Below are 1088254 nucleotides of genomic sequence, written 5' to 3'. Positions count from 1 at the left end.
TCTTTGACTATGCTGGTCACGCTGCTGACGTCTGGAGCAGTGCTGTGCTCAGAGGTCCCACTGGCTGAATGAATGAAAGAATGAATGAACTATGGCGTGAGTGAAGGAAAGAAGGACGGTCTGGATAAAAGAATGCAGGAATGATGAGACAGCCAGAGAAAAGAACAAATTGAATAAAGATACTTCAGCAACAGAACTACCAACTGGGTCACTTAGGGGTGAGATGATTGTGTCCATCCCCCCAGGGGTTCTTTGAAAAATCACTTGACTGCTTCCTTCTGGGGCAGAGGTGTCTTCTCTCCTGCCCATTCCTCAATGATGACAGCAATTCTTTTTCTTCTGAGCCTTCAGCTTTCGGATTAAGTCTCCATTCTTCCCTCGAAGGCAGCTTTGCTAAAGGCATGGAGAACAGATTGCCTGTGAAGGCTGTGTTGCTCTTCGTATCTCAGACCAGATGTGGTAATTGATTGCACTACCCTGAGTCGTCCATCTTTATTGCTCTCCATCTGCCCAGATGGCACCTGAGCCTCCAGTTGTGGCCACAGTCAGTGGCAGAGTGCTCCCTTCCATGGGTTCCTCTCAGAGCTGTGCACTAATTGGCCTGTGTCTCTTTGGGCAGTTCCAGGACATGTAATTGGGACTTATTCTGACAGTCTGGCCTCATCAGGAGAATGTGCTGCAGAAATAAACTCTACGGGAGGGGATAATTTTCCCAAGATCACTTTTGAAAAGGACAAGTTGAACTTCACACTAATGCTTTGGGCAAGACTCCCCCTATTTTTCCCTTCCAAGAGGTGGAAGTATGAAAATGTCAGTGAGCCCCTATGCTTTTAAACTTTTGCATATACTGAGTTAGTCAGCTTAGGCTATGCTATGATGTGGCAACAAACAATCCCAGCATCTCAATGGGTTATAAAAACAATGATCTACTTCTTGCTCAGGCTATGTGTACGTCTTGGGTTAACTACAGCTCTGCTCCATGTTTACACTTGGACCTTTTTGGGGATGTTGCCTTGTGGCAGAAGGGAGAAAGATGGAGAAGCATAAGCTGGATCTTACTGCTTTGGCGCAAAAGTGATATGGCCTTTCTATTCATGTTTTATTAACCCGAGTAGATCATATGCCACTTTCAAGTTCAACAGGCTTAGGATGTATAGTCATCCCACAGGCCACAGGTCTGATGCAGGAAAGTAGAATCCTCCCAGGGAAGGCTAGTATTGTGAGTCATAACCTGCAGAACCACTTGCATTTACAGTGAGGAGTAGAGCAAGGTGGCTTGAATGGTCTTGTGAGCTTTCAGGTGTGGAAAGCCTTTACACCTGCAGGTGAAGCACAGGATTTAGTGACTGGGAGCCTAATGTCTGGTTGGATCTCCACCTATGTTTGTGTGACGTTCAGCAAATTGTGTGACCTCTCTGAACCTCTAAATGTGCATAGTAACATCTACCCATTAAGGCTGTTGTGAAGATTAAATCGGGTGTCTGGCAGGTGCATAATACATGGGAGATTTTATTATGATAAAGTAGTTCAGGCTTGCCTTGGGCAAGTTGGAAAACTCAGAGAAATAGGTAGAAATAAATAATGCTAAAGCACTTCTTGCCACCCAAAGACAGTCAGTGCTAAAATTTTGGCATATTTCCTTCAAAAGATGAAAGCAAGCTATTTTTAAAGCTGCAGCTGTTCTGTGTTTGGGCAGAAGGACAAGGAAGGCATTTGTTTGGGAAAACACCTTAATGGGCTTTTTAGCTGCCCTCCCTTGCTCTACCTGGCTAGTCTGGATGTGTTGAAATAGAAGTTTTCTGAATTCTCTGCATGCTAATCAGACAGGAATTTTTTAAATCTTCTCTTGAAAGCAGAGAGGAAGGGGATCTGTTTAGGGGGCTCCAGAAAGAAAGAATGTGAACAGAGTGAAAGTCTAAGAATTGATCTGAGACAGAGATACATGTAAGGAAAAAGTGAGGAACACCCAGAGAGAGAGAAAGAAAGAGAAGGATAAAATGGAGAACAGGTAACACAGAAAGACCCAGAGTCGGACGCATAGAAAACTAGAGAGGAACAGGAACATATACCTACACAGGCGGAGAGTGAAACCCAGTGACACCAGCCTGCTTTGTCAGACAAGAAGCCAAGCAGGTTTTGCTTGGTCAGGGCACTGGCATGTACAGTGAACTTCAGAGACAAATGCTTTTTTTTTTTTTTTAGCTCTCAGCATTTTTGCACTCTCTGCTATACAATATTTCCCCCTCCCCCAGCCCCAGCCCTACTCACTACTGCCCCATCCTCAAAACTTTTGGATAAAAGCCTCTTTGCAAAACAGCCTGATGCTGCTGGTGCCTTGGCAAATGCAGAAGATAGGTCCCTGTTCAGAGAGCGATAAAGTGGCTTAGGGAGAGGAGCAGGGACCAGGGGACTGGTGCTGAGGTCTCTTGAGGGGATTGACAACAGAACCAGGAGAGGCTTTGGAATAAGAGGTGAAGGGCAACCTCTAGAAAAATGAAATCCCCCTTTCTCAGGGGAGGCTTGACATCTCAAGGAGGAGGTTTTGGATCCCTGCCTTTCTGTGAGATTGAGTTATATTTAGACATTTAAAAAATCTGGGGGCTTCCTTGGTGGCTCAGTGATAAAGAATCTACCTGCCAATGCAGGAGATGCAAAAGACTCCAATTCGATCCCTGATCCAGGAAGATGCCACATGTGTTGGAGCGACTAAGCCCTTGCACCTCAGTTATTGAGCCTGTGCTCTAGAGCCCAGGACCACAACTACTGAGCCCACGTGCTGCAACTACAGAAGCCCGTACACCTAGAGCCCATGCTCCACAGCAAGAGAAGGCGCCACAGTGAGAAGCCCATGCACCACATCTAGAGGGTAGCCCCCACTCGCCACAACTAAAGAAAGCCCGCACGACAACGAAGACCCAGCACAGCCAAGAGGATATAAAATTGTATAAAAAAATCTGGTGATTGAGATGTATTAAATATCAGATATAGTCCAATATCGTAATGATAGTCCTAGATGGAGATATAGATATTTCACATAGTTGAAATTGTACTGTCGACATAGTGTATAGCCTGCTTTTTCTCCTAAGCATTAAGATTTCAAACATTCTCTCACATCATTAAAAACTCTCCATAAACATCATTTTAGGGCATTTATGTTCTAACAGCTCTTGCGTTACTCTCCCTTCCACTCACAGCCCCTGGAGCTCCTCCTGGCTCCAGCTGCCCACCTGCTTTGTTTTATGAATTCTTGACTGAGCTAGAGGAGGGGCCTCTGACAAGGTCCGCAGTGGGCTCAATTATGGAAAACATGGCCTGAGTCACAAGATGAGTGATTGCTATGTCCCTCCTGCCTGCTACCAGAGCCGTCACAGAGATGCTTCCAGAGTGCTGGCTCAATTTTGTTATTTGCCGTTGTGGTTAATGAAAAGATGAAATTGGAGCCTATGAACACAAGATGTGGGCAGCACCATAATTAGCCTTTTGGAAGGTGAAGGATCCACTTTAAAATAAAAGAAAATAGCTTTACTCCCACAATGAAATGGTTGCAATTTTCCAGTTAATGCAGAACCTGCAGTATTTCTGTAATTATGTCCCATAGGTCTTCTATTCATGGTAATTTCTTCCTTTTTCTCTCTTTTCCCTCTTCTTTTTCTTTTTTACTTCTAAGTAAATTCTCTTGGGTATCAAGAAGACTAAATAACATTATTTGCAAACAGGAGGGAAAAAACTCTTTCCCAGGTGATGAATGCATTTTATTTTGAAAAGTAAAAAAATAAAAGGCTGAATAATTAAGTTCTTAACCTAGTAGTGTTAGTGTTAGTTGCTCAGTGAGTCTGACATTTTGCGACCTCATGGACTGTAGCCTGCCAGGCTCCCCTGTCCATAGAATTCTCCAGTTAAAAATAGTGTAGTGGGTTACCATTCCCTTCTCCAGGGGATCTTTCTGACCCAGGGATAGAACCCAGGTCTCCTGCATTGCAGGTGGATTCTTCACTGTTTGAGCCAGCAGGGAAGCCACATACTTAGTATAGCTGGGCTGTCTAAAATTCAGCCAAACCTATACAGACAAGATTTGGTTTTGTTTCTTCATCCAAAGGCAGGTGTCCTGAACAAAGAAAGGCCATTTCCTGGAGGTGACAGACAGCGGAGACAATCACAGGCAGGATGAGGCCGCCAGAGTGGTGGGGCCAGGCGACCTGGCCTCTGCCCCAGACCAGACCTTGAGACCCTCACTTTACTTCCCTCTGCCTCAGTTTCCTTACCTGTAAGATGCCTAAAACTCCCTGCCTTGCAGGCCTGTGGCAAGTATGTGACAGCGCCTAGCACAGGGCCTGAATCACAGTCGGGCTCAACAATAGTAATGATTCCTTTTACCCTGTGGCCATTGAGTGAATGAACATATAACACAGAGAGAGCCTGAGCCAGTGGTGACTCAATGCCTTCAGAAGGCTTACTGTACCAGGAGTCTAGAAGATGCCCAAAATGAAAAACTTTTGATTTTCTCAAAGTAGCACCTTGAGGAGTTTTGCAGCAAATAATCTTGCAAGACAGGCGCTGTGTCCCTGTTTTACAGTTGGGAAGACGGTGACTCAGCAACTTGCCCAAGGACACACATCTTGTAAGTGGTAGAGAGATCGCCCTTTCTATCAGATTCCCGATCCTAGGCTCATTTCTCTGCAGTTTTGCTCAGATCCTGTCCTGGTTCTACTGTTTATGCACTTTTCTATTAAAAAAACTGTTTTTGGCTGTGCCGAGTCTTTGTTGCAATTCACAGGCTTTCTCTAGTTGTGGCGTGTGTGGGCCTCACTGGTTATGGTGTGTGGGCTTCTCTTGTCACGCATGGGCTCTGGAATGGGGCCTCAGTGGTCGTGGCGCACAAGCTCTGTAGTCGTGGCGCACAGGCTTGGTTGCCCCATGGCGTGTAGGAGCTCAGTTCCCAGACCAGGGATCAAACCCATATCCCCTGCTTTGCAAAGCTGATTTTTAACCACTGGACCACCAGGGAAGTCCCTGTACTAATTTTCATCTGCAAAATGGGCATGTTGCTTCTGAAATTGGTCAAGTGTATGGTCTTTGTTACCAGACAGATCTGAATTCAAGCTCCAGACCTCCCATCCTTCAACTATATGACTTTAGAAAAGAAACAACATTCCTGGGGTCCATCCATAAAATAAGAATCTTGAACAGAACCTGGCTCATAGGTGCTGAAGACACAAATAGATAGTATTTATAAAGCAAATGTGTGCAGGATCTGGCCTCTCATAAGCATCCAGTGAAATAATGGCTTTAATGATGTCTCTCCTATGTCATTGTAAAGATTCACTGAGGTTACACACGTGAAAGGCTTTATAACTTGGGAAGCCTAGTTCCACGTGGGCCCTTATTACACATTTTATTTCACTAACTTCCATAACCTTCTTGGTAATAATGAACCTTATAACCCGGTGTGAGAAAACTCTCCCTGCAACTCAGTGCTCTCAGCTCTGAACTTCCCCCAGAACTGTGGGGACAGTTACCATATGAAAATGTTTGCAGGAGGCTCAGCTGTCAGTGCAGAGGCTTAAGCAGCAATCCTCCCTTCTGATTAGTTCCACTGCAGATCCTAGGCAAACAGAGTCCCCAGTCTCTCAGCACAGGCAGCACTGAGACTTGTCAGGTCAGGGGGAGGGGAGGAGCTGATGTGATTAAAAATTCACTGTGGAACACAAGTGAACAAATTGTGCCCTTCAGGAAGACTAAAGATTGAGTGCAGGGTCAATTTTCGGCCCCAGCCTGGGAATCTGTCCCCTGATCTGGGGATAGAAAAATCAGTCTTTGTTGGATCTGAGAGTCAGGTAGTGGGGAGAGGTCAGACAGACCAGGTAGGGCAGGAAGGGAGGTATGACAGACTGTATGGGGACAGGATCCCTCCCTTCCCCTCTCGCTGCCTGCCTCCCTCTCTCTTTTCCTTCCTTCCTTTCTTCCCATAAATAATTCTTGAGTCCCAGTTGAGCCAGGTCAAGGTATAGGCTCTGAGCTAGAGAATAAATCTAACCCAGCATTGGCCTCAAGGACACAAAAGTTCAGTACAATGACATTGGTCAGTCATATAGAGATCAGTACAGGTGTCATTAGGAAAAGTCCCTGATGCTGGGAAAGATTGAGGGCAGAAGGAGAAGAGGGCATCAGAGGATGAGATGGCTGGATGGCATCATTGATGCAATGAACATGAACTTGGGCGAACTCCAGGAGATGGTGAGTGAAGGGAGGCCTGGAATGCTGCAGTCCATGGGGTCGCAAAGAGTCAGACATGACTGGGCGACTGAACAACAACAATGATAACAGGTGCCATTGAGCCCAGAGGCAGCTCAGCCTTGGTGGTGGTAGTAGGGGGTTTGGGAGTATCCAGGGTGTCTTCTTCCAGCAGAGATGATATCTGAACTGAATTTTGAGAGGCATTGGACCGACAGAGGTGGGACTTAGAAGAGCCTGGGCACTGGCCCTGGGATACCTGGGGAATACAGATAATTCAGGGAGAGCAAGAATGTGAGGAAGGTGAGGCTGGAGAGGCAGTCTGGGCTTGAAGCATTTTATAAGCCAGGCTGTAGTGTGAGAAAAGTGAATCAGACAGGCCCATGGTATGTCTGATGATCTCAAATCCTAATTCTGCTATTTAACATCGTATAGCTATTTAGCTAATTGTACAGTTTCTCATGCTTGCTAACACCTACTTTATAGAGTTGAATCTCCAAGTCGGTGTCTGGCCCATTTGGACTGTCAGCAAATGGCAATTCTTTCTTTGCCCCAAGTGTATAGATTGGAGAGAGTGTGGGACAGGAAACCAGGCAGGTTGGAGTCTGGCTAGTAACCTTTCCCTCCCTGGTAGAATTACCTATTACCAAGCCCTTTGAAACTCATATAGTAGCTTCTGCTACTGCTGCTGCTAAGTCACTTCAGTTGTGTCCGACTCTGTGCGACCCCATAGACGGCAGCCCACCAGGCTCCCCCGTCCCTGGGATTCTCCAGGCAAGAACACTGGAGTGGGTTGCCATTTCCTTCTCCAATGCATGAAAGTGAAAAGTGAAAGTGAAGTCGCTCAGTTGTGTCTGACTCTTCGCGACCCCATGGACTGCAGCCTACCAGGCTCCTCCACCCATGGGATTTTCCCAGCAAGAGTACTGGAGTGGGGTGCCATTGCCTTCTCCTCATATAGTAGCTAGAGCCCTAGAACTCAGAGTCTCCTGGTGAGCTTCAGATTCTAGCCTCTTGGTTGGGGTGTGAGGTTTCAGAGGAGCCCCTCTGTGTCTGTGCAGCCTGGAGGCAGTGACAGTCATCAGCCAGTGTGCTGTGGGTGCAGACGATGAGGGTGCCAATGGATGAGGCCCTTGCCTTAGGTAGAATGGATGTTTACAGACTGAGTGTGTGTATCCTCTTTCATTTCTGAAGGGGTAAACAGGGTGTACTTGTTTACCACAGCACCCAGCAGTACCAGGGCCTGGGACACCTTGGTTGCATGAATGCACAAACTATCTGTTTCTCCTCATTTTCTCTTCCCTCCGAGTCATGCCTGCCCCACTCAGACTGGCAGGAGGCCCCAGGTCATGAAGTCTGGGAGGTTATCCTGGGAAGTGGGTTTCCCCTTGCCCTTCAGTCTACTCCCATCTACTCCCAGAGAGGATGATAGACTTGACCAAGCATGTGGGAGTTTGCCCCACCTTCTGGGAAGGGTCCCTTTCCACGCTCTGGGTAGCGTCTTATTATTCTACCACTGCGGTCCAGGACAGACAAGTGATGGGATAGGGATTTTCTAGAATCATCAAAGGTCCCATCAAACAGCTATGGGCTCCTAACATCTGAAAGCCATCTTTAATTTCATGATTCAGACCAATTCAACTTCTTCTTCAGGAAGACTGCCCTGGCCTCTTTCCCTCTTTTTATGGCATTGTTTCCAGACCACAGTTACCTTGGGAGTTTGTGTAAATCTGGAAGTCAGAACTGCAGACCAAAGCTATATCTGAGTATGTCCCTACCCTACACCTTGGCCCTCATCATCTTACAGCGACCGCCACTGTCATCTGTGTGCACACCTCTCCCGCAAGGTGATGGGGTGCCGTGAGGCAGTGCTCCACGATGCACGTGGGCAGAAGGGCTCAGAGAGGTGAGTTAGATCACCAGGTTCACAGAGCAAGCAGGAACATGGCTGGAAACCTTGCTTCTCCTGCCTCGTCTCTGCACCATCGCATAATACTCACCTTTCTATTCCATTTGGATTTTGGAAGGGAAGGATTCTATATTTTATTACTCCTTTAAGGTTGATCACAATGCGGTGTACTTTCTAGGCTCTGAGTGAAGGAATTCATGACAAGAATGATCAAAAGCCTTTAGTCATTAATGACACAGTCACATGTTGCATTTTTATTTCACACAAAGCAGCAAACACAGTGATTTAGTATATAGGCTATGGCAACAGGTCACCTGTGTTCCGAGCCCAGTTCCATTACTGGTTGTGTGAGTTTGAGCAAATTGTTAACCTCTCTGTGCCTCAGTTTCCATATTTGCAATTTTGAGATAATTACCTTTTATGGTTATTATAGTTAAATAAGTTAAAAGGTACAAACACAACCGAACCTGCATTTGAATAAGCACTCTATAAGTTTATGGCTTCCCAGGTGGCTCAGTGGTAAAGAATCTGCAGGAGACGCTGGAGACATGGGTTTGATCTCAGGGCTGGAAAGATCCCCTGGAGGAGGAAATGGCAACCCACTCCAGTATTCTTGCCTAGAGAATCCCATAGACAGAGGAGCCTGGCAGGCTACAGTCCATATGGTCGCAAAGAATTGGACACGGCTGAGTGTGCATGCACTGCACCTCTATAAGTTTATGTTGTTATTATAGCTAATTCTCTAGCTCTGGAGAAGGGAATGGCAACACACTTCAGTATTCCTGCCTGGAGAACCTCATGGACAGAGGAGCCTGGTGGGCTACAGTCCATGAAGTCACAGAGTTGGACATGACTGAGCAACTAACATAGGAGAAGGCAATGGCACCCCACTCCAGTACTCTTGCCCGGAAAATCCCATGGATGGAGGGGCCTGGTAGGCTGCAGTCCATGGGGTCACTAGGAGTTGGATACGACTGAGTGACTTCACTTTCACTTTTCACTTTCATGCATTGGAGAAGGAAATGGCAACCCATTCCAGTGTTCTTGCCTGGAGAATCCCAGGGACGGGGAGCCTGGTGGGCTGCCGTCTATGGGGTCGCACAGAGTCGGACACGACTGAAGCAACTTAGCAGCAGCAGCTGCTAGACTATTCTGGAAAAAGATATTAAAGGAAAAACAGCATCTGGGTCCTGTTCATTCAAGAGGCTTTGAGGTCTAGGCAATGGTTTGAGGGTATTTTAACAACTCTGCTGATTAATGAAAAAAAGAATTGATCAGCAGGCCAAACTTTTCCAGTGTTGGCCCAGGTTCAGACTTAATTATAACTGCAGCTCAAATCATAGGCTTTGGCTGCCCCCAAAAGCACAGGTGGCCCTCAGAAGCACGGGCTATGCTAATATGCTGGCCTGCACTGAAGTCAACAAAATGAAGCAAATCAGAGCAACAAGGATGGCAGAGAAAGCCAGGCAATAGTTTTCCTCCCCTGAGATTAACAGAAGACTATAGAGTCCCTTAGTGGAACAGATGAATTTAATCACCCATTACCTTAGGACAATCACTAAAATTAAAAAAAATGATCTCATATCCCCAAGCAATGGAAATTCCACTGATAAATTCAAGCTATAACAAGAAGGCGGTCTTGATACTGAATACTGTGGCTGGGTTTTTAAATAAATGGGTCATTTTATGAAACAATGTGCTTACTATCAAATCATATACCCAGCTTTTACAAAAGACTAAAAAGAAATATTTTCCACATACTAGAATACAATTTCATGGCTGGGCAGAAGCAACTGGGCCTTATCCTGCTGGAGGGCATGCCCACTCCAGCCAGCACTCTGCTTCTCATAAAAAAAACAGCCAAGATAATTGCAATGGATAAGAACAGCTTTGGAGTAAGTTCTTCCCCTCCTCCTTTTAAACCTGTGGCATTCATACTATGCCAACCCCAGCCAGCACTTGAGCCCAGACATGGCACTGGTTCTTCCCTAGGAAAGAGCCCTGCAGGATGGTGCACCCAGTTCATCACAAAATTACACACCATTTGTACTGTTTTCGATGCTGCTCCAATTCATAAATCCCAACCAATAACTGTGGTATGTATATATAATGGAATATTACTCAGCCATTAAAAGGAACACAATTTGAGTCAGTGCTAATGAGGTGGATAAACCTAGAGCCTATTATACAGAGTGAAGTAAGTCAGAAAAGCAAATATCCTATATTTACACATATATATGGAATCTAGAAAGATGGTGCTGATGAATGTATTTACAGGGCAACAATGGAGACACAGACATAGAGAAAGGACTTAAGGACACCGGCAGCAGGGAGGGAGGAGGTGGGATGAATGGAGAGAGTAACATGGAAACACATACACTACTGTAGGTAGAACAGATAACCGATGAGAATTTGCTGTAGACACAGGGAACTCAAACCAGGGCTCTGCAACAACCTAGGGGTGAAGGGAAGGGGTGGGAGGAGGGAGGGAGGTTCAAGAGGGTGGGGACATATGTATACCTATGGCTGACTCCTGCTGATGTATGGCAGAGGCCAATACAGTATTGTGAAGCAATTATCCTTCAATTAAAAATATATAAATTTATTTAAAAAAGAAAAGCAACATAGAAGTTCTTTAGGAAAGAGGAGGGGTTTTCTTTCCAATACAGAGAAGTCCAAGACGTATGCATTTACTAACCCTTGACTTCCCCAACCAACACGTCTCAGCCTGATTTCCAACTGGGTAGCAACACGGTCTTAATGGGCTGTTAGGGCATCCATTTTTGTTAATTTCGCAGTCAACAATTTCCTCCCTGGTTTAAGTGGCCTGCAGACTGTGAATTGTGAGTCCTCATTAGAAGGGAAGAGGTATTGTCCCGCACTTGGCGGCTTCCATACATCATGTTTTCAGGTGGCTTTAGCATGCTGGAACATTTGTGAGCACAGGGCCTGACAAGAATAATCCCGAGATGTGACTCTGTGTTGGGCAGCAGCACTCGAAACAGTTCTGCGATCCCATCTGTGATTCACCGAACATTCGTGCCGAGGCACAGACAAAGGTGAATTAGTTCCAGACAAAATGCATCAATGCTCTATTGAATAGTCAATTATTAAACACATAATGGAATCTGTGGTTAGCAAGGCATGCTGACGATGTGCCGTGTTTGCACAATTTCTAACAGGAAAGGAAGGCTGGCTTCTAGTTTTTGAAAAATGGAACGGTTCAGTGGTATTTAAGGTAAACTTGAAAGCACATCTTCCCTTGGAGGTGCACGTGAGATTTGTGTTTATTATTCACATTTTCTTCCATTTCTCCATTTAATTAGACCTTGTGGCAGTTAACTTTTAAAATGCCGCAATCAGCAGCTCTGGAGGGGACCAGTAAGGGGTAGGTATCCCAAGGAGGTACACCATCTAACAGTCTTTGTATTTTTGATTTGTTTTGGCCTTTATTTGACTTATGTGTGAATGTAGATGTATGTGTGCTGAAACTCACAGGGCTTCAAGCAAATTAGTGCATTAGGCAGCTCACCTTCCTATCCCCCTTCCTGGATCTCAAATTCTGAAATGGATGCAAAGCACCATCTCAGAGCTCTTCTCTTCCATCTATGCTGGCTTCTACACTACCTCAGGCAGTCCTGGGACACGAGAGGCTATTCAGTGGTTTGAATTTAGAGCACTGCCCTTGTAGCTCAAGCTGGATGATTAAGAACAAAACCACACAGAAACACTCCATTTAACGCATCAGGAGCCAGTGCTGCCCATCTCTCCAGGTTCTGCAGTGATCTATGCATCTTTGAAAATACCACCTCCTCTCTTTGGATTTACTCATGTTTAAAATGGGGGAAGGGGGTGACTTAAAAAAAATCTTTGGTTGCTCATGTACATATTACAATCAGACGCCAAATTTTGGGTGTTTGCATTGTTCACTGAACAGTTTTAACTAACGGGGTAGGAACGTGAGATGGTTTCATCTTTCTGTAACCATTGCCTTCAGCTGGGTATGTTGATTCCTCTCTTTAGCAACATCACGGCAAGATTCTGTCACTTTCCTGTCACTTGCCACTATTAGATGTTGAGTCCAGTTGAAATCTGAAACTCCATTTATTCTTTGAAGACTTTTTTTTTTTTTTATGTAGACCATTTTAAAGTCTTTATTGAGTTTGTTATGACACTGTTTTATATTTTAGGTTTTTGGTCATGAGTCATATGGGATCTTAGCTTCCCAACAGGGGGTTGAATCTGCACCCCCTGCACTGGAAGGCAAAGCTTTAACCACTGGACCGCCAGAGAAGTCCCTGAAACTCCATTTATGTACCCCCTTCTCTTCTCCCCCAGGGAAGACTCTACCAATATGCTATGGTCTGAATGCTCATGTCCACCCCGACCTCCAAATCATATGCTGAAATCCTAACTCCCAGAGGTGATGGTATTAGGATGTGGGGCTTCAAGGAGGTGTTGATATCACGAGGGTGCCCTCATGGATGGAATTAGTTCCTTATAAAACAGACTCCATAGAGCTCCTTAACCCCTTCCATCATGTGAGGATATGATGACAAGTCCACATGTGAGAAGATAGCGCTCACCTGGCCATGCATGTGGACACTGTGATCTCACACTTCCGGCCTCCAGAATTGTGAGAAATAAATTTCTGTTGTGTGTAAGTGATGCACTCTGTGGTACTTTGTTATAGCAGCCCAAATAGACTAAGACATTGAGACTTTAGGACTTGGAGAAGGGAGGGGGGGTTACTCCCCTGCCTGGCACCTGAGAATTGGGGGTGCAGTCAACCATGCACACACTTGCTCTTCTCCATCCCTTGGATCCCAGGTCTAGGGTAAGGAAGAGAAAAACAGGGAGCAGAAGTCCTCCCTCATCCTTGATCACTGGCCAGTGGAGGAGGCACGTTCTGCTGGCCTCGCTAAGCTTTGCTGGGAGTCCGTCTCTGGCTGGAGGCTGATGTGGGGGTCCTCGCATCAATGGTGATCAGATCATGAGCTCTGGGGACAGTGCTCAGCTTCCTCACAGCTGAGGATTTCTCCAGAAAAGGGAAAACAGTGTTTCTTTATTTTCTCCATAGTTCATGTTTCTAATGCCCCTTTCTGGGTGAGACATGAATCACATCTCATTTGGCCACTGGTCGCTCAGAAAGCCCATGGCTTCTGTGTGCTCCTCTAACCTCAGTGTTATCCTCTTGGGGTCAAGAAGAAGAGTCCTTTCCTGTACCAGCCACAAGTCACACGTGGTGGTGGTGGTAGACTCTTGATACCACAATTCTGACTTACTCTACTGGTGTGGGCTGCAACAGCCAGCCTCCCACCTTGAGAAGTTTCTAGCAGAGAAGTGGGCTGTAGCCTCTGTTTAAACATATACCTTAAATTGTAGGGAACATGTGTCAAGCTTTCCCCCATATTCATCACCAACCACCCCTCCATCCAGCATCAGCTCTGGAGGTGTCTGTGAAGACCCTGTCCACCGAACCACTCAGGGATGCGTGAAGCCAGCTCTCCTCTCTTGCAGGCTCCTCGGTCATCTCTTGGAGCTTCATAAGCTGACTTCAGCAAAGGCTTGTGATTCTCTTCTCCACTGACCCCCATTCTCCTTGAGATATTACTTCTGGGCAGCTGGCCTTCAGAGTGAAGCTGGTGTTGGCCTGAGTCTGCCCTGCCCTTCATCCCTGCAACCCACACAGAGATGTATCTCTCTTTTCTTAGGGCAAGTCAAGGAGCCCCTGGGGCCAGAGAGTCTTAAGATCAATGGTGTCCATGTGTCTGCATGGCAGGCTTGCTCAGCAGACTGTCCCCACTCATCAAACTCAGACCTGTGACATTATTAATAAAACTCAATTTGAAAAAATAATAGACTGGCAAAGGGCAAGGTGGCCCATGGCAGAAGGTGGCAGGCCTGGTTCTGCCATTCCCTCCCAGCCCTTAAGGAGAGGGGTGGTGTCTGACTCTAGTTACTCTGTGCTCACTTTAAGATATAGAGTACATGGTGACTCTGTTCCCCCAGCATGAGGCTTTATGGGAAATCCCGAATCTTCTGGAAAAGTCCAGTCACAACATTTTGTTATTAGTATATGTGTTTTCTGATTTCATCATATCCTCACAGGGTGACATGACACCCCTCCTCAAATATAAAAAACTATTGAAACATAGGATGTATTTCTAAAGGGAACTCTGGTTCTCAAAGTTTATGATTTTAATTGCAACTGGGATAGGCTTGTGTTTCAGCCTGAATTGGGAAGATTGGTAGGATGAGGCCACCCTTCCTGCACCTGCTTGTGTGGCAGAGCCTGGAGGCTGGGTGACTGTGCAGGTCTGTAAATTCTAAAAGGAGGTCCCATGCTTCCAAGGAAGGGCCTAGTCTCCACAGTCAGGGAGACTATGGCTAATGTGTTGCCTTGAGACAGCTGAGGTAAGAACAGGCCTCCATGAGACGGGGCTCCACACAGGCTGAGAGGTGCACTGTGGGTGTACCATATTGGGGGGCGGAGTGGAGACAAAGGAAGACAGCCTGTGGCAGACTCCACACAGAAAATGAGTGAGTAATATCTGATGGGGTAACCGTTTTCCAGGCCTGCCACTTCTTGCTGACTTTCCCCAGAATGCTTGATGAAGCCTGACCTAGCGGCTGCTCCAGGCTCTCCCTCCAGGCTTGAGGGAAGGGCCTTTGTATCCGAGTAGCCCTGTCTTATCTCATCCCCTCATCACCATACACTTCTCTGGGCACCCATGTGGTGACAGCAGCCCCTCTTAGTTCAAACTTCTTAGGGCAGGTTAGGCTATGTCATGGTAACAAATAAGCCCCCAGATCTCAGTGGCTTAGCACAGGAGTTCATTTCTGACTTAGATAAAGTCTGATATGAGTCAGTAAGGGCTGGTCTCCACCTGGTGACTCTGGCCCCAGACTCCCACCATTTTGGTATGCTGCCCTGTTAATACATGTCCTCTGAAATCTAGGGAAGGGAGGAGATCTCTTCCTGTGTCAACTTGGAGCTTTAATTTCCTTAATGGATCTTGCATTTCTTCACAGGCACTCCATATATTTGCCGTGTGCAAGGGCTATTTCTATCTGCACCACAGACGTAATTCACTGCACTTGCCACATGAAGTTACGATGAGCTAGGACTGGACTTGCCTGAGCCAGGCTAGATCCGTAATGACACTGTGTATTTATATAGCCCTTTTACTTTCCAAGAGCTTTCAGATTTATCATCCATCTCATTTCATTTCTTCAACATCTTTCTGAGAGTGAAGGCCTGCTTCCTCCCTGCACTGTTCAATTGGAGAAACCAAGTTCAGCACCGCTTGGTGCCTCAGCTGTATCCCATAGGTGTGACCGGGCCACCCAGCGGTCCAACTGCACTCTGAAACTGGGGTGACAACAGATGGATGGAGTCCTCGCGTACCTTCTGGACCCTCCTTCTCCTTCCTCCCTTCCACCTCCTGTCCACACTGCCTCCAGGTATCTTCCTTCCCCTCCTGTCTGGACCCTGTCCTTCTGTGCTCACTGCTACCACCCTTAGGTCTTGCAGGGACCTGAAAGTATCCAATGTAATAATGTAATAATAATTCAGTCAACTCCCACTGAATACTTGATGACTGCATCTTAAGCAGAGCATACAGAGTTTGAAGTGGAGTGGTTGCAGCCTTTCTTAAGATTCCCAGATATTCTTAAGACTCTTAAAAATGTGTTAGAGCTGCCTAAAGTAACAGATTTGGCATTTAAATTGTGAAATACAAAGCACAGTTCTGTTTAAGTGTGAAACAATATAAAATTTCAATTTTTTGAAACATTAGAAGAAATACAAGTAGAGCTTGGAGTTAAACAAGATAGTTTGCACACATGTATTTATCCTTACTGCATCTGGAGACACTAATACAATGGTAGAAAGAAGGAATGAAAATGGTATAAATCTGCCAAGATAAGGAGATTAGGAGCAAAGAAGACAGTGGGGAAGAGAGAGCAATGAGATTGGGGAAATGAGGTGTGGGTGGTGGTGAGGCTGAAATGCACGTGACCTCAGCAGGGATCCAACAGAAGACCTGAAGGATTCCCATCCAGAGCCAGGAGGTTCAGGGATGGGAGGTCCAAACACAAGAGAAAGACTTGAGACAGATAGACAGGATATGAGTCTGTGAAAGGAGAAAGTAGACCCCCAGACCTCCTCTTCTTTAGCTGGCATTGGGGGACGGCTCTGAAGAAGCTCTACCAGGGAGTCCCTGAAATCAGGACTTGCAACACAGAGCAGAAAGGGTCCCCAGGAATGACACTGAAATTGGAGAAATCAAGTCTAAGTTTGGAATTGATTAGGGAGAGGCCAGCTTCTTTCCTCACTCACCTCCCACGAGAATACTGAGTGCCTAGGCTACCACCCCCATGCAGAAGTCAGGAAAAATATTTTAGGATGGAGAAGAAAGAAAGGACAGAAGAAAGGAAGAAAGAAAGGACAGAAGGAAGGAAGGAAGAAAAAATAAAAGAAAGAGACAAAAGGAGAGGAAAGAAAGAAAAATAAAACTATGGACTCAATCTACACAGTCTAAATCTAACTAATGGGAGTTCTAGAAAGGAAGAGCAGAAAAGATTGGTGGAGGAAATTATCGAAGACATTGTACTTCTACATTTCTCAGACTGAAGGACTTGAATTTCAGAGACAAAAGGGCCTTTCACATGCCCAGCACAGTGGGTGAAAAATGACCTACATGAAGGCCAGAGTACCAGAGTTGCAGCAAAGATCCTAAAAACTCTCAAACAGAGGGAGGAAGGGAGGGAGAGGGAGAAAGAATGAATCATACAAAAATAAGTGGGACTCAAAACAGCATCAGACTTCTTAATGGCAACCCAGGATGCCAGCAGACAAAGAGTAATTCTTCAAAATTCTTCAGGGAAATCTTTTCTAGTCTAAAATTCTCCGCATGGCCAAACTGTCAAGGATAGAACAATTACCTCTCTTTAGAAGCGTGTGCTCCACAAAAATGGAGTCAAAGAAGACAAAAACAGAACAAAACAAAACAAAAACCACAGAAACTAGCAGATGAGGGAGCCAGCACAGAGAGGGGTGAAGGGGTTGGCCAGGTGATGATCAAGGATGTCCTGAGTGACAGCTGTGGAGTAGTTCTGGAGAATAACGCCTCAGGATGGAGGGGTCCTGGGGCGGTGTCACCAGAGAAACAAGAAGTGGAATGTAGAGATTATCTCCTATATTTAACTGTAATGAGAGTTGCTTTACAACTGGCTCTAAGTTTAGCATGAATTAGTGATCAATGTCTAGGAAACAAAGAAACCAGAAGGGACGGTGATATCAACTTCAGAAAAAATGAAAACGTGTACAAGAAAGTGAATGTAGTTACCATACACTATTTGGCTCGGTCATGAACCATATTTATATGGTTCTAGAAATGTACACTCTACAGTAATTCAATCCAAAATTGTGATGCAGATCAATTTGGCAGACGGGAGGAAAGCTCATGGGATGGTGAGGTGGGGGTAAGAGGGAGAGAGGGCTCCCTCCTCACCATTTTTTAAAAATTTAATTTATTTTTATTTGAATGTAATTACTTTACAATGTTGCATTAGTTTCTGCTGCACAACATCATGAATCACCATATGCATACATGTATCCCCTCCCTCTTGGGCTTCCCTGTCACCCTCCCATTCCATGACCTTCTTACCTTTTATAATAGAAGATGATGGATGATGGGTATTATCTAAAACAGAGCAAGGACTAACCTCATAAGTCTTTTATTTAGCAAGATGAAGATACACACCAGAAAAAAACATGCTGAGGAGCTGAAATGTTTTTCCTTTGAGGAGCAGGACTGAGGTACAAAGGATGGTAAGGAGGTCAGACAGGGGACAGGAGTTGTGGTGCCTGAAACATACGCAATTTGGGAACCTCTAAGAATGAGAATGATAAAAAATTAGGGACAAAGATTTAGGAAGGGTTTGTCCTAATGAGAGGCTCTGAAAATCTAGCATCACTTGGTTCAGGGTGCAGCCCCCTCTGAAGTCAGGAGATGCTGTTGGTCATTTTAAACTTTACGGCATTATTTATTGCCTGATTCCATGCATTGTATTATTTGATATACATTAAAAAAAAAAAAAGAATGAACACATTGCTAAACCTCAACTAATGATGTCACTTGAGTTAAACCATTTCTGCTTGGCTTTACCTGGTTCTGTGGTGGTGCTAGTAGTAAAGAAGCCGCCTGTCAATGCAGGAGACATGAGAGACACGGGTTTGATCCCTGGGTCAGGAAGATCCCCTAGAGGAAGGCATGGTAACCCTCTCCAGTATTCTTTTCTGGGGAATCCCCATGGACAGAGGAGCCTGGTGGGCTACAGTTTACAGGGTTACAAAGACTCAGACACAACTGAAGTGACTGAGCACGCAGCAAGTGGAGACCAAACTAATTTGTGCTCATTGACACTTGCTCACTCCTTGCATTTCTTGGTGCTCCCTCTTCCACTTGAAAAGCTTTTTTTTTTTTTTTCCGCTGAACCCCACAGCATATGGGATCTTAGTTCCCCAACCAGGGATTGAACTCATGTTTCCTGCATTGGAAGGTGACGTCCTAAACACTGGACCGCTGAGGAAGTCCCCATCTGAATAGTTTTAGACTGAATTTTCTCATAAAGCTTTGTGTTGCTTTGGCCAAGAGCTCTACTGCTAATATGTTTAAAAACACCTGTCCCCCTTTTCTCACCTGTCCCCAGTGTCTAAGTTTCAGTCCTGCAAGGCCTCTTAACAGAAGGATAACTCCCTTAGGCCTGATAACCATCACAGATGTTGGGCCAGTTCCCCTGAGGAGCAGAAACCCTTGTTTCAGGGCAAAGCTCAGTTGACATCTTAGATGCCCCCTCTCAGTGGGCAGAGTTCAGCCCAGAACTCAGGGTTGGGGCAGGAAGGAGGCGCTGGATGGCTGCCCATTTTGGAGGGGCAGGGCCTCTCCAGAGCACTCTTATTTGCCTCTACAAAGTCATCTAAAAAGAAGGCCATTATTATGTCAACATGGTACGATTGTATTCGATTTTTCAGAAAGTTTCAGCTGCATTCAATAGCCATGCACTGAATGGCTCTTGTGTACAAGGTGCTGTGCAAGGCTCTGTGTGGGTAGGACCCTAAAAAGAGTATTGGAGGATACCCCCCAGATGCGTAACACCTGGCCCTGCCCTTAAAGAGTCCATGACCCCAGACCCAGGCTTGCCTGGGCCAGCTCAGCCCAGAGGCTGCCCTGCACCTTTCAGGGCAAGCAGGACCCTTTCTGTGTACCACACTCTGCTCTGAGAGTCGGGGTTGAGGGGCGGATTCACACAGATATAGAAAAGATACAGCGTCTAACCTCAGAGAGGTCTCTGTCTTGTCCCTGAGAGATGGTCCCTGCTTCTGAGAAAGCTATAGTCCATCTGTGAATATAAAGCATATCTGTTTAAATCTGGAGTTGGAAGTGATGGAATTCAGAGAAGGCAAAGAAAGTGACTATACTTGGGGAATTTCTTGTAGATAGAGGTTTTGTCCTTTCTCTTTAACCAAGATTTATTAAATTTACAAACAAATGAAGAAAAATATCAAGAGTACACTTTATTCTGAGCATTATCAATCATAATCAACTTGAACTTGCTGTCACGGCAGTTTTCTCTCCTCCTGGGGTATAGACTGGCTGTGTCCCGAGTCAGGGATGCCTGAATGACTTCTATTAAATTGTTACGAGCCAGCCTGGGGTTCCTCTTCCAGGAAGCCTCCCAGGACACATGGGTTGAGTCAAGCCCTCCCACTGTGCCCCTATATCTCACTCAATAGAAGTGTGGATCATGTGGCTAGAAGCTGCCCATTTCCTCCCCAGACTGTGGTTAAAGAAGATCAGGGGATACTTTGCTGAAGACTGTGGCTCCTGGTCCAGACTCTGGCACACGGTAGATGCTTAGAGGATGCTCCTCACGGTGAACAGGACACAGTTTGTGACCTCCTTCAGGCTGGCTGGTGACTGTGTGGGGGTGAGGGACTAGGTGGGTGGGTGGAGGACTGGGGGCTACCGGAACCCCCACCAGATGTGAGGCATTTCCAAATTTGTCACCTCTAGGTCACGCTGGGTGTTTGCCTCCAAGGGGGGGATGATGCTTCTCCTCCATCTCAGCCTGGTTCCCATTCTGCTTGCACGACTGTAAGAGAGATGACCAGCACTGATCTCCCTCGCGTGTCTGGTAAGAAATGGAAGTTCAAATCTGGAAAAGAATAGATAGCATGTATATTCTATGCACATATATGTTGTTGATATTGTTTAGTTGCTAAGTCATGTCTTACCCTTTTGCGACCCCTTGTACTGTAGCCCTCCAGGCTTCTCTGTCCATGGAGTTTCCCAGGCAAGAATACTGGAGCGGGTTGCCATTTCCTTCCCTAGGGGATCTTCCTGACCCAGGGATCAAATTCATGTCTCCTACATTTGCAGGTGGGTTCTTTACCACTGAGCCACCAGGGAAGCCCCACATATAAAATAACTAAATCACTTTGTTGCACACCTGAAACTAGCTCAGCATTTTAAATCAACTAAATGTAATTCAATTTTTTTAAATTAAAAAAAAATGAGTATTTCTAGATTTGACTAAATTAAAATATTTACTAATCTTAACATAATTGAAAATCAATCTGTTTAATAGAGAAAGGGTTAAAATCCAAGCAGGCAAATAACTTAATTTAAAACCACTACAATATTATAAAGTAATTAGCCTCCAATTAAAATAAATAAATAAAATTTTAAAAATGGGCAAAGAGTCTGAATAGACAGTTTCCTAAAGAAGATATGCAAATTACCAATAAGCACATAATTAGCCATTAGGAAAATGCAAATCAAAACCACAATGAGATACCACTTCACACCCACTAGAATGGTTAGAATCAAAAAGACAGATAATAAGTGTTGGCAAGGATGTGGAGAAATTGAATCCCTCAAACCCTGCTAGTAAGATGAGATTATAAAATGGCACAGCCCCTTCAGAAACTGTCTGGCAGTTACTCACATGTTAAACATAGACCTAGCAATTCTACTTCTAGGTATACCCCCAAGACAAATGGAAACATACCCACACAAAAACTTGTACTCAGTGTCACTGCAGCATTAATTATAATAACCCAAAAGTGAAAAGCAGAGACATTACTTTGCCAACAAAGGTCCATCTAGTCAAGGCTATGGTTTTTACAGTGGTCATGTATGGATGTGAGAGTTGGACTGTGAAGAAAGCTGAGCGCCAAAGAATTGATGCTTTTGAGCTGTGGTGTTGGAGAAGACTCTTGAGAGTCCCTTGGACTGCAAGGAGATCCAACCAGTCCATTCTAAAGGAGATCAGTCCTGGGTGTTCATTGGAAGGACTGATGCTAAAGCTGAAACTCCAGTACTTTGGCCACCTCATGCGAAGAATTGACTCATTGGAAAAGACTCTGATGCTGGGAGGGATTGGGGGCAGGAGGAGAAGGGGACGACAGAGGATGAGATGGCTGGATTGCATCGCCGACTCAATGGACATGGGTTTAGGTGGACTCTGGGAGTTGGTGATGGACAGGGAGGCCCGGCACGCTGAGATTCATGGGGTCGCAAAGAGTCAGACATGACTGAGTGACTGAACTGAACTGAAAAGTGAAAACAACCAAAATGTGCATCAGCTGAGAAATGGAGAAACAAAATGTAGTATAAAGGGAATATTATTTGGCCATTAAAAGGAATGAAGTACTAATTGATGCTACAACAGGAAACATTATGCTAAGTCAAAGGAGACAGTCACCAAAGGCCACACATTGTATGATTTCATTTATAGGAACCCACAAAGCAGAGTTTATAAAGAAAGAAGGTAGACATGGGCTTGCCTAGGACTGGGGCCGAGGGAATAGCAGGTAACTTAGTAGGTGCAAGGTTTCTCTCAGAATGATGAGGATGTTGGAAAGGTGATTGTGGTGATGTTTGCTCAACTCTGTGAATATGCTAAAAGCCACTGGATCGTACACTTTAAGTGGGTGAATTGTATGGTATGTGAATTATCTCTCTGTAAAGCCGTCAAAAGAAATCTGAACAGGGCATCTTTCTGCAGCTTTTCGTGACTCTACAGGCTTCCTCCTACTGAATTCACCCAGAAGGTTCTCCCTAGCAAGGGTTCATCCATGGTCCTGTTAGTCTCCCCCGCCTGATTGTGAATTACTTGAGAGAAAATTTGGTATCTTCTGCCTTGGTTACCAGTTGCAGTAAATGCAGTGCTGAGTACCAAGGAGTTTGATTATCAGTTGACTGGTAAATATTGATAAATTGATAAATGTTTTTTGAAATGCAAAGAGGGATAAATAATCCCCTACACATGCCATTAGCAACAACATATGTGTATGTGTGCACACGTGTGCGTGTGCACTCAAGCCAAAGAGAGAGAGATGGAGAAAATGTTTGGGTCTTTGGGTGGGGGTCGTCCATATCTTTCTGAACCTTGTAAAGCTGATAGGAAAGTGTTTGAGGGAGAGGAGAAGGAGGCTATGTAGAATGGAGGGACTTGCATTTTCATTCCAGCTTAGCTGATACCTGGCCTGCAGCTTGAGTCCTGGGACTCAGTTGCCCACTTGTGAAAGGATGGGCTGGACGTCAGGTCTCAAAAATGCCTTGGAGCCGGGACATCATGTGACTGAATCTAGGGGAAAGATTCTGATTGGGGTCTGGAATATTAGCTCTACCACAAGCTTTCAGTGGTCGATACGTCATTCCCTCTCTGGGCGATCATTTTCCCATGTGTACTAATTTGGATTGGGGACTCGATGTCTTCCGTCAGTGTGTTTCCACACGGGACCCCCTGGGTCATAGCCTTGGGCACTAGCTCTGCTGGTAGCTACTATATCTGCTTGAGTCAAGGATGTTCAAGGATGGCTCATTTCCATCTACTCCCCAGTTCCAACTTGATTTTTCACTTTCCCTCTGGACAAAAGAAGACAACAACTCAGAGCAGTGATTACTGCATGGGTTGGGGGGGCAGGGGGATGGGGAGAAAAAAGAGGAGGGGGAGGAGCAAGAGAAAGCCCCAGTGGCCAGGGCTACAGAAGAGTAGAGCAGAGGGTCTGGAATTTGCAGCTGATGAGGGATTTGAGGAGTCAGGGGCCATAGCAAGTACAAAGCTGTGGACCTCGGTCAGCTGTCCTTGGAGCCACTTTGGATGGATGTCAAGGCAGTACGCAGTGACTGCTTTGGTATCCTGGCTGGCAGTAGGTCCCTGTCACTCTCCCCAGAATGCCTTGTGTGTGCCCACTTATCCTGCCTCCAGAGGGTCTTATCTCCTGCTGATATCATAATAATAGCAATCACTCCCATATTTTCAGCATCAAGCACTGTAATTCCTTACCATTTTCCCACGAGGCAGTTATTATGATTTCCACTTTACAGATGGAGAACTGGAGTCAGAGAGACTAGGACGGCGCCCAGGAGCCTCTGCCCCTGCAGACCCGGCTCCAACCATGTCTTGAGGATTTGCTGCAGTGACAGGGTCTGAGTTCTTCTCTCTTTGCACAACCCTTCTCCTGCCAGACCTACTGCCTATGTATGAAGGCACTTAGCCTGTGTTCACTGACATTTTAGGTTTGACCTGGATTTGATCTTGAAGAGACAAGACTCCAAAAAGAATCAGCCTTGGGAGTGTCCCTGACGGGTCTTCTTCACTGCTCCCAGCAGAGGGGTGGCCTTTGTGGTAGGAATAATCTCTCATTAGCTGAACTTGCCTCAAACTCCTGGGAGTTCATGTCATCTCTGGAGAGAGGCATGTAGGGCTTTGGCGTCAACCCAGTACCATGTTCCTAAATGGTCCTCTTAAGCCTGTGTCCCTGCTGCCATTAGATAGCCCCCCTGGGAGGGGACTGCAGTCACTGGCTGTTTGATGGGGGCCGGGTCAGATTTCACACATGCTGACTCTCCTTGGCTCTATTCTCTGGTATCCAGAACAGAGTCTGTCAAAATGCTTGTTAAGACTATTTTTAAAAAGTCCCATTTAGCATCGAAGTGATGCCAGAAATGCAGTCTGTAAAGAAAGATGACAAACGATCACTTCCTCTTCCAATTCTGTACCAGGCCTGAAGCTGCAAGGCTTATGCAGAATCTATTCTTGGACATTCAAGACAGAAGTTTCTTTTATTACTATTATTTTTAAAAATGCCAATCAAAATGTAACGTTATTAGCGGAGTCCATGGACTCTTTGGGAGTCCATGGACAGTGTGTGAGTCAATGAGGTAGAGTATGATCAACAGAACTGTCATTATGAAGAGAAAGGCAGAGTGTTCTGGTAATATACATGTATCGATGCAGATGAAAGTCAATCTCTTGCTGAATACCACCTTCCAACAGTGTTTCTAGGGCAGCTGTGTCACGGGAGAGAAGCCCCACAGACAGTGTAGCGCGAAGGTCCCAGACAATAACAGCGAGAGTTCTGTGCCACCACTACACAGCCAGATACTGCTTTAGGTAGTGCTTTACCTGTGTATATGGGGCTTTCCAGGTGGCACAGTGGTTAAGAATCCACCTGCCAATGCAGGAGACATGGGTTCCTTCCCTGGGTCAGGAAGATCCCCTGGGGGAGGAAACGGCAACTCACTTCAGTATTCTTGCCTGGGAAATCCATGGACAGAGCAGCCTTGTGGGCTACAGTCCATGAGGTCGCAAAGAGCTGGACATGATTCAGTGACGGAGCATGAGCACACATGTTACCTGTGTATATCATTTAATCCTTATAATCACACAGATACATCCATACTATTATTACCTCCCTTTAACAGATAAGGAAACATCTCTGAGAGGTTAAAGAATTAGCCCAAGGTCACACAGTTGTATGTGATAGAGCTGGAATTCAAAACTCAGGCAGCCAGGCTTCAAAGTCTGGACCCTTAATGTTTTACTGCCTGCCTCTCAAATGCTAGGATGATGCTTGAAGAAGTCATGCTAGCAGGGTCAGGATAGGCTTCCTGGGGGCAGTAGTTTGGCACTTGAAAGGGGACTTCCTCTGACCATTCCCCTACTGGGGCCCCCACTGAGCCACCTGCTCGCCATTACTATTTTGCTGACCACACTGAGATAGCTCCCAGTGTCTGTGGCTCATCTCATCCCTTTATCTCTCCCCTTCATCTCTCTCCACTCTGTCTTTGTCTTCTCTGGCCTGGCCCCAAGGCAGGAGCTCAGTGAACTGGGTAGGCCTGAATGGAGTTGCTCATGAGAAGAGGGAAGGAATGAGAGGACCTTGCAGGGTGGGCAAAAATGTGGCCATGGTAATGAGGAGAGATCTGCAGAGTGTCCATGAGCCCGTGGGGAGTTCAGGTCAGAGGGCAAGATCATGGAGGGCCTTGAAGACAAGGGAGGAATAGCATCCTACCAAAGCAGAGTTACTCTTGGGCAAGTTGGCTTCAGGCAGGGAAGAGGTTTGAAAATCTAAAGTGACTCTGAAGCCATAGGAGAACCATCGAAGTGTCCAAGCCATGAACCATCAAATGCAGATAAGAGCCCTGGGAAGATTTCCCATATCTGTGATGGGGGCAGATCGAGGGCACACCGGCAGGATGAATCAGTGAAATCAGAACAAAATCTACATCAATAAAAATAATAAAATGCATAGGAACTTGTCTTTGTTGTGAACGTCACCAGCTGACTGTGCCCTGCTGGACCCCATCAGCCCCACATCGTGTTCCCCCTCACAGTCATCTTTCCCATCACACTGGTGAAGCCAACAACCCTTCATCTTTTCCCCAGGGCTGCAGTTTCAGACATATTTTCCTCTCGTGCAAAGAACCAAACTCTTTTATCGCACTCCATCATGCTGGAGTGGGAAAAAAGAAATGTTCCCCATCAGCTAAATTGATGCAAATGCCAACTCTGATTCGAAAACAGTCCCATCATTGGGAAGCCGAGTTTCTCTCTTATAAGCGCCTCTTGAGCTCCCAAGGGAAGCAGAATAATCATTTATAAGAATAATCATTTGAAAGATCTGACAGTGTCAACTTTCCAGCACGCTCAGCTATGAAGCAAGTACTGATTCTCAGCACTCTGTTTTGCTTTCAGACTTCCTCCTTTAAGTGCTGGGGTCCTTCAGCACTGGAAGCCCACCACACACTCTAACTAGTAACTAGGGCATAACTAAGGGCTCCTTGCAGGTTTTACACACACTATTCCCTCGTCTTTTGGTCTTTGCTAGGGTAGAGAAAGAAATGGCAACCCACTCCAATGTTTTTGCCTGGAGAATCCCATGGACGGAGAAGCCTGGTAGGCTGCAGTCCATGGGGTTGCACAGAGTCGGACACGACTGAAGTGACTTAGCAGCAGCAGCAGCAGCAAGGTGTTTTCACCTAATTCAGAATGTCCCCTCTGTCCCCTGCCACAAGTAATAGCAACTATTATTTACAAAGCACTTGCTATGCGTTAGGAGCATTTTGCCCAATGATCACATTTCACACTCACAAGAACTTTATGGGGATGCTGTTCTTATCTGTGTTTATGGATGAAGACAAGAAGACACAGAGAGCTTAAGGAATGAGTACAGATCCAGGACAGGAAACCAGGTAGTCTCTGACTCTAGAGCCACGTCCTTCCTATTCTCCTATCCAGCTCTCAGCAGCATTGCCCAGGTCTTGTCCAATACAAAAGAGGTGGCAGTGGAGGATACTGTGGTGTCCATGATTGTGACAATGTCTAGGGTGGAATGAATGTTCTGCTGGTAGAACGATCCATGCAATGACTGATTAAAAGACTCTGAGTGTGTCTTCACTGTCATGTCATTTTAGGCTTTTAAAGTACACAGCATAACTGCTGAGCACAGAATTGATATGGAAACATTCATGGCTTCTGTCCATTCAGCCCTGGCTACTCATGGGTGCTGTGCATGGATGCTGTCTAATGCATCATTCAAATGATCCCTTGATGTAGGTACTGCTAGCATTTCCGTTTTACAGCTGAAGAGACTGAGACAGAGTCCAGTGAAGTAAGTTGCTCAAAGTCAAATTCATCAAGTAGCAGAATCAGGATAAGAAGCCAAGCCTTTTACTCCAGGGCCATTGCTGGGGAAACGGTTCTCTTGCTCCCACACCTTCTGTCTTGTTCTTTCCTCCTCTGATCTGGCCTCGGCAGCTCCTCATATCCTTTGGTTCACACCTCACATCACCATCCATCCATGAAGGACCCCTCTCTGGATATTTGTTTGTTTACTACTTATCTATTTCTCCCACCTCTGATCACCACACCTATCTCCCCATAAGCTATTACTCTAATGAGTTTTATGTAAAAAATCTTAAATATGCATGTCACCTTGTAAAATACCTGAAGTTGTTTTATGCATGCCTGGCTTTAATTGATTTAAAGAGTATTGCACCGTAAAACCCAAACTGGTTTTGACTTTTCCCATTCAAATCTATGCTTTTAAGACCCATTCATGCTGATTTATGTGTTTCGAGTCCACAGCTTCTCACTACTGCCTGGGATTTGATTCTCCAGCACATTTCACTTAATTATCCCTCCAGTGATGGACCCCAAAGTTTAACTTCCTGCTCTCAGAAATAACAACACTGTTGACAAACAAGCTCATATGGTTCTCATATTAGATCTGCGCAAAAATCTCTGGGTTGTACAAACAGGAGTGGAATTGCCAGATCATGGGACATAAATACACATAATTTTACTAAATTATGTTAAATTGCTTTCCAAAACAGCTGTAACAACTTTAAACTCCCAGCAAGCAGCACACAATGTTCTTATCGTCGCTCCTCCTCACCTGGACTTGGATTACCCACTTTTCTGCTACTCTGATGGCTATGAAGTGCAGTCTCATTTGTGATTTAATTTGCATATATTTGATTACTAGGGAGTAAGAATATGAACTCATTATTCATTTTCTGTAAATTCATATATTCATATCCTTGCTTCTTAAAAAATTAATTGCATTTCCTTTTTTCTTGATGACTTGGAGTTCCTGGTAGAGTCTAGAGTACATATTAACCCATTAATGGCACTGGATATTATAATATCTTCTAGTCTGTCATTGATCTGTTCATTTTGTCTATGATGCTCTTGTTAAACCCCATGACTACCAAGTTGTGATATCTAACTTTTTTTGTTATTTTGTTTGTGCTTTGGGGTACTTGATAATAGTTAGCTATATTGCTTCCCTGGTGGCTTAGCTGGTAAAGAATCTGCCTGCAATGCGGGAGACCTGGGTTCAATTCCTGGGTTGGGAAGATCCCCTAGAGGAGGGCATGGAGACCCACTTCAGTATTCTTGCCTGGAGAACCCCTGTGGACAGAGGAGCCTGGAGGGCTGCAGTCCATGGGCTTGCAAAGAGTTGGACACAACTGAGCAACTAAGCACAGCACACATGACAAACCTAGACAGTGTATTAAAAAGCAGAGACATTACTTTGCCAACAAAGGTCATGGTCAAGTTATGGTTTTTCTAGTAGTCATGAATGGATGTGAGAGCTGGACCATAAAGAAGGCAGGGCACCAAAGAATTGATGCTTTCAAATTGTGGTGCTGGAGAAGACTCTTGAGAGTCCCTTGGACTGCAAGGAGATCAAAGCAGTCAATCCTAAAGGAAATCAATCCTGAATATTCTCTTAAAGGACTAATGCTGAAGCTCAAAGACTTTGGCCATCTAATAAGAGGAACCAACTCATTGGAAAATTGATGCTGGGAAAGACTGAGGGCAGGAGGAGAAGGGGGCAACAGAAGATGAGATGGTTGGATGGCATTAATGACTCAATGGACATGAGTTTGAGCAAACTCCGGGAGACAGTGAAGGACAGAGGAGATAAGTGTACTGAAATCCATGGGGTTGCAAAGAGTCAGACACAATAAGGACTAAACAACAACAATAATCCATCTATATTTTCTTCTGTGAAGTTTATAGCTTTATTTTCCATGCTTAGGTGTTTATTCTATCTAGAATCTTTTGCTATAAAGTAATGATGTGGCTTTCTTTTTCTCCTCCTGACAAACCAGTTTCCTGACACCACTGACTAAGCAATCTTTCCTTCTCCCACTGTCTATAGTACCACCTTGATCATCTGTAAAGTTCCCATAAAAACATAACAGGAGCTGTTTGTTTGTGGAGAGTGCCCCTCCTGATGCTGACCAGCTTTTTTGTGTCCTGTCCATGGACACAGAATCTTGTGTCTATCTGGATGCTAATAGGTACAATGGTTAGAAAGGCCTGCTCAGATGTGATTGCTGACCTCTAGATTGTTGTAATGCACAGTGGGATGCTGATATGCATCCCAGCATGGCCTCAGTCTCTGGCTCAAACCTGGTTCAGAGGAGCAGTCTATACTGCATATATGAATATGTGCAGAGCCAGACTTAGATCACAACAGCTGAGTTTGAAGCCCAGCTGCACCTCCTATAAGCTAGGTACACTTGGCAAATCACTTAATCTCTCTGAACCTTAGTTTTATCACCTGTCAACAGGGGGCCAAGAACACCTATTTCACAGGGCTATCAAGAGGATGAAATGAACTACCATGCACATTTGCTGGCACTTGGCAAGTGCTTAATAGATGACAGCCACCCTGGGGTGGGGGGCAAGAGAAAAAGCTTCATAGCAAAGGTGATGCTTGAAAGATGAATAGATGTTTGCTGGGCTGCTACCCTGGCAGGGCTTCCGGCTAGGAGAGAGTATTAGAACAAAGGCCCTGAGGCGTGAAATAGCCTGACATTTCAGGAAGCTGTAAGTGGTTTGGTTTGACTGGAGCATAATGTAGAGAAAAGGAAGAATGTGCTTGTCTGTGGCATACACACAGACATAATTCTTACTGGTGATTCTCTAATTGCTTTGCATGTGTGTCTGGTCATCTGGAGGAGATGGCTGTCTCCTTGGGGTTGGGTCCTCTTGTCTGGTGCTGTGCTTGGTGGCAGGACCAGGCTGGACATCCTTGATATGGGCTGCCTTTTCAGATTCTGGGTTCAGCCATTGACACAGTGAGTCATGGGTGGGCTGGCAGGGGAAGTTTTGGTCCAGGGTATTTCCTGATCCTGAGGGACTCCAGCCCACCCATAGCCAGAACCCCCTGCTATCCCTCTTCAGGCTGGAGACAGACTGCAGTTTGAGGCACTCCCTGATCGCACTTCTCAGTGGTAAGAATCTGCCTGCTAAATCAGGAGACACAGGAGATATGGGTTTGATTCCTGGGTTGGGAAGGTCTCCTGGAGAAGGAAACGGCAACCCACTCCAGTATTCTTGCCTGGGAACTCCTATAGACAGAGGAGCCTGGTGGCCTATAGTCCATAGGGTTGTAAAGAGTCAGATATGGCTGAACAACTGAACATGCACTGATCCCACTACTTTGGCTACTGTTATACAGTCCCAAACCAACGTCTCTTGTTTTCATTCTCTTTTACAGGATCATCCCACTTCTACTACCAATTTCTGTGTTAGAACTTGGGGAAGTGGAGCCACAGTGCATGTCACAGAATAAAGGGTTTATTACAAGAAATAGACTTTGCACAATTGTGGGAGAAGCTGGGAAGAGAAAGTCTGCATTACAGGCTGAATCATTCCCTGCCCCAAATTCATAAGGGTGATATGAATTAATTAGGCAATTTGAAGCCCTAACCTCTAGTGCCACAAAATATGGCTGTATTTGGAGATACGGTCTTTAAAGAGATGATTAAAATGAAAGGAGACCATGAGAGTGGGACCTAATCCAGTATGTCTGGTGTCCTTATAAGAAGAGGCGGTTAGGGCACAGACACACGGGGGAAGACCATATGAAGACAGAGAGAAAAGTTGTTATCGACAAGCCAAGGAGAGAGCCCTCAGAAGAAACCAGCCTGACTGATACGCTGATCTCAGTTTTCTAATTTCCAGAACTGCGAGACAATAAGTTCCTGTTAAGTTAACCAGCCTGTGGTACTTGGTTGCAGCAGCTCAAGCAAACTAGTACACTCTGGAAGGGGAAACCAGAGGATCATAAAGAGTCACTATCTGCAGAGTACATCATGAGAAACGCTGGACTGGAAGAAACACAAGCTGGAATCAAGATTGCTGGGAGAAATATCAATAACCTCAGATATGCAGATGACACCACCCTTATGGCAGAAAGTGAAGAGGAACTCAAAAGCCTCTTGATGAAAGTGAAAGTGGAGAGTGAAAAAGTTGGCTTAAAGCTCAACATTCAGAAAACGAAGATCGTGGCATCTGGTCCCACCACTTCATGGGAAATAGATGGGGAAACAGTGGAAACAGTGTCAGACTTTATTTTTCTGGGCTCCCAAATCATTGCAGATGGTGACTGCAGCCATGAAATTAAAAGACGCTTACTCCTTGGAAGGAAAGTTATGACCAACCTAGATAGCATATTCAAAAGCAGAGACATTGCTTTGCCAACAAAGGTTCATCTAGTCAAGGCTATGGTTTTTCCTGTGGTCATGTATGGATGTGAGAGTTGGACTGTGAAGAAGGCTGAGCGCTGAAGAATTGATGCTTTTGAACTGTGGTGTTGGAGAAGACTCTTGAGAGTGCCTTGGACTGCAAGGAGATCCAACCAGTGCATTCTGAAGGAGATCAGCCCTGGGATTTCTTTGGAAGGAATGATGCTAAAGCTGAAACTCCAGTACTTTGGCCACCTCATGCGAAGAGTTGACTCATTGGAAAAGACTCTGATACTGGGAGAGATTGGGGGCAAGAGGAGAAGGGGACGACAGAGGATGAGATGGCTGGATGGCATCACTGACTCGATGGACGTGAGTCTGAGTGAACTCCGGGAGTTGGTGAGGGACAGGGAGGCCTGGCGTGCTGCGATTCATGGGGTCGCAAAGAGTCAGACACGACTGAGTGACTGATCTGATCTGATCAATCTTCCTATAGATCTGTTGTGGATGGAAAGTTGGATCTCATAATTTTCATCATTTGCAGGTTAAAGGGCCTCTTTAAAGTCTCACTGAAAAGAAACCCATTTAACTTTGATCAAACATTTCCCAAACTTCTTGGGCCACTCAAACCTTCTTTGTCCTGGGCGTAGCAATTATGCAACCTGGTATCAATATCCACTCTCCTGCTCTTCTTGGCATGCCCTCCTCCCAGACAGTGGTTCCTTCCTTGATTGGCTCTTCCGCCCAAAGGTCCTCCTCTGCCTCCTCTTGCCAGTTCCTGACCTTCCCTGGAGCCACACCTTCTACCTGGAATGTTGCACCTGCATGCCCTTTTCCCAGCTAGCACCAGCATGTTGAATGTGCCAAGGCTGAGTGGTACTAACTGAGCGAAAGACAGACCAGGTGCATGATGTGTGTGAAGGGGACCCTGGACCCACTTGGCTGGTGGCTTCCTGGTTGCCCAAGATTCAACTCAGTCTGCCCCTAAAAATCATGATTTGTGACATGAATCACTTTTTGAGCAGATGAGAGCAGATTTCTTGCTATCCTCATGACAGCATCATGCTTACTCCCCAGCAGTGTGAGAGGCTTCCTCTAGTGGAGAGGACAGCAGTGGCTTGGGGTGGAGTCGGGAAGGGAACCACACGTGGTCCAGGGAAGCCCTGGAAATGTGGTACCCACGTGACTCTCAGCCATCATGTGGTCCAAGTGCATATAATAGAAAGCCAGCTGCTTTGGACAAATGATGGCAGTTATTACTTGGGTGGTGTTTTAAACAATCAACTAGATGTTTTCAAATTTGTTGCCTTAGAGTCCAGGCTATTATGATGTTCATACTTTGTTCTACTAGGTTCTGTGGATCTGAACAAATATATTCTCCAATACCAAAGGTGCTGGAAAAGCTGACCCAGACAGAAACCAGAGCAGAGGCAGGCTGTGCATGGTGTATTGATGCTCCTATATTCTTTGTCATTTCAAACAGCCATTAAGGACTTTAAAGCTAAGTTTTACCTACATCCAATCTTGTCTTGCAATTGGAAAGATGAAAAAAGACCTTTCTGACAAGATGGCAGCAATTGGTTAGCTTGACAGGGCTTTAAATAGTTATTACTGGAAAAGAGCTGAAGAGTCTAAAAAGAGTGCATTCTGTTTCTCGCCTCTGTGCCCCCCACTCCAAGGGGTCAGTGGGCCAAAGAACTATAATTACAACTCAAGTGGTTTTAATAACACCGGAGGGAATTCTGAAGCCCTAGGCTGGAACAAAAGCAGAGGCCTATGTTCAGCTGGGCATAGCTCACAAATCTCCTAGCTTTCTCCAGTTAAAAACAGTCCTGAGAATTCCTGAGGGACAAGGTTCCCTGGAGAGGGGCCCAGAGATGGAAATAGATGCATTTATTTTAAGCAGCTTGTAACCCTGGCCTCCAAGGCCACCTTCAACTCTGGGTAAATTAGGACTTGGAAGACAGTGGAATTTGGGTGGTTTTCCATAACTCTTGGGGAAAACTATTCTGTAAGTGAAATTCTTAGTCTCTCCCTGAGGAACCAGAGTCATCAGAAATGTGTGTGTGTATGTATGTGTGTGTTTGTGTATGTGTTGGGGGCAGGGATGATGCCCAAATGATCATCTGTCTAGAGGCCACCCTTCTGCTTCCCTTGGCTGCCTGGATTTCCTGCTTTAAGACTGATCAGGAGATCCATGATTTCACCCTGGGGACCTCAGGGAAGATCGAGAAAAGAGGAGGACACATGAAAGGAGCTTTCCAGCATGGGGTACCCTGGATGTGGCCAGTTTAGTCGGAACGGAGATTGTGGCCAAGCAGATACATTTTCCAATGAACCAGCAGAGGGAGCTTAGAGTGGAAGCCAGCAGCCTCTGAAGACCTCAGACCGGAACATTAGCAATTCTGATTCCAGCTGTTCCTCTCTGGTTTTGACACCAAATAAATAGCAAAGGACCCCTCTGAGAAATTGCAGGTGGATTTTTTCTCCTCGGTTGCCTAGAAGTACCGCTCCACTTTGGGGTGGCTTCCCAGGAGGATACAGGTCAACCTTGAGGAGAGCAGCCTGCCTCCCTGCTCGGTGCTGGTGAATCCTGCCCAAGCTGTGTGTGGAAAGGTGGGGAGTGGGAGCTGCTGTCTCCGCACTGGAGGGAACTGGCTGCACCACCAGGCACTGAGGGACATGGTGCCACCTCTGGAAGGAGGCCGTTTTCCGGGACCAATCTGAACAGAGCCAGGAAGGGGAGGTCCAGCCCCACATAGGAGGAACAACAACTTAAATAACTGTATGGACTTTCTGGCCAGCGAGGGTGGGTCAGAGCAGAGACAAGCCCGGAAAACTTTATGGGAGAGATGTGTTTTATTATTACACTTTTTCCTTTTTAGTTGAAATATACTATACACATCATAAAATGTATTGAATGCACAGATCTTGTGGGCACAGTTTCATGGTGTTTTACTTATGTGGATGCCCATGTGACACCATCCAGTCAAGATACTGAATATTTCTAGCACTCAAGGTTTCCTTAGTGCCCCTTTCCACTCAGTACCTACCCTCCTATGATAAGGACTATTTTGACTTTTATTACCGTTGATTTATTTTGCCAGTTGTTGAATACATGCAGAATGTTTACTTCTGTGTTTGGATTTTTTTAAACCCAATATTACATCAGTGTGATTTGTCCATGTTGCTTTGGGTACAAATAATTTATTCAGTATTTTATTCAATACAATAATTTATTCCTTGTTAATGCCGAGTGGTATTCCATTGCATGAATATACCATGATTTGTTTATCCATTCTTCTAATGATGGGTGTTTCTGTGCTTATCATTTTTTGACTATTATAAATAAAGTTCTATGAATGTACATTCTTGTGCAAGTCTTTGTGTGGGCATATGTACTCATTTCTGTTGGGTATATATAGAGAACTGGGATTGCTGCTTATAGGGTAGGTTTGTGTTTAACTTTAGTCAATACTAACAGTTTTGTAAACTGTTGGACCAATTCACACTCCTGCCAACAGTGAGGGCAGTTTTACTGCAGAGACTTTAAACCAAAATTGTCACAGCCACACCCCTAGCCTGACTCTCCACTGTTTTTCTGATTCTCCTGCAGGCTCCACTTAGGCCAACATCTGCCCTGGTCATGACTAGGGTCATGACTAGGGAATTATCTGAACAGGATTTAGGAGTACAGTGAGTTCAAGGTCAGGGTCAGTCTTGGTCAGGGTTAGAGATCACCCGATGACCAAGGAGAGAGAAACACCATCTTCTGATGCAGGCACTCACCAGCCTTTTGGCAGACACTTGCTGCTCTTCTCTTGTGATGAGGGTAACCAGAATGCTGGTGGCTGTGGGTGACGATATTGAGCTTCTGGCATGGACCACTAGTCTTCATTATATCCTCTAGTCTTCATGATAATGTGATGTGAACGATAATATCGCCCCTGCCTAGAATCTCAGTAAACTAAAGTTCAGCAAGGTTAGACAGCCCACTCCAGGTACCTACCCCAAGTACATAGCTAGTTGGTGGAAGGGCTTGCATTCGCACTCTCATACAAAACCCTTGTTTTCTTTCCTTCTGTAAAGTTATTCCTTGCAAATGTGCATTTGGCTCACATTCAAAAGAGACAAATAGGAAACACACAAAAAAGGAGTAAGCCATCCTTCTGGTTCCTGTTCCACCCAGTTTTTCTCTCAGATTTGACCACTATTATGAGCTCCTTTTGTGTCCTTCCAGGGGTTATGCATTTGCAAATACAGGCAGATACTTAGAATAGTATTTTTCTCTGTACACTGTCATGCTTTCTCAACTTAACATAACATGCTGGATTGCTCTTGTTTTAAGTAGTCATCATGACCTCCTTCTTGCAGTACTATAATCCATTTAACCATTTCTGTTTTGATGGACATGTAGGTTGTTTCTAATTATTTGCTATCACAATGTTGCTGCAAATATGGCTGCCTGTGTGCCATCTTACACATCTTGTACATGTGTAAGTGTATCTGTATGATAAATATCTAGACGTGAGATTATGGGGTCAAGGATGTGTGCCTCTGCCCTCCAACAATCCCAGAGGATTTAGGGTACATCAGATCTCAGAGAATTGAAATAGTCATTGGCATGATCCACAGGCTTGGCACACCATGTTTGTAGAATGTGTGAATGAAAGAACCACTTGTCTTGGTCAGACATTGGAGAGGCTGTTATGGCAGCCGCCAAGCCCCCAACCCCAAGGCTGTTCCTTTGCTTCATTCTGATGGATTTTCCTTTATGGGATTGCCTCTCAGATTAGAGAAGAAGACCCAGGGACAGGAAACACTTTTTCACCTTCCTCCAGTACATTTCAGCTGTGGCAATTTGAGGCTGGGGTTTCTCAGTGAGTGTGTGACTATAAATTAATTACTTAATTGTGCTCAGTCACTTCAGTCATGTCAGACTCTTTGCAACCATATGGACTTCAGCCTGCCAGCCTTCTCTGTCCATGGGGATTCTCCAGGTAAGGATACTAGAGTGGGTTTCCATGCCCTCCTCCAGGGGATCTTCCCAACCCAGGGATCACACTTGTATTCTCTGTGTCTCCTGCATTGCAGGCAGATTTTTTTTTTTTTTTTTTTACCATTGAGCCACTGGGGAAGCCCAATTATTGCATTATTACCATGTAAAAAAGACAGCTTTATCAGGTTCTCCAAAGAATGCAAAAGTTTCTGAAACTTTCTATACTCTCCACTCAACCTTCTTAAATTCTCCCAGAGGAGAAACAGGATTAGTTTTGAAGACAGAATTAAGAGTGAACCCTGAAGGAGGAGCCAAATGTGTGTGGGCTTGAATTGAGCCCCTACTAGTGGGATTTCAGGTGCTGTATCAGATGGACAGCAGAGATTAAAGGGGGATAGTGGCTTCTTAGGGCTCCTCAAACCTTGTCTGCAGATGGCTGTCTATACGTAGGCTCAGCAGTTCTCATCCTCCATCCTGAGCTCCTCCCCCAAACATGATGCAGCAGGAAGAGATGTCTCATTTTCCACGACAAAAGGTTTCTGCTAACCACAATCTTCATTTACATGTGCTGACTTGTTAAAATGAGATCCACATGCTTCATTGCTCCCAGTTACATTTATTAATGGAAGCTAAATCTTCTGAGGGTGAAGCTTATGGGAACATATGGTCAACCTTCCACTCTGAGAACCTGGGGTTGAGGACCACAGGGAAACAAGGGACTGGAATTTTGATAACGATTTGGTTTTTCCTGACCCACCCTTACTCAAATAGTTAAATAAAATGATCTCTTCTTCTTACCTTAAGCATACTGATTGGACAATTTAAATCAAGAAGTACTCAAGAAAGATTTACCCAACTGAATGCAGAGTTCCAAAGAATAGCAAGGAGAGATAGGAAAGCCTTCTTAAATGAATAAGGCAAAGAAATAGAGGAAACCAGTAGAATGGGAAAGACTAAGATCTCTTTAAGAAAATTAGAGATACCAAGGAACTATATCTGTGGGCTTCCCTGATAGCTCAGTTGGTGAAGAATCTGCCTGGAATGCAGGAGACCCAGTTTGATTCCTAGGTTGAGAAGATCCTCTGGAGAAAGGATAGGCTACCTACTTCAGTGTTCTTGGGCTTCCCTTGTGGTTCAACTGGTAAAGAACTTGCCTGCAATGTGGGAGACCTGGGTTTGATCCATGGGTTGAGAAGATCCCCTGGAGAAGGGAAAGGCTACCCACTTCAGTATTCTGGCCTGGAGAATTCAATGGACTGTATAGTCCACGGGGTCACAGAAGAGTCAGAAACGACTGAGTGACTTTCACTTAAGGGACTATTTCATGCAAAGATGGGCACAATAAAGGACAGAAATGGTAAGGAGCTAACAGAAGCAGAAGAGATTAAGAAGTGGTGGCAAGAATATACAGAAGAACTGTACAAAAAAGGTCTTAAAGACCAACATAACCATGATGGTGTGATCATTGTAACCATGATGGCTAGACATCCTGGAGTGTGAAGTCAAGTGGGCTTTAGGAAACATTACCACCAACAAAGCTAGTGGAGGTATAGAATTCCTGAAGAGCTATTTCAAATCTTAAAAGATGATGCCATTATAAAGCAAATTTGGAAAACTCAGCAGTGGACACAGGACTTGGTTCAGTCACTCAGTCGTGGCTGACTCTTTGTAACCCTATGGACTGCAGCATGCCAGGCTTCCCTGTCCATCACCAACTCCCAGAGAATGCTCAAACTCATGTCCATTGAGTCAGTGATGCCATCCAACCATCTCATTCTCTGACGTCCCTTTCTCTTCCTGCCTTCGATCTTTCCCAGCATCAGGGTCTTTTCCAATGAGTCAGTTCTTTGCATCAGGTGGCCACAGGACTGGAAAATATTAATTTTCATTCCAATCCCAAATAAGAGCAATGCCAAAGAATGTTCAAACTACACAATTGTACTAATTTCACTTGCTAGCAAGGTAATGCTCAAAATCCATCAAGCTAGGTTTCAACAGTACATGAACCGAGACCTTTCAGATGTACAAGTTGGATTTAGAAAAGGCAGAGGAACCAGAGATCAAATTGCCAACATCTCTTGGATCATAGAAAAAGCAAGAGAATTCCAGAAGAACATCTACTTCTGCTTCATTGGCTATGCTAAAGTCTTTGACTGTGTGGATGACAACAAACTGTGAAAAATTCTTAAAGAGATGGGAATACTAGACCACTCTACCTGCCTCCTGAGAAACCCATATGCAGGTCAAGAAGTGACAATTAGAACCAGACATGGAACAACGGACTGGTTCCAAATTGGGAAAGGAGTCCGTCAAGGCTGTATATTGTCACCCTGCTTATTTAACTTATATTTGGAGTACATCATACAAAATTCTGGGCTAGGTAACTCACAAGTGGAATTAAGATTTCCAGGAGAAATATCAACAACCTCAAACATACAGATGATACCACTCTAATGGCAGAAAGTGAAGAGGAACTAAAGAGTCTCTTAATGAAGGTGAAAGAGGAGAGTGAAAAAGCTGGCTGAGTATACATGGCAACAATGTTCTAAGTAATTTACATATAATAAATAAATTGTCACTAAAACCCTAAAAAAAAAACAAACCCCAAAACTAAAAACGAAGATCATAGCATCTGTCCCATCACTTCACAGCAAATAGATGGGGAAACAATGGAAACAGTGACAGACTTTGTTTTCTTGGGCTCCAAGAAAAAGGGTGATGACTGCAAGCATGAAATTAGAAGAGGATTGCTTCTTGGAAGAAAAGCTATGACAAACCTAGGCAGCATATTAAAAAGCTTTTACATCACTTTGCCAAAAAAGGTCTGTCTGGTCAAAGCTATCATTTTTCCAGTAGTCATGTATGGATGTGAGGGTTGGACCATAAAGAAAGTGGAGGGCCAAGGAATTGATGCTTTCGAACTGTGGTGCTGGAGAAGGCTCTTGAGAGTCCTTTGGACAGCAAGGATTCAAACCAGTCAATCCTAAAGGATATCAGTCCTGAATATTCATTGGAAGGACATAATGAAGCTGAAGCTCCAATACTTTGGTCACCTGGTGTGAAGAGCTGACTGATTGGAAAAGACCCCGAAGCTGGGAAAGACTGGAGGCAGGAGGAGATAGAGGATAAAATGGTTGGATGGCATCACCGACTCAATGCACATGAGTTTGAGCAAATTCCGAGAGATGATAAAGGACAAGGAAGTACTGTCGTCCATTGGGTTGCAAAGCGTTGGACATGACTTAGCAACTGAATAGCAACAAGAACTCTCAAGAACAAGCTAGGAGATATACTCAAATAATAACATCTACAGATGCAGACTGCAGAGTTATTTCTCAAACTTTGCTCTATTTCTTTGTAGGTTTAATACTTGGTTGGAGAAATTTTGTGGATTTGAAGATGGATAAAACACTTCATCAATGCTTGCTTCAAAGATTTGGAAACTGAGTCTCAGAAGGAGAAGCATCATGCTCAAGGTGACCATGTGTAGAGAAAGTGAAAGAGAGAGTGGCTGATGGATTGGGGTCACAAGGAAAGCTTTTGGGAGGAGGTGAGTTTGGGTTTGGGTTTGGTTTTGAAGGATGGAAATAATTTGATTATATGAAAAGAAAGAAGGAGGAACCAAAGTAGGGAACACTGATTGAGCAAATGTACAGTAAGAGACAAGACTAGATAGAGATGTGCTTTGTAGACAGTGAACATGACAATGTGGTTGGAAAGAAAAGTTCATGTAGGGTGATAGGAAATGAAGCTACAAGTGAAGCTTGGGACTTTGGGTGAGATGGCTAAAAGTTTATCTCTGAGCAGCATTTTGGAGATTAGTGCCTAGCGATGTATTGGAACAGATGATCTGGCTGTTCGGCAAGGCATGGATCTCAAGCTGGTCCTGCAAACATTCACTCAGCACCCACCATGTCTCAGGCATTGCAGTTGGTACATAAGACACACAGAGGAAAATACCAAGCCTCAGTGGTGAGCAGCCCACAGTTTGCTCCAAAGTGGGGAACCAAGGAAGGTAAATTAGGGATTAGATGAAGGTCTCAGGTGTAAAGAGACGTGGGCTTTCATCAGGATATTTGTGGCAGTGATGGGGGTAAGAACAGATGAAGGAAGGATTTTGAATATGGAGCTAGAGGCCAAAGGAAATGATGGGATTTTGAAGATGAAGTTGGGGAGGAGGTGGTAAGTATCAAATGCTTTATAATAACCCTGTAAACAGAGTTTCTCAATCTCTGTGCTGTTGACATTTTGGGCTGGATAATTCTTTGTGGTGGGAACTGTCCCTTGGGATGTCCTATAGGAGGTTTAGGAGCATCCCTGGCCTCTATCTCCTAGATGCCAATAGCACTTACCACCAATTATGACCACCAAAAAACGTCTCCAGACACTCTCAAATGTCTCTTGGAGCTTCCAGCTGAGAACAACTGCCCTTATGAGGTAAGTGAATTGAAATCTCTACTTTACAAGTGAGGAAATTAAGTCTCAGGAAAATTAAGTGCTTTCTCCATAATTCTTTATCTAGAAAGGGTAACAAGAAGTTTTGAATCCAAGTAGTCTGGCTTCAGATCTTGCATTCTTCATCATGGTGAGGAGGGATGAGGGGGTGAAGGGAAGAGAAGTGATTTCAGCTAGGAGGTAAGGAGAAATGGTGCTGAGCCTGGAGCCTCCAAGGAAGTCATTTCCTATCAATACCCTTTGAATAGGGCTGGATAGCTGGGTAGGCTCAGCCCAGATCAGCAGGAAGTGGCAACTGGTCAACCACAATTTTCCCAAACCGAGGAACTCTCTGAATATTAAAAAGTCAAGGAGAGAAAGATTTATCTTTTCATAAAGCCAGGCTCTCAGAGATCTGTTACTAGAAAGTTTCAGAAGTGATTACCTAGCCTACTTTGGATTAAAGTGCATTTTGTGGTTAAAATACTGGAGTGGGTTGCCATTTCCTTCTCCAAAGCATGAAAGTGAAGTGTGAAAGTGAAGTCATTCAATCGTGCCCAACTCTTCTCGACCCCATGGACTGCAGCCTATCAGGCTCCTCTGTCCATGGGACTTTCCAGGCAAGAGTACTGGAGTGGGGTGCCATTGCCTTCTCTGTAAAATACTGATAGGCTAAAACAAAAAACAATAAAAAACTTCTAAATCTAGAGATGATGTTTGCTTCTCCTCAAATCTAATTCAAGCCTCACACTGCCACTATAAAATCTATTGATTTGTCAGTTGGTCTCACACTGGAATAATGTAAAGTAAATTTAAAAACTCAAGCACCTGGTTAATCAGTTAAAAACCACATTGCTTCTCAGAGCATCTTCCCTGCCTCTTCCAGCCAACTTCATTCTGCTTCTTAGCATTCATTGATTCAGTTAACAAATGTGATAGTGTGGATTTAATAGCATTAAGTCTAAGCTAGAGATATATAGATTAGCTATAGTTTCAGTCCTCAAGGAGTTCACAGACTGTTGATCAGTCTGGGGCAGCATGTGCACCGTAGAAGCAGTGTAAGGCAAGAAAGGGTGTAAAGCAGCCCAGATAGTTGACACAGCACATTCAAAGGCCTGGAGGCAGACAGAACTTGGAGTTTTAGAGGAATTTCATGTCATTTAATTTAACTGCAAGGCAGGGTATAGGTAAAAACCCAGTGCATTCAGGCAAGGTTCATCCCGCAGGGATCTTGTTCCTTCCATTCTAGTCTTTGTTTATATTTCATGGTCTGCCAGTCTACATTTCAACACTTTCCCACCTTTTTAGAGTCAAGGCCCCTCTCTGCAAAGCCTTCCTAGGCACTGCCATAGTCCCTGAACCTTCTCTGACTCCTCAGAGCTCTCAGGGTCCGTACTCTAGATTGAGGTACTTTGAGGGCAGGAGTTGTGTCTTCTGATTCTCTGGTTCCTGAGCAGACTTTTCAGGAAGGGCTAATATGAAACATTCTACTATTTATTTATTTGGGAATTTTAGAACTTGAAGAGCTGGCCTTTCTCATTCTGGGCAAACCTGACTGGAACCCTACCTCTGGGGATTCGGGCTCTGTGGGACATCGCTTGACATCACTGTGTCCTGAGTTTCCTCCCACTTTTTTGGTTGATCCTTTTTGATCTCCCATGAGACCCCCTCTGCTTCAATGTGGCCTGGCTCCCCTGAGGTTCTGATCTGTGGTGTCTTCAATGTCTGCTTCCTGCCTCGTCAAGCTCCCACACTTTTTAAACTACCATTCACTTGCTAACTACTCTCAGTCCAGCCAAGATCTCTGCCTGCATTAGAGACCTATCTCCACCAAGGACTTCTCCTGCTCCCAGGGCCTCCAAACTTATCATATGCCAATAGGTCTCATCATCCTCACCATCTCACCCCCCCACCCAAGCCTGCTCCTTCTCCTTCTGTATTCAGTACCTTGATAAATGGCACCAAATGTCATCTCAAAGTGCCAGTCTAGGAATCTAGATAACATTCTAGAATTCCCTTATCTTCCCTTATCCTATCAGACGAGAGTCTCTTATTAATTTACTTCTGGAACTGGCACCTTCTTCATCTCTTTTCCCTCTTAGGTTAGAATTCATTCTCTCTTGCTGAGATACTTGCCTTCAGTTGCTTTTTTGGTCTCCATGGAAGTCCCACCATCTTTCTAAAAACTGATTTTTCTATTCTTCTATTTAAATTTGTCAGGCAAATTTTAGGAATGATATTTAAAGTCCTCAGATGAAAGCTCAAGATACTTCATAACCATATTCTTGACATCCTTTCCAGCAAGTTACTGGATGGTAGAGATCACAGAATGCAGGGACTCCACAGTGTTTGTGGAGTAAATATACATGTTTTGATTCTCTTAGATGTGATAAAGTTGAGTGTGCTTTTAGCTTGGGGCTGGAAAACATAACCTCCCGCCCAGCATCACTTCTGGGTCCTGTTGTTCAGATTAACAGGATCAGGCCTGTAACCTCTCTGCATGTTCTGACACCTCATTATCTGTCCCAGAGAAGGTGAATGTCCTGTCCTGTCATTAGGTCATTGTCAAATATTCTGCTTTATCACTTGGGATACATCAGGGATGAGTGTTGTTCCAATGGGAGCTGGCCTTTTTTATTAACAGGCTTGGCTGATTCCATAAAAAGAGCACTTAGAGCTTTACTCTATACATTTGGGATAGAATCAGAAACTTAAGAGATTTTATTTGGTAGGAATAAATCTGTCTAACACAGCAATGCTTGCTGCACTATTTATTACTCCACTAGCAATAACAGTTTCTTATGTGTTTATGCTTTCGTGATACCAAAGTGCCTTCTCATGCAGTATCTCATGTTTATTTTTGATCATTGTGAGCTTGGAATGGAAGACATTACTATCTGAAGAACAGAACTGGGATCCAGACTACGGTGCGGTGGACCCCATCTAGTGCTCATTTGACTGAGGCCACCGTGTCCTCTTTGGAAAAATGACCTACCTTTTCAACACTGAAATTTCCAAAATGGTCTTGTATGTGTTTTTTCTAGCTTATTTGATTTGAGGAAAATCCTTCACTTTCTGCCTTTATCTCTTTGATTTCTATCTCATTTTTGACACTGATAAGATAGTTGAATAAAATAGTGGCTAAGGTTCTCTTTCTGTTCCAGCATTTTCTGTTGACTCATGGAGAAACTGCAGCTCTGGTATTAGTATTTTAGGACCTTGGACAGTGCCCAACCACTGCTTGGGATTCAAGTCTCCATCTTAAAATTCTTACTGAAATTTCAGTCATTTAAAATGAAAAATTCTAAAGATCTGCTGTACGGTATGTATATACTATATTGTACACTTAAAAATTGATTTAAAAGGTAGATTTCAAGTTAGGTCATTTTTTTCCCACAGTAAAAAAAAAAATTTCTCATCTGAGCACTTAAATTTATCTTTGTCACATTTGGGTACCAAAAAGTCATTGCCACCCAGAGAAGTAGGACAGATGACTAGGCTAGCTGTAGAAGACAAATCAGCACTTTCAGATGGTGAGAGCAAATTCTCCTTGAGAGCTCACAAAGCAAGGGCCAGGCTGCATGAATGGTGGACATATAGGGTCTCATAGGACCTGAATTCCTAGGGCTTTGAAATACAGGCACCATCAGCCAATGATAAGGGAAGCAGGGCTTGGTATACAGAGCTAAGTAGGACACCAGGTTTGACTGCTCAATCAGGTGACTCACTTTCTCTGACCTCCAGCTCTGCTGACCAAGCTCATACTCTTCAGAACTCAGCTCTGGTGTCACCTCATCTGGGAAATCTTCTCTCATCTTTCAACACAGAGTGAGTTGTTCTTACCTAGCCCTTTGTACAGATTTTCCGTGTCTTAGAAAGAGGCATCATGGTCAAAAACTTAGACTCTCCAACCATTCTATGGGTTTGAATCCCAACTCTATTATTTACTAGTTGTGTGAACTTGGATGAGTCTCTGTTTATGAGATGGGGATGATGATGATTATGACTATATACTACTTACCTCACAGTGGTTGCAATGAACAACAGGCAGAGTGCCCTGTGACTCCCATTATTAAGATTAGTAAAGTTTGACCAGAATTAGCATCACATCCCTCTGCACTGAGCATGCAATTGATTTATGGTATTTGTTGAGCCCCAGACTTTACATAATAAGTGCTCAATAGGCATTTGTGGAATCATTTATTGAATTGAAATTAAGAGAGACTCATATCGAAAAAGCAAGAGAGTTCCAGAAAAACATCTATTTCTGCTTTATTGACTATGCCAAAGCCTTTGACTGTGTGGATCACAATAAACTGTGGAAAATTCTGAAAGAGATGGGAATCCCAGACCACCTGACCTGCCTCTTGAGAAACCTGTATGCAGGTCAGGAAGCAACAGTTAGAACTGGACATGGAACAACAGACTGGTTCCAAATAGGAAAAGGAGTACATCAAGGTTGTATATTGTCACCATGCTTATTTAACTTATATGCAGAGTACATCATGAGAAACGCTGGGCTGGAAGAAGCACAAGCTGGAATCAAGATTGCCGGGAGAAATATCAATCACCTCAGATATGCAGATGACACCACTCTTATGGCAGAAAGTGAAGAGGAATTAAAAATCCTTTGATGAAAGTGAAAGAGGAGAGTGAACAAGTTGGCTTACAGCTCAAAATTCAGAAAACGAAGATCATGGCATCTGGTCCCATCACTTCAGGGGAAATAGATGGGGAAACAGTGGAAACAATGTCAGACTTTATTTTTCTGGACTCCAAAATCACTTCAGATGGTGACTGCAGCCATGAAATTAAAAGGTGCTTACTCCTTGGAAGGAAAGTTATGACCAACCTAGATAGCATATTACAAAGCAGAGATATTACTTTGCCAACAAAGGTCCATCTAGTCAAGGCTATGGCTTTTCCAGTGGTCATGTATTGATGTGAGAATTGGACTGTGAAGAAAGCTGAGTGCCAAAGAATTGATGCTTTTGAACTGTGGTGTTGGAGAAGATTCTTGAGAGTCCCTTGGACTGCAAGGAGTTCCAACCAGTCCATCCTAAAGGAGATCAGTCCTGGGTATCCATTAGAAGGACTGATGCTAAAGCTGAAACTCCAATACTTTGGCCACCTTATGCGAAGAGTTGACTCATTGGAAAAGATCCTCATGCTGGGAGGGGTTAGGGGCAGGAGGAGAAGGGGACGACAGAGGATGAGATGGCTGGATAGCATTACTGACTCGATGGACGTGAGTTTGAGTGAACTCCGGAAGATGGTGATGGACAGGGAGGCCTGGTGTGCTGCGATTCATGGGGTTGCAAAGAGTCGGACACGACTGAGCAACTGAACTGAACTGAACTGATATAGTAAAAGCAGCACTGAATCAGCCAACCAGTCGATGAAAATTTTATGTGCTGACTAAGGGAGTAGCCTGTGTGGAGATTTATAGGTCTTGGTATAGTATAAAACATAGGACTCTCTATAATGCTTTATTGGTGTTTACTATAATTATAATTGATAAATTTCAAACTCAATAGTCAGCATAGAGTAGGACACTTAGTAGACATTTTGGCAAATATCTAGTGAATCAAATTCCCTTCCTATAGTTTGAATTAAAAAGATCATCTTATGAAAAACCTTAATCACCAAAGTCCACTCAAGAAACTCTTCCCTGGGGCAAGTAGAGATAGCCCCTTCTCATCATGTGCCATTTACCAAGCAGCCTCGAATGCACTCTTCAACACCTAGTGTCTCCTTTTGAATTTGTTTACTTTGTTTAATTTTGAATTTGTTTAAAAATAATTACAGTAAGTCCCCTACATATGAATGAGTTCTGTTGCAACAGCATGTTCGTAAGTCTAATTTGTTCATAAGTCCAACAAAGTTAGCCCAGGAACCCAACTAACAATTGGCTATGTAGTACTGTAATAGGTTTATAATACTTTCTGCACAAGTAATACAGAAAAAACCAACAAACACAGAAAATAAAGAAAACATAAAGTACAGTACCTTGAAAAGTACAGTAGCACAGTATAACAGCTGGCATACAGGGGTTGGCATCAAGTGGAAAGGCAAGAAGAGTTACTGACTAGATGAGGGAGAGAAGTGGGAGATGGTAGAGCTGAAGTATCATCAGCAATAGGAGACACAGGGCAAGAAACAATTTCATTCATGCCTGAGGTTCACATCTTTGAAAGTTTGCAAGGGTAGGGGACTTACTGTATAAATTGACAGGAAGTTGCAAGGAGTACAGAGAAGTCTGGCATCCTCTTCACTCAATTTCTCCCCATAGTTACATTTTATGCCATTGTAGTATTGATATAATATAAAAACCAAGAGAGAACATTGGTTCAATGTGTGTGTGTGTGTGTAAGTCTTCCTTTGAACTGTAACTTTATTTTATCTGAGAAAGCATGGCAAAAGGTGTCATTGGACACAGCCCAAAGGCCCCTTTGTAGGTCTTGGGATGGGGTGCTTCAGCCCTTCACATCCACAGGAGGCCCCAGCAGGAGGACTGTAGGGAAGTTTCCAGACCAACCTGCTCTCACTAGCAGACAAGCAGATAAATGGATATAAAGGCAGAAAGACATTTCAGACCTTGAGATTGATGTGCTGCTTTTCCTAAACCCTGTCTCAGTTTGCTTTTCCCCTCCACTTAGAGATTACCAATGTCCCAGGATATAATTCTTGAATGGACCCTCAACCCTAGGCTGGGCGTGGTGCCTTCTGCCAGGCTCATAAACACAGTGTTCCAAGGGTCCATCCACATTTATGAGAAGGAACCGGGGTAGAGCCAGGCACAACTGAGACATCCTCTACTTGCTCTGTTTATGATGCTGCAAATAACCCGCTTGCTGAGGTGTCGGCGATGGTATTTTATAGGGGTTTAGAACACCTCATAAAGGACTTTTATTCAGCATGCTTAATTTTAAATAGATCCTTAAATTGTAGGGCATCTAAATGCCAGTGTTCTCTGAATATTTATATACCTTCTTCAAAGAGAAAAACAGCCAAGAAATGGGGAAAATCCAGACGCCATGCTCAGCTGCTTTACAGGGAAAAGTTGGGGAATGATGGGAATCTGTTTCTCTCTTCTTAGTGGGACTTTGAGAGAGATGTGGCAATTAAGAGCCAGAGAGAAATGATAGAGGAACCTCGTCTTGCGAATAATCATAGCTGGGGGTGAGCAGGACCCACAGAAGATCACAGAACACGTGTTACTGCTAAAGAGCTGGGTATGACAAGGGCCTAGTATATACCAGGTTCATTTCAGAACTTAATTTAGTTCTCATCACAACCAAATTAGGCAAATGTTTTCATCTCCTCTCCTTGCTCAGTCATGTCTGACTCTGTGAGACCCCATGGATTATACGGTCCATAGAATTCTCCAGGCCAGAATACTGGAGTGAGTAGCCTTTCTCTTCTCCAGGGGATCTTCGCAACCCAGGAATGGAACTGGGGTCTCCTGCATTGTGGGCAGATTCTTTACCAACTGAGCTATCAGGGAAGCCCCCCCATCTCCTCTCCAGAGAGGACCAAAGTGAACCTCAGTGTCACGGGGCCAGCAAGCAGTGAACCTAGTTTCTGATGGCCTTGGGGACTCACTCCCTAAGCTTCCTTTATTGCAAAATAGAATGAGAAGAGAAGTAACAACCTGGGTAAGAATCAAATGAAATTATCACCAAAGGTAGAGCCCAGTGCCAGGCTCCACTGTTCCATGTACCCACATGTTTCACTTACAATACAGGTTCGAAAGTTGATTATTGTGAATTTCAAGACAGCAACACAGACCATTAAGCCCCAAGTGTGGGACCCTCCAAATGCAGGGTACATTTAGTTCTTGCCACCATTTGCACTTAAGGTTTTTGTCACCCATTAATTAGCTCATTTTAAAACAAGTTAGTGGTGGGGTGAGGCCCAAACTATTGGCATAAAATACGCTCAAGAATGTGTTGTACAACACAAGAATATAGCCAACATGTTGTAATAATTGTAAAAATTGTATAAAAATTAAAAATAAAAAAGTTAAGTTTAAAAAATAAAAATTGAAACAGTGTAGTGATCACTTACAGGTGTGTCCATGTATCTTAGCAGCACCAGGGACACGAGCAGGCTGTGAGCCCTTCCCTGCCTGCGGAGCTCCTGGTCCAGTGGGGCGACAGAGACCCAGGGCTGTGCAGTATTTCATGTGCTCAGCTTGAAGTCTGCCTAGAGAAATGGTGGGGAGGGAAACAGAGAAGTTCTGGCAGGGTAAACAGGATTCAGAAGAGGCCTCAGAGAGGAGAGGAAGCAGGAATTGAATCCTGAGAGATGAGAGCCTGGTATGGAGGCATCAAACTTTTAAAATCATAGAGTTTGTGGTGAAAGAGATATCAGGCCAAAATCCTAGCCCTGCCTCTTGCTAGCTGAGTGACCATGGACACATTACTCAACTTATCTATACCTCAGTTTCTTCATCTGTAGAATGGTTATGATAAACCATACTTGGCAGTAACAAAACAGTTCCCATCTGCAGAAGCACATATGACTGCATATGGGGCAGAGCAGGAAAGGTGTTCCAGGTGTGAGAAGCAGAGAGAGCATAGGTGAGTGGTACCTCAGGATAGGGGGAGAGCTGAGTGTGGAGGTAAGTGCAGGATAGGGCTGGAATGCAATGGATCTGGATGAAGGGTGCTTCTGAAGTTCCCTGTAGAACAAGGGGGCTCTTTGAGAGGTTTTGAACAAAGTGGTGGCAGAGTCACAGGAAGCACTGCCGCCCGCATGTGCTGAAAGGCCCCTAAAAACACCCTTTGGGTACCCTATGTCTACCAACTGGGGTTGTAGGGAGGGGTTGAAGTGAGGGAAAGCGTGGCATCTTGTCCTCTCTGCTGCTGTGGACTTTGCATCCCCCTCTCTAGGTAGTATGTGGCAGCTGGCTGGCACATCCCTGGAAGGGCGAATGCTATCACAGCATTGATAACGCATCCCCGGAAAAGCCTCAACCATTTAGTGAGAAGTGAGCCAAGAGCTGGCACAGAGAGAGAAGTCAAGCCCAGTTCACTAATTACACTAACTTCAAAACAAACAGAAGATACGGGCTCAGCACACAGCGTGGGGAAACGTCAACATGCATAAACAGGAAGGCATAGGAGCCATATGTTGGCCACGCTCCACCCACGCGGCTCCTCCAGAAGCCGGCCGCTCATCCAGCGCCGTCTGCAGATGACTGGCAGGAAAGCCCACATACGGATCAGAAATGAGCAGACGCATCAACTCCACAGTGACTGCCGCCACAGGCCCCCATCTCTCCCGTCTGTGCTGCCTTGGGCGGTGGTGTGCAGGGCAGCCTCTTGGCCAGATGGGAAGGCTAACCCATCCTGGGGGCATTTGCTGGCTCCTCTCTTGACAATCTTAGGGTCTGAAGAGTGTCAACACTGGGATCAGGAGTGGTGGGTTTAGGAGTTTGTTCTGCCTTTCACTCGAAGGGGAGCCTTAGACAGTTCTATCAATTTCTCTGACCTGATTTCCCCTAACTAAATGGAGAAAATAATGCCCACCTGATAAGTAAGTCTGAGTCACTTATCCTCTTAGCAAACACGTCCTAGGCAGTTACTCTGGTCTAGATTACATGCTGAGCCCAGGCGACCAGGAAGAGATAAGACAGGCCCTCAAGGAATGTCCAGTCTAGCAGGAAAATGTTGCTATTTGCAACTACATAAATGGATCTTGAGGGCATTATGTTAGGTGAAATAAGTCAGAGAAAGACAAATACCGTATGATCTCACCTATGGTGATTTAGTCGCTCAGTCGTGTCCAACTCTTATGCGACCCCATGGATCATAGTCCATCAGGCTCCTCTGTCCATGGGATTTCCAGGCAAGAATACTAGATTTGGTTGCCATTTCCTTCTCCCAGGGAGCTTCCTGACCCAGGGATCACACCCAGGTCTCCTGCATTGTGGGCAGATTCTTTACTGACTGAGCCACCAGGGAAGCCTGCTAGCAGGAAAGGCAGCCCATAAACAGGCATTCATGCTGGGACTTCAGGCAGCCAGCAGTGAATGTCTAACTTAGCTCGAGAGGCTACAAAGGAAACCTCCTAGAAGGTCTCCATTTCTGTGTGGGGCAGGACACAGATCATGTGCTAAAAGCAAGGCCATGAGGAGATGGTAGGAGCTTACAAGATAAGGGAAGGGTGTGAAATGACTGAGTGGAGAATGTGAGATACCATTGATCAGAGGTGGCTAAGAGGATCGTTGGAACAATTGAAGGAAGCCATGCATGGGACAGCAGGTGATAAACAGCTAAGGGTGATGGCACGGTCAGTTTGTGCTACAGCTGTATAGGTGCCTACTAACACTTTTAAGGAGAAGGCAATGGCACCCCACTCCAGTACTTTTGCCTAGAAAATCCCATGGACGGAAGAGCCTGGTAGGCTGCAGTTCATGGGGTCGCTAGAGTTGGACACGAGTGAGCAACTTCACTTTCACTTTTCACTTTCATGCATTGGAGAAGGAAATGGCAACCCACTCCAGTGTTCTTGCCTGGAGAATCCCAGGGAGGGGAAGCCTGGTGGGCTGCCGTCTATGGGGTCGCACAGAGTCGGACACGACCAAAGGGACGCAGCAGCAGCAGCAACACTTTTAAAAGAATTTATTTTTTTAATTTTATATTTTATTATTATTTTTTTATTTCATTGAAAGAAGTATAGTTGATTTGCAATGTTATATTAATTTCAGGTGTATAGCAAAGTAATTCAGTATATTCTTTTTCAGAGTCTTTTCCATTATAGGTTATTTCAGAATATTGAATGTAGTTCCCTGTGCTATACAGTAGGTCCCTGTTGCTTAAGCATCTATTATATACATACACACACACACACACACTAATGCTTTTCTATAAGAAAGCTCCGTGGTAGCTCAGCTGGTTAAGAATCTGCCTGCAATGAAGGAGATCCCAGTTAGATTCCTGAGTCAGGAAGATCCCCTGGAGAAGGGATAGGCTACCCTCTCCAGTATTCTTGGGCTTCCCTGGTGGCTCAGATGGTAAAGAATTCGCCTGCAATGCTGGAGTCCTGAGTTCGGTCCCTAGGTCAGGAAATCCTGTGGAGAAGGGAACAGCTGCCCTCTCCAGTATTCTTTGCCTGGAGAATTCCATGGACAGAGGAGCCTGGCAGTCTACAGTCCATGGGGTTACAAAGAGTCAGACACGACTGAGTGACTTTCATAAGGAAGCTCCGCTTGGTGTATTTGTTGCCTAACTTCTCACTCTGCATCCTATGTTGCTCTTGTGTGTATTCCTGCCCTGTCCACTTGCTCACATGCTCCTGTTCCTCCCTCTCCATTCAGATAGACCCACCCTATGCTTCCAGTCTCTACTCCATGTCTTCCTCCTCCAGGAAGCCACCTGGGATGTTGCTGTATCTGCTGTGTGAGTATCTTCCTTTCCATCTGGGAGTGCAAGAGCCCTGGATGTCAAGTCCTCACACTTGGCTGCCTTTATATTTCCTTGAGTCTCTCTTAGGTGGCCTCCTGATGGCGAGGGGCACTCATGGCCCCACTTGAGAAAAATCAACAGGAGGGCCTGTTCTCAAGAGTCAAGCAACAAGTTGGGAGACAGACCATCTCAAGGACTGTCCTGTCTGAGCAATCAGGATGCTTCAGGTCTTGCAGGGCCAGGGAACTTCCCTGTCCATCTCTGGATCCCAGATGCTGGTGCACACACAGGAACTTTGCTTCCTGCTTCCTCTTTTCCGGCCTTTCCCCTTTGACTCCCACAGCCTTTGCAGGCACAGTCACTATGCAAAGACCAGAGGATGCATAGCTGAAGAGACAGTGTTCTTAAAATCCCACCATCTTGGTTCTTCTAGTTCCTGGTGTATGGTAGCCACTCCCTAACTATTTGGTGATCTATACTGAGGTTTCTGCTGAAGAGATACTTCTGACTTCCTGGGAGATGAACCTCCCACGTCTTTTCATTTCCATCATCCCTTGGTTCACAGACACCTTCAAGCTTCTGTTCTGTGCTCTGGGACCTCAACCCTCAGGGCTGAGCCGCCCATGGGGAGATGGACCAAGGGATCAGAATTCCAGAGGGTCAAGCTGCAAGCAATTTTTCCAAAGGTCAAATGCTTCTAGAATGCCTGAGGTGCTCTACCAAGGTTTCATTTTTTACTCTCCATGCTCTAATCTTCAGGGCATGAGCCTATTGCTGAGCTGTTGGGCTGGGTGGGGAGGGGGGCATCTGACTGTTTCCTGATGAGTGCCCAGTGCTGAGCAGGAATAGGGGACAGGTAGGGGGGAACCAGTTCAGAAAGAGAAAAACTGCCCAGTCAGTAGCTGGTCTGGGGCACCCACCACAGCCCTCGTCATATCGAAGTGGGTCTGTAGGGCACACAGAGAAGTGCAGACTCTCCCCTAGGGGCAGGAGGGCTGTTGCAGAGTTCACAGGAGGTCCAGCTAAAATGATAATTTCAGAAAAACCACTGGATGGAAGAGGTGTCAAGGCTGTATGCTATCAGTTAGGGCTCTATTCCATGGAAGATTCTATGCCAGGTGCTGTGGGGAAAAAGGCTTGGAATATATTGGTCCCATCCTTACAGAGCTGGGGACCAGGTCTGGGCAAATCCTTCATAGATGTTCAAACGTTGTAGGTGAGATAGATCAAGGGAGGGGCAGAAGAGACCTCAAGATCAGAGGAGAGGGTGTATAAGCAGTGTGGGGGGTGTGCTTCCTGATGGAGAGGGTATTCACATGGAAGGAAGGAGAAGGTTCTGATAAGTCAATACAGTTAAGGTGAAGTGGCTGGGATAAGACACCTGGAAGGACTAGGCCTAGGGCACAAGATGCGGCTCAGACTGGCAAGGTTTTCTCTTTGACCAGAGGAGTGTATGAGGCAAAGCTGGAGCAGATGGGAGGAGGAGGTCTGGGGCCTGCCAAGGAATCTGGGCCTTTGTGGAACTGAGAGCCCCAGGAGGGCTATGAACACGGGAGGATGGACTTCAGAGGTGGTCAGGGTGTGTGGGCCCTGGGTCAGAGGGTCCAAGGGAGAATGAGAGCTCACACCATGCAGTTTTGTGGGGCAAATTGGATATGGTTATACCATTGGCTGCAGGCACTGGTGAGGCAGGGGTGGGGACACAAGGAAGAAGCTTGCCAGCCCATGATGGGGCTGCACGGGTGCTGAGGCCATGGCGACTATGGCTGGCCATTCCCCTGAAGCAGAGAGAGCAGGGCATAAACCACCTGGAAGTGAGCGGATCTCAGAGCTGGGAATTGCAGCCTAAGGGGTCAGCCCCTCTGTTCCACAGAGCAGAGTCAGGGAAGAGGAAATAATGATCTGAGGGAAACCAGCAAGACCAGTGTGGGCCTGTTTTGTGAGTGCCCCCCATGCCCCACCCCAGTCCATGCCTGTCCATCTGACAGATCCTCTGTGGATACACTGCTGTGGGCTGATGGATAGCTTGCCTCTTGTGCTCTGGTCCTCGGGTGCCATATGTGGGGGCTCTGGGGTCCTGGGGCTGGTGGCAACTGAGGACATGGAGAGTAACCCCAGGAACAGGATGATCAATGAAGGCCTGCCCGTGCTCCAGGACTCACCTCCCCACCCCCTCTGGACTCCTTGCTGCTGACACCTCTCACTCCCATTTGCCCAGTCGGCATTTCCCTGCCTCTTCACAGTAATCACCATTGACAGCTATTGACTGGTGATGACAGGGCTGAAATCTGAAGGTGAGGGAGTGAACACTTCCCTTACGTCTGGCTGTGCTGCTCCAGATGCAGCAAGGTGAGGTGTCCATCTCTTGTCTGAGTCTGAAGGCCAACCAATGCTCCCTCACCTCCACCACACTGCTTCTCCTTCTTCCAAAAGGAACAACTTTGAGCTCTAGGTAAGAATTGCCTCCTCTGGAAAGGCTTTCCTGATTGTTCCAGCCCCACAGTGGCTTTTCCCCCTTTAGTTGGACATCAGGTGTGCTTGGCATCAATGCTTTAATCGCAGGATTAAGATATTTGAAGTGTAGGTTCCCAAACTTGGTGTGTGTCACGTCACCCAGAGGGCATGTTGAGTCACAGACAGCTGGGTCCCAAGTCAATGTTTCTGATTTAATATGTCTGAGATGGGGCTTAAGAATTTCCATTTCTAACAAGTTCCCAGATACTGCTGATGCTTCCAGTCTAAAGTGATGGTTACTGCTCAGTGGGCTTGTACCATTTCCTTGATGACTGAGTAAGAGTCTGTGGGAATGAGAGACCCTTTTTATCAGGAACATTGCCCGGTGCTTTTTTGTTAAAAGCAGATGTTTAAGAAGTCATTGCTCATTTATTACCTGGAAAAGATTTTTTTTTCCTTGTGAGTGGCAGGGTAAGGAAAGAGAGGTGTTTAATGTTATTGGCTGAATTTTATGACACTATAAAATCTTGAAATTTACCCTGTAAAATGGCTCTTTCTCCTGCTGTTAAATGAGTTAATATGAGAAATGTTTACAGTAATATCTGCAACATGGTAAGTGCTATAGAAATGCTTATTATTATTATTGCTGTCAGGGGGAGGGGTCCATTGGAATTCTTCTGAACCCCCTTGACTTGAGTGTTATTGGTACAGATGTGGAGACCACAAGGGCTGCCTCAGGCCTTGCACTATTTAAGATTTTCTTTTCCTGGAGTGAAATATGCCCAAATGTCAACAGTACTTACCTTTCCAGGGGTGGATTATGGATGAGTTTTATTTTCTTCTTTACACTTCTCTGCACTTCCCTAATTTTCTACTGCAAACAGGTATTATTGCCATTATAAGCAGAAAAATGTATTTACAAAACCCTGGGCATCTCCAACACAGCAGTGCACAAGACACAAATTCAGTGTACTGGGCTGAACAATCTTTTCCACACCAGCATGAACATCATTCTCTCTGGGGGTTACTAATCATTCATTCTTTCATTTATTCATTTAAAGTGTTTATTGGGCATTTAATGCATGATGGACGGGTCATGATGGAAAGGTCTGACAGAATGTGGTCCACTGGAGAAGGGAATGGCAAACCACTTCAGTATTCTTGCCTTGAGAACACCATGAACAGTATGAAAAGGCAAAATGATAGGATACTGAAGAGGAATGCCACAGGTCACTAGGTACCCAATATGCTAGTGGAGATCAGTGGGGAAATAATTCCAGAAATAATGAAGGGATGGAGCCAAAGCAAAAACAATACCCAGTTGTGGATGTGACTGGTGATAGACGCAAGGTCCAATGCTGTAAAGAGCAGTATTGCATAGGAACCTGGAATGTCAGGTCCATGAATCAAGGCAAATTGGAAGTGGTCAAACAGGAGATGGCAAGAGTAAACGTTGACATTCTAGGAATCAGCGAACTAAGATGGACTGGAATGGGTGAATTTAACTCAGATGACCATTATATCTACTACTGTGGGCAGGAATCCCTTAGAAGAAATGGAGTAGCCATCATGGTCAACAAAAGAGTCTGAAATGCAGTACTTGGATGCAATCTCAAAAATGACAGAATGATCTCTGTTCATTTCCAAGGCAAACCATTCAATATCACAGTAATCCAAGCCTATGTTCCAACCAATAATGCTGAAGATGCTGAAGTTGAACGGTTCTATGAAGACCTACAAGACCTTTTAGAACTAACACCCAAAAAAGACGTCCTTTTCATTATCAGGGACTGGAATGCAAAAGTAGGAAGTCAAGAAACACCTGGAGTAACAGGCAAATTTGGCCTTGGAGTACGGAATGAAGCAGGGCAAAAGCTAATAGAGTTTTGCCAAGAGAACGCACTGGTCATAGCAAGTACCCTCTTCCAACACCACAAGACTCTACACATGGACACCACCAGATGGTCAACACTGAAATCAGATTGATTATATTCTTTGCAGCCAAAGATGGAGAAGCTCTATACAGTCAGCAAAAACAAGACCAGGAGCTGACTGTGGCTCAGATCATGAACTCCTTATTGCCAAATTCAGACTGAAATTGAAGAAAGTAGGGAAAACCACTAGACCACTCAGGTATGATCTAAATCAAAACCCTATGATTATATAGTGGAAGTGAGAAATAGATTTAAGGGACTAGATCTGATAGACAGAGTGTCAGGTGAACTATGGACGGAGGTTTGTGACATTGTAGAGGAGACAGGGATCAAGACCATCCCCATGGAAAAGAAATTCAAAAAAGCAAAATGGTTGGCTGAGGAGGCCTTACAAATAGCTGTGAAAACAAGAGAAGCAAAAAGCAAAGGAGAAAAGGAAAGATATAAGCATCTGAATGCAGGGTTCCAAAGAATAGCAAGAAGAGATAAGAAAGACTTCCTCAGCTATCAATGCAAGGAAATAGAGGAAAACAACAGAATGGGAAAGACAAGAGATCTCGTCAAGAAAATTAGAGATACCAAAGGAACACTTCATGCAAAGATGGGCTCGATAAAGGACAGAAATGGTATGGACCTAACAGAAGCAGAAGATATTAAGAAGAGATGGCAAGAATACACAGAAGAACTGTACAGAAAAGATCTTCACGACCCAGATAATCACAATGGTGTGATCACTCACGTAGAGCCAGACATCCTGGAATGTGAAGTCAAGTAGGCCTTAGAAAGCATCACTATGAACAAAGCTAGTGGTGGTGATGGAATTCCAGTTGAGCTATTTCAAATCCTGAAAGATGATGCTGTGAAAGTGCCGCACTCAATATGCCAGCAAATTTGGAAAACTCGGCAGTGGCCACAGGACTGGAAAAGGTCGGTTTTCATTCCAATCCCACAGAAAGCCAATGCCAAAGAATGTTCAAGCTACCACACAATTGCGCTCATCTCACACGATAGTACAGTAATGCTCAAAATTCTCCAAGCCAGGCTTCAGCAATACGCTAACCATGAACTTCCAGATGTTCAAGCTGGCTTTAGAAAAGACAGAGGAATCAGAGATCAAATTGCCAACATCCAATGGATCATCTAAAAAGCAAGGGAGTTCTAGAAAAACATCTATTTCTGCTTTATTGACTATGCCAAAGCCTTTGTGTGGATCACAATAAACTGTGGAAAATTCTGAAAGAGATGGGAATCCCAGACCACCTGACCTGCCTCTTGAGAAACCTGTATGCAGGTCAGGAAGCAACAGTTAGAACTGGACATGGAACAACAGACTGGTTCCAAATAGGAAAAGGAGTACGTCAAGGCTGTATATTGTTACCCTGTTTATTTAACTTATATCCAGAGTACATCATGAGAAATGCTGGGCTGGAAGAAGCACAAGCTGGAATCAAGATTGCCGAGAGAAATATCAATAACCTCAGATATGCAGATCACACCACCCTTATGGTAGAAAGTTAAGAGGAACTAAAAAGCCTCTTGATGAAAGTGAAAGAGGAGAGTGAAAAAGTTGGCTTACAGCTCAACATTCAGAAAACTAAGATCATGGCATCTGGTCCCATCACTTCATGGGAAATAGATGGAGAAACAGTGGAAACAGTGTCAGACTTTATTTTTTGGGGATCACAAATCACTGCATATGGTGACTGCAGCCATGAAATTAAAAGATGCTTACTCCTTGGAAGGAAAGTTATGACCAACCTAGAAAGCATATTGAAAAGCAGAGACATTACTTTGCCAATGAAGGTCTGTCTAGTCAAGGCTTTGGTTTTACCTGTGGTCATGTATGGATGTGAGAGTTGGACTGTAAAGAAAGCTGAGCGCCGAAGAATTGATGCTTTTGAACTGTGGTGTTGGAGAAGACTCTTGAGAGTCCCTTGGACTGCAAGGAGATTCAACCAGTCCATCCTAAAGGAGATCAGTCTTCGGTGTTCTTTGGAAGGACTGATGCTAATGCTGAAACTCCAATACTTTGGCCACCTCATGTGAAGAGTTGACTCATTGGAAAAGACCCTGATGCTGGGAGGGATTGGGTGCAGGAGAAGGGGACGACAGAGGATGAGATGTCTGGATGGCATCACCAACTCTATGGACATGAGTTTGAGTAAACTCTAGGAGTTGGTGATGGACAGGGAGGCCTGGAGTGCTGTGATTCATGGGGTCACAAAGAGTCGGACACGACTGAGGGACTGAACTGAGCTGAACTGAACTGAACCCTTGTTCTAGGATTCAAAGGAACAAAGTCAGAGTAGCAGGAAGTTAAGGGCGTGGCTTTGACATCAATGAGACTTGGGGTCTAACCCTAACTCTGCCACCCCCTCGTGGGGTGACTGAAAAATTTATTTCCCTTTTGTGTCTCAGTGGTCATCTGTAATGGGGATCACAGTGCAGCCTTCTGTACAGAGTCTCTGTGAGAATGAACTGTGGGAAATGTATGCCCAGCAAGCAGCTGGCACTTGCAGGCTGACATTACTGGAGTCCCTGCTCCGAGAGTAGCAGATCCAAGATATCCGTGTTGGTGGTGACATCAGCGATCCCAGGTCACCCGCATGGTTTTCTCTGTTCCCATAGGGTTAGGTTTGGTGGGGATTGCCACCCATATCTTTGAGATGGAAGTGGTGAAGTCTAGAGGATGAAGGGACTGGCTCAGAGGGCCACATAAGCCCCCTACCTCCTGACCTGATGGGAAGGACCTCTGTGTTCCTGGGCATGTAGGGTGATACAGCATTACCAACCTTCTCAGTGGATGGCTTTGCTTTTCACTCTGCATCAAGGAACTGAATCAGTTTAGCTGCCTTTATTGCAAATTCTCCAGCTCCAATGTCCACTAAACCAAGGGAAGCCTTTCTTCCCACAGAGTGAAGGCCAGAGGTGGGACCTGCCACTGCAGAAACGAGACCCCACGGCACTGTGTTAAGTGTGCTGAACTGCAGCCACCCTCCTTAGGAGCTGACAGCTGCCACCTGCAAGTGAGTATTTCTGTCTAATGAGCCCGTGAAGCCTCAAATGCTAATGAAAACATCCTTCAACATTAATAATGTGATTGGGTGAAATTGGACAGTGATGGCACACTGAATGAAACAGGGGTTCCCTGGGAATGTGAGAGTCAGTGGATTGTGGGAGGTTTGCTTATTTCAGGCAGGATATGCTATTTTGGGGAGCAGGGTGTCACTTCTCCAAGGGAGAGACTTGTTGGGTCGATCAAGGGACACTGATGTCCTTCCCAGAGAGGAACCAATGTAAAGAGGGGGAAACTCAAGCTTTCTGCAGGGAAGGTGAACTCCTGTCTCAAAAACCACCACAATATTGTAAAGTAATTAGCCTCTAATTAAAATAAATAAATTAATTAAAAAATTTTGATGGAGCTCTGTTTATGGCCATTGTTAGGGTAAAGTCCTCCCTGAATGAAATTTTTCAGGTGGGTGGAACTTATGTGGGTTTTCTGGTTCCTTGTTTTATTGAGAAGGCTCTTTACAGTCTATTCCATGCTTCTGCCTTCTTAGACACTGCTTACTGCTTATTGCTTTTTTGTTGTTTTATTTATCTTTTTGTTTCTCTTCACTATGAGGCTGTCAGTTGCTTTTTTTCTTATATTTTTCACTATGGAAAATCTCAAACATATACAGAAGTAGAGAACATAGTATAATTAGCTCCCATTTATCCAACATCCAGCTTCAATAGTTATCAATTCAGAGCTCGTCTTTTTTTCTTTATCCTCTCTACCCACTTCCTTTCCACCCTACTCCAGGTTATTTTAGAGTGAACTCCAGCTATTGTATCATTTTCTTGCTAAATATTTCAGGTTATATCTCTGTAAGATAAGGAATAAAAAAATTAGACACAGTACCATTATCACATCAAAAAATTAGCCATAATTCCTTGACTTCATCAAATGACCAATCTGTGCTCAAATTTCCCTGAATGCTTCATATGTATCTTTAATACCTTGTTTGCATCAAGACTGAAGTAAGTGATGCGCTGACATAAAATTTTAAGTCTCTTTAAATCTACAGATTTCCTTATAAATTTTTTCTCTTGTGATTTATTTGTGAGAAAGTCTGGTCTGGATCTTTCGTCTTGAAAAGTTTATCACACTGTGAATTTTGCTGATTGTATTTGTGTGGTCCAGTTTAATAGTTCCTCTGTTGCCTGTATTTCTTGTAAATTGGAAGTTAGATCTAGAGGCTTGATATATTTAAGTTCAGCTTATAGGACCACTTCACAGGTAGTGCTGTGTTTTATCAGAAAGTATGCAGTGCCTGACAGTCTCTCTGGGACAGTGACGCTCATTGCTTACACTATTAACTCATTGATAGTGGCAAAATGTTGATACACCAATTTGATGATGCCATCTTTGTTTATTAGCTGGAAATGTCCGTAAATAGATGCTTCTCTTTGTCAACTCTACAGTTACCTGAGGGATAGTTCGTTTAAGAAAAGCAAATTAATGCTTGATTGTTTCCCCCTCTCTTCACCAGTTTTTAAGATATTAGTTTTTCATTTGTATCTTCTAGTGATGACTGGTTTATTTTTGATTTTTATGAACTTGTGGATTGAAATGTACCTGATGATGAAATGTATCTGATGATGAAATCTATTCCAGTTATTATCATTATTGAAGCTCAAATTGCCTCCGCTTGGCCAGCTGGAGCCTTTTTGAATTTGCTCCTGAGTTCTTTTGACCTGACCCTTTGAGAGTTATATAGTTTCCCTAAAGATTTCATAGACTTATGAAATCTCTGCCCCAGACCTTTAATCAAGCATTTCTCTAAAGATTCTTGACTTCCCTGGTGGCTCAGATGGCAAAGAATTCATATAGGAAAAATGCATACATATGTATATATATTTAAGATATACTAGAAGTTAATACTGCAGCTACCAATTCAGTTTTAGGACTATAGAACTACTTAACCTCATTAATCTTTTAAAAAAATTAATTGATTTATTTTAATTGGAGGTTAATTGATTTACAATATTGTAGTGGTTTTGTTGTTGTTGTTAAAGCATTCTAGTATATTTTCTCCTATCCTTTTCAATGATTTTTTAAAATTTAAATTTATTTATTTTAATTGGAGGCTAAGTACTTTACCATATTGTATTGGTTTTGCATCAACATGAATCCACCATGGGTGTACACGTGTTCCCAATCCTGAACCCCCCTCCCACCTGCCTCCCTGTACCATCCCTCTGGGTCGTCCCAGTGCACCAGCCCCAAGCATCCAGTATCGTGCATCGAACCTGGACTGGCGATTCGTTTCATATATGATATTATACATGTTTCAATGCCAGTCTCCCAAATCATCCCACCCTCTCCCTCTCCCACAGAGTCCAAAAGACTGTTCTATACATCTGTGTTTCTTTTTCTGTCTTGCATATAGGATCATTGTTACAATTTTTCTAAATTCCATATATATGCTTTAATATATGGTATTTGTGTTTTTCTTTCTAACTTACTTCACTCTGTATAATAGGCTCTAGTTTCATCCACCTCATTAGCACTGATTCAAATGCATTCTTTTTAATAGCTGAGTAATATTTCATCATGTATATGTACCACAACTTTCTTATCCATTTGTCTGCTGGTGGACCTCTAGATTGCTTCCATGTCCTGGCTATTGTAAACAGTGCTGCAATGAACATTGGAGTACATGTGTCTTTTTCAATTCTGGTTTCCTCAGTGTGAATGCCCAGCAGTGGGATTGCTGGGTTGTATGGCAGTTCTATTTCCAGTTTTTAAAGGAATCTCTATACTGTTCTCCATAGTGGCTGTACTAGTTTGCATTCCCACCAACAGTGTAAGAGGGTTCCCTTTTCTCCATACCCTCTCCAGAATTTGTTGTTTGTAGACTTTTGGATAGCAGCCATTCTGACTGGTGTGAGATGGTACCTCATTGTGGTTTTGATTTGCATTTCCCTGATAATGAGTGATGTTGAACATCTTTTCATGTGTCTGTTAGTTCTTTGGCCCATTTTTTTATTGGGTCATTTATTTTTCTGGAATTGAGTTGCAGGAGCTGCTTGTATATTTTTCAGATCAATTCTTTGTCAGTTGCTTCATTTGCTATTATTTTCTCCCATTCTGAAGGCTGTCTTTTCACCTTGCTTATAGTTTCCTTTGTTGTGCAAAAGCTTTTAAGTTTAATTAGGTCCCATTTGTTTATTTTTGCTTTTATTTCCAATATTCTGGGAGGTGGGTCATAGAAGATCCTGCTGTGATTTATGTCAGAGACTGTTTTGCCTATGTTTTCTTCTAGGAGTTTTATAGTTTCTGGTCTTACAGTTAGATCTTTAATCCATTTTGAGTTTATTTTTATGTATGATGTTAGAAAGTGTTCTAGTTTCATTCTTTTACAAGTGGTTGACCAGTTTTCCCAGCACCACTTGTTAAAGAGATTGTCTTTTCTCCATTGTATATTTTTGCTTCCTTTGTCAAATATAAAGTGTCCATAGGTGCATGGATTTAACTCTGGGCTTTCTATTTTGTTCCATTGATCTATATTTCTGTCTCTGTGCCAGTACCATACTGTCTTGATGACTATAGTATAGTACAGCATTGTAGTAGAGCCTGAAGTCAGGCAGGTTGATTCCTCCAGTTCCATTCTTCTTTCTCAAGATTGCTTTGGCTATTCAAGGTTTTTTGTATTTCCATACAAATTGTGAAATTATTTGTTCTAGTTCTCTGAAAAATACCATTGGTAGCTTGATAGGGATTGCATTGAATCTATAGATTGCTTTGGGTAGTATACTCATTTTCACTATATAGATTCTTCCAAACCATGAACACAGTATATTTCTCCATCTACTTGTGTCATCTTTGATTTCTTTCACCAGTGTTTTATAGTTTTCTATATATAGGTTTTTTGTTTCTTTAGGTAGATTTATTCCTAAGTGCTTTATTCTTTTCATTGCAATGGTGAATGGAATTGTTCCCTTAATTTCTCTTTCTGTTTTCTCATTGATAGTGTACAGGAATGCAAGGGATCCTGCAACTTTACTATATTCATTAATTAGTAATTTTCTGGTGGAGTCTTTAAGGTTCTCTATGTAGAGGATCATGTCATCTGCAAGCAGTGAGAGTTTTACTTCTTCTTTTCCAATCTGGATTCTTTTTATTTCTTTTTCTTCTCTGAATACTGTGGCTAAAACTTCCCAAACTATGTCGAATAGTAGTGATGAGAGTGGGCACCCTTGTCTTGTTCTTGACTTTAGGGGAAATGCTTTCAATTTTTCACCATTGAGGATAATGTTTGCTGTGGGTTTATCATATATGTCTTTTATTTTGTTGAGGTATGTTCCTTCTATGCCTGCTTGCTAGAGGCTTTTTTTTTTTTAATCATAAATGAATGTTAAATTTTGTCAAAGGCTTTCTCTGCATCTATTGAGATAATAATATGGTTTTTATCTTTCAGTTTGTTAATGTAGTGTATCACATTGATTGATTTGCAAATATTGAAGAACCCTTGCATCCCTGGGATAAAGCCCACTTGGTCGTGATGTATGATCTTTTTAATATGTTGTTGGATCCTGTTTGCTCGAATTTTGTTAAGGATTTTTGCATTTATGTTCATCAGTGATATTGGTCTGTAGTTTTCTTTTTGGCTGGCATCTTTGTCTGGTTTTGGTATTAGGATGATGGTGGCCTCATAGAATGAGTTTGGCAGTTTACCTTCCTCTGAAATTTTCTGGAAGAGTTTGAGTAGGATAGGTGTTAGCTCTTCTCTAAATTTTTGGTAGACTTCAGCTGTGAAGCTGTCTGGTCCTGGGCTTTTGTTTGTTGGAAGATTTCTGATGACAGTTTTGATTTCTGTGCCTGTGATGGGTCTGTTAAGATTTTCTATTTCTTCCTGGTTCAGTTTTGCAAAGTTAAACTTCTCTAAGAATTTGTCCATTTCTTCCAAGTTGTCCATTTTATTGGCATATCATTGCTGATAATAGTCTCTTATGATCCTTTGTATTTCTGTTTTGTCTGTTGTAATTTTTCCGTTTTCATTTCTAATTTTGTTGATTTGATTCTTCTCCTTTTTTTTCCTTGATGAGTCTGGCTAATGGTTTATTTATTTGATTTATTTTCTCAAAGAACCAGCTTTTAGCTTTGTTGATTTTTTGCTATGGTCTCCTTTGTTTCTTTTTCATTTATTTCTGTCCTAACTTTTATGATTTCTTTCCTTCTACTAACCCTGGGGTTTTTCATTTCTTCTTTTCCTAGTTGCTTTAGGTGTAGAGTTAGGTTATTTATTTGATTTTTCTCCTGTTTCTTGAGGTAAGCGTGTATTGCTATGAACTTTTCCCTTAGCACTGCTTTTACTGAATCCCATAAGTTTTGGGTTGTTGTGTTTTCATTTGATTCTATGCATATTTTGATTTCTTTTTTTTGATATTTTCTGTGATTTTTTGGTTATGCAGAAGCATGTTCTTTAGCCTCCATATGTTTGTATTTTTAGTAGTTTTTTTTTTCCTGTAGTTTACATCTAATCTAACTGCATTGTGATCAGAAAAGATGCTTGGAATGATTTCAGTATTTTTAGTTTACCAAGGATAGATTTTTAGCCCAGGATGTGATCTATCCTGGAGAAGGTTCCATGTGCACTTGAGAAAAAGGTGAAATTCATTGTTTTGGGGTGAAATGGCCTATAGATATCAATTAGGTGTAACTGGTCCATTGTATCATTTAAAGTTTGTGTTTCCTTGCTAATTCTCTGTTTAGTTGATCTATCTGTAGGTGTGAGTGGGGTATTAAACTCTCCCACTATTACTGTAATTTCCCCTTTCATACTTGTTAGCATTTGCCTTACATACTGTGGTGCTTCTATGTTGGGTACATATATATTTATAATTGTTATATCTTCTTCTTGGATTGATCCTTTGATCATTATGTAAGGTCCTTCTTTGTCTCTTTTCATGGCCTTTATTTCAAAGTCTATTTTATCTGATATGAGTATTGCTGCTCCTTCTTTATTTTGGTGTCCATTTGTGTGAAATATATTTTCCAGCCCTTCACTTTCAGTCTGTATGTATCCCTTGTTTTGAGGTGGATCTCTTGTAGACAGCATATATAGGGGTCTTGTTTTTGTATCCATTCAGCCAGTCTTTGTCTTTTGGTTGGGGTATTCAACCCTTTTACATTTAAGATAATTATTAATAAGTATGATGCCGTTGCCATTTGCTTTGCTGTTTTGGGTTCGAGTTTATACACCTTTTCCGTGTTTCCTGTCTAGAGAAGATCCTTTAGCATTTGTTGAAGAGCTGGTTTGGTAGTGTTGAATTCTCTCAGCTTTTGCTTGTCTGTAAAGCTTTTGATTTCTCCTTCATATTTAAATGAGATCCTTGCTGGTTACAGTAATCTGGGTTGTAGGTTTTTTTCTTTCATCACGTTAAGTATGTCCTGCCATTCCCTTCTGGCCTGAAGAGTTTCTATTGAAAGATCAGCTGTTATCTTTATGGGAATCCCCTTGTGTGTTATTTGTTGTTTTTCCCCTGATGCTTTTAATATTTGTTCTTTGTGTTTGATCTTCTTTAATTTGATTAATATATGTCTTAAGGTGTTTTGCCTTGGGTTTATCCTGTTTGGGACTCTCTGGGTTTCTTGGACTTGGGTGGCTATTTCCTTCCCCATTTCAGGGAAATTTTTGACTATTGTCTCCTCAAGTATTTTCTCATGGCCTTTCTTTTTGTCTTCTTCTTCTGGGACTCCCATGTTTTGAATGTTGGGGTGTTTGACATTGTCCCAGAGGTCTCTGAGGTTGTCCTCATTTCTTTTAATTCTTTTTTCTTTTTTCCTCTCTGCTTCATTTATTTCCATCATTCTATCTTCCACCTCACTTATCTTATCTTCTGCCTCAGTTATTCTACTGTTGGTTCTCTCCAGAGTGTTTTTTATCTCAGTTATTGCATTATTCATTATTGATTGATTCTTTTTCATTTCTTCTAGGTCCTTGTTAAACATTTATTGCATCTTCTCAATCCTTGTCTCCAGACTATTTATCTGTAACTCCACTTTGTTTTCAAGATTTTGGATCATTTTTACTATCATTATTCTGAATTCTTTTTCAGGCAGACTCCTTACCTCCTCTTCTTTTGTTTGGTTTGGTGGGCATTTATCATGTTCCTTTACCTGTTGAATATTTCTCTGCCTTTTCATATTGATTATATTGCTGTGCTTGGGGTGGTCTTTCTGTATGCTGGAAGTTTGTGGTTCCTCTTTATTGTAGAGGTTCCTCCCTGTGGGTGGGGTTGGACAAGTGGCTTGTCAAGGTTTCCTGGTTAGGGAAGCTTGCATCGGTGTTCTGGTGGGTGGAGGTGGATCTCTTCTCTCTGGAGTGCAATGAAGTGTCCAGTAGTGAGTTTTGAACCTCATTGATCTTACATGTATATGTTTTTTCCTATCATATTGCAAATACTATTTCTCAGTCACCAGATCATGATTCATTTGCTCTACTGCACAACATGTACACAACAGTCTGAGAATAGCAATACAAATCTTGGAGTTCTTTTTTTCCTTAAGATATATTTCACTAAGGATGGATGTAGAGTCAAATTGCTGTGTTTTAGAATCACAGGGAATAATCCCTCTCTGTGTGGTTATGCTAACAACTGAGTACAGAGTTAAATTCACTTATTTCATTTTGATTTTAAGGGATTTCTTTTCTAAAATTCAATTTTATTTCATACTTAGGTAAAATATTTACATGGTTTCAAAATTAAATCTCTAAAGCAAGGTATATTTAAGGATAGCTAGCTCCTAATATAAGTAAATATGTTTTGTGTATTTATAAACCCTCCTTTTGTAGATATTGGTAGCATACTACACATTTTCTCTACCTTGCCTTTCACACTAATACATCTTAGAGATTTTTCCATTGACTCACTTCTTCTTCCTTTTAATGTATGATACCATTTCTTGTCAGTTTCACTCTGCCTATCTCTAGCAATCTACCTTCTACCTTAAAGTGATGAAACTGTGCCCTGGAGTGCAGATCTCCCAGATTACAAAGATTGTGTGTTAATAGGTTCTGAGTAAGGACCCATGGAGCTCTATAGTAAGGAATGGATCTTGTCTTTCTGCTAGGTATTATGGCTGCTGAGCCCCCAGCACACTTGTTGCTCAACAAAAAGTAGTTGAATTGTATCAAAATGTTTTAGATATCTTTACAACAAGCAGTCACTGTGCAATAGAAAGCACTACATTCACATCAGACTTATTCATAGCATTTGGTCCCTTTGGCAGCAAAGACATTGGTACTTGAAAATCATTATTTTGTTATTAGAATTTCTTCTGGAAAAACCTATCATTTCTGGGATCATGCAGGCTTAAGGATAAAAGCATCATGTGGCAAGATTCATTTTAATAAAAGTATTCCATAAACCAGGATGGGATTCATTGTTTTTCTTCCTTAACAGTATTTGATTGATTGATTCATCTAATCATGTGTTCACTTAATTTATAAAAGCTTCTGTGCATCTGCTACATCCAGACACCAAGTTGGAAGTTGGAACTGAGGAGGTTTCACTTTGCCCTCTCAGCCCACGGACATCATTCCTCGTCTTCATGGAACATTCATACACGACCTGTCTATTCTCAGTCTCAGATGGTGATTCCTTCTTTGATAAGGGCTTTTTTTCATCCAAAAACAGGAGGATAAGGGGATGACAAAATGAGATGGTTGGATGGCATCACCGAGTCTATGGACATGAGTTTGAGCAAGCTCTGGGAGTTGGTATTGGACAGGGAAGCCTGGGGTGCTGCAGACTATGGAGTCACAAAGAGTCGGACACGACTGAGTGACTGAACTGAACTGAAGGGCCTATTGAAACCCTGGGGGTGGTGAAGACTGCTACTGTCTGCAAACAGTTGTTTGGGTGTAAGGACATCTTCAGCCTCAGTTCATCCTGCTGAAAGCATCTGTTCACATCTCATAGTTAAATCTTGAATGGACTCAGGTCCAGTATATTCAGGTCTTCATAAAATACTTGGGCATTTTTTTTTTTAATGAAAACTTTTATTGGCTAAGCATTAATAATGTAGCTGTTTGTGGCCTGGAAATAATTGGCCCTTTTGTAAGCATAAAACTTTTCTGTTTTCTCCAGCTGACAGGGTCTTCAGTTTTGGGCCACAGCTTGCCTTGGCCTCTGCAGAATCAACAACATATGAACAGACTGGACATAGTATTGCTTTTATAATGCTGTGGTCTTCTGCCTCAAACGATTTGCTTTGAAAGGCTGTTACAAATTGCTGCACACACACCTCAGCCTGCATTTTTAAAAAAAATTTTACTGAAGTATATTTGATTTATAGTGTTAATTTCTACTGTACAGCAAACTGATTTAGTTATACATATACATATGTTCTTTTTCATATTCTTTTCCATTATGGTTTAGCAGAGGATATTGAATATAGTTCCCTGCACTTCCAGTAGTCATGTATGGATGTGAGAGTTGGACTGTGAAGAAAGCTGAGCACCAAGAATTGATGCTTTTGAACTGTGGTGTTGGAGAAGACTCTTGAGAGTCCCTTGGTCTGCAAGGAGATCCAACCAGTCCATTCTGAAGGAGATCAGCCCTGGGATTTCTTTGGAAGGAATGATGCTAAAGCTGAAAGTCCAGTACTTTGGCCACCTCATGGGAAGAGTTGACTCATTGGAAAAGACTCTGATGCTGGGAGGGATTGGCAGCAGGAGGAGAAGGGGATGACAGAGGATGAGATGGTTGGATAGCGTCACCGACTCCATGGACATGAGTTTGGGTAGGCTCCAGGAGTTGGTGATGGACAGGGAGGCCTGGCGTGCTGCAATTCATGGGATTGCAAAGAGTCGGACACGACTGAGCGACTGAAGTGAACTGAATTGAACTATACAGTAGGACCTTGTTGTTTATCCGTTCAGTATGTAATAGTTTACATCTGCTAATCCCAAACTCCTAATTAATGCTTTCTCTACTTCTTTCCCCTTTGGTAACCATAGTTTTGTTTTTATGTCTGTTTGTCTGGGTTTCATAAATAAGTTCATTTATTTCATACTTTGGATTCCACACATAAGAGATATCATATGGTATTGATATATCATATGGTACCATATATCATGGGCTTCCCAGGTGGTGCTAGTGATAAAGCAGCCACCTGCCAATGCAGAAGACATAAGAGATGCAGGTTCGATCTAGGGTCTGGAAGATCCCCTGGACGAGGGCCTGACAACCAACTCCAGTATTCTTGTCTGGGAAATTCCACGAACACAGGAACCTAGTGGGCTACAGTCCTTGGGGTCGCAAGAGTTAGACATGACTGAAGCAACTTAGCATGCACACATGTAAAAGATATCATACGGTGTTTTTCTCTGTTTGATTTATTTCCCTTTGTATGATAAATCTCTAGGTTCATTTCATTCTTTATTATGGTTGAGTACTATTCCATTGTATATATGTTCCATATCTTGTCTATCTATTCATCTGCCAGTGGATATTTAGGTTGTTTCCGTGTCTTTCAGCTTGCATTATTGAACTGCCTCTTGGGACTATTGTGAGGATAGTCCAAGGAGATAAAGACAAGCAGGAGGCAAGCCCACTAAGAGAGGGTAAAAGTCAGGACACCTCAAAACTGGTATACACACAGACGCAGATAAACACACACATAGACACACTCAGATTCCTAATTAATACAAGTATACACAGATACACACACACACACACACACACACACACACACCCATACTCTCACATACTCATGCACATTCACCATAAACACTCATGAAATACACATTCATATGCACATCCACACACTCCCACCTAGGCTTAAATACACACATACACTCATACCATTCTTCGTCATTATGGAGTTTGAAATTGTTATTTGAGATGGAAATGCTCCTATTTCCCCACTGCTCTCCTCTCTGCAATGTTGAGAAACCAGACAACTGGATAGGAAGTCTGTTATTGCCACTAACTTGATCCTGAGCAGTCCACTGGGCAGCAGGCCCTCTATGGCTCCAACCCAAGGGACCTGTTTTGCAGCAAACTCTAGGCCCGGAGGGCTTCCCTCATAGTTCAGTTGATGAATCATCTGCCTGCAGTACAGGAGACCCGGGTTCAATTCCTGGGTTGGGAAGATCCTTTGGAGAAGGAAATGGCAACCCATTCCAGTAGTCTTGCCTGGAGAATCCCATGGACAGAGGAGCCTGGCAGGCTATGGTCCATGGATTGCAAGAGTTGGACACGACTTAGCAACTAAGCCACCACCACCACCTAGGCCCAGAACTAGTATCTGAGAATCAAGAGGGAAATGTGATTCTCTGCTCTCCTACTGGAGAGAGTGAGGTATAAAAAGTGTCTGGGACTTAACCAAAGTCATCCAGGAAGGTCAGAGGTCCAGAACAGAGTCCAGAAGCCAGTTCCCTTGAAACCCATGGCCAGTCAGGCTTTGAACTGATGTGGCTTGCTCAATTCCCCCAGGATGAGTGGCTTATTTTTAGTTTCTTAACATTCACTACCATTAATGAATCCTGTAATCAAACTCATTAGTTGTGGTTTTCATTATCGAAAACGACCCCTGGAATAAGGCCCCTTACCCTGTTCAGAGGCACTAACTGTATATTTTGTGTCTCATTTATCAAACTTTTATGAAGTAGCAATTATGTGCATGCTTCATGATCCAGGCACACTCTGAAATTGCTGGGAATGTAATTTTTCTGAGCACTATTTCATTGCTGCCTCTTTGAGTGACAGAAAATGAAGCTGAGGGTACAAGGGAGATTCTGCCTTCAGAGAGGAAACTAAAGAACTGCCTGCTTCATGCAGGTTCTCTGCCTAAAAGACCAGTTGCATGGACACTTTCGTCTGGACAAAAGGGATCTAAAATTCAGACCCCCACACCCTGCAGGGATGCCTCCCTGTGTTACAACACAGGGAGCCATGAATTATGGCCAAATCAGACCTTCCCTGACCAGCCATCCCTCACTCAGCCCCTCTTTCAGTCTCTCCTTCTCATGAGTTTTGAAGGATCTGGAGAGATGAGGTTTCTAATCACTAAGGATCAATTCTTCCTCAAAAAACTAAAAATAGAGTTACCATATGACCCAGCAATCCCACTCCTGGGGCATATATCTGGACAAAGCCATAATTTGAAAGGATTCATGCACCCCAATTTTCATAGAAGCACTACTTACAATAGCCAAGGCATGGAAGTAAACTAAATGTCCATCAAGAGAGGTATGGATAAAGAGGATGTGGTACGTATATACAATGGAATGTTCACTTCAGTTCAGTCACTCATTCGTGTCTGACTCTTTGCAGCCCTAGGGACTGCAGCATGCCAGGCTTCCCTGTCAGTCACCATCTCCCAGAGCTTGCTCAAACTCATGTCCATTGAGTCTGTGATGCCATCCAACCATCTCATCCTTTGTTGTCCCCTTCTCCTCCTGCCTTCAATCTTTCCCAGCATCAGGGTCTTTTCAAATGAGTCAGCTCTTCACATCAGGTGGCCAAAGTATTGAAGTTTCAGCTTCAGCATCAGTCCTTCCAATGAATATTTAGGACTGATATCCTTTAGAATGAACTGGTGGGATCTTCTTGCAGTCCAAGGGACTCTCAAGAGTCTTCTCCAACACCACAGTTTGAAAGCATCAGTTCTTCAGTGCTCAGCTTTCTTTATAGTCCAACTCTCACATCCACTCATGACTACTGGAAAACACATAGCTTTGACTGAATGGACCTTTGTTGGCAAAGTAATGTCTATGCTTTTTAATATGCTGTCTAGGTTGGTCATAGCTTTCCCTCCAAGGAGTAAGAGTCTTTTAATTTCATGGCTGTAGTTACCATCTGCAGTGATTTTGGAGCCTCCCAAAATAAAGTCTGTCACTGTTTCCATTGTTTCCCCATCTATTTGCCATGACGCAATGGGACCTAATCCCATGATCTTAGTTTTCTGAATGTTGAGTTTTAAGCCAACTTTTTCACTCTCCTCTTTTACTTTCATCAAGAGGTTCTTTAGTTCTTTGCTTTCTGCCACAAGAGTGGTGTCATTTGCATATCTGAGGTTATTGATATTTCTCCTGGCAATCTTGATTCCACCTTGTGCTTCACCCAACACAGCACTTCTCATGATGTACTCTGCATATAAGTTAAGTACGCAGGGTGACAATATACGGCCTTGATGTACTCCTTTCCTGATTTGGAACTAGTCTGTTGTTCCATGTCCAGTTCTAACTGTTGCTTTTTGACTTGCATACAGATTTCTCAAGAGGCAGGTCAGGTGGTCTGGTATTCCCGTCTCTTTAAGAATTTTCCACAGTTTGTTGTGATCCACACAGTCAAGGGCTTTGGCATAGTCAATAAAGCAGAATTAGATGTTTTTCTGGAACACTCTTGTTTTTTTGATGATCCTACTCAGTCATAAAAAGGAATGACATGCCATTTGCAGAGACACTGATGAACCTATAGATTGTCATACAGAGTGAAGTAAGTCAGAAAGAGAGAAACAAGTATTGTATTGTATAACATTGCTTACATGTGGAATCTAGGAAAATAGTACTGATAAGCTTATTTGCAAAGCAGAAATAGCATCACAAAAGCAGAGAACAAACTTATGGTTACTTATGGCTGGTGTGGGAGGAATTGGAAGGTTGGGATTGACATATATACACTACTATGTATAAAATGAGCTTCCCAGGTGGTGCTAGTGGTAAAGAATCTGCCTACCAGTGCAGGAGACATAAGAGACATGGGTTCGATCCCTAGTTCAGGAAGATTCCCTGCAGGGAATAACAATCCACTCCAGGATTTTTGCCTAGAAAATCCCATGGACAGAGGAGCCTGGTAGGCTATAGTCCATAGGGTTGCAAGAGTCAGAAATGACTGAAGCAACCTCACATATGCATGCATGTATAAAATAGATAACTAATGAGAATCTCCTGTATAACTCCGGAAAGTCTACTTAATGGTCTATAGTGACCTACATGGGAAGGAAAGCTAAAAAATAGTGGATATATGTATATGTACAACTGATTCACTTTATGGCAGAATCTAACACAATATTGCAAAGCAACTATATTTCAATAAAAATTAATTTATAAAATAATCATTTTGCATTTTTTCTGAACACCCCTGGGGGTCTCCTATGTCAAGCCTCTGCCAACTACTGTTCTGTTAACTTTTTTGAGAACCCATTTTGTTTCTTTTCCTCTGACCAATCATTCTCCACGTGTGACCCTTCAATGACCAGCAGCATCAGTATCTTCTGGAGTTTTTGGATATGCAAATCCTCAGGCCCCAGCACAAGACACACTGAACCAGAAACTCTAGGGGGTGGAAGCCAGGGGCCTAGCTTTAGTAAGCCCTCTAGGGGATTCTGATACTTGATCCAGTTTGAAAACCAAGCTGCAGATGAGGGGAGAAAGAGACAGCCAGGGAGTTAGCCCAGGGAGCATTTTTTCAGAGCTGGTCTCAGCTCCATGATGAGGGAGAAAACTGTGATGTGAGCAGCCTTCCTGGGCAGGAGGGAAGAGAACTGAGCACCTGGATCATATTGGAACCTAGGAGGGAGTGGGAGTGGTGGTGGGGGGTGGGCAGGTAGGCAGTGATAGGTCCTCTGTCCTTGGCACTATGTGAGGTGCTGACCAAGAACAATGCCTGACCAGTGGGTCCCCAACTTTGCCACATGTTTTAATATTGTGGAGACCTTTAAAAATTCCTGACGCCTGACTCCCATCTTGAGATGTTTTGATTTAATTGATACAAGGGGTGACCTGAAGATTGGGAATTTTAAAAGTTCCCCAATACTTCTTGTTGTTGTTCAATCTCTCAGTTGTGTCTGACTTTCTGCAACCCCATAGACTGCAGTGTGCTAGGATTTTCTGTCCCCTATCCTCTACCAGAGTTTGCTCAAACTCATGTCTGTTGAGTCTATGATGCCATCTAAGCATCTCATCCTCTGTCACCCACTTCTACTCTTGCCCTCAATCTTTCCCAGCATCAGGGTATTTTCCAATGAATCTGCTCTTTGGATCAGATGGCTAAAATATTGGAGCTTTGGCTTCAGCATCAGTCTTCCAATGAATATTCAGGGTTGATTTCCTTTAGGATTGACTAGTTTGATCTCCTTGCTGTCCAAGGGACTCTCAAGAGTCTTCTCCAGAGCCACAATTTGAAAGCATCAATTCTTTGGTGCTCTGCTTTTACTATGGTCCAACTCACATTTATACAAGATGACTAGAAAAACCATAGCTTTGACCATACAGACGTTTGTCTGCGAAGTGATATCTCTGCTTTTTAATATGCTGCCTAGGTTTATCATAGCTTTTCTTCCAAGGAGCAAGCATCTTTTAATTTCATGACTGCAGCCAAGTGCTTCTAATGTTCAGAAAGCTTGGGAACCAGGGGTTTAATTAGGAAGATCAGGTGCCCTAGTGGTGGGGCTTCAGGCGGTGGGGAGGGTGGGTGCAGGAGGCATTTAGCTATCTTTCTTGTGCTTGTCAGATTTTTATGAAATTTGGGAGGTTACCTACTCTGTTTAAAAGCTGGTCTTGGGACCTCCCTGACAGTCCAATGGTAAAAAATCTACCTTCTAATGCAGAGGCACAGGTTTGATTCTTGGTCAGAGGACTAAGATCCCACTTGCCAGGGAGCAACTAAGCCAGCATGCCATAACTGGAGAGTCCCAGCCAGAGTAAGCCTGCATGCTGTAATGAAGATCCTGTGTGTCACAACAAAGACTCAGTGCAGCCAAAATAAATAAATAAATAATAATAATAATAAAAAAGTTTGTGGTCAGAGTTGCCCAAGATAAATGCATGGGGATGCAGAGAGGAGATTCCAAACAAATCATGACTTTTCCAAGGCAACAAACAAACAAACAAAACACCGCGGCTCTGCTGGTTCATTGGGTTGTAAAAGTGTCACACCCATTCCGACCAGGTTCCCTCGGGAGTACACCTGTACTGGAGATACCCTGACAGCAGGACAGCTGCCGTGTCCCCAGGTGTCCCCAATGACTTGCTGGTTCCTGTCCTCCCTCCTCAGTGGCAGGGCAGAACCCTGAGAAGAATGAAGGCTCCAGGGAACCACTGGCCTAGCTTGTGCCCCACCCCTTCACTTCCCCAGCTCTGGACCTCTCATTGTGGACATGAGAGTGATAACGCCTCCCCCATGTGTCTGGTGTGGGGATGATAAATATAGCACCCAGTACCTGGCCTGTTCCTCCACATCTGTGTGCCATCCCCTTGCTCTCAGACTGGTCTTACCTGAGAAGCTCATCCGCACCAAAGCGTGGGTAGTGAGGCTTCACCTGAGCATACATTGAAAACACCTAGGGAGTTAAAAAGCTCATGCTTGAGTTTTTATCCAGGGACGCTGATGTCATTGACCTGGTGTTGTCTGGGTCCTGGACTTTCAGAATCTCCCTAGGTGTTACTGCTGTGCAGTTAGGGCACATTCCAGTTTACAGAATAAATGATGACTCTCCAGGGTGGGCTCCATGATGCCTTGATGTTTGAATCATGGCCCAGGGAACCCTGGCCCAGAGGGGCATGTAAGGGCAGTTTGGACTCTGAGGCAGGCCAGAGAGACAGGTGGTTGAAAAGAGGGTGCCTCATGACACTCCATCCCACCTCCCCTGCCTTCCTAGAAGGCCAGCCTTGGCTGAGGCATCTGAGGCCAGTTGGATGCCCGACTCCCTGCCTGCTCTCTTCAGCAGCCTCAGCAGTCAGCATCGCCTGGGACTGGTTCTGAAAGGTGGGAGGTGCTCACACACCCACGTCCATCAGAGTTCCCCTTGCCTTGCCAAGTTTCCTCTTCCCAGCTGCCCATCACCACCCCTTCCTGGGAGAGAGGCACTGCTTCCTTTGTTTTTCCATATCAGACTTATCTCTGATGCTTCATTTCTGGCTCTAGAAGAACTGAGCTTATTTAGACCAGGTGGTCCAAAGCCACAGAGTGACATGAGGAAGGCCTCCAATAGTAGAGTGATATGGCTAGGCCACACCATGGGATGCCACACGTATTTTGTGGGTGGTGGAGGTCGAGGGCAGTTTAAAGTGAGAATGAACTGCTGTGAAGGAAGTAGCAGCTTGGGAAAAATTCTCAGCACTGAGTGTTGGATGGGACACAGGTGTCAAGGAAGCCATCCAAACCTGACAGAGAGAGAAAACAAGAGAGAGGGCATTTTACCAAAGTGGCTGGTTCTCTCCCATTCATTGTCTTCCCAGAGAAACCACTGCTCAGCTCAAACCACCCATGTTATGACCAGGGAGAGGTGGGTACATCATTGCAGTCTGGATATATAACCATGCTTTAAAATGAAAGTTCCTGCCTGCCCCTGAGTGAGGCTCAGAGATTAGCATATTTCAACCTTTGAATATCCAAAGAGGTCATATCCATAGGTCTTAGTGCCCACAAGCCAAACATTCCCAATTAACTTGATCGTGTGCACTAGATGACCTATTTGTTCTGCTGTGCCCAGAACTTGGCCCAAGCCTGGCACACAGCACACATACAAGGAGGAGGAATGCTTCAGCCATGCAAGGACAGTAATAAGATGGCAAGGCCATTGGCCAGACAATTGTTATTGAGCCTCCCATGTGGCTCAGTGATAAAGAAACCGCCTGCCAATGATGGAGACGTGGGTTTGACCCCTGGGTCAGGAAGATCCCCTAGAGAAGGAAATGGCAAACCACTCCAGTATTCTTGCCTGGGAAATCCCATGGACAGAGGAGGCTGGCAGGCTACAGTCCACGGTCTCAAAGAGTTGGACATGACTTAGCAATGGAGCACACGGGCAAGCACAACTTCCTTGTGCTGTGCACCGGGCTAAGATAGTGAACAAATGCAGACTGTTTTATGAATTTATAAATCCTCCTTTACAGATGATTGGTAGCATAATATACATTTTCTTTACCTCGATGAAGGAAATTGAAGAGAATACAAAGAAATGTATCCTGTGCTTACAGATTGAAAGAATTAATATTATTAAAATGTCCACACTATCCAAAGCAATTAGTCCAAACATATTTAATGCAATTCCTATCAAAATACTCATGACATTTTTCACAGAACTAGAACAAGTAATTCTAAACTTTGTGTTAAACCACAAAAGATCATGAGGGGGAGGTGGGCAGTAGGTGATCATCATGCAGTGCAGTTTTTTGGGGTGGGGTCAAGTCTGGAATTAGGGAAGGCTCTGAGGAAGGGATTTTTAAAATGAGATATGAAGTAAGAATTAACTGGGTCGACAGTGGGGTCCGAGTTTTCCTGCAGCTTCTGTGAAGGCTCTGAGATGGGAGGAAGCATGGTTCATTTCTGTTGTGTGGCTGGAGCGCAGACAGTGGAGGAGAGAGTTGGGAAGGACGCTGTCAGAGGTGGGGACCACACCTGGAATAGTCTGTAAGGCCATGTGTTAGGAGTTGGGTCTTTATCACTTCTATTGTGGAGGCGTTCCTGTGCTAGGCCAGGCTGTTTGCTCTCACTACAATCCCTCAGTCTCCTGGTACAGGGGGCAAGTCAATTTGTAAAATTACTGACCCCCAGGTGATTCTTCTGTACTCTCAAATTTGAGAACCATGGATTAAATAAATGTGAGGTTGCAAATGAACATAATTGAGCGACCTTTTAGGCTCCATCCATGGGACAGTGCTGCACCCATCTCCCAGCAAAGGGTGGGGCTGTTGCCTCTGGGACCCAGCAAAGGGTGGTTCTCTAGAGAGAGGATTCAGTTCAGTTCAGTTGCTCAGTCAGGTCTGACTCTTTGTGACCCCATGGACAGCAGCACGCCAGGCTTCCCTGTCCATCACCAACTCCCGGAGCTTGCTCAAACTCATGTCCATCGAGTCTGTGATGCCATCCAACAATCTCATCCTCTGTAGTCCCCTTCTCCTGCCTTCAGTCTTTCCCAGCATCAGGGTCTTTTCCAATGACTCAGTTCTTCACATCAAGTGGCCAAAGTATTGGAGTTTCAGCTTCAGCATCAGTCCTTCCAATGAATATTTAGGACTGATCTCCTTTAGGATGGACTGGTTGGATCTCCTTGCAGTCCAAGGGACTCTCAAGAGTCTTCTCCAGCACCGCAGTTCAAAAGCATCAATTCTTTGGTGCTCAGCTTTCTTTATAGTCCAACTCTCACATCAATACATGACTACTGGGAAAACCATAGCTTTGACTAGATGGACCTTGGTTGGCAAAGCAATGCTTTTTAATATGCTGTCTAGGTTGGTCATGGCTTTTCTTTCAAGGAGCAAGCATCTTTTCATTTTGTTACTGCAGTTGCCATCTGCAGTGATTTTGGAGTCCAACAAAATAAAGTCAGTCACTGTTTCCATTGTTTCCCCATCTATTTGCCATGATACGATGGGACCCGATGCCATGATCTTAGTTTTGTTGAATGTTGAGTTTTAAGCCAAATTTTTCACTCTGCTTTTTCACTTTCATCAAGAGGTTCTTTAGTTCTTTGCTTTCTGCCATAAGGGTGGAGTCATCTGTGTATTTGAGGTTATTGATATTTCTCCTGGCAATCTTGATTCCAGCTTGAGCTTCATCAAGCTCAGCATTTTGTATGATGTACTCTGCAGGTAAGTTGAAGAAGCAGGGTGACAATATACAGCCTTGATGTACTCCTTTCCAGATTTAGAACCAGTCTGTTGTTCCATGTCTGGTTCTCACTGTTGCTACTTGATTTGCATACAGATTTCTCAGGAGGCCAGTCAGGTGGTCTGGTACTCCCATCTCTTTAAGAATTTTCCACAATTTGTTGTGATCCACACAGTAAAAGGCTTTGGCATAGTCAATAATGCAGAAGTAGATGTTTTTCTGGAACTCTCTTGCTTTTTTGATGATCCAATGGATGTTGGCAATTTGATATCTGGTTCCTCTGCCTTTTCTAAAGCCAGCTTGAACATCTGGAAGTTCATGGTTCATGTACTGTTGAAGCCTGGCTTGGAGAATTTTGAACATTACTTTGCTAGCTTGTGAGATGAGTGCAATTGTGCGGTAGTTTCAACATTCTTTGGCATTGCCTTTCTTTGGGATTGGAAGGAAAACTGACCTTTTCCAGTCCTGTGGCCACTGCTGAGTTTTCCAAATTTGCTGGCATATCGAGTGCAGCACTTTCACAGCATCATCTTTCAGGATTTGAAATAGCTCAACTGGAATTCCATTACCTCTCCTAACTTTGTTCATAGTGATACTTCCTAAGGCCCACTTGACTTTGCATTTGAGGATGTCTGGCTCTAGGTGAGTGATCACACCATTGTGGTTGTCTGGGTCCTGAAGATATTTTCTGTACAGTTCTTCTATGTATTCTTGCCACCTCTTCTTAATATTTTCTGCTTCTTTTAGGCCCATACCATTTCTGTCCTTTATTGTGCCCATCATTTTTGCATGAAATGTTCTCTTGGTATCTCTCATTTTCTTAAAGAGATCTCAAGAGAGAGAGGGTTATCCTGAGCCATTAGCAATCTACACTCACCGCAGCAGGGATGGGTACAACCTCACACCTCTCAGGCTGATTTCAATCCTATATTCTACAGCCAGATGGAGCTGTGTTTCCTTTCATATGCCATACCTTTATCCTCTCAGAAAGGAGGGACCACTTTCTCTGTGGGACCGCAACCATTATTTGGGGTGGTCCTGGGATGGGGGTGGTCATCCTTGAGGAAGGGTCCTTTGTGGTTCCTGCGAACTAGGCTGGGACAGCTCAGGGTCTAGGTTTCTGTAAAGGAAGAATTCCAGTGCAGCAGGAAAAGAAATAATGCTGGGGGACCTGGGGCTCCCAGCACACGACACACACTAGGGAGTGTGTGTCTGCTTGGGGCCAGAGAAGGACCAGGATGCAAAGACAGGGCCTTGGGCTCTAGTCTGGGCCCACCTGTTAGCTCCCAGATGAGGCCTCCATCATGGAACTTGCTGTGCATTCTCCTCTATTGCTACTGGCTGTTATCAAATCTGTGCCATTTTTGTTGATTGGCTGTGCTTTCTATTGATTGTTCACTGTGATTTGGAGCAGTACACTTCTGGGATCTGTTGAAAATAGTCCCATGGTTGCTTAGTGGTGCCACCATGGCCAATAGAGGGTTCACATTTGATAATTGTATTCTTGGCTGGATGGTCTTGAAGATCTCCTCCAGTTCAGGCCTACAGAGAACTCTCCATGAAATGTTCCCAGACTTGGCCCAAACACATTCTTCTTCCCTTTCTTTCAGCTCAGGAAATTTTTTAGTTTTGCTTCTTTCTTATTCAGGCCCATTTGCAAGTACAAAATACTTATGTAATGATAGTTATGTTTTTATTCTAATATACTGTTGGTAGATCAATATCTCACACAACCACTCGACTCCTTATGTAAATTATAAGCTCCTCAAGGGTAAGTTCTCTGGTTGCCCTACATTCCCTAGGAGGCTTCCTACTCAAATGGCCTTTAATATAAGTCTGTTGAAGAGGATGTAGACAGGCCTCTATAATTTGATTGTTTTCTTCAATCACTGTTAATTTTGAAGTGCTTGGCACCCAGTTGGTTCTGGCCTGCAAACTCAATTTGTAATTTGGACAATCATGATGGGTGCTGTTGGTGCCCTGACAAGCTCCCTGGGTGCTGTTGGTGCCCTGACAAGCTCCCCTTCACCAGGCAGGTATTCACCTAACTCGTCCCCCCAGCACCGTTGGTGTTGGCTGCCCATGTGTCATAACCACTGTTCTTCAGGGAATTGCCCTCAGCTTAAAGGGAACCACACTGTCCAGGAGGTCCCACCAGGACTGTCTACCAAAGACTGACAGACTCTGGTTTAGGGGGTGAATATCCAAAAGGCCTGGAGAAGGCAATGGCATCCCACTCCAGTGTTCTTGCTTGGAGAATCCCAGGGATGGGGGAGCCTGGTGGACTGCTATCTATGGGGCCGCACAGAGTCGGACACAACTGAAGTGACTTAGCAGCAGCAGCAGCAGCATACAAAAGGCCTACCCCCTTGGCTCAAGGAGGGACTGGCTTTCTGAAACAATCTGTGCTCCAGTGTGCTCCATGGGATCAGGCTGAAGCCAGACTCCAGCTGAAACCACAGCTTGCTGGGCTCATCGCCTGAACTGTGTGCCTCCCTCATTCCTCTCCCTCTGAGAATATAGACCAGTAAAGACCCCATCTCAGGGTTCTGCTTCTAGGGAGCATAATCACAAACAATGATGTTTGCATTTTATTCTAGTTTGACTTAATTTAATCTATCAGGGAAAAAATGATCTATTCAGTCAACCTTCTATGTTGCTTGTTCTGGCCCAGGATCTTTGGAAGATTTAATAAAAAAGGTCTTATCAACCCATGTACAGATCTTTTAGCAGCATCTTATTTTAGATGACTTGTAGTGTAGTCTCTTTTCATTCTGGAGGTGATCCAGGAAGTTCAATATTTCTGCATTTTCCAACATGAACCTCCCAGGCTGCCTCCTCTGTATAGATCTCACTCCCCAATTCTCAGGTCACCAAAATTATTTCCCGTAATATGGTAACTTTTGTGCATTTTTTGAATTATAAATTAGGACTCAGGGTAAAAATGGAGCAGAATATTTTGAATCTGGATTTTCCAGGCAAATCCAGGGTATGCTGTCATGATGAGCTCTGCTCCTCAATGCAGACAACTATTGATGAATAGGCTCAGGTGGGGGTCGCCTAAAGAAGTGATGGGTGTCCAGTTCTGGGGCAGAAGTATGGGGCTGATTTCTTGGGGAGCTGGGTCCTTTGGGTCCCCCTATTTGCAGGAACTGAAACCAGATTGCCTGGGTCGAAGTTACACATTGGAAGAGAAGTGGGTTTGGAGCATGGCATAGTGGCGAGGTCATGGGACCCTTAAGGAGGTTGTGTTAGCTATGTGATCAGAATCAACTACTTAATCTTCTTGAGCCCCGGTCCTTATCTGTAAGAATGGGCGTGATGACAGTACCTAACTCAGTGGGTCATTGGGAAGATGAAATGTGATAATGTATGCAAATTATTGTCCAGCAAACACCAAGAAAATGTTCCCGTTGTTATAAGGCATACCCAGGCATGTTGAGCATCAGCCCTGCCACTTGGTAAGGGCTACCCTGATGACTCTCAGAGCTTTTGTTTTCCACTCATTTCTTATATTGGTGCTTGTGAGGTCTGTAAATGGGAATCACAGATCTTGGGGAGACCTCACATACTATAAATCTGACCATCACTACCAGCCTTTCCAAGGGCAGGCATGGCTTAGCTGGTATAGGTAGGAATGAGTAGAGATGGGGAACACCTCCAACCCAACTGAGAAGCAGTCAGGTTTAGAAGCTGGAGAGGACCAGGAAGATTGGCACCTTGGGGTAACCAACGGGGTCACACAGTCTGGGGTCAGATTCTAGTCCACCCCTCTCCCTAACTCTGGTAACTTGGACAACTCACAGATATTTTCTGAGCCTCTATTTTCTACTGTAAGATGGGGTAATATGGACCCTGCAGATAAGAATCTGTGCTGCTTTAAATAAGACACCTGATGTTAGTAGGTTCTTGACAGTCAGCCAGTGCTGTATTTCTGGGTCAAACTCTCTATGCTGGTTTTGTCCTCAGCCATGCTCCTCCCTGTCCAGCCACACATGCTGCTCACAAAGCCCTTGATCCTGAATGACGAGGCTATGAAGTTCCCTCCATGGTGGGTTGGAGGATGAGGATCCAGTTTACAGAGAATGGGGCTTGCTTTGTGTCTCTGAAGCCTGTTGAGCCCACATGGCCCACCACCTGGGGGTTGGCATGGCCGACAGTGATCGGATTCCCTGTGCATTCTTCCATAGCCAGCCCAGAAGGGGAAAAGCCCTGTGGAATGCAGGCAGACACTCAGCCCTGCTCTCATGCCCTGAGGGCTGAGCAGCTGCTCTCCAATTAAGCATCCTGGTTCAGATGAGGCCACTGACCCTGAGTTCACCTACATAAATATACCTCTTCAGGAATCCTGGGGACTTCACACAGGCCTCACATGGTTTCTCTTGGAGCTTTTGAGTTTCAGAAGCTTTCTCTGATCCCACAGTGGTAGCATCGGGTGCTGGAGTACTAGCTGTGCCCTCCGAGCTGGAAGGGCATACAGTGTTTCCCCATCAGTTAAACTATGGCTGGCCGTGGGGGAAGCTTCCTCACTGAGGAGTGGGTTATCCTCTGGAAAGCTGTCATGACTTTGTCCTTTCCAACTTGCTTCTTCACTCTCAATATCCAGAGACCCCTTTCCCTGGTCTGAGTTCCCTTACACCAAGGGTCAGAAAATTATTGTCCATGGGCCAAACATGGCCCACCACCTTTTTTTTTTTTTTCCATTCAGAATTAGTGCTTTATTTCTTTGTAAAATTATTTATTAAGAATATTTTGATCAATGTTTGCATTTCCCTATCATCAGGTAATGCACAATACCAGGAGAGTATCTCCTCAAGTCTTTGAAGGGTTTTTATACTCCTTTCCAAAAATTTGGATCAGTTTCCACCATTTTATTCTCTGAGATTTCAAATGCCATGAAAAATCCCCATGAGTTTCTTTAATGCCACCACCTGGTTCTGTAAATAAAGTTTTATTAGAACATGACTGTGCCCATTTGTGTACAAATTGTCTATGGCTGCTTTCCTACTATGCCAGCAGAGCAGAGTAGTTGTAACAGATACCATATGGCTGTAAAATCTAAACATTGACAGTCTAGCTCTTTACAGAAAAAATTTGCCTACCTCTTCCCTATAGCATATAGGCAGACTAGTACCAGATCCTATGCTGGCACTGGTTGGAGATGGAATTGGTTCAGGGACTGAATGAGTCAGAACTTCACTTCTGACAAAAAGTCCCTTCTCCTGGGAAATATCATAAACATCTGACAGAGGCATCCCCAAGGTTGCATAACACAGGTTTTCCAAGGCATGTTCTACAGAACTTTAGTTCTATAAGATCAAAGAGGGTTTAGAGGTCAAAGATGTTTGAGAAACACAATCCTTAAATTAATGTCTTCTTAAAGAGGTAAAGTGTATCAGTTCAGTTCAGTTCAGTCTTCAGTCCTGTCTGACTCTTGGTGACCCCATGGACTGCAGCACGCCAGGCCTCCCTGTCCATCAGCAATTCCCAGAGTTTACTCAAACTCATCTCCATTGAGTCGGTGATGCCATCCAACCATCTCATCCTCTGTTTTACCCTTCTCCTTCTTCCTTCAATCTTTCCCAACATCAGGGTCTTTTCAAATGAGTCAGCTCTTCACATCAGGTAGCCAAAGTATTGGAGTTTCAGCTTCAACATCAGTCCTTCCAATGAATATTCAGGACTGATTTCCTTTAGAATGAACTGGTTGGATCTCCTTGCAGCCCAAGGGACTCTCAAGAGTCTTCTCCAACACCACAGTTCGAAAGCATCAATTCTTCAGTGCTCAGCTTTCTTTATAGTCCAACTCTCATATCCATACATGACTACTGGAAAAACCATAGCCTTGACTAGACAGACCTTTGTTGGCAAAGTAATGTCTATGCTTTTTAATATGCTGTCTAGGTTGGTCATAACTTTTCTTCCAAGGAGTAAGTGTCTTTTAATTTCATGGCTGTAGTCACCATATGAAGTGATTTTGGAGCCCCAAAAAGTAAAGTCTGCCACTGTTTCCACTGTTGCGCCATCTATTTGCCCTAAAGTGATGGGACCAGATGCCATGATCTTAGTTTTCTGAATGTTGAGTTGTAAGCCAACTTTTTCACTCTCATCTTTCACTTTCATCAAGAGGCTCTTTAGTTCTTCTTCACTTTCTGCCATAAGGGTGGTGTCATCTGCATATCTGAGGTTATTGATATTTTCTTGATTCCAGCTTGTTCTTCATTCAGCCTAGCATTTCTCATGATGTACTCTGCATATAAGTTAAATAAGCACAGTGACGATATACAGCCTTGATGTATACTAGTATATTAAAGGCTATGAGGAGTCCTATGGGTGACAGTCCTATTGACTTTGTTCTGCCATGTATCTCTAATGGAAACTGGTAAGAGAATATACTTTATATGTGTACCCCAATTATAGCCATAGAATCTAGAAACAGATCTGGGAAATAATGGTTGAAGAGAAAAAGTCAACTTCATGGATTTGGGAAATTATTTATTTGTTAATTCCAGAAGCCTCTCATCTCACTCTAGAAAAGGGTGGAAAGACCATTGGTGTAGCCTTTACTGGTACTAAATCACTTTTGTGGGTATTGTAGAATCTGGGGTGTCCAGAGTTTAGGGAGTGGCATAAGCATCAGCATTATGGATGGTGAGCTTAGATGGCAGAAAGAAATCATTTTGCATCAGAAATCATTTGGGGCCTTCTTGTTCCTCATCTCTCTTGTACTGGGCCAAAGTCAGTACCATCCACAGGGAAGAAGCCTGCCTGTGTTCAGATTATCTCATACTCCAGGTGTGGAGAAGCATGGGCATCTGGAGGTCAGGCAGCCCCACCAGAGATCCGAGAGTATGGCCTGAGCCACACACAGCCATTCTTACCCATCTCCCAGCTCACAGACTGGCAGGAGTGACTAGGGATGGGGAGAAATATACATATCTGAGTGGTACTTCTGGCTGGAGTTTAGGGTTGGAGTTCCTACTTTGGGCCAAGGATACAGAGCCCCTCAAGGAGCTTACAGTCTAGTGGGAGAGGAAGACCATGAGCCCCTGAAGCATCCTATCATGGCTGCCAGACCCTGATGTGTGATGCTCTCCAGGAGACCTCTTAAGATCCTGAGTCAGTAAAATGAGAAGCCACCCTCTCAGAAGCCAGAGAGTGGGATCAAGGTAGGAAAGTGACAGGAACATACTGAAACATTCAAACAAGGTCTGGAGAAGGAATTTCAGTTCAATTCATGACTGTGGACTGAGACCTTGTCTCTTAGGAGGTTAGATGTAAGCTACAGGTTTATGCAGTAGAAAATTAACAAATCTGCAGAGCAGAATTAAACCCACTCAGAAAAAGAACAGAACACCTAACAAGTAATTCTAAACATCTGAATGAAGCAGCAATTTCTTGTTGATCTAATCATAACAGAAAGACTTTTTAAAGGGAAAATAATCAAATGATGGAAAGGCTGTGGGAGCTTGGCTGTGTCCCACTCTGCCGATGGGTATGAACATTGCTGCGACATTTCTGTATGCCACATGAGCCTCCAGAATGCTGTTACCTTTTGACCAGATGGTGTCATTTCTCGAAATCTGTCTAAGGGAATGATCAGAAGTGGAGAAGAAAAAGCTTTATGAACAAAGCTATTCGTGCAATATAATTTATAATACTGAAACAATGGAAGCCATCTAAATGTTCAACAAGGTGGGTAGTAGATTGACCCCCTCATACAATAGAGTATTTTACAGAATGTAAAATGATACTTACAAAGGTGTTTTTTAGTAATAAAATTCTTTTGATACAGAATTAAATGAAAAATGCATAAGTGTTTGTAGAGAATTATCTTTACCACATATATATGTATGATGTTATAATGTTACAAATACATGTGTATGCATGGTGGGATGATGCGTAATTTTAAGGTTTTTTTTTTCTAGTATGCATTTTCCAGATTTTCTACAATGATCATATACCATATTTTTAATCAGCTTATTTGAGCCACTTTAGCATTCCAGAGAAGGGAAAGAACATTAGCCTGGAGTAATTGGAAGATGCTTCCTGAGAGAGCAGAACATTGAGAGAGGCTGTCTGTGAAATGCCTAGAGCTGCTGCTAGAAGTAGATCAGGTGGGCTTACTCTTCCCACTCGACAGCTGGGGAGCCTAAGAGCTGTGGGTACGGCCTCGCTCAAGGTCACTCCTGGCATTAGCAGTCAGGATGAGAACCCACCGCCTGATTCCAGGCACGTGGGTTTTTCATTAGGCCCAGCTGCCTGGTAATAGGAGGAGCCTGTGGGCATCTGCTCATTATCTCTCAGCCCTCGCCCTCTGATTATCAGAAGTGGATTTTTTATCTGGTGTGACTCTTTGGAAGCGAGCCTGGGCCAGCTGCCCCTGGCCAGGCTGCCTTGCTCACTCGCATCTCTGAATCATGGGAATTCAGTTTGGAGCTGTCAGCATTTGGGAGTGCACTCCTCTGGGTTCACTGAGACTGTCACCTCCAGTTTAGTGAACATAGAACAAGTAACATGCTCTGCCTGTCAGCAGTGTCCCAAGCTTGGGGGACTCTGCAGCCCTACAGGGTCTTCCAAAAGCAGTTATCATTTGAGCAACATTTAATGAAAACATGCAGTCTGGGTTCTCTGTGGGTTTCCTGAGGAAAAGCAGCAGCAGAGGCTGGTACTAGGAAGCAGAATGTGGAGTGAAACAGCCTACAGAGAAAGAGTGGTGACTCAGTGTCGAGAACAGGAACTTCAGTGTCAGACAGACTTGGCTTTGAGTCTTACCTCAGCCTCCCAGCTGAGGTTCCTTGAGCAAGTCAATGAATCTCAGCCTCAATTTTCCTCATCTGTCAAGTGGGCATGATGATACCAAATTCACAGGGATCATTAAACAATCTGGCAATGATGTTCCACAAATGTATTATTATGACTAGTGACAATGATGATTTTAAAATAAACTTGACTACTTACCTTTAAATTGCCAGGTGGCATTAGTGGTAAAGACCCACCTGCTAATGCAGGAGACATAAGAGATGCAGGTTCGATCCCTATGAGAGAGTCAATTTCTAGGCAGATTGATAAGAAGTCCAGGGGTCCCCAAGGACAGCGGGGTCTGGAATTCTCAAGGAGGAAGAAAGGACAAATTTTTTCCCCCTCTACATTCCTTAGGATTATATAACAATCATGTATCATGCTTAAGGACAGTCTCTGGAAAAAACATTCTGGCTTATCCTGTTATCTTAAAATGCAAATTACGGGAATAGGTCTAGTGAGTTCTTTACAACCTCCAGACATTTTTTTGATTCATTGTAATAACTAACTGAAGAGTATATAACTCCATTGCTAACACTAGCAAGAGGGTACTCTTTCTGCCCCCTTCTGATGTCTAGTCAGAAGCTTTCTCTATCCCTTTTATACTTTAATAAAACTCTATTGCACAAAAGCTCTGAGTGATCAAGCCTCGTCTCTGGCCCCAGATTGAATTCTTCTCCTCTGGAGGCCAAGCATCCCGATGTCTTTTCATGGTTCAGCAACAACCTTTCATCTTGGGGGCTTGTCCAGGATTCTTCAGGACAAGCTAAGGATGCTTGGACCTCTAGTTCTTTGTTCTCCCAGCAAACATGTTTTATGCTGTATTTTACTAACTCTACGGTGTGCTTGTGTGAATGAATGATACGCCCTTCGCGAAGCAAGTGAGGAGCCCTGCTCTGCGGTTCCACGGTGACCTCATATGGCTTATGGCAGAAACCTGTCAGAGGTTTATACCGACCTGCCAATGCCAAGAGGCACCCAATGTCTCCTTTGGGGACCAACCAGAAGTGGGAAAAGCATGTGGACTGAACTCTCCTTTCTCGGTCAGACTTTTCAGTTTCTTTGACCATTTCATAACTCCTTGGGAATTAGAAGTACTATCCTAATCTGTTGGATCATAGGCTTTCAGGGGACTTGTGATCTATGCTGTTACTGTGTTCTATGACTTAGGTCCCAAACTTGGATTGGTAGTCAGGAAGCACCTAAACTCGCTAGGAATCGAAAGTTCAGAAGTTAGATGGAGCTCTAGCTACAAGAGCATCTCTGAGGTTAAAGGTTACTTAGATTGGAACTGCAATTTTTTTTTTTTTTCCTTTGGTGGCACTGGCTCTTAGTGGACCAGAGGAGGCTCTTATACTGGTGTGGTGATGCTTGGAAGGGACATTTCAGTTTTATGTTCGTATAGGTCTTATTGTGGTCAGGAATATACTCAGGGTCGTGCACAGGCACTCAGGTGACAAATGTTTCCCCAAGCAGCCTTAGCTTGGGAGGCATTTTGGAAGGTTACTCTGATTGCACCCCGGGTGGCATCAGAGGCAAGCAAGGTTTTAATGGTGAGGAGCTGGACGTCAGTCAGGGATGCCATCAGGTCTACCCCTGGTGCATCCCCGCCCTGTCTTGGTAGTAGAACAGGGAAGGATGAGTACGGCGCCTGTGTCGGTAAAGGACAGACTAAGTCTGACCAGGAAAGAAAAGCTTTGGTGTAAAGTCTGTCTACACCTCCATCTAGAGCAAGGAGGGATGCCCCCAGTAGAAAGATGGCACTGGTCGCTTTTTTTCTCTCTTACAGATCAGTTCAGTTCAGTCACTCAGTCGTGTCCGACTCTTTGTGACCCCATGAATCGCAGCATGCCAGGCCTCCCTGTCCATCACCAAATCCCGGAGTTCACTCAAACTCATGTCCATCGATTCGGTGATGACATCCAGCCATCTCATCCTCTGTCATCCCCTTCTCCTCCTGCTGCCAATCCCTCCCAGCATCAGAGTCTTTTCCAATGAGTCAACTCTTCACATGAGGTGGCCAAAGTATTAGAGTTTCAGCTTTAGCATCATTCCTTCCAAAGAACACCCAGGACTGATCTCCTTTAGAATGGACTGGTTGGATCTCCTTGCAGTCCATGGGATTCTCAATAGTCTTCTCCAACACCACAGTTCAAAAGCATCAATTATTCGGCGCTCAGCTTTCTTCACAGTCCAACTCTCACATCCATACATGACCACTGGAAAAACCATAGCCTTGACTAAACAGACCTTTGTTGGCAAAGTAATGTCTCTGATTTTCAATATGCTATTCCAGCCTCACTCCTTTAAACTGTATCCTGAAAAACTGGGATAGATTTGATCCCCAGGGCTTAAAGAAGACACACCTGGTCTTCCTATGTGATACTGCATGGCCACGGTACCCACTGGAGGATGGCAAACTGTGGCTGGTTGGAGGGTTTCTTAAGTATAATACTGTTTTACAATTAGACTGGTTCTGTAGAAAACAAGGGAAATGGGTAGAAGTAGCATATGTTTTGCCCTTTTTCTCTCTGCGAAATATGCCAGACTTATGTCCTAAGGGTATAGATTTGGATGTGACACCTTCAGTTCCCTCCTGTTCTCCTACTTTGCCCCCATACCCGGGGCTCCAAACTGTGCAAACTGGAAGTCAGAGAATGCCCCCAAGAAGGGTTGCCTTGGTCTCAGTAAAAACCCAAACTGAGATTCAAACTGCCCAAGTAGAGGTCCAAACAACTCCTGTCTCAGTACGACCTCAGACTACTCTGATTTCAATAGAAACTCAGACCATCGAAGTAAGAGATGTGATGGAGGACAGGAGACAAAGAGACAAAATAAAGCAGATTTCTCCAATCTATCCCTGGGATCATATGCGCAGAGCAGCCAGAGAGACTGAGGAACAGCCACACTTGCCTCTTCATGAAGCACCCACCGGGAGAAATTATCAGGCTATGAGAGTTAATAAGCCTTTTTCTTATCACGAAATACAAAGAATCAAGGAGGATCTGGGAGACTTTTTAGGGGACCCAGAAAAATATATTAGAGCTTTTAAAGGTGTTACTCTGTTTTATGACCTTATTTGGAAGGATGTGATGTATGTCTTGGGACAAACGCTGACTCCTGACTCAAAAAGTTGAGTTTTGGGTAAAGCGGTTGCTTATGGAGATGAATGGCTTGGTAATGAATCAGTAGGGAAAAGGGAGGATGAGATAACTCCCTCCCCACTGGGAATCAGGCGGCCCCAATTATAGAACCAGACTGGGACTACAACACAGCTAAAGGAAGATGGGATCAGAGTCATTTTGTCAGATGCATTCTTGAAGGCCTTAGGCAGGCGCATGCTAAGCCTTTAAACTATGGCAAATTGGCAAACATAGAACAGGAGGAGGAAGCTCCTGGTAAATTCCTAGATAGACTGAGAGAAGCCCTTTGCAGATTCACTGAGATTGATCCCAAAAGTGATCTTAAAAGATAGATTTCTCACTCGGTTGGCTCCAGATATCCGCTGTAAGCTATTAAAATGAGCATATGGACCAAATCAGTCTTTAGATACCAGTCTGTTACAATTGGCTCAGATAGTCTATTATGGTAGGGAATATGAGGAAAATAAAGAAAGGCAGAAAAAGACAAAGGAACAGGCAGAAGCCCTCGCAGTGGCTATAAGAACCATTCTTAAACAGCCTGAGAAAAGTGTCCAGAGGGACCCAGGTGAAAAGGGATGGGCTTACTATTACTGTGGAAAGGAGGGGCACCTTAAGCGGGATTGCCCTCAGGCATCTAAGCTGCCCCCGGCTCCATGTCAGGTCTGCAAAGGACCACACTAGAAGAGAGACTGTCCCCAGAGGTGTAGGTTTTAGGGGCCGGACTCTCAAGACAATCAAGACTGAAGGTGCCCTGGGGTCCCCACACAAGCTCCTGTCCCAATTACACCTGAGGAACCCCGGGTATTAATAACTGTGAGGGGCCAATCCGTCTATTTCCTTTTAGACACTAGTGCAACTTACTCTGTGCTTACTGAAGCCCCTGGCCCACTTTCTTCCCGATCCACTTCTGTAATGAGATTGTCTGGATGAGCCAAAAGGAATTATTTCAGTTCCTCTGTAAGTTGTGACTTACTCTGTGCTATTTTCACACGAGTTTCTGATCGTGCCAGAGTCTCCCTCAGTCCGTTTGGGGAGGGATATACTGAGCAAGGTCCATGCCTCTGTTTTCATGAATATGGAGCCTTCCCTTTCTCTCCCTTTAATTGAACAAAATGTAAATCCTAGAGTATGGGCTGATGGAAAATCTGTGGGTTGAGCAAAAAATGCTATTCCTGTAGTTGTCAAGCTCAAAGACCCACACTTACTTCCACATAAGAAGCAGTATCCACTGAAACCTGAGGTTAAGGAAGGGTTAAAACCCATCATTGAAAATTTAAAGGAGCAGGGACTATTAATTCCCTGTAACAGTCCATGCAACACTCCTATTTTGGGTATAAAGAAATCAAATGGTAAATGGAGACTAGTTCAAGATTTACAAATAATAAATGAAGCTGTAGTTCCTTTACACCCCGTGGTGCCTAATCCTTATACTCTATTGTCTGAAATTCCTGAACAAGTCAAATATTTCTCAGTAACTGATTTAAAAGATGCGTTCCATTCTGTGCCTTTGGTAAAGGAAAGTCAATTTCTATTTGCCTTTGAGGACCCTACGCAGCCAGCTTCTCAGTTAACCTGGACAGTTTTGCCCCACGGATTTTGCGACAGTCCTCACTTATTTGGACAAAGTTTGTCACAGGATCTACAAAACTTTAATAGCTCCCAAGTGGTGGTGTTACAATATGTAGATGATATTTTGCTCTGTGCTGAGACAGAGGAAGCTTGTGCATGAGCCCCAGATTTCTTAAACTTTCTGGCAGGAGGCCGTTACAAGGCATCAAGAGAAAAGTCTCAGCTTTGTCAACAATCTGTTCGATATCTGGGCCTAATCATATCAGAGGGGACTAGGGCCTTAGGCCCTGAGAAAATTAAACCTATACTAAATCATACCTTACCTATGACTTTAAAGCAATTGAAAGGATTTTTGGGAATCACAGGCTACTGTTGCATTTGGATTCTGGGTTATGGGGAACTTGCTCCGCCTTTATATAAACTTATAGCTGAGACTCATCACCAGATGATCAACACAAAAATCAAATTGATTATATTCTTTGCAGCCAAATATGGAAAAGCTCTATACAGTCAGCAAAAATAAGACCAGGAGCTGACTGTGGCTCAAATCATGAACTCCTTATTGCCAAATTCAGACTTAAATTGAAGAGAGAAGGGAAAACCACTAGACCATTCAGGTATGACTTAAATCAACTCTCTTATGATTATACAGTGGAAGTGAGAAATAGGTTTAAGGGACTAGATCTGATAGATAGAGTGCCTGAGGAACTATGGACGGAGGTTCGTGACATTGTACAGGAGACAGGGATCAAGACCATCCCCATGGAAAAGAAATGCAAAAAAGCAAAATGGCTGTCTGGGGAGGCCTTACAAATAGCTGTGAAAAGAAGAGAAGTGAAAAGCAAAAGAGAAAAGGAAAGATATAAGCATCTGAATGCAGGGTTCCAAAGAATAGCAAGAAGAGATAAGAAAGCCTTCCTGAGCGATCAATGCAAAGAAATAGAGGAAAACAACAGAATGGGAAAGACTAGAGGTCTCTTCAAGAAAATTAGAGATACCAAGGGAACATTTCATGCAAAGATGGGCTCGATAAAGGACAGAAAGGATGGACCTAACAGAAGCAGAAGATATTAAGAAGAGGTGGCAAGAATACACAGAAGAACTGTACAAAAAAGAGCTTCACGACCCAGATAATCACAATGGTGTGATCACTGACCTAGAGCCAGACATCCTGGAATGTGAAGTCAAGTGGGCCTTAGAAAGCATCACTACGAACAAAGCTAGTGGAGGTGATGGAATTCCAGTTGAGCTATTTCAAATCCTGAAAGATGATGCTGTGAAAGTGCTGCACTCAATATGCCAGCAACTTTGGAAAACTCAGCAGTGGCCACAGGACTGGAAAAGGTCAGTTTTCATTCCAATCCCAAAGAAAGGCGATGCCAAAGAACGCTCAAACTACTGCACAATTGCACTCATCTCACACGCTAGTAAAGTAATGTTCAAAATTCTCCAAGCCAGGCTTCAGCAATATGTGAACTGTGAACTTCCTGATGTTTAAGCTGGTTTTAGAAAAGGCAGAGGAACCAGAGATCAAATTGTCAACATCCGCTGGATCATTGAAAAAGCAAGAGAGTTCCAGAAAAACATCTATTTCTGCTTTATTGACTATGCCAAAGCCTCTGACTGTGTGGATCACAATAAACTGTGGAAAATTCTTCAAGAGATGGGAATAACAGACCACCCGACCTGCCTCTTGAGAAACCTATATGCGGGTCAGGAAGCAACAGTTAGAACTGGACATGGAGCAACAGACTGGTTCCAAATAGGAAAAGGAGTACATCAAGGCTGTAGATTGTCACCCTGCTTATTTAGCTTCTATGCAGAGTACATCATGAGAAACTCTGGGCTGGAAGAAGCACAAGCTGGAATCAAGATTTCCGGGAGAAATATCAATCACCTCAGATATGCAGATGACACCACCCTTATGGCAGAAAGTGAAGAGGAACTAAAAGGCCTCTATATGAAAGTGAAAGAGGAAAGTGAAAAAGTTGGCTTAAAGCTCAACATTCAGAAAACTAAGATCATGGCATCTGGTCCCATCACTTCATGGGAAATAGAGAAACAGTGGAAACATTGTCAGACTTTACTTTTTGGGGCTCCAAAATCATAGCAGATGGTGACTGTAGCCATGAAATTAAAAGACACTTACTCCTTGGAAGGAAAGTTATGACCAACCTAGATAGCATATTCAAAAGCAGAGACATTACTTTGCCAACAAAGGTCCGTCTAGTCAAGGCTATGGTTTTTCCTGTGGTCATATATGGATGTGAGAGTTGGACTGTGAAGAAAGCTGAGCACCGAAGAATTGATGCTTTTGAACTGTGGTGTTGGAGAAGACTCTTGAGAGTCCCTTGGACTGCAAGGAAATCAAATCAGTCCATTCTGAAGGAGATCAGTCCCGGGAGTTCTTTGGAAGGAATGAGGCTAAAGCTTAAACTCCAATACTTTGGCCACCTCATGTGAAGAGTTGACTCACTGGAAAAGACTCTGATGCTGGGAGGGATTGGGGGCAGGAGGAGAAGGGGACGACAGAGGATGAGATGGCTGGATGGCATCACCAAATCGATGGACGTGAGTTTGAGTGAACTCCGGGATTTGGTGATGGACAGGGAGGCCTGGCGTGCTGCGATTCACGGGATCGCAAAGAGTCGGACACGACTGAGCGACTGACCTGAACTGATAGCTGAGACTCAGCAGGTTCAAACCGACAAACTGGTTTGGTCTCCAGATAGTAAAAAGGCTTTTAAGGTTCTTCAGACTGCTCTCCTGCAAGCTCTCATTTTGAGCTTGCCCACAGGGTCAGAATTTAATTCGTTTGTCACTGAAAGTAAGGGTATGGCCTTGGGAGTTTTGACACAACCCCGAGGGCCTCACCCACAACCCATTGCTTATCTAAGCAGAGAATTAGATGTAATTTCATGTGGGTGGCTCCACTGTCTAAGAGTAATTGGGGCAACGGCTTTATTAACACCTGAAGCTTTAAAAATAATTAATGGATGAAACCTTACTGTATTGACTTCTCATGATGTGAGTGGAATCTTAAATTCTAGGGTTAATATTTGGATGACACACAGTAGGCTTCTTAAATATCAGTCATTGTTGTTAGAAGGACCAGTAACTAAGCTTAAAGTTTGTGGAAATTTAGATCCTGCCACTTTCCTTCCTGAGAAGGAAAATGAAACACCTGATCACGATTGTTCCCAATTTCTAACTTTGAACTATGCAGCTCAGGAAGATTTAATGGATACCCCATTAGACAATCCTGACATGGAAATATTTACAATGTCAGTTCTTTTGTTTGAGATGGAAAGCATAAAGCAGGTTATGCCGTGGTGACTGCTGAACAGGTTTTAGAAGCAAAATCTCTCCCCCAGGGAACCAGTATTCAGTTAGCGGAGCTTGTGGCTCTGACCCAAGCTCTAGAGTTAAGCAAAGGGCAGCGAGTAAATATCTACACTGATTCTAAGTATGCTTATTTGATTTTACATGCTCATGCTGCAATATGGAAAGAAAGTTTAAAACAGCAACAGGAGAACCTATTAAACATTTTAGAGAGATCGAGAGATTTTGAACTGCTATATATTGTCCTAAAGAAGTAGCTGTTATGCATTGCAAAGGACACAACAGGGATGGGAGTACAGTAGCTGAAGGTAATCAGCTGGCTGACTGTCAAGCCAGAAAAGCGGCACTTTACGAAACCCCTTCACTACAGACGCCTTTGATCTGGACAGGTCCTGTGAAACAGGAAAAACCACAATATACTGAGGAAGAATTAGAAAGATATGAGAAAAGAGGAGCAAAGATTACTGATAAAGGATGGTTACAGTCCAAGGATAGACGATTAATAATTCCTGAAAATGCTCAATGGAAAATTCTTAAGGGTTTACACCAGAGTTTTCATTTGGGTGCAGGGAGTACTTACCAGATGGCTTCTGGTTTGTATGAAGGTAAAAATGTAATGAAAACTTTAAAGAATATTATCAAAAGGTGTGAGGTTTGTCAGAAAAATAACCCAAAGACTGGAAAGCTAGCAAAATCTGGGTTACAGCGAAGTGGAAAGTATCCTGGAGAGGACTGGGAAATTGATTTTACTCATATGCCAAAAGCTAATGGGTATTCTTGCTTACAAGTTTGGGTGGATACTTTTACTGGATGGATTGAAGCTTTTCCCTGTCATAGTGAACAGGCTAAGGAGGTTATAAAGATTTTAATCCATGAAATTATCCCCAGGTTTGGGCTGCCACGGAGCCTTCAGAGTGACAATGGCTCCCCCTTTAAAGCTGCTGTAACTCAGGGGTTATCTAAAGCTCTAGGAATAGAATATCACTTACACTGTTCCTGGAGACCCCAATCCTCAGGAAAAGTTGAAAAGGCTAATGATATTATCAAAAGACATCTGCGCAAATTAACTCAAGAGATGCAGGACAATTGGATTAAAGTTCTACCCACAGCTTTAATGAGGGCTCGGACTGCCTCCAAAAGGGAGGGACTGTCCCCCTTTGAATGTATTTATGGAAGGCCTTTCTTATGCACAGACATTGTTCTAGATCCTGACACCTTGGAATTAACTAATTATGTAACTCAGCTCTCAGCTTTTCAACAGGCATTAACGGAACTCTGGGAGATGACTCCTGACCCAGCCTCTGAGTCAAGCAAGCCTCTATTTGATCCAGGATTGTGGAATGCAGCGTAGGAGCGCTCCCCTCTTCATCAGTAGAAGGCTTCCTGTGGTGGACATCTCTACTTCAAGAAAAGACTTTCCAAGTCTGCAAATACCTTCAACAACAATCGCATGTGATGCCTCTTCTTAAACTGATGACATCTAACAACCCTAGGATGGACTGGTGCAACACTTTGTACTTTAACTATGGATATAACGTGACTTTTAATTTTGATTATACATTGTCTCAGTTTAATGACTATTTCACTACATATAAGGTAAATGGATCTAGATCTAATGGTTTTTTATCTGACATTTATCAAATATGGGATGGGGTTATATGGTTAACTCCTGAAAAAGGACATCTAATATCTGCTGCCCCTATATGCTGGGAACAAACAAAGCCATCCCCAGAAGTTAGTCAACAACTTAATTATAATGATTGGAAACACTGGGATTTTTGTCTCTGGAAATATGGAATGTAATCATTCCTGTGTTTTCCAACCTCAATTCAGGTCCTCCCTTTGCCTGGCCAGGCACTGATTGGGACTGGATATCTCAGTCATGCTGACTTGCTCCAAAAGGGAGCTATGGGATATGTGGCTCTTACCTATGGGCATGGCTTCCCCTTGGTTGGATAGGGACATGCACCCTAGGTCTAGCTTTTACTCACAGCTTTATATTTTCAGAGCTTCCAAAAAAAGCCTGCTAATTTACCATACCTTAAAACTCGGTGGGCAAGGTCTGTATTTCACTGGTATGATTATTTGGCTGCAGTGTTTTTTCCCTCTCTGGGAACTACAGATGTTATGCTACGAGTGGATGCTTTGGCTAATTTTACTCAACAGGCATTACAAGATTCTCAAAAAGTCTTAAGTCTTTCAGCTCTTAATGCTGAACAAGCACAAATTAGAAAGGTGGTCTTACAAAACAGATTGACTTTAGATATTCTGACAGCTGTACAAGGAGGAACTTGTGCCATTATTCATACCCAATGCTGTACATATATACCTGATATGAGCACGAATGTTACTCATTTTTACTAAACATATGAACAAGATGATTGAGGCTATGGATACTCCTGAAGCCTCAATTGCCTCACTTTGGGAGATGTTAACTAGTTCCTCATGCTGGAAAACTATCTTAATTACAATAATTCTGATTGTTCTGTTTTTGCTGTTTTCTCCCTGCATCTGTAACTGTGTAATTGGATTTGTTTCTAGTCACATGAAGGTTTTTAAGTTACAAATGGTTGTCCAAGCTCTACGAGTGCCACAGCCTCCTCCAACTATTACTTGGGGCCCCTGGGTCAGAGACCCTCAATATGAGGGTTAGGAGAATATGTTGCCTCAACAATTTAGGGACCATGGCACTCAACAGCAGGAAGTAGTTATGGAATGAAAACGATGCTCCATTCCCTTGGCAACATAATTCTCCTAAAAGAAAAGGGGGGAATGAGAGAGTCATTTCCTAGGCAGGTTGATAAGAAGTCCAGGGGTCCCCAAGGAGAGAGGGATCTGGAATTCTCAAGGAGGAAGAAAGGACAAACTTTTTTCCCTCTACATTCCTTAGGATTATATAACAATAATGTATCCTGCTTGAGGACAGTCTCTGGAAAAAACCTTCTGGCTAATCCTGTTATCTTAAGATGTAAATTATGGGAGTAGGTCTAGTGAGGTCTTTACAACCTCCAGACATTCTTTTGATTCATTGTAATAATAATCGGAGAGTATATAACTCCATTGTTAACACTAGCAAGAGGGTACTCTTTCTGCCCCCTACTGATGTCTATGTCAGAAGCTTTCTCTATCCCTTTTATACTTTAATAAAACTATTGCACAAAAGCTCTGAGTGATCAAGCCTCATCTCTGGCCCCGGATTGAATTCTTCTCCTCCTGAGGCCAAGAATCCCAACATCTTTTCTTGGTTCAGCAACAACCTGTCACTATCTTCCAGGACTGCTGAACTTGTGGGATGAAAGCCTGGGGTTCTCAGGGTGCACTTTGTAGAGCATCTGAGTGAACGGCAGCTCAGAGGAAGGCTTTGCAATGTGACAGAGCGCCTGGGACCTGCCAGCCTAGGTTGAGCTCTGAGTCTGGGCAGGTCTGCAGGCAGACCTACCACTAGATTTTGCAGTTTTGTGAGCCCATAAAGTCCTTATCATACTTCAGGCAATTTAAGTTGAGTTCCTGACACTTATATCCATTTGGATGGTGACACATAGGGTAGCAAGCACACCAAAGGCCCACATTCAGCCTTCCCATGACTCCAAGTTCAGGGTTTATTTATAACAAGACAGTGTTCATAAAGGCTTGTCCAAAAGCTTTGATTCTGTGGGTCATGACCCCAGGAATCAGCCCCCGCCCCTGGCAAGGGTCATCATGAGATAATTCTGTTGGCATATACTTAGCACAGCTGCTGCGAGGTTTCTTTACTATTTATTAATGCATTTGTAGGGAACATCTACCCAGAGACACAGCAAGGAGCAGGTCTCATAAATCTTTTAAACTGACTTGAAAGTAAGGCTTTGATTTTTTCCAAATCTAGGGTAGAAAGGGTAGCTTCTCTGTTTCAAAAATATTTATCTTTTAAGCATCTTCAGGACCCTAGTTCATCAAGTGAATCTTTCTTTTAGCCATTAAAGTGAGCTGTTAAAAACAGACAGAATGGAGATCTATTTCTCTTTCATTTTGCTACCCCATGGCTCCAGTTCCTTCAATGGAGTCCCTCTGCGGTGAGCCCAGACTGCTCTGGCCTGCACTCTGGGTTACACATACTCTTTGTCTGGTCCCAGAGCAGCTCACATCTAGTTGGGGAGACAAAGAGTAAGTGGGAAATTGAAACACAGGGGACAACGTGTGTCATACAGGGGAGCATGGGAGCTGTGTGAGCACAGTGGTGGGGTGTCCAGTCCAACCTGGGGATCAAGAAAGACTTCCTGACACAGACAGAAAGGAAGAAATATCATGTGACACCCCTTATATGTGGAACCAAAAGGAAATGATACAAAGGAACTTACAAAACAGACAGAAACAGACTCACAGACTTAGAGAACAACTTATGTTTGCCAGAGGTGGGAGGAGGGGATGGACATGCACACACTGCTATATTTAAAATGGATAACCAACAAGGAGCTGCTGTGTAATGCATGGGACTCTGCTCAGTGTTATGTGGCAGCCTGTATGGGAGGAGAGTTTGGGGGAGAATGGATACATGTATATATATGGCTGAGTCCCTTCACTGTTCATCTGAAACTGTCACAACATTATTAATCAGCTATATTCCAATACAAAATGAGTTTTTAAAAAAAGACTTCCTGGCAGAGGTGACAACTTACTTGAATCTTGGAGGATGATAGGGACTAGGTAGCTGGAAAAGAGGAGGAGACATTCCAGGCAAAATAAACAAATGGATGTCTGGTGGGGGAATGGGGAAGGAGAGCTTTGTTTATTCAGCCCCTTCCTGAAAACTACCCATGTCCAACAGCCTTTGGAGCCCAGTGCTATTTGTATCTTTGAAATAGACTCAAGCAAGCAGGGGTTATAGCCTCAGGCCCTGGCCAGAAATAGTAGAGCACAGTCTTAAATCCGACGGGTGGATGTACAGGCACAGTGGACATGTGGCAGCTGGTGGTGCAGGCAAGTGGCAGGTGATTCATTTGTTGTGTTCACTGCCAGCCCACATTTGTCATTGTTTGCTGTGAGCCAGGCCCTGGCTGGACTGGGGACACAGACCCTGCCTTTGAGGAATTCACAGGCCAGATGGAACAGATGAAGCTGGTACCATGTGATCAGGACTCAGGAGATGCTGGCCCTGTGTGATGATATCTCTGTCTCTGGTAGAGATAGCACAAAGGGTATGGGAACCCCAAAGCGGGCAGCTTCATCTGCCTGGAGAAGTCCTAGAAGGCTTCCTGGAGGAGGAGGCATCTAAGTGGAGTCCTGAATGACAAAGAAATTAGTCAAAGAAGGTGATACAATGGGAGATTTATGGGGTGGAGAGGGTTCAGAGGGCAAAATCCTGGAGGGGAGAGAAAAATCATTCCTTTAGGAAATTGAAAATGGCTCACTGTAGCCAGAGGGCAAAGCTCTGGGGCAAGTAGGGGAAGGAGTGTGGCAAGATATGCCAGTCAACAGTAGACTCAGACAGATCATGAAGGATAGTGTGAGGCAGAGAGGGAGAGTAGGATGAGAAATGTTACATAGGTAGAATCAGCAGGATGAGGCATGGGGAGAGGGTGTGAAAGGGAGAGCGGTGTCTGAGTGCTATCAGGAGGGGGATGAGGGAGGCAGTTCTCCATTCTGGGTGGTGAGAGCTTCAGTGGAGAAAAACTTGGTGCCTGGAGCAGACTGAGTAGGCGCCCATCTCCTCTGGGCTTGGGAGGAGAAGCCACATCAGAGAAGTTAGAGAAGCACTCTGAGTACAGAATGACTGTAGAGAGCGGATGCTGTCTGGAGGGCAGGCACACTGGTCTGTGCTGTTGGTACTGTTGGTGCCAGACCAGCTTGGCACTGAGGTGCTTTTCCTGGAATGTGACCTATCATCTCCACAGCCTCCCTGGAGCCCACAGGGCAAGAGGCGACTCTGTTCAGCTGGAGGCTGAAATATTATTACCTGTCGAGTTCTCAGACCGCCTATTGACAGTCCTTCCTTTCAGAGCCTTGGCTACAGCCAACGTATTCTGGAGTTCTCTTGATCACTGGAGAAAATGCTTTTGCTCTGCGCCACAGAGGAGGGAGGAGATAGTTCAGAGCAACTTAGAGGAGGTGACACTGGCTCCTCTCTCCAGCAACAGAGAGGCCACGAGACCCTGTCTCTCCCATCAGATATTCAGAAATGCAGAAATGAGGCAAGTGTTTCCAGGTAGGCACACAGTCTAACTTTTGAACTCAGCTTTTCTTCTTGATCTGGAGCCTCTCTGCTCAAAAGAAACCCTGACGTGGTGTCTCACATGCACCATCTCTGATTTCTCCTACAAGGAAGCATTTTGCTTAGTTTCAGGACAGGGATGGAGCAGGGGCAGGGCTTCACTGGAAGGAGGTGAGTGTGGGCTCTGAACCCAGATCAGATGCCTCCCTCTTGCCTCTCCTAGCTGGCAGCTGTGCCTGGCAGGGTCTGGAGGATCAGCAACCCCTGCAATGCATGCAGAGGGTCTGGGAGAATGGCCGTGGTCTCATCAGCCCTGAGACCGACAGATAGTTGTTATTTTCCTTTGGAAGTCTCACTGCTGCGAGACCCGTGTCGCCTGCCTCCCATCTCAGTGGGAGCTTGGGAATCACAGGCTTAGTGGCAGCTGTGTTGCTTTAGACGTGACTGTAAATATCCAGAGAATTAGGTGGTTTCTGGTCCTCAGTTTAAGAAGTCATTTGCTGGATGATGCTAATTAAGAACAGTCATTATATTTGAAAAAGCACCGTTTGGCCTCTCGTCTTAATTAAGTAGGAGAGAGAAACAAAAACCTGGCTTCGGGAAGCCTCCAGGCTCTCAACAGAAATGCCCAAGAGAGAGGAGACTCAGACGTGGTCTGGCTGCTATTTCTCTTACACACGTGACTGAGTGTGGGGAGTGAGTGTGCATGCGTCTTGTCTTCAGAGACCTGAATCCTGTATTACCTCTCAGCTGGAATCCAAGGGCAGGGCAGGATGGGAATGGGGAGAGATAGAAGTCAGGAAAGACGTAACTGGTAAGTACTGGATTATGTTCCCTTAAAACTCATGCTGAAGCCCTAACCTCTAGTGTCATTGTATTTGGAAATTTGGCCTTTTAAGAAGCAATTAAGGTTGTGAGTTCATAAAGATGGGCCCTAATCTCACAGCCCTGCTATCTTAAGAAGAGGAAAAGACACCGGAGTGTGCACATGGATGAGACATCCTGTGAGGACACAGAGAAGATGATCACCTACCAGTTAAAGAGAGAGGCCGCGGGAGAAACCCAAACTTCCAGCACCTTGATCTTGGGCTTCCAGGCTCCAGAGCTGTGAGAACAGTCATTTCTGTTCTGGAAGCACCCAATATGTGGTGTTTTGTTATGGCAACTGGAGCTGATTGATACAGGGGTCTCTATCCCTTTAGGTCACAACAGGACATGGGCAAAAGGGCTCAGTCAGGAGGGTCAGATAGGCCCCAGAGGCCAAGGCCAGTGAGGCCCCCTCATTCTCTTGCTCCACCCAGAGGATAGTGGTAAGGACTTAGGTACCAGGGATGGAGCTTTGTGGTGATGGACACAGGTTTTTAGGCTCTGGTGTGCTTTCTCTCAGCTGCAGTAAGTACTCTTTTGAGAACTACCTATGCTGGACGCTCTTCTTTGGTTTGACTAGTGGGATCAGAGGAGCCTAGAGTCCCCTCTGTGTGGGAGTATGCACCTCTCTTTGCCTCCCTGTGAAAAGCCAAGCAGAAACCAACTAAGAGATCACTCATACAGGGGGCTCTGTAGTACCTGGTTTAGGCCAGCAACTCTGGCTAGTCGGGAGTAAGAAGACCCTGCAGGTCAGTACTGGGCCGTGGGCCTGGGGAATGCGGTGCTGAAGCTGCTGGGGCTGCTTGTGTCAGATCAGTTTAGATGGTCTCTGATGCTGCTGTTTAGTTGATTGGTTGTTTCCAATATTTGCAACCCTATGGACTCTAGCCCGCCAGACTCCTCTGTCCATGGGATTCTCTAGGCAAGAATACTGAAGTGGTTGCCGTGCCTCCTTCCAGGGGATCTTTCTGACCCAGGGATCGAATCCAGGTCTCCTGCATTACAGGAAGATTCTTTACATCTGAGCCACCAGGGAAGCCCAGACGAATCTCTATCCTTGGCAAAAGGATTCACTCTGCTCCACGAGGGTGCCTGTGCAGGGCTTGGGGCTAAGCTAGAGGGATGGTGTCATTGGACTGGAGTAGCCCCTTGGCCTAGTCCTCAGTGACCTTGGAAAGTGTTGGGGAGCTGCGGGAGGACCCAAGCTGGGGTTCTAGCCATGGCTATTTCTTTCTAATACAGAGATGAACTCAAGAGTCTGGTGGGGGTTTGGGGTGACTCAAACACTGCCCGGGCTTCAAGAAGATTGTTATGGCTAATGGTCTTTGCTCCAAGGCTGAAGCACTAGCCAAGAAGATGCTACCCACCTGTCTGAGCAGAAGATTCCTGAAAAGCACCAGTCCTCCCAGCAGGAAGATATTTAGAGCCTGATGGTCTGACCTAGATCCTCTAACACTCCTGGTTGTGATACTGACTAGGGATCTTGACCTTCCCCAATCAAGAGAAATTGACTAGAAACCAGACAAGAAATTCAGGCCGGGCTTTATTGGGCCCTCTACTCCTGTGGCCAGAAGGAGTGAAAACAAGTAACATGTTCTCTTGCTCGCTCCCCCCAGGTGGGGGCAAGCTCCTTCCTTATATGGGGTGAGGGTGGGGTTGTGTCCAGCGGTTGGGCCAGAGGGGTGGCTTAGTTTGCTCACCCTTTTGTGATGTTAAGTGTAGGGGTCATGAACAGAACCCTGCTTTTGCTCCAGACACCCTGTTTTTGCTCCCAGCTCTTTAGAAATGGCAGTTAGGGGTTTTTGTTTGTTTGTTTTATATCTTTTTGTATCTTCTGGTCCAAAATTTGCCCCAACTGCACATGCACACAGTTATTTTTAGTCCCATGTAGTCTCTGTATTTTGCAGCTCGAGGAGAGGTGTGTCCAGGTCCAAGCTTTGCAGCACTGCAGCAAAGGCTCCCAGGTCCCAGGTCTGTCTCAAGTCCTCTGCTCCTCCTTTCTTGAACCCATGTGTAGCCCCTACAGGCCTTCCTGAGACTGGTTGTCTGATCTCTGCCTACCTACACCCATAACGGTTCTCCAATTCTGCTGTGGGGTTCCAGGAGGAGCACGAGATGAAACACCTCAGCCTGGCCCTGTGGTGGGGCACAGCCCAAACCCCATGTGAGCCAATACAAACCAGTTTGAGAATAGCTCCTATCAGATGTCATCCTGACAAACACCGTGGATTTGAAAAATTTCTTAACTTTGTCTTGTCCTCGAGGACAATACAACCTATCTCAGGAGATACATGGAAAAGGAAATGGCAACCCACTCCAGTATTCTTGCCTGGGAAATCTCATGGACAGAGAAGCCTGGCAGGCTACAGTCCATGGAGTTGCAAAGAGATGGACACAACTTCAAGACTAGATAACAATGGCAAGAGGAGACACAGCAGGGATCAAGCAAACTGGAGTGTGGACAGTCTTGAGTCAGCCCCTGGGGCATATTAAGGGCTCAAGGAGTGATGCCAGCATAATTAGTAATAATGCAGCAGCATCCTCAGCATCCCATGAATGTTTAGCCCTTCTCTTGGTTTTCTCATATCTCTGGTCTTTGTTATCAGTCTCTACATTGGTTCTCCCCTCCACTTACTGCACCCCTGTCCTTATGGCATCACTTACACAGAGGAGACAGGCAGGTCACTGGGAGTTTTGGCCACTGCTTGTCTCCTGTTCCACTGCCCCCGTCTCTCACCCTGTCCTCCCACTGCATCTCAGAGGGGCTGAGATGACTCCACCTGATGCCATCCCACATTTTAAAGGCTTGATAATGTAGATACTTGAGTATGTTCTTTCTGCAGAGAATTGTGTAAAAAGATTAAGTGTTCTGTTTCCAGTTGCATTGTGTGGGAAGTTGTTAGGCAATAATCTGTGCATCTAAGAACATAACGTACTGGCATGAAGTCTTTATCAATGAGTTTCACATTCCTTAAAGATAGGCTTTTGGTAATAAAAAATAAGCTTTTTAAAAAATTACAGCAAACATTATCCTCAATGGTGAAAAATTGAAAGCATTTCCCCTAAAGTCAGGAACAAGACAAGGGTGCCCACTCTCACCACTACTATTCGACATAGCTTTGGAAGTTTTGGCCACAGCAATCAGAGCAGAAAAAGAAATAAAAGGAATCCAGATAGGAAAAGAAGAAGTAAAATTCTCACTGTTTGCAGATGACATGATCCTCTACATAGAGAACCCTAAAGACTCCACCAGAAAATTACTAGAGCTAATTAATGAATATAGTAAAGTTGCAGGATATAAAATCAACACACAGAAATCCCTTGCATTCCTACACACTGTCAATGAGAAAACAGAAAGAGAAATTAAGGAAACAATTCCATTCACCATTGCAATCAAAAGAATAAAATACTTAGGAATATATCTACCTAAAGAAACAAAAAACCTGTATATAGAAAACTATAAAACATTGGTGAAAGAAATCAAAGAGGACACAAGTAGATGGAGAAATACACTGTGTTCATGGATCGGAAGAATCTATATAGTGAAAATGAGAATACTACCCAAAGCAATCTATAGATTCAATGCAACCCCTATCAATCTACCAACAGTATTTTTCACAGTGCTAGAACAATTATTTCACAATTTGTACGGAAATACAAAAAACCTCGAATAGCCAAAGCAATCTTGAGAAAGAATGGAACTGGAGGAATCAACCTGCCTGATTTCAGGTTCTACTACAAAGCCACAGTCATCAAGACAGTATGGTACTGGCACAGAGACAGAAATATAGATCAATGGAACAAAATAGAAAGCCCAGAGATAAATCCATTCACCTATGGACATATTATCTTCAACAAAGGAGGCAAGAATATACAATGGAGAAAAGACAATCTCTTTAACAAGTAGTTCTGGGAAAACTGGTCAACCACTTGTAAAAGAATGAAACTAGAACACTTTCTAACACCATACCCAAAAATAAACTCAAAATGGATTAAAGATCTAAATATAAGACCAGAAACTATAAAACTCCTAGAGGAAAACATAGGCAAAACACTCTCCGACATAAATCACAGCAGGATCCTCTATGACCCACCTCCCAGAGTATTGGAAATAAAAGCAAAAATAAACAAATGGGACCTAATTAAACTTAAAAGCTTTTGCACAACAAAGGAAACTATAAGCAAGGTGAAAAGACAGCCTTCAGAATGGGAGAAAATAATAGCAAACGAAGCAACTGACAAAGAATTGATCTGAAAAATATACAAGCAGCTCCTGCAGCTCAATTCCAGAAAAATAAATGACCCAATCAAAAAATGGGCCAAAGAACTAAACAGACATTTCTCCAAAGAAGCCATACAGATGACTAACAGACACATGACAAGATGCTCAACATCACTCATTATCAGAGAAATGCAAATCAAAACCACAATGAGGTACCATTTCACGCCAGTCAGAAAGGCTGCTATCCAAAAATCTATAAGCAATAAGTGCTGGAGAGGGTGTGGAGAAAAGGGAACCCTCTTACACTGGAGAACAGTGTGGAGATTTCTTAAAAAACTGGTAATAGAACTACCATATGACCCAGGAATGCCACTACTGGGCATACACACTGAGGAAACCAGAATTGAAAGAGACACGTGTACCCCAATGTTCATTGCAGCACTGTTTATAATAGCCAGGATATGGAAGCAACCTAGATGTCCATCAGCAGACGAATGGATAAGAAAGTTGTGGTACATATACACAATGGGATATTACTCAGCCATTAAAAAGAATACATTTGAATCAGTTCTAATGAGGTGGATGAAACTGGAGCCTATTATACAGAGTGAAGTAAGCCAGAAAGAAAAACACCAATACAGTATACTAATGCATGTATATGGAATTTAGAAAGATGGTAACGATAACCCTGTAAGCGAGACAGCAAAAGAGACACAGATGTATAGATCAGTCTTTTGGACTCTGTGGGAGAGGGCGAGGGTGGGATGATTTGGGAGAATGGCATTGAAACATGTATATTATCATATGTGAAATGAATCACCAGTCCAGGTTCAATGCATGATATAGGGTGCTCAGGGCTGGTGCACTGGGATGACCCAGAGGGATGGGATGGGGAAGGAGATTCAGGATGGGGAACACATGTACACCCGTGGCAGATTCATGTCAATGTATGGCAAAACCACCACAATATTGTAATTAGCCTCCAATTAAAATAAATAAATTTATATTAAAAAATAGATATGTATTTTTTGATGAATTGTTCTAATATCTGTGCATTACTTTATTATTTAAAATTTATTTCTATATCAGGTATATAGCACTAGTTTAATGTCTATACACTACAGTGTACTCCCCACCACAAGTCTAGTTACCATGCATCTCCAGTCAATTGGCCCCAACTACTTATCTTGCCTACCTCCAATCCCCTTTCACTCTGGTAACAACTGATCTGTTCTCTATCTATCAGTTGGTTTTTTGTATTTGTTTTATTTTGTTTTCTCTCCTCTCACTCCTTCTTTTTTCAGATCCACGTATGAGTGAAATCATATGGTAATTAATTTTTCTCTGTCTGATCTATTTCACTTAGCATAATACCCTCAAGGTCCATCCATGTTGTCACAAACGGCAGAATTTCATTCTTTTGTTGTTGTTATATTCATTTGTTTTATTTTTTAGATTTCACCTATAAATGAAAACATACAGTATTTGTCTTCACCTGACTTACTCCACTAAGCATGATTTCCCCCAAGTCTATCCATGTTGCTACAAGAGGCTACATTTCATTTGTTTCTGTGGTTGAGTAATATTTCATTGTGTATAAATATATAATCCATTCATCTGTTGATGGACACTTAGGTTGCTTCCATGTCTTACTGGTTGTAAATAGTGTTGCTATGAACATTGGGGTGGATGTATCTTTTCAAATTAGTGTTTTTGCTTTCTTAGGATATATATCCAGGAATGGATTTGCTGGATCATACGGTAGTTCTAGTTTTAATTTTTTGAGAAACTTCCACACTGTTTTCCATAATAGCTGCACCAATTTACATCTCCACCAACAGTATACATGGGTTCCCTTTTCTCCACATCATTGCCAAAATTTGTTGTGTGTTGTGTTTTTAATGATACCTGTTCTGACAGGTGTGAGGTGATATCTCATTGTACTTTTGATTCATGTTTCCCTAAAATTTAGTGATGTTGAGCATTTTTTCATGTTCCTGTTGGCCATCTGTATGGCTTCTTTGGAGAAATGTCAATTCAGGTTTTCTGCTCATTTTTTTCTTTTAACTTATTTTTAATTGGAGGATAATTGCTTTACAATATTGTGTCAGTTTCTGCCATATATCAACATGAATCAGCCAGATTTATATGTATATCCCCTCCCACTTGAACCTCCTTCCCACCTCCCACCCCAGACCACCCCTCTAGGTTGCCTCAGAGCACTGGAATTGAACTCCCTGCATCATACAGAAAATTTCCACTGTCTATCTACTTTTACATCAGATCAGATCAGTCGCTCAGTCGTGTCCGACTCTTTGTGACCCCATGAATCGCAGCACACCAGGCCTCCCTGTCCATCAACAACTCCCGGAGTTCACTCAGACTCACGTCCATTGAGTCAGTGATGCCATCCAGCCATCTCATCCTCTGTCGTCCCCTTCTCCTCCTGCCCCAATCCCTCCCAGCATCAGAGTCTTTTCCAATGAGTTAACTCTTTGCATGAGGTGGCCAAAGTACTGGAGTTTCAGCTTTAGCATCATTCCTTCCAAAGAAATCCCAGGACTGATCTCCTTCAGAATGAACTTGTTGGATCTCCTTGCAGTCCAAGGCACTCTCAAGAGTCTTCTCCAACACCACAGTTCAAAAGCATCAATTCTTCGGCTTCCAGCCTTCTTCACAGTCCAACTCTCACATCCATGCATGACCACAGGAAAAACCATAGCCTTGATTAGACGAAACTTTGTTGGCAAAGTAATGTCTCTGCTTTTGAATATGCTATCGGTTGGTCATAACTTTCCTTCCAAGGAGTAAGCATCTTTTAATTTCATGGCTGCAGTCACCATCTGCAGTGATTTTGGAGCCCAGAAAAATAAAGTCTGACACTGTTTCCACTGTTTCCCCATCGATTTTCCCTGAAGTGCTGGGACCAGATGCCATAATCTTCGTTTTCTGAACGTTGAGCTTTAAGCCAACTTTTTCACTCTGCTCTTTCACTTTCATCAAGAGGCTTTTTAGTTCCTCTTCACTTTCTGCCATAAGGGTGGTGTCATCTGCATATCTGAGGTTAATGATATTTCTCTCGGCAATCTTGATTCCAGCTTGTGTTTCTTCTAGTCCAGCGTTTCTCATGATGTACTCTGCATATAAGTTAAATAAGCAGGATGACAATATACAGCCTTGACGTACTCCTTTTCCTATTTGGAACCAGTCTGTTGTTCCATGTCCAGTTCTGTTGCTTCCTGACCTGCATACAAATTTCTCAAGAGGCAGATCAGGTGGTCTGGTATTCCCATCTCTTTCAGAATTTTCCACAGTTTATTGTGATCCACACAGTAAAAGGCTTTGGCATAGTCAATAAAGCAGAAATAGATGTTTTTCTGGAACTCTCTTGCTTTTTCGATGATCCAGCGGATGTTGGCAATTTGATCTCTGGTTCCTCTGCCTTTTCTAAAACCAGCTTGAACATCAGGAAGTTCACAGTTCACATATTGCTGAAGCCTGGCTTGGAGAATTTTGAGCATTACTTTACTAGCGTGTGAGATGAGTGCAATTGTGTGGTAGTTTGAGCATTCTTTGGCATTGCCTTTCTTTGGGCTTTGAATGAAAACTGACCTTTTCCAGTCCTGTGGCCACTGCTGAGTTTTCCAAAGTTGCTGGCATATTGAGTGCAGCACTTTCACAGCATTATCTTTCAGGATTTGGAATAGCTCAACTGGAATTCCATCACCTCCGCTAGCTTTGTTCGTAGTGATGCTTTCTAAGGCCCACATATAGTAATGTATATGTTTCAATGCTACTCTCTCAATTCATCCCACCATCTCCTTCCGCTGGTGTGTCCACAACTCTGTTCTCTAATTCTGAGTTTTGCTCATTTTTAAGTTGGGTTTTTAAAATTTGAATTCTATGAACTGTTTGTATATTTTGGGTTAACCCATGATCAGATATATCATTTGCAAACATTTTTTCTCCCATTAAGTATGTTGTCTTTGCAATTTGTTGATGGTTTCCTTTGCTGTGCAAAGGCTTTTAAGTATAATTATGTCTCATTAGTTCATTTTTGCTTTTGTTTCCCTTGCCTGAAGAGAGATCAAAAAAAAAAATATTTGCTACAATTTATGTCAAAGTGTTCTACTTATATTTTCTTCTAGTTTTATGATTTCTGGTCTTATATTTAGGTCTTTAATCCATTTCAAGTTTATTTTTACATACAGTATGACAAAATGTTCTAATTTAATTCTTTTACATGTATCTGTCCAATTTTCTGAGCACCACATACTGAAGATTCTGTCTTTTCCCCATTGTATATTTTTGTCCCTTTGGTCATAGATTAATTGACCATAAGTATGTGGGTTTATTTCTGGGGTCTGTAGTTTTGCTCTATGGATCTATGTCTGTTTTGTGTCAGTACCACACTGCTTTGATTACTATAGATTTGTATTATCTTATGAAGTCAGAGGGGCTTCCCTGGTGGCTCAGAGGTTAAAGCATCTGCCTGGAATGCAGGAGACCCGGGTTTGATCCCTGGGTCGGGAAGATCCCCTGGAGAAGGAAATGGCAACCCACTCCAGTACTCTTGCCTGGAGAATCCCATGGATGGAGGAGCATGGTAGGCTACAGTCCATGGGGTCGCAAAGAGTCAGACACGACTGAGCGACTTCACTTCGCTTTATGAAGTCAGAGAATGGTATAACTCCAGTTTTGTTCTGTTTTCTTCAGATTGATCTGGCTATTCATGGTCTTTCATGGTTCCATACAAAGTTTAGAATTACTTGTTCTAGTTCTGTGAACAATATCATGAGTATTTTGATAGGAATTGCATAAAATCCATAGATTGCTTTGGGTAGTATGGACATTTTAACAATATTAATTCTGCCAATCCACGAAAGGATATCTTTCTATTTCTTTGTCAGTCAGTCAGTCAGTTCAGTCGTGTCTGACTCTTGCAACCCTGTGAATCGCAGCACCCCAGGCCTCCCTGTCCATCACCAACTCCCAGAGTTCACTCAGACTCACGTCCATCAAGTCAGTGATGCCATCCAGCCATCTCATCCTCTGTCGTCCCCTTCTCCTCCTGCCCCCAATCCTTCCCAGCATCAGAGTCTTTTCCAATGAGTCAACTCTTTGCATGAGGTGGCCAAAGTACTGGAGTTTCAGCTTTAGCCTCATTCCTTCCAAAGAAATCCCAGGGCTGATCGCCTTCAGAATGGACTTGTTGGATCTCCTTGCAGTCCAAGGGACTCTCAAGAGTCTTCTCCAACACCACAGTTCAAAAGCATCAATTCTTCAGCGCTCAGCTTTCTTCACAGTCCAACTCTCACATCCATACGTGACTACTGGAAAAACCATAGCTTTGACTAGACGGACCTTTGTTGGCAAAGTAATGTCTCTGCTTTTGAATATGCTATCTAGGTTGGTCATAACTTTCCTTCTAAGGAGTAAGCATCTTTTAATTTCATGGCTGCAGTCACCATCTGCAGTGATTTTGGAGCCCCCCCAAAATAAAGTCTGACACTGTTTCCATTGTTTCCCCATCTATTTCCATGAAGTGATGGGACCAGATGCCATGATCTTTGTTTTCTGAATGTTGAGTTTTAAGCCAACTTTTTCACTCTCCTCTTTCACCTTCATCAAGAGGCTTTTTAGTTCCTCTTCACTTTCTGCCGTAAGGGTGGTGTCATCTGCATATCTGAAGTTATCGATATTTCTCCCAGCAATCTTGATTCCAGCTTGTGCTTTTTCCAGCCCAGCATTTCTCATGATGTACTCTGCATAGAAGTTAAATAAGCAGGGTGACAATATACAGCCTTGACGTACTCCTTTTCCTATTTGGAACCAGTCTGTTGTTCCATGTCCAGTTCTAACTGTTGCTTCCTGACCTGCATACAAATTTCTCAAAAGGCAGGTTGGGTGGTCTGGTATTCCCATCTCTTTCAGAATTTTCCACCGTTTATTGTGATACACACAGTCAAAGGCTTTGGCATAGTTGTAGTCTCTCTTATTTCCTTCATCAAAGTTTTATAGTTTTCAGAATACAGGTCTTTTACCTCCATGATTAATTCTTATTTTATTCTTTTGATGTGATTATAAATAAGATTTGTTTTCTTATTTTTTTCTTTCTGATAGTTCATTGTTAATATATAGAAAAGCAACAGATTCCTAAATAATAATTTTGTATCCTGCAACTTTACTGAATTAACTTATTACTAATAGTTTTTTCGGTGGAGTCTTTAGGGTTTTCTATATATCATACCATGTCATCTGTAAATAGTGACTGTTCTACTTCTTCCTTTCCAATTTGGATGCTTTTATTTCTTTTGTTTGTCTATTTCTGTGGCTAGGACTTCCAGTACTGTGTTATAGAAGTGGCAAGAGTGAGTATCATTGCTTTGTTCCTGATTTTAGAGAAAAGGCTTATTCATTATTGAATATGATGTTAGTTGTGGGTGTGTCATAAATGGCCTTTATTATATTGAGATATGTTCCCTCTATACCAAGTTTGATGAGAACTTTTAAATCACAAATGAATGTTGAATTTTGTCAAATGCTTTTTGCTGTATCTATTGAGATAATCATATAATTTTTATTCTTCCTTAGTTAATGTAGTATATCACATTGATTGATTTGTGAATATTGGACCACCTTTGCATCCCTGGACTAAATCTCACTTAATCATGGTGTGTTATCCTTTTTATATATCGTTGAATTTGGTTTGCTAATATTTCTTTGAGGAATTTTGCATCCATGTTCATCAGATATGTTGGCTCCTAGTTTTCTTTCTCATGTGGTGTCCTTATCTTGTTTAGGTATCAATGCTGACTTTATAAAACATGTTTAGAAGATTTCCCTTCTCTTTAATTTTTGAAAGAGTTTGAGAAGGACTGATATTAAAACTTATTTGACTGTTTTGTAGAATTCACCAGTGAAACTATTTCACCCTGGGGTTTTGTTAGTTGGGAGCCTTTTTAATTACTACTTCAATTTTCTTATTAGTAATTGGTCTATTTAGATTTTTTTAATGCCTTTATTCATTTTTGGAAGATTGTATATTTCTAAAATTTTAATCTATTTCTTCTAGGTTGTCCAATTTATTTGTTTGTAGTAGACTCTTATGATACTTTGTATTTTTATGGCATTAGTTGTAACTTCTCCTGTTTTATTAAAGATTTTATTTATTTGTCCTCTCTCTTCTTTTCTTGGTTAGTCTACTGAGGGCTTGTTAATGTCATTTATTCTTTCAAGGAACCAAGTTTTAGTTTTATTGATCTTTTTATTGCTTTAGTCTGTATTTCATTTGTTTCTGTTTCTGCTCTTTATTATTTCCTTCCTTTGGCTAATTTGGGGGTTCATTTGCTCATTTAAATGCAAAGTTAAGATTGTTTATTTGAAATTTTTCTTGTTTTTTGATGTAGGACTGTATTGGTATGAACTTCCCTCTCAGAAATGCTTTTGCTGCACCCAATAGATTTTGGTATGTCATATTCTGTACTCATTTGTTTCTAGGTGTTTTTCCACTTCATCATTGATTTCTTTGATTACTCATTGCTTATTCAGTAACATGTTGTTTAATATCCATGTTTTTATGGTTTTTCCCCTTGGGATTCATTTTTTGTTTTGCACCATTGTGTTCAGAGAAGATGCTTAACATGATTTTAATCTTCTTGAATCTATTGAGATGTTCTTTGTGACCTAACATATAATCTATCTAGGAGAATGTTCCATATGCACTTGAGAAGAATGTGTATTCTGCTGCTTTTTGAATGGAATCTCAAGTGAGTTTTTTGATGTAAAAGGTGTATTAAAGTCCACTAACATTATTGTATTGCTTTCAATTTTTCATTTAAGTTCAATATTTATTTTATAAAACTTGGCGCTCTTATGTTGGGTGCATATATGTTTATGATTGTTATATATTCTTCCTGGATTGATCCCTTAATCAGGTACTGCCCTTCTTTGTCCCTTATTGCAGTCTTTGTTTTAAACTCTATTTTGTCTGATATGAGAATAGGCACTCCAATTTTCTTTTCATTTTCATATTCATGGAATATCTTTTTCTATACCTTAACTTTCAGTCTATTTGTGTCTTTACTTATGAAGTGAGTCTCTTGTAGGCAGCATATAGTTAGGTCTTATTATTATTAATTGTTAAATCCATTCAGATACTCTGTGTCTTTTGATTAGTGAATTTAACCCGCTTACATTTAAAGTAGTTATTGATAGGTATATAATTATTGCCATTTTGTTGTTTTCTGACTCTTCTTTGTTCCTTTCTTTTTTCTCTTTTCTTTCATGTTTTGCTGGTTTTCTTTAGTGCTATGTTGGCTTAGTGGTGAAAGAATCTGCCTGGCAGTGCAGGAGACACAGGAGACACCCATTTGATCCCTGGGTCAGGAAGATCCACTGGAGAAGGAAATGGCAACTCAATCCATTATTCTTGCCAAGAAACCCAAGGACAGAGGAGTCTTGCAGGCTGCAGTCAATGGAGTCAGAAAGAGTCACATGCTTGAATGACTGAGCACATTTAGATTTCCTTCTCATTTTCTTTGTGTACTTAGTCTAAGTACTTTTTCCTTGTGATTACCCTGAGGTTTACATCTAACATCCTGTGTAAATAGCAATCTGTTTTAAGTTGAGAGCAACTTCAGTTTGAAGATGTTCCAAAGATTTATCTTTATTTCTCTCTATGTTTTATTCTTTTTTCTTAATATGTACATTTTATTGAAGTATAGTTGACTTACAGTGCTTCAGGTGCACAGCAAGGTGATTCAGTTATACATATATGTGTGTATTATTTTTGACATTATTTTCCATTATAGGTTATTAAAAGATATTGACTATAGTTCTCTGTACTATACAGTAATCCTTTGTTGCATACCTATGTTTAAATTAGAAATCTAGCATTCTATTCATACTAAGTCAAATAGGTGGAATCAAGGTGTCAAATATTTAAGTTAGGCAAAAATTCATAAGATTTCTAAAATATATAATTATACATATTATTTACATATATATGTATATAAAAGCTATTCTACTAACCTTGATAATGGCTTGAGAAAGAACATAAAAAAAAGCAGAGATGGAGAAATTGGAAAACATAAACTAAATGAAATAGGAGCACTCAGTATGAAATAGATAAATTGAAAGTAAAAGATCATGATATAGTCCAGTTGTTTTTAAACATGACTGCTCATTAGAAGAGTTCCAAGGTGGCTCAGTGGTAAAGAACATGACTGCCAATGCAGGAGATATAAGGGACGCAAGTTTGATACCAGGGTCAGGAAGATTGCCTGGAGGAGGGCATGGCAACCCACTACAGTATTCTTGCCTGGAGAATCCCATGGACAGAGGAGCCTGGCAGGCTGCAGTCCATAGGGTTGCACAGAGTTGGATACAGCTGAAACAATTTAGCATGCACTCTCATTAAAAACATATCTGGAGCTCTGGAGGGAAAAAGAAAAAACAATACCTGGGCATTTGTATTTTTCAAAAAATTCCAAGATAATTCTGATATGCATCTAGATTTTTAAAAGTGATTACAGGTTTTTCTACTAAATTGTAGTTTTGGTGATACAGAGTTCTGTTATTTTCTTGTTGTCCAATCATGATACAATGGTATTAAGTGAGTAATAGTTACAGAATCACAATAGTAAAAGATGTTTATCAGTTTTCCCAGTCAATAGCCAGTCAAAAAATAAAAGATAATCATAATTTCAAGCCATAATGGGAACATGGTTAACCTAACAATATAAAATAGTTACATACAATTTAGCAGTCAAGCAGAGTGATGTGTTAAGTGGAAGTGTGTACATGCACATGTTTTCTTCCACCCGCCAGTCTATGTCTTTTGGTGGTGCATTTGACCATATTGCCATTTTCTTAATTGTTTGGGGTTTATTTTCTGTAGATCTTCTCCTTCTCTGTGTTTCCTGCCTAGAGAAGTTCCTTTAGCATTTGTGGTAAAGCTGGCTTAGTGGTGCTGAATTCTCTTAACTTTTGCTTGTCTGGAAAAATTTGATTTCTCCATCAAATCTGAATGAGAGTCTTATTGGGTAGAGTATTCTTGATTTAAGTTCTTCTCTTTCATCACTTTAAATATATTGTGCCATTCTTTTCTGGCTTGTAGAGCTTCTGTTGAGAAATTAGTTGATAGTCTGATGGGAGTTCCCTTTTATGTTATTTGTTGTTTTTCATTTGTTGCTTTTAATAGTTTATCCTTTTCTTTAATTTTTGTCAGTTTGATTACTACATGTCTCAATGCATTCCTCTTTGGGTTTATCCTACCTGGGACTCTCTGTGCTTCCTGGACTTGGTCGACTATTTCCTTTCCCATGTTAGGGAAGTTTTCAGCTATTATCTCTTCAAATGTTTTCTCAGGTCCTTTTTCTCTCTTTTATTCTCCTGGGACCCCTATAATGTGAATGTTCATGCATTTAATGTTGTTCCAGAGGTCTCTTAGGCTGTTTCTTTTCATTCTTTTTTCTACATTCTGTTCTGTGGCAGTGATGTCCACCATTCTGTCCTCCAGGTCATTTATCCATTCTTCTGCCTCAGTTAATCTGCTATTAATTCCTTCTAGTATATTATTCATCTCTGTTTGGTCTTTAGTTGTTCTAGGTCTTTGGTAAACACTTCTTGCATCTTTTCCATTGTTTGCCCAAGATCCTGGATCATCTTCACTATCATTATTCTGAACTCTTTTTCTGGAAATTTGCCTATTTCCACTTCACTGGGTTGTTTTTCTGGGGTTTTATTTCATCACTTCATCTGGGACATAATTTTCTGCTTTTTCAACTTGATTAACTTTCTGTAATGTGGTTTTTGTTTTAGTCCTGTGGGACTGTGGTTCTTCTAGCTTTGTCTGTCTGCCCTCTGATGGAGGAGACTAAGAGGCCTATGTAAGCTTCCTGATGGGAGGGATTGGCAGTGGGAAAAACTGGGTCTTGCTCTGTTGGGCAGAGCCTCACTCAGAAAAGTTTTAATTCAATTATCTGCTGATGGGTGAGATTGCACTCTCTGCCTGGTAGTTGTTTGGCCTGAGGCAACCCAGCTCTGGGGTCTAAGGGCTCTATGGTAAGGTTAATGGTGATTTCCAAGAGGGCTTACTCCAAGGGGGAGCTTCCCAGACTGCTGCTGCCAGTGCCCCCATCTCTGCATCAATCCCTTGCTAACCCATGCTTCCAGAGGAGACCCTCCAATATTAGCAGGTAGTTTTGATTCAGTCTCCTGTGAGGTCACTGCTCTTTACCTCTGGATCTTGGTGCATGCACGATTTTGTTTGTGCCTTCCAGAGTCTCTGTTTCCTCCAGTCCTGTGAAAGTCCCATAATCAGAATCTGGTGGCCTTCAAGGTCAGACTCCCTGGGATTCTCAGTCCCTTTGTTGGATCCCTAGGTAAGGAGCAGTGGCTGCGCTTTGCTGGAGCAGCCGTGAAGAGATACCCCACGTCCAAGGTAAGAGAAACCCAAGTAAGACGGTAGGTGTTGCAAGAGGGCATCAGAGGGCAGACACAATGAAACCATATTCACAGGAAACTAGTCAATCTAATCACACTAGGACCACAGCCTTGTCTAACTCAATGAAACTAAGCTATGCCTGTGGGGCCAAACAAGATGGGCGGGTCATGGTGGAGAGGTCTGACAGAATGCGGTCCACTGGAGAAGGGAATGGCAAACCACTTCAGTTTTCTTGCCTTGAGAACCCCATGAACAGTATGAAAAGGCAAAATAATAGGATACTGAAAGAGGAACTCCCCAGGTCAGTAGGTGCCCAATATGCTACTGGAGATCAGTGGAGAAATAACTCCAGAAAGAATGAAGGCATGGAGCCAAAGCAAAAATAATACCCAGTTGTGGATGTGACTGGTGATAGAATCAAGGTCCAATGCTATAAAGAGCAATATTGCATAGGAACCTGGAATGTCAGGTCCAAGAATCAAGGCAAATTGGAAGTGGTCAAACAAGAGAGGGCAAGAGTGAACGTCGACATTCTAGGAATCAGTGAACTAAAATGGACTGGAATGGGTGAATTTAACTCAGATGACCATTATATCTACTACTGCAGGCAGGAATCCCTCAGAAGAAATGGAGTAGCCATCATGGTCAACAAAGAGTCCGAAATGCAGTACTTGGATGCAATCTCAAAAACGACAGAATGATCTCTGTTCGTTTCCAAGGCAAACCATTCAATATCACAGTAATCCAAGTCTATGCCCCAACCAGTAACACTGAAGAAGCTGAAGTTGAATGGTTCTACAAAGACCTACAAGACCTTTTAGAACTAACACCCAAAAAAGATGTCCTTTTCATTATCAGGGACTGGAATGCAAAAGTAGGAAGTCAAGAAACACCTGGAGTAACAGGCAAATTTGGCCTTGGAATACGGAATGAAGCAGGGCAAAGACTAATAGAGTTTTGCCAAGAAAACGCACTGGTCATAGCAAACACCCTCTTCCAACATCACAAGAGAAGACTCTACACATGGACATCACCAGATGGTCAACACCGAAATCAGATAGATTATATTCTTTGCAGACAAAGATGGAGAAGCTCTATATAGTCAGCAAAAACAAGACCGGGAGCTGACTGTGGCTCAGATTATGAACTCCTTATTGCCAAATTCAGACTTAAATTGAAGAAAGTAGGGAAAACCACTAGACCATTCAGATATGACCTAAATCAAATCCCTTATGATTATACAGTGGAAGTGAGAAATAGATTTAAGGGACTAGGTCTGATAGATAGAGTGCCTGAGGAACTATGGACGGAGGTTCGTGACATTGTACAGGAGATAGGTATCAAGACCATCCCCATGGAAAAGAAATGCAAAAAAGTAAAATGGCTGTCTGGGGAGGCCTTACAAATAGCTGTGAAAAGAAGAGAAGTGAAAAGCAAAGGAGAAAAGGAAAGATATAAGCATGTGAATGCAGATTTCCAAAGAATAGCAAGAAGAGATAAGAAAGCCTTCCTCAGAGATCAATGTAAAGAAATAGAGGAAAACAACAGAATGGGAAAGACTAGAGATCTCTTCAAGAAAATTAGAGATACCAAGGGAACATTTCATGCAAAGATGGGCTCGATAAAGGACAGAAATGGTATGGACCTAACAGGAGCATAAGATATTAAGAAGAGATGGCAAGAATACACAGAAGAACTGTACAAAAAAGAGCTTCATGACACAGATAATCACGATGGTGTGATCACTCACCTAGAGCCAGACATCCTGGAATGTGAAGTCAAATGGGCCTTAGAAAGCATCACTACGAACAAAGCTAGTGGAGGTGATGGAATTCCAGTTGAGCTCTTTCAAATCCTGAAAGATGATGCTGTGAAAGTGCCACACTCAATATGCCAGCATATTTGGAAAACTCAGCAGTGGCCACAGGACTGGAAAAGGTCAGTTTTCATTCAAAGCCCAAAGAAAGGTAATGCCAAAGAATGCTCAAACTACCGCACAATTGCACTCATCTCACACACTAGTAAAGTAATGCTCAAAATTCTCCAAGCCAGGCTTCAGCAATATGTGAACCGTGAACTTCCAGATGTTCAAGCTGGTTTTAGAAAAGGCAGAGGAACCAGAGACCAAATTGCCAACATCCGCTGGATCATCGAAAAAGCAAGAGAGTTCCAGAAAAGCATCTATTTCTGCTTTATTGACTATGCCAAAGCCTTTGACTGTGTGGATCACAATCAACTGTGGAAAATTCTGAAAGAGATGGGAATACCAGACCACCTGATCTGCCTCTTGAGAAATTTGTATGCAGGTCAGGAAGCAACAGTTAAAACTGGACATGGAACAACAGACTGGTTCCAAATAGAAAAAGAAGTACGTCAAGGCTGTATATTGTCATCCTGCTTATTTAACTTATATGCAGAGTACATCATGAGAAATGATGGGCTGGAAGAAGCACAAGCTGGAGTCAAGATTGCCAGGAGAAATATCAGTCACCTCAGATATGCAGATGACACCACCCTTATGGCAGAAAGTGAAGAGGAACTCAAAAGTCTCTTGATGAAGGTGAAAGAGGAGAGTGAAAAAGTTGGCTTAAAGCTCAACATTCAGGAAACGAAGATCATGGCATCTGGTTCCATCACTTCAGGGGAAATAGATGGGGAAACAGTGGAAGCAGTGTCAGACTTTATTTTGGGGGGGCTCCAAAATCACTGCAGATGGTGACTGCAGCCATGAAATTAAAAGACACTCCTTGGAAGGAAAGTTATGACTAACCTAGATAGCATATTCAAAAGCAGAGACATTACTTTGCCAACAAGGTCCGTCTAGTCAAGGCTATCGTTTTTCCAGTGGTCATGTATGGATGTGAGAGTTGGACTGTGAAGAAAGCTGAGCGCTGAAGAATTGATGCTTTTGAACTGTCGTGTGGGAGAAGACTCTTGAGAGTCCCTTGGACTGCAAGGAGATCCAACAAGTCCATTCTGAAGGTGATCAGCCCTGGGATTTCTTTGGAAGGAATGATGCTAAGGCTGAAACTCCAGTACTTTGGCCACCTCATGCAAAGAGTTGACTCATTGGAAAAGACTCTGATGCTGGGAAGGATTGGGGGCAGGAGGAGAAGGGGACAACAGAGGATGAGATGGCTGGATGGCATCACTGACTCGATGGACATGAGTCTGAGTGAACTCCGGGAGTTGGTGATGGACAGGGAGGCCTGGTGTGCTACGATTCATGGGGTCGCAAAGAGTCGGACATGACTGAGCAACTGAACTGAACTGAACTGATGCTGGGAAGATTGGGATGGAGTTTAGAATGTTGACAATATTGGAGGAGTTTTTTTGTTATTATTTTTCTCCAGTTTATGGGTCAGTCACCCAGTGGGTATGGGATTTGATCTTATTGTGATTATGCCCCTCCCACCGTTTTGCTGTAGCTCCTTTTTTGTCTTGGACTAGGGTATCTTTTTAGGTGGGTTTCAGACTCCTCTTATCAATGGTTGTTCAACAGCTAGTTGCAATTTTGGTGCTCATTCTGGAGGAGATAAGTGCATGTCCTTCTACTCTGCCATCTTGAACTGGAAGCAATCTGCATTTCATTCTTGATAACACATTTAATGTTTTAAGAGATACACATTTTATGTATTTATTTTATATGCCTATTTTATATATTTATTTTACGTGTCTCTCAGCTAATTTATTCAGTTACTTTTGCTACTTTTGTTTTTTAATCCTGTTTGCTTTGCAAGTGATAGATTCACTATCTTTATTATATATTTACATTTTCCAGTGAGACTTCTACTTTTCTCCATCTTATTATTATTAATTAGTGCCATTTCTTTTCAGCTGAAAAGAGTCTTTGACATTTCTTATAAAGCCAATTTAGTGGTGGTAAATTCCTTTAGTTTTTGCTTATCTGAGGAAGTCTTAATCTCTTCTTCATTTGTTAGTGATAACCTTGCTGGGTAGAGAATTTTTGGTTGTAAGTTTAGTCCTTTCAGCGCTTAGAATACATCATGCCACTTCTTCTGGCTGGTAAAGTTTCTGCTGGAAAACCTGCTAAGAGCATTATGTGGTTTCCTTTGTACATAGCTGTTTTTCTCTTGCTGCTTTTAGGATTCTATTTTTATCCTTAACTTTGACCATTTTAATTTTAAAGTGTCTTGGTGTGTATCTCTTTGAATTCATCTTATTTTAAATTATCTGGAATTTCTGGACCTAGACGTCTTTTCCTTGACAGGGCTAGAGAACTTTATAACCCTCATTTCTTCAAATAATTTTTCTGGCCCTTTATCTCCCTCTTCTCCTCCTGGGACCCCTATAGTAAAAAAGTTATTCTGCTTGATATTGTCCCAAAGTTCAATTAAGGTTTTTTCACGATTTGATCTTTTTTTTTTTTTTTTTTCAATTTGCTGCTCTGTCTGGGTGAGTTCCATTGCTTTGTCTTCTAGCTTACTGGTTTGTTCTTCTACCTCATCCAATCTGCTGTTGAACCCTTCTACTGTGTTTTTCAGGTCCATTATAACTTCTGTTTGATATTTTCTTATATTTTTCACCACTTTGTTGAAATTCTCACTGTGAGTATTTTTATAAACATTATTTTGAACTCTTTCTCAGGTTGATTGTTTATCTCTGTTTTGTTTAGGTCTTTTTCTGAGGTTCTTATCTTGTTCTTTTGATTGTAATATATTCCTCTGTCTCCTCATCTTGTCTAATTCTCTGTGCTTGGTTCTATGTATTAGTTAAGTTAGTTACCTCTCCTAGTCTTGAGAGCATGGCCTATGTAGATGTCTCGTGGGGCTTAGAAGCAGAATCCCACCAGGGCACCAGAGCCAGGCATTCATGGGTATCCCTTATTCAGGCTGCATGCAACTTCTTCTTGTGGTGGGGGCCATGGCTGCTGCGGCAGTGTCCTGCAGTGGTATGCTGGTGGGCAGGGCTGCCCTCTGGAACAGGTGTTAGCTCAGTCATGGCTGCTGCCAGGTGCAGGTGGAGAATCCCAGTGGAGACACAGGGGTGATTCAGGCTCTCAGCAGAGTGTTCCCATTGATGCTAACAGGTTAGAGGGAATTCCCAAATGGCACCCACTGGTGCTTGCATTAGCATGATAACCTAAGATTGCAAAGATGGTTCCCATTAGTGTCTCAGTATCTTAACTGGATACTGAGTATCCTAATTGGTTCCTGCTACTCTGGCAGACATTTCAAGGTTAGTAAGTGGGCTCCTTTCTATAATCTACGAGCCTTTCAACCCAGAGTTTTTGTACTGTTTTTCTGATTGAGTGAGTCTGTACACAAGCCCTTTAAGAGTGGAGTTTTCATCCCCTGTAGTTCTATAATTTTTCTGGATGTATTCCCCACTGGTTTTCAAAGCCAGTTGTTTTGGGGCTTGTCTTCCCTGTGCTGAATGTAAGGGTTTGAATATCTGATGTGGAGCTCAGGTTTCTCACTCCTCAGGGAAAAGGGGCACACCTTTGTGTTCCTTCCTGATTGTGGATTATTGTGACTGGGGTGTAGTTTTTCCCTTGGTGAGTCTGTGTCTATGTTTTTTCCACCCTTCTTAATGCTATCCTTTTACTCTTTGTTGTGGAAACTCTTTTCATGCAGCTTTTCAAGTCCTTTTCAAAAGGATTTATTCCATATGCAGCTGTGGGTTTGTTTTACCCATGGGAGGAGATGAATTGAGGATCTTATGCTACCATCTCAAACCCTCACTCTTCACCTTATTTCAGACAGCTTAGTCAAACTATTAGAGAGAGAGAGGGTGGGTACATATGATGCAATTATGTGGTAAAATAACTTGATTATAGGTTAAGGTTATATGGGTCTTCCTAGTACAATTTGTTTTATTTTCTTTAGATGAATGTTTTCTTAGTAGAATGAAAAACAAAGAATGGTTAAAAACCATTTGATGCTATATAAAGTAAAAATAGGTAATGCTAATTGTCAATAAACATCCTAAATCAGGTATACATATATTTTGAAACTGACACATTTTTTATTAGGCATTTCAGGTATTTTTGTTGAGCCATCTGGCATTGAGTCACATTCTCAGCATTCATAGCTTTAGTTCTGAACAGTTTGTCCCAACCTATTTCTCATACCTGCTGTTTTCTGCCTCCTCATACTCTTAGCTGTGACCTGTAAGTTTATTCTCCTCTTTCTACCCTTTCTTTCCCTGCTTTGAAGGTAGGGCCTTGGGAGAGCAGATCGAGCTCTTGGAGCTGACCATGTTGTCTGGTGGCCTTGGTAAACACCCTCCAATTTCCTTGGTGAAAATTCTCTGATTCCACGAAACGTTCCTGATTCTCAGACAGAATTTGTATAAATGAAAGTAAGTTTTCATGTGCTTATCTGTTATTTAAAACATAAAAGTGGTAGGTTTGATTTTTCACCAAACTTACAGTTCTAGGATGGACTGTCTTAAAATACAGACCATGTGGCCTCCGTAAAAACCTTGGGGGCCCTGGGGGGCAGCTCAGGGTAGAATGCAGACTGGTCTACAACAGCTGGAAAAATGTACAAGGAGAGGCCCAGGGGCTGCCAGCTGGAGGACACATGGCCTGTCTAATAACACACTGCAGTCCCAGAAAGCAGACATAAGTTCCCAACACACACTCTCAAATCAAAAATCCCCAGTGCAGGTCTTTCCAAGTACACACATTGGTTTGTGACTAAGCTGCTTCCCATACAGGTAATGTCATATAGCATGCTTCTGGGTCAGCAGCAGTAGGAATTTCATTGTTTAAAAAATATAGACTGTCACAAGCAACTCAAGGCAGAAGCTAGTGATAAACCAGATGGTGAGCCCAGATATCTGACACAGCCTCCTCTCAAACAGTTCAGTTTTCATGTCCAACTGAGGTCCCCCTGTTCCCAGAAATCTTTCCTGTCTTCTTTGATGACCAGGAGCCATTCTCAGGGCTTTTTATCCCTCTTAAGCCCTGTTGCCCTTCCCTATGTTATGTCTTGCCCAGAGTGACAATTCTGTGATTTTTCATCAGTTTAGTGAGCTGCCCTGGCTGTCCAAAACAGGACCTTCACCTTGCACAACCTCAGGGAATTCTATTCACTCAAAGTTGGGAGAAGAAAAGAGTGGCTAACAGCCACATCAGTATGGTAGCCCTGCCCCTTGAGGGGTAACATCTCACTTCCTGATTATTATGAGCAATAATGAAGTCTTTTACTCCATAAGTGGGGATCTCTCATTGGTTGACTGAAATGTCTTAGTATCTATCCATCAGCAAAGTCTAAACTAAATTAGACAAACACAATCTTCAACTGGACCCTAGGGCAGGGACAGCACCTGTTCAGAGGTCATGAAGCCTGGCCCTGCAGTGCTCTGTTCTTTTTTTCCTGGCTGTGGCTGGCTGCGACCCTGCTGATGGGAGCCACTGCCCTCCCAGAGACAGGCAGTCTTGTGTGAGTCTTATCTAGTGTCATGTTACATGACTGTGTAGCCACACAGGCGGGTACTCACTTCCTCCACCAGAGGTTCTAAGATGAGAAAACTCACAGGTTGGTGACTCTTTGGGGAGACAGTATAAATGGTGTCCAAGACTGAGATTGTTCTCTTAATAGCTGCTTTTTGGAAAAAACTATGAGCCCTTGCTTAGAATACAAGGCCTGGGAGTGGATTCCTTCCCTCTAGAGTCTTTCATATTGAAGAAGATTAACCTGACCCACCAGGACTGGCCTTAAACCCTCCTACATCTGCCTTCAGGAGGGACCCTGGGTCCTTCCTCAGCGAAAGAGACTTGAGAAGGGACCCCTATCCCTCACTTGCCCCTAGAAAAGCCAACTGGGATATTTCATTTATTACATGTTCTGTTAGTTTCCTGGGACTGCTGAAATAAACTACCACAAGCCAGGTGGCTTACAGCTACAAAAATGTATTTCCCTTACAGTTCTGAAATCAAGTCCATGCTTCCTCTGAGGGCTCTAGGGAAGAGTCCTTCCCTGCCCGTCTAGCTTCTGGTGGCTCTAGATTCCTTGCCTTGTGCCACATCAGTCTAATGCATGCCTCCATGGTCACACTGCCTCCTCCTCTGCACTTTTTCCTCTATGTATCTCTCATAAGAATGCATATGAGAGAAATTAGGGTCCACCTAGCTAACCCAGGAATGCCCTTCTTGAGATTCTTAATTATTCACATCTTTGGCTTATAAGGTAATAGTAACAGGTTTCAGGGATCACAGCATGCACATGTCTTTTTCGGGAGTCCACCATTCTGCCCACTACAGATGGTTAGCTACAGGAGGGATCAGCATCCTATCCAACTCACCACGAGGGAGCATGGGTCTGGCAGAGGAGAGTACTCATCTGATGCCTGCAGAATGGATGGATGAAATGCATACACAGAATGGCCACGAATCTTACAAAGTGTTAGTGGCTGGAAGACTATGTAAGTTCTGCTTCTGTCCCTGTGCTTGACAGAGCAGCCTTCATTCCTGGTCACAGGTTTTGCAAACAGACATGGCTTGAATCTTTTGGAGCTCAAGCAGAGCAGCTGTATTACATTCCAAAAGTCATAAATATTTGGGGAGCCATGTCACTTCCTAGGAGAAGGAGATGGCAACCCACTCCAGTATTCTTGCCTGGAGAATTCCGTGGACAGAAGAGCCTGGTGGGCTGATGTCCATAGGGTCGCACAGAGTCGGGCATGACTGAGCGACTTCACTTTCACTTTTCACTTTCATGCATTGGAGAAGGAAATGGCGACCCGCTCCAGTGTTCTTGCCTGGGGAATCCCAGGGACGGGGGAGCCTGGTGGGCTGCAGTCTATGGGGTCGCACAGAGTCGGACACGACTGAAGCAACTTAGCAGCAGCAGCAGCATATCACTTCCTGCAGTAGCGGTGGTAAGCTGGCTGCGGAGGCTGCAGAGGCGGAACCGCCTTGAGCATCCTGAGCCGGGGGCCAATAGTGAGGCGGCTGCGCAGTACAACCTACAGCCCTGTCCCCTCGCACCCATTCCTCCAACTTCAAGGCCAATGAGAGTGAGGTAGTCCTGCAGTTCCAGAGGCTCTTTGCACAGCTAGCTGGAGATGATGTGGAGGTCAGTGTCACAGAATTCATCAACATTCTCGACAGAGTCATAATCCGACGTCTCGAAGACCGATGGTTTGGGTATTGACACATGTGCCAGTATGGTGGTCGCTTGGTTTTGATTCTGGCTCAATTGAAAGGACATGCATGTGTAGGAATGGGATGGTTTTTTCTTCCCTGCAGGGTGATTCCTATAGGAGCCAACTACTTGTGACCACCTGAGGTTAATTAAAGACTCCCCCGGAGGTGACGCTGTATCTCTGGCCAGGGGGCCCCTGGGATAGTGACAGAGGGGAGTCACTTTGAGCTATTGATCCTCTGGCTTCTGCCAGCAGTGGCTGTCTGGGAAGACATCCGCAGAATGAGGTAGATATAACCAGTAAAGTTAGGGTGATAATAGATGTCCCTTTGGTATTCTGGGAGAAGATTAAGCCTGAGGAGAAGTGAGTAGATCTACAGGGAAGATGGCATGGCTTGAGAACCAAGGCTAGTTGGGAGAAGTTGACAGGCAATGAACAATTCCTGAATGGCCCAGAAAATAAAATCTGACTCCCTCTGTTGTAATGCTGGGTCTCTTCTCTGCACACAGCCCCTGAGCAGGGTTCAGTTCAGTTCAGTTTGGTTGCTCAGTCGTGTCCGACTCTTTGCGACCTCATGAATCACAGCACACCAGGCCTCCCTGTCCATCACCAACTCCTGGAGTTCACTCAAACTCATGTCCATTGAATCGGTGATGCCATCCAGCCATCTCATCCTCTGTCATCCCCTTCTCCTCCTGCCCCCAATCCCTCCCAGCATCAGGGTCTTTTCCAATGAGTCAACTCTTTGCATGAGGTGGCCAAAGTATTGGAGTTACAGCTTCAGCATCAGTCCTTCCAATGAACACTCAGGACTGATGTCCTTTAGGGTGGACTAGTTGGATCTCCTTGCAATCCAAGGGACTCTCAAGAGTCTTCTCCAATGCCACAGTTCAAAAGCATCAATTCTTCAGCGCTCAGCTTTCTTCACAGTCCAACTCTCACATCCATACATGCCTACTGGAAAAACCATAGCTTTGACTAGACGGACCTTTGTTGGCAAAGTAATATCTCTGCTTTTGAATATGCTATCTAGGTTGGTCATAACTTTCCTTCCAAGAAGTAAATGTCTTTTAATTTCATGGCTGCAATCACCTCTGCAGTGATTTTGGAGCCCAAGAAAATAAAGTCTGACACTGTTTCCACTGTTTCCCCATCGATTTGCCATGAAGTGATGGGACCAGATGCCATGACCTTAGTTTTCTGAACGTTGAGCTTTAAGCCAACTTTTTCACTCTCCTCTTTCACTTTCATCAAGAGGCTTTTTAGATCCTCTTCACTTTCTGCCATAAGGGTGGTGTCATCTGCATATCTGAGGTGATTGATATTTCTGCTGGCAATCTTGATTCCAGCTTGTGCTTCTTCCAGCCCAACGTTTCTCATGATGTACTCTGCATAGAAGTTAAATAAGCAGGGTGACAATATACAGCCTTGATGTACTCCTTTTCCTATTTGGAACCAGTCTGTTTTTCCATGTCCAGTTCCAACAGTTGCTTCCTGACCTGCATATAGGTTTCTCAAGAGGCAGGTCAGGTGGTCTGGTATTCCCATCTTTTTCAGAATTTTCCATAGTTTATTGTGGTTCACACACTCAAAGGCTTTGGCATAGTCAATAAAGCAGAAATAGATGTTTTTCTGGAACTCTCTTACTTTTCCCATGATCCAGCAGATGTTGGCAATTTGGTCTCTGGTTCCTCTGCCTTTTCTAAAACCAGCTTGAACATCTGGAAGTTCATGGTTCACGTATTGCTGAAGCCTGGCTTGGAGAATTTTGAGCACTACTTTACTAGTGTGTGAGATGAGTGCAATTGTGCGGTAGTTTGAGCATTCTTTGGCATTGCCTTTCTTTGGGATTGGAATGAAAACTGACCTTTTCCAGTCCTGTGGCCACTGCTGAGTTTTCCAAATATGCTGGCATATTGAGTGCAGCACTTTCACAGCATCATCTTTCAGGTTTGAAATAGCTCGATTGGAATTCCATCACCTCCACTAGCTTTGTTTGTAGTGATGCTTTCTAAGGCCCACTTGACTTCACATTCCAGGATGTCTGGCTCTAGGTGAGTGATCACACCATCGTGATTATCTGTGTCATGAAGCTCTTTTTTGTACAGTTCTTCTGTGTATTCTTGCCACCTCTTCTTAATATCTTCTGCTTCTGTTAGGTCCATACCATTTCTGTCCTTTATCGAGCCCATCTTTGCATGAAATGTTCCCTTGGTATCTCTGATTTTCTTGAAGAGATCTCTAATCTTTCCCATTCTGTTGCTTTCCTCTATTTCTTTGCATTGAGCAGGGTTAAGAATGCTAATTCAGGCTCCCTTTGTGGGTCATTCTGAGCTGCTACTTGGAATCTATCATTGGCTTCCCAGATTTGCTGTGGGGCCTCCTGAGACCTGAACAGGGAGCAGGACAAAGGCCCCTCTACCTTAGTTTCCCCTTAGCCTATGTACAGTCCTCCCGCACCTGGAGGGGGATTTCAGAACAAGCATCTCACATCTTCTACTTGTTTCACTTTCTCTTTCTCTTATTCACTAAGAGTGGGATTTCTGCTTCCAGTTCCTATTTAAAGGGAGTTTCCCTTATGCCATTTCTGCTCCCTTCCCTTCTTCCACAACAGTGGCTGACTGGAGGCTGAGAAACATGGTTTATGAAGGAAAGGGTGAGAAGGAAAGGATGAAAGGTTTATGAAGAAGGGTGAAATTATTTATTTATTTTTGGCTTCTGTGGGTCTTAGTTGCTGTGTGGATTTTCTCTAGTTGCAGCAATCAAGGGCTGCTTCTAGTTTCAGTGCACAGGCTTGTCATTATGGTGGCTTCTCTTGTTGTAGAGCAGGGGCTCTAGAGAGGGTTCAGTAGTTGTGGTACATGGATTCTGTTGCCTCCCAGCATGTGGGATATTTCTGGACCAAGGATCAAACCCGCGTCCTTCATATTGGCAGGTAGATTCTTAACCACTGGGCCACCAAGGAAGTCCTTGAATTCTTATTTTGTCTATGAATGTGTGTGATTATGCAGCATGCATAGAATTGTGTCAACAATGTTTTCTTTCCTTGTGGAGCTCACCATTAACAAAAGAAGAAATAATCTAAATAGTTTTTTAAAAAATCACCAAACCTGTAAGGGAAATCAACGGCCAAAGCTAGTTATTCTAATCAAGCAGGAGAGTAGAGTTCTGGAGGACCTGTCTCATTTCTTTGGAGCATGGAATCTCCAGCATGGAATGGAGCTTGGAGATGAAGACTCAAAAAAGAACAGTTGCTTCAGTGTCCTGGCTAAAGACCATATATTTGTAATATTGAAGTTCATATAATAAGCAAAATTGTTTATTGGGGTTTCCTTCATTTGCCTCCATTGTATTAGAATCATTATTACTACTGTTCACTGTATGTAGTATACTGTATACTCTCTTGGCTTTCCTAGCAAAGATTCTGGTTCTGCCTGTGTTTTCCCGTGGCTCAAAATTTGAAGCCTCACTTAAGCTAAAAAATATCTGACTTTTCCAAGGAAAATACAAACAAAACTCTGACTTCGAGTTATTGTAATCATTTCTGCTCAGGACATGCACTGATTCATCCTCCCAACCTTAAACTCGTAGATCCTTATGGTATACAAGATTAACTGGTTTACAGTTAGGTCAGCCAGTTATGTATTCTTCACAGGCAAGGGTTTAGCTTTTAATCTGATGCCAGATCCATCTCATGAAGTTTTAAGATGGTCCAGTGATTTCAATACCTTAAAGCTTGCACAGAGAGGGAGACGTGACTAACACAGAGGGGTCAGAGAGATGCAGTGTTACTGTCTTTAAGGATGGGGGAAGGGGGCCATGAGCTAAGGAGGAATCACCTGCTTGCATGAAAGTAGGAATAGCTGAATTGGGTGGCCTGGACTGCAGAGAAGCGAAGCACTTTGTCAGGAAATGGTTACTTGGTTGTAAGCTCGTCTCACAGAAGGTTCCATTAACCTTCAATATATATGTTTTATCAATGGTGCTGTATAGAAGGAGAAGTTTTGAGACTACTGTAAAAATAAGACCGATAACTGGAAGCAGGAGGCTTAAGTCCAAACCCTGACTCCAGGGAACATTAATTGACAGGAGCTCATCAAATGCCTCCATACCTACAGTGAAACCAAGCACCACACAAGGGCCAACAAGTTCCAGAGCAAGACATACCAAGCAAATTCTCCAGCAACACAGGAACACAGCCCTGAGCTCCAATATACAAAACCATAGACATCTCATAACTCATTACTGGACACTTCATTGCACTCCAGAGAGAGGAAATCCAGCTCCACCCACCAGAACACCGACACAAGCTTCCCTAACCAAGAAACCTTGACCAGCCACCTGTACAAACCCACACGTAGTGAGGAAATGCCACAATAAAGAGAACTCCACAAACTGCCAGAATACAGAAAGGACACCCCAAACTCAGCAACTTAAACAAGATGAAGAGACAGAGGAATACCCAGCAGGTAAAGGAACAGGATAAATGCCCACAAAACCAAACAAAAGGGGAAGAGATAGGGAATCTACCTGATAAAGAATTCCAAATAATGATAGTGAAATTGATCCAAGATCTTGAAATCAAAATGGAATCACAGATAAATAGCCTGGAGACAAGGATTGAGAAGATGCAAGAAAGGTTTAACAAGGACCTGGAAGAAATAAAAAAGAGTCAATATATAATGAATAATGCAATAAATGAGATCAAAAACACTCTGGAGGCAACAAATAGTAGAATAATAGAGGCAGAAGATAGGATTAGTGAATTAGAAGATAGAATGGTAGAAATAAATGAATCAGAGAGGAAAAAAGAAAAATGAATTAAAAGAAATGAGGACAATCTCAGAGACCTCCAGGACAATATTAAACGCTACAACATTTGAATCATAGGGGTCCCAGAAGAAGAAGACAAAAAGAAAGACCATGAGAAAATACTTGAGGAGATAATAGTTGAAAACTTCCCTAAAATGGGGAAGGAAATAATCACTCAAGTCCAAGAAACCCAGAGAGTCTCAAACAGGATAAACCCAAGGCAAAACACCCCAAGACACATATTAATCAAATTAACAAAGATCAAACACAAAGAACAAATATTAAAAGCAGCAAGGGAAAAACAACAAATAACACACAAGGGAATTCCCATAAGGATAACAGCTGATCTTTCAGTAGAAACTCTCCAAGCCAGGAGGGAATGGCAAGACATACTTAAAATGATGAAAGAAAATAACCTACAGCCCAGATTATTGTACCCAGCATGGATCTCATTCAAATATGAAGGAGAAATCAAAAGCTTTACAGACAAGCAAAAGCTGAGAGAATTCAGCACCACCAAACCAGCTCTCCAACAAATACTAAAGGATATTCTCTAGACAGGTAACACAAAAACGGTGTATAAATTCGAACCCAAAACAATAAAGTAAATGGCAACGGAATCATACTTATCAATAATTACCTTAAATGTAAATGGGTTGAATGCCCCAACCAAAAGACAAAGACTGGCTGAATGGATACAAAAACAAGACCCCCTACATATGTTGTCTACAAGAGACCCACCTCAAAACAGGGGACACATACAGACTGAAAGTGAAGGGCTGGAAAAAGATTTTCTATGCAAATAGGGACCAAAAGAAAGCAGGAGTAGCAATACTCACGTCATATAAAATAGACTTTAAAACAAAGGCTGTGAATAGAGACAAAGAAGGTCACTACATAATGATCAAAGGATCAATCCAAGAAGAAGATATAACAATTATATGCACCCAACATAGGAGTACCACAATATGTAAGACAAATACTAACAGTATGAAAGGAGAAATTAACAACAACACAGTAATAGTGGGAGACTTTAATACCCCACTCACACCTATGGATAGATCAACTAAACAGAAAATTAACAAGGAAACACAAACTTTAAATGATACACCAGTTAGACCTAATTGATATCTATAGGACATTTCATCCCAAAACAATGAATTTCACCTTTTTCTCAAGCACACACAGAATCTTCTCCAGGATAGATCACATCCTGGGCCATAAATCTAGCCTTGGTAAACTCAGAAAAATTGAAATCATTCCAAGCATCTTTTCTGACCACAATGCAGTAAGATTAGATCTCAATTACAGGAGAAAAACTATTAAAAATTCCAACATATGGAGGCTGAACAACACGCTGCTGAATAACCAACAAATCACAGAAGAAATAAAAAAAGAAATCAAAATTTTCATACAAATGAATGAAAATGAAAACACAACAACCCAAAACCTGTGGGACACTGTAAAAGCAGTCCTAAGGGGAAAGTTCATAGCAATACAGGCATACCTCAAGAAACAAGAAAAAAGTCAAATAAATAACCTAACTCTACAACTAAAGCAACTAGAAAAGGAAGAAATGAAGAACCCCAGGGCTGGTAGAAGGAAAGAAATCTTAAAAATTAGGGCAGAAATAAATGCAAAAGAAACAAAAGAGACCATAGCAAAAAATCAACAAAGCCAAAAGCTAGTTCTTTGAAAGGATAAATAAAATTGACAGACCATTAGCCAGACTCATCAAGAAACAAAGGGAGAACAATCAAATGCATAAAATTAGAAATGAAAATGGAGAGATCACAACAGACCACACAGATATACAAAGGATCCTAAGAGACTACTATCAGCAATTATATGGCAATAAAATGGACAACGTGGAAGAAATGGACAAATTCTTAGAAAAGTACAACTTTCCAAAACTGGACCAGGAAGAAATAGAAAATCTTAACAGACCCATCACAAGCATGGAAATTGAAACTGTAATCAGAAATCTTCCAGCAAACAAAAGCCCAGATCCAGACGGCTTCACAGCTGAATTCTACCAAAAATTTAGAACAGAGCTAAAACCTATCCTACTCAAACTCTTCCAGAAAATTTCAGAGGAAGGCAAACTTCCAAACTCATTCTATGAGGCCACCATCACCCTAATACCAAAACCTGACAAAGATCCCACAAAAAAACTACAGGCCAATATCACTGATGAACATAGATGCAAAAATCCTTAACAAAATTCTAGCAATCAGAATCCAACAACACATTAAAAAGATCATACACCATGACCAAGTGGGCTTTATCCCAGGGATGCAAGGATTCTTCAATATCCACAAATCAATCAATGTAATACACCACATTAACAAATTGAAAAATAAAAACCATATGATTATCTCAATAGATGCAGAGAAAGCCTTTGACAAAATTCAACATCCATTTATGATAAAAATTCTCCAGAAAGCAGGAATAGAAGGAACATACCTCAGCATAATAAAAGCTATATATGACAAATCCACAGCAAACATCATCCTCAATGGTGAAAAATTGAAAGCATTTCCTCTAAAGTCAGGAACAAGACAAGGGTGCCCACTCTCACCACTACTATTCAACATAGTTTTGGAAGTTTTGGCCACAGCAATCAGAGAAGAAAAAGAAATAAAAGGAATCCAAATTGGAAAAGAAGAAGTAAAACTCTCACTGTTTTCAGATGACAGGATCCTCTACACAGAAAACCCTAAAGACTCCACCAGAAAATTACTAGAACTAATCAATGATTATAGTAAAGTTGCAGGATATAAAATCCACACACAGAAATCCCTTGCATTCTTATACACTAATAATGAGAAAACAGAAAGAGAAATTAAGGAAACAATTCCATTCACCATTGCAATGAAAAGAATAAAATACTTAGGAATATATCTACCTAAAGAAACTAAAGACCTATATATAGAAAACTATAAAACACTGGTGAAAGAAATCAAAGAGGACAATAATAGATGGAGAAATATACCATGTCCATGGATTGGAAGAATCAATATAGTGAAAATGAGTATACTACCCAAAGCAATTTATAGATTCAATGCAATCCCTATCAAGCTACCAACAGTATTCTTCACAGAGCTAGAATAAATAATTTCACAGTTTGTATGGAAATACAAAAAACCTCAAATAGCCAAAGCTATCTTGAGAAAGAAGAATGGAACTGGAGGAATCAACCTGCCTGACTTCAGGCTCTACTACAAAGCCACAGTCATTAAGACAGTATGGTACTGGCACAAAGACAGAAATATAGACCAATGGAACAAAATAGAAAGCCCAGAGATAAATTCACGCACATATGGACACCTTATCTTTGACAAAGGAGGCAAGAATATACAATGGATTAAAGACAATCTCTTTAACAAGTGGTGCTGGGAAAACTGGTCAAGCCCTTGTAAAAGAATGAAACTAGAGCACTTTCTAACACAATACACAAAAAGTAAACTCAAAATGGATTAAAGATTTAAATGTAAGACCAGAAACTATAAAACTCCTAGAGGAGAACATAGGCAAAACACTCTCCGACATACATCACAGCAGGATCCTCTATGACCCACTTCCCAGAATATTGGAAATAAAAGCAAAAATAAACAAATGGGACCTAATTAACCTTAAAAGCTTCTGCACAACAAAGGAAACTATAAGCAAGGTGAAAAGACAGCCTTCAGAATGGGAGAAAATAATAGCAAATGAAGCAACAGACAAACAACTAATCTCAAAAATATACAAGCAACTCCTACAGCTCAATTCCAGAAAAATAAATGACCCAATCAAAAAATGGGCCAAAGAACTAAATAGACATTTCTCCAAAGAAAACATACAGATGGCTAACAAACACATGAAAAGATGCTCAACATCACTCATTATCAGAGAAATGCAAATCAAAACCACTATGAGGTACCATTTCACACCAGTCAGAATGGCTGCGATCCAAAAGTCTACAAGCAATAAATGCTGGAGAGGTTGTGGAGAAAAGGGAACCCTCTTACACTGTTGGTGGGAATGCAAACTAGTACAGCCACTATGGAGAACAGTGTGGAGATTCCTTAAAAAACTGGAAATAGAACTGCCTTATGATCCAGCAATCCCACTGCTGGGCATACACACTGAGGAAACCAGAATTGAAAAAGACACGTGTACCCCAATGTTCATTGCAGCACTGTTTATAATAGCCAGGACATGGAAGCAACCTAGATGTCCATCGGCAGATGAATGGATAAGAAAGCTGTGGTACATATACACAATGGACTATTACTCAGCCATTAAAAAGAATACATTTGAATCAGTTCTAATGAGGTGGGTGAAACTGGAGCATATTATACAGAGTGAAGTAAGCCAGAAAGAAAAATACCAATACAGTATACTAACGCATATATATGGAATTTAGAAAGATGGTAACAATAACCCTGTATGCGAGACAGCAAAAGAGACACAGATGTATAGAACAGTCTTTTGGACCCTGTGGGAGAGGGCAAGGGTGGGATGATTTGGGAGAATGGCATTGAAATATGTATATCATATATGAAACGAGTCGCCAGTCCAGGTTCGATGCACGATACTGGATGCTGGGGCTGGTGCACTGGGATGACCTAGAGGGATGGTATGGGGAGGGAGGAGGGAGGAGGGTTCAGGATGGGGAACACATATATACCTGTGGCAGATTCATTTTGATATATGGCAAGACAATACAATATTGTAAAGTTAAATAAAATAAAATAAAAAAGAAAAAAAAAAAGCTTGCACAAAATTTGATTGATAACCCAGAGCTCAAATGTTGTCAATAGGGGGAAAAAAGTCATCTGACAAATCAATTTCACCACTTGTTCAACTTTCTTTTCATGAGTTCTCAATTTAATCACTGGAACTGGATCATTAAAAAAAAAATCTATTTTTAGATCATAACATCTGAGAGACCTAGCATACGCCTTCAAAATGTGTTGAATAGTCTTTTAATGTCTCTGATTATTTGCATTTATTTTAATATATTTTTGTGATCAAGAGCAATGCATGCACATTGTGGATGAAACGTAACTATGAAAGAGCACAAACAATGAAAAGTCCATTTGAAAGCACAAAAAAGAGACCCACAATGAGCATTTTGGTGAATATAATAATTTTTTTTTTTTCCCTTTTAGGTTGAACTGTGTGAAATTGTTGATAGTCAATCATTTTTGGTTTACAAGATGGCAGTTTCAATGGTTCCACCTCATATAGACATATGCATAAAAGCCTCCATACTTATTTCAAAACTTGATTATATTTGCCTAATATCTCTGGAATAATTATCCATGTTTAAATATATCTTTAATGAAAGTATTGCAAAGATCTTTTTAAACAAGTCCCACCATTTATTTAGTTTTTTATTTGATATTTGTGTTATTTCCTCTCCTCACTTTTAAAATTTGCTATTGTAAACAAGACTGCAATAAACATTCTTATTCTTATCTGACTGTTTTCTAAGAACAGAATTTTTAGAAGTAGATTTTCTGGGGTAAAAGAATCGAATGTTTGAAATAATATTGATCATTGTTGTTCAGTTTCTAAATTGTTTCTGACTTTTTGCAACCCCATGGACTGCAACACGCCAGGCTTCCCTGTCCTTCACGATTTCCCAGAGTTTGCTCAAATGCATGTTCATTGAGTCAGTGATGCTATCCAACCATCTCATCCTCTGTCATTCCCTTCTCCTCCTATCTTCAATCTTCCCTAGCCTCAGGGTCTTTTCTAATGAGTCAGCTCTTTGCATCAGGTAGCCAGAGTATTGGAGCTTCAGCTTCAGCATCAGTTCTTCCAATGAATATTCAGGGTTGATTTCCTTTAGCATTGACTGATTTGATCTCCTTGCTATCCAAGGGACTCTCAAGAGTCTTCTCCAACACCACAGTTTGAAAACATCAATTCTTCAGTGCTTAGCTTTCCTTATGGTCCAACTCTCACATCCATACATAACTACTGGAAAAACCATAACTTTGATTTTATGGGTCTTTGTTGGCAAAGGGCTGTCTCTGCTTTTTAATATGCTGTCTGGGTTTGTCATAGCTTTTCTTCCAAAGAGCAAGCATCTTTTAATTTTGTGGCTGCAGTCCAAATATTGATGGTGGAGACCAAAAAAGGGAGGGGTAGGTCTTGGAAAGTGCATTAGACAGGGCTTTCCACAGGCCTCAGTTTGAAACCTCACTCATCCAATAGCCTAACCTGATTTTCTCCTTTGATGAATTGTGTTATATTGACCTTAAAGGTTGATATAAAGATTAAATAAGATATATTATACAAAGTGCTGCCTTCTTGGCCTCTGAAAGCTCAGAGGACATTAGGTCCATTCATAGGCTACTTAATGTAGACCATGATGATGTTTTGTCCAGAGTAACATAAACTTTAATGATGGCATGTCAGGCTTCATGGAGACCCATAAGGAGCCTAATACCTTCTATTCTTCTTACGTATTTTCAGCTTCTTTTGTCCTAAATCCCAGAGGCCAAAGAATCTTTCTTTCTCTCTGCACTGTTTGGAGGATAAAACTTTTTCCTAAATTCTCCACCTCTAACATGAGAAGAACCAGGAAGTAGTTAAGTGTAGGATTCATAGGGTTTCCTGGGACCAAGTCCCAGCTTGTCTACTCTGATGCTTTATGATGTCAGGCAGGTTAATTGATTGTTCTGTGTTCAGTTTCCTTCTTTGTTAGCAGGACTAGCAATAACATCCCCTAGGTCACCAGGAGGAATTAACACAGGTAAAACACTTAGAACAGTGCCTGGCACACAATTTACATCCAATAAATATCAGTTATTACCAGAAAGTAAGCTCTCGAAGTGCAGAGATTTTGACTACCTTGTTCACCGCCAATCCCCCAGTATCTGCAACAGTGCCTGGTATGCAGGAGGCCCTCATTCACCTGTTGAACAAATGAACGTTTCTCTGAACCCCTTCGTTGACAAAGTATGGCTGTGGACATCATTTTTACCACTTTTGTTGTTGTTTAGGATACCGCCATTCTAGAGTTTGCTCCTGACTTCTTTCTCTGTGGGAGAAAACGCAGGTTTCTCAGGCATAAATATTTCATGTGACTTCAGCTGCAGAAGCACATTCCTTTAGTGCAGAGTCCCTCTGTGTCTGCCGGATCAGGCAGGCGCTTGCTCTATGCCACAAGTATTTATGGGTCTGAACCACATAGCACAATGGCCAGGTGTTTTGCTGTGGAGCATCACATGGGAGAGGGCTCTCTAGCCATCAGAAACCTGGCTCTGAGTAGAGCGAACACACCACACACACATACACCCCAGGTTTCCTGCCTTCAGCAGGGGCTCCAGTCTAGTGACAGACACTTCTCACCATGAACCATGAATGATGATGAGAGAGGAAGAGAGTGGCAGAGAGAAATTATGGGAGGATGATGATGCTGAGTGACATCTCAGATCACTCAGCTCAACAGACTTTTTGCCAAGCATGTGCCATCCACCAGACAGGGACTGGTCTCAGAAAAAGCTTTGAACAAGACACAGGAAAAATGAGAAGACCATAAGCCACTCAAAGGCAGGGTCCTTCTTTCTTGTTAATCTCTGTATCCCAGGTTTATCACATGGTCCAGCTCAGAGAACTCAGTAAATGTTGAGTAAAGGTACCAATGGAAAATGAGTGCTCAGTTGTTGATGGATTGTATGAGCCCTTCATGAGTTGTCTGAGTAGAAGGAATAGCTGTCTCTAAGGGGTTAGAGCTTGAGCATACCCATGAGATGCCTGAAATTCAGGGCTCTAGAAGAAAAGTGACCTTGAATTACAATTAGTAATTTTTCTGCACCAAAATAATTGGGATGAATATCTTCTGAGAATAGAAGAATTTCAACTGGGGCTGTATGGCAGTCAGAATAGTTGATGTGGACATGTAATGCCTGGAATCTGGAAATATTTTAGTTAGTATCTGCAAAGGGATTTTGCAGATGTGATTAACTTAAGGATCTTGACATAAGGAGATTCAGTTCAGTTTAATTCAGTCACTCAGTTCAGTTCAGTCATGTCCGAATCTTTGCAACCCCATGAACTGCAGCATGCCAGGCCTTCCTGTCCATCACCAACTCCCAGAGCTTGCTCAAACTCATGTTCATTGAGTTGGTAATACCATCCAACCATTTCATCCTCTATCTTCCCCTTCTCTTTCTTCCTTCAATCTTTTCCAGCATCAGGGTCTTTTCCAATGAGTCAGTTCTTTGCATCAGGTGGCCAAAGTATTGGAGCTTCAGCATCAGTCCTTCCAATGAGTATTCAGGGTTGATTTCTTTTAGGATTGATTTGTTTGATCTCCTTGCTGTCCAAGAGACTCTCAAGAGCCTTCTACAGCACCACAATTCAAAAGTATCAATTCTTTAGTGCTCAGCTTTCTTTCTGGTCCAACTCTCACATCTGTATATGACTACCAGAAAAACCACAGCTTTGATTATATGCACCTTTGTTGGCAAAGTGATGTCTCCACTTTTTAATACACTGTTAGGTTTGTTATAGCTTTCCTCCCAAGAAGCAGGTGTCTTGGTGGTAATTTGTTACAAAATAATAGACAAAAGCAGAACACAGAGAAGCATAGGCTCTGAAGCTCAAGGAAGGAAGGAGATTGGAGAGGCTTTGAGCCTTCTCAGGGCATTGGGCAGAGGTAAGTGCTAAGGGATGATTAGAAATGGGTAATAGGAGATGTGGGTGAAGCAATCAGTCCAGCCAGACTAAAGTGACTCTATCCGCATGATCAAGAATTTGGGCTTCAATCCTAAACCATTAGAGGGTTAGAAACAACACTTATCTGCATGGTGGGAAAGGGGTGGGGTGTGAGAGGAATGGCCAAGGTCAGCAAGGATGCTACTGTGGAGACCCAAACCATGGGGGTTTAGAAAGGAAGCCACTGGAAGGAGCAAACAAAAGTGATTTACTTTCAGATCCATCCTCCAGATGTATGAACACCAATTTTGAACAACCTGCATGTGAGAATTATAATTAACAAGTCTTCTTAACTGATGCTGCATAGGCTGCATCTACCAGCCAGGGGAGAGTCTGATAGCACCCAAGGGTCTGATGGGGCCCCAGGATCCAAAGAGCAGCCCACATTGGGCTCTGATGTTTCTGGATGCCTGTGTGGGACACTTGGGCTCCACACCTGATGATGGGCTCTGTACTACATCTGGCCATCTCCTCATCTGCATCTTTAAGCCACAGAGCCAGAAGAAGGTGAGTTAAGGGTCATTTCAGAGTCAAGCAGAGGGGTGGAGTGTTTCTGTAAAAAATGTCTTCCCACACTGGCCCATCCTTGGATGGTGAAGAAAAGAGATAAGAGGAAGAGAGAAGGAAGAATTTAGCAATCGTCCCAGGAAAGGGCTGGACCACAGGTGAGGCTGTGCTAAGGAGGAGATTCTTTTGGGGTCAAACAGAGTCTGAATGATGGTGGTCAAATGCAATCCATACAATGATAGAAGAAGAATTTTCCAAAAGCACCTCATTGCTGAAAAAGAAGAGAATCACTGATGGTAGAAGAAAGACTACAGGACATGGAATAACAAACTTTCATTCCACTCCTGGCTCCTTTATTAATCTGACATCCTCCACTCATTCATTCATCAAAGTAAATGAATGACTCACAGCATGTTGAAAATTGAAGGGGAGTAAAGGCAAGGTCTAGATACTGCTCTGAAGCATCCAAAGTCTGGTGGGGAAGAAAAGAGAAAACTGCATTTTGGTGGTGTGCTCCAAGGACAAGTGAGGATGCCTACTCAATAAAGGATAGACAGGAATAGCTTCCTGCAGGAGCTCATGGTTGACCAGTGTCTCGAAGGATGTGTAAGAATCAAGCAGGGAGAGAAGAGTAGAAAAGATACACTTAGATATCTCTGGTTATGCAACATATTACCCCAAAACTTAGTGGAGTGAAACAACAATGAACATTTGTGATCTTACACAGTTTTGTGGGTCAGGAATTTAAGAACAGCTTAGCTGGATTGTTCTGGCTTGTGGATTCTCATAGGTTGCAGTCTTCAGGAAGGCTTTGTCTGAGGCTGGAGGATCTGCTTCCAGGATGGGTCCTTCACACGGCTGTTAGCAGGAGGTTTCTGTGGCTTGAGAGTCCTCATAATGCAGCTTCATTGAGCATGAGTGATATGAGAGTGAGTCAGAATCTGCAATGTCTCTTATGACCTAGCTTCAAAATCTCCCTACCGTCATTTCTGTTATATCCTGTTGGTTATACAATCAGCATTGTTCAATATGGGAGGAGGTTACATGAGGGCATAACTGTCAGGGAGTGGGACTCTTTGGGGTAGGCTGCCATGACGGGCATTCCAGGTTAGAGGACTAGCATAGAGAAAGCTGTGGGGCTGAGATCAGCATGGACTAGTTAAGGAACTAGAAGTTGTTCGCTTTAGGGACAAAAGGTATAATTCACCTGTGTGGAGAAGCACTGGTCAGACCAAGGAGGATATTGATTGCATAGCCATTGAGAGCTTGGACTGTATTCTGTAGGTGGTGGGGATGGTCAGCAGGAGCTCATGTGGGAATTGGGAAGGTCATTCTAGTGGTCACGTAGAGAGAACAAGTTCAGAGACAGGGAAAAGAGCCAGAAAGCAACTGTGGTCATCTGTGTTAGAGCTGAAGGGACTCTCCCTGGGGACTATGGGTAGACATGTGTGTCATATCTAAAACATGGCAAGATTTGGGGACTAGCTGAACGTATAATGGGAAGGATGGGTGAAGTCAAGGTTTTTTCCCCCTCCTTCTGGTTGTCTAGGTAGGTGGAAGTGCCATTAACTGAGACTGGGGTCCCAGGGTGGAGTAGCAGAAGGGTCTGCTTTGAGGGTGTGATTTTAAGAGGCTTCTGGGGGTATTCAATGGTTTTTCCTAGAAGATATTTTGAGGCCAAAGAAAGCTTTCTGCATTGAATATATAAGAACTGGCAAACCCTGGCCGTAGAATGTAGAACTTTTAATTGAAACTTAATTAAAGTGGCTTTGGTTATTAATGGTTTAGACCTTGCTTGCTCAGGGTCTATACCCTATTCCAGGATTCATTGGAAAGCAGGGAGGGAGGGAAAAGAGAAATAGAGAAGAAACAGTCTTTGTTGTGCACCTACCACGTATTCAGCACTGTCTTGAGTGCTTTCATGTGTATCATCTAATTTAAAATCCCTGCAGCAGCATTGAGAGCTTACACTTGGTCAGACACTCTCTGAAGAATTTTACGTGTATTCAAACATTGAGTTCCCAGAGTGAAACTGTGAAGGAGGTACTATTATATATAAGGGAACTGAGGTACAGAGAGGTTCAACAACTTGTCCTAGGTTTTCATTAGGCAATTTTTACAAATAACGAGCTAGAGTCTGAGAGTTTGAGTATTGTGGCCCAGGTCACACTGTGATAAATAATGGAGCTAGGATGTGAGTGAGTGAATCCATGGTTTTACATCTACGCGACAAAAAGCTGAGGTATGAGGCAACGGCTTTCTGGGTTTTGCCCATGGCATCAGAGGAAAAAAAAGAGGAGTGAAGAAAGACCACGCACACACACACACACACACACAGCCAAAAAATAAACAAAAAACCTGTTAGAACTAATAACAGAATTTGGTAAAGTAGTACGATAAAAAATCAAGACACAGAAACCTGTTGTGTTTCCTTCCATACACTAATAGTGAACTAATGGAAAGAGAAAATTAAAAAGTAAAGCCATTTACAGTTGCATCAAACACAAAAGATCTAGGAATAAACTTAACTAAGGAGGCAAAAACTTATACACTAAAAACTATAAGATACTCATGAAAGAAATGAAAAAGACACACAAAAAACTGAATAATATTGTCAAAATGACCATACTACCCAAAGCAATCTACAAGTTCAATGCAATCTTAATGTAAACACCAATGGCATTTTTCACAGAAACAGAAAAAAAAACCCTAACATTTGTATGGAACTGTAAAAGACCCCTAAATAGCCAAAGCAATCTTGAGAAAAAAGAACAAAGCTTGAAACATTAAGCTTTTTGATTTCAAATGATATTATGAAGATATAGTAATTAAAAAAGGATGGATTGGCATAAAAACAGACACATAGATCAATGGAATAGAACAGAACCCAGAAATAAATCCACATGTGTAAGGTCAATTAATTTATAACAAAGGAATCAAATATATATAATGGGGGAAAAACAATTAATTGCGCTGGGAAAACTGAATGCTGCTGCTACTAAGTCACTTCAGTTGTGTCTGACTCTGTGCAACCCCATAGATGGCAGCCCACCAGGCTCCCCCGTCCCTGGGATTCTCCAGGCAAGAACACTGGAGTGGGTTGCCATTTCCTTCTCCAATGCATAAAGCAGAAAAGTGAAAGTGAAGTCGCTCAGTCGTGTCCGACTCCTAGCAACCCCATGGACTGCAGCCTACCAGGCTCCTCCGTCCATGGGATTTTCCAGGCAAGAGTACTGGAGTGGGGTGCCATTGCCTTCTCCGGGAAAACTGAATAGCTACATGCAAAAGAATGATCACCATCTTATACCATATGACTTCCCTGGTGGCTCAGATGGCTAAGCGTCTGTCTGCAGTGTGGGAGACTAGGGTTTGATCTTTGGGTTGGGAAGATCCCCTGGAGAAGGAAATGGCAACCTATTTCAGTACTCTTGCCTGGAAAATCCCATGGACGGAGAAGCCTGGTAGGCAAAGAGCTGGACACAACTGAGCAACTTTATTTTCACTTTCACTTTCTTCTATACCATACACAAAAATTAACTTGAAATATTTCAAATTAAAGACTTGACTATAAGACCTGAAAGCATGAAACTCCTAGAAGAAAACATAGACAGTAAAGCTCTTCAACATCGGTCTTAGTGATGATTTTTTGGATTTGAATACCAGGCAATGGCACCCCACTCCAGTACTCTTGCCTGGAAAATCTATGGACGGAGGAGCCTGATAGCCTGCAGTCCATGGGGTCGCTGAGGGTTGGACACAACTGAGTGACTTCACTTTCACTTTTCTCCTTCATGCATTGGAGAAGGAAATGGCAACCCACTCCAGTATTCTTGCCTGGAGAATCCCAGGGACGGTGGAGCCTGGTGGGCTGCCATATATGGGGTTGCACAGAGTCCGACATGACTGAAGCAACTTAGCAGCAACCAAAAGCAAAAACACCAAAGGCAAAAATAAACAAGTGGCACTACAACAAAATCAAAAGCTCCTGCATAGCAAAGGAAACCATCAATAAAATGAAAAGGCAACTGGTGGAACCGGAGAAAATATTTGCAAACCATATACCTGATAAGGGGTTCATATCCAAAATATATAAAGAACTTATGCAACTCAATAGTTTAAAAAGAAAAAGAAGCAATCTGATTTAAAAATGGGCAGAGAACCTGAATTGACATTTTTCTGAAGATGATATACAGATGAGCAACAAGTACCTGAGAAGATGCTCAGCATCACTAATCACCAGGGAAATGTAAATCAAAACCATAGCAAAATACCACCCAAGATACCACCTCACATTTAATTATTATCAAAAAGACAACAAATTACAAGCATTGGAGAGGATGTGGGGAAAAGGGAACCCTTGTGCACTGTTAATAGAATGTAAAGTAGTAAATTCACTATGGAAAATGGTATAGAGGTTCCTCAAAAAAATTAAGAGTAGAACTACCACGTGATCCAACAATTCCACTTCTGGGTTTGTATATGAAGAAAATAAAAATACAAACTGTGAAAGATATGTGCATTCACGTATTCATTTGTAACAGCCAAGCTACAGAAAAAAATGAGGTGTCCATCAACGGAAGAATGCATAAAGAAGTTGCGATATAGATACACTGTTTTTCAGCCACAGAAAAGAATGAAATCTTGTCATTTTTGACAACATGGATGGACCTCCAAGGCATCATGCTAAGTGAAATGTCAGTCAGAGAACAATGAATACCACACAACCTCACTTACATGTGGTCTCTAAAAACAAAAAAATAAAAACAAAAACAAAAGGCTAAAATAAACAATTTCCCCATACTAGATGCAGAGAACAGGTTGGTGTTTGCCAGAGGTGGGGTGTGGAAGGGGGTGAAATGGCTGAAGGGGATTAAAAGGTACAAATATCCAGTTAGAAGATAATTCCTGGACATGTAATGTACATCACAGTGACTATAGTCAATACTACTATATTGCATATTTGAAATATATATTATATATATACACACACACACACACACATATATATGTAAGTCAAATATATATATAAGCCAAACGCACATAAAATACTTTTTAATTTAAAAAATAATTTGTAGACAGTAAAACTTTGCTTGTGTCTGTCAACATGTAGATCACAGTTAAAATTTCACAATATAGATATAAGACATAAGAATATAGAAGAGCTACAAAAAAAAAAAAAAACCATGAATCCAAAAACAATGAATGAGGCACAATGAAGATGGTGGGAAGCTCAAAGTTACCTGGGAAAGGCAGGTAGTATAGGTCCAGTGGGCTATGCCATGCTGGATCTTTCAGATTTTCATCTAAAAGTCTGGGTATTAAAGTGAAAAACAAATTAGTTGCTAACACTGCAGGCAGGAAAAATATGTTTGTGATGTCACTGGATTCTCAGACCACCAGTATGTTATCTCCACAAAGACCTCTTGGGCCACGTTATGTGACAAGCCACTGGATAACTCCTATAAAATTAGATTTTCCCTCAAACCAGCTCCACCCAGTCTGAGGAGTTTTGGGGTGGTCCTTGCTGCAGTGCTTGGAGCCCGAGGGGGTTCTTCTGCTGGCTGCCTCTGATCTCAGAGACCATATTGGTTTTATTCATTCAACCAGTATTTATGGAGCTGAGGTCAGCACAGAAGACACAGTGGGAAATAGGACAGACGCGCTCTATGGTTTTAGGAGCTTGGAGTGTGCTGGGAGATGTGCATAAGACAGCTAATTACATTAATAAATGCAAGATAACTCATGATAAGTGCCAAGAATGAAAGGCAGAGGCAGGAGGGAGGAATGTAATGGGGGTTTGATTTAGACTGGGGAGAGTGGTCAGAGAAGGTCTAAGGAGACCCACATGCTGAGGAGGGAGAGCCTTCTGGGCAGAGGAGCATGTGTACAGGACCGCACGAGGCTGAGGAACCTGATGACGGAGTGAAGGGCTGCACAGCAAGAGCCTGAGGAGAGAGCAGGAGAGAAAACAACTGACCTGGGGGCAGGGACCTGGAAGGCAAGGCCCTTGGAAGGCAAGGCGGGATTTCAGCAGGAGATACCTGATCTGATGAATGTGTCTCAAGGGCCGCTCCCCCCATCCCCTACCCGATGCTGACCGTGGAGGAAACAAGTAAATGAAGAGGACTTGGTGACCATGGCACAGATAAGATAGAATAGAGGAAGGACATGGATGGGCAGTAGAGAAGGATAAAAGTAGTCAGAGATATATTTGGAGGTAGAACCAACTGGGCACAATGATTACAATATGTTTCAATTGCATGTTGCTGCCTGAGATAAGCCAAGTCCCTGGTGGAGAGCGACATTTGCTCTTCCTTTCTTAAATGTTCTGGATCACTCCCCTTTCCAGAAAGAAGCCCTCTGACCCTGCTGCACCCACAAGCCTCATCAAATGAGGGGTCAGTGTCTGCAGACTAACATCTGCATTCTGGATTTGGCTTTAAGCAACCAAGTGGTTTCCAAATACTTAACCCTTCTCCCCTTTACGGTGAGTTCTAGGTGTGGGGAACACCCCAGAGTTTTCCACTCAGGAAATTTGCCTCCAAGGAGAGTAGTGATAGTAGTTAGGTCACTAAGTGTCTGGCACTATTTTAAGTGTTTTACACGTGGTTGATTAATGGAAATCAGGTTCATTGTTATCCCTATTTTGCAGATGAGAAGACTGAGGTACAGAGAGGCGAAGTAACTTGCTCAAGGATGCAGCTGAACTCAGACAGTCCATTGCAAAGTCTATGCACTTAAGCCCTGCTCTGCAAGTGTGAGCAAACACAGATGTTTTCAGAGGGCTCTCATGTGTAGTTTCATTCTGTGTTGCTGTGAAAGACTCAGGAAGTGGTTCTGCCTGCATCTCCCCCATTGGTACAGCTAGCAATGCTGTCAGAGAGGATTTGTCCTGGACATGCCCATCATGGCATCTGTGTGGCCAGAGTCCTTCTCCAGCCAGTGGGGCTCTGCCATACCTCTGGTGGAAGAAGCAGTGTGGTGTGGCACCTCCTGCAGAGGGAGGGGAGGGGTGTGCTGTTGACTGGACCAGCTTTCAGCCCTTGATCCAGGAGAAATCTGTTTACAAAGTGCCAAGAGCCCAGAGCTGATCAGAAATGAAGGGCTGGCCTAGCAATGGGGATGGTTGTCAGCTTAGACCATCAGCAGCTTTGCCTGGAGCTTTGCCTGGAGAGTACAAATGCATTTGGCCCATAAGTGACAAGAGGCCACAGGGGAATGTGCAGAGCACAGTGGGGAAGATGGACAAGATAGAAGGAATGACGGCAGAGACACCACAGCCATGCTTCCACACCTGAGTTTTCCTTCCCAAACATTGAATAGCAACGCGTTTTTCTGATAAGGAGGTTTCTTAGAAGGCTTAAATGCCTTCAGAAGCATTTTCCTGATAAGGAGACTATAGGGGAACTAGGTTGTCCAGCTGTTGATGGGGACTTGCCAGCTGCTCTCAGTTTGCATTTCTAGGGAAGCTGGTGCAGATGAAACTCCAGATTTGTAAGCAGAAGAAACACAGGGCTCCTGTGACAGTGACCCATGTTTCCTCATTCCAATAGAGGAGGGACGGTTGGGACGCTTGGCCCATCTCTTCAAGCTCCCCATATGCCATGTCTCCTAGGGACAGCATGCTTTGCTTCCTCTTTCAGATTCTTAAATTTTTGAGATGCAAGCCAGTCCAGGACAGTGTTTTCTGAAGTGTGTTCCAGAGAACCCTAGTCGTCTGAGGTTCTCCCTCTTCGTTCTCAGCACCGTCCCCGCCCCATCCGCACTGACTTGGTGTCCCAAGTTTAAACAAATTTGACAGGCCTTGATGTTGGTTTATCCTCAGAAATTCACAGGGCACATAAGCATGGCATGTAGTTCTCAGAATTCCGTAACAAGGAAACTTCTTTAAGGTTGCGATTTCTCAAACTTAAGTGGCCACAAAAATCTTTTTTCATATCATAGCTAGTAATAAACCCTGGAACCAGGATTCTATGAAATAGACTTTGAATATTTTTAAACTAGGAGATCTCATGCATGTTCATTCAACATTGAACAGACTGCTTGCAGCTGAATTCCATTTCAGGCTTTGTGCCAGACACTGGAGCCAAAAAAATGTCAGGCTCAGATCCTGTTCTTAAGGAGCTTGGTTGGGTGAAGGAGACAAGGGGGACACAGAGAGCGGCCCCAGGTCACCTTGAGGCAGTGAAGGCTCCCTGGAGGAGGAGGTGATACCTGAGATGAGTCTCTAAGAACAAGGGGTATCCCACCAGACAAAGACCCAAGGCCAGTAGGAGCTGTGCTTGGCACAGAGTCGGCAATTAATACAAGCCACTCCAGTATTCTGGCCTGAAGAATTCCATGGACTGTATAGTCCATGGGGCTGCAAAAAGTTGGACACGACTGAGTGACTTTCACTTTCAATCCAGAATGAACTAATACTCAGTGTAGTTCAGTGTAGCACAATACTCAGTGTGGTAAATGCTTAGCCATCACTTTCTAGTCAAGGGAAGAACACTATGGATTTTGGTTCTCAGCTAAAGCACCTTTAATGATTAAGCTATAGACATTTTTCAGGCTCATTTCCTTTGTAATTGAGAAACTGGTGATTTGGAAGAGCCATCTTGGACCCCTATGCAAAACTTACTGACCTGTTTCTGACTTCACTGGAGCATGTGGAGTTGATGGTGCCAAGGGTCAGTTTAGATAAGACTGGGCCGAGAACCTGGCATAAACCTATCTGCCTGCCTTTGCAGAAAGTCAGCAGATGGAAGGAGAGGCTTATGCTTTCTGAACGGTCATTAATAAGCCACTTAGAAACCATATCAATCTACTCTGAAGAGAAACAATGTCTTCCAAGTGTGGAGGATATAATGTAATACTTATGGTGCCTACTTATGCACCTAGCCCTGTCCTGGATGATTTCATGCCCGTTTTCTCATTTCATCCTCCTATGATCCTGAAGGAAGGGAGACACTATGTTCATTTCACCTAAGAAAGAAAGAAAAAAAAAAAAAAAAACTGTGGCTGGGGAATTAAAGTGACCAGCCAAGGGTGTGGCCAAGACATTGAGGAATGTTGGAGGCCAGATGTAGGTGTCCATCACACTGTTTCATAGTGTCTCCTTCTTACACTGTGGGGGTAAACTTTCACCTTGACCTCTGAGGTGATTCCTTTTGCAGAACTCCCCCATTACTAGCAAAACTCCAGTATCTCTAAGTGTGGTTTATTGGCTGCTTTATTAGCATTTAGTAGAGAACACAGAAAATATTAGGGTCCTTCAGCTCTCTTTTCATTTGTCATGTCCTGGAGGTGAGTGGTGTACCTTTATATTTAGCATGTTATTAAGGCTAATTTTACCTCTGAATCAAAGGAGGATGTTCAGATTAGATGGGAAATGATTAAGTGTGGCAGAGTCTGATTTTCTAGTAAGATGGGGACCCAAAGAAGCCTAGATGTAGAATTGGGATTTTCATCAACTGGAAAGATGTAGGTACAGCTTTCACACGGGTGGGGGGCATGAAGTTGAATTCTCTTGCTGAGTCTCCCCTTGAAGAACAGTACAGAGTTTAAACATTCTGGCACTGTCCTTGGTGCTGAAACTGTTTTTCTCTCCAAAGTGGCGAGGAAGGACTCAGAAAATCACATCATGGCTTAGCACCTTGGGTAAGTTGGGCCCTTGTTTCTCTTCTTTTTTTTTTTTTTTTTTTTTTTAGAACTCCCACGCCCCCTACCGCCTCCCTTGTTTCTCTTCTAAAGTCACAGGCACCCACTGGAAAAAGAAATTAAGTCAATCCCTCCTGACCTCACCGCATCATTCCCGCACACATCAGCATGGCTGAATGGCAGAAATAAGACCCTGGTTGAGTCTGGGGCTCCATGGGCCTCTCCCCATCATCAACTGCCTCCATACCTCCAATATGAACCCACAAACTCATGAAGCTTGCTTCAAGTTGGGAGGCACAGACTCTGGGATATGGTTCACTGGTTTAATGTTTTTGTTTTTAGATACAGAATATTTGGTTGAAAATCTTAAGTTAGTTCCCAGGATATAAAATAGATTCAAATCCCCTGCTTTTGTTGAAGTAGAGGAAATGTCTGAAACTCTGGCCATATGGTCCTACCCCAGTGAAGTCCCTCTTTTACATTAGATCACTTTGGATTAGAATGAAAAAGCAGGACCCTTGAGGCAGGGAGTTTTGTTCACTGCTGTATCCTCCATACACAGAAGAATGTTTGGTATATCTTAGGTGCTCGAAGAATATTTGTTCATAATTGAAACATGTAAGACTAGTGGTGGCATTCCCTGGACCTGGACACAGTAAAGATGGTACCAGAACCATGTCAGAAGAATTAACTGATTATCATTTGAGAGTCTTCATGCTTCAGTATACATACAATGTAAGATTCCGTTCATTCCTTGCTCAACTCTGCAGGTGATGACAGGGACAGGGCTAGTTTATTTCCAGAAATGGTACCTATTAACAGGAAAATCAAACGGAGCCTTATGATAGGAAGTAAAAAGTGGAAATATTGATAAAAATAACAGTGATTTTCATTTCTGTTGGGGTCTTCTTAGGTACTTAGGTGTGGAAAATGCTCTCCACATGCATTTTATCAGTTGAATCCTCAAAATATCCCTACTATATTAGAAGGACAACATAATTCACAAACCTACTGCCTATCAGTAGCATAGATCCCCTTGAGGCCTGCCAAGCTGTGAGTTTCCTGAGGGCAGGACTTAACTCTGACCTTGGTTGAGTTATTGCTATGTCTATGCACAAAACTGAGCTTAGGGAAGATCCACTTGCCTGAGATGAAAGAGATGGGTGAGAGCAAGGGCAACTAGAGACAGGGAGCCCAGGGGAGAAGCTGTTCTTATTCCCAACATTGAGGATGCTATGATAACATGGTAGCATGAGAAGAAAAAATGTGCATATGTGAACATACATATGTACATATACATGTATGTATAAAATGCATGCTGCTAAGTCACTTCAGTTGTGTCCAACTCTGTGTGACCCAATAGACGGCAGCCCACCAGGCTCCCCCATCCCTGGGATTCTCCAGGCAAGAACACTGGAGTGGGTTGCCATTTCCTTCTCCAATGCACAAAAGTGAGAAGTGAAAGTGAAGTCGCTCAGTCATGTCCAACCCTCAGTGACCCCATGGACTACAGCCCACTAGGCTCCTCCATCCATGGGATTTTCCAGGCAAGAGTACTGGAATGGGGTACCATTGCCTTCTCCAATAAAATGCATACATATATATTAATAATAAATACTGTGTTTTTAAATAATAATTATTTAATAATAAATAATGTGTTTTTTAAAGTTAGTTTTAAATAAATTGAAATTAATGCTTTGAAAGTTAGGATTTTCTTTTTTTAAGTCAGTATATTCCAGGTATAGTTTAATACAGTGAAATCCACCTATTTTAAGTGTACACCTCAATTTTGACAAATGTATACAGTCATAGCCACACTACAATCAATACATTGAGTAACTCCATCATCCCAAAAGGTTCTGTGTGCCTCTTTGCAACCATCTCCTCCTCCCACCTCCAGCCTCTGGAAACCACACATCTTCTACCTCTCCCTATAATTTTGTCTTTTTCAGAATGTTGAATAAACTGGATCATACACTATGAAGCCTTTTGTGCCTGGCTTTTAAACTCACCATAATGCTTTTTAGATGCATTCATGTTTTTACATGTGTCAGTATTTTGTTCCTTTTTATTGCTGCCATTTCTATTTTCTTTAAGAATTTGTGTAATTGGTATTATTTCTTCCTAAATCCTTTGGTAGAGTTTTCCAGCAAAACCACCTAGGCCAGAACAGAATATTTTGAGAATAGGACCTCATCGGATATTTTGGATACCTTGGCTTTGGTGCAAAGCATCCATCTACAATGTGAGAAACCTGGGTTCGATCCCTGGGTTGGGAAGATTCCCTGGAGAAGGAAATGGCAACCCACTTCAGTACTCATGCCTTGAAAATCCCATGGACGGAGGATCTTGGTGCAGGCTACTATCTACGGGGTCGCAAAGAGTTGGGCACGACTGAGTGGCTTCACTTCACTTTGGCTTTGGTGCATGTTCAGTTTGCCCTTTCTTCCCTTACCTAGGAGGGACTGGATTGTCCACATATTCCCAGGAGACCGCCTCCCCCCACCCCCACCCCGCTGTTGCCACTAACTGCTGCTGGCTGGGTTGTAGATCAGAGTGTGCAGATGGGGGCAGGAGGGAAAGATGAAGATGCATCAGTGACTCGGGGAAGAAACTGGTGGGAGGAGTGAAATGTCCGGGAAACAGCATCCAGGGTTTCCAGAACAGAGATCAGCAAACAGGAAAACAACGTGCCAACCTCCTTCCAGCCTGATTACTGGGGAGAAAATCACTTTATCAAGGTCACATTGCTGTTTGTTTACTATTTTCATCCTCCCTAGAAACAGAAAAAGCAAACTTTAGAAAGAGACTGCTTCTCCAGGAGATTTCCAACCTTGTCTCCAGACCAAAGTGGTTTGGACAAGCTTTAGCGAAATATCTGATTAGTTTTAACGGTTTGGTAGGCAAAACTTCCAGCTGCTTTGAAGTGTTCCTTGTGCTACATGAAACTTATCTGTATTTAACCCCCCAGGCTCTTCCCAATGGAAACAGTGTGGATTTGATCAACCCTGATCTCATGTCCTGAGGACAATTCTCTGTAGCTTCTTCCTGGAAAGTTTGCTGAGATTCAGGCCCCTATAGAACCTTTCTCCAGCTAATGCTGGAGAAGACACAGATTGAAAAAGGGACATACTCACAATAATACTTAAACAATTTCCCAGATGGCTCAGATGGTAAAGAATCTGCCTACCAATGCAGGACATGCGGGTTCAATCTCTGGGTTGGGAAGATCCCCTGGAGGAAGAAATAAGAATCCACTCCAATATTCTTGCATGTAAAATTTCATGGACAGAGGAGCCTGGTGGGCTATAGTCCATGGGGTTTCAGAGGGTTGGACATGACTGAGCAATTGAACACACACACAACAAGTAGGGCTGGTGTCACTGATGTTCTGATTATAATGTACTACTCTAGGAGACAGGGGCTTGAAAACATCAAAAGGAGGATGCTAGACATAGATAAAGGCATAACACTAGGGCAAGCATTTCAGAGAGTGCCCGGACCAGATGTCCTTAGAAAGTTTTCTGAGAAGCTTGGCCTCACCCCCCATTCTTACCCTCATCCCTCACTTTGGTGCCCACATTATACCTTCTGCCATTAGCCTACCACCCATTCTACTTTCCCAGCCCTGCAGTAGAGTATTCTGGGGTTTTTTTTCAGTGGGGGATTCATTCAAGTAAGCTGCTTATCCACTCACTCTTTTAACAATCGTTTATAGAGCAGCTCCAGTTTGTTTGACCCATGCTCAGTTAGGTGTCCTAGCTTTGTGCACCCACAGCACCACAGCACTAAGGTATGACATCTCCTAGGTGCATGTGCCTGGCTGATGGGTGGGCTACTAATGATAAAAAGCAGCTCACAGTTCATACCCATTAGGATGGCTATTATAAAACAAACAAAGCAAAACAAAATACATGTTATCAAGGATGTGGAGAAATTGGAACGCTTGTGCACTGCTGGTGGGAATGTAGAATGGTGAACTACTGCGGAGCATATTATATCAGTTCCCCTCCCCCCCAAATTTGATGTAGAATTACTATGAGTGAGTGAGTGAGTGAAGTCGCTCAGTTGTGTCCGACTCTTTGCGACCCCGTGGACTGTAGCCTACCAGGCTCCTCCGTCTGGATATGTACACAAGGGACTTGAAAACAGGGACTCAAACTGATATTTGTACATCCATGTTCACAGCAGCATTTTCACAATAGCCAAAAAGTGGAAACAACTGTCTTTCAACAAATGCACAGATAAACTATGGAGTGTTAAAAGTGAAAGTGTTAGTTGCTCAGTCCTACACAACTGTTTGCAACCCCATGAGCTTTAACCTGCCAGTCTCCTCTGTCCATGGAATTCCCCAGGCAAGAATACTGGAGTGAATAGCCGTTTCCTTATCCAGGGGATCTTTCTGACCCAGGGACTGAACCTGGATCTCCTGAATTGCAGACAGATTCTGTACCATGTGAGCCACCAGGGAAGCCCAATGGAATGTTAGGCATTCTTTAAAAGGAAGGAAATTCTGACATGTGATACAGCATAGATGACCCTTGAAGACATTGTGTTGAGTGGAAGTAGTCAGTCACAAAAGGACATACATTGTATGATTCCAATTATATCCAGTGATTAGAGGGGTCAAATTCATAGAGATAGAAAGTAGAGCAATAGTTGCCAGGGGCTGAGGGGAGACGCAAATGGGGAGTTTTAGTTTAATGAGTACAGTTTCCGCTGGGGAAGGTGAAAGAGTTCTGGGGATATTTGGCAGTGATGGTTGTGCAACAATGTAAATGTACCCAATGCCGCTTCAAAATGGTACATTTCATGTTATGCACATTTCACCACAATAATTAAAAAAACCAATCAACTCAATCATCCTTCCTCCTGAACACAAGACAGAGTAAAGGCAAAGTTGCCAAGCTGCTTCCACACGCTCACTGGGAGGACACATGAGATAAGAGCTCCGAGAGTTCTTCGACTTCAGGTGCTGTCTAGATGTAAGGAAATAATAAAATTTCCTTGGGGACAGTGTTCTTTGGGCACTGCAATTAATGAGAAAGCTGACGTAAACTGGATTATAAAACAAAGAGAGGATTTCCTGGGTCGTATAAGTAAAAATATCCACTGGCAGGAGCAGTTCATCAGGGCTCCAACTCAGTGTTTCTGCAGAATTTTCTTCTACTCTCATTCATTGTCAGCTTCTCCAACTTCAAGGTTACCCTCTTGTAGCTAAATGACACTTTTCTGAGAAATGATGTCCCCTGTGAGCTGAGAGAAGCAGAGAAGACAGATGCAGAAACACTGCTTTTGGACTCCTGCTAGTTTTCCATTTCTGGTTATAGACTTTTCTGGTTTCCAGTTGCTTCTGACCCTTGAGTGTTGAGAGCTGACCCATGCCTTTAAGACACATTCTCATTTGCTGTTTAATCCAGCCTCAGTGAGTTTCTGTTACCTGCAACCAAAGAGTCCTAATGAACATGGTATTTGTTGTTGTTTAGTCACTAAGTTGTATCTGACTCTTTGTGACCCCATAGTTCACCAAGCTTCTCTGTCCATGGGATTTGCCAGACAAGAATACTGGAGTGGGTTGCCTTGCCCTCCTCCAGGGGATCTTCCTGACCCAGGGATAGAATCCACATCTTCTGTGTTGGCAGGCAGATTCTTTACCACTGAGCCACCAGGGAAGCCTGAACATGGTATTACTCCTTTAATTTATGCCTTGCCTTTTTTCATCCCTCTCCTCCCAGGCTTTCAAATGAGTTATCTCTATGACAGGAACCACGCTCAGGAGTCAGGCTACACTCAGAATCCCTCATTAACTCTGCCCTAGTGCCAAACCAGCTCATTATCCACAGGCAAACTTGGGTGCTTTGCCACAGTTACCAGGAGCTTTCACATCCCTCCTGAGCACAGCCCAACTGCCCTCTTGACTACTTTAAGGGGAGTACATTTGGAGATCAAGATGTGACCCTTACTAACCATATCTCCCCAAACTTATGGTAAATCCAGAGAGTATAAGAGCTGGGTCAGCCACTTCGTGCCTGCTCCCAGGGCCCAGCAGGCAAGTTGAGCTCACACTTGACTTTCAAGATGAATTGACTGAGTGATGGTGAAGAGATGGCCTTACATTTCTGATTTTTCACTAGCAACTGTCCTCCATTACAAAATAGATTCCTTGACATGATAAGAATTTACATTAGTTTAGAGTAATTGCTTACACTGTTCAATTTTCTCTGCTTAAGTGCATCTAAAAGGGAACAGAACTCAATAAGGGACAAGTCTTAAAAGTTGAGTCCGTTCTCCAACTGGATCCTCTTATAAGCAGACATGAGTGACTCCTAGTTTATAAGAAGCTGAATGACATAGAACCACACTTAGTTTCCATTTGGCCCCAAGGGTATGGAAAAAAGGAGATGTCTGTTCTGAACAGAAGATAAACTTTTGGTTGCTTGCTGTGCTGTGCTTAGTCACTTAGTCATGTCTGACTCTTTGTGACTCCATGGACTGTAGCTTTCCAGGCTCCTCTGTCCATGGGGATTCTCCAGGCAAGAATACTGGATTGGGTTGCCATGCTCTTTTCTAGAGGATCTTCCCAACCCAGGAACTGAACCCAGGTCTCCCGCATTGTAGGCAGATTCTTTAACATCTGAGCCACCAGGGAAGCCCTTTGGTTGCTTAACCTCTTATTATTAAACCAAACTGTAGAACACATTAGGGACCTTCTTCCCTCAGAAGACAAAACAAAATAAATTCAAAACAAACAAACAAAAAATAACAGGCTCACCCTGCTGGTGTTCTGATGATTCTTTATATTCTCTAAAACTGAAGTTCTCCAAGGAGAGTGGTCCTCAGAAACACTCTGTATCTATCATCAATCATCTATCTATCTTTTTAATGTGTAATCAATTGAAGTGAATTAAGTGCTTCCACTAAGCAGATTAGGCATGGAGTTCTCTAGAAGGGGATAGGCATATGTATTAGGAAAAGAGTATGATGAATTTTTGCATGTTGAGTCCAAGAACTCTTGATCTCAAGATGTGATAAAGAGAAGAGATGTATCTAGGAGCACAGGGGAAAATTATAAGTGCCTTCCTTGAATTGGAAGAAAAGAGCTGAGGCAGAGAGAAGATCTCCCAGAAGTCAGCCTCCATGGGCTTTCAATGTTATTACCTTGGGAAGATAATTAAAATAATAGGTGTGGTGATGGCAGGGGGTGGGGTGAGATGGGAAGGGGAGTGATAGGGAAAAATGGTGTTTTTGAGAAGCATTAGGACAAGAATTGGAGGAGGAAATGGCAACCCACCAGTGTTTTTGCCTGGAGAATCCCAGGGATGGTGGGGCCTGGTGGGCTGCCGTCTATGGGGTCGCACAGAGTCGGACACGACTGAAGTGACTTAGCAGCAGCAGGACAAGAAGAGCAAATTGCAGCCTTTTTTTGTGCAGTCTGAATAACACCTCCTATTTTCTCTGCAAAAATGATAAAAGACAAGATTCAGGAAGTAAAAGGCCCAACCAGCCTAACCTTTTGCAAAGGTTCTGAGCTGTTGATAAAAGATTCCATGGTTGGAAATGGCTGAGGTGTCAGCATGAGCCCTCTCCCTCAAAGCCACCACAGAGATGTTTGTTAGAAGAGGACAGATGACCATCTGCTTGTCATGACCATGCTTTCCTATGCAGAGAGGAAATAGATGAAAATGTCACTGGCCAGAGTTAGTGCCCACTTCAGCTGATGAAGTAGCCAGAGGGTGTCTGCAATCCCACACAGAGGCTCCAGAGGGGCTGCAATTTAGGATGAGGGCTTGGAAGGGGGCACGTGCCACCACAGAGCCTCCTGAAACATGAAAGGCAGTGTTATGAGCTACAGAGATTTGTGGGTTGACTCAGATCTCTCCTCTTTTCAAAATTAGCTAGCCATTCACAGGTAAGTATTTCCTAAGGAAGAAAGACTTCGATTTTGCATATAGGTCTCTTTGTATAATCTGTAATATCAGGGTAAAAAGGAGCCTATCTCATGGGGTTGATGTGAGGAATGAATAAAACAATCTCAAGACACAACACTTGGCATTTATAGATACTCAATAACTTTGAGATTACTGTTGGTATTAATGTTAGTGTAAGTATCTAATATTTTCTCCAAGACAGGAGAAACAGAAATCACTTGGAATCTTATGGAGCACAGGAAATTAACTCAGGGAATTGGCCATGCAAATAATAGAAGAGTTGAGGAGCCAAACCATGGGACAGTGAGGAATCCCAGAGTTTAGCAACACCTGTCAGTGTTGCTGTCAGTGGCGTCCTGTGCAGTGAGAAATGAGACAATAAAGGAAGAGTCCGTGTCTCCGGAGCTGGGATAATAGGAAAAAGCTGTCAAGGTTGCTAGCCCTTGCTGAGATGCCACCAGAGGTGAGGCAAGACATTCTTGCCACCCTCCAGTCTTCTGCTCATGCCTCCCATTATCTGAACCTACCTGGGAATAGGCTGGCAGGAAGGCCTGGGAAAAGCAATTCTGGATGTGCCAAGCAGAGAAGGCAAAACAACGGGAATGGACAGGAGGGCAAACAAGCCAATGACCACTATTCTTCATAACGGCCGCAGAGTTGACTTGCTGCAGTCCTTGGAAGGTGGTCAAGACGGTCTTTCGTCTTTGAAGCTTTCTTTTCCCCTGGGCTTGTCCTCTGCTGGTTATTTCATGCTTGTCTTTATCATTTAAGCCTACTCCCAGAGTATTCTTTTTCTCTAGATGTCCATGATTGGCAATAGTTTCTTTAAACTGCCTCTCAGAGAATCTACACTGTAACATAGACCAAGACCATGAAATAAAGGAAGATACTCTAATGGCGACCTTTCAGGCTTTAGATGAATGAGGTATTTTTATTTTGTTTGGTTTTGTTTAGTCCTGGGGCCTTCATTTCTAGAATCCTGAGAATTACAACACAGAAGCTCTGTTTAGATACACACATTGTTTCATTTGTCATCACAATCCTGTGATGTGGGTGGATAGGAATTGACTTCTCTGTTTTTTTCAAAGAAAGCTCAGAGAGTTGAAGAAACATGTTCAGTGTGATACAGCTTTAACTGGTAGAGCGAGGATTCAAATCTAGGTTTCTCTGATTCCCAAGCTAGGAGCCTCCCCACTCTGCACAATGTCTTTCTCAAGGGAAAAAATGGACTCAAGGACAATGTCATTCACTGGAGTATTTCATTCTTTCTCTTAGTGAAATGACTACTTTATCACATGTTAAATTCTCAGACACATGGGATGTGTTTCTGGGATTTTTTTCCCTCCCCAGTATAAACTACTTATGTAGCTCTGCGTGAATATCATGCTGCTTTGATTACTTTAGCTTTAGAGGCTATTATAATATATGGTGAGGAAGGTCCCCTCTCCCTTTTCTCTTCTTCCTCTCTCTTTTTCTTAACACATTGTTTTTGGGGTGGGGGTTCTTGCATGTTTTCTTTTCTAGGATAAACTTGAAATCTACTCATCAAATTCCAAAAAGAAATCTATTGGGGTTTTTGATTGGACTACATTGAATAGTGAATTAATTTGAGAAGAATTTTCATTTTTGCAATAGCAAATCTTTCTATGTAACAACTTGGGATATCTCTCTATTTACTCAATTCTTTTTCATGTCCTTTAATAAAGTTTTATGACTTTCTTCAAGCATGTCTTGCACATTTCCTGTTAGATTTATTCCTGGATATATTACAGTTTTGGTTGTGGATGTAAATAAGGTATTTCCTTCCATGACATTTGGTAATTGGCTATTACTAGTGTCGAGGAAGCTTCTGGCTGTTGTATGATCTTGTATCCAATCACTTTCCTACACTCACTTGGTTTTTATGGCTCTTCAGTGCAATAACCTGAGTTTTCTAAGTAAAGAATCAGATTGTCTTCCTTGTTGTATTTAAGCTGTTCTTCTTTTTATGCCTAATAACCCCATCAAACACTTTGTAATTTATCCATTGCCTTTATATCCTGTCTTGAATTATTGTAATGTCTATGTATTTTATTGCTTTTAGTAGATTGTCTAAGAGTAAAGATTGTCTTATTTATCTTTATGCCATCTCTCCCCATTCCCTCAAGATCTTAGCATATTGCTTGGCATAAAGTATATAGTACATGGTCAATAAATGTTTCTGTAATAATTAGTCATGCCTTGTAATGTAGTGAGTTATTCATATTAACTTCAGATTGGATCATGTTAAAATAACATTTTGTTTCAACTAACTTCATCTGACATGAAGTATTCCTTGTATTCTGAGGTTTTCTCCCTAATTCAGGAAATCAAATTGGAATCTCATTGCCCTTGGGAAGGGGGACCTCAGAGAACAACAGGGAATAGAGATGTCAAATTCTTGGCCCTGGAATTGAAAATTCAAGCCCCGACAAAAAAAGCAAGCTTTGCGGTTCTATGAAGTTTCATTCCCCTTCCTACTCAATCCAACAGACACACACACACTCACTCACACACTCACTCACACAGACCCTAAAACTACACAAAGGCTCTGAAGGGCAGGCTCTGTGAAGTTGTCCCCAAGCCAACCAGAAGAACCCTCAGCCTGGAGCCCTATCTGAGCAGGGCCATCAGTGACCCCAGGGAAGCCGTGAGGCCTTTTGTGAATGAACAGAGGACACTGCTCCAGCCGAGGAGCCGTGCTGGTTGTCCTCTCAGATGTGGCCAGAGACATCACCCTTCAGTGTCAGTCAGCAGGTCAGTGTTGGTGAACTAGCAGGAGTGATGCTGCCCCGGGCCCCGAGGCTTCACTAAGTCTCCATGCTACCCACGTGAAGTCAGCACTCTGCTTCCCACAGGCCCGAGGGGAGAGAGGAGCTGGATACCTAGAGGGCTGACTGTGACCCAGAATGAAAAGCCCTCTTCCTCTCCACCCACCCAGCTCTTGGCAAGCGGCCTGAAGAAACTTGCTCCATGTCTCCCACTTGGTAGAAGCAGAGGGGAACAAATGTGTTAAAATTTACCTCTTGAGGGCAGACATTGGCTGAGTCCATGAAGGATGTTTTGAAAGATGGAAGACGGGAGGAGAAGGGGACAACAGAGGACAAGATGGTTGGACGGCATCACCAACGCAATGGACATGAGTTTGAGCAAGCTCTGGGAGTTGCTGATGGATAGGGAAGCCTGGCGTGCTGCAGTCCATGGGGTCAAAAGGAGCCAGACACGACTGAGCAACTGAACAACAATAAATGGATATGCATATGCTGGGTGGAGGTGTGGAGCAGAGCCTGCCCTGGGGATGCCGGTGGAGTGATGGCTTAGAGCTGCAGGACCAGAAGAAGCCCCTCCCTCCCCTCCTCCTCAGACTGGACACCTGTCTCACCTGTCCTTCCTATGAGGTACCAGTTGGGAAATGGGGCTCTCAGCTGTCCTGCAAGTGCATTCGTGGGAGCCTACTGCACTAGTGGTTCCAGAACCTCAGTCTAACTAGCTCTTCATAATTCCTCTGGTGGAGGAATTAGTCACAGGGACCTGGACTTGGGTTTCGATGATCCTGGGAGCCCCCTTCTGTGTACGATCACATGGAAATTCAGAAGCGGGGCTGGGATGCACACTTGTGTAGTCTGGGGAGATGAGATGAGCACCATTAGGGTGTTTCAAGCTGGACCACAGCCCAGACTATGGTAACTTTAGAAAACCAGAGAATGTCTAAACTGGGAGGGCATTAGAGATGCTAAATCCAATTTGATTTTTGTACTGCTGGGGCTCCAAGAGAAGTAGTGGCAGGTCAGTGGCCCCAGAGATGATCAATGTCACCTTACAAGCCACCCCTCCCCACCCAGCCACTATGTCTTCCCACTCCTCTAGTCCACACCTCTAGGAAGCAGTTTAGGGAAGGGTGGGGCATTTCTGGGGAACATTGAGGGCAGGCATGGGGCCTTTGGGGAAAGGAAAGCTGCAGGCATGGAAAAGAGGGACCCAGAATCAGGAAACTGGGAGGGGGAAGAGCAAGTGTCACCAACTTGATGGTGGTAACAATGGCAGCCTAAGCCAGGGGGTCAGAAACTGGGAGGGTGAGAGAGGGCTGGGGGTGGGGGAGGGGCGGGGGGGTCAAGAGGTGAGAGCTAACCCTGCGGCACTAGTGTTTTTAGGGGTGACACTGGCAGATGACACGGTGCAGGCAGGCTGCCGCGGTGTCGCATTCAGGGCAGCCTCATCCCCTGTAAACCATGACCTTGCCCCGAAAGATGATCTGATTTAACAGAGGAGCACCAAGGCGGCCATGCCTGAATCCAGCTCGCAGGCGACCCTTCTTACCACCTTCCATATTTCCCTAGGGATTTCAAAATGGTTAGCTGGAGGATGAAATTCCCACTCTGGTGTATCGGGTGCCAGCCAGGAGTGGGAAAGTATTATCCCCTACACGTGCAGCCTCTACGCACCCCTTACATCACACCAGGGGAGCTGCCAGCCTCCTGCTCCACTTGTGAGTAGGGTTTGCCCATCTCCATCCATCAGAATCTCCTAATCCTCAGAACATCTCATTTCCCAGACACATTTCCGTATCAGAGGGTCGTGTAGACACTATGTTTAAATGTAAACATTTGAAATTTGTTATTTATCCTATACCTATTCCCAATAGGGATCTGAGCAGCTTACACATGCGTTAGGGCAGTTAAGACAAAGATTTTATAAAGAACTTACTGCAAATACATCAAAGAAGGAAAGGAGAAACTTGCATCAGGAAATCAAAATAAGAGACAGGGTTCTCTAAATTTAGCTCAAACTCATGGCATCCCTAGGCGAAAGGGAGCACTATTGTTTATGTAGTTCTATGTACCTGAGAAAAGCAAGCCCCCCGGAAGTAAACATCTCCTGAAGTGGGGTGATGTGCCATATGGGAGGGGACAGAAGTGTCTCAGAGACAAAGGCCTGAGATCCAGGTGTGACACTGGTCAAGGTCTTAGCTTCTTTGAGTCTGAGGTTTCTTATCTGGAAAATGAAGGCTGTTATTGTAAACAGGGTGCCTGGTCGGCCCACTCGCCTTTCCTGGCTCATAATCCTGGGAGGAAATGTGCTGGGGGGACCTTATGTTATATAAGAACCGGGGGGTGGCAGAAGAGACAGTGCCATCTGGGCAACTCCGCCTCCTCTCTGGCCTCATGGCCCAACCATCTCTTGGAAGAACATTCCTCCCAAAGGAAAGAAAGAAAAACATCCTCCTGAGCCCTGGACGTGGGAACAGAAGTGAGTTCTCTGCCTAGGACTGCCGTTTCAGACCCCTGGTGCTGCTGAAGTGGGGTGATCCTATCTGCCTCTGCAGCTTGTCTGGGAGCAAAAAGCTGGCAGCACCAGGACTGTTGAGGGTGCTTATGCTGCTTCCAAAGCCCAAACATAACTGCACACCTCTGCGTCTGGCCACACTTTCCTGTCTGGACCATCCCACCACGTTCCGTGGGCTCCTGCTCCCTCTGGTGCCTCTGCTGTGGGACCTGTGTCCTCGTGAGACCTGCTCTCTCATTCCCCTTTTCATACCAGGCCTCCTGGGGCACAAACCAAGATGGTGAGATGATTTCTGCCTGCTCACCTCCCCTTAAAACTGTCTCCCTCCCAGCCTAGCAAGACTTCACTCTCTGCTAGAGATATTGAGAAGAGGAAAAGAAAAACAGATTCTCAGTAGTGTAACACCAGTATTCATAACAATGACAGGGGCCAGCATTTGCTGAATGCTCAGGTGTTCTAGGCATTATATAGGGATTGTCTCATTTTATCCTTGAGGCAACTCAAATCTGTCTTCATTTTGCATAAAGAAAAAATTGAGGCTCAGAGAACTTCAGCAACTTGCGCAGGGTCACACAGCTGATGCAAGATGGGAAAGGAAACCAATATATGAACCTAAAGTATTAACCACTTCTCTCATCAATGTAGTGGTTACTCTAGGCGTTTTCTTTTGAGAACATTGCAAAAGAGCTCTCCTCTTTGTTCTGCAAAGGAATGTACTAATTGTAAAAGTGGCTACTAGCGGAAGAGGTATTTTGTGTTGAGTAACTTCCTAGGGCCCTTGGATGACTTTGTAGATATTTAGCCTTTCTGTACTTCAGTTTCCTCATCTGTGAAATGGGTATAGTAATGCATACTGGAGAAGGCAATGGCACCCCACTCCAGTACTCTTGCCTGGAAAATCCCATGGATGGAGGAGCCTGGTAGGCTGCAGTCCATGGGGTTGCTAAGAGTTGGATACGACTAAGTGACTTCACTTTCACTTTTCACTTTCATGCATTGGAGGAGGAAATGGCAACCCACTCCAGTGTTCTTGCCTGGAGAATCCCAGGGACGGGGGAGCCTGGTGGGCTGCCGTCTATGGGGTCGCACAGAATCGGACATGACTGAAATGACTTAGCAACGCATTCAGGGGTTGTTGTGAGGTTTAAAGTAGCTGCTGTGTGTAAAATGCTTAGAACAGGTCCTGGGACAGGGTAGGTGTGACGTGAATATGACTCTTACCCGAGTCATTATTGTCTGGGTGGTGGTGTCCATCTCCAGCCATGTTTGGAGGAGCAAGTATTACAGGGGAAGCAGATGGGCTCTCAAGAGGAGAGCAGCTGGTGTCATAGGCATTCCACTGTTTTGATTCCTCTGGGAAACCTGACCTTGGCTTCCACAGAGAGGAGCAGCCAGGGAGCCCTGACCAAGCATGGGTGAGATGACTCCTCCCTGCCGGGCTACTTCCTGTGTTTTCCAGCATCCTGGGATTCAGGTGTCTTGTGGTTCTGATGCTGGGCCAGGCTGGATGCTATTTTCAGTAGCAAAAGAAGAGAAGGATTCTCTGGCATTCTTTGTGTCTGAGGGAGAAGGACTGAATGGTTTACAGAACTGTCTGTTAGGTGTCACATCTCATGTTCCCATGTTCTGTCTCGTCAGAACCTTGGGCTCTAAGTTGGATGATTTGGGGCCCTGTGGACAAGGCATGTGATAAGGAAACATGGGGAAAGGAGAACCGCCATTGATGTAGACCATGAACACCCATCGTCACTGATTAGGTCCCTACTGCCTTGAGTTGGGCTCCCACACAGATCTGGTGCTTCTGGGATATTCTCTCAGTGGTACTTACATTTTCATAAATTTACAACCCAGTTGGCAGCTTCTGGGGGTAGTTATTGGACCCCTGACTCCCGCTGTGCACATGGCCTTGGGCATCACAGGGCACTGAGGACCCTCAGGAGATTGAGGCTTCAGTGGCCATTGGCATCCCTGCTCCTGGGGAGTCTGGGGCCTTCTCACAGATTTGTAATACCTCGGGACACTAAGAAAATGCAGACTGAGTCAGTAGATATGGATTCAAACCCATCAGTTTCCCGATACTCTTAATTAACCTCGTTGTTGTTGTTCAGTGGCTCAGTGGTGTCTGACTCTTTGCGACCCATGGACTGCAGCACGCCAGTCTTTTCTGTCCATCACTGTCTCCCTGAGTTTGCTCCAAGTCATGTCCATTGAGCCAGTGATGCCATCCGACCTTTTCATCCTCTGCCGCCCGCTTCTCCTCCTAGTTAACCTAATTAGTGAGATCAGTTTGAGTCCAGCTACCATGGTGCCAGCTCTTTACCTATATTATTATTTAATTCAGGAAATGCTTTCTGCACATCTACTATATGCCAAGTGCTGGTATGGCTTAGCCTATGGAGGAGAATCAAATAGACACAGATCCTGTCTCCTGGGAGCTGAGACCTGGAGGAGTGGGAGCCAGTGTGGAGACACCCTGTCACTATGTGAAGACAGAAACATGAGGGGCGGGAAGGATAGCACCGCGTGTAAGGCACAGCACAGTGACTAGTGCTGACAGTCACTGCTGCTATGGTTATTATTATTTTTATTGTTATTGAAGTTGTTCAGATTAAGGAGTGACTAATTCTGTTGGCAGGAGGCTGGAAAAGAGGCTCAGTGTGGGGTGGTCAGAGAGTCAGGCAGCCCCATGCTAGCCTGACCAGCTGCTCTCTGGATATCTTAGTCCTTCCCCTCCTCAGGCTTGTGGGTGGGAAAATGGAAAGAGCTTCCTGCCTGCTTCCCTAGGATATGATCCAGCCAGTCCCATGCGGGCCCCAGCACAGGTGAGCTGATGGGTCCCTATGCTGGGGCCTCTCTGTTCCATCCATGGTTCTGGCCAGCCAAGCCTGCAGCCTACACTCAGCCAGCCTGGGGAGAGCTAATTGGCAGATGAGACATTGCAGGAGGCCAGGTATCCTCGCCCCTGGCTGTCTCCGACGCGGTGGCAGATGGCCTGCCTTCTCCAGCCCTTCAGAGACACCCCCTCGCAATTACCACTCCACAGCTGCCATGCGCAAGGGTTAGCTTGGTGTTTCAAATGTGTGCCTGGAAGATTATGTAACCTGCTGGCAGAAGAAAGCTGCCACACTTGGAGAGTTTAGCAAGATTAAATGTGTCAACAGTCGGCTTTGAATATGAAATAATGCAAATGTCTCCTTAGTCTCGTTTGAATTTTAAAAAGTCAAGATTGGTTCATGGTCTGTCTAAAATCCTATAGATCGAGAGCACATTTAACTCATTCATTCATTCCACAAGTCTAGACTGAGGGCTTACAATGTTCCAAACAAATGTGACACATGGAGAATCAAATATCACAAAAGATTCATGCCCTCAAGGAGTTTACATTCTAGCAGGTGAGACAGACAATAAACACAATAACTATATACATAGTCTAGTATGACAGAAGCTGGAAAATGCCGTGGAATAAATTTTAAAATGAAAGCAGGGGAAAGGAGCTCGAGAGTTGGAAATTAGGAGCCGTGCTGCACAACAGTAAGGCAGTCAAGCGTTTTCCTTGGGAAAGTGAACTTGACATACATTGTGTTTAGGTGACTTTTCACTCTCCTGGTTGCCAGCCATTGTAGGTCTGAGGGAAGTGGCTAAAATTGGCCCAGGATGTCTTGAGACCCCTATCCCAGTCTTCCTGGGGAACCTCAACTCAATGAGATGCACATGATCCCACATAAGATGACCAAATGTCCCAGGTTATCGGGGATGGAGGGATTCCCAGGGCATGGGAAATTCAGAGCTAAAACCTGGGGAAATGGGGGTAAAGCATGTCCCTAGCCCATGCCAGTGCTTCAGTAGAATCTTATTTGTAATTCGGCCCCAGAGAGCCCTCAGCCAGCCATACAGAGTGGACTGGCTGTCCAGGGCTCCAGCTTTGTCTTGGTGGTGGTGGTGGTTTAGTCACTTAAGTCATATCTGACTTTTGAAACCCCATGGACTGTGGCCCTCCAGGTTCTTCTGTCCATGGAATTTCCCAGGCAAGGATACTGGAGGGGATTGTCATTCCCTTCTACAGGGGATCTTCCCAACCCAGGGATTGAACCCTGGTTTCCTGCATTGCAGGCAGATTTTTTACCACTGAGCCACCAAGAAAACTCTTTAAATCACCCTTGTGCCTACTTAAAAATGTTTTAAGTCCGATCATTTTGTTTGATAGATAAACTAGAACTCAGAGAGGCTGGAGATTTAATCAAGACCAAATGGCAGAAGAGCATTCTCCTTCCCTCCTATGATTTCTAACCCACAGTGGGTGGGGCCCAGAGGAAGGAAAATGAGCACTCATTTCCAATATGCTTTTGAGTATCTCTAGGATAGTTTTCCTAGATAGGGCTTCCCTGGTGGCATAGATGGTAAAGCGTCTGCCTGCAATGCGGGAGACCTGGGTTTGATACCTGGGTCGGGAAGATCCCCTGGAGTAGGAAATGGCAACCCATTCCAGTACTATTGCCTGGAAAATCCCATGGATGGAGGAGACTGGTAGGCTATACTCCATGTGGTCACAAAGAGTCAGACATGACTGAGTGACTTCACTTTCAGGATAGTTTTACTTGCAGACATTGTAGAACAGAAAACATTTGCCTCAAGTGAAGTTTGAATATTCCCCAAGGATTTCCATTGTTGAGTCTCTTTCAGGGTGGACTGAATTCAGAGCTCCTCCAAGACAGGTATTGTTATGTGCTCCTGGCACAGAGCAGATGGTCTGGCCTCTGGTTAGGATGTCAGCTCACACCATATTGGTGTTAACATCATTTCCATCACCCAGGCACTTCAAACTCAGCTTGAGCAGAACCAAACTCAGCAATCCCCATCTCCCTTACCTTCTAAACATGACCCTTCTCCCAAGCTCCCACTTCAGTGAAAGGTCTCAGCATCCTCTAATCATGCAAACTGGAAGCATGGCTGACTCTTCCTTCTCTCTTATACCCACAGTCCATGAATCACTCAGTCCTACCCCTGCCACCTCCCAAACCAGCCCCTGGTCCTCCTCCCCATGGCCACTGCTCCAGTCCACCATCATCTGGCACTTGGCAAAGTGTTCTCATTGGTCTCCTTGTTTAGGGCTTCCCTGGTGGCTCAGATGGTAAAGAATTCCCCTGCAATGTGGGAGACCTGAGTTCCATCCCTAGATTGGGAAGATCCCCTGGAGAAGGAAATGGCAACCCGTTCTAGAATTCTTGCCTGGAGAATTCCATGGACACAGGAGCCTGGCAGGCTACTGTCCATGGGGTGACAAAGAGTTGGACATGATTTAGTGACTAACACACACACTTGCTTTAACTGGATTCATTAATTTTACATTCCTTAGGAGACTCTGCCACTCTGTTTTCACTCACATCACTCCCTCTGGTGGACCCACCTTTTCATATTTCAAGGCTTAGTTGATGTTACCCTGCAAGAGACTTTTCTTGACCCTTCTGGTTAGAACTAGTGTGCCGTGCTACCAAATGTCCACTGATGCTCAACACCACCTCTGGCTTTCAAAGCTTGTCCTTGTATCATAGAGGCTGGAAGTCTGGAAACTATATTATCCAGATTCCTTTACCAGCAGAGTTCTAGTTTAACTTCTTCAAACAAAAGGCTGGTGCATGGGATTTGGAAGTTAAAAGAAGAGGACAAGTCATTATTTACTTCCAGGAATGGCAGACCCATGCATGAGCAGACAGTGGCTTTGGGACATTCTTTCTCTTCCTCATTTTCTGAAAGCCAGCATCAATGTCCCATTATCATTACTTCCCCAGATCTCCCATCAGTTTTATAAATATTGAATCTCTTGCAATAAATCTCTCCCTCTTGAAATATGGAGAGTGATTTCTATTTCCCTAATGGACATGTGTGGCTCAGGTGGTAAAGAATCTGCCTGCCAATGCAGGAGATGCAGTTTCAGTGTAAGGGTTGGGAAGATTACCCTGGAGAAGGAAATGGTAACCACTCCAGTATTCTTGCCTGGGAAATCCCATGAACAGAAGAGCCTGGTGGGCTATAGTCTATGGGGTCGCAAAGAGTTGGACACAATTTAACAACTAAATAGCAGCAATGGATATGTGTCCTCCTTACTTTCTTATTTGTGATTAATCTTTACATATCAAGCACCTGGTCCAGGATCTGGCTGTTAGGATTCTGGATTCAGGGATGTGAAATGTGGGGTTTTCCTTTGAGAAATACAATATTATTTATTTATTTGGTCACACCACAAGGTTTGTGGGATCTTAGTTCCCTGATCAGGGATTGAACCTGAGCTCTCGGCAGTGAGAGCAGGGAGTCCTAACCAGGAATGCCAAGGCATTTCGAAAAATAGAAGATTTTTATCTGTAAATAGATAAAGAGGATTAAGGATTCAAAGTGTGACATAGCCTGGTTGGCTACAGTCCATGGGGTTGCACAGAGTCAGACATGACTTTGTGACTAAACACATATATTAACTTCTGATATATGTTGTCTGAGTTAATCATCATATAGTCCCTGAATTGTAGGTATAAAGATTGTAGAGGCATAAAGATTCAGATATATAAGGATTCAGATGGTCTTCTCCAGATGATGTTTCATTTTTTTGGACTGAGATGCCAACAAACTAAATGGAATTATTACAAACCTCATGCCTAAGAAAGGAATTGGAAGCTTTAGCTAGAAAGAACTTGTTCTAAAAGCAGTTGGGGAATTCCTGCTTGAAGACCAAGATGGATTGAAGAAAGCTTGCATAGATTTGAGAGGAAAGATGAGAATGACCCCAGAAGAATGATTCCAGCATGTTAAGGCAAATTTCAAGATAAGATACTTTTTGCAAGCAAGAAAGTGGGCCTGGCACAGGTTTTTGAAGAAATGGGTCAGATAGTGTGTGGAGTATGGTTGGAAGGGAAGCTGAAGGTAGGAGACTCATGGCTGAGTGAGGTCCACTTTAAGTGTTGGACTGGTGTCCTGAGTAAGAGCCTTGCTAAGGCCTGCTCACTACCATGTCCATCATCCAGGGTGATTCCTGGCACACAGTAGGTCCTCTGTGGATATTTGTGGGATGAATGACTGTTGAGAAGTTGCATCCTGGTGGACTTGAACTTCTCAGAGAGGAAGTGACAAAGATAGGCAGGATATGTTTGGGTAATGGGTACTTTTGCCTCTGCCTCTGACTTTCCCTTGCTCTGTGGGGCCATACATGACAACTCAGGAGAAGTCCATGACCACAAACATCTGGCCCTGAAAACAAAGAAATAGGGAAATAAAGCAAAGCACCAGGACCCAGAAGCAATGTTAATCCTACCCATAGTAGAGAAGGAAAAGGGCAAGCTGAAGCAGCAGGGTATACACTGTAAAACTCAGCCTAAAAAGAGTCAGGGAAGTCCAGAAGGAGATGAGATTCCAGAGGGCTATCCCACCGCTGCAGGAAAGGAGACAGTGGGTCTTCTCCAGATGTCTTAACAGCGGCTTCGGTTCCTGGTATTTCTTCAACTGAGTCAGAAACTAGGGAGATGGAAAAGGCTGCAATAGACAGGCTTTACAAGGCCTGCAAGGGGGCAGAAGCAGCAGGGAATACAGGGAAGGACCGGAAATACTCAGGTACAAGTGACAGTCCCATAGAGGAGTGGGGGTGTCAGGAAAGCAGAGCGATACACACCTGGCTTGGGCAAGTTCCTGCTCACAAGAAGGAAGGGGCAGGCAGGACTGATCTCCTGTAGCAGCCCCAGGGCTGCCGGGAACAGAAGGCTCAAAGGGCCAACAGGAATTTGTGCATGTATGCTCAGTCACTTCAGCCATGTCCAACTCTTTGTGACTGCGTGGTCGGTAGCCTGCCAGGCTCCTCTGTCCATGGAATTCTCCAGGTAATACTGGAGTGGCTTTTGGAGGTATTGTAGATATGGGCTAGATGTGGAGGTGATGGCACCTCAAAGAAGACCTGGAGGCAGGGGGGTTGCACATGCCAGTCTTCTTGGCAATTCTAATGAGTCTGAGATGCAGAATATATTCTTTCTATGTCTCCATTTGTTTGCTCTAACTTCTTTCTCCCAGATGTCTGGCCTGCAGCAGAAACATGGGTTCTGAGAACATTGCATGGCTTGGCTAAATTTAGTGGGTGTATGGCTGGGGCTGGTTTATTCTTGTGTGCCCTATTGACTTTCAAACTCTTTGAAAAGTGGGATATATGAGTAATTTGGGGATTGGATAAATCCCATCTCCTGGATGGGGGGTGGGAGGACACACCCATTGTGGCTACACTAGGCGAAGAGCAGCTGCTCTGGGGGAGGGGGCGAGACACTCAGACTCCAGCTGGGGGAGCTCCACTGACCAAGACTCCAGGAATTCAAATCTGGGAGGAAAGGTGTTGATTTGCTGGGATTTTAATTTGCAAAAGGACGAGAACTACAATTTTGAACTCCAGTTTCTCTGCTAGAATTTAATAATGGAGAGGGCTCCACAGAGCTCGAGTTCAGGGTATTTTTAAATTGCTCCTTGGAGTATTTTTAAGCTATCATGTGGTGTTTGTGGTTGGGCTTCCTCTACCGAGCTATATCTGACAGCATGGCTTGAAATTTGAGATGGGAAATATAACTGGGGTGAATTTTTGGCCTTGACTGTAGTGGGGCCTTGGAGTGATTTTATTTAATACCCTGTTCTGACCATTTTGAAAGCTTCTGGGGGTAACAGCTGACTGCCCATACCAATGGCCCTTGGTGAGTGATGCCTGGTGTGTCCGGAAGTTGTGAAGGTCCTGCTCCTCTGCTGGCCTCCCTCCCTACAAGGACAGGTGTCTCTGGGCTGACTGTACCCTTGACTGTTTAGCCTATTCAGATAAGTGGGCAAACTCAGGGTGGAGTTAGCGTAGAACCCTGATCCTGCCTGCCTCCCGTTTCCACAAAGAAGAGGCTCCTTCCTGCCATCTGCTACCTCTGTCCCATCAAGGACAGTGGAGCCGCTAACAATCAGAAGGACATGCATTGACCAGGAAGCAAAGTGGGAGTGTTCAGAAATTGCAGACTAATGCTTACAGCAAGAGACTAGCTCAAAGTGTGGTTGTGTGAATTTGAAAATGATGCCCCATCTGGGCAGGCAGGGACCAACAGAAACAGAGGTTGGTGAATAGATAACAGGTCACAAATCAAACAACAAACATGCTCTTTCCCCTTCCATAGGATGCTTGGTGAGCAGGACTGGGCCTAGACTTCAGTGCTCACGTGCCCTGGCAGGGAGCACTTGTGTGCAGTGCACACCCTGCATAGCCTACACAACCACGCACAGCTGCTCTGCACACCCTTTCCTGTTGTTGCGTTGCCCAACCTCCAGTCACTAGGGCGCTTGCATTTGAAAGTCTCTACTTGGGAAGGGGTCCCTAGATGAGGTCTGTCCCTGACTCATAGTGCTCTCTCTGTTCAACTTCTTGGGGCTTGTGCTCTTCAAGTCACAGAAGGGCGGTGAAGAAAGCAGCCTCTCTAATCCAGACTGTTCAGGGGGCTCTTGTGCTTTTGGGGTGAGTGGGCTCCTCTCTGACCCGAGAGTATAACCTCAGCAAGTTCCTTCCTAGCTAGCATATCTTGTGATGGTCTCTCTGCCAGAAAAGGCAGGAGATATGAGAAGAATAATGTATCAAACTTCACTCTAATATCTAATGATAATGCTGCTGCTGCTGCTGCTGCTAAGTCTCTTCAGTCGTGTCCGACTCTGTGTGACCCCATAGACGGCAGCCCACTAGGCTCCCCTGTCCCTGGGATTCTCCAGGCAAGAACACTGGAGTGGGTTGCCATTTCCTTCTCCAATGCATGAAAGTGAAAAGTGAAAGGGAAGTCGCTCAGTCGTGTCCGACTCTTCGCGACCCCGTGGACTGCAGCCTACCAGGCTCCTCCGTCCATGGGATTTTCCAGGCAAGAGTACTGGAGTGGGGTGCCATCGCCTTGCTAGCTAATAATAATTGTCCCTTATATAATGCTTCCCAGGTGACTCAGTGGTAGAGAATCCACCTGTCAATGCAGGAGATGCAGCTTCGATTTCTGGGTCAGGAAGATCCCCTGGAGAAGGAAATGGCAACTAACTCCAGTATTCTTGCCTGGGAAATCCTATGAACAGAGAAGCCTGGTGGGCTACAGTCCATGGGGTTGCAAAGAATCAGATATGACTTAGTGACCAAGCAGCAGCAGCAGTCCCTTGTATAATACCAACATAGAGTCTCATGGTCTTCAAAGCCTTTTTTAAAGATAATTTTATATCATGGCCTCTGTCAGGAATGAACGACGTGTAAACCCTCACTTGGATCCATGAGAGAAATCACTCTGTTCTCTGCCTGAACCCTATCACTGTCTGGGCTGTGAAATCCTATTTGCATAACAGGGACAGCTCCATCAGGGTGATGTGGAGGTGGGGACAGACCAGGGGAGATTAAAGCAGAATTTGAACCAGAATGTTATCGCAATGGTCAAACCAAGCCTGCTCACATGTGACATGATCCCAGAAAGGTTCTTTAATTAAAGGCTTTGTGAGATGGACAGAAAAGTGTATTGAACACGATGGAGCATGGTGCACACACAGAGGGGAGAAAGAAGTACTCTTGTCATATACATAAACTATAAGAGATACATGGTGATCTCTGATCACCATTTCTAAGCCTTGAAAGGAATTTTTGGAGAACCCAGGGGCCAGCCTGGACTGGTCCTTCTCCAAAGGTCCTATTGATAACTGTGTGTTCCTGGGTTCCAGAGCTGCCCGCACTTTTTCCCTCCAGACATTCAGTGCCAAGCTGTCGGGTTTTCTTTCAGCCAGCCTTCTGCATCCATCATGAGCACAGCCTCTAAAGAGGCTTTGCAATCCTCCCTTGAGCTTTGCATGATTCGTCTTGGGTTTCATTTAGGAATCACTGCTAAGGCTGCAGCTTCTGCTTCTCTCTATGCATGGTGCCCTGCTGCCAGGGCTTGCCAGGGACTGAGAGGTTTCCTGAGACCAGGACATTCGGTGCTAGAACGGGGAAGGTTCTGAGCAATCAGAGGCGGGTTGGTCACTCCACCTAATGCTGTGACTCTCCCTTCATTCCAGCATCTGTGTTCTCTGCTCCCTGATGAGAGTTCTTTGCTCACTCTAATGCCACCTTTTTACTTTCTAGCCCTCCCCACCAGCCAGCAGCTAAGACCTGAGTGGGCTGTGTTACAGTGCTTACCTGGAGATATTGAATGTAAGTTACCATAGATCATGAAACTGAGCTTTTCCCTTTCCATGTGTCCAGAGTCTATGGGGACACAAAGCCTTGCAGACTAAGGTTCTCCCTAGGGTCTGCAGGGTCCTGCCTGAAAGACTGGTTCAGGTGTGCCCTAGCTCTCACTTCAGCATCCAGCCTCATCATGCTTACAAGTTGCACTGCTATTTCTCTGGGTTAAAATCACATCTCTGCTGATTCCATGCAAGATTGGTCTTTCTCTCTGTTTCACATTTATTCCAGGTCAAACATTCCGAGGTCAGCCTAAGAGTTGTGTCGCTTTCCTCAGTTTCTCTCGTTTCCATGGTGCTCACATGGCCCACTCCCAAACCTCTAGGATATTTTGGTTATTTTTTAATATAAGTGAAATGAGAAAAGTCTGATCTGTTGCTGTGGCACCTACAGCCATACAGAACCATCCAGCTGTCACCATGCCACTTGACAAGGTGACTAAAATGCAACTTACAGGATCTGCCAGGAGTCAAGTGGCAAATCCATGTGTATGGATTTGGCTGAGGGCTGGTGGGGGAGAATGTGTGGATACCATCAACTCCAGGGAAAAGATAATCTGTTTGCAATTCCAAGTCTCATTATTTCTTTATTTGCATTCAGTATCACAAAGTCATTCATGAGAAACACATTTTTAAAGCATCATTACTATAAAGTTTGTTAAACCGACTGCAAACATTTTATCAGCAATATATCCTGGAGTTTTTTTTTTTTTTTTTCCCCTTTCTTTCTTCTTTTTTGTTTTCTAACTGAAACATTTTACAGCTGCCTGGGTTCTAGGCTAGGTCATGAGTTAATAATGTCTCTACCTTGATATGAACTTGGGCAAATGTCTTGTGAATCAGGCAGCAGTGAGCTTTTCCTTCCTTATGGCTGAGGCAGGAAGCAGTGCATCATCATTATGAAGCTTTCTTTTTTACTTTATCTTGTGCCATCAAGTGTAATCAGAGGACCAGGGTTGCCTCAGCTCCTTAGAAGGAGATTTGCGGCACATAAACATTTGGTTTACTGGTCTTGGGAGAGCCCTGGAACTCTTTATGCTAGGGAGTCATCCAGGTAGCAAAGATGCTCTTGGAAAGAGGGACTTAAAAGGGGGAGAAACAGATTCCTGTTTAGCAGACAGTGTCCTGGAGTTAAATAGCTTTGACCCTTGACCTATTCTGATAGTACCACTGTTTTTAGTTTAGTTTTATAAGCGTAGAATTCAAAATCGTGTTTGCCTCTTCCCAGGCACGTGGTTTGCAAGCAGAGTCCAGAGGACCAGGAGTGACTTGTGCCTGGAGCAGTTGCTTCCACATTAGAGAAAATAATCCTCAGATTAGTGCATCCGTCAGATTCATGAGTTTGAATCCTAGCTACATGTCACTGTGTGATCTTAGACAACTTACTGAGCCTCTCAGCTCCATTGTCCTTACCTCCAAAATGGAGATAATAAGTCTCAATCTGGAGGCTCATTGTGAAGATGAAAGACTAAGCTGTATAAAAATTTGAGTAGTGGTTATTTACCAGTATTATTAGTTTCAGCTGTTTTTAAAGCTGCCATCTGAGAAGACGCTCATGCTGTTAGGGATCAATGTATTGGGGCTTTAAGAGCCAGGCCACCACTTCCCTGGTGGTCCAGAGCTTAAGACCCCCTTCCAGTGGAGGGGGATGTGGGTTCGATTCCTGGTCTGGCAGTTAAGATGCTATAGGCCACAGGGCCACAAAACCAAAACACAAAACAGAATTAACATTGTAACAAATTCAATAAAGGCTTTAAAAATAGTCCACATAAAAAAAAAAAAAAAAAAAAGCTGGGGCTTGAAGAGCATCTTAGATTTGTTCACTATTGATGGGAACAGCCTCATCTATTCTGGTCTATGTGACAGTCACAGAAGAGTATTAGCTGCTCCTTATGTTTGTATAATCACTCCAAATACACTTTTCTAAACTCACATTTCTTACTCCAGTTTGTGGGTAGGACAAAACTGATTAGGCACTTAAGTTTTAAGAGAAAAGATCACTTTGGGGAAGAACATAGACGTTTATAGGCCATTTAGAAAGCAGTCACAGCCGGAGAACAGCTAGCTTTACTCTTTGCCTGTGGTTTGAAGACAGGCCCTTGGGGATTGTGTTCCTTACACTTACGACCTTCACGGGGTTTGGAAATGGAACACTGGCATTTAGCTGTCCTTGGGTTGGCGTGAAGGGGTGTGGGGCCCCAGAGGCTCTGGGCTTGATTGTAATTACCAGCTCTCCATGGAGACTGATCTCACCCCAGGAACCCTAGTGGGTGGAGGCAAACAGCTACGGTCTCAAGGTCATTATTTGGGTCCTAGTTGGGATCATTGGTGGGCTGAATCTTTTTAAAAAAATACGCTGAATCTTTGTTCTCAGGACCCTGGTTGCAGTGCCATCTCCCAGGACAAGTGCTATCCTATAATATGTGAGCTACTATGCAAACTCTCAGAGGCCATGGTTCCTTCCATCAAAGAATTTTATGGGGGAGATGTATGTGTCATGTTTAATTACCTTCTAGCATGATAAATACTCTGAAAAAGGACATGTTATGTTAGAAGAGAGGGTTAAAGAGGTCCTGAGGACTCAGAGAGAACCTCTTGGAAGACAATTTTTGAAAGGTGGGTAGAATTTGCTACGTGAAGAGAAAGAAAACATGTCACAAAAAGGAAACAGTATATGCACTTTTCAGGAGGTGGAGAAAGCACAGTACATTTGATGACTGAAATTAACTTACTGTAGTTGAAGGACAAGTGTTTGCTAAGGTTTGGGGTGTTGAAGAAGCAAGGTGCATACTAGAGAGTGTAGACTTAAAAAATACTCACAACCCGAAAGTTGAGAGGCATGCTTTATTCTGTGGAAATTTTTAGGACTTAAGCCCAGGAGGCAGCATCTCAAGTAGCCCCAAGAAAACTTCTTTGAGGAGGTGAGGGATGAGCTAGGTTATAGAGAAGTTTTGCAACAAAGGGTGGGTGGTCTTAATGTCAAAAGATTATTGTTAATTAAAGAAAACCAGATCTCCCCAGTTAAGGAATTTAGTGCTTTTCTACATAAGGGAAGATGCAAGAGTCTGGGCTCACTGATATCATTCCTTTTATACACACCTCTCCTGTCTGGGGCCAGTGTTTTCACATCCTGTGCTTCCTTGAGGCTCACCATAGGGAGTGGATGCAGTCTGATGGCTGCTAGATGGCAGATGTTCTTTTCCTTCCTTTGCTCCCTTAGAGCTCATTGGCTCACATTAGAGGGCAGCAATTGCTGATGATGGTGACATCCTTGTTTACTGATATGGCAGAAAATATTCTGTTTCTCAAGAGAAAAACCAGAGCCAAGTAGCCCACAGGAAAGGGCTTGGAGCTTATTCTGAAGAGCAGAGCCACCAAATGAGTTTATGAAGATTGATCAGATTTACAGTAGAGAAAGTTCATTCTGTGGAATGGAGTGTGAGTGTAGGTGAGACATGCCGCCGCTGCTGCTGCTAAGTCACTTCAGTCATTTCTGACTCTGTGTGACCCCATAGATGGCAGCCCACCAGGCTGTCCTGTCCCTGGGATTCTCCAGGCAAGAACACTGGAGTGGGTTGCCATTTCCTTCTCCAATGCATGAAAGTGAAAAGTGAAAATGAAGTCGCTCAGTCATGTCTGACTCTTAGCAACCCCATGGACTGCAGCCTACCAGGCTCCTCTGCCCATGAGATTTTCCAGGCAAGAGTACTGGAGTGGGGTGCCATTGCCTTCTCCAGGTGAGACATGAGGTTGCCCTTAATTAGGGAAGTGACATTAGCAATGGATAGTGAAGCAGAGGTGTACTCATAGGCTGAAGAAGATGAAGGAATCAAAAATAAGACCTAAGTTTCTAGACTAAACAATAGCTTAGAGAGGTTGATGACCTGGGATTCCTATTTGATTTTTTTTTTCACTGCAATTCTCTGGTAAAAGGGTCTATAATTTTATTACATTCTTGAACATGATATAGTTATTTGAAAGCATATCTCTGACGACTTCAATATCCAGAGCACCTGTGGGGCTATTGATATGGACTATTTTTCTCTTGGATTTCACTGATTTGGTCTTGTTTCCTCGGATAATTGGTAATTTTCTTTATCTAATTCTGGACATTGAGTTTAAAAAGTTTTAGAGACTTGAGATGATGTTTTCTGCCTCCAGAGAAGAATATGTTATTGTCATCATCACCGTCTTCTTCTTCCTTTTTTTTTGAAACTTTAACGAAAATCTATATCTATATCTATAACTATAAATATATATATACACACTGAGCTAAAGAAAATGTTGTTTGAGGTATTATGGGGCCAAGTCTTGGGGTGTACACGATAGAACCAGAAAACACGATACATATAAACAAAGATACATATGGTCACAGAACTAAAATTTTGTGCCTGGTATAGTTGAATCTCAGTCTCCTTGTTACTCAGCAAGCATGCTGGGAATCCCACTGCTGATGGGGAAGAGATGTCCAGGCTCTGGATGTGGCGGAGTTCCCTGTAATATATTTGTAGTTTGTAGTATATCTTCCTCTGAAATTTCTCATCACACTCACACTGCAGATGGCCTCTCTGGACAGCTCGACCAGATGCAGGATATCAGCCACCTCCAGATGGGCTACCCACTCTACCTTGGGTATCAAATGTGCCACAAAGCCAGGGTTAAACTCCTCAGGGTTGGTGTGGACCCTGGTGGACTGGAGGTGGGGGGAGAAGCCATGGAGTTCCCACATGTGAGCTCAGCAGATTGTAGGGGAGCAGCTCCATGTGACCCCAACCTGTTCTCGCCAGACTGGAAATAGAAAGAGAATAAATCTTCTTGCAAATAGATAGGATATGGCAAGATCACTTTGATTCAATGCAGGACTTTCTGCTTCTGTTTGTCCTTAACTGTGAGACATAGCTTTTCTGGGGTCTCAACTGAAGCCCTGAGTGTTTACCAGGGCCTCACTTATTACAGGCCCCAAGCCTCAATTTTTGTCTTGCAAGCACCATGAGGCTCCAACACTCCGTGCTTAGATTTTTACTGTCTTGGCAACTTCTTTTCACTTGGTTTCTCTGTGTCTCATCCAACATGTAGCTTGGAAATTGTAAAATGATTCAAGGAGAAATTCAGATTTAATGTCAGCTTTATCTCTTTGTTGTTCTTTTTCTCCAGGATCTTGGGTTACAAGTCCTGGATTTTGTGTGGTTTCTTTGTGGCAAATTCAACTCCAGTTTGTATCCATCCAGCCCAGAGAAGCTACTGGATGCTTTAGATCCCTGATTTTCTTTCCTGACTCTATAGTCCCAGCTAGGAATTGATAAATGACTCAAGGAGAAAAAACGGTTGAATGCAGGACTCACCACAAAGCATTTCCCTCAAATACTGGATACTTTATTTATTCTCTGATGCCATCAAACACTATTTTTGGATTTTTAGCCTCCTCTTACATTTTTTTCTTAGCTGGAAAATTAGTCTGATACAATCTATTCAGTCTCACCTAAAAGTATGAGTCTGGACTTAAATTTAATATATTTCTTAAATGTGTATCAATATAAAGCTAGATTCCAATTCTTATAGTAATAGGCTATACAAACAAAATTCAAAACCAGTTAAGAAATTTAAACCTACTAAAATCTTGGCTAACAAATTTAACCAGTTTTAAAAAGTGATTGCAAACAAAACTAGCAACATTAATTAAGTTAGTATTATAAGTGAGTGGATTAAGGTATGTGATTACCTGCAAATGTCAGATTTTAATTGTGCTGTGGGATGATTCAATTCTCTTTTCTCTGTTCTAGCAACTCAATAACTTAAACTCCAACTTATACCATGAGCTGTGCCATTATTTGGACTTCACTTTGCATAAACATTATATTTATGCATAGATTCAAATATATTCTTTTCTTTTGGGCTCTGAGCATTTAGAATAGTGTTCTTTGGCACTAACACAGTGATAGAAATGAACACAAATGTAGGCACTGAAATGGCAGCCCTGGCATCTGGGTGGTCATCTTGATATTTTAGGATGTATTTATGTTAATTTCTTAGATGATCATTCAAATGAAAATAGAAATTTGAAAAATTATCCTTGTTGAGGATTTCAAAACTCTACGAAAGTGGCCATGGACTCCAGCTCTTGAAAATGCTCAACCATGGGTCCCAATTTTCCTGTTTTTTTTTTTTTCATTCTTTTCACACTCACAAGTCAGAAATGCACCTGGTCCAAGAGTCCATTCCTGAAATCTCCAGCATCCTTTGCAAGTACTCCACACTCATGGAAACCTTCCCCACCACCAGCCCTTGGCCAGCACCCATCACTCCTCCTTCTTAGTAATAAGGAAACAGTGACTAAGGCACTGGTTTCTCTTCTGGAGAAAACTTGGGACTCAGGAATCTCCAGTGAGACAGGTCCAGCCTCAGTCTCAACTATTAATAGGTGTGTGTATGTGTATGTGTCTGAAAGAGAGTGTGTGTGTAATGAGTTGTTTGTTCTTTAAAATTCTCCTGTTGAAGTCCTAACTCCCAGCACCCCAGAAATATGACTATATTAGGAGATAGGGTCTTTAAAAGAAGTTAGTAGATTAAATGAGATCATTGAGATAGCCCTTACCCAATGCGGCTGGTTAATGATCTTCCTTTACATAGATAGATAGATACAGATATTTGGCTGTGCCAGGTTTTAGTTGCAGAATGCAGGATCTTTGATCTTCATTATAGCATGAGGGTTCTTAGTAGCAGCACGTGAGATCTAGTTCTCTGACTAGGGATCAAACCTGGGCCCCCTGCCTTGAGAGCATGGAGTCTTAGTCACTGGACCACCAGGGAAGTTTCTAGTTTAATGATCTTATAAGAAGAGATTAGGAGAGACACACGAGAGTGTCACCTGTGACTCTTGACACTACAAGCCAAGGAGTGAAGCCTCAGAAGAAACAACTCCGCTGACACCTTGATCTTGGACTTTCAGCCCCTGGAATTGTGAAAAAAAAAAAAATTAATTCCTGTTGTTTAATCCAATTAGTCCATGGCACTTTGTTATGGAAGCCCTAGAAACTACTAGAAAAGATGGAGAGGGAAGATGGGAGAGAAACAAAATGAAAGAGGAGACAAAGCTCCCAGTCTGGCCAGCGTGTGGACATGACCTGGCAGCTGACAGCTGCATCCCAGCCTGGCTGCTCCCCACTCAGCAAGGGTCTGTGCTTTCAGGCAAGACACTGTCTGGGGATTCAGGCTTTTATTATGGGATCTGCTTCACCATGGCAGCGAGAGGCAGCGGCCACCTTACTTACCCTTAGCTCCCACCGTGCTTTCTGAACTAGCTGATTATGGAGACTGAATAGACAGGAAGGCAAAGCGACAGGCCCATAAGCAAGAGCAGGAAGGAGACCAGGAGGCCAGAAAAACCAGAACTTCCTCAGATCTAGGTGCATTTTAAAAACCTTAACACACACACACACACAAACACACACACACACACACACACACACATACACACAACTATTGAATCAAATTTTCCACAGCTGGCAATCAGTGTGGGGTCATGGAAAAGATGGAGTCATCATCTCAGAGTCAAAGAGACTTGAATTTAAATTCCAGTTCAGCCACTGACTTGTGGGTAACCTTGGACTAGACACAAACTATCTGAATCTGTGCTTTTCAATTTGTAGAATGGAGGGAGACACACCTCTTTCATGACATTATTCAAGAATTAAATGGGAAAAATATATAGTCAGAGTCTTAGCCCAGTGTCTGGGACATAGTAGGAACTCAGCTGCTCTAGAAATAAAGCCTTTCTTCCCACAATCCTTAATGCAGTGGCCTCATTGTTTAGCAGCCACTGTAAAGTGTAAATAAAAGACACTGGAGGAAAGTGTGGCATGCTGGGACGTGATACCATCTGCTGCGGAGAGCAGAAGCAGGGGCCAGCATGCAGGAAGCAGATGGGACTAAGGATGTGGGGACACTTCTTCCTTGGAGCTGGCCCCAAAGGACTCTGCAGCCCAGAGACTGAGACAAAGCCAAGCATACCCTTCCTACCCTTGCAGAATGCCTCAGGGTAGGATGGAACTGGGGGGAGAGGGGAGGCCACAGGCGGGCATGTGGGAAGCTGAAGGAGAAAGGTGGGGAGGCACTAAGGTAGGCTCAAAGGGCAAGGGGTCCCCTGGGGAGGGGGTGAGACGTGGAGCAGCAGCTGGTGTTTTGCATCTGGTTTTGGAGGCCTGGCCACCAGGGGAAATGGAACAACCACAGCAGACAAAAGTAGAGACTAGGCAAAGTTTTTCTGTCTCAGTTACTGTTTCTCATTAGGAAAGAGCACACATAAAAATTCACTCCAGGGAAAAACCTATGCAAGCAAAAGCACCCAAGGCTTGACACCCACCACAGTGCTTTCAGTGGAAGAAAAAGCAAATGGTCTCTGAGGTATGATGGATCCTTACATATATTTATTCTTTTTTAAATGCCTGTTTGACATGACAGAGACTGGAAGAGTCAAGTTATCTCAACAAGGCCACAGGTCGCTGACTCTGAAGTGGAAAAATCTCCAACTTATGAATGGGAATCCTGATATAGAATATATATGTTGTTTATAAGAAATTCATATTTAACTCAGTGTACTGTAGTTTTATTTGCTAAATCTGGCCACTATACTAATGTGACATGGCCAGTAAGAGGCAGAGCAAGGAAGAATACACAGCCTTTACTGCACTGTGAATTATCAATGTGCCAAGCATTTTTCTCTTTTTTTTTTTTTTTTGTAAGGTAGAGGAAATATTTTGTTTGCTTTTGTTTTTATTGAGTTAACATCAGGTATATAACCTTACATAAGATTTATGTGTTCAACATTATATTTCTATTTCTGTATGTAAGCATTTTTTAGAGACATATCTTTGGCATCCTAACTTTTTCTGGACTGTTTAGGATTTCTACTTTTTGAGTCAGTTTTGGTAATTTATATTTTTTTAGGAAATCATCCACCTTTGGCTTGGTTAAGTACTTACAGTGTATTGACTTAAAATTCTTAAGCCTTCTTATTGTTTGCAATTTTATCTTTTTTGGTCATTCCTGGTGGATCTACTGCCTTTTTTCTTGCCAAAGGCATAACCTCTCAATTAGCTGAAACTTCTTCCTAAGAACAAGGACCATAGGGTTTTCTTTTTTTTCTATTTTGATAATTACTTTTTAAATTTTATTATTTCCTTCTATCTCATTTTGTTTTATTCTGAATTCTTTTTATTTTCTTGAATTAGGTTTTAGTTCATTATTTAAACATCCTTCTTTCCTAACATAACAGTAAAAGTAAAAACATTTTCTATTAAATATCACTATTTGGCTTATTCTCACAAGGTTTTAGCATATAATTTTCTCACTTATTTCTAAATAAAATCCAAGTTTTTATTTCTTCTTTAATTCAAGATGATTTAGAAAAGAAACTTCAAAATTCCCAAGTGGATTTTTGTTTGTTTACATTTTATGGGCTAAGTTTTTCTTGACATTTGCTAGTTTTATTTTATGATTTCTATTTATTTTGTAAGCAACTGATGTTTACCTTGTGTGCTAATATACAAAGTTCTAAGGTATTTGAAAAGAATCTACATTTTCTATTTGTTGAGGATTAAGCTCCATGTCTGTGTGTATTAAGTCATTTGTTAACTGTTATTCAAGTCCTCTATAGATTTATTTCATATGTATCTACTAGATTTTATAAGTTCTGAGAGAAGTATATTAAGATTTGTTCCGTTCAGTCCAGTCGCTCAGTCGTGTCCGACTCTTTGAGACACCATGAACTGCAGCACACCAAGCTTCCCTGTCCATCACTAACTCCTGGAGCTTGCTCAAACTCATGTCCATCAAGTCGGTATGCCATCCAATCATTTCATCCTCTGTCATCCCCTTCTTCTTCCTTCAGTCTTTCCCAGCATCAAGGTCTTTTCCAATGAGTCAGCCCTTTGAATCAGGTGGCCAAAGTATTGGAGTTACAGCTTCAGCATCAGTCTTCTAATGAACATTCAGGATTGATTTCCTTTAGGATGGACTGGTTGGATCTCCTTGCAGTCCAAGGAACTCTCAAGAGTCTTCTCCAACACCACAGTTCAAAAGCATTAATTCTTCGGTGCTCAACTTTCTTTATGGTTCAACTCTCACATCCATACATGACTACTGGAAAAATCATAGCTTTGACTAGATGGACCTTTGTTGGCAAAGTAATATCTCTGCTTTTTAATATGCTGTCTAGGTTGGTCATAGCTTTTCTTCCAAGGAGCAATCATCTTTTAATTTCATGGTTTCAGTCACCATCTGCAGTGATTTTGGAGCCCAAGAAAATAAAGTCTGTCACTGTTTCCATTTTTCCTCCATCTGTTTGCTGTGAAGTGATGGCACTGGATGCCATGATATTTGTTTTCTGAATGTTGAGCTTTAAGCCAACTTTATCACTCTCCTCTTTCACTATCATCAAGAGGATCATTAATTCCTCTTCACTTTCTGCCATAAGGGTGGTGTTATCTGCATATCTGAGGTTATTGATATTTCACCTGGCAATCTTGATTCCAGCTTGTGCTTCATCCAGCCTAGAATTTCTCATAATGTACTCTGAATATAAGTTAAATAAGCAGGGTGACATTATACAGCCTTGATGTACTCCTTTCCCAATTTGGAACCAGTCTGTTGTTCCATGTCTGGTTCTAACTGTTACTTCTTGACCTGCATACAGGTTTCTCAGAAGACAGGTTAAGGTGGTCTGGTATTTCCAGCTCTTCAAGAATTTCCCACAGTTTGTTGTGATCCACACACAGGGGCTTCCCTGATAGCTCAGTTGGTAAAGAATCTGCTTGTAATGCGGGAGACCTGGGTTCGATCTGTGGGTTGGGAAAATCCCCTGGAGAATGGAAAGGTTACCCACTCCAGTATTCTGGCCTAGAGAATTCCATGGAGTCAAAAAGAGTCCGACACGACTGAGCAACTTTCACTTCACTCACACACAGTCAAAGGCTTTAGCACAGTCAATGAAGCAGAGTAGATGTTTTTCTGGAATTCTCTCGCTTTTTCTATGATCCAACAGATGTTGGCAATTTGATCTCTGATTCCTCTGCCTTTTCTAAATCCAGCTTGAATATCTGGAGGTTCTCGGTTCACATACTATTGAAACCTAGCTTGGATTTTCTTAATATGATTGTAGATTCGCCTGTCTATTGTATTTCTAGGAGTTAATACACATATATATATGTATATACTTCATATACATATATGTAATATGTATATATATACACATATATATTAATATTTATATTTGGCTGTGCCGGGTCTTAGTTGCAGCACACATGTGATCTTCATTGCAGCATGCAAACTCTTAGGTGTCGCATGTGGCATCTAGTTCCCTGACCAGATATCGAACCTGGGCCCCCTACATTGGAAGTGCAGAGTCTTAGCCACTGGACCACCAGGGAAGACTCAGTGCTTTGCATATTTTAAAATTATGTTATTGGTGCATGAAAGCTTTTTGTGTCTGTAGAATATTGTGAATGTTACCTTTTATCATTAAAATATACTTACATTGTTTTACAGTAATTTTAGCCTCAGAATCCACTTTGTGCGATGTGTGTGTGTGCCTGCTTTCTATTTGTTTGCATTCACCACTCCTCTTTTCAACCTTTGTCTGTCTTTTTTAGGTATATGCATAAAACATAAAATTAGAATTTTATTTTTCATTCGCTCTTAGAGTCTTCATTGTTTCTTTCAAAAAGCAGCTTTATTGCAGTAAAATTGATATATAATAGACTATACATATTTAAAGTGCACAGTGTACATACATGAAATAATCACCAAAATGATTGTTTTAAATAACTGCCTAATGATGTTTTAATAGGGACATTAAATACCATGTCCATAATTGAAAAAAGACATGTTTGGCCTTATTTTATCTTATTGTGTGCTTTTTGTGCTATTATATATTATTTGTTCTGTTGTTCCCCAACCAATTTTTAATTCCTAATTAAGTTTTTAATTTGATCCCTAACCAATAATTAATTTTAATTGAAAAGTTTTAATTTTTATTTAGTATTTTGCTTTCTGGTGATTTGAATGCCTTTCTACATGTCTCTCTCTTTTAATGGGTATATGTGTATATCTGTGTATGTGTGTGTGTGTGTGTGTGTGTTAGTTCTTTAATTGTGTCCGATTCTTTACAACCCCATGGACTCCAGCCTGCCAGGCTCTTCTGTTCATGGAATTCTCCAGGCAAGAATACTGGAGCAGGTTGTTGTTCCTTTCTCCAGAGTATCTTCCTGACCCAGAGATCAAATCCAGGTCTCCTGCATTGAAGGCAGATTCTTTACCATCTGAGCCACCAGGGAAGCCCACATATATGTATACATAAAGTGTATATTCAAATCTGTACTTCTCTATCAATGTACTAACTGTCCCCATTTTTTAAGAGAAGACTTTTTAGTATAGTTTCATTCAACCCAATTCCAACCACATATTCCACATCAAAATGAAAATGTTAGTATGTGTTTACTTCACCATTGTCTCTGTTCCTCCCCCACCAACTGGGTTTTGTTGGAATCATTTGGAATTTGATTCCCAGCTTTTAGTTTTTATTTTGATAGAATATCCTGTATCTTTCAACCCCTTACACTCTTCTATTCTGACTTAGCCATCACTATCACTTGCTCAGTCCTCCTTGCTGCTGTCCTTACTCCTTGTCTATCCCTTGCTTATCCCCCTTCTCCACTCTCATCATCATTCTGAGGGCTTCATCATGCGCACTGGTGACCCAGATTACATTCTCAGGGCCTCACACCCACCTCTCCTCCGATGGAGTGTTCTCAGATGCCATCATTGTCACCGTCTCAGGTGCCCACTCCCCAGACTGTCATAATCAGTAACTGAACTCCATCTGCCATCCTTTCACCCCACCTCCTCATCTACCTTGTCTGGTTCTTCTGCTCAACCACTCCCCTTTCTGATCTCAGCAGTCTCTATTTTTCCATGACTGTCTCCTATGCTTCTTTCCTTCCCCATCTAGCTTGGATTCCATGATTCAGCTCTATTGCCCCTTTGCACATCCTTTTAACCAACTTGCCCCTCACTCCTGGTAGTGAGTTGAATAATGGCCCTCTCACAGGCACACCTACTTAGAATCTTCAAATGTGACCTTATTTGGAAAAAAGAATCTTGGCTGATGTAATAAAATATCCTGGATTAGGGCAGGTTCTAAATCCAATGACAAGCACTATTTATAAGAGAAAAGGAGCCACGCAGAGTTAGAAGAGGGAGGCAGAAATCAGAGAGAGTGCTGTGTCTACAAACCAAAGAAAACCAAGAATTTTTGCCAAGGATTTATGGCAGTCACCAGAAACCAAGAGAGAGGCATAGAGTGAATTCTCCTTCAGAGCCTCCAGAAGCATGCAACCCTGCCAACCCCTTGATTTTAGACCTCTAGCCTATGGAACTGAGAGAAAGTAAATTTCTAGTGCTTTAAGCCACCATGTTATTATGGCAGCCCTAGGAAACTCATCCATTTTGCTTAACTCATCCATTTTTTTGATTGGAAAAATCCTGAATTGCTTAAAACTGACTAGAGTAAACCCCCTACACAGTGAATGAGCTCCATTCTGAGAGCACATTCATAAGTCCAAATTGTTCATAAGTCCAACAAAGTTAGCCTAGGTACCCAACTAACACAATCGGCTGTATAGTACTGTACTCCAGTTCAGTTCAGTTGCTCAGTAGTGTCCGACTCTTTGTGACCCCATGGACTGCAGCACGCCAGGCCTCCCTGTCCATCACCAACTCTTGATGATGCCATCCAACCATCTTATCCTTTGTTATCCCCTTCTCCTCCCATCTTCAATCTTTCCCAGCATCAGAGTCTTTTCCAATGAGTCAGCTCTTCACATCAGGTGGCTAAAGTATTGGAGTTTCAGCTTTAGCATCATTCCTTCCAAAGAACACCCAGGACTGATCTCCTTTAGGATGGACTGGTTGGACCTCCTTGCAGTCCAAGAGACTCTCAAGGGTCTTCTCCAACACCACAGTTCAGAAGCATCAATTCTTTGGTGCTCAGCTTTCTTTACAGTCTTTACTGTACTTTAAAAGGTTTTAGGAAAGGCTGAGGAACCAGAGACAAAATTGCCAACATCCTCTGGATCACGGAAAAAGGAAGAGAGTTCCAGAAAAACATCTATTTCTGCTTTATTGAGTATGCCAAAGCCTTTGACTGTGTGGACCACAATAAACTGTGGAAAATTCTTCAAGAGGTGGGAATACCAGACCACCTGACCTGCCTCTTGAGAAACCTATATGCAGGTCAGGAAGCAACAGAACTGGACATGGAACAACAGACTGGTTCCAAATAAGAAAAGGAGTACGTCAAAGCTGTATATTGTCACCCTGTTTATTTAACTTATATGCAGAGTACATCATGAGAAACACTGGGCTGGAAGAAGCACAAGCTGGAATCAAGATTGCCGGGAGAAATATCAATAACCTCAGATATGCAGCTGACACCACCCTTATGGCAGAAAGTGAAGAGGAACTAAAAAACCTCTTGATGAAAGTGAAAGTGGAGAGTGAAAAAGTTGGCTTAAAGCTCAACATTCAGAAAACGAAGATCATGGCATCTGGTCCCATTACTTCATGGGAAACAGATGGGGAAACAGTGTCAGACTTTATTTTTTAGCCCTCCAAAGTCACTGCAGATGGTGATTGCAGCCATGAAATTAAAAGACGCTTACTCCTTGGAAGGAAAGTTATGACCAATCTAGACAGCATATTCAAAAGCAGAGATATTACTTTGCCAACAAATGTCCATCTAGTCAAGGCTATGGCTTTTCCAGTGGTCAGGTATGGATGTGAGAGTTGGACTATGAAGAAAGCTGAGTGCCAAAGAATTGATGCTTTTGAAGTGTGGTGTTGGAGAAGACTCTTGAGAGTCCCTTGGACTGCAAGGAGATCCAACCAGTCCATTCTAAAGGAGATCAGTCCTGGGTGTTCTTTGGAAGGACTGATGTTGAAGCTGAAACTTCAATACTTTGGCCACTTCATGAGAAGAGTTGACTCATTGGAAAAGACCCTGATGCTGGGAGGGATTGGGAGCAGAAGGAGAAGGGGATGACAGAGCATGAGATGGCTGGATGGCATCACCAACTCAATGGACATGAGTTTGGGTGAACTCCGGGAATTGGTGATGGACAGGGAGGCCTGGTGTGCTGCAATTCATGGGGTTGCAAAGAATCGGACATGACTAAGCAGCTGAACTGAACTTAGAGGCTTATAATACTTTTCATACAAATAATACATAAAAAAACAGACAAAATAAAGAAAACATTTTTAATCTTACAGTACCTTGAAAAGTACGGTACAACAGCTGGCACACAGGAGCTGGCATTGAGTGAGCAGGCAAGAAGAGTCACTGACCAGAGGAAAGAGAGGAGGTGGGAGATGGTAGAGATGAAAGGTCATCAGCAATAGGAGATGGAAGGCAAGCTTCAATTTCATTCATGCCTGATGTGATTGGGTATAAAGATGTACATTCACATCTTTAAAAGTTCGCAACCTGAAGGTTCATATGTACAGGACTTACTGTGTGTGCTTATTCCTCACTTACATGAGTACAGTCGGACAGTGCTGGGAAAACCTCATCAAGTTTCTGGGAATCCACACTTCACAGGCTCTCCTCCTACCCTCTTGGCATACCTCAGTCCCCATCGCTGGCTCCTCCTAGCCAACAAAACCAAAGTGCCAGACTCATTTCTACCAGCACTCTCCCCTAAGAGGTCCCAGTCACAGGTGTCAGAAAAACAGACACTGAGGGTTCCCATTTACTGTGTGAGATGCCAGATTCATATATCTAAAATCTCCCTTGGATATCTAGTAGACATCTCAGATTTAACAGGAATAAACAGAAATCTGAATTTTCCATTCCTCAAAGTTGCTTTCGACTAACTGCCCTCATCTCAGTAAAATACCTCAAACTCGTGAATCATCCTTTATTCTCCTCACTTATCCCACATTCAAAATATCAACTTTACCTCCAAAATTTCTCCTAATTGAATCACATTATGGCCTCTCAATTTCTAAATCTCTGCTTCAAGACACAGCAATCTCTCCCCAAGACCATGGAAATGGTCTCTTGATTGATCCCTGGCCTTAGAACTTAGAAGTTTGATCATGATATTTCCTCCTTGAACTTCCTACTCCTCCCATTCCCATGATACCTCTGGCCTTTCTGATTATATGTGGTGAGAAAATTCAGCTCTGGACTATGATCCCATAAGATCCTGTCTGCCTGTGGTGGTCAGAGTGTGCTAACTGCTGAAACAAATTTACCCCAGTTCTCAACAATGGCTCACTGAAACAGAGCAGGATCCTGTGGTCCTTGTCCCACATGTCCTCTGCTTGTATTTTGTCTGTGGAAAAACTTTAGCCAAAGAATAAGTTTAATGAAAGAAGTGAAAACATGCAGAAACAAAAGAAAACAGTCAAAGGAGAACAAATAGCAGTTAAACACGGTCAAGGACCTTTTAGTTGCTTCTCAAGAGCTATAGGCAATATTCTGAGCTATAGGTAGTATCCTGTGAGCTATATCATAGACACTGAAACCTCCGCCAGGTTTAAGAAGTTAATTACATCATGATCAGACTGTAGCCATGACATAAGCTGCTACAGTTCCAAGAACTGACCTCAAGGAACTGGTAACAAATTGACCCTGGAACTGAAGTCTAACTGTACTTGTAACAATCAAGATGACACTGGTCAGGGGCTTCCCTGATGGTCTAGTGGATAAGGACCCACCTTCCAAGGCATGGGACATGGGTTCTATCCCTAGTCTGGAAAGATTCCACATGTCTCAGAGCAACTAAGCCCATGTGCTGCAACTACTGAAGCCCAAGCACCTAGAGCCTATTCTCTGCAACAAAGAAACCACCGAAGTGAGAATCCCCTGTACCACAACTAGAGAGCAGTCCCCAGCTCACTGCAACTAGAGAACGCCCACGCTCAGCAATGCAAACCCAGTGCAGCCAAAAAAAAAAAGATGACACGGGTCACACCACCAATGACCAATTTCAAGATGTCCTGGTACTGTTTCTGCTTATAACTCACTATCTCAGCCTGTAAAAGCTCTTGCCCATTGATTGTCAATGGCAGGTGTCAGCCTTTGAACAGGCATCTGCCCTCCCCACTGATTGCCAACATTCAAAATAAAGCAAACTTTCCTTTTCACCAACCTTGCCTTTTTATTGGCTTTTGAGTGGCGAGCAGCAAGACTGACCCCACTTTCAGTTACAAAAGTGTGGAGATGTTTGTTTCTTGCTCATATACCAGCACTGATTGGTAAACATCAGGGGTGCAGGCTGCTGTCATCTTCAACTTATGCTCTTTGAAAGTCAGCCTGGGGGTCATTTTCATTCTAACTAGCCGGAAGAAGGGAAAAAAGCAGGGAGGAGTGCATATGGGTGGCGTTGATGGGGCAGAATTGAGTGTCACTTCTGTTCATGTTGCACTTGCTGGAACTCTCATGATCACACACACTTTCCCAGGAGGCTGGAGGATTGATCTAACGTGTCCTGGAATAAAAGCAACCTAGATTTCAGCAAGTTGGTGGTAGTCTCTGCTCCATTGCCTCCCTGACTTTCTCTTCCTCCGTTCCTGCTCATGTTCCCTATGCCTAGCCACCCACTCTGTCTGAATGAGCAGAACATACCATGTCTGAATGAGCAGAACATACCATCATTATTTTCCTCACTAAGACTGTGTTTTTTTCTGCTCAGAATATTCTTCTCCTATAAGTATGCAAGGTTGTCTTCTCCTTAGAAGGGGTTTCCCTGGTAGCTCAGCTGGTAAAAAATCCGCCTGCCACGCAGGATTCTATTCCTGGGTTGGGAAGATCTGCTGGAGAAGGGATAGGCTACCCACTCCAGTATTCTTGGGCTTCCCTGGTGGCTCAGCTGGTAAAGAATCTGCTTGCAATGTGGGAGACCTGGGTTCAGTTAACTCAAATGCCGTCTCCAATTCTGCCAAAGCAGCACCAGCATATCAGTTCCTTTTCCCGCAGATCACCCCCATCAAATCTTCACAACACTGAGCATCTGATTAGCAGCTTCTGGAGGGCAGAGCCCTGTCTTGCTCACCACTTTATGCTGGAACAAAATGAGAGCTTAACTTTTTTCTTTTTTTTTTTCACTAACTCCTACTCTTTGAATATTTCATCTGAGAGTTTTTGTTCTAAGTAAAAAAAAAAAAAAAAAAATAGAGCACTCCCTCAAGTAATTTACTTAGAAATATACTTGGGTGGCATCCATTATGAATCTTCTTAAGCTGAAAAAATTCTTTCTCTTCCCACATGAATGTGTGTGTGCTTAGTCGCTCAGTCATGTCTGACTCTTTGTGACCCCATGCACTGTAGCCTTCCAGGTTCCTCTGTCCATGGGATTCTCTAGGAAGAATATTGGAGTGGGTAGCCATACCCTTCTCCAGAGGATCTTCCCGACCCAGGGATCAAACCCAGGTCTTCCGCATTGCAGGTGGATTCCTTACCATCTGAGCCACTAAGGAATACTTTATTGAACAGTGTAAGATTCTTGGATCACAATGCTCTTCTTGAAAAACTAAACATACATTTTCCCACTGTCTTCTAGTATCTAAAGTTGCAGATGAGAAATCTGTTGTGCTCTGATTCTCTTGCCTTTGAAATGAAACTTCTTGCCATGTTTGGAAGCCTGTAAGCCAATCTCTTTATTTTCAAAGTTTAGAAATTTTTTCAAATGTATCTTTAAAGTTTGTATTGTTTTCAACTAAGAGTTTTTCTTTTTTTTAACCTTTTTGCTTCTCTTAGTTCTGTTCATTTAACTCTTTCTGAAACTATGCACTTTGCATCTTGAGTCTCCTAGATCTATCCTCCACATCTCTTATTCTTTTTACTCTTTTATTCTTTATATTTTCTGCTTTTGTGTAGTGAGATCATTCCTCTACTTGATGTTTTTGATTACTAATTTAGTTTTCAGTTGCATCAGTTCTACTTTTTAGTTCTTTTTTAAAGCTTGACATTTTTGTGTTGTATTTCCATATATTTACAGAAAGATAACACAAAAATTAAAATGTTACTGGCATCATATGACTGTGACCTTGTGAGATCTCTTAATTTTCCTTCAGCTTATTTTTTTAGAATTTTCTACACTTTTTAAAATTTATTTTTATTGGCATGTAGTTGTTTACAATATTTTTTAGTTCTGCAATTGTATTTTTCAATTCAGATGTTTTTAAAAAACTTACACAAATTCTTTTTTGGTTTTCTAGTTGTATAGCTTTCTGCAGTTTCTATGAAATTCTCTATAATTTTTCTTGTTTCTTTCACTTAAGTTCCTCCTTGGGAAGAAGTCTGGCTCTTTGCTTGGCTCCTCTTCAAGCTCTTCACTTGGACTCATTCATTCCATACCCTTGTCTGTGGGCGTGACTCTCACCAGCACATGAGCAGGTCAGGCTGATGGTCTTGCATCAGTGGAGGATGGAAGAGCAAGGCAGAGGACATGAAGGACTGGTTTTCTCTCAGTACTAAAGATAGTGGCCTTTCTCTCTATGCCTTTCGTAGCTCATGGTCGATGTCTTGGGCCAATGCATCCTGCTGGGTGGTCAGATGTCTTCACCCAGATTTGGCCAGAAAGGACTCCACTTTCCTTCCACTGGATCCTACCTCCTCCAGGTGGTTGAAGCAGGTCCCACAGAGCAGAAGTTGACCACCATCCAGTCCCTGGGAACCTGAAAACTCAGACATGTGTTGGCTCTCTTTAGGACTTGGACCTAAAGAGGATTAGGACCTCTCCCACCTATGTGTCATTTTTGCTTCCTTGTTGAGTTCCTGCAGGGGCTGTGGTGAGAGAGGGCATCAGAAATAAGGGCTTGAGCTGCCATTCCTCACATCTCTTCCGTCATCCTGCTTTATGTGTAACTGTGATCACCCTCCCTCTGTTGGCCTCACCCCTGCCCCCAGCTTCATTCCTGGGGCCGATGAGCTCAGGTCTGAGCAAAACCCAATGAGAACAAGGGCCCTCAGGGACCATCACCTTCTCACCTGGGGAGTGGGGTGGGATAAAGGGATTAGGGCCAGAAATGAAAGGGAGGAAAGATGGACACCATGCATTATCTACCTCTTAGGAGCACTGCAGTCTGACAAGTATGAGAATGCCTCCTGCTTAGTGGACAGTATCCAAACAGGAACTGGAGGGAATTAGGGCAGGACTAGGACACTTGGCTGGCTTCTGCAGAGACCTCAAATCAGAGAGGTAGGAGGAGTCCCACATGATTCTCACTCTCTAGCCTACTCCCCAGGCAGGAAAGTAGATGGGGAGCAGGCAGGCAGGAAAGTAGATGGGGAGCAACATTTTTCAGAAGCAAACTTTCCTGGAGTGATTATTCTCCTATTCTGCATGGAGACCTATCACGTACAGTGTGGGAAGAAGATTGGCCAGGGACTCGGGATGTGAATCTCAGCCATCTCTCTTTTCAAGGAATGTAATGCACATAGCTTTCTGGTTGCTGGGTAGGAAATGTGATATATTTGGAAAGCAGGTTAGAGTTCATCTGGGAAGAATAAATTGATCCTTCTTTAGCATTTATATGTCTTCAAGACTTAGATATTCTTTAAAGTTTATCAAAGAACAGGGTCATTGCTTCCTTCCAAACCACACTGATAAAAATCGAAAGTCATGGAACCACATTTGTAATGCAAGCTGAAACAAACAGATGGTCTCCAGGACCTACCAACTCAGGCCCTGCTGGTATCACTGCTCTAAGTTAAATTAGCTGTTCAGCTGTTTGTCTTCTATGTGCCTGGATCTACATTGTGTACTGAGAATACAGAGATGTTTAATACACAAATTCCTTTTCTCCAGAGTCTCTCATATTGGAAAAGGGATATGAATTTGGGAAAGGCAAGAAAATAAAAAGAAAAGCAAGTAAATGAAATGACAAAGGGAAACGAGATCTTTGAGGAGAAAATGGGCCCTCAACCCAGCCTGGGATGGGGGTCAGGAGTGTTTCCACGGAGATACTCTGAGCCACTTGTGTAAACTTAGCTGAAGGAACCTGTGATACTATCTGCAGGTCAGAGGAAAATCCAGCCAAAGAGAATCTGAACAACCTCCCCACAATTCTGCCCTTAACCCCGCAGAGGTACCAGATGTGTCTGGTCAGCGTTTGAATCCTGTATAACCACAACTAGGGCCAAGGATCTGCATGGGTGACCAGGATGAGTGAGCCAGAGGACAAAGGATAGAGTAGAGATGAAAAGCCAAGTGCTTAGAAGGCAGGAGCAGGTCAAGCATGGCAGGCAGAGACAAGATTTGGGGGTTAGGAACTTGAAGGGAGCGGGCTGGAGTGGGAGCAGGTGTGTCTGCAAGGCCATTCACCAGGAAGCTGAGACACCACACTTTCTATACAAGTAGCAAGGTGACTAGGAAACTGACTGGAACCTGGAAAAGATGGAGGTGGGGACTTGAATGATAGTTCCACCAAAAACTCCAAAACCTGGGATAACAGCTTCATGTAAAAAACACCTTTAAGCATCAAGTTTCAAAAACTCCTTAAACTTGTAAAGACCCTGAAAGACCCTATGTGATCTTGAATTTCCAGTATGAATTTCCAAATTTGAAAGATATTCCTATATTTTGGAACTTTTGCTAGTGTCTTGGAGGGACTGGTCAACAGTAAGAATCACAGAACTCAGGGCTCCTTCTCCTCCTTTTTCCTTCTCTTAATCGCTTTATTGAGATGTAGTTGATGTACAATAATCTGCATATATCTAAAGTGTAAACTTTGGTAAGCCTTGCCATATGTACGCACCCATGAAAGCATCACCACAATAAACCACAAAAGCTTCATTCTGCATCTTCCTGCCTGCCAGCTCCAGGCAACCACTAGTCTACGTTCTGTTATTACATGTTCATTTACTAGAATTTTATATAAATAGTCATACAATACATACTCCTTTTTTTCTGTATGGCTTCTTTTGCTCAGCAAAACTATTTTGAGAGTCTTCCGTATTGTATGTATCAAAAGTTCATTCTGTTTTATTGCTAAGTAATATTCCACTGTATGGATATACCATAATTTGTTATCTGTTCATCTGATGACAAAGGCATCTGTTAAAGGGCATTTAGGTCACTTTTACTTTGAGGCTATTACAAAGTAAGTTACTATGATGCACATAGTAGGTTTATTTGTAAAGCTAGGAGCACATGTAAGAGCTCAAGTTTCTTCTCTCTTGGATAAATCCTTAAGAGTCCAATGACTAGATTACATGGTAAGTTAAGTTTGACTTCTTGCCAAAGTGTTTTCCAAAAGGATTCTTCTATTTACATTCCCACCAGCAGTGTATGAAACTTCTAGTTCCTTACCAGTGCTTGCCATAGTGTATATAATTCATTTTAGTTATTTTAACAGCTTTGTGGTAGTATTTCATTGTGTGTTTGATATGCATTTCCTCAGTGACAAATGTTGTTGAGTTCCTTTTCATGTGTTTCTTAGCTGCCCGTATATCTTTTATGGTGAAGTGCCTGTTAAAACTTTTGTCCCTTTAAAATGTTGCATTGTTTATTTTCTTATTTAATATATTGTAGATACATGTCCTTTATCAGACATATGATTTGCTTCTTTTCATTCTGTTAACAATGTTAGCAGAAGTTTTATCTTGATGAAGTCCAATTTGTTAATTTTTTCTCTTATAGACAGTGCTTTTGCTGTCATATTTAAGAAATATTTGTCTCACCCAAGGCATAAGTCTTATTTTAAGAAGGTTATGGTGTTCAAGCCTGCTCAAAATTGAAGCTCAGATGCATTATTCACAGAAAATCCCAAGTCTCTGATTTACTCCTATTTTCTTTGAAACAAAAGCATTCTCTGGAGACTTGCTTCATAGTCTGTATCAGCCTATGGAGCTGTCACCCAGAATTATCACCTCCCAGAGGCTCTGTTCTGTTCCAGGTTATCAAGGGAAAGTGTTCTCTCTTGAGGACTAGAATGGGGGCCTTCACAGGTCTTGCCTTCATATGCTACAGAGGCCAAAAACTCAGCCTCTGTGCACTGTTGCTGAATCAAATCTCAGAGACAGAGTTTTGGGTGAAGTAGAAAAGAAGAGCTTTATTGCTTTGCCAGGCAAAAGGGGAACACAGAAGACTCCTGCCTCAAATGCTCTGTGTCCCAACCTGGAAAGATTTGGTGAGGAGTTTTATAGCAATGGTTCAAGGGTGGGATTGCTGATAAGATTAACATATATGTAGGGCCTGCATGCTTTTAATCTAGTTTCTAGTTGTAGGGTAGTCTCTTGATGAGTTTCTCTGGTTTCCTTAACCTGGTCTCAGATGATCTTCTTTGGAAGGAAGAATGTGAGCATCTTCCATGTGTTTGAGGATTTTAATTCTATAAAGAGCTTAAAGATATTGTGTGTATCCCTTCAGGTGAACCATGACCCTACCTCAAGGCTGCACTATTTTTTCTTGGCTGCTCCTCCAACTGTTTCTTCATCCTCTCTCTTCCCTGATTGGCAGCTGTTCCAAGCATCTGCCCTTTGGAACTCAGCAAAGATCATGGGGGCTGAAACATTCTTCCTACTAACAAGAAATGGTAGACATAGAAAGGCTTCCATGCCCAGGAGTCCCACAGGATCTTGTTGGTTTCATTGCCCCCTTCTACCCATCTCATGGTCTTGGCCAGTAGGGAAGTGTATCTCATAGCAGAGAGTGTGACATAGTCTATGTACTGTGCCTTAGATTTTCCTAGTGTGTGTGTGTTTTCCAGATTCTAGGCATAGGAGGAGAAGAAGAGGAGGAGAAGAAGCATGGTCCCAGCAATACTCAGGCCCCTATGTGAAACTGACTATGTCCATAGAAAGGGAAAGGTGACCCACTATGACAGTACTGTTCTGTGAGTCTTCTCACAGAATCCTTCTTATGACCAGTGAGATAGTGTTACTGTCCCCACTTCATAACCTAGGGCATAGAGTCAGAGATGTAACATAACCTAAGTTACCCTGAAAGTAAGTGGCAGAGTTGGGACTGGAACTTGTGTTGAAACAGAAGGGAGGGCAGGGCACAACATTTAAAAGAATGACATAGCCCTAGGACATGACATAAACTGATTCGAACCAAATAGATCCAAGATGGAGGATGAGTTGACTTCCACTAGACTTTGAGCCTCAGTAAAAGTGTTAGTGAAAGTGTTAGTTGCTCAGTCGTGTCTGACTCTGAGCAATACTATGGATTATAGCCTGCCAAGCTCCTCTGTCCATGGACTTCTCCAGGCAAGAATACTGGAGTAGATTGCCATTCCCTTCTCCAGGGGATCTTCCCAACCCAGGGATCTAACCCAGGTCTCCTGCATTGCTTATTGTAGCAAGCTAAATGATACACCCACAGATGCCATGACAGTTCTAAGTCCATAAAGGTTAAGAAGTGGGCAGTGGCCCAATTCCTGGAAATCTCCATCCGTTTCCTCCAAATCCTTTTCTGGATCATTGAAAAAGCAAGAGAGTTCCAGAAAAACATCTACTTCTGCTTTATTGACTATGCCAAAGCCTTTGACTGTGTGGATCACAATAAACTGTGGAAAATTCTTTAAGAGATGGGAAAAGCAAACCACCTTACCTGCCTCCTGAGAAATCTGTATGCAGGTCAAGAAGCAACAGTTAGAACCAGACATGGAACAACAGACTGGTTCAAATCAGGAAAGGAGTATCTCAAGGCTGTATTCTGTCACCCTGCTTCTTTAAATTATATGCAGAATACATCGTGGGAAAGGCTGGGCTGGATGAAGCACAAGCTGGAATCAAGATTCCTGGGTTAAATATCAATAACCTCAGATACACAGATGACACCACACTTAGGGCAGAAAGCAAAGAACAACTAAAGAGCCTGTTGATGGAAGTGAAAGAGGAAAGTGAAAAAGTTGGCTTAAAACTCAACATTCAGAAAACTAAGATCATGGAATCTGGTCCCATCACTTCATGGCAAATAGATGGGGAAACAATGGAAACAGTGAGAGATTTTATTTTCCTGAGCTCCAAAATCACTGCAGATGGTGACTGTAGCCATGAAATTAAAAGACGCTTGCTCCCTGGAAGAAAAGCTATGACCAGCCTAGACAGCATATTAAAAAGCAGAGACATTACTTTGCTGACAAAGGGCCATCTAGTCAAAGCTATGATTTTCCCAGTAGTCATGTATGGATGTGAGAGTTGGACTATAAAGAAAGCTGAGCACCAAAGAATTGCTTTTGAACTGTGTTGGAGAAGACTCTTGAGAGTCCCTTGGTCTGCAAGGAGATTCAACTAGTCAATCCTAAAGGAAATCAACCTGGAATATTCATTGGAAGGACTGATGCTGAAGCTGAAACTTCAATACTTTGGCCATCTGATGTGAAGGGCTGACTCATTTGAAAAGACCCTGATGCTAGGAAAGATTTAAGTCAGGAGGAGAGGGGGACGACAGAGAATGAAGTGGTTGGATGACATCACTGACTCAATGAACATGAGTTTGAGCAAGCTCCAGGAGTTGGTGATGGATGGGGAAGCCTGGCATGCTGCAGTCCATGGGGTCGCAAAGAGTCGGACATAACTGAGTGACTGAACTGAACTTTCCTGAATGGCTGGAATACTCCTCCCACTCATTAGCATATGAAATTACCCACCCCTATAGAAACTGACAACCCCATATCCTGGAACTGTTCTCACCTACTGAGATGGTCCACACTCTGTCTGTGGAGTGTGTTTCTAAGTAAATTCACTTCTTACCTATCACTTTTATCTCTCACTGAATTGTTTCTATGATGAGACAGTTAGAACCTGGGCTTCATTAAGTCCTGAAACCAGGTGTGTGACCTCAATTGAAAGACTATGGGTTCAACTCTCAATTTGAGTTGCACAGTTTCAGAGTCATTCACCCACTCCCTGCAAAGTCTCCTGGGCATGGTTTACCTGTTCAAGGGAGTGGAACCAATTTGCAGGCAATTCATTCAAAGGAAGGAATATTTATATGCAACAGCTTCACGGGCAGGCCTCTGTTTCCTCAGTCCATGAGAATTTCTCTGAATGGGACCCTAGGGGCTGTGTGAAGATGACTTGCTGCCACCCTCCTTCAGAGTCACAAAGCATACTGGGCTTTGGAGTCAGAGAACTAGATTTAAATCCCAGTATCATAATTTCTTAGCTGAGTTAGCCTCACAATGTCTCTGATTGTTCACAGATAAAGAATATTGTGAGGATATCACTGAGCCTGGGTTTTCTAGTCATTTAGAAAGAAATTTGATATATAAATTCCTGCTGCTTGGAGAAATGACTGATGAAAAGCTGTCTTGTGCTGCCAATGAGGCCCAGGGATGCAGGCCCAGGTTGGTCCCCGCCATGCTGACATTTGCTGCCTGACTGGAAATATCCAAAATATCACCATTGGAGAGGGACTGTGAACAATTATTATGAGTTTTGAGTTCAGAGACAGAGGTTGAGAAAAATAAACCTCCTCACTCAAGGTGAGATTGTAAATGAAAATTCCCAAAGCTAAGAGAAAATAAGAGAAAGGTGGACAATTGTGAGCTGAATTAACTCCAGGTGAAATAAATCTGACCATGGGAAAATTAATTTTAAAAGGCATATTTAGATTCCTCAAAGAGATAAAGAAAAGATCTCCATGAATAAAAGACATTTAGGACTGAAAATGGAACAACAGACTGGTTCAAAATAGGAAAAGGAGTATGTCAAGGCTGTATATTGTCACCCTGCTGATTTAACTTCTATGCAGAGTACATCATGAGAAACACTGGGCTGGAAGAAGCACAAGCTGGAATCAAGATTGCCGGGAGAAATATCAATAACCTCTCAGATATGCAGATGACACCACCCTTCTGGCAGAAAGTGAAGAGGAACTAAAAAGCCTCTTGATGAAAGTGAAAGAGGAGAGTGAAAAAGTTGGCTTAAAGCCCAACATTCAGAAAACTAAGATCATGGCATCTGGTCCCATCACTTCATAGGAAATAGATGGGGAAACAGTGGAAACAGTGTCAGACTTTATTTTTGGGGGCTCCAAAATCACTGCAGAAATTAAAAGACACTTACTCTTTGGAAGGAAAGTTACAACCAACCTAGATAGCATATTAAAAAGCAGAGACATTACTTTGCCAACAAAGGTCCATCTAGTCAAGGCTATAGTTTTTCCAGTGGTCATGTATGGATGTGAGAGTTGGACTGTGAAGAAAGCTGAGCGCCGAAGAATTGATGCTTTTGAACTGTGGTGTTGGAGAAGACTCTCGAGAGTCCCCTGGACTGCAAGGAGATCCAACCAGTCCATTCTAAAGGAGATCAGTCCTGGGTGTTCATTGGAAGGACTGATGCTAAAGCTGAAACTCCAATACTTTGGCCACCTCATGCGAAGAGTTGACTCATTGGAAAAGACCCTGATGCTGGGAGGGATTGGGGGCAGGAGGACAAGGGGACAGCAGAGCATGAGATGGCTGGATGGCATCACCGACTGGATGGACATTAGTCTGAGTAAACTCCGGGAGTTGGTGATAGTCAGGGAGGCCTGGCGTGCTGCGATTCATGGGGTTGAAAAGAGTTGGACACGACTGAGTGACGGAACTGAACTGATGGAATTAAATAGGTAAAATGAAACAGGACCAGTAGATATGAAAAAAAAAAAAACCCTATTTGAAACCCTGGAAAAATAAACAAATGGAATATTAAAATGTTGATGGAATCAACTTTAGATTGGAAAAAATTAGAAGAGAGTAGACAAATTAATTCAGAATATGGCATAACAACATTAAAATAAAAAATCAGTTAGGAGACATGGAGAAACTGTAAAGTGAGTTAGATTTTCAGAAAAAAGAATAAAGGAAATTGTGGCATAATGAAGTATGCATCTTAAAAATTAAAAGAATAAAACATAGGTGTAAAACTTTATGACCTTGGGTTAGGAAATATTTTCTTTTATGACACCAAAAGCATAAGCAACAAAACAAAAAAAAATTGATCAACTAGAAATCAACAAACTTAAAATTCTTTGTTCTGCAAAGGACATCATCAAGAGAATGAAAAGCAATATTTTTTCCAATTATGTATCTGATAAGGGACTTGTATCTTGAGTTTATAAAGAACCCCTACAACTCAATGATATAAGGACAAATTGTTGTCATTGTTGTTCAGTTGTGTTCAACTCTTTTGTGACCCCATGGAGTGCAGTCCACCAGGCTCCTCTACCTATGGGATTTCCCAGGCAAGAATACTGGATGAGTTGCCATTTCCTTCTCCAGGGGATCTTCCTGACTCAGAGATTGAACCCACATCTCCTACATTTCCAGGATTCTTTACACTGAGCCACCAGGGAAACCCCATAAGGACAAATAACCCAATTTAAAATGGGCAAAGGATCTAAACAGACATTTGTCCAAAGAAGATATGCAAATGACCAAAAGCACTTAAAAAGATGTCTGACATCCTTAGCCATTAGGGAAATGGAACTCAAAACCACAACAAGATACCACTTCCCATCCACTGGCATGGCTAGGATTAAAAAATCAGACAACAAATATTGTGAGAATGTGAAGAAATTGGAGCCGTCCCACACTGCTAGTGGGAATGCAAAATACTACTTTGGGAAATAGTCCAAAGTTCCTCAACAGGGTAAATATAGAATTACCACATGATCTAGAAATTCTTCTCCTAGAAATACCCCAGTAATAAAAGCATTTGTCCATCCAATAACTTGTACCTGTTTATAGTAGCATTACTCATAATGATGCCAAAATGGAAACAACTCAAAAGTACATCATTGATCAAATAATAAATAAAATGTGGCTTATCCATACAATGAAATATTACCTGGCACTAAAAAGAGATGAAGTGTTAACATACTATAGCATCAGCGAACCACGAAAACATTATACTAAGTAAAAGAGGCCAGTCACAAATACCACATATTGTATGATTCCATTTATAAGAAATATCCAGGACAGGAAAATCCATAGAGACAGAAAATAGATTGGGGTGGCTTGGGGCTGGGAGGGAGGGTTCTGAGGAAAATGGAGAGTGGCTGCTAATGAGTATGAGGTTTCTTTGTAAGGTGATGAATATTCTAAAGCGTATTGGGATGTTAAGGTGATGGTTGGACAACTCCATGGATACATTATAAAGCACTGAATTGTACATTTTGAATGGGTGAATTATATATGAATTGTATCTCAATAATTTTTTATTAAAAATTAAAAGTAAAACAAAATAGAATTTTAAAAGTCTATAGTATGTAAACCAGTTAAGAGGAGAAAGGAAAAATAAAGAAAAATGTATTCATTCAATAGATGGCAAGAAAGTCAAGAAAGGAAACTGAAGAAAGTAAATTTAAAAATTTCCTGGTAATAACTAAATCTAAATAAATTAGATCCATTCATTCTAAATCTCATCGTTCATAGGTTTTGCCTATCAAAAGAAAAAACAATGGATTGATTACAAATAATAATAATCTAACTTTTTGTTTTTCATTAAAGCATCCCAAATATAAAATCGTAGTGAATATCTACAAATAAAAAGGGCAAACTATACCTGAAAATACAAATAGAAAGAAAGCAAACTATGAGGAATTTCCAATATAAGAGAAAACCTAATTTAATGGAAACAGTGTTATTAAAAATAAAACGAAAACCCCCATATAGGTCAAATATTCTAGCAAGAAATTACAACAATCATGAACACATATGCCATGATATAGTCATCCAGTGGAATATATTGAATGAGCTAGATCTTAAATGTATCATCTTTAATCAATTTAAAAATGCATTGAGTGAAAAAACAAGGTATATCTCAAAACATGGAGAATGATTCTTTTATGTAAGTTCTAGAACATAGAACAATATAATATTGCAGATGAATAAATACACAGTCCATGACTTCATAATTTAATGACCTATTTGAATAAATGCTTCAATTCAACCACTGCTGCTTTAATACAGGAATTGCAGGGGTTGAAGGAAGTGATCCCCACACCCATGAAATCTGAATTTGTACAACTTTTACCAATAACTTAATCAAACTGACAATCAGATTCAAATTTAAGAAGATGCACAGGATGCCTCCAACAGTCCTGGGCTGCTACTCTGTGCTGGGAGTAGAAAGATGAATGAGCCCTAGCTCTTGTCATGAGGGACCTCTCAGCTCTCGGGGCTGATGGAAAGGTCAACAAATGATGGAATAGATAGAAGGTTGGAAAACTCTGAGAAAGCACACTGATTCCGCTCTGTGAGCTCAGGGAAGACTTTCTGGAGAAAATGCCTTCTGCACAGTCTTAAAGGATGAGTGTAGCTGTCTAGGTGAAGGTGGTGGGTGATGCTGACAGGGACAAAAACATGCAACTGGAGCAGCAAGAAGTGCATGGAACCCTCCACCATGCATACCATACCAGAGTTTGGTATTTCTGGTTTGGGCAGGAAGTACAAGGTGCAGACAGCAAAGGAGGAGGGGGCATCTGTTTAGAGGAATGCATAGAGCAGATCACCAAGCACCATATACGCACGCCAAAGAACTAGAACCTCAACATAGAAGGCAAGGGGACTACTGCAGGTTTTTCCAGAAAGGTGTGGTTATATTTGCCTTTTGGGATACCTCACTCAGGCAGCCAGATGGGGCTCAGGCCGGGACACAGGAGGTGACTTCAGAAGACAGGGGAGATCTGAGGGAGAACCTGGTATTGGAGAAGTATATGTAAAATTGTTAGGATTTGGTGAGATTGGCATGAGGCAAAGAAGAATCTGGAAATATAACCCACTTGGGTAACAGCTAGTGGGTCATCAACAGCATCTAGGGATGGGTGACAGGGTGAAGACCATCACAAGTTCATTCTCTGATGTTTCACAGTCTTGAAGGCCATGAGGAGATCCATCAACTCCCCTCATTCTCCTGACTACTAATTGTGCAATTTATGGAGGCCAGTGACAAGAAGTAGGGGTGTGTGGGGGCGGGGTAGAAGTGATTTGTTAATGATTTCAGCTTGTGGCTTTTTGATACTTCCTTGCAATAATTATCTTGATTTCACATAATCTATGACAAGGAACACTGACACAAGAATTGCAGTGGGAAGTTAGGTGTCACTGAATTGTATTGAAATAAGAGAATTGCTAACATGTAGCCCTGACATTTTAGCAGTATCAAATCTGATTTTGTCACATTTACAAGGCACCATGAGCTGGGATCCAGAGGTGGTGTGTTATCATTGCCTAACATAGTGTTCCTTAATTATCAGCACTCTCACACTTCCTGCACAGCAGATTGGAATCGCTAGAAATAGCACAAACTTGAAAATTAGCGTTTTTCTCTTAAATAATCAGGATGCTATATTTATAATTTTCATGGGATTGGAGTCTTAACGAAGGTAAACTAATTTCACACTCGAAGGTGAGATAGTATTCTTTTTTTCTCTTCTTATTGTGTGATTTCCCCCACCCCTTTCCAGGGTCTATTTTTTCAGTTTTTAAAAATTTCCATAGCAAGAATAATCCTATTCATTTCCCCCTCCCCCAAAGGGTGTTTCTGCACTTGGCTTACCCTTGTAATAATTCACTGTGATGGCAAGGAACCCACGATGGAATGGAAGATTTGGCTTTTCTTTATAGTTACTCACCAGCCTGTGACATTAGCAACTAGTGATCACAGGAACTGCACAATTTTTAAACATCAACAAAAGTCAAAATGCTTTGTCTAGATCCCTGAGCTCTAAATCACATACAAACTACTGCCCACCAACTGGCAATTGAGTGGGAAAGGAACAGAAAGGAGGAAGAAAATTAAACAAGGGATAATGGATGGGATTCTGAGTGGTCCTTGGCACAGAAGAGAAGTATATAGAATCAACACTTGGAGGTTCCCTCCTTCTATGGGTCCTCTTTCTTCCTCTGTACCTACCTTATCCTGCATCACAGGCACACAATGCCCTCGGGGAGCCCCATGCAAGCCCCCCACCCCAGCATGTATCCTTGCTCCAGAATCCTTCCCCCACCACATCAAAACTGCCATCTTTATTTAAAGTGATACTTTCTGTCTTAAGAAGCAACCTACCTTTTGGAATGAATTTGTCTTTCATTGCAAATGCCTGGTGTCCAGCATCCTAGTAATTCTCGCATTACTGGCATTTTTCAAAAGTGTAAAGAAATGAAGTGTGTTATTTCAAGTCCTGGGAAGAGGACGGTATCCTGGAGCTCAGATGCCTTCTTGTAGTTACAGAAGCTTTCTGGTAATCTGTCTGTGTGCAAGGCCAGCTTTGGAAGAATGCAAAGACTGCACTGTCAGCATCCTTCATGTCGCACTTACATGTTAGACTTTTGGGTTAAGCTTCACCAAAAATGATAGGTTCTCTTTGGCAAAGACATTGTAAACTTGAAGCAAAGGATTGTAACTAATACATCTTTGTTTTCACACCATTGTTGCTGTGCACACTACCTGACTGTTGTGGGGGTTCAATATATAGATGTTCATAATGAAAGAGAGAGAGTGAGAGAGAAAGATAAAGCAACAGAGAATGCCAGACAACAACCAGAGTTTTTAGGATGGGAAGGTACAGGATGTTTAAACAGAACGTTGTTGAATAGAAGGCACAAGACACTACGAGGAAATTTTAGGAAAAAATGCAATGTAAAACAAAACAGAAATTTAGAACTCTAGGTTCTTAGGTTCAGGGTACGAAGAGATCTTAGAGGGCACTGAAATCTACTCACATCCTAAACCAGAATTCTCTGCCTGCACTGTGGAAGGCTCTATCTTGGGGCTTTCCTGCTGGCTCAGATGGTAAAGAATCTGCCTGTAATGCAGGTGATCGGGGTTTGATCCCTGGGTTGGGAAGATCCCACGGAGAAGGGAATGGCTACCCACTTCAGTATTCTTGCCTAGAGAATTCCATGGACAGAGGAACCTAGCAGGCTATAGTCCATGGGGTCGTAAAGTCAGACATGACTGAACGACTAACACACACACACACACACACACACACACACCTGAATGTCTGGATCATTCAGAACTCAGCAAGGTGAATGGTCAAGGAGGGTCTCTATGAGTCTGGTAGACATTGTAGGTTCTGGTCCTTGGCCTGTGATGTAAGAGCTTCACCCTGGGGAATCAACTCTGAAGAGAGTCTGTAGGAAAAATTACCCCAAGTCACTTCTGGATGATCAGTCTTTTCCACTCTCATGCTAGGTGCTGTGGGAATTCATTCCCTCTGAGATTCTGGGAGTGGGTGGGGCACTCAAGTGTGACCAATCATAGCACTGCATTTCCCTGGCCATTGTGAGTGGTCCAGGGATGGGTGCAGGACCCAATCCCAATTCCAGAAAATAGAACACAGCCTTGGCACTTGCTGGGACTGTTGAGAAAGAAACCCAACTCCAAATCATGATATACATAACAAAGGCTGCCTAGCAACTTTCAGCATAGAGTGAAGAGATTGGTGAATCCTCTCCTCAAAACACAACTAAAATATGTGGCCCAAACAATCATTTGAGACTTCTTAAAATTGACCAGATATTGAGAAATATTTATTCATGCAAAACCAACTGACCTTCAGGTATGAAGGCATCTTGTCTGGGACTGTTCTTATTCCTCATTATTTCCTTCTGTCTTAATTTGGTTCTACCAGGATGAGATGGGGCGTCAACACCAACAGCTTAATCACAGCTGGGAGAAATATTTGTAAATCATATATATGTAAATGATTTATGTTAAGATATATAAAGAAGTCTTATAACTCAATAATGAGAAGATAAGCAAGCCAACTTAGAAACAGGTAAAAGGTTTTAAGTATACATTTTACCAAAAGAAAAATGCAAATGGCTAATGAGCACAGGAAAATGTGCTCAACATCATTAATCATTAGTGAAGCAGAATTTAAAATCACAGTGGGACCTGATTAAACTTAAAAGCTTTTGCACAGCAAAGGAAACTACAAGCAAGGTGAAATGACAACCCTCAGAATAGGAGAAAATAATAGCAAACAACTGACAAAGGATTAATTTTCAGAAATTCAAGCAGCTCATACAACTCAATGCCAGAAAAACAAACAGCCCAATCAAAAAGTGGGAAAAAGCCCTAAACAGACATTTTTTCCAAAGAAGACATACAGATAGCTAACAAACACATGAAGAGATGCTCAACATCACTCATTATTAGAGAAATGCAAATCAAGACTACAATGAGATATCACCTCACACTAGTCCAAAAGGCCATCATCAAAAAGTTTACAAACAATAAATGCTGGAGAGGGTGTGGAGAAAAGGGAATGCTCTTGCACTCTTGGTGGGAATGTAAATTGATAGAGCCACTATGGAAGATGGTATGGAGATTCCTTAAAGACCTAGGAATAAAACCACCATATGACACAGCAATCCCACTCCTAGGCATATACCTGGAGGAAAGCAAAATTGAAAAAGACATGGGCCTCCCATCACTCATTGCACTATTTACAATAGCTAGAACATGGAAGCAACTTAGATGTCCACTGACAGATGAATGGGTAAAGAAGCTGTGGTACATATACACAATGGAATGTTCAGATCAGATCAGTCACTCAGTTGTGTCCGATTCTTTGCGACCCCATGAATCGCAGCATGCCAGGCCTCCCTGTCCATCACCAACTCCCAGAGTTCACTGAGACCCACGTCCATTGAGTCAGTGATGCCATCCAGCCATCTCATCCTCTGTTGTCCCCTTCTCCTCTTGCCCCCAATCCCTCCCAGCATCAGAGTCTTTTCCAATGAGTCAACTCTTTGCATGAGGTGGCCAAAGTACTGGAGTTTCAGCTTTAGCATCATTCCTTCCAAAGAAATCCCAGGGCTGATCTCCTTCAGAATGGACTGGTTGGATCTCCTTGCAGTCCAAGGGACTCTCAAGAGTCTTCTCCAACACCACAGTTCAAAAGCATCAATTCTTTGGTGCTCAGTCTTCTTCACAGTCCAACTCTCACATCCATACGTGACCACAGGAAACACCATAGCCTTGACTAGACGGACCTTTGTTGGCAAAGTAATGTCCCTGCTTTTGAATATGCTATCTAGATTGGTCATAACTTTCCTTCCAAGGAGTAAGCGTCTTTTAATTTCATGGCTGCAATCACCATCTGCAGTGATTTTGGAGCCCCCCAAAATAAAGTCTGACACTGTTTCCACTGTTTCCCCATCTATTTCCCATGAAGTGATGGGACCGGATGCCATGATCTTCGTTTCCTGAATGTTGAGCTTTAAGCCAACTTTTTCACTCTCCACTTTCACTTCCATCAAGAGACGTTTTAGTTCCTCTTCACTTTCTGCCATAAGGGTGGTGTCATCTGCATATCTGAGGTTATGGATATTTCTCCTGGCAATCTTGATTCCAGCTTGTGTTTCTTCCAGTCCAGCGTTTCTCATGATGTACTCTGCATATAAGTTAAATAAGCAGGGTGACAATATACAGCCTTGACGTACTTCTTTTCCTATTTGGAACCAGTCTGTTGTTCCATGTCCAGTTCTAACTGTTGCTTCCTGACCTGCATACAAATTTCTCAAGAGGCAGATCAGGTGGTCTGGTATTCCCATCTCTTTCAGAATTTTCCACAGTTTATTGTGATCCACACAGTCAGAGGCTTTGGCATAGCCAATAAAGCAGAAATAGATGTTTTTCTGGAACTCTCTTGCTTTTTCGATGATCCAGCAGATGTTGGCAATTTGATCTCTGGTTCCTCTGCCTTTTCTAAAACCAGCTTGAACATCAGGAACTTCACGGTTTGCTTGGAGAATTTTGAACATTATTTTACTAGCATGTGAGATGAGTGCAATTGTGCGGTAGTTTGAGCATTCTTTGGCATTGCCTTTCTTTGGGATTGGAATGAAAACTGACCTTTTACTTAGCCATAAAGAGGAATGCATTTGAGGCAGTTCTGATGAGGTGGATGAACCTAGAACCTATTGTACAGGGTGAAGTAAGTCAGAAAGAGAAAGAAATATTGTATTCTAATGCATATATACGGAATCTAGAAAAATGGTAATGAGAAATTTATTTACAGGGAAGCAACAGAGAAATAGACACAGAGAATAGACTTATGCACGTGGGGAGAGGAGAGAGGGTGAGATGTATGGAAAGAGTAACATGGAAACTTACATTACCATATATAAAATAGATAGCCAACGGGAATTTGCTGTATGTCTCAAGAGACTCAAACAGGGGCTCTGTATCAACCTAGAGGGGTGGGATGGGGAGGGAGATGGGAGGGAGGTTCAAAAGGGAGGGAATATATGTATATCTATGGAGGATTCATGTTGAGGTTTGACAGAAGAAAACAAAATTCTGTAAAGCAATTATCCTTCAATTTAAAAAAATGGAAAAAAAAAACCCCACAATGAGATATCATTGCCTATCCACCAGAATGTCTCTAATCAAAAGTTGTGGAGAGAGCCTCATACATCTCTGGAGGAAGAATGGATGTGTATAGCCATTTTTGGAAATGTTTGACACTTTTAAAAAAGTTAAACATAATTTTACCGTATCTGCACTTCTACTCAGATATCTGACCAAGAGAAACACAAATGTATATTCACACAAAGACTTGTATCCAGGGTTTCATACCAGCATTATTTACAATGGGGCTTTCCCAGGTGGTTCAGTGGTAAAGAATCCGCCTGCCAATGCACAAGGTGCACGAAACTCAGGTTCAGTGCCTGGGTTGGGAAGGTCCCCTGGAGAAGGAAGTGGCAACCCACTCCAATATTCTTGCCAGGATAATCCCATGGACAAAGGAGCCTGGCGGGCTATAGTCCATAGGGTTGCAAAGGATCTGACATGACAGAGCCACTGAACATGCACACTGGTTGTACAACTCTACAAATTTACTAAAAAATCATTCAATTGTACAATTGTAATAAGTGAATCTTATGCTATCTGAAAGTGAAAGTCACTGAGTTGTGTCCAACTCTTTGTGACAGTCCATGGAATTCTCCAGGCCAGAATACTGGAGTAGGTAGCCATTTTCTTCTCCCAGGGATCTTCCCAATCCAGGGATTGAACCTGGGTCTCCCACACTGCAGGTGGATTCTTTACCAGGGAAGCCCAAGAATACTGGAGTGGGTAGCCTATCCCTTCTCCAGTGAATCTCCCTGACCCAGGAATCAAATGCAGGGGTCTCCTGCATTGCAGGAAGATTCTTTCCCAACTGAACTACCAGGAAAGCCTGGTATGTTATCTACACCTTAATAAATCTGTTTAAAAAAAAAAGAAAAATGCCTAGCTTCACTAGTGTTCAGAGACATGCAAATTAAGGGGCCTAACAATAACTTTGTGATCTATCATATGGCAAAATACTAAAGAGTTAAATTACATACCCCTGGTAAAGACTTAGGAAGAAAGTCGGAATACTTATTTTAGCATTTTTTTTATAAAGAATTGTGAAAAACTACTACAGTTAAAATGATCTATATTTTCTGGCTCTGTAATCCCACACCTAAAAAGATATTCCTGAGGAATAAAGATACAGCATTCAAGTATATATTTTAGAGGATTTTGTTACAGCTTTATATTTAGTAGCAAATTCTTTTATAAAAAACCTGGAAACAAAATGATTAATTATCAGTGTGGAATGAATAAGTTGTGATGCATCCATACTGTGTCTGTAGAGTTCAATCACAGCTAATTTGAAGATAAAGTGGGTTGATGTCGGGGATGAGGTAGGCACACAATGCTTGGAAGCTTGGAGGAGTGAGTCTACCTTGAGCTTTCAGGGACGACTTGCAGGACACCAGCGCAGAGCTGGCCCACGAAGGTTGCTGCTCTCTTTGTCACATCAGACAGTGACAGTGACTGACTGTATTATTCTCCATTATTTGCTCCCCTTCCTACTAAGAGAATTATACAGCTCCACTCCATTAACATAAAGCTTGGTCACATGACTTGCTTTAACCAATGAAATGTCAGTTGGAGTGATGCATATCAGTTCTTTATTCAAAAACTAGCCGTTTAAAAGGGAGGAAGGGGAAACTTATGAATTAAAAGTGACTTAAGAGAAATATCAGTGAAATATAATTCAAGGACCTTATTTAGAACCTGATTAAACAAAGTATAAAAAAACCTTTTCTAGAAATCAAAAAGGGAAATCTGAATACAAATTGGATGATATTCAACAAATGTTTATTTTGTAAGATGAATTAAGTATTAAGTATTGTGATTATTTTTTAAAATCCTCATCTGATAAAAATATATGGTAAAGTATTTGTAGGCAAAATGTGATGATATTTGGAATTTAGTAAAAAGAAAAAATATTGCAGCCCTCACTAGGAAGAAAGGAAGAATGGAAGGAAAGAGGGAAGGAGGGAGAGAGGAAGGAGGCAGAGGTGTGTCCGGTTTTTGTTGTTGCCATACAAATTATCACAAAGTCTTTAATGAATTTGTAACAATATTGCTTGTTTTATGTTTTGGTGTTTTTGGCCCTGAGGCACAAGATCTCCAAGGCATCTTGTCTCCCCAACCAGGAATCAAACCCATTCCCCCTGCATTGGAAGGGGAATTCTTAACCATTGGACTACCAGTGAATCCCTTTGCCTCTATACTAAAGCCAGCAAAGTTGCATTTCTCTGGTCATTCTTTCCTAGTTACATCTCTTTTTTTAACTACAGTCAGGTAAGTTTCTCTGATTTTAAGGATTCACATGACTAGGTTTGGCACATCTATATTATTCAGGAAAATCTCATTTCAGTGTACTTAACTTAGTTACACCCTCAAAATCCCTTTTGCCTTGGAAGGTAACATAGTCCTAGAGGATAGAATGTGAACATCTTTGGGGGCATCTTTCTACCTACAGCAGGAAGGATTAATGAAAGAAGATTGGTGAAATGTAAATATTGATAATTATTAAAGCTGGGAAATGGAAATATGAGAGTTCATTATATTTTTCTCACTTCTTTTGTGTATGTATGAAAATTCCCATAATAAAAGTCTACAAAGAATGAGTTAAGTCTACTGGGGCTGACTGCAGAGGATTTACATGATGAATTATAAGGTGGGAGAAGCAAACTTCAGAGAAGTGTAAGTAATATAACCCTAGTTTTATAAAATACACAGTGACTGAAGTTTTATATATTTATCGGCTTGCCCATCTTCTCTTTCTCCCTCTCTCCTTCCCTCTCTCCCTTTCTTCCCTTCATCTTATTAATCTCTAATTAAATGAACCTGGAAAAAACTCAGATAGGATATTTAGGTAAGCTGTTAATATATTGGTTATATAAGTTGTGTGTATTAGATTAAGAGAGAAGCAAGCAAAACTCAAAAGTGGAGCCTATTATACAGAGTGAAGTAAGTCATTTGATTTTAAAAGTGAATATATAAATCCATTTATGAAAATGTGCATATGTATATAAAGCTATATGAGTGGTTGGTTATCAAAATCTAGTCATTACATGGTAGAGGGATTTTGGGTAGCTTTTATTTTGCCCTTATACTTTTCTGTACAGTTTTGAAAATATTTCACAATAAACATATATTCTAAAAAATCGAAAGATACAGCAAAATGATTTTAATTGTGTTAAATAAAGAAATGTGAATGAGCATTATTAATATTTCTAGTGTAAGGGGCTTACCCTCTACCTCCTACTGGTTCTTCTCTCCTACCTCCTCAACAGAGGTAGAGCTGAAATTCTAAACAGTATCACCAATGAAGATGATTTCATGTGGTTTAGAGGAAGGAGTAGGGTATAATACCCCCAAACTTTAGACTGTATTGTTGTTGGTGGTGGTTCAGTCGCTTGTCCAACTCTTGCAACCCCATGGACTGTAGCCTGCCAGCCTCCTCTGTCCATGGGATTCTTCAGGCAAGAATACTGGAGTGGGTTGCCATTTCCTTCTCCAGGGCATCTTCCCGACCCAGGATCAAATCCAGGTCTCCTGTATTGCAGGCAGATTATTTACCAACTGAATTATGAGGGAAGCCCTTAGACAGTGTTAAAAATATATAAAATTCAGTTCTGCTGCTGCTGCTACTGCTAAGTCGCTTCAGTCGTGTCCGACTCTGTGCGACCCCATAGATGGCAGCCCACAAGGCTGCCCCGTCCCTGGGATTCTCCAGGCAAGAACACTGGAGTGGGTTGCCATTTCCTTCTCCAATGCATGAAAGGGAAGAGTGAACGTGAAGTCGCTCAGTCGTGTCCGACTCCTAGCGACCCCACGGACTGCAGCCTACCAGGCTCCTCCATCCATGGGATTTTCCAGGCAAGAGTACTGGAGTGGGTTGCCATTGCCTTCTCCAAAATTCAGTTCAGTTCAGTTCAATTCAGTCACTCAGTCATGTCCGATTCTTTGCGACCCCATGAACCTCAGCATGCCAGACTTCCCTGTCCATCACCAACTCCCGGAGTCCATCCAAACCCATGTCCATTGAGTCGGTGATGCCGTCCAACCATCTCATCTTTTGTCGTCCCCTTCTCCTCCTGCCCTCAATCTTTCCCAGCATCAAGGTCTTTTCAAATGAGTCAGCTCTTCGCATCAGGTGGCCAAAGTATAGGAGTTTCAGCTTCAACATCGGTCCTTCCAATGAACACCCAGGACTGATCTCCTTTAGGATGCACTGGTTGGATTAAAGATCCATATTAAATTTTTTGAGCAACCATTAAAATAATAAAAACAGATATTGTAACCATTAAGGGATAAAGGGAGGATTAAGAGAAGTAAAACATAATCAAATCAATGGGAAAAGAGAAGTTTGGAAAGAGAAAAAATTGACATAAAGACCATGGGAAACAACTAAAAAAATTAGAAATCCAGATGTAAACTTATTCAGCTAACCTATTAAAATGCAAGGACTATCTACTATCATGTTGACTAAAAATCAAAGCCATGTTTTAAAATCCATTTATCTGCTGCTTCTAAGAGTCATAAATAAAATGAATATAGAAAGTGTAAAAATAAAGGATGGAAATAGCACATCATGCAAATGCTAGCCCAAAAAAAGATGTTCTATCAGACAAAATAGATTTTAAGGTGAAAGCATTAAGATGGTGCATGACAAATGGTGTAATTCATCAAGATATAATAATTATGACCTCACGCTTCTAATAACAAGGCCTAAAAATAGGCAGGATTACAAGGAGAAATGGATGGTCCCAAGTCCTAGTGGGAGATATTAATACAGAGCTGTCACAGACTGATGGATCAAGAAAACAAAACTTAGAGGCTTTAGGGCCCTTGAATCCCATGCACAGAGGTGCAATGCTTTAGACTAAATGTTTGTGTCCCTACAAATTTGTATACTGAAACCTAATTCCCAATATAATCATATACAGAGGTGGGGTTTTTGGGAGGTGATTATGTCATGAGGATAGAGCCTTCATGAAAGTAAGTGATGACCTTATAATATAGACCCAGAGATTCCTTTCTCCTTCCTTGCCTTGATCTTAGATATTGGACTTTGGACTTTCCAGGCTAGAGAACAAATGAGAAATAAATGTGCATTTATTTCTATGGTTTGTGTCTATGGTATTTTCCTAATAGTAGATTAATGGATTAAGTCTCATGCAGATAGAAGGGGAGGGAACAAAGAGGTCCAGTCACCTCCAGGGACATCTCAGTGAAGATCATATAAGCCTTAAATTTGATCTTTGCTCTCAGCTCATCCTAGTTGTGTTTCTGAAAAAATCTGTCACCTCACTGGCTTGAAAGGTCAGCCAAGTCTTTAAGGCCAAATCAAAGCCAATACAGACATTGGAATACAAATTGGAAAACATTATTTGCTAACCAGGTACATGTTCTCCAATATATATAAGCTTTGGATCTGGGACAGATGAAAGAAATGTTTCATCTGAAAATGAAGGATTGAAAAAAAACAATATTAACATGAATAATGTTTACAATGTGCTGTTAACATTCCTTGTGAGTGAATCTCAAATGCTAGAGTGATTATTCACTCTACAAACAGCTTGCTTGCTTTGCAAATGGTTTGCCACCAGGCATATTTGAGTAATGAGCTCCTCAGTGCATTCTGCACAGGGCTCCTGTTCCCAAGAGTACTCAGCAGCAATTCTGGGGCTGGAAAGGCACTCCTCACCTGGGATACTCTGCTTCCTGCAGAAAGAAGCAGGTTAATTTCCTGCAGCTGGGAATGGAACCATAGCCTGGGGTGAGCCTTGTCACCAGGCCACCCACTCCACATGGTGCTAGGGATCCAGGAGCCACTGGCACTGCAGTTTCTTCTCTTGAATTAGATGATTTTTGTTGTTTAGTTGCTAAGTTGTGCCTGACTCTTTGTGATCCCATGGAATGTAGCCCACCAGGCTCCTCTGTCCATGGGCTTTCCCAGCCAAGAATACTGGAGTGGGTTACCATTTCCTTTTCCAAGGGATCTTCCTGATCCAGGGATTGAACTCAAGTCTCCTGCATTTACCACTGAGCTACCTGGGAAGCCCTAATTAGACAGTTACAGGGCTATAAACCCGCTGCAGTAAAGAAACTGGAGAGGATTATGGTTATGATGCCAGCCTTGAAAAGCAGGGCTAGGTCAAGGGGACAGGGGAGTTTGGAGTCTACTTTGGGCAAAATTCCCCTGAAAAAGTTGCAAGCTAGAGAGATTTTCAATAGGATGGACAACCCCACACATTTTGTTACTGATTCAAGCTCACTCTGCTAGTCACATGACAGGTCAATTAACTGAGACAAGATGTTGAGGCAAGGAATATGACTTTACAGAAAGCCCACTGACAAAGAAGATGGCAGACTAATGTCTCAAAATAACCATCTTACTGGGGTCTGGATACCAGGTTCCTTTACAGAACAGAGAAGAAGGGCTGTGAGGAGGTAAAGTACAAAAGGCCATTAATCTTACAAATATCTCCTGGAATAGCAAGCCTTGGGGGAGGGAATGTGTTAATTTCTTCCTTTCTGTAGCCATCTACAGGCAGGCAGGGTTTTGAACAAAGGCATTTTGGTTTAACATGCAGGCAGAGGGATGGGGGTTTCCTGAGACAGGCCATTATGTATGGACAGTATGCTTTTAGAGGACAAAAGCAATGGGAGGCAAAAGTTAAAGTAAAATAAACAGACCCAGCATGAAGTCAGTTCTTCCCTGGAACAATTTTAAAGATTTAAATTAAATGCCTAATACAGGCCTACTGTGGAAAAGTGAGATAACACAAGCAAAAAGAAATAAAATATCTTATAATTCTCTACCCAGATATAGATATTTGCAATGAACGTTTTGGATTCTTTAAACTTTGTTTTCCGATGACTATATATCTACATATGTGTGTGGTTTCTTAACAAAAGTAGGAGCAGTCAACATTAGATACTTATCCTATATAATACCATATGTAATATATGATACTTCATTTCATGTAAGTACTATATTTCATCCATCTCCTAATATTGGACATTTAATTTGTCCCAATTTTTACCTATTGTACTAAATGCACTTGTACACCCATCTTGGTACATTTCTCTGTTTGCTTAGAATAAACCCTGAGAAGTGTTGTGTCCAGATCAAAGGGACAAGTCACCATAGAGGAGATTTACCAACTGATTCTTTCTCTACCAAGAATGGGATGATTCAGTTCCATTTCACCAATCCTGTGCCTCAACATTTTTTTCATCTTTCCAGTTTGCTAAGTGCAAAAGGTACCTTGTCTTTGTTTAAGTTTGCATTTATTCGATAGCTGGTAAGATTGTACCATTTCTGAGCCAAGGCCTCAGGAGACCTTGAATGTTTAGCATGCTCTCTTATACCTCTGTCATCAACAGAAGACTATATCCAGGCATATGAGAAACACATGGAACAGAGTCAAATCACTCCAACTGTCCTGGAATAGCAAACAGCTAGGTGGTCCCCAGAAGTGTGAGCAAGCCCATGCAAGATAAAATTGCAGTTATTGCAGACATATCAGCAATGGATGCTTATTTCTGTGAACACTTAGGTTTGTGATTGTTTGTTATGCAGCATTATTACAACAAAAAATAACTGATACAACGGACGATGGTTGCTGCAAGAAAATTGAGATGGGTGTATGAGATGGGTGCAGCTATCAGAAGAAGGATGACTGAAGGATGCAGCAGAAGCAACACAGGCCCAGTACACCGAGACATTAAGGACTTGTCTCTCTCATCTTCAGTTGTTGAGATTTTAGATGCAGAACTGAAGGGGGCAATGCTTCATTCAAAAGGAATTAATCCATAGGATGGCATTTCAGGTGATGCTGGAGGGAGACTAGTCAGGTCTTTTTTTGCCAACCAGACGGATTTTGTAGCCCGACTAGAGTTCTTCCAGGGCTCCTAAGAACATCATTGAGTGTGGGTAAAAATGAATATTGAATGTGCTTTTAGCAGAAGGTCAATGAATTGTTTGGGAAAAGAGTTTTCTCTCCTCCCACCAAGGAATCTCTCCTCTTAATGGTTCTATCAATAGTGTCCCTTAAGAAAGACACACACTAAGTGACATCTTTATGGAAGCTGATTGCTAAGCTCAGTCCCAAGAGCTAGGTTCTGAGAGCTAGCTGGGATTAACAAGAAACATAATTACGATCCAGGGGAAAATCTCTTATTTGATTGTGTAAATGATGTTAGATTTCCATAGAAATTTACCTCTTTATTTATTTCTCAATTACACAATACATTTCTTGGAAGAAATGGGATTAAATTGTAGCAAGAGACATTAATACCTGTAATATGGCCAGATTTCTTATTGTGATGGTCTTATTGTGAAAGGAATTTTGTACAGCCCTGGTGAAGTCTTTCTCCCTTGAGGTTCATAGGTCAGGTATTGTTCAGGCGTTAGATCAAGTTCAGGCATTGATCTAAGGCTGGGGCAACTGATTGGTCAGTTTGGTTTTCATCTTTTTTGGAAACAGAAAGATCAGAGAGGCTGAAATCCTAAAATCTCAACGCCTGCTGGTTCTTCCTCCTATCTGCGCTTTGTTCAGCCGCATCAGGTTCTGGGTTTTCCTCTCTCTGACCCACACACCTGCCACCTAGACCTTTGTTGTTGTCTCTATTTTTACCATACTCCCTTCCCCAAGCCCTGTTTGGGAGCTGTGAGTGGTACAGTGGAAAGAACATGCGTCTAGGCTCACACATCTAAACACCCATCCACACACACTGGATCTGGGTTTTCCCTGGGCAAGGGATTGTACAAAGCACATGATTCAGAGCAGTATTTTGCCCTCATCCTAATGTGGGAGACAAATATAAACCAACCAACAAAAATATAGATAATGTGCTGTCAGGTAGGGATAAATGGTAGAAGCAGAGCAGAGTAAGGCATTAAAAATGAAGAACAGAAGATGGTACATGACTGATAAGGTAGTCGGAGAAGGTCTTTATTAGCAGGTAATATTTGAGCAGAGATCAGAATGAAGGGATTGACAATATGATGTGAGAATGAAGGAAAAGTTTAGGCTAGTGCCAAGTCCTGAGGTTGGACTGTCCTGGGAATGTTTAAAAAAACAGCAAGAAGGTCAATGTGATAGCTGAAAGAGTCAGATGGAGAGTGATCACAGATGAGGCTGGAAAGCTAGACAGGGGCCAGGCCATCCAGGGTCTTGTGGGACACAGGCATTTCAGATGTCATTCTGAATGATGTGAGACTGGGACAGCCTGGCAGCATTCTGAGCTGGAAGTTTACATGATCTGACTTACATTTGCAGGGATTTACAATGATGCTCCAGCTGCTGTGAGGAGTAGAATATAGGGCATGGCTGGGAGCAGGGAGAATGGTGAGGAGGCTAGGGCAGCAGTCCTGGTGAGCAACCGTGTTGGCTTGGTCAAGGCAGTAACAGTCAAGTGATGACTCATTTTGATACTGAGTCTGAAATCAGGCACAGCTTCTTACAAGTTGTTTAACTTCCCTGAACTTCAATTCCTTCTTCTAAAAAAATTGAAGATGAAGACACTGCCTTTGTCATCATTTGGTTCATGGTGGGCTCTTGGTAACCTGTTGACTCTATAGCCCTCACTCTCCCTTCCAGATAATTGTCCTTTCCCCAAGAAGGAATTCTTAGAGCTAGCTTTAAGTTGTAGGTGTAGAGGTTTGAGTTAGTCTTTTTTATCTGTGAGTCAAAATCAACATGGTCCTTACAAGGTCTCTCTATTGTTTAATTTTCTTCTTTATTCTCCATTTTCCTTTCCTTTCAACCAGTCATTCATTCTAAATTGTTTAATGCAAAGTGAAAGCGAAAGTCGCTCAGTCATGTCCGACTCTTTGCAATCCCATGGATTACTCAGTCCATGGAATTCTCCAGGCCAAAATACTAGAATGGGTAGCCTTTGCCTTCTCCAGGGGATCTTCCCAACCCAGGGATTGAACCTAGGCCTCCCACATTGCAGGCGGATTCTTTACCAGATGAGCCATAAGGGAAGATTGTTTAATGCAATACCTTTTGCAAATGGCATATTATCATTTTGTGCTCCTGTATTTTAAATTTACCTAAGTGCTAGTGTTTCATATATTTCAATTCTCATTATTTTACTGAGTTCTGTGTTTTCCAGATCCATCTTTGTTGCCATGTACATAAGCTGATCCATTGCTACTAACAGCTAACTGGTACTTACGTCAGGCTGTGTATTCGCTATGATATACCTAACCACTCTTCCAACCCCCTGGCAACAACTCAGCATCCTCATACTTGTGCACCTTGGATTGTGTGAGAATTTCTTGAGATATATACTGAAGAAACAGGGTAGCTGGGTCATAGGTATTTCAATATCTAATTTAAATTAATATTACTAGACTTTATTGGCTTTATATGGCTGCACCCTTCCCACCAGCAGTACACAGAAATTTCCATACCCCAGTCCCCTCCAGTACTTAGCATTATCCAGTTTTTCATTTTTTACCAGTCACTAAGTATAAAGAGATAGTTCTTTTGTTAATCAGTATTTCCCTAATCAATAATGAGTTTGAGCATTTTGAATTTTCTTTCTTATAAACTGCTAAATTGTATCTTTGAACATTTTTAATATGGGATTGCTATCTATATTCCTTTTGATTTATAGGAGCCTCTTGTGCCTCTAATTCCTTTTTTGATATTAAATGCCACAAATATATGCTTTCCTTCTGTCATCTAGTAACTTTCCAAAATGTCTTTCACTGAGTTGAAAAATATGTAATTTTGACATAATCAAATCCAGCTAATTTTCTGCATGGTTTGTATTTTTGAAGCATTATTTAGGAATTGTTATTCTATTTCTATGTCATAACAATGTTCTAGATTCTTACATCTTTTATCTATGTGGAATAAAGTGACATTTAAACAGGAATCCAGCTTTAATTTTCTTATATTCCATTTTTTAACACTGTTATTAAACCAACATTTGCTTTCATTTATAGTGTTATTTTGTTATGCAAAAGGTATGATAATGGTCCATCTTGGCTCTTTATTCTGTTCTCTTGATCCACAATCTATTTGTAGAACAATGCCAGGCTGTTTTTATTACTATGTTTTTATAGTATATTTTGTTATCTGATAAAGAACGTTTTTCCTTGTTATACTTCTTTATTAGGATTATCCTATTTAACTATAGGTTTTTATTCTTCAGTAAGATTTATTGAGCTGTAACTTGTATACATCAACATTTACATATAGCTTTCAAAATTTAACATTTAACTGAATACTTGGGATCTTTCTATGTAACATTATATCTCAATAATTTATGTGGAAGAATAAAATTCCAGAATTAGTTAAGACAACTTTTATATGTAGAGTATTTTTTAGTGCCCCAGAAAATTTCCCTGAGCTCTTCTGTTAATTCCACCCCAACCATGATTGTTTTCTGTTTTGTACTATTATCATTAGTTTTATGTGATTTAGAACTTTATATAAATGGAGTTAGTCTGAATTCTTTTATATCTACTGTATTTTATTCATTGGTGTAAATATTAGCGTTTCATTCCTTTTTGCTGAGTTGATTTGTTTTTCATTTGTCTCTTGATAAACAATTGGATGATCTCTATTTTTATATATTATGTAAAAGTTTTTATAAACATTAACATTGAAGTCTTTTTGTAGACATAGGTTTTTGTTTCTTTTTGATAGATACCTAGGAGAAGAATTGCTGGGTCTTAGTGTAGGCTTGTGTCTAACTTTATAAGACATTGCCAAATTATCCTTTAAAATTAAGGTAGGATTTTACATTCTACCAACAGTGTCTGAGAGTTCCAGTTGCTCCACAACCTCACTGATATTTGTTTTTATCAGTTTTAGACAGAAGCTATACTAGTGGATGAAGAGTACGTCATGAGAAACGCTGGACTGGAAGAAGCACAAGCTGGAATCAAGATTGCCGGGAGAAATATCAATAACCTCAGATATGCAGATGACAACACTCTTATGGCAGAAAGTGAAGAGGAACTAAAAGCCTCTTGATGAAAGTGAAAGAGGAGAGTGAAAAAGTTGGCTTAAAGCTCAACATTCAGAAAACGAAGATCATGGCATCCGGTCCCATCACTTCCTGGGAAATAGATGGGGAAACAGTGGAAACAGTGTCAGACTTTATTTTTCTGGGCTCCAAAATCACTGCAGATGGTGACTGCAGCCATGAAATTAAAAGATGCTTACTCCTTGGAAGGAAAGTTATGACCAACCTAGATAGTATATTCAAAAGCAGAGACATTACTTTGCCAACAAAGGTCCATCTAGTCAAGGCTATGGTTTTTCCTGTGGTCATGTATGGATGTGAGAGTTGGACTGTGAAGAAGGCTGAGAGCCGAAGAATTGATGCTTTTGAACTGTGGTGTTGGAGAAGACTCTTGAGAGTCCCTTGGACTGCAAGGAGATCCAACCAGTCCATTCTGAAGGAGATCAGCCCTGAGATTTTTTTGGAAGGAATGATGCTGAAGCTGAAACCCCAGTACTTTGGCCACCTCATGTGAAGAGTTGACTCATTGGAAAAGACTCTGATGCTGGGAGGGATTGGGGGCAGGAGGAGAAGGGGACGACAGATGAGATGGCTGGATGGCATCACTGACTCAATGGACGTGAGTCTGGGGTGAACTCCAGGAGTTGGTGATGGACAGGGAGGCCTGGCATGCTGCGATTCATGGAGTTTCAAAGAGTCGGACATGACTGAGCGACTGAACTGAACTGAACTGAACTGATACTAGTGAATACAAAATGTGTCTCATTGTGATTTTTAATTTGCATTTCCTTGATGACTAATGATGTTGAGCACCCTTCCATGTGCTTATTGCCTAATTTTTTGTGAAGTGACTTTTCATATCCTTTGCCCATCTTTCTTCTTGAATTATCTTTTCATTGTTGACTTGTAGAAATTCTCAGCACATCTTCCCCACTTCAGTCTGTTAGATATGAGCCTTTTGTCAGATAAATATATTATGAATATTTTTTCCAGTTTGTATTTTGCATTTTCATTTTCTTAATGGTTACTTTTAATGAGAAAAAAATATTAATTTTATGGAAGCCTGATTTATCTTTTTTCCTTTTATGGTTGGTTCCTTTTGAGTTTCAATTTTAAAATCTTTACTTACTCATGGTCACAAAGATATTACTGTATGTTTTATCTTATTCAAGAAAATTTATGTTTCTAGCTTTTACATGTAGATCTAAATTCTCTTAAATTATTTTTTGTGTATAAGGATTTGCAGTAAAACGTTGTACAAAATTGGCAAGACGAGAAATCTTTGAACTATTCCAATCTTCAGGAAAGCATTCAGTGTTTCACCATCAAAAGTAATTATTAACTGTATGCTTTTTCACAGATGCCTTATATTTTTTAAAAATTACATTTGCTAATTGGTTATCACTGGTATAAAGAAACATGTAAAGAAATGATACTGATTTTTAGGGTTTAATTACTGGATTGCCTTTAATCCAGCATTTTGCCAAGCTTCCCTATACTGTTCGATCCTGCTAGTGTTTCTAGTTAGATGTTTATAATGTTTCTAAATAGTGGTCATTTTATCTTTTTTGCTAAGTCTTTTGTCCTCTTTCTCTTTTCCATTGGCCAGGACCTTTGTGCTCTGTTCATCAGTAGCACACAGTCGTTTTATATTACCTGACATTTCCTTGCTCCAGCTTCAAGCTTTCCTGTCCATGGATAGATTGAACAAGAAAATAACACTTGAGCCAAGCTGGGCCAATCAGATCCTGTTTCCCAGGAATTTGGAATTGGAATTCAGAGTTGGTGGTCAGTCTCGGTTAGCGCAGGCAAATCAGAAAATGGTATAAACATTGTATGGAGGCAGAGACTAAAGTCACCTTCACACAGAACAGAGAGAGAAGGGAAAAGAAAGCAGTTTAAGAGAGAGTACTGCTGGAGAGACAGACCAGCAGAGACAGACAGGACAGGGACAGAAGCACACAGATACTCTTGAACACGAAGAGAAGAAAGGAGAGAACTAATCCTGGAGACCAAAAACCCAAGGAGAAGCCCACACCCACTCCCATAGACTCCCATAGACACACATTCAGAGGGACAGACATACAGAGGCAAACAGCGATGTGGAGAAAAATGCAGAAACACACACAGCAGACATCGAGAAAGAGGGACATAAAGACAGACCAGAGTCCCAGACTTAGCGAGTCCACAGGCATCCATCAAGTCACAGAGGCAGAGACGCTGCAGGTTCCTGGCCTCTGTCCTCAGGGTTTGCTGGCTGCAGCTCCCTGGGAAGCCTGTCTGCAATCTGTGCCCTCAGGTTTGGTGAGAGTCCTCTGAATCCTCTCAACAAAGCCACTTTATGGAAGCTTACTTTAGAGGCTTCTCCCTGGAGGTCTCCTTGGCACTCCAGTTTTGCACAAACCTGATTGTACCTAGAAAATTCAAAGACGTGACAAAATTAACCCTTCCAAATTGGGACTCTTAATTATTCCCTCCAGAACACAGTACCTTCCCAGAAACCTAAGAGTCCCTTAGCCTCTACAGCCAACCAGCACACAGCACTATCTTGTCATCTGTATCTCTAATCTGTCCACATTTCTCCATCTTCACAGTCCTCCTCCTGATCTAGCACCATTTCTCTCACGTAGAGACACCATGGAAGCCTCCTAACTGATCTTCCTGTGTCACTTTGCTCTCTCTCATCCACTCTTCACACAGCTGCTGAAACTTTCTGCTTAATGTTTAAATTGTCTGGTAACACACATCTGCTTAAAACCCTTTAAAGGCTTCCCATTTCATGTTGCACAAAATTCAGCTCCTACCATGGTTTCAGGCCTCCATGACCTGCCCCTGTCCATTTCTGTTCTCACCTCACATGGCCCTCCCTCAGTCACTGGACTCCACCCCGACCCACCAATCTCACATTGACCTCAGGGCCTTTGCACATGCTGAGTGTTGCCTGAAATGACACTTACCAGGGCCAGCTTCTTATCATTTAGGTCTTAAGTGTCCTCTCCTTAGAGAGATTGGTGAGATGATTTACCATCTGTGTAAGATCATGTAAAATAGCCCCTAGCCTGTTTCTTCTACAGTTTGATATTTTCCTTCATGGGACTTATCTCTACCTTTGCTGTGCTGTGCTTAGTCACTCAGTCGCGTCTGACTCTTTGTGACACCATGGACTGTAGCCCCCCAGCCTCCTCTGTCCATGGGGATTCTCCAAGCAAAAATACTAGAGTGGATTGCCATGCCATCCCCATCCAGGGGATCTTCCCAACCCAAGGATCGAACCCAGGTCTCCCACATTGCAGATGGATTCTTTACCGTCTGAGCCACTAGGGAAGCATCTTTACCTTTGCTGGTCTGTTTATTCTGTGTGTGTGAGTTTCTTTCTGCTCTCATCATCTAAGAAGTCCATGAGGAGAGGGACTGCCTATCTCAATCATGTGGTCCTCACACAGTGCCTGACACATAGGAGTTTTATACTAAGTATTTGATGAATGAATAAGTAAAGGAGGGAAGAAAAAAAAAAGCAATGAAGGAAGAAGCCCTAAGATGGAAAGTGTGACACTGAATGAGGATTGAGTGGTTGTGAAGTTGGTCCTGGCCAACACCAAGTACCTGTGACACTACAGAAGGTCAGCTCCAGCAAGGCTATGTCATGGAGGCAGTAAGCACAGAGGAAGCAGCACTCCATGGGTCTGGAAGACACCCCTCTAGGCCCAGCTAATTCCTGTGGTTGCACTGGATGATGCCTGTGGTCACTGCTAGGTCCCAGCCCTGAACATCCTCTATGGTGCCTTCAGGTCTGAAAGCACATGTTGTATCTTTTGGAATTACACACTGTGTGGAGATGGTGCTTGACCCTCAGCTTCCTCATCTCTGTGCTGGGACCACCCCTGGGCAAAGCAGAGTCTGCCAGTGCCAACCCTCCCATCCCACAAAGGCCTTAGAGCCCCAGCTGCCCCTCTGGGGCCCTCTCTGCTGCCAGTTTGGGTGCCTGCATGGTCATCTCTGAGGATCCCACTGTGGCTGGTCATCTTGTGCCACAAAGTCTCCCAGACTCCCTCCTCGAGACATGTATCCTTCCTTCTGGGGCAAAGATACAAAAAGGCTGGTGTCGAGACCGTCAATGGTGAAGTCATTTTCTGTTTTCCACCTCTTTTAATTTGACTCTATTTGCAGACTTTATGTGAACAGAACAGCATTCAGTCCTTCATGAAGAGATAAAGCTGCACCCATTGGATGTGGTGTGAGCTCCCTCCTCCCAAGTCTATCTTGCTAGTGGGCTCTTCCCCTCCCGTAGGTCCTTGATCCTTGAAGGCATGAAGGTTCCAAGCACCCCTCAGCTGATTTATCCTCCTCTGAACCCCAGACAACTTGCCCTCTGAAGTCCTGAGATCACTCTGGCAAGGGTGGAGTGTTAGGGGATATCTGTCCACCCCACAACGGCCTCCTGTTTGGACAGAGTGCTACCCACTGCCACAGGGGAGGGGTCATGGTTACACCAGGTGACCCATCTCCACCCCACAGCTGATTGGACCAGGCTGGACACCTGACCCAAATCAGGCCAACTGGGTTCTGTGTCCTGGAAATCCTACTTTGGGTCCGAAAGGCATTGACTTCAAGTGGCAGCCATCTGTGCTGCAGTGTGGTGGCCACAGGTGAAGAATGAGGGGTGGTGGAGCAGGGTGAGCTGGCCCTAGTCTCTCCTGTCAGCCCTTGGGGACGCTCAGCTGTTCTGCCCTTTCCTGGGTCCTTGTATCTTTACAAAGACCTCTGTATCTTTATCATGAACACTTTCACAGCTTAAGTCTGTTACCAGTTGTAGCTAACTTGGGTAGGTTTTTGCTACTTCTGATCACACAGATATTTGTGTTACTATAGTTGCCTCATCTTTCCTCTAAGTGTTAAGCCTCCAGAGGGCGGGAATCTGCTTCTAGATATCTTTGCAACCTCATAATGCCTGCTTCAGTGTGATGTAAGCAGTAGGGATTCAATTACAAATTTGTCAGATAAATGACCTTGTGTGTATACCTATGAAAGAGAACCACATGCCTCAATTTCAAGAAATAGTGACTATTCCTAAAAGTGCTTAGTATTTAAACAATGGATACTTAAGAAAGTTATCCTTTTAATGCAAATTCGGGCAATCTTGTCTTGTAAGTAACAGTTTTTGTCAGAAACCTCTGCTTCAGAGGGCTTCCCTGGTGGCTCAGAAAACCAATACAATATTGTAAAGTAATTAGCCTCCAATTAAAATAAATAAATTTATATTTAAAAAAAAGAATCTGCCTGCAATGCAGGAGAACTGCGTTCGATCCATGGGTCAGAAAGATCCCCCGGAGAAGGGAATGGCAACCCACTCCAGTATTCTTGCCTGGATAATCTCAGGGACAGAGGAGCCTGGTGGGATACAGTCCATGGGGTTGCAAAGAGTCAGACACAACCGAGTGACTAACGCTCTCACTTTTTCCCCTTCAGAACCTTCCTTGGCTCTCATTGTCCGCTAAATTATATTCACAGTCCTGGAGCTGCACTCCAGACCCCTCAGAACATGGTCAGTGGTTCGCATACACACCCTGTCCTGCCTCGTGCTGTAGTCACATCAGAGCTCTCCCGAGTCCCTCTGCTCGCCACTGTGCTCAGGCCTCTTACTACTTACAATGTTCTTGCCTCGATTTTATTCTAAAAACTCTTAACTTTTTATTGGAGACCAGTCTAGAACCTCAGTACCTCTTTTAAAGGCCTTTTCTGATTGATACCAATTCAACCTGCTCTCTAGAGTCTCCCTCCAGAGCTTCTCAAAGCAGCAGACAAAAGACCACAGCAGAGAGGGAAATATAAGCGCTGGGATATGAGTTCAAAGAACTGACGGACAAGAGGTGATTCAGGCCACAAACAAAACATTCCATCAATTACATAATTTCAACAAACTCCTCCTGAGAACTTGGAATATGCAGGCATGTGCCAGTTGGAGGTTTTTCTTAATGTTCCAGTGGCCTCTCCCCCCACAATTGTTGACAGGGACAATTGGTCTTTCCTCAATCTTCTGTAAAAGGATAGGGAACTACAGTTCCAAGGGGCCTTTGCTCACCAGATTGAGGCACATTCATCCATTTTTATAAAGACATTCTGGAACTTTCAATAAATAAGAGCTTTGAGAGTTTAAGCAGGGGAGACCATGGGGACACAGAGCCAACCTCCTAAGCGTATCAAGGAGGACTTCCTGAAGGAGGTAAACTGAGTTAACATTGAAAATTCTGGTTGAGTTTGTTTCCTGATAGCCTACAAGCTGCTTTTGTAGTCTTCGGATCTCACCTTTCCTCTTCCCCCAGGCCTGGAGAGGTGACTGAAATTTGGATGGTTCTCCTGCAGACCGTTTAGAGACCAAAAATACCCTGATGATTCAGATGTGAATTATTAACTCTTTTGTACTTTATTTGCTAAAGAGTAGCATCGTCTCCTCACTAATTCCTGGTGCTAATTCAGACTTTCAGCAATTGAAGTTGTTGACGGTGAGGGGTCACTGGACCCAGGGTGACAGTTGGCCAGGATCAGCATTTGCTGTTTTCTCTATTCAGCACCTGAATGCAGCTGGCAAAAATCCATGCCACATGGCTTATGCCGGCTCCACAAGTCTCTCTGGGTCATAGAAAGCTCTATAATATTCACTTTTTAGAAATCAAAGGTTTCTTTTCAGGTAACGCATCAAGATTTACAGTACCGTGGACAAAATTAGGCATCTGGTTAGGAATTCAACGCATGACAATCTATCTTCTTCCCAGAGAGATGTTGTTGCACAAATCAGAAAATCATAGCCTGGCTGTATAATCAGCAACATTCCATTCTAGAAAGCATATTCTAGCCGGAATGATAAGGTCTATTGAAGCTATGGATGGCATTTCCCAAGGTTTCCGAACAGCTAGCTACACTTTCTGGGAACCTTGGTGGCTTTTCCAAATGTATCTGAAAATGTTCTAGTCAGCTCTGTTCCTCACCATGGAGCTAATACAGCCAAGGTCATGGGTTCATTTCAACAAGGGACAGTTTTCTTCATTTTCTACAGCTATATTTTCTATCTCTAAACATGCTTCAGTGAATAGATTCACTGAATCTATTCCATGTTAAAGACATATAAAAATTTATGAAACATCCATTCTGGCTCCAATCTTATTTCTCAGATCCTTTATAGCCAAGCAGCAGCAATAAATTCTTATAGTGTTTACCATAATTACTGTTTATTGCACACCTACTCTTTGTCCTGTTTACCATAACTACTGTTTATTCCATATTTGCTCTTTGCCAAACACACTTGTACCTGATTTTACTTAATCACAACCTCATATGATTGGGATCAGTGCCCCTATTTCCAGGTTAAAAAATGAAGATTCAGAAGTCAAGAAGATTTTTTAAGGTACTGCTGCAAGGGGTGGCGGTAGAGGTGGGGAATTTCCAGCCCAGTCTGTTCCTTCATGGATCCACTGCAATGGTTCTCTCCAAGGGCACCAGTGACTGTAGCTAAATGCAATGGAAAGTTTTCCTTCCTTACCTCATCTGACCTCTCTGCAGCATTTCCAACAGGCAACATTTCCATGGCCCCACAGCTTTTGAGTTTTCCTCCATCTCCTCTGGATGTTCCTTCTGTCTCCTGAGTGACATTCCTAATCTCTTCCACTTCTTAATGTTGGTGTTCCCAGGAACTTTGTGCTGGGTCCTCTTCTCTTCTCACAGTGCCCACACCTGGGGATGGTCTGACACATTCCTGCGGCTTCAACTGTCACCTGCCAGCAGCCCACTCTTCAGAAATACTCCATCTCTAGCTTGGTGCTCTCTTTTCTGTCTCAGACCTGTAGCTGCCACCACCCACTGGACATCAATGGGTCCTGGATGCCCTGCAGGCACCTCAAATTCAGTACACCCCAAAGAGGACTTGTGACACAGAAATCCAAAAGGACAATCAGGATCAATCTCATCACTGTGGACCCCAGACACTGGATCTCTTTCCTCATCCACACAGCTCTGGGTGGCCCACTCCCTACTGGCTAACCCCCTCTACATGTGCCTTGAGCTTCCTGGAAAGACCTTGTCTCTGAATGGTCCCTTCACCTCCTTTCTTGTGCCAATAGCTGACTTTCCCCCAAGGACCTGGCTTCCTCAGAAGCCTTTTCAAGTGGAGGCTGTCTTTTCTCTGTCAGAGCCTAGATTTGAGTCAGATGTCCTCCTCGCTCCTGATTGACGTATCCTAATGATCCTTTCTTCCTTCTTCCTGTTTCCCTTGCCTATCATCTGATTCGTTGCAATTGCATACTGTCCTTTTACTCTTCTTCAGATATAAGTCATCCATCTGGCTCACAATATTTATCTTCTTCACTTGCCATCATTTTTGGTAACTTTGACTTTCGTGCAATGAGGCATCCAATTTCATGAACTCTCAGTTGCTTACCTGTCTCATCTTCACTGAGATCATCCTCCACTCCACCTCTTCATCCACTCTCATGGACACACTGAAGACCTTCTTGTGAGTAATGACCGTAACCTCAAAGTCTTAGCCTAAAGCTTAGCAAACTCTGACTTCAGCCAACTTTCCCATTCATTTCCTTTCCTGACTTCACTCCAGCAATTCCTTGACTCCCTGGGATCCTAATATGGAGCCCAGACACTTTCACTGTCCGTCACCCCTGTTTCCCTTATTTTCAAATTTAAATTTCATCACTATTTATTCTTGAGTATACCCTTGCTTCTCATTCCTCTCATTGCACTTCCCTGAAAAGAATCTAATTCCTGTTGGATAAAGTCAACTTTCTACCCATTCTACAGTTGCATCTTAGAAGCTACACACAGCTGGAGAAAAACATCAGCTCTCATTTTGAATTCATCATCACAGATCTCAAGTAGGTCCCCAGATGTACACAATGTTTCACACATTTCTCTGTTCTCAAACTTCTGGTATCTCCTTACCTTAAGTCTGTAATTTTGCTTCTTCTTTCACTGATAAAACAGAAAAAATGAGAAGACAGCTTCAAATTTCCATCAGAACATCCAGCAACCTTTTGCCTCTAAAGACTCAGCCATTCCACTTTGGACAATGGAGGCATCCCTTTTGCTCCTGTCTGAAGCCAACCATTCCACCTGAATCTGAGTTTTTCTCCTAGACTTTTCCAGTCTCTCTCTCTTAAAATATCAAAGTTCCCTTCCCTATTGGCTCATTCTCAATAGCATGCAAGCATGTGTTGTTTTAACAACAAAACGTCCTCTCTTCTGCCCAGTTGATCCCTTTAGTAGCAAAGCTCTTTGAAAAAGTGTATAGTTACTGTCTCCATGACCCTACCTCCCATTTTTATTTTTGAGCCCATTTCAAAGAGCTTTTGTCTTCACTTTTCCTAATTCCACTCTTGCTGCGATCCATGACATCCATGTTCCCAAATCTAAGATCCAGTCTCTGTCTTGGCATTGATCTCTTAGTAGCATTTGCATTGTCAATCACTCCCTCTTTCTTGAAGCCCTTTCTCCTCTTGACATCCAGGATACTGGGTGGACTTCTCTCCTGAAATCTGGGCTCTGGCTATCTATCTGATAGCTCCATTTGTGTGTCTAATTAGCATTCAAAACTGAACAGAATTGTTGATTTCTACCCAATCCTATGTCTGAATCTTGGCTCAGTCACTTAGGAGTTGTGAGATATTGGGAAAAAATATTTAGTATCTCTGTGCTGCAGTATCTTGTTTGTAAACTAGGCAGAAAATATCACCTACTTGATAACATTTGCAGTAATGGCTCAGATAGTGTAGAATCTACCTACAGTGTAGGAGACCTGAGTTCAATCCCTGGGTCGGGAAGATCCCCTTGAGAAAGGAATGGCTACCCACTCCAGTATTCTTGCCTGAAGAATTCCACGGACAGAAGAGCCTGGCAGGCTATAGTCCATAGGGTCACAAAGAGTTGGACACAACTGAGTGACCAACAGTTTCACTACTTTTCAAGGATTACATTAGGTAATAACATGAAAAGCAGTGATCTTCATCCTGGCATATAGCAAGTGCTCAATAAATGATAGTTCTTAAATCTTGATCCCATCCTGGTGTCTCCTCTTGGGTATTCTTCATTCACAGAATTGACATCAACCAGTCACTCAACTCAGAACCTAATATCACCCTTGATTGCTTCCTATTCCTAACCTCTCATGTCAATTAATAACCAAGAACCCTCAAGTCTCCTTTATATGTTTCTCAATGCCGCCTTCCTCCATTCCTGCTGCCCCTTCTCAGCTCCTCTCTTGTCTGGCTGTGGCTTCCTATTGGTTCTCAAGTCCTTTCTCCCCCTGCAGCCAGACTGAAGTGATTTAAAATGCTTCTCTGCTCACATCACTCCTCTTTAATTTCTCCCCATCGACTTTAGAAAAAAGGTCTGAATTGCTCAGCGTCACTATGTCTTACCAATACAATACAAGTCACTTCAGTCTGGCCTAGGGTCCCTTTTCAAGCTTCCTGGCTCATCCCTCCTTACCTAATCTCTGAATCCAAGGTTCAGTTTTTCTGAACCATTTGTTATCTTCAAAACTTGCTATGATTTCTTATCTCAAGGCTTTTGTAATATATGCAGTACCTTTTTTTCTAGGACACCGTGCTGCCTACTCACCCTACCTCTTTACCTGGCTACACATACACGAGGGCTCAGTCCAGATATTTCCAATTGTAAGAGGCTAGGATGATTTTCCTGTTCTAAGTTGACTGCCCGCTCTTGCTAGTGTTTACACTAATTCCTGTACTTTGCTCATGATTTCCAGTTTCAATTATCTGTTTCCTCACCAGGCTTTGAGCTCCTGGAGGGAGGGCCCTCGTATTCAAAACCCTTAAAGGAATGCATCTTTAATCCTTTGAGCTTGGAATATTGTCGAGTTTCTTGATATTTTAGGTGTGCTCTTAATCGGATGGAGTATGCTCAGTTGTGTCTGACTCTTTGCAACCTCGTGGACTGCAGCCCTCCAGGCTCCTCTGTCCATGGGGCTTCACAGGCAAGAATACTGGAGTGGGTTGCCATTTCCTACTCTAATCGGATGAAATACACATGTACTTTAAAGTGTGCCTGAGCATTAGTTCTTTTGATATTTGTAATGAGACTATAGGATTCTGTGGTCTCGAAGATTCTTTAGTAATTCTAAAATGCCAGGAAGGACTCCCTCCTGGAGTATTGGGCTGTGTGCAGCCAGGGTGTCAGCCACCAGAATGAAAAGGCTGAAGATGCTGGGGGATTCTGAGACCATACCTATTCAGTCAAGATAGCTAAGCAAGGGACTTTCTTTCCAGTTTTCCATCTACTTTAGAAAACATGCAGATACTGTCTAAATGGAAAGTTATGAACGTATTTTCTTTGGAGAATGTCTAATATTCATTTTCCACCCCAGTTTCTCAGAATAATGGAGAAGACAAGATAAAACAGTTAAATGGTGCCACTCCTAAAAGGCCACTTGCTCCACTTCATAATCCTGTTTCTCCTATCCTTTAGCAAACAGTACTTCCTACAGCAACGCCCCGCTTGGTGTGTTAACAAGGCCTCATGCTCAGCAATGGATGCTACTGCCGGCCTTGCTGACTGCTACAACTGTTGAGCAGCTGTCTGGCATTTAGATGAAACTCATGCCAGGGAAACACATTCCGTCATGAGTTTTTAGAGAAATTAGTTTATCTATTCTGGATGCCTCTGTGGACAAAAACTGTTGCCTGCTGTATCAGTAAACAAAGGATGTTGTAGCCATCAAGCTAGCAGTCACTGCAGACACGACCTGTGCCTACTGAGGGGATTCAGGATGGACAAATACAGGATACCAAGGTGCCTATCAAAAGAACGATTTCATTGAGCCTAGACTCTTGCATTTTCCCATGCAGAGAAAAACACTTAATTTGTTAACTGGGGATGTCTGATTTCTTTAATTAGTGATAATCTTTGATGTTGCAACTACGTGGTTTTTGTGCAGAACTCTTGTGTATCCTGGCTCCTCCCTTTCCTCTTGGAAGCAGTCACTCAGAGTTATTTGAGAGGCTGCCTCCTGGGCTTGAGTCCTCAACAAGTCCACCAAACAAAATAAAATATAATTCTCAGCTTTAGGTGTGCATTTATTTTAGCTACTACGCCTTACTGGGTCAACACTACTTCATGCAGGGTCTCTGTGCTAAGCAGTAGTGACACAAAGAGGGACAGGACACAGCCTCTGGCCTTAAGGAACTCACCAGCTAGAGGAGGAGACAGCAAGGACAGCAGTGTGGGAAGTGACATGGTGGAGGGAAGGAAGCCCCGGTGTAGGAGTAGAGAAGCAAGATACCTAGTTGACCTGAAGCATCAGAGATTTCTGGAAGAATCTGAAGGAGGTGAATTTCAAGATGTCTTAAATAGTCTGGAAAAAAAAGGGAGGGGAGTTGATGAAAGACCATTAGGGTTATAGAAAAAAAAAGTAAAGGCATGTGTGGATGTCTGATATGGAAAGGGATGGCATCAGATATGTGCAGCTCCTGTGTGTTTTCCTGGGGTATGACAGTGGGTGTGAAGAAGGAGAAAGAGAGAAAGAGCGGTGGCAGGGCCCACAACATGAAGACCTTGCATAAGGCAGGGAGTCCTCTGGCATCTGAGCCTTGCCTTTACTGAAATTCTAGAACACACAGGTGCCTGGCAATATTGGGGGCTGGAATATTGCTCAATGTGATAAAGGGGCTGAAGATACTAAAGGATTCTGGAACCATCTCTACCTGTTCTAAAGTATCCAGGTAGCTGATTGCACTTGTTCCTTTTTCCCCTGAGTTGTTTGGAAACCATGTAGACACTATTTGAACAGAAAGTTATGGAATCTCCATTCTGTAGAGATTTGCTTGTATTGTGAAGGCACTGGGGAGCCATTGAAGATTATTAAGCAAGGAAGTAAACTGGTTTATGTAGTCTTGTAAAGAGGTCAGTCTGCAGGGGTAGAGAGGATGTATTTGAGGGCAGAGGCAGGAGGCAAGAGAACCAGTGTAAGAGAACCAGTGTCTTCATGGACCATCTGCAAGTAATGGAAAAGTCATGATGCCTTCACATTTCTTCAGCAGGTGTGTGCAGGATGTTCAGCAGCTACATCCAGCATCACGGCTGGAGCCAGCGCTGGATGGCAGAGGGTGAGGGATTCCTCTAGAGTTCCAACAGAAGCAGACTGAAGCCCTTCCTGCTTGGGCACTCTGTCTGCCCAGTCACCCACTTCAGCCCCCATCATCATGGTCACCTTGCCCTGCATCCTGACTGTCCTACCTCTGGCCCAATCCAACTTGCTCCAGACCCAAGCTCCTTACCCTCCTGCCCTTCTCTTGCTTTCTCTGTTTCTGACATTGGCACCAGTCTCCACTAATCTTCCCACACTAGAAGCCCGGTCTTGATTTTTCCCTCCATGGTCTATATCCCACCAACCTCGGAGTTCTGCCAATTTTACTTCCTAAATATTTCTGAACTCTGTTGCCCTCAATCCCAGCATTTGTTTCCCATGGACTGAGTTACCGCCAGAGATTCCTAGTTATTGAGCCTCTATGGCTCTGTCTGTTGGGAGCTTGTCAATAATACCTTTCTGAGGTGCCCTTCTGATTCCTCTTATTTCTCTACACCAAGTGAGTTCTATTCCCCCTTTAAGGCAAACTAGGAATTGAACCCTGCAAGAAACCTGACTGGGCCAGGGGACCTTCATGTTCCAACAGCCTCCTGGCTTCCTTTCTCATAGCACTCTTCAATGGCAGTGTAATTGGCTTCACTCCTCTCTTCATACATTCCCACAGAACAGGATTCTGTTGCATTTGTTTCTGTGAGGTCTAAAGAACATGGAGGCTTGACACCAGTCCTAGTAGATACTTATATATTTGCTGAAGAAATAAATGAAACAGTAGGCAACACTACTGAATCCTGGTGCCTGGTCCTGTGCTTTCTTGACTTAGATGATCTCTTTGTGCTTCATATTATCCTATCAGGGAGGTGTTATTACTCTTATCCTTCTTTATAGGTGGGAAAATAGAGGTTTACAAGTGTCAGAGCCAGGATTTAATCCCAAGAAGACTTACCCTGGAGCCTGTGTTCTTTATCATAATTGAAATCATCCAATACCATTTTGAAGAAAGCTGAGATCCCTAGGACCATTATCACTGTGGAGTAATTGCCCTCTGGAAATGAAATTTGGGGGATCCAATGGATTCAGGGGATTTTCTTGGTTGGCCTTCAATAGCTGGGGAACTGAGTGGATTTTTAATCCACTCCCTGCCTTACTCCCGGGCCACAAGTCTGACTGCTCTTTAGACCATAGCCAGCCATGTCTCACCGTTCCTCTTCCCTCTGCCTCTGGTCTGGGGATGGGAGTATTAAATTACCGTTTCCTTCCAAGCTGCCTCAGATGTAACTTGCTGGGGACTCGGGGTGAATAGTGTAGAAACAAACCCTAAAACCTGACTCATCCCAAAGCCTGACCTTGCTGAGGTCAGGGAGCTTCTCCCCACAGCCTGGCTCATCCTGCTCTCCAGCTGGAGCCATCAATCCACCCTGCCCCAAGGCGAGGGAGGTGGAGGTACTTCTCCATCTTTCATCCTGCTCACAGCAAGGAGCTCAATAAATACTTGCTGAATTCAATTGAAAACCATCCTGCAAGCAGAGACCAGTGATTTACTGTCTAGCCTGCTGGGGGATGTTCCAGCCATTCCCAAAAGGGGGGTTTTGTGTGAGATGTCCACTGCCTCTGCCTCCTAGAGTCCAGGAAGGGTAAACTCCCCATGAGACCCAGAAGATTAATACAAGAAAAAAGTCATCATAATACCTTTATTGTTCCCATTGAAACCATTTTCACACATGGCAGTCTGTTAAGAAGCAGGATTGACTCATGTTTATTTCCACATCAGATAATCAAATCTCAGTTTTTGTAAAGGTTTGGGCATCCTGAAAAAAAAATTGTGTGTGTGTCTGCATGTTGAATATTTCAGGGCTAAAGGGATTAACTTCTCTGCTGTTGCTGCTGCTGCTAAGTTGCTTCAGTAGTGTCTGACTCTGTGCGACCCCATAGACAGCAGCCCACCAGGCTCCCCCATCCCTGGGATTCTCTAGGCAAGAACACTGGAGTGGGTTGCCATTTCCTTCTCCAATGCATGAAAGTGAAAAGTGAAAGTGAAAAGTGAAAGTGAAAAGTGAAAGTGAAGTCTCTCAGTCGTGTCCGACTCTTCATGACCCCATGGTCTGCAGCGCACCAGGCTCCTCCATCCATGGGATTTTCCAGGCAAGAGTACTGGAGTGGGGTGCCATTGCTTTCTCCGGGAGCACACAATTCTTAGGGGGTTTTGTGGATATAAGTTTTAAGACTGTAATATCTGAAATATGATTCTTTGTTCAAGATCTAATTGATGGTCATCTTACAGACACTTGTAATTCAGTCCCCTTAATTGTAATTATTTTTTTGAAAAGCAATAAGAAGAATAATTTCCAAGAAGAGGAAAGATTCCCAATATATGTCCTCTTTAGCTTCCTCTGGAGTGAACTGCATTAGCAATGACCTTATCTTCAGGTAGAGTAAGAGGCCAGCTGCTCACACTGCCGATTTGTGGACTTCCATTTATTTCCAAGCTGCCAAGTGGCTTGGGTAGAGCACTGGACTCAAAGGGAGGCAGGACTTTATAGTTGGGAGGGCGGAAAGCCTAGAGCTTGGCAAAGAGCACTCTGCTGGACCAGGCCACGAGGCACTTGGCAAATGAAAGGATCTGATGGCCAGCAAAGCACATCATGGTCTGAGGACAGAGGCACAGTGTGGATTCCAAACTGCTTACCACCAAGGACTTGGGTGGAAATGGCCAAATCAGACACTTGTCAAGCACAGCCAGCATGTAAGCAATTTAATTTGGAGATCTCTGTCCAGGTGACAGGAGCACAGCTTGTCCAGAATTCCCATCTCTCTCTCTCTCCTTTTTTTTTTTTTTTTGAGTTATCAGTTTTTATAGGATATGTGCCTCAGTCTATGAAACCCAGAAGACTATGTTTCATTGCTCAGAACCACCAATGTATCTCTTTTCAGAAGTCCATTTTCATTTCCTTCAACACAGTATCCAATTTTATTTTTATTAAAAGTAAAAATTTTGTGCCTCTCTCCAGTGCCTTTGCCATCTATGAAAGTATATTTTCCTCCTTAGTCTTTGGACAAGTGTGAGATTTAGAGTTTCTCACCAGCTGGGGCCATCTCCAGTTCACAGGAGTGGAGGTCATCTGGAGGGAAAGGTCTTGGCATGAATTAAGTCAAGTTGCCTTGTGGATTTTCTCAGCACCCACTCCATTCTATTCTTCTCTCATCTCAACAGTGCCTGGAGAGGCTTCCACCTACTCCCCACCAATCTCATCCTGTGCAAAAATCCCAGGTGGAAATAAACTAAGAGTTTCAGCAGAACTGCAATGATATGACTCAAAATAATGTGCTGCTTTGGCTATTTTCAGGTTTATAAGACCGTTTGTTTTCCTAAGACCCCGCTTTGTAGCTGTATTTGGAGAGGCAGCACTTGCAGGGATAATCCGGAACTGGAATATCAATGCCTCTCAGTCCTTTCTTGGATTGAAAGCCCAGCTGGCAGGAGGAAATCTTGGATCTGTAGATGGGAGCTACATGTGAGATGCCTTTGTTGTTCCTGTGGCCGCAGTAGCAGTACACCTCCGAGCGGTATGTGGCTTCTCTCCCTGGTATTTTAAGAAACTGTCTGTCGTGGGCTCTAGTTAATCATCACTTCCCCACAATTTAGTGAAAACTGGCAGCAAAGATGGTCTCCTTTTTCATAGCCTTGATTACATGTTGAGCCCGATTCCAGGACGTTAGACCCTGGGGTCTGGAATCTTGGATTCTGGAAGGGAATTCTCTTCTGAGTCAGCCTTGGTTGCAAATGGTCCTGCCCCAGCTTTCCTACCTGAGTTGTTTGTTTTTGCCTCTAAAACCTCATCCAGGACTCAGCTTGCTCTCAGCTCAACCAGGAGTCCTGTCTATGCTGGAAGTCTCTCTTCCATGAACTGGTGACAGCAACACAGCACACAGCTGTGAAAACACAACGGTGGGGGGTGGGGTGGTGGTGGAGATCTGCTGGACTCGGGAAATCTCTCCCTCGGAAAGTGACAAAACAGAGACTAAATCAAGAACATGCCCATACTTGTCCCAGACCTGAGTGTGACAAATTAGGCCTCAGACAGCAGTGGGCTTTTTAGGCAGCACTCCACACCCGTGTCCTGGGGAGCCACCAACAGTTGTCTCAATACCCTTTGAGATATATTTGGAAGGCAGATTTTCGCAAGTCCCTTGTGTCCTGCTTTGTGATCACCCACTGTGCCACTTACTCCAACATCCTCCTGGTCCTCCGGCTTCCTGGGGAAATGGAGACTGCTGGTGAGAAACAGAGAGTCCCTCTGCCACCCTGCGCTGGCCCAAAGCCAGCTGCCCTGACAAAGCAAAACCTTCTGAGTCCCTTCATAAAACTAATGGGGGGGAGGAGGAAGTATCTGTCATGTGGGCATAGCTGAGGAGGGAATGCAGGGTTTAGCAGCCTTGATTCCTGTCTTCTGATGCTCAGCTTCTCCCTGGGGACTCCTGGCAAGTCACTGCTGCCATCACCATGGTGGCCTCAGGTGGTGCCACTCCCTGTCTAAATTTTAATGACTTGCAGCTTTTTGCTTATTTCCCTGTGGGCAGCACCTGGTAACAGGCAGGAATATTTAACCAAGACTCCACTACAAGCTTCTGAATAAGACTAGGGAAATAAGCACACACAGTAACTGGCAGCGCAATCCATCTAGGTGTCCCATGAGATGCCTCCTGAACAACCTCCCATAGCCGGAGGCCATCTCCGCCTCCCACCCTGGTCAGCACACCCAAATGCCTCCTCTTTAGGCTCTTTTATGGACACTGCCCCTCTTCAGTCCCTGGTTCTTTTTCTAAGATACAGTATCTTGTCAGAGGAGCGTCTGTGTCCAAGGGGAATGCCCTTCACTCTCCTTCTCAGGTTTCCTGGTCCCTGACCCTCATTATCAAAATCCAACACACATTCCCAGCCTCTCCTGCAAACACCCAGGAGTGGGGTGGGTGGGGGGAGGTGGAGGTGAGAGGTAGGTGAAATCAGCACTTGTCATGCCCTCCTCCAAGTGGTCTGGCCAAATAGAAATAGTGGTATGGCCAAAAAGTTCATTCGTGTTTGTTGGTATGGAAAAACCCAAACACCTTTTTTGGGGGGTGGGGTTGGGCAATCCAGTGGTAAGCAGCAAGTAGTGTGGTAAACAGAAGTGCTAAGATTTGGAATACCAGCCCATCTCTCCTGTCCTCCCTAGCTGAATTACCACATACCAACCTCCTTTGGGGGAGTGCCTGGATAAAAGATGGAAAAATCCTGGTGAAAGCCAAACATTCTCACACGGGATGTGTCATGTATGTATTTAATCATTAGCAATGCTTTTATGTGTTACACTCTTTTGTCATGATGTGAACCTTGTAGGGAAGAGCCATGAGTCATTTAAATTTTATTTTTAATTTTTGGAGGACAGAGGAGTCTGGCATGCTGCAGTCCATGGGGTTGCAAAGAGACACAACCTAATGACTGAAAAACAACAACAAATTGAAAGAGCTCTTGACAAACACTGCCAAGGGAGACAAGACCAGCAGGGATAGTTCTGTGATGTTCTGTCTGGGACCTGTGGCCTGGAAAGAAGACAAGTTTAGGCCATAAAGATGTTTAACAATTACACTTTAATAATTTAAATTGTAGATACCACCCAGAGTATCTAATGAAAAGAATAATGTCTTGAGTGCCACCTGTGTGTCTGGCTTGTGTTAGATGCTGGGGATAAAGATGAAAAGATGTGGCTCCTGGCTTCAGGGGGCTTCTAGTTCCAAAGGAAAGCCAATCCTGGTTTTTATCACAATCACCTCTGTGCTTTGCATCGTAGTTTTGTCATATATGAATCCATTCTTGAGACATATAATTTTCCTTTTTGCTTAGGTTTGAAGTTTTATATGAACTGAATAATGCCACATATAGTCAGTCCTGTGTGCCTGACTTTTCTTGCTTGGGATGATGTTTTGGAGATTTATCCATGGTTTTCAAGAGTATGGCAGTGGTTTGTTCACGTTCATTGTCTTACTATACTCCACTGAATGAAGATGTCATAATGTATTTATCCTTTCTACTGTGGATTGATGTTTGGAATGTTTCTAGTTTGGAACTATCGCAGAGTGATAATACACACACTCTTGGGTTCTATGTGTACAAGAGTTTCTCTAGGCTAAATATCTGGGAGTGGTTCTCCTAGGTCATGGGATATATATCTTAAACTTTATACCTAATGCTTTGTCAAGGAATTGTGACACTTTCTACCTCCACCAATAGGATAAGGTAGTTCCCATTGCTCCACATTGTCATCAGTGTTAGGTACTATCAGGCTTTTAATCTTGGGCAATCTGGGTTTGTAATTCTCATAATAAATAAGGATCTACATATATTTGGGATTTTAGACCTTAGTCACTAAGAAATACCACAAATATCTTCTTACAGCTAAGGCTCCTATTTTCACTCTCTTTATGGTACTAGATGAATACATTCTTTTAATTTAATATAACCACACTTATTAATCATTTCCTTTGTGGTTAGCACTTCCTATGTATTGTTTAAAAAATAACAAAAAAACCTCCTCTAACTCAAGGTCATGAAGCTAGTCTCCCATATTATCTTTTAAATATAATTTTGCCTTTCATGTAGTTTTTTTTTTTTTTTTTATGTGCTTGGAGTTGCTGTGTCCCATTACAATTTATGGAAAGGCATTATGTCTTCATTGGTATCCAATATTGTTTTAACCATATTTACATGGGTGTGTTTGTGCATGCTAAGCCACTTCAGTCGTGTCCAACTCTTTGTGACCCTTTGGACTGTAGCCCACTAGGCTCCACTGTCCATGGGATTCTCCAGGAAGAATACGAGTAGGTTGTCATGCCCTCCTCCAAGTCGTCTTCCTGAGCCAGGATCAAACCCACATCTCTTATGTCTCGCTAGGCAGGTTCTTTATCACTAGCACCACCTGGTAAGCCCATTTGCATGGGTATGCTTCTTCATACGCAATTCTACTCCACTAGACTGTTTGTCTCTATTTTAATTACTATAGCTTTGCAATACATTTTAATACAAGATAAGGCAAGATTTACCAACAAGGTATGCAATTGTCTTGGGCTTTTTTGGCCATTCTTATGAATATATTTTAGATTAGCTTGTAAAGCTCCATAAAATCAAGAGATAAATAACTCTTTTTGGATTTTTAAACTTAGATATAATTGACATGTGAAAGTGAAAGTGAAGTCGCTCAGTCATGTCCGACTCTTTGCGACCCCATGGACTGTAGCCCACCACATTTCTCCGTCCATGGGATTTTCCAAGCAAGAGTACTGGAGTGGGTTGCCATTTCCTTCTCCAGAGGATCTTCCCGACCCAGGGATCAAACCCAGGTCTCCTGCATTGTAAGCAAGACGCTTTATTGTCTGAGCCACCAGGGAAGTAACACTGTAAGCTTAAGGTGTACAACGTGTTGGTTTGATACATTTATATATTGTAATCTGATTACCATAATAATGCTAGCTAACACCTCTCTGGCATCAAATACTTATCATTTCTTCTTGTATTGAGAACAATTAAAATCTAGTCTCTTAGCAACTTTGAAGTTTATATCACAGTATTGTCAATTGTAATTGGTACCCTGTGCATTAGATCTACAGAACTTATTCATCTTCTAGTTGCAAGTCTGTAGCCTTAAACCACATCTTCCCAGTTTCCCCACTTCCTTGTCCCTGGCAATCACCATTGCACTTTGTCTTTACGACATGCACGTTCATTATAGCATTATTTGAAAAAATTTAAGAGTTCGTTAATGGATAAATGCATAAAGAAAAAGTGAGATATATGTATTATATATTGATATATTATCAGCACTTCTGAGTTGTTATAGGGATTGCATTGAATTGGTGTGTTTTTTTGGAGAGAAACATCTTTAAAATAAAATTAAAAAACTTTGATCTCATAACTTGCTATCTCCAGACATTTATTTAGGTCCGTTTACTGTTTCTTAATAATGTTTTATCATATTATCTGTAGAGGTCTTTTACTGTAATTATTTTTGAGGTTTTTTTTGATGTTTCTATTTTAAAATGATTATTTGTGGCTGCTATATAGCAAGGTAAATGATTTGTGCATATTATTTTTATATCCCATAACCTTGCTAGAAGCTCTTAATGATTCCAATGATTTTTCTATAGAGTCTTTTACTTTCTGCATTCACAGTCTTATAATCTGAAAATAGTAAGAGTTTGTTTCTTTTTATTCTCAATCTTTTTATCTTCTTTTTCTTCTTTCTTTTTAAATCATGCTCACTAAATCCTCTAATGCAAAACTGGACAAAAGAGATAAGACTAGCATCCTCACCTCATTCCCAGTCACAGAAGAAAAAGCTTTCAAAGTTTAACAATTAAATATGACTTTTAACATGACTAATATGTATATTATTATATAACATATAGATTTATATATAATACACATATAGAGATATTTACACAGATGACATGACTAAAGCGACTTAGCAGCAGCAGCAGCATATACATTCATATTAAAAGATGAGGAAGTTTCCATCTATTCATAGTTTTCTGAGATTTTTTAGAAATTATGAATATATATTGAATCTTAAAAAGACCTTTATGCATCTTTTAAATTAGCATCCATTTATTTCTTTAAATACTTTAATGTGTGAATTACATTACTCTATTTTCTAAAATTAAATGAACCTTCTGTTTCTGAAACAAGTCCCAATTTTTAATACTGTTAAGTCAGCTTGATAATTTTCTTTTCTGGGGAAGGAGACTACTTGCATCTATGTTCCTGAAGCGGTTTATCTTATAATTTTATTTTCTTCTGTACTGTTAGGTTTGGTTATCAAGATAATGTAAACTTACAAAGAAACTTGGAGCCATTCTTGCCTTTTTTAAAATTTAGGAAATTTTATTTAAGATTGGAATTATGGGTTTCTTAAATGTTTATTAAAATGTTAACCTAGTGTTTTTATGAGAGGTTTAAATTACTGGGTCACTTCCTATATTGTTTGAATCAATGTTCTTGTGTTTTTATTGTATTGGTACTGTATTGGTATTGGTATTTTATTGTATTGGTATTGGTATAGATAATATTTATATTGTTAATGTGTATTTAAATTATTATGAAGCCTTTCAAACCTTTTGAAAGAGTCTAAAATACCTCAATGAGAATTCATATATTAATATTTCACCTAGATTCATTGTTAACATTTTGACTCATTTGTGCTTTCCTGCTTCCTTTTTCTGTCTCACTGTCTCCATCTCTCCTTCACACAGAGATACATAATGCTATATATATACATAATCATATTTTTTTCTGTGCCATTTACGAGTTAGTTGTATTATAGCTATATTTCACCCCTAAGTATTTCACTGAGTAGTGTTTTCTTATTACCATTCTTAGGTAATTTGCAATTGATATTACTCTCTTAACTGACATGCAATCTATATTCATATTTCCCCTAAAGTTCCAATTGTGTCATTTATAGGCTTTTTAAAAAAATGTTTATTGACCTATAATCCAAGAAAATATCACATTACATTTTTCATTTCTCATTCATTTCTTTTAGTCACCTACGCACAAGAATAATTCCCAAACCTGTTAAAAAATATATCTATCATAACACTGACATTTTGAAGACAACTCTCAATTTTTTAAGGATGTATTTATTCACTAGAGTTTTAAAATGTATCAGGATAAGTTTAGTTCAGTGCAGTTCGGTCCCTCATTGTGTCAGACTCTTTGTGACCCCATGGACTGCAGCACGCCAGGCCTCCCTGTCCATCACCAACTCCTGGAGTTTACTCAAACTCATGTCCATGGAGTCAGTGATGCCATCCAGCCATCTCATCCTCTGTCGTCCCTTTCTCCTGCCTTCAGTCTTTCCCAGCATCAGGGTCTTTTCCAACAAGTCAGTTCTTCGCATCAAGTGGCCAAAGTATTGGAGTTTCAGCCACAGCATCAGTCCTTCCAATGAATATTCAGGACCAATTTCCTTTAGGATGGACTGGTTGGATCTCCTTGCAGTCCAAGGGACTCTCAAGAGTCTTCTCCAATACCACAGTTCAAAAGCATCAATTCTTCCATGCTCAGCTTTCTTTACAGTCCAACTCTCACATCCATACATGACCACTGGAAAAACCATAGCTTTAACTAGACGGACCTTTGTTGGCAAAGTAATGTCTCTGCTTTTTAATGTGTTATCAGGTTGGTTATAAATTTTCTTCCAAGGAGTAAGCGTCTTTTAATTTCATGGCTTCAATCACCATCTGCAGTGATTTTGGAGCCCCCAAAAATAAAGTCAGCCACTGTTTCCCCATCTACTTGCCATGAAGTGATAAGACCAGATGCCATGATCTTAGTTTTCTGAGTGTTGAGCTTTAAACCAACTTTTTCACTCTCCTCTTTCACTTTCATCAAGAGGCTCTTTAGTTCTTCTTCACTTTCTGCCATAAGGGTGGTATCATCTGCATATCTGAAGTTATTGATATTTCTCCCAGCAATCTTGATTGCAGCTTGTGTTTCAGCCAGCCCAGCATTTCTCATGATGTGCTCTGCACAGCAGGATGACAATATACAGCCTTGGTGAACTCCTTTTCTTATTTGGAACCAGGCTGTTGTTCCATGTCCAGTTCATATGCTTCCTGACCTGCATACAGATTTCTCAAGAGGCAGATCAGGTGGTCTGGTATTCCCATCTCTTTCAGAATTTCCACAGTTTATTGTGATCCACATAGTCAGAGGCTGTGGCATAGTCAATAAAGCAGAAATAGATGTTTTTCTGGAACTCTCTTATTTTTTCGATGATCCAACAGATGTTGGCAATTTGATCTCTGGTTTCTCTGACTTCTCTACATCTAGCTTGAACATCTGGAAGTTCATAGTTCACACATTGCTGAAGTCTGGCTTGGAGAATTTTGAGCATTACCTTGCTAGTGTGTAAGATGAGTGCAATTGTGCGGTAGTTTGAGCATCCTTTGGCATTGCCTTTCTTTGGGATTGGAATGAAAACAGACCTTTTCCAGTCCTGTGACCACTGCTGAGTTTTCCAAATTTGCTGGCATAGTGAGTGCAGTACTTTCACAGCATCATCTTTTAGGATTTGAAATATCTCAACTGGAATTCCATCACCTCCACTAGCTTTGTTTTAGTGATGCTTCCTAAGGTCCACTTGACTTCACATTCCAGGGTGTCTGGCTCTAGATGAGTGATCATTCCATTGTGATTATCTGGGTCATGAAGATCTTTTTTGTATAGTTTGTGTATTTTTGCCACCTTTTCTTAATATCTTCTGCTTCTGTTAGGTCCATACCATTTCTGTCCTTTACTGTGCTCATCTTTGCATGTCCCAGAGACTGAGACAGAACTGTGTTTGAGTGTCTCCTGTGGAAGTATGGGTCAGCAGTGGACTGCTGCAGAGGCAGGGGCTCTTGGGTATGGCTAGGTGCAGCAGACTTGGGTATGGCATAAGCCATCTTGGAGGAGGTCGCCATTAACCCCACCATAGAGCTGCCAGAACTTACACAGGACTGGGGAAATAGACTCTTGGAGGGCACAAACAGAACCTTGTACACACCAGGACCCAGGAGAAAGGAGCATTGATCCCATAAGAGACTGACCCAGACTTTCCCATGAGTGTCCGGGAGTCTCTGGCAGAGATGTGGGTCAGCAGTGGCCTGCTGCTGGGTTAGGGGCTGTGAGTGTAGCAGTGGGTTCATGGGACCTTTTGAAGGAGGTCACCTTTATCTTCATTACCTCCACCATAGTTTGGCCCCAGGTAAATAACAGGGAGGGAACACAGATCCACCCATCAACAGAAAATTGGATTAAAGATTTACTGAGCATGGGCTGAGAGGAGCTACTCCACGTTCAAGGTCAGGAGGGGCAGCAGTGAGGAGATACCCCTCTTACAAGGTAAGGAGCAGCAGCTGCGCTTTGCTGGAGCAGCCGTGAAGAGATACCCCAAGGTAAGAGAAACCCAAGTAAGACAGTAGGTGTTTGCGAGAGGGCATCAGAGGGCAGACACACTGAAACCATAATCACAAAAAACTGCTGCTGCTGCTGCTAAGTTGCTTTAGTTGTGTCCGACTCTGTGCGACCCCGTAGACGGCAGCCTACCAGGCTTCCCTGTCCCTGGGATTCCCCAGGCAAGAACACTGGAGTGGGTTGCCATTTCCTTCTCCAATGCATGAAAGTGAAAGTGAAAGTGAAGTCACTCAGTCGTGTCCGACTCCCAGCGACCCCATGGACTGCAGCCCACCAGGCTCCTCCACCCATGGGATTTTCCAGGCAAGAGTACGGGAGTGGGGTGCCATTGCCTTCTCCGCACAGAAAACTAGTCAATCTAATTACATGGACCACAGCCTGGTCTAACTCAATGAAACATGCCATGTGGGGCCACCCAAGATGGGCGGGTCATGGTGGAGAGGTCTGACAGAATGTGGTCTACTGGAGAAGGGAATGGCAAGCCACTTCAGTATTCTTGCCTTGAGAACCCCATGAACAGTATGAAAAGGCAAAATGATTAGGATACTTAAAGAGGGACTCCCCAGGTCCGTATGTGCCCAATATGCTACTGGAGATCAGTGGAGAAATAACTCCAGAAAGAATGAAGGGATGGAGCCAAAGCAAAAACCATACCCAGTTGTGGATGTGACTGGTGATAGAAGCAAGGTCCAATGCTGTAAAAAGCAATATTGCATAGGAACTTGGAATGTTAGGTCCGTGAATCAAGGCAAATTGGAAGTGGTCAAACAGGAGATGGCAAGAGCGAACATCGACATTCTAGGAATCAGTGAACTAAAATGGACTGGAATGGGTGAATTTAACTCAGATGACCATTATATCTACTACTGTGGACAGGAATCCCTTAGAGGAAATGGAATAGCCATCATGGTCAACAAAAGAGTCCAAAATGCAGTACTCGGATGCAATCTCAAATATGTCAGAATGATCTCTGTTCGTTTCCAAGGCAAACCATTCAATATCACAGTAATCCAAGTCTATGCCCCAACCAGTAACGCTGAAGAAGCTGAAGTTGAATGGTTCTATGAAGACCTACAAGACCTTTTAGAACTAACACCCAAAAAAGATGTCTTTTTCATTATAGGGGACTGGAATGCAAAAGTAGGAAATCAAGAAACACCTGGCGTAACAGGCAAATTTGGCCTTGGAATACAGAATGAAGTAGGGCACAGGCTAATAGGGTTGTGCCAAGAGAATGCACTGGTCATAGCAAACACCCTCTTCCAACAACACAAGAGAAGACTCTACACATGGACATCACCAGATGGTCAACACCAAAATCAGATTGATTATATTCTTTGCAGCCAAAGATGGAGAAGCTCTATACAGTCAGCAAAAACAAGACCGGGAGCTGACTGTGGCTCAGATCATGAACTCCTTATTGCCAAATTCAGACCTAAATTCAAGAAAGTAGGGAAAACCACTAGACCATTCAGGTATGACCTAAATCAAATCCATTATGATTATACAATGGAAGTGAGAAATAGATTTAAGGGACTGGATCTGATAGAGTGCCTGATAAACTATGGGCAGAGGTTTGTGACATTATATAGGAGATAGGTATCAAGACCATCCTCATGGAAAAGAAATGCAAAAAAGCAAAATGGCTGTCTGGGGAGGCCTTACAAAAAGCTGTGAAAAGAAGAGAAGCAAAAAGCAAAGAAGAAAAGGAATGATACAAGCATCTAAATGCAGAGTTCCAAAGAATAGCAAGAAGAGATAAGAAAGCCTTCCTCAGCGATCAATGCAAAGAAATAGAGGAAAACAACAAAATGGGAAAGACTAGAGATCTCTTCAAGAAAATTAGAGATACCAAGGGAACATTTCATGCAAAGATGGGCTTGATAAAGGACAGAAATGGTATGGACCTAACAGAAGTAGAAGACATTAAGAAGAGGTGGCAAGAATACACAGAAGAACTGTATAAAAAAGATCTTCAAGACCAAGATAATCACAATGGTGTGATCACTCACCTAGAGCCAGACATCCTGGAATGTGAAGTCAAATGGGCCTTAGAAAGCATCACTGTGAACAAAGCTAGAGGAGGTGATGGAATTCCAATTGAGCTATTTCAAATCCTGAAAGATGATGCTGTGAAAGTGCTGAACTCATTATTACCAGCAAATTTGGAAAACTCAGCAGTGGACACAGGACTGGAAAAGGTCAGTTTTCATTCCAATCCCAAAGGAAGGCAATGCCAAAGAATGCTCAAATTACTACACAATTGTACTCATCTCACACGCTAGTAAAGTAATGTTCAAAATTCTCCAAGCCAGGCTTCAGCAATACATGAACTGTGAACTTCCAGATGTTCAAGCTAGTTTTAGAAAAGGCAGAGGAACCAGAGATCAAATTGCCAACATCCGCTGGATCATTGAAAAAGCAAGAGAGTTCCAGAAAAATATTTATTTCTGCTTTATTGACTATGCCAAAGCCTTTGACTCTGTGGATCACAATAAACTGTGGAAAATTCTGAAAGAGATGGGAATACTGGACCTCCTGACCTGCCTCTTGAGAAATCTATATGCAGGTCAGGAAGCAACAGTTAGAACTGGACATGGAAGAACAGACTGGTTCTAAATAGGAAAAGGAATACGTCAAGGCTGTATATTGCCACCCTGCTTATTTAATTTCTATGCAGAGTACATCATGAGAAACGCTGGGCTGGAAGAAGCACAAGCTGGAGTCAAGATTGCCAGGAGAAATATCAATGACATCAGATATAAAGATGTTACCACCTTTATGGCAGAAAGTGAAGAGGAACTCAAAAGCCTCTTGATGAAAGTGAAAGACGAGAGTGAAAAAGTTGGTTTAAAGCTCAACATTCAGAAAACTAAGATCATGGCATCTGGTCCCATCACTTCATGGCAGATAGATGGGGAAAGAGTGGAAACAGTGGCTGACTTTATTTTTTTGGGCTCCAAAATCACTGCAGATGGTGAGTGCAGCCATGAAATTAAAAGACGCTTACTCCTTGGAGGGAAAGTTATGACCAACCTATATAGCATATTCAAAAGCAGAGACATTACTTTGTCAACAAAGGTTCGTCTAGTCAAGGCTATGGTTTTTCCAGTGATCATGTATGGATGTGAGAGTTGGACTGTGAAGAAAGCTGAGTACCGAAGGACTGATGCTTTTGAACTGTGGTGTTGGAGAAGACTCGTGAGAGTCCCTTGGACTGCAAGGAAATCCAATCAGTCCTTTCTAAAGGAGATTGGTCCTGGGTGTTCTTTGGGAGGAATGATGCTAAAGCTGAAACTCCAGTACTTTGGCCACCTCATGCGAAGAGTTGACTTATTGGAAAAGACTCTGACAGAGGATGAGATGACTAGATGGCATCACTGATTCGATGGACGTGAGTTTCAGTGAACTCCGGGAGTTGGTGATGGACAGGGAGGCCTGGCTTGCTGGAATTCATGGGGTTGAAAGTGTCGGACATGACTGAACAACTGAACTGAACTGAGCATGGCCCTGCCCATCAGAACAAGATGCAGTTTTCCCCTCAGTCAGTCTCTGCCATCCAGAAGCTTCCATCAATCTCTTATTCTTCTCCATCAGAGGGCAGACAGACAGAAAACCACAATCACAGAAAACTAACCAATCTGATCACATGGACCACAGTCTTGTCTAACTCAATAAAACTATGTATCAGAATAAATAATTCATAATATCATCTTATTGTCTTTTTTAATGTATATAGCACGTATGGTTTTGCCCTCATTTTCATTTTTAATATTGTTCATGTGTGTTTTTCTTTCTTTGTTTCCTGAATTAATCCGGGCAGGGTTTTGCCTATTTCAGTAATTTTTAATTTTCTTTTTGAAAATTGAAATATAGTTAAATATGTTAGTTTCAGGTATACTTCATAGTGATTTGGTATCTGCATACAATAAGTCTAGTACCTGTACACATAGTTGGTAAATACTATTGACAATACCATTTATTACATCCCTGTCTTATCTATTGTATAACTAAGTTTGTAACTCTTAATCCCCCTTTACCTGTTTCACCCACTACCTTTACCCACTTCCGTTCTGTGAACCACAAATTTGTTCTCTGGGTGTTTGTTTTTTAGATTCCACATATAAGTGAGATAATATGGTATTTGTCTTTGTCTATATGACTTATTTCACTGAGCTTGGCATCCTCTAGATCCATCCTTATTGTCACAAATGGCAAGGTTCCATATACAGAAAGAGAGAAAGAAAGAGAGAGTCTGATCTAACCTGTTATTTTGGTCCAGTGTTTCCTTATTAATACTGTTTGGGTGATCTGTCCATTGATGTATGCTGCTGTGCTGTGCTCAGTCACGTCCGACTCTTTGAGACCCCATGGACTGTAGCCCACCTCTGTCCATGGGATTTTCTAGGCCAGAAAACTGGGGTGGCTTGCCATGTCCTACTCCAAAGGAATCTTCCTGACCCAAGGATCGAAACCAAGTCTTCTGGGTCTCTTACGTTGGCAGGTGGATTCTTTATCACTGAGTCATCTGAGAAGGCCCTCCATTCATGTATAGTGAGTGAAGTCGCTCGGTCATGTCCGACTCTTTGCGGCCCCATGGACTGTAGCCTACCAGGCTCCTCTGTCCATGGGATTTTCCAGGCAATAGTCCTGGACTGGATTGCCATTTCCCTCTCCAGGGGATCTTCCCAACCCAGGGATTGAACCCGGGTCTCCCGCATTGTAGACAGACGCTTTACCATCTGAGCCACCAGGGAAGTCCACCCATTCATGTATATGAGGGGTTAAAAATGCCTACTGTTATTATGTTACTGTCAGTTTCTCTCTTTATCTTTGTTAACATGTGCTTTATGTATTTAGATGCTCCTAAATGGGTCCATATATGTTTAAAATTGTTAACTCTGGTTGGACTGTTCTCCTTATCACTATGTAACGTCCTTCACCCAGTCTTTGTTTTAAAGTCTGTTTGGGTAATTCCCTGGTGGTACAGAGCTTGGAGCTTTCCCTTGCTGTGGAACCAAAATCCCACAAGCTACACGGCACGGCCAAAACCTTAAAAAAACAAAAAGATGAAAATAAATAAGACACAAGTATCATATGATGTCATTTATATGTGGCATCTTAAAAAGGAGAGATATTTAAAAAAAACTAGTCTACTTTATCTTATAAAAGTGTTGCTACCCAGCTTTCTTTTTGTTTCCATTTGCATGGAATGTTATTTTGTTTGACTTTAATCTATCCCTCACTTTCAACTTGTGAGGGTTTTTAGGTCTGAAATGATTCTCCTGTATGCAGCATATATATGGGTTTTGTTTTCTCCATCTATTCACCCACCCTATGTCTTTTGATTGGAACATTTAGCTTTTCAACATTAAAAGCAATTATTGATGAGTATAAACTTATTGCCATTTTGTTCACTGTTCATTGATTATATCTGTAGATTTCTGTTTCTATCTTCTTGTCCTATTTGGATTCCTTTCTTGATTTTTTTGTATGTATATGTATTACAGTTTTTTGGGGGTTTTGGTCATCATGAGGCTCATCTTTAACAACATCTATGTCTCTGTGTGTATGATTATTTTAAGTTGATGCTCTCTTAAGTTCTTAAGGAGAAAAGGAAAGATATACCCATTTGAATATAGAGTTCCAAAGAATAGCAAGAAGAGATAAGAAAGCCTTCCTCAGTGGTCAGTACAAAGAAATAGAAGAAAATGATAGAATGGGAAACACTAGAGATCTCTTCAGGAAAATTAGAGATACCAACGGAACATTCCATGCAAAGATGGGTTCAATAAAGGAAAGAAATGATATAGACCTAACAGAAACAGAACATATTAAGAAAAGGTGGCATGAATACATAGAAGAACTGTACAAAAAAAGATCTTCATGACCCAGAAAATCACAATGCTGTGATCACTGACCTACAGCCAGACTTTCTGGAATGTGAAGTCGAGCAGGCCTTAGGAAGCATCACTACAAACAAAGCTAGTGGAGGTAATGAAATTCCAGTTGAGCTATTTCAAATCCTGAAAGATGAAGTTGTGAAAGTGCTACACTCAATATGCCAGCAAATTTGGAAAACTCAGCAGTGGCCACAGGACTGGAAAAGGTCTGTTTTCATTCCAATCCCAAAGAAAGGCAATGCCAAAGAATGCTCAAACTACCGCACAATTGCACTCATCTCACACACTAGAAAAGTAATGCTCAAAATTCTCCAAGCCAGGCTTCAGCAATGTGTGAACTGTGAACTTCCAGATGTTCAAGCTAGATGTAGAGAAGTCAGAGAAACCAGAGATCAAATAGCCAACATCTGTTGGATCATTGAAAAAAATAAGAGAGTTCCAGAAAAACATCTATTTCTGCTTTATTGACTATGCCACAGCCTCTGACTGTGTGGATCACAATAAACTGTGGAAATTCTGAAAGAGATGGGAATACCAGACCACCTGACCTGCCTCTTGAGAAATCTGTATGCAGGTCAGGAAGCAACAGTTAGAACTGGACATAGAACAACAGACTGGTTCCAAATAAGAAAAGGAGTTCACCAAGGCTGTATATTGTCATCCTGCTGTGCAGAGTACATCATGAGAAACACTGGGCTGGATGAAGCACAAGCTGGAATCAAGATTGCTGGGAGAAATATCAATAACTTCAGATATGCAGATGATACCACCCTTATGGCAGAAAGTGAAGAAGAACTAAAGAGCCTCTTGATGAAAGTGAAAGAGGAGAGTGAAAAAGTTGGCTTAAAGCTCAACATTCAGAAAACGAAGATCATGGCATACATTTCCATCACTTCATAGGAAATAGATGGGGAAACAGTGGAAACGGTGGCTGACTTTATTTTGGGGGGCTCCAAAATCACTGCAGACGGTGATTGCAGCCATGAAATTAAAAGACGCTTACTCCTTGTATGGAAAGTTATGACCAACCTAGACAGCATATTAAAAAGCAGAGACATTACTTTGCCAACAAAGGTCCATCTAGTCAAGGCTATGGTTTTTCCAGTACTCATGTATGGATGTGAGAGTTGGACTGTAAAGAAAGCTGAGCACTGAAGAATTGATGGTTTGGTATTGGAACTGTAGTGTTGGAGAAGACTCTTGAGAGTCCCTTGGACTGCAAGGAAATCCAGTCTGTCCATCCTAAAGGAAATCAGTCCTGAATACTCATTGGATGGACTGATGCTGTGGCTGAAACTCCAATAGTTTGGCCACCTGATGTGAAGAACTGACTTGTTGGAAAAGACCCTGATGCTGGGAAAGATTGAAGGCGGGAGGAGAAGGAGACGACAGAAGATGAGATGGTTGGATGGCATCACCAACTCGATGGACATGATTTTGAGTAAGCTCCTGGAGTTGGTGATGGATAGGGAGTTCTGGCATGCTGCAGTCCATGGGATTGCAAAGAGTTGGACATGAATGAGTAACTGAACTGAACTAACAACTTATGGACAATAGATGATTTCATCACTTTTGTCTCTTAACCTTCCTCCTGCTGCTGCTGCTGCTAAGTCGCTGCAGTCGTGTCTGACTCTGTGCAACCCCATAGACGGCATCCCACCAGGCTGCCCTGTCCCTGCGATTCTCCAGGCAAGAACACTGGAGTGGGTTGCCATTTCCTTCTCCAGTGCATGAAAGTGAAAAGTGAAAGTGAAGTCGCTCAGTCATGTCTGACTCTTAGCGACCCCATGGACCGCAGCCTACCAGGCTCCTCTGTCCTTGGGATTTTCCAGGCAAGAGTACTGGAGTGGGGTGCCATTGCCTTCTCTGAACCTTCTTCCTAGCTTTATAATTGATTGATCTTGTATCTTTAGTGTGTTTGACTTTACCATTGAGATTTTTTTTGGTGGGGGGCGGGGGTAATTTTTATATTTCTAGTTTGGTTTTCTCCTTTTTGTTTAGAGAAGTCCCTTTAACATTTCTTATAAAGTTGATTTAGTGGTGCCTAACACTTAACTTTCTCCTGTCTATAAAATCTCAATCTCTCCTTCAATCTGAATGATAGCCTTACTGTGTAGAGTATTCTTAATGGTAGATTTTTGTTTTTCATCACTTTGACTGTATTGTATCACTCCTTCTGGTCTGAAAAGTGTCTGCTGAAAAGTCAGCTGATAGCCTTATGGGAGTTCTCTTGTATGAAAATAATTGCTTTTCTCTTGCTTTTAAGATTCTTTCTTTATTAATTTTTGCCTTTATTTATAGTGTGTCTTCTTGTGGACCTCTTTTGAAGTCATCCTGTTTGGAATTTTCTGTTTCCTGAATCTGGATGTCTCTTTCTTTTTGCAAGTTAGGGTTTTTTTTTTTTTTTAAGCTATTATCTCTCAAATAAGTTTTCTCCCCCCACCACCCCCCCCCCCAGCCCCCTTCTCCTTCTGGGATACCCTATAATACACGATGTTGTGCCAGGGGTCTCTTAAACCTTCTTTTTTATTTTTTCTGTTCAGTTTGGGTGATTTCCACTACTTTGTCTTCCAGTTCACTGTTCTGTTCCTCTGGTTCATTTATTCTATCATTGATTCCTCCTAGTCTAGTTTTTATTTCAGTTATTTTATTATTCAACTTTGTTTGGCTCTTCTTTATATTTTCTTGGAGAAGGAAATGGCAACCCACTCCAGTATTCTTGCCTGGAGAATTCCATGCATAGAGGAGCCTGTCAGGCTATTCACACTGTGTTCATCCATTCTTTTTCTGAATTCAATGAACATTTTTTGATCATTACCTTGAGTTCTTTATTGGGTAAACTGCTTATCTCCACTTTCTTTACTTCTTTTTCTGAGGTTTTGTCTTCTTCCTTCATTTGAAACATATTCCTCTGTCAGCAGCTTCCTCTTACACCTCCCAAATTCTGAGGCTTGCTGTTTACCTGATTGTGGCCTCTGCTGTCACCCCAGAGGATGGATCCTTGTATGTCCCACCAGTGCTGTATAGACTTTTCTGCTGTCTAGTGAGCCAAGTTTTGCTCTTCCCAGTGATGTTTGGATCTCAGTCCAAGAGAAGATATAGGTGCCACTTCTCTGGATACTTCAACTTACCCAAGGGATAGAGATTATTTCCTGTATATGCAATTCCTATATTCTTTGTAGTTCTCTTCCATGCTCATTAGCCAATTGCATATTACTCTACTTCCTTGTTAATAATTCCTTTTATTAAATTTCCTGCATTCAAATCACTGAGAGGATTCTATCTCCTAATGAGATTCTGAGCAATACATACGCTATTATTGTCCAGTATTTTATTTATTTATTTATGAAAAGACAATTTTTTTTTTGCTTTGAACTTTTCTCTTTTTATTTTATTTTTTAAATTTATTTATTTTAATTGGAGGCTAATTACTTTACAATATTGTAGTGGTTTTGCCATACACTGACGTGAATCCACCACAGGTGTACATGTGTTCCCAGTCCTAAACTCTGCTCCCACCTCCCTCCCCATCCCATCCCTCTAGGTCATCCCAGTGCACCAGCCCCGAGCACCCTGTCTCATGCATCGAACCTGGACTGGCAATTTGTTTCACATATGATAATATACATGTTTCAATGCCATTCTCCCAAATCAGCCCACACTTGCCCTTTCCCACACAGTCCAAAAGACTGTTCTATACATCTGTGTCTCTTTTGCTGTCTCGCATACAGGGTTATCGTTACCATCTTTCTAAATTCCATATACATGCATTAGTATACTGTGTTGGTGTTTTTCTTTCTGTCTTACTTCACTCTGTATAATAGGCTCTAGTTTCATCCACCTCATTAGAACTGATTCGAATGTATTCTTTTTAATGGCTGAGTAATATTCCATTGTGTATATGTACCACAGCTTTCTTATCCATTTGTCTGCTGATGAACATCTGGGTTGCTTCCATGTCCTGGCTATTATAAACAGTGTTGCGATGAACATTGGGGTACATGTGTCTCTTTCAATTCTGGTTTCCTCAGTGTGTATGCCCAGCAGTGGGATTGCTGGGTCATATGGCAGTTCTATTTTCAGTTTTTTAAGGAATCTCCACACTCCAGTGTTCTTGCCTGGAGAATCCCAGGGATGGTGGGGCCTGGTGGGCTGCTGTCTTTGGGGTCACACAGAGTCGGACACAACTGAAGCAATTTAGCAGCAGCAACGCAGCCACACTGTTTTGCATAGTGGATGTACTACTTTGCATTCCCACCAACAGTGTAAGAAGGTTCCCTTTTCTCCACACCCTCTCCAGCATTTATTGCTTGTAGACTTTTGGATAGCAGCTATTCTGACTGGCGTGAAATGGTATTTCATTGAGGTTTTGATTTGCATTTCTCTGATAATGAGTGATGTTGAGCATCTTGTCATGTGTTTGTTAGCCATCTGTATGTCTTCTTTGGAGAAATGTCTGTTTAGTTCTTTGGTCCATTTTTTGATTGGGTCGTTTATTTTTCTGGAATTGAGCTGCAGGAGTTGCTTGTATATTTTTAAGATTAATTCTTTGTCAGTTGCTTCATTTGCTATTATTTTCTCCCATTCTGAAGGCTGTCTTTTCACCTTGCTTATAATTTTCTTTGTTGTGCAAAAGCTTTTAATTTTAATTAAGTTTCCATTTGTTTGTTTGTTTGTTTGTTTCTTTTATTTCCAATACTCTGGGAGGTGGGTCATAGAGGATCCTGCTGTGGTTTTGTCAGAGAGTGTTTTGCCTATGTTTTCCTCTAGGAGTTTTATAGTTTCTGGTCTTATGTTTAGATCTTTAATCCATTTTGAGTTTATTTTTGTGTATGGTGTTAGAAAGTGTTCTAGTTTCATTCTTTTACAAGCGGTTGACCAGTTTTCCCAGCACCACTTGTTAAAGAGATTGTCTTTCCTCCATTGTATATTCTTGCCTCCTTTGTCAAAGATAAGGTGTCCATAGGTGTGGGGTTTATCTCTGGGCTTTCTATTTTGTTCCATTGATCTATATTTCTGTCTTTGTGCCAGTACCATACTGTCTTGATGACTGTGGCTTTGTAGTAGAGCCTAAAGTCAGGCAGGTTGATTCCTCCAGTTCCATTCTTCTTTCTCAAGATTGCTTTGGCTTTTCGAGGTTTTTTGTATTTCCATACAAATTGTGAAATTATTTGTTCTAGTTCTGTGAAAAATACCATTGGTAGCTTGACAGGTATTGCACTAAATCTATAAATTGCTTTGGGTAGTATACTCATTTTCACTATATTGATTCTTCCAATCCATGAACATGGTATATTTCTCCATCTATTTGTGTCCTCTTTGATTTCTTACACCTGTGTTTTATAGTTTTCTATATATAGATCTTTAGTTTCTTTAGGTAGATATATTCCTAAGTATTTTATTCTTTTCGTTGCAATGGTGAATGGAATTGTTTCCTTAATTTCTCTTTCTGTTTTCTCATTGTTAGTGTATAGGCATGCAAGGGATTTCTCTGTGTTGATTTTATATCCTGCAACTTTACTATATTCACTAATTACCTCTAGTAATTTTCTGGTGGAGTCTTTAGGGTTCTCTATGTAGAGGATCATGTCATCTATAAACAGAGTTTTACTTCTTCTTTTCCAATTTGGATTCCTTTTATTTCTTTTTCTGCTCTGATTGCTGTGGCAAAAACTATGTTGGATAGTAGTGGTGAGAGTGGGCACCCTTGTCTTATTCCTGACTTCAGGGGAAATGCTTTCAATTTTTCACCATTGAGGATAATGTTTGCTGAGGGTTTGTCATATATAGCTTTTATTATGTTGAGGTATGTTCCTTCTATTCCTGCTTTCTGGAGGGTTTTTATCATAAATGGATATTGAATTTTGTCAAAGGCTTTCTCTGCATCTATTGAGATAATCATATGGTTTTTATCTTTCAATTTGTTAATGTGGTGTATTACATTGATTTGCGGATATTGAAGAATCCTCGCATCCCTGAGATAAAGCTCACTTGGTCATGATGTATGATCTTTTTAATATGTTGTTGGATTCTATTTGCTCAAATTTTGTTAAGGATTTTTGCATTTATGTTCATCAGTGATATTGGCCTATAGTTTTCTTTTTTTGTGGCATCTTTGTCTGGTTTTGGTATTAGGGTGATGGTGGCCTCATAGAATGAGTTTGGGAGTTTACCTTCCTCTGCAATTTTTTGGAAGAGTTTGAGTAGGATAGGTGTTAGCTCTTCTCTAAATTTTTGGTATAATTCAGCTGTGAAGCTGTCTGGACCTGGGCTTTTGTTTGCTGGAAGATTTCTGATTACAGTTTCAATTTCCATGCTTGTGATGGGTCTGTTAAGATTTTCTATTTCTTCCTGGTTCAGTTTTGGAAAGTTGCACTTTTCCAAGAATTTGTCCATTTCTTCCAAGTTGTCCATTTTATTGGCATATAGTTTCTGATAGTAGTCTCTTAGGTTCCTTTGTATTTCTGTATTGTCTGTTGTGATCTCTCCATTTTCATTTCTAATTTTATTGATTTGATTCTTCTCCCTTTGTTTCTTGATAAGTCTGGCTAATGGTTTGTCAATTTTATTTATCTTCTCAAAGAACCAGCTTTTGGCTTTGTTGATTTTTGCCATGGTCTCTTTTGTTTCTTTTGCATTTATTTCTGCCCTAATTTTTAAGATTTCTTTCCTTCTACTAACCCTGTTGTTCTTTATTTCTTCCTTTTCTAATTGCTTTAGGTGTAGAGTTAGGTTATTTATTTGACTTTTTTCTTGTTTCTTGAGGTAAGCCTGTACTGCTATGAACCTTCCCCTTAGCACTGCTTTTACAGTGTCCCATAGGTTTTGGGTTTTGTGTTTTCATTTCATTTGTTTCTATGCATATTTGATTTCTTCTGTGATTTGTTGGTTATTCAGCAGCGTGTTGTTCAGCCTCCATATGTTGGAATTTTTAATTGTTTTTCTCCTGTAATTGACATCTAATGTTACTACATTGTGATCAGAAAAGATGCTGATGCTTGGAATGATTTCAATTTTTTTTTAAATTTACTGAGGCTAGATTTATGGCCCAGGATGTGATCCATCCTGGAGAAGGTTCCATATGTACTTGAGTAAAAGGTGAAATTCATTGTTTTGTGGTGAAATGTCCTATAGATATCAATTAGGTCTAACTGGTCTATTGTATCATTTAAAGTTTGTGTTTCCTTGTTAATTTTCTGTTTAGTTGATCTATCCATAGGTGTGTGTGGGGTATTATGCTGCTGCTGCTGCTAAGTCTCTTCAGTCGTGTCTGACTCTGTGCGACCCCATAGACGGCAGCCTACCAGGCTCCCCCGTCCCTGGGATTCTCCAGGCAAGAACACTGGAGTGGGTTGCCATTTCCTTCTCCAATGCATGGAAGTGAAAAGTGAAAGTGAAGTCGCTCAGTTGTGTCCGACTCTTAGCGACCCCATGGACTGCAGCCCACCAGGCTCCTCCATCCATGGGATTTTCCAGGCAAGAGTACTGGAGTGGTTTGCCATTTCGTTCTCCAGAGTGGGGTATTATAGTCTCCCACTATTACTGTGTTATTGTTAGTTTCCCCTCTCATACTTGTTAGCACTTGTCTTATATATTGCAGTGCTCCTATGTTGGGTGCATATATATTTCTAATCATTATATCTTCTTCTTGGATTGATCCTTTGATTATTATGTAGTGTCCTTCTTTGTCTCTTTACAAGGCCTTTATTTTAAAGTCTATTTTACCTGATATGAGTATTGCTACTCCTGCTTTCTTTTGGTCTCCATTTGCATGGAATATCTTTTCCCAGCCCTTCACTTTCAGTCTGTATGTGTCCCTAGGTTTGAGGTGAGTCTCTTGTAGACAACATATATAGTGGTTTTGTTTTTGTATCCGTTCAGCCAGTCTTTGTCTTTTGGTTGGGGCATTCAACCCATTTACATTTAAGATAATTATTGATAAGTATGATCCCATTGCCATTTACTTTGTTGTTTTGGGTTCAAGTTTACACACCCTTTCTGTGTTTCCTGTCTAGAGAAGATCCTTTAGCATTTGTTGGAGAGCTGGTTTGGTGGTGCTGAATTCTCTCAGCTTTTGCTTGTCTGTAAAGCTTTTGATTTCTCCTTCATATTTGAAAGAGATCCTTGCTGGGTACAGTAATCTGGGCTGTAGATTTTTCACTTTCATCACGTTAAGTATGTCCTGCCATTCCCTTCTGGCCCAAAGAGTTTCTATTGAAAGATCAGCTGTTATCCTTATGGGAATCCCCTTGTGTGTTATTTGTTGTTTTTCCCTTGCTGCTTTTAATATTTGTTCTTTGTGTTTGATCTTTGTTAATTTGATTAATATGTGTCTTGGGGTTTTCACCTTTGGTTTATCCTGTTTGGGACTCTGGGTTTCTTGGACATGGGTGACTGTTTCCTTCCCCATTTTAGGGAAGTTTTCAACTATTATCTCAAGTGTTTTCTCATGGTCTTTCTTTTTGTCTTTTTCTTCTGGGACTCCTATGATTAGAATGTTGGGGCGTTTAACATTGTCCCAGAGGTCTCTGAGGTTGTCCTCATTTCTTTTAATTCTTTTTTCTTTTTTCCTCTCTGTTTCATTTATTTCTACCATTCTATCTTCTGTCTCACTTATCCTGTCTTCTGCCTCCATTATTCTACTGTTGGTGCCCTCCAGAGTGTTTTTTTATCTCATTATTGCATTATTCATTGTATATTGACTCTTTTTTATTTATTCTAGGTCCTTGTTCAACATTTCTTGCATCTCTCAATCCTTGTCTCCAGAATATTTATCTGTAACTCCATCTTGTTTTCAAGATTTTGGATCATTTTCACTATCATTATTTGGAATTCTTTATCAGGTAGATTCCTTCTCTCTTTCTCTTTTGTTTAGTTTCATGGCAGTTATCCTGTTCCTTTATCTGCTGAGTATTTCTCTTCACTTTCATCTTGCTTATATTGCTGTGTTTGGGGTGGCCTTTCTGTATTCTGGCAGCTTGTGATTCCTCTTTATTGTGGAGGTTCCTCTCTGTGGGTGGGGTTGGATGGGTGGCCTGTCAAGGTTTCCTGGTTAGGGAAGCTTGTGTCAGTGTTCTGGTGGGCAGAGTTGGATTTCTTCTCTTTGGAGTGCAATGAAGTGTCTAGAGTGAGTTTTGAGATGTCAGTGGGTTTGGTGTGACTTTGGGCAGCCTGTTTATTGAAGCTCAGGTCTATGTTCCTGTGTTGCTGGAGAATTTGTGTGGTATGTCTTGCTCTGGAACTTTTTGGCCCTTGGGTGGTTCTTTGTTTCAGTGTAGGTATGGAGGCATTTGATGAGCTCCTATCGATTAATGTTGCCTGGAGTCAGGAGTTCTCATGTTCTCAGGATTTGGACTGCCTCTGGTTTTCAGTCTTATTCTTACAGTAGCCTCAAGACTTCTCCATCTATACAGCACTGATGATAAAACATCTAGGTTAATGATGGAAAGTTTCTCCACATGTGAGGGACACCCAGAGAGGTACACAGAGTTACATGGAGAAGAGAAGAGGGAGGAGGGAGATAGAGGTGACCAGGAGGAGAAGAGGGGGAATCAAAAGGGGAGAGCAAGCTAGCCAATAATCACTTCCCTATGTGCTCTCCACAGTCTGCATCCCTCAGGATGTTCATGGATTTACATAGAGAAGAGGGAGGAAGGAGACAAAGGTGGCCAGGAGGATAAAAGGGGGAATCAAAAGGAAAGAGACAGATCCAGCCAGTAATCAGTTCCCTGCGTTCTCCACAGCTTGGAACACACAAAGAGATTCACAGAGTTGGGTGAGAAGAGAAGCGGGAGGGAGGAGATAGAGGCGACCTGGTGGAGAAAAGGAGAGTCCAAAGAGGGAGAGAGCAGTCAAGCCAGTAATCTCGCTCCCAGGTAAAAATGGATACTGAAGATTGGGTTCTTAAAGGTACAAAATTGATAACAAATACCAAAAAGCAAAGATTAAAAATCTAGAGTAGAGGTTAGATTCTCAAAAATACAATATTAAAAAAAAAAAATCAGAAAAATTATAAAAAATATATATATATACACACATATATATATATATATATATGAAGTTTGCTTTGAAAATAGGGTCTTTTTTTTTTTTTTGCAAGGTAATAGTAGGTTATTAGAGAAGGCAATGGCAACCCACTCCAGTACTCTTGCCTGGTAAATCCCATAGACGGAGGAGCCTGGTAGGCTGCAGTCCATGGGGTCGCTGAGGGTCAGACACGACTGAGTGAATTCACTTTCACTTTTCACTTTCATGCATTGGAGAAGGAAATGGCAACCCACTCCAGTGTCCTTGCCTGGAGAATCCCAGGGACGGGGGAGCCTGGTAGGCTGCCGTCTATGGGGTCGCACAGAGTCAGACACGACTGAAGTGACTTAGCAGCAGCAGTAGGTTATAAAAATGTAAATTAAAGGAGTACTAGAGGACTTAAAAGTAAAAAAAAAATTTAAATTTTTAAATGATAATAGTAAAAATATAGCTAGGACTTTCTCTGGAGCTGTTGTAGACAGTGTAGGGTCAGTTCATTTTCAGATAGTTCCTTGATCCGGCTTGTACTTCTCAAGATCTATAGGCCCCTTCCTATGTAGTCGGTGCTAACTACAGGGTTTTAATCTATTGCACCTGTCTCTTCCAAAGCGGTTCCCTCTGTTTATTTTAGCTTCTTCTGTTTGCTGGTCTCTTCAGTGTCTAATTTCTGCCCTGACACAAGGGGGCGGTGGTGGTCACATTTTTTAGGCTCACTTGTTCACTCGTGCTGTGTGGAGGGAGGAACACTGCAAACAAATACCACGGGCGTTTGTGGAGAGTGCTCTCAGTGTCTCGGCCACACTGGGTTTGCCCCTGCTCACGGCGTGTGTGCTGTCCCAGTCTACACTGCTCAGGCTCTAGGTTGATCTGCTGGGAACTGTCTGAGGCGGGCCCTGGGTTGCATGCACTTCCCAGGTCTAAGCCTCTCAGGTTCAGGTTCTAGGGTACTCCACAAAGGTGCAGACTTGGTTGGGCCTGCGTTTTGTGCCCTTCCCAGGTCTGAGCAGCTCAGGTGACCAGGTGCTTGGCGAGTGCAGTTGCCCCCACTTGGAGGCTGCATCTTATCGCCTCCCCCATCCCAGCCACTTGGTTTTCTGGGTGTAAAACAGGCACGCCATCTCAGGTGTGCTGTGTGTCTCTTCTAGGGAGCTGATCTCTGGCTGTGACCCTCCTGGTGGATGTCAACCACCCAGAATCCCAAGAAGTCTTGATTAGCAATGAAGCCTGCTTGCAGTTGGTAGAGGATGCCTCTCTGGGGCCGTGATTGCCCCCCTCCGGCTCTGGCAGCCCTCGCCTGCCTGTCTCCGGCAGGGGATGGGCCAGTCCACAGCCAACTGGCTCTGCTCAGTCCTTTGTTCTATGAATGGGCCTGGCAGTGTCTTAGGTTAGTTGTTATCTCAAGTTAGTTCCCTCAGATTGCCGGCATTTAGGCCGGGTCCTTATCCTGAGCAATAAGCAATGCAGCCCACGCCTCCCTGTCCAGCCCCTGCTTGCTAATGGTGGATGTGAGTGTCTGGGCTGCTTCTCCACTGGGAGTTGCCATTAGGCACATAATCTGTGGGTTTTAATTATTTATTTATTTTTCCTCCCAGTTATGTTGCCCTCTGAGATTCCAAGGCTCGCCACAGACCTGCTGGTGAGAGTGTTTCTGGAAACTTCTCTGTTTTTTAAGACTCCCTTCCTGGGATGGATCTCCATCCCTACCTCTTTCGTCTCTCTTTTTATCTTTTATATTTTGTCCTACCTCCTTTTGAAGACAAGGGGCTGCCTTTCTGGGTGCCTGATCTCCTCTGCCAGCATTCAGAAGTTGTTTTGTGGAATTTGCTCAGCGTTCAAATGTTCTTTCGATGAATATGTGGGGGAGAAAGTGGTCTCCCTGTCCTATTCTCTGCCATCTTAGGACTGCTCCCCCCACCCATTGTCCAGTATTTTAGTCCTATCCGATTTCCTTCAAATTTAGCACCACACTTGTTACTTTACCATGTGAATTTTGGTTTATATTTAAACATTTATTAACACCTTTCTTCCCCACTTGTCTTAGTTTTCTGTTGCTGATGTAACAAACTCCACAACCTTAGTGGCTTAGAACAAGACAAATTCATTCTGTTATAGATCTGTAGTTCAGATCTGTAGTTCAGATCAGAAGTACAAAATGGGTCTCAACTGGATCCACATCAAGGTTTTGGCAGACCTGTATTCCATCTAGAAGCCCTAGGGAGAATCCCATTTTCTTGTCCTTCATTCCTTGACTGGTGGCTCTCTTCCTTTACTTTCAATGTTAGTATGTTAGGCCAAGTCTTTGCCATGCTCTCATTTCTCTGATCTCCTCTTCTGTCTTCTTCTTCCACATTTAAGGATGATTGTGATTACAGTGGGCCCCCTCAGATAATCCTGTGTAATCTCCCTATTTTAAGATCAGCTGATTGGCAACCTTAATTCCATCTACTACCTTAATTCCCCTTTGCCATGTAAAGTAATATATTTGCAGATTCCAAGGATTAGGATGTGGTCATCCTTGGGGGCATTATTCTGCCTACCATATCATTTCTTCTTATAACTCAGAGTTTCCATTTTAGATTATTTCCCTGTTTCTTTGCAACTTCATGTTCATGAGAATAATTTTTGTGATAAATTGATTTTTGTCTGAAAAAAGCATTTTTTTATTTTCATTTTTTGAATAACAATTTTGGCAGTACTCTTCTTTCAGCATTGTGTGTCCTGGCACCCACTATTACTACAGAAAGGTCAGCATCAAATTGCTGTTTATTTGTAGGTAATCTCTCTTTGTGTATAGTGTTCTCAGGTTGCACTTAGATGTATTTTGGTATAGATTTTTTAAAGTACTTATCCTTTTTAAAATTTATTAGAATTTCTGAACTAAAGACTTGATGACTCTCAATAATTCTGGAATGTTTTCAGAAACTATTTATTTTTTTAAAGTCTCTTCCTTTTTTCTCTCTTGGCCTCTTCTGGAACTCTGCATCTATCTCACATGTCTTTTGACCTTTCTTTTATGTTTTTTACTCATAATCTCTCTGGCCTGAATTTTGAGTAATTATTTGCATCTATTTTTGAGTTCCAAATTTCTCTCTTCAGATACATATAATTTGTTGTTTAATTTGTTCATTTTGTTTTATATCTCAATAATCACACATTTTTATTTCTAAAGGTTTATTTTGTTCTTTCTAAAACAAAGATTACTCATTAGTGGTTTCCTCTCTGTTCTTTTCAAGCTTTTAAGAACATTTCTTTATGTATATTAAATGTATTTAGATTTTTATGTCTCTAAATTTCAATATTTGATTTCTGTGTATTTGCTTTTCCTACCTATGTACTGGTTTGTAATCATATATGTATATGTAGTTTTTTTATCTTGTGCTGTTCATTTTATTCCAGACTTTACCTGTGGTAATTCTTTGAGGGCTACACAAAATTTTATTCCTCAGTATATTTTTTCCACTAGTTATAGGTGATACTGGGGCTTCCCTGCTGGCTCAGAGGTAAAAAAAAATCTGTGATGCAGGAGACTGCCTGCAATGTAAGAGATGAGGTTTAATTTCTGGGTCAAGAAGATTCCCTGGAGAAAGAAATGGCAACCCACTCCAGTATTCTTATCCAGGAAATCCCATAGACAGAGGAGTTTTGAAAACAAATCAAACATTAAACAGAAAACCTTTTTTAAGGACACAAATACATGAAAGGGCTGGTTTATATCTATGGATGCTCAGGAGAGATTTTTCTCACTTACCCTGGGCTAGGGTTTAGTCAGACAGGTGTCCTTGCTGTCCCTTTCTGTGAGGTTTATTCCTCAGCCTCATAGTAAAGGTGTAGCCTCTTAAAGTGGAATATAGAATTTAGGTTCTGAATATCACAGGACAGGCAGACATTAAAGGTCTACAAGACTGGCAAAGTCACCAGGGTAGAGCCAGATTTTTGGCTCACGTACTTCCCAGGGTTTCACATTTCACTGAATTTTTTATTTCGCAGAATCTTTATTTTTGTTTCAGCTCAGTAGTGTATTTAAAACTTTTCTGATTTGCCTATTATTTTTATATCTAATTATCATATTGTTGAAAACAGAAACTTACAACTTGTATTTTATTCTTGCCATGATATATTTGGTTTTCCCATTTGTTATTTCTACTTAATTTAACTGCTAATTAATATTTTTATTTATTTACTTTTTATTTTTATTTATTTTTTTACTTTACAATATTGTATTGGATGCTAATTAATATTCTATTGAATGACTATATCATAATTGAACACATTTTCTGTTGAAGGATATTTCTAGTTTTCTGTTTTCCTAATCTTGAAAAATACTGCAATGAATATATATATATATATATATATATTTATATATACATGTTTTCACGTGCATGTGTGTATTTTTAAAATATATAACTAACAGTGATGGCTAGATGTTATGGGTAGAATTGTATCCCCCCTCAAAAAAAGTCTCCCTTACTCTCAGTACTCAGAATCTGAACTTATTTGGAACTCGTGTCTTTGCATATACAGTTAGTTCAGTTAGGATGAAGTCATACTGGAGTAGGGTGGGCTCCTAATCCACTACGACTGGTGTCCTCATAAGTAAACAACCATGTGAAGACACAGAGACACAGGAAGGCCACGTGACGACAGAGGCAAATATTACAGTGATGCCGCCACAGTCAAGGAACAGGGTTACCAGAAACTGAAAGAGGCAAGTGGAGGACCTTCCCCTAAAGGCATTAGAGAGAACATATCTGACACCTTGATTTCAGATTCTAGCCTCCAGAAGAGTGATGGAATAAATTTGCTTAAGCCAGCCAGCTTGTGGGACTTTGCTACAGTAGCCCTCTGAAACTAACCCGGATCCCAGAGTATGTTTGAGTATTTAGTTTTAGTAGGTTCTGCCCAGTGCTTTCTAATGTGCAATTACACTTCCACTATCAGTGTATAAATATTACCATCGCTCTTCAGTCTCACTAGTGTATGGTTTTATTGGACTTTAACAACTTTTCTAAATTGGAAAGTGTGAAATAGTATCTGTTTTAGTCCGCTCAGGCTGCTATAACAAAACATCACATCTGGGTAGCGTCTAAACAAGAGAAATTTATTTCTCCCAGTTCTGGAAGCCAGAAGTCCAAGATCAGGGTGCCAGCATGGTTGGGTGAGGGCCTTTGTCTGGGTTGCCATCTCTCTGTATCCTCAATGGCCAAAAGAGCCAGGGGCGTCTGTGGGATCTCTTTTCTAAGGGCATCAACTGCACTTATGAGGGTGGAGTCTAATCACCTAATAATAACCTAACCACCTTCCAAAGACCCCAAATCCTAAAATCATCATCTTTGAGGTTAGGTTTCAATACTAATTTGGGGTGGAGGAAAACATTCAGATCACAGCAGTATCTTTTATCATTTTTAATTTCTGTTTCCCTGATGACCTGTGGTATTGAGCATCTTTAGTGTATTAATTTGCCTTTCAGATTTATTTTTCTATAAATTGCCAGTTTATAAATTCACCCTCATTTCTTAATTGCTTAGTTTATTCTTATTGATTTGTAGAAATTCTTCATATATTCTGATACCAATCTTTTGTTAGTAATAAGGATTGCAAATATCAATTTTCACCTCATGGTTTCGCATTTCATTTTATTTAGGGTGTCTTTTAATGAACAAAGGTTCCTAATTTCAAAGTATTGAATACATCAATACCTTTCTTCATGATTTGTGCTTTTTGTTTTGTGCTTAGGAAATTCTTCCCTACTTTTAAGCTATAAAAATACTCTCCTAAACTTTCTTTTAAAATTTATAATTTTGCATTTTTCAGATGAAGCCTTTGTTCCATCTGAAGATCTTTCATTGCCGCTGCTTGACTCATCATCTCTTCTTTCCCCCACTAACCTCAAAGAATATATTGTTTTTTACATATGTGTTGAACTTTCCTTTTTAAGTTTTGTTTTATTTTGTTTTTGATGTGGACCATTTTCAAAGTTTTCATTGAATTCATTCCAATACAGCTCCTGCTCTATGTTTTGGTTTTTGGTTTTTGGCTGCAAGGCACGTGGGATTCCATTCCCCACTCCACTCCATGACTAGGGATCAAACCTGAACTCCACCCTCCACAGTGTCAAGTGGAGTCCAAACCACTGGAAAAGGAGTATGTCAAGGCTGTATATTGTCACCCTGCTTTTTTTTAGCATGTATGCAGAGTATATCATGAGAAACACTGGGCTGGAAGAAGCACAAGCTGGAATCAAGATTGCTGTGAGAAATATCAATAACCTCAGATATACAGATGACACCATCCTTATGACATAAAGTGAATAACTAAAGAGCCTCTTGATGAAAGTGAAAGAGGAGAGTGAAAAAGTTGGCTTAAAGCTCAACATTCAGAAAACGAAGATCATGGCATCCGGTCCCATCACTTCATGGCAAATAGATGGGGAAACAGTAGAAACAGTGTCAGACTTTAGTTTTTTGGGCTCCAAAATCACTGCAGATGGTGATTACAGCCATGAAATTAAAAGATGCTTACTCCTTGGAAGGAAAGTTATGACCAACCTAGACAGCATATTAAAAAGCAGAGACATTACTTTGCCAACAAAGGTCCATCTAGTCAAGGCTATGGTTTTTCCAATAGTCATGTATGGATGTGAGTGTTGGACTATAAAGAAAACTGAGTGCCGAAGAATTGATGCTTTTGAACTGTAGTGTTGGAGAAGACTTGAGAGTCCCTTGGAGTGCAAGGAGATCCAGCCAGTCCATGCTAAAGGAGATCAGTCCTGGGTGTTCACTGGAAGGACTGATACTGAAGCTGAAACTCCAATACTTTGGCCACCTGATGTGAAGAGCTGACTCATTTGAAAAGACCCTAATGCTGGGAAAGATCGAGGGCAGGAGGAGAAGGGGGGCGACAGAGGATGAGACGGTAGGATGGCATCACCAACTCAATGGACATGGATTTGGGTGGACTCTGAGAGTTGGTGATGGACAGGGAGGCCTGGGGTGCTGTGGTTCATGGGGTCGCAAAGAGTTAGACATGACTGAGTAACTGAACTGAACTGAACTGATCTGCATATCTGAGGCTGTTGATAATCTTGATTCCTGTTTGTGATTCATCCAGCCAACATATTGAATGACGTACTCTGCATATAAGTTAAATAAGCAGGGTGACAATATACAGCCTAGACAGGCTCCTTTCCCAATTTTGAACCAGCCTGTCGCTCCATGTCCAGTTCTAACTATTGCTTCTTGACCTGCATACAAGTTTCTCAGGAGACAGGTAAGATGGTCTGATATTCCCACCTCTTTAGGGATTTAACAAGCATACTTGTGGGCAAAAAACATTTTAATTCTGAACTTTCTATTCTGGTTTGTATGTAATTTTTGCCTAGTATTTTGCTGCTATTTTGTTTTTAGGTCACGCAAATTACTCATTATTTTAACTTTTTTTGTTTGTTTCATTGCTTAGATCTTATTTAGATATATCCACATGTTTTTTTGGGGAAGGCAATGGCACCCCACTCCAGTACTCTTGCCTGGAAAATCCCATGGATGGAGGAGCCTGGTAGGCTGTAGTCCATGGGGTCGCTAAGAGTCGGACATGACTGAGCAACTTCTTTTTCAATTTTCACTTTCATGCATTGGAGAAGGAAATGGCAACCCACTCCAGTGTTCTTGCCTGGAGAATCCCAGGGGCGGGGGAGCCTGGTGGGCTTCCGTCGATGGGGTCGCACAGAGTCGGACATGACTAAAGCAACTTAGCAGCACATGTTTTTTATTGTACACTCGTCCTTCTTCTGTCTTAGAGTTTCCTTCTGTGAGAGACAGCTGATAACCTATCAGTGGGTGCCTGAAAGCATCTTTGTTTCATATTTATTCTTCAACAACAGCTCAGTTATTTAAAGAATGTATTAATTACAGGCATGTTTTAAGCACTTTGAAGATACAGGCATCTGATCAGTTTCTATAAAGAGTTAACGGAAGCCCTAATCTCTGTTTGTAAAGTACAATTTCATATTCATGTATATGAATCATGTTACATAAATCTTCAAAATCCTTAATCATTGTTTGCACATTTGCTCTTTGTAAAGCTCTCTCTCTTTTTCCTGCCCTCCCTTCCTCCCTCTCTCCCTCCCCTGCTGCAGGTAGCTGCAGTATTAAATCAACCTTTAGACCAATTTTAGCAAAATGAATTTACTTTGGATTTTAGTAGTCTGATTTAAGAGTATTCATCTCCAAACTCTAAATCCCAAAAACAGCTTGATATTTTTTACAATAAAGTCAGCTTCCAACATTCAGTTGCTCATGGATGAAAGCAGGAAGGGAATCACGCTTTGCCATTTAGGAAAAGCATCAGGTTTTTAATGTCCTTCAATTCCTCTGCTGGCAAATATATACCGTTTATCATGTGCAACCACATGACACTGCTTTTTGACATTCCCAGATGCTGTAGAACATCATGTGAAGGTGCTATAATATATCCTGTCCCCTTTGGACACATGATTCACTACACATTACCATGCCAACCTGGAAAAGAATTTCTTAAATATTGAGAAATATGAAAGACATAAAACTTTAAAATTACTTGGGTGAAATGATTTCCTTGGAGCAGTCTAGCAAGCTTGGATGGCTGTGAATGAGAAAGAGGAGGCATAGGTAGCCTCTTTCTCTGAACTAGGAAAATAAATAAGTGTTTACCCTTTCACTTCTCTCTTACTAGGACCTCTCCACTGGGCTGTTGGTGTGGAAGGCAATTCCTGGCTCCTGGTCTGGTCGGCTCCAGGCATTTTAAACACTGATGTTTGTATACTTATTAACTTCCATGTAACTGGACATGGTCTAGATGAAGCTCTGGAGCAGGAATCAAGAAAATTAGAATCTACCCCAGGCTGTGTGACATTAAGCCAACAGCATAACCTCTCTGGGCTTCCATTACCTTCTGTATAAAGTGAAAACAATACTTTCACCACACACCCATCACCATACTCTCTTACTTTTTACCAACATCCGCACCAGTAAGAATGTTTTGAGTTTTCCAGCATGAGGCTGACAGAGCAGGTAGATTTAGATACAGCACACCTGAATTGGTCTGGCAGGGCATGTGAACTGGTGGCTTCCTGTGCCAGTGGGTCTGGTGGGTCTGGCACTGATGTGGTCTCATGGGCGCCCATATATGTTCACATTTTTCCTGCATAGATAACACCAAATACTGAAGAGTCAGAAAAAAGCCCACCAAAAGCAAGAGTGGTTCTAGGTGAGTACACACTCTCACCAGGGATGGTTTCATTTACTGCATCTCTACCATTTGGGAGGGAAAGGATTCACCTCTTTACAATTCATTTAACCCTAAAAATAGTCTTGTTACATTAGGTTACATATTGCACCTCCATAGTAGATGAGGAAACTAGGCTCAAACAGAATAAGCAGTTTTCTTGAGTCATATTTAGGTAGATAATAATAGAGCTGGATTTGGAATCTAGGCTTGTGCAATTCTAGAAATCATTCTTTTTCCATTAAGCCCCATTGTTTCCTTTTCTTGGCCATACAAATCTCAACATTTGAGCTACAGCATGGGATAATTACACATTACTCACAGGACTTACCTCACCACATTTTCCTTTTCCCGGTCTTTGTTGTAGGGACCAAGTTAGAATAAGCATGTTTTAGTTACTCTTGACTTCACTTTCACTTCTCACTTTCATGCACTGGAGAAGGAAATGGTAACCCACTCCAGTGTTCTTGCCTGGAGAATCCCAGCGACGGGGGAGCCTGGTGGGCTGCCATCTATGGGGTCGCACAGAGTTGGACATGACTGAAGCGACTTAGCAGCAGCAGCAGCAGCAGCAGTTACTCTTGATGCATTACAAACCACCCGAAAATTTAGTGGCATAAAAAACTGTTACCAAGCAAAGATGCACTGCCTAATAGGCATAGAATATGGCATCAGCTTTTGAGAAAAGAACTTTTAATGAGAGATCAACCAGCAAGGAGACAGAAGACAAGGCTCTCAAATCTGTCCTGATGTGGGGTTCAAGGGTGAAATTTAAGGAGTTAGGGGATTTCAAACTGGGATTCTGTTTGGCTCATCTTGAATTAGTCCCTACAAGCTACTTGCTAGTTGGTACCTGGATTTTCCTTATTTTTGGATTTTGAAGGACTTTCTGCTTCATAAAGAGCTTTGGTGGCAACATTTCTATTCTTTGAGTTCTGCAGATGGAAGATTCTTGGTTCTGGGCTCATTCTGGAGACAGGGATTTCTGTCTTGCACATTCACAGTTCTGTCTCTGTAAAATAAGTCAAGATTTGATTAATCAGCAACCTATTTAAGGAGGCAAAACCAGTGTAAGCTGGGCAATGTTTTACATGCTGTTTCACAACAATTTTGTTACACACACTATTGGTTTCTGTGCGTCAGGAATACAGACAGGGTATAGTGGAAATGACTTGTTTCATGATGTTTCTGTTTCATGTGTCCCAGGCTTTAGATGGAAAGATTCAAACAGCTGAAGGTGACTCAGCACCTAGGTAGTGGAATTACCTGGAGATTCTGGGATGATGCAAATGTTAGACTCAGCTGGAGTGGTCAGTGCACTTACACGTGGCCTCCTCACGTGGCCTGGTACCTTCACAACATGGCTGGCGGCCTCAGGTCATTGGACTTTGCCAATGGAGTCTCTAGGTTCCAAAAGTGAGCATCCCAGTGAATAAGGCAGAAGCTTCACTGCCCTTATGATCTAGTCTGGGAAGTCACAGAGCATCGCTTTTGCCAAATTCTATCTGAGGAAGCAGTCTCAAGCCTGTTCAGGTTCAAGGAGAGAAAAGATAGATCCATCTGTCAACGGGAGAAGTCATTGAATTTTCTGGCTTTTTTTTTTTTTGTTTGTTTTTAACACCGCAGGGTATAAAGGTCCAAGGAAAGTATAAGAGAATGTGCTGGAATAATTCCTTGGTATAATCAATGACATCTTTGTTTTCAGTCAGGCACTCTGCCTCGCCAAGCATAGAACATTCATGTCTAAACAATGTTGAACATGAACTGGATTTGGTTGTGAACAAGCTTGTCTCACTTTCTCTTGAAGATAAATGCGTAAACTTTAAAAAGCTCCTTTGGCAGTGGCAGCGTCTGCAGGAGCAGTAAAGCATCTGAGAGATGTTGAAAATTCGGTAACATGTCCAGTTGCTTGTGGGTCATGAAGACTTAGCCTTGCCTGCCAAGTGGGGGAGGGGAGCAATAAATGACTCCAGTTCTTTAAGAATCAGGTTTTTGACCTTTCTTTTAAAGTTAAGTATTTTTAGTTAAATTCAATTTAGGTCATGTAGAAAGCCGCAGTTTAATTTTCTTTTTAAAAATAAGTTTCCATAAGCTGGTATAATTTATTTTCCTCAATCATCCAGTTTAAATTATTCAGGGGCTGTGTTTTGGTACTTAATTGGGCAAAGCATTAATGACCCTGGTGAAAATGAGAGGGAATGGCTGTGTTTATGTCAGGCCTGTTCCCGTTAGATTCTATTTTCTGAAACAGTAGAGTTATTTATTTATTAAAAACTATTGACCCAAATAAATTGCCTGAGATTCAATACCACTTTGCCAGGTGGGGCCCTGGGCGTGGAGCTTAAAGTGAACAAAGCCTTACATCATCTGCTTACCATTTTTGAGCAAGATCTGTAATAGAACACACCACAATAGCTAGTCAAGAATAAAGGGGGCAGCCTCAACAAATTCGGAGATTTGTATCACTACTTTGGTTTCAATTGGTTATTTAAATAATTGTTTAATATTCAGAAATGATGGTGGATAAAGATCTTTTTAAAAGCTGAATTCCCGAAGCTACCTCTTCTGATTTGAAACTACCTTAAAAATTTTTTTTATTTTATTGATGTATATTTGATTTACAATGTGTTAATTTCTGCTGTACAGCAAAGTGATTCAGATACATATATATATTTTTCATATATGGTTTATCATAATCTTTTCTGTTATGGCTTATCACAGGATATTGAATATAGTTCTTTGTGCTATAGAGTAGGACCTTGTCGTTTATCCATTCTACATATAATATTTTGCATCTACTAACCCTAAACTCCCAATCCTTCCCTCCCCCTTGGGAACACAAGTCTGTTCTCTATGTTTGTGAGTCTGTGAAATTACTTTTTGTTGCTTACTTATCCTACATGCTTCTCTCAAAATGATAATGTGTGAGAGAAAGAATTTCTCTCACATAGAAAGAATTTCTATTAGTCAGACATTAATTCATATCCTGCACATTTAAGTTAGTGTAGATAAATTACTCAAACTTTCTTAGACAGTAAACTGGTCAGAACAAAGCAGGAAAATAACACCTGTTGTTGAAAGGATTAAATTAAGTATGGGATGCAAAACCCCTATTGCAAAGCCTGGCATGGAGTGAACCGGAACATATTAACTGTTGGGTTATATTATCCACTTTTTGTATCTGCAATGGCCTAGCACAGGCAGAGGGCATAGCTGTGCTCCATACAGATTATGTGGGCTCAAGGCTCTTGTGGCCTGAGAATTTCCAAGGCTGAACTTACTTTCATCCCCTCCATGCCAGGTTGTTGGTGCCTTTCTTGCAAAAGACATAACTCAGGTTTATGACTGGCATTTCAGAGACTTGGGAAGTAAGGATGAAATGGAGACATTTTTACAATTATTGAATGTTGACTATGTGCCAACACGTAGTCAACACACTAAGAGTTCTACATATATTTTCTCATTTACTTCTTGTAATGACCTACTTATGAAGTAGGTGTGAAAGTGAAAGTCACTCAGTTGTGTCTGACTCTTTGCGACCCATGGACTATACAGTCCATGGAATTCTCCAGGCCAGAATACTGGAGTGGGTAGCCTTTCCTTTCTCCAGGGGATCTTCCCAACCCAGGGATTGAACACAGGTCTCCCACATTGCAGGTGGATTCTTTACCAGTTAAGCCACAAGGGAAATGCTCCTTAATCAACCACCCCAAAACGTAGTGGCTGAATGCAACCACTGATTACTTTTCATAAGTCGGTTGGGCAGCTCTGATGTGGGTCAGGATTGGCTGGTCTTGGCTGGGCTTGCTCACGTTGTCTGCATTCAGCTTGTGGGTCAGTTGGTGCTGACTAGTCTAGGATGACCGTGGCTGGATGGATAGCTCAGCTCCACTCTGTGTGGTCTCACCCTCCAGCAGGTCACCTCTTGGTTGACCTGGTAGAGGAATAGAAAACATGCATGGCTGCTGTCTTACTGGCCAAAGCAAATCATGTGGATAATATATCCAAAGGGAATGAATCCAGGGGTGTATAAACAAATAGGGGCCATTAGTGCACTTGATTTTTTACAACAGGCATAAATTATCCCCCCCTATTCGTAGAGGAGGAAATAGAGGTTAGCAATGTTGTTAGCAACTGGCCTACCTCCTGGTATCTTTCTCTGCTGTGTTCTTTCTGGTGATCTGCTGCATGGGTTTGAGGATGCTTCCCCATCAACTGTATGTTCTCTTCTTTTTCATTATTTGGTCTGATTTGAAAGTCCATGCAAAATTTTGGGAACTAGCCAAATGGTCTTAGAAAGCTCAATAGAATGACAGTAGGTCAGTAAAGTAAGTTTATTTATTAGAAAATGAAGGGGAAGCAGATATATAATTGGATGGAGCATGAAGTTGTTGTTTAGTCACTAAGTTGTGTCAGACTCTTTTGTGACCCCACGGACTGTAGCCTGCTAGGCCCCTCTGAACATGAGATTTCCCAGGCAAGAATACTGGAGTTGTTTGCCATTCTCTTCTCCAGGTGAGCTTCTCCACCCAGGGATAGAACTGGCGTCTCCTGCGCTAGCAGGCGGATTCTTTACCACTGAGCCAACCTGGGAAGCCCTGGGTGTAGCATAAATGGAAGAAAATGAGACTCGTCTATATTCTTCCTCTATTTGCTGGCCTCCCTGATTTTGCTTGGGTCAGCTTTTCCTTCTTCTGCACGCCATTCTTTCTGGATTCCGACACCAAGTCTGGAAAGGGCAAGAACCTAGTGTGGGCCTGAGGGATTTTTTAGCCCTTTGACCTTGGACAAGGAAGTTTGCTCCATTTACTCCTGTATGAAAGGAGAGTAACAGCACAGACATGGGTTGTGCAGGTTAAAGGAGATGTGCAGGTGAAGCACCTTTCCTGGGTTGAGGCTTTCTGTAGCCAGTGTGATTCATGGCTGCACTCCAAGCACCTCTCAGTGCCTGGAAATGCAGAAGAGTCCACCTGCACAATGGCAGTAGCTCTGGGTGAGCTGCCAGGCTGGGTGCAGAGTGACTGAACAGCAGGAGGGCTGTTAATGGATTTTATGGCTTTGTTGAGTACCCCAAACTACAGTTATTAATTATAGGATGCTGTTTAGACACCGTTGCAGCATATACATTTTGTTAATTGATTTGTATAGGCTCATATCTAGCAACATAATGTGCCTACCACAAAGCATAGTAATTGCCTTTTACTGCCTTTTTTGGCTTCTCACAGGAACAAAGACTTTAAAGAGAGGACAGACAACTCTCCTGGGTCTTTGGATGGTTTAATGTCTAATTTAGTGTCCAGTGGCAGGGTGACATTACCTGTCTAGGTGCTCAGTAAAAGGGATGAATCAATGAATAAATAACTTTTGGTTCTCTCTGGATTTCTCTACGTCCTTATTTGAACCCTGACTTGTGTGTGATATTGGCACTGCACACATGTATGCGAATATGGTCAAGGATTTATTGTGAGCCATTAATTAGTTTATGGAGTACCTCTTTGAAACCTCTGTGGCCCGGGGTTGGGGAGGGTCGTCAGGAGTGCATGGCCCTTGCACTCTGGGATCTGACAATTACGAGGTGTTACCAAGCATGACGTCAGGTGGCCAGGTCTTAAGATACGTGCAGTGAAACAGAAAGGTGGTAACTTCTTGCCTTGCCACCATACTGCAGCGAAGTTTCTGTCCCACTGTAGCCTCGGCAGGCCCAGCGCCCCAAGTCTGCCTTCTGTGATCTGGTCCATCAGCCTCCGGGAGCCTTGGCTGTCCCTGCATCTCCAAGATGGTGTGGACTCCGGCCACTGCCCTTCCGGTCCGCGGTGATGCACACGGCCCCGCAACTCCGACCAGCGCTCGCAGCACTCGCGCTCTCCAACTCTAGCGTGGGCCGGGCGCCCTCCCCAGACCAGGCGGCATAGAACGTCCAGAGTTCCGGCCACGGGCAGGACTGGCAGCAACGCCCCCGCTTCTCTTGGAGCGGATGTCAGCTTCAAGGGCGTGGCGGGGCCCGGCGCCCTGAGTCCCCGCGGGCGACGCTCAGGCTCCCGGGAACCACTTCTGAGGGAGCCAGTCATCCCTTTAGGCAGTTATTTGCGAGCCGGAGCGAGAAGGGTGCACGGCCAGAGGGCTCCCCGCAGCCGCCCACCTGGCCCTTTGGGAGCCGAGTCCTGCCTGGAGCAGGAAAACTGGAGCTGGAGCGCCCCGAGAGCTCGAGGACGGCGGGCAAAGTTGGGGGCCGGGGCCGCGGAGCCGCGAGCTCACGGCCGCTGCCGGTGTCCGCGCCTCATGAATATGCAGGAGCCGCCTCCCCCCGTCCGTGACGTCACGGGCCGTCCCGGGGTGAGCGCCGGAGCCGCTCCAGGTCCGTGCCAGTGAGCGCGGCTGCTGCCGGCGGGCTAGCGGCGCGGCGGTGGACACCGGAGACCGAGCGCGGCGGCTCCCAAAGCGCACCCAGCGGCAGGGCGAGGCGGCCCGCGGCCCGGCGCGCACCGGGAGGGGAGAGTCGGTGCGGGCAATAGGCGGCGGCGGCAGCTCTGAGGCGGCGGCGGCGGCGAGGATGCTGACTGGAAGGCTGTGCTGGGTGCCGCTCCTGCTGGCGCTGGGCGTGGGGAGCGGCAGCGGCGGCGGGGAGAGCGGGCGGCGCCGCCTCCTCGCGGCTAAAGGTGGGTGCTGGGGAACTTTCTTCGTCTTCGAGGAGGGAAGCAGGGCGGGCTTGAGAGTGTAAGCAGCGGGCACCCGGGCTCACGCTGGATTTGCACACCCTTCCTTGCCGCAGTTTCCCGGCGCCCGTGCGCCCAGGTTGCCCGAAGTGAGCGCTCTGCGCCGTGGACTAGATAGATTTCACCTGCGGACGCCGACCCAAGCCCTGGGCGGGGCCTAGGGACCCTGGGGAAGGCGAGGTCTGGGGAGTCGGGATAAGTTTCGGGGCTGTCTGCCCCGGGATGGGGGCGTACTGTCTGAGTCGCGGGCTCTGGCCGGGAGACGACTCGAGCAGGGCGCTGGTGCGACGCGGAGAGGCAGTTGTCTGCTTCAGCCCAGAAAGAGGAATCGGCGGCGGCGCCTCTAATGAGAGAGCAGGGCTCGTCTCCCAGCTCGGGGATGGGGTGGAAACTTGTGGGCTCCAGAGAAGGCTCCCCTTGGCTGGCCTCAGGCTCCCCCGGGGCGGCTCTGGCTCCGCTGGGAATGCGCGCCCTCGGGGTCCAGGAGAAGTGCGGGATGTGATGTTCCCCACAGCCTCTGCGACTGTGCTTCGGCACCCGGGCGCAGAACCGGGTGACCTCCCTCCCGGCTATTCTGGTTCGCTTGTAGTTTTGACCTCTCGGCTCCTCGCGCCTCGGAGGAAGCAAGATCCGGGCGAACGCCTGGCGAGGTCGAGAGGCTGTAGGCTGGCGAACCGCGGAATTTGCTGCCTTGGAGTGCGGGGAGGAGCGCTGGGGTGGGGGAGACCAGAGGGTGAACTGAAAACGGAAGGTCACGTGCTTGCTGGACGGTGGTGGGCGAGGCAAGGGAGGAGCAGAGCGAGGGGTGGGCGGCGGTGGGCGCCGGAGAGGCAGTTCTGGGCTGGGGCGCCCAGCTTTATGCTAACTTGTTGATTCTCTGTGCTTTAACTGGGAGAGCTTGCGCTTGGTTTAATGGTTGTGGTCAAATTTGCCCGTTAACCAGCTCCGGGAGGATCGTGGTCAGTGACCATTGTCAGAGGAAGGAGTTTGCTCCAGAAGATAAAGAGACGCCCTATTAGAGGCAATTTGATTTGCAAGCTGGCTTTGCACTGTAGCTTCCACTTGGCTCAGGAGGGAATGTTTTCTGTGTTTAATTACCCTTGGAGGGTGGGGAGAGTATGAGGCACACAGTTCGACTCCTGAGAACCTCGGAAATGCCTCTCTCGCAACTTGAGAATGATACAATTGAGGATAGTAGAGTTTCTGTTCATCCTGTAACCTTTTAGTTTTTTGATGACATGGTTTTTGGTGACATGATTTTATAAGCAGGCATCCTATTTCTTTTCATCCCATCCCCCCACCCCCATCCTTGAGAAGTAGTTTCTTTTGGCGGAAGACAGCGGAAAACTGATGAAGATTTCTCAAACATGTGGCAAAGGTAAAGAAATGTGTAAAGAAGCCGCCCATCACCCCGAGAGACTGTTGTTTTTGTGAAAACGGAATTAATGAAGTTCCAAAGCTTTTACTCTCCTTCCCCAATATAAAAACTTTGTTAAACAGGCGAGTGATAGCTATTGAATTTTTTCTTCACTTTATAGTAGAGCAAATTGTGTATGTATGAGCAGATGTCTGCAAACAGGGGGGCTCACAGCAAGTGAAGGAAGAAGGGAAAACTTGTTTGAGAAGAAGACCTGGTATGCTAATGCGTTGCGGGGTTCCCAGGTTAGAATGGAAAACAGTACAGATAAAAGAGAAAGATTGAAAAGAAAAGAAAAAAAATCCAGGCTCTCAATGATTCACGCTTATATGAATAATTATGTGCATTTTAACCAACACTTTTCATCTTCCTCAGTTAGAACATATTCATTTCGTGCTGAAAACAAGCCATTTGTCTTTCTGGAGTAAAAAGCTGATTGGTCTGCTGAGTGCGAGTTGCTTTCTGAATCCCTCGTCTTCCTTCTTTCTCTTTCCTACCACTGGGGGGCTGCAAAGGGCGTTGTTAGCCGCATTTTTTTTTTTTTTTTAAAGACAAATGTGTAATACTTGATCAAAACAGAGACATTTACTATAACACTTCAGTTGGGAAGTACAGGGCTGACTTTCCTTATCACAATGTACATTCATTTTACGTTTCCAAATTTCAAATCATCTCTGAAGAATGTTTGAGACACTGAAGATTATGCTTTGTATATGATGCATCATGCCACTGACTTTGCAGTTTAACACGTCCATGTTGTTATTATTCCCATATTACTAAAGAGGAGAAAAGTCAGGGAGCCATGTGAAGAAGATTGAATGAAAAATACCCTTCTTTTCCCATACAGTTCCGAATTCACGTGTAGAGGAAGATTGGGAGTGGAGTGTCCTGGCAGACTTGAATACACCCTCTGGACAACTGTCTGGAAGCACATCTTCCTGGTGTGGGCTCCTGTATGATGTTGTGTTTGAGGCACACAGCTGGTTCTGCCTTTGTGTTTCTTGCTTCTTGCCTGTAGCAAATCGAGCAGCTAAGCCCTGGGAACCGTTTTTGCAGGATCTCTGCAATTTCAGTGCAAACGTATCCCCGACTTCAGAAATAATACAGTGGCCAGAGAGCTATTATAACACCTTCCTTTTACTTTTCTGTGTCTTGGCTATTCAAAATAGGCAAATACTTCCAGGACGCCTTGAAAGAACCAGATCCTATGCAAAGCTGAGAGGGCATTGTGGACCCAAGGAGCCTCTGGGGCAGAGAAAGACATGTCTTATCCAGGGGAAAAAGAAATACAATAAACATCTTAAGATATGTGTCAAATTTGGTGATATGTCAGTGGTCTCAGTTCTCATGAGCCTGGTATGCAAACCCTTTTCAGTTCTCAAGATCCAGGCATTGATTGTTCAGAACAATACCTGAGTATGTGCTTTGCTTAGTTGCTCAGTTGTGTCTGACTCTGTGACCCCATGGACTGCAGCCCACCAGGCTCCTCTGTCCATGGGGATTCTCAAAAAAATAGAAGGCTATTTTTCATTCTCCAAGAATACTGGAGTGTGTTGCCATGCCCTCCTCCAGGGGATCTTCCTAACCCAGGGGTCTCCTGCATTTCAGGTGGATTCTTTACCATCTGAGTCACCAGGGAATCCTAAGAATTCTGGAGAGGGTAGCCTATCCCTTGTCCAGGTGATCTTCCCAACTCAGGAATTGAACCAGGGTCTGTTGCATTACAAGAAGATTCTTTACAAGCTGAGCTACCAGGGAAACCCATACTTGAGTATAGACCATCAGTAATAACTGATGTTGTGTCTGCCTATGTTTCCAGAGCCTGGCTCAGTGCTTTGGAGGGTTCTTAGAAAATATAAGAAGACCACCCCCATTCCCATCTCTCTACTGCCTTGCTTTGAGAGTTTTGATCTGGTTGAAGAGATGAGATTTTTATGTGAAAACTTTAAAAGAATAACAGCCGGCTGAGTTTGTACCAAGCATAGTACCATATGATGGGGATGCAGACAAGGGAGATGGGGGTGGGAAAGGGCTTGCAAGTGCAGCATTTGGTAGTAAGGAGGGGAGAGGACAGAGCGGAATTGTAGCAAGAGTTGTATAATTGTAGTAATTGCAGTTTGTGGAACCTCTTCTTAGAGTAACAGGCACTCTGCTAATCTCTTTACCTGGACTGTGTCTCATATTTACAAGCCATGCAGGGCTGATGTTGGTAGCCCACTTCACAGAGAAGAAACTAAGTCTGAAAGAGGGCAAATGACTTGCCAGGACTATCAGTGAAGGTTGTGACACTGGGGTGAGAATGAGAAGGCTCATTACACCCAGTGCCCCCTGACTATTCATCAAGTGTTCTCCCCTTTGGGTTTAAAGGCAGATCTGGCAGCCATGAGGAAGCTGACTATATCTCTGAGATCCCTAGGAGCCGTATGGTCCTGCCAGCAGCAGGAGAGTCCAAGGCTGTTGTCTCGAGGGGCCTGTCAAGAGGTGAAGGGAGTGGGCCTTGTTCTTAATCACAGAAACCTGCTTTGAGCAGCCTCACCCTCCCTCTAACAGATTCAAAAACCATCCCTGTCTATTCAAAAGTGCACATGCAGAACCTCCTACAGGGGCGAAAGTGGTGTGGGATTTTTATGGTGAATTGTCCTGTATCATCTCTGGGAAAGTAGCATGTGACTTCTAGCGATGTGGCAGTAGTTTCCCCAACAACTGAAGCACAGTGACAAAACATCCCCAGCAGCACATCAGAGGGCATGTGCTGACCTGCACTCATCCCAGAGTACCTGTGGTTCTTGGGCCAGGATGGGCTCATTCCTGCCCTGGGCCCTTTGGACTATTCTTTGGGCTGTAAGGTCACCTTCCTCATCCTGATTCCTTCTGTAACTCAAGACATGGCCAGGGCTGGACATGGTCTCCCCTGGGAGCCTCCCCTGACTGGTCCCCCAGTCTGGTCCCCCAGGCTGCGGCTTTCCCTCCGGAGTACCTTGTGCTCCTAGGCTGGTCCATCACCACCCTGTAAGCCCCCGAGCTGGAATCACATCCTGATTCTCCCTGCATCTCCAAGGTTATCCTTCTGCCTGGCCTCTGGAATATCAGCTGAACAATCAGCAGTGATTGGCTTAGTGAAGCCACCTGTTTGCAGTTGCAATGGTATTGTTTCACAGACATTTTGGATATTTTTGTTTTTCTCCTGTCCTCTAGGAAGGAAAATTTGGGCTTAGTAACCAGAGAAACCTGGGTTCTAATCCTGGCCCTACCCCTTCCCAGTTAGATAATCTTGGGCAAATCAGTTAATCCCTTTGAACCTCAGTTTCTTTATCTATCAAATGGGGATACAAAGATCTGCCTTGCCGAGTAGTTGGCAGGATAGTGTTTAGAAATCACTTAGTGCAGTTCATGGCATGTAAACAAAATTAAATATATGGTGACTGTAATTTCTGATCATTTAAACACTGGGTTCTAGCATTTGAGATTCTCCCCTTCTGACTGACCTCTTGGCAGTTCAGTAGCTTTGTTCATACCTTCCCTCCATTCAAACTCTGTTTTCTCTGTCTCTCTCCATGTATGTGCACATAGTGATATATAAATATATGTACGCAGAGACATTTGACTTGAATTGTGAAAATACTACTCTATGAATGCCTTTGAGGCTGGGACCCATATCTCATCTCATTAATCTCTAAAGCCCTGGCACTTAATGCAGGGTGAGCTCTGAGGAAGGACTCAGCAATGTATGTTATCTAAACATCTCTCAATGCTGGTGCTGAAGGTATGGGATTCTGGTCTCTGGTGTGATTTGGGTTGTTAAGAGAAGTCCCTTGACCAGTGAATATTTTCCTCCCAGCCTTGCTGTCCCAGGAAACAGAGAAGCATTCTTTTGTTTGTTTAAGATATTGACGATTTCTGTGATGACGCATGTTTATGTGGAAAGGGGTAACTGAAGCTGTGATAACCAAATGACAGTTTGAGACAGATTATTATTTTATAATTTATTATTTAGCCCACTACTAATTGGAGCCTGTGGAAATTGGAATGGTGGGTTTGTGGATAGATCATGAGAAGACTGAGCTGGGGGAAGCATGCTGAACTGAAGACACAGGCACTGAATAGGACAGACGTTTGCTATCTTAGTCAGCTGGAGCTCCTGTAAAAAAAAAAAAAATACAATAGATTGGGTGGCTTATAAACAACAGAAATTGATTTCTATGGTTCTGAAGGAAGGAAGTCCAAGATCAGGGTGCTGGCATGATTGGGTTCTGGTGAAAGTTCTTTTCTGGGTTGCAAACTGCCAACTTCTCATTGTGTCTGATGTGTGAAATGAAGAGAAAGGAAGCAAGTTTTCTCATGACTCTTATAAAGGCACTAATCCCATTCATGAGGGCCCCACCCTCAAGACCTCTTCTAATCCTAGTATGCTAGGATTTGGGTTTTAAGGAGAGGGTATCCCAAAGACCCTCTCTCCTAATGTCATCACATTGAGGGGAAGGGTTTCAACAGGTGAATTTTGGGAGAACACTGACATTCATCCATACCATTCCATCAGGGAGCAATAGGCAGAAGGCAGAAGAGGGCAGTGATCAGAGGAGAATGCCTGAGAGAGTGAGACCAACCCAAACATGAACTGGGGCCCATTTTTAGCCATATCAGCCAATAGCTAGCCATTTCTCAGTCTCCTGTTATTCTGTGAGGGGAACAAAAAGATAAAGCAAGTTTCAGATGTCAGAGAGCTCACACTCTGTCTAGGGCAAACATCACACATGACGCAAACTTTTGAAGAACTCTATAGCTTCTGGGGAGAGGTCAGACTGTGCGTGAAAGACCTTGAAAAAGTCTTTCAGGAAAGACAGAAATTGGCAAGGATAGGAGAAACTAGGAAAGATAAGAGGTCTTAATGGGTGAGTAGGCATTTGTAAGAAGATGGGGTTGGGGGGTAGGACATGTAGATGCAAAGAAAGAATGCCCATGTTGGTGCATGGGCAGGAGTGAGGAGGGAGCCCAGCCATGGAAAAATATATTTCTGCACAGAGATTACAGAGCTAATAAAGGAATGCGTGTTTATTGAATGCATACCCTGTGCCAAGCACTATTTTAAGCACTTTGCATGTGACAGTTGGTTTGATCTTAACCCCAGTTGGATTGATCCACTGATTATGTAGTTCGAATTACTATCCTGTATTTACAGAGGAGAAAAGTGAGACTCAGAGAAGGGAAGTAACTTGCCCAAGGTCCCGCAGCTTAGTGTCGTGGGGCTGAGATGTAAACCCAGAACAGTGTGGCAGACACGGACTTCCCATGTCATGTGAGCATACCTAGCAGTGTGATGTGTCTTCAGTCTGAGGGAAGCTCTGAGTGGAGCCAGAGAGGCTCTGCTGCCCTGGAAGGCATCTCCTCACAGTCCAAGGGCATTTGGGTTTCACTACGAAATTGCTGAAAGAATTGTTTTTCTGGAAGGCTCACTCTCTGATTGACTTCCCCATCAAGAGTGAACATAGCCTTTCTGTCCTCACCCAGGGAGCTGGAGGCCTTCCTCCATCCTCCTCACCCACCCCCATCATGCTTGGCCTCAAGCAGAGAAGGCAGCTGTCTGCATTGCGTGGTCCATTGGCCGGGTCTCTTGGGCCAGGAAGGCCTCCCAGCAGTCGTTCATTTGGGTTAATCATGGCCCTCCTCTGACTCCTTTTTTTTTTTTTTTTAAATAGCCAGGGTCAAAGAAAGCTACCACAGACATTTTCAAGTGTATTAGTTATACTTGAAGCCTGGACTCGGTAGAATGAGGAGGTGAGTGTGGCAAGGGTGGGAGAGATAGTGTAGATGGAGTAGCAGGTAACCTGACTGCTCCTAAAGCCACCCTTCCTTCTGCTGTCATGGCTGGATTTTACACATATCAGTTGTCTTTTTCACAAGTACTCATTTTACACACTGGTAAATGAACATCATAGAATATGTTCATCCCAGCCCTCTAGGTCATCATAGAGCACTGAGCTGAGCTCCCTGTACTATATATAGAGCGGCTTCCCACTAGCTGTTTTACACATGGTACTGAAAACACTCTGTTCTACAGATGAATCAGGAGAACTTTAAGCACACCAAGATGTGTGAGGGAATCAGGTGTGGCAGATGCTGTTGGAATTCTCACTGAGAAAGCCTGTGAACACTACTCTCATTGCTTCTAAAAATGCTTAATTGGCTGAAATTTAATTTAAGTTTTGCTGTTTAAAAAAAAAAAAAAAGCCCACAACACATCATTTTTGGTGACTTCTGCCACTTTGCATTTCCATACTGCCTGTTGTATTATAGAGTTAAACAAATCTGCAGTCTTCCAAGTAAGTGCGACAAGGAAATCATCGTGGAGAAGGTAGGAAAGGCATTTTTTCCCAGTCTCCTGACTTCGATTCACTGGTCAGTGTGAGGGTCAGGACACATCACGCAGCCCCTCTGATATCTGCTTCTTCCTGTGCCAAAAGGACACCATGGCATCTCCCTCCTCTGCTCAAGAAAGTTCTGAGTATCCATTTGCTAAGGGCTCTGAATGCCCTTTGGAAGGATAAAGTGTTTAAGCAAATAAGGTGATCAGATTTAAGAAATTGCCTGTGAGACTTCAGGGCTCAAACTCCCCTCAAACAAAGCCCTACATCTTTCTGCCTTTATACTGTCTTATCAGTTCAATTAATGATATTTTCAGAAGTCTGCATTTAGCGTTAAGGCTCTTGTTCTTTTGTGTTTAGTCTGCATATGGTGCACAGTGGGTGGTCACCATGGTTATGCAGCAGTTGCAGGCCCATAAATTTTCAGGGTAGAACCAGTCAAAACTGTTAATATGATGTCAAGTTGATGTGTCGTTTTCCAATTTGCATGGATAACTGCATTGCAGCAAATTAATTAAAACAGATAAATGTTAATCTAATGCATGTCTCCTTGTAATTAATGAAATATAACCATTATAGGGGTATATGATTTACTATTTTAATTTATAAAATGCTGAATTCTCCTATAAAGTTAGATACAGTAAGAGAAGAAGCTGACCCATATAAAGCATTAGGAAAAATAATCACATTTCTATAAATTAATCACTCTCTAAAAGGATATAGTTCATTAACACCATGAACTGAAAGTGTTAGATGTAAATTAGATTAACCTTTTTAGTGACACTTCCATTTATATTGCGTATTCTCTTCAAACCTCGAGCACTTTACATACATTAATTCAATTAACCCTCCCCAGACCCTTGTTAAGTAAGTATGTATATCAAAGTTGGAAAGGAGGAGAAATGAAACCCTTCAAAAACATTGGAGTTCTGGCCTTAAAGTGCATTATTTGCGATTTCCTCTGCATCAGTACAGTTGGCGCTAGACTTGTGTAGCTTGAGAACATGGCTAGGTATTCACGCTCTCTTGGGCTGTCAGGAAACACTTAGCATGTCAATCCACACCTGAAGCCAGAGAAGCTTCTGCCTGATGCTCAGGCTAGGTGCTCTGAGGAAGCTTCTGCCTATTTCACAGAAGGCAGCCCAGCTTTGGGTGTGGACAGGGCAGCCTCAAGTGGGTGTGGGTAATGGAAAGTTAGTGACCCATTGGGGTGTCAAGGGTCATCTTGCCCTTGGGCCCTTGCAGCTCCTCCTTTTCAGTCTGCCTTTGACCGTCTGATTGCTGAGGACAGGCTGGTGAACAAAACCTTGGGAGGCGATCAGGAAAAGAAAGAAGGAGGGTCAGGTGGATGGGAATGGACCCAGACTCTTCATCTGGGATCTCTATTCAGACCTGTCAGGTTGGGGGCCAAGATCGCTGTCCTTTTACCTGCCGGGGTGGAGAGTGAGAGTGTGAGAGAAGAGGAGTCCCTAGTCATCCAGTTAAAAGCCTGCTTTTCAAGGAAAGTTTGTTGAGTGAGGACTGGGGTCTCTGGAGTAGCTTGTCACCTGCTCTGTCCCTCTCTCATGGGACCATGGAGATTGCACAAAGGCTAGAGGGAGCAGGGCGTAGTATAAACACTTTCGAAGAATCAGGGGAGGGACTTCCCTGGTGGTCTAGTGGTGAAGACTTCACCTTCCAATGCAAGGGGTTCAGTTTGATCCCTGGCTGGGGAGCTAAGAGCCTATAGGCCTTGCCGCCAAAAAACCGAAACACAAAACAGAAGCAATGTTGTAACAAATTCAATAAAGACTTTAAAAATGATCCACGTCAAAAGAAAAAAAAAAGGAATCGTGGAGGAGACTCTGTATGCATTTCCTTAACTTGATTGTGTGTTTGGATGTGTTTGGTGGTTTGTGGTTCTGAATGTTTGTTTTTCCAACTCTTTTCTGCTTCTGAGTTCTCCAACCTGCAAATGCTCTCCTAGGGACAGATTTTCACTCTGTTCCACAAACCCTTTGAAAGGCAGTGTGTTTCAGATAACCACAGCCTGCCCTGGAGCTAGTGGTTCCAGACCTACCAAGGATAATGTTAATTGGAAGGAATGTATCACTAATGGTTAGATGTCACATAGAATGTGGGAGAGCAGTGTTGGAGTGTGCGACTGCTTCTCCGTGTTTCTGGAGCTAGCATACTCTGGTCCTCACGCAAGGACAGAACCCACTCAGTCCTAGAATCTCAGTTCATAGTGCTCTGCCAGCACTTCTTGGCACACTTATGTGTTGCAAAATGCTTGAAATTCTCTCCTCCATACCCTGTATGGGAGGGATTAAGAATCAGGACTCTCAGCCAAGAGCTAAAAGACAAGCCATCACTCAGGAAATTCACAGAAATGTTAGGCAATGAGAGAAGATATTGAGTTTACAGTTTATTGTATTAAGTTTATTTCTTTCATTCCTTCCTACTTTCCTTTCTTCCTTCCTTCATCTTCATTTCTTCCTTTCTTGTGTATTTTTGTTTGTTTGTGGGAGCGTATGTTATCATTTGGAACAGGGAAGGAGGCTGATCAGAGATTTATAGAGTTAAAAAGAATTTTACATTCAAGACCTAGATTTTACTTTCTTTTTATTGGCTATTTTTTTTCCCAAAAGCAAACCAATGATTTTGGCTTTATTGCACCATCATCAGAATTATCAAGATGGTTGTTTCTTGTGTATTAATTTAAAAATGACATTTAAGTCTTTTTAGTGGTCTATTCCTCTGGGACTGAACTGAACTGAACTGAACTGATTCCTCTTTTGACTAGAGATCATGAATAAAATATTTTCTTCTTGAAGAGCCCCCTGCCTCCCCTCTCTACCCATCTGCTAGTACTTAAATTCCAGCCCTCTTTCGTGGAGGAATTCAAGTCAGACACTAGCCAAGCATCTTTGCTTGAAGATGTTTTTCTGGAGTTTTGCTTTCAGATGTATCCCACCTCTTGTCTCAGAGCCTATGAGGGAGAAGGGGAGGGCTGATGGAATTGTTGGGTCGCCTTTAGCATCCTTCTCATCCACCGTTTTCCCTCCTGAGATATCTCTTCCTGCTCCCGGTTTCCACCAGGATCTCTCTCTTCAAGACCTTGGAGGACTAAGAACTGCTTTTGGAGGTAAGGTTTGGCTGCTCCCTGGAAGCCACTGCTTAAAATACCACCAATATTAATGAGAATCATCTTCCTCCTAATCTTACAGTCTGTTTTCTCAGTCCCATGGGAAATGTTAATAGAAATATCTTTAGAAGACTTGGCTACTTCTGTGGATCAGAACCATCTAATCTTACTAAAGACACAGGGCTCACCATGCAGTCACAGCTTCAAAACAAGTCACCTGTTTATACTCCCAACCATATGGGCCCTGATAGAGGGAATTTGGAGGTGCTACTACCCCTATCTCAAGTCTCCTAGACCTGATGCCCTAAAGCTCTATTTACATCGTCTTATCAGAGAGGAAACACTCTGACTTTCCTGTAAGCTAAGGTAATGGGACATGATGTATGATCTCACTTGGTGATGTGTGCATTTAGAAAGAGGGAACACAGCTCCACCCCTAGGGTTAAGCATTTGCACACTGGTGGCATTTGGGGCAGCATGGTAGGCTGCCTGGAGGCTGTGGGGGACATGTGAGACAGATGGGTCTCTGTCATGGCACTCAAACTGTATTAGAGCGATTTAGCTCCTGTGCTCAAATTGTGGAAGCCCTCCAGGGATGAGTCTATTTGACCCACCTTATGTCATCCAAAAGCTGGCAGTAGCGGCTACAGATCCTTAAAAATCTGGGCTCCTGCCCATGCTGACTGCCAGCTCTACTGGGTCTTGATGGCTTTTCGCTCTTAGGTCCTGGCATGGAGACACCATGGGGCTTAGTGTGTGTGGTTTCCATGGCTGTGGGTGAAAACGGGCACTTGAACATCCTTTCTCCCCTTCAGAACTAAGGCAACCTTGATTTCTGGGAAATTCAAGCCCTGCTAATCCCCAGCCAACCCACCTGAACACTTAAGTAGGTACCCCAAGAGGCAAGGGAGGAAGTCAACGTCCATTGAAATGCAAGAGCCTCAGGTGTGCAGATGGGGTGCTCAGACTCAACCACAGAAGCACTGCCTGAATATGGTCATCCAGCCCAGTGTCTCCCCTCCATTAGCCGCAAGGACTCAACCTAGTTCTCTAGCTTGATTGCATCTGCTGAAAGGCAGGGCAGGGTATCTCCTGAGCAGCGGCCAGCACACCTCACTCAGCAGTCTGTAGCACCCTAATCCTTCTCCATCTGTTGTTCTCCATGTGTTCTTCAGTGCCCTGGACTGTTTTTTTTCCCTCTGGTCCTTGCTTCTTGTGACAGGCACCATCTATACCCCTGATTCTTTCTACTGCAGCCAGCTCAGGACGGAGGGTGAGGCTGGGGGGTGGTGGGGAGGCAGGGCGTCACTGCTCAGAGAGCACTTGGTAATTTGGATTCTCCTGGCCTGACTGTACTTCTCTATCCCTCCAGCTCATGGACTGATTCCTCTTTAATCCAATTCTATGCAGCCCTTGTCACACCCAGTTCATCACCTCCGGGTCAGAATTCCTCTGTGTCACTTCATCAATTTCAGGATAATGTCTATTCCTTGTGTGCACTCAGATGTTCAGTCATCTCTGACTCTGTGCGACCCCATGGACATGGCTCCTCTGTCCATGAGATTCTCCAGGCAAGAATACTGGACTGGGTAGCCATTTTTTTTCCTCCAGGGGAATCTTTCCTACCCAGGGACTGAGTTTGTGTCTCTTGTGTCTCCTGCATTGGCAGACAGATTCTTTACCACTAGTGCCACTTGCAAAGCCCTACTTTGCTTGGCTTATCCCAGAAGGCCTTTCTTTAGTGGGTGCCCACCTGTTCCTGGACTAGAAGGTGTGCTTATGTGCACAGGGCCCAGCTCCTAGCAGAGTGCCTAAGCAAGCGGATGAGTGAATCTTCTCCTCATGCTTCAGCCTGACCCAAGGAAGGAACTCAGTTCCCTGCCTCCTGGGCCTTCTTGTGCCTCTGAGAGTGCACACACCCTACTCTATCTGCTTCTGCCTTGCCTGGCAGCCTGGTGCCTCTAGGATGCATCCCTGGGCTGTCCCGGAGGGTATTCTTACCACTCCCCACCGCCACCTCCATTGCATAGCTCCCATATGTACTTTCATTGTGGCACTTAGCAGCTTGCCTACCTGCTTGCTCCTAAACTGCCTGATCCTTGAAGTCAGGGTCTGTGGCATGCTCATCCTGTGTCTGCAGAGGTTTAGGGTCTAGCACAGGTCAGTTTTCATTCCAATCCCAAAGAAAGATAATACCAAAGAATGTTCAAACTACCACACAGTTGCACTCATCTCACATGCTAGTAAAGTAATGCTCAAAATTCTCCAAGCCAGGCTTCAGCAAAATGTGAGCTGTGAGCTTCCAGATGTTCAAGCTAGTTTTATAAATGGCAGAGGAACCAGAGATCAAATTGCCAACATCCAGTGGATCATTGAAAAAGCAAGAGAGATCCAGGAAAACATCTATTTCTGCTTTATTGACTATGCCAAAGCCTTTGACTGTGTGGATCACAATAAACTGTGGGAAATTCTCAAAGAGATGGGAATACCAGACCACCTGACCTGCCTCTTGAGAAATCTGTATGCAGGTCAGGAAGCAACAGTTAGAACTGGACATGGAACAACAGACTGGTTCCAAATAGGAAAAGGAGTACGTCAAGGCTGTATATTGTCACCCTGCTTATTTAACTTCTATGCAGAGTACATCATGAGAAACGCTGGGCTGGAGGAAACACAAGCTGAAATCAAGATTGCCGTGAGAAATACCAATAACCTCAAATATGCAGATGACACCACCCTTATGGCAGAAAGTGAAGAAGAACTAAAGAGCCTCTTGATGAAAGTGAAAGTGGAGAGTGAAAAAGTTGGCTTAAAGCTCAACATTCAGAAAACGAAGATCATGGCATCCAGTCCCATCACTTCATGGCAAATAGATGGGGAAACAGGGGAAACAGTGGCAGACTTTATTTTTCTGGGCTCCAAAATCACTGCAGATGGTGATTGCAGCCATGAAATTAAAAGACGCTTACTCCTTGGAAGGAAAGTTATGACCAACCTAGACAGCATATTCAAAAGCAGAGACATTACTTTGCCAACAAAGGTCCATCTAGTCAAGGCTATGGTTTTTCCAGTGGTCATATATAGCTGTGAGAGTTGGACTATAAAGAAAGCTGAGCACCAAAGAATTGATGCTTTTGAACTGTGGTGTTGGAGAAGACTCTTGAGAGTCCCTTGGACTGCAAGGAGATCCAGCCAGTCCATGCTACAGGAGATCAGTCCTGGGTGTTCATTGGAGGGCCTGATGTTGAAGCTGAAACTCCAGTACTTTGGCTACCTCATGCGAAGAGTTGACTCATTTGAAAAGACCCTGATGCTGGGAAAGATTGAGGGCAGGAGGAGAAGGGTACAGCAGAGGATGAGATGGTTGATGGCATAACTGACACAATGGACATAGGTTTGAGTGGACTCTGGGAATTGGTGATGGACAGGGAGGCCTGGTGCGCTGCGGTTCATGGGCTTGCAAAGAGTCGGACATGACTGAGTGACAGAAGTGACTGACAGGTAGGTGTGTGGAGTGGAGATGGCTGGAGTTCCCTAGAACCCAGCTCATTGCTTTGTGGGGATACAGCACTGGGGTGGAGTTTCCCTTGACTCATTTTTCTTCTTTATCCCTGGGCCCCCAGGCCCATCTTTCCAGTGCAAGCCCACCTGAGTAGGGTTGATGGAGTATGAGGATTTGGTTAGGAAGTCAGTACAGTCTAGGTACTGCTGTCATTGGCGTGAACTTGTGCATTCCGGGATGAGGAGCTGGAGCCAGGCTGGGGCAGATGACATTTTGGGGATGAGACAGGTTTGGGATTGGGAAGCTAGATGGCTCAGGGCCTCGAACCTCTGAGGCTGATGATTCAGGATGCCATTTCCAGAGTGTGTATCCTTCTGGGATAATTAAATTAACTTTCCTATCAATGAAAAGGCTTAGTCATGAGGCTCACTCTTTAATCTGTAGCACTGAATGCAGCCTATTTGGGAGAACATCTTCTGTCCTTGCACTGATGAGAATTAAGTTGTAACCATCAGCTGTGTGTGTGCATGCTAAGTCACTTCAGTCATGTCGCAACTCTTTGGGACCTTATGGACAGCAGCCCGCCGGGCTCCTCTGTCCATGGGATTCTCCAGGCAAGAATACTGGAGTGGGATGCCAAACCTTTCTCCAGGGGATCTTCTCCACCCAGGGATTGAACCCGAGTCTCCTGTGGCTCCTGCAGTGCAGATTCTTTACCACTGAGCCACCAGGATGGTACCACTGGATGCCCAGCCATCAGCTACTGCAGGTCTGATGCTCTGCCCAGCGCACTCTCCGGTGTTTCTCAGTGGATCCTCCTCGATCCTGTCAGTATCCTCTTAAGCCCTAGAATGTAGAAGTCCTACATGTATAAAGCATGCCTCCTTTTCCAAAACAAGTAATTAAAAGTGATTTACAGTTGATGATATCAGATGCATATGTATTGAGAGGCAAGAATGAGTTTTTAGTTGGAAAAGCTTTGTCATCAATGAGAGTGAGATGGCTCCATGTGATAAGGCCCTTGGAGTTCTGCCCCTAACAGGGAAGTGGGCAAGCAGGAAGAGATGCTGACTTCTGGCTGGGCTGAGATTCCCAGGCTGCACACATAGTTCACCAAAAATGAGCAAGTGGGAATCTGTTAAAGTCAAAACATTTACTTCTGGTTCTAAGGATATGCTGGTTCAGTTCTGAGCATTAAGGCTTTGATACTCTGCACAGGGAAACACCCAGATCCAGTGCTTCTGAGGCTGGTGTTGGGAGGGGAAGCTCCTGAGGTTCTTCCTGGCGATGTGGACTGTGCAGGGGGAGGGTGGGGTGGGCAGGAGGCTAATAGCCCTGCCTCTGACCCTGAAACCCCCTTTCTCCTTGTGTGCTCTGTCACTCAGTCAGGTCTGACTCTTCGAGCACCCCCTTCCCCGCCCCCTGATAGGCTCCTCTGACTGTAAGATTCCCTAGGCAAGAATACTGGACCATGTTGCCATTTCCTTCTCCAGGGGATCTTCCTGACCCAAGAATCCAACCTGTGTCTCCTGCATTGACAGGAGGATTCCTTACCAACTGTTCCACCTGGGAAGCCCCAAGTTTTTCTGTCATTTATGCTGCTGGGGCAGGGACCTGGACAGGACAGAGCTGCCCCCTTCCCATGACTCTGGCTCAAGGGAAAACAACATTACCCTCGAGCTTGGACCCAACTGAGTTCGACTAAAGGGTCAGGGCACGTAACAGGGAAATAAGCAGAAAGGAACATGAATCTAGACCACTGGTTTGCATTGCTTCAGAACCAATGGCTCCTTTTTACAACACATATTTTGTAGTTCTCCCATTATTATCCTGAAGTGAAATCTGCTGATATCATTGCTTGCTTGTATACATAATCTAACAAATCAGTGTAATGCCTTAACTGAAATATAAAGAAACTAAAAGGAAAATAATGTATTATAAAATAACATATAATGCTTGCACCCAGCTTGCGCTAGAGGAGATAGTGAATTAGATGCTTGCTGTGAATTCCACAGTTACAAATGCAGATGGATCCAGGTGTGTTGTATCTACAGGTCAGATACCATGGTCAGTGTTGGGGGAATGCGCTGTTAAGAAATGGTGACATTCTTCTGGTGAAGTTCTGAACAAGACAGTATGCTGCTGCTGCTAAGTTGCTTCAGTCGTGTCCGACCCTGTGCGACCCCATAGATGGCAGCCCACCAGGCTCCCCTGTCCCTGGGATTCTCCAGGCAAGAACACTGGAGTGGGTTGCCATTTCCTTCTCCAATGCATGAAAGGGAAAAGTGAAAGTGAAGTCGCTCAGTCGTGTCCGACTCTCAGCGACCCCATGGACTGCAGCCTACCAGCCTCCTCCGTCCATGGGATTTTCCAGGCAAGAGTACTGGAGTGGGGTGCCATTGCCTTCTTCAACAAGACAGTATACTCTGGTCTTAATTCATAGGATGGTTATATTCCTGAGAAACTTAGAGTTTATTAAAGCTACACAAAGAATATTTAGCTGACTCATTCTAGTGCCGTTTAGTATAAAGAAGAGAACAGTGGAGCTCTAAATGGCATGCTGGGGGATGTTCAGGCTAAGAGGTGCCTGGAAGATACACACCCGCCCCCACTCCCCAACACACACACACACACACACACAGGCTTGTAAGTTTCTGCTTCTAAGCTGGATTCCATATATGCTTGCAGGTGAAATTACCTTCAAGCATAGACAACTTCTGGAACTGTAGTCTTTTTGGGGACCTTTTGGGACCTAGGGGAAAATGTTGCCAACTGGTAGACAACTGAAAGAGGTTGTCCCGTTTCACAGGAAGACTTTCTGAAGCATAAGGTCTTTCCAGGGGGCATGTTGAAAGACCACATCAAACGTGTGCTGGAGCATCATTTAAGGGGATAGACTAGTGGCAAAGAGGACCGCTTCTTTGCCTAAGACGGAGACAGACTGGGAGCAGGTGACATGTTGGGGTGATGCAGGTTGAATATGAGATGGTTTAGGGCCGTGGACCTCTGAGGCTGATGATTCTGGGGGCCGTTTCCAGAATGTACCTCTTTCCTGGATAATTAATGTAAATTAACTTTCCCATCAGTGAGAAAGCTTAGTCATGGGCTCCCTCTGGCATCCATAGCACTGAATACCAGCTATTTGGGAGAATGTATTTTGCTTTAAGTACGAAGACATGTCTTTTTCTTTTTCTTCTCCTGCTTCTCTTTCTCACAAGCAGAAGAGTAGGGAAAAGGAGGAGGACAGGGGAGCAGACCACACTGGGCCCCTTCTTCAGGAGACTAGAATGACTTGCCTTTTCATGGGGAGCAGAAGGTCTGTGGATCAGATAGGAGATTGGAGTTTCAAAATGCACTGGACTAAATCTTATTAATTGAATGAAAAGCTATAGAACTGGGCTGGAGTCTCTTTAAGGCAGTTGCAATCCAGTGGGAGGGAGGAGCTTGACAGTACTATTGGGGGCAAAAATAACAGTGTTTCATGTTCATATCCAGATGGATTAAATGCTAACAAACTGCCTAGAGTATTTATTATGGTCAGTGCTGATATTTCAGAGATAAAACGCTATCCTCTTGGGTGGAAAATTCTTCCTTAGTGTTTTCATTGATAATTTAGAGGGAATAGAGTTTTTATTTTGTTTTTAACCCCTAGGTGTCTGTTTATTTTTTCTTCCTTCCTTCACGTAAGCTTGAAGGTGCTCCTAAGAGAGAAGCTGAATTTCCAAAGAGAGTTTCAGTAACTTTGAGATGAAAGTGAATTTTTGTATTTTGTTTTAATGGGAAATGGTATATCCCCATAATAAGTAGTTCAGTGACATTTGGTAGTTCTGTAATATTTGACTTGGAGTTGAGTTTATAAAAATTTCAGCCCAACAGTAACTTCAGGGCACTAAGGGCTGTATGTCTTCCTGAAATGAGAAGATCTGGTTGACATTCTGATTCTAAAATCAACATCATCTCTTATGAGTCACCATATTTTCAATCATAATGGACCTTGGGCCTTGCATTTAAAAACCTTTTCCCTGCAAGCTCCCAGCATTGACTCAGCTGGGAAGGGAGAGTTCTCACGCTCACTCTTCCAACTTAACTTACTAAAATGCTCCCTTCTCCAAGGCTCCTTGATTTTTTTCTCTCCACATTGGCTCCTTGGAGATTCTTTTAGAAAGTGGAGTCTTTTTTAACTTCATGGAGAATTTACATCCCAAGTCACCTGAAATGGTTGAACTTGGAAAAAGTAAAATGGCAGGAAGAGCCTGAGGTTGTATGAAATTGCTCTGACAGCCAGACAAAAGTATTTCTAACAAAATTTGGCGAGTAAAAGAGATGTCTAGGGCATGGTGTTCTGGTATCTCTTGGGCATTTCTGGATAATTCAGACCATCTCTACATTTGTTTCTCATTTCAGCATTAGCTCAATCTTGAAGGAAAACAGTGCTCTAAATAGATTATATCAAGAATCCGATATATCACTTGTAGGCAGCAATTCAGGTCAGGGGTTGCACTCAGGTAGTTCTAGGATGCAATGGTTTTGTGGAGTATTGTGGGGTTTTGCTTTTAATTTTTTAATTAAAAAAATAAATTTATTTTTATAACTTTGTTGTTTAGTTGCTAAGTCATGTCTGACTCTCTGTGACCCTATACTATAGACTGTAGCCTGCCAGGCTCCTCTGTCCATGGAATTTTCCAGGCAAGAATACTGGAGTAGGTTGCATTTTCTTCTCCAGGGGACCTTTCCCACCCGAGGATCAAACCCACATTTCCTACATTGGCAAGCAAAAGCAGACTGATTCTTTACCACTGAGACATCAGGGAAGCCCCACCCCTCATCTTTTTTTTCTTTTTTAGTGGAGGCAAATTTTATATATTACATAAATAATCTATTTTGAGTGTATATTTCAATGATTGCTTAAATAAATTTACCAAGTGGTGCAGCTGTCATCATCAGTCAGTTTTGAAACATTCCTGTGACCCCAGTAAGATCCCTTATGCCTATTTACTCCGTGTTGTTTTTGTTGTTGTTTCTTTGTTTTGCCAGGAGGCTCAGGAGCAGACCTCCTTCTATCAGAGGGTAGTCACAAAACCAGGTCCATGATGGCCCTGTATTCTACCCATAGTCAGCCCAGGATGGGGGAAAGGCTGGCTCTTTCACCCTGTCCCCACCACCCAGCTGGGCTGGATGAATAGAATAGCTGTCAGGTTCAGTGGGGCCTGCTACCAGTGACTTAGAATTAGGGGCCTCCTGCCCAGAGGGGATGTGAACTCCAGGCTGGACCACACAGCAGCTGTCAACCCTGCCCTCTTGCAGTGTACACTGGCAACAGACTCGATACCATGCAGGTCGGGTAGAGGCTAGTCAGTGGCCACAAGGTATGTGTGGCCACTGAGGGTGCCCTGCCCACAATCCCTCTGCTACTGCCATTTTCATGGATTCAGGCCCAACTTTCAGCATGAATGACCCTATGCCTGTGTGCTCTCACTGGCCAGAAGACCCTCCTCTGCCCTTGTGTGGGCCAGGTCAGAAGACCAAGGAATTAACACCCCCAGGAATGGTCCTCTGCCAGTGACTGACAGGAGGCAGTGGATCGGTAACCCCGCTCTCTGGTCCCTCAGATGGGAGAACATCACAGCCTCTCACATGGTCTCTCAGAGGTCCCTATGAGATCTGGGTTCCACTTGTCCAGTTTCCACTCTTTCTTCCTGAGTCACTTCTCCTCTCCTCTACTAGTCTTTTTGAGATCATCTCCAGATAAATTGTGTGTGCATGCCCAGTCACTTCAGTCAAGTCCCACTCTTTGTGACCCCATGGACTGTAACCCACCAAGCTCATCTGTCCATGAGATTCTCCAGTCGGGAATACTGGAGGGGATTGCCATGCCTTCCTCCGGGGGATCTTCTCAACCCAGGGATTGAACCCAAGTCTCTTATGTCTCCTGAATTGACAGGTGGGTTCTTTACCACTAGCGCCATCGGAGAAGTCTCCAGATAAACCACCTGCACTCAAATCCTGAGGGAACCCAAATAGATAGAAGGAGCGAATAAGAGAAGGCATTTTATAGGGAGCATTTGTGTGTTCTCTGTGGACTTCCCTGCTGTTCTCTATAATAAATCTGACAGGATCTGAATGCTGGGATTCCTTTGCACATTTAGTAGACTCGCTTGGTAGCTGTGAGGTCTTCTGGGGCATTTGGAGGCCTGACTGGTATTTCCCTTCACTGAACTTGGGGTGTTTCCATGCTGTACTTTACCTGGTCTTTGATCCAACCTGGAGTGAGGAGGTTTCCCTGCAGTGAGGCTGTGTGCTGGGCTCTGCAGCCCAACAACCCTGGGCCTGGTTGGGGTGGGCAGCTCTTCTTTGGAGAGCAGAGGCCCGGGACTCTGAAGGTCCCCTGAGGACAAGGTTGCCCCAGCTCCTTAAGATCTGGGCTAAGGCAGATTCCCCCTGCCCCCACCCTAGGGGGAATGAGTTAAATTAGGCTGATGCCCGCAGCACACATCATCCCCGCGTCTGGGGCAACATCTGGTGCCTCTGATCGCAGCCAGATTCTCGAGAGTCTATTTTCAGCATTCTCCCAGAGCACCTATGAGTGAATTTGCAAAGCAGTTACCTCTGTCTGCAGTGCTTCCTTCACTGATGTGAAACAGCCGGTAGAGCTGAAAATCTCTCCTCTCCACCCACCCTGGCTTGCCTGTGTGTCTGGATGACTATGGTCATTCTGTCATTTCAGGGAAGGCAGAGAAAAATCCGGTGGCTACAAATTCTGCCCTTTCTCCGAGAGACTTAGTGCACTGAGCCACTGTCGGCTGAGCGGGTTGACAGGAATTAGTCCATCCGCTTAGCTTCAGTCACATGGGTCGGCTCAAAGGTATGCGATTTGGTGTTTTTTTATTTTTTTGACAGCCAAATGACTTTATTTCAGGGTGAGTGTTCTCAGCATATAAATATATGTAAATAGGCCATTTCAGGTGCTGAGGACAACACCTGATTTATTTTAAAAGTTGTCTTAACTCTGGGTGATTGACTGATTCATGGTGTGTGAATGGTGTGTAAATCTTGATTTGGTGTATTGGTCCTGATTATGTTACTTAGAACAGTGGGATCTTGGAAACTTCTCTGAGGGTCAGATTTCTCATCTTTACAATGCCAATATTAAATCCTACCTTGAGACACCGTTGGAAAATAATGTAAGCCAAGAACATAAAAACCTTGGCATAGAAGGGGCTGGAGTATGATTATCTATTGCTACCTAGCAAACTGTGTGCTGTGCTTAGTCGCTCAGTTGTGTCCAACTCTTTGCAACACTGTGGACTGTAGCCCGCCAGGCTCCTCTGTCCATGGGGATTCTCCAGGCAAGAATACTGGAGTGGGTTGCCTTACCCTCCTCCAGGGTCTCTTTCCAACCCAGGGATTGAACCCAAGTCTCCCGCATTGCAGGCAGATTTTTCACCCTCTGAGCCACCAGGAAAGCCCACCTAGCAAACTACCCCTAACTAATGCATATAAAGCAGAAACCGTTTTTTTAAATTGTTTTGGGAGTATAGTTGATTTACAATGCTGTGTTAGTTTCAAGTGTAGAGCAAAGTGAATGTTATACATATATCCATCTCTTTCAGATTCATTTCCCATATAGGTTGTTAAGAATAAGAATATTGAATAGCGTTCCCTGTGCTATACAGTATGTCCTTGTTAGTTATCTGTTTTATATATAGTAGTGTATATATGTGAGTTCCAATTTATTCTCATAGAGCCTGTGGCTTAGGAATTTACGGGTTGGGTGGGGTGGGGGGTTAACTTGTCAATGCTGTGTGATGCCGGTGGCTTTGAATGACCAGGTCTTGGTTGGGATCACCTGGAGGTTTCTTCACTCCCGGGCCTGGTGCCTAGGCTGGGATGACTCTGAACTGGATTTAGCTGGAGCTACTGAACAGAGGCTGCACATGGTTCAGCTTGCTCCCTGCAGGAAGGACAGGCACACTTTGTACCAGTACGCAGAGTAGAAGCTGCAGGGCCTCCTGTGGACCGGCTGCGTCCCTTTCCTACGTCGTCTGGAAATATGCCCTGCTCCCCTCAGGGGTTCTCTCACTAGATGGTGACTTGGATTTCCACCTCACTCTGTGTCCTTGACTTTGGCTTTAGCTAGAGTCGTCTTTACTCTCTCACGCCCGGAGACAGAGGATGGAGGACACTCATTTCCCAGGCATCAGGTCCTGAGCCCACACTACGAGGCAGACAGCATGCACAGCGGAGTCTCTGTGGGGAAGATGGGGCCCCGAAGGAGGTGCTATCCAAAGGCTAGAGGGAAGGAGGTGGTGGGGTAGCCAGACCTTGAACATAGTTACACCCATCAACTCAGGTCAGCTCTTCCTCCAGGGACTCTGTGAGGTAGTCTGATAACCCCCTGCTTTATAGTTGAAGAAGCAGAGTCTCTGAAAACTCTCAATAAGTTCCCTAAACTATGGTGTTCGGGACTTAAACTGGATCTGTGACTTCTGAGTCTAGGCTCTTAGTATCACTCAGGTGGCAGCCTCCTACTTGGTGACATTCTCCATGTTTTGTTCTCTATTTATTGTGCATTCAACCTTTTCCCTGACTCCATTCTCTACTCACTGAGGGCAAAAGCATGTCTTCTCCTCTTACATGCCCCTCCTGTGCACTTGGGAGTCCCTCAGAAAATTGCACTGGGGCCGGGCAGAGAGGCAGCCATGACTTCCAGGAGCCCCCCTGGCAATCCTCTCTCTTATGAGCCCCATCAACTGGCCACCGGTGCACTGAGTGCAGCGAAGGCATTGTTGTTTATGCTCTAGTCTTCAAAGGAAATTTTCTTCTCATTTATTGTTAAAGTATTGATTTTGAAATTGAAACACAGAAAGTCTACTAAAGGGATGTCCCATTTGGAATGCACTCTCTTTTTTCCCGCTGTTTTCAGGTTAAAAGCAATAACCAGGAAGCAAATAGAAAGGAAACCCTCCAAAGAATTCGTGAATGGCTCTGACAGGTTAAAGCTGCTGGATAAATGTGGAATTTACATGACAAAAACCTGAGCACAATGCTGATTGTCAATCACCAGTAATAAGATTCCCTGAAAAGCTTAAGCTCTTAATTAAAAAAAAAAAAATCACTTAATTTATTTTTACTGGTAAGTGTCCTTTTGCCTTAGGAATTTCTCAGGCTGGAATAGTGCTCTTTGTAAAGTTCACTTCACCAAGGCTGGGTCTGTTTCAGCCCTGATCCCAAAACACCAGCTCCTGTTCCTGGTTGAGCAGGCTGTTTGGAGTACAGAAGTCTTGGGTGAGGGACTTCTCTTGTGGTCTAGAGTCTAGGACTCCACACTCCCAATGCAGGGAGCACAGGTTCAATCCCTGGTCAGGGAACTAGATCCCACATGCTGCAACTAAAAGCTCCCTTGTGCTGCAAGGAAGACATGGTGCGGGCAAAAAAATAAATATTAAAAAAAAAAAGTCTTGGGTGAATGTTGTTGATTGGTGAATGTTGTCTCTCCCAACAAGCTGAGAGACAAAAATAGATAAAAATAGATGATTCTGGGGAGAAGGGCAACACAGACATTGAAATAGACTGGAGAGTCAGGCTGGTGGAGGTGATGGAGGGAGGTGATGAGTGCTCTGAGCAGGAGGCCCTCCCTGCCTTGGGGCTGCCCAGCTCTCCAGCCTCATCTCTGGTCATGGCCTGGTACTTTGAGGTCAGGGACGGAACCAGGTGTTTACCCCTTCAGGCAACACTACTTCTTCCCCTGAAGGGCATGGGATGCTTTCACTTCCTCCCCATGCACAGCCTCCATCCCAGACTTCCACGGAGAGAGATCAAGTCTCCTCACTGGGGACTTTTCTTTGGGGACTGCCTTTCTCCCACAGTCATGTCCTAGCTCTAGGAGTGAGAAGCGTTAGTCACGCAGTCTTGTCTGGCTCTTTGCGAGCCGATGGACTGTAGCCCCCAGGCTCATCTGTCGATGGATTTCTCCAGGGAAAAATACTGGAGTGGGTAGCCATTCCCTTTTCCAGGGGATCTTCCCCATCCAAGGATCGAACCCAGATCTCCTGCATTGTAGGCAGATTCTTTACCGTCTGAGCAGGGAAGCCCATCCTGACTGTAATCTGTACTCAAATAGAAACTTGCTGTTTGTTTGTTTTTTTAATTTGAAAATCTGGATTTGCCTACCAGATAGTGAAGCCTATAAAGGAGCACTGCTCATCTCTTAGTATAGCCCTGTTCCCCTGCTGCTGCTGCTGCTGCTGCTATGTCGCTTCAGTTGTATCCGACTCTGTGTGAGCCCATAGACGGCAGCCCACCAGGCTCCCCTTGTCCCTGGGATTCTCCAGGCAAGAACACTGGAGTGGGTTGCCATTTCCTTCTCCAGCCCTGTTCCCCAGTACCTGGTAACTGGCAAACTGTTGACTGGGTGGGTGAGTGGACAAAGGAATGAGTGACTTGTTGATTCAATGAGATGCTTTGGTGTGGGGCCTCTGAGAGTTCTGGAGAGGGCAAACGATGTCAGGGAGAGACCCAAAGTCAGCAGAGTGTGTGTGCTGTGTCAGACACAAGCTGAGACCAGGATATATGCCACTGCTGCTATCTGAAGGCCTGGAGAGTACAGGGACCCCCTTTCTAATGGTGAACCTCACTGCCCTGGGCTAGAGGGGCTAGGCTAGCACAGGAAACATCCTCAGGCACTCAGGGTCTCAGGAACCCCATGGGAGCCCATTTGTCAGACTCTTCAGAGTTATGGACTTTCCTTGTTTTTCTGATTCTTTTCTCCTGCTGAGTCACCTGCCAATGGGGAACCCCGTGATTGATACTGATCTACACTACAGATGCAGCCAGGGCCACATGGAAATAGGGCTTAGCCAGAGTGCCCAGGCTGCTTGCGCTCCTTCACAGGGAGCATCTGGGGCCAACTGTCACTCAGAAGGTTGCTCAGAGCAAATAGCTGCTCCTGTCTGATTTGGAGTCTGGATGCAGTATTGCACCCAGACAGGATCATGGCCTCTGGAACCCTTGCTGCACAGTGATGTCTCCTGGGAGGCTGGGGGGTGGGGACTGTCAGTGAGGACTGAGAATGTTGCTGGTCCACTCTGGGGAGGGCTTATTGGCCATATGGGGTATTTGCCCCTCCTCCTGCACTTGTCTAGGAGGTGTGGAAGCAAGTGATGTGTGCTCACACCGTCCTAGCTTTCTCTTTCTGCTGTCCCCGTGGTCTCTTCTTCTGGCTCAGTCATTACTTTTCTCCTTTGGCACAGTATGCATTTCTGTACAAAAGATGGAAATCCACTGTGGAACGAGGTGGGGCAATCACCCCACCTTGTTAAAATAATCACCCCACCTAGATAAAATAACACATGTGAATTCTGCCCAAGTGGTCATGATGAACTTGAAGACATGATATATAATATATATAAAATGAATATATATATTTATATATACATACATATATGAAAATATATAATAAAATATGTAGAAATTGTACACACATACACACACACACACACTTAGGTCATAATTTACTTGGTGGGCTGGGGAAATGAGCATTAGGAAAGGGAGATACCACTAAGAACCTGCAGAGATGCACACTTGGCAACTCTGTGCTCCTCCTAAGGGATCAGTATGTGTCCCCATAGAGTCAGGATTAGACAATAATGTCAAACAAACCCAACACATCTGGGAAAATAGATACTCCATGGAGCATTGTGACCTCATTCCGTGTCTGCACAGGTATACCATGTCTCATCAATTTCAAGCTGATGATTGTTCTTTCCAATATTAACATCTCTGAAATCAGGATGGGTCTTCTGATGGATGGTGATGATGAAATGTGTTAAGTGACTGTGACATTCCTTTGCCTGTTTGCTGTCAGATCTGTCCTTACCTTCCTGTTGCTGGGCACTGTAGGGAGGGCACCATGATCCCCAGTGGCCTTGCCAGTTGCTTCTGCCTCAGGACAACCCATGGAAGACCTTAGTGGAAGACTGGAGAATGTGGATAAGGGAGAAGCCAGAGAGTTCCTCCCTCTGCTTATTGTCCTGGGCAGTCTCCCCGCTGCCACACAGCTCCTGTCCCTGCCGATGGCCCCACCAAGATTCCAGGTTCTGTCATGTGGCTCCAGACCCTGGGCTCTGGTGACCTTGCCACCTCTGTTTGCCCCTTCCAGACCTGGGTGGTAGTGGCTTCCTGTCTTGCCACTTGCTGTTTAGGTTCTTTGTTCTCTGTCACTTGGGTAACTGATTCTCTGCGTGAAATTTCCTCTTTTTGAAGTATCTAGTCACTGTTTTCCTGGTTAGACCCTGACTGACGCAAAGATGCAACATCACATGATTAAACATTGAGGAGTCATCATTACTCTTCCCCAGATCCCCACATTGTCTTAAATCTGGTCATGTTCAGGTCACCAGTGGCCCCTCTGATGCCAATCTCAGAAGATACTTTGAGATCTACAGTATTTGGCAGTATAGCATCCCCCTTTATTGAATCTCCCCTCTTCCCATGACTTAGTACATCCACCCCTCCTTCTCTTTGCCTTGTGAATTTCCTCGGTCTCCTTTGCCCAGTCATCTCTTTTGCAAGTCGTGTATTGTCAGGTACTGCAAAGTCCAGGGTCATCCCTCTGCCCTTTACCTGCCCACACCTGTGGCTTAAGATACACTGTCTCCATAGCATGGAACTGTCTCCCAAGCTGCAGACACAGAATTCCACTCTCCCCTAGCCACATGCTTTGGGTTGTCTTCACATCCTTCAAAATTGAAGTGTTCTTTGCTGCACTCACCTTCTTCAACCCTGACCGCATGCCAGCTCATCTTCCTGTGTTCACTGTCTCAAGGGATATGGCCTCATTCATCCTGAAATCTGTACTGGAATCATCAGGGGGTTATTGTGGACCCTTCTCTGCACTTCACCTCCTCAGTCCAGCTGGTTTCCAAACTCTGTATCTGGTGGTGTGTATAATTAACTAGCAATCTTGGACGTGGGTAGGTAACTTCTCTGATTTGTAGCATTTGCTGATATTCCCATTATGGCTGTAATTGCAGGCTACCACTGTGACATCGCTGAACGTGGACTTGGGAAGGGATGTGTACAGTCAGTTTTTGCGAGCTATTCTGAGCCAGCTCTGCATCCACCCTCTTATCCCCATCTTCTCTGTCAGCCTCGTCAAGTCTCTGTTGATGTATCTTCCCCCTTGCGGGCATCCTTCACCAGATTGGAGCGTATCAACCCCCAAGTAAAACGCTTTGAGAGTTTCCCATGGCTTAGAAAAATATCAGAGGCAGAGTCTGCTTGGCCTTGATTCTGGAGGACATGGCAATCTTTCCACCCTTAGGTCTCCTCCCAGCCTTAACACTGACCTTGAGCCCCCAAGGAGCCAGGATACACCTGCTGACTCTCTTGACATTTTGCCTTCCTTTTCCTTACCACCCATCATTTTACCTGTTTTGGATGTTCAGTCATTTTAGAATATTTGCTTGGGCTATATGTGACAGTGACCATGGAAGGAGCCATGGGGTGAGTCGGTTTTGTATCTCGGGCTCTCAGTTTTATATAAGGGGCAGATCTCAGTGTGTCCATCATTTTAGGCACCTGCAAAGATGCTTATGAAATAAATGACAGTTTAGAGGGTTGCATCTTTGGGAAATTATTAAAGAAGTCTTAAAAACCTAAAGATTCTTTTGGATATATTGGGTTGGCCAACCCAGGATATTACATTAGAGAAAACAGGTTCAAATACATAGCTCTCCCTTTCTCCAATGGCTAACCCTTTCTTCTAGAAATAACACAAATTGGCTGAATATCTCCCTGGGCTGGACAGTGGCAATACAGGGAAGAGCAGGACCTGGCTGACCCTCACAGACTCATGAATGACCACGGAGTCCTAGTACTCTGTCTACTATCCATTTAGAGGTGTCAGGGAAAGGCTTCCGGAATTGATCTCAGCCAAGGGTAGTTAGTGCTTTGGTCTCATCTTTCTCTTTAAAAATGGAACCCAAATCCCCCAACCTTACCACCCACCTCTTGTTTTTGTTGTTGCTCAGTTGTGTCCGACTCTTTGCAACACCATAGGGATCTTGTTTTGTTGGTGTTTTGATTAAATTAGATGACTCTGAAAAGCTGACTGCATAAGAACATGATATGACATTATTATTCATTTATGTCATTACGGTGTGTATGTATGCGTGTCCCTGCTCTCTCCCTCATTCCTGGATGTTATGGTCCAGTGGGTGGGAGAGACGGGGAGGTATAAACAGAGGGAAAGACCCCACCTCTGCCTTCACATGGCTTACACTCAAAATGTGGAGAGAAGTGGAGCGCTAACAAAATAGAAAATGCAAGTAGGTGACAACATATGGTGTTCTTCGGCTGGTTCTCTAGGTTTCCTAAAAGGAAGGAACATGGATTCAAGTTCCAGAATGGCAATTTGCCTTAAAGACACATCTACATTTTCACAGATGGGAGGATTAGAGAAATGCAATCTGGTTCTTATCCTTATAGCAGCTAGGAGAGACTAGATGTTTCCTTGAATGTTATTTTCTTTTGTAATTAAAAAAAAAAAACTTTCTTCTTTTAGAAAATTAAGGAAAAGCATAAAAAATAGTAAGAACATTTACAATTTTACATTCAAAGTTTAAAAATTACCATATTTCCCATCACTCAGAGATAATCCCCAAGGTATTTCTGAGATTTTTCTGTGCATATTTTTGCATAGTTTAATTCATATCATATATACCACTTATATCTTACATTTTCAACTTAATATTATCACATAACTATTTTTCCGGGTTATTAAAAATGCCTCATAAACATTGCCTTTAGTGGCTACATAGTGTTTCAGTATGTGAGTATACCATAATTTATTTGAGCAGTCATTTTCTCAGATATATTAGTGGTTTCAATTTTTTTGTTGTTGTTTAAAATAATTCTGTAGTGGAAATTTTGTATCTCTTTTTGTGTCCTTAAGGTACAATTCTAGAAGAGGTATCCAAGGATAAGGACATATTAAGGTCCCTGATATATTTAGCCAAACTGCTTTCCAAGAGGGGCTCATGGTTTATCTTCCTATTTATATCACTTTATTTCCCTAGCCTCTATTATCATTTTCTTAACAGGTATAAAAACTGCACATACTTCCAGTGTACAGTTTGATCAGTTTTGACATACATAGGCACCCATGAAGCCATCCCCACAACCAAGACAATGAACAAATCTAACACTTTGAAAATATTCTTTCTGCCCCTGCAAACTTCTCCTCTGTTTGGCCTTCCCTACCTTGCTCCCACCTATGTGTGTGCATGCATGCTAAGTCGCTTCAGTCATGTCTGACTCTGCAACGCTATGGACTGTAGCTTGCCAGGCTCCTATGTCCATGGAATTCTCCAGGCAAGAATACTGGAGTGGGTAGCCATGCCCTCCTTCAGGGGATCTTCCCAATCCAGGGATCAAACCCATATCTTTTAATGTCTCCTGAATTGGCAGGCAGGTCTTTACCACTAGCACCACTTGGGAAGCCCTCCCACCCCACAAACAACCACTATTCTGCTTCCTATCATTCTAGGTTAGTTAGCATTTTTTATTTTATATAAATGGAATTACACAAAATCTACTCTTTTTTTTTTTTTTGGTCTGGCTGTTTTTACTTGGCATAATGATTTTGAGATTATTCTATTGTAGCATGTATTAATTTGGAGAAGGAAATGGCAGCCCACTCCAGTGTTCTTGCCTGGAGAATCCCAGGGACAGAGGAACCTGGTGGGCTTCTGTCTATGGGGTCACACAGAGTCAGACACGACTGACGCGACTTAGCAGCAGCAGCAGCACCATGTACTAATAGTTCATTACTTTTTATTGCTGAATAGTATTCCATTGTATGGATAGACCAACATTATTTTATCCATTCAACTGATGGACATCTGGGTTGTTTCCAAATAAAGCTGCTGTGAACATTCATATATCAGCTATTAGTAAACATATGTTTTTCTTTCTGTTGGGCAAGTACCTGGAAATGGAATAGATGAGTTGTATGGCAGTTATATGTTTAACTAATTGGTATCTTTCATTAGTAGTAATTATCTCTTAGGGCAAAACATCGATGCATTAAAATGATAATGATAATACTTATGATTATGATCATTATTTGTTGTTGTCCAGTCACTAAGTCATGTCCAACTCTTTGTGACTCCGTGGATTGTAGCCCCCAGGATACCCTGTCCTTCACTATCTCTTGGGAGTTTGCTCAAACTCAAGTTCTTTGAGTGGTGATGCCATCCAATTATCTCATCCTCTGTTGTCCCCTTCTCCTCCTGCCTTCAATCTTTCCCAGCATCAGGGTCTTTTCCAGTGAGTCAGCTCTTTGCTTCAGGTGGCCAAAGTATTTGAGCTTCAGCTTCAGCATTAGTCCTTCCAATGAATATTCAGGATTCATTTCCTTTAGGATTGACTGGTTTGATCTCCTTGCTGTCCAAGGGGCTCTCAAGAGTCTTCTCCAGTATCACAGTTTGCAAACATCAATTCCTTGGTACTCAGCCTTCTTTATGGTCCAACTGTCACATCCATACATGACTACTGGAAAAACTGTGATTAGATGGATCTTTGTCAGCAAAGTGATGTCTCTGTTTTTTAATATGCTATCTAGGTTTGTCATAGCTTTTCTTCCAAGGAGCAAGTGTCTTTTAATATCATGGCTGCAGTCACTGTCCGTAGTGATTTTGGAGCCCAAGAAAATAGAATCTGTCACTGTTTTAACTATCTCATTGAACATTGCACTTGTTCCCTGATCAAAGTTGAAGTCGAGGAGGAGTGGAAATGAGGAGGGAGATAGAGACCTCCTTCTTGTCACTCTTTTAGATGTCGAACAGAGAGTAACCAAGAGGGATCCTCTGTGCACAAAGTGGTTTCTAAACCTTGCTTCTCACACTGGGTCTGTAGCCCTGTCTCTGCTCATTATACCCTAGCCCCCTCCACTTTTCCTCAGAAGAGTAGACTTGTGTTCTTCCTGCCTTTGATTGGCATGTTCTGCTTAAATTCAACTTTCTCTCTCTTTACAATACTTTGTGCTGAAATGACATAGTCCTCTTCCAATCACATCGCCTTCTTTCCCTCTTCTGCACTCACTACCCTTCCTAGTATTAAGAGGAGAATCGAAGTGGTAGGTGAGGGACTGCGGAAGAAACCGCATTGCAGGAGTGACTGGGAATTCCATGAAGCCAGTCTGGTCTTTCCTGCTTTCTGTCCTTGGCTGGGAGAGACAAGATATTCAATAAAAAAAAAATTGTTGAAGAAACGAATACATGAATTTACATAAGGGGAAAACTAAGTGTCATCAGTGATCAGAGGACAGAATGATCAAGTCTACTTATTTGGGGCAGTCAGAGAAGGTTTCTGGAAGGATATGGTACACAGAATGCAATACAAGATAAAATATGAAATGTTAGATTGTGTGCTTCAGAAAGCATTAGTAGAGGCGGGGAATTGCACACGCCATGACATTGAAAGCTTATACAAACATATGGGCTAGAATTATATCCATTTTTCTGGTGAGCCACCAAGACTTGGAGATTAGGGGAAACCTGTCCAAGGTATCTGGAGAAGGCAATGGCACCCCACTCCTGCAGATGTGAACCCCTGTCCTCTGCTGGCTGTGGCCAGAGGGCCTGAAGTCCTCTTCTGCCCTTCCTCCCAGGAGCACAGTATGTAGTGAGGTGTGGCCTGAGACTGTCCCCTTTGCCCATTGTGGCAGCCCCAGGATGCCAACTTTCGCATGGCCTGTCTTGGGGCCCTGCACCCCAGCATCTCTGGGTTTACTTATGAGCCATGAAGATGGACAGAGATTGACTCCATGCTCATCTGTCCTCATCTTTCTCTGAGCCACTCGCCACATTGATCCTAGAGAGAGAAGATCCTAGAGAGAAGTTCTGATGCATCTGATAAGAACTCCCATTGAGTTCCATCTACTATTGTTTTAGGGTTTGTTTCTTTGGGAACTACAGTTAGATCCAGAAGACCTTTGCTTTCTGCTTTGCATTCTGGCCTGTGGGAAGGACACTATCTGTGGTGCATGAGTCTCTCAACACAGCTTGTCAGGGAGCTTGTCAGTGGACAGTGTCTTGGTCTGGGAACTGGAGCAGACTCACCCCTAAGAAGCCCATCCCAGGCTGAATGCAATGTTTGGCACATGGTAGCAGCTCAATGGCTATGGGACTGAATAGTCTTATATGCTGGCTTGGATGACATCACCAGGGCAGAGGTTACCCAACTTTCCCAGCTCAGGACTTTTTTCCCATAGCACCCCCTGCCCAAAAAAACACCGACCAGTTCTGCTTATTAAATTGATTTGTCCCGCAAATTTAATAACTATTTATGCCCTAACAATGTAGTGCCTGCAAGGTGCCACACGATGTCTCAGGCCATAGAATCACACTGGACACTGCCATCCTTGTATCTTGTTCCAGATTAATTTTTACACAGTTTCTGCCTTTTATCATAATAATCCTGAAATTCATAGTTCACAAAGATGGCATCATGAAAGGAAGGCAGCCATCTAACGTTGAAACTGAAATGCCTCAAGCTGGTTGTTTGCGTGGCACCTGGCAGATGTCACATATTTAGAAAAATCCAAAACATCCAGGGGCATCTCTGGGAGGTTGTGGTGGTTCCCCAGGGTGTCTTGGCACACGGTTTGGGAACCATAGCTGCAGCATTACTGTCCTCCCCCAGCTTACCCTGGTGTCGGGTGGATGCTAACAGTGTCCTTTGTCTCAGGGGTGGAACCCTGCAGGAAGTGCTCTCAAATGCCTCCTGGTCTAAGAAGAGGAAGATCTTCATAGAATGTAATCTGGACCAGGTCGGGGGTCAGGGCAGTTGTTCTCCATGGCAGAGGAAGAGCCCGTTTCATCTAAGAAAGTGCGTGATTACAGGACGAGGAAGGGTGGTGTGGGACTTGGTGTGAGCATGTGTTCTAACAACCCGGAGAGCCAGAGGACACTTGGGTGGAGGTGATGTCTGAGCTTGGGCTCAAAGCAAGAGCTGGAGGAGGCATTCCAGGAGAAGGGGCTGCTGCCTTGAACCAGACTTGAGGGCAGAGCCACCCAGAAGGGGCTCCAGGGGGTGGTGGGGAGGGATGGTCTGGTCTACATTTCCTGGTCAGGATGCCGTCTGAGGGGCAGTGAGACAGAGGCTCATGCCTTGAAGGGCAGACTTCTGTGTCCTCTCCCCTGTCCTGCAGGCTGTGTGACCCCAAACCTTTCCTGGGATGCTTTGTCTTCTCTCTTTCTTCCTTTTCTTTAAACAAACGAGAAAGGCATTTTAACAAATGTTAGCAACTGCTGTTTGCAGGAGGGTTGACTCCACCTCACAGCCACACGTCTCTGGCCCATGGCAGCCGCTTCCCTTCTCTTCTCTCGGAAACGACCTGCTTTGTCCTTCAGAACCACCAGCTGACAAATGCCATCTGATGCTTCTCCTGGGCACCTCCATTCATCTTGATGGCAGGCTTCAGACAACACCGCCACGGTGGATATTTTTTACTTTGAGACTTTCTTCAGTGATTTTATTTTGCATGCTTCTGCGTTTACTGCCACCTTCTCTAGGTCTCCGGCAAGTTTACACGGTATCATTTAGTAAAGAAAATATTCTTCTGCAATTTGGTTCAATGGCTGTTTAAAAGAATGAATGAAATGAATGAATGAAAGGCTCTATCATTTTCTCAAGTTTGGTTCTGCAGGTGAGGCGACCATTGATCCTCTGACAATTGCACTGTCTGAACCCATCTCTCTGCCTTTGTATCTGGGGCAATACCTCTCTCAAACTTGTCTATGACCTGGAAAGGAGGAGCATGTGGATTTGTGAGTGAGCCGTGGGTCCTTTGCAGCTCTGAGCAGAAGCCAGGCTGATCTGCTTCTCCTCTCATTGTGGGTGAGAGCAGCCCCCATCACACCTGGGGCTGGGGCTTCTGCTTATGGTCTTGGGGCTTCTGCTTTGCTGAGCGCTGAGGAGGGAGATGGAAGGGGGATACAGGGCAGTGCTTCATCCTGATTGGAGGCAGGGTGGCCTGTTCTGGTTTATGGTATCAAGACAGGGAGTCAAACACATGCCTTTCTCAGAGCTGGGCCAGCCCTCTTGACAGCTAGGTAAGGCACTAGATTTCTGGCTTTCTTCTATCCAGGGACCTGCCTGCCCTCTGGCAGGGAGGGTAGACCCTCCCATAGTCTCCTGCTCTTTCCACATGCTACACCCTGCCCCCACGTCCCATTGAAGTCCCAGGATGCTCCCACAGTATTCAGCAGTGTGCCCTTCTCTTGCTGCCTCTGTAAATCCCACATCCTGCTCACACTGCTGCTCTCTTTCATAATCAACTTGCCCTGACAACCTGTTGGGTGATGGTATGATGGCTGACCCACTGTTCTGCTGTTTATTTCCTCTGTAAGGTGCTGGCACTTTATTTGCACTGGCTCCTAGAGGACAGGAAGTGCTGGGGGAGCTCAGACCAGGAGCATGGACCAGGTAGTGGAAGGGGTGCCCTGGGCTCTGACTTCCTGTGACCAAAAGACAGAAGGAGACCTGGGCTTTGGGGGGCCAGCGTTGCCATCCGAGTCAGTCTTGGCTCTGGGTAGGGATGATATCGAATTCCAGTCTTAGCCCTTCTGTGCCTGGGGGGACTGCAGCAGCCTCCTACTCAGGCCATAGCACTATATCCCCTCACAGTCTCTAACCCCCTTTACCTTCTCTGCAGCCGTAAGCTTTGTCCTCAAACCCAGATCCCAGTGTGCAGTTCTTTGTTTGCATCCCTTCAGCTGCTCTAATCATATCGAGGGTGGAGTCAAAGCTCCTTAATTGCATCTCTCTGGTCCTTTATGAAGTAGCCCCAGCCCAACACTGGACCCTGTGAGTGTCATTCCCACACATATACCATGACTGCTATTACCTCCTGCTCTGCTGATGCTGTTTCCTCTGTCTGGGATGGCCGTTTGTCCCCTCCCCACTCACATAGCCTGCTAATTCCTATTCATCTATTCAGATTTACCAGGTGAAGCCTCACTCCTTCTGGAAAGCCCTCCCAGGGTGCTGCAGCTTGGGGTGGGGGCCTTCTCTCTGAGCTGGCCCAGAACCCTGGAGTTCCTTGGAGCATGGACCACACTGCACTCTCATAATTTATTTGTTATCTAGATCTTACTAGCATGGGATCCTTGAATCAGTGACTACAATCCTCAAAGGTGTATGTGTGTTTGTTGATGGACAGAATGAGTGAAGGGAAGATGCCCAGAGTCAGGCATGTGTTTTGACTTTTGGGTGTCTGTTTGTGCTTGGGGCCTGCCAGCAGCAAAGGACTGAGAGAGGTTACTAGTTATAGTGAGATAGGGAGTCTGCCCCCACTTCAGGTTCCCAGACTGTCCGCACTTGGGAATCCAGAATATAAATCAGGAGAGGAGAATGTGAAGGGGCACAGATGTGTTGTAAGTACATTGAGGGTGGAGGAAGCCTGTAGCTCTTTAAGTTTCAGCCTGGTAATTGCCACCACCCCTGGTAATGGCCTTGGCAGGGCTTGTTTCAGGCCAGTGCTCCTGAACACCTGCCCCAATCATGGTGGGAGTCAGGGACTGGCTGGATTACGCAGGGATATTGGGTAAAGGGGATGGATTTCTGAAAGAGAAGAACAAGGACTACTTTTGAGGGATCTTGTGAGTGGGAGGCCTCCTGCCATTCCTCTCCCTTCTTCTGTGACTGGTCTAACGGCAACCTGAAAGATGGCCTTGTCTTTTGAAGCTTTGAAATCGCACCCATTAGGATGTGGATAATTTTTCAGTTGGTTATGCCTCTACCTGAGCTCTTAGGTACTGAGGTCAGATCAGCTGTCAGCAGTGGCCACTGTCATCTCCCATCTGCATCACAACACCCAGGCATCCAAGGAAGGACCACCAGAGAGTGGTCACAGCCGTCACCCACGTGTGTCCTGAAGGAACAAGCCAAGGGAATTTGGCCTCTGAGGCTCAAGGTGGCTACAGGACAAAACCTCATACGTTCTCTGGAAGCCTAATTGCATTTCCTTTGTATAATTATGTTTCCAAAACTGTGGATGCCTTTCCCTCTTCCCTCTGCTTTAGGAAAAGCTGTTTTGTTATTAAAAGTGGCTGCCAATTTATTCTTTGCCTAAAAATGAGACCTCCCAGTTTGCCAGGAATATTATACTGCAATTGTGTTTTGGATATTTTGAAGTTGTAGCAAAAAGCTGTTTAAAAATGATGAAATCACTCCGTGTTTTTACACATCGGACTAATGTTGACACGTGAGAACACGCATGCAGTCACTATCAGTTTGTCAGACGGTCCATTTGTCAAGTGGGCCCGCTGGTTCTGTGAAAGTGAAGAGAATCACATGAGATGACTCACACCTCTTAGGGCCCAGGGTCTCACATTCCGGTTCTCTAGAAACGGGGGCATGAACACAGGGTGTTGGGTGTGCGGAAATGTTTTGTAACATAAAAGCCATACTGTGTTATCCTTGGCAGGTTGTATAATCTCTTCTCCTGTAAAGTGGGCAACAAAAAGCCTAGTTTGTTGTGAAAATAAAATAATGATGTCTGTATCTATATAGGTATCACACATATATACATATATCTGTGTATATATGTATATACATAAAGATTTATAAACACACATATATCTGTATAGCAGCAAATGTTATTAAACATTTAGTATAATCAAAGTACTTAATGATTGGTTATTTGGTTTAAAATAGGTTGAGAAACCTAAATGGGTCTCTCCACTCGGGCGGCATTGTATGCCTTCTTGAACATATGAAGTCTTCAAAGAATTTAGCACTCACATTGGAGGCCATGGGGACCAAAGAATTAACTGGAGGCCACAAAGTAAACTGGAGGTTAGCATTAACTAGAAATCCACACTTGTAAGAACTGGTCTCCTTGGAACTATGGAATATTAGTTAATGAAATTCTAGGGATAATAGAGGGTTAATGTTCAAACTTGTTCTCTTCTGCAGTCCCTTTAGGAAGTTACCAAAGTTTCAAGAAAAATAATCCATTGAGGACCCTTGACATAAACATGATCCTCATGACCACAGTCTTCTGAGAGCTCCATTAATTTACTTCTTTTCTCTTCTTCTTAAATAGAAGACAGAAGATAACTTTTTTATGACTTTGTGTTCTGGTTAGTTTGAATCTTGAAGTAGTCCAGAAACTCAATATGTGGAATATATGGCTGTATAAAGTCAGGGAAAAGTATAAAAATAAATTAAATATATTTTAAGAAACCCCAATGAAAAATTATTGACATTTTAATTCAAATTCATGTTGGTAAGTCTGTTCTCTAGCAGCAGCAAAAGACATAAACTCTTTTTATTTGTTCATAACTTTGAGCTATAAAAAAGATCATTATTAACATTTTTTTCTCATATGGTAGCATAGCCTTTAAGTTTAAGAGCTTGGAAAAGTAAGAACATGCAGAGTATTAAAGTCATCATGAAATTGTATAGAGCTTTGTATATAATGCTCTTTTTACTCCTTCAAACACATTCTTATGCATTTTCTTATGTGAGACTCTCACAACCTGCCTGTGAGATGGGCAGGGAAGGTTTGTATATTCCCATTCATCAGAACTGGATACCAAGCCATGAGAGTTAAATGACTTGCCCAAAGTCACCTAACTAGTAATTGTCAGTTTTTTGTTTAGTTGCTCAGTCGTGTCCAACTCTTTGCGATCCATGGACTATAGCCTACCAGGCTCCTCTGTCCATGGCATTTTCTAGGCAAGAGTACTGGAGTGGGTTGCCATTTCCTTCTCCAGAGGATCTTCCTGACCCAGGGATCGAACCCAGGTCTCCACATTGTAGGCAGACGCTTTACCGTCTGAGCCACCTGGGAAGAAAATGTCAGGGCCACCACCAAAAACAAGGCCTCCCAAGTTGTCAGTCACTGCCAAGTCCTGTCTATTCTGCCATCAGATAGCTCTTACTCCTTCTAGTCTCATTGTCCTAGCCTGGCTCAGTTGTTAATTCTTGGGAAGGCTGCATCTTCCTCCTAGTTGAACACCATCCCAATCCACCTGATCTCTTGGTCATTTTCTCATTCTATGGTAGGCCTTGAGGGCCTCCCCTGTGCGACAGCCAGATGTCTTTTGCAAGAGCACCTTCATCGCCACTGGAGAGTCTTCAGGGGCTTCCTGTTGCCAACCATATAATCATATCCTCCTGCCCCTACCTGTCTTTCTGCCCTGCTTCCCCTTCTCTCTGTTAGGCCTCTCAGTCCAGCCTGCCTGAGCGATTGTCCTCACTTGGGTCCTGCCTGCTCTGCTCTCCTGTGTCATACGTGATGTACAGTCCACCTGCACCACCACTCTATGGATCTGTGCCTCTGGGCATAGAGGCAAACAAGACTTTCCCAAACAAACCATCATCCACTTGCCCCAGATTCAAGGATCTCTCCTCCCTTCATCTCTTTGTACCCACATTGTAGAATTGACTGACTGTCTCCTGCAATGCTGTAGACTGGCTTTGTTCCCCTTATAGAGAAACCAGAAGGCAAGAACCTTGGTATAGATTACCTAAAACATGGGATGCCAGCCTTTGAGTCAGACCAAGTCACTCAGTCCCTCTACAGCCATGGGGATTTCAGGCAGTCATTAGGTCTTTACTGGAGTCACCTGCAGGGTTTCCAGAAAAAGAGGTCTACATCCCACTCTGAGATTGTCCTGTAGGTTGGGCTGGAGTGTGGCCAGGGCATCAGGATCCTAAAAGGCCCTCAGACAAGTCTGATGAGCAGTATGGGTTGACAGTCACTGATTAACTCTGCCTGAGCAGATAGACTGGGATTTCCCTGGTCAGATGTAAAGAATTTGCCTACTACACAGGAGACCAGGGTTCAATCCCTGGGTCAGGAAAATCCCCTGGAGAAGGGAATGGCTACCCACTCCAGTATTCTTGCCTAGAGAATTCCATGGACAGAGGAGCCTGGAGGGCTACAGTATATGAGGTCACAAAGAGTTGGACATGACTGAGTGACTAACACACACACAGACACAGACAGACACACACACGTACAAACAGATTAAAACGGCTCTTGCCCAGAGTTCTTGGCATCGCAGGCAACCACATGTATAAAGCATCTGGTGTGAGGTGCTCTCTTTATTGGAGAAGGAAATGGAAACCCACTCCAGTATTCTTGCCTGGAGAATCCCAGGGACAGAGGAGCCTGGTGGGCTGCCGTCTATGGGGTCGCACAGAGTTGGACACGACTGAAGTGACGCAGCAGCAGCAGCAGCAGCAGCTCCTCTCTTTATGCTGCCAGTACATGAAGGTCATAACAACAATGATTCAACATTGTAACCTCCACAGCACCTCACACCCTGGCCTGAACCAGGCAGGTGCTCAAAGCACAGTTCTACAGTATGAAACATGGGAACAGTGTGTGCTTTGTGAGGGCGGTGTGATGTGTCAGTAACCTCTGGTGACCATTTTGGTGACAGCGCTTGTTGCAGTGGCCTGTGAACTGCCTAGTGAGGCTTATCCTGAACACACATACGCTTGGCCCCTGTTGGCAGCACGTGCAGGATTTGCACACAGCCCCTCCCCTCGAAAGCTGCAATCTTTCAGCAAGAGCTGAAATCTTGCAATCCTACTGGGCAGGCAGGAGTTTACAGGTGCTGATGCTATGGTTTCTGAGGGGAATTGCGGCCTCTCTCAGTATTTACTAAGTCATGATGGGCCAGTGGCTGAGAGAGGATACTCCTTTTAGAAATAGTTCTTAAACATAATGATGGGAAAAAGCTTTCCGGAAAAGCTAAAAGAATAATGATAAGCTCCATCGAACCCCTGCCCCTTGCCCCGTGTCAGATGCATTGCACAACATTATGGAGGGCCAGTGGACTCTGTAAAAACCTTGAGCAGTCAACACTGCCTTTAATGGTAAATTCTTGCCTTGAGGACATCAATCAAGGGGAAGATTATGGTTTAGAATTATCAGGCTTTCTTTCTGGCATGCATATGCTCTTCTCAGGGCTGAATAGCTATTAGTAGTCCTTCCTGAAGCCAGAGAAAAGGAATGACCACTGAAGATTTGGGCTCTCATTAAATGAAATGCTTATAGAATAAATACACCCCTGATTAGGAGGGCTGCTGAGGAGCCTCCGTACTCTGCAGGGCTGGAGAGGAATGAGATGAGAAGCTTCATAAAAGAGCAGTCAATTATTTTAAAGATGAGTTGGCATCTTTTAATTCCTCACCAGATAATGATATATCTATTTGAGCCTGAGGCCATTGTATCATTTCTGGTGTGTTCAACAAAATTTATTCAACAGTAATTTATCAAGTGCTCCTCTGTGCCAGGCCCTGGGCTGGGGCCTGGAGACACTCAGAGGAATGAGCTACAGTTGCTGGCTGTGGAGAGATGACTGTCTCCTGGGGGTGAACAGCAGCACGGGCTGCCTGGAGGAGGTTGTGGCCTCAGCCAGGCTTGAAGGAAGGGGAGGGGTTGTACCCAGTGAAGGAGTAAGAGGTCTCTGTCTTGGTGAGCTGGGCTCACCCAAGGACACAGCCTTCACAGGTGGGCCGGTGCTCTGGGTTCTGAGCCCACCCATGGCTGCAGACTGCAGACTGCAGACCTGGCCCACCGTTAGCAGCCTGGACAGGACTGAGCCTCCTCCATCACTAGGCAGTGGACCAGGAGGACAGGAGACACGCGTCCCAGCCCCAGCTCTGCTTCATGCCTGCGTATGACCTCAGCCAACGAGGCTCTAGTGTCACCATCACCATCTGTGCAGCCTCTGACCGTCTCCTAATTGCTGTCCTTGGGGGCTGAAGAGGGTTGGAGACCTTCTGCATCTGCAGGGGCTTCCTGAAAGAAAAGGCCTGATGTGCCCTGAGGGATGCAGGTGGCCCAGGTTGGAAGGTCCTCATTTATTTGGAGTCACGTGATTATGAGCATCTTTCTGAGGATTTGAGTTCCCCATAAGTGCTAAGTTTAGTGAGAGGAAAGAGTGTAGCCATGGATCCCAACAGTGGGCTGCATGGTCAGCTCCGTCAGTTGCTGACAGCACTGCCCAGCTCCTTCTCAGAGCCCAGCTTTCTCCTCAGTAAAATGAGCTCAACCCTAGTTACTCCAGGGTTTATGAAGATTTCTTAACTGTCAATATAAGCCCTTAGCAGAAGGTCCCTCGCCCCTTGCCATCTCTCAGTAAATTGTGGTTAGCCGCATCCATTATCCTGTGCAAATCCCATGGTGCAGGGTGTGCCTGATGGGGAACTTGGAGGTGATGCTGGAGGTGCTCCCAACTGCCTCCATCAGGGAGAGTGTGAGGTTTGTAGAACCACTACTTTCTCCTGCCTCAGCCCTCAGTTAGCTCCCAGCAGTGGTTATTAAATGAATGACTGGATGAATGAATGAATGAGTAAAAATCCAGAGCTGGCCATCCGGTATTTTTTGCTAGGAAACATTGCTAGCACATCTGTCTTTATTGTTAGAAATCAACAGTTCCTTTCTTCTACCTTGAAGAAGGAAAAGGATTCCTGCAGAGTTTTGTCTATGAGTGAGATGTTGGATTGTTAGATTCTTGATCAGATTGGTGGGAAAGGGAACCTACACTTATTCAGTGCTTGCTGTGAGCTGGGCATTTCCTGATGGACGCCAGGGGCGGGTCCTTGAATGCAGGGTCCCTTGATTCTGAGGCTGCACCCCTGATTTGGGTGCTCTGGTGGGGCGTGGTCTGCCTGGAGCCATGCCCACACCTATGGCAGTTGTCCACATCAGACTCCGAGGACTGGTGGCCTCCTCTTAGGCGATGATTTCAGGAGGGGACGTCTGTCCTACCTAAAGACATGGTGTTGGGGGCAACGAGGTGAAGGACTTGTCCTCAGGAGCAAAGGGTTATCAGATGGCCTGTGACACCTGAAATTGAGCTGTGGGCAGGAGGAGACCAGGAACTTGGAGTTCCCAGCCCTGCTTGGCTGGGAAAGTGACATTTCCAGGAAGCTGATATTACTCACTGGCAGGTTTCTGGGAAAGGATGGAGCCTGTGGTTATGTTGGGAGGAAGAGCTCAGCTTGGAATATGTGTGATCAGGTGCTGGAACTGGGCAGAAAGCGGCTGGATTGTCCAAGACACTGTTTTTGTTGTTCCTGTCACAAGTGGCTGATTTTGTGGCTCTACCCAAACCAAGGTGCTTGTTTTGTTGTTGTTCAGTTGCTCAGTCGTGTCTCTTTGTGACCCCATCCCTGTCCTTCACTATCTCCTGGAGTTTGCTCAAACTCACGTCCATTAAGTCGATGATGCCATCCAACCATCTCATCCTCTATTGTTCCCTTGTCCTCCTGCCCTCAATCTTTCCCAGCATCAGGGTCTTTTCCAGTGAGTAGGCTCTTTGCATCAGGTGGACAAAGTATTGGAGGTCAGCTTCAGCATCAGTCCTTCCAATGAATATTCAGGGTTGATTTCCTTTAGGATTGACTGGTTTGATCTCTTTGCAGTCCAAGGGACTCTCAAGAGTCTTCTTCAACACCAGTTTGAAAGCATCAATTCTTCGGTGCTCAGCCTTCTTTATGGTCCAACTCTCACATCCATCCATGACTACTGGAAATACTTGAGAGAAAGCAATTTGATATAAACATTTTGGGGAAGCTTTGCAAAGCCGCATGAAGCTGCAGGTTTAGGGCCTGAAGATGATGCTGTCCATCCTATGAGAACTGGTTTGGGAAGGGGAGTCACAGGTCAAGGACTCAAATTTCTGGTCCTCTGGATAAAACCAAGATACTTTCAGCCACAGGACTCTCCCTCTGCCCTCTTGCCCCCACTAGACAAGGTCCCAAAGACCTTGTCAGCTGTCCTGCTTGGGGTGGGGAGAGGTGACACACCCAGGCTGTTTCCTGCTTCCCCGGAGGTCACTGGGTGATCTCCACAGAGCCCCCCGAAGCAGAGAGGAGGTTTCCGGGGAAGAATAGCAGCATCCTGCAGTGACAGCATTTATGCTCTCGCTGAATGTTTTACAGCATGCATTGCACTGAATAAATTGAAATTGGGCAGAAAGGCTTTTAGCCTATTCATCAGTCCAAGTGAACCCCTGTTAAGAGGTAGAAATGAGCTCTTATGGGGATAATAGTTATAAGAAAACAAAGTACAATAATATTCTTCTCTTTCCAAATGATATATAAAATCAGTTGCTCATGAGCCCAACTTCTCCTGCTATAATTTATTCTGGGAGACCAGGCCTGGCAGGGGAGGCAGGGGGCAGGTTGCATGCTGGCTGACCTGGTACACAGACTCCAGATATTTATCTTAGAGAGGCAAACTGAGGAGGAGGTCTTAGAGGGTGTGCTGGGCACAGGGGTTCAGTAGGCCCAAGAGTGCAGGGCTCTAAGAAGAAGGTGGGGCTCTGCCTCCTCTGAGCACGGCCTAGTTCATGCTGTGTCTCATTTAATCCCCAGGCTCCTGAGTCTGCAGAGGAGGAAGCTGATACTCTAGGTGAGCAAGTGTCTCCTGAAAAGCCTCTCAGCTGCCTAGAAACAGGCTGGAAGTGATCACTTAGCCCCTGGGCCTGGACCTAGAGCTTTTAGGAGCCCTAATGAGGGTTGGGGACAGAGTTTCCAGTGTAGGAAGTACAGGAGTTGGGGGTGGGGCTGAGGAAGTCTGCTAGGCTGCACTTGGCAACAGGGAGCGGTGGGGAGAGAGACTCAGAGGGAGCCAGGCACTCTGGTGGGGAGAGGGGAGGGCTGTGCTTGACTGTGAACTCCCTCAGGGCAGAAACCACAGCTGTGGTGGGCCCCTTGGCCCTGGAGGGCACAGAGTGGGCGCTCGTTAAGTGTTCATGAGCCAGAGAGTGATACTGTTATTCTCAGTATTAATTGCAAATGTGAAATGGCACCCTAAGTAGAGGTCATTCAACTGAATCAGAACTAAGCGACTGATGGAGACTTTTCAAAGTAACACTCAGGAGATCTTGATTCTAAGACAGGACCTGTGGGATCCGACCCTTAGGTGCAGTGATAGGAGTGAAAAGCTTCAGACTTCTCAAAACGCAAGGTCATGCAGACCAGGTACTGGGTCTTGGTTATCTATGGGTTCCAGCATCTAGGCCAGACACAAGCATGGGGCTCTGTGAGTGCTCGTCCAGTGAGTGGATGGATGAATGGACCGTTCCCCCATCACTCTTCCATACTGGGCGCATCCTCAGTGAGTCAGAAGGCCTTGTATCACATGTGTGGACCCTCCTCCCTGGTCTCTGGAAAGCCAGCTGAATCATTGCTACAGTCTTTGCAACATGCACAGCCAGAGGTCTTCATCAAGCTCTCATAGGGTGTCAGGCACTTGCTGAGGGCTTTGAACATCTGACACCATGTAATCCTCATGACTCAGGAGGCGGCGGTTAGGATGCAGAGACTGAGAGTCGGGGTAGCGTTAAACTGACTTTTCCATGGAGCCATGGAATGAGTTCACATCAAAAGGCTGAGGAATACATGACAATACATGGAATAAATGACCGTGACTGCTCCGTGTATATTATGGATGTTTTATAATTTATCCCAGACTGTCGTCAAATATTTCTGCAGAGCAGTCAGAGCTGACAGCCCCACCTGGAAGCTGCAGTGAGAGTGTGTTCTGCTCCTGTTTGGTCAAGAGCCTTTCCAGTGATGGTGCCATTAGCTGCCTCCCTCTCTGGAACAACCCAGAGATGAGGGCTCAGCCAGGATGGACCACACCATCTAAATTTGCCACAAATCTGAATATTAAGGTGAGAATTACTAACAGCTACCACTTAAAGGAACAGGTGCTGTGCTTGGGGCACTGGGCCAAGTGCATGGACGTGGAATCCCACAGAATCCTTGAAACAATGCAGGGAGGAGGTGATACTGTCCTCAGTGTGTGGAGGCTTGGGGAGCATCAACAACTCGTCCAAGGCCACTCAGCCAGTGGAGACAGAGCCAGGATTCCAATGGAGTCTGAGCCTAAAGTCCCTGCCTTTTCCACCTACCCCCACCCCAGTGTGCCCACCAGCAGGCCTGTGATGGATTCACCCAGCAGGCAGATGGCTGGGGAGGGAGAAAGAGACATATGGTCTCAGGTCCTGTCTAGCATGCAGCCTGCCGTGATCAGGTCACCTCACCTCACCAGGCCTCTTTTTTCCACATCTGTAGTATGGGTACATGCAGGCATGCTAAGTTGTGTCTGACTCTCTGTAACCCCATGGACTGTAGCCTGCCAGGCTCCTCTGTACATGGGATTTTTCAGGCAAGAATATTGCAGCGGGGGGGTTGCCATTTCCTTCTCCAGGGGATCTTCCTGACTGGGGGATTGAACCCGCATCTCTTGCATTTTCAGGTAAGCTCTTTACCACTGCGCCATCTGGGAAGCCCCTGTTTGTAGTATAAAGGGAGCTAAATATGCTTTGGGTTGATGATTCTGGGGGTGCGCGTCTGTAGCTATATGTCTGTTGAAGCGCCTGCATGTGCCTTGGCGAGTTAGAGGCTTAAAACCCTCCCCAGCAGACAGACTTCCTAGAATGCAAATATGCAGTCTGCTCCTTTGGAGACCTCCAGTAATGAAGTGCCCGCCCCCTCCATCTGCCTCTTCTTCCTGCTCCAGCCTCTTGCTGCCTGGGCGTGGGGCCTGGGAAGGAGCAGCAGTTGCTTGCAAATAGGAATCAGTGGGAGAGAAAGGACAATACCTTCCATCCTCCAGGGCCTGACTGGCAGCACTAACACTGTGATTTGTAGGTGAGAATGGGAGTTGGTGTGTTTCCTGCTGTTTTCTCTCTTCTTCCTGCATCCTTACCTGATCTTTCATTCACACTGCAATTCCTTAAAAACAAAGGGCTGGGCAGTGCTTCAGAGCCCCTTGGGCAAGCCCACAGGAGGTTTGGACAGGGATGGGACAGGGACCGAAGAAAGAAGGGACCACTGAGGAAACCAGCTCCCAGTGGGCATTGCTGACAACACTGGGGCCCCAGCCACCACAAGACCTGAGACTCACCATCTGCCTTCTTTTCTCTTGTTCCTTTCAGAATCCCACAGTGGTCTTGAGCAAAATGATGGTGTTAGTCATAAGCAATGTCAGCTGGTGTGGATTTTTATACCTGTGCCCTTTCCCCTTACCTGTGACTCTCCAAGGCACCTGCTAGATTATTATTCTATCAGGATTACCAAACTCCAAGGGCATCCTTCTAAGTCGCAGGCTCTGCAGGCTTTTGGGGACTGTCCTTCCCTTGTGCTGACTTTTTACCAGGTCTGTTTGGCCTGGAGACTGGGAGCCATGCACCCAACCAGGCAGCCTGGGCACTGCAGGAAAGCCACCACCCAGCAAAGAACAGACTTGTAGTTGCTTCTGTGTACTGGCCAGGAAAGAGACCAATCATATTATTTTTTATTCTTCACCTGCTGAGAAAAATAAAGCTTTGGATTGGAGGTTATGTTCCCATGCTCTTTGCTCAGCGTGTTCCCAGTGTTTCCCTGGCTGACCTGTTTCCATGACATGTGGTGACCCAAGGGGCAGTGGCACGGATAGTTCTCCTTTTGACAGTGGGAGGGACTGGTTCTGAGGAAGACCCCCAGACATAGCATCAGTTCTATGTGGACTTAAAACACCAGAGGAAGGGCTGGTGCCAAGTTGAAGGAGTACTGAAAGGGACCCTTTTCTCAACAGAGCAGAGAAGCAGAAAAAAGCAAGGGACCCTCTGAGCTCACCTATTCAATTGTTCCGAAAACTTGAGTCCAGTGAAATGCAATACCTACTGTTGCCAGGTGCTCAGCTGGGTCTTTCCCACACGACTGGGGAAAGCTGTTTTCTCAGGAGCTACTTGTGAATTTGTTTTTGAAATGTTGCTCTGGGGCTACTGTCTTCTTTCCAACTAAAAACTTCCTGAGTGCAGGAGCCACAGAGTCAGAAAGAGAATGAACTTATGCACTTAAAGATTACAGGTTTAGATTCTGCTTAATAACTTACTGAAAGTGGGTAGAAAACAAGAAAGGCAGAAATCAAGATAGTTACTATGTTTGGAAAATACAAAACGTTGTACAGGAAAAAGAAAAGTGAGGCATCTGTATGATTTAGTTGGGAATGACATTTGCACAATCATAATTATGTAAACACTGAATAGAGGAGGAGCCAAGATGGCGGAGGAGTAGGACGGGGAGAACACTTTCTCCCCCACAAATTCATCAAAAGAGCATTTAAACGTCGAGTAAATTCCACAAAACAACTTCTGAATGCCGGCAGAGGACATCAGGCACCCAGAAAAGCAACCCAACTCTTCGAAAGGAGGTAGGAAAAAATATAAAAGACAAAAAAAGAGACAAAAGAGGGAGGGACGGAGTTCCGTCCCGGGAAGGGAGTCTTAAAAAGAGAGAAGTTTCCAAACACCAGGAAACCTTCTCACTGCCGAATCTGTGCTGAGCTTTGGAAGCACAGAGGGCAACATAACAGGAAGAAAAAATAAATAAACAATTAAAACTCAGAAGATTGCGAGTCCTACGGTAACTCCCCCAGCGGAGAAGCAGCGCAGACGCCTGCACGCGCCATTAGCAAGCGGGGGCTGGGCAGGGAGGCGCAGCGCGGGCTGCATCGCTTAGAGTAAGAATCTGGCCTGAATACCCTGAGCGCTATCTGAGTGAAATAATTTGGGCTAGCAAACCAGACTGTGGGATATCTATCACGCGAAAAGCCAGCCCTAACCTAAGACCGCCAGGCCCACGCACGAAACAAAGGACTGAACAGAGATAGCCAGCTGCAGACCTTCCCCCTCCGGTGACAGGCAGCCAGAGTCGGAAGGGGGCAATCGCAGCCCCAGAGAGACATTATCTATAAAACTGTAAGCAGGCTTCTTTGCTAACTAAAACTTCTTGGGGGTCTGGACGGTTAACATCTGCCTGAGAAGGTGCGCCGGTTTTACACCCAGATAACCGAGTGGCGGGGGAGGCGATAAGTCGCAGCATTGGCGCTCGCCAAACACCTCATCACTTGAGCTGCTCGGACCTGGGAAGAGCACAAAACTCAGGCCCAACTGAGTCTGCGCTTCTGAGGACTACCCGAGTGCCTGAACCTGAGCGGCTTGGACCTGGGAGGTACATGCAACCCAGGGCCAGCCTCGGATTGTTCCCGGCGGAACAACTTAGAGCCCGAGCAGTGTGGGCAGGGAGGCTACACGCGCCCGTGGCGGGCAGACCCAGTGTGGCTGAGGCACTGCGAGCACACGCCAGTGTTATTTGTTTGCAGCATCCCTCCTCCCTCCCCCCCAGCGCGACTGAACAAAGAGAAGAAATACAGCTCCACCCATCAGAACACTGACCCAAGCTTCCTAACCAGGAAACCTTGACAAGCCACCTGTACAAACCCACACACAGCGAGGAAAAGCCACAATAAAGAGAACTCCACAAACTGCCAGAATACAGAAAGGACACCCCAAACTCAGCAATTTAAACAAGATGAAGAGACAGAGGAATAGCCAGCAGATAAAGGAACAGGATAAATGCCCACCAAACCAAACAAAAGAGGAAGAGATAGGGAATCTACCTGATAAAGAATTCGAATAATGATAGTGAAATTGATCCAAAATCTTGAAATTAAAATGGAATCACAGATAAATAGCTTGGAGACAAGGATTGAGAAGATGCAAGAAAGGTTTAACAAGGACCTAGAAGAAATAAAAAGAGTCAATATATAATGAATAATGCAATAAATGAAATTAAAAAACACTCTGGAGGCAACAAATAGTAGAATAACAGAGGCAGAAGATAGGATTAGTGAATTAGAAGATAGAATGGTAGAAATAAATGAATCAGAGAAAATAAAAGAAAAACGAATTAAAAGAAATGAGGACAATCTCAGAGACCTCCAGGACAATATTAAACGCTACAACATTCAATCATAGGGGTTCCAGAAGAAGAAGACAAAAAGAAGACCATGAGAAAATACTTGAGGAGATAATAGTTGAAAACTTCCCTAAACTGGGGAAGGGAATAATCACCCAAGTCCAAGAAACCCAGAGAATCCCAAACAGGATAAACCCAAGGCGAAACACCCCAAGACACATATTAATCAAATTAACAAAGATCAAACACAAAGAACAAATATTAAAAGCAGCAAGGAAAAACAACAAATAACACACAAGGGAATTCCCATAAGGATAACAGCTGATCTTTCAATAGAAACTCTTCAAGCCAGGAGGAATGGCAAGACATACTTAAAATGATGAAAGAAAATAACCTACAGCCCAGATTATTGTACCCAGCAAGGATTTCATTCAAGTATGAAGGAGAAATCAAAAGCTTCTCAGACAAGCAAAAGCTGAGAGAATTCTGCACCACCAAACCAGCTCTCAACAAATACTAAAGGATATTCTCTAGACAGGAAACACAAAAATGGTGTATAAATTCAACCCCAAATAATAAAGTAAATGGCAATGGGATCATACTTATCAGTAATTACCTTAAACGTAAATGGGTTGAATGCCCCAACAAAAGACAAAGACTGGCTGAATGGATACAAAAACAAGACCCCTACATATGTTGTCTACAGGAGACCCACCTCAAAACAGGGGACACATACAGACTGAAAGTGAAGGGCTGGAAAAAGATTTTCCATGCAAATAGGGACCAAAAGAAAGCAGGAGTAGCAATACTCATATCAGATAAAATAGACTTTAAAACAAAGGCTGTGAAAAGAGACAAAGAAGGTCACTACATAATGATCAAAGGATCAATCCAAGAAGAAGATATAACAATTATAAATATATATGCACCCAACACGGAGCACACGCAGTATGTAAGACAAATGCTAACAAGTATGAAAGGAGAAATTAACAATAACACAATAATAGTGGGAGACTTTAATACCCCACTCACACCTATGGATAGATCAACTAAACAGAAAATTAACAAGGAAACACAAACTTTAAACGATACAATAGACCAGTTAGACGTAATTGATATCTATAGGACATTTCATCCCAAAACAATGAATTTCACCTTTTTCTCAAGTGCACATGGAACCTTCTCAGGATAGATCACATCCTGGGCCATAAAACTAGCCTTGGTAAATTCAAAAAAATAGAAATCATTCCAAGCATCTTTTCTGACCACAATGCAGTAAGATTAGATCTCAATTACAGGAGAAAAACTATTAAAAAGTTCCAACCTATGGAGGCTGAACAACACGCTGCTGAATAACCAACAAATCACAGAAGAAATAAAAAAAAAATCAAAATTTGCATAGAAACGAATGAAAATGAAAACACAACAACCCAAAACCTGTGGGACACGGTAAAAGCAGTCCTAAGGGGAAGGTTCATAGCAATACAGGCACACCTCAAGAAACAAGAAAAAGTCAAATAAATAACCTAACTCTACACCTAAAGCAACTAGAAAAGGAAGAAATGAAGAACCCCAGGGTTAGTAGAAGGAAAGAAATCTTAAAAATTAGAGCAGAAATAAATGTAAAAGAAACAAAAAAGAGACCATAGCAAAAAATCAACAAAGCCAAAAGCTGGTTCTTTGAAAGGATAAATAAAATTGACAAACCATTAGCCAGACTCATCAAGAAACAAAGGAGAAAAATCAAATCAATAAAATTAGAAACGAAAATGGAGAGATCACAACAGACAACACAGAAATACAAAGGATTATAAGAGACTATTATCAACAATTATATGCCAATAAAATGGACAACGTGGAAGAAATGGACAAATTCTTAGAAAAGTACAACTTTCCAAAACTCGACCAGAAAGAAATAGAAAACCTTAACAGACCCATCACAAGCACGGAAATTGAAACTGTAATCAAAAATCTTCCAGCAAACAAAAGCCCAGGTCCAGACGGCTTCACAGCTGAATTCTACCAAAAATTTAGAGAAGAGCTAACACCTATCCTGCTCAAACTCTTCCAGAAAATTGCAGAGGAAGGTAAACTCCCAAACTCATTCTATGAGGCCACCATCACCCTAATACCAAAACCTGACAAAGATGCCACAAAAAAAAAAACTACAGGCCAATATCACTGATGAACATAGATGCAAAAATCCTAAACAAAATTCTAGCAATCAGAATCCAACAACACGTTAAAAGATCATACACCATGACCAAGTGGGCTTTATCCCAGGGATGCAAGGATTCTTCAATATCCATAAATCAATCAATGTAATACACCACATTAACAAATTGAAAAACAAAAATCATATGATTATCTCAATAGATGCAGAGAAAGCCTTTGACAAAATTCAACACCCATTTATGATAAAAACTCTCCAGAAAGCAGGAATAGAAGGAACATACCTCAACATAATAAAAGCTATATATGACAAACCCACAGCAAACATTATCCTCAATGGTGAAAAATTGAAAGCATTTCCTCTAAAGTCAGGAACAAGACAAGGGTGCCCACTTTCACCATTACTATTCAACATAGTTTTGGAAGTTTTGGCCACAGCAATCAGAGCAGAAAAAAAAAAAAAAGGAATCAAAATTGGAAAAGAAGAAGTAAAACTCTCACTATTTGCAGATGACATGATCCTCTACATAGAAAACCCTAAAGACTCCACCAGAAAATTACTAGAACTAATCAATGATTATAGTAAAGTTGCAGGATATAAAATCAACACACAGAAATCCCCTGCATGCCTATACACTAATAATGAGAAAACAGAAAGAGAAATTAAGAAACAATTCCATTCACCATTGCAACGAAGAGAATAAAATACTTAGGAATATATCTACCTAAAGAAACTAAAGACCTATATATAGAAAACTATAAAACACTGGTGAAAGAAATCAAAGAGGACACTAATAGATGGAGAAATATACCATGTTCATGGATTGGAAGAATCAATATAGTGAAAATGAGTACACTACCCAAAGCAATTTATAGAGTCAATGCAATCCCTATCAAGCTACCAACAGTATTCTTCACAGAGCTAGAACAAATAATTTCACAATTTGTGTATGGAAATACAAAAAAACCTCGAATAGCCAAAGCGATCTTGAGAAAGAAGAATGGAACTGGAGGAATCAACCTGCCTGACTTCAGGCTCTACTACAAAGCCACAGTCATCAAGACAGTATGGTACTGGCACAAAGACAGAAATATAGATCAATGGAACAAAATAGAAAGCCCAGAGATAAATCCACGCACATATGGACACCTTACCTTTGACAAAGGAGGCAAGAATATACAATGGATTAAAGACAATCTCTTTAACAAGTGGTGCTGGGAAATCTGGTCAACCACTTGTAAAAGAATGAAACTAGAACACTTTCTAACACCATATACAAAAATAAACTCAAAATGGATTAAAGATCTCAACGTAAGACCAGAAACTATAAAACTCCTAGAGGAGAACATAGGCAAAACACTCTCTGACATACATCACAGCAGGATCCTCTATGATCCACCTCCCAGAATATTGGAAATAAAAGTAAAAATAAACAAATGGGACCTAATTAAACTTAAAAGCTTCTGCACATCAAAGGAAACTATTAGCAAGGTGAAAAGACAGCCTTCAGAATGGGAGAAAATAATAGCAAATGATGGGCCAAAAGATCTAAATAGACATTTCTCCAAGAAGACATACAGATGGCTAACAAACACATGAAAAGATGCTCAACATCACTCATTATCAGAGAAATGCAAATCAAAACCACTATGAGTACCATTTCACACCAGTCAGAATGGCTGCGATCCAAAAGTCTACAAATAATAAATGCTGGAGAGGGTGTGGAGAAAGGGAACCCTCTTACACTGTTGGTGGGAATGCAAACTAGTACAGCCACTATGGAGAACAGTGTGGAGATTCCTTAAAAAACTGGAAATAGAACTGCCTTATGATCCAGCAATCCCACTGCTGGGCATACACACTGAGAAACCAGAAGGGAAAGAGACACATGTACCCCAATGTTCATCACAGCACTGTTTATAATAGCCAGGACATGGAAGCAACCTAGATGTCCATCAGCAGATGAATGGATAAGAAAGCTGTGGTACATATACACAATGGAGTATTACTCAGCCATTAAAAAATACATTTGAATCAGTTCTAATGAGGTGGATGAAACTGGAGCCTATTATACAGAGTGAAGTAAGCCAGAAAGAAAAACACCAATACAGTATACTAACATATATATGGAATTTAGAAAGATGGTAACAATAACCCTGTATACGAGACAGCAAAAGAGACACTGATGTATAGAACAGTCTTATGGACTCTGTGGGAGAGGGAGAGGTGGGAAGATTTGGGAGAATGGCATTGAAACATGTGAAATATCATGTATGAAACGAGATGCCAGTCCAGGTTCAATGCGATGCTGGATGCTTGGGGCTGGTGCACTGGGACGACCCAGAGGATGGTATGGGGAGGAGGAGGAGGAGGTAAAATGAGGTAGCAACCTAAATACGTTTGTTTGGAGGTATGGAGGTAAATAAAGAAGCAGTTGCTTTTGGGAAGCGGGCAGTGGGGCTGAGGGAAGATTAGGGGTGATTGCTGTTTTGTAAAAAGCCTTGTAGCACAATTTGATTCTTAATTCTGTGTATTTTGGATTTTGATGAAAGGTAATTGCACATTTTAAAAAAGAAAATATTTAAAATGGATACACAGCACCTAGTGGATCCTACCTGTTCACACCCCAGGATGTGAACCCCCACTTAGGAGGTAGCAAACTTTGAAGCTTGGTCCCCTGACTTCTGAGGCCTGTTTAGCAGTGGCCTCTGATCCATGATAAATGACCAGGGCTCCAGACTAGGCTGTGGTGCCTGCCGGGTCTCCCTGCCTCCTCTGTGAGGGCCTTGTTAGCAAAAACCACTGCCCACTGCCCAGCCCAGCAGAGCCCTGAAGATTTTTCACTTGTTCTCTGAGGGTGTGCAGGGCAAATATGGGCAGTGCTGCTGTCGTCTGTCATTTACATTTCCTTGTTCGTGGAGCCCAAGATAACTGGTTCAGTTCTTGTGCATTGAGCAAGTAGCTGAAGACTACTTGCTTCCTACAGAGAGCTGCATATGGGTTTCTTGCTCAGTTCTGTGAGCACTGATTTTTAACTTTGGAAAGCTGAGACGAACTCTTCATTTTATTTTTATTTATTTTTTTAAAATTTTATTTTATTTTTAAACTTTACATAATTGTATTAGTTTTGCCAAATATCAAAATGAATCCATCACAGGTATACATGTGCTCCCCATCCTGAGCCCTCCTCCCTCCTCCCTCCCCATACCATCCCTCTGGGTTGTCCCAGTGCACTAGCCCCAAGCATCCAGTATCGTGCATTGAACCTGGACTGGCCTCTCGTTTCATACATGATATTTTACATGTTTCAATGCCATTCTCCCAAATCTTCCCACCCTCTCCCTCTCCCACGGAGTCCATAAGACTGTTCTATACATCAGTGTCTCTTTTGCTGTCTCGTACACAGGGTTATTGTTATCATCTTTCTAAATTCCATATATATGCGTTAGTATACTGTATTGGTGTTTTTCCTTCTGGCTTACTTCACTCTGTATGATAGGCTCCAGTTTCATCCACCTCATTAGAACTGATTCAAATGAATTCTTTGTAATGGCTGAGTAATACTCCATTGTGTATATGTACCACAGCTTTCTTATCCATTCATCTGCTGATGGACATCTAGGTTGCTTCCATGTCCTGGCTATGATAAACAGTGCTGTGATGAACATTGGGGAACAGGTGTCTCTTTCCCTTCTGGTTTCCTCAGTGTGTATGCCCAGCAGTGGGATTGCTGGATCATAAGGCAGTTCTATTTCCAGTTTTTTAAGGAATCTCCACACTGTTCTCCATAGTGGCTGTACTAGGTTGCATTCCCACCAACAGTGTAAGAGGGTTCCCTTTTCTCCACACCCTCTCCAGCATTTATTATTTGTAGACTTTTGGATCGCAGCCATTCTGACTGGTGTGAAACTCTTCATTTTAGTGCTGCATCACCACCATTGTTGTCATAGTCATCAGGTCATCAATGGCGTTTCCATTCACCCACTTGTCCAAGCCATTCTTCAGTCATATCCTTTGACTCTCGTCTGTTCCCCTCACTCTGCATCCCATCCATCAGGAAATTCTGTGAGTTCTGCTTTGAAAAGGCATCCGTGATCCAACAACCAGTTCTCTTACCCCACCAGTCACTACCTTGGTCCAGGCCATCATCATCCTCCTGGATTACTATAGTAGTCTCCTGACATTTCCCTGCTCCCACCTGGGGCCTACAGTCTGCAAAAGGAAATCTTAAAACTCAAATGCCTTCTAGGGGTGCCTAGAGCAGAACCTAAAGTCCTCACAATGATTAGCAAGGTTCTGTGTGACCTGCCCACCTGTCTGGCCTCATTGCCTGTCATTCTGTTCCTAGCTCACTGTTCTTCAGCCACCCTGCCCTTCTTGAGGCTCCTGACCACTTTAAGCTTGCTCCTGCCTCAGGCCCTTTGCACTTTCAGTTCTCTGCTAGAATCATCCCCTGGATTATCATGTGCTTTTTTTCAAATAGATCTCAGCTTCCATGGAAGCTCAACGGACAGGCTTTCCATGGCTATCATGTGTAAAATGCTGCTCCCCCACATCATGGTCTTGCCCCTTCTACTTTATATTTCTTGAGAATGGTTTCCATTTCTATGCTGTATTACAAATATATTTATCTTCCTCTTTGACAATAATCTCCATGAGAGCATTTGTCATTTCAATCCCTGATACAGCCACAGTGCCAGCACACACTAGGCACTTGGTAGATATTTGTTGACTATCCCACTGAGTGAATTGTGCACCCACTGTGGGAAGAGCACTTCCAGGGACTATAGGATATATAGGCATTGGGCTTGTGCCATGCAAATGATTCATAACACCCAGTGACCATGGAGAGTGATCCTTACTAATTTCCAGCAGCAGTTGTAGATGTAGAGTAGCCTTTTTAGTTTCCTTGTGTAACTCTCACCTGGATTTCTGGAATGAACAGTGTATGGTATTATGGAGGGTGGGGCAGAAAATACAGCCAAGAATATCCTGCCATTGAGAAACCTTTATGTGAATATTTGATTGGGCAGATCAAAGTGATCTTGTCTATGGGTCACCTGCACATATTGGAGTCTTACTGTTGTTTCTCTGTGGCATCATCTCTTTTCTTTCAAGCTTTTTGGAAAATGTCATATTCTCAACTGACTTTCTGAGACAGTTTGGCTGTGTGCATGGAAGTGATACAGCCCCCACTCCCAGATTGACCTCTTTGTCAAAATGTAGTGATATTTAACAAATATTTTTGAGCATCTGCTGTATTCATAGTTCTGTTCTAGGAAATAGAGGTGTGGATAGAATTAGCCTCTTTCTAGGGGCTAAAATGACCCATGGAAAAGAGCATAAGTCTATCTGGGTTTAATGCCCTTTGAAAGTATAGTCCTCCCCCATAACTTTTACCATTGCCCATACTTCAGGGTGGCTATGTTAAGTTCCCATTAATTGGAGTTTCTTCTTCAACAAATGGAATACTAGACATTAATTAATGGTCACTGACTATTCCTCAGCTCAGTTTTCTGGATATATATAATTAGAATTAAATGGTGAAAGAGATTAGGCAGACTAAATTAAAAGAACAAGAAAGTCTGGGCTTTTCAGAGAGAATCTTTGCTCTTCCCAGTCATCCATGTTGACTTTGGACATTTTCATGGACAAATGGACAAGACATTTCCATGTCTTGCCTGGGCTCATGCTACAAGGTAAGGAGATAAAAAAGTAAGTTTCTAAGGAAGGGCTTCCCTGGTGGCTCAGACAGTAAAGAATCTGCCTGCAATACAGAAGACCCGGGTTCAATCCCTGGTTGGAAAGATTCTCTGGAGAAGGAAATGGCAACATAATCCAGTATTCTTGCCAGGGGAATTCCATGGACAGAGGAGCCTAGTGGGCTACAGTCCATGGGATCACAAAGAGTCAGACGTGACTGAGCGACTAACGCTTACTTACTTAGGCTGGGGCTCACAGGTGGAGATGGCAATTCTGTCTCCAAGGCTGCCACACCCTGGCCCCTCCCTCTCTTGCTGGTCAATATCTGTCCTCAGTATTCAGACATGGCCTGTAGGAGAGTTGCCATGATTTGTGTATTCCTTTCCTGCTATTGGCAGAACAAAGAAGAATAGGCCCTGAGTGATGAGGAGCTTGCTAATTTAGCCTATAATAACTTGTTTTCTATTTAGGAGCAGTTGAATATACTGTGGGCAGCTTTTCCTAACCAAATTTTAAGTGTTCATCAGCAAATTAAAATATACGGCTAATTTCTTGTCTCTGTGTGTGTTTGTTTCTGGTTGAGTTCTTTTTCTGGGGGGGAGGGCGTATTATTGTTTTAATTTTTATTTAATTTTTGTTGAAATATACTTGATTTGCAGTGTTGTGGTACTTTCAGGTATACAGTAAAGTGATTCAGTTATATATACACAGGGAGTCTTTTCAACCCAGGGATTGAACCCAGGTCTCCTACATACATTGCAGACAGATTCTTTTAACATCTGTGCCACCAGGGAAGCCCGTGTATATACATATGCATATATACACACACACACACGTATATACGTGCATACTCTTTTTTACATTCTCTTCCATTATAGGTTAGTACAAGATGTTGAGTATAGTTTGCTATGCTATGCTGTAGGTGCTTGCTATTGATTTTATACATAGTAGTGTATATCTGTTAATCCCAAACTCCTAATTTATCCCTCTCCCCTTCCGCTTTGGCAACCCTGAATTTGTTTTTGTGTCTGTGTGTCTATTTCTGTTCTGTACATAAGTTCATTTGTATCCTTTTTCTAGATTCCACATCTAAGCTATGTCATATGTATCTGTCTTTCGGACTTACTACACTTCGTATGATAATCTCAAGGTCCATCCATGTTGCTGCAAATGGCATTATTTCATTCTTTTTTATGAACGAGTAGTAGTTCATTGTATATATGCACCTCATCTTCTTTATCCATTCATCTGTCAGTGGACACTTAGGTGGTTTTCATGTCTTGCCTATTGTAAATAGTGCTGCTGTTATTAATATCGAAGTACATGTATCTTTTTGAATTATGGTGTTCTCAGTATGTATGCCCAGGAATTGGATTGTAGGATCATATGGTAGTTCTATTTTACAAACAGAAGTCGAGGACCAGATGGCTTCACAGCTGAATTCTGTCAAACATTCAGATAAGAGTTAACACCTATCCTTCCAAAACTATTCAAAAAAATTGCAGAAGGAACACTTCCAAACTCATTCTATGAGACCACTATCACCCTGATACCATAAGCAGACAAAGATACCACACAAAAGAGAAAATTACAGGCCAGTATCTCTGATGAATGTAGACATGGAAATCTTCAGCAGAATACTAGCAAACTGAATCCAACAATACATTAAAAGGATCATACACCCTAATCAAGTGGGGTTTATCCCTGGGATGCAAGGATTTTTCAATATCTGCAAATCAATCAATGTGATACACCACATTAACAGAAGAATAAAAGCCATATAACCATCTCAATAGATGCAGAAAAAGCTTTTGATAAAATGCAACATCCATTTTTGATAAAAAACTTTCCAGAAAGTGGGCATAGAGAGAACATACCTCAAAACATTTGTTGTTATTATTGCCATATATGACAAAACTCCGGCTACCATCATACTCAACAGTGAAAAGCTGAAAGCACTCCTTCTAAGATCAGGAACAATGCAAGAATGTCCACTCTTGCCACTTCTATTCAGCATAGTTTTGGAAGTCCTAGCCATGTCAATTAAAGAAGAAAAAGAAATAAAAGGAATCCACATTAGAAAAGAAGTACAACTGTCACTATTTATAGATGACATGATACTATACCTAATAAATCCTAAAGATGCCACCAGAAAACTACTAAAACTCATCATTGAATTTGATAAAGTTGCAGGATACAAAATTAATACACTGAAATATGTTGTGTTTCTACTCTAACAATGAAAGATCAGAAAGAGAAATTAAAGAAATAATCCCATGTACCAGTGCACCAAAAAGAAATAACTAGAACTAAACCTATCTAAGGAGGCAAAAGACCTACAAAAATTCTGATTATTTTATTTTTAGATTATGAGTGGCCTAATGAACTTATCATATGCTCCAGTTACACTTCAGAGAAGTCTTTTTTTTTTTTCTATTTTAAATGACAGTTTTATTAAGATAAAACTCACATACCATTCAGTTCACCTATTTAAAGTGTACAGAGTTGGTGGTTTTCAGGGTTTTTATGTTTATACTTGTGAATGACAGTGTATCATAGTAATATTAAAACATTTTAATATTTTTTCAATTTAAAAGCTTTTGTAGGTTCCTAAGTGCTTCCCTGGTGGCTCAGACAGTACAGTGTCTGCCTGTAATGCGGGAGACCCAGGTTTTATTCCTGGGTTGGGAAGATCCCCTGGAGAAGGAAATGGCAACCTGCTCCAGTATTTTTGCTTAGAAAATTCCATGGATGGAGGAGCCTGGTAGGCTACAGTCCATGGGGTCGCAAAGAGTTGGACACGACTGAACGACTAATGCTTGCTTGCTTAGGCTGGGGCTCACAGGTGGAGAGCAGTTCTGTCTCCCAGGCTGCGGCACCCTGGCCACTAAGCGAATATACTGTCCTTGGTGTTTAAATACTTATGTGGGGAGTTATTTCTGCTGAAAGAATACTGTTGAGAGTAAGACCATTTAATAATGCTTGGAAGGGCTTCTTTTATTTGATATCTGCAACCTAACAAGCTGTCATAGATCTGAGAAATAGCTGTGCGCCAGGGCAAAGACTGCCCACCCTGCCCCACCACTGAGTGATGGGATCTCAAATGTAAGCCGTTTGTGAGTAGTCATCCATCTACAGTTCATTGAGTTGCTACTAAAGTCCTCCTGTGACTTTATTAGCAATGTAATGTAATTAAATCATTGCATTTAATGTATTGTATTGTAATTACACCATAGCTAAAGATTAAAAGTAGATTTTGCTGCATCCTATGAAGAAGAAATGTGCCTACAACAAAGGCACAAGAGAAAAAAATCATTAAGGGCTCAATAAAAATTAATAGGAACTACACATAACCAGATACTATTGAGATAACTTGATTAATATTATTAGGCAGATACCAGATTTTGGTTCAAAGAAAAATATGTATTTTGCTGGTTCCCTAGTAAACAGTACACTCAGTTCAGTTCAGTCCAGTCACTCAGTTGTGTCCAACTCTTTGTGACCCCATGAACCGCAGCATGCCAGTCCTCCCAGTCCATCACCAACTCCCGGAGTCCACCCAAACCCATGTCCATCGAGTTGGTGATGCCATCCAACCATCTCATCCTCTGTTGTACCCTTCTCCTCCTGCCCTCAATCTTTCCCAGTATCAGGGTCTTTTCAAATGAGTCAGCTCTTCGCATCACATGGCCAAGATATTGGAGTTTCAGCTTCAACATCAGTCCTTTCAATGAACACCCAGCACTGATTTCCTTTAGGATGGACTGGTTGGATCTCCTTGCAGTCCAAGGGCCACTCAAGAGTCTTATCCAACAACACAGTTCAAAAGCATCAATTCTTCAGCGCTCAGCTTTCTTTATAGTCCAACTCTCACATCCATACATGACCACTGGAAAAACCATAGCCTTGACTAGATGGACCTTTGTTGACAAAGTAATGTCTCTGCTTTTGAATATGCTGTCTAGTTTGGTTATAACTTTCCTTCCAAGGAGTAAGCGTCTTTTAATTTCATGGCTGCAAGTCACCATCTGCAGTGATTTTGGAGCCAAAAGGAGCCCCCCAAAATAAAGTCTATCACTGTTTCCACTGTTTCCCCATCTATTTGCCATGAAGTGATGGGACTGGATGCCATGATCTTAGTTTTCTGAATGTTGAGCTTTAAACCAACTTTTTCACTGTCCTCTTTCACTTTCATAAAGAGGCTCTTTAGTTTCACTTTCTGCCATAAGGGTGGTATCATCTGCATATCTGAGGTTATTGCTATTTCTCCCGGCAATCTTCATTCCAGCTTGTGCTTCTTCCAGCCCAGTGTTTCTCATGATGTACTCTGCATATAAGTTAAATAAGCAGGGTGACAATATACAGCCTTGATGTACTCCTTTTCCTATTTGGAACCAGTCTATTGTTCCATGTCCAGTTCTAACTGTTGCTTCCTGACCTGCATACAGGTTTCTCAAGAGGAAGGTCAGGTGGTCTGGTATTCCCATCTTTTTCAGAATTTTCCACAGTTTATTGTGGTCCACACAGTCAAAGGCTTTGGCATAGTCAATAAAGCAGAAATAGATGTTTTTCTGCAACTCTCTCACTTTTTCAGTGATCCAGAGGATGTTGGCAATTTGATCTCTGGTTCTTCTGCCTTTTCCAAAACCAACTTGAACATCTGGAAGTTCATGGTTCACATATTGCTGAAGCCTGGCTTGGAAAAATTTAAGCATTACTTTACTAGCATGTGAGATGAGTGCAATTGTGCGGTAAGTTGAGCATTCTTTGGCATTGCCTTTCTTTGGGATTGGAATGAAACCTGACCTTTTCCAGTCCTGTGGCCACTGCTGAGTTTTCCAAATTTGTTGGCATATTGAGTGCAGCACTTTCTAGAGTCATGTTTCAGGATTTGAAAGAGCTCAACTGGAATTCCATCACCTCCACTAGCTTTGTTGTAGAGCATCATGAAAACTTAAGAAACAAAAGCAGCCAATAAAAACCTCAGAGGTGGGTTCTTTCTAATGTAAAGTCTGCGTCTAATCTCCTATTTTTTCCTCTGATGTTACTGAAAGGACTTGATGTTGGTTATGGCATGATCTGTTTTGATCAGTGAAACTTGATTATGTGTGTGTTATTCACCTTTCATAAGCAGCCACTCATGTGGAAATCTGTTTACAAAAAAAGAGCAGTCTGAAAAAAAAAAAAGATGGGAAGGGTGGTTTTCATCTGATTTAATATAATCTAACCACATTAAAATCTTAATTAGGAAAGAAGTTTTAAACTGTGGGTCTCATCTGGAGAAATATGCCTTAAAGCACTCCTAAGAGAGAAATGAGCTTTTCCCTTAATTCAGTATCATAACTTGGTTGGTTCACATATTCATTTCAAGGCCTTGAAATAATCCCCTGTTTTAACCCTATAGTCACAAAAATCCACATGTTATGAACTTGAGGGACAGGAGAAATTATTGCATATTACTAAGACTATTTTCCTTTGGATTTCTAAAAATACAGAATTTTACATGTAGAGTTCATTTTTATTAAATCTTCAAATGCCTGTGTGACTTAAATTTCTTGCAGAGTCAAAATGCCACTTTTCTTTTGCTGCATTATAGTATTAAATGGTAATAATTTAGTATATAATTTTTAATGTATTTTACAGTCAACTCCCAGATTAGTTAGAAGATACTGTGTATCGTGTTTTGTTTTGTGTAAAGTGTTTCACATTTTAAAATGGGAGCTTACCCAATCAATAGCATGTTATTAACTTTGCATGTTTGTAATAATGTGAAATTCAGATCCAGCAGTCTAATGTTTCTGAAAATGAATATATAAAGCAGTATTATTTCTTAATCATTTATAATTTGATTCAGCCTTCCCAAATGGTCTCCCTTCATTACATTTCTTTTTTTCCTCTCTGGGTTCTCTCTCAGAGCCAAAAGTAAAACTCACTGGAGTCACTCCATAAATTAATCCATCTCTTTAATGAGCCAAGTGATGGTTGTTGATGACAATGGCATGGTAAGAAATCCTAGTCATGAGATTGAGCAGGGAGCAGGAGGGACCTGGTGGGGCAGTGTGTTTGAGGAAGTAGTGGGGACAGAGGTTGGCAGGTATCCAGTGCATGGCAACCAAGGAGACCAATACACTGTGATCTTGCCCAATAGCACAGATTCTTACCCTGGGACTATTCTCCAGGACAATCCGTGGTTATGGGGGCTATGGATGGTCAGAGTCCCTCACAAATGAGGAGTAGCATCAAAGATGCTGTTCCAAGACAGCAGAGTGTCATCTAGCAAAAGAGACACAGAGAGATGTGTCTGGTCACTCTGCATTTCCCCTTCAGCCATTCCAGTTTCAGTTCTGTAGTCATGCACCATTGATGCTGGGCTTCCCTGGTGGCTCAGAGGCAAAGAATCAGCCTGCAATGCAGGAGTTGCAGGAGATGCACATTCGATCCCTGGGTCAAGAAGATTCCCTGGAGAAGGGCGTGGCAACCCACTCCAGTATTTTTGCTTGGAGAATTCCATGGACAAAGGAGCATGTCAGGCCACAGTCCATAGGGTCACAAAGAGTCAAACATGACTAAAGTGACTGAGCATGCATCTACCACCAGCTCAATCCAGTGGGCCTTCTCCTTTCTTGTACTGCTGGACCTCACAGCAGTGTTTAAATATAGGTGACCACCGCTTCCTCCCTGGAATGCTGCCTGCTGGGGCCCCAGACTTTGCATTCCTCTTCCTTCCCACACTCCTCCATGCCGTAAACTTTCCCCTTTCCAACTCCTCTGACCATTTCATGTGGCATTTCCTTAGGTTCTCTCCATGGTGCTCTTCTCAGCCCTCCCTGTACCACCTCACCCCATCCATTCCTTTGATAAGACATCAATATAATCATTACATGAAAGTTTCCAAAAGCTGCACTTCTAACTCCAGCCTTCCATCTCTAATTGTCTGCTTGATATTTCCACTTGGGTCCCAGTTGAATATCTCAAAGCTGAACAGAGCTCATGTTCACCTATTTTCCATCCTCAGCCTCAAGCATTTTCCTTTTCGTATTTGCACCATATCCTTGCTCCAGTCAAAAAACTTTTCAAAAAATATTCCAAACCAGCAACAATGCCATCAGCTTTGCCTCTAAAATGTGCATGCCCACTTCTCATTACCTCCACTGCCACAACCAAGTACCAATCCCTGTATTCTGCCACGTTCACCTGCATCACCTGTTACCCGGTCTCCTGCTTCTGATTTCCACACCCTCTCAACATGCACTGTAGTCTACCCATGGACTGTCGTCTGCCAGGCTCCTCTGTCTATAGGATTTCCCAGGAAAAAATACTGGGGTGGGTTGCTATTTCCTTCTCCAGGGGATCTTCCCAGGTGAGGGATTGAACTGTGTCTCCTGCATTGGCAGGTGGATTCTTTACCAATGAGCCACCAGAGAAGCCCCTGACAACCATTGCTGCTGCTGCTGCTGCATCGCATCAGTCATGTCCGACTCTGTGTGACCCCATAGACGGCAGCCCACCAGGCTCCCCCGTCCCTGGGATTCTCCATGCAAGAACACTGGAGTGGATTGCCATTTCCTTCTCCAATGCATGAAAGTGAAAAGTGAAAGTGAAGTCGCTCAGTCATGTCTGACTGACACTTCAGTCGTGTCTGAAGTGACCTGTGCCTCCTGAAGTGGAAGTGTGGAATCTTAATCACTGAACTGCCAGGGTAGTCCCACAACAGAAACCCAGGCAAATCACACAAATATGAGAGTGTTTCCTCAATAACCAGAGAGGAACACATGTCCGTCCGATCTACCTCCCAGGGTGAGGATGACACGAGAGGAGAGCTCTTGAGGAGTTGGAAGGGCTGCAGTGCTACGTGATACCCAGGTGATTCATTTACCCTCTACTACACTTGGATGACCAGGCTTGAGGCTGCATTGTCCAGTGTGCTAGCCACTGGTCATGTGTGGCTATCTTTTTTTTTTTTTTAAAGAAGAATAAGATCATCTCACATTACTGCTTAAAACTCTTCAGTGGCTGCCTACTGTACTCTGCCTAAAGTCCATACTCAGCTGAGATAAATGAGGTTCACAAGGGCAGAGTGGAGTAGACTAAGCTTAGCGTGAGGAACTGACCATTTCTGTCTATGCTATGCTATGCTAAGTTATTTCAGTCGTGTCCGACTCTGTGCGACCCCATAGACAGCAGCCCACCAGGCTTCCCTGTCCCTGGGATTCTCCAGGCAAGAACACTGGAGTGGGTTGCCATTTCCTTCTCCAATGCATGAAAATGAAAAGTGAAAGTGAAGTCGCTCAGTCGTGTCTGACCCTCAGCAACCCCATGGACTGCAGCCTTCCAGGCTCCTCCATCCATGGGATTTTCCAGGCAAGAGTACTGGAGTGGGGTGCCATTGCCTTCTCCGCCATTTCTGTCTAAATAAGGACAAAGGAAGGAACATCCCAAATAAAGTGGTATGGAACAGAAATCGAGTTTTTTGAGCTTTATTTCTTGTAAAAAAAAAAAAAAAAAACCTTCCCAGATGACAAAGAATCTACCTGCAATGCAGAAGACCCAGCTTTGATTCCTGGATTGGGAAGATCCCCTGGAGAAGAGAACGGCTGGCTGCCCACTCCAGTATTCTTGCCTAGAGAATTTCATGGACAGAGGAGCCTACTAGGCTACAGTCCATGGGGTAGCAAAGAGTCGGATACAACTGAGTAACTAACACTTTCTTAGGTATTCCTCCCAGCCTTACATCAGTCAGTCATTAGATAAACAGGCCTTCTGTGTTGTTCTCTAGATTGAGGTTTCTAATCAGGAGTCCATGGGTGTGTACCTCCTGAAACTCTTGACAGTGTTTGCAAAATTGTGTGTGTGTATGTGATTGTGTTTGTGTTCTCCTGTGCATTTTTTTTTCCTGGAGGGAGAATTCACTACTTTCATCAGCTTCTAGAAGAGGTCTATAGCTGTCACTAAAAGTAGGTTATTTAAATATAGTGACCTAGGGATATTGTTGTTGTTGTTTAGTTGCTAAGTTGTGTCCAACTCTTTGCAGCCCCATGGACTACAGGCAATCAGGCTCCTCTGTCCATGAAATTCTCCAGGCAAGAATACTGGAGTGGGTTGCTGTTTCTTTCTCCAGGGGATCTTCCTGACCCAGGGATCGAACCTGTGTCTCCTGCATTGGTAGGCAGATTCTTTACCACCAGGGAAGCTAACTTAGGGATAAAGTCAAGGAAAACAGGTAGTAGAATCTTGGTTGCCCTGAGGTTCATTTAGGTGTCTGTGTTTGGGGCCTGATTGCCCTGAGGTCAAGCTTGTGTCATCCAGTAGGACTTCCTGTGATGAAGTCAATATTGTACATCTGTGTCATTCAGTATGACAGCTCCTATGTTCACTTGAAATGTAACTAGTACATCTGAGGAACTGAACTTTTATATTTATCTAATTTTAATTTAAATTAAGAGAGCCACATGTGGCTAGTGGCTAGCACATTAGACAGTGCCACCTCAAGCCTGATTGTCCAAGTGTAGTAGACATGAATAGATCACCCAGGTGTCATGTACCACTTCAGCCCTTCCAACTCCTCAACATCTCTCCTCTCATGTCATCCTCACCCTGGGAGGTAGATGTGGTCCTCTCTGGTATTACTGAGGAAACACACTGACATTTGCATGATTCGCCTGGGTTTCTAGGAGATGACTGAATTTTTATAGAGTAAGTTCCAGGATGTATTGAAAAATTTACAGTAAGTTATTACATGTGCATAAAGGTTTCTGTTATGAATCATTACTGTAATTATTAAAAATAACAACTACCCTTTATTACATGTCTTTATTAGATAGTTACATGTTCCTGGGCATTATGTTGTGCTAATTAGTTTTCACCCACCTCTTTGATGAGGCCCAGAGAGGTTCAGATCTTGCTTACTGTAAGTGGCAGAGCTGAGCATCTAACCGTGGGTTGTCACACTCCTGTAGGCAGACTCAGGCCCCCTGCTCCCCTTCACTTGACTCTGGGTCTGGCAGACTATAGGGATGTTCTGTTCACCCTGCTGCCCTATTTGTGGAGCACATGGCTCTTTCTTTCAAGTCTAGTAGTGGAGACTGGTTTCCCTTCCCTTTAGCCCAGGCTATTTAGAGCCTGATAAACTTGCTCTGGGCAGGGCTCCCTCTCCCTGTGTTTCTTTATGAAGTTGTTCATTTCTGTGCTGCTTGATTGTGCTCAGCTCTGCCCTTAGCAGCAGGTCAGTGTTGAGGCATTCTTGTCTGGGTGTAAGGAGTGATAATTCTTTTGTGATTAATACAACTCTGGCATCAGAACACAGAGCACCAGATAGCTGGGTTTGTCAGTAGCATCTGTTGCACACTCAGGGGCTGGCTATGGGCTGGTGTTCCTGGACCATATTTGAAAGGTGGCAGAGATACCAGAGAAAGAGTTGCTTTGAGAGATGGGTATCTGCCAGGAAAAAAAAAAAAAAAAAGATACATCTGATTATCCTCAGTGACTGTACTTATGTACCCTCCTTGACTTAAGGATAGATCATACATGCCTATTATCTAGCTTGAAGTTCTTGAAAAGAGCCCCCTTGGCATAGCAATCCTAAGAAGAGAAGTCACCTTTAGTGAATCAGTTCCTCTGTCTTTTGGAGAGTCAAGTATTTTTTGACTCTGAAAGTCAAAATTTTTTGACTTTATGCAATCTTTATACAAGATTTTATACAATCTGAAAGTATAGCTGCCTTTTCTTTTCTGCTTATAACATGTGCAAAGATCTTAAGCAATTGATGTGCCCGGTGCTGGGGCCTTACAAACTGTTGGTGGTGGGTGCTTTGGCAGTATGGATTAACTGGTTCTTAAAATGTTGCTGCCCCTCACTCAGTAACTGAAGCTGTAAAAATTTACCCTAAGGAATGAATATGAGACATGGCCATAAACTTATGTTTAAAATGTTAATTATGGCATTATCTAGTAACAGCAAACACTGGATGATAAGGAAAGTGGAACCACTAAAAATAGTCAATCAGTTCAGTTCAGTTCAGTTCAGTTGCTCAGTCGTGTCTGACTCTTTGCGACCCCATGAATTGCAGCACACCAGGCCTCCCTGTCCATCACCAATTCCCGGAGTTCACTCAAACTCAGGTCCATTGACTCAGTGATGCCATCCAGCCATCTCATCCTCTGTCGTCCCCTTCTCCTCCTGCTCCCAATCCCTCCCAGCATCAGAGTCTTTTCCAATGAGTCAACTCTTCGCATGAGGTGGCCAAAGTACTAGAGTTTCAGCTTTAGCATCAGTCCTTCCAAAGAAATCCCAGGGCTGATCTCATTCAGAATGGACTGGTTGGATCTCCTTGCAGTCCAAGGGACTCTCAAGAGTCTTCTCCAACACCACAGTTCAGAAGCATCAATTCTTTGGCACTCAGCTTTCTTCACAGTCCAACTCTCACACCCATACATGACTACTGGAAAAGCTGTAGCCTTGACTAGACAGACCTTTGTTGGCAAAGTAATATCTCTGCTTTTGAATATGCTATCTAGGTTAGTCATAACTTTCCTTCCAAGGAGTAAGCCTCGTTTAATTTCATGGCTGCAGTCACCATCTGCAGTGATTTTGGAGCCCCCAAAAATAAAGTCTGACACTGTTTCCCCATCTATTTGCCATGAAGTGATGGGACCAGATGCCATGATCTTTGTTTCCTGAATGTTGAACTTTAAGCCAACTTTTTTACTCTCCTCTTTCACTTTCATCAAGAGGTTTTTTAGTTCCTCTTCAACTCTCTGCCATAAGGGTGGTGACATCTGCATATCTGAGGTTATTGATATTTCTCCTGGCAATCTTGATTCCAGCTTGTGCTTCTTCCAGCCCAGCATTTCTCATGATGTACTCTGCATATAAGTTAAATAAGCAGGGTGACAATGTACAGCCTTGACGTACTGCTTTTCCTATTCTAAGGGATTCCTGCCCGCAGTAGTAGATATAATGGTCATCTGAGTTAAATTCACCCATTCCAGTCCATTTTTGTTCGCTGATTCCTAGAATGTCGACCTTCACTCTTGCCATCTCCTGTTTGACCACTTCCGATTTGCCTTGATTCATGGACCTAACATTCCAGGTTCCTATGCAATATTGCTCTTTACAGCATCAGACCTTACTTCTATCACCAGTCACATTCACAACTGGGTATTGTTTTTGCTTTGGCTCCATCCCTTCATTCTTTCTGGAGTTATTTCTCCACTGATCTCCAGTAGCATATTGGGCACCTACTGACCTGGGGAGTTCCTCTTTCAGTATCCTATCATTTTGCCTTTTCATACTGTTCATGGAGTTCTCAAGGCAAGAATACTGAAGTGATTTGCCATTCCCTTCTCCAGTGGACCACATTCTGTCAGACCTCTCCAGTGTGACCTGCCCGTCTTGGGTGGTCCCACAGGGCATGGCTTAGTTTCATTGAGTTAGACCAGGCTGTGGTCAAAACTTGATTGACTAGTTTTCTGTGCTTATGGTTTCAGTGTGTTTGCCCTCTGATGCATTGTGTGGATTTATTGTGTGTGATATATTGTGTGGATCACAATAAACTGTGGAAAATACTGAAAGAGATGGGAATACCAGACCACCTGACCTGCCTCTTGAGAAACCTATATGCAGGTCAGGAAGCAACAGTTAGAACTGGACATGGAACAACAGACTGGTTCCAAATAGGACATTCTAGGAATCAGCGAACTAAAATGGACTGGAATGGGTGAATTTAACTCAGATGACCATTATATCTACTACTGAGGGCAGGAATCCTTTAGAAGAAATGGAGTAGCCATCATGGTCAACAAAAGAGTCCAAAATGCAGTACTTGGATGCAATCTCAAAAGTGACAGAATGATCTCTGTTCGTTTCCAAGGCAAACCATTCAATATCACAATAATCCAAGTCTATGCCCCAACCAGTAACACTGAAGAAGCTGAAGTTGAACGGTTCTATGAAGACCTACAAGGCCTTTTAGAAATAACATACCCCCCAAAAATAGTCAATAAAATTCATTATTCCCATGTTTTTGCTCACCTCCTGTGTAGTTCCACCTTTCTCACCATCCAGGGTCTCTATCCAAGGGCTGCGTGTTATTTTGTCATTGGATTGGAACTTATATTTTATAGATAGCTGAGATAGAAAAGGAAAAGCACGTCGTTAATACAATTTTTTCTGCAAACCAGCAAACAGGATGGAGATGTTGCTGCTGGTGGTGGAATTTATCCATAGAGCAGGTACCCTGCCTCTAGCACCCTTGATCCTCCTGGTGAGGTTTGTTGAGGTGCCAGGCACACACACACAAAAACAAATTGCACACCTTGAGGGCAACAGGAAAGTCACCAAACTCCTCTGAGTTCAGCGTTTGGGCTGCAGAAACTGGAATTAATTAAGGATTTTGATTTTGTCCTGGGAAACCTGTCCTACCTGTGTGGCAGCTACAATTGTTCCTGGACTTGTACTGCACTAGTAATCTATAATATACTCTAGTATTTACCTGAATCCATTCACTCCAGTCACTCAGTCATGTCCAACTCTTTGTGACCCCATGGACTACAGCACACCAGGCTTCCCAGTCCATCATCAACTCTCAAAGCTTACTCAGACTCATGTCCATCCAGTCAGTGATGCCATCCAACCTTCTCATCCTGTTTTTCCCTTCTTTTCCTGCCTTCAATCATTCCTAGCATCAGGATCTTTTCAAATGAGTTAGTTCTTCCCATCAGGTGGCCAAAGTATTGAAGTTCCAGCTTCAGCATCAGTCCTTCCAGTGAATATTGAGGACTGATTTCCTTTAGGATTAACTGGTTGGATCTCCTTGCAGTCCAAGGGATTCTCAAGAGTCTTCTCCAACACCACAGTTCAAAAGCATCCATTCTTCAGCACTCAGCTTTCTTTATACTCCAACTCTCACATCCATACATGACTACTGGAAAAGCCATAGCCTTGACTAGATGGACCTTTGTTGGCAAAGTAATGTCTCTGCTTTTTAATATGCTGTCTAGGTTGGTCATAGCTTTTCTTCCAAGGAGAAAGCGTCTTTTAATTTCATGGCTGTAGTCACCATCTGTAGTGATTTTGGAGCCCCCCAAAATAAAGTCTATCACTGTTTCCACTGTTTCCCCATCTATTTGCCATGAAGTGATGGGACCAGATGCCGTGACTTTAGTTTTCTGGATGTTAAGTTTTAAACCATCTTTTTCACTCTCCTCTTTCAGTTTTATCAAGAGGCTCTTTAGTTCTTCTTCACTTTCTGCCATAAGGGTGGAGTCTTGATTCTCTTTTTCTAAGTTGAATTAGATTCCATCTTAGCACTGGGAGGGTGATGCTAGCCAGCTCGCAGCTTTTCTATCTGTATTAACATTGTAGAACTGGCATTTTGTTGTGGATTCATTTTGATATTTGGCAAAACTAATACAATTATGTAAAGTTTAAAAATAAAATAAAATTAATTAAAAAAAAAAGAAAATTCTGAAAGAGATGGGAATACCAGACCACCTTACCTGCCTCCTGAGAAATCTGTATGCAGGTGAAGAAGCAACAGTTAGAACTGGACATGGAATGATGGGCTTGTTCAAAATTGGAAAAGGAATATGTCAAGGCTGTATATTGTCACCCTGATTTTCTAACTTATATGCAGAGTACATCATGAGAAATGCTGGGCTGGATGAAGCCGAAGCTGGAATCAAGATTGTTGGGAGAAATATCAATAACCTCAGATATGCAGATGACACCACCCTTATGGTAGAGAATAAAGAGGAACTGAAGAGTCTCTTGGTGAAAATAGGGGAGGGAAAAAGCTGGCTTAAAACTCAGCATTCAAAAAACTAAGATTATGATATCTGGTTTGTTTCCATTGCAAAACAATGGAAACAGTGATAGACTTTATTTTCTTGGGCTCCAAAATCATTGCAGATGGTGACTACAGTCATGAAATTAAAAGACATTTGCTCCTTGGAAGAAAAGCTATGACCAACCTAGACAGCATGTTAAAAAGCAGAGACATTACTTTGCCAACAAAGGTCCATGTAGTCAAAGCTATGGTTTTTCCAGTAGTTGTGTATAGATGTGAGTTGAACCATAAAGAAGGCTGAATGCTGAAGAATTGATACTTTTGAACTGTGAAGTTGAAGAAGCCTCTTGAGAGTCCCTTGGACAGCAAGGAGATCCAAGCAGTCAATCCGAAAGGAAATCAGTCCTGAATATTCATTGGAAGGACTGATGCTGAAGCTGAAACTCCAATACTTTGGCCACCTGATATGAAGAACTGACTCATTGGGAAAGACCCTGATGCTGGGAAAGATTGAAGGCAGGAGGGGAAGGAGACAACAGAGGATGAGAAGTTTGGATGGCATCACCGACTGGGTGGAGATGAACAACTCTGGTAGTTGGTGATGGACAGGGAAGCCTGGTGTGCTGCAGTCCATGGGGCCACAAAGAGTTGGACACGACTGAGTGACTGAACTGAACTGAATGGTTGTGATGCTGCTTTTCCGTGTCACATCACAGACGCATGCTTCCTCTTCTGCTCAGTTTTCTCCCATGCTCTGGGGCTGTGGTTTTCCTCTCCTCCTCCCTTTTTGAGGGTTTTCACTCCAGTGTGGTTTTCTGCTCCCCACTTGCAGAATGCCTCTGTGTAATCCTTGTGCTCCTTCCCTCTGCATGGCCTATTACTGAGCTCTCTCACTCTCCATGCTCTGAATCTCTCTCTGCTCTGTCTGCTGTCATTTCTCCTGCCTGAAGTAAAGGCTTCTTTCTGCAGGAACCAGAGTTCTTAGGACTTATACAGGTGAGCATGTCCCTGAACTTTCCGAGCCTTCTGGTTTCTTAGCTCTAAAAGGGGGAAGTGAGAATCAGTTGGGATCATGTACTCACCAGTTGTGCACGGAGCCTTTCTACATCTGAGGGGCCATCAAGTGACAATCTCTCTCTCCTTTTTTTTTTTTTTCTGTTTTTAAGAGAAGAAAGTCAGACCTTTAATAATTATAATTAAAAATAATAACAAAAGCTTACAAACAGCAATACCACATTTCATCCCCACTTCATAATGATGGAGTAATAGCTGGTACAGGATGCAATGACTCAGAATCAAAAATGAAAACAAAAGCCAAGTCAACCCCTGGAACAACCCACACTGCCAATGACTTTCCATATGGAGTTCAAACAAGTAGTCAAATGTCAATCACTTGTGGAGAACACCATGGAGTTCCTTGGGTTTTCATAGTGGTTTTCTTTTGAAGGTAAAATAACATAGGGCACAGATTAAGTTGTATTGGGCCAAGTTTCCTCTGTAAAGTACCACCACAAAGCTTTTCCCACCCACCCTGCCGCTGCTGCTGCTGCTGCTAAGTTGCTTCAGTCGTGTCTGACTCTGTGTGACCCCATACACGGCAGCCCACCAGGCTCCCCCATCCCTGGGATTCTCCAGGCAAGAACACTGGAGTGGGTTGCCATTTTCCTTCTCCAGTGCATGAAAGTGAAAAGTGAAAGTGAAGTTGCTCAGTCGTGTTCGACTCTTCACAACCCCATGGACTGCAGCCTACCAGGCTCCTCCATTCATGGGATTTTCCAGGCAAGAGTACTGGAGTGGGGTGCCATCGCCTTCTCCACACCCACCCTGCAGTCCATGGTTTTTCCCATTTTTTTCCTTTCTGAAAGCTTCCTGCCAGCAACAGTGTAATCCATGTGGAGGGCAATGAGGAGATACAGAGAATGAGATATAAAGATATATAAAGCAGATATAAAGAATGAGTTTTAAAAATGTCACTTTATGTATAAATTCGGAAATCATTTTGCCCTTCCGTATATTTTTTTCTTACAAATTGCTTGATTTCCAAGCCAGATGGCTGAACTATAAACTGTGTTCACCCTTGAACACAGAAATGTCCGCATCCTGGGGATCCTTCCATTGGTTGCAGGCTGTAAGGCATTTTCGGTAACCCTTGTGCTGTTACTTTAACTTTCACTGTTATTATCATTGGAATCCTTTTTTAAAATACCCTGTGGGAGTATAAATGTCATGGATGTGTTCATTAGGAAGCATTGTTTGTCCTGAAAGTTGCATTTAAATATCAATAGGTTTGGGCCTGATAAAATACCAGGAGAAGGCCAGGCTACTGCCATAATACGTTGCATGGTAACAGAAGGGTGACCACTCCATGGAATATTATAACCATACTGAGAAAATAAAAAGCTTCCTCAAAATAAAATATGCAAGAGTGTTTGCAGATTTATGTGCTTCTAGGATTCATCCCCCTTACTTTGTATTTATCCATAGGTCTGGAAATGTACCTGATTTAAATTGTCTGAAACCTTCAGAATTATACCCTTTGCAATTGTCCTGCTAAATCAAAGAAGTTACCCACCATGTAGAAGATGAGCCTAACCTTTTACTGCCAAGTTCGTGGTCTATCAGTAAATAATGAAATGCTTCATAAAGAGAAGAAGGCTCACTACCGGGAGGTCCAAGCTGAAGGCCCTACCTGGATAAGTTAGAGGCAAAAAGGTAGCTGCTGTGTGAAACAGGTGAGCTGAGGAAGGTGCCAGACAGAATGCCCTTGGAGTTCTCACTGGAATGGTTTAACTCATATTTCCCCTAAACATGCCATGGTGACCATTGTTGGGACACAGAATGGCTTTAAGTGAGTGTAGCAATAAACTGCAAAGAAGGCAATGGCAACCCACTCCAGTACTCTTGCCTGGAAAATCCCATGGACAGAGGAGCCTAGTAGGCTGCAGTCCACGGGGTCACGAGAGTCTGATACAACTTAGTGACTAAAGCACTACCAGGATACCTAGAAAAGAGTTTTAGACTGTTAGCCTAATGGAGGAGCCTGGTGCGCTGCAGTCCATGGGGTTAGTAAGAGTCGGACACGACTGAGCAACTTCACTTTCACTTTTCACTTTCATGCATTGGAGAAGGAAATGGCAACCCACTCCAGTGTTCTTGCCTGGAGAATCCCAGGGACGGTGGAGCCTGATGGGCTGCCGTCTCTGGGGTCGCACAGAGTTGGACACGACTGAAGCGACTTAGCAGCAGCAGCGATAAACTGGCTTTATGTTAATAGTTGTGTCTTTATTTTAATATTGTCTTAAAGCATAGCTAGCATATCAAACTCATGATATAAAGTTCCCTTTTAAAATAAAATTATTTAAATGAACAGTGTGGCTCTATTTAAAGAAATATTTTAAGTAAATGCTACTACAGGTGCACATGGCTATAGTAGAAATCATGAGAGTGTTATGCAAATGATAGTATTCTGGAAAATGTTGGTTTTAGCTTGTTTAGGTAAATATGGGTGTCATGTTGATGGAAATCCTGACAAGCACATATTGTCCTTTTGGGGCAATATATTGCATAATTGGATGTACTGCTATTTTATATGTGGCTAATTTCAGAAGCTAAAAGAACCATATCTATTAAATGCTATTTTATTTGATTAATAAAAATGCTAGATTGTTTTAGGATTGAATAAATATAAAATGCTAATTGGATATAAAATGCTTATTTATGTGATCATAGGCATTGCCATAAAATTATAAGACAGTTATTACTGTTTAATATTGCCTTAATTAGACGTGCTCTTCCAAAAGTTAGAAGACAATAAGCTTCTCTCCATAGCAGTTCCTGAGGAATCAATGATGTTGCAATGAGATTAGAAATCAAAATAAAATGGGGAATTTCTTTTTCCCAAGAGGGCATAGGGAGATGTTAAGCTGTACTTTTGGAGGCCAGTGTTTAAATAGACTGCCACAGAGTTGTTAGATTTAACTTAACTTATAGAATGTCCACTGTATGCCATGCTGTTAGATCTCTGGGGAAGTGATGATGTTAATGTGAGGCAGAATTGTTTCAGGAGCAAATAATGAAAAAACCATCTCAAACTGGCTCAAACAAATAGACAAAAGATTGATAATTTCACACAATGAAAAGCCTAAGGGTAGGCTTCAGGCATGGCAATATCCAGGTGCTCAGGAAATGTTATTGGGACATGGCTTCCTCCATCTCTCTGCTCTACTGTCTTCTTACTCTCCAAGATTCTGTCCACTGAGAAGAATCTCAGAGCACAGTAGCATCAATCAGGGCTCAAGACCACATGTAGTGCAGGAGAGTCATTGTTTCTCCTCTTCCACTTCCACTGTTGTTTGTTGCTCTACCTCAGGGTGCTCACATATCCTTTAAGGTCTACTCTTGCATCTTCTGTTCTTACAGTATGGCTTCTCTTCCCAAGCCCATCTTCAAGTCCTCTGTAAGGGAGGAAGGCTGATGGCCTGCGCCTGAGATCTTAATTGGGGAACGGTTCCTCATATTTGTGTGGTTGGGCATGGTTTGGCAGCAAAAGTGGGGAAAGGCTGTGGTGCAGGCCTTCTTTCTATCTTTTTCTCCCATAGAGAGATCTAGTCTAGTCTTTTCTCCTTTTCCAAGAATACCTCATGGATAATTTAAGCCAAGTCCTTCTTCTGGGCCTGGGGGTCTCCCTTCCTCTTTCTGTTTCTACCTGTAGAGGTTCTGGAACATACTCGTTCCAAGATTCTGATCCATGTGACTCTAGAGCCATGTGGCTTCTGCTTTACATCCCAGCTCAGCCTGTACCACAGACCTCTGCATTGGGGGCCCTGGGGGACCCTGTGCTTCCCATTACTGCTGCTTCCTCTCTTGACCTGAAAAGAATAAGAGGGGTGAGTGATGCTGCTGCTGCTAAGTCGCTTCAGTCATGTCCAACTCTGTGCGACCCCATAGACGGCAGCCCACCAGGCTCCCCGGTCCCTGGGATTCTCAAGGCAAGAACACTGGAGTGGATTGCCATTTCCTTCTCCAATGCATGAAAGTGAAAAGTGAAAGTGAAGTCGCTCAGTCGTGTCCGACTCTTAGCGACCCCATGGACTGTAGCCCACCAGGCTCCTCCATCCATGGGATTTTCCAGGCAAGAGTACTGGAGTGGGGTGCCATTGCCTTCTCCAGTGAGTGATGCTAGTACCCAGATAATCCTGAATCTGTGGATAATGAGCAATTGGGCACCAAAACCTCACTTTAACTTCCAGCATGCCCTCTACTGAAGGGCCTTTTGCCCGAATATGTCCCCACCTCTCCCACAAAACTCATATACTGTGCCTGCACCTACCTGGGTGTTAATTTATTCAAACTGATTGATTTATTAACACAAATTCCCTAAACAGTGGACACAATTGTGGGCTTTACAAACAAGTGTATCTTGATTTAAATCCTGACTTTGCAACAAACCAATTATGTGGTTTTGGACCAGTTTGTATCTTAGTTTCCTCATCTGTTAAATGAGGCTGAAAATACTGGCCTGGTGGCCTTGGAAGACAAAAGTGTGTGACAAGTGAATGGTAAATGCAAGCTGCAGCAGAAAGAGACTTGTGGCTGGTGCTGGGAATCTGTAGAAGGAGGACTTGTCCCCACAAGCTGCTTGCTGGGGCTTCCTGGGCAACCAAGGACGTCTGTGGTGAGATCTTCCCTGGGATTTCAGCAAAGTCTCCCAGTGGAATGCTGGCTTAGCCTGGCTCAGTCCCCAAGGATGCTGGCCTATCTGACTTTTATACCTGCCAGGGTCCAGATGAAGAGCAAAGCTCACTCACAGGTGTTTGGACAGACTCAGAACTTTTGTGCTGTTCTTGAAACCATCCAAGTCTTGGGACTGGACTCTGTGTCTTCCTGTAGAGAAGTGTATTTGCCTCCCAGAAGTTTCAGCTTGCTTTTACCCAGTCCTACCTAAAGTGCTTCCCTGGTGGCTCAGATGGTAAAGAATCCACCTGCAATGCAGGAGATCTGGGTTTGTTCCCTGGATCAGGAAGATACCCTGGAAAGGAAGGCAACCCACTCCAGTATTCTTGCCTGGAGAATCCCATGGACAGAGGAGCCTGGCAGGCTACAGTCCACCGGGGTCGCAAAGAGTCAGACGTGACTGAGCAACTAAATACTTTCACTTTCTTTTTCATCTTTGATTTGGCTTAGAAACTGCCAGTAACCTCTCCTTGTGTTTCTGTAATGTCCCATACTTTTTATCATACTTTCACATCTGCATTACCTGATCCTTAGAGCACCTTGGTCGATACTATCCCATTTGACAGCTGAGAAAATTGAAACATGATGTCTTACTTTAGATCTCCTAATTTCTGATCTCATGTTTACTATATTACTCTGAGTCGCACATCTGGTATTCTGTCTTTATTATTCTTATATGGAGACGATGTTTTATGAGGTCTTAAGACTTTTATTATTCTGCCCTAGTTGAGATCCTGGACTGTAAGCAAACCTTCTAGAACATGCAGTACTCTTGGGAGGACTGGTTCTCCTTGTCTCCCCCCTTGCTAACCACCCTTCCCCCAGCCTCTGCTCCTATTCAATGCTTATATGATATTGACACCAGGTGCATCCTTTCTGCATATTGTTTTTGCCTACTTGAGACTTTGGGATTAGAGAAGTTAATTAGGCAGTCAATAGCATTTAGTGAAAATATACTCTGTCCCATACTCTGCTAGGAAGTAAAGGTGTTATAAGAATTATGAGATGTTTTCTTTGCCACTGGGGAGTCTACAAGAGAGAGAGAGATGGTCCCTTCCATATGATTTCTTCTTCTTCTTTCCTTCTTTGGGATCCTGATATCCTTCCTAAGTGACTGTGGTCTCAGGCACAAGATTTTGGCTTGGAACCAAAAGAACACCGTTCATTACTGGTGTCCTGACCTTTGTGGGGTGCCTGTTCTTAGCTGTGTCTCTGACTTTGAGGAGCTTTTGGGGGGCATTTGGAGACTTGAATGCTGATATTCCATCTATCCAGGCTGAAGTCGTGCTTGCAGTGAGCATTCAGGGTTAGAGGGATTACATTTCTTTCCATAACTGCTGCTGCTTCTCCTGATCTGCAAGGAAGAAGAGGGGTAAGTGATGCTAGTAGCCAGCTAATCCTGAGTTTATAGATAATGAGCAAATGGGCACTGAAACCTCTGGGACCCCCAAATTACCCAGTCACCCATGAACAGAGATATTTCTTTGGGAAATTGGTTGTCATTTCCAGCCTCCACACCTCACAGAATAGCATATTTCCCACATGTCAAGTTAAATATGCTGTTGTTTATTCTGATTTTCCCTTTCTCTTGGGAACCAAGCAGGGAGGGGCTTGTGCCCAGGGCTTTGTCAACCAGGGAGCCACATGGCAGTTTTATGGACTTTGCATCTTGCTACATCAGCTGACTTTTCTCTTCTCCTTGCATGTGATCCCTTGAATTTTTCTTCTCTGAATTGTCTGTGGTTCTGACATCCTGATTGGGCTTCTTTGTACAGAATTCAGCCACTTTTCCACATGCTTCATCCCAGGTGACTATGGGAAGAGCTGTGTGAAGAAGGAGCTTGAAGTCTTAGCAGATCACTGATGTCTGTCATGGGCATAACAAGGAAAAGTAGCTATACGTGCTATCTGTGTTAAGGTATGAAGGGGGATGGAAAAACCTCTGCATACAGTTTTCTAATCTGCAGCACTGTGGGTGGTAGATTGGCACTTTTTATAGATGGCAGTGTCTGGCAGTCATCAATATTCCATTGCACTTGTAACCCAGATTTTTACAACTGGGCCTTAGATATACAGAATTGGATTAATCATAGTTCTTTTCATGACACACTGTTATCATTCACCCTCTTTTATTTATTAAAAATATAATAAACACTATGAACTCACAACTCTAACCAAGAATTGTATATTATCAATAACTTACACCTGCCCATGTGCTCCTCCCCTACCTCAGCTGTATGCCTCCATTACCCCAGAGAGGTGACCGTGATTCTGAAGGTTGAGTTTATTAAACTTCCTTGTTTATTTTTTTTAAGTTTTTCAAGTCACACATGATGCCTAACTGCAAACTGTTTGATTTTACTTGTACTGAACTTTATAAAAAGGCATCTTACTGGATATTGTCTTCTGGGACTTTTTTTTCTGGCCAACTTTAAGATGTTACTGTGTGTATCTATATTTCAGTGTGACATATACGTACTTTATTTGTCCATTTTGCTGTTGATGGCCTTTGGGTGGGTGACTATCCAGATTTACAAGATGATTCCAGATTGCTTTTCAAAATACTTGTATCATTTTATAACCCTACTGACAGTGTATAAAATAGCCACATTACACTGCATTTTCTTGAACATGGAATATTGACTACTTTCTTATTTTTCCATTGAACAAATGTAAAATGAAATCTCATGACCTTGATTTCCAATTTCTTGATTGCTGCTAAGGCCTAGCATTTCTTCATATGTTATTAGCTGTAAGTGTTTTTGCTTCTGTGAAAATGCCTGGTAATGTTTGTTGCTCATTCTCCTATTGAGTTGTTTGTGTTTTTTAAATTTTTTGTAGATACTTTTTATAATGACACTAGCCCTTTGTTGGTTGTCTATTCCACTGATACCTTCTCTGGGTTGTAATTTGTCCTTTTTCTTTCTTTGGGTTATCTTTTGATGAACAAAAGTTTTTCATTTTGATGAAGTCATATGTATCAATTTTTCTCTTATTGCTAGAACTTTCTTAATCTTGTTTAAGAAATCATTTTCTGTTCCCCAAATAGAAAGATAGCTAAACACACACACATGCACAGTGTTGATTTTGTGAATGATGAGTTAGAGATCCAGTTTCAATTTTTACAAATAGAAAACTACATTTTCCAGCTCTGTTGACTGAATTATACCCTCCTTTCCCCTGTATGTTCATGCTGTCTCTTTTATACATTAAAATATTAAAGTTCCACGTATGTGAAGATCTCTTCCTGAGCCATCTGTTCTGGTTTATTGGTCATTTTTCTAGTCCTTTATCAATGCCCTTCTGTCTTAGTGATCACACCTCTATATTTAATCTCTGTAGTCTTTGTATGTGGTACATTCCTTCACTGTATCCTTTTGCAAGTGTGGTGGAGGCTGTGCCTTGTCTATTTCTCCTGAATATACGTTTAGTCAGTTTGTCAAATCCCTTAAAAAAGTTTGCTATTGTTTTCAAATAGAGTTGCATCAAATTTATAGGCCATTTTGGAGAATACTGACATCTCCCTAATGATGAAAACGTCCTTTCCATGAATGTGGTATATGTCTCAAAGAAGGAGAAGCCTGGAGATAATAGTTTTCTCAGGATCCTGGAAGTACAGGGCACATGTTTAGACCACAATAACCCCTTCTTTCTTCTTGCCAGTTAGAGGTATTTATGGTCTTACATTGAAAAAAAAAAAACATTTATGGCCATCTGGTTTAAAGTTTTCTCTCCTGTTCCCAGGGAGATAGATTGTGAAAATTAAGATGAAACCCTGTCTATAGAGTGCCTGGTGCATTGTCTGGCCCAGGGTGCTATCTCCGTAATGGGAAGAGTATGCTGCCAGGAAATGGGGCTCCCTGCGCTTAAGAATCATGTGGACCTGGCTTTGCATCTTTGCACCTACCAGCTAAAAGACCTGGGTCAGGGACCTCATCAGACCTGACCTGGGTCAGGTCTCCTAGCATCAGTTTCCTTTATGGAAACTGGGGTAGTAGAGTTCATCACACAAGGCCCTGGGAAAGTTCTGTAAGGTGTGCAGTTCAGTGTTTGGCACTTGGCAAAGATGGGAGGTCAATAAAGAATGCTTCCCTTCCCTGAATTATGGTCAGACTAGTGGCCCAGATGGTAAAGAATCTGCCTGCAATTCAGCAGACCAGGGTTTGACCCCTGGGTTGGGAAGATCCCCTGGAGAAGGGAACGGCTACCCAACCCAGTATTCTTGCCTAGAGAATTCCATGGACAGAGGAGCCTGGTGGGCTGCAGTCCATGGGGTTGCAAGAATCAGACAAGACTGAGTGACTAACACTTTCACTTTCAGGACATTGACCATTCTCCTTCAGCTTCGGGAACTGCAGGGGCCCTTCCCATTAGGGTCCTGCCATCTGCCCTGCCCTGGTCCAGAGGGGTCTCAGAAGCTGGAAGCCCTATTTCCTCAACTGATGTTCTGATTTATATTCTAGTCACATACAGAGGTGACACCAGATCTAAATAGGTTTCTAGAAACCTTGAGGCTAAATTTCGAACGAAATTGCCTCTGATGGGAAGAGCAGGAGCTTCAGACTCAGCTTTCCTCTCCCCGCTGGACCTTGTGGTTTTGTGTTCTGAGGTCTCCAGTGGCCCCATTACTTGCCTGTCCCCATGGCCTCCCCTGCCTGGGGCAGACGTGCTGCTGTGCCTGCCCTTTGGAGAGGAGCTGTCTCCAGGCATCAGCCACCTGGGGCAGTCTCCATGGTGATGGCCTGAGGAGCCCTGATGTTTTCTGATCCTGACTCCTGGGCATGGGCAATACATCTGCACCCTGTACCTGCCCACCTCAGGCCCCAGGGCTGTTCCCCGAACTGTGCAGCTCTGTAAGGAGGAAGCTGAGTCTTGACTGGGGCCTCTGTGGTTATCAGCTTGCTCAGAGAAAAGCAGATGTTTTGGGCACCTGAAATGGACCTCAGATGTGCCTGCTGGGCAGGATGGGATGAGCTAAGATAGTATGTCTGATATATCCTGGTGAGCTCTGATGCTGTCGCTGACAACCCTTAACCAAATCAGAGGTGGACACCTTTGTTATTTATTTCACTTTCATTAAATAGAGGAAAAAGTGCAACCAGAAAAGTAGATGTTTGCAACTTTCATTTTCAACTTACCATGAGAAGTCTATGGATGGAAGTTTAAAAATTCCAGATCTTCCCTTTGCTCTGAGCTCTCTGTTGTCACACAAAATGAAAGGTAACAGACAGCACATCTAATGAGAGTTGACAACGTGTTGATCACTGTGATGGGCACTTTATATAATCATCTCCTTAAAGCTTCACTGCAGTGCTGCAGGGGCAGTGATGGTTAACAACAGAACTGCATTGCAGAGAAGGGGCTGAGCCCCAGATGTTGCTGTTTGGATTCAATCAGCCCAAGTAGAGAAAGTTGCTAATATACAGTGACACTCATCAGATAGTACCCATCCCTTGGGCAGTATTGAAGTTTTGACACCTCGTTAGCTTGGGTGACCTTGAGGAAGCGATTTAGTGAGTACTTACCTTAGAAGGGGCTTCCCTGGTGGCTCAATTGGTAAAGAATCTTTAATGCAGAAGACCCAGGTTTGATCCCTGGGTCGGGAGGATACCCAGGAGAAGGAAATGACAACCCACTCAGTATTCTTGCCTGGGAAATCTCGTGGACACAGAGCCTGATGGACTATGGTCCGTGGGGTCCCAAAAGAGTCGGACATGACTGAGTGACTAAACCACCTCAGGTGAGATCATATGGTATACCTTAGAAGACTGTTCTGATAAATAAATATAATGAATTAATGAAATTAGTAAACATATGAAATGTTAAGATAGTGCCTGGCACATAGTATACATTCATTTAACACAATGGCACCCCACTCCAGTACTCTTGCCTGGAAAATCCAATGGATGAAGGAGCCTGGTGGGCTGCAGTCCATGGGGTGGCTAAGAGTCGGACACGACTGAGCAACTTCACTTTCACTTTTCACTTTCATGCATTGGAGAAGGAAATGGCAACCCACTCCAGTGTTCTTGCCTAGAGAATCCCAGGGACGGGGGAGCCTGGTGGGCTACCGTCTATGGGGTCGCACAGAGTTGGACACGACTGCAGCGACTTAGCAGCAGCAGCATAAATTAAATAATATATAGTAAGTCATAATCATCAGTAATTAATACAATTGTGAATAATGTTACCAGATATTGAAATTGTTGTCTCATTTCATCTATGTCTCAAACCATAAAACAGGGGTTGACCCAATGGAGAGGATCAGATAAGAGACTTAACAGAGCGTCAGGGTCCAGATGAGTTTTGTTCCTTCTGGAGTCTATAGATGGCCCTGTTGCAGCTGTCTTCACTGGATAATAGCAGTGCAAAGCATCTCTAAGAGCCGAGCTGTTTTTGTGTGATCTCTGGGTCCTAGGAAGGGATGACACTTGCTCTGGTGGAGCAGCCTGGGCTTCTCATCTTGTTCTTCCCTGACCAGCATTCTCTCTTCTTTCTTCACTTTCCCATCCTGTGCTCTCTCATCATGCCTGGGAGATAGAAAAAGCTACTTCATGAGTCCTCATCCCTCTCTTTCCATCTTCCACTCTGACTGAGGTCTTATAAGCCTAAGAGTTCAGTATTAGGACCTTTATACCAGGTTTTTGCAGTTGTTGGCATGTTTCTTGATTCTGGGGCAGAGAAGGTTGGGAGAAGCACACAAATGAACACTTCAAACTATCCTCCTGACTCACTTAAAAAAGCATACAGGGACTTCCCAGGCAGTCGAGTGGTTAAGACTTCGCCTTTCATTGCATGAGGTGCAGGTTTGATCCCTCATTGGGGAACTAAGATCCCACATGCCTTGTGGCCAAAAATAAAAACATAAAACAGAAGCATTGTTGTAACAAGTTCAGTGAAGACTTTAAAAATGGTCCACATCAAAAAGAAATCTTAAAAAGCATACAGTGTTGGCTTATTTGTTCCTGTTTTGTACACGCAGAAACTGAAGCTCAAAGGTGTTAGGTCACTTACTAAGCACACTATTCACTCATCCAGTAAGTGACCCAGTAAGTAACCTCAGAGGAAGATGAGGTTCAACCCCAGTCTCTTGAAGGTCAAAGCATAGTTCAACCTTAATTACGTGTGTGCTAGACCTGTTCGATGTTTCCCACATATTTTTCCTGTGATTCTTTTTTCTCTCTGCATGTTAGTGTGACTGTCTACTCATCTTGTCTTCTGCCTGTGTCCAGTTTGCTGTTAAATACACTTGATGAATTCTTGATACATTGCATATTTTGGTTCTAAAATACCTTTATATTTTTTTATTACACATTCCAATTTCGGTTGCAATTCTTCATTTTTTCATTCATTTTGTTCATCTTTTCTTCTATTTTTAACATTGTTAATCACAACTATTTTTAAAGTCCTTATCTGCTAACTCAGTATTGGGATAGTACATGGGTCTGTTTCTGTGATCTGTCTTCCCTTGATGGTTGGTCAATTTTTCTTGCCTCTTCATATGCCCTGTAATTTTTTATTGTATGCTGGTCATTGAATGTAGAAAACTGTAGAAGCTCTAAAATTATTTTCTACCAGAGAGCACTTCCCTTTCTTTTTTAGGTAGATAAGGTGAGAAAATGCTGACTTCAATCCAGTAAAACATATACATTCATATATAATGCATCAATCAGTGCTCAGTACCTCTTTGATGTTTCCATATTCAGGCAGTTTCCCTCATGGTAAAGATGAAGCTACAGTTTCTCTTGTGCCAAATAATCAAACAAGTACCTTCATTAATATGCAGTCTTCTTGTTTATTCAATAATTAAAGACAAAGAAAGAGATAGTCAATCAGTTGCAAGGTGGCTTTCTTAATGTAAGCAGATGACTGATTTTGACCTTGATTTCCATTTATGACAAGTGCCATCTGGAGAGCCCTCCAGGGGAAGGCAGACACTGATGGGGTGGGATGTGGGAGAAGTCAGTAGAAATTCACCTCTGGCCATCTGGATCCCAACAAGGAAACCTCATCTAGCAGTCAGTGTTTTTTTTTTTTTCCCTTGGAAATATTTTGGTTTTTTTAAATTTTATTTTATTTTTTAACTTTACAATATTGTATTGGTTTTGCCATATATCAACATGAATCCGCCACAGGTATACATGTGTTCCCCATCCTGAACCCTCTTCCCTCCTCCCTCCCCATGCCATCCCTCTGGGTCGTCCCAGTGCACCAGCCCCAAGCATCCAGTATCGTGCATCGAACCTGGACTGGCGACTCGTTTCATATATGATATTATACATGTTTCAGTGCCATTCTTCCAGATCATCCTACCCTCTCCCTCTCCCACAGAGTCCAAAAGACTGTTCTATACATCAGTGTCTCTTTTGCTGTCTCGTATACAGGGTTATTGTTACCATCTTTCTAAATTCCATATATATGCGTTAGTATACTGTATTGGTGTTTTTCTTTCTGGCTTACTTCACTGTGTATAATAGGCTCCAGTTTCATCCACCTCATTAGAACTGATTCAAATGTATTCTTTTTAATGGCTGAGTAATATTCCATTGTGTATATGTACCACTGCTTTCTTATCCATTCATCTGCTGATGGACATCTAGGTTGCTTCCATGTCCTAGCTATTATAAACAGTGCTGCGATGAACATTGGGGTACATGTGTCTCTTTCAATTCTGGTGTCCTCGGTGTGTATGCCTGGTAGTGGGATTGCTGGGTCATAAGGAAGTTCTGTTTCCAGTTTTTTAAGGAATCTGCACACTGTTCTCCATAGTGGCTATACTAGTTTGCATTCCCACCAACAGTGTAAGAGGGTTCCCTTTTCTTCACACCCTCTCCAGCATTTATTGCTTGTAGACTTTTGGACAGCAGCCATTCTGACTGGTGTGAAATGGTACCTCATAGTGGTTTTGATTTGCATTTCTCTGATAATGAGTGATGTTGAGCATCTTTTCATGTGTTTGTTAGCCATCTGTATGTCTTCTTTGGAGAAATGTCTATTTAGTTCTTTGGCCCATTTTTTGATTGGGTCATTTATTTTTCTGGAATTGAGCTGTAGGAGTTGCTTGTATATTTTTGAGATTAGTTGTTTGTCAGTTGCTTCATTTACTATTATTTTCTCCCATTCTGAAGGCTGTCTTTTCACCTTGCTTATAGTTTCCTTTGTTGTGCAGAAGCTTTTAAGTTGAATTAGGTCCCATTTGTTTATTTTTGCTTTTATTTCCAATACTCTGGGAGGTGGGTCATAGAGGATCCTGCTGTAATGTATGTCAGAGAGTGTTTTGCCTATGTTCTCCTCTAGGAGTTTTATAGTTTGTGGTCTTACATTTAGATCTTTAAACCATTTTGAGTTTATTTTTGTGTATGGTGTTAGAAAGTATTCTAGTTTCATTCTTTGACAAGTGGTTGACCAGATTTCCCAGCACCACTTGTTAAAGAGATTGTCTTTAATCCATTGTATATTCTTGCCTCCTTTGTCAAAGATAAGGTGTCCATGGGTGCGTGGATTTATCTCTGGGCTTTCTATTTTGTTCCATAGATCTATTTTCTGTCTTTGTGCCAGTACCATACTGTCTTGATGACTGTGGCTTTGTAGTAGAGCCTGAAGTCAGGCAGGTTGATTCCTCCAGTTCCATTCTTCTTTCTCAAGATTGCTTTGGCTATTTGAGATTTTTTGTATTTCCATACAAATTGTGAAATTATTTGTTCTAGCTCTGTGAAGAATACCGTTGGTAGCTTGATAGGGATTGCATTGAATCTATAAATTGCTTTGGGTAGTATACTCATTTTCACTATATTGATTCTTCCAATCCAGGAACATGGTATATTTCTCCATCTATTAGTGTCCTCTTTGATTTCTTTCACCAGTATTTTATAGTTTTCTATATATAGGTCTTTAGTTTCTTTAGGTAGATATATTCCTAAGTATTTTATTCTTTTTGTTGCAATGGTGAATGGAATTGTTTCCTTAATTTCTCTTTCTATTTTCTCATTATTAGTGTATAGGAATGCAAGGGATTTCTCTGTGTTGATTTTATATCCTGCAACTTTACTATATTCATTGATTAGTTCTAGTAATTTTCTGGTGGAGTCTTTAGGGTTTTCTATGTAGAGGATCATGTCATCTGCAAACAGTGAGAGTTTTTCTTCTTCTTTTCCAATTTGAATTTCTTTTATTTCTTTTTCTTCTCTGATTGCTGTGGCCAAAACTTCCTATCACTGATGAACATAGATGCAAAAATCCTTAACAAAATTCTAGCAATCAGAGTCCAACAACACATTAAAAAGATGATACACCATGACCAAGTGGGCTTTATCCCAGGGATGCAAGGATTCTTCAATATCTGCAAATCAGTGTAATACACCACATTAACAAATTGAAAAATAAAAACCGTATGATTATCTCAATAGATGTAGAGAAACCCTTTGACAAAATTTAACATCCATTTATGATAAAATCTCTCCAGAAAGCAGGAATAGCAGTCAGTGTTAAGAGCCACTCATAGAGGCAGCAGGAAGGGTGAAGCTTTAGAATTATTTGGGAGGTCTTTCTCTAGAGTCTTTCTCTAAGGTTGGGGCCCTCTCAGGGACCAAGTTTCTTGCCTTCATGCCCTTCCAGTAATTCACTAGCAAGATGAAGCTCTTCATCTGGGAATGAGCACTTCAGGAAGATGTCCAAACTGCAAAAAAGAAAAAAAAAAAAAAAAAATTTTTTAGGCAGGAAGAACTGGTTTGTAGCCTCTCCAGCTAATACAAGTAAAACGCAGTGTGATGGGCTTCTTGTAATAATTTGGTTATGAAGTGAAAAGAAGAAGTGAAAGTATTAGTCACTTAGTCATGTCTGACTCTTCGCAACCCCATGAACTGTAGTCTGCCAGACTCCTCTGTCCATAGAATTCTCCAGGCAAGAATACCGAAGTGGGTAGCCCTTTCCTTCACCAGGGGATCTTCTCAACCCAGGAATCAAACCTGGGGTTTCTTGCATTGAAGGCAGAGTCTTTACTATCTGAGCCACCAGGGAAGCTGACCTTTGGTCAATTCACGAAAGACCCATTTGATTTATTTGTGGGGACTCCATAGTTTCTTTCTGGGTGCTGAGCAAAGTATTGAAATCCAAAACTCTTCTCCATCCCAGAGCAGACACTGTTGTTCAATCTCCACAACTTGGCCATCTAACATGCCCCTTCTCTTGGCACACTGGAACCAAAGGTTGTGATTCATAAATGAGTATGACTACATCAGGCAGCCCCCACATCCTAAGGGCATTGGAGAAGGCTGTGGAAGACAGAATGATAACCAGTAGCCAGCCCTGGGTATTACTACAACTGGGAAAGGTGGCCCCAAGAACCCAAGAGTAGGGGAGCTAAACCCTACAGCCATTGGCCTGGGGATGGCGGTAGCTCTGGGTAGAATAGTCCTGAGCAGGACAGTGCCCCATAATTCCATGGCTATCACTGTGACCACCAATACCCTCATGTCAGACAGGGTCTTGGTCTTAAACTACATGCGTGGGCTGGTTTTTGTCCCCCTCCTCAGTCCAGATCCTCCCAGCGTGTGCTGTGATTATTGGTTCCCCTCTTCACAGTGTTTCCTATCTGTTCTCTAACTTCTCTCCCTGTCTTTGGTGTTAGTCCAGCCTCTGGCTACATATTCTCTGGGTCCCCAGGTAGTCCTGCCAGGTTCCTGACCTCCTCTCACCCTTTGCCCATCAGGATTCATGCACAGAGCCCCCCATCTGCTCTTTTTTGTGTCTCCTTTCCACCCCAGTAAACCTTTGAACTGACAGCCTAATACGTGCTTATCCTACACTGTGTGCTGTGTAAGTAAAACAAGATGCTGAAATTCTAAAATTCAAAATGCTGCCGCAGAGCTACATTCTACCTGAGGAGACACAAATTTCTCAGTTCTTGAAAAGATGGGGCTTCAGTTATTTATTTATTATTTATATAGAATTTTTTAAAAGTGTTATTATTGGAGTATAAGTGCTTTACAGTGCTGTGTTAGTTTCTAATGCACAGCACCATGTATCAGATGTATGTATACATATATCTCCTCCCTCTGATTCTCTCTCCCATCCCACCCCTCTAGGTCATCACGAAGCTCTGAGCTGAGCTCCCTGTGCTATACAGCAGCTTTCCACCAGCTATCTATTTTACAATATGGGGAAGCCAGTAGCTTAGTGGCTCAGTAGCAAAGAATCTGCCTGCCAATGCAAGAGTTGTGGGTTGTATTCCTGAGCTGGGAAGATGCCCTGGAGGAGGAAATGGCAACCCACTCCGGTATTCTTGCCTGGGAAATCCCACGGACAGAGGAGCTTGGTGGGCTATAGTTCATGGGGTCACAGAGAGTCAGACATGACTTAGTGACTAAACAACAACAAGGTGTATGTTTATCAATTCTACTCTTCCAATTCGACCCGCCCCCCCCTTCCCTGCCTGTGTCCACGTGTCCATTCTGTATATCTGTGACTCTATTTCTGCCCTGCAAATAGGTTCATCTATACCATTTTCTAGATTTCATCAGTTCAGTTCAGTTTAGTCGCTCAGTCATGTCCGACTCTTTGCGACCCCATGAATCGCAGCACGCCAGGCCTCCCTGTCCATCACCAACTCCCGGAGTCCACTCAAACTCACGTCCATTGAGTCGGTGATGCCATCCAGCCATCTCATCCTCTGTCATCCCCTTTCCCTCTTGCCCCCAAATCCCTCCCAGCATCAGAATCTTTTCCAATGAGTCGACTCTTTGCATGAGGTGGCCAAAGTACTGGAGTTTCCGCTTTAGCTTCATTCCTTCCAAAGCACACCCAGGACTAGATTTCACACATATGCATTAATATGAGAAATTTGTTTTTCTCTTTCTGATTTACTTCACTTTATATGACAAACTTTAGGTCCATCCACATCACTCCAGATGACCCAATTTTGTTCTTTTTATGGCTGAGTAATATTACATTGTGTGTAAGTACCATATCTTATTTATCCATTCATCTGTTCTTAGACATTTAGGTTGCTTCCATGTCCTAGCTATTGTAAATAGTGCTACAATGAACATTGGGGTTGTTGTTTAGTCTCTAAGTCATGTCCAACTCTTTTGCCACTCTATGAACTATATCCTGCCAGGCTCCTCTGTCCATGGGATTTCCCAGGCAAGACTACTGAGATGGGTTGCCATTTCCTTCTCCAGGGTATCTTCCCCATCCAGGGATTGAAACCATGTCTCCTGCTTGGCAGGTGGATTCTTAACCACTGAGCCACCAGGGAGTGAACATTGGGGTACATATGTCTTTTTGAATTACAGTTTTCTCAGGGTTTATGGAGCTATATTTAATTATGTGCTAAATGGTGTGGTGCTGATAAGTGCTGGAGAAAATCTGATGAGGGAAAATTAAATATAGTTTGAAATGGGAGAAGTAGATCTTGATCTGACAGGTGTGTCTTCCCTGAGTGTTGGTCTTTGACCAATGTCATCTCCAACTGGCAAGGTGGCTGGCAAACAGCTATAGTAAAAGAAATGACATGATAAACAGAGTTGTAGGTGTGCCAACTGACACATACCAGCATGGTGATCACTCACAGCCTCTGTTGTTGACAGCTTCGTTGGAGCAATATTGTATATTTGATTTAGCCTGGAGTTAACAATATCTAAGTTCATTCAAGCTACTGCTACTAACATTAGCAAAATGATGGTTCAGGAGCCAGAGCTGATATTCAGTATAACAGACACATTCTCGGAAAAGTGGCTCCCCGTGCAATCCCTGTGGAGCTTTCACGGTTTCTCAGTAGGGTTTCCATGGATCCCTGGGTCTTAATGAGGATGTGGTATTCATGAGCAGATAAAGAAGGCTGACCGATGGCTTTAAATCAAATCAGACATTTTTCTTGTGAGATATTTTGTTTTCTTCTTTCTGAAAAATTTAAATTGCAAGAAAAAAACTCTTGGCCACAGATTTTATAATAATCTTTGTCCCACAAATCTAAAATAATCTTATGAAAAATCCAAAACCTGGTTTCTTAAAAATCTATCAGGCTTTCTTCAGTATGTGGATCCTCTAGCTGGGAAGACCTTCCTTGGTTCCTGTGCAAATGTCCATGGAAGAAGTTGTTCTCCAAGTCTCTGGAGCCTTAGCACATATCATACTGCTGCTGCTGCTTAGTCGCTCAGTTGTGTCTGATTCTTTGCAACCCCATGGACCGCAACCTGCCAGGTTCCTCTGTCCATGGGATTTCCCAGGCAAGAATCTAGAGTGGGTTGCCATTTCCCTCTCCAGGGGATATTCCTGACCCGGGGATCTAACCCACGTCTCCTGCTTGGCTGGTGAATTCCTTACCACTGAGCCACCTGGGAAGCCTGCAGGCAGCAGGGGATCCATTTACATCTCTCTGGCTGGCTGTAGAGCACCTCACCATGTCTGCTGCATGCCATTTCTCCCCTGAATAAGATACACAGTAGGCTGATGTTTTCTAATCAAGCACGGTCCACTTGATTGCCTCTTGAATTTATAGCTTTACTACCTCTTCCCAGGTGTGTGACATTTTCTATTCTGTGAACATTTTGTGCCTCAGTTTCCCCATTTGTCACATGGGAATAATAGGAGTATTGTGAGGCTGATAAGCACTGATAGGAGTATTGTGAGGATTGTATTTACTTTTTAAGCACAGTGTCTGGTTAGGAATGATAATAAATAGTAGCCATATCTGGAGAAGGAAATGAGCCCACTCCAGTACTCTTGCCTGGAAAATCCCATGGACGGAGGAGCCTGGTAGGCTGCAGTCCATGGGGTCGCGAAGAGTTGGACATGACTGAGCGACTTCACTTTCACTTTTCACTTTCATGCATTGGAGAAGGAAATGGCAACCCACTCCAGTGTTCTTGCCTGGAGAATCCCAGGGATGGGGGAAGCTGGTGGGCTGCTGTCTATGGGGTCGCACAGAGTCGGACATGACTGAAACGACTTAGTAGCAGCAGCAGCAGCAGCAGTAGATATATCATAAGAACTAGGGTGAGATGAATAAAGGACCATCTGAGGTGTAAAACTTATGGAGACACACACACACACACACTAAACCTTGGAAATAAAGCTTAATACTATTTCAATGCTACATTTTAGAAAATCAAAATTAATGCTAAAATTCAGGATTTAAAATGTCAAATGTTTAAATAGATATAAGATTGGTGTTACTGATTATTTCCTTTTGACTCCAGTACAGCTGGGCATGGCGCTGGTATGTAATTATACATCTATATATCTATGCCTGTTACTGCCCTTCTTTCCTGTTTGGCCCACCATGAAGCCTCTCTTCCTCCATCATCCACTAGGGGATCTGAAAGTGAAATAGAATGGGGTGGAGGGATTGTTCATCTTGCAGGATGGTTCCCCCAAGCCATTGGGCTTGCTGAAGAAATAGCATTCAGAAAAGCATAGGTGTGTCTAGGAGGATGCAGGGCTGAGCTGGGACTGGATAGTTCAAAGTGTAAGCCCTGGCCAGGGTGCGGGGTGGAAACAAGACACAAGGAAGCAGGAGAGGTAGGTGTTCTGGCAGCTCGTGTGGTTAGCACAGCATGAGTGGTACCCAGAGGGCCGCTGGCCCTGGCTGCCCTCTCAGGGAGTAGCCTTTTCCCTCCTGCATCCCATCCCATCCCATCTTCTTTTTGAGTTTATGGTAATCCAAGTAGAGGCATATGGAGTCCCATCGTATATGAATTTAATTCCTTCATTTATTCATGCTTCCAGCAATTTTGAAAAAGCAGAGAAAGAGATCAGTTGAGTTAGTGCTGGGGATTCCACCATTCCACTCCAAGCAGGTGGGCTACAGAGTGAGTAGATCCAGGGGCAGTAGGAGGCTCAGGCTAGCCTAGGTTCCCAAGTACCCACCATGGTGTGAGAACCTTGCAGACCCTTGTGTCCTTGTGTTTGTGTACCTGTGTGTGTATATGGGAGGCTGTACACTGTGGTAACTCTCAGTGAACTGGTAACCACTCCCTTTGGCTTCAGTGCAAGAACCAGTGACCTTGCCCAGTAGTGGAGGAAGGATGCTGGCTGGTTCTGTGTGCCGTCTGGACAGGTTAAGGCATTTCCTGTTAATCCAGCTTCTGGTTCATTTCCTCATGCTTCCCTAAATTATCCTACCACTCTCCTAGATCTTCTTTCACCCTTGGCACACGAGGAATCACACACAGAACCTTACCTGCCTGACCATCCATGAGTTTCATAGCATATTCTGTGTGCTTAGAACCTAGCACTGGGGGAGATGCGAGTTTTGTTGTAAGCATTCATCTACTCATTTACCTGCCTGTAGTTACTGGGTGAAGACTCTTGGTCAGAGACTATGTCAGCTTCGAGGATTCCAAGCCTAGTAGGGTACTATCTGACCTTTAGGAGCTCATGTTTCAGTGGAGAATGACCACATGTAAATGGCTGCTTCCGGCATAGGGCAGGTAGTGTTGGAGGCATGGTTCTGTGGGGGTGATGGCCCTTCTTCTTTCCCAGGTACTTGTGTTTGTCCCATGAGTGTCCCATGCTTCTTTAAGGGAGCAGTTATGAGCCATCCAGCTATCCCAAGAGCTACAACCTTGTCTTGGCAGTGGCCGATTTATCATGCCCCTGGTATCCTTTTTCCTTCAGCTGGTGTTCCAAAGCTCAGCTCACTTCCCGCTCCTGCAGTGTACATCTCATGACATTTTCAGCCTCCTGTGAGTTCCTTTCATGCTTTTCTGAGTGAGGAGGTGCAGCCTGGTGGGTGAGGCACCCTGAGAAGTTTGTGGGACCTGGAAGGCCATCTAATATATAGATAGCTGTTCTTATAACTTATAGGGGTCCCAGGGCTCAGGGGCTTCCCTGGTGGCTCAGACAGTAAAGAATCCACCTGCAATGCAGGATACCTGGGTTCGATCCCTGGGTTGGGAAAATCCCCTGGAGAAGGGCATGGCTACCCACTCCAGTATTCTCGCCTAGAGAATCCCCATGGACAGAGGAGCCAGGTGGGCTGCAGTCCATGAGATCACAAAGAATCAAATACGACTGAGTGGCGAAGCACAGCACAGGGTTCTGGGCTGAATTTGGCAGGCTGTCCATAGCACTTGCTGTCGGCTTTCTTCAAATCTGCCAGGATCAGAGCCAGTGCTTTGCCTCCATCAGGACCCCCAGAGTTTCAAAGTTAACAGAATTTTCCAATGATATGAACAAGCAGTGGATTACAGTTTGGCTGCAAAAGACATCAGTGGGTAGTGTTAATTGCCTAGCCGTGCTGTTAGTGATGGTGACAGTGGAGCTAGCTGGCCGTGATTCTGCCCAGGCACTGGCTTGGTTGTCTAAGGCCATATTCTGTGTTCTCCTGAAACCTCTGGGAGAAACATGGATGATGCAATCAGTCACCCCAGAAATTGATTCAAATGACATTTGTTTGCAGATTTGCCCAAATATTTAATTGTTTGGCATACATAAACTTTTTTTTTAAATGACTTTGTTGGCATTGTACAAATACAAGCCTGTTACTTCATTTTTGCATCAATGTAAATATTTTCCTTTACCAATATTTAACTAATGTGCTGTGTTACAGATAGCTGAACAAATATGAAATATATCATGGACTTCTGCTAAACAAATTCTAGCTGTGACATTGAAGAAAGGTTCATTTCTCTCCAATGTTTAGAGGAGGAATATGTTCTTATCTGTTATGCTTATCCAGCCACACTGTTTTCTCTTCTGTCTTAAGGTTCTGTTTCCTAATTATCCATCTCGATCTTAAAACTGACCTTGTTGAGTCATTGCTTGCTTTGGAAAGATTTCTTTTTATTCCTTTTTATAGTGTATGTAATTCGTGTGCACAGTACAAAAAAAAAGTTCAGATAAACAGATCTAAAAAACAATTTAAAATCATCAATAATCCCATCACCCAGAAATAATGACTGCAAACATCTTGTTTGGTGTTAATCTGTTCAGAGGTATTTATTTGCCATTCGCTCAGTAAATATTTATTGAATTCCTATTTTGTACTCAATACACGTGAAATCATCCTCTCTATATATTTTTGAGGCCCACTTATTTCTCCTAAGCATGTACATCTTCTCAAGTCAATAAATGTGTGTTTACAGCATCTTTTAAAATATTTTTCAAGTCTAAGTGCATATCGATACATTCTGTTATTTTAAAATTTCAGTTATTGTAAGTTTCTATTGTTATAAACATTGCTGCCACAAAGATTCATGTCATTATTTCTTGGAACACTTACCTGATTATTTTGTAAAGATTTTCATATTTGTATTTGCATCCAAATTATAAAAGAAGGTGTAGAATCTGCCCTGCTCCCCCCACATCCCCACACACAAATGGGCCAGTATGCTTGAATCCCTGGTAGTGAAGTTGCTATCTCAGCAATGTAGTCTCACTTGTGCTGTTGTACCTGCCCAGACTCAGCTTCCTGAGGTTTGCATTTGATCATCCTTCAGTTTCTATTTAAATGTGACATTCTCAGAAAATCTTTGCTGACTCCCCATTAGGTTGCTGCTGCTGCTAAGTCACTTCAGTCATGTCCGACTCTGTGCGACCCCATAGACGGCAGCCCACCAGGCTCCCCCGTCCCTGGGATTCTCCAGGCAAGAACACTGGAGTGGGTTGCCATTTCCTTCTCCACCTCATTAGGTTAGTTCTGTATTATTATTGCAACCACCCCCAGCCCTTCCAGAGTTCTGTACTTCTCCTGTCCTATTAAGATCCCTGAAGACAGGGATCCTGTTGTCGGGCTGTCTTTCTAACCAATTAGTATGGCGCTTGGTTGGATTCAAGTATTTGTTGGATGAGTGAAAGTACCTCTCTGTGCTTGTCTTATGTTTTTCTTTGATTTTCACTTCCATCTTTCAGGAGATTTCTGCGCTCTGCCCCCAGTTAGGAGGCCTTGTTCTTCTTCTTTGTGTTGGTGTAGAGACTTTTTCTAAGATGAGAAGATACTGGTTCACATGCATGACAATTCTAGCGGTGGGATGGGCTTCAGGTATGGCTGGATTTTTGTGCTCCATGATGGTTCCCAGAGACTAATCTTCCCATTTCCAGGCCTGTAACCTGGCCTCATTCTCTGGCAGGTATTCTGGGGAAGGCAGTGACTCTCAGTTGCTCTATTGCTCTTTCCTGAGAAGTCCATCAAACATGGGTGGAGGATTCTGAGTGGCCTGACTAGGGTCCCAAGCCCTTCCCTGAACTCTCTGTTGGGCCCAAGGAGGTGAGATCCTGTGAGCTTGGGGTCCCATTGGGAAATGGAAGGAAAGTCAGGATGATAAAGTTGCCCATTATTGCTGTCCACTCCACTGCACTCTAAGATATCTTGGTCCTCAGCATGTCTGACTTCTTAGGACCTCGCTTTGTGGCTATTGTTGAAACTATTCATGCAGAACATTAGAAAAATAGTGCTGGTTTGATTGCTGTGGAAACCTGATGAAATAGTGGATATGGATATATGGATATGGAAAGTGGATATGAAAGCACTTCAGTGTTTATAAAACAATTTGAAAAAGGAAGGGGCTCTAAAAACATTGTTGATTTGGACATCCCTTTGGCTTTGCCCCAGAGGTGCAGCTGGGTGGCCTGTGTGTCCCAGAGGTGTCCCCTGGGGGAGGGATCTGCGCTCAGAGAACCTGGTCCCTTTCCTGTCTCTCCACAGTTAGAGCCTGAGCTCTAGCCCAGGCCTCCTCAGACCCTCTTGGGCAGAGTCAGGGACCCTGTCTGGGCTGGAGCCTTGGCACTGCTAATAGGGCAGCAGATTAGAGTGCAACATGTCCAGGGATCAGTTGTCCCCTGATTGGTGGGATGGCTGTATTAGAGTTAGGTCTGTTACAGCTACTCTGCTGGCATTTTAGTGGGTGTCTGGTGTCAGGAAGGGGGTCCCAGCAGAGCTGAAGAGCTGGTGATAGAGCACGAGGAAAGGGCCATCCTCCACTCCCAGATGTGCCTCCCTGCACCCTTGACCTGCAGACCACCTGTTCCTCCAACTCCATTTCACTTTTCCTCAGACCGTGGATCTGCCCATTACTTGCTATGTGACTTCAGACCCACTGCTGAATCTCTCTGAACCTTGTGAAGCCATCCCAATGGTGCACTTTAAAATGAGATAGAACGTGGATGCCACCTGGCTCCAGGCTTAGCATAGACTGTATGTTTGCTTATCACTCATGAGCTCCCTGGCTTGGTCCTTCCGATGACTCCCACAGGACTGTTTGGCTGCAGATGGTGTGCCAGAATGTAACCCTGGTCCTTCCTGAGCCACTGGGGGCCCTTTCTCTGGCCACCGCCACCCTCACACCAGGGTTTCACAGAGTCCCTCCAGGAGGGGTGAGTGTCTAGGGAAGTGGGATCTAAGGGCTCAGGTGGCCAGGGCAGTGGGGGTGGCCTGAGAGGGGACTATGAGGGAGAGGACTCCAGATCTGGGATGCAGAACCATCCTGGTCAAGAGAGTGAGGCCAAAAACACCTCTGGGGGAGCTGAGGGGCATTGCTGTCCATCAATGGAGGAAATCCGAGGTGCTGCTTTGGCTGGGGGTGTGCAGGAAGCGGCAGATGGAACCACAGTGGGAGATGTGACGATGCTCAGCCCAGCAGAAGATGTGCCAGGGCACCTAGCCCATCACATTGCCTCTGTGTACCGTCTGCACTAAGGATGCCACGGCCTCAGTGTTCTCATAGTACAGAGCCTGTCCAGAATGGGTGCTCAGAAAGCAAGTGCTTACAGAAACAATGATGAGAGATAGGAGGGAGGAAGGGAAAGAAACAAGGGAGAGAACAACTGAATGAGAAGGTCTGCTGAGAGCAAGGGCGTGGGGTCAGAGGGAGAAGAGGTAAGAGCAAACCAAGTGCATCAATAAAACAAAGAAGCCTGAGCTCCAAAGAATTGATGCTTTTGAACTGTGGTGCTGGAGAAGATTCTTGAGAGTCCCTTGGATAGCACAGAGATCAAAGCAGTCTGTCCTAAAGGAAATCAGGTCTGAATATTCATTGGAAGGACTGATGCTGAAGCTCCAATACTTTGGCCACCTGATGCAAAGAGTCGACTCATTAGAAAAGACCCTGATGCTGGGAAAAGATTGAACGCAGGAGGAGAAGGGGATGGCAGAGGACGAGATGGTTGAATGGCATGGACATGAATTTGAGCAAGCTCCCGGGGATGGTGATAGACAGAGAAGCCTGGTGTGCTGCAGTCCATGGGGTCACAAAGAGTCGGACATGACTGAGCAACTGAACAACAAAAGGATGCATCAGAAAACACAGTGCATACTTCTTTTTCTCTTTCAGGACAAGCTATCTGAGGCAGGCTGTCCAGAGCTTGAGGGACCACTCAGCCATGCCACTGAAGTCCCTGGTGTTCTCTTTCTCTCTTCAACTGCTGATCGTATACTTGCTGTCCCTGGGGCCTCAAGGCTGCTGCCTCGGCTCCAGATACTCATCAGGGTTGGGGGGATGTAGAGGGAAGGGGAAGCTGAAAGAAGGGGTAACTAGCTGCATTGGTCCATATTTTCAGGAAAGTAAAAACTTTTTCAGACACCCAAGCAGACATCTGTTTCTAACTCACTGGATGGAACTGTGTCTCCTGACAATCTCCGGCTGCAAGAAAGGCAAATCACTAGCTTTTGCTGCCTCTGTGATGAGACAGTTGAGTTAGAAGGGTTGGCAAAAGTGTGGGGTGAGCGACAGCCAGTGCCCTTGATCCCATGCACTTACCCTGGATGACTGAGTGGCTGCAGGCTGAATTAATCCAGTGAAGGAGGTTAGGAGGCAAGAGGCACTTCAGAGGGAAACTGATGAGCCTGAAATTCCAAAGTGCATCTCTACAGAAGCAAAGCTGGCCCTGGAAATGCAGCCTGGAGGTGGGGCTGGGCATAGAGTCTTGGAGGTGGCCATAGAATGGCCATAGAATCTTGAAGGTGGGCATAGAGTCTTGGAGGTGGCACAACCGTTGGTGAACACAGAAAGATTGCTGTCCGAATCAAGGTGGCAGGAGGGTGACAAACCGGGGTTATCAGGGCAGGAGTCAAGTGGATGGATGGTTCAGGCATGGCTGTGGGAGGGGAGCCGTGTCAGGAGAGCATCACTGGGAAGTGTGGCGGGCCCTGAGTCAGGAGGCAAGCCATGTCACTTCAGGCAGCCTCCTTGGAGTTGATGAATCTAATTCTGGGTGAGGGAAAACAATTGAAGGGGCTCTGGGCCTTGGGGCTGAGGCTAGAGTCTGCAGACTGTGCTGTCCATGGGCCTGGCCCATGGGAGGTGCTGAGGTGGTGCGAAAAGGCAGCTGAGCTCTGATGGCTTTGAGTGAGAGACCTAGATGCTTCACCCAGCTCTGTGTTTGGGCTCACAAGGATCTGGAGGGTATCACTGAGTGTGGGAATGGAAAGAAGTGCATGGAAATGGGTGGGTGATATGGAAATAAGGGCTTTGGGTGCCAACTATTGAAATGTCTTCTTTTCCCGAGGCTTTTGCAACCCAAATATATATAAACTGCCTATATGAACACACCGTGGCATGTGACAGACAATCTGATGCTTGGGTCTAAAGTTTTAATTTAAGAAAATTTAATTGCAAAACACTAAAAATAATCAGAAACATAAATAGCAGAGCAGGCCTGTCATCATCACCAAACTCAAAATCGTGAACTAGAAAGAGTATGAGGTACTGTAGAAAATGGACCAGTTGGAAAAATAAGCTGAGTCTCCCAGACGTCCCCAGCCTGTGCCAGGGGGTCAGGGGGTTGGGGCAGGGTCCACGTGTGCTTGAATCACTACAGCCTCCTTCCAGATGCCTGGCTAGAGCTCAACCCTGGGCTTCATCGCCCTCCTCAAGTATTCCTTGATGCTCCTGTGATGCAGATGTTTATACCAGCCAGTGCCCATCACCCCTTGCTCCCTCCCCAGCATACAGGACCAGCCAGTGCTCTGCCCTTTTGCTGAGTGGGTAGCTGCTTCCTTCTATCTGCTGTTATATGCCTGGTGGCCTTTCCCTCCCCCACAGCTGAGAGAACCTTGGGTGCCCTCCTAAATCATCCAGATGTTATCAGGATTGGGCTCTGACCAGGGCAGAATTGTGGGGGGTGGGAGAGTCGGGGGCAGGGGTGGCAGTGAGACTTGTAAATTGCCCCAAGAAGGGGAGGGACCTATGCAGGTGGGAGGCGGATGGTCCACTGGGGATCCAGGGCTTAGGGAGGTAGCCTTGGGGGTCTGCAATGGCAGGGAGGACGTGGTTTTAAGTAGGGGTTCAGGATGGTCTCAGTGAGAAGCTGGCATTGAGCAAGAACATGAAGCAGGTAAGGGAGGGAGGGAGCTACATGGGTGTGGGAGAAGAGCATTGGGCTGTATAAAGGCCACAGTAGGACATGTGCCTGGCATGTGTCAGAGGGACAGTGAGGAGGCTACTGGGACTAGAGGAGAGTGAAAGATGGGGGAAGAGAGGAAATGAAAGAGGTCTGATGGGGATGGAGGGTGGGCTTCTGCAGGGCTGTGCAGTCATTGTGTAGGGACTTTGCATTTCCCTCTGAGTGAGATGAAGGTCATTGCAGGAGTTTGAATAGAGGAATGACATGACCTGACTTAGATAACAAATGAGTACTTGGGCTGCTGCTAAGTCACTTCAGTCATGTCTGACTGTGTGATCGCATAGACGGCAGCCCACCAGGCTCCCCCGTCCCTGGGATTCTCCAGGCAAGAACACTGGAGTGGGTCACCATTTCCTTCTCCAATGCATGAAAGTGAAAAGTGAAAGTGAAGTCGCTCAGTCGTGTATGAGTCTTTGCGACCCCAGGGACTGCAGCCCACCAAATCATGAAGGATCCACTTCCAAGCTAACAGATTTACCTGCCACAGTCTCATAGATGTTGGCAGATACAAGCCTCCCGATCAGAGATAAAGGGTTTTATTACTCACAGGATAGCAGGCAGCATGGCCCCTGCCTCTTGTTCGCTCCCTGAGTTGTACCAGGGCCATTCGGTAGATGCCGTGCACACATTAGGTCTGCATCACAGCCGAGGAATCCCACGTTTAGGAACCCATAGTCTTATGAGGGGTTGTTGGGCAAAGTAGCCCCAAGTTTGTCCTGGAGTGAGACAGCATCTTTATTACCTTGTTCAGACGACAGTCTGCCCTCTGTCTAGGGAGGAGGTACTGTCTCTCTCCTCTGAAGTCTGTTTCTATAAACATCCTTGAAAAGATAGTCCAGGACAAACTGTCACAGAACACATGGAATTAGCATGAAGAACTACCACCTTCCCCCGCTGTCTGGTGACAGTAAACTAAGAGGTGGGAAAGCCGGAGGACCCAGCAAGAGGATGTTACTTGGAAAAAGATGATGGTGTTTGGACAGGGTCATAGCAGTGCAGGTTGTGAGAAATAGAAGCCAGATTCCGGGTATATAGTGCAGGTAAAGTCACAGGATTTCTTCACAGGTCTGATGAGGTCTGTGGGAGAAGAAAGAGATGAGGAGGACTCCAAGGTTTGGGGGTGGAGCAGTGGAAGGATGAAACTTCTGTCAACCCAGCGGGAACATGGTGGGAGGAACCTGGTGGGAGGACCAGACGTTCTGATCATGTTGTGTGTGATTTGCCTATCTGGTCCCATCACTTCGTGGGAAATAGATGGGGAAACAGTGGAAACAGTGACAGACTTTATTTTTGGGGGCTCCAAAATCACTGCAGATGGTGATCGCAGCCATGAAATTAAAAGACGTTTACTACTTGGAAGAAAAGTTATGACCAACCTAGACAGCATATTAAAAAGCAGAGATATTACTTTGCCAACAAAGGTCCATCTAGTCAAGGCTATGGTTTTTCCAGTGGTCATGTATGGATGTGAGATTTGGACTGTGAAGAAAGCTGAGTGCCAAAGAATTGATGCTTTTGAACTGTGGTGTTGGAGAAGACTCTTGAGAGTCCCTTGGACTGCAAGGAGATCCAACCAGTCCATCCTAAAGGAGACCAGTCCTGGGTGTTCACTGGAAGGACTGAGGCTGAAACTCCAACACTTTGGCCACCTCATGTGAAGAGTTGACTCATTGGAAAAGACCCTGATGTTGGGAGGGATTGGGGGCAGGAGGAGAAGGGGACGACAGAAGATGAGATAGCTGGATGGCATCACTGACTCGATGCACATGAGTTTGGGTGAACTCCAGGAGTTGGGGATGGACAGGGAGGCCTGGCATGCTGCAATTCATGGGGTTGCAAAGAACTGGACATGATTGAGTGACTGAACAGAACTGAACTGAAACAGCTCAGAGAGCAAGACTATAGACGGAGCCCAGAGACCATTGAGCTGACCTGTCTGCCTTGCTGTTCTGACTGGGGGGGAGGACTCCAGGCAGAAGATGCTCTCAGTGGCTGTTTCAACTTTCCGGTCACCTATCCTCTTGAGCCTTGGAGTAGACTTCCCCTTTCAGTTCCCCATCTGACCCCTGCAGGGCTGTGCCAGGAGGTGCAGAGCAGGGTACCACATCAGTCTAGGAGGAAGCATGTCTGGGAAGGTATGCTATTCTGTGTGGGATCTGGAGGATGTGGGCTGTTATCCAGGGGCAGCAGTGGGGAGGGCTTCCTGGACAGGGAGTGACTTGCACAAAGGCTTGGAGGGGAATGAGAGCTTGAGTCTTCCAACAACTTCAGGATCCAGACACTTCCCCCAGCCCCCAGGCATACATGGAGGGCTGTGCACAGGCCAGAAACCCATAGAGACTCAAGGCACAGGGTCAGGAGTGGGGAGTCGAGTCCCATCAGCCCCTGGAGTTAAATGTCAAGTGACGCCTTCCCAGGAAGGAGGAAGATGGCAGTGTTCCAGAGGCAGCCAAATGGAGAGGAGACCTGGAATGTGATGTTCTTCATTGCTAGAACCAATTGCACAAGCACAGCTGGCCACAGGACTGAGTTGGGCCTTTCCTTCTACCTGCAAGTGATGCGGACAAGTGTCCCTCAAAGGGAGCCTGTTCCAGGGCCTGGGAGTACTTTTGTTGTCTCATCCTTTTTATAAACATGAGACCTAAGCCAGAGATTGCTTTTCCCATTGAGCCCAACTGTGGGGGGAGAGGCTCATCTTGGTCCCTTTGCAGACCAACTAGTATATGTATATATGCTTCCCAGATGGCTCAAGCAGTAAAGAATCAGCCTCCGTGCAGGAGATTCAGGAGACACAGGTTCAATCCCTGGATCAGAAAGATCCTCTGGAGGAGGAAATGGCAACCCACTCCAGTATTCTTGCCTGGAGAATCCTATGAACAGAAAACCTTGGCAGGCTATAGTCCATGGGGTTGCAAAGAGTCGGACACGACTGAGCACAAAACTTAGTGTATGTATGTAAAATATATGGTGGCTCAGTGGTAAAGAATTTGCCTGCCAATGCAAGAGATGTGACTTTGATCCCTGGGTTGGGAAGATACGCTGAAGAAAGAAGTGGCAATCCACTCCAGTATTCTTGCCTGGGAAATTCCATGGACAGAGGAGCCTGGTGGGCTGTAGTCCATGGGGTCACAAAGGGTTAGACATGGCTAAGCAACTGAGCAAACACACATAATATATATAGCATATTTACGCACACATGCACATATATACACACAGTATATATGTAATCTATATGCACAGTGTTTATATTTGTTTTTGTGTTTGTTTTCTTCCCTAAGAAAGGAAGGAATAGAGTGGTTTGTCCTTTCAGGTTGACTATGATTATAAATTATAATCTCAGGATACTCCTTTCCCCACATTTTTAAAGAAAATCATTTCCTGATATTCCATTGTAGCTGCCGAGCGATCGGCTGTGGTCACATCAGATGTGTGTCTGGAAGATGCTCTAATCTGGTGTGATGCATCCATTCACAGGTGTCTAATCCCCAGATGAAAACCGACTCACAGCTGTGACATGATGCTTCCCTCCCCGAGCCCTCAGTCTGAGGGGGTGCATTTAGTGGTAATTGTGGGAATGATGGTATTTATAGCAGACTTTGCTGAAGAAAGTACCTCTCCTGGGAGGGGTTGGGGGTTGACTGTGATAAGAAACTTGTATGAAGCTGGGAGGCATTTGATTGGAGTCAGTTAAAGGAGTGTCCTTTTCTGTGGGCAGAGTGAAGGATGCCTTGGGGAGCTGTGGGTCCCTAAGAATCAGTATGCTCTGGTGGCTTTCTGGGCAAGAATGTGGAGGGGAACAGGAAGAAGAAAGAGGAGAGCCTGAGGTCAGCTAAGGGTCAAGGCTGAGCTCCTCCCTTCCCACCTGCGTGGCTTTAAGTGGCTATTTCCATCTGTGTCTGGAATTCTTCCCCGGTTTGTGTGTCAGCAGTGACCCTTCCAAGTTGGGAAGGTGTCACTGGGGCTCATTCTTGTCTTAACATTCTTTGGTCATCTGTGCATCACTCCAGGTAAGGAGACACCTGAGTAGAAAGTGTGTGTTGGTGATGGAGACACAGCTTGAGGTCAGGTTCTGCTGCCTGTACTGTCCCCTTCCCACTGGATGGCTACCCTTAGCCCTGCCTTAAAGGAACTCTCATCCCCACTGTGCACACACTGTGCCACATGTACCGCACACAGCCTGGCACTTGGTAGGTAATGCTCAATGATGAGTACTCAGTGATAAGTACCACATCATATGGGACCCTCAGCTTTCAGGTTCTTTTATGTATGTTTTAAGTGCTTATTGCACTGATGTACAAGATGCCGCATCTTCCAAGTTAATGAATTGTTACATGTCTGTGAAACCTTGAGCCTCTCTGGCTCCTCTCTTCCTGTTGCTTCATGAGGGGTCCAAACTGATGATCCTGGGGTGGGGGGGTCTCTCCATCTTTGACAGTTTGGTGTATAGAGCCACTCAGAGGAGTCTGCCCTAGTCATACAGGAGAAAGGTCAGTCCTGCTTGCTTCCTGAGCCTCAGCCCATCGATACAGAAGAGAGACTATGTGATAGTTAATTTTATATTTCAACATTGCCCAGATTTTTGATCCAACATTAATCCGGATGTTTCTCTGAGGGTGTTTTTCAGTGAGATCAGTGTATAAGTTGGTGGACGTTGAGTAAAGTAGATTGCTCTCCTTAGTGTGCTGGGCCTCATCCAATCAGCTGAAGGCCTACCTAGAACTAAAGACCAACCTCCCCTGAGCAAGAAGGAATTCTGCATAAATGGCCTTCAAACCTGAACTGGCTCTTCCCTGGGACTTCAGCCTGTTATCTCACCCCCAGATTTTGGACTTGTCAGTCTCCATAATCCCGTGAACCAATTCTGTGTCTATCTGTCTCTGTCTGTATCTATCTGTGTGTGTGCGTGTGTGTGTTAGTCGCTCAGTTGCGTCTGACTCTTTGCGACTCCATGGACTGTAGCCTGCCAGGCTTGTCTGTCCATGGGATTCTCCAAGCAGGAATACTGGAGTGGAGAGCCATTCCCTTCTCCATGGGATCTTCCTAACCCAGGAATTAAGCCCAGGTCTCTAACATTGCAGGTGGATTCTTTACCATCTGAGCCATGAGGGAAGTCCCTATCTGTTCTCACACACACACGCACACACACAGACACGCACCCACCCACCCCTTATTTATTCTGGAGAAATCTGTTTAATATAGATGGCTTGGCTTGGTCTTTAAAAAAAAAAAAACAAAAAAACATTTCTTAAATACGTATTCCCAGGCAAAGCAGTTTGAGCTTCATCTTGTTTTTACTGCAAGTCATTAAAGAGTTTAAAACAAAAGAAGGTCATGATTGGATTTATATATTAGAAGGATGCTCAGCGGGTCAGACAGTGGGTGGGGAAACTAGGGGCTGGGGAACCAATGTATTTATCCAGGTAGGAAATGATGAATTTGGTAGCAGATGTGGGAATGGAGAGGAGGTCTGGAGTGGGGAGATATTTAGCCAGAGGAACTAATAGGGATTAGTTCACCCCCCATTGCATGGGGAACGAAGAGAAAGGGTGGATCTGGCTCCTGGGTATCTTGGGGATGCCACTGCCTGACGGTACAGAAGGAGGAGGATTGGGCTGGGGTAGTAGGTAGAGCAATGTGATGGGTTTTCTGGGGGGCATGTCAAATTGTGCTCCCTTATCCTGAGGGACATGCCCAGGGAGCACGGGTTTGGGAGATGTCACAGCTTGGAGGGCTGAAACCCTGCGGCGGATGTAGAGCTTGTCTGTGTTGCTCCCAGAGCATCATTTGCATGGGACACCTGTCTGAGCGCCTTGCCCGCCTCGCTCAGTCTAGTTTTCCCAAGGGCCAAACACAAAGAGCCAGTTAATGCTGAGGGGGAAATTCAATACCTGTCACCAGAACTCAGCAAAGGCATTAAACACCATCTGATGCCAGCCAAGTAAAACAAATGAAAAAAGACTCTGAGACAACCCCACCCTAGAGGGAGGCAGTGTATTGCTTGTGCTGGAAGGAGTAGGGGAAGGGTTTTCCGTGTGTGCACACATGTGTACTCAGGTAGAACCCTCATTTGTGGACACACATCATTTATGAATAACTGAGTGTCTGTAAACCAGCCATCAAGTAGCTCATTTTAGCTTCACAGACCCCCCTCTCTCTGCCCGCTTTGACAGCTGTTTTGTTCTACTGACACATGGGGAGAGTGAGGGCCCCCTGCCTGTAGACGGGCTCAGAGTGCTGTGATGGGGGTTGGGAGGCAGCATTTCTGGCCCGAGTCTTCCCCCTTGGGTGCCCTGTGGGCTGCATTCCTCCCAGATGTCAGGTCCAAGGCCAGCAGGCTTTCTGTTGTGACTGGGAGCCGCATCCCTCCTCCCGCAGGTTGGTCGGCCTCTGAGGCAGGACTCTGACACTGGGGTTATAAATGTTTCTGTCTGGGTGCATTATCTAAATTGTTATGTATCACCCTGGGTAATGGCAAAAGTAAAAACCGCTGTTAGCTCAGTGAATAAATCCTCGATGTTGATCAATCATCGCGTGGCGTCGACTCTTTTAATAGGCACAATTTACACAGAGACTTGGCAGCCTGCTCCTTCTTCTAATTGCAGATGGAAAACGGATGCCGATCTCTGCTGTGCCATAAAAATGTAAACTATAAATGACTTAAACACTTGCGTGCTCCCTTCCCCACCCAGCACTCATTTCCACCTCGTATTTAGATACAAATCGGAGAAAAAAACTACTCTCATGTGAGATAATAACTTTTATGATGCGGGGCTCCCAGCTTCTCCCATCTGATGCCCTCAGTCCTTCTTGGAGCCATGGTTTCACCAGGTCTCTCTCCATGGGGAAAGCATCTTTTGTAGCTACATAGACAGTCCCCTGCCTCTTAAGTACTTTGATGGTGTTGCATACTGTTAAGTACTCTGAGTTACTGCCCCTGTGCTCATTAATGTTCCTGAGGGCTGAAGGGATTGGAATCTTCCAGAAGAACTGAACTCCAGCACAGAGCCCTGAGAAGAAGTGGATTCTAATGGTGGCTGCGGTGATGATGGGCTGAAAGCGAGTCAGGAGAGCCAGGTCCACGCAGGTGACTCAGTGACGCAGTGCACCTGCAGCCTCGCCAGGAGCCAGGCTTCTTTCTTTCTACGCTTAGCCCTGGGACACCTGCAAGCCCTATTCTGTTAGAAAATTCCTCATCAGAGGTATTTACCTGATGTTTTAGTACAGGCTGTGTGGGCTGTGTGTACATGAGTGTGTCTCTGTGTTTTGGGGCTAGTTTCTGTATTCCAAGAGCACTGTGGGAGTCCATGGGACTTTTCTGGGATGATTTGAGGGAGCCCCATGAAGTGCCCTGTCCTTATGGGTCCAAATACTTTCTCTCACCCACATGCCACTGTACCTGCTATTCTACCCATAAGGGGTGCATTTCTCAGGGATTTAAGGCAAGAAGACCCCCTTTCACGCCCAGAATGGAGTTCTCCCTTGTTCATACATTCAAGTTCAGGGACTTCCCCGGTGGTCCAGTGGTTAGGAATCCGCCTGCCAATGCAGGGGACACAGGTTCAATCCCTGGTTCGGGGACGATCCCTCATGCCTCAGAGTAGTGAAGCCCGTACACCACAACTACTGAAGCCCAGACACCTAGGGCCTGTGCTGTGCAATGAGAGAAGCCACTGCAATGAGAAGTCCACAGACTGCAACGAAGAGTAGCCCCTGCTCGCTGCGACTAGGGAAAGCCTGTGCACAGCAACAAAGACCTAGTGCAGCCAAAAACAATAAATAAAATTAAAAAAATAGATTAGTTCAGATTACAGTGTGCAGCCATTGATCGTTAAAACCATTTTTAAAAGGCCATCCAACACACTTGTGGGGAGAAGCACAAAACCAGAGCCGGAATGCAGTGTAGCCAGCCAGGCAGTGGGCAGAGCTGGGACCCAGGCACTGAGCTTCTGAAGCGGTAGCCGGACAAGATGCTAAGGGAACGTGGTGCATGCTGGTCTGTAATGATGGGTGAGGACCCAGAGCAAGGCTCAACAAGGACCACACCCCCGACCTGAGAACTGGGCTGCCTCTGGTCTTTCCTTCTTGGCTTGGGACTGGTTCTGTTCCTGAAATGCAACTGCATTGAAGATCAGATGGAAATCTCTCTAACACAGGAAACTTGGTGGTGTTCTTTTGAGTATGAAAGAAAAATTGCTGTTTGGCCCTGGACCAGCCCTTGCTTTCTCTGAGCCTGTGTCGCCTTTTGTAATATGGAGAGCAGACTAGGTGGTCCTCTGAGGGTGGAGCTGCTCTGGGTCCCTGATACTCTGGAGCATTGGCCTCCCCATCTAGGGGCCACCTGAAGCCCTCAACAGGTCCCGGGCCCACCTGTAGCTTTGCGGGGGGCACTGCCCTGGCTTCACGGGGCAAAGGAGGCTGCTGGTACAGCTTTCAGTGGTATGAACTGCATCTACTGCCCCGGGAGGTGCTCAAGCTGGGCACCAGGGCACCCTCCTGGGGGCGGGGGTCCCAGGGAAGTGCTGACTCCTTGTTTACCTGGCGGCTCTCCAGGGATGCTGTATGTCTCACCCTGCCCTGCTCCTCTTAGGCACCGCTACTTCTTGGCAGGAGTCTGGTCCCAAGTGAAGAGATCTCGGACTGAAATTGCTGAGCCTGGGTGTGGCCTCCACCTGGCCCTAGACCTAGGGCTCTGGGCCTTGCTCGGGGCTCGAGGCCCTGCTACCCTCCTCCCTGACTCACAGTGACAGGGAAGGTCCTCTGGAGATTGATGGGGGGTTGGAGGCCATCAGCAAAGGTTAAGCACTCAGCCTCTGAAGCCAAATTACCTGAGTTCAAACCCTGGCTCTATTCATTGTAGACTGTAGCCAGTCTGGGACTCAGTTTCCTCATCTGCAAAATGGGGATAAGTAAGGATACCTACTGTGATGAAGATGATTCAGTGAGGGAGTCCGTGCAAAGCTCTCAGCACACATCCTGATACAGCATTGATGTTCATTAAACTCCAGCTACTTTCTGGCTGTTTACTAATAAGATGTGTAAAGGCTGAGCATGGAGATGGCGTCCATGCTCTGTTTCACATGTGAGCATCCCGTAGCACTAGGGGCCTCCTGCCCAGGGGCCCACCCTTTGTCCTCCCCTATGTCAGTCCCTCACACATGTGGGCAGCCTGGGAGTCTGCCCCGGGAGATGTGGACAGAGCTGCAGGCAGGGCCCACCTCAGCCATGTGTCCTTTCCCCCACGCAACAAGTTTTTCTTTTCCTGGAGATCACCGATGGGTTGAGTAACTTTTCTGCAGCTCTCTGGCATCTTCAGCCTGGCCCCAGTGGAGGGTTGGTCACCAGCACATGCTCTGTGGTGTAGAGAGCAGGCTGGGCTAGAGGGTACCCACACCTCACATAGCTGGGTCTGTGTGATGGCTTCTTTTTACTATAGGGCTATTCATTTTAAGTCTCACAGTGGTGCTGCGGGTGAAGGAGACACAAACATTGCACGTAGAGATGCACGGATCCAAATCTCAGCTCTGTGGTCTCGAACCAGTTACTTGGGCTTTCTAGGACTCAGTTTTGTCATCAATAAAATGGGGATGATAACCCTTATCTTGCATGATTTTTTTCTGTCTCAAGATGCTACATGTAAAGCATCTGACTCATATTTGCTGCTCAATAAATAGTGGTTGCTATTTTTCTTAAATGAATATACCCAAGGCTAAGGATTTGGCCCTTTAGAATATACTCTTGTGATCACTTACAAAATTATTTGAATTAGGCTAAGAATTGTAATGCTGAAAGAAACCTACGCAACTGCTTGCATTTGGCAGATGAGAAATGAAGGACCTAGGATCTACCCGGTCAGGAACCTTGCTGTTTCTCGAATTCTTTTCCTTTAGCTGTGTATTATTTGTCAGTAAACAGGAACTTTGAAACTGACCACAGTGTTGTTCCTCAAGTCATTTAGTTTTGTTTGCATTTACTATGTGGGATACATAAGAATTTTTATCAGTAATTAACCTCCAATTAAAATAAATACATTTATATTAAAAACAAAGAATTTTGATCAGCAAAATTTTATTCATGGGGATGCTCACCCAAACTAAAGCTGTGTCCATCCAGCACTAGGTCTTAAAGTACACCCACAAAGATGCGGGGGTGTGTGTGCAGAGAGAGGATTCACTTTTTTCCAAGTGTTTGCTTTGTTAGGTGGAGGTCGGGGTTTGGCTCTGCCTCTGCATCTTCTCCAGCTGTGTGACTGTGGCAAGGTGCTCATTCCATCTGAGCCTCAGCTTCCCCATTGGAGATGAAAACAAACAAATAGCACATCTGTGCAGGGTTTTGTTTTCCTCGATATTACAGATGGTTATTTCTGAACTTCCACTGCCTCCCAATGGATGTCGGTGGGTGATGACGAGGAGGGGTTAAATCATTCTTCATGAGCACAGCAAGAAGAGGAGGAGAGGGCAATGAGAGCTGTGCGAGGAAGAGGTCAAAGATGTGTTCAGTATGATGTATGATGCAGGCCTTTCTGAGATCTTCAGTAATGTCCATCTTGCTGGGTGTCCTTCCTGAGGATGGGTTTGCTTAAAGATGGAGTTGATTGTGGGATGGGCATGGAAGCAACTCACAGGTCATGCAAGAGGGAAAGGATGCATGGCTCAGAGCTGGGTGCTCATGGGAACAGAGGCGGTACCTCCATGGAGTTTCTGGGATCAAGGACAGTGGTCGTGATTGTTGTTGATAATAGTGAAGGGCAGCCTTCCCTGGTGGTACAGTGGATATCAGTGCAGGGGACATGGGTTCAATCCCTGGTTCGGGAAGATCCCACATGCCGCGGAGCAACTGAGCCCGTCAGTCACAACTATCGAAACCCACGCACCCTAGAGTCCGCAAGCCGCAGCTACTGAGCCCATGTGCCGTGGAGCCTGTGCTCCACAATAAGAGAAGTCATCAAAATGAGAAGCCCACGCACTACAGTTAGAGTAGTCCCTTCTCTCTGTAACTAGAGAAAGACCTTATGCAGCAAGGAAGACCCAGTGCGCCCTTAATAAGTATTTTTTAAAAATAGTGAAGGGCATCCCTCTCCCTCCCCTCTCTAGGCAGCCCATCCTGCTTCCTAGGTGGAAGTGGGGGGCAGTGTCTGTGGACCACCTTCTCTCCAGCATCTCCCCTCACCCCCTGCATCTCCCTGGTGAGGGGTGGGATGAGATTGAGTCCCTCACCCCACTGGCAGGGTGTTGATGAGCCCTCTTGGATGAATTCAAGCCTCTGCATTTCAGTATTCTTGACATGAGGATATATCGCTATGGAAAATATTGGAGTTGGAAACTATTAAAGTGTTTTCTGAAGTCAGGCTGTGGACCACAGATTTATAGGGAAGGGTTTTGTTAGGGGGGAAAGTGCCGAGAGCATAAAAAAGCCAACCATACCCAATATCTTTCCCAGACAGAAATGATATTTCAGTAGGTAAAATAAATAGTATATAGAAGTACTTGCAAATACATCACCGCGCCCTTTATGTTCTGTGTGGGGTGTGTATGTGCAAAATGTGTCCCAAGGCCCAGAAAGCAGAAAAAGAACTAAACAGACAAAAAAATGTGCCTTCCCATAAAGGGCCATCTTTCCTCTGCTTCGTCTCTGTGTCACATAGTGTTACCAGCTTTGAGGAATGGAACTGCCACTTGTTTCTTGTTGGATTGGTCGCTGAGAAAGGAGGAGGGTGGCTGGAATTGAAGCTCCCGCCCCTTAGGGCCCAGTGCCCTACTGCAAGGTGACACTCGGAGGCTGAATGGGACCTGTGTCCCTATAGTTCCCCTTCCTTCACTCGCTCACTGTTCCCCCTGGAGTGTCTGAGATCCAGAGCCAGCTCATTGTTTCACAGATGGGTACCAGGGACCCACAGAGAGGTGGGGAGGCCCCCATCTCATTCCCTACTCCACACCGCCCTGCTTGGGGTGCCTCCCTGCCTCCTGGCCGAGAGCCCAGATTCCTGACTCAGACCTGTGACAGTGACCTTGGGAGCCCCAGCACACAAGCACCCACAGGGATAACCTCCCCCTGCTGGATGGAGGCCCAGGTATTGCAGGTTAGATTCGGAACCGTGATGAGGATTTCTGTTCAGCTGTATGTTTCAGGAGAACCTGGAAAAACAAACGTCAGTCCTTCTGCAGCTTTCAGCCTAGGGGCTTCATCAGAGCCCACCTGAGCCTGCAGGCTGAGTGGAGGAGCCAGAGACACAGCTTTGGCTTAAATGCAGCAGTGGGTTGCCTAATGTCCACCCAGAACCCCAGAAAAGAAAGTGAAAGTGTAGTTGCTCAGTCACGTCTGATTCTTTGTGACCCCATGGACCGTAGCCCACCAGGATCCTCTGTCCATGAGATTCTCCAGGCAAGAATATTGGAGTGGGTTGCCATTCCCTTCTCCAGAGGATCTTCCCGACCCAGGGATCAAACCCAGTTCTCCTGCATTGCAGGTAGATTCTTTACTGCCTGAGCCACCAGGGAAGTCCCCCTAAAGGGCTTTAATTGGAAATGGGATCTTTGCAGGTGTACCTCGTTAAGGTGAGGTTCTGCTGTGTTACAGTGGGGCATAAATCCACCCACTGGCATCTTAATGAGGAGAGGATGTAGAGATGCAAGGCAGGCAGCCCAAGTTGAGGAAATGGGGAGCCCCCAGAAGCTGGAAGAGGCAAGGCGGGGCCCTTCCCTAGGGTCTTCTGCCTTCAGAAGCCCCAGCCAACACCTTGATCTGGGGCTTCTAGCCTCTAAAACTGTGAGAGAATGAGTTTCTAACCCACTCAGTGTCTGGCAGTTTGTTCCCACTACCCTGGAATCTCCGCAGGTAGAGAGGGGCTGCTCCTGGATCTGCCTCTTTGAAGAAAGCAGATGGGGTGTGGGGGTTTAGCTGAGGGATAGAGTTTGAGGAAATGAGAATGCTTCAAACTGAGTTTTCTATCTCAGAGGCTGTGTTAGTCAGGGTTCTCCAAAGAAACAGAACTGATAGGATGTGTTTACACACACCCCCCCACACATGAAAAGATTTGTTTTGAGGAATTGGCTCATGCAAAGATGGAGACCAAAAAGTCCCACAGTCTACTGTTTGCAAGCAGAGGACCCAGGAAAGCCGGGGGTATAGTTGAGTCTGAATCTGAAGCCTGAGAACCAGGAGCTCAGATTGCAAAAGTTCCATGTCCCAGCTCTAGCAACCAGGTGGGAGGTGATGCCTCCCTCCTCCCTCTGCCTTTTTTTTTTTTTTTTTAAAATAAAGTCTGTATTTTCTTCTTTCTTTTTTTCCTATTTTGCTCTAACTAGGCCCTCAGTGGAGTGATTGATGCCCACTTGTATGTGTGCTATGTCGATTCAGTCATGTCTGACTCTTTGCCAACCTATGGACTATAACCCACCAGGCTCTTCTGTCCATGGGATTCTCCAGGCAAGAATACTAGAGTGGGTTGCCATTCCATCCTCCAATGGATCTTCCCAAGGAGGGATGAAACCCATTCTCTTAGGCCTGCCAGTACTTGGTAGGTGGGTTCTTTAACACCGGTGCCACCTGGGAAGCCCACTTGCACTGATGGGCAAATGACTTCTCAGTAATTGCATCTGAAAACACTCTCCCAGACACACTCAGAAATGATGTTTGAAAGCTTTCTGGGCACCCTGAGGTCCAGTCAAGCTGACACACAGAATTAGCCATTTTAGAAGCTGCGGCTAGGTTAAGCATGGTCCCTGCAGAGTGAGTGGTGGGGCTCCCATGTTACATTTTAAAAAGCCCCACTAACAGTTATGGGGCAGCTGACTTTTCAGGACTCCGAGCTGAGGGCTTCCTTCTGAAACTGTGCAATGAGTTCAGTGGATCACTTCCATATTCATGCTGTTTCATCTTAAAATTGTTTCCATCTCCTCTTTTCTCTGCCTCCTCCCCAAACTTCTAGGATCTGGAACATTCTCATTCTGAGACTCCAGTATATTCTCTCAGGCTTTTCCATCTGTCTGGAGTGAGAGTGGAGGTGGTCTGTAGTAAATATAGAAAGGAAATGTTAATTTTTGAAGATAAATGAATTCTCTCCTTTGTTGTTTTTTCCCCTGCATTTTTACATTTTAAGTATGGCAGAAATAATGAGTTTTGTGATTCAAAGTCTGGTGTCCATATGGTATGTAAGTGTTCTTAACATTCACAGCTGAATTTGGGTCTGTAAAGGATGCCGAGGGAAAAGAGAGCACCCATGAAGATGTCAGGCCCACACATGCAAGGTCTGTGCCCTGCATGTTGACTTTTAACTTTCTTGTTTGAAATTTGAAGTCATCCTCATAAAAGCGTCATCAGGCCTTTAGAATAGTCTTCCCCAAACTACCTGACTCAATGAGTTACGAACTCGGTAGGGAATTTAGGCTTGGATAATACCTGTATGTAAGAAATGCACAGATACAAAACACACAGATGAGACGTGCTATAATGCTGATGTCTAAATATTGTAAATTTTGAAATTACATTTCCCCCAGAGCTTTGACATTTGTGTTGTTCTTGTCTCTTCTGTTGGGATCATTACCATTTGATTCTTCAAGGATTCCCCCTTATTTCTGCTCCCCATCTGCTGCTCCCTCTGTATCACCTGGTTAGTCTAATACTGAGTTCTCCAAAGACTCAGGTTGGAGACCTCAATGAATTTCAAAGTTGCCACAATGCAGCAGATAGAGTTCCCGAAGGCCAAGTTCAGAGAAGCCAAAGCTATTTCCGAGAGGTCACAGCCTCAACTGCTTCTCTTAGCACTTCACCTTGGCCCTGCATTTTCTGTTTTTTGTTCAGTGATAAAACACACTGTCCATCACTGCATCTGGCACCACTAAGAATTGTCAGCAGCTGTGTGCTGGCAAAAACAGTAGAGTGGGGTGCAGCAACAGAGCTGGGCTGAAGTCACCCTTTCCTGTCTGGAGGGCTTGCTGAGTACCAGGCACATACTAGCTGCATGCCATACTCCATGCCACCTCATCCACTTGTGAGGAAGATAATAGTACAGAGATGGGACTGGAGAGTTAGGTCACTTCCCCAGTGTTAGGCCTCTGGTTAGAGGTACCGTATATGCCCCACAGTGACTGCTCACAGAGTCCCCGTGCTTTCTTCTTTCCCTCATAATTTCTCTCTCTTTTAAAATTTTTTAAATTAACTTTAAATTGGAGTAGACTTAATTTACAATGCTGTGTTCCTTTCTGCTATATAGCAAAGTGAATTACCCATACGTATGTAAATATCCACTCTCTTCTAGACTTCATTCCCATATAAATCACTACGGAGCACAGAACAGTGTTCTTTGTGATACACAGTAGGTCCTTATTAGTTATCTATTAGTTTACATATAGTAGTGTGTATATGTCAATCTCAGTCTCCCAACGTATCCCTTCCCCCTTTGCTATAAGTTTTTTTCTACATCTGTGACTCAATATCTGTTGTACCAATATCATTTGTAACAAGTTTTTAGGTTCCACATATAGATGATATAGTATGATATTTGTCTTTCTCTGTCTGACTTACTTCACTCAGTATGACAATCTCCAGATCCATCCATGTTACTGCAAGTGGCATTAATTAATTCTTTTTTCAGGCTGAGTAATATTCCATGGTGTGTCTATTCTTTATTCATTCCTCTGTTGATGGATATTTAGGTTGCTTCTATGTCCTGGAAATTTTTTTTTCTGGCTATTTTAAATAGTATCTTTTCGATTTATGGTTTTCTCCAGATATGTGCCTAGGAGTGACATTGCTGGTATGGTAACTCTATTTTTAGTTTTTTAAGGACCATCCATACTGATTTCCATAGTGGCTGTACCAATTTGCATTCCCACCAACAGTGTAGGGGGCATTACCATTTCTCCACACCCTCTCCAGCATTTATTATTTATAGATTTTTAGGTAATGGCCATTCTAACTGGTGTGAGGTGATAATCTCACTGTAGTTTTGATTTGCATTTCTCACCAATGCTGACTCTTGAAAGCTGGGTGTACGCTGAGCTGCATCATTGGGAAACTAAGAAGTAGACAGAAGTGGGGAGTGCGGGCCACACTTGCAGCCTCCATTTTCCCTGTCTTCTAATGGATCCAGGAGATCTCTCAGCAGGCAGGTGGAAGACTCAGAGAACATGAGGCTGAAGGGGTGGTGGAGACTCACCCCCTACATTCCTCTGTTGAAACAGCCCACAGGGGGAGGACACAGGGCTAGATGGGTGTCTGACACTCAGTGTTCCTTCCTACCCCTCTTCAGTCTTTTTATAAGAAAAATAGTCTTGTCCCCTCACTGGAGATGATGTAACTGAAATCTACACTCCTGAATCTACTTTTGGAATTGTTCATTAAAACTGCATGCCAACAACGTTTTCTCTAAGGACCGCGAATGGCAGATAAATGGCATCTTCCTCCTACGTCCCCTTGGTGGGACACAAGATTACAGTCAGAGAAACAGGGTTAAGGGCTCTGCAGCATAAATTAGGCTCAGGATGAGCAGCCCTGGACGAGTGGTGGATGCATTTCCTTCCGTTTCCTTCCTTTTTCATGTCAGCCCTTCTTCTGTGGAGATGTCAGCTTGACACTGCCTCTTCTAGCTTTTATTCATCTTGGAACAACTTGACAGCCCCATGTCAAAAGGTTAGGACACCCTTCTGCCAAAGACCTCAACAGCTACGCCTGATGTTTTTTAAAGGGCTCAAATAAATCCAGGTAAAAGACTGATATTCTTAGGAAGCCAGTGGGGAGGAGGGGTCATGCTTTGCTTCAGTTTCATTTTGCTACAAATCAAACTGAATTTTATATGTGGTATCTGGAGGGAAGACAGTCTTGGACTAGGAAGATGGGCAGAGCCTTGTTTTGTCCTTTTTGGCTATTTGCTAATGAGCAACATACAGTTCTCAATGGATTGGGGTGGGGTATACCACCATTTCCCTGGGGCGGTGGAGGTGTGGGCTATCCAAGTCCTGGTGGCCACCTGGAAGGGTCCTGGGGAGGAGTCCCTACTACATCAACTCTTGCTGTCCTAAGTGAAGAGATTAATCATTTGGATAAAAGTTCTGAGTTAGGACATATCTTTTGCTATCCGACGTCTTGATACTTTGCTGTCTAACTTTCAGGAACCAAATCAGTTCAGATAATTAAGTGTGCATCTGTATTTGAGAGAAGCATCTAAGTAGCTGGAAGAAATATCTAAGTGTGTGAGTTCGAAGATCAAGGGATATTTGTAGTTTCCTAATTCCAGGCAGCTCATGACAAGGATGGCATCCATGGGTTGGAACTTGGTATAATGGAGAGGACACAGACTCAAGAAGCTGTTTGTTAGAGTTGGGTCTTCACTGCTACTACACCGTGGAGTGGTGTCATCCAAAGCTGACCTTGGGAAGAAATCAGGTGGCTGGCAGCTTGCATGATTTGATATTGCCCTGGGGAAGATTCCTATGTCTTCAAGTAATTCTCTGCTCAGCCGGAATGATCTGTCTAAACTTTGTTAGAGAGGCAAAGCTGGCTTTCAACCCAGGCAGTCTGCTTCTACTCTCTGTGTCCACAGCCACTGCACAGTTGACTGGGGACCTTGGATAAATTCCTCCTCTTTCTGGGTCTCAAGACCCCTCTGTAAAATGCAGAGGTTAGATTCCAGGAGCTCCAGACTGCTCAACTGTCCTGGTGCTCTGTAGCTGAGGGGACAATGTGGCAAGCCTCCCTGAGCCCAGAGCAAGCGCAAGTAGGTGGGAGGGATCCTTTGACCTCATTCTCCCCGACCCCAGACGAAAGGAGAGTGCTGCCCCTGGAAATACTGCGTGGGGCTTGTCCTGAAAATTATGTCTGTGCAAAATGAACAGGCTTGCTGGGGCGAATGGGCTCATAAATATACTCAGGGGAAAAATTAATTTGTGAAACATCTATTTCCCATGTAGCCTTTTTATGAGTCTGTGTCAGATTTATTCTTGTTCTCCTGCTCTGTCTTTGCTCCCACCAAGCTTAGGTTGCAGGGCCAGTAAGTACCATTTCTGGGTAGTTCACAGGGGGTGCAGGTGGCAGAAGTGTGGGCACACCTGTCTGCCTCCGGCCAGCTGGGCATCAGATGTGGTACAGGGTCTGCGGTGGCCCAGGACCCAGGAGACCTGGCCTCCAGCCCCACATCTACATATGTATGACATTGGGACAGTGGTTTGGTCTCCTTGCCCCTCATGTTCCCCATTTACCAAATCAAAGGTAATGGAATACTCCTCTGGGTTAGTTTTTGAGAATGAGTGGGGGTGTGTGTGTGAGCAAAGTGAAAAGTGCGGTTAAGATGGGAGGGACAGCCTGGCCCTTGGTCCAGTAAAATCTGGCTGCAATACTTACCAGCCTGTAAGCCAGCATGAGTCCCTTTACCTCCCTGAGCCTTGATTTCTTTATTTGTACGATTGGAATCATGACCTCTACTCTAGAGAGCTGTTTCAATATTAAAAAAAGAAATAGGCCTGGCACATGGCAGATAGCATATAAAAATTATAATATGCTCTGGGACACAGATGAAGAGAACGCTGAGGCTGCACAGACCTCCTTTGTAGACCAAAGGGACATAGCGTGGTGGCGGGGTCAGCCTAACCGCATGCCAGGCAGCAGTCTATAGCTGTGCTCTCAAAGACAATGGCTTCACAGTGATAGCCAGGGCAGCTTTATTCAACACCCACCTTGGGCCAGGTGCTGGGCTTCAGAGAAGAGCCTTCCTTTTCTGCTGTACCTTTCCTGGGATGCCAGGCATGCTATTCCCCACCCCACCCCTCATTTCAGTGATGCATTTGTCTGTCTTCTCCAGAGGCCATGAGCATCTTCTTAAAGTGCATGCAAAACACCCGATAATTTAGTGTGAGAGCAGAAAATAAACACAAATACTGCTTATCATTCTGCACACCTCCGTTGCTCACTCTAATACCACTGATGAAACGGGCAGCCATCAGTTTAATAAACAGTTGAGTAGACTGAAAAAAAAGAGAGAGACAGAATATTCCTCAGGGCTTCTGGGATCTTAGATGAGCCAGGAAATATCTGAAATTGTGTTTTATGTCTGTGCAAAATTCCCTTTTTGTGTTGTGTGCATGTGTGTACTGGGTGAAGTGCTGAGTTTTACCAGGGAGAGTGTTCATAGCACTCTTCATATTCTTAAAGGGCTGAAGCTCAAAAGGTTGCAGCCTATTAATCTACTGAGTCACTATTTTTTTTAGACAGGAGGAGGTTGAAATAATTAGTTGTATCATAATAAACGGAAGAAAATGTCTCTCATTGCCCTTTAACAACTTGAAAGGGTGCAAACTTTCAAGACTTCAGTGAATGTTTTCAATTAATGTTGAGTAAATTTGCATTTTGTAAATGTGATCAAATGTGTATTACTCTATATTATAAAATTTTTGAGACGCTGACAGAAAGCACAAAGGCAGAACATGGGGGTTAATGCTGACAGTCTCAAGTCAACTCTCTATTTGTTTTAGAGATGGCTTTGCAGCACATAGAAATTAATAAGTAATTTTTTGGGTGACAGCCTGAGGCAACTGACTGAATGCTTAAATCCAAGTCTCTGCCATTTGGAAAGGAGCAAATGATTTTTGTAGAGGTTGTCTGTAGCAGTGGGGGGAGCAGGAGGTGCTATGGGGGAGCATCTAATGGGAATTCTCATATTTTAGTCATTAACCTAGAATAGGGATGTCACCATCCTGTCAGAGAAGGAGGAAGTAAAAATCTCAGAGACCACAGGAGTCTTAGATGCCAAATTGAGATCAAAGTTTGAAATAAGGCTGGTCCTCCCTACAGAGGTTCCCTGTGCTGTTTCCTTGGGAATGATCCCCGTCCTGCCATAAGGCATCCCATGTGGATAGCATGTCTGCAAATGCTGACTCCAGGGGCCTTTCAGGCTTAGGGAAGCCTGCCCTGCCTTCCTCTCCTTCATCAAAACATTTCCTTCAGCTGGAATTCTAGCCTCTGGAGGTCCAAGAGAGAGAGGGGTGTGGAGGAAGGGCAAGGGAATGTTTTTAGAGTTTGATATCCATTGATATCAATCAACTCCCCCCAGTCCGCAATCTCTTCATTCAGTAATTCATTTATTCTAGGGGTAGAGACATACATGAAATTAAAGGATGCTTTCTCCTTGGAAGAAAAGCTAGGACAAATCTAGGTAGCGTATTATAAAGCAGAGATGTCACTTTGTCAACAAAAGTTCATATAGTCAAAGCTATGGTTTTTTCAGTAGTCATGTGCAGATGTGAGAGTTGGACCATAAGCCTGAGCACTGAAGAACTTTTGCTTTCAAACTGTGGTGCTGAAGAAGACTCTTGAGAGTCCCTTGGACAGTAAGGAGATCAAGCTAGTCAGTCCTAAAGGAAATCAACCCTGAATATTCATTGGAATAACTGATGCTGAAGCTGGAGCTCCAATACTTTGGCCATCTGATGCGAGGAGCCTACTCGTTGGAAAAGACTCTGATGCTGGGAAAGATTGAGGGCAGGAGGAGAAGGGGTCAACAGAGAGTGAGATGGTTTGATGGCATCACCAAATCAATGGACATGAGTCTGAGCAAACTCTGGGAGATGGTGAAGGACAGGGAAGCCTGACATGCTGTAGTCCGGGCAAAGCTGGGCAGAGTCAGACATGACTTAGTGACTGAACAATTCTTACCTGGTTTAGGAATTAATTGACACATGAAAGACATCATTTTCTTCTTAATCATACATGTTGGAAGTTTTTTATGAAAAAAAAAAATTCCTTGAGGAATTTTCAATTCTGGCCAGCTTAGATGCTAGTCCTATGGCCTGTGTCAGCTAAGGAACTTGTACTGAATCTCTGCCTCCTTTGCAGTTCTAATCTATCTCAAGACTAGAAGAGGAGGGGGGGAAAAAAAGACAGGAAGAGGGCTTATAGATCCCAGTGGCACTTTGTCAAGGGAATCACTTAAGTATGTAGGATGGCCCATTAGTTGGAATGTCTTTCTTCCATGATACTGTAAGCTTTTTGTGAAGTATACAGGATGAAAGCCTCCTAGAAGACCTTCCTTCCCCCCGCCCTCCGCCCCTGCCAGTCATTCCCAACACAGCAGCACTGTGAACACAGAGGAGACAGCATGGGCGAGAGGGTGGACTTTGGATTTGGGGTTTGAGTCCCAGCTCTAAATCTTACTAGCTGTGGAAAATTGCTCCATCTTGAATAATAATAGAACCTGCCTCCCAGGGCTGTTCTGTGAGTTAAGTGAGAGGATCCACCACCCTCTGCCTGCCCCCTCAACCTCCTCCTGAGCTCCCTGCCTGGCGTCCAGTCATATCTGTTTCCTCTTCATCCCTGGGAAGTACTACCTTAAGACAACTCCTTTCTGCTTTGTACATCTTCTCCCCAACTCACCTCTCCAACTGTGTGTGTGCCACATGCTTTTACATCTTTTGCATCTCAGCTGGATGGCCCCTGCCCTGAGCCACAGCGTTTGACCAGGCCCCCATCCTAGGTTCACAAAGTAGCTTGGTCTTTGGTCTTGGTGCATTTATCACCACTTGTAATTATACTTTTGTGTTTTCTTTGATCAAAATCTGTCTCTCCCAGTAAACTGTGAGCTCCACAAGGCTGGGGATAGCTTTGTTTGCCTGTTTTGCTTCCTAGTGCCTGGCCTGGGGCTCAACACCAACTATATGCTGGATAGTATCTACTGAATGAGTGGCTAAACATTTACCTTCTGAAGTCCTGGCAAGCATATACATTCCACTTTTGTTTTGTTTCACTTTTCAGAATGGTTTCCATTCCATTACAGGCATCACTCTTTTTATTACATTTTGCCTTATTGCACTTTGCAGATAGATATTTCTTTTTTTTTTTTTTTCCTTTTACAAATTGAAAGGTTTCTGGCAGTTCTTTGTTGAGCAAGTCTATGGGCGCCATTTTTCCAACAGCATTTGCTCACGTCATATCTCTGTGTTGCCTTTTGGTAATTCTCAAAATATTTCAAACTTCTTCATTGTTATTATACTTGTATAGTGGTCTGTGATCACTGATCTCGGATGTTGCTTTTGTAACTTGCTGAATGCTCAGATGATGGGTAGAATATTTTAGCAATAAAATATTTTTAATCAAGGTATATGGATTTTTTAGACATATTTAATAGACTTCAGAATAGTATAAATGTAACTTTTATATGCACTGAGAAACCAAAATATTTGTATGATTCCCTTTATTGAGATATTTGCTTTATTGTAGTGGTCTGAAGCTGAACCTGCAGTATCTCTGAGGTATGCTTGTATCTAAAACTTTCCCAGTCCAGTCCCAAATCCATAGAGTGATTTACACTGCCTTTAATTAGAATCTGCTCTGAGCAGCTTGGCTCAAGTCTAGAAGAATCCCATGGCCTTGTCAAGTGTTTGCCCTGAAGATTCAGGTGGCATTATACATCGCTGCCTTTCCTTATTGATAAATCTGTTTGAAGTAAGTGGGAATTAATGATATCCTGGGATACATATAAAAATACAGGTATGTAGGTAAAAATTCCAACGTACTGTAGAGCACAGGGAACTCTACTCAGTACTCTGTAATGACCTATATGGGAAATAATCTGAAAAAGAGTAGATATACGTATATGTATAACTGATCCACTTTGCTGCGCAGCAGAAACTAACACAACATCATAAATCAACTATACTCCAATAAAAATTAATTTTTAAAAAAGTCCAAATCTGGGCACAGCTAAGACATTTGGAAATATTTGGATTTTTACCTTAAAATTCTACTTTCCTTCCCCTATTATGCATGAAGTGGACATAGTATTAATGTCCAAATCACAATATCACATCAAATGCTCTGTCCACCTCCATTATCCTTTTTTTTTCCCTAAAGTTTTTATTGAATTTGCTACAATATTGTTTCTGTTTTATATTTTGGATCTTTGGCCATGAGGCATGTGTAATCCTAGCTCCCTGACCAGGGATCAAACCTGCATCTCTGCATTGGAAGGTGAAGTCTTAACCACTGCACCTCCATTATTCTGATCATGTCAGCAAGGACGCTAGATCTGTTTTTACAGGAGGTTGAGGATCAGATAAAATGCAAGACATTCTGTCACTCATCAGAATGTTTCCAGCATTTAGCATGTTGTCATTAATTTTGACTACATTTTAGATCATATTTATTAAATGAGAGTATATTTAATCTAATTCCTAAACATTGTGTACACTGTGAGAGGTAAAGAGAAATAATATTTTTGGATTCAAATGTATATTATAAAGAAGTACAAAATTCAGAAATGTATATAGAAAATAAAAGTCTTACATAATCCCTGCACCCTAAGATAGTTACAGTTTGCATTTTGGAGTATATAATTTTAGTTTTTCTCTTGTGGTATATGTATATACTTATATACCAGTTTGGAATTATACAATACATACAATTTTGTAACTTCTTTTTTCTGAAAATGAATATTTTAGGGACACATTTTACCAATCTTAGTTATTATTTTCACACTTTTAAAGAACTTTTTGAGATTGGAAAACTTCAAACAGATACGACCAGAAACACACCACTGTTATTAACCTTCACGTACCTGTTTCTCAGGTTCAATACTTTGGATTCATCTACCATGGAGGTATTTTTGAGGAGCTCTTAACCATCATACCCTTTCTTTCATCAAGATGTGAACCTGGATCTCTAAAAGATAAAGGCTTGTCTTATTAAATGCATACCCACAGTGTCATTATCTCACTTAAAAATTAATAGTAATTCCTTATTACCATGAAACGTTCATTTACTGTTCAAATTTCCCCAATTGACTTATAAAAGATTTTTACAGTTCATTTTGTTTGAATAAGGTCCAAATAAAGTCCATACGTTGCATTTGGCTGATATGTCTCAAAAGTGTCTTTTAATTTAAAAGTTCCCCTGCGTATACGTATGCCCCCTGCCTTTTTCCTTGCAGTTTATATGTTAATTTTTTTCTGTAGAGTTTCCCACAGTCTGAAATTATGTCCCTATGGTATCCTTATAACATATTCCTTTCTCCTCTTTATTTCTTGTAAATTGCTAGTTAGCTCTAGAACTTTGCTGGGTTCTGGCTTGAAGTTTTGGCAAGATAACCTCGTGTGGCATAGCAAATATCCATCAGATGGTATGTAATGTCTGATTGTCCTTAATTTTGTGGTGTTGGCAGTCACTAATGATTATTGCCTAAGTAATTATTCAGTAGGGCCTGTGGAACAGTGATATTCCAGTTTTATCATTCCTTCTGCACTTATTAGCCAAAATACTTTTATTAAGATAAGTTTCCCTTTAGTAACTGTTTGGGAGGTTTAAAGTAAGGAGCTGGCTCCTTAATCTTCCTTACTCGAAGGAAGCTAATATGTGTTTTATGTTCTGTGAACACATGACTGAGGCACATTTGATGTGCTTTTCAGTAATAATTCAGATAATAATGTTTCAGTTAGCATTATTATTAATACTCAAATTGTCCCATCTGTGGTCAGTACATCACCCTCCCTTCCCTCTCCTAGTCTCCCAGCTTCCCTGGAGACATTTCTAGAACAGGGACTGTTTTTCATCTATAAGTCAAGCACCTTCCAATGTAACACCCCTTACCTCTTATATCCATGATGTTCCAATTCCAGGCCTCCCTCCAGACTCACTTCCTCCTCCTCCCATGGCAACACAGAGATGTTAGGCAGCAGAACAGCCAGAAAGACGAAATCCAGATACATGTATTCTCTGCTGGGGAGAAAGTCTCACCATGACTGAGATGAGGAGCAAGATAGAGGCTCTGCCAGACAGAAATTCATATAAACTAAGAGAACCAAAAGCCACCCAGACCTGACCTAATCAGGTGAGCGATTGCCTCCAGGTCACACCTTTAGTCAGACCTCATTTCCTTAGGGAACAGATACTCCCCCAAGATTACTTTTCTTTTTGCAAAGAAGATACAAGAATCTGGATTTTTCAGCATAGCACTTTCAGGCTGGCGCTGCATTCCCTGCCAAGAAGGTGTCTTCACAGCCAAAAAGCCTCTGCTTAATGTCCTTGCCCATCAGGCAAGCAGGGGAAGGGATGACTGAGGCGGTCTTCAATGCCAGTTCCTACCTGAGGAGGCTCCATGAGTAGGAGTCTTAGCAAGTTGGCACCTGGGCTGGCTTTCAGCACTGGTTTCTCTCTCCTGCTGCTGCTGCTGCTAAGTCGCTTCAGTCGTGTCTGACTCTATGCAACCCCATAGATGGCAGCCCACCAGGCTCCCCCATCCCTGGAATTCTCCAGGCAAGAACACTGGAGTGGGTTGCCATTTCCTTCTCCAATGCATGAAAGTGAAAAGTGAAAGTGAAGTCGCTCAGCCGTGTCCATCTCTCTCCTAGAGGAACTATATAAATGGAAATCAGACCTGCTGCCATTGAAAAGATAGCTTCAGGCTGGTGCCTGGGTTCCCTGAGACACAATTCCATAGACTTTGATGACATCCTTGCTTTTTGTCCTGGCAGTATACATAGGCTGCATGTGGCTCCTCTTGTTCATCTCCTGTCCCAGACCTAGAATTAGACATTTCTCTAAAGAGTCTTTATTGGAAAATGTTTTTTAGGTAGTAGGGATGCCATTGCTGCTGGGTTTTTCACTATTCTTGTCTTTTCATTAGCTAGAGCTTGAGGAAATGTATTTAGTTAAGCTCTATGAAATTGTCATGTTATTGTTTAAAGTGATCCAATATTGGCAATTTCACATGGCTTAACCTATTTTTAGAGGAAACACATTATGAGTCCAAACTGATCTGTTCCAGTGAATTTGTCTTTACTTAACTTCATTGATTCTGACAGTCTGAGCCACTTATCCCCAGATATCTGGTGAGGCCACTTCCTACTAACTGCTCTTCTTCGCTTAAGGGTTTCTGGGCTAGTGATTATTTTGAAATTTCTCCCTCCCTCTCTCCCTTCCTTCTTTCCTTCCATCCTTGTGTAATGGCTACACATCTGTCCCTTGCATCCACCATAATTTATTTGATCCATTTCCTTTTCCTGAATATTTTGGTTCTATTTTTTCTCGTTATAAATGTGGCTGTGGTGAATATGTTTGAATATAAATCTTTCTTGTGTATTTCTTTCATTTTTAAAAGAATAATTTGTTTATTTATGACTGCGTTGATTCTTGATCGCTTCTTATGGCCTTTCTCTAGTTGCAGAGAGCAGGTGCTACTTTCTAGCTATGGTGATGGGCCTCTCACTGTGGCAGCTTCTCTTGTGGTGGAGTGTGGGCCCTAGGGTGTGGCGGCTCAGTAGTTGTGGTTCTCACTGTGGCAGCTTCTCTTGTGGTGGAGTGTGGGCCCTAGGGTGTGGCGGCTCAGTAGTTGTGGTTCTCACTGTGGCAGCTTCTCTTGTGGTGGAGTGTGGGCCCTAGGGTGTGGCGGCTCAGTAGTTGTGGCACATGGGCTTAGTTGCTCTGTAGCATATGGAATCGTTCTGGACCAGAGACCGAACCCATGTCCCCTGCATTGGCAGGTGGATTCTTAACCACTGGACCACCAGGGAAGTACTCTTGTGTATTTCTGATTATGTCCTTAAAATGAACTCTATTGTCCATGGGATTATCCCAGGCAAGAATACTGGAGTGGGTTGCCATTTCCTTCTCCAGGGTATCTTCCCCATCTAGGGGTCAAACCCACATCTCTTCTGTCTCCTGTTTTGGCAGGCAGGTTCTTTACCACTAGCGCTGGCAGGCTACAGTCTGTGGGGTTGCAAAGAGTCAGACATGACTGAAGCGACTTAGCACGCACACAAGATGAACTCTTAGAATGTGGAATTTCTGAGTCAAGAGGTAGAGGCCTTTTAAGGCTCCTGGGTACATTTTGCCAACTTACTTTCTTCTCCTGCTTCCACCACTGGAAGGTTTTGGTCCAGATCTTTATTCCTAGTAGGATGTATATTTCTAGTTTGTATGTCCATCTTTTGCACATGAATACTTGTGTTATTTACTATTGTACTAACAATATTAAAAAAAAAAAGCATGTGACTCTATTTGTAAATAAATTAGTGTTTTAGTTTATAACCATGCATGGCATTCCTATAGCTAATTCAGATTTAGGGCCTATCTTAGAAACACTATTGATTTCTTTCTCCACAACATGCCCTATATCTCTCCCCTGCCACCAGGTAATTTGTGGGGTTGAAAACAACTTGAGAACTGGGATTCTAAGGGGGAGGAAAATTCTGTTTTATGTGTGTAGATGTATATTACATGTGTTTGGACATATATAGAAAGTAAATGCATATGTATGTTATAAAGTATTTAATTTATTAAATAAGTAGGAACAGATTAAAAGATAACAGCAACAACTTCTAAATGTAAAAAACATCAAACTATGCCTAAATTATTTGGAGTTAGATAAATTAGAACTTTCCTTCATTTTAAGCCATTTGAAGAAATCAAAGCTCCAGTATTCAATCAATATTCCTTTGTCCAATAAAATTCATTATTTGTATCCTGTAAGCCAAGCATTGTAGGTGAGCTTACACACTTCATACCATTGATTTCTGAGCTGCTAAAGCTGCCGGATTTTGCACTCGCCTGGTCAGTTTCTCCTGTGCCTTGCACATGAACTGTTTTCCGTAGCTGTGCCTTCCTCACCTCATTCCCTTTGGGATCTTTTTTACGCTTTGCTCTCCTGAGCACAGCTGAGGCAGTCCTGGCCTGAGGCAGGCTGTAGTCCTCAATCTAACTTCTCTGTACCATTTGTCATAGAAACACAATAGAAGTTGTAGTCTACATCCTTGGGTGCCGGTGTGCGAAGAAAAGAACAGCCCGAACTCTTTCAAGGTGCCAGACCATACATTGTATATGTTAAATAGAGTCAGCTCATCCAACAGAACTGTTACAAGCTGCAGATTTCCACCCCTGGTATTATTTTCATATGCTGTCTCACTGCCTGGAAGGTGGGAAGAGGAAGGCCAGTGACTAATGTGCCCACGCTTGCCCGTGTTAGTATTCCTCCCCAAGCAACCCAGTCTGACCTTATGCAGATGCTGCCAGGGCTCTGGATGTTTTATTCAGTGCTGATGTCTTTTCCCATTGGTGAAAAGAAAGTTCGAGTGGCCAAGCAGTTTGAAGAGATTAAATAAAATGGACCCCTTCTTTAGAAACGTGCTTTTACTTCTCATTTAGTTTGAACCCAGTGGCGAAAGGAAAAGAATCAAGTCTTGCCTCAGAGGCTGTTGGTAATGCAGTGCGGGTGACAGTCCCGATGAGGGGAGAGAGTATTTTTCATGATTACAAGGTGGAGCGTGCAGGATCTGGCTGTTAGGCAGGCCTAGCCATGAATCAGTCATGTCTGGCATGATGGGGGGATGAGGGAAGAAAATGGGGCTTTGTCATCCAACTCTGGTTGCCAATAGCAGTGATAAATGAAGGAACTGAGCACCTTCCAAGGCAGGCAGCCCGTGTGGAGAAGAGGCAATGTAATAAAGATTGGAGATACCTTCCTTTGTGCTTCCGTGAGCTCTCCATGTGATATATCTGCCGTGCCATTCATCACGTTACATCTGTAGAGCAGTGGGGTGACATAAGAGCTCATTTTTATCATCTTGAGATAGACAAGATGTGGTTGTGACTTTAATTAACGGACTCACAGTAAGTTTATTTAGAGTCTCTTCCCAAGGCTGTGTAAGTACTGTCTGTGAGGGTCACTAGGCCACGTGGAGCTGGCTGTGGCTGAGAAGGCCATCTGCTTTGCAGGAAGGACTGTCTGGTTCATATATGATACGCTCAGTCACTTCAGTCAAGTTTGACTCATTGTGACCCTATACACAGTTACCCGCCAGGGTCCTTTGTCCATGGGATTCTCCAGGCAAGAATACTGGAGTGGGTTGCCATTTCCTTTTCCAGGGGATCTTCCCGACTCAGGGATCGAATCCGCATCTTCTGCGTCTCCTGCATTGCAGGAGGATTCTTTACCCACTGAGACACCTGGGAAATGAACTCTCTGGAAAATGAACTCTCATATATAGAGTTCATTTTATAGAAAAAAGACTCCAGGAAGGTTCTGGTCTCTCTAGGAGGTCTGGAGCCTACAAGAACTCAGTTCCATTTTAGACAAGATCTTTGTAGAGGGCAGTCCTGGAGGAAATACAGCTTACCTTTTATACTTTGTGGGGAAGGGTAAGCGGTACAGGAGGAAAGATGGGAAGCCAGGTCTTGTCTGAGGTTTCATGGCGTGCGAGTCCCCGGCTCTTCTGCCCCTGGCCTGTCTCTCTACAGGCAGCTCCTTTCAGTGCTTAAATTTTGCCTAAAATCCTTGCAAAGCTTCAGTCTCTCTTGCTTCCACACTTTTGTACACATGGTTCCCACACTTTTGTACACATTGTTCCCTCTGCCTGACAATGTTTCTTCTACCTTCTGAGTCTGACCATCTCCCACAAGGTTTTTAAAGCATCTCTGTGTCATTGTAGACCATCAGTGCCATTGCTTCTCTCTATTCACCAGGCAAGCACCAGTGGCAGGGGTCCTGTCTGTCTGGGTATCTGTTGTGTCTTAACATTCCCAGCCTAGATTATGCAGAGCCAGACAGAGAAACCTTTGCTAAAGAAGGAAGACAGACTGAGCTGTTTGGTCATGATCCCTACTGCTCCACCACACCCTAGTCCTGAGTCTAAAGCTTTATTGAAATAGAATTCACAAGTCATAGAATTCAGCCATTTAAAAAGTGCTATTAAGTAATTTTTATTATACTCACCGAGTTGTGCAGTCATCACCACAATCAATTTTAGAACATTTTCATCAACAAGAACTCCGTGCATATTAGCAGTCAATACACAGTTAAGTTCATTTGCTTCATTATACATTTGAAACTAAAAAGAACCACATACCCATTAGCAGCCCCCCTGCTACTTCCCCAGCGCGCCCCCGCCCCGACCCCTGCAAACACTAACCCACTTTCTTTCTTTGTGGATTTGCCTATTTGGGCCATTTCATAAAAATTGAATTATACTGTCTATGGCCTTTTGTGTCTGTGTCTTTTATTTAGCACAACATCATTCAGGTTCATCTGTGTTGTGGGATGTCTCAGGACTTCATTCCTTTTATTACCAAGTAACATTCCATTGTGTAGATATATCTCCTCTTATGTATCCATTCACCAGTCCCTGCACCACCAGTCCCAGCTGCAATTCTTAATGATAGCTCTGCTGTCACCTCCTCCAGGAAGCCTTTCCTGGCTCGTCTCTGACTCAGTTCTGGGACAGTTTGCTTTCTGCATCTACCACGCGAGGAGGACACTGTAACAGCTAGGACTCATCTGTCATTTCTGCATGCTTAGTGACCAGCCGCCCTTGGTGTTGCCCCCTCCAGCTGTCCCTTCTGAGTAACTTTTTTTTTCACAAATGCCTTCCTTCTATGTTATTTATATTGAGAAATTTATAAAATAAAAGAAAAGGCAAGAATATTTGGTAAATGTCTGTGTTGCTTCCATCCAGATTGCTGCATCATCTCATATTTCCTTCAAGTCACTTTGTCTCTCCTGAATTAAAAAAAAAAAGGGATTTAAAACTTTGAGTAATTTATATCCCCTTTGACCATCAGTCTTGGTCATACTCCTCCCTCTATTTCCCTTTCCATGGGAAACATCATCCTGTTAATTTTGTGTGTCTATTCAGTTATATACATGTAGTCATGAAAAATATCAGTAGTCATCTTTAGGGTATATTTTAAGTTTTTTTTTAATGCTGCTACAAAATATATATTGAGTCTATAACATTCTTTTCATTTTAGCTTAACTCTCTATGTTGATATATAGATTCATAGTTCCTTCTTTCTAACTGCCATATAGTATTCCACCTGTACTTTTTATTTACATAATATTTTCTGTTAACAAGTTCATTTCTTATGGAAATTAATTTAAGAAGGAAACTGTGTCACCTCTATAAATGGAAAATAATTATTGCTTGCCTTAAATAAAGTTACAAGGAAATAAAGAAAAGCATGGCTATTAAAATTGAAGTATGAAGTATAAAAAATTGACCAGAAGAATATTGTTCCCATGATGACTGCACAGGAGCGGGGAGGGAATAAAGCTAAGAATCATGATCTAAAAGGACACACATGTGTCTGAAATATTAGCATTATTTATTTAAATGAAAGCTGATAGGGCTTGCCTTAAATATTGATATAAGGAAATTAAAAATATGCATAGCCTTTAAAATTAAAATAACACTCTCCAGGGTAACCCCTGCTGTCAGCTTGTATGCCATGGTTGTACGTGGAAATTGCTTTGGGAAATACGGCTTAGAGTTAAATGATCAAATGAATGAATACATCCAAGAATGAATGGTCTGCAGTGGAATTTCAGGCGTCATGCCCACAATCCACAGGCGATCTGTGGTGAGCTCAAAGGCTTCCTCAAGCTCCACACGGAATGGCCCTCAGACTTGGCTAGTGTCCTGCTAACAGGAATGGCAACCAACCCGAAGTAGCACTTATAGGAGCTTCTCATATATGAGCTTATTTCTCACAACAACCCTAACAGATAGATACTCTCATGATCCTCCTCATTGTACAAATAAGGAAACAGATAAAGAGAGGTTAAATAGATTGTCTCGGATTACACAGCTAGGGAGTAGCAGAGCTGGCTGTGGACCTGAGAAGGGGGACACTGGGTTCTGGATCCTTCCCTCTGCTCCGCTGGGCTTCTGTCCCGTTAGTGGAGCCATGTGAGCCCCTCTTCTGGGCTGGTCCTGTGTTTAAGGCCTCAGTGCAGGTTGGAGAGGGCACTGGCAAACTTAGCGTCCTCTCCTGCTGGGGCCAATGGCCTCCGGCAACCCCAGCCCCGCCAGCCTGGGGACAATGACCAGACTCAGCTCCCGCCCGCCACTCCGGCTCTCCCAGATACTCATCTCGTGGTCTCTGGCCCCACCTACTTCAAGTCTCTGTTCCCTCCTAGTCTGACCAGCTTCACCTCTCTGGCCAGCACTGCCCCATCTCTTGGGGAAGCCCAGACAGGTGGTACTGGCTGGAACTCAAGTCTGAGCCAGAGAAATGATCAAAGGGACCTGGCAACACGGAGAGCAGGGAGTTAATTCTGACCGAGGCACAGAAGGCATCTCCACGGAGGACACAGTGACCAGCAGGCCCTGCAGAGGGCCAGCTCTGAAGAGGAATAAATCGCCTTCAACTCACCCCTCTCTGGGTGGCCTTTGACTGACTTCTTTGTCTTCCTGAAGGCTGTTGCCAAGGAAATTCTGAAGCTTCACAGTAAAACCAAGAAACCATCTTTTAAGGCAAGTTTTCTAATCCCAGGTGCATAAAATCAATGTGTGATAAACGGTTTTAGCCTCTCTTTTTAAACCATCACTTATAATCTCCAGAATAGAGTGATTATTTCCAGAAGGAGAGACCAAAACCAGCCCTTTTTCAAATGCTCATAGGGACTGCATGAGCTTTTACCTTTGCTATCTTATTTCATTATTTCAGTCTCTCTAAGGGGGGGCACCTCACCTCCCTGAAGGGGTGGATGCTGTGTGTAGGGGGCCAGGTGAGGGACCCAGGGCACAGAGCTAAGAGAACCCTGGGCCATGGTCTTCATGACTCCAAAGCTTCCTGTCAATTGCATTGGTTTGGGAGGAGCCCAGTGGGATCCCAGGGGCTAGATGTGAACTTAAAAGGGTCATGGGGGGACTTCCCTGGCAGTTCAGTGGTTTAGACTCCATGTTCCCAATGCAAGGGACACGGTTTCAATGCCTGGATGGGTAACAAAGATTCCACATGCAGCACAGAAAGGCCAAAAAAAAAAAAAAAGTCTTGGGAAGGCAGGCAGGCTGTGCCCCAGCTCAGAGTCTTGAGACGGTGGTGATAGTAGTGACCCTGGGATGGTGAGCCTCCCACTTGGCATTCTCCAGGTTCAAACACTCTCACCTGTGGTCCAGTCACCTGCTAAAGCTGTATTACCTACTGAGTCTTGTACTAAATATGTCAGGGGCCTCTGGTGTGAGGGAGCAGGCAGAAAGAAGAGAGTGCAGTGCAAAGGGAGGAACGGCAGGAGCAGCACAGGCTTGAAGGTTATAGCTGGGCTGTGATTAAGGGTAAGGCGACCGCCCAGAGCTGGGCCCACAAGGTTTCTCCTTCTATCTGAACTCAAAGCATGGGAGCTTGTTAGCCCCTTCCTGTCCCTTCAGGCCCGTCTCCACTGTCTCTGTCCCATCCTGAGCCCTGGGGGACTGACCTCTGGAGGTTGTTCCTCCAAGTACCCTTCCCTCTGGCTTCTGGCTGAGTTTGACCGGAAGAAGTTACCTGCTCTTGACTTACCCCGGCCTCCATGTCTCCATTGGTTAAAGGGGGAGGATACCAGTCTCTACCTCAGAGTTTTGAGGATTAAATGAGAATACCTGTGTGCACTGTTAGCACAGTGACTGACCCACAGTAAAGTCTCGACTGTATGGTTTTCTCAGCCTTAGACTAGATGACCTGGGATGAGTCAGCGAAGACCTTTCTGCCTCTGTTCTCAACCTGTGCATGGAGGCGAAGAGTATCTCCCAGACTTGCTGTGTGGGTTGAGTAGGACATGGAGACCCACTTGAGGGATTGACTGAAAAGAGTTAAGGAAAGGACTCTTTACTACATGGACCATATGGAATCGCCAGTGATTTGGCCATTTCTGACCTACAGACACAGCAGTTTCACGTGGTTCCTAAGTGTGAGCAGTGTTAAAGGGGTGTCACTATTGAGGAAGGGCGAAGCACCCAGGTCTAGCAACATGGCAGCCATAGCGCCCCAGCTGGAGGGGTCAGGGGAGAGTGGTTAGCAGCAGCGGTTACTGGGCCCTGCCCAGATCTGTGACTGTTGAGACAGGCCAGCCCCCAGCAGCCGAGACCCTCTGTAAAGGAGCAGGGACCACACTGGGACCAACAAAGGGACAGAGAAATGAACACCCCTGCTGCTCACTCCTGCTGCCCTTTCTGAATTCTTCTGGCACCTCCCTCTGGTTAAATCCAACCAGACAAAGGGCACCAGGGGCATGGATGAATCAAACCATAGACATCAGCCTCCCAGACATGAAGGAGAGGTGGAGAATGGATCTGCAGGCAGGAGAGGGGAGTCACCAGCTCCCATACTTCTGTTCAGATGAGAGCCCAACAGTGGGTGGCTGCTTCCTTATCATCCTTATCCCTACTATTGTTGGGGGGATTAAAGATCAATCACGGTGAACAGGGATGCAGAGGTTCAGTAACATCAAAGAAAGAAACAGCACTGGACCAACCACAAGAAAAATCCACATAGAGAGGCCTTTAGAGATTGTCTTGGATTTCACACAGGCTTTGGCACTCCCTGGCTAGGACCCAAGGCCAAAGGAGGCAGGAAACGCAGCATCTAATCCTCATTCAAAGTCCAGGCACCAGCTGATGGTGTAAACAGTTTCAAGGTCTTCGGTAGAACTGGGCTTTAAATGGCAAATTGCTCCAGAGAGAGGCTGTCAAGAAAAGCCATCAATCTTAGGGCCTCTGCAGTTTGCACAAGTTTGCAGACCTTCAGGACTTTTTCTGATGAATGGAAAACAATTGGACCTAGATAAAATATCACAGACTTTTTTGTGCATGTGTGCCCAGTCATGTCTGACTCTTTGCAACCCTGTGAACTGCAGCCAGCCAGGCTCCTCTGTCCATGGAATTTTCCAGGCAAGCGTACTGGAGTAGGTTGCCATGTCCTCCTCCAGGAGATATTCCTGACCCAATGACTGAATGCATGTCTCTTGTGTCTCCTGCGTTGGCAGGTGGATTCTTCACCAATGTGCCACCTGGGAGGTTGACACTACAGGCTTTGATGAAGCCCCATTACAGTCAGAGTTGAAGCCCTTCCTGCCTTTGGCCAGTGTCTGATCCATCCTTGGCATGGCCGCTGGGACTCTTCCTAAAAGTGCTCTCATCATTCATCCATACCCTACCTGCACAGTTGCTGGGCCCTGACCAACAGTCAGGGGAAGAGGGAGGAGCAGTGAGCTGTCTGTGGGCTGCAGGGGCCATGAGGGGGCTTTGTTCACACTTGTTTCTCCAACTGTGCTTTTTGATGTGGCACTCCCTTCCTGCAAGGACCGTGTGATTATTTCCAGAGAACAGTATACCCAGCATAACCTGAAAAGTTTCAAGAGTGTTGAGGCCTAGGTCTCGCCTCATTTACATCAGAGATGGTGATGCCATTGGCTGGAGGGTGACTTGGGTTCTGGGACTGTTGTAGACACTCCCCAGGTGACTTTAGTGTGTACCCAGCATGAGGATCACAGTCTTCAAGCAGGGATACTCTTGAGCTGCATTAGAAACCCCTGCAGGGCTTGGAAAACTGGATTGTGGGGCCCCATACTCAGAGTTGCTGGTTCAGTAGATCTGAGGTGGAGACTGAGAATTTCTCTAAAGTTCCAGGCAAAGCTGATGCTGCTTATCTGGGGACCACACAGTAGAACTACTACCTTAGTTGAAACTGAGGTTCTGAGAGTTTAAAGGATTTGCTTGAGGTCAAACAATGCTCAGTGGACAGAGAACTGAAGTCTGTCTGTTCCTCTTCGGGCCTGGCTGGTTGAGCCTGTGCAGTGGGCCAATATTTTCTTCAACTATTTCTGGTGTCAGATTATCACAGGAGCCAAACCTGCTCCCCATCCCATTCTAGATTTAGTCTTTTAAGTTTGTGTTTACTAGACTTAACAGATCATAAGAATCCTGGTGTGGGGGAGAGTGGGAAGGGAAGCACTTTTTAAAATATTTATTTCTAGCCAGTTGTGTCTCCCACCATCATGAAGTGGATTTGGAAACATCCCAAAGGGAAGCATTGGCCTTCCTGAACTTCTCTTTGAAAGTGTTGCCTTTCCCTTCTCCTGCTTGAAAGATCCTTGACATGGGCTTGGAGCCTAGCAAACCTGGGTTCCAAATACAGCTTGTCAGTTCACAGGCTCTGTGGTCCAAGACAGGTGACCTAACCTCTCTGAGCTCACTTTCTTTCTCTGACAGCTCTACTTCTGCGCAGGATATGGGGAACATAAAATAGCATGCCCTGGGTGTGGGCACAGCACCTCATTTCTGTCCCGTATCCCAGGCTGTGTGGTAGGGACAGACATAGCTGCCACCAGGAAAGCACAGCCGACCATGGGCCTGCAAGAGTGGCACTGACCCCTCCTACGGGTGGGGCTTGCAGTCAGGTCTCCCAGTACATCCACATGGGCTCCCTGTCACTCCTGGGTGCAGGGAAGATGGGCATTGAACACAGCAGGCCCTGCCCCAGAGGCTGACCCTCCCAATCAGCAGCCCCACTGTTGCCCTCTCTGTGCCTCTACCATCCTCTGGGCCCTGAATAGGAGAGAATTTCATGCCCCTGACTCTCTGCACCCCAGTGATGGATGTGTGTAAGTGACCTTGGCCCCTCAGCCACCGTTGGCGCACACAATGATGTAATTGAATTTGTATACGCTGTAAATTTTATTAGAGGAAAGCAATCTAGTTCCTATTCTGATTCTCTAGAGTTACTGGATTGTATCGAGGATAAACTAGCTGCTCAGCTGGGCAGGGACAGAAGTCCGGGCCATGGTTACTCTCTCACTGGCTTTCTCTGGGTGTGATAAGCACAAGTGTGAGCCAGTGCCAAGAACACTAGATGCCTCTAATGTGGCAGGGAGCCCAAAGGGAAGGGGCCATCTGAGAGCTACTCATAACAGGGTCTCCACAGGGAAGAGTCCTCTCTCCTGTCTAACCCTCTGCCTCCGTCTGCCCCATTCAATATGGCCCATCTCTCTTCCCCTTACTCCTTATGGTTCTGCCTCAATTCCTGTCCCTCAGAGCCTCACAGCTTTGGGCAGACAACTGGCTCACCTCCATGTGCCTCAGTTTCTTCATCTGGGAAATGGACTCAATAATACTTGTCTCAGAGGGATGTGGTAGAATAGAGTGAGATGGTTGCTTTCAAGTGCTTGGATATAGTCAGAGTTAATGAACGTGAGGAACTTCTCCATGGAAACCCTTCTTGGGTGATTGAATGCCTTCTCTGAAGACCCAGATGTTCTAATTATCTGCTCAGAAGAAGGCTTGACACTGATCCCAGTGGATGGCCACAGTTGGTTCTCTGTCTGGCTGAAAATTCCCAGAACACAGGACAGGGTGGTGAATGACCACAAGGGGCTGATGGTAACCAACAGTTCCATAGTGCTCATGGGAAGAAGAGATCCTTGGGGACTCATATAGTCAGCAAAGGCTTCCTGGAGGAGTTGAGGGTAAGCAGGGCCTTTATGTAGAAAATAAATTTATGGTTACCAGAGGGTAAAGGGTGGGGAGGGATAAATTGGGATATTGGTATTGACATTTACACAATCAGTTCAGTTCAGTTCAGTTCAGACCCTCAGTTGTGTCTGACTCATTGTGACCCCATGAATCGCAGCACATCAGGCCTCCCTGTCCATCACCAACTCCTGGAGTTCACCCAAACTCATGTGCATCGAGTCGGTGATGCCATCCAGACATCTCATCCTCTGTCATCCCCTTCTCCTCCTGCACCCAATCCCTCCCAGCATCAGGGTCTTTTCCAATGAGTCAACTCTTCGAATGAGGTGGCCAAAGTATTGGAGTTTCAACCTCAGCATCAGTCCTTCCAATGAACACCCAGGACTGGTCTCCTTTAGGATGGACTGGTTGGATCTCCTTGCAGTCCAAGGGACTCACAAGAGTCTTATCCAGCACCACAGTTCAAAAGCATCAATTCTTCAGCGCTCAGCTTTCTTCACAGTCCAACTCTCACATCCATACATGACCACAGGAAAAACCATAGCCATGACTGGATGGACCTTTGTTGGCAAAGTAGTGTCTCTGCTTTTTAATATGCTGTCTAGGTTGCTCATAACTTTCCATCCAAGGAGTAAGCGTCTTTTAATTTCATGGCTGCAGTCACCATCTTCAGTGATTTTGGAGCCCCCCAAAATAAAGTCAGACACTGTTTCCACTGTTTCCCCATCTATTTCCCATGAAGTGATGGGACTGGATGCCATGATCTTCGTTTTCTGAATGTTGAGCTTTAAGCCAACTTTTTCACTCTCTTCTTTCACTTTCATCAAGAGATTCTTTAGTTCCTCTTCACTTTCTGCCATAAGGGTGGTGTCATCTGCATATCTGAGGTTATTGATATTTCTCCTGGCAATCTTGATTCCAGCTTGTTCTTCTTCCAGCCCAGCCTTTCTCATGATGTACTCTGCATATAAGTTAAATAAGCAGGGTGACAATATACAGCCTTGACGTACTCCTTCTCCTATTTGGAACCAGTCTGTTGTTCCATGTCCAGTTCTAACTGTTGCTTCCGGACCTGCATACAGGTTTCTCAAGAGGCAGGTCAAGTGGTCTGGGATTCCCATCTCTTTCAGAATTTTCCACAGTTTATTGTGATCCACACAGTCAAAGGCTTTGGCATAGTCAATAAAGCAGAAATAGATGTTTTTCTGGAACTCTCTTGTTTTTATGATGATCCAGTGGATGTTGACAATTTGATCTCTGGTTCCTCTGCCTTTTCTAAAACCAACTTGAACATCTGGAAGTTCATGGTTCACATATTGCTGAAGCTTGGCTTGGAGAATTTTGAGCATTACTTTACTAGTGTGTGAGATGAGTGCAATTGTGCGGTAGTTTGAGCATTCTTTGGCATTGCCTTTCTTTGGGATTGGAATGAAAATGGACCTTTTCCAGTCCTGTGGCCACTGCTGAGTTTTCCAAATTTGCTGGCATATTGAGTGCAGCACTTTCACAGCATCATCTTTCAGGATTCCAAATAGCTCAACTGGAATTCCATCACCTCCACTAGCTTTGTTTGTAGTAATGCTTTCTAAGGCCCACTTGACTTCATATTCCAGGATGTCTGGCTCTAGGTCAGTGATCACACCATCGTGATTATCTGGATCATGAAGATCTTTTTTGTACAGTTCTTCTGTCTATTCCTGCCACCTCTTCTTAATATCTTCTGTATGTAAAAGTTTAACTAATAAGGACCTACCTGCTGTAGTCTTACTCTGTAATGACCTATATGGGAAAAGAATCTAAAAGAGTGGATATCCCCAGGTGGCCCTAGTGGTAAAGTATCCACCTGCCAATGCAGGAGATGAGGGTGATGCAAGACCTGGGTCGGGAGGATCCCCTGGAGTAGGAAATGGCAACCCACTCCAGCACTCTTGCCTGGAAAGTCCCATGGACAGAGAAGACTGAGTGTGCACACCTGCCTTGGTCTGTCTGTAGGAGACCCTGAACACTGTGTGTGTGTGTGTGTGCGCACACACATGTTCATCATGGACAAATTTATTGGCAGAGCTTGATTCACAGAATTCTTGAGTAGCAGGGACTGTGCTTACCCTGAATTTGATTTCCACTCAACTTCTCAGAAACCTGGCTATTTCTGGAACACACTTGGGAAATGCCTATAGGTTTATGGACTGTTGTTTCTGAACTTGACAGAAAAACTGGCTTTGATTTTGTTGAAGGTTTTCTGTTTTATTAATGTTGGGTTTTCCCTCTAGATAGGAAGGCAGTGCAGTCATGTGTAAACCTCCATTTCATCTTTTTTTTTCTCTCATTTCATTCTACTTCATCACCTGATGCCTGCTATCTCAGGCTTCACAGAGATGGATGGCAATGTCCAGAAACCATTTTCTTATTCTTCTTATCTTGTTTGCTTAAACCCTGGCTCAGGGGGCCTTCCTCTCCCTTGAGAAGGCCTTGGGTTTTCACCTGATTTCGAGCCACCATCACACAGCAAACGAGCTCTATGTATCTTTTCAGATTGCAGCATTTAAGCAGGGCTTTGGAAGTAGAAAAAGGTATGTGTTCATGAGGAAAAGCTTGGTGGAGGAAGAGGAGCTTAAATTTCAGAAACACAGAGCTGTGTTTAAATCTTGTATTGCTTCTTCCTAGTGGTGAGACCCTGGGCAGGTTAACCTACCCGCTAAGCCTTGGTCTGTATTTGCAATGAGGAAATAAAAATGCTTGCCTGCACGCTTATAAGGGGGAAGATTAAAATGAATGGTAAAACAAAAATATCCAGTATAGTACCTGACACATAGTAGATGCTCAGTAAATGATGCCTTTTTCCTTTTGATACCTTAGATAAGAAAACATAAACTGCAGACAGAAATGGCAACCCACTCCAGTATTTTTGCCTGGGAAATCCCATGGACAGAGGAGCTTGGCGGGCTACAGTCCATGGGGTTGCAGAAAAGTTGAACATAACTTAGCGACTAAACAATAATGCCCCCTTTTCCTTTTTGTAACCATAAGTTTGTTTTCTATGTCTGTGAGTCTATCCTCTGTTTGGTAAATAAGTTCATCTGTGTCATATTTTAGATTCTACATACAAACAATATCACATTTATCTTTCTCTGGCTGACTTACTTCATTTAGTATGATGATTTCTCGGTCCATTCGTATTGCTACAAATGGCATTATTCATTCTTTTTTATGGCTGAGTAATATTTTATTGCATATATGTATATATGCCACATCTGTATTAATCCAGCTGTTGGGAGCAGTGACTCAGATCATGAACTCCTTATTGCTAAATTCAGACTTAAGTTGAAGAGAGTAGGGAAAACCACTACAGCATTCAGTTCAGTTCTGTTCAGTTCAGTTGCTCAGTCGTTTCCAACTCTTTGCAACCCCATGAATCGCAGCATGCCAGGCCTCCCTGTCCATCACCAACTCATGGAGTTCACTCAAACTCATGTCCATCGAGTCGGTGATGCCATCCAGCCAACTCATCCTCTGTCGTCCCCTTCTCCTCCTACCCCCAATCCCTCCCAGCATTTGGGTCTTTTCCAATGAGTCAACTCTTCGCATGAGGTGGCCAAAGTATTGGAGTTTCAGCTTTAGCATCATTCCTTCCAATGAACACCCAGGGCTGATATCCTTCAGAATGGACTGGTTGGATCTCCTTGCAGTCCAAGGGACTCTCAAGAGTCTTCTCCAACACCACAGTTCAAAAGCATCAATTCTATTTGCATTTCTCTGATAATGAATGGCAGATTCATTTCAATATTTGGCAAAACTAATACAATATTGTAAAGTTTAAAAATAAAATAAAATTTAAAAAAAAGAAAAAAAAGCATCAATTCTTCGGTGCTTAGCTTTCTTCACAATCCAACTCCCACATCCATACATGACCACTGGAAAAACCATAGTCTTGACTAGATGGACCTTTTTGGCAAAGTAATGTCTCTGCTTTTTAATATGCTATCTAGGTTGGTCATAACTTTTCTTCCAAGGAGTAAGCATCTTTTAATTTCATGGCTGCAGTCATATTCTGCAGTGATTTTGGAGGCCCAAAAAAGAAAGTCTGACACTGTTTCCACTGTTTCCCCATCTATTTCCCATGGAGTGATGGGACTAGATGCCATGATCTTAGTTTTCTGAATGTTGAGCTTTAAGCCAACTTTTTCACTCTCCTAAGAGGCTTTTTAGTTCCTCTTCACTTTCTGCCATAAGGGTGGTGCCATTTGCATATCTGAGGTTATTGATATTTCTCCCAGTGATCTTGATTCCAGCTTGTGCTTCTTCCAGCCCAGCGTTTCTCATGATGTACTCTGCATATAAGTTAAATAAGCAGGGTGACAATATACAGCATTGATGTATCCCTTCTCCTATTTGGAACCAGTCTGTTGTTCCATGTCCAGTTCTCACTGTTGCTTCCTGACCTGCATACAGATTTCTCAAGAGGCAGGTCAGGTGGTCTGGTATTCCCATCTCTTTCAGAATTTTCACAGTTGATTGTGATCCACACAGTCAAAGGCTTTGGCATAGTCAATAAAGCAGAAATACATGTTTTTCTGAAACTCTCTTGCTTTTTTGATGATCCAGCAAATGTTGGCAATTTGATCTCTGGTTCCTCTGCCTTTTCTAAAGCCAGCTTGAACATCTGGAAGTTCACGGTTCACATATTGCTGAAGCCTGTCTTGAGAATTTTGAGCATCACTTTACTAGCGTGTGAGATGAGTGCAATTGTGTGGTAGTTTGAGCATTCTTTGGCATTGCCTTTCTTTGGGATTGGAATGAAAATGGACCTTTTCCAGTCCTGTGGCCATGGCTGAGTTTTCCAAATGGAGTTCTTGTAGAGCTCCTAATAGGACTATTTAATTGCAGTGTAATTACAGGCAACTTAGCTGTGGACTGAAACCGAAAAAGTGGCGAATGGGCATATTTGGAGAAATTCAGGCTAGTTAGTAATGAACTACTTGTAAAAAAAAATGTGAACTCTTCTGTAGCCTTGAACAGTGCTGGGTTCTTAGGACAGCTCCTTGGAAATCACTTAGGAAAGGGCTGCTGTTTTATGAATGTTGAAAGCATGATACTAAAACCCAAGATCACTTGGCTCGAACTTGAAATACAGGGTAGGGCCTAAGATCCTGACTCTTTAATCCTCCTTCCTAGAACCCCACCTCATGCCAGAGCCTTTTCCTGGAACAAGGTGTTTCCATGCCCTGCCCCCTAACTCTGCAGCTTCAACAACAATTTCTCTAGGACACACCAGCCTGCTCATCTCCATACCATGCACTTTATATACATTGGCTCATGGAGCCTTATAACTCATGAGACAGGTGTCTTCATTTCACAGAGGAAGAAATTGAGGCCCACAACCATAATATGGACCATCCGAGGTCATTTAGCTGTAGCTGGTGGTGCTGAGATTTGAGCTAAGGGCTCCTGACGCCTGAATTAATGCCATTCTCGTGGGGCCATGTTGAAAAGAATTGCTGGAAGCAGCCCACATGTAGGAGCCACATGGGAGCATTTGCAACAGCATCTGTTCCATAGCTGAGTAGATCAAGTTAGAAAGAAATGGGCACTTTTCATGCCCTCCTCAGCCTTCCCTGACAGTAGCAATGCCTTTTCTTCCCAGATCCCTTTGGTCACTGATGCTATCAAACTGAATTTTTTAGTATAGAAATGTTACATCCCAGGAGTTGATACTCTTGCATAATATTTCTAGAAAAGTTAATTGTCTCATTAGTCATATTTGCATTCTGTTTTAATTGCATCTTGAGAGCAAATGTATTCATTTTTCCCCTATGTTATAGTTCTCTCTTTAACAGCCTTTTAACAAAGCAGAGATCAGAACACACAAAGAATATCTGCTTTCTTAAAATATTCCACCTTCTGAAAATGTAGGGCCCAATTTTCACTGCAGCTGTAAGCTAATTATCAGATACAAAATATGGATCACAACTAATTAATCAGGATCTGACCTTCTTTAGAAGCCATAGATTCCTATAAACTAGGTTACCATTAGTAAATACATGGAGATTTAAATAGGAATTCAAGAACTGTGGTAACAAGTGGGTATGAAATGTTTATATTTCTAACAAATGGCAAAGGCAAGAGATCATTTTCCTAAGCTTATGTCTGGTGAAATTTTCCAGAAACCCACTGTCCGCAGAGCCTTATTAGTGGGACACAGATAATGAAGCATCCATTTCATTAGCATTCTAGAATCTACCATTTGAAAATAAGGATTGCTGCTTTCAGTTTTCAGTTTTTCAAAAAATAGACACTGTATACCTGCTGTTTACAAGAGCTCTGTGCTGCATGAGGTGAAAGATTGTTAGGTAGCTAAACCAGCCTCCTTGCCCTAGAGGGGTCCATTTAAGTAGGTGGAAATGAGGTGTGGTCCCAAATTCCAGGGAGGGATGACTGAAATCCTGAGGGCAGCTCTCAGTGAAAGCATCAAGGAAGCACACTCGCCTAGCCTAGTGACAATGGAGCTGGGTTTTGATGGGTCATGAGGATTTCATTAGACAAAAGAGAAGATGGAGGAAGCATCTCAGGTGGGAGAAGATGTTGAGAGAGAGATGAAAAGACATGTTTAAGGAATAGAGGGACAGTATTAAGATTCGAGTGTCTAGCACCAAGGTCTTCATGGTGGTTTTGTGACTGTGCAGAAGACAGGTGCAGATTTCAAGAAACGTTCATACATGTTTATTCTCCTGGGGAAGGATGCTGTAACTTGTGGTTATCTTCACAAGAAGGCCAGCAATTCCCCTAAAGTTTAGGCTCTCTGGCCTGGAGGACAGTTTTTGTGAACTGAGCATTTGGGGAGCAGGAAGAAAAATGCAGAAATACATGTTAGAGACTTCCCTGGTGGTCCAGTGATTAAAACTTTGCCTTCCAATGCAGGGGATGCAGATTAGATTTCTGGTGGGGGAGATAAGATCCTGCATGCCTCAAGGCCAAAAAACCAAAACATAAAACAGAAGCAATATTATAACAAATTCAATAAAGACTTTAAAAATGGCCCATATCACAAGCACGGAAATTGAAACTGAAATCAGAAATCTTCCAGCAAACAAAACCCCAGAACCAGACGGCTTCACAGCTGAATTCTACCAAAAATTTAGAGAAGAGCTAACATCTATCCTACTCAAACTCTTCCAGAAAATTGCAGAGGAAGGTAAACTCCCAAACTCATTCTATGAGGCCACCATCACCCTAATACCAAAACCTGACAAAGATGCCACAAAAAAAGAAAATTACAGGCCAATATCACTGATGAACATAGATGCAAAAATCCTTAACAAAATTCTAGCAAACAGAATCCAACAACATATTAAAAAGATCATACATCATGACCAAGTGGGCTTTATCCCAGGGATGCAAGGATTCTTCAATATCTCAAACCAATCAATGTAATATACCACATTAACACATTGAAAGATAAAAACCATGTGATTATCTCAATAGATGCAGAGAGCCTTTGACAAAATTCAACATCCATTTATGACAAAAAAAAAAAAAAAGAAAGCAGCAGGCACAGAAGGAACATACCTCAACATAATAAAAGCTATATATGAAAAAAATTCAGCAAACATTATCCTCAATGGTGAAAAATTGAAAGCATTTCCCCTAAAGTCAGGAACAAGACAAGGGTGCCCACTCTCACCACTACTATTCAACATAGTTTTGGAAGTTTTGGTAGCAGCAATCAGAACCGAAAAAGAAATAAAAGGAATCCAGATGGGAAAAGAAGAAGTAAAACTCTCACTGTTTGCAGATGACATGATCCTCTACATAGAAAACCCTAAAGACTCCACCAGAAAATTACTAGAGCTAATCAATGAATATAGTAAAGTTGCAGGATATAAAATTAACACATAGAAATCCCTTGCATTCCTATACACTAACAATGAGAAAATAGAAAGAGAAATTAAGGAAACAATTCCATTCACCATTGCAATGAAAAGAATAAAATACTTAGGAATATATTTACCTAAAGAAACAAAAGACCTATATATATATATATATATAAAAAACTATAAAACACTGGTGAAAGAAATCAAAGAGGACACTAATAGATGGAGAAATATACCATGTTCATGGATTGGAAGAATCAATATAGTGAAAATGAGTATACTACCCAAAGCAATCTATAGATTCAATGCAATACCTGTCAAGCTACCAATGGTATTTTTCAGATAACTATAACAAATAATTTCATAATTTGTATGGAAATACAAAAAACCTTGAATAGCCAAGTCAATCTTGAGAAAGAAGAATGGAACTGGAGGAATCAACCTGCCTGACTTCAGGCTCTACTACAAAGCCACAGTCATCAAGACAGTATGGTACTGGCACAAAGACAGAAATATAGATCAATGCAACAAAATAGAAAGCCCACAGATAAATCTACCTATGGACATCTTATCTTTGACAAAGGAGGCAGGAATATACAATGGAGAAAAGACAATCTCTTTAACAAGTGGTACTGGGAAAACTGGTCAACCACTTGTAAAAGAATGAGACTAGAACACTTTGTAACGCCATACACAAAAATAAACTCAAAATGGATTAAAGATCTACATGTAAGACTAGAAACTATTAAACTCCTAGAGGAAACATTGGCAAAACACTCTCCAACATAAACCACAGCAGGATCCTCTATGACCCACCTCCCAGAATATTGGAAATATTGACAAAAATAAACAAATGGGACCTAATTAAAATTAAAAGCTTCTGCACAACAAAGGAAACTATAAGCAAAGTGAAAAGACAGCTTTCAGAATGGGAGAAAATAATCGCAAACAAAGCAACTGACAAAGAATTAATCTCAAAAGTATACAAGTAACTCCTGAAGCTCAATTCCATGTATACCTGGATACATGTAATACATACATTTTGATATTTGGCAAAACTAATACAATTATGTAAAGTTTAAAAATAAAATTAAATTTTAAAAAAATTAAAAAAAAACAAAACAAAAAGACCAAATCCAAAAGTGGGACAAAGAACTAAACAGACATTTCTCCAAAGAAGACATTCAGATGGCTAACAAACACATGAAAAGATGCTCAACATCACTCATTATCAGAGAAATGCAAATCAAAACCACTATGAGGTACCATTTCACACCAGTCAGAATGGCTGCTGTCCAAAAGTCTATAAGCAATAAATGCTGGAGAGAGTGTGGAGAAAAGGGAACCCTCTTACACTGTTGGTGGGAATGTAAACTAGTACAGCCACTATGGAGAACAGTGTGGAGATTCCTTAAAAAACTGGAAATAGAACGGCCATATGATCTAGCAATCCCACTGCTGGGAATACACACTGAGGAAACCAGAATCGAAAGAGACACGTGTACCCCAATGTTCATCGCAGCACCGTTTATAATAGCCAGGACATGGAAGCAACCTAGATGTCCATCAGCAGATGAATGGATAAGAAAGTTGTGGTACATATACACAATGGAATATTACTCAGCCATTAAAAAGAATACATTTGAATCAGTTCTAAGGAGGTGGATGAAACTGGAGCCTATTACACAGAGTGAAGTAAGCCAGAAAGAAAAATACCAATACAGTATACTAACCCATATATATGGAATTTAGAAAGATGGTAATGATAACCCTCTATGTGAGACAGCAAAAGAGAAACAGATGTATAGAACAGTCTTTTAGACTCTGTGGGAGAGGGCAAGAGCAGTATGATATGGGAGAATGGCATTGAAACATGTAAAATATCGTATGTGAAACGAATAGCCAGTCCAGGTTTGATACATGATATAGGGTGCGGGCAGGAATCCCTCAGAAGAAATGGAGTAGCCATCATGGTCAACAAAAGAGTCCAAAATGCAGTACTCGGATGCAATCTCTAAAACAACAGAATGATCTCTGTTCGTTTCCAAGGCAAACCATTCAATATCACAGTAATCCAAGTCTATGCCCCAACCAGTAATGCTAAAGAAGCTGAAGTTGAACAGTTTTATGAAGACCTACAAGACCTTTTAGAACTAACACCCAAAAAAGATGTCCTTTTCATTATAGGGGACTGGAATGCAAAAGTAGGAAGTCAAGAAACACCTGGAGTAACAGGCAAATTTGGCCTTGGAATACAGAATGAAGCAGGGCAAAGACTAATAGAGTTTTGCCAAGAAAATGCAATGGTCATAGCAAACACCCTCTTCCAACAACACAAGAGAAGACTCTACACATGGACATCACCAGATGGTCAACACTGAAATCAGATTGATTATATTCTTTGCAGCCAAAGATGGAGAAGCTCTATACAGTCAGCAAAAACAAGACCTGGAGCTGACTGTGGCTCAGACCATGAACTCCTTATTGCCAAATTCAGACTGAAATTGAAGAAAGTAGGGAAAACCACTAGACCATTCAGGTATGACCTAAATAAAATCCTTTATGATTATACAGTGGAAGTGAGAAATAGATTTAAGGGCCTAGATATGATAGATAGAGTGCCTGATGAACTATGGAATAAGGTTCATGACATTGTACAGGAGACAGGGATCAAGACCATCCCCATGGAAAAGAAATGCAAAAAAGCAAAATGGCTGTCTGGGGAGGCCTTACAAAGAGCTGTGAAAAGAAGAGAAGCGAAAAGCAAAGGAGAAAAAGAATAAGCATCTGAATGCAGAGTTCCAAAGAATAGCAAGAAGAGATAAGAAAGCCTTCCTCAGCGATCAATGCAAAGAAATAGAGGAAAACAACAGAATGGGAAAGACAAGAGATCTCTTCAAGAAAATTAGAGATACCAAGGGAACATTTCATGCAAAGATGGGCGCGATAAAGGACAGAAATGGTATGGACCTAACAGAAGCAGAAGATATCAAGAATAGGTGGCAAGAATACACAGAACTGTACAAAAAATCTTCATGTCCCAGATAATCATGATGGTGTGATCACTGACCTAGAGCCAGACATCCTGGAGTGTGAAGTCAAGTGGGCCTTAGAAAGCATCACTACAAAAAAAGCTAGTGGAGGTGATGGAATTCCAGTTGAGCTATTTCAAATCCTGAAACATGACTCTCTGAAAATGCTACACTCAATATGCCAACAAATTCGGAAAACTCAGCAGTGGCCACAGGACTGGAAAAGGTCAGTTTTCATTCCAATCCCAAAGAAAGGCAATGCCAAAGAATGCTCAAACTACTGCACAATTGCACTCATCTCACACACTAGTAGAGTAATACTCAAAATTCTCCAAGCCAGGCTTCAGCAACATGTGAACCGTGAACTTCCTGATATTCAAACTAGTTTTAGAAAAGGCCGAGGAACCAGAGATCAAATTGCCAACGTCCACTGGATCATGGAAAAAGCAAGAGAGTTCCAGAAAAACATCTATTTCTGTTTTATTGACTATGCCAAAGCTTTTGACTGTGTGGATCACAATCAACTGTGGAAAATTCTGAAAGAGATGGGAATACCAGACCACCTGACCTGCCTCTTGAGAAATCTGTATGCAGGTCAGGAAGCAACAGTTAGAACTGGACATGGAACATAGGACTGGTTCCAAATAGGAGAAGGAGTACGTCAAGGCTGTATATTGTCACCTTGCTTATTTAACTTATATGCAGAGTATGTCATGAGAAACACTGGGCTGGAGGTAATACAAGCTGGAATCAAGATTGCCAGGAGAAATATCAATAACCTCAGATATGCAGATGACACCACCCTTATGGCAGAAAGTGAAAAGGAACTAAAAAGCCTCTTGATGAAAGTGAAAGTGGAGAGTGAAAAAGTTGGCTTAAAGCTCAACATTCAGAAAATGAAGATCATGGCATCCAGTCCCATCACTTCATGGGAAATAGATGGGGAAACAGTGGAAACATTGTCAGACTTTATTTTTGGGGGGCTCCAAAATCACTGCAGATGGTGACTGCAGCCATGAAATTAAAAGATGCTTACTCGTTGGAAGGAGAATTATGTCCAACCTAGATAGCATATTGAAAAGCAGAGACATTACTTTGCCAACAAAGGTCCGTCTAGTCAAGGCTATGGTTTTTCCTGTGGTCATGTATGGATGTGAGAGTTGGACTGTGAAGAAGGCTGAGCGCTGAAGAATTGATGCTTTTGAAGTGTGGTGTTGGAGAAGACTCTTGAGAGTCCCTTGGACTGCAAGGAGATCCAACCAGTCCATTCTGAAGGAGATCAGCCCTGGGATTTCTTTGGAAGGAATGATGCTAAAGCTGAAACTCCAGTACTTTGGCCACCTTGTGCAAAGAGTTGACTCACTGGTAAGGTCTCTGATGCTGGGAGGGATTGGGGGCAGGAGGAGAAGGGAACGACAGAGGATGAGATGGCTGGATGGCATCACTGACTTGATGGATGTGAGTCTGAGTGAACTCCGGAAGTTGTGATGGACAGGGAGGCCTGGCATGTTGTGCTTCATGGAGTCGCAAAGAGTGGGACATGACTGAGCGACTGAACTGAACTGAACTGATAGGGTGCTTGGCGCTGGTGCACTGATATGACCCAGAAGGATGGGATGGGGAGGGAGGTGAGAGGGTGGTTCAGGATGGGGAACATATGTATACTCATGGCAGATTCAAGCAGTGTATGGCAAAACCAATACAATATTGTAAAGTAAAATAAATAAATTCATTAATTAAAAAATTAAAAATGGCCTGTATCAAAAAGAAGGAAAAAAAAATTCACGTTTCAGCAGACCTTGGTGGCCTTGAGGCCATGGTTCCACACCTGGACTTTTTGGGACTCAGCTGGTGTAGGGGGCAGGATAGGGTAGAGGTGAGAGAAGCAGAAGCTGGCCAGAGGCTGGAAGAAGCAGAGAGGCTAGAGGGAGGTTTCTGTGGTTCTAGAAGGACAAACAAGGGCCTGGGCCAGGGAGAGGAGGCTACCAGAAAGTAGAGCTGGAGAAGACTGGACAAGCTGTGGAGGACAAGGTGAAAGGCTTTGGTGTCAAAGGAAAAGCAGGTAGACATGCAGAAGCAGAGAGTGATGGTGGTGTGTGAGCTCTGGGGCCTGACCGCCAAGTTCCAACTAAGTTCTGCGGCTTTCCACCCCTGCAACTTGGGGCAGCTTACCTAACCTTCCATACCTTGGTTGCCTTATCTGTGATACTGACTCCTCCCTCAGAGTTGTGCAGACAAGCATCAAATGGACAGAGAAGCATTAGGTACCTGGACCAGCCATGACGAGAGCTCAGGGAGCCTGGGCTTTCATCCCTTGGATGCCAGCAGCTCCATGTGGGCAGGGCTTCAGTGCTCTTGCACTGCTGTCTCCCTAGGGCCTGAAACCATGCCTGGGATACAGATGTGTGTCCAAAAAGTGTGTTCAGTGCTGAATAGATGACTGGGACACAGGCATTCTCTTGCTGGAGGTAAGTGTGATTCTGAGCAGCGGGTAAGTGAAAGCCACACGAGAGGGTCCTAGGGGACCATGTGACCTCACCCCAGCCTCCTCCTCAGGACTGTGTGTCGATCCCTTGCACACTTACCATCATGTCCAGTCCTCCCGGTGGCCTCCTCTGAGCATGACAGGATAAATATGATCATCCCCATTTTTCAGAGGAGAGGCTGAGGTCTGGGCATTGAAGGAACTGGCTTGGAGGCAGCTGGGTGGGCTGCTTCTTGGCCCTGGGTCTTCCCATCCCATGCTGCTTTTTGGATCCTCAATCTGTGATTTCCCAAGTTGCAACAGAAGCATTTAGTTTACTAAAAAAAAAAAAAAATGTCCAAAGAGAGTACCAATAGTAAACAACAAAAATTAGGGGCTCATAGTAATGCAGAAAGAGCTTATTCAGGATCTAAATGTTTCACGGAATGATGGGGTTAAGAATAACATTGTCACAGGCAGAACTCAAGAGGAGCTGGCATCGCGCCTCAGCCCTGCCCGAGCAGCTCTGTGGCTTTTGACAAACTGCTTCATCTTGCTGAGCCTCGGTCTCCTCATCCATAAAATGAGGATAATGAGACTCCTTCACGGCTGTTAGGAGAACTAAATAACATGTTTATAAATAACTTGGCAAGGTTCTTGGCATATAGGAAGAGCTCAGTAAAGGGTTGTTATCCTTCTTTCTTCTATTATTATGCCTTATTTGTGCAGATAGCCTGGCTTCGAGGGAATAATATATGTACTATTGTGAAAGCAGAAAGGCTAGTCCTCCAGCCTTAGGAGAAGAAACATGGCAGTGAGGGTGTGATATTCCTGGGGAGGTGGGGTGTGAGGATGGAGGAACCTGGGTCAGGAGAGGAAGGCTCTTTAGGACTATAACCAGGGCTGCCCGGCTGCTTACCTGCTAAATTGCTGAGGGCTTACCTTGATAAAATCCCCAAAGTCCTTTTAGAAATGAACTCAGTAAGCCAGCCTGGGCTTTCCCAGACATGGGGAAACCCCGGATCTCAGGGGTCTCGGCTTTGGCTGTTTGAGTGACTGAGCCTCGCAGTGGCAGGGCCAGATGAGATAGCTAATGTGATGGGGCTTCAAGGATGCCTGGTCCAGAGGAAGTGCTCCCCATCTGGCTGTTAGAGCAAGCCCTTTAGAGTCTGAGCTCACCACCAGTGGGCTGCCCTCTGTGGGTAATGAGATTTGTTGTTGCCCCGGCTAACTGTTCGGAGAAGGCAATGGCACCCCACTCCAGTACTCTTGCCTGGAAAATCCCATGGACAGAGGAGCCTGGTAGGCTGCAGTCCATGGGGTCGCTAAAAGTCGGACACGACTGAACGCCTTCACTTTCACTTTTCACTTTCATGCACTGGAGGAGGAAATGGCAACCCACTCCAGTGTTCTTGCCTGGAGAATCCCAGGGACCGTGGAGCCTGGTGGGCTGCCGTCTATGGGGTCACACAGAGTCGGACACGACTGAAGCGACTTAGCAGCAGCAGCAGCAGCATGCAGCAGCTTGCCTTACAGACTGAGAGTTCTTGCCTATTAGCAGTCCTCAAGCTGTAGGAATTGCTACTCCAAAATTATAACAAGTGGCAAAGAAGCTGCCTGCAAATGCAGGAGATGTTAAGAGGCGTGGTTTTGATCCCTGGTTCAGGAAGATACCCTGGTGAAGGAAATGACAACCCACTCCAGTATTTGCCTGGAGAATCCCATGGACAGAGGAGCCTGCGGGCTACAGTCCATAGGGTCACACAGAGTTGGAAACAACTGAAGCTACTTACCATGCATGCAATTATAACAATAGCAACAACAATAATAACAGTTGTTATTATTATTAATAATGGTAGTGATGAAGTGTAGAGAAGGAATTCCAAGTGAGGGCTCATCAAGAGATGAGTCGGGCATTTGGGAAAAGCCAAGAGAATGGTGGGTGTGTATTGGGAGTCCCAGGCACCCATTTTGCAAAATGCTGGGTGCAATGACCTAGTCCCCTCTAAACATGTGAACACTCTTCTTTGAGAAGCACCTTCTGTCTGATTCTAAGTTACCAGCCTCAGCAAGTCACAGGTAGCCAGGAAAAGGCGCATTCTCCAAGCAGAAAACTTCCTACTCTGTAGACAAGCATGCCCCTCACCCCCTGCCAGGTATTATACTGAGGGATTAAATTCTCTCCCTAAGCTGCTCAAATACAGTTATAAAGAACACATGCATGTGATGTGGGTTTTAATTGCAAAGACAAATCAAGCCCCACCATCTTCTCGTGTGGCCACTGAAGAATCATTTAATCTATTGCTTGGTTCCATGTGAGCAGACTTCGGGAAAACAAATAATAAATACTTGTAATTGCTGCTTTGAGGGCCTCCCTGGCTGAGCAGGCAGTGCAGACTGTGCAGTCTTCCCTGTTCCCTCGCCCTGCCTTGGCTCAGCCTGACCTTTCCTCCCACAGCTGTCACAAGTCCTCGTAGGACTAAGCTCCGTGCTTCCCACCCTCGCCCCCAGGTTCCCCTCATTGTAAAGTCATCCTATGCTGGTAGGATTGGAAGATGGTGTCTGGTCCCAACTCTGCCGTGACCTTGGCTGGATCACTTCTTCTCTCTGGACCTGTTTCCTTGTCTATAACCTTATCTATAAGGCTTTCTTTTTTATTTTTAAATTGAACTTTGGTTGATTTACAATATTGTGGTAGTTTCAGGTATGCAGCTGTAAATGGGAATCTCTCATTCTTTTTATGGCTGAGTAATATTCCATTGTATATGTACTATATCTTTATGCATTCATTTGTCAATGGACCCTTAGGTTGCTTCCATGTCTTGGCTATTGTAAATAATGCTGCTTTGAACACTGAGGTGCATGTGTCTTTTTGAATTAGAGTTTTCATCTTTGGGGGTATATGCTCAGGAGTTGAATTTCTGGATCATATGGTAACTCTATTTTTAGTTTTTTAAAGAACCTGCATACTGTTCTCCATAGTGGCTGTACCAGCTTACATGTCTGCCGCTGCTGCTAAGTCATTTCAGTCGTGTCCGACTCTGTGTGACCCCATAGACAGCAGCCCACCAAGCTCCTCCATCCCTGGGATTCTCCAGGCAAAAATACTGGAGTGGGTTGCCATTTCCTTCTCCAATGCATGCATGCATGCTAAGTCGCTTCAGTCGTGTCCAACTCCTTATGACCCAATAGACGGCAGCCCACCAGGCCCCTTTGTCCACAGGATTCTCTAGGCAAGATTACTGGAGTGTGTTGTCATTTCTTTCTCCAAATTTACATGTCTACCTACAGTGTAGGAGGGTTCCCTTCCCTCCATACCCTCTCCAGCATTTATTACTTATAGACTTCTTGATCCTGGCCATTCTGATCAGTGTAAGGTCATACCTCAGTGTGTTTTTGATTTACATTTCTCTAATAGTTATACCGTCAGAGTTTTTAAACATGTTTTTGCACCATAGACCTCTAGAGGAGTCTGGTGAAACATATAAACCCTTTCTCAGAGTCATGGTTTTTAATTAGCAAAGTAAAATATATTGGATTATAAAGGGAACTAATATTGAAATAACTATCAAAGATTTATAAATTGTGATGGTGTAATATATATGCTTATTTATTAACACATTAAGCAACAAAATCTAGTTGTGAGTATAATACCTATCCTAATTCTCAAATAGCAATGGATGTAAATGATATTCTGAGATGTCTGTGATAACTGTGATGGGACACACAAGCACCTATGATTTCTATTAGTCACAAAGTCATTTTTATTTGTCCACAGCTAGGACTGCTGGGGTCTGCTGCCTACATGCACAGTGAAGAAAATCCTGAACTGCTGTGAGATTAGTGAGGATAAAGATGTAAATATTTCCTATTCAAATTTTAGGCACCCCCTGAATTGTACCCAGAAATGCCAGTAGTGAGCCCTGGACTTCATGGTTTCTCTGGGCTCTTCCAATCATAGCATTTTACTGGTGTCAGACTCTGCCAAAGGTAGGCCATGCCCTTCCAGCTTGAGCCCCAAGCTAGAGGAGAAAAGGATTGATGGAACCCTCCCAACCCCATGTTAACTGAGCACCTGCCGCTTACTGGGTGTCATCCTAAACTTATCGTTAGGGCTGGATAAAGTCCTCCTTCATCTTAGGAGAGGAGTGTTAAATCATATAAAAGATAAATACATAAACAGAGGTTCAAAACCCTGACTAAACTTCTACCAGAAGCTTGCTCTACAATAGGAATATCTCAGCCACCACCATGTTCTGCCGTGTCTGGTCACCCTCTGAAGAAGTGCCGTCCTGCACCATCAACCCTGTGCTGGATATGTTCCCTTTCTGAACCTTGGATTCTTTTTCAGTGGAGGGGGCTGTGAACTACTCCATAGGATCGAATGACAAACACAATCGGCAGAAGCACACCCGCAGTGATACGGGCACTGGACCCATGTGGATGAGTCTAGCTGTGGCCTCTGGGTGCTGAAAGTCTTGCATCTGGAACACATGTGTCCTGAGACTCTCCAGGGCCTTTGCTTCTGCTGCTCTGGATCTGGTCTGGAAGATGGAGCACCACCATTCACCACCTTGTACCCTGAGCAGTGATGGAGCATGAACAAGGCATACAGCACTCTGGGAGGTGTCCTCCGGATATCGCTAAGGGAGGACTTCCAAGGCCCTGTTAGTAAAGGCCTTATCTCTAGCTGTTGGAAACTCTTCACATCCCTCCCCAGCCCTAGAAAAGTCCACTGATGATTGTACGCATTCCCTGTTGCTGAATAAAGATTTGGGGAATTATCTTTCTTATGCAAAACATTTTGGATATCATTTCTGATTTTATTGTTTATTGTCTCAGAAGCTTCAGGCTGGTTGCTTAACCTCACTGTGCTTTTGGTTATTCCTCTCTGAAAAGTGAAATAAAATGTCTTTCCTGCTGATGGAGCTGTAAATGGGAATCACTCATTCTTTTTATTGCTGAGTAATATTTCATTGTAAATGTACTATATCTTTGTAGTACAAAGATATGTTGTAAAAAATGTACTATGTTGCAGGACTAACCAGAAAAATCAAAGCAAAATGAAACCTAATCACATGGAAAGAAAAAAACCTGAAACTTTCTTAAACAACTTTTGTGTACAAATGAAAATTAAAATCACAATTACAAGCTATTAATAGAGCAACACTGTATACCAAAACTTATGGAATGTGACCAAAGCTATCCTTCAAAGCAAATCTATAGCCTTAAATGCTTAATAATAAATGAGAAAATGAAAATAAAGCATTCAGTACAAGTTAAAAAGGAGAAATCTAAGGAAATTAGGGAACAATAAACCATAAATATAGTAGAAATTAATGTATTAGAAAAATTGAAAAACATTAGAATTTATGCTGCTGCTAAGTCGCTTCAGTCGTGTCTGACTCTGTGCGACCCCATAGACGGCAGCCCACCCAGGCTCTGCTGTCCCTGGGATTCTCCAGGCAAGAACACTGGAGTGGGTTGCCATTGCCTTCTCCATTGTGTGAAAGTGAAAAGTGAAAGTGAAGTCGATCAGTCGCGTCCGACTTGTAACGACCCCATGGACTGCAGCCTACCAGGGTCCTCCATCCATGGGATTTTCTAGGCAAGAGTACTGGAGTGGGGTGCCATTGCCTTCTCCGTTAGAATTTATAAGTGAATCTAAAAGCTCATTATTTGAAGAAACCAATAATATAGACATGTTCTTCTTTAGATATAATCAAGAAAATAAGAGAGAAAGCATAAATACAGAAGATTTAAGATGAGAAATGGAATATAACTATGATTATAGAATTGGGCCAGGGCTTCCCTGATAACACAGTTTACCAACTGAGAATCTGCCTGCAATGCAGGAGACCCCAGTTCAATTTCTGGGTTGGGAAGATCTGCTGGAGAAGGGATAGGCTACCCACTCCAGTATGCTTGGGCTTCCCTTGTGGCTCAGCTGGTAAAGAATTTGCCTGCAATGCAGGAGACGTGGGTTTGATCCCTGGGTTGGGAAGATCCCCTGGAGAGGCTATCCACTCCAATATTCTGGCCTGGAGACTTCCATGAGCTGTGTAGTCTGTGGGATTGCAAAGGGCCGGGCACAACTGAGCAACTTTCACTTAATGTATTAGAAACATTGAAAAACCTTAGAATATATAAGTGAATCTAGAAGCTGATTCTTTGGAGAAACCAATAAAACAGACACACTCTTCTTAGATATAATCAATAAAGTAAGAGAGCAAGTGCAAATACAGAAGATTTAAGATGAGAAATGGAATATAACCATGATTATAGAATAGATTAAATTAGAAGGTCATAAAACTTTCAGCTCTAAGCTAAATTATTAGGAAGATTCTGAAATATTTGGCATTCTGAGAAAATGTATATGATCAGATTTGACTCAAAAAGTTAACCTGGCTAATAGCCATGGAAGCAATTTAAAATGATGTTTAATGAATTATCAAGAAAAATACAGAAAATTTCAGAGAAGGGTCAGAACAGACTGAGTCAGGGTTTTACTGGAGCAGGTGCATGGATGGGCAACACAAGGAGCAGGACATGGTCAGGGACACAGAGATCAGAATGAAGTCAGGTGATCAAGGCCAAGGGCAGGTATGTGGGAGGTGAGAGCAGACGAGTCAAAGTCTGGGACAGATTGGATCTAGAGACCCACCCAAAGTGTGCTACTTTTGAGGCTCAGATCTGGCCATCTGGATCCTACCCTTATCTTCATGGTCATCCTGAGAGAAAGCCTCACCACCTCCTCACCCCTGAGTTTTGTGACTATCGATGGGAAAGGGTTTTGCAAAGCTTGAGTGCTTGTACTGATGCAATTGTAACAGTAATTTGAGAGAAAGGCCTACTCTCATCATGGTCAAGAAATTGATTCCTATGAAGCCATTATGTTGATAGCTTCAAGACTTTCAGGTGCTTCCCATGGACTTGAATATTTTATCCTGAGAGGCCATGTCAAGAGGGCTGGGGACAGAGGGAGATGCTCTGGGAAGAAAATATTTTTCTGAGTCACCATCTAAACTTAACTGGCCTCCCAAACTCTCCTTATAGTCTATCTGGAACCAGAAGGTCAGAAGATGTGGGGATTTTAAAGATTCAGTTCCCAGAGACCATTAAATGCATCATCATGCTTTGCTTCATTCATATAAAGCATGATGTTGGCAAATACAGCCTTGGGAGTGAGGGGCACCAGACCCATGAGTGACAAAATGCTGTGGGGGAATGTTAGATCTTAATTGACTACTTTTACTATCCCATGACACCACCTTATGGCAGAAAGTGAAGAGGAACTAAAAAGCCTCTTGATGAAAGTGAAAGAGGAGAGTGAAAAAGTTGACTTAAAGCTCAACATTCAGAAAACAAAGATCATGGCATCTGGTCCCATCACTTCATGGGAAATAGATGGGGAAACAGTGGAAACAGTGTCAGACTTTATTTTCTTGGGCTCCAAAATCACTGCAGATGGTGACTGCAGCCATGAAATTAAAAGACGCTTACTCCTTGGAAGAAAAGTTATGACCAACCTAGATAGCATATTGAAAAGCAGAGGCATTACTTTGCCAACAAAGGTCCATCTAGTCAAGGCTATGGTTTTTCCAGTAGTCATGTATGGATGTGAGAGTTGGACTGTGAAGAAAGCTGAGCACCGAAAAACTGATGCTTTTGAACTGTGGTGCTGGAGAAGACTCTTGAGAGTCCTTTGGTCTGTAAGGAGATCCAACCAGTCCATTCTGAAGGAGATCAGTCCTGGGATTTTTTTGGAAGGAATGATGCTAAAGCTGAAACTCCAGTACTTTGGCCACCTCATGTCAAGAGTTGACTCATTGGAAAAGACTGATGCTGGGAGTGATTGGGGGCAGGAGGAGAAGGGGACAACAGAGGATGAGATGGCTGGATGGCATCACTGAGTCGATGGACATGAGTCTGAGTGAACTCTGGGAGTTGGTGATGGACAGGGAGGCCTGGCGTGCTGCGATTCATGGGGTCACAAAGAGTGGGACATGACTGAGCGACTGAACTGAACTGAACTATCCCATGGAAGAATTAATCTTAAATGCTCTGCCCAGCCATGATGGAGAGAGAAAGTTAACCCTCATATGTTAACTTAATGTATTTTAAGTTCCCATGATTTGCCACCCGTGTTACACTCACTGTTCTACATAACACTCACCATCACCAACTGATATGCAAATATTCTTATCCTCACTCAACAGAATGGGTCAATGAAGGAATGAAATAACTTGCCAGTGCTCTTTGAGCTAGAAAGTACCAGAGATGAGACTTACACCTTGATTTTGATATCCTTGACTTTTCTTCTCCATCACCTAACGATTTCAGATAGGCATGTGCCCAGAAAGAATCTATTCTGAAATGCTCCGTCCTGTTCTTCCCCGCACCTGTTAGGAGTCCCAGAGCAGCCTGTTTGTCTGCATGGACAGATGGGAGCTGGAGAAACAGTCTCCCACTTTCTGCTTCTGCACGGAGGCTACACAGCCTCTGTCCTAATGTGTTTCCAGGGCTGTCTCTGTAATCTTTCTCTGATGCCTGAAGTATTGTTTGTAGGCACCAAACTTTTGTTCCATAATGAGAGAAAAGGCTAAGGGAGGATATGATCTTTTGAAAGAAGATAAGCAGGTGTATATTAACATAGAAGTGTGGCTGATTTCAGAGATACTTTCTGGGAAGAAGGGCTAGACAGGAAAGTCAATAGGGCTGAATGCACCAAAACTTTTGTGCAGGAATGTTTCCATCAGAAAGGAAGAAATAAAAACAGGAGAGGCTGAAGATTGTCAAGACGCTCTCCAGACTCTTGCTGCCTGCAGGAAACAACCCTCTGCTTAGGCTTCTGGTACATTAAACCAAAGCAGTAGGTTGTTGATTTATGTTAATCTGTGACCACTATGACCTCCACATCCTCTTCTAATGCATCAATTCATCTCATTCATTGTCCTTTGCCAGCAGGCACTCACAGATGCATAGGAATCAGAAAAGAATGGCAAGGAGGTAGGCTGTGGATGGCTATTCCTTCTCTTTCTGTGACAACCACCCTGAACCAGTTGCTAGCAGCACTCCTGTAACTCACATTTCTACATAAAGGAGTTTGGTAATTTATCATCTGTTATTTTTAATCAGAGCAAGAGATGTCTGGAGTGGATTTCATCAATCTTGAGGGAGGAGAGGTTTGACCCTGACTCTCCCTGTACCCCCAGCCTGTGTGACTCCATGAAGAATTAAACAGGGTAGTGTAGGGTAATGGAAGGTGTCTTACTAGCTCAGAGCAGGCGCAATGATGCTCCACAAGCTCAGTGGGTCTTGGCCTCCTCCTCTCTGAATTGGGGACTTAGTCGCCAGCTTGTAGGATGGTTCTGAAGATCATTGGGTAAAGCTCCCAGTGCAGGGCCATCACATGGTTGGGGCTGAATGGACATGGGTTCCTTATTTCTTTTGGTTTTTGTTTTTAGAAGTGACTGCTGTCATTCCCTGTAGCTATCAAAATTTTTTTTTCTAATTTATTTTTATTGAAGTAGTTTCAGGTGTATAGCAAAGTGATTCAGTTATACATGTGTATATTTTTTTCAGGTTCTTTTCCCTTATAGATTATTACAAAATATTGGGTATAGTCTCCTATACAGTAGATCCTTGTTGGTTATCTGTTTTTATATAGTAGTGTGTATATGTTAATCCCAAACTCCTAATCAAATTCTTGCTCAGTTATCCAGCTCTGTTGATGGAGTGATGCTCAACTTTCATCTGCTTCCCATAGTTTCAGACAGATAATGTCCCTGGGGTCTCTGCTGATGCTACTTCAGTCTGGAGGAAGAAATTGCCACATTGAGAACCTCTTTGTGGCAAGCATGTTACATAAATGATTTTATTTGAATCTCCAGAAAGTCCAGGAAAGTAGGCATCACATTTATTTGAGAGAGGAAAAGATGGAGTCTCAGAAAGTTAAATGATTTTCCAATGATCACACAGAGCTACAAAGGATGGATGTAAATTTGAGTGTGCCTGACATTTAAATGCCTAGATCGCAGGTGCTGTCATCCCCCCTGATCACAAGGGCTCCCCTGTGGGTAGCCATTTGAGGAAGGATATTGCCCTGGGAAAAATGGGGCTGCTTCCATTGTTTTGGTGTTGGTGTCTTTGCCTCACTGGCTTCAGGAAATGGAATTCTTGAAATAATGAGTCTCTTCAGCTTATCCCACTGCTTCACTAAAAAGGATGAAAATTAGTGATGTTTGTTATCTTCTCTCTGACATGAATGCTCTGCCCTCTTGGCAGAGGTTGTGTCTGTGCAATATGGACACTGTTTGTATGAGACTTTGGTTCTATTCCAGGCTCTGGGCACTATGGACACAGTTCTATTTCTCTCAGACTCCCAAGTCCAGGGTAGTAGCAGACATGTACAACAAGGTACACTCCTTGGAAGATGATTTAAAAGTGAGGCAGAGAGTCTGGTTCAGAGCAGGGCCAGCCTTGTTTAGTCATGCAGGAGGCAGGATTTATCCTGGGCACATGCACTATTTTTGTGGGATCTGTTTCAGCCAAGTGGACAGTGGTCCTGAAGTCTGGAAGAAAGTGCCTGGGGTTGCCTTTGTTTTTGACTACCTCTTAAAAGGGCTTCCCCGGTGGCTCAGCTGGTAAAGAATTCATCTGCAATGCAGGAGACCTGGGTTAGATCCTGGGGTTAGGAAGATCCCCTGGAGAAGGGAATGGCTCCCCACTCCAGTATTCTGACCTGGAGAACTCCATGGACTGTATAGACCATGGGGTCGCAAAGAGTCAGACACAACCAAGCAACTCTATAAGCACCAGGAATCCAGACAATTCACTTAACCTTTCTGGGTTTTGGGATCTTCATCTACAAATAAATAGACTCAAAGAAGCCTTTCAGAGTTAAGCGCAGATAAACTGATACCGGGAGCTTCTTGGCACTGTGGCTGGCACATGGTTGACTGCCCTCAGGTTCCATATGGACTGTTCATGTTGAGTTTATGTCTCTTTGTTCTTCTTTGCATCCAGATGGACTTTCAGATTCCCTGAGTACTTGGATTTAAATGCATTTGGGAGCAGTATGCTTCATTTCTCTTTCCACTGAGGAACAACACATATTTATTGAATTGAAAGCTACCTTGTGATACGTTGCTTTCTGGGCAGACTTTAGCTAGAACATGACCTGTTTAAGTTATCCTGATGGAATGACTGATTTCTGATGATGACCAGTTCTAATGGGATGTCTAATTCCTGATGGAGCTGTTAAGGAAATGTGAGGTAGCTAGGAGAAAAACTTCATGGTCATATGAAGACAAAAATGAACCTGTAAATTAAAGAAAGGAAAAAAATGTTCTTGGACGATAAGAGTCAACGTTTAAAAACGTAAATTCTTCTACTGTTAATCATTAAATTATAAACAATCCCAACCAATAGTCTAAAATTGGTTTGGTTGCTTAGGTGGGAAAACTTTCAACAATGATACAAGAGTTTATTTAGAACAGAGGTTGGCAAACCAGGGCTCACTGAATCTAGCCCACTGCTGTTTTTGTAAATAAAGTTTTATTAGAACACTGCTGCTGCTGCTGCTAAGTTGCTTCAGTCGTGTCCGACTCTGTGTGACCCAATGGACGGCAGCCCACCAGGCTCCCCCATCCCTGGGATTCTCCAGGCAAGAACACTGGAGTGGGTTGCCATTTCCTTCTCCAATGCATGAAAGTGAAAAGTGAAAGTGAAATCGCTCAGTCGTGTCCGACTCTTAGTGACCCCATGGACTGCAGCCTACCAGGCTCCTCCATCAATGGGATTTTCCAGGCAAGAGTACTGGAATGGGGTGCCATTGCCTTCTCCATTATTAGAACACAGCCTTACTCAAAACTTGTTTCCATATGACCTGTGACTACTTTCCAGCTACAAAGGCAGGGTTGAGTAGTTACTATACAAAGACTGTATAGCCCACAAAATGCCTAAAATGTTTACTGTCTGTTTAAGAAAAAGTTTGCAAACTTCTGATCCAGTGAATTAAACACATAAAAATATCTATTTAAACATAAGAAAAGATGGATATGGGCAGACCAACCTTACCAAATTTCAGAGTGCTTGATAAATACTTAAATCAGTTTGGTACTGACATATGAATAGAAAGTTGCTCAATGTTATGAAGGAGTGCAGAAATAGGTCCAAATATTGGTAGAACTTACATCGAGTGTAAGATAAGATGACATTTAAAATCAGCAGGAAAAGATGACCTATTCAATAAACTATTTGGTATCTAGAAAAGTCTCAATACTTTGTTTATGCCTTATATTAAAGAAATTGTAGATGAATGCAACATTTAATAATAATCAGTGGAATCATTTAAAGCTAAAAGGAGACAATGGTACAAAGGAAAGAAAGCTGATATATTTTACTTAAAATTTTTTTTGAAGCCTTCCCAGTAAATTTACTAGAGCAAAGCCAAAAAACACTTGAAAAACAAGGCAGAATATCCTCACTATGACCAAAAGAGGTTGTAAGCAAAGGGTGCCAACAAATCAATGAGAAAATAATAAAACAATCTAATCAGCAAAGAGCATCAACACACAGTTCCTACACAGACAATGAAGAAATGAAAAAATTCAAATAAACAGATGGAAAAATGCTCATCCTTCTCCTGATTGAAGATGTGTAAAGTACAACAACTCTGATGTATCTTAATTTACCTGTCAGATTAGCAGCTTGGCAAAGACATAAAAAGTGTCAAGGGTGTCTGGAAGCAGATATTTGCATACAGAGTTTGGAAAGAACAATTGCAGTCTCACTCTAGGGTAATTTGACTGCTCTTATGAGCATTGTAAATTCATCTACACTTTGACCTGTGTCGCCACTTTTAGATACTTATACTGCAGATATTGTCAAACACACAAAGCTACTTGGAAAAGGAGATTCATTGCACATTGTATCAGAAAAAAAAAAAAAAACAGGAAAGGACCTAAATATCCATCATTAAGGTTTCATTGTGTCAGTGTTTCTCAAACTGAGTAATGCATCCATTCCATTTAAGGTAAAAATAAATTCTCAGAAACTTGTTCTACTGAATTTAATTATTAGGTTGTTGTTCAGTTGCTAAGTCCTGTTGACTCTTTGTGACCCCGTGGACTGTAGCCTGCCAGACTGCTCTGTCCTCCACTATCTCCTGGAGTTTGCTCAGATTCATGTCCATTGAGTGGGAGATGCCATCCAACCATCTCATCCTCTGCCATCCTTTCTCCTTTTGCTTTCAATCTTTCCCAGCATCATGGTCTTTTCCAAGGAGTTGGCTCTTCCAATCAGGTGGCCAAAGTATTAGAGCTTCAGTTTCAGCAAGTCCTTCTGATGAATATTAAGGGTTGATTTCCTTTCGGATTGACTGGTTTGATTTTCTTGCAGACAAGGGATGGTCAAGTCTTCTTCAGTACCACAATTTGAAAGCATCAATGCTTCGGTGCTCAGCCTTCTTTATGGTCCAACTCTCACATCCATACATGACTACTGGGAAAACCATAGCTTTGAATATGCTGCTGTTGCTGCTTCAGTCATTTCAGTCATGTCAGACTCTGTGTTTGCAAACCATGGATTGAGGCTCCTCTGTCTATGGGATTCTCTATCAAGAGTACTAGCATGGTTGCCATGCCCTCCTCCAGGGTATCTTCTTGACCCAGTGATCAAACCTGAGTCTCCTGCATTGCAAGCAGATTCTTAACTGCTGAGCTACTAGGGAAGCCCCAACTTTGACTACACAGACCTTAATTATGAGGTTTCTCTAAAATGTGGAACTATTGAACTAAGTATAAACCTCATACATTTATAGTTCTTATTATCATATAAATTAAAAATGTTTATGAGTTTTATTAATTTTATAAGATGTCTGTATTCTCCTAAAACTGAATGTTGAGTGTATTAACAATGGGTTGTATACATACACATTCAGTTTTATATGTAAAATCTATACTTTCAGTTCAATAATACTAATAAAAGAAAGGCCTATTTAGATAAATAGGCTTTTAAATTATATAAATACATTTTGGTTTTGCTTGTGAGTTCAAGCTATTCAGATCCATGATTAATCAAAACCTGCAAATGCCAGTTTTAATGAGCTGTCAGTGATAATACTGTGAAGCTATCCAGTTTATTTGAAAATAAGGTTAGCATCCTGGCTTATTGAAATGTGTGTTAAATAGTAATAAATCTAATTATCACTGGAACTGAGACCATAAACATTCTTCCTTGGGTATTTACTGCCACACTCACTGCTAATGAGTGGGAGGCGAGGCTGTGCACACTTGCACACATGCAGACATCTGCGGCCCGTGTGAATTGCGATTTTGCGTGTTCTACACGCAGAAGGACTCAATTTCCCCACCATTTTTCTCTTTTCGACTTACTTTGACATCCTTATTTCCACTGACTGCTATAATGTTATTTGACCTTCATTTGCAATGACCCTGTGACTCAAACAACGGGGCTGCATCTTTGGGCACTTTGTGGTTAAAAGATGGCCATCCAGATGATCCCAAACATGGCTTTGACTCCTTGACTTCGGAGATTCCATAAAAATGAAAATGCATAATCCCCAAAGTCTGAGCGCCTACCACACCAGGCTCACTGTAAGGTGGTGAAATCTAAGAGTTCCAGAGAAGTTGCTGAAGAAGGTGGTAAGAGGATAAGTAGTCTCAGCTCCAAAGTCATAGTCACAGTTACCATCTGGGATGTCTCTCCTGGGAGCCTGTGATGTGCATGTTGAAACTGTGCCTGAGCTTTGGAGCAGAGACAACACAGGCTTGGATCTGGGCTCAGCCACTTACTCACCAGCCGACTGATTTGGGGCTTGCAGAATGGTGAGTGCCAGAGCTGGCACTGGGGCACCTGGACCCACAGCTGAGGGTTACCCACTTCCTCCTGCCAGGCCCTAATTGACCCCTCCTCCTCACCCATGATGCTACCCAGCACTCCACCAGTCAGAGTCCCCTGAGGCAGTGGTCAGGGCCATGGAGGGAGAGATATGCCAGGCTCACTTCAAAGATCTGGACCAGGCATCTCTGGATGGTCAAGTAGATGTTGGCAGAGAGCAGTTAAGCATTTAAAATCTTTACATCAGATGTTTTCATGCACTTCCCTGCCGAGAAGTGCAAGGGGTGCTTGGTTTAACTGTGGTTATTTATGGCCCGAAGCAAGTGGCTGGCTGTTCACTAGAAGCCAAGGGTTTTATTTCTTACTCCTGTTTTCCATTCCTGGGATTTATGGCCCTTGGGTCTGGCAGAACTCGCCTGAAAAGCTGTGAACTCAGTCCTCCCCTGCCTGGCCCTGCTCTCTGGAGGCTCTCTGAAGGTACAGGCATGAGGTCCCTGTGCTGGTGATGCTGCTGGCGGTGGCTGGTCAGGCAGCTTATCCTCCTCTGTTTTTGGCACAGGAAACACCAGCCCCAAAGTTCTCGGCATAAAAACTGAGGTCAAAGCTGCTGTTTTTTTTTTTTTTTTTATTCATCTATAATGTGACCTTTGATTTTCTTTAGTTAATATGTGTAATTTCAAAAGAATTGCCCACTTCTGCTCAGGACTATTATCACCCATTTTTGTCTTGATTCTTTGGCCCTATGGCATCTGAGAGAGATTTTGTCACCTGGCCTACCTCCCCCTGCTTATGAGGGGGTTGCACAGCAGGCCCAGTTGGCAGTGTGCCTTGGCCTGGGCAGTGACTGAAGATGTTCTTCCCTTTGGGAAGCTCCTGGACCACCTGGTGGAAATGGTAACTGTTACTGGCACATTCGAGTTGCTTCATAGGTAACTGCTCAGGGTATGGCGGGTAAGTGGTCCCTGGTTGTCTGGGTTTGTCCTCAGAAATGCAGTTCTGCCTCTCTGCCCAAATTGGTACATTAAGCTCAGTTCATAGAGGTGTAAATACAGTAATAATAACCTTAGTAATACGTAGTGCAACTGAGCATGTGCTCTGTACCAACTTCTAAGGCTCACAACAGCCTTGTAAGAGAGGTCCTTTTATTACTCCCATTTTATGGATGAAGAAATAGAGGCCCAGAGCGGTTAAGAAATAGAGGCCCAAAGCGGATTTGCACAAGGTCACAACTAGGTAGTTGCAGATGAAGACTCAGTTCCAGTTGACTCTTGAACCTGCACTCGTGGCCCATATGAGATGTGGTCTTATTGCAGGAAGTAGTAGGGGTTCTGCTCTCAGCCCTGTTGAAGTCCCTTCTCTGGCTTCCCAGTCGGAAGCTCTCTCTGCCCTGAACCTCCTGCCTGGAGCCCTCACTTGCCCCAGATCTCATCCTGGTGCTTTTTCATGGAACATGTCTTGTCTCTCCTCTGCATGGTCACCATCCTGAGGTAGAGGCCAACTCTGGGAGTAGCAGTCACACTCAGCAAAATGCCTTCACTAGTATCCTGATGCCAGTTATTTCCTCCTTCTTTTTATCAGCAACACCAGACAGAAGTTGATCATTTTTATTCGCCTTTTCTCAATCCCCTCTACATTATGCTGATTATTTTATAAGCTGTGGCTTTCATCTTTTTTTTTTCCTTCTACTTTCTTTGGGTTCAGTTTACTCCTCTTGTACCTGTTTTAAGAAGAAGGGTATTTTAACGTATTAATGTTTGTCCTTTCTTCACTTAGGGCTGTGTATTTTCATCTAAATATTCCTTCCGCTGAGTGCTGCATGGGTTGACATGTACTTTTTATGTCCTTGAATTTGGAGTATTTTCTCTTCATATCATGTTTTCTTTTTTGACTCATAGGTTATTTAGAAGTGTATGTCTTAACTTCCAAATAAATGGGTGATTTTTCGGGTTTATCTTTTGATGATTGATTTCTGCTTAAAGGCTAATACTCTTATATCCAAACAGAAACACCTCCCATTTATCAGGCCTGACCCTGGGGCGGGAGCTTACTCCTTCTCTCAGCTCCTACCCCCATCCTGCTCAGGGAGTATCAGTGTCTCCATTTCACAGATGAAGACCACTTGATGTCACACCGTTATTATGTGTGACCTGGAGTTGTGAGGGCAGAGACAGGAAAGCAGTCCACTGAAACCCAGTTCTTCCTGGCTCTGAAGTTTAGTTCTGCCACCATCTCATCTCCAGTTCACAGTCACAGAAATTGTAAATGAATAAAGGCTTTGGCATTAGTAGAGGGATTGGGGGTCCATGTCATCATCCCTCGGGTGGGCACCAGCTTCTTCTGCCCTGCACTTATTTTATATCCTGCCTTGCACTCATTTTCACTAATTAAAGTTCTCCCTTCAGATTGCCCGGGTGACTTTTGACAAATTCACGTTCTGGTCACCAGCTGTCTTCATTTCAGCCACCCAGTCAGGCTCCTACCATCAGAGTAGCAAAAAGCAAGTTATAAAAATGCAAAAATAGCTTGGAGGGAAGGGCCTGCCTCAGGATGTGAGTGACATGTCATTTGAGCAGCCGATGGATGTCAGTGCCTGCCTCCCACTCCCCATCTGATGAGCAGGATTGCTGGCAAGCAGCTCCTTTATGATTCCATCATAAAGCAAGTCCATCATGGTGGTTCATCCTTAGTAAATATTAAGGGGAAAAATGAGGACTCTGATCATTATTTGGCACACAGGCTTTCATTATTGTATTGTCCCCTGGCCTGTTTTTTCTCTGCTTTCCTGGAGGTAATCTCTTTGCTGTCAAATTATCCAAGGCAGCTGAAGAGAGAATTTGCTTCTTCACATGTCCTTTCCAGAGATCATCAATAAATAATAAACAAACTCTGGAGTTTCTGGAGCCTTCTGTTCTATAATGAGGTCATTTGAGCTCCAAGTAGTGAGAGGGTAAGTTCTTTAAGGAGAAATGCAAAGAGGATATGGTCCAGATATTCTGAGTGTTAGGGATCTAACCTGCCTGTTGTCAGTTCTTTAAAACTTGTAAATGTGGAGTTCAATGCTGTATTCACAAATTGGCCAGGAGCTGGGGCAGGCTTGGGCAGTTGATCCCAGCCACAGGGCTGTCCCCGGGGAAGACAACCCTGAATGCCGTGGAATCTTCACTCGCTTGACATGAGCTAGATGGCCAGTTTAGTTTGTGGTGAGTGTATATGGGATGGGAAGGACTGTTCATTTTTTATTAAAATGACATATTTCCCTTATACAAAAATAACGCATATTCACTCTGGATAACCCTGTTATAATCTCATCATTTACAATCACTTTAACTTTCTTGAGTATATTTTTTCAAATATTTCTCAAAGATAACCTATACTTATAAAAATAAGTACAGATCTTAACAGTATGCATTTTCTTTGAATCTTACATTTTCAAGTGTATACGGGAGACATATTTCTGTGTCAGTGAATATTCTGGCATAGTGGTTAATGGTTGCATTGTATTTCATTGTCTGACGGTACCACAATTTGTTTAACCAATATTGTTGTTTGGGCTCCTTTTCTTTCTTTTTGTTTTGCTGTATACAGTGCTGCAATTAACAACCTCTGAGTTAATTTGATATGCACACCTTTAATCTTTCAAACCCTGGGATAAATTCCTAGAAGGACTGTTGGGCCCATTGCTAGGCCTTCCTTTCTAATGCTTTTGATCTACACTGCGTAAGAGTGTAAGAGCATTGCATTAAAACCGAACCCATTATGTTCTCACTCCCATGGTGGAGACAAATCCAGCCTCTGTACCCCAACACCAAATTGAAAATCAGAGACAGAGTTTTTGGTGAAGTAGAAAAGTATAGCTTTATTGCTTTGCCAGGCAAAGGGGACCACAGCAGGCTAATGCCTTCAAAAGTGCATGTCCCAACCTGGAGGGTGTGGTGAGGACTTTCATAGTAATGGTTCAAACAGGGCATGATCAGCTTGTGGACATTCTTCTGATTGATTGGTGGTGAGGTTAGTCGGAATCAGCATCATCAACCTTCTGGTTTGAGTGCTTGTGGGCAGCATAGGGTTAACTTCTCCCACCTGGTGGGGGTTTCAGTATCTGGGTGCATGCTAAGTTGCTTCAGGCTTGTTGGACTCTTTGAGACCCCATGGACTGTAGCCTATCAGGCTCCTCTGTCCATGGGCTTCTCCAGGCAATTATACTGGAGTGGGTTGCCATGCCCTCCTCCAGGGGATCTTTCTGACCTGGGGATCGAACACATGTGTCTTAGTCTCCTGCATTGGCAGGAGGGCTCTTTACCACTAACGCCACCTGGGAAGCCCTACTTCTCAAAGATATTGTTGTGTATCCCTTGTGGTGGAACCAGGACCTGCCCCAAGGCTTCACTACTGTTTCTTTTGACTATTCTTCCCTCTTCTTCACATCCCCTCCCTTCCCTAATTAGCAACTGTTTCAACCTGCCCATTGGAACTCAGGGAAGGTTGTCAAGGCTGAATGAGGTCTTTTTCCTATAATCAAGAAATAGAGAGGTACAGAAAGGCTTTTGTGCCCAGGAACCAACCCTGCAGGGTTCTGCTCAGTATCAATAGTTTAAACATGAGGACTCTCTCTGTCTTTTATTCCCAATACAGGACAACAAACTCAGTGAATATTCCCAGGACTGGAGGTTTGTGTGTCCTGAGTACAGCTTCGTGATAGCACCTAACACTCTAAATGAGAGTCATTTGCTTACTCTTTTGTCTCTTCCACTGGACTAAAAGCTCCTGGAGTGAAAGATTCTTAAGTCTTGCAACCCCAACCCCTAGTACCTAGTGGGAGCTCAGTATATATTATTTCATTCATTCACTTAATAAATATTTATTGAGTACTGACTCTCTTCTGGGTGCTGTTCTAGGCCCTAGGGAAACCTCAGTGAGTGAAGCAGATTAACATCCCTGTTATTATGGAGCATTTGTAGACCTGAGCGGTGTGGTCCATGACTGCCTGCTCACCGCCAATGGTTTCTCTGCCCTTTCAGGCCCAACTTCTCTCTAAAGTCTTCCCTGACCCCGCTGTGCTTCCTGTGAACTCAACAGCAGTGAATGCCTGCATGATTTATTTGACATTTTGTCTGTGCCGTGTGAATTGTTTTCTATATTTTTACAGCTCATAGCCTCCCTGGCCAAACTGAGGACATCTTGAAGGGTAAGGATGCCGTGAAAATGGAGGCCACAGTTTCTACATCCATGGGTTCATGGCGCCAAATGCTGCCTTGCCCAGAGCTGATTTACAGGGTGACGCTCTGCCCTCCCAGCCAGGCACTGTGCTCTGAAGCTGCTGGTTACACCTCTTCTCTACTCCGGCTCCCCAGGACTGACACTTGAATTGCATTTTTCATCTCTGAACTTTAAGGACAACTAACTCAAAGATGACTAGGAAAGGGAAAATTCAATGAAATAGGAGAATCTACATTGTCAGCTCAAAGTTCTCTTAGACAGTCATGGCTGGAGCTGGATTCCTGGTCCTAGCTGTGTTCTGGCTCTGTTCTGTCCTAATAGTTATCTGCTATCTGCTGACTCTTCCTTCATTCTTTGCCAAAATGTCCTCTCCTCTGATCTGTATCAGGCCATCCCAGGCTGGCTGACTGGTTTCCTCACAGAGAGCTCTCATACATATCGTCAAGTTCTCCATCTTTCTGTGAACACCTGGTAAATGTTCCTTCCTTAAAGCAAGGTTCTTAAAGAGCCTAAGAGTTCTACCAGTATTTCTATGCACAAGTTATTTCTATGTCTGTTGGTACCATGCAGAAGTTTTCAAATGTGAGAGATAGGGGAAGCTCCCTCTTGTCAGTGGAAGCAGACCCTTATGATGCCCTGAACAGAAGGCCTGCCCTGCACAGCTGATGTGGCCTTCCTACAAACCCCATCAGGCTTGCAGTGGGAGGGATTTTGTCAGCATCCCCTTCATTGGGAGGTGAGAAAAAAATGGCTCAACTCCTAAGACTTGAAAATGCTCAACCCTAGAACCTCCTCCACCCACTGCCCACGCAGCCCTTTCTTCCCATGCCCTTTCATCTAGCATCAAATGTCCACCTGCTGCCACTGCCAGTGTTTGGTATGGCTGAATCACTCCTCTGCTGGAATGTAACTCATTGACAATTCATGTGTGGTGTCTCCTAGAATCCAGTCCAGATTGTGATACGAAAGCCTATAGCTCCATCTCAGGGGAAGTGGTTGAAACTAGAGGGAAATGAATCAAATATGAGAAGTCACTGGCATTGGTGAAGAAATTCCCCTGCAAAAGGTCAATTGAGAAGCTTGATAGGGGGTTGCAAGGGAGGAGAGGAAGGACAGAAGACCAAAAGGGAACCCGTCCCCCTTCCACACACCCCGTCCTCCTTCAGATAAATGTAAGGAAATGCTCAGAGCAGCTCTTCAGTGATAGACTGTGCATCTGTGCTTGACGTATTTTCTCAATGAGGTGGTAAGTGCAGAGGCACTAAACTAGCTTCTGCTGGTGGACTGTTCATGATTACAGAATTGGGAATTTGACCCTGAAGCTGTCCAGTGCATGATGTGTGTCACCAAGGTCTGGGGGAGGTGGCTGAGGCAGAGCTGACCCATTTCTTGCCAATGTGGAGCCAAGTGTGATACAATATACTGCTAGTGGTATTAGAAAATTAAAGGTGACTTTTCAGTCCAGGATTGCAAGCCGACAGCAGCTTGGGGAGCTCCATGTAACACATATATTGTCTCCAACAGGGGGCCTTGATGACTGATAGGGAAAAGCTGTGCCGCAGCCTAGAATTATTATGCTCAATCACAAAAGAGGGCGGGGGTGGCAGCATAGTGATGGATTAGTGCTGTCTGTGGGGTTAATGGTGAGTTTTCCTCCTGCTAGTGGTCTGTAAAGAGAGCAAAGAAAAGGGGAATGATGAAGGGGGGAGAAATCAATAGTATTAGCAGGGTCATGATAATAAATGCAGTCATTTATTTCTGGGGTGGTTTTTATTGAACTGGTTATGAACTTGATACTTTTTCCTTTCAGTTTATAACTTGGTTGAAGAAAATGAGAATGGGGGGGAAAGAAATCCAACTTCCTGGTAGACATAGCAGCTATGTTGGGGTTGAATAAGTCTGTAGTTTTCGTAGTCTTTGAAAAGGAGAACTGAGGAATGAAGTTTGTATGGATGGAGGAGCTCCGGGGATGCTGGGGGGAAGAGGGAGATTTTTGATGTTAGACCTGTTTTTGCATCCTGGTTCTGCCTGTTAGCAGCTGCATGACTATTGGCCAGTTACTTCATCTGTAAAAAGGGATAAGTATATCTCCCTAGCCAGGGTGGTTATGAGGCTCAAATAGCATCATGTGTATTTGTAAAGGGGTCTCAGCTCCTGGTAGGAAACAGCTACACTCAGTAAATAAACCGTGGCTCTGTTTTGCTAATGCCATCACCAACTTGGTATTCTTATTTCATTATAGTCACACAGTTCCGTGGTCTCAGCCACAGGCCAAGAAGGAAATGTGTGGCGTATTTGATTTTTGAGTCTCTTGATTAACAGTAATCATATTAGTCTCCATTTGAAGGAGCAAGCTCAAGTCTCTAAAAGATATAGAAACCTCATCCAAAAGATAATAATAAGCCTTGGAAATACTTACACAGAAATGGAAGGCTCAGTTATCATGGGTGCTATAGAAAACATTACCTGGGTGGATGAAAAGGAGAAATAAGTCTATAAATAGATATTTTTTTCTCCAAAATGAAGTTCAAAAAGTTATTTTTAAAAAGCTAGGAAAAAATCTGAGGAAGAATACATTGGTTTTCATGTTTAGCCTTTTGGACCAAGGCATATAAGCTTGATTATTCTTGATTATTTGGTAGGGAGGAATTAATATATACCTACGTTGTGGCAGATGTATTCACATACATTGTTTTCACAATTCAGTGATAGGAGGTATTTTATCCACATCTTACAGATGAGGAGATTGAAAATAAAATATTTAACATAGACTCAAGTTGCACTGCTGGAGTGAGGCCAGGGTTCACACTCCACATGATCCTCCTGCTGCCTTATAGAAGGGAGAACATGTTGGCACCTGGAAAATCTTCTTGAAACTTCTTCCCCTCCCAGGCCCAGTGGGTGCCCTTCCTTATGCTCTGACAGTAGTTGGGTCTCTGCCATCACCCTGAGGTAGGAAGATGACAGGGAACAGCTTTAAAAGAATGACAGCTATTGAGGATATTACATAAACTGGTTTAAACCACCTAGGTCCAAGATGGTAGGTGATCGACCTCCACTAGACCTTGAACCTCGGAGAAGGCAATGGCACCCCACTCCAGTACTCCTGCCTGGAAAATCCCATGGATGGAGGAGCCTGGTAGGCTGCAGTCCATGGGGTCACTAAGAGTCGGATACAACTGGGTGACTTCACTTTCACTTTTCACTTTCATGCATTGGAGAAGGAAATGGCAACCCACTCCAGCGTTCTTGCCTGGAGACTCCCAGGGATGGGGGAGCCTGGTGGGCTGCCGTCTGTGGGGTCGCACAGAGTCGGACACGACTGAAACGACTTAGCAGCAGCAGCAGCAGACCTTGAACCTCAGTATATGCTCACTGAAATACATCAGCAAGCTAAATGACACATCCATAGCCACCATGACAGTTCTAAGGCTGACCATAGAAGGCTAAGTTACTAGCAATCCCCTCTCCTTCTTCAAAATAGTTGGAATAGTCCTCCCCCTCATTTGCCTTTGAAATTACCCACCCCATAAAAATATGACAACCCTGTACCCTGGTGCCTTTGCCTCTGAGATGGCCCACAGTCTGTCTATGCCGTGTGCATCTCCCTGGATAAACCTTTCACTTTACTGTGGCTTGCTCTTGAATCCTTTCCTGCGTGAAACGAAGAACTCACACCTGATGGCCGTTCCCGGGACTTGCCTGAGACCTGGGTGGTGACCATCCTCTCCTCTATCGCCCTTCCTTTCTTTCCTGCAACAACCCCACTTAACTCACTCTAGTGTGCTCATTTCTTCACTAGACTTAATTAGACTTTATCTCTAGAGTGAATTCCAAAATTTCAAAAAACTGGGTACTCTTCACCTCTAAACCTCCAGGACCTTCCTGTGGGAGGCTGGCACATCATGGGTGCCTAAGAAACGTTTGAATGCTATGAGAAGATAATCCCCACATGCCTGGGTCTCAGCCTCTTCCTTTGAGCCGCACTGAGTCTTAGCCTCATCTGTTTAGGGTCCTGTTTGGGCTCATGCTTTTCCCAATTCCACCTTCTTTTCCTGGCCCATGGGTTTTTCTCATCAAGATTAAAGCTCTCCCAGACTGACTACTGAGGTTTCCCGGATCCTCCACTTCTCCAGCTTTCCTCTGATTGTTTCCATCCACAGTGTTGCCCCCCTTCTTCGACTTCCACAACTCCACCTGCAGCTCGAATTCTTGGCTGTGTTTGCTCATCCCTCACTGATGACGGTACTGCCCCAGACACCTTCAAATCAGCGTTCTCCCAGGGGCTGGAGCTCTGTGAACCACCTGGATGAGGCAAACCAAGGTCTGCCATAAGAATGAGATGATTACAAGGTGTGTAACAAGGATATGGAGAAGGCAATGGCACCCCACTCCAGTACTCTTGCCTGGAAAATCCCATGGGTGGAGGAGCCTGGTAGGCTGCAGTCCATGGGGTCGTGAAGAGTCGGATGTGACTAAGCGACTTCACTTTCACTTTTCACTTTCATGCATTGGAGAAGGAAATGGCAACCCACTCCAGCGTTCTTGCCTGGAGAATCCCAGGGATGGGGGAGCCTGGTGGGCTGCTGTCTATGGGGTTGCACAGAGTCAGACACGACTGAAGTGACTTAGCAGCAGCAGCGACAAGGATAAGTGCAGTTGTTGTTGAACTTGAGATTTTGTGCCCCAATGCAGTCAAGCCAAATAGATAGAAGCATCAAAGTTTGGAGCAGAGAGTGGTTTATTGCAAGGGCAAAGCAAGGAGTTTGAGTGGCTCATGTGCAAAAGGTGCAAACTCCTTGATGGTTTTCAGGGAAGAGTTTTTATAGGGAGAATTTAGGGGAGGAAGCAGGCTGCAAAGTGTGTGACTTTTCTGATTGGTAGAAGAATTAAAAAATATATTGTTACATATATCCCTTGTGAAGGCAATAGTGCAGCTTTATTGCTGCACTATTATTTCCTGATTTCTTTTCCTTTGTTTCTGCATTCCCTCACCTCCCCAATGAGGAGCTGTTTGAATCTGCCCTTTGGAATTCCAGGAAGGGATAGGAGTCTGAAGCCTTTTTCCTACAAACAAGAAACAAGAGATAAGGAAAGACTTTTATACCTTGGAGGGCTCCACAAGATCCTGCTAGTAATGGGGGGAGTTTCAGTTTACTTCTGTCACTTATCAGCTAGGGGACCCCTAATTCTCTTAGCCTCTTTCCCCTCGTCTCTACAACAGGGCTAAAGATACATATTTTGCAGTTAAGTTTACCAAAGCACGGGTTGGTTTCTGGCATTGTGAGGAGGCTGTGTGTGGAAGGGAATTACTGAAGTGGAGATCGAGGCTGACTTACCTCCCCTGTCCTCAACTTCACAACATACACAGCGATTCTAAAGATGTCTTAAACATGCTATTTCTTTGTGGAGTGTGGATCTCCAAGAGACAAGAAGATGCTTCTGTTGATGACAGCCTAGGACAAGAGGTGAAGCTGTGTGAGAGAGAGATGGTTCTCTGTGAACAAAGACACCCTGAGTGGGGGAGTTTTGTCCTATACCAACATTTTCCAGTTGGGTTTGTTTCCTCCCCTTAGGGCAAATTCCTCACAGCTGTCAAGATACTGCTAAAAATGAAGGACAAAGAAAAGAGAATACCACAGTGTTGAAAGCATGGGTCAATTTCATGTGTTCTTTTGTTTTGAAAGATTAATTTCTTGGCGCCGAGGTTGATGTTCCTCCTTTCTCAAGTTTGCTATCAGTATTCTGCGTGAAAAGTTAAACACTTGAAATGGATAAAGATTACCTGCCAATGCTTTCCCTGTGAATCAGATTGAAAATGCAAACTGTGACAGGAGGCAGAGACATTGATTTTATTTAGTAGGGAATGGGGAGAGGAAATTGCTGGCTTTGTGGCTGCAGCCCCAGGCGCTGGTAGGTCATCCAGACTCCTTAGATCCCTTCCCCTGACCCCATCCTGACTTCTGTCCTCCCCTTCCAGCCACTTCTTTCTTTCTTCTTTCTTTCTCCTTCCCATTTCCAAGCTGCCCCAGCCACCTCTATCTCCTTTAGCAGCACTTCTTTTTTTTTTTTTTAATTTTTAGTTAGGGGATAATTGCTTTACAGTGTTGTGTTGGTTTCTGCTGTACAACATGAATCAGCGTAAGTGTACATATATCCCCTCCTTCCACCCCTCCACCCCTACCACCCTGCCACATCGAGGTCATCACCACGCACCGAGCAGCACTTCTGAACACTTCAGAGAGGAAATCTTCAAGACTGTCCAGTGAGAGGTAGAACTTTGTTCATTTTCATCTACTAGGTTTAGCCTGTATTCTGCTCTAGAGATCAAAGACAGCTTGGAGGTAAATTATCAAGCTCTGCAGCTTAATAGCTGTTTGGCCTTCAGCAAGTTGCTAACCACCCCCCTGGAGTTAGCTTGCTTGTTATTATTTTTATATAAAATGGAGATATACCTACCTATTGGCTGATTCATTTAACTAAGTGTAAGCCCTTCTGTTGGATTTAATGTCACGCAGGACATTTCTCCCCAGCTGTTGGTGGATAACAAGCCTCTTAGGAGCACTGCAATGACCAAACACCTTAACTGGAGCCACTGGTGAGGGGCCAGTACAGTCCAGACTCCCAGCAGGTGGGTGTCCAAGGAGAGGATTTATGATCATTGTTCTGGGCCCAAGGCTTGGGGAGTAATGCCGGAATGTTAATTCTTTCCTGTGATCTTTCTTCTGACCTTATTTGAGGGCTCTAGGCTCCTCTCCTGTGGCTTTCCCCCTCCTTTTCTCCTACTCCTTGACTTCAGAGAGCTGTGTGCTGTATCTGGAGGGCTGGAAGGGGCAAATAATGGGAATGCATATTGCTTTTTGCACTGGGCTTTTTCTATTGAGAAGTTTCAGAGTGGACCGTGCTTCCAGGCTTTGCTATGCAGGGGGCAAGCCAAGTCTGGGAAATGCATCCTTGAAATATATGTCTCCATTCTGCCTCATTTTGGGGATCAGAGTGAATTAGGTTCACTCTGGATTTTAAGATCCTCCAGAACTTGACCTCTGTTTACTTCTCCAAACCGCTCAGTGTAGTTCTAATGTTTCTACACAACCACTCCAAAGAAAGAAGTGGCTTTCTGGTCCCTATCATACCCTGTGTGTGTGACTGCTTTCTGGTCTTCCTACATCCCCTTTCTGGGGTGCTCTTGTTGCTTTTATGTACTACTTCCAATTGTTTCAACTTATCCATGAACCTTCTCATGATCTACTGTAGTTTCCTACAGTAAGTAAGTAATAAACTCACTCTGGGGCCTGACTCTTACCACAGGCTATGGTTAGGTGCTGGAGGTATATGGGGGAATTGAACATGGTTCCTGATTATGGTGAACTTACATCCAGGCTGTATCTTTTGTACATCCACCATGTGTGTCTCAGTAACAAGCACAGGGCTTTCCATCAGGGGATCATGCAGAACATGTACAAACTTTCTACATCAATGTAGCCATGGACAGCATCTTCATTTGGATCCCAGGGCCTTTGCACATGCTATTTCTTCTTCCTTGGGCTAACAAACTCCCTTAAATTTCAGGTGAAATGTTATGTCCCATAGAATCCTTTTGATCACTGAATACTGTATCAGGGTCATTTTTATAAGCACTTGTAACTTCTTGAACTCTTCTGTCATAGCATTTATCACAGTTTTTACTGATCTGCTTGTGTGATGTTTTGACTATTTTATGTCTCCTTTTCAGGATGGTAAGCTATGTGTTGAATGTGATCTATTTTGTTTACCACTCTATGCCTAGGACCTGGCACAGGGATAAATCCACTGTGTTGCTCTTTGATTAATTTGTATCAAATGAATGGCAGAAGAAATGGATAGAGGGAGGGATGGATGGATGAATGAATGGATGGTTGGTTGAATGAATGATTGAAAAAATAAAATTAAGCATTCACAAACAGCAACCATGGTCATTCAGTGACATCTACATATCTGCCTTTCTTTTCCTCTCCAACCAAGCTTTGTCCTCCAGTCTTTCATCACTTCTGGACTCTTTGATCCTGAGTGTCTTTGTAATTTCAGGGGCAGAAACCTGGTTCTTGTGTTGAGTGGTACATGATGAGTCTGTGTTTTCAGTGTAGGGTTTTTAGCACAGCTGTCCCAAGGAGTTCTTGCTCAGTACAGAGATGCTACCCAGTTCTAGTGGTAACTCTGGCTGATAGGCCTCTGTGTGCAGGATGCAGCCACAGGTGATGAACAGGAGGAAGAATATCAGCATTCATGTGTCCTAAGCTCTGTGATCTTTGTTGAGGATTTCTTTCTTCCTCCCTTCCTCCCTTTCTCTTTTTTCCTGTCTTTCTTTTCTTCTTTCTCTTCCTTCCTTCCCTCCCTCTCTCACACTTTCTTCTTTCCCTTCTTTCTTTCTTCCTTTCTTACCTTGACCCTCTGCCTCCATTCTGTACTCATCAAAGGTGAACTTGATACTTATATTTTTGATGTGTCACATAAGCTAGAGGTCAATGGAAGTCATCCTTCATTACATTTAGAAAGTTCTTACCAAAGGGAAGTAATAAATTCTTTTGGTGTGGAAGTGTAGGTGTTTCCTGATGTTGTGTATGACCCCAGAGGAATGGGAGGCCAAATCCAAATGAGTCAGCATTTCTGCTGTGCTCTCTGCTTTTCTTGTGGCAAACTGGGCATGTTATACATCTCCCATCTGCCTCCCAAGAGGCACCAACACACGCCTGCAGCACCACTGCCTGTGTTGGCATCCAAAAGACAGAGCGGTATGTGTGCTAAGTGAATGAGCTCATCCTTCTTTCTTATCAGCCCAGGGAAGCAGCTGCAGTATTGGACAGGGCATGGGAAGATAAGGTTCCTGCTCAGCGAAGCCCTTAACCAGCCTTGTGAACTTGGGCAAGTCCTTTAGTATCTGTGGGCTTTTGCTAAGGTAAGGAGCAGGGGTATGTATTGATGAATGTTCATTCATACATATTCCAGCTGCCTGACAAAATCTTATTTCCTACAGTAGCTGAGAATCTGCCAACATCTGTCAGAAACCAAACCTGCAGACAACTGTAACAGAATATGCTGCTGTTTTTAAGGCTATTTTACTCAGTTCTTAGGTTCAAGGAGACCACATTTGTAGGTTCTCTGATGTACTACACAGTCCAGGGCACACTGATGCAGGACACAGTCTATTGTTGAACTTGAACAAGTTCCAGAAACAGAGATTTTAGGGGCTTGAGGGAAGCCTAGAGGCAGTGCTCCCATCAGACCTTTGAATCCCCCTCCAACATCTGCAATAAGTGTTTTCCATCCCTGCCTACCACCTTCCAATACCCTCCTAATGAAGCCTTACTGATGTTGGAATTAGGTAGGACTCAATCAGTGTGTATGTGTGAGTGAGTGTAAGTGTGTAGATATGAGTGTAAGTGCGCTTATACACACTTTGTGTAATCCATGAGTTTGTTTCCAGCGTGTATGGCTGAATCTCCCACCATTTACCCACATGCCCCCTACCATTTCCAATGAGAAACAGAATCTTTCTAGGATTGTCAGTATTTTGGATTCTTATAGCCTCCCTCAGAGAAGGCAATGGCTCCCCACTCCAGTACTCTTGCCTGGAAAATTCCATGGATGGAGGAGCCTGGTGGGCTGCAGTCCATGGGGTCGTGAAGAGTCGGACACGACTGAGTGACTTCACTTTCACTTTTCACTTTCATGCATTGGAGAAGGAAATGGCAACCCACTCCAGTGTTCTTGCCTGGAGAATCCCAGGGACAGGGGAGCCTGGTGGGCTGCCGTCCATGGGGTCACACAGAGTCGGACACGACTAAAGCGACTTAGCAGCAGCAGCAGCATAGCTTCCCTCCACTAGTACAGTTAATTGAGGGCTGATTCTGTTGGCAAATATTATGCATTCTTCATCCAGAGTCTCTGTGGACATCTCATTTCTTGCCTTATAGAAAGAAATCAACAAACATATGGGTGTCATTGCTGTTACATTGTTGCACTGAAAGAAAAATGATAGATCAAAGCATTTTGTTCTACTCTTAGCACAAGAAGTCTTTTCCTTCCAGCAACTGGAAAGTATTTCTGTCTCCCACGCACAGTCCTTCTGACCAGCATTCAACCCACTTACTTTCTTCCTTACATCAGTGCAGATAGGGCCATGATATGAGCTGTATTCAACACTCTAGAGACATTGCTCACTATGCTACCTAGTGGGACCACCCTGGCCTGATGTGGGGAAGAGTCAGTGGGCTGTGGGCATCTTTCATGAGAGTCCAAATCCTCTGGGGTCAGCTACTCTCCCCAGAGAGTTGATATGACCAGTGGTCTATGGCTGGGTGCTGGGGTCCATCTGATGAGAGACTCAGGTGTCACTGTGATATACCTGCCTCCCAGCATCTTGACTGCTTCCTTTTGTGCTTTATCCATCCTTTGCTGCCTCAGGATCTCACACAAGCTTGAGTGACTATAGGCTTAATAGAAGTTGGTCTAGAGACTGAAAACTTGGCCCCTGCACATACCCTAGAATTTGTAGCCTTAAGGGAGGTTTTGAACTTTGATCTCCTTTGTAACTCCGTTGTGTATCTTCCAGATCCTGTGCTTGTACAAGTCCACAATCAGTCATGTTGTATAGAACCAGCTACAGTACAGGTCACTGGGGGTAACTCCTAGAGATCCTCTCAGATGAGCATTGAGCCCTCATTCAGATGTATGAAATTTTTAAATATGTTCATCCAACTGCAAATCTACTTTTGGGCTTCCTCCTCCCCACCAAATTTGTAAAAATATCATAATAGACTTTGCTGATGACCCTGTCGACATTTGGACATGTTATGCCAAAGGCAGGAATGGCAAAAGGATTTCCTCTGGTATGACCAGACCACAGAGTAGGTGTGGTCCCTCTGAAGTACTATCTGGTGAAGATTGTTGAGGCTGTATCTCTGTGCAGTGACAGGGAATGCTTGGATCGATTAGCAATGTCTGCTGTGGGTGTGTGGTAGCCGAGTAGTAATATGTATGCTCATGCTCACGCCCAGTCACTTCAGTCATGTCTGACTCTTTGCCACCCTATGGACTGTAGCCTACCAGGCTCCTCTGTCCATGGGATTCTCCAGGCAAGAATACTGGAGTGGGTTGCCATGCCCTCCTCTAGGGGATCTTCCCAACCCAGGGATTGAACCCACGTCTCGTGTCTCCTGCATCTCCTGCACTGCAAGAGGATTCTTTACTGCTGAGCCATTCCAGAAGCCCAGCATATGTGCTGAATTTAGTGTAATGCATGGAACATAGGCTCTGGAGCTACACTTTCATTCACATCCTAGCTCAGATATCTTAAGCAAATCACTTAAACCTTCCGTGCTTCAGTATCTTCATCTGTAAATTGAAGATACTGACAGTACCTACCTCATAGGGCTTTCCCATCAATTGAATCAAATGTGTCAAGTACTTAGAATGGTTCCTGGGCACAGAGTAAGTGTAAAATAAGTATTTGCTATTATTATAATTATTAACACATATCCCTGACCATCCATTTGCTATTATTGAAATTATTAACACATATCCCTGACCATCTATCCAATAAAAAATTAAGGTTAACCTGATGTATTTAGCATCAAAAGTCCATTTTGGGTCTGTAGGATTTCTGTTTTGTGTTTTTCAGTGCTTATAAATCTCTATAAGATATTTTCTACAATCTTCTTGGACATTACTGTGTACCTCATGACATGTATTTTTGGATTCATGCTTTCTCATTTCTTAAAAATTAAGACTTTTGCCATTACTTGATCTTTAGGAATTGCTTTCATTCTGTTATTGCACAGCTGTCTTTGACAGATCCTGGTGACATATGCAGTGTCACTGTGTATCACGAACAGTTTTAAGAGCTTCTCTTTTGTTGTCTCATTTACTCCTCACAACAGTCTTTTCAAGTTGACACTGTGATCATCTGCATTTTACAAATGAGAACACTTAAATGGCTTGGAGATTTTTAAATATATCTATGGTTTAGAGAACTTCAATGTCTTGCCTGAGATTGCTCAGCTGGCAAATGGCAAAGCTGAATTCAAACTCAGATCAGTGGCTCATGTCAAAGGTAAATTGAAGACCTTTTGTTTGGTGGAGATTTTTGAAGTGGAAGGAAGAGGATCCCAGCTGATATCTGAAACAGGATTTGGAAGCTGGGGTGAAGTTCTGGATCAGGAGCCAGTGTCATTGAAGACCAAGCAGATAGGAGTTGTGGTATGCTCATTTTCTCTTTGTTGAGTTTAAGGGAAGGGGGTAAAAGGAAGACCTTGATTTAGATTAAGTTTCTTCAATAGGTCAAGGGGAAGGTCATTGAGATTAAGATAGAGTCCAGGTAGATGGATGATCAAGTTATCAAGCAAGCCCTAATAAGCCAATTAGAGATTAAAAATATGAATTGTGGCCATGCTTGTAAATGAATTTATATTTTTTATATCCTAGTTCAATTTATGGGCTTCCCTGGTAGCTCAGTAGTAAAGATTCCTCTTGCAATGCAGGAGACACAGAAGATGTGGGTTCCATCCCTGGGTCAGAATATCCCCTGGAGGAGGGCCTGGCAACCCACTCCAGTATTCTTGTGGGGAAAATCCCATGGACAAGAACAATTATATTATCTCCTGCCTTTATAGCTCTTAGTGTCCTGCATCGGAAGGGTCCATTTCTCTACCTTCCAGAATCATTCTGTCAGGATGAGTTCACCCTTTTATCCATCTAAGACTTCATCCATCCAGGCATCTCTGAGTTGGTAGTTGTGTTGTGGATAAAGAAGTGAAGAAGATAGACTTGCTGTTTGAAGAATGCATGTTTAAAGTTTAGAAAGAAAACAAAATAGGTAAAAACATCTGCACAGTAAGGTGAGGCTTATATGGAGACCACCATTAATTTATGTAAGGTTCCCAAGGAAACACCTAACCCAACCAGAAATGGGGGGAAGAAAGTTACTGAAGGTGTCTCAGAAGAGGTGAGTTTTGAGTTAACCAGGTAAGGTTAAGTTCTTTGTAGGTGGCAAGGCAGGGAGGTATGGTGATGTGTGAAATATTTGGAAACTTCAAAATGCTTGTGTAGTTAGAGTGTAAATTTCAAGAGTGGCAGGACCACGGAGCAAGACTCAGACCATAGCCCTACAAGTCTCAGAGTCCAGGTTAAGGAGTCTAAATTTTAAGGAGTTTGGAACTATTGATCTCCATGGGTTGAATGAAAGGCTGAAGGCAAGAAAGCTTGTTTTCTTGTCAGCCTTTTGTTATGCTCTGACATCTCAGACACATTGGATTTGGGGGCCCATTATTCTTTTTCTCCTAAGAAAATCAGATGCAAATAGAATCTCTTGGTTAAAATAAGATTTAGAACACTTTTATCACAGAAGAGATGGTGTGACCATAAACGTCTTGGTCCCACAGGCAACATTTTCTATTAGCAGCAGAAGATTTAACAGATGTCCATTATCTGAGAATGGGATTTGTTCTGATAATGGCCAGACAATGAGTTCAAGGCACAGTTTATAATCTAGAGTCTCCTTTATTCTTGTACAGAGCACATACATCAAGGTTCACTTTTATGTGACACCTGGACATGGCATAACTTGTTGGGGGAGACACTTTTCTCAAAGTCTTATATTTTTTAATCTAGACTACAGCTGAGCCCACAGCCCCATCCCATTTCCCAATTATGTCCACCAAGTCTACACTGACATTCAAGGTAATTTGAACTGACCTTCCCAGAATTATAACTGCAGAAAAACAAAAGAAGCCAGCTCTCCAGGGCAGCTGTCACTTGGCCCCTTCTTATCACTCCCCCGATACCAAATCTTCCACCCAATGTCTCTGAGGTGCCAGGGAGAACTTCATTACCAGGGTGATGTGGTCTGCCACAATGGATGTGGCGATGTCATGCCTCATCCCTGGGGCTCCCCCTGCGCTGCTGAAGAGGCCCTCACACCTTGCAATAGGTTATCTGAGGCAAGACCCACAGTCGGGAATTCATGGATGCTTGCCCATTCTCCTGTTTTCTCAGCCTTTTAGTGTGTGTCCAAACTTCCTGAGGCCTGTCAGCTTAGAGTCTACTCATGTACCACTCAGTCTGAACTCAGTGGTCCCCTCTCACCCCTTGACTTTCTGTTCCACTTGCTCAGACCTCTTGGGAGTTTTACCTGGGACTTGTTTTCCTACATATGACCTGTGCAACCTTCAGAAATAAAGCACAGTCCTGTCTTTTGGGGTTTACCTCTGGCTTCCTTCTTGGCCAAGGTTCAGATTTGACCTTGGACTACGAGGTCCCAGGGCTTGCCTGATAGCTCAGTTGGTAAAGAATCCACCTGCAATGCAGGAGACCTGGGTTCGATCCCTGGGTTGGGAATATCCCCTGGAGAAGGGAATGGCTACCCACTCCAGTATTCTAGCCTGGAGAATTCCATGGACTATATAGTCCACGGGGTAGCAAAGAGATGGACACGACTGAGTGACTTTCACTTTATGTGGTCTCTGAGTGTCCTGATTAAACACTTAGGTGGTTCCCCTAAGTGCAGTCCTTTGAGTCTAGGCCCCAACCCTGGCATCTCCAGGAAGACTCTTTCCCAGGCCAGCCCTCTGCTGTGCCCAGGGGAGAATGGGACATATTCATGAAGCAAGGTCAAAACACCCAAGACATTGAGAGAGCAGTGAAGAAGCTTACTCAGTTCTGGCAGTCTTCCTTTTCATCTTCTTTATATCAATCAATCTACTCCATCCAGGATCAATGAGAAAAAACAGGGATGTTATCAAAGAATGAGCAAATGCAGGTCATATGCTTCCTGGTGTCTAGTGTCGTGTCAGGAGATATGAGGGAAGCATGAGGTCAAGTCCTGACACCTTTGCTCTGGGAACTTGACCCCTGTTGGAGACATAGCACAAACACACAGACCACAAGTAGGGCACAGTGAATTCTCTTGGGAGAAGAAGGCAAGATCAGCAGAGAAGTCTTCTTGAAGGACCCCTGGATTAATATGGCCCCTGAAGGGCAAGGCAAGGGGCAAATTAGCCTAGGGAGAGGAGAGAATTTTAGAATTCTAGAATTTTAGAATGCTCCCCTTAGGGGGAGCAATTTGGGCTCTGTGGCAGGCTAGAAATAATATGGGTAAGAAAGGCAGGAAAAGAGGTGGGAGAGCAGAGGTTCAGGGGGTGTGGAACTGAGCTTTGTAGTAGGAAGTTGGAGGCTCTCATGTGCCAGGTTGGGAGTGTGAACCAATTGGGAGCATTGAAGGATGGAGGCCGAGCAAGCTGGTGGAGGAATCTCCACGATACTGGACTCTTCCTGGTGGGTTGTGATGGGTTTGTCATCAGCTCTGGTGCCTTTTTCACTCAGAGCCAGTCATAGTTTCTTGATTTTAAAGGTGGGCTGATGACAGTGACCCATTGTGGCAATTGTGAGGATTGCTGTGGATGAACTTTAGGAACAGCCTGGTGCCTAGCAGATAGTTGTTGTTCAGTCACTAAGTTGTGTCGACTCTTTGCGACCCCATGAATCATAGCACGCCAGTCCTCCCTGTCCATCACCAACTCCCAGAGTTCACTCAGACTCACGTCCATCGAGTCAGTGATGCCATCTAGCCATCTCATCCTCTGTCGTCCCCTTCTTCTCTTGCCCCCAATCCCTCCCAGCATCAGAGTCTTTTCCAATGAGTCAACTCTTCGAATGAGGTGGCCAAAGGACTGGAGTTTCAGCTTTAGCATCATTCCTTCCCAAGAAATCCCAGGGCTGATCTCCTTCAGAATGGACTGGTTGGATCTCCTTGCAGTCCAAGGGACTCTCAAGAGTCTTCTCCAGCACCACAGTTCAAAAGCGTCAATTCTTCGGCGCTCAGCCTTCTTCACAGTCCAACTCTCACATCCATACATGACCACAGGAAAAACCATAGCCTTGACTAGACGGACCTTTGTTGGCAAAGTAATGTCTCTGCTTTTGAATATGCTATCTAGGTTGGTCATAACTTTCCTTCCAAGGAGTAAGCGCCTTTTAATTTCATGGCTGCAGTCACCATCTGCAGTGATTTTGGAGCCCAAGAAAATAAAGTCTGACACTGTTTCCCCATCTATTTCTCATGAAGTGATGGGACCAGATCCCATGATCTTCATTTTCTGAATGTTTGGCTTTAAGCCAACTTTTTCACTCTCCACTTTCACTTTCATCAAGAGGCTTTTGAGTTCCTCTTCACTTTCTGCCATAAGAGTGGTGTCATCTGCATATCTGAGGTTATTGATATTTCTCCCATAGCTTTGACTAGACAGACCTTTGTTGGCAAAGTGATGTCTCTGCTTTTTAATGTGCTGTCTAAATTGTCATAGTTTATCTTCCGAGGAGCAAGTGTCTTTCAATTTCATGGCTGCAGTCACCATCCAGAGTGATTTTAGACACCAAGAAAATAAAATAAAATCTGCCACTGTTTCCATTTTTTCCCCATCTATTTGTCATGAAGTAATGGGACTGGATGCCATGATCTTCATTTTTTGAGTGTTAAGTTTTAAGCCAGCTTTTTCACTCTCCTCTTTTACCTTCATCAAGAGGCTCTTTAGTTCTTCTTCACTTTCTGCTATTAGGGTGGTATCATGTGCATATCTGAGGTTATTGATATTTCCCCTGACAATCTTGATTGCAGTTTGTGCTTTATCCAGCATGACATTTCACATGATGTACTCTGCATATAAGTTAAATAAACAGAGTGACAGTATACAGCCTTGGCATACTCTTTACTCCATTTGGAAACAGTCTGTTGTTTCATGTCTGGTTCTAGCTGTTGCTTCTCAACCTTCATGCAGGTTTCTCAGGAGACAGGTAAGGTGGTCTGGTATTCCCATCTCTTTAATAACTAACAGATAGTGCTCCATAAACACTGGGTGTGAAATAGACTGTGTACAGAGTGGCTGGCAGGGACCAGACATACCCAGGGCACCACCATGCTGGATTGAAGAAGACACCTTCATGATGAGACTTCAACAGACAGTCTTCAGTTTGAAAAAATGGGCTAGAATCTAGAGACAAAAGAAAATCTGAAAGATGTGGTATGCTTATGCAATGGAATATTACTCAGTCATAAAAAGAGTGTAATACTGTCATTTGCAGCAACATGGATGGACCTAGAGATTGCCGTACTATGTGAAGTAAGTCCCACGGACACAGACAAATACCATCTGATATTGCTTACACGTGGAATCTGAAATATGACACAGATGGACTTATTTATGAACAGAAAAAGACTCCCAGACATAGAAAACAAATTACACTTATCTAAAGGGACAAGGGAATAGAGGAGGGATAAATTAGGAGTTTGGGATCAGAAAATACAAACTACTAGATATGAAATAAAGTTCTACTGTATAGCACAGAGGAGTATACTATATTCAATATATTTTAATAAACCATAATGGAAAAGAAGGTGAAAAAAGATATATTTATGTTGTGTTGTGCTGTGCTGAGTCGCTCAGTAGTGTTCGCCTCTTTGCAACCCCATGGACTGCAGCCTGCCAGGCTCCTCTGTCTATAGGGATTCTCCAGGTGAAAATACTGTCACTTTGCTGTATATGGAAAACTGACAGAATATTGTAAATAAACTATACTTCAAAAAAGGAAATCTCCTTGATGGTGCTCTCAGAAGGCTGGCTTCCCAGGAGCTGGAGCAGTGAACAGGTTTTCCCGTTTCACCCACTGTCTGTGTCAGTCCCCAGCTGTCCTTGAGGGAAGGCATTCCTGGTAAACACCCTGGCCTGCTGGGCAGTATGTGACAATCAGAGAAAGAAACAGGGCATTTCATTTCCAAAATCTGCTTACAGTTTGAAGACATTTTGAAACTGTTTCTGCTGACTTGTTGCACTTCCGTATGAAATCATTTTCCTAAGTCACTTTGTGAATGGGAATATTTTCCTCACTTTTTATTGTTGAAATGTAATGTACACGGTCCCTCCATGACTCCAGGTCTTCTGTGGTTCCTCTGAGCCAAGCACAAAGCCTCAGAAACAAACACAAAAAGAAAAATATCCCATGAGAGATTCTGTTGATTATGTGCTTAAAAGTTTTGTTTCAAGAACACACATGGTCCATCATGACTCCAGGTCTTCTGTGATTCCTCTCAGCCAAGCACAAAGCCTCGGAAACAAACACAAAAGGAAAAATATCCCATGAGAAATTCTGTTGATTATGTGTTTAAAATTTTTGTTACACTTTCAAGTTCTGTTATGAATGGAAACAAGAGCCCCTGTTCACCTTTCCTTTATGCCTCATCACACAATCCTGTGATTTCCATTTGTTTTGTCTATTCCCAGTTCTCAGTCAGTGCCCAGCACATAGTAGGTGCTCAGTAAATGTTGGGTAAATAAATAGTGATGCAGTCGTTCCAGGCTGGCAGTGCCTCGCTATCACCCATGGAACATTTAAAGACAGCATGCCCTGGGCTTCCTTCCTGACCCCTGATCACCCTGCTGGGGGAGTGACTCACATTCTGTCACGGGTGAGGCTTCAAGGCTCCTGAGAGCACAGTGTGCCTCTCAACCCTCCTGGCCCTATTTAGCAATGTTTAGAGCTGAGGTGTAATTTTGCTGTCTGGTTCACTGAGGAATCTTCCCAGAACCCATCCCCCTATGAACATACTTTTAGATAAGCTGGTAATCCCACTGGGAAAAGCATGCACCTTGATAAGAGAATAAAGATGACACTGATGCCCTGTGTGGCTCGAGCCCAGGGCAGTAGTTCATGACAAGAAACTGGTGTTCACTTAGCATGTGCTTGGTATTTACATACGTTATTCCTTTCTTCCTGGCAGGAACCTTAGTGGGAAGTGTCATTGTTTTTCTCATGGGGAATCATGCCTTTAGGAGGCTGAGGGTCTTTCCTAAGGTCTCAGAGCTGGAAGGCAGAGTGGGCTCCCCCTACAACCCCCCACCAGGATGTCTCATCTGGGGCCAGTGCTTACAGGCACTGCAGTGGTCCAGGTTGGCCGGGCTGGGTGACAGAGGCAGAGATGAAGTCACTTTGCAGAGAGCAGTGGGCTGAGAGTCAGATGACCTATGTCTATTCCAGTCTCTATGGCATCAAGCAAGTTAATTACTACACAAGGGGATAGCACCTACAGTGAAAGCTCTGTTCGCTGTCAGCTCACTGTGTGTTTACTGTCCCTGGGGTACAGAGAGGGGATGTGCACCAGAGAAAAGATAATCCTGAGAGAGCCTCCACCAACCCCTTGCCCCCATGCAGCTCCACAGTGTGTCTCTGAACATCACCTGGGAAGGGTGAGTTGGGCACTGCCTGGTGGGTGGATGCTCCTCCTAGCAGGGGTCCTCCTCTCTGAGCAGGCTGGAGGGGGCCAAGGACCAGGAATGAAGGATGACTGGACACCACTCTGCCCTTCTGGAGGCCACCAGATCCCTCTGTCCTCCCCATGGTGTGTCTATACTATCTGGACCACCCAGAGGATTTAAGCACTTTGCTACCCAAAGTGTTCAGATGGGAGCTTCTGAACCAGAAAGAAAGAGAGAGAGAGAGAGGGGGAGAATGGATACAGGTCACAGGCTATGTGTCCATTCTGCCACCTGACTCCTTCAACCACAGCCTGGCCAAGCCTCCTCAGTGAAGGGCTGCAGGGGCACTGCCCCCTGTGGTTGCTCCCTGAACCACTGTTTCACAGATACTGTTATTACTTCAGTTCAGTTCAGTCGCTCAGTTGTGTCCGACTCTTTGCGACCCCGTGAACCATAGCACACCAGGCCTCCCTGTCCATCACCAACTTCCAGAGTTTACCCAAACTCATGTCCATTGAGTCGGTGATGCCATCCAACCATCTCATCCTCTGTCATCCCCTTCTCCTCCTGCCCTCAATCTTTCCCAACATCAGAGTCTTTTCAAATGAGTCAGCTCTTCGCATCAGGTGGCCAAAGTATTGGAGTTTCAGATTCAGCATCAGTCCTTCCAATGAACACCCAGGACCGATTTCCTTTAGGATGGACTGGTTGGATCTCCTTGCAATCCACGGGACTCTCAAGAGTCTTCTCCAACACCACAGTTCAAAAGCATCAATTCTTCAGCCCTCAGCTTTCTTTATAGTCCAACTCCCACATCGATATATGACCACTGGAAAAACCATAGCCTTGACTAGACGGACCTTTGTTGACAAAGTAATGTCTCTGCTTTTTAATATGCTGTCTAGGTTGGTCATAACTTTTCTTCCAAGGAGTAAGCGTCTTTTAATTTCATGGCTGCAGTCAACATCTGCAGTGATTTATGAGCCCCCCAAAATAAAGTCTGCCACTCTTTCCACTGTTTCCCCATCTATTTGCCATTAAGTGATGGGACCAGATGCCATGATCTTAGTTTTCTGAATGTTGAGCGTTAAGCCAACTTTTTCACTCTCCTCTTTCACTTTCATCAAGAGGCTCTTTAGTTCTTCATTTTCTGCCTTAAGGGTGGTGTCATCTGCATATCTGAGGTTATTGATATTTCTCCTGGCAATCTTGATTCCAGCTTGTACTTCATCCAGCCCAGGGTTTCTCATGATGTACTCTGCATAGAAGTTAAATAAGCAGGGTGACAATATACAGCATTGATGTACTCCTTTTCCTATTTGGAACCAGTCTGTTGTTCCACGACAGATGGGTTATAGTGGAGAGGTCTGACAGAATGTGGTCCACTGGAGAAAGGAATGGCAAACCAGTTCAGTATTCTTGCCTTGAGAACCCCATGAACAGTATGAAAAGGCAAAAAGATAGGACACTGAAAGATGAACTCCCCAGGTTGGTAAGGTGCCCAATATGCTACTGGAGATCAGTGGAGAAATATCTCCAGAAAGAATGAAGGGATGGAGCCAAAGCAAAAACAACACCCATTTGTGGATGTGACTGGTGGTAGAGGCAAGGTCCAATGCTGTAAAGAGCACTATTGCATAGGAACCTGGAATATTAGGTCCATGAATCAAGGCAAATTGGAAGTGGTCACACGGGAGATGGCAAGAGTGAACATCGTCATTTTAGGAATCAGCGAACTAAGATGGACTGGAATGGGTGAATTTAACTCAAATGATCATTATATCTACTACTGTGGGCAGGAATCCCTTAGAAGAAATGGAGTAGCTGTCATAGTCAACAAAAGAGTCCGAAATGCAGTAGTTGGGTACAATCTCAAAGACAACAGAATGACCTCTGTTCATTTCCAAGGCAAACCATTCAATATCACAGTAATCTAAGTCTATGCCCCAACCAGTAACGCTGAAGAAGCTGAAGTTGAATGGTTCTATGAAGACCTACAAGACCTTTTAGAACTAGCACCCCAAAAAGATGTCCTTTTCATTATAGGGGACTGGAATGCAAAAGTAGAAAGTCAAGAAATACCTGGAGCAACAGGTAAAATTTGGCCTTGGAGTACAGAATGAAGCAGGGCAAAGACTAATAGAGTTTTCCAAGAGAACACACTGTTCATAGCAAACACCCTCTTCCAACAACACAAGAGAAAACTCTACACATGGACATCACCAGATGGTCAACACCGAAATCAGATTGATTATATTATTACTTAAGCCTAGGTAAAAGCCAGTCAAGTAAGTGACAGTAGAAGTAATAAGTAGCAGTGCCAGGCCAGACAGCCGAGGGGACCCAGCTCCAGTCCACACCCTCTTTGGCCTGAAGGTGTCCTCTCTGCCTCCCTCTTTTCAGTCTCCTCTTTTAACCTCTTTGCCACTGACCCCCAGGCTCTCTTCCCACCTCCTTCCCTCTTGTCCTTAAACAACAGAGTCCAGTGAAGTTCCCACTGATTCTCTGGATTGTGCACATCTCATATCCTTAGATGTTGAGTCCTATTGTCTCCCAAAGCCAATAACTGAGGGTCTGGGGTGCAAAGTGGTCTCTGACTCAGCATCCACATAGGCTAGGGGAGGGGCACAGATCTGGTCATTTTAAGGGTTGGCTGGGAAGAAACCATGATAATCTTCCATTCTCACTCTCTCCTTGAGAAGAAGTGTCCCAACAAGCAGTGTGCAAAAGCATTTGGAATAGTGCAGGCTGAATGTGACTGATTTATAGTTCTGTGTTGATTTCATTGAATATTAAAATACATGCAATGAACATGCCAAGTCAATTATTTCTCAGATACAAGTAATATCTTAAGGATAACTCAATAAAGTGAGTTGATAAGTCAATAATAAGAACAAGGAGCAAATAGAAGTACAAAGAGTGTCCAGATACAGTAAGAACCTGAGAAGGGAATCTGGGTGGAGCTTAAGTGTTGGGGACTGTGCCCAGGGGGACCCACTACAGAGCGTGTAGTTCCTTCTGAAGCCAGCCCATCTGCTCCATAGGAGAAATTAAAACAATTACCTGAGCTTGAACTGCATTTTCCATCGCTAATATTATTCTTCTTATAAGAAAGACACCAGTTCTCAACCCCCAACATCAGGACACAGGAGAAGCAGAAGCATCTGCTGCATGAACTTGACAGTCACTCCTAAAACCTCTTCCCAGTCCAGTGGGGTAGAGAACTGAGGATCTTTTTCAAGGTCACAGAATCAGGCAGACCCAGAGTCAAGCATCAAACCCACATCTATCTGACTTCAGAGTCCATGTTCTTTCCCTTACTTTCCAAGAGGAGCTTCAGACTCTATGAAGTCTATGACTTGAATTAAGGGTATTTTAATTTCTCTCCATGCCCTTTGAAAAATAAAATTGACCTATTTTTCTGGGGCTGGCTGATTCCTTTAACTCTCCCAGACATTTTAATTAGCATCAATTCCATGTATTCAAGGAAATGAGTTTTTATTTCAAATGGTGCAGGAGCCTCTGCAGGGAAGAAGGGGAAAACACATTAGCAAGTGAACTGTTCAGCGCTCAAAACTCTAATTTAAAAAGGTAACATCTTAAGTGCTGAAATTAAGGGACTAGAGTGCTGTGCAATATCAATACTATATCCTTCAGCCTGCAGCAGCAATGACAACAAACATCGGGAAAAGTCGGAAAAAACTCCCCACTGTAAGGTCTGTGTCCCCAAGTTGTAATGTCCAGATGCTCCCTTTGAGTAAGGAAATTGGCCATGTTCTGAGATCTTGTGAGCATGCTGTCTTTTCCTTGTGGCAGGTTTCATGTGTAGCAAACTAACTTTGCATGAATGATGTTCTAATACATCAGTGATTCGACTGCAGCCAGGACTTCAGAGTCATTGCCAGGACTAGTGTGACTTTCAGTGACCTTTTGAGGTCCTGAAGTTCCTTCAGTTAAGACCCAGATGGATTCTAAAAACTAAAGCAGGTTTTATTGACTGCATGAGGTCACCACATTATGGGAGGCAGGTGGTGTCCTCAACCCAATAGGAGCCTTGCACAAAGATTTTGTGAGATTGTATGAGCTCAGTTTCTCTGTCCCTTTCCAATTGAGTTCTGTCCCTTCTCCAAACACCACATCAAAGCTGCTTGCATATTAGGAGTATTTGGGATTTGGAGCAGTCATGATGGAATTAATGGAAGACATGGAATTTGCAACATTGCCTTTTGTTCTGAAGGTTCTCCGTGAATGACCACCACTCAGGGAGGACAGTCTCTGAAACTGTCTTGTCATGTGGCCCCGCTTCTTAATTTGGTGCTGCAGGGTGCTTAATTGTGCTCCCTGATGTCCTTAAGTCAAACATGAAACATTCTTTAGATATCACAGTTGAGGGCAGAAGGAGACAGAGGATGAGTTGGTGGCATCATTGACTCAGTGGGTGAGTTTGAGCAAACTCAAGGTGAAGGTCAGGAAAGCCTGGGGTGCTACAGTCCATGGGGTTGCAAAGAATTGGACACAACTGAGTGGCTAAGCAACAATAATAATCTCCTTCTAACAGGGACAGTGTGTCTACATGGGGAAGCCCAGTGTCACTGGAGAATGGACAGAACCAGTGGGCTGTTAACAACTATTCTACTCCTGAAAGTGTCAGCTGATGGAGAGCAAGTGACATGCATTTTCTGCTTTTTATGACCAACCTAGAGAGCATATTGAAAAGCAGAGACATTACTTTGCCAACAAAGGTCCGTCTAGTCAAGGCTATGGTTTTTCCAGTGGTCATGTATGGATGTGAGAGTTGGACTATAAAGAAAGCTGAGCACCGAAGAATTGATGCTTTTGAACTGCAGCATTAGAGAAGACTCTTGAGAGTCCCTTGGACTGCAAGGAGATCCAACCAGTCCATCCTAAACGAGATCAGTCCTGGGGGTTCATTGAAAGGACTGATGTTGTAGCTGAAACTCCAATACTTTGGCCACCTGATGCAAAGAGCTGACTCATTTGAAAAGACCGTGATGTTGGGAAAGATTGAAGGCAGGAGAAGAAGGGGATGACAGAGGATGAGATAGTTGGATGGCATCACCGACTCAATGGACATGGGTTTGGTTGGACTCTGGAAGTTGGTGATGGACAGGGAGGCCTGGCGTGCTGCGATTCATGGGGTTGCAGCTGAGCGACTGAACTGAACTGAACTCCTGAAAGTGTCAGCTGATGGAGAGCAAGTGACATGCATTTTCTGCCTTACACAATAATTAGCATCAAGCCTTGGTATGATTATTAATAGTTTTCCTCTTCAGCTACAAACACCCCTCCATTCTCAGAAAGAAGACAGACACGTTGTCTGGTGTTGGGAGGTACTGGTCATGCTATTCTCAAATTTCTGCAGAAATAGGGGAGAAAGAGTAAGTGGGAAAGAACACCTGGTGGCTGGAGACCATGGCAGTGATTGGTAACCAACATCTGTGTCTCTTTAGTGCTATGTGTTTTCCAAGGGCAGAGACAGCCACTTGAAACCCTGTAAATTAGCTTTAGGACTTGGAAATAATTGAGCTACATGCTGGCACCCACACTGTTGGTGAGTGGGTTGCTGTTGATTTGTCTGCGATGGCTCTTGTTTCTAATGCTTGTGCAGTTGTGTCAAGCTGCTCTCCTAGGAGATAAAGCACAATGGTTAGATGAGGAAATTTAAGGATGCTGGATGACAATTTAGTCAACTTCTTGAAAAAACTAAAGCCAAGAGAAAGCCATTTGATTTTACCAAATGACTCCAAAGTGTAGTTTCAGAGTTCTCAGAGCGCATCATATTTCCTCCTGCCTTCCTGCTTCTGAAATCTCATTTTCTCTCTGCTGTCCAGTGGTTTCCCTCCATCTCCAGCTCCCCAGATAGCTCAGGGCATAACCGATTCTGCTGCCCCTCCTACCCCTTTCAAGCTGGTGCTATCTAATGAACATGCTGTTTTACTTAGAAGTTTCCCAGCTTTCTCGGTGGAAGGTTTCTGATATCCCAATTGACATTAATGGCTTACAGGACATTGTGTGTGCACATGTGCATGCTCAGTTGCTTCAGTCGTGTCCAACTCTTTGCGACCCGTGGACTGTAGCCTACCAAGCTCCTTTGTCCATGGGTTTCTCCAGGCAAGAATACTGGAGTGGGTTGGCATGCCCTCCTCCAGGGGATCTTCCTGACTCAGGGATCAGACCCACATCTCTTGCATTGAAAGCAGATTCTTTACCCACTGTGCCACCTGGGAAGCCCTACAGGACATTTCATCTCCTCAAAGCTTTCGTGATGTGCCTGAGGATAAATGGCATAAAGGGAGGGATGAAGCTCTGCTGGTAGACTGTGACATTGGTGGTAGGGTGCTGGGAGAGGGTCTTAGGCAGAAAAACCTTCCTGGTGTTCTGCTCTTCTGATGAATGACTGGGTCCCATCCCATGGCTTCTTCTGGGGGTGATAGGTTGTGGGGAATCTTCTAAGTCTTGACCCAGGACCATATCAGTTAGGATCATTAACTGATGTGTGCCTCAGTGCTGATGGAGATCCATCAAAGCCTCCTTTGAAAATCCCCAGAGATAGAAATGGCCCATGTTGGACACTGGGCAGGGGACTCAGGCCCTTGACTCGGAGTTGGTCTTGTTTCATCTCACAAGACATCTGTGATCTCTTAGCCTGGACTGGTCTGTTGTGCTATGGCGAAAACAAAAGAAGGAAAAGTTCTAATTCTCCTGGACTTGGTATACTTTTGGAAGAGGCATGAAGTGAGAAGAGTAATGGGCAGGGTAAACAGAGCCAGGGTGTGAGTGCAGGACACTGAGGTTCTAGCCCTTGCTCAACCATTAACCCTGAGCAGTCTAGTTCCTGGTTAAACTTGGGCAGTTCATCTTCCTTCTCTGAGCCATGCTTTCTTCATTTATTAGAGGGGAGTTTGGATCAGATGAGGTCTCAGATTTCTTCCAGCCCCAGTATTGGGTATATTATAGTTTTATCATCTCAAATGAATGGATACTTTTTGAGTACCTATAATGTGCCAGGGACTCTATGTATATTTTTCTAATATAAATAACAACTATGCTATTATAGAGTATTGCATATACATCATTACATATAATAACAACTTTATTATCACCTTCCCTTTACACATAAAGATGACAAGTCTCAGAAGGTTTGGGTGGTTGCATTTACAGTGAATGAAAGTCACTCCAAACTTTGGGTTTAAATGACTTTTCCAAGATTAGAGTGACTTCCTGTTTCCAAGCCCAGCAGTCCTTTTTTCTCTCTACTCCATCTTTAAACTGGACAGATATACCCACTGTCTGATCTAAACTTTTTGCTTTTCTGCTTAGGGACTTCTTTGCCCAGCCTTACTTAGGGGACTGCCATTTCTCTTGGAATTACCGGTGTCGTAATAATGATTATAGCAGCTAATATTCTTCAGCCTTTACTATGTGCCCTTGGGCAGCTTACAGTCAAATTGAGGAGATAAGACATGCTAATGTGAAATATGTAGGTAAAAGCACACAAATTATTCAAAACGATACGTAGTTGCACATACACTTTCAAATTCTTTAAAAGAACTAGATGGGGTGGGCCAGAGGGCCCACACAGACCCCCTATTCCCATCTATCCTCAATTCCAGTGCAATTACAGGGCTGGAAGGCACTGTATTTAAAGTCCACAGATGGGATTCACTGACTACTTTGTGTGGTTGTACATTTTCATTGTCACAGGTGTTGGAGGTTTTCAGGAAGTGATTTAAGATCAGGAAATAAAGAATGTAATTATGTCCCCCAAATGCAAATAGGCAGCTTTGATTACATTGGATGGGAGTTCTAGTATTTTTATTCTTCGTGTAAAATACAATGAAACTTTATTTCCTGCTATTCCTCTTAGAGAAATGAATTTCCCAAATGCTTTGCACAATGCAATGATATAAGATATTGGGAGTACTATTTCTGAAAACACCATTGGGAAGAGAATATAAACTGAATAAATTTGCCTATTCAGCTTAAAGGCCAATAATGGTGAAGAGCATAGGGAGAAGAAGTAGAGACCAGTGGGAACTTTATTTTGTGCAAGGGTAAGAGCCAATGGGAAGTTTTAAGAACTTCACAAAGCAAACCACCCTCAGGTTTACAGCTTGGTGGGTGCGGACTTCTGCAAACCCCTGTTGTTTTTACAACCACACTTGGCCTTCCATAATCCAAACTGGTATTTTCTACCAACTTCCAAAAATATGGTACAATCTGCAAAGTTAGAATAAGCCTTTTCCGCACCATTAAATTTTAACATTTCACATTTCCGAGTATTTGGCTACTAACACAGCATTACTTTTAATGAGAAATCTCAAAGCTGATTTCTCGCCAGCTGTCACTGTTGAATTGCTTGATGTTAAATCCTTCAGCAGGACATAGGGAGAGAGAAAAAGAGCTATTATGTGACATTAATGATTTAATCAAAATACGTTTGTTTGGAAATGTATTGACACTGCATATTTACTATTTTTAAAGTAATAATTTTTTTTTTCTCCTGGAGATTCTGTTCATTCCTCTGGCTTTGGCGAAAATTACAAAATACTAAAAAACATATAATCCTCTTTGGATGTAGTTCACTGTTTCATAGTAGACATGAAGTCCCTTGATTTTTTCCTATCTGGCTTCCAAAGAACTTATTCCATGGTCCTAAATTACCTAGCTATAAACTCTGTGCTCCTATAAGTATTATGATTTATTATTATTTTTTTATACAGAAGCTTTAGGAAAACCCACTCAGTAGCAGGGGGAGAGGTGAAATTCACTGGACTGCCATGTCAAAAAGAAAAGAACAAACACTTTCTGGGTCAGATCCCAAACCTAGGATTAAACCAGATTCAAGTGATACTTAGAGGTGAGATCGTATGTAGACACTTGAGGCAAGAAGAGTCCAATGTTGGGACAATTAGCTGAGTGAGAGGTGAGCCAGATGCCAGAGCCCAGAGAAGGACATAGGTCCATGCATGGCTCAGACAGTCTCATCCACTAGCGGCTTTCTTCCCTTGGGCAGATTTGAATGATCTGTGCTAGCTTTTAAGGAGCTTTCCTGAAAGTCCCAGGCTTGCCTGGGGGCTCAGTGGTAAATAATCCACCTGCCACTGCAGGAGACACAGGTTCAATCCATGGGTCAGGAAGATCCCTTAGAGGAGGAAATGACAACCCACTCCAGTATTCTTGCCTGGAAGATTCCATGGACAGAGGAGCCTGGTGGGCTACAGTCCATGGGGTTGCAAAGAAACAGACATGACTTAGCAACTAAACAGCAAAAACAGCAACCTGCAAGACCCACCTGTTTTCCAGGACTGCAGTAACAAATTACCGTGAACTTGATGCCTTAAAACAACAGAGATTTCTTCTCTCGTACCCCGGAGGCTAGAAGTCTATAATCAAAGTATCTGTAGATCTGGGGTCCTTCAAGGCTCTAGGGAACAATCCTTTCTTGCTTCTGGTTGCTCCAGGCAGTCCTTGGTTTGTGGCTGCATCACTCTCATCTCTGACTCCATCTCTACCTGGCCTTTTCTTCTCTGTGTGTCCTTATAAGGACACTTGTCATTAGGTTTAGGGTCAATTTGGATAATTCAGGATTGTCTTATGTCTAGATCCTTAACTCAAGTACATGGCAAAGACCCCTTTTCCAAATAAGGTCACAGTCACAGGGTCCTGAAAATGTGAGAGTGTTAGTTGCTCAGTCGTGTCTGACTCTGCGACCGCAGGGACTGTAGCCCACCAGTCTCCTCTGTCCCTGGAATTCTCTAGATGAGAATACTGGAGTGGGTTGACATTCCCTTCTCCAAGGGATCTTCCTGACCCAAGGATCAAACTCAGGTTTCCTGCATTGCAAACAGATTCTTTACCATCTGAGCCACCAGGGATTCCTCACGGGGTCCTAGACATGGCCATATCTTTGAGGATGTATTCAATCCACTACACTCGCCAGATTCCTGCTTCCATTTCAACTGTAAGAACTGGGCCCACGGCCATCCCTGCCTGCAAGGAAGGGTGAGAGATGCACATTTTTAGCTGTCTAAAGCATTTCTGTCATGAATTCCTCACAGTGTGATGCTGCAGGTTCAATTAGAGCTGGCAGAGTAGATGAAATCTGTTTGCCAACCTTGAATAAAATGACTGTTTCTGGTTAAGGGGTGAGGTGAACACAGGGACCACAGATGGATTGAGGAGACTGGGGAGTTCTGTTAGCAGGGCTCTGGGAGACCCTGTGAGGAGATGTCGCTGAGGCAGAGCATGCTGCTCTTGCTCCTAATTTCTTTGGCAATCAGATCTTGCAGGGACTTTTAAAGTGTTGGACTAAAGGCTGAGAGTGTTGGACTTTTCCCCTCAGGTGTCCTTTCAGCCAACCCACAGCTTCCATGGGCACTGGTCTTTTGTTGGTGATTTCAAGCCAGACCACACATGTCACATAGAGGTCTCTGAGCTGACTAAGTAGCCTACTTCAGGAGCTCGGAAAGTAGGGCAAGGTGCAGATTGAGAGACATATTGCAGAGAATCTTGCCTCTAATTCTAAGCAGAAACTTTAATAATCATACTGTGCATTGCCTAGCAAGATTTCCTGTAAGTGGGAGGTAATTTCCTCATAAAGAAAACAAAATCTCCATTGGAAGCCAGTGTCTTCCCATGACCCAGATGGCTCCTTTGTTATTTCATGTTCTTAATGATACTGGTGTTAGAAGCTGGGAAATAGAAACCTCAGCTCCACCCAGCTGGAGTTGGAGAACTTGGAAAAAGAACTCTAAAGATAGGATTCAGAACTGAGGTACATGCAATAAATGAAGAATTAGTAGGTGTAATTGTTACAGAACGACCAGTCATTGAAAAGAGCAGTGGAGTCAAGTTGGGGTTCCATATCTAAGGTCTAAAACATACTGTGTGATCGACAATTTACTCAGTTCTTTTGACTCTCAGGTTCTTCACCTGTCAGATAGGGATATTACTATCTTTGTTGTGAATATTTGAAATAAAGTATGAAAATCACGTAACTCATTGCCTGAAAGAGAATAGATGCTCCGTTAAAGGTAGCAGCTGACTTTATGATTTCACAGTCCTTTGAAGGCAGACGTCTCCTGGGCCTGACCGTGCTCACAGAGTCCAGACATCAGTTATAGCTCAGTTTGGGGTCTGCAGCAGCTGGATGGAATGCCTGGAGACATCTCCTTTTGACAAGATGCTGGCTGTCCCTTTAGCTAAGCCAGGGGTTGCTAATTTCTGCATTGCCTTCACGCTGTCTTCACACACCTGCTGCAGAACTGAGTAAGTGATGCACAGCTGGCTTACTGTGAGTAGAGGGGAGGCAGCCACATCCTCCACAGTGAGCTCTCAGGGGATGCAGGAAGCCTCTGTTCACAATTTTCCCTCAACCTCCCCCTCCTGCCACAGTGCCTCTAGCTCCATCATCACAGGCTCTTTGTGGCATCATTTAGACATTATACATTTATCTTTCCATCAGCTGCATGGATAAGTGACTTATGCATTCACCTCCTTTTGAAGAAAGCATCTTAGCTGTGATCTCAGAATCTTAGTTAGGAGATATCAAATGAAGTCTGAACCAGGAAGTATACTCAGCCATATCTAGATGGTCAAAAATAAAATACAGTGTCATATTCTGGAGAGGGTGGGGGAGATATTCTCTCCTCTTGTTTTCCATGGCTTTGCTGAAGTCTTTGAGAATCACAGTCAATGGGGCAGGCCTTTATAGAGGACCTACTGTGTACTCAGTCCCAGTTGGACTCTCAAGAAGTTTTTGAACTAGTTGGGGAGGGAAGATAAAGACAAGCAAAAAGACTTCATAATACCAAGACCTTGCAGCCATAGAGAACAGAATACCTGCCAGTCCTTGAAAAACTGTGGTACAAACAGTATTCTGATCTCCAGGGAGCTGGAGCATGATGGATGGAGATGGTGGCAGGAATCGTGGAAGCCGATTAGAACTTTATCTTCACCTTGTTCTTATAAGGGAACAAGGAGATACTTGTTCACAGTAAAGACTGGTCATTTTAGCCAGAATGGAAGGAAGTGTACGACTTTAATCAGGATATTGCCAACTTGTGCAATTCACTCTCATGCAGTTGGTAAGGATAGTAAGGATATCTGTCACCCTGCTGACTCCAACCGAGATAAGGGTTGAATGGCCCCCTTCAAAGGATAACCTGGCTTCTTCCAGAGATAGTCCCTCCCTCCTGCCCTTTTTTTTTTTTTTTTTTTTTTTTACAGAACCGCAAGCTCGAGGCATGGGAGAAAGAGAGACCTCTACTCTCTGCAGTGTACCACCCACACCTGCAGGGTGGTCATTGTTCTCCAATGGATAGCTGCCAGCTGTAAACATTTCTCTTCTGTTCCTAGCACAAATGTGAGGAAAGACCTGGGATTCTTTCATTGTTGCCAACTAAGAGATGGCTGGTGGGAGAAGCCCCCCGCTTTTCTTGCTTCCCACCCCAAGCCTGCTGGCTTCACAGTATAGCAGGGTCCTTTGGGCTGATCTTACAGCCACATCAATTACACAACATGTGATAATTCTGCTCATACAAAATACACATTGATTGATCCCCAAGAGAGTTGTTCATAATTGAGGAAAAGCCCGAAGCCAGGATAAAAAAAGAAGCTGTTGCTCAAACAGAAAACAAAAGGCAAAACCTGAATTTTTGTTGGTAACATGGAAGGAATCTTTTTCCAGGGCAAGGACTTGGGTGACTTAGAAAGAGGTGCTCTCTTCAAGGCTCGAGATAGTTCCAGACTTAAGTTAAGCAGTGACTAAGAGCAGTTAAGAGTTAGTGAGATAAGTAACACTTTTATTCAGAGACTTATTTCTTTAAATTCATCCTCTTAAGATGCATCATCTTTAAATACTCTGATCTCTCTGACTTAGCTATTTTACTAAAGTTCTTGATGAAGTGCATTCAGGCACCTGTTAATAACCATGCTCATGGCAACCTGGTTGAACGTCAGGTTTTTGTCAAAGTTCACACCTCAAGTATGAGCAGAGTTCCTGGAATGAAGGCATTGTATCCTAAGTCAGCTGGAAACTGTCTCAACTCAAACATTTGAAGGTCCCACACATGACACACATTTTGGTTCTTTTTGCAATAGGTGGTCATGGATGGTAACTGCCTTTCCTCCTCATCCAGGCCTGCAGTCCCCTAGTCCAGGAGAGAACATGTTACGTTTCTCCCAAGCCACTGAGCTTCGTTCTCTCCTGTCCTCAGACCACAGTGAAAGGTTTGATCCCTGGCATCAACACCAGGCTGATTTCATAGAGTCACTCATCAGACAGATATTTGCTGAACATCTATCCTGTGCCAGGCTTCTTCCATGAAATGGGAGCCTTCCCCAGGAATGGCAGGCTGTGTTGATGCTGTTTGACCAGACCCCTGGTACCCTGGCTTCCTGCTAACCCAAGACTGGAGGATGTAGCAGGCCTTGTATACTCCTGGCATTGACCTCTGTGTCTGGGAACAAGACCTGCTTTCCCTCATTCTTTGACATCTGTTCCACCCCCAAGAGAAGGCTGCTGTGGGTCCATCCATTGCCATGCAGCATATAGGGTCCCCTTTGAACACAGATCTTGCTCTGTGATCTGAGAGATGGTGGGGCCTGAGTCCCATCTCCTTCAGTGTAACCCCCAGCACCCCCCGCCACACTCAGTCTGTGGGGGCCAAGGTGGCAGGCCTGGGGTCACCTACAGAGCACCTGTAGAGCATGGTCACTTCCTTGGGGAAAACTAGCAGGGTTTCCTGCCTTTTCATGTGTATGGCAGGCATTTGAGGCTGCCTTCCCATGTCAGATCTGGTCTCTAGAGCCTCCACCTATTCTTTCTCGTAACATGATCCAACCCTGAGCAACACACCTTGCAGATGGACAGGTTCTCCAAGTGATAGATGACCAGGCCCATTTCTGCTCGGGAGAGAGGTCCCCCTGGAACCCACATCATCCCTGGCATGCATTTCTTCCAGCGAGTCAATTCCAGGAAACCTCTTCAAAGCCTGCTGGAACGCCCACAGGAAAGGGCAGATTTGATCCAAAAGAGCTTTCTCCCCATGGCAAAGAGAGTCCAGAATTGTGTCCAGGTCCTCCACTTGGACTGTGCCCGCTGGACACCTGTCATTCTGAGGGCTGCCTCCCTGCAGCCGGATGGAGCAGGAGGTCTGGCCTCAGTTGTCCCTGTGTCCTATGTCCTGGGCATGGCACCACATTCTAGTTTCTGCCTGGAATTCTAAAAAACAAAGTCCCTCTCCAGGATGGCCCACAAGGAGATGGGAGGGTCAGTTAAGTCTCCCCAAAGCATCACACTGTGGTGGACAGCGCACAAGGCCCTGTATAATTTATACAGAAGAAAGGCCACTTTCAAAATGGACTTTTGTAAAAACAAGATAGCAAAATTTCAGAATGGGCGTTTAGAACACTGTCATGAAAAATAGAATTAAAAAGTATAGCAGCATGCTCATTTTCTGTTATATTTAATAAAAATGGTGTTATGACTGTGCCTGTGTGCTAAGGCAAGTGTTGAGTATTTTTCCCCGACTCTCTTGTTAAGTGGGGAGGGTGGGGGTAGGGGAGGGGAGGCTTTTAAGTGGGAACTCACTTTGTTCGATTAGTGATGTGACAACTTTGCCTTTTTACACTTTTACTTTCTCAGTGTTGTGAAGTGATGAGAAAGGGACTGTCTAAAAGGACTAGCACTCTAGATGGGGTCTTTTGCTGAGTCCTGAAACAGCTGGGAAAAGACAGGCGAGAGAACAACTAGAATTTCTGCATGGTCCACAGGGCACTTTGACAGTGACGTGGTTCTTGGTAAAGGCATCTGTCTGGAGGGTCCCCACATCCCGCCATGGCTCCCCCAAAGTAGCCTGTACTTTGGACTCTTTGGTTTTGACTCTCCACTCTCTTATCAGAGTCTTTCCCACCCTTTTCCTCTAACACAGGAGGCGGCGCTTTCCCTGGACCCTCTTCCCCAGCTCTCCTAAAGTCTCCCTCCTTCAGAGGGGAGGGCCTCTGGGTGTGCCTGTTGTTCTGGGACATCTGAGGACAGCTCCAGGGAAGAGTCTCCTAGGGCCAGATTTCAGGGGAGCGCTCCCTGCGCCCAGTATCAGTGCAGACTTGCTTGGTGCCTTAAGCAGGGACTCTTGGATCAGACGTCTGCATATTCATCTCTCCAGCATGACAGGAATACTCTGAGTACACCTGTACCTAAACCCTCCAGCAGAAGCAAGCTTCCCTGCTTCTCCCATTAGACAGTGGCTCCTCTTTTCTCTGAAGTCCTAAGGCAGGGGAGGGTTTGGGTCCTCACCCCTTCTGCTTGGAGTGGAACCCAAAGAAGGATGCAGGAGCCAGAACACTCTCTAAGGTTGCTCCCCTTGTTACCCTGAGAGGAAACGATTCAGCATTCTATTGGGAATTAATAAAATGATTTCTTTTCTCCTTGTTCTTTTAATACAAAAATGCAGGAGCATAGGCATTCTTCTCCCAATTCCATAGCTCAGAAAAAGGAAGTTAAAAAAAGTTAAGGAACTTCCCTGAGGATAGACAACTGAGCTGAGCCCACCATTCCCATTACACTGCCATATCAGAGCAGTGGAGGATAGATAAGGGTGCCCAGGGAGAAAACGTGCGTGTATGTTGTGTTCCAGGCGCTGGGTGTTTCTCTCCAGTTTGCAGAAAATATAGAAATGGATTCTCCACGTGGCATCTTCTTCTGAAATGTTAATGTTGACTCTTTCAGTAATTATGCACATATGGGTAGAACTACCATATCAACAGGTCAGGAAGTTGACACGGGCCATCTCAAACCTTCCATCTTAGCTCTCAGGAGAAATTGGAGGGTGTTTGGCGTTAACTATGTTTGCTCTTTAAAGTTTTAAACTTCAGTACTTAATATCATATTATGTGTGATTATTTAAAAATCACAGCCTCCATCATACCTGCCCAAGCCTTAGGGAGAAAGCTCTTTAGGGATTCTTGGAGCCAATGGAACCTGGGCAGCTGCCACAGTAGCAGTGAGGCTAAGTCACCCTCCACCCCCAACCCCGCTCCAGCATCCCTTTTCCAGACAGTTACCTCTCCTGCCAGCCCAATGGTGCCCATGAGATTGGAGTCCAATCTCTTTTTGCAAGAAACCCTCACCTGAATACACTTACCATGTATCACCCTCTTTGGACATACACAGTTTAAAAGATAGGCCCAGAAAGGGAAGCCCTTCAGCCAAAGGGAAAAGGAAGGGACCAGCATTGGTTGTATTCCTACTGGATGCCAGGGAGAGCTCCTCTTATGCCTCTCGTCCTGGGGACAGCTCTATGAGCTGGGCATCATAATATCATGATCCCATTTTAAAGATGGAGAAAGTGTACCTCAGAGGGGTCCAGTAACTTATTCAAGCCAGCCAGCTGTGAAATGGTAAAGCTCAGATTTGAACACAAAAGATGAGGACAGGTGGAATCCCAGGCATTGTGGTTCATGGCTAAGGGCATTGGTTCTGGACACATGGACCTTTCTTGGCTCTCAGCACATCATATATGGACAAGACTGCTGTCTCTTCCTTGCCCAAATAGAACAGGAAACCATGGCCCGGTTGTCTCGTCCCTGCTGTGTGCTTGCTTGCCTCAGGGGGGCACTCTCTGCTGCCCCAGAAAGTCAGGTATTTCTGAGACAACTGAACTCCTGGCAGGCTGTCTCTTCTTCCCAGGAAAGTCTAGGGCTCATACTTGGGGGAAGCCTTAGAGACACCTGTGCTCCCTGAGGAGCCTTGATTTGTTCTCATGAGACAAGTGCTCCTGCCTGACTGAGGGGATATTTGGCTCCAGATTAGGAAGAAGTGGGTGGAGAGGCTCCTTCTTACTGGCTCTGGAGGTGAGTGATGAGTGTGATGGGGCCAGGAGCCTTTTCTGAAAAGATGGCTCCTTGGTCTTTCCAAGGCTATTGAAGTTTAGGGAATTCCCCATGGTGGCTCTGCTCTATTAAAACACTGGCTTCTGTATAGCTCTTCAGAAGGGCTGGGAAAATTCTGAGGGAACTGAGAAAGTTCCCAGGGCGGTGGAAAGGCCCCCTATTCCCAGAAGAAGAATTTCTGGCAGCCTAGAGACAGGAACCAAAGGCTCAGCCTAGAGCAAAAGTGACAGTGAAGACTTGGCTTTCATGTGACCTAGTCATGAGGCCGTGCTTGGTTCTGACTTTGCAGTCAACACCCATGGGACCTAGGAAGTCATGCTTTTCTCTGGGCTCCTTTTCCTCTGTAATAAGTGAAAGGAATTTGTTAAAGCTTTCCAGGTTTCCTCCCAGTTTGGCCATTTGATCACAGTAATCCCTCTAAAAAGCCTCTTGATGAAAGTGAAAGTGGAGAGTGAAAAAGTTGGCTTAAAGCTCAACATTCAGAAAATGAAGATCATGGCAACCGGTCCCATCACTTTATGGGAAATAGATGGGCAAACAGTGGAAACAGTGTCAGACTTTATTTTTTGGGGCTCCAAAATCACTGCAGATGGTGACTGCAGTCATGAAATTAAAAGACGCTTACTCCTTGGAAGAAAAGTTATAACCAACCTAGGTAGCATATTCAAAAGCAGAGACATTACTTTGCCAACAGAAGTCCGTCTAGTCAAGGCTATGGTTTTTCCTGTGGTTATGTATGGATGTGAGAGTTGGACTGTGAAGAAAGCTGAGCACGGGAGAATTGATGCTTTTGAACTGTGGTGCTGGAGAAGACTCTTGAGAATCTCATGGACTTCAAGGAGATCCAACCAGTGCATTCTGAAGGAGATCAGCCCTGGGATTTCTTTGGAAGGAATGATGCTAAAGCTGAAACTCCAGTCCTTTGGCCACCTCATGTGAAGAGTTGACTCATTGAAAAGACTCTGATGCTGGGAGGGATTGGGGGCAGGAGGAGAAGGGGACGACAGAGGATGAGATGGCTGGATGGCATCACTGACTCGATGGATGTGAGTCTGGGTGAACTCTGGGAGTTGGTGATGGACAGGGAGGCCTGGTGTGCTGTGATTCATGGGGTCGCAAAGAGTTGGACACGACTGAGTGACTGAACTGAACTGAACTGAATCCCTCTAACTCCCTTGTTTTTCTAATCCCCATCCGCTTCCCAGAACCGTGACTCTCAGACTTGTGTATGCCAATTTTATGTCCAGGTTTTCTAAAATATTTCTTTATGTTAAAGGGCTGGAGATTTTAAGTCATGTTCACCACTCATCTTCAAATCTGCAAATATCAAAATAATTCCCCCTTAATATTCATGTTTTACCTTGATTTTCTCAATTCTTTTATTTTGAAAAGCATGGTACTTAGATGAGTCTGTGTTTCCTTGGGCTTTGTAATCAGGATGAGTAATCAGGATGAACTTCTTGAGTTCCAAATGGATGTTAAGATGCTTAGCCTCCTCTAAAGAGTTGCCCACTTCTGACCACTAATACAGGAAGTGCAAAAGATCAGGGAATGGACCATTTTGCAAGAGTAACCCCGGAGCATATTTGCACAGTAATATCTTGGCAATAAGCAAAGAGGAAATATAAACATTAAACACAGTGGTGCACCATGTTACTGAATTAAGAACTTAATTTCAAAAAAAAAAAAAAAAAGAACTTAATTTCTACACTTCAGTAGAGAGAAGAGAGCTTTAATTCTAAGGTCAGGACTTTTCATTTTGCTATTCCTCTGAATGCTTTTATTTGTTCTTATTAAAGAAAAATTAAAAAGCTAACTATGAATGTTCTAAAATTATTCCCTTGAAAGGTAAATGTATTGCTGCAACCACTGGGATGATGATCATATGATGATGATGGTTTCTATTTTTTTTTTTTTTTTTGCTTTTTAAATTTTATTTTATTTTTAAACTTTACATAATTGTATTAGTTTTGCCAAATATCAAAATGAATCCGCCACAGGTATACATGTGTTCCCCATTCTGAACCCTCCTCCCTCCTCCCTCCCTATACCATCCCTCTGGGTCATCCCAGTGCACTAGCCCCAAGCATCCAGTACCGTGCATCAAACCTGGACTGGCAGCTCGTTTCTTACATGATATTTTACATGTTTCAATGTCATTCTCCCAAATCTTCCCACCCTCTCCCTCTCCCACAGAGTCCATAAGACTGTTCTATACATCAGTGTCTCTTTTGCTGTCTCGTACACCGGGTTATTGTTACCATCTTTCTAAATTCCATATATATGCGTTAGTATACTGTATTGATGTTTTTCCTTCTGGCTTACTTCACTCTGTATAATAGGCTCCAGTTTCATCCACCTCATTAGAACTGATTCAAATGTAGTCTTTTTAATGGCTGAGTAATACTCCATTGTGTATATGTACCACAGCTTTCTTATCCATTCATCTGCTGATGGACATCTAAGTTGCTTCCATGTCCTGGCTATTATAAACAGTGCTGTGATGAACATTGGGGTACACGTGTCTCTTTCCCTTCTGGTTTCCTCAATGTGTATGCCTAGCAGTGGGATTGCTGGATCATAAGGCAGTTCTACAGAAGAAATCAAAAAAGAAATCAAAATTTGCATAGAAATGAATGAAAATGAAAACACAACAACCCAAAACCTGTGGGACACGGTAAAAGCAGTCCTAAGGGGAAAGTTCATAGCAATACAGGCACACCTCAAGAAACAACAAAAAAGTCAAATAAATAACATAACTCTACACCTAAAGCAACTAGAAAAGGAAGAAATGAAGAACCCCAGGGTTAGTAGAAGGAAAGAAATCTTAAAAATTAGAGCAGAAATAAATGCAAAAGAAACAAAAGAGACCATAGCAAAAATCAACAAAACCAAAAGCTGGTTCTTTGAAAGGATAAATAAAATTGACAAACCATTAGCCAGACTCATCAAGAAACAAAGGGAGAAAAATCAAATCAACAAAATTAGAAATGAAAATGGAGAGATCACAACAGACAACACAGAAATACAAAGGATCATAAGAGACTACTATCAACAATTATATGCCAATAAGATGGTTTCTATTGTAAATATAGGAAAACCAGCATTCCTCAAGGTTCACCGACCTCAATCATGCAGGCAGGAAGGACTTGACTCACTCTCAGTCCTGAGTTCTCTCTGATGCCCCTCAACCTCTGTTCACACTGGCTTCCCAGCCAGACACTGACCCTCTGGAAGGCCAGATGATGGCTTCTTGCCTCGCTCTCCTGCTAACTCCTAGACCAGGATAGAATTACAGACTGTACTCTCAGAAGGTCCTGGGATCCTCAACTCCGTTCTTCTCAAGGGATTAAGTTGCATCTTTAAGGCTCAGCCTCTGTCACTTCCCATCTCATGGGCTTGCTTTCTGAGCTCCACGGATGGACAGTGATTCTGCTGGATAGTTTGAAATAATCTTGTGCCCAGAGATGACATCTTTCTTTTTATGCTTTATATTATCCCTGTCCCCACAGACACAGAGTATGTCCTATCCCATGTGTCAGTTCTTCTTGCTCTGCCCTCCCCACTGGAGACTGTGTTTTGTTGTTCATCTCCTCCTGACATGCCCCCAGACCATGGGGATGAGCTCATGGATGTGGGCTCAGAAAGACTCCATCTTTGTTAGCCAAGTCAGAGAGATGACCTCTCCAGTGAAAACTTGGGTCACCAGGGACTTGGGGAGGCCCCTTAAGCAGAGGTTGCTTTGAGACAAGTCTAAAGCCATGTGGTAGAGGAAAGGAGTCCCTGTTTAGGTCTAAACCAGGATGTCTCAGCATGGAAAGCGCCACCACCTCTGCAGGGAAGACACCCCCTTCCCTCCCTGAGGGCTTCCTTCTTACCTAGGCTCAGCTTTCTTTCTTCTTTCCCCTACCTCCTGATTCAACAACACATCAGTCTGCAAGACCTTGCTTAGTACCTATACTCATGTATTCCTGAATCTATGAGATGAGAAAAATGGCCCATCCCTTCAAGTAATCAAAATAAGGTTTAAAGACAAGGTACATGTATTGGAGCAGCTAGCCAGAAGCAGCATCATAGTTTATGGAGTTCTCTCTCTACCAGCAGCCACTGTGCTAAGGGCTTTATATGCACTCTCTTATTTGCTTAATCCTTAGAATATCCCTTGGAGAAGGAAATGGCAACCCACTCCAGTATTCTAGCCTAGAGAATCCTGTGGACAGAGGAGCCTGGTGGGCTGCTGTCCACAGAGTCACACAGAGTTGGACACTACTGAAGCTACTTAGCATGCATACATGCATTGGAGAAGGAAATGGCAACCCACTCCAGTGTTCTTGCCTGGAGAATCCCAGGGATAGAGGAGTCTGATGGCCTGCTGTCTATGGGGTCTCCCAGAGTGGGACATGACTGAAGTGACTTAGTATGCATGCATGCATGCATAGAACACCCCTGGAATGTTCCCATACCAATGAGGAAACAAACTGAGGTGTAGAGAGTACCAGTGAGTTACTCATGGCCATATAGCTTGTGAGCTGCAAAATTTGGCCTCAAAACCAAAGTCTGACCCCCAGACCTATGCCCTTTTTCTCGTAAGTGTCTTTTTAAATTGAAGTATAGTTGCTGGAAAAGGTCAGTTTTCATTACAATCCCAAAGAAAGGCAATGCCAAAGAATGCTCAAACTACCACACAATTGCACTCATCTCACACACTAGTAAAGTAATGCTCAAAATTCTCCAAGCCAGGTTTCAGCAATACGTGAACCATGAACTTACAGATGTTCAAGCTGGTTTTAGAAAGGGCAGAGGAACCAGAGATCAAATTGCCAACATCCGCTGGATCATCAAAAAAGCAAGAGAGTTCCAGAAAAACATCTATTTCTGCTTTATTGACTATGCCAAAGCCTTTGACTGTGTGGATCACAATAAACTGTGGAAAATTCTGAAAGAGATGGGAATACCAGACCACTTGACCTGCCTCTTGAGAAACCTATATGCAGGTCAGGAAGCAACAGTTAGAACTGGACATGGAACAGACTGGTTCCAAATAGGAAAAGGAGTACATCAAGGCTGTATATTGTCACCCTGCTTATTTAACTTATATGCAGAGTACATCATGAGAAACCCTGGGCTGAAAGAAGCACAAGCTGGAATCAAGATTGCTGGGAGAAATATCAATAACCTCAGATATGCAGATGACACCACCTTTATGGCAGAAAGTGAAGAGGAACTAAAAAGCCTCTTGATGAAAGTGAAAGAGGAGAGTGAAAAAGTTGGCTTAAAGCTCAACATTCAGAAAACGAAGATCATGGCATCTGGTTCCATCACTTCAGGGGAAATAGATGGGGAAACAGTGGAAACAGTGTCAGACTTTATTTTTTGGGGCTCCAAAATCACTGCAGATGGTGACTGCAGCCATGAAATTGAAAGATGCTTACTCCTTGGAAGAAAAGTTATGACCAACCTAGATAGCATATTCAAAAGCAGAGACATTACTTTGCCAACAAAGGTCTGTCTAGTCAAGGCTATGGTTTTCCCAGTGGTCATGTATGGATGTGAGAGTTGGACTGTGAAGAAAGCTGAGTGCTGAAGAATTGATGTTTTTGAACTGTGGTGCTGGAGAAGACTGTTGAGAGTCCCTTGGACTTCAAGGAGATCCAACCAGTCCATCCTAAAGGAGATCAGTCCTGGGTGTTCATTGGAAGGACTGATACTAAAGCTGAAACTCCAGTCCTTTGGCCACCTCATTCGAAGAGTTGACTCATTGGAAAAGACCCTTATGCTGGGAGGGATTGGAGGCAGGAGGAGAAGGGGATGACAGAGGATGAGATGGCTGGATGGCATTACTGACTCAATGGACATGAGTTTGAGTGAACTCCAGGAGTTGGTGATGGACAGGGAGGCCTGGTGTGCTGTGATTCATGGGGTCGCAAAGAGTTGGACGCAGCTGAGTGACTGAACTGAACTGAACTGAATAGGTGCTCTATTGGAGAAGGAATGGCAACCCACTCCAGTATTCTTGCCTGGAGAATCCTGTGGACAGAGGATCCTGGTGGGCTGCTGTCCATGGGGTCACAGAGTCAGACACAACTTAAGCGACTTAACAGCAGCAGCATATTTGCTGTATAATATTATATAAGTTACATGTATAAAATAGTGATGCACAGTTTTTAAAGGTTATACTCCATTTATAGTTATTATGGAATATTGGCTGTATTCGCTGGATTGTACAAAAGCACTTATAGCTTATTTGATACCTAATAGTTTGTACCTCTAACTCCCCTACCCATATGTTGCCCCTCCCTCCTCTGTCTTCTCACTGGTAAGCACAAGTTTGTTCTCTGTATCTGTTAGTTGGCTTCTTTTTTGTTATATTCACTAGTTTGTTGTACTTTTTAGATTCCACATGTAAGTGATATCATGCAGTATTTGTCTTTCTTTGACTTATTTCAGTTAGCATAGTGCCCTCCAAGTCATCCAATTTGCTGCAAGTGAGAAACTATCATTCTTTTTTGTGGCTGAGTATGTATTCCATTGTACATATGTACCACACCTTCTTTATCCATTCATCTGTCGATGGGCAGTAAGGTTGCTTCCATATCTGAGCTGTTGTAAATAGTGCAGCTGTGTACATCGGGGTGCATGATTTAGTGTTTTTGTTTTTGCTTTTCAGATATATACCCAAGAGTGGTATTGCTGGGTCATATGGTAGTTCTACTTCTAGTATTTTGAGGAACCTCCATAATGTTCTCCACAGTGGCTTCGCCAATTTACATTCCCGCCAGCAGCACACAGGGATTCCCTTTTCTCCACATCCTTTCTAAGGCCTGTATGGATTAACCCTCACTATACAAAAGTGTGTGCAAAACTAGGAATAAAGATGCTGAGCGTCATTGGCCTGGCTCAGCTCAAAACTCCAGTGAAGGAAATGGGAGGAATTCTTAGTTTGTTGAATCCATTGTCTTTATTGAACACAGAATCTGCTTTCCTTTCCTGCCTAAGAAGATAAAGCACCATCTTGATGGGATATTCACCTCTGTTCTGAGAGGAGTGGCAAAGAAAAGAGAAAGTTTACTCTAATGGCTTATCTTCTAAGAGATTTCAGGAATACTTGTATTTTTGAAGCTTATTTTGCTTTTGAAATCACCAATGAAGCGAAGTAACAGGGAAGAGGTGCAAATATGAAAAGCATGTTTTTCACTATGCTCCAAATAATTGCTTTTCCCCTAAATTTCTTGATGTGATATATACATCTTTGAAACCTGCAGTAATAGGAGTCTTATAAATCACAGGAACACATCTTCATAGAGAAATTTCAAGGAGAATGTGGTGGAGATGCAGACAGCCACACACTGTATACTATGTATAGGGCCATAACTTCCTTTGTAAGCTCAGCAATCGGGAGCCTTTCATCCCTCTATTAACTAGAGCTTCTCATAGATGAATATAGACCTGGGCAAGTGCTGGCTTCTAAGCAAAGGCGAGAGGAACTTGGGCTAAGATTCCATGTCTAACTGAGCAAGCATCATGAGAGAAAGGCAGCTGTCTGCTCTTTAGGGCTCTGGGCAGAGCCTACTTATTGATGCTATGGAAAAATCATGGTAGAAAGTTTCTCTTTGCAAACATGCTTTTGGAGCCAGAACAGGAGAAAAACAGACCATAAAAAAAATCCCTTTGAACCTACTGTATAGACAAGGAACACTGCTCAATGTTATGTGGCAGCCTGGATGGGAGGGGAGTTCGGGGGAGAATGGATATTTGTATACGTATGGCTGAGTCACTTTGCTGTCCACCTGAAACTATCACAGCTTTGTTAATGGGCTATACTCCAATATAAAATAAGAAGTGAAAAATATCCCTTTGAGGCTGATTTTCACTTAACCAAAGTGAAGTACAAATGCTTATCACAGAAAATGGCTCATAATCTGCTGGTGGTAATTTTCTGGAGAGGCCGTGAGATGCCAACTCCATCCTGATGTCTGCCTCAGAGTCCTGCTGGAGCTGGCTGTGCCAGCGTGGGGAATCCGATTGTTAAGCAGTCTGAATTTTGAAAGTCAGTTCTTAAACTACTGGTGGCTTGAAACTGGCCAAGTTTGGACTGTTTATACTGTGGAAATAGGTCAACACTACAGATGGAGAGTTTTGCTTTTGTTTTCTGGAGGGCTGGTTTCCTAGCACACCCGTGTGCCAGCTGATAACAAATTCAGAACATCTAGCAGCACCCCGACTGTGCTCCTCAGAGGTCTGTGGAGACCCTGTGAGCCTGGGGGCCCAGCCACAGAGAGCCTGCAGGCTGGCTTCAGACCCTGACTGTCTCCCTCAGTGATATGGCTGTGGGTCTTCACTCTAGCTGCTGGTGGGAGCTGCCCGTCAGTCAGCATGGCCAGCGGTGCTCCCACTGCACTCACCCGAGCTCCTGTCTCAGGGCCGTGCCATTCTGGTGCCCTGATTCCAACCCACAGTGCTGCACCGTTCACACAGGTGGGAGTGGAACTGCAGAGTTTCAGTCATACACTTCCACTAACCTGGGGTCAGATTTGTCAGAGTTTCCTGGTGGTGGTGGTTTAGTCTCTAAGTTGTGTCCGACTCTTGCGACCCCATGCATTGTAGCCTGCCAGGCTCCTCTGTCCATGGGAGTCTCCAGGCAAGAATACTGGAGTGAGTAGCCATTTCCTTTTCCAGGGGATCTTCCTGACCCAGGAATCAAGCCCAGGTCTCCTGCATTGCGGGCAGATTCCTGAAAGTTTCCTGAAAAGCATCTTATTTCCTTTTTAATAACCCTCCAGGTTAAGTTGGGCATGTCCATGCCTCTCTTTCAGTTAAAAACAATAAGGCAACGAGTGAATGGATGGAGAGATTGTGCAAAATTATGCTACTCATCGGTGGTAACGCAGGACTCAGATTGAGCCAAGAGTTTAATTTTTAAAATAAATTGAATGAAGATATTGTGTGTTTGTCATATACGAATCATGATATAAAATGTGGGAAGTTATTTACAACCCTGGGAAGGTACCAGCTGCACGGGATAGCTGTGGAAGGTCCGGCCAGTGAATGGGGGATGTTCTGGGATCCTGTTCTTGGGCCCCGTGATGGCCTATGGTCACTTACAGCTGCCTCTGAGAAGATGTTGCTAGTTACAGTCCATCCACTTCTCCTTGCTGACCTTCAGGGTATATCCTAGATCCCTTGCCCCTGCCCATGAGGCTCCACATTATACCCTCTCTGGCAGATCTCATGTCGATTTTCCTTGCCTTGGGAGTTCTTATCTCGGTGACTGTACTCATCACTTCTGCCGCATCCCCTGCTCTACTGAACTGCTTTAGAACTTGGCATCCGTTGGTTCTTTGGTAAAGAAACTCCCTACTAGACTTGTCCTCACCTGTGTGCTGGGTTAGGTCTGCTCCGAGGTGGCTCAGCGGTAAAGTATGTGCTTGCCAGTGCAGGAGATATGGCTTCGATCCCTAGGTCTGGAAGATCCCCTGGAGGAGGAAATGGCAACCTACTTTAGTGTTCTTTCTTGGGAAATCCCATGGACAGAGGAGCCTGGCAGGCTGCAGTTCATGGGATCGCAGAGTGAGACATGACTAAGCATGAACAATACTGTGTTGTAAGGATGGTGCACTCACTCTTAATTGTCTAACTTTTGGTGATCCTACTGCCCCCTGCATCTGTCACGACCCTCATGACGTAGCACCCTGTCTTCTCTCTCATCTGTTCATGTCCATCCTGTAAGCTCTGGGGAACAGGCTTGAATGAGTCTAGTTTCTAAAGCTGCATCCCCCAGCCCAAACTACTCAGTACATGTTGTGTTGGGATAATAAAGAGATGGTCTTTGTCAGAGGGGTAATAACTCTTACAATAAGATCCATCTGATTTCCATGACAAAGCTTGTGCAGTCAAGTGAATACATCCCTCCATAGGGCTACCAGATTATAAGGATCTTGGAGGTAGGATATCATATGTCTATTATTTCTATTCCTGGTGCCTGGCACACAGTAGGTGTACCATTCAAGTATTCATTGAATGAACCAAAACAGTGAAGGAATAACAAATGGGTTGCTATTGTTCACCATCCTGACAGCACAAAGACCATCACCCTTCTCCATCTAATACTAACATGTTTAATTTTCCCTGGTGCCAGATGCCAGCTTTTCCAGGAGCCATCCCTGGAACCTTCTCGGTGAAAACAGCTGCACCTTCCTCTCACCTGCCCGGATGGAACTTATACCTTGACATTTCCAGACCCACTCCTGGGCCTGCATTCTATTTGTTTTCCTTATTTATAATAAGGAAAGTGTTAACTGGTTTGGCCAACACATCTTCATTTCCGGTAGGTTTTCTGAGGATGATATCAGTTGTTCCCAGAAGGGAGGAAGCACCAGCCCATTTTACAGTTGAGGAAACTGAGGCTCCTAGAGGTCACAACTCATTCGAAATCACATACTGTGAGCAAGTGAGAGGTGGATGTGGGAACAGCACGCTGTCTTCAGCCCCTAAGCCTATTTCTTTTCTTTTTTTAAAAAATTATTTTATATTGGAGTATAGGTGGTTTACAATGTTGTTTTAGTTTCAAATGTACAGCAGAATGAATCAGTTATACATATAGCCACTCTTCTTAGATTCTTTTCTTATATAGGTTATTACAGGATATTGAGTAGTGTTTCCTGTGCTATACAGTAGATCCTTGTGCCTATTTATTTTCTTTCTGCAATTCTGTTTTGTCTTCCCAGTTACAGGGATTCTGTAGTGGGGTGCAGGACATTTCCCTAAAACATGCGTGACTTTTTTCTGTGTGTGTTTACAATTTTCAAAGGTATAAAGTCATGACTGCTGGGCAGTTTCATCCCTTGCTTCTTTGGGGGTGTCACATATTTCCTGGACCCCCATCCCTTCCTCGGTTTACCAGGCTAGAAAGAGCTCATTCTTCATTCCACTGGTGCAGAGATGGAGGAGGAAAGTATGAATAGAAGGTCATCCACAAAGAGCAAGCAGAAAAAGTCCCTGCTTCTGATTAGATTTTGCTCCCCAAACCAGCTTGTCCCTTTCTGATCTCTGCACCTTGACAGGACAGCCTGGGACAAAAGATTTTTGTGTTTGGGATTCTTTTCAAGGGAAGACACTGGAGTCATACCCTCTTTGGTCCCCAGGGTGTCATTCCCCAAGAGATGGGTTGAAACAATAAAGACATCTTTACCAAGAAGCTATTCCCATTGTATTGTTCTCAATGAATGGCCACTTATCAGAGATGCTCACTCTTCAGGAAAGATAAAGTAGCTTTGCAGATTTGATCAGAAATCTGCATGGAGGAACTTGCTAAAGTGACTAAGACTGGTCTTGTGGGTTACACTGACAAGGTCTAGAAGCAGCCAGCTTCCCGCATTGTTTCTGTGGGATATGTAAACCCAGCGTCACCGCTGGACCAGAAGCCTGCGTTGCCCTGTCATGGTAGTCATGCCTTTTAGTTCAATGGACAGAGTGTCTGATGTGTGGGTGCTTAATGCCAGAGACATGAGCTTTCCTGGACCCTGGAAGACCAACCTGTTCCATTGGAAAACAACTGAGTGGGAAATCCTGGTATTTGCCAGCCCCAGCGCCATAGTCCCCACCTCCTGAGACTTCTCATCTGCAGATCCACTGATCTATTATTGACTTAATGCTGGCTTGGCCAGAAACTTTTTTCAGGTTTTTCCATATCATTGTAAGAAAAACCTGAACAGAGTTTTTTGCCAACCCGATATTTTTCTTCAGAGGCACTTACTTTTTTAAAATTCAAATTTATTATTATTTTTTCCAAGCAAGAATACTAGAACTGATTGCCATTTCCCCCTCCAGGGGATCTTCCCAACCCAGGAATTGAACATGAGTCTCCTACATGTGTCTCCTGCATTGCAGGTGGATTCTTTACCACTGAGCCACCAGGGAAGCCTTTTTTTATTCAAAGTTATTTTAAAAAGGAACTTTCTGTTTTGGTCATGAGTGGAAAATTAATACCATTCGCTATAAATCTATGAAAGTAAATATGGTGAAATCAAAGCAATAGTATTAAATTCTAGCCAGACACTGGTGTGCTAGAGGTTGAAAGTATTAGGACTGCTCAAAGCCAGAGGGCAGACAGGTTTTCAGACCTGTGGCCATCAGACAGACTTGATTCTGAAGTGGAAAAAGACCAATGTTCTCCCTTCCAGCTGGGCCAAGCATGGGGTGAGATCAGTGCATTTCCTGAGCATGTAATTAAGGAGGCACTTGATCCCAGGGATGGCCCTGCACTTATACCAATGCAGGGAGGGAGCACCTCCTTAAATTTTGTTCCTTGGCTCCCTCTCTTTGCTTTACTCTGGTCCCAGCCCTCTGTGGGTGGGCATCATTCATCATCTGGACCCCTTACCACTTAAATTTGTTCATGGAGAACCAGCCAAAGACATGGGGAACACTGACTCCTTCCAACCTCCTATGCTATCAGAAGAGAGTTGGGGTGAGTGTGTTAGTACTCAGGTAATTCTTAGCTGTGGTTAAGCCCTTTGCTAAGACCTCACTCATGCCTGCCAGATGCAGAGTGATTTCATCAGGTTTTCCAGCATCTATCATTTTGCCCCTTTTGGAACCTGGATGCTGTTTGCTTTTGGTCCTTCTGGCATCACTCCTATGCCCCTGACTCCCTCCACCCTTCCTCCCACTCTGGAGTCCCATGCAGGCAGGGGGATGGTGCTGCTAGGATGGTCCTGAGTATACACTATGCTGTTCCTGTGTCTGAAATGCCTTTCTCAGTCTGCTTCCTTCTCAGCCCTCAAAGCCCTGCTCAGGGGTCCCCGCTCCCTGACTGGGTGTTCCTCTGCCACCACACGACGAAAAGTGACCCTTGCTCAGTCCACTTCTTTTCTTCTGTACTGGGTGTTACATCATGGGGGCCTTTGCAGCCTGAAAGTCCTTGAATGTGGACATGTGTCTTACATGGTGCCAATAACCAGGGCTCAGACCAGCTCAGGAACTGGGGCATAGGCTCTAGAATCAGACAGTGGGGGTTCTGCGTGCTCACCCCACCTACACCCCCTGAAGCCTGATTTTCCCCTTCCATAACACAGAGTTAGCAGTGCCTCTGCCAGGGAAGTGATGAAAATGTCATGAGGTAAAACAGGCAGAATCCCTTGACCCAGAGCCTGCCCATGATAGCACCCTTGAGTGCTAGTTCCCCCGGAAAGGGGCTTGCTGAAGAAGTGGGACTCTGGTTAGCGTAGGGAGAGGCTGCAGAGACCCACATTCTGTAAACCACACTTATCACTGCCCCTTCTCCTTTTGATGGGAATTTTATTATCAACTCTATAGGTCCATGCTTCGAACTCCTCAAAGAACTTTCATAGACATAGATTCATAGGATGAGCAGAGCAGCTCTGGGACAGGAAAAGAAGGTGGGACATACCCACGTTACAAAAGAAAAAATCAGGGAGGTGAGGCGACTTGCCCAAAATCGCAAAGAGAGCTGGGGCAGAGCCAGGCCTGGGCCTCTGTGCTCCGAACTAGGTTCCATATTCCTTGCATTTGGTCCCTTTGCCTCTAGGAAACCTTATTACTGAGATGTCCTGCTGCTAATTGCCTCCTTCTTAGGCTATGATATGGACTGAACTGGTGGTGGTTTAGTCTCTAAGTCATGTCTGACTCTTTGTGACTCCATGGATTGTAGCCCACCAGGCTTCTCTGTCCATAGGATTCCCCAGGCAAGAATACTGGAGTGGGTTGCCATTTCCTTCTCCAGGGGATCTTCCTGACCCAGGGATTGAACCTGCTTCTCCTGCATTGCAGGCAGGTTCTTTACTGCTGAGCCACCAAGGAATCCCATGGGCTGAATTGTTTCCCCCCAAATTCACGTGTTGAATGAAGTCCTAACCCCCAGTAGCACCATCTTTGCATGCTTTGAGTGCATTAAAAGTTTGGGCCTTTAAATTGGTATGAAGGCAAACTGAGGTCATATGGGTGGGCTGTAATCCAGTGTTAATAGTGTTCTACAAAGAGGAGATGAGGACACAGACAGAGGGACAGCCATGAGGGGATGCAGCAAAAGGATGTCCATTTGTAAGCCAAGGAGATAAGTCTTGGAAGAAACCAAAACTGCCAGCACCTTGATCCTAGGACTTCTAGCCTCCAGAATTGTGAGATTTCTGTTGTTTAAGCCACCAAGTTTTGTTATGGCAGCCCAAGCTAACTAATACAGTCATATGTTGGAACTGAAAGACAATAAATAAATATTTATTTATGTTCCCCTCCTGGGCAAGGGGAATGATAGAAAAACTTGGAAGAACTTCCCAGTTCCAGAGAAGACCCTTGAGCCATCATTTGGTCTCACCACTGCTGGGACCTTCTGATGTTGTTCCAAAAGCTCAATGCTCTGGAGCACTTGGCAATGCTGAGTCCTGGGGAGGACACTGTAGGTTTCTCTCGGAGTCGACAGTGGTTAGAAGAGGCAAAATGGACATAATTCAGTGGAGTAGTCTGGGTCTTGTCTTGGAACTCAGGCCAGGTAAAAGGACGGAGGGGTGATGGGCCTCAGAATGAGTCTGTTGGGAAGTTTGCATGAGGATGCACGGGGTTCAATTTCAGGTACCCCCAGGCTAGAATTCAGACACTGGCAAGTTACTCAACCTCTTCAAGGCTCAGGTTCCTTATCTTTAGAAGATGGACAATATATTCTCTCCTAAGACAGAAATAGGGGTCATATCTGGGGTAGAGAAGAGGCAGTGGTGCAGTTGTTATCATTGCTTCATTTGCCGAGTTCCTCTGGTGGTCCCCTTGCATTCCCGGGACACTGAGTAGGAGTGCTGGGGCTGAAGGTAGAGAAGCAGAGCCACAGCAGAGCCACAGGTGACCACAGCAGAGAAGACAGCAGGGAGCCAAAGAGGGCATAAGGAAGGGAGAGATAGGACCTAGCTCTCCACTAGTTGTGGGGCCAGAAGGGGTCAGATGTTGGCTCAGGAAGTAGGGTGGGCATGTCACAGCTCAGAGTTTTCACAGCTCATGCTCACATTCCTTCCCTTCCCACTGCCTGTCTCTCCGTACTGCTTCCTCCTGGATCAGGAGCAGAAAACTCCTGCTAGGATTCCCTGGCCCGCACTCAGGAGAACCCCAGGATCGAGTCAACCCAGGTCAGCTAGTCCTTAGTAATGAGCATCAATGTGTGCCTCGAGCTCTCTTTGTGATTTTGGGCAAGTCCTTTCACCTCCGTGATTTTCCCGTTTGTAAAATGGGTATGTCTCCACCTTCTTCTCCTGTCCCAGAGCTGCTCTGCTCATCCTGTAAATCCATGATTATCAAAACTCTTTGAGAAGCTAAAAACATTGGACCTATGTGGTTGATAATAAAGTTTTCACTAAAATGAGAAGGGGGATGATAAGTGTAGTTTACAGGAAACTGGTCTCTGCTGCCTCTCCCTACTCTAAGCAGATAGCAGCTCTTCAGTGAGCCCCTTTCCAGGGGAGCGAGCAGTTATGGGAGCTGTCATGGGCAGGCTCAGGCTTGGTTTTGCTTCATGACATCTTTTTTTTTTTTTTTTTTTTTTGTAAATTGAGGTATCTTTGCTTTACACTGTTGTGTTTCTGCTGTACAGCAAAGTGAATCAGCTATACATATACATATATCTCCTCCTTTTTTGGATTTCCTTGCCATTTAGGTTATCCGAGCGCATTGAGTAGAGTTCCCTATGTTATGCAGTAGGTTTTCATTAGTTATCTATTTTATACATAATAGTGTATATGTGTCAATCCCAATCTCCCATTTCATCCTACCTCCCCTTTCCGCTTGGTATCCGTACATTTGTTCTCTATGTCTGTGTCCGTCATGCATAATGAAGTAAGTCAGGAAGAGAAAAGCAAGTATCATATATTAGTGCATACATGTGGTACAGATGAACTTATTAGCAAAGCTTCATGACATCTTCATCATTTCCCTGGCAGAGGCACTGCTAGCTCTGTGTTACAGGTGAGGGATAAGAAGGCTTTAGGGGTGTGGTCTGGAGGTGGGTGGGGCATGTCTAGCTCTAGACACTGAGGAGTGGGAGGAGAGAGAAACCTGGGTCCCTCCTGTCATCCCAGAGAGATGGGTGAGGTGTTCAGACAGGACAGTTCAGTGAAGCAGTGGGTGCAAACCAGACAGCACATAGTAAATGTTGGGTTTATATAAGCCACGTGAGTGCAGTCAGTTGCTGGAACGCATAGGCAGCAGGCATCCTGCACCTCAGAGAGAGTGTTGCCTTTGGAGTTTTCAGACACCACGTGGTGCTGAGTGGAAGGATGGTCCCATAGCCTCGATTTGCTGGTACATAAAATGGATGCCTTCAGGGCTTTTTCTCTGCACTTCCACACGTTCTCAGGGGAAGTGCTTTTCCCCTTCAGGGTTGGAGAATTCCTTGGTAGGAGGACTGTCCCCAGCAGGGGAAGGTCCAGCCCTTCAAATCAGCCCTGGAAGAGTGAAACCTGGGCATTCAGGGCAAGGACGATGCTGCCAGCCCAAGTGGGCCAGCACAGTAGTCCTGTGGCTCATCTCACCTTCCCTCCTGAGGAAACGAACTGGTGGGCAAATATACAAGTCTGCTGTTTGAAGTTAACACCAACTTTAGAGAGAGTAAACACGGCTGTAATAACACAATAACACAACCATAATGTAGTTGTTCAGTCACTAAGTTGTGTCTGACTCTTAGCGATCCCGTGGACTGGAGCACGCCAGACTCTACTGTCCTCCACTATCTCCCAGAGTTTGCTCAAGTTCATGTCCATTGAGTCGGTGATGCTATCTAACTGAGAACACAACCATGATAGGGGGTTGTTAATTGTAGTTTTGATTCATTCAGGAGCAGTATTAAAGCCGAGCATGAGGCACCTCCCAGTGGCTCTCTCTCTTGCTGTCTTGCAGAGGACACTTCTTCACACCCCTCAAAATGCTTAGGTGTGATTACAATGCTGATGTCCATGGGTGTGCACTCCCCTTCAGCACAGGTTTTGTGGCCAGAGGATGCTTCTCCCCACTGGATCAGCTTGTCAATGCATCCTTAACAGAATTAATCTATTAGCTGTACAGGGCTGGATAGCTTTGTGAGGAGGCAAACCTGAATAGCTCCTCTTCACTTCAAAACCAGCAAAACACACTGGATGGGTGTGAAGGCAGAACATTGGGTCCAGAACAGAAACTAGACTCTGAATTGATTCACAACATAACTGTGATATTAGATGATAAAGAATGCCTTTACTCCCAAGAAAGGGCTTCCTTGGAAATTTCCCTTGAAGAGCCCTCTTGAGCACTCTGCCCTGCACCACATTAGCTCCCCAATGGTCTGAAAGCATGAATTAATGGTGCAAGGAGAGTGTGCATCACTTGGGGTCATTGGGAGGCAGGTATCTGTCTGAAGTGTGTAAAGCCATTGGCACAGCATGCTCTGCAGAGGGCCCAGAGAGAAAGGCGCATACACCACTCACGTTTGGTCTCCTAGTATAGGGTCCACACACTTTTTCTGTAAAGAGCCAGATGTTTTAGGCTTTGTGACCCTTAGTTCTGTCACATATTATTTTTAAATGATGACCACAGTAAGTTTACTGAACATCCATCATTTTATATAGATACAAAATTTAAGAAATAGAAAAAATTTTTCCTTGTGATAAGAACTCTTAGGACTTATTCTTTTAACAGCTTTCATATGCAACATCAGTCAGTTCAGTTCAGTTCAGTCGCTCAGTCGTGTCCGACTTTTTGTGACCCCATGAATCGCAGCACGCCAGGCCTCCCTGTCCATCACCATCTCCCAGGGTTCACTCAAACTCACGTCCATAGAGTCAGTGATGCCATCCAGCCATCTCATCCTCCGTCGTCCCCTTTTCCTCCTGCCCCTAATCCCTCCCAGCATCAGAGTCTTTTCCTATGAGTCAACTTACAACAGAGTTAATTATTTTTATCATGTTGTACATCATGGTACTTATTTTTATCTTAAAGCAGAAAGTTTGTACTTTCTGACCATCTTTATCTTCTTCCATGTCCCCTCACCCCCTGCCTCTGGTAACCACAAATCTGAGCCCTTTTTCTTATGAGTTTGTTTGTCTTTGAGCAATAATTGACCTATGACATTATGTTAGTTCCTGTTATATAACATAGTATTTGGATATTTTTTGTGGTTGATTGCTGTTGCTACCGCTGCTGCTTTTTCTTCTCCTTCTATTTTACTTCATCATCCTCTTTCTCTTTTTATTTTACAATTCATTGAAAATGCAGATACTATCCTTAGCTTATAGGCTGCGAAAAACCAGGCCACAGACTAGGTATGACCATTGGGAGGTAGTTTGCCCATCCTTGTCACAGAGGTTGGTGAGCCAGTCAGTTCAGGAGCCTCAGAGGTGGGGGACACAGCCCGTGGAGCCTGTGTGGAAGTCACTCAGGCAGTGCATTGCTGAGCCCCTTCTGCATGCCAGGCACTGTAGTAGGACACATGGGATATGCCAGTGGGCAAAGTAAACAAGGACCTCTGCCCTGTGAGGTCACATTGTGGTGGAGAGAGACAATGAAAAAAACATAAGTATGTAGGAGGGTGATAAGTGCTAAGAAGTAAATATAAATAGAAAAGTAGGAACTGCTAGAGGAAGCAGGTAGGGGAAGAGAGGGGTTGGGTCTCCCTTCTTTCAAAATCCTTCTTGACTGGTTCTTAGTTGTATGGTTTTGGGTGATTTTGTTCACCTCTCTGAGTCTCAAATTGTCTTTTCTATAAAATGAGGGTAACCTTCAAGGGCACTTGTGGGGACTAGATGAACCTATGAAGCACAGGACCACAGCAGGAGACATTCAATACAAAGTTCCAGATACCATCATCATCGTCATGATATTATAAGTTGTGTTAGCAGTCATAGTGATGGTGGTATTAGTAGTGCCTAGAGCACTAGTTGCTAAGATCCCAGAATATCTGTCCATTATGTCAAGGCTGCCAAACAATCATTGTTATGGTTGGAAGGCCAATGAAGTCATCAAGTCCAAAGTCCTCATTTTACTGATGAAGAGCATTTGAGAGAAAGGTCACCCAGTAGATCTTAGAGCTCTTTCTACTCCTAGCCCAGGGCACATCAGACCACTTCACTCTTATGCTAAGGACCTCTCTTCAGAGTTATCCCCACCAGGCAGGGTCTCTGGAAGTCATACACTCCAATGCCTTCACCTCAGTGGTAATCCTGACCATGACATGTGCCAGAAATAAGACCTTGGGCAAGTAACTTAGTTTCTTAGTGCTTCATTTTCTTCATCGTAGAAGGGGGATAATAATATAACAAATAGCATGTGGTTAGTGGGAAGTTTAAATGTGTTGCTATTTGTAACAGTCTTAAAGCAGTACCTAGAGCATAGTAAGTGCTTTGTAAGTGTTTGTTAACTGCTATATAGAAAATAAATAAGATGAATGACACCAAGGGTGAGTGGTCAGGGATGGCTTCTCTAAGTAGATGGCACTTGAGCTGAAATCTGAATGCTAAGATACTGACTATGAAAAGATAGAGGGAATAGCATCCCAGGAAGAAGGAACAGCACATGAAAAAAGACCCTGGGTAAAAACTGTTGAGTGTATTGAAAAATAAGCCTACTCATATTTGGGGTTGGGTGGACAATGAGACAGAGGGAAGCCAGGGTAAAATCAGGGATTGCCTCATAACAGCTGATTTTTAATATTGCTGTATGAAGCTAGCAGGGTTCTAAGCAGACTACTACAGAGGTGTTGAAATGTAGTGGACAGTGATGAATGCAGGGAGATCAGATTCTCTCTACTGCAGTAACCCAGGCAAGGGATGCTAGTTGTTTAGTTGCTAAGTCATGTCTGACTCTTTGTGACCCCCTGAATTGTAGCCCACCAGGTTCCTCTGCTGTGGTGTTTCTGAGGCAAGAATATTAGAGTGGATTGCCATTTCCTACTCCAGGGGATCTTCCTGAACCAGGGATCAAACCTGTGTCTCCTGCTTTGCAGGCAGATTCTTTATCACTGAGCCATCTGGGAAGCCCCATGCAAGTGACTTGCAGTAGGGTAAAAGCAGTAAGAGATGATAAGAAATGGGTGAATTTATGGAAATTTTTGAGGGTAGAGCCACAGGGCTTACTGATGAATGAGATATGTAAGCAACCTGAAAAGAGAAGTAAAGTATGACTTCCCAGTGTTTCCTGCATCTCATGCATTGGGATCAGGAAGATCCCCTGGTGGAGGAAATGGCAACCCACTCCAGCATTTTCACCTGGGAAATCCCTTGGACAGAAGAACCTGGCAGACCATAGTTCACAGAGTCACAAAGAGTCAGATACGACCAAACAACTGAGCATGCATGCATGCACCCCAGTGGTGTTTGGCGTGAACAACTGAATGGAAAGCGTTGCCAGTAACTGGCATAGAGAAGACTGGGAAAGGAGCGGATCTGATAGAGGCCATCAGGCCATCACTCAGGCCATCTAATCCTGAGCATGTTGAGATGACATTGGTACATCCAAGTGGAGCCGTTGGCAGAGTTGGGAGTTAATACTCAAGTCTGAAGGTCAGGCCTGGGGATGAAATGTTAGCATCAGCAGCACAGAGGAGGTAAAGTTCCCTGCCGGGTGGGAACATGCTGGAAGTGGGTGCGTATAGAGAAGGGGGCCAAGGAAAACACTGAGTCCAGGAGAGAGAGAGGACTCACCCAAGGAGGAGGGAGCAGCAGCCATAAAGTAGGAGGACTCCCAAGAGCATGTGGTGACCTACAGGAGACCATGATTCAGTGTGATCTTTTCTCATGCTGAATAAGGTGAGGCTCAAGAACTATTCAATTTAGCAGGACAGAGGTAACTCTTGATCATGGAGGAATGGCCTCAGTAGAGCAGTGGAGACAGCCCAACTGGAGTGGGTTTGAGGTCAGATGAGGGGAAAGATGTGAGAACCACGAGCACTGTCAACTCCTTTGAGAAAGTTTGCATGAACAGACACATGGAAATGAGGCAGTATCTCAAGTGGGGAGTGGAATTGTAGGGTGTGGAATGTTTCAGAGAGTCAATGTCAAGGCATGGTGAGAACAAAGTTGACTATTTGGGAGAAAGAGGACACTTGGAGGAGCAAAGACCTTGAGTGGACAAGAGGGATATGTCTAAGGTCTACAGAGAGAGCTTGATCTTAGGAACAGGGAGGTTTCTACTGTGATAAGAGGGAAAGCAGAGTATGTGAGAACAGATGCCAGTGAGCTAGAGTTTAGGAGTGGGAATATGAGGTAGTTCCTTGATTTCATCTCTTTTCTTCATGAAATATGAGGCAGACTTAACAGCTGAGAGTTAGGAGTAGGGAGAGAGTGTTGAAGTTTTTAAGTAGAGAGAGGAAGGTGTGAAATAATCAGAAGGGGAACTAGACAGTGAATTTACTGGGGAAAGCCTGTAGCACTGTCCATGGTTCTGACTACCTACTGGAACTTTGGTCTCATAGTCTAAGCTAGAATTGTTTACTTGTTCTTCTCTAAACACTTCTAAGTGGGTGCAGGATCTGAGAAGGGGATATTTGGGTTAAACTAGGATTGGCTTGAGAACCCTGTAAACAATATGAAAAGCCTGACACTGAAAGATGAACTCCCCAGGTCGGTAAGTGCCCAATATGCTACTGGAGGTCGGTGGAGAAATAACTTCAAAAAGAATGAAGAGATGGAGCCAAAGCAAAAACAACACCCAGTTGTGGATGTGACTGGTGTTAGAAGCAAGGTCTGATGCTGTCAAGAGCAATATTGCATAGGAACCTGGAATATTAGGTCCATGAATCAAGGCAAATTGGAAGTGGTCAAACAGGAGATGGCAAGAGTGAACATTGACATTTTAGGAATCAGCGAACTAAAATGGACTGGAATGGGTGAATTTAACTCAGATGACCATTATATCTACTACTGTGGACAAGAATCCCATAGAAGAAATGGGGTAGCCATCATGGTCAACAAAAGAGTCCGAAATGCAGTACTTGGATGCAATCTCAAAAACGATAGAATGATCTCTGTTCATTTCCAAGGCAAACCATTCAATATCACAGTAATCCAAGCCTATGCCCCAACCAGTAATACTGAGGAAGCTGAAGTTGAATGGTTCTATGAAGACCTACAAGACTTTCTAGAACTAACACCCAAAAAAGATGTCCTTTTCATTATAGGGGACTGGAATGCAAAAGTAGGAAGTCAAGAAATACCTGGAGTAACAGGCAAATTTGGCCTTGGAGTACAGAATGAAGCAGGGCAAAGGCTAACAGAGTTTTGCCAAGAGAACTCACTGTTCATAGCAAACACCCTCTTTCAGCAACACAAGAGAAGACTCTACACATGGACATCGCCAGATGGTCAATACCAAAATCAGATTGATTCTATTCTTTGCAGCCAAAGATGGAGAAATGCTATACAGTCAGCAAAAACAAGACTGGGAGCTGACTGTGGCTCAGATCATGAATTCCTTATTGCCAAATTCAGACTTAAATTGAAGAAAGTAGGGAAAACCACTATACCATTCAAGTATGACTTAAATCAAATCCCTTATGATTATACAGTGGAAGTGACAAATAGATTTAAGGGATTAGATCTGATAGGCAGAGTGCCTGAGGAACCATGGACAGAGGCTGGTGACATTGTACAGGAGGCAGTGATCAAGACCATCCCCAAGAAAAAGGAATGCAAAAAGGGAAAATGGTTGTCTGAGGAGGCCTTACAAATAGCTGTGAAAAGAAGAGAAGTGAAAGGCAAACAAGAAAAGGAAAGATATGCCCATTTGAATGCAGACTTTCAAAAATAGCAAGGAGAGATAAGAAAGCCTTCCTCAGTGATCAGTGTAACGAAATAAAGGAAAACAATAGAATGGGACAGACTAGAGATCTCTTCAAGAAAATAAGTGATACCAAGGGAACATTTCATCAAAAAATAGGCACAATAAAGGACAGAAAAGGTATGGAGCTAACAGAAGAAGAACTTATTAAGAAGAGATGGCTAGAATACACAGAAGAACTGTACAAAAAAAGATCTTCATGACCCAGAAAATCACGATGGTGTGATCATTCACCTAGAGCCAGACATACCGGAACTCGAAATCAAGTGGGCCTTAGGAAGCATCACTATGAACAAAGCCAGTGGAGGTGATGGAATTCCAGTTGAGCTATTTCAGATCCTAAAAGATGATGCTGTTAAAGTGCTGCACTCAATATGCCAGCAAATTGGGAAAACTCAGCAGTGGCCACAGGACTGGAAAAGGTCAGTTTTCATTCCAATCCCAAAGAAAGGCAATGCCAAAGAATGTTCAAACTATCACACAATTGCACTCATCTCACATGCTAGCAAAGTAATGCTCAAAATTTTCCAAGCCAGGCTTCAACAGTACATGAACTGTGAACTTCCAGATGTTCAAGGTGAATTTAGAAAAGGCAAAGGAACCAGAGATCAAATTGCTAACATCCTTTGGATCATCAAAAAAAACTAGAGAGTTCTGGAGAAACATCTGCTTTATTGACTGTGCCAAAGCCTTTGACTGTGTGGATCACAACAAACTTTGGAAAATTCTTAAAGAGATGAGAATACCAGACCACCTGACCTGCCTCCTGAGAAATCTGTATGCAGGTCAAGAAGCAACAGTTAGACCTGGACATGGAATAACAGACTGGTTCCAAATTGGGAAAGGAGTATGTCAAGGCTGTATTTTGTCACCCTGCCTATTTTACTTATATGAAGAGTACATCAGAGAAGGCAATGGCAATCCACTCCAGTACTCTTGCCTGGAAAATCCCATGGACAGAGGAGCCTGATAGGCTGCAGTCCATGGGGTTGCTAAGAGTCAGACACAACTGTGTGACTTCACTTTCACTTTTCACTTTTATACATTGGAGAAGGAAATGGCAACCCACTCCAGTGTTCTTGCCTGGAGAATCGCCAGGATGGGGGAGCCTGGTGGGCTGCCATCTATGGGGTCGCACAGAGTCAGACACAACTGAAGCGACTTAGCAGCAGCAGCAGCAGCAGCAGCAGAGTCCATCATGAGAAATGCTGTACTGGATGAAGCACAAGCTGGAATCAAGATTGCTGGGAGAAATATCAATAAACTCAGATATGCAGATGACACCACCCTTATGGCAGAAAGTGAAGAAGAACTAAGAGCCTGTTGATGAAAGTGAAAGAGGAGAGTGAAAAAGTTGGCTTAAAACTCAGCATTCAGAAAACTAAGATCATGGCATCCGGTCCCATCACTTCATGGCAAATAGATGGGGAAACAGTGAAACAGTGACAGACTTTATTTTTGGGCGCTGCAAAATCACTGCAGATGGTGATGGCAATCATTAAATTAAAAGATGCTTGTTCCTTGGAAGAAAAGCTATGACCAACCTAGACAGCATATTAAAAAGCAGAGACATTGCCCTGCCAACAAAGCTCTGTCTAGTCAAAGCTATGGTTTGTCCAGTCATCATGTATGGATGTGAGAGTTGGGCTATAAAGAAAGCTGATCACCAAAGAATTGATGCTTTTGAACTGTGGTGTTGGAGAAGATTCTTGAGAGTCCCTTGGACAGCAAGGAGATCCATCCAGTCCAGTTCAGTCGCTCAGTCATGCCCGACTCTTTGTGACCCCATGAATCTCAGCACACCAGGCCTCCCTGTCCATCACCAACTCCCGGAGTCCACCCAAACCCATGTCCATCGAGTTGGTGATTCCATCCAACCATCTTATCCTCTGTCCTCCCCTTCTCATTCCCTCAATGTTTCCCAACATCAAGGTCTTTTCAAATGAGTTGGCTCTTTGCATCAGATGGCCAAAGTATTGGAGTTTCAGCTTCAACATCATTGCTTCCAATGAACACCCAGAACTGATCTCCTTTAGGATGAACTGGTTGGATCTCCTTGCAGTCCAAGGGACTCTCAAGAGTCTTCTCCAACCAGTCCATCCTAAAGGAAATCAGTCCTGAATATTCATTGGAAGGACTGATGCTGAAGCTGAAAGTCCAATACTTTGGCCACCTGATGCAAAGAACTGATTCATTGGAAAAGACACTGATGCTGGGAAAAATTGAAGGCAGGAGGAGACGGGATCGACAGAGGATGAGGTGGTTGGATGGCATCACTGACTCAATGGACATAAGTTTGAGTAAATTCCAGGAGTTTGTGATGGACAGGGAATCCTGGCGCGTTGTAGTCCATGGGGTCGCAAAGAGTCGGACATGACTGAGCAACTGAACTGAACTGAGGGTGAGTAGGGCAGGTAAGGAAGAAGGAAATCGAGCCAAGGCAGTTAGGCAGGTTTGTGAGGGTGGGATTATGGTGCTTACCATTGGGTTCTAAACAGAATAAAGATGGAAATAAAGATGAGGGCACATGGTTGACAGCAACAAAGTGTCAGTGTCAGAGTCAATGGGGTCAATGTAGGTCCCTGTGGGGGGTCAAATGATTGTTAGTGTGTTTATGCCAGAGTGAATGAGTAGGAAGGGTAGGAGGTGATGGTCAGGAATGGATGATAAATAGAAATTTTGTAGTTAATTCAGTGATTGATGATGCATGACCTTAGGATTGGGTGCCCAAGGTGTGAGGAGGCAAAAGATTGAGTCAAGGAGGTCAAGGAACTCAGAGGCCCTTGTAATGGACAGACCATTCCCATAGATGTTCAGGGCCACCCACATAAAGACAGGGAAGCAGGTCTGAAGTCATTGGTGAGTGACAAGGCACGGGATGACTGGGGCCTTGGCTGATGACAGCAGTGTGATGATATGCTTCAAAAGAGCTGGTGGTTTTGAATGAGGAAGTCTGTGACAGAGTTTGAAAGTGGCAGTGAGGAACCAAAAAGCACCTTCCCTCTTCCAGACTCCGAGCTGTGAAAAATTAACCTCTACCACTAGAAAGTCCTGTAGAAAGACCCTAAGGCCTTCTGGGTTTCCATTAGAATAAAAAGGTGAAGGAACCATCCAAAGCTGAGGATTGAAGTGGGTTTGCTTTGGATATCATCTGGGTTCTACAGGGACTGGCCAATGTGTTTGAGGATTAGGACAGGACTCTGGATGGATTAAGGGGACCAATGGGCTAGTATGGTCTTTTCATCACTTACTTCTCCTTCTAATCCTTTTGCAATTTTTTTTCTTTTCTTATTAGCTGGCTTCTGAAAATTGAGGATCTGATTTTTAACTTCATTCATCCATTCATGCATCTTTGTTTTTGTTGTTCAGTCACTAAGTCGTGTCTGACTCTTTGCAACCCCATGGAGTATAGCCCACCAGACTCCTCTGTCCATGGGATTTTCCAGGCAAAAATACTGGAGTGGGTTTCCATGCCCTCTTCCAGGGAATCTTCCCAACCCAGGGATCGAATCCGTGTCTCTTGTGTCTCCTGTATTGGCAAGCAGTTTCTTTACCACTAGCGCCACCTGAAAAGTCCTTCATGTACACTTGCATGCATTCATTTTAATGAGAGCCTCAGCTGTGCTGGGGTCACAGAAATGGTCATATCTGGATCCCGCCCAATATAGTGGATCCCTGGCATTGTGGACAGATACACAAGTAAGCTGCATTTGTCAGGAGGTGCAAGTGCTGTGTTCCTGGAAATGGTTAAAATAGTGCAAATAGCGAATTGTTGAATTTAAAACAATTCAGAGCAGGTTCAGAGTTATCGTGATAGTGTCAGTCTTCTTCTCTTGCATACCAGGATGCATTCTTGAGTGGGGAGATCAGGGTGATGTTAGGGGCAGAGGGCTGGGGTATATGGGAGTGCCCCCACAGTATTATTTCACCCGTGGAAGGCAGTAATAATCTGAGGAGACCTACTAGGGTTCAGATCCCAGGTCCCATACTTACTAGTCATTTGAGATCTCTTAAGGCAATGGCACCCCACTCCAGTGCTCATGCCTGGAAAATCCCATGGATGAAGGAGCCTGGTAGGCTGCAGTCCATGGGGTCTCGAAGAGTCGGACACGACTGAGCGACTTCACTTTCACTTTTCACTTTCATGCATTGGAGAAGAAAATGGCAACCCACTCCAGTGTTCTTGCCTGGAGAATCCCAGGGATGGGGGAGCCTGGTGGGCTGCCGTCTATGGGGTCGCACAGAGTCGGACACGACTGAAGCGACTTAGCAGCAGCAACCTGTCTAAGCCTCTGCTTCTCATCTGTAACATGGGAATAGTAATATTCCTAATGATAGACTTGTCCTGAGGACTAACTAAGTGGTAATGTCTATAAAACTCTAAGGATAGGATTAGTCCTGTACAAAGTAAGGTCGCAAAACATGGTAGGTTTAATTATTATCGTTATTAACATGCTACAGTCTGTATTATGAGTCAGGTGCATGACTGTGGGAAAGATTTGGAAAACCACTGGTGTGATGGCAAGGGCAGAGCACAAACAGATGACTATAATGCAATGACTGAACAAAATGTAAGAGGAATGAAGTAGGATGAGCAGACCATCAGGAATCATGGCTCTCAGATCCCTCCTGAGTCTGATTCCCTAGTCAAGAAGTGATTTCCCTGACACGTATGAATGAAGAGAGCCAGGCTAATATCAAGGGCTTGAGGAGACTAGGGAGAGATAAGAATAGGAGACTGTGGGGTTATCGTGAGCATAAAATGAATTAATATTTGTAAAGCAGTTTGGAGAGTCCCGGGCACAGAGTAAGGGCTATCTAAGTGTTCCTGTTGTTATTTTTCTTTTTGGTCATTTATGAGTCTAGAAATTTTGTGTTTCATCTCAGATCCTGGGAATACCACACTGACTTGTAAATCCAAGCACCATTTCCATTTAATAGTAATAGTAATAATAATAAATAATCATCATAAAACATTTAAAACTGATTATGTCTTAGAATTAATAAGCAAATACATTATAAGAGAGTCTTTGTTTAATAAATAATGGATCGATTGCAGGGGTTCTTAGTCTATGCTTTATGAACTGTCTGAAAATTTATGCAAACATTTGCAAAAACATGCATTTGTATGTTTTGCTAGGTTGAAGGTCTATAGCTTTCATCAGATATTTAAAAAAGATCCATGTCCCCATAATAGATTAGGAAACATTGAGCTTTCCCAATTAAAATATAATTTCATTTGCAAAAAAAAAGAAAATCAATTTAAGTAGATTTGCCACAAGTCCAACTCATGGGCAAGTGAGGAGATGTCCAGTCAGGCAATTCCCACCAACTGTGGGCCTGACTGCTCTGCGGTTGATACTGTAGGTGATGAAACAATGCATTAAATATGGTTTCTGCTTTCAAAGATGACATCAGACAGCATCCTGATAGGAAACAGATGGCACATTCAAATTAGGTAGTTAGAAGAAAGGCTAACAAAGGGATTATTTACAAGCGTGTGGACAGGATGGTGTGAACAAAAAGAGAGTGTTGTACCCTGGTCTAGACATGGTGGAGTATGTGACCACCTTTAGCCTTGAAGGAGAGGGATTCACTTCTGTCCATGAAGATAAAGTTGGGCAGGGAGGATCTCCTAAAAGCTGTGACCTTCCTTTCAGGGAGGGACTTGGCCACATTTCAGGGACCTAGGGGGTGATTGCTAGAACAATAAATATCCCAACCTCTCCCCTCCCTTCCTCAATCCCTGCAGCAACCCCTATGGCTGAACCCAACCACAAGGGGGCAGGCAGGGAAGCTCTCTGATATGATCTATTTATTATTTTTTTAATAAATTTATTCATTTTAATTGGAGGCTAATTATTGTACAATATTGTAGTGGTTTTGCCATACATTAACATGAATCGGCCATGGGTGTACATGTGTTCCCCATCCTGATATGATCTATTGTCTCACGGAGCACAAAACTGGGCAGAGAAAGAAAGGTCCATCTGGAGGGGAAGCTGAAGATGTCCACAGGGACCTTGTTGGGAAGACGGGATGGGCTGAGTGGATCATGTGAGATTACTGAGTGGATCATGTGAGATTAACACATAAGATCATCAGAAATGCAGACACCCTGTATAATTAAATTCTCAGCAGGAAAAGTATTAATAATAGAATCTCCACAGTCAGAAGGTTTGAGAACATGAAGTCATCATATTTTGTGGAATGTGAATCTTATATCTAAATACTGCGATCCTAGAAACAGAGTAGCCATGTCATTTTTCCCTGACAGCAGCACTGAGCTGATCCAATTTGAGTATTCAGTGTTTGTCAAGTTGAATTAATTCCTATGACTTTAAAGGGCTTCCCAGGTGGCCTGGTGGTACAGAATCTGCCTGCCAATGCAGGAGATGCAAGTTCAATCCCTGAGTTGGGAAGATTCCCTGAAGAAGGAAGGCAACCCACTCCAGTATTCTTGACTGGGAAACCCCACGGACAAAGGAGCCTGGCGGGCCACAGTCTATGGGGTCACAAAGGAGTCGGACACAGGCTTCAGTAGTGGTGGCTACCTGGACTCTAGAGCACAGGCTTAGTAGTTGTGGTACATGGGCTTAGTTGCTCCCCAGCATTTGGGATCTTCCTGGACCAGGGATCGAACCTGTGTCTCCTGCATTGGCATGTGGATTCTTTACCACTGAGCCACCAGGGAATCTAGGTTTTCCACTTTTTAAGCAAGGATTATACCTACCTCATAGGGAAGTGATGAAGATTCAAGGAAACAAAGCCCATATACAGTCTGGTAAACAATAAATGCTCAATAATTGATGCTCTTGTTACTGGATGGTAGGGAAGGATCATACCTTCCCTCTCTATCTGCAGCATCTGGCCAGCACTGGCTCAGACAAGGTGCTCAGTCAGTTGTTGACAAGAGGAAGGGTATATGAATGACTGGGTCTTGAGTGGGTTGGTGTTCTGGAACCCCTAAACAGGTACCACATCAGCTGAGCCTGGTGTGTTGAAGCTCGGCACTGTTTGTCCATGAGCCCCATTCATCACTTCTGACTCGCGCACGCTGGCACAGCGAGTGATGCATCACCCAGCCCCTTATCACGTCTGGGAAGCCCACTCTCATGTAAATGCAACACGGACCCCATTCATCAAGGGGATGGCGTGTTCTCCTGGTAAACTCAGCTGCCTAATGTACAGTGAACACAAGTTCCGTAGCATACTGAGCAGCCTGAGCCAGGCGCCCATTGGAATGGATGCTGAGTGTGGCCTGACATCCAGGAGATAAAATTCCTGTGTGTCATAATGTGATCATCTCTCACACGGGTTTCCAGACGAGGACCAGGGCAAGAAAATAGAGGCAGAGCGAAGATTTCACAGCCAGAGAGATGCAGTCAGCTTTCATGCTCCCCTCACAACATACACTTGGGGATGTATGAGGCTCACACAACCCTGGTGAGCCTCAGTTGCCACCTTTGCCTCCTGGGAGTGGCAATAACAGACTTGTGTAAGGAGCGCCCCCTTGCATTTTTTAGGAAGATGCTGAGGGAAATTCCACTGATTCTTAGACAAAGTATTAGATGCACATGCCATGAAATCCTCCCTGAAGCCCTGCCAGAAATCAAAGATTCCTTTACAGAAGGTTGCCTGGGGGTATAATAAAGGAACATCGTGTTTTTCCTTATTCATTCCTTCAATAAGCATTTACAATTGCAATCTATATGCCGCATTGTGGGGCAGGGGTGGGAGACACAAATAAAATAATGCCTGCTCATAGGAGCTCACTTTCTAATGATAAAGGAACAAACACGAAACACACATGGTGAGATGAGTGTTATGATGGTGGGAAGCAGGGGGACAGGGAGGAGGGGTCCCGATCCAGCCAGCAGGAAGCTGGAGGGGTGATGCTTTTCTAGATGCTGATTTTATATTTTGTATCTTTATTTTCAAGAAGTTTGGGCACTTGCAATTTTGTGGCCCAATTCAAGGCAATGATTGAATTCTGTTATTAACTGTTTTCAGAATGGACAGTCCTTTTATACCCTATCTAGGCTCTTAATTTTATGCCTGTTGATTTGATTGGACGAATTCATTCCCATAGACATACTTTGATACTGCATCCCCCAGGAAATGCACATCAGGGGCAGGCTTTCTGAACTAAAGCTGATCTTTCCACTTCCTTCCTCCATGAAGGAAGACGTGGCTTCTGTTCCTCTGTTGGGTCACAACCACTTTGTCCCTCACAACTTGATAGATCTGGGACTGGCATTAGTGAATCAAAGGTGAAGTCTAAGGGTGCCTGGCTCTACTTCTTTGGCAGCATATCATAATTTTTTGCTCAGGTACTTATTAGACCATATTTTGTCCTTTCAAATCCAAATTTCCCAGGTTACTAAGACTGAGTTTCTTCAAAGAATTTTTTTTTTAATGCAATGATGCTCTTAGGTAATTTTTTTGGCTCAGCAAATGTTTTCTTTCTTGATATCTATTTGTTGCTTCTATACTGTGAACTCTACTGGTGTTTTCTTTTGGAATGCAAGTTACGTGTGTGTTTGATGATTGTAGTTGTCTGTATTTATCATTTTCTCCATCTTAACTTTTATCTTTTTGTCTTTTCTTCCTGTATTCTAAGGGAAGTTGTCAAGTTTGTGGTTTACATCCAGAGTTGTCACAGCCTCTTAGAGGCAACAGGTTGTCTTGGCTCTTGTTGACAATTTTTAGCCTGATGTTAACTAGCCTGACGTTCTGGTGTTGTCTTTAATTCTGCTTCTGTCTGGAAATGGTAGAGGTATGAGAGGATGGGGAGAGGTGTAGGTGATGTCTGGATGGTGAGAGGTCTTGTGTCCTGTTGATGATGGGGAATCATTCAAGGCTTTTGCACAGGGCATGGCCCAGTGATTTTGCCTTCTAGTAAGCTCACTGTGCCACTTGTGTAGAGGAAGGTGGATCGGAGGGGAAAAGACAGAGGTAAGAACAAAGCACAGAGAAGGCCCTAAAATCGCTCTTCGGTGGACCAGTGTCTTCTGAATTGGCTACAAGACGGGGAATTAATGTAGACACAGGTAGTGATGTTTAAAACATTGACGACTAAATAGATCATTGAAGCTATACTTGTGTGTGATTTAAAAGCAGGTGATACAACACCCCCAAAGTAATAAGCTTCTCTCAGAGATGAATTAAGATTCAGTCTGGCAATTACATTAAGTTTTCTGATAGATAGCTCACAGGGAGAGCTGCAATTTTGATACATATTGCTTTTCTGCATGGCAGGCCCGTGTAACTTATCATGTTGGTTGAAGTTTAACAGGAGGAAAGAGTGTAAAAGACACTTCACTTTAAGGGGAAATGCCTTCCTTTGAATTCTATGATTTTTACTGGTAGCACTTAAAGAATTCTTTTTTCTTCTGCATTTAAAGGTGAATAATATATATATCCATATATCGCTTCCTTCTTAGTTTTTCAAGCTAATACAGGTAACCTCATTTAGAACGCATAAATCTAAAAGTTCTTTTTAGGGACTTCCCTGGTGGTCCAGTGGTTAAGAATCCACTTTGCAATGCAAGGGATGTGGTTTCATTCCTGGGGAACTAAAGTCACACATGCCATGGAGCAGCTAAGCCTGCTCACTGCAGCTACTGAACTCACGTACTCTGGAGCCCGTGTGCCATAACTAGAGAGCCTGAGGGTCACAATGAGTTTCTACATGCTGCAATGAAGATTGCATATGCCACAATTCAGACTGGAAACAGCCAAATAAATAAATAAATAAAAGTACTCTGTAAACCAACTTCATATCACACTACACAGGAAAAGAAAAGAAAGTAATTCTCCCATGCTGTGAAATGCAGAGGAGAGGGGGCATGGAAAGGAAAAATGCCTGGACCCTGGCTTTGGTAGACCCAACTTCTGATCTGGGTTCTCTTTCTCTCTAGGTGTGGGAAGTTGTTTATTGTGTCTGAAGTTCAGTTTCCTGGCTGGACATTGAGCACCTTAGGCTGCCTTGAGGATTGAAAGAGATGACATGTGAAAGTACAGCACAAAATAGGTGCTCCAGTGAAGTGAGCTCTTCTAAAACATTTTGTATTTCTTCAAGTTGAAATGCATGATTGATATCAATGGGCATCTCAGACAGTTCTTATAAGAGCAACTCAGCTCAACAGCTAGAAAATGATTAGTCCCTTGTAATTGCATCTGTGTCCCTGTGGAGATAGTTACAGCCCCTAGTCCTTCCCAGGGAAGTCTCATTTTGAAGATATTGTAGTGAAAAGTATATTCAGTGTCTTTGGAAAATGATAGATTTTTTGTCATCATTTTAAAGGATTTTAAAATGGATATTTGGGGTAACTTCTTAAAATGTTTGCTTAATTGAGCAAGTTGTTGACCTGGAGACCACGTAGAAGTCTTTTTTTTCAGTGGAATCATAGACAGGGTCTTGGTCCATACCTCATCTACTGTGTTTATAGGCAAGGTATTTCTAGAGAGACCTGGGGTCAGCTGACACTTGGCAAATCAATAACTGGTTAGAAGTGTGGCCAAGATTATGTCTGGAAAAACCCAGGTCACTGCCACATCTGAAGGTTGACTCCTGGAGAGGGGCAAAGGTGGGGTAACCAGGGGTTTATTGCCAGATTCAAGAACATGCACAGATGCTGCTAGGAGATCAGTCAGATTACACAGCACTGAAGAAACCTTGGGAGGTTGGAAGCCAGGTACTCCATGCATGGCGTTCAGCAAAGCATAGAAAACCTGGGTTATTCTCCCTGGAAATGTGGGAATAGTATCTGTTCTCACTGGAAGAGCTGCAGCCCACCATGGAGGCAATAGGATACTTAAGGCTGGAATTTGGACCTCAGGTGGTCGGAGCTTTAGATGGGATGTCCTCCTCCCCACGTCCCTTAGGTAGTTAGAGTGGAAAGAGCCACTGACTTGAAATTAAAGCTCTCACCTGGCCTGGAACCCCATGTCCATCATATAGCTTAACTGCCTCTGAATCTCTGTTTCCTCAAGCATATAGTGGTGAGCACAGAAGGCGCCTTTATTTTCCCCTCTTGCTTGTATTCATGTACTCAGAAGGTGTTTTCCTTCTGGAAGTAGAAGTCTTTCCCCTAGAGCCCCAGAGCTGTCACAGCCCCTCTGTCTCAGTCTCCTGTTTGGATGGCTGTCTGCTCCCTGGCCAACATCAGACTGGATTGCTCTTCTCCACTCAGGACAGTTCAGTTCCATCCCAAACAACTGACTTCTTGGGAAAACCAACCATGCATGAATGAGGCTCATATGACCCTGCAAAAGGTCTGGAGAGCTGACTCAAGACATACTCCTTAAAATAATATTTTCATAGAAACCTGGACTGTGTTCAAACTGAGAAAGGTTAGATCTCTAATTAGACCTTTTGGTCAGAGGGAGTTATCACTTGGGCATCAGCTTAGGAGAAGATAGTTTGACCCTCGTGAACATCATCTTTATGGATTTCTCCCAGTGTAGCACAAAGGGCATCAGACAACACATTGTGTGATGCAGGCCACCAGTGCCAAGTGAACTGGGGCAAAGACGGGAGGGCGGGGAGCAGCTGTCACCTAGTGCCCGAGATGCACACACTGCCATTCCACTAATCCATCAGGAAACATCTGTCAAAGCTCCAAAATACATAAATACCTGCAGCAAACCCTAGAGTATGGCTTGTGAAGAGTTTCCCAAGCTAGGTTGCAATAAAAGAAGGTTGGAAGGTACATTTAAGAACATTTTAGAATGGAGAACATGTGGAATTTCTTGTGCCAGGTGTGATCTCTTTGCAAACAAGAATGGGTTCAAGAAAGGCTTAGATAGCATTTTCATGAGGGTGTGGGAGTAGTCCTCATAATAACAACAGTCCAATGTGATGCTTTTAAAAAGATATATCAGGGATATACTTCCTTGGAGTTATACAGTGCCTATTTGCATATAGAAGACTCTGAGACCTGTAGTAAAGATACCTGTTTAATTTTGTTTCATTCGGAGTTTCCTGAACTTATTGATTCTGAAATTTTCTGATGTCCTTAATCACACTCCTCTCCTCTTTGGGGGCACATAGTTGGGAAACCTGGAGAGTTTTCACTACAGTTTTCCTCTGTGTTGTCTTTGTGGCCATATTCAGAAGAGGGATTTAGAGCTGAATGGAGAATGAGGTTGATATGATGTATCCTTCTGGTGTGTTTCTAGTCTCACATTCTCCAAACATAGGTGAGTTTGGCTAGGAGAAATTCATGAGCACCAAAACTTCTAGGAACATCAAAGAAAAGCATCTTGGAGAGGGGATGAAAGCAGATATTACAGGATTGTGTGGATAGCCCATGGCATTGTCTTCTCCTACCCTGAGAGCAGAGCCATATAGCAAAGTAACCAAGATCACACTTGGAGCAGGAAGATTTAGCTTTTTGACAAATGGACTTGTTAACCTGGTGGTGTATGTATCTCAATGTTTTTCTTCTTCTTCCTTCCTTTCTTCTTCTTCTTTTTTTTTTTTTTTTTGATAGCTTAAGTCAGTTTATAAAAGAAATAACCTGTGTTGTATGAGCCTCTTTCTCTCCAGAGCCCCTCCATTTTAGAACCTGGCTTAAATCCTAATCTTTAAAATTGTATAACCCCAAACCAAATTATATTTCTGCTCTTTGCCTTGAGAGTGCTGGTGAATGCAGGCATGTATGCAGGAGACTTATGTCTCTATCTTGGAGCATTAATATGGGTAAGTCATTTATTTACCTTGAACTTGAGAAGATTCGAAGGTTTTAGATCCAGAGAGGCAGAGTGAGGGTCAGTGTCATTCTTAATGAACAGTTCCTTTAAAGTTTATCAAATAGAGTGAGGCTGATTATGTCTATAAGCTGAGCTTCCCTGAAATGATTTTGATGGATAACAGTGCTCTAGTAATTAAAAATATATATCACTATTCATCATCAAGCCCCAATAGGATCTTGAATTCCTACTGAAAATAGACAAATCTCCCCCTCAAGTCTTGCTGTGCTTGGAGCTGGCACTGAAGTGATATCGTGGGAAGACAGGCTTCGGAATTCTGCAGAATTAGTGTCACGACTTAGTAGTTGGCTTTAGAGAAAGTTACTTAGCCTTTCTGAATGTGAAGATCCATGTGTAAAATGGGGACAGTGGTATTTATCTTGAGGGAATTGTATGGATTAAGTAAGATGACAATTAGTACGTTGCTTTGTCGATGAGAGGTGTGAGATTTGAAATATACTGGTTATTTTTGTTGCTACTGTCATTATCATTATTTGGTCCCTTGGCCACACCTCCTAACTTTAGCCCAAATGGAAACTTAACCATGGATGTAGCAAAAAAAAACACAGGTTTTAGGGGTGAAAGCTGTATGACTTTGGGAAAAATCACTTGGCCTCTCTGAGCTTTAGCTTGTCTGTCTAGAAGACATAGTGACTCTAAACCTTTCAACTCCCCTGCAAAATTTTTGGAAGAATTGGGTGGAAAAACTTAGGGAACCCCATGAGCATAGTCCTGGCTGACAAATGACTACTCTTCTTACTCTGCACTTGAAGAAGAGGGAGTTGTGGGCGGATAGAGCCAGGGTACCTGGGTTTAATGTCAGATACAAATTGTGGAGATTGAATAGCAGAAAATATGACAGGTCACTGAAAAGATAGCTGAATTCAGGTTCTAAATGATATGGCTATAAAAATGTAGAGCTGTTTGATATTCTGTAGTTACTTTCCTTTTTATCATAACCATAGCCTGCTACTTCTATCTTATATTGAAGGCTGAAGATGCAATTTATTCAAAAAATACTTATTTAGAACCAACAATGTGCCAGGATTTGGGCTAGGTACTGAGGGTGCATTGATTTATTCTGAAGAAATCATTGATGAGGTTGTTGTTGTTCAGTCACTACGGTGTGTCTGATTCTTTGCAACCCCATGAACTGCAGCATGCCAGGCTTCTCTTTCCTTCACCCTCTCCTGGAATTTGCTCAAACTCATGTCCATTGAGTCTGTGATGCCATTCAACCATCTCATCCTCTGTTGCCCTCCTCTCCTCCTGCCCTCAATTTTTCCCAGTATCAGGATCTTTTTCAAAGAGTTGGCTCTTCACATCAGGTGGCCAAAGTATTGGAGCTTCAACTTTAGTATCAGTCCTTCCAATGAATATTCAGGGTTGATTTCCTTTAGGATTGACTGGCTTGATCTCCTTGCTGTCCAAGGGACTCTCAAGAGTCTTCTCCAGCATCACAGTTTGAAAGCATCAATTCTTTGGTGCTCAGCTTTCTTTATGGTCCAACTCTCACATCCATACATGACTAACGGAAAAACAATAGCTTTGATGATATGGGCCTTTGTTGGCAATGTGATGTCTCTGCTTTTTAGTACACTGTCTAGGTTTGCTGTAGCTTTTCTTCCAAGGAGCAAGCATCTTTGAATTGCATGGCTGTAGTCACAGTCTGCAGTGATTTTGGAGCCCAAGAAAATAGATGTCTGTCACTGTTACCACTTTTTCCCCATCTATTTGCCATTAAGTGGTGGGGCAAGATGCCATGATCTTTGTTTTTTCAATGCTGAGTTTTAAGCCAGCTTTTTCACTCTCCTCTTGCACCTTCATCAAGACGCTCTTTAGTTCCTCTTTGCTTTCTGCCATAAGAGTGGTGTCATCTGTATATCGGAGGATGAGGGCTAGCTGTCTAATCAGGAGCAAGGGGAAATTCATCTTCCTTCTGTCCTAGCTTCAACAGGGCTCACGAGCCTAGTGATATAAAATCACTTAGATGAGAGCTGGGGTCCTTTGCAGATAGCAAATTACTGTAGTATACTTGGTCTTTTTTCTATTTCATATAAGTGCTATCTGGTTGCCTGAAAAGTTCCCATCATGCCCAGCCTCCCAAGCTGTGTCACATTTATACATCCTCTTGGGCGAAGCTCAAGGGTCACCACCTCCATGAAGCCTTCTTGGACCACAGTCTAGGTCAGGTGTCCCTCTACCAGAACCTGAATTCCCTCCCTGTTCTCCCTTCTAACATTTTTAGTGCCCATTACTCTGTGTCCTCTTGCAAGGGAACCTCTTTCTCCTAGACTATAAGCTCTTGATGGCAAAGACTGTCCCCAGCCCAAGAACTGTAATGTGTTAGGGGCAGTACTGATGTGATCTGAATGTGTGTGGCATAATGTACTTGCAAATCACAAAGAGATATATGTAATAATGGTAGCTGTTATTACAACTATGCCAATATTTACATAAAGCTTTGCAGTTCACAAAGCACTGCCTTGGTCTTTCTTCACTGAGTTCTCACCCAACACCACAAGGCAGACAACTTGAGTAGAACAGAATAACCTGCTTGTCTGTCCCCTGCCCTGCAGACAAACTGTTGAGGAAAGACTGACAGGGTGGGCTCTGGTATGTCAGGGCTGGAATTCAAATTCACTTCTGTGTGGTTCCAAATCCTTTTGTCTCCTCTTGTTGTTCAGTTGTTCAGTTGTGTCCAACTCTTTGTGACCCCATGGACTGCAGCAAGCCAGGCTTCCCTGTCCTTAACTATCTCCTATCTCCCAGAGTTTGCTCAAACGCATGTCCATTGAGTTGGTGATGCCATCCAACCATCTCATCCTCTGTAGCCCTGTTTCCTCTTGCCCTTAATCTTTCCCAGCAGCAGAGTATTGCATCAGGTCAGCTCTTAGCATCAGGTGGCCAAAGTATTGAAGCTTCACTATTGTCATTTGTTTGTTAATTTTCTTGCTTAACAGAAGTCCTAAGGAAAGGACACACAGGCCATACACACCTGGAAACACAAATTCCAGCAGACAGTGCGGCAGGTGCCGGACCCACCAGTAGGGGCTCCACCAGCTGGCTGCTCTCCTTCCCTTACATTACTTACCTTTGCCTAGTTTCCTGAGACCTGGCCTCTCTCCACTGGGACTGAAGTCTAACATAATACAATAGTGTTTGGCTTGTGAATATTGCAAATACCCAAAATGCAGAGAGAAGATTTCTCCTGAGACTCTGTGCTTGAAGGGAGGACAGAGTGCTGTGTGACAAGGGACAGGACAGAAGAGGGAACCAGCTTTACTGCCTCCACAGTGCTGCTTCCCACGCACAGGTCCTTTGTTCGGTTAGACCACCTATCTGGTCCTTGTCCAGCAAATGAGGACCCCATGCAGCAGCTGGGCCAGGGTATAAGAATGAGCATCCTTCCTGAGTCAGACTCACCTGAGGTAGGTGCATTGTCCAGGTGCCCTGAGGCAGCGTGGCTGGTGATGTGCTGAGATCAAGGCTGAGTGAAGCCAGGTAGACTTGAGGAGCTCAGTCTGAGTGTCAACTCTGAATGACAAGTTCATTTTGGGAGACCCTGGAAAATATGTCAACACCTACTCCTGGAGCCTGGCAGCCCCTGGATGCATATGAATGGCTTTCTCTTTGAACCCTTCAATCCCTGGTCTATCCTCTACTCTCACCCTGGTCAGTATGGCCATATGAGGTCCTTCTCTGCTCCTGGTTCACCCAGGACTTGTAGAAAAGGTAGAAGAAAAGGTGCAAAATTAGAAAAATTGATGGGCCTCTTTCTGGTACTGAGTGACTTTTTTGTGATGGCTCCAAATCAAAGTCCATTTTGAGAGGCTTTGTTGGAGTTTTCTCAAGTCCTCCCACCCAGACACAGAAAGAGCACTAAGGACGCAGAAGATCCAGGTCCAATCTCAGCTCCATCATTTACTATCAGTGTGAGACTGGGCAAGTTAATTGCTTTCCTTCTGCACTTGGGTTTTCTCTTTATAGAATATGAATCACCATAGTTGCCTGGATTAGAGATGAGTCAAGTGCCTGCCACATGGTAGGCGCTCAGTATATAGCTGCTTTCTAGATGAAAGGAGAGCATGTCAGGATAGAGCAGAGTCTGGGGATATAGAGAACCACGGCCAGGGGTCGAGTCTCAGCTCAGTTCTGACCACCCTACAACTCAGGTGAAGTACTGAACACATCTCAGAATCTCACAAGGGCAGTGTTGTTGTTGTTGTTATTTTTATCCACAACATTGAAATAATACTTGCCCTTCCTTTCTCCAAAGGTTTCTCTGAAGTCCAAATGACTTCTTCCAACTCATGAGCCGACTTTCTGCCTCTACAGGGAGAATGAATGAGTCTATGACCTGAGACTGGGGACCAAGAGAATGGAGCGGTGGGGATGAAGAAGACAAGGGGCTGCCCTCTGCTTCCTACCTGCCTTCAGCTTGCCAGCATTGCATACTGACCTATCTGGTTCAGTAGTTTGTAGCCCTGTATTGCACATTGCAGTCACCTTGGGAGCTTTAAAAACTACTCAGGCCTGGTCTCACCTTCTCTCAGAGATGCTGATGTGAGTGGTCTGGGGTGTAGCCTGGGCATCCAGATTTTTCAAAACTCCCCAGGTGATACTAATGTGTAGTGAGGGATGAAAGCCTTTGCTTTGAGGGGAAGCAGATCTAAAGAAATGTAAGTGGCATCCCATATTTAACTGGCTCTAACTCTGTCTGAGTGTATGGAATACTTGCTTTAAGGTGAGTTCATTACTCTGTGTAATAGCAACCACTCAAAAATCTTACTGGATTAGATTGAGTTGAATGTACTCTTGACTCATGTTCAAGTCATTAGAACCAGACTCTCGTCCTGTAGCCAATGACTTGTCCCAAATGATCACCATTATATTATGACTGGTCTGGCCACTGGCCACTTCCTTCCTTCAGTTCTATATCTGAAAGTCAGTACAGAAGAAGGTCTGGCTGAGGACAAACTATTTACTGAGTACCTACAAAAGTTATTAAACCTTCAGGTGTATCGAAATCACCCATAAGCCTTGTTAATAAATGCTAGGCACCATCTTAGAGTTTTTGATTCAGTGGATTTGGAGTCAAGAATCTGCATTTCTAACAAGTTCCCAGGTGATGCTCATTGATGATGTCATCAGGACTGTGGAAGCAGTTGTTGGGAACATGAGACACCTAAGAGCAAGAAGGCTGCTCACAGAGGACCCCTAGCCTAGGGTAAGGTGCTTGAGGACCACACTACTATCCAGGCTGCCCAGTCTGGGGGACCTCTCAGCCTGAAGTGTCTGCCCCAGGGGTTTGAGGGAGCTGGATGACCATGATAGAAGTCGAGGAGTTGTCCCAGGCCTAGCCCCCAGCTAAACCCACACCAGATGCCAGAGACCCCTAGGTTCCATCTCCATGAATTACAGAAAGTTTCAGGAGTGACCAAGTGATACACTTGGATTTCTGTGATTCTTTTCCTTCTTATTTTCAAACTCCTTTTCACGTGCTAAGAATTGCCATCATCCTGTCTTTGTCTCTGGATATTCCTGCTCAAGTAATGACTGCTGTAATGCTGCAGGGCCCTTGTGTGACCTGGAGAGCAGTCCTGAGAGGCAGGGAGTAGCATTCTGGTTTTGCCTGTTGTGATCTAAGGTAATAAGTACCTTATCTCTTTGGGCCTGTTTCCCCAACTGTAATATGGGAATAACACCTGCCCCACTCACTTCATGGGAAGCCAGAGGTGATGATGCCTTTGAAAGGGAACTGGAATCTTGCAGGCAACTTTAAACTCTACAAATGTAAGGAGCAGCTGATCAACCTGGACTTGAATGCACTTCCACTTTTTGCTAGTGTTAGTTGCTCAGTTGTGTCCAGTTCTTTGTGACCCCATGGACTATAGCCCGCCAGGCTCCTCCTTCCATGGAATTCTCCAGGCACGAATATTGGAGTGACTAGCCATTCTCTTCTCTAGGGCATCTTCCTGATCCAGGGATCCTATCTGGGTCTTCTGCATTGCAGGCTGATGCTTTACCATCTGAGCCACCAGGGAAGCCCTCACTTTTTGCTAATATTATGACAAATGTGCTCCCAGAGTCCCATTTTCTCATCGGTCTGATAAAGATAATAATTCCCTCATCACAACAGGACTGTTAGGCCACTATGAATTAAGATAATGTGTGTATAGACTCTAACAAGTGCCTGGCATATAAGTTACAAACCCAGAACAGCAGCAGCTGTTATAATGATTGTCATCATTAGGCTGATTATAATCTTCATAGATAGGAATTCAGGTATTTTTGCCAGTAGACCCAATTCTTTCATGGAATTCCCTCCCCTCCCCTTTCAGTATAATGGTTCTTAGTTCTGGTTCTGGAAAAGACTCTTGAGAGTCCCTTGGACAGCAAGGAGATCAAACCAGTCAATTCTAAAGGAAATCAATCCTGAATATTCATTGGAAGGACTGATGTTGAAGCTCCAATTCTTTGGCCACTTGATGCTAAGCACTGACTCATTGGAAAAGACCCTGATGCTGGGAAAGATTGAGGGTAGGAGGAGAAGTGGATGACGGAGGATGAGATGGTTGGATGACATCATCTACCCAATGGACAGGGGTTTGAACAAACTCTGGGAGATAGTGAAGGACAGGGAAGCCTGGCATGCTGCAGTCCATGAGGTCACAAAGAGTCAGACATGACTGAGCAACTGAGCAACAACAACAAACTACATCTGTTTAAATCCTGGATGAAGAGCATCTTCTAGAGGTCCACAGCTCACTCTCTCTGAATTTCACCCCATTCTGTTATTTAGGGGAAGATGTTTCTGCATGCTGGCTGAGCCCATCACCCTACGAGGCAGGACAAGCTCTGGTCAGAAAGCTTAATGATTTGTGTAGGAATTTAGGATGCTCTGATAGCAAACTTTCAATCACTTCTTTACCTGAGATCTTTGAGGGAAGTGAGCAGAAAGAGTTGTTATGATTCCAGCTCTCCTAACCCATGAAGGCACGTGGAGAGTGCTGTGCTCATTAGCATGCCTGCCGGCTCCCTCCCAGAGTGCCTTTGTGCTGCCTGTCAGCTTCTGCTTGGTAGATACTAAACACTGTGAAGGCAAATGATATCATGACTGACAACTTAATAGATGTCTTTTTGAGCTGGACGTGCTCCCCAGCGCTCTAGCCAGATAAAATTAACAGAAGCCTTCAAGACCATTCTTTTGAGGCTGAGACTTGGGAGAGAGTCTTGCTAGCAAGAGCCTCCTCGTTCATCTGAAAGGCAGAGAATTCAGTCTGATTGGAGATTAGGGGCTTGGATGCTTGTCAACAGGGCTGCTAGCTGACTAGCAAGAGAATCGACATTTTCCTAGGTCTTTCTAACAATAGGTAAAAATTATGAGATTTGGAGAGAAATATGATCCTTGTTAATGTGAGCAGGCCCCCAAATGAGGGTTGATGTTAAAACTCATCCCCTTAGGAGATGGTTCACTTATTCTGATTACATTGAACATACTTAAAATGACTTTCTTTCTTTTCATTTTTTTAAAGATTATTTTCAGAGTCCGTAATACGAAAAATCCCAAAGTAGTACAGTTTAGATTTACCAGATTAGCTCAAAGTGTTATTTGTTCTTGAAGATAGTGATGCTGGGCTCTTTCTTTCTTTTTTAACTTTACTGGAGCATATCTTTTCTAAAGCTTTATTGTTTTGGAAATATGCACACACCCATGAAACCAGCATCACAGCCAAGGTACTGAATATATCTATGATCTCCAAAAACTTCCTTATGTTCTTTTGTGGGTTTATTTATTTATTTATTTTTTGTAAGAACATTTAAATCAATATCGATCATATAAGCATGTTTTAAAATGCACAATACTGTACTGCTAACTATTGGTACTATGTTGCACAGACAATCTCTAGTTCTAGAGATTAGTCATCTTGCATAATAGAAACTTTCTACCCGTTGAAAAACAAACCCCCCTCCCCACTCCCTGCAGCCCCTGGCAACCACCATTCTATTTTCTCCTTCCATGTGTTTGACTAATTTAGACACTTAGTGTAAGTAATAATCATGCAGTATTTGTCCTTCTGTAACTGGCTTATTTCACTTAGCATAATGTCCTCTATGTTCATTCATGGTGTCACAAATAGCAAGATTGTCTTCCTTTGAAAGGCCGCATCTTCAGGGATAAAGAAGATGCACTATGCTCCTCTTTTACATCCCCAGCCCCATGCTAGCTTGCATCATGCTAAACCATTTTTATTCACCCAGTAGGCTGTACATTCACCTTCTCTGGGTCTTTACTTGTGACTTTTTTTTTTTTTTTTTGCCTGAAACAGCTTTCCTTTCTGTGGGAATTTGATAACTCCTTGTCATCTTTGAAGAGTCATTTCAACTCATTTCTCCCATGAATGAGATTCACAACTCCAGTTTTCCCCCAAGAAATATATTTCCTGCCCTTGTATCCTTGCTGCTCCTGGTCTACTCCTTGGCAGCTTTGTCATCTCAGAAGAGTTGCAGTATGGCATTGTTCCTTACACTGTGCTTTCTTTTAGATCAGAGAGCAGATCTTTACTAAACCTCTTAATCCAGCTTCCAGTGGAGCATCCAACACATGATGTCAGCTCAGTAAATGTTTATTCAAAACTCTAGACCTTTAGAAGCATGGGTAAATCGGAAGAGTTTAGGCTCTGACATGAGACAGCTTTGATTTTGTAGCTGTACAACTCAGATTGGGACTTGAATCTACTATCTTTTAATTAAGATCACACACCTGGTCTCAGGACTTAATGAGACTCAGGTTCTTTATGTCTTATGGCAGAAAGAACTCAGAAACGATTTAGTTAGAGAGATATACATTCCATAAACAGAATGTAGTCGGTTTCAAAGGTGAGAGTGGCCGTACAGTGTGGGGTCATCTCAGAGGGTGAAAGCAGCTCTGAGAGAAACACATCCATAGACAGAGTGTGGGCCATCTCAGGAGGTGAGAGGCTCCAAAATATGGCATGGTTGGTTTTTATGGGCTGGGTAATTCATAGGCTAATGAATGGGAAGAATATTCCAACTATTTCTGGGAAGGGGCGGAGATTTCCAGGAGTTGGGCCTCTGCTCACATTTTACTTATTATGATCAGCCTTGGGACTGTCATGGCACTGTGGGCATGTCATGTAGCATACACTGATGTTCCCTCATAGCTCAGTTGGTAAAGAATCTGCCTGCAGTGCAGGAGACCCAGGTTCGATTCCTGGGTCGGGAAGATCCCCTGGAGAAGGAAAAGGCAACCCACTCCAGTATTCTTGCCTGGAGAATCCCATCGACAGAGGAGTCTGGCAGGCTACAGTCCATGGGGTCACAAGAGTCGGACACGACTTAGTGACTAAGCCACCACCACCACCGATGTATTACATAAGTGCATAATGAGGCTCAAGGTCTAGTGGAAGTTGAATCTTATGCCATCTTGAACCTTGTTGATTCTAACCAGCTTATGTCATATCCTCAAGGGCTATGTTATTCATGACTTAGTGACTAAACCACCACCACCACCGATGTATTACATGAATGCATAATGAGGCTCAAGGTCCACTGGAAGTTGAATCTTATGCCTTCTTGAACCTAGTTGATTCTAACCAGCTTATGTCATATCCTCAAGGGCTATGTTATTCTTTTAGAGCTTGTGCCCTGCCCTCTTCTCTCTTGTTTCAATTTCACCTTCCTTCCTGGCCCATAAGAATGGGGCAGGGGGCACAGGGAAAGACAGCGTTTCTGAGCCTAATACCTCTTGATCCGTAGAAGGGAGAAAATGATTGCTAAAGGTGTGTGGTTTCTAGGAGAAATGAATGGCATGGGCCAGGTGCTCTGCACAGCACATTCAGGCTGTGTAAAACATTTGCTGGAAGGATCATAGCTTCTCAAGGCAGTTCTCAGAGAGAAGCTTTCCAAATGGTCCAGCAAGGCTGAATTTCTGGAATAAGTATATAGGCTCTCAAGGGACTACTTAGAAGAAATCTCTCCGAATGGTCTGAGCAGATGCTAGTGTGTGGTGGGAAATACAGCTTTCCTTTCCACTAGCTGAGGCTCATGATCAAACAGCCTGCCCAGGGCTGCCCCAGCCCCCTATCCAAGAGCCCCAGTGGCAAATTCTAACACATTTTCAACTTCATCTGCATGCTCTGTTCAGCCTTCTGCATTTGAACAAGTTCCAGGCAAGATTCCAGTGCCTCTTCCAAGCACAGGAGGGTTTCTTAGGTTCAAAGAATATCTTTCCTGGAGCTGGCAGGATGATCTTTCTGACACGTCTTGCCCATGTGGGACAGATGGCATTACAGAACAGTCTATCTGATGAAAACCATTGCCCATGAGTAAGATGGTACAGCTTTCACAATGGCCTGCCATTTCAAAACACTTTCCCACAAGAAGCCTGCTTTGTTTCTGGGAACTGGTTAGAGGGACTTGGATGTGTGGTGCCACAGGGCAGACTCTGGGAAGTCCTATCCCCAGGACCCCCCGGAGCCCAAGTGTCACTCCCTAGTGAGGTATAATTCCCTGTGACCCCTGCTGGCTCAGAAAGCCTGTTGAAAAGTATAAAACTATAAACCATGGGGCACAGACTCCTTTACAGAAAAGAAAATAAACAAAACAGGAGACTTGTAAGTTATCAACTTAAGAAAGAAAGTGAAGTCGCTCAGTTGTGTCCGACTCTGTGCAGCCCCATGGATTGTAGACCACCAGGCTCCTCTATCCATGGACTTTTCCAGGCAAGAGTACTGGAGTGGGTTGCCATTTCCTTCTCCAGGGGATCTTCCCTACATGATGGCCTGCCATTTCAAAACACTTTCCCACAAGAAACCTGCTTTGTTTCTGGGAACTGGTTAGAGCGACTCGGATGTGTGGGGAAGATCCCCTGGAGAAAGAAATGGCAACCTACTCCAGTACTCTTGCCTGGAAAATTCCATGGATGGAGGAGCCTGGTGGGCTACAGTCCATGGGTTTGCAAAGAGCTGAACACAACTGAACGACTTCATTTTCTTTTACTTTCTTTCTTAAGTTGATAACTTACAATAACTGGGATGCCCAAAAGGTGCTGAACACACGATAAGGGAAGAGGAATTTAACTGTAGTTAAATGCAATGTGCGATGCAGGTTGGTTTTATTAGGAAAGGGGTATTATAGAAATATCAAAAACTCAGCAGAGCGTTGTCAGGATGGTGCTGAAAAGCCGAAGGGTGAGATCGCTCAGACAGAGCGAGAGAGTGAGTCGCAGCACTGGAGAAGTGAAATGTAAGGATTTCGCCAAGCAGGCAGTGCCATGGAGACAAATGGGCCAGCATTTCTCCTCGAAAGCCCCTTGAGGTTTTACTAAATAAAGCAGGTGGGCAATTCAGAGGAAGTTCAACTGAGGGAAACGAAAATTCAAAAGAAATCGTGTTGCACCTACAAAGTGGCAGGGGTAATCTGGTAAACATTTTACTGGCAATGCACAGAAGAACATTTCTTAATCCAAAAGAGTGATGGTGCTGAGAGTAAAAGAGTTTCTGTGTGCTGGGAGGAACAGCGAGAGAGACACTGCTGGTCGGCTGGGATGTTTATGTCAGTCCTGAATCTGAGGCTTTAGCCATAGTGACATCCTTTTCGGCCATTTTCTCCATCCCTTCAGCAATAGGATCAACTGGGGATTCAGAACAAGTCCTCAGGCACCTGTGCATTTATTCATCAACATTTCCCTTGACCCTACTATGTGCCAAACTCTGTTTCCAGTGCTGGAGGCACAGAGACAGACACCTGTCACTGTGAAAGGAACTTGTTGATGGCCAATCTGCTGAGGGAATTAATGACTGAATGGGTGAATGGATGGAGGGATGGATGGAAGAGTGAGAGTGTCTGATACTCCCCAACCCTAGCAGAGGCCAGGCTCTAATAGCCGGGAACAAGGAAGTTCAGCTAAACTGTTTCCAGGTAACTCAGGTAGGAGTCTGTGCAGGACCCACTGAGTGCCCTGGGGCGGGGGCTGCTCACCTTGGGAAGTCAGCGAGTGTGTCCCTGAGAAGGATGGAAGGTGTCCTGAGGCACCACCTGCCAAAACGACCCTCCTGTCCCCAGGCCCCGCTTCAGTGAGCCCCAGCATCCAAGAATGGTTCTCCACTGGACTGTTGGCCTGACTACTTCCATGGTTTACCCCTTTCTCACTCATCCAGTCTCTTTCTGGCCACTCCCGAGTAAACTGACCCTGGTGTCTGCACACGGGGTTGACCCACACTTCCCATGGATGTGACAGAGTCCCCAGCAAGATGACAAGGGGATAATGTGCTCACTTTACAATCATCCTGTGTCGACTTCCCTGGTGGTCCAGTGACTAAGACCCTCCCCTCCCAATGCAGGGGACGTAGATTCAGTCCCCAGTCAGGGAGCAAGATCCCACGTGCCGCAGCTATGAGTTTGAATGTTGTAATTAACAGTCCTGTGTGCCGCAACTAAGACCTGGTACAGCCAAATAAATAAATAGATACGAGTAAATATTTTTAAAAAATCATCCTGTGTTAGGGGACGGTGAATGCAGCTCGTTCTAGAATCACCTAGAACTCACAAAGGGGAATCACAGTAGAAACAGACATACGAGTAATAAAGGACAGGATTGAAGAGGGGCTGAGTGTCCATCACGCTGCTCATGCCCACTACATGAGCAGTGGCTCCTTACTACCCACTCTGGTCCTCTGACAGTTGCCAGGCTGCCTGGAACCCTGTGAGGACCTCATAGGGTCTGCTCCTTCCAGCTGGAGGCTGAGTAGGAAGGTAAAGACAGTGAGTATTGTCACAGGCCAGTGAGGAGTGCTCAGAGAACTCTCACTTAGCTGGAGAGGTGGGGGTGGACGTCTCCTTTTGCCTAAAGTGTTTAATTGCTAACGACTTTAAATGGGATTTGTTAAAGTGATTCTTTGTGTTCAAGCCTCCTTTTGTCCAGTCATTACTCACTGTGGTTCATCTGGATACTTGAGACAGCCCAGCCTGGCATATTCCTCACCATGGCACTTTATAAATGTTCATGCTGATTAGAACTTTTATTTTTCATAATGACCCTCTAATGTAATGATAACATAAGTAATAGTCCATATCTAATGGCTTCTTGTCCAAGGGCTGAGGGAATTCATTTCATGTATTTAGTGCCAAAACTCCTAAAAGAAAACTGTTTAAGCTGTTGCCTTCACTTACGTGTTTTTATGAATCTCTGGATAAAAAAGGGAATGGCTTATCTGGAAAGCTGGGAGAAAAGAAAGATGTTCAGGTCACTTCTGATGCTTTTTGGATGATCTACACACTGTTTACTTATCACAGAGTTGCTAAGAAATATTAGGATGTAGGCCAATGACTGGACGAGGAGACTGAGCAGAAAGCTGGGAGGTTTGCAATACTTGGGTCCATTTCGGACACATTTAGGCCACTGGACCCTTGATGGTCCATAAATAGGCCATGGGTACAGCTGGTTGCTAGTGGGCAGGAGTTTATTGTGGGGGTGGGAATAGAGTCTTCTCCAAGTAGAGAGAGAAGAGCTCAGAAACCCACTGAGCAATTCTAGAAGACTAAGACCCCCCTCTCAGGCAGTCTGACTGAGAAAAATGGAGGCTTCCCATTTCTCAGCAGGCTGTCCCACACCCCATCAGCCTTTTCTTTCATCCTGAGCCCTTCACCCCTTAGGGATGCATACTCCTGGTATTCCTCCTCCACATCTGTGTTTTCTGTGTGTAGTCCCCAAAATCTGCTCTTAGTAATATCTTGAGAGTGAATAAGTGTAGCTCAGGGGTCCTCTCTCCCAGGGTACATTCACTTTAAGCATGCAATGAAACACTTTGGATGCAGGAAAATGGATTGCAGACTGGGAGAGAGCTTGGTCTGAGGAAGCTTTCGTGTCACTGAAATCATCTTGCAGATAAGGATGCAAGCTTCTACTTCACCCATGACAAAGCTCGACAGATACAATACTAGGCACCCAGTCAATTTAGTGTCAGATAAGCAACACGTGATTTTTTTTAGCAGAAATGTGTCCCAAAGACTGCATGGCACAATGATACTAAATTAATCATTTGCTGTCCATTTGAAGTTCAAATTTAACTGGACTTCCTGTATTTTTATCTAAGTTAGATAACCTCATCCATGAGTCTTGGGAAGTTCAATATCACAGTAATCCAAGTCTGTGCCCCAACCACTTATGCCAGAGAAGCTGAAGTTGAATGGTTCTATGAAGACCTACTTGACCTTCTAGACCCCAAAACAAAGATATTCTCTTCATCGCAGGGGATTGGAATGCAAAAGTAGGAAGTCAAGAGATACCTGGAGTAACAGGCAAGTTTGGCCTTGGAGTACAAAATAAAGTAAGGCAAAGGCTAATAGAGTTTTGCCAAGAGAACGCACTGGTCATAGCAAACACCAATTTCCAAAAATACAAGAGATGACTCTGCACATGGACATCACCAGATGGTCAATACCAAAATCGGATTGATTATATTCTTTGCAGCCGAAGGTGGAGAAGCTCTATACAATCAGCAAAAACAAGACCGGGAGCTGACTATGGCTCAGATCATGAACTCCTAATTGCAAAATTCAGACTTAAATTGAAGAAAGTAGGGAAAACCACTAGGCCATTCAAGTATGACCTAAAGCACGTCCCTTACAATTATGCAGTGGAAGTGACAAGTAGATTCAAGGGATTAGATCTGATAGAGTGCCTGAAGAACTGAGGCAGTGATCAAAACCATCCCCAAGAAAAAGAAATGCAAAAAGGCAAAATGGTTGTCTGAGGGGGCCTTATGAATAGCTGAGAAAAGAAGAGAAGCGAAAGGCAAAGGAGATAAGGAACGATATACTCACTTGAATTCAGAGTTCCAAAGAATAGCAAGAAGAGATAAAGCCTTCCGAACTGACCAATGCAAAGAATTAGAGGAAAACAATAGAATGGGAAAGACTAGAGATCTCTTCAAGGAAATTAGAGATACTAAGGGAATATTTCATGCAAAGATGGACACAATAAAGGACAGAAAAGGTATGGTCCTAACAGAAACAGAAGATATCAAGAAGAGGTGGCAAGAATACACAGAACTATAAAAAAGAGATCTTAATGACCCAGATAACCACAATGGGGTGATCACTCACCTAGAGCCAGACACCCTGGAATGTGAGGTCAAGTGGGCCTTAGGAAGCATCACTACGAACAAAGCTAGTGGAGGTGATGGAATTGCAGGTGAGCTATTTCAGATCCTAAAAGATGATGCTGTGAAAGTGCTGCACTCAATATGCCAGCAAATTTGTAAAACTCAGCAGTGGCCACAGGACTGGAAAAGGTCAGTTTTCATTTCAATCCCAAAGAAAGGCAATGCCAAAAAACTGTTAAAACTACCACACAATTGCTTTCATTTCACACACTAGCAAAGTAATGCTGAAAATTCCCCACGTGAGGCTTCAACAGTACATGAACTGAGAACTTCTAGATGTTCAAGCTGGATTTAGAAAAGGCAGAGGAACCAGAGGTCAAGTTTCCAATATCTGTTGGATCATACAAAAAGCAAGAGAATTCAGAAAAAAAAAAAAACATCTATTTCTGCTTTATTGACTATGCTAAAGCATTTGACTGTGTGGATTACAGAAAACTGTGGAAAATTCTTCAAAAGATGGGAATACAAGACCACCTTACCTGCCTCCTGTATGCAGGTCAAGAAGCAATAGAACCAGACATGCAACAATGGACTACTTCCAAATTGGGAAAGGAGTACATCAAGGCTGTATATTGTCACCCTGCTTATTTAATTTACATGCAGAGTACATCATGTGAAATGCCAGGCTGGATGAAGCACAAGCCAGAATCAAGATTTCAGGGAGAAATATCAATAGCCTCAGATATGCAGATGACACCACCCTTATGGCAGTAAGTGAAGAGGAACTAAAGAGCCTCTTGATGCAGGTGAAAGAGGAGAGTGAAAAAGCTGGCTTAAAAATCAGCATTCAAAAAATGAAGACCGTGGCATCCAGTCCCAGCACTTCATGGCAAATAGATGGGGAATTTTCTTGGGCTCTAAAATCACGGTAGACTGTGACTGCAGCCATGACATTTAAAAACTCTTGCTCCTTGGAAGAAAAGCTGTGACAAACCTAGACAGCGTATGAAAAAGCAGAGACATCTCTTTGCCAACAAAGGTCCGTATCATCAAAGCTATGATTTTTCCAGTAGTCATGTACAGATATGAGAGTTGGACCATAAAGAAGGCTGAGTGCAGAAGAATTGATGCTTTTGAACTGTGGTGTTGGAGAAGACTCTTGAGAGTCCCTTGGACTACAAGGAGATCCAACCAGTCAGTCCTAAAGGAAATCAATCCTGAATATTCATTGGAAGGACTGATGCTGAAGCTGAAGTGCCAATACTTTGGCCATCTGATACAAAGAGCTGACTCATTAGAAAAGACCCTGATGCTGGGAAAGACTGAAGGCAGGAGGAACAGGGGACGACAGAGGATGAGATGGTTGGATGACATCACCCAGTCAATGCACATGCGTTTGAGCAAGCTCCAGGAGATGGCAAAGGACAGGGAAGCCTAGAGTGCTGAAGTCCATGAGGTCACAAAGAGTTGGACACAACTGAGTGACTAAACAGCAATGAGTCCTAGGCTTGGTACCATCCCCTGGGGTCCTGACTGTGGCTTAGATGAGACCCCATCCTAGCAACACAGGTACAGGTGAGTAGACATAATGGTCCAGCCCACTTGTGCCTGGGCTGATCTGAACATGCTGCTTCCACCTTCATCCACATGGTTATCTCAGTGAAGAGGAGGTCTTCCTGGTCTATTGTAAGTCCAGGCTCTGATCAGGGAGGGGCACTTGCTTGGTAGGAATGAACATGGAAGTTAGCATGCATAAGCTGCAAAATCAGAACTAAGTTCAAATCCAACTGTAGAACTTTAGTCGTGGGATACTCTCTCCATGTCTCAATTTCGCGTCTGTAAAACAGAGATAATATCTACCTCTCAGGTTGTCATGAGTTTCCAAAGTGAGATATGGAAAGCAGCTGTGTAGTGAACCCCATGTTGTGTCACCCAGACTCCTCTTCAGTAAAGTACCAGTTGCCTCAACTGCTGCGAGAACTATTGACAGAAACAGCTTCCAGCTTTCAGCCCCTTCAGGCCCTGCCTTAGCTACAGAGAATCATGTTCCTTCCTGGAATGTCCCCATCCAGTGACTGATGGATGCAAGAGTCTGAAGGCCCATCTATTTCAGCTTAACCCAGGACAATGCAGAAAGGGCCATTAAGCGCTAGAGCATCACTGAGGGGGGTCACTGAGACTGCATCACTTTCCCCTCTGCCCTTCCTACTTCTCTTCCTTCTCTTCCACATCTGTGACCCTAGGGCCACTGCTAACAAAATATGCTGCACAATAAACTATGTCTTAGAGTCTATGTCCCAGGAAACCCCTCCCGCAACAGCCTGGTACCATTCCTGGCACCATTCCTGGCACACAGCATAGGTACTCAACTCATGGAAACATGGATGACAACAGCCCAAGAATGGCAGCACCAGAGTCAGACATGCAACTACATGCTGCTGCTGCTGCTGCTAAGTCGCTTCAGTCGTGTCCAACTCTGTGCGACCCCATAGACGGCAGCCCACCAGGCTCCCCCGTCCCCGGGATTCTCCAGGCAAGAACACTGGAGTGGGTTGCCATTTCCTTCTCCAATGCATGAAAGTGAAACGTGAAAGTGAAGTCGCTCAGTCATGTCCGACTCTTAGCAACCCCATGGACTGCAGCCTACCAGGCTCCTCCATCCATGGGATTTTCCAGGCAAGAGTACTGGAGTAGGGTGCCATTGCCTTCTCCGATACAACTACATACATGGATCTAATTTTACATGGCAGCTCCTGCACCTTCTTAGAAAGAGCTTCCTTGCTGGTGGTGATGTCATTTGACATTAGATTGTGATCAGTGCAAGGCCCATGACTGCCTCCATGCCTTTCTTGGTGGCTGACATGGGCTTGGAAACACAGAGGTGCTCAATAAATGTTTGGGCAACATTTAGCTGCTTGGCTTCAGAAGATTCAAAGGAATAGTAATTTTTTTGGGGGGGAAGTCATTTACAGATATAAATAGCTTTAGGAGAGTGTGTGGAAGAGATACATGAGTGAATGTGGCATGGGAGTGTGGGGTTTGAGGATACCTTTGGTCCACAAAACAAGGTCATGAGGCAAGAGTGATGGATTCCCCAGAGACTCGGGAATTGATGGGAGAGAAGCTCTGAACTACAGGCAGGGCTGGAGAGAGAGCAGAAGTCAGGCATACGGAGATTATAGACTGAGAAGCCCTGGGCCAGGCTAAGGAGTGTGATCTTTATTCACAGGGTGAGCTACTAGAAGGAAGGGAGCTCCTTTATTTACAGGAGCTACTAGAAGGAGGGGAGCAGGGGATGGTGTGGACCAACCTGTATTTTACAGGTCACTCTGCCCACAGTAGGGAGAATGCTTAAGGGACCAGTGTTTGGCCTAGGTGGTGGGGATGGAAAGCAGACACACAGGAGTCACTTCTGTGAGGGACATGATATATAATATGTACAGTAAAGATGAATCAACATGAAAGAGAAGGGAGCCACGGAGGTAGGTATGCAGGGTTTTGACCTTCCATCACCACTCTACCTACCCAGCTCATCATGTAAGACCCAGCTGAGCTCCAGCCTCCATCTCCTGAAGGTCATTATTGAGCTCCCCTTCTGCTGAATTTCTACAAAATTACATCTGAGTCTCCCAATCACATAGTTCTGAATCTTGTTCTCACTTTCTTATGCCATTGGGAACTTCTCCAAGAAGAAGCCACCCTTATCATCCTAAGCACACCTGATTGTCTCTTTGTAATTCTTTCTCACATTAACCAACTGTGCTTCTCTCGGTTTTTCCCTGTGTGATTCTCTCTTCTTGGAATGTTCTCTCTCTCTTAACTGTCAGATCTCAGCTCACCTGTCTCTGCTGAAGAGTGGTCCCTCCAACAACTTCAAATAGGTCACTTCCCTTGACATGTATCCACATGGGATCCTGTGTTTGTCCTTCTCAGCACTGATCCTATTTTAATTACTAGTGTACTTCCTTAGTTTTGTCTCTCCAATACCTAGCATCGTCCCTCCCACATTCAATAGTTACTCATTAAGCAGATACTTGTTGATTGAAACTGTTACTTGTTGCTTCCGCCATGTATGTGGGCAATCAGTGTTCACATTCCATTAGTCCAGCCCCAGGAGAAGGCAATGGCACCCCACTCCAGTACTCTTGCCTGGTAAATCCCATGGACAGAGGAGCCTGGTAGGCTGCAGTCCAGGGGGTCACAAACAGTTGGACATGACTGAGCGACTTCATTTTTACTTTTCACTTTCATGCATTGGAGAAGGAAATGGCAACCCACTCCAGTGTTCTTGCCTGGAGAATCCCAGGGACAGGGGAGCCTGATGGGCTATGTCTATGGGGTCGCACAGAGTTGGACACGACTGAAGTGACTTAGCAGCAGCAGCATCAAGTGTGGCTGGAAACCATTTTGAAAGTTATTTTCAGGGGGATGACTCTATGGTCTCTTTCAGCCCCCAGGATGAAGCAGCCCCATATCATAAAGCTATGCTTCATAGCTAGTTCTCTTTCCTTGTGCTGTCGGAAATCCCATTTTCTCCCACTCCATGCTCAGTGGAGTTAGAGGTAATCTACATACCCAATGTAGATTCATAAATACTTTATGAATCCAGCAGGTATTGAAAGAGAGCTTGGTAGGTACAACCCCTAGCGACAGTCCCTGGAGCCAAGGAGTGTCCCCATCAGCACTGACTCCAGCTCAGATGTTCCTGAAGGAATCCAGATCCACCTGTGACTGGGGCCATGAAGGCTGTGAGGCTTGGGTGCCTGCTTGGTGTATGTGGCATGTCCAAGAGCTTGGTTTATGAGGATTTCAGAACTGCATGCCAGCTCACGGGGTGGGGCTTGCTAAACTCCTGCAGAGAAAGAGACAAGGCCTCAGCCTTCACTGCCGGGGGAGGCGGGGGCAGGTCCTGACACCTTGTTAGCTCCAGGTCCCCTCTCAGCTTTGTTTCTGGATCCTGTCCCTCAGCCTGTGTAGACAGAAGCTGCTTTAGAAAGCTGTAGGGGTGGAGGAGCAGGTGTGCCCATTGGCACAGGGAAGACAAGGGGCTGCCAGGCTCTTATAAATCACCCTTCACAAAAGCATGGGGATGCTCTGCCATTGGTTGTGTCACTTTTCAGGCCTGGAGCCACCTCCCTGTGGAGGGAAAATGGCCAGAGCTCTGGCTTGGGGCTTCAGCAGTCTGCTTAGCAGCCGTGCGGAGCAGGCCTGCCCTCTCCAGTGCTGGAGTGAGCCCTGTTTGCTGGCCTCTGCCAGCTCAGGCTGTGCGTGCTGTGGAAAGAGCTTGTGAGGGTTGGGCGTACCTGTGTGTATTTGGGATTAGGGTTAAAGAGGAAATCAAGGGTCTTCCTGGTGGTCCAGTGGTCCTCAGTTCCGCTGCAGGGAGCACAGGGTTAGTCCCTGGTCCGGGAACTAAGATCCCACAAGTTGTGCAGCACAGCCAAATGAAAAAATAAATATAAATAAAAAACAAAAAAAGAAGTCAAAGCACAGGTGAATCAGAGAAGTCATTCTCAAAATCACCACCTTGCCCCTGAATTCCTCCTCTGAGAGCCCTATCCTCTGGTGGTTAAAAGGCCTTTGGAGTTCTCAGATTTCCTCTGGATGAAAATGAGAGCCTGAAGACGGAGAAAGTCTTAGCATCACCCACCAATGGGGCCAGGTGATGGTGGGGGCGGGGCAGCGGGGAGGGCAAGCAGAGTGCTGGGATGCCAGCTGGTGGCGGGGGCGGGGAGAACTCTGTGTGGGGACGGGAGGGAGCTGGAGGGAGCTGGGCTGAGCCAGGAAAGGGCTCGACAGGAGGGGGCTCCTGTCAGAAACTCCCCCTCACTGTGTCGACAAGTCTGTTCTCTACATCTGTCTCCATTCCTTCCCTGCAAACAGGTTCATCGGCACCATTTTTCTAGATTCCATATTTGTGCATTAATAGAAGGAGAGGGTGGAACAAATTGAGAGAGTAGCATTGACATATACATACTGCCACGTGTAAAATAGATGGCTAGTGGAAAGCTGTGCTGTGTAGCAGGGAGCTCACCCTGTGCTCTGCGATGACCTAGAAGGGTGGGATGGGGGAGGGGAGGGAGGCTCCACAGGGAGGGTCTGCATATAAATATATGGTTATGACTCTTGTACAGCAGAAACGCAGCATGGTGTTGTAAAGCTATTTTCCTCCAGTTAAAAAATTAATTAAAAAAAGATACTTCCTCGACGTCACTGACAGTCCTGATGGTTCCAGTTTATTCACTGAGTATGTGTTTATCAGAGCCTATTCTGGGCCAGACACTGTCTCAGCTCAGAAGAAGCAGTGAAGGGCAAGACAGACAGGGTGCCCTTTCTGGAGAGGGCAGACAATCACAGAGTCTTGCAGAAGGTGATGCTGGGTGTGGTTTCTGTGATGGAAAGACTAAAGGGTGGGTTGTGGGGGCAGGGAGAGATAGCTGAGATGAAGTCATCAGGAAGGGGCTCTTTGAGGTGATGGGAAGGAGCTAGTCATGCTGTTGGGGCAAAGTATTCCACACAGTGGGAAGAGCAAGTATCACAGGTAGGACCCAGTTTGGTAAATTTAAGTAATAAAAAGGAAACCACTGTGGGTGGGGCATCGAGGGGGAGAAAAGGTTATGGGAGATGAGTCAGGGCTGGCCCTAATCGGTCATGGGAGGAAACTGGAACTTTATTCCAAGTATGATGGGCTGCTTTGAGAGGATCTCAGCAGAAATAGCCATGGCCTGCTTTATTATCAGGTTTTCTGTTTGAAACCATCACTCCAGAAGCTCTGTGGAAAAGAGTTTATAGGGGAGAAGAGTGAAAACACAAAGATAAAGGTGAGAGTTCTTGCAGAGGCTCAGGCAAAGGATGGTATTGGCTGGGGATAGGATCATGGCAGGTAGAAGAAAGAGAGGTTCCATCCACATTGTAATATGTTGGTGTAGAAATGGCAGAACCTGCTGATGGATTCTGTGTGTATATGAAGGGACTATTGGTTAGGAAAAGGCAGGAATGAAGGCACCTCCTGGGGTTTTAGCTTGAGCATCTATAATGGTGCCGTTTTCCGAGATGGTGCCCATTTGGTGGGGAGCATGTCTGGGGAAGAAATTAAAAGTTGTTTCCTGTTTTCAAGTGGCAACCAGAGGGAAGGGCTTCCTGGACATCTGAATGGGTCAATTATACCTGGTAAGGGGCTCATCTTTAAGACACGAGCAAGTAACAGATTCAGGGGCTGAACATCCTTGCCCTTCCTTTCTCACAAAACCAGGGGCTAGGAATTGAGTATCTGACCACATCTTCCATCAGTTGTTCCTATGGAGTGTGGGGCCACTGGGGGACACCAAGTGTCCTGGGAGACATGGGTCTGCTCTCACTGCCCACTTTGGCTTGAGGAGGAAGCCCAAAGGCTTTGGCTTTGTATAGTCCCACACAGACTGCAGGACAGTATGAGACACTTCCATCGGACTTTTTCTTTCCTTTCTCCTGCACTGGGAATACATTTGCACTAAGGTCAAATCTACATGTTCCTGTATAAAATTCTTGCACACTGAGTCCCATCTTGGGTCTTGGGATCTGTTTCTTGGAGAGCCTAGATCAGCACACCTTGCTGAATTCAGAAGAGACAAAGGTCATACGCCAGCAGGGCAGCAGAGGAGGGCTTGCCCATGCCCTTTGTGAAGTGGATTGAGTTCTTGGAAATGAACAACGGGAGGAAGCATCACTGTTGAGGAATTCAATCCTTATTTTTAAAAAAGGATATGAGAAAATGATATTGGGAATTAATGTGTAACTTTTAAAAATAAATCTCTCCATTTTCACTAATATGCAGCACTGCAAATAATCCACTATCAATAGCCATCTTAAATTCAGTATAATGAACTCTGCACAATTAATTCCATTTATCATTCTGTACTCAGAAGAATCCTGTAGACTTTCCCAACCCTAAATCAGTTCATTGCTCATACATTTATGTGCTTTGTTACAGATGATATGTGTGTCTTGTTTCCCACCAAATGTTCTGTGACAATTAGATTTCATAAGTCAGAGTTCCTCCTGGGAACTTCCTTTCTCAATTCCACTGAATTCTCTTTCCATACTGAACTGTTCTAGGCTGATGTTTATCTTCTGCCAATGTCCTTTATCTACCTGTCCATCAATCTGCTTTGCTTTTCTTTATTTCTTCCTTGCTTAGTTGTCCCCAGAAGTAATGTCAGTATACGTGGAAACCAACATTCTCTTGATCAACCAAAGTTATTCAGAAGTTGTTGTTGTTCAGTTGCCCAGTCACGTTGAACTCTGTGACCCCATGGACTGCAGCACGCCAGGTCTCCCTGTCCCTCACCATCTCCTGAAATTTGCCCAAGTTCATGTCCATTGCATCGGTGATGCCATCCAGCCATCTAATCCTCTGATACCTTCTTCTCCTTCTGCCCTCAATATTTCCAAGCATCAGGGACTTCTCCAGGGAGTCGACTGTTCACATCAGGTAATCAAAATACTGGAGCCTCAGCTTCAGCATCAGCCCTTCCAATGTGTATTCAGAGTTGATTTCTTTTCAGATTGACTGGTTTGATCTCCTTGCTGTCCAGGGGACTCTCAGGAGTCTTCTGCAGCACCACAGTTTGAAGGCATCAATTCTTTGGTGTCCTGCTTTCTTTATGGTCCAGCTCTCACAACCATATATGACCACTAGGAAGACCATAGCCTTGACTATATAGACCTTTGCCAGCAGAGTGATGTCTCTGCTTTTCAACACATTGTCTAGGTTTTCAATAGCTTTCCTGCCATGAATGAATCGTCTTCTGATTTCGTGGCTGCAATCACTGTGTGCAGTGATTTTACAGCCCAAGAAGAGGAAATCTGCCACTGCTCCTATCTTTGCCCCCTCTATTTGCCATTAAGTAATGGGGCTGGATGCCATGATCTTAGCTTTTTAAATAGTTTTAACCCAGCTTTTTCACTCTCCTTCTTCACCCTCATCAAGAAGTTCTTTAGTTCTTCTCCACTTTCTGCCATTAGGGTGGTATCATCCGCATATCTGAAATTGTTGATATTTCTCCCACCTATCTTGATCCGGCTTGTAACAGACCCAGCCCGGCATTTCTCATGATGTGCTCAGCATATAGGTTAAACAAGGCAGCAGACAGCAGACAGCCCTGCCGCACTCCTTTCTCAATCCTAAACCAATCAGTTGTTCCATACAGGATTCTACTGTTGCTTCTTGACCCACATACAGGTTTCTCAGGAGAAAAGTAAGATGGTCTGATATTCCCGTCTCTTTAAGAGATTTCCAGAGTTTGTTACTATCCACACAGTCAAAGGCTTTAGCATAGTCAATGAAACAGAGGTAGATGTTTTCCTGGAATTCCCTTGCTTTCTCTATGATCCAGCAAATGTTGGCAATTTGATCTCTGGTTCCTCTGCCTTTTCTAAACCCAGCTTGTACGTGTAGAAGTTCTTGGTTCAGGTAATACTGAAGCCTAGCATGCAAGAGTGTAACCATGACCTTACTAGTATGAGAGACTAGTGCAATTGTTCTGGTTTTTGAATGTTTGGTTTGAACATTCTTTGGATGAGGATTGACCTTTGCCAGTCCTGTGGTCATGGCTGGGTCTTCTAGATTTGCTGACATATTGAATGCAACACTTTGATAGCATCAGCTTTTAGAGTTTTGAATAGCTCTACTGGAATTCCATTGCATCCACTAGCTTTATTAATAGCAGTGTTTCTTAAGGCCCACTTGACGTCACACTCCAGAATGTCTGGCTCAGGGTGACTAACCACATCACCATGGTTATCGATTTCATTAAGATCTTTTCTGTACAGTTCTTCTGTGTATTCTCTCTATCTCGTCTTGATCTCGTCTATGTCTGCTAGGTTTCTACCATTTCTGTCCTTTATTGTGCCCATCTTTTGGTGAAATGTTCCCTTGATATTTCCAATTTTCCTAAAGAAATCTCCCGTCTTTCCCTTTCTGTTGTTTTCCCCTATTTTTATGCATTGTTCATCAAAGAAGTAAATTGTTCATATTCAGAAGTAAATATATTGAAACTAGAAATCTTGGTTAAGAAAATTTATAATTGTGAGGGAATAGTGGTTCCATGTAGAGTGCTATGTGGGTCTTTGTGCAGATAATTGACACTAAGAGCATATTCATTCATTGATCTTTTAATTACATTTGTTGAGTACCTGCCATATATCAGGTCCTCAGGGTCTTTGGAAATCGTCAGATCAGAAATCCCTTAGATTTCTTTTGAGAAGGGTGCCTTAAACATTGAGAGACTCTTCCAGTTGCCAAAGACCTGTTCTACTTACCTCCAGGGGAAATTGATACCTTAGTAGTGGAATTACCCTCTAAAATTGCTGAGATCATGATTTCTCTATTGAGGTACAATGATTGCCTCCCCAGCTCTCTGAAAATTCAGAGTCCAGATTTATTTCAGAAATTCATCGTGATGCGTTTAACCTTTGATGCCTTTTGCAGGAATGATTTATGAAGTTTGTTTCTTTTTATGGCAGTTTCTCCAACCATGTTGCAAGTGATATAAAGATTGTAATTTCAGACAGTTATTCTCTTGACAGCATGTGCTCAAGTTCATACAGCAAGAGAGGATGCTCCTCTTTCTTTTTTCCAGAAAAATCAGAGGCTCTGTTACCTCCATTGCATTGCAACAGTTGGTGTGCAAACTGCTGAGTCAATCCGTTGCTTGTCTTTCAGAACCAGAGAAAAGATTGATCTTGTCACCATGTTAATGGACTTTCACCTAACTAATTTGAATCTAAGAATTGATTATGTGACTCTGTCCTCAACAACTTCAGGTATTCTTTCTTCCTTCCTTCAACTTTGTCTCTTTGTTCTCTCTCCCCTCAGTTCCTCAGCTCACACCTTTTATTCTTATATGAGTAGTAGGTTCTGTGTTTTAAGTCCACTGCCAGGTCTCACAGCCAACTCTTTGGTCTCGGAACACTGCAACATTATTTTTATTTATTTATTTTTAATTTAGACTGCACTGAGTCCTCACTGCAGCACATGGGCTTTCTCTAGTTGGGGTGTGCTGACTTAGTTGCCCTGTGGCGTGTGGGATCTTGGTTCCACCACCAGGGATCAAACCAGTGTCCCCTGCATTGGAAAGCAGATTCTTAACCACTGGACCACCCAGGGAAGCCTCCACTTTAACATTCTTAAATATCATTAACAGCCCCTGAGCTTTAGTTTTTGTGGATCACACCTATTACTATTTATTTCATTAGTAATTAGAGGTAATAAAATTTAACATATATATCTATTAATTCAGTTAAAATAATTTAAAAACCTATCACATGTCGATGAAAATGGCATACTTTTTATTAAAAAAGAATGACATTATCCAAAATTTTAAAATAATGAGGAGTGTACCATTGTTTTACATTTTTACAAATGTCTGGCTTTTTAGAAGACAGCTAAATTCTCATATCTGTTTCTGGATTTAATCTGTTATGGTACTTCTTATATAGCCTCTGGAAAACTGCAGAGAGAGTGAAAGAAAAGACAGCAAATAGTATCTTAGTACTGCATGAAAATAGGTTTGACCTTGTGAATCTCAAAGAGTCTCAGGGACCCCTCCGGGTTCCTGGGCTATCCTTCAAGAACTGATGTACTAGGATTAGAGATACAGGCATCTTTCCTTACCATTTGGTAGTGGAAAGACACAAAATGGTATTTACAGCCTGGTTTAGTCGTTGTTATGCCAGGGATAGGCCGGGGGCTGTGGGAGGACAAGGAGAGAGCTAATTCAGTTTGGTGGTGTTTTTCAGGTTGGAGAGGAACAGGAAGTCAAAAATGCTTTCTTGAGTCAGTGGTGCCTGAGCTGAGCAGATAATTAAATTTGAATGCAAATAGACCATGTTGTCTGATACCTTGATACTCAGGGCTGATCCTGAGACTGACCTAGGGCATTTGGCTTGTGGCTTTATGGTGATTGTGTGTTTGGTGGTGATGGAAAGGAGGCTTTTCTTGCCTATCCTCTACCTCTGGTATTTCACAACTTCCTGGGAAGAAGCCAGAGCTGGAGAAATGCAGATAACAATCCACATAAATAAGAAGTGAAATTGACCTGCCAGTGCTTTCTTTCAGAAGCACTGAGAAGCAGGTGAGCATTTTGCAGTGAATATACTGTAAACCAGATAATTGCCAGTCATTGTTCTGAACATCTTGGGATCAAAGGCATGAAATGGAATTTACAATAAAAATGTATCACACATTGGCTACCCTCTAGAACGAAGTTGATAGCAAAAGCCACAAAGGTTTTTTTGTTTTTTTTTTTAGTTTGCCAGTATAGAAACAAGAATTTTGTGTTTCTATCTGAGGTTAAAAGGAATTTGCACTGCTGCATCCAATCTTCTCACTCATTTTGAATATAACATTTTAAAAGATTCTTCAGTGAGTATGATGGTTGTTTTATGTTTCCATTTGGCTGGGTGATAATACCTGGTTATTCAATGAAACACTCATGTAGGTGTTGCTGTGAAGGCATTTTAGAGATGTGGTTAATGTCTCCAGGCAGTTGATTTTAAGTAGAGGAGATGATCCTCAATAATGTGGGTGGGCCTCATCCAATCACATGAAAGGCTTTAAGAGCATTCTGCCTCAAGTGTGTGTGTGTGTGTGCATGTGTGTGTTAGTTGCTCAATCATGTCCGATTCTTTGGGACCCATGGACTGTAGCTCGCCAGGCTCCTCTGTCCATGGAATTCTCCAGGAAAGAATACTGGAGTGGGTAGCTGTTTCCTTCTCCAGAGGATCTTCCCAACCCAGGGATTGAACCCAGGTCTCCTATACTACAGGCAGATTCTTTACCATCTGAGCCACCAGGGAAGCCCAAGACTTCCTCAAGACTAGCATTAACTCCTTCCAGCCTGCAGGCCTACCTCATGGATTTCAGACTTTCCAGTTCCCACAATTTTGTGAGCCAATTCCTTTATATGTATATATTTATATATATACATACATAGGCTTCCCTTGTGGCTCAGCTGGTAAAGAATCTGCCCGCAATCCAGGAAACGTGGGTTTGATCCCTGTGTTGGAAAGATCCCCTGGAGAAGGGAAAGGCTACCCACTCCAGTATTCTGGCCCAGAGAATTCAATGAACTATATAATCCATTGGGTCACAAAGAGACATGACTGAGCAACGTTCACTTTCACTTCACTTTCATATACATACATACATGCATATATATATGCACATGTGCATATATCTGTATATGTATGTGTGTACTCTACCTCTTTATCTATCTCTGTCTCTCCGTCTCCCACTGGTTCTATGTCTCTGGAGAACTCTGGCTGTTCTAGAGAACTCTATTCTGGAGAACTCTGTGTCCACTCAGAGCACTTGGTCCAAGACTCAACCCCCAGGGTTGGAATGGAAACAAATATGTGCTGCTGCCTTGACCTCTGGTTGGAAGAGGAATGACCCAGGGAATGGGAACCTCAGCTCTTCCATTAGAGACCATGGCCTTGTATGATTTCCTGAAGCTTCCTGAGCCTCCATAACATCATCTATGAAACGGTGTCCTTGCAGCCCTCACAGGCGCAGTTGGAAGGATTTAATGAGATCACAACTATAAAGTCTGGCACATAGTAGGCCCTCCAGAATGGCCATTCCTAATTGGTTACATGGTGGTTGTGGTTGAACGATGGCTATTACAGAAAGAGTTGTAGACACACATTTAGTAGCACCAATTCTAAAGTAAGGTACAGGCTAGTTTTAGGGGTTAGAGATGCTAAAATGCAGTGAAGAATGAGATATTGAAGTAATAACAATCTTGGGGAATTATAGATATAACAATTTAGTGCACACTTCAGTCCGATAATGTTGTTCAGTAGGTAAGACATTTTGTGTGGAAAATCCAGTTGGCTCTAGCAATTGATGGGAACATTAAACTTTCACAGTCTCTTCCCCCCATCTTCTTGATCTCGGGTAGCCTCAGCCTGCAGCGGCTTGAAGCAGGGTTTTGGTTCTCAGGTAGAGACTGAGGTCAGGTTGAAGTGATGAGGGCACCAAATCTTAGCCATTAGACCAGAGGTCAGTGAAAAGCCTTGGCCCTTCAGTTTTGCAGAAAAGAATTCTCATGAAGATGGATATCAGTGAAACAAGTAAAGTGTTTATTCAGTTCAGTTTAGTTCAGTTGCTCAGTTGTGTCTGACTCTTTTCGACCCCATGAATCACAGCACACCAGGCCTCCCTGTCCATCACCAACTCCCAGAGTTCACTCAGACTCACGTCCATCGAGTCAGTGATGCCATCCAGCCATCTCATCCTCTGTCGTCCCCTTCTCCTCCTGCCCCCAATCCCTCCCAGCATCAGTCTTTTCCAATGAGTCAACTCTTCACATGAGGTGGCCAAAGGACTGGAGTTTCAGCTTTAGCATCATTCCTTCCAAAGAAATCCCAGGGCTGATCTCCTTTAGAATGGACTGGTTGGATCTCCTTGCAGTCCAAGGGACTCTCAAGAGTCTTCTCCAACAACACAGTTCAAAAGCATCAATTCTTCAGTGCTCAGCTTTCTTCACAATCCAACTCTCACATCCATACATGACCACAGGAAAAACCATAGCCTTGACTAGATGGATCTTTGTTGGCAAAGTAATGTCTCTGCTTTTCAATATGCTATCTAGGTTGGTCATAACTTTTCTTCCAAGGAGTAAACGTCTTTTAATTTCATGACTGCAGTCACCATCTGCAGTGATTTTGGAGCCCCAAAAAATAAAGTCTGACACTGTTTCCCCATCTATTTGGGGGCATGCTGGGTCCCATGTGGGTCTTGACAGGCTGTGGGTATTGAGATTCAGAATCAAAAGGGCCTCTGCTGGGGACATGTAAGATGCTCATCTCCACTGAGTCAGCTCTGATCTGACACCTTGTTTTATCTTCCTCCTGATAAATGGAATATTGCCTGCCATATCAGTAAACAAAGGATGTCATAGTCATCAGCGATTGCGGCCCTCCAACTTGAGCCAGAAAGCTCTAAGGAAGCTCAGGAGGGAGAGTACCTGCCATCTAGTGGCTATCAGACTGTAGCCACCTCCCTAAGGTGCTTGCTCCCTGGGGAAACTCAGGATGAGAAAGCACAGGGCACTGGCCCCAGATAGCTGAGGTGCATATCAAAGGAGTGATGTCAGTGAGTCTAGATCTTGCACTCTTCTATACATAGAAGAGCACTGAATTCCTTAACTTGAGATATGTGGTTTAATTAATTATCTTTAATTGAGAGTAATCTTCTGATGCTCTGACTACCTGCCTTTTGTTGCAAAGCTCCTATGTTTCCTGGCTTTCCCCCTTGCCTCCTAGGAGCAATTCTCTCAGGGTGACTTGACTGGATAGCATTTTTATTTTTTTGGCTACACCACTTAGCATGTGGGATCTTAGTTCCCCAACCAGGAGTTGAACCCTTGTCCCTTACATTGGAAGTGCAGAGTCTTAACCACTGGACCATGAGGGAAGTCCCTTTCAGGGTTACTTGAGATGCTGCCTCCTGGGCTTGATGTCCTAAAAATTCCTGCAAAATAAAACATAATTCTGAACTTTTAAGTTGTGAATAAGTTTTTAGTCAACATTCCCAATAACCCTGTGAGATTGGTATTACCTCCATTTTATAAAGGAGGGCAAGCAGAGGTCTAGATAGATTGAAAGAATTGACTAAGATAATCTATTGGTTACATAGTGTCAGGACCATGGCATTAAGCCCAGAACCCTTGAACCCAATCTCAAGATCTGTCTTAGGGCAAGCTTTGGGTAATTGGCTTTATTTGGATGGCTTCTTTAGAGACAACTGAAAAATCTCACTTTTGTGAGATTCTACAATTCTCCTGTACACACACAGAGCTTGCTAGCCTCTCTCCTGATCCACATGCCAGTATGCACTGGAATAGTGGTATATGGGTCATCCTCAGGCTGGGGCAATTTAGTTCATGACTTTGAGATAACCCACACACTAAACAATTGAGTATTTATGGATAGCAAATGACAGACGGAAAGAAAGAAAAAATAGGAATGGTGGATACATGTATGGAAAGATGGACAGAAGGAAAGTGAAACCATCAGATGGCATTTTCAGGGGTAGGGGGACTATGAGGAGCTCCAGCCCTTTATGTCTCAGCACAGAAAGAGTTCAGTGAGAGTCAAGATGATAGATAAGAAGTGATTTATTAGAATAGGAGGCTTGTGAGGCTTACAGGTAGGTGAGCGATGCCATGCCCTGAGAACTTAATGGGCTACCGTTTTATGATCAAAGGAAGAGTGGGGAGAGGGAAGAAACCACCTTCTTCCTCATTCTTGAGTAGATGTCATGCTTCCATCATCAGCTCCTCTCCCAGGTTGGATAAAGGAGTTGTTTTGTCCCTGATCCATGATCCAGCCAGGACTGTCATGGCACTGTGGAAAAATTATTTCAGGTCTCAGTACAGTGAGGGTCTTTGACTTTGAGATGTCGCCTTTCCATAAATTATTGTTTTTTATGTGTGCAGAGAGCATATCCTAGGGGTCATTAACGTACCTTCCTGGGCAGGATGTGGGTCTCCTGCCACCATTATTTTACTATTTGGGGCCTGTCTCTTGCTTCTATTGCAGAGTTTTGTTGCTAAGCAAGCCTGCTTGGTTTTGTGGTTAAGTAAACCTGCTTTCTTGAATAATCATTAACTTACAGGGGTTTCCCATACTTTTTTTTTTCCTACTTAGGTCTTCTAATGAGATTAACTATAGAATGATCTGCTTTGTCCCTTTACTCTGTCCCTATCAAAAGGAGAGAGGAAGGGAAGGAAAGCGCTGGTCCACTCACACTGATTGCAGCCATCAAGTAGATAAGGATTAATGACTCAACCATCTCTTCCTCGCTTTTTCAACCCAATTAAAACAGTGTAACTTAAGATTCATCTTTTGTGAATCTTTCCATGTGTGAGTCACACACATGGGATTTGCATTTAAAACTCTCTAATTGGTACCTCTAGCAAGAGATATATATTGCCACTAATTAAGTGATGGCAAATGCCACCCTGTTTTGAGAGACACACCCTCTTTCTATTTGGGTGATGTCAGAATACCTGCTCATTGGAACTGAAGTGCTGCTAATTGCTTTAGGCGTTGGAGGTGCTGGGAAAGCAAATGAACGCTGACTTCATTTGTCAAGGTGCTGGGCATTGTGCCAGGACCTGTGGACATCACTGTGACTAGGATGCTCCCTCTCCATGAATTGGGGGAAGGAGAGGCAAGGAACCAGTTAATGGCAATGCAGCAGTCCTATAACCTGAGAGCAGGCAGTGCAGGAGGATGAAGGGTTCAGAGGAAGGCCACTGGGGGAGGTGGGGCATCTGGGAGGTTGAACAGACAGGAGGCAGGAAGAAAGGAGTATGAGGAGAGGGGTAGTCAACACCATGAGGGCAAAGCCATGGGTCATGGAGGGAGCCAGAGTCTTTGGGTGGCTTCCGTGATCTTGTGGTTAGGAGAACTGCTGATGGACCCAAGGCAGGGAAGCACAGGACCAGATTTGCCCTTAGGCAGGCTTACCTCCACCGAGACAGAGATCCTATCCCACCCTCACTCCCAAGCAAGGAATAAAAATACTTTTTGAAATGCTATGACATTTATTGTAGTTAGGAAGCATTTTATTGTAAGAACGGACACCCACTCAAACTAGTACAAATTTTCAAAAATTATGGTTGGGGGAAGAATTACTGACAGGCTTCACATGGCAGCCTCAGACACCCTGCAGCAAGCAGGCTGGCAAGTTAGTGAAGGTGTGATGAGCAGGACCTGGACTGGAGAACAGGAGTGGGGAGCAGCCTGTATGTTCCCACCAGCCTCTTGGGGTGCTTCTCTTCTCTCTGTATGTTGGCTCCCAGATCCTCTGTCTCCTGGCTGATTAGCTTTCTTGGATTTTAATAGCTTTCCAGCTCCTTCTAAATGTTGGGTTGGGTGATCACTACATGAACACCAGCCCCAACTCCTTATGAACTTTCACCTCAAGTACCCATTACCAAACACATTATAGTTTCTCAGCCTCTTAAATGAAAGTTTAAAGATCCAATTAATTGGCCCAGCCTACTCCACCCACAGATTCCCTGATCTAGGCAGCTCTACCAGGGGATGAAGTGAGAAGGGAAAATTGGACATAACAAGCAAAAGAACAGCCTGTCATTAGAGTGACCTGTTTAGTAGGATGTAGTAACCTCACTGGAATATTTTGCAAGCAGTATGGTATGTTTTTACTTACAATTCACTTTTACCCAGGAGAAAATATTGTAGTTCTGAGGTTCAAGTTGCCTAGCAATGGCCAGAGGGTCAACTGTAGGGTATAAATAGGAAGATTCAAAGGATGAATCATCAGCCACTTGGTGCTGGGGCTTAGATTGAGTGTTAATGCAGTGTTTCAGAGGTGGAAGCAGAGAGACAAGAGCTGAGGAGTATTCTCAGGGTGCATCTGTGCTCTAGTTAAAGGCACGTTGAGGGAGGGGGGCAAGACCTAATTTCTGTGTAAATGGAGCAGAAATATCACACTGGTGTTTCCTCTATATAGATGCAAAGATGCAGGCATTTTCCAGAGGCTGAAATGTTGTGGAAAGGACAGGGTTCAACCTCGAGAGGAGTTGTAATGCCAACAGGGACGTTGTCTTATGAACTGATAAGAAGTCAGTTCTGAAGTTACAACCAAATGGAGCAAAGTATGTGCTGACTGGCCTCAGTCTGTTGAAACACAAAACAAAACATTTGTCGGGGAAGGGAAGAGATTAAATAGGAAATTATGGCCAAGCCACCATTGTCGGTATCTATTACTTCTTTCTGGAAAAGAGATGGTTCTCCAGTGTAGCTTGAAGATAGAGTTTGGAGGCGGTTCCTGGATGATTGTGTGCAAGACAGTAATCCCTAGTTGATGTAGATGATATCCATCAGTCCCGCCTCTTGGCTGGCCTTGCCCCTCAAACTATAGTCTCCAACCAAATGTAACTATTCGTGTTCCTCCCTCCACCCACTCCCCATGGTGTAACAGGTGCTTTACTATTGAGTCCTTGCCCATGCAATGTTCTTTTGCTTGGGACCCTCCATATCCTGTATCCCTGCTTAATTCCTCCTGCTTTTGACTTCAAATCTGCTTTCTCCAGGAGTTAATTCTGGGTTACCATGGTTGGATGAGTGCTTCTCCTCTCTTTTTCCATAGTACTCTTCTTTTCCTCTTCCTACCTATCTCTTACTATCCTGGTTTCATGGATCCTTTTCTACTCTGAGAGTCCCTTGAGAATAAGGCCTTTGTTGTTGTCCCGTATTTATTGAAGTATAATTTACACACAATACAATTCACTCTTTTTAAATATGCATATTGGTAAGTTTCAACAAGGCACACAGAGGTGTAACCATCACCACAATTGAGATACAGAATAGTCCCATCATCCCAGAAAGTTCCTTGTACTCCTTGGCAAGCGGACTCTAGCAGTTACCAATCTGTTATCTGTCCCAATACTTTGGCATTTTCTTGAATGTCATATGAATGGCATCACACAGCATGTAGTCTTTTGTGTCTGACTTCTTTCATTTCACCAGTGAAATACTTTGGAGATTCCCCTATTTTGTCATCTGGATCAGTTGTTGATTTCTTTTCATTGCTGAGTAGGTGTCCATTATATGGATATATTGCAATTTGTTTATCCATTTGCTAGATGATGGCCACTTTAGTTTCCACTTTGGCACAATTCTGAACAAAAAGTCTATGAAAGTTTACCTGCAAGGGTTTTTATGTAATTTGTGTTTTCATTTCTCTTGGGTAAATACTAGGAATGGAGTTGCTGAGCCATTTTATAAGAAATTGCTAAACTGTTTTCGAAGTGGTTTTATTATTTTACATTCTTACCAGCAATGGGTGAGTTTCAATTGCTTTACATCTTCATCACAACTTAGTGTTGTCAGTCTCATTTTAACCATTCAGCAGTGACATGGTGATATCCCACAGTGGCTTTAGCTTATGTACTCAGATAACTATTAATGCTGAATATCTCTTCTCATTCTTATTTGCTGTTTATGTATTTGCTCTGGTGATAAGTGTGTTCAAATTTTTGCCCCTTTGAAAGCAGATTATTTGTCTTTGTTTTGCATGAGTTCTTTTTAAATTTTGGATACAAGCCCTTTATGGGATGTGCTTATTTAATGTTTTCTCCTATTTCTTTTATAAAGTTGAATGAATCAATTTTATCTTTTATAATTCATACTTGCTTTTGTCCCTTCTAATAAATCTTCGCCTAACCTAAGGACTCTCAGGGTTTTTTCCTATACTTTTTTTTTCAAGGTTTTGTAGTTTTAACTCCTACATTTAAGACCATGATCTATTTAGAGACACTTTTTTGTGTGTGATGTGTGGTAAGTAGGATTGAAGGGTTTTGTTTTGTTTTGTTTTTGCTTATGGATATCCAAAGCAGCATTTAATGAAAGGATTATCTTCTCCCCCATTGAGTTATCTTGGAACCTTTGTCAGAAGTTAATTGACCATATGTATGTATGTCTGTTTCTATACTCTTCAGTCTTTCTTTTGATCTATATGTCTATCTTTATGTTAGTATCACACTGTCTTGATTAAAGTAGCTTTATAAGAAGTTTTAAAATCAAGTAGTTTAAGTCCTCTAACATTGCTCTTCTTTTCAAAATTGTTTTGACTATATCAGGTCTTTTCCATATAAATTTTAGGATTAGCTGCTTATCCGTTTTATTTTGACTTGGGTTGCACTGACACTTACAGATCAAGTAGGACAAAGTTTACATCTTAACTATATCAAGTTTACTAAATTGTGAACATTGCCTATCTTACAACTAAGACCTCTCCAGGTCTTCATTAAATTCTCTCAGAAATATCTTAGTGTTTTCAATATACAGATCTTACATGTATTTTGTGAAAGTTTTTTAGTATTTTGTGAAAGTTATTTCTAAATGTTTGTGTTTTTGATGCTATAATATTCATATTTTTAAATTTAAACTTCCAACTGTTTATTTCTAATACATAGAAATACAATTGATTTTTATAGGTCAACTTTCTAACCTGTGACTTTCATAAACTCATATAGTAGTTCTAGTGGCACGTTTGTAGATTCCATAGAATATGCTTCACTGATAAGCATGTTCTCTGAGAATAAAAACAATTTAACCTTTTCATTTCCAAACCAAGTGGGTAAACATTCACTCTTTAATCATTATGATGTTAGCTATAGGTTTTTATAAAAATTCTTTAGCTGAGTAAGTTTCTTTCTACTCTTTATTTGCCAGTGGCTTTAGTTATAAATGGATGTTGAATTTTGTCAAATGCTTTTTTCAGCGACATTTTTCCCCATTTGACTGCCAATGTTTAGACTCTTTTTGCACATTGTAAGTACTCCATAGATAGTTGTTGAATGAATGAAGCTGAGCTAAACACCTCTGAAGTGTTAGGTACATCTCAGCCACTCAGAGCATGAGATGAGCTAGGGGGACTTGAGAGTATTTAAATGCCTCGTTGTACCAGGGGTACTAGATTTGACTAAATGATCATGCAGTTTTTCACACTATTCCAATGAAGTGTCTCTATTTTACAAATGAGGGAAAAGTAATGTACTGAAAGATTAAAATCTATAATATTGTCAGGATGTGGGGAAGAATTTCTGTGTTTCATTACTTGACAAAAATAAAAAAAAAGACAGTCATTAAGTTCAGAACACCAAAAATATAGAAAGGAGGCTGGTTCCAAATAAGATGCAAGTTAAAATGGAGGACAACTCAGCCATTTGATGGAATAAATGAATCAAGAATCCAACTGGTCTGGATACAAGGAATGGTGTTCTTGAACTGATGGACCTCTAAGAAGGAAAAGTAATCCTTGCCCAATACTTGGATTAGCCATGAACTGTATCCTCATAATCAAAATAATGTCAATTTTAAGTACTGATTTGCAACCCTGAGGATTTGATCTATACACAAAACAAAGATTTCATTTGGGTTACTCATCAAGATGCAAATGTTTATCAATGTTGACAAAACAGAAGTTGAGATAGATCTGAAAGAAGTTAGAAAGTAGTAGAGGAATGAAGAAATTTTAGGACAATGAACCTTCTTATTTTCTAAAAATGGAATGTTTAAACCCCTCTGAGACTCAGGTCCTCACCTGTACAGTGATATGAAGGGGTATCTAGAGGGGTTGTTGGGAAGACTAAATAATGTATCTTAACTACCTGATGTGTGGTAGGTACTCAACTAACAGTAGTAGTGATAGAGAGGAAAATCCTCACTAATGAGGAAGAGGCGTCAACTTCTCAAAATTATAAAGCACCTTTCCTGGAGACATTGTCACTGCCCAAAGAGCAGGGGTGAATCTGAGTGATGAAAAGTCAGGGGCTATGTATCCAGCCCAGGACACCTGAATGGCATGACAACCCTATGGGTGGCGTCATCATCCCCATTTTACAACTGAGAGAGTTGAGATTCTGAGTGGCCAACGGACTTTCAGGGGATCAGCCCTCAAGTGACTAAGCCAGGGCGGAAACCCAGCAACTATGACTCTAGATTCTGTTGTCTGCCACTGAGCCGAGTGGCACGTGAATCTGAAGCACTGGGTGAGCTCCTGGCATATCTTTTGTACACATTTCTAATGAATAGGCCCCTGGGTTTAATTAAAGGAAAAAAAAAGATTAATTATTTTTCCCAACAGTTGCAAATTATTTACATTTCATTTGTGTTGATGGCTAATAAAAGAGCAGACGAGCATGGGGACAGCCCAGAGTGGCTATAATTCTTCCAGAGTCCATAATGAAGTACTGGTTTGAAGGCCAACGTGTGAGCAGGGATGAGCCCGCTGCCACATTCAGACCTGTTCTAGGCAGAGAGGCTCTCTTCCCTGGGCTTGATTCAACCTTCAGAGATAGGTTTCAGGGATTTATTTTCTCACACTGCTAGGCCAAAAGTCTGAAATCAGATCGTCAGCAGGACCATGCTTGCTCTGAAAGTCTCCCTGATAGCTTTCGGTAGTTCCTCAGGTGTGGAAGCACGGCTTCAATCTTCATATGGTGATCTCCCTGTGTGTATGTCTGTCCCTCTCTATGTGCAAATTTCCCCCTTTCATAAGGACACCAGTCATTTTGGATTAGGGCCCACTCTAATAACCTCACTTTACTTGATTCAGTTCAGTTCAGTCGCTCAATCGTGTCCGACTCTTTGCAACCCCATGAATCGCAGCATGCCAGGGCCCCCCGTCCATCACCAACTCCATAAAGACCCTATCTTCAAATAAGGCCACATTCCAAGGTACTGGAGGTTAAGAATACAATGTTCTGGGAGGATATACCTCAACTACTAACATATTTTAAGTGTATTAATTGTATATTATATAGTGTATCATTCAGCTGGTCAAATTATTGAAGAGCATCTTCAAATGCTAGGTGATTTAGACAATTTAGATAGACTCAATCTTTCATTGATCAGAAAATATTCAAATGTGTGCTATATCTTCACACATATTTTGGTACTTATCCATATATATGAATATAAAGTTCAGTTGGAGAAGACTCTTGAGAGTCCCTTGGACTGCAAGGAGATCCACCAGTCCATTCTGAAGGAGATCAGCCCTGGGATATCTTTGGAAGGAATGATGCTAAAGCTGAAACTCCAGTACTTTGGCCACCTCATATGAAGAGTTGACTCATTGGAAAAGACTCTGATGCTGGGAGGGATTGGGGGCAGGAGGAGAAGGGGACGACAGAGGATGAGATGGCTGGATGGCATCACTGACTCGATGGACTTGAGTCTGAGTAAACTCCGGGAGTTTGTGATGGACAGGGAGGCCTGGCGTGCTGTGATTCATGGGGTCGCAAAGAATCGGACATGACTGAGCGACTGAACTGAACTGAAAGTTCAGTAATAACTTCTAATGATGGATCAGATAAGGTTGAGGTAAAAAAATCCCCATATGCAGTTGTAATCTGCTATTTTGTTGATTGATAACAAGCTTTTACTCTGAAACATCTATGAATAGTAGCATTTGAGAAATAAAGCTTTGGATCAATTATTTAAAATATCTACACTAGGCATCTGCGTGCTTCCCTGGTGGCTCAGATGGTAAAGAATCTGCCGGCAATGTGGGAGATCCAGGTTCGATCCCTGGGTTGGGAAGATCCCCTGGGAAGAAAATGGCAACCCACTCCAGTATTTTTGCCTGGAGAATTCCATGGACATAGGAGCCCGGCAGGCTATAGTCCACGGGTTGGATAGTTGCAAAGAGTTGAATGTGACTGAGTGACTAACACACATACACACACATGCTAGGCATCTAGAAATAGAAATAATGGGATTTTAGCAAATTCATAATAGTATTATGGATTAGTTATTCAAATGATGATATTAAAAGTCAGTCTTTGATTTATTGTTTCCATTGTTTTCCAGTGAACAAGCACAAACCATGGATTGAGACTTCGTATCATGGAGTCATAACAGAGAACAATGACACAGTCATTTTGGACCCACCATTGGTCGCCCTGGATAAAGATGCACCGGTTCCTTTTGCAGGTGAGATGATGGCTTAGCATGGTCGGGCCCCACTCACTTGAGAGATGTGTCAAGAAACCTCCACGAAGATTTTTTTGCTGTTGTCACCACCTGTGCCTTTCACAGATGAGTTTGTGCTTTCAAAGCTGGGCTTTCAAAGCTGGGTTTCTTCTGATTCCTGGTAAATTCTGTACCTCGTTATGGTTTTTCTCCTTGGTGTTGCCGCCAATGCAAGACCCTTATATCTTCTTTTTCTGAGAGATGGTGTATGATATATTGCTAAGATGGTCCCTAGAGTTGGAAAAGTTGGGCCAGCAAGGTCCATAGGGGAATTTTCTCTCTAGAAAGATCACTCATACACATGAGAAGATGTGAGACCCACTGTCCCCACTACTCACGATCATGGGCAGATGAAGACTTGTAACTTGGTGGATTGACAAGAGAAAAAGGAAAGAAAAAAGTATCAGGAGTTATTTGTTAAGGGTCATGTCCTTGAGCTTCAAAATGGGTGTCCCATTTGGAGAAGGAATCTGGAGGCAGGGCCATTTTGTCCTTGCAGCTTGTAACTAAAGAGCCTTCTCAGTGTTATCAAGATGACCGCTGCTTCCTCCTCTAACCTCCTGCAAGGGCCAAGTCCCCAGGAGGGTGTGTAAAGAAGATGGCTATGTCTCATGTTTCTATAGATTTTGGCAAAGAAAAGGGGATGGGTGATGGCAGCGGGAGGAGGGGTTGGACAAAGAATTTCCGAAGATGCCTACATCATGAGTGATATTGTTAACATTTTATAACTGTCAGGAGGAAGACAGGAAATTTAATGAAGGTTTTCAAGATTTCTGGAAGATTGCTTTATGATAGATGGGTGCCAAGCTGAGGTTTTCACCGTGATGAAGTCTATTTTTCCTGACAGTTTGTCTGTTACTTTATGAGCTGCTTGGGCAGAAAAAAATTGGCTCTTTCACACTTCTAAGAGATAAGTTTTGTGAAGGCCTTTTCTTCATTACATAACATTTTATAAAGTAAGGAATGAGGGGTGAGTAAAATAGGGAAATTCAGCCTTATGTGAAGATAAACCCATAAGTATTCTTGCAGAGCATGGGGGAGACTCTCAGAAGAAGGCTTCATCTTTATTTTATGCAGAATGGTAGCCACAAAGAGTACCTAACTGTGACTTCCATGGTGTTTAGAGTTGGGGCATTTCCATATATTTTCCAGCCATCCTCAGAGGTCCCAACTCAACCAAATGCCACTTGGCAGTGTAAATCCCATGCTGTCTTTTCCACAAAAGATGAAATGTCTTCCCCAGACCTTCTTTGCCATTACCGGGAATATTCCAACTCATCCCTTTCTTGGACATAACTAAACTATATTGGGGTTAATCAGCAATTCTCACCAACCCTCTGGAAACAAACACTAGCAAAATTGTTTGGGTTATGAGAATATTTGAATTGGCATGTGACGTGTGCTTTTAAAAATGAAGTAGAGACAACATTTAGAAGTTGAGATGTTTTGCATAAAACTGCAGGACTCTGGTTTATCTTGATGAGTCAGATCTGAAGTATCTAAAGTACTGAGTTGTGGCTTCCCTGGTTAGATGGAGTATGTACAGGTCCTTTATTTATCTTTCCATTCAAGTGTGTGAACCCTGTTTAAGACATAAGAGAGAAAACTAACGACATATTAAATGAGAAGTACATGGATGCTGTTAAGTCACTGTAGTGTAGTGGGGCTAACACTTAAAAAGATGAAGGATACGTCTGAGTATTCATTGCGTCTGCATCAGTGTAACCCTGCTCTCATCCAGTAGTGAACTAGGAAACTGAGGTTGTTGATTAAGCTGTTCTACAGTTAAGTTAGAGACTCTGTAATGTAAAGACCAAAGTGGGAAAAAAAATTTTTAAGCAAATCTGGTGTTGGGAAGTTTGGATTTACAATGACTTACCTTCCTTGGTTGTTGACCTGAAGGACACTTAATCATTTCACCTGAAGATTGACTAAAGGATTTTCTTTAATTCTAAATCCATCAAATACTCTAAGCTTGGAGTTGAATTCTAACCATTAAATGTGACCACAGGTTTTCTGACATTTCTTTTTTTGTTGTTGTTGTTTTTTTATATATATTCCTTTATTTCTCATGTGTTCTCTGACATTTCTTGAAAGTAAGGTTGACTTCTAAGTGAAGCCCTGAGTAGTCTCTCTCAAGACAATTTCTACACTCCTCTTGATACTTACGGCTGAATTTTTTTAAAAATCTAGCTTAACGCATCAAAAATATAATCTTCCAAGCTCTTAAGAGTGAAAAATAAAGGTGCTTTTGAGAATGGTCAAAGCTATTTTTCTCGGCATTATTTATGATCCGCTCTAAGACAGGACACAGACACTAACCATCCATCCATGCTGCAGACATTTATTTTAAAACATTTATCTTAAAAGAAAATACTGAAGATTTATTTCAGATTCCTATCATTCTCATAAAATTGAAAAATTCGTATCTACCAGCTCCATCACTTCGCGAAGTCAACTGCAGCTTCTGGTGCCCCTTAGCAACTGCTCTGGTGTTGTGTGTCAGGTTTCCACCCTCATCCCAGTGGTCTTTATTTCCACTTAGCCGGTGAGATGAGTTTTAAGCTCATGGGGGGATGGTTCCAACCATGTCACTTTTGCTCTGTCTTGTTTCTCTTGAGATGTCCCCCTTTAAAAAAAGTTTTTTAATAAAAAATTCCTATGTAAGGTATCATTCATTTAAATAAAAATCATGATTGCATTTTGTGGATAAAAGCAAAATCCAGGGGTATAAAACAGCTTTTATTGTGTATCTCCTGATTATGACAATCATGTTTATTATAGAATATGTGAACATTTCTTACACCCAGAAAGAGCCTCGGTAACATTATAGCATATTTCCTTCCAGTCATTGTTCTACTTTGTTTTAATCTAAAAATTTTGATCACAGTTCATAGTCAATGTTATAACTTATTTTTCCTGCTAAACTAAGGAATATATACCATTTTATTAAGTACTCTTCTGCAACTCATTAAATGGCTGCATGATTTCTGACTCAATGAATATTCTATAGTTTACTGTTATTTTATTTTTTTCCAAATTTATTGAGATATAATTGACATATAATGTGTAATATAAGGCATACAATGTGTTTCCTTGATACAGTTGCATGTTGCAAAACGATTACCCCCACGTAGTGTTAACTAACATCTCCACCACCTCACATAATTGCCACTTATTTTTGTGGTGAGAATATTTAAGGTCTACTGTCTTAGCAATTTTCAAGTACATAATACAGTATAACTTTTATCACCATGCTGTGATCCATTAGATCCCCCAAGTTTTTGACTGGAAGTTTGTACGCTTTGACTGACATCTCCCTATTTCCTTACTTCCAACCCCTTTTAACCACTATTCTGCTGTTTCTATGAGTTCAACTTTTTTAGATTCCATATATAAGTGACGTCTCAGTATTTGTCATTCTGTCTGACTTATTTCACTGAGCGTTACTGCCCTCCAGGTCCATCCATACTGTCACAAATGGAAGGATTTCCTTCTTTCCTTCATGGCTGAATAATGCCTGTGTATATTTCTTTATTCATTCATCCACTGACTGACAGGTAGTTTCTGTATCTTGGCTGTGGTGAATAATGCTGCAATGAACCTGGGAGTACAGATACCTCTTCAAGACTGCTTTCATTTCCTTAGGATATATAACCATAAGTGAGATCGCTAGATCATATGGTAGTTCGGGTTTTAATTTTTGAGGAACCTCCATGCTGTTTTCTGTGATGGTTATACCGATTTACATTCCCATCAACTGTACTTTAGGGTTTCTTTTTCCCCACATCCTCACCGGCACTCATTAACTCTTGTCTTCTTGGTGATGGTCATCCTAACTGGTATGAGATGATGGACAATTTGTCTATTTCTGGTCTTTCTTATTACAACATGTGTCTGTATTTCTGATTCTATCATTTGGATGGATTTCAGGATTAGAATTAATTGGTCAAATATTTTAAAGTTCTGAAACACATTAAATTGCTTTCCAGAAAATTTGAATGCACTTGCAGTCACATCCACACAAATCTCTCATTCCCTGACCGTATATGGCTCCTTCTAATGGTGTGGAATCTTATTTTATGGCAATAAGATGCAATCACCAATTGCATAGTCTCAGTCTTTTTTATTTTTAAGTGTTTATTTATTTGGCTGCTTCGGGCCTTAGTTGCAGCACATAGGATCTTTTGTTGTGGTATGTGTGATCTAGTTCCCTGACCAAGGTTCAAACCCAGGCCCCCTGCATTGGGAGCGTGAAGTCTTAGCAATGGGCCACCAGGGCGGTCCCAGTAGTCTCACTCTTTTCATTCGTCAAATAAATATATAAGCTTCCCAGGATTGTTGTATTGGTTAAATTTAAAGAATGTTGCAATGGTTCAAGATATAGTAAACCTTTTGTTGATCTGAGTTTCCTTTTCACAATGCTTGTCTTCCTTTCATAGAGGAGATCACTAACTCACAGGCAGCCGGAGAAAATTGCTGTGTCCCAGAGTAGGCCAGCCGTGGGGCTGGGAGGGGAGTGTGGAGACTCATACTTGCTGTGAGTTCCCATTCCCTGTGATATTTCTGTTTGATCCCTGCCCCAGCTGATTAGCAGAGACACTCTCTCTCAGTCAATGAAACCTCTCTCAGACCTCAATCAAGTCCGTTAGACCCAACTCAGTTCTCAACCTGGTGTCTAAGCTCAGCAGACACGATCTTAGAGAATCAGATACAGAAGAATCCTTGAATCATAATGAAAATTCTGTCCAGTGCATGGCAAAAAAATGATAATGAAAGCAAGCTGGGCACACCGTGAACTTATTAAATTCTGCATGAGCCCCACTGAGGCCTGTTAGGAAACTGTGGAGACTTTTAAATTTGAAGGGAATTAGATTACCTTTCAGAGATAATAGAATTGCTCATTTGTCTACATTGGGCCAGTCTGGACTTGTCTTTTGTGAGGATAGGGCTGCAGAGAATGATCAGGCATAATTGGCTGGCTTCTCAGCCTGGGTGACTCTCTGAAGGCTGCCCAGAAAATTGCCTGGGATATTATTTGGCCTGGTTTGATTAGCTGGTTATAGCAGAAGGGACTTTTCCTCCATGGTTATCTCTCTGGGTCCTCCTTGTTCTGCTCAGCATCTACCAATCTATCTCCCTCCTTGTCTTTGGACCCAGCCAGGGCCTTTGTTCATGCTTTGGACTCCACAGCTGCCTGAGGCAGAGACCCTCCTCGGGGGTCTGTACAGCAGTGGTGTCTTATGATGATAAAGGAATCCTACTTGTGAACAGTCCCAGGCTCTGATCAGATACACATGGATTCACAGTTAGGCTCTGCCATTGACAAGGTGTATGGTCTCAGATAAGGAACTGAACACCTCTGAGGGGTTGCTAAGTCGCTTCAGTCCTGTACGACTCTGTGTGACCCCATAGACGGCAGCCCACCAGGCTCCCCCGTCCCTGGGATCCTCCAGGCAAGAACACTGGAGTGGGTTGCCATTTCCTTCTCCAATGCATGAAAGCGAAAAGTGAAAGTGAAGTCGCTCAGTCGTGTCTGACTTAGCGACCCCATGGACTGCAGCCTACCAGCCTCCTCCATCCATGAGATTTTCCAGGCAAGAGTACTGGAGTAGGGTGCCATTGCCTTCTCCGCTCTGAGGGGTAACTTATTTATATTTAATAAAATAGGGGTAAACACAGTACCTGGGGCTTCCCAGGTGGCTGGGTGGTAAAGAACCTGCCTGCCAATGCAGGAGATGCAGGTTTGATCGCTGGGTTGGGAAGATCCCCTGGTGAAGGAAATGGCAACCCCCTCCATTATTCTGGCCTGGGAAACCCCATGGACAGAGGAGCCTGGCAGGCTACAGTTCATTGGGTTACAAAAATCAGACACAACTTAGCGACTGAACGACAACGAACATAGTACCTACTCCTGGGTTAATATGTGGATTAAATAAGATACTAATACCAAGTGCCAAGAGCACTAACAGCCAAAGGATGCCCAGTGTATCATGGTTCTGATAATCCTAGCAATGGTAGTAGTGAGAGTAATCAAGAGTAACAATAATTCTCACAATCATCAATAAGCTGTGTTTTATTCATTTTAGCTTGATTATAATGAAGTGATATAATATGTGGTGCTGATATTAAGGAAAGAAGAAAAGCAAGTTCAGGGATTTTTGGAAGGCTTGATGTAGTCACCCACTTGTACCATCAAGCTATGCTGCCTGGATTGTCTGCTTATGTGGCAACCAGTTGACTAATGCTGGGGAAAATCATTTATGAATTGTGTGGAACTCTGGAAATTTTAGTTGAAAAGTAATGTCCTTATGTTCTACCTATCATTTATCCCTGTGGAATAACCTATTAGTTGTGAACCGTGTGCTCCTTTGTTATAAATGCATACATGCACACACACACACACACACACATATACAGAGGTGTGTGTGTGCAAGGTGCTCCATGCACAGAATTACATCCAAGCCTTTCACCAACCTTGTAGAACAAGTGGGTCAGCTATTATGATTTTGTTTTGCAAATAAGGACATTGAAACTTGGAAAAATTAGGTAACTGTTCTAGGTTGCCAAGCTAAGCCTTGTCACTCAATTCCAGACCCTCAGACTCCAAGTCCTGCCTCCTGTCCCCTCTGCCAGTTTTCCAGTGTGCGAGGCATATCTCACTGGCAGTGCAAGATTCCCATGGTACCTGGACATACTGTTAAAGAAAGTTGAATTCCATGTTAAGTCATTCCCATTTAAGTTATTTTTCGAATCTTTCTGAATCTATCAAGGAGAAATGTGCAGTTGCGAGGATCAAAATGTCTTTAGCACTCTCAAATACTTGCTAATCTGTCTTTTTTGACAAAGACAGAGCAAGGTCCATCCCATAGCACTCCATGGGCAACCACGTTGTGCTAGAATTTTAATAACATTCTGTTGTATTTTATTTAGATTATACTCTATTTGAGGCACATATTGCTGGCTTTTTAGTTTTCTTTCTGATTACATTTACTGAAGTTTTAAAAGCCCAATTTAAAGAAAAAGTTTAAGTAAGTAAGTATTTAGGTAGTTTATGGCAGCAGCAAAATCTGTGAAAGAAGTCTTTGGCTGAGTACCACATGGGATACTGTGGAACAGCCGCATCTGGGCATCACTGCCCCATCCAGCAACCTCAGGACCACCTGTACTGGACACAGCCATCTTCAGTCTGTCTCAGCCCACAACTCTCTGAGCACTTGCCCAAGCAGCAGAGGGGCCGTCTATGTCAGCCTCACCGTGGATGTGCCTTTGTGTTCCAAGATGGTTGGTGTACGGGGTTATTCCTGAGGACCAGAGGCTGGGGTCGCATCCTGTTCTCTGAGCATCACTTGGTCTCAACCAGAGTTCAGTGAAGAGCAGGCCAGGCAGAGAATTGGGTTCAGACTTAGCTCTGGAATCTACAATGTGGGCTGTTGCCTTGGACCTCACAGAGTTGGAATCTAGCATAAACAGGAAACAGAAGAATATGGACCAGCATCTATGCATTCAAGTACTTAACATCTTAGGCTTCCCTGGTAGCTCAGCTGGCAGAGAATCTGCTTGCAATGCAGGAGACCCCAGGTTGATTCCTGGGTCAGGAAGATCTGCTGGAGAAGGGATAGGCTACCCACTCCAGTATTCCTGGGCTTCACTGGTGGCTCAGCTCGTAAAGAATCTCCAGGCAATGTAGGAGACCTGGGTTTGATCCCTGGGTTGGGAAGATCCCCTGGAGAAGGAGATGGCATTGGGCTTCCCTGGTGACTCAGATGGTGAAGAATCTACCCGCAATGTGGGAGACCCAGGTTCAATCCCTGGGTTGGGAAGATCCCCTGGAGAAGAGAATGGCTACCCACTCTAGTATTCTTGTCTGGAGAATCTCATAGACAGAGAAGCCTGACAGGCTACAGGAATAACCTGAACAGACTTTTTGGCCAACCCAATACATGTTAATAGAATAAAAATAAAGAACAAAAGAAAAAGAATAAAAAAGAATAAAACAGTATACCCATATTTCTAAAACCCTGCCAGACTATTTTTATTCATGTCTAGATACATAGTTCTTATTCATCTGGAGTATATATGGTTCAGTCTTTGTGTTTTTTTCTTTTCACAGAACATTTTCCAAGCAGATTGAAACATATTCAAAAATACTAACATGTAGGCATAATTATATATCATATGGCCATATCATGGTTTACTTCACTTTTCCACTATGTTTTGTATATTTGAGTTGTTTACACGATTTTTCCATTAAAAAAATAACACTGCCGTGGGCAAGTTTGTTTAAAACACCTTTCTTATATAAACATAGGAGTCAGGATTTTATGTTTATGGTTTAGTTCATAAATAGAAAAAAACAGATGTGTTCTCTTTTCAGTGACAGATTTGAGCTTGTGTTGTCAAATGTTTTTGCTGATATAATCTGTGTTTGCCCAATTTCCAAGCAGATGGCAGGGTTCAGATTAGACATAGACAGGGAAGTAAGGGCTAGACAGGAGTCCCATACTTGTTTGCAGCCTGTGGCAGAGTCCTTGGTCCCATCTCTGTAGTCTTCAGGCCTCCATCCCTATGGTGAAGTCTCCCCCTCACTATAGTGACTGTGATCTGAAAGTTTCCAGCTATAGGTCAGCTGTGATTTGAGAACAATACAGGAGTTATTTGAAAGCCAAAAAAAAAGTGAGGGTGCAACAACCAGTCGGTAAACCAGAAGATCTGGTCAAGTTGATGCTTGGGATCACGGGGGAGATGGGGTGGGAGGTGACTATGAAAAGGTTCATGTGCAGTCCCCAGAAGTAGAAAGGCTTATCAGACCGCATCTGTGCTCCTGATTCTGCTGCTGCTGGAGGGGTTTGCTGGGCAGACTGGGAGAAAGAAAGACCTGATGCATCCATCACTCTGGAATTAAAGTGTTGTTTATCTCTGCTCCTTGGTTCTCTTTGTTCTACCCACTTGGTAGCTGCCAGCCTTGACAGTGATTGATGTGGAATTGGGGGCATAATGGGGGTTCTTTCTTGGTCATCCCTTCACAGGCACTGCATCCATTCCAGTTTTCTCCTTTCATGAATTTTCAGTCTCCCTTCTGTCTGCTGAGGGCTGAGTGCTTCAGGAGGCAGATCTTAGCTCCACAGGGGTGGACAGGGGCCATCACATCATCCTCAGAGGCCAGGAGACTTGGGCACGAAGCCTTCACTCACTGAGCAGAGAACACAGCACTCCTCCTGCCATACTTTGTAGGGTGAAGCCACTCTGCCCAAGGGAGACTAAGGAACTTCCCTGGATCTCTGTTGCCCATGACTTTGGGGTCTTTGCCCTGAATTGTTTCTCTCAGTTGTGACAAAGGCTTCCACTTTTTTCTTCTTGTTAATTATTCTCTTTCTTTGTCCACCCGAAACTGAAGCTGTCTGTGTGTCCCCTGCCATGTGGCCTTTTGTGGTTGTTGGTTTTAACTTGTGTCATGTTGCAGGCTATGTGTCTGCTCAGCCTTGGTAGGTTTCAGATGGCCCATCTCATCTTAAAGATTCTACTGGTCAGTTCCCCTCCATCACACTCTGTGCTTAATCCTGGTATCCCAGGCCTCTCCACGGGAGCCTGGTTGGACTAGGTTCTTGGGCAGCAGCTAGAGACCCTATGGTGTGCTCACACAAGCTGTCTTGGTGTTGGAGGGTCAAGGATGGCTGGAGGAGGAATTCGAGCCAGAATACAGGGGAAGGAGCACAGGAGCCAAGGGGTGGTCAGTCAAGGAGGAAGAAGGGGATGACAACAGGGAATGGACTTCATGGTCTGACTGGAGGTAGGAAACAATTCACCAATAACCCTGACCTTCTAGATGAGAAAACTGGCGAGGTCATGTTCCAGGTAAACCTAACACTTAAGGGGGAACCAGTGGATACTGTGGGGTGTTCTCCATCAATAAGACTGAAGAGTAAGGGACATTCAGGGAGAAAAATGCTGCTGGCTTCCCTAGGACCACAAGTTTCCAAAGTTGTGGGACTTTTGGTGCCAAAACTGAGAAGGTCCTGATAAACTGGAGTGAGTTCGTCACCCTAATAGGAGGAAGGTGGAGTCCCAGGTTGGAAAACTTGCATTCTGGAGAAAACTTGCCATAGGAGAAATCTTGATGTGAGAATTTCAAGTCTCCTGGATTCTGGATTAATGACAATATACTAAAACAAGATGAAAAGTGAATAATGAAATCAGTACTAAAGCAGAGTTGTTGCCAGCCATATGGTAACTGTGCCATTTGAAAACAGGTACCCCTTCTTTCAGATAGACACTGTCCTGCACCAGAGCACATGACTTGGCAAGTAGAGGAAGAGGTGGATTTTAACCCTAAATTGTCCCCTTGATCATACATCCTCATATAGGAAACAGCTTGCACACAGCACTGAAAGTTAAGTAACATTTATTTATTTATTATGGGGAGGTTTTGGGTATTTTGAGGGGGTGGGGGACTGCATCGGGTCTTAGTTGCAGCGTGAAGACTCCTCTATAGTTGAGGCATGCAGGCTCAGTAGTAGTGGCAGGTTGTGGGCTTAGTTGCCCTGTGGCATGTGGGATCTTAGTTCCCCAATCAGGTATCGAACCCATGTCCCCTGCATTGGCAGGCAGATTCTTAACCACTGGACCACCAGGGAAGTCCCTTAACTAACACTTACTGAGCCCACACTACCTATCAGGCACTGTAGTAGGTATTTTACATACACTGCATTATTTACTTTTTACAGCAATTCTCTGAAATAGGCATTCTCCTTATCCCTATTTTATAGAAAGAGAGACTGAAGTTAAATCAGATTGTATGATTTGCTCAGACCGAGTAATAAAGGTGAAGTTGTAATCCAAATGGTGAAGTTGATGCCTCCTTTAAGTATTGCTGTCCAACAGACACTACAAAACTTAGGAGCATCGAACAAGAGCCATTAACTCTTTCCCATGGGTCTACTTATTGATTGGGCAGCTCTGTTCTTCTGAGTCACTCAGCTGATCCCAGCTGGGCTCACTCGGGTATCTGTGGACAGCTGGTGGGTAGATTGTAGGCTGGCTGGGCTCGGATGGCCTTGGCTGGGATGACACCATTGTCTGCCATGAAATCTTCCAGCACACTGGCTTAGCATGTCAGCAGGCTGGCCAGAGCATATATATTCCCGTGCTGATTGCAAAAACTTTTGACAGTTTGTTACTGTCCCACTAGCTAAACAAGTCACATGGTTAAGCCAGAGTAGGAGCAGACTACCGTAGGGCCTGGAGAGGTGACAACTTAGGGACACCAGTGCAGTCATTCTCTCCCTACCCTTAGGCTGCAATTATTCACATCCCTTCTTCATGCAAAATATGCTCACTGCATCCCAGAACTCCCCAAAGTGGAATCCAATCAGGCATCTGGCTTGAAGCCCAAGATTTTGTGATCCTCATCAAGTCTGGATGTAGCTCCTCTTGATCCAGAGACTTGTGAACTTTCTCTTCCCTCACAAAGCCTCCAGGGAAAGGCAAACCTCAGTAAACTCATCAAAAGGGGGAGAGATGGAGGCACATAGCCATCACTTGACTTACCTGTAGCAATCTTGATATTCCTGCCAGAAAAATAGTGCCAGGTTCCCCCATTCTGAGGGTGATTCTTTTCTGTAGGAGGGCTCCTCAGTTCACTGTTCTCTACTGCTCCCTGCGAACCACTGTTCTCTTTCACCGTCATTTAGTTAAACGTGTATGCAGCTCAGGAGGCAACAGTTAGAACTGTACATGGAAAAACAGACTGGTTCCAAATAGGGAAAGGAGTATGTCAAGGCTGTATATTGTCACCCTGTTTATTTAACTTATATACAGAGTACATCATGAGAAATGCTGGGCTAGAGGAAGCACAAGCTGGAATCAAGATTGCCCGGAATCAAGATCACCCTTAAGGCAGAAAGTGAAGAACTGAAGAGCCTCTTGATGAAAGTGAAAGTGGAGAGTGAAAAAGTTGACTTAAAGCTCAACATTCAGAAAATGAAGATCATGGTATCTGGTCCCATCACTTCATGGGAAATAGATGGGGAAACAGTGGAAACAGTGGCTCACTTTATTTTGGGGGGGCTCCAAAATCACTGCAGATGGTGATTGCAGCCAGGAAATTAAAAGACACTTACTCCTTGGAAGGAAAGCTGTGACCAACCTAAACAGTATATTAAAAAGCAGAGACATTACTTTGCCAAAAAAGGTCCATCTAGTCAAGGCTATGATTTTTGCAGTCATGTATGGATGTGAAAATTGGACTATAAAGAAAGCTGAGCATTGAAGAATTGGTGCTTTACTGTGGTGTTGGAGAAGACTCTTGAGAGTCCCTTGGACTGCAAGGAGATCCAACCAGTCCATTCTAAAGGAGATCAGTCCTGGGTGTTCATTGGAAGGACTAATGTTAAAGCTGAAACTCCAATACTTTGGCCACCTGATGCGAAGAGCTGACTCAATTGAAAAGATCCTGATGCTGGGAAAGATTGAAGGCAGGAAGAGAAGGGGATGACAGAGGATGAGATGGTTGGATGTCATCACCGACTCGATGGACATGGGTTTGGGTGGACTCTGGGAGTTGGTGATGGACAGGGAGGCCTGGCATGCTGTGGTTCATGGGATCACAGAGAGTCGGACATGACTGAGCGACTGAACTGATCTGAACTTATCCCGTGACTAGTGGACTCAGTGGAAGTAGCCTCAGTGCCCCTGAGGTCGAGGTCCTGGCCTCAGTCCCTGGGGACACTCTTAGCTTCATTCATCTCTATGTAAGTGTCCTTGACTCTGTCCAGGTCAACCAAAGACAATGGGCCAAACCTAACTCCAAAGTTAGGGTCTCCTTATATAATAAATCAGAAACACACAAAATAAAAGCCTTTTTTTTTTTTTTCTACTGGAGAACCAATTCAGAAGACACAGGCATCCACCAAGCTTCAATCCCAAAGATATCTGAACATAAAGGACTCCCGATCTATGGCCTCATTGACAAGCATGATATCACAAGTTTATGGTACTTTCACACTCACTGCCCTTGGTGGCTAGATTCCAGGCCACATGACCCAGCCCCCTTGCCTGGCTGTGATTGGACACAGGGTGGACACTTGACTGTAGTTGGCCAATGAATCAGCTAGTTCCATCCTGTGACCTGCTACCTAGATAGAAAAGACCACTTGGGCCGGTTGGCTTCTGTTTGCATGCTGAGGTGCCATGCTACAGGGTAGGGGTTGCAGGTAAACCTTCTGTGACACATGCAAATCACAGTATAAGAGCTTGGTCAGCAGACTGAGAGGAGGCAGCTGTCCTAGAGAGAAACAGACGTGACCAGAGGGAATGGAGTCTAAGTGGTCCCTGATGGGAACTGTGGCCTCAGTTCCTGAGTGGTCCTGCCTGGTGTCCTGGTGATCTTGCTGAACTTGTATTTCCAATCTCTGCTCTGATATAATTGAGTATGTCTCTGTCTTTGAAAACCAGAGGCCAAATAAAAACCACCTGTCAATGTGATTTTCTGTGTTGAGGGCATGGGGCATTGTTTGAGCTACAGGAGAGAAAAGAGCCCAAGACAGTTAGGATAAGGGAACAGCATAGAGAGGAATGAACTGGGAATTTGAAAACACTGAAGAAATCCTCTTAAAAAGCTGTAACCAGCAATCATCACGGTGAAATCAATGATGATTGAAAACTCTCTCCAACTGTCTGTAATTGGACCATTTAATAGCCAAGCTTCGACAAGTTAATACTGATTCTAATCCCTTCTCTAGAAGCTATTTCTGCAGCTTATGACAGCGGCCATATTGAATAGGCCTGGAATTGAGCCCCATCACAAATATTAATTATGAACATGGATTTGTAAGGTCAATGGTTTGACTTTAACAGGAATCAGGGGCCTATGAATGCAAATCCTAAATGTCTTAGCTTGTTTTGAGATTCCAAATCAAAGAACAGGAGCACAAGCAGGCATTTATAGTTCAGTTCTTTTGCGTTGGCACAGTGTCCAGCGTGTGATCACGGAATACCTTGGCGTGAGTTCAGAGCTCGATTTTATGATCTTGTAGCTGCCTGTAATCACAGATGAGGCATCAAAGGCCAGCTGTCCTCCATGAACCTTGACAGTCTGTATAAACTAATTAGTTTTTTATGAGCCATCCTTTCAGAGGTTTGGAGAGAGGGCCTATTAAGTCGAGTTCAATATGATCTACAAACTTAAAAAATTATCATTATTTATCTAAGTTCCAGCTGAGTGCCATGGTAAATGACATCCCTGGCAATGGTCAGCTTGGGTGGCTGTTGACTTTATTAAAATACAAATACTTTGTGTTTTTTTTTGATAGAAAGGAGAATCTCAGTGTGGCAGGAGTTCTTTTTACTCATTAATAATACTATTAGCAAAATTTCAAGGTCAGGGAAGAGTTAAAAAAAAACCCTATTTGAAGAGTGTGGGCATATTTGCAAAGCCGCCTCCTGGCTCATTTTGCTGAAGTTTGCAAGGGTAAAAACATGACACTCTTTGGACCCAAGTTCAGTGTCCAGGAACACCCCTTGGCCCTTTCCCTTCTTTCGTGTCTCTCCTCCGGTCCTTAAGATGCCAAATGTACAGTCCCTGCTGCCTGCCCTCTGCCATGTCTCTGTCTGGGCTACCTTTGGGCCATCCTTCTTAGTGCTGTTCCCTGTTCCTATGGTATCTGCCCTGGGCTGGCCATACCATTTGGGGTGTATTCCGCCTTGACCTCCACCAGTGGTGCTCCATCACCCCCCACCTATGGATGCCTGCTACTCTACCACTGTCCTCAGGTGGTCCACTATACTGTTGATGGGCCCACGTAATAGCGCTTCATCACCTCCCCTTACCACCTCTCTCAGCCCAGGAAGAAGTAGCATTTCTCCTCTTCTGGTCCACTTGTGCTCAGGGTTCCCGCAGAAACATTGTTTGGACTCCTAATGTTGACGTCTCTTTCCATTTTGCTACAAAATCTTCCCTTCTCAGAGACGGAGGGTTCACGTGCAGGCCAGAGATGTGCTGTGGCACATAACCTTCCAGTCCAGTCTGCCACTGATTCTGCCCTCTGCCATCTGAGTTCTGTCTCATGTGTAGTGATTTTTGCTTCCCTCACAAGCTCAGATATTCCTGCCTGCTGTCTGGTTTCCACTGGGTGTCTCCAGTCATCCCCCTTCTCATGTCCACATCTAATCCATCAGACATGACTTTCAATGTCTGAACTTAATTTACAAAGAGGGTCCTGGGCCAAATGCAGCCCAGTGTGTACAGGCAGAGAGCAGGGGAATGCTGAGGGGGTCCTTGTAATTCTGAATGCCCATGTCAGGATCACCCCTCTGCTAGGGCTCCCACATCATGAGAAATAGACTCTTGTCTTCTGAGTGGTATCCTCATGGCCCCAGGCTCATGCAGTTCTCTCCTCTGCCATGGTACTTGCCACACTGGGCTGTGATTGTATTCATGAGCCTGCTTGGTCTTGAGCAGCTGTGTCTCAATCCATTCCGTGTCCTTAGCACCTGACACTGAGTAGGTGTTCGGTGAAAGTCTGTGGAATGAATGAATGGCAGAGCATATTACATCATATGCTTAAATTGATCTAACATCCTCTCTTATTGCTTTGGACACATTTGCACCTGGCTTCATCTTGGGTTCTGCTGTGCTTTCAATGCAATGTTTCATTGTCTGCTCCTTGTACCAGAGCTTCTGTTAGGTCCATGCCATTTCTGTCCTTTATTGTGGACAGGAGCAGAAGATTTTAAGAAGAGGTGGCAAGAATACACAGAAGAACTATACAAAAAAGATCTTCATGACCCAGATAACCATGATGGTGTGATCAGTCACCTAGAGCCAGACATCCTGGAATGGGAAGTCAAGTGGGCCTTAGGAAGCATCACTATAGACAAAGCCAATGGAAGTGATGAAATGCCAGTTGAGCTATTTCAAATCCTAAAAGATGACGCTGTGGAAGTGCTGCACTCAGTGTGCCAGCAAATTTGGAAAACTCAGCAGTGGCCACAGGCCTGGAAAAGGTCAGTTTTCATTCCAGTCTCAAAGAAAGGAAATGCCAAAGAATGTTCAAACTGCTGCACAATTGCACTCATCTTACACGCTAGCAAAGTTAATGCTCAAAATTCTCCAAGCCAGGCTTCCACAGTACGTGAACCGTGAATTTCCAGATGTTCAAGCTGGATTTAGAAAAGGCAGAGAAACCAGAGATCAAATTGCCAACATGTGTTGGATCATCAAAAAAAGCAAAAGAGTTCCAGAAAAACATCTACTTCTGCTTTATTGACTACTCCAAAGCCTTTGTGTGGATCACAACAAACTGGAAAACTCTGAAAGAGATGGGAATACCAGACCACCTCACCTGCCTCCTGAGAAATCTGTATGCAGGTCAAGAAGCAACAGTTAGAACTGGACATGAAACAACAGACTGGCTCCAAATTGGAAAGGAGTACATCAAGGCTGTATATTGTCACCCTGCTTATTTAACTTATATGCAGAGTACATCATGAGAAATGCTGGGCTGGATGAAGCACAAGCTGGAATCAAGATTGCTGGGAGAAATATCAATAACCTCAGATATGCAGATGACACCACCATCGTGGCAGAAAGTGAAGAAGAACTAAAGAGCCTCTTGATGAAAGTGAAAGAGGAGAGTGAAAAAGTTGGTTTAAAACTCAACATTCAGAAAACTAAGATCATGGCATCTAGTCCCATCACCTTATAGCAAATAGATGGGGAAACAGTGGAAACAGTGACAGACTTTATTTTTGGGGGCTCCAAAATCACTGTGGATGGTGATTGCAGCCATGAAATTAAAAGACGCTTACTCCTTGGAAGAAAAGTTATAACCAAACTAGACAGCATATTAAAAAGCAGAGATGTTACTTTGCTGACAAAAGTCCATCCAGTCAAAGCTATGGTTTTTCCAGTAGTCACTTATGGATGTGAGAGTTGGACTATAAAGAAAGCTGAGTGCCGAAGAATTGATGCTTTTGAAGTGTGGTGTTGGAGAAGACTCTTGAGAGTCCCTTGGACTGCAAGGAATTCCAACCAGTCCATCCTAAAGGAAATCAGTTCTGAATATTCATTGGAAGGACTGATGCTGAAGCTGAAACTCCAATACTTTGGCCACCTGATATGAAGAACTGGCTCCTTAGAAAAGACCCTGATGCTGGGAAAGATTGAAGGTAGGAGGAGAAGGGGACGACAGAGGATGAGATGGTTGGATGGCATCATTGACTTGATGGACATGAGTTTGAATAAGCTCCAGGAGTTGGTGATAGACAGGGAAGCCTGGCGTGCTGCAGTCCATGGGGTTGAAAGAGTCAGACACGAATGAACTACTTAACTATTCCAGAGCAGGCTTGTTTATCCCTATGTTCTGGCACATAATCTAACTTAGAGGTTCTTGGGAAATATTTGCTGATCTGAGTTGAAAGAACCAAGTGGCTTGAAACCTACTGCTAAGCAGCATAAGGATAGGGATATAGTATTATCATTTTGCCACAAAAGAGGCTAAAGCCGACTCCTGGTGGCCCTCTGGTTTACTTTGGAGAAAAGTCACCCCACCTTGTGTGTTGCCCAGATCGCTACACCCACACCCATGGAACCAGTGACGGAAGAGCCCTGGCTCAGGTGGATCTGGACCAGAGGGAACTGTGGTGATCCAGAGAGATCCTTTGTGCCAGTGGAGGGTTACCTTGCCTAAGGGAAGATGTAGCTGCTACTCAGGCCTAGCTAATTTATTTTAAGTTGATTGTAAATTAAATGCTTTATCTTGAGGTAAAGGTAGTTTTACATGCAGTTGTAAAGAATAACACAGGAAGATCCTGTGTATACCACCCAGTTTCCCACAGTGATAACTCATGGAAAGATAACACAATATCACAACCAAGGGATTGGCATTGGTAATCAAGATGCAAAACATTTCGTTCATCACAAGGATCTTTCATGTTGTCCAGCTATAACCACACTGACTTTCCTCCACCCAGTCCCTCCTTAACTCCTGGCATCATGATTCTGTTCCCATTTCAATACTTTTGTTATTTTGAGTATATTGAATATGTTGTATATATTGAATCACCGAGTAGGCAACCTTTTAGAGTTGATGCTTTTTTCACTCAACATTATTCTCTGGAAGTCTATCTAGGTTGTTGCCTGTGTCAATAATCTATCCTTCCTTTTCATTGCCAGGTGGAATTCAGTGAGATAAATGTACCAGTTTGGGTCATACTCAATGTTTGTTTAACTGTTCACTCACTGAAGGACATCTGGGTTGTTTCCAGTTTTGAACTATTATAAAAATAAAGCTGCTCTAAACATTTGTATACAAATTTTTGTGTGAACACGAGTCATCACTTCTCTGGGATAAATGTCAGGCAGTGCAATTGCTAGGTGGTATGGTAGTCACGTGTTTAGTTTCTTAAGAAACCGCCAAAGCATCTTCCAAAGTGTCTGGACCTTTTTATTTTCCCACCAGCAATGTATGAGTGGTCCAGTTTCTCTGTATCTTCACTGACACTGGATATTATCACTGTTATGTTGTTATAGTCATTCAGATAGGCTGTGCAGTGTTACTTCATTGTGCTTTTAATTTGCATTTCTCTAATGGCTATTGATGTTAAACATCTTTTCACATCCTTATTTCCGGTGCGTATGTGTGTATGTCCTCCATGAATTGTCTCTTCATATCTTTTGTCCATTTTCTAACTGGATTGTTTGTGTTTTTACTATTGAGCTTTTTATTTTTTTAACATTGAGCTTTGAAAATTCTTTACGTATTCTAAAAACAAGTCTTTTGTCAGATATCTGGTTTTAAATACTTTTTCTCATTATGTAGTTTCCCTTTTCATCCTCTTAACAAGGTCTTTCTCTGAGCAAGACCTTTAAATTTTCATGAAGTCCGATTTTCATTCTAGGGATTGTGTTTTGGGTGTCCAGGTTAAGAACTATTTGCATAGCTCTAGATTCTAAAGATATTTGCCAATGTGTTTTCCTAAAAGTTTTATAGCTTTACATTTTATATTATAGCTTTACATTTTATATGTAAATGTATAATCCATTATGAGTTAATTTTTGTGTAAAATGAAACACTTAGGTTGAGATTCCTGCCACCCCCCCCCAACGGATGTACAATTGCTCCTACGTCATTTGTTGGAAAGTTTTTTTCCTCCATTGAATTCCTCTTGCACATTTGTCAAAAATCAGGTGGGCATGGTTGTGTGTATCTGTTTCTGGGTTTTCTCTTCTATTTCATTAATTGGTATGTTGTTCCATAACAATTATGCAGTCTTGAGTATTGTAAATATACAGTAAGTCTTAAAATTGGGTAGACTCCCTGTTTATTTTTATTAATTTCAGTTCCTTTAGTTTTCCATATAAACTTTATTTTTAATCAGAGTAAAATTGTTTTACAATGTTGTGTTGGTTTCTGTTGCACAACAATGTGAATCAGTCATAATTATATATTTATGACATATATATATTTATGACTGATTTGTGTTTTGTGTGTATATCAGTTCAGTTCAGTCAGTCATGTCCAACTTTTTGAGACTCCGTGGACTGCAGCACACCAGGCTTCCCTGTCCATCATCAACTCCTGGAGCTTACTCAGACTCATGTCCATTAAGTCGATGATGCCATCCAACCATCTCATTCTCTGTTGTCCCCTTCTCCCACCTCCAATCTTTCCCAGCATCAGGGTCTTTCCAATGAGTCACTTCTTCGCATCAGGTGGCCAAAGTATCGGAGTGTGTGTGTGTATGTGTGTGTGTGTGTGTGTATATATATATATATATATATATCCCCTCCATCTTGAGCTTCCTGCACTGTCCATATAAACGTTAGAATAATTTTGTCAACATCTAAAAAAAAATCCTGCTGATACTTGATAGGAATTGAGTTAAACCTGCATATCAATTTGGGGGAAATTGACATCTTTACTAAGTTGAGTCTTCCAATCCATGAACTTGGTATACATCTCCATTTGTTTAACTTTTCCTTGATATCCTTCAGCAGTGTTATGTAGTTTTTAGCATACAAATCCTATACAGGTTTAGTTAGATTTAAACCCAAATATTTCATTTTTACAGTGACTGTAAATGGTATTCTATTTTTCATTGTGTTGTTTATGTATCATTGCCATTGTGTAGAAATTCAGTTGCTTTCATATGTTTGTTTTTATGCTTTGTGTCCTACAACTTTAATGAACTCCTACATAGACAAACATGTAATCTGTAATTAAGAACAGGTCTGTTCCCTTTTATTGCCTTACTGCACTGACTGGACATGAGAGATTTTCTTGCCTTGTTCCAGATCTTAGGGGAAAGCATTCACTCTTTGACCAATAAGTATAATATAACCAACAGGGTTTTTGTAGATTCTCCTTATCAAGTTGAGGCAGATTTTTATTCCAAGGTTTCTGAGAGTTTTTTGTTTTATCATAAATGGGTTTTGATTTTTGTCAATTTTTTTCTAATATGGATTGTTATGAATGTGTGCTTTTCCTTCTTCAGTTTGTTAATATGGTGATGATGTTGACTGATTTTCATATATGACTCTACTTTGCATCTGTAAAGTAAACCCAGTTTACTTATAGTGTATAAGTCTACTTATGTGCTGCTGTACTGTACTTGCTAATATTTTACTAAGGATTTTTCCATCCATATTCATTAGGAATATAAGTCTTTCATCTTCTTTATTTGTATTGCCATTATCTGGTTTTATATCAGGTAATATTAGTTTCATAAAATGAATTCAGAAATATTTTCTCTCTTCTGTTTTCTGGAGGAGATTGTGTAGCATTGGTGTTAATTCTTTTGTAAATATTTGGTAGAGTCCTCCAGTTGAAAATGCTTTCTAGAGAGTTTTACAATTATAAATTGTTTTCTAAGTAGTTATAAGGCTATTCAAATAATCTATTTTATATTGTGTGACTAGTTATAGATTATGTTTTTCAAGGAATTGGTTTATTTTATATAAGTTGGCAGATGTATGTGTGTGGAGTATTGTTTTTAGTATCCTGTTATCTAATTCATACTCATATTTCTCTTCAAATTGAATCTTTTGCCTTTTCTTATCTATTGATGTCTATGTCACACTGTAATTATATATACTAATTCATTCTTGATATTGAAAATTTATGTCTTCACTCTTTTTCTTTGTCAAACTTGCTAGAAGTTTATCATTTCTTGATCCTTTTGAAGAACCAACTCCTTATTTCACTGATTTTTTCTCTATAGTTATTCTATTTTTATTTCATTGACTTTGTTCCTGTCTTAATATTTCCTTCATCTGCTTGTTTGGGTTTATTTTTCTATTCTTTAGCTAGACTTTTGAGGTAAGAGTGTACTTTATTGATTTTAGATTGTTTCTCTTATCTAATGTATGCATTAAGTATTATCTGTTTTCCTCTCAGCACTGCTTTACCTGTGCCTTGCAAGTTTTGATGCATTTTTATTTAGTTTGATATATTAGTTTTATTTATATTGAGACCTCCTCTTTGAGCCATAAGTTATTTAGAAGTGTGTTGCTAAGCTTCCAAATGTTTGGAGGTTTTTCTGTTATATTTCTGTTGTTGATTTCCTCTTTGGTTCCTTTTTGATCAGAGAGCATACTTTGTATGATTTTAATTAAAAAAAAAAACTTGAGGCTAGTTTTATGGCTCAGGATATATCTCTGTATATGTTCTCTGGGCAATTGAAAAGAACATATATTTTGCTCTTGTTGGGTGAAGTGTTCTAAAAATGTCAGTTGAATCCTATTGGTTGATAGTGTTGCTGATTTTTTTCTATATCCTAACTGATTTTCTGTCCAATTCTATCAGTTGTTGAGATAGGACTGTAGAGAGCTTCAGCTTCTCTATTTTTCCTTTCAGTTTTATCACTTTTTGTTTGATGCATTTTGCATCTCTGTTGTCTATTGAATACATGTTCAGAATTGCTATGTCTTCATGCTGGGTTGCCCCTTTAATCATTTGGTGTTACTCTCTGCCTCTAGCATTTCTTTCCCTCCTAAGTTTACTCTATCTGATATTAACATTGCCACTCTGCTTTGCTTTGATGAATGTTTGCATGCTACATCTTTTTCTACTGTTTTACTTTCAATCTTCCTCTTTCATTATATTTAAAGTAAATTTCTCATAGACCATGTGTTGGGCATTTATTGGTCCAATCTGTTTAATTTACTCTCCCAGTCTCTGTCTTTTAATTGATGTATTCACACCATTTACATTTAGCATAATTATTGACATTTTAGGTTTTGAGTCTGCCATTTTATTTGCTGTTTTCTGTGTGTTCTTATTATATTTCTGTTTGCTTTGTCCTCCTTCCAGTTAGTTATTTGTATATGTTTCAAATTTCATTTTGATATATTTATAGTATATTGAGTGTATCTTTTGGTAAAGTTTTTGTTGGTGGTGGTGGTTGCTCTGGCTAATATATATATACATAATTTGTCGCAAGTCCACTGGCGTCGTTATTTTATCAGTTCAAATGGCATACAGAAACCTTATCTCCACTTATGTCTCTTTACTCTCCCCATTTATAATTGTCTTAAATATTTTACATGCATTTATAATCACATCAGATAATGTTATGATTTTTGCTTAACTGTCCAATATAATTTAGAAAATTCAGGAAAGGCTATTATATTTACCTGGATTTTTGTTCATCACGTTCTTATTTCTTTTTTTCAAAAACTTCCTTTAGCCAGTTTTTCAGAATAGGTGTTCTGATGACCAGTTCTCTTAGTTTTTCTTCCTGGTAGAGTATCTTTATTTCCCCTGCATTCCTGAAGCATATTTTCATTGAATATCAAATTCCAGGTTGACAGTTACTTTCTTTCAGCCCTTGAATAACCTTGTGCTTCTTCCCTCTGACTTGCTTGGTCATTCTAACAACTTTTCCCTTATAAGTGAAGTGTTGTGCTGGCTGCTTTCCATATTTTTTTCTGTCTTATATTTTCAGTTTAGTTATATCACCTTGGATTGGGCTTCTTTGAGTTTATCTTGTTTGACATTCACTCAACTTCTTGAATCTGTAGGTTTGTGTCTCTTGTACGAAAGGGGAGTTTTTCAGCCCCCTGCTTTTTGGGGGCCACACTGTGTGGCATGCAGGATCTTAGTTCCCCAACCAGGGATCAAATCCATGCCCCCTGCAGTGGAAGCATGGAGTCTTAACCACTGGAGTGCCAGGGAAATTCCAAGCCATTATTTTTTTGAATGTTTTTTCACCACTGCTCTCTTTTTCCAGAACTCCAGTGACATGAATGTTAGATCTCCCATTGTAGGGCCCCGCAGGCCCCTGAAGCGCTCTCTCTCTCTCTTTTTAAAGTACACTTTCCTCTGTTGCTCAGGTCGGGCATTTCTGTTTTTCTCTCTTCCAATGCATTGATTTCTTCCTCCATTCCTGATAAGCCCATCAAGTGAACTTTTAATTCACTGGGATTTTCCATTCTAAAATTTCCATTTGGTCCTTTATATCTACTGTTTTTTTTTTTTTTTTTACTGAGGTTTTCTAATTCCTTACTTAGGCTTTCTACTTTATTTTGATTCATGCATGTCTATAATTGACCTTTCAATCATTTCCATCATGCCTGCTCTAAAATCTTTGTCAGATAAATCTCATAGGTCTTTTTTCTCAGCAGTACTATCTATAGATGTTCTGTTTTTCATTCAGTTTGGAATTTTCTTAGTTTTTTCCTATTGAAACCTTAAACATTTAAAATTATTCTCTGAAACTTTAGATCGTATATATACCGTGTGTTTTAATTGGCTTTTTCTGACAATGAGCAAGAGAGGAGGGTGGGCTCTATATCCTTAGTGCCATCTGGTGGTAAGAGTCTAGAGAGTCTTGGCTTTCACAGATACCTGAGGGGGCTGTCTATTACTGCCAAGTTGAGGTGGGAGCTCCAGCTTCCCACATCATCTCCAGTGATACTGCAATGGAGATGGCCTCATTACAGTGGGGAAATGATGAAAGACCTCACTTTTTCCTAAGTTTATTCTGGCAGTGGGGAGCTAGGAGGGCTCCTCATTACTGCCAGCTGAGGGTAGACACTCAGGCGCCCCACATGGTCTTCACTGACACTGTAGGATAGTCCTTGTTACTGGCTGTTGAAGATGGAAGTCCCAGCTCCCTACTTAATCTTCTCTGACAATGTTTCAGCCAGGATGTTGGGTACCTCAGTATAGCCTCATGAGAGTGGAGGTCTAGGATCCCTACTGAGCCTTTTTTGGCATAGGTAGAGGTGAGGTCACAGTTTTTTATGTAGCATTTATTGTAGAGTAATGTAGAGTAGAGTGGTAATTGTTCAAAGCTTATCTATTTTGCTGCTGCTGCTGTTGCTGCTGTCACTTCAGTCGTGTCCAACTCTGTGTGACCCCGTAGATGGCAGCCCTCCAGGTTCCGCCGTCCTTGGGGTTCTCCAGGCAAGAACGCTGGAGTGGGTTGCCATTTCTTTCTCCAATGCATGAAAGTGAAGTTGCTCAGTCATGCCCAACTCTTAGCGACCCCATGGACTGCAGCCTACCAGGCTCCTCTGTCCATGGGATTTTCCAGGCAAGAGTACTGGAGTGGGTTGCCATTGCCTTCTCCGTATCTATTTTGCTAGGCAGCTCTTTTTTCTGGTCCTTTGGCTAGAGAAAGTAAACTTTTGTTTGGAGGTTTTTTGTTTTTTGTTTTTTTTCCCGTGTCTATTGGCATTTCTGAATTGCAGCCTTCTTCAGCTCCAGTTTTGGGATATATGAGGTGAAATGAAAACCCAGGGAACTCATTATCACGCTGTTTCTCTGCTCCTGAGCTCCCTGACTGGTTTGTTTTCTTCTCTCCAACTTTAAGAATCTTCCTATGTTTTATATATAGACACATATATGTATACATGTATATATCTCTATTTATATATATTCTAGGATCTTTATGCTTAGTGGGAAAAACAGGAAAAAGTGTAGTATTTTTCATCTATAAATGTAACCTCAAATCTATCAAGTTTTAGCATTTTCCAAAAGAAGCCAGAAATCCAGAATTTTGTGTGAAATTTCCAAAACGGTTTTTAAAAAGTAAATAATTCAATTTTGTCTATAGAGCACTGTGCGGACATACAGTCTACAGATGAAACATCACTGCTAGCTAAATTTTTCCCAAGACCACCAGCTTGTGACCTCTGGTTTTAGGCTACCCAGGCAATGAGGGATGACGGACTGTGAGTTTGGTACACTTGGAGGTCTGCACACTGCCAAAGAGGGATGTTTGCCCTATCCCACATTTGTTCCTTGATTAATTCATAAGAAAATTTCGAGTGACTATTGCACGTGAATTACAGTGGTGAATGAGCCAGTCAAGGGCTTCTCACCATGGAGCTTACATGTGCAAACAAAACACACCCTCCTATAGTGGACATCATGATGGAGAAAAGATTTTCTTAAAAAGATGTGACTCTGTGGGCAGCTTCTTAGGTGAACCTTCTTTCTAATAGTTAATCCTAGTGAATTTCCTCGGGAATCCACAGTCATATTTCTTGTTGTTCAAGAGAAATACATGGGGGCAGCCCCACTGGCTCCAGTGACAGTGAAAAGAGAGGGAACAAGTGTCTCCTAGCTATTAGGGTGCCCTGACCTGGAAACTGGCCATAGTCAGAGATAGCAGAGCTTTCCCAAACTTCATGGTGGTTTGGGGAAAAACATCCAGAGTCACACTAATGCAAGTCAAGGAAAAAGGAGGTCTGACTTCTGGATGTAGGGCATGAGTTACCACTGCATGGATAGGAGGGGCTAGAGATGGAAGTGAAAATTAAGAACAGCTGTCTCAGCATGCACTTGTCTGGTCAAACCAGGGGCTGGAATGGAGTGGGTACCACTTGCCATTTCCAGGGTAGAAAGGAGAGAGGGCTGAACCACAGAAGGCACCGTTACAAACTCTTTTGACCTTTTTTGGTCATTAGGGTGGATACAAGATTAGTCTTGCTTCTGAAGATGCTTATGTGTCTTCGAGTCCCTTGAAATCCCAAACAGCATAAACACGCATGGTGGGGTGGAAACAGAGAGGCAGCCTGAACAGCACAAGCTGTCCCACTCACATGTATTATGCAGTATTATATTTCTGCACACACAGATTTTGTGGTGAAGCTGAAGTTTAAAATCCTCAGCATTGAACTTTCTGTTTACATTCGTGTCTGAACAGTATCTGTGATCCCAATGACAGCGTGGTTATTTTCTTATGAAAAAAATTACTTCTCTCCCCTTACTCTTGGGCCTTTCCATCTCAAAACCTTGAAATCTTCAGAGCTTTTTGGCAATTCCTCATTTTTTATGAGTTTCAGCCATAAAAGAAGTTGACTTACTCAGCTAGGAAAAGGATGATAAATACTAATTGAATTTTATTTTGCAGAATCCTGCAGCTGGAGATAAGAAAGCTTAAAGACATGATGAAAACAAACAAAGAGCTCATAGTTTGTCTTCCTGCATAGCAAGTACAACCCCACCTGACTCGCAAGCACTCTCCCTTTCCTCCAAATGTGAAGAGTCCCCAGCCTTAGTCTCAGCCAAGGCAGCTGTCTCCACTAGGGAATGATTGTTCATTGGCATTCACAGCAAACTGCAGAGAGGAAAAACCTTGCTGGAAATAGAGTGGCGTCATACAGTCAGGTCTCATAAAAATCATAGCAGTTGCCTGCCTACTATGTGCTTGGCACTTTACTGACAAACTTACATACATGATTTCATTTACATTTTCCAGTCATGTGAACTTATAAATCTGGTACTATTTTTACTTTAAAGATAAGGAAACTCAGTCTGAGAAAGATTATGTGACTTGTTGAGATTACACAGCCAGGTACATCTTAGAGCCAAAAATCACATAAGCTGGCATCATTTGTTCAGGTCATTGGTTCTTAACTGGGGCAATTTTTGCCCCCCGCCCTCCAGGAGACACTCAGCAACATTCAGAGACATTCTTTGGTTTTCTTAATGGGATGGAGGGTTGCTATGGCATCTAGTGGATAGAGACCAAGGATGCTGCAAAACATCCTACAGTAAACATGAAAGCTCCCCACACCAAAGAACTATCTGACTCAAAGCATCAGGTCATAGTGTTGAGATTGAGAAACCCTGGTCAGGAAGGCAGGAAGCTTCAGTGTTAGTTTCTATTCTGCATCTAGCTCAGAATTTAACTTTGGAAAAGTGACTTCCTCTCTTTGAGCCTCAGTTTTCTTGTGTGTAAATCAAGGGACTAGACGGTTAGACTGAATTACCTCTAAGATATTTCCAACTTTCACACACTACAGATCCTGAAAAACTTTAGAATTTTATTTGTGGTTCTTGAAGTCATCTTAAAAATGCCTATCAAATGGACTGAGGCTTTAAGCAAAAGTAAGGAGAGTTTTTGATGGCCTCAATACGTTATATAGTGTGGACGCTTTATGCATTCTTCAGTAGAAAAAACTGTCTTCACCTCATTGTATCTGGGTCTTCATTGAGGATCCTGTTAAATTTTGACTTCTTGCCGTAATTAAGTTGCCCGTTCTATGCCAGCCAGTGATTGTGTCACTACGGCTGGCCCAGCTTTGTGCTTCATGGTATGTTGGTGCCTTTGGGGAAGACAGAGCAGTTAACAGTGGGACTAAGGTACTCATGCTACCAACAACTGTGTTATGGACATACACACACACTGTGGCAGCCACAAGCATGGCTGAGCCCTTAACATGAACAGACTGCATAAACCCTACCATGACACTGACTGGCCCAGCTGGCCAGGGGAGGTCAGAGGAAGAACTTACTCCAAGGCCAAAAAATTACTGCTTTGCCAGCATACTATACACATATACACCAACATATGCACAGATTAACCCACACATTTGGCAAAGGATTAAACCTTTCAACCACTTCACTTGTGTTTATTTTATGAGGATTTAACTTCAGTGTTTTGTAATCGTGGAGGGCAGACCTTCAGTGTTTTAAAGATTCATTGCTAATGCTTTTGTGAAGGTCAGTGAAAGAAAGAGGGATTTGTTTAAATTTTAGAGAAGAGGGCATTTGAGAATTGGTAAATTAAATTCTAAACTCTCTCTGAGTCATAGGTTAGGATGGAGGTATAGGCATGATTCTGTTACTGCCTTCAAGGACCTGGTCACGTCTTGATAGGGAGGCATGTTAGAGCTGGGTTGGAGGTAAGTGACACTGCTGGAGCCATCGAGGCTGTGGAGTTGGGCCAGAGTCACGAGACTGGGTGAGTTTTTTGCAGGCTGAATTACTTCTGCATCATCATGGCTGAGTGGAGTGACAGGCAGATAGAGACTTCAGTGAACACTGCTGAACATAATAGACCCAACACAGTTCTCGCTCCTGCTCCATGTATGTTGCTTTACCACACCCTGCTCTGCCTGAACTAGCAACTCCTTGAGGGAAGAGCCTTGGCTAGCTTGTGTCAGTATCCCCTGCACCTGGCTCAGGGAATCCCTGAGGAATGGATAAGTCATGCACAGCCAAGTGGCATGCCCAGGAGCCTGTAGACCGAGGATCGGCAAACTCCCTGAGGGTGAGGGATAGTCAAGTGTGGCTCCACAGGTGGCAGGGAACCTGAAAGATGAGGCAGAGAGAAGTAGGTGGGAGACTTCTAGAGAGTGAAGGGGAAGTCAGAGTGCCTTTATCTGGTGAGAAAAGTCAGAGTTTTGGTGTCTAGAGCGTATCTGAGTTTTCACCTGCTACTTAACAAAGGATCACAAATTAGTGCCTTAAAACAATGTCTACGTATAATCTCAGTTTCCTAGAGTCAGGAGTCTGGACATGGTATGGCTGGGTCCTCTGGTCAGGGTCTCACCCAGCAGAGGCCAAGGTGTCAGTTTGACTGTATTCTCACCCAGAGCTAGGGTCTTCCTCCAGGCTTCCTGAATTGTTGGCAGAATTCAGCTTCTTGTGGCTGTAGGACTGATGTCCCTGCTTTCTTGCTGGCTGCCAGCCCAGGAGATGTTCTCAGCTCCTAAAAGTTGTTGTAAGTAATGTAATATGTGCCAGGCTTTTCACATTGATTATTTCATTTAACCCTGTAAACCAGAGGTCAGCAAACTTTCTTACAGAGCCCAGTAGTAAATATTTTAGGCACTGCAGATCAACAAGCAACATCAAACCTATTAGTTAGGTACTTAATATAACTATTTTAAATGTAACTATTTAAAGATACAAGAGCCATTCTTAGCCTGTGGGCTATAAAAAGCAAGCTGGCTGAATTTACTAGGTGCCTGCTCCTTGCTCTTAATAATCTCATTAGGCTGAAGTTAATATGCATCCCCCAGATGAGTAAATGGAGACACAGGGGCTTTAGGTTATTGCCTGACTGTCAGCTTCCAGGTAGATCTGGTTCTGGTTCCCAGACCTAATCAATCCATCTGGTTCTCCAAGAGCTAATCAAAAGCCGCATGTGCAATGATTTATCTTCTGCTCATCTTCCATCTGGATGCTAACTCCCTCCCTTTCTCTCAATCCCCACAAGGCCAACAGGGCCAGAGGTGGAGAATCCATCTACCACATACAAGTCGTGTGGTCTTCGTGCCTGGCCAGGCTTAGTTCAAGTAATGCTTTGTCTAATCATCCGTTCCCTTACATGAACATCAGAATCAACTACAGATCTAAAACTCATATTTCATGGGTTTCATCCCTAAAGAGTTCAACTCAGTAGGCCTGAAGTGACCCTGAGGATCAGAATTGTCTTGAGACCTTCCAGGAAATTTGATGCAGTCATATTTAAAAATCACCAAATAGATCAGTGCTTCCGATCAGCTGGGTGCTTTTCAAACTTGAAGCCACTCAGGCCCCAGGTGGTTATTGTCACCAGGGATAATGGGGACACACTGACATCTTTTCCATCCCAGACTCCCCACACTTGCCTGAAGCTGGCCTTCCCAGAGATATGGTCAGTGGGCCTGGCTGAGCTTTGGATAGATGGCTGACAAGCACTGAGGTGAATCTGATGGTCTCCAAAGTTGTTCTCCAGAGACCTGCCAGGATGAATGAACGAAACATGTGTACCTGGCCATTAGGTGGATGCAGCAGAGTTCACCTCCAGCAATCACTTAGTTAGACTTCAAAGACATTTCATCCAGCTCAGACAATGAGTGTTAGAAATTGCAAAGGTCTTTTAAATATAGTGGCATTGAACGCAAACACAGTGCACAAATAGAGTTCACATTCTGGCTGAAGGGCGTTATGCATGTTAGGGTTGGGCCAGTGGGTGGCTCATTCTGGGTACTTCCTAGGGGACCTGTAGTGTAGGCACAAAGGCAGTTCAGCGCCAAGGCGTCTATACTCTACACGTAGCCTACTGCTTCTTCACCTGGAGCTTCATTCTAGATATGAGCTGTACAGACGGGTCCCAGGTTTGTCCTTGGGCAAGGTCATCATGAAAGCCAAGATGTCCATGTTCTTTCTAAATAGAACTTGGTTGTAGTATGGTGCAGAAGTTTGTACATATTTTAAAATCACAGTCCCTGTGAAATCTAATGAATGATAGAGAATTTAGTACCCTGAAAAATACTGAGAGAATTTCATATAAGTTTTCAGGGACTCATGAAACCCCTAAACCACTCCATCCTTAGACTCCAGATAATAACCCCCAAACATAGCAGAGAGTCTTCAGAGGGGAAGAGAGTGGACCCTTATTTAAAGCAATTGGCTCGTCAACGTTAGCATGCCATACATTTCCAAGTTTATTTCTAAATCTGTGAAATGGGAGTGTTCTTAATATCTACAGAATAATAGTGAAAAATAAAAATCAAAATGTATAATGAATGTGAAAGCATCTGGAAGCATTAAAGAGGCTATTTTGAAATGCAAGATCCTGTTATTTGCTTTAAAAAAAAGTGTCTGGTTCTAAGGCAACTGAGTTATTCTTCAATCTCATTAAGGCATTGTATGAATATGTTCAAACATTTGAAAACACATCAAAGACAGAGCATTTCTCAAAGATTGAATTGAACAAATACTAGTATTATTTTAAATATTTTTATTTATGTATTTATTTGGCTGCACTGGGTTTTAGATGTAGCGTGCGAGCTGTTTTAATTGTGGCACGTGGGATCTAGATCCTTGACTGAGAATTGAACCTGGGTCCCCTGCATTGGGAGCATGGAGTCTGAGCCATTGAACCAAGAAGGAAATCCAGAACAAATATTATTGAGTCCCTCTCTGGTCTCTAGTCTAGAATGCCCACTCCTCTACCACCTGGCTCTTCTTTTCAGCACCTGTACTGTCTTCAGGCCATAACTGAAGCATCATCTCCTCTGCTAAGCCTTCCCAGCCCCTCCCCACCCATCCCATTGCCCCATCACCTGATACTTCCTCTACAGAACCTTGGCAATATGACCTTGGAACTGCTTATTCATCCAGTTCTCTCCTCTCCCGACAGGGACCACTCTGAAGTCGGGGAGGGCGACCTGCTTGCCTCTAGGTCCCCTGTACCTGCACAGAGCAAAAATGTTTGTTAAATCAAAGGGAAATGAATGAGTTTAAAGTCCTGTCCTTGTTCCTTGAGGTGAGCATAACAAAAGCCCTGCCCTCTAAACATTTACTCAGAGAGAAAGCTGACATGAGAGAGGCCCTCAATTCTGCTGTGGCCTTTAAAGAGTGATATGGCCTCAGTTCAGCTTTATCATGGAAGGTAATTCTTGAAATGGCCATTGAAAAACAACTGAGTTCCAGAGGCTCATTCAAAAGGAGACTGGAAGCCAGGAGCAGAGACACAGGGGGAGAAAGGTGTGGTCTTTACTTTGCCTGGCGCACCGGCTTTGCATACAGCGGAAGTGGGAGCCACAGCCAAGAAAGAACAACTGAACAAAGATGTGGAGCACATTCTCCGCCAGCCAGGGAGTGTGTACTCAGTGGGGAGCCAGGAAGGTTTTTGATTAACAGGACTGGAATAGAGGCTTGGGAAGTCAAAATCTTGGCTACTACAAGAGTTGCTGTGAATACTCTATACATTTTGGTGTTGCAAAATTAATTGTTTATGCAGAAAAACTATTTATTAAGTTCCTACTATGTAGTCAGCTCTGTTCTAGAAACTTAGGACTCTTTGCAACCCTATGGACTGTAGAATACCAGGCTTCTCCGTCCATGGGATTTTCCCAGGCAAGAGTACTGGAGTGGGTTGTCTTTTCCTTCTCCAGGGGATCTTCCCGACCCAGGGATCGAACCCAGGCCTCCCACATTGTGGGCAGATGCTTTACCCTCTGAGCCACCCGTGAAGCCCAGGATTCATATTAGTGAACCACAAAGAGTCCTGTGCCCCTGTAAAGCTCACATTGTAGCAGAGGTAAGAAAAAGACAGACAAAAACAACAGATAGAGCAAATATGTAAATTATATAGTGTTGTTGTTTAGTTGCTAAGTCATGTCCAACTCTTTTGCAACCCCATGGACTGAAGCCCACCAGGCTCCTCTGTCCATGGGATTTCCCAGGCAAGAACACTGAGGTGGATTGATATCCCCTTTTCCAGGGGATCTTCCCAACCCAGGGATCAAACTCACGTCTCCTGCATTGCAGGCAGATTCTTTACTGTCTGAGTCACCAGGGAAGCCCAAATTATACAGTAGGTTGGATAGAAAAATGAAAAGGGAAAGAATCCTGAGAAAGCAGAGCAGGGAGATGGAGATCGGGAGTGTCAGGTGGCCTCACTGTGAGAGTGATATTGAAGGAAGGAGGGGCTATGCCCTGTGTCATGGACCGGGGTGTATTTCAAACAGAGAGAATTGTTAGTACAGAGCCCTGGAGACGGGAGCATGCCTGACTATTTAAGGAAAGGCTGGAGGTCAGAAAGATGATGAGGGTGAGGAAGATCAAGCATGGCTTGTAGACCGTGGTGAGAACTTTGGCTTTTGTTTGTTTGTTTGTTTGTTTGTTTTTGAGTGAAGTGGGAGCCATTTCAGGCTTTGGAGCAGAGGAATGGAATGAACTGATATACCTTCTGGTAAGATCCCTTTGGCTGCTGCATTGAGAACGGATTGTAGGAGGACATGGGTAGTATCTGGAAGACCAGGCAGGAGGCCACTGCTATAATCCAGCTGGGAATGTTGGTGGCTTCTAACAGGAGATAAGAAATAGTGGGATTTACTTTTGCAGAGTGGGTATGCTTTGAATGTAGAGCTAACAGGATTTCCCGACATGATATATGACAAGTGAGAGAAATAAAGGAATCTAAGATGGCACCAAGTTTTCAGGCCCAAACTGGAAGGATGGAGGTGCCATTGCCTGAGCTGGGAAAGACTGTGGGTGGAGTGGATTCGGGAAGCAATACTGGGCATTCGCTTTAGAACATTCCATTGCTATGTCTTCTAGCCACTAAGTGGAGAGGTGAAGTAAGCAACTGGATACCCAAATTTGGGGTTTGGGAGAAAGGTCTCACTGGGGAAATAAATTAAGAATTGCTGGTATACAGCTAGTCTTTTAAGCCATGGGCTATTAAGATGTTCAAGAGAAGAAGTGGAATAAGCACAGGAGACTGAGGAGAAATGGCCAGTGCATTAGGAAAAAACCAAGAGAATAAAGTATCTGGAGATAAAGTGAAGAAAGCGTGGAGGAACATGGATAAGACTGGGGCTGCTGCTGCTGCTGCTGCTAAATCGCTTCAGTCGTGTCTGACTCTGTGTAACCCCATAGACGGCAGCCCACCAGGCTCCCCCGTCCCTGGGATTCTCCAGGCAAGAACACTGGAGTGGGTTGCCATTTCCTTCTCCAATGCATGAAAGTGAAAAGTGAAAGTGAAGTTGCTCAGTTGTGTGCGACCCTCAGTGACCCCATGGACTGCAGCCTTCCAGGCTCCTCCGTTCATGGGATTTTCCAGGCAAGAGTACTGTGGGTGTCATTGCCTTCTCTGAAGACTGGGGAGATGCTCCCAAACCACCTCCTTTTGTTTCTGGGCACAGAATGGGATTATATTTCCCACACTCCCCTGAAATTAGATGCACCCACGTGACTGAGTTCTGGATAGTAAAATGTGGGTGGAAGTGATGTATGCTACCTCCAGGCCTGGCCACTAACATCTCCTGCTCCCTTAGAGCAGCGGAGGACCATGGCCTGAGGGGAGAATAGAGACTGGATGGGAGGATCTAGGCCCCCAGTGACTCTGTGGAACAGCACTCCCAGCCCCGTACACATACAAGCCACACCCTTTGGGATCTATCACTGGTGAGAAATGACCCTTTGTAGTTTTAGCCGCAGAGATTTAGGAATTGGTTGTTACAGCATTTAGTATCTCTGAAAAAGACAGAGACTGATCACATGGTCGAGGAAGATGAGTGAGGACTGAGAAAGGGTCCTCCCATGAAGCAACGTGGAGGTCTTTGATGACCTTGAGAAGAGTAGTCTCAGGGGGAGAGTGAAGGACAGACTGATTGGAGTTGGTCCAATAGAAAAGAAAAGGAAAAAAATTGATGACCATGAGTCTAGACCTGCTCTCTGTTGGAGAAAGAGGGGTCGGGAAAAGGATTGTTTTAATATGGGAGAAATAAGCACACCCTGTGCCATTTGTTGGTGGAAAATGTCAGCTCTTTGCTGAGACGGTGGTGCAATTTGGCCTGTGGCCCATGCCTCTGCCACTCACCTAGGAGAGTTATTTGTTTCCGCCTGAATAGCAAATGATATCGTTTTGAAAGGCCTCGTGGTGCCTGATTGATTTGTTAGGGAACCTGACAGCCTTAATGGACTTTTCTGACAAGACAATGGCTTCTCCTGGCAGTGCTTATCTTGGAGAGGTTCCAGGGATGGTAATGAACAGCATTATGCTCAAAGACAGAGTATGAAGAGGAGGAGGAGGAAGAGGAGGAGGTGGGGGGAGAGGGAGGGGAAGGGAGAAGGAGGAAGAGGGAAACTGAAAAGATTTTACTTAACATGGAACCTGAACTTAACGTGGGAAGGAAATAAGCTCCCAGGTTCGGCCTAACTGGTAGAAGCTGGCAGAGGGAACGAAGACATGTGAGAAGGGTCTTGGTTAGTAGGAGGCAGCCAGGACTGCCCTATGAGAATAGAGAATACTTCCTTTGCGGTTAATCTCCATGGGTCTCTCCTTGCTCTCCACTTACCAAAAGAAGGTGTCCTTCGGGATGCAGTGTGGCATGTTAGAAAGGCTTGACTTTAAATTCCCGCTTCATCACTTTCTGCCTGTCTGCTCTTGAGTAAGTCACTTAACTTTTCAAATATTCAATTTCCCCTTCTGAAGTATGGAGATTGTAATATCTAAAATAACTTCTGGCATGAGGCAGAGATCTACAAGTAGGGGATCTACGTGATGATCCAGAGAAGATAATCTAATGGGTTATCATCCTGTTCTTTCTCTCCAACCTTGCCCAGGTTACTGAGCCCTCTGTGCCTCCCCTCCTAATCCATATGTGGAGGTTGTCACCTATGCCCCAGATTGGAGGGGTTTATTAATGAGTGAATACATAGAAAAGAGTATCTGGTGCATCATACCTTCCTAATGAATTAGTTCTTAGAATCATTTGCACATGTGTGTGGTTTTGTGTTAATTTGGAAAAAGACACATTCCTTGTCTGGTTGGTTGTGCTTAACATGGCACCTGGGCAGAACCTCGGAATGCGGCAAAGGATCTGAAACTTGCAGATCTGTTACTTCTGAATAACAGTGCCTGTCACTTGAGGTATGTCCAAATGTTCTTTCCTGGGGGAAACTAGATATGCGGATGGGTCTCCGCCTCATCTGAGGGGCCACATGTACCAATCATGAGGTTATTGCAGCACCTGGGGTCTTATTATCCTCGTCACTGCCCCACAGATAGCCACGATGTAGTAGGTTCCTGATGGGCCAGTCCTGCTTGTCCCTAGTTCTGGCTCTATGAGGCATTGGAAGGGACTGATAATACCTACTGATAGTGCATTGATCATGATATTATTGACCTGCTAATGATTCTTGGGGACTTCCCTGGTGGCTTAGATGGTAAAGCGTCTGCCTGCAATGCGGGAGACCCAGGTTCGATCCCTGGGTCGGGAAGATCCCCTGGAAAAGGAAATGGCAACCCACTCCAGTACTCTTGCCTGGAAAATTCCATGGACAGAGGAGCCTTGTAGGCTACAGTCCATGGGGTCACAAAGAGTTGGACACAACTGAGCGACTTCACTCACTCACTCAATGATTCTTGGAGGCTCAAAATATGGTAGGGGTGGGGGAGTCAGGAGGCGTGTGAGAAAAGGGCAGAGGTTTTCTATAAGATGTGACCTCTGTCCTGCCCATGACAGGGTAAACATAATCATGTGCATCTTAAAAGCTGAGAAAAGTGGGAGCTTCTCTGGTGGTCTAGTGGTAAAGAAACCACCTTCCAATGCAGGGGACCTGGGTTTGATCCCTGTCAAGGAACTAAGATCCTGCATGCTGCGGGGCAACTTAGCCTTCCTGCCACAGCTACTGAACCCATGCACTGCACGAAAAGCTCACATGCTGCAACTAAGACCTGGCACAGCCAAATAAATAAATAAAATAAAATTGGGCTCTTAAAAAAAAAGTTAAGAAAAATGAAAGTCAGAGAGCCTGTAAAGTGCCCAAGATCACATAGTATCCAAAGGTATGTTCTGGGCTCTGAACCCAAGTCCTGCTGACAGCCAAATATTATGTTTTTTAAATTTCTTTTTCATTATTCCCATGTGTGGTTAAACTCAATTCAAATGCTTATGGAGCTCACACTGAGTCCTTGATGCTGGAAGGCAGAACATATGTGAGTGCAGAAGACATTATGCCCACCATGAGGCATGCTAAGTGTAGGCCAAGAAGGCAGGTTGTACTCAGGGAGCCCCTGAGCACACGATGCACGGTCAGGCGAGCCAAGCCATAAAGCAGTGTGTGCTGTGCACTTTTGTGCGTGTGCTTAGTCAGTTGTCTCTGACTATTTTTGACCCCATGGACTATAGTCCGCCAGGATCCTCTGTCCATGAGAATTTTCCAGGCAAGAATACTGGAATGGGCTGCCACGCCTTCCTCCAGGGGATCTTCCCAACCCAGGGATCAAACCTAGGTCTCCTTCATTGCAGGTGGATTCTTTATTGTCTGAGGCACTAGGGAAGCCATAAAGCAGAGATTCAGAGAAAGGCCAGTATAGGTACCTCCTGGGTCACAAAGGTGGGGGTATCAGAGCCATATTAAACTGAGTTTGGAAAGCAGATAAGGTGAGGAAGTTCACAGAAGGAGTGGGGGGAGACTGAAGATTGGGTGTCCTTGCTGTTCAGACTTGACTGCACCTAGCTGTGTTCTGTGCATGCCCAGACACAGGGCTTGGTCAGTACAGGAGCTCATCAGTCAAAGCACTGCCTCTGCCACTCCATGACGACTAAGCACCCACTGCATGCAGGCACCGTGTCTGGGGCTGGAGCCCAGAGAACAATGAGGCAAGGTCCCTGACCTAATGAGCTCTTACTCCCGATCAATGCAAACAGCCAGGCCTCGCAAAGCTCCAGACCAGCAGTACTCACTAGTCAGCCCAAGGGGGTGGATGGAGTGTGTGCTTTGCCCCTGGGGGCTGGGAGCTCTATCTTCTGTCCCGGAAAAAAATGCACCAGAATGCACAGGAGTAAGAGATTTTATAATCGATACAACTTTGAATCTGCTCCTACTTAAAGAAAAATAGAAAGGAAATCATTTGCAAACTAAAGAATGTTTGCTTTTATTAGTAAAAAATCACTGTCTGTGGAAATACTGCTGCTGGGATTCACAGCTGTAAACAACTCCAAATTAGTCTGTTCACAGGAGTAGGAAGGGTGGGGGCAGGGTGGGTTATCCATAGTGGAGTTGGGGAGTTGAGGGAGGTAGGGAGGGAACCCACAAGACACCTTCTCCAGGTGGAAACCTGGGCTCAGCAGGAGTGGAAGTCTGGAGGGAAGGACATGCTCTGGTGGATGGGGCCACCCTTCCCCAGCTAGGGAGCAGAGGCTCAGCTAAGGCTGAGTGGCAGGGCAGGGATTTCAGCAAAGTATCCCTAAAGGAACTGCTGGAGGAATTGCGGCCCCAGCCATCGGGAAATGAGCTTGAAGCACTCCAGGCGGGGTCTGGCTTTGTGAATATCCATCTGCTCTTATCAAAGAGGAGGACACCTGACAGTAAAAGCCAAACCTGACCCATCTTCCAGACCCGAATTAGCTCCCCAAACCAATTCTTCAGGGCTTTTTCTTTTAAATAATGAAGGATCCCATAAATGTACTACCAAGTGGATTCTGAGAAGCCCAGGAGAGAGGCTGAGGTCAGGTTTAAAATCTCTCAGGGAACCTCCCCACAGACTTGCCAAGGAGACATCCCTACTTGCCCTGTTAGCATCTCCAGTCAGGGAGGGTCTGATGGGTTTTTCTCTTTGGAATGCTGGTGGAGCGCTGTCCAGGGTCCTTCCAGGCAAATCTCAGGGCTCAGCAGGCACTGGTTGGCCTGAAATGGCAGATGTGGGACCACAACACAGCTGCCTGAAGCAGGAATTCCTAGTCCTGGGAGATGTCAGAACCTGCCCTGGCCTGAGCCGTTCCGTGAGCAGCTGAGATTGGTTCTCTCTTTCTTCTGTTCCTCCTTCTTTATCCATCCCCAGGATCACTGAGTGACCAGAGCCCTCCCGGGTGGAGATGGAAAGTTGGGAGATTCCAAGACCTTTTCTCAGACCTTCCTTAACCTCCTTTATTTCCATGTCCTATTTACAACTTCTCGGATGTCTGCATTTTAACTAATAATCTAGCAAACAGTAAAGAGAAGGGTTTGAGAGCAGGTCCTCCTCTCCAGGAATGTTTGTGCTTTTCAAAGAGTTAGTGTTCCAGAATCACCATGTGAATCTCAGTAAGAACCTTCCCCTCTCTAAATGCCAGCTGTTAATTTGTAAGAGAAAGGATTTGGTCTAGGTCCCCATGCTTCCCATTCTATCATTATATTTTCATGTCTTGGTGGCATGATTTCAGCCAGCAGAGAAAACTTTGTGACCTTTAATTCAGACTACATTGAACTCTCCTTTTTGTCTTTAAGTGGGGATAACGATAATGCCTTCCTCGGTGAGTTGTTTCAAAAATTAAAGAAGATGACATTGGGAGCATGATCCGTAAATTCAGAAGGTCAAAACACCTGTGAGGACTGAGGTTGATGGTAGTTTTAAAAATAATCTAGAACAAGCATCCTGACATTGAAGAAATCCTCCTGGACACCCCTTAATGCACTTCTTTTTGTTTAAATATTTATTTGTTTGGTTGTGCCGGGTCTTAATTTTGGCACTCAGGATCTTCAATCTTTGTTGTGGTATGTGGGATCTTTAGCTGCAGCATGCAAATTCTTAGGGATCCAATTCCTTGACCAGGAGTCAAACCCAGGCCTCCTGCATTGGTGGCGTGGAATCTTAGCCATTGGACCACCAGGGAAGTCCTGATGCACTTGTTTTTGTTTAAATATTTATTTATTTATTTGGTTGCACTGGGTCTAAGTTGTGGCGCTCGGGACCTTCCATCTTTGTTATGGAATGAGGGATCTTTAGTTGCAGCGTGTGAATTCTTAGTTGCAGCATGTAGGATCTAGTTCCCTGACCAAGGATCAAACCCAGGCCCCCTGCATTGGGACCTCAGAGTCTTGGCCACTGGACCATCAGGGAAGTCCTGATGCACTTGTTTTATTGGTGCATTGGATACATTTCTAGGAGTCGAATTTGTGGGTCAAATGTGTACACTGTTCGTATTCTTGGTACCCGGTGCAGAAGTGGCTTCCAGAAAGGAACTGACTTACCAACAGTTAAGAAACAAACTACTGTCTCTTCTGTTCTGCCCCTTTAATAAGCAAAACTGCAGTTTTGTTTTGCATTTTGTTGATTACTGAGGAATTTGAACATTTACAAAATGTTTATGGGTATATTTTTTTGTCTTATAAGTTTTATATTCATATATATTTGTAAATGAAGTGATTATTGCTTCCCTATTAAAATGCAAAATATCTAGCTCTAATTTCCTCTTTTTAATAGTAATCCACTGCTATATTTTTTGTAGGAAATATTACTCTTTTGTGCTTTTAAATCTTGATTAGTTTGTTTTGGATATACATTTTAAACTGTGTTAGTCAATTCCATTGATGTTCGCTTTTGTGATTTGTTTTCGCATTACTTTTTGCTCTAAGCAAAAAGAAAAAAAAAAGGTTCTTCATCCAGATATCCAAACAATACAAATACATTTTTCCCCCCAAGGTCATACGTGGCTCATTTTTATTTTTATTTTTTTTTAATTTTATTTTTAAACTTTACATAATTGTATTAGTTTTGCCAAATATCAAAATGAATCTGCCACAGGTATACATGTGTTCCCCATCCTGAACCCTCCTCCCTCCTCCCTCCCCATACCATCCCTCTGGGTCGTCCCAGTGCACTAGCCCCAAGCATCCAGTATCGTGCATCGAACCTGGACTGGCAACTCGTTTCTTACATGATATTTTACATGTTTCAATGCCATTCTCCCAAATCTTCCCACCCTCTCCCTCTCCCACAGAGTCCATAAGACTGTTCTATACATCAGTGTCTCTTTTGCTGTCTCGTACACCGGGTTATTGTTACCATCTTTCTAAATTCCATATATATGCGTTAGCATACTGTATTTATGTTTTTCCTTCTGGCTTACTTCACTCTGTATAATAGGCTCCAGTTTCATCCACCTCATTAGAACTGATTCAAATGTATTCTTTTTAATGGCTGAGTAATACTCCATTGTGTATATGTACCACAGCTTTCTTATCCATTCATCTGCTGATGGACATCTAGGTTGCTTCCATGTCCTGGCTATTATAAACAGTGCTGCGATGACAGGTTCCCCACTATCCGAAGGTAGAGCATTTCTTTGAAGACTTTCATAAGCCAAAATGGCATAATGCAAAGAGCAATTCTTAGGACTTATCTTGCTAACAGATGTGCAAAATAAATCAAGATAAAGCACAGATGCTCATTGACATGGCTCAAAGTTATGGTGCCTTGATGTTGAGGCACTGAGTCTAGTTTCCTGGGAAAGAGCTTGGTGGTGTCATCTGGTCCAAGTGCGTAAAGCCTCCCTGCAAAACAAACCCTAGACACTATTTTCACTTTTCACTCTTTTTTTTGTTGTTGTTGTTGCAAAGGTTAAAACCCTCTTTGGATTTCTTTCAGTTAGCAAATCAGGTACTAATGTAGGTCTTTCAAAAAAGCAAAGTGGCATAAAGCAAACTTTTGAAAAGCAGAGATACCTGTATTTGAAATTTGTTTTGATGTAGGATTGATGAGGTTCTAACTTAATTCTTTATGAAATGGGGACTTTCCTGGTGGTCCAGTGGTTAAGAATCTGCCTTGCAATGCAGGGGATGTGGGTTCCATCATTGGTCAGGGAACTAAGATCCCAAATGCTGCAAGGCAGCTAAGCCCATGTGCCACAGCTACTGAGTCTGCACACAGAAACTAGAGAGAAGCCCGTGCTTTACAAGATCCCCATGTCACAAATAAGACCCAACACAGCCAATAAATATATAAATACTATTTAAAATTTTCTTATGGGTAAAAGTACTTTACTAACTGTCTTAAAAATGATTTTATTATTTATTAATAATAATGTTATTAATCCCCAACTTAGTAAATTTAGCTGGCTGTATCCAGAAAAAGTTTCTTTTTACTGATTATGGAATAAAATAAGATCTTTTAACCTTACAACTATGATGAATCTTTTTGTTTGTTTGTTTCAGCTTTTTTTTTTTTTCATCTTAGCCAGGAAGAATTTACAATATGTTTGTTTACTGATTCCATTTCTCCCAAATATAGATAATTCTTAGGACCTCTGCCCTCTGCATGTTGTGTGTTCTGATATTGTCCTATGTTGCTTTGGCATTTATCTGCTTTCTTAGACATCTTCCTGTTTTATTTATGTTTTTCATCCCTGACAGTTTTCCAGTGTTCATTTTGCTTTTCTGTGCTATGAATACAAATTTTCATTGTCATCTGCATTTTGGGGTTCTGTTGCAATTCTTTCATATTTTATTCATCTTGTTTTAATGAACTCTGCTGGGTTTTCACATTATTTATTTTTTAACCCAGCTCTGCAACTAAAGACCTTGTGACTTCAAGTGAGCTGCGTAACTTCTGTTTGCTTCTCAGTGGATGATTAGGAGAATAAAATGAATCGGTACTCATAAAGAGGTTGTAACCATGCCTGGCACACAGAAAGGGTTCAATTCATTGTACCTGATGAAAGTGAAAGTGGAGAGTGAAAAAATTGGCTTAAAGCTCAACATTCAGAAAACTAAGATCATGGCATCTGGTCCCATCACTTCATGGGAACTAGATGGGGAAACAGTGGAAACAGTGTCAGACTTTATTTTTGGGGGCTCCAAAATCACTGCAGATGGTGACTGCAGCCATGAAATTAAAAGACGCTTACTCCTTGGAAAGAAATTATGACCAACCTAGATAGCATATTCAAAAGCAGAAACATTACTTTGCCAACAAAGGTCCGTGTAGTCAAGGCTATGGTTTTTCCTGTGGTCATGTATGGATGTAAGAGTTGGACTGTGAAGAAAGCTGAGCACTGAAGAATTGATGCTTTTGAACTGTGGTGTTGGAGAAGACTCTTGAGAGTCCCTTGGACTGCAAGGAGATCCAACCAGTCCATTCTGAAGGAGATCAGCCCTGGGATTTCTTTGGAAGGAATGATGCTAAAGCTGAAACTCCAGTACTTTGACCACCTCATGTGAAGAGTTGACTCATTGGAAAAGACTCTGATGCTGGGAGGGATTGGGGGCAGGAGGAGAAGGGGACGACAGAGGATGAGATGGCTGGATGGCATCACTGACTCGATGGACGTGAGTCTGAGTGAACTCCGGGAGTTGGTGATGGACAGGGAGGCCTGGCGTGCTGCAATTCATGGGGTCACAAAGAGTTGGACACAACTGAGCGACTGAACTCAACTGAACTGAACTAATGAGTGGTCCTTGCTGTGTCTTCGTACACACTTCCATGGGGGTACCGAGGGAGACTGCACCAGCTGCTGCTAATCAGGGACCCTTCCAGAAGATAGATGCCTGAAGTACAGCAACATCTGTGTTGCTGTGTGAACCTGAAGCTCCCCGGGCTGAGCTAGCAGAGAACCCTGGCATTTAGTGGCTGAGAAGGTGACCAGGCCCCTGCACACCACTCTCTCCTGGGGGCTAGAAGCTGGAAAGGAGCAGTGGCATAAAGAGGCCAGCATGATGAGAGGCAGTGGACTCTTAGTTCAAGTGGTGGAGGAAGAGGGCTCTTCAGTGGTTCAACTTTGAAGTGGTTCTAACTTTATAAGTGTAAGTTGGAGCCTTAATGATTGGAGTTCTCACACAGATTTCAAGTGTTTTCTAAGAACCTGCTGCTGCTGCTAAGTTGCTTCAGTCGTGTCTGACTCTGTGCTATCCCATAGATGGAAGCCATAGGGCTGCAAATCAGAGGCCATTCAGTTACTCATTCATTTCCTCCCTTTTTCATATTTATTAAGTGTCTGCCATGTGCTAAGCACTGGGGATACAGTGGTGAACAAGACAGAACCTTCTCTGTCTCCTGTGAGAAAATCCATCCTTCACTGCATACCTACCATGTCACCCTCTCCTCCTAAAACTTGTTTTGGCTGTGCTGGGTCTTTATTACAGCACATGGACTTTTCTTCTCTAGTTGTGGCACTCGGGCTTAGTTGTCCCACAACATGTGAGATCTTAGTTCCCTGACCAGGGATTGAACCTGCATCTCCTGTATTGCAAGGTGGAATTTTAACCACTGGACTACCGGGGAAGTCCCTCATCCTCTTTTATTCGGAGCCTTACATGTATCACCACTGCATCTCTGTAATGACTCTAGGAGGTTGCTACCATGTCTCCATTTCACAAATGAAGACCTGGGACAAAGGAACTTGCTGGTTGTGTCAGTGGAGAAACAGGATTTGACCTTCTGTTTGCCTGACTCTAAAGCCCTTCCCTCATGCTCCCTAAATCCACCAATCCCCAAATCCTGTGAATGATGAGAATATATTTGCAAGGATGTGACTTGAAACAGAGCCATGATGCTCACATTGATAGAAGCAGCAGTAGCTGGAGGATGCCGTACAGCTGGATGCTAAGAAACATCTGGAAATACTACTCACTCTCAGGCAGGTGTTAGGCATCAAGGAGCCAGTCAGCTGACATGACATATCCCCAGCAGGAAAGAGGCTGTTTTGCCTGGAGGATAGACTCCTGAAGTCTAAGAGAAATGTTCAGTTTTGCTCTTGTAATCTTCAGGGAAATTGTGCAATAGCCTGAGCTGAGCTCGTAGAGGATCTAGAAGACATCAAGCTGCTTTTCTTCTGGATAATTCATCGCAGTGAAGCCATCCGTGTCCTGACCTGTCTTTGCCCCATTCCCCAGGGAAAGTGTCACTTTCCTGGATGTTTATTCTCGAGTAGGTCTTGGTATGGGCCCTGTCCATGCAGTGGGCTCAATGGAGACAGGTATTTATAGAAATCTGCAGAATAAACCTATTTATTGATATAACAATTGGGGTGAAAATGGTGGAAAAGGGAGGGTTTTATGAGAAAAACAAATACTTAAGAATCTATGAAGCTAAGAATACCACAGATTCCTAGGAAGCTTCAAGTCTCCAAATTCATAATACCCTTCCCCTCCCGCATTACCAAGTACTTCATCAACAGTAACCAGAGCCTCTGCTGTCAATATCAATATGCTGCTGCTGTTAAGTCGCTTCAGTCATGTCCAACTCTGTGCGACCCCATGGACAGCAGCCCACCAGGCTCTGCCATCCCTGGGATTCTCCAGGCAAGAACACTGGAGTGGGTTGCCATTTCCTTCTCCATATCAATATAAGCATAACTTTTAAGAAGAGTTGAAAGCGGTTGCCTCATTCCCAGATCAGACAGAGCCAGGCTCCTGTGCAGGCTCTGCCTGGTAGAACCAGAATCCGACTGTCGGGGCCTCATCTCAGGCCCGTCACTCACCAGCAGTGTGGCTCTGGTACATCAGCCCTCTGCCTGGCCCCAGTTTCTTCCTCTATAAATTCAGCAATTCAGTTAAGATTATTTTAAAGAAACTTCCAGATCTTTTATTTAAGATCCATTCTAGAGTGATTGTTTTGCAGGGATAAAAAAATCTGTTCTCAATTATCTATGACCAGTAGAGAAAAGGAGACATCCCAAACCACATAAGATATGCTAGATAATTCATATATATCCATTTAATCCTCACAACAAAAAACTTCTGTTGTAATACCTACAGTGGTACAGTGGAGCTGAGTCATCATACACATTTAATTTACTTGAATGAAAGCAGACATGAATTGTGAGACAGAACCCGCCTTTATCTCACCTCTACATCCTCTGCCCCTCACCCCGTTCACCAGCTCTCCCTCAGCCTTTCAAACTGGACCTTCACCTCCAGTAATCAGGAAAACATGGGAAAAGAAAAAGAAAAAATATGAGATCTTTTGGGTTTCCAAGTGCCTGATGTTCATAATTCAAAGAGGATGTAAGGTTTTGTTGTTTTATTTTTCAAGTAATTTTGATTGTGCTTAATTTTCAGTTCTCAGCATGCCTGTTGACTTTTGACTCTAAATTTGCATAGATTTCCCCTGCATCACCCTTATTAGCTATCAGATGAAAAGACTGATGCCCAGGGGTTAAGGATCTAGTGAGCAGCCAGGACTCAAGTGCAGTGACACCAATGATGAAACCCCTTCCCTGTCCCCAGCTTTCTGCATGGCTGAGCAGAATCCACCATGGACATTGGACTCCTCAGGAACGTGATGGGTGTGTGCTGTGGGCATTCCTCTGAATAATCAGTCAGTTATGCTTAGCTTTCTTATGCATTATTTTAATCATTTTCAGCAGATATTCTCTTTCTGCATATGGTTTAGCTCCATCCAGCATTAAAATGAGTTTGCAGGCCTAGGGGAATTGGTGACTAATGACAGAAAAGCAGCCATCGGTGTCCTGTGCAAGAATGGAACATGAGTTACAGGTTAACATTTTTCATTTGCCACTGGTAATCTACAAAGCAATTAATCTGCATACAGATAATTACAGGTTGATTTGGTTGTACCTCTTTGAAATCCAGACTGTGATGTATATAAGTAGAAAGCTTATGTGTTGTGTTCTGAGGACCACCCAGCCTGGAAACCACCTGTAACTAGCTGGAAGTTCCACCTCTTATCTGCTTATAATTCTTCAGTGAATCCCTGCTGACTTTGGCTGAAGTCTAAACTCTTTAACATGACCCATAAGTCCTTTTAGTATCTGCATTCTCTATCTTTAGCTTCATCTCCCTCTGTTCCCCTTACCTCCCAGCAGCCTAACAAACTTATTTCACATCCGCAAATAGACTGCCCTTCTGTTCACTCCAGACCTTGCCACATAATATTGCTTACGCCAAGGATCCTCGTCCACCACTCTCTAATCCCCCACCCCACACCTCGGCCCTCAGTCTTTGGGAAACTGGTTCTGATGCCTTCTGCCTGGGGTTTGTGCTCTCCACACTCTCTGTTGTAGTCTCTGGTTCCTCTACTATAAGCTCCTTGAGGGTAGAACCCCGTCTGTCTTTCCACCATGCTCTATCTCCCCACACTGCCAGTGCGCAGGGGTACTCAATGGCTATTGATGAATGAATGAACCATCCAACCAACCAACCATCACCCAAGGCTAAACTTCAAATTCCCTAACTGGAAGAAATAGTTTCATAGTCATCGGCATGAAAAGAAATTTTTTCTTTCATTTTTATAACCTGATAGCCATCAGCAATTTTCCTTTCATTTTTAATACCAGAAAGAGTGTATTAATATATTCTCCTTTTTAAAAAACGAAAAAGAAGAAAGAAGAGAAACATTGCAAATGAGGCTAAACTCCTCTTACATACCATTTCCAGTCCCAGGCTCCTCAACTATTTTTCATATTATTTTTCCTGACCTGTGTGTGTGTGTTTGCAGGTTTGTATTTGTGCACCCCCATACCCTCCAAAATGTACAGTATTAAATGGAAACATCTCTTTGCAGCTTGCTTTTGGAAATGTATGCTGCTGCTGCTAAGTCGCTTCAGTCGTGTCCGACTCTGTGCGACCCCATAGACGGCAGCCCACCAGGCTGCGCCGTCCCTGGGATTCTCCAGGCAAGAACACTGGATTGGGTTGCCATTTCCTTCTCCAAAGCATGAAAGTGAAAAGTGAAGTTGCTCAGTCATGTCCGACTCTTCACGACCCCATGGATTGCAGCCTACCAGGCTCCTCTGTCCATGGGATTTTCCAGGCAAGAGTACTGGAGTGGGTTGCCATTGCCTTCTCCCTTGGAAATGTATAGTATGTTGTAAATTTGGCTTCAGCACCCTTAGCTCTGATTCATTCATTTTAGAGGCCATCAGGATTTCCCAACATGGATAGAAAAGTTTATTTAGTTACTCCCCTATTGTCCATCAACATCGAAGTATGTTGTAATCCTGGAATCTTTAAGAGAGAGGGACATCAGGGATCATATGATCAGATCTTCTCTAGAACCTGGAGTCCCTCCAGTAGCATCCCTGGTCAGACATCTCCTGCTGTTGCTCAGATACTGTAAGAAACAGAATGCTCGGTACTAGAGAAGGCAACCCTAACTAGAACATTTGTTCCTGCAGTAAACAAAGATCTTCCCCCTTGTAATCCCCACCGTTCTTTCTCAGTTCTGTCCTCTGGAACCTCAACCACTAAGGGTACCTCCTCCCCATCACCATACTTGCCCTCTGAATGTATGATGGGAGCTGATGTGTCTCCCACTAACAATTCTTCTTAGACTTTTGCCAAATCCTCTGCCCTTTGATTTCTAGACTCGTTGAACATCAGGCAGCCTCCTGAATGCAGACAGTTTGGAAAATCCTCTCTCAAAGTGTCACTCTTAGGAGGGAATGCAGCATGCTAAATAAAGCCAAACCAGCTCTCAGCTCTTTGGGATTATCCTCTCCCTTCATCTCACCGCTAGATTTGGGTTATGTCCACCGGTATCTGCATAGCTTCAGGCCCCAAAGAATGAGGAGGCAGGATAAGCAGATTTGGTCTTGGGAATGGGTACCTGATGACCTTAGGTGAGACCTGTTCCCCTGGAATGCAGGCCTGGGGGAGTGGGGAGGGACAGGAAGATGCTGATTGCCTATAGAAAATGCCAGTGAGCAAAGGGGACCGAGAGCATGATCTCTCCCACAGATCATTGTACTTGGCATGAGCCATGGGGGAAGTCAGTTCCAAGGCAGTAGTGATGCCTATTGATTCTTATCAGAGTAAAATGAGGTGCACCTACCCCATGGTACCCAGAGATGCCCAGAATACCAGGCAGGAGCACTGTCCTGGGTGGTAACTGTTGGTGCCCAGTTACTCCTCTCTGTTTGGTCCAGGAGAACATCTAGTCTAAGGTCTGAACTTGTAATGTGAAAGTAGAGCCCCTGGTGGAATTAGCAGGAGGAGGAGTCTCATTTCTTTCACAGAGAGTTAGTATTGGCTTCATGAAGATCAGATCTCAAATCCAGCTGTGCTCTCTAATCACCCAGCTCACTTTGGTTGCAAGCAACAGAAACAGACCCTGCTGGCTGAAGCAGAGCAGGATTTACTGGAAGAATATGAGAGTAGAAGGAACTCACACACCCTCCCTGAGTTCTCAGAAAGAAGGTTGAGGGTCCAAATTTAATTCCCATCCTTGAGACAATCTATTCAAGATTTGGTGACCCAGAAAGTTCAGTTGGCCTGGCAGTTTGGTTCATAGTTCCAATCTAAAATAAAGAACAGTGACTATAGGACATCTCAAGAGAGCCTTTCTAAGCCTATCTTAAATAATGTTATCCAAGCCCCAGCTTTCTTATATATATTTTTTAAAAAAGGGAGAGATGAACATGCCCACCTACTTTGAAAGGGCTTTCAAACTGCCCAGCACAGAGTAGGTGGTCAACATTCTTTAACTTCAAGATATCCCAGGGCTAGAGTCAGAGCTTGCATCCTTTCCAAATAGCCTGGGCACAACACTTACCAGCTTGTCTGACCTCTTTCTGACACATCCTCACTGCTTGCAGGTCTTCAGTAAAGAATTCCCCAATTATTTAAATGTTATTTTCAAGGATCCCATCCAGAGATTGAGGGAAAATTCCCACCCCAAGTGATTGCTCATGTGGCAGACAGCTTTGAGACCAGGGAGAGTATAGCACAGGAGAGAAATTCAATAACTGCATAATTTAATGAAAGCAATCTTTCTTTGACTGTCTGAAGCCTTATCTGTTTTCTTACACTTTGGAAAATCACAGACACCATATATTTTGGAAGTCTTTATATAGCATAATAAAATTAGACTATTTATTTTATGTGCATTAATCCGAATGTATCAAATTTTTATCAAGCAACCAAAATAACAAACGCTTATGGATTGTGCATTATGATGTAAATCTAGGGCAGAGGGATGAATATTTTAGTAACTGCACTTAGTCTTTGCAATGACAGGGACCTGGATCCCCTGGTAGAAATAAGAGGTAGGAAGATTCTCTTTCCACCCTCGCTCTTCTGTGCCACTGTTAGCTTTGAGGATCAGGAAAGCTGCCCCTCACTTTGCCTTCCTTCTCCCTCCCTCTTCCTCCTCTGGCCTCATCCTTTTCCTTTACTCTTTCCTTTACTCCTCTTACACCATTCACCTCCCATTCTCTTCATTCACTTTCTCTCTCCCTGTTTCCCCCAACTTCTTTCTATGCCAATTACAAACTCTCCCTAGCCCTCAAGTCCCACCACTACAGGCTTGTTCTTTGGGATAAAACAGTTTCCTCTGTTTTATCAAGGAGCACACAGAACAGGAGGAGACAACTAGTTCTTAGCCAGACACCCTTTAACCATAACAGTTTGACTGTCTTTATCTCCATGATAGGCTTCCCAGCTGGTGCTAGTGGTAAAGAATCTGCCTACCAATGCAGGAGATGCAAGAGACTTGGGTTTGATCCCTGGGTTGGGAAGATCCCTGGAGAAGGAAATGACTACCCACTCTGGTATGCTGGCCTAGAAAATTCCATGGACAGAGGATCCTGGCAGGCTATAGTACATGGGGCTGCAAAGAGTAGGGCATGACTGAGCACGCACACATACACATCCCCAGGAAGGTTGTCTCTGTGCAAGAGGTATCAGTGGTTTGAGAGAAAGAAACCCTGGATGTAGATTTGGGGAGGGATGGGGCTCCTTGCTTGGCTCTTAACCACCTGTGTTAGCTCAGGAAACCTGAGACTCATTGTTCATGTTGGCATTTAGCACAATGCCAGGCATAGAACAAACACGCCATCAATTAAGAGTCAGGAGCGTCCAGTGATGATCATGCACAAGTAACATAACCTCTCTGTGCCCCACTTTTTAAATTTGAAATATCAAGATAACAGCGCTGCTTTTCAAACTGCATTATTGGTAGATTTAATAAGTACTTTGTATGAAAAGCTTAAAACAGTGCTCGGTATATAACAATGGGAATTATAACAATGTGTAATACCCAATATAAAGTAGGTGTATCAGTCTGGGTTTAGTCAAGAAAATGGCAAATACTTCTTGTGTTTCCAACAGGAAGGGATTTCATAGAGGGGATTAGAAGATATAAGGTCTTTAGAGGAGCTGTGAGGTGAAAGAAAGGGAAAGCCACCACTAGCATTTTGGAACTCAGGGATTACAGCACCAGCAGAGGTGACTTGCAGGAGGATGCCCAGTGCTCCTGGCATCAGTCCATCCATCTCTCCTGGAAAGCCCATATGTCTGCCCACCCGCCATGGCTTCAGGAGCAATAAGGTTCTGCTCCTCCTCTACCTTCAAATTCTCCAACATATGCCTCTCGGCTTTTACAAAGATAGAAATCTGTTACCTGCTGGTAAAGATTCAAGGAAATCTACTTCTCATAACTCTAGGCCTGTGATGCAAGACAAAACTCAGAGGAGAGAAAGTGATGTTGAGTTGTTCATACCACTCAGGCAGAATGGGGATGATACCTAGGGTTGATATAAGGAGCACATGAGGTTTAGAGTGTAAGAGCCTTTTGTCAACTTCAAACTTCCAAGCAGGTATTAGATTTCGATGGTAATGGGAGTGAAGTGGGAGGAATATGCCCTGACAAGACCAGATAAGACCAAGACCAGAGAAGAACACCTGGGAAACCAACAGACAGTAGAGTATAAGTATGTCCATAGATAATTTGACACATTCAGGACTTTACCATGTGCCAGGCGCTAGTGTAAAGGCTTTACAGGCACTAAGTTACTTCATTCTACAAAAGCCCATGTGGGAGGTACTATTATTACATTTTACAAATGAGAAACTATGGTCCAGAGAAGTAACTTGCAAGCAAGGAACTTGCCCAGTGTCCTATTGCTAGTAAATAGGATTTGAATCCCAACTGGGACGATCTCCTGGAGAAGGAAATGGCAGCCCACTCCAGTATTCTTGCCCGGGAAATCTCATGGACAGAGGAGCCTGGAGGGCTACAGTTCATTGCAAAGAGTCAGACACGACTTAGCAACTAAACAACATGACTCTAGGGGTCAGTTTCTTAACTGCCAGGTAACAGAGAAAGGAGAGGATGTCAAGTTGGAGTTGGCTGACTTCATAATTACCCAGGAGCTGGCTTTGGTTGGAGCTGAGGGTCTATTATGCACCAGTTTGATTTCTGTATCCTTACAGAAAAGGTTATTTTTAAAGCACAGGTTGTTATTTTGCTCTTCTAAAAGCAATTTGGGACCAAGGTTGGGGATGTTTTCTCTGATCAAAAATACTTTGACAAGCCAAACTAAGCTACTTTGTCCCAGGACAGCTGTCCATGGAGCAGAGTTATAATTTGCCCTGAGAATTGATTTTTCCTATTAGAACTCATTCCCATTCAGCCCACAGTGGCACCTCCCCTAGGGTTTGCTGAGATCCAGGAAAAACTGATCATCATTAAATAGTCACCATTCAAATACAGTTTTGTTAATTACTTTGTGCCTGACAAAAATGTAAAAATAGTAAAATGCAAAAAGCAAAATAAATCTTGCTCTACAATATTTTCTGTACCTTTTCAAGATCTGAAAGGAATAGAAATGGTTGCGTCTTGAGAGAGGGTTTTGGTCCTAGGACTTGAAGGCAGCACATCTCTTCTAATCGCCTCCCCTCACCTTTGGTTTTTCTCCCAGTCAGATGCTTTTCTAAAGCAAATAAAAAAAAATCCATATTTGCCTTAGAAAGCAAGAACGCTCTTGTTGGGCTAGGAAATGAAACTTATTTAAGAAATGTCAAGTACAGAGGAAGCTTGGAAATTATGCTTTAAATTTTAAATGTCTCTAAAGCAGAAAGGAAGGAAGAAACCAAATCATGTTTTGCTTTAGCTCCAAAGCGTATTAGCAACTCACGTGGCCTTGGAATGAACCAGACCCTTCTCGAAGTCTTAATTAATGACTCAGCATAGAAGAATTGATCCATTTTCTGTCTGCCTCAAGCAGAGAAATGACCATTTATAGGACCTGTGGTCATTTTTCAAGAGCTCATCAAGGAGCTGGAACTCAGGAAATGAAAACAAAACTAAATAAATGTTGATAAGAAACATAACAGTTATTATTTTGTAAAAATGGAATGTCTGCATAACTAAACTTTTCTCATCAGCAGAAATTTCCCAGTTCTTGTCAGAAAAATGACCACCACTGTTAGCTGAGAGAGTCCAGTACCATCTGAGCCCCCAAGACGTCCCAGGCTCAGATAGTAAAGGATCCACCTGCAATGCAGAAGACCCACGTCCAATCCCTGGGTCTGGAAGAGCCCCTGGAAAAGGGAATGGTTACCTACTCCTGTATTCTTGCCTGAGAATTCCATGGACAGAGGAACCTGGCAGGCTACAGTCAACTGGGTCACAAAGAGTCAAATGGGACTGATCGACTAACCCTCTCCAGTATTTGGGAACAAAACACTTCGGAATCATTAAAATTGCTATTTCTCTGCCTGCATTCATCCATGCTGTGTAAGCAAAGAAGCAACCTCACACATCCCCTTAGTTGCAAAGCTGTTAGGGATCTGGGGGTGGTGCTCTCGATGCCATCCAGGCATTCATAAACATTTGTTCACTCATTTATTGTTTTAACTTTTAAAAAATATTTATTTACTTACTTGGCTGCTTTGGGTCTTAGTTGTAGCCCACAGGATTTTCACTGTGTCATGGGGAATCTTTTGTTGAAGCCCGCAGACTCTCTAGTTGAGGCACTCAGATTTAGTTGCTCCGTGGCATGTGGAATCTCATTTCCCCAGACAGTGATCGAACTACACACCTTACATTGCAGGGTGGATTCTTAATTACTGGACCACCAGGGAAGTCCGTTTGCTCATTATTTAGTTCTTACTTTGGGGGTTGGAAAGACCTACCCCAAGACCAAATAGGATGCAAATTCAAGTGAGGCAGCAGTGTGTAAGACAGAGGGGCCCTGCAATTGTGGTGAGCTGAAGACAGTCTGCTCTTAGGGAAAGTGGACCCAACATTTGTTGCCTTGTTGGCCCAGATTGCTAGCTCTCCTGATTTTTGAGATGAATCTGAGTTGATGCATATAAACTTCCTGAATTTTACATATCAGCAAGTAGTTCACATTTTTTGAAATATCAAGCAGGTCAAGCAAGCATGTCTTCAGGCCAAATTTAGCCCACAGGAGCTTTATCCCTGGAAATCTTTCAAGGTGGGTGGCAGTTTTACCCAATAGCCCAAGCCCCATGACACCTGGAACAAAGACAGTATTTGGGGTGAAGCTGTTACGGGAAATGATGACTTGCATTTGCTCCTAAAAACAGAGTATGTGGAGTCCCTTGGTGGATGAGGATATAGTAACAGACTTCACCAACACGATCATATGCAGCAGGATTAAATGTTGCAATCATCTGAACCATCTCTGTGAACTACAGGAGCAGCGATGGCAAAGTGGTGACAGATGGGGACCCAACCTGGGTGGAGCAGGAAACCCCAGTTGGCAGCATTTGGTTCGCACACAGGATTTTTGTAGATGGTGCCCGAACCTATTTTTTATTTTATTTTAATAATTGAGAGTTTAAAAAAATTACCACCTATGCATCAACTCCAGCCACACTGTGGTCCATTTGGGTAGCACCATAGCAACCATCATACACAAGTTGCAGGAATGAGGGACACTTGGATGGCCGGGTGCAGTCACCTCTGAAGAGTGGAGAGTGTAGCCTTTCCTAAAGAGGGCAAACGGGAACAGGGGCACACAGGTCTCACGTGCGTGCCAAGGACTCATGAGTTTCTCATCTCATGAAAGCCCTTATCTGGCCTGCTTTCCAGAAGAGCACTCAGGGGACCTCTGGGCTCACACATGAGTTGTGCATGAGTGAGCTTTAATTAAAGCTCAGGGCTTTAAAAGCTCCAGGTTTCCCGAAGGTAACCTTTCAAACCACAGTTCCTTCATTCTGAGAATTCTGAGCTCCTGAAGAAAATAGGATGGCTTTTTATCTAGGAGCAATCTTGTTTCTAGAGTTCTTTTTCTTGGTGTATTTTATTTAATGTTTTATGGATGCTGCTCACTTTTCACTTTTCATGGTGCCCTGGATGCTGGTAAATACAGTGAGAAGGAGTCCACGGTGCCTTGATGGAGGGGCAGTGTCCAGTCCTTCTAGACTGGCCAGTGGATTCATCTCAGGCATCAGGGCAGCTGGGATCCTGCACACCTGCTTGGGAAAGTGACTCACTTGCTTGACTGTCAGTGGGAATGCAAATTGATACAGCTACTACGGAGAGCAATATGGAGACTCCTTAAACAACTGGGAATAAAACTACCATATGACCCAGTAATCCCACTACTGGGCATATACCCTGAGGAAACCATAATTGGAAAAAACGCCTGTACCCCAATATTCACTGCGGCACTATTTACAACAGCTAGGACATGAAAGCAACCTGGATGTCCATTGACAAATGAATGGATAAAGTAATTGTGGTACATATACACAGTGGAATGTTACTCAGCTTCAAAGAGGAATGCATTTGAATTGGTTCTAATGAGGTGGATGAACTTAGAGCCTATTATACAAAGTGAAGTGTAAGTCAGAAGGAGAAAGACAAATATTGTATATTAATTCATATTATGGGATTGAGAAAGATGGTACTGATGACCTATCTACAGGGCAGCAGTGGAGATGCAGACATAGAGACCAGTTTTGGACACAGTCGGGGAGAAAGAAGGTGGGATGATTTATGAGAGCAGCACTGAAACGTATATATTACTGTACGTAAAGTGGATAGCCAGTGGGAATTTGCTGTATGACACAGGGAACCCAAAGCCAGTGCCCTGTGACAACCTAGAGAGTGGGGTGGGGAGGGAGGTGGGAGGCAGGGTCAGGAAGCGGGGAACATATGTATACCTATGGCTGATTCATGTTGATGTATAGCAGAAGACATCACAATATTATAATTATCCTCCAATTAAAAATTAAATTAAACCAAAAGAAAATACCTGGAAACCTGGCTTTATAAAAGCTTTTGGTGGAGCTTGGCACCTGGGAATGTTCTATGCCAGGGAGGCAGGACTGTCTCTGAAATATGGCATTGTCACTCTCACACCTGCTGCTAACCTATGGCATTGTTTTGTTTTTCATTTCTAGAAATTTTATTTTTATTTATTTTTTAATTTAAAATTTTACCTTATATTGGAATACAGTTGACTTACAATGTTGTGTTAGTTTCAAGTATACAGCAAAGTGATTCAGCTATTCATATACATATATCCATTCTTTTTCACAAGATTATTACAGGATATTGAGTCGAGTCCCTGTGCGATACAGTAGGTCCTTGTTGCTTATCTATCTTATAGTATTGTGTGTTTGTTCATCCCCAGCTCCTGATTTATCCCTCTCTACTTGCCCCCTGCCATAGCATTTTCCTTTTGGTAATTGTAAGTTTGTTTTCTAAGTCTGTGAATCTGTTTCTGTTTTGTAAATAAGTTCATTTGTATCGTATTTTTAGATTCACATATAAGTGGTATCATATGGTATTTGTCTTTCTGACTGACTTCACTTTTTGATAATCTCTACATCCATTCATGTTGCTGCAAAAGGCTTTATTTCATTCTCTTTTATGGATGAGTACTATTCCATTGTATATATGCACTGCATCTTCTTTACCCATTCATCTGTTGATAGACCTAGATAGGTTGCTTCCATGTCCTAGCTATTGTAAATAGTGCTGCAATGAACATTGGAGGGGGGCATGTGTCTTTTTGAATTATGGTTTTCTCTGGATATATGTCCAAGAGTTGGATTGTGAGATCATATGGTAGCTCTATTTTTAGTTTTTAAGGAACCTCCATACTGTTCTCCATAGTGGTTGTACCAATTTACATTCCCACCAACAGTGTAGGAGGGTTCCCTTTTCTCCACATCCTCTCCAGCATTTCTCGTTTGTAGACATTTTTGATGATGGCCATTCTGATTGGTGTGAGATGACACCTCATTGTAGTTTTAATTTGCATTTCTCTAATAATTAGTGATACTGAGCATCGTCTCGTGTGCTTTTGGCCCTGTATATGTCTCCTTTAGAGGAATGCCTATTTTGATCTTCTGTCCACTTTTTAATTGAGTTGCAGGTTTTATGCTCCATGCTGTTCTGAGAGCTTTGGCCATATTTACTCATTCCGCATCACTGCAAACTCGGGCAGTGGGCACTTTAATTTACCTTATTTTATAGGTTTGGGGATGGAAGACATGAGGACTCAGGTATGTTGTCAACATCTGTAAGTGTCAAGAGTCAGGTAGTTTGGCTCCAGATGCTACGCTGTCCTGCTTCTCATGGTTTCCCTGCTATCAAGAAGATAATACCCAGATGAAAGCAATCAAATGTATCAGTTCAGCTTTAAGCATCTGAAGGGGCACAGACTGCGCTGTGTCACCTGTTGCAGGTCCTCAGAGACCCACAGGCTAGTCTGCCCACAGCGCCCTCTGGCGGAGCTGGCTCACCTTCCAAGTATCATTTTCCTATGCTCATCATGTTATTTGGTCGCCGCTCTGTCATACTGGAGGGAACAGGGAGTCCAGGTTCCCTGGGATAATAGAATTGTGAACATTAGCAGGACCACTGGTGGAATTTGGCCTCTTATCTTCTTACTTGGGCCCCATGGTTAGTCAACAGACAGCTTCCAATTTTAGCCTTAAATTGGTCTAGATGTCTTTAGCTTTGAAACCAAGCATCTTTACCTGGACGGAATAGCAAGTGCCCCTCCCCACTATGTCTACGACTATTAACTCCATCACTCATGAAGAAGATTCTGGGTGCATTCAGAGACAAACTTGCCAAGAGCCATTTCCATTCAATTCAGTAGAAATGCCTTCAATAGAAATACATCACGGAGATACATGAGCAGAATTGGTGCCTGCTTCCATAATGTTTTCCATCTAATTGAAAATCCAAAAGCAAAAGCCAGTGCGTGAACTCATAGGAGAGAAAAAACAGAACAAGACCAAATATCATTTTGTGCTGATCTGTAATAGAGACAAGGCAATTTCCATCCAGGGAAAGATAGAAGGATGATATTTACAGATTCCTCTGTGTGCCCAGGACTGCCTGCCCAGCACATTCACCTACATGGTGTCCTTGGATCTGCACAACCAGCTGGTGAGGTCAATATTATTACCTGCATTAATAGATTAGGCCTCTGAGGCCAGGAAGGGCAGAAAGTAAACTGAGGTGCTGGCTCTGTGGGACTATGGGTTGGGGACTGTGAGGAAACCAGATTTAGAGCAGGTGGAGCATAGGGGACAGGTAAGGAGTTAGCCAGGCTCTAGACACACATGCACCCGTCCCGTACTGGGTCTGACTTCAAATGTACCACCAATCAAAGCAGACATCAAGAGCCAAACCTATTCTTTACCAGTTAGGCCTTTACCAGTTGCTGAGAAAATGTTTTATATTATTGAAAGAATGAATTAACAATATCATTTGAGGGCTCTTCTGGCTTGAAGCATGAAGGATACTCAGAAGGATATTGTTATCCTGATTTAAACTCCTGATTGCTGTCCTCAAGTCTTTGCCTATGACTTTAACTCTCAATTATTACTCTAGACACTCCTCAGATTATGCGCACTGCTGCTGCTGCTAAGTCACTTCAGTCATGTCTGACTCTGTGCGACCCCATAGATGGCAGCCCACCAGGCTCTGCCATCCCTGGGATTCTCCAGGCAAGAACACTGGAGTGGGTTGCCATTTCCTTCTCCAATGCATGAAAGTGAAAAGTGAAAGTGAAGTAGCTCAGTCATGTCCAACTCTTCGCAACCCCCTGCAGCTAATAACTAAACATCTCATCAGAATGCGGGGCAAATGCTTGAGACCTGGAATGTTGGGAGGCAGGAGGACAGGCTAGATTTGTAGCCCCTGAGGGTCTCATTCTGATGCCAGCACACCTTGGGAATTCTTCCCAGGTGGTGCTAGTGGTGAAGAATCTGCCTGTAAGTGCAGAAGACAGAAGAGACCCAGGTTCAATCCCTGGCTCGGGAAAAATTACCTGGAGGAGGGCATGGCAACCCACTCCAGTATTCTTGCCTGGGAAATCTCATGGACAGAGGAGGCTTCTGGGCTGCAGTCCATGGGGTCACAGAATCAGACACAACTGAAGTGACTTAGCATGCACTATATCCTTCAGGGGTTGATAAGAAACTGTGCTGAAGGTTGGCTGGCACCTGTGTTGAGACCCAGGATCCAGGGTCCACAAGACTCACAAGGCAGCCAGAACTGGAACCCCAGCACTGCAGCTCCCCAAACCAGAATTTCTCAGTGCTCTGGAGCTGATCCAACACCAAGAAACTGCCTCTCTACCCTAAACACACCAAGGCTGATTTGAAAACCAGAGGGCCAGCAAGACTTATAGTCATGCAGAAGATGAGCCTCCACATGCAAATATCTTACATCTCTTGTATCTTTTACTCCTTGCCATAATCTTAAGAGATGCTGTCATTTTTATCCCAATGATGTAGATTGGAACACTAAGGCCCAGAGAAATAAAATAACTTGCCCAAAGCAGACCCACTTAGAAAGTGGAAGGGTTAAGAATCAAGCCCAGGCAATCTGACTTGAAAATCTTTCTTCTTAACCACTGTCCTCTGCTGAGTTGTAGTCATGTTGACCAAGAAATGTCCTATTCACTCTGGGTCAGAGGTGACTTCTATATGGATCTGACACTAGATGCATGGAGAAATCATCAATAGGAAGAAGCAAAGGTGAGCTCCCAGTATCAGAGCTGGCCTCTGGAGTCTTTTGCCAGTCTTTGGACAAAACTCAAGAGACCCTTGAGTGTTGGGGCACTAACTCATCACTTTCTGAGAAACTTCCTCTTTGCAAAGAGGAGTCCTCAGAAGGTCTCTCTGCACTGGGCATTTTACCTTATTGACATCCTCTTTCCTGGGCAGGTGTGTTATTTCCTGTCTACCACAGCGCAGGTAGAACCATCATGTAGACTCACTGGGAACACTGAGAGGTTGAGATGCCCTCTCTCCTGGACCTCCTTCTACTGTGCTAAAATAAATGTTCCTAACTCCCGAAGGGCTTCCCTAATAGTTCAGTTGGTAAAGAGTCTGCCTGCAATGCAGGAGACCCAGGTTTGATTGCTGAGTCGGGAAGATTCTATGGAGAAGGAAATGACAACCCATTCCAGTATTCTTGCCTGGAGAATTCCATGGACAGAGGAGCCTGGCAGGCTACAGTCCATGGGGTCTCAAGAGTAGGACATGACTTAGCAACTAAACCACCACCAATTCCTGATCGGAAGCTTTAGTGATTGCTTCCAAGGCTTTCATTCCCCGCCCCCATCCCCCTACCTCGTCACACCTGTTGCTATGGCTGTTTTATTCCAAATGCCACCATGTTCAGCGTGGATTCTTTGAAAAAGACCCGCCAGCCTCTGCAGCCAGGAAGGTTCTGGAAGTGTACGTTATCCCTGAGCATTCTGTAAAGTCATGTCCAAGGATCCATTAGCTCAGAGCAGTGGGGTGATTAGCTGGGGCCCCCTGGGCTGGCTCCCTTACTGTGAGTGATTCCTGCATGGGCTCTGGATTGATTTATCTACGTATCTTTTCCTTCCTAGAAGAAGCATAGAGAACCAGTTACCAGTCTCGGCTTGAAAAATTGTATAAATCTGAATTCAAGCATCAACCTGCCCCTTCCTATCTGGGTGAACTTGGGAAAATTATTAAACCATGGTAACTGTCAGTGTTCTCATCTATGGAAGGAAGTAACGACGAAGCCTAGTTCTCTGTATTGTTTTGAGGGTTAAATGAGATAATACCTGAAAATATTCACCATTCCTAGACCTCAAGCAATAATAGTTACTATTTTTAGTCATCAACCCACATTCAGTGAGCACTTACTATGTAGGGGGTGGAGATACATCAGGAAACATAGTGGGAAGCCCCCAGGCAAGAATCAAGGAAGTCAGCTTTCCTCAGAGTGGGTCTCAGAGTGCTTTTGTCTGGGTCAAGATTCATAAGAAAATGAGGTCTCCTGGTCCGATAGGCTAAAACAAAACAAAACAAAAAATCCTGATTATAATGGTATAATCAGTCATTGTAACTGTATAATCTTACAGTAATCTATAGATCTCTCATGCACAGCCTCTTATCAAAGAATCTGAGTGGTCCTGTGATAAAGATGCCTGCTTAAATTTGATTAAACCTGAATTCCCCAAACTCACATGACCACGAAACCTTTGTTTGCTAATTCCTATTAGACTGCCTGCCTGTGTTCTATGTTCTGAGAAGGACAAAAAGGAAAATACTGGCTAGAGATGACTGAAAAAGCACCTCTAACGTATAATGAGAAATAACAGAGTTTGTTCTTCCACCAAGAAGCCCAAGCAAGGGGCTACTTGCAAAGGACACCTCTCCTTGTGGCCTCACCATATCCTTCCCTGACAGAGTCAGTCCTGTGGAGATGTATAAGGCAAGACTTGGCTCTAAATGCTAAACTACCCTCCTCTTATAGAGGAGTCTGTAAATCTTTGACTAGTGTTTGCCCTCTTTGGAATAAATTCTTAATTGATTTCTAAAGATTGCTGTTTGCAAATTAAATTACACTTCCCTTATACATTATATAAAGAAGCATAAACCAGTCACCTCTCCTGGGCATACACCCCCCTCCTTGAGTTCCTAGGGTGTGATTACATTACTTCAGTTGCACTGCTTCTGTTCAACTCAAGCTACATGAATTGTTTCTCTTGCTTGTTTAATTGCCCATGTCTTATTACAGAGAGAATTTATTGTTTTAGTGCAGCGTAAAGTTCAAATATTTTATGCAAGATGAATATGGCCACTGACATTTTTATTCCCTTTTCAAGTTCACACGCACAGAAATCATATTGGAAACTTTTCAAAACATCTGTGACCAATACTACAAAGTGTCAAAACCTCCAGAAGGTGTTTTAAAAAAGGAAAGACTCTAGAGCACATGTTTCCTTCTTTAACATCGCAAGGGATTCCACTAACTGACATTGACACAAGCTCATGAAGAAGTTCCCCTAGGTATGAAAAATCATTTGAAAGCACATTGGGATTGAACTGTTGATATGTACCTGAGTCTCCAGAGCATGATGCTAAGTGGAAAAGCCCATCCCAAGAGGCTACACTGCATGATTCCATTTTGTAACATTTTTGCTGAATATTTATTTATTTTGGCCGCGATGGGTCTTGGTTGAAGCACGCAGGATCTTTAGTTGTGGCATGTGAATTCTTGGCTGTGACATGTGGGATCTAGTTCCCTGACCAGGGGTCACACCTGGGCCCCCTGCAATGGGAGCTCAGAGTCTTAACCAGTGGACCACCAGGGAAGTCCTATTTCATAATATTTTTGAGTTGCAAAGTTATTTAAATGGAAAAGAGCTTAGAGGTTGGCAAGATTAAGGAGGGAGTGGAAAAGGAGGATAGTAGGTTGCTTCCACCTCTTAGCCATTGTGAACAGTGCAGCAGTGAACGTAAGAGGGCAAATACTCTTGGAGATCCTGATTTCGATTCTTTGAATAAATATCCAGAAGTGGAATGGCTAAATCACATAGTAGTTCTGTTTTTAATGTTTTGAGGAGCCTCCACACTATTTTCCATAACAGCTGAACCATTTTACATTCTCATTAACAGTGCACAAGTGTTCCCATTTCTCTACATCCTTGCTGACACTTACTATTTTGTTGGTTGATTGATTGATTGTTTTGGTTTTTCTGATAGTGGCTATCCTAACAGGTATAAAGTGATAATTGTCATGATTTTGATTTGCATTTCCCTTATGATTAATGATGTTGAGCATCTTTTCATATACTTATTGGCAATTTATATTCTTTGCAGAAATATCCTTTGCAAGTTATTTTAATTTTTGCTGTTGAGTTGTTGGAGTTCCTTATATTTTTTGGATATTAACCCCTTAGCAGATATATTATTTGCAGATACTTACTCCCATTCCATAGGTTACCTTTTCACTCTGCCAACTGTCTCCTTTTCTAGACATGTTTTCAGTTTGAGGTAGTCTCACTTGTCTGATGTTTCTTTTGTTGTCTATGTTTTTGGTGTTGTATCTGAGAAATCACTGTGAAGACCAGTCTTGTAAAGCTATTGCCCTACATTTTTTTCTAGGAATTTTAAAAGTTTCAGATCTATGCTTAAGTTCAATCCATTTTGAGTTGATTCTTATTTATAGTGTAAGATAAAGGTTCAATTTTATTTTTGTGCATGTAGATATTCAGTTTTCCCAGCACCATTTGCTCAAGGGACTATTCTTTCCCTATTGTGTATTCTTGGCACCCTTGTCAAAGATTTTTTGATTATATGTGCATAGATTAGTTCTGGGCTCTCTATTTTGGTTCACTGCTGTGTGTGTATGTAAATATATATGTAAATTGTCAGTACAATTCTATTTTGATTGCTGTAGCTTTATAATGTTTTGAAGTCAGAAAATTTGAAGCCTCTAGATTTTTTCTTCTTTCTCAAGATTATTTTGGCTATTTGGGGTATTTTTGTGGTTCCATATACATTTTTGGATTTTTTTCCATTGCTGCAAAAAGTAACATTGAAATTTTAATAGAGATTGCATTGAATCTATAGATTGCTTTGGATAGTGTGGGCATTTTAATGTTAAGTCTTCCAGTTCATGAACATAGGACATCTCATTCGTTTGTATCTTCTTTAATTTCTCTCCTCAGTGTTTACAGATTTCATGTACTAGTCTTTCACCTCCTCAGTTAATTCCTAAGCATTTTATTATTTTGGTGCTATTGTAAATGGAATTGTTTTCCTAATTTCCTTTACAGATAGTTTGTTGTTAGTGTACAGAAACATGTATGATTTTTATATGTTGGTTTTGTAACCTGCAACTTTACTGAATTTGTTTATTCTGACAGTTTTTTTCGTGGAATAATTAGGCTTTTCTACAAATAAAACCATGTTGTCTGCAAATAGGGACAGTTTTATTTCTTTTTATCTGATTTATATCCATCTCTTTGTTTTTCTTGCTTATTTGCCCTGGGTAGAACTTCCAAGACTGTTGAATAGAAATGATGAGAGTGGATATCCTTTTCTTGTTCCTGATCTTAAAGAAGCTTTCAGATTGTTTTTGTGTTTTATTGGCCTTTGATTATAATGTCAGTTGTGGTCTTTTCATATCTTTATTATGTTGAGGCAATTTCCTTCTATTCCTAGTTCTGTGTTTTATCATGAAGAAGTGTTGAATTAAAAAAAAATTCCCTACATCAATGGAGATGATCATGTGATATTTTTATTCTTCATTCTGTTCAAGTGGTGCATCACCTCAACTGATTTTTTCATATATTGAAGCATCCCTGCATCCCAGGGATAAATCCCTCTTGGTCTTGGTGTTTGATCCTTTTAATATATTTTTGAACTCAATTTGCTAGTATATTGTTGACGATTTTTGCATCTGTATTCATCAGAGATACCAGCCTGTAGTTTTCTTGTAGTGTCTTTTTCTGGCTTTAGTGTCAAGATAATGCTGGCCTCAAAATGTTAGTGTTCCCTCTTTATCAATTTTTTGGAAAAATTTGAGAATGATTGGCGTAAATTTGGGAGAATTCTCAAGGGAAGACATCCTGGGCTTTTCTTTGTTGGAGGTTTTGATTACTGGCTCAATCTCCTTACTACTCATAGGTATGTTCATATTTTCAGGTTCTTCATAATGTAGTCTTGGTAAATTGTATGTTTCTATGAATCTGTCCATTTTTAATATGCTATCCATCTTTTGTTGTATAATTGCTCATAGCAGTCTTTTGTAAGTTTTTTCTTTCTGTGGCATCAGTTGAAAAGTCTCCACTTTCCAATTTTATTTATTTGAGTCTTTTCTTCTTAGTTAGTCTAGCTAAAGATTTATCAATTTTGTTGATATTTTTAGAAATCCAACTCTCAGTTTTATTGATTTTTTCCTATTGCCTTTCTATTTTCTATTTCATTTATTTCTATACTAATCTCTATCATGTCTTTATTTCTCCTAACTTTGGGCTTATTCTCCTTTTTATAGCTTCTTGAAGTGTAAATTTATGTTGTTTAGTTGAGATTTTCTTATTTTTTAACACAGGTGTTTATCACTTCAGTTCAGTTCAATCGCTCAGTCATGTCTGACTCTTTGCGACCCCATGAATCGCAGCACACCAGGCCTCCCTGTCCATCACCAACTCCTGGAGTTCACTCAAACTCATGTCCATTGAGTCGGTGATGCCATCCAGCCATCTCATCCTCTGTCGTCCCCTTCTCCTCCTGCCCCAATCCCTCCCAGCATCAGAGTCTTTTCCAATGAGTCAACTCTTCACATGAGGTGGCCAAAGTACTGGAGTTTCAGCTTTGGCATCATTCCTTTCAAAGAACATCCAGGGCTGATCTCCTTTAGAATGGACTGGTTGGACCTCCTTGCAGTCCAAGAGATTCTTAAGAGTCTTCTCCAACACCACAGTTCAAAAGCATCAATTCTTTGGCACTCAGCCTTCTTCACAGTCCAACTCTCACATCCATACATGACCACTGGAAAAACCATAGCCTTGACTAGACGGACCTTTGTTGACAAAGTAATGTCTCTGCTTTTTACTATGCTATCTAGGTTGGTCATAACTTTCCTTCCAAGGAGTAAGCGTCTTTTAATTTCATGGCTGTGGTCACTCTGCAGTGATTTTGGAGCCCAAAAAAATAAAGTCTGACACTGTTTCTACTTTTTCCCCGTCTATTTCCCATGAAATGATGGGACCAGATGCCATGATCTTCGTTTTCTGAATGTTGAGCTTTAAGCCAACCTTTTCTCTCTCCTCTTTCATTTCATCAAGAGGCTTTTTAGTTCCTCTTCACTTTCTGCCATAAGGGTGGTGTCCTCTGCATATCTGAGGTTATTGATATTTCTTCCTGTAATCTTGATTCCAGCTTGTGCTTCTTCCAACCCAGCGTTTCTCATTATGTACTTTGCATATAAGTTAAATAAGCAGGGTGACAGTATAGAGCCTTGACGTACTCCTTTTCCTATTTGGAACCAGTCTGTTGTTCCATGTCCAGTTCTAACTGTTGCTTCCTGACCTGCATATAGGTTTCTCAAGAGGCAGGTCAGGTGGTCTGTTATTCTTATCTCTTTCAGAATTTTCCACAGTTTATTGTGATCCACACAGTCAAAGGCTTTGGCATAGTCAATAAAGCAGAAATAGATGTTTTTCTGGAACCCTGTTGCTTCTCTATTAATTCTGCTTCTGCTACATCTCCTTAGTTTTCATATGTTGCATTTTTATTTTCATTTGTCTCAGGATATTTTCTAATTTCCCTTTTGATTTTTTTCTGACCCATTGGTTGTTCAAATGTGTGTTGTTTAATTTCCACATATTTGTGAATTTTTAATTTTTCTGCTTTTGATTTCTAGTTTTATTCTATTGTCAGAAAATATTTCAATCTTATTAAATTTATTAGACTTTTTGTGATCTAAAACAATGGTATATCCTGGAGAATGTCCAATGTGCACTTGAGAAGAATATGTATTTTGCTTCTATTGGGGGAAATATCCTTTATATGTCTGTTAAGTCTACCTGGTCTGTAGTGTTGTTCAAGTCTTTTGTTTTTTTATTGATCTTCTGTCTGGATGTTCCATCCATTATCAAAAGTGGGGTATTGAAGTCTCCTACTATTATTGATTACTATCTACTTCTTCCTTCAATTCTGTCATGGTTTATTTCATATACTTGGGTGCTCTGAGTTGGGTTCATATATATTTATAATTGTTATATCTTCTTGATGAATTGTCCTTTTATCTTTATATAGTATCCTTCTTATCTCTTGTGACAGTTTTGACTTAAAGTCTGTTTTGTCTGATATAAGTATGGCCATCCCTGCTGTCAAATGTCTTTTACCTCCTTTTATTTTCATTATGAAAAGTGAAAGTGTTAGTCACTCAGTCGTGTCTGACTCTTTGTGACCCCATGAACTGTAGCCCACCAGGCTCCTCTGTCCATGGAATTCTCCAGGCTAGAATACTGGAGTGGGTAGCCATTCCCTTCTCCACAGTATCTTCCCAATCCAGGGACTGAACCTGGGTCTCTCACATTGCAGGTAGATTCTGAGCCACCAGGGAAGCCCACATTTTTATTATATGGGTTCTTAATCCTATAGTAAATCTCTTGTAGACAGCATGTAATTGGATCTTGTTTTGTTTAATTCATTCAACCAGTGTATGTCTTTTGATTAGAAGTTTAAACTATATTTAAGTAGTTACTGATAGGGAAGTCCTTACTTTGCCATTTTGTTCATTGTTTTCTGTCTTATAGCAATTTTGTTCCCCCTTTCCTCTCTTGCTATCTTCCTTTGTATTCTGCTGATTTTTTCTGCAGACATGCTTTGATTCCTTTCTCATTTTCTTTTGTGTATCATCTATAGGTATTTTTCTTTGTTGTTACCATGGGTCATACATAAAACATTTTATAGTCTTAACAGCTGGTTTTGCACTCACTTGGGATACTGTATCCTTTTGACTGAGTTCTGGTTTTCTCACAAAGGGGATTCATTCATGTATTGTTGCTGGGTCAGTGTCTCCATGGGAGAAGGAGGCTCTGCGGGTTCCCATTCCACAGCCTTTTCCCCTAGCATCCTAAGTTGTTTTCCTTTGATAACACAAAACACATACTGATGCTAATTATGTGGTTATTCAAGAGAACTAAAAATTGTCCAGGTGTTTAAGGACGTAAGTAAACAAGGAAGCGAAGGAGGAAGTGGGGAAAGTGCCATGCTCGCTCTGAAAGCCTTAAAATACTGTAGCTACTTTTGCCTTCTCCAGAAATTCCTCCAGAGCTCATCTAGACCCAGCTTTCCAGCTTAGTCTTTATCAATATCTTCTCTTACAAAAGCAAACTAAGATCTTTTTTTTAAATTTAATTTTATTTTTTAACTTTACAATATTGTATTGGTTTTGCCATATATCAACATGAATCCACCACAGGTATACACATGTTCCCCATCCTGAACCCTCCTCCCTCCTCCTTCCCTGTGCCATCCCTCTGGGTCATCCCAGTGCACCAGCCCCAAGCATCCAGTATTGTGCATCGAACCTGGACTGGCGACTCATTTCATATATGATATTATACATGTTTCAATGCCATTCTCCCAAGTCAGCCCACCCTCTTCCTCTCCCACAGAGTCCAAAAGACTGTTCTATACATTAGTGTCTCTTTTGCTGTCTCGTATACAGGGTTATTGTTACCATCTTTCTAAATTCCATATATATGCATTAGTATACTGTATTGGTATTTTTCTTTCTGGCTGACTTCACTCTGTATAATAGGCTCCAGTTTCATCCACCTCATTAGAACTGATTCAAATGTATTCTTTTTAATGGCTGAGTAATACTCCATTGTGTATATGTACCACAGCTTTCTTATCCATTCATCTGCTGATGGACATCTAGGTTGCTTCCGTGTCCTGGCTATTATAAACAGTACTGCAATGAACATTGGGGTGCATGTGTCTCTTTCAATTCTGGTTTCCTTGGTGTGTATGCCCAGCAGTGGGATTACTGGGTTGTATGGCAGTTCTATTCCCAGTTTAAGATCTTGCTCTGTAAGAGGTAAAGCTCTAATAAGGAAGAATTTCTTTTTTGCACTATGTGTACATAGAAACTTCTGCTGACGAGTTCTCTCACACTTGTTCCCTCTCCCATGCTTGTCACTCTAAATAGGATGTAAGATGGGAGCTCAACCTATTTTTTTGTTTTTGATGTTGTTGTTGTTCAGTTGCTCAGTTGTATCCAACTCTTTGCAGCCCCATGGATTACAGCATGTCAGGCTTCTCTTCACCATCTCTTGGAGCCTGCCCAAACTCTTTTCCATTGAGTTGGTTATGCCATTCAACCATCTTGTTCTCTGTCGTCCCTTTCTCCTCCTGCCCTCAATCTTTCCCAGCATCAGGGTCTTTTTTAATGTGTTGGCTCTTCACATCAGGTGGCCAAAGTATTGGAACTTCCTTCAGCAGCAGTCCTTCCAATGAACACCGAGGGCTGATCTCCTTTAGGATGGACTGGTTGGATCTCCTTGCAGTCCAAGGGACTCTCAAGAGTCTTCTCCAACACTACAGTTCAAAAGAATCAATTCTTTGGTGCTCAGCTTTCTTTATAGTCCAACTCTCACATCCATACTTGACTACTGGAAAAACCATAGCTTTAACTAGACGGACCTTTGTTGGCAAAGTAATATCACTACTTTTAATATGCTGTCTAGGTTTGTTTTTGATACACAGCTATTATAGAATCTATTGCACTAGAGTGAAATTATTGCTTTTCTATCTTCTTTAATAGTCTCTGAGCAGCTCGGAGGATGTGTCTGAGTCATCTCCTTGCCCCCATAGTAAAGCTCAATAAATTAAATGCTCATCCAGTGTTTTCTGGATCAATGAGATAGATGGATGGACGGACAGGGCACTGATGAAATATTAGGCCTCAGTGATCAGGGGCAGGGGACGTTTTGACATTGATTTCTGATGTATGGAACAATACATCCTGACAGCACTGATATGAGGCAAATGTATTTGCTGAGAAGGTTGTACACAGTAATATTGTGTGGTCCAATACATAGCAAGCATAAGTACAAAGAAAGAGATCAAACCCATGGGTACTTTAGACTTAGCTATAATACCCTGAATAAATAGTTCAGTCCTTAAATTATATCTCAAGTAGTAAATACAACTATTTCAGAAACCACCTTTGGTCATTTGTAGATGGAACTCCTCCCAAACCACCCTTAGGATATTGTGGTCTCCCCAGGGTCTGTCCTATTTATCTGAGAACAAAAAGCCTTATGGGTTCTCAAAGACTTCATTACCAGGACAGCCTGGCAGTTCCTAAAGGCAAAGAGATAGCTGAAACTTGGCTTTTAATAGAGGGATCATTTTCTAATTTTTTATAAGTCAAATACTGTTTCTCTACAATGAAATATATATTTTAGATCCTTCCTAATTCAGACCTTTCTCATCTCCATAACAATGGAATCCCATGGTGAGCACTGGAGAAAAGAACTATTATCCAGAGATAGAGGAGACCATTATTAACAAAAAACAAGGATCTTGGCTTCTTTTGGGAGAGACCCTCACTGTCCCTGGTGATATCACCCAAGAGTCCTTCCCACCTGAAGTAGACACTCTTCCTCTTCCTGGCTCCAGAGTTGTTAATAGCCTCCCAATCCCCTTCAGCCCTGGATGGGCTCCATGATTCCATAAATCCCATCTTTCTAAATTCTAAACATCTACATCTATTCCCATCATAAAAAGGATATTAAAAAAGGTTTGAAAGTGAAAGTGAAGTCGCTCAGTTGTGTCCAATTCTTTGCGACCCCGTGGACTGTAGCCCACCAGGCTCCTCCATCCATGGGATTCTCCAGGCAAGAATACTGGAATGGTTTGCCATTTCCTTCTCCAGGGGATCTTCCTGACCCAGGGATCGAACCCAGGTCTCCCGCATTGCAGACAGACACTTTAACCTCTGAGCCACCACTTTTTAAAAAATGCAGGTTGTCTCATGAACAGTGAGTTAACTATCACAATCCATCACATCCACTGGAAAACACAAGGAGAGAAAAATTCAGGTCAAGGCAAGTCTGAAATATCCTTAAGTGATGGTGCTCTTAAACTAGTTTACCCAGGATAGCTCCTCTGAAGTCTAGAAAAATACTGCACACTGAGGTATTCAATAAAAGCCTGAATTTCTCTCAACAGTCCCAAGTTCAAGTTTTGTCCACATTCTGTCACTCAACTCTATTGTCTCTTCATTGTTTATCTTCTCTAAATATGATTGAGAATCAATTCTAGGAGATACAGGATTGTAAGATCTATTTAAGTAGGAATTTTAACATTTTAGCACATTTTTGAATTGCTAATTTGGACATGCTGCCTTGAATGTAATTCTCACTCCGTTGTGCTTTGTCACTCAATCGTGTCTGATTCTTTGCAACTCCATGGACTGTAGCCCACCAGGTTCCTCTCCATGGGGATTCTCTAGGCAAGAATACTGGAGTGGGTTTCCATGCTCTTCTCCAGGGGATCTTCCCAACCCAGGGATCAAACCCAGGTCTCCCACATTGCAAGCAGATTCTTTACCATCTAAGCCACCCCATTAGCCTTTGCTGAATGAAAGGTTTTGGATTAATTCAAGTTCTATAGTGTAGTGGTTAGGTACACAGATTTGAAAGTCAGACTTCCTATGTTCAAATCCAAGATCTGCCTTTTTTTAGCTGTGTGGTCTTAAACAACTTTGTGCCAGGGTTTTCTCATTTGAAAGATAAGGAAAATTGTGGTGCTGGATTATTGGTACAGTATATCATTGGATTACTGTGAGAGTTGAATGAGTGAATATATCGTGTTTATAACAATGTCTAGAGCCAAGTGCATATTTACAAACAAATATCATTCATTTTATTATTGAAAGTTGTGATGTAGCTTGTGGGACAGAAATACACAGACCGTTTCAATCCCACCTCCAGACATTACTGGCACTACAAACCTAGTCAAGTTACTGTCCTTTTTTGATTCCCGGTTCTCTTATCTGTAAAATAAGAATAATCAGCTCTAGCCAGACAGCTGTTGGAAATATTACAGAAGATAATCCAAGTGCCATTCTTGAGAATTATGCTAGTCTCTCTTGGTCCTCCTTCCCTCATCATGGGTGCCCTTTCCCTTCTCCCTTGTAGTCTCCCTACTCTGACCATCGCTCCCCTTAGAGTCTTCCTAAGCCCTCTGTTCTTACTGTATGCACTCCCCGTGTGTGGTCTCCTCCCTGCCATCCCTTTGATCACATTTCCTACAGGATGATGTTCCAAATTCCTACCTTCTGCCCAGATCTCTCCATAGTTTCCAGTCCATATACCTACCTACTAAACATCTTCACTAGTCTATTCCACAGGCACTTAGAGTCAAAGACTAACCTCACTTTGTCTCCACTAAACCTGAATGTTACTATAAATGGCACACTCACTCACCCTATCACTCAGCTGGAAGCTTGAGTGTCTTTACTCTCTCTCACCACTGACATTTCAGCATCCCCCAAGCTCCATCAGCTCTCCTTCTATAATTCTACCTCCTCTCACTGACCACTGTCACTGCCAGAGCTTCCTGATTGGCCTGTCCTTTGTATTGCACCCCACCCTCCACATCTCTAGTCTATCCATTTTCCATAGTGAATCCTTAGTAAAATTTCTTTAGATTCTTAAAAATCCATGCATTATTTCTTTCTGATTTAAAAGGCTTCAGTGAAACCCATTGCCCTAAGGATTAAGCCCACCTCCTTTAGAGGTTGCAAAGGTCTTTGATAATCTGGCCCCAGATTCTCCCTCACCCATTACTTACCATTTGCTTTTCAGACTAATTCTTTGGTTTGGCAGTCAAATTGCTTTAGCTTCCTGCCCCTAACCTTTGAACGTTGTTCACTCTGCCCCTCTCACTTTGTTGATTCTACATTCTCCAAGACTTCAAGCACCAATAGAGGCTTATCTTCTTCCAGACAGTTGCTCTGATCCCCTTCTCCTGGTATGCGTAAGGTGCCCTCCTCCAAGCTCACACCATGCCCCATGGTATCTCTGTGCTAGCATGCATATAGGTAGGCTGCCTGTTTACATCTTCCTCCCCACTGGATTATGAGCTCTCTGAGAAAAGGAACACTGCATAATTTATCCTGTGTTTATTTATATTGCTACTGCTGTTTAGTCACTTCACTAATGTCTGACTCTGTGCGACCCTATGGGCTGTAGCCTGCCAGCCTCATCTGTCTATGGAAATCTCCAGGCAAGAGTATTGGAGTGGATTGCCATGCCTTCTTCCAGGGAATATCCCCAACTCAGGAATCAAACCCAGGTCTCCTGCATTGCAGGCAGATTCTTTACCACTGAGTCACAGGGAAGTCCATGTTTATTTATACTACATGGTATATGGTAGTCATTCAGTAAAGATAAATGAATAAAAAGAACTGGCAGATGTTAGTTGACATTTCCCTCTTATAGAGCTCATCTAACAAAGAGTTGGATATGAAAGGGCAAAAAGTCTCCCTGCCATAAATAGTCTGAAACTCTTCTTCACCCTTTTAGTAGCTGTGATATTCATCCCAGATACCCAGAATCCAAAGATTTTTTGTCCCTCATCAAAATGTTCTGCATCCAGGTGGCTAGTAGAAAGTCCATTAGCTTGAAGCATCCTTTCTTACCTTCCTCTCCCTTCCACATTCCCTCTTTCAGAGGGTAATATTTGGTGCTCTAGAATAGGAAGGACAAGCTATAGCCTGAGGGCCAAATTCAGCTCACCACCTGTTTTTGTAAATAAAGTTTTATTGCAACTCAGCCACTCTTGTTCATTCATGTGCTGTTTATGACTGCTTTAATGCCACTGTGGCAGAGTTGAGTAGTCATAACAGAGACCATATGGCCTGCAAAGTCTAGAACATTTACTCCTTGGACCTTTACAAAAAAAATGGTTTGCCTTAGAGTTTTGCTTAAATCCAATTTCCATGACTGAGCAGCATTCCTAATACTTTTCCTAGGATAAAGCTTTTTGTTTGTCTAAGTACTTTCATATTCACTGAGGAAAAGATCTTCAAATCCAAGTATTACTACTCCCAGGTGAGGCCCCTGTGCCTGCTGTGCGGCCCACACTTTGAGTTGTGAGGAGGTGGCGCATAGTCTCTGCCTGTGCCTACAGTTGGCTCACTATTCAATGGTGTAAACTGGAGAAAATAAGGTACTTAACCCCCTGGGCCTTGGTTTCCTCCTCTGTGCAATGTGTTTAATGAAAGTAACATCGATTGCCAAGGTTATAGTGGAGAGTAGATGGGACGCGGGAAACTTGTTACTGTAGTGTTTTGTTTTGTTTTGTTTAATTTAAAATGCTTAATAAATGTTAACTGTTATGATTTTCTTCGGTTGTGTTCTAGGACTGTAGCAAAACATTTCAAGCAGATCTCCTGAATATTGGACTTCCCTCCTCAGAAGGAATAGCTTAGGTGTCTAGGAACAAGCAGATTTCCTAAAACTTTCTTGTTTGCGTGAAATTGGCTATATATCTCAGGGCTCATGTGAGAAGATCAAAACTGGCCCATCCATCCGTTATCCATTCTGATGTCATTCAGCCTCTGTCCCCAGCCGTGGGCCATTTCCCTGCCCTGATCCTTCTTGCTCTTTTGCTTTATCACACTGTTCCCCTAAGTTCACATTCTCTCATCCCACCTCTCAGCCTGCTTCTCAAAGACCAGCTGCCATGCCACTTCCTACAGGAAGCCATCCAGGACTGTGGTCCCCACCCAGAGTGTTGTCCTCTTTCTCAAAGTTCATACAGCCCCAGGACAAACAATTGCTCTGTCTATGAGAACTGTCTCCTCAGCCTTTATTTAGCTGTATGACTCATTCAACATCCCTGAGGCTCAATTTTATCAACTATGAAATAGGAAGAATATTTATCTTTTAAGTTTGTTGTGAGGATTAACTATAATTTATGTTTCTTGTACATGGTATGCTTTTAGCGCATGACTCTTTGCACACAGCTGGGCACATGGGCTGATAAGAATTGCCCCAGATAGCAGTGCTGCTCCCAGTGAATGGCCTCAGGGGGCTGGCTGGGGGTCCTGACAGTCCCCTATCTGTTCTTTCCACCCTTTCCTTTCCCTAAAGACTTTCTGGGTTAGCACGTAACCCCACCCTCACCCTCAAGAAGAAGGGTGGTGGTAAAGGAGAGTCTCAGTGCTTCTAGGAGCAGAAATGGATCATTCTGTTTGGAGAGACATTTAAATGCATGCTCAGTGAACACAGTAGAAACAATAAATCAGGACCTGAGATGTGTCCAGTGCCATGCAGGTCTTCGGACCCACCTGTTGGTTTGTGTGGCTTTAGTTAATCTCCTGATCTGCTGTGACTGGCAGAGGGCTAGTCTTACCTTTCCACTGCACTCTGGTGAGGAGTCTCTGCTGCCTACCTAGTCTATGCCAGCAGGTTCCAGAGGTGGGAGAGGTAAAGGCCCCAAGGGGAAGATTCAGACCATCCTTGGGGTTCCTAAGCCTCCTCCTAAATGTGTAGACTAATGCATTCCCAATCTATGAGTGAATGGGAGGTGTGTCTTCATCCAAGGTTTAAACCTTGCTTAGAGCTAGGTGATTAAAGAAGGTGAAGACACTTTACTTGCTGGAAAGAAGGGAATGGAGAAGAATAAAATACTTGGGAAAATTCTGAGAAAAGGAGTTTTTAGAGAAAAGCCACAGATATGAAGAGGAGATAGCAGTGAAGAGTAATATCTATCTATCTACTTACCTATCTATCTACCTTCTACCTAATTTTCCATCTCTTTTCTTATCTGCCCATGCTTTCTTTTCTTTACTTGTTACACATCTGAAACATAATTTATATTTGTTTTAATGTTTGTGACTATTAATTTTCTGTTTCTATCAACAGATTATTCTCCATATATATTTTTCTGCTTCTTTTGCATGCCTGGTAAATTTTTATTGGATACTGGACATTGTGAATTTTATGGTGTTGAGCTGTGGCATGTTTTTGATACCTTTAAATATATTCAGACTTCATTCTGGAATGCAGTTAAATTTCTCAGAATCACTTTTAGCTTTTCAAGCCTAGCTTTTCAGCCTCATTAGGTGGGACCAGATCAGCTGTTCGTCTAGGGATAATTTGTCCTCATTACCGAGGCATTACTCCATGCCTCTTGCATGACAAGGTTTTCCCTCACTGGGTGGTAGGAACACAAGCTATTCCTAGCACTGAGCTCCAAGGATTATTCTGTCTGCCCTTTTTTTTTTTTTTTAGTAGTTCCCCACCCCCCAGCCTTGGTAGTTTTCTCATGCTTCTCTTCCCTCAGAAATCACTATGCAGTGTTGTCTGTTGTACAATATCTGAAAACCACTGTGTTTTATATCTTTTCCAAGTGTTCTAATTTTTTAAGGCTGTAGGTTCTTACTATTCCAGCATGGTGGGAAGTGGAATTTCTATCAGATACTATTTTTATCCTTGTTTTATGGATGGTGAATCTGAGGCACGAAGAGTCTGAGTAATTTGCCCAAGCTTACATGGTTAACAGTTGGAGTAGACAAGAGATTTGAAGTCATGTTCTTAAATCTGAGACACTGCTGTCTCAAAAGTATTTCTGTAAATCAAGTCAAAATTCTTACCAATTATAATTTGTATTTCCCTATTACAGAAGAAGGAAATAAGCATGTGTTTTCACATAAATCATCCAGCATTCAAAGAGACCGGCCCATTCTTTTCATCCATGTGCTCAGAGCTACGAAGCATGGTGCTTCTTCAGGCGTCAACCCCAATGCTGTATTTGCATCCTGTTTCAGTTCTGTGGACAGAAGACATTTCTCTTGACCCTTTGGGGCCACAGGATAGATTGCCAGAGCCTCCACTGGTGACAGATTCTTGTATTGAAGAGAAATATAATCTGACTTTTCACTGCTATCTGGAAAATTCCTGTTTTCAGAGCACAAACCATTAACCAAACAGTAAAGAGATTATGGTTCACTGTCTATGCTGAATTATGCATGGTTTTCAGCTAGGTAAAGTTTGCTGTGTTCTATTTTAAGAATATTTTCTGCACAGAGTAGAAAAAAAAAGTCTGTACTGTCCAGAAGCAACTATTTTTGATGTATTTTACTTCTACTAGGGAAAAGAAATAATAAGTCTGAACTCCATCCATTTTTCTTGCATCGCATTTTGTAATTGGTAATAAGAGATTTCTCTTCATTTTAGAAGTGCAACTTTCCCTTCATGTTCCAAGACATTAAAAGGAAAAAAAATAGAAGTAAATTTGGCCCAAGTTTTAAAACATCTATTGCAGCATACTCATTATGACATTTTTTAGAATTAGGCTGACTAATCTTGCTTAATACATGAGAAGTGTTTGCTGTTAAGCACTGTGCCTTCTCAGAACACCATGTCAAAACCATTTTAATTTGAGTTAGGGGTGATTAAAAAATGTCAGCTTTAAAAGGACTATTTCAAGAATGCCTCAGAGCCTTGGATTCAGCTACAAAGAAATTTGTGATGCATTGAAGTAATAGAATGACTAAGGCAAGGACTTAAATTCCAGATTTTAAATTCAGCATTCATGGTGTACAGTACAATGGATGTGAACCTAAAAGGGAAATCAGATTCCCTAGCTGAATTGAAGACATTCATTTAAGGGGGAGTGAAATCAAAGTAGGAAAAAACATCTGTACTATTCTCAAAAGTACTCTGCCTCTCATCATTGATCCCAGCAATCTTTGTCACATTTAGATTGCAGGAATGCCTTAATAATTATAGTTTTTGCTGCCAGTCTCTTCAAATACTGACTGTAAGGATGGGGTAGGGTGGTTGGTGGCATGAAAAGCAAAATGAGATAACTTCACAGTTTTGATTTAGCCCAAACCTGCTACTCAGTTTTGCTTCAGTGGTTTTCAGATATTGTAAAAGGTTGGAGAATAGACACATATTTTCCTAATAAATTAGAAAATATTTTATTTCATACTTATTGAAAGACTTATTAAAACAAACAATAGACTGTTATCCATCCTATGCATACTTCAAAATGATAATATAGGTAAAATTAAATGATTGAAGAGCCTTCAAATCATCTTCATATGTAGAGGCTGAGTTTTCTAATGACATGTCATTTAGAGTTGTCCAATCCAGTTTTTCCATACAATATTATCCTTCATGCCATTAGAGCATTGCTCATTCAGCATTTTTTAAAAGTGCCTCATTATTGTATCCAGCACATTCTCCAAGTGCTACAAGCCATTCTGGAAATTTTGATATGTATATGCTGGCAATAAAAACTACAACTTTACTACAGCCTGGCCAGAAATTGTGAGATGCCATTGATTCGCTGATTTTAAAATTCATTGAGATTTCAATGATGATAAAATATAAAAACTATGCATCCTAGAAAACATGAAATGCTATATATGTTTATATATATTTCTGTCTGCTACTGCTAAGTCACTTCAGTCGTGTCCAACTCTGTATGACCCTATAGACGGCAGCCCACAAGGCTCCCCCATCCCTGGGATTGCCCTGAGAATCCCTGGGATTCTCCAGACAAGAACACTGGAGTGGGTTGCCATTTCATTCTCCAATGTATGAAAGTGAAAAGTGAAAGGGAAGTCGCTCAGTTGTGTCCAACTCTTCGTGACCCCATGGACTGCAGCCTACCAGGCTCCTCTGTCTATGGGATTTGCCAGGCAAGAGTACTGGAGTGGGGTGCCATCACCTTCTCCATATATTTCTGTATACACATATATATTATGTATATATAATACACACATAGATATATAAACATTTATAAAAGAAACAAAAAATTTCCTGTTTTCTAGGATCTCACACGAGAGAATAGGTCACCTTTATTTCTTTCCTGGGCCCAACACTCCACATGTGCACTTATCTCTAGCCTTGGCATTTCTCCAAGCCCTGGCCCCAGCTTTAGCCATAGTTCTATCATAATTACATCTGGATACCTTGCTGTTTTTATGGTAGTACTTACAGAGAAAGTTGTTATAAACAAAGAAAATAAACATGAGTGTATACATGACATTTTGGGGAAAGAATGAGGTTTAAAAACAAAAATACAAGATTTGAGCTCCACTGAGCTATAATGTTTACCAGCTGAGACCTTAGCTAAGTTACATATCCTGCTTGAACCTCATTTCCTCATCTGCAAATAATGGTGCTATCATTACCAACTTGACAGGTTTGATGAGAATGCAGATAAGATAACATTGATAGAGATATTAAATGATACACACATGAATCTCACTTATACATGTCCTGTGGATCAAGAGGTGAAGACTGCTGATGGTAGATGATTCTTAACTTCACTTCTAGAAAAGCAACAGAATAGAGAGCTAGAGAGCCAGCTTCCAGAGATTGAAGCAATAGGACTGAACAGGGCACAAGGGCTGTTTTGAAGCTGGAATAGACAAGGAGGGCAAAGTTCTTTTGTAGCACTAAGGTTCCCTTACTCTATACTCACCCTCTCCAACAGAGAACCCTCCTCCTCTTAGATGACATACTGACCATCATCTTGGAGCCTCAGAGTGGAGGAAGTGGTATGTGTCCCCAGTCATCAGGTGTAATGTACCAATATTCCAGGAGATGGGGAGTTGTAACTGTTGACAATGTGACAAAACATGAAAAATGATAATGCATGAAATCAGCTGTAGAAATTATGATTTGTAAGTTATTATTTTTGTGTTCTGTTTCTCATATTTTTAACAAGGTATTTTTTAAAAAGCAATGTTAAGAGTGCCATCTCATGGTTGAGATTTATATCCATTTTGTTTAGTTGTGCCTGCCTGTTCCTGTCACCTATACTCAGGATAGTAAGTAGGTTTTATACCTACTGTCATCTGCAAGCAATTGGCAGTGACTTCTGGGAGTACTCTGTTGTAAAATATTCTCAGGCCATGTCCATGTTCAGCAAGTAAATGTTCTGTAAGGACTTAAATTTTAGTGTCTGTTATAGATGAGGAAGAGGAGAATGGAGTCAGTGTTCCATTAATCCACTTGTTCAAATCTGTAGGTTGAAATAAACATTTAAGAGTTAACTGAGGAAGAAGTTAATCCTGCACTTAATTCTTATCCTGGTATTAATGTCCTGTAACTGTTCCTAGGCATCTTGCCCTGATTCTTCTGGCACAAGTGATTAGACTATGTCTTCATTCATTCATTTAACAAATTTTGTTTGGGTGCTTATTGTGATCAGATCCTACTGTGCTAGGATCTGGGGATAGATCAGTGAATAAGACAGATGGAATCCTGTTGTAAGAAAGAAGGCATTCAACAAGCACACATGCTGTTTAATAGTGCTCCCTTGGGAATTCCCTGACAGTCTAGTGCTTACTACTCTGAGCTTACACTTCAAGGGGGCATGGGTTTGATCCCTGGTCAGGGAACTAAGATTCCACATGCCATGCACAGCCCTACCCCCAAAATACTGCTCTCTTACGTACTACAGAGTAGGAAACTTGTATAGTATATTATGAATACATAAAAATAGGGGAACCTGACCTATTCCAGGAAGCAGTGAAAGTTTCCTTGAAAAATATGTTGTCCTTTTTCAATGCATCTTCAATATTTTCAAAACCTGTCTATGAGACATATGAGCAGAAATATTAAGAACGTTTGAAATACAGTATTGGTAAAGGTGGCCATGGGGCTATCATGGGCCAACTTCTGAGAGTATTTTATTCAAGTTGACTTTACATTTTGGGCCTGGTGTTCCTTATTCCAAATGTCCATTCTCTGTGCTCTGACCTCCAGGAGACCAGAGAAGTTAACTTTTCCCTACATGATATAGGAACACAACCCCCACCACAGTGTCTTCCCACTTGGCTGGACACTAAGGGTTTTTATGGACCTTGAGGGATTTTGACACTCAGCCATCACCTTCCCACGGGGAAACTTACAAGCAGTGCATGCTCACAGGACCCTGAGCTTTATGAGAGGACAAGACTCTCATTCCCCAGGCTGCCACGTCTGGCATTCACAGGGGCAATGGGGCCTGTCGGAGTCCTTACTGCCCAACAGCCTGTGGAGGAAAAACACTCTTTTCCCAAATGATTCTCTCCCAGAGGACCACTGTAGTGCTACCACTTTCATCCCGGGTGAAAGACCTGGGCTCACCCAGGTGGCCCTCATTCTGGACTCGCATTTGGGAACACACAATCACTGCAAGGGTTATCTGTACTTTTTATGTGCTTGATTTTATCAACACCCACTTCTTTCTTTTCTCCCTGACTCATTATTAAGCTCTGATTCTTCTAGAACCCTTGCCAAGCCAGTGCAGCCCACTGAACTTTTTCCTTCCTTGATCCTCAAATGCACATGTTTGCTTAAAGTTGCATAGATTATGTTTTCCAAAACACACCCTCAGGGCAGAGATCTTCTTGATTCCCATTGTTCCCCATCACCCTAGACTGTAGCACAGACCCAGCAACACATGAGGTGTATGTGACAAAGCCCACTGGGAATAGATAGAAACAGCAATGTGCTTTGGCCTTCACTTCCCAAGTCAGGAGGGGATTGCTCACTACCAAAGGCACAATATTTTGATCCAGACTTTAGGAGGGAAGTCCTTGGTGTGTGAATGATCAGCTAGTGCTGTGCTTCCCACAAGTGGGTCATGAACAGTGTCAGTGTCCCAAGACATCCTGGGTTACGATGCCCTCATGTGTCTGTGATTAAAGAGTGGAGGAAGGTTTTGGTGGACATGGAGTGGAGAAGACAGAGGACCTGTGGCATGTGTACATACATGTGAATGATTGAAAAGAAGTGCTCTATGGATTCCTACTTGTTTCCCATGTCAGTCCAGAGTGAAAGTGCCCCGTATGGGTTGTGTGTGGCTGAGACACACAGGTAATCTCTACTGTGTACATGCAGAGCCCCCACAGATTCCACGGTCTCCACCTTTACAGGGAGTGCTGAGAAACTGCACTGTAGACTCTGGGAGAGGGAAGGGAGTTTTCTTTTTTTCAGTTGTGCTTATGTTTCATTAGTCTTACAGTTCTAGGTTGATGTAAATTATAGTTGGTTCTCTGTAACACTTACTCCTATAGAATGTTCATTTTATATTATATTTTTAAAAGTTCTGTAGCCCAGTAAATTCTGAAGCATCAAGTTCAAAAACATGATGGCGTGTCATGCCACAGGACTGCTGAGCGGGGCTCCCAGGAAGCAGGGGTGGGAGCGTCTCCACACTGACCTCACCGCGGACCCTCTTCCTCACAGTGTCTTGGGTTCTCGACAGCTACTTTGGGAAGCACTGCTCTATTTGACCTACTATGCATGTCATTTGTCTCCTAACTTGACAAGCACACGTTACAGGAGTGGAAAAGTGTTGCGTACTTGGCTTTTAGTCCTCAAGGCAGAGGGCACAGTAGGTATTTAGGGATTGTTGGTCTTTCTTTTCTTTTTTAAAAATTTTTTATCAGAGTATAGTTGCTTAACAATGTTGTATTATTTTCTGCTGTACAGAAAAGTGAATCAGCTATACATATACACATGTCCCCTCTTTTTTTAATTTCCTTCACATTTAGGTAACCACAGAGCACTGAGTAGAGTTCCCTGTGTAGGTTCTCATTAGTTATCTATTTTATATGTGTATCAATAGTGTATATATATCAATCCCAATCTCCCAATTCATCCCATTCTCCCTTTCTCCCATGGTATCCATACATTTGTTCTATATGTCTGTCTCTATTTCTGCTTTGTAAGTAAGATTGTTTATACCAATTTGCTGCTGCTGCTGAGTCGCTTTAGTCGTGTCCGACTCTGTGCGACCCCATAGACGGCAGCCCACCAGGCTTCCGTCCCTGGGATTCTCCAGGCAAGAACACTGGAGTGGGTTGCCATTTCCTTCTCCAATGCATGAAAGTGAAAAGTGAAAGTGAAGGCGCTCAGCTGTGTCCGACTCTAGCAACCCCATGGACTGCAGCCCACCAGGCTCCTCCGTCCATGGGATTCTCTAGGCAAAAGTACTGGAGTGGGGTGCCATTGTCTTCTCCGTATACCAATTTAGGGAGTGTCTATTGAATGAATAAATAACTTGATAAAAATGTGCCTGTGAGAAAGTCAAACAGATGTAAGTTCCAGGGTAAAACATACTCCATTATGTGGTTCTAATCCGATGCAGCGCACATGTGCAGGTCACTGCTTCTGTGCCAGGCACGGTGCTAGGCACGGTAAGTATAAACCTGAAGGAGACTCAGCCATGTCCCTGAGAAGCTCAGAGCCTTGAAGGAGAGACAGGAATTTAAATAAAGAAATCACCCAACTGTGGATAAATGGGGGACATGATGGATGTATGAGGCTTGGAGATTGCAAAGGAAAAGGAATATTCAACCCTTTACCTTCATGATGACTAAAGTGGATTTTGGAAGGATAACAGTGAGATTACCAGGTTGACAAGAAGAGGGGTGGGTAATGCAGGGAGAGGGTCCATGCTGGTCCAGGGCTTCCAAAAGGGAAAATCTAATGACTGACAGGTATTGGGGTTGAGATTATCCTCAGTCACAGTGTGCACGTCCTTGCTTCTCTAGAGGCAGTACAGCTCTGCAGGGACGTGGTTTCACCCTGATTGTGGAAGGTGCTACACTCCCTGACTCCAGGGATCTGTGGTGGCTGTGAACAGTGGCCTCACCATTTGTGAACTCCCACTCAAGTGCTGTCCTTCTGGGACTGAGGGAGGCTTATGTAGAGTGTGAGCCCTTCTCTAGCGCGTGGCTGATGGTGTCTACTGAGGGATGTATATCCACGACATGCTTATTTGCTTAAAATCTTCTTATTATGCAGTACAGATATGTGTATCTTTTTTTTTTCAGTTTACAATCAATAAACTGTGAATCTGTGACTGTAAATAAGACAACATGTAAAAATGCATTTACATTGATACTTCCAACTTAAAATTTATTTTGCTTTTACTTTAGTTTATTTATGAGCCAGGAACAGCCCTGATGGAGAATCTGTTTCCACACTAATAACACTAAAATAGATTTAGATGCCTATCAGATGGAAGTTGAGTATCATTTTTAATTATGATTAAGGTGACGTTCTATTATTTTCCCCAGGAGAGTCATGAATTTTGACTTTGCATGAAATGTTAATTGAATTCACCTCCTGCCCCTTCAATCAGAGGATATCCCTGCTAAATAATTATGGTTCTGAGTTGCTAATATGCCAGTTGCTAATAGGGGAACTTTCACTGCCATGAGTTCAAAACATCATTCCAGATGCCTTTCCCCAACACAGCCTTTCTGAGCCAGAAGGAAGAATCAGAACTATGTGGTTTTGATTAGGTAGCTGTGCACACCTTGATGGTTTACTTCATCTTTCTAAGCCTGGGTCTCCTCAACTCAACATTGGCCATGATACCCACGTCCCCAGATGAGGATTTCATGAAACATGTTGTAAAATGCGTTGCAAAATGCGTTGTACTATGCCTGGTACATAGTAATTGCACTTAACACTGGTGTTCGTGGTATTCTTATGATAATTATGATATTATTATTATTATTATGGAACCCACATCTCCTGCATTGGCAGGTGGATTCTTTACCACTAGCACCGCCTGGGAAACCCCATATTATAGTATAGTAAAGAATACACCTGCAATGCAGGAGACCTGGGTTTGATGCCTGAGTCAGGAAGATCCTTTGGAGAAGGGATGGCTACCAACTCCAGTATTCTTGCCTGGAGAATTCCATGGACAGAGGAGCCTGGTGGTCTTCAGTCCATGGGGTCACAAGTCAGACAAGACTGAGCTTTCACACTTTCACTGTTTTCCCCATAGATATTATATTGTCTTGTACATATTATTGAGCATCCCAGGTGGTGCTAGTGGTAAAGAACCCACCTGCCAGTGCAGGAGACACAAGAGACGCGGGTTCAGCCCCTGGGTCAGGAAGATCCCCTGAAGGAGGGCATGGAAACCCACTCTTGCCTGGAGAATCCCATGGACAGAGGAGACTGGTGGGCTACAGTCCATGGGGGTAGAGAGTGACAGGGGCATCTCAGGGCAGGGAGGATGGTGAATTTAGGAAATTCCAGGAGGGGGTGTTGGGCTCCTTAGCAGTCATCCAGGGGGATTGCTTATGTCCTGGGGGACGCTCACTTGTTTCTGAGAGGCAGTAAATGTAGTAAGCAGGGCATGGGCTGTGAATTCAGATAGACTTGGGGTCCAATCCTAGGGTTATTATTAAAATGGGAATAATAGTGCTATTTCAAGTTACTGAGGGACTGTGAATAATGAATGAAAGCATCATGAACATTTTTGGCACCTGACAGCTCCCTCGTGGTGGTTAGGATATGATTCAGTGCTTTCACTGCCAGGGCTTGAGTTCAGTCCCTGGTCAGGGAACTAAGATCCTGCAAGCTGTCTGATGCTGAAAAAAAAAAAGAACAAACAACAAATTCTTGGTGTCAAATACTCTGGGACTGTACTTATAAAATGATACCAGGAAATGTAGAGTGGGGAACTCATCCACCACAACAGGCTTTTGAAGATTCCCCTTCTAGCCAGGAATGAATGCCCTTGAGATTTTGGTTGGTTTTGAGAAAAGTGAGTTGATGATCATGAAAGGACCTTGACTCTGACCTTGGGTTGTGACTTGACTGTCAGTAATATCTGCTCTGTGCATGCTCAGTTACTTTAGCCATGTCCGACTCTTTGCGACTCCATGGAGTATAGCCCACCAGGCTCCTCTGTCTATGGAATTCTCCAGACACTGGAGTGGGTTGTCATGCCCTTCTGCAAGGGATCTTCCTGACCCAGGGATGGAGCCCACATCTCTTACGTCTCCTGCATTGCAGGTGATTCTTTACCCACTAAACCACCTGGGAGGCCTGATAGCTGCCCCACAGGGGCCTATTTTTAACCACATGTCTCCCTTGTGGTCATATTGAGAACCCAGCCACTCAGCAATTAGGACTTCACTCTTAATAGGGTGACCAACTGATTTGATTTTCTTGGGACTTTCCCAGTTTCTCCTTACTTAGTTGTAAGTAAGTTTCCTGCTTAGTCCTTGGGAGAAAATTTATGACCAACCTAGACAGCATATTAAAAAGCAGAGACGTTACTTTGCCAACAAAGGTCCATCTAGTCAAAGCTATAGTTTTTCTAGTAGTCATGTATGGATGTGAGAGTTGAACTATAAAGAAAGCTGAGCGCCGAAGAATTGACGCTTTTGAACTGTGGTGTTGGAAAAGACTCTTGAGAGTCCCTTGGACTGCAAGGAGATCCAACCAGTCCATCCTAAAGGAAATGAGTCCTGAATATTCATTGGAAGGACTTATGCTGAAGCTGGAATCAAGATTGCCAGGAGAAATATCAATAACCTCAGATATGCAGATGACACCACCCTTATGGCAGAAAGTGAAGAGGAACCCAAAAGCCTCTTCATGAAAGTGAAAGTGGAGAGTGAAAAAGTTGGCTTAAAGCTCAACATTCAGAAAACGAAGATCATGGCATCCAGTCCCATCACTTCATGGGAAATAGATGGGGAAACAGAGGAAAGTGTGTCAGCCTTTATTTTTCTGGGCTCCAAAATCACTACAGATGGTGACTGCAGCCATGAAATTAAAAGATGCTTACTCCTTGGAAGGAAAGTTATGACCAACCTAGATAGCATATTCAAAAGCAGAGACATTACTTTGCCAACAAAGGTTCGTTTGGTCAAGGCTATGGTTTTTCCTGTGGTCATGTATGGATGTGAGAGTTGGACTGTGAAGAAGGCTGAGTGCCAAAGAATTGATGCTTTTGAACTGTGGTGTTGGAGAAGACTCTTGAGAGTCCCTTGGACTGCAAGGAGATCCAACCAGTCCATTCTGAAGGAGATCAGCCCTAGGTGTTCTTTGGAAGGAATGATGCTAAAGCTGAAACTCCAGTACTTTGGCCACCTCATGTGAAGAGTTGACTCATTGGAAAAGACTCTGATGCTGGGAGGGATTGGGGGCAGAAGGAGAAGGGGACGACAGAGGATGAGATGGCTGGATGGCATCACTGACTCGATGGATGTGAGTCTGAGTGAACTCTGGGAGTTGGTGATGGACAGAGATGCCTGGCGTGCTGCGATACATGAGGTCGCAAAGAGTCAGACACGACTGAGCGACTAATCTGATCTGATCTGATGCTGAAGCTGAACCTCCAATACTTTGGCCACCTGATGCGAAGAACTGACTCATTGGAAAAGACCCTGATGCTGGGAAAGATTGAAGGCAGGAGGAGAAGGGGATGACAGAGGATGAGATGGCTGGATGGCATCACTGACTCAATGGACATGAGTTTGAGTAAGCTCCAGGAGCTGGCGATGGACAGGGAGGCCTGGCGTGCTGTGGTCCATGGGGTCACAAAAAGTCGGACACGACTGAGCGACTGAACTGAACTTTCCAGTTTTAGCACAAAAAGTCCTGCATACTGAGAAATTATTTAGTTCCAGGCAAATTAGATGGCTCATGCCCCTACTTGTCACCCTACAGATGAGAGGTGACCTTTGGAAAGCCCTGGTATCCTTGTAGTGCTCAGAACTACACTTGTGTTAAGCTACCTTTCTCCCAAACCTAAAAAATCAGTGTCAAACCTGTATATTAGACAGATTTCTTTCATTTAAAAAACAAGCACAAGAACACAGAACACCTGGGTCTCAAGAGTAAAACAAAATGATGTGATTTATGTCCTCTGCTGCTGTTCTCCCCTCCTAATGGTTTCTGGCGTGCTTGCTGTTTTGTTTTTGTTTTTTTTTTTTTTTGAATGGGTATCATTTAAGTGGAAAATGCAGGAGTTTGAGTGTGTGGAGAGCTATGGGGTACATGGGCAGCGAGACACCTCCTGTCTTCAAACCTCCACAGACAAAACCTTTGCCCTCTCTGTGACAGATGAACATACAGTCCCACCACCCTGGCTGGCTTCCCACACTCCAGCCCAGCCAGGCCCCACAGGACCCACCAGCCCTGCATTCAGAGCTTGGCAAACGCATACTCCTAGGCCACACCCACAGAGACTCTGTTTTAATTCAGCCCAGTTTGGGCCAGGCCTCAGGATTCCTTCTAAGTCCCCTGAGGTGATTCTAACATGTTGCCAGTACTGCCAGGACACGTTTCTAATCAAACAGGATGTACGAGCAGTGGAGGTTCCAGACATCAGCACATTTCAGACCCTCTACTTTCCAGACATCTAAGGCACAAATTGATGGTCATGTGAGAGGCGAACCTCAGAGACCTGTTTGTGGGTGTCTGAGAGGAGATGAGAAGCAGTGATGTCCATTCCCTGGGCAGAATGAAGCATCTAATTTGATATACACAGAAAACTTGGGTATATGTTAAACCGAAGGGGCCATTTTGAAGTGAAGACACAAGTGGGGACTTCCTTGATAGTCTAGTGGTTAAGAATCTGCCTTGCAATGTAGGGGATGCGGGTTTAATTCCTGGTCAGGGAAAAAAGATCCCATATGCCTCGAGGCAACTAAGTCCAAGCATCGCAACTACTGAGATGGTGTGGCACAGCTAGAGAGTCCCTGCACTGCAGTGAAAGATCCTGCATGCTGTAACTAAGACCCCATGAAACCAAATAATTTTTTTTTTTAAATAGACACAAACTGTACTGCCCAGGGGTTCTGTGGGGGAGTGCCACCAGTTAAGAACAAGGCACCTTGTAACAGGCAGCAATGGCTGGGTCTGCAGAGCAGCAGTGGACCCAAGCCCAGAGAGGAGAGGGTGGCAAGTTTGGGCAGAAATAGAAGAAACTAAGAATCTTCCCGAAATGCTGCATTAAGTGGCCTTGCTCTCCAGCGCACGTGAGGCTCACTCTAAGAATTTCCAGCAGTAGTACTTGAGAAGACCTCCATCAGCCATCAGAAGAGGGACAGCTGAAATGCTGGGATGGAAAGGAAGCGCTGAGGCACCTGGGACACTTGGGTATCAGTTCAACTCCCATCTGGTAATAGCAGTTCCACCTGTGCACACTCCTGTAGGCTCTGCACATGAACAAAAGAAGTCCACAGAAAACCTTCAACTGAGGGCTTCCAAATGCATTTGAAGATTAGCTTATGATCCTTGGTCTACACACAGGAGCGAGAAGGAGCTACGTTGCACACATTTGGAGGGCAAGTTTCAACTTCGGCTTCCCACTCCCACCAAGTAACTGTATGACCCTAGACAGGTCACTTTCCCTCCCTGGGCCTCTATTGAGCCAATTTTGAAATAAGAGATGTGGATCAGATGATTTCTAGGAGACAGCTTAGTACTGACTCTTTAAGTATTCATGCTTTTTTTTTTTAGCTCAGTGTCTATTCATCAGGGTTGTCCAGAGAAACAGAACCTGTGTGGGTGTGTGTGGTGTGTGTGTGTGTGTGTGTGTGTGTGTGAGTGCATTGATTCATGCAGTCATGGAGGCTGAGAAGTCTTATGATCTGCTGTCTTCAAGCTGAAGATTCAGAAAGGCTGGAAGATTAATCAGTTCAAGTCTGAAGGCCTGAGAACCAGAGGAGCTGGTGGTATAAACCCCAGTCCAAGAGTCAAAGAGGATGAGAAGAAATGTCCCAGCTTAATCAGCAATGCAGAAAAAAAGGGACGAATTCATCCTTTCGGCCTAAACAGTTCTCCTAAAGTGTTGTGTGAGACCCACCTGGCTTGGGGAAGGCAATCTACTTTACTGAGTCCTCCACCAATTCAAATAACCATCTCCTCTGAAAACATGCTCACAGAAACACCCAGAAATAATTAATCTGGGTACCCCATAGCCCATCAAGATGACACATGAAATTAACTACCACAGGGAATTCCCTGGTAGTTAAGGGAAATCGGTTGAAACTAAGATCCCGCAAACCACAGGGCAATATGGCCAAAAAAGAGAAATTAACCATGGACCATGCAGTAAATATGGACAGAGAGAGAGGTCCTGAGGAAGGAATTACCCATGAGGTCTTTAATTCCTCTTTCCCAGCCACAGTCATGCGCCCCCCTCCCCCACTTCCACTCTCCTAAGCACATCCCTACAATGCTGGGAGCCACAGAGGGGCTGAGATACCAGCCAGCTTGTGCAAGTCCAGCCCTACCTCTGTTAAGATGTCACTTCCATGGACAGAATCTTAACAGAGAGAGACTGTCCTGCCTCCTAAGTTATTTCTTTGTTCAAAAAAGTCCAGCTGAGAATCTGAGCTCCAGTGAAGATAAATTGACACAGACAAATGTTCCAGCCAGAGCAATTGCCCTGCAGCTCACATAAGAAACTTTAGTTGACGTGCCCAGCCTTTAGTCTGAGAAGTCTGACAAGGCTGAGGGTTGAGCAGAGGGCTTATTAGGCACCGTATTGCTTCGGGGAATGGGATTCTCAGGAAGGAATGATCAAGAGAGTCAAGGGCTGTGTGTTCTGGTCTAATTAGCTGACATGACCTGGTGGGAGATAATAGCACATGATTTCCATATTGGGTACCTGTAATGTCCCAGGTACAGTACTGGTACTTTGCAGATTTTTTCCAATGTCTTCCAAAACTTAGGACATTATTATCTCCATTTTACAGATGAGAAAATTAAGATTTGGTGGTTTAGTTGCTAAGTCCTGACTAACTCTTGTGACCCCATGGACTATAGCCTACTAGGCTTCTCTGTCCATGGGATTCTCCAGGCAAGAATACTGGAGTGGGTTTCCATGGGTTTCTAAAGGGAGAGTTACTTTGTGCCCCAAATGGTCTGGCATGAAAGCCTATTTTCTTTCCTGTCGTACATGCTAAATACTAGGTATGCTTATCACTCACCATTCTTGGAAACTACTGTAACTCATGCGTCCCAGCTAAGATAACTTGGGAATACAGGAGGTTAGAGATGTCAGGGAGGAGCGTGAAAAGGCCTAAGTTTACGACAGTCACCAGAGAGCCTCGCCCAGCAGGGCAACAGGCTGGCAGCAGCTTCAGTACCAACCCAGCCATGGCTCCTAGCTTATGGCTTGTGGCTGGCAGGGAGAGCCCAGAACAATAGCAGTGTGGCTTCAGACGCTAGCCGAGAATCAGGTCAGTTTAAGAAATAGCAAGAACTCCTTTCAAAAGGTGCCTGCTTAATTTAAAAAACAAAACAAAACAAAAACAAAAAACAAACCAAAAAAAACCTTTTATTTGCTTGTATTTTATGCTGAATTTATTCCTGAGCCATAAGTTTTTCTTTCTGCACGTTCTTTTGGGGTTGTTGTTGTCATTTATTTGCTAAGTTGTGTCCGACTCTTTTGTGACCCCATGGACTTTAGCTGGACAGGCTCCTCTGTCCATGGGATTTTCCAAGCAAGAATACTAGAGTGGGTTGCCATTTCCTTCTCCAGGGGATCGTCCCAACCCAGGGACTGAACTCTCATCTTCTGCACTGGCAGTTGGATTCTTTACCACTGAACCATGAGGGAAGCCCTCTTTTGGGGTATCTTTTTCATATTACTTTTTGTTTGGCCGTGTCACACTGCATGTGGGATCTTAGTTCCCCAACCAGAGACAGAACCTGCACTTCCTGCGTTGGAAGCTCTGTCTTAACCACTGGACTGCTAGGAAAGTCCCAAGGTATTTTTTCTTCCATGCAGCCTCCTCTTGAGGTTTAGGGACAATCTGTTCTTCTTTAATAAAGAGCATCTCAGTGTGGTGGCAGAGCTCATGTAGAGCTAATCAAACCATGAGTTTTACAGATATGGTAGGTTCGGTCGCCTGAATGTTCTCAGTGACCAGAGAATCTACCTCCAAACCTTTAAGTTTATCATCACTCTTTGTACTTTTAAGCTTGTGCAGCAAAGAACACTCTTTTGGGGCCACTGACCCTGTGTCTGACCCCATTGTTTCACCTAGATATATCTGCCAGATCCACCATTGTAAGGATAGAATAGCATCCATTGCTCCTGTAAAGTGACATCTTATAGATACTTGATGGCTTATTGGATATGCAAGCCTAATGGCCTGGGCAGTCACATGGGTTTTCATAAAGTGGACATAAAAATTTGAATCTCTTGATTGACATGATTTTGTAAGATGTTCTGGATTAAGTGAATACCAATCCAGTTTCAGAAATCAACTCAGTTGGCTAACACAAAGAGTCTGGTTTATTTTTTATTGGAAACTTGAAACTAATCTGTGTTGTGGTAGGATATATTAAAATAAGACTGACAACATACTGGGAAGACAGACATTATTCAAGAAGCAAACACTCAGGGCCAGCAGCAAGCCTGTCTGTGCTGTGTGCTTAGTCTCTCAGTCATGTCCAACTCTTTGTGACCCCCTGGACTGTAGCCCACCAGGCTTCTCTGTCCATGGGGATTCTCCAGGCAAGAATACTGGAGGGGGTTACCATGCCCTCCTCCAAGGGATCTTCTCAACCTAGGTATCAAACCAGGTCTCCCGCATTGCAGGCGGATCCTTTACTGTCTTGAACCACCAGGGAAGCCTGTCTGACCATCCCGTATTCTCTCAGCGCAGTTCACTGGTGCCTGCCCTATACCAGGATCTTGGAACACTGAGAGAGCTGGATCTGCTTTGTCTTTCCAGAAGCCCACACTCCTCCAGGGCCCTCCAAAGAATGCGGCAAACTGACAGTGGAAGGGTGGCCTATCATTGGAGAATATACTAGAGATTTCCACGTCAGAAGGTTTCAACTGAGAGTCACAACTACTTGGCTGCGCCTTTCTGGGCAGCTGGGACTTAGGCTCCATGAAGTTTTCATAGAGGAAAAAAAACGAGAAAAATCTATTTTAATTACATTTTAGAAGTCAAATTGACATAACCATTTGATGTAATATCGTTTGTTTCAGGCTTCCCTGGAGTGGCATGGGAGCTGCTGTCCCTGTAAGGGACTCAGCCCCTAGGATTGTGGCCAGACTTTTCTCTGCGCTGGGGAGGGGTGGGTAGAGCCAGGCTGCCCTCAGCTGCAATGGGATGGGCCCCTGGCCAGGGATAATTAGGCCAAATGGTTGTGAAAACCCACCCAGGGGGAGAAAAGAAAGGAAAGCCGTCTCTTTAATTAATTACTCTTTTCCCCAAACTTGTGAGTAAAACACTAAAATTAAAATCCATTTTCATAATATAGTCTTCATTAATGTGAAATGTGGTTTTAGGCAGGCCTTAATTCAAAGCCTGGTTTTTCAGTGGAAAAGAATATTGCTTTCGGGTGCCCTTTAATAAATCCAGAGCTGACTCTACGGAATTATAAAAGATTTCTTAAGAATTCCAAGAAGAGCCTTTTCTCCCACGGGCTTGGTTCTTTGTGTGGCAGGTGTGTTCACGCTGTGACACTGTGTCAAGCATATGTTGACTATAACTCCTGCGGGCTGCACACGTGTGCGGACGCCTGGGTGCTCGGTCCCCTCTATGAGTGCAAGTACCACACCCTTCCTGGCTGGCTTTCTCTGAGACCTGCCTGCTGGGCATTCAGGCACTGTCTGTGGAAGGAGGGAAGGGAAGGAGGGAGGGAAGGAAAGAAGGCAGGAAGGGAGGGAAGGGAAAGAAGGAAGAAGGAAGGAGAGTGACATTACCAAAAGGTAACTTCATTGTTCTCAGTACTAAAATTGGGCATCTCCTTTGGGGCAAGGCCATTGAGTTTGACATTTATAAAATTTTTTGAGCAAGAATCATTATAAGTACCTTCTTCCATTAAAATTTGCTCTGGCCTATGTTATTTATTCAGCATCTGTTTCTATACTTTTTTTAGTTTGCCAAGTTATTAAATGAATGTTTTGTGACTAAGAGTCTGAAGAGCTAATTTGCTTTCTTCAAAATGTTGGCAGGTAAAGCTAAAAATGTTTCATGGAATTTGGAGACATCTTTACACTAGCTTGGTGCTGGATACCTGGTTCTTTGACTAGGGTGGCAAGGGGAGAGGAAAGTCACCAAGAGCAGCTGCTGACTCCCTCCCCATCTCCGGCCCCCTCTCCCTCCCTCTCTCCCTCTCTCCCTCTCTCCCTCTCTCCCTCTCTCCCTCTCTCCCTCTCTCCCTCTCTCCTTTCTTCCCCACCTCCATCCCTCCTTCCTTCGCCGCTATCCCTCTCTCCTCCTTCCCTCCTCCCTCAAGAGTTACTGAGCACCCTCCCTGAGCCAAGCCCCTGATCTGTGCTGTCAACAGTACACTGTATATACAGTGAAAAGCTTCCAGCTCCCACCTTCACAAAGCTCTGTCAAGTGAGGAAAACAAAGAAGTAAACCAACAGCACAAAGTCATGAGCCTGGTACCCGGAGGCAGTGGCATCTATGCCATGCCTGGGAGAAGGAGTAAGAGTTGCCCTGGTGGAGAAGGGGGAGGTGGGAAGGAGGTGGTTTCAGCGCAGGGCACCACACTCCAAGCCTAGAGGCAGACAGCCATGGCACACCTGGGGCTGCAATGCGCTTGCTTTGGCATCTGCTCAAGGTGTGAAGACAGCAGTGGGGAGACAGGGCTAGGTTCTAACTAGTTACAGATGCCACATGAAGACATTCACACCTAAGCACCGTGGAGAGGCACTGAAGAATATTGAGCAAGGGAGTGACACAATGAGACATGGGTTTTATTTGTAGAGAAGACCTTGGAAACAGACCTGAGAGGAGCAGGGACAGGTGAGGGTCGAGCAGAGATGAGATTAAGAGTCAGGTTCAGTGGACAGTGAGGGGAAAAGAAGGAGTAGATTCTAGAATAAAGCCCAAGGTTTGAAATCCAATCCCATGTGAAGATGTGAGCTCACACGTCTACCCTTGTCAGAGGTCCTGTGGTAGCACTCAGAGACCCTCACTGCTTGAAGCATGGTCCACAGACCACCAGCATGGGCCTCCAGTGGGGGACCTCAGTCCCCACCAATTCTGCATTTTCAAGCTCTCTGGGTCATCAGGGTTGTGTGAAAGCTGGAGATTCATGTGTGCAGAGGATCGTGGGAAGGAGGAGCGCAACTCTGTAAGGCGCGGGCATTTAGCAAAGTATGGTGTACAGATGTGCCCTGTAGAGCTGATTATGTTGTTCAGGGAAGTAGCAGCTTAGGCTCAGAGACTTGAAAAGATACGTGGGCAGCTGAGGGAGGGTCAGACTTGATCTAGGCCATTTTATGAAAGCCACTAATGGCTGAATCTGCTGGCCTGTGTGTCTCCAGAGGCCAGGGAGATCCAGCCAGCATGCTAACATCAATCCCTGGATCTCCCCCACCCCCAGACTAAACTCTCTTGTTCTTGTTGTTCAGTCACTCAGTCATGTCCAACTCTTTTAACCCCATGCCCTGCAGCACGCCAGGCTTCCCTGTCTTTCACTATCTCCCAGAGTTTGCCCAAACTCATGTCCATTGAATTGGTGATGCCATCCAACTATCTCATCCTCTGTCATCCCCTTCTCTTCCTGCCTTCAGTCTTTCCCAGCATCAAGGTCTTTTTCCAGTGATTTGGTTCTTTGCCTTAGGTGGCCAAAGTATTGGAACTTCAGCTTCAGCAACAGTCCTTCCAATGAATATTCAGGGTTGATTTCCTTTAGGATTGACTGGTTTGATCTCCTTGCAGTCCAAGGGAGTCTCAAGAGTCTTCTCCAACACCACAGTTCAAAAGCATCAATTCTTCAGCACTCAGACTTCTTTATGGTCCAACTCTCACATCTATATATGACTACTGGAAAAACCATAGCTTTGACTAGACAGACCTTTGTTGTCAAAATGATGTCTCTGCTAAACTATCTCATTGTCCACCAAATGTGTGTTCCCACCTAAGACTGTTTTCATGTGTGTGAGTCTGATCACCAGGATTCTTCTGACTCCTGGTGTAGTCCAGGTACATCAGGCAAGGGACAGGGGAAACCCTACCCTAGGTCAAGGCAGAGGGATGGATGGAGAGCAAAAGGCCATTTTGAGATCACAGAGTTACAGTTGCAAAGACAGAATCAGCGAATCTTGGGCATGGGCAAGATGTAGGTGTAAGAAGGGAGCTCGTCAGAGTTAGCACTTGAGCTCTGCCAAGGTCACTGCCAGGCCCTTCATTGGCTGGGAGCATGCCACATGGGAGTTACCTCCATGGGGACTTTCTGGAGCTGTCTCCATACCCAGGAAAGCTATCTTCAGCTGCTCTGAGCTCAAGGGCACCATCCACGTGGTACCCAAGGAGTTGATGCCCCTAATTAGTGGCAATGATTGGCATCACTAATTTGTTTATGACATTACATAATCAAATTTATGTAATTGCTCTTTTATAACTCACTTAAAAAATTCAAAGCAGCACAGTGCAGGGAGGGAGAGGATGAGCAGGGGTGTCTGATAGGTTGGCATTCCTGTCTTTCCTCCCAGGGCAAGGTGTGTGCTCTGAGAGAGAACACAGGAGGAACAGGAAGCAGAAGGGCTGTTTCCAGATCTACCAGAATCAGGGATGGCTCCTTTCTCAGGGACAGACCTTAGTTGAATTCTTTTCATTACAAGGAGACAGGATGTTCAGGATCCCAGGAGACAGGGTCCCACCAAGAGTTTCAGTCTTTGCTTTTTTTCTCGCATCCTCCAGACATGACCTTTGCCATCACCCCCTGACAGATGTGGGAGTTTTTGATTGAATGACTCCTGGAATTGGAATCCCCATGCTTGATCACAGGAGGCAGGGGCTATCAGTTCTGCTCAGAGCTATGAGCAGGCCTTTGTTGGAGGCAGTTGGGTAATTCTTCACCGCCATCAGGAAGCCACATTCTGCCTCCTTTGGAACTATCCTTGGGGCAGAAATTGTGGGTCTCTTACTTCATTTGGGCACATCTCTCCCCAGTCCTCTCTAAAAATCATAAAATAGGTAAGGAAGGGTTCTTTACAAGATATTTGCAGACTTCCTATGTTCTCACCTCTCATTGCAAATTCATGACAGATCTAAGAAGAGATGCAGATCCTTGCAAACCTTATGCAAGAGATGGAAATAATCTTCTTGGCTTCCTGCAAGAAGGAAAAATTATTGTATATAGGAGTGAGGAGGTCTTTGGCCCCATGGGGAGGAATTTTATGAGTTTCCTATAACTAATTTATAAGAGAGTTTCTCAATCTAGGACTTACTGTGGCTTCAGGAATTCCATTAACTGTCTGAAATAATTGTGGGTACAATTTTTGTATGTGTGCATTTGTATATCTTTATGAGAATCAGATCAGGCAATTCATAAAATTGTAAAGGCTATGATTTAAAGTAGCTTAAGAACCTAGAGTTTTTTGTTTTTTTTTTTTTTTAATTTAAGAAAATCCTTCAAATATGGTTCATGTGGGCCTCATGCCATCCTTGTGAATGATGCAGAGTGGAGACCATTATCTTCAGCTTATCATGAGGAAACTGAGGCATAGAGATGTTCAGTGCTCACTGACCATAAGCCTCTTGGTTTTTGGAAACTGTACACATAACCAAAGTTCTGACTCCTATTCCTTCAACTCCAGCATAAACTTTAAGAACAGAAATTATAGACTCCAAATAACTCAGGACACTTGGACATTTGGAAACTTAAGATTGTTAAAGTCTGAAAAACTGTGTGTTCAAGTCGGATCTCTGCCAACCCAGATATTCCCTTTCCCCACATTTTGCTGATATGAGGTTATGTGCAATGACAAAGCTTTTTCTAGGTCATAGTTAACCGTGGGTATAACACCTAAGATAAGAGAGACCTTCCCGCCAAAATGTCCACAAAAGTCTCCTTGCCACAGTCCTCTGCTGGGTGTTGGGACTCTTATCTCAAAATGTAGATGCTTACCTCTCTTTTGCTGCAGGTGAACATTAAAGTTCATTTTGAGCCACACTTCTCCAAAAAGCAACCTTAAGCATACTTTGTTTTTGGACATAGAGAACAGATTAGTGGCTGCTCAGAGGGAGGGGGTTAGGGGAGAGATGGAGTGGGAGGCTGGGGTCAGCAGACGTAAGCTTTTAAATAGAGAATGGATAAACAGCCAGGTCCTACTGTATGGCACAGGGAACTATATTCAATATCCTGTGGTAAACCTGAATATGAAAAATATCATTATATACGTGTAACTGAATCACTTTGCTATACAGCAGTAATTAACACAACATTGTAAATCAACTAGACTTCAATTAAAAAAAAAAAAGAATGCTGTATTTTAAATTCATGAGCAAACTAATTCCTAGAGGAAAATGTGTATTTGAATGGTTGCAACCTGTTCCAGTATGTGAATGGAAATCTGATACTGCACCTTTCCAAGCTCTACGGGATAACTATCATCACATCAGTCTCCCCGGGTTATTTGTACAGACTGAACGACATGAAATGAGAGCGTGCCATCACTCTGAGTAGTGGTCATTTGCACTGGCATTCTTCAGAACAAGCTTCAGGTTGGTAGTTCCATTCTCTGTCTTCCCTGCTTGACATCTAGAAGAGCATATGCTGGACCTCACATCCTAAGAAAGGCGTGTTTCTCCAGGCTTTGAGTACTTTTCTTTTCAACTTGGTTTTCCTTGGGTTAAATTTTTCTTTTTTCTTTTTATATTTATAGATTTTTTTTCTGAATGTTAGAAAGTAGCCAATAGAACAATAATTATATTTTCTTCTTTCAAATTGTAATTTTCCAACTTAATTAAAATGGCAACTTTATCAACTAGTCTGTTTCCAAATAAAAGTGGAATTTTTTTCTTGAGACTATATCAATATTCACTTTGATGAGATATTTTCCAGTAATGACTTTTAAGAATGTTTTAGTATATTGCTTTTTTTCCATATCCCTCTTATGTTTTCCCACCCAATAAAAGTTCTTATTTCTCTTTGAATAAATTCCTTTTCTTGTGGATTGAGAATCAAAATCTCTACTTCCCCCAAATTATACTATTGTTCTAACTTTATTACATTTAATCACTTCCTCTGGATGGAAATGAACTCATTAAAATGTTTTAATCATTAATAAAGATGATATTTCTCTATTTAATCAGAATTTTATTTCCTCTCAATGCTTTAGAGTTTTTTTTTCCTCTATTGCGTTTGTTTTAGAAGTCATTGACTTGTCATTATTTTCATTATTACTTTTTCTACTCGTTTGAGACTTCCATGTGTTTCAGTCCAACAGGAAGCCAAAGAAATATGAATAAAATATCATCAGCAGTATTGCATGACATTTGTAATGCGCTGCTTGTTTGTTTTTAATTTGCATTCTGATGTGAGAAGTGGTTGTCTTTCCAAGCAAGGCCACACCAGATGTGTAACTCCATGCTGCCTACTGGAAGTTGGACATCACACTCCCCGGTGTGGCTGGGGTGACAAGCTTGATGCACAGGGGGCTTTGGAGAGCAATATATGTAGTGTAGAAAGGCATATAGTGGATGCTTAAAAAACGAATGTATTCATGAAACGGAATTCTGTGTTCACTGGAACTGTTGAAGAAGCGTGTAGAGGATCAGTTTCAAACTTTGAAAGAGAACATCCATCAGACTAAGGAAAGGCTCCATAAGAACTGAGTGTGTGCTCCATAAATAGCCCTCATGCACAGTTGCAAGCGGGAAAGTCTCTGGGGATCACTTAAGAGATTAAAATGATTTAATAAGGGAAAGTGTTAAGTGATAAGTAGAAAACCATGATCTGGTGGTCAAGACATAATCAACAGTAACACAGTCTGCCTGTGTAATGAGGAAGGTCTTGTTTACTTGGAGAAAAGATGAGAAGGATTTATGGTAGATCATAAGTGTCATGATAGTAACTTCTTGTATTTTAACTTTGTTATTACGCAGTTGTTTATAAAGAAGAAAATTAAAATAACTGGTAGTCCCATTGGCAAGGGATGGCAAGTATTGTTGGTATCCCAGGCTTTTTCAGTGCTCTGTGTGTAGCAGTGCCTATGTATGTGTTTGTTATAAGATCACATTCTATGTACAATTATTTTTCTGTATATTAAATATTCCCATGGCATTAAAAATGTCTTGAAAATATGTTTTTAAATGGCTGCAAACTGTTCTGACATATAGATGTGTCACAATGTAATTAACAATTCTCCTGCTCCTGGGCATGATTGTTTCCAAATCTTTGCAGATAGAAACATAAATATTTTAAAAAGCTTTGCAGTCATCACTCTTGTGCCAAAATATCACTCTTTATTTCAGATTCTTTCCTTAAGATGAAGTCCCCATAGACAAATGGCTAGGTCAAACGTCATAAATGTTTCTAAAACTCTCCGCATCTATTCTTTTCAGGTTTGTTATTTTATTTTTCCACTAATAATATCCAGGTGTTCTCCCTTTCATAGATTCTGCCAGCACTGACTATTATTATATATATTTTTCCTATGTTGATCACAAAATGATCTCATCTTTAATTTGTTTTTCTTTCATTATTGATTGAGCACTTTCCCCAATGCTTAATCACATTTTTAATTTCCTCTTTTACACATGCTCTGTTTGTAACTTTTCATTGTGTTATGCCTTTGTGTTAGGCTGGCTTTAGTAAAGTTATTTAAACAAACCTTGAGACTAGGAAAAGAAAGCCCAGTGTGGAGACCTTTATCTACCCACTTGCTAATTTCACCTGGTAGTGACTTCCTCACTGATGTTTGTAGCTGAAATTATTATTTCAATGCTTTGTGCTTAGGTCAAGTATTTATACATAAGGTTTTTATTTGACAGCTAATCCATGGCTCAGCTTTGGGAAAGCATGATTTCTTCCATGTGGCCATAGATAATATTAATAGATGAGGTCATTTCCAATTCATTTGTCTTTTCCTTTTTTCTTCTTCTGGCTCTCTTTAGTCAAATCCTTGGAAAAGCTGTAAATGCCCACAATGAGAATGAAAAGTCATGTTTCTGATGGGAAGTTTTGTCATTTCCCATTTGCTGCTGAGATATGTGTTCTTTTCAAACTAGAAGTGAGGATGAATTTTTCTACTTATTAAATTCTATTACTTCCTCCCTATTCATCTTTTTTTTCTTCCTTTAATGTCTTTTGTGGAAACTTCCATCTTAATATCTTTGAGCTTTGAGTTTTCTATGGGGTGCAAGACCTCTTTGGGTTTTAACAAAATATTGGAAATTTCCATTCTTCTGACATTTGCCATGTGATTACCAGAGGCTGTCTGATGACAAGGAGTGCTTAAGAAAGGTCTTCTGTTGTTTATCCGTCCAATATATCATAGTTTACGTAAGGTCCTACTGTAGAGCACAGGGAACTATATTCAGTATCCTGTGATAGGCCATAATGCAAAAGAATATTTTAAAAAGAATGTCTATATGTGTATAACTGAGTCACTTTGCTATATAGCAGAGATTGATACAACATTATAAATCAACTATATTTCAATTAAAATATAGATAAAATTTTTTAAAACTAACAAAAAAGAAGGGTGTTCTGTATAACTAATTATCTTTCTTTTCGAAAGAAAGAAAGTGAAGTCACTCAGTCGTGTCCAACTCTTTGCGACCCCATGGACTGTAGCCTACCAGGCTTCTCCGTCCATAGGATTTTCCAGGCAAGGGTACTGGAGTGGGTTGCTATAACCGGTCCACAATATCAGCTTTCTCATTGATGAAAATCATGATATGTATATAATGTCATGACTGTCTGTGTAGGGAGATGTAAGCCGCTGTGGACGTGTCTTTGGCAGTAATGGATAACCTCACACGTGTGATGTCTATATCATACTATTGACACACATTTGGGTCAGTCCCTTTGGTAATCGTGTAATAGCTCCATGTATCTTTATAGCTTACCTTAGCCAATGGAATGTCTTCAGAGCTTGCTTTGCTAGTTATCATTGGTATTGGAGGTTATCTCAAGATCAACCATACACCCAAGCTAATTAGGATAATGCTACAAAAATTATAGATTTTAGAGTTGCTCTGTTCTGCCTGATAAGCTGTGTGACCTCGGTAAGTGTCTTAACCTCTCTGAGGCATGGTTTTGAAAAAAGAGATTAGAGTAAAAATTTTGCAGGATAATTGTGTTTATATATACTGTGTTTCTGTGCATGTTTATTTGCAGATGAAAAAGATCCAGCAAAGTATGAAAAATGTGTTTGTATGTGTATGTGCTTGGAAATGATGCAGTAGACTATGAAAAATGTAGTGTGGCATTAAGAGGGGCTGATGGCTGGGATGAAGGCAAATGGTGATCGGATTCAGCCTGTGAGTGTTGAGGCTAGTCTTTGAGAGGAAGAAAGACACATCTTTCCATCCCTCTTTCGGACAATGAGACATTTAGATAAACTATTCATTGATGGTTCCAAGACGGAGAAACTTACCTGAAGGAAAGTTTAAAGCTTAACTCGATAGTCTGAGAACATTCAACGCTGCAGTTTACAGGCATTCATTACAAATGCCACACTGAGTATTTTCTTTCCATATTTCATGCTCATACATACTCCGTATTCATCTTTTATGGATTCCATATCTGCAAGTTCACCTACTTGCTAAAAATTATTGTAATCCCAATAAGCAGTAGTCACAATGCCTCTAAAGTCATTTGTGGTTATGTGCAAAGTGGCAAACACTTGAGTTGCCCAGTGCACCGGTTTCCAGCTGAGGCGGAACAGCATGACGCTTTTGCCTGTGTGTTTCAGCTCATCTTGTTAACAAATGTCCTTTCCATGGTCGATTTAGTGCTGAGTGTTATTGCATTTTTGTGCTTTTTTGTTGGTAGTTTTGCTATTTAAAATGGCCTCTGGGACTTCCCTGGTAGTCCAGTGGTTAAGACTCTGTGCTTCTACTGCAGGGGGCATGGGTTCAATCCCTGGTGGGGGAACTAAGATCCCACATGCAGTGAAGCATGGCCAAAAAAAAAAAAAAAACAACTAAAATGGCCTCTTCCATAGTGTTGAAATGCCGTCTAGTGTCCCTGAGTACAAAGCGTCAGTGGTGTGCTTTATGGAGAAAATATACTTGGGTTAGATGAGCTTCATTCAGACGTGAGTTCTAGGGCTGCTGGTCATGAGTTCAGTGTTAATGAATCAATGATATATATTAAATAGAGTATCTTTAAACAGAAACAGTTTAAAATAAGTTTACATGTTTATCAGTTGAAAATGTCATGACCAGAGGATCTCAGGAACCTAATCCTGTATTTCTCCCCTAGGGCAATGATTCAGTATTCACTGCTTCAGCATATTTGGTGGCTTCATGGGCTGTAAAAATACTGCAGATGACAAGAATCAACTATGGTTGGTGATGATTCCCCTTGAGGGTTATCCCCTTGCACTGCCTTCCCCTGACCTGCCAGCAAGAGATCTATCATCTCTAGCCTGTGAGGGAAGTGCCCCAGGAGCCTCGGACAGAGGGAGAAGAAAGTGAGAACTGCTCAGGGGTTTCTAGGCACCTAGGAACCTGGCAGTTCTCCTTGAACAATGGCTATTACTTGGGAACTAAGCCAGTAGGGGAGATCCAAGTGAACAGGCCAGCTTCCACATGCATTTGTGGGAAGCCCTCTCTATGTCAGACCAGATGCTGAGATGACAGAGGTGACTTAGAGCCCTGCTCCTGAGGAGCTGACTATCTTTGGTCCCAACCTCTCCATCCCAACACTGATCAAAGAACTGGGGGTGTGTGCTGACCTGCCATGTAATCCATCACCATTGTAGTCCATTGAATCTTTATCTCCACCATAACTGTATGAGGAGATACTATTCTTTAATACTACTCTCACTTTTTAGAGTGGGTACCTGAGGTCAGATAACTTGCCTAAGTGTTTTTTAATTAATTTTATTGGATTATAGATAGTAAAGAAACTGCGTACAATGTAGGAGACCTGGATTTGATCCCTGGATCAGAAAGATCCCCTGGAGAAAGGAATTACAACCCACTCCAGTATTCTTGCCTGGGGAGTCTCATAGACAGAGGAACCTGGCGGGCCACAGTCCAGAGGGTCACAAAGAGTCGGACACAGCTAGGTGACTGACACTTTAACTTTTCATAGTTGCTTTATAATGCTGTGTGGTTTCTACTGTAGAGCAAAGTGAATCAGCTATATGTATACATATATCCCCTTTTTTTTCCTGGATTTCTTTCCCATATAGGTCACCACCGAGCATTGAGTAGAGTTTCCTATGCTATACAGTAGGTTCTCATTAGTTATCTATTTTATATACAGTATCAGTTGTGTTTGTATGTCTATCCCAATCTCCCAATTTATCCTACTCCCCTCTTCTCCCTTGATATCCATCTTGTTCTTTATGTCTCTGTCTCTATTTCTGCTTTGCAAATAAGATCATCTATGCCATCTTTCTAGATTCCACATATATGCATTAATATACAATATTTGTTTTTCTCTTTCTGACTTACTACACTCTGTATGACAGTCTCTAGTATGGAGCTTCCTTAAAAAACTAAAGATAGAACTACCATATGGCCCAGCAATCCCACTGCTGGGCATATATCGAGAGAAAAACATAATTCAAAAAGACACATGTACCCCATTGTTCATTGCAGCAACATTTACAATAGCCAGAATGTGGACCCAACCTAAATGTCCATCAACAGAGGAATGAATAAAGAGGATGTGGTGCAAACATACAATGTAATACAGTTGCTGTTTGCTGTTTAGTCACTAAGTCATGTCTGGTTCTTTGCAACCTCCTTAACAGTAGCCCACCAGGCTCCTTTGTCCAAAGAGTTGTCCAGGCAAGAATACTACAGTGGATTGCCTTCGCCAAGGGATCTTCCTAACCCAGGGATCGAACTTACATCTCCCGCATTGGCAGGAGGATTACCACTGAGCCACCAGGGGAAGCCCAATTTAATACTGCTGCTGCTGCTGCTAAGTCACTTCAGTCGTGTCCCACTCTGTGCGACCCCAGAGATGGCAGCCCACCAGGCTCAGCCATAAAAAGGAATGAAGTTGGGTCATTTGTAGAGATATGGATGGAACTTGCCTGAATTTACACAGTACATGACCACGCCAGGAATTGGGTCCAAACAGTGGAGCTGCAGACACCCGGGTCTTCAAATGCTGGTCTGCACTACCCTTCCTGCTTAGGGGATAGATGTGGAAACAAAAACAGTTCCAGGTAAAGGTGCTCCCTACTGGGAGTCCTCCCAGGGGCTGAAGGAACCCTAAGCCAGTGTTACCTCCAGAGTCTCAGCTAGTAGTAAGGTAAGTGTGAACTCACAACCTCTCAACAGAGCAGGGAGGGCTCAGACTCAGTGCCACTGCACAGCCTCCATGAGGTCAAACTCGAAACCACGCTGTCCGAGGCTCCTTGAGGCCAGCCTGCAAGAAAACAAGCTTTCATCAAAAAAGAGGCAATCACTCTGGCTAACCCATCTCCACTGAGTGTGATTAAGTGCCGTTTGAATGCACTTTCCATCGACATTGACTTTTAAGAGCGATTCTCCTGCTGCAGATAGGAAATAAAAGCTGGTTTTATCTGGAAGAAAAAGAAAGCCATCAGTGCTTTTAGTTTTCTTCCATAAGGGCCAGATTTTCTTCCTTCTTCCCACTCCCACACAGAGCTCCTGAAGAGGGAAGTAAGTCAGCAAGATTGTTATGCATCAAAGAGATGGTCAGGGCTAGAGGCCCTGGAAAATTAGGCAGATAGAGGCATCTGTGCAGGTCTGTTTTCCCTCCTGTGAGCCTCAGCGGTAAATTCAGAAAGCTCTCCTGCATCAGGAAAGCTAGGCTCTAGGGGTCTCAGGCCCCTGGCTAGGTGGGCGTAGCTGGCACAGACACCAATATTGCATTGCCTCTGCGCAGCCATCTGCAACAGATCCCCTTGACTCATGGGTGTTCCTGGCACATCTTCCAGTGCTGCACCTGACACCCTTCAACAGCCTAATGCCAGAAACAGGGGCACTGGACTTCCGAGGGTGACTTAAGCCATCACCCGACTGTCTGTTCCCTCTCTCTGCACTCAGTGTTGGCTTGCTGACCCCACAAACCTTTTGACCTTTCATTTTCCCAGTTTCCAGAGGGAACACACAGAAGATGTGGTTCCCTGAGTAGATGCTCCTCAACTTTTAATCTTGTAAACAAATGGAACCAATAAGACATGTAAAGGAAAAGCACTAGAAATCATGCCCCAACAGTGAGATCCAAAATAACCACAAAAAACTTGAAAAAGTATTAAGTGTGTTTATGAAGTAGTTTTGATGTTCTTATAAAACAAAGAGAGGACCTTTCAAATTTCTTCCACTTAAAGTATAAGACATGATTGCCTTCACCCACACATGCATGCCTAAAGAACAATTCCTATTCACAGCTCCTAGAGGACAATTTGAAGATGCATCCATTGGTATCCTGTTTACATGCTGCTGCTAAGTTGCTTCAGTCGTGTCCGACTCTGTGCGACCCCATAGACGGCAGCCCACCAGGCTCCTCTGTCCCTGGGATTCTCCAGGCAAGAATACTGGATTAGGTTGCCATTCCCTTCTCCAATGCATGAACACATGCTAAGTTGCTTCAGTCATGTCCAACTCTGTGTGACCCCATGGACAGCAGCCCACCAGGCTCCTTTGTCCACAGGATTCTCTAGGCAAGAATACTGGAGTGGGTTGCCATTTCCTTCTCCCTCCTGTTTACATACTGGTTGCTTAAACCCATCATTTGATTTAAGTAGGTTGTTCTGCTTCGAGTAGAGGCTGAATAAATGAAAATGCGTCTGAAAATCCATGGCTCAGTTTTTGTTTCACTATCTTGTTTGTGCTGGCACTGAAGGTCTGACAGTTTTTTGTGGGGCTGATGGTCACCATATAGGATGTTTATTAGTCTAACAAGTGAGCATCCTTCATCAGATCAGTTCAGTTCAGTCACTCAGTCGTGTCTGACTCTTTGCAACCCCATGAATCGCAGCATGCCAGGCCTCCCTGTCCATCACCAACTCCCAGAGTTCACTCAGACTCACGTCCATCGAGTCAGTGACGCCATCCAGCCATCTTATCCTCTGTCGTCCCCTTCTCCTCCTGCCCCCAATCCCTCCCAGCATCAGAGTCTTTTCCAATGAGTCAACTCTTCACATGAGGTGGCCAAAGGACTGGAGTTTCAGCTTTAGCATCATTCCTTCCAAAGAACTCCCAGGGCTGATCTCCTTCAGAATGGACTGGTTGGATCTCCTTGCAATCCAAGGGACTCCCAAGAGTCTTCTCCAACACCACAGTTCAAAAGCATCAATTCTTTGGCACTCAGCCTTCTTCACAGTCCAACTCTCACATCCATACGTGACCACAGGAAAAACCATAGCCTTGACCAGACGAACCTTTGTTGGCAAAGTAATGTCTCTGCTTTTGAATATGCTATCTAGGTTCATAACTTTCCTTTCAACGAGTAAGCGTATTTTAATTTCATGGCTGCAGTCACCATCTGCAGTGATCTTGGAGCCCAGAAAAATAAAGTCTGACACTGTTTCCACTGTTTCCCCATCTATTTCCCATGAAGTGATGGGACCGGATGCCATGATCTTCGTTTTCTGAATGTTGAGCTTTAAGCCAACTTTTTCACTCTCCACTTTCACTTTCATCAAGAGGCTTTTCAGTTCCTCTTCACTTTCTGCCATAAGGATGGTGTCATCTGCATATCTGAGGTTACTGATATTTCTCCCGGCAATCTTGATTCCAGCTTGTGCTTCTTCCAGTCCAGCGTTTCTCATGATGTACTCTGCATATAAGTTAAATAAACAGGGTGACAATATACAGCCTTGACATACTCCTTTTCCTATTTGGAACCAGTCTGTTGTTCCATGTCCAGTTCTAACTGTTGCTTCCTGACCTGCATACAGATTTCTCAAGAAGCAGATCAGGTGGTCTGGTATTCCTATCTCTTTCAGAATTTTCCACAGTTTATTGTGATCCACACAGTCAAAGGCTTTGGCATAGTCAATAAAGCAGAAATAGATGTTTTTCTGGAACTCTCTTGCTTTTTCCATGATCCAGCAGATGTTGGCAATTTGATCTCTGGTTCCTCTACCTTTTCTAAAACCAGCTTGAATATCAGGAAGTTCACGGTTCACATATTGCTGAAGCCTGGCTTGGAGAATTTTGAGCATTACTTTACTAGCGTGTGAGATGAGTGCAATTGTGCGGTAGTTTGAGCATTCTTTGGCATTCAGAGTAAGTTTAAATAGACCCATTTCCCAGGTCCACTGGTTGTCCGTCTAACTGTGGATGCTATGGCCGATTCATGTTGATGTACAGCAAAAACCATCACAATATTGTAATTATCCTCCAATTAAAATTAATTAATTAAAAAAACAGTGATTTGTCTTTAGCTCTATGGAAGAGAACCGTGGCTTTTTATGTGCCATCTCTGATTGTTAGTTATTGTCCGGATCATTGTGCTGGAAAGAATTCCAAGTCTGAAACTGGCTCAGCAGGGAGCAGTATCATGATCAATTAGTGATGTTTACCATGAATGCATGTAGAGAGAACTAGGACAACAGACACCCATGTTTTGCATCCCTGGATTAGAGCAGCAACATTTGAAACCAACCGTAACAGGAAATCCTAGGGGATGGAAGATCGACCAGTTACCTCTCAGGGCAACAAATTGAGTAGGGAGGAGATTGTGTATCTTTTTGTCTGTTACAACACTGGGATCCCCTTTTCAAGATTCCAAGGCTCTTCTGAGCATCTGTCAGTCTCCAGAAGTCTCTGATGCTTCATTAGCAAGGAGGATGAGAATACAGCCTAAGGAGCAAATATAGATAAATAAGATTTGGAGCATACCCAGCTCCATGTTGCTCCTCGGTGAAAGTATTTTCTGACGTTATAGAATGCCTCTGCCCTGGCCTAAGCGTCTCTGTCCATAGGTTGCAATCCCCAGGTCTGCCGCACATGTCTGTATTTCAGAACAAGACAAAAGCCTATGGGTATTGAGGAAGCTGTAGGTCAGGGAGAAAAGATGAACCTGGCTGAAGCAGAGAGAGTCAAGCAATGACAATCACCTAAAGAAGCTGAGAGTGTGTGGATGCATCCTTTGATCCATAGGAGCATACCTACATTCTCCAGGTTCAAGCTGCTTAAAATCACTATGCCGCCTCCTTCTGATAGAAGACCAGATGGTCTGCCACACCCCAGGCTAGCAGACACGTAAGCCTGTGAACGTACAAGGGAAAGCTTCAGTGATTGCTAACTTGCTTGGTCTGAGGGAAGTCGTTGCCATCTTTTTGGTACCTCAGCTTCATACTGCACTGAGCTTTGGAGGCATGGGAATTCTGGTTTGGCTCAGAAGCCCCAGCATAGGAACCATATGGTGTGGATAAAGGCTTTGGAAAACAGCAGAGAAGACAGGATTTCTGGAAGGTGTAGTTTTTCTTGGACTCTGATTGATTCTGTGAAATGAAATTACACCAAACTGACATCCATTAGCTCCTGTCATATACGCAAATCATTTGTCCTTGAGAAACATACAACATAAAAATGGGGAATGAACTGGAGGCAGAGGGAAGGAGAGGGAAGTGATATGTGATATGTGATTCAAGCTTTGAACTTGGTGGTGTAAAGGTTCACTGGCATGCCCTGTGGATGCCTTCCAGGGAAGCCCTCTGAAGTAGCTTACTGTCCAATAAGAGCACAATGACCTGAGACCCAGCTGGGAGGGACTGAAGTCTCTGGGTCTTCAGAGGAGGGAGTCTCACCCAGCAGAGGGCTGGGCCAAGAATGTACAGTGAAAGGAGCACTGGTTATGCTTTTACGCATTTATTCCTCAGCCCTTTAACCAACCTTTCATTCATGGGGTTTAGAAAACCCATGGGCATTGGGGTCACAGAGATGAACAGAGGTCAGTTCTCCCCATCGGGGAGGTCAGGGAGTGCATGTAGTCAGGCACATGATAGTGTTATGGGGCTAGGGTGGATCTGATGGGCCGGAAGGTGGGCAGGCTGGACTGGCCGCTCCAGGAGGCACTTCGGGGCACACTGGAGAATGGCACCTCTTCTGGACAGACGTCACCCACAGGCATGTGACTTGACTAGCAGAAGCTTCATTGTGAAAATTAGGAAGAGCCCCAGTCTTCTGACTGACTCTGTACCCAGCCATAGTGTTGACTTAGCCTGTGAACCATGGGAGCACTCAGGCACTCTTTGTGCAGTGTGCAACCTGTGCGACTGTATATAGTGTCCCGGGGGCAGTGGGCTAGAAGCCACTGCTTATGTCTTGACTTGATGTTGTGTAACCCTAAGCAGCACACTTGAGCTCTCAAAGTCTCCTTGTCTGTGAGCGCAGAATGGAAACCGTAATATGCAGCTACCTTGATTACTGTGTGTATATTAGTGTATATGCTGGTGCTCTGGGCCCTGGAAGGCTCTACCCAGATGTTAAATATTATTAATCAGTTGAGATGTGCCTACTGATTAATGGACCAGGGAAATCTTTACTAAATCTGCTGGTGGATAAACCTTACATTCACTACCTCTTCTTGTTTCTCTCCTCTCTCTTTCCCGGCCCCTATCTCTGTCTCTCCCTCACACTCACACCTACCTCCCACCATCAGTTCTGCAAATTCACAGGCTTACTGTCTGCTTGCTGAGAGACCCATATCTTTGTTTTCAGAGTTTCAGTCAAAAGGTAGGTTTTCTATGGAGTCATAGAGCTGCATACAACTTAACAATGTCCTTCAGTCCCTAGCTTCCTTAGTTTTTACAGAAAGAATTTTTTAAGAGGACATACAAAATAAACAGTCAGGAAGGGTTGGTTTCCAATAGTGAGATTGGAAAGCATTATTGGGACAAATGAACCGAGCTGCACATTTGCATTAATTAAATTGACCATAAACCCAGCTTAATGTTTTATTTCACCTTTCTCCTGGCATGATGGTGCCAGAGTGTTTTGGAACTCAGATACATACCCGCTGGCAGGGATGCTGAAAGATCAGCAATAATCAATGTTTGTAATCAAAGAAGATTAAACTCTGTACTAATTAACGGGAATCTAACGATGGACACTCTTGTGGGGCAGAGTGGCCCAAGCCTGCAGTGTGTTCACACACATGGAGGTAATTAAACAGTGGACCCTTCTAGAAGGAAAAGCTTTCATTGTTATTGAGTTCAACACTGCACAAAGCACAGTTTTCTTACCAATAGGGAATCAAACCAGGTGTTGTAGGAAATTGAGACCTGCTGACAAGCAGTTTCTGACCTGTATCACCAGTGTGCTTCTGGCCCCATAGGAACTTGGGGTAGTATTAAGAGAAGGGGTTTACTCCTGAGTTCAAATCCCAGCTGTGTGATCCCAGGAAAATTACTTAACTTCTCTGTTTCCTCATTTGTAAAATGGTAATAGTAATGATAATAGTAATTATACATGTGTCAGACAGGTTTTGTGAGGATTTGACGAGTTCAAAGTGGTGAAGATAGAAAGATGGAACATAAAGGGGAGGAAGTGCTGGATGATTTCTTAAGCAAGTGCTCATTACCAGACCCTGAGCTTTATGGACAGGGGCATGTTTAACCTCAAAGCCGATATATGAAGTACGTGTTATTAAGCCCATCTTCACTGATGAACATGCCAAGGAAACTGGAAAACAGTGAACACCAGAACTTCCTGCATGCCCTAGTGAGTGAGGATTGTTGGCTCCCATTTACTGAGAGGACTGACCACATGTTCTCTACAAGGCACTGTTCATTCATTGCCTGGATCCTTTACTTATAGTACTTGGGACCTTCTGACACAGGTAAGATGGAGACTCAAGAAGGTCAGGTAAGAGTTTGTGCCAGAGCTGGACTCACGCCCAAAGGTAGCCGGGTCCCCTCTGCAAGGGGGTGTCCACAGAAGGGAGGAGGCTGAAGGGAAGATGACTGGCACCCACCTTCTGTGTCAGCTGCCCTTGTGACAAAATGAGACAGGATCCTTGCTTGGGATGTGTCCGTGGTCTGGTTGTGAGGATGGAATTCAAAATCAGAGAACGGAAGAACGTGTGTGACCCACTACGTTTCATGTCAACCCCTGTTCCCCCCACCTGAGCAATGCACACTCTGGAATATGAAGAACAGGATCCTCTACTGTGAGGCCAGGCTGTGTGCGTGCAGACGGGACAGAGGTACTGGGGTGCAGGGATCCACCTGGTCCACCTTGAGTGTCTGTGGTTGGAAATCCTGCTCCAGAAGGTGGCAAGTGCTACAGGGACCCAGCATTTCCAGATGATGATTTTATTATAGCCTACACAAAATCTTAATTTTACTTGAAAAGCACATTCATGTGGTCCAGTGGCTAAGATTCCACGCTCCCAATGTAAGGGGTCCAGGTTCAATCCCTGGTCAGGAAACTAAATCCCACTCGCTGGAACTAAAAGAAAAAAAAAAAAAAATCCAAGCACTGCAACCTGGAACAGCTAAATAAATGAATATTAAAAAAAAAAAAAAAAGGAAAGCACATTCATTATCTGGCTGCTGCTAGCAGAATTCTAGAACCTGCAGTTCTGAGTGGTCCCAAGTGAGGGCTTACAGCTCCTTCCCCAACATTACTCATCTCCAATAGACCCAATAAGACATCTGCCTTTGACCTCTCATCCTAGCACAGAGAAAATTTAGCACCCTTGCAACAAAGTCATAATTTAAGATAAATGACTCCCTGATATCCTCATGCCAGATAATTCTTTCCCAGCATCTCTGGGTGATTTCCTTCCCAGGGAGCAGCATAATCACTTTGTACTGGCTCACCAAACAGCCAATGGCTCGGTGCATCATTGCTGCCAATCATATGGATTTAGAGCGCCTTTGCATTCTGTAATCATTTACCCCCGAATCTCTTGGAGGTCACCTCCGCTCATGAGGGTCCTGACACCCAAAAAAGCATAAGCCCCAATGCCAGCTAAGTCCAAGCAGGGAAGGGCAAGTGGCAGGATAGTCGGGGTGCTTCTCTGCTCACCTCCCTTCCAGACAGCCCATTGATTTCATCAAAGGATCTGCCAGTTTTATAGTGTGTGAAGCTGCTCACTAGGTCTGACTTATTTCAAAAGAAAATCTCTTGACATTGGAACTAATGTGCTGATGTAATACAGACTCACAAATGTGTGTGGGTTCCCAGCTGAGGCAAGACATGTTTACTCAAACCAGTGAACCCTTAGCTTCTAGAATCAAAGTACACACAGAAACCAACTCTGCATTCTGCAGTCTCCTTTCCTGCTTGTCATGATAATAGCACGGCGTTTAATGCAGCCACCCTGCTTTGGTTTTACTTACACCTTGATCCATAAAAGCCTGTGGAGTGATGTAGGATAAGAAAACTTAAGAGGTTTTTGAACAAGTTAAACCCAGAGCCACAACCCAGCTCCCCCAAGTCTAGCTGAGAGATCTTGGGAAAGTTATTTCATGTTGCTGGCTTCAGTTTCTTCTCCTTCCTTAGGAGACAGAGTGACAATTTAATCAATATGCGTAGGACATGTAAAAGGTCAGCAATTAAGACCTCACAGGGTGTGTGACAAGAAAGAAAATCCTGAAAGGGTGTGCACAGTGTCCAGAACACGAGAGCCACTCAGTACGATTAGTATAATTGGCACGACTATTTACAATGTAATATTCTGCATTTTGCGTTTCATTGTATTGATCGCCAGATGGGAAAATCATAGAATGTTTAAGGAAGGTTGTGATTGGCAGCGTTCCTTTCTGTCTTGGTTCATTTGAAAACCTTGAAGGAAAAGCTCTTATACACATGGGCCCAGTTATTTTGGGGTTCAGACCCCACCCCTTGCCCCCCTTGCATCTCTCACTGCCCTGTCATGAATGGCATATTCAGGAAAAGATAGAAAGCACTCACGATGAAGAAATAAGCTCACATTTTGAGGGCAAACTTCCTGTAAAATGACTACACCACTGAAATCAGACTTCTGATCTTTGAATTCCTTCTGGTTGGAGAATATACTCACTTCTCTCTTTTTCTTAAAAATCTTGATCATCTATGATGCTGCAACTTGTGTTCATTCACGTAATCTTCACAACAGTGTCACAGCTAAGGCAGCTGAAGCCTCACAGGTATATGTAACCTCAGGATGACTCCTAAATGCATATTTTTCCTGTGCTAAGTCGCTTCAGTCATGTTTAACTCTTTGCAGACCTATAGACTATAGCCTGCCAGGCTCCTCTGTCCATGGGATTCTCCAGGCAAGAATACTGGAGTGAGTCGCCATTTCCTTCTCCAGGGCATCTTCCCAACCCAGGGAATCTTCCCAACCCAGGGATCAAACCCACGTCTCTTATGTCTCCTGCATCAGCACTCCAGTTCTTTACCACTAACACCACCTAGGAAGTCCATATTTCCCATAGCACATAGAAAAAGGATAATATTTTTATACATTTATAAAAATTGTAGGGCTAGCAATATCAAGGTGCAGAGGAAAAATCTGTGCAGGCTGTGGGGAGAATGTAAAACAGCTGCCGTTTCAGAGCTCTGGGGCTGGTACAAAGTCAGTTCCTAATAGATGCTCACTCTTGGCTTCCCATACCACCAGGCTGGGCCCTCCTCACAAAGCCCCAGCAGCGATCCCTCTGGATAACTCACCTGCTCTACTGACTCCTGGTGGTGGAGTCAGAGCACTGGCTCTGAACAAATGTTGAAATATTGATAATTTACTTGTAGGAAGGTGTTTTAGTTTTTAATTTATTTTATTAAATCATAGCTGATTTACAGTGTTGTGTTAAATTCTACTGTGCAGCAGTGATTCAGTTATGCATATATACATTCTTTTTTGTATTCTTTTCCATTAGGAAGATGTTTTGTAGATATATAGTCACCTCACTCTCTCCTTGCAACATCCGTGACTTGGATAGGGGGTAGGGGTATGTCTGAATTAATTCCAAAAGGGAGGCAGAGCTAGAGCAGCTCACGAAGACTCAAAGGATGTCTGACAGTTGAACTCACAATGCCATGGCCATGCAGCATGCTCAGGGGACAGGTGTTAAGCAAAGGTTACAGTGCAGCCCCGCCCACTTCCGGGGCATAGCCAGCAGAAGTCTGCACACTTCCCCTTGGAGACCTCTGTCCTGTTGGCACTTGCTCATTGACACTGAGCTGAACACTCAGGGCTTGAGGGCCTTTAGGCCCCTCCCACAGAGGAACGCACCACGAATGCACCAAGGAGAGGCCATGCAGGTTAATATGGGCTCTCTTCCTAGATAAGCAATGTCAGGGAATAGGGGGCCTTGGTCCTGCCTCTCCTGAGCAATGAAAACTCTGACCGAGTGCAACTTAGACCCAGACCCTGCGGCTCATCAGAGAGGCTGGGACAGTCTCCCAGGGTCTGCCTGATGCTACCCCAGCACTGTCCATTCAGCCAATTTCAATAGTAATCATTCATGTAAATTGCCTTATTAGGACTTACTCTGTAAAATTACCAAGCATGGGCCACATCTTCATACAGTAATAGGAGAGAAAGGCAGACAATTGTATTCACAGGCTCTGAAACACCTGGATGGCCAGGATGTTGGGAGAGTTGAGACAGGACAGGTCTGTCAGGCATGTCTGCCCCAGGTTCTGGGATGGGATACAGTGTGGGTGGTTCCCAGGACCACTGGAAGTAACCCATTCAGAGGGTGAGTGTGGCCCTCTTTAAGGAGGCAAGTCAGAGATTCGGGCCTGTGAGACAGTGGTCTCATCAGATCTGGGGAATGAGGCAAAGTTGTTGGGGATCAGGGGGCAAAGGACAGGTGTGGATAGCAAAACAGAGGGTAAGATAAGCTAGGGGAGGTGAGTCAGAATTTAGGCTGGAAATGGGAAGTTTCAGATACTTGCCTTTATGAGGCAGCGACTTTTGTAGAGCGTGGAGGTTGGTGTGCCCAGGTAGCCAGAGCGGGCAGCAGGTACCTTCCTTGGCTTTGTCTCTCTGTGGCCAGCAGCTGAGTCTCTTCTGGGGAGGACTGCCTTTGGGCTCCTGGAAGTGCTTTGCCTATTGATAGAGAGATGGAGGTGCCTGGAAATCTGTGCATCTCCCCCCAGGGAACCCTGTACCAGTGACTGTCTAGAGAAGTATGAAAGTCCAGCCCCCTTGCTTCAGGTCAGGACAATTCTGAGCTATATCATATACTCCAGAGACCCCTGCCAGATACGAGTGAAGTCACCCTCCGTGGGACTCTGCCTGAAATCACATCCTCATCTGATTTCCTCCTTTCCCTGCCAGCCAGCCCACTTTCTTGTAGGTCTCCCTTGGGAGGATTTCTTAATGAGCCACTTACACAAGAACCTCTGTCTCAGGATCTGCTTCTCAGGAGCCCCCTTAGGAGGTATCTGACTCGTGTCCGTGATGGCAATCACTTCCAGCAGGGGGTGCAGCAGAGTAGCCCACAAGACTCAATGAGTACCTACTAAGTGGTACAGGTTTGTAGAAAGATAATGGTCAAGGTGGATTGTGATCATTTGAGGGGAACTTCCTGGATGATATGGGCTGACACAGTCTTGAAGGGTAGGGGTTAGAGAGGCCATGGGAGAATGTGAGCAGGGGGACTCATGAGCAAAGATGCTGAGGCGGCTGCCAGCACTGGGGGTCTAGAGACTGAAGAGAAAAGAAGCTCACTTGTCTAGGCTCTCATGTGGGTTGGGTAGAGAACCTAGATACAAACCAGAGACCTGCCTTTCTTATTCTACCTGGAAAGCAAAGAATGCACCTCTCTCTTCCTCACCCAGGTAGCCCTCACCACGGGTGTGGGAATAGTGGAGAAGGTCCAAGCTGGTCCTAGTATCTGGAGGACGAGCCAGCTGGCAGCACCTTAATCACTCACAGGCGTCTGAGGATGAGGTGCGATGCGTGTCCCCTCAGCCTGCCCCATGCGAAGGCTCTGAACTCCCCTTGACTTCCAGCAGGCAGCCTTCCCTTCATGGTCCTGCTCACCTCTCCAGCCCACACTCAGCCTAGGTATGAGCAGGGTCTGCAGTGGGGCAAAGACCAGGAGTGGGAAGAGAACCACCTCGTAGCTGAGTGCTACCTCAGTCTGAGCTTCCCCTGAGACAAGGATGGAGGTGGTTTATTGAGGGGGAGGTGACCCCAGGAAGCTCAAGTTCAGGAGTAGGGGACCTAGGACAAAGGGCAGACAGCCAGTGAATGGAGCATAGCACACAGGCTCCTGTGGCAGGTTCTAACCCCCCTGGTGACCCTCATAGATACTGATTTGGCCAAAAAATTTATTCAGGTTTTCCCATAACATCTCTGAACAAACTCTTTGGCCAACCCAATATAATGAGAATGACCAACCACCCAAGTCTGCCAGACTGACCCAGTGTTAGCACTGAAAGTCGCACATCCCTAGAATCTCCTCAGCATCTTGCAGACCAGGATGGCCACTGATATCGTGGGAATACGCACCGAGGAATGCAGAGATTGAAGCATTTATTGACACAGGTCCCTCCCTGGTTGACCATTGCCTTTGGGGATAGGCACTTCTGGGCTGCCCCACATAAGCAATTGAGCAAACACTGGAGAAATCCCTCAGGCAGAGAAGCTGGGAGATGCAGGCTGTTGAGGTAAGAAGCCATCTGCATACACTGAACAGTCCATGGAGCTGCAGGTGAATTCAGATGTGGGCCGGGAGGATGTGGGTGGAAGCATCAGTAAAGTCAGTTACCAGTACCTGTGATCTTAGGTGTGGGACTCTGCAAGGTAGGAGCAATGAGGTAACTTGCAGGTCTGAGGAGTTAAGTTGCTTCCCCTGAGGTCACTGGCTTTGTTCCAGTGGCGAGAGGTGTCCAACCTCAGATCCTACTCACCTTGCCTTTCACCTGTGGTTTCCAATCATCTAGTTATACTCCATCCATCTCCAGCTGCATCTAGCCTGAGATACATCCCTTCTAAATAGCTCTGCAGACAGCTGCTACAAAGAGAGGCTACTGAACGCCATCCTAGAATTGAGTTAGTAATAACTCACCTTGAAAAATAACAAGGTTAAGGCTGAAGAATGCTCTATTTAATTCTGTTGTAATTAAGAGAACTTTTCTGCATTGCATGCTGCATAATTGAATTATACCACCGATTAATTTTTTTAATAATTATTTGTAGATTTGTTTCCCTTACCAACACACTTTTTTAACTAATATACTTTGCCACTTAATAAAGCAGATAGATGCTGGGGGAGAGATGGTGGAGGAGATATTGTTTGTGTTCAGTGGTTCCATCATTACTATTGATTGCCCAGCCTTTTTATTCACCTCAAAGACATGGCAATTAATAAAAATGGAAATGAAAGAATATCCGTGTTCCATGAGGCTTTATTGAAAGAGGAAATAAACAATACATGTAGACAAGGAATAATTCTTTGCTGGCCGTGACAACGATGCTTGCAGAGGAAGAATGAACCTGCATCTTAAGCAGCTGAGCCTCTCTCTTAAGGTGCTAGTAAAATATCATGTCTGAGGCCTACCCCCTAGAAACCAGGCCCCCCTGACCAGTCTGTGGCTGGCTGAAATAAGGCAGAGGCTGAAATAAGGCGGAGGGCATGATCTGGGTGATCTGAGATGGCCCTTCCCTGAGCTCCTGCATCTACTTGGTATTCAAGATGGGTAGCTCTAAATTGGATTATAATAAGTCATCCTTGAGATCCCTGGAGGGTCTTGGCCTGAATAATGAGGTGAGATGAGTGGGAGCAGCCCCAGGTACTCTTAGACATTACCCTGAAGTCTGGCCCTGCTCTCCCTGCCCTCCTGGCATTCATGCAAACGCCGCTGCTCCCAGTGGCTTCTCTAAGCCACTCCTCATCCAGGAAGCCTGCCTTCACCGCATCCGGACCTGCGGCTGCTCACCCTCCAGGCCTGGCCTGCAGCTGCCTCCTCTCTGCATGGCCCATGGCTGTCCTCCAGTCAGTCCGTGAACTTTGTGAGCATCAGCCCTAGGCCTCTTCACTGCCATACTGGGCCCCAATGCAGTGCCCAGGAGCAGCCTGCTGGCTCCAGGGAGCTTATCTGTGCATATTTACAATGACCTCTTTGCCAGTGCCTCCAAAAGTGGTTCTCCCCCACTCCCAATGGAGGTATAATTTATATAAAGTTCACTAATCTTGCAGGCACAGAAGGATTATGTTTTCCATGTCTATGCCAGCATGTAGCCACTGTACAGATAAAGGTATGGAACCCTTCTAGCACCCCTGAAAGCCCCCTCTTGCCTCCCACCCTAGGGTAACCATGCTTGTAACTTTATCACCACTGATCAGCTTTGCCTGTTGCAGCCTTTATAGAAGCAGAATCACACAACAGAGACTCTTGTGTCTGGCTTCTTTTCCTCCGTTATGTCTGTGAGGCTCATCTTGATGGCATTTAGTGTACCCTGAGCTCGTCCCCTGCAGGTCTTCCCTGTTTGATCCTGCTGGGGACCCCTGATTGTGGAAGACAGGGACAAGCCCAGGGCTGCAGACAGAGCTCCCACTAGCTGCTGTGGGCACAGCACCAGAGCTCAGGGTATGGGGACAGTGGCCAGTTCACTACTGGGTGACCAGCCTGTGGGCTGAAGCTGCCATAGGCCCTGACTCTTTGGGAAGAGGCTGTTCAGTGTATCCTCTCAGGAGCTGGGCAGGGAGATAAACAGGAGGATGGAACCATCGTGATGAATATGGGCAGACGGCTGTGCCCTCAGGAAACCTCTGATTTGCTCTGCCGATCAGATCACTGCCTCTGAGGGAACCTGCCTTCCTGTTCACTGTAGCAAAGCAACTGTCTTCACTCAGGTCCGGCTGAGTGAATTTGGGAAAGCAGGTGACCAGCTGCTTATCTGAAGTGGACATGAGCCTCTCAAAGCCAGCAGACTGCCTTATTTGTCTCTGTGTCCCCAGCGCCTGGCAGATGCCTGGTACACGGCATGTGCTCAGTTAACATTGGTGCCAAAGGACCAAAGGAGCGGGATATAGACAGACCATCCTACTTTGAGGTGATGATCAGTCCTCCCTCCTCACACTGCCATGGGGGATCCACACCCATCAAGCCTTCTTGCCCTGTTCCAGAGGTGAGCAGGCCTTTCTAGAGCAATGAAGGCCATGACCTGACAGTGAACCCAGCGCCAGCCTTGCTCCACATTCGTGTCAGCCCCCAGGTAGTCTGTTTTCTCCCAGAGCCATGATCCTGCTCTATTCATCTCTGTGCCTGCAGCCCCAGCACAGGGTCAGGCCAGAGAAGGGAGCTCAGGAAATTGTGTGAGCCTCAAACTAAAATATCCATGTCTTCTCTTAAATAAAAGGAAGTTTTAGCAAGGAAGAAGGCATTTCCAAACTAGGTGACATTCTGAGATTCCAGAATCTTACATAATCATATATGTGCAAAAAAAAAAATAAATATTATCATTTCAGCAGGTCCTGAGCTTTTTTGTACAGAATCACAATAATAGGTAAGCGGGAAAATTGAAGGACTAGATTTATTTGCAATGACAGAGGCATAAAATGAATGGTGGAATGAGTAGGAGATACCTGAAAGTTATAAGAAAAAGGGACAGCCAGAGATAGGGGGCAACTGAGAGGAGAATTGGGGAGTTAGGAGGGTGAGAAAAGTAACTAGGAAGTGCCTGCCATGTCTGTGAGGAGCTGAGAAGGAGAATGTTCAGAATGTTTTGCTGTGCGTTATGGAGGAACTCTCCTTGGATGACTTCTGAGACAGCTCAGAAGAGACTTGCTTTTCTGCTCAGTTTTTCTAGGTGTAGAACTAGGGCATCTTCCAGTGCGCCATGATGCAATGTGCGCCGGGGGCAGGGGTGGCAACGGGGGGAGCAGGTGGCTTTATGTAGATATGACATACCTGGAGATCATAGCTGAGGTGCCCCAGGAGTCAGGAGAGCCTGGGTTACATCGAGGGACTTTGAGAATGGTTGCTAGTGACTGAACATGTCCAGGGTTGGCCCCAGTCTTCATAAAAATGAGGGCTTTGGTACATTGAACTTGATTTGTGATGGTAAATAACTTTCATGCATTCAAAAGCCAGTTAGGCTTAATTGGTGGAGTCCTCTGGGGAATGTATGGAGGATTTTGACGCAGAATCTGAGCTCAGTAAGAAAGAGTGCCATGACTGACATAATTGACTAGCATCTGTCCTGAATGCCATGGAGAGCACAGTGGCCTGGATTTAGAGTTTCCCTAAGGCTCAAGGTCAAATTGTGAGTGTAAGTTCATGTGCGGTGGATATAACCTCACAAGGGGTGGGGCGGTGTCATGAAATATTTGAAATCTCATTCAAAGAGTCTGTTGTATCCAGTAGGAATTCTGTAAATGCTTTTGAGTGAATTCTTAAATGCATGTGGGTGCCTGGAATGTTGTTGCTATTTAGTCGCTAAGTTGTGTCTTACTCTTTTCAACCCCACGGACAGTCAGGCTCCACTGTCCATGGGATTCTCCAGGCAAGAATACTGGAATGGGTTACCATTTCCTTCTCCAGGGGATCGTCCCAACCCAAGGATTGAGCCCATTTCTCCTGCATGGGTAGGCAGCTTCTTTACCAGTGAGCCACCTGGAAACTCTGGGTGCCTCAAATATTAGAACATAGTAGGAAAAAATTCTTTTCATTTTAACAAATATTGATTTGGTGCCAATAAAGTGTCAGGTACAGTGAAAGATAGCAGAAAGGAGAGTGTTCCTGCCCTCAGCGAGCTCTTAGACTTTGACGACCTTTCAGAAATGAAAACATAAAACAAACGTGAAGCTTACCTTGATCACATCAGCCACAGGGCAGCTGCTGCTGAGAAAATGTATCTTGGTAGCTGCTCACTGCAGGTGGAGCAGGTTTGGGGTTCTGTGATCATCACTCCTTTCTGTCCATATCTCTAATTCCAGAAACATGGGGAGATATCCTGTTACCTGCTTAGTTTGTTCTGAGAAATACTCCCATTCACATTCCACTTATCGAGCTTTTATGGGGAAAAGATCTTTGATTTTAAAATCTTGACAGTCTGATTCCTCAACCCACAACTGATTAGAAGCACAAGTTTTGAGGTTGGGAGTAAGCAGTGGAGAATTTTAGAGGGAGCCCTCTGATCAAGGTAAGAAAAGAAACTCAAAAGAGACAACCAGAGACAAGCCTGGGAACCACAAGCAGAAAAGAGGACATGAAACCAAATGAAAGCCCAACCTTTGGGGAATCGCCCACTCCTCTCAACCACCAGCCCTCCAGGCATACACTGCTGCATCAGATTGGCTAACTGGTCCAAGGAGGACATGGGCATGAGGACAGGGATGCTTCTTACCAGAGGCGAGCAACTGACCACGTCAATCTCAACAGTGGCATTATTTAGGCAGTAAGCACACCAGCCAGAAACTATATCCTAGTTGACAAGGGATGATGGAGATGCAATGCTAAGTTAGATCCTTCATATACATTCCCCCAAGCATCATGGAGAGGGCCTTGCCCCCAAGTGGGCAGCAGTGGTCCCACAGGGTCTGGGTGGGCCAGAGAGCATGTGGTGCCCACAGGACTGCAGACTTCCTTTTGATGAGGAGGAGGGCTAGGGGAGGAAGAACCTTGATTCTCCAAGAAGCCGGACATCAGGGCTTCTTGGGAAGTCTCCCAAGTTTAAAATATTAGCCGCTAATTCAGTTTTTTAAATGCACTCTATGGACCAATGAGAAGGGAATAGCAACCCACTCCAGTATTCTTGTGAGCCTGGGAAATACCATGGACATAGGAGCCTGGTGGGCTATAGTCCACGGGGTCACAAAGAGTTAGACGTGACTTAGCAACCAAACAACAAGAACACGGACCAAAGAACCTTGCCTGTGACCTTTTGTTTTCTTTTTTTCCAAATTCCTTCTCCCCCATCTCCTTCCCCATGTGTGATCTCCATATTCTTGGAGGGGTATTATTCTGTGTATACTAAGGAAACCAACTTATAGAGTGATGGGGTGATTTGCTGAAGTTCCCAGAGCTGGTGGGCAGAGGAACCAAAAATTGCAACTAGGTCTGTGTTAAAAGGGGTTTACTTTATTTTCTTGGGCTCCAAAATCACTGCAGATGGTGACTGCAATCATGAAATTAGAAGACGTTTGCTCCTTTGAAGGAAAGCTATGACAAACCTAGACAGCATATTAAAAAGCAGAGATGTTACTTTACTGACAAAGGTCCGTATAGTCAAAGCTATGGTTTTTCCAGTAGTCATGTATAGATATGAGAATTTGACCATAAAGAAAGCTCACTGCCAAAGAATTGATGCTTTTGAACTGTGGTGTTGGAGAAGACTCTTGAGAGTCCCTTGGACAGCAAGGAGATCAAGCAAGTCAATCCTAAAGGAAATCAGTCCTGAATATTCATTGGAAGGACTGATACTGAAACTGAAGGTCCAATAATTTGGCTACCTGTTTCAAGAATTGACTTGTTGGAAAAGACCCTGATGCTGGGAAAGATTGAAGGCAGGAGGAGAAAGGGACGACAGAGGATGAGACGGTTGGATGGCATCACTGACTCAATGGACATGAGTTTGAGCAAGCTCCTGGAGTTGGTGGTGGACAGGGAGGCCTGGCATGTTTCGGTCTGTAGTGTTGCGAAGAGTCGGACACGACTGAGTGCTTGAACTGAGTGACACTTCTTTCACTGTGCTGTTTGTACAGTGTATGCATTGCTTTAAAGTGTCAGGCATCTTGACTTTTATCATTTGCAGCCCATCCTCACCAAGCCAAGGATGGGTTCCATTGCAACTCTCTGAGCTGCTGTTTCCAGAGAGGAAGTGATGATCACTCCTCAAAATGGCTTCCCTGCTAAAACTGAGCTGTCATCTCCCAGAGAATTGACGTAAAAGAGACACTCAGCTGGGGATGAGGTACAGTCCTGAAGTAATGATGTCAGACCTCTGACTTTCCTATCAAGTGGATACTTATTCCTTTGTTCTTTAGATAGACAGATGATAGATAGAGAGATGGATAGATAGGTACAGATACAGAGTAGAAAGATAGATCTAAATAGATAGATTTCAAAATACAGAAGGTTCTAAAGACTAATACAACTAGACCCTGTTTTCCTACTAAACAACTTAAGAAATAAAACATCACCAATTCAGGTGAAGCCCTACGTGCCTCTCTCTGACCAAATCTTTCAGATTTAGTCAGCAGAAAGTCAGTGTTTATCATTTCCATGCATCCTCCTCTTTCTGAGAGCCAAAGCCTATGTATGTTTTTAGGTTACACACATGTTTATGCAGATAATGGTACACATGTACACTCACACGTGTATACCATATATATACACATGTGTGCATGCACCCACACCCACTATAGAGTTTCCACTTTCCCTTACAGAAGATTCATGCTTCACTTTCTGCCTCAAGTCTTGTCTGGTCTCTTCAGTGAGCCTGTGGGGTTAGTGGGCAGATTGCATTACCCTCACTTTTCGGAGGAAAAATAAGGACTTCAAGAGGGGGTAGGAGATGGGCAGGAGCTCACAGATGGCACAACTAGACTTGTACCTGGGCTTCCTCTGCCTAGCTCTAGGGCATCCCCCAACTCTAGCCCCCACAGCAGGGTCTCTGCCTTGCCGTGGGTCACTTAGTCACAGGCAAAGTTGGACGAGTCCGCACAGAAAAGTCATTTCTCCACCAACTGAAAATAGCAAACCTCAGTTGAAATTTGTCTTTCCAATTTATGTAGTACATTCGTTTTCCCTTTGAACTCCTCTCATTAATCGATAATGTTCCCTGCCCAATCAGTTCCTTTGATTACTCCCTTTTTTAAACCTTAGAGCTGGGAGCTGGATGAGTTGCATTAAGTTATGACTTATTTAGGAAATTGATATTGGCATTTGCTACACAACTTGGCTTTCTTCAGTGAGTTTGCTTTGCTCTAATTCTCTGTGAGAAGCTCCAACTGTAAAAGAGATACAGGCTAATTAAAAATTGGAAGCTGGTAAATTTCACCTTGGGCAGCTCGTCTGTGCTTTTGGCAGGAATTGATGCAATTATTGATCAAATAAAATTGTCATCCAAAAGAACATATCTTTTTTTGCTTTAAAAGCGAAAGCAGCGAGATATTTATTATTGAAATCAAGGTTTTACCAAAGATGCAGTAATGACAGATAAAAACCAGGTAGGCTTTTGTCAAAATGAGTTACATATATTTTAAAATTTAAATGCTATTAGATTTCTTTAAGTGAACGAATAGATTGGGCTTCTAATTTATTGTTGGGCTAAAAAGCACCATACTGGGCCCACCATAATTACTCAGTAAATGCTTGTCAAGTTGAACTGAATTGAAAAGACCTCAAGACACAATTACCCTTAACCAGCCTTTTAAGATAACAGAAATTGTAGGCCTATTCCTCCTATATAATATTAATGGAGTCCTAAAGAAAATACGAGTGATTTTTTTCCTAAGAAAATCACATTATTTATTCACTGCAGGGGTCTGTGGGGATCAAGTTATCAAATCAGGGGTACGTGTTACCAACTGTGGATTTCTTACCTCAGGAGTCACTTTGCCTTGGCTGCACCTGCCTCAGTGCAGGCGGACCTGCACACTTTCTGTGCAAAGACAGGCTCCAGCAGCACAAGTCCTCTTGAAGCCAGTGCAAGCTCAGTTCAGTTCAGTTCAGTTGCTCAGTTGTGTCCAACTCTTTGCTACCCCATGAATCGCAGCACACCAGGCCTCCCAGTCCATCACCAACTCCCAGAGTTCACTCAAACTCATGTCCATCGAGTCGGTGATACCATCCAGCCATCTCAGCCTCTGTCGTCCCCTTCTCCTCCTGCCCTCAATTGCTCCCAGCATCAGAGTGTTTTCCCATGAATCAACTCTTCGCATGAGGTGGCCAAAGTATTAGAGTTTCAGCTTTAGCATCAGTCCTTCCAATGAACACCCAGGACTGATCTCCTTTAAACCTCTGCCCAAAATAGTTCATGCCAAAGGCTTTGTTCTCCAGTAAGCTGCAGGTCCCATTTCTCAGTGTAGAGATACCTCTGTCAAAAGCCTATGTTTGCTGGGCTGGTGGCAGAACCTGTCACCAGCCACCACCTCAGCTGGCTCAGCCTGACATCCAGGACAGAGGGATGGACAGAGCTGGGGACCAGCAGAAGGTGAAGGCAGGACGAGCTTTGTCCTCGAAGCTGCCAATCCTGACAGGCCACCTCCACCTCCCTCCTTTCCTGGAGAAAGCCGAGTGAGACAAAGGTTTGCTGATTCCAGGTGACAAGATGGGGGCTGAATGGAGTGCAAGAGGGAAGGGAAGAAAAGTCCATACAAAGGAACACCCTCCAGATGGTCACCACTGTGTGCAAACTGGAGCCCAGGGATACTTCTGTGATATTGAGTATGTTCTCATATTGTCCAGTATTGCATCCACTAGCACAGTAACTGGTGAGCACCTGAAATCTGGCCCATGAGATTGAGAAACGGACTTTTTAAACTTTTATTTCTTTTATTTAATTTTTATTATTGATTATGTGGTGGCTCAGTGGTAAAGAATCTGCCTGCCAACACAGGAACCCCTCCACTGCCCGCCCAGCACTACTGCTCCATCAGAAGAGCCGGAGGTACAAAGGAGGGGCTCTGGCCAGTGTAGCTGAGGCAGGAGCTGCTTGAAGCTATTTACAACAGACCGACGGACTATAGACTGCCAGGCTCCTCTGTCCATGGAATTCTCCAAGCAAGAATACTGAAGTGGGTTGCCATTCCCTTCTCCAGGGGATCTTCCTGACCCAGGGATCAAACTTGGATCTCCTGCATTGTAGGCAGATTCTTTACCATCTGAGCCACAAAGGAAACCCAGTAACTACAGCAGCAGTTTTCAAATCAGCTCGAGCACCAGGAGCTCCAGGAAGGCTTGTTAAAACAGATTGCTGGTGGCCAGCCTGGGGGCTTCTGATACCCATGCTGCTGGCCAGGTGACCACATTACCAGATTCCTGGGCTCAAGTCAAAGGTGGACCAGAGTTGGAACTGAGGTGACCAGCCACCCGATTGGCCTGGCACCACGAACATGAGACTTTTAGTGTTCAAATCAGAACAGTCCTAGAGAAGCCAGACAGGGTGATAACCCTCACTGGAGGTGTCTTGGCACTTGGCCACCTGTTCCTCAGTGACTTTGCCAAGTGGGAAGTTTAAACCCAGTCCTGCTTGCCTCTCAGGGCGGCTGTGGTGTGTGATGCCTGGGAAATTATAGCATTCGGCTTTAAGATATGCTGCTTCTCCAATGGCAGAGGATGCAGGGAGCCTCTAGAGCAAGAGACTTGCTCTGATCCCCAGCCTGTGAGCAGCATCCAGAAGTGTAGCCCTGGCAAAGAAATGAGCCCCACTGTCTAGGTCCTGATTCTCCTGGGTAAGGCTGGGAGCCTGTGGGATGAACTAGAAGGGGGAGCTCTGCTCGGAGCCTTTGATTCCCACCTGGTGGTAGGTTTATTTTCTTGTTAGGTGTGATGTTTTCAAGGGGAGACTCTCTGGACCGTTCCTCCTTCCAAATCAATTAAGTATTAATTGTCATCTCTGTTCAGTCCTGTATAGATGTTTGATTGGAAGGGGGTGAAGAGGATCAGCAAAGCTTGCTCCCTGCTCTAGGATGTCCCTTACCAATTGGCAAGGAAAGAATGGTTTGAAGACACCCATTCCCAGTTCCCAATCACAGACAGACAGATGTATGCACCGCCTCTCCCTCTTATTCTATATTCTGTATACCCTTGGGCCTGATGGAGCGTTTGTCTGCCTCTCTGCCCAGCCATAGACTGTGAGCACCATGAGGGCAGGGACCATCTTACCTCTCTCCCAGATTCCCAGGCTCAGCTCAGAGCCTAACAGGGAGCTGCCAATTGGAGGCTGTTTGCTGGAGGAAGGAGAAACCTGCTCCTCTGTATGTGTTCAGCCAGAAGAGGGACTAAATGGTAGCCAGGGAGGCTGTAGGGGCCAGGAAGAGGTGAGGCAGGCCCTGGAGCATCGGGAAGGGTAGGCTTTTTAGAGGCAAGTGGGTGAGAAACTGCCCTTGGCTGTTAAACAGCATCATCAGGGCACAGACACTGGAGAGACCCTAGAGAGTATGGGTGACACGGAGGGGCCCAGCCTGGCTGGAGTGAGGGATCAGACTGGTCAGCAGAGTGGAAAGAGATTGGCCCAATCCAAGGAGCAGATAATGAAGGGCCTTAACAGCCCAGCTGAGAAGTGGGCTGTTATATCATGTATTCAACTGGAATATAATAGTAAGCAAAGTTTTCTGAGAATTAAGAACAATACGATCTTTCTGACTTTCTGATTTTTCCAGGATGTTGTGTGATTTGTTAAGGTGGCCTTAGTAGATAAATAGTACAGTTAATGAAACATTACTCAGCAGGCCAAAGCAGTGAATTGATTTTTAATATTTACTGATTTAGTTGGCCATGTCAGGTCTTAGCTGTAGCACTTGTAATCTTTGCTGTGTCACGCAGGGTCTTTCACTGTGACACACGGACTTTCTAGTTCTATCTCAGGCTCAGCAGTTGTAGTGTGTGGGCTTGGGCTCAGTAGTGGCAGCCCATGAGCTTAGTTGCTACACAGCATGTGGGATCTTAGTTCTCCAACCAGGGATCGAACCTGCATCCCTTGCATGCAAGGGGGATTCTTAACCACTGGACTACACAGAAGTCTCCAAAGCAGTGAGTCATTGATAGACCCAACAACATGGATGGATCTCAAAATCATTGATATACTGAGTCAAAGAAGCTAGGCCATAAAAAAAAGAGGAGGGCATCCTGTAGGATTCCATTTATATCATTTATACAAAATTCTAGAAAACGAAAACTAATCTCTGAGGACAGGAAGCAGATCAGAGTTTGCCTGGGTTGGGAGCAGAGGGCTGGGTTAATTACAAAGGGACATGAAGAAATGTGGAAAGCTGATGAAATGCTTGTTATCTTGATTGCAATGATGGTTTCACAGTGTATACACATACACTTTAAATGTGTGCAGTTTCTTGCACTTCAATTATGTTTCACTGAGTTTTTTTTTAAATAGTATCCACCACAATAGTGTAAGTGGAGAAAACATAGTATAATTTCTTAAGTAAAATGGAATACTTTATATATGTCAATTCTTGCAATTCTCTCAAGCAACCCAGTGATGTAGATATTAAATTCTCATTTCACAAATTCTGAACTGTGGCACAGAGATGTTCAGTGACTTACTCAAGGTCACACAGCTTGTGAGTAATGGGCGGAGCCAGAATTCCAACACAGGTCTATCTGATCTCCAGATCACTATGCCATGTACTGTATCTGTGCCTCTCAAACTGATTCTCCATCTGAAAGCTTCCCCAGTGCTCAGGAGGAGAGGGATGAACTGATGAATCAAACAGCGCTTCCAAAACCTCTGAGGACACTGCATCTCATCTTTCAGAATGGGTTTGGTTTGGGGGTGGGGGAATCTTACATAATGATTATCACAGTGATTTTAGCTCAAATTTTTAACCCAACCACTGATTGCTAGTCATTTCCTCTTCTAAATAGACAAGGCATAGCCTTCATGTGAAAAGCAATCAGCATAACAGAAACAAAGAGAGTCAGAGATGGGCGTGGGCCACTTTCATTTCAGATATAACCCCACTGTAATCTTTGCATGATTAATCATGAACGTGTATCATATAAAGATAGAAGTGAAATGTGGAGGAAAGTGAGAAAGGGGAGTAGAAAGAAATGCAGAAGGAAGAAGGAAGGAGGGAGAGAGAAGAGGAGGAAGAGATGGAGGAAGAGTTCTCTACTTGGGGACGTACGTCTAGATCAGTGCATAGTCAACTCATTCTGGCCCTTCTGCTCTCACCCAAGATGCTTGGCACTAAGAAGTGATGATCACACCAACTCCCTTGGATCCTCAGAGACCCAGGTCTGTGGAGAAAAATTCCATTGTAATCACTGAACACCATTTCCTGGATGCTTAGGGAAGAGTCTTCAATGGTGCCTAAGAAAAAAATGCAGCTGATTGGGACCCTTTGATTCCCTGAGTTTTTTTTTTTTTTTTTTTTCGTGGCATTCAGCCTCCTCAGTCCAGGACATAATTTCTGAGGTTTGTATATTGGATTGAGGAAATGCTGATCGATTGTTTTGATTTTCTTTCTCACTGTGCTCCAGTTAGCAGCCCGTGCTTACACCAACACCACTAACTAATTTGTGCTTACAATGCCATCACTGATGCCGTGGAAGGTCCCATTAGCACCTTCTGAGGGATTTACATGAAAATGACTGTGAACCAGACTTGGACACTAATGAATTAATCTATTAGTGAGGAAACCCCAATCTCTTCTGAGCAGGTAGGAGCATTCTCCACAGCCCCCTGAATGAGCTGGATTTTTTCCATCCATCCTTCATACCCACCTCCCCCAACCCTGACAGCCTCCCCAGACCCTTCTCCTCCCCAACCCTGTTCTTCCTCACTTGGGTCAGTGCTGCTGCTACTGCATTACTGCCCTGCGCACACTGTGCTGAAGTCCTCTGGAATCTCCACTGGTTGCTTCTTGAGAAAGACCATAGTTACTTCCTTTGTATCCACAGGACCCAAGGAAAAGTAGCCCCAAGATAGTCAGTATGAGTGTTTACTGTGGGCCAGGTAGGTCGCAAGGATTTTACCTGTATCCAGTCCTCTAATCTTCAGAATTCTATGAGATGAGTTGTAGTATTATTACTTTATACATAGTATTGTGTATATGGAGCTTCCCAGGTGGCTCAGTGGTAAAGAATCCGCCTGCCAAGCAGGAGACACAGATTCAATCCCTGGGTCAGGAATATCCCCTGGAGAAGCAAATGACAGCCCATTCCAGTATTCTTGCTGGAGAATTCCCGTGGGACAGAGGAGCCTGGCAGGCTACAGTCCATGGGGTTGTAAAGAGTTGGACACGACTGAGCGACTAAACAGCAGCACAGATATAGTGGCAGGTGAACTGAGGCACAGAACAATTCAGTTACTTGTGGAGAGTCACACAGCTAGGAAACAGAGGTGCTGGGGTCCAAACCCAGGGAGTCTTCTATAGAATCCATTTTCAAAAAGTTTGTTGGCATACCTTGACTTGTATTTTTAGAAACTGAGATCTTTTTTTCAGGTACATATTAATAGTTAATATCTGGACCAAAAACTTAAGCTGAAGGAATGGCACCTATGGGTTCCATAACCTAATTCTATAGCTCAGTCCCAGCTGTGGCCAACCAGACCTCTATCCTGTTTCAGGCCCTTTCCTCATGGTCTTCAGAGTCAAGGTCAAACACTTGAGTAAACCTGTACCCTCTCTTCAATGACTGGCACATCATAAGTGACTTAATTGACATTTGTTGAATGAATGAATGAAGAAAGGAGCACATGCATGCACCAAAACATATACCCATATAAGGACAGAATTTAGCAATTGTTGACTTTCTGAAATCAGTGCAGTTCAGTTCAGTTCAGTTGCTCAGTTGTGTCCAACTCTTTGCGACCCCATGAATCGCAGCATGCCAGTCCTCCCTGTCCATCACCAACTCCTGGAGTTCACTCAGACTCACGTCCATCGAGTCAGTGATGCCATCCAGCCATCTTATCCTCTGTCGTCCCCTTCTCCTCCTGCCCCTAATCCCTCCCAGCATCAGAGTCTTTTCCAATGAGTCAACTCTTCGCATGAGGTGGCCAAAGTACTGGAAAACACAGCCCCACTAACTTGCTCTTGAACTAAAAATATAACCCTGTCAATAGTCTCAATATGTGTTTCTTACACATCAGACAAGATTTAAGGATATAAAGCATAGGATTTTATCAGGATCTCATATATGCTAAATGATGACAAATTTTCATATTGAGTCAGGCAAAATTGTGTTTTCAGGTGGAAACAGGGCTTGAGAGGCATGTAAAGTAGTCTCTGAAGCCTCTTTGACCAGACTGCTAGATGCTGAACAGACATTTTTAAGGCTTTTAAAACCAGACTTTATGTAAAAGGTGGAGAAATAAAGATCAAAAGTCCCTTTAGTGCTCTAATTTTGCTAATAGGCATCAGAAAAGACTTTCATTATCTTTTTGCACGTTTAAGATAATGAAGGATTCTGGAATTGGCTACAAACTCCCATTTTATGAATTTTTTTGAGCCTGGTTTGGTGTGGGGTTGAGTTCATCTTGCAGTCATTTACAGAGCCATTCCCATGAGTCAGGCACTGCAGTCAGTCCTGGGTGGGGATTGAGGGTGGGGGTGGGGGTGGGAGTTGGGGAGCTGGTCATAGAGTGAGCTTTAGAGGCAGCCAAGAGAACAGAGTCCTGCCCTCAGGGAGCTTCCTGTCACTGGGAGGGAGCATTAATATAGCAGGAGGAGACTACAAGGTGTCTCTCTGGAGAGTGTTCTTTGGTGTAGACACAGAAGACCCAGTTCAGTCCTCTCAGAGGGGTGGTCTTCCAGGTGAGGTTGAGGGACACGTGGAGAGATTGTTGCAAATGAAGAGAAAAAGAAGAAAAGAAAGGGGCATCCCCATGTCTTTTGAGAAATTCATGGTCCACTGGGGAAGACAGACCCTGATGCAACCAACCATAGTGCAATGGACAGATAACACAGGGAAGGTTCTTCCCTGATTGAGATTCTGGCAGGGTTCTGGCTTCCTGGCTCCCCTTCTACTTGAGAGTGTGATATGGATAATGCAATGTGTAGTCATAAGGAGTCTGATTCACACTTCCTCCCCTGTCATCAAACCACCTTTAGCCTCTACTCCTCTAGCTGATGACCCCCACTCCATACCTTACTGTGAAATAGAAGCCATTGGAAGATAGCTTCCACATTTTCCTACCCTTCAATGGAGGCAAGTCCCTCCTCCTCTTGGGGTCATTCCATCACCTGACCTGCAAGGATACCCTTTTTCATACCTGTCAGTAAGGTACCACTACCATCAGCATACAAACAGGCTCAAGTATCTGATATTAAAGGAAAAAATTAAATCCTTCTTTTTTCTTCACCTTCAGCTACATCCAAAGATCTCTGCTACCCTCCCCAGGAAAGTACTGCTCATTTCTCTGCACCCCAGTTTCCTCATCTGTAAAAAGAGGCTATCATAATCATCCCAAAGGGTCACAAACATTAAATCAGTAAATCCACATGAAGTATATAGAAAGGGCCCAGCCTGGGATGAGCTTTCACTGTTAACAGTTATTAATCTCCAACAAGTTGCCTGTACTAATTTATTGACCTCTTCATTTTATTAGTCTTCACTCCCCTCCCATCCGCCCTCCCCTCCTAATGTGCAGCTGAAGTCGCTTTTGCCAAGGTCACCAGTAGATGAGGTGAAGCTCAATCATATGACCACCCCCTGTCTGCTCCCTGTTGGACCCCACATTATTCCACAATGCCTACTGCTCTCTCCTGCTGGAAACACTTCTCCCTTGGACTTTGGGACTCCATGGCTCTGCTGGAAGCTCTTGCTCCTTGCTTTGCTGCCTCCTTTCACTAGGTAGACAAACATTTGAGTCTTTGACATACTGTTTTGACCTGTCCACCCTCTCCAGGTCATACCTCTCATGAACTCTAGATCCACATAGTCCCCTGCTCACTGGTCTCTGCTCCTCTGTGTCCCAGTCACCTTGAATCCCCTGTCAAAAGCAGAGCTCTGCCGGCCCCCTGCCTCAGACAGTCATCCCTCCATCCTCTCCATCTCAAACACAAGCTCCAGCCACTCAGACTCACAGCCATGGCCGAGTCCTCCATGCCCATCCGCATCCATGGCCACATCGACCCCACTGGGAGGACCCCATGAACCTCCCCACTGGTCTCTCTGCTCTAGTGCTCGTCCCTCCTCAGTACATCCTTCTTTCAAAGCTGGGGGGTGGGGGGGTTGTCTTCTTAAAGCAAATTCCAGATCATGTTTCTCTCTTGTTTAGTTCAACTCAAAGACTTTCCAGTGCCCTGAAGATAAAAACCATCCCTTCTCCTATGGCCTGCAAAGCCCCCAGGGACTGCCAGAGTCCTGCCTCCCATGCCCTTCTCCTGCTGATTTTGCCCTCACTCAGAACACTCAGGCCCCGTGGCCTCTCTCTGTCCCTCCAACATGGGGTCTTTGGCCTTGCTGCTGCCTCCCCGGGATGCTGTTTCTCTGTTTCGTCAGCTCTCAGCTGCTTCCTTCCTGTATGAGCATCTTAGCCCAAATATCTCTTCCTCAGTTAAGCCTTCTAGGTGATACACCTAGTTAGCCGTGCCATTGATGTTCATTTCTTTTCTATATGCCCTACTAAAATACAGCCCCACACACAACATGAAGAACAATATCTGCGTTGAACACAGCTGTGTCCTGAGCATCTTACATCACGCTGGCTATGCACTAACTCCTTCACATGTCTTTTTAAGAATAAACCAATTAACAACCCTGCCCACCTGCTACAGCATCTGTCTCAACTTACCCCAGCATTCCCGAGTGCTGATTAGAACAAGTGCTACACAGAAAAGAGAGTCATACAGGATGCAGAGTCCAAAGACTTGGGTGTACAGTATAAATTCATTCCCCAACCTTTATTAGTCAAGTGACATTAAGCAAGTTACTTAACCTCTCTCAGGTTCAATTTCATCATCTGCCAAATGAAGGTGAGGATAACGATATATCACTCGCAGTTTTGCTGACAGAGCTGCACACGGTAAGCTGTGCGACTATGCTTTATACAATTATAGGCTACTTTCAGTGCTGAGTATTTCAACTAGTAACAGAGCTTGCAGGTAGCTATTGTTATTTTCATTTTTAGCTGATGGGGAAGGAGGGACATGAGTCTGGGGACTGATTTTCATCCCCACCCACAATGTGTGAGTGTATCAAACCCTATCATCAATGAGCTTTCGTTTTCTCTCTCCTTCCCTCATTCTCTCTGAAACTTCATATCAACACATAGCTTTATATGTATGATTTTGCCAGTTTTCTAGAAAAACAATATACCTTGTTTTTCTTTATATTTATTTTGTCATAAGCAAAGATGTACATATGTCTATTGACTGTTTATAGTTCTACTATAAATTGCCTATTTCTTTGCTTTGTCCATTTAGGGAGAAGGATATTGAACATTTCTTTATGAATTTGGAATCAGTTTGTATATTAGGATTTTAGCATTTTATCAATCACATATGTTAAAATATTTCCCCTATCTTTTAAATTTATCTTTTAACTTTGTTTAGCATAGTTGTTCCTTTACAGAAAGAGTTGCAAAAAAATTATAAAAGGATTTACCCTTGTTTTTGTCCAATATTTAGGTACTTGTGTTATTTCCATATAAATCTTTGATATATCTGAAATTTATTTTGGTTTGAAAAGTGATATAAAGATCTGGCTTTTTTGGCCACACTATGTGATATCTGTGAGATTTTATTTTATTTTTTTACACCTCTATACATACTCATTTATTTTTTAAAAAGAAACATGGGAAAGATAAACTAGCAATTAATGAAAATAATTACCTAAAGGAGTTGGTTCGGAATGGGGTGGAAGCATAGGCATGAAAGCTAGGCTAAACTGAGTATATTTTTTATGTAGTTTTGGACTGTAGCCCACTAGGCTCCTCTGTGGAATTCCTCCATGGAATTCTCCAGGCAAGAATACTGGAGGGGGTAACCATTCCCTTCTCCAGGGGATTTTTCAAACCCAGGAATCAAACCTGGGTCTCCAGCATTTCAGGCAGATTCTTTGCCATCTGAGCCATCAAGTCAGTTCAGCTTAGTTCAGTTACTCAGTCGTGTCTGACTCTTTGAGACCCCATGTATTGCAGCACGCAAGGCCTTCCTATCCATCACCAACTCCTGGAATTTGCTAAAACTCATGTCCATTGGGTCAGTGATGCCATCCAACCATCTCATCCTCTGTCATCCCACTTCTCCTCCCACCTTCAGTGTTTCCCAGCATCAGGGTCTTTCCCAATGAGTCAGTTCCTTGCACTAGGTAGCCAAGGTATTGGAGCTTCAGGTTCAGCATCAGTCCTTCCAATTAATATTCAGGACTGATTTCCTTTAGAATTAACTGGTTTGATCTCCTTGCAGTCCAAGGGACTCTCAAGAGTCTTCTCCAACACAACAGTTCAAAAGCACCAATTCTTCAGCGCTCAGCTTTCTTTATGGTCCAGCTCTCACATCCATACATGACTACTGGAAAAACAATAGCTTTGACCAGATGGACCTTTGTGGGCAAAATAATGTCTCTGCTTTTTAATAAGCTATCTAGATTGGTCATAGCCTTTCTTCCAAGGAGCAAGTGTCTTTTAATTTCATGGCTGCAGTCACTGTCCGCAGTGATTTTGGAGCCCACGAAAATAAAGTCTGTCACTGTTTCCATTGTTTCCCTATATATTTGCCATGAAGTGATGGGACCAGATGCCATGATCTTAGTTTTTTGAATGTTGAGTTTTAAGCCCGCTTTTTCACTCTCCTCTTTCATTTTCATCAAGAGGCGCTTGAGTTCTCTTTCTGCCATAAGGGTGGTGTCATCCATGTATCTGAGGTTATTGATATTTCTCCTGGCAATCTTGATTTCATCTTGTGCTTCATCCAGTCCAGCATTTCGCATGATGTACTCTGCATATAAGTTAAATAAACAGGATGACAATATATAGCCTTGCTGCTGCTGCTGCTAAGTTGCTTCAGTCGTGTCCAACTCTGCGTGACCCCATAGACGGCAGCCCACCAGGCTCCCCCATCCCTGGGATTCTCCAGGCAAGAACACTGGAGTGGGTTGCCATTTCATTCTCCAATGCATGAAAGTGAAAAGTGAAAGTGAAGTCGCTCAGTCGTGTCTGACTCTTAGCGACCCCATGGACTGCAGCCTACCAGGCTTCTCCGTCCATGGGATTTTCCAGGCAAGAGTACTGGAGTGGGGTGCCATTGCCTTCTCCGATATAGCCTTGACATCCTGCTTTCCCAATTTGGAATTAATCCTTTGTTCCATGTCCAGTTCTAACTGTTGCTTCTTGATCTGCACACAGATTCCTCAGGAGGCAGTTAAGGTGGTCCGGTATTCCCATCTCTTAAAGAATTTTCCACAGTTTGTTGTGATCCAATAGTCAACGGCTTTGGCATAGTCAGTAGAGCAGAAGTAGATGTTTTGCTGGAACTCTCTTGCGTTTTCGATAATCCAGCAGATGTTGGCAATTTGATCTCTGGTTTCTCTGCCTTTTCTAAATCTGGCTTGAACATCTGGAAATTCTTGGTTCATGTACTGTCAAAGGCAGAGCTGAGGGGTATCCTTGGACAGGACCCCACATGCTCTTTGTTTTCTGGACCTCTTTACATTCTTTAAAAATTATTGAGGACCACGAATCACTTATTTATGTAGGTTCTATTTATTAGCACTTACATTATTAGAATGAAAATTGACCTATTTTAGTTATACTTATTTATTCATTCCCAGTGGCTCAATGGTAAAGATTCTGCCTACAATGCAGGAGATGCAGGAGACATGGGTTTGATCTCTGGGTTGGGAAGATCCCTTGAAGGAGGAATTGGCAACCAATGCCAATATCCTTGCCTGGAGAATCCCACAGACAGAGGAGCCCTTGGGGTCCGAAAGAGTTGGACATGACTGGGCAACTGAGCATATTTATTCATTCATCAATAATCAACCCATTAGATGTGAACATAATTAACATCTTTCCTGAAAACTAACTATATGATCCCAAACAAAGTGAATTCAGTGAGAAGAGTGGCATTGATTTTGATTTAGCTGATGGTGAATCTATTTAAGATCTAGCTTAGTAGAAGGCAGCAGAATTCTCACTGCTGCTTTTCTATTTGATGTGTTATAATATTATATCTTGTGTAGCTTTTGTAAAGGGGCTTCCCTGGTGGCTCAGATGGTAAAGCGTCTGCCTACAATGCCCTGGGTTCCATCCCTGGGTCGGGAATTTCCCCTGGAGAAGGCAATGGCACCCCACTCCAGTACTCTTACCTGGAAACGGAGGAGCCTGGTAGGCTACAGTCCATGGGGTCACAAAGAGTTGGACACAATACTGTATATTCATGAGTTACAAAAAGTAAAAAAGACAAAAACATCTTCATGAAATTATGAAAACAGTTTTGAATTCACGGGTTCTTCCTCCAAGGGGCCACAGGCAAACCTAGGGCCCTGGATTGCACTTGGAGAATTTCTCTTTTGGAGACAAGAAGGTCAAGGATGTGGGACTGGCTAACTTGCTAGGTGTTGGACTTCTGTTCTGCAAGCAGGGGACCTACTCCTTTTCCTGGAGGATACCCCCTACCCTCTGGCCTACAGGATAAATGGGGAATGTATAGATACAGTCCCAGTACAGAGGTGGAATTTCCTGCAACTCTTATAGGGGTTGTTTTGGCATAGAGCCTTTGCTATCAGTGTTCTCAGATTCCTGCAAAAGAGGTCTGTTTTAAAAGCAAATACAAAAAAAAAAAAAAAAAAATACATTTTTAAGAAGGAATATGTGAAAATACTTCGTGCGTGGACTGGCCTTTGTTTTCCATCAACAACAGAGTTTCTATGCTATTATAGAGAATAGCATTAACGTTTATTTGACTAAAAAGCCAGTAGGCCCACATCTTAATATTTGGAACATTGTGATCATTTAAGGCTTGGTTGGTTTTTGCTAGCTTTTGTAGTTTTTTTTTTTTTCCTCTCTGAAAGCAAAAAGAGAAAAAGACTCCCATACTTACAGCCATGACTCTTATTGCAAGGCTGTGTGAGCTGTCAGAAGGCCCCTGATATTGGAGACCACTTGTTAGCTGTGCTGACATACGGGGGCCATATTTATAAGCTACATAATTGAATACAGATGAGTTTAGAGATGGAAAAAAAGAACGCCAGTGAAAATGGTGAATAACTGTATTCATTTGGCTCCCTTGGGATTGGGCTTGTTTTCTGCTCCCTTGCTATTAATGAAAAGAAATCCAATTTGTTCTACATGGTGAGGTTTGTAATTTAGATGCTTATTAATTCTGGCTTCGCATAGGAGCTCTTTGAAAAATATGGTCTTCAAAGCATTTACCCTCAAAGGCCAACAAACCTTCACTGAAAACAAGCCAAACACGTGTGGCTAAAATGTTTTCTGTGTTTAACACAAACTTCTGGAGTACCTGCCATGTGAAAAACCCTGGTCTAGGTGTTGGGGTGGTTGCAGATCTAGGTGTTGAGGTGGTCATAGATATAGAAAGAGTGCCCCACAGTCCAGATGGGGGATGAGGCAGGGGTACAGAGCAGACAAGGGAGGGTTCCTCTTCGGGAGGCTGGGTGGTGGGGTGGGGTGGGAATGGTGACTTAAGGGAGGATGGTTTGGGCCCAGTGTGGAACCAGGAGGGCTAAGGTGCCAAATGAGGATGCCAGCATTCTGGCATGGGCCAAGGGTGTGCCTGCCTTAATGAGGCTGTCAGTCTCAGAAGTGATATAGGATTGTAATTCCTTGGCTGCTGCTGAGTCCCCAGCCTTTGTCCAGGCCTGTGAGGCACACAGCAGGGGAGGCTGAAGCAAGAGGAAGGTCTCTATCATCAAACAGTATGTGATCTTGTTGAGGCTACTGAAGAGCACAGGGAACACGAGGACAGGAAAGCCTGGGGCATTCTTGGATGAATTCAGGCCTCAGGTAGGCAGTTTATGCTCTAAGTGTTCATAAGAGGAAACAAAAGTGTGATCATGCATAGGACTTCCCAGTGGCTAAGACTCTGTGCTCCCAGTACAGAGGCCCTGATTCAATCCCTGGTCAGGGGATTAGATCCCACACACCATGGCTAGGTCCAGGTACAGACAAATAAATAAATAAAAATAAATGAATATTTTTTAAAAAGTGTGAGTGTGTATGAGTTCAGCCATTCATATGGCAGTATTTCTTGAGTGCATGCGTGTGGCGTGCTAAGTCGCTTCAGTTGTATCCAACTCTCTGAGACCCAGTGGACTGGGTCCTGCCAGGCTCCTCTGTCCATGGCATTCTCCAGGCAAGAGTACTGGAGTTGGTTGCCATGCCCTCCTCCAGGGGATCTTCCCAACCCAGGGATTGAACCCAGGTCTCTTATGTCTCCTTCATTCACAGGGGAGTTCTTTACCACTAGCTCTTGAGTGCATAGTTGGTGCCCAGCCTACCGCTAGGCTTGGGGAACCAGAAGAGATTACCTGTGCTCCACCTTCTTCAGGGACAGACATCTTCTTCTCCTATGTGCTTAGGAGGATGCTGGGTAAACAGTAGGTGTTCAATTAGTATTTCACTGACCTCAATCCAAAAGAAAGGTCAGGCTCCGTCTCAGCTATCCCATTGCCCAACCTCGCCATCTTTAACAAGTCATTTAGCTCCTTTGGACAATTTTCCATTTATAAAAGAGGGATAATCTCTATAAACAATCCTTCCAGGATTTTTCCCATGTGTAAGATTAATAACATCCTCCAAGCATAGAGCTTCCTGCAGTTTATAAAACGCGCTTACTTCCAAATTTTTTTTATAATGGCGTAAATTTGTGGTTTAAAAAAAATTTTTTTTTCTGAGAATAAGCACTTACTTATTGATTTATTTTGGCTATAAGCCACACAGCTTATAGGATCCTAGTTCCCCAGCTAGGAATTGAACATGGGCCCCTGCAATGAAAGCACAGAATCCTAACCATTGGACTGCCAGGGAATCACCTTGCAAATTTTAAAGTGAATCGAGTTGAATGTCAATTGGTGCAGACAAGGTAGGTGTCCAGGGATCTCTGCAAAAGCCATCAGAGCAAACTCGAGCCTGAAGGGACCATTCAGTGTCCCAGCCTGGCCCTGGGTCATTGTAACCTGTAACTATCTTACAATGGCCCTGGGCCATATTTAGAACATATCTTCAATGTTCCAAAGGAGGGAACACTGACCTGTGTGCTAGAAGTGTCAGCCGTCTCTGGCTGGATGTGTGGGGAGACCAGCCACCATGAAGACCCCCACGCTGGCCTTACATGAGGTCACTGTCACAGGGCAGGGCTTGTGGCCCTGGCACTGAGAATCCACAATCTGGAGGAAAATAAAGTCCACAGCAGTGCATGCTACTCTTTCTCTTTGATTTTAAATGAGTTACTTCTTTCTCTGAGTTTCCTTTTCTTTATCTTTGAAATGATCAGAAACGCTCCTCATTAGGGGAATTGTGTGGACTAAATGGCCAATATATGTAAAATTCAGAAAAGGATATATGCAAACTAAGTGGTTACCTTGGAAATTGACAGTGAGAAGATTAAATGGCTCCCGACTGTAACTACATAAAACTTCAATTTTCTTTGAATTTTCTGATAACTGTGGCCAACCTCAAAGCCCTTCATGCTTCTTCCTTCATCCCTAATAATCTTCCAAAATGCCAAGTTCAGTTCCAAACGGAGTCCTTTGCTGACGGGTGGGACTCTGACTTGAGCTGCAGTTGAGTCTGGCTGCTACCACTGGCTCTATGTGGCCATGGTGATGGAGACAGAGGATGCCTCGAATCTCCTTGAGCCAGCGCAGGGGTAGGGGATGGTAGTGGGTGGCGTGGGAAGAAAGCCAACTTTGCATCCAGGCAGACCCAGATCCTCATCCCAAACCCACCACTTGGTAGCTGTGTCATCTATGTATGTGGGCAAGAGGCTAACCTCCCTATTTCCTCAGGTAAGAAGAACTGGCAATGTTCTATTCATGCCTATTGTTATAAATCCAAGGGAAAATTATCTCTATCAAGTGCCTGGTGCCCCACATTGTGTGCAATGCTCCCTCCCTCCCCATTTCTGATGCCGATCAAGGGGCAGCCTCTGTTCTGTGCTGAGAGCCCTATAGACAGATCCAAGCTGTCATCACAAAAACCAGGGTCAGAAGGGGCTTCATGTGTATAGTAATAGCTTGTTACACTCATTTCCAGCAGGAGTTGAATTAGAAATCACATCTCTTATTACTTACAGAAACCTGAAACAGGTTTATTTTTTAAACTTTTTATTTTATATTGGAGTGTAGTCAATTAACAATGTTGTGATAGTTTCGGGTGGACAGCAAAGTGACCCAGCCATACATATACAGGTATCCATTTTCCCCCAAACTCCCCTCCCATCCCAGCTGCCACATAACTTTGAGCAGAGGTCCCTGTGCTATGCAGTAAGTCCTTGTTGGTTATCCATTTTAAATACAGCAGTGTGTGTGTACATGTCCATCCGAAACTCCATAACTACCCCTTCTCCATATCCTTCCCCACCCCGGCAACCCTAGGTTCGTTCTCTAAGTCTGTGAGTCTGTTTTGGACACAGGTTCCTTTAAACTGTGTTGTCTCTAGAAAATATACAACTAAAACCAACTCAACATTGTAAATCAACTATACTCCAAAAAAAATTATTTTAAATATCAAAAAAACAAAAATAAAATCCTTTAGTCGCTGTGTTTGCAAGTGTGGTGAAGTGAAGGCATTTTGGGACCCTTGCTCCCAAAGAGGAAGTAGACTGTTCCTCCTGTTTCCTTTACATCAGTGGTCCCCAACCTTTTTGGCACCAGGGACAGGTTTCGTGAGAGAAAATTTTTCCACAGACCAGGGGGTGTGGGTGGGTTTCCGCGTGATTCAGGTGTTAGTACATTTACTGTGCCCTTTGTTTCTATTACCTTTACATCAACGCCACCTCAGATAATTGGACATTAGATTCCAGAGGTTGGGGACCCCTGCTTTACATCAGCCCAAGCTTGGCCAGATGCCGTGGGAGGACAGGGGGAGGGGAGCACAGTACAGTCAGGGCACGGGAAGAGATGAATGGGCCCTCAAGCAGTGCCCAGAGGAGGCCAAGAGGGCCTTGGTGAACCAGCCTCACCGTTCCAGAAAGACACATGTGTATCAGCCGGTGCAGGGTAACACTCTCAGGGCCAAAGAAGAACTTGGCAGGCTTTCAACCAAGCCCGTGCAGCCATGGCTACCAGATTCTTGAAAAATATTTTAGGAGAATGAAATGCTTCCAATATTTTGATAAGTTAAAAAAAAAAAAAAAAACAAACAAAGCAAGCCAGAGAAATGTCTGTATAGTCTGATCATGGATTAGTTTTTTCTTTTGTTTTTTTTTTAATGCACAGAACAAAGCCTGCCAGGATAGACACCATAGACTGATGGATGACTTTTTAGTTATTCCTTTATACTTTTCTGTCTTTCCAAGGATATTTGCAGTGAGCATATGTTACTTTTACAATCAGGCAGGGAATGGTGCTTTGAAGCATCCATCTCTTGGCTTTGACTAGAGCGGGTGGTGTAGACAGTAGTCATCCCTGCTCCCACTGGTGACTCATGCTGTGCCCCTCCCTACTACAGAAAGTTCTCCTTTTTACGCAAATCCAGGGCCTATTCATCTTTCACCCAGTCTCCGCCAGACTGCCCTTGCCGAATAGACTCACAGCAGGGCATCTGTGCACCGCCTTGATTTCACAGGCATCCCAGTGTGTTCAGGATCAACGCAAAGTGCCCAGGACACTTAGCACCCAGCCAGTGCTCATCAATACTCTCAATCAATGACCCACCTGCCATGGAGAATCTCTCCTGTTCTAATTGTTTCCCTTTGTTACAAACACTCACCATGACCTCTCCAATTAGAAGATATCTTCTTCCCCACAGCATCATCCCTCTAAGAGGATGGCAGCATGTTCATGCTTTAATACCATGGACTCGTGGCTACATTGACCGCTCATCCTGGTTCTTTGTGGTCTTGGGCAAATTGCTGAAACTCCTGAGTCTCTGTTTCCACCTCTGTCAAGTGGAAGCATAATACAGTCTGATTTGCAGGACTTGAGACTGAGAGAAAACTGAATGTTATGAGAGCACGCCAGCCCCACACATTTTTGTCTCCCACCCCCATGTGCTTTGCCTGGATTGACGGCTTACCCCCGTTTCTTCGCCTGCTCCAGACCCACAGCCCTGTTGCCACTTGGCCTCTGGTCTCAGCACCCACAGAAAGCGGCTCTTCCAGCAAATTGATGTCTCTGTTGCAGAATTGGTTTTCTGCCTATTCAAATCAGTTTTACCCCCACCAGATTTCTGGTGCTTTGGGATCTATTTTTGTTTTTCTTTTTTTAAGAATGTATTTTCTCATTGGTGTTGTTTGTACATGAGCAACACTGAGTACTCAGAGTCCCTCATTCTGCGGGACATCTCCCCAGTCTTCTCCAACAAGCCAGTGTGAACCTCCCCACAGGATCCATTACATCTTCCCTCTCGCCCTCGTTGCTCTTCTTTCTGGGGACTCCTGGCTCCTGTGTTTCCCTGATCCCTTCAGCAGGGCATATAGACTGTGGCTCTGACAACCCCACATCCGTGCCTCACTTCTCAGTCCTATGCAAACAGAAGGGTGAGGCTGATCATCTCTAAAGAGTCCCCTCAGGACTAGGCATAGAAGTGTGAAGTTATACAGTAAGTGCTCACCTCTGCTTAGTCACGTCCATGGAACCATGCCTGATTCAGGAAAAAGCATGGAGTGAGTATCCATTAAATGTTTGTTGACTGAATATTTGTTTTTTTAAATGGGTTCATTGTGTCTTGCTCCTTCATCCTTCCCAGTATTCCCTGTCTTATTGAAACCAACTTCTCTAAAATGGCCAGACCCTAGTTTGGGAATGTTATGCTTTCCTCCATCACTCATGGGAGCAAAGGTGTCTCAGCCATTTCTACTTTGTGAAGCTTCTGGTATATTGAAAACTAGAGCAATGACAAACCCATTAGAAACCCCATGATACAATGCTGTCTGGCACAGTGCTATGTGCTAAGTCACTTCAGTCGGGTCTGACTCTTTGAGACCCCATGGACTGTAATCCGCCAGACTCCTCTGTCTATGGGATATTCTAGGTAAGAAAACTGGAGTGGGTTGCCGTTTCCTTCCCCAGAGGATTTTCCCAGTCCAGGGATTGAACCCTCATCTCTTAAATCTCCTGCATTGGAGGCAGGGTCTTTACCACTAGTGCCTCCTGGGAAGTCCACCGTCAAAGATTACATTGAACAATCAGAGTTATGTAGTGACTGCTTCCTATGCAGTCTCTCAAGGTGTCCCTTTAACATGGTCCACAGGTATAACCATGCAGACCAGACATCAAGTCTCTTTATGAGGCTCTTCTTGAAGGTGAGGAGTGGACCAAAGGACCCCCTTGCATGGCCCATCATAAACCTCCCCTCCCACACTTGGCTAAACTTTGAGCCTGTCAACTCCATTTTGAGCCACCTGGCATCACTGAAAGGCTACAGAACCCTCAGTTCTGGAACACTGATGGTACCAATACCAACCCAGGAACCAACAAGATAGAACTGGTGGATGAGCACAGGCTTCAGGGCCAGAGGGCCTCAGGTGCCCAGGCCTGCTCTGCTCGGGTAGGTGTCAGGACCCAGACAAGTCATTCACTACAGCACAGGTGTAAGAATCACCCACTCAGAGACAGCTGGTCAACATGGGCGAGGCCACGCCGGGCTGACTCATAGTAGGCTTGTCATATATGACCCTATGGTTATCAATCCTTTGCAGGCCCTCCTGGAGTGCACGCTGCATCCTGATAGATGAATGTGGTCCTTATGGAGGACCCTGCATCTGCTCTGGGAGAGCTTACCTAGTTAATTTTGGCAAGCACATTTTTGCAGTGAATGAACGCAATCCAAATCATTGTGCGAGGTGCTAAAATCAGATTAGTCGGCCTTTCCCAAGGGAACTGGTGAATTTTTCTAAACCACCCTGCTCATTTCTCAGCCAGCCAGAGTGCCACGTGTTCCGTGTTGACAGAAACCTCTCATCATATGGCGCCAAATCATTAAACAGTGTTTAACATTTCAGAAGCATAACCCTCACTCCAGTTTTGTGCTAAGCCATTCAGGATTCTCAGAAAATCAATATGCATGTCATATCCCTTCTCTCCCTCCCTGATCTCGCTGCTTCCCTAAGCACCACCCTATCATGATGTAAAAGCGAACTCTCTGCGAAAAATTGGTTCTTAACTGAATTGGCCCAAAGCCTATGCAGAATAGGCGATTTGCATCCTGATTTAACTTTTACTGGCTATGTGATCTTTGAGCCATGGTTGCGTTTGGTATTCATTCATGTATATTCAGTAAATATTAATTAAGCACATGCTATGTATTTGGCTATTTCAAGTACTTGGGACAGAGCGGTGGATAGATCAGCCTGGCCCCTGCCCTCACAGAACTTAGAGTCAGATGAGAGAGTCAGACACTAAATACATGATTAAGGAGCTGGTTATTTGAATTGTCATCTTGACAAGTGAGGCAAAGCAGAAGTAGTGGGTACAGGGAGTGCCTAACTGGGGCTCCAAGGGAAGGCTTTTCTGAGGGAGGCCTGCTTAGGCCCAAACTGAAGGTTAAATAGGAGGTGGGGGAAAGTGGCCATGAACATACCTGTGAAGGGTCAGAGGCAATGAGATGCTTAGGACACATGGGTGCTGAGAAGGTGTCTGGGCACCTGCTGCTCCCATGGGTAGTGGTGCCAGGTGAGGCTAGGGAGAGGTGGCCTCAGGATACTCAGGCCTGGCAGGCCCTGAGCAGGACTGTGGTGTGCACTGGTGGATTACTTCTGGTGCTGAGACAGGAGAAGGTGGGAAAGACCCTGGGCGTCTGAAGAGGGCGAGGAGGCAAGTGGTCCAGATGGCTCAGGGATGGAGTCGGATGATGGGGAGCTCTGGGTGCTAGTTACCCTAGATGTCACAGTACTCTGGAGGGCTGCTCTTCTGAGTAGGACATAGCCGGTGTTAAGGTAGACAGGCAGAGGATGCAGGACCTGGACACGCCAACAGACCTGTTGGGCATAGTAGGATCCCTCTGTGATCAGGGCATTCAGTCAAGGATTTCAAGTCACAGCTATAAGAGCTGGCAGCCACAAGAATCTGCCCCCAGGCCTAGCCAGAAATTATCCCCCGGGGACTAAGTCTTTCCTCAGCCCCTGTGCTCCTTCCCTGTCCCTTGAATGTCTGCACCATGCCCTGGCACTTGGCCCTGTCCTCCCACTTCTTTAGGCCTGGGTTCTGCCCCCTTGCCCCTCCCACCATACATATGCAAACACACACGCCCAACTCTCCCAGGACACAAGTCTGGCTGTTGGAGTAGCACTGATGCCTGAGTGTTGCTTTTTGTGGCATGGTCATTTTGCTGGGCCCCTCAGCCCTAACTTGCCGTTATCACCTCCAGGGAAGGTCTAGCCTTGGGGCTCTAAACCTCCATGCTCTCTCCCCCTCCTCCTCCTGCTCCACCTTCATCTCCTTCCAGCTTGGCCTTCCTCCCCTTACTGCTACAGCTGCAGAAGCTCAGGTCCGAACATCTGTCCCCTGAGCTACTAGAGGGGTCTCCCCACTCTTCACCTCTCTCCTGCTTGGTCCCATCCCATCTAAATTCAGTCCTGCGGCCAGAGATGTGTTTATGTTTGGTCGCTCACCCTTAAAGACTTCTGTGAACGCTCGGGCTGGCCTGTAGGCCTGGGCAGGTCTGGCTGGCCCCCAGCTCCAGAGCCCCTTTCCACCCTCCCTGGAACTACCACGCCTTGTTTCATACACTGGTTAGTTTCCCAGGCTCTGGTGAGCCTTCATGCTACTGTAGCTGCTGTTCTTCTTTCTGGAAAGACCCCACCTACTTCCTGTAGAAGCAGGCTCCCCTGCTTGTCCTTCAGCACTCTTTTCAGGATTTGGTCCCCTCTGTGAGATCGTCCTCAGTGTCTGCAGACACAATTGAGGGGTCATTTCCGGGCTGCTGCCATGCTCTCTGCCCTCCCTAACTGTGGGGTGAACTCACTGATTCCAGTGGTCTTTCTCCAGCTGTCCTTCCCTTATTGGCTTAGCCTGGGATATCCTCTCCTGCCCAGTGCTATTCCTGTACTTTTTTCTCCAACTAGTCTATTACCTGCTATTCAAGCTGCAGTGGATATGAGATTATATAAGAAAAGCATTTAGAACGTTGTCTTTCACAGAGCAAGCACTAAATAAATGTGAGCTAGTACATCATGTCTTAGCACTCTTATGTACTGTTTTTTAGTCTTTAATTCATTCATCCATTAGTTTAATGACTGTTAATTGAGCACCTGGTACAAACCAGCCTCTGTGTTAGTTACTATGGATTCAGGAAGAAACAAAACAGATAGAGACTCTGCCTTCCTGAAGCATCCCAGGCTGAGAGAAGAGTCTGAGCAACGGCTCTCCAGAGCAGGGACCGTGGCTGATCAGAGCTTGGAGGGAGGCCCGTCCTGCCAGAGCACAGATGGGAAGGAACAGGTGAGCGAGATGTGGCCACAGGTCAAGAGTCTTCATTTTAAAAATAGAGTTACCATATGACCCAGCAATCCCATCCCTGGGCATATATCTGGAAAAGATGAAAACCCTAATTCAAAAAGATGCCTGCACCCCAATGTTCATAGCAGTACTATTCAGAATAGCCAAGACATGGAAGTGTCCTAAGTATCTATCAATAGATGAATGGATAAAGAAGATGCATATATATTCAGTCATAAAAAAGAATGAAATAAGATAAGTCAAAGACAAATATCAAATCATATCACATATATGGAATCTAAAAAAAATACAAATAAACTTATTTACAAAACAGAAACAGATTCACAGACATAGAAGACAAACACAGATGTGCTGTGCTTAGTCGCTCAGTTGTGTCCGACTCTTTGTGAGCCCGTGGACTGTAGCCCGGCAGGCTCCTCTGTCCATGGGGATTCTCCAGACAAGCACACTGGAGTGCATTGCCGTGTTCTCCTTTGGGGATCTTCCCAACCCAGGGCAAGAACCCAGGTCTCCCGCATTGCAGGCAGATTCTTTACCATTTGACCTACCAGGAAAGCCCAAACTAACAGTTATCAAAGGGGAAAGGTGAGACAGAGGGATAAATTAGGAGTTTGGGATTAACATATATACACTACTATATATAAAATAGATAACAAGAACCTACAGCATAGCACAGAGAACTATATTCAATATCTTGTGATAACATATAATGAAAAAGAATCCAAAATATATATATGAATACAAACATGTATATTCATATATTTATGTAGAATTACTGTACATCTGAAACTAACACAACATTGTAAATCCACTATAGGTAGAAAGGAGCTCCATAGCCAGCCAGTATGTGCTCAGTTGTGTCTGACTCTTTGTGACTCCATGAACTGTAACCTCCACCAGGCTCCTCTGTCCATGGAATTTTCCAGGCAAGAATACTGGAGTATTGCCATTCCCTACTCCAGGGAATCTTCCCCACCCAGGGATCAAACCCACACCTCTTGCATCTCCTGCACTGGCAGGCAGATTCTTTACCAACAGCTCCACTTGCGAAATCCACTATACTTCAATTAAAAAAAAAAAAAAATTAGTGGGAAACTCTTTAGTTAGGGTTGGTGTGACCAGACTTGCTTATCTCAGAACTGCTGCTGCTGCTGCTAAGTTGCTTCAGTCGTGTCCGACTCTGTGCAACCCCACAGACGGCAGCTCACCAGGCTCCCCCGTCCCTGGGATTCTCCAGGCAAGAACACTGGAGTGGGTTGCCATTTCCTTCTCCAATGCATGAAAGTGAAAAGTGAAAGTGAAGTCTTTCAGTCATGTCCGACTCCTAGCGACCCCATGGATTGCAGCCTACCAGGCTCCTCCGTCCATGGGATTTTCCAGGCAAGAGTACTGGAGTGGGGTGCCATTGCCTTCTCCGTATCTCAGAACTAGGGACCTTGAAAATACCTAACAAAATTGTTTGAGTAAATAGATGATAACATTTAAAGTGCATGAATACATACTATGTTCTAGATACTATCCTAAGGGTTTTGAATGTAATAACACATATAATCCCCACTAGACCCCTATGAAGTAAGTGCTATTTTAATCATTTGTGTTCAGCGGATGAGGGGAGACAGAGACAGAGTTCAGTGACTTGCCCGAGTCCCACAGCTAGTGAGAGTGGGCCAGGATTTCTACCCAGGCACAGGACTCAGACCCTGGGCTCTGTGGACAGGAAGATGGAGCAGCAAGCTTGTACTAACAAACCATCCAGGAAATGAAAAGCCTTATCTAAAGTTGCGTCTCTAATACTAAAGATTATTCCAGTTATTTCTCTACATGTGCATCTAATGTTCTCCGTTCTCATTAGCGGCACCTAATTAGCAGTAATCCAATTAAGCCTGGTTCTGCTTTCTGTGGTTTATCTGGACCCACAGGGCTTTCCTTTCTCCCCTGCAGTCTGTGCCTGTCGTCTCCAAATGCTAAGAAGCAAGGTAGACATTTATTTTTAATGAGGGGGCCAAGAGTTTCATTAGGACATGAATCTGAGCTCTCCTCCTGGTCGCTGTTTGCTCTGTGCTAGTTTTGCTAACAAGTAATTGGTTTCAGATCGCTAGGTGGGCATTACTTTACAAATTGGGATCCCAGTTACCCAGAAATAAATGATTTCCTGCTTCCGGCGGGGCCACGTGCTCTGTGTGGTGGCCTTCCTCCAACAGGCTGCCTGAGGAGCCATCACTCAGTGATTCACCCCAGCACTGGGCCCCTGACCTGCTCTTTCACTGTCGCGTGTGAGGAGTTTGACTTTCCTTCTCTTTATTTGTCTTTAAAGTCTTTCTCCCTGGGGGAAATAGACACACTGTTTTGACAGCCATGCTATCCCTTTCAGTCTGCAGTGCTTTCTGGGTTTGAACTGTGAGCTGGTTTGAGGCTATCACTTAGCCTTGGGAACGTGCAAGCCAACCCTAAGCCCTCTTTTAAAATAAGAAGATCTATGGAAACTGACCACCTTTGGGTCCTATCTCCTCTAAGATGGGCCTTGTCAAGAGTCAGGACAAGCCAGCCAGTTGCAGTCTGCAGTGAAGTCACCTTTAAAACCACAATGAAATTGTAATTGATTGAGGTCAAGGGAAAACGGACTGAGGGTGTGGGCATTGTTTCAGAGGAACGCTGTTTGGTTTGCCTTGGTTTTAGAGCCTGACAACAAGTATGTGAGAGAAATAGAGCTGGGAATTTGCATTTGTTTTAAAAATTGAGAGCAAAACCTCTTAAAGGGTGACATTTTCAGCAATTGGATTCTTTGTTAGCTTGTCTCCAAAGGTCTCCACCCTAATCCTGGGCAATTTCTATTTCGTGTTATTGGTTTGTGTGTTAATTTTTTTAACATAAACATTGGAAAGAAGTAATGCAAGGCCTCTGGTGGGAGTAGGGGTGGAGGCAATTACATTGAATGAATGAAACAACGTGCCAATTGTGATGCTAGGTGCTGGGGTTATGAAGGTGGATGAATCAGATACCATCACCATCTGGAAACTGGCTCTTTAGCAGAAGAGACAGAAAAACAAGTGCAACATGTCATTTTATGGCTCTTCAGTGAATCCCTTTGTGTGTCAGATGCTGTGTGTTGTGTATGTCTCATCGCTTGATCTTCATGATCACCCTGAAAATGAAGGATACTGGTTCGTTTTACAACTAAGTAGACCAGGGCTCGGAGAGGTCGCCAGGGTTACTGAATGCAGGGCTTTCTAAGGTCCATTGCTCTTTCCTCATTCCAGTGTAGACTCCATGCTCTAAGGGGAGGACACATCTTCTTTGTCAGTGGAGGGTCCTCCTGAAAACTCCATAGAAGAGATGGCAGTTCAGTGGAGCAGAGTGTCACTTTGAATTATATGACAAATTACTGCTGAGAGAGGCTGAGAGCAGAGGCGAGCAGCGGAAAACGCCTGGAGGAGGCAGCAGCTGTGGTCAGCGCTTTAGAAGAAGCACAAATGGGTTATAAAGTTGTAGCAAAGGGGCATAATGATTCCAGGAGTGGGACAACTCAGAGATTGACAGGGTAGCTTTCACAGTTTTCAGATGCATCAGTACCAGCTACTCAGGGACTCTCTATATACTCACAATGTGAAGTATGTCATTGGTGAAGAGTCTAGATCTCAAAATGGCTTTGTGATACAAAGCACAATGCCCCCATCTCCAGATCCCAGCAAATACACCAGCCGCTTCCTCGGTAAGGTCGTCAGCCCTTTGGGAAGTTGCCTCTTCCAGTTTGGGAATGGCAAGAGCAGCTCAAAGTGGGAATAGAAACAGGCCCTGCCTTCTGAGGTTGGCTCCTTCAATCTACCTCCATCCCAGTCCTTGGGTGACCACAGGACCAAGGAACTAGAGAACGCAGTACAGACAACCTGGTTCAAGAGAAGGGAATGCTTTGGGCCACACTATGACCTGTAGGGCATGCATCACATCGGCAAGTGACAGGCTCTGGACATTTCCCGAGTATGGTCTCATATGATCCTGAGTATGGGATCCTTACAACCACATCATGAAGTGAGATTTTTTTTCCTTGCTTCCATCTTCCCTTTAAATTAAATAGCTATCCTCAAGGCTAAGCTTTTAGGAAGAATTTGGGTAAGAAGGAAATCTTATGATGTTAATTCAAAGCCCCTAAATTATTCATGATACATGAAAAACCCTGGGCTTCCTGACATGGAGGTTCCCTTAGCTGCTTCCCTGGCATCCCTCATGGGATGGCTGTTCACCTGCAAGACTCCTGGGATGGGGAAGAGATCAGGTTATCCCTTGGAACCATGACTTTGCACATATTCTTTCTTATGCCTCCTACATGTCCTTATCTCCTTAATTTGGAGGAGAATTGTCTGTTGTTAAGCCTAATCCTTACAGCTGTTCCCCTGGAGATCTCAGAGGGCTATCCATGTTTCTGTTTCCAAGTTCCTGTATTGTTGCTTTTTTTAATAAGCCAGTTTAGAAAAACTAAATGAGCAACAACAAAAAATGGGGCTTTTTCTATAAAAATCTGGATTTCTAACCTTTGGGTAAACCTAGAACTTCTAGGAACTGGGGCATGGATTCCCGACAGGAAACCATCACGGTGAGTTAGTAATGGCCACCTTCTTAGGAAGGAGCTTACAGTCTCCCATTTAGTCCCACCTCTCCCTGTTTTTCTTACATGAGGCCTGCTTTCTGGTTTTGTGCCAGGCCTGGCCCTTGGGGACATTGGAATAACTATTAATATCTCTGTAAAATGTCTGTCTTCCCAAAGGAAATACATCTGTGTTCCTTAGGGCAAGACCTCTGCTCACTCATGGACACTCTCTAGCACAAAACCAGCACCAAGAAATATCCTTCAGGGAAACTGAGCTTGAACCAAGCTTCTCTTTATCTCAGTCAGATGAGAGCATTCTGTCACTCTCTAGCCTCAGCCAAGGAACTAGTAGTACAGTGACCCAGAAGTTGTGGCTGCTTCCTGGTGAGGGCAGGATGTGGAGAGCAGAGAGCACTGCTGATAAGAGAAGGGGTGAAGACCTAGGGGACCAGCCTTTACGCACATCCCCGATCCTGCCTTGAACTCCAGGAACCACCAGTTGCACCAACCAAGTTCAGAAATATGGAAAGCCTTCCCTGAATGAAACAAATGAAAGCCTTGAAACAGGCCCCTTCCAGAGTCCAGTTCTGAATGACACCTGTGATTTCTCAGCTGATCATGAACCCCATTATTGGAAAAGGTGTACACCAACAGGATTTGCTTGGAAGAAATCACGTCAGACCTAATTAATGACTCTAGAGTCATCAACCAGGCTCCTCTGATTTAAAGCCCCATAGACCAATCCACGTTAATTGGATTTGATTGTATTTGCTATTTTAATTAGTAGGCAAATTATGAAAATGTTTATTTGTTCATGTAGATGCTGTTATCCCTCACTGCTGGGGCTTTTTTTCCTTCCCCATGTGCCAAATGTGAGACCGTCCATTGTTCCCTTGCTCAAGTCCTTTAGTTATTAAACTGGTTTTCAATTAGTAAAGGGCAATTAAAAAGTTCCAGTGTCCTGGGGAGTACTCCAGGGAGTGGTCGTTTCCTGAAAATGAAGCATCCTCCTTGCAGCTTGCCTTCTGAGGGACCCAGGGACCACATCTGTCTGAGCAAAAGTCTCAAGTCAGAGCTGACGTCTTTCATCAAGGTCACAACCCAGGTCAGTTTCCCAAGTCTGTGCAATGGGCTCAGCGTGGTACAGAGTCTGGGGTAGAAGGTAGAGAGGATAAAAAGTAGAGAATGTTTGGTCACTACCTCCATGATGACTTCTGTCTCACTGAGATGTAGGAGGGGAGCTTGGCAGAGGGAGAAAGAGGTAGGTTGGCCTTGCAAAGGAGCGTGCAACTACCCCAGCCCTGGAGGAATTAGAAGTTTTTAGGCTCAGTCATTTCATGGGCATTTGCTATGTTCCAGCTGTGTGTCAGGCTCTGTTGAGTTGTCACCAGTGTGATAGTATTAATAAATGAAACCCAGCTATGAGCTTCACAGCCTGGTCTGGGGGTAGACAAATTAACATATGATTACAATTCCGTGCGAGCAGTAGTGTCAAGGAGGGAAGCCCTTTCTAGAAGACAGCACAGGGAATGGGATCTCACCTGGCCTTATTCATGACCCCAGATCTTAGGTCCTAAAGGAGAACCAGCCCTGCCAGTTGCAATGATGATAGCTGTTTGAGCTTGGAAGAGCTTCAGACTCATAGAATTGTGATCAAGTCTGAATTCAGCAGCATATGTCAGATGCCAAGCATGGTGTTGGCACAAGTAGCATTTGTGAAATGGTGCCTGTACTTTTACAATTTTTTAATGTCTTTTCTGTGGATCCACTTCTTCAACCTGCACTGTCTTCTCCTCTCAACATCTCCTGGTGTCTGTGTCACCCATTTTGCCTCTCGATCACATGCCATTTTAATCATTGGTTAGTTCCACTGGTATGTCAGCTCCCTGATGCCAGGGACTATATCTCAGGTCTCCCAGAGCTGCGTGGGACAAAAGCAGGTGTTCACTGAATGCCAGCTGGGAGTGATTGACAGGGGCTCACACATTTCCCTGGGGTGGTGGTGACATGTGATCAGAAGTCATAATTGCCTTGAAGGCAAATGATATTCTAATCTGTCACTGTGTTTGTGAAGCTAATATTTCATTTCACATAGTTAGTGGAGGCATCGTGAAATTGTTATACCACTCAACTTTTGAAGAGACACCTCATATTAATCTCATCAAACTGCTCCAAGTTTTAAACTCCCTGTGAATGCAAATAAAGACTTCCATGGAAAAATGCAGAGTAGGCTGTCAGCATGATGATGGGAAAATTGTTTCACTTTGGGGATAACTTGAGGAAATCAAGAAAATAAGTTCTTAGTGCTAGTCAGAGTCATAATAAAGTGAATTATTAGAGGCATTTCCATTTGAGAGTTTCGATGATTTCCCCGATTAGTGGATCCTCTGGGAAGAATGCATCCTTGTAATGAAGCTGAGCCTTTAAAAAATAAACAAACAAACAAAGAAAACAATCTCCATGAATTATATCCAAGAAGTGGTGAGTGGACCAGATGGCTCAATTACCAACAAGATTGTTGCTTTTTGCATCATCCTTGGAAAGTGCAGGTGGTAAAGTTTAAGGAATCTTCTGGGAGGGCACATCTAATAAGTCACCTCAGTGTTTGGAAGCAGAAGTTTTATGGCTTTCTGATGCAACTGGGCTTCCCAGGTAGCTCGGTAGTAAAGAATCCACCCACCAGTGCAGGAGACACAGGTTAGATCACTGGGTCAGGAAGATCCCCTGGAGGAGAAAATGGCAATACACTCCAGTGTTCTTGCCTGGGAAATCCCATTGACAGAGGACCCTGGCGGGCTACCATCCATGGAGTCTCAAGAGAGTCCGATATGACTGACCAACTAAACAACAATGATGCAACCCAAACTAAGAGGTGAGGCATCAGAGGCCAGAGACCCCTGCTGGCACATCCGCATCCAGGCCTGCCCTGCAGCCAGTGGCCTCAGGCCCCCAGTTCAAGTATCAGACTTACAAGTGCCTCTCTGTGTCAGGAGTCACCACTTCTTCAGAGTTTTTCTTTTCCTCACATCAAAATATGGAATCTCTATGCTCTGATTTTCTCTCAAGGACAAAAGGAGGTTCACCTGAGACAGTTGTAGGTGACACCTTGGGAACTAAGTCTCTCAATACTCAAACGGCTTGTTAAGAAAGAACTTATTTACAAAACAGAAATAGACTTGCAGACATAGAAAACAAACTCATGCTTACCAAAGAGGAGAGAAAGTGGGGGTGGGATAAATTAGGACTTTGGGATTAGCAGATACAAATTATGGCATTGAAACATGTAAAATATCATGTATGAAACGAGATGCCAGTCCAGGTTCGATGCACAATACTGGATGCTTGGGGCTAGTGCACTGGGATGACTCAGAGGGATGGTATGAGGAGGGAGGAGGGTTCAGGATGGGGAACACATGTATACCTGTGGCCGATTCATTTTGATATTTGGCAAAACTAATACAATTATGTAAAGTTTAAAAATAAAATAAAATTTAAAAAAAAACCCACAATGAGATACCAATACAAGAAAAAAGATTAAACGACATGGCCCTACCATGTAGCACAGAGAAATGGTCAGTGTCATATCATAAACCATAGTGGAAAAGAATATAAAAAAGAATATATGTATTCTTCAGTTAATCAGTTCAGTCGCTCAGTCACGACGAACTCTTTGTGACCCCATCAACCTCAGCATGCCAGGCCTCCCTGTTGATCACCAACTTCCGGAGTTCACCCAAACTGGTGTCAATTGAGTCAGTGATGCCATCCAACCATCTCATCCTCTGTCGTCCCCTTCTCCTCCTGCCCTCAATCTTTCCCAGCATCAGGGTCCTTTCTAATGAGTCAGCTCTTCACATCAGGTGGCCAAAATATTGGAGTTTCAGCTTCAACATCAGTCCTTCTAATGAACACCCAGGACTGATCTCCTTTAGGATGGACTGGTTGGATCTCCTTGCTGTCCAAGGCACTCCCAAGAGTCTTCTCCAGCACCACAGTTCAAAAGCATCAATTCTTCTGCACTCAGCTTTCTTTTTGTGTGTGTGTGATTATTTTATTTTTTTTAATTTTATTTTATTTTTAAACTTTACATAATTGTATTAGTTTTGCCAAATATTAAAATGAATCCACCACAGGTAGAGTCCAACTCTCACATCCATACATGACCACTGGAAAAACCATAACCTTGACTAGACGGACCTTTGTTGATAAAGTAATGTCTCTGCTTTTGAATATGCTATCTAGGTTGGTCATAACTTTCCTTCCAAGGAGTAAGCGTCTTTTAATTTCATGACTGCAATCACCATCTTCAGTAATTTTGGTGCCCCAAAAAATAGTCTGACACTGATTCCAATGTTCCCCCATCTATTTGCCATGAAGTGATGGGACCAGATGCTATGATCTTCGTTTTCTGAATGTTGAGCTTTAAGCCAACTTTTTCACTCTCCTCTTTCACTTTCATCAAGAGGCTCTTTAGTTCTTCTTCATTTTCTGCCATAAGGGTGGTGTCATCTGCATATCTGAGGTTGTTGATATTTCTCTCTGTAATCTTGATTCCAGCTTGTGCTTCATACAGCCCAGTGTTTCTCATGATGTACTCTGCATAGAAGTTAAATAAGCAGGATGACAATATACAGCCTTGACGAACTCCTTTTCCTATTTGGAACCAGTCTGCTGTTCCATGTCCAGTTCTAACTGTTGTTTCCTGACCTGCATACAGGTTTCTCAAGAGGCAGGTCAGGTGGTCTGGTATTCCCATCTCTTTCAGAATTTTCCACAGTTGATTGTGATCCACACAGTCAGAAGCTTTGGCATAGTCAATAAAGCATAAATAGATGTTTTTCTGGAACTCTTGCTTTTTTGATGATGCAGCGGATGTTGGCAATTTGATCTCTGGTTCCTCTGCCTTTTCTAAAACCACCTTGAATATCTGAAAGTTCACAGTTCACGTATTGCTGAAGCCTGGCTTGGAGAATTTTGAGCGTTACTTTACTAGCGTGTGAGATGAGTGCAATTGTGCAGTAGTTTGAGCATTCTTTGGCATTGCCTTTCTTTGGGATTGGAATGAAAACTGACCTTTTCCAGTCCTGTGGCCACTGCTGAGTTCTCCAAATTTGCTGGCATATTGAATGCAGCACTTTCACAGCATCATGCTTCAGGATTTGAAATAGCTCAACCGGAATTCCATCACCTCCACTAGCTTTGTTCATAGTGATGCTTTCTAAGGCCCACTTGACTTCACATTCCAGGATGTCTGGCTCTAGGTGAGTGATCACACCATTGTGATTATCTGCGTCATGAAGATCTTTTTTGTACAGTTCTTCTGTGTATTCTTGCCACCTCTTCTTAATGTCTTGTGCTTCTGCTAGTTCCATATCATTTCTGTCCTTTATTGGGCCCATCTTTGCATGAAATGTTCCCTTGGTATCTCTAATTTTCTTGAAGAGATCTCTAGTCTTTCCCATTCTATTGTTTTCCTCTATTTCTTTACATTGATCCCTGAGGAAGGCTTTCTTATCTCTCCTTGCTATTCTTTGGAGCTCTGCATTCAGATGGGTATATCTTTCCTTTTCTCCTTTGCTTTTCACTTCTCTTCTTTTCACAGCTATTTGTAAGGCCTCAGACAGCCATTTTGCTTTTTTGCATTTCTTTTTCTTGAGGATGGTCTTGATTCCTGTCTCCTGTACAGTGTCACAAACCTCCATCCATAGTTCATTAGGCACTCTGTCTATCAGATCTAGTCCCTTAAATCTATTTCTCACTTCCACTGTACATTCTTGCATATACATATATATACACACCTTGTATATATCACACATGGTGATATAGCTGTATCACCTTGCTTGCTATATACCTGAAATTAACACATATTATGAATCATCTACACTTCTATTAAATGAATAAATAAGAGCTTGTTAAGGTTACCTTGGAGAAGGCAATGGCACCCCACTCTAGTACTCTTGCCTGGAAAATCTCATGGACGGAGAAGCCTGGTAGGCTGCAGTCCATGGGGTTGCTAAGAGTCAGACACGACTGAGCGACTTCACTTTCACTTTTCACTTTCATGCATTGGAGAAGGAAATGGCAACCCACTCCAGTGTTCTTGCCTGGAGAATCCCAGGGACCGCGGAGCCTGGTGGGCTACCGTCTATGGGGTCACACAGAGTCGGACACGACTGAAGCGACTTAGCAGCAGTAGCAGCAAGGTTACCCGACTCATTTTCCAGTTGTTAGAGAAGTGGGAAACACCAAAATTCATATTAAAGATGCAGCTAGGCCTTCCCTCACATTTCATGGCAGGCTTGTTAGTTTCCTAGGAAGCCTCACGGTTTTGTACTTCTTATTATTAAGGCTCCTAGAAACTGCAACTGCAACTTCACCCCACCCCAGCTATAGTAGTATTCATTCCAAACATAGCACTGAGGGAGTCTAACCCACTTGGTCCCCTTCTGTAAGGACATAATAGCTAGAGGCCAGCTGGGATGGCATAGATGGCTGGGAGGATCCCAGGGAATTTAGTCAGGAAAAGTAATAATAATAACAATAATAATGCCTAACATGAAATATGGATTCATTGCTTACTATATGCAATTCAGGGCCACCTTGATGTGCAGAGTTTGCACACAATGTGCACTCACCCTCCAGGGCTGTGCAGCTCATTACTCTGTGACTGTGTGGCAATGAACATTAGCAACAGAGGGCAAGGACTGTTGCAGCCTCTGTGTTAGATGAGGACCAGGAGGCACCGGAAAATGAAGTGATCTTTCCAAAATCACTCACCTTGTGAGTGATGGAGCTTTGTGCACTGGCTCGGGAGGCCATGCTCTTAGCACCTATGCTATGACATCACTCAGGAAATCTCACAGGAATAGTGCTATCCTGGCAAATCTCAGGTGCCTTGGGCAGAGACATACATTTGGTCCAATGACCAGCTGATGCCATTTGGTAGAAAAAAGGGGTAAGGAGGGTGCTTAGGAGGCTAAGTGGTGAGAGGAACCACAACGGTGATAGAGCAGAGGGCAGAGTCAAGCTTTAGCAAAGACAAGCAGGTGCATCAGGAATCCCATTTCCTAACAAAGGATGGGGTCAGGATGCTAGGTTTCTGCGGAAGCTGACTCATGGTACCCAGCAGGGCAGAGCAGTTACTGAAGAACCCCTCTGGGATGCTCATTCCTAGGGTATTAGCAACGGCCTCTCAGGTCCCAGGCTGTGACCTGAAAGTGATTAATTGTAAAAACTTTGCTACTGCTGAAGGCTGATTATTTTCTTCATGCTGGCATGGCCGTCTTCATGTGATGGAGTTCCAGAGAAATATTGTGATGCAAAAAAGAGTCCAAGGACCTGAGGCAAGGCCCCTCCTCAGAGCCACCGTTCCCTGTTTGGGGAGCTGAGGCATGTCATTTAATAAAAACAGATTGAGTGTCTACTCTGCACCTAGCTGAGGAGGAAATGAAAGAAAAAGTAAAGTGGACGATTTGAACCTGTCCCTCTGCTCTGCTGTCCTCAGCATGGGTACTAGGCTAAGGGCAGTTTGCTGAGATCCCAAGGTGGCCCCTGGTGGCACTTGGGTCTGTGTGCTACTCTCTTCTCATGCCAGGGGAGAGTGGGAGAGAGAATCAGGTCCCCAGTCATGCCACATGTGTCTTTATCCTCAGGCCCATGGTCTTGAGTCCCCTCCTAGTCAAGCTACAATGGCCAGAGAAATGCCATACACTGATTTATTTAAGTCACTAGGCTGCCCCTGTGGGGCTGGGGCTGGGCTGGCTGTACATCAAATCGTGATCTAATTAGGAAGAAGAGTGGGGAGATGGATACTGGGAAGGCAGCCAACAACAGTATCCAGCACAAGTACTGTGACTGAGGTTTGTCACAAAGAATAAAGGGATGACACGTGAAAAGTTCTGAGCTTGCACCTTAGTGTGATTGTAGATCACTTTAATAATAAGCACAGGCGCAAACTCTTCTAGGAATTTCTGTCTCCTCTTCAAGTAATAATCACTTTGCTCTTTTGAAACACGCCCCAGGCATAGCACTATGCTGATGCTTTGGAGAAGTGGCATCTGAGCCACTGCCCCTCAGAGAAAAAGGCCATTCTCACTGCAAACACTTTGTAGCTGCTTTATGGCTTTTATACTTTATTGCAAGTGCATTCCCAACAGTCTCTGAATGCTGTGCTCTAGTGTCCTAAACAGGCGTCCTTGTCCTGCCGTGAGATGCCTTCTCACGTGAAGTGTCATCTCAGGCTGTGATGTACGTCCAGGGTCTGACCACAGGCAACCATGCGTTGCATCTTCCCTCAGCCCAGCTGCTCTGACAGCCCTTGTCATTGGGTTCCCTGCAGGAGCTCTGCATGTTGCAAGCCAGCCAGGAGATCCCAAGGACGGGTAGAGGAACAGGGTTACCAGGACAAGCTCTCACTGGGAGTGCATCACAGATTGGGGGACCTTGTCAGAACTCACTCCCATTTATAGTTTTCAGGTAGGGGTAGGGAAATCAGATAAGAGGAAACACAGAAAAGGGAGTCCCAGACACGGGTTCAAACTGAAAGTGATGGCCCCATTGTCTTCTTTCAAAGGAAAGAAGTTATGATAGAGTTGCTGGAAAATGATGGTGTGATAAATGACATGGTCTTAATTTGATAATTTTAGATGTAGGCATCACATGCTTCAGGGTACACTGTCAGCACTGAGTAGACACCTCAGGCCTAACCATGCAAAGTCAGGCTGGCAGTGGTCCTAAGAGAGCTGGGTGCCCACCAGCCCCTACTTCCATATAAGTAATACCCATACTTCATTTTTATTTGAGAGGACTCAATTTATGTATCTTCTAGATTATACCAGATTCAGGAGCATCTCATTATTAGCTGGAGCTCTGAACCAGGTCAAGTAGGAAAAAGCCATTTGGGGGGATGCAATTGTAGCCTTAAGTTACTTCAGAAATGCAAGAATACATGGCAGGCATGCAAGAAGGCAGAAACAGAAGGTAAATGCAGTCACTAAGAAACTGAGTTGCTTACGTTTGCTTTTCTGTTTGATGCGAGGTTAGCAGGGGCAATGGAGAAATCATATCTACTGAATGCCAAGAGCAAGGCTTCACCAAATAGCCCCATACAAAGGATGCTGGGAAATTGCAGGTTGTCCCCTTATCTTCTGGGGGCTGTGAAGCTGAAATTAATGGGCTTAGTTACAACAGGTAAAGGGCAAGGGGGTCTAGATGACTGATGGTGAGTGATTGTGGTGAATGATTATGGGAAAGCCTGGCTTCCCTGACTGTATGGTATACCTTGGGCAGAGCACAGCTAATTCCTCGAATGGGGGCCTTGGGGTCTTCAAGATGAGTCTAGAAAGGACATATCCTGAGAGCCTCCATAGCCTTGGACCCAAGGTCAGCCCAGACTCATGTTCAAGCCTCCACATCCTGCCTGTCTCCTCTCTGCCAATACCTTTGACACCTGTTACCCAATGAGGTCAACCTCCTACATAATTACCAGCGAAGCCAGGGGCGGGGAGGTGGGGGGGCGGGTCTGGCCCAGCCAGTTGGTGATCATGTGTACCTCAGCCCCAAGCTTGCCTCCCCTTCCTTCTCTCTGGACCTAGGCAGCTCCCACCAGTGGCCTGTGCCATCTGGCCTGTGCCACCTCCTCTGTGCTGGCTTCCTACACCCTCAGGTGTGGACTGCACTCAGGACCTCTGGGGACCCTAGAAGCTAGTAACTTAGCATCCCTTCAAACCAATACTCCTTAAAATGCTGCACTATTAATAAAGAGTGAGGCTGTGGGAGAGATGCACATCCCCCGGAGAAACAGGCCTCGGATAACCAGAGCCTTCAGATAAACAGCACTTCCTTCCAAGAGGGTGGTTAGCAGATACTGGTGCTCCCTCAGCTGCATACCATCTCCAGAGCTGATCAGGTTGTTCTCCGTGTAAAGAGTTCTGGGAAATTTTTCCCACTTCTGCTACTTCAGTATCCAATTCAAATTTGCTTTCAAGGGGCCATTACTGCTCCCAGCTTCTGGGAGGGAATCTAGGGATTATGCAGGAGCTGCAGGCTTGTCCAGCACAGGATCAGCACCTGGAGCAGAGGGGCTCAGTTCAGTTCAGTTCAGTCGCTCAGTCGTGTCCGACTCTTTGCGATACCATGAATTGCAGCATGCCAGGCCTCCCTGTCCATCACCAACTCCCAGAGTTCACTCAGACTCACCTCCATTGAGTCAGTGATGCCATCCAGCCATCTCATCCTTTGTCGTCCCCTTCTCCTCCTGCCCCCAATCCCTCCCAGCATCAGTCTTTTCCAATGAATCAGTGCTTCGCATGAGGTGGTCAAAGTACTGGAGTTTCAGCTTTAGCATCAGTCCTTCCAATGAACACCCAGGACTGATCTCCTTTAGGATGGACTGGTTGAATCTCCTTGCAGTCCAAGGGACTCACAAGAGTCTTCTCCAACACCACAGTTCAAAAGCATCAATTCTTTGGTGCTCAGCTTTCTTCACAGTCCAACTCTCACATCCATACATGACCACTGGAAAAACCATAGCCTTGACTACACGGACCTTTGTTGGCAAAGTAATGTCTCTACTTTTGAATATGCTATCTAGGTTGGTCATAACTTTCCTTCCAAGGAGTAAGTGTCTTTTAATTTCATGGCTGCAATCACCATCTGCAGTGATTTGGGAGCCCCCAAAAATAAAGTCTGACACTGTTTCCACTCTTTCCCCATCTATTTCCCATGAAATGATGGGACCGGATGCCATGATCTTCATTTTCTGAATGTTGAGCTTTAAGCCAACTTTTTCACTCTCCTCTTTCACTTTCATCAAAAGGCTTTTTAGTTGCTCTTCACTTTCTGCCATAAGGGTGGTGTCATCTGCATATCTGAGGTTATTGATATTTCTCCCTGTAATCTTGATTCCAGCTTTTGCTTCTTCCAGCCCAGCGTTTCTCATGATGTACTCTGCATATAAGTTAAATAAGCAGGGTGACAATATACAGCCTTGACATACTCCTTTTCCTATTTGGAACCAGTCTGTTGTTCCATGTCCAGTTCTAACTGTTGCTTCCTGACCTGCATACAGGTTTCTCAAGAGGCAGGTCAGGTGGTCTGGTATTCCCATCTCTTTCAGAATTTTTCACAGTTGATTGTGATCCACACAGTCAAAGGCTTTGGCATAGTCAATAAAGCAGCAGTAGATGTTTTTCTGGAACTCCCTTGCTTTTTCCATGATTCAGTGGATGTTGGCAACTTGATCTCTGGTTCCTCTGCCTTTTCTAAAACCAGCTTGAACATCTGGAAGTTCACGGTTCACATATTGCTGAAGCCTGGCTTGGAGAATTTTGAGCATTACTTTACTAGCAGAAGGGCTCAACTAGCATCTAACTCTAGAGCAGACCTGAGGGCCCTGGCCAGCACCTTCCATCAGCTTCTGTGCATCTATCTCTCCAGGCTGCAGCACAGCCCCACTCCAGGAGAAAGAAAGCACTGGGACAGGGATAATTCACAGGATAATGTCTTAGTCATAAATAAGTTCCCAGAACAGGGACTTTGTTATTGAAGAGAAAGAGACAGAAATTCAATGCTGGGTAGAGGTGGGACTTCCTTTGGTCTGTTTTACATTGCTGGTTTCCATCAGGCTGAAATAGCCTAGCTACAAATTCTCAGCCAAATACTGAGATATGAACACGCACTAAGTCGTGTTCTGTGTACCACTTAGGAATGATGGAATGAAGAACATGCTGAGCACTTATCCCCATGGCAAGCTCCATGCTAAGGGTTGGAAATACAGATGAAAGCATAGTATGGTTTCTGATTAAAGAACTTGAGTCTAGTGGAGGACATGAACAAGAAAACAGTCAGTGAGATGCAGAGTGATACATGCCAAGATCATCTCCAGGGACTGTAGAAATGTAGAGGAGAAGCCCCAAGCCAGCATGAGGGTGGAGGGAGTCAGGGGAATTTTCTAGAGCAGATGGCAGTAAACCAAATCTTGTCTTTTAAAGGGAACCCTTGTTATTTCTTGTTGAACCTTAAACAATTTTTTTTTATTAAAAATAAGTCAACAAAAAAGATTTGTCCAGGTGCAGATTTTGAAAGACTCAGAGTGAGTGAGAGAGAAGGTGAGGTGTGTCTCAGACTCACACCCAGCAGGATGCTCTCATCACTCTTGGGATCTCTAAGTCCCAGGTGGAAAACCGCTAAGGGATGTCTGGGTTACAAAGTTCCAATGCAATCAGTGAATCAAAACTAAATCCCTTATTTGCAAACGAGTATCCCTGTCATGCAAAGTCCTTTTTCCCAGAGCCAAAGTTTCTCACTCTCAGAAAACCATGTACATTATGTGAATTAAAATTGAAGGGAGAAATAAAAAGCACACTTCATGCTGGGTTGATTTTCTCTAATAATCTGATCCCTGCCCCTTTTGGAGTGGGAAGTTATTGCAGATATAAATATTTGTAATTTTTTATCTGACGTATTATATTTGTTAACATCGCCACAGGGTAGATGCTGCACTTGAAAAAATAGGAATATTGAATGGTGGGACTAAAGAGAGAAAACCAGGAAGGAGGATGGGAATCTTCTCTTGAGCAAACTTCCCCAGCAGTCGGCTCTAGTGGAGGAAAAGTCTGGACCACTGGTCGGGGAACTTAGTTTCCAGTTCTGATGGCGGTTAGCACTGTGCCTGGGGACAGGAGCATTTAAACCTCTATGGTCAACCTGTCTCCTCTTCAACAAGATGTTTTGGGGAGACTATAATAGACTAGTAGATGTCAAAAGATTTCAGAAAGCAGTGAGTTCCACACATGCATATTTCAACAAAGGGCACAGATGCTAAGAAAGCTGTCCACTTCCTCTTCACCCTCATGAACAATATTCTCGACACTGTTCTCTCTCTGATCTCCCCATCAACAAGGCTCCAACAAATATGGATTCAAATCCCAGATCCGTGATTTGGGGCAAGTTGCTTGGCTTCCCTTATATTCAGTCCCTTTATCTGTTCAATGAAGAGAATCACTGTCCAATTAAAGATAGTCTGTAGAATGAAACCAGAAATGGAGAGTACAAAGTGGCAGTTATGCACTCAAAGGTAGACCTCTAAAGACTCATGACACCTAAGGAAGAAGGCCAAAAGATGAGAAAGAGGAAAGAAAAGGAATCGGGAATGACTCTTTCTCAAGCACAACAGGAGTCATGTCCAGCACATGTTGATGTGCCCAGTGACAAAACTGAAGTGTTAATCTGAGTACACTGTACTGCATTCGTTCAATATTTGGTCCAGAAGATACACACAAGAATGTTCTTCATAGAACCTAAAATAAGAACCTGGAGAATAAATGAATTCCCTCTGTATAAAAACACATGTGAATGCAATAAAACCCACTCAAGCATCCAGCAATGCAGGGTGATCATGGTTGCTGGATGATGATCTTCTGACAACAAAGATTGACTAGTAGAAACAAAGTTAGCAGGAAGCTTTTTTCCAAAGCTTAAACTCTTTGTGGATGTGATTATATTTGGTAAGAATAGCTTTTCAGGACTTCTCTGGTGGTCCAATGGCTGAGACTCCGTGCTCCCAATGCATGTGGCCCAGGTTTGATGCCTGGTTGGGAAAATTCTGAAAGAGATAGGAATACCAGACCACCTGACCTGCCTCTTGAGAAATCTGTATGCAGGTCAGGAAACAACAGTTAGAACTGGACATGGAACAACAGACTGGTTCCAAATAGGAAAAGGAGTACGTCAAGGCTGTACATTTTCACCCTGCTTATTTAACTTATATGCAGAGTACATCATGAGAAACGCTGGGCTGGAAGAAACACAAGCTAGAATCAAGATTGCCGGGAGAAATATCAATAACCTCAGATATGCAGATGACACTACCCTTATGGTAGAAAGTGAAGAGCAACTAAAAAGCCTTTTGATGAAAGTGAAAGAGGAGAGTGAAAAAGTTGGCTTAAAGCTCAATATTCAGAAAATGAAGATCATAGCATCCGGTCCCATCATTTCATGGGAAATAGATGGGGAAACAGTGGAAACATTATCAGACTTTATTTTGGGGGGCTCCAAAATCACTGCAGATGATGACTGCAGCCATGAAATTAAAAGACGCTTACTCCTTGGAAGGAAAGTTATGACCAACCTAGACAGCATATTCAAAAGCAGAGACATTACTTTGCCAACCAAGGTCCGTCTAGTCAAGGCTATGGTTTTTCCAGTGGTCATGTATGGATGTGAGAGTTGGACTGTGAAGAAGGCTGAGCGCCGAAGAGTTGATGCTTTTGAACTGTGGTGTTGGAGAAGACTCTTGTGAGTCCCTTGGACTGCAAGGAGATCCAACCAGTCCATTCTGAAGGAGATCAGCCCTGGGATTTTTTTGGAAGGAATGATGCTAAAGCTGAAACTCCAATACTTTGGCCACCTCATGTGAAGAGTTGACTCATTGGAAAAGATTCTGATGCTGGGAGGGATTGGGGGCAGGAGGAGAAGGGGACGACAGAGGATGAGATGGCTGGATGGCATCACTGACTCGATGGAGGTGAGTCTGAGTGAACTCTGGGAGTTGGTGATGGACAGGGAGGCCTGGCATGCTGCAATTCATGGGATCTCAAAGACTCGGACACAACTAAGCAATTGAACTGAACTGAACTGGGGAACTAGATCCCACATGCTGCAACTCAAGAGTTTGCAAGCTGCAACTAAGACCTGGTTCAGACAAATAAGTGAATAAATAAAAATAAATATTTTTTAAAAAGAATAACTTTTAAACTAAATCATACATTTTAAAGACAAAAAAAGATAAAGTCTGTAAAATAGGTTTATAAATGATAGTCATCATTATGACATGTGGATTTTACTCTAATAGGATACTTTCAGCAAATAATAAAGAAACCCAACTCAACTGGAAAAAAAAAAAAAAAAGAAGGAGAAAAATGTATTTCTCATGTAGTAAGAAGTCTGGGGTCAGGACATAACCAGGACGAATTGAGTATCGACTCAGTGACATCACTGAAGATCCAAATTCGAATGTTGGCTTCCTAAGGCTGGTCCCTTGCTTTTCTTCAAAGATGCCTGCAACGGTTCCCAGAATCACATGTCCACTCAACAGTGTTCACAGGCCATACTCAGAAGTGGATGTCCTCCTGATATCAATAGACTAGGAAATCTACCAATAAGGAAAATAGGTGGATCTCTAAGGAACAACCAGATAAGATCCTGTGCCCTACCCTCTTGAATAAGGCTCAAGGCTAAAGATATGATCTAATAGACTTCAAATCTCTCTCATACTACTTAGAGAAGAACAGTGCACACATTAGGTCTTCACTAAAGTGTTGCTTCTAATTAAAAACAATTAATGAAACACTCCATTATTTAAAAACTATCATGCTTGCCGTATTTATTCTTTATGTAGAAAGCTTTCAACTATGATATAATTTCTAAAAGCAAGAAATAAAAGGAAACAAGTTAATTGTTTAACAATAGAGGAATGATTTGATAATCAATAATGCACCCCTCTAATTCTGAAGTATTAAAAATGATTTTAGATAACATAAAAATTCTCTATAATGTAAAAAAGTGAAAGTGAAGTCGCTCAGTCATGTCAACTCTTTGCTACCCCATGGACTGTAGTCCACCAGGCTCCTCCATCCATGGGATTGTCCAGGCAAGAGTACTGGAGTGGGTTGCCATTTCCTTCTCCAGAGGATCTTCCCGACCCAGGGATCAAACCCAGGTCTCCCGCATTGTAGGCAGACCTACATCTGAGCCTCCAGGGAAGCCCCTATAATGTATAGTGAGTAAATAAAAATGCATATACACAACATTGTTTCCACTAAGGAAACAAACATAGTTGTAAAATAAAAGTATGTATAGGAAAAAACAAACTCCACTAAAGAAATCAGACCAAAATATTGGCAGTGATTTTTATAGCATATGGGAACCTGATGGACTGGTTTTCTTTTTTCCCTACAATGTTCAAAATTTCTATAATTCATGTCTTTACTCTTTTAACAGGGAGAAAAATAATTTAAAAAAATAATGGTGCTTAGCCTGACCACAGAGAATGCCTTCTTAACATGGATCTGGGTATATATTTACATCTCTCTATTCTGTCAAAATCAATGTGAAAAGGCAACTCAGACTATGTGGGAAAGTCTCTGCATCTCATGCATTTTTAACAGATTTATTGAAACAAGTGAGAGATGAGGGAGAGGACCTCTTTGCCCTGAGAACAGGTTATATAAACTAGAAGTGATATTGTGGTGACAATGACCACAGAAATGTATGTTAGGAGACCCTTCTGAGACTTCAAACATGTCATTAAAATGCTGAAAACTTGGGAAACCACAGTTATTATCTGTGACAAATTAAAGAGGATTGACATGCATCTTTATTAAGACATTTATTTTGATTACAAAGAGATTAAAGAACTGAGACTGCCTCCAAGACAAGAAGTTTGATTAGATGGATCAGAAAGCATGAGATGAGGTTTCCAGACAACCAGTTTGATGTCTAAATGGACAGTGCAGTTCACTTCACAATGGATGAGTTGTTCATGAAAGACCCCCTCCCTTCTCCAAATGCCTCATCTATAGCTTATTACTGAATCAGTTTTTAAGAAGCCAAATGTGTACTTTTACTCCTTACAGTCCTACCCCACAATGACATGTTAGCCACAGAAAGAAGTACCCTTTTAATGCATTGTAAGAAACTCTGTGTGTGCCAGAATTTCACCCTGCATGTTTCATATCCAAACTCTCCCCTGCTGCTTGGCATTATACCTGAAATGCCACCATTATCGCTTTACTCTTTGACCCTTGAATAACCACTCATTTCTTAAGATTCCTCAAACAATGCTCTCCTTCTGGGATGTAAAGCTTTATGTGGCTATCAGAGCAGCTCATAGATTAGGAGCTGACCATCAGTAACAACAATAATCAATAAGGAAAGCATCTAGATATGAAGTTGGAGAGGCAAAACAAGAGGAGGAAGTAGGCCCCAAAAGGCAAGATCGTCACAACATTGCATGTCTTGTGCCTGAAGCATCCAAATATTGTGTTCTCATTGATTGTTGTGATTGATAATCACAACAATTATTGTGTTGATTGATTATTGTGTTCTCATTGTTGATTGTTGCTGTGAACTACCTAAATCTTCCATGAAACTGAGGAACAGGGAACTTTGTATGTTGAGCATTTCCCATATATCGTTGCATCATCCCAGCGTTTCTTCATCGTCAGAATAAAATCAGCTCTAATTAGTTAAGGAACTTAGAAGTTTTCATGTTAATACATAGCCGATTTTGGCAAGAACTCGAGAACCTGGGAGACAGATTTCTCCAGAGTTACCACCAGACTCTGACCAGTTGCCAGTTTTATTCAGACAAGTCTTGCTGTGGTGCTGGCCGTGGTACTGAATGCTGTGACTTGACACCAATTATGAGGCACCAAAGGAACTAAAATTTTGGTCCTCCTTAGAAGGACAGTAGCTTTCTTTTTGCCTCTGCACCTTCAGACAAAACTCTCTCTTCGACCTGTGCAATTTGTTGTGACATTTTCCCGAAGTGCTCTCTACAACCACATTTGCTTTAGACATCAATTTAAAGAGGGAAAGGTTGACTTTTTGGATGTGAAATATTTTATATGTGACCTTTTATCTGTCATTGCTATTAATACAGAGTGTTTGCCCTGAAGAGTAACTAAAAATACAGTCAAATAAGATTATCTATTGCATAGAAAAAATAACACTTCATTAAAGAGACAGTGTATATAGCTCTTGGCAAACAAGTCAGTATCATTAAAGCAATGCCAGAAAGCAGACAGCAAAGAGGATGAGTTTATCTTGTCTCATTCCTGAATGAGCCAGGACTCATTCTTATGGGAAAAACTGAAAATCATTAGAATTGAAGTCAGGCTTACTGGTACCCAGTCAAAATCTGATGCTCTATGGTTCACTGTGGTAACAAAGGCTCTTTTTGCTCTTCACAACATAGCCATCATTCTGCCCTCCAGAGGGACAATAACAGGCATGGTAACTTCAGACGTTCACAACCTGCCCCTGTTGCTGGGGCAACAGGTGCAACTTATGAAATGCCTTCATGCAGAAGAACTGAAAGCCTCTTTGAACTCATGTAGGCTCCGTGCATTGCTGGCCTCAAATTTGGGGTGTAGGTCTTCTGTTGCCAAACCTCCCTCATGCTTCTGCCCAGTTTTAGAAGATGGAGTCTGCTTGGTGTACTCAAGATAATATGGGTTTCTGAGTCTAACAGATTTCTGTTCGTGTTCTGGCTCCACTGACAAACAGCTGTGCCATCTTTGGCAAATCAGTCTACCTTCATTCACTTCAGATTTCTAATCTACAAAGTGGACATAACTGTAAATCCTACCATCTAGTGTTTCTGTGGGGATTAATAGAAATTAGTAAACATGCACTCAATAAATGTTGGTTTACTTGCCATTCCACAGAAAACTATGTGATCTGAGAATTCAGTGTAGCATGTTAACTTCCTGCTATAGTTTTCAGACATATTTAGTCACAGGCCTGTTTGTTTAGTGAAACTGTCCGGTGGGGGAGACCTGGAGTTCCAGCACCTCAGGCCAATTGTACCTCAATCTCAGTTTTCTGAGATGATCCCACAAGTCTGTGGGAATCATGGGCTTCTGAAGGATGGTTTATCAATTGTTCTGGGTATTCATTGTGCCTTCTTTCCACCCATACTGGCCTTGTGACTGGTTTAGATTCTTCAGAAAGAAACTAGGTGTCTTCTATAGTTTTTAGCCCTAAACTAGAAAGTCCCAGGAGGTGGACCCTATTTCCAACCAAATGACTGCAGACAGACTTTTCCTAGCTTCCTGGAAAGTAAATAAATGGCATCTGTATTTTGATCTTCTGCACAGTTCCCAGGGTGGGGCTGCACATCCCATATTCAGGGCATAGGCCATACCTTTAAACCAAGTCCTGTTCATTCTTCAAAACCCAGGGCAGATTGATCCTCCAAAGAGAAGTTTCACTGAGCTTCCCAGCACAGGCTCTTCTTTCAGTGAGCTTCTCACTGGATTGTAAAACATCTGGGATTTGGGGGACATCATATCTTTGGCTGTTTCTCCACAGTTCTCAACTCCTCTATTTTTCATTTTGCCTACACTAGAAGAAAGCCCTAGGGAGCTCAGTATATACACGATGACAGAAGAAAGCTAAGACGGTTCCTCACAGGACTGTTCATTGTATTGTTTGTATTTGGGAAGACTCCCCTGAAACATGGGATGCTAGGAATTCTGTTTAGAAAACAGAACAGTGGATTGGTTAAGACAGTGGACTCTGGAGTTGAATTCTCTAGGTTCAGCCTCTGGCTCTGTCACTGGGTGGCTTGGCACAAATTATCTAACACCTCCCTGCATCAGTTTTCTCATGTATAAAATTGAAATAATAGTATCAATAGTTCTTTCCTCACAAGGTCATTATGAGCATTCAATACATTAGTATATGTAAAGACCTCAAAACACTACCTTGCGTGCATTAAGCATTCCATAAACTTCTCACTGACATTTTGCACAGTGTTTTATAATGAAATGAGTTAGTATGAGATTACAAAAGAACACTGGACTGAGAGTCAGGAGCTATGTTCTAGTCTTAGGTCTCCCATTCACTTGATGTGTGATTTTAGTCAAGCTACCATTGCTTTTTGGGCCTTTCTCACAATTATATTATCAGTGGGTTGAAGAAGATCATCTATAAGGCCTCCTGTCATCTATATCTTTTATTTATTTATGTTTTTGTTAAAGTAAAATTGATTTATAGTATTGTATGTTTCAGGAATACAACACAGTGATTGAATATTTTTGTATATTATACCCCACTTAAAATTATTATAAAATATTGGCTCTGTGATGTATAATAAATCTTTATATCTTATTTATTTTATACATAGTAGTAGTTGGTACTTCTTAATCCTGTATCCCCGTCTTTCCCTTTCTCCTCACTCCCTCCCCACTTGTAACCACTAGTTTGTTCCCTATATCTATGAGTCTGTATCTGTTTTGTTATATTTATTCATTTGTTTTGTTTTCTAGATTCCACCTATAAGTGGTATTATACAGCATTTATCTTCTCTGATATCTATATATATCATAACCTTGTGATCTATTCATCTATTTATGAACACTCAGCTAGCTTCCACATTTTAGCTTTATTTAAATAAGCTATGAGCATTGGGGTTCATATATCTTTATGAGTTATTGTTTTTGTTTTCATCAGATACATATCCAGGAGTACAATTGCTAGATCGTGTTGTTGTTGTTCAGCTGCACAGTCACGTCCAACTCTTTGCGATCCCACGGACTGCAGCACGCCAGGCTTCCCTGTCCTTCACCATCTCCCAGAGCTTGATAAGACTCATGTCCATTGAGTCAGTGATGCCATCCAACCCTCTCATCCTCTTTCATCCCCTTCTCCTCCTGCCTTCACTCTTTCCCAGCATCAGCATCTTTTCTAATGAGTCAGCTCTTCGCATCAGGTGGCTAAAGTATTGGAGCTTCAGCTTCAGCATCAGTCCTTCTAATGACTATTCAGGATTGATTTCCATCAGGATTGACTGGTTTGATCTCCTTGCAGTCCAAGGACTCAAGAGTCTTCTCCAACACCGCAGCTCAAAAGCATCAATTCTTCAGCGTTCAGCCTTCTTTATGGTCCAACTCTCACATCCATACATGACTACTGGAAAAACCATAGCTTTGACTATACGGACCTTTGTCAGCAAAGTAATAGTCCTACTTTTGCTTTTAGAGGAACTTCCATACCGTTTGTCATGATGCTGCACCAGTTTATATTCTCACCAATAGTGTACTAGTATTCCATTTCCCTGTGTCCTTGCCAACATTTGTTATTTGTGGTCTTTTTGAGAATAGCTATTCTGACAGGTGTGAGATGATATCTCATAATGGTTTTGATTTTAATTTCTCTAGTGATTAGTAATGTTGAGCATCTGTTCATGTGCCTATTGACAATTTATGTCTTATTTGGAAAAATATCTATTCAGGTATTCTGCTTATTTTTCAGTTGGGTTGCTTGGGTTTCTTTTTATATTTATTTGTATGAGCTGTTTACATATTTTGGATTCATAGGACATATAATTTGCAAATATTTTCTCATATGCAGTAGGCTGTATTTTCATTTTATCAATGGTTTTCTTTGCTGTGCAAAAGCTTTTAATTTCAATTAGATCCCATTTGTTTATCTTTGCTTTTGTTTCCTTTGTCTCAAGAGACTGATCTAAAAAAATATTGCTACAACTTATGTGAAAGAGTGTACTGCCTGTATTTTCTTCTACAAGTTTATAGTTTCCAGCCTTACATTTAGGCCTTAAATCCACTTTTGGCTTATTTTTGTATATGGAGTGAGAAAATATTCTAATTTAATTCTTTTACATTTAACTGCCCAGTTTTCCCAGCATCACTTATTGAAGAGACTATCTATTCACCATTGTATATACTTGCCTCTTTGTCATACTTTATTTGACCATGTGTAAATGCTCAAACTACTGCACAATTGCACTCATCAGAGAAGGCAATGGCACCCCACTCCAGTACTCTTGCCTGGAAAATCCCATGGACGGAGGAGCCTGGTAGGCTGCAGTCCATGGGGTCGTGAAGAGTGGGACACGACTGAGTGACTTCACTTTCACTTTTCACTATCATGCATTGGAGAAGGAAATGGCAACCCACTCCAGTGTTCTTGCCTGGAGAATCCCAGGGACCAGGGAGCCTGGTGAGCTGCCATCCATGGGGTCACATAGAGTCGGACACGACTGAAGCGCCTTAGCAGCACACGCCAGTAAAGTAATGCTCAAAATTCTCCAAGCCAGGCTTCAGCAATACATGAACCGTGAACTTCTAGATGTTCAAGCTGGTTTTAGAAAAGGCAGAGGAACCAGAGACCAAATTGCCAACATCCGCTGGATCATGGAAAAAGCAAGAGAGTTCCAGAAAAACATCTATTTCTGCTTTATTGACTATGCCAAAACCTTTGACTGTGTGGATCACAAGAAACTGTGGAAAATTCTGAAAGAGATGGGAATACCAGACCACCTGACCTGCCTCTTGAGAAATCTGTATGCAGGTCAGGAAGCAACAGTTAGAACTGGACATGGAACAACAGACTGGTTCCAAATAGGAAAAGGAGTACATCAAGGCTGTACATTTTCACCCTGCTTATTTAACTTCTATGCAGAGTACATCATGAGAAATGATGGGCTGGAAGAAGCACAAGCTGGAATCAAGATTGCCAGGAGACATGTCAATAACCTCAGATATGCAAATGACACCACTCTTATGGCAGAAAGTGAAGAGGAACTGAAAAGCCTCTTGATGAAAGTGAAAGAGGAGAGTGAAAAAGTTGGCTTAAAGCTCAACATTCAGAAAACGAAGATCATGGCATCTGGTCCCATCACTTCATGGGAAATAAATGGGGAAACAGTAGAAACAGTGTCAGACTTTATTTTTCTGGGCTCCCAAATCACTGCAGATGGTGACTGCAGCCATGAAATTAAAAGATACTTACTCCTTGGAAGAAAAGTTATGACCAACCTAGACAGCATATTGAAAAGCAGAGACATTACTTTGCCAACAAAAATCTGTCTAGTCAAGGCTATGGTTTTTCCTGTGGTCATGTATGGATGTGAGAGTTGGACTGTGAAGAAAGTTGAGCGCCAAAGAGTTGTTTTGAACTGTGGTGTTGGAGAAGACTCTTGAGAGTCCCTTGGACTGCAAGGAGATCCAACCAGTCCATTCTAAAGGAGATCAGTCCTGGGTGTTCTTTGGAAGGACTGATGCTAAAGCTGAAACTCCAGTTCTTTGGCCACCTCATGTGAAGAGCTGACTCATTGGAAAAGACTCTGATGCTGGGAGGGATTGGGGCAGGAGGAGAACGGGACGACAGAGGATGAGATGTTTGGATGGCATCACTGACTCGATGGACGTGAGTTTGAGTGAACTCCGGGAGTTGGTGATAGGGAGGCCTGGCATGCTGCAATTCATGGAGTTGCAAAGAGTCGGACACGACTGAGTGACTGAACTGAACTGATATGGGTTTATTTCTGGGTTCTTTATTCTGTTCTATTGATCTATGTGCCTGTTTTTATTTCAGCACCATACTAGTTTGATGACTATAGCTTTGTAATGTAGTCTTGAAGTCAGGGAGCATGGTAACTCCAGCTTTGTTCTTTTTTTTTTCCAAGACTGCTCTTCATATCTCTTGTGCTTTTGTACAAATTTTAGGACTATATGTCATGAGTATTTTGATAGAGATTTTATTAAATATATAGATTGCTTTGAGTAGCATGGACATTTTAACAATATTAATTCTTCCAATCCATGACCATGGGATACCTTGAAAGATCTTAGTTTTTTTGAACTTTTCTATTATTTTGTGGTCTATTATTTATTTCCTCTATGATATTTATTACTTTTTTTTCCCTGCTGATTTGGGGCTTTATTTATTCTTTTTCTAAATCCTTTAGATGGTAGGTAAGGTTGTTATTTGAGATTTTTCTTATCTCAAATAAGAAAAAGTAGACCTGTATCACTATAAACTTTACTCTTAAAACTGCTTTTGCTATGTCCCATAGACCTTGGAAAGTTGTGTTTTTATTTTCACTTGTTTCAAGGTATTTTTTAATTCTCCCTTAATTTATTCATTGGCCTTTTTTTTTAAGTAGCATGCTGTGTAGTCTCCAGTGTTTTCCAATTTTTCTTCCTATAATTTATTTCTAGTTTCATAATGTTGTAGTCAGAAAAAAAATGGTTGACATGATTTTTGTCCTTCTAAATATGTTGAGACTTGCTTTGTGGCCTAGAATCTGATCTATCCTGGAGAACATTCCATGTGCACTTGAAGAAAATGTGTGTTCTGCTTTTCTGGAATGGAATGTCCTATAGATATCTAAGGATATCTATAAGTCCACCTGGTCTAAAATGTCGTCTAAGGCCACTGTTTCCTTAATTTCTGTAAGGATCATTTGTCCATTGATGTAAGTGTTAAAAGTTCCCTACTATTATTGTATTATGGTCAATTTCTCCATTTATGTCTATGAATATTTGCTTTATATATTTAGGTGCTCCTATATTGGGTGCATATATTTTAATGAGTGTTACATCCTCTTCTTGTATTGATCCCTTTACCATTATATAATACTCTTCTTTATATTTCAGTATAGACAGTTTAAAGTCTATCTGATATGAGTATTGCTAGATCAGTTTTCTTTTCATTTCTGTTTGCAGGAAATATCTTTTTTAGTCCCTTCATTTTCAGCTTGTGTGCCTCTTTAAATATAAACTGAGTCTGTTGTAGGCAGCATATACATTGGTTTTGGTTTTTTAATTCAATCACTCACCTTATGATTTTGGTTGAAGCATTTAGTCCATTGACATGTAAAGTGATTATTGAAAGGTGTGTAGTTATTGCTTTTGTTTCTTATTTTTGGGGTGTTTTCTAGTTCTTCTCTGTTCTTTTCTTCTTTTAGTTTTGTGATTTGATGATTTTTTTTAATGGTATGCTTGTGTGTGTTTCTCTCTGGTTTGTGTTTATATTGTATGTTTTTGACTTGTGGCTACTAATGGGCGGCGGGGTGAGGTGTTCAGATATGGGCTGCCCTGGTAGCTCAGACAGTAAAGAATGTGCCTGTAATGCAGGACATCTGGGTTCACTCCCTGGGTTGGGAAGATACCCTGGAGATGGAAATAGCAACCCACTCCAGTATTCTTGCCTGGAGAAGTCCATGGACATAAAAGTTGAGCTATAACTGTATCTACTTGTTTTAAACCAATAGTCATTTTAAGTTCAAACACATTCTAGAAGATGTACATAAGATGCACATGTTTTATTCCTCTTGTCCACCTTTTATGTTTTTAATGAAATGTTTTACAGCTTATCTGGCCCTTAACTGTTTGTGGTGCTTTATAATTCATTTTATATTTTTTGTTTTTTAATCTTTATACTTGCCTATTTAAGTGGTTAATCCATAGCCTTTCCTATATATTTGCTTTACTCGTGGCAAATTTGTATAGATTTTTACTTCTTGTTGTAGCCTTTTTCTTTTCCACTTAGAGAAGACCCTTTAACTCTTTTTTTAAGGTCAGTTTAGTATTGATATACACTTTCAGATTTTCTTTATCAGAGAAGTTCTTTTTGTCTCCTTAAATTCTGAATGCTAACCTTGCTGTACAGAGTATCCTAAGTTGTAGCTTTTCCCCTTCAGCACTTTAAATATATATTCCACTCCCTTATGGTGTGCAGTTTCTCCAGAAGAATCAGTTGATAGCCCTATGGGGGTCCTTTGTGTATGACTCTGTTTTTCTCTTGCTACTTTACAATTCTCTCTTACTCTTTACATTTGCCATTCTATTTATATGTCTTGGTGTGAGTTTCTTGGATTAATCTTGTTTGAGACTTTCTGCGTTCTGAATGTGGAAATCTGTTTTTTCTTCAGGTTCAGGAATTTTCCAGCCATAGTTTCATCAAATACATTTTCTACTCCTTTCTCTCTGTTCTCTCTCCAGGAACCCTACAATGAAAATATTAGTATGCTTGATGTTATCCCAGAGGTCCCTTGAACTGTTCTTTCTTTTATAATTTGTTTTCCTTTCTGCCGTTCTGAGTGGGTGATTTCCATTATTCTATCTTGCATATTTCTTATGCATTCTATTTTATCAGTCATTCTCCTGATGATTCCTTCTAATATGTTTTCATTTCAGTTATTGTATTCTGCATTTCTGACTGATTCTTTTTGTATTTTCTAGTTCCTTGTTAAAATTTTTGCTGTGTGCATTTATTCCTTTCCAAAGTTCAGTTAGCATTCTTATTACTAATGTTTGAATTCTTTACCTGTTAAATTATTTATCTCTGTTTCACTTGTTGTTTTTCCAGGGTTTTTCTTGTTCTTTCATTTGAAACAAACTCTTCTCATTTTGTTTGACTTTCTCTGTCTTTATGAATTTAGGTGAAATAGTTACCTATCTTGGTCTTGAAGGTGTATCATTATGGGGATTATCAATATGCAGTATATATGTGCCCAGTAGCTTTGCTGGAAGAGCTCGATCTGAAGTGAGCATGTGTCACATCTTCCCTTTGAGTGTGCTGGCAGCTACCACCTAGGTAGGAAGTAGGACTAGAGATGGAAGGGCTAGAGCCCGTACGAGGTGTAAGCCAGGGCTTCTACGCTCAGTGACTGCCACTGCTCTACTGGGGGCAGGGGCAGCATCCAAAGTGCTGGAGCAGATGCCCTGAGGGTCAGATCCAAGGTGGTTCCATTCCTTCTAACTGTACTCTCCCACTACCGCCAGAAATGGCACCTCCAGTCTAGTGGAGATCAGTGCCAGAGCAAGAGGAGCTGGAGTGGGCACCTAGTGCATGCTGAAATGTTGGCTGGCATGGTCCTAGAGAGCCAGCCAGAGCCCCAGGCTGTTTCCAGTTCTCTGCTTCTGTGTACTTGCCAGAAACAGCTGCCCTCACCCCATTCAGATGCAGGGCCAAGTCCAAGCCAGCTCTGACCCCCCAAGTGCATACTCTCCTTGGCAGTGGCAGTCTTCTCCATTCGTGTGGCACTGAACCAAAGCAATAGGGGCTGGAGCGGGAACTTAGTGCTGTCTGGGGTGCATGCTGGTGATGTTTCAGACTAACCAGAACCCCAAGCCATTTTTAATCTGCTTCCTCCACCTTACTTCCAAGAATAAACTAGAGTGTATACATATTCTTCATAAGCAGAGTCTTGGCTTCTTACAGCTGTCCAGTAAGACCCACTGGTTTTCAAACTAGCAAAAGGGACTTATCTTCCCAGTGTAAGACCCAGGGCTGGGGTTCCAAATATATGGTTTGAACTTCTCACTCTCCAAGGAGGATCTCCAAGTCTGTGATATCCCTCCGTCCCCTCTGTGTCCCCTGCTAGGAGCCCCAGGTCCTGACATGACCAGTTCTCCCTTAGTACCCAGCTCCCTATAGATCTTTCAATAAAGTCTTAGTTGTAGAGGAGACTTTCTGACAGTCTCAAGTTTGTTTTCTATAAGAATTGCTCCACTTGTATATGTATTTTAGATGTATTCACGCAAGAAGGTGAGCTTTGTCTGCATCCTCCTTCTTGGTTGTGTTGACCTCCCCGCCTATATCTATCTTTTTAAAAATTTTAACTATGGTCAGACATATGTAACATAATATTTACCATCTTAACCATTTTAAGTACACAGCACAGCGGCATTAACATTCTCATTGTTTACAGCCATCGCACCATCCATCTCCAAAATTCTAAATCTTAAAAAATTGAAACTCTGTTGCCATTGATCAATTATTCCTCATTCCCTACTTCTACCAGGCCTGAGTAACCACCATTCTACTTTCTTGAATCTAGGAATTTAAATACTCTAGATATCGCATGTATGTGTAATAATACAATATTTGTTTTTTTCTGATTAGCTTACTTTATTTAATAGTCCTATACAATGGACATGGGTTTGGGTGGACTCCGGGAGTTGGTGATGGACAGGGGGGCCTGGCATGCTGCAGTTCATGGGGTCACAAAGAGTCGGACACGATTGAGCGACTAAGCTGAACTGAAGGTTAATCCACATTGTATCACATGTCAAAATTTTCTTCTCATTTAAAGCTGCATAATATTCCACTGTGTGTATGCACCACATTTTGTTTATCCATTCATTCACTGATAAACATTTGGGTTACTTTCACATTTTGGCTACCTGTGAATAATGCCACAGTGGACATTAATGCATAATTATCTCTTTGATTTCCAACTTTCAGTAATTTTTGGCATATACCCAAAAATGCAACTGCTGGATCATATGGTAATTCTATTTTTAGTTTTTTGAGGACCCACAATATTGTTTTCACTAGCAACTGTACCATTTTATATTACCACAAAACAGTACTTGAGAGTTCCAATTTCTTCACCTCCTCAAAGCATTTGTTATTTTCTGGGTTAGGGTTTTTTTTTTTTTAAGTGGCTACCCTAAAGAGTGTGAGGTGTCGTCTATATCTTCTGACTCTGTGCCTTTCTGCTTGATATGGCAGAAATGGACTGGTTGCAGGCTCCGCTGCCCAGCACATTGCTTGGGTCCTTCTTCCCGTGTCAGTTTCCTATGCTAGGTACTCTGTATTCACAGAGCAACCTCCCAATCTTCCCTGAAAGGATTGTGATTGGAGCTTATAAATATACGTGACACACCTTGAATTAAAAAAAGAGATTGAGCCCGATCTCATAAAAAATCAGCCTCTTCCTTTGATTTCATAGGCATAAGCACTTCAGGTCATATTTATGGGGTTAAAATCCAAGCTCTGATCGATGGTTTCTCATCTGCTTCCTGTATTCAAGGCATGGCCCCAGAAAAGCCGGCATGGGGAAATCTATGGCTGGATGCCACTAAAATATAAATGTTCCTTCATTTCTAATGGATGCTGAAGAATGAAGTTTATATCATTACACCTACCATAAAATATTAAATGTAAGTAATTCAATGTTACCCAGAGGCCAAAGCCAAGCTGGAGCATTTTCCTTCCCCTGTTCAGGGAGGAATGGCCCTGAGTACCCCGCCTGGCTCCCAAATACTGGTGAATTCCTGCACCTTTACTGTCCACAGCTAGAAGCTGCCTTTCTTAGGGTCCCATAATGCTTGGTGCTGCAGGGAACGATTGATAGAGAGCCAGGTCTGCACCCAACATTTTTGGCTTCTGGGAGAAAGAGCTAAAGGAGTTGCTCCTCTTCCTCAACTCTTCAACTAAAAAGAAGATTCCGTGTCTGATGAGACCTAAGGATAGGCTGTGTCATATGCTCTTTGCACCCCCAAATCCTGCCCCATCAACCCGCCTGATCTCATTGCAACCACAAGGGACAGGTTGGTGCACACTGTCAGAATCCCTACATCCACTGGAGCGCCCACCTCATGCTCAGACACGGCCCAGAAGTGGGGGAAAGGCCCTGTTCCCAGTAACAACTCCTCACTAATGGAGCAGAGGGTGGGATGGTTGATTAACATCTCAGCCGCTCCTCCTTTCGAGGGACAATATCCATGTGCATTCTACATGGTTCTCAAAGGGTGCCCAAAGGACTGAGTCTTATTTTGGCCACAACAGTAACTTGCCCAGTTCTGAGCCTTTCCAAGGTTCCTTATCTTGTTTTCCTTGCCCCATCACTCCACCTTCCTTGGACACCTCCCAGGTAAATTACTCGGTCCAAGTCCTTATCTCAGGTTCTGCTTTCGGGGGACCCATTCAGGACACAATATGAGGGGGATTTATGCAAGAAGTGAACTTTGAGGCTTAGGAGCTGAAAAAAAAAAAAAAACAAATATCTCTAAAAGTCAGTGTCTATGAAAAGAACTGGGCTTCAGTTGTGCATCTTGTTCTCTATACATCTTCCCCAGACAGTCAAGGTCAGGCCACAATTGTGCAGATCGGGTAGTGCACAAGAGCACTGAACACAGGAATTTGAAAGTTGGTACTTATTCTGCTCTGCCCCAGACTGGGAAAGGGACCCTCATGCTTATAGAGCCCTTGTTCTGTGAGCATCAACCATCCCACCCTCTGCTCACAGAGCCCAGTGAGCACTTGTTCTGCTCACCAGGCCACACCCTCGAGTGCTGGGCTGCATCCAGCAGAATAAAAGTTTGTTGTTTCTTAACAGGGTACTGATCACTCACTCTCTAGGTCTTGTGGCTTCATGTTGGCATCTGCACCAAGAAGGTACCTTTTTCCATTTCACACAAGGTTCTGCCCTGTGTCTGACTACTTTTATCCACACACCTAACACTGTAACCAAGGCAGTCTGTCCCATGTTCCATATGACACTTTATTTCTGCATCTACCCTCGGCTAGTACTGACTTCCTCACTCTTCTCCCAAAAGGTACTCCCATGTTCTGCAGTGTTTGTCTTTGAGTCTCCACTTGTTCTATAAGCTTCCAAGCTGACTTGGGTCACTACAGTGCTGATTGGGATTCATCCATTTGTTCATATGTTTATTCTTCAAGAATGTAGTCAGTGCTTTTTTAATAAATACTTGGCTCTGGGTCTGCAGACATGAAGCAATCTAACCCCTGTTCTGGGGAAAGACAAACAGACAGACAGAAACAGAACAGGTGACAGTGCAGTGACAGAAGTGCACAGGGGCTCTGTGAGCATGAGAGTCCCCTTCCTAGTCTGGGGCAGAGCAGTGACTGATAGCTGTCCTCACATGAGGTGGAGGGTGGGAGATGTGGAGAACATTCCAAGAGAGAATAGCAAGTTCAAGGACAAGGAGAAAAGAAAAGTCCACAAGGGCCTTTGCTGGAGTATAAACTGGAGATAGAGGAAACAGAAAGATTAGGCTGAACTGGGGTGGGGGGATGGTAGGTGCAGGTGGTAAGCAACGTCCTGCCCAACAGGATAAACCCAGTAAGATGCTTATAGTAATCAACCCTGTAAGGTATAGGGAGACACCCCAGGTGCTCAGCAAGAGCTTCACACTTGCTTCTATTTCAAATAGTAAAACTTTAATTGATTTTCCTCCCAAATCTACCTGTGTTCCTAGATGGTAAGCATGAGAGTTGGAGTTCATTGGACTGGGATGAACACTTGGCCAGAATGAGTGGATGAGAAATGTCATGGATGTGGACTTAGTCTTCTCAACTTGGAAGATGCTGAGTCATGAGGATTGGAGGCTGTGATTATCACTGTTGCTCCCTGTCCCTTTCACACAGTGGATTTTCTGGTCTACACTCCTAGGCGAATCTCATTGTCTCTTCTGCTGTGAAAGTCTGTAGGAAGAGACTCCTTTCCCTCCTGAACACAGGCATGAGCCAGGAGCAAGAAGAGAGGCAGGCAGGGGGTTAGCAGTGGGCTAGGAGGAGGAGGACCTATTCCTATTTGTTTGCTCAAGATCTTAGCATGACCTTGTAAAATGTAGGGAGGCTCAGATGAGCTGAAAAAACATGAGGTCATTGTGTCTTACTGACCTTTATTCAAAGACAGATTCAAGCTCAGGCAAATCATCAATCTTCTCTGAACCTCAGATCTCCTTCTCAAGGGAGTTCATGGTCTTTGCCTCCCTGGGCTGTTTGGACAATGAAAGGGACAGAGCAGAGTGCCTGGCCCAGAGCCTGGTTCTGATGGTGACCCCTGTTGAAGTTTATTAGATGTTGCCTCCTTCCTCTCCACCCAACCTCCTTTAAGGATCTCTTTCCACTTTTCTCAGCCTCCTTTTCTTTTTATTTATTTATTTATTGAATTCATCAAGCAGCATGCAGGATCTTAGTTCCCCAGCAAATGATCAAACCCATGCCCCCCTTAGTGGAAGTGCAGAGTCTTAACCACTGGACCACCAAGGAAGGCCCTCACCCTCCCTTTGTAAATATACAAGCTCTATGCCAAGATATGTCAGCATCATCCTATTCATTCATCTCTCTACAGGTTAATCTACCATTAATTAACAGTTAATCTACTGTCATCACCAGTGAGGATATCCTGAATCAGCACTCTGATTGTGCACTATTTTTGCTAGTAATTTGCCATGTGACTGTTGGCAAGCCACATTTCTTGCCTGGGCCCCAGCATGTCCATCTGTAGAGTGGATCAGATAGTTTCTGAGAGTCCTCTCAGCTCCAACATTATATGACATTATGATTCCATGGCTATACACTGTGAGCTCTCACCTGGGCCCTTGCCCCATGGTTTGACTACAGTCTTACTCATATCATCCCTGGTTTTCTCTTTTCCACCATCCAATCCCTTGCTTTCTCATCCCAGTAGAATTCTCTGCTATCACTTAGGACCCCTATCACACTAAGTATTTCCTCCTCACTCATTCTGTTTCATTGCAGCAATTAACAGTATTGAGTAGAGAGAAGACATGCAATATTTTTTTTTCTGTTGTGTTAATTTGGAATTTTATTCTGAATATTACTGAGGGGAAGACAAAGAGAGTCTAAGCTTATAATTAGAGATATGGTTGCTGGCTTCACTAGACCGGGACATCTACACAGTTGTTAGGCAGAAACACTGGCCCCAGAAGTAAAGTACCTACTGCTCCACATTCAACCTACTGTTGAGACTGTTATGAGTAGATGACATGAAAATCGCACATGGATTCTAGGTCTGGATATGTTACTTTGATCAAGGATGGGCAGACTGGAGTTGTGGACAGCATAACAGAAGAAGGCAGAGGTAGAAGCCTCATTTCAAGTTTATCTTAAGTCACCATATGCCCTTGAGTCCCAGTGCTTAACTTCTTGGATCTCAGTTTCCTCATCTGCAAAGTGAAGGTGCTCTTACCTCTCGGGGGTGCCCTGATTGAGACATTGCACACAGAGGTCCCTTGGTGCTACCCCCAAAGAGGAACAAACGGTATCTGAAGTCACTGCTTATCCCCCGTTACAGAAAGGTTTTGTATAATGAGCAAAACCCATCACCCACCCCAGCCACTGAGAAATGACTCATTCTCATGGATGTCCTGAATAAATGGAGGAAGTATAGCAGCTCTAAAATATTGAAATGCAGAAGCAGGCTGGTGGCCTCATTTGTCACTGCCCACCTGCAAGTTTCCTCTCTGTGTTACTCATGCATTTACTACCCTACGTTCATTCACTGAGTGCATCACAACATATGCTGAAGCGCTGCTATGTGCCAGGCCCTGGACTAGGTGGTGTAGGCATGAATGGAAGGCCAAGGTCCTACCTTAGACCATCTCCCAGCCACGTGGGGAGGCCCACCCAAAGCATGTGCAATATGTTCTGATCAGTGACAGTATGAAGGAGTGGGAGACCAAGAGAAGGATCACTAAATCATCCAGAGGAATCCAGAGAGGCTCACAGAGGAGATAGAAGTTAAGAGGAGCCTTATAGGATGGGTGAGGTACTTGCAGAAGGGGATGGGGAGCCGACAGGTGGCAGGGGAGATGAGCCTTGAGTTTGGGCTGAATGTCAACAATAGGCAGAAGGTATAGGGAAAGTGTAGGAATGGACCAGCATGCAAGTGTAAAGCCAAGCCAGCAGTCTGCCAGCTGACCCTGGAAGTCAACCTTTCCTTTACCCCTGAGCTTCAGGGATGTGCCATCATTGTTACTACTTGGTACTACCTTGTGGGCAGGTGGGCACAGGGCCTGGGTGTCCAGGAAAGTTGCTTATATCCAGGAGGGAATTAAAGGCTAGCGGAGGAGTGGCCACAGGAGCTGCTTTTTCATTTATTTATTTATTATTTAGGCTGTGCTGGGTCTTCATTGCTGTACACAGGCTTTCTCTAGTTGTGGTGTGTGGACTTCTCACTGTGACTTCTCCGTTACAGAGTGTGGGTTCTAGGGCGTGTGGGCTCAGTAGTTGTGACACACAGGTTTATTTGCTCAGAGGCAAGTAGAATCTTCCCAGACCTTCTGTATGGAACTGTTGTTGAGTGTCTTGCCCTGTGGGTAGTAACTTGCATCCTAGTTTTGATTAAAATCCAAGTGTGGGGTAGGCAGCCTGCCTCTGGCCACCTAGGACCTTTGGACCTGGTGACCCATTTGGTGGCTATGGCTGGAAATGGAGCAAGACTCATCTGTTAAAGACCGATTACTATGAGGTTGGTGGTAGTTAAAGAGAGAATAAACTTCTCAACCTTCCAGTTCTTAGAAAGGATCAATTACCACAGGTAGCAGGTGGGGAGAAGTTGTCAGGGGAACTCAGAGCAGTGTGTCCTTGCTCAGAAGACGAGGAAGACAAAGAAAGCCCCATGGAGACTTGAAGTGGCTTTTTTTTTTTTCTGACATGATTAAAGGACTCCATGCATTCTCCTGTTCTGAGGCCCTCTCTTCTTTTGCAGGCCTGGGTCCACTGTGCTCAAATACAGAAGCCTGGGGACTGCCCTGGTGGTCCAGTGCAAGGGGCATGGGTTTGATCCCTGGTCAGGGAAATAAGATCCCACATGCCATGTGGCATGGCCAAATAATAATAATAATTTTAAAAGCTTCCTTTAAAAGACAAAGAAACTCTGTCTGGTTACCCCTGATTGAGACAGCCAAAGTCTCAAAGAGAGTTAAAGACAGGATAAATCAGATCAGAAATCTTCGAGACTGCATTTCTGACTGGTTATCATTATGTGTAATAAAGACAGAAGGGAGAATAAATACTATTATGTCAAAAGTTCTTTTCAAATGGCTGTTGATTCCCACCCTGCTGACATTAACTCAATCAGACACCTAAAACTGGGGGGCCATGAGCTTCAGGAAGTCAGTTCTTCCAGGAAGAGGGAGAAATGAACTTGCAGAATACTTGACTCTGATTCTGTGTGTCTGTCTCTGTGTGTGTCTGTATACGTCTGTGTGTGTCTGTGTGTGTCTGTATACGTCTGTGTGTGTCTGTACACGTCTGTGTGGGTGTCTGTGTACGTAATGTGTATGTGCTTGTGTGTCTGTGTGTGTGTGATTTGTATGTGTGTCTGTGTGTGTATGATGTATATGTGTGTATCTCTGTGTATCTGTGTATGTGATTGTGTATGTGAGTCTGTATGTATGTGAAGAGCAAGGAACAGGAGGCTCAGAACAGCCTACTCTTCTCTGAACTTAACAGCGCTCAGAACTGAGGCTCCAGGCCACACCATAGTCTAAGTTAAACTAGACTCTAGATAGCAAAAAACTGCTCTTTCATCCTTTCCAGAGTCACAGTTGGGCCTTTGGAAGCATTCTGATGATTCTGTTGTCAATCAGCAGAGTTATCTGTAGATTAAATACTGTTGAATTAACCAATGCAAGAGTTACTGATGACCAATAATAGCTTCTCCCACGTGCTAACTGTGCACTGGGAAACATGAAGGCCCTTTGAACATTTCACCTCATATAATCCTTATAAATAACTGAAAAGAATAGACATTTGTTTCCCCGTTTTACAGAGATAGAAACTGAGGATCAGTTTCTATCTTTGTAAACTTGCAAAGCAGATATGCGGTAGAGACTGGATTTGAATTCAAGAATGATCCCTTGCTCAGCTGTTTTGGAGCCTGGTGTGTGAGAGGAGGAAGTAGATGAGGGGTGGCCTGCAGCTGAAAATGAGTCATGAAGGGTTATATTCTAGAGGGATCATTCTAGGGGGCTTGGCCTTCCTTCTTTCTAGTTTCCAGGCTCTGCCTGTGGACTGGCCCCTCCTGGGCATCCCCTGAAGTGTGGACAAGTCCATGGAATGGCAGAGCTCTCCCACTGCTCGGGACTCATAGGCACAGAGTCCCCACCTAACAAGGTAGGGCTAGGAACTGACCCTCTGCCAATCGCACAGTCCCCCCAGCTTTCATCAGCCTGTCAGAGCCAGTGTAGGCATGCCAAGATTTTGCTGAAAACCACCTGCTCTTAATGTATTAAAAGCTGAAGTACTGAGGAGGGGATGTCTTTTGTGTTTTCTTTATGGAGCCATTTGCTGCTCTTCTTTGTGAATTGTGCTGCAGAAAATCGGCTGCCAGAGGCTTTGATTGGCAGCTTTCACTGTTTATTGACTATGCCAAAGCCTTTGTGTGGATCACGATAAACTGTGGAAAATTCTTCAAGAGATGGGAATACAAGACCACATGACCTGCCTCTTGAGAAACCTGCATGCAGGTCAGGAAGCAGCAATTAGAACTTGACGTGGAACAACAGACTGATTCCAAATAGGAAAAGGAGTACATCAAGGCTGTATATTGTCACCCTGTTTATTTAACTTATATGCAGAGTACATAATGAGAAACGCTGGGCTGGAAGAAGCACAAGCTGGAAACAAGATTGCCAGGAGAAATATCAATAATGTCAGATATACAGACGACACCACCCTTATTGCAGAAAGTGAAGAAGAACTAAAGAGCCTCTTGATGAAAGTGAAAGTGGAGAGTGAAAAAGTTGGCTTAAAGCTCAACATTCAGAAAACAAAGATCATGGCATCTGGTTCCATCAATTCATGGCAAATAGATGGGGAAACAGTGTCAGACTTTATTTTTCTGGGCTTCAAAATCACTGCAGATAGTGATTACAGCCATGAAATTAAAAGACGCTTACTCCTTGGAAGGAAAGTTATGACCAACCTAGAGAGCATAACGAAAAGCAGAGACATTACTTTGCCAACAAAGGTCCATCTAGTCAAGGCTGTGGTTTTTCCAGTAGTCATGTATGGATGTGAGAGTTGGACTCTAAAGAAAGCTGAGCGCCAAGAATTGATGCCTTTGAACTGTGGTGTTGGAGAAGACTCTTCAGAGTCCCTTGGACTGCAAGGAGATCCAACCAGTCCATCCTAAAGGAGATCAGTCCTGGCTGTTCATTGGAAGGACTGATATTGGAGGTGAAACTCCAATACTTTGGCCACCTGATGCGAAGAACTGACTCATTGGAAAAGACCCTGATGCTGGGAAAGATTGAGGGCAGGAGGAGAAGGGGATGACAGAGGATGAGATGGTTGGATGGCATCATGGACTCAATGGACATGAGGTTGGGTAAACTCTGGGAGTTGGTGATGGACAGGGAGGCCTGGAGTGCTGTGGTTCATGGGGTCACAAAGAGTCGGACACAACTGAGCAACTGAACTGAACTTAACTGAACTGAATGATGGGCTGATGGGGCTTCTGTTATTGTTCAGTCGCTAAGTCATGTCAGTCTCATTGGGACCCCAGTGAGCACACTCATTTGGAGCACATGAATACACCCCATTATCATGAACCAGATTTCACAGCTTCACAAGCAAGGACCAGCCCTGGCAATATCACCCTTCACCACCCCCTGGATGAACAGTTGAGGAAAGTATGGAGCAGCTGCCTTTTTCCAATCAGCAGCCATGTTACAGTCTCCAAAAGAGCTGCTGCCCATTGTGGCTCAGCTGACCAGATCCTGGGTCCAAATTTAGGAATGGGCTTCCTTCTGGGGAGCTGCCATTCATCTCTGTCTACTCCCGGGCACAGTTACTGCCCTTTCTGTACTGGCAGATGTATTAATGTCCAAGGGCTACTGTAACAAACACAAACCAAATGGCATAAATGACAGAAATTTATTGTCTCCCAGTTCTAGAAACTGGAAGCCTGATATCAAGGGGTTGTTGGTTCCTCCTGAGAACTGTGTGGAAAGATCTAAGTCTTCTCCATGGTTTTTGGTGGTCTCCTTGGTTTATAGACAATGTTCTCCCTGGGTTTCCACATCATCTTCCCTCTATACATGTCTCATCTGTGTCCAAAGTTCCTGTTTTATTAAAGATGTGGTCATGTTGGATTGGGCTCCCCAGGTGGCACTAGTGTTAAAGAACCTGCCTGCCAGTGTGGAAAATATTAGAGACATGGATTTGATCCCTGGGTTGGGAAGATCCCTTGGAGGAGGGCATGGGCACCTACTCCAGTATTCTTACCTGAAGAATTCCATGAGCAGAGGAGCCTAGTGGGCTATGGTCCATAGGGTCACAAAGTCAGACACGACTGAAGCAACTTAGCATGCAAACATGTTGGATTAGGGCCCACCTTAATGCCCTCATCTTAATTTGATCATCTACAAACACTCTATTTCCAAATAAGGTCACATTCACAGGTGCTGGAGGTTAGGACTTCAACATCTTTGAGGGGGACACATTCAACCCATTAACAGTCGAGATGCTGTCTTAGTGTCTGAATCTGCATGGGAGCTATGGATACATAGGCTGCCAAGGTGATAGAGAGACACTCAGAGTGTGGGACAGCCTCGTCTGAGACACAGAATAGAACAACCCTCTTCATTCTGAGATCTTGAGCTCTGGACCAGTCAAGGAAGAAAGCATCTGTGCTTAGAGAGGATGGAGCCTGAGTCTCACCAGCTGACATTCTGTCTGCATTTTTCTTTTCAGAAGTAGCTGGACACTAGTTGAGCTCTTACTCTTGGCCTAGAACTGGTTCAAGGGATTTATATATGCTAACTGATTTAACACTTATCATTTCCTTAGGAGGTGGATACTAGCATGAGACCTGTTTTACAGACAGCAAGTGACTTTCCTGGCTCACTAATGTGATAGAATTGGGATGAAAACTCAAGCACTCTGACTGCAGGATCTGCAGGATCCAAACTTTTAATCCTGAATTCTTGATAATGCAGATTTTAACCACCTCCTTGCCCCCTACACTACCCTCTGACCCAGAGATTCTGATTTAGCAACTATGAGATGGAGCTCAGGAATCTGAATTTCAAGAGTACCTGTAGTGATCCTGCTGCAAAGTCTACAGTTTATACGTGGATTAACAGTGTCCTCCTGTTTCCATGGAAATGACTTTGTTAGAAAAGGTCGTTCGTCTACAGACCTCTGAGTAGCAAGGGTAAGCACCATCGTTTTCCTCCGTCTTCTCTCAGGCACATGGTAATGGGTCTCCACATGCCACCACTCCAAGCTCCTACACACAGCAGCCCAAGGAATCTATTTGCAAGGCAAACCTGAGGCCACAGATCTGTCTGTGACCCTGTAGCTCCTAGAATAAAACCTGCATCCCCAACACTGCCACAGGCCCTCTGGGAGCCACTCCTGCTCGTGCCTGGGTTGAAGTTCCATCTCTGCCAATGGAGCAAGTATTTTAAGCCCTCTATGCCTCATCTGTAAAGCAGAAATAGTTAATAACATCACAAGGGTGGCAGCCAGAATGGAACATGTCCAGTTCCACTCCTAGCCTCTAGGTGGCGAGCAGTCAAAGGCAGCTTTCTGGGTAAGAGCCCCCTTGGAATGTTCAGCACTGTATGACTCTGAACTCAGAGTTCTTAACTTGTGGGGCTCTAGAAGGATGTGAAATAATTGTGCAAAGACTAGTGTTCTTTACTGCACAGACCTGGCACTAGCTCCAGAGGGGCTTTTGGTATCTGAGACTCGGGAGGACACACACCTGGTAGAACAGATGGGGGAAGGGTGGACCATCCTTCCTCCAGGCCTAAAGGTTCTTAGTGTACAGATGCCCCTTCCTCCCCATCCTCAACCTGGTCAGCTGCTCTGTTAATCTGATGTGCACAGTGCTTGTCTGCTTTTCCCGAACGGATAGTGGGGCATATGGGCTCTTAGCTAACGATGTGGGGGCAGAGATGAGGGTTCTGGCCTCCTGACACAGACCCACATGCACTGCTTTGTTAGGAGGGAATGGGGATATGTCACCCTATACAGTGGCTTCTCTTGGCAAAGCTGCCCTGTGTCAGTGGCCATGACTAGCAACATCGTGCCATCTGCTTCTCGGACAGTGGCTTGTGGGTTTGAGGAGGACAGTCCACGTTTGAATGTGGCCCTCAGAACATTAGTACCTTGTCTGTACCATAAGGGGCTAGATTGAAGCATCTCAAGATTTTTTTTTCCATTTGGGTTATTTTTGAAATCCGAGGAAGAGCCCTGGCCCTAGGATCAATGTTCTGTGCTGACCAACTACGCTTCTCTCTCTCACTTTCTCCTCTCTTTCTCCAAACCCGCTGCTGCTGCTGCTGCTAAGTCGCTTCAGTTGTGTCCAACTCTGTGCGACCCAATGGACGGCAGCCCACCAGGCTCCCCTGTCCCTGGGATTCTCCAGGCAAGAACACTGGAGTGGGCTGCCATTTCCTTCTCCAATGCATGAAAGTGAACAGTGAAAGTGAAGTCACTTAGTCATATCCGACTCTTCACGACCCCATGGACTGCAGCCTACCAGGCTCCTTTGTCCATGGGATTTTCCAGGCAAGAGTACTGGAGTGGGGGGCCATTGCCTTCTGCGCCAAACCCCCTACAACCTCATTATTCAGGGCAAATGTATTAGGACTGGAAAGACCGTGGCTTTGACTATATGGACTTTTGTCCATAAAGTGATGTCTTTGCTTTTTAATACACTGTCTAGGTTTGTCATAGCTGTTATGAAGTGAGTAGTGTGTAAAACAGCATCAGGATTCAAGTCTCACTCCCCTGGTTATGGCTCGAACGTGTCCCTTTAAGATCTTGTTGAAACTAGTACTTGCCTAGCAGATGTCTTCCTAAAGCATGCTTTTCATCATAGTCCAGACTACCTTGTAAAGTGCACCTGACTTTCAGGAGCTCTAATTTACTTCTGCATAATACACATGTTTCACCTTCCCCTGTATGTGGCACACTGTAATAATCTATGCTTAATAGATTTGGAAATGAGTGAATTAAAAGTTAAAAATTTATAGAATATTCCTAATTTTTAATTTTAAAAAATGTAAAAAGAAAATAATAAAAGTATGTATACAAATAGAATGATTGTATATGCAAAGAGAAGGTTGTACAGCATGGTATTCACAGTAGCCTGGTGGCTGCAATTGTAGAGGATTCTCATTTCCTTTTTACTTTTTGATAAACTTAATTTTTTAGGGTAGTTTTAGATTTACAGAAAATTTTCACATGATAGTACAGAGAATTCCCATAAACCCCACTCTCAGTTTGCCTCATTATCAACATCTTACATTAAGATGGTACATTTGTTAGAATTAATGAACCGGTATTGATAGATTCTTATTAACTAAAGTCCATACTTTATTCAGATTTTCTTACTTTTTTTACTGAATGTTCTTTTTTGCTCCAGGATCGCATCCAGCACATCACATTACATTCAGTCATCCTGTCTCCTCGGGCTCCTCTTGGCTGAGACATTTTCTCAGACTGTCCTTGTTTTTGGTGACCTTGACAGTTTCGAGGTAGACTGATCAGATTTATTGAAGAATGCCCCTTGATGGGTCTTTGTATCACGTTTTTCTCATGATTAGACTGAGGCTATGGGTTTTGTGGAGGAAGATCTCAGTGGTCCAGAGCCATTTTCATCACACTGTATCATGGGCACATTCTGTCAACCTGAAGACTGAGGTGGTGTTTGTCAGGTTTCTCCACCATAAATGCAGTTGTACCCCCACTTTCTATACTATACTCTTTTGTCTACTGTTCCATATACTCTGAAGTTTTTTTCTTTCAATAAACATATCAGTAATTACTTTGATAATCTGGGATAAAAAATATATTTTTGTTTTGGAAAAATAAATGACAAAGTCTCATCAAACTTTCATCCTTTCTTTATATATTGTTATGGCTTAATTTTCACACTATTGTTCATGGCTCCTCCAGAAGACCCTGCAAGGAGTGGTCTGGTCACAGCCTCGGTTCCTCCAGAGTATGACCCTGACCTTGACCCTGGCTGATAACCTCATGGAGAGTGTATCATGCAATGTATCTTCTGATGATGCCATGTGAGCAGCCCCATAAATCAACCAGGAACCTTGCCCTCACTGTAAAATTAAAGGGGACTTTCAGCTGTACTTTCTCCTTGCTGCCTGTAAACAGGGCGTAAATCTTGCTGAAGGAGACGTTCTTATCCAGCCACCTGAAAACATCCCAGCAGCTTGGAGGACAACCTGCTATTCTCTGTCCTTTCAGAACACGCATTCCCTGCCCCAGGCCAGGTGTATTGTGTTCAATTTTCAGTGGGATAAATCAGTGAATTGTAGCAGTTTCTTCCCTTCTCTCATCCCTGGCTTTTTGTCAAAGAAGCAAACGAGAGTGATGCATGAAAATGAGACAGCTTTTCCTATGGTACCAGTTTCCTGGCCACCTGCAGCAGCCACGCTGTCCTGAAATTTACTATTCTTGTTTTTTGTTTGTTTGTTTTGTGAAGGAAACAGTTCTCCAGAGTGAGTCTGAGAGCAGGTGGCTAATTTCTCTGCTTTAAAAGGGGCCTGATACAGAAGGCAAGGTTCAGAAAGGACACTGTTGGGGCTGGGTTCCCCAGGATGGATGATCAGTGGACTGAGCTTTGTTTATTTAACACCTAAAAGAGAAGAAAAGAGTCTTCAGTCATCCCTTGTCCTGGCGTGTCTTTCTGGACCAGGTAGCGTTTCTTTGGGAATATGGAAAATACTCAGCAAATTTCACAGCTCTGGGTGGTTGCTGTCTTCTCACGTAGAGGGTCTCAACCTTGGCACTACTGACACTGTGGACAGAATAGTTCTTTGTTGTAGATGACTGTCCTGTGCATTTGGGATGTAGCAGCATCCTTGGTTGCCACCCGCAAGAGGACAGTAGCACCATTTTCCCAAGTTCCCAAGTTGTGACAAACAAAAATGTCTTCAGACATGGCCAAATGTCCCCTGAGGGGAAATCACCCTCCACGAAGAACCACTATTGTAAAGGGCTGCGTGTCTGTCTAGGTCCTGTACAGTGGAATGCGTCTGCACCTCTTGGTTATGCTCGTGTTTCTGCTTGAGGACTAGGAGATACAGGTACTCCTTGCCTGTATAGGGCAAACGACTTGCTAACATTAACTGCAGAAAGTACAAGGGTTTGAAACCAGGAAGGTAGTCCCCATCATGGTTCCTGTTCCAGTTAGCTACTGCCATGTAACAAAGCACCCTAACCTTAGTGCAATAAAACAGTAGCCATTTCTGGATGCTATGGTCTTTAGGAGGGGACTTTTTGATGTCTGGAGCCTTCAGCAGGAATATTCGAAGGCTATGAGGGGCTTGACACCTGGGACCTAGAATCATCCAAGGCTGTCTTCACTCACATGACTTTTAGTTGATGCTGGCTGTCATCTGGAACTAAGCTGGGGCTGTAGCCTGTTTATGTACTTGTGACCTCTCCATGTGGTCTGGGTTTCCTTACAACATGGCGGCCTCAGGGCACTCAGATGCTTAAGCATGTGGTGTCTTGGGGTTCCAAAAGGGACTATCAAAAGAGGAGCAGGGGGAAACTGTCTTGCCTTTTATGACCAGGCTTTGGGAACTCACTGTGATCAGAAGCACTCCCAGATTGCAGGTGTGTCAAAGTCACATTGTATGAAAAGCATATGGTCGGGGAATATTATTATAGCTATCTGCCCAAGTTCCCTCCTTGACTTTATCATCCTAAAAGAGGGTATTTCCCTCACCCCATCCCATGGGCCCTGACTCCTGACTCTCTTCTCTCCCGTGGGCCCTGACTCTCTTCTCTCCAGCTTTCTCTTCTCTTTTATTTCATCATAGAGGCTCCCCCATAACCAAAGAGATTGAGTTGAAATTACCCTCCAGATCAGCTAGAAAGGATTAATATTGGAGTTTTGTTTGGTTTATTCCCTCTCAATATCTCCAGTGGTTCTAAGAACCTTTTGATTCTCAATTCTAGAGGTCTTAAGAATAGCTAACTCTATTTCACCTTGAAAAAGCTCCTTTTAAGGCAAAAGCCACAGCATTGGTTACTATGAGGTTAGCTCAATAAAGAATTATGAGACTGGTGTACTTGAAATAAGATTTCACACAAATATTTGCATTTAAGAGACTGTTCTAAAGAGTGAACTTATGTCTTCCAGAGTCTAGCAATGCACAGTGCACACACTGGGTTCTTAGTGTTTACTGAATAACTGTTTCTGACCTCAGTGACCAGGCATTTTGTTATATTTAGTATTGTCTATATCAGAGGCTTGTGATATTCTCCTTAAGCCTGGAAGATCTAGACAAAAGAGAAACAGAATATCAAGTTTTACTTTTCTTTAATCCTCATGCAAATCCTAGTTGCACTGAGTAATTCACATAATCATTCTGAAATAATATAACTTGAAAGAGTTTCTAAGCTGTGCTGTGCTTAGTCACTTAGTCATGTTCGACCCTTTGAGACCCCATGGACTCAAATGAGCTCACCAGGCTCCTCTGCCCATGGGATTCTCCAGGCCAGAAAACGGGAGTGGGTAGCCATTCCCTTCTCCAGGGGATTTTCGTGACCCAGGAATTGAACCCAGGTCTCCTGCGTTGCAGGTGGATTCTTTACCATCTGAGTTGCCAGGTGGCCATAGCTAAATGTTTGCCTGTGGTAGTTTTGAGCTGATGCTAAAATCGTCTGGCATTGCTGATGCACAGGCAGCCCATTGTTCGTTCCTGGCTGAGGACTCCCTGGTTTGATTGTTCAACTGTCCTTTACTGACTGCTGTGTGCTTAGACTCATTCTTAGTGGCAGACATGGGTGGCTATCCAAAAGAAGGCAGACATCAAGTCTTAGGGCTGCTTTTAGCTTTGTTTATCTGCTATATTTATTTACAGTTGGTTAAGATTAGCATATCCTTCCTTCTCCAGCCTCCTCTATTCCCATTCTTTGCCTTGCCTGGTTTATCAGTCTGCTATATTTTTGGTAATCCTGCATAACAAGCCACCTCACTTCTTATTGGCTTACAAAAGTAAGCATTTACCATTATTTGGAGTTTGGCTGATTTAAGCTGAGTTCAGTTAAGATAGACTTCAAGTTTGCTTTACACATATGTCATGGCTGGGCCTGAAGCTAGCTAAGACATATTCTCATGACAAAGGCAAGAGCACAGAATACAAATCTCACTCTGCAAATGTATTCTAAGCCTCTGCTCATATCATGCCTACTAACTTGTGTGTATGTGTGCTAAGTTGCTTCACTCGTGTCCAACTCTGTGACCCTGTGGACGGCAGCCTACCAGGGTCCTCTGTCCATGGGATTTTCCGGGCAAGAATACTGGAGTAGATTGCCATGCCCTCTCCAGCGTATCTTCCTGACCCAGGGATTGAATCTTTATGTCTCCTACATGGGCAGGTGGGTTCTTTATCACTAGTACCACCTGGGAAGCCTGTCTGCTAACTTAGCAGTGACCAAAACAAGTCACATTCTCAGCCCAAAGCCAAGTTGCATACCAGTAGACTCCTCCCAGGAGACAGGGGGAAAGTGCTTGAATATTTATTGAGCAGTAGTCTAATCTAGCACACCCAGTACTTCTTCTACAAGAGCCACGCTCTTTCCGGCCTCTGGACCTTGGTATGCCATCCCCGGACCCGAGCACTCTTCTTCCACTGGGGGTCGACGTATCTGATTCCCTGGCTCATCTTTTGAGATTCCAGGCCGGAGCCGCCTCCTCTAGGACACCTTCCCTGATAACACACTTGGGTTCCTGAACTCTTCTCCAGGTTCCCATCACATCCTGCGTGTCCTGAACCAAGCGGATGTATCTGTTGGTCTCTATCACCCCCACCATTCCATTCGTGAGTGTTAAACCACATCTGCGTCACCGTTCTTTCCCCAGCATACAGCACAGACTCAGAAGTTGTTCCTGTTTTTGTTTGTTCTTAAATTTTATGCATTCATTCATTTATTTATTTATTTTTGACTGTGTTGGGTCTTCACTGATGCAAGGGCTTTTTTTCTAGTTGTGGAGAGTCGGGGCTACTTTTCATTGTGGTACTCAGGCTTCTCATTGCAGTGTCTTCTCTCGTTGAGGAGCATGGGCTCTAGGGCACACAGGCTTCAGTAGTTGTGGCACGTGGGCTCAGTAGTTGCAGCTCCTGGGCTCTGGAGTGCAGGCTCAGTAGTTGTGGACACAGGCTTCGTTGCTCCATGGCATGTGGGATATTCCCAAACCAGGGATTGAATCTATGTCTTCTACATTGGCAGACTGATCCTTTACTACTGAGGCACCAGGGAAGCCCAAGCTCAAAGGATTTAAAAAGAAAAGGCACACTGTGCTGTGGCATTGGGTGAAGGGTAGTGATCTTTCTATACTGACAGCTCTCGGCAAGAAGCACAGATAGAACTGGGTTTCAACATTTCCAAGGAGGAGGGCCATTTGGAGTGAACTATCCAAGCTATCTGGGCACATGTAACTATCCAACAAATGCCATCTGCTTTGGAGGCGTGTGGAGACTGGGAAATCAGTGTAGATTGTGTGGCTTAGGTTCTGTTCTGGAGGGCATTAGATCCTCACTTGCCTGTTTTGAATGTTGTTCCTCCTATCCTGACTTAGATGGGGAGCGGGTCTGATTAGCTGCCAGTTTGTTCCCCAAGGAGTAGGCTTGAATTTGAGGCCAAGAAGCATTGGGTAGATACAGGCTGTTTTATGCAGGATCTGTCATCGATTTGCCATTGATGTTCCTGTGTTGATTTTTGTTGTTGTTGGTAAAGGTTGTGGGGCTGGGAATGTGGAGCAGAAGGCTGTGCATGTGGTTAAAAGCAGTAACATATGTGACCACCGCTCATCTCTGTTTGGAACTTTCCAGAGGCAGTAAGGAGGGTGAAGGGGACAGACTTACAGGCTTTGAAGCCTCTTCAACTTCTTCAGAATGAGGTTGGAAATGGGAATCTCTGTTTCCCAGGTGGTGCTTTAAAGTCACAGCTGTTCTTCATTTAAAGAAATCCAAAGTCTTTCACTGTGAATGATCAATTTGAAGGTAACTCCATTATCTGCATTTGCCGGTTCAATATGGTGCTCTTAGATGTAATAACCCATCATCTCAGCTTTCTGAAACAATGCATGGCTTCCCAGGCTGGGTCTTCATCCAAAGAAGTGAGTGGAGACATTCAAAAGCCTCTTCCAAATCAATACACAGAATACGAGTGATCAGAGGGAATGACAGAGCCCCAAACCCTGCCACCTCTTCTTGTGTCACTATCCCCCTAGGCATGCAAATGTTCATATGAGTCTCACCATCTCAAAGATGCTTTTTCCATGCCAGTTGAATTGCCATGAAATTCATCAGACAGATATTGCATTGTTTTTTCAAGTTTATAATGTCTTGGTAGCCAAGTCCATGCAGCTACCCTGCATATAATGGCCCAAACAAGTTCTTTTGGGTATTCTTATTTAGCAACAGTCCTCAGGGAGCTATTCTAAGAACATAGGGGATAGAGGTACAGGGCCTGTCTGGCACCTTCATCTCATTTTCAGTGACCCACTCTGCTCATTGCTCCTGTTCGACTCACTCTGTATCCACAGCCCTGGGCTGTGCTTTACCTGCCCACCTTCCCAGTTCTGCCCATTCAGATTTTCTGGGCAGCATCCCCTGCTAGTCCGAGGGCATTGCACAGAGAAGTTACTCAAAAAACGTGTAGGATTGAATTATGAGAATTGAGTACATTTAGGAACAAAAGTCCAATATGCAGAAACTCTGAACTGAGCTGTTTTCAATCCTATTTATCTAAAATTGAGGTTGAAAACTCTTTGAATCTGTTTGTATAGTCAGCCTTTCACTTTCTTTAATGACTCTTAGCCACTGACTTTATCCTCCAGCATTTTACAGTACTCACCAGCAAAAAGTGGGAGAATGACAACCTTCATTCTGGCTGTGAGGATTATGGGTAATAGATAGAGAGTGAAATGCATGCAACCCTCATTATATGATCTGGAATCTGAAATAAAGGTTAGAATTATCTATCTACCAATCTATCTCTATCTACCAATCCACTGAACGTGCCTCAGCTAATATCAGACTTCCTTGTACTAGTCCCTAGGTTATCATATTTTTATTTTCTTCTAATACATAAATAGTAAACACTGAAAGAATATCTTTTCTAACATTTTTTTTATAACTTTTCTCTCCTGAGAGAGATTTCACAGCTTTACCAAAGTTTTGCTTTATTTTCTTTCAAGGGGCCCAGATTCTGTTTTCTTCTGAGAATGACACACACATTTTGAACAGAGTCATTTTCTTGATGCTTTTCTCACAAAGTACCATTGAGTAAAATGTGTTACTTGAAGTCTCCTAATAGACCAAAAAAAAAAAAAAAAAAACCTAAAATAAACACACAAAAATATTTTGCTTTTGAACTTGTCCTTGTTGAACAGGAGAGATTGAATCATTACAATGACATGAGATCTGAGTGAGCTGGAGATCCCAGGCAGGTTTCGCTTAATCTTGAGTCCACTGTGGCTTTGTTCAGTAGATATTTACAGGATGGTACCACGGAGCCTACCATGTTGGTGACCTGGCATTTTTCTGCTGTCCTGAATCAGAGAGTAAACAAAGGTGAGTCACTTGTGAAGCAAACATCTGATTAATCACTAAGACACAGTACAGCACTTCTTTATTGCTGCTCTGTGTAGATAAGATCTCCATGAATCATTTCTTCTCTCAAAGCAAGAGAGAGTTAGCAGTCATAGCACATATACTTTTATGATCTCCAGGTAATGCTTCCTTCAATCTGCCTCTCAGCAATCGTTATTAAAAGGGTCAGTGGCGTGTGCTTGTTTTCATATGAGTTTTTATTAAATGCTCATAGACCTACTGCATATCTACTAAGGTGCTCTCTCCTGAATTGCTTCTTCAGGGAAAAATAGCATAGAGATGGAAACTTTGGAGAATGTATATGTAGAATCTCTTCATTGCACTTGATGGAGAAAAAAATATTAGATTTTGACCCTAGAGCCCAGTCCCATCAACTAATTCTGGCAGCACAAAGAGGTGGGTTGAGAAGGATCTGATGCTTAATATTGACTCAGTACAGAGAATACTACAATGCATTGGGATTGACTGTCACTTGGGTGAAAATTTTCACTTATGAGCAAAATTTGCACCTACTACAATTCTCACTTCATACTGTTTCAGTTTTAAATGTTAAACACAAATAAAAAGTTGTTCAACAAGTTGTCTTATGGAAGATAGAATTGAATTAATTAAAATTCTCCTTCATCTTTACACAATCACTGGGTTATTGTTGCTGTTTTTGTTTTGTTTTGTTTGTTTGTTTGTTTTACTCTTTTACATACATGTAGGACTCTAGAGTAACTTTGGACTTGAGGGGTGCTCACTGTTCTAACCAAGTTTGGACTGTTCTGTGTCACTTAGAGGGCTTCCCAGGTGTCTCAGTGGTAAAGAATCCACCTGCTAATGCATTAGACAGGTTCAATCCCTGAGCCAAGAAGACCTCCTGGAGAAGGAAATGACAATCCACTCTAGTATTCTTTCCTGGGAAATGCTATGGACAGAGGAGCCTCTGGGCTACAGTCCATGGGGTTACAAAGAGTTGGCCATGACTGAGCAATTGAGCACACATGTCAGTGGGTAGAAAGAGAGAGTCATGGCACGGGTATTGGGTATTGGGTCTGTCTCTTAGACTTGCAAACCTAGCCAGTTGTGGTCAAGTTCACAAGCTTTGGCCCCTGGAAAATTTCCTCTTGAAATGGTTGTAACCAAGATGAGATGTGACTGTAATTCTTTGGCTTCAAACTCTCAGATAGAAACTAATTTATTCAGTCTTATCCCACCAGACTGGACAGGCTGAACTTCTGAATAAAATGAACCCTGGTGCCCCAAACCAAGTTTTTTAACTCTTAAAATTAAATTTAAATCCGTTTCAAGTTATAAAGACATTGTCTTTCTCTGACCACCTTTGTATCCATGCCCCAACATAGGGTCAATCAGTGAAGACCGTCTCACTTGCCTTGCGTTCTCACTTTGCTGTGTCTGGGTCCCTGTCAGCCAGGGCACTTTTCCTGCCAACCAGGCTTCAGCACCAGTCTGCTCTCAAGAAAGGATGTGCTGTTAGTCATTTACATCTCAGCTTGAGTTTCACTGTTTTTCTTTCTCTCGGAAAATAAAGTCTGAAATTTCTGTAAGGAATGAAAGACCCTTATTACAGGAAGGGTACCCATGTACTCTTGCTAGCTTTCCTTCCATGGCTGTGTTTCTCTCTCTAGCAAGACTCTAAAGATACATAGTTTCGGGGGAATGAGCAGCCACATGTATCCCTATCTATCACTCTGCACCGCTGGCTGGCTTGCAAACAGAGGACAAGCATTCTGCATCCCAGGATCTCTCTCCAAAGCTTTCTCTTACTCTCCCCGCCTCTCGCTTTCCTGACATCTCTCATAAAACTGAGGGGTTCGTTTTGATGACAGTTTTTGAAACTTTGCCAGAAGTATGGGAAGGAGAGCCAAGAGTCAGGCAGTGGCTGAGGGCTAATGAACCTCTTTCTGCACACAGGCACCCTGCCATCCCCGGGGGAAATGAGCTGGCTGCAGAGGCAAGTTAGGTCCTTCCTCTTGGCTTGGCGGCAGCTTAAGAAAAAAGATAATAACTTTGGAAAGCTGAAAGGAGCACATCCAAGAAAAGCAAATCTTTCTTAAACAATGCCAAGAACACTCACATTAATCTCAGAAGGTAATAATAGGTAGAGAAGTGTCACTCATGTAAAATGAATTTGCAGGAACTTCCCAGGCCATCCAGTGGTTAAGACATAGCACTTCTTCTGTAGAGGGTGTTGATCCTTGGTTGGGGAACTAAGATCCCCCATAGCTAGCTGCAGATTTCCACCTTCAACACAAAGGCTTTGGATTTCTGAAAGTCCGGTGGTGAGGGACCAGATCTCATGCAGAAAATAGCATACAGGGTAGGGATGGAATAGCTTGTGAGAGCCCCTCTTGTGCTATAAGTTTCCAAAAGTAAAACATTGAAGGACACATTGTAATGAGTGTATAGGTGACATAATGCCATCTCAAAGTCTTAACAGTGGGTGCTCCATATGATTCTGTTTCATTTACTCATTTACTGCTTGCTTGCTGGCAAGTTCTTGGGTTCTTTCATCCCAGATGTTTTCACAAGATGCTTTTAAGTTCATGTTAGCCTTCTGCAAGTGGTATGTACAGAATGAGGCACTTATTTTGGTTTCTTCCTTCATCTAAGTAATCATGACTTTCTGCCTTAGACTCCAGGTTATTAAAGCCTGGGGCTCTCGGTAGTTCTAAAGAGTGAGGCTGTTCAAGATGGAGAAAATCATTGAGTAAAGTTATCATAAGGCTGATTAGGTGTTTGACAAACCCTGAACCCTTTACCTTATCCCTACCCACCTTCTGCCAACACTTGAGCAGTTTATTTTCTCAGATCCCACAGAAAGCTTAGTCTTTATTGACCCAGCATCCCTTGTTTTACCCCTAACCTAAGAGAATTAGTGCTGGTGGAAAAAGGGTTCGCAGGGTGCTTCAGGGGCAGAGAGAGGGACCAGTAACCAGGATAAGGGAAAACTGCCCAGAGAGTGGGGCAACATAGATAAGTATGAAAATATGATTAGAAGAGGCTAGATAAGCTTGTCAAAAAGCATTTCTCAATATGAGGGGTGGAAAGAGAGAGAATGTATCAGAGTTTTATTTAACTTTTCAAAGAGGGAACCAGCAAGATGAGAAAATCAGTACAAAAGAAAAATGAGAACTGGGATTTTATATAACTTGTGAAATAAAAAGGAATGCTGAAAAGAGATAGATAAATTAGATGCAAAGCCAGATAATTCCTGCAGGGCAATGAAACTATAACATAATTTTTCAGTTTCTTTTCTACCAGCCTCTCTACCTTATCAGAAAACTAATGTTTTTTATATGTTAACCTTTATCCTTTGTAGAATACAAAATACTCTGTCCAAATCAATAGTAACCAGTATGAAAAACACAGCCAAATCCTCCTAGAGCAAAGGTTCAGTTCAGTTCAGTCGCTCAGTCGTGTCCAACTCTTTGCGACCCCATGAATCGCAGCACGCCAGGCATCCCTGTTCATCACCAACTCCTGGAGTTCACTCAAACTCACGTCCATCAAGTTGGTGATGCCATCCATCCATCTCATCCTCTGTCATCCCCTTCTCCTCTTGCCCTCAATCCCTCCCAGCATCAGAGTCTTTTCCAATGAGTCAACTCTTCACATGAGGTGACCAAAGTACTGGAGTTTCAGCTTTAGCATCAGTCCTTCCAATGAACACCCAGGACTGATCCCCTTTAGAATGGACTGGTTGGATCTCCTTGCAGTCCAAGGGACTCTCAAGAGTCTTCTCCAACACCACAGTTCAAAAGCATCAATTCTTTGGTGCTCAGCTTTCTTCACAGTCCAACTCTCACATCTATACATGACCACTGGAAAAACCATAGCCTTGACTACACGGACCTTTGTTGGCAAAGTAATGTCTCTGCTTTTGTTTTTTTTTTTTTTTTTAATTTTTATTTATTTTAAATTTTTAAAAGAAAATCCATCCTGAACCCTCCTCCCTCCTCCCTCCCCATACCATCCCTCTGGGTCGTCCCAGTGCACCAGTCCCAAGCATCCAGCATCGTGCATTGAACCTGGACTGGCATCTCATTTCATACATGACATTTCACATGTTTCAATGCCATTCTCCCATATGCTCTCTAGGTTGGTCATAACTTTCCTTCCAAAGAGTAAGTGTCTTTTAATTTCATGGCTGCAGTCACCATCTTCAGTGATTTTGGAGCCCCCAAAAATGAAGTCTGACACTGTTTCCACTGTTTCCCCATCTATTTCCCATGAAGTGATGGGACTGGCTGCCATGATCTTCGTTTTCTAAATGTTGAGCTTTAAGCCAACTTTTTCACTCTCCACTTTCACTTTCATCAAGAGGCTTTTTAGCTGCTCTCCACTTTCTGCCATAAAGGTGGTGTCATCTGCATATCTGAGCTTATTGATATTTCTCCTGGCAATCTTGATTCCAGTTTATGCTTCTTCCAGCCCAGCGTCTCTCATGATGTACTCTGCCTATAAGTTAAATAAGCAGGGTGACAATATACAGCCTTCACGTACTCCTTTTCCTATTTGGAACCAGTCTGTTATTCCATGTCCAGTTCTAACTGTTACTTCCTGACCTGCATATAGGTTTCTCAAGAGGCAGGTCAGGTGGTCTGGTATTCCCATCTCTTTCAGAATTTTCCACAGTTAATTGTGATCCACACAGTCAAAGGCTTTGACATAGTCAATAAAGCAGAAATAGATGTTTTTCTGGAACTCTCTTGCTTTTTCCATGATCCAGCGGATGTTGGCAATTTGATCTCTGGTTCCTCTGCCTTTTCTAAAACCAGCTTGAACATCTTAGCAAACTATATTTATAAAGGCCCAGAGAGTAAATATTCTAGACTTTGTAACTATTGTAACTACTCAGTTCTACTCTCACAGCACAATAGTTAAATAAATAGTTTAACTAGACAGTAGTTAAATAAATGGGCATGGATGTATTTCAATAAAATTTTATTTGTAAAACCAAGTAGTTATCTAGATCTGGCCCACAAGCCATGGAATCTGCTCCATGATGACCTTAAAAGATCACATAATCTTCGATGAACTTACTTTCAGTCAGAAAACTGATGTTTTGGTGTTTTTTTCTTAACAGGTTTCAAGCAAAAGAAATAACAAATGCAAAGGCATAGGGCATGAGATCACATATTGTAATGGGAACTATGACCAAGTTAAAATTCCTGGAGCATTGATAGGGTGTATTAGGAATTGTTGTTGTTTTAATCGCTAAGTCATATCCAACTCTTTGCGACCCCATGGACTATAGCCCACCAGGCTCATCTGTCCATGGGATTTCCCAGGCAAGAATACTGGAGTGGGTTATGATTTCCTTCTCCAGGGGATCTTCCCAACCCAGGGATCAAACCCCAGTCTTCTGCATTGGCAGGCAGACTCTACCTCTGAGCAACCTGGGAAGGCCATATTAAAAATAAAGCTGGATTATTTGGGGAAAAAATCAGCCATCATTTTACCTGTAGTTACAAGTGTACCTGAGTAATACACCTGGGCAAGGAAGAGAGCCAGACCTGTTCTAATCCCAATGAGTGACCTGTGAATGTTGAGTGAATCTTACTAAACCTCAGTTTTCCTGCTTCAAAAATAAGGATAATATTGGGCCCACCAGAGATTGCTGTGACAGTTAAAAGAGGCAATGCATGTCCTAATACTCAACAAATGATAGGTTTTAATGATAAAATCATTATTGATATTCTTTATTAATCAAAGCCAAGGGATGTCCTAGGGCTACAGTTGAATCATTTGTTGAAAAGGATAGGGGCTGGGCTCATGAAGGAGGAATGGAAAGTCCTATTGCTCCCTTCCTTGCTATTTAAGGTCTATGGTGTTTGAGGCTTTGTCCTAAGACCAACTCAGTCTCTCCCTTCAATACCCCTTTCCTGGAATTCCTATAAAGAATCTCTTTACACCCCCTCCCCACCCTTTTTAGCAATTCATAAGCAACAGCGCTCTGGGGACAATAACTTTATAAACAAGCACAGTGAGTGTACTTTGAGCAACGCTGCTGGATTAGCAGCTGTATTTGCATTCAGACAATGGATGTGCTAATTAAAAATGATTCCAACCCATTTGTTAAAGCCCGGAGAGATTCTGTTAGAAATATAGCAGCCATTTTTGCTCCTGGCCCTGTCAACAGTGTCCTGCACTTACTCAAAGCCACTCTTTAAAACTACATATTATTAGTTTGTTTGTTTGTCTGTTTGTTTGTTTGGTAATTGGGACCAGTTATCGCCTTCATTTTTTTTTTTAAATACAATTTATTTATTTATTTTTGTTATTATTATTTTTTTTACTTTACAATATTGTATTGGTTTTGCCATACATCAGTTATCTCCTTCAAAGCAGAGGAGTTCATGTCTCCCCACCCAACCTCCTGGCAACCTCACCCCTACCCCATCTTTTCAGGGAACTACCTCTGTCTTGAGGTTGCTAGTAATATCTGCCCTCTGTTTACAGCTCTAATGCTTACTCAGATGCCTACAATGAAATATTAACAAAAAATGATGATGAAGTATTTGCTGCAGACCAGTTATGTATTTCTTTGAAATGTCTAAGTAGTAATGTGCGTGTGTGTACGCTAAATCATGTCAGACTCTTTGCGACTTTTAGCCCACCAGGCTCCTCTGTCCATGGGATTCTCCAAGCAAGAATACTGGGGTAAGTTGCCATGCCCTCCTCCAGGGGATTTTCCTGACCCAGGGATTGAACTGTCATCTCCTGTGTCTCCTGCATTGGCAGGTGGGTTCTTTACAACTAGTGCCACCTGGGAAGCCCCCACTGTTAGACTAATGATACAAATGCCACACAGGGCTGTCCATCTTTGCCTGGGTTCAAACCAAAGGCTGCCTAGTGATCCAGGGCAGAGGACCAGCCCCAGTGCTGAGTCCATATCAGACTGCAGACTCTGAGCCACAGAGTGGCCCTAAGGCAGTTCTAAGGATGAGCCCACCAGAGAATGGTCAGCCTGGGCCACCAGCCTCCTATTCATCTATCACACTTGACCACTCAGGAGTGTGCTGGCTTGTTTTGAAATGGCTCCTTGTATTTGGAGAATAGCTGGGCACATAGCCTTGCTATCTAGGAGAGAGGGGAGGTGGAGAGGGTGAGGCTGAAAACAGTTAGGAAAGACCACCCTGAAAATGGCAATGGATGCTCATACCTGATTGCATCCAGTCTCCAGACCATGGCGTCAGCCTAGTTCCATGGATCAGGGCAGAACTTTGAGCCACAGGTGGATACTGGACTTTCATCTGGGAGTGTTTGTGTAGCTAGCAAACACTAGGTACCTGTGTATCTTTGTAAAATTACTTATCATGTGTGATTAAAGACACTTTATGCCCTTTAATGGTACGGAAACTTTATAGCCTTTGTAGTCAATGGTACCCACCACAGTGCCATCTTTGTAACAACATGTAAACTTCATTTTCACGTCATCCTATGTGTGATTGCCCCCACATCAGCCCACCCTGCCCAGTGTTCTAGCACTTTGGATGGTGCTGTTGAGGGAAGAGGATTTCTGCCTGCTTTGCATCCTCCCCGAGTCCCCCACCATCCCCCAGCCCCTTGGGCATCTCCTGAGATTCTGTGAGGGTCTACTTTCAAAGCAAGCAGCCATGGCCTGCATTATAGCTCCAGGTGTTTAGTGTTTTAATGTGGATGGGGTGAATCTGGAGTGGCCCATGGTTGGGAGGAATCAAGTACATACAGTTACCCCTTTTAACTTTCTTCTGCAAGAGAGTCTTGAAGAGAGACTTTGCTTTCTCACCCACTTCCCCTTGCATGTCTTCCTCTCCATCTTCACATTTACCTTTGCTAGGCTGCACCTCAGGTTGGAGGCTGCCCACTGCACAGGTGTACTGCTTATGGACAGATGCTCTTCAGCATGGGCATCTCTTTAAACCCTGTTACATACTCACTCTGAGGTGTCTGAGGTTATATACACCTGGTCCCCAGCAATCCTGGTGAGGTCCAGAGTGAGTTAGTAAGGAGAGGCCACACACCTCTCACTGTGTTATCAGAAGAACACCTAAGCTAACATGTATGTCTGAGGTATTTTACAGAAAGAAGCGGCTTCACTACCCAATTGTGTGTGGACATAAGACCTACCCATCTTAGAATGGCATTTTTTATTTCAAAATGGCACCTCTTATTTTCTTTCTTTAAACTTAAATATGAACCTTCACTCTCCTGAATAAGTAGTTTGACTCAGGGAATTCATCTCTTTTCACATGCTTGTTTTGATTCTTTAGGCCTCTCTTTGTTGATCTGTAAAATGGGCGTATTAATATTGGTCACAGAGGATTGTTGTGAAGCTAAAATGAGAAAATACCCCTCCCATCTCCACCTCAAATTGTAAAGAATCTGCCTGCAGTATAGGAGATCCAGGTTCGATCCCTGGGTCAGGAAGATCCCCTGGAGGAAGAAATGGCAAGCCACTCCAGTATTCTTGCCTGGGGAATCCCAGGAACAGGGGAGCCTAGAGGGCTACAGTCCATGGGGTCACATAGAGTCAGACACAACTGACTGACTTTCACTTTCACACATCCCACCAGTGCTCATGGAGTACCAGTTGTGTGTTCCTCCTGCTGCTTGGACACCTCCTCCAGGAAGCCTTCCAGGCCTCAAGCTAGGCTGGGAGCCTTGAGTATGTGGCTCTTTAGCACAGAGATTTTTATTAGTGTTGTCACTTGGCATTTGCCTAGTTGTCCCAGGATGGTCCCTTCATGTGAGGGAGGCAGGCACAGACAGGGACACGGAGCCTGAGCAGTGAAGAGGCAGCGGGAGATGCTGCTTGCAGGGGTCATAGCTCACCTGAGATTTGATGGTCCACCTCATCCTGTCCTTTCTTCACATGCCTTTAGGATGAGATTCTGGGAAGGGGATATTTGGGACTCAGACTGTCTTACTCAGGACACAGAGGACTGTGGTTCAGGGACATCTAGGTGCCATCATTTCCAGCCCAGCTAAGGATCACCAGGGTGCTCTGGGGGCTCAGACTTCTCCATCTGAGCTGTTAAATCCAGTGCTGAGCCAACTAGTCTTGTCAACCTAATACGGAGGAAAGTATGATGCGTTTCTGGATTGCATGGCAGAAATGCAGGCTTTTTTAATGGATTCTGACAGTCCATTAGCCGATAGCGAGGGGTGAAGTATGAAGTGCCCTCGAGAGAATGTCTCTTCCTGTTACAGCATGAGCCGGGCTGATGCTGAGGGGGCCTGCTCTCACCACACCCACATGGGGCTAAGACGTCTTTGATCCTCCAGCAGACCAAGGGCAGGCTAGGGCTCCCCATGCTGTGTGTTAGGAGGTGGCCCATCAGTGGGTCTCCTCTGCTGAGTATTCTGTGAAGCCTGGGTCCTTGGTCTCTCACAGCGTCAAGGAGACATGGCCAACCCCATACCACCTCCCCTTGGAAAAACTTCCCAGAAGTTTCCTGGCTTTAGGAAGCAGTGAGAGCTCCTGGAAGGGGCTCTGGGCTGAAAGTCCACAGCCTGGCTGGACTCTGGCCCCAGTTTGTGGCTGAATAGTTGGTGACCTTGAGAGAGACTCTGGATTGTCCTTTTGAGGAGGATTTTTCATCTATTAAAAATTGTCACCTATAAAATGGTGAAAATAGCCTATCTTGCTGTAATATTAGTATTTAAAGATGATTCCCTTAATGAATATGAAAGCACTTAGAAAAGCATAAGCCAATATCAAAAGTAAGGCATTAAGAATGCCTTTTGGCCATGGAAATGATTCGAGACTGTGACCCTTTCTTGGATCATGTGTTGCATATTTGAACCTCTCTGCACAGAGCTGGAAGGTACTCAGAATATTATTTTAGATTAATGTTATTCTAGTTCCCAACCCTGGCAGCTCTTGGGAGCTTTTTAAAAAGTACCATTCTTCTACCACCACCTCCCATCCCATCACTCCAACCCTCCAACTCTCACATTTGGTCCTATTAGTCTGGAGGTGGGATAACAGCATGAGTGGTTTTTAAATGCCACAGATGTTGTGCACCTGGAGAGGGAAAGACTGGCTTGGTTCAGCCCCTGGTTTTGGAGGTACTGATGCAGTGAATCTGGGAGCGGTGGGACCCCCTACAAAGGTACACAGGAGGCAGTCACAAGGAGGCCAAAAAATAGAAAATACAAGCCCTCCCAGGCAGGCCAGAAACCAAACCCTCTGACATCCGGGCATGTACACCTAGCAGCAGAAATCCTGCCAATCAAATGTATCATCTTCAAGTCTACAGTCACCCTACCACCACCCACTTCAACAACATCTGCCACGAATATTGCTCTGGGAATTAGTGCCAAAGCAGGAGATGGTGGTTTATTTGCTGGTGTTTGTGGGTAAAAGCCTGTTGTCCTGTTCTCCCCCTGGACTCAGCTCTTCAGGGCAGGGGCTGAATGTCCTCATCTCTGCATCCCCCAGCAGAGGAAATCAAACCAGAAAAAACATTTGGTGGGTGAGTGAGTGAGAGATTAAGTGGATGAATAAAAGCATCTGAAGTGCTCAAAAACGAGGTTTAAATTTAAATCTTGAACATCATATAATGAAACCATTTCCACACTCAACTAGCTCTTCTGTCCTAAATTTTAATTAAGTCAGCATAAAAATCATTTTGATAGTTAGCCAGGGATGCACTGATGCTAAACATTATGTGTACTCATATTAAGAAAAGCAAAGGAAAAAGAAATGGTGTTTTTGATTCCCTGCCTAACTCGCAATAAACCATTTATGGTGTTAATTGTTTGTAATAACTTAATGGCATAATTACTCCCATGTAGATTGCCAGGAATAATGAAAACACAGAAAGATCACAAATCTTCTGAATCAGGTTTAAAAAGAAGGCTAGCTTCACCTTTTATCAGTTGGGTGAGATTGGTCATCTTGCTTATTAACCTCTGACCCTCAGCAGCCTCATCTCTAATTATCTTGCTGAATTAGGACAGTCAAGACATAATAGGCTTACTTCGGGTTAAATTCTACAGTCACTTGGCCCCATCCTAACAGCAAGGGAGGCTTAGAAATGTGCAGTAAATGTCTACTACCACCTTTGGGCAGTACAGCTCCATGTATATTAGTTTTCCCTCATTGTGCTTCTGGAACACATTTATAATTTAGAAAGGAGGAACAGAGGGTGGGAAAACCACTAATCTGGAAATCAAGGCCTCACTCCTCCTATAACCCTTCCCTTCTTTTTTCCTCCATTCCCTCATTCTTCAGAAAATATTTATCTGGCCCTTCAAGGTGCCAGGCAGCTGTAGATAGAGTTGAAGGCAGCCCCTGCCTTCATGGCACTAATATTCTGGCAGAGAGGCTTAAGGGAGGCATGGAGCAAAAAACAGATAAACAAGTGAAAAACCAGAATAGATGCATATATATGTATGGCCGAGTCCCTTTACTGTCTACCTGAAACCGTCACAACATTGTTAATAGGCTATTGTTGTTGTTCAGTTGCTAAGTTGGGTCAAAGTCCTTTGTGACCCCATGGACTGCAGCACAGTGGGCTTCCCTGTCCTCCACTATCTCCTGGAGCTTGCTCAAACTTATAGCCATTTAGTCAATGATGCCATCCAACCATCTCATCCTCTGTTGTCCTCTTTTCCTCTTGATCTCAATCTTTCCCAGCATCAGTCTTTTCCAATGAGTTGGCTCTTCGCATCAGTTCAGTTCAGTTCAGTCGCTCAGTTGTGTCCGACTCTTTGCGACCCCATGAATTGCAGCACGCCAGACCTCCCTGTCCATCACCAACTCACGGAGTCTACTCAAACTCATGTCCATCGAGTTGGTGATGCCATCCAGCCATCTCATCCTCTGTCGTCCCCTTCTCCTCCTGCCCCCAATCCCTCCGAGCATCAGGGTCTTTTCCAATGGGTCAACTCTTCACATGAGGTGGCCAAATTATTGGAGCTTCAGCTTCAGCACCAGTCCTTCCAATGAATATTCAAAGATAATAGGCTATACTCCAATGTAAAATAAAAAGTTTAAAGAAAAAAGTGAAAAACTGACTGACTAAATTGAGTAAATTCCACTAGTGATCAGTGCTATGATACATTACAATTGACTGATGTGATCATAAGTACCTGGAAAGAAAGAAGTGAGGCTTTTGAGAGGAGAGTGACCAAGAAATGCCTCTCAGAGGAGTTGTCATTTGAACAGAAACCCAAACATCTGACTAGTCATCCACACTAAATACTTCACTGAGAAATGAAGATATGGTATCAGAGCCAGAAAATAAGGGTGTGACTTTTGGACTGGTGGAGTGAGGAGCTTGGCAAATACCCTCACTCTTCTCAAAAAGGAGTATAAGAAAAATAATAATAAAAAGTTTTAATTTAAAAAGTAAAAATGATTAAAAATGTTAAAGACAATAAAACTAAAAAAATTATAAATAACAACCATTTCTGGACTCTAGAAATTGACCAAAGGCAAACAAAAGGCTGGGGAACTATCACAAAGAATTTATGTCAATAAGTTAGATAACTTCAGTGATGGAAAAATCTCTAAAAAGACACAAATAATTAAACGGACTCAAAAAGAAATATAAAATCTTAATAAACCTCTAGCAAGCAAATATATTGAGTTAGTAATGAAATGGAGAAGGCGATGGCACCCCACTCCAGTACTTTTGCCTGGAAAATCCCATGGATGGAGGAGCCTGCAGTTCATGGGGTCGGGAAGAGTCGGACACGACTGAGTGACTTCACTTTCACTTTCATGCATTGGAGAAGGAAATGGCAACCCACTCCAATGTTCTTGCCTGGAGAATCCCAGGGACGGGGGAGCCTGGTGGGCTGCCGTCCATGGCGTCACATAGAGTCGGACACGACTGAAGCGACCTAGCAGCATTAGCAGTAATGAAATATCTTCCCACGAAGAAAGCCCAGGCCCAGCTGATTTCACTGGTGAATCCCATCACATATTTAAAGAAGATAACACCAGACCTTCACAAAGGCTTCAGGAACTAAGGGACGAGGAAGCACTTCACCTCATTTTATTGGCCCAAAGCGAGACAAAGACATAAGAAAACCACAGACCAATATCTCTCATGAACATAAGTAAGTGTTACTCACTCAGTCCTGTCTGACTCTTTGCAACCCCATGGACTGTAGCCCACCAGGCTCCTCTGTCCATGAAATTCTCCAGGCAAGAATGCTGGAATGGGTTCCCAAAACATAGATGCAAACATTCTCAAAATACGACAAATCAAATCCAGCAACACATAAAAAACATTATACATCATGACTATGTGGAATTTATCCTGAGAATCAAAGGCTGAGTTAGTGTTCAAAAACCAATGCAATTAATATACTACATCATTTTACTAAAACAGGAAAAAATAGCAAGGACAAAGGCCACATGATGATCTCAATAGATAGAAAAAAAGCATGTGAAAAAATTCAACATCCACTCAAACTAAAAATAGAGAAACTTCTTTAACCTAATAAAGAGAATTTACAAAACATTACAGCTATTGTTATATTTTATGATGAAGGATTGAAAGCTTTTCCCACAACGTGGAAACAAGGTAAGAATGTCTACTCTGAACACATATATTAATATTCAGCATTGAACTGATGTTTCTAAGTCAGTGAAATAAGACAACAATAATACAAAAGATATTAAAGACATTCAGATTGGAAAGGAAGAACTAAAAATTGTCCCTATTCACAAACAATATGAACCTGGATGTAGAAAATCCTACAAAATCAATAAAATTCTACTAGAACTAATGAATAAGTTTAGCAGGTCACAGATACAAGATCAGTATTAAAAAATCAATTGTATTTTTATATACCAATGATGAACACTACAAAAGTGAAAATAAGAAAATGATTCCATTCAAAATAGCATCAAAATTGATAAAATATCAAAATATCTAGGAGCAAATTTAACAAAAGAAGTGTAAGACTTGCACACTGAAAATTATTTTTTAAATTGATGAGAAAAATAAGGGAGAGATATTCCAAGTTGATGAATTGGGAGATTAACTATTATTACGTGGCGTGTGTGCGCTAAGTCGCTTCAGCCATGTCTGACTCTGTGACACTATGGATTGCAGCCCAACAGGCGGCTCTGTCCATGGGATTCTCCAGATGATACTGGAGTTTCCATGCCCTCCTCCAGGGGATCTTCTCAACCCAGGGGTCAAATCCACATCTCGTACGTCTCTCGCATTAGTAGGCATGTTCTTTGCCATTAGCACCACCTGGGAAGCCCAACTACAGTGGCAGTTCTCCATGCATGAATCTGTATATTCAATGCAATCCCCATCAGAATCTCACAGGCTTCTTTTTGCAGAAATTGGCAAGCTGATCAAAGGACTCAGAATAGCCAAAACAACTTTGAAAAGGACGAACAACGTTGGGAGCGTTAGACTTTATGACTTCAAAACTTACTATAAATCTCATGATCTTAAATTAGGCAAGGAGTTCTGAGATATGACACCAAAGGTATGACCCATAAAAACATAGATAAATTGGACTTTATCAAAATTTTAAAAATTTTGTGCTTCGTGGGACACTACAAAGAATATGAAAAGATAAGCCATAGACTTGGAAAAAAATTTTGCAAATCATATATGCGATAAAGGATTGGAATGCAGAATATATAAAATTTGATTTATGAGTTGGCATAGTAAGAGATTAACAACAATAACTAATAATAAAATAGGGTAATTAGGGCAGACAGAATGAAAACCACAATCACAGAAAACTAACCAAACTGATCACATGGACCACAGCCTTGTATAACTCAATGAAACTATGAGCCACGCTGTTTAGGGCCACCCAAGTTAGACAGGACTTGGTGCAGGTTTCTGACAAAATGTGGTCCACTGGAGAAGGGAATGGCAAACCATTTCAGTATTCTTGCCTTGAGAACCCCATGAACAGCATGAAAAGGCAAAAAGATAGGACACTGAAAGATGAACTGCCCAGGTCAGTAGGTACCCAATATGCTACTGGAGATCAGTGGAGAAATAACTCCAGAAAGAATGAAGAGATGGAGCCAAAGCAAAAACAACACCCAGTTGTGGATGTGACTGGTGATGGAAGTAAAATCCAATGCTGTAAAGAGCAATATTGCATAGGAACCTGGAATGTTAGGTCCATGAATCAAGGCAAATTGGAAGTGGTCAAACAGGAGATGGCAAGAGTGAACATTGACATTTTAGCAATCAGTGATTCCTAAAATGGACTGGAATGGGTTAATTTAACTCAGATGACCATTATATCTACTACTGTGGGCAAGAATGCCTTAGAAGAAATGGAGCGGCCATCACAGTCAACAAAAGAGTCCAAAATGCAGTACTTGGATGCAATCTCAGAATGGCATTGAAACATGTATAATATCATATATGAAACGCGTCGCCAGTCCAGGTTTAATGCACGATACTGGATGCTTGGGGCTGGTGCACTGGGACGACCCAGAGGGAGGATATGGGGAGGGAGGAGGGAGGAGAGTTCAGGATGGGGAACACAGGTATACCTGTGACGGATTCATTTCGATATTTGGCAAAACTAATACAATATTGTAAAGTTTAAAAATAAAATAAAATTTTAAAAAAAATTATTATTAAAAATTAAAAAAATAAACACAAATGTAATAAATATTTGATAAAAGGAAATCACACACACAAAAAAAACAACAATGGAATAAACTCTGTTCATTTCCAAGGCAAACCATTCAATATGACAGTAATCCAAGTCTATGACCCGACCAGTAATGCTGAAGAAGCTGAAGTTGAATGGTTCTATGAAGACCTACAAGGTCTTTTAGAACTAATACCCAAAAAACATGTCCTTTTCATTATAGGGGGCTGGAATACAAAACTAGGAAGTGAAGATATACCTGGATTAACCGGCAAATTTGGTCTTGGAGTACAAAACAAAGCAGGTCAAAGGCTAACAGAGTTTTGCCAAGAAAATGCACTGGTCAGAGCAAACACCTTCTTCCAACAACATAAGAGAAGACTCTACACATGGACATCACTAGATGGTCAATACCAAAATCAGATTGATTGTATTCTTTGCAGCCAAAGATGGAGAAACTCTATACAGTCAGCAAAAACAAGACCAGGAGCCGACTATGGCTCAGATCATTCAGACTTAAATTGAAGAAAGTAGGGGAAACCACTAGACCATTCAGGTATGAGCTAAATCAAATCCCTTAAGATTATACAGTGGAAGTGGTAAATAGATTCAAGGGATTAGATCTGATAGGCAGAGTACCTGAAGAACTATGGATGGAGATTCATAACATTGTACAGGAGGTGGTGATCAAAACCATCCCCAAGAAAAAGAAATGCAAAAAGGCAAAATGGTTGTCTGAGGAGGACTTACAAGTAGCTGAGGATAGAAGAGAAGCTAAAGGCAAAGGATAAAAGGAAAGATATATCTATCTGAATGCAGAGTTCCAAAGAATAGCAGGGAGAGATATGAAAGCCTTCCTCAGTGATCAAGAAAAAGAAATAGAGGAAAGTAACAGAATGGGAAAGACTAGAGATCTCTTCAAGAAAATTAGAGATATCAAGGGAACATTTCATCCAAAGATGGGCACAATAAAGGACAGAAATTGTACAGATCTAACAGAAACAGAAGATGTTAAGGAAAGGAGGCAAGAATACATAGAACTATACAAAAAAGATCTTCATGACCCAGATAACCACGATGGTGTAATCACTCACCTAGAGCCAGACACCCTGGAATGAGAAGTCAAGTAGGTCTTAGGAAGCATCACAATGCATAAAGCTAGTGGAGGTGATGGAATTCCAGTTGAGCTTTTTCAAATCCTAAAAGATGATGCTGTGAAAGTGCTGCACTCAATATGCCAGCAAATTTGGAAAACTCAGCAGTGGTCACAGGACTGGAAAAGGTCCGTTTTCATTCCAATCCCAAAGAAAGGCAATGCCAAAAAATGCTCAAACCACCACACAACTGCACTCATCTCACACACTAGCAAAGTAATGCTCAAAATTCTCCAAGCCAGGCTTCAACAGTACATGAACCGTGAACTCCACATGTTCAAGCTGGATTTAGCAAAGGCATAGGAACCAGAGATCAAATTGCCAATATCCACTGGATCATCAAAAAAGCAAGAGAATTCCAGAGAAACATCTACTTCTGCTTTATTGACAACACCAAAGCCTTTGTGTGGATCACAACAAACTATGTAAAATTCTGAAAGAGATGGGAATACCAGACCACCTGACCTGCCTCCTGAGAAACCTTTATGCAGGTCAGGAAGCAACAGTTAGAACTGGACATGGAACAAAAGACTAGTTCCAAATCGGGAAAGGAGTACTTCCAGGCTGTATATTGCTTATTTAACTTATATGCAGAGTACATCATGAGAAATGCCAGGCTGAATTAAGCACTAGCTGGAATCAGGATTCCTGGGAAAAGTATCTATAACCTCAGATATGCAGATGACACCACCCTTATGGCAGAAAGTGAAGAAGAACTAAAGAGTCTCTTGATGAAAGTGAAAGAGGAGAGTGAAAAAGTTGGCTTAAAGCTCAACATTCAGAAAACTAAGATCATGACATTTGGTCCCATCACTTCATGGCAAATAGATGGGAAAACAATGAAAACAGTGAGAGACATTATTTCCTTGGGCTCCAAAATCATTGTAGATGATGACCGCAGCCATGAAATTAAAAGATGTTTGCTCCTTGGAAGAAAAGATATGACAAACCTAGACAGCATATGAAAAAGCAGATACATTACTTTGCCAACAAAGGCCTGTCTAGTCAAAGCTATGGTTTTTCCAGTAGTCATGTGTGGATGTGAGAGTTGGACTATAAAGAAAGCTGAGTGCTGAAGAACTGACACTTTTGAACTGTGGTGTTGGATAAGACTCTTGAGAGTCCCTTGGACTGCAAAGAGATCCAGTCAGTCAATCCTAAAGGAAATAAGTTCTGAATAATCATTGGAAGAACTGATGCTGAAGCTGAAACTCCAATACTCTGGCCACCTGATGCCAAAAACTGACTCATTGGAAAAGACCCTGATGCTGGGAAAGATTAAAGGTGGGGAGGAATAGGGGACGACAAAGGATGAGATGATTGGATGGCATCACTGACTCAATGGATATGAGTTTGAGTAAGCTCTGGGAGTTGGTGATGGACGAATAAGCCTGGTGTGCTGCCGTCCATTGGGTCACAAAGCATTGGACACAACTGAGCAACTGAACTGAACTGATTCTAATAAAAACTATATACGTGGTCCCTCTCAAAATATCTTCCTTTTTGGGGGGGGCACCCCACACAGTTTGTACTTCTTAGACCAGGAATCGAACCCACATCCTAAACAGTGAAAGTAGGGAGTCCTAACCACTGGACTGCCAGGGAATCTGCTCAAAATATCTTACTGTAGTGTACTCTCCCTCTTCTTGTGATAATGTGATATGATAAAAAGCCCACATGATAAGAGAAAGTACGGTGAATGATGTAGGCACCGTGACGGAGTGTTAGGCTGCTGTTAACCTTCTGATGTTACATCAGAAAGAGGATTATCTGCTTAGGGTGATCCTGAATAATCGAGACATGATGATGTCCAAGGTTGGGTGTCTGGAACAGAGAATGTCAATGGAGATCCAAGACAGAATGAGATGCATGAGATATTATCATGCTATTCAAAATGGTGCACAATTTTAAATGTTTCGATTGTTCATTTCTGGATTTTTTCCATCTAACATTTTCAAGCCATGGTTGACAGCAGGTAACTGAAACCATGGATAAGTGAGGACTACCGTATTTGAGTTTTTCCCTTCCAGCCTCTGGGACAAGCTAGCACCTGAAAACGGTGGAAGATGCCATGACCTGATTGCTAGGAATGACCCTGGAGCTCACACTGACCAAGCCAGAGCAGAGGCAGTACTGTGTTAGGGCTGGGCAGCATGTGCAGGAGGGCAGGGAAAGCCAAACCCACATGACTGGTGTGACCACATGCAGTCAGAAAGAAATATTCTAGGTCACTCTACACTCAAAAGAGTGCTTGCCAGGATGGCCTGGCAGTGGGCCTGGTATTTAAGAACTTTTTTGCTGAGCCCACCACCCAGATTCCAGCCCTCTCATTCAGGGCCAGGTTACCCAAGAGGGATACCAAGGGGTGTTTCAGATCAGATCAGATCAGATCAGTCGCTCAGTCGTGTCCGACTCTTTGCGATCCCATGAATCGCAGCACACCAGGCCTCCCTGTCCATCACCAACTCCCGGAGTTCACTCAGACTCACGTCCATCGAGTCAGTGATGCCATCCAGCCATCTCATCCTCTGTCGTCCCCTTCTCCTCCTGCCCCCAATCCCTCCGAGCATCAGGGTCTTTTCCAATGAGTCAACTCTTCGCATGAGGTGGCCAAAGTACTGGAGTTTCAGCATCAGCATCATTCCTTCCAAAGAATACCCAGGGCTGATCTCCTTCAGAATGGACTGGTTGGATCTCCTTGCAGTCCAAGGGACTCTCAAGAGTCTTCTCCAACCCCACACTTCAAAAGCATCAATTCTTCGGAGCTCCGCCTTCTTCACAGTCCAATTCTCACATCCATACATGACCACTGGAAAAACCATAGCCTTGACTAGATGGACCTTTGTTGACAAAGTAATGTCTCTGCTTTTGAATATGCTATCTAGGTTGGTCATAACTTTCCTTCCAAGGAGTAAGTGTCTTTTAATTTCATGGCTGCAGTCACCATCTGCAGTGATTTTGGAGCCCCAAAAAATAAAGTCTGACACTGTTTCCACTGTTTCCCCATCTATTTCCCATGAAGTGATGGGATCAGATGCCATGATCTTCATTTTCTGAATGTTGAGTTTTACACCAACTTTTTCACTCTCCACTTTCACTTTCATCAAGAGGCTTTTTAGTTCCTCTTCACTTTCTGCCGTAAGTATGGTGTCATCTTCATATCTGAGGTTATTGATATTTCTCCTGGCAATCTTGATTCCAGCTTGTGCTTCTTCCAGCCCAGTGTTTCTCATGATGTACTCTGCATAGAAGTTAAATAAGCAGGGTGACAATATGCAGCCTGATGTACTCCTTTTCCTATTTGGAACCAGTCTGTTGTTCCATGTAAAGTTCTAACTGTTGCTTCCTGACCTGCATATAGGTTCCTCAAGAGGTAGGTCAGGTGCTGTGGTATTCCCATCTCTTTCAGAATTTTCCACAGTTTATTGTTCAGTCGTGTCAACTCTTGGCAACCTATGGACCGAAGCCTGCCATTGTCCTCTGTCCATGGAATTCTTCAGGCAGGAATACTGGAGTGGGTATCCATGCCTTCCTCCCTTCTCCAGAGGATCTTCCCAACCCAGAGATCAAACCCACATCTCTTGCATCTTCTGCATTGCATACGGATTCTTTATTTTAAATTAATTTATTTATTTTAATTGGGGGCTAATTACTTTACAACATTATAGTGGTTTTTGCCATACACTGAGATCAATCAACCATGGGTGTACATGTGTCCCCCATCCTGAACAACCCTCCCACCTCCTTCCCATCCCATCCCTCTGGGTTGTCCCAGTGTACCAGCTTTTCATGCCCTGTTTCAGGCATCAAACTTGGATTGCTATTCTCTGCTATTCTCTCAAATAATCCCACCCTCACCTTCTCCCACAGAATCCAAGAGTCTTTTCTTTATATCTGTGTCTCTTTTGCTGTCTCACATATAGGGTCATAGTTACCATCTTTCTAAATTCCATACGTATGCATTAATATACTGTATTGGTGTTTTTCTTTGACTTACTTCACTCTGTATAATAGGCTCCAGTTTCGTCCACCTCATTAGAACTGACTCAAATGTGTTCTTTTTAATAGCTGAGTAATATTCCATTGTGTATATGTACCACAGCTTTCTTGTCCATTCATCTGCTGATGGACATCTAGGTTGCTTCCATGTCCTGGCTATTGTAAACCGTGCTGCAGTAAACATTGGGGTACATGTATCTCTTTCAATTCTGATTTTCTCTATGTATATGCCCAGCGGTGGGATTTCAGGGTCATATGGCGGTTCTGTTTCCATTTTTTTTAAGGAATCTCCACACTGTTCTCCATAGTGGCTATACTAGTTTGCATTCCCACCAACAGTGTAAGAGGGTTTCCTTTTCTCCGCACCCTCTCCAGCATTTATTGCTTGTAGACTTTTTGATAGCAGCCGTTCTGACTGGCATGAAATGGTACCTCATTGTGGTTTTGATTTGCATTTCTCTGATAATGAGTGATGTTGAGCATCTTTTCATGTGTTTGTTAGCCATCTGTATGTCTTCTTTGGAGAAATGTCTATTTAGTTCTTTGGCCCACTTTTTGATTGGGTCATTTGTTTTTCTGGAATTGAGCTGCATGAGCTGCTTATATATTTTTGATACTAATTCTTTATCAGTTGCTTCATTTGCTATTATTTTCTCCCATTCTGAAGGCTGTCTTTCCACCTTTCTTATAGTTTCCTTCATTGTGCAAGGAAATTTAATTACGTCCCATTTGTTTGTTTTTGCTTTTATTTCCATTACTGTGGGGATGGGTCATAGAGGATCCTGCATGCAGATTCTTTACCACTGAGTCACTGGGAAAGCCCGAAATCTTCCTGGACCAGGGATCAAACCAGCACCCCTTGCTTTAGCACGCAGACTCTTAACCACTGGACCACCAGGGAAGTCGCAAAGAAGCTTTAAGTGAAAGAGAACACCTTAAAAATTCTTTAAAAGATAATTGAGGGTTTTTTTTTTTTTTTTTTTTTGTACATGGTATAGTTGTTCCTGAAGGAAAGGCTGAAAGGAGCACCATATAGAAAATGAGTGACTTCTCTCCCAAAACGGAAAAATGTATGAGGTCAAGCTCCATACATACAACTTAGCAGCTGGGTGGCCCCATCCCTTGTGGTGAACTTCTCTGACCCTCCACATTCTCTTCTGTGAACCTTCTGTACTGGTGGTGGTGAGAGTGAGTTCAGTTCAGTTCAGTTGTGTTCAACTCTTTGAGACCCCATGGATTGCAGCACACCAGGCCTCCCTGTCCATCACCAACTCCTATAGTTTACTCATACTCATGTCCATTGAGTCAGTGATGCCATCCAACCATCTCATCCTCTGTTGTTCCCTTCTCCTCCTGCCTTCAATCTTTTCTGGCATCAGGGTCTTTTCAAGTGAATCAGTTCTTCACAGCAGGTGGCCAAAGCATGTGAGAGTGAAAGAGGCTAATTTATAGATAAAGCACCTTCGATGTGGTAGACACTCAGTAAATACATGTGTACAGGAGCTTCCACCAGGGAACTGAAGTAGACAGGAAGGGCTCCTGAAGGAGAAGGCTCCATGGGACTAAAACTGGCCTTGGAGGTAGATGACTTTGGGGGATGTGCAGAGAAAGAGGCAGGGCCTCTGTGCTTCCATGAAGAGAGGCTCAAATGTGGGAATAACCCAGTAGAAGGACGCAAGCCAGCCTGGCTGGAGGGGACAGTGTTGCCAGAAGGAACGATGGGACCCAGAGCTATCCAGACCCTATTGGAAGATCCAGTTTTGGCCTGAATCAAGCCCCATCACTCAATGGGTCAGAGCCAGAGTCTCATCTTTCCTGCTGGTTCCAAGTGGCCTTTAATTCTCAATCTGTGCTTGTCTCTACCTATGCTTGAAGGCCCTCAAGATGACCCATGTTAGTTGTCAAAAAGCTGTTCCAGCACCCAGCATGGACTCAGGTCACTAAATTTCACCTCCACCCTCCTTCTGCCTCTGTCTCACCTACAGTCAAAGAGCAGAGAAATTGCCATCTTTCTCCACAGTGCCCACCACCTGCTATTCATTCACTGGGAACATTTAAGATGTGGTACATATATACAATGGAATATTACTCAGCATGAAAAGTAATATTATTGGGTCATTTGTAGAGATGTGAGTGGACCTAGAGACTCTTGCAGAGTGATGTAAGTCAGAAAGAGAAAAACAAATAGTGTATATTATGGCATATATGTGAAATTCAGAAAAATGGTACAGCTGCAGGGCAGGAATAGAGTCACAGACATTGAGAGTGGATGTGTGGATGTGGAGGGGAATGGGGGTCAGGGTGAATGGGGAGAATGGGATTGATCTATATACACTACTATGTGTAAAGTGGATAGCTAATGGGAACCTGCCATACAGAGCAGGAAACTCAGCTCAGTGCTCCGTGATGACCTAGAGGGGTCAGAGGGAGGTTCAGGCAGAAGGGGATATATGTATACAAAAGCTGATTTACTTTGTTGTACAGCAGAAACTAATACTATGTTGAAAAGCAACTATACCCCAATTTTAAAAAAGAATTATTTTTTATAGCTTTAGCATTCATTGATTATCTTACAGTGTTATATGGAAGCATTAAGTGAAAAGAACAATCTGGAAAGCAGAAAGAAAGGTGTGTGACTCCTTTTTTTTAAAATGAAGTACAACATGACCTTTCTTTAACACTTGGATATTCTTAAATACATTTAAGATATTTAAAAGATTAAATTTTCCATGCTTATTACAGTTCCTTAAAAAACAAATTAAGATTCATATATTCTTTACAACTGAGGTGTTGCAGATTTCTCCCACCAGATCTGGTTTTGTCCATTAAATCTCTATGGCATGGAGGATCAATCTAGAAAACCCAACGTTTACTTCTAGTGATTCCTTAAATAACTGGGAATAGACCTGCCATATGACCCAGTAATCCCACTGCTGAGAATACACCCTGAGGAAGCCAGAATCGAAAGAGACACATGTATTCCAATGTTGATTGCAGCACTATTAGCAATAGTTAGGACATGGGAGCAAACTAGATGTCTATCGGCAGATGAATGGATAAGGTAGTTGTGGTTCAGTTCAGTTCAGTTCAGTCGCTCAATCGTATCCAACTCTTTGCGACCCCATGAATTGCAGCACGCCAGGCCTCCCTGTCCATCACCAACTCCCGGAGTTCACTCAGACTCACGTCCATCGAGTCAGTGATGCCATCCAGCCATCTCATCCTCTGTCATCCCCTTCTCCTCCTGCCCCCAATCCCTCCCAGCATCAGAGTCTTTTCCAATGAGTCAACTCTTCGCATGAGGTGGCCAAAGGACTGGAGTTTCAGCTTTAGCATCATTCCTTCCAAAGAAATCCCAGGGCTGATCTCCTTCAGAATGGTGGTTGGATCTCCCTGCAGTCCAAGGGACTCTCAAGAGTCTTCTCCAACACCACACTTCAAAAGCATCAATTCTTCGGCACTCAGCTTTCTTCACAGTCCAACTCTCACATCCATACATGACCACTGGAAAAACCATAGCCTTGACTAGATGGACCTTTGTTGACAAAGTAATGTCTCTGCTTTTGAATATGCTATCTAGGTTGGTCATAACTTTCCTTCCAAGGAGTAAGCGTATTTTAATTTTATGGCTGCAGTCACCATCTTCAGTGATTTTGGAGCCCAAAAAAATAAAGTCTGACACTGTTTCCACTGTTTCCCCATCTATTTCCCATGAAGTGATGGGACCGGATGCCATGATCTTTGTTTTCTGAATGTTGAGCTTTAAGCCAACATTTTCCACTCTCCACTTTCACTTTCATCAAGAGGCTTTTGAGTTCCTCTTCACTGTCTGCCATAAGGATGGTGTCATCTGCATATCTGAGGTTATTGATATTTCTCCTGGCAATTTTGATTCCAGCTTGTGTTTCTTCCAGTCCAGCGTTTCTCATGATGTACTCTGCATAGAAGTTAAATAAGCAGGGTGACAATATACAGCCTTGACGAACTCCTTTTCCTATTTGGAACCAGTCTATTGTTCCATGTCCAGTTCTAACTGTTACTTCCTGACCTGCATACAGATTTCTCAAGAGGCAGGTCAGGTCATCTGGTATTCCCATCTCTTTCAGAATTTTCCACAGTTTCTTGTGATCGACACAGTCAAAGGCTTTGGCATAGTCAATAAAGAAGAAATAGATGTTTTTCTGGAACTCTCTTGCTTTTTCAATGATCCAGCAGATGTTGGCAATTTGATCTCTTGTTCCTCTGCCTTTTCTAAAACCAGCTTGAACATCAGGAAGTTCACAGTTCACGTATTGCTGAAGCCTGGCTTGGAGAATTTTGAGCATTACTTGACTAGCGTGTGAAATGAGTGCAATTGTGCAGTAGTTTGAGCATTCTTTGGCATTGCCTTTCTTTGGGATTGAAATGAAAACTGACCTTTTCCAGTCCTGTGGCCACTACTGAATTTTCCAAATTTTCTATTTGTACATATAGTTGTGGTACATATACACAATAGAATATTACTCAGCTATGAAAAGGAATGCATTTGAGTCAGTTCAATGAGGTAGATGAACCTGGAGCCTGTTATATGGAGTGAAGCAAGTGAGAAAGACAAATACTGCAGATTAACACATATATATGGAATTTAGAAAGACAATACTGACTATCCTACCTGCAGGGCAGCAAAGGAGGCACAGATGTAAAGAACAAACTTTTGGACTCAGTAGAGAAGGCAAGAGTGGAATGATTTGAGAGAATAGCATTGAAACATGTACATTACTTTATGTAAAACAGATAACCAATGTGAGTTCAATGCATGAAGCAGGGCACCCAAAGCCAATACCCTGGGACAACCCAGAGGGATAGGGTGGAGAGGGAGCTAGGAGCGGGGTTCAGGATGGGGGGCTGGCACATGCACACCTGTGGCCAATTCATGTTGATGTATGGCAAAAACTATCATAATATTATAAAGCAATTATCCTCCAATTAAAATAAATTAATTAAAAAAAAAGAAATGTAAGCCACAAACTCAACCTCTTGACCCATAAAAGAATGTAATTTATTGTATAAATTTCCAGAGTTAGCCTGCCCCTCTCACAGCACGATTGAGACATTTTGATTGACAGTTGTCTCTTCTCCTCTAGGAGAGTGTTGACCTTGCCATCCCATCTGGGTCAGAGTACCCCCCCAACCCCCGCCACCTTAAGCAGAGGTTCAGTAGTAGTTTTTCAATAAATGAAAGAATTTCTGGCTAGATTGTGACTCCAGAGTTACCCAGCAACACTTAAGACCCATCACTGAGATGAGAAGCAGTAATTAGCAAATTCATCAATTGGATTCTAGGCACTTCCATTGTTACAGCTTCCTATTTAATTGTCTTGTGTAAAATTCATCAGTAACCATTGTAAGTCAATACTGAGTCAGTGAGAGAGATTTCCATGTCATAGATCTTTATGAACTTCATACTTGCATTTCGCATCAGGCAGCAGAGGAATGCCAGCTATGGGTCTTTCCTGCCTCTAACATCAATTAATTAACCCTAGGATCCAGCAGAAGTCACCAGCAATGATCCATCATGGAAGATCTGTACATAGTTAGAACCCTGCCTGACCAATGTACTTTCCATCCTTTTGGTCCAGAACTTGAATCAGATCAGTTGACATGTCTGATTTGCATTGCTCAGTGTGTTTTTTGCTTTTTTGTTTTAAAAAACTAATTAATTTTGGCTGCACTGTGTCTTCATTGCTGCATGAAGGCTTCTCATTACGGTGGCTTTTCTTGTCGCAGAGCACAGGCTGTAGAGCACAGGCTCGGTTGTTATGGCGCATGGGCTTAGTTGCTCTGAGGCGTGTTGGATCTTCTCAGACCAAGGGTCGAACCCACATCTCCAATGTTGGCAGATGGATTCTTTTTTTTAGGTCTTTTTTTTTTTTTTTTTAACTTTACAATATTGTATTGGTTTTGCCATATATTGACCAGCAAGGAAGCCCCTGCTTGTTTGTTTTTAATTTTTTTTAAAAAAATGATTGGTGTTTAATATCTGAAAATCAGGAGATGTCTTATAAAAATCTGCAAAGCATCTGTAGATGTCAACATCTACAGTTGACATCTCAGTTTTTGTTTGACCAGAACCAGTGGGAGCTAAATACAGTCCAACCACTTTGGACCCAGCGTCAGCACTCCTATGGCCAACCCTCTAGTAGTTATCCTTAACTCAGCCTGCCTCACTCACTTCTGTTACCCAGCCTTGTATTACTACCAGCAGGAGTTGAAATCCCTAATTGCAGATGGTTGAGGATTGAGGCTGGAGATGGACACACAGGCCTCACCATGGGAAGCACCACAGGGAGCTACAAGTAGGGCCCCGTGTAAGTTGTTTCTAGGGGTCGCTTTTTGTTACAGACATATAGGGTATGTTAAAAGCTGAAACTACATATTTATCCTGGAAGTGAATAAGGACCACTGCCATAGGATTGTGAGAACGTGTCTTCAGTCTGAGAGTCCCCTACTCCAGGGAGGGTTGATTTCCATGTGTTGTCTAGAAACACCCCATCAATCATGAGAACTAACCAGGGTGACTGAACTAACAGGGGAAAGGACATGTGTTTGGATTGTCTAAAGAAGCCCGGGGATGGTCCAGGGCAGGCTTCGCCACCCTGGTTCTGTATTAGAATGACCAGTCTGACTCAGCTGCTCTCAGGGGAGGCCTGGGACCCACATATGTATTGATAAAAAGTCCCCCAGTGATTCTTATAGGCAGTCATGGTAGAGAATCTCTGATCCCAAGCAAGTTTATCTTATTAAGGTCAGTAAGCATGGGACTGAAACACAGTCCTTGGTTGAAAGCTTGAGGGTTTTGCCTGCCCCACCAGACCAAAGACCCAAGATGGCTTGGTGTTACAGCCTTCTCCTAGCACAGTGCCTGCATATGGTAGATACTCAGTTTATACATATGGAAAGAAGAAAGAAAGGGAGGGAAACAAGGCATCATCATGGAAAGCTTATGATCCAGCTTGGCTCTGATTTTGTGGTTCTAGAATATAGCTGTCATGTCAGGTTTGAGGAGGAAGGAGGAGACCCCGATATGACTACACTAGCTTGAGAGAACTGTGTTTACTCCTCATGCTCTCTCCCTGGGCAGTCTGGAGTCAAGCTTACATGGGAAGGACATGTAGTTGAAAAAAGAGAATCTTTCATATTTACAGAAGAATAAATGCAAGTTTTAGAGATGAGCTGACTTCTTCTGATACCCAGCTCCACGGGGACCATGCTGGACCCATGAGCACACGATGTTTCTTCCATGAGAAGAAGCAGCCTAGAACCACACCTCCCCAAGCAAACACACAGCCCACACCACCTCCAGGGACTTGGCTGGGGAACCACGGTGACTCGGATACCAAACACCCAGCTGAAAGTCTGCAATTTCCACAAGTTTGTGCGTCTCATAAAAATTTAAACACCTGCTAAGTGCAGCAGCAAGTGAAAACAACACCTTTTGCAGGAATTTTCTCACTTCTCAGAGGTGACATGTTTCACCCAGCAATTCCCCTGCGGCTGCTAAAAGACAAAAGGGGCGGGTACGACGTGCCCTCTACAAGTCCTGGCAGGGACCTTTGGAGCCAGGGATCGCCCAGGGCTTTGGGAAGAAGAGAGCCTCAGCCACAGGAAACATGTAGGTTGATCTTTGAAGTCAGAAATGGCTGGGCCTGGAAGACATGGCCCTGGAAAATGGTGGCAAAAAAAGAAAATTGACAAGAGGATTAAGGAGAGAACATGCTCACCTGGAACATAGGGAGTTAGGGGGTGGCTGACAAGGAGCTGTCGCAGACTAAAGACCAGATACATGCTAGACATTCTGCGCACAAGCTAGTTTTGCAGACTGCACCAGTCTTTGGTGCCAGTGGAGCCTCCAGACCAGTAACGAATAATATACTGCCAACATACCATCTGATGTGAAGAGCCAACTCAGTGGAAAAGATCCTGATGCTGGGAAATATTGAGGGTAGGAGGAGAAGGTGGCAACAGAGGATGAGATGGTTGGATGGCATCACCGATTCGATAGACATAAGTTTGAGCAACACAACATTTAGGCTGTTCAAGACACTGGCACGATGCAGGCTTCAGACCATGCAAAGTCCTGCAGTTTCCAGGTCTCATATGAACTTCCTGGGTCATCCCACATTCCTCCCTGATGTGGGTTGAATTGTGTCCCTTCAAAATTCTTTCACTGAAGTCCTATGCCCCAGTACCTCAGACTGTGACCTTATGTGGGAGGAGGATATTTGCCAGTATGATTAAGTACGATGAGGTCATCCTGGGGTAGGTAGGCCCCTAGTCCAATGTGACTGCTGTCCTGATAAAAAAGGGGAATTTGGACATGGACACACAGAAGTGAAAGTGGAGATTGGAGTGAAGCCAGCAATTCACAGAAAGCTGAGAAAGAGAGATGTGGATAGATTCTCCCTCACAGCCCTCAGAAAGAAACAACTCTGCCAACACCTTACTCTCAGACTTCCAGCTTCCAGATCTGTGAGGCAATGAATTTTTGTTGTTGAAGCCACCCAGTTTGTGGAGCAACTTGGCCCAATGAATACACTCTCCAACCCTTACTTTCATCAGGGACATCAAGTGGTTGCCCTGGAACCTTCCTGTAAATCATCCTGATGCCTGCCCTCCAGTGAGTCACCTATGTCCAGGTATATTGAGTCCAGTCTCAGCTTGGACTAGAGCCTCAATGTCCATCATCCAATATAATCCATCCTAAAGAAAGCCTGAGAAAGAACTTGTATCTTTACTTTCAGCTGAGTAACTGCACATCAGCTAAGTAACGGGACCATAAAGAAGGCTGAGCACCAAAGAACTGATGTTTTTGAACTGTGGTGTTGGAGAAGACTCTTGACAGTTGCTTGGATATCAAGGAGATCAAACCAGTTATTCCTAAAGGAAATCAATCCTGAATATTCATTGGAAGGACTGATGCTGAAGGTGAAGCTCCAATACTTTGACCATCTGATGCAATGAGCTGACTCATTGGAAAAGACCTTGATGCTGGGCAAGATTGAAGGCAAAAGGAGAAGGGGATGGCAGAGGATGAGATAGTTGAATGGCATCACTGATTCAATGGACATGAATTTGAGCAAACTCTGGGAGATAGTGGAGGACAGGGGAGCCTGGTGTGCTGCAGTTCCTGGAGTCGCAAAGAGTCGGACACAACTTAGTGACTGAACAACTAACAATTACATCTCAGGAAAAGTATAGGACTCAGGTAGGATCACACATTTTCATCAATTTCAGGATTTCTCCATCAAACCAGTTGGGGTAAAATGGCTGAGTAGCATATGCTCAGCAAATCTGTGGTCAGGGAACTTCACATTAAACAGTAGTACTGCCACTAAGTGGGCAGTCTGTCCTCATCAACCCTAACCCTAGAGGGACACCCACTATGTCCATCTCACCCTTTCTGGAGCACTTGTAATACACTGATGCTTCACAATGGGCCTTGGGTAGAGACCAAGAGACACCAAGCCAGTAACAGCTGCCTGGGAAGGGGGTTTGTAACTGGGGGATCTGGGTAGAGCAAGGGCATAGGATGAATCTGGAGAAAGATGTGCATCAGGTGGAGATATACCCAGCCTGGGAAATCCAGCTTGGGGAGGGAGGAACATGAGCTCAGTTTACTACTGTTCCTCCTGGAATCCCACACTTAAACATGCATGCCTGTGTCCCTGGCCATAATATTTTCATAATTTCCAGGATGAAATCCAATCTTCCCTAAAGGTACCCTGTGAAGTGCTAGCTGCAGGAGATGCTCTACAAAAAGATATTAATAGTTCCAAGGATGCATAGTCTTGGGAACACCATTTCTCTTGGAAATCCCCAGTACAAATTAGCATATTAAAGTCTCTGAGAAGCCTTGGAGTGAAGAACCTGTTTTAACCCAACAATTTCCAACCATAGGTCGTAGCATAAAGGAAACTATAAGTGTGTGTAATATCCGTTTTAAAAAGGCAGAATATATTCTAGCAAACATGATCATAAGACTACTTTAATATTGATAATATGAGAGAGAATTTCACTGAAACGTTGAGGACTGTTTTTCATTCTTGGGAGAAGCTCAGCTCAGTCATAGGGAAATATGACCTCTTCCCCTGCGACTGCTCTGTGAGTGCCCACCAGGCATTAAAACATGCCCAATGTGAGCAGCTACACTTGGAAAGTGATCAGCTTTCTGCTTCACTGCGCTCCCACATAAGGTCCATTCTGCACCCTATGTGCTGTCTAATGAAAGGAGACTCAGAGACTGACAGAGACCAACAACTCAGAGGGAATCTCTCCAGCTTTTTCTCTTTTGAGCCATGGGGCTGCTCATCCAGGGTGTGTAACCATCTTTAGTGGGAAGAGCTCTCTGAGTGTGTGGTGTGCTGGCAGTCAGGACTGTTGGCTCAGGAAGGAGCCAACTGTTGCCTATTTAGGGCAATAGGAGTAGTCGCTCTGACCTACACACACTGTCATGAGTGGTCTCTGACAGTAGGAAAGGTAGGGGTGTGATCATGTCTTTGAAGAGTGAAGTGGAGCCTCACTCCCCAATCTGCCCAAGGGAAAGGGGTCAAATTGAAGAGGCTGAGGCTCCTGTCAGCACTGGGGCACTAAATGGGCCACTCTCTGGAGCCCTCCCTCTGGACCTGACATCTCACATGCCCCCAGCTGTTTTCCTTCCCAATTGCTCAGGCTCGAGACCCTTCTCTCCATCTTCGCTGCAGGCTTCCTGCAGCTGGACCCCATCCCTGGGCCCGGACAGCCTTCAGTGCCACTGGCAACCTCCCTGTCCAGCTGCTTGCCCCTCCACTCCTCTGCAAAGAGGTCCTTCAGGGCAACATCCTTCATCCATCAGACTCCTTCAAGGCCCGCTAACTGTAGGATGTGCTACAGCCCCTGCCCACTGGCTCTCACATCGCAGCCCTTTGTGACCTGGCTTTTAGTTGCTGTGTAGTTCTATGCCTTAAATCCTAGCAGAGGAACCAGGTCAGTCAACTTATCTGTACTATGCCTTCCCCTGCTCCCCCTCCTCCTCTTCCTCTTCATCCTCCTCCACCCCTCCTCTTCCTCCTCCTCTCAGACTGTGCACATCCTATTCTTCTCCACAGCCCACCTAAAGTTCCACATCCTGCCTGGTGTGTCTTTAGAGTGAACTCTTATAGGACCCATTACTAAACACTCATATAGCATTCGCCTTCCTCTCCGTGTTGTTAACTGTGCTTTATAGATCTCCTCCCCCGCATCCCCCCCCCAAATAAGCCTCTCTATTGTAAGTTTCTTTGCTGTTTCCTTTATTCCTATTCTTTGGATTTGCTGGTTCTTTGAAAACACTGATTAAATGGATAAACCTCTGATAATGATGAGCAGGTTAAAAAGAAGACATAACCTATAGCAAGAAGATAAGAGGGAACAGCAGACAGTACATGATAATCCAATGTATTAAAAATGACTACGACAATAAATTTGAAAATATAACCAACATAAACAAATTTCTAATATGGGTTTTCTAATTGATAAAAAAATAAATGGAAAATAATCATATAACTCTTAAATAAGTGGAGCCAATAATTTTCATAGTCAGATGCCTGTTTCCTACCAGCTTTGCTGTCAGCTCCTGGTAACTTCTTGATTGCATCAGAATGTATATTGATATCACCTGACTGAGGTTGGCCGTCCTATCCTTCCCAGTATTCCGGGGATGGGAGAAGGCCAGCTGCTTCCAGACAACTCTGTTGCTCTGATGGTTTCCTCTGGCCACCCCAGCCCAATGTAAAGCTTCTGTGTCTTTTGCAGAATTTCAGATAAGGCCTTTAGCCTTCCAATTCCCTTTGCCCATGTAGGAGCAGGATGACCATACTGAATCAGTTTTTTTTTTCTTAATTGAAGTATAATTGACTTACAGCACTATGTTAGCTCCAGGTACACAACATAATGATTCAATGTTTCTATACATCACAAAATGATCTATCCCCACAATAAGTTTGATTACCATCTGTTTTCAAACAAAGAGATTATGCAGTTATTGACTGTATTCGCCACACTGTGCATTTCATCCCTGTGACTCACTTATTTTGCGACTGGAAATGTGTATCTTTTAATCTCCCTCACTTCTTTCACTCATCCTCCTGCCTCCTTCCCTTCTGGCAACCACCTGTCTGTTTCCTTATCTATGAGTCTGTTTCTGCTTTGTTATGTTTGTTCATTTGTTTTGCTTCTTAGATTCCATATACAAGCGACATCATGTGGTATTTGTCATGCTTTGACTTATTTCGTCATCCAGGTTCATCCACGTTGTCACAAATGACAATATTTCATTCTTTTTATGGCTGAGTAGTATTCCATTGTAGATATACACACATGCCTTCATCCATTCATCTATTGATGGATACTTAGGTGGCTTCCATATGTTGGATATTACAAATAATATTGCAAAGGATACAGTGTCTCTGTTTTTCAACAGAAAACAGAAATGAGTGTTTCTGTTTTTAAATGAGTGCTTCTGTTTCCTTCAGAAAAGTAGAAGTGAAGTTGCTAGTCCATATGGAAATTTTATTTTACGTTTTTGGTAAATAGTCGTATTGTTTTCCACAGTGGCTGCGCCAGTTGACATGACCACCAACCGTTCCCTTTCCCCTGTCTCTGGTGGTTCTGAATCTTGACAGCTGGACTATGTAGTGAACTGAATGAATGAGCTTAGTCCTTACTGCTCACAATGCAGCTGAGGGACCGATGGACAGCAGCTGCTCTGGTACAGGTTTCACCGTGGTGCATTAAAGAAGCCAGCCTGGGGAGGAGGCACAAATTGAGGGAGAGAGGAAAGAAAGGGGAAAGGGGAGGACAGAGGCCTGTTGTCTGATCCTGGGGTGCTCTAGTCAGAGAAATTTGCTTGGGAGCTGGTTGCCATAGGGGGACAGTCTTGGGAACCTGTGCCGCAGCAGTGACTAATGTGGCTGGAGAGGCCCTGATGGTCTTTGTTCTTAGAGACTCAAGACTTTGGCATATGCACTGGAGACAAATGAGCTCTATCTTCTTATCCATTTTGTTTTATTGCCTGATTATCCTAGTTTTATAGTTTGTAGATTATATTCTTCGTCTTCACTTTGCTCTTCAGTTTCTTATATTTTAATTGTTCTCAACTGATGTAGGATTTAATGACTTTCTTTTATCTTGCTTATACTTTTATCCCTGGCTTATATTTTATCTACCAGTTCTCTCATCATATTCAACTTTTATTTTGAGTTTTATCTTTATGTTGTTCGTTTTTATTTTAGCCTTGTTATTTGCCTTTCACGCTGTTTTAAAATGGCTTTTGCCTTGATTCATCTCTTTTGTTGATAGCCTACTGTTACTTTATGTCTTGTATGCTCTTTAATTACCAAACGGTAAGTTTGAGAAAAGTCTTGGAGGAACCAGATGTGAGGGTTTGTGCAGTGTCTCAGAAAGGACACCTTGAATGGTCAGAAACAATAAGCCACTCATGCTGCCTCCAGTACAAAGAAGGCTTATTGAAAGGATACAGGCTCATACCAAAGAAACAAAGTGCAGCAAGGATATTCAAGCCTTATTAGAAATGGAAAATTATCATCAACAGCTATCTTCTCCGCCTGGCTCTCATTCTGGACTCCCTTGTTCCTCCCTCTCTGCTCCTCTCTTTCATGTGTCCTCTTCAAACAGTTCAGATCTGCTTTCCCAAAGGCCCAACCCCAGCCCCCAGCTCAAGTCTGCATGCCTTATAGTCCAGAACCTATTACCATAGAACTGACTCAGTCACTGTCAATCAATTCCAAAAACCCGGAAGAGACACTCTGACTGGGCAGTTCAGCTTGGCAAAGTTTTCAACTTCTGTCTCTACCCCACCCCCACATACATCAGCCATCAGGATGGTGGCAGGTAGTACTGAAGACTGTACTTTCTAGGCTGTAGCAGGTAGGTTCCCTGCCCAAAGGCCATGATGGACAAGGAAGGGAGAGAGCCTGGACGCCTTTTTCCGTATAAATGATTCCACAGAGGGACTTCCTTGGTTGACCAGTGGTTAAGACTTTGCCTTCCAATGCAAGGGATAAGGGTTCAATCCTTGGTTGGGGACCTAAGATCCACTTTCCTCGCAGCCAAAATATAAAACAGAAGCACTACTGTAACAAATTCGGTAAAGACTTTAAAAATGGTCCACATCAAAACAGAAAAGAAAAATCTTTAAAAATAAATAAGTAAATGATTCCGCTGAAACATCCCAACCTCACCCCAAAAGTGCCCCCCACTCTCATTCTGCATCATCCCTCTATTTCTTTTTTTTTTTTCTTACAGTTTCCAGTCCCATATTAGGGAAGTTTTTGGCTATATTTTCTTTCAGTATTTTCTCAGGTCTTTTCTCTCTCTCTCTCCTCCTTCTTGGACCCTATAATGTGAATATTGATGCTTTTTGGGGGAGGGTTATTTATTTTTTATTTATTTTAATTAAAAGATAATTACTTTACAATATTGTGATGATTTTTGCCATGCATCAATATGAATCTGCCACAGGCATACACATGTCCTTTCCTCCTGGACCACCCTCCCACCTCCCTCTCCACCCTGTCCCTCCAGATTGTCACAGAGCACCCTGCATCATACATCAAACTCCCATTGGCTATCTCTTACATATAATAATGTATATGTTTCAATGCTCTTTTCTCAAATCACCCACCCTCTCCTTCTCCCACTGAGTTCAAGTCTGTTCTTTAAGTCTATGTCTCCTGTGCTGTCCTGCACATAGGACCATTGGTAGCATCTTTCTGGAGTCCATATATATGGCCAGCTGTAAACTGAAATGTCTACCGGACTGACCACCTTGAGAGACAGCATGTAACAATGAAGTAATAATGGTTTTATGTATAGTCCTTTTATGGAGGTTCTTGACAATTTATATTTTTAAGTCAGCAATTCCTCCAAATCTTGGAAACATGGACAAGGATTATTTTCATTTCCTCTTGAAAGAAATCTAGTCAGAGGCACAAAACCTAGTTAAGCACCTTCAACCGACTCTGGAGGGCTGTTTATGGTGAGCCTAGCCTCCTGCCCGGCCCCGTCAAGACACCCCCTGGCTGGGCTCCCCTACCTGGGCCTCTTCAGCCACCCCTGTAGCTGACTCTTCATCTATTTAGCAAACTTACTCTGAGCACACTGTGTGCTGGATTCCCATCTGCTCACACGGGGCTTGTGACACTGAACAGGATACGTACATGACAGTCATGGCTGGACTGCATGTCCTTTAAGGACGTTCTCTCCCTCTGCCTCCTCAGGGCCCCCACAAAGGACCGAGTGGACCTGAAGGGCAGCTGAGCAAAAGTGTGTTTGTGGGCTTTGCACCTCAGAAAGCAGAGAGTTTCAGCCTCCTGGTTTGATTTCTATATCAGTTTCCAAGGACTGCTATAGCAAAATGCCATGGGCTGGGTGGCTTAAACCAAGAGAAACTTACTGTCTCAGGGTTCTGGAAGCTGGAAGTCCAGAATCTGGTGTCAGCAGGGCCTGCTTGCTCCAGCCTCTAGGGAAGGTTCCTTCTTTGTCTCTTGCAGCTGTTGGTGTTTGCTGGCGGCCTTCATGTTCCTTAGCCTATGGCTGCATCACGCTAGTCACGTGATCCTCTTCTGGGTGTTCGAATCCTCTTTCTGTGCATGTCTGTCTCTGCCTTCGAATTTCCCCCTTTCTAAGCACTCCATCATATTGGACTGGAACCCACCCTAATGACCTCATTTTAACTTTATTACATCTGTAAAGACCCTAATTATACATATAGTCCCATTCTGAAGTTAAGACTTCAACATGCTTTTTAGTGGAGGGACATAATTCAATCCACAGTTGTTTCTATGGCTGATTCTGTCACCCACTAAGTGTATAGCCTTGGAAATCACTCAGTCTCTCTTCACCTCAACCACCCCCTACTGTGTGTGTGTGTGTGTAAGCCAAACACCAAGGTCACTGCAAGGTCTAAATGAAGTTCTGTGTGTAAAGCACATAGCGTGATGCCTGGTTCATCCTAGGTGGGACTTCTCATTGTTTTCAGGTTACACTTACTGACCACACAGTTCCTCCACTCAGAGCTGATACTGTAGTTTTGATTCTGGTATGGAGTCTGAGAGTGACAGGCCACCAGGAGCCTCCCAGGTTGTCCAGCTGGGCGTCCCCAGCAAGAGCACAGTGCCAACCCAAGGTTGGTAATGTATCAGTTTGTTGAATTGAACAACTGGACCTTGCCATTTTAAAACAACATCACTGAGGCCACCTTTGCCACAAGGCCTACTGAATAACAGAAAACAAGAGGCCTCTAAAGAATAAATTTGGGGTCAGACCAGAAAGCCTTGAATTAGAAAACATGTGTATACTTACCTCTCTGACTCTTCTCGTGCTACTGATCACATCCTCACTGTATTCAGACTCCCTTTCTCTTCCTTAAGAAGAGGCTAGCACACTGCTACCTCAGGGCCTTTGCACTGCTGTTTCTTCTACCCCAAATGCCCTGTGTATCTACCCTCTACCCTTCTTCCCTGTCTCCCAATATGTCTGACAAATTTCTTCTCATTTTTTACTCACCTAGCATCCTCCCTACGTGCAGTTATTTTCTTGTTCTTTCCCATCCTAACATTAAACCCCATGTGTAACCACATCATCAGTCTTGTACTCATTTGATACCTGTCTTTTCCATTGTTTTCCACTGTTCCAAGTTCATATGCCTGACACACAGTAAGACCGAACAAACCAAAGGAGAAAGAAGTTTACTGAATGAGAAGGTGCCAGCTGAGAGGACGGGAAATTTCAGTTTGTCTCGGATCCATCTTACTGGCTGGCCGGGGTGTGAGCTTTTTAAAAACAAAAGGGAGAAAATGGAGGGGGGATCTTGGGCTGTGTGACTAGCTGGTGCACAGCTCTCCGATTTGTGCATGGTGAGGTAACCAGGTGATATTTTGGGAGTCAACATCATCAACCTTCTGGTTCTAACTGGTCTGGGGTCTACGTGCTTGTGGTCAGCAGTTTCCATCTGGTGGGAGTCTGACTTCTGTAAAAAACAAATCAGGAATGCATTTCAGAGACTGTTATCTATGTCCATCAAGGAGGAAGTAAAGATTCTGTGAGTCAGCAGTGTGGCTGATCAGAGGTTTAAATTGTTGCCCATTCTTCTGGCCCAACCGCTATTTTTTGTTACTGCATGTTCACATGCTTACAATCACTAACTCAAAAAAAAAAAAAAAATTAGAGTATAGCAGCTTTACAAGGCTATGTTAGTGTCTGCTGTACAACAAAGTGAATCAGCTACATGTATACATCCCTCTTAGACCTCCCTGCCACCCTACCCCAATTCCACCCTTCAGGTCACCACAGAGCACCAAGCTGAGCTCCCTGTGCTACGCAGCAGGTTCCCACTAGCTATCTGTTTTACACTTGGTAGTGTATACAGGTCAATTCCAATATTCCAGTTCATTCCACCCCCATTCCCCTGTCTCATGTCCATACATCCATTCTCAACATCTGCGTCTCTATTCCTACCCTGCAAATAGGTTCACCTGTAGCACTTTTTTAGATTCCATATATGTGTGTTAATATATGATATTTGTTTTTTTCTTTCTGACTTCACTCTGTATGACAGCCCCTAGGTTCAGCCACATCACTATAACTGATTCAAATCCATCCCTTTTTATGGCTGAGTAATATTCCACTGTATATATGTATCGTATCTTCTTTATTCATTCATCTGTCGATGGATATCTAGGTTGCTTCCTTGTCCTGGCTATTGTAAATAGTGCTGCTATGAACCCTGGGGTACATGTGTCTTTTTGAATTACAGTTTTCTCAGGGTATATGTCCAGTAGTGGGATTGCTGGGTCACATGGTAGTTCTATTTTTAGTTTTTAAAGGAGCCTCCATACTGTTATTCATAGTCTTTAGCCCGTCTTTTGAGACTGAGGAGAGGCCTGGGAAACTAAAGCTTTCCAACAAACAAGAGGTGGGGGGCACGGTGGTGGGGGTGAGTGGAGATCTGGCCCTGGGAAGCCTCCAGAGGGTCCTGCTAGGTTTCAGTCACCCCTTTTCTTTGATACTCTTCATTCCTGGGGGAAATAGGTTGGGGACAAGGAGAGAGGGAACAACATTTTTAATAGAGAGGTTAATCATAAATTTGGCAGAGGAACTTGGTTTCAAGGAGACTTAGTTTTACCATTAGACCAGATTTGAGATTACAAGATCCTGCCCAGTTTATTATCCATGGGTTACTGCCACCTAGCTCAGATTGTGCTTATAGCGGTTGCTGGGGACTGTTTTGTGGGTCTCTCACAGGTGGAAGAGTTGACTCATTGGAAACGACCGTGATGCTGGGAAGGATTAGGGGTGGGAGGAGAAGGGGACGACAGAGGATGAGATGGCTGGATGGCATCACCAACTCGATGGACATGAGTTTGGGTAAACTCTGGGAGTTGGTGATGGACGGGGAGGCCTGGCGTGCTGCGATTCATGGGGTTGCAAAGAGTCGGACATGACTGAGCGACTGAACTCAACTGACTGAACAGATGGAAACAGTATTTCCTCTAGATAACATGTGGCCCCATAAAGCCAAGGGATGCTGATCATCCAGGGAAAATGAGTAACTCATAGTCTCTACTTTCAACTGAGTGATTCAATCAATATGATTTGCCAAGGAAGTCTGCTTGTTTTCATGGAAGTTAACAAGCACCCCTGCAACCAGCACCATCTTCGTCAATATACATGGACTGTGCTCTACTTCATTTCTTTTGGGGCCCAATTTACTAGGATAACCTCTAAAAACCTCCTGCTACAGAAAAGTAATATCAAAAACAGGAAGCGGCAGAGGCTGTTATTCTTTGCACAAACTTCAAGCATGCTTCACATAGGCTCTGTGAGAAATGAGATGATTCTATGCCCTCAGGAGGAGAAATGGAGGGGCTCCAACTAAAAGGCTTTGGGGGTTTCCCCCTATATGACAATCAGATGACCAGGAGATGGGTTCTTCAGCTACAGTAGGGAAGTCACCACAACCAAGTCTCCAGGCATCATTACACTTTGAAAACTGAGATGTTCATGGCAAGCTAGAGAGACTGAGCTTATGATCCTAGCAGATGATCAGAACCTGGGGAAAGTGGGAATAGCCAATAATGTGGTCGTTAAATCATAACAATCAAAACACATGAGAGATGCTGAGTGTGAAAACAGACATTTTTGAGTTGTTTCACAAAAGAAATGATCAGATCACATCACCGTAACTGCTTAAGCAGTTTGAAAGGTGCTGGTGCAAATCAATTTTGATGTCCATGATGGATAGTCAGTAATTTATTTCTCTGCATTATTCCAGAAAGGATGACAGGTAAATTAACACCAAGACATCTTGGCTGGTGCCAGAGACACAAGGAAAACGGCAAGGGAATGTGGAAGTTTTTCTTGTCTTCCTAATGAACTCCTAATCATCCTTCTAGCCCAGTTTAGATGTCCCCTCCTCCAGGAAGCCTTCCCCATCCTCACTGTTGACTAGCTTGTCTCTGTTGTACTTCTCAGACGCTATATTAAATGGGTGGGTGTGTGTCTGTTCCCTTACTATGCGGGTAACACTGTCAAACTGGAAATCATACCTAAACAGCACCTTCTCTTTGTGAATTATTGTGTTATCAAGCTGTTCAGTTCAGTTCATTTCAGTCGCTCAGTCGTGTCCGACTCTCTGTGACCCCATGAATTGCAGCACACCAGGCCTCCCTGTCCATCACCAACTCCCGGAGTTCACCCAGACTCATGTCCATTGAGTCAGTGATGCTATCCAGCCATCTCATCCTCTGTCGTCCCCTTTTCCTCCTGCCCCCAATCCCTCCCAGCATCAGAGTCTTTTCCAATGAGTCAACTCTTCACATGAGGTGGCCAAAGTACTGGAGTTTCAGCTTTAGCATCATTCCTTCCAAAGAAATCCCAGGGCTGATCAAGCAATAGTTAAAATCTTCTTTATAAATAAATGTAGTCACTAAGTCATACCCAATTCTTTGCAACCCTGTGGACTATATAGCCCACCAGGCTCCTCTGTCCATGGGATTTTCCAGTTAAGAATACTGGAGTGGGTTGCCATTTTCTTTTCCAGGAGATCTTCCCAACCCAGGGATTGAACCCTCATCTCCCTCTTTGGCAGGCAGATTTGTTTTACGCTGAACCACTGGTGTGTTCTCCCTATAAATAAATTTAAATAAAAATGAGCAAATCCAATTGAAATTATGAAGTAAAAATGTTATAAGTCTTTGTGGATTATAGACAAAATCACAAAGATGATCCTTGGCAAACTGAGGTTGAAAAACAGTAGAATAAAGGCCTGAATCTTTCTTTGGTCTAAAACTTCACACTGCTATGTGCATACAGCTCCTCTTCCTAAGAAGATGTCAGCTGGTACTCTATTTCTTTTGCCTCTTCTGCAGTGTCTGGAATATAACAGGTGCTTGTTAATTATTCCTAATATCCCATGCATGAGTGTGATTGGCTAGGAGAGTAACAAGTGACAAAAGATGTAAGTAGTTGTACCCTAAGCTTATCCCAAAAGTTCTAAGCCAAATGCCATTCACCAAGCAGGAGGAGGATGAAAAACTAGGGCTGATAATTTTGTGCAGAAATGTGCGATGCAGACTTCCTAATCGATAAAAACAAAGGTAATTCTGAGAAGCTGCAGAAATGACTCCTTCTGTCAATTTATTTTACTGGGGTGTGCAGAATTTTGGATCTCATTGGACATAGTATAATTATGTGACCTTTGCTGCTGGCAGCAAGGGAATTAAATTCTCCTGGGTGTTCTATAAATAACTCCTACCTAGAGAAGGGGGAATTCCATTTCTCTTTCCATTTCTCTGTAGCTTAAAAAAGTGAACTACATCCACATATGTTTTGCATGGAAAGCATGAAGAAGCAAAGGGGTATTTACTGTAAAATGAGATGGATCATGAGGCTGCAATTTATCTTGCATTGGCCCAAGGGGGAAATGAAGCATCCTATTAACATTGCTGGTCCGTGTGAATCACAATCGGCAAATTAGAGCCAGAGCAAAGCACCAATAATACAAATATCTGTGTGCAGCAAAGGAAAATGTCAAAGCAGAGTTTGGCTCTGCTGGAAATGGGTTACATTTAGAATGCATTAGCTCCTGACACCCAGGGTCCGGGCAATCTACAACTCTCTCAAGTTATTTACTGTAAACTTGGAAGCAGCCAACCTTTCACATTTGCATTGGCTTTCTGTTGCCAGGAAAAAGGAAAAAAAAAAAAAAGTACATGCAAAGAAAATGAGAGAGATGTTTTGAGTCAGTTCGCTGAAAGGCTGGTTTACTAGAGTGCACGTCCTGTCCATGAACTTGGAATGCCTTGGCCATGGTGGCTGCCAGCCTGCAAGCATGCTCAGACCTCCCTTTGCATCCCTGCTCCCTCTGATTCCTGGGGGAGTGATGGTTTTATTTTGCTCCAGAATTAGAAAATGAAGCAGCTGAAGCTGGGAGTTACAAGCCTTAATTATCTTCCCTGGCCTTTTCTTCAGGAACCTCAAATTGATTTTCAAATTTTTCTTCTGAGTTTGATTTAACATTTTAATCTGCCTGCCTTCTGTGGGGGCTTTGTCAGCACTATCGATGACAAGGAAATAAAGAATTAGCCAACCACATTGGAGGTGCTTGTTACCAGCCAGGCAGCCCTGGTCTTGATGAGCAGTGTCCATGGGGTCATCGGGTCCTTGTGTAAGAAGGTCCTTCATCTCCCAGCCACCTTGATCAGAATGAAAGCTGGAGTCATGCCTGACAGGCAGCGGCCTCTGAACTTTGGTTTTAAACTGTGAAGCTGTCCCCTGGGGAGGCTGACTTATTAGCTCCCAGAATTGATAGAACAGTAAAAAGAGTCCATATACTTCTGTAATATTGATTGGGCTGCCATTTCTCTTTCTTCTGCAGCTGGAAATATGGATTTTCCTGACACTTGCCTTAACTTGAATTAAACATTTAAAATATGCCTCTGCCCCTTTGGGGTTCCCCACCTGAACACTTGGGAACTTCAGTACCAGATATGGATTATGAGCAGAACTTGTCAAGAAGTGAAAATGTGAGGTCTTGTACACCTGCAGTAGTTTCTCAGTTTCAGAGGCCTTGCTGTACAAGGAAGAAGCTTGATTTGGAGACAGCACCGGAGCTAGGAATCACATGGCATCAGATCCCACAGTGACTTGAACAGGTCATCCAGTTGCTCTGTGTCTCAGTTGACTCATCCATTAAGTGGGATGAATACCTACTGACAGTGGGGTTGCTGGTAAGGTGATAGTTCCTACTGGCAGTGCGCCCATTGACTGGAACTGAATTTGGAAAGGATGCAACGGTGTATCCAGCTCAGAAGAAGCAAACCATGGGGCAAGCTTATTGATAGCATCAGGCGTTAGAGGAGCCTGGCACCTGGAATAACAGCCCAGGTGTAACAGAGATGTAACAGAGATGTGTTACAGGGCAGAGCCCCAGACACAAACTGGGATCTGAGGTAGGGGCTAAACAGACTTTGAAATGACCAGGTAAAAGAGAAAGGGGCTTGGTAACTGGCAAAGAGAAACCTGGAGGCAGGGTCCTAGTGATGACCTTGCTGAGATCTTTCTGACACCAGATGGTAACTTCTGAGGCTCTTTCTCTCCTGGGAGGACAAAATCCGAAGAAAATGATTTTCCCAGCTTTAGTACAAAGGGGCCACCACTGATGCGAGCAATTGCCAACACCTACTGTATACTTTTTCCATGCCAGCATCCTGTAAAGTGCTTCCTGAACTTTGCTTTGTTGATTTATAGTTTACAAAGCCCAATATAGTAGGTTCTGTTATTATTCCCAATGTATAGATGAAAAGATTGAGGTGTAGAAAAGTCCATGCATTTTGGCCATGTTCACAGAGTTAGGAATGTTGGAGCTGGTACTTGAAGCCAAGTCATTCTGATTCCAAATGATTCTTAACCATCATCCCATTTTTCCTATGAGTTGATCAAGACTTTGACATCCAATAGATATTCCCTGAACACCTATATTAAGCCGGGTCTTAAGCTAGGCAGTAAAGTCAGGAAGATAAGTATAGATTCTTACTTCCAGAAGCTCCAAAGGGAAAAAAAGATGTGTGGAAGCAATTCATAATGCAGAAAGTGCAGGGAGCCTGGGAAGCATGGGGCATGGAGTAGGGGCACCAAGGAGGTGATGCCCATCTCAGCTTGAGAAGTCAGAGCAGGCTCCTCAAAGGAGATGGCTGGGTTTTGAAGCTTGTGTAGGAGTTATCCCAGTAGATACTTAAAAGGGAGAGTTCTCTGTTAGTTGACCAAGAGCAACTTGGATGGCCCTTTTTCTTAGCTGCTTACTAACCTCTCAAATGGGCAACTTGCAAGCCTTTTTGTTTCCACAGGTTTCTCTTTGCAAATAATCTGCAAAAGCCTGCTTGTTGGGATATTTTTGCTCCTTGATTTCCAGATGAAAAAGCTTGTGCATTAGTTGCCATTTGGCTTTCTGATATCCTAACCTTCAACCAGCAATTTCCAAGCAGAGCTTCTCTCTACTTGAAGTGGCCCTTGCCAAGCAAATCTGGAGTTGCCAGATAAGCATGACACATTTTCTCATAATGTCAATTCTACTCAAAGAGGCAAGGATAAACAACATTAATTTCATAGTCAAAGGTATTTATTTATTTACTGTGCCAGGTCTTAGCTGTGGCATAGAAGATCTTTGTTGTGGCATGCAGAATCTTTTTAGTTGCATCATACATGCCATAACAAAGATCTTGAGTACCACAATTAAGATCTGGTTCAGGGAAATAATAAATAAATAAATAAATACCTTTGACTAAGAATAAATATCTTTGATGGTGTGGCATCTTGAGTTTGTGGCACGTGGGATCTAGTTCCCTGACCAGGGATTATACCCAGGCCCCCTGAATTGGGAGCATGGAGTCTTAACCACTTGACCACCAGAGAAGTCTTAAAGACATTTAGATATTTTACAGAGTGAATGGCAAAATACAAAATATTAAGAAATAATACATTAGCTTTGTTAGAAACATCACAGTTAACACAGGCCACTTTTTGGCATAACAATTCCTTCTCCATCATTAAGTGAAGTGAAGTCGCTCAGTTGTGTCCAACTCTTTGTGACCCCATGGACTGTAGCCTATCAGGCTCCTCCATCCATGGGATTTTCCAGGCAAGAATACTGGAGTGGGTTGCCATTTCCTTCTCCAGGAGATCTTCCCCACCCAGGGATCGAACCCGGGTCTCCCACATTGTAGACAAGCGATTTACCATCTGAGCCACCAGGGAAGTCTCCATCATTAGGTGATAGAGAAATGGCTGGATGGGATTAGGATTAAGTTTGCCAGTTTCTTGCCCGTATAATCTTGCAGTCAATCCTTTGCTAGTCCCAAAGCCTCCCTTCTCCTTGTAGAAAGGATGAGGTGTCCATTCCCTACTGTAAAACCCAGTAGGGCCTGCTCTTTCATTAAGATGAACACCATGGTTGTTCCTCATGCTTCACCAGCAATGGCTGAATTCTTACAGCAGTTTAATGTCTTGCTTGAAATTAAAATAATGGGAGACAAAACCATAAGAAACCCACGATAGGCTGCGTCAAGTCATAAAACTGTAATGCTGCAAAAGCACAGCAGCAAGAAATCACTGGTGATGTTAAGGGAGCAAAATAAATATCAGCTGAGTTTTTAATTAACTGCCTCTAAATAATGAAAATGAGCAAATTAGACTCACTTTGAATAGCAAAATACCACTGTAATGTGAAAATTGCTTTGATGGAGAGCATGGCGTCTTTGATGGAGAGGTGTAAATCAGGCAGCAGCTCTCACTAGCATCTCCTAAGAACCATGTACCTTTCAGCCTATGTCAGCTTTGTCCACAGTGGACAAGTGTCAGCAGGCATTTTTGCCTGGGCCTCTTGTGGGGAGGGGAAGCAGAAGGAGCCGGATACAGAGGATTTTCCCAACCTCTAGGTTCTATCAATTCAGTTCAGTTGCTCCGTCATGTCCGACTCCGCAACCCCATGAATTGCAGCACGCCAGGCCTCCCTGTCCATCACCAACTCCCGGAGTTCACTCAAACTCACGTCCATCGAGTCGGTGATGCCATCCAGCCATCTCATCCTCTGTTGTCCCCTTCTCCTCCTGCCCCCAATCCCTCCCAGCATCAGAGTCTTTTCCAATGAGTCAGCTCTTCACATGAGGTGGCCAAAGTATTGGAGTTTCAACTTTAGCATCATTCCTTCCAAAGAACACCCAGGGCTGATCTCCTTTAGAATGGACTGGCTGGATCTCCTTGCACTCCAAGGGACTTTCAAGAGTTTTCTCCAACACCACAGTTCAAAAGCATCAATTCTTTGGCACTCAGCTTTCTTCACAGTCCAATTCTCACATCCATACATGACCACAGGAAAAACCATAGCCTTGACTAGACGGACCTTTGTTGGCAAAGTAATGTCTCTGCTTTTGAATATGCTATCTAGGTTGGTCATAGCTTTTCTTCCAAGGAGTAAGCGTCTATTAATCTCATGGCTGCAATCACCATCTGCAGTGATTTTGGAGCCCCCAAAAATAAAGTCTGACACTGTTTCCTCTGTTTCCCCATCTATTTCCCATGAAGTGATGGGACCAGATGCCATGATCTTCGTTTTCTGAATGTTGAGCTTTAAGCCAACTTTTTCACTCTCTTTCACTTTCATCAAGAGGCTTTTTAGTTCCTCTTCACTTTCTGCCTTAAGGGTGGTGTCATCTGCATATCTGAGGTTATTGATATTTCTCCCAGCAATCTTGATTCCAGCTTGTGTTTCTTCCAGCCCAGCGTTTCTCATGATGTACTCTGCATATAAGTTAAATAAGCAGGGTGACAATTTACAGCCTTGACGTACTCCTTTTCCTATTTGGAACCAGTCTGTTGTTCCACGTCCAGTTCTAACTGTTGCTTCCTGACCTGCATATATGTTTCTCAAGAGGTAGGTTAAGTGCTCTGGTATTACCATCTCTTTCAGAATTTTCCACAGTTTATTGTGATCCACACAGTCAAAGGCTTTGGCATAGTCAATAAAGCAGAAGTAGATGTTTTTCTGGAACTCTCTTGCTTTTTTGATGATACAGCAGATGTTGGCAATTTGATCTCTGGTTCCTTTGCCTTTTCTAAAACCAGCTTGAACATCTGAAAGTTCACAGTTCATGTACTGCTGAAGCCTGGCTTGGAGAATTTGGAGCATGACTTTACTAGCGTGTGAGATGAGTGCAATTGTGTGGTAGTTTGAGCATTCTTTGGCATTGCCTTTCTTTGGGATTGGAATGAAAACTGACCTTTTCCAGTCCTGTGGCCACTGCTGAGTTTTCCAAATTCGCTGGCATATTGAGTGCAGCACTTTCACAGCATCACCTTTCAGATTTTGAAAGAGCTCAACTGGAATTCCATCACCTCCACTAGCTTTGTTCGTAGTGATGCTTTCTAAGGCCCACTTGACTTCACATTCCAGGATGTCTGGCTCTAGGTGAGTGATCACACCATCGTGATTATCTGAGTCGTGAACATCTTTTTTGTACAGTTCTTCTGTGTATTCTTGCCATCTCTTAATATCTTCTGCTTCTGTTAGGTCCATACCATTTCTGTCCTTTATCGAGCCCATCTTTGCATGAAATGTTCCCTTGGTATCTCTAATTATCTTGAAGAGACCTCTAGTCTTTCCCATTCTGTTGTTTTCCTCTATTTCTTTGCATTGATCGCTGAGGAAGGCTTTCTTATCTCTTCTTGCTATTCTTTGGAACTCTGCATTCAGATGCTTATATCTTTCCTTTTCTCCTTTGCTTTTTGCTTCTCTTCTTTTCACAGCTATTTGTAAGGCCTCCCCAGACAGCCATTTTGCTTTTTGCATTTCTTTTTTTTTTTTAATTTTATTTTATTTTTAAACTTTACAATATTATATTAGTTTTGCCAAATATCGAAATGAATCCACCACAAGTATACATGTGTTCCCCATCCTGAACCCTCCTCCCTCCTCCCTCCCCATACCATCCCTCTGGGTCGTCCCTGTGCACCAGCCCCAAGCATCCAGTATCGCGCATCGAACCTGGACTGGCTACTCGTTTCATATATGATATTATACATATTTCAATGCCGTTATCCCAAATCATCCCACCCTCTCCCTCTCCCACAGAGTCCAAAAGACTGTTCTATACATCAGTGTCTCTTTTGCTGTCTCGTATGCATTTCTTTTCCATGGGAATGGTCTTGATCCCTGTCTCCTGTACAATGTCACGAACCTCCATCCATAGTTCATCAGGCACTCTATCAGATCTAGTCCCTTAAATCTATTTCTCACTTCCACTGTATAATCATAAGGGATTTGATTTAGGTCATACCTGAATGGTCTAGTGGTTTTCCCTACTTTCTTCAATTTCAGTCTGAATTTGGCAATAAGGAGTTCATGGTCTGAGCCACAGTCAGCTCCTGGTCTTGTTTTTGCTGACTGTATAGAGCTTCTCCATCTTTGGCTGCAAAGAATATAACCTAGGTTCTATAATAATAATTATTACTATACTATTGAGAAGATAGTGTAATCAGAGGTGAACTCTGAAGTATCTGAATATAAATGTTGGCTTATGATTACTCTGTGATGTTGGGGAGTTTCTTAACTTCTCTGTGCTGCAGTCTTCTCATTTCTGCTGGCACAAAGAGTTGCTCTAAGGTGACTGGCACTGTACCTGGCACAAAATAAGCACCCAAGAGTGACTGAGTAGCAAGTGTAGACCTCCACCTTGTTCCTGACTTCAGGAAGAAAGGATTTGTTATTTTACCATTAGCATGATTTATCATAGATGCCCACTATCAGTTTGAAAAAGTTTTTCCTATTTCTAATTTACTGGGAGACTATATTTCCTGTGGGTGCTGAATTTTAGCAAATTGTTTTGTCTACTGAAAAATGACCGTGTGTTTTTTCTCATTTATGCTGTTAATACGTTTGGGTGAATTACATTGACTGAATCTTGCATTTCTAGGAGAAGTTCTACTTAGTCATAATCCTTTTTTAGAGTTGGATGAAATTTGCTAGGATATTGTTAAGGATTTTTGTGTCTGTGTTCATGACAGAGGTCTGTCATTTCCCTTACTTATATTGTCTGGCAATGTATGTTTCAGGTTTTGGTATTGGGATAACATCAATCTCTTAAAAAGAGACAGTGTTCCCACCTCCTTTATTTTCTAAAAGCAAGCCGTGTATAATTGCTGTTATTTCTTCTTTGGATATATGATAGAACTTATTAATGAAATAATCCAGGCCTGGAATTTTCTTTGTGGAAAGATGTTTTTATAAAAATTACAAATTACTTAACATTTGATTAAATTTGGCAATAATAGGGATTTTAAAATACACTTACTGTGGATAATTTTACTCTTCTTTTCCTGGCTCTTGATATCAGATCTTTTTCTTTTATTATATATGCACTTAAAGCTATGTTTCTCTCTGAGCACAGATTTATCTGCATACCCGTACATTCTGATATATTGTTTTTATATTATCTTCAGTTTCAATTATTTACTAATATCCCTTTCGATTTCTTCTTTGATTCATGTACTGCTTAATTGTGTATTGTTCGATTTCCACATATGTGGGGTTTCTCTAGATCTTTTATTGTTAAATGTTAGTGGTTTCCAATTTAGTGCCATTGTGATCAGAGAACAGACTCTAGGATTTCAACCTTTTTGTTTGACTGGGTCATTTTATGGCTCAGAGTATGGTCTTTGTCAGCATAGCTTGTGAGGTTGAACTTGTGAGGTTGAACAGTTGGGTGCAGTTCTGTAAATATCAGTTGGGACAAAGCGGTTGATAGTGTTATTTAGATTACGTATGACTTTATTCATCATATTTGTTTTCTTGTTATGTCAATTACTAAAACTCTCCTACATTGCTGTAAAATTGTCCATTTCTCCCTTTAATTGTCCATTTTTGATTCATGTGTTTTGAGGATAATAATTTGGTGCATATGTTTTGTTATCATAGTCTGTTCCTTTTAAAATTATTAAGCGTCCTTCTTTAGCACTAATCTCTGTTTGCCATCAGTTTCATATACTATTTAGTTAGCTGCTCCAGCCTTCCTATACTTGCTATTTTTATTGAATTCTTTCTCAGTCATCTCTTTTGACCTATCTGGGTTTTTATATTTGGAGCACATCTCTTATAGATAGCATGCCTATTGTTGAGTCTTGCATTTTTAACCATTCCGATAACCTCTTTTTATTGGAATAGTTAACATAATTATTGATATGATTAGAGTCAAATCTACCGTTTTATTACTTTTCTTTTGTTTAGCCTCTGATGTTTGTTTCTCTATTGCTCCTTTCCTGTCTTCTTTGGGATTATTTTAATATTCTTATAATTTCATTTATCTATTGAGTTTTCTGCAATGTCTTTCTTTTTTCTTTCTTTTAGTGATTACTTTCTTTTTTTGCATTTTTAAAAAATAATTTACTTATTATAATTGGAGGCTAATTGCTTTACAGTTTTGTGGTGGGTTTTGCCATACATTGACATGAATCAGCGATGGGTGTACATTTGTCCCCCTGGCCTGCACCTCTCACACCTCCGTCCCCATCCCATCCCTCTGGGATGTCCCAGTGCACTGGCTTTGAGTGCCCTATTTCATGCATCGAACTTGGTCTGCAGCCATCCATGGTGTTAAAAGTCCAATGCTGTTCTGATTCTTGATCTCTTATGTTTTTGTCTTTCTTTCTGGACATTTTCAGAATCCTTTCTCTATTCTTTTTTTTTTTTTAATGCCATTCAGAGCTTTTTTTTTTTTTTTTTTTTTTTCACTTTACAATATTGTATTGATTTTGCCATACATCAACAGGAATCCACCACGGGTGTACACGTGTTCCCCATCCTGAACCCCCCTTCCCACCTCCCTCCCCATACCATCCCTCTGGGTCATCCCAGTGCACCAGCCCCAAGCTTCCTGTATCCTGCATCGAACCTGGACTGGCGATTCGTTTCTTATATGATATTATACATGTTTTAATGCCATTCTCCCAAATCATCCCCCACTCCCTCTCCCACAGAGTCCAAAAGACTGTTCTATACATCTGTGTCTCTTTTGCTGTCTCGCATACAGGGTTATCGTTGCCATCTTTCTAAATTCCATATATATGCATTAGTATACTGTATTGGTGTTTTTCTTTCTGGTTTACTTCACCCTGTATAATAGGCTCCAGTTTCATCCACCTCATTAGGACTGATTGAAATGTATTCTTTTTAATGGCTGATTACTTTTTTTATATATATATCTATAAATTTTGACAGTCTTCCTACAATTATATTTTATAACTTTGTGCAAATTGCAGAAAGCCTGCAACCATATAGGTTCATTCACAAGGCCTTTCCTGCCACCCTTATAAACCCTAGAAACAATGTTATAATTTTAGTTTAAACAATAATTTAAAATACATACTTTAAGCTAATTCAGCAGTACGAGAACTGTGAACTTCCAGATGTTCAAGCTGGATAATTTTAAAAAGGCACAGGAACCAGAGATCAAATTGCCAACATCCATTCGATCATCGAAAAATCAGGAGAGTTCCAGAAAAACGTCTACTTCTCCTTTATTGACTATGGCAAAGCCTTTGACTGTGTAGATCACAACAAACTGTGGAAAATTCTGAAAGAGATGGGAATACCAGACCACCTGACCTGCCTCCTGAGAAATCTGTATGCGGGTCAAGAAGCAACGGTTAGAACTGGACATGGAACAACAGACTGATTCCAAATCAGGAAAGGAGTACATCAAGGCTGTATATTGTCACCCTGCTTATTTAATTTATATGCAGAGTACATCATGAGAAATGCTGGACTGGATGAAGCACAAGCTGGAATCAAGATTTCTGAGAGAAATATCAATAACCTCAGATATGCAGATGACACCACACTTATAGCAGAAAGCGAAGAAGAACTAAAGAGCCTCTTGATGAAAGTGAAAGAAGAGAGTGGAAAAATTTGCCTTAAAACTCAACATTCAGAAAACTAAGATCACGGCATCCGGTCCCATCACTATATGGCAAATAGATGGGGAAACAGTGGAAACAGTGAGAGGCTTTATATTCCTGGGCTCCAAGATCACTGCAGATGGTGACTGCAGCCATGAAATTAAAAGGCACTTGCTCCTTGGAAGAAAAGTTATGACCAACCTAGATAGCATATTAAAAAGCAGATGCATTATTTTGCCAACAAAGATTCATCTAGTCAAAGCTATGATTTTTCCAGTAGTCATGTATGGATGTGAAAGTTGAACTATAAAGAAAGCTGACAGTCAAAGAATTGATGTTTTTGAACTGTGGTGTTGGAGAAGACTCTTGGGAGTCCCTTGAACTGCAAGGAGATACAACCAGTCCATCCTAAAGGAGATCAGCCCTGAATATTCATTGGAAGGACTGATGCTGCAGCTGAAACTCCAATACTTTGGCCACCTGATGTGAAGAGATGACTCATTTGAAAAGACCCTGATGCTGGGAAAGATTGAAGGCAGGAGGAAAAGGATGAGATGGCTGGATGGCATCACCGACTTGATGGATGTGAGTGTAAGTGAACTCCGGGAGTTGCTGAGGGATAGGGCGGCCTGGCGTGCTGTAGTCCATAGTGTCACAAAGAGTCAGACACGGCTGAGCAACTGAGCTGAACTGAAGCTAATTAAGAAGAAATAATTGTCTTTTAGATACTTACAATTCCTATTGATCGTCCTTTATCCCTGAAGACCCATGTTTCCCTAGTATCATTTCTCTTTTTCCAGAAAAAAATTCTTTCAATATTTCTAGTAGGTCCAGTCTAGTGGAGAAAAACTAACATGTTTTCATTTCACCTTCTTTCTTGAAGGCTATTTTTGTTTGCTATAAAATTAGAGACTGATAGATCCTTTTTCTCTAGTTTTTTAAAGATGTACTTCTGTATTCTAGTTTCCATGGTTTTTGATCAGCCCACAAACATTCTAATTATTGTTCCCTTGTATATAATGTCATTCATCTGTGGCTGCTTTCTCTTTATCTTTGGCTTTAATGTGCACAGGTGTGATTTCACTCATATTTAGTCCTCTTGGGATTTATTGGCCTCTTTAACATGTAAATATATGCCATTCACCAAATGTGGAAAGTTTTTCAGCCATTATTTCTTTGAGTATTATTTTTGCCTTATTCTCCTTCTCCTCTCTTTCCTGAGACTTCAATTACCTGTTATGTTAGCCTTTTTTATATCAATCCATACATCCCTGAGGTTTTATTTTTCTCCAATATTTTTTTCTTTTCTACTTCAGATTTCCCACAGGTCACTAAAGCACCATTCCTTTCCTTTCAAGCTTTGTTCTCTCTTTCCTTCAGATTGGCTACTTTTATATTGATCAGTCATGCACTCACTGACCTGTCCTGTCATCTGCAGTCTGCCATGAAATCCATCTAATGGATATTTTATTTCAAATATTATCTCTTCTAGTTATAGAATTTGTTTTTGATTTTTTTTTCTATATTTGTCTTTTCATTCGTTACAAGCATGTTTTCCTTTATAGCCTTACACATCCTATAAGAACTTAGTGTACTTGTTTGAAAATACAAATATCTGAGTCATCTAAAGGTTGGCCCCTGTTTTTGAGAAAGGGTCACATCTTCCTGGCTATTCGTGTGTCAAGTAAGTTTGGATTGCATCCTAGACGTTTTGAATGTTATTTCAAAAGGACTATAGGTTGTGATATCCCTTCAAAAAATGATGTTATTTTGTTCAATAGACAATTTACTTAGTTCAACCCAAACTGTGAACTCTCTTTTGCCTGCTGTGGGCAGCAGTTCAGATCTCATTGCAGATGGCTTTCAGTCTGTCCCCAACATGCCTCATTCTGGGGTAGAGTTTAAGCCTAGAATTTGGGCTTCCCCTTCCCTGGCTTGTTCCTCTCTAGGATTCTCCCTCCTACTCCAGCAGGTCTGTGTACTTGACCAGACTTTCTATTAGAGTTTCAGCACCCCCTGCTCCACCAGGGCCACAGTTGCTCTCAAGGCACAGGATCAAAACAGAAAACTCATGAATGCACTTAGTAATGCAGAAATACATACTGAAAAGTGGTTAAGATTAAATTTTAGGTTATATGTATTTTACATCAATTTTTGTAATGATTTTAAAACAGAAAAAAAAAATCACACTGTGCGTAGCTTCCTCTAAATTCTACTCCCCTCCAGTATCCACCTGTTTTGAATCGCTCTCCAGACCATTAGGTTTTTGTGGCGGGGGGAGGGGCGGTGTTCAACCTAGATAGCATATTCAAAAGCAGAGACATTACTTTGCCAACAAAGGTCCATCTAGTCAGGGCTATGGTTTTTCCAGTGGTCATGTATGGATGTGAGAGTTGGACTATGAAGAAAGCTGAGTGCTGAAGAATTGATGCTTTTGAACTGTGGTGTTGAAGAAGACTCTTGAGAGTCCCTTGGACTGCAAGGAGATCCAACCAGTCCATTCTAAAGGAGATCAGTTCTGAGTGTTCTTTGGAAGGACTGATGCTAAAGCTGAAACTCCAATACTTTGGCCACCTCATGAGAAGAGCTGACTCATTGGAAAAGACTCTGATGCTTGAAGGGGTTGGGGGCAGGAAGAGAAGTGGACGACAGAGGATGAGATGGCTGGATGGCATCACCGACTCGATGGACATGAGTTTGAGTGAATTCCGGGAGTTGGTGATGGACAGAGAGGCGTGGCGTGCTGCAATTCATGGGGTTGCAAACAGTCAGACACGACTGAGTGACTGAACTGAACTGAACTAGGGAGAAGGGGTGGTATTTTCCAAGGATTATGGATGTTTCTATGAGAGAGTCTGTGTTCAGAGTCTTCTCATCTCCCTTTAAGTCCCTTTACTTGTACGTTTTACAATCTCAAGTGTTCTTTTTACTCACAGGGAAATCCTTTTACTCACAGGGAAAGGAGCACAATGCATTAAATTTGTGTGAATCTGAATGATTCTAACTAGGAAAAGTACAATAAGAATATTGACATAGTATGACTTTTGCAATATATATTTATTATTTTATAAAAATATTTTTAGTATTAATGTGAATAGTGTAATATTAAATTTGTTTTATAAAAATAAAATTTTCTTTATAAAGAGCTATACATTTTGAATTCTAGTGATTAAGTGAATTGTAAACTAGAACCTTATTGTCAAAAGACTTCTACCTTAGCTGGTAATTAGTATTAAAACCATTTGTCAGTACATACATCTGAATTTATAAAAGTGACCAGTGTGCTATTATTTAAATTTTTACTGTCATTAAAATATCAAATAGTTTTTGTCCTATAACAATGCCATCCAAGCAGTCGTTAAGATGCAATGCTAATGCAAAGCCTGACAATGAACATTTTGGGAACTTGAGCTAAATTTAGATTTATCATCTGAAGAAGGCCAAATGGGCTGTTTTTTTAAGAGGAAGCATTCTCCTAAATGTTAGGAATCATGCTAAGAAATCAAAATCAGTGTTAGAGCAGAACAGTTCTACAGTTACTGTAGAGTGAATCTCTCTACATTTATTTTTATGGGAAAATTAGCCTTTAATGGTGTATATTATGAATAACGTAGAGCAGCATTGTCCAACATAAACATAATTCAAGCAGATACATGATATATGTTTTCTCATAGCCTCACTAAAACAGTAAAGAGAAATGGGTGAAATTGGTTTTACTAATGTATGTTATATAACCCAAAACATCTAATATAATCATTTTGATATGTTAGCAAATAGAAACTTATTGAGAAACTTTACATTCTATTTTCATTAAAAAGGTCTTTTTCCACAGTGAAAAGTATAAAACATTTAACAAGTCATTCTTTGAAGAGAAACTTTCTTCCTGTTTCTGTCCAAGTTCCAAAAGACATTGCAGATGAAAAAAACTCAGAATAAAGGAGACGGAAAAAATGAAAACTGATCTTGAACCTCTGACTGGTTCAATCTTGAGGCCATGTCTGAGCCCTCTGTCTGGACACTGAGGAAAATGGGGACAGAAAGAGATTCTAAAGATTTTAGCTGTCAGCATGATTCTACCAATTCTATTTGAATATTAGGTCCTCCCATGATTAATTGATGAGTCTGCAATATTCAGCCCTTATATCTTGAGAACTCATTAGCACTTATTAACCTCAAACATCTTTAATTATTTGATCTGATATACAACTTCTATTTCTGAAACTCAGTTGGGAGACCCAGGAGAGCAAGGACAGAGTCTTGGGGTTCTGGGGACCTCAGCACCTAGTAAGATTCACTTCTGACAGCAAGTAGGTGCTTACAAAAATTTTGCTGATGGAGATAATTGGACAGTAGTTAAAGGTCATTATATTTGTATGTGATTTTTTCACTCTCGGGGTGCTTCAACATCCATTTTATTTTCTCAAAGGGAAAAGAAGGAGTTAGCATCACTTTGAGGTAAGGCTCAAGGTGATGATTGTGAAGTGCGTCTGACTCACCTGTCAGTTCAGTTCAGTCACTCAGTCATGTCCGACTCTTTGTGACCCCATGGACTGCAGCACACCAGGCTTCTCTATCCATCACTAACTCCTGGAGCTTGCTCAAACTTATGTCCATTGAGTCAGTGATGCCATCCAACCATCTCATCCTGTCATCCCTTTCTCTTCTACCTTCAGTCTTTTCCAGCATCAGAGTATTTTCCAATGAGTCAGCTCTCTGCATCAGGTGACCGAAGTATTGGAGTTTCAGCTTCAGTATTAGTCCTTCCAATGAATAGTCAGGGTGGATTTCCTTTAGGATGGACTGGTTGGATCTCCTTGCAGTCCAAGGGACTCTCAAGAGTCTTCTCCAACACCACAGTTCAAAAGCATCAATTCTTTGGCACTCAGCTTTCTTTATGGTCCAACTCTCACATCCATACATGACTACTGGAAAAACCATAGCTTTGACTATATGGATCTTTGTTGGCAAAGTAATGTCTCTGTTTTTATTTTTTATTTTTTTTTATTTTTTTTTAATTTTTTTTATGGTTACTGTGACACTTTTGTATAGGAGTCACCATTTATTTGTGCTTGGTTTCAGCTGCTTATCTCTCTCTCTTTTTTTAAATTATTTTTATTTGAATTTTATTTTATTTTTAAACTTTACAATATTGTATTAGTTTTGCCAAATATCGAAATGAATCTGCCACAGGTATACCTGTGTCTCTGTTTTTAATATGCTGTCTAGGTTTGTCATAGCTTTCTTCCAAGAAGCAAGAGTCTTTTGTTTCATGGCTGTAGTCACCATCTGCAGTGATTTTGGAGCCCAAGAATATAAAGTCTCTCTCTGTTTCCATTGTTTCCCCATCTATTTGCCATAAAGTGATGGGACCAGATGCCATGATCTAAGTTTTCTGAGTGTTGAGTTTTAAGCCAGCTTTTTCACTCTCCTCTTTCACTTTCATCAAGAGACTCCTTAGTTACCCTTCACTTTCTGCCATAAGGGTGGTGTCATCTGCATACCTGAGTTTAATGATATATCTCCCAGAAATCTTGAATCCAACTTGTGCTTCATCCTGTCAGCATTTTGCATGATGTACTCTGCATAGAAGTTAATAAGCAGGGTGACAATACATAGCCTTGATGTACTCTTTTCCCAATTTGGAACCAGTCTGTTGTTCCATGTCTGGTTGTAACTGTTGCTTCTTGACCTGCATACAGATTTCTCAGGAGGCAGGTCAGGTGGTCTGGTATTCCCATCTCTTGAAGAATTTTCCACAGTTTGTGGCAATCCACACATTGAAGGCTTTGGCATAGTCAATAAAGCAGAAGTAGATGTTTTTTGCCCAGAATTCTCTTGCTTTTTCTATGATCTAATGATGACAATTTGATCTCTGGTTCCTCTGCCTTCTCTACATCCAGCTTGAACATCTGGAAGTTCTTGGTTCAAGAACTGTTGAAGCCTAGCGTAGAGAATTTTGAGCATCACTTTGCTAGTGTGCAAGATGAGAGAAATTTGTGTGGTAGTTTGAACATTTTTTGGCATTGCCTTTCTTTGGGATTGGAATGAGAACTAAACTTTTCCAGTCCTGTGGCCACTGCTGAATTTTCCAAATCTGCTGGCGTATTGAGTGCAGCACTTCATAGCATCATCTTTTAGGATTTGAAGTAGCTCAGCTGGAATTCCATCACCTCCACTGGCTTTGTTCATAGTAATTCTTCCTAAGGCCCACTTGACTTCACATTCCACAATGTCTGGCTCTAGATGAGTGATCACACCATTGAAGTTATCTGGGTTGTGAAGATCTTCTTTGTATAGTTCTTCTGTGTATTCTTGTCAACTTTCCTTAACATCTTCTGCTTCTGTTAGATCCATACCATTTCTGTCCTTTATTGAGCCCATCTTTGCATGAAATGTTCACTTGATAGCTCTAATTTTCTTGAAGAGATCTCTAGCCTTTCCCATTCTATTGTTTTCCTCTATTTCTTTGCATTGATCACTGAGAAAAGCTTTCTTTTCCCTCCTTGCTATTCTTTGGAAGTCTGCATTCAGATGGGTATCTCTTTCCTTTTCTCCTTTGCCTTTAGCTTCTCTACTTTTCTCAGCTATTTGTAAGGCCTCCTCAGACAACCATTTTGCCTTTTTTGCATTTCTTTTGGGGATGGTTTTGATCACCACCTCCTGTAAAATGTTACAAACCTCCATCCATAGTTCTTCAGGCACTCTGTCTTTCAGATCTAATCCCTTGAATCTATTTGTCACTTCCACTGCATAGTCGTAAGGGATTTGATTTAGGTCATACCTGAATGGTCTAGTGGTTTCCCCTACTTTGTTCAGTTTAAGTCTGAATTTCCCAATAACGAGTTCATGATCTGAGCCACAGTCAGCTCCCGGTCTTGTTTTTGCTGACCGTATGGAGCGTCTCCATATTCAGCTGCAAAGAATATAATCAATCTGATTTCAGTATTGACCATCTGATGATGTCTATGTATAGAGTCATCTCTTGTGTTGTTGGAAGAGGGTGTTTGCTATGACCAGTGCATTCTCTTCTGTTAGCCTTTGTCCTGCTTAATTTTGTACTCCAAGACCTAATTTGCCTATTACTCTAGGTGTCTCTTGACTTCCTACTTTTGCATTCCAGTCCCCTGTAATGAAAAGGATATCTTTTTTTGGTGTTAGTTCTAGAAGGTTTTTTAGGACTTCACCTGTATCCAACAGCTATGTGCAAACAAGATCCCTTCAATTTTTTTTCTTCTTTTTATTTAATTGGAGGCTAGTTACTTTACAATATTGTGGTAGTTTTGCCATACATGCACATGAATCAGCCATGGGTGTACATGTGTTCCCCATCCTGACCCTCCCTCCCACCTCCCTCCCCATCCCGTCTCTCAGGATCATCGCAGTGCACCAGCCCTGAGCACCCTGCCTCATGCATTGAACCTGGACTGGCAATCTATTTCACATATGATAATATACATGTTTCAATGCCATTCTCCCAAATCATCCCACCCTCTCCCTCTCCCACAGAGTCCATAAGACTGTTCTATACATCAGTGTCTCTTTTGCTTTCTCACATATAGGTCATCGTTACCATCTTTCTAAATTCCATGAAAAGTAAAAGTGAAGTCGCTCAGTTGTGTCCGACTCTTTGCGACCCCATGGACTGTAGCCCACCAGGCCCCTCAGTTCCTGGGATTTTCCAGGCAAGAGTACTGGAGTGGGTTGCCATTTCCTTCTCCAGGAGATCTTCCCAACCCAGGGATCAAACCCAGGTCTCCTGCACTGCAGGCAGATGCTTTACCCTCTGAGCCACCAGGGAAGCCCATAAATTCCATAAATATGCATTAATATACTGTATTGGTGTTTTTCTTTCTGACTTACTTCACTCTGTATAATAGGCTCTAATTTCATCCACCTGATTACAACTGATTCAAGTGCATTCTTTTTAATAGCTAAATAATATTCCATTGTGTATATGTACCACAGCTTTCTTATCCATTCGTCTGCAGATGGACATCTAGATTGCTTCCATGTCCTGGCTATTGTAAACATTTAAAAATAAGACTGTCTACCCTTATTTTACAGTCCTCTTTCCCACTGGCAGTGGGAAAGGTACTTATCCCCATCCTGTAATTTCATCTAAGCCAGCAATTTTTTATACACTCAAAAATTAAATACTCTCTTGTCAAATATTAAAAATCCAGCCATTATAAACAGTCACTGTCCTGGTCAGTGAGGTATTCTTGCTCATTCCCTCCTTCTGCCATCTGTCCACACCTTATCTGAATTGTGGACACCTCAGGATCAACCAATGAGGTCAGCAGAAGGACTGGGAATTATTAACATTGTAGGATCACACAGTGGAACTAGGAAGGAGCCCATCTGATATGGCTTGCCATCCTTTTCTGTTGCCTCCCTCATACAGCTGTGATGAGAATTCCGTTGTATAGCTTTTCACGAATCACTTTACCCAGTTGATGCCATTGTAAATTCTCAGCTTCAGAAAGAAAAAAGTACTATTCTGATTATAATATGGTGGCCATTAGAAGGAGATTGCTGTATTCCCATTTCATAAATGGAGAGATGGAGGTATAGGAAAGTTTAACTTTTTATAAATTTTAGAGCAGACAAGTGAAGAGTCAGGGTTTGAATCTAGGTTTGCCTTACTCTTAGGCACTGATCCTTCTGCTGGGAAAAGCAGCACCAAAACCTTTGCAAAGAGAAAGACATGGCTGTGTCCACAGAACAGGGTCTTGTCTCAGCAGAGGCTGAAAGGTTTTCCTTCTTGCAGTTATGGTGGTGGCCGCATGACAACCACCACTAATTCTAGAAGTATTTAGGAGAGAGACTGACTGATCCATCATCATTTATGTTCTCACAACACCCAGAACAGACACCTACTGCAGCCTCAACAGTACACTGTCGCACTCATCTCTTTGTATGTCTGCCTCCTTCTCCTGTCCTCAAAGACAGAGCTAGTCTGTGTTTCATCTAAACCTCCCATTCCTGGCCAGGCTGGTCAGCACACAGAGAGAAGCGAGCTACTTGTTTTCACTGTGAAGTGAAAGTCGCTCAGTCGTGTCCGACTATTTGCGACCCCATGGACTGTACAGTGCATGAATTCTCCAGGCCAGAATACTGGAATGGGTAGCCTTTCCCTTCTCCAAGGGATCTGCCCAACCCAGGTCTCCCTCACTGCAAGCAGATTCTTTACCAGCTGAGCCACCAGGGAAGCCCAAGGATACTGGAGTGGGTAGTCTATCCCTTCTCCAGTGGATCTTCCTGACCCAGGAATTGAACCAGGGTCTCCTGCATTGCAGGTGGATTCTTTACCAACTGAGCCACTAGGGAAGCTGTAGCCCTAAAAAATGTCTGGCTCACTATAAGTGTGAGCTAGAGTAAACTTTATAAATTATTATTATTTATTTTCTTCTTATTATATTTTTTATGCCTGGGGAAGATGTGATGAGTGAATGATAACCACAGCATGTTTTTGTACTTGGGAGTCCTTCACCTCCAGACCATGGGCTCCAACCAGACAAATGGTTGCCTGTCATCTCTCCAAGCTCTTTGTGACCCAGTTGTGACTCACTGAACCCTGGGGATGACTCCAAATCTCTTAGCATAAACGTTGGTTGCTACACCATTTATTCTTTCAATAATATTGTTGAAGAAGGAAAAAGTGTGTTAACTTCATTGGTTTTTCAGCAAAAACATAACCACTGTGTTAATCTTCCAAAAGGAGGGGGATTTTTATTTAGCACAAAGCTTTAGGAAAATGAAAATGACTTTTGAAATAAGAGAGTATATTTTATTTTTGCTCAATACTGAGTAGATAACTGTAAATGGTGACATTCCCCCACCGCCACCTTTGGTTTCTAATAGAAACAAAGTAAGTTGCCAATATGCTTCTAGCTGCTGCAGGTCTTCAGGCAGGATTTATTATAATTGTAATAATAAAAAGTAGATAGGCTTTTATGCTTTCCAAAGTTCATTTTAAGGTGTCAGTGCAGCCTCACTGAACGTTCAGGATTAGGCATGGCTATATCCTCAGTTGTGAATAGGAACTTGGGATACACTCAAGGTCTTACAGTGAGAAGAGCAGGGCTGGGGCTCAGTGCAAGGCCAGCTGCCTGTGTTGGTTGATCTGAAATCTTCCTGCCACCTAGATACATGACGGGGCAGCCAAGTTCAGGGATACTCCATTGAATCTTTCCCTTCAACTTTTCACTTTTGGAAATTTCAAGTTTTTGTTTGAAGTGGGAGGGCTTAAAATCAACCTTTTTTTTTAAAGTATATGTTCAGCCTTGATTTGATGTTCTGCGCATGATTACCACTTGGTGTGATTAGCATTTGTCCTGTCCTTTTTTTATTACACCTTATGTGACTACAGGTGGCTCCACATAGAGGTGTGGAGCACACTTTAAGAAACCCTTCTGCCCAGCCCCCAGGTGGTGTGGTCAGTATTCCCTGCCTGCCAAGTGTGTGTACTGGGAGGACAGAGGATGCAGCTCAGAGCAGGTGGTTCCATCCTCCATTGGCAGGGACCTCACCAATCTGAAGCAGAAGCCTTGACAGTATCTATCATTTTCCTCAAACCTGGGGTCATAAACCTGGCCTGATGTTTGTTCCAACAATTCTATCTGCACGCTTGGGGTGCAGTGTTTGTCAAGGCGATGCTATGGCCATTTTGGGTGAGACTGTTCTCAGTGGTATAAGACTGGCCCGCTCAGGACACAACGTTTAGCACCCTTACGTGCGTACACGCTCAGTCGCTCAGTCATTTCTGACTCTTTGGGACCCCACGTACTGTAGCCTGCTAGGCTCCACCATTCATGGGATTTTCCAGGCAAGAATACTAGAGCTAGTTGCCATTTCCTTCTCCAGGAGATCTTCCCAATCCAGGGATCAAACTTATGTCTCTTGTGTCTCCTGAATTGGCAGGCAGGTTCTTTACCAAATGAGCCACCAGGAAAGCCCTTGGCACCCTTGACTCCTGCCCAGTAAAGGCCATTAGCAACCTCCTGTCACTGTGATGAGCAAAATCAGACCGACACACAAACCCCACCCCCCAAAATCTCTCCCCATGAAGCAGGACTGGCCCTGGACGAGATTTTGCGGATTCACAGGATGCAGTCATTGGCCAACAATATCCAGGAAAGTTGTTAAGCTGTGACTGATAAACGTAAAGTACTTACTTCAAGGAGTTGCCAGGCTGTTTGCTTGCTAGGCAAATGCTCTCTTTTTTTAAAACTTTTATTTGTTTTGGGCTGTGCTGAGTCTTCATTACTGCACATGGGGCTTTCTCAAATTACAGCAAGCAGAGGCTGCTCTCCAGTTGTGGTGTGCAGGATTCTCATTGCGGTGGCTTCTCTCATCATGGAGCACAGACACTGGTGCATTCGAGCTTCAGTAGCTGTGGCCCATAGGCTTAGTTGCTCCATGGCATGTGGAATATTCCTGGACCAAGGATCAAACCCGTAACCCCTGCATTGGCAGGTGGATTCTTAACCCCTAGACCATAAGGGAAGCCCTCAGACTGTTTTTAATGACACATGTGACACACATTGAAAATATTTCTGATGGTGAAATGAACTCCACATTTGGCCTCTTCCATTCTCAAACATGAACAGGGACTTTGCCAGAAGTGTGTGGCTTTTCTTCAATATAATAACAATAGTAAGCACTAACATATATATAGTACTTACTTCATGGCAAGCACTGTTAAGTGCTTTGCATGTATTAACTCATTTAATCCTTCCAACAACCAAGAATGCTATGAATAACTGTTACTAATATCATGCCAGTTCATAGATGAGAAAGCAGTCACAGAGAGATAAGTGATTTGCCCAAGGTCACACATGTAGATAATGGAGGATTCCAGTCCAGCCTGTCTGGCTGCAGAGCCAGAGGTTAACCATCCATGCTTGAATGAAGATGTGGAAATGAAGCCCCACTCCCAGCACCTTGTTGATATCAAGCTCTGCCTGGTTCTTCTTATTACAAATGCCTCAGCTGTGCAATGCAGAGAAAACTGAGTTGCTCTGAGATCAGGAGTTTTCTGACAGGTGGTGGGTCATGTTGCAAGTACTAGGAATAGAATATGGAATCATGATCTGGCTGGCAAATCATGGTAAATGATTTATGGTTGGTAAATGATAAACGTTTTGGTTTCATGACCACTTTAAACATTTCATTGCTAATGACACTTTGGGTTATATCTACTGATATTTACTGTATTCGAAACAAAAATTGAGAAGATTCCAAATGCTAATTTATTAACTTATTTTTTTTAAATCACAATAATAAACTCATTACAGGTTAACATATATAACTGATTTGACCCAAAAAATAAATTTTCCAAAACAAAATTGGTGTGAAGAGTGGTGCTGTGCACATTTTTGCAGTCTCTTCAATGTCTGCTTCAATAGAGGACAGCTAGACCCTCATAACTTCCCTCCCTTCAATCTGTTGTGATATGCTGCATAGGTTAAAGTATGTGAAGAAAAAAATAGGGCCTCACTCAGGTATATAGTTGGAAAAGGGAGGAGTATTTTAATCTTTTCAGATAATCGTAGCTATTCTTCTCTGATACTGCGCCAGAAGGCTGTAAGTAATAGCTTCTTTTGTAAATTATTCTTTATTTTGGCTGCGCTGGGTCTTCGTTGCTGCAAGTCGGCTTTCTCCAGTTGTGGCGTGCAGGGGCACTTTCCAGTTGTGGTGTGTGAGCTTCTCATTGTGTGTCTTCTCTTGTTGTGCCCCCAAGTCTCTAGAGTGCGGGCTCGGTAGTTGTGGTACACGGGCTTTGTTGCTCTGAGGCATGTGAGATCGTCCCAGACCAGGGATCAAACCCATACCCCCTTACATCGACAGGCAGACTCTCAACCACTGGACTACCAAGGAAGTCCCAGTAATAGTTTCTTTTTTTTTTTTCTTCTACATCAATTTTATTTTATTTATTTTTTTAAATTTTATTTTATTTAACTTTACAATATTGTATTGGTTTTGCCATATATCAAAATGAATCTGCCACAGGTAAGAAGAATGGAACTGGAGGAATCAACCTGCCTGACTTCAGGCTCTACTACAAAGCCACGGTCGTCAAGACAGTATGGTACTGGCACAAAGACAGAAATAAAGGTCAATGGAACAAAATAGAAAGCCCAGAGATAAATCCACGCACCTATGGATACCTTATCTTTGACAAAGGAGGCAAGAATATACAATGGATTAAAGACAATCTCTTTAACAAGTGGTGCTGGGAAAACTGGTCAACCACTTGTAAAAGAATGAAACTAGAGCACTTTCTAACACCATACACAAAAATAAACTCAAAATGGATTAAAGATCTAAACATAAGACCAGAAACTATAAAACTTCTAGAGGAGAACATAGGCAAAACACTCTCCGACATACATTACAGCAGGATCCTCTATGACCCACCTCCCAGAATATTGGAAATAAAAGCAAAAATAGACAAATGGGACCTAATTAAACTTAAAAACTTCTGCACAACAAAGGAAACTATAAGCAAGGTGAAAAGACAGCCTTCCGAATAGGAGAAAATAATAGCAAATGGAGCAACAAACAACTAATCTCAAAAATATACAAGCAACTCCTCCAGCTCAACTCCAGAAAAATAAATGACCCAATCAAAAAATGGGCCAAAGAACTAAATAGACATTTCTCCAAAGAAGACATACAGATGGCTAACAAACACATGAAAAGATGCTCAACATCACTCATTATCAGAGAAATGCAAATCAAAACCACTATGAGGTACCATTTCATGCCAGTCAGAATGGCTGCGATCTAAAAATCTACAAGCAATAAATGCTGGAGAGGGTGTGGAGAAAAGGGAACCCTCTTACACTGTTGGTGGGAATGCAAACTAGTACAGCCACTATGGAGAACAGTGTGGAGATTCCTTAAAAAAATGGAAATAGAACTGCCTTATGATCCAGCAATCCCACTGCTGGGCATACACACTGAAGAAACCAGAATTGAAAGAGACACGTGTACCCCAATGTTCATCACAGCACTGTTTATAATAGCCAGGACATGGAAGCAACCTAGATGTCCATCAGCAGACGAATGAATAAGAAAGCAGTGGTACATATACACAATGGAGTATTACTCAGCCATTACAAAGAATACATTTGAATCAGTTCTAATGAGGTGGATGAATCTGGAGCCTATTATACAGAGTGAAGTAAGCCAGAAAGAAAAACACCAATACAGTATACTAACGCATATATATGGAATTTAGAAAGATGGTAACAATAACCCTGTATACAAGATAGCAAAAGAGACACTGATGTATAGAACAGTCTTTTGGACTCAGTGGGAGAGGGAGAGGGTGGGATGATTTGGGAGAATGGAATTGAAACATGTATAATATCATGTGTGAAATGAGTCACCAGTCCAGGTTCGATGCACGATACTGGATGCTTGGGGCTGGTGTACTGGGACGACCCAGAGGGATGGTATGGGGAGGGAGGAGGGAGGAGGGTTCAGGATGGGGAACGCATGTATACCAGTAACAGTTTCTTAAAGTTTAGCTACCATAAAGAATCTGAAATCACATTGATGAACTTATTATATACTGCTGTATTAAAATCCATTGCTCCATTTCACACTTTGAATGAATCTTTTACTCATACATTCTGCATAACAATATGCATTGGTCATTTAGGAGATATTGATTTCAGGCTAAGTAGATCTTTCAAAAGTTGACATACTTCATTATACCCTATCAACATTTACATTCCTTAATACCACTACTCATTTCATCAGAAAAGTATTAAAGCATTGGTAAATTGTCACACTGTCTGTGGCAGACACAGATTTTCCAAAATTGAAGTCTCAAATTTATCATTGGTTAACCACTATGATGAGTTCTTTTCCTTGAAGTGACAGACTTACTTTAAAAGAAAGCCTGCCACACACTCATTTAAATAAACATAGTTTGTCTGTCAGTCATTCTTTTCAAGTAAAAGTAGCATCTCCTATGAAAACATCCTAGTTTAGCTCCCACTCAACTTAAATCACACAGATGCTTTTCCTACCATTCTTTGCTCTACAAAGATCCTTTATGAGTACTTTCCATTTTGTTATGCAGAATATTAAAATACATGTACTCAAGGATTGAGATTTATGAAAATTGGCAATATTTACTGCATCGTTAAAGACATTCTTAAGTGAAATTGGACTTCTTCCTTTATTTTTACAGTTGACTACCTGTCACATAGAATGCAGTCAGGTGCTACTAAGGCATCAGCACTTTTATTCACCATTGCTTTTATACCATCAGTGCAAATATCAACAGGGTAAAAGTCACATAACATCTTAGTGTTAATATGATGGTTTTGACTTTGAGGGCCTTGCAGAAAGGTCCTTAGGGACCCAAGGGGTGTACAGACCACACTTTGAAATCCCCTCTCCTAGAACATCATACCCACCCAGTGATAAGCAACATGAAGGACAGAGGGCACAGGATTTACATTCAAAGGGTCTAGAACTCAGTTCTTGATCCACTTCTTACTATCAAAGAGACCTTGGGTCAACCACTTAATCTGTCTGAGGCTCCTGTTTTGCACCTGAAAAATAAAATCAACCCAATCTGTTGGTCAAGGGTATTCAAGGGTATGAAGAAAATATATTATAAAAATCAGTTTTATTAATTCATTCATTCATCAATTTCATCTATTTTTTCATTCATTCATTTTCCCTAGAATCTTATGGGAGGAATTAAGAGAGAGTTTTTTTCAAGAGATAACTACACCAATTTCTGCTGATGTGTCATATGGTGTGTTGTGGCAGAGGAAAAGGTATTTGTGAGAAAGAGGGAGGTGATGAGGGGCTGGAGCCACGTGACAACCGCCCCCACGACACTGCAGGGGCTCCTCTACTGATCTGGCCCCTCCAGGGGCTCTCAGTGAAGCAGAATTCAACCACCTTAGGCTCCAGCTAATGCCCCATGCTGCTGGCCCCATTTCACCAGAGTCTATTGCTGATCCCAAGTGCGTGTGCACCTGTGCATTGAATTCCCACACACAGGTCACACACCAACTGTCCCGCCCAGGAAAGCAGATTGGAAAGCAAGATTTTAAAAGTGATATTTTCTATATGGAAGCCATTAGGTCTGATCTTTTAAATACATCATCCTCCTACTACTGTGCTTTATTAGTAATAACAAATTCTGGTGACAGGCCTCACAAAAGATCAAGACAGCCCAATGTGTCACTCACAGAGGTTGGGAACTGCAATTTTAAATATGCTTCTTCCTCAGGACTCTGTCTCAGCACATTCCTGTCTTTCAGTCTCTCTTTCAACTTGCTGTGTTTTTAATTTGCTATTTGATGTGATTCTAAGTAAAGAAAAATTAAAATTTTCAATTATTAGCATAATTTCTACCATTTATCTTTATACTATGCAATGGCAGTTTCAAATGCAAATAGAAGAGCAGTTAACTGCTATGCATCATCTCCGAAAATTACAGAATTTGCATGTCCTGGCTCAGGTATGCATGCGTATTTTATTCTTCACCAGAGCAGTGTAAATGCTACACAAGCAATACTCAACTGTTTTCATTTCACTTCTTCATATGCATATATTCTACCAATATTCTGTCACCTTTGGCTTGCTGGTATAAGGATGGTATAAAAAGAAAAGGAATAATGGGTGGTTTTATCTTTATCTCTCTGTCATCCTTTTCAGCCTAAGTGATTGGCTACTACAGGGAGGAATATAGTAACAGAGGATATGACAGGGTTCTTTGGTCACTTGTCTTCATTCTGTGTTCATTTTCATTTAAACAGAAAGGGTAGCCTCATGGAGTTATCAGCTCCCTGCCTAGTGGATTACTCAGTTGTAGACGTCACATGCTCACCTTGCTCTCGCTGAGGTTCCTGAATCTCCTTCTCCACATCATGGGTCCACTAGAATACTCTGCTCATGGCATATCCTGACCACTAGATACGAATGCGGAGCACTGAATAGGGAGCACCTCCATTGCTTAAGAAAGACTCCTTTGTTCCATCAGATTTCATTTACAAAACCCAAGTTCAAAGATAACATTATTAAGAATTTCAGTGTGGCAGCAGCAGAGATTTCAACCATGCTTAGGGCCCTCTTGAGCACATGGCCCCTGAGTGCCTCTCCGGTTGCAAATCCATGAAGCTGGCCCTGCCCCATTGCCTCTACTCCTGCCACACGGGTCTCTGCAGTCCCTCATCCCTTCCTGCTGAAGGGCACTCCCATGTGTTACCCCCCCTGCTTGAAACTCAGTTTACTCTCCTGTGGCCTGAGTGTCTCCCTTTTTCTCTTCCTGTGATCTCAGCTCAGCCATCACATCTATCTTAGACCTCCCTGCCCAGTCTCCCCAGGTCAGGACTCTTAGCACCTCCTTCAATGCACATATCACCATCACCATCCTTCCTGACAGCAGGTGATTATACAATTCCTTAACTTCCTCCTACACTGGACTGCTATCACCCCAGGACTGGGTGGGGTTTGATCATCACTATTTCATCAGTGCTGGGAGCATAGTTCCTAACAAATATTTATGAGATGGATGAATGGGTGAATAAATGAATGAATGTTTGCAGCCAGAACACAAGAGTCAGATGAAGAGGTGGGATCAATGAGGGTGATGTATTTCACTAGGGTGAATTCTAGTTTTTGTTCAAAGGAGGCTGAGTCCCATCTCAGTCTGAGCTGGTGCAGACTAGGTGAGCATGGCATAGCCCTTGTGAACTTCACTGTCTCTTCTAGGAGGTAATGAGGACTTGAGGATTGGGTATCTTTATGCCCTAAGGGAGGGATCCCCAACCTCTGGGCCACAGACCAGTTGCCTCTTGTCAGATCAGTGGTGACATTGAATTAGAAATGGGGTGCACAATAAATGTAATGACTTGAATCATCCTGAAACCATCCCCCTGACATCCCCAATCTGTGGAAAAATCATCTTCCACGAAATCAATTCCTGGTACCAAAAGCATTGGGGACCACTGCCTTAAGGTATCCAAGCTGTTTTCTTTGTGTCTCCAGGTCCAGCAGTTACTCAAAAAATACTGGCTCTGTGGAGTTGAATTGAGCTGCATTTAGTTCCATGAAAATATGTGGCCCTGAGGTTTACTTTTCTCAGCCTCCCCTGTGTCTGGATCTCCCCTTCCTCCTTTGCCTTTTCCTCCTTCCTCTCCTTTCTTCTGGTTCAGGATTTCTGAGCCTTGAGGACTACTCTAGATGAGATCGAGTGTCTCTAACAGAGAATTGCCCTCATTCACGTTCAGTTTAATTGGACTTTTCAAAGAGAAAGGATCCAATGAGTCTTAGAATTGTGGCAATAGTTGGGAACTTCAGAGAATACCCTAGAACTAATCTGGGCACATTTACTGCTAGTATTCCCGTAACTGGCATTCATCTTGAGATAGAATCTCAAGGCAGGCATGTCAGAAGTCCATCTCTTCAAGCCCAGCCAATTCAGAGCAGAAATGAAACTTGAGGGTGGGATGAAACCCCTTTTCCCACCTTGAAGGCTGTAGACCTAGTCTTGTCCAAGAGGCAGTGCAGTGACAGAAAGGGAAGCAACCTTCTTGTTAGAGCCTGGCCCACAAACTGTCTGTCTTGTTCATTATTCCATGACTACATTTGAGAAATGGCCAGGAGGGAATGTAGTGAAAATGGAGTGTTCATAATGAAATTGAGGATCGATGAAATAATAAAAAACAAAAGCCTAAAGGTAAAATTGGTATTGATTGGCCATCTCAGAAAACATTGTTAGTAAGAGATCAGCGCATGCTTCCTGTATGTAAAATGGGGGCTTTCTCTCCTGAGTGAGGCTTGAACAGGGTTTTAGAATGTTACCAGAAGCAATTCCTGCAGTGGTCCTCTGAGAAGGCTGCTTGGAGATGGTGCAGTGAAGCAGAAAGGGTGTGGAGTTAGGACTCAGCCATATCTGGGGTTTATACCAACTTTCACTCTGTGACCTTGAGCAAGCAATAACTTCTCTGATCCTTTTTGTTGTTAATTTGTACTAATTGGTATAAAATGTCTGCCTTGCAGGTTTATTGGGATGATTAAAGCAGATCACCTGGGTGGGGGTACAAAGCTGGATGCCTGGGCAGAGCAGACATGCAATCATGTTATCCCTTCTTCTCATGGTGTCTGTTCTTTGGAGCAGCTGGGCAGGTGCCTGGTCACTCTGAATGTGAGGACCCCATTAAAATATATACAATAGGCACCTCACCCTGGTCCCAGCAGTGCAGCTGGGACAATGTCAGACCAGGATTGGGGCATGCCAGGTAGATGCTCTCCCTGCAACATCATCTCCTGGTGCTGTTACTGATGACACAGTTGAAACCCAGCGAGTCAACATAATTTGACTAAATCAGCTAGAAAGTAGCAAACCTGGAACATGACTCAGGCCCTTGGGCTCAAGCCTACATTTTATTCACCAGCAGCCTGGACCCCTTGATGCCCATGTCACATGATGCTCACCCAGCTCTTTGCACTATGAATGGTCCTTCTGGATATCTACATATTGTCTCCCCAACAAGTCTATAAGTTCCCTCAACACAGGAAGAGAATGTGTCTCAAACCTTTAGTACTTTCCAGAACACTTACTACAGGGCTCAGAGTCAGGGTTCAAGAAGTCAATATTTGCCAGTTGAGGTAAAGAAGATATTTTCATTGCTTTATCGTTTTAATGCAGAGAAAAAGGTATAATAACACATGAACCCAGCTGGGGGAGAGAAATGCATTCATTTTACAGCATAGTCAATTCTTTAAGAAGGTGGTTTCTCAGGCTCCATGGGAATTCTGAAATTCACATAGACTCACCTCCACTGTTTGGAGAGAAGATGGCAAGCTCAGAGTGGTGTCCGTCCCAGTCCCCACAGAGAAGTAGTGGGTGAGAGACGTGAAGGGGGTTGCAGGAATGTGGGGTGCTTAAACCAGGAGTAAAGGGCAGAGCAGAGCAGTGCTGCTCACACCGACTGAGCAAACAGGTCACCTGGGGACCCTAATTAAGTTAGCAGAGGCAAACTGTTGTATATAGGATAGATTAAAAAAACAAGGTCCTACTATAGCACAGGGAATGATATTCAATATCCTGTGATAAACTGTAATGCAGAAGAATATAAAAAAGAATGTATATACATATATACGTGTGTATAACTAAGTCACTTGGCTATACAGCAGAAATTAACACAATATTATAACTCAACTATACTTAAAAAAAAAAGATATAATGGACATACTAAAAAAAATAAAAATAAAAAAGATGTAGCTCCTAACTCAAGAGGTCCAGGGTCCAGGTCCTAGGAGCCTGTAATTCTAACAAGCTCCCCAGGGATGCCCAGGTCACTGCTTCACAGAGCACACTTTCAAGAATCGAGGATGTTGTCACAGAACAAAAGACAGTGAAAGCTTTGGCCTTTTTCTCCTTTCCTCTGTAGTCATTTGTCTTTTGACTGTGGTCAAATTCCTTAATCTCATTCTGGGCAGAGGGCAGGCGAGAAACCTGCCAGGAAAACTGGCAAACTGGGATGAACAGCCAGCTCCCCTGCGTGATGACCGCCCTCCCCACCCCCTTGCTTTTTTGCCAGCTGCACTGGATGGGGGACATTCCAGTGTTACCACTGGCTCCCTAAAGGCTGCTTCCAGCTTGACAATTATCTGCATGGAGGGAAATGGCCTAGGGCTTTTGGGTTTGCAAGTCTGGTCCAGTCGAAGCTCTGTGTGCAGTCTGGCTGTTCTTAAGACGCTTTCTGTCTCCTTCTGTCCTCCTGCAGGAGAAATCTGTGCATTCAAGATACATGGCCAGGAGTTGCCCTTTGAGGCTGTGGTACTCAACAAGACATCTGGAGAAGGCCGGCTCCGTGCCAAGAGCCCCATTGACTGTGAGCTGCAGAAGGAGTACACGTTCATCATCCAGGCCTATGACTGTGGCACAGGGCCCCGGGAGACAGCCTGGAAGAAATCTCACAAGTGAGTGACCTGATGGAGCTCCCTGCTGCCCTCCCCTGCCTGACTGTCTGTTTCGATACGCATGCGTATCACTCCTTGAAGCTCCAGCCTGCCAGACCGCTGGCTAGGTCCACAGGCCCCTGCAGGCATCAGCATGGGTCACTTTCTACCCCTCTGCTTCACGTGCAGATACTCTGACTTTACTATCAGGACTGAGGTCAGTTGTCACTTCCTCTAGGAAGCTTTCCATGATCCAACCCATCCCTGCAGAATGAGTTGGAACCTTTCCCTGGATTTCTGCCAGGCCGTATGCTTCTGTCAGTCAGCGCCTTTCATTTAGGGGTTATAGAGTGTAAAAGTGGTAGTCGCTCAGTTGTGTCCAACTCTTTGCAACCCCGTGGACTGTAGCCCACCAGGCTCCTCTGTCCATGAAATTCTCCAGGCAAGAATACTGGAGTGCATTGCTATTTCATTCTCCAGGATATCTTCCTGACCCAGGGATTGAACCCTGGCCTCCTGCATTACAGGCAGATTCTTTACCATCTGAGCCACCAAGGAAGCCTCATTTGGGGTTATAACTCTCTCAAATTGGGTCAGAGTAAGAGTGGCTCAATACTTTGGCCACCTGATGCGAAGAACTGACTCATTGGAAAAGACCCTGATTCTGGGAAAGATTGATGGCAGGAGGAGAAGGGGACAATAGGGGATGAGATGGTTGGATGGCATCACCGACTTGATGAACATGAGTCTGAGCAAGACATGGGAGTTGGTGATGGACAGGGAAGCCTCACGTGCTACAGTCCATGGGGTCACAAAGAGTCGGATGCGACTGAACTGACCTGAACTGAAGGGTGGCTCAATGAATGGACAAATGAGCCAGAGAGATGCAGGGATTCCTAACCTCCAGGATCTAATGCCTGGTGATCTGAGGTGGAGCTGATGTAATAATAATAGAAATAAAGTGCACAATAAGTGTAATGTGATTGAATCATCTTGAAACCATCCCCTCCCCACCCCGATGGACCCACCCCCCGGTCCATGGAAAAACTATCTCCCACGAAATTGGTCCCTGGTGCCAAAAAGCTTGGAGACCACTGAATTCTAGAGGAAATGCATTGCCTAAAGCTGGGTAACAAGGAAGGTCAAAGAAGCTGGGTGGGGGGTCTCTCTCTGGGGTGAATTCATCTCAAAGGATTGGGGCAGGACAGGCAGAGGCATCTCAGTGGACGGGGGGACAGGGCCCTCAGACAACAGCCAACCCAGTTGTCATGATTTCTCCACTCTCGTGGCCTTGGGGCCTGAATCAGTGCCCATGGGAAGTGCAGGAGTCTGGTGGAATTCTTTCATTACTGGCCTCTCTTCCTTTCCTGTGTGTTGTCCTAGGGCCGTGGTCCATATCCAGGTGAAGGACGTCAATGAGTTTGCTCCCACCTTCAAAGAGCCGGCCTACAAGGCTATCGTGACGGAGGGCAAGATCTATGACAGCATCCTGCAAGTGGAGGCCATCGATGAAGACTGCTCCCCCCAGTACAGCCAGATTTGCAACTATGAAATCGTCACGACTGATGTGCCTTTTGCCATCGACAGGAATGGTGAGTGTCCTTAGAGAACCCCAGTGGATGGGAGCAGGGAACAGCTCCACCCCCCACCCCTCTGAAAGGTCAAGTTCAGGCTCTGAATGTACTTGGCCAAGTGATGCCTCCCTGCCACCCCTGATCTAGGCTCTGTACCCAGAACTTGGGTACATTCCCTGCACTAGAAGGGATGACTTCACATAATTGGCAGCCCAGTCAGGTCTAAAGTAAAAGTGTTAGTCACTCAGTTGTGTCTGACTCTTTGCGACCCAATGGACTGTAGCCTGCCAGGCTCCTCTATCCATGGAATTCTCCAGGTAAGAGTACTGGAGTGGGTTCCCATTCCCTTCTCCAAAACACCCCAAGATCCCTTGTAAACCTCTTTAGTGAAGAGTCTATAGAACTCATGATGCTGTGTATCTGGATGCCGAAGACAGGTTGGTTTTCTGGTAGAATTTTCCTGCTGTCATTCAAGCGTGAGCCATACCATCAACTCAGCCACATCTTAGTTTCCTGTATAACAAACTGTAACATCACTTCTGCACCAAAACCGTCTGTTCCCAAAGAGACGCTAAAAGAACAGGTGGAGATTTTGGAAACACCTTCTAAGCTGTAGATTTTCTAAACTATAGGAATCTTTAAAGCTCTTGCCAATTTTGTTTGGTTTTTGATTTATTTCTTAATTTTTATTATAGTTGCTTTACAATGTTGTGTTAGTTTCTGCTGTACAGCAAAGTGAGTCCCCTGCACATGTACGTATATCCCCTCTTTTTTGGATTTCCTTCCCATTTAGGTCAGAGCATTGAGTAGAGTTCCCTGTGCTATACATAGGCTCTAATGAGTTATCTGTTTTACACATAGTGGTGTATATATGTCAATCCCAATCTCCCAGTTCATCCCACCCTCCCTTCCCCTCTTGGTATCCATACACTTGTTCTCTGCATTTGTGCCTCTATTTCTGTTTTGCAAATGGTTCATCTGTGTCATTTTTCCAGGTTCCACATATATGAATTAATATGCAGTATTTGTTTTTCTCTTTCTGACTTGCTTCACTCTGTATAACAGTCTCTAGGTCCATCCATGTCTTTGCAAACAGCACAGTTCCATCACTTTTGTGGTTGAGTAATATTCCATTGTATATATGTGCCACATCATCTTTATCCATTCTTGCCAATGTTCTTTTAGAATTTCTCCCCTAATTGGAATGAGGAATGAAAGACCTGTCCCACTATACCCCAATCTCAAACTAAACTTAGAAAGCCATTTGGATATTTCCCCATCAGCATTATTTTTAAAACTCATTCCAGTATAAACACCAAAAGCAGAGGCCCAGGCAGCTCAGCCCATTTCAACTCTCAATAATTTGATATTAATCAAATGATAATTATTTGCCAACTACGTTGTTTCATTATTAGCATGAGTGTGTGGTCATATGTATATTATCCTTATTTTATTTTAAACAAGATTTAACTGCTCAAAGACGTAAACTTTGTATAACCTGAGGTTCATCCACTCTGTCAATGTTTATTAAGTGCCAGGCACAGTCTGGAAACTGGGAATAGAGAGAGAAGGGAAGTCATAGCATAAGCGGGCCTGTCCACATGGAGCTTACCATCTAGCAAAATTAAAAAAAAAAAAAAAAACTAGAAAGGCAGCATCAAGGATGAAGGTGGTGCACAAAGTGTGCCCTGAACCAGACCCAGGGGTGGGCAGTGACTCAGCCATGAGCCTCCTGGTAGCCAGTGCCTAGAGGGAAATACCATCAGTCACCTGCTTGCAAATCTTCAGCGCTTCCCAGGCTTCCTGATGTTGAGACCAGGGAGAAACATACCCTGTAACAGAGTGCTCTGCATCCTGGGAATTGTTACAGATTCCCTCATCCTTGGCATCCAGGAGTTTATCATCTGTCTCAAAAGATGAAACCAATATTCATAAAGCAGATAACGTGATAATAGAGACATTTCCTTATAAGATGCTCAAACACATGGCGAGTGTCAGTCACACACCTGGGCATCACTCACTAGAGGTTAATTCTGTGGGACACAAAATCAGTGCATGAGGAAGTAAAGGAGAAAATACTGTACTGTAATTAAAGTTTGGCTCAGGATTAAGAAGCAGGTAATTTCATTTGTAGAGCCTGCCAGAACTGCTCTGGATAGCTTTTCCTACAAGGCCCTGTGACGTAGCTGATCTGTCCCCACCACACACACACACACAGGCACTCACACCCCACTGTATAAAATATAGAGTAATGCTTTGTATTTTTCCGGTCTCCAATGGTCAGCTGTGAAGTCTATGACTCTGAGAGCTCTGGAACTGGGGGAGTGACAAGTCCTTGCTATAGAGCTGGACTGGATGGGGGGAGGGCATCCAGAACTAGTGGTCAAACTGCCCTTGGCCTCCTGCCTTAGTTCTGGAGAGCCACAGCCCTGGGAGAGAGGAGATGCTAATTCCTTTATCAGAGGGTAAACTGCCCCAGCCATGAAGATAATTACTCACCTTGATGAGCCATTTTACTAACATATGCCAATTTATTTCCCTGGCTGTCTCATTAAAAGTGAGTAATGGTCCTTCGCCAGGCCTCTGCCTCCAACGTTGGTTTACAGCCTGAGATGTAGAGGAGAGCGGGCACTCCCAGGGATTGTGGGCCCTTGACGGCAAGGTTTACAAAAGCAGTTCTCCAGTAATGAAGACAGGACCTCAGGGCAGACACAGAAGCAGCTCCCATTCTAATGAGCTTTCCAGTTGGCCCTTATCCATCACTTCTCCCAGCGACCTTCCCAGCTCCTTGAAGAAGTTCTTCGCATGCACATTAGAAAAAGTACTGCTGAGTTGGGGTCCACTCATTCAGGCCCCAGGCCTTTAGGGAGATTGGCTCCAGGGCCCTTCCACCTGCCATACTCTTTGCTTGTGGGGGAAAGAAGGGAAACAGGGCATCAGGGAGGATAGATGACATGGAAGTGATTTGACCTGTCTGAACGCAAGAATCAACCTCTTCACCAGGGGTCCTTGGCCTCCCTTACCTTGAATTCCTCCCCTGAGATATCATGGCGGTAGCAGTGAGGCCTCGAGGAGAGGCAGTGCCTGTGGATGAAGTTAACAGGGTACCCGGCATAGAGTGTTCCATTCATGACACCATGATTATCAGATACTTGCCTGGGTGACTAGGACATGAAGGTTACTCACTCCCCATGGATTTTCAAGCTGAAATTATGAGCATGTAACTAAGTTTGTGGCATTGCCACCTCTTGGGATATTCTGGATCCATTTCAGATGGCTTCCAGTCCCCTGTATCTTTCTAGCACTTGGCTAGTCTCTCTCAGATTGCTAGGTTGTAGATCCTCACTTTCGTTGAACTGATGGAAAAACTGATTCCTAAAGAGTAAAGAGTTGGCAGAGTGGGGACTGGAGCCAGGTCCCCTGAATGTTTATCCCAAAGCTTTTTCACCAGTGATATTACCACTGTCCTCAGTGATATTTGACAGGAATGTATGACAATGGTATTTAAGTTCAAAAATACAAAGTTTCGTCTTAATCCTCTGCCCACCACTGTGAGAGAGAGGGAAAGAAGGAGATCCTTGATGAATTACTTAAACTCGATGTCAGATTTTCATTGTAAAATGGGAATTAAATACTGTGCCTAAGGGACTTCCCTGGTGGTCTACTTATTAAGAATCAGCCTTCCAGTGCCAGAGACACGGTTCAATCCCTGCTCAGGGAACTAAGATCCCACATATTGTGGGGCAGCTAATCCTGCATAGTGCAACTGGAGAAGCCCACATTAGCCACAAATAGAGAAAACCCGAGCACCACAGTGAAGACCCAGTGCAGCTGAAATAGACAAATAAATAAATACTGTGCCTGTGTGAGAGGGCGGATCTCACAAGGCACTCCTCAGACTGTCGGCACAGAGCAAGCACTCAACCAGGAGTGGGGATGACCGCACAGGGAGGTGCGGGGGCTCACCGGGACACCCGCCTCCATTCAGCAGGCTTTCATACCCTCCAAGCAGTGGTTGGTTTCACACAGCCTCTGCTGAGCCCTCCGCAGGCTGCCCTGGAGAGTCAGGGCCCTTGGCTACCTAAGAGTGAGGTGTGAGCCCGAGTCTGCTTATCTCCAAGTACGTGAACATACTTCCCTTCCACCTGAATAGAAGAGGAACTGCTCGCCCCTGGTGGGAAACTGGGCAGCATAGAACAGTATGAAGAAGTCACTTTTGTAATCCCACCAAAGAGAACTACCACTGACATTTTGCTAGCACTTTTTCCATGAAGTTTTGAAACAAAAGTAAGGCCACACTTTCCCTTTTTCACTTATCATTTAATTGTATAGATTTTTTCCATCCGTAAAACAGTTCATAATTAATACTTTACTGTAAAGAGCAGTCCATCTAAGCAGAGATTCAGGCTTAGCTTGTCTCCTGATGATTGGGCATCCAGTTTCTTTACTCTTTTTCAATGTTTTAATAATAAATAATGCTTAGATGAACATATTTGTTGGTTTGCAATTTGTATCATTTTCCTGGAGTCAGTTTTTAGATGTGAAATGACTTGGCCAAAAGGTATGAGCAGTTGCAAAGTGACCAACCTATGTGGCTTTCCAAAACGGCTGCTCCAATTTAAATTCCGGCAGAAGGAGGGTGTAGGTCAATGCACTTGTCTCATTGCATCCACCGCCCCAGCTGAGTTTTCAAAAAATACTTTCACTGTGACACATGGTAGATACTGATAGTTCTTTGAGAGTTAGCTTCCCAGGCTCATTTGGAACAGAGAAATACAGAGATCAGTGCTCACCTGGGGTAGCTGTGGACTCAAGTCTCCTGAGAAGATGCCACTAGGAGAAATCATTAACCAGTTGGGAGAATAACAACAATTGTCACAAAAGCAAAAGTGGCGGGGTCCAGCCCCGGCTGATCCAGGGTAGTCGAAGGAGAGACTGTGTAGGTGAAGATAAGGAAACAATTGCTTAATTAAATGTTAATTAAGGATATAAAGAGTAATAGAATGAGGATAGCTCAGTGAGGAAATACAGTGGAGAAAAGAGGCTGAATAATTCAGCCAGAAGGTAAGAGAAAGAACGACATGGTGAGACCAAGTTTAGGTGAACAAGGCCCGCACTTTATTTTCCAAAGTAGTTTTTATACCTTAAGTTATGCGTAAAGGATAATGGGGGAAGGGGTAGAGTCATGCAGCAAGCCAGGCTTTCTTCCTGCAAACTTATCATATGCAAAAGCTTAGGTGATTTGCATCATCTTCTGGCCCGGAGGCCTGTTAACATTTTAAGACCCTTTCTTCAGAAAACTTATTTTTCTCTAAAGGTGATAAGTCAAGCGCCACCCTCCAAAAGCATTAGATAAAGTTGCATTCGTACAGAGCAAAGGTGTGGTGGGCTATAACAAGAAAAAGAATTAACTCAAGGGTCCCAGGTTACAAACATTAAAGCTACTATTTACACCAATTATATTAATCAATACACTGCCAGGGACACAGCAGGTAAGGGATATGGAAACTTAGCAGCAAACATTGGCCCAACAAGTGAAAATCCCTTCACCAATACAATTTCTAATCAATCTTTTAACTGCTCAAAGGAATCTGTATTTAGACAGTTTAGAACATCTCCTGCCTCTCACAGTTGGGAGGCTCTGAACAATCACATGTGGCCAGAAAAACCTATTCAGGCAGGCTAGAGGATTTCCAAAGGAGTTTGTAGGTTGAAACACTGTCACACCCAGGAATTATTAACTGGAGCTGTAAGCTAACTCTTTTTTCAGAGAGAGGTAGTGGGGGACAGCCCCCCGTAAAGTCAGAGGTGTAGGTGAAAGCACAAAGCAGAAAGTAGGCAGACTCTGGTTTTGGGGGTAGATGGGGGACTCCTGAGGCTCGATCCCGCCTTTGTGTGTGCCGAGCCTCCTTCCTCATGACCTTTGTCATGGGCGGAGTTCCTCACGCTGGCTCCTGGCAGTGATAGAATTCCAGTTGAGCTATTCCAGATCCTGAAAGATGATGCTGTGGAAAGTGCTGCACTCAATATGCAATATGCAATATGCACTCAATATGCAATATGCCGGCTCCCGTCACAAAAGGATGGTTTTTTGTGATCTTTAAAAAAAATGTTTTTTAAAGTGTGACTTAGCCAAATACAACCCTTCCCCCACAACCATCAGCAACATTATTATACTCTCATGTTTACCTAATGCTCCAAATCCTATCCTCTGAAACCCATTCTCCCTTGTGTGAAACTGGTGGTGGTGGAGAAAGCAAGTTAGTTTCTCAGACAGTTTCATTAAGACTTCTTACTCAAGTGGAGCTGTGGTAAATTGAGCCAAAGATTGCGGTCTTGAGTGTTTCTTTTTCTCCCACAATCAATAGTGTTGCTCTGCTGAATGTCACACGGCCTGTAAACCCTGAGCCTTCCCCTTCTACGAGGTGTATCTTTTGAGAGCCATTTAACTTTAGAGAAAGAGAAAGATAAAACTTTTTGTTCAAAATTCAATTTGATATTGCTGAAGCATATTCTCATGGTCCTATTACAGCGCTTCCACCTGGCAGAAGGACTCCCTTGTGATGGCTATAACCATGAACTAGTTTGTTAACAGAAGCCACAGAGAATATTACCAACCCCACACTGAGCCCTTTCACACATGCGCGGGGCCCCGAGCTGAGACTGAAATATATAGCTGAGTCACACAGTCATAGACAACAGACTAGTAGTTGCCAGGGGGAGGGGGTGTGGGGGAGGGAAGGACTGGGAGTTCCGGATGAGCAGATGCAAACTAGTACATGTAGGGTGGATTAACAACACGGTCCTAGTGTACAGCACGGGGAACTATATTCAATATCCTGTGATAAGCCAAAATGGAAAAGAACATGCAAAAGAATATGTATGTATAACCGAGTCACTTTGCTGTACGGCAGAAATTCACACAACATTGCAAATCAACTATACTTTAATAATTTTAAAAAAAAATTCAACAAAGCTGCACAGAAATTGTATACCTGAGTCAGTGATTCCATGTTTGTGTATTTGCTTGTCGATTTGTTTTTTAATTTCCATCTTCTTGATTTTGCTTCTAGCAAAGGATGATGATATCATTTGAGTTCTAATTTGCTGTCAACTCTAATTTTCACTGGAAAAGAAAAGCCAGAATGAAATTATTCTTCTGAAAGGAAGACTTTAATCTTGGAATCAAACAGTTAAAATAATTAAATGCACATCAGGCCTTGATTCATTTTTGAAACCAAAATTGTATTTCAGCAAAAATAGTCAAATAAAAGTTTGCTCATTAATTGTCAAATATTTCTGAACCATTGTATCAAACCCACAGGAACAAAAACACACAAATGGCTCAGAAACAATATCTGATCTCTCTTGGAGAAGAAAAATGTCTTTGCCACCGGGGCAAGGAATCTATTATTCTGTGTCGCTTTCAGAAGAGAGGTCACACGTCTTCTCTTATTGATTTTACTTCTTATTTGGTAGCAAAATAATGTGAGAAGAGGCAGTGCATGTTCCTGGCGAAGAGCCCAGATGTTAAAAAAAAATACATGTTGAGAAGTTTCTGAATTCCATCTTTTTCCCAGAGATTTCCTGTAACGTGAGCACACAACACCCTGTATCAGGGACATAGCCACATGGGCGCAGTTTAGGGTGGTATTCTGACAACCCCGTACTTAATACAACCACTTGGATTCCAGACGTGTGCACAGAATTCCCTGCCAGTTCTGTCCCACAGCTGGAGTGGCTCCAGCCAGCTGTTCCTAGGACTCTGCCACTAAGGATCAAGCAGGCCACATGTGGAAGCCACGCTCCCTACGTGCCCTAGCTTTTATAAAGAGATAAGAAAAGGGGACATTTTATTCTGGTGAAGGCTGGAGGAGGGCAGAAGGGATTTTGAAGAACTGCAACTTGGTTCACTTGATCTGAAATTATTTTCAATGTCCCTGTGTCCTCAGGCAACGTCAGAAACACGGAGAAGCTGAGCTATGACAAGCAGCACCAGTATGAGATCCTGGTAACCGCCTATGACTGTGGACAGAAGCCCGCAGCCCAGGACACCCTGGTGCAGGTGGACGTGAAGCCAGTTTGCAAGCCTGGCTGGCAAGGTGGGCCTGCTCTTGTCAGACTTGTCGGCTGAAGGCAGCTGGGCCGTGTGTCTCGGAGGGGCTGCACCTGCCTTCTGATCATCACAATGTATCACTAGAGGAGTTTGTAAAGCACAGGCACTCTGCTGTGAGAAATGGAGTAGCCTATTTGTTCTCACAACTCCTGGGTGATATATTGCCCCCACTGTACAGCTCAGAATGTCCAAGGCAACTCATCTAACTCATGTGCCCAGTTTGTCCAGGGTGCCCTTTCTCAAGTCTTATGACATCTTCCAATCAATAGTAATTATCCCACAGTGCTCAGGAGAAAGTGCCGAAAAGCCTACATGCTGCTAGTGCGTTTCAAGTTTTGATCATTGCTCAGCACCTGGGGAAGGTTGTGTGTTCCTTGGGCTTGCACGGAGGGCATACAGGCAGAGGTTGGAGAGCCAGAATACAGCCTCTGCGTTAGCAGGTTTCTAAACTATTGGCTCTGACAGTGGAGAAACAATGGCCTTAGATGGATGTGGATTTTTGTTTACCTCTTTTAGGATGCAAAGATAGAAGGTTCAGCTTACTCTTAGGTGATGGAGATATAGCAATGAACTAAGGAGAAATAAGCTTCCCTAGTGGCTCAGACGGTAAAGCGTCTGTCTGCAATGCAGGAGACCTGGGTTTGATCCCTGGGTTGGGAAGATCCCCTGGAGAAGGAAATGGCAGCCCACTCCAGTATTCTTGCCTGGAAAACCCCATGGACCTCGGAGCCCGGTAGGCTACCGTCCATGGGATCACAAAGAGTCGGACACGACTGAGCGACTTCACTTTCACTTTCACTTTCAAGGAGAAATAAGGATGCGAAGGCCAGTGCAGAGAAGGAGCTCACAGAGGACTGAACAGTGTATGGGGTAACAAGAGTTCTAGTGGTAACATCAGTAGTTCTGCTGGCTGGGCAGGGATGCTGGAGTCATCTCTGTGCTGCCATTTGCTTGCTGCTGCTGCTGCTGCAGCTTCTGCTTACTGATAACTCATGGTGTTCCGTGGACTTCTCTGCCTCATGGCCTTTGTCTGTTGCCTTCCCTTCATATGTCTTTAAAGCCCCTGTTAAAGCTTTCATTGTTCAGCTTCCTGGTCCCATCGGTTAGTCAGTTCAGTCACTCAGTCATGTCTGACTCTTTGCAACCTCATGGACTGCAGCACACCAGGCTTCCCTGTCCATCACCATCTCCCGGAGCTTACTCAAACGTCACCGTCCATCGAGTCAGTGATGCCATCCAACCATCTCATCCTCTGTCAGCCTCTTCTCCTCCCACTTTCAATCTTTCCCAGCATCAGGGTCTTTTGCAATGAGTCAGTTCTTGACATCAAGTGGCCAGAGTATTGGAGTTTCAGCTTCAGTATCAGTAATTCCAATGAATATTCAGGACTGATTTCCTTTAGGATGGACTAGTTGGATCTCCTTTCAGTCCAAGGGAAACTAAAGAGTCTTCTCCAACACCACAGTTCAAAAGCATTAATTCTTCTGTGCACAGCTTTCTTTATAGTTCAACTTTCACATACATACATGACTACTGGAAAAACCATAGCTTTAACTAGACGGATTTTTGTCACTAAAGTAATAGCTCTGCATTTTAATATGCTGTCTAGGTTGGTCATAGCTTTTCTTCCAAGGAACAAGCGCCTTTTAATTCCATGGCTGCAGTCACCATCTGCAGTGATTTTGGAGTCTAAGAATATAAAGTATCTCACTGTTTCCATTATTTCCCCATCTACTTGCCATGGAGTGATGGGACCAGATGCCATGATCTTAGTTTTCTGAATGTTGAGTTTAAGCCAACTTTTTCACTTTCCTCTTTCACTTTCATGAAGAGGCTTTTCAGTTCCTCTTCACTTTCTGCCATAAGGGTGGTATCATCTGCATATCTGAGGTTACTGATATTTCTCCTGGCAATCTTGATTCCAGCTTGTGCTTTATCCAGCCTGGCATTTCACATGATGTACTAAATCAAATCCCTTATGATTATACAGTGGAAATGAGGAATAGATTTAACGGCCTAGATCTGATACATAGAGTGCCTGGTGAACTATGGATGAAGCTTTGTGACATTGTATAGGAGACAGGGATCAAGACCATCCCCATGGAAAAGAAATGCAAAAAAGCAAAATGGCTGTCTGGGGAGGCCTTACAAATAACTGTGAAAAGAAGAGAAGCGAAAAGCAAAGGAAAAAAGGAAAGATATAAACATCTGAATGCAGAGTTCCAAAGAATATCTAGAAGAGAAAAGAAAGCCTTCCTCAGCAATCAATGCAAAGAAATAGAGGAAAACAACAGAATGGGAAAGACTAGGGATCTCTTCAAGAAAATTAGAGGTACCAAGGGAACATTCCATGCAAAGATGGGCTCGATAAAGGACAGAAATGGTATGGACCTAACAGAAGCAGAAGATATTAAAAGAGGTGGCAAGAATACACAGAAGAACTGTACAAAAAAGATCTTCATGACCCAGATAATCACGATGGTGTGATCACTGACCTAGAGCCAGACATCCTGGAATGTGAAGTCAAGTGGGCCTTAGAAAGCATCACTACGAACAAAGCTAGTGGAGGTGATGGAATTCCAGTTGAGCTATTTCAAAATCTGAAAGATGATGCTGTGAAAGTGCTGCACTCAATATGCCAGCAAATTTGGAAAACTCAGCAGTGGCCACAGGACTGGAAAAAGTCAGTTTTCACTCCAATCCCAAAGAAAGGCAATGCCAAAGAATGCTCAAACTACCCCACAGTTGCACTCATCTCACACACTAGTAAAGTAATGCTCAAAATTCTCCAAGCCAGGCTTCAGCAATACGTGAATGGTGAACTTCCTGATGTTCAAGCTGGTTTTGGAAAAGCCAGAGGAACCAGAGATCAAATTGCCAATATCCACTGGATCATGGAAAAAGCAAGAGAGTTCCAGAAAAACATCTATTTCTGCTTTATTCACTATGCCAAAGCCTTTGACTGTGTGGATCACAATAAACTGTGGAAAATTCTGAAAGGGATAGGAATACCAGACCACCTGACCTGCCTCCTGAGGAATCTGTATGCAGGTCAGGAAGCAACAGTTAGAACTAGACATGGAACAACAGACTGGTTCCAAATAGGAAAAGGAGTATGTCAAGGCTGTATATTATCACCCTGTTTATTTAACTTATATGCAGAGTACATCATGAGAAACGCTGGACTGGAATAAACACAAGCTGGAATCAACATTGCCGGGAGAAATATCAGTAGCCTCAAATATGCAGATGACACCACCCTTGTGGCAGAAAATGAAGAGGAACTAAAAAGCCTCTTGATGAAAGTGAAAGTGGAGAGTGAAAAAGTTGGCTTAGGGCTCAACATTCAGAAAACGAAGATCATGGCATCCGGTCCCATCACTTCATGGGAAATAGATGGAGAAACAGTGGAAACAGTGTCAGACTTTATTTTTTTGGGCTCCCAAATCACTGCAGATGGTGACTGCAGCCATAAAATTAAAAGACGCTTACTCCTTGGAAGGAAAGTTATGTCCAACCTAGATAGCATATTCAAAAGAAGAGACATTACTTTGTCAACAAAGGTCCGTCTCGTCAAGGCTATGGTTTTTCCAGTGGTCACGTATGGATGTGAGAGTTGGACTGTGAAGAAGGCTGAGTGCTGAAGAATTGATGCTTTTGAACTGTGGTGTTGGAGAAGACTCTTGAGAGTCCCTTGGACTGCAAGGAGATCCAACCAGTCCATTCTGAAGGAGATCAGCCCTGGGATTTCTTTGGAGGGAATGATGCTGAAGCTGAAACTCCAGTACTTTGGCCACCTCATGCAAAGAGTTGACTCATTGGAAAAGACTCTGATGCTGGGAGGGATTGGGGCAGGAGGAGAAGGGGACGACAGAGGATGAGATGGCTGGATGGCATCACTGACTCGATGGACACGAGTCTGAGTGAACTCCGGGAGTTGGTGATGGACAGGGAGGCCTGGCGTGCTGCGATTCATGCGGTCACAAAGAGTCGGACACAATTGAGTGACTGAACTGAACTGAACTCTGCATATAAGTTAAATAAGAAGGGTGACAATATACAGCCTTGACGTACTCCTTTCCCAATTTGGAACCAGTCTGTTGTTCCATGTCCAGTTCTAACTGTTGCTTCTTGACCTGCATACAGATTTCTCAGGAGGCAGGTCAGGTGGTCTGGTATTCCCATCTCTTTAAGAATTTTCCACAGTTTGTTGTGATGCACACAGTCAAAGGCTTTGGTGTAGTCAATAAAGCAGAAGTAGATGTTTTCTGGAATTCTCTTGCTTTTTTGATGATCCAGTGGATGTTAGCAATTTGATCTCTGGTTCCTCTGCCTTTTAGAAATCCAGCTTGAACATGAAGAAGTTCACAGTTCACATACTATAGAAGCCTGGCTTGGAGAATTTTGAGCATTACTTTACTAGTGTGTGAGATGAGTGCAATTGTGCATTAGTTTGAACATTCTTTGGCATTGCCTTTCTTTGGGATTGGAATGAAAACTGACCTTTTCCAGTCCTGTGGCCACTGCTGAGTTTTCCATATTTGCTGGCATATTGAGTGCAGCACTTTCACAGCATCATCTTTTAATATGTGAAATAGCTCAACTGGAATTCCATCACCTCCTCTATCTTTGTTCATACTGATGCTTCCTAAGGCCCACTTGACTTCACATTCCAGTTTGTCTGGCGGTAGGTGAGTGATCACACCATCGTGGTTACCTGGGTCATGAAGATCTTTTTTGTATCAGTTTGGTTTGGTTCAGTCTCTCAGTTGTGTCCGACTCTTTGTGACCCCATGAATCACAGCACACCTGGCCTCCCTGTCCATCACCAACTCCCGGAGTTCACTCAGACTCACGTCCATCAAGTCAATGATACCATCCAGCGATCTCATCCTCTGTCATCCCTTTCTCCTCCTGCCCCCAATCCCTCCCAGCATCACAGTCTTTTCCAATGAGTCAACTCTTCACATGAGGTGGCCAAAGTACTGGCTAATGCTTTCAGCTTTAGCATCATTCCTTCCAAAGAAATCCCAGGGCTGATCTCCTTCAGAATGGACTGGGTGGATCTCCTTGCAGTCCAAGGGACTCTCAAGAGTCTCCCCCCAACACCACAGTTCAAAAGCATCAATTCTTCAGCACTCAGCCTTCTTCACAGTCCAACTCTCACATACATGACCACAGGAAAAACCATAGCCTTGACTAGACAACCTTTGTTTACAAAGTAATGTCTCTGCTTTTCAATATGCTATCTAGGTTGATCATAACTTTCCTTCCAAGGAGTAAGTGTCTTTTAATCTCATGGCTGCAATCACTATCTGCAGTGATTTTGGAGCCCCAAAATATAAAGTCTGACACTGTTACCACTGTTTCCCCATCTATTTGCCATGAAGTGATGGGCCCAGATGCCATGATCTTCATTTTCTGCATGTTGAGTTTTAAGCCAACTTTTTCACTCTCCACTTTCACTTTCATCAAGAGACTTTTCAGTTCCTCTTCATTTTCTGCCATAAGGGTGGTGGCACCTGCATATCTGAGGTGATTGATATTTCTCCCAGCAATCTTAATTCCAGCTTGTGCTTCTTCCAGCCCAACGTTTCTCATGATGTACTCTGCATATAAAGTTAAATAAGGAGGATGACAATATACAGCCTTGACGTACTCCTTTTCCTTTTTTGTATAGTTCTATGTATTCTTGCCTCCTTTCCTTAACATCTTCTGTTTCTGTTAGATCCGTGCCATTTCTGTCCTTTATTGTGCCCATCTTTGCATGAAATGTTCCCTTGATAGCCCTATTTTCTTGAAGAGATCTCTAGTCTTTCCCTTTCTATTATTTTCCTCTATTTCTTTGCACTGATCACTGAGGAAGGCTTTCTTAACTCTCCTTGCTATTCTTTGGAACTCTGCATTCAAATGGATATAACTTTCCTTTCGTCCCTTGCATTTAGCTTCTCTTCTTTTCTCAGCTATTTGTAAGGCCTTCTCAAACAACCATTTTGCCTTTTTGTGTTTCTTTTTCTTGGGGATGGTCTTGATCACTGCTTCCTGTACAATGTCACGAACCTCTGTCCATAGTTCTTCAGGCACACAGTCTATCAGATCTAATCCGTTAAATCTATTTGTCACTTCCACTCTGTAATGGTAAGGGATTTGATTTAGGTCATACCTGAATGGTCTAGTGGTTTTCCCTACTTTCTTCAATTTAAGTCTGAATTTTGCAATAAGGAGTTCATGATCTGAGCCACAGTCACTATATCCACAGTAGATAGGATACTGAAAGATGAACTCCCCAGGTCGGTAGGTGCCCAATATGCTATGGGAGATCAGTGGAGAAATAACTCACAGAAGAATGGAGACAGAGCCAAAGCAAAAACAACACCCAATTGTGGATGTGACTGGTGATGGAAGTAATGTCTAATGCTGTGAAGAGCAGTACTGCATAGGAATCTGAAATGTTAGGTCCGTGAATCAAGGCAAATTGGAAGTGGTCAAACAGGAGATGGCAAGAGTGAACATCAACATTTTAGGAATCAGTGAACTAAAATGGACTGGAATGGGTGAATTTAACTAGATCACCATTATATCTACTACTGTGGGCAAGAATCCCTTAGAAGAAATCAAGTAGCCTTCATAGTCAACAAAAGAGTCTGAAATGCAGTACTTGGATACAATCTCAAAAATGACAGAATGAGCTCTGTTCATTTCCAAGGCAAACCATTCAATATCACAGTAATCTAAGTCTATGCCCCAACCAGTAATACTAAAGAAGCTGAAGTCCAATGGATCTATGAAGACCTATAAGACCCATAGAACTAACACCCAAAACAGATGTCCTTTTCATTATCAGATCAGATTAGATCAGTCACTCAGTCATGTCCGACTCTTTGCGACCTCATGAATCACAGCACACCAGGCCTCCCTGTCCATCACCAACTCCCAGAGTTCACTCAGACTCACGTCCATCGAGTCAGTGATGCCATCCGGCCATCTCATCCTCTGTCGTCCCCTTCTCCTCCTGCCTCCAATCCCTCCCAGCATCACAGTCTTTTCCAATGAGTCAACTCTTCGCATCAGGTGGCCAAAGTACTGGAGTTTCAGCTTTAGCATCATTCCTTCCAAAGAAATCCCAGGGCTGATCTCCTTCAGAATGGACTGGTTGGATCTCCTTGCAGTCCAAGGGACTCTCAAGAGTCTTCTCCAACACCACAGTTCAAAAGCATCAATTCTTCGGTGCTCAGCCTTCTTCACAGTCCAACTCTCACATCCATACATGACCACAGGAAAAACCATAGCCTTAACTAGACGGACCTTTGTTGGCAAAGTAATGTCTCTGCTTTTGAATATGCTATCTAGGTTGGTCATAACTTTCCTTCCAAGGAGTAAGCGTCTTTTAATTTCATGGCTGCAGTCACCATCTGTAGTGATTTTGGAGCCCAGAAAAATAAAGTCTGACACTGTTTCCACTGTTTCCCCATCTATTTCCCATGAAGTGGTGGGACCAGATACCATGATCTTCGTTTTCTGAATGTTGAGCCCTAAGCCAACTTTTTCACTCTCCACTTTCACTTTCATCAAGAGGCTTTTGAGTTCCTCTTCACTTTCTGCCAGAAGGGTGTTGTCATCTGCATATCTGAGGTGATTGATATTTCTCCCAGCAATCTTGATTCCAGCTTGTGTTGCTTCCAGTCCAGCATTTCTCATGATGTACTTACTCTGCATATAAGTTAAATAAACAGGGTGACAATATACAGCCTTGACAAACTCCTTTTCCTATTTGGAACCCAGTCTGTTGTTCCATGTCCAGTTCTAACTGTTGCTTCCTGACCTGCATACAAATTTCTCAAGAGGCAGGTCAGGTGGTCTGGTATTCCCATCTCTTTCAGAATTTTCCACGGTTTATTGTGATCCACACAGTCAAAGGCTTTGACATAGTCAATAAAGCAGAAATAGATGTTTTTCTGGAACTCTCTTGCTTTTTCTATGATCCAGCAGATGTTGGCAATTAGATCTCTGGTTCCTCTGGCTTTTCTAAAGCCAGCTTGAACATCAGGAAGTTCACGGTTTACATATTGCTGAAGTCTGGCTTGGAGAATTTTGAGCATTACTTTACTAGTGTGTGAGATGAGTGCAATTGTGCAGTAGTTTGAGCATTCTTTGGCATTGCCTTTCTTTGGGATTGGAATGAAAACTGACTTTTTCCAGTCTTGTGGCCACTGCTGAGTTTTCCATATTTGCTGGCTTATTGAGTGCAGCACTTTCACAGCATCATCTTTCAGGATTTGGAATAGCTCAACTGGAATTCCATCACTTCCACTAGCTTTGTTCGTAGTGATGCTTTCTAAGGTCCACTTGACTTCACATTCCAGGATGTCTGGCTCTAGGTCAGTAATCACACCATTGTGATTATCTGGGTCGTGAAGATCTTTTTTGTACAGTTCATCTGTGTATTCTTGCCATCTCTTCTTAATATCTTCTGCTTCTGTTAGGTCCATACCATTTCTGTCCTTTATCGAGCTGATCTTTGCATGAAATGTTCCTTTGGTATCTCTAATTTTCTTGAAGAGATCCCTAGTCTTTCCCATTCTGTTGTTTTCCTCATTTCTTTGCATTGATCACTGAAGAAGGCTTTCTTACCTCTTCTTGCTATTCTTTGGAACTCTGCATTCAGATGTTTATATCTTTCCTTTTTTCCTTTGCTTTTCGCTTCTCTTCTTTTCATAGCTATTTGTAAGGCCTCCCCAGACAGCCATTTTGCTTTTTTGCATTTCTTTTCTATGGGAATGGTCTTGATCCCTGTGTCCTGTACAATGTCACCAACCTCATTCCATAGTTCATCAGGCACTCTATGTATCAGATCTAGGCCGTTAAATCTATTTCTCATTTCCACTGTATAATCATAAGGGATTTGATTTAGGTCATACCTGAATGGTCTAGTGGTTTTCCCTACTTTCTTCAATATAAGTCTGAATTTGGCAATAAGGAGTTCATGGTCTGAGCCACAGTCAGCTCCTGGTCTTGTTTTTGCTGACTGTATAGAGCTTCTCCGTCTTTGCTGCAAAGAATATAATCAGTCTGATTTTGGTGTTGACCATCTGGTGATGTCCATGTGTAGAGTCTTCTCTTGTGTTGTTGGAAGAGGGTGTTTGTTATGACCAGTGCATTTTCTTGGCAAAACTCTATTAGCCTTTGCCCTGCTTCATTCTGTATTCCAAGGCCAAATTTGCCTGTTACTCCAGGTGTTTCTTGACTTCCTACTTTTGCCTTCCAGCCCCCTATAATGAAAAAGGACATCTTTTTTGGGTGTTAGTTCTAAACGGTCTTGTAGGTCTTCATAGAACCGTTCAACTTCCGCTTCTTCAGCGTTACTGGTTGGGGCATAGACTTGGATTACTGTGATATTGAATGGTTTGCCTTGGAAACGAACAGAGATCATTCTGTCATTTTTGAGATTGCACCCAAGTACTGCATTTCAGACCCTTTTGTTGACCATGATGGCCACTCCATTTCTTCTGAGGGATTCCTGCCTTTTCATTATAGGGGACTGGAATGCAAAAGTAGGAAGTCCAGAGATAACCTGGAGGAACAAACTTGGCCTTGGCTTACAAAACAAGGCAGGTCAAAGGTTAATAGAGTGTTACCAAGAGAATGTACTAGTCCCATCACTTCGTGGCACATAGATGGGGAAAAATGGAAACAGTGGCAGATTTTATTTTCTTAGGCTAAAAAATCACTAAAGACAGTGCCTGCAGCCGTGAAATTAAAAGATGCTTGCTCCTTGGTAGAAAAGCTATGACAAACCTAGACAACACAGTATAAAGCACTTTGCCAACAAAGCTTCGTATAATCAAACTTTCCAGTAATCATGTATGGATGTGAGAGTTGGACCATAAAGAAGGCTGAGCACTGAAGAATTGATGCTTTTGAACTGTGGTGCTAGAGAAGACTCTGAAAGTCCCTTGGACTCCAAGTAGATCAAGCCAATCATCCTAAAGGACAGCAACCATGAATATTCATTGGAAGGACTGATGCTGAAACTGAAGCTCCAATCCTTTGGCCACCTGATGCAAAGAGCTGACTTGCTGGGAAAGACCCTGATGCTGGGAAAGATTGAGGGCAAGAGGAGAAGGGGACGACAGAGGATGAGATGGTTGGATGGCATCACTGACTCAATAGACATGAGTTTGAGCAAGCTCTGGGAGATAATGAAGGACAGGGTAGTCTGGTGTACTGCAGTCCATGGGGTCACAAAGAGTCGGACATGACTTGGTAACTGAACAACAACAGAAAGGGTGTGATTAGCTGTGTTTTTTGCTCATGTCCCTATCAGGCAGGCTGATGCCAGACCACTGGCCAGATTTTGAATGGCTGCCTTATAGCCAGGCATTCAGTCCTAAAACAGTTCAGCAGGCCAGACCGGCAGGACCTCAGATTGTCCCCTGCACAACTTTGTCTCCCTTAATCTTGAAGCTAGAAAGATGGGAGGTGTAATTAAATCCACCCTTGGAGAAAGCCAGAATCATTAGCTCTTGAACAAAGTTTGTTGTTTTTTAGTCACTCAGTCGTGTCCAACTCTTTTGCAACCCCACAGACTGTAGCCCCAGAGAAGGGAATGGCAACCCATTCCAGTACTCTTGCCTGGAAAATCCCATGGGCGGAGGAGCCTGGTAGGCTGCAGTCCATGGGGTCACGAAGAGTCGGACATGACTGAGCAACTTCACTTTCACTTTTTACTTTCATGCATTGGAGAAGGAAATAGCAACCCACTCCAGTGTTCTTGCCTGGAGAATCCCAGGGACGGGGGAGCCTGGTGGGCTGCCAATCATGGGGTCGCACAGAGCCAGACATGACTGAAGTGACTTAGCAGCAGCAGCAGCAGACTGTAGCCCACCAGGCTCTTCTGTCTGTAGGGTTTCTCAGGCAAGAATACTGGATTGGGTTGCCATTTCCTTCTCCAGGGCATCTTCCCAACCCAGAGATCGAACCCCCACGTCTCCTGCATCGGCAGATGGATTCTTTGCCACTGAGCCACAAGGGCAGCCCTTTTGAACAAAGTAAAAAAGATGAAATGCTGAGTAAGAAGAGACACAGATGAGACATATGAGATGTAAAGAGCACTGTGGGTCATCTTGATGTCCATCTGTTTAGGATCAAGCCAGAGGCAGAGAAATGAGTACAAACCAGAGTGGGAAACTGTTCCCAACCTTGGGAGGCCTGAGCTCTGGTTGAGTGTAATTCACTAGACCCTTAGGATCCTGAGGACAGGATTCTGTCGCTCCTGTTCACAGTAGAATTTCTCAGGCTTAACACATGTCTGGCCCCAGTGGTAGGTGCTCAAGAAATAGGCCTTGAATGAATGAATGAGTGGATGGAAAGCTATCTGAGTAAAGAACTTGCCTTGTCTTGTTTTGACATGTAACAACTGGCCCCAGTGAAAGTCGTGCTTTTGAAAAGAAAGCCTAGAGAGAATATAAAAGTTTTCTAAGCCTGGACCACATTCCCAATGGGATTTTAAGTGAGGAAAGCAAAACCCAAAGCCATATCTGGAGAATGATCCCAATCTGTTTTGTCTTTGATAAATGAGATACCTACAGATTTGGAATCACATTTTTGTACTTAAATTTAAATGTAATTTCCAAACAGAGTTTGTACTTATTTCAGTGTTCAATATATGCAAAGTAAAACATGTTGATAATGTTAGTTCTGTATATGAAAAATGTATGGGGCCGCTACCTTGGGGCACAAGGCTATTTTCCACTCTTGACAATGAGGCCAAGAAGGCAAGGATGCTGTCCATTTTTTGGTGTGTCTGTAGTGCCCAGCACAGGGCCAGGCACAAGGCAGGTGATTGACAAGTGTTGAGTGGACGAATGAATGGTGGAAAATATAACTTTGTGTGGAACAAAGACAAGAAGGAAGCAGCACCTTCCTGTATCAGTTCACCATGCCAGGCAAAGTGATGTAAACAGGGGTAACATTAGGACCAATGACTTGATGATGGCTCCCTGCCCGAGTCTGCCAGCTTTGGGTGGCTGATGCTGATTCTGCATCACTCCCCTCTTCCCTCAAGCTTACTCGCTGTAGACAGCATTAAGTCTGTCTCCCCAGCCATCACCCCAACAGGCTAACAGATCACAGACAGGCACTCCTGGTTCTCTGATATGTGTGGCAGTGGTCAAAATCAAAATGCTTTCCTGGAATTCCTATCCCAGCTCCCAGACCGAGTGCAGAATCTTCCCTCCTTCCACCATACTGGCCCACTTTACTCCTCCACGGGGGCAAACTCCGCCCTCCCCTTGGGGCCAGTTCTCTCTTCTACTGGCTAGGGCTGCCTGGGAACTGGAAGTGCTCCTTTCTCCAGGGAAGAGCATCACCACTAGTCCCAGATATATGTCTCCTGTCTAGCCCCCTTCTCCCAGCTTTGTAGAGCAAACTGGAGCGAGCCATGTTTTACTGGGTTGGTTTTGTTTTGTTTTACTGATCGCAGATGAAGCAGGCTGTCCCTCACTGGGGGAGGCCTTCAGTTCCTAGGGAAAAGGGCTGGATCTTCCTGAAGCAGGTGTAGGGGTGAAGGCTGCACTGTGGGAGGCTATTCAGGGCACAGTGAGCAGTATCAGGAAGCCAGTCTGGCTTGTGGAGTGGGTAGGGACTAGGGAGAAATGGGAAGTGAGTTTGGTGAGATCAGGGGAAGGGGAGGGTTGACAGTTAAGATTTTGGATGCCAGGGTGAGGAGCTGCAACGATCCCCAAGCCCCTGGGACCCAGTTCTGAGTGAGGGATCTGCAGATATGTGCCAGGCATAACTGCCCAGTAGAACAGGCTCCTCCCTGGGCTGGCTTCTAGCAAGCAGCAAGAGCCACCAAGCAAACACATTTTGGCAGTTCAAATTCTTGTACCTGTTCTAAGTCATTTCCCTCCAGGCAGGAGGCGACTGCAGCATAGTGAAAGCAATCCATCATGCTCAGAGCCCTCTGTCTCCCCTGGACCACTCTCTCCCAATCAGCTCTTGAAGCCTTGCTGTACTTAGCTTCTCCCTGGGAGCTATCCTGGGGAAGCCAGGGACCTGCTCACAGTTAGAGCCCTCCCTTCCTCCCAGACCCCAGTGATGCCCTAGGGCACTGGACAATTTATCTGTTACCATAACCCCTTCTGGGAATGTAGTGCTGCAGCTTTCCCCAGGTGATGCTGGCCTTACCCAGCTGTATATGAAGGACCTCCCACCCCCTGGCTTTGCTGCCACCTACCTTTTAGACTTTGGCTGAGGCATCATCTGCCTCAGATGTGTGGGACTTCCCGCAGACACTCACTGAATTTTCCAGCCATCACCTAAATGTAAACTTGCTTACCCCAATCACTCACCAATGGCAGAGCAAGACTTATCAGAGGCTCAGTTGACAGCAAGGGAGGAAGGCTTGACCCTAGGATACTAGAGGCATGTGTCTTGCTCTTATGTTTCGTCTTCTCTGCTGTATTCTGAGATTGTAATTCTTAAAAGGTGTTAGGAGTCAGCTCACTCTGCAGGGATAGGTGGAGATTTGCCTGAGGTTGTGTTACTCCCATTTCTCAGCTACCCAGGGAAGAAGAGGGTCCTCAAAGCATCACTTAGACTAGTGCAGGTGGAAGGGAAAACTAAATCTCTGTGCTTTTTTCTGAGCTCAGAGAATGCTTAGGGGCCTGATAGCAGCTCTTATTCATGGAGATGAACGATTCTAATAGGAACCAGGAAAATGGTGTGCCTGCCACACGTGCACAGTAGACGAGCTCGTGCCTTTCATGCCAGGCATCTGGATTTGCAGTCTTCTTAGGGTCTCTTTCCCTTCTGCCAAGCAGTTGTATGTGCCCACACCTGAGGACTTCAGGAAGAATCTGCATCTATCCATGGGTCAGAGCACCACAGAGCATGCAATGCCCTCAGAGGCTCTCAGGGTGATGGGGGCAGTAAGAGCAACGGACATTGAGAAGGTGCTGCTGACCTCCCCTTATAGGAGCCACAGACTGTGTCCTGAGGAGCATTTGCAGTTCAGTTGCTGGTTGAGGGTTTTGTTTGTTTAACTTTTACATTATGGGATGGACTATCACCTCTTTTTTTTTATTGTTAAAGATTTATTTATTTTTGGGCACGCTGGGTCTTCATTGCTGTGTAGAGGTTTTCTCTAGTTGCAGAGATTGGGGGCTACTGTTTGTTGCAGTGCTTGGACTTCTCACTGCGGTGGCTTCTCTTGTTGCAGAGCACAGGCTCTAGGGATGTAGACTTCAGTTGTTGCGGCTTTCGGGCTCAGTTGCTCCACTGCATGTGGGATCTTCCTGGACCAGGGATCAAACCCATGTACCCTGCCCTGGCAGATGGATTCTTAACCACTAGGCCACCAGTGAAACCCCACATCCCTTCTCTATCCCTCCCTTTATTGTTCTTTATAATCCCTTGGCCCATGTCTCTCTACATTTCAAGCCGAAAGTATCGTCTGCACAGCACTTACTTAGGACATTTTCCTTTTTATTGTTGCAAGTCAGATTTTGTATTTATTACTTGCTCCTGCCAGCTGAGACCCAAAGTTCAGTCTGTTACTGTCCCCTTTATGCAAAATGGTGGCTTTCCTGATGGCTCAGACAGTAAAGAATCTATCTGCCTGCCATGCAGGAGACTCAAGTTTGATCCCTGGGTTGGAAAGATCCCCTGGAGAAGGGAATGGCAACCCACTCCAGTATTCTTACCTGGAGAATCCCATGGACAGAGGAGCCTGGTGGGCTACAGTCCATGGGGTCATGAAGAGTCAGACACAACTGAGCGAATAACATTTTCATTTTTTCACTTTATGCAAAACAGCTCCCCTCTGAAGAGAACCGCTGTACACTTCCCTTCTAGGCCTTCACCCTTTCTTCCCAGGCATGTTGCCGACCAGACATCCAGCCATTCTGTATCTGGAGTTCCCACATCAAATCAGCTTTCCAGACTCCAGCCCCCACCCCCAGGATTTGCCTGCTTCATACCTGAGCACCATCCCACTGCAGCCAATTACACCTCGCCCAGTATCAGTTCACCCAGCGCTGGCGGTTCCTAGAGCTTCTCCCTCAGGCCCAATTCTGGCTCCTTTTACCTTCACAGTAAGGCGTCCTATCTAATACAGAAAGAAAAGGAGATGCAACCATGTAATGGCCATCTCTTCTCTGTTCTTTTGGGATTGACTAATTCTCCAGGTGCATCAAACTATCAAGGTGTTTCTACCATTCCACAAATCAGGCCTTCGTTAGGCAGGAGATGGATGTCTTTTAGAGAAGTGCTTCTCATGTCTGAGTGTGCACATGAGCACCTGGGGGCTGGGAACAATCCAGATTCTGACTCAGTAAGTCTGGGGTAGACCTGGATGTTCCTGGTCCATGGCTTTCACTTGGAGTCAGATGGTCAGGCAGAAAATACTACCAAACACCTAGAGGGTGCCTAAGATTTTTATGTTGAAAAGATAGCAACCTGAAAGCCGTTGGATGAGATTAATTTTCCCTTCAGTTCAGTTCAGTCGCTCAGTCGTGTCCGACTCTTTGCAACCCCATGAATCGCAGCACGCCAGGCTTCCCTGTCCATCACCAACTCCCGGAGTTTACACAAACTCATGTCCAGCAAGTGGGTGCTGCCATCCAGCCATCTCATCCTCTGTCGTCCCCTTCTCCTCCTGCCCTCAATCCCTCCCAGCATCAGAGTCTTTTCCAATGAGTCAACTCTTTGCATGAGGTGGCCAAAGTATTGGAGTTTCAGCTTCAGCATCAGTCCTTCCAATGAACACCCAGGACTGATCTCCTTTAGGATGGACTGGTTGGATCTCCTTGCAGTCCAAGGGACTCTCAAGTGTCTTCTCCAACACCACAGTTCAAAAGCATCAATTCTTCAGCGCTCAGCTTTCTTCACAGTCCAACTCTCACATCCATACATGTTATTTGCAATTTGAGACAACTGAAATTGACACACACATGACACAGTAGGAGATATTCTGGAATGAATTCAGTCCCCCTTTATTGAAGGCCCATGGCGTGCTGAAAGCTGGGGGTATAGAGGAAAGAGACCTACTAGGATTCATAGTATAGAAGGCAATAAGAGGGTCACAAGTTCTGCTGGAGGGAGCACTGGGTATGTGAAGGAGAGACATTTAACTTTGTAGAGGCCATGGAGTGGATGTACCTGGGGTAGATCTTGAAGGATAATAGTTTCAGCACAGAGAAGAAGAGTGTTCTAGACTAGGGGTCAGGTGTCAGGAAGGTGGGGGAGAGCACGATATGGCCTGGGCATGGAGGAGAAGACTGGACAGGCCAGTGGGGACCAGATCCGGAGGGGGACCTCCTATATTACCCCAAGGGCAATGGGAAGCCTAGAGGCTCCACCAGACATGATGAAGGGGGTACTGAAGCAGAAGCACTGCTTGGCCGACCATGTAGATGGTGGCTGGGATGCAGAAACTGGGGCAGGGAGACCAGCCAAAAAGATGATTATTCCTAAGTATACTAAGTGGAACACTTCTAGAAAAATATCTAAAGACATGCATTTATTCCAAAACCAGTTCAAAGTACTGAGAAGCAAAGAAGGTTTGATTTTCAGGCAAATCCCATGAGACTCCATAGGCAGGGGGTCAAGGCTGGCAGTCAGGCATGTCTAGGGTAGAAAAGACACCTGCTAAGCTTTGTCAAGTATATATTCTGTCCCCTCTGCAGCTGTCCACTTCCCTGCCACCCTGCCATGTAGAAAAATACCCAGGGGTCAGCTGGCTTCACCCTCTGCCTTGCAAAAGTCAAATCAGTTATTGATCAAGTATAGCAAAGAGCTGACTTAGATTTTACCAGTTGAGAGGCATTGATTTTGAATCATAAAATGATAAGCTCACAAAGGTACCCAGATTTGCTGAGAGAAACAGAAATAGATGGGGTTGTGAAGTTGGAGATGTGTCCATTGGAGGATTTATGGCGATGTCAGCCTTGTTGCAGGCTGATGTAAGAGGGCATTTCCAGAAAGACAGAGGAAAGGACAGCTCTTTGCCCTCTGTTCTCTCATTCATTGTCCTGCCAGGCGGTCCAACATTCCACTATGGGGAATTCCACTTTTTGTTCTAAAAGATTGTCAAAAAACAAAACTCCATGTAGTAAATATGAAGATCTAGTTGTTTTATTCAACAATTTATGAGTCAGGCAGTATCCCAACTACTGTTCTCAGAGGTCGTACAAAATGGAGAATTTTTATAGAAGGAGGGAGAGGCAAGGAAGTTATGAGCACATGAAAAGAAAGAATTGTTTCAGGTCAGGTCATCCTCTTTGAGGGGAAAGGCAAGGGTCTATTATTCAGATTCTCTCTCTTCCTTTGAGGGATGAAAAGGGTCCCACTGGCAAATCACTGGTGCTGATCAGAAAATTCCAGGTTGGCCAATTAAGGTTATATCCCTATATATAGGTTGTGCACCTGAAACTAATATTTTAGATCAACTATACTTCAGGAGAAAGAAAGAAAGAGGGAGGGAGAGAGAGAGGGAAGGAGGGAGAGAGGCGGGGAGGAAGAAAGGTAAGAAGGAATGAAGAAAAAGGAAGAAAGAAAGGATTACATGCCTGGAGAAGGTCAAACCCTCAGTCAGGTCAAGTATTAAATCTAGGTTTGGTATCAGGGCTTTAGCACAAGCATGCCCTTTTGAGCCTGTGATTTTCCCTTTAATAATTCCCCCCTTTTGGTCAAATGCTCAGTCTGAGAGATGAAAAGTTCAGGCATAAATACCACTCTCACCTATTGCTCTGCAGTTCTCACAGCCTTGTTGATCCTTGGTGTGGTATCCATAGCTCATGATGTCTTTGCTTAATCCCTGTGACATTCACAGGCCATGGTTCTAGGTTCATAATCCTTAAGTTGCTCAGTCTCCTCATCTTCTTTTTTCTGATGTTCTAGTCTTAGGGAGATCATTTGCTTGGTGGTTGCTGCTGCTGCTGCTGCTAAGTCACTTCAGTCGTGTCCGACTCTGTGCGACCCCATAGACAGCAGCCCACCAGGCTCCCCCGTCCCTGGGATTCTCCAGGCAAGAACACTGGAGTGGGCTGCCATTTCCTTCTCCAATGCATGAGAGTGAAAAGTGAAAGTGAAGTCGCTCAATCGTGCCTGACTCTTAGTGACCCCATGGACTGTAGCCTACCAGGCTCCTCCATCCATGGGATTTTCCAGGCAAGAGTACTGGAGCAGAGTGCCATTGCTTGGTGGTTAGCAACTGCAAACACGCATTTCAGACTTTCAGGAAAATAAAACACACTAGGGTATTACTATGATTATAATAAGCAGGATAATTCACAGTGTTTGGAGTGCACTTTAGAGCCATGGTCCCCAAAACCCAAACCAATCAAAGAAAGACCCCACTGAAGCAGTCACCCTTTTAAGCCAAGTGGTTTGTTCAGTAATTTTATGTAACTGAGTTTCAACTTCCCTGAAGTGTCAATCCAGGTATAGCGCAGACAACTTGCTCAGCTATTTGAATAAAATAGGATAAAAGCCTGTTCTATTATCAAGAACGATCTTGACCAGAGAGTCTAAGGATCTTTGCTGGGCAGCTAGTGCTTTTGCAACAGAATCTGCAATGTCTCCAAGAATTAAGGAGAGATTTATTATTATATCTCATTTGTATTTACTGCTAACCAGGAGATGAATTTATTTGCTGCCTTTATCTGCTCAATCCAGGGGTCAGTGAGGTTTTTAGTGTATGTGGAAAGAGAATCTCCTTTGTCATTTTAGCAGATGAAAGAAAACCAAGTTTTAGTTTTAAGTAAATATTCAAGCATATTTTAAAATCCATATAATTTCAATTTTAGCCAGCTTGATTGATTATAAAAGGTGAAATTCCTGCTTTTTCTCTTTCTCTTCAACTTTTTGTATGCATTTAGTTTGTCTTTCATAACCAGAAGTTCTAGTTTAGGCAAAATTACTTTCACTTCCCTTAACAGGCATGCATTTCCATACCTCACATCTTTTCTTAACCAAGAAACACATCCTACTTTCCTTGCATACAAAATTGTGTCCCTTCTTATTACTAATAACTTTACATATATTGCCTAGAATTCTTAACCCTTAGAAACCTTCATTTTTAGTGAAAACTAAAGAAGTAAGTGATTGTAAACCACAGGTCAGATAAGCATTTTATTTTAGATTGGCAAATTTACAAATATATTTCATAATTTCTAGAAACATGTCTTTCTTCACAGTACAGTCTTTCACTGTGATACAGAACATGTTTACTAACAGAACCAAATTTATCTTGAGTTTCTCTGCAATCGGAAGCCAAAAGTAGATAAACATGTTCAGTAATTAATATTTCATGACTCTCTTATTTTAAATGACCTAGATATTTAGCAAATTTCTATCATTTAACAAGAAAATTCAAAAGTTTCAAGATACCAAAAAGACTTTGGAGGCTATTCCTAAGTACATATACAATAAAATATAACTGTTGCTTAAAAATTGATGTATAAATTCTTATCCTATTTACACTTATGCAATGGCACCCCACTCCAGTATTCTTGCCTGGAAAATCCCATGGATGGAGGAGCTTGGAAGGCTGCAGTACACGGGGTCACTGAGGGTCGGACACGACTGAGTGACTTCACTTTCACTTTTCATTTTCATGCATTGGAGAAGGAAACGGCAACCCACTCCGGTACTCTTGCCTGGAGAATCCCAGGGATGGAGGAGTCTGTTGGGCTGCTCTCTATGGGGTCGCACAGAGTCGGACACGACTGAAGTGACTTAGCAGCAGCAGCAGCAACTTGCTGGGCTTCCCTAGTGGCTCAGCTGGTAAGAATTCTCCTGCAATGCAGGAGACCTGGGTTTGATTCCTGGGTCAGGAAGTTCCCTGGAGAAGGGAAAGGGGATTCTCCAGTATTCTGGCCTGGAGAATTCCATGGACTCTATAGTCCATGGTGTCGCAAAGAGTCAGACACGACTGAGCAACTGTCACTTTGACTTCAACTTGTTTGCTGCCATCACTTACGTCTAAATTACCCACCAAAAACTTCATGACAAAATCAGCCATTGTCCTGAGTTATTTTAATTTTTGCTGACAAATTTTGTGACCAAGAAACATGAATTTGACTAGTAAACCTGGGTAGAATAAGTTATCTGTATTATAGTCACTGTTGATAACTTTAAAGACAGATCTGTTTAAATTAAACCAACCAACTTAAAATAGCTTTTATTTGCTGAAGATTATCCCAAATCATGTGAACTTGAAAAATATTTGAGTTTCTGTTCTATTTCTGAGAACTTCAGAATGACCAATTCATGCAAGCACTTGCATTCAAATCAACTAAATGGCTCTCTTTTACAGATTAATTTTGGTGATACCCCCCAAAGGTGGGGAAACATAACATAATCTACAACATACATACAATATAAACACACAAACATATAGCTGCAGAGAGCTTATAGCCCAGTTTCCAAATACGTGTTCTCTCTGTTTCTGTCTCTCTCCCTTTTTGTCTCATTTATTTCTTCTGGTGAGAAACTCTCAATTAAGTTTGCATTTCAAAGAATGGCTCTTTGGTCCTAAAGAAGATAGGGGTAGGAAATTTACATCACAAAGGCACAGATTAAGTGCAGGACAAGTCTGGGTCTAATGTCCTAATTTTTAAAGCATTTTGAGAGGAATAGGTGAGGTTTGGGGGTTGACAAGACAAAAGAAAAAAGGGCCCTGCAGTGATTTGCAACATATAGACAATTGTTTCCAATTCCTTGAAGAACTGGGATGTAGCTTTTGTTTTAGGTACAATTTATGTCTTTAATTTTTTCACAGGTTTTACAATAAGTCTTTCAATGAAGCTATTTTGGAATTTCAAAAATTTCTGAAGACTTCTGCATACCTATCAAAATAGATATCCCATTCTGTTCGTATGATTTGGGAGCCCTAGCTTTTATGTCGGAGAAGGCAAAGGCACCCCACTCCAGTACTCTTGCCTGAAAAATCCCATGGACGGAGGAGTCTGGTGGGCTGTAGTCCATGGGGTCGCTAGGAGTCGGACACAACTGAGCGACTTCACTTTCACTTTTCACTTTCATGCATTGGAGAAGGAAATGGCAACCCACTCCAGTGTTCTTGCCTGGAGAATCCCAGGGACGGGGGAGCCTGGAGGGCTGCTGTCTATGGGGTCGAACAGAGTCAGACACGACTGAATCGACTTAGCAGCAGCAGCAGCTTTTATGTAGGGTTTTAAAATGATCTATCTGTCCCTCATAATGGCCATTGTAATTCCTCTGAGAGTTGACAGCAATCTGGTAGATCCCTGGCTACAGATGGAGTTTAGCCCACATTTCTATCCAGCTGTCTCTAGTCACAAATGGAGCATAATCCACATTTCTGTTTCATCATATTTTGGAACCCCCAACCTGATGGCTACTGAGCCCAGCTCTCAGGACACAAAACAAGCTTAGCAAGATTTTGCCACTTTTGAAAATATCTACAGCTTCTGGAATCACAGTTCTCAAATATAAAATAAGAAGGTATGTCAGAAAGTGGCACACTCAAGTTTTGGGTATAAAGAATCTCATTAGCAACTAGCCTTTATCTACACAATCAATACAAAACAAGACAAACATGTTCATATTAACATACAGGCAGTAACCAAGAGATGATTCTGCATCCTGGCTAAAGACAGACCTGTATGAAACACCAACAATTCCCCTGGAGGCTTGGAGAAAGGATTGAACCAGCAGACCCCAAGGACTGAGGCATTGAGGATTGATTGCAAACAAAATGGAGAACTGCAACTGCCACCAACAATTCCCAACATGGAATTTGGAGAAGAATTCCAAGCAAATGTGGAATTGCACACTAAACCTTCATCAGTTCCCAATGTGGAATCTGGGAACAGAATCAAGGGCTGGAGTTTTCCACTCAAAAATCTGAAAATTGTAGTCTGAAAGGCTAAGGGCTTGGCTCCAGGCAGAGTCATCTGCCAGCTCTATTGGCTCCAGGCAGAATCATTTACCAGCTCAAACTGACTTGCCTTATAAAGGAAAGCCAATTATACTGAAAGCGTGAGAGCAAAGTGAATGGAGCTCAAACTGAGAGGAACTTACCAATGGCCCTTCGAAACGGTGAGAAAGACGGTGAACTTGAAAGCGTTCACGGGGCACCATGCCTGTGTTTCCTACTGTCCCCAGATGCCATTGAAAGTTTGCTTCAGTCCCACTACTGCCATCAAATCTGTTAAAAAACAATGCCACCAAGTAAATGGGAGCATCTAATTGGCTTTATTCAATAATTCATGAATCAAACAGCGCCTCATCTAGTACCTAGATAGATGCTCCAAGAAGTTGTACAAAATGGAAGGTTTTTGAATAGAAGGAGGGTGGAACAAGGACACTATTAGTGGGAAAAAAAAAAAAAGAGAGAGAGAGAATAGTTTCAGACCAGCCCACTTTCTTGGGGGGAAAGGGCAAGAGTCTACCATGAAGGTTGCTTCTTCCTTTGGGGGATGGAGAGATCTCACATGACAGAGTACCCTGTTAGTGCTGAGAATAAAATTCCAGACTGCCCGATTAAGATTGCATTTCTTGACAAGGTTGGAACTGCAGTTAGGTCAAGTATTAAGTCTAGGTTTGATATCACAGGGCCTTAGCCTAGTGATGCCATTTAGGCCCTGTGGTTTTCTTCTTTAACAGGATAATCCCCACTTAAATTGTAAATGTCAAATGTCACTATTAAGCCAGGATTCACCAAATCTAGTTGATCTGATTTTGTGAAATGGTGAGCTACAAAATGGTAGCACATCTTAAATGGTTGAAAAAAATCAAAAGATGAATAATATTTTGTGGCACATGAAAATTACATGAAATTCAAATTTTAGTGCCCATAAATAAAGTTTTCAGCATACAGTACACTCATTCATTTATGTATTATCTCATGGCAGCTTTTGCACTATGACAGCAGGGCTGAGGAGTTTCATGGGGACCAGATGGCCCTCAAAGCCAAAATATTTACTATCTGGCCCTTTCCATAAAATGTTTGCTGACACTTGCATGAAGCTATTATTGCCTGTTGACACCTTAGTGAGTAGTAGTTTATCAGAGTATCTAGGGCAGCCTAAAAAAAAACAGAATGACAAATGAACACATTTAGACAGAGGCAAAGAAGTATTGATACAAAAGTCCAAAGCAAGATTCACCACACAGAAGACAGAGAAACAATTCTAGTCCATTTTACAGATGAGGAAAACTTGGGGCAAGAGGGATTGAGTGACTTGCCCAGAACCTCACAGCTGATAGATCTGATAGATCACAGAGATGGAATTCACATTCATGTCAGTCTATCCCAGACAGACTAAGGTGTCAAGAGGAAGGAGGAGAATAGATTAGAAAGTTGGGAATTTCCAAGGCAGGAAATATAGGAATACAGGAATATAAAGGCAGCTTTATACAAAAGGCATCTGAGAAAGCTGTTCAAGAGACACATATGTCCTTTGGGAATATATGTAATCTCTTTATCACCTTATCTACAAAATGGTAATGAGACTTACCTTGAAGGAGCAGCTAGTGTTCAATGAAGCAATATATAGTTTGCATCTCAGCGGTGCCCAGTATTCTTTTCCTCCCTTCTCCATGCCTGACCCTTTTTCACATTTCCTTAACTGAGCCTCATCCTATGCCCTGTTCCCTTGAGATTACAGTTCATTTGAGAATAAACCCACAAATAGATACCATTTGTCTGAGCCTCAGGTTACCTCTGGTGATCTCATGGGCCAGATAAACCCAGTGTGAGCCTAAGACCTGGGTGTTAAGTTTCAAACCAAAAGATGCCGCCCCAAGCTCAGCTTCTCCTGTCAGAGACATAGCCTGAAGATTATCCACCATCTACCCTTCTGCTCAACAGGACAGAACTTGGCTTTATTTGAGGTTCATCCCAGGGGCTCAGCTCCTTCATCCCTATGCCCTCCCTTCATTGTCCTACTGACTCTCCTCTTTATCAGGATTCTCTACCACCCCCCATCCCATATCCCCGCAGAGGGATGGGGGGGGGGGGTGATGGGGCCCAGGGATGCAGCAGTCAGGTACAGAAACAGTGCAGACAGTTAGATGGCGGTGGGAAGGGCTTCATCAACACAGCTCCATCATAATTTTCAGGCTTTGCTGAAGCCCCTTCCCTGGCTAGCTTGGGTTTCCTCAACTATAAATTAAGAATCATGACCCTTGGCTCAATTATTCTGTATGATTTAGGAAGACCACAAGAGGCTCTATGTGTGGAAGTGCTAATTTAAATCATCAGGCAAATAATGTTGTGATCAAATAATGTTGTGATAAAATAGATACTATCATACAAATGGGCACAGATACATACACACACTGAAATCCATCGAGTTGGGTAAGGCTGTGTGGCTTAAGCACCAAGTCCTTGATTTTGGAGGCTAAGACTTGGACCAAAGGGAGACAGTGAGGTGGGGTGGGAAGAGCAGTCTAGGGGCTGAGAAACCAGGTCTCAGTCCCAGCTCAGCTCCAACCCAGCCTTCAGCCTTGAGAAAGTCACTCCTGCCTGGCTGGGCTTCCCCCAAGTGTAAAGGGCTCAACAATGCCTTCTTGTGAGGATGAGATGAAAGGTAATGTGTGTAGTACCATGTTCAGAACCACATGTGATGGGGCTTAATGAACAGCAGCTCTTTTTAGTTTCCTTTATTTCAATTCTTAAGATCACAGTGGAACATTTTGTCCCAATTCCAGTAATTAGAATCCCACTAACTCCAGTGGGTGTGACCCCAGGACTGTGGTTGTTGAGTCAGCTCAGATCTGCCAGGTGCACCTCTGTGCTCCCAGAGAGGCTTCGTGGGGCTCTCCTGCGCTGTGAATAATGACCTGTTGGGACACTGCGGACACAGTCGGTCCTTAAGGTGCAACAGATGGTTCTGAACAGGATGTTGATTTATCTACTCAGTGATTTCTTTATTTGGCTGCGCTGTGCAGCCTGCATGTGGCTTCTTAGGTTTCCAATCAGGGATTGAACACTAGCCCACTGCAGAGAAAATACAGTCTTCCCCACTAGACCACCATGGAAGTTCCTTCATGACTTTTTAAAGCACTTAAAGACTAGCTGGATAAATGTGCCCACCCGAAAACCCGGCTCCCCCAGGCTCCATGTGAGCCTGGGGGGAAATGAGCCCCAAGGTTTCTGGGTCCATAATCTCAGTCCTGAGGGGGAGGGGGGAGTGGACTGCACTCACCGCAAGCAGCACTCAGCCACATTAATAGTCACTGCTGACCGAGCACTTCCTGTGTGCCATGCCCTGTGTGTGGCTGAGGCAGGTACTCATGTACCCAGTCACTCTTCATCACACCCTGAAAGCTGTGTTCTTCCCATTTTGCAGACAAGAACTTGGTGGTTGAGACTCTTACCAGCCAGCTACTAATATCCAGGACCAGCCTGCAAACCCAGTCCTGTCTGCCTGCAGACACAGGACCACTGCTCATTCAGCTGCAGTGTCTCAAAGCAAAGGAGGACACTGGCCTCCTTGGGAGACCTTTGGAAGAAAGCTGTCTTGGGGACAGTCCCATAGTTGGAACCCTTTCCTCATGTTATAAAGAAAACGTGTTGTTGAACAGTAAGGAACCATGAGAGAGGATGGTGGCTTGCCAGATAGTAGTGGGGAGAGTGCCACTCCTGCCATACAAGCCCACAGGTGATGCCTGCCTTTGTTCAGGAAAGCAGGGCATCTCTAGGCCTTCTTGGATGACCCCTTGGACCCTGAGAAGGGGATGGACTTGCCAAAGGACATCCAGATGCTGAGAGGTGGAACCAGGGCTGGTATAGGTCTCCTGACTCAGTGCCCCAGCCCACCTCCCCATCTCTCCATGGACCTGGGTCTGCCCCCAAAGCCACCTGTAGTCAGCCAACTCCCTCTTCCATGGACAGTTCTTTTAAATACTTGCAGGCAACTTGAATTTCTCCCTGAAGGGAGTCAACAGAGAGTGGGGCTTGGGAGGACTGCTCCAAAGCCAGAAAGATCTGGATTCACATCCAGGTTCCATCACATCTTGGCTCAGGGACATTGGGCAGGTCACTTACCTCTTTGAGCCCTCAGATATGGTGTCTGCAAGAAGAGACTAAGAACAGCACTTGTCTCAGAGGGTCGTCCCAAGGCAGAACTGTGCCCAGCTTGCAGGAGCATCTCAGTGTGAACCACGAAGGAGATGAAGAAACAGAGGCCTCTAAACTGGGCTTAGGAGTCAGGCCAGCTAGTCGGTGCCATTTGCTGGGGATGTGCTCTCAGGCAGGTCATTTCACATCTCAGCCTCGGTTATATGGCCCTCAGCGTCGGTGAAATGGCCCTCCTCCTTTCGGAGGGCCTGCTCCCTTTCTCAGTTGGATGCCAGGCAGACTGATAGCACATATAAAAGGCCCAGCCAAGAGTTTACTAAGCGATGGTTTCCTTCTTGCTCTGCGTTACTAAAAGGCCTCATCAGCCTAGACACTGATATTTGTCATCTGAACATCAACCAGACACTTGGTTCTCATGATGAATGTGACCACAGCCAGCCACTCACCTCTCCTCATCCTCATCTCTAATGGGGGCAGAATAATGCCAGCAACCCCCCTCTGCATCCTCATTATGTGGCTCTTGGTGGACTGAGCAACACACTGGAGAGCTAGGAGTCCACCCTGGACTCACAGAGTGAAGTGTGTAGTGACCCTGGAGATGCCAGGACAGTGGCCTAGAGTACTAACTCCGCTCTAACCACACAGAGGGGAGGCTGAGGTCCCAGCACAAAAGAGATGTTCTCAATGCTTCCATTCAACACAGGGAACTTCCCCCAGGGCCCACCCTGAACCAGGTGGGCAGGGTACCCTGGGGCCAGGAGCTGGAAGAGGGATGAGAGCAAGTAGGTGACCAGATCCTGAATATATGATTCCAATCCAAGGAAGTCAGAGCAGGGACAGGGCCCAGGGCCTGGAAGAGCAGAGAGCAGGGTTGCCTAAGCCTTTGGAAAGGGATGAAGGGGCACTGAGGCGGTATTGAGGGGCCAGTACAATTTGCCAGGTGCCCTGAGGGGGTGGGCTCTGTGATGGGAAGAGGCAGGGAGGAGTGCTCCAGCAGAGCCTGGTCCTTCAGTTCTGTACCTTCAATTCAGAATCATGCCAGCCATGGGTTCTCGTCCGTGTCCAACTCAGCATTTCTTGCTCTCTGAGCAAGGAGAGACGAGTTCAAGTTGCAGATAAGAGTGTGGAGAAAACTCGGCACAAGTGGATGAACGAGTATGCATTTCCCTGTTTGTTCTCATGACAGATGCAGTCAGATTTCCAAAGTGGACAGTGAATGAAGTAGACAGAACTTTCCAGAGAGATTCTGTTCAGCTGTGGGTGTACCAGTCAGACTTCACTGGAGCCCAAAGGAGCGTGGTGGGCCTCAGCAGGAGGCTGATCACCCTGGTCAGGAGGGCAGGGCAAGGCATGGGCACATGGGCCCAGAGCAATGTGGAAGCTCAAGGGGTCTGGAGAGGCTTGGAGCTCCCCTGTCAGACTGTGGGCCAATGTGGAGTATCTGTCTGGGGCTGTAGAAACTAGTACACTCTGAGGATGATGAATTTCTGATAATCTGGTAATGGAAATTAGTATCTAGAGTGCAGTGTGACCTCATTTTCAGCCTAAGACATGTGAGTTGTTCAGCCTTATTTCAGCGATGAGTCATTTGCGGGAAGCCAGAAGCCCCTCTCTCTCTCCCAGTGCCGGGTCTGTCTCTGACCTGCATCCCTAGGTGACAGCAGCCAGTGATACTCAGCAGCACCCATTGGCAAGGAGTACAGCAGGGCCCATCTACCCACTGAGGTCTGGTGAATGGCAGCCACATGTGGACTGACTCGCCCACCTTCTTCCCGGCTACAGGCCCAGAAGCACAGTGACAGCATGCCACTCCCTGCCAACCTCCAAGGCTTTTGCTCTTCAGGCTCTCAGCCCACCATGGATTTGTAACACCCTTCATGACTGAATGCAAGATAAAGCATCCCATGCCTAGTGTGTGGGCGGCGCTCAGACCCGCCAACAGGAGCTCTGTAGCAAAGGGAAGCGGCAGGTTGTCTGTCTGCCCAAGTGGCCAAGGGAGAGGGATGGTTTTCAAGCAGCATTTACAAGTTCTGTATGATAAGTAGCAATTGGACCACAGCAACTTTTTAATATAAATATATTTTAAATTATAAAGTGTTTCCTGCTCATTTGAAAAGAATGTTTTAATATATATATTTAAATTTCATTCATCTCTTTGTGGCTGTGCTGGGTCTTGTTGCTGAGCGGGCGTCCTCTGGTGCAGTGAGTGGAGGCTCCTCTGTGTTTCGGCGCTCAGTCTTCTCATTGTGGTGGCTTCACGTGTTGTTGAGCGCGGGCTCTAGGGTGCGCCAGCTTCTGTAGCTACCAGGCTCTAGAGTTGTGGTACATGGGCTTAATCGCTCCATGGCATGTGGGATCTTCCTGGCCCTTGCGTCTCTTACACTGGCAGGCAGATTCTTTACCATTAGCACCACCTGGGAAGCCCTTGAAAAGAAACTTTTTAAAGATAATAATTACAATAAAAGTTCCCCATGATCCAATGAACGCAGTATTATCAATGTTACAGTGTACTTTTCTCCCTTCATACACAGTCATTTGAACTTTGTGTTTCCCACTTAACTTGGTGCCACATGTATTATCCCACTTCATGAAACCATACCGCCCTCTCATCAGCTGCCTAACATTCTTTCAAAGAAGGTCAAGTGTGCCTGATGGGGTTCCTGAAGTCAAATGGGACAAAGTGATTGTCCAGCTTTAGCTCGGTTCTGCTTTTCTGTGTATCAGTGAATATCTGTGCAAAAATCTTTGTCTGCATTTTGGAGTACTTTCTCAGGAGTATTATCACCTGGGCCAAAGCATATGGTCATTTTGAGGCCCAAGATATGTTTTGCCAAGCATCAGTCTAATCATCTGTGATGACTCCCACTGCCCATCCATGTGAAGGACACCTCTCCCCAGTCCTGGGCGCTTGGACTCTGATTTCCAATGTATTTGATGGACTCTGCAGCTTTGTGCCATATTTTCCAAAGAGATGATAATTTGGTCCCAATTTTAGAAAGTCAGTCAGTGAAATGAAAAACCCTGCAGTCCTCTAATATCACTTGGAGTTGTGGTCCTTTTGTTTAAAAAAATTAATTCTGCAACCATGTGCCACTGATCTATCGATTAAAAAGATTTACGTGACTGGAGTCTGAAAAGTTTACATAAGCCATCTTTACAAAAAGACTAAAAGTGTGTGTTTGAAAAACCATATGCTTGCATTGTAAATGCTTTTCAAGGCTATAAAAGTAAAGATTCTTGAAGAATAGCTACTCCATCTTGTACCAATAATGCATTCGTCCCAAGATAAGAAAATTGCCTGGAAAATGCTCATGTTTATTGGACATAAGAAAGAAAAGCTTCTATAAATCCAAGAGAAAGTACCCTGATTGGTTGAGTTAATGATTTCCCCCTTGGGAGACTTGTCTTCCAGAATGGCTGCTCTTAAATTGCCTGGTTTCTGCCCCTTTCCAGCATCAACTCTGCTGGACATGTTTCTGCATGTGAGCTGAGAATCTCTGGGAATGAAAAGGGTGGGGAGTAAAAGTAGCCAAATTTGGCATGGGGCCCTGGTTTTTGAACACCATGTGGTTCACTTCGGTGGCAGCACTGACAGTCCCGGAGAGTGTGGAGCCAGGGCGAAAGGGGGAGGACCCAAGCTTTAGAGAAGGTGTGCCTACATCAGCAAGTTCAGAGGCTTGTTGGAAAACTAAGGTGCTCCCAAGGGCATCAGAGGACCAGTGAATGGATTCCCTCCTAGCATGCAAACAGCCAGGGGCTGACCAGATTGGGGTGCAGTGCCAAGGGGGCCTGTGTCAGGCATGGGAGCAGAACAGACCTCACCCCCGGCTGAGGGCAGATCTGGAGACACAGTGCATGGAGTGAACCCTAAACCCAGCCCAGCAGAACAGCAGCAGCATCCTCAGTTCAGAGAAGCTGGAAGGAGCAGGAGAATCCAAGAATAAAGACAACAGGAAAAAAGGCTGACCAGAGCAACGGGCCAGGAAGATTCCCAGAACCCAGAACATGAGCACAGACACCTTCCACGAAGCAGCCATATCATTCATTCCCCAGATATGTAGTGAGAACCAGCCATGTTCCAGGAACTGCACCAACCACTGGAGATTTCAAATCTAAGCAAAGGAGGCAACCCGCTCTTGTGGAACTCGTGATGGTAGATGAAGATGGAGGTGAGGGGTGAGAGTTTCAGGTGGAAAACAATCACGGAAGTAAATGAACAGCTTAGTCTACTGTTCACAATCAGTCATGTGGCCAACCCCAAAATCACCAGGGAAGGGAAGTGTACTCCTTCCACCGGAGGAAGGTGTCAATGAAAACAGTCAATAAACAATCAATAATAAGGGTAGAAAAGAATTTTATTTGAGTCAAACTGGTTTAAACCAGAAGCCAGCTTCCTAGATTACTCTGAGAAACTGCTCCAGAGAAGCAGAGTTTTCATCACAGTTTTGTATCTTGTCAGAACAAAGAATATTAAACAAGTCATGGTTACATTTCTTTAAGATTTCAAAAAAAAAAAAAAACAGACCAACATGCACACAGCGAGGCAGTATGGCTTTGGCACCTGGGAAGGGAGTCTTATCGTCAAAGGAGTACCAGCATTCGTGTACCAGGTAGAGGGGCATTTAATCCTTATTTTTAACATGGACATTGTTTGCTTCTGGCCAGTGTGCCCTTTTCTTTCATGATTAAAGCAGATGTATACTGTGTGTTTGATAAGCCACAAACAGGCTATTTTAGTTAGCAGAAACTTCAAGTTACTTCACATGTAAACCAAAGTGACTTCCCTATATCTCAATATATGAAAAAATGTTTTATCAATCACATGGTCAGGAGGTATAATCTAATGCCTCACAACTGGAAGTGGCTCTGTCTCCACTAAGAGCTCTGGCCCTGCATCTGTAGGTCTTCTGGAATCAGAACCCACACAATGTGAAGAAAGAAAAGAATACTTGTTCTAAGCTCATTCAGTGTCAAGTCCTACTCTGCTGGGTCAGCTTTCAGGCAGCAAATAGATCTCCCTGTGGTCATCCTGCATAGGGAGCAGAAATCCCTTCTCAGGCCCCTCCCTGACTGTTGGAAGTCATGAATGTGGTGAGAGATGGAGTGGGAGTTTAATGCCCAATATGTTTTGGCTGAAGCTCCAATACTTTGGCCACCTGATGTGAAGATCTGACTCAGTGGAAAAGACCCTGATGCTGGGAAAGATTGAAGGCAGGAGGAGAAGGGAACGTCAGAGGATGAGGTGGTTGGATGGCATCACTGACTCAGTGGACATGAGTGTGAACAAGGCCTTCACTGGGAGATAATGATGTGCTGCAGTCCGTGGGGTTGCAAAGAGTTGGACACAACTTAGCGACTAAACAGCAAATTGTTTTGGCTGGTCATTTCCAAGTCTGTCTCTGCATCCAGATCACTTTGGGGAGGAAGGTTGATTAAAATCACAGATTCCAGGGCTTCCTCCTCAAAACCTTCTACTGGGATCTCCCAAGGTGAGACCCAAAAGGCTGTCTTGAGAACTTTTACAGGTGATTCTCCTGAAGCCAGCCCTGACCCTGAATCTGTGTATAGACAAGAATTTGGGGAGTGCAGTGTGAGCTCCATGTAGATGAGGTAAATTGCAAGCTCTGTGAATTGGGAAGGAGAGGGCACAGTCTAGATTGGAGCAATCATGGAGGAATCCCTGGAAGAATCATTGGATATATTGTGGTTAGGGAATGTTAACCACTGTAGATTAGAAGGTCATAAAGAGAGGTAAAGTAGGAAGTTGTTGTAGTGATTTGTAATGATGGTTGTAAAACTGGAGTGGACTAGGACATGGAAGCAACCTAGATGTCCATCGGCAGATGAATGGATAATAAAGCTGTGGTACATGTACACAATGGAATATTACTCAGCTGTTAAAAAGAACACATTTGAGTCAGTTCTAATGAGGTGGATGAAAATGGAGCCTATTATAAGAGTAAAGTAAGTCAGAAAGAAAAACACCAATACAGTATATTAATGCATATATATGGAATTTAGAAAGATGGTAACAATGACCCTATATGCAAGACAGCAAAAGAGACACAGATGTAAAGAACAGACTTCTGGACTCTGTGGGATAAGGTGAGGGTGGGATGATATGAGAGAATAACATTGAAACATGTATATTAGCTGTATGTGAAATAGACCACCAGTCTAAGTTCGATGCATGAAACAGGACACTCAAAGCTGGTGCACTGGGACAACCCAGAGGGATGGGATGGGGAGGGAGGTGAGAGGGGGGTTCAGGATGGGGGACACATGTATACCCTTGGCTGATTCATATCAATTTATGGCAAAAACCACCACAATATTGTAAAGTAATTAGCATCAATTAAGATAAATAAATTAATGTTTAAAAAGGAATTTAAACAAAACCTGGAGTGGAAAGAGTTTGATCTCAGGAGTCCTCTAAAATTCAGAAGCAGAAGGGCATTAGTAGCCCTGTAGATATATAGGGTAAAATGTTACAATGCTCTAAAGTATTGCCTTCTAGATTTGAAGTCTTTGGATGTAAGTTTTAGGAAATAGGATATTATTTAGAGTAGTGCTTCTGGACTGAATCTAAGCTCGTGCTGCTCAATGCCTGACAGGTCAATAAATCAAGGGACAAGTTGTTGGGGCAAGGAGTAGCGACTTTATCAGAAAGCCAGCAGACTGAGAAGATGGTCAAATGGTGTCCCAAACAAGTATTGTATCAGAGTTAGAATTCAGGCTGCTCTTATACTAAAAGGAGAGGGGTTGGTTGTTGCAAACATCTTGGTGTTAGAATCCTTTGTTCTTGCAACTATGCAGGTAGGTCAGGTCATGAGGTTTCTACAGACCTCCAATAAGACAAATGTTATTCTCTGTTCTGTAATTTCTTATCTCTATATAAATGGAAAACTTTTATACTCTTAAAGATTAGAGCATTGAGAATAGGTTATCATGTATATTTCAGGGAATTAGCAACATTCTTGTAGCCAAAAAATAGAATACAAAGGTTAAAATAAAAGAAACAGATCTAATAGAAAGTCAGGTTTATTCTTCCCTATTGTACTTCTCAAATCACCTATGGTGAAGGATTGGCTTTTTTCCCAATCATCATGAACCTTAATTCTTTAAAAACAATGAGACAAATTTCTAGAAAAATGAAATAAATAGCAAAGACATTCAAAATGTAAGCCAATTTTTAAGTATTATTGGATTTGATAAGCATAAAATCACCCTGTCAAATTGCTATAAAGTTTTTTAAAATGTTACCCTGGATTTCTATGGCAGACCTATAACAAGTAACTCCAAGGCCACACCCCTCTATAGACCACAGTAAGTAGCATTGTCCCAGAATCTGTTGTTTCCTTTGCCCTCCACAAAATCAGAAATGGTTTAGGCTTGGGATTCTCAGATGGCGCAGTGGTAAAGAATCTGCCTGGCAAAGCAGGAGACCGTAGAGATGTAGGTTTGATTCCTGGGTCAGGAAGATCCCCTGGAGTAGGAAATGGCAACCCACTCCAGTATTCTTGCCTGAGAAATCCCCTGGACAGGGGAGCCTGGCGGGCTACAGTCCATGGGATTGCAAAGAATTGGACACAAATGAGCATGCACATGCAACATGCAGATCTTTTTAATTTAATCTGATCATAAGCATCTTTATATGATCCTTACTTACCTCATGGTACTGGTTCTCCTGACTGACAATAATAGGCCAGGGAAGAGGGTATGATAGAAGCCCCTGATTTTGTCAAGGAGCTATTGGGCAGGAAACTATCCGCAGTTGCCTGGATGCTTCCAGAATAAGGCCTGAAAGTGTCCACCCACATGCCTGACTTTGAAATCCCCCAGGTGACGATGTGAGGGTTTTCTCAGACCAAGGATTTGGTAATCAAGATGGTGACTTGGGATGAAATTAAACCCCTTCTATCATCAGGAAATTAAAGAGAACTTCACAGGCAGGACAAAATTTGAGGACAAATTACTGGTTGTCTCATTTGACATTTATTGAGACATCTTGGGGGACTAAAAAGGTTGCAAATACATGAGGGTTTCCAAAATTGGACTCACATGCAAGTGCAGTTTCATCATCATACACACTCGTCCACAGACACTCAGGCTGAAGTGTGTATGTATGTGTGTACACACAAATGCACACACACGCACGCACACACACACACAGCAGCTACATCTAGGATTCTTCACATTTTAGTGCCTGGCAGTTTAGCTTCCCTGCATTGCTGCTGCTGCTACTAAGTCACTTTAGTTGTGTCTGACTCTGTGCGACCCCATAGACGGCAGCCCACCAGGCTCCCCCGTCTCTGAGATTCTCCAGGCAAGAACAATGGAGTGGGTTGTCATTTCCTTCTCCAATGCATGAATGTGAAAAGTGAAAGTGAAGTCGCTCAGTCGTGTCCAACTCTTAGCGACCTCATGGACTACAGCCTACCAGGCTCCTCCGTCCATGGGATTTTCCAGGAAAGAGTACTGGAGTGGGATGCCATTGCCTTCTCCATTCCCTGCATTAGGCAGCCAAATTAGAATGTGTGAGTGTGTGTGTGTGTGTGTGTGAGTGTGTGTGTTTTGATTTTCATATACCTAATCATTCACTCATTTCTTAGATATTTATTGAATACCAGTTATGCACCAGGCCCTGCAGAGTGATGTACAAGTTATGCTCCGGTACATGAATAGATGGTACATGAGTCAATAATTCTCAGTGGGGAAGGCCAGGCAGGAGTTGGGTAGAGGTAGGGCGCATCACCAAAACGAGACCCAGACAACCTCCTTTACAAAGTCACATGCGATTTGGGACCTGGAGGAAGAGAAGGACCAGCCACCGGGGTGTCAGGGACTGAGCACCAGGCAAAGGGCTGCTTTGAGTTGTACCTCCTGATCTGAACTGTGGGTATTTTTTCTCTTCCCTCCTTCTTTTTTTGTAGTTAATTAAGATCTCTCTTTTTAGTGAGAATTAAAAGGTAATAAAATGCTCTTGTGAAAATAAGTATAGTAAATGGAAAGGGGTCAGTAATGATGGAAGGGAGAGGACTCCTTATATTTGTAATTGAGTTCAGAGAGTTGTGTTTTCTTTCTTTTGAAAGTGTGCCTGCGTGTAATTGTTTTTAATTGGGGAAGGGAAAATCGCATAATTTAATGCTTAAAAAGTGATGTATGTCTTATGTATTGGGCCCAGGCTAAGTAGTTTGCATGTATCATCTGATATAAACCCTTTCAACAGCTCTGAAATAGGTGATAATATCACCAGTGTTTGCATGAGTAAACTTAGGCAGGAAAGGAGCTGACTGGCCCCCCAGCACATGGTACCAATAGGTAGACCTAGGACTTACACCTAGTCTGACCCCAAAGCCTAGGCTCCTCTCTCTGGGATAGTTAATTAATATTCCCATTCTACAGGTGAAGAAACTGAGGCTCAGAAACATGAAGGGACATGCCCAAGGTTATTCAGCTGGAAAGGCAGCTATTGGGGTCAAAATGATTTTCAAGACAGTGACAGCAGAGTGTTACACCAAGCATGGGGCCCTTCTGTACATGAAGCTGGTCTTGGAGCCAGGACTGGATGCCTGGCTCTGACTCCTTCCAGCTCTGACTGGGAGTCTCAGTCTCTGACTGAGTTTCTGACTCAGTCTCTGTTCCTTCCAGCTAAATGTCCCATCTGCTGCTTATAGACCCACAACAGCAGTAGAGAAAATGTTAAAAGAAAATGAACTCAGTGCTCGCTTCGGCAGCACATATACTAAAAAAAAAAAAAAAAAGAAAAAAATGAACTCAGAAAAGCCAGGATTCCTTTTAGAGGTTGAGTCTTAGAGTCCTATACGCCTGGCACAAGTCCTGGCCTTACCACGTATATGATCTAACCTTATCTCCACACCAGTTCCATGAGCTATAGTTGTAATATCTCCCCATTTTACAGACAAGGAGTGTCTTGCGCAAGGTGCAGTAGCTGGCAGGCAGAGGAGGCAGGCATCTGACTCCTCCTCCCTCATGTCTCTACTTCGTTGTCTAAGCATCACCATGGCTCTAACCAAAGTCAGACTGGGATTCTGAGGACTTCACTCCAGGAGCCCTGGGGGGAGAGGAGACATGAGGAGGGTCTCAGAAGCTGGCTCTTGTCACTCTTTTACCAAAAAGCTCACTTCCTGGCCCAGCACTCAAGTCCTTGCCAATCTGGCCCCAAAGTTGCTTTCTGGCCCATCTCACACCAGGTCTCCTAGATGCCCACTCCTGGCCTTACATTTGTCTACACTTGCTGAGTCCCACCAGGCAGCTGAGTGGGGAGCACCATTCATATCATTTTCCATCTAAGTAGCACTGCTTGTTGTTGTACCAAGGCCATGGTGGTGACACCCTCCAATTCTCTGTGCCCACCGTGTGCCCCACATCCTGCAGTGCTGTGTTAACCGTGCCTTCTGCCTGCTTGGACAAACAGGGCCTGGCTGAGCCTGGAGAGACTGCCCCCTCAATCAGCGAATTCCTAGAGAGAACAAACAACTTACCCTTTTGCTTTTCAGGCACTGACCAACCAACCCAAAACCTACATCCCACCCACCTCTTTTATCAGGGTCTCACACTCCAGCCAACATTTACCTGCACTAATCACCCCAGGGCCAGGTACCAGACAGCTAGGGACAGCTCCATGCCCCAGAGGCCACTGAAATTATACAAACTAGGTGATTCTAAGGCTGCTTACCTTGCCTGACCTCTTCCTTCCATGCAAACCATAGCACAGGCTCTTGCCCATGGTTTTTTTCCTCTCCCTCTACCTCTTAACTATCCCTGGTGATTCTCCATGCATCCCCAGTGGTGGGGGATCCCCTGTATTGGAGACTTGTGAGTATAACAAACTCTCTTTTCAATGGCAATTATATCCTGATCTGTTGGCCTTATCACACTTAAATAATAATACAACCTATGCTAAAACGAAGTCCAGATCACTTCCTCCAGGAAGCCTCCTTTGTTCACTCTAGTCAGTATAACTTACCTCTTCTTTGTTCTCTGGGGTCTGCTTTTTGTCCCTCTGTCTGCCTTAAAGCTGGCTGTGTGCCTGTCACTGCCCTTACCTGACTGTCAGTGCCTCTGAGTCAGGGCTCATGAGTTACACTTTTCTGTCGCTCATGCCTGGGGCTCTGCCTGGCCCATAGTAGGTGCTCAGTAAATGCATAGCATCAGAATAATGATAAGAATGATACAAGACTGCTGATAGGAGTAGTAGCAGTAGCTGTCTGTTCCTGGTGCTTTGCATTTGTTATTGTTGTTTTGTTGCTAAGTCATGTCAGACTCTGCAACTCTATGGACTGTAGCCCGCCAGGCTCCTCTGTCCATGGGATTTCCCAGGCAAGAATACTGGAGTGGGTTGCCATGCCCTCCTCCAGGGGATCTTCCTGACCCAGGGATAGAATCTGCATCTCCTGCTGGGCTAGCAAATTCTTTACCACTGAGCCGCCAGGGAAGCCCTGTGCTTTGCAAACCTTTTCTCCAATTCCCAAAGCAACTCTTCAAGGTAGATTTATGTAATCACCATTCTTTGGATGTGAAAATGAAGCTCAGAGAGGTTCAGTGATTTACCCAGGGCCACACAGCCAAAAAGTAGCAGAGTCATGATTCAGACCTGAGTCTGTCCAACTGCAGAATTAATCCGAGGCCCAAAGATAACTGCTTTGCAAAGGTCACATGACCTGAATTTGGGTGAGATGAGATTCAAACCCAGATTTCTTCAAGTCTTCAGAATCTGGCTGAATTGAACTGAAGTTAATTTCCCTATTGTGTGACCCTGTCAGTGGTAACCCTCTGTGTGGCTTGATTATGAGGTGGCAATCGGAGATATTTTAGTGTTCTGGACACCAGACCTAATCTAGCTGCTAAGTGACATTTCCAAAGCACAGTCTGCATTCTTCATACCCTCACTAAACACCCATTTATAGCTCTTCACTGGTCCTAAGATGAAACCCAAACCTCTTAGCCAGCATTTATCATCTGACCTCCACTTACCTCTCCAGCCCATCTCTACCTCTTCACTCACCCCCAGCTCAGGTGCACTGGATGCCAGTGAAGATAAACATGCTCCCTGTTGAGCATGTCCACCTCCTGAGCTTCTCCCAGTAGGAAAGGACATCCCTGGGTGCCAAATCAAAGTCACACATCCCTGGAAGAAAGACTTGAAAGATGCCAGGTGGTTGACACCTACAGAGTCTAGTTAGAATATCAGCTAACTGAACAGTCCCTGATCAGGACAACCCCTTTCCTATCCCTCCCCCTCCCCAGCATCCCCACATCGAGCCATTTATTTTGTATGAATGCAGCAATTTCCTGGACAACCTGATGCTTCTTCCTCTGCTAGGAGCTGAGACTAGGAAGAGCTGGAGGCCCTTGAACATACACAGTTAAGGGAACAAAAGCATCAGACACACCTATGTCTTTCCCTTCCCTCCTTCGGTGTCACTTCTGAGTATAGAGTTGGAACGATTTACCGAGTGTCTTGAATTACAAGAGCCCATAAAGCCTGTGCTTTCCAGAAGTCTCAGCTTAGCTTTTTTCCACCTCCAGGCATCTAATAAGAGAGTTCTAAGTAGTTAATCTTTTCCTAATGAGAAAATATATGTTCCCCAAATTCAGCAGGAGTTATAATACATTCATCCCATTTCTAAATCTTTAATCCCCTAAGAGGGAATTTAATTCCTGAAGGCATTCCAGGGTAACCTTTCCAAGAATGTTTATGATGCCATTGAGCCCAAGTATTAAAACAATAGGTGGTCTACTTCTTTACTCTTTATTTAAGAAAAAAAATGAACAATAGTTCATTAACTAGTCTCTAGATCTTTCATGAATTGGAATTATTTTCTTTCCAAAAAGATTTTGTTTCCAAGTGGGATAGTTCAGAGAAGTTTAGGAAGCTTGTGAACCAAAGTGGGATGTTTCTATCATGAGGTATCATGGGGAAGGTCGCTCTGTTGGGTCCTTAGCCTTCAATGCATACATCAAGCCCATGAGGAGGTATAAGTATCTCAGATCTACAGGTGAGGCCACAGAGGCCCAAAGATAACTGCTTCACAAAGGTCACATGACCCAAATTTGGGTGAGATGAGATTCAAACCCAGATTTCTTCAAGTCTACAGTATCAAAGCAGCCCCTCGACCCCTACAACTGCCCCCAAGGTCAAGCATTGATGAAACTGACAATATTCCTTGATCCTTTACCATCATCAGAAATTATCATTAAAAAAAATTTATCAGTGTAAATTGAATATTCAAAGATGAATCTGTAAAAATTGCCATTCTCAGTCCCAGCAAATCCTCGGAATCATAGAGGAGTTATTGTAAAAGAACTAGACAGCCTTGAGCAAGTCACACCAACTCTCAGCCACAGTTTTGCCATGTGCACTATTAAGATAATAACACCCACTCACTGGGTCGCTGGGAGGATTAAATGAAAGAACAGATGTCAAAGCACCTAGCATCTTGTAGATGCTTATAATTGTATGTCCTCTTATTTCCTGCAATAAATGTTATTGAATACATGACCAATTAACAACATTAATACCATATCTGATGAATGTGTCCATTGTGTTTGAGGCTGAAATGATTCAGCATTTAATCTCCCCAGATCCTGGTGGTAGGTGCTACTTTTATTCAGGCTCAAGGTGGGTAAGTGGTTTACTCAGAGTCCATGCAGGAAGTGAGAAGGCTGGAGTCTGAGTCCAGGCACCCTGAATTTGGAGGTCATACTTTTAGACATGTTGCCATCTACCCTCCAGAAAATGAGAATGAATAGATATTTCATGTGGCAAACACTGAGTTTGATGACTTGCCTTTTGCTCTCATAAACCCCCACCCTTTCTTGAAAAATGAAAGATGTTTGTGTGAGCTTCCCACTATGTCAAGGATGCCACACTCAGAAAGCTTCATTGATTTCTTTTACAATATGGCTGCAGTTTGCCTGCTCTCCATAAACCCTCAAAAACACGCCTCATGAGATCACAAAAGCTACTGGCAGGTATGATGTTCTTCAAGATCTTTTCTCCCTGATTTCTCCTTGGAGAGGGCCTTGCCCCCTTAACCAAAGGCAGCAAAAAGACTGAAAACTTTGCTAGGACTCTGTCTCCACTATTCAGTTCAGTTCAGTCGCTCAGTTGTGTCTGACTTTTTGTGACCCCATGGACTGCAGCACGCCAAGCTTCCCTTCACCAACTCCAGAAGCTTGCTCAAACTAATGTCCATTGAGTCGGTGATACCATCCAACCATCTCATCCTCTGCCATCCCCTTCTCCTCCTGCCTTCAATCTTTCTCAGCATCAGGGTCTTTTCCAATGAGTCAGTTCTTTGCATCACGTGGCCAAAGTATTGGAGTTTCAGCTTCAGCATCAGTCCTTCCAATGAATATTCAGGACTGATTTCCTTAAAGATTGACTGGTTTGGTCTCCTTGCTGTCCAAGGGACTTTCAAGAGTCTTCTCCAACACCATAGTTCAAAAGCATCAATTCTTTGGCACTCAACTTTCCTTATGGTCCAACTCTCACATCCATACATGACTACTGGAAAAACCATAGCTTTGACTAGATGGACCTTTGTTGGCAAAGTAATGTCTCTGCTTTTTAATATGCTGTCTAGGTTGGTCATAGCTTTTCTTCCAAGGAGCAAGCGTTTTTTAATTTCATGGCTGCAGTCACCGTCTGCAATGATTTTGGAGCCCAGAAAATAAAGTCTGTCACTATTTCCATGGTTTCCCCATCTATTTGTCATGACATAATGGGACCGGATTTGTTGAGCTTTAAGCCAGCTTTTTCACTCTCCTCTTTCACTTTCATCAAGAGGTTCTTTAATTCCTCTTCTCTTTCTGCCATAAAGGTGGTGGCATCTGCATATCTGGGGTTATTGATATTTCTCCCAGCAATCCTGATTCCAATTTGTGCTTCATCCAGCCTGACATTTCATATGATGTACTCTGCATATAAGTTAAATAAGCAGGGTGACAATATACAGCCTTGTTATATTTGCTCTGGTACTTACACTCCTAAAAAGACTTGAGCTGGAATTTCTCGTCAAAGATAACCACTAACATACCTGGATGAGAAAGAGATGCCCGCAGCCCCTGCAGAACACCAATAACAGGGATGTCTTGGGCTTCTTCAACTGAAGAGGCTTCCAGAAGCAGATGTTATGAGGAATCTCTCACCACTAGCAGGAGAGACTCAAGAACTGATGATGTAGGGCCATACCACGGGCACCTTGCACAGAACCATTTCTCTGATCTTTTTTAATTGCATTTCCCTAAAGAGAAGGATGATGCAGAGAGAGAGGAGTGAGAAAGGGAAGGAGAACAGCCTCCTCCTTGATACCATGTCTTGTTACTGGGAAGATATTCTTCCATATCATTTCTGGACTAAGTGCCTTTGAGAACAAAGAGAAGCAAACATGTGATGGCTTCTGTTGGGATGGTTGTTTCTGTAGGACAAGAGTAGGGGCAGACAGGGAAAGTACCAGATAAGCTACAAATAGGCTATGGGTTCTGTCTGTGGCTCAAGAAAGGCTGCCATGGCTGAAGTCAAAGTTAGGTCTCTAGGGCTCCCCAGATCCTCCTGGAAAATATTTCCTGGGCTTACAGTTTGGTGTGGAGGGATCAAAAGTAAACTCACAATTCCTGCCTTTAAAGAGTTCCTAGTTACAAGAAGGGGAAGGCACACAAATGGATCATTCCAATGACATCCTACAAGATCCATTCATGCTTCCTCCCACTGTCTAGTGAGTATCTGCCCTGTGCAGGGCATCGCGCAGCGTGATGGGGATTCAGAGTTACCATCAGCTTGGAATCTACTGTTGAGAATGCTGTGAGGGCACAGAGGAGGGTTTCTATCCAGACTGGAGATATCCTGAAAGTTATGTGGTAGAGGCAACAGACAGACAGGAACAGGAAAGGAGCTCCATGCAGAAGAAATCGCATGACTGAACGCACAATGGTATGCGATATTTTTAACCTAGGTTGAGACGAGCCTGGTCATGTGTGGACTGCTGCTTACAGCACGGTGACTTTCAGATATATCAGACAAAAAGCCCTCCTGTCTGCCAGTGATTTGTCCTTTAGATTGACCTGGGGCCACATGGGCTAAAGCAACTCCATGGTCTTATCCTCTAGGAGGTAATGGGCCATTCCAGACACAGCTCCTGGGGGCTCTAAGGAAAGACATATAATTGGGTAGATTCTCTTTTACCTATAGTCATTGTCATCTAAACATCCTTTCAATGGGAAGAAAATCCAAAAAGGAGTGAATATATGTATATGTATGGCTCATTCACTTTGCTGTACAGTGGAAACATTGTTAAGCAAGTATACGCCAATAAAATTTCATTTAAAAACAAACAAAAATCATCCCATAGCAAGTTCCTGGTGAGAAACCTCACAACATGGTGTTAAATCTTTGCTCATGACTCCAAAAAATACATTAAAGGGTGGTTGGTTATCATGGGGGTTCAGAGCTAAACCCAGATTGCAGGGTTATGTGGAATGTGCAGGGGGTGTGAGCATCTCCTTTCCTCTCTGGGGAAGGAATAGCAGGATTGGAGCCCTACTGCATGCCAGGCCCACATGGTTGCCCCACTTCACTGATAAGGTGCCTGAGGCTTGGAGACCTTCAATAACCTGCCCAAGAACTTCCTGACCTGATGGAGTCAAGCCAAGATCGTTGCTGCCTTTACTTCAAACAAGCTTCTCTGAGGCTCCCCATGGGCTTTCATCCTTGACATTCAGGCGTCAGCTCAGACAGGAGCTCTCTCCATCTAAAGAAGTTCCTCTCTAGAGGTCACCACTTTTCCTTTCATAGCACTTACCCTCCGCGATAGGACAGCATGGCGATCCATTGTTTGTCTCTCTCTCAGCTCCACAAGGCAGGGACCCTTTCAGATTCCGTCATTGCTGTATCTGTGATGCTCCAAGCAAAGCTGGGGGCATAAGAAGCTCAAACATACGTTTGCTCACTGAACAAAGCCATCTGTCCCTAAGCTCAGCCCTTTCACTCTGCTGGTTTCCTCAAGATGGCAGCCAATGGCCAATGGGTATTTTCAGGAAGCCCCTTGGTGGCTGATGAATGATCCTAAATGCAAGACTTTCTGAGTTTCCCAAGGGTGAGGCAGGCAATCCATAGATTTTCATTTTTACCTTGGCATAAAGACACCATCCAGGGACTTCCCTGGTTGTTCAGTGGTTAAGACTTTGCCTCCCAATGAATGCGGTACAGGTTCAACCCTGGTCCAGGAGCTAAAATCCCACATGCCTCCAGACAAAAAACCAAAACATAAAATAGAAGCAATATTGTAACAAATTCAACAAAGACTTTTTAAAAATGGTTCATATAAAAAACTTTTTAAAAATGTTTCACATAAAAAAACTTTTTAAAAAAGAGATACCACCTAGCAATGTGACAAATGTTTGAGAGTCATATAAAATAGTATCCACAACTCATGTTCCTTGATGATTCAGACTTCTACCCACAAGTCTGGCTCAGGCCTACGCAGACTTCTCAGGCAGGCATCATTGTCAGCAAGTGCCGTTGCCAGTCACCGTGAGCATGGCCTTGCCTAGACTCTGACTCTCCACTCTTGTTGTTTCAATCAGTTCTTGTGTACACTCACTCTCAGTGTTTATTTTTGTTGATTGCTCTTTTTTTGTGCAGTGTCATTTTGATTGTGATTTTGTTCCTCTCCCACACTTTGATGTCTCCAAGTTATTTTTCCACTAAAATGCAGGGATAAGACCATCAGCCCTACTTAAGTCACAGTCCTGAAAGGGAAGGAATCATTGTGCCTAACCCCATGGCCTCATGGAGTCCTGAATTATCTTGGCCTCTTTTTTTGTTTGTTTGTTTGCTTGTGGCAAGGTGTATGCATTCCTGAAAATCAACTTGCTGGGAAAAATGGGACGAGGGACTCAACAATCAAAAACATCATCAGTTCAGTTAAATTCAGTTCAGTCACTCAGTCGTGTCTGACTCAGTGATGCATAAAAAGAGACAAAGGGACTTCCCTGGTGGTCCAGTGGTAGGGAGCTCACCTGCCAAGGCAGGGGACATGAGTTCAATCCCTGGTCCTAGAAGATCCCACATCCCCCAGGGCAATAAGCCAGTGCACCACTATTAAACCAGAGTTCTAGAGCCTGTGCTCTGCAACAAGAGAAGCCACTGCTGTGAGAGGCTTGCACATGGCAGCTAGAGAGTAGACACCACCCCTTCACCACAACTAGGGAAAGCCCATGCACAGGAAGAAAGGCCCAGCATAGTCAAAAATAATAATAAAATAAATTAAAAGCCAACCTTATTTGAAAAAAAAAGACACACACAAAAACAACACCAGCACAGTTTTACACAGGTTAAATGATTAAGAAATATATAAGCACTACAGTACATACGGTACCTTGCCTTGAAGAGACCTGAGGTTTGCTTGTGGTGATGGATATAGGAAGGGTTGAAGCTGATGCATTATTGTGAAGAGGGTTTTCTGAATGACATAGAAAGCTGTAACTGCATTGCAGGCAGGTGTGGCTCATTACACATGGCGAGTGGAGTAGCTGGTAGATGTTTTGAGGTCTGTACGTGGGCCTGTTTTGTGCCTTCCTATGTGGCTTAGCTCAGCCAGTCGTGGATTTCTGAATTCATCTAGTGTTTCTTGGGGACAAAATCTTGCATAAGCAAATGTGAAATCCCCGTTATCCTCGAATCATTTCCTAATATATCGATTGTGGTGGTTTAGTCGCTAAGTCTGCCCGACTCTTGCGAACCCATGGACTATAGCCTGCTAGGCCTATCCTTTGTCCATGGGATTCTCCACGCAAGAAGACCGAAATAGGTTGCCATTTCCTTCTCCAAAGGTACCAATTGTGTTGGAACAAATGTACATTTTCAAAGCACATGTTACAGCAGAACTGTCTGCACCTGACTGACGGTCACTCTTTCCTTGTTTACTCAGACTGGACCAAGAGGATTGAGTACCAGCCTGGCTCAGGGAGCATGCCCCTGTTCCCCAGCATCCACCTGGAGACGTGCGATGGGGCCGTGTCCTCCATCCAGATCACCACGGAGCTGCAGACCAACTACATTGGGAAGGGCTGTGACCGGGAGACCTACTCTGAGAAGTCCCTTCAGAAATTATGTGGTAGGCTTCCCTGTTTGGGGGTTATTTTTTAATTCATTGTTTTAAACAATATATACAAAGCGTATCTTACTATATTATGAAAGAATCAGCCGCTCCCCACTGCACTGGTACATGTGACCCCTGGATGAATATTAAGTTTACTTATTATGGTTAAATCAGCAATGCCCAACCTTTTGGCACTAGGGACCGGTTTCATGAAAGACAGTTTTTTTAAGTTTTTAATTTTGTATTGCTGCTGCTGTCGCTTCAGTCATGTCTGACTCTGTCCAACCCCATAGACAACAGCCTACCAGGCTCCCTCATCCCTGGGATTCTCCAGGCAAGAGCACTGGAGTGGGTTGCCATTTCCTTCTCCAGTGCATGAAAGTGAAAAGTGAAAGTGAAGTCGCTCAGTCATGTTCAACTCTTAGTGACCTCATGGACTGCAGCCTACCAGGCTCCTCCGTCCATGGGATTTTCCAGGCAAGAGTACTGGAGTGGGGTGCCATTGCCTTCTCCACTTTTGTATTGGGGCATAGCCAATTAACAGGCTTTCCAGGTGGTGCTAGTGGTAAAGAACCCACCTGCCAATGCAGGATACCTAAGCGATGGGGGTTTGGTGTTTGGGTCAGAAAGATCCCCTGGAGGAGGGTGTGGCAAGTCACTCCAGTATTCTTGCCTGGAAAATCCCATGGACAGAAGCCTGGTGGGCTATGGTCCACAGGGTTGCAAAGATTCAGACACGACTAAAGCAACTACACACAGCTGATTAACAAGCAATGTTTGATAGTTTCTGGTGGACAGCAAAGGGACTCAACCATACACATACACATATCCCTTCTCCTCCAAACTCCCCGCCCATCCTGGCTGCCACGTAACATTGAGCAGAGTTCCCTGTGCTATACAGTAGGCCTTCTTGGTTATCCATTGTAAATACAGCAGTGTGTACATATCCATCCCAAACTCTCTAACTATCCCTTTTCCCCTTTCTTCCCCCCTGGCAACCATAAGTTTGTTCTTTAAGGCTGTGAACCTCTTCCTGTTTTGTCAGTAACTTCATTTGTATCATGCCTTTTTAGATTCATGGAAGACAATTTTTCCACGGACCAGAGGTGGGGTTGGTTTCAGGAGGATTCAAGCGCATTACATTAACTGTGCACTTTATTCTATTATTATTACATCAGCCCCACCCCCGATCATCAGGCACTAGATCCCAGAGGTTGGGGACCCCTGGGTTAAAGGGTTGGAAAGCTCAGCTTTCAGCACCAACCACACCTGATCAGACCCCACCATGTACCAACTCTAAGGCTGTGGGCAAGTGCTGCGACAAAGCCTCTATTCTTCATCAATAACATAGGGACATTATGTTCCTGTGTACACACACAGGCACACACATGTAGACACAGCACCAGGAGTGGAAGAGCACCTAGTTGGGACCTGAAGGAACACGGTTCCCTTGTACTGTGTTGATTTCAGAGAAGTGCCTTCCCAGGGGCCAGTGTGAAGGGTGGTGCCAGCCTCTCAGGGAGAGGCGGGTCTCCTCCTCCGGAACCAGCTATGGCACACGAGGGCTTACTGCAAATGAAAGTGCTTGACCTTTGTTCCAAAATTATGAAGAATTTTAAGGCAGAAACAGCAAAGCATGAAACCAAGCTGGGGGCCCCGTGTGACTGTTCAGGTCACATGCTGATGAAGCCAGGCCTGGATGGCCACGCTGGAGAAGAGCTAGGCTGGGAGGAAAGATGGGGAATGTGAAGGATCCAAGTGTAGGGGACAGAGGGCCGGCTGTCAGTGTGCTGAGACATGGTGCCCCAAGAAGGAAGCAGGCCGGAACTGGGAGCCAGGGTGATGCAGGTTCTACCCGAGGAAGCTTAGCTTTATTGAGCACCTGCTGTGTGCACCTCACGCGTGTGTGTGTTAGTCATCCAGTCTTGTCCGACTCTTTGCGACCCTATGGACTATAGCCCACCAGGCTCCTCTGTCCATGTGATTCTCCAGGTAAGAAATCTGGAGTGGGTTGCCATTCTCTTCTCCAGTGTGCTTCACATGCCCTACCCTAATTCACACTGAGGAGGGTCTCATTCATCCAGTTTTAAACATGGACAATTAGACGCCCAGAGAGGAAAAATTATGTTTAAGGTCACACAGGGAGTGACAGAGGCAGGCTTTGAAAGTAGGTCTATGGGAGGGAAGGGCTCTTTGGCTCTGGATCTGTGACGCTGGGCCAGGCCTCTGGAGCTGGAATGTAAATCTCTCAAGTCAAGTGCAGAATAAGACACAGTACGGCGGGAACGGTCCCATGTGCTTGGTAAACCAGACCGTGGGTGTGTTGATGGGCCTCTTTCCTCCCCACCATGTATATTTCATTTCTTTCTTGTTCTCTCCGAGACTATTCAGGCCCTCACACAGCCTCTCCAGCCGGACTGTGGGCAGCTCAGAAAGAGCTTAGTCTTAAGACGGGGCCTGTACTTGGGGGTAACTCCATCACCGACGGAAGATGTGCCTTCCTGAACACAGCCTGCACCCCTCCACTGGGGGCCCCTCCACTGCTGTCTTTGCAAAAGTTTTCCTCCCTCACCACTGACACACACATGCACACACACTTATGTGCACACACACACAAGGTGCACACAAGGTACACACAGGCACACAAAGTGCACACATGCACACAAGGTACACACATGCACAGAAGGACACACACATTCACACACAGATGCACACGGGCACACAAAGTAGGCACAGGCACACACACATGCACACTTAGATGCACAGTGCACACAAGTACACACACGCGCACACAGAGGTACATACATCCACAACACACAGGTACACACATCACACAATGAAAACACAGGTACATACACAGGCACACACTCACAGCTTCATGCACGCAGCTCTTGCCCAAGGACCAAGTGACAATTTGAGAACTGGATGTGCAGTATGCCCTGCTTGGGTAGCACAGTGCCCCATTTATCATGTTGCCAGGCTGGAAGGAGGGCCCATGGGAAGGCAGGTTTTTCTAGAATGATGCAGGAGATTGGGGAAAACAGCACAGCCTAAGTATTCCAAACAGCTCTTGTAAAAATGCCCATCAGCAGCCCGCAGTACTGAGAAAGCTGCCTCCGGTGCTCTTTACTCCACGCACAGAGAAGCCGTCTCCGCCAACATCTCATTTCGAATGAATATCCCATCTTGCTCCCTGTGCACCTGAATTATAAGTCAGCTCAACCCCACGCCACCGCAGGTTACAGTCATTTCCTCAACTCCTCCAGGTTAGGAGATGATGGAGTCAACTTGTTAAAGATCAGATGAGCCCAAGGGCACGCACAGGTGATTTGATTCTGAATGTTGCTGGGGGGAGAACAGGAGATGGAGAGAAGGAGAGGATTTTTCAAGGGAAGAAACTTTAGAGCAAAATTGCATCTGGTTGTTAATATAGCTCACTCCTCTGGGCTGCCAGCCTCACCTGGCAGGAAGGCAGGTTCAATCAGACAGGAAAGCACTTTACCCTGAGATGCAAGCTTATCTAGTACTGGGAGAGACCTTTGTCAAGCTCAGCTGGAAAGAATCTGCCTGCCATGTGGGAGACCTGGGTTCGATCCCTGGATTGGGAAGATCCCCTGGAGAAGGGATAGGCTACCCACTCCAGTATTCTGGCCTGGAGAGTTCCATGGACTGTATAGTCCTCACTTACACTTCCTGGTGTGCACTTCTGGGAACCCCGAGTAAGCCTGTTGGGGGGGGTCCATTCCTGCCTCCAGATCAGGAATCTGCCTCTTGAATCTACAGAGGAGAAAAGATAGAAGCAAATGAGTGAGACACATGCCCATCCATGTTAGGTCTGCTTCCTTGGGCCCCACGCTCTCTCCAGACTGTGAGGGAAAGGTAGACCAGATCTCTTCTAAAGCGGAGCCTGGGTTGTGATTCCTGACTTAAGTGGGACTCCTTAGGTTCTGAAGACAAGCTTCTTTGCATTTTCCCTGGCTTGTCAACAAGCTGCTGGCAGGGTTTCCCAGCCAGAGGGCTACCGTGACACTTTAAGCCCCAGTGTTCATTCTACATATCTTCATTGACACTTTAAGCCCCAGTTTCATTCTACATATCTTCATTGACTTTGGATAGTAACAGGGAGACCAATTAGGATGTTATGGCCATAGTCTAAGCAAGAGATAATGATTTCTGAACTGGGGGAGTGGCAGTAGGGATGAACCTAAGACAGGTTTAGGAGGCAAAATCGGTAAGGGTCAACCATTGATTGAGAACTGGATGTGCAGTATGCCCTGCTTGGGTAGCACAGTGCCCCATTTATCATGTTGCCAGGCTCAAAGGAGGGCCCATGGGAAGGCAGGTTTTTCTAGAATAGTGCAGGAGATTGGGGAAAACAGCACAACCTAAGTATTCCAAACAGCTCTTGTAAAAATGCCCTTTACAAGCAGTGAAAAACAAGGAATCTTAGAAGATTCTAATGTGAGCATCTAACTGGATGAGAGTGCCACCAACCAGAACTAGAAATTCCAGGCAAGGGTGGATTTAGGGGACAGTGATGACAAATATCTGTGAAACAGCCAGGTGTGGGTGCCCAACTCTAGAATGACTCCCCACCCTCCCGAGCTCCCGAGGACCTGCCACCATCCCACTGGTCCATTGTTAGAGCCCATTTCTTCCCAGTGTGCTGCCTCTTCTGGGCCAGAGTATTCCATTTGTCACCATCCCCAGCTCATTCCCATCCCTATGCCTTTGTTCATGATTTTTTTTTTTTCCTGCTAGAACCTCTCTCTCCTTTACCATTCCAAACCCTTTCCTTAAGTCAATATTTGCCTGCCATCTCTGCTATCAGAAGCAGTGCTGGAGGGCTCCCGGGTGCTTTTAAATTCTGGCATTGCTTCTGTGACACTGTCCTTGTGCAGTAGCCCAGGCAAGGCTGTCTCCCACTCTGAGAGAGGTCTGATCAGTGCCCACCTGCTTCCTCTTTCTGCAGCATCATTCACAAGGAGCAGTGATGGCATCCCTGAATAAGGAGCCATCAGACAGCAGCCAGGCAGAGCCACTGTCAGGAAGTACCTGGCAGGTGCAAAAGCACCAGAAAAAAGCCTCTTTGTTTCCAAGGGAGCACCAGACATAAGCCATATTGCTGCCTGAGGTTTGCACGCTGAGACTTTGTAAAACATGATACAAGCTCCTGCGCCTGTGTCCCTTTCCACTTGCAGGAACAAATTTAGCCTAACACGGTCCCCCAGTGACCTTCCTGTATGTGAAGCCAGGCCTCGGGGAAGCTGGACAAGCTGCTTATAACTTCCTCTGGATTCAGAAAGTCAAGATAAGAACTCTGCCATCTCAGTCCCAGGTTTTCCCAAGGTGAAGTGTCATACAACTGCCTTGAGAATGAAATGTACGATGAGGCCCCAGTGAGGCTTCCTGACCAAATTCAATTTGACGTTAGCCCAAGCCTAAGAAAAGGCCTGCTTCCATGGCCCTGAGTCACTGCATATTACAATAAGCAGCAAAGCAGTTTGTGACACACACGTCTCTTGGAGCCCTGAGGCCAGGACTGCTCCTTCCTGAAACCACAGGCTCCTGGCATCTGTCCAGCATCTCCCCATATGACACTCGGGGTCAGCTGCTCTGGTGTGCAGTCAAGAGCTCTGAGGACATGTCCTGTTGAAGGAAAGGCTGCAGTGTGAGAGCCTGCTGTTAAATCAAGAAATGGATCCATCAGACCAGCTCATATCATCAGACAGTGAGCTGTTCTCAGAATTCATACACTTGTGAGCACAGGAGATTTTCATAGAGAATCTATTCATTCATTCATTCATTTTTTTAAAGGAAAGTTCAGCTTTCTTGCTTATTTAATTTACTTACTTATTTTGACTGCACTGTATCTTTTTTGCTGCATAGGCTTTCTATAGTTGTGACAAGTAGGGGCTACTGTTTAGTTGCAGTTCATGGGCGTCTCATTTGTGGTGGCTTCTCTTGTTGCAGAGCACAGGCTCTAGAGTATGCGGGCTTCAGTGGTTGTAGCACACGGGCTTAGTTGACCCGCAGCAGTGTGATCTTCCCAGACCTGGGATCAAACCCATGTGCCCTACACTGACAGGCAGATTCTTAACTACTAGACCACCAGGGAAGTCCTCATTTGCTTATTTTTAATTCAGCAAATATTTGTTCAGTGTCCAAATGCTTTCATTCATGAGGTTATCTAGAAGTTAATAAGACCACTTAATAGTTCAAGGTGAAGACAGTCATGTAAAAAACTTAGTCCATCTGATGGTAGGATCAACAGGCTGTGAGCTTTGGAAAGGACATCAAGAAGTCCTCCACCTCCATGCAGAAGGTATGCAGATAGAAAAGTGGTTATGGTAGCCACTGATGTCAGTCATTTATGCACATTATCAGTCAGGACAGGGCAAGTTAGGCTGTGGTAACAAATGATGCCAAAGTCTATAGGCTTAAAGTCTATAGGCTTAAAATAACAAAGTTAATTTCCATTCCTATCACATGTCCTTCTTGGGTTGACTGTCACTCTGTTCCATGTTGGTTTCCCACCACGATCCAGGCTAACAGAATAGTCTCTATCTAGAATATTGTTGATGTATCTCTATCTAGAATATGGCAGATGTAAAAAATATATGTGGTGAACCTTGGACTGGCTCATAAATTTTCTGCCCTAAAGTGACACATGTCATTTGCATTCACATTTTCTTGGTCAGAGCAAGTGACACACACACAGCCAAGTGTGATCAGTGGGTCATTGAAGCATGTTAAGAACAGAAGAATGCTTTCTACCATCATGCAGTTCATGCAGTTCAAGTATGGCCTTTGTCAAGAGGGCCTCCCTGGCTTCCCCCAAGACTCTCTGCTGCTGCTGCTAAGTCACTTCAGTCGTGTCCGACTCTGTGCGACCCCATAGATGGCAGCCCACCAGGCTCCCCCGTCCCTGGGATTCTCCAGGCAAGAACACTGGAGTGGGTTGCCATTTCCTTCTCCAATGCATGAAAGCGAAAAGTGAAAGTGAAGTTGCTCAGTCGTGTCTGACCCTCAGCAACCCCATGGACTGCAGCCTTCCAGGCTCTTCCATCCATGGGATTTTCCAGGCAAGAGTACTGAAGTGGGTTTCTACCAATGAACTATTCCACCCACCAAAAATAAAAGACTTTCCATTGGGTCTCTAGAGGTAGGGCCCATTGCTGCATGGTTCATTGCTGTATTCCCACCACAGTGCCTGGCATAACTAAGACATAATATAAGCATGTAATGAAATAATATGGAGTTGATGCTGCTCATCATGGAAGGTGCTACAAAATGAGGCCTGTGTCCTTGATTACAATGGTTCCTCTCCCCTGAGATCTTCCACTTCTCCCATCCCTTTCTGCATCCCATTGTGGACCATAAGGAGGCATGACTAAGGCTCCACGTCTGTCACCATGGCCGCAGGCCCACTTGAAATGCTGAGGGCACTCTGCCTTCACCAAGGCCATCCAGAACAGCACACAAACCCTACAGTTAAGAGGTCCAGGGACTTCCCTGGTGGTCCAGTGGCTAAGACTCCCTGCTCCCATTGCAGGGGTTCTTGCTTCGATTCCTGGTCAGGGAACTAGATCCCATGTGCCACAACTAAAGACCCCATGTGCCAGAACTAAGACCCAGTACAGCCAAATAAATAAGTAAATATTAAAAAAGAAAAGACCCAGATGGTGACCCCTGCCCCCAGGCCCCTTGTGGGCTCTCACTCCACTGTGTGTCCTGAAATCTGCCTAACTCACCCGTCTTTATCTACTTGCTGGCTCGGCAAGGCTTCTCCACCTTGATAGGGTTCAGAGACCTCAAAGCAGACTTCATTTCTGGTTACAAGCCCCTTACACTCAGGCCACAGTTTCTGTGCACCAGACTAGTATGAGCTCTCAGTAGCCCAGTGGGTCCCAGGGACTTTTGCATCTTAAATACACCCTGACATGCAGACAATGCCACACTATCTTTGCAAGTTATGCATCCTGTTTACCCACTGCTTTCCATGGGATACCTTGGGGAGAGGAGAGAGAACTTTAGGAGAAAGGAAATCCCTCTCATTTTATTTAAGTGCACCAGAAAATGAAATTGTTGCTCAGTCACTAGGTCATGTCTGACTCTGCAGTCCCATGGACTATAGCCCACTAGACACTGTCCGTGGAGTCTCCAGGAAGGATACTGGAATGGGTTGCCATGTCCACCTCCAGGGGATCTTCCTGACACAGGGATCAAACCCAAGCCTCTTGCATTGGCAGGTGGATTCCTTACCACTGAGCCATCTGAGAAGCCCCTAGAAAAATGAAATATAATCAGTTAAGTCTGTGGAAGTCTGCACCATCTAGTGAAACACAGTGTCATGCTTTCCTGGAGGCAACATCTGTGGGCTGGGCAGAGTGACATGCTATTTCCCTCATCAAGGATGACATCGGTGGCCTTGCCAGGGCACATGCCGTTCTGTGGACAGCCACCTGTACAGGGAGATGGGTCCTGGGCTCTGGGCTGAGCTTGGCAGGACACTGTGCTGTATGGTAGAAAGAATATCACCAGGTGTCTGATAGCTGGGCCTGCCTCCAACTAGCTGTGTGGCTGTGTGATCCTGCTCAAGTCATTTCTCCTTTCTGGGCCTCAGTTTCCATGTCTGTAAATGTACAGGAGGTTGGGAGCAGATAATTGGGAAAAATGAAATTAACAGATGTACACTACCATATATAAAATAGATAACAGCAGGGTTTTACAGTATAGCAAAGGGAGCTATATTCACTATCTTGTAATAAACTAAAATGGAGAAAAATCGAAAAAAGTGTATAGATACATACATATATATGTGTAACCAAATCACTTTGCTATACACCTGAAACTAACACAATATTGTAAATCACTATACTTCCATTTTGTTTTGAATGTGCAGGAGATGATAAGATCTTCCTCCAGGTTGATTGAGGTGGTGCGGTGGGGAGTGTGGGCTTTGGAGCTGGCAAGTTCTGATGACAAGTCCACTCACTCGCTGGCTGTGATCCTGGGCTTGCTGAGCCTCGGATTTCTTCCTGTAAACTGGAATCATAATAATGTCCACCACTTAGATGAATAACTAAGAAAAAGCAGTGACGTACTTAAGTCTAGACCCACTCAGTGCCCAATAAAATGTTCCAAGGGAAATGAGAATAAATGTCTGTTGAAAGTATAATTCAAAAGATACATGCACCCCTATACTCTTAACAGCACTATAGCCATTTGCGGGAACATGGATCGACCTAGAGATTGTCACACTAAGTAAAGTAAGTCAGACAGAGAAGGACAAATATCAGATGATATCACTTATATGTGGAACCTAACACAAAGAAACTTATCTACAAAATAGAAACAGACTCCCAGACATAGAAAACAGACTTGCACTTGCCAAGGAGCAGAGGGTGTAGAGAAGGGATAGAGTGGGCGTCTGGGTTTAGCAGAAATAAACTATACATATAGAATGGATAAGCAAGATCCTACTGTGTGGCGCAGGGAACTACATTAAATATCTTGTGATAAACCATGGAAAAGAATATAAAAAATAATATATACACATGGATAACTGAATCATTTTGCTGTACAGCAGAAACTAACATAACATTGTAAATCAATGTCAAAAAAAGTAATAATAAAGGTCTGTAACTATGAAAAGTAAAGTTCCCTAAATACACATACATAAAATGACATGTAACCAGTTGTTCCTCCTAACCTTCTCTTTCTGTTTTCTCTCCATCACCCTCCACCTCATCCTTGCTCTAAACCTCCCTCCCTCTATCCAACCTTGCTTTGGGGAAAATTAGCAATCAGCTCCTTCAGTAATCTAAATGACTAGTGAATTCTGCAGGAACATTGGCTCCTTAACAAAAGCAAGGTCCTCGATCAAAAGGGAAGCTCAAGAAGTGGAGTTTTAAGCCATGTCAATGTCATCCTGGTTCCCTGGTGTGCAAGTCTCTGGCTCTGTGTGGTGGCAAAGCTGACCTTGGTAACGGCCGAACACACATCCCTGTATTGGGCCCTGCCAGATTGTGCTGGGGGGCACTGGCTTGAGCTAGAGGTCAGGAGCCCTGCATGGTCAGCCTGCATCTCCCTGGCCACCTGAAATTTCAAGAACGACACACATTCATTGTGAGCCCTAGTCACCAGCTGTTATCCTGGACAAATCCTGGTGTCCGAACCAACTCACTTATGAGACAGAGAAGCTGTTACCAGGTGGCATTATTCTGGGAGATTCTAGGAAAATGAACTTATTCCAAAAACCACATATGTCCCACCCTCCAACTACCCCCAAATTTTTACCTACCACTACCTTGGTAGATTTCTTTCTTTCAAATACCTAGGGAGGTTCATAGCGCTGAAGGCTTTGCTAGTCATTAAAATGTTAGTGTGAACTAGCTTATCGGATAAGTAAAATGGACATCAAATAAGACTCTAGGAGTATGGATGAGAACAAGTAAAATTTCTTTTTTAGTATTTATTTACTTGGCTGGGTCTTAGTTGTGCCATGCAAGTTTAGTTGTGGTATATGGGATCTAGTCCCCTGACCAGGGATTGAACCCTGGTCCCCTTGCATTGTGATCACCAAGTCTTAGCCTCTAAATATTGATGAGAGATGTGGGGTGTGGACTAGAGGCTGGGTGAATAAGCTCGGTGGGTTTTGGGTAGGGGCCAGAAGCATCTCACAGAGGTACTTTACAGAAGAAAAGGCAGTTATAAACATTAATGGAGCACCTACTATGTGTCAGGCATGCGACCACGCAAAATCCCTAAGAAACATGCTTGTTAATAATGCAGTCAACGCTGCCCACATTTCCCCTTGATAAGCATAGCTACAGGGTGATTGTGAATTAAGAGACCAGAATCTCCACCCCCTACATCTCAGACACTGCAGTTCCCCGGAGGCCTTTCCCAGGGTGAGCTTCTCACCAGCTAAGCAGAGCAGCTGGCTCTAAGGATACAAATGTTTCACGCAGCCAACCTTCAATTGCAAACCAATAGGTATCTGTTCCAAGGCTACAGGGAAAAGTGGCTGGGTGAAACATTTTCAAAGTACATTAGTTTCTAATATTGCACCTTTCTGAGGAATTTTCAAGGGTCATTTCAACTCTAGGGGATGTTTGTGGTGGCAGTCCCCAGGTGAGATGAGTCTCTGATACACAGAATTCAGAAGTCCAGCGATCCCTGACAAATGGCACCACTGTCCATTAAACCCATTTATGACCACCTGGTTGGTACTGTGCCAGGAAGGAGCCCCACACACCTGGTCCCCTGCCCTTGGCATACCTTGGACTCCCTGGTTCTTGTTCCCTGGAATTAGGAAGCCCTCCCCCTTCCTCATCCCCTGAGTAGCTGAGCTCTGCTCCTCTACAGAGCATAAGGATGCCAAGAGCACTGCTGGCACCACCTGAGCTTCAGTGAAAAGGCCAAGGCAGCCCAGTTACCCTCCTGGCTGTGCCATCCTACTTTCTGGGTCAGCTCCTCTGGCTCACTCAGCCCCTCCCTCCACAAAGCTGTTGGTGTAATTATTCTAAAACACAAATCTGCCTATGGCACTCCCACTGCCTTGGGTTATCCTTAGCCTAGAATCATAGTGGTAGCAAAAATCATAGCAACTCTAATAATAACGGCAGAGTTACAGCTAATGTAGAGTGAGCTCCATTCATGGTGCGCCAAGCACACTGTCCAAGCCAGGATGCAGTCTCTCATCCAGTCCCCACAACACCTGGGAGGGCTGGTGGCAGAGAAGGGGGTGGAGGATCAGAAAAGTGAAGTCTCTGCTCACAGTCACGAGGCTAGAAAGTCAGGCCACCACCAGGCGTCAGATTTAAGTTCTGCCAACTTCAGAACCCGTGTTCTCAACCACTGTACCATTTGGCCTAAACAAATGATTGGAAAAAAGTATGATGAGTGCAGAGTGATTCACACTCCTCTTGGAATCAGGCTGTGTGTCCTCTATCACAACCCTGGTCTCACTGCATTCCAGATATCCATCAATTTGTGGGGACAGAGCTCTTCCAGGTCAGGACCTAGAACTTTCCCCATCACAGCCCTGGTCTCACTGCACCCCAGGGGTCCATCAATTTGTGGGGACCAAGCTCCTCCAGATCAAGGACTGCGCTGATTCACTTTTACTTTGCCAGCACCTAGGAGGGGTCTTGGCATCTGCTGGGTGCTCGATAAATGGCTGACAGGTTAATGCATGGATAAGTGCGTGAATGAATCCATCGGTTGGAATCAAGCCCTGGCCTTCTCCAGGAACCTTGCCTGCTTTTCGAAGCCCCCAGGGTAATCTCGTTTCTCTAAATTCCTTCAGCACTTTTTTTCTTGTATAATGGTTAATTGCACTGTTTTCCCACATGCAATACTTTTGTCTGTAAGTTACCGATGCCTCCCCAAGCCGCCATGGGCAACTTGGGCAAGAATGACATTTAACCCTTCTTTCCCCAAGTCACCCAGCTCAGGACAGAGCTCTTAGCTCTGGGTGAGTACGCATATTAGTTCACTGTGGCCCTGAGAGCAGAAAACAGAACATGAGGACACCCGGCCTGGGAGGAATGACCCTTTGTTCTTTCTGTCCCCGCCCCCTGTAGGAGCCTCCTCTGGCATCATTGACCTCTTGCCATCCCCCAGTGCTGCCACCAACTGGACCATAGGACTGCTGGTGGATAGCAGTGAAATGATCTTCAAGTTCGATGGCAGGCAGGGTGCCAAGATCCCTGATGGAGTTGTGCCCAAGAACCTGACCGACCAGTTCACCATCACCATGTGGATGAAGCATGGCCCCAGCCCTGGCGTGAGAGCTGAGAAGGAAACCATCCTCTGCAACTCAGATAAAACCGGTGAGCCTTGCGTCCAGCTCTCCTAGCAGCTGCCCGTTATGTCCCAGCTGGTCAGGCATGGCCACGGCCACCACGAGTGTGGGAGAAAAACAGGAGTATGAGAGGAGACCTGGGAAATATTCTGGTCTTTGGTTTTCTGCCTGCTGACTTCCTGGGCTTGGGGTAGGGCAAGACCACAAATGGGATGTAGGGTACAGACACAAAAGAATCGAAAAGTTGGCATTGGTGGTTTTCAGACTGGTTTCTTCAGAACCTCAGCTTCCCCAGAAGTAATGTAGGGCTGCTATACCAGGGGCTGGAGGTGAGGGAGGAGATTTCATCTTTACTTCAAGCAAAGCAGCTCCACCTTCACTGTATTATATATAGGCACATTTCCATTAAGATCATTTTCAATGAAAGGGTCCTGCTAACTTACAACAGTAGTTTGAAAATCACTGCTGTGCATAATAATGGTAGCTAAGTCTTGTTAGCTATTTTTCAGCATGCTAAGTGTGTGCAGCAGGGTTCACAGCTTGGTGGTTAAAAATGCTCCACCACTTACTGGCTGTGTAATCTTGAGCAAGTTGTTTAACTTCTCTGTGCCTCAATTTCCCAGTCTATAAAACATGCATTTTATTAATAGTATTATCTACCTCATAAGGTTTTTATCAGAATTAAGTGATTTGATGTACATATAGAGCTTTAGAACAGTAGCTGGCACACAAGAAGTGCAATCTGTGTTAGCTCTTCCTGTTCCAAACGGTGTCTCACATCTCTACAATCGATTTTATAAAAGCAATATTGTGTTTTCTGTTTTAAGGATGAGGAAACATCCCTGAGAGGTTAAGTAGCTTGTCCCAAATTATACAGCCAGTAGGTATCAAAACTGGAAGGTAAGCTTAGCTCCAGCTAACTCCAACCCCGTGTTCTGCTCATCACACCCCACATGTAAAGATACACACACACAAATACTCTGGTATCTTATGAAAATTTGATGCCCACAGTTTTCCATTTCAAATGCTACTCTTGTTAAAATATTTCAAATAAATAACAGGAGCCTGTGGTGCAGCCACAGTTCACATGGAAGCTTTCCCACTATTTAACACATGACCTTTGAGGGCTTGCTACACAGCTTCAGTTCAGTTTCCCCATATGTAAAATGGGGGAGATAAACATGAGATAATATATGAAATCACTTAGCAGATCCACACATAAAATCAATGCCAATTTACTCAATGTGGTTGTCATTGTCATTGCTATTTCTGGTTTTATTCCATATTCTATCATTATCAGGACCCCACATTTCCTATTTCACCTAATCTTTGCAATACATGTTATAGTGTTTTTTGGATGTAGAAACTGAGACAAAGGAAGTTGCCCATTTTTCTAGGCATATGGTGTCAGAGCCAGGGCCAAGGATTGGTTTTCCTGGGATCTTCCTCTAGGAAGTGCCCCGCAAACCTGCTTAAGGTGCCACTGGGGATTGGGACTGGGTTCAGAGCTCAGCCCAGGACCCCAGGAGCCACCCTGTGGCCCCATCTTCGCAGTGTCTGGTAGGGTGCTTCCATCATGAACCCAGGAGCCCAAATGCAAAGCATCCCCAGCTAGGGTTAGCGGCCACACACATGGAGTCCTTTCTAAAATGTATCAAATGCCCTTGGGAGGCAGATCAAATAGATAGAGACCTTTGGGCTTCCAGAGAAGGAAATTGGAATTTGAAAGGCTGAGCAACTAACTTAAGATGACACAACTGATTGCCAAAGAAACAGGCTTGGCCCTAGTTTTTCCAGCCCAGGTTTCAGTTCAGTTCAGTTCCTCAATCATGTCTGACTCTTTACAACCCCATGGACTGCAGCACACCAGGCCTCCCTGTCCATCACCAACTGCCAGAGTTTACTCAAACTCACGTCCATTGAGTTGGTGATGCCATCCAACCATCTCATCTGCCGGGGTCCAGCCCCGGCTGATCCAGGGTATCGAAGGGGAGATGGCTTCGGGGAGGATCAGGATACAATAGCTTCAACTAGATATTAATTAGAGATATAAAGAGTAATAGAATGAGGATAGCTCAGCAGGAAAATTCAGTGGAGAAAAGAGGCTGAGTAGCTTGGTTTACGTGGGAAACCAATAAAACTTCAGGACAAGAAGCTTGTACCACTTACATAGGCCGCAGGTGTCCTTCCATTCTCCCAAAGGAGAGGAGACACTGAGGCCTCCCCGGTCGGATCTTAGAAGCCCAGGCATAATTAGTAAGCATGGTGGGCTTCGCGCTCCAGATGGAGACTCAGCCAGAGTATGAGAGGGAGAGAGACATGGGGAGATCAGTCTTTCGAGGAACTGATCCCAATTCTTTATTTTCCAGAGTCTGTTTTTATACACTGAGATGTTATACAAAAGTCACGCAGGGACAGCAGTCCTGACTTTTATTAAAGTCAGGTGCTTCATACAAATGTATACAGAGGTCTTAGGGGTGTTACATCATCTTCTGGCCAGGGGGGCCTGCTGACAATTTATGACCCTCTCCTTGTGACAGTGGTCAGTCAACACTTATTTCTCCAGGGGTGATTATTCTTAAAACAGATGCCACCCAAATAAAGTTACATTCGTATAGGGTGAGGGTGTAGTGGGTTTTAGTTAAGGAAAGAATTTACTTAGCCTAAGGTCTAATGTGATTTATATCAAAGGTTAATACTTATTTCTTCTATATATTCATTAATGTGTGTAAGGTCAGGGGATGTGGAGTCTTAGCAACAAACATTGGCTCAACAAATGAAAAACCCTTCACCAATACAATTTCTAATCAGCCCACTATACTTATACTAATGGTTTTCTAACTTTTCTAGGGAACCTGTTTTTAGACGGTTTAAAGCATCTCGTGCCTCTCATGGTTGGGAGGCTGTGAGCAATCACATGTGGCCGGACAAGCCTGTCAGGCAGGCTAGAGAACCTTCAGAGGAGTTTGTAGGTTAAAACACTCTTGTCACGCCCAGGAGTTTTTATTAACTGGAGCTCTAAGTTAACTCCTTCTCCGAAAGAGGTGGTGGGGGACAGCCCCCTGTAAAGTCAGAGGTATAGGTGAGAGCACAAAGTAGTAAAGTAGGCAGGCTCTAGTTATGGGGGTAGATGCTCGAGAATTTCCAGGGGGACTCCTGAGGCTCGATCCCGCCTTTGCCTATGTCGAGCCTCCTTCCTCATGACCTTTGCCATGGGTGGAGGTCCTCTCACTGGCTCCCTGCACTCATCCTCTGTCGTCCCCTTCTCCTCCTGCCTTCAATCTTTCCCAGCATCAGGGTCTTTTCCAGTGAGTCAGTTCTTCGCATCAGGTGGCCAAAGTATTGGAGTTTCAGCTTCAGCATCAGTCCTTCCAATGAATATTCAGGACTGATTTCACGTTTCAGGACCATGCTGTTGGAACAGTGGCTGTCAACCCTACTATGCACTGGAATAACCTGGTGACCCTGTAAAAACACCCAGATGCCAGGGCCCTGCCCCGGCCCAGGGAGTTAGCGTCTGGGGGATTCTTTTGTGCAGCCATGGCTGAAAACTGCGTTAGACGATGATGCCTCACTTTCATCAGAGTAGCGCCCCCAGTAGGCATTTCAGCCCCTTCAACCAGCAGGTTATGGCACTGCTCAGCTCTGGCCTCAGCATAAAATAACACTGGGCCAATCAGCTCAACACTGGCACAAAAAAAGATGGGGAAGATTTTCTCACTTCTTTGACTTGAAAATAAATATATATATATATATATATATATATATATATATATATATATATGTATGTATGTATGTATCTCCTGCCCTAAATTAAAAATTTGTCAGGATCAACTAAAGCTTGATTAGGGCTTTTATATTTCAGGAAAAGAATTCTCAAGTTATAAGAGCAACACATGTTTATAGCAAGTAACCTAAAATTGCAGAAAAGTAGGAAAAATATACAAGTCATCTAAAATTCTAATAATTGGAGATATTTTCTGATAACAGTTGGCATATTTCGCTATGAAATGAAATCTTATTTTAATTTCTATGTACATATAGAATATTCTTACAATTTTTAATCTATGTTTATAATACCTGTGATACTATTATGTTTCTCTTAAATAACATTACATGTATCCAGGTCATTTCTCTATGTGATAAAATATTCTTTAAAAAATATGAATTACATGACAGTCCTGAGGCTTTATTATACTTCATTTAACTGGCTCCCTTTTGTTAGACATTTAGATTATTTCCTTTTAAATGCTGAAACAATGTTGTAATAGGCATTATTGCAATATATAATAAGCATTCTTGTATATACCTGTATGGATAGTTCTGATTATTTCCTGACCAGAAGCTGAATTATTGAGTTAAAGAATATATTGGGTTGACCAAACAGCCAATTAGTTACAGTATACTATACTAACTTATACTAAGTTAGTTACAGTATACTAAGGCATATATATGGAATTTAGAAAGATGGTAACGATAACCCTGTATGCAAGACAGCAAAAGAGACACAGATGTATAGAACAGTCTTTTGGACTCTGTGGGAGAGGGAGAGGGTGGGATGATTTGGGAGAATGGAATTGAAACATGTATAATATCATATAAGAAACGAATCGCCAGTCCAGGTTTGATGCAGGATACAGGATGCTTGGGGCTGGTGCACTGGGATGACCCAGAGGGATGGTACGGGGAGAGAGGTGGGAGGGGGGTTCAGGATGGGGAACACGTGTACACCTGTGGCGAATTCATATTGATGTATGGCAAAACCAATACAATATTGTAAAGTTTAAAAAAAAAAAGAATATATTGGGTTGACCAAAAAGTTCATTTGGATTTTAAAACCAAACAAACTTTTTGGTCAACCCAATAAATGTTAGAAAGGCTGTTGATATAAATTACAAAATCACCCTTCATGAAAATTGCACTAGTTTCTGTCTTACCCACTAAGTAAAACTCACCAATGCTAGCCTATGATGAAGTAGTTTATTTTTTGGATAACAGAACTGATTAGTCATCAAGGGTTAGTTGCAGTTTTATAAAAGAAAGGAAACCACTCTCAGCACAACCACCAAGAAGCCTCACGATAACTAACACCTTTTCATTCGTTTTCCCTCCTGTCACTGTCCAGCAGCCCGAGCTGGAGCTGCGGGGTGAGGCTCAGCTTTGCCCAGACATTCAGGGACTCGAGATCCTTCCATCATTTGTCACTGCCATTTTCAACCGTGGAACAGAAAGTTAGAATAGAGGGTTAAACACAGAAGGGTTTTATTAGCTAGACCAGCAAGCCACATGCTCTCAGTTTTCTGGTGAGAATTTGATCTCAGTGTTCCATCTGACCATGAGAGAAGCAGCGAGATGACTGAGGCTATGTTTCTAAGAGCAAGGATACAAGGTTAGGTGAATACATAGCAATGGCTCTACCACATGGCATTGTGAGGGGCACTTGTGCTCCCTCCAACCCCACCTTTCTTGGCCCTATCTCTCCATTCCTGGTGTGAGCAATGTCCTTTCCTGGCCTCTCTTAGAAACTCCTCTCCGCCTACACACCTGCTCCTCCTGTGGGACCCTTTCTTCCTGGCATCAGCCCTCTCGCTGCCTCTGAGTTTCATTTGAATACGATGTGCCACTTGCAGTGCCAGCTACTTTCATACAGGGCTTTCCAAGACAGAGGGACCAACCAGTCCAGAAATCACCAAGTGATGGGGACAGAGGTGCCAGCATGGTAGAGAGTCCTAGGATGGTCCCTCAGGCTGCTGGACAAGGAAGGGGTGCTCTCACACATCCAGAGATGCCCAGAAAACCTCTCAGAGGGACCAAGGTTGTCTAAAGTAGAGAGAAGGTGGGAATCTCATTCCCACCTCCCTGTTGGCTGAGCTGAAAACACTCTTACATCTGTTCCAGGCTGCTGTCAGAACAGAGCCCAGGGGAGCTCTGGGCAAGTGTGATTTTTGTCCTAGGAGTTTAGGGTACAGGAAAGGTGGACCTGGCTCTGACTCTTGCCCAGATGGTCTGAAGGCAAGAGGCTAATGGCAGCTGCCTCTGAGCGGGGAGCAGTGAGCAGAGAGGGGCAGCAGGGGGAGGGGCTGCCCTACTACAATTTAGCAGAACATCAGTGTTTTTATTCTTATTCTTGGGGACCAAATGGACATCCAGAAATGGTTGAGACTGGAGCCAAAAGGGCTGAGTGCCAGGAAGAGGGAATTCAGTAGGAGAAGTAGATTGGCAAGGGGGCAGGGATAAGCAACCGAGGGCAGGAGCCAAGACCATGAAAGCTGTCATGAAAATCATGAAAGGAATCATGAAAAGCAGGGCTTAGAGAAGTAATGGAGAGGTGGTGGTGGTGGTGGTGGTTTAGTTGCTAAGTCCTGTCTGACTCTTGCGACCCCATGGACTATAGCCTGCCAGGCTCCTCTGCCCGTGGGATTCTCCAGGCAAGAATACTGGTGTGAGTTGCCATTTCCTTCTCCAAATGGAGAGGTAAGAGCCAACAAAGGTGGGACCAGAAGTGGTGTGAATATCCCTGCTGTCCAGATTGGGACAGTGTCACATAACAGATCAACTCCTATGTGAAGATTATAACATGCCCTTTCTTATTAAGGGTGTAGGGATTGAAGGGGTGGTGGGGGGAGAAGGGGTGAAAATATTTTTTAACCAGGGCCCAGTTTCATGGCCACAGGTGATCCCTGCAAAGCCTCTCCAAAAACCAGCCAATGCACCCATGAAGGAACCCACATGTAGACCCACATGACAGAGGACACTGGACATCCCTGGGGAATAACAAAGTCCACTGCCTCTTTAAAGAGACCCCACTTCTCTCCTTCGCATCTGCCTTCCCTGCCCCTGACCCAGACTGGAGCTGGGAGGAGTTTGGGGGAGGAGGCAGTGGGACAAGAAGAGTCCTTTCGCCACTGGTGGCCAACAAGCCACGGACAAGGCTGAGTGGGGAAGATCTTTTAACTAATGACACGCTGGTATTTGATATGGAGACTTTCTGGACTATTTAATACCTGACAGCGGCCAGAAGACTTTAGGATATGCCAGAGATGTGGGCAAGGAAAAGGAGGGGGGCCGCCAGGGAGAACACTGAAGGACAGCAGAAGCGGAGCTGAATTCCGAGTGTATCATATGTCACTGATGTTCATGTCATCGAGGAACCAGTTACCCTGGTGTGGGTGGTGACTCCAGGGATCCAGCCAACAGAGGGCGGGGAGGGAGGGACCACTGGAGGGAGAGCAGGAGATGCTGTAAACCTCCCATGAGGTCTGTCTTTTCATTCTTCTTTAACCTCTTCACCACAGCCTCTCCTGATGCCAAATGAAGCCAAAGGGGAGAAATCTTTCTGTATCCTCCTGACAGTTATCTATAGAAACTACAGGAAATCAGTTAGGCAATAGTGTGGGAGACAAGAACTGGTTAGTAAAATTCCTATAAGCAGGCCTGGGTATTTCATCAATGTAAAGATCAAGTAGTCACCTGAATATTGGTCTTGACCAATGCTGCCACACTTGGCAACTGACCATTCTCCCTCTGTCCATCTTTTGGTTGCATTTTGAAGAATGGTAATGCTTTTGTGAAAACAGCATCTGACACTACTCTGTTGTGTTGTCATGGTCACGAGGCAGTGTAGTAGTCCTTATAATAACCAACAGCCATTGAACATCTGTTCTGGGCAGATGGTTTATACACATTTCCTCATTGTATCAATTAAGATGCTTTCAGTTACAAGGAATGGGAAATACAGAGCAAACTGATATCAAATGATTAAAAATCAAAATTATTAAGGGAATGTGGGGTTCTTGTAACTAAAAGTGGCTAGAGCTAAGACAGACAGCTTCTGATAAAGTGTGATCAAGGTCCTGGCTCCTATTCTCTACAATTTTTCAGATCTGCCACCTTATATGTATCAATTTCATGTTAGCAAACATGTCTGCAGCAGCTCCAAGCCTCCCAGTATATACTGCAACTTCTTGAAAGAGATGGGGGTCTCTTCTTGCTAGCTGCTAAAAGAGGGAGACAATTCTTTCCTAGACTACTTATAACAGCTCCAGAATCACTGGCCTGACTCGAGTCACTTTCCTGACTGAAGCCCCATGGCCAGGAGAATGGTCTGCAATGCTGGACGTGGACCTGGGTTCTGAACCAAACACTGTGGTGGGGGTTATTTCACGAGCCTTTTTGGCTTAAACCAATGTGGAGCCCATGCCTTGAAGTGGGAATTGATGTTGATTCCTCCCACTTATACCTCCATAAGCAAGGTGTGTACAGGATGTGCAAAATCAGTCAATCACAACATCTATTCTTGTGACACATTAGGATAATCCAGCATCCCTGTCATGATACAGCTAAGGAAATCAAGCCTCTAAGAGGTTGAATTACTTCTCCAGCATCATCCAGAGGTATGGCTTCACTCCACGTCTATCTGAATCCAGGGCCCATGTCCTTCTTGCTGTATCTGCTCATTTGCCCAATACTTACAGAACATGTGCACCATACTTGCCTTCTGAGTGTGATACTTTGTAGTATAGTGTGAGTTCTCTGCGTATTGGTCAAAGAACAGCTCCCTGCTTCCCAATGGCTGTTATATTGTGACTACAGGATATCATGGCTAGGACCCAGTTGATTTTTTTTTTTTTTAATCAGAAAAGGAAGTTTTAGCAGGAAGAGAAAATCCCATCTGTTGTCTGTGTATGGGGAAAGAGGTATTTATTCATTGCTTTGGAAATTCAGGAAACTGTGTCTAGTGCTGGAAAGTTGACCTGCCACCTCCTCTCAGCAGCCAGAAGAGAGGCAGATCTCCTTAACTGCACACAGAAATGAAGGTGTGCTCTGTGGTTACTGTTGTCAAACCTGATGAAATAAAATAAGAGCCCAGAGCTCTGGGAGCATCCAGCTGTGTTAAAGGAACCTAGAGTGGCCGATGTGATTGTCAGAGAATGCCCTTGGCACTCCCAGAAGTCTATGTACAAAAAAAAAAAAGAGCTTGTGAACATATGTAATTTTATCCAGGCGCTAATGCAGTAAATGTTGGTATTTAAGGCCCAAATGGCTTCTTGGCAGAAGTTTTTTGTGGGCTTTCTGGAATCTACCTCTTCCATTTCAGAGAGCTCCACACATGTGTTCTAGAACTATTCATTAGATCAGTTGGAAAAGAAAAAAACTAGAATGCCCATTTCTTTGTTTTTGGGGTTGTGCTAAGTGATGAACTGGGAAGACTCCTCTAGGGGTGATGGGCTTAGGGATTCTGGCCCCCCTCAAATCCTCTTTCTGCTTTTCAGAAATGAACCGGCATCACTATGCCCTGTATGTGCACAACTGCCGCCTCGTCTTCCTCTTGCGCAAGGATTTTGACCAGGCAGACACCTTCCGCCCAGCAGAGTTCCACTGGAAGCTGGACCAGGTATGGGGCTCACCTCGCACTTCCCACCCCCGCCCCTCTGCCGGGATGGTTGATGTGGTTCAGGGATGATGGCAATGGGTAGGTACTTCACGGTTCTGGTCACTTGCTGATTTGGAGGAAAATCAACTCTGGGAGACACACAGCATCTTGAAGTCAGGATGGAAACTGCCGCCTTAAAGACCAGTAGGAAGTGGGGAGGACCACCCTTCCTGGCTGGACCGTCACCCATCAGTGGACTTGCCCGTGTGTAGCTTGTCGACTTGCTCTGTGTGGAGCTCCTGGGAAGCTGATCCTCTTAATCCCCAGGCCCAGTTTCTGATCTTTGTTAGCACATCTTTTTGTCATAAATGCTCTGTGTCTCCTCTTTGATGCTGTCCTTTGGGTGACGGTGCAGCCTCGCCTTTGGTGACACAGTTTGGGAGCAGGGACTGAGGACTTTGAAATCATCAGTGACACAGTGCCCTGTGAGCAGTGCATGTTCTCTTCTGAAGCAGGAAAATCTCTGACTCCTGACTTGTGATCACAAGGGCCGCTGTGTCGGACTTGTCAATGACAAATGAAGTAAGTGTCTGGTTGGAATGAAATGCTTTGAAGTGACTGTTTCTGAGGGCTATGCAGTGATGAGATTGTGGAGGTGGCATTTCTCTGGGTGGTCATGTTGCTGAAGAAGTATCAGTACAAGCAAACCTAGAGTTGTCCTCTGCTTAGATTTGGTGGGGGGTGGGTGGGGGGCATAAATTTTTGTTCGATGGTTTTACATTGTCAAGAGGGAGTGTGGCGGTCAGCAGAGAAGAGGGTCATAGCATGGGTGCTGCTTAATAAAGCAGATGAAATAATGCTCATTCTACTGCATCTCTTGTTTGCTTTTTTTCTGCCCAACCCATATTCTGAGAGCTTCTGGGGCCCTCAACCTTCTTTTCTCCCTCCAGGTGGATGCCGCCTGCCTCACCGTGCTTAGGGCTGAATGTTTCATAATCCTCTCCTTTCTCTTTCCTTATTACCTGTGTCTACCACTCCCCACTCCCTTTTCTGCTGAAGCCCCAGGCACCCAGTGGGGCTGATCTCAGAGTGTGTCACTGGAAAGCATACCAGAAGGAATTCATTTCCACCAAGACGAGAATGATTGCTACCACTCTTCCTCTATATGAAAGTACTGACATATGCTCTTTAGGAGAGAGATTCATTAATCTGAGGGAATGTCTCAATGGTGGGACATCAGGCAGCGTGACAAGGTTAAGGATGCCAGGCTGATGGGAAAGATGTTTGAGGGAGCCCTGGGGCAACTGCCTGATCCATTCTCAATAAACCCCATCCTGCTGGACCCTAGGGTTTTGGAAATATGGCATTTGGATTAATATATGTTCTTCTGAATTAGAAATTCTGGGCCTTACAAAAATTACACTATCTTGCCATTGTTTATCTGATTTCCCAGCAACCTCTTGGCTACCTTCTAAAATACCATATGGTTTATATGGGATGTTTTTATAAATACATAATATGAATTGAGGTAAATTAGAATAAATTCCATATTGTGAGGGGTTTTAATAAAAACATTTCTATACTGGCTGAGATCATTATAGATGCCCTTCAGTATTTCCTAAGATGGGATTGAAAGGCACTATTATAGGCAAATGAAAGTCACAGGCTTTGGAATTTAAACTAGGTGAGGAAGGAATTCTGGCAAGAATACTGTAGTGTGTAGCCATTCCCTTCTCCAAGGGATCTTCCCGACCCACAGATTGAACCCAGGTCTCCTCTATTACAGGTGGATTCCTTATCATCTGAGTCACAAGGAAACCGTATAGTGAATCTAGGAATTCTGAAATCTGCTCCCAAACTGATGACTTTAAGGAGGAGCTGAGAGCCACTGAATATCTTCCAAACTTCTCTAGTCTCATTTACTACCATTCATGTGTGCCTGCTCTGTGCCAGGTACTCTGTGCAGAGCTCAATCTCATCTCTCCCCAAGCCCTGCTGCATGGATAATATGGAGCAGGAGACCATGATCCAGCACCTTGGCCAAGGTCACACAATAAACATGGCTAGGACCTGATTTTTCCGTATGCTCTAGTGCTCTTTGGTGAGCGTGCCAATTAAAATGCAAAATGTTTACATTTTTAAATTTCAAATAATTTTTATTTGGAGATCGGAATTATGCAAAGTGCAAAATGTTTATCCTGATGAAACCCTATAAAACTGTCAAATCTTCACTTTGTTCAAGCTCTGTCTTCCTTGTCTTAGCTTGGGTTGCCATAACCGAATACCACAGCCTGGGTGGCCTGAACAACAGAGATTTATTTCTCACAGTTCTTGAGGCTGAAAAGTCCAAGATCAAGGTGCTAGCCATTCCCCCATGAGAACCCTCCTCCTGGCTATATACAGCAGCCTTTCTCACTGTGTTCTCACATGGTGGAGAGAGCTTAGGTACCTTTCCTTTTCCTTATCAGGCAGGAGCCCTATTGGACTAGGGTCCCACCCTTATGACCTCATTTAACCTTCATTAGTCCTAATGAAAATTAGACCCTTTCTTCCAACACAGCCATGTTTCGGGTTAGAGCTTCAACATATGAATTTGCAAGGATGCAGTTCAGCTTACGGGGCTTCCCTGGTGGCTCAGTGGTAAAGAATCCACCTGCCAATGCAGGAAACGTGGTTTCAGTCTCCAGGTTGGGAAGATCCCCTGGAGAAGGAAATGGCAACCTACTCCAGTATTCTTGCCTGGAGAATTCCATGGACAGAGGAGTCTGGTGGGTTCCAGTCCATGGGGTTGCAAAAGAGTCGGGCACAACTTAGCAACTAAACAAAATCAACAAAGAACAATTTAGCTATAGCATTCTTCTACGAAAGAAATTAACATAAAAAATGTGAAGCCTGCCTATTGATGATCAGAAGCCCCAGCTCACTTGAACAGTTGCCCACACCCTGAGAGGAGCTACAGTGGGTGGGAATAGGGAACCTCCACCATACTCATATTAGCAATCCAGTGGAATATACAGACCAGCCCAGATTCCTCTGTCCACTATTTAGCTCTCTAGCTTCTTTCTGGAGACAGAAACATATCAGAAGTTTCTTGGATGTAAATCATTTGATGCCAAGCTGTGCATATCTGATAAAGTCGCCTCCCTCAGGAAGCCATTCTGGGTCACCTGTTGTATAGCTTGCCTCTTCCCAGTGCTCCCCAGACTCCATGCAGAATCCGTCCCAATACTTACTCTGCCTTAGTTACCCATTTATTTGTCCTGCCTTTCTTCCCACTTTGTGCTGAGATCCTGGAGGGCATGTCTGTGTCTTACTCTCTCCAAATTCTCAGTGCAGATTGTAGCCCTGAGCACACAGTTGGTGTCCAGTAAATGTTTGCATAAAAATGAATGGATGTTGAGATCAAAAGAAAGGAGAGACAAAATGAGGGAGGAAGAGAGGGAAGTAGAGAAGAAAAATCGAGATCTTTTAAAACCTCCTGGTGATTAATTGATCTTTTGATCCATTTTTATGGAACATTTTAAAATTCTAAAATTTTGCCCTTTTTCACTCTCTGAATCTCAAAGGTTCAGCTTTGATCTTGATAATTTTACTCTTTCAAAGATCTCACTGATTTTACCCCCAGTGGTTCTGTAACTGTTATAAAACTTTCTGGCCTTGAGTGGAAAATGCTCAAGCCAGTCTAATGTGCTGTGTGTATTCAAATTGCTCACCCACCTTAGGGGTTCTAAAAGCATAATAAATGTCCTACTGCCTGATGAGACCTCATTTATTCTGAGCATAAACTTTGTGCCAAACTCTTTGTTAGGTACCAGAGATCAACTAAAATAAAGCTTCTGCTCTCTGGAAGTATCCATGACAACGGGGCAGACAAACACATAAACAGTGTACAATCCTATGTGATATGTGAAGAAGGCAGGGAACCAGGTAGAGGGCATCCGTGGGGACCAGTCTGAAGGATCCTGCCATGTCCCTGGGTATAAGGGCCTGGGAAAGCTTCTGGGAGGGGTGGGAGGGTTCAGAGGAGGTAGAGCCAGGTAGCCAAGCCGGGAGGGAATGAGAAGGAGGGCCATCTTCAGGGGATTGTAAGCTTTCTGTGTGTCAGGGCACAAGGACAGGGCAGAAGGGGAAGACGCTGACAATGGTGTTGAACCTGGACTTGGGTCCATTCGTCCAACTGATACGGGTTATGGTGAAAGAAAGTATAGCATTTATTCTAAGGCTCCAAGCAATGAGAATGGGCAGCTCATGCTCAAAAAACTGTGAACTCCCCATGGTTTTCAGGCGAGAGTTTTTTTAAAGGTGGTGTGAGGGAGCAGGCCTCACGGTACGTTATCAGCTCATGCAGAGTTCTAATTGATTGGCATCAAGGTGAAGTTTTAAGCATCACCAATCTTCTGGTTTCAACCTGTCTGGAGTCTCTGTGCTTTTAGTCAGCAGTTTTCATCTGATGGGGGTCTGCAACCTGTACAACAACTTAGGAATGTGTGTCAGACCTATATCTGTATTTCTCAGGGACCTGGGAGTTTAGTGACACTGCTTTGTGGATGACTTATTGTCTAAATTGTTCCCAGTTTGTTGGCTCAACAGCTAGTCTTTGTTTCTACACTTTCACATTTCCTAATCATTAACCCTTTGAAGCCAGTCTGATGTATTGTGTGGGCTTCCCTGTTGGCTCAGTAGTAAAGAATTCACCTGCCAATGCAGGAGATGGGTTCAGTCCCTGGGTCAGGAAGATCCCCTGGAGAATGCTCCAGTATTCTTGCCTGGCAAATCTCGTGAACAGAGGAGCCTGGTGGGCTACAGTCCATGGGGTTGCAAAAGAGCTGGACAGGACTTAGCAACTAAACAAAAATAGCAATGTATTATGTGCACTCAAATTCCTGGCCCACCTTAGGAAATCTTTTAAGACTGAGAGGTGACCTGGGAGACTAGAACAAAATAGTTTTACTTCAAAAGACATGGACATAGGGACTTGAGTACAGTTTCAACAGGTATTAGGACCCAGTTTGGAGGAGCAGGTGGGAATTAAACATCAAGAGGCTTTTTATAGCGTGTTATTGAGTTGGTAATTTATCCCCAAAGAATGGGCCACAATCAAAGCATTTTGTTATTCAAAAGAAGACTAATAATTTGGGGGATACAACTGTGAGGAATGCAAGTATGACATTCATAAAATATCACATTCAAGCAAATGTAACTCAGGCCAGGTTATTCACTGGGGTCAGTAGCAGGGGGTATGATAGAATCAGGGTCTCCCTCTTCCTTTCTCTGCAGCCAGGAGACTAAGTGTGTGACAGATGCTGCTTGTGGGCATAAAATGAGGGCATGATGGGTGGGCTGGGTTCTACATAGCTTTTCAAGTGTGTGTGCCCAGGGAGTGTAGTAGTTGTCACAGAGGAGCTACGTGCTTCCAAAAAGCCCATCCCTTTCCCCTGCACCTCAGAAGGCCTTTGCCAGGGTATATAGGCTGCCAGATAAATCCATTACAAGGCAACCCCAAGAAATGCCCCAACTACCCAGTGTACCTCTTGAAAATGAATCCATGATGAGGAGACTGTCATTTTAATTAGATTTTTACTTATGATCTGCTAATGCAAATCCCTCAAGCCTGCACTTAGTCATGTGCAAACCCAGACAAGAGCAGAGGAGAAGGCCAGTTGCCAGTTCACATGCAAAAGGTTTATGAACTTACAGCCCTCCCAGCTTTCGTGTTATTTGGATATGGTTGACTCAGCATCACAAATTCTAATGATCTTCCCTGTGGACTTACTGGTGCTTGGAGGGAGACAGCACACTCACTTATTGGAAGACACAGCTTGAGTGACAGCCTTAATGAACCAATAAGAGGACAGGCGCCCCAGGCTCAGACAAGGGGAAAAAAAATGCATCTCTGAAAAATCGCAAGGAAGTGAAATCCATTCTGTTGGCCCTCACCTTCTCTGTGCCAGAAATTGCAACAAGCACCAGGGGAGAGAAGGACACGATGGATCCTGCCTTAGGAGCCCACAGCCCTGCCTAGATTATGCCCAATTTTACAGACCTGAGGATTATTCTCCTGCAAGGGTCCCAAACTCTAATAGTCATGGACAGGAGAAGCAGTCAAAGTGAGTGCAGATGCCTGGCTGGGTGACTGTGGGTCCTCATTCAGACTCACCTACCACGCAGATCCAGGCCACACAAGAATCCAAGCCTGATGCTGCACTTGCAGTCGTTCACAAATGGGGAGTCAGGTTGCCATAGAAAACCTTCCAAATTGAGTATTTTCTCATTTAAAAACGTATTATCAAACCAGATGTTCCATGGTATACTTTATAATCTGGTCACTGATAAAAACAAACAAAAGATCAGTAACCAAAAAAACCCACCATCATCTGGACACAGGAAAACCACACCGTAACGTGGCTGTTTGAGAAGTTTGATCTTCGTCAGTAAGGCACATTTGTCCTTTCTGAGCACCTCCTGTCCTAGTCCCATGCCCCACCCTCCATGAAGAATGCTGGGTTCCCAGTGTCAAGTGTGGGGGGCATGTTGTGTCCCCAGGGGCCCCTTCACTACACCCAGGAAGAAGGGGCAGCTGTGAGTGGGGCAGGGTCCCTCAGACCCAGGTGGTCTTCTTTCTTCCCACATAAAGGAGAGAAGAAGCACAGGCCCAAGTTACTCTGGAAAAAAATGACAGAGCCAGGATTTGAGTCAAATACCCACATTTGTCAGACCATCGCCTTTGCCCATTAAGTCTATTCTACTTGCTTAGAAATCCAAAGCTCCTGGGAGAGGAGAAATCTTTTATTCTTGGTGAGGAAAGTGTGTTTGAATGATGTAAAATGAGTTTACTCGCATCTGCTTTTTCAGCCACCCTAGGAGTCAAATGAGTTAGTTCAATCATTATTATAGCCAAGTGCCAAGGAGTTAATTGGAGAATGGTCAATCCAGTCCAGACCAGTCGTCTTAATGAGCAAAATAATTGGGCATTGTCAGTGCTCTAATTCCACAGTTAAAGACTGATTTCTTGGGTGCATTGGCCATGCTGCCTTTAATGCAGTGACATAGCCCACTCAACACCCCACCTAGCACACTGGCCTTTGGTGAGACCTGCTTCCCTTTAGGAACATGTGTCCTAATCGGATGGGGAGGAAGAATGTCCAGAACCTCTTTTGTCTCTCCTTTAGGCAGAATCCCAAATGACTTCCCTTAAGATGCCAACTTGCAGGGTTGTTCAGAATGGATAAGGAGTTGGGGAGAGTCACAAACACAGTGAGTCTTACTTACTTCTTTAGTTTTCTGTAGTACATAAGGTCCCTTTATAAGCCCTCACTTTTTTTCAGTGTCCCTCTCCCTGCCTCTTCTCATCTCCAAGAACTTCTAGAAACATTTCGGGAGAGGGGGCATCTGTGATTTCATGGTGTTGGCAGAGAACAGTCCTCAGACGGCCTTGGTCCTCTTGGGTCAGGACTGTGCAGTGACCGCATTTCCTGCTCTCTGGAAAGTGCTGGCATGGTTATCCCAGTCATTCCGTTTTCTTTAGAGATGGTACCAACATCCTAGAAATCCATCACCCACTGCCTGAGCCATGTTCTCTCCACCTCGAAGCTCCTTTCCTGGCAGCCTTTCATCCTGCCCATCTCTGCTGCACTGGTTACCTCCACCCCACAACACCTCACCTGGGCTCCCCAGGGCCCCCAGCGAGCCACCTAAGGTGCATGTTGTGTCCTGAGTGGCCCCTCACCACACCCAGGAAGAAGGAGCAGCTGTGAGCGGGGCAGGGTCCCTTAGACCCAGGTGGTCTTCTTTCCTCCCACATAAAGGAGAGAATACGTCACAGGCCCAAGTCCCTCCAGAAAAAAATGACAGAGCCGGGATTTGAGTCAAATACTCAATTTGTCAGACCAGTGCCTTTGCCCATTAAGTCTATTCTACCTGCTTAGAAATCCAAAGCTCCTGGGAGAGGAGAAATCTTTTATTCTTGGTGAGGAAAGTGTGTCTACCTTTGGTAGACAGAATAATGGCTCCAAAGGTGTCCACCTCCTAATCCCTGAAATCTGTAAATACTTTACCTTACATGGCAAAAGGTCTTTATAGATGTGATTAAAGATCCTGAGCTAGGGAGATTATCTTGGGTTAGTCAAGTGGATCCAATGTAATCCAAGGATTCTTACAGGAGGGAGGCAGGAGGGTTAGAGTGAGACAAGACATGACAGGAATCAGAGGTCAGAGTGATGTGAGCCAAGGAATGTACCCACCTCTATGAGCTGGTGGTTAAAAAAAAAAAAACCAGATTGTCTCTTACAGTCTCCAAAAGGCACCTTGATTGAAGCCAAGAGAGATTCATTTCAGATTTTTTTACTGCCAAAGCTATAATAGAATAAATCTGTGTTGTTTTAACAGAAAGGCTGAGGTTTTTTTTTTTTTTTTTTTTTTTATAGCAGCAATAGGAAACACATACATTGTTCGTGAGCCTTTGGGAGATCACCTCCCATCTTCCCACACTTTACTGAGGTGACCCTGGGCCCAGCTTTCCAGGCAGGTTCAGAGACTCTTCTGTACCCCCAGTGTGGGGCCTCTGTCCAGGGTCTCTATAGAACCCCTCCCCTTGGAGGCATGGCCCTAGCAGGGAGGGATGAAGAGCCACTGCCTTTAACATCCCCCACTTACTGCCTGCTGTTCACCAAGCCTGCTGCCTCAACAAGCCTCCGGACTAGGATCCCCATGGGGCACATTGAGACTTTCCTTCTGCCCTAAGCCATATCTTTCCTCTAGCCCAAGGTGCCGGTCACCTCACCAGCCATGATCAGTGGGAAAGGTACCTCTCTGCCTTTAGGGAAGAAGCGTGAGTCCTTTATGCTTGGTTCTGAAAAATGCTAAGACAAACTTAGAAAATCCTCCTTCTCTTGACAGAGTCACACTTGGAGCCTTAAGAATGGCAGAGTTGATACATGAATGAGATCCTCTAGATAATACCTGTCATTCCCCTGAAGAACAGAAACCTGCGTCACTGGAAGGTCTCTACTGGAGTTCACACCTCACCCCGCTGTGCTCTCAGCTTGGTGCCGCAGGGCTTGCTCCCAGGGGAGAGAAGCCTGCTGGCTCCAAGGGACCACAGTCCAGGAGTAGCAGCCTTACTGCCCTGGGAGCACCCCTCACTCAGAGGGCATGGGAGCAGCCAGGCGTGAAGGTGGGGAGCATTTCTTGGTGGCCTCTTTCTCTCTTCTCAGGAGTCCCAGTGATAGATAGCCAACCCCCTACCCCACCAGCCACAGCCGTGACCTTGTCTATGCCCCCTGTCTTATTCTCTGTCCCTGACTTGCTCTCCAACTTCCTCTTTCTTCCTCTGTGGAATCAGCTCCCAAATGAACTCTCTGCTCTTATTTGGCCAGCTAGCATGCACAGGTAGAGTATTGATCTACAGTGGGCCGTTAGCAAACAGCCACTGCTATTATTATTGGAAAGAAAGGGACTTCTTCAGAATTTCAGGGGCAGAACTATAACTAAATGAAGGAAATTACCAAGAGACCAAAATGAAGTGAGCCAAAGGAAGGAAAGGAAGGTTATCAAGGTACAGATGAAGGCTGTCAGGGCTGTAGTGGAACTGATTGCAAGCCTAACCTGCAGTACCATCTGATGACAAATAGATAATTCCATCTGTCATACTGGGGACATAGTCTCCACAAACCTGCTGAGGGTCCCCTCAGCCTTGCTCATCAGTACATCCTGAGTCATTGCTTAAAGAGGGGGTTTTGCAAGGCTTTCTTGGATTTCCATTATTACTCAAATGATTTTCTTTAATTTTTCTTCTGAAGAGCCTGTGCTAAAGGAGAATCTGGACTCTTGGTGAATTAAGAGCTGCAGGAATGTAATTATGCTACCAAACCAAACTTGGGTCCATTTGTCTGCATGCAGTGAAGCCAATTTACTGACAGTGGGTTGTGGTGAAAGAAAGTGCAGCATTCATTGCAGGGTGCCAAGCAAGGAGTCCAGGCAGCTTGTGCCTAAGAAACCTGGATTCCCCGATGGCTTTCAAAGAAACGTTTTTAAAGCCAAGGTGATGGAAGGGGGTTAGGAGGTGCTTGATCAGCTTTTGGACATTTTCTGGTTAGTTGGTGGTGAGGTAATTGGGAGTCAATATCATCGGGCTCCTAGTGTCAACTTGTCTGGGGTCCATGTGCTTATGGGCAACATACAGTTAACTTCTTCCACCTGGTGGAGGTTTCACTACCTGCAAAACATCTCAAAGGATATTTCTCACAATTATCTATGACTCTTGAGGAGGATCTAAAGGTCCTTGACTTTGTTTAATGGCTAAACTATTATTTTGTCTTGCTTGACTGTTTTCCTTTCTTTCTGCATTTTCTCATGTCTCTGATTAATTTTATTCTTTGGAACTCAAGGAAAGCCTAGAAGGCAAAAGTTTTTCTTAGATAAGAGGCAAGCAAGAGGCGGGGGGGGGAGTTTGTTCCAGAAAGATCTCATAGGGTCCTGCTCAGTTATAATTCTCTTCTCTGCTGCGATCTCACCTGGCTTCTCCCACTCTTTTATTCCATCTTGAAGTAGAAGGCTATACCACTGGTAAATTTAAACAAATCAAAGATGCTAATTATCCTATACCTTCTCCCTCTGCTGGCAGACGTGGCTCCTCTCTGGCCTCTTTTCCCCAGATGAGCATCTGCTCAGTAATTCTTTTTGCTCCTGTGAAATCATTATTTGTGTCTTAGCCTGTACCTCTGCCCAGAGGCAACAAATGCATTTTCTGTTCAGTAGACATCCTGTAATACATATTTAAAATCAGTCTCATTTTACTGTTAAAAAGACAAAAACAATGTCAACATAATTACAAACGCTTAGTAAATCAAATCACCATTTCAGTAATAAGATGCTCAGGCCTTGGGGTGGTCCCAGTGGAAGCAGCTTTGACTCAGTCACCACACTGACTGTAACTTGCTCCTATCTTTTCTCTAGACTGCTTTGGGGATTAGGTACCAGGGAGAGGGGAGAGAGACTCCTCCTTGCCATCAAACCCAAGCATCTACATTTGTCGTATGAAAGGTATTTTTCTCTCTGTGTCATTTCCACAGTGTAGAAAATAAGAAATTGGCATAACTGAAACTTAATATAAAACAGCACATTCTAATGCTAACACCCTCATTTAGGAGACATAAGGCAGAGGCACTGATGACCACGAAATTGCTGTATAGTGAGAAGGAGAATTGGATTGAACATTATTTCTATTCTTACTTTGCTCCAGACACTTTCTTTTTTATTCTAACAAGAATCTTGCAATTTAGGCAAAACACCCAGGTTAAGGATGAAGAATGGGAGACATAATAGGTTGCTTTCCACATCTCTTATCTAGTAAATGTGCTCAGTCACTTCAGTCGTGTCCAACTCTTTGCAACCCCATGGGCTGCAGCCCACCAGGCTCCTCTGTCCATGGGGTTCTCCAGGTAAGAATACTGGAGTGGGTTGTCATGCCCTCCTCTAATAAATGGAAGAACCTTGAATATGACCTTAACACACATGTGCCAAGAGGGTAAAATGCACTGTTATTGACTTGGGAGGATTTACAACCTTAGTGAGTACACAGCATGAGAAGAATGAATCAATATCTGTGGTGATACCTAAGTGTTTAGAACAGGGCATGGATGTCCAGCGAGAAACAGATTCCAAGATCAGCTTATCAGGAATCACATTTTAGCATCTTTTGCAGTAAAGATCAGCTTTCTCCTGAGGTCCGCGGGTGAGAGTTCTGTTCAGCCAATAAAACAAGAAAAGCCAGTGAAGCTGACTCTTAGGGAATATCACTCCTCCAGGGATGTCCTGCAATGCAATAACCCTGGAGGTCCTAGGCAGTGAGATTAATTTGCCCTACCTTCCCTGCTTCCTCCCATTCTCCTATGAGTCATCTGTTTCCATCCTTAATGTCTAAACATGCAAATATTGCTGCACTTTCTGCTCACTAGTTTAGCTAAAGGAAGTGCCCTTTAATTATGCTTTTAAATAATGAACCTCCCCCATCACCTTGACAATTAGTGCATATTTAGAAGGAAGCAAGGCCTCATTATGAAACTGCTATTGCACCCCTTGGTTACTAGGAAGAAGGTACTGTTCTTTAGACAACATACATAGGAATCAAAAGACAAATAAGCCTTGTGATTGCATTAGCTTCTTGTAGCCCTTATGTGCAAGAATGGCAAACAGCCAATGTGTGAGGGAGAGAAGGAAAACTGGCATTTTTTGAGAGGCTGTTATGTGCCAATCCCTAAATACATTGATTTGCATACATTAAGTCTAATCTGCTCAGTTACTTTTGAAGCTATTTCTTAATTCAGTTTTTTAGATGTTGAAAATGAGGCTCTGAAAGATTAAGCAATTTGCCTAAGGTATCAGACCATGTCCACCGTTCTCCAAAAGAACATGGGTTATTTTCCATTATGTGTTTATCTTGTTGAGAACTATTTACATAGCTTGGCATAATGGGGTATCTGCCAAGTTTTCACCATATTTCTCCATCCATTGATCTCAGCAGACACTCACAGGAATAATTTGTTTCCATAAAATTCCAAGGAAAAGACAGTTTGGACAATATTATGTTTACACCTATCTGCATAGCTTTTAAAAATAAAACAATTTGTCATGATAAAGCAAGTTATTTCTACTATCTTACTGACCAATTACTTGTTCATCTTTTAAGACTATCTTTCAAGACTCAAGGATCACGTCCTTTATAAGACTTTTCTGTAATTCTCTCTCCCATAAAGAATTAGCCTTAACTCCATGAGGGCTCCAGAATTTTATCACACCATTCTTCACACTTCATTACACTTCTTTGTTTGTTGGTTCATTTCTTCCACAGTGCTGGGATATCATGTCTTATTCACCTTTTTAACTTTTAACATAGCATCTAACACAAATATGTGTCCAAAATATGCTTCTTAAATTTAAAAAGATGAGTCCTTATCTGAATGTCATAATTTGATTTTCTACACCATGATTCCCAAACACTGGTCCATAGACCTATAAGTACCAGTTGGGCTATATAAATATTATCTGAGGAACATTGAAAAAAAGCTTCCAAAAGCAAAACAAAACAAAACCAATATATCCTTTAACAGGTGAATAAATAAATAGCCTATTGTATATCCATACGTGGAATGCTGTTCAGCAATAAAAAGGAACAACATATTGACTTACACAACATAGATCGATTTCAAAAACATTATGCTAAGTGTTGAAAACTAGACAACAAAGACTAGATAGTCCATGACTTCATTTATATGAAATGTCCACAAAACACAGTTTTAAGATGGAAAACATTATAGATCACTGGTTGCTTGGGACTCAAAGTCAGAGGAGGAGTAAACTATAAATGAGCACAGTCATCTTTAGGTGACAGAAATGTTATAAAACTAGCTTGTGATGGTTGTTGCACAAGGTGAAAAGGCAGCCTTCAGAATGGGAGAAAATAATAGCAAATGAAGCAACTGACAAACAACTAATCTCAAAAATATACAAGCAACTCCTACAGCTCAACTCCAGAAAAATAAATGACCCAGTCAAAAAATGGGCCAAAGAACTAAATAGACATTTCTCCAAAGAAGACATACAGATGGCTAACAAACACATGAAAAGATGCTCAACATCACTCATTATCAGAGAAATGCAAATCAGAACCACTATGAGGTACCATTTCACGCCAGTCAGAATGGCTGCGATCCAAAAGTCTACAAGCAATAAATGCTGGAGAGGGTGTGGAGAAAAGGGAACCCTCTTACACTGTTGGTGGGAATGCAAACTAGTACAGCCACTATGGAGAACAGTGTGGAGATTCCTTAAAAAACTGGAAATAGAACTGCCTTATGATCCAGCAATCCCACTGCTGGGCATACACACTGAGGAAACCAGAAGGGAAAGAGACACGTGTACCCCAGTGTTCATCGCAGCACTGTTTATAATAGCCAAGACATGGAAGCAACCTAGATGTCCATCAGCAGATGAATGGATAAGAAAGCTGTGGTACATATACACAATGGAGTATTACTCAGCCATTACAAAGAATACATTTGAATCAGTTCTAATGAGGTGGATGAAACTGGAGCCTATTATACAGAGTGAAGAAAGCCAGAAAGAAAAACACCAATACAGTATACTAACACATATATATGGAATTTAGAAAGATGGTAACAATAACCCGGTGTACGAGACAGCAAAAGAGACACTGATGTATAGAACAGTCTTATGGACTCTGTGGGAGAGGGAGAGGGTGGGAAGATTTAGGAGAATGGCATTGAAACATGTATAATATCATGTGTGAAATGAGTCACCAGTCCAGGTTCAATGCACGATACTGGATGCTTGGGGCTGGTGTACTGGGACGACCCAGAGGGATGGTATGGGGAGGGAGGAAGGAGGAGGGTTCAGGATGGGGAACACATGTATACATGTGGCAGATTCATTTTGATATTTGGCAAAACTAATACAATTTGTAAAGTTTAAAAATAAAATTTAAAAAAAAAAAAAACATATCTCTCCCATCAAAAAAAAAATTATTGAATTGTACAATTACAATGAATGAATTGAATTATGTATAAGATAGCTTTTATCTATGAAGCTATTTAATAAAATTATTAAAAGTAAGAATTTTAAAAGTGAAGAAGAATGAAAAGAAGGAAGGAAGGAACTAAGAAAGCAAACCACAGTTCTTTGAGCTTGAGGTGTCATAAGATGAAGTTCATCAATTCCAGAATTCCTGGAAATTTAGGGAGTTAACACCAGAAAGGCTTTGGTGATTCAGATGGTAAGAATCCGCCTGCTGTGCAGGAGACCCAGGTTCAATCCCTGGGTCAGGAATATCCCTTGGAGAAGACCATGGCAACCCACCCCAGTATTCTTGCCTGGAGAATCCCAACAGAGGAGCCTGGGGGGCTCCAGTCTATAGGGTCGCAAAGAGTCAGACATGATGGAGTGAGTAAGCATACATACAGCATGCTGCTACTGCTGCTAAGTCTCTTCAGTCGTGTCCGACTCTGTGCGACCCCATAGACGGCAGCCCACCAAGCTTTCCCGTCCATGGGATTCTCCAGGCAAGAATACTGGAGTGGGCTGCCATTTCCTTCTCCAATGCATGAAAGTGAAAAGTAAAAGTGAAGTCGCTCAGTCATGTCTGACTCTTCACGACCCCATGGACTGCAGCCTACCAGGCTCCTCCATCCATGGGATTTTCCCGGCAAGAGTACTGGAGTGGGGTGCCATTGCCATACATAACACCAGAAAAGAGGGATATATAGGAAGAGATCTCAACTCTGAAAGCAAACCTACTTTAGATCCTTGACTGACCCCTGGACTGTGGACATACAGAAGAGACTTTGGAAACCCAGTGAAAAGAGATAGCACGAAAGATGAAAATAATGATCAGAGATTTTAGTTACCATCTATTTCAAATGAGACAAATTTTAGAATTCCTCCAAGTTATAAGGGCTAAATAAACACTTTGAGTTTTATAATAAAATGACAGGATAAACATATATTAGAAGTAAAGTTCATATGTCAGGATGTTCAAGATTAAGAGTAAACCTAAACACTAATAGCCTTATATAGTATAAAATCAAAGTCTACAGGTACAAAGTGATCTTTAAATAATTTAATAAAAATCAACAGTCTCAGAGAAAGATAAAAAGAATCCAGAGTTTCTACTATGTACAATTCTCAGTTCCCAGTATGAGAGACAAATTATTAGACATGTGAGGAGACAGGAAAAAATGTGACCTAAGGTTCAGAGTTGGAAAAGACCCTGATGCTGGGAAAGATTGAAAGAGGAAGAAGAAGGGGACGACAGAGGATGAGATGGCAGGATGGCATCACGGACTCGGTGGACATGAGTCTGAGCAGGCTCTGGGAGTGGTGATGGACAGGGAAGCCTGGCATGCCCCAGTCCATGAGGTCGCAAAGAGTCAGACACGACGGGGTGACTGAACTGACTGACTGAAGATTCAGAGTAAAATCATTCAGAAGAAACTGTTCCTGAGATGACACAGATATGGGAATTTTCAGAAAGCAAGCTTAATGCAGCTATTTTTAATTGTTTTAAAGTTTTAAAGTAAGTATTGTCACAATGAATGAATAGTTAGGGAATATCAGCGATGAAATGGGAATTATGTGTACATGTAAATCTAAAGTGGAAAATACGATATCTAAAATGAAAAAAAGGATTTAGTGGCAGATTGGAGATATAAGAGTCAGTAAACTGTAAGAGAGATCAAAGGCAGTGGTACAATATGAAGAGAGAAGGAGAGAGGAGATAGATTTTTTAAAATCTGGAGTCAGTGAAGGGGAAGGGCAAGAGAAGAAAAAAGGAGCAGAGAACAGAGAAAAGTCTCAAAAGGACCAAAGGACAAAAATAAGTGAATGGAGCATAAAAGAATTAACTGAAAACATAATGGTTGAAAAGTTTTCCAAACTTGGTACAAAACATCATTTTAAAATTTAAATAAGGTAAGCATGCTCCAAACTGGATAAATACAAAGAAGACCACACCTAAACACATTATCCTCAACAAGTTGAAAACCCAAAATAAAGACAAAATTTTGAAAGCACTCAGAGAAAGAGAAAACAAAAAAACAAAAAAAAACTTTTTTTTTCCATGTGGGAGAACACTAATATGAATTACAGCTGACATTTCACTAGAAATGATGGAAACCAAAAGACGATGGGATGACAAAATCTTCAAGAAAGAAAGGCAGTGGTGTCAGATGGAAAAACAAATCTATAGGAAGGAAAGAAGAGAACTGGAAATGGTAATATATGAGTGAACATAAAAGACTATCTTTACTTCTCTCTAATTTATTTAAATGACAACTTTTACTGCAACAGTTACAAGTTGGCTGTGGGCATAAAATGTACATAGATTTAAAATACATAAATGCAGCAGACCAAATGATGAGTGTGGGAAATGGAGTTATACTGTTGCACGCTTCTTACATTTTATGTAAAGTAGTTTAATGTTAGCTTTAAGTATTCTATGATAAGCTAACGATGCATGTGAAAGAAGGCCTACTTTAGAGTAGAGACCATGAAATTAAAGGGATGCTCTAAAAAAAAAAAAAAAAAAACTCAGAATGTAGTAGATTTCTTAAAACAGACAAAATTGGGTGATGGTGGTGACAATGGAAAAGAACCATTGGTGTGCATGGGTCACAAAAGGAGTGGAAAAATTGAGCCTGGGATTTTTAAATAATGCTTAAAAAGAGTGCTCAAGGGGTAGTATGAATGATGAAGGAGGGCCTGATTTTACCTCCCAATCTTTAATTGGAATTGGCCACAATATTTAAGAATATATGGTTGTCTGTTTGCCATGAAACAGAGTTGTCATGTTTTAGAGGGCCTAGCGAGAAAATTCTGAGGTTTGGGTTTCAGAAAATAAGCAAGAAAAGCAACAGGTATAAGTTTAAGGGATTTGGAAAATGGCCTAGAAGTGTAGGAATAGAAAGAAAGGTGGAATTTGCTGCTTTTATGGCTGCAAGCAGCTGTGTCAACCTTGTCCCTTTGTGTATCAGTCATGGGGTTTTTTCCCCTATATTTTGATGCCTTGACCTTTGGGGGCTTTTTGAACCCATGAAGGAAGTGCCCCTCTCAGAGCTAGTTTATTTCTGGAGATAGTAAATGACTTGTCTGCCAGCACTCCTTTGTTATAAAAGGTGTGCTGAGTTCCTACCCCACCTGCCTCCTTTGATTGGACTTCTGCAGACCAGGACACTATATGCCTGCCCTAAAGCATTCCAGAACCAAGTACTGGACAACTAGGGACCACACTTGTAGCCTAGAGCCCATTGGAATTATTCAGCTAATTTCTCCTCTCACCCCCTCTGCCTCCTGAGCAACCCTAGTGCTGCCCTCCTGTGTAGCCCTTCATGATATGCCATGTCTCCTGTTTCTAGGGATCTATGAGTATAAAAACTTCTTTCATAGGTGTATCTTACCATACCTGATTAAAACGAACCTTAGGTTCCGTTTACACCCATGGCTGATTCATGTCAAGTATGGCAAAAACCACCACAGTATTGTAAAGTAATTAGCCTCCAATTAAAATATATTAATTAATTTAAAAAAAATTGTGTACCATAGAGGCCTTGAGGACTGTGTGTGTCATCCGATAATCAGCATACCCAAGATGGAATAAGTGTCCTTTCCCTTTTAAAACATAAGCATCACTCTTTATTTAAATAAAGAATAAGTGAAGAGGGCTACAAAAGCAATGATTTTAGCCATAAATTAGAGGTTAAAGGGGGAAATTATAAATAGTATTTACAAATTAAGGTATTCACAAAGGTCTCAGAAATAATCCCTCATTTACATCAGGAGTCTCCCATATTTACTTGGCATTTCCTTAAATCCTCATCTCTCACCTCCAGACCTTGTGGCCATTTTGTCTTCAAAAGCCAAACTAGCCTCTATGAACAGTCCAATGGAGGCTCTGGAGTCAATTTCCTTATCATCTTCTAGGCTAAATCAAGGTACAAACATGTTATGACCCTCCCTCATCTTTATCAGAGGGGATAAATTATTCTTCCTAAAAACACTGTCCTGATTTCATTGTCCAAGACGAAAACAGGACAGTGCTGGAGCCACCACGGTGCTTGACCCTGTGGATCATTGTCTTCTTCTTTTTAGTGGGTAGGTGGTAACTTCTCATGTGCTCATGGGGAGGAGAACTTTTCCTATCCCATGCTGCTGCTGCTGCTGCTGCTAGGTCGCTTCAGTCGTGTCCGACTCTGTACAACCCCACAGACGGCAGCCCACCAGGCTCCCCCATCCCTGGGATTCTCCAGGCAAGAACACTGGAGTGGGTTGCCATTTCCTTCTCCAATGCATGAAAGTGAAAACTGAAGTCTAATATCTGCCTTCTTGACATTACATGAAATGTTAGACACTGAGTACCCCTTATCATTCTATTTAGGTTTCCCAGGAAACAGAGCTTTGTATCAGCTTTGTAATGTGGTCTGCTTCTATTAGAAGGGTCACACACCCTTCCATCAAACAACCTTCTCAAAAGGTTCCATTACCATCACAAATATAAGGGGACAGTGAGGCTTTGGCTATGGGGTCACAAAGCAAAGAGAACCTCTTATAACTATTATTTAGACTCAAATAAAAAGAGAACTCATAAATAGTGCATACATGAGAATTGAGACATCAATGACTTAAAGATATCATTCACTTATTTTTATATCTGTAAACATATGAATAAAATGAGCCTTACAAGCCAAGAGTGAAAAATATACCTTCAGGTTTATTCCAGAATACTAAAAATATCCCTCTGCCATATCTGGCCAAAATATGTCACAATGGGAACTAAAAATAAAATAAGGAAGGAAAGATTCTTTCATGGGCCAAGTGCAAAGCTTGACTGCCTGTACTCGGCCCCATGAATTTAGGTTTATTCAATCACTCATTTATAACAAATTTAAATTGAGATTAAATTTTCAAATGAACATACAAAATATTTCAGGGGCAAATGCTCATGAAGGAACCGTGGAAAGCAGGCAGGCTTTGGAGTCTATCAGATTTGAGTTTGTGGTTGAGCTCTGCTCTTATTAGCTGTGAGATCTGGATGAGGCACTTCACCACTCTGAGCCTTAGTTTCCTCATCTGTGAAATAAGGTTAGTTGTAAACACCTCGAGGTTGTTTGTGAAGATTAAATGATATAATGACTGTAAAGGAAAGTCAATGAAGGAGTGGCAGCAGAACATTCAGATCAGATCCATGTAAGTGTGGTATAGGGCCAGCACTGCCATAATATATAATCACATGGATAAATAATTAGGCAGATAGATGCAAGCATGTTAAGCTATGTCTGATTCTTTTTGACCCCATGGACTGTAGCCCACCGGACTCCTCTGTCCATAGGATTTCCCAGGCAAGAATACTGGAGTGGGTTGGATGTCCTTCTCTGGAGGGTCTTCCCAATCCAGGGATCAAACCCACATCTTCTGCACAGGCAGGCAGGTCTTTTACCACTGAGTAACCTGGGAAGGGAGATAGATAGATAGATAGATAAATGGATGATAAATGATGATGATGTAGAATAAGCACTCTCCTACTTCTAAATACATAAGCATTTAACACATGCTGTCTTAGCAGCTTCTTCATGCCAGGCACTGTCTGGTGAAAACTTTGATAGGTCTCTGCTCTCATTATCCAGATTATGGTCTTAGCATATCATTTGTGATGAAAGAAACTAGCTTTTCTTGAAGAAATAGCTAATTCCAGGCTTGGGGCAGAAAATGAACAATACAAATCTGGATCCAGTTGCCTGTTTACAGGAAATACTGGGACAGAGCTGAATGTGAGTGCTGATGCTGCTGCTGCTAAGTCACTTCAGTTGTGTCCGACTGTGTATGACCCCACAGACGGCAGCCCACCAGGTTCCCCCATCCCTGTGATTCTCCAGGCAAGAACACTGGAGTGGGTTGCCATCTCCTTCTCCAATACATGAAAGTGAAAAGTGAAAGTGAAGTCGCTCAGTCGTGTCTGACCCTCAGCAACCCCATGGACTGCAGCCCACAAGGCTCCTCCATCCGTGGGATTTTCCAGGCAAGAGTACTGGAGTGGGGTGCCATTGCCTTCTCCAGAATGTGAGTGCACAGTTAATGAAATCCAGACTGGGAAACTTGACAGGTCAATGTCCTGTGTTCTTTTGTTTTTTTGGGGGGTGACTTTTTAAAAATGTATTTATTTTAATTGGGGGCTACTTACTTTACAATATTGTGGTTTTGGCCATACATAGGCATGAATCAGCCGTGGGGGCACGTGTCCCCAATCCTGAACCCCCCTCCCACCTCCCTCCCCACCCCATCCCTCTGGGTTGTCCCAGGGCACCAGCTTTGAGTGCCCTGCTTCATGCATTGAACTTGCACTGATGATCTATTTTACATATGGTAATATATATGTTTCAGTGCTATTCTCTCAAGTTGTCCCACCCTCGCCTTCTCCCACATAGTCCAAAAGTCTGTTCTTTACATCTGTGTCTGTTTTGCTCTCTTGCATATAGGGTCATTGTTACTGTCTTTCTAAATTCCATATATATGCATTAAAATGCTGTATTGGTGTTTCTCTTTCTGACTTACTTCACTCTGTCTAATAGGCTCCAGTTTCATCCATCTCATTGGCACTGACTCAAATGCATTCTTTTTTATAGCTGAGTGATATTCCATTGTGTATATGTACCACAACCTCCTCACCCATTCGACTGCTGATGGACACCTAGATTGCTTCCATGTCCTCGCTATTGTAAACAGTGCTGCGATGAACGTGGGGTTCATGTGTCTGTTTCAATTCTGGTTTCCTTGGTGTGTATGCCCAGCAGTGGGATTGCTGGGTCGTATGGCAGTTTTATTTCAATTTTTTTAAGGAATCTTCACAGTGTTCTCCACAGTGGCTGTACTAGTTTGCACTCCCACCAACAGTGTAAGAGGGTTCCCTTTTCTCCACACCCTCTCCAGCTTTTATTGCTTGTAGACTTTGTAATGGCAGCCATTCTGACTGGTGTGAGGTGGTGGTTTTGATTTGCATTTCTCTGATAATGAATGATGTTGAATATCTTTTCATGTGTTTGTTAGCCATCTGTATGTGTTCTTTGGAGAAAAGTCTGTTTAGTTCTTTGGCCCACTTTTTGATTGTGTCATTTATTTTTCCGGTATTGAGCTGCATGAGCTGCTTGTATATTTTGGAGATTAATTCTTTGTCAGTTGTTTCATTTACTATTATTTTCTCCCATACTGAAAGCTGCCTTTTCACTTTGCTTATAGTTTCCTTCATTGTGCAAAAGCCTTTAAGTTTAATTAGGCTCCATTTGTTTATTTTTATTTTTATTTCTAATACTCTAGGAGGTGGTCATAGAGGATCTTGCTTTGATTTATGTCAGAGAGTGTTTTGCCTATGTTTTCCTCTAAGAGCTTTATAGTTTCTTGTCTTACATTTAGATCTTTAATCCATTCTGAGTTTATTTTTGTGTATGGTGTTAGAAAGTGTTATAATTTTATTCTTTTACAGGTGGTTGATCAGTTTTCCCAGCACCACTTGTTAAAGAGATTGTTTTTTTCTCCACTGTATATTTTTGCCTCCTTTGTCAAATGTCCTACTTTCTTCAGCAGATACATTCTGAAGAAAAGAACAATAGAGGAGGAATCTTTAGATTAAAAAAAACTTTAAAAGCATAACAAATTAGTTTTTTAATGGGAAAAACTAAACCATGGTATCTAGGGATATAAATTTGAATGATAATGTGTGTGCCACCATGCATGCTAATTTGCTCAGTTGTGTCCAACTCTTTGCAATCCTATAGACTGTAGCCCACCAGGCTTTTCTGTCCATGGAATTCTCCAGGCAAGAATACTGGAGTGGGTTGCCATGCCCTGCTCCAAGGGATCTTCCTAACCCAGGGATCCAACCTGAATTTCTTACGTCTCTTGCATTGGCAGGTAGGTTCTTTACCACTAGCACCATCTAGGAAGCCCTACGTGAATGATAATACTGTGTGAGTAAAGACTTTAAAAGTCAGGACACCATACTCTTGAGAGGAGGAAGGGGATTCTGACAGGTGGGATCTACCAGTCAGAAGGGATCACCAGAATGGTGAGCTTTGGGGAGATTGTAACTGGTAAAGTTCTTTCTCAGCCTAAACAGTGGCTGGAAGGATGTTTGCTCAATAATGTAAATAGTTCAGTAGGTTCTACACTTGATCTATGTGGCTCTTGGCATCTTATTTCAAGTTATAGTAAAAACGTATTTAGGAGCTTCCCTAGTGGTCCAGCGGAGAAGGCAGTGGCACCCCACTCCAGTACTCTTGCCTGGAAAATCCCATGGACAGAGGAGCCTGGTAGGCTGCAGTCCATGGGGTCGCGAAGAGTCGGATACGACTGAGTGACTTCACTTTCACTTTTCCCTTTCATGCATTGGAGAAGGAAATGGCAACCCACTCCAGTGTTCTTGCCTGGAGAATCCCAGGGACGGGGGAGCCTGGTGGGCTGCCATCCATTGGGTCGCACAGAGTCGGACACAACTGAAGCAACTTGGCAGCAGCAGCTAGTGGTCCGGTGGTTAAGACTCTGCACTTTTAATGCAGGGGGTATGGATTCGATCCTGGTCGGGAAACTAAGATCTCACATGCTACACAACTAGGCCCCCAAATTTTTAAAAACAGATTTTAAAGGTAACTTAGGATGCAGCATGTGTTGGGGCAGGGCTGCTGTGTACTGGAGACTCTGCCATGTGCTCTGGCAATGAGGGGAGCTCTAGCCTGGCCCTGAAGGAGGTTAGAGTTGAGTGAGAGAGAAGGTAGTTGGATTACCATGATCAGAGCTAGGAGAGAGGGAGAGGTGGACAGGGAGGGGCGCCTAGCCAGCCCCAAGGGGCAGCTGAGGCTTGTCAGGAACAGCAAGGACAGGACCTAACAACTGTGAATCCCGACCACACACTGGTCCAGTGTGTGCACACAAGGCGATGGTGAGTCTGTCTTGGCTCTAAAGGAGCTTGAGTATGGTCTTACTGTGGTGATGTGGGCAGACAGTCTACTCACAGACAGGGAACCCTGCCCTGAAATTCACACCACTTCTCCTCTGTCTCGTTAATTCCTGCCAGACATTATTGCCCCATTACTCAGATGGCAGGTAACTGAGGGTTAGACAAGATATAGAACAATTTGCCCTCGATCAACTGGTCAATGACTAGAAGGGCTGAGAGTTGAACCCAAACCTACACTCTTGAACCAATGACATTACCAGGGAAGGCTGAGACAGGTTCCCTGACAGGTCCAGCTGGTGTGTCTGTGGGAGTAGGCTGACCAGGACCTAAAGGGGTTGGCAACAGAAAAGCACAAATGATAAAAGTGAAAAAAGTCATCGTTACCAAGTAAAAGTTACCAAGTAAAACAACAAAGTAATACAACTTTAGCACCAAGCACAATCAGGGTACATTACGTGTGTGCCGACAGGGCACCTATGAATCGGTGCAAGCTTCCCAGGGTTATCCTGGGGCCTCAGCCACCTTCCCAGGTGACAGATGACATTTTACCATTCAAATACCCATGGCAGAAGAAGGACAGATGTGTGTACACTATACTTCGAGAAAATATATAGCCACAGAAGAAATCATATAGGAGCAAGAATGTAATTTTTGAACGGGAAATCTCAAGTTCACATCGTACCATGGCCACTCTCTAGCAGTGGGAACTTAGGAATGTTACTTAATCCCTTCAAGTCCCCATGTCCTCATCTTAAATGTGGGTTAATGAGCATTAGCTGTGTGCATATAAAGCACCTGATTCATGCTGGATGGTAATAAATTACATTGCTTGATCTTTGTCCTTGTTTTTACTTGGTCTTGTCCATCCTAGAGATCAAAGTCTTGGCTTAGCCAGCTTGAATCTGTTCTGGAGAATTCTAGAATTCTGGACTTAATAGAAACAAGAAGTCATGCCCTCTGGTGTACCTGGCAAGTGGATGAGCCTGGCTGAAGTGCACAGATTTCTGAACCTGATTTTCTGGGCTTGAATCTGTGCTCTTCCATATGTAAAGTTGAGAAAGTAAGTTCACTGTATCTCCATTTCCCAATTTCACCCCATAGGATTGGGAGGATTAAACATGGTAATACAGTGCATTGTACGCTCTGTAGGTTTCTGACTCCAGGCTTCCTGCATCCCTATCAATCTGACTGGCACCTTCCCTGGGCATCACTGGCTCCTCTGGGGCTTCTCAACTCCTGTTTCCATAGCAGAGGTTCTGACTTTGCTAAGCAGTGACTCAGTGAAGGCTGAAGACATGAAAGACTTGAGTCTTTGCTTCCTTCTATTGCTCAGCCCATTGGACAAGCATGGAAGCCTAGGTCTCTACTCTGTGGATCCGGGGGCCTCCACACCAATCACTTCTTCTCTGTGCGTGTTTACAGCCCCATTGAGGTGGGAAAGGGAAGGGAATGGCAACCCACTCCAGTATTCTTGCCTGGAGAATTTCATGGACAGAGGAGCCTGACCTGCTACAGACCATGGGGTCACAATGAATCGGACACCACTGAGCAACTAACAGTAACTAACTAACATGAAGGAAGGATACCTTCCTACTGGAGGCAGGGCTGTTCCTACTGGAACGCCACTTGGGGTCTGTGTGTCAGACACCCATTGCCAGAAAAAAAAAAAAAAAAACCGTTAATAGGCATCACTGAAGAATCACTTGCCCCCAGAGTAGGGGCTCCACTGACTTTCATTCTAGAACCCTAAGCCTGAGCCACAGAGAAGGCTTTTATCCAGTCTGCCTGAACTGCCCTGGACCACTTCAGAATGTGACCCATCCCCTGGGAGTATGTTCTGAACAGACAGGATTCTGTGGCTCACCACCTTTCAGCTATGGGCAGTCTGCTCACCTGGCAGTGTCGTAGGCTGAACGCTGACCCCATCATCGGCTCAGTCACCATGTGCAGACCCCACACCTTGCAAAGGTCCCACAGACCAGCCCCACACCTTGCAAAGGTCCCACAGACCAGCCTTCCTGGCTGTGATGTCAGGGCAGGTTCACATGTGGTCAATTAAAGAAGCCTAGGAGGCTTCCTCATTACACTTTATTACTGGAGACTGCTCCATTTCTGCATTTCATCTAACAGCTGCTTATCTAGGGAGAGAGAAGCTGAACATTTAAAGGCTGTTCATTTAGTAAGATTTTAGCATAGTTTCAATCCCCTGCAAGTCATTTGTCTCTAACAGATTTCGGGCTTTTTATCCTGGGAGGAAGCCACGATTGGTCACTTAAAATCTTGGAAAACATATTTTACATCACAAGCATAGTCATGTTAATTTGTCTTCCCATGTCTCCATGTGGCTCACCCGCCCACCCCCACCCCCGCTGCCCCCAGCCTTTTGTCCACTTGGCTACTTCGCTTTGACGATTTTTCTAAAGACGTTGCAGGGGCTGCAGCACCACTGTCTGACCTATACATGTTTCCTGAGCCCACTTCACCCTTGCCCTGAATGCTGGTGTGGTTCATATACCACTGGTATACAGGGAAGCTGGGCTTCCCTGGTGGCTCAGATGGTTAAGAATCTGCCTGCAATGCAGGAGACCTAGGTCCAATCCCTTAGTTGGGATGATCCCCTAAAGAAACGGCAACCCACTCCAGTATTCTTGCCTGGAGAATTTCATGGACAGAGGATTCTGATGCGCTAAAGTCCATGGGGTTGCAAAGAGTCAGACACGACTGAGCAACTAACACAAACAGGAAAGCTAGTCATACCCAACCCATAAGAGCACTTATATGTTCATGGGGATCAAATCACTTAATTTGGGCGATATTAGTCTATCAACAGTGGCTTTAAGGGAGAGAAATTAGAAATACATGTGTGGATTTTTTTTTAATTTTTTGCCCATTTATTTTAATGTGTAAGAGGAAAAGTGTAACTTTTATATTACAGCCATGATTTCAGAGCTATGAAATGATATTAAATTACTTTTTAATTCAGTTATTTAAGTAAAAGTGAGTTGACTTAAGGGGCTTCCCTCATAGGTTAGTTAATAAAGAATCTGCCTGCAATCCAGGAGACCTGGGTTCAATCATTGGGTCGGGAAGATTCCCCTGGAAAAGGAAATGGCAAGCCACTTCAGTATTCTTGCCTGAAGAATACCATGGAGAGAGGAGCCTGACAGGCTACAGTCCATGGGGTCGCAAGAGTTGCACATGACTTAGCAACTAAACCACTACCACCACCACCACAAGTTGACTTAAAGAAAAAATATTAGGGAAATGATGGTAGAAAGGTATGTGAATTTGCACGTTTACTTAACAAATACTTCCTATGAGCACCTAGTATGTGGCACGAGTTGCTCTGGTCCCTGAGAATGCACAGTGAGCCAAGCAGACAGAAATTCTGAGGCTTCAAAACACCCAAGCAAGCACTGCACCAAGGTTCTCTGAATGGCCAGTAAATGCTTTAAAAAGGGCTTAACTTTATTAGACATCAGATCAGATCAGATCAGTCGCTCAGTCGTGTGCGACTCTTTGCAACCACATGAATCGCAGCACACCAGGCCTCCCCGTCCATTACCAACTCCCGAAGTTCACTGATACTCATGTCCATCAAGTCAGTGATGCCATCCAGCCATCTCATCCTCTGTCGTCCCCTTCTCCTCTTGCCCCCAATCCCTCCCAGCATCAGAGTCTTTTCCAATGAGTCAACTCTTCGCATGAGGTGGCCAAAGTACTGGAGTTTCAGCTTTAGCATCATTCCTTCCAAAGAAATCCCAGGGCTGAAGGATCAGAATGGACTGGTTGGATCTCCTTGCAGTCCAAGGGACTCTTAAGAGTCTTCTCCAACACCACAGTTCAAAAGCATCAATTCTTCGATGCTCAGCCTTCTTCACAGTCCAACTCTCACATCCATACATGACCAAAGGAAAAACCATAGCCTTGACTAGACTAACCTTTGTTGGCAAAGTAATGTCTCTGCTTTTGAATATGCTGTCTAAGTTGGTCATAACTTTCCTTCCAAGGAGTAAGCGTCTTTTAATTTCATGGCTGCAGTCACCATCTGTAGTGATTTTGGAGCCCAGAAAAATAAAGTCTAACACTGTTTCCACTGTTTCCCCATCTATTTCCCATGAAGTGATGGGACCGGATGCCATGATCTTCGTTTTCTGAATGTTGAGCTTTAAGCCAACTTTTTCACTCTCCACTTTCACTTTCATCAAGAGGCTTTTTAGTTCCTCTTCACTTTCTGCCTTAAGGGTGGTATCATCTGCATATCTGAGGTTATTGATATTTCTCCCAGCAATCTTGATTCCAGCTTGTGTTTCTTCCAGTCCAGCGTATCTCCTGATGTACTCTGCATATAAGTTAAATAAACAGGGTGACAATATACAGCCTTGACGAACTCCTTTTCCTATTTGGAACCAGTCTGTTGTTCCATGTCCAGTTCTAACTGTTGATTCCTGACCTGCATACAAATTTCTCAAGAGGCAGATCAGGTGGTCTGGTATTCCCATCTCTTTCAGAATTTTCCACAGTTTATTGTGATCCACACAGTCAAAGGCTTTGGCATAGTCAATAAAGCAGAAATAGATGCTTTTCTGGAACTCTCTTGGTTTTTCCATAATCCAGCAGATGTTGGCAATTTGACCTCTGGTTCCTCTGCCTTTTCTAAAACCAGCTTGAACATCAGGAAGTTCACGGTTCACATATTGCTAAAGACTGCCTTGGAGACTTTTGAGCATTACTTTACTAGCGTGTGAGATGAGTGCAATTGTGTGGTAGTTTGAGCATTCTTTGGCATTGCCTTTCTTTGGGATTGGAATGAAAACTGACCTTTTCCAGTCCTGGGGCCACTGCTGAGTTTTCCAAATTTGCTGGCATATTGAGTGCAGCACTTTCACAGCATCATCTTTCAGGATTTGGAATAGTTCAACTGGAATTCCATCACCTCCACTAGCTTTATTCGTAGTGATGCTTTCTAAGGCCCACTTGACTTCACATTCCAGGATGTCTGGCTCTAGGTCAGTGATCACACCATCGTGATTATCTGGGTTGTGAAGATCTTTTTTGTACAGTTCTTCTGTGTATTCCTGCCATCTCTTCTTAATGTCTTCTGCTTCTGTCAGGTCCATACCATTTCTGTCCTTTATCGAGCCCATCTTTGCATGAAATGTTCCTTTGGTATCTCTGATTTTCTTGAAGAGATACTGAGTCTTTCCCATTCTGTTGTTTTCCTCTCTTTCTTTGCATTGATCGCTGAAGAAGGCTTTCTTATCTCTTCTTGCTATTCTTTGGAACTCTGCATTCAGATCCTTATATCTTTCCTTTTTTCCTTTGCTTTTCACTTCTCTTCTTTTCACAGCTTTTATAAGGCCTCCTCAGACAGCCATTTTGCTTTTTTGCATTTCTTTTGCATGGGGATGGTCTTGATCCCTGTCTCCTGTACAATGTCACAAACCTCAGTCCATAGTTCATCAGGCACTCTATCTATCAGATCTAGGCCCTTAAATCTATTTCTCATTTCCACTGTATAATCATAAGGGATTTGATTTAGGTCATACCTGAATGGTCTAGTGGTTTTCCCTACTTTCTTCAATTTAAGTCTGAATTTGGCAATAAGGAGTTCATGGTCTGAGCCACAGTCAGCTCCTGGTCTTGTTTTTGCTGACTGTATAGAGCTTCTCCATCTTTGGCTGCAAAGAATATAATCAGTCTGATTTTGGTGTTGACCATCTGGTGATGTCCATGTATAGAGTCTTCTCTTGTGTTGTTGGAAGAGGGTGTTTGTTATGACCAGTGCACTTTCTTGGCAAAACTCTATTAGTCTTTGCCCTGCTTCATTCTGTATTCCAAGGCCAAATTTGCCTGTTACTCCAGGTGTTTCTTGACTTCCTACTTTTGCATTCCAGTCCCCTATAATGAAAAGGACATCTTTTTTGGGTGTTAGTTCTAAAAGGTCTTGTAGGTCTTCATAGAACCGTTCAACTTCCGCTTCTTCAGCGTTACTGGTTGGGGCATAGACTTGGATTACTGTGATATTGAATGATTTGCCTTGGAAACGAACAGCGATCATTCTGTCGTTTTTGAGATTGCATCCAAGTACTGCATTTCAGACTGTTTTGTTGACCATGATGGCCACTCCATTTCTTCTGAGGGATTCCATCAGGAAAATGCAAACTTAGTCCACAATGAGGTGCTCTAAACAGCCACCAGAATGGTTAAGGAAAAGAGGAGAGAAAAGAACAAAAGACAGTACTAAGACTTGGCAGGAGTGCATAACAACTAGAACTCTTGTATATTGCTTATGGGAATGTCAATTGGTACAAGCACTTTGCAAAACTGCTTGGCAGAATCTCCTAGTAATTCTCCTAGTAGTCCCAGAAGTTTCACTCCCAGTAGTCTACCCAGCAAAAGCACATACATATGTTCACTGAACAACATGTACTATATTTGGGAAATGAACGGGTCTCATGAAAAGCTAGTAGAATTAAAACCTATCTGCACTGCTTTGTGCAGAGGTAAATAAGACAGTATCCTGGTCCTTGAGTAGCCCCAGAGTAGATTCTCTTCACTAAACACTTTTCCTGAGTGTGTACTGTCCTGGGTCTCATGCTAGGCACTAGTAATGCACAGCTAAATCAGAGATGGGCTGTACTCTCTTGGGAAAAGACAGTCACCTCCTCAACAACCAGGATATCTTGGCCTTTTGCATTTAGCTCAAGGAGATTTGGTTGCATGGGTGTCAGTATGGACAATCCTGGTTTATATTCTGCAACTATTTGTTTATGCAGTTATGTCGTCTCTCTCCATGAGAGCAGGAACCCCACCAGTCTTTTTTCCTGTTGTGTCCCCCTGGACTTTAGCAGTGCCTGGCTCACAGCAGGGACTCATGGGCACATGCTAGAGGCAGCATGGATGGATGGATGGATGAGTGGGTAGATGGGTAGGGAGGCAGATGGACGGAAGTGAGTGGGTGGGTGAGTGAAAATGACCATAAATGGGAAGAGGTTAGTAGTCTGTATTAATTCTGCTCCCACTGGAGGTAGAAATCTCTCACCATGTAAGGAATATTCCACAAAGGATTTGATAAACTCACTCATCTCTACCAAGAACACTCATCAGTAGTTTGAATTGTTACAATCAACGTGGACTTTTTTTTTTTTTTTACAACATAGATTAATATTTCTGGAGAACACTATTCTAATTTACAGTAAAGAACTTTGGTTTAATCAGCAAAAGAAAAAAAGTTTGTGAAGATCATTGGCCTACTTATGTTTTCCCATTGCACTCCTAGCTGGGTTTACCTCTTTGGCCTTTAATTATTTTATTCTCTTGTATGACTTTATCTCTGACACTTCGGGATGAAAATGTGATTTGCCATACAGAGGTTTCAGCAAAAATCACACTCTAGTCAGCAAATTGAGAGGTTGATAAAGGAACAGAGGGATGGACTGAGGCTTTGAAAGGATGTCTTTAAAGTGTTTTTAATTAAATCTGTGTTATTATTTAGAATGGTGGAAAATCATTTGCATGCATTACAGGGTTTGTTTAGAATCTCAGTCATGCTGTTCTTATAACTGTAGCATTAGTCATGGAACCTAAGGGCAATGTGACAAGTTTGCTTCTTCAGTCGGATATGTTGTGAGCAGCACCTCCTGTGCATGCCTGCTGTATACTAGTCATTAAGCTAGGTTCTGAGGGGGTCACAAAGAAATTCTTGGCAAAACTGCTGCCTAGCATACCAGGAGCTGGATGACATTGCCAGATATAATTCAGCAGAAGGGAGGAGGATGAAGGACTGAACACTACCGAGATTTCCCATATGGTAATCTGCTGTAGGCACTTCGCCTGCATTCTTTCTTTTAGTCATCACAGCAGTCTGCACAGGAGAACCATTACCCCCATTTCACAGACGGAAGACTTGCTCAGAGCATCGAAGCAGCTGGTCTTAAACCACACAGCTCTGTAGTTGAGCTCTCTAAAAACCTGTGTTCTTTCAGCATACTGCCTCCTAGGGAGGCTGAGGGCCACCATTTCGGAAGGCTGGCCTTTTCCACATTTGTGAATCACAATGCCCATCATGCTCATCTGAGGAGGGAAGCATGGCCCTAGGCTTTTCCAGCAAGCCTTCTCCAATCCCTAGACTACAGGGCTCTTTCTTCAAAGCATTTGTCACGATTTAAAATATATTGTTGTTTGTGTGATTGTTTGAAAAAATATGGGAGCTACAACACAAAATACTCTACACTTAATCCTTGAATTAAGACAGACTATCTGAGAACCACATTGTTCTGAGATTTCATCCCAGGGTCCCTCTCGGGACGGTTTTATCAATAGTGATTTCTCCTGAATACTCACTGTGTGCTCAGTGTCATAGTGAAAACATTTTGTGTATTATCTTATTTGTCCTTTCCACAACCTGTCTTATAGATGAAGAATACTGAGACATAGGGGATTTAATTTGCCCAAAGTCACAGAGGTGGTCAGTGGCAGAACTGGAAATCACACTAAGCTACTTCAAAGCCCTATTCTTAACCTTATACTGCACTATCTTTTCAGTTATGTATTCTTATTGGAGTGTACCTTGATATTAAACTTTCAGACCACACTGAAGTGTGTTAAAAGAACCAGTCCCCAAAACTCATTATCAGATTTTAAAGGGTGATGTTGAATATAGTGGTGTCTACATCATGCAGTATCTCTTTTTGAGAACCACAAGAGAGAGCTCTGTCTGAACTCAGTACAAGGAAGAGCTCTGCTTCTCTTTGACAAAAGCTGCCTCTTCATTGCATGGATGTGGCTCAGTAATAGCACTCAGCAGGTTTCCTCTGTGCATTGGCTTCTTTAGCTTGCAGAACAAACTGGTGGCCCCTTTGCTAAAGAATGTAGACCCTTTCAGCACACGTTTAGGGGCAAACCACACATACTCCCTCCGAAGCTTCATCTCAACTTTCTATTTTCATCCGAGTCCCTGGAAAGCAAAGTCCAAAGTGAAAATGTATGAGTTTCTCCTTTACAATAAGGAGAATAAGTTCAGGGAGATGAGAGTGAGGGGGAAAGGAGTGAGGCACAAATAAAAAGGAAATAAATAAAGAGGGTGTGTTCTAGTCAAGACATGGAAACAACCTGAATATCTTATAGACAGATGAATGGATAAAGAAGATGCAGTACATATATATAGTGGAATACTACTCAGCCATAAAAAGAACAAAATAATGCTATTTGCAACAGCATGGAAGCAATTACAGATTATCATACTAACTTAAGACAGAAAAAGAAAGACAAATACCATATGATATCACTTATATGTGGAATATAAAATACGACACAAATGAATCTATCAATGAAACAGAAACAGACTCACAGAAAACAGACTAGTGATTGCCACGGGGGAGAGGGTTGTGGGCGGCATGGTCTGGGAGGTCGGGGTTAGCAGATGTAAGCTTTATATATGGTTTCCCTGATGGCTCAGACGGTAAAGAATCTGCTTGCAATGCAAGAGACCTGGGTCACCTACATTTATATATAACTTTTATATATCCATATGTAAAAAATCCAGCTTCTATATATAGGATGGATAAAAACAAGGATGGATAAATACAACATGGGCTTCCCTGGTGGCACTAGTTGTAAAGAACCTGCTTGCCAATGCAGAAAACATAAGAGACATGGGTTCGATTCCTAGGTTGGAAGGATCCCCTGGAGAAGGCTATGGCAACGCACTCCAGAATTCTTGCCTGGAGAATCCCATGGGCAGAGGGGCCTGGTGGGCTACATTCCATGGGGTCACAAAGAATCAGACATGATTGAAGTGACTTAGCATGCATACACACACTATATAGCACAGAGAACTATATTCAATATCCTATGGTAAACCATAATGGAAAAGAGTATTAAAAAAAATGTATATGTATACACTGGACCACTTTGCTGTACAGCAGAAATTAACACAACACTATAAATCAACTATACTTTAATTAAAAAATACTAAAACAATGAAAAAGAGAGTATGTCACAGGCTTGGACACTGCTTACTATCAAGTTCAGGTGATGGCTCTTCCAAAGAGTTATTAACTTTGAATAATAACCTACGGTGTCTTAGGTGAGGAGAGAAAGGACGAATTCGTCCACAGGCACGTGCCTCCTGTTTGCCCCAGGAGTGTTCACCCCTCTGTATGTCTGGGTAGCATGAGTCCTGCTGTGTCTCATGGCTCAGAGATGGCTGAGGAGCCTATAGCAGGGGCAGGGCTGTGGGTTGTGCCCTTGAGAAGCTCAGCACTGGTCAGCAGCTGGGCGGACCATGAAGAGACATTTGCCACATAGCTGGAGCCAATGTGTGGCCATGCCCCTCCCCACCACCCACAGAGAAGTGGTACCGAGACCCAAGGTGGGTCTGACGAACTGTTCTTCCCACATCTTCCCTTCCATGGCTTCTTCCTATTTTCTAACCTGCTTTCTTAACCTGTATTTATTTTATCCTTGTAAGCCACATGCAATCTGCTTTTGGATGGGCTGAGGTATAAATAAATCCCAAAATCTTTGCTGTGTGCTAATCTAGACTCTTCAGTGAGAGTCATATCCTCAAGACAGCCCTTCTCTTTCATCCTTGAAGGTGGATAAAGTTGGTGCTCGAGGCTAAATTGATGCAACCACTAGCCACTGTCATTACCTCTCTACACAACTTGGTAGCCTTTAACTCTCATGCCAAGTGTAAGGCTTGGTTTCCTCAAGTGTTTCCTCTAAACCTTGGTTATATCTGTTATTGGAAACCCCAAGAACCTGCAAGAACAATATTCCTTGGAGTCCCCAACACTGAGCACTTGATGAATGTTTTTGCATTAACTCAAATAAGTAACAATAATTATGTACTAATAAGGACCATTTATTGAGCATTTACTATATGCCCAACCCTGCCCTGGAACAGGTTTATGTCATTGAATTTCATAGAACTCAGCTCCTACCATCTGTGGCTCAGACATATAACCTGATGGCAAAACCAGATTTCTATGATGATGGATTTTGCTAGAAAAAAATTTATATACTACCTCCCTGACTCTGAAAATGTCAATGCAATATTGAGTCCTTGGAGAGTTTGTCGTCTCGGATGCTTCTCTTTCTCTGGTTGCCCTGGTCTCTAGGTTTCCTTTTCACTGCGTGACTTACATCCCCACCTACCACCTGCACTAAAAACCATCTACCTTTTAGAATTCAGCAGTGAGGCAGCCTTTAATTACCTAATCTCTTCAGTGTCCCGAAAGTGTAATTAGTTTGACTGGACCTTGTAATTAAATGGTCAGACAAACATGTGGGAGGACACCATTCACTTGGGATTCTTTTCTGTCTTTTTCTGGGCTGAGGCTCTGAGAACTGCAGCCCCACAAAGACCCAGCCCAGTGCCAAGCTGCCCTAAGGCCTGGATGCCAGGGCAGCATTTAGAGATGGAGGGGCTGGTCTTTGTGCCAGACAGCTGGGTTACTGGCAGAAGTGCCCTTGGTGGAGTGGTGGTACAATTCCTCCATCTCTAAATATTTCTTGTGGATTGCCTCTCACTGGCCTGCCCGGGTGTCTGAGGTTCACCCCTTGCCTTACATGGGGTACAGATATTTAAGACCCCTTTAAAAAAAAAAAAAAAAAGAAGACACATGCTCTTACCAAAGGGAGGGCAGAGTGTGGATATCAGGGCATTTCATAGGGAGCAGCTGGTGGGCTGCCATCTATGGGGTCGCACAGAGTCGGACACGACTGAAGTGACTTAGCATAGCTTAGCTCAGGAAAGTCCAGGTTGTGCTGTGTGCATGCTCAGTTACTTCAGTCGTGTCTGACTCTTTGTGACCCTATGGACTGTAGCCTGCCAGGCTCCTCTGTCCACAGGATTCTCCAGGCAAGAATACTACAAAATAAACAAGCTCAATACCAGAAAAATAAATGACCCAATCAAAAAGTGGGCCAAAGAGCTAAACAGACATTTCTCCAAAGAAGACATACAGGTGGCTAACAAACACATGAAAAGATGCTCACCATCACTCATTATCAGAGAAATGCAAATCGAAACCACAATGAGGTACCATCTCACGCCGCTCAGAATGGCTGCCATTACAGAGTCTACAAGCAATAAATGATGGAGAGAGTGTGGAGAGAAGGGAACCCCTCTTACACTGTTGGTGGGAGTGCAAACTAGTACAGCCATTATGGAGAACAGTGTGGAGATTCCTTAAAAAACTGGAAATAGAACTGCCATATGATCCAGCCCACTGCTGGGCATACACACCGAAGAAACCAAAATTGAAAGAGAAACATGTACCCCAGTGTTTACTGCAGCACTGTTTATAACAGCCAGGACATGGAAGCAACCTAGATGTCCATTGGCAGACAAATGGATAAGGAACTTGTGGTACATAAATGCAATGGAATATTACTCAGCTATGAAAAAGAATGCATTTAAGTCAGTTCCGTGAGATGGATAAAACTGGAGCCTATTATACAGAGTGAATTAAGTCAGAAAGAGAAACAATACATATATTAATGCATATATGTGGAATTTAGAAAGACAGTAACAATGACCCTATATGTAAGACAGCAAAAGAGACACAGATGTAAAGAATAGACTTTTGGACTCTGTGGGAGAAGGCAAGGAAGGGTGTGATGATTTGAGAGAATAGCATTGAAACATATTTATTGCCATATGTAAAATAGATGACCAGTGCAAGTTGATGCATGAAGCAGGACACTCAAAGCCAGTGCTCTGGGACAACCCAGAGGAAGGGGGTTCAGGATGAGGGGACACATGTAAAACCGTGGCTGATTCATGTCGATGTAGGGCAGAAACCACCACAGTATTGTAAAGTAATTAGCCTCCAATTGAAATAAATTAATTAATTGAGAAAGAATATACTAGAGTGGGTTGGCATGCCCTCCTCCAGGGGATCTTCCCAACCCAGGGATCAAACCCATGTCTGTTAGGCCCCCTGCATTGGCGGGCAGGGTCTTTACCACTAGTGCCACCTGGGAAGCCATAGGTCCGGGTTAGGGGTCCCCAAGGCTAGGCTCAGGAATTCAGAGTCAGCTTATGACCCTTGAGGATTCTGAACGTAAATATCTCCTCTTTCATCCACTTAGCATAAGAGGAAGGCATTTCTCATTAAATATCAGAGGCTGGTCCCCAAACCAGTCTTGCTGATCAGTGTTTAAGGAGACAGAAAATATCTGGGAAATGAGCAGACCAAGCAGCACATACATATATAGGGATGACCACAGACAAAAAGCATATTTGATGATAAAAGTGGGCTTATTTATGAAACAGAAATAGACTCACAGACATAGAAAACAAACTTCTGGTTACCAAAGGAGAAAGCAAGGGAGGGATAAATTAGTTGGGATTAATATATACATACTACTATATATAAAACAGATAACCAACAAGATTCTACTATATAGCATAAGGAACTATATTCAGTATTTTGTTGTTGTTGTTCAGTCACTAACCTGTGTGCAACTCTTTGGGACCCCATGAACTGCAGCATGCCAGGCTTCCCTGTCCTTCACTATCTCCTGGAGTTTGTTCAAACTCATGTCCATTGAGTCGATGATGCCATCCAGCTATGTCATCCTCTGTTGCCCCCTTCTCCTCCTGCCCTCAATCTTTACCAACATCACGGTATTTTCCAAGCCCCTTGGTATCTTGTAATAACCTATAATGGAAAAGAATCTGAAAAAGAATATATCACTTAGTTGCACACCTGAAACTAACACAATATTGTAAACTATACTTCTATTTAAAATAGAGAAATGTATTTGAAAATTAGAAATATACCCCTATTGGTGAGGGAGAGAAGCTTTCTAATAGATGTGGGCAATCCCACAATGGAACCAAAGCAAAGCATTCAAGCAGGAGCCTGCAGTCGTGAATCGATAACATGGCATGTGCTCAGAGGATGGGGAACCGGGGAAAGTGTTCCTGAATCAGGGAGGAGAGGGGCTCTGCTCTATTTTTGCCTGCATTGAGCTAGCATTGTGTTGTTTCTGCTGGGTCAGTTTTCATGTGTTCACTGGGTTGAAGAAAATACCAAGGAAGCAGTGTTTTCTGGAATCAGGAGCCCCCCAGCTCCCTAAGCTGCCTCTGATGGAATCATGGCACTTCTGCAGGCATGTATGATTCTCATTTGTAGAACACATAGAACACTCACCCTGTCATCCTCCCTGGGACTCTGAGGAGAATGTTGGATAACATGAGGGGTACTTTGAAAATAATAAGGTGTTAGTTCATTAATGGAAAATGATGAGCGCTGTTGCCATTAATGATGGTTATTAAGTATCCGTTATAAATACAAATTAATCCTAAATCTGATGAGGAAGGAGGTGGGTATAAAAAAGTAAGAGAGATCTAAGTGAATGTATCTAAAAGGCAGTAATGATAGCAATTGAGAACCAGCCTGGCTCCTCTAATCTCTAGGTGAGTGTTGTGGGGAGGGGAGACCTCCCTGACCCGCTTAATGGAAGGAGTCTGTTGAGAGAGCCAGCCCTGCACTCAACTCTGTGGTGAACGAGGCATCTTCTTTACAAAGCGACTCATCCCCTCCCCTGACCTACTCCTATTCTCCCTCTCCTTACTAGCTAGCTTGCCTGAATTTGCATCCCTTTCTCCTTAGACTAAGGGACTGAAGGTGCGGTCTGGATAGGGGTGTTTGCAAGGGCACTCGCTATCACTCTGACACTCTAACACCCTTTGCAGGTCATCTATCTGCAGCCACCCCACAAGTACCAATAGCTGGTATGGTGTCAGTCCTCCAGCAAACCTGTAGGAGCGGCCTCCCCTGCCCGGCCTGAGGGACGCCCTGCCACTCAGTGCTTAGGGATGAAATGGAATGCTTTGGGAAGCCTCACCTCCTCTCCCAAGGCCCTCCAGCTTTCAACAGTGCCTACATCCACTTGATGTACAAGGACCCCTGACAGACACGCTCTTCAAAGTCTCATCCAACAATGAACTGATCTTTCTTGTGTGAGAACAGCACATCTTGGTGTAGAGCAGAGTTTCTCCATTCTCATGTGTAAGCCCATCACCTGGAGACCTTGTTAGAATGTGGATTCTGATTCCGTGTTGGGGCAGGATCTGAGATTCTCATTTCTGACCAGCTCCCAGGGGACACCTTTGCTGCTAGCAGGTGCTGTTGCTGATGGATGACTCGTGTTTTACTCAGCAAGGCTTTTCAGCCAGGTTCTGGTCAAAAACTCACTGTGAAACCTTGGGCCAGTTATTTAACCTCTCTGAGCCTTCCTGGATCTGTAAAGTGGCGAAAATAATAGTATTGCCTCCAATAGTTGTTGGAAGAACTGAGTAAGGCAATGCCTGCAGAATCCTTGGCCCTGGGAGTAACACAAAGCAGATGAGAGAGGGTGGTACTTGCAGTACCAACATTGAGTGGGGTCACAGGATGATGGGGGCAACCCTTCTCCTAAGGGTGCCTTTCCCTGGGAAGACATTTCAGAGATTTGAAGAGCACATCATTTAGGTTTAGTACTGCCTGGAGCCAAGGCCAACAATTTCCACATCTCTAAATGTAAAGACTGTTGGCATTTCAGGAAAATGAGCCCCTATTAAACAGCATTTAATTCATGGGGAACTGGCTTTGGGGAGATTCAGTAGGTCCCCAGTTGTGTGGTCTGTGGCCAGCCCATTTAAATGTCTTTAGTTACATGGAATTCTTGTTTGTTTGTTTATTTAAAGTGACCATAGATGACATATAATGAGAAACACTTTAAAATACTGAGGGCAGTCAGGGATCAGAGTAACTGTGCCTGGTATCAGTGAAGGATTTGGGGCTGGGCCGGAGAGATGGAGAGCTGTGTAGGATGCACAGGTGGGAACAGGTCTGGGTGGGCCAACCAGGGTAAGAGAAGTAGAAGGAGGGGTGACCGATGTAAGTGAGATGCAAAAATGGAGCTGACTACCAAAAGAGGACAGTGAGAAAATGGGTGTGTTTGGAGAAGCAGGGATTATGGGTTTGATGAGATGGGTGTGTTGGTTTCCTATTGTTACTGTACAGGTTGCCACATACTTGTAGCTTCAAACAACACAAATTTATAATCTTGGAGTTTGGAGGTCAGATGTCTGAAATTAGAAGTATTGGGTTGACCAAAAAGTTTGTTCTATTCTTCCATAAGATGTTACAGAAAAACCTGAAGGAAACTTTTGACCAACCCAATAAAATCAAGGTGTTGAAAGAGTGATGTTCATTCTGAAAGCCCTGGGGTGAATGGGACTCCCTTCCCTTTCTGGCTTCTGGAGGCTGCCCCCACATTCCTCAGCTTGTGGCACTTCCTATATCATCCAGGTTAGCAGTCGCATGGGCCCCTGCTTCATCACATCACCTCTGAACCTCTTGCCTCCCTTTCACTTACAAGGACCCTTGAGGTTGCATTGGCTTTACCTGGATAATCAGGCTAATTTCTCATCTCAAAATCTCTCACTTAATCACTTCTGAAAAGTCCTTTTGCCAAGTAAGAGAACATAGTCACAGATTTTATGGGTCAGGGTATAGATATCTCTGGGGCTATTATTCTGCCTACAAGTTCAGTTCAGTCACTCAGTCATGTCTGACTCTTTGCGACCCCATTGACTGCAGCACACCAGGCCTCCCTGTCCATCACCAACCCCGGGAGCTTGCTCAAACTTATGTCCATGGAGTCAGTGATGCCATCCAACCATCTCATCCTCTGTCATCCCCTTCTCATCCCACCTTCAATCTTTCCCAGCATCAGGGTCTTTTCCAGTGAGTCAGTTCTTTATATCAGGTGGCCAAAGTATTGAAGTTTCAGCTTCAGCATCAGTCCTTCCAATGAGTATTCAGGACTGATTTCCTTTAGGATTGACTAATTTGATCTCCTTGCAGTCCAAGGGACTCTCAAGAGTCTTCTCCAACACCACAGTTCAAAAGCATCAATTCTTCAGCGTTCAGCTTTGTTTATAGTCCAACTCTCACATCCAAGCCTACAAGTTGGGGGTGACTTTAATGTGTCTGTCTGCCAGTATTTTGTTAGAAATGCAACTTAATAAAGAAGTTCCTTAAAAAAAGAAAGAATCGAAAAATTTTACCCAAGAGTTTGGGACAGAGGGAAAAATTGTTTTCATGACCCAATTATCTTACTATATTAGCGTATTTGTCAGGAGAACGTCCCCTTTACACAAACACTGAGGACCAAGGTCATACATGGCATCCTGGCAGAGTTGCCTTCATCTGGGATCCCCAAGGAAGAGCCACAGGACAGGAAAGGCAGCCTGCAGGCCACGAGGACCTGGGAGAGTCCTTGTCTTGGTCTTCCCTCCCTCTTCTCAGCACTGCCCTCCCCTTCCCTGGTAAATTCAACCCCTCCCCCTAGAATCTCAGTGTACTAAGAAAAACTCACCTGTGTACTTTTCCTTTACTCTCATGCTATGCCACACTCATAACTCTTCTGATATTAGATGTGCTTTTTTTTTTTCTTCTTTTCTATACAAAGCAATTCTCCCCAGTATCAGTTGGATGTCCTACCATTCGATTCAGTTTCTGTCACTAACTGGAATTAGCACAGACCGCAGAGAATAAGGGCTCAGTCACGTGAGACACACCCACTTCAGATGCCAATCACAAGTAGTAAGTCCCCAGGTTACCCACCACTTCTGTCCAGCTAGGCTACAAGTCGGAGGTCCCCATGACCCCTTCCTTGGATTTGATCATTTGCTAGAACAGCTCACAGAATTCAGGGGAATATTTACCTGTGTTGATCAGTTTTATGTAATAAAATATACAGATAAAGGATACAGATGAGCAAGCAGTCAGATGAAGAGACACATAGGGTGAGATCTGGAAGGGTCCCAAACTCAGGAGCTTCTGTCCCTGTGAAATTGGGGTCTGTTATCCAGTGGTCATGTATGGATGTGAGAGTTGAACTGTGAAGAAGGCTGAGTGCCGAAGAATTGATGCTTTTGAACTGTGGTGTTAGAGAAGACTCTTAAGAGTCCCTTGGACTGCAAGGAGATCCAACCAGTCCATCCTAAAGGAGATCAGTCCTGGGTATTCAGAAGGACTGATGCTGAAGCTGAAACTCCAGTACTTTGGCCACCTCATGCAAAGAGGTGACTCACTGGAAAAGACCCTGATGCTGGGAGGGATTGGGGGCAGGAGGAGAAGTGGACAACAGAGGATGAGATGGCTAGATGGCATCACTGACTCTATGGATGTGAGTCTGAGTGAACTCTGGGAGTTGGTGATGGACAGGGAGGACTGGCGTGCTGCAATTCCCGGGGTCACAAAGAGTCAGACATGATTGAGTGACTGAACTGAACTAAACTGACCCTTCTAGTACATAGGTGTATTTGCCAACCCAGAAGTTGACGGATACTGAACCCCATACTATTGGAATTTTTATGGAGGCTTTATCATGTAGGCATGATACATGAGTAACTCTTTCTGCAACCCCTTTCCCCTCTCCCCTCTCCCTAGAATAGTGGGTAGGACTAAAAGTTCCAAGCTTCCAGTCATGGCTTGGCCTTTCTGGTGACTGATGCTCATCTACCAAGAGTAGCCTTATGAGAACAAATGGCATTTCTATGACACAGGAAGTCCCAAGAGGGTGAGGTACTCGGTGTCAGATGCTTTTATCATTGAGGAAATCACAAAGGTCTTAGCTCTGTGTCAGGAACTGGGATCAAAGATTAATGTTAGGACAAAATATTCTCCTAGCACTCCTATTTACAAGGATTTTTAGGTCAGGAACCAGAGGCAGAGACCAGTATTTTACATATATATACACACACACACACACACACATATATATAGTATTCAGTTCAGTTCAGTTGCTTAGTGGTGTCCCACTCTTTGCGACCCCATGAATCGCAGCAAGCCAGGCCTCCCTGTCCATAACCAACTCCCGGAATTCACTCAGACTCACATCCATCGAGGCAGTGATGCCATCTAGCCATCTCATCCTCTGTTTTCCCCTTCTCCTCCTGCCCCCAATCCCTCCCAGCATCAGAGTCTTTTCCAATGAGTCAACTCTTCGCATGAGGTGGCCAAAGTACTGGAGTCTCAGCTTTAGCATCATTCCTTCCAAAGAAATCCCAGGGCTGATCTCCTTCAGAATGGACTGGTTGGATCTCCTTGCAGTCCAAGGGACTCTCAAGAGTCTTCTCCAACACCACAGTTCAAAAGCATCAATTCTTCGGTGCTCAGCCTTCTTCACAGTCCAACTCTCACATCCATACATAACCACAGGAAAAACCATAGCCTTGACTAGACGAACCTTCGTTAGCAAAGTAATGTCTCTGCTTTTGAATATGCTATCTACGTTGGTCATAACTTTCCTTCCAAGGAGTAAGCATCTTTTAATTTCATGGCTATAGTCACCATCTGCAGTGATTTTGGAGCCCAGAAAAATAAAGTCTGACACTGTTTCCACTGTTTCTCCATCTATTTCCCATGAAGTGATGGGACCGGATGCCATGATCTTCGTTTTCTGAATGTTGAGCTTTAAGCCAACTTTTTCACTCTCCACTTTCACTTTCATCAAGAGGCTTTTTAGTTCCTCTTCACTTTCTGCCTTAAGGGTGGTGTCATCTGCATATCTGAGGTGATTGATATTTCTCCCAGCAGTCTTGATTCCAGCTTGTGTTTCTTCCAGTCCAGCGTTTCTCATATAAGTTAAATAAGCAGGGTGATAATATACAGCCTTGACGTACTCCTTTTCCTATTTGGAACCAGTCTGTTGTTCCATGTCCAGTTCTAACTGTTGCTTCCTGGCCTGCATATAAGTTTCTCAAGAGGCAGGTCAGGTGGTCTGGTATTCCCATCTCTTTCAGAATTTTCCACGGTTTATTGTGATCCACACAGTCAAAGGCTTTGGCATAGTCAATAAAGCAGAAATGGATGCTTTTCTGGAACTCTCTTGTTTTTTCCATGATCCAGCAGATGTTGGCAATTTGATCTCTGGTTCCTCTGCCTTTCTAAAACCAGCTTGAACATCAGCAAGTTCACGGTTCACGTATTGCTGAAGCCTGGCTTGGAAAATTTTGAGCATTACTAGCATTATCTTGTTCATATTCAGGCATAATAATAAGCACTCAATGAAGTGGTCTTAAGTCTGAGCATCTCCCCCACTTCTGCCAGATCACCAGAGAGAGAATCTCAGAGGCCTGGCCTGGCAGAGCCAAGGCTCCAGGCTCCCCAAGCAGGACCTCAGCCTCTTCCACACGAGGCAGGGTGCCTAGCACATGGCAGGCTGCATGCATATTGGTTGGATGAATGAATGAATATAGTGTACAGACTTTTCAATGGGATTCAATTATTTAATTATTGATGCATCTTTTATGTACATTTCCAGAACACTTATAACATATCCCAATTTACTGTTCACAGGATTCAAATAGCCTTTCCTCATCCCCAAAACAATGGTGACCTACGTGGCCACTTTGCTGTTTCTATCAAGTACACGGTAGAATAGAATGCTGGGCACAGCCTTGGAGAACTTTCTATTAATAAGTCCCAGCCCTGCAATTTGGGAACATGGCCAGAACAAGGCTATTATGGGTTGAACTGGATTCCTCCAAAAAAGTTGTTAAAGTCCTAACCTCCAGTACCCCAGAAAGTGACTTTATTTGCAAAGATTGTTACAAATGCAATTAGCAAGATGAAGTCATACTGGAGTAGGGTGGACCGCAACCCCCTAACCCAATATGACTGGTGTCTTAGAAGATGACCATGTGAAGATGGAGGATTGGTAGAATGTATCTGTGAGCCCAGGAGAGGCCTGTGGCTACCTGACTCTAGGCATGGAGCAGACCTTCCAAAGAGGTCTGCTTCCATGGAGCAGACCCCTGCAGAGGACCAACCCTGCTAGCATCTTGATCTCAGACTTCTAGCCTGCAGAGCTGTAAGACCAATCATTCTTGGTCTCAGGAGACCAGTGGGTGGTCTTTTGGTGTAGCACCCCTTGTTGTTGTTTAGTCGCTAGGTCATGTCCTACTCTTTTGTGACCCCATGATTGTAGCCCACCAGGATTTTCTGTCCATGGAATTTCTCAGGCAAGAATAATGGAGCACGTTGCCATTTCCTCCTCTAGGGGATCTTCCTGACCCTGTGATCAAACCTATGTCTCTTGCATTGCAGGTGGATGCTTTACCACTGTACTACCTGGGGTCCCTAGCAGCCCACGCAAAGTAATACAAAGGCTAACACAGAATTGTGCACTGAGACCTCCCCGGTCTTGTTTGAAGGCTATACAGTCTGGTCCCCACACAGTGTAGCTTGGATAGAGGCCAGGGTGGATGAACCACACATATCTCTCTTAATGTAGCAGCCCATTTGTATTTCCTGACATCTACAGTCAGACCCAAGGTTGAAACCAGCAGGTGCTTTGCACCTGATCAGTACTTCATTGGTGCCCCAGAATCCATGCTGAGTGACTATTCTGGGCATGGGGCTAGTCAGAGCATACCACCTTGTCTCCAAAACAAGAGAAGGTTGGTGCTGGCAGGTTCCTATGTTTCTTTGGGTGTTCCAGTGGAGAAGGAAGAGGAAGTGGGGAGGGAGAAGAGATATTGCTAGATCTTAAAAACTGTTCCCAAAGCTTTGTGTGAGACTAAAACCCAAGAGTGAAAATTCCAAGTGGCGAATCTCCCTAACAGACCAATCTTAAGATCTTGGATGTGCTAATGGATTTAAAACTCTGGCTGTTCCCTAAAGATTTCTACACAGTCTGCCAAACTTAACTGGCTGACTTGTAGTTCAGACAAAGCACCAATTTCTTTGCTGTGGAATTCCTAGCAGAGGCAACCTATTCACAGTCCTTCCCTGGAGGCCCCTGTAAAATGCAGATCGGCCCCTCCCTCTCCAGAAATCACTCTGCGGATGGGGGAGCAGGGAGGAGCAGGTGATCCACGTGTGGCCAGGATGGATCTTTTCTGGAGCAGCCATGTGAAGTTTACAGCCAAAGCGCACTGACAGTCGTCTGTTATTATAATCAGGCAATCCAGAGGCCACCAGGGCAAAATCAGAGTGGGAAGCCCATGTGGTGGAGTATCTGTGCTAGAAGTTCAGCCACTCTGTTTGGAAGGCATGCTTGTCTCAGCCACTCTACTGAAGAGCTAACAAATACACACCAGGTGGGCATGTGACCAAAGGTGAGACAGGTTAGCCACGTGGCACCTGGTTTGCAGAGCCAAAACCTAAGGAGATCCCAGTGAGATTTGAGACGCAGGAGGCACTGGCTGACTTGGCATGTGCTATGTCTTTGGAGATGGAAATACTTAAACAATTCCATTAAAAATCAGCTCAATTTTCCAAGGGGGCAGAATTTATTATTTGAATTATTCAAGGGAATTTTATTCATCTACACCAAGATATTAATAAATGTCAACTAAATTATAATTATGTTTCGCTAAAGATATCTGCTGAGATGCCTCCTCTTTTTTTAACTTGCAAGGAGAAGTCAAACTGTGTGTTTATAGACAGCCAGCCTTAATATTCTGAGTGGCAGGATGAAAAATTAATTTTCTTCAAATGCATACATCACTGAATAGTTAGCTGCATCTGAGCAGCCTGGGGTCCCCCTCAAAGAGCCTATGATTCATTTTTATCTTTGCCAAAGGATAACATTCAAAGGCACCTGAGGACAGGAAGCAGGAGTTCTGGGCTCCAGCCCTGCCATCTACAAATTCCTTTACGTTGACCAAGTCCCTGATATTCTCTGGCCCAAAGGCTGGTCAGAGGCCCCAGGGGACCCTCCCACCTACTCTTCTGCAGCTCCTCCAAAACATCTATTCCTCCCTCTCTTGCTGAAGGCAGGAGGCTGAGGGCTCCTGAGGATGGGGTCTATCCTCCTTAGCACAACATAAATCTTTACCACCCCCATCTCCTTCTTTGACTTCCCTGGTGGCTCAGACAGTAAAGCATCTGTCAACGATGCAGGAGACCCAGGTTCGATTCCTGGGTGGGGAAGATCCCCTGGAGAAGGAAATGGCAATCCACTCCAGTACTCTCGCCTGGAAAACCCCATGGACGGAGGAGCCTGGTGGGCTACAGTCCATGGGGTCTCAAAGAGTTGGACACGACTGAGTGACTTCCCTTTCTCCTTCTTTGCACATCCCTCCTTATGGTGCTCACCCGGTCTCCAGGTCCTTTAAGTTCTCCCCTCACTTTCTTTTTGGAAAGGTCACTGGGCACTTGGTACCCAGGACTTGGTTGCCATTGTGGCTGAAAGGCTGTCTGCCCAGTAACAGAAGAAGAGGCCTCAGGGGAGAGCAGACAGGGCTTTGCAGAATATGGCACCTATTCATCCATCCATCCAAGCTTTCACTCATGCTATCTGTAGTTATCAAGAACCTACCACATACCTGGAGACAGACATGGTTCTTGCCCTCATGGATCTTGGAGTCAAGGACTGGCTTCACCAATAGGACAGCCACCAGCCACGTGTGACTGTTGAGCCCTTGAAATGCAGCTAGTCTGAACTGAGATGTGCTGTTAATATGACAGACACAAAGACTTTACAAGAAAAACATAATGGAAAATGTCTTACTAAGTTTTACTATAGATTACATGTTGAAATGATAAATGGATATATCAGATTAAATAGAGTATAGTATTAAAGTTGACTCACTTTTTCTTCTTTTTTAGATTTTTAATGGAGCTACTAGAAAATGTGGGGTTACATACGTGCTTTAAGTTTTGAGAGGGACTTGAGAAGGTGGAGGTGGGCAAGGATGGGGTGGGCTGATACAGAGTAGCCTGGGTAGCCTGAGGGGCAAGAAGCTGGGCACATCCTGGACCACCTGCAGGGAGGGCAGAGGAAGTAGTTGAAGGTAATGGGGACCAAGGAAGCACCAAGAATAGCCCCCACTTTTTTAAGCATTCACTATGTCAGATCATTTAATTTCATGGCTGCAGTCACCATCTGCAGTGATTTTGGAGCCCAAAAAAATAAAGTCTGTCACTGTTTCCAATGTTTCCCCATCTATTTGCCATGAAATGATGGGACTGGATGCCATGATCTTAGTTTTCTGAATGTTGAGTTTAAAAGATGCTGCTCCTTGGAAGAAAAGTTATGACCAACCTAGACAGCATATTAAAAAGCAGACATTACTTTGCCAACAATGGTCCATCTAGTCAAGGCTATGATTTTTCCAGTAGTCATGTATGGATGTGAGAGTTGGACTATAAAGAAAGCTGAGAACTGAAGAATTGATGCTTTTGAACTGTGGTGTTGAAGAAGACTCTTGAGAGTCCCTTGGACTGTGAGGAGTACACCCTAAAGGAAATCAGTCCTGAATATTCATTGGAAGGACTGATGTTGAAGCTGAAATGCCAATACTTTGGCCACCTGATGAGAAGAACCGACTCATTTGAAAAGACTCTGATGCTGGGAAAGATTAAAGGTGGGAGGAGAAGGGGACGACAGAGGATGAGATGGTTGGATGGCATCACCGACTCAATGGACATGAGTTTGAGCAAGCTCCAGGAGTTGGTGATGGACAGGGAAGCCTGCCATGCATGGGGTCGCAAAGAGTCAGACACAACTGAGCGACTGAACTGAACTGATGTCAGGTCATATATATGAGGTACTCATGAGGCGGTTACTAATGTTCTTATTTCCATTTTATAGATGAAGAAACTGAGGCACAGAGAGGGAATGTGACTTGCCTGTCACCTGTCACATTGTGCCATGACAGCCAGGAAGTAGTCAAATCAGGATTTGAGTGTAGGGGCCAGACTCCAGAGCCTCAGTGTTGAACTTGCTACAGCCTCTCTCTAGGATTGGGCTGAGGAGTGAGCCCCTGGTGGGGAATGGGCACCCCGTAGGTTTGGAGCAGCGAAGAGCCCGGTCTGAGGAGACAGGAAGGCTAATCGAGGGGCAGGGAGTTTGGAGGAGACCCCATGTGTGCTGGCAGCAGTGGGGCTGGGAGAAGGGCCGGGACTGGCGCTTCCACGGCGCCTACTCTGAGGCCAGTCTCTGCCCACCCTGTTACAAGCCGTGCCCTCATCCTTGTGTTCCAGCCACAGGCCCACCACCTGCGCTGTTCCTCTGCCTCCAGCATTCTTACTGACCCCCTCACCTGCCTCCTTCATTTCACCATCACTTCCAGCCTCCATAACTGAATAAACCTCCCAATTATGGACTCATTTTGCACCTGGTACATCCCTTTCATGGACTTTGCAGGTGGCGCTAGTGGTAAAGAACCTGCCTGCCAATGTAGAAGACATAAGAGATGCGTGTTTGATCCCTGGATTGGGCAGATCCCCTGGAGGAGGGCATGGCAACCCAATCCAGTATTCTTGCCTGGAGAATCCCCATTGACAGAGGAGCCTGGTGGGCTATAGTCCATAGGGTCACAAAAAGTCGGACATGACTTAAGGGATTTAGCACATACACATGCACATCCCATTCTAGTATGTCTTTCAGATATAAAGTTACATTTATTTATGTGAACATTTCATTTTCTGTCTATTCCCTTAGGGAAGGAACTGTGTCTATTTTTGCTCACTTTATATATGCAACACCTAGAATAATTCCTGACCCATTACTGCTATCAGTAAATATCCATTGGATACATAATCAGATCTTCCTGCAACATGGATGTTCTATCCACTGTACAGATGAAGAAACTGGCACTTAAAGAAACTTGCCCCAGGTTCCAGATCAGAAAGGTGGTTTCCCCTACTACAAAGCCATTGCCTGTCAGTGAGACTGCAAGGAGGCAACCATGCCTGGGGGTGGGATGGGGGGTAGGGTGGGAGGCTGCTAAGATAGTCCTGGGTCCTTTCCAGGCCAGGGTCTTACTGTTACTAGGACTCACTCATATCTGATGACCTTCACCCTCCTTCCTTGACCCCATGAGGCTCCAATCTCCCAGAACTCTCCATGTCTGCTGAACTTTTGCGACCCTTCCTCTTGGGCTGCCAGCCTAGTGAGGTCACCAGGATTCCAGGTGTTTGATACAGATATGGCCTCATCCCCATGATCATGATCATGCTCCAGCTTCCTAACCTGGACTCTCATCACCTTTTTCTAGAGGAACCAATTCCACTATTGCTGGCTTATACTGTAATCATTCATTCATTCAGTAATTGTAAGTGGCCATTGTTTCCCTTAGACCGTACCTTTAGAAACTCACAGTCTTTTATGGGACGGAGTCTTACTCATGTGGTGGAACCCTAACTGCCTCAACCCCATCCTAAAATGATGGGGTTCACTCACTTTCAAGACAATTCCTTTCTAGAACCATGTAATCTGTCTTGGTGCAGTCAATTGTGATCAGGGAAAGAACCGTAGAGGAGGAATAGTCTCTTTCCTAATTGTCAAGTTGAAGACACATGCTTCCTGGCCTGTTAAAATATTAAACTTTCTCTGTACACAGTCGCTTACAACCCGCAACAGGCAGACCATGCCTCCAAGGCTCCAATCTGAGCCCCAAGGCCCTGACAGATGTTAGCTGTTGGGGAAATTCAGGATGAGAATACCTGTAGATGAATTCCATGGCATGTCCTGGAAACAAAAACCAGGGAGGAGGGGGAAAGCTGGGCTTGAGAGGCTTTTTGTTTTGGGGGGTGTGAGGGAGTGCTCAAATGTATGATCAGAGGCAGGAAAGCTTCCAGGTGGGGCAGGAGGGATGGTGAGAGGGGAGGGTATATAGAGGCAGGAGCATCTGGTGGACAGCAGGAGGGCGCTGGTAGAAATCTTCCTGTTTTGTTTGCTGTCACATTCCCAATTCCAGGGAAGTGCCTGGGACATAGTGGGCACTCAGTCTGTGTTGAATGAACTGAATGAATCTCACAGGATGTGTCTTCTGAGATTTTTGTTCCAGGTGATATTCATAGGTGCCCCAAGGGCTTCCCAGGTGGCGCATAGGTAAAGAACCTGCCTGCCAATGCCAGAGATACAAGAGTTATGGGTTCAATCCCTGGATCAGGAAGATCCCCTGAAGTAGGAAATGGCAACCCACTCCAGCATTTTTGCCTGGGAAATCCGATGGACAGAGGAGCCTGGGGGTCTACTGTCCATGGGGTTGCAAAGAGTTGGACACGACTGAGCGCACACACACACACACACCAGAAAATAAAATAAAGGACTTCAGAAAATTTGGCAAACTGACTATTTTATTCTCCACAGTAGCACAGTAAGTTCTCTGAAGCAGTGGTTCTCAGACTTATCCTCTCTGAACCACCTAGAGGGCCTGTTAAAACACAGACCGCCAGGCCCACTCATCCTCAGTGGTCTAGGGTAGGGCTTGAGAATGTGCATGTCTAGAGCTTCAAGTTCCTAAATGTCTCAGCTCAGGCTGCTATAACAAAATACCACAGATTGCCAGTTTAGACAACAGACATTTGTTGTTGCTGTTGTTCAGTCACTAAGCTATGTCTGCCTCTTTGCAACCCCATGGAATGCAGCACGCCAGGCTTCCCTGTCCTTCACTATCTCCTGGAGTTTGCTCAGACTCATGTCTATTGAGTCAGTGATGCCATCCAACCATCTCATCCTCTGTTGTCCCCTTCTCCTCCTGCCTTCAATCTTTCCCAGCATCAGAAACTTTTCCAGTGAGTCAGCTCTTTGCATCAGATGGCCAAAGTATTGGAGCTGCAGCTTCAACGTCAGTCCTTCTGATGAATATTCAGGGTTGATTCACTCCCACTTTACTGAGAGTAAGATTTCTGCCCTAACCTCTGACTCTCACATGAACTCAGCCAACCCTACCTCTGTGGGGCTTTGCAGAATTTGCCAATCAGCCCCAGGCTGGGCAAGAGAAGCTTTGTCCTGGTTGAGGGACTAATTGAAATGCACCTTTTCATTGCATGGAAATAAGGCCCATCATTAAGACCTGGAAGTTAAAGGATCTCCCCAGGATGTCTTGCTGGGGTGACACCAGCTGATCCAGTAAGCTGATCACACAGGCAAAAATCATATCATGGTGCCAGGGCACGTCTTATCATTGCTGCATAATAAAGGTGTTCCTCTCTCCCCATGGATAAATTTAAATCCTGGGTGCTAGCAATTCTTGATTTATACTCTCTGAGCACAAATTATGAGGACGGCATTTGGGGATAGTTTTGAGGATTTGCCCAAATGTTCCTCAACCAAATTGCAAATGGGAGAAGTCGCTTTGACACAGGCCACCTTTTATGTTTCCCGCTCCCCTGGGCTCCACTGCCCTGAGTCAGCAATTGCTTTTTGACAGAAGACCCAGCAGGTGCTTTCTGAGCTGTCATAAACACCTGCTGCTGAAAAACCACTGAACTTTTCCCTGCCAATTTGGAAGTGCAGGCGACCTCCTGGGGAGATCTCAAATTGATTTGCAAATAAGAGTGGCATCTTTGCCTTGGCTTAAGGTTGATCTTAGCACTAACCAAAACCTCATCTTTCTAATGTTCCAAAACAGTGGCCTGGGGCCAGGTGGCCTTGCAAGTCCTCAGTGAGAATGCAGTTGGTTTCAATCCTCTTGGTTCATTAGCGTTCCATTTCAGCAACCGAAGTTCAATTTTGACCTACCCTTCAAATATGTCCTGTGGGGCAGGAGCTTATGAAGCTTATGTATTCACTCTCATCTGAATCTAATATGTGAGAAGGCTGCTGCAGTGAAGAGTGGCTTTCTAGAACACAAGGCACTTACTTAAATAAAGTAACACACTCCTTAGCATGGTGTACAAGCGTCTCAGGATCCCAGCCCCACTGCTTTCCACCAGCCTCACCTCCAGCCACACATACCTGACACAACACTGGTTGGAAAGTATCTTTCTATCACGCACAGAATCCATCTCTCTTGATTGCTTTATCAAATGTTTCATTTTGCTGTAATCTTTCTTCCAATTCACTAACTCTGTTGTTGGCTTTCTTGATTTATTTCAACAACTATGTCTTTTATTTCTGAAATTTCTCTCTGGTTCTTTTTCAAACCTGCCGTCCCCTATCTCCTTTGCAGTTGCTCCATTTTCTCTGGTTCCTGGAATGTGTTTCATCATTTGTTTTGTCTGCTTTCTCTCATGCATGCAAAGGATTGTTCCCTCTATGTTTTATCAGTTTTTACTCTCCGTTCATCTCCAGCAGGAATTGTCCTGCTCATGCCCTGGGTTGGGAGCACATGTCTCTCCAGAAGTTTTGAATATGTCTTTCCTAAAGGCCTAAAGACTTCAAAGATGCATTTTTAAAGTAGAGTCTAAGCTCTGAATTTCCACATCAAGTGGGCTGTTTACACTTGAAGTGAATGTGCATGCTCAGGAATGGCTTGGAGGGGTAACATCTCAGAAGAGATGCTTACCAGAGTGATTGGCTGGCTTCCCCAGCCAATCAATATTGGCAGTTGTCCCAAGACCCAGACTTCAGACAGTCCCAGACTTTATGCAGACATGCCAACTCGAGTTTTCTTTGCACAGAAGACCTGAGTCATTCCTGATTCCTGTGGGCTTTGAAACCACAGCTGATAGGCTGAGCCTTTCTCTCTTATTTTTGTTTTATATTGTTGCTGTTGTTGTTATAGTTTATGCAGCATCTCAATGTGTTTGGAAAAGGGAAGGAGTTTCCATATCTGTTCATGTTGAAAATATGCTCTAAGTATTTGGAGTACTTTGTTTTAGCTCAGTTCACACAACTCCCCCATGATGTACATACTGTTATTACCCTTACTCTACAGGTGAAGGAATTAAGGACCAGGAAGCTTTAAGTACTTTCCTGAAGTCCAGAACATGGTTCCCCAGAAATTCCTAAAGCCAGTGTGATACCCACCCTGTGACCCCTAGGCTCACCCTACAAGGACTCCCCGCCCCCTCCTTGGTTGCCCTGCCCACTGCACTCTGTGGCTGCCTTCAGCCCCAGGGCAGCCCCTCACTCTGTCCCACCCACACTCATACCAAAGCTTTATCACACTTCTCCTGCTACATTTGGTCCTCTCCCCCTGCTGAAATGCCTTCCATCTTACTGTAATGTCAAACACACTTTCTTGACCTTTCCCCTCTCTAGTACATACTGTAAATTCTAAGGAGAAACAAGGGTGGAGTGGTGAGAGCAAATGAGAGAAGCATCTTCGGAATTTGGCAGTAACTTAGCTGGAGGGAGGGACAGAGGGAGGAAGTCAAAAGCAGTGCCCAGTGTACTGGCTTGGATGACAGATTGGATGAGGGAGCATTCGCTGAGGTGGAGGACACAAGATAAGGAGCAGGCAAAGCTGGGCACAGGGCTCTTGGGCTCAGTTTGGGGCATGGTGAGTTTGAAGTGCCTGTAGGACATCTAGCTGACCACTTGGGCAATCTGACACGTGAGTCCATCACTCAAGAGAAAAGTGTCTGGGACTACTCTGGTGGTCCAGAGGTTGAGAATCCACCTGCAAAGGCAGGGGACATAGATTCGACCCCTGGTCTGGGAGTATCCCACATGCCAGGGGGCAGTTAGGCCCGTGCACCACAACTACCGAGCCTGCACACGCTAGAGCCCATGCTTCACAAGAGAAGCCTGCACACCGCAACTGAAGAGTGGCCTCCATTCGCTGCAGCTAGAGAAAGCCCACACGCAGCCGTGAAAATACAGGGCAACCAAAAAAAAAAAATTAAAAGTAAAAAATAATTATTTTAAAAAGAATAAGAGATAAGTATCTGCTCAAGACCCTGATTTGGCAGTGAGCATGCCGAAGATGCAGTTTCAATTTTTGGGTTGCGAAGATCCCCTGCAGAAGGAAATGGCATTTCACTCCAGTATTCTTGCCTGGGAAATTGCCTGGCAGAGGAGCCTGGCAGGCTACAGTCCATGGGGTCACAAAGAGTCAGGCATGACTTAGAAACTAAACAACAACAAGGGAGGATTAAATGGTACAAGGAAGAGGAAAAGCTGCTTTGACATTGAGTAGCATGTTCCAAGATTGATTGTTGCTATGACTACCATCTTCCTCAGGTCCTCAAAGATTGGTACCTCATACTGCCTATAGAAAAAAAAAAAAAAGCTATCCAAGTCCTAGGAGCTCAGTTCCAAGCTGTCCTTGTAGCCTCATCTGCCACTCCTCACCTTTCCCAAACCAATGTGACTGTGTCTGTGCTCCTTCCCTCCTCACAGGGCAATCAGACACCCACCCCCCTCTACCATGCCACCCTGGTGCCTCACACAATCTGTGGGCATGAGTCACAACTGTTGCAAGCCTTTTGTCAATTCTATGTCTGAACTGGAAGCTCCATGAGGGCAGGTGCTTTCTTTCCTTCACAAAGCAGGATATGCATTTAGTAAATGTCCACAGGACTGAATGAATGAGTGAATCTCCATTCATCCCAAACCTATTATCTTTTTTTTTTTTTTTTGGCAATAGGATTGATGAATGAAGGATTAAAAGATTGTTGCTCCATTTGCCTGAATGTTTTCCTTACCATCTATTCTTAATGGAGCCTTAGTAGTTCTAGTCACCCTACTTGCCACTTTTCCCAGCCAGAAGTTTGGATCTCACAGTGCATTGTGTCTTGTCTGTAAGACTAATCTCAGTTCCCATTTCATTCGAGTCTCTTGTGTATTTGATACCTAACCACCACCACCCCTGCCCCAAATTGAAAATCTAGAGTAAAGCACATACCTGACAAGTTCTGCATTCCACACAGCCTCTAGTACACTCCCTCACACATTGGTTTGTAGGTAAATGCATCACACATTGAATAACTATGTTCAAAAATACCTGATTTCCTGAGAAAACCAACTCGGAACTTCCCATGTGGCCTTTTCTAGGCCATTTAGACCAACTCTTGGCAGCCTAACTTCCTCCCCTCTCATGAGAGGCTTCTCCAGTCCCCAGCTCACCCTAGAGTACCACCCTGCTCCCAGCCCAGATCTCCTTGGCGTTGTTCCTGCTACCCACCCTGTAAGTGATGTGAAAGAAAGCAAGCCAGAGGACCCAGCCTCCACCCAGCTTTGGCAGACATGGAGTACTGTAGAGTCAACCAGCACATGGATTCAATGTGGCCATCAGGCCCGAGAGCATGGCCACTGGAAGTGGGGTGATGGTGACCTGGGCAAGGGAGCCCCCTTGTGCTGCCCAATTGACTTTTGTGTTCTGTCTACATTTCAAAGGGCATGAGGTGTAGAGAGGGTTACTGCACTTCCACCTGCCCTTTTCCCACCCTGGACTAGTCAGAGGTTTCCTGATGCCTCAGAGAATATCCTGGGGATGGGGGTATTCTGACTAGCCATCCTTGACTTGCATCCTGGACTGCAAGTCCAGGATACGTTGGGCCTCCTTGGATTGGAAGCTTCCTCATTCGGAACTCTCCCTAGTTTCTCATTCTTCTGTTGCTCCCAGGCCCTGTCTCCAGGTTTTCCTTTGTACCACACCTATACCCCTAGGTCAGGAGAAGGCAATGGCAACCCACTTCAGTACTCTTGCCTGGAAAATCCCATGGGTGGACGAGCCTGGTAGGCTGCAGTCCATGGGGTCGCTAAGAGTCGGACACGACTGAGCAACTTCACTTTCACTTTTTCACTTTCATGCATTGGAGAAGGAAATGGCAACCCACTCCAGTGTTCTTGCTTGGAGAATCCCAGGGACGGGGGAGCCTGGTGGGCTGCCGTCTCTGGGGTCACACAGAGTCGGACACGACTGAAGTGACTTAGCAGTATACCCCTAGATCAGCCTCACCTGGGTCCCAGACCTACCCCCAGACTCCTGTACCCAGTCCAGTGTCTGATCACAGGCATCAAGTAGGAGGGGAGTATAAATCGGGTTAGGACCTCTAGTGGGATATACGCAGTACTGAACTGAATACTTATGAAGCGTAACAGGATTTTGGAAGTGTCTGCCTGGAACCCTCCTGCTTACCTTTCAAGGGTCCCTAAAATATTCATCAGCCTTTATCAGGTTAATGGACTTCAAAAGGAGTAATTTTCTGAGACATGAGACAAGACAGTATAAAAAGAACATTAAGGGGAAAAAATCTTACTCTAAAATGAAAGGGAAAAGATCATTTAGCATCCCTGTTGGTGTTATCTATTCATGAGAAACAGCACATTTAATCCAGAGTGGGGTGTAAGGAGGACTTCGATGCCCTCACTTGGGGGTCACCTTCCTGCAGAACTCATCTGTCTCTGCTGCCACAGATGACAGGGGCGATGAAGACAAGAGGATGCAGAAGGATCTGAGGGGGAGGGAGTGGGGAAGAGATGGAGTCTAATGTGACTTCTAAGGCACTTGCTTGGATTGGAGGAAGGGGGTGCCATTCCCCAGCCTTGCCACCTTTTATTCTTCCTAGCTCCTTTCCCAAGACATGCCATGTTGGTTTCTAATTTGGATCATACTGCAAAGAGATCAAACCAGTCAATCCTAAAGGAAATCAACCCTGAATAGTCATTGGAAGGACTGCTGCTGAAACTGAAGCTCCAATACTTTGGTCACCTGATGCAAAGAGCTGGCTCACTGGAAAAGTCCCTGATGCTGGGAAAGATTGAGGGCAGAATGAGAAAAGGGCAACAGAGAATGAGATGGTTAGATAGCATCACCGACTCAATGGACATGAATTTGAGCAAACTCCGGGAGATAGTGAACGACAGAAGAGTCTGCCATGGAGGTACAGAGTCAAACATGACTTAGCGACTGAACAACAAGTGGGATTTGAGTACCTTGAGGTCAGGAATAGTGACTTTATCCTGGCTCCAAATGTCTCTACCCACCCATTAAGGTTAGGTTTTGGTTCCCAGGTCTAAGACCAAAAGTCTTAGGTACTAAAATTATGAGCAAACATGAATGTGAGTGTGCTCTGTACCAAGTTCAGCCAGGAGGACTCATTGTCATCCTTCTTTGGCTTCCCAGGGACTCTAAGGAGGGATGAAGCTGAATTTTCTTGGGAAGACTATCTGTCTTAGAATTTATTTTGCTTCAGTTGAAGGGAGCATGAGACTACAACAGCTCCTTGGGCAAGCATTAATATAGAGACAAAGGAATTGAAGGTTTTCTGTTCTTATGAAACTCCTTCTTCCTTTGTCTGTTGCTTTGTCCGTGCTCATAACTCCTAATTTCTTCCTCTTCTATTTTGTTCTTTCTTTTTCCCTTCCTCTGCCCCTTCTCTATCTTCATCTTCATTTCTACTTCCAGTCTAGCATCTTGCTTTTTATAGCACCATCCATCCTCAAGCTTTGAAAAACATTTTTGGGCTTCCCTGGTGGCTCAGAGGTTAAAGCATCTGCCTCCAATGTAGAAGACCTGGGTTTGATCCCTGGGTCGGGAAGATCCCCTGGAGAAGAAAATGGTAACCCACTCCAGTATTCTTGCCTGGAGAATCCCATGGATGGAGAAGCCTGGTAGGCTATAGTCCATGGGTCACAAAGAATTGGACATGACTGAGCAACTTCACTCACTCACTCACTCACTATTGCTCACACAGAGCAAATTTAAGTTGACACCCCCACCTGTCCACCAGAACTTGCCGACCAAGATAATCTCCATAGTCAGATATTTACCCAATGATAAGTTTCCCAGGTGTTCCTCAATTCCATGGTTTGCTCCATCATATCTGATGTGCGTTTCTATAACCTCAGTGCATATCAGCCATTATGTTCACTGAGTTCTTTGCAATAAACATTGTTAACCTAAAGGTCTCTTCTCCCTCTTTCATAATTGGAATAAAAGTCTATTGGATGTTTTATTGCATATTCAATTTTAAGTGTTGCTTCTCTTTCTTTTCACTAGATTTGTGACAAAGAATGGCATTACTATGTCATCAATGTGGAGTTTCCTGTGGTCACCTTATACATGGATGGAGCAACGTATGAACCATACCTGGTGACTAACGATTGGCCCATTCATCCATCTCACATTGCCATGCAACTGACAGTCGGCGCTTGTTGGCAAGGTAACCCTTAGGTCCAGCCCTTCTCCCTGGCCTATCTGTGTACAGTCCATCAAACGTACAGGCAGAGAAAAGGGCAAAGCAAGTGGTATGAGCTTCAGCCAGGAAAATATAGTATCCCCTACTAATAAAACAGGACTTAAAAAGTTAAGGATGAATCCAAGCTCTAACCTTGTGTAATAATAAAGCACTTGGCTTGAGACCAGATTTTGACTTTAGATCAACAGGAGCAATTTCAGAATTGCCTCTGAGTTGCTAATGCATTTTATTATTCTGGAACCTTATCTGGTTTCAAACTGGGGCTGTGTAAAGAAAAGCCTGCAAGTGGAATCTGGTATAAAAAATTGCCAGTTGGCTCTGTTGCTCTCTACACTGGTCAGGAGCCAAGGATCTCTCTTTATTCCCACTCAAATTGTCTAAGATCCCGACTCTCTGTTCTGGGAAGTCACTTCCTCTGCTGCTGCTTCTCCTCCAGTCCCCAGCCCAGACTCATCACCTCTTTGGAAGTAGGAGAGCCAGCTCTCTGAGCGTGCATCTAGCCTTTCTGTTCCCCACTCAGATTTGTGAGCATCTTTGTCTTTGCTCCCTTTAACAGCTGGGGTTCTTTGAAGTATCAGTGAGAGACCAGAGGGGAAGTAAAATGCTCCTCAAATAAGCAGATCAGTACTTGGAGATGACTCCTCAAACTCCTGATGATGCCTTCTTTGAGGGTTACTAAGATTTGAGACCTTGACCATTTGCTGTGGGGGTGGAGGAAAAAGGTGGGTTGTGGTACAAGATTATGACTTGGGAGGACTGGCTCCCTCTAGGGGAGACATAAACCCCTCTGGGTTGGGACAAAGAGTAAATTCTGGGCAGCTCCATGCAAGAGAAGATGGCAAGAAGGGCACACGGTGCAGCCCTGGGAGCACTAGGGACAAAACCCAGGAAGAAGACAAAGCAGGAATGAGGCAACGGAAGACAGTGTATTTTTTTTTTAATTGAAGTATAGTTGATTTACATTGTTGTATTAGTTTTAGGTATACAGCAAAGTGATTCAGTTATATATATACATATATATATATATATATGTATATATATATACACACTTCTTTTTTCAAATTTTTTTCCCTTATAGGTTATTGCAAAATCTTGAGTAGACTTCCCTGTGCTAAATAGTAGGTCCTTGATTATCTATTGTGTTTATAGTAGTGTGTATATTTTAATCCAAATTCCTAATTTATCCATTCCCCTCTTTCCTTTTTTGATAACCATGGTTGTTTTCTGTCTGTAAGTCTGTATCTGGGTTTTTTTTTTTCCCAGTTTTTAAATATATTTGTTATTTAACGAAAAGAATTTATTTAGCATTAATTTTTTTAATTTTTAATTGGAGGATAATTGCTTTACAATGTTTGTTGGTTTCTGCAGTGCAACAATATGAATGAGCTATATGTAATGTATATCCCCTCCCTCTTGAGCCTCTCTCCCACCCCACCCCCAGCCCAGCCCTCTAGGTCATCACGGAGCATCAGGCTGGGCTCCCTGTGTTATGAAGCAGCTTCCCACTAGTTATCTGTTTTACACATGATAGTATATATATGTCAGTGCTACTTTCTCATGTTTTTGTTTTGTATATAAGTTCATTTGTATCTCTTTTTTTTTTTTAGATTCAACGTATAAGCATTATCAATGATATTTGTCTGGTTTACTTCACCTTGTGTGATAATGTTTAGGTCCATCCATGTAGCTACATATGGCATTATTTCATTCTTTTTTTATGGCTGAGTAAGAGTGTATTTTTGAGTAGAAGTCACCTACTTGAAGTCTGATGTACATCACATGACAGTAAAAATCTTCTCAAACGTTTCATAGAATGTGATAAGAGCTCCCTCAGTATTGCAGAATTCCCCAGGATATGAGGAGAGGAAGACTGTGTCATCTGACACGAGCCCATGGAACTAGTTAGTATAGCAAGGCACTAATTCAGAGGTTGCCCAGGAATCATTAGTCACTGAACACAGTGTTAGAACAACAGCCCTCTCATGTGGTTGCATGCCCCAGCTAGACGCCACAGCCAGGCCGCAGATATTTTGGGACATAGATTGGATGCTGCCCATAAGAAAGAGCGCTAAGAATGCATTTGAATCAGTTCTAATGAGGTGGATGAAACCAGAGCCTATTATACAGAGTGAAGTAAGTCAGAAAGAGAAACACCAATACAGCACTTTAATGCATGTATGTGAAATTTAGAAAGATAGTAACGATGATCCTATATGCAAGACAGCAAAAGAGACACAGATGTAAAGAACAGACTTTTGGATTATGTGGAAGAAGGCAAGGGTGGGATGACGTGAAAGAAGAGCATTGAAACATGTATATTACCATATGTAAAATAGATGACCAGTACAAGTTTGATGAATGAAGCAGAGCACTCAAAGCTGGTCCTCTGGGACAACCCAGAGGGATGGGGTAGGGGAGGGAGGTGGGAGGGGGTTCAGAATGCGGGGACACATGTGCACCCATGACTGATTCATGTCGATGTATGGCAGAAACCATCACAATATTGTAAAGAAATTATTCCCCAATTAAAATAAATTAATTAATTTAAAAAAGAAAGAAAGGGCCCTAATCATGTCACCATGAACCTTACCATGACTTCCTAGCAGCCTTCAGGGACCACATCTGAGCCCCATCATCCCAGCCTGCAGTGGAAACCTGCAGAATATCTAACTTCCTTGAGTTCCTATTAATACTTTCTCACCTATCTCCTTATCTAGAGTAATACCTGTATTGCAAGGTTATTATAAGGACTCGGTGCAGGCATTTGGAGTGTGCTTGGCATGTTTCAGTTGAATGAATGTGTAAATTTGAAAACATCTGCTGGTTGCCTCCTCTACCTCCTCCTTGCACCTAAACCCTATATGGTAGATTTTCCACAAGACCTTGGTACACTTTGGCTTCTGTGATTCCAGCTTCCCCACAGCTCCCTGAACGTACTGACCTTCTCCCCTTCCCCAGGACTAATCCTCACAGACAGGCCCTGGCCAGCCAGGTCCATCTCTAGGTCATAAAGAAGGTCACTGAGCCTGGGAAAGAGTCAGTCAAAAGACAAGCACGGGAAGATGGGGCTGATGTTGTAGGAGAGAACTCATCATCCAGGCTTCTGAGCGTGGAGAAGATTTAGGTATCTTTTCTGAAAGGAAAGATAATCTTTGGTGAATTTTCAGCATGGGAGAAAAATCCCTTAAAGTCTTTAAAACTTAGCTTTTGGGGATGAGTATGAGTTCACTAGGCTGATAAAGGTAGCAACAGCATATGCCATGGCAGAGCAGCTTGATGTTGGCATGCCCAGGGTGCCTATCACTGGAATGTGCGTGGATCAGAATGAGTGGAGAGGAGGAAGAGATAGAGTTGAGACCAGACCATAGGGTGCATCTTGCCTTGTTAGGAGCTTGGATTCTCATGAATATTTACATGCTCCCTGGAGCCATGTTTTTGTCTTGGGTGGTGGTTTAGTCGCTAAGTCGTGTCCAACTATTGTGACCCCATGGACTCTAGCCTGCCAGGCTCCTCTGTCCATAGCATTCTCCAGGCAAGAATACTGGAGTGGGTTGCCATTTCCTTCTCTAAGGGATCTTCCTGACTCAGGAATAGAACCCAGGTCTCTTGCTTTGCAGGCAAATTCTTTACTGACTGAGCTACGAAGGAAGTACCCTTTGTCTTGGGAGGAGACATCAAAAGGTCTTTCAATAGGACACAGTGCTGTGAAATTGATAGTCAGTAATACAGCCCTTGCCTCGGCATGTTTCTAAGCCTTCCAAACTCCACTTATACACACATTATAAGCCCGCTGTGTGAACAGGCCCCTTTGGGACTGTAATTGTGGGGAGTTTTTCAGGTACTTTTGAGGTTGGCAAGGGAACCAGTTCCCATTTGTGAAATTTCCATTCAGGGGGTTAACAATGGGGATAGAAAATAATGTGCTAGCAGCTGCTTGCTGGGTGCTCCCGGGAACTCAGAGCTGGAACTCAGAGGCTCCAGCTCAGAGGCTGGGCGGGACTCTGCCGCCCCAATTAGTCTACTGTGTCCTGTGATTGAATTGGAAAGCCAGAGTAATCAGTGGAACTTCATTTTCATGGGTATTTTTCCAGTAATTAAAAAAAATGAGATTTCATTTACACTTAGTAAATATTGCCAGGATGGCCTCAAGCAGGCAGCATATCTTAATTCTAGGGAAGGGCTTTTGAAGTCAGGATGGACCTTGCATCTCAAGAGAGTCCTTCTGTCTCTGTGTGGCTGCTGTGTGCCACCTAGCCATCACCTCTGTGCTCTGTGTCAGCATTTTCAGAATGGAGCCAGACCCTCTCTCCTGGCCAAAATCTGTCTGTGCTGACTGAGAAACTGCTGCCTTTAGACAAATACCAGGTCCCTTGTCTCTCTCTGGGTCATGCCATGTGGGAAGATTGTTTAAAAGACTAATTAATTTGTCCTTTTCCTTAGAGTCCCTATTCATCCATTTCTAACAACAAAAATTCAAGTTCTACTCATATGTGATAAAAATTATATAATCTTCTTTGTGTCTGGACCTCTACCCTGGGTCCAGCCACCCAGGCCCTATAACTCAGTTGTCATGGGAGTGAGTCAGGAAGGCTACCGATGCGCCACCCACAGAGATGACCCAGCAGGTGACACTCCAGAGCACCTCTCCCCCATCACGACAACCGGAGAAGCTCTGACTTACTAATTTTATATGATATCAGAGCTAGAGTTGTTTTAATGAAATGGCTAAACGTGTTTGAAGAAGCATAGCTGTAAACACGCATTTAAGAAGGTACCACCCTGCCCCCTGCCTGAGCCTTATCTGCTCTTGGCAGAGCTCATCACTGTCGTCCCTGCTTGTGGCTCTGTCCCCAGCGACCACCTCATCTCTGCCTCTGCTGGGGACTCTCCTCCACTGCTCTGGACCTTGGCCTTCCTAGAGCGTCCAGCTTTGCCTCTTCCTAACGATAGCACCCCCTGGTGTTGGATGAGGAGGGCCTTCTACCCTAGCTCCTGGTCTGGCTGAGTCCTACCCGCTACTTAACGAACAAAACAGCAGGAGATAGAGAAGGGGCTAGTTCTAAAAATTAGACTCTGTTAAGGAAAAGACACAGAACCCCACTTATTTGTGGCTTTTGGGAGGGGCTGAGGCAAAGAATACGAATGGCCAAAAAAAGTAATAAAAAGGCAGAAATGATGCTGAAAGTTGCAGTAATCAATAGCATCTGTTCCTCAGACAGAGGGGAATTGGAGCCACATGTGGTCCTGAGATCTGGTGTACATTTTCAGGTCATTATTTTTGCCAGACACTAAAATTAGTACATACCTGGAGCGCATGTCATCACTTAATAAACTTGGTCTAATTTAATACAAATTCTCTTAATAAAGTCTGTGTTGAAATTATTCTGCATCCCTGGAGGTCTCTGCTGCTGAGAGAGAGGCACGTGCTAGCATAGTCTGCCTTACATTCAAGTGGAATTTCCCCAGGGCTTCATGAAGCTTGGGTCCCCCAGGTTCCACAAGGAGGCCAAGGTCTAGTTTGGGAAAACATATAAGCCATCCCCACGGCCCACACTGAAGAGTCACAATGCACCTTTGTTTATTCAAAGCTCTCAGAAACTCACCAAGAAACCAATAGTTTGACATTACCTAACCTGTGGTTCTCAGTCTTATTTCACTATGGAAGTCACTCTGTGTAGATTAGTGTTCCTGGAGCACTGTTTGGGAACCATCTCATTGGAGTTATTAATGGAGGTCTCTATCCCCCACTAAGGCATGGATTTGCAGAAAGCAAGGACTGTCTGCTCTCAAAGACTCCCCTTCCCTCCCCTTTCCTCCTATGTTATGTCCTGGAGAAGGTCAATAATTATTGGTTATTGAATTATACCCCAGTTTTGAGTTTGTTTTGACAAAGGTGTATGGCTCATGTCTGATACACAGGGGTGACTAACACAGTGTCTCTTAGCATTGTCTGTATTTAAAAATCAAGTAAAGATGATTCTAGGCCCTAGATTTCATTTGGCATAAGGGTATATTGGTCTAAAGACAACACAGATGAAATCAGCTTTAAAATTTGGTGATTTATGTGTGGAAACAGGATAACTGAGTTACAATTTAAACTTTGAATCTCATTCTAAATTAGAATTCTAATTAGAAAATTTTAACAAGGGTCTTAGAGCAAAAAGGCCATTTTAATTCTGAGTATCATTTTAACTTGTCTGAGAGACACACTATGGCAGGGAGGAAAAAAAAAAGAAAGAGACCCCTGAAGAAAGAGAAGACTCCCATGACATCATCTCATCTCAGAGCTCCTTGGTTTTTGCTGGCACCAAAACTGACTGCTAGTTTTGAGTTCCTGCACTGTGCTTAGCTCTGGCTTGGCTTTTCTTTAACAACACTATGTTGTGGCTGTGATTATCATCTCCATTTTGCTCATGAGGAAACAGACGCAGAGAACATAAGGACCTTGGGAAGGGTCACCTAGAGCCTGGTTTGCACCGAGAACTGTGTCACCCACAGCATTAATTACACTGCCACACCCACCTCTGCTTCTAGAGATATGTAGAACCAGATGGCATTTAATAGCCAAGCAAGGAAGGCCAGAAGATTCTGGAATCTACAGGCAAACCATTTGCCAGGACTCCCCGGGCTTTCTTCCCCAGATCAGACAAAGTCAAGCTGAGGCCAAAGATAATGACTGGCCCACTGGGCATCTTGGTTTAACAGGAGGGCTGAATCTAGAGTCAGAAAAGAATTCTAAACCCTTACTGCTACTGCTGCTGCTTACTTGCTCTGGGTCTTTGAAGACTGTGTCTTGCCTCTGTGCTCCTGGAGAATGGCGGAGCCATTCTGGTTGATATATAAGGGCCATTCCAGCTTTGTGAATCTAGGTGCCTAACGCCAAAGTACTGACTTTTGGGGTCATCCCATAAGTCATATGTTTCTTATGAACTTAGAACCCACCATGTAAATGTTCACTGAAAATGCTGGAAGGACGGAGACATAACAACCAAAGGATCAAGAAAGCCTGCTGAGACTGTGTCATGGCCAGCCCTGAGGGCAGAGCATCCCTGACCACCAGTCCTTACAACTACAGTTCTAAACCCTGGGGTTGTGCACAGGTTTTAAAGCCACAGTTTATGGGAGTCTATTACACACTTCACTTAGTCTTTGCATTCAGTGGGTATCTCCATCACTGAAATGAGAGAAAGCAAGATTTCCAATGGTCTAACCATTTGCATTGCTCAAAATTGATAGCTAACCATCTGTGAAATTGTGTTCATTGAGGGGCATCCCCATCAACAAGCCATGCACAGAGCAGCATCCAACCCAAGCAGGAGGGAATATGCCCCCACCCCTCCTTTCTATGTGCTTCTCAGACTAAATAGCTGTGGGAATGACAGCAAGAAAAAAAAAAAAAAGACCAGCAGCATCCCACACATACTTTGCAAAGGGAAGCTACTTTGTCCATTCACACAACACAGGTCTTTTACTCAGAGGAAAGTGAATATTACTGATTCTAAAGCTATGTGTATAGTTGGTGGGCCCACCTCTCAGTGGAAAGAAAGCTGAATGAAAACTCTGGCTCAGAATAACACAAGCTATGTTAAATCACTTTTGCCAAAGACCATTATTTTTCATGAGAACTGTGTTTCCCAGTAAACTTGACACAAATCATTGGGAGTTGGTGCTGAAATCATTCAGTGTCTACAGAACTCCGTGTAATTGGACATTCACCCTCAGCCTTGTATCAATCCCAACCTGTCCTCATCTTTCTGAAGCAATTATGAGATCCAATTATGAGATCCTCCAAGAAATTCTGCTTGAACCCTCCCAGCCATATGCATTGTATGGCACTCAGGTCAAAAGCTTGAGAGCAAGCAAAACCTGAGTCTGAATCAGAGTTTCACTAACTTCTGCCTGTTGGGCCTTAGGCAAGTTACCTAGCTGTGAAAATATCATCTGTAAAAGGAGTTGTAGTTTAGCAGGTAAGAATCTGAATTCACAAAGAAAAAAGTCATTTTTCCACATCCATCTTAGTGTCACTTCCAGTCCCTCTTCTATCTGAGTGGGGGAGATTCAACCTTGGCAAGTTTGGAATTCTCCCATTTCTTTAGTCACTCAGTTGTGTCCAACTCTTGCAACCCCATGGACTGTAGACTGCCAGGCTCCTCTGTCTGTGGGATTCTCCAGGCAAGAATACTGGAGTGGGTTGCCATTTAGGGTGCCAGCTGATTTCAGGGGGATGTATAAGGGGCTAGGGTGTTGAGGGGCCTCCAGTCATCTTTCCATGCAGGTGTCTACTGAAACGGTGTCCATCTCTTTGATCCTCAGTCATTAATGGTCCTTCAGGGTCATCAGTGCTCTGTGTAATTCTTTGTCTTAGGGACACAGAAATACCTCTGCTGCTTCTCATACCTTGTAAAACCATGCTTGGTCCCTCTCTCCACCTATCCAGATGTGCCAGGTTCGCTTCCCCTCCCAGCATCACACACTGTTTCCAGGGTGTTCACCCTCATTCTGCATCTCTGTCATCCTGTCCATCCACCCCCCGCTGCCACCCCCTAGCTTGGAGTATCATCTCCTAGACTGGGGAAAGGCAGGTTTTTCCTTCCTCTATTTTCCAAGGATGTTGAAGATACATCTTCCCCACCCTTCTAAATTTAGGACTTGAGATGAAATTGAGGAAGCAACTCAGCTCCAAGCCCCATCTTCTCTCCCTCCTGTCAACCGTTCTTGCAGCAGTGAGCACAAGACAGAGATGCGTTTAAACTGAGGGTAAGATGAAAGAAATCAGAAGAGACAGACTATGATCTCAAAAGTACTATCCTGCAACTTAAGCATTATTAAATAAAATACCCTGGGGAAGAAATCGTCATGTTTTAAGGACCCAGTGTGTGTGTGTGGTAAGTTGCTTCAGTCATGCCCAACTTTTTGTGACCCTATGGACCATATCCTGCCAGGTTCTTCTGTCCATGGTATTCTCCAGGCAGGAATACTGGAGTGTGTTTCCATTTCCTTCTCCAGGGGATCTTCCCAACCCAGGGATCGAACTGCACCTCTTGAGTCTCCTGCATTGGCAGGCGGATTCTTTACCACTAGCACCACCTGTGTGTGTTAGTAGCTCAGTCGTATTCAACTGTCTATGACCCCATGGACTGTAGCCCACCAGACTCATCTGTCCATGGGATTTCCCAGGCAAGAGTACTGGAGTGGGTAGCCACTCCCTTCTCCAAGGGATCTTCTGGACCCAGGGATCAAACCCAGGTCTCCTGTATTGCAGGCAGATTCTTTACCATCTGAGCCACCAGGGAAGCCCTGGGACTTGATAAATCACGGCTATTATTTTCCCCCCTGATCTGTTGGATGTATTTTCTATATCATGTGTTTGGAAATTAATCATGCACTGCCTTAGGAAATGAACTGAACTGGCAATTTACTCTTACATTTTTATTTTACTTTTCCAGTGTCTATACTTTATTCTCCCAACTGAATGTGAGCTCCTGGAAAACACAGTCCTATCTTATCATCAGCTGAATCAAACAGAATGCTAGGCAAACAGCAAACACTTTAAAAATGTGTGCCGATCTAGCCTTAGGAATCTGTGTTTGCAAATATTTGGAGAAGGTTCTTTGTATTGGAAATCAGGTTATTTTCTTTTCTTACAATAATTCATGAGCATATGTATGTCTAAATGTTAGCAGAGAAGCCATGTGGTGTGTGCAGACACCCTAGATATTAAACAGAAAGATTTTTCAGTATATGTATCCACTCTTTTTTTAAATCCCGCATCACAACCACCTCTGAGTGCAAGTATATTTCTAGTTTTTGCTAGCCTCCTATTGCACAATGCTAATTGAATTGCTTTCCTGGAGTCGTGTCATTAATAAACAGAGTGCATCGCAGGTCTAGGATTCTTAAGTCAAAAGTAGAAAACATGGATGTTTTGCTGAGTGAAAATAGTGTGTAGGAAGATGTTCTGGAACCCAGGAAAGTGTAAAGGATGGTGAGTGGTGAGTGAGCAGATGAGAGGCTCTGGGTGGCAGACTACAAGGGCTCTCTCCCAGCTACACTCTATTTTTTCCGATTTAATTTTAATTGGAGGATAACTGATTTAAAATATTGTATTGGATTCTGCCATACATCACCATGAATCAGCCATAAATATACTTATGTGACCTCCATCTTGAACCTCCCTTCCACCCACCACCCCATCCCACCCCTCTAGGTCATCACAAAGCACCAGTTTGAGCTCCTTGTGTTTTATACAGCAACTCCCCAGTAGCTATCCACTTCACACATGGTTAACATATGTGTTTCAACACTACTCTCTCAATTTGTCCCACCTTCTTCCCGTCTGCTCTCTATGTCTGTGTCTCTATTCTTGCCCTGCAAATAGGTTCATCGGTACCATTTTCCTAGATTCCATATGTATGCATCACTATACGGTATTTGTTTTTCTCTTTCTGACTTACTTCACTCTGTATAACAGGCTCTGGGTTCCTCACTATACTGACTACATCAGTGTAGTCTACATCCACCTCACTACAACTAACTCAAATGTGTCCCTTTTTATGGCTGAGTAATATTCTATTGTGTATATATACCACAACTTCTTTATCCATTCATCTGTGGATGGACATTTAGGTTGTTTCCATGTCCTAGCCATTGTAAATAGAGCTGCAATGAACATTGGGGTACAAGTCTTTTTTTCAATTATGGTTTCCCCAGGGTGTATGCCCAGTAGTGGGATTGCTGGGTCATATGGTACTTTTATTCCTAGTTATTTATTTATTTTTTTTCTTTTTAAGGAATCTCCATGCTCTTCTCCATAGTACCAGCCACACTCTATAGACTGGGCTGACTAGTACCACCAGAATGACCAGCTGGTCCTGAGTATGGATGGATACACTCACTCTCTAGAAGCCTACATTTCACCAATTACTCCTTAGATGACCTTGGCTACTTTCTTGTCTCTAAACCTGAATTTGTTCCTCTTTAACCATAGAGGAAATGCCTACCTCTCAAGAGTTCTATGAAGGTTCAATAAGATGATGTATGTTGAGGACTTCACACGGCATTGGGCACAGAGTTCATGCCTAGTCACTGAGACTTCTTGTTGGATCTGCTGCTCTAAGTGGGAGACAAGGCAGGGAAGAGATAACCACCTGGATGCCCTGGAGTGTGGCAGTCTACCAATCAGATCCAGGCTCATACTCATCTTCCTGCAGGGTAACAGAAGTGTTCTTTCAGTAGGGCAGGAGCATGCTGATGGCTGTGAGGGGCACCTTAACCATGAGGGCCTCGGGAGCCTAAACCCAATGACTCCCAGATTGGCTCCCCCATACCCAAAGCCATGGCCTGAGAGATCATCTCTGGTCATCTCTCAAAGTCAAACCTGTGGACAGAGCACTTTGATAGAGCCTTGTCCATTCATTTCCAATGTGAAGATGTTCTGGGTAGCGTGAGTCAAAACAGATTAAACCCTTAAAGATGGATGCCCAGCTCCCATAGCTGAAGACATCCTGCAGTAAAGCAGTGAGGAGGTCTACTCAGGATTCACTCAGCCTGCTGTACCCTCCTGGCTCTGCCCCCGCTCCAGGCATTGCCTTAGTTGTCCCCGGTCTGCTTGCAGGATGGCTGCAGCCACTCTCAGCCTTCTATCTTTACAGAATGATCCCCAGGGAAAGAGAGCAAGAGTAGGTTCCAGACACCTTCTAGAGAGAAGATGGAAGCCCTTGTCCCAGAGGCTGCCAGCCAGCTTCTCTGCTCATCTCATTGGGTTAAACTTCATCTCCTGATTATCCCTAGACCAACACTTGTGGCTTTTTGGATGCCAAGTGCTGATTGGCTTCACCTGGTATGGCTAATCCCAAGTCCATGCCTGGTTCAGTCACTGGAGCAATGGAGACAAAACAGCCTGACTGAAAGTGAAAATGAAAGTCGCCCAGTCATGACTGACTATTTGCAACCCCATGGACTATACAGTCCATGGAATTCTCTAGGCCAAAATACTGGAGTGGGTAGCCTTTCCCTTTCCCAAGGGATCTTCCCAACCTAGGGATTGAATCCAGGTCTCCTGCATGGCAGGCAAATTCTTTGCCAGCTGAGCTACAAGGGAAACCCAGCTTTGACTAAATAGAGGATCTTCCTGACTCAGGGCTCTAACCTGTGTCTCTTGTGCCTCCTACACTGGCAGGTGAATTATTCATTAGTTTTGAATAAATAGAGTCCATCCCTGGAACTCGAGTCAACCCCCCAAACTTCAGTGCTGCCATTGCAAGAGGGCAGGAGTGAGGTGGCTACTGGAGAGATGCCACAGTTGCTACTCTGCTGGAGCATCTCCTTCAATCCAGCCAACAATTAGGAAGTGTCCACTGTGTGCCAGACAGCATGTAGGAGGCCCAGTGACACCGGGTCAGGGGCTCGTGCTGTTGAAAGGGATAAATGAGCGCATGTTGCAAAGTGCCTGCAACAGTCCTCCGTTCCCCTACTACCTGCCCAGTATTGTCTTCATTACAATGAATCATGCATGACTGCTCCCTTCCAACCAGGAGACAGACTTAAATAAATTCTAGAAATGTGTGAGGATGGGCAAGAGTAAGCCACCAGGTGGCACAGAGCAGAGAGATCACTTAGGAGTAAGCAGAAGCCTGGCTTTAAGAAGCTTATAGCCCAGTGGTTCTGAACCTTGACTTCATGTTTGATTCACTTAAAGGAGATAGACAGATGAATGGACAAAGAAGGTGAGGTATGTATATAAATACACATATATTAATATAATGTTATATATACATGTATATATGACTTTGAATCCACCTGCCAATGCAGAAGACACAAGAGATGCAGTTCAGATCCCTAAGTCAGGAAGATCCCCGGGAACAGGAAATGGCAACCTGCTATAGTATTCTTGCCATGGAAAATTTCCTAGACAGAGAAGCCTGGTGGGCTACAGTCATGAGGTTGCAAAGAGTTGAACATGACTGAAGAACTGAACAAAGACACGCATACACACACACATATATATATAATGGAATATTTCTCAGCCATAAAAAGAATGAAATAATGCCACTTTGCAGCAACATGGATGGACTTAGTGAAGGAAGTCAGAGAAAGACAAATATAATATCGTTTAAATGTGCAAGCTAAACAAAGATACAAATAAGCTTATTTACAAAAGAGAAAGAGACTCATAGACATAGAAAACAAACATGGTTACCAAAGGGGAAAGAGGGGTGCGGGGGGAGGGATAATTTAGGAGGTTGGGATTAAAATATACCTACTACTATATATAAAATGAACAACAAGGACCTACTGTATTGCAAAGGGAACTATACTCAATATTTTGTAATAACCTATAAGGGAAAAGAACTTGAAAGGAATATATATATATGTGTATATATGTATATGTGTATATATATATATATGTGTGTGTGTGTTTATATATATATATATATATATATAACTGAGTCACTGTGCAGTTGAAACTAACATGACATTGTAAATCAACTGTACTTCTATAAAAAAAAAAAAGGTCATAACCTCTGTGGGTGGGATACAGCACCAGAATCAGTTTATTCTTTTTTTTTTTTTTTAAACTTTACATAATTGTATTAGTTTTGCCAAATATCGAAATGAATCCGCCACAGGTATACATGTGTTCCCCATCCTGAACCCTCCTCCCTCCTCCCTCCCCATACCATCCCTCTGGGTCGTCCCAATTATTCTTTTAAAGATTTCCCAGATGATTAAAATGTGCAGCCATAATTGACAACCACCCCTTATAGGCTCTTGAAGACATGAAACACACGTACATTAACTAACAACGCTGAGTTCTTAGAGGTGCACTGAAATGAACTATCTGTGTTCCAAGGCTCAGGGCAGGGAGAAGGCAAGGTGAGCAGAAAGCTTGAGGGGCCTTGGAGAAGCAGTGGGATCTTCCTGACCTGAGCACTTTAGAGGCGGTATCTAGTGTGGGGAGGAATGGGTGAGAGCAAAAGTATGTGTGCAAACATAGAGGGTGTGTCATTCTGGACCCAATCAGAAGAGAGAAACCACACAGTAATTTCAACAAGAAAATATAAAAACTCACTGACTGTAACAGAGCACTAGAATAATGAAGCAGCTAAGAGAGAATAATCTCTTAGCTGCTAAGAGAGAACTCTGAAGACTATAGGAATGCAGGTATCAGGATGCCCATTCCCGTAAGACTGAGACAGGGCCCCCAGTGGAGAGTCCTCTGCCACCCAGGCTGAGGTCCAGACTTTGCTGACACAGCATCGCTCACTCATGGGCAGAGAAGTCACTGTGGTGTTACTCTGGCAGAACCTTCCAGAAACCTGCCCTCCAGGTGCTAGAGAAACTGATGAGGGGGCCACTGAGGCAGCACAGGAGAACCAGGAGGCAAAACCCAGAAGTGTCCCCTACAAGTGAGTGCAGGCTCAGAAAGGCTACAGAACTTCCCGCAGAGAATTAGCAAAGCTAGAGTTCTGCCCAGATCCATCTTTCCTGCACGTTGGCTACCTCTCTGAACAAACTGAAGTACAAGATCAAAGCTCAGGTTATTGACGTAGGCTGCCCCTGGATGGAACAGTGTCTGTGTTCAATGAAGTCAGTGGGAAGGGGCTCCTGGAGGAGCTGAGGCTTCCACTGGACCTAAAGGGGCATTGATATTAGGGAACTTTGGGAAATGAGGGAGAGAATGGGAGGAGGCAGCTTCCAGGCTGCCTTTGCAACACAAGCCACACTGAACAATTTCCCCAGCTGAAGAGCTGACCTGGGCACAGACAGTAGAAGGACATAGGTGAGGGGAAGAAGGACAGAGGTAGAACAGAATCAAGGAAGCCCCTATATGACAAAGAACTTGGATTTGAGCAGATATGAAATCAACTCCATGAGAATCAGAGCCCAGGGACTCAGGGTTCTAGGACCTGTCAATCGCATGCCAGCCTTTCAGTGAAATGAAGACAGGGTAGCAGATGCCAGCTCTGCAGTCACACAGACCAGAACCAGAGTGCCAGCTCCAGCGTTTCGCTGTATGTCCTGGGGCAAGTCCTTCTACCTTTCTGAGTCCCCGGGCTCCTTGTCTGTCATTTGGAAACAATGATTCCTCTTTGTAGGCTCACCCCGATGGAATCCCCAGCAGACAGCCTGACACACAGCACGTCTTTCATCACCGGTAGATTCCCTCTCCCCTGCTTTGACTCTGAAGGCACTTTCTGTCTTCTAAAACAGGAGTCCCCAGCCTCCAAGAATCTAATGCCTGATGATCCAAGGTGGAGCTGATGCAATAACAATAGAGATAAAGTGCACAATAAATTTAATGTGCTTGAATCATCCTGAAACCATCCCCCTCTTCCAGTCCATGGAAAAATTGTCTTCCACAAAACTGGTCCCTGGGGCCAGAAAGCTTGGGGACTGCTGTTTTAAAACATTCTGTGCCTCTGAAAGTAAATGTTTTAAATTCAAAGTTCCAGAATCCTAAATAGGTGCAGCTGGGGAGTGCCAAGGTCTTGGCAGCCAATAACATCCTCTTGACATTCTGTGTTCACAACTCTGCACTCTCCACTTGGAAGGAAAAACTCAGGTTTAAGGGACACAATCACTGCATCCTTGGCTCCATGGCCGGATGGCACCATGAAGCAATGTTGCCTGCCCAATCTCCACAGGGCAGATAATGGTGCTTCTTTATCTTTTAGGAGGAGAAGTCACCAAGCCACGATTTGCTCAATTCTTCCACGGCAGCCTGGCCAGTCTCACCATTCGCCCTGGCAAAATGGACAGTCAGAAGGTGATTTCCTGCCTGCAGGCCTGCAAGGAAGGGCTGGATATCAATTCCCTGGAAAGCCTGGGCCAAGGAATAAAGGTAAGAAAGGAGCCAGCCTAGCCCCCGGTCAGATGGTGCTTTGTGAGGGGGAGGCACCCAGCACCAGTGCACTCCTGGAAGCCGAGTTGTTCCTTGCCACGTGACACAGAGACGGTGCCTGGTGAACGTGTGGCCACAGTGGGGAGAATCATGACCATGACTACACAACAGACTTTGTGCCATCTCCTGAAATTCCTTGATGAAGCCTGAGGATAATCAGTCTGATGCACAAAAGCAGGCACATGTTCAATGTCTACCTGAAGGGAATTGTCATATTTCACTGTTTACCTGGGTGGTGGGCTGCTTTGTTGTTTATTTGCCCAAAGGAACTGAGTGATCATGCAATCATACCTTTCAGAAATAAAAAAAAAAAAAAAAAGTAGAATTAAAAGTTTGGACCATGGACAATATGAATTAGCACAGAAAGTCATCCTGGTGTGGGGTGGGATTAGAAAGCAGATGCTGAGGTCATTGGGTCCTCCATTATTAAGTTGAAGCCCAGATTGGGCTCCAGGCAATGTCTCCCATCAGAGAGAATACTACCAGATTTACGATTTTTGTCATCCATACATGATATAACTAAAGTGATCCCAGGGAATCCCAGCTACATTTTGAGAAAAGCTCCTCCTGAGGGGGCAGGATATGGCTGACTGTCCTCATCAAGCCCCTCAGCCCCAATGGGCAGGGATAGCTCTGGCCTCACCTGGATCAGGGAGCACGTGCCAGCCTCAGGCCTCAGGGTCCTGAGCAAATAGAGGGGTAAACATCATCACAGCCTGTGCTCTATCATAGCAGATCCCAGTGGAAGCAGGCAGTCCCTTGGCCTCTTCTCTGGGAGTCAGGGTGGCCCTCGAGCCCTAAGAAGTTTTCCCAAGGAGGCAGTGACCAGAGCAGAGGTTTTCCACTGCTTCCCATCTGTCCCCACTCAGCATTGTCCATGGAGCTGCCCTGCCTTTCTGTCCCTAGCCAGAGCCCAAGGAGTCACACCTCCAGCAGAGGAGCCTCCTGTTTACGTTCTTAGTGGCCAACTGCTTGTGAGGCTGTGATTCAGGCTGGCCTTGAAGGAACCAGTGGTCTGGGTACATTATGCTTCTCTTTCTGTAGCAGTCACTTCAGCAGACATTCCACAGACAACCAGAGAACAGTTCTGGGCAGAGTAGAGGGAAACAGAAGTGAATGGTCCAAGCTTACTGTCTTTAGGAAACTCAGTGGTCCAAGCAGATACCTGTAATTTACAAGCACCAACATTTACTGAGGGTCTCTCAGGTGCCAGGCACTGTTCTAAAAGCTTTATGGATTTAACTCCCTTAAGCCCCAGGTAACCCTATGATAAAAAGAATTATACCATGAATATTCCCATTTTGCACCTGAGGAATGGAGGCATGGAAGAGAAAGTTTCCAAGGATCTCGGAGTAAGTAAAGAGAGAGTCAGAATGTGAACCCAGACAGCTCTGCTCCAGAGCTTCAGAACCTGGGGCATGGGCAGTGAGGGAAGGCTCCTTGGAGGAATTCGACTCCTCAGGCAAATTCGGTCTCAGCACATTGTTAAGGATGAGTAAGAACCAACCAGGAAAAAGGGAGGGAGTGGTGAGGGAGAGGGCAGGGAGGTCATTCTAGGTGGAAGGTCAGTGTTACAAGTACCAAAGTTGCAGGAAAAAAGCTAGAAAGAGACCAGAGAGGTGGGCAGAGGCCACATCATGGGGCCTTATTCAGTTCAGTTCAGTTCAGTTCAGTCACTCAGTTATGTCCGACTCTTTGCGACTCCATGAATCGCAGCACTCCAGGCCTCCCTGTCCATCACCAACTCCTGGAGTTCACTCAGACTCACGTCCTTCGAGTCAGTGATGCCATCCAACCATCTCATCCTCTGTCATCCCCTTCTCCTCCTGCCCCCAATCCCTCCCAGCATCAGAGTCTTTTCCAATGAGTCAACTCTTCGCATGAGGTAGCCAAAGTACTGGAGTTTCAGCTTTAGCACCATTCCTTCCAAAGAAATCCCAGAGTTGATCTCCTTCAGAATGGACTGGTTGGATCTCCTTGCAGTCCAAGGGACTCTCAAGAGTCTTCTCCAACACCACACTTCAAAAGCATCAATTCTTCAGCGCTCAGCTTTCTTCACAGTCCAACTCTCACACCCATACATGACCACAGGAAAAACCATAGCCTTGACTAGATGGACCTTTGCTGGCAAAATAATGTCTCTGCTTTTCAATATGCTATCTAGGTTGGTCGTCATTTTTCTTCCAAGGAGTAAGTGTCTTTTAAAGTGGTATTTCTTTTTTTGGCAACAAGCAGTTATTGAAGGGCTCCATCCATGCAAGGGAACATGGTCTGGACAGGTGTGAGGTTCAGAATGCTCACCCTGGGACCTGGGTCAGTGGGAGATGATGGGAGGATTACATGGACAATGTAAAGAATGGCTTTCCAGTACACTGTTTAACATACATGAAAACACACACTCAGGTGCCCTGGGTACACAGCTAATCACCTGTCAGACCACATGAATTGCAAAGGCCAGCTTTCCACTGGTCAGTTTCTTGGCAGCTGGCCCAGGCAAGGCCCTCGTGGCACATTTCAGACGGGTATTCTCACAGGCAGAGCCTGGGGTTTGATCCTTGATCCCCTGTGTGTACTGTTCTCTCAGTGTTTGGTCAAGCCAGTGATGCAGGAATCTGTCCTCCAGTAGATCCTGAATCTGTCCCGTCTCTGATTCTGGATTTGCTCCCTGCCTCTGGGTGGATCTTTTCTGCTCTGGACCATCCCCTGGGGCTACAGTCAGGACTCCAAGCACTGCAGAACCAATCAACCAAAGATGCTGCACTTAAAAACCACACATCCTCAGAAATATGAATTAAGAACCATTGCAATTCCTACCTAGTGATCATAGCCTGTGAAAGAGGAAGCGCTAAATTCAGTGGCACTCATAGCTGTGAGGGGTGGAGAAGGCTAATCTGACATTTTAGGATACCACCTGCTCAGAACCAGCCACTGCAAATGATCCTGTTCCATCCTCGGGATGCAGCAGGCAAGAACTAGATCACGTATGAAAAGTTAATGATAACACACGACTTACGGTGCACCCACTGGGGGCTATTTTAGGTTCATTATCCCTACTTCTCACAACAAATTAAGTATTATGACCCATTTCAGATATAAGGAGATTGGGGCTCAGGGACTCGTCCAAAATAAGTCTAGGCTCTTTCCTCCACACAGCTCAGATTAGAAGATATTCTTGAAAATGATTAAAATTGCTTCCTACCTGCATTCCCTCTTTTATCCCTCATTTTGTTTTTGAATAATGACTAGTGTTTTCTCTGGGCTTCCCTGGTGGCTCAGGGATAAAGAATCTGCCTGCAATGCAGGAGACAGCAGGAGACTCAGGTCCAAGCCCTGGGTTGGGAAGATCCCCTGGAGAAGGGCATGACAACCCACTCCAGTATTCTTGCCTGGAAATTCCCATGGACACAGGAGCCTGGCAGGCTATGGTCCATGGGATCGCAAAGAGTGTCAGACATGACTGAAGCGACTGAGCACACTGCACAGTTTTTCTCTACTGTCTCCCAGCCTCCTCCTTCCTCTCAGGCTAGTCCAAAAAAGCCAGAGCCTCCCACGAACTAAGGAAATACCTTGATCACTCACATGGACCCAGGCGGGTTCCTCTTCTCACTTGTTTTCCTCTGGAAAATGTGCATTTCTGGATATTTCACCAGCTTGTCTGGAGTGAGTAAATGGCCAAGAGGGTGCTGTTATGTATCCATACAAGACACAGTGGAATCCTCAGATTCCTGAGGAAAATCTGCTTTTGATTTTCATAGCCTCATCCCTGCCAATTTGTCATCTCTAGTGTGGAAGTGTGGGAAAGAAGAAGAACTTTGGGACAAAACATTTCTAGATTCAAAGCACAGTATGGATATTTCTGAGCGGGGTGACCTTGGGCAAGGTACTTTAATCCTTTAAACCCCAATTCCCTCATGTGTAAAATGTTCTTAATATCATTGTGTAGCAATGTAAGAATTGAAAAATACATATATTTTATATATCCTTACATATATTTATATATCAGATATAGCAAAGATATCCATATAGATGAGGTATAGATACAAATCTCCCCTAGAAAACCTGATAAATAGGCTCTGAACAAATCAGTTCCCTTCTCCTGCTGGGTTGACCTTGCAGTTGGCATTGCTGCTGCCCCAGCTTCTTTTGAAAAATAAGTCTGGGTGATATTTGCAACAGAATAGCCTCTATTGTGGTGAATCGTCCTCTGGCCCAGCACAGAAAAGCTGGCAGGTGCCCAACGGAAAGGGTAACATGCCCAGAGTGCCATGGCCAGTCTGTTCCCCAAGAACAGCCCAGGGCTTTAGGCAGGGACTTAACTGATGTCCCAGCCTGACCCTCTAGGACAGCTGACAGTTCTGCAAAGGCCATTTGTCTAATCACTCTTTGGTTCAAAAGAAGAATCCACTGGCTACAGACCAGCTTTCCAGGCTGAGTGAGTGCTGATTCCCAAGAAGCCATCCCCTGCCCCTGTGGCAATGCCAGTGCCATTCTGTCTCCTGTAGTGCCAGCCTGACCTTTAGTCATGCCACAAAAGACAACACAAGCATACAAATAAAACCTACTCTAGAGGAAGATTTAATTGATCTTGTAAGAAAATGAGTTGGTGGCTAGGCCAGCACCCACCTTATGCCCTGTGACAGTCTCTGGGATGCTCTGGAAGCCAGAATTGTGTATGCACTAGAGATCCAACACATTCCCTAACTCCTCTCTCAAGGAGGCTGCAGTGGGAATGCCTTCTGCTGATGCTGATGCCATGGGTTGCTGCCAGTCCATTCCTCTGGAAGCACTGCTTGATTTTCCTATGCAGCCCTCAAGCAAGGCTCAGAAATCAGCCTTTTCTGCAGGGGACATCATCTTGTCTCATGCTTATCATGTACTGGACCTTGTGGTGATGCTGAAAAAGTCAGCCGACCCTGCCCTGGAGGTGCTTGCAATCTTCTGGGAGAGGAGACAGACAGCAAAAGCACCAGAAGACTTCTATAGCAGGGATTGTTGAGATGAGGGCAGGGGAAAACATAGAGACTTAAGTGGTATATTTAGAAGAATGATCTTGAATCTGCTCAGATCAGAAGTGGATAATTTGTAAAATACTGATAACTACTGATGATTCACGGTGTGTGGCATCTTCATAGCTGAGCACTCTAAGCTAGTGAGTCAGCCCCAGCAAGAGAGAAGCCAGCCGGGGGCCCACTGTAGCATCACCCAGAGGCTGTGCATATGCCCAGAGGCTCCCACATCCAACACTGGGAACAGTGCTTGGGACCACATGTCACAGCTCAGAGAGACTCTGATCAGGGCTTTGAGGATGGGAGAAAACTGGATCATAGGGAACGATGAACAGTGAGGGCAATGGTACCAGCATAGGCAAAGCCTCAGTTACAGTATTAAGAGTTATGATAAAAGCTATTATAGAATGAGTACCTTTTTTTAAGTGCTAGATACTTTATATACATTATCTTACTTAAGCTCCAGACAGGTAGGTATTAATATCCCCATTATTTTCAATGAAGAAATGAAGTCCAGAAAGGGGAAGTGAACAGTCCCAAGCTGTATTCTGTAGCTCGTTCTGGACCTGGGGTACAAAGTTTACACAGCCCCTGACCTTTCAAAAGTACCACATAGCCTTGGGGATGTGACTCATGCCTGGGAGGGAAGGGTTGAATTCTTCCCATGGATCAAACAATTGCAATAGCAAATGACTTCAAAACTCTATCACTTGGTGCTTAAAAGTTTATTTTTCTCCCACACTAAGTCAGGGAAATGAGGTAGGCTTTCTACCTAGAACACCAGAGTTGAGAAAGAAAACAGCTGGGGCATCCAGCAGGGCTCTTCACTACCTCAGCCCAGAGTACCTGCATCACCAGTCACATGACCCACCAGCAGGTGGCTTGAGGCAGCTGAGAAGTACAGCCTCCAGGAAGGAAAGGAGAACACGGTTTGGGAAGCACTGATGATGATTTGCACCAAGGCTTGACTGAAAAGACAAGTGACTGGAAAAAAGTCCTTTTGGGGAGTAAAAAGAAATGATACTGAGTAAAATATGGGTTGGAAGACCATTCACTCATTCATCTAACAGGGACTTCTGGGCACTCAGGATGAAGTTCTGAGATTCAGGGATAAGAGTCACAGCTCCCGTCCTCAGTGAGCTCATGGTCACTGCACTATAATTATACTACCATTTCACGTGAGCTTCCCAAGTGGCTCAGTAGTAAAGAATCCTCCTGACAATGCAGGAGTCACAGGGTCAATCCTTGGATCAGGAAGCTCCCCTGGAGAAGGAAATGGCAATGCACTCCAGTATTCTTACCTGGGAAATCCCATGGACAGAGGAGCCTGGTGGGCTACAGTCCATGGGGTCCCCAAAGAGTCAGACACAACTTAAACAACAACAAACCATTTCATAGGCACTATAGGAACCCAGTGGGGACATAAGTGGGGGAAGCCAGGGAGGCCTTAAGGAGAACGTAACAATGAAACACTAGCATGATACTTGAAAGAGACAGTGATTGAGCGTCTGTTGGCTGAGGCCACCATGTGCGTTGTGTGTGCTCACTTGTGTCCGACTGCAGCCCCATGGTCTGTAGCCCACCAGGCTCCCCTGACCATGGAATTTTCTAGGCAAGAATACTGGAGTGGGTTGCCATATGCAATGGCTCCACAGTGCTCATGAGACATCCACATCCTAGTGGGGTCCAGACAGAGAATGAGAAACTCTTGTGAAGACATCCAGGTCATATCAGGGAAAAGCTGAAATAGATGTTTCCCTTAAACCCTTCAGAATATACTGAATCTACTTCATGGAAAGAGCAATGCAAAATAAAACTACACTAAGAGTATTTATCACCTATCAGATTGGCACAAATCCTAAAGTTTGACAGCATGCTCTTTTGTTGAGGTTTTGAGAAAAGAGCATTCTCATACACCTGAGAGGGAGGGTATGGTGATATAATCCCTAGCAAAGGGAAATTTGGCAACATTGTTAAAATTTAAAGTGCATATACCCTTTGACCTAGCAATTTCACTCAGGGATTTTTTCTCCAGATATATTTACACACTTAAAAAGTGTTATATATAAAAGATTATTCATTATGGCATTATTAGTAGGAGATTGGAAACAACCCAAATGTTCATATTAGAAGACTGCTTAGATAATTTATTTAATATTAAATAATATTATACAACTTGAAAAAAAAAGACAAGACCTCCAAGACACAAGCTAAGTGAAAAAGCAAAGTACAGGATAGCATGTAACAAGCTATCTTTGGTGGAAGAAAGAAAAAAAATGGGAATCTATATTCACTGATTACACATTCATTAAATGCTTAAATATAACTGTCAGGACAGGCTATGTTATGCTGCAGTAACAAATGACTTTAAAATTTCAATATATAGAAATTTTTTAAATTGTACACACTTCATGCCCACTAAAAATTAGCTGCAGTCTTATCCATACCCCCCTCACTGTGAGACCCAGGCTGTTAGACCATTGGGGAACCTTGCAGTTTTCGTGGCAGAGGGAAAGGGACATGGGACCATGAATTAACTGGCTGTTAAATCTTCTACCGAGGTTGTGAACCAAATAATACATTGGCCCACTCTCTGTTAGCCAAGCAAGTCACATGACCACTATTGAGTGCAACAGGACAAAAATGTATATCCTGTAGAAGGGTACCATAAGTTATGTGATTAAACCTGTTGACAGGCTTGTATAAGCCTTTCACTGCTGCTGCTGCTGCTAAGTCACTTTAGTCGTGTCTGACTCTGTGTGACCCCATAGACGGCAGCCCACCAGGCTCCTCGGCCCTGGGATTCTCCAGGCAAGCACACTGGAGTGGGTTGCCATTTCCTTCTCTTAGGAGGAGAAATAACTGATTATGAATAATAATGCAATTTGTACTAAGAAATTAATGGAACAGTGATCACCTGTGGGATGGGGTTGGGGAAATTAGTTTCACAGGAGATAGAAATAAGATGGACAATTTCACTTAGCGCACACACACACACACACACACACACTGTTGTTGTTGTCTAGTTGCTCAGTCATGTCTGACTCTTTGCGATCCCAAGGACTGTAGTCTTCCAGTCTTCTCTGTCCATGGGATTTTCCAGAAAGAATACTGGAGTAGGTTGCCATTTCCTTCTCCAAAGGATCTTCCTAACCCAGGATCAAACCCATGTCTCCAGCATTGACAGGCAAGTTCTTCAACACTGAACTACCAGGGAAGCCATATATATATATATATATATATACACACACATATTCATATATATATACATATATATTCATATATATTTGAACCATGTGGATATGTTATCTATTCAAAAATATAAATAATTGTTGGCAAGTAGCTACATTAAAATATAGCCATGTCTCTCTCTCCTATGACACGAGTACTGGATACAAAATCTGAATCCACAGATAAGTCCCTGGCATATTACTGATAGCAGTTCCTAATAGTTATTACTCAGCAGTGTGTCAAGGTCAGTAACTCAGATTAGTACAAAAGCAGTTCTCCACGCTTCATTCAGAAATAAAGTAACTGCGGAAGATGGAATAATGCCATGGAAGAGACAGAAGTTTGGATTGAATTTATCTGGTTTGAGAACCCAAGTGACTCAGTGGGTAGCATCATAGCCCCTTGACCTTCACTGAATATGAGATACTAGGGACCCCAAATGGGATGGATAGGCAGGTGACAGGTATGTAAATATCAAGTGATTAAAAGTCCTGGGAAACCAAAGTTTAGCACCAAGAAGGCAAGATCAAGAATCAGATCTAAGACAGAGAGAAGGCCATTAACTTAAAAATGAACTTTATGATTGGAAGCTGAAAAGATGGGACATGGGGTGAGGAAGTGGAGTGCAGGGTGAATGGAGGAGCAGTTCAAGGTCAAAGTCAAAACAGCAAAAGGAGCTGAAGTCCCTGGTTTCCAGGCTGTCAGCTGAAGGGGTGGGCAGTCCAGGAGCTGAAAGTTTCTGAGAAGGACCTCATAGTAGCCTCGAGCATGAGCCCACTAAAGGCTGGACCACAGGAGCATGATGACTAAAAAGGATTTATCCTGTGGCTCAGGGTAGTATTACCAGGAGTTTATAATCTCAGGCAATCTTACAGAGGACAGTCCCAAAGTCCACCAGGGGAGAGTAGAGATTGAGGGATTAAAAGTCACTGTGCACACAGCTGCTGCACTTCCACAAGCTCTGGAGATGCCTCAGTGGCCTTTGTATGGAGATGGAGGGTCTCCGTGGAACTGTGAACATGCCTGACTATTCTCTCCTGTGATACCCCTGTCTTCCAGTATCATTTCAACCCCTCGCAGTCCGTCCTGGTAATGGAAGGTGATGACATCGGGAATATCAACCGTGCCCTCCAGAAGGTCTCCTACATCAACTCCAGGCAGTTCCCAACTGCGGGTGTGCGGCGCCTGAAAGTCTCTTCCAAAGTCCAGTGAGTAGATGCTAGGCAGCCTGGGGCCCAGCCAAGGCATCAAGGATAGTCCCTGGGATATTCTCTTGCAAAATAGGATTCACCTCTCTTCAGCTGCTGGCAGCTTCTCTGCTGTCCCTTTGAGGCCACCCCAGTGGATTTGTGTTCTCCTTTTGTTTTTTTTTAAGTGAAATATAATTGATGTAAAATATTATGTTACTTTCAGGTGTACTGCATAGTGATCTGACATTTGCACACATTATGAAACGATAACCATGATAAATCTGGTAACCATATGTCACTATAGAAAGTTATTACAGTGCTATTGAGCATATTCCTTATGCTGTATGTCACATCCCTGTGGATATTTTATCACTGGAGGTGCGTACCTCTTAACTTCCTTCACCTATTTCACCCCAACCCCAACCCCCACCCTCCTGGCCACCACCTCTTTGTTCTCTGTATCTATGAGTCTGGTTTGGTTTGGTTTTTTAGATTCCACATGTAAGTGAAATCCTACCGTCTTTCTCTGTCTGACTTATGTCACTTAACATAACATCCTCTATTCATATTGTTGCAAACTGTAAGATTTTATTCTTTCTTATGACTTAGTAATATTCCATTGTGTATATATATATATAATTTATTAGTGCTATAGTATTAATATATCTCTTAGATATATACTATATATATATATGATAAATATGTCTAATTATATTTTAAATATATATACTATATATATATACACAAATATGTATTTACCATAAATATATAAATCCACATCTTCTTTATCCATCTGTCCTTGGAGTGTTAGACTGCTTCCATGTCGTAGTTAATGTGTGTAAATAATGCTGCAGCAAGCATTAGTGTGCATATATCTTACCAAATTGGCACTGTTCAGGAAAATACTCAGAAATGAAATTGCTGGATTATACAGCAAGTCTGTTTAGTTTTTATGAGGACCCTCCATACTTTACCATAGCGGCAGCACCAATTTGCATTTCCACCAGTAGTGCATAGAGGCTTCCTTTTCTCTGCATCCTCGCCAACACTTATTATTTACTTTATTTTTGATATTAGCCATTCTGATGGGGTGAGGTGGTACCTAGTGGTTTTGATTCACATTTCCCTGCTGACTACTGATATTGAACATCTCTTCATGTGTCTGTCAGCCATCTGTAAATCTTTGCAAAAATGTCTGCTCGGGTCCTCTGCCCATCTTTCAGTTGGGTTATCTGTTTTTTGCTGTAGAGTTGTGAGTTTCTTGCCTATTTTGGATCTTAACCCCTTACTATATAGTGTATGTGCTCAGTCGTGTCTGACTCTTTGTGACCCCATGGACTACAACCCACCAGGCTCCTATGTCCATGGAATTTTCCAGGCAGGAATACTGGAGTGGGTTGCCATCTTCTATTCCAGAGGATCTTCCCAACCCAGGGATCAAACCCACATCTCCTGTGTCTCCTGCATTGGGAGGCGGATTCTTTACCACTGTACCACCTGAGAAGTCCTCTTTACTATATACATCATTTGCAAATATCTTCTCCCATTCGTTAGGCTGCCTTTTTATATTGTTGAGAGTTTCCTTCACTGTGCAAAAGCTTTTTAGTTGGATATAGTCCCATGTGTTTATTTTTGCTTTTGTTTCCATTGCCTGACGAGACAGATCCAAAATAATATTGCTGAGACCAATGTCAAAGAGCATACTTTCTGTGTTTGCTTCTAGGAGTTTTATGGTTTCGGGTCTTACTCATTCTGAGTTTATTTTTGTGTATGATGTGAGAAAGTAGTCCAGTTTGTTTCTTTTGCATGTAGCTGTCCAGTTTTTCCAACATCTATTGAAGCTGTCTTTTCCTCATTTTATATTTTTGCCTCCTTTGTCATTTATTAATTGACCATCTCTGCATGAGCTCAGTTCTGAGCTCTCTATTCTATTGCATTGATCTACATGTCTTTCTTTGTGCCAGTACCATACCTGTTTGGATCACTCTAGATTGGCAGCATGGTCTGAAGTCAGGGAGTGACTTCAGTGACCTTCAGCTTTGTTCCTCTTTGTCAAGACTGTTTTGGCTTTTTGAGATCTTTTAAGGTTTTATACAAATTTTAGAATTTTTTGTTCTAGTTTGGTTAAAAAAAAATACCCTTGGCGTTGTGATAGAGATTGCATTGACTCTGTAGATTGACTTGGATGGCCAATTTAATAGTATTAATTCTTCCAATCCATGAACATGCCATACATAACTTTCCATTTGTTTGTAACATCTTTAATTTCTTTCATCAGTGTTTTGTAGTTTCTGAGTACAGACATTCTACCTTCTTAATTAGATTTATCCCTAGGTATTTTATTCTTTCTGATGCAAATGTAAATGGTTTTCTTTTCCTTTTTCTGATAGATCGTTGTTAGTATATAGAAATGCAATAGATTTCTGCATATTAATTTTGTATCCTGCAACTTACTGAATTCATTTATTAGTTCTCATAGATTTTGGTAGCATCTTTAGGATTTTTCTATGTATAGTATCATGCTTCACAAGTGTTTATTAATTGAATTAAATTAAACAACCTAGCCTTGATAGAGTTGCTAAATACAATAAGTATGCAAGAGAAAGAGAAGGCATAGTTCTTGTCCCCAGGGATCAGAGTTAAATTAAGGAGATAAGACTATCACTGTGACATTTAGATAACACCTTTACTAGTCTATCAAATTGTTTCTCAGCCAAACATCTGCCTGGGAGGGCCGCTAGGAAAGGGATCCCAGAAAAACTCCTGAGAAGCATAAAGGGAGTCACCTGGCACCTGGAGCCATTAGGAGGACCCAGAAAGACAGCAAGAAGGGTGGGAAAGATGGGTCTGCTGCCTACCATGTTGCTGGGGCCTGGGACAGATGCCAAAACAGAGCTCACAGATGGCAAATACATCCAACAGTTCTAGTGATGGAGAAAGTGCTCCCACCTCCACCCTAAAGGCCACCCCTGGAGGCTACGATAGGGAACAGGTAGCTGACCTCCAGGTCAGCCCTACACTGTAGTGAAGAAGAGACCAGACTGCTGGTCTCCAGCTCTAGGACCAGGCTTCCATAAACTGGCAAGGGGAGTGGCTGCTGGTGCCACAAAGGCCAAAAAAATAAAAAGTGGGAGCAAGAGCCCACCACCATGGCCACACCCAGCCCGCCCTGGAGAAAAAGATGGAGTGGCTTAGCCTATCCTGCCCCCAGGAACCTTGCCAAAGGATGTAAGCTGATGGCTCCCACCAGCTGGAGTCCACCATCACTCCCAGAGCATCCATCTAGACCCTAGGGTTCTCCATGTAGCCTGGGTCTTGGTCGCAAGGAGCAGCAAAGTATGCCAGTGACACACATCCCTGAGGTCTGACGAGAGTGTTAGTCTGTCAGCATTTACTGAGCTCCAACCACGATGCAGGCTCTTGAGTGGCTTCCTATCTACATGTCACCTGCATTTAAGCCTTACTACTATAAGGTAATTATTGTCCCATTGTATAGATAAAGAGACTGAGGTTCACAGGAGTCGTGCTCCCTGCCCAGATCCTCCAAGCCCAGAAGTGGCAGAGTCGGGTGTGGACCTTTGCCTGTCTCACTTCCCAGGCTTTGTTCTTGTTGTCACACCACCATGGCCCCCAGACATTTTTGTGACAGTGCATCAGGGCAAAGGAGTGTGGTTACAATAGCAGTCTACTGGTACATCTGGAACAGGCACACACGTGTGTGATATCCTCATAGAGAGAGAACACATATATGCTCCAGCAGATAGGGGAGACTAGCCCTGGGGTCTCACCTAGTAAGATGGCTGTAACTAACCAGCGAGACAACTTGTTTACTAAATCCTTATGCACAGAGTGAGCAGTTGCTGTCTAATTAATGTTGCTGTTGATTACTTTGTTAAAGGATAATTAAAGGTCACTTAGTGGTTACTTGTTGCTAGGTATAGAAAATTCCCATTTCTCCTAGAAGTCAATCTTTTTTTATGTCCCTAGATTGCTAGTAGTTTTGACTATATGTGTTCATGTTCAGTCATGTCTGACTCTTTGTGACCCTGTGGACTGTAGCCCACCAGACTCCACTGTCCATGGGATTTCCCAGGCAAGAATACTGGAGTGGGTTGCCATTTCCTACTGCAGGAGATCTTTCTGACCCAGGGATTGAACCCTGTCTCCTATATCTCTTGCACCGCAGGCGGATTCTTTACCACTTGAGCCAATAATGTAACTTTAAATTTGAATGTCTGCTGACATCATCAGAGGCTCTCAAGCAGTCAGGATGTCTCATTGAGGACTAGAGGTGGCTGCAGGTATCTTGTCCATATTGGATGATGGATGGTTTCAGCAATGACTGCTGTTTCCCCAGGTGCTTTGGAGAAGATGTGTGTATCAGCATCCCCGACATAGATGCCTACGTGATGGTGCTGCAGGCGGTCGAGCCCCAGATCACCCTCCATGGCACAGACCGCTTCTGGAGACCCGCCGCCCAGTTTGAAAGTGCCAGAGGGGTGATCCTCTTCCCTGACATCAAGATTGTGAGCACCTTCACCAAAGCTGAGGCTCCCAGTGACTTGAAGACCACAGGTACAGGTGCATACACTGGGTCGAGGGATGGTAGACCTTAAATTCTCACATAAAGTATGTTTCTTGTTAAATCACACTTCAGGACAACAGTGTTGTTCACCATAGTGGGGCAATCTATAACAGAACAAAAAGTCCTGGAGATAATGCAGATACATAACAGAGGGGAGTGAATGCCTTAGCAAATTGTGGTACCCCCACCTAAGAGGTGATGCCATGGCATCACTGGGTCAATGGACATGAGTTTGAACAAACTCAGGGAGATGGTGAAACACAAACATGGATTGGTGTGCTACAGTCCATGGGGTCACAAAGAGTCGACACACCTTAGCGACTGAACTGCAACAACATATAAGAGGTATGATGCCAGAGGGGAGGCACTTATGCCAAACTGTAAGTTTAAAAAAAAAAAAAAAAAAAGAAGTGAATTAGAGAGTATCTACACACATACTGATCACAACTATATCAAGAAAAAAAAAAACACAGAAAAATGCCCAGAAGGAAACACACTTAGTGCTAACAGTCTCTGAAAAGCAGAATGAGAGCTCATTTGTTTCTACTGTTCACTTTTCTACAACTGCAAAATGTTCTGTAGTAGGCATGTATCATTCTGGTGATCAGAAGAAAAGCTAAAGAAGCTTTAGCTGCATCTTAATATATACATTGGCAACCCACTCCAATGTTCTTGCCTGGAGAATCCCAGGGACAGGGGGGCCTGGTGGGCTGCCATCTCTGGGGTCGCACAGAGTTGGACACGACTGAAGTGACTTAGCAGCAGCAAACATGTCCTTCAGTAATATCACACTCAACTCTCAGGGAACTTTGCAATTGTTCTTTCCAGTGGTTTTATGGTTGGGAGGGCTGTTCAGTAAACATAATTTGAATTACCTGCTAGGAAGAAACACTACATTGATCTGAAATCTATAGTGTATTCAGCTGGTAGGGGAAGAAAGATGGAAAGATAAAGAAAGAAGGCAGGAGACCTCTGGGGCCAGAGCTACGGGAAGAATATGTTTGAGAACCATCTTTGCCTCCTCCTCCAAATGAATATTTTTGACTCTCCATTTCTGCCTCCAAAAGCAGCTGCTAATGATGTGCTAGTGCCAGTGGGGCTGAGACCCTGAAGGACTGCTTCTATAATAATCCTAATTACCCACTGCCTTAATCCACGCTGGTCCCTAGGAATGGGATGCCTGGCAAGGCTGTCCTTCTATGCTCACAAAAATAGATGGTATTGGGCCAACTGTCCAGGCAGAACCATCTTCCAGTTACACTCCAAGGTGAATTGGGTCATGTGATCTTCCCTCTGGTCCTCATTTGTGGCTGAAATCAGACAGAAAAAGAGAGACTCTGATTGCACGAGCTGCAGGCCATAGCTAAGAGTATCTGAATTCTCGAGGCCTGACATCAGCATACAGGTAGTCCAGCGACAAGCAATTATATGGGTCCATGTGTCACCTTCTGTTTATGAGAAGTGCATGCAAACCATGTAGCCAAGTGCCTGAGAGCTATTATTAGTACTTTTAAATTTTTACTGTTATGGTTGTAAGAATAATCATTATTGTGGGTGCAGTAAACAAGCAGGCTAATGGCACTTCCACCAGTGACCCTCTCCACCATCCTTCTTCTGCCCCCATGGATTCACTTACTGTGCTGTTTCAGTACCACCGACACACACACCCCTCTCTACCCCAACACCTCTGTGTTAGTTTACACATCTGCTCATGGTCTGTCCTCAGCCTGGAAGGTCCTTCTCTGTCCTATTCCCTATTATTACTGAAAAAAACAGTCTACCTTCAATGTCTCCTCCAGAGGGCAGCCCCCAACCACTGGGTCAGCCCCCAGCCTGACCCCAGACTATACACCCCCAACCACTCTGTATGCCCCCCCAACCACTAAGGCTCCCTCTCACACACATTGGCAGGCCCATGGTTGGTGATTATCTATTTACTAATAACCAGACAAGGAGCTCCTCCAGGACCAACCATGGCTGATTTTCCAATAAGTTCCTCAGCCCAGAACAGTCCCTTTAGGGCAGTGGGAAGCAGGGAAACTGCCAATGGAACATTTAGCCCATTATGCAAGCACGAGAGAAAAAAAAGAAGATTGTGGGGTCAACACACCTCTGCCTAGAGGGAGCAATCAGTCAACCACGTAGGGTCCTAGGAGCAAAGATGACCCAACCTGACCTCAGAAGAGAAGAATATGGCTCCAGAGAAACCCCAGAAACCATATGCCATTTGAAAGAGAGATATACATGCACCATTATTAATAATAGACCTTGTTAAGTGTTTATTAATGTGATTTTAGATTTTGCCAACAATACACAAAGCCATTGACATTAGCAAGCCTTTTAAAATTAAGCATATGGAATTATTTATTAATAACACATATCCAGTGAGAATAAAAAATATTTTGGGTATTCCTTAAAAATTAAACAAAATAAAATAATTATTTCAAAATAGCTCTCTCATCTTTTGTGAATCCTTTTAAAATTTCTGTTTTCATAAATGTTTAATCATGCACAAAATAAAACAGTCTGCTTAATGATTAAATATACTTATTTAAATGATCTCAGCTCACAAAATTTTTAATAAAGGCCTGCAACATCAAAAACATTTGAAGAGCAACAGCCCAGAGGCTGAGACTTTCGCAAAGTATGAAATCAGAAAGTCATGGTTGGGGACTTCCCTGGTAGGGCTTCCCAGGTGGTAAAGAACTAGCCAATGCAGGAGACATAAAAGACATGGGTTCCCTGGGTCAGGAAGATCCCCTGGAGAAGGACATGGCAACCCACTCCAGTATTCTTGCCTGGAGAATCTCACGGACGGAGGAGCCTGGAGGGCTATGGTCCATAGGGTCACAAAGAGTCAGAAATGACTGAAGCGACTTAGCACGCATGCACTAGTGGTCCAGTGGTTAAGATTTGCCTTCCAATGCAGGGGGTGCAGGTTTGTTCTCTGGTCAGGAAGCTAAAATTCTGCATACCTCTTAGCCAAAAAAAAAAAAAACACATAAAACAGAGCAATATTGTAACAACTTCAATAAAGACTTTAAAAATGATCCACATCAAAAAAATCTTTAAAAAATAAGAAGGTCATGGTTGCCATCCCAGCTCCTCCCCAGCTGTCTGTGTAACCCCAGGCAATCTAGCCCAGTTCATGGACTGTCTATTCCCCACTCAGGGAAATGGGGATAATAATGGTACCTCCTCTAGTGCCTGTCAGGATTTCCTCTGCACTGTGCCTAGCATAAAGCAAAGACTCCACAAACACCAATCACTTTTATTTTAAAGCAGGAGTTTAATTTAGGACTACCAAGCTGTCTAGCATTCAAGTACTCAGACATCCTCTGGGAAACTTGGGTGTCATAATATCAGTCAAGGACAGCTAAGCTGACCAGTAGCTTGCCAACTAACCAATTTACTTACTTAATTATATCAACAGTGCACCTCCACTTGAGCAATGTGTCATAATGCAGCTGTCTGTCAGCCTCTGGGTCAGATACTGAGGAGTCAGTCATGCAAAGGGCTTCAGAGAAAATCAGAGTCTATTGGGAACAACAGAGACATACGCCATAACCACGTGGGGAAAGCTGTGAGAGCCTCTTGGAGGGGCACTCACCTCTGGTCCCAAAGGAGACCAGTTCTTCTTGAGCATCTACTCTGTGCCAGACACCATTTTCATTTTTTTCTTTCCTTTTTTCTTTTTCAAATTATAAAAGTATGATAATACATTTACAGGAGACTTGGAAAATACAGAACAAAGTTACATATAGTTCCACTATTTGTTGTTCACTCACTCAGTTGTGTCCAACTCTTTGTGACTGCAGCTCCACTATATATTACAATTACTTTTTAAGTAGATAAGATTTTTAGTTGGAGTTTCAAAATAAACTCTCAAAAATTAATAGAATGAATAGAAAAGTAGAGGTGATGTAGTAGACCTGAAAAGCACTATGAACCAACTCAACATACTTAAGATTTATACAACTTTCACACAACGGCAGGATACAAATTCTATTCAAGTTCCCATAGACTATAAACTCAGAGACACAGAACATATTAAACAAGGTGCAAATTTTCATAGTTTAAAGGTACTGAAATCATACAGAGCCAGACACTGTTTTCCATCCTCTCAATGCCCTCGCCCTCTTTGTGGATGAGGAAATCAACAGGTAAACTAGACAGGTTCTCAGGAGCAGTGCTAGTACTCAGATTCACATCTTCTGACTGCAGTATTCACGCTCTTCACACAAATTCATGCTGCCCAGCCTCAAGGGCCGCCTGGACATCCATCCGAGCAGAGATGGTGACCTGGGGGGACTTACAGCCTCTGCTCCTGACCCAGCCTGAAACTGGGGTACAGACATGGAGGAGGGGGTGTGTGGGAGCCAATATCTGTGCTGTCCTCATGCCCATGTTTCTCATTGTCTCTTCCCACAGCCCCCAAATCAGCAGTTTTAGAAGAAATGCTTCACAACTTAGATTTCTGTGACATTTTAGTGCTGGGAGGGGACTTGGACCCCAGACAGGAGTGCTTGGAGCTCAACCACAGTGAGCTCCACCAGCGACACCTGGATGCCACCAACTCCACAGCAGGTTACTCCATCTACGGTAAGGTGGTGCTCAATCCTGGACCCAGTGGTCCCCTCTCACCTCCAGGGAGTTGAGTGCAATGGGAGCTCCATCACCTATGGAGGAGGTCAGGAGGGAACACTTGAGCTCAAAGCGTGGACTTCTAGCCCCTCTATGGACAAGCTTCTCCAGCCTCCTCTGGTCCTGGCTTCCATTCCATTCCTGAGGAAGTCTTCTGTAGAAACTAGGCGAAAGCCTGCTCTTATCATATTTGATCTCAGCAAGTATTACAGCAGCATTTGGCAGATTGAGGTCAAACGTTCCAGTGAGAGCCAGTCTACATGGAAAATCTGTGCTTCAGCTTAATTGGTTCCTGGGACGTCTGCTTTCGCACATTGTCTGCCCCTAAATACCCCCAGCTCTTACCCTGGCCGAATTCAGGGGAGACCCACGCTCTCTGTAGGCACAGTCTGTCTCCACAGCATCTCCTCTTCTGCGTTCTTATGACAGGTGTGGTCTCTTGGCACAGGTGTGGGCTCCATGAGCCGCTATGAGCAGGTGCTGCGTCACATCCGTTACCGCAACTGGCGTCCGGCTGCCCTGGAGTCCCGGCACTTCAGGATCAAGTGCTCAGAACTCAACGGGCGCTACACCAGCAATGAGTTCAACCTGGAGGTGAGTGAGTCCTGCAGTGATGAGGGAAGCCCAGCTCACCCGTTCACTCCCTCATGTATTCAGGAAACTGCCAACACTGGTCCACCGGCCACTCCCCGTCAGAGCACCTTCTCCCTGCTCTTCCCAGGTCAGCGTCCTCCATGAGGTCAGAGTACCGGACAGTGAGCACGTCAACCACCTTATTGCGCAGCCACCATTCCTCCAGTCCGTCCACCACCCGGAGTCCCAGACTAGCATCCAGCACAGTTCAGGTGGGTCACCTGGGGGGAGGGACCTCAGGAGGCCAGGTGGTCATTGCAACTCAACAATTAGGGTGCAGCAGCCAGAACTGAAGGGGGCACCCGGCTATGGAGAAGCTATGAGACTGGCTCTGAGCTGCTCACAGCCTTGGGAGGGAGCTGGTCAAGTATACAGGGAGTTACAGGCAGTGTAGGATAAAAGATGTTCGCACACAGGGCTGGGGTAAAATTTAGCATCTTTTTAGGCCCAACTCAAAGCTATGCTACGTGGCACTTTCCCTGAACACCTCATGTATGCTCACACACACGACTGCACCATATTGAAAAGGCTCCTACCCTTCCTTCTGTTCCAGCACTTACAATATTGTCTTCCTGTCTGGTGGGCACTTCTCTCTGTCCTGATTGAACTCCACAGTTTCTGGCTCTCAGGGAAGCTGCCCTGTACTTTGATGGAAAAAGAAAGAGATAAAAGAGAGTGTGCATTTATTAAGCACCTGCTGTGTGCCTCTGTGGAAATTCACACAGATTATTTCATTTACGTCTCAAAACTACCCATGGGATAGGAATGATTAAGTATATGTATATATAATCCTATATATAGGATTATAGTTGCTTTACAATGTTGTGTTAGTTTCTACTCTACAGAAAAGTGAATCACCTATACGTAGGTGATTTTTGGATTTTCTTCCCATTTGGATCACCACAGCATTGAGCAGAGTTCCCTGTGCTATACAGTTGGTTCTCATTAGTTATCTACTTTATACATAGTACCAAATTACAGCATTGTTTACAATAATCAGGGCACGGAAACAACCTACCCGTCCATCAGCAGAGGAGTGGATAAAGATGTGGCATACATACATGCAATGGAGTATTACTCAGCCATAAAGAGGAACAAAACTGGGTCATTTGTAGAGCTGTGGCTGGACCTAGGATGTCCTACAGAGTAAAGTAAGTCAGAAAGATAAAAACAAATATGGTATATTAAAGCATTATGTGGAATCTGAAAAAATTGGTATAGATGATCTTATTTACAAAGCAGAAATAGAGACATAGATGCAGGCAATAAACATATGATTAAGTCTATTACATTATCGATAGATGACAAAAGAGAAGCCCAGAGAGACTAAGGTGCTGACCCAGAGTCCTCCAGCTGAGGTACGTGTAGGCAGATTTTAAGCTACACGTGAATGTTTCAATCATGTTGCATCCCGAGAGTAAGCTAGTCCTTTGCTCACTATGCCATGTGAATTCCTTCCTCGTTCCAGTGGTCCCAAGCATTGCCACAGTGGTCATCATCATCTCCGTGTGCATGCTAGTGTTTGTCGTGGCCATGGGCGTGTACCGGGTCCGGATCGCCCACCAGCACTTCATCCAAGAGACTGAGGCTGCCAAGGAAGCAGAGATGGACTGGGACGATTCTGCACTCACTATCACGGTCAACCCCATGGAGGTGATCCTCAGGCAGGGACTGGGAGCTTGAAGCGGGATGTCTCTCCTCCACTGGGTTCCATCCATTCTGTGCCAGAAGCCCTGTCCAGCTAGCCTAATCCCACTCATCCTTCCCTTCTCTGGGCTCCTCCAGCCCTCTCAACTTGAATGGTCCACACTTTGCCACCCACTGCATGTACTGCTCAAAAACCTGTGAACTGCTCTCAGCCAACAAACAGAACCAGACATTTCTTAAGCCAAGCAGCAAAGTGGTGTCTGTCCCTGGCCTCTCCCATAGTCTTTAACTCAGAGCTGACTCATACTCAGGGACTCAGGATTGAATTTTTATTAGCTACCAGTATAAATTAGGTGGCTATGCTCCATCTGCCTGCAAAGCTCACTTAGAGGCTCAGAGTAGGTAAATACAAAAACACAATGCTAACAGCTGCCATTTATTGAGCACCCATCATGCCAGAACTGTCCTGGGTCCTCAGTGCACACGTCACCTCATTTAATCTTCCCAGCAACCTGCGATGTAGGAGTCCCAATTCTCATTTACCAATGTGGGACCAACTCAGGGAGGCAAAGTAAAGTGTTCAGGCTCCCATAACTGGTAATGTCAGCACCAGTATTCAAACTCACCACTGCCTGATTCTAAAGTTCTTATTGTCCTAATTGGCCATCAGCTCCCCAAATCTACACGAGTGTCCAGTGCTCCTGATCTGGGCATATGAATACCAACAAAAGCCACTTCCATTGTGCCCTTTGGTCTGCCCATGGGTGCTGGGTGGAGGGAAAGGCTGGAGCAGGAAAGCAAGGTGGCCACTGGCCATCGAGGTGCCACTGAGAAATGAAGTGTCCTAGCCTGTCCCCAGTTTCCCTCCCACCTGGCTTCACGCTTCAGTTTCAGAGCCAGCGTGCTGATGAAGCTTCCATCAGGTGCTGAGGTGTAATGCTAAGTGCATCAGTGTGGGCCCCCAGCATTTCCACCCTCATAGAACTGAGCCTCGGGTGTGGGATGCAATGCAAGATCATTATGCCTGAAGCAGTCTGATTACCTGACCAAAGTGTGCTTGCCAAGGGCTAACCTGGCAGTCAGTGAAGCAGGAGTAGGGCAAGCCTTTGGGGCTGGAGTGTCCAGGGAAGACTTCTTGGAGCCTAAGAGAGACCTTGAAGAATGGGTAGGATTTAGGGGGAGGTAAAGGTAGAAGAGAAAACACTGCAGAAAAGGGATGAAGACAGGCATGGGTGCGTGTCTTTTATGGCTAGTTTATCAACTCAAAGGATAAATCCAGATATCAAATTTTACTGGAATCACCAAAAAGCTCAGGGGAGGGGATAAGACTGGAAAAGAGTGGAGTGGAGTTTAGGACACAAGTCAGGTGACGAAGGGCAGGCAAGGAAAATGAGGACCGTGAACTTTGCCTTCTGGAAGGAGTATTTTTGAGGGGCAGCACACCTGTATCTTGGCTTAGAAGACCTTCTGCTCCCAGAGATATTATTTTCCCACCTGGAAAAGGGATACAAACTTAAATGTCATTCTCTCACTGAGAAGCAAGTCACTAAAGACTTGGAAAGTTCCATGTAAATAGGTTCCAGAAATGCCAGAAAACAAACCTTAACCCAGGACTTCCCTGGTGGTCCAGTGGTTAAGACCCCACCTTCCAATGCACAGGGGTGCAGATTTGATCCCTGGTCAAGGAACCAGGGTCCCACATGCTGTGGGGTTCTGCCCAAAATGTAAGTGTGTTAGTGTTAGTCACTCAGTCATGTCTGACTCATTGCGACCCCATGGACTGTAGCCTACCAGGCTCATCTGTCTGTGGAATTCTCCAGACAAGAATACTAGAGTAGGTTCCCTTCTCCAGGGGATCTTCCTGACCCAGGGATCAAATCCAGGTCTCCCACACTGTAGGCAGATTCTTTGCCATCTGAGCCACCAGAGAAGTCCACCAAAAATTTAAAACAAAACAAGACAACAAGGACTAAACCTTAGCCCAAAAGGTTCACTGGATGATGGATGGGATGAACTTAAATGCACAGTACCTAAAACACAACAATTTACCTTAAGTCTGGGTCTTGGAATTCACCATTTCTTGTCTTTTCCTTAGTCCTCCGACTGGTCTTTCTCCAGAGGACTTCCCTTCCAAAGTCCATCTCCTGGCCCAAGGGTTTAGCATTAAGGGAAGTTCCAAGGGGCCCTAATTATCTCCTTAATGGAGAGAGAGACTTAAGCGCCAACACGGCTTCTGTCTGATCCATGATGAGCATTTCCCTTCTCTCTCCTGACATCCAGAAACACGGAGCCCCAGGGCGTGGGGAAGAGGAGACCGAGGAAGAGGAGGAGGAGGAAGCGGAGGAAGACAGCTCCAGCAGCAGCGAGTCCGAGGGCAGCGAAGAGGAGGAGGAGGAAGGGGCGGGCAGGGGCAGACACGGGCAGAGTGGAGCCAGGCAAGCCCAGCTGGAGTGGGACGACTCCACCCTCCCCTACTAGTTCCCCGGGGCCACGCCCACCCACCTGTCCGTTTTGTAAGCCCTGCCCCGATGTACACCCCAGCCTATCACATGTCGCCTCTGATTTCCATGATGGTCCCGGCAGGCCTTCCCCAACATTCTGGAACCCATGTTTTACGCCTTGGGCACAGCTCGTGTCCCAGTCCTGGGGCAGTTTCCAGAAGCCCAGCGTCATCCTCAGTGGGGATTTCAGGGTGAACTTTTTCCTGTGGCCCCCACTTCTCTGGCCCTGGGCTCACCCAGCATTCTGTTAACCAAATCTGTGGGTTCTTTCTGTTTGCTCCTCCCTGTAGGGGAGATCAGCCTTTATGTTGCTCCCCAACTGGGGCTCCGCGTCCCCAGGGCTCTTAGGTTCCAACCCACTGTGCGAGCACGGACTCCATGTTCTCTCCAAACAGTCTGGCAGGTTCTCCTCACCTGACTCTCTAGGCTGCTTCCTACAGGCAGGGTGGTCAGACTACACACGGGAGGTCTAAGTCCTCTGCACATCAAAGGAACATCCTTACCCAGGTGGAATTAAGTTTGCAGGACAGGTTGGCTTGGGCTCCCCTCAGCCCCACACACATCCACTCTCTCATTTTGGAGAGCCTTTTCCTTTGTTCTTCTTGAGGCCATAGAAGCTTATATGAAAAGTCCAAAACCAAGACTAGGTCCTTGGCCACAGCAGGGCCTGGTTCCCGCCAAAGCGCTCTGAGAACCTGCCTTGCTGGCAGCCACTGAGACCTGCAGGGCTGCCTTACTGGCAGCTCCCACCACAGGACACCATGGAGGCCAGAAAGCATTCCACACAGCTACTGCCCCCGGCAGCAACTGAGACAAGCCTACAGCTGGGGAGCAGAAAGAAGGGCTGAGGAGATGGTACGACTGGGCTGCATGGTGGACACAGAGCTGGGTGACGAGGGTGGCTGGGCCCTCCCAGGCCAGAAGGTGGCCCGGAAGTGGACAAGGCTCTCACCGTCTAGTCTTAGGGTCCCTCATCCCCTAGTTCACAGTTCTGCCTCTTGAGAAGATACATTCCTCTTGGATGTATTGGAACAAGCATGGACTGCTTTGAGTCTAAAACAAGAGTTTGGAGATTAAACTGCTAGGAATTAGAAGCATGTTTGCCGTAATAACAGCTTCTTTTTTCTTCTCAAAAAGGGAGCAGTGCTTTAGGTGGATGGCAGATATATCCAAAAACCTAGTTTCTTTCTTTCTGCTTTTTTTAAATAAGAAAATCTTTTCCATCTCCATCTTAACGTGGACACATTTGGAGGAGAGTTGTTGCTATAGTAACTGGTCTGTGATCTTTTGTGGCCAAGAAGATAGCAGGCAAGAACTAGAGCTGTTACAGGACTTCCACAAGGCTCTGCGAATGTCTTTGTTTCAAATGTCTTGGGCTTTTTTGTCCTTAGTATGTATGATCTATCGCCGAACTCTCCCCACACCCATCCCCCAACCATCTCATATTGGCTTGGCACAGCAATAGAGCTGGTCCACAGGCACAGGGCATTCAGGATCAAAAGAAAGTTCAGAATCTATTCACTCTACTTGCTGTGTTACCAACTCAGAGAGAACTTATGAAGGGGGACCACCATCAGTGTCCTTTAGTGACAGGTCTTTCTGATTCGAGGAAACCTTCTGATTTGAGGGAACCACCTTAGGCGGCTTTTTCCATCACCTAGAGTGATTTTTGCATCTCTTCTCTCCTTCAAGCCTCCAAGTATCCCATGAGGTAGAGGGGACATCTATTATTAGACCCATTTTCATGTTGAGTAAACTGAGCTTCAGAGATTCAGCATCTTGCTCAGAGTTTTTCTGATGCATCAACTAGATGGGACTCCCCACCATCCACTCCTTGCCTAGGGCCTGCCACTCTGATTCTACTTATTTGTGTTCATGAACTAAGAGGCATTGCTGGGAATCTGCTGTGTGCTAAGCGCTCTACCAGCAGCTGTGGGAAAGGAAGAAAGCAGACAATAAACCCCACCTCCCCTTAGAGGACTTGATAGCTGCAGAGGAGAAATAGGCATAGAAATCACGTAAGAGACAAATGCAGAGGGAGAGGGAGAAGTCGCAGAAAGAAGAGGGACTCATTCGCAAACTCAACCCATGCTCTCATTTTTCCCTTCTTAGAAGCACCGGCAGAAGTTTGGGGTTTTCTATTCATTGAATGGAAATAGACGCTTCTGTGAATTTCCCCAATAGCCTTTTTCTATCAGGCTGGGTCTATGCATCTACTAGAAGAAAATCTCGGGTTTTTACTCCTTACAATCCCCTTAGTTAAATAAAGAGATCCTTTAATTGGGCCTTCAGGAGCTAACAGAATTCTTGCAAAATTATAACAGTAAAATGAATACTCTATGGATATGTTTAAAGTCAATTCCTTTGGAATTGGATTTTTGTTTAAAATATTTAATTCTGGTGTTCAGGAGGTGCTTGCTTCTGCTAGGTCTTTCGGTTTGGCTGGGGTGGGGAAGGTGGTCCCCATGCCCTCCACTGCCTCCAATGGCTACCTCACTTATTTATGGCTGAGTGAGCTGTTTGGGGCACATGAAACCATTATACGTTTGGGGGCTTTGGGAGGGATGGGAGCAGGTGAAAGTGGCACTTGGCCAGGGCAGCTCAGCCGATTCACTTGTGACAGGACTCATATGTAGAGAAACAGCGGGGTCAAGTCAGAGCCCTTTCTGTCTACTCCCACTGTGGGAGATCAGCCTGCATTGCCAGCGCTGAGGACGAGGCCCTTGAGATGATGCTGCTGGATCTGTGAGCATGTATAGTGTTCCCAGTGCCGAACTCAGCACCACAGGTGAGAACAAGAAGGGGCAATTATATAAAAGTAACAGAAGCTTCAGGGAGTATCCAGGTGAGCGGTGAGTAACTTGCCATCCCCCAAGGATTCTAACCACAGGTGGAAAATGCCATTCATCAGCCCAGCGTTTTCCAGTCTCCATCTGCTGGCATCTGGGAATCCAAACTCCCAGATGGCTGGATACCCTGTGGCCTCTCACCCAGGCAGCAGCAGCAGCAGATGTCCATCTGGACAGGGAGGAACAGCTGACCAGTTTGTCCACAGGACAGACTTTTGCTCATCTTGCCAAGCAGATGATCAGATCCTGCTCTCTGAAGGTTGAAAACACATAGGCTGAAAACTCAGGTGACAAGAAGAGAAGGAAGAGGTTAATGGAAAAGGCTAGTACAGAATGAGTTGCCCTAGTGGAGTAAAGCAATCAACTAGTTGGCCACCTGCGTTAAATAATACTAAGTACACTCTAATAAGTTTCATCAAGTGCTATAAATCTGACTGAGGCCTCAGTTCATCTAGTTACCAAAAATGTGATTTCAGTGGGTTCTGCTTTCACCACCTCTGTCTTAAATATATACAACTATTCTATCAAGCAGGGCTTAGCCCACACAGCTCTGCTTGTAGTATGGGCTGTGGCTTGGCAGACGTGGACCCTGCAGGGAGATGGACTCCTGGAAGGGAAGTAATGTATCCTGTTCTTATACATATGGCAGGATTGGCAAGCTTCACCTGGAAGGAGCCAGTTGGTAGATATTTTGGATTTTTCAGGCCATAAGGTCTCTGTCACAAGTATTCTACCCTGCCATGGTAGCATGAACCAGCCACAGACAATACACTTAAATGGATGAATATGGCTATATTAAAAAAAAAAAAAACTATTTATGAACACTAAAAAAATCAGGCAATTTGAATTCATATTATTGTCAGATGTCACAAAAATTTATTACTTGTTTGACTTCTATTTTCCAGCACTTAAAAACAGAAATAACTTTCTGAGTCCATCAGGTCAGTTCAGTCGCTCAGTCATGTCTGACTCTTTGCGATCCCATGAACCGCAGCATGCCAGGCCTCCCTGTCCATCACCAACTCCCAGAGTTTACTCAAACTCATGTTCATTGAGTCAGTGATGCCATCTAACCATCTCATCCTCTGTCGTCCCCTTCTCCTCCTGCCTTCAATCTTTCCCAACATCAGGGTCTTTTCAAATGAGTCAGCTCTTCGTATCAGGTGGCCAAAATATTGGAGTTTCAGCTTCAATATCAGTCCTTCCAATGAACACTCAGGACTGATTTCCTTTAGGATGGACTGGTTAGATCTCCTTGCATGGTTCTTACAAAAACTAGCAGCTGGCCAGATTCGGCCCAGGGGCCACAATTTGCACACCTCAACTGTGTGTGTGTGGGAAGCAGCCTTCCAGCCTTTCATTTGCCAAGAAAAAGCAGGTATCTTAGGCCCTCCCATAAACTGCTCAGGGATCTTTGCCTCCAAAATGAACAGCAAACAATGCATAGTCCTTAACTAAACTGTTTTTAAAATCCATGTTCCAGAGGGAAAACAAAAACCAAAACCAGAATATAACTTGTTACTTGTTGAATTGACTCAAGCTCAGGCAAGCGTTTGTCAAGAGCCAAAAGCCTGGGATCCAGGAACCCACTGACCACTGAGCTAAGTGCTGGCTCCCAGGTGCGGGGCCTTCCCCCAACAACTCAGCCCGTAATGGTTTCTAAGCAGGAATGTTCATTATCTCAGACTGATTTCCATTCAGCCCTGCTCATGCCATTGCTATAAAAATGATCTTAAAGACTTGTGACTGTTTAAATCAATACAGCATAATCAGTAGAAAGCCCAGCTGGGCACACTTCAAAATTAGCAGTCTTCTCGGCTGTATGAGTCAACACTAGCCAAAGGAAGAAAAGGAGAACAGGAGAACTTTCTTCTTAACCATCCCCTTATTTGAATTAACCAAATCGGTTTTACTTAAAACAAAACAAAACAAAACCAAAAAACTGAGAGAGCTGGTCTAATCCTTTGAAAAAAATGTACCAGTGCAATGTAGATGCTTTTCAGGGAAGACCATCCTGAGGCCTTTGTGGGACCCCAAAACTTACTGTGATGCACTCTGGCAGGCTGTGGATACTATAGCATTCTCCATTGGCATCAGACGTTTATCCAGGCTGAGAAGCCAAAGCCCTGGGCACAATTTAATTTTCACGTTACCACTCTCTGTTGTCCAGCAGTAGGCAAAGGCAATGAGTAATGAAAGTTTTGAAGTCTACTCCAGCACCTTCAATTTCCTGCCCTTATTTGCTTTACTTTATAAATTTATTCTGTACCTGCTTTATAGATCTTGCTCTGGTTTTCCTTGGAGCGCCAACCAGAAAGAAGAGTTGGCTTGGTAAGAAGTAGGTTAGAAGCCAAACTTGACTCTTCCAGGGAGAGGAAAAGATACAGAAGATGTTACCTTCATGAGCGCCCCAGAAAGCAATCAGACACCACCCTGTATGCCATGAGCGAACAGATGGGATTCTGTGTTTGCAGCTCTTTTCGATGTAATTCAGCAAACCCTTGCTCAGCCCCTGTGGCATGCCAGGCCCTGTGCCAGGAATGGGGAAGGGAGGATGGATGAGTGGTGGCCCTACCCGTGAGGATCTTTCGAGCTGCTGGGATGTTTCCTCTGCCCTGTTGGAGGCTGTCCACGAGCAGTCAGGATGGTGGGGACAGAAGTTGGGATTGGGAGAGGGGGATAACTTGCTTTGGCAGTTCTCCAACTGTGTCAGGTGGTAGGTGGGAACCCCGCCACACATTGCTGAGGCCAAGTGGAGAACTTTCGAGGGATGTAGGCAGTCCTATCCTACATGTTTCTTAATTCCAGCCCATTGATTCAGCTCACCTGGAAGCCAGTCACCTGGAAGCCAGTCACCTGGAAGCCAGTCACCTTGCCTACAGGGCAGAAATAGCATGGCCGAGGGCTGAGTTTCAGTGAAACCAGCCAAAGGAAGTTCTTATGTAGAAACAGCAGGCAGCCAGACATTGGAAGTTAGGAAGGGTAACCCAGGTCCAGGAGCCAGCATGAGCCTAGATCTACAGCCGTGGAATAGCCTGGGGCTCGGAGGTCCCAGGTTAGAGCTGAAGAAGGAAAAATGGCTGAGTTGGGAGGGCCTACTGCGGGTTCACACCCCATCCTATGGAACCCAGGCTCTCAAGGTGTCCTTAGGCCAAGGCAGTAGCATCACCTGGGATCAAATGGTAAATACAAATTCCTGGACCCCACCCAAGACCTGCTGAACCAGAAACCGGGGTGGTATCTGGCACCTGTGTTTTAAGGAGCTCTCTGATTCTGATGCACACTAAGGTTTCAGAGCCACTGATCCAGAGGATGAGAAGAAAGATTAAAGCTGGCATTGGGAGCCGATGACTATTAACAAGATTCAAAAAAAAAAAAATGTGTACTGATGAGAATGCTGAAGCAGACTGCCATCTCTCCTGGGCCCTCCCAGGCTCTAATCCACTCTCTGAGTCAGTGGTTTCAGGAAACCCTGGTCCTAGTCCCCATTCCGCTCCTCCCCTAGGGCATGAACCATTCCCTGCTGGTCTGGCCCCACTCATCCTGGAGAAAGACAGCCCAGGAGAAGCTGCAGTGAGGCCACCCAGCCCTAGGGAGGCCACCTTAAAGGGTCCTATAAGCTGAGTGGCCTCCTCCACATCTGTATTTTAAGGGGAAACAATTAAACTGTAGTACGCTGGTGTGGCCCAGGGCCTGGCGGGAGTGGAGCCGGGTCAGTTAAGGACACAGCCAGGTGATTGTAGCGTGGCTCCATTTGTAATGAGATGGGGCCATGTGGTGTCACATGCAGCCACTAAATCGGATGGTGAATGAATGGCTTTTCTTGGAAGGGAAGTAACTCACTCTGGATGCTACTCAAAGTAGAAAACAAAACCCCAAAACAAACCTACAGCCTTCCCTACGGACAATGTCTTGGCCCTCGAATTTCTAAGACCTGCAAAGGTGCCAGGCTCCACCAATACCCTTTTCCCCCATCAACTGGATCCCTGAGGTCCACCTTTTATTGATTAAGCTTCTTGATTTAGGCTTAAACTGTGAGGGTCCACAAACCTTTGGAAGGAACTAGTTGGTGCCCTATTAGTCATTTACACCTAGCTCTGGGCTTCCCTGGTGGCTCAGACGGTAAAGCATCTGCCTGCAGTGCGGGAGACCCAGGTTCGATCCCTGGGTTGGGAAGATCTCCTGGAGAAGGAAATGGCAACCCACTCCAGTACTCTTGCCTGGAAAATTCTATGGACTGAGGAGCCTGGGGGGCTACAGTCCATGGGCTTGCAGAGTCGGACACAACTGAGCGACTTCACTTTCTGGGGTACTGATCTGTCTTCATGTATGGATTTTTGGGAATCAGAGGATGGGGTGCTGGGCCTTGGGGTGGAAGCACAGAGGAGAAATGGGCTGGGAAGGAGCCCAGATGCATGACCTCAGAGATCCAGCATCTACTGTTTAATTCCTACAAACTCCCATCCCCTCCTGATCGGACTCATTCCTGGTCCTCTCAGCCATCTCCTTGCTGATACCTCCCAAATGCCACCCATCCCCCCTCCCCAGGACACCTCCATTTCTCCAATCCAGCTTGGAAAAGATCTTCTAATTAAATGTCCAGTGTCCTAAGACCACAGAGATCCTATCGGGAATAACTCATCTCTCATAGATAAGAGTATACTAACAAGGATGAATGGGGCTGGCCAGTTGTGTGCTGGGGGGCGGGGGGAGAACCAGCCAGGCCCAAGAGGGGAAGGTAAAGCATTCTTTCATGTCACTTAGATCCAGGAGAGCCTCTGTTCACAGCTGGCCTCTCCTTGTGAGTTTTCTCATGAAACATTTCTCGCCCATGACCTTAAGGCGAGGTTATATGTTTCCCTGAGGTTAGTCACTTATTACAAAGGCTCCCGTGGGACAAAAGCTCCTGTGGGGGTGGCAAAAAGAGGATGGCGAGGCCTTCAGTAGTTCCGGGAGCAGGTGGGTTTTGTCCTTGTTGTCAGGCAGGACAGGGACACACCGTGAACTGAGGGTGAGGACTCAGATCCAGCCATGACGTCAGGTAGAGTGAGTGAATAAGGGGGGTGTTCACTGAAGTCCTGGATACAGGTGGGACACACACAGTGTGGCCCTGGGCAGGACATAACGCCATTTACATTAGCCAGAAACACTGGAGAAAATCGTGTCCCAGTACTAGCAGTTCCTCCCATCTTGAGGGGCAGGGGGGAGCTGGCACCTCTGGACCGCTGAGGTGCCACATCTCCAGAATCAGGGGCCCACCCCATGAAAACTTGCCACTGAGTGAGAAGGAACCACAGCCCTCATTTTCCAGGCACAAGGTGGGGTGACTAGGACACTAGAAAACATGCTTGTGTAAAGCCAATGTGGCTGCCTGACTCTGGCCTCCTCTGCTGACCCAGGCCCCCTCCTCAAAGCAAGAAGAGAAATTTATCTATTGCAACACCCTGGGTATCTAGCAAGCACCTCGGCCACAGTGTGTGCTCTATAAATGCTAAAGTAAATGGAGTAGCAGAGATCACTTAACCTCTTTTGAAAAATTAAGATGCTACAATGGAGGGAAATGGCTCCATCTTTTCTCTCCATATACAAGTTCAGGTCCTTTATAAATTCAGGTGGAGGAGGACAGAAGTGTAGTAGAGGAAGGGGAGCATTCCTGCTTCCCCAGTGGAAAAAGAAGAGAGTGGGGGTTTTTGGAGAGGGACTCTCTCCCAGCTATAACCAGTAACAGGAGCCCCTAGGCAAGGAGCCGGGGTAGGTGGGCCTTAATGAGCCAACTGGCTTTGCCCCAAAGGTCATGGGCAGCATCCCGACCAAGGAGAGAAAGTCATACTCTGTTAATGCCTGTGCTGCTCTTCAGGCCGTTTTATCAGATTCACTGCAGAGGAGATTCATCAAGATGAAGCTCAGTTCCCAATAGACTAATGAAAAGAGGGCAACAGACACGAGAAGAGCTGAAAGGCAGACGGTGTGTATTAATCACAGGCAAGAGAAACATGTCAGCTCTAATGTCTGTTTGCTTTTATCTTGAAACAAAAATGCATCTCGGCTGCCAAGACCTTTTTTTCCTGAGCATTTCAGAACAGAAATGGGACACACACATGCATGCATATGCACACACACACACATTGGAGGGTTCTTTTTCCCCAATGGGAAGAACTTTCAGAGAAATGAGCCCACAGGTTGTGTGTATTTGCAGAAGCAGAGAACCAACCATGAGTTTCAGCTACAGGCTCCAGCCCCCATGCAGAAAAGGGAGTGAAGAGGAGGAGGCATCAACCCTGGGAAAGGGTTAATAGCTCTTTGATGTGGGGCTCCGCCTGTGCCTGAGGGAGGGGGCGGGGTCACAGATGTGAATGTAACGGTGCACATCCACCTCAGAGACAAAAGTGCATCTGTCCTGGTGGATAAGGAACACAAGGATCGGGAGCCCCACCCACACCCCCTACTCCCTTACATGGCTGCAGAGGAGGCTCTGACATGTGGGATTTGGGAGAGGTTGTGCCCATTTTCACTAATTTCAAATGCTGGAAATAAAACAGAAGCATTTAAGAGATCAGGAAGCCAGACTTGCTACCCAGGACTGACTACTCAAAAAAACAAGAGAAGAGATTGAGGGGAAAGGTGACTCAGAGTTGGGAGAGGAAACGGGTGAGGCTGAGTTAAGAGTGACAGCAAGAGGGACATGGCTCCCTGGGGAAGCCAGAGGATAGCTCTAGATTGAGAGCTGTAGTATCCAAGGTTCAGCCAAGTATGGGTGAGTCTGGGCATGTGACTGCTGAGGCAAGCAAATCAATTGCTTCCAAACTCTGAGTCGTTTGAAGCTGATTTCAGTTCTAGATGAACTAGTTATTATGGATCAATCCACTTGACTGCTTCCAGCCTGACTTCAGTGGCTTCCAAAAGGGGTTTTTGGTAGTCTCTACTGGACAGGCTTGATAGGAGATTGAAGAAAAACAGTTGATGAGTTTAGAAAATAAACTGCATGCAGAAATCAGTTGTTTTCAGAAACATCTGTAGGTAGTAGAGTGGATATCTTATATTGGTAGGGACGTTATAATGTCAGTAAGGTTAAGAGAATGATCTGTTGGGACATATGTTTGAAAAATTAATATATTAAATATAAATTTTCAGACAAGTAGCTAAGGACAGCTGAATATGTGTCATACACACACACACACACATATATATATAAAATGACAGAGAAGGCAATGGCACCCCACTCCAGTACTCTTGCCTGGAAAATCCATGGATGGAGGAGCCTGGTAGGCTGCGGTCCATGGGGTCGCTAAGAGTCGGACACGACTGAGCGAGTTCACTTTCACTTTTTACTTTCACGCATTGGAGAAGGAAACGGCAACCCACTCCAGTGTTCTTGCCTGGAGAATCCCAAAGATGATGGAGCCTGGTGGGCTGCTGTCTATGGGGTCACACAGAGTCAGACACAACTGAAGTGACTTAGCAGCATAAAATGAAGAAATAAGTGTGATGTAGAATGAAGATGTCAACGGTTCACATTTTAAATTCCTTAGAAGCACTGGTTTGGATGTTATGCTTTTTCTTACTGTTATTCTTGCTCTCAAAACACTGGCACATAGTTAAGAGTTTGGTAAGCGCTTAGAAATTGAAGGTCCAGCTTGTTGCCACTCAGTAGACGGTAGCATCACCATGCTGCTGCTGCCGTTTAGTCACTAAGTCATGTATGACTCTTTGCGACTTTGTGACTCTTTGCGACTGTAGCCTGCTGGGCTCTTCTGTCCATGGGATTTCCCAGACAGGAACACTGGAGTGAGTTGCCATTTCCTTCTCCAGGGGATCTTCCCAACCCAGGGATGGAACCTGCATTTCCTGCTTGGCAGGCAGATTCTTTACCACTAAATCACCTGGGAAGCCCTAGAATCAACACACCCCAAGTTAAATGAGTTGCAGAGAAGCAGGTCAGCCACATCCCCCTTGTAAGTCATCACAGCTTCCTGAAGAGAAGCTTTTGTGGATTCGCAGATTCAAATTTGGCATCCTGTCAGCCAGCTGCAGGTCTTGGGTCAGGCTCTCTGGTAGTGATCAGTGACAGAAGGTTACAGTAAGTGAGTCAGTACCACTAAAGCCACATCTGCATAACTCCCAGCAAGATATTTCTACAGGGAATGGGGCTAGGGGCTCTCTTCCTGTGGTCTCTGCCATTTCCTAAATACTCAATGAAATGCTGTTGAATTTTGCCAACTTCAGTTCTGGAGCTAAATGAAAAGGTTCTGGGCTCAGCTGATCTGAAAGGTCTAGAGATTTCTTCTCCCTTATCTGGAGCTGCCACCAGCATTTAGAAGCCTTGGATTACTGTTTATTCCAATCTACCCAACCACAGTGGGTGGGGGAAAGGTCCTATGAGCTTTCTCTCCTCAGAACCTCTGTGGTGTTGACACCATAGGCAGAGGAAGGGCCAGCAACATCATTCTGTAGAATCACCTTTGATCACCGTTACTGTCTGGACAGTTTCTGCCAGTGTGGCCAGAGTGCCTCTCGCCATGGCCATCTGCAGCTCCATGGCTGGGCCAGTGTGTACCTGACACATGTCAGACTTCTGAGATCTTCCAGCTGTCTCAGAGTGAATTCCTTCAATTTAGAAAATGGGTTTATTTACTAAATATACTATTGTGTGTGTATGAGTGTGACACAAGGCAAACTCTGGACTGTCTCATTAGAAGGATGCATTTATACTGAATCTAATTTCGGGAGATCATGCTGTCATCTTGCGCATTGAACAAGATTGCCCAGTCACAGAGGAACATGCCCTTTCGCCTCCCCCCACCCTCTCTCAGCTCCCCTCCCCTGCCTAATCGAGCTGTCGGATCCACTGAAGGCTGACGCACAGTGAGGGGCGCCGAGAAGCTGTATGTATATAAAGATATAAGAAGAAATAAGAACCATCATAGGAATCTGCTGGGCTCCTTCCCATGACTGTGAGCTTACCCGTGTGTGAATCACAAACTTTAAATTTCTAATAATTCGGATTCTTGCTGTTTCCAAGTAATTTGTTAAATGCCTATTCAACACAGATATTTATTTTCAGCCTTGGCTTGTAAATGCCTACAAACTGATTCATGTTGGTGGTCATTATGACACTTTCTGTGAATTGGTGAATAAATATGACTTTTGAATTTCACAGTAAAGGTGACCTCAGAGAGCTTTTATTCTCGAGACTATCTGATGAGGTGAGATGCTAAGAAGAGCTTTGACTGGGTCAGTAGTCTCTGGGGCTCTGTCCTAAATCCATGCCTGGGGGATAGAGGGACGTGGGATGACGTGAGGGATGGTGACATGGCAAACTGGCCCCTGTCTGGGCTCTGTCAGGGCACCCTGTTCCCCCCCTGTTCCCCCAGAGTGGAACTGGGCAGCACTGTTGCTGGGGACCAATCCAAAGGCTGTGCTAAGGTATTTACTGAGCACCTACAAAGCGCTGGAGCTCTATGTGCGTCATCTTAAGATGAAGATGAGACCCCAAGGGAGCTGGGGCATTGAAGAGGGCAGGTGGGGCTGAGCCCAGCACTCTCCCCCTCTCTCTCCCCAGCCCATTGCTTCCTGCTCTTCCATTCCCACTGACCTTCCCTTACACCCAGGTGCCAGTCAGGGCCACCGTGTTCTTGAAACCTGAAGATGGGCTGTCTTCCCATTCAAACCCAGTGGACATCCAGAGGACTTTTTCGTGAATCACGGGTACAGCTGCCTCTCCCTTCTAATTTATATCGGGCCCACCCACGAGTTAAGTCTTACCTTTTGTTTCCAGAGAGAAGGAAGGAAAAGTCAGTTTTCTTGGAAGTTTTGAGGTCATGGAGGGGGCATGCAACACAGCAAACATCACCAATAGACACTTTTTTTAAAAATTTATTTATTTTAATTGAAGGCTAATTACTTTATAATATTGTAGTGGTTTTTGCCATACAGTGACATGAATCAGCCACGGGTGTACATGTGTTCCCCATCCTGAACCCCCCTCCCACCTCCCTCCTCATCCCATCCCTCTGGGTCATCCCAGTGCACCAGCCCTGAGTACCTGTCTCATGCATTGAACCTGGACTGGCGATCTGTTTCACATATAGTAATATACATGTTTCAATGCTTTTCTCTCAAATCATCCCACCCTCACCTTCTCCCACAGAGTCCAAAAGACTGTTCTATACATCCGTGACTCTTTTACTCTCTCACATATAGGGTTATCATTACCATCTTTCTAAATTCCATATATATGTGTTAGTATACTGTATTGATATTTTTCTTTCTGACTGACTTCACTCTGTATAATAGGCTCCAATTTCATCCACCTCATTAGAACTGATTCAAATGTATTCTTTGTAATGGCTGAGTAATACTCCATTGTGTATATGTACCACAGCTTTCTTATCTATTCACCTGCTGACGGACATCTATGTTACTTCCATGTCCTGGCTATTATAAACAGTGCTGCGATGAACATTGGGGTACACATGTCTCTTTCAATTCTCATTTCCTCGGTGTGTATGCCCAGCAGTGGGATTGCTGGGTCATATGGCAGTTCTATTTCCAGTTTTTTAAGGAATCTCCACACTGTTCTCCATAATGGCTGTACTAGTTTGCATTCCCACCAACAGTGTAAGAGGGTTCCCTTTTCTCCACACCTTGTCCAGCATTTATTGTTTGTAGACTTTTGTATAGCAGCCATTCTGACCGCCATGAGATGGTACCTCATTGTGGTTTTGATTTGCATTTCTCTGATAATAAGTGATGTTGAGCATCTTTTCATGTATTTGTTAGCCATCTGTATGAATAGACACTTTCTTTTAAAGCAGCTCTGGCTACCCTCCTCCAGCCATATGCCGTCTACCTACCCTTGCCACCCTTTCTTTTCCTACCCCTGCTCACATCTCCCCATCTATGACAATCCCCCAAATACAGGCTATTCACACCCTAAAAGGAGCTCTTCTGTTCTGTGTGAAGACAGCACATTTATCACAATGAACTATATTTTCTGTATCATGTCTCAGAAAGTCAGCAAGAAGCCTGAGGAGATTTTGTCTGTTTGGGGGGTCCTTCCATCTTCACCTGGATAAAGCACACTCCAATACATATACACAAGCACACACACACACACACACCTACACCTATCCTTGGGCATCTCTGGAGCCCTATATATAGAGGGCCCTTGACAGTTCTCATCATTCCTTTGATCCTGAAACAATCAGGCCCATGTTCTTGCTGTCTGATAAACAGACCCTTCATGTTCTTTCCTGCCTATTCCCTCTCATCTCTTTCAAACACATCCCCTCACCCCTCAGCCTCCACCACGGCCTGCTCCTGGCCTCCCTCTCCGACTCTGTCCACGTGAGACTGAAGCTCCGCTGGGCGGTGCCCTCCCAGGCAGACAGGCTACAGAGACTTCTAGGAACTTACCCTTCATATGGAAATCCCCTGGAGCTCCAGGGCTTTCCTTGTCCCTCAGGTCGAACGAGATAGATTTTTTTTTTAACTGAAAATGTTCTGGTCTATCAAGTTCAAATAAAGGGCTTTACGTTAGGTAAACTTGATGAGTGTCCGTGGCAAACACACACACCAACAAAAACCAACTTATAAATGACTACACTCTGGATAAAAGTCCTGGACAGAGGTTTCACCTCAATCAGTACTGTGTTCATGCTCTAGCAGAGAACCTGGGCTAGAAAGGGCTCAGAGAGCATTTATGAAGCTAAACTGAATTAAACCTCAAATCCAAGGGGCTCTGTGACCTGGCCCAGTCTACGCTTTCACCCTTGTATCACCCAATTGCCCAGCAGGAGCCCTAGGTCTTAGAATTCCCAAAGCACATGTAAACATTCTTATCACCACGTTTTTGCTTGCTGGTCCTACTACCTGGAATGCCATCCATCCTCCCATACCCAAGATCATGGAAATCTGACCTCTGATAGAAAGTTCCCCGCTGAGCTTCAGGGCTATAGATCAGTAATGCCACTTTGATTTCCCCAGTGGAAGATGATCGTACCCACCTCTGCACCCTGGAGCATGGCCTACCTTATTGTAAAGCATCTCAAGCCGACTGTGGGAGGAACAGACTGTAGGGCTGACTCTTTGTTATAAGCTAAACTCATGTGCCTGCAGAGGTAAAGGCAGCCAAAGGTAGCACAATTACCTGGATGGGGCCTTCAGTGCAAAGACAAATGTGTGACTGCCTCTCAGCCCCAGCCCCTGTCTCAATGCAAGGGTATTGCTCATGATTGCCAGAGCTTCTGATTTTCTCTTTCAAGACAATCAGAAACCTGGGTTTTCATGTAAAACAGACCAGATTTTAAATTTTGGCAACTAATTCCTAGGTTTTAACAAATGCTGTATGGAAACCCCCCCGCAAAATGGATTAGCAGGCTGACTTCAGGACTCAGTTGACCATTTTGTGACCTCTATCCTAGACCATATTAGTGTGGATCAGGTGAGTTCAATTCATCAGAAACAAATAATCATCACACCACCTTGATTCAGATTATTTGGTCCTGTGGGTCATGGTCAGCCATGTGGGTACTCAAAGGCATGACCAAGGTGAGCAGGTCTCTGGGCCATAGTGTGCTCGAGGATGGCTATCAATCAGTTCTGGGGGGAAGAGTTCAAATTTGTAGCATTTGCTGACTCCCATGACATAACTACTCCCTCTTTGGCTGATCTGAAGCCACCAACGCGACATCACTAAAGTCAGGGTTAGAAAGAGATCCTAATAGTGAGCTTTTTCAAGGCCACTTTCACACACCACTGTTTACAGTTCAGGTATCAGGAGGATCCCAGGAGCACCTGTACCCATGACCTAAGGCCAGAAATTTTCAGAACATGCATTGGGAATCATCTGGAAGAAAATGCAGGAAAGAGAGTTTCTCAAACTGATTGGACTGTGGAATGCTTGCCCTCCTAAAGCATCTTTCTGACCAGCATTCACTTTGGGAAATGCTGCCTTTAGCCTGAGAAAAGGACCTGGAGCCCAGACCCACAGTTCTTCCCTTTGTTAGTGACTCATCCAAGGGAACCATCCAGAACCAAGCAGTTAATTTCATCCCAAGCATGACACCTCTGAGTCCCTGCTCCACTTCTTCAATACCTATCTGCTCCAACAGCCCACTCAGAATCACACCTTAAATTTCCAGTGTGAATCCTCTTTTTTGGTCATTGTTTTTTTGTTTTTTTTTTTTCTTGGCCATGTGGTGTATGGGATCTTTGTTCCCTGATGAGGGTCAAATTCACACCCACTGCATTGGAGATGCGGAGTCTTAAGGGACCACCAGCAAAGTCCCTTCAGTTTCTATGCTGTTGATCTTGCACATGAAGGCAATATCTCAGGTTTAATTGGCCAAGAAAAGTTGTGGAACCCAAGCGTGTTCAGGTTGGTGCTAATGGCGCCATTGTTGGGGTGTGATGTCAGCAGTGATGCTTGGCCAGCAGAAGGGTGACACCTACAGGCTGTAGCTGGCTGGTGTCCTGCACACTGAGATGCTGGGCTGCCAAAGGGAAATGGAAAAGATAAAGGTCTCGTTGATCTTCAAGACCGGGTACCATGGGTGGCCACAGCACCTGCAGAAAATCTCTTCCTTGCCACTGGTTGGTCACCATGTTAATGCCCTGGCTTGAAACTCTGGGTCAGTCCCACCCAACTGAGACCAGAACATGTTAGCAAAGTAAACCAAGAGACAGGCCTTCAAAGAGCCTCTGTGTTTTTGTAATGATCTTTTTAAAAAATATTTATTTCCTTGACTGTGAATTGTGGAGCATGGGCTCTGTTGCCCCACAGCATGTGGGATCTTGGTTCCCTGACCAGGGATTGAACCCATGTCCCTGCACTGCAAGGCAGATTCTTAACCATTAGACCACCAGCGAAGCCCCTGTAATGATCTTAAAATAAAACTGAATGGACTATGGCTTAGAAGTGCTTTCTATTATAACAAATTTTGTCATGGGAATCATTATTAATATATGTATTTTATTAAGCACTAACTAAGAACTTGGAACTGTGCTGTGCTTTATATGCATTATTTTATTTTAACCTCACAAAAATTTTATTAGATTTATATCTCCATTTACAAAGTACAGAGGCCAAGTGCATAATCTGAGGCAACATGATGCTAAAGTTCAGGGTCACTCAGGCTCAAACTAGTGTTTTTAACTCTCCCAGGTGGCTCATTGGTAAAGAGTCTGCCTGCCAATGCAGGAGACCCACGTTCAATCCCTGGTTCAGGAAGATCCCCTGAAGAAGGAAGTGGGAACCCACTCCAGTATTCTTGCCTGGAGAATCCCATGGGCAGATGAGTCTGGTGGGCTAGTCCACGGGGTCGTAAAAGAGCTGGACACAACTTAGTGACTAAACAAAAATAACAAATCAGTCCAAAAGCAGATGCCTATATTCTATGAGCTCCATATTCATGGAGCTACTCGAAAACCTTTAAAAGGAAAGATCTGGGTGCTCATATACACTGGTCATATTGAAGAGACTTCCACATATGCCCATGAATCTCACTCACCAGGATGCTCGCTGGACACAAGCCCCCCAGCCATGGATCCTGGAATCCTCAGGCACATCTCTCTGACTTTGCTCAGGAACTTCAGTCCAGTTTTCTCTTCCCTAAAATATAGGAAGGCAGTCCCAGAAGTCCTCCATGAATTGACCTTGAGTTCCCTTCCTCAGGGCCACATTGTCAAAACCATTATTTCTGTTCTACCCTTCCCTTCATCTGCCTTGTCCCTTCTAATTACCACCAACATTTATAGTCATCTAATCATTGCACAAGCATGTCATCAGGGCCTACCGTTTTCTTGGGATGAAGTTAAATACCATAGGCACATACATATACCCCTATGCAATACCCACATGCAAATACCCCTATGCACACATATATATACCTAAGGCCTTCCATTTTTGTGATTCCTTAGTAAAACCACTTACTAGTCATGGCACCACAGTTATGTGACCTATTCCATGAGCTTTCACTTCCTCATTTACAAAATGGTGGTAATGATACCTTTCTTAAAAGATTATTGTGATAATTAATGAGATAATTTCCATTAAGAATCTGCCAAACAAAAAGACACATGCACCCCAATGTCATCGCAGCACTATTTACAATCATCAGGATGTGGAAGCAACCTACATGTCCATCTACAGATGAATGGATAAAGAAGATGACATATACACAATGGAATATTACTCAGCCATAGAAAGGAATGAAAGTGGGTCATTGGTAGAGATATGGATGGACCTAGAGTCTGTCAAACAAATGAAGTAAGTCAGAAAGAGAAAATATCACATATCAATGCACATATGTGGAATCTAGAAGGATAATACAGACAAACCTGTTTTCAGATGTAGAGAAGGCATGGGGAGACGGGGTCTGGGGAAGAGGGTTGGATGAATTGGAAGATTGAAATTGACATGGATACACTACCATGTGTAAAATAGTGAGCAGAACCTGCTGTGAGTCACAGGGAGCTCAGCTCAGTGCTCTGTGATGACCTAGATGGGTGGGATTAGGGAGGTAGAAGGGGATATATGCATACATATGGTTGACTCACTTCACTGGACAGCAGAAACTTGCACAACATTAAAAAGCAATTATACTCCAATTAAAAAAAAAAAAGTCTACCACAATGTCCAGCTCTACAAGCATTCACTGAGTATTTACATCACAGTTTTGATCTCCAATCTCCCTTAGTCAGAGATAGTGTGGGTCACACCCTCACTCATTCAGTCGGTCCTTTGTCTATTTTCTCATCTCTTCATTTAGCGGTACTGGGGTCTGTCCTAAACAACACTCTCAATAGGTATCTCCACTTTATCTCCTTGATGTGGAGGTTTTTGGAAAGAGAAGGTATTTTGCTGTGGATCAGGCACTTCACTGGTATTTTCTAACTGAATCCTTCCAACAGCCCCATGTGGAAATCTTCACCCTCATCCTATACATGAAGGAACTAGGAGAGGAGGTCTCCTGTCAAGGTCACACAGCTGGTAAATGACAGAATCCAGATTCCCACATAGATGTGGTTTTCAGAATGTGTTTGGCTGCTCAACCAAGTGTCTGCCCATGCAGCTAAGAAGTAACCAGCCTTGAAGAGTGAAAACCAGCCTTGAAGAGTAAAATATTGCCTTTGAGAAAGCCAAGTGGCAGGTGCCAGAGCCCAGAGACGAATGCTCTTTTCCTTTTTAGTGCCTTGGGCTACCACCATTCCCAAAGGACACAGAAGATAGGAACTTAAAAACCCTGATTGGCCAACTAGAATTTCAAAAATAATAGAAATGCTAAAAGTGTGTAAACCAGAGGAAGTCTAAAAACCAACAAGAACGCAAACTATGTGAAAATACATACTCAGAAACAAGAGCAAATGGGTCTCCTTTCCCAGAGCAGTAATGCCAGCTAACTGTCCTCAAAGTCTTTGTTGACCTCTGAATCCTGGAATCTATGACAATACTGAGAGCAACTTGGAGTCTTCATTCATTCATTTGTCTATTAGTTGCCCAAAACTGTTCCATGATCCTAATGATGCCTCTTGTGAACCATCCACCATGCTAGGTACCAGGATACCAGCAATACCAGCTTCCCACCTTCACTGGATGACCAGTCGAGTGAAGGACAGAAGCAATTATTAAATAACTCATAAGTAGGGTATAATTGCACTTATGAACACTGCAAAGGAGGCACCTCTGGAGCTACAGGCATCTATGCCAGGGTAGATTATCTTCATCAGAAAGCCAAGGTTCCCAGGATTAAGTTGAGAAGAGGGAGAAAAGGGAAGTGAATTGGTCAAGGTTTCTATTAGCAAACAAGAAAGTCACCATCAGCTAGTGGTAGCCAGCAGATATTCATGAACAGAATGATTGGAGTGACAAGAGAAACTGAGCTTCCAGAAACACCATCCAGCAGTGTCTTCTCCAGCATGAATGAACCAAGGCCGGAGTTTAGATATGGGTTGCAGATCCGCAAGGATTTCCATCTTGCTTTCCTCTCTCCATTCCTCCCCTAAGACTTTCACTCCAAATTCCCTGTGACTCTACCTCCTGAAATGCCGTGTCTCAGCCTGGATGAGCTCACTGGTAGAGAGTCAGTGAGTATGTAGACTGAGCATGGGGCTACTCCAATCCAAATGGACTCAGATGTTGTCAATTAAGATTATGCTACTTCCTTGCTCGAAATCCACCAAGAGACCCCCATAACCACAAGGGAGACCCACTGCAAGCTTTATAATATGGTTAATAAGCTGGCCACCACCTGCTTGTAACAGACACACATCCTCCACTCCTTCCTGTGTGGAATCCTGCAGTCCACAGCACGTGCGTGTGCCCATCAGACTTAACTAATTCAGGGTAAGGCAGTGGGGGAGCCTGAAGTGATCTCAAGGAAGAGGCTACTTTCTGGGAAATGTAGCTATTTACTTGTAATACCGATGATGGGCAGCCATGAGCCTTCTCAACATGTTTAAAAAACTGAAAAACTACATTGTGTATTTTCCTCCTGCTAATGAATGATAAGAGGGCTAACTTTTCACTTGACAAAAATATGTCAACTCTGTCACTTGGCAGAAGCACACTTTGATTAAAAAGACTCCTTGGTGCACACTTTCTGCTTCTCAATAGTAGCCAAAAGGTAGCATGAGAGCCTGGTGCTAGCAGATTTTGACCCAAACACAACTGGAAGCAGGCTTCTTTCACTAGAAGGCACCTCTGTCTAAGTTTGACAGAGGGACAGTGGGGCAGACTGCTCACGACCAGAAGGCTCTGGTGAGCACTTTCTGAGACGGGCAGCCTGGGTGCATGTCCACCATCCCTGCCAGCTGTACTGCCAGACTTTCCCAGTTCCTTCATCCAAGGGGAAATATGGTGTCTAGACTCAAGGATAAAGGTGGTATCAATGAGGTAAAAAGAAGCCACTTCCAGCTTGGAAGTGAATTTAAGATACCAGTTTCAGAACTGTGCACTAGGGACTCCCGTGGAGGTCGGTGGTTAAGACACTGTGCTTTCACTGCATGGGTTCAATTCCTGGTCAGGGAACTAAGATCACACATGCCATGCAGCCTGGCCCAAAAGTGGGGGGGTGGGGAGCGGAGAATTTTTTAAATATTGTGTTCTGGCTGGAACAGTTATTCTGAATTTTCCTGGGTGTGGGAGGACACAGTCTGCACTGTCAGCCCATCTTAAGACAACCCAGCCTCCTGCAGGAAAGGCCGCAGGAGGATCTGGTCTGTATTCAGTGAACATTTTAACCCCAAATGGATGGGTGTGAATAGATTCATCCCCCAACATAAACTTCCCCTGGGGAAAGCCGAAGCAGACCACCCTGAGGGTGTTTCTCCCCCATGTGGGAGGTGAGCTGTGAAAGGGAAGTGAAAGTGTTAGTCGCTCAGTCGTGTCCTGTCCAACTCTTTGTGACCCCATGGACTGTAGCCCACCAGGGTCCTCTGTCCATGGGATTCTCCAGGCAAGAATACTGGAGTGGATTGCCATTTGAGTTATGAAAGAAGAGTCTAAAGATGAACCTGTTCAGGATTACGGCCCAGCTTGTGTGCACATCATGTGTCCGGAAAGGCTTTACATATTATGGGATGAAAAACATTGCCCTCAGCTATAGGGTATTCTGTTTTAGATAAAATCATGTACCTTAAAAACATTCCCAAAATGATAGAATTCAGGGATTCCAAGACCTTATTTTGACCAATATACCAGAGAGAGACAGAAAAGAGGAGAGCAGGAGAGACTGCAAGAGAGATAGGAGAAGAAAAACCAGTCTTTCTACCTCCTTCAGCTCCTTTATAGATTCAATTGACTATAAGTTGAGAAGTTCTAACCCCAAAGTGTTGAAAATATTATAAATTTTTGTAGATTTAGATGTAAAATTATTACTAATAGGCACAAAGAAAGCAGTGAGAGTTAAACACACACATACACTGTCAGCCACTCCAAAGAAATCTTCAGCTAAAATTAACTAACAATTGTTATATAATCTTCAAAAATACTTCATAATAAACAGCCTTGTGTATGAAAGAGAGACAGAGAGAGGGAGAGAGAGAGAATGGTTAGTTAATATTGAAATATTCTGAACAGGAATCCACACACCAGGGAGGGTTGCTTAAATTCTTTAGATATCATTATTAAAATCTATACAGGAGGTTTGTTTACCAGCTAAAGAGAGATCAGAAATATTTTTAAGAACCCAAGAGGAAATGGACAAAGAATGTGAACAGACAATTCAAAAAGGAGGAAACTCAGGGGGCTAAATGGCATACAACAATATTCTCAAACCCATTAAAAATGATAGAAATGCAAATTCAAACCAAATTCAAACATCACAGACCCATTGGAATGGCAGAAATTAGACAGCTATATAACTTTGAGTTGATGAAGCCCAAAAACCCTTGTGCACCACTGGTGGGGATGTAGGCACCCAACACCATCACCCGGGACTCCATCTGACAATCCCCCGGGAAACATATTGGATCCACCTGATAAGTAGGGAGGTTTGTTGCAACATCATTTCTGGTACCAGGGAGCTGAGGCCATCTGAAGCCATGCAAGTAACCATGGTGGGATGTGAAGCACGGCTTAGAAAGAACAGCCTGGACTTAGCGTGTAGTGTGGCAGATAGCAGAGTGTGTTCTGTGGCCTCTGTCAGAACAGAAGCATTCAGAACTGAACAGGTCCTCCAGCCCCTAGAACTGTTGGCCACTGATACTCTTACCCTCAAACCTCTCTAACAATTCTGTCAGCCAGTGCAAGCCCCTCTCCCAGTCATGTTCCCAGGGCAGCCCAGGTCCAATAACTGGTTGATGCCTTGAGGCTGGACTTCCCAGCTCCAGAGCTCCCCATGAGGTCCCCATCATCTGCGTCATAGGTTAGGTCCTCCTCTTGCCCAGTCCTGCTTCTCTCCCTCCGCCCTCCTCCCCACTCTCCCAGGGCTTGATCCTGACACAGAACATTCTAAGTAAACTTCTTTCAGGCTAATCTTCTATCTCATAGTGTTTTCTGGGAAATCCAACCCAACATGCATAGCAACATGTAAGAACATATCATGTAAGAACAGTGATAAGGGCAGAAAAAAAAACAATAGTAGAATAAGATTTCTAACCCAATAAATATAAAAAATTTTTAAAGGCATACAAAACTATGCATGCTTTCAAGAACACATACAGATAAAAGAACATTACATGGATTACCATTGCAAGGGAGAAGAGAACAGGAGAGGAACGGGACTTTGAACAGAGAACAATGAGGACAGCACGACAGGAGCTGAAGGGTGCACTGGGTCAGCGCTTTTGCACCTGAGGTCCAAATTAGTATTACTGCTACTATTACTCATAACAATGAAGGAACTTGAATTGATGAACTGAGGGTTGATTCTGGATATATGGCTGCCTACAGAGATGGTTTGGATCGCCATGACCTCTGCATTAAAATCAGTAAGAGGACTTCCCTGGTTGTCCAGTGGTTAAGAATCCACCTGCCAATGCAGGGGACATGCAGATTCCACGTGCTGCAAGGCAGCTAAGCTCATGCACCACAGCTACTGAAGCCCGCACGTCTAAAGCCCGTGCTGCAAAACAAGAGAAACCACCGCAGTGAGGAGGAGCCCCCACTCACCTCAACTAGAGAAAACCTGAGGACAGCAACAAAGACCCAGCACAGCCAAAAACATAAATAAATAAAATTATTAAAAAACAAAAACAGTAAGAAAGCAAGCATGGCAGCCCGCTTCCTTCAGACCAGCACTAAGGTCTAGAGTTCCCTGGTCCTGGGAGCACCCACTTTACAGAGCACTCCATCCAGCCCCCCAGCTTTATGGCTGGCTGCTCCTGCCATCAGAATATTTTGAGTATTTGGGGGTCTGTCCAGGAGTGAAACTTTCACTCAAAGTATCCACAGCAGTCATTAAGGATAGAGAGTGAGGACTTCCTTTTTTACAAGCAGAGCCCATGTGACTGTTTTGTGACTTCTCATACATTGATCAGAATTGAGTTTCAAACATGTTTCTGTGGTTCTTCTGCAGCAAAATTGTGAAGGAGAGAAATATAGTCCCACCAACCTTGCTAGACTCAACCAGTGTTTACCAAAAGGTAATTGTTGACCAGGCAAATCAGTTATGTAACACAGCCCAGCTTTCTTTCTGAACCCCTTTGCTCTTCTTCCTGGCAAACAGTTCACAGTGCCCCGTCCTTGCAACAGGGCTCTTAATGGATCCTAGAGGAAGTTCTAACCAGTGGAATGTGCGTGGACAGAAAGCCAGCCACTGTTAGAAACTGGCTGTAAATAGTCAGTTCCGCATGTTCTTTCCCTTCTGCCATTGGGTGCAGATTGACATGCATCCTTGGAAGCAATGGTTGACGATGGTAGAAACAGGAGATGGACAACTTGAGGCAGAGCTGCCCACTGATCAGGAACACTTGCTTTGGACTTGACATGAGAAAGTTCAAAAGAAATTAAAACATAGTATTGAACAAAGCTGGGAAATATAACATTTCAGACTCTGGTAATAATTTGATACACTTGGATCTGTGTTAAGACTTCTGTTATTATTGTTTAGTTGCTTAAGTCTTGTCTGACTCTTTTGTGAACCCATAGACTGTAGCCTGCCAGGCTCCTCTGTCCATGGGACCTTTCAGGCAAGAATACTGGAGTGGGTTGCCGTTTCCCTCTCCAGGAGATCTTCCTGACCCAGGGATGGAACCCACAACTCCTGTGTCTCCTTTGTTAGCAGGAAGATTCTTTGCCATATTACCACTGAGCCACCTAGGAAGCCCCATTAAGGTTTCTAGCATTTCCTTACTTAGATCTGTTTATATCTGCCTTGTTATCTCATAGGTTAACCAAAAGTGTCCTCCTCACTCGATTTTAAAAATAACCAAAGATCATTTTATTTAAAAGGGGGTAAATACCCAGGTGTCAAATATAGAAAGATATAAGACTGGAGCTGAGAAATGCTCCAAGATGGCTCTACAGGAAGGCCAGTTATAAATAACACTGAATGTTATCCACTGATCAAATAAATATGTACTTGTTAATTTTTTAGTTACATAAGTAGCTTTATTTTAACTCAGGTAAGTTCAGCACATGTTACTAATTGCCTATATGGTTAACACTCTCACTTCCCTGCTTATGAACAGAACAGTTAAAATTATACAACCTTCCTGTGTCCCTGCAGCTAAGCATAGTCACTTCACTCAGTTTGGGCAATTAGATGTAGCTGGAAGACCCTGAGGAAGATGTTCTTGCCTGAATTAAAAGGCAAGGCTGAGGTAGCCTTCGACTTTACCCTTCTCTCTTCTTCCTGCCTGGAACAGAGATGAGAGGACTGGAAGGGGTGGCAGGCAAGAATACCAGAGCAGGTTGCCATTCCTCCTCCAGGGGATCTTCTGGACTGAGAGATTAAATCTCCGTCTCTTGTGTCTCTTGCCTTGGCATGTAAATTCTTTACCACTGAGTACTTGGAACGCCCTTTGATAAGTAAAGGTATCTCTTAAATATCCAATATAAAAACAATAATTAAATGTCTAAAACCCATTTGTAAAATTGTTTTTTAAAAACTTCCTTCAAAACAGCATTCTTGAAAAATAAATATGTTTTGACCAGGGGGAAAATGGCCTATTTGCAAGTACTTTTAAAGAGCTACAAATCACAGCTTTCAGAAATTTCCAAATGAATTCAAAATCAAAAAATAAGATGCTATTGTAATTAAGCTCATTTTAATTACTAATTTTAAAGTATGTCATTGTTATTCAGTCACTAAGTTGTGTCCGACTCTATGACCCCATGGACTGCAGCATGCCAGGCTCCCCTGTCCTCCACTATCTCCCAGAGTTTGCTCAGAATCATGTCCATTGAGTTGATGATGCCATCCAACCATCTCATCCTCTGTCATCCCCTTCTCCTCCTGCTCTCCATCTTTCCCAGTATCAGGGTATTTTCTAGTGCGTTGGCTCCTCACATCAGGTGGTGAAAGTATTGGAGCTTCAGCTACAGCATCAGTCCTCCCAATGAATATTTAGGACTGATTTCCTTTAGGATTGACTGGTTTGATCTCCTTGCAGTCCAAGGGACTCTCAAGAGTTTTCTCTAGCACCACAATTCAAAAACATCAATTCCTCATTGCTCAGCCTTCTTTGTGGTCCAACTCTCATATCTGTACATGACTACTGAAAAAACCATAGCTTTGGCTATATGACCTTTGTCAACAAAAATGATGTCTCTGCTTTTTGATATGCTGTCTAGGTTTGTCGTAGATTTCCTTTCAAGGAGTAAATGTCTTTTAATTTCATGGCTGTAGTCACCATCTGCAGTGAATTGGGAGCCCAGGAAAATAAAATCTGTCACTGCTTCCACTTTTTCCCCATCTATTTGCCATGAAGTGATGGGACTGGATGCCATGATCTTAGCTTTTTGAATGTTGAGTTTTAAGCCAGATTTTTCACTCTCCTCTTTCACACTCATCAAGAGGCTCTTTAGTTCTCCTTGCTTTCTGCCATTAAGTGGTATCATCTACACATCTGAGGTTGTTGATATTTCCTGTAGCAATCTTGATTCCAGCTTGTGGGTCTTCCAGTCTGACATTTCACATGATGTACTCTGCATATAAGTTAAATAAGCTGGGTGCCAATATACAGCCTTGATGCACTCGTTTCCCAATTTGGAATCAGTCCATTGTGCCATGTCCAGTTCTAACTGTTGCTTCTTGACACACACACAGGTTTCTCAGGAGGCAGGTAAGGTGGTCTGGTATTCCCACGTCTTTAAGAATTTTCCACAGTTCGTTATCATCCACACAGTCAAAGGCTTTAGCATGGTCAATGCAGCAGAAGTAGATGTTTTTCTGGAATTCCCTTGCTTCCTCCTTTCAATAAATAATAAACATAATACTAAGCAGTAATTCCCTTGCTTTCTCCTTTCCATATGCTATGGAAACTGGTAACATTCCAAAATTATTCTGTGTCATAGTAATATGAGTTTTAGATAAACATAAAATAACATGAACATTTCCTCAAGGTGTGAAATAATAGAAAATACATATATTAGTCTCTGCCCGTGGTTCCTGAACAAGGCTCTTAAAATGCTTAGTATTCCCTGGGTGATAGAAGTGTCTTTTGTTCTAATGAGGTGACTCATGGCGTGCTGCTGGATGAAGGCCAGTCACCAGAAAGAACAAGTTGTGATTAGAAGCTTGGAAAATATATAAATGTAATATCAATGTGGTAGTGTTACAGATAATATGTCAGCGTCTAAATAACTAGATGCTTTTAAAGAAGTAAATTGCTTCTAATGAAACCAGACATAGATGCACTTCATTTGTGTTTGTTTAGATTTTCAATAAAAGCATTTTACTAATATTTGCTAATATTAATTGTAAGATATTTTATTATTGGTTTTTGTATATATTTTATTATGTAAATTGGCTTTGGGGACTTTGGATTTTTACAATATGGAGCATGGCAGAGACATGTACTGGCCACCACCTATACCTCCACATTTCCCAGCTCTATGCAGTTATATGGGCAGTTATATGGCCAAAGGACTATGTCTTAAAGTGGTTCATACCCCTTCTGGGACAAAGCAAATTAAAGCCAGGACATGACAAAGCCAGGACTTCTCTTCTTCCCTAGTAAAATGACTGCAGAAGTCAAACGTTCCAAATGGTGTAGCTTCAAGATGGTAGACTTTCTGCCAGCCTGGATCCTGAGTAACCATGCGGGGCCGAGCTCACTGACCATGGTAGATATGAACTATGCATGGGAAATAGACCTTCATTGTTTTAAGTTCTATAGCATTATTCTGGCTAATTTAAGCAGAAGAATGGATAACTGTATCCATCTAAATAGAATGCAATGTAAAACTATAATTATCTTGTGTTTGTCTATGTTCTCTATTGATTGCATGGATGTCTACCTCAGATATTGACAGTCTTATTGTTTTGTATTTTCTTGAGTCCCCCTGAAGAAAAACACAAATAAAATGGAAATTGTTTTCTCCTTTAAATTACTGGCACAATAAACCAGATGAAGCCAACATGGAAAATTAACCTGGAATTCTAAAATGGAAATCATGCTTGCCATTTTGGGGGCTTCCCCAACCATCAGTGGGCTTCCCTGGTGGCTAAGACGGTAAAGAATCTACCTTCCAATGCCTGAGACCTGGGTTTGACCCCTGGGTTGGGAAGATCTCCCAGAGAATGGCATGGCAACCTACTCCAGTATTCTTTACTGGAAAATTCCCATGGACAGAGGAGCCTGGCAGGCTACAGTCCATGGGGTCATGAAAGAGTTGGGCACAACTGAGCAACTAACACCCCAAACATCACTGGTTCCTTGGAAGCTCTGTCTGATTCTAACCTGTCCTAGGATCACACCCAAATTCAAGAAAACTTCCCTGGAGACTGATCTTCCTCCTACACCTTGACCATTTCTTCACAATCTCCAATGCATATCCCTCCACTTTTTTGCCTTCACTATTACTATTTCAGGGTTTGGTGCTATGTCCTCAACTCTTACCATGCCACAGACTTTCCTTGGAAGAGTTTGCGAATGCTTGTAGCTTCACTAACTTCCAGGAGTCACTGCAAGTGCCTTCCCAGCACTGCAGATGCAACTGGTTCGTCTTCACTGAGATGCCCTGTAAGAATCTCAAGCAGCTCATCCAGCCACCCCAACAAAGCTACTTTCTTCCTCTGCCCAATCTCAACATCGCATCAACTTAGACACTTAGATCACTATCCTTGGAAATCCTCACATATACAAAGTCTCTTTTCTCATCTTTTTGTTATTTTTCTCCCCTAACATTTGGACCTTTTCTTCTCACACAAAGCTACTCTTATCGATACTACTGCACTGGTCCTAGTTTTAATTACCCCACTTCTATGCAATTCAACGTTGCTCTAAGTGAGCTTTCTAAACGCAAATCTCATCCACCTCTGTCAAAGTCTCGCCCCATCACCCAGGGTAGAATCCCCGTAGCGTGGTCCTCCAGGCCCTTTGTGACGTCACTCCTGCTCTCTCATTGAGCTTCTTTTCTGTCCCCTTCTCTCCTGACACTCTGAGTTACAGCACAGCCATGTGTGCATCCCTGGACTCTGTGGACATCCACACCTCTGGACCCTTGCTCGTGCTGTGCCTTCTACCTGAAACATCTATCTCAGCTGGTTTGTCTAGCTAAGTGCTGGCCATCATTCAGGTTCCAGTTTGGACACTCTGTCCCCAAGAATACCTTCCCTGCCACCCACACTGACTTAGGTCCTCTCCTCTCTGATTCCTCACTGCCGTGTGCTTTCCCTGGACATAGAAGGATCAGATTATCCTGCCATGTCTGTCTACTAGCCTCTCTCTCCTCCTCCCTCCCTCTCTATGGATGGACAGAGCTGGATTCTCCACGAAGCTGAGGATGCTCTAGCCTCAGGTCTCCTCACTTGCCCAGCTCCTTCCCAAGGCTCTGCCAGGGGCCCTAACAACGTATCCTCATAGTCATGTGATTTGTCAAAAATAAGATATTTAAATACAGTGGGTTCACACTGTTCTCCATCTGACTTCCCCCTGCGTCACTTCCTTTCATGCAGGTGGCACTGAAGTGGCTGCGGGATAGATTCAATTTGGATTGAGTGGGGCATTTTACAAAAGTGCTACAGTGTCTTCTGTGGGATACTCTTTCACCTACGTGTGCCAGCCCCTCCAGCATCAGGGACAAAGGTCCAGAGATGGGGTAACAGTATAAACATGTTCCCCTGTGCCTGCAGGTGAACCACAACCAAAAAAAGTTAAAATACATGAAGCCAGGGACTTCCTGGTTGTTTGGTGGTTAAGAATGTCCCTTCTAATGGCACAGGACATGGACTTGATCCCTGGCCAGGGAACTAAGATCCCACATGCCGCGGGGCAATTAAGCTCCCAGGCTGGAACCAGAGAAGCCCCCACACACTGTGACAAAGACCCAGTACAGCCAAGCAAAAAAAAGAATGCACGGAGCCAGAACCAAATGTGTAATACTCTTGTCATCATAGGAAGAAACAGTTGTAAACAAAGGCTTTGGAGCTCATCCACACCCAAATAAAAATGTCCCTCTTCTCAGGATTATAATTAATAATGTTGTATATACAATTATCAACTTGGCACGTATTTTAAAATTCCTTTTTATGGAATGTAACAGTAAATTTTATCTTGATTCTTGTGTTATAGGGCACAAACTGGTAGCAATAATGCAAACAGAGAACATGACTACGTGGGAAATTTCATGTCTTAAACCTCCCCATACATCAGGTACAGCTTAGTATAGCTGATGTAATTTGTCCTCCAAAAAGTCTGAAAGTTTCAGATAAAACTGCATACAAAATTACCACTGAAGCAAAAAAAACAACCTTAAGAAACTTGTCTGGCCAAACTCCTACACAGTCAGTGTACGGAGCATAAGTTTATTTCAAAATTATACAGTTAAACACAAAGTACTACCATTCAAACTACTGTACAACTGTGCTCATCTGACATGCTAGGAAGGGAATGCTCAAAATCCTTCAAGCTAGGCTTCAACAGTACGTGAACCAAGGACTTCCAGATGTACAAGCTGGATATAGAAAAGGCAGAGGAACCAGAGATCAAATTGCCAACATCTGCTGGATCATGGGAAAAGCAAGGGAACTCCAGAAAAACATCTACTTCTGCTTTTTTGACTACGCTAAAGCCTTTGACTGTGTGGATCACAACAAATTGGAAAATTCTTAAAGAGATGAGAATACCAGACTACCTTATGTGTCTCCTGAGAAATTTGTATGCAATTCAAAAATTAACAGTTGGAACCAGACTGGTTCAAAACTGGAAAAGGACCACGTCCAGGCTGTATATTGTCACCCTGTTGATTTAACTTAGATGCAGAGTACATCATGTGAAATGCCAGGCTGGATGAATCACAAGTTGGAACCAAGATTGCTGAGAGAAATATCAACAGCCTCAGATATGCAGATGATACCACCCTAATGGCAAAAATTGAAGAGGAACTTTAGAGGAGAGTGAAAAAGCTGGCTTAAAACTCAACATTCAAAAAACTAAGATCATGGCATCCGATCCATCACCTCATGGCAAATAGATGGGGAAAAAATGGACACATTGACAGATTTTATTTTCTTGAGTTTTGAAATCACTGCTGACAGTGACTGCAGCCACGAAATTAAGAGAAGCTTGCTCCTTGGAAGGAAATCTATGACAAACCTAGACAGCATATTAAAAAACAGAGACATCACTTTTGCTGACAAAGGTCAGTATAATTAAAGCTATGGTTTTTCCAGTAGTCATGTATAGGTGGGAGAGTTGGATGATACACTGAAGAATTGGTGCTTCTGAACTGTGGTGTTGGAGAAGACTCTCGAGAGTCCCTTGGACTGCAAGGAGATCAAACCAGTCGATCCTAAAGGAAATCAGTGCTGAATATTCATTGGAGTGACTGATGCTAAAGCTGAAGCTCCAATATTTTGGCCATGTGATATGAAGAGTCAACTCATTGGAAAAGACCTTGATCCTGGGAAAGACTGAAGACAAAAGGAGAAGGGGGTGTCAGAGGATAAGATGGTTAAATGTCATCACTGATTCAATGGACATGAATTTGAGCAAACTCCTGGAGATAGTGGAGGACAGGGGAGCCTGGTGTGCTGCAGCCCATGGGGTCACAAAGAGTCCAACAGAACTGAGCGACTGAACAATAACTGGCATCACAGAAGTGGATTTCAATGTCCTTTGTGTAATTCTTAATTATAGATCAATTTTGTATAATTTTCAAAATTAATGATCACTCTAAAACAAAAATATGATAGAAGGAAACTGTCCTAGGGGATGCCAAAAATATCAACTGAAAGACAGACTAACACAGGCTTCAAAATGTCAAAACCCCTTATATCACTCTAGACTAAAATATTGATGCTCCAGAGGAAGATAAGGAAAGTATGATATTTAACATGTATAGATTAAAAAACAGCAGAAGAGATAAAAGAGATGATGAGAATCAGAACATTACTGAACAAGAAAAAAAAAAAAAAGCCAGAGACCTAGAATATGCAATCCTTACATTGGAGATAGAAGTTTTCCCCTAATTCACAATTCTACTATTTACATGCCATTACTTTGATGATACATGAGGATGAAAGAAATTTTCCTCAACTACCAATAATATAAAGCAATTTTTGACAAACTAGGCAAAAGGAATGACTGAATCATCTCTTTCTTCCTTAGAAAATAACATTATAAAATTGTTGTCACATGAAGAAATGATCAAAGTATATACTATCAAAATATGTTTATGAAAAGCATCATAGAACTGTATCTGATTTTCTATTTAAGCTCAATGCTATTCTTCTGATTTTATCAGCTTTTAAATATATGAAATTTGATGTAATTTCTGTCTTATTCTAAATAAATATCCATTTTTATCTAATTTTGTAGTCATAATCAATAAAAACCAAGCAAACGCTGGATCCACTCCCTGATGGGAGAACTTGCAGTTTCCAAGTTTCTATGTTACTGACCTGGGTCCTTGGACTCTTTAATCAATAGAAATTGATGAGGCCAGATGAGGAATTCAGGTAAGTCTTTACTGGGACTCATGCTGCAGCATACGTGAAGTTATTTTTAGTTCCTTGTAGTTTCTTTGTGTTCTGTTGCTCCAAGAGATATTTGTCCAGGTGCAAGGAACGCAGTAAAGGGTCTTTGGTCCCAGGTCCCAGTCAGTCTCATTCGCACTGTCTCAGCTTGTGCTGGCACCTCAGAACTTACCCACTGAAGGAAAGAGGGGCAAGCTTGGGAGCCAACTGGAGTATTATTGCCCTGTCCCTGTGACTCCCTAAGTCACCTCACAGTTTATTCCTCTGCAAACCAAGAGTCCTTTCTTGTCCCAGAGGCTAACATACACAGAGCTGGGGGATCCGCCTCAGGTCCTGCCAGGTCATCAACTCTGCAGATGCCTCCTGCCTTCCACAGATGCACAAATGTTCTAGGAATGCTTGTCTGCATGTACACAGTCCAGCAAAGAGCCCTACCTTTGTGTTGGCTAAGCCAACATCATGGAAATGAATAATCCCCTGAAATAGAATCCCCTGGCGCATGTGGGTAGAAAGATACAGGTTCATGAGCTTGCTCATGAAACTAAGAGCTTTCTTGCTGACCCAATAAAACAATGAGCAGTCTCCTCCTCTTCTAACGCTGGCTCCTTGGAAAGGGTGGCTCTGTGAAGTCGCTCAGGCTCCCACATTGCCAGGTCTTCACAGTCTGTTTTCCTGTTGGCTGCCTGAGACCCAGACCACAGCTGTTATGAATGATCCCGCTTCAGGGCTTTAACAGACTTTTATAGGCGTTCTCTCCCAGGCATGTTTAAATGGCCCTGGGGCAGGGTTGCAATGACTTACTTCAAACAGTACTTTCCAAAGGGAGGCTGCAAACTTGATCATTTCTTTGAAGTTTTGCATTCTGTTGCCTTCTCCCCACTCCCCATGTGCTGAGCAGAAGCTGTGCTTGAAGCCAGGCCTCCACCATGGAGACCAATTCCATGGCCCAGGGCAGAAAGGGACATTCACACTGAGCATGCAACTGTCAGAAAATTCTACTGGCTACTCACTGAAGGCTCTTCAGTCTTTCTTTTCTGCTCTGATGGAAATAACTATATGGCACTTCCAGTAAAAATAACCACTAGAGGGCAGAAGCCCAATCTAAGTGCTTGTATTTATAGTTAATTGTCTCAACGATCTATGAAGTTGTATTCTTATTAGCCCCATTTTGCAGATGTGGAAATTGAGGCCCAAATGGACTAAGTGATTTGCCCAAGGGCAAGCAGCTGGAACTATTATTAAGGAAAATTAGACCCAGTGTTTAACACTGTTTTCTTAATTGTACAGTGAGATTGTTGATAGCAACCATACAATCACACACCTACTTAGAATTCTGTGCTAAGACAGGGGAGAGTTCATGATGATAAGGACCATTTGCTTCTCCCACTGCCTTTAAGGAACTCATGGGGTGGGGGTGGGGACGGGGACAGGGACAGACCTTTGAGCAGAGGATTTACAATAGTGGAAATACAAACACAGCATGTGTTAACGGCAGGAAGCCTGGTCTAGTAAGGAAATGTTTGCTAATACACAACTGAAAAGGAGCTCTTTTGCTTCTTGCAATCATTTTCTACAGAAATCCTTCCATATGACATTTAAAATGGAGATAGTTTTAAAGAAGGATGAGAAAACAGAGATACAGAACCAGCATCAAATGTTCATTTCTGTCTTTCCTTGTTATTCTTCATAGAAATTCCCATTATATCATACTGTATTATCCATATTTAATTATCTCTATTTCTCAGGTTAAAAAAAAAAAAAAACAAACCCTAAGGTTCAGAGATGTTAAGAGAACAGGGCCAGTTGACACAGCAGAATCCAAATCTAATGCAAGTCTGTAAATTCATCAACTCCACTTGTTGCCCAGCACCCAACACTGCCTTTTCTGGAATGCAGCCACTACCTGATGCAGGGACCATGAGTAGGACCTGGGACCTGAGAAAGCCCAAGGCTGGTGGAAGGTTTGAGCCCTGCTTCTCCCCTGCTCACCCACTGCTGCCTCACCTCACCAGGCCCAAGATTCATCACTGCCACATCCAGGCCTGAGCTCAGCTCTCTGGGGACCATGTCTGAGGTGCTCGGTGACTCAGGGCCTCCTCTGTAAATTCCTATTAAGCACTCTAGATTTAATAGCTGCTATTAATACAAATTATGCTTCATTAAGCGTGAAGCTAAGGAGAACTCGGCTCAGAGGCTCCAGTTCAATACAGAGCTGAAGGACAAACAGAACGGCTATTTTTAATCCTGGCAATGTCAGCAGGGAGCCAGCAGCCTGACACCGCATGTGCCTGTCTCTTCTGCTGCAAATGGAGTTTTTCACATTTCAAAGAAATATCTTTTGTTTTCAACTCGAGGTTTATGAGGGAGGAAAATCTTTGAGGGATGTTAACACCCAGAACATTTTTCCCTTTAGAAAAGCTTTTCTCTAGAATGCCTGAAAAGAAACAGGGAAGGAGAAGCTCTCAACAGGTCCCCTAGCAGACTCCTGTTTCCACAGCTCCGAGGAGGCTGTGGTTCTCTGAGATTGGGGGATTAGCAATGCTCATCCTGCCACCTTCAATGTCACTTTGCAGTTTATGGTGTATCCAGAGGCAGTTTAAGAATAGACAAAAATCAGATTTGGAATATTTTAGATTGGGGTCAGCAAATGTTTCCTGTAAAGGGCCAAAGAGTAACTATTTTAGATTCTGTGGGCCCTGTGGCTCTGTTGCAAATATTCAGCTGTGCTCTGGTAGCACTAAAGCAGCCATAAAATCACAAGTAAAGGGATGTGCATCACAGTGTCTCAATAAAACTTTATTTACAAAACTCAAGATGGGCCAGATTTAGTCCCCAAGGCTGCAGAGTTTCTCACCTCTAATTCAAATTTTCTGCTTCATCTTAGATGTTTTTTGAATGGGTGTAACCTTAGTCTTTTATGAGCATGCTTACATCGGCTCTATCTATTTACCTACAAAGTTGTGACAAGCGACATTCTTTAAAAAAAAAAATCTCTGTACCTGATACCAGTGTAGGATTATGGTATTACAACATTTGAATTGGTTAAATTTACTTATTATCTCCAACTGGTTCTGCCTTGTATCACAAGTCTGTGATATACATTCATGGGGCTGCAATTTATAATCAGCACTTTTGCTGAGAAGTCAGTTTGCACGCTTCTATGTTTTATATAATACACGATCACTTTTATTTGTCCTAGGAATCTGACTGAGTGCACTGCAGGGAGACCTGCTGATGAAATGCCCCAGTTGATCCACTCTGGTTGGTATATGAGTCAGAGTTCTCCAGAGAAACAGAACTAATGGAAGAGGTATAGAGATACAGAGAGAGATACAATACAGGAATAGCAAACCACCTCAGGATTCTTGCCTTGAGAACCCGATGAACAGTATGAAAAGGCAAAATGATAGGACACTGAAAGAGGAACTCCCCAGGTCAGAGGTGCCCAATATGCTACTGGAGATCAGTGGAGAAATAACTGCAGAAAGAATGAAGGGATGGAGCCAAAGCAAAAACAATACCCAGTTGTGGATGTGACTGGTGATAGAAGCAAGGTCCGATGCTGTAAAGGGCAATATTGCATGGGAACCTGGGATGTTAGGTCCATGAATCAAGGCAAATTGGAAGTGGTCAAACAAGAGACGGCAAGAGTGAACACCGACATTCTAGGAATCAGTGAACTAAAATGGACTGGAATGGGTGAATTTAACTCAGATGACCATTATATCTACTACTGTGGGCAGGAATCCCTCAGAAGAAATGGAGTAGCCATCACGGTCAACAAAAGAGTTTGAAATGCAGTACTTGGATGCAATCTAAAAAATGAAAGAATGATCTCTGTTCGTTTCCAAGGCAAACCATTCAATATCACAGTAATCCAAGTCTATGCCCCAACCCGTAATGCTGAAGAAGCGGAAGTTGAACGGTTCTATGAAGACCTACAAGACCTTTTAGAACTAACACCCAAAAAAGATGTCCTTTTCATTATAGGGGACTGGAATGCAAAAGTAGGAAGTCAAGAAACACCTGGGGTAACAGGCAAATTTGGCCTTGGAATACTGAATGAAGCAGGGCAAAGGCTAATAGAATTTTGCCAAGAGAGCACACTGGTCATAGCAAACACCCTCTTCCAACAACACAAGAGAAGACTCTACACATGGACATCACCAGATGATCAATACCAAAATCAGATTGATTATATTCTTTGCAGCCAAAGATGGAGAAGGTCTATACAGTCAGCAAAAACAAGACCGGGAGCTGACTGTGGCTCAGATCATGAGCTCCTTATTGCCAAATTCACACTTAAATTGAAGAAAGTAGGGAAAACCACTAGACCATTCAGGTATGACCTAAATCAAATCCCTTATGATTATAGTGTGGAAGTGAGAAATAGATTTAAGGGACTAGATCTGATAGATAGAGTGCCTGATGAACTATGGACGGAGGTTCGTGACATTGTACAGGAGACAGGGATCAAGAACATCCCCATGGAAAAGAAATGCAAAAAAAGAAAACGGCTGTCTGGGGAGGCCTTACAAATAGCTGTGAAAAGAAGAAAAGTGAAAAGCAAAGGAGAAAAGCAAAGATATAAGCATCTGAATGCAGAGTTCCAAAGAATAGCAAAAAGAGATAAGAAAGCCTTCTTCAGCTATCAATGCAAAGAAATAGAGGAAAACAACAGAATGGGAAAGACTAGAGATCTCTTCAAGATAATTAGAGATACCAAGGGAACATTTCATGCAAAGATGGGCTCGATAAAGGACAGAAATGGTATGGACCTGACAGAAGCAGAAGATATTAAGAAGAGATGGCAAGAATACACAGAAGAACTGTACAAAAAAGATCTTCACGACCCAGATAATCATGGTGGTGGGATCACTGACCTAGAGCCAGACATCCTGGAATGTGAAGTCAAGTGGGCCTTAGAAAGCATCACTATGAACAAAGCTAGTGGAGGTGACAGAATTCCAGTTGAGCTATTTCGAATCCTGAAAGATGATGCTGTGAAAGTGCTGCACTCAATATGCCAGCAAATTTGGAAAACTCAGCAGTGGCCACAGGACTGGAAAGGTCACTTTTCATTCCAATCCCAAAGAAAGGAAATGCCAAAGAATGTTCAAACTACCACACAATTGCACTCATCTCACACACTAGTAAAGTAATGCTCAAAATTCTCTAAGCCAGGCTTAAGCAATACGTGGACCATGAACTTCCAGATGTTCAAGCTGTTTTAGAAAAGGCAGAGGAACCAGAGACCAAATTGCCAACATATGCTGGATCATCAAAAAAGCAAGAGAGTTCCAGAAAAACATCTATTTCTGCTTTATTGACTATGCCAAAGCCTTTGACTGTGGATCACAATAAACTGTGGAAAATTCTGAAAGAGATGGGAATACCAGACCACCTGACCTGCTCCTTGAGAAACCTATATGCAGGTCAGGAAGCAACAGTTAGAACTGGACATGGAACAGCAGACTGGTTCCAAATAGGACAAGGAGTACGTCAAGGATGTATATTGTCACCCTGTTTATTTAACTTATATGCAGAGTACATCATGAGAAACACTGGACTGGAAGAAGCACAAGCTGGAATCAAGACTGCCGGGAGAAATACCAATAATGTCAGATGTGTAGATGACACCACCCTTATGGCAGAAAGTGAAGAGGAACTAAAAAGCCTCTTGATGAAAGTGAAAGTGGAGAGTGAAAAAGTTGGCTTAGGGCTCAACATTCAGAAAACTAAGATCATGGCATCTGGTCCGATCACTTCATGGGAAATAGATGGGGAAACAGTGGAAACAGTATCAGACTTTATTTTGGGGGGCTCCCAAATCACTGCAGATGGTGACTGTAAGCCATGAAATTAAAAGACGGTTACTCCTTGGAAGAAAAGTTATGACCAACCTAGACAGCATATTGAAAAGCAGAGACATTACTTTGCCAACAAAGGTCCGTCTAGGCAAGGCTATGGTTTTTCCAATGGTCATGTATGGATGTGAGAGTTGGACTGTGAAGAAAGCTGAGTGCCGAAGAATTGATGCTTTTGAACTGTGGTGTTGGAGAAGACTCTTGAGAGTCCCTTGGACTGCAAGGAGATCCAACCCGTCCATTCTAAAGGAGATCAGCCCTGGGTGTTCTTTGGAAGGAATGATGCTAAAGCTGAAGCTCCAGTACTTTGGCCACCTCATTCGAAGAGTTGACTCACTGGAAAAGACTCTGATGCTGGGAGGGATTGGGGGCAGGAGGGAAAGGGGACAACAGAAGATGAGATGGCTGGATGGCATCACCGACTCGATGGATGTGAGTTTGAGTGAACTCCAGGGGATGATGATGGACAGGGAGGCCTGGCATGCTGCAGTTCATGGGGTCGCAAAGAGTTGGACACGACTGAGCGACTGAACTAAACTGATAGCTATAAATGCTGGGATAGATAGATAGATGATATTGGCTCATGGGATACTGGACGCTGAGAAGTCCCACAGTCTGCCATCAGCAAGTTGGAGAAGCCAGGAAGACCAGTGGTATAGTTCAAAGGCCCATGAGCATGAGAGCCAATGTCGTAGGTTGCAGTTCAAGTCTGAAGGCCTGAGAACCAGGAGTGCTGAGGGCAAAGATTGCTGTCAAGCTCTGCAGTCAGGCAGAATCTATTCTCCCTTATCAACTTTTCTGTTCCATTTAGACCCTCAGTAGATTGCATAGTGCTTACCCACATTGGGGAGGGACATCTACTTTACTCAAGCCTCCAACCCAGATGCTAATCTCATCCAAAACCATCCTCAAGGACACATCCAGAAATACTGTTTAACCAGCTATCTGAGCACCCCAAGGTGCAATTAAGTTGACACCTGAAACTAACCATGACAATTGGTTAGATACTTATTGAGCTACTATTCATTCCCACTTCCTTTGCCCTAGCATTTGAGGAAATTTTCTTTGGCCAATGGGATGTGAGAGTCCATTAAGGGAGGAGGGGCTTGAAATTACAAGCTGGGGCATAACTTTCATCATAACTGCTGCTGCTGCTAAGTTGCTTCAGTCGTGTCTGACTCTGTGCAACCCCCTAGACGGCAGCCCACTAGGCTCCCCCATCCCTGAGATTCTCCAGGCAAGAACACTGGAGTGGGTTGCCATTTCCTTCTCCAATGCATGCAAGTGAAAAGTGAAAGTGAAGTCGCTCAGTCATGTCTGACTCTTAGTGACCCCATGGACTGCAGCCTACCAGGCTTCTCTGTTCATGGGATTTTCCAGGCAACAGTACTGGAGTGGGGTGCCATTGCCTTCATCCTAACTACAAGCCAGTAAAATGGTACAGCTGCTTCCAAGAGTATGTGGGAGCAGGGTTTGTATCGTCATCAGCAAAAGGCTTTCTAAAAAAGAGTGCTCAAATGAAATTTCTAGAGGAAAAGGAGGGGGGAAGGGAATTAAAAGACAATTGCTGTGCCAGATGTAAAACTAGTTACTGTTTTACAGAGCAATAGAATCACAATTTGAGGGGTGGGGCACAGCAGTGATTATCAAACAGAATTATAAGTCAACATGTAATTTCACAATGTCTCAACTCTAATAAATAACAAATAGCAAAGCCAAATACAGGAACATTCTCATAAATAATTAAGTACTCTTTGGTTGAGCCTGTTAGCCATTGAAAGGACATCTTACATCTTTGCCTTATTTTTACGCTTCAAGTAAATTTTCTTTCCCATTGTTTGAGGAATACACCACAATCATGGAGAATAAGCTCGGGTTGTAGAGATAAAACCATGTCCTGAATCTGAATACTTTAGAACTTCTCAGGTACAGTGCCCCTGGTGATGGTTCTGCAGGTACAGTCAATCAGTATAAATAAACCACATGTTTTGTGCACCTTGTGGCCTCAGCTGTTCTACCCAGGGCCAGGGATAAATGGGCAGAAACTCAACAAGGAAGGCACCACTTACTCTGCCAGTATGGTTATTTTGTGGATTGTCCCGGGATGTGGCAGCCCACAGCTCTCCTGTGCTCCTTGACCTTGGGGCTACCAAGGGGGTTTGAACTCCTTACAAATGGGTTGAGATGGTGGTAGGTGGGTTTGTAGGTGGTTTGACCACATACAAATGGGTGGTCAAAGGGTTACGGCCTCATTATGTCTAGTGAGGTGTCATCAAGTAAATAACATCCTAAAACCTTCACAAAGATGCAAATAATTATAACATTTTTTGTTTCTAATATTACTAGAATATCATCTTTGGTTCTGTCCTTTCTTAGGAGCATAGCATCCCTTGGAGGGGAACAATAGGCACAAGCCAACTAGGAGCCTCCCTCAGGCTCTCATATGCAGGCAAAGTCACAGGAACTTACGTTTACTTTAGTACATGGCTAAGCATCACTCATATCTCACACACCCAGAATAGATATTTTAAAGGATGCTGGACAGCCATCAGGAAGCCTTCCTGAATCTCTCCGGGCCTTGCTGGAAGCCTCAAGTTTCCTCTCCTCAACAGACTGAAGACAAGGGATTGGCACACTTTTGATGAAAAGATCAGATAGTAAATACTTTTGAATCTGTATGTCATGCAATCTCTGTTACAACTCCCTGACTTTGACATGAAAGTAGAGACAGAATATGTAGGCAAACACCTGTGGCTGTAGTCCAGTCAGGTATAAGAAGTGGTGGAAAGTTGAATGGGCCCATGATCTATATTTCCTCGACCTTTGCTCAACATGGCAGGCTTCCGGTTATGAAAAAACCCCTCCCATGTCTGCATGGGCCTTGACAGGCCACTTCCTACATGCTGCACCTACAACCTCTAAGTGAAGTAAACCATTGATTTATTTTTCCCAACATCTGAGTGAGGGTCATCATTTACATGAGCACAACCATTCCTCTCGCAGGCAGCAGCTAGGAGGCTGCGCACAAAAATAGCTCGTTAAAAGTGGGGAAGGGGAATGTGAAGGCTGAAAGACAGTGTGTAGCTGCAGGAGATAGAATTTTAGAGCTTCTAGTTATAGGTCAACTCATCAGAAAGCATTAGACACCCAAGTGGTGGTGGTTGTTCTTCAGTCACTCAGTGGTGTCCAGCTTTTTGCAATGCCATGGACTCCAGCACACCAGGCTTCCCTGTCCTTCACTATCTCCCGGAGTTTCCTCAAACTCATGTCCATTGAGTTGATGATGCCATCCAATCATCTCATCCTCTGTTGTCACCTTCTCCTCCTGCCTTCAATCTTTCCCAGCATCAGGGTCTTTTCCAATGAGTTGGCTGTTCACATCAGGTAGCCAAAGTATTGGAGCTTCAGCTCCAACCATCAGTCCTTCTAATGAATATTTAGGGTTGATTTCCTTTAGGATTGACTGGTTTGATCTCCTTGCAGTTCAAGGGACTCTCAAGAGTCTTCCCCAACCCCACAGTTCAAAAGCATCATTCTTCAATGCATAGCCTTCTTTATGATCCAACTCTCACATCTGTACATGACTATTGGAAAAATCTTAGCTTTGAATACATAGACCTTTGTTGGCAAAGTGATGTCTCTGCTTTTTAATACACCATCTAGGTTTTTCATGGCTTTCCTTCCAAGGAGCAGGTGTCTTTTAATTTAATGACTGCAGTCACCATCTGCAGTGATTTGGGAGCCCAAGAAAATAAAATCTATCCCTGCTTCTACTTTTTCTGCTTCTATTTGTCATGAAGTAGTAGGACTAGATGCCATGATCTTGGTTTTTTGAATTTTAAGTTTTTTGAGTTTTAAGCCAGCTTTTTCACTTTCCTCTTTTACCCTCATCAAGAGGCTCTATTGTTCCTTTTCACTTTCAGTCATTAGAGTGGTATCATCTGCATATCTGAGGCTGTTGATATTTCTCTCGGTAATCTTGATTCCAGCTTGTGCTTCATCCAGCCCATCATTTCACATGATGTACTCTGCATAGAAGTTAAATAAGCAGAATAACAATATGCAGGCTTGATGTACCCCTTTCCCAGTTTTGAACCAGTTTGTTGTTCCATGTCCAGTTCTAACTGTTGACTTGAATACAGGTTTCTCAGGAGACAGGTAAGGTGGTCTGGTATTCCCATGTCTTGATGAATTTTCCACAGTTGTGATCCACACAGTCAAAGGCTTTAGCATAGTCAATAAAGCAGAAGTAGATGTTTTTCTGGAATTCCCTTGCTTTTTCCATGATCCAGCAGATGTTGGCAATTTGATCTCTGGTTCCTCTGCCTTTTCTAAATCCAGTTTGTACATCTGGAAGTCTCAGTTCATGGACTGTTGAAGCTTAGCTTGAAAGATTTTGAGCATTACCTTCTTATCATGTGAAATGAGGGCAATTGTGCAGTAGTTTGAACATTCTTTGGCATTGCCCTTCTTTGGGACTGGAATGAAAACTGACATTTTCCAACCCTATGGCCACTGCTGAGTTTTCTAAATTTGCTGGCATATTGAGTGCAGCACTCTAACAGCATAATCTTTTAGAATTTGAAATAGCCCAACTGGAATTCCATCACCTCCACTAGCTTTGTTCGTAGTAACACTTCCTAAGGCCTAGTTGATTTTGCACTCCAGATGTCCGGTTCTAGGTGAGTGACGAGATTGTGGTTAAATTTGGTTTAACCAGATTGTGATTAACCAGATCATTAAGACTTTTTCTATATAGTTCTTCTGTGTATTCTTGTCACCTTTTCTTAATCTCTTCTGCTTTTGTTAGGTCCTTACCATTTCTGTCCTTTATCATGCCCATCTTTACATGAAATGTTCCCTTGGTGTCTCTAATTTTCTTGAAGAGATTGTTAGTCTTTCCCGTTCTATTGTTTTCCTTTATTTCTTTGCATTGTTCAGCTTTCTTATCTCTCCTTGCTATAATCTAGAACTCTACATTCAGATGGGTGTATCTTTCCCTTTCTCCTTTGCCTTTCACTTCTCCCACAGAGATGACTTCAAAGACACAGTCTCAGCTGATGAAATGAGAAGGTGGGCCACGGACGCTGCAGGCTGTGGAGCTCATCAAGGAGCCGTGGGGTTGAGGTAGTGCTTGGCCAATCCCAAACCAGGCTAGAGGCCAGGATGGACATGAACATGAAGGTGGATGTTGTCAGGGGCTGAGATGGGGCCTGGGCAGCAGCCAGAAGCTGAGCAGCTATAAAGCTGGACACCAGACTGTGAGGAGGGGTAATAAGATGGCAGCTACAGCCCCCCACCCCAAAGTCACAGGCTGAAGCCCCTTTCTGCTTGAACCCAGCAGACTAGGAACTGGGGGAAATTTGACAATGAATACTTCTGGCAACCCTGAAAGAACCTGCGCACAAATCCCTGTAGAAGAACTTCTTTTGTAAACTGTATAGATCTAACTTTTATCTCTAAGGGAAAAAAACTGGAAAGAAAAAAGTCCTGAAAACAAAGCCTTTGAAATGCCGAAATTCAATTCCCTTGGAAAAGCTGCTAGTAAATAAACTATACCAAGCTATCAGTTTTCCCCCCTTTGAGAGTAAGAGGGGGAAATGAGTTCTGAAAACAAAGCTTTGAAAGAAAGTCTTTGAAACAACCCCACCTCTGCTCCAAAACTGGTCCAGCCAGTCTAGAAAAGCCAGTTATAAACAAATAGGTGCACAGGAAACTAGAAGTCTTATTTGCTTGCTGTGTTATAACTTAAGCTGCAAAAGATGTCCTCTGGTGATGGGAGTGAGGGGGAGGTATGAATTGGGAATTTGGGATTAACAGATGCAAACTAGTGTATATAGAGTGGATAGGGAATTCTGGCAGTCCAGGGATTAGGACTCTGCGCTACCATTGCAGGAGGCACAGGTTCAAATCCTTGGTGGGGAAACTAAAATTTTTCATGCTACATGGCACAGCCAAAACTAAAACAAAGAAGGGATAAAACAACAAAGTCCTACTATATAGCACAGAGAACTATATTCAATATCCTGTGATAAACCATTATGGCAAAGGATAGGAAAAACAATATACATATGCATAACTGAATCACTTTGCTGTGCAACAGAAATTAACACAAACTGTAAGTCAACTGCACTTCGATAAAATTAATTAAAAAAAAATGTCCTCCCACAGGAAAGTTACAGAAAAAGCCCTCCAGTTCCCTCCACCTGACAACCCCTCCCATCCCAGGCCGTGTGGAGTAGACATAAAAAACTACTGGGCAGGGAAACAAAGAATTTGTGCATCAAAAGGTTGACATCCTACCCCTTGTGCTGTTCAGTCAGTCAGTCTTGTCTGACTCTGCAATCCCATGGACTGCAGCGTGCCAGGCTTCCCTGTCCTTCACTACCTCTTAGAGTTTGCTCAAGTTCTGGTCATTTGAGTCATTGATGCCATCCAACTATTTCATCCTCTGTCGATCCCTTCTCCTCCTGCCTTCAATCTTTCCCAGCATTAGGGTCTTTTCTAATGAATTGACTCTTCACATGAGGTGGCCAAAATACCAGGGTATCAGCTTCAGCATCAGTCCTTCCAGTAAATATTCAGGGTTGATTTCCTTTAGGATTGACTGGTTTGATCTCCTTGCTGTCCAAGGTATTCTCAAGAGTCATTTCCAAATAGTAAGTCACATTCCAGGTAATTAAAGTGAAAATTAAATAATGTGAAATATTGATACTCTCCACAACCATCGTAGCATAACTAATTCAGGATTTAAGTAACAAAACTTCTGGCTTTGGCAGTTGACTTTGGAGCTCAGGTTCACATGGAGAGTATATCTGGGCTTAAACTCTGCCCTTAAGTGTTAGTGAGCTGAATTAACAGGTATGTCCTTTCCAGGTAGGTATGTATCTTGTGCAGGGTGTTTATGTCTTGTTCTGAGCTTCACCTGTGCCTCACACATGCACAAAGTTTGGACAAGCTGGCTCTCTCCCTACCATTCCCCTCCAGTCCACATCCTTCAAACCAAGTGAACTTTATTTCCATCAGTTGTGTGAGTTTGATCATTGACTCACCATGTATTCACATCCCATAATTTAAAACAGAAAGGAGACTGGAACTTGGGTCAATGTAGCACTGTAAGGACATAATTTGAAGCCCCCTTTCTCTCCTCCAATCTGAATACAGAGTAAGAGGTGAAATATAAAAGAAACCTGCTCAAATCATTGTTGTTTAGTGGCTAACTCATGTCCTGCTCTTTTGTGACCCCATGGACTAGCCCACCAGGCTCCTCTGTCCATGGGATTTCCCAAGCAAGAATACTAGAGTGGGTTGCCATTTCCTACTCCAGGGGATCTTCTTGACCCAGGGATAGAACTTGTGTCTCTTTCCTGCACTGGCAGGTGGATTCTTTACCACTAGCGCCACCCCGCCTGGTAAGCCCAATGTAGTCTGTGTGGCTCCTTTAAAGCATTTTTAAATTCTCATTATTTTTTCTCTTTTGCCTAGTGTTAAGCATTTCAGGGATGCTTTAGTCCAGGGGTCCCCAACCTCCGAGATCTAATGCCTGATGATCTGAGGTGGCGTTGATGTAATAATAAAAGAAATAAAGTGCACAATAAACATAATAAGCTTGAATCATCATGAAACCATCCTCCCGCCCCGGTCCATGGAAAAACTAACCTCCGTGAAACTGGTCCCTGGTGCCAGAAAGGTTGGAAAACACTGCCTTACTCAATTCCTCTAAGGGCATATCAATTTGATTTGTTAAAATTCCTAGAAATATTAAAACAAGGTAGAAAAAGATGCCTCAAAGAATGGAGAAATTACATAAAGGGCGAAACTATTCAATTTTATGATATCTTACACAAATATTTAAGCAAATATATCATTAGATGAGACAATGTGAAAAAAAAACCTTGAAGGTTTCCAAATGTTACAACCCTAAAAATTTACATGACGTGTCCTAAAATAAATTCTTCAACCAAAAGAAGTATTTCTAAAACAATCAACATTAAAAAGCAAATTTGGATCCACCATGCTAGAGGAAACGCTGAATTACCATTTATTTAGGCTGTAAGCAATATTACAAAATTATTAATGTGTAAAAAGAACATCAAAGAGTATGTAGCCAAAAATGTAGACAAGCTCAGGAAATGTTCTTATTTAGGAGATGAGGATGCCAAGGGTCAAGTGGTTGCTTCATATTCTTCACCCACACCCTACTGGGGGTGGATCAGTTTCTTAACTGACCAGAGCTGGAAGCTGGACCTGCAGCCCTTGAGCACAGGCCCCTGCCCCAGCCTTGCAGAGCTCAGTGTGTACTCTGGATGTGGGGACACAGCTCATACTCTGAGCACCAGTGGTTGGGTCCCATTTGGCTCTTCCACTCAGCCTCTGCAGGCAGCTGTTTTTTCCATTTGAAGCTTGATTTCACAAATAAATGATTCTTTGGCTTATAAAATACATGCAAATCAAGGTATTCTGTCCATTGGCCAAATACGATCAACAGACCTGCAAACAGGTAAAATCTTCACTCACTGACTCACAAGGCTAGCCTTCAATCTCCAACCTCCTGGTTTTTATCCCTGAGGTCTGTACTGATTAACAAAGTTGTTCCAAGCAGCAACAAACTTCTGACTTCAACCTTTTCCTTGAAAGTTATTATATTAAGTCTGCCGAGTCTGGGTAACAGGCTGCTGTCCCTGCTTTCTAGTTTCCTGGATGTGTTTCTGGTTACATTCTAGAGACAGCTGGTATGGAATACAGTCCCAAATGTAAGACTGCTGATCACAGCCCAGATCAGTCCCTGCTCCAGGCCCTTATGGAAGCCCAGCCCTACCTGTCAAATCTGCCCCTCCATTATGCATATTACCAACTGGGATGGTTAATTTTATGTGTCAACTTGGCTGGGCCACAGCACACAGATATTTGGCCAAACATTATTCTGGATATTTCTGTAGGGTTTCTTTCTTTCTTCTTTGGATGAGATTAACACTTAAATCTGGAGAAGGCAATGGCACCCCACTCCAGTACTCTTGCCTGGAAAATCCCATGGACGGAGGAGCCTGGTAGGCTACAGTCCATGGGGTCGCTAAGAGTCAGACAGGACTGAGCGATTTCACTTTCACTTTTCACTTTCATGCATTGGAGAAGGAAATGGCAACCCACTCCAGTGTTCTTGCCTGGAGAATCCCAGGGACGGGGAAGCCTGGTGGGCTGCCGTCTATGGGGTCGCACAGAGTCGGACATGACTGAAGCCACTTAGCAGTAGCAGCATCAGCAACACTTAAATCAGTAAACTTAGAGTGAAATACAATGTCCTCCATAGAGTGGTGGGCCTCATACAATCAGTTGAAGGCCTAAATGGAAAAAAAAAAAGACTGACCTCCCCTGAACAAGAAGGAATTCTGCAGCAGGAATTCTTCAGGAATTTGTCAGACTTGAACTGCAACTTTGGCTCTTTCCTGGGTCTTCATAATCACATGAACTAATTCCTTAAAATAAATACATATCTCTCATATATGTTGGTTCTTGCTTCTCTGGAAAATTCTGACTAATGCAACTGCCAAGATGGTTTAAAGTAGCATGTCATCCAAAAATTCAATACACTCTTCCAGATCTTTGAATATAGCATATGGCAAAAAAAATTCCTTTTTTTGGTTCTTAATCTTAGATTAAAAGAAAATTATATTGGACAGATCTTGAAAAATTTGGGGCCCAATCTAACCCATAATGTGTTTAGCTAGGTACATACAAAATTGTTCTTAATTTTCAAGCTATAAATTAGAACTCAGAATATTTCACTATAAAGATTACTTTTAAATTCAGATTTGTGCTTCTCCTGGAAAACAAGAGCTGGCCACATGGAGCTGGCACCCCGCTTTGCAGAACTTGGCCGGAGCTGACAAGCTGCTGGCTCTTTAGATGGGGCATGTTCCTCACAGCTCCACCCCTTAAGCAGTCTGACACCCAGGCACCCCCCTCTTCCACATGACCTACCTACCTGGCTCCTAAAGGCATTTGAGTTTGCTGTCCTTGAAACAATAACAAAGCCAGGATGAGACTAAAAGGAAAAAAGAGAGGGTGTCCTGCTTTCCTAATCGGCCTTCACTCCAGTCAGAGCTCACTGTCCAGGTGACTTGATAGGTCTATAACTATCAGGAGCTTCATTTTTTTCCTGAGAAAAATAAGGCTAACGGTACAGATCCCACATGATGTATATGAGGAGTAAATTGTATAATGTTTGCACAGCATGCATGTGTGCTAAATCACTTCAGTTGTGTCCAATTCTTTATGACCCTATGGACCATAGCCCACCAGGCTCCTTTGTCCATGGGATTCTCCAGGCGAGAACACTGGAGTGGATTGCCATTTCCTACTCCAGGGGATCTTCCTGACCCAAGGATTAAACCTGTGTCTCTTATGTCTCCTGCATTGGCATGTGGATTTTTTACTACTAGCACCACCTAGGAGGCCTGATAGTTATTACTATGATTAGCTTATTCAGACAGAAGCCATACTGCATTTGGTAATGATGGGCCTGATGTCAGAGGCTTCCCTAAAGCTGTGGACACCTTCCCAGCCCAAGCTGCTTCCCTTTCTTCAAAGTATTCCCCCTATACCCTATCCCAAGCCCTTTAGCATTCTGACGCTGGATCCACTGTCCAACAATATGAACACATTACAACACAGCAAACGCCACAGCAGTTTGGAAAATCAGATTTTTAAAGTCTAACTTTGATCATGTCACCTGTTTTAAGTGTGAGAAGTTTGGACAGAAGTATACTATCTTGTAACGACCACCACAGTGAAGATGTAGAACATTTTCATCATCCCCAAAAGTTCCCTGTGGCACCCCCCAAAGCTCCTGGCTTCAGGCCACCACAGTCTGCATCCTGTCCCTACAGTTTCGCTCTTCCTAGAATGCCATGAAATGGAAGAAGAGGATATATGTTCTTCGGAGTCTTCTTTCGTTTAGCGCAATGCTTTCAAGATTCGGGGCCTTCCCTGGTAGTCCAGTGGCTAAGACTCCACATTCCTAATGCAGGGGGCTCAGATTTGACCAGGGAACCAGATCCCACAGGCTGCAACCAAGAGTTCACGTGCCACAACTAAAGATTCTGCCTGCCACAGCAAAGATGGAAGGTCCCACATGTTGCAACTAAGATCTGGCACTGTCAAATAAATAAAATATTGATAAATAAATATTTTAAAAGAGTCAACTGTGTTGTTGCATCTATCATTAGACTGTTTCTTTTTATTACTGAGTAGAATTTCATGGTGGCTCAGAGGTTAAAGCGTCTGCCTGGAATGAGGGAGACCTGGGTTCTATCTCTGGGTCGGGAAGATCCCCTGGAGAAGGAAATGGCACCCCACTCCAGTACTCTTGCCTGGAGAATCCCATGGAGGGAGGAGCCTGGTAGGCTACAATCCATGGGGTCGCAAAGAGCCGGACACGACTGAGCGACTTGACTTTCACTTTCAGAATTCCATTGCATGCACATATCACCATTTGTCCATTCACCTGCTGAGGGACATTTACACTGTTCTTGGTTTTTGTCGATTTTGAATAAAGTTGCTATAAACTTTATGTACAGATACTTACATGGAATATACTTTAATTCCTCTAGGATAAAAATCTAGGATTGGAATCACTGAGTCTATGGTACATATATATTGAACTTTGTACAAAAGCACCAAACTATTTTCCATAGTGGCTATGCCATCTTCCTCTCCCATACTTTGTGTGTTTCAGTTCTACATCCTCTCTAGCTGGTATTATTAATACCAGCTTTTCAATCCAGCTATGCTAAATTGTGTGTAGTGATATTTCGTTGAGGTTTTAATTTGAATTTATTTTCTGACAAATGATAATAAGTACCTTTTTATATGCTTATTTGCCATTTCTTTATCTTCTTTGGTAAAGGGTCATCAAATATTTGTTCATTTTTTTAAAAATTGGGTTCTTTGAACTCTGAAAACTAAGTTTTAAGAGTTCTTTATATATTCTGGATGCAAGTCCTTTACCCAATACATGGCTGACAAAGTTTTTCTCCCAGCCTGAGACTTGCATTTTTATTTTCTTAACAGGGCTGCCAAAGGGTAAATCCTTAATTTTCACGAAGTCCTACTGATCAAATTTTTTCTTTCATAGTTTCTGCTTTTTGTGTTTTATCTAGGAAATCTTTATCTCAGACATGGTCATAAACATTTTCTCCCATATTTACTTCTGGAAAAGGGATGGTTTTAGCTTTTAGATTATAATATGTTCTGTTAGAGGTTAATTTTTACAGATAGGATGAAAGTAGCATAGAGGTTCATTGGTTTCTCCATATGACTACCTCATTGGTTCCACTCCATTTGTTGAAAAGACTAGCTTTCCTTCATTGAATTATCATCACACCTTTGTTGAAAATCAATTGACCATATACACATTGCTCCATTTCTGGACTCTTCATGCTATTTCATTGAGTTACATGTCTATCTTTATGCCAAATCCAAACTACCCTGGTTATTGTAGCTTTATGTAGTAAGTCTGGAAAGTAAGTACTCTGTGCCTCCCTTGTTATTCTACTCTATAAAAGTGGCTTTGGCTATTCTAAGTTCCTTGCATTTCAATAAAAATCATAGAATCTGCTTCTTAAAGAAGCTATAAAGAACCTTCTAGGATCTCAGTTGGAATTGCTTTGGATCTATAGATCAATTTCTGGAGAACTGACCTCTTAATATCAAGTCTTCAAATTTATATAGTATATTATTCCATTTCTTATGTTTTTTTAAAGTGTATATAAGCATATATATACAAATAAGTTAATACATATATACATAAGCAAATACATACATATATATACATAATCAAATACATTGTGGGTGTTATTTCAAATATAACTGTCATATATTCTATCAATTAAGAATAAGAAAAACTTAAGTTTTTATTTCATCTTCATGTATTTCTTCTTCGGTGTGCTTCCTTCCTTTCTGTAGACCCAAGTTACTGACTTTTGTTGTTCCTTTTCTCCAAAGAACTTCTTACAAGTAAGACTACTACTGGCCACAACTTCTCTTAATTTGTATTTGTTTGAGAAATGAATTTTTGTTTGTCTTCGTTTCTCCTTCGTTTGTGAAGGTTACTTCCACAGAGTATAACGTTCTAGTTTGATGGGGTTTTCTTCCAGTACTTTAAATATTTCTCCCCACTCTTATTTCTTTCATGGTTTCTGAGAAGTTAGATGTAATTCCTTGTCTTTTCCTCTATAGATAACATTTTCCTGCCTCTGGCTTCTTTCAGGGTTTTATTTATTCTCTTACTTTCTGTAGTTTGAAAATGATATGCCTGTGTATAATTTTGTTCTCTGAGCTTCCTGGATCTGTGGTTTGGTGTCTGACATTAATCTGGGGCAAGTCTAGTCATTATCGTTTCAGATATCTCTTTGGTTCCCTCCTTTTTTCTCCTTCATGTATTCCCATTTCACAGATGCTCATCCTTCTGTAGTTGCCCCACAGTCCTTGGATATTCTGTTTTTGTTTTTGTTTTTTTTCCAGTCTTTCTCTTTGCCTTTCAGTTCTCAAAGCTTCTATTGTTACATCCTTTAGCTCAAAGATTCTTCCCTCAATCATGTCCAGTCTACTAATAAGCCAATCAAAGTCATTCTTTGTTTCTGTTACAGGGGGTTTTACCTCTAGCATTTATTTTTGGTTCTAACTTACAATTTCCATCTCTCTGGACTTCCCTGGTGGTCCAGTGGTGAAGATTCTGAGCTCCCAGTGAATATAGGAGCATGGGTTCAATCCCTGGTCAGGGAAGATCTCGCTTGCCATGTGGTCAAAAAAAAAGATTTCCATCTCTCTGCATACATTGCCCATTGTTCTTTAATTCTGTATACTTTATCCATAGGACTCTTACATTATTGATCATATTTGTTTTAAATTCTTGGTCTGATAATTCCAACATCCCTGCCATGCCTGGTTCTGCTGCTTGCTCTGTCTCTTCAAATTGTGTTTTTTGCCAAAAAGGCAAAGGCATGCAAAAAGTATGCTTTGTGATTTTTTTCCCTGACAGCTGCACATGATTTACAGGGTGAAAGAAACTCTAGTAAATAGGCGCTTAGAGATGTAGTGGGAAGGTGTGGGGGAGGGGAAGTGTTCAACTGTACAATGTTCCTGGTCTGTGGACTTCATAAGAGTTTCTCCGTTTTTTTCTCCTCCATTAGGTGAGACAGGATAGGCTAGAGCTAGCCTGATTTGTTTGTTTTTCTCTCCCTAAGTCAGCTGGGCTCTGAAAACACCCCAGCAGGTTAAGCTCTTATTAACTAGTTTCCCATGAATGCAAGCTTTGTTAGGAAGAACAAAGTGATCTGCAGATTTCAAAATGACTCCTTTCCCCTGCTCCTCTGGGAAGCACAAGGGAATTTTCTCTACTTTCTGTGGGAAGCTAGTCAAGCTCCTGGAGGTAAATCTCACATTACCCTATGACTACATTCTTTTAGAGATTTTAACTTTCAGATTTGTCCACAGGAAGCCTCTGGCAATTAGTCAATTACAGTTCAGGTTTTCCTACTCCCAAGCACTGGTTCCCTTGGCAATTTCCATTAGTTGAGTCTCTGCTGCAGTGAGCCGTGACCCTCTGCATTTCTGTCTCTTCAGTCTTGGGGGCAGCAGTTTTCCTTGTCTCCTCTCCTCTTTTACAGATTCAAGAAGAGCTGTTCTTCAGTCTGGTCAGTTTTTACCTGTTGTTAAGACAGAGTGTGACTTACTTTTATGATTTTGTGTTTATTATTTTTGGCTGTGCTAGGCCTTGGTTAAGGGCTTGTATCTAGTTGCAGCGAGCAGGGGCTACTCCCTAGTTGCGGTGTGCAGGCTCCTCATGGCGGTGGCTTCTCCTGTGGAGCATAGGCTCTAGGGCACACGGGCTTCAGTAGTTGTGGTACATAGGCTTATTCGCCCTGTGGCAAATAAGAGTTTCATAAGAGCTTCATCCTCTCGACCAGGGATGGAACTCATGTTCCATCAGGCAGATGGAGTCTCTACTACTGAATCACCAGGGAAACCCTGGAACGATTATGTCTAAGCTCCTTACATGCAGAACCAGAAACTAGAAGTCTCGTAAGTCTTCTAAATTTTTTCCCAGCAATAATTTTCCAGTATACTAAATATATATTCAGTATATACAGATTTTGTGTGTATTTTAAAATTTTCCCCATGTTCTATATTTTCCCTAAATAATGTTGTGTTTTCAATACTATTTTAAATAACATTTTAATTTTAATTCTGATGTGTTCATTGCTAGTATAAGTGTTAGTAGCTTAGTCCTGTCTGACTCTTTGATGACCCTATGGACTCTTGCCTACCAGGCTCCTCTGTCTATGGAATTCTTCCAGGCAAGAATGCTGGAGTGGGTTGCCATTCCCTTCTCCAGGGTATCTTCACATCCCAGGGATCAAACCCAGGTCTCTTGCATTGCAGGCAGGTTCTTTACCATCTGAGCTACTAGGAAAGCTAGTATATAGAAATACAATTTACTTTTGTGCATTGACATTCTGTCCTGCAAGCCTATAAATTTTTTTAGATTAATAGCTTTTTAATAGGTTTATTAAGATTTTCTATGGAGACAATAATGTTATCCTTGAATAAAAACAATTTTACTTCTTCTTTCCCAATTTAAATTCTTCTTACTTCTTTTTCTTGCCTTACTGCACTGGCTATGACTTCCAGTATAATGTTAAAGAGATGTGGAGAGAGGGGTCATGCTTCCCTTGCTTCCCAAACTTAGGGGAAATCATTCAATCTTTCACCGCTGAGTATGATGTTAACTGTAGGTTTTTTGTAAGTGCTCTATCAGGTTTAGGAAATTCCATTTATTCCTAATTTTCTTTGTTCTTTTTATTTTGGCTGTGCTGGCTCTTCTTTGTAGCATGTGGGCTTTCTTTAGTTGCAGTGTGCTGGCTTAGCTGCCCTGTGGCATGTGGGATCTTAGTTCCCCAACAAGGGATCAAACCTACATACCCTGCATTGGAAGGCAGGTTCTTAACCACTGGACCACCAGGGAAGACCCTTATTTCTAATGTTCTGAGTGTTTTCATCATGTGTTGTTGTAATTTTGTCAAATATGTTTTCTGTGTCTATTAAGAGAAATATTTTTTTCCTGTGCTAGTCTGTTACTAATATGTGAATTACACTGAAAGATTTTAAATAAACCAACTCGCTGCTTTATCCTAAGCTGGAAATGACCACATGTCTATAGGATAATGGTTAAACACATGGTAGTTTGCATATACCCTTCCCCCTTGTTTTCCCTACTATATCAGTGATAAAAAGGTAAGAAGCCTAAGAACAAATATAGACAAATGATGTGGGAAAATCACAAGAAGGGAACCACAAATTGCTGATGAGTATATGAAGAAATTCTCAATCTCCCTGGTAATCAGAGAATTGCACATTAAAATAAGAAAACACTAGACTTCCCTGGTGGTCCAGTGGTTAAACATTGGATTTTCCTGCTGATCCACTTCCCAAGGCAGGCACACAGGTTCAATCTCTGGTCAGGGAACTAAGATCCCACAAGCCACAGGGCAACTAAGCCCTCCCACTGCAACTAGAGAATCTCACCCACCACAGCTACTGAGCTTGCACATGCGCTCTAGAGCCCGTGCTGCATACCTAGAGAAGACCGCTGACCAAGACAAGAGAAGCCCATGAGTGCTGCAATGGAGTACCCTCTCAGCCAAATGAAAAAATAAAGAAAAGAAAAAGAAAGAAAACACCATGTTTTACCCAGTGAGCTCAATAGCCACAAGCTTCTGGTTGCCTCCCTCTCAGTGGGACACAAGAGTTCTTGCTGTGATAAAACACCCAATTGTTGACATAAATTAAACAGCTACAACCTAGTGCCTAGCTGGGAAGAGTAACTGGTGTTGTAGTGTTTGAGGACAATCTTAAAATTCTGAATGACAAGAAGTACCCCATATCTTATCTAGGAGAAACTCTTATATAAATCCAAGTATAAGAAGAAACATGCAAAAGGCTTTATCACTATATTCTTTATGATAACAAAGAGGAGAAAGCAACCAGTTGTCCCTCTGGATAAATAATTGTGGAATTTGCCTATGATAGAGTGTTCTAAAGGAGGAGAAAGGAATAGATTTGATTTTAACACAGCAACATGGATAAGTCTAAACAACATATTGAGTGGAAAAAGTAAACAACAAAAGGAGATCTACAGCACAGAACCAATCAATCACATAAATAAAAAGAAACTGCATTATAGATCTTTAAGAACAGACTTATCTGAATAAACACATGGAAGGTGGATTGAATGGATGGACATAAAATATTCTAGAACAGACTCCTTACCGAATAAGGGAAATGAAGTGGGCTTGTGGGATAAAAGGGGAAAACAGAGATAAAATAAATGAAAGAGAGTTTGCACCAAACAGGGGATGATAATATGCCTTAAGCTGCAGGGTGTAATCAACAAAGTCTGAGTACATGGGTCTCAAGGACAAAAAAAAAGCTATTTTAAATGAAATTTCAGCTCCTGAGACAGACTAGTAGGGGACAGATTTGGGATCCCAGGTGCTCTATGGAGCTCTTCCACAGATGAGAAAGAAAAAAGCCATGTCCTTGATGACCTAAAGCTACAAACTGTCAAACTCTATCATCTAGGTGATTTGTTGCACTGTTCTGTCCCCAGTGCATGGCTTAGTCCTGTCTCTTCAGAGGTGCTATTTTGCTGATGTTGATGATTATATCCCAACATTATGGAACAGCACATTCCAAAAGAGCTTAAAAATCCAACACCATTGCAAACTCCTCTCATTTTGATTTCCTTGAGCACGTAAAGGAAGCCTCTCCACACCTAAAACAGGAAAGATCCACCTTGAGTTTCTTCATCCCCTAAAGAACTGAGGGACCTGTGGGTCTTCTGTTGTACCTGCTGGGCCTATTGCAATGACTTTCTCTACCTGTATCAAATCCCCTTAAAGACAGAGAGAGCAAGGAAAACATGTGTACGTGTGTGCTAAATAAAACATTGTGCACATGAGTTTGACTCTTTTTGACCTCATTGAGTGTAGCCCTCCAGGCTCCTCTGTCCAGGGAATTCTGTAGGCAAGAATATTGGAGTGGGTTGCCAGGCCCTCCTCCAGTGTATCTTCCCGACCCAGGATTGAACCCGCATCTCTTATGTCTCCTGAATTGGCAGATGGGTTCTTTACCACTAGCGCCACCTGGGAAGCCCAAAGAAAATATGAAGTGAAGTGAAAGTCGCTCAGTCGTGTCTGATTCTTTGCGAGCCCATGGACTGCATAGTCCATGGAATTCTCCGGGCCAGAGTATTGGAGTGGGTAGCCTTTCTCTTCTACATGGAATCTTCCCAACCCAGGGATTGAACCCAGGTCTCCTGTATTGCAGGCAGATTCTTTACCAGCTGAGCCACAAGGGAAGCCCAAAAATACTGGAGTGGGTAGTCTATCCCTTCTCCAGTGGTTCTTCCCAATTGAGGAATAGAACCGGGGTCCCTTGCATCACAGGCGGATTCTTTACTAACTGAGCTATGAGGGAAGCCCCAAGGAAAACATACTAGTTTTCAAATTAATTTTACATAGAGAGATGCTGTGCTCTAGCTTGGGTGGGTGAACAGCTGTCATCAACTTTTCTGTGTCTCATCAATAGGGAAGCAACCGGAAGCCTATGTCTATCAAGATCTTTAGGAAAAACATGGTAAAGGAAGATAATTCACCTTATCCATCAATTTATCTATCTCTGTAACAAGGGTATGGAAGTGTCATAAAGCAGATAATTCTGTATCATTGCTTTTGCTACAAATGGTATATTTTTGTGGGGAAAAAAAGAAAATATTATTTATTTAGACACTTCATTTTCATAGTAAATTTTTGTTACTCACTTTAAGTATTCAATGACTTGGCAAATACCATTATATACTCAAGTAATAACTTATGTTGAGCAAACAGCTCATCTGTAAATGGCACATCTAGACCAAGTATTTAATAGGAATTCTGCTGGTTCTGATGGTAAAAAAAATCTGCTTGCAATGCAGGAGACCTGGATTTGATCCTTGGGTCAGAAAGATCCCCTGGAGAAGAGAATGGCTACCCACTCCAGTATTCTTGTCTGGAGAATTCCAGGGACAGAGGAGCCTGGTGGGCTACAGCCTATGGGGTTGCAAAGAGTTGGACATGACTGAGGGACTAACACTTTTACTTTCACTATGTTTATAAGGCAATTCATTAATTTCAAAAAAGAATGATGGCATTGTGAACTGCATGGCATTTCCATTGCAATGCATACCCATTCCACCTGTGGTCCTGGATCTGTATTGGTATAAACATGGTTTTTTTTTTTTTGTAATCTCTTCCACACATTCACCACAAAATGGATGTACTTATCCTCCACCCTAATGAGAAAGTGACGAGCCTTGCACAGGACATTGTTAGCTGCCCCCTCCACCCACAATATCTATCACTCACCATCCCATTGTGTTAGTAGGCATAGGGTCTAAGGTTGACCTACCACTCTTATTCCTGGTGTGTGTGTGTGTGTGTGTGTGTGTGTGTGCGCGCGCGCGCGCGCACATGTGCACACTAAGTCACATCAGTCATGTCCAACTCTTTGCAATCCAATGAACCATAGCCTGTCAGGCTCCTCTGTCTGTGGGATTCTCCAGGCAAGAATATTGGAGTGGGTTGCTGTGCCCTCTGGGGGATCTTCCCAACCCAGGGATCCAACCTGGGTCTGTTATATCTCCTGTGTTGGCAAGCCACCTAGAGTCACCTGGGAAGCCCCTCATTCCTGATATCAGCCCCAAATGTCCTAAGTCTATCCCTCCTCTTCACCACAGTAACTGATTCAGTTAAAATACAACTCAGGACTTTGGATGATTTGGAAAAGAACAGCTCTTTTGCTCTGGATGGAGTGGTGTATGGATATGAAGCCTATAACTGCTGCTGCCAGCCTGAACTCAAGCAAGCCAGTCTGGGAATGCAGTTGATCCACAGCAGAGCAGAAGAAATGCTGGAGAAATGCAGCCAGCACCCTGGTCAGCCTGAGCCTGAAAATAGAATTTTCTACCTCTAGACATTTCAGTCATGCAAGTCACTATTTGTTAAAGCCAGGCTTTTTTTTTTTTTTTTTTTCCATATTACTTGGAAACCAAATGTATCTTTGCCACACTAGTCCCAAAGTGCTCAAAATAAGTAGGAAGTGGGGTGGAGGCAATTTATGTCTTGGGAGCCATCTTCCCCATTTGTTTATCCAGAATGCCATCTTACCTCCAGGAACTGTCTTTGCACATTTGCAGTAGACAAGGCAATGGCACCCCACTCCAGTACTCTTGCCTGGAAAATCCCGTGGACGGAGAGGCCTGGTAGGCTGCAGTCCATGGGGTAACTAAGAGTCGGACATGACTGAGTGACTTCACTTTCACTTTTCACTTTCATGCATTGGAGAAGGAAATGGCAACCCACTCCAATGTTCTTGCCTAGAGAATCCCAGGCACAGGGGAGCCTGGTGGGCTGCCATCTATGGGGTTGCATGGAGTCAGACACGACTGAAGCAACTTAGCAGCAACAGCAGCTAATAAAGAATTTTTTTTTTTTTCTAAACCCTTTCTTCTATTTCCAAGATCTCTTCCACACATAAGATTCAACTAAATCTAGCTATAACTTGACTGTGGGGACTCTGGAACATTCACCAAGAGCCCTGGGACTCTCAGCTTCCTCTGACTGACAGTGCTGAGGGCAGGCTGGGAGCTGCCTCCTCAGGCATGGGCCTACAGGTCCCCAAGGCAGCAGAAAGAGTCAACAGCACAGCCTTCTCTGAGGCAATAATGGAAATGGAGCCCAGGGGATAGGCTTCTTGTCTGTAAAGGCATCCACCACAGTGGTCAGTAAGCCGCTGCCCCTGACATTCTGTTGCCATCACATCCCCCGTCTATTCAAAGCTTCCAGACTATCCATCTGCTTCCTAAAGATAGAGTCCCATCCTGGTCACCTTTTCTCCACCATGACTTTTCATTCCCACTGCTCCATGGGCCTCCTGTCCCAGCACCAATGTCCTCCTCAATCAGCCTTCCACCTTTCACCCTTAGCACACCTGGGGCCTTCTCATCCTTCTGCCTGTTCTTGCTCCTCCGCCCTCTGCTGGATCTTCTTTCCCCATCCCTCTGCTTTTCTAAATTCTGCCTGTACTTCAAGGCCTTACTCCTGAGTAGCAAAAGAAAAGGGCATGAGTTTGACATCAGACTGACTTGGGTTTAAATTCAACAGGGTAATTATGAATGATGGAAAGAGGCTGAATGTGTCTGAATGAGAGTGCAAGATATTCAGGATCTATTTCTGCATATTCATCTGTCTCAGTTTCCCTTCCTGCCTACATATATCCCAGGAGTCATATTCCCAGGACCAACCTCCTATAGAGACATGTTATGTGTAATCATGAGACTATGGCCCCAAATTTCATTCAGTAAACTAGGGAGAGGACTTCTGTCACCTAAGAAAGACGCAGTTGTAACTGAAACCATCTGAGATGCTTCCTCTTAGGGTCTTCAGTTCAGTTCAGTTCAGTCGCTCAGTCGTGTCCAACTCTTTGAGACCCCATGAATTGCAGCATGCCAGGCCTCCCTGTCCATCACCAACTCCCGGAGTTCATTCAAACTCACATCCATCAAGTCAGTGATGCCATCCAGCCATCACATCCTCTGTCATCCCCTTTTCCTCCTGCCCCCAATCCCTCCCAGCATCAAAGTCTTTTCCAATGAGTCAACTCTTCACATGAGGTGGCCAAAGTACTAGAGTTTCAGCTTTAGCATCATTCCTTCCAAAGAACACCCAGGGCTGATCTCCTTCAAAATGGACTGGTTGGATCTCCTTGCAGTCCAAGGGACTCTCAAGAGTCTTCTCCAACACCACAGTTCAAAAGTGCGGGGAGCGAGCTCCGCCTCTGGCAAAGGTCATGAGGAAGGAGGCTTGGCATACGCAAAGGCGGGATCAAGCCTCAGGAGTCTCCCTGGAAATTCTCGAGCCATCTACCCCCAAAACCAGAGTCTGCCTACTTTCTGCTTTGTGCTTTCACCTACACCTCTGACTTTACAGGGGGCTGTCCCCCACTACCTCTCTGAAAAAAGTTAGCTTACAGCTCCAGTTAATAATTCCTGGGTGTGACAGTGTTTAACCTACAAACTCCTTTGGAAATCCTCTAGCCTGCCTGAATAGGTTTTTCCGGCCTCATGTGATTGTTCAGAGCCTCCCAACTGTGAGAGGCAGGAGATGTTCTAAACTGTCTAAACACAGATTCTTTTGAGTAGTTAAAAGATTGATTAGAAATTGTATTGGTGAAGGGATTTTCACTTGTTGGGCCAATGTTTGCTGCTAAGTTTCCATATCCCTTACCTGCTGTGTCCCTGGCAGTGTATTGATTAATATAATTGGTGTAAATAGTAGCTTTAATGTTTGTAACCTGGGACCCTTGAGTTAATTCTTTTTCTTGTTGTAGCCCACCACACCTTTGCTCTGTAGGAATGCAACTTTATCTAATGCTTTTGGAGGTGGCTCTGACCAATCACCTTTAGAAAAATAAGTTTTTCTGAAGAAAAGGTCTTAAAATGTTAACAGGCCTCCAGGCCAGAAGATGATGCAAATCACCTAACTTTTGCATATGATAAGTTTGCAGGAAGAAAGCCTGGCTTGCTGCTTGACTCTACCCCTTCCCCCATTATCCTCTATGCATAACTTAAGGTATAAAAACTACTTTGAAAAATAAAGTGCGGGCCTTGTTCACCTAAACTTGGTCTCACCATGTCGTTCTTTCTCTTACCTTCTGGCTGAATTATTCAGCCTCTTTTCTCCACTGAATTCCCTCACTGAGCTATCCTTATTTCAGCCTCTTTTCTTCACTGAATTTTACTGAGCTATCCTCATTCTATTACTCTTTATATCCTTAATTAACATTTAATTAATTGCTCCTGATGTTTCCTGATCTTGGATCTGGTCCCGGCCTCAATTCTTCGGCCGTCTCTCCATCCATGAATACCTGGATCAGCGGGTCTTACCTCTCTCAAAGGGAGGAAAGGTATTCTCAAAAGAAGCCACCCCAAAAATAGCTGGAAAGAAATTTCTAACATGGAGAGTAGAACTGCCCTTCTCAGGTCACCACCCAGGCCTTTTCTAGGTGAGGCCCTTTCCAGGCACAAGGTGCCCTGACCTTTACATGTAGGGACATGAGAGAAGTGGGAAAGGAGAGATAAAAGTTGACTAGTTCTTTAGGACTTACAGCTCTAGATCAGATAAGGCCATTAGCATCTTCTGCTTTTAACTTTTTTCTTGGCCACCTAAGTCCCTAAACTTGTCCTTTAGAAAACCTCAGGACCATAGGAATGACCTTTGGCCTTTTGACATAAAACTTTTCCAAAAAGTAATACATCATGTTAATTTAATCTATAAAAACAAAATGAAAAACAAAAACCACCCAGCCAGTGTTTTTGCTACCCAAGGCCACAAGAGACAAGTCCCCTCTAAGTTTACGGGCCTATGATTCTCTAGGAACTACCAAGGTTTTGTCTTTAATGAATTTTCCCAAACACTTCCTCTTGGTGGCTGGAAGGCTCTTCTTCTAGTGGAATGGATGTTTCTCAGGGAGACTCCTGAATCCATTCCTCTGCTACCCTGCTTTCTGGTCTGTGCAGCCTGGTTCTCTCTCCCTAGCACTATCAGATCACTATGGAACAAATTCTCTGTTCTGTGTTCACTCTAAAATATGTGCCATGATTAATAATTTTGCTTGTCTTCTTAGAAATCTGATGAGCTTTGGAGGAAATCACTTGGTTAGCTTGAGTTTACTTATAAAAGATGTCCCGCCCCTCAACCCAAAATTTGTGCTGAGATCTCTTTTTCACACTGTGAAGTTCTGTTCTGCAAACAGAGACACTCCAATGTCTTTGAAACCATGAGTGCTTCCCTTAGAATTATAATGATGAAGGTGGCATCTCTCCCTTTGAAACTATTGGTAAAGGGCTTATTCAGCATTCCATGCCTTTCTTCTCTCCTCTTTCCTTCCTCAGGTCACCTGCTCAAATTCAGATGGAATGAAAGCTAATGGGAAACAATAACGTCTTTTCCAAAGGTTTCTCTACCTTTCTCTGGCTGACTTGACATTTTGTTGGCAGCCTTCAGGGCACTTCACACTTCTCTGGAAAACACTGAGAGCAATTTATAGGTTCTCAGCCCATATAATAAATAGGTTTTCAAAACAATCTCTCTTAAAATTTCCAACATTATTTAGACTGGGTGAGATTCGGTTTTTTCCTCTATTGGTTTCCCCTGGGAGATATTACCAAATAATTATAAAGACCATAGGGGCTGAGGTAACAGTTCAGTGACCATAAATCACTGATACTCTGTGACAGGCTTGTCACTGAACGAAAACTATGTTCCAGAAATGACAATACACTGGCATCATATTACTTCTCTCAATCTGGCTTTAAGTCTGGAAGTTCAAAAGTCTTGGTCAGTTCAGGTGTGGTAAATATCTGTACTTTTGCTCCTTACCATCTACCTCCGATGGTACTGGTAACCCCACCCCATCCCTGTATTTCTCTGGGGAACCACCCACTCCCACACTCAGTCCATGTGCTCTTGGTAGGGTCAGCCCATGCTCAGCTTCAGGAGTGAATATGTAAGTTGGGAGTTGGGTCTAAGTCCGTCAGCATAGTGCCTTCCTCTGGCCACAGCAATTGGCTTAGGAATGGTCACATAACCCAACCCAAGCCAATAAGATGCTGCTAGGGCTTGCCAGGTGGCGCTGGAGGTTAAGAACCTGCCTGCCAATGCAAGAGACATAAGAGAAGCGGGTTCGGTCCCTGAGTCGGGAAGATCCCCTGGAAGAGGGCATGGTGACCCACTCCAGTATTCTTGCCTGGAGAATTGCCCATAGAGGAACCCGATGGGCTGTAGTTCATGGATGGGGGTGCAAAGAGTCAGACACAGCTGAAATGACTTAGCACACACAAGCACGAAGGTCTTCTAGGAGAGAGACAAGTGTCTTCGTTTCTGGATTTAAACTGTAAGGAGGAAAGAGTTTGAGACTTGTTGCCACCGTCATGTTACCATATGGAACCTGAGACTGTCAGCCAAGTCAGAGCTGAAATGCAGAGCTGAGATGTGGAGAGAAACTGAGTCTGATATAACACTGTTTGAATCTTTAAATCCATCTATAATTCTGAAATAAATCCATCTATAGATGTCTGAAACCATCTGGGTGGTTCAGTTAAATGAGTTAAATGAGTCAAAATTTCCTTTTTTCTGATTAAGCAGGTTTGACTGGGTATTATTTTACTTCAAATTAAACAAAAAATCCTGAGTGCCCCGCCATGTTCACTGATTTTAAGTTTGAAAAATACATTCAGTGATGATAAAAGTGTAAACTGAGTGACAAAGTGCTTGCATTTCTGTATTGCCTGTGCTCTCACTGGCCAGACTCTTGACAAGGCCAAAGAGAGAAGAGCAAAACCTAAGGGAAGGCTTCCCTCTCAAGAAAGGCTGGGACCTGGGACTCTGTTGCAGTGCTTGCACCTGGACAAATGTCTCCTTGGGCAACAAAATACAAAGAAACTACAGGGGACTAAAAATAACGGCATACATGTGCAGTTGGAGTGAATTCTGGACAAGATACAAAAATCCCCCCCCCAAAAAAAAAACCCAGCTACCACTTATGAAGAGCCAGGAGCAAAAATAGGGTACTGTGCATGTCCATTGCACTCAACACCACCAAAGGGGTGGGCAAACCAGCTATGCCACCCTCCAACCTGACCCCCTGGACACACCCCTACCCTAACCCTACATAAGGAACCAACTAACACCCTATTAAGGGAGCAACCAAAGGAATATGTTATTTGTTCTCACTCCTTCCTGTAGCTGCGGGAGTCCCAATAAAGCCCTGCCTGAATATCTTGTCTGGCATCTTATCAATTTCTGGAGACTGGGGAGGACCAAGAGTTCTGATAGGTATCACTCACACCTGGAGCAGGGAGCAATCAGATACAGGACCTCAGAGTGCCTCCCACCTCAAAGGGGTGTGGGAATGCGGGGTGAAAGAGGGAGCATGAATTTATGGAAGAAACTCATTCAGAGCCACAGGTCCATGGCAGGAAGAAGCTGGCTTCCTCCTGACAAAGGTCAGGTAAGTATTCCTGGCAATTCAAAATACCTTGCAGAGCTGGAAGGCCTTGCACTCCAAGAGAAGGGAGTCCTCACAAAACCTGTAAATGAAGGAAGAACCTGTACATAAGCCGGAACAGCTTTAGAAAACTGTAAACTGAGCAAAGTTTGGCTCTCACTCACTGAAGCCTGTGTCCCCCTCTCAGCACCTTCCTCCCAGAGGTCCAAGATTCCAGTGTGGATTCAATCACAAGAGATGGGTTAGGACTCTGGCACAAAGGAGCTGGGGATTTATGTGAATGAAGGAACAACAGGAATAGAAAACCAAAGGAAAACAGAGATGATGAGACAGAGGCCAGCCTTCAGTTCAGCTCCAGAGGTGAAACATCTAAAGCGTTGCTAGACTCCCATCTCTAAACAAGGAACAGAATTCCACCACTAGAGTTGCATTCTTTTAACCTCTGACTTTAATCTCATTAAAATCCACATCTCCTTGGAGAGAAATAACTCAGACTTTAAACTGTTGTCAATCATTTGCTTTTCTTTGTGAAAGCTTTGTTACTAGAGAAGGAAGTGTGGTAACTAGGAACATAAATACATGAAGAGGATGAGGAAATGGAACATTGTTGAGAGGAAAATGGCATTTAGGCAAGGCACAATAAAGTGGGCAGAGCATAGACTTCTGAGTCAGAGGATCTGGATTCAAATCTTGATTCTATCACTAACTGTTCAGTTCAGTTCAGTTCAGTCACTCAGTTGTGTCTGACTCTTTGTGGCCCCATGAATCGCAGCACGCCAGGCCTCCCTGTCCATCACCAACTCCTGGAGTTCACTCAAACTCATGTCCATTGAGTCGGTGATGCCATCCAGCTATCTCATCCTCTGTTGTCCCCTTCTCCTCCTGCCCCCAATCCCTCCCAGTATCAGGGTCTTTTCCAATGAGTCAACTCTTTGCATGAGGTGGCCAAAGTATTGGAGTTTCAGCTTTGGCATGAGTCCTTCCAATGAACACCCAGGACTGATCTCCTTTAGAATGGACTGGTTGGATCTCCTTGCAGTCCAAGGGACTCTCAAGAGTCTTCTCCAACACTATAGTTCAAAAGCATCAATTCTTTGGCTCTCAGCTTTCTTCTCAGTCCAACTCTCACATCCATACATGACCACTGGAAAAACCATAGCCTTAACTAGATGGACCTTTGTTGGCAAAGTAATGTCTTTGCTTTTTAATATGCCATCTAGGTTGGTCATAACTTTCCTTCCAAAGAGTAAGCATCTTTTAATTTCATGGCTGCAATCACCATCTGCAGTGATTTTGGAGCCCAAAAAAATAAAGTAAGAACAAAGCTAGTGGAGGTGATGAAATTCCGGTTGAGCTATTTCAAATCCTGAAAGATGATCCTGTGGGAGTGCTGCACTCAATATGCCAGCAAATTTGGAAAACTCAGCAGTGGCCACAGGACTGGAAAAGGTCAGTTTTCATTCCAATCCCAAAGAAAGGCAACGCCAAAGAATGCTCAAACTACCGCATAATTGCACTCATCTCACATGCTAGCAAAGTAACGCTCAAAATTCTCCAAGCCAGGCTTCAGCAATATGTGAACTGTGAACTTCCAGATGTTCAAGCTGGTTTTAGAAAAGGCAGAGGAACCAGAGATCTAATTGCTAACATCCGCTGGATCATCGAAAAAGCAAGAGAGTTCCAGAAAAACATCTATTTCTGCTTTATTGACTATGCTAAAGCCTTTGACTGTGTGGATCACAATAAACTGTGGAAAATTCTGAAAGATATGGGAATACCAGACCACCTGACCTGCCTCTTGAGAAACCTATATGCAGGTCAGGAAGCAACAGTTAGAACTGGACATGGAAGAACAAACTGGTTCCAAATGGGAAAAGGAGTACATCAAGGCTGTATGTTGTCACCCTGCTTATTTAACTTCTATGCAGAGTACATCATGAGAAATGCTGGGCTGGAAGAAGCACAAGCTGGAATCAAGATTGCCGGGAGAAATATCAATCACCTCAGATATGCAGATGACACCACCCTTATGGCAGAAAGTGAAGAGGAATTAAAAAGTCTCTTGATGAAAGTGAAAGAGGAGAGTGAAAAAGTGGGCTTAAAGCTCAACATTCAGAAAACAAAGATCATGGCATCTGGTCCCATCACTTCATGGGAAATAGATGGGGAAAGAGTGGAAACAGTGTCACTAACTGTTACCTTGGGCTAATTATTTCATTCCTTTGAAATTCAACTACCTTCTTTGTGACATGAGTATATAAATACCTATCTCCTTGCCTTTGATCATTACACCCTCTCTGTCTTGAAAGCCCACTCATTCCTTGCCATTTGCCTGGCTATCTTCTATGGAGGCTGTATGTCACCTGTGTCACCTCCTCAGAAAGACTGGATTGGGGAGGAGCCCTGTGTCCTACAGCACCCACCCGTACAGAACAGAGGCTGCATCAGAGGTAACTCTTGCTATTCGCTAGTGTGACTTCTCCCTCTGAATGTCTCCCAGCGTCTGTGTCTTATTCACCAGTGCATGGTAAACTTGAGAAGATCAGGCAAGGGGACCTGAAGAGCCCTCACCTAGGAGAGATGGGGACATTGGGCTTTAATGGGCCAGGGGAAAAGCAGGGCCCTCTGTGGGATATTGTCCTTCCACCACACAGAGAAGCAATGTAGGGAAGGCAGAGGGAGACAAATGGGCAGCTACACCACTTCTGTTCCCAAACCAGCTTCCTGCTGTTGCTGCTGCTGCTGCTGCTGCTAAGTCGCTTCAGTCGTATCTGACTCTGTGCGACCCCATAGACAGCAGCCCACCAGGCTCCCCGTCCCTGGGATTCTCCAGGCAAGAACACTGGAGTGGGTTGCCATTTCCTTCTCCAATGCATGAAAGTGAAAAGTGAAAGTGAAGTCACTCAGTCATATCCGACTCTGCGACCCCATGGACTGCAGCCTACCAGGCCCCTCTGTCCATGGGATTTTCCAGGCAAGAGTACTGGAGTGGGTTGCCATTGCCTTCTCCAACCAGCTTCCTAACCTGGAGCAAAAGCCTAAATGGAGTCAAGGCAGGAACTGTGACTGTGCTGTTAAAGTTAAATTCAAGGTCAAAAGCATTGTGTGAGGGCAGAAGCAGTCACTTCATAATGATGAAGGCTGCAATCCACAGTACAGATAATACTGTCATGAACCATTGGGAATCAAATAACAAAGCATCAACATTTGTAAAGTAAAACTACAGGAAATACAAAGAGAAACTGACAAAAATATAAAACTAATAGATTGTTATATACCTCTTTAGATCTGTGATAGATCAAGCAGATGCAAATGAGGATATAAACTACATGAGCTGTATGATTAAATTTATGTTTTTTTCAGGAAGCTATGGTACATTTATAAAAATTACCATCTTTTAGACATAAATTCCAAGAAGCTATTATAATGCAAACTACATTCTAAGAATGTAATACAATAAAACAATAATAAGTAGCAAACAGAAAGAAAGAAATGCCAAATACTTGGAAATTAAGGGGGAAACATCTCTCTTAATTAACCAAAGATAATAGATAAATTACAATTGTCAAGTATCTTTAAAATAAAATAATAGCATCACAAATTAGAACTGGGAGACATTCAAACCGTACCAAAAAGGAAATTCATAACTTTAAACACATCTTACAACAATAAACAAGAAAGAATATAAATTAAATTAGCATGAAACATAAAACGTTTAAAAAGAAAGGAAAAAGAAGTTCAAAGAAAAACAATTAATTAATGATCAACAAAGAATAGAACTAAAGATTTTTAAGATAAGGTCCTTTAGAGGAAAAAAATGAACACAGCTGTGGCTACCCACTCCAGTATTCTTACCTGGAGGATTCCATGGACAGAGGAGCTTGGCAGGCTACGGTCCATGGGGTCACAAAGAGTCAGACACAACTGAGTGACTTTCACTTTCACGATACATTATTGCGTAGCCTAATCAGGAATGAAAAAAGTGCAAAAATATAAAAATTAGAAATGAATAAAGAAGAAAACACAAATGCAGAGAAAAATTCAAAGGTATATTTTGCCCAGTACTGAATTAGTAACTTTGAAAATGGGAATGGAAAATATTATTTTTCAAAGAAAATATAAATTACCAAAACTTCGGAATTAAGGAGAAAATCATGGTAGAAACTAAGAAATATATCAAAAAGTCACCCTGTCAAGATTTCACATCTGCCCAGAATACTATAGCCAGGTGATTTTACTAATGAATATTTGAGGGGTAAATAATTCTCATATTTTTTTCAAAATTGTTCTAAAGTAGGTCCAAAGTAAGGGAACAAATTCTCTACCACTAGGTGACAGAAGTCACAGGTTCACATTTTAAGAAGACCATATAAGATGAGAGATATTGTCATGTCCATAACCGTAAAATATGTCTCACTTTCATACCATAGTTCTGGTATCCTTTGCAGAACCTGAGCTGTCCTTCAAAGCTCTAAAAGATAGACTTTTGACTGTGTGAGAACACCGTGAACAAAAGCATACCTGACACTGTCCTGCTGTATTTACTGACCTACATCCTTCTAGTCAAGGACTTTCCAGGTGGCTCGGTGGTAAGGAATCCATCTGCGAATGCAAGAGATGCAAGTTCAGTCCCTGAATGGGGAAGACCCTTTGGAGAAGGAAATGGCTACACACTCCGGTATTCTTGCTTGGAGAATTCCATGGACAGGGGAGCCGAGCGGGCTACAGTCCATGGGGTCTCAAAAAGTCGGACACAACTGAGCAACTAAGCAACAGCAACAATCCTTCTAGTTGAAGCTGAAGCCAGCTGTGCCTTTTGAAATCAGGTGAGTACAATTGTCAGTTTGAGCCTAAGACCATGAAGAAAGGCTTTGTCCTTCACAAGGGTTTTTAAGTTCTTGTTTTACTCTTGAAGAAATCCAAATTGGAAGCTGTGGACATACATACTCAAAAAAGGAACATACTTGAAGAAAATGCAATGGCCTCACTGAAAAACTTGGTGAATTTGTGTGCAAGTACAGGGAGGCCTGGCGTGCTGTGATTCATGGGGTTGCAAAGAGTCGGACACGACTGAGCAACTGATCTGATCTGATATATTTTATAGTAAAATTTAAATTTAAAGTTACAGGAATTCTGCTTCTGTAACAAAAGTGGCTACTATCAGATAAACTGTCCCATGGATATCAATTATAAACTCTGAACAAACTTGAGGAAAATCTAATCTACATGAAAGCATTAAAAAGCAATCAAAACAGGCAGATGCTGGAGGAGGTTGTTAAAAGAGGACAGCACTGTGTAACGGTTTGTGCATATTTTCACCTTCAGGCTTTCCCCAGTCCATACAAAGCCAGGCTGGAAATCTAGCAAACATCCACAGCCCTGCAGCCTTACCAACTCAGAAGGTGGAGTTCATGGCTTCCAGGGTGCCTGGAAAGTAAGAAGGCCACAGAGATAAAGCCTACAATCTACATGTAAAGCCTACTCAAATCCTCAGTTGACCCATGAATTACACACACGTGGGAGAAAATACCTGGAGCCTTGGCAGGACTTCCCTTATGGCTCAGCTGGTAAAGACCTGGGTTTGATCCCTGGGTTGGCAAGATCCCCTGAAGAAGGGAAAGGCTACCCACTCCAGTGTTCTGGCCTGGAGAATTCCATGGACCGTATAGTCCATGGGATTGCAAAGAGTTGAACACAATTGAGCAACTTTTATTTCACTTAATGGTCAAAAGGCAGAAAGAACTGAATGCATATTTCAGCTGTTGCCAATCATAGAATAGATAGTTTGGAATTTGAGTTCAAATAAGAAAACTGCTTCCTTAAATTAAAAACCACCAATCTTTGGAGGAAAATAAGAAAATCTACAGTTTCAGTAATGTCTCATCCTAATGTTCGGTATACAGTCTTTTTAATATTTATTTATTTATTTGAATGTATCACTGCAGTTCATGGTCTTGAATCCAGGGATTGAATCCACGTCCCCTGCAATGGAAGGTGGATTCCTAACCACTAGACCATCAGGGAAGTTCCTACAATTATATCTTACTAGACAATATGAGAAAACAGAAAAATATGAGCCATAGCTAAGAAAAAATTATCAATCAATATCAACTGACAAGATGATATTGGAATTACCAGATAAGGATTTTAAAGTTGCTATTATATTTTCAAACTCTTAAAGGTAAATATAAAAATGGATGGGCAGAACAGGATCCTCTGCAGAGAAATGTAAAAGAACCAAATAGAAAATTAAAAACTTAAACAGTATAATCTCTGACATAAAAATTTTCTGGATAGGCTTAACAGAAAATTGAGAATAGCAGAAGAGTCATTGAACTTGAAAGAGATCAATATCAGTTTTCCAAAGTGAAGATCAGAGAGAACAAGAATTTTTTTTAACAAAAGGGTTACAGTGTCCTATTCCTATGGGACAATAACAAGCAACTGCAGTCCCAGAAGGAGAAGAGATGGACAACAGGGGAAGAAAGGAACGTCTGAAAATATGATGGATGAAATTTTTTCAAATTTTTTTAATGTTAACTTATAAATTCATGAGGGCTTCCCAGGTGCCACTAGTGGTAAAGAACCCACCTGCCAACACAGGAGACATAAGAGACGAGGGTTCGGTCTCTGGGTTGGGAAGATCCCCTGGAAGAGGCATGGCAACCCACTCCAGTATTCTTGCCTGGAGAATCCCATGGAAAGAGGAGCCTGGCGAGCTACAGTCCATGGGGTTGTACAGAGTCAGACACGACTGAAGTGACTTAGCACGCATAGATTCATGAAGCTCAGAGAAACCAAAAAAAAAAAAAAATACTAAGAAAAGCAGAGCTAGGCATGCTGTGGTCAAACTGCTTAATCCAAAGATAAGTGAAAAATCTCAAAAGCAGCCAAGAAAACAGCACACTAGATAAATGGGGAAAATATATGAATAATGGCCAGTTCTCTTTAAAAACAACCAAGATCAAAGTACAAAGAAGTAATATCTGTAGAGTGCTGAAAGAAAAATTCACAGTTCTATATCTTGTGGAAAATATTCCTCAAAAAATAAAAATGAATAAAGACTTTTTTAGATAAAGTAAGATTGAGAACATTTGTTGTCATGAGAATAATACTTCAAGAAATGCTAAATGAAGTCCTTCAGATGGAAAGGAACTGATATCAGATAGAAATTCAAATCCACACAAAAAGACTGAAGAGAACTGAAGTAAAGATATGTGTAAATACAAGATATTACACAAATCTTAATTCCTCTAAAAGACATATGACTATTTAAAACAAAATTATAACACTGCTTTGCAGGCTTTTAACATATGTAAATACAATATATGTTAAAAGAATAGGCACAGAGGACTTGGGTAAAAAAGAACCAAACTGTTAGAAGAATCTTATTAAGGAACTTAAGTATAATACTAAAAAATATTTGATCAACCCAAAAAAAGACAAGAAAGAGAGAAAGAAAAACAATAATTGGGGCAACTAAAAACAATAAGGTAGTATAGTTGAATCCAACATCAATAACTGCATTAAATATAAATTAAATATGATATTTATATTTAATAAAAATTAAACAGAAATGGACTAGGAAAATAAGAAAATATATATTAAAGAGCTATATAGTCAAAGCTGTGGTTTTTCCAGTAGTAACGTACAGATGTGAGAGTTGGACTGTAAACAAGGCTGAGTGCTGAAGAATTGATGCCTTCAAATTGTGGTGCTGGAGAAGACTCTTGAGAGTCTATATTGTATACCTGTAACTTATATGACTGTGTGGATCACAATAAACTGTGGAAAATTCTGAAAGAGATCAAAATACAAGACCACCTGACCTTCCTCTTGAGAAATCTGTATGCAGGTCAGGAAGTAACAGTTAGAACTGGACATGGAACAACAGACTGGTTCCAAATAGGAAATGGAGTACTGTATATTGTCACCCTGCTTATTTAACTTCTATGCAGAGTACATCATGAGAAACGCTGGACTGGAAGAAACACAAGCTGGAATCAAGATTGCCGGGAGAAATATCAGTCACCTCAGATATGCAGATGACACCACCCTTATGGCAGAAAGTGAAGAGGAACTAAAAAGCCTCTTGATGAAAGTGAAAGTGAAGAGTGAAAAAGTTGGCTTAAAGCTCAACATTCAGAAAACGAAGATCATGGCATCTGGTCCCATCACTTCTTGAGAAATAGATGGGGAAACAGTGGAAACAGTGTCAGACTTTATTTTGGGGGGATTCAAAATTCCTGCAGATGGTGACTGCAGCCATGAAATTAAAAGACGCTTACTCCTTGGAAGAAAAGTTATGACCAACCTAGATAACATGTTCAAAAGCAGAGACATTACTTTGCCAACAAAGGTCCGTCTAGTCAAGGCTATGGTTTTTCCTGTGGTCATGTATGGATGTCAGAACTGGACTGTGAAGAAGGCTGAGCACGGAAGAATTGATGCTTTTGAACTGTGGTGTTGGAGAAGACTGTTGAGAGTCCCTTGGACTGCAAGGAGATCCAACCAGTCCATTCTGAAGGAGATCAGCCCTGGGATTTCTTTGGAAGGAATGATGCTGAAGCTGAAACTCCAGTACTTTGGCCACCTCATGCGAAGAGTTGACTCATTGGAAAAGACTCTGGGAGGGATTGGGGGCAGGAGGAGAAGGGGACGACAGAGATGCGATGGCTGGATGGCATCACTGACTCGATGGACGTGAGTCTGAGTGAACTCCGGGAGTTGGTGATGGGCAGGGAGGCCTGGCGTGCTGCGATTCTTGGGGTCGCCAAGAGTCGGACACAACTGAGCGACTGAACTGAACTGAACTTATATAACATTACACATCAACTATACTTCAATTTTTAAAAAGTCAGAGTTTGTCAAACTGAATAAAAAAGCGAGAACCAATAATATACTCTCAACATGAGATGCGCTTTAAATATAAAGGAAAAATAAGTTAACGGCAAAAATATTTTGTATTTATCCATCAAATATTGAACATTAAAAAATTGGTGATTAATTAATATAAGGCATATAACTGATTCAGTCTGTTGTACAGTGGAAATTAATACAACATTGTAAAGCAATTACACTCCAATAAAAAATTAAATTAATAGAAAAAAGATGGCCATTATTATGATAAAAAAATCAACTCATTTGAAACTAATAACCACCATATATGTTTATGTGCATAATAGCTTCCAAAATAAAGCAAAATCTGACAGAACTAAAGAAATAAATAGATAAAACCACCATCATTGTTGAAGACTTTCAATGTACTTCTCTGAATAATTTATAGAACAGTCAAAAAAATCACTAAAAATATAGATGATAAGAATATTATCAAGAGCCTTGGACGAATTAATATTTATAAGACAACTGGAGAATGCATGAGTGGGATGTTCTTCAATCTAGACCATATGTTGGGTAATATAAGGCTTAAGACATTTCAAAAACTTGTAATTGCAGAGTATATTCTTGACCATAATACAATTAAATTAGAATCTATGGCAATATATATCTAGAAAAATCTTAAATATTTGAAATTAAACAACATATTTTAATAACTTTTAAGTCAAAAAATTAAATTAAAAATTATAAGAAAAATTAAAAATATTAAAAACTGAATAGTAATGAAAATAAAAGATAACATTTATGGGATATAGCTAAAGAAGTGATTGGGAAGTTTATAGCTTCAAATGCTATTATTATAAATGAAAGTTTAAATGAATACTCTAAGTTTCCTTAAGAATCTAGAAAATGATGAGCAAATTAAGCCAAAGCAACTAGAAGGAAAGATACAATAAAAAACCAGAATAAAAATCAATAAAATGGAAAACAAATAGCATCAATAAAACAAAGTTTTTTAACTAATAAATTTAAAAATCGCTAGTAAGAACGACAAGAAAAAAAGAGACAAATACAAATTACCAATTTCAGAAATTGAAACATGAATATCATTATAGATCTTGTAAATACTAAAAAAGAAAAGATTATGTACATTATGCCAATGCATTCACGTCAGAAAAAATAGGTAAGTTTCTTTATAACCACAACCTACCAAAACTGACAAAATTTAATATATAATATGAATAGCCCTATAACTATTAGAGACATCGAATTTATAGTACAAACAAAAAAAGTTTCTGTAGTGAAGGACTGATGGTCTTATTCATGAATTAAAAACATTTTTAATACCATTTATGGTCTCAATAAAAGCAGGAAATTATTTAATAAAATAACATCCATTAACAATTTTAAAACTTGAAATAGAAGACACTTATAAAAGTGATATAATTTTAAAACTACAGTGAATATCAACAGAACTACAGTGAATATCAACAGAACTACAGTCAATATCACTGTCAAGTGCAAAAGAATACTTTCCCCTAAGACTGGGAACAAGAGAAGCATGTCCACTATCACCACCTCTGTTCAGCATTGTACTGGAAGTTCCAGTCAGTACAATAAGAAAGAAAAGAATGAGACGGAAAAGTAAAATATTTATGTACAGATGACATGATAGCATAGAAAATCTTAAGAAATCTACCATGAAATTTATTAGGGTTAGTAAGTGAGTTTAGTGAGTTCATAGGAAACAAATTCAACATACTAAAATCAGGCTCAGCAGAAAACAATTGGAAAATGAAATTAAAATTTTCGATTACAGTGCAGTCAACAAACTTATTCCTTTAGGAATATATTTAATAAAAAATGTGGAATACCACTGCCATTTTAATGATTCTATTATTTTAATGGAAATAATGGTATCTGGAAGAGGCAGAGGGGCCAGGTGGTAGAAATTAATCACCAGAAACAAAGTCGGTGTAATCACTTTGAGGGGAAACAGAGATAAAGGGACTACCAATGTCTTGACTCCATGGGACTTTTGGCAATGGATAATTGATCACAGCATTCCTTGGAATGAAGGAGTTTGACAACCTACTGAGGAATTAATGTTATCTACATAGCTGTAAACACTCTAGTTCAGGCAAAAACAAGCCTGATGAATCCCATTACAGAAAGTTAAAGCCTACATTGATTCAGAAGCAGTGGCTATAAGTCTGGCTATAAGGTCAGTGTTGGGAAAGAAAAGAATTGGTGACCAGGAGGTCTGCAGGGAAAGTATATGAACCGTCCTCTCAAAATGGGTACAAAATCTGGATATTTATGTCTTATGTGATTGCTCATTGAAAGGTGGTTGTTATAATCAAGTGGACAAAATATTGGGTTGGCCAAAATATTCATTTAGGCTTTTCAGGAAGATGTTACAGAAAAACTCTAAATGAATTTTTAGCCAACCCAATAGAATCTGTTGATTGTCAACCTCTTCCCCCAGCCACTTCAGTGCTTGCTCAATGGGCTCTGAATACAGTGACAAGGAGGCAGGTTATATGTAAGCTCCAAATGGACCTTCTCTACCAATCCTAACCCACCTAAACTACTGCTGAGAGTGACCTGAACAACAGCAGAGATCAGTGCTGAAACCCCAACATGGCACCGTTCCCTGCAGAGTCATCCAGTCACCCGGTGGTACAGGGATTGCTGTGCTGCCCTTCCGTCCTAGAGGGGCAAAAATGTGACCTCCCTGAAACAGGTCCGTCTACTGAATCCAGATCAGCCCTGCTGAGCACACAGCCATCTGTGAACTTAAATGTTTATTCACTCTCTCATTAACCATCGCCACATTGTTTCTGACCAAATAACTCATTTTCATGGCCAGAGAAGTACAATTGGCTCATGCTCACAGAATTTCCACACATCCTAGCACCTACCCCATTACCTAGAAGCAACTGGACTCACAGAATCATGGAACGGCTTCCTGAAGACTCACCACAGAGCCAGCTGGGAAACAATACCTTACAAGATTGGGGTACCCTCCTAAAGGATGTTTTAGGAGGGTAAACATCTGAGAGATGGTAGTTTTCCCCCATAGATAGTGTACCTGCATCTGAGAACCATAAGGTGAAATAGGAGTAGTCCTTCTCATTAGTATGCCTGATAATCCACTTAAGAGAATTTTTACTTGCTGTCCTTACACCTTTGGGCTCTACTAGCTTAAATAGTCTTAGATTCAAGGGGGAAATCTTGCTGCTAGGTGACACCACATTTCCTTTGACTTAGAAGTCAAGATGGAGATCTGATTGGGTTGGACTCTGCATGCCAGTGATCCAACAGGCAAAGAAGTGGATCACAGTTCTGTCTGGAATTAATCCTATCTATTGAGGAGAAATCTGGTTGCCACAAGGTGCATCAATGCCTGGAACCCAAGTACTAAACCTTTTCTACCCAGTAAAGACAGGGTTTGCAGTACTGGCAAGGATTCAGATTATTCCAGTAAATGACATTGACCAGTTACTGTTAAGCTAACTCAGGGCTGTCAAAAGTGAGGGCTCTGAATAATAAGGCTAATAATGTTCTCTTTCATATAATCAGCACAAGAGAAATTTGAGGTTTTGAGAGTAGCTTGGGGCTAATACAAAGTAAATAGTTTACTTACTTAATTCAATCAAGAAAGTACTTATTTTCCTGTGGAATTCAAAACCTTTCCTTGCAAATTAAACATATGAATATGTCATAAAAAATGTGGCTCACCTTTTGAGAGTATGCATGTCCCCCAAGATTGGTTAATGAGTAAAAATCACACTAGAATGATTTCATAAGAAGGAAACATCACACTGGAAAACCTGGTTCCCAACCCTGAGACATGGTCCCTGTCTTAGTCCATTCACACTGCTATAACCAAAAATACCA

At 43.5% G+C, this 1088254-nt stretch overlaps 1 protein-coding gene, 1 long non-coding RNA gene and 1 other non-coding gene across 5 annotated transcripts; 1 reads left to right on the top strand and 2 right to left on the bottom strand.

The window, feature by feature from the left end:
• Nucleotides 1–187522: 187522 nt before the first annotated feature.
• On the bottom strand, nucleotides 187523–187595 carry TRNAG-UCC (transfer RNA glycine (anticodon UCC)). Its single transcript has one exon. It is a non-coding gene; the product is annotated as a tRNA-Gly (tRNA).
• Nucleotides 187596–280642: 93047 nt separating this feature from the next.
• On the top strand, nucleotides 280643–1023004 carry CLSTN2 (calsyntenin 2). Of its 2 annotated transcripts, none has more exons than XM_070375497.1 (17): nucleotides 280643–281446; nucleotides 564341–564463; nucleotides 836100–836295; nucleotides 837658–837866; nucleotides 845801–845950; nucleotides 890995–891180; nucleotides 903759–904007; nucleotides 913252–913373; nucleotides 971510–971672; nucleotides 987386–987552; nucleotides 996909–997057; nucleotides 1001397–1001620; nucleotides 1006056–1006226; nucleotides 1006717–1006862; nucleotides 1006990–1007113; nucleotides 1008370–1008554; nucleotides 1010829–1023004. In XM_070375497.1, exons 1-17 carry the CDS (start codon nucleotides 281341–281343, stop codon nucleotides 1011024–1011026), a joined length of 2868 nt encoding a protein of 955 aa, XP_070231598.1. In that variant the 5' UTR covers nucleotides 280643–281340; the 3' UTR covers nucleotides 1011027–1023004. The 2 variants fall into 2 exon arrangements, with proteins under 2 accessions (XP_070231598.1, XP_070231601.1); XM_070375500.1 differs by having other exon boundaries at nucleotides 280644–281446; nucleotides 1001397–1001614.
• LOC138988878 (uncharacterized) lies at nucleotides 838800–869601 on the bottom strand. 2 transcript variants are annotated; one of them, XR_011465103.1, is made up of 6 exons: nucleotides 869472–869601; nucleotides 868033–868159; nucleotides 844844–844974; nucleotides 842642–842783; nucleotides 840348–840755; nucleotides 838800–839752 (listed from the first exon to the last, which is right to left on the bottom strand). It is a non-coding gene; the product is annotated as an uncharacterized lncRNA (long non-coding RNA). The 2 variants fall into 2 exon arrangements; XR_011465104.1 differs by lacking the exons at nucleotides 838800–839752; nucleotides 840348–840755; nucleotides 842642–842783 and adding an exon at nucleotides 843468–843853.
• Nucleotides 1023005–1088254: the final 65250 nt, after the last annotated feature.

Source organism: Bos mutus, chromosome 1 (assembly GCF_027580195.1).
Source record: "Bos mutus isolate GX-2022 chromosome 1, NWIPB_WYAK_1.1, whole genome shotgun sequence".
NCBI lineage: Eukaryota > Metazoa > Chordata > Mammalia > Artiodactyla > Bovidae > Bos > Bos mutus.
This window is presented reverse-complemented; position numbering and strand designations above follow the sequence as displayed.

Excerpts from the sequence above, each read along its gene's own strand:
- CLSTN2 (XM_070375497.1), top strand. The coding sequence starts at position 281,341 with ATGCTGACTGGAAGGCTGTGCTGGGTGCCGCTCCTGCTGGCGCTGGGC. Across the intron at positions 836,296-837,657 it reads GCCTGGAAGAAATCTCACAA|GGCCGTGGTCCATATCCAGG; the intron begins GTGAGTGACCTG and ends GTGTTGTCCTAG. Across the intron at positions 997,058-1,001,396 it reads AAAGTCTCTTCCAAAGTCCA|GTGCTTTGGAGAAGATGTGT; the intron begins GTGAGTAGATGC and ends CTGTTTCCCCAG.